The sequence below is a fragment of the Rhinolophus sinicus genome, linkage group LG05, assembly GCF_036562045.2.
Source record: "Rhinolophus sinicus isolate RSC01 linkage group LG05, ASM3656204v1, whole genome shotgun sequence".
In the NCBI taxonomy this organism is placed as follows: Eukaryota; Metazoa; Chordata; class Mammalia; order Chiroptera; family Rhinolophidae; genus Rhinolophus; species Rhinolophus sinicus.
In genome coordinates, this window is record NC_133755.1 from 13126893 (window position 1) to 14280325 (window position 1153433).

The window sequence follows — 1153433 nt, forward strand, 5'->3', positions numbered from 1 at the left end:
TCTAGCTCCTTGGCTTTGCCTCATACACAGTGCTACAGGGAGACCCTGTCCCCCTACTATGTTTACCTGAAAATAAGACGTAGCTGGACCATCAGCTCTAATGCATGTTTTGGAGCAAAAATTAATATAAGACCTGGTCTATTAATATAAGACCATTTACTATAATGTAAGACTGGGTCTAGAATATAATGTAATATAATATAATATAATATAATATAATATAATATAATATAATATGAGTAATACTGGGTCTTACATTAATTTTTACTCCAAAAGACGCATTAGAGCTGATGGTCCGACTAGGTCTTATTTTCAGGGAAACATGGTAGTTTATACCTATTAGAGAGCAAGAGTCAGCCCTGCATAGGGACCTGTGAATGCGGAGGCAGGGTGCCACGGAGGGGAAGGAAGAGGTGGAGTTTTGGTAAAAACACGGAATATAACATGGGAGCAAGGATGCAGAGGGAAGGGAAGAAGGTAGTCCAGAGTGTCAGGCCCCAGTCAGTGAAGGGGGCCTTCCATTGTCCATCACTCATGGTGTTAAGATCCCTGACCAGAGGTCAAGACAATAAAGCAGGCAGAGGAAGTGATCTAAGACATCAGAGAAAGGAGGAGGGACAGTGGGAAAAACCTTTACAATGGACCAAATGGACTGGCCTGAGTTTGTAACATTAAAATACACACCCAGTCATCTTGGGGTAGAGGAAGTAGAAGTGGCTGGGTGGAGGCTGGGAAGGCAGCAAGCAGGCATGACAGGAGTGGGGAGGTTTAGGAGGGCGGAGGCCAGTTCTTGGTGGGGCAGGGGCAGTGCCAGACCTGGGAGCAGGTGTAGAGGAAAGAACACAGACACTTTGCTTCCCCACCACCCTGAGCAGCCCTGGCAGCTCAGCCTCCTTGGAGGATATAGATAGTCTCTCTCCAAAAAACCAGTCAGCCTCATGGATTTTCAGTCCCATTCCTCCTTCCTTCCAAACTGTTATGAGAAAGCCTACAAATACTTCAGTGCCATGGCTAGTCAGTCAGTCAGTCAGTCAACAAATAGCCCACACCAGTGCTGAGAGAGTTGTCTCAGAGGAGTTCCCAGAAGGGAATAATTGTTTCAGCAAACTCAGAGAACCCCCTAAAGGGGCTGGGCCCTTTAACCACCCAGCTACAGATGGTTCAAAAAAGAAAGCTGACAGGCCTTAGTGGCAACCCATGGCGATGGCCTGGTTGACTTCAGAGTTTGGAATACTTTTTTTTAGGTGGCAAAATGATTCCCTCCACAAATTCTGTCTTTCCCCTTTATCACTCAAAACACAGGGTGCGTTCTCCTGGAGGATTTGAAATGTCAGACATTTGATCGACACCCTCGTTTCACTATCTTTCAATACGAATGAGCCACAAGGAATGGTCCAATACACAATAAAGAATTCATTTATTTTTTCTCCCTCCCCCCAAGTTTAGCAGAATAACTCAGATCCTGATTTCCTTTAACTTGCAAAAATATGTTGTCTCCCAGAGTTCAGAGACCTTCAAAGCTCTGACGCCAGCTTCAGTGCTGGTCCAGTTCACATGTGCTTCTGCGTGTAGTCAGCTGCCTGCTACAGGGCTGGCTCCGTGTATGATTATATAAATTCAAACATACAGTTTGATTTTTTTCTCTTACTATGTGGAAGCTTAATTGGAGTAGAAGAATAAATGAGAATTGCTTTAAGAAAATTAGAAGGTGAGAGTAAATTCTCCTGGAGCAATCTTTACGTCAGGGCTTATGCCACTGACTACAGCCGATTTCAGTGTTTGTAGGATCTCAATGATGTAGCTCAGAAACATGTGGTATTTTTGAATGGACAGGTCAATCAATCTTTTGGACTCAGCAATGAATTTTTCATAGTAATCAGAGAGTCGGTTTGAAAAATCCTGTAGTTTATATTTGAACTGCTGGTGGCAATCAGAAGTGATTTTCTTCATTAGATCGGCCCAGATTTTAATTATTTCCTGAGCACTGGTAGAAAGCTCTACAATCTTCTCTTTCCTTGTTCCATCTGCATCGGCAAGGATGCTGAGATATTTCTGGATAGAATTCTGCACGAATGGTTCAAATTCACTTGAGAGTTGGGAAGTAAAACCAGCAACTCTGGCACTGTATTTGGAATGGAAGTTCTTAAGGTCATCTATTAGGACCTTGATCAGGTGGATTATCTTTTCTTGAAGTTCATAGAATTTCACTGTCCAGCTGACCACACTTGGAACCACATATTCTTTGTGAAGGGCCTTTACAGTCTGATGCATCTGCTCTAACTTACTAGAAGCTTCCTGAAGTTTGTTTTGAACAAGTTCATTAAACTTGTTAAAGTTAGGGTATAGGTTTTCATTCAGAAATCTGAAAACATATTGAATATAACCATTGAAAGTTGTGTTGATCTTGTGTTGGATATCATTTATGAGAATAGTAAATTTCTTCTCCTTTAAGCGGTTCATTTCTCCTTGTATCTCTTGGAAAACATTTTGTAAATATCTCTGAAGATCACCTAGCATTTCTGTAGTTTTGTTAGACTGGAGGTCATTAAATACATTTTGGACCTTTTGTGATGAAGATTTCAATAGTTTCCCATATGCCAAGGTTATATCTGTTAGTTTATGGCTCCTTGAAACAAAAGGATGTTTAATCTTTAGGTCCTTGATTAATTCAGATTTCTCCATCAGGTCTTGGAAGTAGGAAAACAGTGTTTCTAACCCATTATGGATCTTTGAATGTACCTGGGACAGTACCTTTCCTACCTCCCTCAGGACCATAGTGCAGAGTTCATCTATAGTGTATGTCCCACCCTTTCCTGGGAGCTGGAATCTGGTGGACTTTAGGTAATCGATGAACAAGCCAATCAGACGATTGACTATTACTTTGCAATCCTCAGTTACTCCTATCAGGCTGTCAAGCACCTTATTTTGAACTTTCTGGAGATCGACTTGGCCCTCCTGATCCAACAGGTTCTGGTACAGATCGTGGGCCTTGTCATTCCACAGCTGGTAGGCTTGAGCGGTGCCTCTGGCTACCCTCCTGAGTGTCGTGTTCACCTTATCAATCTGCCTCACTGCTGCTTGATAGGCCTGGTCAGCGCTGTTCTGCAGACTTCCTGTCACTTTTAAAGAAGCATCTTTCAGAGTAAGTCCTGTGTACTCCTCGTGGTACTTGCTGACACAGTCATAAAGGGCTCCTGTTGCCTTGGGCACATTGTCTTTCAGAGAGTTTAGCAATGCAGACACCGCCTCCTCTTCCCAGTTCACTTGCATCTGAAATCTCTCACTAGGTTCCTGGTACCTCAACTCAGTTTTGAGTATGTTGAGTTTTTTGTCTGGAGATGACTAAAACCAGAAAAGAAAAAAAGGATGACGAGGACATGTTTTCAACGATCCTGATTATATAATATACGACACTAAAATGTCATTAGCAGTTGCGAGATCAGAGGATCTTGCATATTCTGAGGGAGATTTATCTTTCATGTGTCAGTGCATGTTTGTCTTACGGTTAAACAAGTCCACTGGTGTTAACTCTTCTTTATCATGTGCCTCAGAAAGGATAAAATTATGCATGGCGTTTACACAGTAACACTTAACATTAAGGCCTTCCTAGGACTGAAGAGCAGAGGGGGAGGGGAAGAAACAGGAGGAGGAGGAGAACAAAGGGGAGAAAGAAAGAAAAGACTAATTCAGAGAAAAAGAAGTAGCAAAAAAGGGAAAATGTCCAGAGCCCATCCCGCGGAGATCTAGAATACCAGTACCACGAGCCACTCATTTCTCCAAGCCCATGACAAACGTCAGTAGTAGAACCATATAATGTCTCTTCCTCTACTAAATCTAATGGCATCTTTGATGTGGCCCTAGAAGAACTTGTAAAATACATGAGACAAATCTGGCATATCTCATCTAACAGTTCTATTGTGGGGAAGCCTTTTGAAGCCTCAGATATTCCAGAAACTACTATCTGAAACTCAGCATGTGGCAGAGTTTTCCTGTGACTTAGGTGGTGAGGCATAACCTTCCTCTTTCTAGATTTGCCCCAAAGTAATAACGTCACAGTGGCAATATGATGTCATGTGTACATCTAATAATTAAAGTCAATAAAAGACTTGTTGTGATATTTTCTGGAGAATAGTTCATCAGAGAGGAGGTTCACCCTGCTCATTGCTTGTGTGTCACCTAGTCTGAGGAAGCCCAGAGAGAATACTTTGTCATGGGGTGGGTATGTAACCCATTACGTGCGACTCACCTGAGGGCGGTAGTACAAGTTCCATTTTACGGTATTCTTATTCTTTTCTAAGTCCATAGCCACGGTTCCTATGGCTGGGGAGGCTGCAGAGTAAGAGTAGTTATTCTCATCTGCACGGAAGTGCAGGTGGACATCAGTAAATGTTGGGCTGGTGACATCAAGGCGAGACTCTCGTTCCCAGTTCCTGCAAGCAGAAAAGCAGATAAGCCCTCATGAAAAGGGGACAAAGGTGGCAAAAATCACAGTGACTTGATAAGGATGACGTTTCAATAAAAATCCCATACCAAAGTGTTTGATATTTGCCATCTTCTGTATATTCTGCTTTGATGTCCTGGTGCGCAAATGTTCCTTTAGTCTGACAGACTAACATGGCATTTTCAATCTTGTGTGTTCCCACAACTGTATAGGAGAGATTTTTCATTTGATTACTAACTGTAGGACACAGACATTTTCCTTGTGAAAACTGGGAGAAATCTATTCTAACCAAATGCCTTACTTATATATTTGAAACATACGGTCCACATTTTTAAAAAACAGAACTAGTTAGAAGGAGATATTATTAGTCCTAAAATCATCACAGAAATGTCTCTTTTCTTTGAACCCATTCCTCTTGAATGTCAGTAGGTTTTCTACAGTATGGTTTTTACATGTGGGGTAGATGTATGTCCCCTCTTCTTTTAAATTTTCCAATAGAGAGTAATTGGGCCTCTAGTCATATCTAAATACATAATTATTTATTCACAACTCTCACTGAAAATATATAACACATAGAATTCTTATATGAGAGGAGTCAGGACATTTCCTTACCATTTAGGTTGTATTCCAGGAACCGTATGGTGGAGCTGCATGTGGAATCCAGGAACGTTTCAATGTGATCTACTTTGTTTTTCAAACCAGCACTCCAAGTAGCATTATACAGGGGAGAGGCCACCCCAACATGTGCAGTCAGAGTTCCAAAGGAAGGGATGGAAATTCCAGCAGGTACAGAGAACTTAATGGGAGGAATCTCAATAGTTCGCTCAGGCATGGTGATGTCTGGCAACTCAAAATCTGCAATCATGCTGGCCACCTCATTTAGATCTAAAACAGCAGCGCCAACTGAAATTCTTTTTGGAAAGGTGAACTGGGACACAGTTAACTGAGATTTAGGCACAGTTACCTGAAAAAAGGGAACTGAGGAGTCTTCTGGTTCAAAATACTCTGTTAACACATCAACTCCAGGGAATGTCACCTTGGGTAGGGCGGGTACATTGAAGGGAAATGGTGAAGTACTTAGCTTCTTGTAGATTATTATTTCACTGAAGTCAAGTGTGTAGGATGGAACCTGAAGATCTGTAAATGGGATTTGGAATGTAGGTATGACAAGAACTGAATTCAGATTATTTAGTTTCAGTCCAGGAATAATGAATTTATCAGCCAATGCTTGCACAGGGACAGAGAAAATATGGCCATTGGGGTTTTTGGTGTATACAAGGGCCGTTGAAGCACGAAGATACTGTTTCTTATCAACACTGGTGGTTCCATCCAGCTTTAGGAGGTCCCAGATGCTCTTGTCATAAACTGGTAGGCCAATATTTCTGAGGAACCTTAGGTGCCCTTCTAAGGAACCTGCAATGTCAAGGCGTACCTCTTCTTGATTATTAGAAAGCTGTACATCATGCTGGAGAGACGAGGTAAGAACCTTGATCTCACTTTTCCAGCTGAATTTCTGGTTCTCAGTGTTGGCATTCAGGGACAGTTCCTGGCCAAGGTAACCGACATCAAGGAGGGAACTGTGTTGACTTGCATGGACCTGAACAAGGGCTGACATTTTCGATGGGGAGAGATCTAGGGTGGCTGTGCTTTCATGCTCTCCCGATGTGGAAACCATGAGTCTCTCTAGCTGTAAGTGGTTTTTTGTATTGTGTTCCCAGATGGCATATATGCGTTGGAGAGTGGCTTCTCCAGCAAGACTTTCTTTTACTTCAAGGTTCCAGATACCATCAACTTTGGAGGTCCCTTGCAGCTTCACTGAAGACCGAGGACCCTTGGAATTCAAATAAGTGCTGACCTCACTGGCAATAGTTCCTGAATATTCCTGTGAAAGGACTGAACCCTTGATATCTCCTTTGTTAGATGACTCCATGGAAAAGTAAGAAGTGAGGCTTTCTAAGCTCAGCTTGTGGTCAACTGTCCCTGTAGCAGCAGAGTGCAGCTTGGTGGAATTGAAATCATACTTCAATTCAATGGATGAAGAGATAGTTGGTTTTGACTTGGTATTTCCAGTAAGTTCTTGCTTGAAATCCATTTTCAGAATTGGAATTTGGACTTTCGCACTTGTTGTCACTGAAGCATCCATGTTTTTCTTCGTGAAGCTAATGGTACTGTCATGATGGCCTTCCACAAATCTGTTATTCAGAGACAAAGCTGTGGCCAACTTCAACCCCCTTTTCCTCGTCAAGCTTGAGGTGCCCTCTAACTTGTACTGCAGTGTGTCAATGACAGAAGAAGAGGAAGTGAGGAAATGAGCAACGATATCTGATTGGTTGTAAAGTCCAACATTGGTATTCAGTGTGATGACACTTGATTTAAAGGAAAAATCATAGGTAACATTGCCCATGGCTGGAATTAAAATATTGCTTGGGTTACTCAATTTGTTAAATTCTGGAAGAGAAAACTTGAGAAAATCCCCAGGGATTTGAAGAGCTGGCAGCTCGAGGAATGGTATGGTTAAGGTATATGAGGGCACAATGACACCAGAACCTGGGGTGGTGAAGCTGGGGGTGCGGATCTCTTTGGGGAACACATAGCCGAAAGCAAACATCTCTACTGTGAATGGAGACACTTCAGCATTGACGACTGGAATAGTGTATCCAGGAATCTGAAAGATCCTGGGTTGGTTGTTAAGGGATTGTTCAACTTTGTACTTATCAAATGTAATCTTTGCCTTATTATAGGATTTGGTAAACAAATCTAATGTCTTGCTTCTGACTTTCTCAACACGCCTGTTGAAGGAATTGATGTTCTGATTGATAAACGCATAAAACGCATCCACAGGAATTGAGATGGAATGTTTGTCTTTGTTTTTCTTATACTGAGCCTTTACACTAAAATCAAATGATTGCTTTGTGGTTTTCAAGAACTCCTTCAAGCCTGTTCTTTCCCATAAGGAGAAATCTTTCACCTGTGGAATTGTGAGTCTTGTGTAAGGTAGAGTCAGTTTAGGAATTGTTAAAGGAATGTTTAAGAAATCCAGGTTGGCTTCTCCATTTATTCCTACGTGGGCCTCGATGCTGTTCTCATTGTTTCCAGCAGAGAAATTATGATTGTACTTGTATTGATTGAACCTGGCACCTGCTTGCCAACCTGCTTGCTGGGCATTCGGACTCAGAAACAGTGCATAATTATTCAGGAAGTCTATTTTCCCTGTCAATTTTAATGGAAAACTAACTTTCAAATTCCCTTCATTGTTTGTGGATGCAGTAATTTCAAATGGCTGTGCTGAAAAGAAAAGCGAATTTTTCAGAGTTCCACTAACTTTTCCATTTAAATGAGCATCATGGTTGCCAGTGAGCTCTACCTTCCTTTCTCCAAGCAGTGCTGTGCCTTTAGCAGTTAGAACACTGTGGCCCACGTACTGAGATTCAACTTGTGACTGGATTTCAAATTTAGCAAAGTCGAGGAAGTCAGATTCAGAAACCAAGGCTTGGTTTACTCTTAGGTGTTTGCTATTAATCTTATTAGACATTCTGAAGGAAGTGTCGGGTCCTTTCATAGAGAAGCTAATCTGTGACTCATGTGTTCCCTCATCTGAGAATTTGGGGCAGGCCCACTTCCATGACCCTCTCCCAGAAGAAGTCCATGTTCTGTGTCCATTTTCCACCAGGGCCTTGATCTCATTGTGCAGGTCAGCCTGACTGGAGAAGTCCAGTTTGGGGACGTTCAATTTGTGGAAGTACTTTGTGTTGCTGTCCAGGGTAAGCTGATCGTTTATCTTGATGAGCACACCATTACTGAGCTCCAATGTATTTTTTTCTGTGTGTATACCTGCCACTGTGTTTGATTTTGCCTCAATAGTATTTCCCAAAGATAGCACTTCAACCTTACGCTCTATTTTCACGTACTTGCTAGAGAAACTCATTGATTCCTTCAGAAACAGTGGATTAATCTCAGGGTTTGAGAGCTGTGCATTTGCTTGAAAATCAAATTTGAGGACTTCTAATTTGGAGTCTCCTTTGGCAGTGATGGAAGCCATGATTTCTGCATTGTTCTCAGGTGTAGTGACATTCTGAATGTCAGCATTCGCATCTAATATGAAAAGGGGAGACTGGATTTTCAAAACACCGTACAGCTTGCCCAAAGCAGGTACTTTGATGGTGTCTGAGATACTGGGAAGCTGGAATTCTGGTATTTGAAGGTCAGGAACTTGAAAATCTTTAAGATCAAGATGTGGGATCATAAATTCTGGAATTGTGATTTCTGGTACATGGAAGTCTGGCAGGGTGATTCTAGCAAGAATGGTGTCCACCCCCTTCAGGTCCCTCAGGTATAGTTCTGGAACTGGCCATTGCAGCTCACTGGTCAGTATTTGGTCAATGATTCTGATGACCTTTGCTTTTATTTCTGCCAAGTCAATTGTAATGGAAGGAACGTGGAAGGTGTTGAGGACAGTAAATTCTGGCGTGGAAAAGCTGGATGGGATTTTTATATCTTTCAACTTTTTGAAGTTTATTTGAACTGATGGAATCTTCAGATCTGTCAGGGGGACTATGAAGCTGGGAGTCTGATATGCAGCTTCCTGAAGGGCACGGAGACTGACTTCAAAGGCAGGCATGGTCCCGAAGATGGTCTGGATTTCAGGGACAGTGAACCCTTGTTCTACCAAGACTTTCAGGTTTTCAGCCCAGTCTTGGAGAGAATACTGTTCTGCAAAGTCAGTAAGGTTCTTAGCAGCAAGTCTCCACCAGTCAGAAATGTAAGTGACAAGTGTGTTGTAAACTTGGCCAACCAAGGACAGGTATTTCTGAACTTCCTGCTGAAGGTCCATTTGATACATTTGGTCTCGTATAGATTCTAGGGTCTCTTGGAATTTGACTTTCATGTAAATTAAATGTGTCGAATTTAAAGCCTCCTGTAACCAATCTATGAATAAGGTGATCTTGGTGTCTTTTAGAGTTTCCAGATGGACTGAGACCACAGCTTTGATGTCCTCTACAAACAATTTTAGTGCTTTAGCTTTCTGTGGAAGGTCCAGAGCCTGGATTTCACCATTGATTCTCTTAGTCACCTCATGAATTTTTTTATTGGTTTCATCTACAAACTGATGGTAATCAAATGACTTTAATTTCTTTACCAACAGGTCAAGGAATCTGTTTACTTCTTCAATGAAGTTTTTAAAAGACAATGCCTTAAGCTGCTCAACAGCATTATCAATAAACCCAACCAATTTCTCAAAGTGATCTTTTATCCCAACTTGTTGTAGGACATTGCTTAACTTCTGAACAGTCTCCTTTAGCTTATATTGGTGGGCCAACTGTGCTGATTTATCCATTAAAATCTGGAAGTGTTGGTCTGTTTTATACATCTTAATTAACTTGAGAACCATGTCTCTGAAAGCATTGATTTTCTCAGTTACTTCAAAATTTTCAATAAGATTGCTAACATAGTTTTTCACATGCTCAATCATTTCCTTTATTTTTTGAAACGGAATTGTCGTTCTCAACTGATCTAAAAACACTCTGACATCAATAGCTTCAACCTGTTGTTTTAACTTTTCTGCAAGGTGCTGGATGTCAATAGTCTGAATCTGTGTCTTGAGATGTTGCAATTTTTCTTGTATCTGGATTCTGATTTGATACTTAGTATCCATATTTTGCATCCAAGATGCAGTACTACTTCCGATTTTGTTAAAATCAATCTTTTCAATAAACAAATATAGCTCATGGATTGTTTTTACTAAATTTACACTGATATGATAACGTTCATCAAGAATTTTCAATTTTTCAATGATTCGATCAACAATCTTAGCAATAGCTGTTTTAAAATCATGCAAATCATAATTATCTTTAATATACTGATCAAATTGTATCACATATGTTTGTAGTTGAGATAGTTTTTCATTAAGGTTGATTTTGAAATTGTCCAATTGAATTTTTATATCATTTTCTGTAATTCCATAATTTTTTGTGAAAGCAGTTAGTTTCTCCTTGGCACTTGAAACTTGTCTCTCCCAATTGAAGTCATTCAGATAGTCATTAACTTGCTGTGAGAGTTTGTCCAAGGCTGCTCTGTATTTCCCCACGAACTGATCAATGTCGATGCGTTTCAATTCTCTCTGTATGGTTTCCAGTGCAGTTACCATTACTACTCGGGTCTTCTCAAAATATTCCGGCAGAATGTTCAAGAAGGGGAGGTTGATGGTGTGAACATCTTGGTTCTTATCATATTTTACAGAAGCAACAATGGTGAATCCCTGGGGCTGGTCAATAATGTCCCTTATCTCCAAAGCATCAATTACATTGACAGGCTCACTGAGTATAAGTGGCACTTTAATCGTGGTGTCTAGCATGGTGAGGTCAGCCAGGGCTCGTCCACTAAGCTCCATGCCAACTTTGTCTTTTGTGTTGTAAGCATCGAAGTCATGGCTGTATTCATTTTTGTTCAACTGGGTCTTGAGTTTCCAGGTGCTTGTCTGCTCAGCTGGAGTGAGCAGGACACTGGCTTTGTGATCAAGAGCAGAACTGATGCTCCTTCTGGACTTGAGAAGGTGACTTGTGGATCCTTTGTAATCATGAGAGAACGTAAGGGCCAGAGGTTCCGCTTTCAATAGGAATTTGCTGTACAGCTGCCCAGTGTGTTCTCCCCAGAGAACCAGTTTCCCATTGCCATTTGTATGGGTATCGATGGTCATTGAAAACGGGGCCATTACAGAGTGGAAAACGTTGCTGAAATGCAGTGAGTCCGAATTGTAATTTGTACTAATGTCAACGGCTGAAGCTAACCCAGCGATGTTTGCGTTGAGCCGATGGGTAAACTCTGCATCCTGCATCTTAGCGAGAGTGTCTGCTTTATAACTTGCGGATAAGTCTGCGTAAGAGATGGTGTAGATGTGTTTGATTTCATTATTTTGGTAGGCTCCTTTTATGTTCCCACCCACATTCAGCTTGAGGGGTTCTAGCCGTAACTTCCCATGGTTAGTCAGATCCAGAGCACTGAATTTCAGGTCATTGTTTAAAGTAGTCACAAGAGAATAGGGCTGTAGCTGTAAATTAAAAGTTTGCTTATAAAACTTGTCAGAACTATAAATGTTGTCAAGTTTTGAAGAGAAGTCCAGTGCTAAACCTGCAATGTTCAGATTGTTCGTGTAGTCAAGTTTCATCTCCTCATAGGAGCCCATCATGTCATGTGAAAGCTTGAGTCCCTCCTGGTTGATTTTGAAATTGAAAATATTTTTGCTGTCGACACCCAGAATCATGGCCTGATAAACACTTCCCAGTGATACCTCTGTGAGGGCAGCTTTTCCATCGAGATTGAATTTTGCATTGTTTTCCTTGAAGCGGCCGTTTGTTGTTAATTTCATAGATGCCCCAGAGAGGCCGAGCGCTGCATGCAGTTCATTCTCCAACAGCAGGGGGCTGTACTTGAGGCTGGTGGTTGCACTGGTAGACAATCCATCTTGGGTAATCTGTAGTGTTGCTTTGTGAGCACCAGTGTTAACTTTGTCAGTGCCCAAGATGTCAGCATTTAATTCAAGACCGTGGGAATTCAGTGATCCAGAAAGCAGGGTGAAGAACCTCAATGATTTATAATCAGCCTGATATTCAGAACGGAGCAGTGCACTTTGCTTAGAGAAGGTCAGATCTACTTTGTTAGAAGTGGCAAAGTCCTCGTACTTCCCATTGGTGTCAGATTTCAGAGTCAGCTCGTGGTTCTCATATTTTAGGGAAGCAGTATTTTTCATGGTGCCACCTTGTAAATCTGAGGTGGAGGAGAGGGAGAAAGTTCCATCTTCGTATCTTCCCGTTATCTGGTTGGTGCCCTGCAGGTAGGTGGAGTTAAACCTCAGCTTGGACTCTCCGTTTAGCTGGCCGGTGGTAGGGTCCTTCTGATAAGACAGGCCATATGCACCTTTAGCATAGAATGAAGAGACTCTGAACTGCCCGTCAATCTTGGCTTCCTTGATATACAAATGCTCTTTCTTTTTTGAGTCCAAATGTACTGAAGCAGACATCTGTGGTCCCCATTCACTAGATGAATTGAATGTCAGCAAACTTTTTGAGGCTGGATTGTTTCCAATGTTTTGTACATGACTGAATTTGACATTTGAATCCAGAAATTTGTGGTATAGAGACCCATCACATGATAATGTGAACGTATTCTTGTAGTCATATGTTGTTTCTCCAGATCCTAACGTAAAAATGAAAACACATTGGTTAAATTAGGCAATAAATTTCCAGAACAATTTCTATGTTGTAAGACTTTCAATAATAAGGTAACATTGATCTGGGTCAATTGTGCAACCTTTTCCTCCATCTCTAACACAAGCATAAAATCTGATAGCAAGAGATATTCCCGCAGGAATACTTTCCTGACCACTACAGACCTCACTGGGTTCCCTTAACAAATGCTTTGACTGTACCTTGTATTTATACTCTATACCCTATCATAGCACCTGTTACACTGAATTATAATTTCCAGTTTATCTGTCTGTTTTCTTTGTTACTGCCTAGTAGCATACTTGGTATATATTATATGTTTAATAAATATTTCTGTTAGTTGAACAAGTGAATGAATGAATGAATGAATGAATGAATGAATAGGGTTCCAAGTAAGAAGGAAAATATCTCTAAGGAAGCCCAAGTTTTTTCCTCCCGAGAGGAGGCTGTCCCGTCAGAGCCTGCAATGAACTAGCCCTGAGTATCCTCTAACGAAGCATGGCTTACCTTGCACACTGTAAGAGAGCACGTTGAACACAGAGTCAGCCTTCATGTGGTACCGAGCCTGAAGGCTCAAGTGGTCTGTGCTGGTGTTGCCGCCAGTGTAGGACGCGGACCAGTTGTACAGATTGCTGTAGATATTTGTGGAGACATCTAGAACCCCCAAGAGAGGCACCCGCAGTTCGTACACCTTGGGAATGGTAAAAGTGGGGACTTGGAACTCTTGAGGTGGCAGGTGGAATCCCACAGACTTGAAGTTGAGGGCTGGTATCCGAATAGTCTTCAACATCTTTAGATCTTTGGAGGATTTGCCACCGAAAGGCAAAGGAATCTCAATTTTCACACTGTTCTTGTTCAAGGTGTATCTGATCCGGCCATCACTAAAAGGAATAACAAAGACGATGCCCCCATAATCAGACACCAAGAACTCAAAGTTCTCTGCCATCTGGCTTTCCAAACAATAGTGTGTGTGTGCCCCATTCCCAAACCCATTCTTACTTTTCCTCATGCTGCTCCCTATGCCTGCATCCCTCTGTTTTTACCTCCACCTTTCAAACACTCACCTCCATTCAAACCCTTCTAAGAGCTGCTTCCTTATCTGTACAACCTATTTAAGCCATGATAATTTCTCTTGTTCTTATAGTGACATAATCCCTTACACATATCTCAGAGAACATGTTGAAATTCTGCTTATATAATGAGCACATATTTGCTCCTTTGTCTGTATCTACATTGGAGGATGGGTTATACCTTATCCATTTTTCCCCCTTCTCTCTGCACCTAGTCTAGTATCTTGTATATAGGCGACACTTGATATATATTTGCTAAACTGAATTGAAGCAACTTGATATGCAGAAAGAACACAGGTGTGGGTTAGAGTATTAGCTTCCACTGATGGGTAATATTATATTAGTGAATTCACCTCTCTGAGTTTCAGGGATGTTATCTTTGTAGTGAGAATGATAACACCCTTTCTGCTGACCTCACAGAGCTAAATATCAAATGAGAAAAATACCCAAAGCACTTTGCAACCTTTTCAATACTATGCACATACAATGGAGTATTATAATAACTTATAAGAATAAAGTAGGATGGCAGAGTTTTAAATTGTAAGCAAATCAACTGTTCATTACATCCCTCCAACAGGGGTCTGTCCAGGGCCCTCACATTCAGTAGGGGGACACTTGCTAAGACCCTGTCTGGTTTGTAGGCCTATGGGCCTGTCTTTTCAATACAGCAGAGAAGACTGCTGGCCAGAAGCACTAACAGTGAAGAAAGAGGTTCCTGGATCCTCTGAAGTTGCCACTTTCTTCTCTTATCTTCAGTGTGTTTGTCCATATGAGCGCTTTGTCCACTTCAGCTCTTTCACACTCATCTGGTCTATTAAACTTTGCTGCTCAGCCATAGACTATAGAAAGGCCCATGTGACACAGGCCACTTGTCTCCTTAACGCTGAAGAGCATACAGAGAACAATCTATCTAGAAAAGACTATCATCTTTACAGCTCATACTCTGACCTTTTCATTTTCATGAAACAAAGTAAAGCACTGTGTATTTCTGTAATGACAGAAGTAAGCTGAGACATTTAGTTGGGAATCTGACTTCTCCGTCAGGATGAAGCTATATTGTTAACGTGAAATATTCTCTCAGAATGCTCCCTTCACTCAGTGTTCAATGGCTGCTCTGAGCTGCTAGAGCTCAACTGCAAACTTGTAGTCAACAATTCCACTAGACACTGTTGAATTTTTCACAAACAATTATGAGTATGTTCTGATCCAGAACAAAGGCGGGAGTCACGTATAATGGAGGAAAATTGAATGGCTTTCAAATTCAGGTGTAGTGAATGAAACAGAATCTCTAATTACTTTCTTAGGTTCTTTCTGGCTGGGTTGGTGTTCACAGTCTGACTTCATGTTTAATGATGCAAACATGCCACAGTGTTTATGCTACTGTTACTAATCTCCTTATATTGCTTAAAACATTTCTCTTCAAAAAGTAAACTAGAGTCTACATCATCCTAAGTAAAATCTTCCACTAACTTTGGAAGGTTCTAGAAAAATTTTCTGGTTTCTTTTTATACCTTTTCAAGAAGAGGTTTTCTGGGATGTGGAAGTCTGGCAAGCCCATTTTCTGGAGGTTCAACTCTTTTAGGCCACTGAGGTAATCTTGAAAATTCTGGGCATAAGGAACTCTCATGGATGCCTTCTGAAGCCATGTGTTTGTTGCCTACAAAATAATAGAAGTTTTCAGAGCAATGGGCATGGATGGGCTTCCAAGTACAATTAACATTAGGCAGCACTCCATATTTGACAGATCAATCACTAAGCAGGATGACGCACTGAAAGTTAAAACTGAATCATAGAAAATTATAAATTTTGGTTGTCAGTGATTGATCTCTTCTTGGATTTTATAAAAGGAATAATAACATAGTGAAATTCCTAGCCAGTGTCCTGAAGCTTCTTTTGATATCTTAGTCATAGTAAACTCTTCTGCTTAGTTGTATTCATTTGGTAGTTATCACATATAGTCTGTATAACTGAGCAACTATGCATGAACGTTTCTTTTTCCCCCAGGAGTTCCTTGGGGGTAGGGAGCATGCCTTATCCATCTTTGGATCACCTCTTTCACCTAACTCAGGGTTGCATATGTAATTTGCACTTGTAACCATGTATTTATTGACTGACTGATTTGTACTTACAACTATTAATTTGGAACCCATGTGACGGAAAGTCTTGTCTGTTTGAGGAACTCTGTAATCCAAGAGACTATTGGCATACTTATGCAAGCTTTTAGGATAACCAGAGAGGTCCACAGGGAAATTGGAAGCCATTTTTTTGGTATCCACATTGGAGCCCGTGTTCCATTCAAATTGAATCTTCTCTTCATCTGAAAACGCACATGAAATAGTTGTCAGTGGTATCAGGTCAGCCCCTGACCAATGGCTCTCAACACCGCACTCAAGTACAGAGAGCTCTTGGAAGCGCTCATGTGGGGAAGAGACACATACCATAACGCCATGCCACCTTCCTGGAAATTGTTGAGCCGTAAGCTGTAGCAGATGAGTCCATCTGGAGGAGCAGTTTTGTGGTTGACCACTGGGTGAGGATCTCACTTCTGGCTTCTGCTTGCAAACGGGGTATGGAAATAACCCCTTTTATTTTGCCTTCTTCATTTCTGCTGCCACTATTGAAAAGAAAATCAATTGACATCAATGACTGTGTCCATTCCAAGGAGAGACACAGGATTAAACAGTTAGAAGCTGGACTTGTGGTGATGAAAGTGAGATACATGAATGGCTCGGAGAAATGACCAGAGATTGAACTCATTAACTTGGACAGCCAATTTCAGCACAAATTCAGGATTTTCCAGGGAGGTATGGGAGAAAGAAGTTTTTTGAAAACTGTTTGAATGCTGCTGTACCATTGATTGCTCTATTACCTTGGCCAAATTACTTAACCCCACTGAGCTACCATATCCTCATCTAGAAAACAGGGTAACTCCGTTTATTATAAGTACTGAGATAGTTTCTTTAAAGCAGTCAGCACAGTGCCTGATGAATAGTAAGTGCCTAGTGAAAGACAGGAAGATAGATCCAGTTGGACATGTGCACAGAGTCAAAATGTTGAGGCTTCTGTCTGTCCCTTGGACTGTAGACCAGGAGAGCCCCTGGTCAGGTCAGCTTTCAAGCTGAAAAGGAAGGTCAGCAGCTCAGGTCAGATCACCCTGAGTCTTCCTTACCTTATGTGGCCAATGAGGGTGACTTCAGTGATTTTCTTGTTTTGAATGTCCAGGGTGAGTTTGTAAGACTTCTCTTCCTTAGAAGACTCATCACTGACTCTGAAGACTGTGCCAAAGTCAACGTCAAAATCTGGAATTTGCATTTCACTGGACAACGTCATACTCTGCCGGTTATACCTGAATGCCATAGTAGCCTCGGTCTGCTTCACACCTGAAAGAGCATACAAGATCATTAAAACATGTATTCAGAAGCTATGTTAGGTAGGAAAAGCGAAAAAGGCAGAGCAATCCCAAGTACTCAATGTGCTTTACATGACAGCGCAGGATTTTACCTTAAATGTTTAACTTAGTGGTGTTCATACATTTGCTCAATCTGCAAATATTGATTGATTGCCTGTCATGTGCTAGGCACTGCTCTTGACACAGGGGAGTCCATGCTCTCGTGGAGCTTACATTCTAGTGGGCGTGTACAGACAATAAACAGGTAAATTACTTATGTCAGATGGTAATAAATGTTACGAAGAAAAGTACAACTGGGTAAGACAATAAAAGTTAGAAAGGGCTAGAAGAGGTGCTATTTCATGTGTGGTGGTCAGAGAAGTTTTCTCTCATAAGGGGATATGTGGACGGAGACTTGAATGAGGAGAAGGGCTGAGACATGCTACGTTCTGTGGGGAGAGCATTCCAGGCAGAGGGAACTAGAAACGCGAAGGTCCTGCTGTGGGAAACACTTGGCATGTCCAGGGAACAGTAAGGGCTTGAGGTCCTTCTGTGTGAGGCAGCTATGACATCTCTATATGACTCTCCACCTAGTCACACTTCCTGGTTCTTGGCCATCCCTGCTGCCCTGCCTTCCCCTCTCCCTGACTCCTTTCTTTATAACAAGATTCCCATGTTTCCTTCAATTCATAGGCTTACCCATTTTATATCTTTTGTAAAATTGTTACATGACATTTGTTTTTTGTTTTGTTTTTTAGCACACAACACCCCCTTTCTCCATTGGGTCTTGTTTTTCTAATTTAATATGGTGACATACTATTCCTACACAAAAATATCTTCCGAAGTGAACATTTAAGTTTGTCCCATCCCCTAAAACCTGCTCGTCTAGTAGCCTTTTCCACCCCAGTAAATGGCATCTCCATTCTTTAGTTGCATAGGCCCACAATCTTAGAGTTATTCTGATTCCCTTTATCTCTTACCCTCAACACACACTCTAGCAACAGATCTTGTCAGCCTAACCTTCAAAATATGGCCAGAATCTGACCATATCTCAGACGTTCTCAGCTCCACTCTAATCCAAAGCACCACCAGCTTTGACCTAGACTATTGCCACAGCCTACATACTAGTTTCTCTGCCTTTGTGCCCTTAAAGTCTTTCCTGAACACGAGCATAAACCAAATCGTGAAAACTCTCCAGTGGCTTCTTATGTCACTTAATAAAAGCCAATGTCCTTCCCGCGGCCTACAAGACTGTTCTTTCCCCACTGGCCCCTATCTTTATGACCTCCTCTTCTACCAGTTACCTCCCTGATATCTCTGCTTCAGCTATGCTGGCTTTCTCCCTTTCTCTCAAACATGGCAGCCATGCATCTGCCTCACGGCCTTTGCACCTCCTGGCCCCTTAGCCTGTAACACTCCTTTCATTTGGCTTATTCCCTTACCTCCCTCAGGTATCTCTTTTATGTTCCCTTTACCAGTGAGACTTTATCATTCCAAATGGCACTGCCTTCCTCTATCCTTCCTCCCTGCCCTACTCCGACATTCTCTGGACCCCTCTGTGTTCTATTTTTCTCCTCAGCACCAATAGTTACTTGTTTGGTTACTTACTGTAAACTCCATGAAGGCACGGGCTATCTCCCCTGTTTCCTGTTCTAGCCTCAGCTCTTAGAACAAGCTTGACACTTATCAGTACAAATTTATTAAATGCATTAAATTAAATCTGTTCTCCTTGTGCATCCTGGACCTGAGAAGGAGGGCAGTGAGGAAGACTCTTTGTCTGGTTACTTGCCTTCTGTCTGAGCTACAAACTTCAACGTGTCCACCAAGCCTTCGCCCTCTCTCTGGAGTTCGTAGGTTGCGCTGGCAGAATACTGCTCTACTTCTCCCGTCGGCTTCAGTTCCAGTTCAAACCTGAAGATGTTACAGTGCATATGGTGCGTGACGTTAGAGCATTCCATGGTCACGACAACGTCCCCAAAACAACTCAGCTTCAATAGCAACAAAAATATGGTCCTTATTGTAACATCGTTTTTTTGCCCTTAACTAGTGATGATCCTCATGATCCCTTTCAGTCCCTCCAAGAGCTCAAGGCAATGGCAGAGCCTGGGATTCCCAGAGGTTTTTGGACAAGCAGAGCAGGTGTAGCTGGTTGTGTCCGCAAAGCTGAGAACCAGCAGTGGGAGTGGGGGGAGTTGAAGACAAGGAGCTTTTAAGCATGGCGAGGGCTTTGAACACATCAATGGGCTCTAGGAAAGGCCATGCCAACGTGTCCGGAGGCTCAGAAACATGGACACCGAAAAGGAGCAAATTGAAATCTGTGCTGTGATCCCCTTGTCTAATGCATAAGGGAGAAAGAGGGGTGCCAGGTATGAAGAGATGTTCTTAAAGGAGTGATTCTCAATGTCAGTGGGTGCAGTTTGCATGGGGGAGTGTGATAGAATCTCGTTGGTTGTTCATTGTTTGAGCTAAGACTTCCCTTAGGGCTTATGACTCCTCACCTCCCAACACTGCCCCTCCCCTCCCACCTATGGAGAAACTCAGGGGTAGGTTCAAATTTTAGGTAGGAATTGTGCACCCTTCAGGTGTGTTGGGCAGAGGACTACTGTTTTCAATAATTAAAGGATGGGGTAAACACCTAAGGCTGTTGACACAGGCCTACAACACGTAGCATATTTTCTTTGCCCTGCTAAGTGATCATAAAGCAAAAGGTGAGCAATGCTGGGCAGGCCCATCTGACCTGGTGTCTCCAGTCAGAGGATAGTAAGGAGAGTCTGTAGAACTGGCGTTGGAGTAAGCACCGTTGATGCAGTAGTTCAGGCCAGTCAAGAAAGGCTTGCAAAGTGACCAGGACTTTCTGGTCTCAGGTAGAGGTGGAATCGCTTCCATTTTGGTGGTAGAGACCAAATGCAATATGTTACTAGTGGAGAAAGAAAAAACCTGAGTTATCATCAAGTCATGAATGGAAATGAACACCCCTGGTTCTCACAGCGCACATGCTCCCTTACCTTGCTCTCTATCGCCCTCTGTCCACACCCACCTCAAATTCTGATTTATTCAGGAATAAATCATAGTAAGAAGACCATCAGCAAGGCTAACGATCACAGTGACTCTGCACCAAGTTCTCTTTTACATTTGTTATCCATTATCCTCACAACAGTAGGCATTAGGAGTCTCTTTTTACACAGGAAACAGAGGCTCCGAGATGTTAAGTAATGATCACTGGGACCTGACCTCAGGTGTGCCCCTTCCTACCTATGATTTAGGGGAAGAGGGGCCCCGTCTCTCTTACATCTGAAATCTCTTAGTCTCTACTGGCTTCTTTCCACTGGTATTAAACACTCTCGAGTCTCTTCCATTGCACACACACACACACACACACACACACACACACACAACTTTCTTCCCTTTCTAGTCCCCTCTTGTCTCCCCCACAATCAAGAAATTTGTCTGTCTTTGCAGTCTCCACCTTCTTTCAACACCCTTCTCTCTGAACTGTGATCTGACGGCCTCCCCCATCCTGCTTTTGGAACTGCTCTCGTCAACATGTCCAATCACCTTCTTGCTCTTAACTCCAACGGACATATTTAGGTTTCATCTTCCTTGATCTCTTGGAAGCATTTAGTAGACTTGCTTACTTTTGGCCAGACTCAGACTTTAGAGTCTGTAACCCCTAAAAAGTTTATGGTATCCTCCACCCAAGTATGTACTTAAAAAATTACTAAGTGCAAGAAAATTCAACAATGCCCTGATCTCGTCCAAGGATGCTTTGATATATCATGTTCTTTCCTCAGTATTGTTTCTTCATTTTAGGGGTGCCCTAAGACAAACCTATGTTGATAACTAGAGCCCTAAGTGCCAGCTTTGGCTGACCTCTGGGGCAACCCACCTGGGCTTCTATGACCTGCCACAGCCTCATTCCCCTTCTGCCTCTCTGGTCACTCCTCACTCTTTGCTGCTTATTTCTCTCCCCCTTTACATGTTTATACTCTCCATGTTTCTTTCCTAGTTTTTACATCAATTGCCCCTTGATTTCAATAACCTCTCATGCCACTGACTCCCAAATTTGTATTTGTATCTCAAACCTTTTTACTGAGCTCAGACTCATTGGTCTAATTGCCAGCTGGAGGTTCTAATTGATTGTCTCACAGGACTTCTAACGCAATACATCCAAGCCTGAGTTTGTCATCTTCCTCCGTACCTTCCTTTTTCAAAGAAGGGTACCCCCTACTCTCCTTTACGCTTTCTTTTGCCTCACCCCCATATCCAGTCAATCACCAAGCACTCAGATTCCTACTTCCTAAGAATTTCTAGAGTCAGCTCACTGTTCCTTACACCCAGGCCCTCATCTGGTGCAGGCCTCTGTCACCTCTCACCTATGCATGACTGTGACAGACTCCTAAGTGGTCACCCTCTCTCCAGTTGTGCCTCCTGCCCATCCATTTTCCGCTCTGTACTCAGAGTATTTCTCCTAAAACACCAATCCCTATTTATGCTCCCACTTGAAACTCCTTTGCCCTCAGAAAAGTCCAAACTCCTGTCTGTCTCATTCAACATGCTTAGCATATATTAGGCAATTAAATACTGCTTTCACTATTTTTGAATCATATTAATGTGGACTATAGAAACTAAGCTAAAGCAATGTTTGAGGATGTCATTAAAAATGAAGTTCTCAATATGAGGTTGCAACCCATAATCGTGAGATTAGGACCTTCATGCTTTATCTACTGAGCCAGCTACCACACATCAGTATGTTCTTTGGTAATTTTCCTGGGAAAACATGTTCATTGCCAAGGATGATTTCTGTAGAACTAGTCTTTTTTCATTCTTAAAACCAACCAACCAACCAACCAACCAACCAACCAACCAACCAACCAAGCACAACCTAATAACAGCTAGTTAATCAGTAGATCTTAACACGTTGCGTACGGCGGGGTTTAAATCCCTCATACCCCTCTGTTCCGGCAGGTTTTTAAAAGAAACTACTTTAAAATGCACGCTTCTCTTTAAAGCGTAAATGCTTCTATGCCATTTATTATTTTTCTATAAATAATAGATTCTACAAGTAAATTATTCTATAAATTATTCTATAAATAATTATTCTACAAATAATTCAATAAAATATGCAAAGTAAAAAGAGTCAACAATAAAAATGAGAATTCTCGTTATCCGTCCTTAACGCATGGCTCAGAAGAAAAACGAAGATTCTCGTGATCCGTACGCAACGTGTTAAGTCTCCATTTCCTAAAATGTGGAAAACCAAGGAAATTGTAACTATTTAGTGAGTCTAGGCTAGGTAATCCCATACCTTCTCTCGCTCCATCACCCCAGATCCACTGGGGCCAGAATTATCTCAATTAGCTGTCTGGTCTGGCCAAGTCCTGCAGGTACAGTCTCAATTCTCTTTCCAACTGGCTAGTTAGATCTAACTGAAAGAATTACCTGCCACTGAGCAGCTTGACTGGCCTCTTTGGAGCTGGAATACTGAACTTCAGCTGGCCAGATTTTAGGGAAACTCGCGCTTCCAGGCCTGTCTCATGGAAGAAGTTGGTGTTCATTTGGACTCCGCTCCTAGCAAAGTCTGGAATGATGATGCCCATATTTGTCACAAACTCCACAGACACAGAAGGCTTTGTCACCAGTTCTGCCTGCATCTGTAAGTCAGAAAACGACCTATTCAGCTTTGTTCAATACCTTAGTCCCCTCAAGTCAGATCAGCTACCCTTCCCACCCCTGAACAAACATCTCTGGATAGCTCAAACCTCAAGAAACATGATTGTGGTTTGTTTGGAGGAAGAAAAGCCAAGTTCTCAGTTCTCCAGGGCCAGACAACACTGATACCCCACACTAAGAAGCACCCAAGTTAACGTTAAGCATAATATAAAAAGATGATGGAAATCCTCAGATATTGAGAGAATAGCTGAGTTCTCATGTGACTGCCATGCCCAGTGGAGCTAGCGAGGTGGTGCATCCTAGTGGAACCCTAAAGTTTTTCATAAAAATGAATGAAGTGAGTACATTGATGAGGTCCTTCATCTTGAACTGGAAACACATTTGAAAATTGCACAAGAAACCCACTCTGAAGGAAAAGAACAACCTGAAGAGTCAAAAGGTGAACAGAACAGGCTTACATCGGCTACGTCCAGTTTCACTCCAGCCTGGATTCCAGGAGTGATGACTCCAGAGAAAGACACTTGCAATGGTAACCCAAGTCCGGTGGGGAGTTCAAAGGCGTTGTCCATGAAGATGTAGTGAAGAAACAAGTCATTCTTTGAACCTCTCCTTATGGCCTCCCCAATCTGTAGATCCGACAGGGGAGAGTAACTAAAAAGTGAGCCTCATCGAAGTGGGCTTTGTGAAATGCACTTTCCCATACATCAGACAATAATTGTTCTTCTTCATCCAGAAAGGAAGGGACTAGCATATTTTGATTAGCTGAATAATTTAATAAGTACAGATGAATGATTATTGATTTCAGTACATTGGGATATTAAAAAATTGCCCTGGATATACATCACATCATTTTTAACTAGTGATTCAGAAAGTATTTAAGAATATTGTGAGGACTCAGATTTTTATGGACTTCAAGTCTCATAGTATGGTATGACTTTTTTTTGGAGTCCAAATGTAAATGAGTGTTTACTTGAAATACAATATATTATGGTAAAACCAAATGTTTGAAACCAATGAGCTATTGAGAAGATATACATACTAGTATGCATTTGTTTTTATTTCGTATGACATATTTAGAAAATACCTTCAGATCTGTTTTATTAAAGCCAACATTATTATTTATTAAGTCCTAGGGAGTATATTTTGATATTTTCTCCTTTCTTAATAAATTAATAATAATAAAAACTACAACTCATATTTAGGTAGTAGATTATGGTTTGTCAAATACATCCTTTCATAATCATTGCATCATTTCAATGTTAAAATAAACCAGTAGCATAGGTAGAGGAAAATACACTTAACATTGTTTTCCAGATGAACAAATGAATGCTCTTAAAAGATATATCCAGCAGTATGGATAGCTTAATTTCTGAATGCTACCAATTCCTTGTGATCCAAGAATCTTCTTCACTAAAATTCAAGGCTGACCTGTCTCTTTGAAGGAAGTATAAGCGTTTTCGCTGGCTTACATGGCCAGGATTTTAAGTGAATCTGGGAGATCTAAAAAGAGCACAGGCTAATGTCATCACCTGTGATGGGTCTGGCCCACTTACCATTTGGGGGATCCCCTGCAGAGTACGGACACCATTCAGGAGCAGCCTTCCCAGGAGCTGGAGGTCTTGGAGCTTGACAAAGCCAAGCTCCTCTCCCAAGATGCGGAGGTAGGCTCTGGCTTCTGGGAATTCTTTGGATTTCAAATCTTTGATCAGCTTGTCAATGTTGTTCATAATTCCATTGACCATGTCCTGGGATGTTAACAACAAATGTCTAGTGAGATGTTAGCACTGTCCAATACCTTTAGGTTTCTGTTATGGTCTGGGGGCCTGTCTGCTACAGCTGTGATGGACCTAAACACAAACACTCAGGGTGGGGATCCAAGCCAGACACTGAAATTGCTCCCACCTCTTGAAAGATAGATAACTTCTTCAAATTGAGATGAAAGGGACAGAGGTGCTTCCACTTAGAAGATGGAGGAGGGGCTCTCTGTGAGATCTAGGAGTAAATTATTGCTCTGCTTCTCAAACTGAAATGTGCATGCAAGTTAACCTCATTAAAATGCAGGTTTTGATTCAGTAAATCCCAGTGGGGCCAGAGAACCTGAATTTCTATCAAGCCAATTTCTGTAATGCCAATGACTGGACCACACATTGGGTAGCAAAAATTTAAAGAATAAGAAGCTCCAGATTATACAATGTATTTTCTACTCATTAAGTGGGGGCTGATGCTAGCTTCAAGATGAATTTTGCTTTCATTAGCTAATGTACTGATGTGCGTGAGAGCCAAAGAAAGAAGTTAGCCATAATGAAAAATATGAATTTAAAAATGATAATAGTATCTGCTTATTGAACAAGCAGTATCAGAGTCAGGCACTCTACTGAGCATTTTACATAATTTCTTTCATTTAGTCTTTAAATAACCTTGTGAGACATGGGTTAACACTTTGGTGATGCAGAAACAGATAGACATAGTATCAAGGAACATACCAAGTGTGCATAGCTTGAAGACAGTGAGGTAAGAATTCCAATCCATGCCCCCGACTTCACACTCTTAATCAATATGCTAGAGTCCCTCTATCGAGTCTGGTTCCTGGGCACACTGACTCTTTAGGAGGCCCATAACTGCTGAGGATCCTGGCTCTTACTCCCATGGGGTTGGTCAATGAAACCCATAGTTGTCACAGCCCTTAGATAGTTCCTTGATGACTTCCAGACTTTGATAAGAATGTTTTTGTATTGAGACCCAAAGCTCTCCTTGAGAGGATACTTAACAAAAACATACCTGCTCATGTTTATCACCTTTGGTGTAGCCAAAGTGGTCCACCAAGACCTTGGAGACACGATCAGGAACTTTACCATCAACCCAGTACAAAGCCTTGTTGACACTGTCTGGGAAAAATCCCTGCTTCCCAAAGAAAGCTTCTAAGGTTGGCTCAAACCCTTTTCCTTCCAAACCAACCTGAAAAAGAAAATCAGGCAAAAAGAAAAAAAAAGCTATTGAGTTCACTGTTGTTTTTCAAACTCCCATTCCTCTCTTTATGTCCATTTAATTAAACAATTATTTGATGACTACTACAAGGCAGGAACTGAGCTGAGCACTCCACAGGAGTGGTATTATTTAAATCTCGGTAGAATCTTCAAAGGCAGAACTTATTTTTGCCCTTTTTTAGAAGAGGCAACTATGGTTCAGAGAGGATAAATAATTAAAGCAAAGATTCAGAGTTGGAAGTGGGTTTGGGGTTTGAACCAGATCTATCTGACTACATAGCCCATCCCCTTCCTTGGATTTTGGGTCTCAGGACTTCTCTGAGACATCTGCATGTCCATTTATACTAAGAAGTCATGCTTCAGATGACCGCCCCCACCCCCACCCAGCAGGGAGGCAGGGAGGTGAGGGAGGTGGAAAGGAGCAGGCCTCAAGGGGGTGATGTGGAACTAACTGCCAGATGATTCTTGTTCCTCCCCTCTGGTTCACGGCTCCCTTGACTTTTTTATTTACAGAATGGGCTAGAATACATAAGACTCTTACCTCAAAGAGGTCAGATGGAGAAAATCCAAAGACAGTGAGGGTCGTTTTCAGCATGCTTTCTTTGGGAAGGTAATTATTTGGATCAAATATAAGGTTGCCTTCGATTTTGGCTGACACTGGGTCAAACGATGGAAGAGAAATAGATTTGGAAAGGTGATAGTTGCGGGAAAATTTTTTGAAGTCCATGACAGTTGGAAGTTGAGAATTTTCCAGAGCTTCTTCCACTAATTTTTTCAAACTAGATGAAAAGAAGGAGTATATTTTGAGCCGACACATCATGTTACATATGCATGTCTTCTCTCATCCCAAGAAAATATGAATTTCCAATTGCTACCAAAGTCATGGGTTTGCCCCAAGAGTTTGGCTCAGGTTTGCTGTACTTTTTTGCACAAGTGTTTGTTCCAGAACAAAGACTACTCTATAAAGAGCAGGCAGTAACTAAATCCAAATTGAAGTTTGGAATTTCAGCCCTTTGTATCAGATGGGGAAAAATCGCTCTTACTTACTTCTGGACATACAATTCTTCTGAGTTTAAGATGTTGGCGAGGTGGGAAGCCACAAAGTTCTTCACTTGCTCATTCTGTTCCCGGGGGAGAAGTTGGGTGATTTTGCTAATATCTGATGAGGAAGGGTCTTTCATCAGCATGAGATAAGCTGCCAGTCGCTTATCCCCTGGAGAGGCAGCATCAAGGAAAGTCTGAAGAAGGACTTCCCGGACCTATAGCCCAAAGAGGAGACAGTTATCACTGCCCTTGGGTCAGAACACAGAACAAGGCTGGCAAACATCGGCATGGTCTGCAAGCAATTTATTATGTGCAAGTCGAATTTCTCTCTAATAACTCTTCAAATGCTGGTACTGAATCTTCTTGCCAGTGTTCCCCAGAGCAACCAGCTCATAGAAGGGTTCTCAGAAAACTATTGAATGTACGTCAAATTCAGTTTTATGAAAACACACAAGTTATGGCCAAGTTATGACTTGTTGGAGACCTGCCACTAACTAAACATGAAGTTGTTTTAACACAAATTATTTCAATATGAGGGTAAAGGTGAGAAGGGATAGTGAGAGTTTGGGGCTAGTAAATAAGGTAGTGTCCAAAAATATGGAGAACGTGCCTGATTTTCCCCAATCTCTCCAAGCTAAGATAGCTAGGTTGACTATCCTAGTTTGGAGAGATTGGGGAAAATCAGGTATGTTCTCCAAAGATGAATGAGAGTGAGAATGATGGTCATTCTGGTAGAAAGATAGCACGTCATGAAAATCTCATATTCTGCCTGCTGGAGTAGCAGCAAGGTCAAATATTTCTCTCATGTTCACATACTGCTAGGCAGTGAAGTCAATCAGCTCATTGCAATTTGCAATTAGAAAGCAGCAGAATAAAGTCAGGTCCATCGAACAATGAGATTTAGAATCTCATTCCAAATCCTTGTCAATCTGAAGAATGTTCACCTTCAGCCCTCCTCTGTGGACTTTACCTCATCTTTAATTTCCATTTTCCTCAGGGCTTGGATGGCAGCCTTCTGAATCAGCAGTGACGGCTCTGTGCTTTGGATACATTTCAGGATTGAAGACGTGAGTCTTGAGGTTAGCTGCTCCATTTTTCCACCAATATTTCCAATGACCTGCATTGAAAAGCAACAAGAGGGAATCAGGGTGCAGAAGGAGAAGGGAGGGGTGTCCAGGAAAAGTGCTTCTGAAATGATGATTATTATACAGGAGACAGAAAGTACCCTCAGAATCAAGTAGGTGTGATCTTCATTCCCGGTGCAGTCATTGTGAATCTGCTCCAACAGGTAATCAGCAATGTCCTCAAGGTCTTGAGCCACGGGAGAGCCTGTCTTAAGATATCTACAGAAAAAGAGTTAGGACTCAGTGAGCATAGGTAGGTGTATCTAAAAGTCCAAACATGCATTTGTTGATTTCTTACTTTAAGTCATTACTCTTGCAAAGACCAGTAGAAAAACCAAAGGGTAAGCCTCAGAGTTTGAACTTTGAAGAAGGGGTACCATCTTAATACAGAGATGTGGGGTCTTCCTCAGCTCTGATGAGGAGAACTAGTGTAAAACTCACCTGTTGATCACGTGACCCAGAGCATACAACGTGGCCCGGCTCTGCTGCTCCTTTGCTATGTTGAAGATCTCCCGCAGCCTCTGGGTTGAGGGCTCTGGGAGCAGTGCCACCAGGTAGGTCACAACATCTATCAGAAGGGGGTTGGCTTTCTCACTTTTCAGCCACTGAAGGATGTGAGTGTAACACTGGGGCTGTCCGCACTGAATCAGGGCTTGTAAAGTGACGGGGCTGTGAAGGAAAGGGCAGAAAACATTACATAGATCGCCTTCAAGACAGTTGAAATATGCTTGGCCCCTGGTGTTCCCGCTGTCAGGAGTGCCCTTATTTCCCTTATTCACTACCTGAATCCAAACACTTTCAAAATCTAACTCAGATCCCAAGAACCAGGAAGCCTTGACCATGCGTATCACCCAATGGAGTGGCACTACGGAGGCAAGTCAGAAGAAGGACCCTCTGGACTTATCACCATAACAGCACTCCTTTGGTCAGAACACAGAATATGCCAGACTAACACTGGCATGGTCTCATTTCAGTCCTGTTTCTTCTCTGATCTTCACAGCACTAAGAGCCAGCGCCTTTCTTGAAGCACAGAGAAGTCACAGTATTATTTTGTTTGCCCGAGTTCTCTCTCCACTAGCCTATAGGCTTCTGAAAGGTACAGACTTCTTTTTCTCTCAAACCATCCAGGGTAACAGAATGAGGAATTAGAAGACACCCATCAAAATGCAGGAACTATTTTCCTCCTATTTTAACACACAGATACATATCTGCCTTGGATACACCTTGTTGCCCATGGAACTCTAGGCACCTTAGCTGGTGGTATTTCTCTATCCAGCAAACATGAACTGATTGACCAATTGACTGACTGGCTTGATATTTCAATGGTCCCCGAGCTTCTCTGTTTGGCCAAGGTTTCAGCCAGCTACCACAGGTTTATAATCTACGAAGGACGCTGCAACCATTAAAGACATACCTGGACACCTTGACCAGCTTTGGCAAGAGGGATGAGATTGCCTCATTGTTGAGGCCTCGCAGCTCAGTGACCAGCTTATTGAAGAGGTTAGCTCTCTGGGCATTCTGCTCGGACACGTGTAGTTTTTGCAGCTCCTGGAGGGTCTTCACAATGGCCTCGGCCTGCTTTGGCGATGATGTAGATTTGGTGCTCTCAAAGGCGAGAGCCACCTCCTTGGTACCTGGAAAGAGGAATGTATCAAAGGAATTCTGGCTTACCTCGACATCTCAATCTCTCTTCGTCTCCTGGAAACTGGAAATCGGTGAGATTCCAACAAAGGGGAAAAGGAAACTACCCTGTACTTGATGCCCGTTCTGTATCTGGCTCTGTGCTAGGCATTTGACTTCAGTGTTTTCATGGACTCATCATACTATCCCTGTGGGTTAGCATTCGTCTTCAATTTAAAGATAAGGGAACTAAGACCCAGCTTCGAGCAACTCACCTTGTGCAAGACCTCTCTGGGTATAAGAGGCAGAGCTGGAATTGAATCCAGGCTTGTTTGAACCTGGTAGCAGATTACCTCTTTGCCCAAAAGAACTGGTGAGGAGATGCTGCTGCTGATAGGGTGACAGCTGAGGCTACAGCTGAGGCTCACCCATCATTTCTTCCAGTTGAATCTAATAGCAGTTTGTGGGGGAGGAGGAGACTCTTTTGTGTTTCCTTTACCGCACTGCTGTGACCTATGCTCCGGAAGGGGGTTAATTCAGCAGGGAAGCAAGGTGGAATGGAATGAATCCTGGCTTAGATTAGACCTATGGGCTCATTTGGCACCACCTCTAATATTCTCTGACCTTGAATAACCCTCTTTATGCGTCGTTTTCCCTTCTGTAGAATTAATATCAGCAGTTACCACCTGACATCACAGGTTGCTGAGAACAATGAGATAATGCATGAGACAGACTTAAATACAAGACAAATGCAGGGCTAGAGTTGGGCTAGAGATCTCTAAAGTCCCTTCCATTGGTAAAGACCTTCCTGATGCAGAAGGTCCTCTCCAGCTTGTCCCTGGCCCTAGGCCTTATCACAAGGTGTACGAGTTTGTCAGACTACCAAAGGTAGATTTAGGAGGCCAGTTTCCTACTTATAAAAATGTGGGAAGGCTTGGGAAACTTCTCCCTTTCCTGAATCCCCCTTGTCACTTGATGTTCTGAAATGAATATGCTTTTTCGCTAGAGTAGCCCATAGCCAGAACACCAGAGCCCACTTAATTCATTAGTCAGCAGATGTTTCATGTGGCTCAGCAAAGAGCTAAACCATGATGCATGGAACGTCTTGGGCAGTGGCAACCACATGGATATAAAGTCTTACCTTCATCAAAGAAGCGGCTGTTGATCTTAGGTGTGTCTTCAAGTTTCAAAGTCTGTGTAACCTGTACCATCATCCCATACTTGTTCCTGGTAACAAAGGGAGCATACCAGGTAACCAAGGATGGCCAGCTCCCCAAAGCATACAATGCTTTTCATGTTGAATGTTTTCCCATGTCCACTTCTACCCAAATCCTGTCCATCTCTCAAACCATGGTTAAACCCAGCCATCCTGACCCTCCTAATGGATAGGGCCCACCTCCTCCTGGCCATACTAGCTGTCCTTCCATCAAAAGACATAAGCACCCCATACCTTCAACCTGTTCAGAGTACCCAGAGGGTAGGGACTAACTCTGTGCCTCAAAATTCTTTCATATCTCCCACAGCACAGTGCCAAGACTATAGTGGTGACTCCATAAACATGAGTTGCTTGATCAATTTTCCAAATGGGTTTAGATACACAAGTCTCCAGTCCAAATTCCAAATCCTCCACAAAGCCCTTCTAACCGGGGCAGCCTGCAATGATCCAGGCTTTTCCTGATCTATAACCCTTGAAGTCTGGAGCTCAGATGTCTCTTGTTGATCTCAAGTTGTTTTGCATGCCTAAGATTTTCCTGACAAATCTCTTGTTAGCTTGAAAAGGGGGACAGGGATGGGCTCTGCTTTGTACCTCTTCATAACCCTCTCCCAGGCATAGCCTAGCCTGGATCAGGGTACCTGAGAAGCATTCAGCTCACATAGACACCCCATGTGATGAATCGGGGGGTGCAGCAGGTGACCTACTTGTAGGAGAAAGGCAGGAACAGGTTTTGTTCCTTGCAGATGGCTTCTGAGACATGCTTTCTCTTGGCGTCCAGAGTGTACTGGCAGGACTGGCTGCTGCTGATCAGAGTAGACAGTGGTCGGGTCTGTGAATAAGATGGGAGAAACGCATTTTGATCAGTCCCTGGGGCTTGAACTGGAGTCTTCTGCCATAGACATTTACCTTCAAGGAAGAAGGGGAGGAGGGGAATGGGAATTATGTACCACTAGACAAACTCAGTTAAAGAAGAGAACTTGGTACTTGACATTTAGACAAAGGGATGCAGCAACTCGGCAGATCCAAAGCTGAGTCAAGGTATGGACTCTTCTTATTCTGTCCAAGAGACGTCTCCTTTCGCACAAAGTTCATTTGGCCTGGTATCCTATACATACCTGTCCCACCACACATTGACACTTCACACACTACTGCTCCTTATGTTTTCTTAGAAGCCCATCCTTATAGCTTTCTTCCATTTACATAGCCTTTGTATCTTTCAGTCTCATACTCCACATCTTCCGTGAAACTTGGAGTCTAGGCTCACTGACGCTCACCCATCATTTCTTCTAACTGGATCTACTAGTTGCTTTGCCCAATGAGCTATGTGAATAGTGCTTTCTCCTTCATGCTCAGGCCTAGGACTGCTTGTCTGCCCCGCTCAGTTGATCACTTTAACAGGAACGCCACATACTGTCCTTTCTTGGCATGTGTGAACCATGTTCCTGCACTAGACTGTAACACCCTGAGGGGAAGGTCCATGGTTCATCTGCCATTGGCCCTCCCTCAGTGCTGCCTAGAGTGGGGCTGAGCACACAGCAGCTGCTTGGAAAAACAAACAAACAAAAACAAAACAGAAAAAAAGAAAAGAAACCCATGCACTGGCCTCTGCTGGCTGTGGCGCTTGTTCTCCCTGTTTTGGGCCAAGGACCCAAGTGACCAGGAGCACTGCCAGGCATGACTGCTTTGTGTTTGCTGAGCTAAGCTATGATTCATGTCCCAGAGGTTGTTACAAGGCCTTAGGCCAGCTCAGGTGACATGGTGCTATCTGACCGCTGTTGAAGGACAGCACAGAAGGGTTAGTTCTGAGGGGTTGGCCCAGGCAGGAGGCAGAGGGCACAGGCACTGAGGGTCATCCATGGGATGGGAAGACAGGACTCTGGAATGTTCTCAGTTATGTCGTGTCATAGGAGTAAGGGAGAGGAGAGCAGAACACAGGTCTTGGGACTGCCGTGGAGGCTGAAGGCTTAGAGTTGGGGACACTCAGCCTTTGCCCAGGAAGGAGCAGCAGGTGGCTTTGCTCCCCTACTTTGAGCCTTGGAGCCTCCTCAGGGACGGACAGTCATTACTCTCAAATGATGGCAGGTTTGGTACAAGTGACAGAATGACAGCAAGAAGGGCAGCGCTCTGGATTGGGAATCAGAAACCTGATTCTAGACACATGGCCTTGGGCAGTGCTTTCCTTGTCTGGGCCACAGTTTCCCACTATAGCCTATATGAGGAAGCGGCGGGGCGGCTGCTTCTCTGAGAGCCCTACTAACTCTAACTTCCCAGAATATTAGTAACAACCCAACATACTGCTGGGGGAATAGCAATGTTGATGGGAAACTTACCATGCCTTGGATCAAAGCAAGTGGGCTAACTCCTGTGCTAACAGGCTCGAACCCATCACACTTCTCCAGGTTTCTTTCAATGGATATTTCTGTTGCCACGTTTCCCTTCCTTGTTTTCACGGTAAAGTCACTGGAACAGTTTCCATACACAGTATCCTAAGGGAGAAGATACAAAAGGTGCATTCAACATGGGAAAACATCTTTTGGCACTTTGGGAAGGCCTGGGAAAGGAGCCTGGGAGAAAAGGCAGGAGCAGCTTGGATGCGGAGACACTTTCTTCCTCACAGGCAGAGTGTGGGCTCTGCATGCGCCCAGTCAGCCAGAGGTGGAGTGAGAACACCCATGAAGGGTGGTTCTGATTCTGACACACACTCCAGCCAGGCCTCCTAGGATGCAGCCAAAGCTGATTTTACGCTCCGTGCTCTCAGATTGTTTTCTCTACTGCTCATCTACGGCATGTATTCCAATCTGCCTTGTGTAATATGTGTCTTGGTTCTGCCCCCAGGTCCAGGGAACTCCCTGAGGAAAGGCCTCTGCAGAAGGTCTGTATTCTCTAAGTATAGAACATAGAATATTCCAAGGGCTCAAAAATGATCATGGGACTGGAGTGAATTGAATACTCTCTCAGATTAGACCTTGAAATTCTTAAAAGAGGCTGGCAACAAGTTCAGTTATTTTCCATGTTGAAAATACATAGAGGCTTTCCTGTGTTACACGTTGTGGAAATGGAACAAAATCAGACAACAGAGTAGGGTGATCAGGACTCCCTAGAAACTGCTTTAAAATTAGATCCAACCTGCTCAGGATGATGTCCCTGAGCCCAGAGGACAGGGAGAGCCTGCACACTGGGGTTTCACACCAATGAAGGGCCTCCTGTGTAAACAGCCGTGCAGCTGAGTCAAGGATCCACTCTATGTAGACGGAGGGAGCCAGCTTGAATATGTGAAGGTGGGTTCAGAGGGTCACTCTTCTCAGCTTTCTAAATTCTCACCATGAACAACACTTGTTTGGCCTCTTCTGTTTCCGGGGGAACCAGGAGGGCGGAGATGATGCCCCTCTTGATGTTCAGGATGTGTTTAGGCTCTTCCTCCTCTGGGTAAAGTAAAACTTGTTTGCCTCCGGGAATGGCCAGCCTGAGTTCGTACCTGTCCCAGAGAGAGTGTGGTCACAAAAGTATCCGTTCTCCATGCGGAGCCTGTTGGACATAAGTTGGGTAGCTCTGCAGCCTCTTTTTCACTTACTGTTTTTCTTTTTACATCTTTTCTTCATAAATATACCTACACACACACACACACACACACACACACACACACACACACACATATATACATATGTGTATATATATACATATATATACATCTCTGCTGCCGTACTCCCCACAGAACAACCACAGGGGTTTCCATGCACCTCCACACTCAGACAGTCCTACATAGATGTTTGGGTGTAAACGCCCACATGTAAAGATTTTGTGATTGCTTGCCTTATACAAATGGCACTGCATTAAGCACACTTTTCTTTATTTTGCTTTTCTCACTTAATTATACCCCATGAAAGTCCTTCTGAGTCATTTGGTAGCACTCTGACAGATTCTTTTTAAAAAGCTGCAAAACACTGAATTCTGTGTTTATATATAATTTATATAGACATTCCCTATTTAATGGCATCCATTTTCTTTCTGGAATTTTTTTTTTTTTTTTTGCCTCATGAACAACACTGAAATAAACAACCTTATGCACACATTTTCACACATTCCTGCTTTTCTTTTTATGGGCTAGAGTCCCAAAATTTGGAACTTCTGTGTCAAAGACTATAGTATTTTTTTCATTATAATTGATATTGACTAATGGCTCTCATTTCCACCAGCAATGCATGAGAGCACCCCTATCCTCATAGACCTGCCAGCAGCATGTGCTTTAGCTGCTTTAAATTTATTTTTTAATTAAAGTTTATTGGGGTGACAATTATTAGTAAAGTTACTCCCCTGGGTATCTACCCCAAAAATCTGAAAACATATATCCGAAAAGATATATGTGCTCCGATGTTCATTGCAGTTTTATTTATAGTGGCCAAGACGTGGAAACAACCAGAGTGCTTCGATAGATGATTGGATAAAGCAGATATGGTACATATACACAATGGAATACTATTCGGCCATAAGAAAAGATGAAATAGTGCCATTTGCGACAATGTGAATGGATCTTGAGATTACATTTTTGTAGTCTTATGTGTATAAGGTGATAAATATCTTGCTACATTAATTGCATCTTCTGACTGCTAGTGAATTTGAGCCTCTTTGCATACATTCAATGGATATTCACTCTTTGCTATGGTCTCAGGCCATGTCTGAAGCCTGGGTCAACTTTGATCTTAGGGATTTTCCTTAGGGAACTTTCTTTTGGGGGCTTCAAAGGGCCTGGTTGCACCTGCTCTAGTTAAGTCAGAAAGCAGAAAAGGAGGCCAGGCATGCCTCCTACAGCCCTACATTCTCTCAGAAAACTCCAGACATGGCGATGCAGGCTTGGAAAGCCTTGAGGTAGTCAAGAGCAGGAGACCATTTGGTTTGGAGGAGGGTAAGGACCAAAAAGTAACTACTCACTCCCTTCTGTCCATTACTGCACCCCGTTCCTGCATATACATTGAAGTCTCAGATAAAATAAGGTGGATTGCTGAGAGATAGAAGCATCAAGACCGACTCTGTGGAGAAAGGACTGGCTTCTGGGTCTAATGTTCAACAAATCCCAAGATAGGCAGGGAGTTGCCAGTGCTACCAAATCCACAGATCTATGACTGCTGGTATTTGCACGCTTTTAGGACATTACAAACTGACTTGGAGAGGAGGAAGGGGTGGTGTTCAAAGTATTTAGCAACTGGTACAACATCACAGACACTGATCAGTCCAAAGAGAAGCCAGCTGCAAACCACAGGACCGGCCTGGTCAGTGTGCACTGGCCGAGTGCAGGCCTGTGAGGCCCGTGCTCTCCCTGGGTTCCCTGAGGCTGGGCCTTTACCCCCGCTGACCAGACCCTGCACTGCCATTGGCAGGACACAGCAGCGTGTCCCGCTGGGTGCTCCCTGAAGACCATCAGGCACCAGCTCTTGCTTACTTCTTTAAACAAGAATTTATGTGATTGGACAAACCATCTCAGCTTTATTGTCTCAAGGCGTTTAAAGCATAAGATCTTTTAGAAACACACTTAAATGGTAAGTAGGAGAACTTCACCAGGGGAGGGTAAATAATGCTTCCCTCTTTTTGATTGTTGTGAAAAATCAGCGATTCCCTGATCCATGGTGAATCGATAATCAATTCTGGGTGAATACAGAATACAGAACACACATGTTCCTATCTCAGCACATGTGTGCGAGTACACACACACACACACACACACACGCACAAAACATCCAGTGGCACCCAAAGCTTCAGAAATTCAAATGCACAGGCCCAGCCTTACTTGGACATGGCTGCAGCAAACTCTTCAGAGTTCTTAGTCTTCTTCAGCAAGGCCTTGCCCTCAGGGTTAAAGCCATACGCCTCTTTCAGGGTACACTGGCTCGTCTTTAAGATGAAGCTGCAGAGTTGGGGGACTTCCAGCTCGATCTGCGGAGACAGGGTAGCCACACAGTAAGACCCTCCATCCAGAACGTGAGGCCCCTGCGTGGCCCAGGGCTTACTCTCCAATCAGGACACCAAGGGGAAATGCTATTGGAGAACAAGACGTCTGCTTCCCAACACCACGTGTGTCCCTAACAGGCCTCAGGAGTTCTCAGGAACCCACCTATCCTTAGTCCTATTTTTGATCTCTTCCATATCCTGGAGTCCCAAATTTCTTAAGTATGCCCTTATGCATGTAAAGGACTTTCTTTGCTGTTGTTTTTTTAAATTGGTTCCAAATATACTCACTTTAGGAATAGGTATCACTGGTTAGAAAAGACAGCCTGGGAGTGAGAGGTAAGAAGAAAAACAGGAAGCAGCAGAAGGCTATCACTGGTTTCAACAGCAAATGTTCCGTTAAAGTCACCAAAAAAATCCAAAGAAACCAAAACTGTATCTATGGAGGACTACTCAAACATTTGCGTATAGCTGGAGTTTAAACAGATCCCTAGTTGTTATCCAGGAACTGTTCAAAGAACTTTCTGCAATGATGGAAAGGTTCTACATTCGCACTACCTAACATGGGAGCCACCAGCCATAGGTAGCTATTGGGCACTTGAAATGTGGCTGGTATGACTAAGAAACAGAATTTTTACTTTCGTTTCATTTAAATAGCCACATGTGGCTAATGGCTACCTTATTTGACCACACAGATGATGGGGCGCTAGAAAGAAGAGGGCAGCTTCTTGGCCTCATTTCCCCACCTGAACCCCAATTGTGGCCCTTAGATCTGTTCCGTAGGAACATGCCCAGGAGTACAACCAGTCTCAATCAGAAGGCTTTATTCGAGAACAAACTGCATGTTTACATTTTTCTTTTTCTCCATTTGTTTTTAGTAACAGATGCTATTTGACTTAGATTATAAAAACTGCACTCTACAAAGCTTTCCTGAGATACCACTTCCCTTGGCTCACCCATGGGGCTTCTTTCATCATGTTAAATCTGCTGTCCTACACTGCTGGTATTCTAGACCACCTATTCCAAGCATACTGCTGATGGGAAAATAGATCTGGTTGGAAAAATTCTGGGGCAGGCAACTTTTCAGCAAAGTGGCTGACTTTCACACTGGGGGTCAGTCTCAGCACTTCGAGATTACAGCCGTCCTGGCATGAGCTGGGTTTGCTCATCCGTGGATTCTAGGTCCTCACGTGGCCCCCTCCTTCTCCCCTCATACCTTGCAGTTGATTCTGGTGACGCTTCTTGAATCAGTCGTCCCAGGGACTCCGCTGGAACTCTCAGCCTCATAGTTGTATACGTACTTCCTCAGGTGCTTGAATCTAGTTGTATCTTCTAAAGTGAGGAGAAATGTCAGCCACAGAGGAAAAAACCCCTCTCCCAAGGATAATCAATTCTGGGCAGAGAGGGCATAGACAATTGAAAAAAGTGTCTGTGTTATTAAACTCACACTATTTTTAACTGACTTTGTATTATACTTAATTTTCTTTTACAGATTTAACTTCTCCACTATGTTTTGCTGAGGCTAATGTTTAAATTAGCTGGCATTCCTTGAATATATCATCTGGGTGCAAGGAGGCAAGTGTCAAGTAATGGGGCTCAGAAAGTCTATAGGAGAGACTGGAAGATTAAAGAGTTGACACCATAAAGCAGGTATCTAATGCCTTTTCAGTTTGAAAATACCATAATTCTTTGGCTCTGTTTGGGTTCTACCAAATACTTCAATAAAGTTCATTAAGAGTTAGGGGCATCTAGCTGACTTAAGAAACCCCCAAGAAGGACTATCTGGATGTTTCCACTGGGCTTGAGAGGAATGTTTTGAACAATTTGAGAAAAAGAACATTTGGGTCACGAGCCCAGATTACAGTAATGCCAAATGTCCACGAGATGGCAGTGCTGCTCCACCAGAGGCCAGCTTGGGCTCAGGAGAGCACGGAGTAACACTGCAAGGCCAGCTCCTTTGACCCCTAGGGGTCAAGTAAATACAAAGGGGTGAGGGTCTGGGTGTCTGCACAAAGGTTAAAGTCAGCATTTCCTCACCCTCATGTGCTTTAAATCAATGATTACCACTGGTAAACAGGATGGTGATGTCTCCTTAAAGTGTCCATGGGCCAACAAAGTGACACTCCTTTCCCTACCCTACCCCTGACCGAGCTTTTGGGACAGAGCAGAAGGGCAAGCACAAGAGTGTTGAGACTCCTTGGGGGTGGGAAGAAGCCCAAGGAATTGGCTTCTTGGCTCTCAGAGCAGGACACAACAATCACAGCATCACAGCATCCCGAGGCACAGATGGGTAGGGTGGGGGTTAGGGGTACCCTTCCTTGCCCAGTGGGGAATGCCTTACTTGGACAGCTGGGGCTGAGATTCTCCAGCACTTCATCTTCTGTAAGAAAAGAAGAAAGACAATTGTGGATCTTGCAGACTGGTCCTAGGGTCTGACAGGGAGGACACTGCCTGCATAGGGTTTTTATCTTTTAGGAGGAAGCTGGTTCTGGAGAACCTGCTCCCCAGCCCCTCCTTCCCCCCACCCCACCCCCACTCCCATCCTGAGTCTGGAGGAGCCACGTAGCTGGCCCTGTTATCCTATCCCCAACTGTGACTGCCCTCCTTCTGACCCAGGCCCAAGATGCCCCAGCCATGGCTCCTGTCACTGGCTTCTGCCCCCTCTGGCTTCATCTTGGATGCTCCCCCAGCACCGCACCCCGGAAGGCTCTGGGCAGTTTGGGGGCTGCCTCACTTACGTGTCCAGGCGCCTGTGGCAAGCAGCAGGAGCAGCAGTGCCGGCACCTGCAGCTTGGCCCCCGGCGGGCCCATGGCCGACCTGGGCAGGCTTCCTCCTTGCGACTCGACTCGCCTCACACCACTCGCTGGCAACACACAGACGGGCACCCAAAGGCTGGGTCCCTGTGCACTGATGTAAGAATGTGCACCCGGCGCCCGCGCCCTATTTTATAGGAGGCCACCCTCCCAGGGCCACAGCGGCGGAGCAAATTGCAAAAGGTCCAAAGGGCAGCGTCCCGGGCCTGTTTGCTTTTCCACACCAGGCTCTTTTCTGAGCCTCAGGAGGGCTCACGATGAGGGGGCTCAGCTGGGACCCAGCCGTGGCCACACCCAGCCTTTCCTCCAGACAGGCCTGTCCAGCAAGGGCCTCAGAGGGTGGGGCCAGTGGGCCTGGCTCCTGAAAAGCCTACCCTGACCCAGCAGTGCTTCCAGGAGATGACCAGGCAAGGTGACAAAACCCACCCCTGCTCCCTGCTGTGACTTTGTAGCCATTTAGGGACCCAGTCCTTTACAGTGTGTTGGAGACATTTTCCTCTCAGTGCTTCTCCATTTTGGTGGACTTTGGGTTTGCATGGCCTCCCTGAATCCTGATCAGTACCTGTGGCTGTGGTTACCTGTTCTGAGTTCAGACTATCAGGAGGGAGCAGAGAGAAAGGGGAAGGAGGGAGGCCTGGTGAGTGACTAACCAGAAGTCGCCCTGAGGGACAACCAAGTGACAGTCACAGTAGGAGTCCAGGGGCCCAAATCTTCCAGAATCCCCATGAAGTGAGGTCTTTGGAGAAGACCAGCATCCCCTCTTCAGCCCTGCTCCGTCCCCTTGGGCAGGATCTTCTTGGGAAATCGCAAGAAGGAGAGGAGGCTTTTTCCTACATGAACCAGCTCCCGAGTTGCCTCCAGGGGTGTGGAGGCCAGTGAGGAGAAGCAGAGTAGTGGACTAGACATGCCACGTTCCACTTAAATATCCTAGAAACTTCTCCATGAATCCTTCCTTCCTTCCCTAGGTGCTGACGTTTCCCACGGGAAACTTCCCCCGAGGCGCCCTTCCTCTGCCCAGCTGTAGGAAATCAGGCATAGTAGAGCTAGCTCAGTAACACTGATTTGACTGACCCTGAAGCAACCATAAAGAGTGATTGATGGGTTGGTGCTGTGATGGGGTGGATGAACGTCTGACACTGGCCGTAGCCACACAGCAACTCCAATCTGGTTGGGGAGAAAAGATGTGTAGACAGAAAACTGCGGTGAGCAATGAAGGTAGGCTGTAAGCAGCGCTAACCTGTGTGGGGTATCAACTCCTGGAGGAATGCAAAGTGAACAGTGGGCGTGGAGGGGGCCCAGGAGCAGTGGAGAGGGGCTATGGATGAATAGATAGCTGAAGCATTTGTGGCCAAGTCAGTACTTGTTATAATAGTCGGTTATTTATGAAATATATTCAGATATACATCCAGGTGTAACAAATACTTGTGACGTTGTTTCAATCTTCCGATGGCAAGGCTAATGGTTCTAGAAGGGTCGTATTCTGAAGTAGTAATAGTATAAAGACCCCTGTTCCCTCAGAAGACTCTCACCACGACTTTTGTCTTGTTCCCGGCACTTAGGCCTTGACACGTCTCACTCATGTACAGTATTGTTGTTTTTAGCTACGAAGTCCCTGTGGGTAGCTAAACTCTCTGCAGTGGTCAGTGGCTTCACCTCCATGGTATATCAATATGGTTAAAGGTGGATATTACAAAGGTCTCAACCCAAGGCTGGCAACCCAACCCTACGCCACTGAGTTGTGAAGGATCTGGAAAAAGTAATTGTCCTGAAACCCCATTTCTTTGAGCGCTTTCTTTGAACTATTTTATGTGGGCTAACTTGCCACAGGACGAGCTGCTGTATTTCAAGGAATGGTCCCTCCTCCACGTGTATTCACTTTAAGGAGAATGGGGGAGAATACTTAGTTACAAAGACACCAGACAGAGATGGCTAACTTCAATTTACGAGCACAGTCCAGGCTTTCTGTGTTGAACAGAGGAAGTCAGTGTCCCATAGCCAGCAGCACTTAGAGGACATCATTTTTACGATTTGGGAATCAAAAATGCATCTGATAACTTGGATGCAGGGAAAACTTGTGGGATGGTTGGATGTCCCTGAGTGGATTGTCGTGACCTCTAAAGGAGGAAGCCTAAGACTGGAGTCAGGTTCTCGTTCTTTCCCTGATTTCCTCTGGAAAGCTCCACCCCGTGTGGGGCTTCAGCCAGCAGCAGAACTCAGCCTCTGACAGTACACAAGCACCACGGAACGCATGCTGCATTGTTGAGCTGACTGCTACACTCTCAAGAATACTATAAGGAATAGTGCATAGATTTTCCTTAGTTACAAAATCCACTTAGATCTTTCTCCAAAAGCTATTTGAAATTATAGCATTATATGTGACCACAGATAGCACCCTTCCGCCTTCCCTTTAAGTAGTACATTTCTCAGTTGCCTCCCCTAAACATGTTTTAAATTTCAAAAGAATATCAACCAGTTTTCATAGAGACATCAAGTAGAATCAGGAGTCAGGAAATCTAGTATAAGCCACTCATTGAACAGAGGAGATACTAGTCTGGCTGTGAGCAGCGCTAACCTGTGTGGGGTCAGCCTATGTAAAGGAAACCAGTGTGAGTATTAGACTCAAGAAGACCTGGAATAAAGTTCTACCTGGGTTCCTTGTGAAGTTTGAAACCTTGGGAACATGACTTCACCATCCAAGCCCTCTGTTTAGTCATCCCTAAAACAGGATTAAAAATATCTACCTTCCTCATAGGAATTTTTGTGAGAATTAAATGGAACAATTATGTAAATAACTGCATTGATTGCATGATGGCTGGCGAACAAAAGAGAATAAATGGTAACTGTTATCATTTCTTATGTGTGTTAGAGTGGAAGTGTATTTGTTGGGTACCTATTTGAGCTAGCTAACCACGGTGTATATGCAAACAGAGGTTTATGGAACAAAAATAGGAAATTGGGGCTGAGGAAAGGGAGCAGAAGCAAAAACAGGGCATTCACGAGGGCTGTGAAGAGCTGTGACTGAGTATCCATTTGTCTCTGATGATTCCTAACATTTCTGGGTATTTGAAATCACAGTTCTCTCTGGGGGAAAGGCAGCCATCCTACATCAAGCAGACAAGTGACTGTTGCAGAGACACGTTCTGATGTCATAAAGATTAATCTCAGCGAGTGGCTATGACTTATCAGCTTCTAAATGCAAAGTCCCATGGGGGGAACCATCGGTCTGAATAATCACGGAGCTCTGGGTTCCCATTAGGAAGCTGCCTGACTAGTGGAATTCCAAGGAATTAGATAATGCAGAATATACCAGTTATGGCCTCTGGAAGTGAAGCGATGCAGTCTGTTTATCTGCAGTGGCCAGAAGGGTCCTGGCCAACAACTATGGAAGCTATTAAATGCCCCTCAGAAACCCAATATTCTGAGTTCAGTGTAGTTCACATATTGAAATGAGTGTTCAGTACATAATTTGGTGAATACAAATGAATGAATCTGTGCCATTCATTCTACCCCATTGCTACCAGGATATTTATATACAGTGACCATGATGCTAAATAACTTTCAGTGGCATAAAATAAGGATATACAATTTGATACGACTTATGTCCAGTTATGCAGTTCACGCAACTCGTTTGGCAAATAGGGACCAGTATTGACAGTGATTAATTAGGCTATCTCTTTTCAGCCCAGGGCAGCATTATGATTGCAAATGATGCCCAGAAGCTGGAAAGTAAACTTCAAGAATTGTAGAACAGAACTATGCCCAGTGTGGTCTGTACCTGGCAGTGGTACCACACAAACACATACACACAAACACAAATAAGAAATGTCAAGAAAAAAAATTGGGCCTTTAGGTGGAAGATGGTGGAATGGGCCAGTGTCAGCCAAATGGAGACATTACTGATGGATGAGTAAAGAATCTCCTTCTATGAAGAAGCCAAAAGAAACTTTCCTATTCTGTCATTGTTCTATCCAAGACGTAAGGTCAGAATGTTGAACAGCAGTCCTTCCTGGGGGCAAGAAGGCGGAAGTCAGCACTGCTCGAGGTGTGTGGTAAAGTCTATGTGAGTGAAGTGTCACTTCCTAGACTACACAATCTCATCCATCTACGCTTCCAGGGCCTGCACCAGCCCCACCTGCTTTGAGGAGCCTTTCTCTGGGTCCAGCCCAGATAAGACCTCTTGGCGTCTGACCCTGATCTTTTATCAGTCAGTTTCTAGGCAGGGCAACTGATCCTGATGGGTCTTCATATAAACCTTCTATTGTTGCTCTGAACGTATATTTTTCTCTGGTAATATGATTTAATTTTTCACGTTTACATAGTACCTTGCCAACCAGAGAGATAAGCTTGGAGGGCAAGAACTGTGCAGTTTTCACCTTCTTTATCCCTCTCCCTTCTCCCTCGTGAACACCTCACACTAGGCTAGGCAGATAGTAGCTAAAGCGTAAATACTGTGATTTAAGGTAAGATGGTCCTGGTGAGACCATTCTTTTTCATACATGTTGCTGCATATGTCAATATCTTAATTTAGAATGTATGGTAAACTTGAGTCAGTAAGAGAGAGGCAGGATTTATAAAGTAGGATCATAGGACTGTCTCTAAGACCCCGAGTGTCAGTTCCTCATCTGTGTGATGAGTGGACAGGACTAGATGACCTCTTATACGCATTGCAGCGCTGACTACTTTGATTCTAGGAAGACTTTGCACTTGAAAAAGATACATAAGTTATCCTGGGCTCAAACCTCATAACGGTTAAGGGCTGAAGCTTCAGAATCATTAAGCAGGATGGATTTCCTGGGAGGCTAGCTACCTCTAGAAAGACACTCAGACTGCCTAAGAAATAGAGTACTTTACCCCTTTAAAACAGATTTCCAAATAAGGAGAGGGCATGCCCTCCTGGGGGTGCTGGGGAACTCTCAGAAAGTTCTTTCTTCCTCATGTCTAGCTTTAGTTTTTACCGTTGTCTTGACTTCAGATATACTTCCTCAGCTTTTCCTTTGAAAGGCTTTATTGCTTGCTGACAACTTTTGTCAGCTGCTCTTTACTTTTTTTTTCTTTTAAGTTTTCTGTATGTTCTCACAGGGCTAAGAACCAGAAAACCTGGTCCTCAAAAGGCTGAAACCAGTGCTTATGATAAACAGGTGGCTGGCTGGATAAACAAGCCTCACCCTTCCCACACGACTGACCACTGAGTCTCTTTAAGGATTTAGGGAGTGCCTGAGCCCTCTGTCCTCTGAGAGCTTACCAATAAGGAGGGCAGGATTATACGTCACAGCTAATAATGAGTGTATATAAAGTGCCTAGTGTGGGATCTACACAGCTAGACTACAGGGGTCCAATGTGGGTATTCAGGGTCCTGGAGGAAGGGAGACTTGAGCAGGATCTTGGATGATGGGCAATTGGATAATTGGACTGAATGGCACCCCTGAAAGAGCAATGGCGGGAAGCTGAGATTATATTTGACATGTCTGACAGTCTGTAACCCAGGCAGCCAGCTGAGTCCATTCAGAAGGTGGGGAAAAGTGGGGCAGCAGGTCAGGAGGGAGCACAGTTTGCTCTGTCTAGGCCAGAGACAGAGCTTTCTGGCTAATTTCAATCTTTGATTTAAGTAGGGGTTACTATACAAACTGCATATTATATATTCAGCATTAAATTTAGTACAAATGGCATTAAAACGCTAGACTGTATAGAAGGCCATGAGTATGGCTGACTTCTCTTTGTCGAGAGGTGTGAAGGGACATGGAGGAGGAACACAGATTCATAGCATGTCAGACATAGAGAAGACCTGAGAGACTGACTCTATTATTCTCATTTTGTGGATAGAGAAACAGATCTTGACAGCCTGAGAATTTTTGTTTGTTTTTCCCACAAAAACAAAAGGAGGTAGGGCAAGATTTTGGGTCTCCTACTTTATAATCTACAGTATTCATTCTACTCTAATTGCACTAAATCTATATTAATGACATAAAATTGCTTGGAGATTGTTTCATGAAGAGGAATCTTTGATAGTGTATTTCCTTGCAATCTACTAGTCCTTAAAAGTGAAAACTTAATTCATTTTTTTCTGTGGGTTTGTATTTAGAATAAACAGTGCTATGTAACTAAGTATATAGAATCACAGACGTTTAGGGTCTCAAAGGGCCATTAAGCTCATTGAACCCAGCTCATCTTTCAGTATGCGTGTTCTATCCATCTGAGAATAGCTGGGCACCCATTGGGAGGTTGTCTAACTGGTAGGACTTTGTGAAATTAGATGATGCTTTAGTAAGCATAGCAATTAAGAGTCCCTACAAGGGAAACTTCCCCAGCCTGTCAATCTACAGATGGCCAAATGGGTCCTGTATATGGATAGCAATGCTTTGTGGCCACATCTCTGGTTTCTTCTATTTCTGTCCCCCATCCAGGTCACAGACCATCCATTATAGGGAAAGCTGGGAAAGATACCAGTTTGGGATGGGAGTTTCTCTGGCATTGTCTTCACCTATATTTTGAAGTAAAAAATAAGTAATTAACAGATTTACTGATTTTTTTTTTCATCTGTATATCCTTCCCTCTCTGTTAGCATGGAGGGGAGGAGTCAGGTATCCCCAGAATCCAGTCTGCTTGGTTACTGGTCTCCAAAGTAGAAAGAGGTTAGAAACATGTGCCAGTTAATATCAGAAGTTCCTTGTCTTTCTTGGCATTTAGCTTTTAGTAAAGTTATTTAAAAAAAAAAATAATGACCACCTTCAGTTGTTCTAAAGTCCAGTCTGGAAAGGGACTTTTTTTTTTTTAAACAGTTTTATTGGGATAAAATTCACATCATAAAATACACCAATTTAAAGTGTATAATTGAATGGTTTTTAGTATAGTCACAGAATTGTACAATAGTTACTACAATCAATTTTGGAACATTTTTATTGCCTCAAAAAAAAAAAAAAATCTCGTATCACTTAGACATCACTCCCTAAACTTCCCATTCCCCCAGCTTGAGGCAGCCATGAATGTACACTCATCTCTATAGAATTGCGTATTTTGGACATTTTATATAAATGGGATCATATAGTATGTAGTCTTTTGGTGTAGGCTTTTTTCACTTAGCATCATGTTTTCCAGGATCATACATATTGTAGCATTTCATTCCTTTTGTATTGCCAAACAATATTCTATTTTATAGATATGCCACAGTTTATTTATCCAATCATAAATGGTGGATATTTGTGTTTCCGTTTAGTGGCTATTACAAATAATGCCGTTGTGAACATTTACGTACAAGTTTTTGCATGGACATATGTTTTTTATTTCTCATGGATATACACCTAACAGTGAAATTGGTGGGTCATATGGTAATTCTATATTTAATTATTTGAAAAACTGCCTGACTGTTTTCCAAAATGGCTACATCATTTTACATTTCCAGCACCAGTATATAAAGGTTTCAGTCTCTCCACATTTTTGCCAACACGTGTTGTTAACTGTCTTTTTTATTATAGCCATCCTAGTGGGTGTGAAGTAGTGTCTCATTGTGGTTTGGTTGGCATTTCCATTATGGCTAATGATATTGGGCATCTTTTTGTGTTCTTATTGGCAATTTGTGTATATCCTTTGGAGAAATGTCTATTCAAATCCTTTGGATTTTGAACTTTTTAATTGAGTTGTTTTTACTTTTTCGTTGTTAAGTGTTCTGTATATATTCTGGATATAAGTTTCTTATCAGATATATGATTTGCAAATTTCTTTTCTAATTCAGTGTATTGTCTTTTCACTTTCTTGATGGTGTCCTTTGAAGTACAAAAGTGCTTAATTTTGATGAAGTCTACTTCACCTCATTTTTCTTTTGTTACTTGTTCTTTTGGTGCCATATTTAAGAAACATTACCTAAAATAAGGTAAAGAACATTTATTCTTATATTTTCTTTCAGAAAGTTTATAGTTTTTATGTTAGGTCGACGATCCATTTAGAGTTAGTTTTTATGTCTGGAAGGCTCCTTTTGAGCCTTGTTTTAGAAATTTCTAGGTTCTGTGAGCCTGTACATGGCCCTGAGTAACCTCTTCCGCCTCCCTGCTAATAGGGCATGACCTGTTCCCAATGAGGGTGACATCAGCCTTCTTGCTCAATGAGCAGGCTCAGCCCCTTATCAGGGAGCTGCACCGCCCTGGTGCTTTCCAAGCAGTGGCCAGTCATCCGGGCCTGCAAGCCACAGTCACTGAGGGGCCCAGCCCTGAGCTCTTGTCTTGTCAGAAGGAAAAAAAAAAAAGAGTTGCTCTTGGTCTCTGAAGCCGAAATCCCCACCTGCTTTTGGAGTCCATCATGCTTTGAGAACCATTCTTCCTTTTTCCTTTAGAACGTATGCAGTGGTTAGAGAAAGGAAGCTTTTCTGCACCCCAAACAGCTCAACATATTTTATAAGGAAACATACAAAACTAGTAGTAAATAAATTAAATAAACGAAGTGACGTCAAACAACTTAGAATGGTTGCTTTGGGGTGAAGAGAAGAACCGGAGTTGGGAATGAGGATGGGGAGTTGGGATGGGGAATAAAGAAACAAATAAACCAACAAAATGAGACAGGGGCCTTCCCAGACCAGTGATAACAGCACGCGTATGCTGAGCAGGGCAAGTAGTCACCCGCCTGCTCTGGGGCGGCAACAGAACAATGGCCATCTCATTATAAATATTTTTAAAAAACCTAATATTTATTAAGTACCAAAAATGTATCAATCATTGTGATAGTTAACTTTCCTAAATTATTTCGTTGAATATTCAAAAGAAAAAACCTGCAAAATAGATATTTTTAACCCGTTCCTACAAATAAGGAATCCAGGGCTAACTTCTGTATAACTCACCCAATTCTACTATCTTCATTATGTAAGTACAGATCCCTAGAAGGGGTGATTCTGAGTGTGTAAGAGATCAAACGAACAACATCAGGTCACATCTCCGTGACTCTGGGCATACACACACAAATTGCCTTCTATCTGAGGAAACAAGCTCGTGTTTTATTAACAAGAGCTGCAGTTGCACATTGCTTTAAGGTTTGTTAGGGGCTCTGGCCTCCATGACTTCTTTTAATCCTTCTATGGAGTAACCCTGTAAGATTTTTGTTGTGTGTCACAGGTGAGGCACTTCATGCTTCCTGGAGTTCAATGACTTTCAGGACCACCTGGCATAATAACTAGCTGAGTTAGAACTCAAACTCACATATTCTGACTTCATAGTCCGGGTAGTTCGTACTTCACCATCCTGAATCTCACTGAGAGGAATGGGAAATATGGGACCCATTATGACATTTTTTAAGAGAAATAAGGCATAAGGGTCCTGAGCCTTCGCCGGCTCCGGAGAGGATGCTCAGAGAGACAACATGAAAATACTGTCATGATCCTTTGCCTGATGAGACGATGGGCTTAGTGGCATTTGCCAGGTTATGATACGATAACATTCAGGTAACATCTAGGTTTAGGGATTAAGCATAGATGTGCTGAGCAACCTGTGGTCACTGCTTTGGATGGCCTCTTAATGTAAATGTCGTTTGTTGCAATTTTTCTCCTTCTAAATGACTTCATGCATTTTCCCCAAGTAGGTAAACAAGAAGTTGGCTCAGACACCTCAGTTGTTTTTCCATACTATCCTGCATATAATGGTCTTTGCATAGTTAATCCTACTGGATGAGCACACGCCCAGAAAAATACCTCCAAGAATGACTCAATATGAAATGATGTCTGTCCTCTCATCCCATATCATGTCTGAGGCTGGAGTTCCTTGGGGCAACACTGGTTGACAACATTCTCTATCACGGGCTGACCCATAAACACAGCTAAAGGACATCTGTGTAACTTAATTTGGACAAGTCTAATATAAAATGGTAAATTGGGGCGATTAATTCAAATCAATCTAGGCTTCTTGACTCTTACACCTTTTTTTTTTTTTTTTTAACCCGGACGTTTAAGTTGAAAATGTTGTGGATGTCTGTATTATCCAGGTAATTACTTTATTCTCACTTCATTAATAACAGAGCTATGTCTCATTAGAGGGCAGATGAGCTATTTGCTCCCTTAATGCTCAGGGAATCTAGAACTTTCCTCAAAGGAGGGTGGTAGAGGAGAGGTGGGAGAATCAAATGACTCGAGCAGCTTCCAGGCCCATCTTGCTGATGCCTGGACCCCCATCTTTAGGGCAGATCACAGCTGCCCCTCTTTCACCACTCTAATGTTTCCCTCCCTAAAATTCTTCCCTGGAGAGAGAGGCAGCAGTCCTGTGTATGGCTTCCTTCTCCCAGTCTCTCATCTCACTCACTCTCCTGCCCTAGTAACCAAACCTCAACCCTAATCTCCACTTTCTCTCTTAAGGTTGTCTGTCCTGTTTTCTTCATCATCTCCACCATGTACTTCACTATCAGTGAAATCATTTATTTTTCGAGTTATTTTATGGGCTTTGATACAGGAACATGTGGAATATGCCACAATGACTCCCAACGTCACCTGTGTATAATGTGCTAGGGCTGTCATACAAAGTACCACAGACTTTGGGGCTTAAACAAGAGACATTTATTTTCTCACAACTCTAGAAGCTAGAAGTCCAAGTCAGGGTGCTGATAGAGTTGGCTTCTTTTGAGGCGTCTTTCCCTGGCTTGTAGATGGCCGTCTTTGTGGCTGTGTCCTCACACAGACTTTCCTCTGTGCATGTCGGTGTCCAGATCTCTTCTTATAAGGACACCAGTCCTATTGGGTCGTGGCCCACCCTCATGACCTCATTTTAACTTAATTACCTCTTTGGAGGCTCTATCTCTATTACAGTCACATTCTGAGGTGCCAGAGGTTAGGACTTCAACATATGTCTTAGTCCACTGAGGCTGCCATAATAAAATACCACAGACTGGGTGGCTTAAACAACAGAAAGTTATTTCTCACAGTTCTGGAAGCTGCAAGTCTGAGATCAGGGTGCCAGCACGGTCAGCTTCTGGTGACAGCTGTCTTCCTGGCTTGCGGACAGATGTCTTTTCCCTGTGTTTTCACATGGCAGGGGAGTGGGTTTGGGGAGTAGGGATAAGAGAGAGAGAGAGAGAGAGAGAGAGAGCCCTCTTTTGTGTCTTTTCTTACAAGGGCACTGATCCCATCGTGAGGGCCCCACCCTCATGACCTTGTCTAAACCTAATCACCTTCCAAAGGTCCTATCTCCAAATACCATCACATTGGGGATTATGGCTTCAACATATGAATTTTGGTGGGGGGGATACACTTGAGCTCATAATGGTCTGAATGGGGACTACAAACAGAAGTACATGACCTCCTTATGGTGGGTGGTGATGTAGACCCACACTTCTTGTGTTTCCTAAGAAGGGCTTTGAAAAGCTTCAAGAAGATCCTGTAAACTGAGTAGCTGACTAGGGACTATAGTCCAGATGATCTTGAAACTGTCTCACTGATTTAAGTATGGTTTCTTCAGTGTCCAAGTGTTTCCTGAGATAGATTTTGGGCATGGTGATTGCTTCAGTGGAAGGATTTTGTTGGAGAATGCCTCTTGGGCATACCCTGGGCATCAGCATCACTGATGCACTCTGGAGGCCACAAAGCCATGAAACTTTGTGGCATCTAATCCAAGGATAAGACAAATTCAGAAAACTACTGGCCTGGGACATTAAGACAACCTGTTAACTATAGCAAAACAACCCAGGAAGAAGAATGATAAAGTTTGTTGACTTTTTCTCTTTAGGGGCTATTTTCCTCCTTGCACAGTAAGTTTATCTCTAGGGGTTAAAGGCAGACTCCCAGAGAACTATGGATTCCCTTGTACCTGCAGACACGCAATCCCCTTAGCTCAAGAGACAAGGCAGCAAGTGACCTTGGCCTAACAGGAAGGGCAGATTAATGCTTTGGTACTGTGAATGCTTTGCATGGGGAACTGAGAAATAAAAGTGTCTCTTGCAAGAAAAGAAGAGATGAAAAAATCTACATTTCAAAAAGACTCATTTATATGAGCTTTCAGGCTTCTTCAAGGAAGTGCTGGAAGAAATACAGGGGGTGGGGTGGGGTGGGGAGTGTGTGCCAAAAAATGTATACACATTTTAAGAAAGGATACAACTGTATTAAAATTGTAATACTCAATTATACCAATAACAAAAGACGAAGACAAGTCATGTGTATACATTTTTTTTGGTACCCCCGGTAGTTTTGGTTGTTTATTTAGGAGATTTTAAAAGTGACACTATTGATATCAATCAGTCTATGAAGAAAGGCATATTAGTAGTATATGTGGTAAAAATGATATTAAAATAAGGCAAAAATAACATTATATTACGTGCTGAATAGTTTGACAATAATAATCAACAGTAATTTGATTTCATTATGGTCAGAGAACTTCCACTGTATGATTTCAATTATTTTGAATTTGCTGAGGTTTGTTTATGGCCCAGAATAAGGTCTATATTGGTGAATATTTCATGATCCCTTGGGGGGAAAAATGTTACTGAGTTGGGCGCTGTTTTCTGTAAATGTCAATCAGATCCTGTCGGTTGATAGTGCTGCTAAATTCTTTTATACCCTTACTGATTTTGTCTGTTGGTTCTATGAGCTGCTAAGAGTGGGGTGTTGAAGCAGCTGACTATCAATGAAGCCGGGGCTCAGAAAACAAAAAGAATAAGGCTTCCCCCTATCAATCCGTCAACCAATTAATCAATCAGCAAAAAAATATTTATTGATTGCTTTCAGTATCCCTAGCCCTACACTCGGTGGTAAAGGAAGGAATATTGGCCTAGAAGGAAAATTAGGTGTTTATATCATGTATGAATCAGTGTGCATAGGCCCATGATGATATGCTGAAATATTTGTAACTTCTGGTCCTAAAGATTTTTACATGTGTTCAACTAATTCATCTGGTTAGCCAGAGTTAGTTCTAAGTAACCATAGGGACCAATAACAAGGAAGGCAGAGCTTTGTCTTCCTCTTCTTGTAAGACACGCTGATCCAAGCAGACCCGGAAACTCACCATTTTTTTCAGAGCTGGTGCTGATGCTCAGTTATCTCTTCTTCTTAGGAGGTGGATTGGCAGAGTGGTTAAGAGCACATACGCCACAGTCAGAGGCCTGAGCTTACGTGGCAGCTCTGTCACTTACTGGCTGTGTGGTTGGGGCATGTTATTCAATCTTTTGTGCCTCTGTTTCTTTATCTCTCAAAGGGGGATCGTAATAGACTGTTTCTACCCGATAAGGCTCTGTGATTATTAAGTGAGTTAATACAGATATAGTACTTTGCACAGTTCTGGCACTTGGTAAGTAGTCCGTAAATATTAGGCATTAGTATCTTTGGCCTGTCAATATACCCTTTTATGTTCACTTCCCTTCTTCTTCCAAATGACTGTGATCTGATGGGGCACACATAATGTCTACTTCAGACATTTTCGCAGGACGAATAAAAAGTTCTTCTCTGCTAGTTTACACTTTTCTAAAGGAAGTGAGACATATAAGACTGGCCAGACTGTAGGCCCGAATATTAATACTTTGGGACAGATGAAGGAACTGCGAGGTCACAATGAAGGGAGAGAAAATGCTATGATGAAAGATCCACACCTTTGAAGGATTTTGCAAATATAGTTGACCCTTGAACAACTCGGGACTGGATTGGACTGTGTGGTTCCAAATATACATGAACTTTTTTCAATAAGTAACTCAATAGTTTTGATCTGTGGCTAGAAGTCTGTGGGTATAGAGGGCTGACTGTATGCACTGATCTACACCATTTTATGTAGGGGACTTGAGCATTGGAGGATTTTGGTGTCCATGGTGGGGCCTGGAACAAATCCTCCAACGATACTGAGGGCAAAACTAAGTTTTTAAAAAGTCAAAAGTTATATATGGAATTTTGACTGTGCAGAAGATCGGTGCCCCTAAGCCCTGTGTTGTTCAAAGGCCAACTGTCGTTCTATGCGATGCCAGCTGAATGGCCAACTGACTTTTGTGACACTTATATTTTATTAAATATGTCCACTACTAGGTGCAATTTATCTTTTTATTTGAAGTAGAAACACTTGCTTCTCATTCTATAAAGTTCTGTTTCAGCTTCTTATCTTGTATCTTTATGTTTTCAATGGAGTTTCTGTAGAAATCTTGGCAGTTTTAACAGGTAGGCTGTTCTTCCTTTTAATATTTATGAAAAACCAATAATTCTTTTCCTATGCAATTTATAAAAAATATCATCATATGTATCATTATGAAGTTTGTAATACAATCAAAATATTCATGGTTGGGCTAAAAGCTGAGTTGCTTTAGAACCTCCTGAATGCTTTTGGGTTACAGCCTTAAGAGATTTTGGAACAATTGACTAGATTAGTATGGAATTAGATACCCTTTGTCATCTACTATTAATTTTTCATGAAACTAGGGTTTTGGAAAATATTTCTCTATATAACAAATCACAAAAACTATTAATTCTAATCCTGAATTCCTTAACATAAGAATACTGTCTAGTAGACTTAATTAGAGTTCTAAGGACAGAAATTACTCCAACTTAGAATAGCTTGGCTTATATTTTACCCTCAGATTAGTGTATAATGATACATAAGACATAGATAGCCACGTAATAGTCCTTGCATCCCATCTGCCTCATGAGGGTCCCAACTTGGAAATTCTGATGATAATTTGTCCATGGGACAGTTATTAACTTCTAGTCTAATATTAAAGCATTTATATATTTTGGGGCTACCTTCTAGGCACACAGTAGTGACTACTACAAAGGGCTATTGTTCCCACACCAATGGAAACCAAGCAAAACATATAAACAGATAGTTCACAGTAAAGGTCATTATTCTTAAACGTGTATAAGATGTCCTATTCTTTCTTATAATAAGAACACTATAATCAGATTTACATTGAGATTCATATTTTCACTTGTCAGACTAGCAAAGATAAAACAATTTTGAAAACACATTGTGCTGTTATTTATGGGGAGCTGTAAATCTGTTTAACTTCAGTGGAGGACAATATGGCAAGACCAAGCAAAATGCAATATGTATATGCCTTGAGGTCCAGAAATTCTACCTGTAAGCGCTTATCATAGATACAATATGTATCTGTAGATATATGTAATGTATCTACACATATAAAATGACATGTGTGGCATGCAAAGATAGTCACACAGTATCATCTATAATAACAAAGTTTGGAAATTTTAATTGAATATTAAACGTCCATCCACAGGAGATGAATTCAATCAATTAGTAAACAGACATACAGTGGAAAACTATGCAGTTCTATATGTGTACCAATATAGAACAGTCTCTAAGATAGACTGTTATGTGAAAAGCAGAAGAAAATAAAGGTTATAGAGTGTTATCATCTGTGTAAAACTATGTAGACATATACAATGCATGCTATAACATACAAATGTATGCTTATATATGTATATATCCTTTTAATTAGAACTGAACCAATAGGAAATACACACACACACACACACACACACACACACACAATATTTTTTGTATCAAGTTTAAATGTTACCCAGTATAAAACAAAGAAAAATACTTTTTGGAAAGTGGTGATGAGTAAGATGGGGATGGTGTGGTCTGGAAGCCGGAGGGGGGAGGGCAAACCTTGCTCAGAATTTACTCATGTTTAGGGAGACAAGGAGTAGAGACTGGTTACTCCAAGACAGCCCATGGTAATCAAGAACCCAGAAGTGTATATCTCATAGGCTCTTTTTTGATGTAAGAAGGCGTGAATGGTAGAAAAAGCTCGTGGGCCTATTAGCCATTTACACAGAGTACCTGGCACATATTAAATAGTCAACAAATTTTCATTGAATAAATAAATGAAGAGGTGGACCCCTCTGCCCAGTTACAGCTGATGAAGTTCCTTTGAGCTCCAATGAGACTGCAAAGTGAAACAAACTTTCCCAGAGACAGCAAAAGGTCCAGGAAATTCTTCTGGTATTTGTATGGGCTTGCTTCTTCCAAGGCCTTCCCTTTCACACTCTCCCATCTAGCCTTTGGCCTATTAGCACTATATGTAAATATCCAGAATGCGTTTTTCAAATGAAAATGTTTCCAAGCAGCTTGTAGTTTGCAGCAAATTACATCTCAGAGAGGAAGCAGGCAAGCTAGGCAGCATACCTTGGAAAGACTGGAGTAGTTATGATTTCAGAAATGTCCAAGACAAATAAATACAGACGTGAAGCTTACCTATCAAGGCTAAATACTCTCTATGGTGGCCACTCAGATGCAAGAAGCAACATGTGCCATTATTTTTCTCTGATTTAAACACACACATACATAGACATACACACACACGTGTGTGCACATACACATTAGTTAACAGCAAATGTCCAGGTGCACATTTGTTTCTTTCATCTGTCACTAATAGTGTATCTTAAAGACACTAGAGAGATGACCAGCTAGATGAAACATTTGCTAATTTTTGCTATCTTCTCCTCCCCAAGTACTGGAAAAATTTTATATATACATCATTTTAAACTTCAGTTGAGAATTTAATTCACCCAAATAACTTCTGTAGTTGTCACATGATAAACTTCCTAGGGGTTGAGGAATGATTAACTCCTGGAGTGACGGGTGGGGGAGGGGAGGACTAAAGTTTCTATTTACTCATTTCTCTGGCTGGACCCACTGCAGCTTGTTCTCCCAGCCTCTGTTTCTGGTTTGAATATGAAGCTTCTCTGAAAAGCCAGTTGCAAAATGCAAGATTATCTTGTATTTGTGTGCTGCAAGCTAGTTTTTCTAATGACTATCATTCATGTTGTCAGTAGTTCTTTCCTGGACCCCACTGAGTACTCAACACTGTGCTAGCTACATAGGACAAACGTATATGATGCTATACTTGCCCTCCTTAAAAAATCAGAAAACAGAACAGTAAGTAGAAGAAAATTCTGGGTTCCTGCTTTGTTTTTTCTTTGCTCCTGATATACAGGGTTCAAAGGCTTATTCTATCCTCATTATTAGGTAAACAGTTCAAAAGTTGAACCTGACAATCAAAGGGGAGTAGAGTGACATCACCTTACCATCATGTGCCAGCTATCCTGGGAGTGAAGTAAAGGTGAGGTGCTATCTGCCAATTGCAATTCCACTGGAGACAACAAACATTGCATCAAACCCTGTCCTTTCTGTGGCAAAAATGCTAGAGTAAATATTTCCTGGTGCTCCCCCTTCTATTCCTGCATCCTGTCAATCACAAAACCTAGTCAAGTCAACTTTCTGAATCTCTCCACCTATTTTTCTACCCCTTCTGTGCTGCTACTGATCTGGACATGTCTCCCCTGTATTTTTGCAATAGCCTACTTACATCCTAGCTATGGCCACACAAATAAGTGTGTGGTTCCCTGGGTATTTTAAGCTTTCTCATGACTCAGAGTCCTTGAAAATGACTTTTTCTCTGCCTGAAATACCTCTTTCCCATTAGTTTGACAAACTTAAAATCCTCTTTGTAGTCTTCCTTTATATCACCAGCAGACTGAATTGCTGCTCCTAATGCTCTGTGTGAGTTTTGTGTGTATTTCCATTATAGTAATATGTGATTGTAGTGTAATTGTCCATTTGGCTGCCCCTCTCTTCATTTCTCTGAGTATTTTATGGGCAGAGGCCATGTCTTTTCAAGTTCGTCATCTTAATGCCAGGTACACCAAAACACCTGTACTTAGATGTTCCACAAACATCTCAAATATGACATATTTGTTGAATGAATGAATGAATGAATGAATTTGTTGAACAAAGCTTTTCCATCTTCTGTATATTGAGTGTGGGAAGGAATTATCTTCATCACATTTGGTGGCAAATATTTAATCACATGCCTTGATTGGTGGAGATTCATAATTTACTAGTTCTCAAGTATCAGTCACAACTTGCTCCCTTCCCAAATCTCAGTTGCCTATGAGATGCGACGAATAAGACTATTTTTCTTCCAAGGCAGTTTCCATCATTCTATGGAAAAATCATCTTTTGAATTAAAGCACAATGTTACTAGGAATGCTTCCTGGATGCCCAGTTAGATTTGAACAGGTATTTTGGATTTGAACACAGTTGTATTTGGATTGGTATTTTATGAGAGTAGTTTTTTTTTAAAAAAAGGTTAAACACAACTTTTATTGCAGAAGCTTTGCAGTTCACTTTTCAAAAGTTCTTTTAACACACACACACACACATACACTTCATTCACACATCTCAAAATATTTGTGAATAAAGAAGGAAAAATCCATATTATGTTGGTGCAATAGATGGTTTTTAGCAATTTCTGTGCTCTGTCTGGTCAGACAACCTGGAGAATATCCTTTTGTGTCACAAGAAATTCCTTCTGGCTTTACACTTTATAATACATTGTTTTGCTCTGAGCAAAAGCACAGAGTCTACTTTTTAATGTTTTTGTTATGACTCAGTAATGAGATATAATTTTCACTTTGGTAAAATTCTTTGGGATTTAGAAAAATGAAATAGAATTGGAAGTATAAATGTTCTGGTATATGAACCACTGGTTCACTTCTTCAGCAAAGCAACTATCAATTAATACCAATAAAACTTAAAGCCATGAAGGAAAGAATATATTTCTCATCTCTCAGCTAACTGAAAAATGTCACTGGGCCAACTTAATCATCTTTCCCATTATCATCTAAATGTATATTTGAAATGCAGCATCATAAACTAAATGGATATTTTTAAATTGTCATGTTACATTTTCACTGGTCATAAAGTTGCCTGATATTATTATTTTTTTATTATTATTTTAACAGCCAACCAGAGCTTATTTTATACAACTTTTACACAACTCTCCAAAACAATACTATATAACTAAAGTCACATGGAATAGTTAACTGTTAACTTTCCCTGCCTTTTATTATTTCATCACTAATTACCCAGTTATGATAAAGAATATTGATTTAGAATATTGGAAGGAATGAATAAAAGATAACTTAAATTTTCTGCAGCCTGAAGTTTTCACTTGTTGTCAGACCACTGCTTTTAAAAGTGAATGAATTAATTTTGCTAGTATTAAGTATCTGTAAGAAGCTTATTATTCTAAATAATTAGGTATTTTCATACAAAAAGAAAGAAGCAATCTCAATTTAGGTATGGAATTAATCTTCTTTAAACTTAGGAAAGCTACAAGCTGTGAAATTAGGCCACAGTTAATCATTTGATAAAAACACCTGAATTTAGATGACATAATTGCGTAAAAGTTAGTAATTTAGAGGACAATTTCTGCAGGTAAACTTTTTGGTAACAAAATCTTCGGTAACAAAGAAAAAAAATGCCTCTCCCACAACAAAAGTGAAGCGAAATAATCCAATTCCAAAGAATAAATTTTAGATTTGCTTAGATTCAAATTTTTTTAAATTTATTTTTTAAATTTATTGCAGTGACAATTGTTAGTAAAATTACATAGATTTCAGGTGTACAATTCTGTATTACATCATCTATAAATCCCATTGTGAGTTCACCACCCGGAGTCAGTTCTCCTTCCATCACCATATATTTGATCCCCCTTACCCTCATCTCCCACCCCCCACCCCCCTTACCCTCTGGTAACCACTAACAGACATTTTGTTGTTTTCTTGCAGACATGGCTCTGTCTGTAAGTTGTTATTCGATAGCATTGTGTATATAGAATCTGGTGTTTAAAAATTTGAATCTACTCATAGACACAGACAATAGATTCAAATTTTTAAACACCAGATTCTATATACACAATGCGATTGAATAACAACTAGCCAAATGGGACTCTGAATTGCATTAAGCCAACTCAAAAAGAAGCATCATGGCCCAGCTGGATATGGTACAGCCAACTGTTAGGTCTCTGAATGTTTGAGACCTTGACTTAATGTTAGGTCTCTGAATGTTAGGTCTCAGAGACCTTGACTTACAGACAGAGCCATGTCTGCAAGAAAACAACAAAATGTCTGTTGGCCTGCATCTGCTGATGGAGCCAAACTTGCAACAATAGAAAACGCCACAAAACAGCTACTGGTTTGCAGACAGTCAACATTTTCTGTTCAAACGATGCTACCCTGCCAGCACAGCCCCTATAAAACCCTCCTCACCCCCTCCTTCGGGACTGCAAGTCTCCTTTAGATGTGCAGCCCGGGCTGTAGCCATCTTTTGCTCAGCCTGATAAACTTTTGTCTCTTACAATAAAAACTTTCTTAACTTGCCTGACCATACGCGTTCGTTTACCGGCCGACCTATCACCAACGTGGTCCTTTCTCTCCATATTTTTGATTACAGCAATCACAGTGACAGAACTCACGATGGGGCAATTTACCCTCTTCACACTGATTACAGAAACGGGGATTGGCTGCATTGCACAACAAACTGACTACCTTCAATTTACTTATTTTTGAACGTGCAGCTACAGACAGTAGGATAGAAACTTGAAACTTGCACCAATGTTATAGAATTTAATGACATAAGACACTGTATTTTCAGGAAATGAGTATCAGCAATTAGATTTGGTTACGGCTCTTCAAATTGATCTTCCACAGGGGTACACATTTCCATGGAGGCACTGATACCACTAGAATCTGCTGACCACTTATTAAGTAAATGTTGGGCAGTAAACCAGATAGAATTCAGCTTCCTCACACCCGCTTTTATCCAGGGTTATAGGGCTACTCTTCCTAATATGAGAAGGCATACAAATTACAGTTGAGAAAACTAATCATTCTTAAAATTTTGGGACCACAGAGTCCTGCCCTTTGATGATCTAGTAAGAGCTAATATCCTCTTACTACAAAAATCTACAAATGTCCAGCAAATTTTGCACAGAACTTCAAGAGGTCATGAAGCCCCTGAAACCCATCCATGGACCCCACCAAATCTTTAGTTAAGGGGCTTCTTAGAGGATCGGGTTCATACTCCATTCATCTCTGTATCTCTAAACTTCCTAGCTCAGTGACTGGCCTGGAGTAAGGTTTTAGATCCTGTGGGAATAAATAATTTACCAGGGGTGGGTGGTAATGGCTCTGGAGCCACCGGGAGCTCCAGAGCTCCGGCAGGAAGCCTAGCTACTCAATGCTCTAGTGTCTGCCGTCTCCAGGGGACTAGTGTCCTCCCACTGCTGCCTCTTATCTATGCATTTGGGAGAGAAGGATTCCAGAAGACTGAGAAGGCTGGGCAGCATTGTGAGTGCTGGGTGTGGGTGGCAATCAAGGGCAACCCCCACCTGACCACACTGGGCAAGTCATGAGTGAAGTCACTGCTACTGAGTTGACCCCGTTTTGGGGTCTTTTGCCCATGATATTGGAATATAATTGCCCTTCAATAAATAGTGCAGATAACTGTTCCTGTGCACTGAGAAATCTCTGGAGTGAGCCAGAGATTCAGTACCCTGAGTCACAGGTGCAGAACCAATTGTCTTGACAGGGAATTTGTGCTGTGGAAAGAATACAGTAAATGGCTTCAAATTTAGTCCATGCTCCTGCGTTAGAATTAGGTCTTCCTCAGGGTGAACATAAGATTATTGCTGTGTGTGTGTGTGTGTGTGTGTGTGTGTGCGCGCGCGCGTGCGCGTGACAGAGGGTGGGACAGAGGAGGTCCCTAAGTTATGGGCTCCATGCTTTGAGGGATGTTTAGGGTAGACGTCCTAAAGTACTTGTGACCTGTGACACAACTTTAGCTCTGATCCAGAGCCTTCAGCTTTGTCCCAGAGACCCCCACCCTTGCTTTAACAGTGCCTTAGTAGTGGAGTCACTCCAAGTCATGCAGGCAGGATGTGTCACTGATAGCTCATCAGTGCAGAGGTCAAGTCTCTGTGAGAATGCCCTGGGAGCAAAGGTTCCCTTCAAGCACGGTATACTAAGAACACAAATGGGGCGCTCTCTGCCACTCAAGCTCTCTCCCCCTTTCTCTCCACCCTTTCTTTTCCCCCTTTCTTTCTCTCTCTCTCTCTCTCTCTCTCTCTCTCTCTCTCTCTCTCTCTCTTTCTCTCTCTCTCTCTTTCCCCATTCCCCTTCTTTTCTTCTTCCCCTCTGCCCCACCTTGGCTAGGCCCATTCTCTCCCTGAGAATGTATCACTAATAAACTCTGCTTGCACATTAAAAAAACAACAACACACAAATGTGGCAGGTGTCAGATTATGGATTGTTCTACCGCCCAGCTCTTGCCCTTTCCTGGCCTATAGTAACTGTGTACAGCAACTTGCCGGGGCCAGGGCTGAGGGGAGATGATCCAAGAGAGAGAAAATCCAGGCTATCCAAACTTTTGGAAAGTGACTCATACTAAGAAATATTTTTCCCATCACAATACAGGAGACACAAATATATATCATAGAAATGAAAGTTACCTGAAACAAAAGTTACACATACTACATGTGATATACTCTGATATTTCCTATTCCGTTCCATTTCATTACAAAAAAATAATGCTGGCCAAAACACCCATTAATTGATTTCATGATCCACCAGTGGGTGACAATTTGTTTGCAAAATACTGGCTTACCTTGTTGAAGTATGTTGAACCTGACAAGAAATTTTACTCTGTTTTGAATTCTTCTTTAAAAACCAGAAAAATATTTTCTATTCATACATAATTTACATAACATCCCAAACAAATCCTGACAATAGTTCTGAGCTGAGTTTCACAGTTAACAGGTAGTGACATTGAGAACCATAACCAACCTTAAGATTCCAAATCAGGGGCCATTTCCACTTTATCATGCTGCATCCATCATCTTACTTGTATCTGTCTAGCTTCCCCAACTTGGTTATAAACGCTGAAAGGACCAGGAATGCACCTAACCATACTGGGTGCCTAGGCTGTGCTCAATGAACCCCTGATCAGTAGAATGGAGTCATCAGCTTGGTCGAAAACCACGTCCTGGTGTTGACATTGTGCTTTGGGACATCTTTGTGCTCAAAGCTTGCATAATACTTTATAATCATGTCTTTTATGAAGTATGATTAAACTTCACATATGATACCGTACCTATGATACTCTGCGAGCCATTATTTGATAGGTTAGCACGAGAAAAGTTTCCCAAGATTGTTGGGCTTCTTTAGTGGACAAATAGGTACTGCGAGAGGGACACTTGTGCCTACGTGCTTCAGGTTTTCCCAGAGCTCAAGGAGAGCATTCTAGAAAGGCCAATAAAAGCACCAAAGAGGAAGGTTTTTGTTTCTGCTTGTTTTCCCAAATGGCTGGTTTTCCTAAGGCTATAATGTGTAGGTCTGGCTTCTGCCAGACTCTGAATCTGGGATCAGTGGTAAGCAATGAAGAATATGCCCCAAACTCTGCTATCTTGGGCCTTTCTAGTTAAATCCAATGTACTTGGGGAAACACAAAATACATCTGTCCTACATATACATGTGTATATGGGGAGGTAAAGTGAGGATAATTAAGACTGAACAGGCACTGAATAATTGTTGAATGAATGAATGAATGAATAGTATATGGATGAAAAAAATCAAACTGTGACTATATGCTATACACATGTATTTTGTATATATACGTGCATGTATTTTTTAATATGTGCTCATACAAGGCTCTTTTCCTAGATTACTTAGGAGGGGGACAGGTGACAATAACACAGTCCTGTTGGCACTTGGAAAAGAGGACAGATGGAGAGAGGAGTTGAAGGGAGAAAAGGGAAGGTAAGAATGAGAAAAAAGAATGAGAGGGAAACATGCGGCTGGAAGAGTAGGAAGAAGGCCAGCAACGCTGAATGTTGATCACTATCTTTGTTAGTTCTAGAATTATCTTTATCATACCTGTTACTCTGTATACTTTGTAGGACTCAAAGTACATGTTTCATATGATAGAAAGTTTCCTGTTTACAAATTTCTCTGGAACCAGTTTTAAAAGGTGTTTAACTATCTCAGTATGTTTCTTGTAGCTGATATATCTTTGAGCTGAGGTAAGCAAGGGGAGGAAGCAGTGTCATGGAGGCTTCCTCCGTCCAGTTTATGTGGAAGAACTAATACAGGAATGTTCCCTTAATATTAAATCAAACAGAACCCTCTCAGTAGGAGGAAAATAGGTCATGTCGCAATGACAAGACTCACCTTTCAATCCCATGTTTGATAAGGTTTGGGGAAAAGAATAGCAGTCTGTCCAAAAGTCAGGTCAAAAACCTCTCCACACGCTGATTTCCCAATCCAGGACCTGTAATATCAAGTGAAACAAAGGCCCTTGCCCCAAATGAAGTCATAGCAAATAGCTCTTTGTGCTCTCCTGGAAATTGTGTTCTCTCACAACATCCGTCTGCATCATTTGTATTGAGACAAGAGTTTAATATTTCAAATGAAGTGTGTGGCCACAGATGAGGCCAGTGGTTCTGAGGACAGAGAAGGCTGGTGCTACCTTTGTGCACGAGACAAACATTAAGATCAAGAGCACAGCTACGGTAGCCAGACTGCCTGGATCTGACATTGGTTCTACCACCAGCTATGCAAATTACGTAGGTTTTCTATGCCTTACCTGGGCAAGTGAAATAAAATAGTTTTATCTTATAGAAATGAATCCGTCACTACAGGTGATGCATTGAAAGCAGTGCTTGAATGTAGCAGGCATTCAGTAAGTCCGAGGCATCAACAGGATATAAGAAAAGAAATATTCATTTGCTAAATTCGAAGTTTGTTTTGGTAGTTTTTATTCCCTTCATTTTAATAAGTACCAGTGGTTTCAAGAATCCTGGAATGATAGAACTGAAAGGAATGTTTATTTTACAGATATGCAAAAAGGCCAGAGAGCTGAGCTTTCTAAGGCCACACAGCTATTTGATGGGAGATTCAAAACCAGACTTCCTGGTTCTAGACCATTCTCCACGGTGCCACACTTCTTCCCTGGGAAGGATGTCCAGGACCAAGAAAGTCCCATCAGGGCAATAATGACAACCAGAGCCTTTGTCCCTCCGAAGACAGTTTGAAACTGGTTCACACATTCATTCTTTCCTTCATTCATTCACTCACCTGGCACTGAGTTAGTCTATCCATGAAGGAACAGAAAAGTAAAACACAGGCCTTGTTCTTAAAGGATTTCAGTTGAAACCGGAGCAGTAAGACAGGCAGAAACAAAATGATACAATAATATAATCATTTATATACTGTGAAAAGTATTGGCGAGGTTAGGCATCTTTCTCTATGTAACCAATCAGAAGTCCAGTAAAGGAGCTTATGATAAGATTAGTAAATTTATGAATGACTAAAATAAATGAAGCTATGCAGGTCTGCTGTGAGTTGGGCTATGTTTAATGTCTGCTGTAGTTGTAGGTGCCAGAGGCTTCAGATTTCTATAGTGTCTTTGTTTTGTCGCCTCTGTTGTCTTTGGGATTTCCTAAGAACTCTTCTTCAGAGTCTGTGTTTTGTAGCTCTTTCTGCTGTAATCCACTGTTATATTAGACCCCTGTTGGTGTGGTGTTGGGGAGGGTAAGTGTTCTATAATTTTATGGTTAAATCCTAGTGGTTTAGCATGCCTGGGTCCCTGGGATGTGACTTTCCCAAGTGGTTCTTAGATCCATCCCCACTTAGGTAAGACAGGAAAGGCAGAGGAGGCTGGAGGAGGGCAAGGTAAGTCTCCCAGGTGGTATAAGGCTCTGGTCGTCTTTTTCCTGAAGAGTGGGGCTTTGTTATGGAGGATGCTCTGGACTTATTTCCTGCTTGCTACTGAAGACTATATATATACAGACGTAAATCTAGATTTCTATCAGAGCTTTCCAAGGAAAAGTATACATATTTTTCATAATTGTGTGTAATTTGATATGAATGTGTACATTCACTTTTTTTTTTTTTTATAACTGAAATGCTATTTACAGTGAAATGAAGAGATCTTCAATGCGCAGTTTGGTGAGTTTCAAAAAAATGCATAATCTTTCACCTCTGTCAAGCTAAAGAATATTTCTATTACTCCAGAAAGTTTCCTCTTGACCCTTTCCACTCAATTCCTGCCTTACTTTAGGCAACTACTTTTCTGACTTCTGTCATCATAGATTGGTTTTGCCTGTTTTAGAACTTCATATTAGTGGAAACACAGTGAGTACTCTTTGGTGTCTGACTTCTTTTGCTTAGCATAATAGGATTCAAAGTTAGATTTGGGAATTAAAGTAAGTCATTGTAATAGAAAAATCTCATTATTACTAAGGTAGACCAGAAAGAAGGGCCATGTGTAAAAGATCCCTGGTGTGTTTCTACCTCCTGGATTCTTGGCCAAGAAAGCAGAAGACAAATTTTAGTTAAGCGTTACAGGAACTATCCTCTGGCCAAAGCCCACTTGTCTTTGTTCCCCCATCACTCCCACTCCCTCCTGAACTCTCGATTGTCTCTGGAATGGATAAGTGAGGCAATGATTGATTTCCGTAACTCTGAGAGGGGTAGTAAACCTGCTATGCGTGGTAGGATGCTCCTGTTCCTGCTCAGGGCTTACAAAGAAAATCCTGGAATATATTCTCCAGCTTAAAAATGAAATCCTAGCTTAAACATGAAATCCTGGAATAGATTTCTTAATACCTGTTTCAATAGAAACCATTCTGAACAAGTACCTTTTCCTTCCTTAAAACTGTGCTTATGCATGTGGCAGTGCCACAGGCTGGCTGTTTGTGTCCCCTCCAAATTCACATATTGAAGCCCCAATCCCCAGTGTGATGGTATTTGGAGGAGGGGCTTTGAGAGGTGATTAGGTTTAGATGAGATCATGAGGGTAGGGCCTCGCATAAGAAGAGTTACCAAAGAGCTCCCTTGCGTGTGTGCGTGCATGCGGCCCTCTCTCTCTGGGTGTATAGAGAAGAGGTATGTGAATATGCAGTGAGAGGTAAGCTACCTTCACGCCAAGAGAAGAGGCCTTAGAATGAAACCACCTTGCTGCCATCTCGATCTTGGACTTCCTAGCCTCCAGCACTGTGAGAAATAAACTTCTCTTTAAGTCATCTGGTCTATGGTATTTTGTTCCGGCAGCCTGAGCTGATTAACAGGAGGTAATGTTTTTAAGTAGCAACTATGTGCTAGGTACTGTGTCACATTTAATTTTTGAAACGAAACTAGGAGATAGGTATTAGTATTGCCAGGGAGGAGAATAAAGCTCAGCATCACACAGTAAGTGATAGAAGATATTATCAAACTTCCTTCCACTCCAAAAAAGCTGCAAACAATATATTCTCACTAATAATTCGCATACACTTACCAACCTTGACAAGTAACCTCCCAACCCTTTTTAAAATCCTGATAAGTCTGTCTTACTGTAAGGTCTTGAAAGATCAAGACCTTGCTTTTTTTTTTTGGGGGGGGGGTAATCTTTGAAAATGGGGACAGCTTCTGAAACTGGGTAAAATATTGGCTTTGATACTTCTATATTAGCATATTTACATCTATAATAGTTTTTAATGGTTACATACATGTGCTTCTTATATGTATCATATTTATTGAACCAACCTCCAAGTTCTTTGCTATTAAAACAAACAAGCAAAATCAATGATGCTGCCATAAACAGCCGGTACACTTATCTTTGTGGCAACATGTGAATCAATTGGTAGGATATATTCTCAGAAGTAGAATTGATGGTTCATAAGGAATATCAATTTTGTCTCTTTCTTAGTCTTCCCTACTGAAAATCCTTCCATGTTTTCTTCTACTGCCTATATGATTTCAACTATTTTTGGACACTTAATTCTTGGAACTTTCTGTAATGTATTTTAGCATAAAGCATAGGGAAAGTTTCAACTTTAATATTTTCTTGCTAACATCGTTATTGATTTGAAAGCTGCTCTTATTGATTTGAAAGCTGCTCTTATTGTATACAAAATCTTCATATGTACTGGTCTCTTTCCAGACTATTCATTCTATTTCATCGATCTATTTCTCTATTCACCCACTAACTTTAAATGGTTGAACTTCCCCACAGCAAAGCACTACAATCAAAGGCTCTGGAATCAGCTTGCCTGAAATCAAATCTTGTCTCTACCATTTACTATGAGTGTGACCTTGGGCTAGTCACTAAAGCATCTTTATTTGTTAGTTTCCTCATCTCTAAAATTATAAATATTTTCTTCCCCAAATCTAAACATGGAGATGGACAGAGGGAAGAAGGGGATTGAAGGATCTTAGAGTGATCCACAGAAAGTAACACAAAACCCATGACGATTCTTGGGAAAACAGGAAGGCACACACAGGTACTGGTGACTTGGAAAGAGAAAGCATCAAGAACAACATTTACAAGAGAGCTGGAGGGAGGGATAGAGTGCTACCCTGTTTTATTGCTCACATTGTTCTGGGTAGGGGGTCCTGAACTTAGAGGTGAGATTAAGGGAGCTGAGGTTGGTTTGAAACTGAATGATGTGTCCCTAATACACTGTACATTTTGGCTGAAGTCCGCCAGCGAGGTGAGGAACTTAGGGTACTCAGGGTGCCACAAAATTAGGGGCTTCTATTCACAGAATGAATAGAAATACAACAGAAGAAATATGCACTAACGATGAAGCTGGGATGCCCTGTATCATATTTTCCCTATTGTTTTCCCAAATGAGGAAAGTCGTAGCTTCAGCCTGAGGCAATGGGATAATATCATAGTGCTGAAAGCTGTCCTGGATGGATAGACTCCAATAAGACTGGTGAAATATCAAGGTTGCACAGCTGGGAAGTGGCCAAGCACGTATTTAAATTTGATCTCTCTCTCTCTCTCTCTCTCTCTCTCTCAGCTTTATTGAGTTATAATTGACAAATAAAATTGTATATCATGATGACTTGATATACATATACATTGTGAAACAATGCCCATCTAGTTAACATATATCTCTATCTCTGTCTCTATCTACAAGTATATGTATATTTGGTGAGAATATTTAAATTCTATCTTAGCAAATTTCAATTATACAAGAAAGTTATTAACTATAGTCCCCATGTTATACATTAGATCCTTAGACCTTCTTCATCTTATAGTTGAAAGTCTGTATGCTTTTACCAACTACATCCCCCTGTTACCCCTCCTTCTAGTCCCAGGGTACCACTTTTCTACGCTCTGTTCCTATGAGTTTGACTCTCCCTATTTTTTAGATTCCACATGTAAGTAATACTATATGGTACTTGTTTTTCTCTGTCTACATTATGTCATTTAGCATTATACCCTCAAGTTCCAGCTATGTTGTCGCAAATGGAAGGATTTCCTTTTTTCTCATGGCTGAATAATATTCCATTATACATTTTATATATATCAAAACTTCTTGGTCCATTCATCCATTGACAGACATTTATGTTGTTTCTATATCTTTGCTATTGTGAACAGTGCTGCAGTGAACATAGGAGTGCAGATATCTTTTTGATATTCTGTTTTTGTTTTCTTTGGATAAATACCCAGAAATAGAACTGCTGGATCATTTGGTAGTGCTATTTTAAAATTTTTAGGGAACCTCCATACTGAGTTTTTATAGAGGCTGTGCCAATTAACATTACCACCATCAGTCCACAAGGGTTCCTTTTTTTCCCACATCCTCACCAACACTTATCTTTTGTCATTTTGACGATAAGAATTCTGACAATGAAGTGATACTTCATTGTGTTTTTGTTTGCATTTCCCTGATGATTAGTGATGTTGAGCACCTTTTTATGTGCCTATTGGCCATTTGTATGTTTTCTTTGGTAACATGTCTGTTCAGGTCCTCTGCCCATTTTAAAACATATTTTTTCGCTATTGAGTTGTGAGTTTTATACATTTTGGATATTAACCCTTCCCAGATACATGGTTTGCAAATATTTCCTCTCATTCTATACGTTGCCTTTTGATTTTGTTGATTGCTTCCTTTGCTGTGCAGAAGATTTTTAGTTTGAGATATTCCCACGTTTATTTTTGTTTTTGTTTCCTTTGCTTTTGGTGTCAAATCCAAAAGTTCATTGCCAAGATTGATGTCAAAGAGCTTACCCCCATATATTCTTCTAGGAGTTTTATGGTTTCAGATCTTTCTTCTTCTTCTTCTTCTTCTTCTTCTTCTTCTTCTTCTTCTTCTTCTTCTTCTTCTTTTTAAATTGGGGAATGTTGGGGAACAGTGTGCTTTTCCAGGATGTCAAGTTGTTGTTTTCTCAATCTAGTTGTGGAGGGCACAGCTCACTAAACCATGTGGGAATTGAACCGGCAACCTTGTTGTTAAGAGCTCGCACTAACCAAATGAGCCATCTGGCCGCCACAGTTTCAGGTCTTATATTTAAGTCTTTAATTCATTTTGAGTTGATTTTTGTGTATAAGGTATGGATACAGTTTCATTCTTTTGTATATGGTTGTCCTGTTTTCTCTGTGCCATTTACTAAAGATACTATCCTTTCCCTATTGTATGTTCTTGGCTCCTTTGTTGTAAATTAATTGACCATGTATTCATGGGTTTATTTCTGGGTTCTCTAGTCTCTTCTGTTGATCTATGTGTGTGTGTAGGTTTATGCCATAGCGTTTTGATTACTATAGCTTTGTAATATAGTTTGAAATCAGGAAGTGTGATGCTGAACCTGGTCTCTCTGATTAAAAAAACTGTGTTCTTCCTACTATGTAGTTTTTCTCCGTTTGGGAAAATTCTTCAGTAATGACAACAATGACATTGTTTTTCTTATCCTTAAATATAGAACACTTTTAGACCCTAAAGTAGTTTTTTGAGTAATAATGATTATAATGATAATCAGAACATAAAAATCTAAAAATATTTCCTCAAAAATACAGAATGTTAAGCGAGAAAGATAATTAGTTGCTTGACAATTTCACTTATTCTGGATAAATATGCTTTCCTGACAAGTGAGTCAAAAGTTTGGTAACCTAATTATAGACTTTCTGAGGAGTGTCTTTCTGAGGCGGCCAGATGGCTCAGTTGGTTAGAGTGTGAACTCTTAACAACAAGGTTGCCAGTGTGTGTGTGTGTGTGTCTGTGTGTGTGTGGTGGCCAGTGGACAACATTTCTCTGATAGAACACATAACTCAAAGACAGCCAGAACATTTGTATTGTCTAGTGTATTAAGCATTGTTTAGTCAAAATCTTTTTGTTTGAAAGCATGAGCAATAATTTAACTTTAAAAGAAGAAGTTCATGGAAGAATATAGGGTATTATATGAGTTCCAGGGCAAATTTAAACAATTAGTCCTTAGGAACATAGGGATCTCAACAGCAAGAGTCCACAGACTTCCTTCCTGTTTAGCATTCTACCATCAATACAACTCAACTAAAAATTTCTAATCTGTATTTCTCAGATTACCAAGAGGGAGAATAAGATTGGACTAGCTTGGATCAGACATCTACCGCTGAACTATCTATGGAAAGGAAGAGGAATATGATCTGCACTATATCTCTACACTTCACCTTCTACTTCCAGATGTTCATTTCAGTCGCAGACACCAGAGCTCTTGGAAATCACGCAGTTCAGCTCCATTTTTCAGATGATGAAACACAAGGGAAGTTAAGCCACACAGTTAGTAGCAGAAGCAAGGCTACTGTAGTATAAATCAAGAGACTCTAAGCCATATTTCCACTTCTGTCCTTTTCCCCTCCATTTTCTTGGATACCACTTTTGTCTTAGCTTTTGTTACTCAGATCCAATGGAATAATCTCTTAACTGGCCTTACACATCTCCTCAGCCTGATTGAGCCTCAATCACCACAAGACCTCTCCCCAAAATATTGTGATTGTGCCATCCTTTTAATTCCAGTGAAAATCTCCAGTGGTTACCCATTGTCCATAGGCCAGATTTCTCATTTCAAATGATAGCTTCTGCACCTGGGAAGGGTTCATAAAAATTGGAGGGATTCTTGGGACCTCATTTCTCTGAAAATAAGATTGAGAGATTAATTAAACACCAAATGATCTGTAAGGTCCCATGCAAGCTAAAGTTTTCGAGATTCTATACCCATTTGGCTTAAAGTTATCTTCCAAGTCTCATATTCTCTAACCCCGTGATATAAACCCATTTTAATTCTTTCATATGTTTATATATTTTTGACATTAGAAATACATTTTAATGTCACTTCAGAAAACATAAAGTTCAATATTTAAGAGCTCAGGAGCAATGAAGCTTTTTTCCCATCTTCAAGCAAATTTATTAATTCAGCTCTTCATGTTCTGTAAATTGTCATTGATTTGATAATTTGCTGAAAACATTTATATGCAAATATTCCACTAAAATATAAAATGTACAGACACAAAAAGTTTATTCAGCCATATATGTAATTTTAGAATACAGTACTCTGAATACAAACAAATGAATATGACAAGAATATAATAAAAAAGCACTTATGCTGGAGGAGTTTGATTATATATACCCCTAGAGATAAAATTTCATTAGAATCAGCTTCTTTCCATCCTCTTTTATTTCAAAGACCTTTCATACAGTACATTGGTTTTATGTTGAGAGTTTATCACTAAACTTTTCTACAGTCTTAATTACTTTATTATTTCTTTTTCAAAAAGATTTAAAATCCTGAAATAAAACCAATTATTGCCAAGCTTTACAAAAATATGCATCAAATTCTAAACTCACCTGGACTCTTCTGAATGGGTTTACCCTAGATAGCTGCTTTCTGTATAGCTCTTTTTTTTAACACCAACCATTTTATTCACTTTGTCATTCCAGAGGAAATCCATCTATACTGAGAATATCCTTTCCAGATAATAATGACCATGATAGTATTTTTCTTATGATTAAAGATTATCCCTAACCTTTCCCTTTCTTTCAGAATTATTTATTGAGCAGACATTGAACAAATTGCTGGTGACACTAGTGTACTGACTCTGGGTAGGACCTAAATACAAGGGGACGTGCTCAGGGCACATTTGGGATGGTGGAAACAGGTATTTGAGCTCTCCTGACCTGGCGACAAAAAGGTGTTGCAAATACATTATAACTGATGTGTCTTCACATTTTTCCATTTTTGCTCAACACGTAGCCTTCAAACTAATGCTAACATCTCCCACTATGTCCTTTATTCATTACCAGATGTTCATTCTCTTTTAATCCTCAAAGACAAACCAAAACAAACCTGCAAAATCAATGGGCTAGCAGTACCCTTCCCATCTGGCAGGTGGAGACTTCTATGCCCTATAAGGCTAAGTGATTGCCTGGCCCCTAGAATATGTATGTGGCTGGTTGAAGTGAGGATATATTTGTCTTCTAACTCCTAGTGTAGGCTCCTTTCATTTTCTTATATAATTTCCTCACAAAACAGAAGAGGACAGTGTTTCTGAGTAGGAATGGAAATACGATGAAAAGAAATACATCTGCAAAGAAACCTATCAGCTCCCTCCAAATAAATAAATAAATAAATAAATAAATAAATAAATAAATAACATCTAGATCCTACAAGGCTGGCAAGTTTTCACACGAGTCGGGTAGCTGGAGCACAGAGAACTGACTCTTTCTCACCCCCGAATTCTACTTTCCCACAAGGGGTGTCCCACAAGGTCCTGTTACACTGGCCTGAGCAGGTATCCAGGTTGCTCTCTTACTTCCCCATAGCACAGCTGAGAAATGTGTTTTTTATTTCTTTTTAAACAGTAACTGATTTATTTAGGTTTTCTTGTCCATCTTAAGTCAGATTTAATCATTTGTGTTATAGGAAATATATCCATTTCATCTAGGTTTTCAAGTGGATTAGTATAAAGTTGTATACTATTCTAATTTTCTTTCAACTTTCATATGTGTATATCTATTTGAGTAAAAATTACTCATTGTTAATTTTTTGTGTGCCTCCTCTTTTTTCCTTAATTTATCTCGCCAAAGGTTTTATTTCATTCAGTTAACAACAAAAACACAAAAGGGTGGTTGTTTGGGGGGTTCATAAATACAATCTATTTAATAAATACTGTTATGCACTCTGTGCCATACACTGATCTAGGTTAAATGCTGTTGACATATGACCCAATTTATACCTATTGTCAGGTGTAATAATTATTCAAATTCACAAGGTAGGAAGTAACAGAACTGGGATTTGAATCCACTTCTGTGTGTCACTACAGTCTGTGCTCTTTGTATTGTATCACTCAGCCGGATGCCACCATCCTTTATAAAATCCACCACTATAACCTCTTCCTGCCGTCACTACACCAGACCTTCATCTTTTTTGGTGCACTGGAAAGATTATACTAATAGCAACAATGTAGTACCTCTGTACTGGGGTTAAACTATTAAGCATCTGATGACATTAAATGATATACTGCTGCTTATTTCAGTTTACCCCAGAAAATTTGTCCATCAGTATCCAGCCTTTGGGTTTCTCTCAGTTCCCAGCTGCAAGTAGGTGTTTCAGACGGTCTGTCTCCAGCTTTCTGGGAAGCTCTTGGCATAAAGATGTTACACAAATAAACTGCCAATAAATCAATATCACTTGGGATTCCTGGGGTTCAGATTGGAGTGAGAGGACAATGGGTGCTTTCCAACCTGGGGACAAGAGAGGTAGTTTCTGGGAAGCTGCCTCCTAGGCCCGAAAATAATTGAGGTTTTGATTGTGTCTATTTGAAAAACTATGCGCAGTCTAGGTCTGCATGTCCATGAAGCCAACCTTCTCTGGTCCCTTCAATCCAGGATACTCAGCACCTGAACATGGGTGTACAAATGTTTGTTTGAATTCTTGCTCTCAATTCTTTTGCATATATACCAGTAGTGGAATTGTTGAAACATATGCTAATTTTGTGGAACCGTTATACTGTTTCCCACAGGGCTGCACCATTTTATATTCCCATCAGCAATGCTCAAGAGTTCCAATTTCTCCACATTCTCCCTACACTTGTTATTTTACCATTATTTTTCTGACTTAATCCTCATAACAAATGAATATTACTTTATCTGTATTGTAGTACACAGTGAATTTTTTTGCATAATTACCTCTTTTAACCTTTATAATAATCTTTGGTTTAAGTATAATGTTTATGTTACAAAAGAACAAATGGAAGTTTAGAGATGTTACATCACTTTCCCAAGGTCACAGAGCTAATATGTGGAAAATTCAAATAGATAACTTTACTCCTGATTCTTTTTATTATTTGGAGAATTAAACAGTCTATGTTCTTTGTGACTGTCCCCTGCAGGCTCTGTTCACTCTGAATCATAGCAAAAGGCAAGTCTACACACTGAGGAAAGACTCCAGAAAAGGAGACCTGCTGCTCTCCCATATCTCCTAAGGTATCAGAGACAATATAAATGGCTTAAATAAGGAACAGGGAGGATTCAGGTTAGATATTAACTGGCCCTCTGATGTTGGTATGACATTGGAAGAGATTACCAAAGGATACTTGGAGATAATTCAAGTCCTGAGAAAATACTATATGTTGAATGTCATCCCGGTACATGTCTGGGGGTGTAGGAAGTAATTCAGTGAATCCCTGTTAATTATTTGAAAGCAGAGAATAAACTGAATGATTTCACGGTTTCTTTGAATTCTCTAATTCTGTAACAAAGGGTCTACCGAATGGATTTGTACTAGTCAAGAGAGTTGTTCCTTGGTGTTTGGGGATGGATATTGTTTTCTTGACCCCTTTCTCCTTGATCTGTGGAGAATGCAGATTCTTTGAATCAATTCCATTTTATACCCTCAGGGGACAGGTCAGAGATGACCCAGCTCACATGTGGTCCTGAGCCACATCTTGGGCAGTTAGCTGTCTGTACTGCTGTTGATTTGGTTTCACTCTGCTCCCCAGGGAGACTTGAAGGCATCGCAAACCTGGCCTGAGATTAAAGGGGACAATTTCAATGTCCAAATTTATGAGTTTTCGGTGCTGGAGCATAAAGAAGGGACAATGTAGCTGGTTTCAGACAGTAAGCCTAAGAGAAAGATAGCTAGTGGGAAAATAAAATGACCTGGGCATTTATCTAGCTGCTGCCCCCAATGAGCTACCTGCCTTAGAGCAGCCATCGTGGAGGGGTGTTCAGACACCCCTGTGATCTCACTCATGCTGGGCAGTCCCTCCCCCCCCTGCAAAACTGTAATTATACACCTTTTACTGACCCTGTAGGCAAACTAATTCAGCTCCCTTTGTGTGTTTCATGTCCATGTGTCTTAGTTTTCTCATTACTCACAAGGAATAATCAGAAGTTCCTACCTCACAGTTGTTAGAAAGCTAAATAATAAAACTTTTTGAAAAGTAGCCCACATTCCAAGCCATTTAAAGACCTTTACAGCAGAATATTGACATTCAGGAAAAATTATTCTAGAAATCATATAACAAAATGCTTGCTGAAAAATTAAGGAAATGTGCTATGCAAACAAAAGTGGCAATAAGTTAATAGTCATGTGTATCTGAAACTAAAAACAAAAAAACAAACAAAAAGGAAAATAAGAGCATTATTGAGAAAAAAGAAAGCAAACGTACGACTCTCACCTATATCCTTTTCTTTCCTTTGCCATCCTTTGAAGTCCCCTTGTCGGGGGTCCTTACCTCCTACCCGGTAAATGACAGGAGAAGAACTGGCTTCAGAGGGGCAGTCACTGAAACATCTCTTCAGGAAGCAGCCCAGCTTTTCCAACAGGCGGAGTAGTGACCACACTGCTCCTGCCCAATGCTGGACATTTAGTTTTAGAACCACAGAGCAGAGAATGCAGAGCTGGGGAGGGAACTCAGTGATGATCCCTGTAAACCAACAGTGTCACCGTGCAGATGACAAAACTGAAGCCAGAAGAGGTGCCCATTCTTTTTCTCTAACCTTTCAAGTTGGACATTGAAGAACACAATGGAAAGCAAGATAAAAAAGGCAAGGGCGTACCCATTAATCCCAGATTCAAGGAGCCATCGTTTGTAAATAGGCCTGTCTTCAGATGTCCCATAGGGTCTGCAGAGTTTACAGAACGACTGAAAATGAATCCAAATCCGGCATCGTCCCAATACATACATGGAGGTTTTTAAAGGCCGAGAGGACCTGGCTTAGCACTTAGCTGATCCTTATTCTCACCAGAACTGTCTTCTGAGCCCAGATAACTTCACGGAATGTTAGAACCACCCTCCGAAGAGCTGCCTCTTTACTTCTGCAGGGCAGCTGGAGGCTTCTATCAGCAGCCCTAATCAGTGCAAGATCAGCACAAACCACAATCACTCTGTTTTCACCCACTCTAGGTTGCTTTCTCTCAAATGTAATTGCCTGAATTTTTGTGTCTGTCATAACAACTCAGGGGTAATATCACACACACCTAGAATCCCTCCACTGATTATGTGCTGTGCCGGGTGGGTGGTGATAGCAGGATTTGGCCACTTCAGAGTACAGGGTTTTCTCTCACTGCCAGGGTCTTCACAGAGAATGTCGTGCGGTGCACCGTCTCATGAAGCTGGCTTGATTTCACAGTTTTTCATATCCTATCGTAATATACTACCTATCTCGAGCAAGGAAGGTCCCTGTCTAAGTGTGCTTTGATGTGTTATGTAATAAGTTGCAAACATTCAAGATTTAAACATCAAAATAGGAAAGCCACATTTTCGCTTTTTATTCTGCAAGGTTTACCATGTTAGTTTTATCTTTACTCGCAAAGAACGTGGTCAACAAAATGTACTGTGGTTGGATTAAATGTATTGTGGAAGGATTGTGAAACTTTTTCTTTTTTAATAGTTTTATATAATTACAAATTTTTCTACAACGAAAATTTATTATATTTATGAATCAGATAAATGTTTTAAAGAATCTTCCGTGTAGTGGGGACGGTTGGGCCTCTGAGGGGCTTTGTGACGTTGGATGGGAGTCACTCCCTCACCTCTCCCATGACGCGAAACACTGTGACCTCCAGGTTGCTGGCCACATGGAGGTTTATGCCTCCATGAAAGGTCTGAACTCATCATCATTCAAAATGGATCTGTAGGGCCTGAGAGATGATTTTTCATACTAGTTTTATTGTATAAAAATCCCAGATTTGGAGCTGGAATGCTCCATGAAATCTCTAGTTGAGGAGTTGAAGAGAAGGCAGTTGGTCCTCCAGGAGGGGACGGGAGAGGGGACGTTATGAACACTCCCATAGTTTCTGCATCTTTGGTGTTTTCCTCGGTGTGACTAATATGCTCTTTGTTCTTTGTTCCAGAGTCAGAGACATCCCTGCCACGCAGCACATAGATTTATAACTCTGGGCAAAGGTTTCGACAAATACGATTTCTTCACTCCAAAGTCCCATGTCTGTGTGTTCCGGAAACACAGAACAGTGCATTTCTGTCTGCTGGTTTCTAATCCCAGGAGCTTCAGCAGCAGAGGCAGGAGGATTTCCAAAAAGGTCTTCTTATAGCTCTGGAGGTAATGACCAACTCAAGCCGGCTGGTGCTGCACGGGGACACCCATGGACTTTATTGCTCTCTTTTATTTTTTTCAAACTGATATTAGTGTCAGCACTGACACAGGCAATTCTGAGAAACAAAACTGTGTCTATTGTCACTTTTACTTAAGTGGCACAAATGGAAAGATGATTACCCAAAGATTTGGTGAAAACACATTTCTTATCCAGAGAATCCATTATATATTGCAATTGAAAAGTTCTACTCAGAAAAAGGGAGTGAGGTTTAAAAATAATAAAAAGACAAGATCTGAGATTAAGTCTGATGATCTGGAATATGCAAAGAACATAATAAAATTTCTGATTCCATATCTGGGATCTGGGTACGTGATCTGGCACATAAATCAGAATCTTCAAAGGCTGTTGTACCCTGCCCTCACCCCCACCCCTCCCACGAAGACAGGCAACAGAGAAAGTGCTTGAATTCTTTTAGGCCTCATGGGTGTCACTAAGCAATTTGTTTCTTTAGCATCTCATATAAGCATGGCTGACATAATAGATAAAGCTCACCTGGGGCCCGACTGGCGGAGTGCAGTTCAAGGGTCTGACGTCCATGCGACAGTGCCATCAGAAAAAACATTTGAATTGAAGCCAATGTAATGACACTGCACCCAGTCTAGTGAGCAATTTTGTATAAGGCATTCATTTTGGAGTGCAGCCCAAATACTGGTGGAACTCAGTATTACATTACAATCTGTCTTACCACAAGGTCTTGCTGCAGAGTTCAGGTATGTAGTTAACCTTTGAATTACCTAATTTGGGAAGGAGCCAATTGGCCTATGGAACATCTGAAAATGAAACACAACCCACCAGAGATGGGAAAGTATGCCTGCCTTCGAAGCTCTGATAAGAGTTCCCTGAAAACTGAAAACCCTACAAATGCCAACAACGTCGGGGTTCTTGAGAAGTTTACTGTCTAGTGGGAAAAGCTGATAAACAATAACAATCTTCCAAAAACAATTTAAATGTTCTACTGAGCATATGTCCAGGGTGCTGTCAGAATGCAGAAGAGGGACACCTCATGCAGACAGACCGTGAGGGACGGGCAGACTGCCACTAATCTAGTTAGAAGGAATTTGGAGTTCAGTTGATGCATCTTGTTTTGAAGATGACGCTTGTCCTCCAAGTAAATTAGACTTCCAGGACCATTCCAAAAGACTTAGCTTTTCTCATAAAAGCTCTATGTATTTATTCATCTGCATCTCCAGTGAATGGAAGGAAGGTAAAAAATGTGGCAATGCTCAGACACAAGCTGGGGTCCCTGCTTTTTAACTCTGGTCCACTGCTTTGTCTACTGACTGAGTTACTAAATTGATATTCCTCCCTATACTTTTTTCTTTCAAAAGCCAGTTCTTCCCTGTCTTTCAAACTGAGTCTTTACTTTTCTTTTCATAATTCTTAACAGATCTCTATCTAACCACTTAGACAAGCTGTTTAACTTCATGAGACATTATTTCTTCCAGAAGATAAAAGCATAACTGCCTTAGATGCATTCTTTTTTGGTTTACATGATGCAAAATCTCACCTCACTTGATATTTGCTCTTTGCTGTCTTCTGTGTATTTCAAGTTCTTCTGAGGAGTCCGTGTCAAGCGGCATAAGCCTGACAGTATCAGATCTCATTTTAGAACTAAACTACACACATATTCACTTCCTGTATAGTTATCTGAGTGGGATGAGCTGAAAACTGGAAAATAGACACTCACTGGGGGCTACTTGGAGAGCCCAAGGCCCTAACAGTGAACGTTTAATTATCTGACACAGCTGTTTCTCTTCTGTGGCTTAGTACTCCAGGACAGGGTCTGACCAGCCTGACTCATGACAAAATTAGGCTGGATATTGGCATCTTTTTGTCTTTTGATCTTTTCCCATTGAGAGTGTTCATGTGTCCATTGTTCCTCTGGACTAGAGTGGCCAAAGGGGCGCAGGAATTACAAGGATGGGCCTTTTCCATGGCAGGCTGGGGTCATGCCAAGAGTATGCATTGTCCTACAGTGGGTCTCCTGGAGTGGGATGACATGTTGTTAATTAAGGACCATACTCAAGGATTTTCAGCCTGCATTTGGACACAATGCAGTGTCCCTTCAAATATCTTGAAAATGTGGGTGGTGGTATCCAGAGGAGAGACTATTCTGGAATAAGATAATAACTTTATCTTTCAAAGCCACTTTCGTTCAAAAATAAATATTTGGCCCCAATGGATATGATCACGCAGATTTTCTTGTTAGATTTGTTAATGTGGTAAACTATACTGACAATTTTTAATCAGCTCTGTTGAGATATAATTCACATACCAATTCATCTAATTACAGTGTATAATTCCACAGTTTTTAATCACAGAATTATGTAGCCATCAACAAAATTTAACTTTAGAAGATTGTCATCATATCTGAAAGAAACCCAGTAGCCATCACCATCCCATGTGTCCATTTCACCCCGATCCTAGGCAACCATTAAACGTACTTCCTGTCTCTATAGATTTACCTATTATAGACAGTTCATATAAATGGAATCATATAATGTGTGGTCTTTTGTGACTGGCTTCTTTCATTTAGTATAATATTTTAAAGGGTATTTTGTGGAGACGTATGTATGGTTAGCCTTTTGGTCGGAACTGATTGGAAATATCGAGGAGAATCTGGCTGGGTAAGGAGTACATCACCATCATAGCGACTGTCAGGAGGGAGTGAAAGGTGGCCTGAAGACCAGGAGGAATAAGGAATAAGACAGGGAGGTAAAGGAGCGTAGGGCGTTGTCATGGCAGCATGATTTTGGCTATCCCATGTTGGAGCAGTGGACAGAGTAAGAAACTTTGTGGTGTTCATAAAAAAGGAGGGTGTTTAATATGGAGAGGATGTAGAATTGAGGACTCAATATTTTGATTTTGGAAGTTTGTTTTTGATTCCATTGATCCTATCTGGCACAAAGGACTCTCTCTGACATGGAAATGATGGAAGAAATAAAACGTATCTATGCTTTACCTCATTACAACCTGAAAAAATTCCCAAAGTACAGGGACAGGCTGGCTCCCCACCACCACAGAAAGCTTTTACTAAAGTGGCCGTGGCACTTAATCCTTGTTAAGGTCGCTCCAGTGGACCTGTGTCCTTGTGCAGGATCTCAGGTCCTCAACAAAGAATTTACAGCAGTTTAATCTGAAGACCACCACGCTGGACCTGGGAGGGCTGCAGTGCCCTGTGAACACGTGGCACTGCGGGGTTAGGCTCCCCCGCGCTGAAACAGGTCAGTGGCTGACTAATCGGGTTGTAATCTGTGTGCTCAAAGTTGAGGTGCTGTGAGTGGGAGGGAGTCTATTGCCAAGTCCCGCAGATATTGCTCCCATCAAAGGAAAAAAATCCTCCTGAACCACACATCCTTTCATTTCTTACAGGAAATTCAGCTCCATTATAATCTGATGGGACCACTGTCATATACGCGGTCCATCGTTGACCGAAATGTCGTTCAGCAGGACCATGTGCACAGAGCAGTCTCTACAACGATTAGCCATCCAAAAATGTCAGTAGCACTAAGATTGAGAACTCTGTTCCAAAGCAATGATGTCCAAACCTGGCTAGCTTTTTATCAGAAAATCAAAAGTATCACCTGTCCAGGTCTTTAATAGTCTATGTACCTGAGTCCCACCTCTAAGATCCTGAGTAAGGAAGTCTGAAAAGAACCCAGGGATCTGTGTTGTTCAAAAGCTTTCCACGTGATTCTTATGACTGGCCAGATTCCAGAACTGTTGTGTGAAAGTAGACTGACTCTCAGCTCCTAATTCAGAAGAAAAGCACCTTGTAAACCTTAGTAGTACTCCCAGAATAGATTAATGGCTCCAAGGCCATTACCTCTCCTGTTTATTTTCAGCATTACTTATCTCTCAATTAATTAATGGGCTCATTAAGCACTTAAGACTTGCATTAAGTTCCCTCTTATTTTTTTTTTTAAACTTCTTTCATTCTGTGTAAACCCAGTTTACAAAGGATTACATCTTGTTACGTATTATACATTTTCTGTTTACAAACAGAACAAATGACCTAGAAAATGTTTGGCAGCTATCTTTGTTCACTGGGAAATAGCTGAGCAAAGAGGCTCACTGGCCCTGTCAGCGGTGTGGTGTGACGTGTTAGTGTCCATCCTTTGCTACCAACTGACTGAATGCGTGCAAGTGGAATTCATTTTAATTTGTTTGAAATTGCATACTTTCAGGACACTATAATGCTGCTGAACTTAGAGAAGTGTAAAAATGAATTAATTTTAGCTTGAAGACATTTTTTTCCCCACTTTGCATCACTCTGTAATAAATTACAAAAATAGTCTCTGCTCTTAAGAAACTTAAAAGTAGTATAATGTGGCAAATAGAAATGAGACATAAACATGAGGAACTGTAAGAAAAGATGTGAAATATTCTAGGAGGATACCCAATAGAGAAGAAGAGATTCTTCTGGCTGGAGAGAATGGGAAATTTTCATGGAAGTAGCCGCATCTGCTGCTCATCCCTATCTGATGCTATATCCAGCGTATTAGAGTTGGGAATAATCCCTCTACAGTCTCATGGAATTTCATTTCCTGGAGACTAGTCAGTCCGTTGACTGTTATTCATTGTGTGCCTAGCATACAGACAGGCAACGATGACTCAGAATGATTAGTGTTAAGGTATGAAAGGACATGGTCCAATTAATTACTGACTGGATTTTTATCACACTGAATCCTCCTCACTAAGCACAGATATCTCTCCAGCTTCATTTGCAAGGCCAGGATTACAGGCCACTCACTCATCCTTAGCAGTGATTTAATCCTGACATTGAATTTAGCAGCAGCTGTTGAGTAAAAAGTTGCAATCATCTAGTGGATCACTGGTGTTGACTCCAGCATCCTCCACCCACTGACATAAGCCTCAGTTTGTTAAATTTTCTGAGGAAGCGTTCTGATAGAACTAATTATGTATTGACTCTTGTCTATGAATCTAGTAGCAGTGTCAATTGTGAGTTTATTCAGAAATATGGTCACTAGACAGTGCCCTTTGTTGTATGAAGATTTATAGTATGGCTGGTTTTATTTAACCCCCAACTAATTTAAAATTATAATACATTTTAAACATATCAAAAGTACAGAAAATAATATAACAAACATCTCCATATCCTCCCCTTAATGCCTAATAAAAGATGATAATATTTTGCTTTCCTGGCCTTCAGATCTCTTTCTGTCTCTTTGTCATTTTCTCTGATACAAACGAAAGAAAACATTGAAGACATAGCTAAAGTCCCCTTTGCACCTTCCCACCCCATCCTTCAAGCTTCTTTCCTCCCAGAAGAAACCAATATCTTGAAGTAGTGAAATTGGCATTCTAATTCTCATGTATTAAATGAGCATTTAAAATTGAAAAATGAAATTATAAATTAAAATTTTTTTGTACATATGTATGCATGCATAAGCAACATAGACTATTGTTTGTTTAACATTTATACAAATGGGCAACATTTTACATATTCTTTTACAACTTGTTATTTTAATTTAAAGTTATATTTTCAAGATTTTTAGTTATATGTAGATTCAGTTTATTCATTTCACTGCTGAACAGGCGTCCATTCATTCAACCTCATCTGTAGTTCAGGTCTCTTTTCCTTGTAATATTTCTTATGGGCCTTTCCTTCTATTTTCTTCATTAGTCCTGCAAGAAGTCTGTTCACCTTACTAGTGTTTTCAAAGATATGGATCACTTGTTTTTTCTATCCCATTAGTTCTTGTTCTTTATTGTTTTTGAATACTTTAAAGGTTCCATCTTTATTTTTGGTCAGTTTCATTGAGGTACAATTCACATATAATAAAATTCACAGATTTTAAGTGTATAATTCAATGAATTTTGACAAATGGATACAGTGGTGTAATCACCAACACAATCAAAATATAAAACATTTCTATTGCACCAAAAAGTTCCCTCATTACCATTTGCAGTCAGTTCCTCCTGCCTACCTGTGAGTCCTGTGGACTACTATTCTGTTTTCTGTTATTATAGCTGTTTTCTTAATTTCATATAAATATAAGTAAACAGTATGTAGCACTTTGTGTATGCTTACTTTCAGTTAGGATAATGCTGCTGAGATATACCCATGTGGTTATATGTATCAGTAGTTTTTTCTTTGTCACAAGTGACTCTACTTTGTTCCATGGATCCACTGACCTTTTTAATGTCTACTTACAAATTTTTTACTCATTTTATCTTTTCCAGAATGTCATATAGTTGGAATTATATAGTATGCATTCTTTTCATGGTGGCTTCTTTCACATACTGATATGCATTTAGGTTTCCTCCAGGTCTTTTCATGGCTTGATTCTTTTCTTTCTTTCTTTCTTTCTTTCTTTCTTTCTTTCTTTCTTTCTTTCTTTCTTTCTTTCTTTCTTTCTTTCTTTCTTTCTTTCTCTCGCTCTCTCGCTCTCTCGCTCTCTCGCTCTCTGTCTCTGTCTCTCTCTCCCCCTCCCTCCCTCCCTCCCTCCCTCCCTCTTCTTTCTCTCTCTCTCTCTCTCTCTCTCTCTCTCTCCCCCTTTCCTCCCTCCATCCCTCCTTTCTTTTTCTTTCTCTCTCTCTCCCTCCCTCCCTCCTTCCCTCCCTCCCTCCCTTCCTTTCTTTTTCTTTTTTCTTCCTTCCTTTCTTTTTTTCTAAAGATTTTTATTAAAATATAGCTAACATACAATATTATATTATATTAGTTTCAGGTATACATCCATAGTTAGTCAACATTTATATACCTAAAGTAGTGATCACCATGACAAGTCCAGCAACCATCTGACACTGTACCACGCTATCACAATGTTATTGACTATATTCCCCATGCTGTTTGTGAGAACTGGCCATGACTACACTGGAGCAGCTGTGGTACAGGGACAGAGCAGGATTACCTTTAGCAGGTCTCTGGTGCCTGTCTAGCATATCCTTTGGTTGTGTTCTTTTTGGAGGTGGCCAGGTGATTCTCCGGCTGGGTCTGAAGCTGGCCACTGGGTGTGCCAGCCCTGGAGCCTCCTGTGAGGGGACATGCTGCAGTCCAAGTTCTGCTGCAGCCTGTGCCCTGCCTGGGGCCACGTGGCATGAAGCACAAAGCAATCCATAGATGGTCACCACTCATGCTAGGCTTGGAGGTGCCTTGGGAGGTCAAGCTGTGAACTGAGGCTGTCTGTTGCTAATGCTGGGCTTAGGGCTGGACTTAATGCTACTCAGCCAGAGGTACATGCTATTCATAACAAGTCAGCTTGCCACAGTGTCATGGATGCTGAAAGAAGATGTGAAACTCCTTGAGTCAGACTCAAAAAACTATTACTCACAGCAAAAGCAGTAGCTAGAGTATCAGCATGGTTGCAGTGGTTCCTTGAATTCTAATCCCACGGGGGAATGCAGGTGCTTCTGGCCATACTGCACATATAACGGGTTGTATTACAGGAGAGGGACACTGAGCCTGGGAAAGCTGATTTCTTACAGCAGCCTTGGTCTGGGAGCAGAGGTAACCGCATCTCTCAAGGTTGCTTGCTGCAAACACAACCTTGAGAAACGTCCCAGATAAAAAGTAGTCAGGGCCTTACATTTTTGGCATAACCAGTAAGATATTTAGGAGCTCAAGAGACCAATGAAATAGTGTTTCCCAACAGTAGAGAGAGTAGTTAGATGCAGACATGGTATCTTGTACTGTTGTAACAGCAAAACAATAGAAAGCAGACCCAAGAACTCTATCATTTTTCCTTGCTGGGGCCATTTATTAAAGGGGTTAAGAGTCCCCTCGTTGGCCTCCACTGTACCTTGCTGGAAACTCATGATGAAGATCTTGAATTATCCAGTAAAAGCTAAAGCATTTAAGAAGACAGGAAATGTATAAAAGTACAAATACATTTAATAGAAAGTCTATCCAAAACTGCTTAAAGATTTTATTCTTAAAGAAATAAGGTTCATAAATCTAGGAAGTTAAGTTACATGGGAGTACTCTGTCGTTGATAATGGTGGATAAAAATGTTTAAAAATCACTTGTGAGATTTAAGGTAATGACATGTTGCCAAAGTTGATGTGTATCCATATAAAAATTTTGTTTTTCCTGACCTTGCCAGATGCTTATGTATAACTCTGGCTACTGAATGCCCTACTTCCAATACACTTTACATTTTATTCACCATGACATTTTTAGAAGCTACTAAGATTAGCAGCTAAGGTAGCTGCTCCTCTGCTTCATCATCAGTAATGTGACCCATAGCCCATAGCAATGGCTATTTGTTCTTAAGGCAATCCTTTGTAAGAGACCCTATAGCTCTGATACGAATGTTAGACATATGTTCTTTTTCAACTTGTTATTTTTCAGAGTTCAATTCCTGACTTCTAAAATAATCCTGTCCCACAAAGATTACAATGAATTTCAAGCAAGGTTTTAAGTTCTGATTTAAATAAGTTGGAAAAATGTTTATTTGCAGTCTGCCTTATTTTTCTTCTGTTTCGCCACTATGCTCTAAATCATAGAGCTCATAGGAAATATTTACTACTTTTTAATTTCCACTTGAGAAATCCACCAGTTCTATAAATCCTGTTCTATGAATTATAGCTCACTTCCTACCTGTGTACAGAAATTGGCTTGCCACATATTTGTGGCTATCATGAAAAAAATGAACACTTTAACCTCATCACTGTGGGAGGAATATATCTGGGTGACATTTATATTCGCTTTTTAAATACCAAGCAAGATATTTGAGGAAGCCATACTTAACAAATTGAATGGCGAGAAAACTTCCGTCCGAAGTGAGGAGGGAGAAAAGAGAAGAAAGGAAGAAATAGGGACAGAACATAACAGAGCCAGCATACAAAAAACGAAGGGCCCAAGGGAGAACATTTGCTAGGCTGGTGAAGCAAAGGCTAAAGCTTCAGGATCAGAGGCAGTGGCACGGGGAAGGGCACTGGGGCCTTCCATGGAGGCTAGGGGTGAGAGTTACGCGGGTTACAAACGATTAGGAAAGACCTCTCTAAGGGATATGTGCCAGAAATTGATAGAACAGACATGTCTAATGGAAGCTTGGGAGAAGAAGCAGAGTTGGGGATTTCAGGAAATATTATAAAACAGGACTTGAAGGCAGTGAGACGTGACTGCCAGACCGAAGAGGGCTGTGCTGGCAAATAGAAAATAAGCTGGACCCATCCATGATGGCAGATCAAAGCCTGCCTTGGAGAAGGAACAGGACAGGGATTGATTTAAATTGTCCTATGTACCACATCTTGTGATATATGTGTACCACATTTTTGGAAAACATTTCAACAATATCATTTTTAACAGCCACACAGTATTCCATGCTATGATCTGAATCTCTTAAGGTTTGCATTACATCATTTCTAGTTTATGTTATTATAAGCAATACTGTATTGAATGTCCCTATAGCAAGATCTGTGCTGACAGCCACAATAATTTCCTTAAGAGAAATTACTGGGGGTGGGAGAGTGGTTGTGGGAAGGGGGAATGCCAGAACAAAAGATCAAACATTTTTAAGGCTTCAGATATGTAGTTTTTAAATTGCTCCATGAACACTTGTACCACAGTATATGGCAGTTCTTCTCTTCCACTCCCTCATTAACACTAGGTATTATTTGAAAAAGAAAATGGTGAAGTTTAATTGCATCTTAAGCAGAAATGACATCTTCCCTTAGGGTGTGACAGAATGTAAATGTACAGGCATTTAGAGTGAGAGTGTCACTAAGTTTGTGCTGCCTCCTCCTGGGGGTACCTAAGAAACTGACAAGACAAAAAATAGTCAAACTGAAAACAATCTGAACAAGTCATAAATGTTAATTTATTAATGGCTAAAATTCTATAAAGTGGGTGGCAGAAACAGAAAAAAATGGACCTTACTTTAGGACATTGGATTTTATGGGAAATAGAGGGAAAATATTACCGACAAGTATTGCACCGGGGCAAGACGTGCATTATGTACTCATAGATGGTTTATTAAACTGAATTATAGCACAAGAAAATTCATGTGTAAATAGTAGGTTTTGCGGAGGGATCCCATGCAGCTTCCTTGAAGGGACAACGGAAACTACTTTATTTTACGTATTTAATATCCATTTCTCCTACAAGGTGGTGAAGGTGGTGAGGCACAAAGACATTAAGATACTTGTCCAGTATCAGTCTTCTAGAGTAATTGTTTCACTTGAAAAGAACACTCTTAACAGTAATTATGTACTCTGGATCTTAGCTTGGTTTGGGGAAGCAGGGTTATTTTCACTGTTGTATTGTTCCTGTGTGCAAACACTATGCTCCCTTTTAGGGACAAAGGAGTAAAGGAAAAAGAAGGCAAAAGCTCCAAAGGCAATTGCCCGAGTTGTTGCTCTAAAACAAGTTGTTAATCTCCTGCTGTTTTCCAGAGTTCCACCTTCTGCTCTGCTCACATGTTCCCAGTAATCGCATCTGCTCCCAGGACTGCAAATACTACCTGCATAGTGATGCATCTTCTCATTCAATCTTTCATTTAAGATTCACCGAGGAAAACAAGATGCTCAATGTTGTTTCTATGAGACTTGACATTGCAAGAGAAACAGATATCAAATTGTCACATAAATAAATATTTTATAAATAAGGGAAAAATTTGCATTTTATAAATAAGGTTGCTACGAGAAAATATAACTTAGTAGTTCAGTGGTTCTTAATTTCTTTTCCTCTCATACTCTAATGACTGATAAATTGAGGACTGATTAGATTTTTCAATCTAAATATAAGGACACAGAAAGTTAGTAGGTAAAATGATAGAAAAAGATAAATGAAGGCAAATATCAATTAAATGAAAGTTGGCATGGCTAAATCAGTATCAGGCAAAATAAGAGTTTAAAACAAAAATTTTCTGGACATGAAGCAAGTTATTACAAATAGACAAAATGGTAAATTCGTCAGGAAGAAATTTTAAACCTTTACGTACTTTATAAAATAAATTCAAAGTATAGAAAGAAATAATTAGTAGAGTTATCAGAAGCTGACAAAAATCAGTTTCTATACCTGATACAGCTGACAAAAACATCAGTAGAGCATTTGAACATAGTAAACAACTTGATCTAATGGATATGTATTTTAAAAATGACCAGATACTAGGCCATGAAGCAAGTCTCAAGAAATTATAAGTAATCGGTATCAGATCACATTTTCTGACTACAATGCAATTAATGCAAGTAAGTTATAAATTAATGTAAAAAAGCTAACTAACAATATACTTTCATATATCTGGATATTAAGAAAAATTATCTTCCACCCATAGACTACAAAAGAGATCTCAATAGGAGTTAAAAAATTTTTAAATTAAGTGATAATGAAAATATGCCATAAAAACTTAAGGGACATAACTAAAGCAGTACTTACAGAAAAATTCATAGCTTACATACATACTGGGGTACCAAAAAAAATGGATATGCATGACCTGTATTCATCTTTTGTCATCAGTATACATTACTACAATTTTAATACAGTGTAAAATGTGTATACATTTTTTGGCACCCTCTGTATTTTAGGAAATGAGAGGTTAAAAATATAGACGGTAAATACTCAATGGGAAAAGTTGAAAATAAGTAATATAATTAATTCAAAGGAATTTTAAAAGAGGAAAGAATACAAATGAAGAAAGGAATATGAAACAGAGAACAATTAGAACACAAAATACCAATAGAGAAGATTTGTCAAGGAAAAAGTGAGAAGATATAAACAAAATACAGAGTAAAGGAAGAAATGGTCACACATAGATTTTAAGATAACATTTTGTATTATTAAAACTGTACATTAATAAATTAAAAAACTAGGGGAAATAGATCAATTGATAGAAAAAATAAAATGACAAAATTCATGCAAGGAATAGAAAACCTGACTAGAGCTGAGCATGAAAGAATTTATATGGAAGTCAAAGAATTTTTCTTCCCCCAAATACCCATGCCTAGATGACTTTATAGCTGAGTTACTATTCTTTCGAAGAACTGTAATTACTGTATAATATAAATTGCTACAGAACATAGAACAACAGAGCTGCACAGCTCATTTTATGAGGCTATTGTAATTTTTAAATTAACTGTTTACCTTTTGAAATAATTTCACATTTACAGGAAAGGTACAAGTAGAAAGAACACAACACTCTAATTTGAAAGTAAATTTCTGACAACATACCCAATTACCCCCAATAGTTTAGAGTCTATTTTCTACAAGCAAGGGTTTTCTCCTAGTAACCCCAATACTGTCATTGGGATCAGGAAATTAACATCATAAATTACTACTATCTAATGCATAGATCCAATTCAAGTTTCTCCAAAGTACAGAAATATAATTAGATGCAATAACATACATAAATAGCTGATTAACAGGTGTTCAAATACTGGCAATTACTTCCACTAATGTGTACATACACTGGGGCCTCCTGGGTTTCTATTTTGGGCAGCCATAATCTGTGCTCTGTAATCCTTGCACAATAAGAATAAGGGGTGACCCTACCTCAATGTGCCACAACCTCATACAAACTATACATCCTTTATCACCCTAGCCCTGCACAGATAGCCACCCCTCAATCCACTCCCCCCAAGGCTCTAATCCAGGCCCTAAGTGTATTCCTCAGAGACAAGGCCGTGACAATGCCCACCTGGAGCTTGGAGCTCAGATTGGGAACTGCCCTTCCAGGTCCTCAAGCAGCCTAGCACCTCAGGGCGGGAGAAACTGCGCCCAGCTGCAAGCCTGCTGCTCTGCCCTTGGCCTCCATGCTCTGCGCATGCGCCTCGAGCCCAGCGAAGGACGACAACGGGCCTCATCTTTGCCGCCATGTTGGGCTCTTACAGTCTTACAGCTTCGGGAAGACGGCCTGACCTGCGCTGGGGGCTCTCGGTAAGTCCAAGCTCTTGTTATGTGTGGTCAGCTTGCTCTAGGTGGTATTATTTTCAGTGCTGTTGTGACCCTGCCCCCTTCCCTTTGTCCCTTTAACCATCGTGGCTGTGGCTTTGGCTTCGGGAGTGGGCCCTGCCCTCCGCAGTCTGTAGTGGATTCCCCTTGGCTGCCGCTGCCCTCCTTACCTCCTAACGGCATCTGCTGCTCAGCCTCCCGGTGGGGACCGGGTTTCCCTGACCTGAAAAATGCCGGGTTCAGAGGGTATGCCCCAGGGTCGGTTCAGTGATGGGGCAGTTTACAGTGATGATACAGTTGCTGGGCAGTTTTACCTGTGGAGATCAAAAGACGTAAATTCAGAGTATGGGAATGCTCAGAAGAAATTGACTTTTGCAGAGTCAATTATTGCAATACTTTAATACACATTCAAAAGTAACTTTTTACCTTTTGGAAATTTTTTTTTTTTTTTTTTTTTTTTTTACCTTTTGGAATTTAAAATAGACACACAAGCCCTTTGCTGCATGTTGGCTAAATGGAAGGTAAAGTAGTAATTAAAAGAATAAAAGAGCTTTATAATTTATTCTAATAGTCCACCATTGATAAACATTTGGCTTGTGTGGGATGTGTATGTTTTACAGCTTATGTATAATTGAAGTACAACAATGTGCACATTAAGTGTACAGTTGGTGACACTTGACACATATATGCACCCATGAAAGCACTATACTCGAGATAATAAACATATCCACGACCCCCAAAACTTTCTTCTGCCCTCCGTTCCTGCAATACTGATCTACTTTCTGTGACTATAGATTAGTTTGCATTTTCTAGAATTTTGTATGGAGGGTGTTAACCAAAGAAGAGATACAGACTAATAAAGAACAAAAGGCATTTGAGCAAAAGGAGATGGAACCTAAGGAGACGCAGATTCAGGTACCAAGTCGAACTGCACTCTGGAGAGAACAAAGAAAGGGTTTATAAAGGCAAAACCCACAAAGTATATTCTTTCATGCAAATGAAATATTGCTGCCTATGTTAACAGGATTGATTAGTTTCAATATGCAAACGAGGGAGATGAAAACTACTAGGAAGGAAGTAAAGTCCATATGTGTTCACTGCAGCAGTTCTAGAATGTTTATAGCTCATCGTTAGCTGAATTTAGCAATAGGTTTAGCAAATATACAGCTCAACTCTGAAACTGAGGCACAAGATGTGCACAGACTCCTTCTTTGATGGCTTCCTGATTCTCTTTTAAGTGACTCTTAGCAATGCTTATTCCATTTTATTTTTTCCATTATCAATGGAATACAGTGCATATTTTCTCTCAGCTTTCTTTCACTCAGAATAATTATTTTGAGAGCCATCAATGTTGTATATCAACACTTTGCTGCTCCCTTTTATTGCTGAGTAGTTTCCGTTATATGGCATACAACCATTGTGTGGTTTCATTCTTATTTCAGTAAAAACTATGGTATTCAGATTTAGATATTTCGCAGGCATTTTTTTTGGTGGGGGGATGAGTGAAGCAAGCTTGACACTCTAAGGGAAACAACTGACAATGTTTGTCAATGATAAAATTCAAGCCTTAAAAAGGCAAAATTAGAAATTCAGAAAACTTGTGTCTCTTACTGCAAGCGTGGTGGCTTCCCAATTGCTGAGTTTTCTGATGAGGTTGGTGGTGATATTAATTTTATTTTGAGATGTTGGGTAATGCAATATATCAATATATGGAAGCTCTTAATTCTGAATCAAAATTTTCAAATGAATCAATGTAATACCTTTAAAATAATTCATTTTAGAAATGCCATCAAAATGCAAGATAGACCAAGGGATTTTAAGGTAACAGTACCAAAAGTTCATTTATATGGTTTAATATTCCATTTTATAATAGCTTCTAAGATATTATCATTCATTGAGTTTTTGTGAATATCAAAGAAGAACATCCTCAGTTATATGAAAAAGTTATTAAAATATCCCTCCCTTCTCTAAGTACATAACTGTGGGTGGTCAGATTTCATTCACATACTTTACCCAAAACAGCCTATTGCATCACATCGAATGCAGAAGCTGCTATGAGAATCCAGCTATTTCCTGTTAAGCAGACATTGAAATTTACAAAAATTTATAAAACCACGTCAGTCTTCTCACTAATGTTTTTTTTTTTTTTTTGGTTTTGAAAAATATAATTATGTTTCATGAAAATATTTGTTAACATTTATAGGCTTACTGTTATTTTAAACATTAAGAAATATTTTAAAAGTTGGCTTTATTTCAAATATAGTAAATGTTGACCCCTAGAAGCACATAAACACTCTTTAGGGTCGGTCTTAGCTTGTTTGCTATAACAAAATTCCTTAAACTAGATAGCCTATAAACAATATAAATTCATATTGTACAGTTCGGCCATCTGAGAAGTCCAAGATCAAGGTGCTAGCTGATGAGGTATTCTGGTGAGAGCCCGCTTCCTGGCTGATAGATGACGGTGTTCTTGTATCCTCATATGGCAGAGAGCAGAGAGAAGCAAGCTCCCTTGTGACTGTTATAAGGGCACTAATTACATTTTTGAGGGCTCCATCCTCATAAACTCATCTAATCCTGATTATCTCCCAAAGGCCCCACTTTCTAATGCCATCACATTGGGAGGTAGAGTTTCAACATAAGGATTTTGGAGGGCAAACACAAACTTGGTCTATAATAGTATCCTCATTAACTTTTAGGAGTATAAAAGGGCCCTGAGACCAAATATTTGAGAAGCAGTGGTTTAATAGAACTCTTCCAGTGCTAGAGAAAGAGAGGTTAAGGAGGTGCCGAGAGAACACTATTAGGTTGGTGCAAAGGTAATTGCAATTTATAAGGTTAAAAATAATTGCAAAAACGAATTACTTTTGCACCAAATTAATAAATTAGGGGAAACTTGCAGTTTTAAATAGAGTGGTCAAGAGAATGCTTCACCTAGAAGGAAACATTCTGACAAAAACATGAAGGAAGTGAGAGAGCAAGCTGTGCTCTGGGAGCAAAAAGGCCAAACCCAAAGACAAAGAAGTTCAAGGAACAGTGAGGCACTATAGCTAAAGTAATGAGGAATAAGGTAAGAGAAAAGGGAGTGGGGGATGTCCTGATGCCAGTGGTAGTGGTTAGATCTTTAGGATTTTATAAGCCATTGTGATGGCTTTAGTTTTCACTTGGAATGAAATTAGGAGCTACTGAATTTTTTGAGCTGAGAATAATCATGGGTATGCATAGGGTGGGGTTAAGGATAGAAGCAGGAATACAAATGAGTAATCTGGTATTACAGATGACAGAGGAAGGTAGTTTGGACCTGGGTTATAGCAGCAGAACTGGAAGAAAGTGTCCGATTTTTCATATGTTCTGAAGATGAACCTAGTAGGATTTCCCGGTGGACTGTGTGCAGGATGCAAAAAAGTGGAGCCAAAGGTGATTGAAGATATTTGGCCTGAGCAAATCTTTTGTGTGGTAGAGTATATTGATTTTAATTTTGTAACTTTATATTCTTGCCTGTGATTTAAAAATTTCTTATTTTCATTTTTTTGGTAGCCTCTAGGTTTTATCTCTTGAAGAAAGCATTCTTTAATGTAAGACAGGAAAAAAAATTGTTATATTTTCTCCTAATTCTTTTAGGTAGTTAAAAAAATTGGTTCTTTTGTCTGTCTGGTATTTGTTTTTGCTTTCAGTAAAGCAGTTTCTCATCTTATGCACTACCGCCATTTTGAGAATTCTTTCTGTGTGGGAGGCTGTTCTGTGCATGTTTAGCAGCATCTCTGGCCTCTACTTATTATATGCCAATAACAACCCCTGCCTCTACCCCGGTCCAGTTATGACAGCACGTATATTTCCAGACATTGCCAAATATTCCCGGCGCAACAAAACTGCCTCTGGTTGAGGACTACTTTAATAAAGAATGTTAACAAATTGAAGCCCTGATTTTGAAATATGAAGACTAAAAATATTCTAACTTGTTTTATTTCAACTCCGTCAATATCCTTAAAGACCTGAATCCAGAAACTGTTCTGAATATATGGAGAAAATAGGAGGATGAAAACCAGGGCACAGATGCTCAACTTGAATTAGTCTTTTGGAACATGGTAACCTCATCATTACTAGTCAGAGTTTCACCAAAACTATCTTAAATCTTAAAAAAGGAAGATTTAATAAGTTGATTCTATTCCAGGAGGGTGCTTTGCCTATTTCTGTTTGTTTGTACTTTTGTTTTTCGATTAGTATCTTTCACTTTTATTTTAGTTCTTGTTTAGTTGAAAAAGCAGTGTGAAACAGTGGGAGTAATGTACATAGAGAATTGGACTCAATCAGAAAACCTAAATTCAAGGCTCTGAATCTCGTTTATCTTCTATGTTTTTTTCTGAAAAATGAAAATCTTTTTTTTTTTTTTTTTCAGTTGCCTAAGTTTATTATTGCCTATATGAAAATCTTCATAGAAAACTTGTTTGGTTTATTAGCTCTCAGCAGCCCATTCCTGAGCTCTGAGGAAGCTTGCTTGCTTCTGCACTACCCAATCTTTCTTCTGGGCAAGCGACATTTTGGGACGGTTCCACCTCTTCTTTTTAACATCTTTCTTAGGCTTCTTCTCATAGGCTGGATTCTCTTGTAAAGCAGCATGAACTTTCTTATACATCTCCTCCATCATGTCTGGAGTTACGCTGTTCTTTATGTATTGAGAGAATTGTTTCTTGTAAGCATCTTCATCTTCTTCCATTAGATAATGCATATAATCAGTAACGTTCTGGCCCATGATGTGTTTCTGATGTACTGCTGCACTGAATTCCTTGCTTTCTGAATCATAACCAGGGAATCGTTTGGTACTGTGAGGGATAGACAAGCCTCCGTCCACAGCTCCCTTCAGGGCCCCAAAAACTTTATTTCCAGAGGTAGTTCTGGCAAGCCCTGCATCCAAATAGCAGGTGAGGACACCGGTTGACCATCAGTGCTTTCCACATTGTATTCATCTCCAGTCACTTCCACTTGACTTTCACAAATCTTGTCCATGCCAAACCTACTGAGAAGACAGTGGGCCAGCAGCAGGTCAGTACAATAAGCTGCGGCATACTTTGTCAGGCCAACTTTACACCATACTTTGGCAGTTCATGAGCATAAGCTGCACGAACTAACGTATCTCCTTCTATATGGGCATAAGCAATCTGACAAATAATATCTCTGTTGGTTACCCAAACAATCACCCTATATTTGGGTGTGTTGTACTTATTTTTATTCTGGATTAACAAGTGTTTCCGGGCATAATAATCAGTTTTACCCTCACGGCATCTTCTAAATTTCACTTGGTATCTCTTGAAGTAGGCCTTATTCTTGACAACTTTAACAAATCCCATCCTGGTGAACAGAGCCCCGCGTCACCACAGACCTGCAGGCCCAGCTCAGCTCCAGGGGAGAAAAGCTGAAAAATGAAAATCTTAATGTGAAGATCCAGCTAATGAACTGTAGTGAAATCTTTAAAAAATTTTTAAAGCATTATAAGGAGCTCTGAATATAAGGAAAGAAATTTAAATTTCCTTTAGAACTGAAGTGAAATCTTTAAAAAAATTTTGAAGCATTATAAGGAGCTCTGAATATAAGGAAAGAAATTTATATTTCTTTTAGAAAATTTAAAATTATGTGTATAAGTGGGATTCATTCCTGGTATGCAAAGTTGATTCAACATCCACAAATCAATTAATATGATACACCACATTAACAAAATGAAAACTAAAAATCATATGATCATATCAATTGATGCAGAAAAAGCATTTGACAAAATCCAGCAGCCATTTATGATAAAAACTCTTAAGAAAATGGAAATAGAGGTACCATATCTCAACATAATAAAGGCCATATATGATATACCCACAGCTAACATCATACTCAATTGGGAAAAGCTGAAACCATTTCCCTCAAGATCAGGAACAAGGCAAGGTTGCCCACTTTCTCCACTTCTATTCAACATAGTTCTGGAAGTTCTAGCCACAGCAGTCAGACAAGAAAAAGAAATAAAAGGCATCCAAATTGGTAAGGAGGAAGTAACATTGTCATTATATGCAGATGACATGATACTATATATAGAGAACCCTAAAGATTCCACCAAAAACTATTAGAACTGATAAATGAATTTAGTAAAGTAGCAGGTTACAAAATTAATATTCAGAAATCAGTTCTGAAATATTAATATCAGAAGGAGAAATTAACAGTCCCATTTATGATTGCTTCAAAGACTATAAAATACTTAGGAATAAATTTAACCAAAGAAGTAAAGATGTGTACTCAGAAAATTATAAAACACTGAAGAGAGAAATTAAAGAAGATACAAATAAGTGGAAACACATACCATGCTCATGGATAGGAATAATTAATATCGTTAAAATGTTCATACTGCCGAAGGCAATATACAGATTCAACGCAGTCCCTATCAAACTACCAAGGACATTTTTCACAGAAATAGAACATATAATCCAAAAATTTATATGGGACCATGAGAGACCCCAGATAGCCTCAACAATCTTGAGAAATACTAACAAAGAGGGAGGTATCATGATACCTGACATCAAATTATACTGCAAGTCTACAGTAATCAAAACAGTATGGTACTGGCATAAAAACAGACACATAGATCAATGGAATAGAATAGAGAGCCCAGAAATAAATCCATGCCTATGTGGTCATTTAATCTACGACAGTGTAAGCAAGAATTTATGGTGCGGTAAAGATAGTCTATTCAATAAATGGTGCTGGGAAACATGGACAGACACATGCAAAAAAGTGAAGCTGGGTCACCTCCTTACACCATATACAAGAATAAATTCAAAATAGATTGAAGACTTAAATGTAAGACCTGAAACCATAAAACTCCTAGAAGAAAATACAGGAAGAAAGTTTACAGAGATTACCCAGAGTAAGGTTTTTACTGATATATTCCCTCGGACAAGGGAAGTAAGAGAAAAAATAAACATGGGATTACGTCAAGCTAAAAAGTTTTTTTGCAGCAAAGGAAACCATCAGTAAAACAAAAAGGGATCCTACTGAATGGGAGAAGATGTTTGTCAATGATATATCTGATAAGAGGTTAATATCCAAAATTTATAAAAACTCAACTCCAAAAAAACAAACAACCCAATTAAAAAATGGGCAGAGGACATGAAGAGACATTTTTCTAAAGAGGACATACAGATGGCAAACAGACACATGAAAATGAGCTCACCCTCACTAATCATTAGAGAAATGCAAATAAAAACCACAGTGAGATACCAACACACTCCAGTCAGAATGGCTATCATCAATAAATCAACAAACAACAAGTGCTGGTGAGGATGTAGAGAAAAGGGAACCCTTGTGCACTGTTGATGGGATTGCAGATTGGTGCATCCACTATGGAAATCAGTATGGGGGGATCTCAAAAAACTGAAAATGGAACTACCTTATGACACAGCAGCTCCACTCCTAGGTAGCTATCCGGAGAAATCCAAAACTCTAATTCAAAACAATTTATGCACCCCTATGCTTATTGCAGCACTATACACAATAGCCAAGACATGGGAAAAACTGAAATGCCCATCGGTAGACGACAGGATTAAGAAACTGGTACATTTATACAATGGAGTATTACGCAGCCGTAAAGAAGAATGCAATCTTACGATTTGCAACAATATGGATGGACCTAGAGAACATTATGTTAAGTGAAAGAAGTCAGACAGAGAAAGACAAATGCGATATGATCTCACTTATATGTGGAATCCAAAGAAAAGAATAAATGAACTAATCAGAAACAGCCTCAGAGATATAGAGGAAAAACAGGGTTGCTAGATGAGAAGAGGGATGGAGTTGAGGGAGAAGGTGAGGGGGTTAGAAATCACAGTCGGTAACCACAAGATTGTCACGGGGATACAAAAGTCAGCCTGGGGAATATAACCAATAATGTTATAAAGATTTTGTAGGGTATCTGATGGACACTTGTCTTATTAGGGAGACTACTTCACGGATGGTGTAGATGCCTGATCACTGCACTGTACACCTGAAGCTGAAGCTGAACAATAATGGATGTCAACTATAATTATATATATGTGTACACACACACAAGAAGTGGAGTACAGCATTAGGAATAGAGATAGTGGAAATGTAACGGCTGTACGCAATGTCAGAGGGGTAGTAGATTGGGAGAGGGAAGTTATCACTTTGTGAGGGATATAAATGATAAATGTCTAACTATTACATTGTTTTGTACCCCTGAAAGTAAAAATAAAAATTAAAGGAAAAATAAAATAAAATTATGTGTATATTCAACTATATTTCTGTTGGACCCCACTGGTATAGGCTTATTAGGTGTGAATTTGTAGAAGACAAATCCCAAAACAGTAAGAGTGACATTATCTGTTATATGTATTCTGTAGAATCGGGGAATTTTAATACAGGAAGGGTTTTCCATATGAATTTTAATAGTGTTATAGATTGTATTATCTGCAAACCTCATGAGAACTGTGATTGCTGTGAAGTTTTTATTTAAATTCAGGAGTTTGTGAAATATTATTGGAATTTAACTTCTTAAAATATATAGTCTTATTTTTTAAAAAAGAAATAAAACATTCGAATATGATATACTAAATTTGAAAACAAAGACAAGTACTAACTTGTGCCATCAGATTAACTTTTTTATTATTTAAGTTGTGGCTCTACCATATCTTTATTTGAAGATATCTATGTTGGATCATGTATAATAGAGAAACTATTACATATTTCTGAGCCTGATTTGCTCAATACTATGCTACCAAATACAATAATGCAAATTATATGATGAAGCTGCTATAAGACTGTGTTCATCAGAATGGTTTTATTCTCATTTACTGGCTTTATAAATAAGTAAATGGTATAAATTTATGAAATTATTAGAACACTGCTTATGAATCCAATTTATAGATGTTTTATGTTTCCTATTTTTTTTTGCATCTTATATTAGAATAAGAAGGATTTTTGTTGCTGCTGCTGCAAAAAGAATTGTTTGAAAGTCCCTAATTTAATTCAACCTTCTGATTTTACAGATTTAGAACCTGATTCTAAGAAAAAACACAGTTCCCAAATTTCACACAATTTATTGAATGTCAGATAAAAACTCAAGTTTTCTGATGTCTCAATCTTGTACACACAGAGTAAGTACTTTCTATGAGTACAGTAATATTCTAAGGAATATAATATTGAGTAAAGACTGTTGGATTCAGAACATCTTGATTTTAAGTTGTGTCTTTAGATAATATAATTGTGCACAGTGCAGAATAATTGGTTTGGTTTTAAAATCCCTGCTTATGGTTTTTTCCCTAATTTTTCTGACTTGTTACAGTCTGATCTTCAGACACACAAGGGTAAGAGCTTTATCCATGACACTGGAGACTTTATTCATGATTCTATTGAGCAAGCATTGGAGAGGCAGATGAAGGAGGCTGAGTGACATCCACAGAATAGGTTGTTCTGTCTACCTGAATAAGAATGTTTTCCATAGTGAGGCCCTTGGATGAGCATCACGTGGGACCTACAAATTTTCTTTTTATGTGTCAATTCTTAGAGGTTAATCCACATGTTTCTTCTTCAGACTTCTTTGTAATAAGTGCTCCTGTCTTGCTTCTTCAGAATTACTAATCATCCTGTAGAAACTATTAGCTATTGCCAATTAATATGCATAGTTTCTTAACCCAAGCAATTTCTTCTTTGGGGAAAGTAGATGTACAGGTATAGGTAGTGAAAATAGTGACTAGTTCCTTTTTTTCTCCGACAAGGCCTCCCCTGGGTGGGGATGCAGTGCTTCTGCAGTCTCTTTATGGAGGTTACTGGGATTAAGTGAGAGCATGTGCAAACCAAGCTCTATTTTTTCCCCTTTCTTCTGTGAAACTCCCCATGAGGCCATTTGTATTGTCTGAGGTGAGGGATACAGGGTAGAGGAGTAGGCTTCTGGTAGTTTGAGTAACCTGATCATGCAACTTTCTTGTATCTCTGGGTTTTCTTTGGCTTAGATTGCATATACCACCTTCATTTAAAGGAAGACCCTTTCAGCCTACATCTGCTTTCTATTCTTAAAAAGCGTGATGTGGTTCCTGGAGGACTAATCCGTTTATTTTTTTTGCTTTTCCCATTTACTCAGGTGGATGGTCACATGACCCTTTGGGCGAATGCCAAAAAGAATGTTCTTGGTATAATCTAGCATGGGATCCTTTTTAAAGAGGACCTGGTCTTTATTCATGTGAGGAATTAGAGGTTTATAAACTGGCTAATGTCTGGAAATTGAGTAAAGGCCTGTGACTTGAAGAAGGCCCTTCTTGTCCTGAAATATTTTGGTTTCTTCTAATGAAAGTCTTGACTGTGTTCCCCATTGATTTTATTCTTAGAGAATCCAGGATCAAGTAAGCAGAGCATGGAATCTCTGTAGATCAGACTATGATGATTAGCATACCAAATTCAAGGGTGAAATAAAAACCATAGTACCCAGATGTTCCTAAACCTCTTTCTCTAGTTGCCTAGTTCAGTTTGTGGAGTTGGGTATTAAGTCTGAGAGAGGTCTCCTGTTCTGTTGTTTTATCTCTGAAATAACATTTATGCTTTGATAAGATTTTATATTCCTGTCCTCCATGCTCTTTCATCTTTTCATTCTTTTCCTCTGAATTTTGGGGTATTCTCTCAAAATTTTCTTCTACTCCATTTATCTTTATTTTGTGTTAACTTGCCCCATTCAGTTTTAACTTTCTTCTTTGTATGTAGTTCTTCCTAATCTCAGTTGTGGTATCTTAATAACTACTTAGCCATATAAAAATGCATTATTCGCTTTTGACCTTTTTGACCACAGGAATCAGACCTTTGAAACACAATTCTTTGCTGTTTCCTCAGTATGTTTAAAACTCCTAGTAATCTAGAGAAAATCAGCAGAGCTATACAGTAGAGATTTTTGCCTCTGTGCTATTCTCCTTTTCTTCTCTCCATACTTTTTGTGGCCAGCCATGCCAATGATAGGCCTGGATGTACCTAACCTCTCTCAGGGTCTTTCAATGACTGGCTTTCCTTAGTGCTGTCCAGGACTCAACCTGCTGCTCTTGATGAAGGAAGAATCTTGGGGTTGTGTAATGAAGCTGATAGGGTCCAAATATTGCTAATTGACACAGAGTGGGGAGTGGAAACAGTGTGTCCCCTGCTGGTTCTTCATTTGCCCTTGCTTATAGCACTCACCCCTCTGAGTTATGGGTTGTTGGAAAAAGTCTACAATGAGAGAAAGTAGTTTTCTCACAGGAGGAGAAGGAGGTCACCAGTGGGCTTTTTTTGGCTTCCTTCTGTTACACCACATTGTCTGATGTCTAGTAGAAATTTGTTAGTTTCTTGAAAATAAATATTGTTCTTTGTTTTACAGTGAATACACACACACACACACATATATATACATACATATATATATATATATGTATATATATATATATACACACACACACACACACACATATTCTCCCTATTTATTATGTTCTCTTGGTTATTTCAGTAGAATTTTTTGAAAGTGGAAAGGCAATGAACAGTTAGATGCATTTTGTTTATCTCTCCACCTTGTCCAGTGTATTTAACTTTTATTGCCATGTTCAATTTGATAAATACAGGCATAGAATTATTTTTAAGGTTTTTGTTTGCATACCGAATTTATATAAGGCTAATTTCATTTAATTTTGACAGTTGTCTGTGCAGAAGCTAATTAGTACTTACTTACTTTTTAGAAAATGGACTCTGCATCTCTATTACCAACATTTTCAGATGTGGATCTGACAATATCACATATAGAATGTCTTCCCAAGGACATTCTGGTGAAATTTCAAGGCAAAAATAATATTGAATGTGAGTTTGACTACCACATACTGCAGCAGGAAATACAGTATATACCAAAATTAAAAAATAATGTGGACATTGATGAATTTTGTTTGGTAGAAGAAAGAGTATCTGGAGAATGGCAGAGAGGAAGAGTTTTGGAAAAGAAAAATGAACTCTATACAGTACTCCTCATAGATCGTGGAGAAAAACTAAGAGTTGATAGTACGCAGGTTGCTTCAGCCTGTGGCAACTTATTTGAACTACCACCACGTGTAGTAATTGGTATTTTTGCCAACATACTACCAGTTGGGGAAAAATGGTCTCCTAAGGCATTGAATTATTTCAAGTCATTAGTAGGACTACAAACGAAAGGTTGTGTACAAGCTATTTTGCCTTTTCAAATGATTCTTCTTGAAGTGCCAAAAATTATATCCCAGGTTCTTGAATTACAGTTAGGAAGACTTATTGATGGAGATTCATTTTGTCTTATTGTGGAAATGTTAAAAGAATTCCCACGACAAATGCCCGATTTGTTACACCATAAGAAACCTGAAGTATCAGTAAGTAATAATGATACTTTACAAGATATCCAACATGTTCTGGATAGTTTGCAGCCATCTTTGTCAATAGGTAGTATTGAAAGTGTAAAGGTATCCTCTGCATTGAGTCCAAGCAAATTTTATTGTCAAGTAATTCAATGGATTCCAGAGTTAGAAAACTTGACAGTGTGTATGAATTTGCATTATGATATTATCAGTCAAGAAAGTAGTCCTACGTATGATAATTTTGGACTACTTTGTGTTGCCAAAAGGAGAAGTGGACAGTGGCATAGAGGAATCCTTCAGAAGCTCTTGCCCAATAATCAAGTGAAAATTTGGTTTATGGATTATGGCAGTAGTGAGTCTGTACCCTCAATTCATGTGAAGAAACTTAAACAGGATTTTATTTTAGTACCACTATTTTCATTTCCGTGTTCTCTGACATATTTACATAGTCCAGATGAAGATGCAAGAAAACTTCAACTGAGTATATTTAAGCAAGCTTTGTTAGGACAAATAGTATATGCACACATTGATAGGTTCAATAAGGATGAGCATTTGTATTATGTAACATTACAAACTCAAGAGTCTACAGTGAATTCTAAGTGTCTGTTGAAGACTGTGGGCACACAAGTACTTTGTCCAGTGTCTGATTTAAAAACATCTGCTATGTTGAGAGAGACTAGTGCTTCTGATGCAAACAGTTTTGCAGTTGAGAGTTTTATTGGAAATACTAAACAGTTGATAGACTCTCTAAATAAAAAAGATACTTTAAAAGTAGGTTTTCCTATTAAAACTGTAGAAATGGAGATAGAGACAGCCTACATAGTTTTAATAGCATATGTATTAAACCCATACAATTTCTGGGTACGCACCAAGGAGCATCACAAGGAATTTCAAGATATAATGAAAAATATAAACAGACTTTATGATTTGTGTGAAAATGATGAATTGATTCTAAGAAATCCAGAACCTGGATTCTTTTGTTGTGCTAGATACAGCAAGGACAGATGTTTTTACAGAGCTATGATCACTGAAATTAATGATTGTACAATTAATGTTTATTTTTTGGATTATGGAAATACTGATTCTATACCATTTTTTGATGTAAAAATTTTGCTTCCAGAGTTTTGTGAGTTGCCTGCCTTAGCCATGTGCTGTTCGCTTGCACATGTATTTCCTATTGAAGATTTATGGGTGAAGGCAGCAACTGATTATTTTAAAAAAATTGTCTTGAACAAAGCAGTTTTGCTTCAAGTTATAGCAAAAAAAGATGAGAAATATACTGTAAATATTCAGAATGTTGAAGCCTCAGAAAATATTGATGTTGTGTCTCTTATGGTAAAAGCTGGATATGCGGAATATTGGGAAATGGAACCAGAATGTTGTCCAAAATCTGCAAGTGAATATTCAGTATTAAATTTAAAATCTAAAAACAAAGTTAAGAAGGTCTTCTCTGCCCTTCTTGCAGGACCCAAACCTAAAAAGTATCATTCAAATAAGCCAAAAGAAAGTAATTTGTCTTTATTAAAGTCTCCATCTGTCAATTTCTCAAATTTAAAACATCCTTTCACCTTGTCTGTGGGACGTGAGTCACCATGGCCTTATAAAGAATATATGTTTAAACCAGGAACAGTTCTTGAAGTTAAGTGTTCTTATTATTGTGGTCCAAATGACTTTTCATGCCAGCTTCAATGTAAGTTAGAAGACCTAAAATTACTAATGGAACAAATTCAGAATTATTACAGCATTCATTCTGATCCTTATCAGATTGGGCAGATTGCTTGTGTTGCTAAGTATTCCAAAGATGGGAAGTGGTATAGAGCTGCTATTTTGACTCAAGCATCTAAAAAAGAAGTTGACGTAGTATTTGTTGATTATGGTTACCAGGAAAGAGTTTTTATTAAAGATCTTTGTGCTATTAACCCACATTTTCTTTTTTTAGAAGGCCAGGCCTTCAGATGTAGTCTTAACCATTTAGTTGAACCCATTAGTTGTAAATTATTAAGTTGGACAAGAGAAGCGTGCAGAGACTTTGGGAATTTTATTTCTTCATCTAAAGGGTTATTGACTTGTGTCATCTATGCCTTAGTTCTTATACAACCAAACAATTTATGTAATTTAGTGAATTTACGATCTCCATTTACTAGTGCAAAAGAATTTCTTATTAATCATGGTTCTGCACAATATAGTACATTATCAAAGCCATTTCCATCTTCAGCTAGTCTTTACAGTTATTATTATTCCTCCTTTAATGTAAAAATTGGAAGTGAGGAAGAAATATATATATCTCATATATATAGTCCCCAAAAGTTTTATTGCCAACTTAGTAGAAATAATAAAGACCTAGAGATGATAGAAACAAAAATCACAGAAATTAGTAACCTCAAAAATTGTCCAGAATATTCTAGTAAAATGAGATTGTGCCTGTCTAAGTACGTAGAGGATGGTCTTTCTTATAGAGCTTTAGCAATGCCAACAGATTCATTATCTGACTTTCTGGTCTATTTTGTGGACTTTGGAAATAAGCAGTTAGTAGAAGGAAGTATGTTGAGGGCTATTTCAGATCAGTGTCCAGAGTTGCTATTTACACCTATGCAAGCTATTAAGTGTTTTTTGTCAGATCTTAGAGATGTACATATTCCAGCAGAAATCAATAGCTGGTTTGAAGATAATTATTTGGGAAAACAATTAAGGGCAATAATATTGTCCAGGGAGTCAGATGGCCAGCTTGGTATAGAATTGTATGATGGATATCAACATATAAATCAGAAAATTCGAATGTTGCTTCATAATTATGGAAAAAAAAACTGTGACCAAGTACACTGTGTGGAAAAGAGTCATAAAATAAATGAGAAGAGACTTGCTGTTTCTTTGAAAGGCAAAATAGAAAGCAACTATCACCATAATATGATAAATAAAACTAGTCTAGTAACGTATTCTGAAAGCAAAATAGATCAATCAGTGAATCCCAAAAGTATATGTGGCAAACTTTTGAAGCCTTCGGTTTGTTATAAAATAGAACCTGTGTCCAAAAACAAAATGAAGAAATCTTTGAGTGATGGACTTAAAGGTGTGAAAATTGTCCCTGGATCTTTACACAGTCCTGATGAAAATGATGTGGGCGAGAAATCAGTAAGGATCGTGTCACAATCCTTTATCAGAGAATTAAATCAAGCAGCCCCACAAAACCTGTATAATCTTACAAGACCACAGATCAAAGATCTTCCTCAACTCAAAATTTACTTGAATGCCAAAGTTAAAGGATATGTGTCTAATATCAGTAATCCAGCAAGTTTCCATATTCAGCTTGCCGAGAATGAAAACATAATCATCCAACTTGCAGATGCTCTAAATGAAAAAAGAGCATATAGAGTGAATGAGAGAAAATCAGTTAAACTGATGGTGGGAGATCTTGTAGGTGCAGAATACTCTACTGACAATGCCATTTACAGAGCGGTTATAAAGAAAATTTTGCCAGGAAATTCTTTTGAAGTGGAATTTATTGACTATGGTAACACTGCAGTAGTAAACACATCTAAAATGTATCAACTTAAGAGAGAATTCTTAACTATTCCTAAGCTAGGAATCCATTCTTTTCTTAGTGGAGTAAAGTGGAATGTGCCTGATGAGATATGGGACAGCAAAACTGTGGATTATTTTGCTTCAAGAGTAAGTAACAAAACAGTTTCTTGTGAATTTTTGAAAAAGCATGGACAGAAATGGGAAGTAAATATAATTTGTGATGAAAAATGTGTCATCAGTGAACTACTGAAATGGACAGCATGTTCAAAACTGTAGAAAACAGTGTTGCAAATGCCTTAGGTTGTCTTTCAGAAGGTGAGCCCTGGTGATAATGAAATGAAGAAAGGGAGATCAAATGAATATGAAGGTTCTGTGATCCTTCGATCATCATCCTACCAACAGCTGGTTAATATTCCTTTTGAACAGTTAAAACCTGGACAACTTGAAAAGGCTGAAATGCTTTGTTTCAAAAAGTGGGACATTTTATGTGAAGTTATCGAAAAATAAAAAATTACCAGATTTAACAATATTAATTACTAGAGAAGTAAAGCAAACACCTCTTTTTTATCAATGGAAAATATTGAAAAAGGCTTAGAATGCTTGGCAAAATATAAAAAAAACTTTGAAGTGGTATTGATCAAAAGTAGGACAAAAGTGTATGGATAAGAAAGTGCTTTTTTTCTTTTTTTTTTCTCTCAGTACTGTGATCATAGGAAGTAGTGCCTTTACTGTAGCCCTAAGGTGCTTAATGGTGAGCTCAGAAGTATTCCAAGACAAGCTGTGCCTTGTAAATGGATTTGGTTTGAAAAATTTGGTAACATGCCATTTGAATCCATTGTGTGTTTATGTGCTCATTTGAAAATAAACATCCTTTTTTGGAAATATTTAAACTCTGCCTAGGAAGCAGGAATTTTGGTAGATGGCCTGTTCCTTTTGGAATATTTAAATTTAAATATAGTTCATGTTGAAGAAAACAGACTTAGATCTTCAAACATTATTTTCAACATGGAATCTAAGACTCCTATGTCATCATGTCCAATAAGATCATTTATTTGGGCACAGCTCCAGAGTGGCAGGCAATACTCTGGTAGTGTCACTGCTGTTTCTGCCATCAGACTTCAATGTTCAGTTAGAAAATTTATTTGACACAGTAAAATCTCTCTTTATGTTGCTTTCTGATCTACCAGAAAACTTACAAAAGTGCCTCAAGAGCACACAATTCCTGGTTCTAGTTGTTTGTTCAAATATGAATTGGGAGATCAGTGGAATAGAGTGGAAATTCTCAAGTCTTTGACCAGTCTTTACTTATTGTGTTCATTGACTATGGATTTTCCATTTACATACTTTATTCTGTTATAAAAAATCTTAAAATTGTTCCTGAGGGACTTTCGAGTTTGCCAAAGCTAAGTTATCCTTGTATCTTGTATGGTATCTTACCTGCTAAAGGGAAACATTGGAGTGAAGCAGGCAAAGGTTTTTATCAAGACTGCCTAAGTAAACCAGCCTTAGTTTTTCAGTTTAGGGAAAATAGTTTGAAACAAAACTGAAAGTAGATGTCATTTATGAGAAAAACAATTTGGCAGATATGTTAGTTGCATCTGCTCTTGGAATGTATTCTAAAGATTCAGATCATCTTGATTCAGTTACTACTAGATCTACTAAAAGGAATGTAAATTACAGTCAGCCTATTTTCCTGTTGTCAGATCAAAATTGTTACAAAAGAGAAAATATAAAATGTACACACACTAAGAAACAGAAGCTAAAAAAGCAGGAAACTATAAAGAGGAAAGATGTCTATGAGAACCTCTTAAAAAGCCATATTAATAAGAGATGATATTCTAGAAATTTCACACTGAGGAAGAAGGTTGATAGTGGAAAACATAATCTCCAAAGTACCACTACGTTTGATAAGTGTGCGGCAGCTTCATTTTGGGAAGTACCTAATAGTGTGAAGAATAATGTTAAATGCATTGAAAACATTTTTGAAAAGCTACCAACTGAACGAATACGGGAAAATAACACAATAGTCTTGAGAACAGCAGTCAAAGCACCGCCTGTTAACGAAAAAATATCAGAACGACGCTTAAAAGGTAAGTAGCCATTTTTGAAAAGTAGATTCTATTTTTGATTCTTTACAAATTTGCTATACTGGACTAAAATTATCCATATTGAAAATACTGTTTGGCAAGAAAACTTAACTAGAAAATGTGAATAAATGGATAAATTGAGAGTGATGATCATTTGAATGATAAAATGATGCTTCGCTATCTTTACCTTTTTTGAATGGTAACCTTTGCAAATGTAGTCAGAGTGTAAGGATTTTAACCATATGTGCAAGTATATGCATGACATTTTACAAATAATTTCAAGGGTTTCACAAAAGTCCTGATAGTCTATAGATCTCAAAATAATAAATCTTGCTACTGTTACTGAGCTTCCTGGGCTCATTTTGAAGAATCAATTTTCTATTATATATTTTTCTTATCAGATGAAATAATATATTTAGGTTTTTTGAATGTGCTGGTAGCATATTGCTAATGCAGTTAAATTTATAGACTCAATGGACTAGCATATTTCCTTTTAAAACTTTTAGACATCAAACTTATTCTAAAATATAAAATTTTAATATTTTGTGTGCTATAATATTGTCTGATTTTGCTTATGCACAGTATATTTCATTTTCTGTACGGAAGAATTACTGAGAATTTTATAGGCTATAAAGAGTATTCCCTTCTTAAATTAAAGAATATTTGCTCTGATTTTAGAAATGTGTATGTTATTCCTTGTTATAACTAATAACAGGTTATGTTCTTTCAATGAGTGGAGGTTTCTTGTTTTTATTGATGTACCTTAGAGTATTACATTTGAATTCATATTTACATGTTTTATAGTGAATTGATAAACGCTTTAAAATTGGCCCTTTTTCTTTTCTTTTTTTTGAGTCTGTTATTTTAGTAGCTGTTATGGTAGAATGCTTACTATGTTCCAGGTACTGTGCTAAAAGTTTTATATGTATTATCTCATTTAAAGCTTATGACAGCTCTTTTAAAGTGGTTAGTACTAAGGTTTAAATGGAGTGTAATGATTAGTATCCAGGTTCTTCTACTGAATTCTAACCACTTTAGAGAGAGACAAGGAGCAAGACTATTGTTGAGCAAAATATCACTTTTAAAATAAACCCCAAAACAGTATTGATGAATGTGGCATATGTCCATTGGCAAATAGGTTTATCAGTACTGAATCATTTGTCTTTGTCTGACTTATTTCATTTAACATAATACCCTCTAGGTCCATCCATGTTGTCACAAATGGTAAAATTTCATTTTTTTATATGAATTCACTTACATGTGGATCTAAAATACGACCGAACAAACAGCAGAAATTCATAGATACAGAACAACCTCATAGTTGCCAGGTGGGAAGGGAACTGGTCTTGGTTAAAAAGATTAAGGGATTAAGTACAAATTAGCAGTTGCAAATTAATCACAGGGCTATAAAGTGCAACATAGGGAATATAGTCAGTGATATTGTAATAACTATATATGGTATTGGGGGTACTAGACTTATGGGGGGGGAATTATATCGTAAGTTATATAAATGTCTAACCACTATTCTGCACACCTGAAACTAATATAACTTTGAATGTAAACTATAATTGAAAAATTAAAAAAAGAGAACTGAATCATTAATTTAGACTTACCCACATCAGCAGACAGAGCTTCTTCATATGGGGGGGGGGCTACCCCAAACTTACAGCTTGAAGCAGTTATCTCCAAAAGAAAGGGAGGGCAGAAGTAGAGGCTAATCTAGCGTATATCTGTTTTCTTCTAAATGGGCCACTGCCCCTACTTCTGGTGTGTGAGTAAGGGAGCAAAGGGACTAGAGGAGCCGTATGCTAGGAGAGCACTTCACCCATGAATACTTCCACATGGAAGGACACATCAGGAATGGGAAGAAGCCTCCCACTCCCAAGTGACTGTTTTATGGATGAGGCTCAGGGAAATGCAGTAAACTGCCTATGGATATAAAGTTAGTAACTGAGGAACTGTTATTTTCAACTCAGATGTCTCCAACTCCAAAGTCTGCTTTTATTCATTATTTAGACTCCCTTTTGAAAAGTAGTTAAATTATTTGAGGAAGAGTTTTCTATAAACTCTTGGCCATCAGCCCATACTTTTTGGCACTTACATTGTTTCTTTACCTGTGTATATTTCTACCTTTATATTTTTTCCATAAAAAGCTCGCTTTTGGTCCCCACCTTCACGCCACCTCCTTCATTCCTAGCACACAGTGAATTACCAAGTCAACTAAAGTGCAGTAGCTGTTGCAAAAGCAGTTAGAGAACCGAACATTAAATTATACTTCTGAAATTTTTTTGGAAGTTCCATTTAAGGAAAAATCATAACTTTGAGACAAGTATAAGTAACATGGTTTTGTGGACTAGAAATGAGCCAATATACTTGGCTGTAGACATCGTTTAAAAAATAAAATAAGAAAACATCAAAAAACTGGTTTAATTACCTTGAATACTGCCTACCCTCCCACCCCTCTTACTCATCCAAGGGCTGTAGTAACCACTGCTGTTGGCTACTGTTACTGCCTGCAAGTGCTCTGAGTGTTGGGCAAAATGGTTTGTAGCACTTCTTGGTTGAAGACACCAGTACTTGAAACTGCCTTGCCTATTAACAATTTTAGAAAAGAGGCTCTACCAACAGTGCTTTTCAACGTAGGCTTTGCATTGGAATTAAGAAAGGGAACTTACAAATTCTGATGCCAGGGTCTCACTTTTATATTCTATTTTAATTGGTCAGGCTGTTGCCTCACCATTAAATTTTAAACTCCCCAGGTGATGTAACGCCAAGGTTGAGAACCCCTGTTCCAGGGAGTTTTGCGGATAACTTTCTGAATTATTTTGTGAGAGAAAATAATTCTGGACTTTATGTGTGAAAACTCTTAGGCTCTGTCCCTGTATTTGGAGTCCATACTATACATATAGAGTCACAGTAATTCTGTGCTTTTCTTCAGAATAAATATAATAGTAAAAAATGTCATTGTGTTAGAAATGGCCTAGAAGAATAATGCATTTATCTTATCTTGCACAGGTATTGTTTTAATTACAGAAGTTGTACCCTTACAAATAGAAAAATTGGCTCAACTTTACAATAATTTCAGCCTACTATAACATATCGATATTTAATTATTTAAGGTAATTGTTTTTATTTGCAGGCTGTTTTTTCCAAAATAAGTTACTGGTCTTTTTTTTAGGACGTTTTGCGGTTGTTGTTGTTGGTTAATTGGTCACTTGTCTGGAAGTCCTTGAATAAATACTTATGGGAAGTAGAGAATATAGCCACCTTTTCAAAAGAGTACAACTATGTCTGGTCAGTTTTTGGTAAAGAGGCAGTGCTGCATGTACATATGTACTACCTTTCTGTAATTGCTTATTTAATTAGAAGTCAACCTTGAAGGAAATCTGGAATGGCATAGAGAAGAATTTTATCTGACATTGTAAATTTGAGGTAATATCTAGATATCCAAAGGGTATCCAATGGCTGACAGTCATGCAAAATGCCAGAATGAATTCTGAAAATACAAGGATAGTAATGGATATGGATTTATGAATCGGTTGCATTGAATCTAGCATGGTAGTAAAAGCTTTTTAACCTCTCTGTGCCTCAGTTTCTTCATCGGTAAAATGTAGATCATAATAACTACTCCAAAGGCTGGTATTGAGGATTTAAATAAGTTAAAACATGTAAAGCATATCACTGGTACCTGGACATAACAAATGCTCATTGTTAGTAATAGTAATAATCATTATATAAAAGCAACTACATTTCTTTTGAAAATATTTTTTGAAATACTAACTTAGATTTCTCATGCTGCTCTGTAAGAAATTGAAATATTTAGGACAGTGTATTCTTATATACACATATACACATTTACAGTGTAATAGATTAATGCTTAAATTTCTATTTTGAAGATAGGATTTATGAATAAGGAAAATTATACATGCAGTTTTAAATAAAGACTAGAATGGGTTATATGTATTTTCCAAAGTGGACACATATTACTAATTGTTTAAGAAAAAATGTTTTAATTATAGTATATGTATAATTATATGTACGAGTATGTGTTTTAGTGTATGTATAACTTGTGCCATATTCTTTCTTTATTTTTTATATTGTGACTTCTAGGAATTAAGTAAAAAGAAATTCTGTTTATAGTAGGACTTTTCAAAATAAAGTCTTGAGTAATTCTTAAGGAAACATACAATGCTCTGAAAATTATAGTACATCATACTCATAAATTTTTGCTTGTTTTTCAGGAGAGGGAGTTGAAAGCTCAGATCGTTTATGCATCTGTTTGGCAACAAACGATACATAGGATACCCAGTAATTACTGTTTTGTTTTAGATGTTCCAGATACATAATAAAAGTGGTAAGCATAGGGCAACCTTTAATATTAAAGCACATTGAAGGAATCTAGATTGTTGACATTATTTCCCCAGGAGATAATGATTGGAATGCTACAGAAATTTTATGTGACCAGGAATTGTGATGATTTGATTTGAAAAAAACTTGCTTAGGAAATGTGGCTCATCCCTAAAGTATAGTTGACCCTTGAACAACACAGGTTGGAACTGTGCAGGTCAGCTTACACGTGGATTTTTTTCCAACAAATATAGTTAACCCTCGGGATCCTTGGGTTTCGCATCCTTGGATTCAACCAATCTCGAATTGGAAACAGTGTTTTTGATCTGAGGTTGGGAATCCACGAATGCGGTGGTGTTACCGTAGACTCAGAGGGTCCTCTTGCTTGTGTGCATCCAAGCCAAACAAAACATGAGCAGGAGTTTGCAGCAAAGAAAGTAAAGGTTTATTTAAGGAATTGGCGCCAAGTCAGGAGACACAGGTGAGCCAGTGCTCTCAGAAAACTGGCTCCCCCATGGCCTCTCGTGGCTATATACTGTAGTATCAGGGAAATCACTCATCATGCGCGCTAGGGCTGGGGGCTCTGTGATTGGTGGGGGCTAAGGCAGGGAGAGTTGATCAGGTCCTAATGTCAGTCCGAGCATTGTTCCAGCCCCTGGTTTCCGGAGGATCTGGTCCGTGGGACTGTTCGGCTCATGAGTCCAGAGCTGAAATGTAACTGGGGCCAAGGTATTAGATTTCTTGTATTAAACCTTTACCCATGGTTTGAGATTTAGTTATTGTACCCCTAGTCATGGCTGATAGACCTGAAACTTTATTCTCAAGTGAATTTGGTGTTGACCAGAACCCGATGTCCTAAGGGCTTAATGATTAGGATGGACGTAGCGTATAAGTACAGGTAGGAGGATCTGGGGAAAGAATTCAAGTGAGTTATAGTTCTGTCTGTCTAAACCAAGCTGGCTTGGATTAAGCAGAATGCATGCCAAAGAAATGAAGTTCATGTATAGTTACAACAATGTATGCATTGTACGCCACTGTATATGAGAGATTTGAGCATCCGTGGATTGTGGCATTTGTGGTGGTCCTGGAACCAATCCCCGGTGGATAATGAGGGACTGTAGTTTAAGTTTCGGGGGAGTCAAAAGTTGCAGCGCAAGGTCAGCACACCTAACCCCCAACTTGTTCAAGAGTTAACTATATCTAGAAAACATTTAATTCGGTAAACTTTGCATGTGGTTTCACAGTCATTAGATATAATTTTACCATTACCTTCTGATATTTTTCAGGTGTCTTTCCTAACTAAATGTATTTGTTTCGGTTGCTACTTTGTAGAGTTATAATTGTAATCATGGAAAATACATGGAGAATTAATGCTATATAACCATATTTCCTGGAAAATATAGGTGTTTATAGGACTGACATTTATTAAAAGGATATAGAAGTCAGACTTAATCCCCATCCTTCCCTCTCTTTAGCTCATACCATTGTATTTTTCTTTTTTCAATTTTTTGTAGTTATATCTATTTTTAATTTGGTTTTATGTTTTTGGTTGTTAGCTGTGGATATTCAAGAACACTGCTTTCTAGTTGGAGGGGGTTAGATATTTTGTCAGTGCATTTACCTGTGAATTGGAATTAATATTACAAGTAAACATTGAGCAAATTATGAGTATTGTGTTGGTGTAAAGATAAAACCAAAATTATACAAGTATACTTAAAAGTCAGTGTAAGACAAATAATTTTAAAGAACTAGAGAGTTGGTGACTTAAAGAATATTTGGGAAAACTTAGAAATTTCATAAGGTAGCTAGGGACAATCAGTTTTATTATTTGTGTGTGTGTGTATATATATATATATATTATATTAAATTTATTGGAGTGACATCGGTTAATAAAATTATATATAGGTTTCAAGTGTACAATTCTACAATAGCATCATCTGTATATTGCATTGTGTGTTTACCACCCAAAGTCAAATCTCCTTCCATTGCCATATATTTGACCCCCTTTACCCTTTTCCAACTTCCCCCACCCCCTTTCCCTCTGGTGACCACTATACTGTTGTCTGTGTCTATGAGTTTTTGTTTGTTTGTCTTGTTCATTTGTTACTTTTTGTTTTATATTCCATATATGAGTGAAGTAATATGCTTCTCAGCTCTTTCCATCTTGACTTATTTCACTTACCATGATATTTTCAAGATCCATCCATGTACATGTATATTGAATATGTTGATATTGTTGTCATTGTTTTTGAGGTTAGGAAATAATTTCCAGAAATACTGTTGTTTATGTCCAGTAACATAGAGTAATAGATTGTGATTTTATATACTAGTCTTCAAATCATGCAGAAAAAAAGTGGATTTGCGAACCAAAGTTAACATACTAGCTTTTAGATTAATTATTGTTTTATTAAATGCAGTAAACCTGTAGAATACAAAAAGCAAAGTTACAAACCAAAGTTAGAACAACACTAGATTTTATACTTTTTCATGTATTTACTGTTATTGAGATCTTTAGTTTTTCATATGGCTTCAAGTTATTATCTAGTGTCCTTTCATCTCAGCCTGAAGGATTCTCTGTAGCATTTTTTACAGGACAGGTTTAGTAACAGACTCCTTCAATTTTTATCTGGGAATGTTTTTTCAATTTCTCCCTTACTTTTCAAGGACAGTATAGCTAGGTATAGGATTCTTGTTAACAGTTTTTCTTTTTTCCTTCCTTGCAGCACTTTGAATATATCAAAACCACTACTTTCTGGCTTCCAAGATTTCTGATAAAAAATCTGCTGATAATCTTATATCTTGTATGTGATGAGTTGCTTCTCTCTTGCTACTTTCAAGATTCTCTCTTTGTCTTTTGACAGTTTGATTACAGTGTGCCTCATGGTGGGTTTCTTGGGGTTCATCTTACTTGGAGTGTTGAGCTTCTTGGATGTTTATATTCATGTGTTGCCTAAAATTTGAAGTTTTGGCAATTACTTCAAATAATTTTTCTCTTCTGAGACTCCCACAGTGTGTATGCTTGTGGTCTTGATGATGTCCCACAGATTCCTTAGGCTCTGTTCACTTTTTTCAGTCTTTTTTCTTTCTGTTCCTTAGATTTGATAATTTCAATTGTCCTGTAGTCAGTTTCACTAATTCGTTTATCTGCTTGCTCAAATGTGCTTTCAAATCCCTCTAGTAAAATTTTCATTTCAGCTGTTATACTTTTCAGCTCCAGAATTTTAATTGGTGTGACTTTCTATTTTTCATCTGTTGTTTCCATTTTGTTCATACATGATTTTCTCCACATTTTCCTTTAATTCTTTTAGCATCTTTAAGACACTTGTTTTAAAGTCTTTGTCTATTAGGTCCACCATCTGGTCTTTCTCAGAGGTGGTTTCTGTTGATTTATTTATTTTTCTTTGAATGGGTCATGTTTTCTTGCTTCTTTGTATACTTTGCAATTTTTTAAATTGAAAACTGGACATTTGAACCTTTTAACATGGCAACTGAAAATCAGATTCTCACCCTTGCCCAGGGTTTCTGCTGTCTCTGTGTAAGGGACTACTCTGGGGTATAAATGTAATGCCTTTTCTGAGCCTGCATATATAGTGGGCATGCACAGGGACTTTTTAAATTCCCTTCTATATGTGGTTGCTTCTGAAGGCCCTAGTCCTTAAATGTTTGGTTCCCAAAAGGAGAAAAAGAGAAAGGTGACAAGGGAATAAAAGAAAATAAAAGCTCTAGCCATTTAAATTTAGAGGACACTTCAGCTGGGGGTGGGGGGAGCTCGTATTAGGTTGGTGCAAAAGTAATTGCGAGTTTTGCAATTTTTTTAACCTTTAAAACCACAATTACTTTTGCACCAACCTAATAACAATGGCTTCCCACTTCTGTGTGTGCACCTCCATGATTTGAAACTGTAATAAGTGATCAAAGCACAGATCCCTGATATTTGGTGGACATACCTTGTTTTCCTGAAAATAATACCTAGCTGAATAATCAGCTCTAATGCGTCTTTTGGAGCAAAAATTAATATAAGACCCGGTCTTATTTTACCCTAAGACCCGGTTTTATGTAATATAATGTAATGTAATATAATGTAATATAATATAATATAATATAATATAATATAATATAATATAATATAATATAATATAATATAATATAATATAACATATACCCTGTCTTATATGAATTTTTGCTCCAAAAGATGCATTAGAGCTGATTGTCCGGCTAGGTCTTATTTTCAGGGAAACAGGGAAGTACTTATTACCCACCTTAGCAATAAGCTCCTGAGAGCTGCATGCAAGTTGCTCCAGGAAATGCACAGGGCTTGCCACCAGGAGGGAGGGAGGTGGAAGATGGGTAGCCACTACTGTGCTAAGAGCTGATATTGACTGCACTTAACCACGTTTCATCAATAATTCACCACCAAGTCTTTCTTTGGCAGTTGCTAGCATTCAGTAGACTCTAGGGTTCCAAAACAGTTCTATCAGATTTGGTATCAGTGCAATTGAATTTAGGTAAGGAGATGGATTCCTGGTGCTTCCTACTACACCATCTTCTGAGAATCCTCTCTAATTTCTTTCTTCTTGGTCACACTAATGATTTGTGTTATTGATCTTTTCAAAGGAGTTTTATTATTTTTTTCCCTATTTTTCAATTTCCTATTTCATTATGTCTGCTTTGATTTTATTATTTCTTTCCTTGTCTCACTCTGTGTTTGATTTAATTTTCTTTTTTCTAGGTTCTTGAGGTGGAGACATTACTTTTTTAAAGTTTTTCTTTTTTGTAATAGAAGTGTTTAATGCTGTAAACTTACTGTTAAGCATTCTTCAGCTGCGTCCCATAAATGTTGAAGTGTTTCATTATTATGTTTTTCAATATCCCTTTATTATTAGTTTGATTCTAATAACAACGAATGTTCTCAGCTTTTATTTTTCTGTGAATTTTTTTGCCATTATTTAAAAAAATAACTTTGTCATGGCATATTTTCATATCATATAATATACCCTTTTCAAGTGTACAGTAATATTTTGGTAATTTTAACAAGTTGTGTAACCATCACCATAAATAACTTTTACATTTTTATCACCCAATATAATTTCTGCTTTACATTTACTGTTAATCCCCATGTCCTTTCCCACCTCTACTCCCTGCCTTCAAGCCAACACTAATTTTTGTCCGTATAGCTTACCTTTTACGGACATTTTATGGAAATGGAATCATACAATATATGGTTTGTTGTGTCTGGCTTCTTTGAGCGAAATGTTTTTGAGGTTCATCCATGTCATAACATCTATCAGTAGTTCATTCTTTTTTATTGCTGAATTTTATTGTGTGAATATATAGTTGACCTGTGAACAACGTGTGGGTTAGCAGTACCAACTGCCTATGTAGTTGAAAATCTGCATATAACTTAAGTCAGCCGTGTACAACTGCCAGTTGACCCTTGAACAATGAGGGTTTGAATTACAGTGGGTCAGTTGAACTGCAGTCCATTGAACTAGGTGCGCCAATTGAAAAATATCTGCGTATAAGTGGACTCGTGCAGTTCAAACCTGTGTTGTTACAGAGTCAACTGTATTACATTTTGGTTGTTTCTAAGTTTGGCTATTATGATTAATGCTGCTAAAAACATATGTGTACAAGCCTTTATGTGAATCTATGGGTTCATTTCTCTTGGAATCATACCCAACAGTGGAATTACGGAGTCATAGGTAAATGCATGTTTAACATTTAAAGAATTAACAAACTGTTTTCCAAAGTGACCACACTATTTTTACATTCCTACTGGCCGTATGTAAGTGTTCCTGATTTTCTATGTCCTTGTAAATACTTCTTATTATCTGCCATTTTTATTTTTGCCATTCTAGTGGGTGTGAAATACTATCCTCTGGTTTTAATTTGCATTTGACTAATGACTATTAGTGACATGGAACATTTTTCATATGCTTTTTAGTCATTTGTGTATTTTCTTTGAATAAAAATGTTCACATTTTTTCACGGTTTAAATTAGTTTTTCTCTTTTTTATTGTTGAGTAGCAGTAGTTTTTTATATATTCTGACTACAAGCCCCTTATCCTATATATGGTTTACAAATATTATCCCCCACTCTGTGGGTTATCTTTTCCCTTTCTTGATGTCCTTTTGAAGTGCAAATGTTTTTAATTTTGGTGGAGTTAAGTGTATATATTTTTTCTTTTGTTGCATTTGCTTTATATTTTTCAAATACAAGAAATCATTACCTAATTCAAGTTCATAAATATTTGCACAGGTTTTTTTCCCTGAAAGTTTTATAATTTTAGCTCTTATATTTAAATCTTTGATGCACTTTGAGTTAATTTTTATATATGATGTGAGTTGGCATCTAACTTCATTTTTTAGCAGGTAGATTTCAGTTTTTACAGCACCATTTACTAAAAAAAGACTATTCTTTGTCTACTGAGTTGTCGTGGAACATTTGTCAAAATCAGTTGACCAAAAATGTAACGATTTATTTGTGGACCCTTAATTCCATTTCTTTGATCTATGTGACTAGCCTCATACCACTACTTCACTGTTTTGATTACTATAGCTTTGGAGTGTTTTTGTAGTCATAAAGTGCATCCCTCATATTTTTTTTTTTTTCCAAAATTGTTTTGGCTCTTTTGGGCTCCTTACCTTTTGATAAGAATTTAAGGATCATTTTGTAAATATCTACCAAAAAAGCCAGCTTGAATTTTTATAGCAGTTGGTTGAATCAATATTAATTTGCAGAGAGTTGCTATCTCTAACAGACTGACTCTTTTGATCCATGAACAGGGACTATTTCTCTTTTGTTGATCTTTAATTTCCCTTAGCAGTGTATGTAATTTTTAGTGCACGAGTTTTGAACAACTTTTCATATTCTAAATATTTTTTTCTGTTGATTCTATTATGAAAGATACTGTGGTTTTTTTTTTCATTTTCCAGTTGTTCATTGGCCATTTATAGGAATACATTTCATTTTGATTTTTGATCTTATGTCCTGTGACCTTGCTGTACTTGTTCATTAGTTCTAATTGTGTGTACGTGTGTGCGCCCGCATATGTGTGTTCTTTTGGATTTTCTGCATTATAAGATTGTCATATGCAAATAAGTAAAATTTTAGTCCTCCCTTTTTAATTTATATGCCTTTTTTTTTTCTTGCCAGATGGCAGTACTTAGCACCTCCAATGCAATGTTGAAAAAAAGTGGTGTCTATTTTAGGGGAAAGACCTTCTGTTTCTCATCATTGAGTATGATGTTTGTGTAGGTGTTTTAACCCTTAATCACACTGAGGGAAGTTCCTTTCTATTCTGTTTATTGAGAGTTTTTATCATGAATAAATGTTTGCTTTAACTAATCATTTTCTTGGTTATCGATCACTTTCTCTTGCTTCTTTCCTTTTTTTTTATTACATGGTAGACAATGTGGATATATATTGTAGTATCTTTGGGTTATGCTATCTTCCTCTTAAGATTTTTAATTTTTGTTCTGGTAGGCAGTGAAATTGCTAATGGATCACTTGGATCCTATCAAGATCAAATTTAAGGGCAGATCTATTTCAGCTGAGAGAAATATGTACGTATGTTGCAGCCATTAGTTCTTCCTCCTGTCATTATTGTTGACAGAAGCACTTTGGTTTTCTTCACCATTTTTTCTTGATAAACTGATGTAGATGATTTAATTTCCCCAAATGGCCGCAACACTGTCTCCTGTCCTCATTCTCTTCTTCAAACAGTATAGAGTAGTGATACTGTGTGACTCCCAAGGCTGGGTCATATAAGTTTATACACCTCTAACTTGTTCACTGCAATGCTTGTGCTTAATGCTGAGTTGCCATGTAAGACCAATTACCCTGATGTTGCCATGCTGTGAGGAAACCACGCCACGTGGAGAGGCCATGTTAGGTACTTTTTTTTATAATTCCAGCCAATGACTATTTGAGTATCGCTAGATGAGGCCCAGACACTGTAGAACAGAGACAAGCCAACCTGCTGTACCCTGTCTGAATTTCTGCTTCAGAATCTGTGAGCATCGTAATATCATTTTTATCACTAGGTTTTGGAATAAGTTGTTATATGTAAATAATAACTGGAGCAGATTTTGGTACTAGAAGTGAGATGCTTACATAATTTTTGGACCGAGAGCAGTGGGCAGAAACTGGAAGGACCTTGAAGAGAGGAAACCTGACAGGCCTGAAGGAGGCTATCAGTGAGGGCCTTGAGGAAGTTAGGGAAAATGTTGGAACCTGGAGGAAAGAAGAATGGAGACCTTTGTTAAATATAATAAAGGAAATTTAGCTAAACTGCTACTGCCATAATATGGAAAGTTGAAAACGTAGCTAATGAAGTGAAGATTCGGGCTTTGGAGATTTCTAAGTGATTACTCTGTGTCTCCTGGTTCTCCTGGTTTTTGGAATGAGAGAACATGTGAAGTGTGCTTGTCCCACGATTGTATGTTGGATGCCTGTGGGCTAATGTGACACTTTATTTCATAGATCTTCAAATCAAGAGGACTCTACTTGAGAAACCACTTTTGGGGAGCCAAATCTACACTTGGACCTGATTTAGAGGATGAGGTCTGAGACGGTCCTGATGCCATGATGGATTGAGACTTTGGAGATCTTGGGGAGGGGGTAGTGTATTCCACATAATGGGAATGTGAATTGTTATGGCTGGAGCGCAGACTATGTTACATTGTATTATCCAGTGATTGCCACAGTGATTTCTCATCTCACATGCTCTTATTCTATGTGACCTTACCATTCCCCATCTAGAGATCTGGTGGACTTGGGCAGCTTGTGGCTGCTTTGACTAAAGCATAGGGTAAAAGTGACATCATGTGACCCTATAAAGCTGGGTCATAAACAGTGATGCATCTTTCACCTTATTTTCTGACACACTTGTACCTGGTGCCCTTGATCATAATGCAAATTCCAGCTACCATATCCAAGCTGTGAGGAAATCTAAGCCACATTGGGAGGCCATGTATAAGGACTCCTGTCCAGTTCCACACCGTAGCCAATTGAGTCATCTTTGCTGAGGCTGTGGGCATTACCCACAGACAAGCCAACTCCATCCTGCCATTCACGTCTAAATTACTAAGCTATAGGACCCAGGAACCTAATAAAGTAGTTGTATTTCATATACAACTTTGAGGTAGTAACTGGAACAACTGGATATCTTAAAAACCATATTATAAGAATCAAGCTTTTTGGTGTAGACAGTAGAGAGGCTTGGTAATAACTATGAGTTTCAGTGAAAAATTTTATGACACACATTTTTAGCTGCCTAATGGCTTATTTATTCATTTGTTTGGTTTTTGCATACTAAGTCATGTTGCTGTATCTGAGTTCTAGATAGTTGATGTGCCACTGAACATTAGTTTGTACTGGTTTATTTGTAAACATTCCATTTAATTTGCATTTTGTTCTATTTTATTAAAAACTTAATAAATTTAATGATTCTTTCCATTTGCCTCTATGTTTTACACATAATAGATAGGAGATTAATGCATATCGATTGACCAAATAGTTTATCATCTTTTTAGTGGGCATAATTCATGAGTTTTAAAAATTAGATGACTTAGGAAATAGGGAATTACATGTTGATATTAACCTCTTTATTACGAGTTATAGCCTGTCTTTTAAGGAACTTCATTCCTGGTAAACTACATTTAATTTGAGTATTTTTATGCAGTAAAGATTGTAGATAAAAGAGCAAATTTTTCTAGCACTTGTTTCTATATTTTTTGGGGTTTTACTGACATCTAGTGGCATTCAGTCATATATGTTTTAAATTTCTTTTAGCTTTATTTCTACTCATCTTTCCACTAATATGTTCTCTTAATTTTTAAGACTCTTTTTAAAGGAAAAGATATTTGAGGTACCTAAAGTGAGGATAGCAATTTTTTGAGGATGTATATCTACATATTTCATATGTAATTTAATATAAATGAATAAATATAATTATGCCATTCATTCTTAAGTATAGCTTTTTCCTGCACTCTTACTTCATTTGCTTGGCTTCCCCTACCTTCCTCATTTTTCCATTATATACTTCTTCTACTCCTGTCTTAAGGTAGGTCATGATAACAACCTAGATTTTCTTCATGTGGATGCATTTCAGTGCATGAGTGAATATAATTATGTAAACATATAAATACAATGTACACATTTTTGTTATGTTTTAGAAAAATAAGATCATACACAATTTTCTGCATTTTGCTTTTCTCATTTAGATATGTCTTTGAAATCTAAAGTGAGTAATATAGTTCTATTTATTCTTTTAAATGTATGTAAAATGTAAAAATTTTTAAAGTAGGGATGTATTTTAATTTTCAGCATTTTCTCTATTGATAGCCATTTATCTTTGTGGTTTTTGCTACCTTGAATGTATAGCTGTAGTACACATATGTGACTTTGTTAGTCTGAGATAGCTTTTTAGCAGTGACATTGCTGGGTAAAAGAATGTATTTTTAATTTTAATGTGTGTTGTTATGTAGCTTTTAAAAACAGATAAAATGTCTATGAAACATGTATGAGAATACCATTTCCTTACTCAACGTTAGTAAATTTTATACTGGTTTCAGCATTTTTGCCTGCATGAGGAGTATAAAATGATTTATTAGTATGAATTTCCTGATTACTAGAGAATTTGAACTTTTTATATTTAACACTGTGAATTCTGTGAATTTTTAAATTTTAACTTTTACACTTTCTATGGTATCCCTAGCTTATCCAACTTACAAATATTTTGTATGGAAAAATATTTTATAAGAAAGACTTAACTCTTCATGCAATAAAATATGTCTATCTTTTGTTTTGGGGACTGAGTTTCCCAGATCTAATAGTCTCCCTCCAACATGGATTGGATTTTTCCAGGTTCCTTGCATGTCATCTTTTTTTTACAAGCTTTTTATTGTCTGAGTTTTACATTTAGGTCTTAATCCATCTGAAAATTAAGTACTTTAATGAACTTTTTAAACTGAAGGATAACATATGAAAGTAAAGTGCAGTATTGAAGAATTATCACAAAGCGAGCAGAGCCCAACCTGTCATTCAGAAGAATTCTTGTTTCTGCGAACCAGACCCAGGTATGGTGGTGCCCCAACTTCACCCAAGCAGACAATGACAACATCCCAGGGCAAGGATTAGCAAACTTTTTCTGTAAAGGCTGAGGAAGTAAATCTTTTGGACATTGTGGAAGGTGTGGTCTCTGGCTGCTAATCAGTTCTGCTATTTCCACTGGAAAAAGTCATCGGCAACATGTAACCAAACGGCAGTTTCAGTGAAACTTGATTTAGAGAAACAGAGAGCAGACCTGTGCTGAATGAACCCTGCCCTATCCTAGGGGATAGAGGGGCAGAGGATGGAGGAGCAAAGCTTTGTAAAGAATCTGGTCCTAGGAAGGACCATGAGGAACAAGGCCACCCCTAACACCTTGTTCTCCTAACATCAGGGCCGCCATGGAGGAGAGAAGCAGCCTCTTCTGCTCTTTAAGCTGTAGGTTTGTAGTAGACTTCGTTACACAAGCTTGTCTGTACCCTGATAAATTGAACCAATAGGAAGTGAAAAAGTGAAATAAAAATCAAACAGCTTCTTAGGAGAGCTTCCTGATGAACCAGATCAATGACTAAAATTTGTGTGACTACTTTGAGTGGCCCTACCAGGTAGAACGAGGTAGAACTTCCTAAAGAGAAGTAGATTTTGCTCCCTGATACAGTAGTTGGCATAAAAGGTAGTCCACACTCTCAGATATGCACGACTGCCTCCTTGCTTTGTTTTTGTAACAAAATTTAGTTTTCATTTCTGTCCTCCTCACCCCCCACCACACACACTGAGTGGTGAAAACTTATTTTCAGTCAACTCTGTCACTCCGTCCACAGGCTGTGTGTAAGTTGGTTGCAGGTTTTACCTGTTTCCAAGGCTCTGGGCGTGTGGGGATGGGGTTACCTCATCCTTGTGTTGTTCCATCCACATTGACCAGTTTTAATTAGCCCATAAAACTTAAGCAGACAGTTCTCCCTTATGCTTATCGAGCACATGGCATCTTATAATCAGCAATGTCTGTGACAGTAACATCCTACACTAAACACTGGAATGAGTTTCACTTGGCTACATTTAGTAACATCCTTCCCTCCTCACTGCATAAAAAATGAGAGAAAGAACCCCAAAAGCCCAGTGAGTCAGAAAAGGCCATCTGTAGGATATCTGGAAAGAGATAATGTATTTTGGAGCCCAGCAAATGCCCCCCTCCACCTACCCGTTTCCCAGTGCCTGGCTCTACATTTTGGTAGGTTTCTGGGTACCTGGAGTAGAGGTCGCAAACTCTCAACGTAGGGGGCTTCATCGGACCCACAGGTACGGTGTGTTTGTGCCACCGAGTTAGTTCCTGTAATGTCTGTTTTCTCAGATTGTAGTCTAATATAAAACTCAGGCAACTTCCCATAAAAATCCACATTTTTAGCAAGTGTGAAAGAAGTGGGACGCAGACAACATTGGATTTTTCTTCCCAGAAAGGAAGGAGTGGCTGGAGAGCGCCCCCTGCTGCATTTGGCGGGTGTGCACTCCCCACCTCATACACTGGAGCAAACTTATGCACTTCACTCACCCAGGTGGACTCGGCCCAAGTAGATCGTTGTTCATTCACAGCCCTCCTGCAGAGGCAACATGGGACCTGTTCTTTAAGCAATCCCATTCGCGTCGTTTCTCTCTGCCCAACTTTGTAAAGGTGGTGTAAACCCAGAGTTCGAGGTCATTTCTGTGGCAGCTCTTGTGAGTATAACCAGCCCAATATTAGGCTCACTAGCTGGTGGTAGAATCTAGGGCTTGACAAGAATTGTGCTGACTAGGGTGTTCAACCATTGGGTTTATTCCTGCTCATGCTGCAGCACACTTCAGGGAAATGTTCCAGTCTCATCAATAACAATGAGCCAACAAGGCTCTGGGCTCTAACAAGAACGGGATGCGGGGCTGTTGGCAGCTGTCATTTTAAAGATGCGCATCTTTAGACAGTTGGGAATCATGGGGGAAGAGAAGCTCCATTTCCGTTGGGGCGCTGAGGGGATATGACATAATCCTGTGGCGGTTGGTGGCCACCTTGCTTTCATACAGGGGAAGTCCACCTGAGAATGACAGCAGCACAGAGGGAAGGAGGCAAAGCCAAGAAGTCAGGAGAGATGATTCCTGCTGACATCATCCAGCGCCAGGAAGGAAAGTCTCTCTCAGAAGACCACGTGGACTTCCTGTAATAGCTCATTGGCCAAAACGGGGTCAGAGTCCTTGCCTCATCCAATCACTAGCGTAGCGGGGTGGAGGGGGGAGTCCTTACTGTACTTGACCAGCTTGGGTCAACTGTGCTTCTCTCAAATTGAGCATCCACAGGAAGAAGGCGGAGCATGTGTGCTATGTGAGAAAGAAACACCACCCTGCCACAAAGGAGAAATGGACAAGGGAGCTGAGCGTTCAAAGCCCAGGGAACAGAAGAGCAAGAGGAGCACAACATGCAAAGGCACAGAAGTGTTCCGAAATAAGTCCAAGTACTACATCGCTAAACGCTCCCCCAACTGGAGGATGCAAAACAAGCGTACCTGATACGTCTTTATGAAGGAAGCATCAAGTTTATTTGGAAGAATCAAGTACTTTAATAAGAACCAACAGAGCAGGGGAGGGTAGATGGGCCCCAGGAAAAACAGTCCAGTCGCTGAAGTTTCACCGAGGTGGGGGCCGACTGGGGAACCTGCAATGAGGGCCACCGCTCCTCTTGACCCCAGGGGGCTCCAGGCCTTCCATCAAGCTCCCCAGGGATGTGGGGTGCGATGCTTCTGAAGGCCATGGCGATGCCAGGTACCCTCCTGACATGAATCCTGTGCAGAAAATGCCACGGCAGTTGGCACACCCCCGTCGTCCGCTGGACCAAGTCTTCTCGCCCAGGGCGCCTTGCACACACACTGTGTACTTGTACTGCTGCCACCTGCAGTTTGCATCCAGCCTCTGGCCTGATCTCCCCCACCACGTGGCCAGACTCCCTGGACACCAGCTTCATCTAGTTCAGCATTTAAAATGCAGGGAGCCCGGCTTGACTTCCCCGGAGTCTGGTTGTAGCCCTGCCTTGGTCGTGGACAAGCTAACTGGGTTTGATTCTGCTGTGTTTGCCAAGCCTCTTGAACGGCCTAAGGCAGAGCTTCCTTAAAAAGTCCAAGCACCTCCTAGCCACCCCCCGCTGGTCCTGGCTTTCTCCTTCTGGGCTTCCACTGCTGCTCCTGCTGCTGTTGGTGGTGTGGGTGGAGGGGGTGTCCCCAGGGCCACACTGGGGGGCTGGGCTAAGGGTGGCGTTCTTCGACTCCGGGTTGGGTGGGGGGTTGGTGGTTCCAGTCTTCCGGCTGGTTCTGGGAATGGTAATTCTTGACTTTGGGCTGGCTCAGGCTGTGGCGGTTCTCAACTTCGGACTGGGTCTGGAAGTGGCGGTCCTCAACTGCGGGCTGTGTCGCGCCGTGACCTTCCTTCCCTTTGTGCTGGGTTGGAGACTGGCCTTCCTCGACCTCCGGCTGGTTCTGGGTGTGAAATTCCCGGACGTCGGGCTGGTTCCGGGTGTGGCCTTCCTGGACCTCGGGCTGGTTCTGGGTGGAGTTCCTGGACTTCGGGCTGGTTCTGGGAGTGGCCTTCCAGGACCTTGGGCTGGTTCTGGGTGGAGTTCCGGGACTTGGGGCTGGTTCCGGGTGTGGCCTTCCTGGACTTCGGGCTGGTTCCGGGTGTGGCTTTCCTGGACCTCAGGCTGGTTCTGGGAGTGGCCTTCCTGGACGTCGGGCTGGTTCCGGGTGTGGCCTTCCTGGACCTCGGGCTGGTTCTGGGTGTGGCCTTCCTGGACTTCGGGCTGGTTCCCGGTGTGGCCTTCCTCGACCTCGGGCTGGTTCCGGGTGTGGCCTTCCTCGACTTCGGGCTGGTTCTGGGAGTGGCCTTCCTGGACCTTGGGCTGGTTCCGGGTGGAGTTCCGGGACTTTGGGCTGGTTCTAGGAGTGGCCTTCCTGGACCTTGGGCTGGTTCCGGGTGTGGCCTTCCTGGACGTCGGGCTGGTTCTGGGTGTGGCCTTCCTGGACCTTGGGCTGGCTGAAGGACCTGCAGACTCCTCGGCCTTCTGCCCTGACTCCTGGTCCTTCGGCTTCTGCTCTGTCTGAATCTCCTGATCTGGGGAGCGACCAAGGCTGATAATGTCAGTGGATCTGAAGGGCCTTATCTGGATAATGCGACACCGTACCCGGGCCCTTTTTGTATTTAGCATGAGGTACGTCCCTGTGACATTGTTGTATGTCTTCTGTGTTAAAGCGTTCTGAATCTCGTGCCGCTCGAAGCCCACGTCGACTATCTCCTGTGCCACACAGCGGTCTAGGTCATCACTGGGGAAAGGCGCGGGGAAAGGCGCGAGCGCCTCCACGTGGCCCTTGTTCAGCCACGGGTCTGGCATGATCTCTGTTAGAGTGCTTCTCTCCTTGGGGTTCACGGGTGTTAATTTACTGAGGAGGATGTCCAGTTCGATTGTTACATCCAGAAGTACTGTGTAGTTCCCTTTCAGCATCTGCTTCACCAGCTGCCTCAGGTTCGTTCCCATAAGAGGGATGGTCCCCGTGACCACGTGGTACAGCAGCACTCCCGGACTCCAAATGTCCACTGGAGGACCATCGTATTCTTTTCCCTGGAAGAGTTCTGGGGCTGAATAAACGGGGCTGCCACAGAACGTGCTCAGTTTGCTTCCATTGAATGGCGTGCTTACTGAAAAGTCTGCAAGTTTAGCATTCATTTCAACGTCGAAGAGCATGTTCTGTGGCTTCAGGTCCCTGTGAAGGATCCCTTTGTCGTGACAGTAGTGCACTGCTGATACAAGTTGGCAGAAGGTGCCACGGGCCTCACCTTCTGTCATGTGGCCATGGGTCTGTCGGTAATTCCACAAGTCCCCTCTACTCACATGCTCCATGAGAATGAATAATGATTCTTCGGTGTTGATCACCTCGAGTAATTGCACGATGTTTGGGTTACGCAAGCCTGCCATGCAGCCAACTTCCTGCAGGATAGATCTCTGATGTCTGCTGACGCTCCGCCTCTGGATGATTTTGATAGCCACCTGGGTCCCGGTCGGAAGGTGCCAGCCCAACTTCACCTTGGCATGGTGGCCCTGGCCGATGGTGTTCAGGAGCTTGCAATGGCCAAGATGGGGCTCCTGGTTGGCAGAGGTGGCTGCAAGTTCATGGGTCATGGTGACCTGCTAACTACACTAGCTGACAATACTATTAGTAACTATGCTAATAAACAATAATCACTGTACTAACTATGCTAACTAAATATACTAACTATATGAAAAATATTACTAACTGTGCTAGTAAACAATACTAACTATGCTAACTAAATATACTATCTATATCAAAAATATTACTAAATATTATTAAACAATGTACTAACTAGCTAATGAAATATACTAACTATATCAAAAATATTACTAACTACTAATAAATAATAGTAAATACTTACTATGCTAACTAAATATATCTATATAAAAATATTACTAATTCTAATAAGCAATAATAACTATGCTAACTAAATATACTAACTCTGTCAACAACTAACTACTAATTGTACTAACAATGCTAACTGAAAACTAAAAAATTAGGGAAAAATGAGAAAAAATAATGAAAAAAAGAAAAATGAGAGAACAAAAAATTGAGAAAATTGAAAGAATGAGAAAAAAGAACAAAAGAAAAATGGAGAAAAAACAAAGAAAAATAAAAGGAAAATAATACTAAAAGAAAATTGAGAAAAAGAAACTAGTGAAAAGAAAAAGTAAAATGGGGGGAAAAAGGAGAAAACAAGCTAAAATGTCCAAGTCCGACAGGTCACTACAAAACAGCTCCCTGGGCTTTAAGGACAAAACCTCAGCAGAGCCAGGGCCTTATGTGCAGTTTCTGGTACTTTCATCACAATGGTGCTTTATGAGGTCAGAGCAAGAAACTGACCAATCACCGCTGAGGATAAACCACAGTGGTTTTTCTCAGTTTTTGGACCCCCTTACTCTGGAAAAAATAAGGGGGACCCCAAAGAGCTTTTTGTTTATGTGGGATATTAAAGATTGACATTTACCCTATTAGAAATTAAAATCTGTAGGATGCTTCAAAAAATACGTATATTAGAATATTATTCCAGGGGTAGGGGTGGTAGAGTGGTGGATAGTGTTGCGTTTTGAAAAGTCCCTAAGATATGTTTCCCTTCCCTCAGCCAACAAATGGCGCTGCCCTTTGAGAATCACTGCTTTGGTGTGTAATAAATTAGCTCTTTCAATTTTTTTTATTATTAGTTTGAGGTGTACAAAACAACATAAGTGGTTAGACATTTATACCCCTCACAAGGTGATAACCTCCCTCCGCCTCTCTGGCATCTTACCATATATAACTATTAAAATACCATTGACTATCTTCTGTCTGCTATACTTGACCTCCAATGACTATATAAATAAATATATATGTATATAAATAAATAAATAAATAAATATATATATATATATATATATATATATATATATATATTTACTTATATTTGACATACAGTAATATTCTACTTCAGCTTGAGGTGTACAGCTCATTGGCCAGGCATCTACACAGTCTATGAAGTGGTCCCCTTGGTCAGTCCAGTGCCCATCTAGCACCCTACATAATCTTTACAATATTGTTGATTATATTCCTCACACTGTATTTCATATCCCCGTAACACTATTGTGACTGCTAATTTGCTCTTTCTAATCTCTTCACCTTCTCCCCATCCCCTCCCCCTTTTTATGTAAAATGTTCATTTAAAAGGTATCTACAAGCAATTGCTCTTAAAATCTATCTTCTGCTTGTTAGTACCACGGTTTAGCTGAATTCTTCCCTCAGAAAATACTTTCTAGTGTGTATTCGTTTTAGATACTGTATTTTTTTGTTTTGTTTTGTAATACATGGAACCTTGTTAAAAGTGAATATGCTTATAAAACTGGCTACTTCATATGTAAAAAATTGGCTGGGTTCAGGGGAATCAGACTGAGATAATGCTAGAGACACAAAGCCTAAGAATTTTCACCATTGACTCAATGCAGTTAATTCTTTGCACAATTTAAGTTTCACATATTACGGTAATAAGTGTTGCCTAATTTTCTCTAATTAGTAAATTACCATATGTGAATATTCTATACATTCTTTAGAACATATTTTTGTCAACTTTGATATCAGTTTAAAATAATCTACTTCGAATCATTCATGAATCATGAATATCTTTTGACTACATTGGATCTGATGCCAGTTTTCTTGAAGAATACTGAAGTAAATTGTCATTCTCATCACATTATATCAAGGGTACACGTTATTAACATGAATTATTACTAGTGATGTAAACCTTGTTCAGTGTTGTTAAGATTTCTTCCATGGAAAATTACTCTTTTTTCTTGTTCCATACTGTACTCTTTACAAGGAAGTCACTATGTGCATTCCATAGTTGTGGTTGGAAAGTTAAGCCCTACTTTTTTGAGGAGGGTGCGTTTACATATATTCCTTGACATTCTTATGAAAAACATATTAATCTCTTCTATTTAATTATTTGATCATTTATTTATATGGGTATGGACTCATGAATATTTATCATACTTTAAGTTATAAAGCTATGTACTTTATTTGGTTACTCAAATAATTCCAGCTTTGGCCACTGGGAGTTTTTTCGGTTGACTTCTGTGTTCCTATGATATAATGCCATTGTTTTATTTTTGAGTTCTTTTTTTCCTTTGTTTGTTTTTTGACACCAGAACATGCTCCAATTGCATCTTATATATATATTCCCTACCCCAGTGCTAGAACTAGGCATTTCTCCAAAGAGCTCTGGTTTCTTTTATTTGAAAATGTTGTATTAGACACCAAGATTTGGGTGCTGGGTGAGTTCATTAATTTCTTTTTTATTTCATTAAATTTCTTATTTTTATTCTTTTTAATTTCCCTGGGTTTAATTTGCTGTTCTCTTTCTAACTTTTTGAGATGGATATATGTTATATTTTCAATATCATTCAGCTTACAATGCTTTCTAATTTCAGTTTCCATTTCTTTTTGAACCTTGAATTATTTTGAAATATATCAGTAAATTTCCAAACATTTGGGCATTTTCAAGTCATTTTTCTGTTATTATTTTTAGCTTAATTCTATAGTGGTCAGAGAACATACTTGAATAATTTATAGTTTTTTAAGTTTGCTAAGACATGTTTTATGAGTCTGATATAATCAATCTTGCTAATCTTGTATACAAACTTGAAATGACTACTATATATGATTTTTTGGGTGCAGTGTTCCAAATGTATCATTTAGGTCATTTTTGTTAATTGTGCTTTTTGGGTGTTTTATATCTTCACTGATTTTCTTCAGGTTTTTATATTAGTAGTGAAAGGGATGTATTATATTCTATTGTGTTGAAATTGCATTTGTCTGTTTCTCTTTAGTTACTGTTATGTTTATATATTTTGGAGATATGTCATTAGGTGCATACACATTTGAATTATTATATCCGCCAGGTGGTTTCACCCTATTGTCATTATAAAAGACTGCTTTTTACCTCTAGTAGTGCTTCTTGCCTTACTGGCAACTTTGATATTATTATAGCTATACCAGGTTGGGTTTGTTTGGTTAGTATTTTGATGATTTTCCATGTTATAATTTTTTTTCTCCTTTTTACTTTTAAATGTACTTTGTTCTTCTGTTTAAGCACGTATGTCATTTGAAATTTGTAGTTATTTTCGTCCAGTCTGATACATTTTTCTTTTAAATGGAGTGTTTATTCCATTGATATTTATGTAATTAGGGATATATTTAATTTATACTTTTATCATTTATTTTCTATTTGTCCTACCTTTTTTTTCTCTTGTATTCTTTTGAATCAATTTATTTCTAATTACATTTTCTATTAACTTTAGTTGTACATTATTTTAGAATTCCTTTAATGGTTACCCAGAGATTATCACATGCATCCTTGATTTGGTAGAGTCTAAATTACATTGTTTTTCTTACTCTTAGACAATGATAGGGTCTTAGAACACCTTAAGTCCATTTCTCACTTCTTGCTTTTTGTGTTGTTGCTTTCTACATTTTAATCTCATGATATGTCATTTTGATAGTGTTAAAACATTATCTATATTCACCCACATATCTACTATTTCACTTGGTCTTCATTTCTTTCCTGTATTTTTGTGTTCCTTCTGGATGTTCTTCCTTCTTTCTGAAGAACTTGTTTAGTATTTCCTTTAACACATGGCTTACGATGAGGAATTCTTTTGTCTGTAAATATATTTTGCCTTCAATTTTGAAGGAATTTTTATTGGGTATAGAATTTTAGAATAATTATTTTCTAATTATAGGATAGAATTTAATTTAAAAAGAGTTATTTTCTTTCAAACATTTAAAAATGTCTTTCCATTATCTTCAGGCTTATATCTTTTTTGTTGAAAAGTAAGCTGTAAGTTTTCCTTTCAAATTAATGTGCCTTTTCTCCGTTGGCTGTTTTTAAGGTCTCCTCCTCCTCCTCCTCCTCCTCCTCCTCCTCCTCCTCCCTCCCCTCCTCCTCCCTCCCCTCCTCCTCCCTCCCCTCCCCTCCCCTCCCCTCCTCTCCCTCTCTTTTCTTTCATTTTTCTCTGATGTGTCTGGAACATTTTTCTTTGTTTGCAATTACCCTGTTTGGTATTTGTACCACTTTTTGAATCCTTAGCTAGATTTTTTTTGGGGATTAATGAATTGTCAGTCACCATTATCTTTAAATATGTTTTTGTTGTCCATTATCTCCCTTCTTCCTTTCTGGAATTCCAATTACACTCATGTCAGAAGTTTGCACTTTGTCACATTTGTTCTATGGCATTTTCATTATTTTCCATTCTTTGCACTTTCCCTATCAGTCTGATATATCTTCTGGTTGCCTAATCCTTTCTTTAGCTATGTCCAACCTAATAATAATACGTCCATGTGTTGAGTTTCTATATTTAGTATTGCATTTTCAGTTCTATTATTTTCATTTGAATTTTTAAAAATCGTTTCCTATTCTCTGCTAAATTTCTCCATCTTCTAATGATTTGAACATGTTAATCAGCTATTTTATAGTCTATATTTAACAATTCCACTTTCAGATTAGCCTCTGATTCAGTTTTTTTTTTTTCTGTTGGCTTTCAGTTAAATGTTATGTTGTTTACTTTTGATTTACGACAGGATACTATATACAGAACATTGTATGTAACATTGCATATGGAAATTATGGATATCTTTTTTTTCAGGTGTTTTAATTGCTTCTGGTAGGGAGGGAAGCCAGTGGCAGATCATCTTAAGCTGGGTACTGAGATGTTTTGGAGCTCAGCTACGGTTTTTCTGAGGGCTTATCCTTATCAGTTCATCCTTCTGAAGTGTAGCTTTCTGAGGCCTGCCCTCTTGTCTTCCAGTGGCAGGAGATTGCCAAAATCTTTGCTCAGTGTTTTATACTCTCAGTCACAGCTTTTGGCAATTGGTTGTCCTTTCTGGGTAAAGTTGTCCAAGTGCCAGGCTCTTCTTTGTTGTCTTCTCTGCTTTCCTGGACTTTGACTCTGACAATTTTACTGTTGTGGTTGCTCAATGATAAATTCAAACAATTGTATCTGATATTTCGTTCAGGTTTTCTAGATTTGTGTTTTGTTTTTGTTTTTACTAGTTTCAGGTGTACAAAACAATGTAGCAATTACACATTTACATCCCTCACACAGTGATAACCCCAACGAGTCTACTACCCGTCTAACATCGTACGTAGCTATTACAGTACCATTGACTATATTCCCTATACTGTGCTTTACATTCCGTTAGTATATATATATATGTATTTCAATTATAGTTGACATTTAATATTATTTTATATTAGTTTCAGGTATATAGCATAGTGGTTAGGCATTTATGTAATTTATGAAGTAATCCCCTGATAAGTCTAGTACCCATCTGACACTATACATAGTTATTACAATATTATTGACTATATTTTCCATACTGCATTTTACATCCCCATGACTATTTTGTAACTACAAATTTGTACTTCCTAATCCTTTCACGTTTCTCACCCATCCCCCAAGCCTCCTCACTTTTGGCAACCATCAGTTTGTTCTCTGTATGCATGAGTCTATTTCTGTTTTGCTTGTTCATTTATCCTGTTCTTTAAATTGCACGTGTAAGTGAGATCACATGGTATTTGTCTGACTTATAAATAGTCTGATTTATTTCACTTAGCATAATACCCTCTAGGTCCATCCATATTGTTGTAAATGGTAAGATTTCATTTTTTTTTTATTGTAGAGTAAATCAAATAATGGATGGAAAATAATGAAAATGCCATAGAACAAATGTGACAAAGTGCAAACTTCTGACATGAGTGTAATTGGAATTCCAGAAAGGAAGAAGGGAGATAATGGACAACAAAAACATATTTAAAGATAATGGTGACATCCATTGTATGTCTTCATCCAGTTGTCTGTTGATGGGTATTTTGGTTGCTTCCGTATTTTGGCTATTGTAAAAAACACTGCAGTGAACATAGGGGTGCATATATCTTTTGCAATTAGTGTTTTGGATTTCTTTGGATAAATACCCAGGAAAGGAATTGCTGGGTCATAAGGTAGTTTTATTCTTTTTTATTCTTTTGATGAACCTCCATACTGTTTTCCATAGTCACTGCACCAATTTGCAACCCTACCAACACCGCACAAGGTTTCCCTTTTCTCCACATCCTCGCAAACACTTGTTATTTGTTGATTTATTGATTTATTATTCTCATAGGTGTGAGGTGATAGCTCATTGTGGTTTTTATTTGCATTTCTCTGATGATTAGTGATATTGAGCATCTTTTCATAGGTCTATTGACCATCTGTATGTCCTCTTTGGAGAAATGTCTATCAGGTCCTCTGCCCAGTTTTTAATTGGATTGTTTGTTTCTGTAGTGCTGAGTTGTAAGAGGTTTTTTCCTGCCTTTTTTTTTAAAACAAATTTTGGATATTAGCCCCTTATCAGATATCTTTGGCGAATATGTTCTCCCATTCAGTAGGATGTCTTGTGTTTTCTTGATGGTTTCCTTTGCTGTGCAAAACCTTTTAAGTTTAATGTAATTCCATTTGTTTATTTTTTCTTTTGTTTCCCTTGCCTGAGGAGATAGATCAGTGAAAATATTACTAAGGGCAATGTCCAAGAGTTTATTTCCTATATTTTCTTTTAGGAGTTTTATGGTTTGGGGTCTTACATTTAAGTCTTTAATCTATTTTGAGTTTATTCTTGTATATGGAATAAAAGGTGGTCTAGTTTCATGTTTTTACATGTATCTGTTCCATTTTCCCAGCACCATTTATTGAATAGACTGTCTTTACCCCAGCGTATATTCTTGCTTCCTTTGTCATAGATTAAATGACCGTATAGACATGGATTTATTTCTGTGCTCTGTATTTTGTTCCATTGATCTATGTGGCTGTTTTTATGCCAATACCATACTGTTTTGATGACTATGGCCTTGAAATTATATAATTTGATATCAGGTAGCATGATATCCCCAGCTTTGTTTTTCTTTCTCAGGATTCCCATGGCTATTCAGGGTCTTTTATGGTTCCATATAAATTTTAGGATTATTTGTTCTAGTTCTGTGAAAAATGTCATTAGTATTTTGATAGAGATTTCATTGAATCTATAAACTGCTTTGGGTTTATGGACAGTTGAACTATATTAATTCTTCCTATCCATAAGCAAGGTATATACGTCCATTTATTTGTAGCTTTTTAAATTACTCTCTTCAATGTCTTCTAATTTACGGAGCACAGATCTTTTACTTCCTTGGTTAAATTAATTCCTAGATATTTTATTTTTTTAATGCAATTGTAAATGAGATGTTTTTTCTTAATTTCTCTCTCTGATAGTTTGTTATTGGTGTATAAAAAATGCAACCAATTTCTGAATGTTAATTTTGTATCCTGATACTTTACTAAATTCATTTATCAATTCTAATAGTTTTTTGGTGGAATCTTTGGTGTTCTCTATACATAGTATCATGTAATCTGCAAATAATGACAATTTTAGTTCCTCCTTTCCAAGTTGATCTTTCTTGGAAAGTGTTCCATGTGCACTTGAAAAGAGTGTATATTCTGCTGCTTTAGGGTGATTTGCTGTAAAAATATCAATTAAATTCATCTGATCTAGTGTGTCATTTAAGGCTGCTGTTTCTTTGTTGATTTTCTGTCTGGAATATCTTTCCATTGGTGGGAGTGGACGTTAAAATCCCCTACTATGATTGTGTTACTATCAATCTTTGCCTTTGTGTTGGTCAATATTGTTTTATATACTAATTAGGTGCTATTATGTTGGGTGCATGGATGTTTACTAGGGCTATGTGCTCCTCTTCGATTGATCCCTTTATAATTAAGTAATGTTCTCTTCCCTTTTTTATAGTCTTCATTTAAAAGTCTATTTTGTCCAACATTAGTATTGCTACACCAGTTTTTTCCTTGTTTCCGTTTGAGTGAAATATCTTTTTCCATCCCTTTACTTTCAATCTATGGGTGTTTTTGGATCTGAGGTGGGCCTCTTGTAGACAGCATATGCATGGGGCTTGTTTTCTTATCCATTCAGCTACACTATGTCTGTAGCATTTAATCCATTTACACTTAAAGTTATTATTGATGGTTACTTAGTTATTGACATTTTATTATTTGTATTTTTGATCTTTGTTGTTTTTGTCTGCTTAAAGAAGTCCTTTTAACATTTCTTGTAATACTAGCTTGGTGGTAATCAATTCCTTTAGCTTTTCCTTATCTGATCTGGGAGGATCTTTATCTCTCCTTCAGTTTTAAATGATAACCTTGCTTGATAGAGTAGTCTTAGTTGTAGGCCCTTGCTTTTTTTTTTTTTTTTAATCGCTTTGAATATTCTGTTCCATTTTGGCCTGCAAAATTTCTGTTGAGAAATCAGGTGATATCCTTCTGGGAGCTCTCTTGTAAGTAACCAGTTGTTTTTCTCTTGCTGCTTTTCGGATTCTCTCTTTGTCTTTAACCTTTGCCATTTTAATTATAATATGTCTTGGTGTGGGCTTGTTTGGGACTCTGCACTTCCTGGCCTGTATGTCTACTTCTTTCACCAGGTTAGGGAAGTTTTCAGTCATTATTTCTTCAGATAGGTTCTCAATCCCTCACTCCCTCTCTTCTCCTTCTGGTACCCCTATGATGCATACATTGTTATGCTTGATGTCCCACAAGTCCCTGAAACTATCTTTGTTTTTTCACATTATTTTTTCTTTTTGCTGTTTTGATTGGGTGTTTTCTACTATCTTATCTTCTAAATTGCTGATTCAATCCTTTGCTCCATCTACTGTTCGTTCTTTCTAGTGTATTCTTCATTTTCATTATTGCATTCTTTATTTCTGACTGGTTCTTTTTATGGATTCTATGTCCTTCTTTATGCTTACTATCTTTTTGTTGAAATTCTCAGTAAGTTCCTTAAGCATTCTTGTAACTAGTGTTTTAAACTCTGTCTCTGGTAGGTTTTTGTGGGTAGGTTAGTTGCCTCCATTTCATTTAGTTCTATTTCTGGAGGTTTCTCCTGTTCTTTTATTTAGGACATGTTTCTTTGTTTGCTCATACTGGCTGCCTCTCTGTGTTTGCTTTTATGTATTAGGTACATCTCCTATGTCTCTTAGTCTTTGCTGGGTGGCCTAATGTAGTATGTGTCCTGTGTGGTCCCGTGGTGCATTCTCCCTGATCACCTGCGCATGTGTTCTAGGAGTGCCCCTTGCGTGTATTGTGTTTATTCTCCTGTTGTAGTTGAGCCTTGATTGCTTTTGGTGAGTCAGTGGATGGGATTGACTCCCAGGCTGACTGGCTGTGCAAATTGGCCATGCCCTGCTGAGTGGGGGCTGACTCCTCAGAATGGGATTCACCCTAGTGGGCTCTTGTGGCTGTTGAGATGACCCTTTATGTGTGCCACTTGTGAGGCTAACCGGGTAGTACTCTGGTGTGGTCTGAAGCTGGCTTCTGGGTGTGTTGTTTTTGATTTCTCTTGGGAGGGGCCTCCATGCAGGCCAGTTTCTGCCTCGCCTATGACTGGCCCAGGGCTATCTGGTAGGAGCCACAAAACTATATGTGGTTGGTTGCTTCTTGTGCTGGACTTGAGGGCGTTTGGGGGTGGTCTCGCTGGGAACTGAGGCCTGCTGCCAGCAGTATTGGGGCTAGGACAGCTTAGAAAAAGGCCAAGGGCTCCCCTAGGCTTATTCCCATCTGCTGGCTTCTCATAAGTCTCAACCTTTGAAAGGGCTTCCTTATGTTCATGGGCCAGGCTGGTTAACTTGGTGTTGAGACTGAGCCAGTGATGCAGCACTAGCTGGGTGGGGCAGTGTTCCAGGGAGTCACGGGTTGTGGGCCTTGGATTTTACAAAGTTAATTCAGATTTGGTTCTTGCACCAGTGACCACTTCACAAAATGCCCTGAAAACACTGCGGCCTAGCCACTGCTCACCTCAGGGCCACAGGTCCCTGAGAGCCGCCCAAGAGAGGCTATAGCTCAAGTTGTAGCTGACTGCCCACCACTGAGATTTCCCCAGGCCACTATGGGCCATTCGCTGCTATAAAAGCCTTTTCCAGCTTGTGGAGTGGGGCTGGCTGCCCAAGAGCTGAGAGTGCCCCTGGGGATGCAATAATAGTTGTGTGGGGCAGGGTTTCAGTGAGTTACGGGGTGTGGGCTGTGGTTTTTACAAATTCAATGCAAATTTTGTTCTTGCACCAGTGCCAGGCCTGTGCTTACCTTGCAGAACACCCTGAGAATACCTTGGGCAATCACTGCTTGCCTCAGGCCCACAGATCCCTGAGTGCTGCCCAAGAGAGGCTATAGTTCAAGTTGTGGCTAACTGTCTGTCACTGAGAGTTCCTCAGGCCACTGTGGGCCATTCACTGCTGTAAAAAGCTTATGTAGGTTGTGGGGAAGGGTTGGCTGCCCAGGAGCTGTGAGTGCCTGGGGTGATGTAGCACTAGTTGGGTGGGGCCGGGACCCAAGGTGTAACCAAGGTGGTGTGCACTCGCAGATTTTACCAGACTAATGTGGTCTCAGATTTGGCCCTTTGGGGGAAGGTTCAACATAAAAAAATGGCTCCCTCCTGTAGGCTACATGTGAGGCAGGCTCCACAAAGGGACAGAGCCCTCACCCTAAAGCCACACAACTCAGTCTTTCTCCATTGACGCTGGCACCTCTTGAATTACCCTCCCTTTCACCGGAGCCCAGGGGAGTGTTTGCAAGCTAGCGAATCTATGTGTGGACCCTTTAAGAGGACATCTGGGTTTCTAGCCTGCCTTCTGTCTCACTGGGAGGGACAGACAGAGTCCTTGCTACTTTTCACTGCCAGATGTTGCAGGGACTCCTCTTCCCAGTACAGGATCCCTGGGTTGGGGAGCCCAGTGTGGGGCTGGGACCCCTCCTTCTTCAGAGAAGACCTCCGCCACCAAGGTCCTAGTATACAACCTCTACCTGTGTGTTTGGGGTCTGCTCATTTCACGTCTTTGCCCTTCCTACCATTCTTGATGTGGGGTTTCTGTTTAGCTAGTTCTCGGGTGATTCTTAAGGTTGATTATTCTATAATTCAGTTGTAATTTAGATATGATCCTGGCAAGCAGCACGCATAGCGTTTCCCTAACCCAACATCTTGCACCACCTCCTAGATTTTCTTAGCATGACACTTGTTTCAAATCAGCCTGGAATGCTACTGCCAGCTGTTACTTATTTTTACCTGAAGTATAAATAAAGAGTACAATTTTAATTAGTTTTTTGCAGATAAATGCCAAATTATTCCTGGAAAGCTTATTAAATTATACTTTTCCTGTAGAATTCAACTAAAACCATTGCAGCATATTGAATCTTATATACAAAGTCTGAAAATTATGTTTGTGAACTCATCCTAGAAAAAGAGCTACAGACCTCATTGTTGAATATCACTATGGTCACCTTCAAAGTACTCCCCTTGGGAAGCTACACACTGATGCCAGTGCCTAGTCCACCCTTCAAAGCAATTGTGGAACTCTTTTCTGGAATGGCCATCAGAGCTGTCGTCATACTACCCTTGACGTCCTGAATGTCATCAAAATACTTCCTTTCAATATTTCCTTTATCTTCAGGTAAAGAAATATGTTGTTGGGCGCCAGATCACGGTAGTAGGGAGGTGTTCCAATACAGTTATTTGTTTACTGGCTAAAAACTCCCTCACAGACAGTGTCGTTTGAGCTGGTGCACTGTCGTGATGCAAGAGCCACAAACTGTTGGTGAAAAGTTCAGGTCGTTTGACTTTTCCACGCAGCCATTTCAGCACTTCCAAATAGTAAATTTGGTTAACTCTTTGTCCAGTTGGTACAAATTCATAATGAATAATCCCTCTGATATCGAAAAAGGTTAGAAACATCGTTGCAACAAGTTCACGAACTTAATTGTCAGACCTCGTATTCTGGACTTTGTTTTTGGATTTTCTCTTCTGCTCCACTAATCTATTTATTTCTATATAAATACTATTTCTTTTTCATGGTTTATAATATGTTCGGCTTTCCAGTAAGGCAAGTCCTTTGCACCCATGTTATTCTTTCTCATACTTTTCTTGAGTATTTATTCTTCCATGTAAAGTTTAAGATTTTTTTTTCCATTTTAAGAAAAAAACTTTTGGTGTTTTAATAAAAGTTATGTTGAATGTGTATAATATTTTGGAGAATAAATATTTTTGTGATATTAACTTATTTCTTCCAGTGAACATGCAAGTTTTTTAAAGTTTTTGTAGCTGGAGGGTTGGTCCAAAGCAAGTCAGGATGCTACTTTCTTTTCATCTTATTAGATATTTAAGTAAGATTTCATCCTTATATTTATGTACATCCTTTACCTTTCTTGTTAAATTTAGTTTAGCTAATGAAATGCATTCTTCTTCTTATGTCTGTTTTTAGGGCTTTTTGTTGGATTAAAGCGAATCTGGTGGGTTGTTTTAATATATAATTATATTTTATTTTATCAGTGTATCAAATTACTTGATTGGTAACTTTTTATTCCCTAGTTATAAATATTTTCACCAATAAAAGAAATATCTTACTATGTTCTTTACATTTATTTAATTTTTCTTTCTTATAGCATGCCTTAAACTTTCTAAGAAAATGATGAATAATAATGACTATAAGCACCATTCTAAATACTGATTTAAATTGGAAAGGATTTAGTTTTAAACATTCAGGATGATACTTTCCTTTAAAAAATTATTTATGTATTTATTTTTCAGTTACAGTTGACATTTGGTATTATTTCATATTAGTTTCAGGTGTGCAGCATGGTGGTTAAACATCTATATAATTTATGCAGTGATTCCCTCCCAGTTAGTCTAGTATCCACCTTGATGTTGGTTTTTCAATACATAGTTTTTATTTATATTTAGTTTTTTTCAACTTTTTTTTTTTTATCTTAGAGTTTGTATTATGAAAGGCTGCTGAATAGCATTAAATACCTTTTCAGCATCTATTGATTCGATCATGCTAATTTTCTTTTAATTTGTTGATCTAATCATTTATATTTCTTTTTCTTATAGTTAGAGCATGTGAGTGTTTAGGAAGAAAAATACTGAGGATAATTGTCATTCTCAACACATTATATCAAAGGTACATGCTGGATTTTATTTTATTATAGTTTTTTAAACTTTTTATTTTGAAATAATTTTAAAGAAATGGTAATGAAATGAGAATAAAATGAATTGATTTGTTTCAGGCATGTAAAGATTCAAAATCAGGAAATCAACGAAATGAAATGATTTCTTAACTCTTCACCTAGATTTTCCAGTTTGTCATATTTGCCCTATTTCCTTTTTCTCTAAGTTTGTATGTATTTGTGTATGTATGTATGCATGTATTTGTATGTATAAATGTATGTGTGTATAAATAAATATACATGCATATATATGCATTATAAATAAATAACTCAGCTGTGATCCCGTATATATCAAATTTCCTTAGCCATTTGAGAATAAGTTGCATACATTATCCTTAAGGCACTTTAGTGTATATTGCCTGTAAACGAGGACCCTTCCTGAATAAAATAAGGAAATAGACATACAATCCTACCATTCACATTTTGCCAGTTATCCTATCAGTGTGCTTTAGAACTGCTCTTTCTTTTTGATCTTGGATTCAATCTAAGTGATGTGTTGCCCTGAGTAGTTATGTCTTTTAGCGTCCTTCAATCTAGAGCAGTTTCTCAATTTTATTGACATTCATGACTTTGATATTTTTGAAGAACAGTAGCCAGTTCTTATTGAATGGCTCAATTTGCATTTGATGTTTTTTCCTCATTACATTCTGGTTATGCATTTTGGCATGAATTCCAGGTGAATGATGCTCTGTTCTTCTCTACTTGTATCAGTAGGCACACACTATTAGTTTGTCTCATTATTGATGATACTGACTTCTATAATTTCCTTAGGATAGTGTCTTCCAGATTTATCTGTAATAAATTTTATGCGTATTGATCAATGAGTAATTAAAAACTATTTTGTCAGGCTTTATAAATAGCCTCTTATTCATCAAATGTTCACCTACTAGCTTTTGCATCATTGATAATTCTTGCCTAATCAAATATTACTGTAATGGTTACCAAAAGATGCTTTTCTAATTCCATCATTCTTTCTACACACACGAAAATTTTTACTCATTCATTCATTATGTATTCTTATTTTATTTGCTAGCGTATAATCCATTACTACCACTATTTATTTTTATCCCTAAATTGTCACAGTATTGGCCACTGTTAACCCCTTCAAGCTGATTTGTCTATTTTGATATGTGACCGTAGTTCTTTGAACCTCTCCTTACTTTAGGGTACCCCAGTCGAGGAAATCAGCCTTTCCTCCAAGCATCCCTGCTCTTTTAGTGAAAAATAATTGTAAACTGAGATCTGAGCCTCAATGTGCTCGTTTATAATTGTTGTCTTCTAAACCCTTTCACTAGACAGAGATATAAATAGAAATACATGTAAATACATTCACATCCCTTATTGATACATGTCTACATATATATTTATATCCATTTATATATTTTTTTTAACTTTTATTTATTTAAGCGTGTTTTTCCAGGACTCATCAGCTCCAAGTCAAGTAGTTGTTTCGATCTAGTTGTGGAGGGTGCAGCTCACAGTGGCCTGTGTGGGGATCGAACCAGCAACCTTGTTGTTAAGAGCATGGAGCTCTGACCAACTGAGCTAACCGGCTGCCTTCCCTTCCCATTTATATCCTTTTATAATACAGCCATCTCTATATATTAAAAGTCGTAAGTTTATACAGAACTCCAATTCTAGCCTTCCCTTCTTTCATATTTCTCCAATAATAGTGATTTATATAGCAAATAATAATTCTCTAATAGTGAGAAACTTGGTTCCCATAATCCTCAATGTATTTACTTATTTGTTCAATTCCATTTTAATTAACCAATCACTTGGTTGGTTAATTAACCAGGTCATCTTCACTACCTTAGTTCTTCTGACCTAACTCTCCTCTACTCACCGTGGCTGTCTTCCATTAGTTTTAATGGGCATTTCTTAGATCATAAATTAGTCAGACCTTTGTCTTATTGGCCATTTACTACTGCTTTTGTAAAAATTCCTGTTCCTTTTATTTTCCCCTGTTTTGTTGGATTGTTGTCTTTTTCTTACTGTTTTTGGGTACTAATACTTATTAATATGTGTTGCAATTATCTTCTAGATTCATTGGTGCTCAAATCTGTAAATTAGTGTAATTTGTAAATCTGGAAAATTCTTGTCATAATCTCTTCCAATATTTTCTCTGCTCCATTATCTCTTCCTTTGGGAACTTCATTTAGATGTAAATTAGATCTTCTCATTCTAGACCCTATTTCTTTTAAACTGCCTTCTATATTTTTCATTTCTTTGTCTGTGTTCTGTTGCGGATAATTTCTATCAGTTCTGTCTTTTTGTTCACCAGTTCTTCCTTTGCATGTTAAAACCAAGCCATTCAGTTTCTGTCTCCTATTTAACAAATAATTTGACTACTCTACTACCACAAAGATAATCTAGGGTTTTTCCCTAAAAGCTTTACTGTACTACCTTTGACATTTAGACCTGAAATAAAGTTTTTGTGTGCTGTGAGGTCAGGGTCAGGATGCATGTTTTGGTATACGGGTAGCCAGTTGACCAGTACAACTTATTGCAAGGCCGTCCTTTCTTTATTGCATTACAGTAAAATGGAGTCAATGAACTGTATCTGTGCGTTTCTGCTACTGGACTCTCCATTCTCTTCCACTGATCAGTTCCTCTTGTTGCCAATTCCATACTGAATTAACCAGTCTAGCTTTTTAATAGATCTTGATAACTGTTGTAAAAGCTCTCTAGCTTTGTTCTTGAAGTTGCCTTGGCTATTGCTGAATCCGTTGTCATTTCTAGGGTTTCTACTTGGTTCTGTTAAATCTGCTTGCTATTTATTCTTCTTTTTGAGATTCTGTTTTCTTCCTTTTGTTCTGTCACAACTGTCTATCTCCGTCTCTCACTATTTCTGTTTGTCTGCCGGTTTCCATCTCTCTCCCTGTCTCTTCCTCTATCCCTCCAGTTCCTTTCCCTCACCTGCCCTTTTTCCGCTCCCTTTCCCACAAATGCTTTCTCTGATGATGGAAATATGTTATTCTGGTATGTCCAGTACAGGGACAACTAGCCACCTGTAGCTATTGAGCACAGTAACTATTAGCTACTGTGATTGAGGAATTTACTTTTTAAGTTTTCATTAATTTAAATAGTCACATGTGGATAGTGGCTCATGCAATGGATAGTGCACTAATTGGATAGCACTAAGTGGAGTCATTTTGGGGTGCTGCCACTATCTTCTGCCTTTTGACAGTATCCTACATTGTACAAAAATTCTTTTATGTAACAAATATATTTTGCTTTATGGTTTATGCATTGAATTTTCATCATACGTGTCTCCTTTAGTCCTTTAGTAAAGATTCTCTAGTGTATACACACATGAATGGAATTACAGGAACATGGAGTATGAATATGCTTAATTTTAGAAAATATTGCCGGATTGCTTTCCAAATAGCCGCACCAGTTTATACTTTCTATAATAGGGTTTTATTTCTTCCATGTCCTTGCTGGCCTCTGACATTATTTTACTTCCTAATTTTTGCTTATAAACATACTCTACTTTCCCTCTCTTTTTATACGGAGAGCTGATGGATATTTGCAGGGATAATTCAAAGTCATTAAAGAAGTTTGCCTTTTTCCTTATATCCCATTTTAGATACATTTTTTTTGGAAACTGACGTAATTTGGGCCTTTTGAGCAGGTGCACACACACAAGTACACACACCAAAACAAAACAAAACAGAACAAAACAAAACAAAACAAAACAAAACAAAACAAAACAAAACAAAACAACAAGCAAAGGTTTATTTGGAGAGAAACTTTGGACCAGTAAGCTTTCATGTGAATATTTCTGGACTGCCTGAATCAGGAATGCAAGAAAAAGAATATTAGACGGGCTGATTGCTTTATCTTTGTTCTGTAGACTAAACTCATCATGATAAGGTTCCATAATCCCGTGGTGGGCAATATCTGCCCACTGATAAAAACACAACTCTTCTCCCTTACCTCTGAATGTCACCCTACACTGAGGGAAGAGGCTCTATTCCTTATAAAGGACTAATCGTCTTTTTTTAATTGACTGTTATTCAGCAAACATTTATTAATTGAAGTCCTATCCCCACCCTACCCCAGATAGTTCTCAGACTCTCATATAATTTATTTAATATATCTGATTATATGTTTATTTCTTGAGGACAGAGACTATCATCTCAATTTTTTAATAGTTAAAGAACTATCACCTCAATTTTTAATACTTAACATAGGGCTCAGCAGATAGTAAACATTTAACGTGTGTTGACCTAAACATTTTATGTTAGCCACAATAACTTTTATTCTTGAACAAACTTGACTTACTTTATCTCCAAAAAAGAAATCACCACACAGAATGCTTAGAGTTTCAATGTATAGCAATATGCAGGAATGAGCAGGACAAATAGAGGAAGAGAATCAGTGGCTCTCACCAGGAAGCATGTAAAGTGACACAAAGGCCCAAAGGATAAATGGTGGGGATATGAGCAGAAAGCTAAATTATACATAAACAAAACTTAATGTCATCTTGTTTTCCAAAAGCAAGAGCTTGTTTCCTGTTAAATTACTTTTTGTTAATTTATCTTGTCACTTTACCAAAACGAAAAGCTTCTATACAGTGACAAACTTATTTTCTTTACACATCATATTATCTGGGATATTATGGTCAGCACATAGAAGGAGCGTTGAAACCAATCAATTGTAAAATGTATCCACATGTTCTGAATTATTCGGCCATCAATTTGACATGTGTTTAACTCCTTATGGTAGATTGTCTTGAGTGAGCCATCCGCATTTTCTCAGCGATCAACAACGCAAGTAACAAAACACATGTTTGGGGTTTACAGCTCCATTTCTTTCAGTACCCCTGAATTGCAGACCCATATATCCTGCTACATCCTTGAAATTTTCAACTGGATGCCTAATAGCCAATTCAAACTTAACAGGTTTAAAATTAAATTCTTGTTTTTCCTTCCAAACTTGCTTGTTCCCCAGTGTTCTTCATGTTAGTAATTGGCTTCCTGTTCACCCGGTTGTCATGACAAAAACCTGATGTTATCCTTTATTGCTCTTTTTCTCTCATACCTCAAAAACATCCTGACTGGCACTCTCTTTTAAACATACCCCTCTTATTCTTTACTCATTGCACTGCTGTCGTCAGAGCCTAAGCCACCATTATCTCTTCCCCAGACTGCTGCAGCACACATCTAACTGGTCTCCTTGCTGCCCCGTTTGCCCTCCTTGCACACATACCCAGTCTGTTCTTCATAGAGCTGTCTGAGTGAGCCTATTAAAACACAAGTCGGGTTATGTCCAAAACCTCCAATGGCTTCCGCTCACAGTTAGAATAAAATTCAAAGTCCTTACGGGGACTGATCTGGCCGCTGGCTGCTTCTCTTACCTCATCTCCCACTTTTCCTGTACTCACTTTCTGATCCTTACATATGTTTTTACCTCAGGCCCTTTGCATGTACTATTCCTTAGGCTAAACTGCTTTTCCTTAGAAATGCACTTTATTCCAGTCTCTTATTATAGAGGCCAATCTGGACCACTGTCTTTAAAGTAATATATTCTCATCTCTCTAACTCTCTATTCCCTTATTCTTCTTTATTTTATTTCATAACATTGATGACAAACTGATGTTATGGCATCTATTTGTTTGTTTATTTTTCTCTTTCCCCCACTAGAATGCAAGCTCTTTAAAAGGAGGAAATTCGCTTACCTTGTTCACTATAGTCCCTGCACATAGGGCAGTTGTTGACATACGGTGCGCCCGATAAGTATTTGCTGAATAAGACATAAATAAATGCCATATTTTTATTATTAGTTCCTGGTGCACAAGACAAGATAGTGATTAGACATTTATGCATCTCACGAGGTGATAACCCCAACAAGGCTACTTACTACCCCTTTGACATAATACACAGCTATTACAATACCATTGAAAATGCGGTTTCTGACTTGCCTGTGACAGAATTTCTCTTTGTGTTCTATTCAGAACATATCTGATTTTTCTGTCTTGCAGGAGATTTGCAGCTCTAAAGAATGCTGGACTTTATTTTGTAAGTATGGCTTTAATTTGTGCATTATCAAACTTATACTCTCCTAAATTATTAATTAAATGAATTTGTGCATTCATTTATGATAATTCATTATGCCTTTTATCTTTTGTAATTTCACTCTCAGGAAGATTGACTGAAAAATAATGAGGTCTTTTGGAATTTAAAAGTAGCAATTTTGGCCACCAGATGGAGACCCAGTACTGACTTTTTATGATAGGCTGACTATCTGAGAAGTAATCATAAAAAAAAAAAAAGTGCTTCAACGAAATGCTTTGATTTTTTCCCCTCCTGTTTTGTATATTCTAACAAATTTTACTCTTTAGAGATGTTCTTGCCTATATTCAGGAATGTTTGGTGTGGTTAGCAAGTGGTAGTAAAAAGGAATCATTGAACAGATTCATTCAAAGATCATTCAAATATCAGTGTACTTGGCTAATTCTGTGGTGAAGTTAGGTTCAAAGAGCAAAGACTGTTAAAGAAAGTCAAAATGTGTGGGTAAGGTGCAGTGATAAGACTTTAGGAGTTAAGGGATTTGTATTAGCGGGGAAAGGGCCAGTCAGGGAAGTGCTTAAAGGGAAAATAATTCATGATAAAATAGGTGTAAAGTGTGCTATCCTGGTACAGCGGAGTATAGGCAATGAGGTCATGACGTAGGAGGCTTCCAGAGATTTCTGCAGTAGGATGTTCTGAGGGATTTTCTAACTGGCCAGGCAAGTTGGATTCTGCTTGTTCTTTCCTAAATGAATGGAGAAGTTGGGTTTTTTTTTAAATCTCTTTATCCATTTTACTTTTGGTATCATTTTTTTCCATAGTGCCATGAAATTTGTGTTACATGAGATACCTAAAGCAATAAATGTTTTCTGTGAAGGTCTAAGTGAATATGATTTCCTTATACCAGAAAGAAAAAAAAATTTTCTTCACTAGGTTTCATTTACTTTGCTTTCAAACAAAAATAAAACAAAAATTCAATTAAAAATAAATAAATGAAGTCTTTTTGTGGCAATGCTAGAAGAAAAATATTTCATGGCCTATACTATTTGACCTGAACATTAGAGGGAAAATTTGCCTTTGGTTTCAGTGTAACCTCATAGAGAGGGTGGTGAACTCTACATTAGTTTCTTTCGCTCCCTGCAAATGGCAGTCACGCTTTAACTGGTCTCTGCTTTTTCCTCTTTTCTGTCCCACTGGTCTTCTATAATTCTGTCAGACGGACGTGCCTAAAACAAAGACGACCTGCCCATGTCTGTCAAAGACCGCCTTCAGTACAGGGTAAAATCCAAACTCTAGTGTGGTCGGGCCCCCAAAACATGAACCTACCTGTATTCTGGACTCTGGGTCAGCTTAGGTGGAACTTTTGAAGACTTCTTTAATTCTTCTGAACCAAAGTGACATAACACCCTCTTTTGTGTTCTCATGGTTTTCTTTGGACTATTATTATATCACTTATCACTTCCATTGTATTTAACTTTATTGATTTTTCCCCTCAATTTATTTTATTATTTTAAGATTTTTATTAAAATGTAGCTAGCATACAAAATTGTATTGATTGTTTTCAGGGGTACACCATAGTTATTCAATATATATATATGTTGAATAGGTAAAGAAGTGATCACCATGGTAAGTCCAGCAACCATCTGACTCTGTACCATGCTGTCACAATATTATTGACTATATTCCCTATGCTGTGCATTACATCCCCATGACTTATTTGTTTTATGCCTGGAGATTTGAGCCTCTTATTCTGCTTCACCTTTTCCCCCTTTTAAAGATTTTTCAGCTACAGTTGGCATTCAGTATTATTTTATATTAATTTCAGGTGTACAGCATAGTGGTTAGATGTTCGTCTATTTAAGAAATGATCCCTCTGACTAGTCTAGTACCCACCTGGCACTATACATAGTTATTACCATATTATTGATGATATTCCCTATGCTTTACTTTACATCCTGATGACTATTATGTAACTATCAGTTTGTATTTCTTACTCTCTTCATCTTTTACACCCTGCTCCAACCTCCTCCCATCTATCACCCCAATAAATCTAGTACTCTGACACCACACATAGTTATTACAATATTATTGAGTATATTACTTATGCTATACCCTACATCCCATGATTGCTGTGTAACAACCAATTTGTACTTCTTAATCTCTTCCCCTTTTTCACTCATTCCCAATGCCCTTCCCATCTGGCAATCATCAAAATATTCTCTGTATTTATGAGTTTGTTTCTGTTTTATATGTTTGTTTTGTTCTTTATATTCCACATATAAGTGAAATCTCATTGCATCTGTCTTTCTCTGTTTGACTCTCCACTCAGCACGATACTCTCCAGGTCCATCCATGCCACTGCAGCTGGCAAGAACCCATTTCCTTCCCTCGCTGAACAATATTCCATTGTGCACATGTACTACCTCCTCTTTATCCATTCTTCCATCGACAGACACCGAGGCTGCCTCCACATCTTGACCATTGTAAACAATGCTGCAGTGAACATATGAATGCACACGTCCCCTCAAAGTAGTGTTTGGGTTTCTTCAGATAAATACCGTGAAGTGGGATTACTGGGTCCTTCTTTGTCTCTTCTGATAGCTTTTGTTTTAAAGTCTATTTTGTCTGATATAATCTGTTACTTCAGATTCTCTTTGTTGTTGTTGTTGTTGTTGTTTATTTCCATTTTCATGAAATATCTTTTTCCATCCCTCTACACTCCATCTGTGTGTGTCTTTCAATATGAAGTGAGTCTCTTGTAGGCAGCATATGTAAGAGTCTTGTTTTCTTATCTGTTCCACCCTTCTATGTCTTTTGAATGGAGCATTTAATCCATTTACATTTAATGTAATTGTTGATAGATATATAGCTATTGCCATTTTATTATTCATAATCTGACCTTTTTAATCTTTTTTCTTCCATCTTAAAGAAGTCCTTCTAACATTCCTTGTAATACTGGTTTGGTGATGATGAGCTCCATTAGCTTTTTCTTATCTGGGAAGCTCTTTATCTGATAAATGATAACTTTGCTGGGTAGAGTAATCTTGGTTGCAGGTTCTTTCTTTTCATCACTTTGAATATTTTGTGCCAATCCCTTTTGGTGCAAAGTTTCTGTTGATAAATCAGATGACAATCTTATGGGAGCTCCTTTATAAGTTACTAGTTGCTTTTCTCTTGCTGCTTTTAGGATTCTCTTTTTGTCTTTAACCTTTGCCATTATAATTATAATGTGTCTTCGTGTGGGCCTGATTGGGTTCCTCTTGTTTGGTACTCTCTGTGCTTCCTGGACTTGTATGTTTATTTCCTTCACCAGATTAGCAAAGTTTTCAGTCATTATTTCTTCAATTAGGTTCTCAATTCCTTACTTTCTCTCTTTTCCTTCCGGTACCTCTATGATGGGAATGTTATGCTTGATGTTGAGAGATCTCTTAAATTCTCCTCATTTTTTTGGATTCTTTTTTCTTTTTGCTCTTCTGATTGGTGTTTTCTGCTACCTTGTCCTCCTAATCACTCATTTGATCCTTTGCTTCATCTGTCTTCTGATGATTTTTTTATAGTGCATTCTTCATTTCAGTTGTTGTATTCCTCACTTCTAACTGGTTCTGTTTTTATGGTTTCTATGTCCCTTTTTGTACTTGCTAGCTTTTTGTTAAAGTTCTCATTAAGTTCCTTGAATATCTTTATAACCATTGTTTTGAACTCTATGTAGGTTGCTTGCCTCCATTTTGTTTAGTTCTTTTTCTGGAGTTTTTCCTGTTCTTTCATTTGGGATGTACTTCTTTGTTTCCTTATTTTGGCTGCCTCTCTGTTTGTCTCTATGTATTAGGTAGATCGGCTCCATCCCCTAGTCTTGGCCAGGTGGCCTTGTGTAGTAGGTGTCCTGTGGGGCTCAGTAGCACAGTTGTCTTGGTTACCTGCACCAGGTGCTCCAAGAGTATCCCTTGTGTGGGTTGTATGTGACCTCCTGTTACAGTTGAGCCTTGGTTGCTATTGGCACATTAGTGGGTGGGATTGACCCTCTGGTTGATTGGCTGTTGGGTTTTGCCACATCTACAACTTACAGGGTGCTATATGGTGGGGCTTATCCCAATGAGTGGGATTTGCCCCAGTGGGCTCTGGTTCCTGTTGAGACCACCCTTTGTGTGTGCCGCTTGTGGGGCTAATTAGGCAGTGCTGTGTTGTGGTCTGGGGCCTCTTGTGAGGGGCTGTGGTGTAGGTGTAGGTCACCACATGCCTGTGACTTACCAGGGACTACCTGGTAAGAGCTATGAAGAGATCTGCAGTTTTTTGCTGCCTTTGCTAACCCTGAAGGTGCATAGGAGAAGTCACTCTGCGAACTGGACATTTGCCAGGAGTACCAGGCCTGGGGTAACTCTGCAAAATGCCAGGAAACTCCAAGGCTGCTGCCACCTGCTGGCTCCCTTAAGGTTCAGCCCCTGATAAAGCCTCAGGTTGTATGCAAGTTGGGTGAGGCGGGGTAAGGGAGTCACTAGTTTGGGAAGAATTGTGGTCACTAGGTTAATGTAAATTCTTGTTTGGTGCTAGTGCTGACCCTGAAGCTACTCAGCAAAAGTCTGAGAGCACCGTGGCCAGTTGGCTCCCACCTGGGTTGTGTTGGACTCTGATAGTTTTCCAAGAAAGAGTGCAATGTGGGTAGGGCTGGCTGCTTTTGGATAAAATGCCTTGGGTGTTGGGTGAGTTGTGTTGGGTAGGGTCCCTTGAGTCAGCAGGGTGGAGCTGTGGAGCTCATCAGACCAATCAAATTCATACTTGGCTGTAAGCGTAGGGGGAGGGCTCAATATAGGGAAGATGGCGTCAGTGAGCTGGCTGCATGAGAGAAGGACCCCTCATGGGGAAAATGCTGACTGTCCTCCAGCCTCCTCCTGAAGCCACAAAACAGTCTGCCTCCTGTATGTCTCTGACACCCCCTGAGTCACTGTCCCTCTGCTGGAGCCCAAGGTGAATGCCTGAGAGTGAGTCTGTGTGCGGGACCTTTAAGAGGAGATCTGGGTTTCCCGCAGCTTGCCGTGGCACCCTGATGGTCAGAATCCCCACTGTTTTTCACGGCCAAATGTTGTGGGGGCTCCTCTTCTCATCACCAGTACTCTGGGCTGGAAAAGGCCAATGTGGAGCTGGGGTCCCCCATTTGTCTGCGGGGAGCCTCTGCAGCTGAGATATCCCTCCCAGCTCTTAATTGCCACTCAGAGGTTTGGAGTTAGCCAGTTCTGCGTCTCCGCCCCTCCTACCAACCTCAACGTGGCTTCTTTTTTATATCCTTAGTTATACAACTTCTGTTCGGCCAGACTTCAGACTTCAGATGGTTCTCCAAGTTGATTGTTCTATAATTGTATTTTAATTTGTTCCTGGAAGGATGCAGGCACAATGTTTATCTACTCTGCCACCTTGGATCTCTTTAACTTTAGTGGTTTTTGATCTTGCATAGATTTTGAGTTTTTTTTGAGGTCGGTAATTCTTATTTCTCAGGGTCTTCAGTGCCAAAATGAGGGCAATTAGTAAATTGGTAAAGGTTTTTGTACGACCTTTCAGTTTTATTTTTGTAGAAACATGTAGAATCATTCATTTCCTGCCATGTCATACCAGAGACTTTAGATAACTTAATTGGATTTTAAAAATTCTCGCCTTTTAATGTTCAAAACTAAAATAGCCTGTTAGGCAAAATGACAAACCAAAGAGGGCGTTTCTGTTTTCATGTCTTAAAATGTAAATAATTAGTTTCCCTTATAGTCATTATGATAATATTTCATACAACTTATTTTTCTTTTGAAAGTTATGTACAAATTGGTCACCAATAAAGTCAACTCATACCTTTGTAGGATTAGCCTAAATGAAGAATTAATTGCTATGTGCAACATGCCCCTCAAAAATATTTACTCTGAACACATGCAAAGCATCAGTATACATGTATTAATTAAAGTAGAATGAGACACTGTTAATAAATCCAGTATTGAAGAGTGTGTTAAGATTTATCAAAAATTTATTAAGCACCTACTATTTTTCAGCACCATCCTCGGTTTTGGAGAATACTTATAAACAAAATGGTCCACTCTTACCATCTTATGAGGAAGATAGACACTAAAAAGTGAACAAAAAATGAACCACATAATTTTGGATAATGGTGATTGCTATTAGGAAAATCAAACAGCAATAGTGTATAGAATAGCTGGAAGGTCAAGGAACAGTATCTCTTCTACATTATTATGTAGAGGTGGCAGCCTGGTGATCATCAAATGGGACACAAATATTGTCACATTCTTTGTTCATTTTGAGAGATCTGTGCACATTTCTCTTTTTCAATAGTCTTCATGTCCAATCCTCTAGTCATCTTGTTTCAAAGATTCTGATCATCCCTGTGGGCATTTAAAACTTCTCCCTGGTGAGATTTGATATTCCCATTGTTCTCTGCAAGGCTCGTTGAGTCGAGTAGTAATGCTGCAGCAGTCTCATCTTCCTCAGTCAGCTGGTCACTGGTCACTGACATGAAGCTACAGTTGAGTTAAGAAGGAGGTGACAATGCCGCACACCGTGTGTGTGGCCTCAGAATCAAAAACAAAAGACACCAACCACTATATTTGTTTCTTGGCAGTGAAGACAAAAGGCATGGAAAGTTGCCTTTTGCTTTGTAGGGAATATCCTAACATGTCTTACATAACTGGTGTCCAGAATCTTCACTGAGTTTTTAGGCCTTTGTATTTCCATGAATTTTACTCAGATTCTTTGCCACACATGTGCCTTACCAGGGTATCTAGTTTACTTCATGCTTCCTACTTTCTAGATTTCATCAATGTGATTTTGTTGGTATAATGCACTAGTGTCACGCTTTGTGGAATAAAGAAACAAGGCCAATGTAGATGGTTTTACACAGCCTGAGACTTGGCCTACTCTGAGGCAAAATAGTGAAAGTTACAGCTGTCACTGTTAAGTGAGAGCCAACTACTATGCGTATTCTTTGTCTATGGGATGGTAGAAAAAGAATTTGCCACAGCAGCTGCATGCCAGATGCTAGGAGTTGGGTTGATTTACTTTAGTTAAGAGGCCACATCTGAACCAACAGTTTCAATTGATATAATCACTTGATTAGGCTTTCCTTCTCTAAGACATATCTTGGAGTTTAATGGGGATGTGTTAGGGATTCTAACCTCAGCAACTTTCAAGAATTTGGGGGTGGCACTAATTCTGTAATTCTCCAGAGATGTCTAGTATTCCTATAAAGTATTTGGGTAGAGAAGTGACACTCCAGAGGCTTCCACTTTGGCCTTTCCTACCATTAAAGTCTTACTTTTTAAAAGTTAATGTGAGGCTTTTTCTATTTCCTAGTATGTCTATTTCAACTACATACTAAGGATCTGGGGAAATGACCATAGGATGAGTCCATTGTCACACTGAGCCGGCTGCAAGTCTGAACTCCATTTACCTTTGACTAGTTGATCACAATGCTTTATGGATTCATTGGGTGTAACATTAACTCAAAGCTAATGGGCAGCAGTCCTCCAAAAATCTAGGTATTTCCCTACCTCTAATGCCTTACATCCCCTTAGAGAAAATTAGGATTTATGGAATGTACTTTAGATAGCTAACCACCTCTTTCTTTAAGGGGCTCAGGGTCTGTGAACCAACTCAGGGTTAAGTATTATGTAAAGTACTATTTTGGTGATCCATGTCAGGTATGTTCACCAGACTCAAGAGGATTTTTTAGTTATACAAATCTTACAGACCCTTAGAAGGCTGCTCACTTATCTCAGTCCTCTCAATGCCAAGGTACTATTATTCAAAATATCCTGACTCACTCAGACAATAACTGTGTCATCTTTTCTCTGGATGGATAAATGTAACTCCTAAGCGTATGCCATCCAGAGATATGATCAGTCCAATTGGAATCATGGTACCTATGCACTTGTGAGCATCATCACCTGCATCCTGGCTCCACAGAGAAAAGATGCTATGACACTTTTCAAAGATGCTGGCATTCCCTCTCAACCAATATATTTCTAAATTCTTTGATTAAGTGGAATTTAGGCTCTCTTGGGCCTTGGGAGACAAAGAGGATGAGTAGATCATTGATAATGAATAAACTCCAGCATTTCTATCTCTCAAGGTTTTGGATTCATTTCTATATACTATACCAAGAATATTGTGACATTTTAACTTCATTTAATGTAGTCACATTGAGAACAGGTGTTTTTCTTTTTTTTAAAAATGATTTTTATTAAATTTATTGGAGGTGATATTAGTTAGTAAAATTATATAGGTTTCAAGTGTACAATTATATAATACAGCAGCTATATATTGCATTGTGTATTCACAACCCAAAGTAAATTCTCCTTCCATTGCCATATAATATTTGACCCCCTTTACCCTTTTTTAAACACATCCCTCCCCTTTACCCTCTAGTAACCACTAAATTGTTGTCCATGTTTATGAGTTTTTGTTTGTTTGTTGCTTTCAGTTTTATATCCCACATATGAGTGAAATCATATGGGTCTCGACTTTTCCTGTCTGACTTACTTTGCTTAGTATGAAAATCTCCAGATCCATCCATGTTGTTGCAAATGGCAATATTTCATCTTTTCTTATGACTGAGTAGATACGTATTGCATCTTCTTTATTCAATTATCTATTAAAAGACACTGTGGTTATTTCCATGTCTTGGCCACTGTGAATAATGCTGCAGTGAACATAGGGGGCATATCTCTTTATGGATAAATGTTTTCAGATTTTTTGGGTAGATACACAGAAGAGGGATTGCTGGATTGCATGGTAACTCTATTATTATTTTTTTGAGGAAACTCCATACTGTTTTCCATAATGGCTGTACCAATTTACATTCCCACCAGCAGTGTATGAGGGTTCCTTTTTCTCCACAGCCTCTCCAACACTTGTTCTTATTTGTCTTGTTGATGATGGCCATTCTAACAGGTGTGAGGTCATAACTCATTGTGGTTTTGATTTACATTTCCCTAATAGCTAGTGAAGTTGAGCATTTTTTCATATATCTGTTGCCCATTTGTATGTCTTCTTGGGAGAAGTGTCTGTTCAGATTTTTGGTCCATTTTTTAATTGGATTTTTTGTTTTTTTGTTGTTGAGTTGTATGAGTTCTTTATATATTTTGGATATTAGCCCCTTATGGGAGGTGTTGTTTGCAAATATCTTCTCCCATTTAGTTGGTTGTCTCTTTGTTTTGTTGAAGGTTTCTTTTGCTGTGCAGAAACTTTTTAGTTTGGTATAGGTTTTTTTTTTAGTTTCAAATGTACAAAACAATGTAATAGTTAGACATTTATCATTTATACCCCTCACAAAGTGATAAGCTCCCTCCCACAATCTATTACCCCTCTGACATCACATACAGCTGTTACATTTCCACTGTCTCTATTCCTTATGCTGTACTTTATACATATATACAAAATTATAGTTGACATTCATTATTATTCAGCTTCAGGTGTACAGCACAGTGATCAGGCATCCACCCATCCCTGGTATAGTTTTGATGGTGGAGGGAGCTTTATTAGTACAATTAAATGAAAACCCCCTTTAGAAGGTACTTAGAGTCCTGGGAAATGGGTGGGGAGGCTATCTAACAGAAAAGTGTCTAAGACAAGTTTTCAACAGCCAAAACTGATAGTCTCAGCTTCTGGCTGTCACTCTTTCTTTAGACTATTTGAAATTGTAAAGGGATAAATATTTCAGCAAATCAAATAAAACTGTTTTAATGACGACCATTTAAACATCTCTGGATTTAGATGAAATCTGAGGTCCCCTGTATGTTATTTTTAGATGAAAAGACTTGTCTTTGACAGAAGCAAGGTTAATTCCTTCACACCCTGAAATCTAATGTAGTCTTTGGTTCACTTTTGAACTTTGTTTCCCTGACTATACTTCTATTTTGCAACCAATATTCTGTTAATTATTGTAGACTTAGGTGGTTTGGTTTTTTCATTTCTTTGCTTTAATGACTGGCAATATAAATCTTATGTTACAGTTTTGGAAGATTTTTATGCTTTTTCTTACGTAATGATGTTTCCAGGTTAAATTTAAAATTTGATTCATCTTAAAAAAATTGAAATTCTAATTGAGATTAATTTCAGAAATTTATATGGGGATAGTTTTCATTTTCCCTCTCTTTTGTGGCCATAAGGTAGAAATAATTGAATTTATATTACTTCTCAGTTAGTTCATAGCATGTTATTATTATCAATCAGTACCTTACCTTCTCTTGTTTGAGTTCATTTGTTTCTTTTTCTTCTTTTCTCCATTATTGCTATTTCCATTTCTTTCTCCTGATAGGTACCTACCTAATATGTTTGAAATGTGGTCTCAAATACATGTATATCCTTGTGTGTTTTTAGTGACACTGTGGGTATGTGTGTTTTTAATTTACATAAATAATATTATACTGTAGATATTTCTTTTTTTCAATCCATGACAGTGCATTTGGGATCTATCCATGTTGCTGTACGATGTCTAGTTTGTTGTAGTTAATTGTAGAACATCTAGTTCTAACTACTGGATAGTATTTTATACATCCAGTGTATTTTACGCTCCCATTTTCCTGCTATTGGACACCCAACCTTCATTCTTCTACTATCTACAGTACACAGCAGTGAGCAACCATGTACCGTATTTTGCTGTGTATAACACGCTCCTGTGTATAATGCGCACCCACATTTTGGGCCCAAACTTTCAGGGAAATGGAATTAGTACTACCCATGGGTAATGTGCATCCTTATTTTTCCCTCACAAATTTGGGCAAAAAGGTACGCAGTATACACGGCAAAATGTGGTATTTGTCCCTTCATGGAACGTCTGTGATATGTAGTCAGACATGCTATTGTTGGGTCATTGGGCAAATAAATATGGCTAGATTGTTTTGGGGTAACATCTATCAACCATGCACTTCTTCTAATAGTTTTGCCAACACTTGATATTTGTCTCTCAATTATGTTTGTAAAACTAATTGTACAAATTGGTATTTTATTGTTGAAATTTACATTTTTCTGGTTACTAGTGTGTTTAAGCATCTCTTCATTTATTTGATAGCCAGTCTGTCATTCTTTTCTTTATTATTCTTGGCCTATTTGTAAGCTTTCCTCTCTTCCCCTCTTGTGTGTAAGTAGTTCCAATACTTCCCAGATATTGATCCATGATTGGTTTTAGATATTACAATCTTCAGTTAACGTTGCTTGTGGTGTACTCTGCTGAATCGAGTCTAATCCGTCATTTTTTCTTAAATATATGGCTTGTGCTTTTTGAATATTATTTAATAAAATTTTTTTATTAGTTTCAGGTGCACAAGGCAATGTAATAGTTAAGAAATTTACACCACTCACAAAGTGATACCCCCCCCATCTACTACCCCTCTAACATTGTATATAGCTGTTATAATACCATTAACTATCTTCCTTATGCTGTACTCCACATTCTGTGGATATATATATATGTATATATATATATATATATATATATATATTCACATATAGATCTATCCACAGACAGACACACACACACACACACACACACACATATATATACTATATATTATAGTTGACATTCAATATTATTCTACTTTAGCTTCAGGTGTATAGCCTATTGGTCAGGCATCTACACAGTCTATGACGTGATCCCCCTGATAAGTCCATTGCCCATCTGACTCCCTACATAATCTTTGTGACATTGATTATATTTCCTATACTGCATTTCATATCCCTATGGCTATATTATGACTACTAATTTGCACTTTCTAATTCCTTCACCTTTTAAACAAATTTTTATAATTACTTCATGTAGATAGTTATTAACTTTTCTCTTATTACAATTTTTATGTTCTACATTTTTATTTTTGCCCTTCACATTTAGATCTTTGATCCATCTGAATTTCAGCTTTGATTATGATATTATGTAAGGACCTTTTCTCCATATGTTTTCTCCTTTAATTTCTCAAACCCTTTGTGATTGTAACAGTTTACACTCCCATTAACCCTTTATTCTTCACCATGGCCAACATTTGATATTATTTTTAACTTTTTTTTGGTCAGGTCACTGGATGGTAAATGATGCTTTGTTGCAGTTGAACAGTTTTTCCTATATTTAATGAACATTTCTAATTCTGTTGAGTGTGTGTGATCTACTATTCCCTTCTTTTGCCCATCTTTGTTAAAATGTCATCTACTCAATGTTGTCTACTACATTGACCATCCTATTTTAAAACTGCAACTTGCCACCATGCCTTCCTGATCTTTCTTAAATTACTCCATTGTCCATCTCTCGTGGACATCTCTATAGAATGTCAGTTCCATGAGGCAAGGATTGTTGTTTGTTCTATACACTGATGTACTTCGAATAATGACTGGAAAATAGTAGGTGCTTGTGCAGGTTGCCGTTCCTCTCCCCACCCCTAAAATCATATGCTGAAATCCCTGTACCTCACCATGTGACTGTATTTGGAGAGAGGGCCTTTAAAGAAGTAATTAAGTTAAGATACCTAAGGGGTAGGCCCTAATCCAATAGGACTGGTGTCCTTATAGTAAGAGGAAATTTGGACACAGACACACACAGAGTGAAGTCTATGTGAAGACTCAGGGAGGAGACATCCCTTTATAAGTCAAGGAGAGAGGCTTCAGGGGAAAAAAACAAAAACAAAAACTCTGCTGACACCTTGATTTTGGACTTCCAGACTCCAGAATTGTGAGAAAATAAATTTTTGTTGTTCGAGCCACCCAGACTAGTACTTTGTTATGGCAGCCCTAGCAAGTGAATACAGTGCTCAATATATATTTGTTGAGTTGAATTATATATTTTTTTATTGGAATGTTTGCCTTTTATTTTTTAGGAGCCCTTTATGTTGTGAAAATATTTCCTTTCTCATGCTGAAAATTTGTTTTCCCACTTTCTCTTTGCTGTTTAGTTTTGTTTGCATTTCATTAATTTTGTTTACAGTGAGGTTTTAAAGTTGTGCACAAATTCTTGACATCAATGTAGTTCAAATCAATCATTTCCCAATATATTTGGGATTATTTCTGGAACTTTTATTGTGTTCACTTCCAAATCTGTTTATTCTGGTGCTAGTATCATAGTTTTTAATTATTATAAATTTATAGAGTGTTTTAACATCTGTCTCTTATTATTTTCTTCTTTATAGATGCAGTGTGAGAACACTGCATGAGAACACTAAGTTAAGATTTAATAATGTCTTGATTTTTGCTGCAAATATGCTTCATAAAAGTGTTATTTGTTCTAATTCCTTTAGATTGGTCATTTACTGTTGTTTATCCTGTTACTGATGGTTGTGTTTGGGGTAGGGGAAGTGTATAATTGTGTAATATTGGAAGTTATATAATTTCTTATAAGTGAGAAGGAAAATATTAGAATTCCTTTGATTTTATTTGCCTAGATTAGAAGTCTGTTTTGCAAGGTGTAGAGAAAGAGTAGGCAGCATCCTTTGGCAACCATCCCACTCCCCATGCTGATGGGCATCTTTTCAGAATGTTTGGTTTTATTTCTTTAAGGCAGTCCGACTAATTAGACACTCACAGACCAGTGTGAGGCAAGTGACTAGTCTAGTGGGCTTGCAGGACCCTGAGAATGGGTGCCTCCTTAAATTTTGTGCTCTAGAAACTTCACTCTTGTCTCTTCTGAGGATAGGCTGGGTGTGAGTATCAAGGGCTACCTGTCTGTGTGCTGTGCTGCTACAATAGGCACCTCTGCTTGGAGCTACTGTTGCAGAACTTGCTCCTACTTGTGACTTCACAGTCTGCTCTCACTTACCACTGCTGAACCCAGCTTTTGGAACTGTCCAGGGAGGTTTTGCTTGGGATAGCAGTACCAGCCACTTAATTCCAAGTTAGGAATTTTCCTCACTTACAATTTAGAATTTGCCTTTTTCTCATTCTGGTCTTATTTGTGGTATGTTTTACAGAAATTTCTGACATGTGGTTGTATTCCCCTCCCTCCTTCAGGATTGAAATAGGGAAGAAGTATGTTTATTTTAAATCATTTCAATTTTAAAGAAAAGGAGTTAAATGTATTTGATCACTTTATGATCTTGAAGGATATGGTTACTATTTTGTTGTATTTCATTTTAATATTTTTTCAAAAATATATTTTATACATAGCTGAAATCAGAATTCTGTAGAATTAATTTTTCTATTTTTTCACCTAACATTATATGGGGACAGTTTCTTAACTTTTGGTAAGTAAATTTTTAATGGTTACATAATACTCTGTTAAAACAATATATTGAGTGTTGCTCTGCCATTTGACCTTTGATTTTTTTTCCTGTGTAAGAGGTCTTATAGGCGTATTGATAATTCAATTTGCTATAAATGTGTACCTACTCCATGTAACACCGTGTGTTTTATAACCCTGGTGATGGTGGCGGGAAGGTGTGTAAATGGGAGATTGGATTATAAATGATAATAAAATGTATAAAAATTGCTTTTGGAACACTGAGGGAATAGTTTATTTGGCCTTGTTATCAGGGGTATGTCTTCACTGATGAGTGGCATTTGAAATAGTCTTGAAGGCTTAGTAGAATTTTCGGAGTAAGGAAGGAAGAGCATTCAAGGCAGGAAGAAAAGCATAAATAAAGGCAGGGAGTAGTGAAAACATAGAATTTAATGCTGTCCTGTTCATGTATGCTTATAATAATCCACTGATAAGTCTAGACTATATCCTAGCAAATACTCTAATCATCTCCCATTTTAGACTCTTATAGCTGCTGATAAGAAAATCTAGTCAATTATGTTATTTATATATTACGTTTCCATATTTCCTCTTCCTTTCTCTGCTGGCAGCTGTGAAAAATTAAGTGGTTAGGCAACTGGTTCTATGTGCTACTTTTCTGTAGTATTCTGAGTTTAAATTCATTAGTCTTATATAAGAAATGGTTTTGGGAAAAGGCAATAGCCATAGAAAGATAGGAAACAACCTGAAAATGTCTGCAAGGTCTTATGTAGAAATGAACAGATAGTTTTTCAAGAAATAATTGTGGTGTTTTTAGCTAGTGTGAAAACTAGAATATAAAATAGAAGAAAATTACCTTTGGACTCTCCACCCTTCCCATGTACAGATCCCTTAACATTGAGAAGATTCAAGAACTGCTGAGAGTGAGGGATTCTGAGAACAAAGGACTTAACATCCTACGTATTGTAAGCTTTAAATGGGTATTTTACATGTGTTTTAAAGTTCCCGGAATATATATTAGGGGTGGGAATCACTATCTCTGGAGACAAGAAGGACTTTTGTCAAATTAGTAAAAGGGCAGTGAGATTTGTCAAGGCTAGAGACATACCAGTTAGATAATATGCCGAGTCTGTGGAGAGCACTAATTGTGGCGAGAGATTAAAGCCGATTGAAATCACATAAAGCTCTGAAGGTTTGTGGAAGTAAATCCGAGCAATGCCCCATGTCACAGCACTATCCCAGTGGGTGAGTGAACATCATGTGCTGTTGTTTTCTGCCTCGAGTGTTTCCACAATTATCCTCAGGACAGTGTGGCTGTAGTTATCATACTGAGGAAAACTGAGAGCTTTGCTCCTCTAGGAGAAAACCAACAATTACCCAATGGAGGAAGACACGGCAGATGACATGCTACAAAAGGGATATCTGCTTCACCTTAATTTATCCAAAGCACCAACCTATTGAAGCTACTTAATGAAATAATTTTGAACTTTACCCAAGACAAAACTTTATGGCATTCATCTTTTAATTTAAAAATTAGTAAATTAACCTTTCTAGGATAACTACGGATATGATTCAGATATGAGTATTTAGATGTTTTTTTCCCCATTCTCACTCAGATTTATGTTCAAAGAGAGACGATCTCTAGAGTTATATACATGTGTTGGCTCTTAGATGAATTTCGTCTACTTTCTTCTGATAGACAGTGACTAAGAATACTTTTCCTGTACTCAGGGACAGTATAAGGCTGTTGAAAATCACACTCCGAAATTAAGGTTCTGGTACTACAAATGTTCAGTGTTCTTTGATTTTTAGCTTTGTAGTTCAATGTGACAAGATTTTAGGATCAGAAGTGTAGAATGACAGTCAACTTGAGAGATGGGGCATAATGAATATTTTTTAAATGGAAATTTTGGGTAAAATTTAAATATATGAAATTTTTATTTTAAGGACTTACTTAAATAGTTTTGTGCATTTGTGAACACAAATGTGTTCCATGTTAGAACATGGCTTAAAAATTATTTTTTCTATGTATAGAGATGTAAAATTCTATAGAAAAGCTAATATAATATAAACAATATTAAGTATTTTTTTCTCTGCCTTGGGGAAATTTTACAAGTTCCTCTTAAAAGCATATAAAACCCAAATGTTTTTCCTGGTTTTTACTTAATAGAGCTTTTTAAAGGTAGTAACACCATTCTTGATAAAATGAGCCCCAGAACTATGAAAAAGCTTGGAAAAAATACCTTGAGTATGGAGGTGTGATGGGGATTAGAGTTATTATTCCTATTCTTGTCCCTAAAAATCTCCCCCCCGCCCCTGGAGTCTCTCAGTTGGGTACTTCCATCACGCTGAAAAAGGGTGCAAAAGGGTCTCTCCCCAGGGCCACATCCAGACTTTAGAGGCCCTAAATATTAAAAATATTGTTGCAGGGGTGGTGGTACGTGGAGGTTTTTATGTCATATTGAAGGTAGTAAAGAGTGAGAAATAAAGGTGTCTATTTTTATTTTTCTAATGACAATTACTTCAGGGCTCTCCATTCACACACACGTATGTTATAGAAACATAGCATTCATTTAAAAATATTTTTTACTTGCATGCACTTAATGCTTGCATGCACTTAGTCTAGCACTGGCTACCTCATTAGAATTTGGGCATAAGATGCTTTTTTCACATATCTTCTTCTGCCGAAAATTTTCTTAGAGACGTGATAGCCAACATCATACTGATAGCCTTTAAGTTGAAATCAGCCCACTGTACATATGTGTATAATGTATACGTGTGTGTACACATACACACACATGCATAGTACAGCTTCATTTTATGTGTTGGTTAGGCTCCCCAGGGTTTTAAAACTATACAATTAGTATACAAGCAATATAATAGAAACAGATTGAAGGGAGGAAGAAAACCCTAATTCTTTTACCTCTCTACTTTGGAAACACGAGGATTTTACCTGCAGCGTCCACCTTGTTTCCTTGCACAAAATTACTACCAGCAAGTGAAATTTGTTACCTGTATAAATAGACTACACTTGTCTCAAATATCATCATTCCAAAAAGATTTTGTTCTCATAGCTTTTCCCTCAGGGACTCAGAATTGATTCATTTTACAGATATTTTGGTGTGTCTACTGGATACAAATCATTCCATAAATATTTATGCAAGATCTGTGTTTGGGATGCAAATGAATGATATCATTTCTGACCTCAAGAAGTTTATCTCTGATAGGGAAGATAAGAAAATTAGACTTATATGTAATAAAAAGTGAGCTAAAGTTCTGCATTAATGCCCATTTACTATTTAAGGAATAGGGCAGAGTAGCATTTAGTGTCACAAATGCATTTTAATACTTTTTTTCCCATTCTTGTACTCTATGGACATGGAGGTGAGTTTATTTCCAGAAAGAATGCTATCTCTTTGCTATTAAGAGACAAAGCAGTTAGATGAAGAGTTTGAAATTCTTCTGTGTACTTTGCCATGTAGGAAGTTATCCTGCTCTTCCCACTCAAATAATGAAAGCAAACAAACAAAGGAAAACACCAGCTTATTTCACCTCTAATTGTGTTTTCTTTTATCCTGGCCCCCAGGGGTGAGACTTAGTCAACAGCTGTGCACCATGTGTGCCCAGAATCTGTAGAAATTTGTACACGGATCTGCAGAACACACTATCTTTTTTTCCTTTCATGGAATAGTTATGGTTGAGTTTAGTTTATTTTTTCCACTTTAATGTTTAAGAGTATGCATGATGAGAAATAACACACACACATAATTGACCTGATATTTCAAAGCGCAGTGGAAATATTAAGGCATCCATCTCTTAATATTTGGCAGCTACAAAGGTATGTGAAGAGTGGTCCTTTCTGTGACCTACTTTTTCATGCGGAGGGGAAGAGCTGCTTTCACAGTGATTAATCTGCAGACTTTACCCAGGAAATCATATTCTGTGGAGTCTTTATGATTGTATTGGGGGTATAGAAACTTCATTTCTGCAAGCAGGACATTGCTGAGGAAGAGCTATGCAGGGGTCACAATTCAGAGTCATTTTTCTTGAGTATTTTAGGTTGTCTGTGCTAGAGCTGGTATTTAGCTGTTTCTCCTTTTTAATGATTTCAAAATGTTATCAGCGTTGCCATTATGAATCCTCTTGTTTCACATGAAAGCACAGAGCTGACGAGTCAACTTAATGCACAGTACAAGAGAAACAACCTTTCGGAAGATTCTGTGGTGATGTCATCCTTATTTGCATTTATGCCTGTTGCTGGAGGCTCCCAGTCATGTTCAGGTGCGTGAGTAAAGTGCTGGACCAGGACACTTTTGCTAGATTATAAATGAGTTTATTTTATTTTAATTGTGCTTTATTGTAAGACAGCCTACACTTTTAAAAACAATGACCCTACACTAAATAAATGAATGAGTAAATAAGAACCCAAGATAACATCAGTTTGTCATATAAATGACTTTTCTTTATTGAATAGTATATTATAGAAGTTCATCTATTTTGATGGATGTAACTGTACTTTTAATTCATTTCCTGATATTGGTAATTTGTTTCTGTTTTTTATTTATTTGTCTGACTAGAGGTTTATCAATTTTATTGATCTTTTCAAGCAATCAGCTTTAAGTTTCTCCATTGTTTTTTGGTTTTCAACTTAATTGATTTATCGTTATTATTTCCTCTCTTCTGCTTGCTTTTGCTTTTATTTTTCTATTTTTTAGGGTAAAGTTTCAGGTAATTGATTTGAAACCTTTTTTTTTCTTTTTTTTTTATATGAGCACGTAATGCTATATATCATCCTGTAAGCCCTATTTTTTCTGTGCCCTACACATTCTGATACATTGTGTTTTTATTTAATTTAACTAAACATATTTTCTGATTTTCTGTGTTTTTTTTTCTATTTGATCCCAGGTTATGTAGAAATATATTTTTAATTTTCACATATTTGGAATTTTTCCAGATGTTCTATTATTGATTTATAGCTTGATTTCTTCATAAGCAGAGAACATTTTGATGATTTTAATTTTTTGTTTTTTTAATTTAAGGTTTGTTTTATTCCCTACAAGATGTCCTGTGTTCCATGTGTCCTTGAGAGGATATGTATTCTGCTATCATTGGGTGGAGTGTGCTATAAATGTCAACTAGGTTAAGTTGTCAACTAAGTTAATTTTCCTATATCCTTACTGATGTTTTATTGCTTATCTTGATTGATTATTAGGGAGAACTGTTGAAGTTTCCAACTTTAGTTGTGAATGTTTATATTCTTTTCTGTCATTTTTTGATTTATGTGTTTTGAAGCTTGGTTCTTAGGCACATACACATTAAGTATTGTTATATACTCTTGATGAATTATCCCCATTAACATAATGTCATATTTCTCTTAAACCTATGCACGTTCCTTTGTATGCTTATAAGGTCTACTTTATCTTTCAAAAGTGACTTCTGCTTCCTTTTGTTTAGCATTTCCCGGTATATCTTTTACCATCCTTTTACTTTTAAACTCTGGTTTTATAAGTTGATTTCTGATACACAAAATATACTTTGATCTTACTTTTTAATGCACTATTACAATCTATGTCTTTTAATTGAATTATTTAAACCATCTATACTTAATGTACCAGGTCTGACAGTTAAGTTCGTGAACTTGTTGCAATGATGTTGCTAACCTTTTTTGATATCAGAGGGATTATTCATTATGAATTTGTACCAACTGGACAAACAGTTAACCAAGTTTACTATTTGAAAGTGCTGAAAAGGCTGCATGAAAAAGTTAGATGACCTGAACTTTTCGCCCACAATTCATGGCTGTTGCATCATGACAGTGCACTAGTTCACACAGCATGGTCTTTTAAGGAGTTTTTAGCCAGTAAACAAATAACTGTACTGGAACACCCTCCCTACTCACCTGATCTGGACCCGAAAGACTTCTTTCTTTACTCAAAGATAAAGGAAATATTGAAAGGAAGACGTTTTGATGACTTTCAGGACATTATGGGTAATACGATGACAGCTCTGATGGCCATTCCAGAAAAAGAGTTCCAAAATTGCTTTGAAGGGTGCACCAGACACAGGCATTGGTGCATAGCTTCCCAAGGGGAGTACTTTGAAGGTGACCACAGTGATCTTCAGCAATGAGGTATGTAGCTCTTTTACTAGGATGAGTTCGCGAACTTTATTGTCTGACCTCATATTTTTTATATGGTAGGATTTAAACCTAGCATTTTGCTAGTTTTTTCACGTATGCTGTCTCTTCTTTGTTACTTTTCTCCTATTTCCCTGTCTTCTCTTGGATTAATTTAACATTTATTATGAATCCACCAATTTACCTCTATTGGCTTATTAGTAAATCTCTATGTTTACATTTTTTTAGTGGTTGCAATACATATTTTTCAAAATATATTGGGCTGTTTCTTCATGGTTTTCTTTTACATAGTATTTTTATTAGAAAGAATTATTTGGATTTTATCAAATATCTTTTTGGTATATATTGATATGATTATATTGCATGTTTCATTTTTGTTAAGAAACTAATTTGATAGATTTTGTAAAGCTGAACTCCATCACATGCTACTTGCTTCTTACATTCAACCTTTTGCTTTGGAAATTTAACCAACTTGATACATGAAGATGATGTATTCATTTTAATTACTCCATAGCATTCATCACATGAATAAATAACAGTTTATATATATGATTCTGTACTTCTGGAAATTTAGTTTTTAATTATTTTTGCTATTGTAATCAGTGACACAATGAATATTTTTATCTCATTGTATTTATTATTATTTTGTTGACTAGAAGTGGAAGTAGTGGGTGGCTTCATTCAATAATTATCAACTAGCTCAAGTTGGTTGACTGTGTTGTTTGAGTCTTCCAAATGCTACTGATTTTCTGTCTACCATCCTAAATGTTTATATCCTTCATAAGAGAGCTTCACAATATATGAACAAAAAACTGGAAGAACTACAAAGGAGAAGTAGATTCACAATTATAATAGGATATTTCAGTACTTCGGTACAAGTGAGGATATGGAAGACTTGAGAATACAATCAAGCAACTTGACCTAGTTGACACTTATAGAATACTTCATCCAATGCCAGCAGAATGTATATTCTTCATAAATGCATATGGGATATTCACCAAGACAGACTATTTTCTGGACCATAGAACAAACCTCATATTTACAAGAATTAAAATAATACTAAGTTTGTTTTCTGGTTACAGTGAAATTAAACTAGCAATCAATAACAGAAAGATATCTAGAAAAAATGTCCAAAACAAAAAATTAAACAATACAATCCATAGGTTAAATAGGAAATTCATGGAATATTTAAACATATTTTCACTTAAATAAAAAAAGTACAACATATCAAAATTTGTTGGATGCAGTTAAAGCAGTTCTTAGAGGGAAATCTGTAGTATTAAATGTTTATATTACAAAAGAGTAAGGGTCTTAAACCAATGATGTAAGATCTAAAGAAAAAAAAAAGACTAAATATGTCCTAGAGCAAGTAACAGTAAGAAAATAATATAAGCTCAGAAATAAATGAAATTGAAATCAGGAAAACAATAGAAAAAACAAAAAACAAAAAAGCTTGTCTTTGGAAAGGTCAATAAGGGAAGACTGGCTGATTGAAAGAAAAATAGAAAAGATACTTTTACCTGTATCAGGAATTTAAATACTGAAAAAACAATAAGGGCATATTACGATCAGTCATATACTGAAAAGACAATAAGGGCATATTATGAACAACTTTATACCTATGAATTTGACATTATAAGGTAATAAGCTATAGACTGATATCACTCATGTACATGTTTCAAATTATCATCAAAATGTGCACTTCCATTTTAGCAAGTGTCTGCTATCATTCTCCTAAAATATGTACTGTCATCCTGGTAAGGATTTGAGGGATGCAAATTTAAACGAGATTTTTTAGCATCACACATGTTAAATTTGTTTTGCTCTATTTAAAGCCTGTCTCAGATTTTGACATTTGGACTTTCAATTAAAGTCAGACCTTTTGTTGAGTTTGAGTTGATTAACCTTTTGCAGTAGGTAACTTTCCTTTAAACAGTGCCAAGAGATTCTCTGAGGAAAGAATCCAGTACATACTTATTTATAGTTATAATATGTATTACAATTCACCAGTCTTTAGTTTTTATATTTTAAATGGGATTAAAGTATTAATTATCAAGGAAAATTAAGCTTATGCAGTAGTTGTTTTTTTTTAAATTCTAATCTCTTAACAAATTCAAATTATACAATACAGTGTTATTAATTATAGTCATCATACTTTACATTAGGGATGTTTTTATTCTGAGTTTAACATGAACAAAATGTTTATGTTCCTCTTTCTGAGACTAAATAAAATTGGTTGTAACTTATAAATGGATTTTGATTGATTTAAAAAAAAATTACTGAATCACTAATCCTTAGATTGGGAGAAGGTGATCAATAGACCTTATGTCATGAATTTTGGTAAAGCATAGTGCCTTGTTGAAATAACTCCTAATTGTCTTTAACAACCTTAATTTCTATCCTTTTTCTCCCAATGGCAGATATAGTCTCATAGGATCCTTTAGCATCTAATTACATCTTTATATATGCAGTTACACAAGAGCTGGGATATTTGTCCATTTTGTTTGTTCTTTATCCCCAGCACTGAGAACACTGCTAACAAGTATCAGATGCTCAACAAATACTTGTTGCTTTTTATTTCACATCTACAGTCTCATTCTACTTCCTAACCCTAAACAGCTATCATGACTTTTTAATATAACATTGATGATTAGGATAACTTAGTTGATGATGGATTTATAAATGTAACCATATGATTTCCTGTTTAGAGAATGCAATGCTTTCTTTCTATGTAGACTACCTTTAGTGTACTCCACAATTTAAACTCTTAGCCAAAATGTCATTTCACCATTCTTCTAAAGGACTCTTCTTTAATTATCTCAAGCACCAAAAAAGTAATCTAGCTATTGATAGTAATATTTATTGAGCACTTATTCTGTATCGGGCTCTATTTTAAGCCCATTACATAAATTATCTCATTTTATTCTTCCAACAGTCACATAAGGTATATGTTGTTATGAAGAAACAAACACAGAGAGATAAAAATAAGCTGACAAGTGATCAAACTAGGATTTAACCCAAACAACCTGAACCCAGCACCCTTTCTTGCACTCGTTAACGAGAGCCTAATTTTCCAGTATTTAACTTGCCAGGGGATGAGATATCTACACTCCCCTTTGGCCCCCTGCCCGCCATTTCACACTTAACAATTAGGTCTCTCTTTAAAAAAAAAAAAAAAAAACAAACAAACAACAGCAACAAAACACAGCCACAGCCAAACTTACTTGGCATTGCATGTAGAGAATTTGGAATCCTGAGACATTTTTCTGAGATAATATAGTGTCAATTCCTTATGTTGGAGCTTAGGTACAAATAGTTCAATGTCTGATTCTACACTTAATTGATAATAATGTGCCATACCAGGTCATGCAGATATATTCTGATTTTAGACCTGAGACTCATATCTGAGTGTAAATGACTCCTCAGTTTGTCTCATAGTTATAATTGTCTCCATCACAACTCCAAATAATAAAGTGCCTCTGTGACCAACCACCCAGTTTGCCCAGGACTGCGGGGTTTCCCGCTGTGTGAGACTTTCAGTGCTAAAACTGGGAAAGGCCTGGATAAACTGGGAGAAGTTGGTTACCCACATCATTCTAAGTTTTTTTTTTTTTAAATGTCCCTTGCGATTAACACATCCTCTTCTATGTAGTAGATGAAAAACAAATATCTGCATTATTGAATACATAGCTTTATCTGCAAGAGTTTTCAAATGTAATAGAAAATCAGTTTCATATTACTTGTGATATGCCTTTAAATTGCTAAAAAAAAAAAAATCTGCAATAACCACTGTGCATGCTTTGTGGACACCACTGTGATCATGCAGTTGTCCTGATACGAATGAATATATTGCGTGTCATAATTTCTGGGGTGGAAAAACAAAAACATTCTTTCTTGAAATATAGTTTTCCATTATTTTTCTTTTCTGGCAGGAAAATGATACCAACAGAATATTTAGACATCAAAAAATGAATACAGGAGTCTGTGTTCATTGAAGATAATCAGTGCTGGCTTCATTTTCCCATGGGCCAGCACGCTGGGTTATATATAGTGACTACCCATTAAATTACCTCCAGAAAATAACTCTGGCCCAGAATCATAGTAAAGATATGGAAGATGTTTCTTTTGCTTTTCCTTCTACAAGAATCTGTACTTTAGGTAGATTTCCTAGTGTTTTTGTTTCTTCTAGTTCTTTAATCCAGTGATGGCTGGAGCAACAAGAAAGGGGCTACATTTAGAAGCAGGAATGAGGAAGCATGAGCTAACACAGGAGAGCTGAGATTGACAGGAAATTAGTAAAAGATTCAATCCAAGGATTGAACTCCGCCCCAATCAACTAGGGTGCTCACTCCCTATTCTACTTTTCTCAGCAGGCAGGCTCAGACCTGCTGGGTGGTATGGTAGGGGTACAGTAGACAATTTTAACAGCGCAAGGGCATGCCTACCCCTTTAGGCATCACAAAAGTGAGCTGCCAGCCTTCCTGAGCTCAGGGTTAATGTCCTACAGTGACATCTACAAGTTTTATAGCAAGTAAGACAACATGCATATAAAGCTTTATTGTTTTTTAACTCCATTAACCTGACCAGACTCAATAAAAGAAGCAAGAGGCCATTAACACCTGAAATCTTCTTAAATGCTCAAGCTCAAGGTAATTCTTTTATGCATAACTTGAAATCGTCCACTTAATTGTCTTTTCTTTTTTCTTTCTGTTTTTTTTTCTCTGTACAACCCCTTCCATTCACACCCACATTTTTCACCAAGGTGGCGTTAACCAGACCAAATGTAACCCTTGCCCCTAATCAGTATTTACTTGCATGTAGTTTTTCCTTTTTTTTTTCTTCTTCTTCTTTTTTTTTTTTTTTATCATTATAATGCCAATTTATAAGGCAGAGAGACCTGTTGCTAGGATAACTGAAGTGGAATATTCACATTTCTCCTTTGTTTGATTCTTCTTTTACAAGTCCCTATGACTTTGGCTTCCTTTCCTTTTGTGGTCTAAAGAGGGAAAGCTGGTATTGTCCACCGCCTGTAAGGTACTTCATAGGTCACAGTAAAATGATAAAGCATGATCCCTTCTGTCAATGAACTTAAAATCTCTTGTACATGGCTTCAAGAATAATACAGAAGAATCAGATCAAACTTAAGAGTTTAGTAAACAATATCATCCTATTTTGAAGGGACATGTTTCATTAATAGAAGCTTGGCAAAGAGCTTAAGATGAATGTGGGTTTGAGTTGGGTGGATAGAGTTAGATGGTGTTGAGGTAAGGAAAAGAAATGTTCAGTATTCAAATAATTCTGAAAGCAAAAGTGAGTATGGTCTGTGGGTTGCTGGAAAGACTTAATGAATTATCCCAACCAATATTATGGACTGAACTAATCAGGAAACTGAAAATTCTTGATGGGTGTTTACTTCTGACTTGAATCCTTTTACAGTTATTGAGACGTATTTGATGTTCCAGAATATGGTAAATGTTCTAGGTTCAGTTGAAAAGAATATGTATTCTGCTGTTGTTGGGTTGAATGTTCTATCAATGTCAGGTCAAGGCGGTAAATTGTGTTGTTCAAGTATTTTATATCCTTGCTTGATGTTTTCTATTTACTTGTTCTATCAACTTTTGAGATAGTATATGGAAATCTCTATTTATAATTGTGGATTTGTCTTTTTCTCCCTGCAATTCTATCAGTTTTGCTTCATGCATTTTGAAGCCCTGTTATTAGGTGCAGAAAAATGTAGGACTGTTGCATCCTTTTGATGAATTGACTCTTTTATAATGATGATATTGTTTCTTTTTATCTCTGGTAAAGTCTTTTCTCTGAAATATACTTTGTCTTTCCTTTGATTAAGTGTTACCATGGTATATATTTTTCCAGCCTTTTAATTTTAACCCATTTGTGTCTTTATATTTAGAATGCATTGCTGTAAGTAGCATGCAGTTGGGTATTGCTATTTTACCTAATCTGACCATCTTTGGTTTTTAATGGGGATTATCAGGCCACTAACGATTCATTTCCTTAACAACACTAGGGAATATAAGGCCATACATTTAGTTAAAGAGGTTCTGTCATTACTGGGCTCACATTGGTGCAGAGGCAGCACAATAAGATTGGGTGAACACCAGCAAGTCTGCAGGCTGAGATTTGGATTGTATCTGTTGTGCAAACTTTATGCATAACTTTAAGTTGTTATGCAAAGTTGTGAGCAACTTTAGTTCTCTGAAAGCTCAGCTTTCCTTCTGTAAAATGCTCCAACTTATACAGAGGGTGCTAAAAAATGTATACACATTTTAAGAAAGGAAAACTGTATTAAAATTGTAATACTCAATATATACCAGTAACAAAAGATGAATACAAGTCACGTTTGACTTCTGCAATTACAAGAGGTGCTCAAAGTGGTTATCATCAGCGTCCAGAAACTTCTGATTACGGTGAACTACTGCTTGAGCAACACTGACCAAAGAGTCCACTTGTATACATTTTTTGCACCCCTAATATTGCAGGATTATTGTTATTATAAATAAATACTATCATATATACTATAAACCAAAGGTTGTTGCCACCTATTCAACGCCAACAGGAATCCCCAATTTGTGGTGCCATGAGGGGAGAGAGATTTTATTCAGTGTAAACAGACTAATTGTGATACACCTTGGCTGTGGAACACCGTGGCTGTGATGTGGCCCTAGGGTGAGATGGCCCTGGCTCGGGTGTTACAGCTCAGCCTCTCTCCAGCTAGACGGCTCAGCTCTGTCTGCTGCTCTGCTGCAGGCTTGTGTGATTCGCTGTGCTCCTCTTTGCTGTGGTCTGTTTGCTGAGATGACTTTGCTTCCCTCCACTCTGGTCTGGCAAGACACCTGTGCTTAGCTTCGGTGTTACAGCCTGCAGTGGAAAGGGAAATTGTGCTCCCCAAGCCAGAGGGGAGCTGACATATAGAGAGAAGTCCACACTCCTGGTCCTTAATTGATCCATCCTCATGCAAATGATGACTCCAAATTCTCACAGTTTGATTGGCCCAATTAGCACCATCCTGATTGGTTAGTGAAGATGCAAATAAAAGTATAGCTGTGCAACCCCGATTGGATGGGAAGGTCTCAGTCCTATTGGTTGAATTTCCATTCTAAGAACTCTCTTATAAGGGTTGACTAAGATGGCAGGGGCACAGTGCACAGGCTGACAGTTTGGCCTGCATCTTTCCTCTGAGATGCAATGTGCATGACAGCCCTCTGCAAATAGTGGCTGCTAGACTCTGCTTAAGAATTTGGGGCCAGTTAACCACAAGGAGTCCTTTTTGGCAGGTATATTTCTTCTCAGGGTCAACAATATATAGTATCTGCTTATGTTATCGTGAGGGGTTGAACTGGAACTGGAATGTATCTGGGTAATGCTTTCTGTTGTGTATAAGATAGCATTTTTTCTCAAGAAAATAATACTTTGTAGGGAGGGACTGGAAAAAAAATTAGTAAGTATTTGTTACAGGATTTTTGAGGGGATGATCAGGCAGCCTTAATTATGGTTGATTTGTAAAATTCACATTATTTGTTTCAATGAAGAAGAAATCCAAAGGAAAAACCTAGGAACAAAATGCCTAACCAATAGTTTTGTACAAAAATAATATGGAAACTGAAAACAACTCGTTTGTTGTTAAGTATGTCTTTAACAAACTCAGGGTTTTCTCAAATACTATCAGAGTGAGAAATGGGCTTGATTTTCTTTTTGGGTCCAAAGGCTACATATTTTCTCTAACATTTGGAAAGTCAGTGGTCCCAGATTAGGTAGTTTGTCTTCAGGAATTAATAGAGGATGGTGGAGATAATTTGAAATCAAGATATAGAAGAACCAGTTTCAAATAGTCTTTTTTTTTTTTTTTTTCCTTTTTTTTAGCAGAACAACAAAACTCAATAGCAAAATCTGGGTGATAGTGGCTGCATCCTGGGGTATGGAGTGCAAGTAGAATAAATCAGAAAAACATAGCAGTGTGAATTCTCGTGAAGATAACAGATAAGGACTTTCTATTTTTGGAGGAGGCGTTTAATCTCATGTTGTGTCTTTGGGACCCCATTGTTCCCAGACTGCAATTGTTGCTTGGTTACCAAATCACATCGTCTATACAGTAGTAATACTGTTGTGCACACCATTTTGTGTGTGTGTGTGTGTGTGCATAGTAGGCATTTAATTCTTTTAACGAATAGTCATTGGATACCTATTATGAGTTAAGGGCTGATGATATGACAGTAAATAGACAGAAAAATATCCCTGCCCTGATGGAACTGCCATTATAGTAAGTGAAGGCAGACAACAAATGAAGAAGATATTTGTACTGTTGGAAGGTAATACATGGTATGGGTAAAAATAAAACAGGAAAGGGAGATTGGGTGTATGTGTGTGTGGGGGGCGTCTCATTCAGAAGGTCGTATCTGAGCAAACATGTGAAAGAAGTGTGTGAATTAGTCATCATGAATGTCTAGAGAAGGAGTAGCCTTCCATATTGAGGGGCCAACAAGTATCAAGGATTTGTGTGCGTCTTCTATTCAAAGAACAGCGAGGAGGCCAGTGTTCTTGGAGCAGCATTAGTGAGAGAATAGGAGAAGATCTGAGTTCATAAAGGCCACTTTTGATTAGAGTGAAATGGGCAGCCAAGGAAGGGTTTTGAGAGAGGACTGATATGAGCTGACATTTTTAAAGGATTACTGTAGCTTCCACACTGAGAGTAGAAGGGGACCCAAGTCCATTGACTAGAACCAAGTTAGTGGGTTGCTTCCTTGTATGTGCTGTGTCAGGGAGATTGTTAGTGACTACTCACTAAACCTCTGACATTGGAAGGGTTGGCTTCCTTGAGGGAAAAGTGATTGCCTTTCGGCAAATACGGAAATATTCCTATGTGATGCAGAAGTGTCCTTCCTCCTATTAGTGGTGACCTGGTGACAGGAAAGTGAACTTGTTGGCTCTGGCTCACCTGTATGTTTTAGATATATTTCTGGAATGCAGATTTTGTGAGGTGTGCGTGGCGCTTCTTCCTTTTATTCCAACTTAAAAGTTCCCTAATTGGGTTGAGTTCAGAGTCTCTGTCATGATTGTGTTTTGCTGGGTGACACTAATAAACTATCTATTCTTAGGCACAGGACAAATGGAGTATAGTAATTAGGCAGGATTGTCCCTGCATTGAATAAAAGCCGAAGCAGCTTGGGCAAACACCAAATAAAAACCTGGCACAGGCACACAGATGTAGATACCTGGTGAAATCTTAGAAAATATGTTCACATTTATTCTCTGGCAGTGGTAGTCTTTTCACAAAGCGTTCTACACTGTGATAGCTGCATCATTAGCCTGATAATCTCAAGTTAATTCTCTATTGCTTTTTACACAGTTTGCTTTATAATATTGGTTTAAAGCAGAAGGCTGAACCGCTTAAAGAGATTGGTCTAAGAAGTTGTAGGTTAGGTGAGAAAGGAAAATAGACTACATTTGGAAAAGAAGTGTAGTTAAATCCAAAGGGAGCAAATGTCTTTGGATAAATGGGTGTTAACGTCTGTTGAGTAGATAGTAATTTCCATGTGTCCCATACTGTGCTAGGTATGAGGTGGGTCAACACAGTGCTTGCTCCAGAAATGCTAATATCTATATTACTGTCTTGATGTGCTATAGCTTCTTTAATCATTCTGCACTATTGAACATTTAGTTGGTGTATTATTTAGCATCACACTAGTTGTTATAATAAATAAACCTCAGAATTTCAGTGGCTGAATGAAATAAAATTTTATTTTTTGCTCATGTAAAGGTCCGATGCAAGTGTGCATGGTTTCCAGGTGACTTTCTTCCATGTGATGATTCAGGGACTGAGGATCTTTCCATCTAAAGCTCTATCCTCCACTAAGGTCTCAGAATCCTCTGAATTTAGTCAGCAAACAGGGAAAGAAAGTGGAAAAGGACGGATAATTCCTGCATGGGTATTCACTTCCTAACTGCAACACTTTTCTGAGAAGAGAAACATTCATTTTGGATGAACAGGTAGCTGATCTTGCCACATATGAGTTCTAATTTTTGTTAGTTGCCAATAATAGTACTTTTAAATAGCTTTGAAGAAATGGTTTTCTTTTCTATTTGAAATTAGTTTATTTGGGGTGTATTTCTAGAAGTGAGTATACTGGGTATAAGTATTAATTATAAAATGACTATGAACTATGTTTTATCTCATACATACATTAAAATCGTAATTCATATACCTGTGAAGTTACTGGATATGAACCACCTCCAATTCATTATTATTCAGGCTTGACTGAAGACTATGTTTACTTATCCTTTTCCAGGACACTAAATGCCATGAGAACAACAAAAATATTTATATTGTCATATTTAACTAAAGAAAACTCTATTGTTACCGTGTTTTATTCAACACAGAACAGGAGTTACTAATTTAACAAAACAGATACATGTACTGTTAGACTAAATTATTTTAACAATACCTGTGATTTGAAAAGAAAATTAGAACATATGTCTAATAGTTTTCATGTTCTTTTTATTTATGGATAGGAAAAGAAATATGATTTCAAACTTATTAATTTGTAATGAATCTGCCCAAAAGCTTAAAAGGTAATTATTTTTAACACTTTAGATGAAACAACATATATGAGTAAAATTGAGCAGGTCGTTTTACACGCACACACACACACACACACACACACATATCACCAGCATAACTGACACAAGACTTTGCTGGGTTCTATTGTTTTGTGAACGAAAATAATAAAAAAATACGTTTCTCTATGGTGAAAACTAACAGGTTTACATAAGAACAATGGTGTCAAAAAAATTGGCTACCAGAAAATGTTTTGGCAGGGAAACCCCTAAACTTCCCAAGTATTTAAAGAACTTGTTCTAATTTATAAAGTTTGTTTTCTACCTCCACCAGCTGTATGGTTCAAGATCTTCAAGTGAAAATTATAAGGGAAAATGTTCTCATTTGTTAGTTATGGAATATTTTTTTCCAATTAGTAAAACCCCACAAAGACCCAGAGAACTCAGAGACACTCTTGACTTACTAGGGATGTTATAGAGTGGTACTTTCTGGAGATGTTCCCAAACCCAGCCGAATGCCTGGCCCACGTTGTACATGTGGACAGTTGGACCTCAGCTCTATCCCCCCACGGCCTCTACGGGGTTCGTGAGTCCTGTCGCAAGGTAATCAGGACTCTACCATGGCTGTTTTTTGTGTGACTTGACGTGGCGCATGATGCAGCTGAACCCTGCTAAGCTTCTCTCACTCTGCCCGGGCTGCTGTGCTTCTGAAGGGAACCCCTCTCTGGAGTACTTCTCCTTCTCCACTTAAGGCTCTATCTGTGGCTCCTTGTACTTACTAATTTATTTTTTCCTTTCAGTAAGACTTTTACAGAGTATACTATTTCTCTGCTTCTTGAATATTGTAACATTCTTCTTTGAAGTTACAGCATCTTTTTGTATGTATTATGTGGTTGTACTTTGTTTTGATGCTGTAAATAATCTCTTCCTAATTAGGAAGAGATTATTCTTCTAGGCCTAGCATTTGCTAACACTCAGTTTGAATGATTTCACCTTGTTCTCACTCTCTACTTGTTTTCTTTAAAACTGTTTTATTCATTTTTTTCAAAATTGAAAAATTAATACATTCACATAGTAAAAAAATGAAAGCAGAACAAGGAAGATATACAATGAAAGTGTCAAAGAAAGAACATGGGATTGGAAGAAAGGCATACTTGCTGTTGCCCAAGCCCACCATTTACGAGCTCCATAAGCTGGAGGAAATTACTTAAACTTTCTGAAACTTTGTTGATCAACCTGGAAACTGGGGATGAAAATATCCATTTCATAGCACATCGTGAGGATCAATGATAAAGTAATTTAAGGAAGTGTTTTATAAATGATAAATTGCTACCAAGATGTTAATTATTATTAATTGTCACTAATGGGAAAGATTTTAGCACTTTGTCCCACCATATTTTGGGATGGATATATTTACGTGTATGCATATATTTATTTATTAAATCTCAAGTCAGATTTTTTTTCTTGGAACAATGGAAAGCTTGAACACATAGTTAGAGGGAAACCCTTTGGACCTAACTGTGAAAAATTAGGAGAAATAGGTGGAGAAGATCTCTTTTTTAAGAAGTTGGATGAAATAGGACCATTTGTGACAATATGGATGGATCTTGAGATTATAATGCTAAGCAAAATAAGTCAGACAGAAAAAGCAGAGAACCATATGATTTCACTGATACGTGCTACATAAACCAAAAACAACAAAAGAACAAGACAAACAAATGAAAAACAAAAACTCATAGACACAGACAATAGTTTAGTAACCAGAGTGTAAAGGGGGATGGGGGTTGTAGATGAGGGTAAAGGGGATCAGATATATGGTGATGGAAGGAAAACAGACTCTGGGTGGTGAACACACAATGGGATTTATAGATGATGTAATACAGAATTGTACACCTGAAATCTATGTAATTTTACTAACAATTGTCACCCCGATAAATTAAAAAAAACACACAACCTATAAGGTCCTCAGTGTCTGGCCTCCTATTTCACCCTGTTACCTTCATCTCTTCCCTCTTCCTCCAAACCATCTACTGATGTTTTCTGACCTCATGATATCTGGGCTAAGAGCTCACCTCTGTGCTGCTTTCCTCTTTGATAGCATGTATTACACAAAATTGTAATTATTTATATACATGACTGCATCCCCCCATGTGGCTACAAGATGCCCAAACTCAGAGACTCCACCTTCTTTCCACCTTGTTGCCAACCAAGGACAGTGACTGGAACATTTACAGGCTCAACAGACATTTGCTGAAGCTCCATTTGAGGGCCCTGAGCCTAATACCTTGCAAAATCAGGCATATAGTCATTTGCCTCTATTTGGAAGCTGTAATGGGAAGATCAGAAGATTCAATTATGTAGAAAACAAGAAAAACCCTCAATTTAATAGTAATTGTCTCCTGCTTCTTATATTCCCTTAATCAAATACAGGTAGTATACTAAAAATAATTATTATATAAGGTACAGCATCTATCTCACCTTTGCCGTACTTGAATCTTGAATTTCTTTTGCAGATCAATCTGTATTTGGGATTAAAGAGAAATCAAAAGATCAAGTACAAGTGACTTATTTAAACTGAAGAGACTGATTTCAAAGAAACGATGTCATAAATCCAGCAAGAAGTAAAGCATCAAACTACCTATCAGTGTACCTTAACTGATTAAAATATGTCCAGAGCATGACTTCTCTCTATAAGGGTCAAACATCATAGGAAGAGTTTGCAGAGCATTTATGAGAATGTGACCAGAAATTAAAATCACCTTTTTCAAATAGAAAAAGGCATCCTGCTGCTGTGGGGCAGGGGATGAGAGCCACCATCCATGTACAGGTGAGGTGAGGATCTGTTTATAGGAGGGCATAGTGCAAAGGTTAATGATGTCCTTTGTCCCCAGGTATAAACCTCATAAGTGAATGGTGCCTCTGTTTTTTTTTTTTTTTTTTTTTTTTAAGTCTATTTCATGTGTAATGGAAGCATAAGAGCATAAGAGAAAAGACAGTTGGGAAGAGGCACAGAATATTAATTAATCTGGAATGCAGATTAAGAGAACCCAGGAAAATATAATCCAGTTTTGAGCATATCTGGATTGGGGAGTAGTTGTAACATCTTTTGCAGCATTCTTATAAATAAAATCAGTGTATTTCAGTCCAATTTCCACCTAAATGTTAAGAGCCTCCCCTTGGGTTAAAGCAATGTACATGGAAAGTCAAAAGAGGTTTTAGGAGAATGAGGTAGCATGAGGAATAAGGGAAGGGGGTGGGGAATTGGGCCAGTGACAATGAAAGCCCTTGCTGTGCAGTAACTTGTACCCTGTCTTGAGCTAGATGCAAAGGATGGGGTAGAGTAAGAATGGAGGAAGAATGGAGAATAGAGTGGGAAATGAGATGAAGTGTGAGAGGAAACACCCAGATAGTCTCCAGGTTCTGCTTTCTCTCTGTCCCTTTTTCATTTTCTCTTTGGACTGACCTGGTTACATGTGGGGTGTACACACACTAATGTAGAACCTTTGCCACCTCCTAGACACTTGCAATCAGAGACAACAATATTTCAAAACCCTTGCCCATACTTACATAAGCTTTGAAAGCCCTGTGTAGCATATGTCAGTATCATGATGCCAATTTGACTGAGGGAAGCAAAATGCTCAGGGAGGCTGCCATGACTTGCCCTAGGTCACTTGATGATTTATGTCAGAGTGGGGATTGCAGCCGAAATCTCCTGCCCTCCTGCTTTGTGAAGCAACACGCCTGTGGAATATGTGGCCGTTATGCAGTCGATGGTTGTAGATTGGTATTGGCCTTCAGAAACCCAGGATACCAGCCAGGGTTTTAGACAGATTTTGGTCAGGTGGAAAACTGGGAGGATGAGCTAAACAATTTATTTGCTTTTATCTTCTAATATTTTGAGAGAGATTCTGTTGTTCTATCCAAGGAGGCTATTTTCCATCATAAATGCTGCTGCTCACAATAAGACTACAAACTTTGTGAAGCTTAAAAAGATAAAATAGACGAAGGAAACAATAGCTAACATTTTATAAAGGCAGTTGTGGAGAATACATTAAAGTTAATGAGTATTAGGCTACTTAAATTATTTACAAGACTTCAACATTTTAAATATTTGTCTGGAAATATAAGCTAGTTCCCGTTCACGTTCCAATCAGTCTTCTCGGCTGTAGGGTGGTTGGCCATTTTCTCTGGGTCTAGAGGGACGTCCCTAAATGGTTTGAGCTTAGGTAAAACGGATGGCCTCTAGCGCAGGGCCAGGTAACTATCTACAAGGGTGTAGCCTTGTCCCCTGCCACACCCTGCACCCTTTCTTCCAGAAGTCACCAATTCTGGACCATTCTAAATGCATTCTGAGGATGGAAGGCTTCGTGTCTGCTGTAGGTATTTTCCTTTAGTAGAACTCAGTGGAGAAGGCAATGGTGAAGTCAAAAGAATGATTCTTTAATGATGGTGTCGCAGGCAATGTTATGCCTACATTTACAGCCCAGCGTCCTGCCAAGGTGTGGAGGCCCATCCAGTGGCCCTCACCCCTTTTGCCTGATTTGCTTTGGAAGGAATTGTCGCCACTGTCACTCCTACCTAGGTCAGGCAGATGCAGCCGAGATCACCCTTTAAAAATCTTCCCGAATGTAAGGGATGGAAGAAAAGGGCTTATCTGGGAAGCATGAGCCTGTCCTTATTCCATTTATATTAGTAACTCATGATGTGGCTTTAAGGAACTCTAGTCTTCTTTCTGGACACAAATTTCTACATCTGCAAAATGAGTTTTGGCCCATGGTAGAAAAGGATACATTAGATTATAGCTACAAGGTTCGTTCTGTCTAGTGCTGGTATAGAAACACAGGACTTTATTGAACTCCATTTCAAACTTATACAACTGTATACTTTGAGGATAATAATCACACATTGGCCAGTATTAAATATTTGCCAACTTTTCCTCTGATTTTAAAGTAATAAAACATTTTTTATGAATTTGAAGCTACTGGAAAACACCACTTAATCCCATTCTACACCCTCTTTCCCTCCTTTTCCGACAGTCTTACTGTGCTGAATTTTGTGTTTAATGTAACCATACATGGTTTTGTCCTTTTCAATATATGTACAAATCCATACACAATACATAGCACTTTTGAAAAAATTTTAAGACTTTATGTAAATGATGTAATACTGACATACCATTCTGCAACTTACTTTTTTGCTCCCCATTATATACTTGCATGTATTTTGATATTTTATTATTGTAGAGCTAGTTTATTTATTTTAAATGCAATAGTACTCCATTCTGTAAATATACCACACTTTATATAACCCATTTCTTATTGATGCACATATGCATTGTTTTTAATTTTCACTGCTCCACAAATATTGCAGTAAACATTCTTCTGTAAACTTGTCTCTTAGCTAGTGCATATACCGTGTTTCCTTGAAAATAAGACCTAACTGGAAAATAAGCCCTAGCATGATTTTTCAGGATGACATCCCCTGAATGTAAGCCCTAATGTGTCTTTGGGAACAAACCTTAATGTAAGACCCGGTCTTATTTTTGGGGAAACACAGTAAGTGAATATTTCTGTAATCTATAAACCTGGAAGTGGAAATTACATCATAGGTCATGTACATCATCAGCTTTCCCAGATGTTGCCTAGCATTCAAAGTGCATAATCCCTGAAACTCTGACCAATTGAATGACATTTCTAATGGTTTCACTTTATTGCCAACACTTGACATTGACTGACTTTACCCTCATCCCAAACTTTCTAGAAGTTTTGCCAACCTGATGTATTTAAAATGGCTTCCATTGTTATAATCTATATTTCCTGGATTACTATAACTGAGATTGAGCACATTTTTATTGGTGCTTGGATTTCCTGTTCTGAAGCAAGTCTATTTGTGTTTTCAAATATTTTTTCTACTGGGTTGTTTTGCATTTTTAATAATTTTTAATATTGATTTGTATGGGCTCTCTCTATATATATATATGTGGTAGAGTAGCATGTGTTGAAATCTTCACCTACTCTGTAGTTTTTAATTTCTATGAAGTTTTGTTTTTAATTTAATGCAATATAATTATATTTGATGAATTTGGCAGATTGTATATTCCAAACATAGCCACAACCGTACCTCCTGTCCAACATGCTCTTCTAAAACTTTGTTACTCCCTTACCTAGGATAGAATCTGTGTCCCTTGCACCTGAAATTGGGAAGGACTTTGTGACTGCCTTGACAATAGAGTTTGGCAGAAATGATGTTATATGACTTTGAAAGCCGACTCACAAAAAAAAAAAATGCCATTTACTTCTGCCAAGTTAGCTTGGGTTGCTTCCTTTTGGAACCCAGCCACCACACTGTAAAGAAATATCAACAGAATGTGGAGAGGCTCACAAGGTGAAGAACCAAGGCCCCTGACCAACAGCCCTGGGTGAGCTCCCAGGTGACAGTCAGCACCAACTTGCCAGCCATGTGAGTGAGCCATCTTAAAAGTGGGTCCTTTATTTTTTTTCTCAGCTTTATTGAGGTATCATTGACAAATGCAAATTATGTTTATTTAAGGTATACACATAATGTTTGATATACATATATATTGCGAAATGATTACCACAATCAAGCGAATTAACTAATCCATCACCCGCAAAGAGATGTCTGCACTCCCATGGTCACTGTGGCCTTATTCACAATAGACAAGATGTCGGTAAAACCTAAGTGTCCATCTGTGGATGAATGGATAAAGAGAATGTGACACAGCCATACCTTGTAGAAATTGCAAGTTTGGTTCCAAACCACTTCGATAAAGCAAGTTGTAATGTTTTTTGCTGGTAGAGAGCCTTGTCTTTAATTTGTAAAAAGTGCATCTGTGAAGCACAATAAAGTAAAGCACAATAAAATGAGTTATGCCTGCATGTGTGAGCGTGTTTATAAAATAAAATAAACACGCACACACAATAGAATATTATGCACTCTTAAGGAAGGAAATCCCGCCATTTGCGACAACATATGAGATGGACCTGGAGGACATCATGTTAAATGAAATAAGCCAAACACAGAATGACAGATACTAAATGATCTCACTTACATGTGGGATCTAAAAAAGTCAAACTCATGAAAGCAGAGACGAGAATAGCTGTTGCCAGGGGCTGTGGTAGGGAAACAATCAAAGGGTGCGGAATGTCACTTACGCAGGATGAGTAAGTTCTGGGATCTAATAATGTACAGCATCATGACTATAGTTGATAATACTGTGTTGTATATTTGCAATTTGCTAAGAGAGTTGATTTTAGTGTTCTTACCACACACGTTCACAAAATCAAAGCGGGTCCTTTACCCTCAGTGAAGCAGAACCGGAGGTAAAGAAGAGGAATGATAACCCCAATCAAGACTCGCACAAATTGCAGATTTGTGAGCATAATAAAGCCACCAAGTTTTGGGGGTGGTTTGTTAGGCAGTTATTAGTAACTGATATAATCTGATATATCTATCTTATCCTTTACTGTTTATTTGTATATACTAATGTTCTTCAAGAAATTCTTTCCTATTTCAAGACCATGAAAGTATGGATCTATCTTGTTTTTAAATTAGTTTATTGGGGTGACAATGGTTAGTAAAGTTACATAGATTTCAGGTGTAAAATTTTGTAATACATCATTATATATCGCATTGTGTGTTCACCACCCAGAGTCAGTTCTCCTTCCATCACCATATATTTCATCCCTTTATCCTCATCTACCATCCCCCTTACCCTCTGGTAACCACTAAATTATTGTCTGTGTTGATGAGTTATTGTTTCTTCATTTATTTGTCTTGTTCCTTTGTTGCTTTCAGTTTTATATCTTTTCTTCTAAAAGTTTTAAAGTTCTGTTGTCTTTTTAGTTTATCTGAGATTTATGTATATTTACTGTCAAGTGGGACTCCATGTAGATAAACAGTTTCTTCAACACAATTTATTGGCAAGTCTATTTACAGATTTTAATGCTACCTCCATCCTTTATACATTTCCATATAATTGTGAGTCTATTTCCAAATTCCTTATACTATTGCTTATGTCTATGCCAATATCACATTGTCTCATTTGCTGTAGCTTTAGAGTCAGTCTTCACATCTGTCAGAGAATGTTTCCCTATTTGATCTTTGCTTACAATTGTCATGACTATTTTTGACCTTTAGTTCTTCAGTATGAATTTCAATATTAGCTTGTTAAATTCTATGAAACACTTTATTGATAATATTTATAGATTAATTTAGAGAGAATTGTATGACTATACCTCTTATAATTTTATTATAAATGGCAAAAGGATGGACATACAAATATATAGAACAGAATACATAGTCCAGGTATATGAGTATTTCATATATATGTAAAAATTACACATTCTAATTGTTGCTGGCATAAAGGAATGCATTTATCTTTTTATTTAGGTATACTTTACATGCAATAAAAGACACCAATTTTAAGGGTGCGGTTTGTTGAGTTCTAACAAATGTATACATGCCTGTAACGCACATGTCAATTAGAATATTACCCGTATACCAGAAAGTTGCCTCATGCCTCTTTCTAAATGATTCTTTCTCACCAAAGGCAGCCACTGCTCTGCTATCGATCACATAGAACAGTATACTCTGCACCTAATCTTCATGGAAAGGAAATAATTCAATATGTATTTTTTTTTTAGTGTAGTTTCTTTCAGTCATTATAGCTTCTGTGACATTCATTCATGTTGTTGCACATAACAATGGATTTTTCCATTTCATTACTGAGAAGCATTGCAGGGTATAAATATACCGTAATTTACCTGTTGATGGACATTTAGATTATTTCCTATTTTTGACTACTATAAATAAAATTACTAAGAATATTCTTGTACATATCTTTATGGGGAAGTATGTTTTCATTTCTCTTGAGTAAATACATGGAGTAAAATTGCTGGGTGATAGTGGAGATGTTTATTTAACTTTTTAAGAAACTGCCAAACTATTTTCCTAGATGATTTTACTATTTAATCTCCCACCATCAATGCATAAGAATTTCAGTTGTTCCACGTCCTCACCAACCTTTAAGTTGTTGATCTTTTAATTTTCACCATTCTAGAGAGTATGTGGTAGTATCTAAGTATAGTTGTAATCTGTGTTTTTTTTATTACTGGACACATTGAACATCTTTACATGAGCTTGTTAACCATTCATGTTTGTTTTGTTAAGTGTTTCTTCCATTGTTTGCTCATTTAAATTTTTTTTTATTTTTAATTAAATTTATTGGGGTGACAATGGTTAGTAAAATTACATAGGTTTCAGGTGTACAATTCTGTAATACATCATCTATATCTCACATTGTGTGTTCACCACCCAGAGTCAGTCCTCTTTCCATCACCATGTATTAGACCCCCTTTATGCTCTTCTAGAGCACCCCCACCCTCCTTACCCTCTGGTAACTACTAAACTATTGTCTACGTCTATGAGTTTTTGTTTCTTCATTTGTCTTGTTCCTTAGTGCAGTCAGTTTTATATCCCACATATCAGTGAAATCATATGGTTTTCAACTTTTTCTGTCTGACTTATTTCGCTTAGCATAATAATCTCAAGATTCATGTTGTCGCAACTGGCAGTAGTTTCATCTTTTCTTATGTCAGAGTAGTATTCCATTGCGTGTATGTACCACATCTTCTTTATCCAATCATCTATCGAAGGACACTTTGTTGTTTCCATGTCTTGGCCACTGCAAATAAAGCTGCAATGGACATCAGAGTACATTTTTTAAAGAAATAGAACAAAAAATCATCAGGTTTATATGGAATCACAAAAGACCATTAAAAAAAAAATACATCTTTATTTGTTTTAAGTGTGTTTTTCCATGACCCATCAGCTTCAAGTCAAGTAATTGTTTCAATGTAGTTGTGTAGGGTGCAGCTCACACTGGTCCATGTGGGGATCAAACCAGCAACCCTGGTGTTATGAGCATTGCACTCTAACCAATTGAACTAACTGACAGCCCACAAAAGACCATTTTTTAACTGGGTTTTTTTGTCTACTTGTTCTTGAACTGTAGGATTTTTGAAAATATATTCTGGATATCATTTATTGCAATAATTTGCCATTTTTTTTGGATGGTGTCTTTCAAAGAGCAGACCTTCAGCAGTTGATAAAATGCAATTTATCTTTTTTCTTTATGTCTGAGACTTTGCATGCTACCTAGGGAACATTTTTAAATAGATTTCTTTATTTAAAGAAGTTTTAAGTTCACAGAAAAATTGAGAGGAAGGTACAGGGAATTTCTACATACCCTTTCCCACCACACATACATATCTTTCTCCATTATCAGCCTCCCCCACTGGAATGGTGCATTTGTTACAATTGATAAGCCGACACTGACACATCATAGTCACCCAAAGCCCATGGTTTACATTAAGGTTCACTTTTGATGTTGTGCATTCTATGGATTTGGATAATTGTATAATGACATGTACCCATCATTATAGGATCAAACAGAATTGTATCACTGAACCTAAGAAATTGTTGCTTACCTCAACAGTATGAATAATTTTTCCTATATTTTCTTAATTAAGTTTTACAGTTTTAGCCTTACACTTAGGTCTATGATCCATTTTAAATTATTTATTGTGTATGTGGTGAGGTAAGAGTCAATATTCATATTTGTTCCAAATAAATATGCAGTTTTTCCAGCACCATTTGTTGAAAAGTTCGTCCTTTAAGATTGAATTACCTTAGCAGGTTTGGCAGAAATCAATTGAGCATATATGTGTGAATAAGTGCCTGGACTCTGTATTCTATTCTACAGATCTGTATTTCCATCCTTACACCACTGACACGCTACCTTGATTCTTGTTATTTTATGATTTAGTCTTCCAACTTTGTTTTTCTTTTGGAAAATTGTTTTGGTTATTTTAGGTCCTTTGTATTTTGATGTAAATGAAGAGTCAGCTTGTCAATTGCTGCTTGCATGTGAGATCGAAAACCAGGTTTTTCGTACATTTGGTTCTAGTTTTCTGTTCGATTATAGTGGAAGAAAAATGTGTGGTCCAACTACAGATGAAGGTGTGATGGTTAAATCTTATGTGTCAATTTGGCTAGGCTATGGTGCCCAGTGTATGGTGTAAAGGAAATTACCTTCAATAATGTGGGTGGGCCTTGTTCAATTAGTTGAAGGTCTTAACAGCGAAAACTGAGATTTCTCAAAGATGAAATTCTACCTCATGCCTGGAACATAGAAATCCTGTCTGAATTTCTACACTCCTGGTCCGTCCCACAGATTTCAGACTTCAGATCCCTAGCTGTGGCAGAAAGGGAAAAAAAAAAAAAATTACTTTTTAAATATTTAAATCTTATAGTAAAATTTTCCACTGAGTTACTATTAAGCATGGCATAAGTCTGAGAGAAGGGGAAAGATAGGCTTTTTGAAAACAATTTAAAAATAAACACTTTATTTTGGAGTAATTTTAGAAAAGTTGCGAATCTAGTACAGACAGTTCCCTTATGCCCCTCACCCAGTTTTGCCTCACATTAACATCTTACGTAACCATGGTGCACTTGTCAAAACTGAGAAATTAACATTGGCTCTTTACCATTAACTAAACTCCAGACTTTACCCAGATTTCCTCAGATTTCCACTAATGTCCTCCTTCTGTTCCAGGATCCGACCCAGGATACCACACTGCATTTTGAATTCCATCACACTTTTCACATTATTTAGCGATCATCCTTTGTGCCTCCTTTGTGAAACTTAGACACCATATACCTCCCATGTCCTGGGCAAAGGTAGGCAGCAGGAAAGCCATGGTATCTGTCTTCAAAATACTGAAAGATAAGCTTTTGTAAAGGAGAAAAGAAAACTTCATGGAGACTCCCAGAACAGGCAGTTCCTCAGTATAGGAAGCTATAGTTACAACGACTGTGGAAATACAGCCTCATGCTAGTGTGTGCTTTACTAACAGTTTTCATATAACTAATCATGCCTTCTTTTAATGTACCCATGCCCAGTCTGTGAGAGGCATTGGCGCTTGGAACACAGATGTGCTCAAAGAACTTGTGGTTTAGCGAGACAGTCACACAAAGAGTAGCATGAAATGAATACTATGACAGGGCTGAGTAAAGGTTATTGTGGCAATATGTAAGAGGCACGGATTGTCCTTTAATCAAACACGTGAAGGGTGTTATTAGTGGTAGGAGGTATTCAAGAGCGCAAGGAGCTGAGGAGATGTTGAGAAGCCTCAGCTTTTTCCTTGCTCCTGTCTGACAGGACCAGGCCTCGCAAATGCCACAGAGCTCTCTGAGGATGAGCCATGTGTCAGGGCAACCCTGGACATCCTCACTTCCCCAGTGTAGAATCTTCTTGACTGTGAAGACGTCCCAAGGGATTTATTCCCCTTGGAGAAATAACTCGTCCTTATTTGAGCCCATGCCTACATCTATATGTAAAGATTTTACATAGCAGAACTGATCTGCCACAACCAGGAAATTCTACTGAGAAAAATCTCATGATTAGGAACTCACCATCTGCATTTCCCCCTGACAGCCATCTCCCACGGTGAATGATGAGGCTTTGGGGTCTGTATCCCTGTTTTCGGGACGCAATGTGTGCTCTGAGAGCTGTGCCGGTACATGAATCATTACTCACAAAAGAAAGTGAAAACTCAAACCAGGTGTTGTGTTCCTAAGACCTTTGAATCAATTTCAAACTTGCCTGTCATCCCTGATGTAAAGATGACACCCATCTTCAACAAAAATTTTATAAGCAAGAAGTGGACTTTCATTGGTCCTCTGGTGGCACAGTTCCTGAATTTCTCATTTTTGAATTAGTGAGAAGTGACAATGAAGAGCATAAAGGCTACCTATTACTTCTAGGCCCAGAAGTATGATGGTGTAGAAAAGTAAATAGCCACGATATAAGTGGGCTGTAGGGGAACAGTGTGCTCTCAGACTAAGACAGCACAAGAAGGCATAGAGATATGTCTACACGCATAAAGCCACCACCACAATCTATATAGATCTCCAAACTCATCAAGTTGTATACAGCTTTTTGCATGTCGAACACCCAAATAAAGTGGCTTAAAAACATAAAAAAGAAGACACAGGGAACGTTCACTGAAAAGATTGATGATATTAGAGATTTTGTTGATGATGGACCACGAGTTCCAGAAGATCCAGTGTAAGCAAGTTCAGAAGGAGTGGGAGATAGGGTCAGATTAGTAAAGAGCCGTACAGAGCTAAGGGATGGTGTGGTGGTATTTACCCAGTTGCCCAGTCTCGGAAACATCTTGTCCATCAGTAAATATTGGTGGTTGTAACTTTAACATAGATGTCAAGTCTCACTTCCCATCACTTCCACTGCTACCACCTTACTCTCAGATGTTTCCCCCCTTAGTTGGACTCCTGACTGGCTATTCTTCTTGCACTCTTGCTTCCCTCCTTTCCCACACAGAAGCCAGAGTAGGTTTTTAAGAAACATAATCAGATCATGTCATTCTCTTGCTCAAAAGTCTCGAGGGCATTGTTAGGACAAATTGAAATCCTTACCAAGACTCAGACAGACTTATGTACCCTAGCTCGTGACACTTCCCTAACCTCATTTCCCACCATTCCACTCATTTTATACTGCTGTCCGCCATACCAGATACTGAGCATGCGCTTGTCTAAGGGCCTTTTCCCCTACTCTCCCTTCTACTTGGAATGCTCTTCCTCCTGATATTTTTGTGGCTCACTCTCTCATTTCGTTAAATTTGTTGAAATGCCATCTTATCTGAGAGACCATCCATGACTATCTTGATTAGAATAGCATCTCCTTACCATTCTTTCTCTCTTTATCTGCTTGTTCTTCATAGCACTTTGCATGACATGACACTATATTATATATTTGCCTCTTACTGTCTATTACCCTGACTCTTCCCCTAACCCATGAAAGTTCTATGCTGAGTTTGGTCATTGCTGAATTTTCCTGCAATAAATATTTCTTAAATGAATGGATGATTGAATTTATATTTGGTAGTGTTTCCGAACATTTATGCTTTAATTCCATTTGTCTCTTCTCTTATCTCAGCGAGCGCTACATGGCGTCCTGTTATTTCTTTGCTTGAGAGACTGTTTCCTCCTTTATTGATTTGACTGAGATTCAAGTTCATCTATGATTTGACATCATCTTGTATATCAATTTCTATCTTTCATTACTCCCCAATCAGAGGCTGTTGCTCCCATATTATTTTTATTTTTGTTGCTAGAACTTTGCATGTCTATATCCCTACTGATATATTATTAGAGTAAAATTTCCTTCTAATCTTTCAGTGGAAAAGGCTTTTATTGCTTGGCACCATGGCCAGAAGTCACAAGGTAAAAAAACAGAAAATTGACTTTAAAGTTTAGAATTTCTCTATGACAAACTATTAATATTCATGTATTCTTTCAGTCAATCAATATTTATTGTGCAGCTACTATATGCAAGGAACAAATGGGGACAATATATAGTTAATATGGCATACGATGTGTTAAAAATTAAATGTATAATGAATTCTTGCAAATCAATAGAAAAAATATGAACAACTTGAGAGCAAATGTGCAAAATACATATAAGGTAATTTATAAAAGTACGAAAAACCAATAAATAAATTAAAAAACAAAAAGCTCTATAATCAAAGATGTCATTTAAAATATGGTGATGGAAGGAGAACTGACTCTGGGTGATGAACACACAATGGGATTTATAGATGATGTAATACAGAATTGTACACCTGAAATCTATGTAATTTTACTAACAATTGTCACCCCAATAAATTTAATAAAAAAATAAAAAAATAAATAAAAATAACAATGGGATATAGCTTTTCACTTATATTAATAAAAATTTAAAGGCTTGATAACATCCACTATTGGTAAGGGTATAAGTAAATAGGCATTTTAACTTCTCTTGTGAAAATATAAATTGTACAGCTTTTGGAGGGTAATTTGGCAATGCATAATATGTTTAAAATGTGCATAACTTTTCACCCAGCAATTCTATTTGTAGAAATGAATCCTAAAAAATAACTGCACAAGTGTGCAGAGATTTATGCAAAAGGCCTTCATTTGTAGCAATGCTTATATAGTAGCCCCCACCCAGCCCCCTTATCCATAGGATATGTTCCAAGACCCCCAGGGGATGCCTGAAACTGCAGATAGTACTGAACCCTATATATTCTGTTTTATCCTATACATACATTCCTATGAGAAAGTTTACATTATAAATTGTGCACAATAAGAGATTAACAACAATACCTACTAAGATAGAATAATTATAACAATATACTGTAATAAAAGTTATGTGAGTGTGCTCTCTCTCTCTTTCTCTGATAACCAAGGGGGCTCCTAAGTGACTAATGGGTAGGTAGTGTATACAGTGTGTATTGGCTGGACAAAGGGATGATTCACGTCCTGGGCAGGATAGAGTGGGACCACGTGAGATTTCATCACGATGCTCAGAAACCGTGGATAACGGGGGAACTGCTGTACTAATTAAAAGTGAAAATCACCTAAATATCTATCCATAAGGATTGGTTAAATAAATTATGTTTTATCTATACAATGAAATTCGGTGAAACTGTCCAAAAGTAAAATTATTTATGTAATTACATGAAACCATATGCACAATATATTGTTATATTAAGAAAGTCAGTTTTACAGTACATAGAGAATGACTCCATTTTTAAAGTATACATGTATAAGTATTCAAAACTATAAATGTACATAATGCATAGAAGTAACATAAAAGTATTAATTATTTCTGAGGAATGTGATTTCAGGAGATTTATATTTCATTTTTTATATGTGTCAGTATCTTTTGGATTTAGTAAAATAAAGAACATGCATTGCTTTTATAATAAAGAGGGATATTCTCATTTGAAAAAAATTAAATCAGAAAACCATAAAAAAAGTTCAAATAAATTATTTTAAGGTCACAACTCTCTCCTGCACACATATTCCATGAGGAATTAGAGGCTCTTTAGTCTTAGCTTTTTGTTGCACTGAGAAATTTGCTATGTCAGTTCTCAGCAGTCATTTTGGTGAGCATTTCTGTAGAGCCAGATGCTGAGATTTACAAAGATGGGTAGGGTATGAGGCCTAACCCTAAGGAACTTGACATCTTATGACATGGTCAGTCTGATGTAGTAAGAGGGGCTTTTAGCTGGAGAAGCCTGGTCAGTTCACAGCGATAGTACCTGTGGGGTCCTTAAAAAATGTATTTGGCATCAGAAAGATTAATAATGAAAAGATTCACAGTAGTGGCCCCTGAGTTCAGCCTGCTGCCTGTCTTTGGTCGTCCTCGCCTGGAAGCATGCCTTCCTTACACAGACTGGACTGCCGGTGATGTGACATTTCCTTGAAGGCACTGATTGGCTGGTTACTCTATTGGACCTGTATGTTCTGATCCCCACTTCTGGTATCATCTCATTCTTTGGCTCCCCCATTCTTTAAAAAATGAAAAGTTGCCTTGAAAACACTGGATAATAGCAGACCAAGTTCTTTTGGCCCATAGAAAAGTGGACAATTTATCTGAGTATCGGTTTCCTATAGGGTGATTTAGCTTAGCTCCTAGGTAGACTGACAGAGTCCTGGCTTTCAAACCCATGCTATCAGCCCAACTTGTGATGCCCCTGGGCTCAGAAACTCTCCTGCTTCCTTTCTTTATTGAATAATATACAGTTCATCTGGCTTCCTGTGATGAGCAGACCCTTTCAAGCTGGTTTGCTGTGGTCTGAGATAGAGCCCTGGCATTACGTGTTAGAACTCACATCGGCTAAGGGTACAAACGTGTCACCCCAGAGAGGGCATGATCACACATGGGGTCTGTTCTCTTGGGTCTCCTCATATCCTGTGGGGAGGAAGAGTAAGCCATTACCCCGTTACACCTGGATGACAGAGTGGATGGTATAGAATGTGGAGAGTGAGCAGGGGTCTATGGAGACTCAGAAGGAGAGTTACAGCCTGTTAGAGAGACATAGGATGCTTAAGGAACTGGAAGCATATAGGATGTGTGAAATTTCAATAAACAGGAGCGATAGGGAAAATGTAAAGACTCACCCTAGATGTCTCCTTCCTGTAGGGGTCAGGTGACCTCTGGGATGCAAGGTCTGCATTCTTGGGGCACTTGAGATTTATGTCACAGGAATGTACCTGAAAATGTGATTGTTCTGTAAAGCCTTTCTTGGGCAGAGGAACACAAATTGGGGGAGGTATATAGACCCTGAGAAGTATACATTATTAGGGTCTGAAAGATAGTTAGGTTTATGGTGCTTCCTTATCAGTAATAAGAAGAGAAGGCCTATAAATTGTAACAAGAGAATTTCAGGGACCTTCAACAGGAAATCAGGAAAAATGGCCCTTGCCTGAGAAATCTGAGATTCTGATTAAATCTTTCCCACATGTGATTCAAATATTTTTTCTCAAACCATGGCTTCTTCTTACAATGCCCTTCATTGCCTGTTTATATCCTGCTCATTCTTCAGTGCTAACAGTGTACTTTCATGATGTCTTCATTGATTCCCCATGGAAGTGATGTGCTCATTCTATGAGTTCCTGTAGTTTCTTATAGCTCTTTTACGTATAGCACTAATTATGTACCGCTTTGTGGTCTCTTGATGATTGTATATGTTCCATGTCTCCTAATAGAATGCAAGCTCTGTGGTCCTATAACTTAGCAAGCAGCATGCTTGGAAACATATTAACTTTGCAATTTGTTCCGTAAGTGATAAATGAATAAGTATTCAAACCAATTTTTGTCTAGATCAGTGGTTTGCATTACTATCTTCTAAGAATGTTTTGGAAATGTATGGGGTCACTTTTAGTTATAATGATGAGGGGGAATCACTGACATTTACTGGGCATGAACCAGGTATGCTAGATGTCCTGCAATATGTGGTACAGTCTTGCACAATGAATAATCCTATGTCACACATGATTTTTGAGTGACCCATCAGATATTCAGGAAGGTAAAAAACATTTCATAATTACTTGAGCCTAGAAACCAACTCCATTCTATATATAAACACTAAGGTTATTTTTGCATCATTTTACTATACACTGGATTTTCTAGGAATGCAACCACTATGTACATTGAGAGAACTTTGTATTTTTTTATTTTATTTTTTTACCAGTTGTTGGTTTACCATTTTGGAAAATTCCATCACTGACAGCAGTGCTGCTTATAATAACTAAATTTGAATAGGTTTGTATTTGTACAAATAGAAACCCCTGCATAGATTTTTATTGGTAGAGGTTTTATTCGTGGGGCAACCATCTAACTGCTTTATGTGTTCTTCGACAGGCCGGCTCAAGCATTTACTTATTAAAATACAGGCTTATTTCATTATAAATTACTTTCTTTTTATTTCTATTTTATATTAATAAGACATTTTATTATTTTAAAATTGTGCACAGAAAGGGTATATTGTCTTTGCATTTCATCTCAGGATAGTAAAGTGGGCATTAGGTCTGACAAAGTTGAACACTGCTGATCTAGTTTGTCAGATTTTCTGTTTATTAACCATGAAAAACTTGCTGAAGTTCCAGAAATGTTGTTGAAGTTGTTCTCAGTGAAAATAAACCCAATTCACACCAATGGCCTCAGTTAAAAGCTGACATTTCAACATAGCTTGAGGGATATCTGGGGAGTTGTTCACAATATAATCATTGGAAGTCACATAATCAGTTGAAATTTTCCAAAGTGTTAGTGTTAAGATGAGCAAATCATCTAATCCAAGGTCAATCACCCTGTAAGCCCTACCTACTCTCATTTTCAGGGCCTCCCTCGTGATTCCTGCGGCACTGGTAAATTTATTATGTATTAGAACAGTAATGCTCACACTTTTGTGTGTATCAGAATCAATGAAAAGCTAATTAAAATACAGATGATTGAGCCCTGTCCCCAGAGTTCTTGATTCAGTGTGTCTGAGATAGAGTTTGAGATTTTGCAATTTTAATAAAGTTCACAGGTGATGCTGAGGCTGTTGCGCAGGAGCCCACATGCTGAGAACAACTTAGAAGATGCTAGAAATTAGTATATATTTATTTGTCCTTGGCTTGTGCCAATATGGACTTAAAGCAGGTAATATATGTTTGAAGGAAGACAGGAAGAAGAAAAGCATGCAATCAGCCATGAGTCTAATACAAAACTGCAAAAGGACTTTTGTACATTCCTTGAGTAGGGGTGCGGGGTGGGGTGGGGTGGGCACAAATATTGCACTAAATGTTTTGAAAGTTTCTACTGCCAGAAATACTGCCTGTCTTTAACATAGAAATCACTTAAAGCACTTGGAGAAGAGCCACGAGATTATTCAGAGCTTATGTTTGGGATAGAGTTCCCATGCCCTGGCTGGGAAGGGGGAATATGATGCTTCATTTTAATATATTTTTAAGAGATAAGCACACACACAGGAGCGTGCACACACGCACACGGCCACACATGTATGGAATGGATTCAGTAACAGATCCAACGTGCTTCAATTTAGACAGTTGTGTCATAGCCATTTGATTTGAAGTCAATGGCACACATTAGAAGTCCTTACACAATGTTTGCTTGTCCCATGAATGTGGTTCATTTTTCACTTGCAGATACTTAACTGGAAAACAAACTGGAAGAAACTGCCAGCTTAAACCTTCTTCCCAAAGGAAGAGCAGAATTGCATTTTATATATTGTCCTTTATAAAAATCAGGTCTAATGGTTACTATGAATCCTTCACACATGCCCAAGCTGTTCTTGGCTTCTGATAGTCTCCTACAGCGTTTATCTTAATGTTCCTCCATGTGTATAATTTCCCAGAAAATTAAGCGCTTCGTATTCTGATGGTTTCCAGTATCTGTTTTGTTTCCCTACTGAGACAGTATGTGATTCAGGGAAAAGTCTACGTCTTATGCCATTTATTTATCTTCCAGTGTTAAGTCCACATGAGGTGCTAAATAGTTAGAGCAATAGTTCTTCATGTGGGGTAGAGGCGAGAGAACGTGTCAGAATCACATACAGGGAGCTTTTAAAAACTACATGCACAACAGAAAGGCGCATATAATTCTCAAGGCACTAGAGTTTACGTTTTTTACTAACATTTACTTATACTTCTAACAATAATTTCAATCTGCCTTTTCAAAGTCCAGTTTCTTAAATATGGGAACTTGACATATGATAAAGGCAGCACCACAAAACCAATAGGTAAATGATGGATTATTTGGAGCAAATACTAGGGAAGAGTGGCTCATTTATTTGGAGGGGGGAAAAGCTGAATTCCTCAATTAAATCATGTACAAATTTGTTCTGTCATTGCTTTAACTGAATACCCTACTATATGCCAAGTACCTTTCTAGATTTTGAGGAAACAAGGGTGAGCGAAAGAGACAGCGAGCTGCTGCTCCCATTAAGCTTTCACCCTAGTGGGGTTCTATGGACAATTAATATACACACATACATATGTATTTATATACATTCACATATCCTATGTCAGTTTTTTCCAGTCAAAGTTCTACAAAGAAAACTAAAGCATGATCAGGAAAGAGAAGGAGATGTTTTAGATAAGGAAGGCCTATCTGGGAAGGTGACAACTGGACAGAAATTGGGGGCCATGAATCAATCTGAGAAAAGGGTATTCTAGGTGGAGGAATCAAGTGACTGCAAAAGCCCTCAGGCAGAAAAGCGCTTGTTTGGCTCTTTGAGGAACAACACACTGGCCGGGGGGATGGAGCAGAGTGAGTGAGTAGGGTGTGTTAGGAGAGTGGGCGACAGGTGAGTCTTTGGCCTTGATGGTTGAGAGAGGGAATTGGCTAGTGAGCTGGAGGAAGGTGAGGGACTAACAAAATCCAGGAGTAGAGACAGAAGCCTTCTCCAAGTGTGTGAGTAGCACATCCAGTCCCCTAGAGGAAGGCCACTAGACTGCACTCAGCCGACATTAATTCCTGTGCCCCAGATTTCAAGCTGAGTGATGTGACTCATTGTATTGGGCAGGATGTGATAAGTGCCACCAAACACGGGGAGGTCTTGGCGTCTGTCCTTAGGCTGCTTTAACAAAATACCACAGACTGGGGACTTAGAAACAACAACTTTATTTCTCACAGCTCCGGAGGCTGGGAATCTGAGATCAGGGTGCCAACATGGTCTGGTGACTGTCCTCTTTTGAGTCACAGATTTATCATTGTATCAGACACGGGAGAATGGGGTGGGGAACTCTGTGGGGTCTCTTATAAGAGCACTGATTTCATTCATGACGGCTTTGCTCTCATGACCTAATTGCCTCCCAAAGGTCCCACCTACTAATACCATCGTCTTTGGGGGTAGGGTTTCAACATATGAATTTTGGGGGCCACAGACATTCAGACCATAGCAGTGTTCAAAAATAGAGAAGCAAGAAACAGGTCTTCACAATGGGCGTTGTGTAAGTTGGGTCTGCCTCAGGAAAACCTCTCTGGATGTGGCAGAGGTTGCCTTATATGTGGACCAGAATGCTGCCCACGACACTCTCTCTGCGTAAAAGGAGTATGGATCACCTTTCCTTTGGTGAAATTTCCACTGGGGAAGAATGTGGAAGGATGAAGTTTCCTTTCCCACCCTTTCCCTTTTCTTGCCTCTACTGTACCCTGTCTGGGAGAGGTTTCTTGCAGTACAATCAAACATATAAATTATCTTGCCTAGATTTTAAGACACAAAAGACCTAAGTGTGCACAGGTGCTATAGATCTACTCCCATCTTTCTAGAAATTAGCTCTTTCACTTGTAGTGGCTGGCAAGTCTGCAGTTTAAAGGGCAGGATGAGGTCTGGAAATTCAGGGAAAAGTTGATGCTGCCTCTTGAGTCCTAATCCATAGGGCAGCAGGTGGGAAACTCAGGCAATGTTTCTATGTTGCAGTCTTCCTTTTTTAAAAATTTATTTTATTCGTTTCAGGTGTACAAAACTACATAGCAATTAGACATTTATATACTTTACAAAGTGATCATCCCAGCATATCTATTACATTGTACATAGTGATTACAATATTATTGACTCTATTCCTATTACGGTACTTCACATCCCTGTAACTACTTTGTAACTATCAATTTGTATGTCTTAAGCCCTTCACCTTTCTCACACAGCCCCCAGAGCCCCCTCCCATCTAGTAACCATCAGTTTGTTCTCTGTATCTATGAGTCTATTTCTGTTTTGGAAGCAGCAGACACAGTGTTTACCTATTCTGCCATCTTGGACCTTCTCCCCTCTTCCTTTTTTTTTCTTTTAATATTATTATCTATTTTAACATTTATATTTATTTTTCTAGCGTTATTGAGGTGTCATTGACAAATAAATTGTGTATGTTAAAAGTGTACAATGTGATGTTTTGCTATATGTATCCTTTGTAAAATGATCACAATCAAGTTAATTAACACATCTGTCACCTCGGTGGCTACCTCTATCTTTTTGTTTGTTATGAGAATGCTTAAAATCCTCTCTATCAGAACATTTCAAGTGTACAGTGCACTCTATGCTGTAGTCTTGAGAAGCATTCCTTCTACTTCAGGGCACCTCCGTCTTTGTTCTTAAGTCCTTCACGGCTTTGATGAGGCCCACCTACGTTATGAAGGGTGAGCTCATTATTTACTTACTCAAAGTCTACTGATTTACTGATTTCATCAATTATTCACCTGTTATTTTGTTGTTTACTTATTTGCTTATTCTTTAATGATTTACCGATTTTCTTACTCAAAGTCTACCTCTAAAAACGTATTTACAGAAACATCTAATCTGGTGTTTGACCAAACAATTGGGCACTAAAGCCTAGCCATACCATCACAGGACGCTAGACTGCCTTCCATGTTAAAATGAACTGGGTCTTTCTTGGGTACAGAGATTGTTCCTTTGATGTGCAATATAAGAAAATACTTCACACCACTATTTTTGGAGTCAGACCTTCACCACATACCAATTATCAAAACCTTGGATAATTTACTTAGTTTATTTGTGCTTTAGCTTCCCAAACTGTAAAATATGAATATAATAATACCCATATTATAAGGCTATTAGGAGGATTAAATGAATTATTGCTGATAGAGTCTAAAGCACTGTCATATGCAAGTGCTCAGTAAATATTAGCTGTAGTTATGAACATGATTATTACATGGTTTTGGGGGCAGGGACTGGGGACACAAGAAATTGTCAAAGACAAGCAAATGGCAGGAACTCTGAGAGAGCAAATGGCAGATCTCAGCAACAGGGCCAGGGCTAAGAGAGAAAGGGTCAGTGAAAGTATGGAATGCGTTATAGGTAGAAGATTTTAGGCATACTTAGGTTTTAAGTTTTCTTTCTCAGTGTTGTAATGTCTTATGACATCCTCAAGTGTTCAGGAAAGTTGGTTTGTCAATCATGGCTTGCAGTTCCTTTGGGGACTTAGAGCAACCACGCGTTTGCATTCCCAAGGAAGTGGTATGGTAAGGAAACAAAATAGGGACTCCAGTGATTTTGTTTGAATATTAAAAGAAAAAAATGACTCCAGAGTTGGAAGGCTTGGGGACATTTCAGTAATACACACATACGCCATTGCCTGTCGTCTGATACCTTGTGAGCCAGCCATGCTCACTGCTCACTGTCGGCCATGTTGGCTGGCCCTCTTGTGTCTCTAGGATTTTGTGTATATGAAAACAGTGCCTTTAGATATATTTTTACTTTGTTTAGAACATAGACAGAAATAATAAAAAAAGGTCAAGAGGGAAGAGTTAAAATCAAGGTGCTTGGGATACTATATTGCAGCTCTGGTCAGGCTAATGTTGGTAAGTAGAGGTGGTTCTAAAAAGTGGACAAATGACCTTGGGCACCTAGTGACAAGGCCCTGGAACAGAATAGGTAAAACTTTGATTGCTTCCCTTAATTTCCCAGTCCATCCTGAACACATGGATTCCAGGCTCAGCCTTAGGACTGGAAAAGGCCAATTTGAGATTGGTCAGACTTGAGCACCTCGAAAACAGCTATCACAAGCCAAGTTACTGGTGCCCAGCAAGGAAATTAGCATTTATCACATTTCAGTGAAAATGATGTGGCCCAGTTAAATTAGATTTCCTTTCATTTACAATAGACTTAAAAATCCTATTTAGCTATAATCCAACCATTGTAAAATTGGTTACAAGGCTCCTAATTTTCTGAGATATTGAAGCCTCCTCATTCTATCAGAGAATCTTGATTTTATCCATTTTCATCCATCGTTAAATTTCTATGGCTGAGAATGCCAGAGGCGAGCTACCTTTCCAATCCGCTGCTGCATTCAGCAGTAACTGGATTGAGATCAGAAACATTTATTTTATTGAATGCCTTATCTGCTCTTTTCCACTATTTTAAACACTACGGGTCAGACTGAAAATCTTTCTCTGATTCTAACTGTAATCAAGCGGGAAATGGTTTTATTTTATTTTAAACTAATATCAAGCCTACGAAGACAGCATCATTTTATACAATGGGATTGAATGGCCCATTCTGCCATTGCTGAAAATTTACAGTTTTGCATATCTTACTTAAAACCCAAGCTTATGCAATGTTTCACACTTAAAATTCTCTGAGCCTACTCTCAAATTGATGTGTCTTTCATTTGGGAGCCAGCGCAGGTTTTGTCACCTTTAGGAACCTACAGTTGCAGCTGATCTTTCTCCTTCATGTGAATTCCTGCTGCTCTGAAGGTCTGTGTTACCTATAGTCTATTTGTCCATAGTGTGATGTCCTTAGCTTCTTCTGTGTGAGTCTTGTCTCCCCATCCAAACAGGGAACTTTATGAAGGCTGAGACTATGGCTCAAATGACTCCATCTGCTTCATTTAGTTGACAGAGAGCATCTGCTGATGGATTGATTCCAACAAGAGGAAGTCTTGTTGTACAAGGCTCTGTACTTTTCTGGGTTCCTGACATTAGGATCCTTAAAATGGTGGACAATCCTGTGAGGAACTTCTCGCTCCCACCCTCCCTCTGGCTTCCTCTCCTCCTTAATGCCTTGCAGGGAGATGTCAGTGGGCACCACAGCTTAAGGCGGGAGGTACTGTGTGACCTGGGAGACGGGGATGGGATGGAGTGGGAGCAGCTGTGTCTCAGAGTCCACGCTGAGCTCACTGGTTTCCCAGGTACTGCAGCTTCCTTCCCTGTAGAGCAGGGATTGACTCTGCCATGAAAACACCCCATTCCTCCTCCCTGCCCTGTCTGCATGATGGACACTTACAGTGTTCCCCTGAAGCCAGCTGCAAAGAGGTGGGATGGATAGGATGGGGGTATTTGTGGGGAACTTGGGTCACTCTGATACAGAGCAAGAGACAGGGCAGGAGACAGGGCATTTTGCAATCCTGACCTTAGTGCTCAAGATTCTCAGGGCAGCTGGAGAGCTCGCGTATACCAAAGCATGATGCCACCAACAACTGTGCATCACTGGGGCCAGGCTGACTGAGCGCATGCTTTGCATTCCACGCTATTGGAGAGGCTAGAGTTTGGGGCATGGAGACTTGTCCAATATGGCCTCGGAAGTTGAGTTGCCACACACTCTACCTGGGAAGACTCAACCTGAGCCTGGTGCTCAGAATCTTCTGTGCCCAAAGCCACATATCTTCTGGGTCCCAAAACCCAGAGAAGAGGAGCTCTCTGCGGCGTGTAGTAAGGGAGGGAGAGAGACCCACAGGAGGATCAGAGACAATACAATTCATCTGTTTATTATTCAGCAAACCTAATGAACCTCCCATCAGCCAGAATGTACAAAACTGAAAATGTTCTTTCCTTGAGGAGGAGGAATCAAGTGGCAAAAACGATATGGCATGACGTGAACTGTGCTATGGAGAGCATGGCAGTTGTGTGAGCCCCCGGCAGGGCACCTCACCAGCCAAGGCTTCCTGGAGCTGAAAAAGTGGGAGGCATGAAAAAAACTGACAAAATGCCTTTCTTTTTCAAGCTTATTAAAAAGAATATCAGCCAGAATGCCAACAGAAAGAACTGTTCATTGTTCCAGAAAGTTTGGGTTAAGTGGTTTCATTTTGTTTTCCAAAGTCAAATAACCTATTATGTTGACTTTGTGAAGAAGGAAACTTCTGGGGCTATCTCTGGCCTCAGTCACATTTTATCGCAGAAAATACACTGAAAGCGGAGTTAGGAGTCTAGGCTGCCCCCAGTGTCTTCCTCAATGATGTGGGTGGTGTGCTGCTGTGGTTGCAGCCCTTTGGCAGGGAGACCCCCTCATGCTGGGCCCGTAGCTCCTTCCATTGTCTCACACATGTCTGTCCTACTCGATGGCACTCAGGATAGAGAATAAGCTAGGAAGAGGGAGCCATTCTCTGGAGACAGCTTCGACCTGGCTGGGATCGACTCACCTTGTTGTTCTCCTGGCTACTGGGGAGCTCCTGGGTCTTTCTCAGGAAGACCTGTCTTCTCCCCGTACATCAACAGCCAGCCCCATTCTCCAACATTGGCTAAGATGTGTCATTAGGATTAACATCACGAGAGCGTTATTGCTCCAGCTGTTCTTGGAGGTTGTTTCCTAGAGGAGCACTGGGATTCTGAATGGGATGGATTTGGGGCCTTCTTCTGAGTAATCCTACAGGACTGGAAGGGAGGCCCCCAGAGAGGGTCAGGGCTCTATCTGGCCTAGCCATTCAAACGCCTCTCTCTTTCCAAGCCCCCTATTCTTACAGGAATTGGTTCCTCAAGCTCTGAGGGACATAGACAACCTGTCCAGGAAGTTCTGGTAAAGCTGGGGAAAGTGGCAGTGTATTTTTTTTTAACTCAGTGGCCGTATGACTGAGGCAACTCCCACGGCATTAGTCTTGTGGGCCAGAGGCACTGTCACTAATCAGTCAGCAGAGGGTGAGCTGCCATCTTCCCGTGGTTTGCCATAGAACAACCTGGTGGAAAGCGGTCTGTGGAAGCCATTTTGACCCACTAAGGATTAGGGAGCTCACAGTCAGACCCACGGGAGCATTTCTCCCCTTCTGGTCCAGGCTTTGCTCTTTTGTCTTCTTGCCACCAACCTTTGCTGTAGCTCAGAAATGCTGTTCTGAAGAAAGGCCATAAGAGATAAAGTAAGATTTGAAGTCATAGGCCAGGCTTTCCTGTGTCTGTTCTCCAAGGGACACTGAAAGCTCAGTTCTGCACAAAGCTCTTCCCTCATTTATACTGTAGCCTTCTTACAGTTTTCATGGTGGTAACGAATATTAGAACTTACACCCTAAAACTGGAATTAACCATTTGGACGGTGTTTAACAGAAGAACTGGGGTCCAGCCCCATGACCACTGTCTCATTTGTCTTTAACTTCGGCCACCTGTCAGGCCTGTACTATGTAGCCTTGAGAAAGTGATCTTACCTCCTTGACCCTCATCTGTAAAGTGGGGTGATCAAGACACATCTCACAGGGTCTGCAGAAGAGTATATCTAAAGAGAATAGTTTGCATGGTGCCTGGCACATAGTATGCCCCTCTGAAAATGGCAATTATTAATGTAAGTCTTGGATGACGAAGACTGGGGGACCACTGCTGCTCCTGAGAGCCAGGACACCAAAGCCTCTGAGGACAGATGCAGGGCCTGGTGAATAGAGAGGTCTGGCCCCAGGATATTTCACCCTATTTCTCTATTCTCTCTAATGGTCAGCTTTGATACAGAGATGATTCACCTTAGTCCAATGCCAAGGCTGCCTGGAATTCTGGTTTGTATTCTCCTGGAACCTGGAGCAAAGCCAGGGAGACACAATGAAGGATGTTTCCCTTTGTGTCTACAGCTGCTTCCTGGTTACAATGGGCCATTGTTGCACTCAGCCACAATGGAAGGGAAGTGTAACTGATTGGCTGATTGATTCTGTCTCATGTCGTGGGCCTCAGAGGCCCCACTCTGTCAGGGGCATCTGGGGATTTGGGACGTTGTCTCACACAGTATATTAGTTATTACTGAGTGGTAGATGGATTATTGATCTTAACTCGTTTCTCCTTCCCTGTAATAGAATTATACCTTTGTGAGTTTTGCTGTATGACTTTGGTGTGCCTCCCATTAGAGTAGGAGGCATACCACTTTGATGCTGAGCATGGCTTTAACCAATAGGATATTAGAATATATGATGGCAGTTGATGCTTTGAATGTGCTTGGATTATTTGCTTGACCTCTTCTATTTCTACTATTTGTCATGAATAACATACTCTGGATAGCTCCTGGTCCATGGAGAATGATGGAACATACCTGAACTCTATCCTTAGTCCAGATCCAAGCCTAGTGGAGCCCAGAGATCAGCTGAATTCCAGCCTACTCACAGACCCATGAGAGAGACAAATGAACATGTGTTGTTATAAGAGAGATTTGAAGATTGTTTGTTATGCATCCTTGTTTCAAAGCAATAGCTGACTGATGCACTGACACTTGGATCCTCTAATTAAAAAAAAAAAAAAGTCAGCAAGAGAACCTGATGGCTACCAAGTGGCTGAGGCAAGCCCCTTACAGAGGCACTCAGACTTTTCTGCACTGGAATGCTAGATTACCTTTCCCTCTGGAGTAGACTGTAGAGAGCATAGATAGGCCATGATTTATCCCATACTTCTCCCAAGACCCAGCCTGGTGCCTTCCTCAGAGTAGAGAGTTAATAAATTTATGTTAGATCTTACTGGAATGAATTGAAACATAGCAGGCTAAGGAGGTTTTAGTTCTGAAAACAGGGCTTTCTCTATGAGTGTCCAAGATGCAAATGAGAGAAGAAGCCATGAGAACAGCAGGCCTAACCCACCCAGAGCAAGGCCAACTCCAAGAGAAATTTCAGAAATGCCTTGAGACATTGTACAATGTTGGTGGCTTTTGTTCTCTGAGGACTGCTAGAGAATACACCGAGAAACTTACCATTTTCTACCTCAGTCAGTCTGCTGGAGCAGAATACCATAAACAGGGAGGCTTAAACAACAGGAATTAGTTCTCACTGTTCTGGAGGCTGGAACGTCTGAGATCAGGGTGCTAGCACGGGTGGATTTTGGTTAGCGCTCTGGTTTGCAGCCGGCCATCATTTTGGTGTTGTCACATGGCTAAATGCAGAGAGAGAGAAAGCAAACTCTCCTCTCTTCTGAGGGCACTAATCCTATCTTGAGGGCTCTACCCTCATGACCTAATTACCTCTCCAAGGCCCTACCTGCAGATATTATGACACTGGATATTAGGGTTTCAACATTTGAATTTTGGGGGGACACAGACATTCAGTCTATAGCATTTCCCTTCTAGCTACAAACAAACAAACAAACAAACAAACAAACAAACAAACCTTTAGACTATGTAATAAATGCCCTCCCCCCTCTTTCCTCTGTGCACCCTCCCCACCTTACTGCCTAAGAAAAAATAACAGACAACACTATGATATTTCATCCCAGCCAAGGCTGGGTGTCAGCTGATCCCCACTAACCTGATTTCATAAAGACATGAGAAATAATCCTTTTCAGAGATATTTGTATTTTTAAAGGGAATTCTAGGAGTTGCAAAAGACTTCTCTAAGCGAAAAAATGAATCATCAGTATAAACTATCAAAACCTGTATTAGGCTGTCAATCTTTTTGGGTGGAAAGTTCTGCGTGCTTCCTCTACCCCTCCATCCTAATCCCTCTATATAGGTTTCTTAAATCTTCCTGTATTAGGTTGAGACCTGCTCAGCTGCTTCTATGATTCCTTTTCTTCTGTGTTTGGAATGAGAGAGAGGCAGGCAATGAATTGTACAAGCTGATTCTATTTAAAATTACTGGGGGGAGGATGTTTATTTAAAATTACGGGAGGCGGTGCTTAAGGCACACATGGTTTTAAGAGTGCCTGGCTTTACTGACACCTGGTTTGCTGTTGGAAGGTAAGAAAATGCCCTGGGACTTCTCCAGGAGGTGGGACCCTGGAGGCTGCTTCGTGCTTTTTCATTAAGCAACTAGTCTTGACACCTAGACAGGTGTCACCCCATCCTCTTCCTCTGGCCAGCCCCTTCGAGGGATTGGACTCTTAGGTCTTTGTTTTTAGGTAAAGGCTGACTGAAGTTAATAAAGGGTCAGCATATAGAAACAACTATGTTACTTTCTGAAAATGCAGGAAAGCAGTAGAAGAGTGGGAACAATGTAAAGTGGTAGGAGCCTAAGATTTGGGGTTTGAGGGCCGGAAGCTCAGTGTTCTCATCTGGGAATTGTGGGAAATAAAAGCTTGTTTCACAGGGATTTTGTGAAGAGCAAATGAGATACAGTATGTGAAAGCCCTCTGAGGGACAGAGTTCTCTATAAACATTAACTGTTAACTGTGATTATGGAGATTAACGTTGTGCATTAAAGCTGATGATGTGTCCTTCAACTTCCTCCTGCCAGCGGTAGTGTCATGAGGCAAAGTAGTAGTCAAGCCAAATGCTCTGTACCAAACAGCCTGGGTTCTAACCCTGCTGCACCACCTACCTTCTCTCTGCGGTGGTTGTCAGATTTAAGTGAGTTGATATCTAAAATAAATACCTGTGTTTTAATACAAAAAGTATTTAAACAATGCATAGCAGACAATAATCATTCAAGAGACGCCAGATATTTTTTTAACTTCTTATTTTGAAATAACCACAGCTTTGCTGAAAATTACAAAGAAATGTATAGGGAGGTCTCATGTACTCTTCACCCAGCCTCTCCAAAATTTGACACCTGGCATAACCTATGGTTCAGTATCAATACCAGGAAACTGAGACTGGTACAATCTCCAGAGCTGGTTCAGATTTCACCAGTTTCACATGTACCCATTTATGTGTGTGTGTGTGTGTGTGTGTGTGTATCTATGCACAGCTTCATGTAAATACTACCTCACTAAAGAGAGAACTGTACAGTCACCATAAGACTTTCACTTGCTACCTCCTTATAGCCACCCAGACACCTATTTTTCAATTCATTGAAGTACTCAGGAAACAGAATTCTTCTCAGTAGAAGTGTGTTTTTATACCAAGAAATGCCTGACACTGAGCTTGTGAAATTGTAAGCTCCCTGTCCTTGGAAACATTCAAATAGAAACTGGATCTTCTTTATCGGGAATTCTGTTTTTTTAAAGATTCTCATTAAAATATAGCTAACATAAAATATTATATTAGTTTTAGAGGTACACCATAGTTATCCAACATTTATACACCTAAAAAAGTGATCACCATGACAACTCCAACAGCCATCTGACACTGTACCACGCTATCAATATTATTGATATTGAGTATTATTATTGAGTATATTATTGAGTATATTCCCCATGCTGTGCATTACATCCCCATGACTTTTTTATGTCTGGGACTTTGAACCTCTTATTCCCCTTTATCTCTCCCCCTTTTAACTTTTCAATTACAGCTGACATTCAATATTATATTAATTTCAGATGGATAGCATAGTGGATAGACATTTATATAAGAAGTGATCTCCCTAACTAGTCTAGTACCTACCTGGCACTATACATCATTGTTGCAACATTATTGAATATATTCTCTATGCTTTACTTTACTTTCCATTGACTGTTTTGTAACTTCCAATCTGTAGTTGTTAATCCCTTCACCTTTTTCACCTAGCCCCCAACTCCCCTCCCATCTGTCACCCCAGCAGATCTAGTACCCACCCGACACCATACGTAGTTATTACAATATTATTGACTATAATCCTTACACTATACTCTACAACCGCGTGCCTACTGTGTAACAACCAATTTGTACTTCTTAATCCCTTCCCCTTTTTTACCCACTCCCAACCCCCCTCTCATCTGGCAACCATCAAAATGTTTTCTGTATCTGTGAATTTGTTTTTGTTTTGTTTGTTTATTTTGTTCCTTAGATTCCACTTATAAGTGAAATCATATGACATTTGTCTTTTGTTGACTGACTTACTACACTCAGCACAGTAGGTACCCTCTCTATACATCCATGTTGTTTCAGATATCACTCTTTTTAATGGCTGAATAATATTCCATTTTATATATGTACCACCTCTTTTTTATCCATTCATCCATTCAGAAATGCCCAGGTTGTCTTTATATCCTGGCTATGGCAAATAATGCTACAATAAATATATGGATGAACATGTCCCCTTGAAGTAGCATTTTGGGTTTCTTCGGATAAATAGCCAGGAGTAAGATTACTGGGTCCTTCTTTGTCTCTTGTTTTAACCTTTGTTTCAAAGTCTATTTTGTCTGGTATAAGTATTGCTACCACAGTCTTTATTTTTTCATTTCCATTTTCATGAAATAACTTTTCCCACCCGTTTACTTTTAGTCTATATGTGTCTTTTGAGCTGAAGTGAGTCTCTTGTAGGCAGCATATGTATGGGTCTTGTTTTCTTAACCATTCAGCCACCCTATGTCTTTTGATTAGAGCATTTCATCCATTTACATTGAAAGTAATTGTTGATAAATACGTAGTTATTGCCATTTTATTATTCATAGTTTTGATTTTTTTGTTGTTGTTTGTTTGTCATAAAGAAGACCCTCTAACATTTATTGTAATACTGGTTTAGCATTGAGGAACCCCTTTAACTTTTGTGTGGGAACCTCTTTTGTGTCATTAGATTCTAAGTGATAGCCTTGCTGGGTAGAGTAATCTTGGTTGTAGGTCCTTGTTTTTCATCACTTTGAATATTTTGTGCAAATCCCTTCTGGCCTGCAAAGTTTCTGTTGAGAAATCAGCTGACAGTCTTATAAGAGCTCCCTTGTAGGTAACTAACTGCTTTTCTTTTGCTGTTTTTAAGATTCTCTTCTTGTCTGTAACCTTTGTCTTTTTAATAATGATGTATCTTGCTGTGGGCCTCTTTGGGTTCATCTTCTTTGGGACTCTCTGTGGCTTCCTGGGCTTGAATATTCATTTCTTTCATCAGGTTAGGAAAGTTTTCCATCATTATTTCTTCAAATAGGTTTTCAGTTCCTTGCTCTCTCTCTCTTTTCCTTGTGGTACCCCTATGATGCAAATGGTGGTACAATTGATATTGTCCTTTTTGATATTGACATTTAAGCCCCTTAAACTGTCCTCTCTCTCTTTTTTTTCTCTGTTCTGATTGGGTGTTTTCAGCTACCTTATCTTCTAAATTGCTGATTTGATCCTCTGCTTCATCTAATCTACTATTGATTCCCTCTAATGTAGTTTTCACTTCAGTTATTGTAGTCTTTATTTCTGACTGGTTCTTTTTTGTTTTCTATCTCCATTTCTATGTTTCCTATCTCTTTGTTAAAGTTCTCCCTGAGATTATTGAACATACTTATAACCAGTCTTTGGAACTCTGAATCTCGTAGATTGTTTGTCTCCATTTTGTTTGGTCCTTTTTCTGGAGTTTTGTTCTGTTCTTTCATTTGGGGCATATTTCTTTATTTCCCTATTGTGCCTGCACCCCTGTGACCACTTGTTGTAGTTGAGCATTGGTTGCTATTTGCACATCAATTGGAGGTATTGACCTTCAGGCTCACTGGTTGTAAGGATGGGCCATAACTACCGTGGAGGAGCTATGATGCAGGGGCTGACCCTATGGAGCAGGATTCACTTTAGCAGGGCTCTGGTGCCTTCCCAGTTTGCCTTTTACATGTGTCATTATTGGAGGTGGCTGGTGATGCTTCAGCTCAGTTTGAAGCTGGCCACTTGGTATGCCAGGCCCAATGCCACCTGGGAGGGAACCTGCTGCAGGCCAAGTTCAGCTGCAGGCTGTTCCCTGCCCAGGCCCACCTGGCATGAGCCACAAAGCAATCCACAGATGGCTGTCAGCCCCACTGTGCTTGGAGTTGCCTTGGGAAGCCAAGCTGTGATGCAAGGCTGGCTGTTGCTAGTGCTGGGCTTAGGGCTGCTCAGCCAGAGGTACAGGACACACTTATGCCAGATGCTGTTTCTTTGGGTTTTGTGAGCCTTCGAGAGACTTTAGGAGAGTCTGCAGCATGAGCCAAGGCAGGCAGTTTGTATGAAAACGCCACTGGAAATGGTGTGGGTTTGCCAGAAAGTTGGGTGGGGCAGGGTTTCAGGGAATCAGGGTGAATGAACGGTGTTAGCCAGGTTGGTGGAGACTCAGATATGGAGGCTGCCTGCGTCTGCATGCCAAGAAGGGGGAGGGCTCAACAATGAAAGAGTGGCTTCCGCCAGCTCCTCTATTTGAGAGAGCTGCCCCTCCAGCCCTCACCAGACAACCCAGTTCCTGCCCATATGTCCCTGTTTCCCTTTGAGCTGCTGCCCCAGGACTGGAACTCACAGCATTCAAGTCCATGAGCAAGTAAGTTCATGCATGGGCCTTTTAAGAAGAGCACCTGGAACTTCAGCAACCTTGGTCTCACTCAGCCACAATCTCTGCTGGTTTTTACAGCCAGAAGTTATGGTGACTTTTCTCCCCAGCACTGGAACCCTGGGCTGGGGAGCCTTGTGTGGAGCTGGGACCCCTTGATCCTCTGAGGGGCACCTCTGCAGCTAAGATATCCCTCCTGATTTTTAATGGTCACACGCGGGTGTGGGACTAGCCCATTCAGTCTCAAGGTGGTTTCTTCTGTATGTCCTTAGTTGTAGGGCTTCAGCTCAGCAAGACTTCAGGTGATCCTCAATGGTGGTTGTTCTGTAGTTTAGTTGTAATTTTGATGTGGTCATGAAAGAAGATAAGCACAGCATTTATCTACTCTGCCATCTTAACCAGAAATCCTATCAGGGATTTTTTAAAGTGGTGATATAGGAGAGTGAGAGTGTATGGGTGAATCAAATGCTCAGGTACCATCTCTAAGCTTTTAGAATTATTCAGGAATGTACATAAAGGAGGTGAGATTTCAAATGGGCCTTAAAGAATAGGAAGGTACAGGGGTGGAGGGAGAACATACCATGTGAGTCGAAAGGAGAGGTAGCTCTCTTTTCTGATCCTGGGTGACAAAGGTATACCTCTGGGGGAGAAGATTGGGTTTTTCTGAAAAATCTTCCGGGACCATATGGAGCCCAAGAACTAGGCTTCTGTATCTCCATACTGGGCCAAGGAGTTAACAGCTGGATTGTTCAGTAGTTAAGGTATTCACCAAGTAGCCAACGCTTAAAGATAGTCATCTAAGACAGGCTTCTTGTCTTCTGGGCTGCCATGCCACAGTCCATGTTCCCTGATCTGTCTGCACAGAGTGAATGGTCCCGTAAGTGTTTCTTCTTTGTAATCCAGACTAGTTTTTGAAAAGGAAATAATGAGCAGGCCCAATGAGTCTGCTTCTTCTAGCATGCTCTGTGACATCGTTCCCCAGGATGTGTTCTTCCTCTTTTTTTTTTTTTTTTCAGGGAACTCAGCAGGTAATTCAAAAGACTAACCAACTTTTGCATAGATCACTTTAAGAGCCAGAGAACTGGATGGAATATTAATGAAGCCGTCTAGTGATAGAGTCGCTTCCTGATGCAGGAACGTATCAAAGAGGTTAGGTCCATGAGCGTTGCTCTGCAGAGCCCCATCTCTATTATCTAGCTCTTAATTACTTCATTAAAATTCAGCAGAGAAGCTGCCCAAATCCAGTAGCATGCCCAAGGCTTGCTGGGTGATTTCCCTGCCTCTGGCCATGCGTAATCTTTAGTTCTTTAGGTCTCCAGAGATGGGAGGCCAGATCTTAAGCAGAGGGATCTGCTGCTGCTGGTTTTATTAACTCACAGCGCTGGGCACCTCCCTGCTTCTGCACAGCTGGATTTCTGCCCCCTCTCCCACAGGCACTAGGACCCCTGCTTGTCCTATGTCCTTGGGGAAGGAACTGCCTTACAAAAGTGTTTTCCAGATCACAGAATTCTCCTTGGTTAGAAGTACATGCTTTCTGGAACTTTTTGGAAGACACAGTATGCTGCCTGCCTTTCCTCCTGCAAACAGCAGTTGGGACACCATTTCTGCTTGGGTGGCTCATCTGGGGGCGGGGGTGAACATGGTGGGCTTTGTGTCAGAACACTTCGGCTCTATCTATATATATATATATATATTGGCCTCCTTGAGCCTCAGTTTTACTATCTGTAAAATGAAGCTGTTAATTGGTTTGGTCCCTCCAAAGGTCTAAATTCTTTGGTCTTGATGAGTATCCGTTTTCTTCTAGGGCTGAACTATAGTGACACCTTCTGGCATGAAATTGCACCAGTCAGCTTCTGTCATAAACTGTCCCTGTTGGCTCTCACTTCTAAATGCTCTTCCTGTTAGTGATATCTCCTGTCACTGCCTTCTTTAACTATCCCTGGGATCAGGAAAACTGCCTGAGGTATCTGTATTTTTAAACATATGTTTTAGTTCTCAGGGAATAACACAAAAGTAGTCTTACTTCATTAGAGTCCAGTGAGTACATGGGAGTTTTGAGAGCTATTTTTAGGTCCAGAGTCCCTTTTAATGTCTCTGGGTTTCTGTCTATGCTCCAGTAGATGTTTTTAGAATCACACTGACTGTGCAAGAACAATGCATTTAAACCTGTCCACCACTTAGTTGAGACAACATGTGTTTGTCAGTAAACCTTGTGGAAGTTTCATCTGCCCTTTCCTGTGCTCCTTCTGCCTTCCTGAGTTTATTCTGCTTTGTTCTAATCACTGTATTTGTCCAAGGTCCTTTAGGGAAGAACAGAGGGAGTGTAGGATCTCCTGGTTGTGGCCACCAGAGTCTACCATGGAGATCTACTGTGACAGAAGGCTCTGCCAAGGGTACAGTACCAGGAAGGCTCAGGTAGAGATGGCAGAGCGGAGCCCACAGACGGGGGGGTGGGGGTGGGTGTCAGAGAGGAGCACAGGCTTTTGAAGAAGGAAGATTAAGGAGAAGAGTTTGTGCTGATGTTAGAACCAGTCATGCGCGTGAGCCAGACTGAGATCTGACAGATGGTTAAAAAAGAACAGAGCAAGTATATACCTTCATTCTTCCCTTCTGACTCCCCAGGAAGAAGAGAATCTGGAACCCTTCCCAGGCCCAGCGCTTGGTTCCTCGGGGCATTTCTAAATCCAGGAGGTATAGGTGATATTTGAGGACTTAGCATTTGGCAAGTGATTGGCTCCAGAGCCAAATATTGCTTCTGGCCTCAGTAAAATGTTAGATAGAGAAAGAGCCACTGGCATTGGAAAGCATGGCATTACTCAGATAACTTCCTTATGCTTCTTTTTCTTTCTTTGGTGGTTAAAACTTTGGGAGAAAGGATAATATTTTCATAATGCTTCTTTCTCCTGAATTTATTGATCAATCCAAATGGTCATAACTCTCAGTTTTATTGAACTCCTCAGATTTCTTTTTGAAAACTAATTTTGCCTTGTTTCTCTGTCAGCCTCACTGTCTTTCTGTCTCTTTGGTAGTGGGGCTGCATATGCTATTTGGTAAAGGATGATCTCTTTATACTGTGTGATTGGTCTTAAGGACATGTGGCATTGAATTGCTGCCTTGGACCCCTACTGTTTGAGTTTTAATGGTAACACATTGAAGGGCCTGGACTTGGCATGAGCTTGGGCAAGCCATGTCACCACTGTAAACCTTGGTGTCCTTGTGTGTTAAATGTCCATTAAATGGAAATGCTATCTACCTTGTCTGCTTTGAAGACTTGCTATGAGTAGCAAATGAAATATAATCTGTGAAGGAGTCTTGAAAATTGTAAAAGTTTGAAGAGTGATGTGATGGCAAATTCTAAGTGTCGACTCGGCCACAAGGATGCCAGTGTAAACGATATTTCTGGGTATCTGTGAGGGTGTTTCTGAATGAGATTAGCATTTGAGTTGGTGAAGTCATAAAGTAGATTGGGCACCCCACAATGTGGATGGGTATCATCCAGTCCACTGAAGGCCTGAATAGAACAAAAAGCAGAGGAAGGGAGGGTTCATCTCTCTTCCTGTCTGACTGCATGAACTGGGACGTCCATCTTCTCCTGCCTTCAGACTGGGACTTACACCATTGGCTCCTCTGGTTCTCAGGCCTAAAGACTCAGACTGAACCACACCACCAGCTTTCCTGGGTCTCCAGCTTGCAGGCAGCAGATTGTGGGACTTCTCAGCCTCCATTACCATGTGAGGCAATTCCTGGTAATAAATCAATCAGTCTCTCTTCCCTCTTAAGAGGATATATACAGATGGTGCCCCCAAAAATGTATATACATTTTAAGAAAGGAAAAATAATCTGTATTAAAATTTTAATACTCAGTATATACCGATAACAAACCATGAATACAAGTCATGTGTATATATTTTAAGAAAGGAAAAACTGTATTAAAATTGTAATACTCAGTATATACCAATAACAAATGATGAATACAAATCATGATAAATATTTTTTTGGCATCCCCACTATATATATTCCCCGCTCTTCATCCTTCCCCCGCCCCCCATCTCCCCCAGTTCAGTTTCTCTGAAGAACCCTGATTAATATAGGTCAGTTTATGGTGCTTGACCCTTTGTAGGATTTCTTGAAAGTGCAGTTACTCCAAAGAGGAAGAGCTGGCAGAAGCTCAGAAGCTCACAACTCATTTCTCTAAGGAGAAAATACTTTGACAGAGGTGGTGCTCAGGTTTATATCTGGTTCTAATATACTCAACGAGCAATGCGTTTCAGTTCCTTTTGGAATATCTACCGTGTGTCAAGCCCTGTGGTCCACAAAGGCAGGGTGATGTGGCATAGAGATAAGTCAAATAGAAGTTCTGTCCTGCAGGGTCACATTCTGTTTCTGATGGGACCTGTCCTGACCACCCTGTCCTTCACATTTGTCAGAGCTGCATGTGCTTTAGCCCAGGTGCTGTGACAGCAGTGCGTGTGGCAAGAATTAAAGTACCAATACTTTATTTGGGAGGTGTAATCCCAAGGTAATGAGAGTGAAGACAGGCAGGGGAAAGCGAGGCAAGGACAGATGCTAAGGAATGCAATGCTCTGTGTTACTGTGCTGGTGGAGGTTTATGATAAGCACGATAGAGACATATTCAATCATCAGCAGGCATGTTTCCTTGGCACACTGGATTTCTCAGGACGTTTGCAAGGAAAAAACACATTTTGAAGCAATTCACACTGAGGAGCAAAGTGGCTATTTCTCTGTCCAGTTTCCTTCCATTTCTGTTTCTCATTGGTTACATCCAGAGGGGGTTGGCCCAGTTGCACTCTCAGATTGTGTCGCCAAGCCCCAAGTGGGTGTTCAGAAACCAGATCCCATGCCCCATAATGTTGTGCTTCATACAAAGGCAGACGTGAGGGCACAACTTGGCACAGGTGTAGTCTGACCAAGAGAAAGACAGACACAGTGGAGGGTTTCTGAGAAGGCATATAGGCTGTGGGTACCATACACTGACCCTCTCCTTCTCAAGGTTAGAACGTGGAAGGCAACGGAGCAAGGGGGTGGATATGACCTAACTTCTAAATTCCTTCCTTTATTTCCACCTGCTGGAAATGATTGCATCCTACTGACTGATAGGCCCCTAAGCTCAAAACCCTCATCCAGGGGCTTAGCAGTAACAGAATGGCTCCTGTTGCCCCACCTCAGCCTCCCCTGGGGACCCAATCCAGCCTATCCTCTCCGCAGCCCCTTACGAGAGGCCTGGATCCTTATTAAGAAACACTATGGATTTTTAGAGTAAAAAAATCTATAGAGAGACTTCAGAAACAGGCTGGGGAGATTATAAAGAAATGTGGGCCAGTTTTCCAAGGAGATTTTATAGAATATTCAATAGCGCTCATGTCATAAAAGGCCTATGGAGGTTTCCGAAGCTGAGGCTCGCCCTGAATTATGATTCCCTGATGCAGGGCCCAGCAAAAGGTCACAGCATAACAGATTAGGGCTTGATTCTACCGCGCTTGTAAAAATAGAGCCACCTCACTAAAATGCAGTGGGGATATTAATTTCCAGGGCTGAAGCTCAATTTAACAGAAAGACAGAGTAGAAAATAGAGCTGTCTTTTCAATCCCAGTGGTCACAATGGAGCCCCACCCTGATCCTCTCTGGACACGGTCTCCCAGTGGGCTCCCAGACATTCTAAAACGTGCCTTGTGCTTTTCTTTCGCTGACAACTGGAGCTGGGCAGCTGGAGGGGCAGCAATTACTGTCCACAGGTGAGGAACCTGAGGCATTTGGAGGTTAATCTACTCTCTCACAGGAACAGAACAAGTTGGAGCATGAGGCAGTTTGCAGTTAGTAAAATCCTGCTCCCACCTGGGAGGCGATGACCATATTTACATTTAACTTCTATATAAAAAGAAAAGGTGTTAACATGTAGCCCTACTGTGTGCTGGGTCCTGTGTGAAATACTTCATATTACATCTTCCCACTCAATTTTACAGTGAATCCGATAGGTCAATGTTCTCTCCATTTATTAGGAAACTAAAGCTCAGAGAGGTAAGGGAATTTGCCCAAATAAATCATATAGCTCTTCAGAGGCACAAAGCGAAGAAGAACTGATGTCAGATAGTCTGACTGGTGTAGATGCTCTCCCCTTGACCCCACAGGCATTTGTTCTGTCTTCTCAGCTAAACTGGACCCTCCACTAGATCAGGAACTGCGTCCTTCTTTCCCCCTCCCCCTCAGTTCTCAGGTCATGGCAGACTTTTCAAGGCGGCTGAGAGTAGGTGAGTAGCAGAGTAGGTGGGAACCCACAGGGAAATTTCTGGCATGTTGGGAGGATCTGGCCTATTATTCTTTGCAACTGGTCTGAAATTTTAACTGGCATTTCTCTCTTTACGTTAAGACTCAGTAAAATGGGAGGAAGCTGAGGGTGAATCTGTCCAGTTAAATGAGAATGAGAACTTGAGGTCAAAGACATTTGAAGGTTAGACAAGTACCTCAGCTGATGGGGTGCAGAATGACAAAGGAGAGGATTTTACCGTTAATAAGATAGACCGATAGTAGGCACCCCGTTAGCATCTCCTGGGCCTGTGATAACCAGTAGCTACTAGCCTAGTCTAGGGCTCACTAGGATGGCAACCCCCATGCCCAGTGGTGATGGGAGGGCCTCCAGCAGATGTTTCCTGAGAAGGTGTTCTATGTGGGGCCTCGTGCCAGGTGCTTTACCTGGAAGCAGAGGGGAACAGAGGTGTAGGCTAACCCTGGAGCTATGGGTCATGGGGGGGCTTTGTGCTCAGCCCCACCTATGCCTGAACTGAGGGAGGCACTAATGAGAAAATGCATGCGAAAGCACCACACAGGTAGAATGAGCTCTGCCTCCCTGCTGCTGGTCCTTCTCAGCGGCCATTGCAGGGTGAAGGCATTCTACTGTTACCAAGGTAGTGATGACTGTGGTGAACTAGTAAGAACATCATCCCAGGCAGTGATAGCCATATGACCATGACCCTGGCCGGGGCTTACAAACGGGAACTTAGGTTCAGCTGTGGTCTGTGACACTTGTTGCTACAACCTATTATCACACTCAAAAAGGATCTCATTAGTGTCTGGGGAAATCTTCCTCTGTGGCTTTTTTCTCTTCTAACAGTGAGTAGTTTTAATTGCATTCGATCATCCATCGTGATGACCTCGATGTCATTTAACCGTTGTTTTTTTTTAATCTTCTAACTATTCTGAGACTGTATTTGTGCATGTAACCTGCACCTAGTGGGTGTGAAATGGTTCCACACATGCTCTGAGTGGGGGAGTAGATTGATGTTTAATGGCAGTATGCGGGAAGTGTCATAGCCTCCATATTTGTGCACAACGGAGAATCTATTTTCAGCTCACACCCCATCTGCAAGTTACTTCTCTAGGCAAAAAGAGCAAAATTAACCCACCCACTTTCTATCACCACAGTGTGACTAGAACACAAAGGATTTGGATCGGAGGTTGGCTCTTAGGTTTCAGAACGCATAACACCTCCAGTACCTGGGAATTGTGTTAAAATGCAAGGGGCCTGAGCAGCATCCTCGGAGATTCTGATTTAGTAGATCCGAAATAAGGACCAGGCACCTGCAGTTTAAACAACCTCTTCAGGCCGTTTCCCTTCACGGACCACACTTTTAGCACCATTGAGTTAAATAAATGAATTGGAATCAGATAGCTGCAGGACCCCACACCTGGAGAGTGCGGCCTGTCCTCGGTAACAGTTAATTAGCACCTAGTAGATATAAACCTCTTCAACAAGACAGTGGATAGAGCCTTAACGTTTGGGTGGCCATATGCCCTGTTTTGTCTGGGTTCATGGTTGTTGTAGATCAATGAATCCCTGTTAATTATCAGTAGTACCTCTTCTTCCTCTTGGAAAAATGTCTGGGTTTGGATGATAAATTATATAGTTCCCTTACTTTAAAGTGAACTTTGAGGAAGCTTTGTAAAGGAAAGAGACATTTCTTCCTGCCGACATATGCTCTGGAGATGAATAATCACGTCCCCCAAATGTCCTTGGAATCTCAGGGGAGGAGCATATCATGTTTGCTGAGCTCTGCCCTCTAGTGTCCCCAGCTATGGGATCACCTGGGAAGGTTAAAAAGCCCCTGATCTCAGTGATGTTTCTGAGGCATAAATGATTCAAAAAGGCCACAAGCATGTTTCCAGAAGCATAACAATCTTATCAAAATTATGGCTTACTCTCGATAAATTCAAATCTGTTTACATCCAGCTTACCACATATGGCGGCAACAGAAAGTCTTCACTTTTTCTAATCTCAACTATCTTGTTCAACATTCAGATTTTATTTCCACAAACACAGAACCGCATTCTACATTTAAGGATGTCATTTAAGGCCAAGAAACTCCAATAAAAAAGCATTTATCAGCAAGAAAGTTTGTTTGAGGATTACCCACTGCGAATAAAGCCACGCTCCCTTTTTAAACTGAAGCATGCTATTTTGGGAATGTGACCCCTTTCATGAATAAATGACATGGTGACATTTACAGATAAAGCAAGATTTAACTGCTTTGAAAGGAGGTGACAAATGTCAGGATGTCAATAATGATCCGTGAACATAACGGTTTCTTGCCTGAGCGCTGAGCAGATACAGAATGTAACTGCCGCCTGCCAGCATTCTGCAGAGAATGAGTCCCGCAGTCTGGGAACGGTAGAGAAGGTTCCCAGAACCAAGAGAGCTGCTGGGGTGGTGGGTGCATGAGGCTGGGGTCTGAGTGCCACCTGGCTAATACACGAGGCTGTTAATTCCTTCATATTGCTCTCACGTCTGTATTCCAGGAAGAATGACATTTTTCTATCATTTATGGCTAAATGTTGTCAGAGGCAGACTCAGATGTTGTAAAAATAGCTTTCTGATTATGCCTTCATTTTCCTAAAGAGCCAAGGGTTTAGAGAAAATGTCAGGAAAAAGTCTGCGCTGTCACTAGCATGGTGAAGCCAAGGCCATGGGTGGTGCCTGACCAGGTGGTGCAGACATAGAAGTCATGCCAAGGTCACCCCCCCCCCCCCCCCCCCCGGCATGGGGCCAACCAGCTGTCTTAGCAGCAGGTGACCAAAGTCACTGCGCGTGCTAGCCAGGGTGCGGATCACTCAGCTGGACTGGCCCCACACCTACAGACCGTTACCTCTGGGGCATTGCTCCTGCTTTGGATTCAGCGTGCTGTTCCCTTCTGGTTCTACTCCTGCATCTTTGAAGCTGTTTTGTGCTTTCTTGGACTGGCCGTCTCTCTCCTCTCTTAACATTAGGAGCCCTTGGGCAGTGGTAAATGTTTAACAACCAGCTCTTGGAAAACAAGCCCTAACATGTTTGCAGTTTTCTGTGGTATAAATACTGCCCCCACCCCCCAGCCGATTTTAAACAACTTTTCAACATGAAGTCACTGAGCACAGAGTTGGAAAGACACGCACACAGTTCCTCCAGCCAGCTTTAATACCCCACGGTGATCTTTGGGGTCGTCTTTGCTTTTCTACAGTCACTCCCCACCTCGGTTACTGCTCTCTTCTCCCAGATGGAGCTATCATTTTCATGCAAAGAACCCGAAATATATTATTTCCAGCTTGGATGTCTCTCCCCAGATTAAGGCCCATATCGCTGGTCCACAAGACAATTTCCTCTGCTTCCACCTTTGCAGTTGTCCTGCCTGACGCCCTCCTTTGTCACTCATCTTCCAAGGCAAGGCCAGTCCCGACCTCTCCTCCTGCACGATGCTTTCTGGATCTGGGTCAGGTCTCCAAATCCACAATGGTACCCTCAGGTCTGGGCAATGTTCTCTTTTCTCATAGTATGTTAAAGCTTATGCACGGTTACCTCATTTTACAATAAAAAGGAGAAAACAGAGGCTCTGAGATGTTGACTGCCTTGCCAGAGGCCCTACAGTGTGTTGTATGCAAGTTGAGACTAGATCAAGGTTTCTGGATTCCCAGTTCCAGTGCCTTTTCCTGGTAGCCCCCTATTTCCCATTACTTCTGAAGGCCAGGCCCAGCAGGAGTCTCCATCTCCCAGCTTGTACACCCTCTGCCCCACCCCTTGCTCCACAGTGACCCCTGGAGTTCCTCTGATTCCCATGACAGGGCCACTTCAGTACTGTGGGGAGCAGAAGCTGTTGACAGTTGTCATTCTGGAGCCTCTTGTACCACATGGTGGCACATTTTGCTCAGTCTCCCTTCAGCCCCGGGGTACAGATGTGATTTTCTTTATGAATACCATGGTCCTGTCCCTTGTGGCTGCCAGAAAAGCCGTGAACTTTAAGAACAAGAGCAGGCCAGGAGGCAGCATTGTCATAACCGGTGATGACAGGCCACCAGCCTCCACCAGCCATGTTGAGCGAGGCTTTGGGTTTTTGCCTGGACTGGGAGAAGTTTGTCTCCATATGGGGAGGTCTTTCTAAGACAATCAAAGGGATGACATTCCCGCATCTTTCTGTACTTGGTGGGTCTGGATGACGTGCCTTTTGTGTGAGCAGCGCCGTGCTCAGTTCCACTGGCATCTGTGCAGCTGGATCCAAGGCACAGGATTCCGTGCAGGGAAAGGAGAAGCTGTCGCTGGCTGGAGGAGTCAAGGATGATTTTCTAGGTGAGGAAAGGTGTGAACAGTGCTTTGAAAGACAGTCAAGATTTGGTGTAGAAAGACAGGCAGGACACCTGGCTGCAGTGAAGAGGTTGTTCAGAGGAGAGGAAGGCGGTTGTCCGCCTCTCAAACCCGTCTACCACCGTCCTTGCTGCTGCCAGTGAGAGCTGAGGCTGTGAAAGGTACCCTGGGGGAGAGGACATAAACCGTGAAGGACTTTCGGCCTTATCCTGAAAGGAGCTGATGGGATGCCCTACAGAGAACACTCCTGGCCTGTGGGGGCCACAGAGTGAGGCGGGCCTAGCTCATGGTGGCAGGGCTGCCACCTACCTGCTCACTTCCCCATGTGCAGCCTGGGACCTCCGGCCACAGAAAGGCCCCTGCCTTGGCCATTCCAAGAGATCAGTGGTGCCACCGTGGGCAACATGGGTACAGGCTGGGGGCCCTGCACCTCCTCAGCAGGTTCTCAGGAGCCTGACTGACTTATTTTATTCTATTATTTTATTTTTATTTCCTCAGCATTAACTCACCTCCATCCCTCTTTGCTCTTACAAGCTGACAAGATTGCAACCAAGTGCAGGAAGACTCACGACGACGATGTCATAAAGTACAGGTGGAGAAGAGCTGAGAGGTAAATGCATTTCACTGGAAGTCAATTTTGTCTGGAACTTTACCTGTGGTTGGTACTTTCTTTGAAGACTTAGTGGCTGTGAAGATTTCAGTGGTAGCAGGAGTTTGCCGCTGCCCTCCCCCGCTGCCCGGTCCTATCTGCTCTAACTGTCCCCTTTGGGCCTCTGCACAGGGCAGGGCTGGGAAAGGACAAGAGACACTGAAGTTGTGGCGGGTGACAAAGAGCACTGGCTGTGGCCAGGGCCCTGCAATACTTGGTGGGGTGGCCCCAGCCACCTGTGCTGGAGGCCCTTCAAGATTTCTTTCTCCCTCTACATGTGGCAGATCCCAGACAATTATGTGGATAAAAAATACACTCACACACACCTATTGTGTATTCTAGGAGTGGCCATAGAATCTGTCTTTGAGGGAGCGATGTCCTATGGCCTGGGAAACTGTTAGTAAGCTCTTTGGTGATGCCAAAGCAAGGCCACAGACTAACCTGGCAGGAAGAGGGTGACAAAGGAGAACCTAAACTCGCTCTGCCCGATGTAGGGGCTGCAACTTCATTATGGTCAGGGCAAGCTCTGGGAGTTATTCTCAGGGGAACTGTTCGGCTCGCGCAGGTGGAGTTGTGGAAAACACGCTGTGGGGCTTCTGATTGGGGAGCAAGAAGAGGACCCCCGCGAAATGCTGTCAGGGAGAGTCCCCAGCATTACAGTGGAGTGCGTCATTGTATACGTGACGTGTGTCTAGGGTCTGCGCTGCCCGAAGAGGGACCCGGCCTCCATCATGGAATTGCCTTGTTGACAGATGCTGGATGCTGTGGCTTCTGATTTCACTGTTGAGGCTTTTCTTTTCAGCACTGTATTCCCTTGGCTCATCCTCAGATGGCACTGAAGTTCTAAAATTCTACAGCTGAGATCAGCCTTGCTTTGGGGAATGACAGGAGAGAGGATGCCCATATGTGGGGAAAAGCAGAGCAGGAACTGGGGCGAGGGCCTCAAAGACTGGGGGTCAGCAGGGAGCACAGAGCAGGGGTTTGGAATGGGCAGTGAGGGGCAGACCCTCTGGGTCCCCACTGCCAGCCTTTTCCGGCATTCAAAGCAGTCAGGAGAGGAACTGGATTATTTTTATTTTGACAGGAAAGGCATTGGTAAGCCTGGAAGAAAAGAAGATGAGGAATACTTTTGTTTGCCTATGTATTCCTTCATTTAGCACTTAATGCATTGTCACAGCTGTTGGGTGACACTCTGGTCTTATGCTCTTGTCCCTGGAGTCAGCTGTGGCCTGTCGCACTCTGATGGGAAGGGGCAGATTGCTCAGGGGCAAGGGGAAATGGCATTCACTCTTTCACTCTTATTCTGCTGAAATACATTTTTAAAAAGATTTTTATTAAAATATAGCTAACATTCAATATTATATTAGTTTCAGGTGTATGTCATAGTTATCCACCCAGCACTATACAGAGCTATTACCACGTTATTGATGCTATTCCCCATGCTAACGAAGTGATCACCATGGTAAGTCCAGCAGCCATCTGACTCTGTACCACGCTATCACAATACTATTGACTATATTTTCTATGTTGTATATTACATCCCCAAGACTTATTTGTTTTATATCTGGAACTTTGAACCTCTTAATTTTCTTTCTTTTTCTTTCTTTGAACCTCTTATCTTCCCCTCCTTTTAATTTTTCAATTATCATTGACATTCAATATTATTTTATATTAGTTTCAAATGTAAAGCATAGTGGTTAGACAATTATATAATTTAGGAAGTGATTCTCCTGACTAGTCTAGTATTCACCTGGCTCTATACAGTTATTACCATGTCATTGACTGTATTCCCTATACTTTACATCCCCATGACTATTTTGTAACTACCACTTTGTACTTCTCAATCCCTTCACCTTTTTCACCCTGCTCCAAATACCTCTCCCATCTATCACCCTGATCATCTAGTACCCATCTGACACCATGGATACTTATTACAGTATTATCAACTATATTCCTTATGCTATACCCTACATCCCCATGACTACTGTGTAACAATCAATTTCTACTTCTTAATCCCTTCCCTTTTCACCCACCTCTAACCTCCCTCCCATCTGGCAACCATCAAAATATTTTCTGTGTCTATGAATTTGTTTCTGTTTTGTCTATTTATTTTGTTCTTTAGATGCCACTTATAAGTGAAATCATATGACATTTGTCTTTCACTGTCTGACTAAGTGTACTCGGCAGAGTACTCTCTAGATCCATCCATATTGTCGCAGATGGCAAGATTTCATTCCTTTTTATGGCTGAGTAATATTCCATTGCATATATGTACCACCTCTTTTTCATCCATTCATCTGTTCAGGGACACCCAGGTTGCCTTCATATCTGGGCTGTTGTAAATAGTCCTGCAACGAACAAGACCCTTACATATGCTGCCTACAAGAGACACATTTCAGATCGAAAGACACACACAGACTGAAAGTAAAGGGGTGGGAAAAGATATTTCATGAAAATGGAAACAAACAAATAAAAAAGCTGGGGCAGCAATACTTATACCAGACAAAATAGACTTTAAAACAAAGACTATAACAAGAGACAAAGAAGGACCTAGTAATCCCACTTCTGGGTATTTATCAAACAAACAAACAAAACAACCCCAGGATGCTACTTCAAGGGGACTGGCTCATCCACATGTTCATTGCAGCATTATTTACAATAGCCACATGATATGTAATAATTTTATTCTGAGACCTCCATAGAGTTAAGAGCAATAAGCATGTCGGCTAGAGCTGGCATTTTGAAGATGGTCTCAGGTTTCTGTCCAGACCGTGCATTTGAGATCTTAACTTCTCTCTCTTCATGTTCTTCTTTGATATCTTGTAGTTGGGGTGTCTGGCCCACTGGACTACAGGCTTCTGGAGTTCAAAAACTGTTTCCAGAGAGTAGAATAAGTGTCCGAGCACCCAGCAGGTTCCAACAGGTGCCGCCTTGGCTAAATTAAACAAAGGGCATAGAACCTGCTTTGCTGGGTGAAGAGACAGTTGCTGTCTCTTCAGGTGGCTTCAAATTACTAGCCACTGGTGTTACTGGCCCCTTACGCAGGATTTTTGGGTGGGCAGCCTTGGCCTTTCTTCTCTGTCTTAGTCAGCCCAGGTGCCATAACAAAATACCATAGACTGTGTGGCTTAAACAAAAGAAATTTCTTCCTCAGTTCTGGAGGCTGGAAGTCCAAGATCAAGTTGCTGGCCAGTTCAGTTCCTGTGAGAGCCCTCTTCCTGGTTTGCAGACTGCAGTCTTTTTACTGTGTCCTCACTCGTGGAAAGAGATAGGGCTAGCTTTCTCGTGTCTCTTTTTATAAGGACACGAATCCCATCACGTGGTCTCCACCCTGATATGAGTACTTCCCAAAGGCCCCATTGGAGATTAGGGCTTCAACATATGGGTTTTGGAGGGACACAATGCAGTCCATAACACTTAGATCCTTCTACCCATGGCTTTGGGCCTCCTTGATTCTCTTACCCAGAGACAAGCAGGAGCCATGTTTTCCCTCCTGTAGTTCCTTACACTTCGGGAGAATGGCTTTCCTGCTCCAGGAACTCCCAAGAGAGAAATGATATTTCCTGGAACTGAAGTTCTTAGCTGTAGACTGTGCCTCAGATTTTCATTATTGGGTCAGTTTGGTCCAAATCCAGACTCTGGTGGTGTCCTTCTGCCTCAGCTCCCTGTGGTCTGTGCCCAGAGGGAGTCCCGTGGCCACTGCTGCTGCAACGGTGGGCCAACACCGACGTTGCTGATAAAACAGTAGTCCTGGGAAAGCCACAGGAAACAGGACGTTCCCTGTCAGAGCTTTAGTCTACTGAAAGGTCAGGGTTGTAATGATGTAGACAGTATGGGAAAAGTTAGGCTCAGGCGGAAAACTATTTTAAGGTATCTATGGAAATAAATGTGGGATGTACCGGTTCTTTCTGGAAGAAATGTGCATGTACGAATCCACGTGTGTGCCTGTGTCTCCATGGAGGCCCACTCATGTATTAAAACATGTATGTATTAAAAGACACAAAACAATGCAGTCAGTAGATTCGTATTTTAATATGTCAATCTAGAAGAAAACACTGAGTTCCAACTTGTGCACCCATAGTTGAAAATATTTTCTTAGCTGTCGTAATGAGAGAATAGTTTAAACAGAACCATAAATCATAAAATCCGGTTTTCCCTGGACCCGTCCTTTGACTCACCCCAGGGTCTGCTTTCTGACTGTCCTGTCTCACCATCCTGGGCACCTACGTTCATATATGTGGAGCTGCAGACACAGGTAGAATAGCAGGGGACGGTGGCCACACCTTTGGCTCACTGGGCTCTACAGACAGAAGCGCCACCACTCTCTGTGACTTTTAAACTTCCAGGATGAAGGGCATGATGCCAGTTTTCTGGCGTGGCATTTCTGTGATGGAGCCAAGAGCGTTGGGGAGCTGTAAACATGCCCATATTATGGCGCAGCATGTAGCAGCCAGGCCTCCAAGGCTGATGTTTTTGCACATCCCACGGTTTTATGACCCTATACCTTTAAATATTCATTTCCATTGCTCTACACGAGGACATAAAGTCAGATTATGCTTCCACAAGTCCTAGTATGTACCGATCCCTGCAGTCCTGACAGTGGCTTCTTTGGGAGAGGAAAATCGCCTCCTCCACCCAACCCACACGGGAGAGTGACAGCTTCTGGCCAGAAGAGCTGGCCTGACAGTCAAGGTTCCCTGTGTCCTCTGCGGAGGGTCACTTCTTTTTTCCTCTGGTGTCAGATCCGGTTACTGCACTATATTTGAGTGTGTATATCTGTGTGGGACACCCACCAGGGAGGAGGTACACACCTGTCCCTTTAACCTGGGTCCTGAAGCATACCAGGTGGTCAGTACCCATTCATTGAACAAATGAACAGTTCTCCTGTGTAAGGGTTGCTTCTTCACATGCTGTGGTTTCTGCAAATGAATAACACTGGGCTGGAATGAATGTACTGAGGACGCACTTTCAGGGAGGGTAGCAGAGTGACTCGTCTGCTATTTTACCACCTTGCAGTCTGCTGAGCCTGGCTGTCTTGCTGGAGCTGAGGCCTGTGACCTGGAGGCAGGGTACCGAGTGATAACGGCAGCGAGGACAGGCAGAGGTGCTTGAGCGTCAGTCTCAGTTAGAGACTCTCTTCGGCCTATGGGCCTCAGCTAGCAGGGCATCTCTTGGCTGAAGAGAACTTCTTGGTTGCTGAAATTGCTTGCAGTTCATAGCAGAGTGACATACGCTGAATGTACACTTTTTCTCCCTGTGGAGTACCCCCAACATCTTCAATTTCTTAGTGCTTGGGCACATAAAATTGCTGATCAAACTGAACTGTTTCAGATACATACACAGTCACCATTACTGGGGAGGGGGTCAGGACTAGTGTGATTAGGAAATCTGGATCTGTGGCAGGACCCACAACGCCTCACAACAAATGCTCAACTCAACCATTTTGTATCTCTCGGTTTGACTTTTCTTAGAACAACATCCCTGAATAGTTAGTTAATCTGAGATCAAATTAGTGAAAAGTAGTCACTGAATGAGCAAGGAGGCTCAGATCTGGGCCACAGAATGCGGAAATGTGATGTAGTAACACATAACGTTAGAATACTTGTCCACCCCAGCATTTATACTCTCCGGTCTGTATTGCATTTCTTTCCAAGAGCTAGACACAGCGCGCTGGACAAACAAATTATTCCCCACCTCAGCACGACTGCTGGGTTTAATTGTAACACAATGACACAGAGGGAGAAGCAGGGATGCGGTCAGCAGCCCCCACATCCAGGCGTGTCCCATAAAACGTGAAGAGTCACATGACAGCCATCAAAGCCATGCTTGGCTCCTCATCGTCACGTTGTGTCTCTACCTACACCTGAGGGGATCGCTTTCCCTCCCTCATCCTTCTGTGCCTTCTCTTGTCAGTGTTGAGACCAGCTGCATGACCGCAAATTCCTCATTGCAGGTTACCAAGCACGTCCCCGCCCACAGAAGCCTTGCTTCTCACACCACCCTGTGAGGTGGGCCAGGCCACTATTGCCCTCCATTTATCAGATCTAGAAACTAAGGCTCCGAGATGTCAAATGACTTATTTGGAAGCACCCAGCTGATTGGAGACAGTGTTGACACCAGAACTCAGGACTTCTGAATTCTAGTTCAGTGCCATCTATACTGCCCAGCACACTGGTACAGTAACACAAGAACTGTCTGAGAAGGAATGTCAAGTTTTCCCCAGCGGTGTTTGATCTTAACCAATTCTTTCAATCGGAATCCACAAAGCTTCTGAAATAAATGCTGGTTTTCTCCCTGAACACTTTCCTTTCCAGCCTTCGGGCTCCACTTCTGGGTGCTGACCTGATGCCATTCCAACAATGTGGATGAGATTACTCCTGATTCCTCTTCTGCTTTCTGCCCCTTCATGTGTCCTCTGAGAAGAGCCTGGAAATATCCAGACCTGGGCAGTGAGTGCCTGTGAGTTGTGCTAACTGGCTCCTCCATGGAGAGGGGATTATAAAACACGGGTGAATATGGGTGAATGCACCTGTGAAAGGCTTGGCACACAGCAGGGACGTAATAAACATTAGTACAATTCACACTTGAGAGTTGAGACAGTGGTACAAGGTGAAGAATGGGCTAAGGGCTGAGTTGAGGGCATTTGCCTTTGGAGGCCTCTGTCTCTCTCTTCTGGCATCTCCCCCAGTGCTCCTGATACCCACTCTCAGAGGATTTGTGCTTTTCTTTTCCAAACGCATTCTCAGAAAAGGCCAGAGATTCATCAGTTCTTATAAATGACTGGTGCTGGTTTTCAGGTAGACTTGGGGGATGAGAAGAAGCCCAAATAAAGGGAAGGAGGACAGAATTATTGACCTTGGCCAGCATCCAGGGCCAAGGATGGGATCAGGGGAAAGAACCTTTGGATTCCCACCTTTGTGCCAAATGCCTGGGGGCTACTACCACCCTTGGAGGAGTGAACAAAGTTCACCAGCCACGGCTGGCTTCTGGCGCTTAGAAAAGATTGTAGACGCTGCAGCATTGCACAGTATGCTCTGCTTAGGACTCAGTTCTGGGCATATCACAATCCCTTTCCTTCCAGAGCCAACTGAATTAATTGGGAAAGGGAGAGAGCCCCAGTGACTTGTGCTCTGACAAGCCCTTGGTCTCTTTGAGCTCCGGTGACAGGCAGCCAGACTTCAAAGGCCCTCCGTGCCCTCCAGCTCTTACCCTGCCTGTCAAGAGAGGCTGCAGAGGAGTGAATGCTGGGGCTGTGGAAAGTGGCCGGGGAGTAGGTTTCCCTGACATTTGTCCTTCCCTCGCTGCCGATAGCCAACTCAAGACCAGCTCGGCAGCCCTCTGCCACGGCCCTTCCAACCTTTCACATGAGGGAGACAGCTTGGACTCTAAATTTAGCAGGACGAGGGGAAAGGGAGGGCAGCTTATCCAGGGTGAGGGCTGAAGGTGGACACAGAATGAAAGAGACAGTGGACGAGGGCAAGGAGAAAGAGAAGAGTGAGTGATGGGAGGGACTTCTAGTCAGAGGAGCGGTTCCATAGTGAAAGAGTGTAAAAATGTAGAGTGTGACTCTTTCCCTATTAGTACCAGGGAGCATTGCTAATGTCTGCTAAAGGGAGCGGTCAGTTTGCATTTGTGAGGAAGCTGAATTAGAGCTCTGTTTCATTGCAGCCCTAGCCAGTTTAAGCAGTGAAAGCTGCTGGAACTGAAATGGGACGAACAGCATCTCTGTCCAGCAGAAGGCAGGGCGGAGGAGGGGGTACTTATTAAGCCACTATTATGAGCCAGGACTGGAATTTGCACTTTTTATTACTTAGCTCATTTAATCGTTACAATAGTTTGGTATGATAGCTTTCAGGATCACTTTCTGTTTTGAACTATGGATTAAGCTGAGAGTTGACTAGTCGACTTCAAGTGACTAACCTAAGATTCAGCTAGATCAGTCTGATCATAAGGCCATGCTCTTTCCATTCCTCTAATGAATGAATGTGAAGACCCTGAAAACACTCCCACCGGAATGCTCGTCTAGGGTTCTAGCTTCTTCCTTCAGAAAGGTCACTTTCCTTATGTTCTTTTCAATGACAACAATTTGCCCTTTGAATTCTCTGGTGATTTTGTTTCCACCGTTGCTTAACTTGGTAAAGCATGTCTGTCTTGATGGGAGCTCAGATGACTTTCAGGAAGCTTTCGTCATCAGATCAGAGCTGACGCTTTGGATCAAAGCACCTGTGTGGCTGGTCGGAGCTATGACAGCTTAATGTCAGTGCATGCCTTCATGAGATAATTTTGGTATATATCCTGACAATCTGCACTAGAAAACTTTTGGGCAATAGAAGCATTCGGATGGGAACCTGTCCCTATGCAGACAGGAACACCACATTCAGCGAGGAAACCATGTGAGCCCTCTGAATTCTATAGTTCTCTAAGGAAGTCTTTTTTGTTGTTGTTGTTTGTTTGTTTTATTTTTAATGGCTAAATGATAAGATTCAGAAGGTTATTCTGAAGGGATGTTTGTTTGCTTATTTACTTATTTATTCTTTTTTTAAGATTTTTTATTAAAATATAGCTAATGTGCAATATTATATTAGTACACCATTAGTTATTCAACATTTATATACCTAAAGAAATGATCACCATGATAAATCCAGCAACCATCAGACCCTGTACCATACTATCATAGTATTATTGACTATATTCTCTATGCTGTATATTACATCCTTGTGATTTATTTAGTTTATACCTGGAAATTTGAACCTCTAATTCTGCTTCACCTTTTCCCCCCTTTTAAATTTTTTTCAGTTATAATTGACATTCAATGTTATTTTATATTAATTTCAGGTGCACAGCATAGTGATTAGACATTTACATAGTTTAAAAATTGATCCCCCTGACTAGTCTAGTACCCACCTTGCACTATACAGTTATTACCATATTATTGACTATATTCCCTATGTTTTACATTACATCCCCACGACTGTTTTGTAACTACCAACTTGTAATTCTTAATGCCTTTATCTTTTTCATCCTACCCCAAAACCCCCTCCCATCTATCACCCCAATAAACTGATGCCATATATAGTTATTACAATATTATTAACTATATTCCTTGTGCTATACCCTTCATCCCCATGACTACTGTGTAACAACCGATTTGTACTTCTTAATACCTTCACCTTTTTCACTCATCTCCAACCCCCTCCCATCTGGCAACCATCAAAATGTTCTCTGTATCTATGAGTTTGCTTCTGTTCTGTTTGTTTATTTTGTTCTTTAGCTTCCACATATAAGCAAAATCACATTGCATCTTTCTTTCCCTGTCTGACATACTTCACTCAGTACAATACCCTTCAGGTCCATCCATGCTACCACAGATGGCAAGAACACATTCCCTTACATGGCTGAGCAATATTCCTTTATGTATGTACCACTTCCTCTTTATTCATTCATCCGACAGACAACCAGGCTGTCTCCACATCTTGGACATTGTAAACGATACTGCAATGAATATATGGACGCACATATCTCCTCAAAGTAGCATTTTGGGTTTCTTTGGATAAATACCTGGAAGTGGGATTACTGGGTTCTTCTTTGTCTCTGGTTATAGCCTTTGTCTTAAGGTCCATTTTGTCTGGTATAAGTGTTGCTATCCTAGCTTTTTTGCTTGCTTGTTTCCATTTTCATGAAATACCTTTCCCCAACTCTTTGCTGTTAGTCTGTGTGTGCCTTTGATCTGAAGTGAGTCTTTTATAGGCAGCATATGTAAGGGTCTTGTTTTCTTATCCATTCAGGCACCCAATCTTTTGATTGGGGCATTTAATTCAGTTACATTTAAAATAATTGTTGATAGATATGTAGTTATTGCCATTTTATTACTCCTATATATACATTTTTTTTTTGGTCTTAAAGAAGTCCCTCTAACATTCCTTGTAATACTGGTTTGGTGGTGAGAAACTCTTTTAGCTTTTTCTTGTCTGGGAAGCTCTTTATCTGTCCCATTCTAAATGATAGCCTTGCTGTATAGACTAATCTTGGTTGTATGTCCATGCCTTTCATCACATTGAATATTTTGTTGCCAATCTCTTCCGGACTGAAAAGTTTCTGTTGAGAAATCAGTTGACAGTCTGATGGGAGCTCCCTTGTAGATAACTAACTGCTTTTCTCTTGCTGCTTTTAAGATTTTCTCTTGGTCTTTTACTTTTGGCATTTTAATTATGATGTGTCTTGGTGTGGGCCTGTTTGGGTTTATCTTCTTTGGGACTCTCCACACTTCCTGGGCTTGTGTATCTATTTCCTTCACCAGGTTAATGAAGTTTTCCATCATTATATCTTCAAAAAGGTTTCCAATTCCTTGCTCTCTCTCTTCCCTTGCTGGTATCCCTATGATGCATATGCTTGATGTTGTTTAGAGGCCCCTTAAACTGTCCTAATTTTTTTTGGATTCTTTTTTCTTTTCACTGTTCTAATTGGGTGTTTTCTGCTACCTTATCTTTTAAATTACTGATTCGATCCTCTACTTCATCTAATCTACTGTTGATTCCCTCTAATGTATTCTTCACTTCAGTTGTTGTATTCTTTATTTTTGACTGGTTGTTTTTTATGTTTTCTATTCCCATTTTATGTTTCCCATGTCATTGTTGAAGTTCTCCCTGAGAGCACTGAGCATTCTTATAACCAGTGTTTGGAACTCTGCATCTAGTAGATTGTTTGTCTCCATTTTGTTTAGCCCTTTTTCTGGAGCTTTGTTCTGTTCTTTTATTTGCGACATGTTTCTTTGTGTCCCCATTTTGGCTGCCTCCCTGTGTTTGTTTCTATGTATTAGGAAGGGCTGCTATGTCTCTTGGTCTTAGTAGAGTGGCCTCATGTAGTACACGTTCTGCAGGATCCTGTGGCACAGTCTCCCTGGTCACCAGAACCAGGTGCTCCAGGTGTGTCTCTTGTGTGGGTTGTATGTGCCCTCTTGTAGTTGAGACTTGGTTGCTGTTTGCATGTCAGTGAGAGGGATTGACCCTCAGGCTGGTTGGTTGTGAGGACTGGCTGTAACAACAGTGGAGGAGCTGTGGTGCAGGGGCTGACCCTGCAGAGCAGGGTTTGCTTCAGGAGGGCTCTGGTGCCGATCCAGTCTTCCCTTTGGGTGTATCATCCTTGGAGGTGGCTGGGTAATGCTCCGGCCCAGTCCAAAGCTGGCCACTGGGACTGCCAGCCCCAGGGTCTTCTGGGTGGGGACCCACTGCAGGCCAAGTTCAACCACAGTCTGTACCCTGCCCTGGGCCACCTGGCATGAGCCACAATGTAATCCAGAGATGACTGCCACCTGCAATGTCCTTGGAGCTGCCTTGAGAGGCCAAGCTGCAAACCAAAGCTGGCTTTCACTAGTGTGGGGCTTAGCATTGCTCAGTCAGAGCTACAGGACACATTGAAGAAGCCAGATGCTTCTTGTTTGGGTTTTTTGAACCTTTGAGAGATTTTAGGGGGGCTCATAACATGAGCTAAGGCAGACTGTTTATATGGAAAAGCCACTGGAAGTGGCTTTGGTGTGCACAAAAGTTAGGTGGGGTGGGGTCTGAGGGAATAACTAGGGTCATGCAGGTGAAAGGTAATAGCTAGTTTGATGGAGACTCAGATATGGCTTCTGCCTGGGTCTGGATGCAGGGTGGGAAAGGCTGAACAAAGAAACAATGGCTTCCACCAGCAACTCCCTCCGGGATAAAGCTGCCCCTCCAGCCCTCACCGTGAAGCTACATAATTCAGTTCCTCCCTGTAAGTCCCTGACATCATTTAAGCTGCTGTCCCAGTGCTGAAGCTCAGAGCACATGAGCCCATGAGCAAATAAGTCCATGTATGGGTCCTTTAAGCAGAGCACCAGTGACTCCAGTTGCCCTAGTCACACTCTGACTGGTTTTCACAGCCAGAAGTTATAGGGACATCTCTCCCCAGCACTGGAACCCTGGGCTGGGGAGCCTGCTGTGGTGCTGGCACTTCTCGCTCCTCCACAGCTGAGATATCTCTCCCAATTTGTAATGGTCCAGGCTGTTCTACATCTCAGCCCCTGGTACCCTTCTGAAAGAGGCTTCTTCTGTATGTCTGTAGATGGTTCAGCCAGACTTCAGGCGATTCTCAATAATGGTTGTTCTGTGGTTTACTTGTAGTTTATATGCTCCTGAGAGAAGAAGAACATGGTGTTTACCTACTCTGCCCTCTTGACCAGAAAAATCTGAGGGGATGTTTAGTTATTATTGCATTATCACCAATTGTTGCTTGGCAACTAAGAGTTTGAATAGTCATCAGTGAGAGGACCATTTCCAGGTCCTATGTCTGGCTCAGCTGGCATTAACATGAGGCTTGGAGCTGGACAGGAAATACTCAGCTGGCCTCTGCTTTGTCCCAGAAACTTGCTTAGCAAACACTAGGCACTTCTACACGTCTTCTTGACCAAATAGGCCGATGAATGAAGGAAGAACTGCCCAAAAAAGATCTTACATTTAAAAAATAAATAATGTCTGAATAAATCCTGGATGTAGTTTAAAAAATGGAAGGGGAAGGCATGGAGCAGGCCTCTGAAAGGATCATGAGTGGGTGTGGGTATGTATGTACATGTGTTTGGAGGAAGAGCAAAGGGTGTGGTGAAGACATGGTCCTGAGCAGCAGCAGAGAGAGAAAGGTTTGAAGTCTTGCAGATTCTGTCAGCAGTCACTATCCTGTTGACCACATATGCTGCCATCCAGGTCACTCTGAAGGTCAGGAGACACCCTCCATCCCAGTATTGTGTTTTCTCTGAAGCCCACGTGGTCAACAGGATAGTGACTCCAGTGCCCAGGGCTGGCCTGAGAGTTGGGTTGTTCGCTCTCTAACAGGTCAGGTTCTGCTTCCTCCCCTTTACCTGGTAGGTGAGATGCTGACCTCCAGAGGGTGAGGAATGTAGGATTCCCTGCTTTGAGCATCAGTGCATTCACATGAGCAGTGCAGGCCTATTTGTTGTACAAGAAATGACTACTGCATTGTGAAACACGGCTCATTTCTAGCTACGTGTGTTGTCTCCCCTGCAGCTCTTTTCATGTTACAGCCCTTCTCTCCCAGTGTTATCTGATGGTTTCCTAGGAGATGCCCTCACTGGCCAAGCTCTCCGCTGATGCCGGAGTTGGATATTATCTATAAGCACTAAATAGCTTCTTTGTTCACTCAGCACTTCTCTGCTCTTTCTCCCTGTGCTGGTGGTTAGTTTCTCATGAGGGTCCCTAATGGCTGTGCAGAGAGGGAAAAGCTGTATCTGCCTGCCCACATCTTCCACAGCCATGAACTGGGCTCCCAGTCCTCTGATGGATTTACTCTCTGGTAAGTTTCCATTTCAAGCTAATGTAAAGACCATGTTGGTTGCTGTTGGGTTTTCCAAATTGAGACAAAATTGGGGCACAGAAACATTGCCAGATTTCATATGAAGGAGAACAGAGACCCCATTCTTGGAAGGGTAGGTGGAGTTATTTATTGTCTTTACACCTCCGCTTCTAGCTCTGTAAAGTGGATCCTTTATGGTAGCATCTGGAAGCTTCAGTAGCAGCTGCGGGAAACTTCAAGTGGGGAGCTTTACTTCCTGTTTCTTAGTCTTCTCTGACAGCAAATTTCAAATATAGCTCCAGGCTGGCTTTCCATAATGTGATGAGAAGACAGGATTTCCCTGAAGTTTGAGGGAGTCTGCTGTCACTGTGGAAAGAGGGCTTGACAACTTGGGCAGTAGCCACACAAATATACAATTTCTAATCTGTCAAATTGCCTTTTCTTAGAGGCCCTGATTATATTAACACATTCTTTATCTGGTCTGATTGTCTCTCGTAGAAATTTTCTTCTTACTACTGTAACCAAAATCAATCACATTTTACTGAGATCAGGAAATAAATACATCCTTTGGGGGGAAAATGTATGCATTTATATCGGGGGTGCCAAAAAAATGTGTATGAATACACATGACTTGTATTCGTCTTTTATTATCAGTATATATTGATATTACAATTTTAATGCAGTTTTTTTTTCTTTCTTAAAATGTGTATACATTTTTTTGACACCCTATGTATTATTTCTAGAACTAAATTTAAAGGGAAGTCACCTATGTCATGGTTTAGTCCTAGATTTCTGAAGTGAGAAGTGGTACAAGATGACAAAAGGGAACTGAAAAGAAAAGAACTTTTAGAAGAAAATGTGATATTTATGAGTATATGAGAATAAAATGTAGTTCAACACATTTTCTTTATAACATAAGAAAAGGAAATAAAAGTGAGGCAAATAATCTCAAGAGACTGAGTGAGTCAGTATTTACTCCAAAAATAAAACCTTTTTCTTATCTCCTGCTTTCCCCAACCCCATCTGGGGATCCATGGAGCGACATATATTTGGGTGAGTTTATGACAGAGACTCCCAAGATAGAATGAGCACAAGTGCATGGATAGGTGACAAAAGTTGTGTCCACACTATAGCTGTTTGCAAACAGAATTATACCATCTATACTCTGACAACTTCGTTCATCCGTAGATCTTTGTCTCTTAGTGGGCCGGCTGTGTGGTCAAAGATAAAGGTGACATCATGATATCATGAATGACAAGTGGAACCCAATTCTTATGCCTAAAACAAGGCTACACAAAGTGCTAAGGGGAGGCTTCACCCAGAATCTCTGGAACTTTCCAGTTATTGGGAAAGGCTTAACTGCTGGGAATTCTAAACCAGTGGCATTCAAACTTGTTTGATTGGAACCCACAGTAAAAATATTAGGTGATGTCAGCTAGTACATGTATATACATGTACAGATATATAAAGATTATACGTATAAATTAAATGTACATATTATAACACAGTATTTCATCTCACTATGTGGGATGGACTAATATCTTTTTTTCTATTTCATTCATTCCACTGCAAATAATTGATTATGACTATCTGTATTAATTTCTCTGACACTGATCTAGAATCAAGTTTATGGGACACATTGGGACCATATATACCTGCAGGCCTGGAAGAGGACGACCTCATGTGGCACATATTTGAATGACATCTTGCACATACTGTAAAAACACAGTCCATCTAAAAAGTTTGAGGGATCATCATTTTGCTTTAGCATAATAGATTATGTCAAATACAAGTTATTTGATGTGAACTTTACTATTGTAAATATTACGTTAATTTAGTAAAAAAATAATTTTCTTTATATTTATTTTGGAAAGAGAACAGTAGTAAAGTGTATTAATATTTGTTGAGGGCTTATAAGTGCCCAGTATATTGCACATTATCTTATTTAATTCTCAGGATCACCCTGGAAGGGAGGTATTATTATCATCATTTTACAGATAAGGAAACTGAGGTGTAGAGGAGTTTCAGTGACATGCCTAACTCCATGCAACTCATCAGTGAGGGAGCCAAAATTCATGTGGCTCTGTTTCAAGGTAGAGCAGGTGCCCCTTCACCTACACTCTGCTACTTTCCAGGTAAGCCTCTAACCGAGCTCCAACTTCATTAGGTTGGCAAGCACAGGTGACCCGCACTTCCCTAAGAGGGCTTTTATTTGCCCCTGGGTTCAAAGATACCCAAAAAGTAACTGAAACAAGCGATTTTTGACTGCATCATTCAACATTTCCTAGGCAGGAGATCTTGTTTCTGGCTTTTACTCAGAACACAAGTAGCATTTGCAGTCAGCCTAGTGATGTCAAAATTTTTCAAACACAAAAACCTATAAATGGTCATAATCACTTGGGATGAAAAATACTCTGTGCTTCTAAAATGCAGCTTATACCAGCATCTCAAGCTGCTGAGCCATTGCTGGGGCTGTTTGGCCGGAGGATTTGACTGTTGGTCAAGGGACCAGGAATAACAGACAGGTTGTCGTCATGGGAGGGAGGACCGGCTCTGGACATCAGAGCTGTGGGTTCCAACATAGAACGATAGGCCACTGTGCTGCTGTGGAAATTTGTATAAACTGTGTAATCCCCATGAGCCTGTTCCCACATCTGCAAACTGGGGTAAATTATGACATCTACTTACAGAATTATTGTATGAAGGCTGTATAACTACAGTGCATAGTAAATCACTAGATTTTGTCACTGTGGTTATTATTACTTGTACCTCAAAACTGAACACTTTGCTGTTTTCAATACTTAGCATTAGCACCGGCATTCACGTCCAATTTCAGGTACTGGGCAAAAATGTAGCCTTTGCATCTGCCACCCAAGAGGGCTATTTATTTATTTACTTAATTTTAGAATTTTTTTTTTTTTTAGGGAAGGGTATTTATTTTTAATCATTGCCTATCAGGAACCCCAAGATCACCAGGAACCCCCAAGAAGCCTATCTAAAGACACTTGATTCTTCAGTGTTCTACGTTACCAAAAAGGGGTCTACTTTGAAAACATTAGGGCTTTGAAGAGAAATTAGGTCTTGTCCCGAACTCAAATCCTCTAGAAATCCTCCATTTGCTCTGCTCTCCTTTCTGCCTCTCTTACCTAGGAGGAGGCACATGGTGGCTTTTGACTCAGTAATGGGACCCGTATTAATGGGAAAGAAAGTTCAGAAGCAGAGAGAAAACTCTGGTGGAATGGTAGGAAAGGTAAGTGGATTTTTCAAAAATGCCCTGCTAGACACCTTTGAACTGATGAAGGTGCAGGGGAGAATGCCTCGCAACATGCAGCCGCGAGGAACCATTTTGCTTTATAATGCCACAGAGAAGTTTGTGTGGGGAAAATAGCCAGAGTTGAGTAGAAATGGATCACAGAAGGAACAGAAGGCTTTACCTGAGCAGTGGGGTAGAAAAAAACCCATGTCCTCAACTTGGAGTTTCCACAGGGTCAAGCCTCTCCCCGTTTCTCTCTATTGCTGGTTGTACAGATGAAACTAGAAGAGATGCCTGGAGAGTTATGTTGTCTCAGACTAGTCACTTGTGCCAGAGGTTCACAATTGGGAAGAGACTCACTAGTATTTGAGGAAAACAGTCAGAAGTTGATATCTTAGGTGGGGAATAACTGAGAAGCATCAGCTCTGAGAGAAACAGTAGACCACGAATCAGAATGAGGTTTCAAATTAGAGTTTGCCCTTGTCTGGGACTGAGTAGCCTGTGAAACAGCCTGTGGGTGGGAAGCGGCCACCGACAGTGGGTTGTGAAGCTTTCTGCTGGCTGGAGTTGTCTGAGGAAGAGCGACTGTCCCTAAGGGGGCCAGAGGCTGCTCAGTTTGTCATGATCAAAATGCTGTTCAGTTATTGGAAGGATAATGGTGCCTGCAGGTTGGACCACCATTCTCAATCTTTCTTTGAGGCCACTAACCCAGTAATGAAGACATGCTCTGTCTGTCACTGGTCAGGATACAGCAGTGGTTCCTGGCTGCTGCTCATGTCCCAATTCCGGTGGAGAGACAACAACAAAATGAATCATCTTACATTTTCATGCTGTGCCTTTTGCTTCAGGCTCTGCTTCTGTCATGGGGTATCTGTAGGCAGCAGTTGGGTCCTAATGTGATACGCTCAGTTCAGGAAACCAGGTCTTTATTCCTTTGTGTTACAGAACATATAGAGACTCAAGGAAGATGTCTTGCTCCCTGTTTGTTCCATCCACCATCATTACCTTCAAATATGTCCCATCAGCTCAGTGCTGTCTCTCTACCCTGCCTTGGTAAAAGGTTTGGACTCAGGATCTTTCTAGCCTACCTCCCCACCCCAACTCTCCCTGTCTACCTCAGACTTCAGAGCCTACTCACAGCCCCTATTTCTCAATTTCCTCCAATCTTTCTATCAAAAGCAATATGAAAGTCTTCATGAAGGTAAATGACACACATCATTTAAAAGTGTGACCTAAGCATATTTGCAATTGAACAGGGTGACAGTGTCCCTAATAAACCAGTATCTCTTCACTCCTTTCTGTACATCCTCATTCACTCTTTCTGTTCACCTCTTTATTTCTACAACCACACCTCCATCCTCTACTGCCTCCATAAGTGATTGCCTCCTTCTTCAGTTATTAATTAATCACCTGAATCAATATTTTTTTGTCCTTGCTTTTAAACTCCTCTTTGGTTTTAAGAACTTTGGTATCCTAGTGTTGGAATTGTGTCTTTTGTCCCTTAAATTTACCCATAGGCACCACAATTTCCGTATCTTCACTATCATTAGACGAACCTCGTACCTTGAACCTGAGTTAGGATTTTCCTTCTTCCCCACTTCCATACCCAGCTGAACTTTCCTCTGCTTTTATTGGGCATGTAAGTAGCTTCTACTCTTGAAATCAATTTGAATCCACTTGGAATTTACTTGAATCTTTACATTGCCTGAGTTCCATCATCATTCATGTCAAATGTTCTCAAATCAACAACCAAGACTCCTGTGCACTCTTATCTTCCTCTGAGTCTGCCAGGCCTTCTTCTTCCTTAAAGAATACCATCCTTATGAAACTGAATAAAGAAAGTCAGTGAACCAAGTAGACACAAATCTCAAGGAAAGTTTGGATTTTGGGGAGCCATAGGCCTTTGGAGAAATTGGGTGACATGATCTCACCTGTCTGAGTATTTTGTCTTTTAATCTATCCAATCCAAGACACCGCTGTCACTCGTGGAGACCTTAAGCAGGGATTTACTGTGATTGCTACCTGGAAAGGTTAAGAGGTTTAAATGCCCCAACTCACAAAGAGGCAGTTCAAGTGAAATAAACATTGTGACAGTTAAGAAGCAAAAAGAGCATTTACTTTGGGCCAGATGTGTCACTGCATAACACCATAATGGACTGCTCTGTGCCCACTGTGAAATCCCAGATGATGAGCTGCAGCCATTGACAGAGCTTGCCTTGAGTCCCCAAACCTTTTCCTCCGGAGCCTGGTATCTAAGTTTCTCACATCTTATATGTAGTAATTCCCTCCTCCTGTGTTTCATGTAACACATTCTTCACAGTGTGTCTAGGAGGCTGGTGGGTTTGCTGCTCATGTGTCCTCACGTATTTCGGGGAGCCCATGTGAACTACCAAGCTGTAGGGCATGACTTTCCTTGTGGATTTTTATATACCATAGTCTTCCGGGAAATTCAGAATGATTCCCCCATTCCAAAATGATCCGGGATCACTTAAATTCACCTTAATCTTTAGCCCACATTTAGGAAACATTTACTAAATTTAAAGCACTGTGCTCAGTCATACAGAAGAAAAAAAGACATGGGTAATGTGCTCAAGAAATAATTCAACCAAAATGAGCTGGAAAGCAATGTACACATGCCTATAAACAGAGTGAAAAGAGTAATAGTATGCATATTACATTACAAGTAATAATAAAAACTCATGAGAACACAGATGAAGGAGTAAGGAATTCTGATGAAGGAAAAGGCAGTCAAAGATTGAGGAAAGCTTAGAGGAGCTGGCATTTGAGCTGTGTCTTGAAGAACATATATCTAGACAGGCAGAGAGGAGAAGAGAGTGAATAAAGGAGAGGGATTAGAGGAGGAGGGAATGGACTGAGAAAAAGGCTGTGGGTAGGACCATGGGAGCAAGACTGGAATGTGGAGTATATATGTTTGGGGTGGGAGGGGAGAGTGAGGTGAGGCATCAAAGGTAGGTTGAGTAGGCCTCAAGCTTAATGCTCATTCAATACATGCCAACAGTTGTGCAAAGCACAGGGTTAGCCTCTGAGAAAGGAAACAGGGGTACAAAAGCCCTGTGTGGCCAGGATGTAGAAGCCCCACATATCTAGAGGCTGCGAGAGGACGCAGAGCTGTCCATGACCATGGCTTTCTCATGGCTTGTGTTCTGACCCTCCCTTTCTCTTGGCAGTGCGCACCCTCAACCTTTTTTTCATTTGTTGAACCTTTATGATGTGAACCATCTGACCCTTCCCAGTTCTTGTGTAGGTTATGGAATCTGATCAGTTTCACAGCATCTGGTTCTTTGCCATAAAAGTGTGACTTAATCCTTTATGCTCTGGCCAGGCCTGAATGCAGTTTGTCTTCATATAAACACAGGCATACTTTGCTTTGGTAATTCTCGCTTCTGCTTCATGTTTTTCCCTCCAGGCACTTACTTTGTTGTTACTAGTTAGGCACACTGTTTCCGTGCCTGGCATGGCTTTCAGTGTTACAGATGTACCAGGAAAACAGCCACACCGACACAAAACAGTCACAATCAAACGCATTTCGACTTCAATGAGTAATGAAGTTACATGAATTCCAACTTGTGGTTCCAAAGGATTTCCATAAGCCTCTTGATTTCCAAATGAGAAAATCATGATAAGCAGTTAATTAGCTCTTTAAGTCTAGGGGAACCACCGCAGCCACTGCTGTGCACTCAACACTCTCAGGAGAGGGAGGCCAGCACCATATCCAGAAAAACATGCAGTGCAAGCACGAAAATGGAGTTCATATAAATTCAAGTAATGTCCTTTGACTTTTCATTAAGCCAGGCATGTCCCAGATAGCCCTTGGGGGCTTTCTTAATGTTATGGCAACATACAATTAAGTCAGATTACATTTCTTTTATATGCAGGAGGAAGTGCTAAGATACCATTCTAAATTACTCATCAGTTCAGTTCTTCACCACCAAACAACCCAAGATATGACTTTAAGATGTGCAATATTAAAAAATAGCAGGTAATTTGATATTGCCCTATCATGTAAAGAAGCCTTTTTTCCTTTCCCGAGGGAGAACAAAAGACTTAATCGAACTCCACATGTGTGGCTGTTCTTATTACAGCTTACCGTATTACTATGATTTATGTGGCAGATTGTGAACTTGAGAATTAGAAGTTTCTTCCCCAGGGCTGGAATATTCTGATTTCAGCATTATAAAGCCAGGGACAGTTTTGAAGAGGAGCTAAATCATTTCTCTCTCTCCCTCCATTGTGTGTGTGTGTGTGTGTGTGTGTGTGTGTGACCCTTAGTTATCATATCATAGATACTGAGGAGTCATTAAGGAGACTGATTAAATAAAGGCAACTTCAGAATGGCATCATACAGGTGAGCCTTAAGCCCGCTCTCCGCCTGCCCTTAGTCTTCAGAATAAGACTCTGGTTTCAAAGGAGAGAGAATGCATTGGGATGCTGAGTTATACAGCTAGAGGACAGCCCAGTGGTATAAGGCTTCGTGTGGAGAGACACTGTTTTATGGTGCTCCTGTGCTCCCCTATGTCTTGCTGGGTATGCCAGGATTGCAAGGCACTGACCACTCTTTATCTGGACCATTTTTTAAGGTGTTTTTTTAGAGAGCGGGTTTTCTTACACACTGTTGTAAAGCTATGGCTTCCCCAGGCTCACTTCCTGTGCATCCATCTACGGAGATGTATGCTCTGCTCCTGAGGGAATCTGGGCTCTGTGATTGTGCTGATTCTCTGGCTACTGCTTTTATTGCAACAAAGTCTTTTGTTTCTAACTCAAGAAAGCATCCATGAAATTGTGGCAAGTTCACTTGTTAGCTTGCAAGTAAGGTAACATCTCAGGCCCTTTGCAGACCCTGACAGTTAATGTATGGTGCTTGTGGTTGCTTTTTTTTCCCCTGTTGCAAAGATATAGTTCTTCTGCTTGGAATATCCGATTCTAGTTTGAATAGACACCTTCTTAATTAAGATCTCAAGAAGCATAGTTTAGCATCGACCTCTAAGAAATAAAACGTCATGCTTAAATCCCTATTGTGTCAAACCTCTCCATCACAGTGTACTCGTTAACCCCTTGCAGGTAGGGTAGACAGAATCTCTGATGTGCCACAAAGCTTTGCTGCCTGAGTCTTCCACGTTCAATTTTGACATCAGGGTACATCCTGGAGGAGAAGTTTGGGTGGCTTATTTAAATGTCCACTTCTGGGTCCTGTCCCAAAGTTGGATTCATATTACTCTGGAAGCTGAGCCTTTGGAAGCTACCTGGATGCTGGGGCTCCAGGCACTGATGTGTAGCCCACTGCTGTTTTCCTACAGGTGTGTGTGGAAACACAGGGGTGAGCTGATGAGCAATTGCGGCTCTCCTTCCGAGTCCTGAGGCTTCTCTCCTGCCTAGAGGGAGATAGTCGTGTTGTATTTGTTTTGAGAAGGGACGTGGCTCCTCCCCACCGGGACAGGCCCCTCTCCAGGTGAAATGGTTGCTGTTATTACTATATCCTACTTCTGAGCCGGCCTGGTGGAGGAGCAGACGACAAACAGACTTCAACTACCTCAACCCTCACCACTCCAGCAGCAGTTCTTCAGGTGGGAATTGTCTCCAATATACTGACTGGCTTAAATATGATCTTTCAAGTTCTCGGCACTCATGAGAAGTGGGTATTGTACTGCCCACTTTACACCCAATGAAGCAGGAACTAACTCAGCAAGATCACATAGTTTCCAAATACCGAAGCGAGGATTATAACCCAGAGCTGTCCGAGTCCAGAACCTTCCATCTTGTGCCGGTACCTTTCGAATCCTACTTTCTTCATAAAGGCTCAGCGAGATGAGAAGTGGTCTGTGAAATGTATAAAGACTGTCATTCCCCAGTTCAAATACCTCTGAAGAATCCATTTCACAGGATGAAGGTCCATTCTTCCTGCCTTTCACTAAACTCCTTTTTTCCAGCTATATTTCCTCCTGTTTACCCACAAACAGACCTTCAACCTTAGCCAAATGTAAATATTCATAATTCCCTGTAGTGCCATCAATTTTTCTCACTCTGTGCTTTTGCTTAGGCACCCTCAGCTTCCAACAGCCCACTTTTTCTCTTAACAACCAAAAGGCAACCTGTCTTTAAGGTTTTCAATCAAATATTAGCACCTCCCTGAACAATTCCTGGTTCCCAGCACTGAATGTGAACTTCCCCTCTTTGTGACAGGACAGTTCTATTTCTGTGTGGCGGAACCCTGATTGCACACTGCCTCAGTGCACCCATCTACTTATGACTACGTAGTTCTGAGAAGCAAGTTGCCCCAGAAGCCCGGATCTTTCTTAAGCTTTGGGTTCATATATTTCACTGTCGACTAAACATCTCCCCTTGGAAATTCCACAGGTGTCTCAGCAATCCAGGCAGCACTGAGCTCCTAACTCCCTCACTAGTGCATCCCCTAGTGCTTCTCATCTCAGAGAACGAACCCCCTACATCCATTTGCTCCAGCCAGAAATATGCGTATCGTCACTGACTGCTTTTTCTCCATCACTTGTCACATCCACTCAATTATCGAATCCTATTGCTTCTACCTCCTAACTACTCCTCAAGTCTAATAATCTATCCCCATTTTCACTGTAATGTCCCAAGTCCAGGTGACCATCATTTGTTACCCAGATTACCACTGCAGGCTTCCTTCTAACCGACGTCCAGACCTCCAGATTTCCTCATATAAACTGATTCTTACTACTTACTAGAGCCAGAGAGAGCCTTAAAGAAAGCAAATCTAAGCATATCTCTCTCCTGCTCAGAAAACTCTCCTGCTCGGAAATTTCTCTTAAGATAAAATCAAAACAAATGGTTTACGTGAATTTTTTTTGGGTGACTCTTTTATTCCTCTGTAGTCATATCTTTCATAATTTCTCCTTCTTGCAGTCTATGCTTTGGCCATTCTAACCCCCACTTGGTTCTCCAGATAAGCAATGCTCATTCCCACATATTGTTTTCTTTACCTCCAAGGATACATGTCTTCTGCCCCTTTCCCAGTGCATACATTTTTGCTGGGTGACTCCTCTGCCCTATCTCAGTTTAGACATAACTTCCGAGAAGCTTATTCTGACCTCACAAAAACTGGATTTGTTGCCATCCAATGTCCTCTCTAACTCTCCCTACTCCTCCATCACAGCAAAATGTTGGAATCGCTGCTTTAATGATCTGTCTCCCTTACTATTAACTGATTAGAACAAATCCATGAAATCCATATCCATGGAATTCTTTCCTGCATGATATTTGGAACTCCACATAACTACGAACCTCTATGGAGTCTCGTGTATGGAAGGGATACTAAAAACCTTTCCTTTTGCTTATTTGAGAAGAAAACAGGTATTTCCAATGTTAAATGTTTGCAACTAGTCACATAGATTATTAGCAATATTCTTGAATCTTTTAATTATCATAGTTTTTGTTTTTGTTTTTTGTTGTTGTTACATTAATACTGTCTTGGTGGCAAGCAAGGGTTAATAGCTATTTAAGAAAGACCCAGGGAAAGTAGGACAGAACTTTTCTGTGTTCCTGATGACATTAATTTATGAGGAAGGGTTGGAGGAACAAGCCAATCACAGACTGGATGCCATATTACCATATATCACACAATTTACAAGGCGGTCAAAAATGTTATTAAATTGGAGACCAGAACAACCTTCTTAATTCATTTTTATGACAGTGATTGTAATGACTCTAAGAACCTGGTTTAACCTGAGTTCATTTTATGAAAGGTCTTTCATTTTTAAACATTACATTTATTGAATTTAAAGAAAGCTTGCTTTAAAATTTGTACAGTGAAGTCATAATGAAAACGGCTTGATAATCAATCCACATCCAAAGCCTGGGTTCACATCGTCATCTATGGGAGACATGCAATGGATTCTGGCTGTCAAACATCTGGTATTAATGCATTTTTTCTCTTTTTCTTTTTAAAACAAAATAATCTTCATATTGCACCACAGTAATCCTGCTCTCCCCCCACCCCTGCTTTTTTTCTGTCTTACGCTCCCGTGGTCCCAGCATCTCTCACCAGATCCTAATTTTTCTGTTGTGGTGACTGTGAGGGAGTCTGGTGACTGTGAGGGAGTTAGTGGGCCCCTCCCTAATCCTTCTTTGCAGTTGAAGCCAGCACTCACACACCCGTACACCATACACCATACACCATACACCATACACCATGTACCATACACCATACACCATGCACCATACACCATACACCATACACCATGCACCATACACCATGCACCATACACCATGTACCATACACCATACACCATGTACCATGCACCATACACCATACACCATACCCCATGCACCATACACCATGTACCCACGCCCCATACATCCATAAACCCTGGTCAAGGACAAGGACTTGCTTTTATCAGTGTTTGGGGCTTCACGGATGCCTGGCCTTGTGGACTCAAGTGCAAACCACAAGGACAATATCACCTCTACCTCTACTGTTGTCTCCTAAGGGGCTGGGGCACTTCGGATGCATTAAGCTCGCATGACTCCTGCCCCAGCCTCCAGCTTCCAGCTTTAAGCACAGAATGGATGCCCAATACCTCTTATGGAATGAGTAAAGAAATACTTTTATTCTATTTTTTGATTTCTTGACTTTTATAGCCCACTAGTTTGTGCTGTCAATTCAAGACTGGTGTGGCTCAGCAACGCCTGTGGTGCATTTCCTCCCTGGAGCTGGCCTGCCCAGGGCATTTCCTTTCTTGCTTGGAGTCACTGGGGTGGGGTGCAGCTCTGCCGAAACTCGTTGTGTGCTGTGTGCCCTGGCCTCGGTTCTCTGAGCACTGGGCTCCCTTGGCAGCAGCCAATCAACCTGTGGTAGTGGTTTCTGCCACGGTGTTGGGATGGCTGCAAAAGCTGGAGCATGAAGTAGTTTCTAGAATCTCACGTGAGCCTCTCCCCCAAAACAACACATTTCCAAGAGCCCTCATTGAACCATGGGCCCTGAGAGGGTCTGGTACCAACTGGCTTAGGCTGTGGCCATGTGATTGGTAAGAGTTAAACATGAGGGGCCCCACATGTGTCCTGAGCATGAAAAGCACGTAGTACTTGTCAGCACCCTTTTCTACTATTCTTTCACCCTGCTTCTGGACCCATGCCACTTTGTCCCTTTGGAGATGCCACTTTGTTTTTGGTTAAGGGTGGCAGGGTTGAGAGAGCAGGGAACCAAGAAAGACTCTGAGATTGTGATGTCTGACCTGAACCTTGAAGAGTGAATAAGAATTATTCATACAAACAAGATTAAGAAAGATGTTTTCGGTAGAGACAACAACTGAAACCAAGGCAAGGAGTTGAGAAATGACGAGGAGAATATGGAGAATGCCGCGGGACTCCATGTGAGGCAGGAGTGGCTAGAATTGAAGGTAGATAGTTATGGCTCAATTATTGAGGACCGGTGAGGTGCTGCTGAAGTACACACACTGTGTTCTGAAGTCAGTGAGGAGACATTGGAGAGTTTAAGTGGTGGTGGGTAATGTTGTCTTGATTTTTGAAAGATCATTCATTCTGGTCATAGTGTGGGGGATGGATTTGAAAGTGAGATTCTGGGGAATTAGCTCAGGAAGCTGATGCAGAAAGGTTGTTAGAGACCCTGACACCTGATCTAGAGCAATGGGGTAGGGAGGAAGAGAGGCTGCTCCCCCTTTGCCACGAGCTCTTCTGCCCTATAGTTCTTCATTTCTACTGAGTTGTTTGTGATTCCATCCCAAGATATACCTCTCTCTCTTTCTCTCTCAACAGTGATAAGAGCTTTATGACAAAAGGTAAACCTCAGTGGTAGAATTTCATGAATCTGTAATGAGTGGAGAAGAAGTCCAGCAGAGGACAGGCCTTTTAGGGTCCCTAACATCATAAAGTGCATATAGTGTTTCTGGTTGCCCTGGTTACTTGTTCATAAGGCCTTTCATGGTTCTGATCCAGGGGGACTTTGGGGGTTGATCTATAGGTGCTCTGTCCTCTAATTCACACTGAGCTGCTTGCCCAACATGTCCGACATCTCTAGCTAGACTTATAGCCCATAGAGAGGCATGAGAGAAGCACTAGGGTTTAGTCTGATGTGTTCCTTGTGAGGAATGGCTGCCCGTTGGTATCCTCTGCTTTCACTAGGAGGAGTGGGGACCTTCATAAAACATACTTGTCATGTAGCGCCGTGTTTACAGCCATTACTTTGATTCTTCCTCAAATTGCAGAATCTATGACCAGTGATTTCTTCTTATGCTGCAATGTGAAAATCTCTCAAAAAATATCCTTGCTAACGTCCAGTATATGAATATGTCCATCAACAGGGAACTCACTATCTTTCCTGGAAAGAACTTTCCACATTAGAATAATCTGTCTCTACCTATATTGTTAAAGAAAAACAAAACACACAACTATCTCTTTGTACTTTCAACACATTGGATTTTATTCTATTTTCTGAACCCACTAGAACATGACGGAACTGAAGATACCCACTTTCAGTCTTCCTATCTTGCAGAGTCTTCTCTACTTGAGGGTGAGTGTCCTCCATGCCTGGGATCACTTCCCAAATTGCATGGTTTCTAATCTCTCTATCATGTTCACCTTCCTTTGCTATACAGTGAGTTCTCAGTTAACGTCGTCGATAGATTCTGTGACTTTAAGCAAGATGACATATAATGAAACCACAGGGTAACTGATACAAATAAGAGTTAAGTTCCTCTAGTATCTCATCAATGTTATAACGAAATGACATTGAACAAAACGTCACTCTTCGAGGACCTGCTGTGCTTCTTTTTGGTGTGGGCTCACACCTGAGTCTAGCTAGGGCAGTTAGCACTCTTATAAATGATTGGGTGAACATAGTGGGCGTTCTCAGACAGTGATCTGAGGGCAAAACTCTGAGGGGGAGAAGCACAGGAGAGGAGGAAGGAGACAGGGAGGAGGGGACTCATTCGGACTCTCTCTCCCACTGCAGACAGACTTCTGCAATGTAGCAGTGGGGGGGAGAGGAGTTCCACAGTCAACTGTGGGCTGCCATCGTCTCAGCTTTGTGACTCATTTGACAAGAGGCATTCAAATATAAAACCTGAGGAAAGCTTCTGATGGGTGTGACTTGGGTTATGGTATCTGAGGGACAGGGGTATCGCATTGGATGACACCTGTGTTATTTGACTTTCCTGTGGGTGGGGAGAGGGAGGGTGGGAGCCCCTTCAGAGCTGTCTGCAGTGGGAAAGAGGCGGTCCTCCAGTGGAAGTGATTGCTGTTTCCAGAAGAAGGGGGAAGGTAGTTAAAAGCAACTGATGTCCCCTACAGAGATTGTTTCAGGTTGAAACAGGTGGAGAGAGTGACTGCAGGAGTGCAACATACACTTACCCTTCAACTTCACAACATTCCCAAAGTCATCGGAAGTGCCTAGTTTCTAAATCCCAGAGGTCTGTCTCTTCCAAATATTTACCCTCCTGCTTGAAGAATGGCATCCGTACAGTACTGGGTGTGTCCTCTGAACAGCTGTGTAAAAGCAGGCCCCTGGGAGCCCGAGGTTTTGTCCAGAGTAGATAATATCAAGAGACATTCTGACGCTGTCCATCATGGGTCAGGTGATGCCTCAGTGATGCCCCTGCTCCCTCCCGGGTTATGGAATCGCAGAGCAGGGACTATGTCAACAGGCTGCTGAGGCGATGCCCAGTACTGTCTTCTGGGAGGAGAGGCCAAAGGTCTGGTCCTGGCTCTGAGACCCTGGATTTTCCCCCACCCTGAAAAAATTCTCTTTGATTTCAGCTCACCTTAGCTCACCTAGAGTTTGACCTTATAATTGAATGGCCACTTAAAGAAAATCTTAATAGGCAATTGCAGCCCAAATATCCCTCTAATGTGATGTTTTGAAAAGTTGTTTCAGCCTCTTTAAGCTTAAGGACTGCCTGCACTTTATCGTAATGATTTTCTCAATACCTCATCTCCCCAGAGCATCCACGCATTGTAAGTACCTTCTGTTTGCTGCTTAAACTATTTATTAATCACATCCTTTCCTATTCAGCCCTAACCAGGAGAAATGACAATTTCAAGCATTTCTCAGTTACCTATTGTAAATTGGCCCAATTACTATATGATCTTATACACTATTCCTTGAGGTGTTTCACCCACTCCTGCACTGTAATTGGTTTGCTAAAAAGGAAAAGGGGATAAAAAACACACACAAAACACCTGTGTCTTAATGCTGTCCTATGGGGCTTTATTGGAGCCTAAGTTTTCTCTTAAATGGTTGGTTAAAGGAGGTTTCGGTATATACCCTTATTACAGCAATCACATTTAATGAACACATAAGTGCTCCCCACAATTTCAGTGAGACTATCCAATTTTCAACATTTATAAACCTGGAAATTGAGGCTCTTTCTCTGTCTTCCCATGAAGAGTTAGGCTGTGGGATTGAAAACCTAAATTGGATGCAGGAATCATTCACTAAAGATTGGAAAATAACTCCCTCATAATCAGGACACTTGAATCTCCTTGATTTTGTGTTTCTAGAAATTCCTCCGAGGTAGCTAGACAGTGGCTCAGTATGTCCGCGTTCCCCGCAAAGGGAGAAGGCACTTTTAAGCCTCGTCACATTGGATGTGGAGGGAACACTGTGCCCCTATGAAATGCTGGAGGCTGAGTATCCAGAACACGTGGATGAAGAACAGGGCGGAAGACTGTGGGTGTAGCTTCCGCATGCAGGTGATTCCCTGGATTGTCCTGGGGTGGTCCTGACCACCGCTGATTCCAGGAACAGGGACACTGTGCCCGTGGCTTGGGGACCTGGAGTTTATATCACTGGCTATTTTGGGCAAAGCACATTATAATTTGGAGATGGTCCTCTGTGAGAGAGTTAAAGAAGCCTTCCACTTGCCTCATTAACATTTTAAATTTCCTTCAGGGCTCAGGTCAGGGTTTGTGCTGTCCAGAAAGTCCTTTCCGAGCTCTCGACTGAAGTAGTGACCCTGGTCTAAGCTTTCAGCACCGTGTGCGTCCTAGCACCCACGCCATCACATGGAAATGATCTGCTTCTGTCCGATTTCCTTTCCAAGGCAGGCACTTGGTCTCAGTACCCTGCGCATCCCTGGCACATGGGGCAGGGCCTGGTACAGTAGGGACTTACTACATGGCTGTGTGATCTGACGTGGGCTCAGGGCTTGGTATCAGGAGAAGCCTGCGTGGCAGAAACACAGTGAGGTTTTCATGGTCATAGACTACGTGGGGCAGAATGCGAAGGTGATGTTTTCCTTCTGGGTCTTTGGTATAGAATGCAAAAAAGAAGAGAGAGGGGTAATTTGGGACGTGGGCCCAGCCTGCTCCAATAGGCTTGGGTGGGCAACCACAGCTCCAGTAGGGGTGTGTGCTGGGCTCTTGGCAGCAGAAAAATCTCCTGGATGGAGCAAAGGGAAGGCAGGCTGATGGCAGGGAGCTGAGACAAAGTCCCCTTCCGCCAGCAGTCAAAGAGCTGCTGCTCATGGGGTATGCTTGGGGACATCGGTGGCCCCCTCATAATCTGTGGGAGCTTTGCTATCTCCAAAGTTATTTGGGGGCATTGCTTTATTTTTAATGTTGGAATGGGTCCCTTGGAGAGATAGCCCCATAGCCATTGCCACCTTTATTAGATCATGTGGCCTCCTGGGCGTTGCTATAAATGTGGAAGGATGGTAACTATCTGACCTCTGATGCCCCAGTGCCAGGGTTAGAATGCCAACTCTTTTCCTTAAAGTTGCCATGGTAATTGGCCTTGTCTATTGAAGTACTATATCACCCTTCACTGCCACGCATTTAATTATGCATTGTGGAAGGGTTTAAATAACAACTCTTACTTCTGAAAGTCTGCTCCAAGTCCTCCAGCATTACTAATAGAAATCCCAAGCAGTAAAGCCTATATTAAAATAAAAAATAGAAAAATGCATAAACTGCACCAAGCCAGTGTGATGGAAACCTTGCCAAAAACATAAAAAAAGCATATGCATAGTATTTTATTAAACTTAAGAAACATATGTAAATTTCTCTGTGGGATCCAAGCATATTAGTAATAGACATACCATGAAACTCAGTCATTCAACAGTCATAAGAGACAGCACAGACTGAGAACGTACTGCCATTTTAAAAGAAACATTTCAAAATGAGAGAAAAAGGACATTGACTGTATAATTGCAACTGGAACAATAACAGTGATGTCAGTGGCCACGAGTCATTTCTGGGCACCTCTAGTTCCAGTGGCCGCAGTGGGGTAGTGTGTCCTTAGGGTTTTCCAGAGAAGCACAGCCAATTACATATAATTGTGTGCGTATATTATAGAGTATGTGGTATGTGTGTATGCTCTACATAGAGTATATATATATGGATTTGCTTACATGATTATGGCGGCTGTGAGGTCCCCAGATCTGTAGTCAGCAAGCTAGAGATCCAGGAGAGCCCCATTGGTGTAAATTCCGGTCCGGGTCTGAGTGTGAAGCAGGATGAGACTGATGGCCCAGCTTGAAGACAGTCAAGCAGAGAAAGAGAATTCTTTCTTACTCAGCCTTTTTATTCTATTCAGTCCTTCAACAGATTAGATGAGACCCAACACAGGGGGAGGACAATCTGCTTTATTCAGTCTACAGATTCAAATGTTAATCTCATGCAGAAACACTCCCACAGATGTACGTAGAAATCATGTTTAAACAAATACTTGGGCACCCTGTGGCCCAGGCAAGTTGACACATAAAATTAACCCCTACAAGTGTAGTGTCCTGGAGTGCTCCTGCATAGGAAGGACTGCCTGATTTTACAGGGGTGAGTCCGTGGTGTCTGTACAATGCACAACCTTCCGAAATTACAGTAACAACTCTTGGGCCTTAACGTAAGGTTTGCACATGGTATTCATGGCTTAACTTATCACTACGCCTTTTTCTTTTGTCCAACAGTTTGTACCTAAGTAATTCTTCTTCCAGATGTCTGGGTATGATTTGTATTAAAATACATTTAAAAAGACAGATGGATTGCTATTAGAAGAAGGAATTTGATTCCTACTATAGAATATTACTTTGCCCAGGAGAAGAAGCTCTGAGTTAGAAAATGAAATCAGGATCCCGAATAACCTCCTGGTTCTGTGCTCCTGACCAAGTCACAGAGTTACTCTGAGCTTCCTATGCTACGCACACATGTGAAAGGTGAGCACCCAAAATTACCTAGACAGATTTCAGAGGGCATACTGACTTTTTTCTTCTTCTAGGCCAAGCGAGAGCTAGGCCAGGCCTAGACCTGGGGAATAACTTTGCAGTCTGGACGACTGAGCTTAAAAAGCAAAAATTGTGTGAAGAGGGTGGTTCTTATCTTGTTCTTCCAGTAATGCATCTCAGGAGATGGGTCTAGATGGCTTATGTGGCAAAATGGCATTTGTATAACAAGACTCTGCTAGGATGGATTAAAGGAAGTCAGAGAACCAGCAACTGTGTTCTCATGAAGCAGGGCATGTTTCTTGAACTTGAGTGTCCATAGCCCTGGGCTATATGAAGATATGGAACAAACATGGCATCTTCTGGAAGCATCAATTCTGGCTAATGATTTTGGGGAAAATTACATTTATCCCAATAGATGCTTCATTGAGTCGAACACAACATTCACAAAATTTTTAAAAATTGCAACATGTGAGTTCAAAGAAATTTCATGCTCGTCATCAGCAACTAAAGGTTACAACCCCTTCCCTTGGGGTATGTGTATGCCTTCTTCTGGAATTAAAGAGATTTAGTTGAAAAGTTTGAGAGCTCTGGTGATGACCATTGGCAGGCAAGGGACTGGGTTTCTAGACTCAAACATTATGTTGATTTGCTGTCTCACCCTGAGCTCTCTTTCCCTGCACCTTATCTATAAAGCTGAAATAAAGTTGTGTTTGTGTAGATGCTTCAAGCTGAACCAAATGATCTCTTGAACATCTCTGAGCTCTTGGCTCTAATTTTCACCGGGCTGGAGAAGAGGTAAAGCTCTTGTAACATTTGGGGCATAGTCCATTTTTGTACTCCATTCAACTGAGTTTTCAATTGCCCTGCACCTCTAGGTCACAGCCTCTCGGAGCCATCTTTGAAATGTCCTCAAAGAAACAGGAACTCACTGCTGGGACAGAGGTTCTCTATCTCTCTTGCTATTACATGAGCATTTCTCTCTCATTGGAAAAAGAGTGATGGCAACCACCCAGCAGGTGACAAGCTCCAATCAGCCTAGTGGGGTAGCTGTGGAAGCACATACCTTATTAAACGTAATACATGATAGATTGAAGTGTTGTGAACACTTGCTAGATGGTTTGGCAAAGATACAAGTTCTTTTGCCAAGTAAAGTCTAGAAACTACAAATCTCAAATCCATTATACAACAGCTTTATACTGAGGGCCTAGCTGATTTGGAGATTATAAAAAGTATCACAGCACTGACAGGTTTTCCAGATATTTGTACAGGAAGTGGATCCTTTTCAGGATTCCAAGGCATCTTTGTTTTGGGGAAATCAAATGTAAGTGGAAATTCGATAAAATGTAAGGAAGACACGTTTGGGTTGTTTGGATAACCTATTTGTGAGTGCAGCTGACAGTCTCCCAATCCTGAGTAATAGAACCACAGGAGACCCTGAGGGATCAGCTGTGTAGGCTCCGGTTTCCAGGGAATGATAAAGATGGGATACTGACTTTCCATCTCTAGTTGTTCTGGTGAGGTCTTTTACCCAAAGGTCCCAGCCTTCCCCAAGAGCTTAACATTCACTGTTCTGCTGTATTCTGGGCCAAGTCATTACGTAGTATTGGGCCAACCCCAGGCATTGTTACCAGTGACCCAAGGAGACTGCCTTTGCCTTGACTGAAGAAAGCCTCTGCCTCTATTCTCTTGTTTATCCAATAAATATTTTTTGAGCACATACTATGGAGTCTGAAAAATGAATTCTTCCCTTTTGTTCCTAACAGTACATTGAACATACCTATTGGCATCTATTGGTTTGAGAACCAGAGAATGTTCAGTTTCCTGGCACCCTATACTTGACACCCTACTATATGTCACCTTATGACACCCTATGACACATGCTACTATGACACCCTGTACTTCCCCTCATAGCACTTACACTACACTGTAACTTCTTATTTAATTACCTGTCACCCCTGCTAGACTCGGAGCTCTATAGGGCAAGGATCATGTCTCCCTTCTTTATTGCTAGATCCCTAAAGCTTACACACATTCCTGGGTACCAGTCAGCCGCCCAATAAGTACTTATTGATTAAAAATAAATAAATACTTTATCGCCTTCGATCTTCTGATGAATTCCAGCAAAGGTAAAGCAGAATTCTCTAATGATAGTCCTGTCATCTTCCTTGACTCCCCAATATTTTACAGACTCAGTGTGTATCAGAGGGGAGGGATCAAGTTAGATCCACTGGGAATGTATGTTTGGCTACTACCCAGCATGACTAGTGATTTCATGGAGCTAATTTTACTTGAAATGACCGTGAGAAAGGACACAAATACAACATAGCAATGTGTTGTTTTGAGGCGCAGTAAATAATAATCGAAAGGCTTTAATGTTTTAGTGAAATAACACCATTTTCAAGAAAATTGGAGTCATTGATCAAATTCTAGAGTAAGAGCTAAATAGTTTTTGCTGTTTCTTTTTCATTTTCACACTTTTCATTCAAATGATAGTAGGTTTGGTAGGCTGAGAAAAAATAGTAAACATACAAAACAATAATTTTGTTCTAATAGGCTTGTAGTTTATTCTAGAATGAAACTGTATCAACATCTTCCTGTGAAATATGGAAATGTATGGTCAAAACAACCAACTTTGCCTTCAGCAAATTCTTCTGGCCTCGAGAAAACATAAACAACGCAGTTTAGACTGTTTTGTCTATAAATACTGACTAATTAGAAGCAAAATACATGATACATACATTTTAATGGGTGATTTGCTGACAGCTGTGATTGTTTGAAAAACATAGCTGAATTTAGATAAATAATGAAAATTGTGGAACTTGAGGAAACACTTTGAACCATACTGCATTTGTCTAACGATTTGAGGACATATGCAGACATGAAGCTATCAAAGAGTTTGGTGTGCAGGAGTTTTTTGTGACTGGAAAGGAGGAATGATTTCATGAAAATGTGAACAATGCAATTTACAAGAGACATGGAAGATGAGCTGAGAGAGATGGTTTGTTCTGATATGTGAAGCAGCCTGGAAGGTCAGGAGTGAAGTGGGCAGATGATAGCAGCAAAGGGAATATTGGGAGAACATCACTTGGAGAGAGAGCAATGCTAAGGAATCACAGCAATGGTAATTCAGGCAGGAGACCTTTTATAATGCAAAAGTAGTAATTGGGAAGGACAGGGCACGTTATCCCAATTAGGGGCCAGGAGAGGCTTTCTGGAAGGGTTCATACCTGAAGGCTAAATAAGAAGAGCCAGGGGAGTAACTATTCCAGAAAGAGGGACCATCCTATAGAAAAAGATGAGTTAGGGAGGGGGATGGGGAGGGAAGAGGAAGGGAGGAGACGGAAGTGATAGAATGGGAAGGGGAGGGAAGGGAAGGGAAGGGAAGGGAAGGAGAAGGAACGGAAGGAAAGGGAAAAGAGGGAAAAGGGAAGGAGAGGGAAGTAGACATATTTCCAGAACTGAAAGTAGTTGAGTGTGGCAGTAGGATGGGGGCAGAAGCTACTGAAGGTGAGTTAAAGGAGATGACCTTTGAGGTGAAAAAAATGGCTACATCAAGCAGGTCCTTGTGAGCAATCTCAGGACGGGGGAGCGTCTGAAATATTGGCAGCAGAGAGGTGATGTGATCAGGCTGCTGTTAAAAAAAAGATCACCCTCGAGAGTTGATTGGAGAATCTATGGGTAGCTAGGAGATTAGTTTGCTGTTTCAGTCGTCTAGAAAAGAGCTTACGGTAGCCCAGACTAGGATGTGTATTGGCAAGACAGTTGAGGACGTTATCAAGAAAGGGACTCAATGAGGACCGTGGAGTTTAAACTCTCCAGGGAAGAAAGTGAAGATAGGAGTGAGCCCATGGAGAGTAGGAGGTACTGAGGTCAAAAGACCAAACATCTCCAAAAGCGTTGAGAATTGGCTGTGAGAGGGACGGGAGCGATCACTGTGACAGAGTGTGGCGCTCAGAACGCAATGTCTGATTTCTTTTTTATTTCAAAAGTGGAGTGGTTCTTTACAGTAATACATTGCCCGTGATGTGGAGATGGGGAAGAGAAATGGAGGCGAAGGTGCCCCGGTGAGGAGGGCAGGGACTGAGTGAGTGCGTTATTGAAAGGAAATCCACCTGGGCCTGGGCGAGCCCTGGGCAGAGAAGAACCTGTGTGCCTGCTGCGCAGTCTTCACTGAGACCTGATGTGGGAGTGGATAGGTGATGAGGAGGAGGGGTAGCAAATGGGCCGTCAACAGAATGACGCAGTAGAGAAGGAGCAGAGGGCTTTTACAAGTAAGCAGTGGAGAAGGAGGCCAGAAATAGCGTCGCGCAGCCAGCAGAGGATGTGCGAGAGTCGTTTGTCTCCAACTGAGAGGGAAGCAGAAGCCATTCCTCAGGCGAAAGCCACATTGTGGGTAAAACAAAAAGGTGAAAGGAGCTGTTGAAGAGACCTAGACGGTGTGGACCTGGATGGGGGCTCTGAAGGACACAGATTTAGGAAGGAAAGAGGGAGCTGCAGACGGAGTAGCTGAAGTTAAGCTGGATATGAGGCATGTGGGTGTTGGTAGCTGTAAGGTTTCCAAAACTGCTGAAGGGAGAAGCTTGCTGGAGCTTTTAGAGAGCATTAGCTGTGCGATACTTTTATTAAATGTGAAAATACGAGACTATCAGTTTCCCTAAATGGCCTTTGTATATTTGGACTGGAGCCATAGCTTTGTGATGCTGCCAGTTGGCCTCATCTCTGAACACGGATAAAAGATGCAAGCCCATAGGGCATCTCTGGAGATGTGTGTCCTGGGCACGGCTGTTGGCTGTATTATGGTCCCCTCAAATTGACGTATAATGATGAGATATCTAGATACGATGTTTCACGAGCCAGGAAAACTCACCTTGCAAAGATTTTTATCTCCAGATCTTTTTTTCAGAGATTTCCTCAGCAAAGACTCATTTTCTCTTTTTCTGTGTATCTAAAGAAATGAGCTCTAACCTTGAGGGAGGCAGAATCCAAGATCTGGCAACACTTATCATAAATAATGGATGAAAAAACATTTAAAAATTAACTGGGGAAAATTAAGTATCAGTGTAATACTTGTGCAAATTGGCTCCTGGGTATGGTAGGTTTGCCTCACAGAAGAGCTTGTCTGTACGCAATTCTCCTCCCATGGCACTCTCTGGGCACTGCTTAGGTTCTCTTACTCCCTTACAGATAGCTCCTTCTGTTTTCCTACTCCCATCCCAAAGTGACTATCCCTCAAACCTTATCTCTCAAGCTTGTGATTTTTTTCAAAAGTTTCTCTCTCAGGCTTTTACTATTTATTTTCAACTCTGTATAGCCTATGCCTTTCTCTGACCCCTATTCCAGACTCTTGCTCCTAGATGTATACATATGCATAGAACACCTTTCCTGGAATGCACAATTATTTGTAATCTTAACTCATTACCTTCTTCCTAAACGCCCATTCTCTCTCAGGGGCGCCATTATCATCTTGGATTTCCAGGCCCTAAATCTTTCTCCATCTCATTCAAACTGTTTCTAGGTCATACCAGTTCTTTCTTTGCAACCTTGTATTTTGTTTTATTCCTTTTATTCTTTTTCTTTTGATTCCACTGCCATGCAACCAGTCCCTAATTCCTTTTTCTGACTCTCAAATTGGTCCTGTTCAGAAAGCCAATCATCTCAAAGCACTGACTTATTTGTCCCTACTCTAATAAAAAACCCATAGAATATTCTCCCTACCCATCTCTGCTATCTCAATCCTATTCAAAGGCCCAGCTCTAATTCTACCTCCTCTAGGAAGCAATAATTTCCACCCAAAGCTCCATTTCTCCATCTTGGCATCTGCTTCCAAAGAACACAACCTGTGACAATTGACAGTAGGAGTGATCCAGAAAAGCAAATGCTGATGAGGTTTTGGATCGCTAGTCACCAGGCTGCACGAAAGACTCAGCCATTGGCCAAAGATAGCATTCGCTTATTAAAACTTTTACTGGTGGTGAAATGAGAGGGTGAACTGGTGGAATGTAATGTAATAGCGTGTACGATATAAGAGGCTTTTGAGATCAATGTATGAGATGAGTAAATAATCTCTCTATAAGGGTGGTAGGGTCGGATGTCTGTTGCTAAATGCCACTGATGCTGTGCAGAGAATGTACAGCTGAAGGTGAGTAAAGGTAACAGGAGGCCAATGATAATGAGAGGGCATCTTTGGTTGCATACAAAGAATCTCTCATTTCAAAACCAAGTATCAACGTAGTACTTAATAGTGATAGTGGTTGAACTTCAAAGAATGTTAAATGCCCAGCAATGGCAGGTATGCTATATTAAAGTCTACCTACAGCCAAGAATATTGCCTGAAGAAAGACCATGTAGCACCGTGGCATATGTACACAGTAATGATTCCCCCAGTTCTTCTCCAAAGAGAGCTAAAATCATTTACGTGGGTAACTATGCTCTGGGGAAAGGGGAGTGCCAAGATATTCCAGGACTGTTGGGCACAGGACTTGAGTTGATATTGATACCTAGAGACCTAAATTATATGGTCCTCCTGTGAAAGTAGGTGCATAGAGGGCTTGTACAAGGTCTGATGGTCATTTCGCCATTCTCAAATACACAGTTGGGTTTGACATACTTAGCAGTTGGTACAACCACTGTATTGTGTCATTAGTCTGTAGGGTCAAAGCTACATAGAAAAAATCTCTGACCTGTCCCTCATTCCTCTGTACCCCTCCTAGAGGGGATGGTAGACATTAGTGTCATATTTATAAGATATCAAGGATGCAGGTCATGGTTTTTATCATATTTCCATTTAATTCATGAGTCTAGTCCTTGCAAAAACTGGATGGAGCTTGGAAAATGATGGTAAATTACGTAAGCTCAACAAAGCAGTACCCACAATCACAGCTGCTTTGCCAGATGTGTTATCTCTATAGTCTATATCCATGTGACTCTTTTGTAACTATCAATTTGTACTTCTTAATCCCTTCACATTTCTCATCCATCCCCCCAACCCACCTCCCTTCTAGCAACCATCAGTTTGTTCTCTATCTATGAGTCTGTTTCTGTTTTGCTTGTTCATTTATTTTGTTCTTTAGATACCACATTATAAGTTAGATCATATGGTATCTGTCTTTCTCAGTCTGACTTATTTCACTTAGCATAATACCCTCTAGGTCCATCCATGTTGTTGCAAGTGGTAAGATTTCATTCTTGTTTTAGCATAATATTTCATTGTATATCTGTATCACGTCTTTATCCAATTGTCTGTTGATGGGCATTTCAGTTGCTTCCATATCTTGGCTATTGTAAAATAGTGCTGCAATGAATATAGGGGTGCATGTATCTTTTGTAATTAGTGTTTTGGGTTCCTTTGGATAAATACCCAGGAGTGGAATTGCTGGGTCATAAGGTAGTTCTATTTTTAATTTTTTTGAAGAATCTCCACACTGCTTTCCATAGTGGATGAACCAATTTGCAATCTCACCAACTGTGCACAAGGGTTCCCTGTCTCCACATCCCCGCCAACACTTGTTGGTTGATTTATTGATGATGGCCATTCTGATAGTTGTGATGTAATAGTTCATTGTGGTTTTTATTTTCATTTCTCTGAAGGTTAGTGACATTGAGCATCTTTTCATATGTCTATTGGCCATTTGTATGTCCTCTTTAGGGAAATGTCCTCTTTAGGGAAATGTCTATTCAGGTCTTCTGTTTATTTGTTAATTGGATTGTTTTTTTTTTTTGGTGTTGAGTTGTATGATATATATATATATATATATATATATATATATATATATATATATAATAAATATAATAAATAAAATATAATAAATTTTGGATATGAACTCCTTATCAGATGTATCATTGATGGATATTTTCTCCCATTCAGTAGGATGTCTTTTCATTTTGTTGATAATATCCTTTGCTGTGCAAAAGCTAAGTCTTTAATCCATTTTGAGTTTATTCTTTTATATGGAGTGGTCCAGTTTCATTGTTTGCATATATCTGTCCAGATTTCCCAGCACCATTTATTGAATAGACTATCTTTACCTCCAGCTTATATTCTTGCTTCCTTTGTCCTAGGTTAAATGACCATATAGGCATGGATTTTTTTCTGGGCTCTCTATTCTGTTCTATTGATCTCTGTGTCTGCATTTATGCCACTATCATGCTGTTTTGATTACTATGGCCTTGTAATATAGTTTGATGTCAGGTAATGTGATACCTCCAGCTTTGTTTTCTTTCAAGATAGCTGTGGCAATTTGGAGTCTTGTATGGTTCCATATATATTTCAAGATAATTGTTCCAGTACTGTGAAAAATGCCATTGGTATTTTGATAGGGATTGAATTCAATCTATAGATTGCTTTGGGTAGTATGGACATTTGAATTACATTAATTCTCCCTATCCATGAGCTTGGTCTATGCTTTCGTTTATTTGTATCTTTTTAAATTTCTCTCCTCAATATCATAATTATCTGAGTACAGGTCTTTTATTTTCTTGGTTAAATATACAGTAGTACCTCAGTTTTCGAATGTCTCCATTGACGAACATTTTGGTTCACGAACGCCGTAAACCCGGAAGTAAATGCTTTGGTTTTCGAACACACCTCGGAAGTCGAGCATGTCGTGCAGCTTTCACAGAGTGCAAGATCCTGAGGCCTAGCTGTCGGCTGTTTTCGAACGTTTCAGAACTTGAACGGTCTTCTGGAACGGATTACATTAGAAAACCGAGGTACCACTGTATTCCTTGTTTTTTGTTTTTGTTTTTTTGATGCAATTGTAAATGAGATTTTTTTCTTAATGTCTCTTCTACTTTATGTAACCTGTTGTTGATTCCTTCTAGTGTATTCTTAATTTTAGTTATTCTTTATTTCTTACTGTTTCATTCTTACAGTTTCTATGTCCTTCTTTATGCTTACTATCTCTTTATTGAAGTTCTCACTAAGTTCCTTAAGCATTCTTATGACCAATGTTTTAAACTCTGTCTCTGGTAGGTTGGTGGCCTCAATTTCATTTAGCTATTTTTCCTGAGTTTTCTTCTATTCTTTTATTTGGGGCATATTTCTTTGTTTCCTCATTCTTGCAGCCTCTCTGCGTTTGCTTCTATATATTAGTAGATCTCCTATGTCTCTCAGACTTTGCCAGGTGGTCTTATGTAGTAGTGGTCCTGAGTGGTGCAGTGGTGCAGTCTCCATAATCATCTGTATGTGTGTTCCGGAGTTTCCTTTGTGTATGTAGTATATATTCACCTGTTGTAGTTGAGCCTTGATTACTTTTGACATATTGGTAGTTTGGATTCTCTCAGGCTGATTGGCTGTGAGGGTTGGCTATGCCCACAGTGTATGAATTATTGTGTGGGTGCTGACCCCTCAGAGGGGGATTTGCCTGAGCAGGTTCTTGTGCCTGTTGAAACCCCCGTTTGGGTTTGCTGCTTGTGTGGTCTGAGGCCAGCCTCTGGGTGTGTTGTTTTTGGTTCTTCTTGGGAGGGGTACCCATGCAGGCCAATTTCAGCCTTGCCTGTGACCAGCCGAGGGATACTTGGTAGGAGCTACAAATCTATATGTAGTTGGCTGCTGCCTGTATTGGATCTGGAGTTGTGTGGGAGTGGCCTCATGGTGACCCAACATCAGCTGCCATCAGTTTTGAGGCTGGGGCAGCTTAGCAAAAGGCCCAGGGCCGCCCTTGGCCTGTTGCCACCAGCTAGCTGACTGTAAAGCTCAGTCACTTAAAGAGCCTCCTTAGGTATGTGGGCTGGCTGGCTGACCTGGTGCCCTATACCCCTCCATCCCCTCCCCCTGAATTGGGCAGGGTGGTGTACCAGGTTGCCACAGTCTATGGCCAGTGGTTTTTACAAAGTTAGTGCAAGTCCAATTCTTGCACCAGTGCTGAACCTGTGGCCATTCCACAAAATGCCCAGAGAACACCGTGGCCAGCCATCACCAACTTGGGGCCCACAGATCCCTGAGAGCTGCGCAAGAAAGGCTGCAGCATGAGTAGAATGAGCTGGGGCTGACCTCCAGCCTGAAAGTTTCCCAGGCTGAACTGATATTGAAGCCTCCTTCAGCTTGTGGGGTGGGGCCAGCCTCCCAGGAGCTGAGAGAACCTTGGGTGATGAATGCCACCCTAGCTGGGTGGGCAGGGTCCAAGGGGATGTGCATGTAAATTTTACCAGACCAATATGGTGGGCCCTGCGGGTGTGGGTTCGACACAGGAAAGATGGTGCCATCCTATAAGCTGCACATGAGGCAGTCTCTACACTGGGATAATGGTGGCTGTCCCTGTAGCTCTCACCCTGAAAACACACAACTCAGTCTTTCCCCTCTGTGTCTCTGGTGCCTCTTGAGTTGCTGCCCTTCCACCAGAGCCCAGAGTTAGTGCTTGCAAGCTAGTGTGTCTGTGTATGGACCCTTTAAGAGGATATCTGTATTTCCAGCCATCTTGTATCCCATTGGGACTACTGGTCAGAATCCTCACTGATTTTCACTGCCAGTTGTCTTGGGACTCCTTTTCCCGGCACAGGAACCCTGGGCTGGAGACCCTGGTGTGGGGCTGTGATCTCACTCTTCTGGGGAGACCTCTGCCACCTAGGTTTCCCTCCTGGTGCTTAACTAACACCCGTGGGTTTGGGGTCAGCCTGTTTCTTGTCTCTGCCCCTCCTACCAGTCTTGATGTGTCCTCTTCTTTACATCCTCAGTTATAGCGGTTCGGTTCATCTGGTCTTCAGATGATTCTCGAGGTTGCTTGTTCTATGATTTAGTTGTAATTTTAATGTGATCCTAAGACATGGCAGACATAGAATTTACCTATCTCACAATCTTGGACCCAAGCAAATCAATATCTTTAAAAAAAATTGATTTGACTGTGAAGCAAATGTGCATCAGTTTCAAAACCACAACTTTTAAAATGAAGTAAATTAATTCTTTTGTCAAATCAATATTATTAAAATTGAATTCAAAGAGGTAATGCATAAATTGGAAAATTGAAAAGCAACTAAATTTATTATCAAAAAGTGTCCTTTAAATTTTTCTTATAGTTTTGCAATCAATTTACATAATACTGTCGATTACAATTAAATTTTTTATATTGGTTCATGTTGGAAAATATGTAAAATCATTATTATTGATTTGTATTACAGAAAGTTTTAATTTCAACATAAATTTGCATACAAGTGTAGGTCACAACTCAACTTTTCTTAGAGCTTCAAAGTTAGTTTCTTCATATGCAGTGTGATATCAGTAAGAAAATATAAATTGCACTGCCATATTTTGGCCTTTGATTATTAAATATTTTGCAAACATTCCTTTTGTCTCAAGGAGTTTATTAGAATTGAAGTTTATATTTTGGGAAATCTTTATACAACACTTCCATGACTCAACCAATGAAAATAAGATCATTAAACTTATTGTCTTCTATTGTTTTCCAAAGTTGATAAACTGGTGATGACTTTTGCATATATACTGCATGATTTTAACCATTATATGAATGGCGCTTTCCCTAGAGTTTGCTTCAGAAAACTAAACACAAATATTTTCAATGTGTATCATATCGTGGGATAAATCAACAAGGGAAATATCGATGTCTTGTTTTAAAATACCAGTAAATGAAATGTTAATATAATTGGAACACCATACATAGTCATAGAAACTAATTTTTCATGTCTAGATGGAAATTCTCTTTGAGACATATAAAGCATTTAAAAATATCTGTGCCATCGGTTTGAATTTTTAGTTCACAAGTTGATATTTATAAGTCTGGAATTCAAATTGAGACAAAATGTACCAAAGTATTAATTGGGTCCTATCTTTTAATATTGTATGGCCCTTCTAAAGCTAATGAAAAGGATTTGTAATTTTTTGATACTGTTGGAAAATTTTATTATTCTAGTGATAATGTTGGATGGTCATTAATTGAGGATCTTTCAACTGAAAAATTTCTTTTGTAGATTTTTCTTATTATTTTATAACAAAATTTCTATAACTGAAATAACTTATTTTATAATTTCTACATCTGAAAAAATAACTTTCTATTTTGTGTAAGTATCCAAGGAATTTTCTAGCTGGCAGCATTACAAATTCAGATCCTGTTAAGACTCTTACAAAATTTTTGTTAGATATTTAATTCTGATTCCAGGTAACTAATTTTATTATTTAATTCCTTTTTCACTGTTGAGAGGCATCTTCTTATCTAATTCACTCTACATTATTGGCTGAAAATGTCTCAATATTTCTCACTTATTTTAAAAATTCTTTTACACAACAAACAACGTTCTTGTTTTCTTTTGCTGTAGCAAATTGCAATCGCCATTTGAAAATCATGATATACTTTCTTCTAGTCTCTTTTTTCTTTACCTTTCCAGTTACAATACTGGCCTTTGCATTTTGACTCCATCTGCGTCACAATATACGTTCATTTTGATTTAAAAAATATTTATTTAGTTGTTTAAGCTGGAAAAATAGTTTAATGATATTACAATTAAATAATAATAAACACTTTAATTATGTGTTACATTTTATATAGGCATCATTACAATATATACTGATTACAGAAAGTACTCAAATAAACACAATATTACACTGATGACTAGAAAAAGTCATTTGTACTTAATTACTTTGTTGATATCCAGTTGCTCAGTCATGTATTTGTGTGTAATACTAGAAATGATGTGTAACCCTGAAACATGCTCTATAATATAACATTATTACATTATCCCATGTAATCTTTATCATGACATGTAATCCTACCAAAACAATGAATTTGTGTTAACAAAAGAAGTATTTTGCACTGATTCAATCTTTCTATTTAAATTAATTAAAATTAAAAATTTAGTGTCTCAGTTGTATCAGCCACATTTCACATAGTCGATAGCCACATGTGGCTAATATAATAGAAGACACCGATCTAGACCTTTTGGACACTTTGCACACCATCACATTCATCCATTACATCAATTACATCATGTTGTTTGGACTGGAAGAGGAAGAGGTAGCTAGCACACTAGGAACCTTGGTACGACACATATTCTAGGGAGTGGGAAAGAAGCCCTGCAAATATTCAGGGTTCTCTCATATTCATAAAATTTTTTGAAGCCCAGTGTTCAGAGGCAAGGCATGATGTCCCTCCAAAGGAAAAGATAAACTATTACATAATGCACTTTCTATCTTGACTAAGAGGGCATAGTAGTGCCTGGTGGGACTCTTTAGTTCAGTTGACAGTATATTCTGCACATAGAGATATTACTCTGGCCCATGTGCCAGGTAATGTAAAAAGCTGCCAGCTTTGAGAGGGCCCAGAACAGGAAAAGGTTCTGCAACTCTGCCACTTGGGTCATATGATCCAGTGGGCCCCATGGTGTTAGCGGTATCAGTGGGAAAAGATGGCTGCATGGGGTTTGTGACACACTCCAGTGGGAGAACTACAACACAGGCCCACAGTGTTCTGGAATAAGCCCATGTTATCTGTAGTGGAGAGTTATAAGCTTTAAAATGATAATAACAATAACAAATACTCCTGGTTTACTACTGGGTCCTAGTAGACACAGAATGCCTGACAATGGGACACCAAGTGACCATGTGGCTGGAACTATCCATTATCAGCCGAGTCCTCCCAGACCCAAGAAGTCATAGATTTGGTAGGCCCATACTTCATTGCAAGATGGGAGTGGTGCATCCTGGGTGGAACATGAGAATGGCCCAAGGGCACACGCAAGTTCATGAGTACGTTGCCCACACCCACATGACACCCATTACTGTTGCATTAGTGACTCCCTCAGCTCATGCCTGTGGCTGCATCAGGATTCACACAAGCAGTTGAAGCAGTAACAAAAAGACTGATCTTGGTTTACAAATCGGTCAACTTGTTATGTGGGTACAAGCCAACCCCTGCGCGATAGCTTCAGGATGGTCTTGAAAGACAGCAGTGGTAAGAAACTTCTCCTAATTGTAAGAGTTTTGGATAATGCACTTGACCCTCAATGCTGTATGAAAAGAGAAATGGCCCCAAGTTTAAATGCATATGGACTCATGGGCAGTGGTGAATGGAAACAGACTGAAACATTAGGAACAAAGAATTCTGAGTTAATAATATGTGAACAGACAAATAGGAGTTGTCATGATGTGTGGATTTTTATAGTACACATATAGCACAAGAGAACATCCACCACAGAAGAAACACTAAACAACCAAGTGGGCAAAATTATTCAGCCAGTTGATGTCAGCCAATGTCTGTCATCATCTACCTCAGTGTTGGATGGTGGACGCATGGATAGAGTAGGCACTGGGGCAAAGATGGAGGCCTCACATTGGTTCAGCAGCATCCGTGCTCACTTACCCAGATTGATCTCCCTGTAGTCACTGCCAGTGGCCAGCCTGCTAGCAATGGAGACCAGTGCTGAGCCCCCAAATGAGCACCGTTCCTTGAAAATATCAAGTGGCCATTTGGTGGCAGTATGACAACATTGGGTGCCTTTCATCCTGGGAGGCTGGAAGTTCGCTTTCACAGGAGCAGGACATGTAACTTGTATAGGTATTCCCTTCCTGCCTGCAGGGCTTCAGCCAGCACCACTATTCATGGGTTTATATAATGTTAAATGCAACAACATGGGGGGGTGTGAGGGGGGAAGAGAGAGAGAGAGAGAGAGAGAGAGAGAGAGAGAGAGAGAGAGAGAGAGAGAGAGAGAGAGAGAGAGAGAGAGAGAGAGAGAGAGAGAGGATGATTGAGAATGCTGTATTCCTATAATTGAAAGGTTCAGATGTCCAGAGAACAGAAGAAGGAGTTAGCAAAGAAGAGATGGGAGATGAAATTGAAGAGGTCATAGAGAGTATATCACAAAAAGCCTTTGCAAGTCAAACTAAGAAGTTTGGGCCTTATGTTATGGGTAACCAATGAAGGATTTTAAAAAGGCAAGTGACGTGATCCAATTTGCCACAAACCTCTTATTATCTTGGAATTTACTTCTTACCTTGTTTGTGGAGAAGAAGGGGAATGTGACATTCTGAACTAAAATATAATCTCATGCAAGCCAGGTCCCTGTCCTGTTTATCATAGAAGAAGGCCTCTCATTTTTATAATGAGACAATTTTTTTCAAGTAACAAAAACATACAAATGGGATAGGGAGGGCATCTTTGCCTGCTCATATTTGTAAAAACCAAGAACAGAATATAGAAATGCTCAAAGAGCACGTTTGAATACATCTCTTTGTAAAACATGACAGAAATGAGTGATTATTTAAATTGGACAGGACTTTGCATCCTTGGCTCCTTGGTGGCAATGCCTTTTGTCTGAACTCCCTTACTAGAAAAATGTCACAAAGGATAAAAAATGAGTCCAATAAGTTTTATTCAATTTCAGAGTCTATTATATATTCTGTTTTACACAAAGCATATAATTTTAAATTTCATAGATAGGCGCACTGAACATATACTTGGTAGATATACAGCTATTTGTATGGGGAAATTGAAACCCTCCAGGGAGGGTACATTAATAATTCTTTACTTGTAAGACAGAACAGCCATCTCATATTCCAAACAAAGCCCGTCCAGCACAAAAGTGATTCATGGTCATTTATAAAAACTGATTACCAATCACCAGATCTTAAAGCCATGGCAATCTTTATTTTTCAAGCTCATAAACAATAAAGCTCCCTTTTGTTTAACACATATGAAGGACCTTTTTCCCACAGAGGAGTTAGTAAATGCAAAAGCTAATTTTCCACATCTGACAGCCTGCATAAAAGCTGATGAATACATATATGATAAATATATATTTCAGTGGAAAGAAAATATTAATGTGTGTATATTTATATAGAGTTTTCTTTCACTGAGCTGTTGATCCAATGGGAGAACAATGCAGAATCTGACTTCTTTGTTTCAGTGCCCCAAAGGCAAAATTTTTCCTGACAGGACAGTTAAAAATATTCTTCATTAATCCTAGATAAAAATCCATATTCACATTTAGTTTAAATGATTATCTGAACAAGATTTTAAAATAGTAGTTTCTGTACTTAATAGTGGGAAACAAGAGATTTTAATAATTCCTGATTAGTAGCTTAATCTCAATGCTTGGTAAAGGCAGACGAATCATTCATCATTTTTGATCACCGAGGAGTCCCAAGGTACCAGGTAGAACCAGCGTGACTCTGTGACTAACGGGTCCTGATGGGGCTCCTTTTCTCTGTTTCAATGGTTGAATAACAGGCCAAGTAGATAAGAAAGAAACAAGGCCATTTTTCTGCTTGGCTTTCACGTGTTCTGTCAGCATCTGCTGTGTGCTCCAGTGAGACAGTAACTTCTCCAAAGGTCAGCTTAAAAGCCCGGAAGTGTGTGCACCCACCATGTAGGTGCTCATGAAGGGAGGTGAAATCCAGAACTCAGTAAAGGGGTAGCCAGAAGGTGGGAAGACGGAGGCACACAGGGAAATTGATGTTTATTTCCCATGATTTACACAATTGGTCTTGTATCTGGAAGAGTTCCTTAAAGTATTTTAACTCTGAGTGAATTGAAGAAGTATAATAAATGATCAGTCTTAAGTCAGGTGATATTTTGGGCCATGTTCAAGGGTGATGTGGTCAGAGTTGAGTAACAGTTGAGCTCCTATTGACAGAAATCCATGGGTATCTTTGGTCCCCCATATCAACAATAAGACAGAGCAGCCCTAAGTTATTGTTGATTTTAGGCCACTTGGCTTCTCCTGCTCAAAGTCTTGAGTCCTACTTTGGAGCACTAGCTCTGGTCTTTCTTTTTTAAATTTGTTTATTTTTATTAGTTTCAGGTGTACAAAACAATGTAATAGTTAGACATTTACACCCCTCAAAAGCGATATAACCCACCCCCCACACACACCAATCTACTGCCCCTCTGACATCACATATAGCTGTTACAATTCCATTGACTCTATTCCCTATGCTGTACTCCACATCCCGTGACTATACATACATATAAATACATATTTACTTCTAGTTGACATTCTACTTCAGCTTCAAACATATAGCGTGTTGGTCACACACAGTCTATGAAGTGATCCCCCTGGTAAGTCCAGTGCCCATCTGGCACCTACATAATCTTTATAACATTATTGATTATGTTCCCCATACTGTACTTCATATCCCTGTGACTATATTGTGACTACTAATTTGCACTTTCTAATCCCTTCACCTTCTCCCCCATCCCCAGCTCCCTCTCATCTAACAACCATCAGTTTATTCTCTATGCCTCTGACACTATTTCTGTTTTGTTTGCTTTATTCTGTGCTTTAGATTCCACATATAAGTAACATCATATGGTATTTGTATTTCTCAGTCTGACTTATTTCACTTGGCATAATATCCTCTAGGTCCATCCATGTTGTTGTAAACGGTAAGATTTCCTTCCTTTTTATGGCCGAGTATAGGTTGGTGAGAATATTATTGCGGTTTTCGCAATTATTTTTAAACTTTTAAACCGCAATTACTTTTTGCAGCAACCTAATATAAATGTACCACAGTTTCTTTATCCAATTATCTAACTAGCCCTGATCTGAGTCCTTCCAGAGCCTTAGGACTTGCATGACTGGATCTTCATTTAAAAAAATAACCCCATGTCCAGTACCTGTGGGCTCTCCTTTGTTACATCTCCTCTTTGTCCTTTGGCCGTTTAAGTGCTTTGGGCTCGAGCTTCCTTTTTCTCTGTAATATGATTTGACTCACTCTCATTGCTCATCTTGACTGGTGGCATCATTAATGGTATATTGACTATGTCAGTCAAAAATGGCCAGGCCCCTGCCTTCTTGTCTGCTTCCTTGAACATTTTCTAGGGAAACTTGAAAGGAGGTTTAATTGTGGGGGAAAAGGTATTCAAAAATTCCAGTCCAGTTTTGGCCACAAGAACAATCTTTAGATCTTATTCTGTACCAAATATGTAATCCCTCTGGGGTCTGTTCTAAGCTGTGTAAGCAGATAGTTTCCAATTTTTCAATGGCATTTTTAATAGTTACCTTCTGGAATTCAGCTTTCAAGGGATTTTCTGATAAGAGCTATGTAATCAGGATGGAATCTCTTATGAAAAGGACTTTCCTTTTCCAAAGCTTGAAAAAGCTGTTTCTCTTTTCTCAAATTATCAGGCTATCTATCAATAATTGAAGGTGAGATCGAAACTATGACCTTGGAAGGTAGTGCAAAAGATTTGCTGAAGTTGTTCAATAGTGTGAGCTAGTTTTTAGATTATGAGTTTTTGAACTATATTAAAAGTAAACTTTTCACACTTGTCAGGGTCTGGGAACAGGTTCGTTTATTCGACAAACATTTCACGTATTCAACAAACAGTACTGTGAAAGTAGAGGAAGAAAGCAAATAGAAGAAGTTTCTAGCTGCTCTTCCACACTGAGTGTCCTTGGCACATTACTGTAGAAAGCTCCATCCTTGGTCTAGCTACTGTAGTGTCTCACAGTTCCATGTTTATCTTTTGATAAATGATGTACCCAGCTTGGCACACAGACCTCCATCCGAACGACCTGTGGAGTGTACCAAAACACAGATTCCAGACTTCAAGCCAGATAAGCAATCCATATTTAAATGGAAGGGCTGGACATGGGTGTTTTAACAAGTACCCTAGATGATTTCTTACGCACACTAAAATCTGACAGTCACTACATGAGAAATTGTGGCCAGAATCCTGCCTCCCTAACTTAACAGCATGACCTTGGGCAGTATATTTAATCTCTCAGTGCATCTATTTCCTCATCTGTAAAACAGCAGATAACAATAGTGTCTACCTCATGGGGTAGTTGCAGGGGTCCTGTGAGTTAATATAGTATGTAATGAGCATATGTTGAATGCTTGGACTAGCGCTTAAGAAGTACTATTATTATCAGCACTATTAGTGGTAGTATCGCTGAAAGCAGGAGACTCAGTTTGTAAGGGTTTCTGTATGGAAAACCAGTGGGCTCAGTTTCAGGGCTAGGCAGGGTATCACGAGGTAGGGTCTCCTGTCTTTTGCTAAACTGGGTTAGGATGAGCAGGGCCCGGGCTGTAAAGCTCAGGGATTGAGAGAGCACCGGGCAGTAGAGTGTGGTGCTTGAGGCCCAGTTCCGTTTGAGTCCCAATACTGCCCCCTCGTGGCCATATGACCTAAGGCCGGAGAAGCCGCGTTCCCTCACCTGTTAAATGGAAGAAAATTATATCTACTCTGTTCATCTTTTAAGGCTTACCTTTTGAAACCGATTGTTAAAGTGGGACTTTTCCTGTTGACTGTATTTTGATGTTCTGTCCTCCATTCCTGAAGAGAGGAGGGAGACCATGCTGAGAGCAACTCCATGATGAGCTGGTCACTCTTGGCCATCATCTTCCTCAAAGTTATACAATGGGAGGCACAGGAAAGAATTAGAAGAGGATGAAGACTGAAGAGTTCTTTGGAGAAAGAGTGTTAGCGTTCTGTACATTTCCTCCTCTTCTGTCTGCTCCTTCCCTCAAAGTCAAGTGGACAGGGCTACAGGTATGATCCAGGAAACTTGATGCATGTCTACTGAGCTTTGGGAGGGCCACCAGGGCATCACGTTGACCAGAAAGAGCCCAGATGTACCATTGCCGTAGGAGCTGTGGAGAATCATGAGGGCATTAGCTGGGGAGGGTACCAGGGAACTGCAGTCAAAGCCTGGGGACCTGGCGGGGAGTCTCCAAATATCCACCAAAGCGTCACAGGAGAGAGAGAATCAAGTTAACATTTGGACAACTGTTACACCCAGGGCTATTAATGCCAGATTACACCTATGGCTGGCAAGAGATACCATTTCTAGCCCTTCTTATCTCTTCTCCCTTCCTTTTACCTGACTTTGGAGAGGCCAGTAATGGTCAGTGGGGGAGAAAGTGAAGCAAAACCAAATGCGGATTGTCCGTGTTCCTCCAACTTCCGGATGTAGGTTTTTGAGCCTGACACAAACCCAAGCTCAGGGAGGGGAGAAACTTGATGTTGAAAGAGGGTTTGAAACTTTAATATTAGACTGGACTGGGAATTTCAAAATCTTGAGGTGATCAGAAAAGCTACAGGAACTTTCTGGGATTTTATTCAGTGACAGAAAAGACTCCATGAGTCTACAGAGTAGGTTTACAAAGACAGCAGTTAGGCAGAATAAAGTTATTTTGGGGTTGCATTCTGACATGTCCAGCTGGTTCACAGAACCAGTTACTTTGTAATGCTGCAAGAATCACACAAGCTCATGGTTGGGAGAGTTCTTTGAATATTGTGGTGTCATACATATTTTGCAATATTGTTATTATTATATGCATATAGATATAACTGAAAAAAAAAACACACAGAAAACACTAAGTACCTCTTTAGTGAAAAGAATGTCCTGTGCTAGACGTTTAGAGGATATATAAATAAATATGACATTGTCCCTGCCTGCAGAGAACTTATTATCTCCGAAGAGTGAAAACTGCGTAACCTACAGTTTTCTTACCCAGCTTTCTGCATGCCAACTGAAGTCAGACAGCAAACGTGAATGTGATCAAACTTGAAAATAAGTTATGGAAGCTAATTCTCTATAGATATGATTCAAACTAAACAGAAAGATAGTTTGTCTTCTCGTTGCCTGTCTTTGAGCTTCTCAGCCCAAGTCTCTCTTATCTTCAAATACTTGATTCTTTCTGTGTCTCTTCTCTGTGATTCCCACTTTCTGTGCAGTGCATTTTGGGGAGGATCAAAAGGAGGCATTGAGGAGCCATGTCCCTTCTCAGATGTCTTTGACCTTGAGTGTAGCCTTCAGACTGCTTGGTTGCTAGGCAGCAGTTTCAAAGATTTCTTAGCCAAGATCCAGTAGACAGTCTTGCTAAGTCTTCACATCTGACGTAGCCTTAATGTTCTCATGTAGGACACATGCTACCTGAATTGAGAAATTCGAACTGATGTAAGATTTTATTAATTCCCAACCATTCCTTCAAAATAAAGAAATGACTGAATGATTAATCATCAATTTATTTAATTCCTATTTGTTCAGGTTGGACATCTTAGGATGTCCTGTAAGTCTCCCCTCTACTTTGGACCTAATATCTAATCAGGAACTAAGCCTATTGGTGCTTCTCCATAATGTTCTTTCTCTCTGTGTTATCTCTACCACCCTCATGTAGGAGGATAGCACAGCTTATCTTGACTACCACAGCATCTTCCAAAATTGTCCCATACTTCATCTTTCAACTTTCAGAAATGCTATTCATTGTACATGTAAATCTATATTAGCTTCATAAATCTTAAACACTGATCATGTTTTCCCCTTTGCAATAAATTCAGTGTTTTCTATTGGTTCAGAATAAAGTCCGAATTTCTCAGTCCCAAATTCAGGTCCCTTCACCCTCCTTCTCCAGTTCTTCATCCTCATCCTGATGCATTCCAACACAAAACTTATGCCCCATCATCTCTACTTTCTTCAGTGACCCTCCAGAGAACTTCAATTTCCTTCCACCATGCTGCAAGCTCTTTAGGAGTAATATTCACCCCAACACATTCTGCCTCCCACATAGCAGCTAGCCCAGAGTGCAACACAGATTGCTCTTGAGTAAATGTTTGTAGAACAAGTCAGTGAGTGTACCCCACAAAGTTATTGTCAGGCTTACATTCAGCTCTTGTCTCACAGAATGCTCTCTGCTTGGAATGCTTTCTCTGTTCACTTTAAACTGTTTGCTAATTTTGGTAAATTAAAGTTATGCGTAATTTTCATCTATTTCCATTCATTGGCACAAAACTCTTCATAATCTCTTCTTATCTTATTAATGTTTGTGGCATCTGTAATTAAGACTCCTATTTTTATTCTTAATTTTGTTTATTCATATGTTCTCTACCTTTTATCTTGAGAAATTTGTTCATTTTAGTACTCTTTGTAACAAACCAACTTTTGGCTTTTGTTCTATCTTCTCTATTGTGTGTTGTTTTTCTATTTTATTAATTTCTTCTCTTTATTATTTCCCTTTTATACTTTCTTTGGGTTTAATTTGCTGTTCTCTCTCTTATTATTATTTTTTTTAACTTTCTGAGAGAGATGCTTACTTCAGTAATTTTCAGCCCTTTTTTTTCTTTTTTCTTTTTCTAATGTAAGCATTTGAGGTTATATGTTTCACTATCAGTACTGTGTTAATTGCATTTTACAACACAGGGAATTGATATGTAGCATTGTTGTTTAGCTCTAGATATTTTCTAATTTATAATATGATTTCTTCTCTGATGTGAGTGATTTAGGAGTGTGTTTTTCCATTTCCAAATGTGAGGTTGTTTCCCTTTATCTTTTAGCTGCTCATTCTTGCCTAATTGCATTGTCTCAGAGAACTTTGTGTGACACCAAGACTTTTGAATTTTGTTAAAACTTTCTTTAGGGCACAATATATTGTCTATTTTGGTTGAAAAGAATTTTTATCTTTAATTGTTGGGTGAAATATTCCAAAATACACATTAGGCTATACAGTTAATAGTATGATTTCAATCAGTATTCTTAATGCCTTTTGTTTCTTTTTCTTTTTCCCCTGCTTGGGCTAACAGATACTGAGTGAGCTATGTTTAAAAAATCTCCCATTAACATGGGTGTTTGTTTGTTTTTCTTCATATTTATAGCAATTTTTGTTTTAAATATTTCCAGGATATAGTATTAGATACGTGCACATTAAGAATGATTACAACTTTCTGATAAATTGAAACTTCTAGCATTGTGTTGTGACCTTCTTTTTGTCTTTCTCTAGCTATGTTTTTCCCTAAGAATCAGTTTAATCTGATGCTGATAGAGCTGTCATTGTTTAATATTTATCTATGTTGATAGAACTTTCATTGTTTAATATTTACCTAATATACGTTTCCATTCTTTTGCTCCATATTTTTCTATCCTATATCTTAGATGTGTCTCTTATAAATCACATAGAGGTGGATTTTTAAAATCATCTTCAATCTTTATCTTCTAAATGGAACAGTTTATATATCAATACTTATAATTATTGATATATATACACAATATATTAATTTTTATGTACATATTCATGTATATACAATATATTAATTTTGTTTTTCTAATTATAGCATCTTATTTTTCTTTCTACTTATTTTGTGTGTTCTATATTTCTTTTACTCCTTTTTGATCTCACTTGTGAGTAATTTTATGTTTTCTTACTACAGTTGTTTTGTCTTATGTTAGACAGATACTCTATTTTTCTTCTTTTAGGGATTACTATAGAAATTTTAACATGAATGCATTACTTGAAGTCTAAGGTTAATCAATATTTTGACCTTTATCCTCACCAGTGACTTTGTAAGTTACTCCTTTATCCCTCTTCTAGTTTTCTTTTCTTTTTTTGTTTTTGTTGTTAACAGCTTTGAAATATAATTTGCATACCATACAATTTGCCTATTTAAAGCCTGCAATTCAATGATTTTGAGTATATTCACAGAGTTGTGCAACTATAACCAATGTCTAATTTGAGAACATTTTCCTCACTCCCCTACAAATAAATGTACCCAATAGCTATCACTCCCCATTTCCCACCCGCAACCTGCCCCAGGTCCTGTCAGCTACTAATCTATTTTCCGCCTCTGTGGATTTGCCTATTCTGGACATTTCATATAAATGGATTATATAATATGTTGTCTATTGTGACTAGCTTCTTTTACTCAGTATAATACTTTCAAAATTCATATGTGTTGTAGCATATATCATTACTTCATTTCTTTTTATGGCTAAATAATTATTGATATACTGATATATCCATGTTAACTAGGTTTGGTAAATGCTTTTAAAGTAAAGTTGGCTTCAGCAATTATTTTAAATCTAAAGATTCCTTATTCACTTATTCTCTGGTTTGAAATTATTTAGTTTCTTGACTATTCATCTTAAATCAAGATGTTAAACGAATTAAAATCAGTCTTTTCAGACGTTTGTAGCAAACATCTGGGTGCTATATTGCTGGACAAATTAACCATGCAAACGTCCTCTTTTTTATGCATTCAGCTCTCCCATCCATGCTCTTCTATCAGATCAAACACTTTTCACTAAAAGCTTCTTTTCTGATCTGCCAGCTTATTGAGGTCTCATTTGCCTCAAGTTCTTTCAACCCTATTTTGGGGTTCAATTCATATGCCTCCTGACACAGATGACCTTGTATTCAGTCACCACTCACAGAGATGGGAAGGAAGCTCTGGGTGAGCATGGATGTTCCCTGATGTTTCTCTCTATCTTCAGGAAGACAGTCTGACTTTAGCATTAGCAAAGGGTGGGGCAGAGGGTAGGCATTCAAGAAATAACTATTGAATAAATAAGTGAACGGAGTCAAAGGCTTCTATTTTCTTCTCTGACAATTGCTATCTTGGAGTGAAAGTTCATGTATGAGGCTCCTGATGCCTGATAAAGTGAGTCAAGATCTACATACCAATACACCGCTCCCGGCCACCTTCTCTGTGTCCAGATACTTGTTCTCAGAACACAGGAGGGGGTCAAAGTGCAAGCTCTCATTATTTAGAGCCTCCACAGGGCATGTGAGAGGACTCAGAACAAATCATCTTCCCCAGTCGGCCTCCATTGATGCCTTAGGCTATTCAGGGTTGGGAGGCATTTGTTGCAATTTTGATTTCCCAAGTTCAGAGGGGACTTAGATATGTGTCTGTCTTAAGCTCCTTATTATCTTTCTGCATATTAAGTGGCAAAGCCAAGGTCTCAGTGGAACGTATTCAAAAGGGAGTTCAAGAAAGGAATTTGGATCAGCTCTGATTAAACTCTAATCTCCTAATTACCACTTTGGGAGGAAAGCGCTCACCAGAGCCAGTGGTAGGGCATTTTTCATGGAGTTGCTTCTGTGGTTTGGTGTAATATGCAGGACACAGTGCCCCAGGAGGCCTTGTGCTGGCCTGACAGGTATGGGAGGACTTTCTCTGGATTTGTAAACCTTTAAGCTGAACTAGTAATGGAGAGTGTGAGGTTGAACAGATAGGGCTATGGCTACTCTACTGCAGGGTGATGAGAAATCAGTGTTCCCAGATAGCGAATGACTCAGTAGGGACCCCAGCCAGCCAGCTTAGGATTGCTTAGAGAAGGATGAGGGGGGCAGGGAACAGTCATAACTGTGGAGCTTCCACCTGCTTCATGAAACCAGCACATTGCCTTTATTCTTTCTTCTGGAAATAGCAGTTAGTTCATCAGGGATGTGTGATCTTGAAACAGATTAGAAATGTCTATCTCTTTTTTAAAAGATCGAATGAGTGGGGCAGAAGTGAAAATATGGCACTGCCGCTTAGCAATAACGGGGAAGATTTCACATAAACCAAATCTAATTTATCCTTGGTGCTTGCAAAGGGTCGTGGAGCCTTACACATAATAGAGGCTTAATGGGTATTTGTTGAATTTAATGATTTGAATCATTTGCAGCAAAACAAATTCCACTTCATTTGAATTGTTCAGATAGGTTTCCTCTTCGCTCCATTTAGCGCAGCAGGCAGGTAAGATTTTCTACATGCAGTTGAACCCCAGCGTATGGGACCCTTGGCCCAGTCATACTCCATGCCCTGAGCCACAGACGCATGTGACTGTTGTACTGAAGTAGAAAGACTTTAGCCTGAGTCCTGGCTTTCTAATTTACCTGTCAGTAAAAATGCAGTACTTATTGGTGAGAAATAACATTTATGATGAAATAACAGCATCTGGCACAGAGTAGCCTTTGATAAATATTTGCTACAGAAATAAATTGTGATTGTCCCTTAAGATGATGTTGAGCAAAAGTCATTGATTCAGGCTCAGGGTGCTCCAGGAAAACATCCATGCCTCCTGAGAAGACATGGGAAAGTCCTAGTAGCCGAGAAGTGTTACGATGGTGTCTGAGATGGATTGACGTTAATTATGACAAAGTATGTATCTGAATGGAAATCTGATCACCGATTGGATCAGGTACCTTTGCTATTGGAAGGACACCTATAGCTCAGAAGGGAGGGAGGTTAGGAGAGACACATGATGAGGAAGAAGACTGCACTGGATAGAAAAACCATAGCAAACCCTCTTTCTAAAGGACTAAGAATGGTATAGTTCCCCTGATTAGTACCTCTTTTTCTCCATCTGCTCATAGCATGTAAATCCCAATTTTATTATATGATTTAGTTGCAGAAGCAGACCAAGGGAGGGGCTTTATAATCAGTAAAGTTAGAGGAAGGGGTGTGGCAAAGAACCACTTCTGGAGCTGGAGTTTTTGATCTGCTGTTAAATAAAAATGTCTGGAAGTGAGGACTCAGGAGGCAGGATTTTTGTCTAAGGCTCTCCAGGTGAGTCTGATATATAACTAGGGTTGCAATGCACTGTTTCAGATTATCCAGGACTAAATTTTTGTTTAGCTGACAGAATCAAATCATTTTGCATGCTAGTATCCCCCCTAGAAAGGTGATAATCAAAGCAATGTTTCTCAAAATGTTTGTTAAAAATACAGATAATGGACCCTTACCCCAGACATACCAAATCAGAATCTCTGGGAGGTTGGGGCTTAGGGGATTGAGTCTTGGGAGTCTTCATTTTGAAGAAGCTCCCTGGCTGCCTTTTATGCTCACTTAAGTCTAAAAAATAATGTCAGTGGATTGCAACTCTGGCTACATATTACAATCACCCGGAGAGCTTTGAGAAAAACCCTAATGTCTGAACCCCTCCTCCTAGAGATTTCCATTGAATTGGTCAGGCCTGGGTCCTGGGAATCAGCAAGTTTCAAAGCTCCCCAATGAATCCACTGTTTGCTAGGATTAAGAACCACTCTACTCGAGACCATGTATGTTAATAAACCAATAAGCTTAAAATGTGAGCAGAAAATCCCTACAGCAACTATGTGGACAAAGAATCCATCCCTTTGGCTTATTGGTTACACACGTTTCCAATCCCAAAATTGTTAAGCAAATGATACAAATATGGAACAATGGGAAGCCCTGCAAATCTATCACAGACTGAATTCTATCTAGCACACCCATGGATTAAACACCAAGTGTATTTCCTTTAAAACAGGAACATGACAAGCATGTTCACTATTATTAAGAAAATTGTCCTGGAACTTTGAACTAATGACACAAGGCAAGACCAAAATAAATAAATAAATAAGAGGCTGAACTAGTGAAAAAGACTAGCAAAATTATCATTATTTTCTGATGACACAAACTTTGTCTAGTGAACCTAATATATAACTAATAAGAATGCTTAGCAAATTGGTAAGATGTGAAAAAATGAAAAAAAAGCACTACCTTTCCCATATTTTAACATTAACCAATTAGGAAAAATAATAGAAGATGGTGTCATTCACATGAACAATGAAAATAAATCTAAAAGGTCTATAAGAAAAGCACAAAACATGAATGAGCAACATAAAAGATATCCTGTATAAATGGAATCACCTGATTCATAAATAGGGAAGACTGATCCATAATGATGTCAATTTCCTTAAAATTAATTTATAGTTTTAATACCATTCCAAAAAAAAATCAGTGTTTGTTTATTTAAAAAAAGAATAGGAATGTTCTAAAGTCTATTAACAGAATGAGGAAGAAAGATTATTTAATAAAACTGTGAAAAAAATGCCTGTATGACTTGCCTTACCATTTATAAAAACGTACAAACTAAGAAATACCGAGAGATACGTTTCAAGAAGAAAAAGAGACGTTGATGACAGAATAGGAGACAAATGAAAACAAATAAACAAACGAATAAAAAGTGAAACCTCCCTAGAATACATATAAAGTCATGATACATTGATAGTATTTCAAATCCCTGGAGAAAATTATTCAACAATTAGAATCAGAACAATTGACTAATCTTTGGAAATATACTAAGGTTAAATTTCTACCTCATGTAATATAACAAAATTAATACCATTTCATTTGGAATAAATGTCTTCTTATAAATCAATAGAAAAAGATCGGTACCTTAGTAGAAAATATGTAATTTATGAGTCATTAATGAAAGAAGAAATGTAAGTTACCAATAAAAATGTGAGAAGTGTCCAACTTTACCCAATATCAAACAAAAAACTTAAAGTAATATATTTTTCAATTTTTTTACTTTGCAAAGAAAAGAATTATGAAGTGGTTGTGGTAAATTGGCCTCTCTCCTAGTCTACTGCTGAGAATGTAAATTGGTATAATCATTTTTACAGGGCAATTTGGAAACATGTATTAAGAGTATTAAAATGTCCAGAACCTTTCAATAAGTAATTTCACTTCTAGAAATTTTTCTTTAGGACGTAATCAGAGATTTGTGTAATGATTATTGTGTAAGGCTGCTCAGCACAGCATTATTTCTGTAGTGAAAAGTAGAAACAACATAAATGCCCATAATAGGGCATTGCTTAAATCAATTTTGGTTTAGCCCTATACTTCTCTAAAACTTTAACAAACTATCTTTTTGAAGAAAAACGACATGGAAGAAGTTTGCGCCATTAATAAAGGACAGAAAAGACCTTTAAAGTAATTTGTATATTGGCTTCTGGGGAGAGGAAGTTTAAACCCATCCCATACTCTCTGGCAGAATGATGAATACAATAGTCAAATCTGGACATCTTATATCGAGTAATATATTAGCAGGTAGAATAACTTTGTCTAATTGTAAGGTTATGCTCAGACGGGAGTCACTCCTGTCTTGCGTTTTTCTTGCCAGAATTATAATGGCACCTTTTGTCTTTGGCTGGTCTCCTTTTTCTCCTCTTAGAAATAGGGAGAGCTGATAGAGTGAACATGGAGGAGGGGGCGGAGGCCAAAGTCATTGAGGCGAGTATTCTCTCTTCCTACCTTTTTCTCTTAGTCCTTTCCTCTGGTGCTGCTGGAGGAGGGTGTTGGACCCGCCTCCTTGTATTTCAGTGGTAAAAGGCTAGATCCCAATTTGAATTTAGGGGAAATGAAGAGTGTACAACTCAGGCCTCCCCAGCCTAGTAAGAACAAACAATCCTCTAGCTTATCAGAGTCACAGATTAGGGCTTGATACCACACAGCAGCTAAAAACATTCTTAGCTGCCTGTTCCTTGTCCTCTGAATGTGTCTCTTGGAGTTATTTCTCTTGGAGACCTTTTACATTGTAGTGGTCTAGGACAGGATTAGGTGATTTGAGGTCTTAATCTCATCCGAATTTCTCGGCCTCTGTCTTAAGAGACTGGTTTTACAAATGGACAAGGGTAAGACCACGTATGAAAAACAGAACTCGGACCCATGGCAGCAATCAGTCCAGGAAGATAATCACAACTCATGTAGCAATTGGCTCAAAGCACTCAGGACTCAATCAAGAGCTGACAGTTACCCTAATTTTTGTCCCTGCTTCCAATTTAGTATCAGAGAAAGCCAGATATGCTCCCCTTAACGAATCACAGAGGGAGGAGTCTCTGGTTTTACTTAGCATGCCTCCAGCTTCTCCCTGCCACACATAAGGGCATGCTTGCGCCTTCCCTTTTTTTTTCAGTATCCAGGTTTCACACTCTGACCTTTGAGTTTCTGTGAAACTCAAGTGATAATGGCTGACTCTCTTGCTGTAGAAAGCTTGGAATAGTCTTTACTTGTTCTCATTTGGGTGGTCTCCATTTCTGTCCACATTCTCTATGTATGTATATGTAGAACTATATACAGAGAAACATATGCTATGAAGAGAGAACTATCTTCTATCTGTAGTAATGTACATAATAATCGCGGTAAGTAGAGATTGCTTTTATCTTGGGAAACAAAATGTGCAGGTTTGTCAGACTGAAATTCAAGAGAGGCCTGGCTCCCAGCACAGTTCCAAGAAGTTATAAAACTTCAGGGAAGAAGAACAATGCCAGGTAGACTGGAATCAGGGAGGGCTCTGAGGATAAGAAACTGGAGCAGAGGCCGAGCGGAGACAGGAAGTCTGAGATCAGTGCAATTTACCTGGTGGACAGTGGGATCCTGCAAAGCATCCTTAAATGGATTGACTGGATGTAGTCTGGAAGTGCTCTGCAGAGTAGGGAGGAGGAGAGGCTGTGGGCAGGGAGAGTAGCCAGGAGCTCTTACAAAGTGCAGGAGAGATTTTGAAGTCACCCAGGAAGAAGGGATGAAAGATCAGCCCTTACAGACATGCTGTGATGGTTAATTTTATGTATCAACTTGATTGTGCATACAGGACTCAGCTATTTGGCCAAATATTACTGTCTGAGGGGATGTTTTTGGATGATACTAACATTTAAATCACTAGGTTGAGTGATACAGGTCTCTCTCTCTCTCTTTTTCTTCCTCCTTCCCTCTCTCCCTCTCTCCCTCCTTTCCCCCCTCCCTCTGTCTCTGTTTCTCTCTCTCTCTCTCTACACACACACACACACACACACACACACACACACACACACACACACACTTCGTTGGTTCTGTTTCTCTGGAGAACCCTGACTAATACACACACTATAGGAAACGTTTTTAGGCTTTGATTAGACTTAAAAGGCTGAGTTGGTATGTATGATGGGTGAAAAAAAACGGAGGCTTTTAAGCTAAAAGACAGAGTTATTGACAGATATGGGAAACATAGAAGTCTGGGAATGGTATGAAGCAGAGGGAGAAGAGATCGGTCAGTCCCCTTTGGAATATGTTGAGTTTGAAACAACAGCAAGTTATCCAAGAGTGAGTGGATCTATAAAAGGTCCTCAGTAATGTTTCTTGAACAGAAAGAAATCAGTACGATGTAGAAGCCCAATGAATTACAGATAAGTTTGTTGTTTAAGACAGTATTCTCCATCTCTGACACCACCCAGGTAATCATGCTTCTTAAGGAATGTCAGCAGATTTTAATCAAAATTATTTTTTTGTTTACTTTGATCAATAATTATACTCTGAACTAGCACAAACAAATGGGACTGAAGTGGACTGAAGAAGTCTCTTATGTCGACTAATATTTTGCCACTGAAAGCACATTGTAATTGTTATGCAAAATTATCCAAATTGCCTGTCTGTGCTGAACTCAGCAGGTGAGCCCTTCACTGTCCAGTTCTCTTTGCTTGTGCATAACCGCTCAATGGTGGACAGAGGGATTGCTCAAAAACCTTGACTGCCAAATGCGTAAACATGAACCAGGGTTAGAAAAATAGGATTAATGAAGTCTGCTTAATGAATGCTCTCTGCTGAATGACTCCTTGGCAAAGAGGCAAATGTCCAGTAGATCCCAGAATGTAACGAGAGCAGCCAGGACAGGTCCACTGGTGCCATCACTCCCTGAGCTGTCTGCTGCCCTGCTTTGTGCTTCAGTCCATGCACACTGAATCGTTAACCTCTGACACGGAGTAGGGTTCAGCATTTCAGAAGTGTCTTGATTATGAAAAATCTGCCAGCACTAATGGGGAACCTCTGACCCAGATGCCAGCCCAGCCTCACAGCTTCTCAGCTGCTGCAATTTTGATTGAAAAACAGGTCTCTGGTGTCAGGAACAAAGTAACTGGGAATTGGGCCACCTGTAATCGTCACACTTTTATGCAGACCATGAAGATTCTTTTTCTTTCCTGTTCTTTTTTCTTTTGCTGTCAAAAGACTGATTTCTAACATTGTCTGAACACAAAACTTACAAATCAACATCTTCAACTTTTCACCCATCCATCTCTATTAGGGACCTACTGCATGCCAGCTCACTGATGGTTATGGGGGTGGGGGTGGGGTTATTAAATAACAGAGTCATGGACACACACACACAGACATACACACTGATGTCACACGCTGTAAGTCACATTAACACCGCCTAATCTTCAAATCAGAGGGAGATCAGTGTAGCTTTGAGTAGCTGGGAAGACTTTTTGGAAAGGGTGACACTCGGCCTAGGTATGGAAGAATGGATAGAATAGGCAGAGAAGGAGGTGGAGAGGGCCTTTAACGCAGAGAAAGCAGTCTGGACTGGTGCTCTAAGTCAGAATGACCGCTGGAATTCCGGTTTGGAACTCATCTCTGTATCCCTAGCAATTAGTACGTGGTGGACTACAGAGCTGTTAAAATTCGCTTACCTATTTGTTGAGCCCTGTATAGTCACAGGAGAGCGGGCAGTGTGCCGGAATTTCTCAGAACTCCCCCAAAAGAAAAAGACAAAGACAAAGAAAAAGGACAAACAAGCAATTGAGAAGCTAACTAACATATTTCCATAGCAGAGGTTTTTTTTCCCAACTTGTCTTTGTGAAGGGACATGGTTGCTGTACTTCTCTTTTGAGTGAACCCAAGCTTAGTTTTTAAGCCTTAACAAAGTTCACCCTCCTCACTCATTCACTGAATATTTCCAATGTTCTCATATGCCAGGCGCTGTTCTAGACACTGAGTATACAACAGTGAAAGAAACAAACATCTCTGTCCTTATGCAGCATATTTACTAGTGTCTATGGTGGAGAGAACCACCACTTTTAATATAATTAATAAGTAATTTACATAATATATTAGAAGGTGATACGTGATACAGAAAAAATATAAGCAGGTTAAGGGAATAGGTGTACTAAGGTGAGGGAGGGAATGTGGATTTCTCACTGAGGTATTTAACATTTTTATCATACAATTTTTATTGAAATGTTCATATGCCACAAAATTTTCCCTTTTAAAGAAAGCTTGTAATTCATCACCACTATCTAATTCCAGAACTTTCATCATCCTTCCGAAACACTCTGTACCCATGAGCAGTCACTCCCCATCCCTTCTCTTTCTTTCAGCTTCTGGACACCACTAATATATTTTATGTGTTTCTGTGGATTTGCCTATTCTGGACATTTCGTATTAATGAAATCATACAATGTATTGTCTATTGTGTCTGACTTCTTTCACTTATGATGCTTTCAAAGTTAATCTATGTTGTAGCTTTTGCTGGCTGTATAATGCTCCATTGTATTGATGTACATGTATGGCCATATGTTTTCAGTTTTCTTCCACCTAGTATTGGAATTGCTGGGTCAAATGGTAACTCTATGTTTAGCTTTTTTGAGGAACTCTCAAGCTTTTTTCCAAAACAACTGCACCATTTTACATTCTCAGCAGCAATGCATGTGGGTTTCAATTTCTCCACATTCTCATCAACACTTGTTATTGTCTGTCTTTTTATTGTAGTCATCCTAGTGGTATTTTATTGTGTTGTGATTTGCATTTTGCTAATGACTAATAATGATGAACATCTTTGCATGTGCTTATTGGTCATTTGTATATCTTTGGAGAAATTTCTTTTTAAATCTTTTGCCCATTTCAAAAATATGACTATTTTTCTTTTTATTGTTTATGTTTTTACTGTTGAGTTATAAGGTTTCTTTATATATTTTAAATACTAGTCTCTTATCAGATACAATATAGCTTGCAAATCATTTCTCCCATGTTATGGATTGTATTTTTACTTTCTTGATAGTATCTTTTGAAGCATAGACTTTTTAATTTTATTAAGTCTAATTTATTAATTTTTTCTTTTGTTGCTTGTGCTTTTGGTGTTATAGCTAAGAAACCATGGTCTATTGCAAGGTCATGAAGCTTTATACCTTTTTCAAAGAGCTTTATAGTTTTATCTGTTATATTTAAGTCTTTAATTTATTTTGAGTTAATTTTTGTGTATGTGGGTATCCTGTTGTCCCAGCACATTTGTTGAAAGACTATTCCTTCCCCATTTGACTGTCTTGATACTTTTATTGAAAATTGGTTGGCAGTAGGTAAATGAGTTTATTTTTGGACTCTTAATTCCATTCCGTTGATGTATATGCCTTCCTCATGCCACTACCACACTGTTTGGATTACTGTAGCTTTATAATAAAGTTTGAAATTAAGAAGTGTTCTTTTTTAGATTGTTTTGGCTACTATGCGTTCCTTGCATATCATCCATATGAATTTTAGGATCAGCTTGTCAATTTCTGCAAAAAAGGCAGCTTTGATTTTGATAAGGATTGAGTTAAATCTGTACATTAATTTGGGGAGTGCAGTCTCTCTAAATATTAAGTCTTCCAATCCATGAACAAGGGATATCTTTCCATTTATTTAAGTCTTCTTTAATTTCTTTTTCTTTTTTTCTTTTTTAAAGATTTTTTTTTTTTTTCAATTGGGGAAGGGGAACAGGACTTTATTGGGGAACAGTGTGTACTTCCAGGACTTTTCCAAGTCAAGTTGTTGTCCTTTCAATCTTAGTTGTGGAGGGCGCAGCTCAGCTCCAGGTCCAGTTACCGTTGTTAGTTGCAGGGGGCACAGCCGTCGAGGAGTCGAACCGGTAGCCTTCTGGTTGAGAGTCAGCACTCTAACCAACTGGCCACCCGGGAGCTGAGTGGCAGCTCATTGACTTCATTCTAGTTGCGGAGGGCACAGCTCACTGGCCCATGTGGGAATCCAACTGGCAGCCCCGTTGCCTAGAGCTCATGTTCTAACCAACTGAGCCACCCGCCTGCTCCTTTAATTTCTTTCAATGACATCTTTTAGTTTTCAGTATATAAGTCTCGCACTTCTTTCAAACTCAAATTTAGTGCTAAGTAGTTTACTCTTTTTTTTATGCTACTATAATTGGAATTGTTGTCCTAATTTATTTTTGGATCATTGTTAGTTATAGATGTAAAATTAAACTTATTTTTTAGTTCCAGAAGATTTTTTTGTGGATTATTTAGGATATATATATATATATATATATATATATATATATATATATATATATGATCATGTCACCTACAAATAGAGATAATTTTACTTTTCTAATATGGGTGCTTTTTATTTTGTTTTCTTGCCTTATTTCCCTGGCAAGAATATACAGTACAATTTGGAATAGAAGTTGTAAGACTGAACATTTTTGTCTTATTTTTTTTATTTCTGGGAGAGAGTAGGAAATGAAATTTTAAATTAAATAGAGCAGACTTCAATAAAGAAGTGACATTTGAAGAAAAAAATTGAAGGACATTAAGGAGTCACATGGAAAGCTATATAGGTGGGAAAATGTTTCAGGTAGAGGAAACAGCCAGAATGTGAAGTAGGGGTGTAGCTAGAATAGAATAAGTGAAGGATAGAACAGAGAGAAAGAGGTCAGAGAGGTGATGAATAAGGGACCGAATTAAATAGGACATTGGAAGCCGTTGTAAAGATTTTGGGTGAGTAAAATGGGGACCTATTAAGGGATTTTAAACGGAGCAATGTTATGATCCAAGTTACCTTTCAAAAGAAGTACTTTGGTTCCTATTTGAAGAATAGACAGCAGAGGAGAGAGGCAAGAAGGAGGGAGACCAGTTAGGAGGTGACGGTGAAAATACAGGCATGAGATGATGATGGCTTGTACTACTTGATAGCAGTGAAGTTAGTAAGAAGTGGTGAGAGTCCACATGTATTTTGCAGCCAAAACTAAATGTACATTTTAAAATGAGAGAAAGTAAGAGGTCAAGCGTGATTCTAATGTTTTTAGGCATGAGCAACCAGAAGGGTCAACTGAGATGGTGAAGACCACAGGTGGACCAAGATGCAGGAAGGGGAGTTCAAGAGTCAAGAGTTTCTGATATATGGAATATTGAGATGTCTATTAGATATCCAGGTGTAGTTATTGATTAGACCGTTTGATATATGAGTCTGAAGTTCAAGAGCAATGCCCAGGCCCCAGATATAAATTTAGGATTCATTGCTATAAGGATGCTATTTAAAGCCACAGCCTAATGAGATCACCAAGGGAATGATTAACATATAGACAGAGATGAGACAACCAAGGAATGAACCCTAGAATAGATAGACATTAAGAGTTAAGACTCCAGGGGGAGTAGGAGGAATCAGCAACGGAGACTAAGAGGGAAAAGTCAGTGAACTAGGAGACACGAGTATGTGGTATCCTGGGAGCTAAGTGGAGAATGGAGTGTCAATTGTTTTAATACTTGACATTTTTGAAGAACTGTGTTAGCCTCTTCAGCTCCTGAATGATAGATGACACTTTGATTCTCTTCCCTATCAGGTAAAAATCTCCAGATTTCAGATTCTGGGGACCGGCTTCCCTCAAATATAGCCAAGTAAGAGTCAAGGACAGGGCTTGGTGAGGTAGCGGTGGGGAGTCTGTGGGAGGAGAACTGATGTAATTTTCATACGTCTCCTTCCACCGTACTTACGTTTGCTTAGGGCTTTGCCTTGGTCTTCACAGTTGTTTTGAGCTGCTAGTCAAGTATGATAGATTTTCAGCTTTTGGTTTGCAAACTCAGATCTTGTCAGTTTTATCCCAATTGGAACAAGAGTTAATTAAAACAAAATTAAAACATTAATGATTTGGGGGGAAGTAAGGGGAATGCTTAAATCTTTGGAGATTGAGTAAGATAGTTTTTCATGGAAACTGAAAGTATAAAGCTATGAAAAAAATCCATCTAAATTGTCAAAGAGTCTAATTTCAGAATTGAATATTTGCTTTGGAAATTAATGATGATCTTTCTCATTTGAAAAGAAATTTGTGATATTCTGTAGTTTAGTGAGTATGCAGGCCATTGAAAGTGTGAACACAGGCCCAAATATGGCCCAGAGTTTTAATGGAGAATGTAAAGTGCCTGTCTCAGACTTGTTTTCACAGATTATGCTGTGGATAGATGTATTATCCATATCTCTACTCATGATGATAGGTACCCTTCCTGGCCCATTGCAGGGGCCCAAAAGGTGTTTATTAAATAAAGCAATAAAAAAAGCCATCTTGGGTTTATGTGACCCATTTCTTTGACTTCCTGCACAATCTCACTTAAATCACTCCAAGATCTTTCTTTTCAGATTACATAAAAAGAGGAATGTGCTGTTTTGGCTGGAAGAGTTTCTAATCATGCTTGGGAACCCAGAGTCAGTAGTCATTCTTGACTTCCCTGAGGTATCCTAGGTGCTGTGCATGGATCTGAGGGGGCAGGACTTTATCCCAGCCCTCACTGTAGCTTTCAGGGTTGCATCGCTAGGGACCCTCCATCCACCTCTGGGATGAACTTTCCAACAGTGCACTGGTTGCCTAGTCAGGACTGTTGTGTCATGACTCACATGACATGGCCAACCAACCTGTCACTGCTGTCTGGGGCTTTGTGGCCCACAATATACTGTTTAAAGTAGTAAGTGTGAAAAAGGACTGATCTAAAACAGCTTTCTTAAGCTTAAGTGAGCAAATACATTCTCTGCAGTGGCAGCAGATGTTTGGAGGTTTTAAACCACTGCTCCCTTATAGAGCTGTCTCTCTGCATTATAGTCCACTGATGCTTTGGACTATGGTTGCAGCAGACTAATTTCCCGCAGGCACTCCTGGCTGTGCAATGGCACCTCTGATTTGTAGCTGTAGTTCCTCTGCCTGATAAATATGTGGTCCCGTGCATTGAGGGCTCCGAGCTACTTCAGGGAAGGAATCAGTCAGGGATCAGGTGGCAACTGAGACAGCTGAGCTAAAAAAATAATAGCTATGATTAAAAGAGCTAATACATGCACAGTGCTTTAGCATAAGTCTCAAGGTATCATCCTAGCCAATGATGATGATTATCTGAGAAATATTTTATAACAGGCTGAATAGCTTCCTTTTAACCTTCCAGATGCATTCTCCATCCTCTTTGTTCCCGCTCTGTGCTAGCATGATACCAGCTTGTGTGGACTCTCCACTGGCTTCCATATCCTCTGGCTTTGGATTGGGTTCAGCTAGTGGGGACCTTGGAAGGAGTTCTGCAGGAGGAAGGAGAGCGTGTGGTGTGGGTGTTATTCCCTATCTTCCCTATAGGGTCATCTTAGGTTGGTTGGTCTTGGGAGGGAAGGTCACAGCTCCTGTCTGACAATTCTCTCTACACAGCCTCTCTTTCTCCAGGTTACAGAATCTGTTCCCTTTCTTGCTTCAGGCATAGGGGTAGGAAGACTCATTCTCATTGTCCCCAGTGGACTACACAATCCTGTGTGTTTGACTGGCACTCTTGCAGATGGTTCCTATATTAATTGCTCCTTTACTCAATTTGAGTGTGCCATCTATTACTGGTTGAGACCCTGAATAATACACATTCCTACTTCTTCTCACCATTACCAAGGCAAAACAGGGAAGCCTATGCCCCTTGCCCATCCTCTGCTCTTTCTGGGCATACTTCATTGACCTCTTTTTCCCTTCAAAGCTACATTATCGTGAAATCACTTAATGGGGCAAGTATGCTTGTAGAATGTGTTACCCACCCTTTTATTTTCTCCTGAAAGCTCTGCCCGGAAGAAAACACAGGTCTCAACAAGACGCATCAAACTGTTTGCAGCATTTCTTGAACTTCTACCATCAGGACTCCCTGATCTCTGCTTCTGCGAGGTGGTGTCCTCATGGACACTCCTTCACTGAGCGTGGCTTACATCGCATGTCCCACCATTGATGGGCTCTGCCCCTGAACTTTGCATTCAAGTGGCTAGTAGTTGATGCTGGTGAAAATGCCTAGAAAATTAGATGAGCAGACTTTTGGGTTCTGGATAACTCTTGGGATTTCCAGAAATCTGGGAAGAGGTCTGCAGTTAGAGGACCTTTGAGTTCACAGGAATAAAGATGCAAAGTTTATGTGTAATTGTCTTGTGTTTCCTTTCATTTGCTTTGCTCTCTAAACTTTCTAATTTGTTACATAGTTCTAAATACATAGTCTGGGGCTGAATTATATTAGCTACTAATTTCTTTGTCAGTTGATATATTTTTTTTCTTTTTGTCACAGTGTGAGATTTGAATAGCTAAATTTGTCACTGGCAAACAATGTCGCATTTTCAGAGTATCTTAGGCCAGTCAGAAAACAGCAGCTATTAAAAATAAGTCACATTGAGTTATGCCTGAGTACTCACTGAGAAAGAAGTTGAGGGGTCAAGTTGGGTAATCTAATGAGCTCTCCCGAAACCATGCGTGTCTTGAGTAGGCCTAAGAAGATGCTCTAGAGATCTAAGAGTTGATTTAGAATCATCACTCTGTAGAGTGAAACAAGCCTTCTTGATTATATTCAATGGGGATTTGAATACACATTGTTTTCCATATCTGAATAGGCCTTGTTCTCTGTCTGCCATAAGACACAATGCACTTCCCATGCAAACAATGGCCTATGATGAGGGGTGCTTGTCAAAGAAAAAGTTAAGATTCAGGGGAATTATAAATAATCTTTTCAATGCAGATCTTTCTCTGGGAGAGAATGGAGAACTACCTTCCTTATTTGAGGTTTCCTTAAAAGTCTAGTCTTCTCCAGTGGATAAAAACCAATCCTGTATGTTAAATAGAAATGCCCAAATGCAAATCATTTCTTCAAGGTCTTTAGCCACTATTTGATAAGTGCATCCTTGGTTGGGTCTTCATTTCACACATATTAATACCAGGAAGATAGTGAAGCCATGGGAATGTATTACACTAGTATATATGAATTTTTCTAGCTTACTGAAACTTTTAAGTTTCTTTCTCTGACATGATTTACTTCTAGACTTTTAGTTTTTAAGGTGGTGGCAGCAAACACCAATAGTATCTAGGTGTGAATGCTTTAGACACTTCAGATTGGGCAGGTGTCTATTTTCTGTTTTGATTCTACCCTTTTAGGACAATGCCCAACATTTAATCAACCATTTTTCCTAGAGCTGTCTATAAGGCTAATGAATTTTAAGAAATGCCCTTTGGAAACTCCCAGGTTCTTGTGAGACATAGCTGATGTTTAAGAGTTTGTTGCTCTTTAACCCAAATTGGAATAATTTCTCCAATTGCATTACGTAATACTTTCACACTGAATTTATCTGTCCACACTCTGTCTGCTCCTGAAATCTCCAAATGTTTTCTATCAGTTTGGCTTTAATACCAAAACACGTATAGTCAATTGAAACATGAGCATCTCACTGAATTTCTTCTTTCGTTACCATTCATAGAATTGTAAGTAAGAATTGCACTTAGTACAGATTTCTTGGCTCTGTTACTCTTTACACATACATGCAGAGAGAATTGCCCATCTATTCATACTCTGTTTTCATGTTAAGACCAATTTTTGATCCCTGACCAACAATTCTTTCAAACCCAGGGTTAATCCATTTTCAGTGGCCTTTGATGTGAACACTTATAAGTGGCTTAAAAAGTGTATTTCCAATTATCCCCTTTTAGTCACCTAAGGTCAGGATAATTTGCCTTGGAGCACTGGTTTCCAGTGAGCGTGCTGAGAACCCCAGAGGTCATGGGAAATTTAGCAAGGAATCTGTAAACCCATGTGCCCTTCTGGCATTTTCTATTGGTGGAAAGTATATTTGTATTTTACATCCACATTCTATGATTTTTAAAATAAATGTTGATACCAGTTGATAAAAGACTGAGGAACTAGCCATGAGCATGTGTCTCTAACCACCATCTGATGTGTCCTTGGAAGCTCTCATGCTGCTCATTAATGAACAGAAACTAAATAAAAAACAAAATAAAAATAAATGTTGATACATTTGTGATTACTAAAATCCAAATTATTTTAAAAGAATTGTGAACTTCATAGGATCTGTTTAAATAGTAGGCATATATCAGTGAATATTAAAATTCAAGGAGACGTCTTTACCGTTTGGGCATTTTAAAGGGGTCCATTCCACTGAAAAGTCGGCATGTTTGCCTTGGAATCACAATGTTACCTTTATTTAAAAGTCAATGCTGGCTTCAATAGTTGGTAAGAAATACTGGGTCAGCAGGTGGACTGAATATGACATAGTGAGTCTAAAACAACAATGCACTCTATGGCTCCCCAGAATTTTTCTTATAACAGGTGCAGGTCACATGGCAATTCAGCAATATCCTTCCACCAAGTGTTCTCTATAACTCCCTTTGATTATTTGTTTTCTTCTCAAATCTGGATGCACGCTAACTTCTGTGGGCCAAGTTAGGTATTGACTGAATCACCCACATTTCTTATTTAATAACCAGCCCATCTGTTAGTAGCTTTACCTTGTTCAAATTGCTTCTGACCACAGCAATGGAATGAGATTAATGCTTTTGGAAATAGAGCTTGACTGCTGGGGCCATTTTATTGTATCCACAAGCGTAACTGTGCTCACGGTGGGGATCCAGTGAGGGAATGTGTCTCATAGTGCTTGGTGAGAGGTGCAGTGCTAAGCAAATGTGGTTCCTTTTTATTAATAGAGAAGCATAGCACTTACTTCTGGATCTGAAAACATAAAATCTGGCAGATGGGGTACATAACGTATACAACACAAACGTGTTAACATTGGTGGCGCAGTAGAATAGAAGGAAAGAAGGTGGGAGGCCATTGGAAGCTGAGTTTGTTGGGGATGGCTTTAGGCAGTAAATGGAACAACAATGGGACTTGAAAGATGTGAAAGGAAGGTCAGGGGAGCTCCTTCTGTGCTTGGTAGTGCACTTGGAATTTTAGATACATCGTGGCACTTAATCTTCATATTAGCTCTAAAGGTTTGGCAATTATTACCTCCACTTTCCTGATGAGAAAACTGAACAGTGAAATTTAAGTGGTGTGGATTTGAAGGTTATACAGATTAAAACGATTGCAGAACCAGGCGCTTGTATTCAGAACTAACTGCAAAGTCCATTAGTAAAGTAGAATTCAGATATCAACCAGGAAGGCAGAAGTTAAGCAGTTGTTGTTTTTTTTTCCTCTCTGATGACACAGTCTCATTTGTAAGTGTAATTTACAAAAGAGCCGGTGCCACCAGGTATATACAGATATAGCCCCATGTGGTCGTCACGAGCATGGGATTCTGAAGACAGCTTGTGTATCAGCCAAGGTTCAACTGGAGAAGCAGAAACAGTATAATAGAGGAAATCTATCTTTCTTTCTTTCTTTCTTTCTTTCTTTCTTTCTTTCTTTCTTTCTTTCTTTCTTTCTTTCTTTCTTTCTTTCTATCTTTCTATCTATCTGCCATCTATCATCTCCTACCTACCTATCATCAATCTATAAGTGTATCACAGGGAATTGGCTTATACAATTGTGAGAGCTGGGTAAGCAGTTCCTGTCAGGCTGTCTTCATATCTAATGCTGGATCTGGACACGCACAGGGAAGGCAGTCTGGAAGGGAAGCCTGGAATACCATAAGCATAAACTTAAATCCTGCAAACATGAGCTAGATAGAGTCCTGCTATGGTGGCCTGAAACCAGTGCTTTTTTTGGTTGCCTCTGCCTTTTGTGATGAGGGTATCCTGCAGATACCCTTCGTCATGGAAGTAAATGCACATACCTGGCCCTGATGCAGCTTCCCAAGGTGAATCAGCCCATCAATAGCAACGTGTGTGTGCGACAAAATAACGCTGTCTCCTTTCTATCCTCCTCCTAAAGTCTCCCCGAAGATTCTGGGAAATGCAGTTCAGCCTGCCCAAGTTTGCACATCACAACACTATCACCCCTTTTTCCTAAGCTGCTGAACTATCGTTCTGATAACATGCAACAAGCTCACTATTATAGGACTAGCTACTCCAGCGCAAAAGTAAGCAGGTTTGTTGGGGATCGTTCATTCTTGACATTGTAGGTAATTAATCGTAGTAGTTTCAGGACAGAAAATGTCAGTCATCATTTATACAAATGAAGGCATTGCAACCTATGAAAAGATAGTTTTCAATTACTATTCTAACCACAGTATGATTAAAGCAGTAATAATATGACTAGTGCCATTTGATTTGGCTGAGAGGCTGAGACCCCAGCTCCCGGACCCATTCCCACTTAACTTTGCCCATGGAAAGGGATTGAAATGCTTTTCTTTTCTGATGACTTGATTGCAAACTTTGGGGTTAGACACATAAATTTTAAACATGTGTCAAGTCTTGTCCTTCCTCTGAAGGCATATCATGACTTTTCCTGAAGCCTACTGCAAAGAGCACTAGAGTATTATCCTAACCAAAGACAAAGAAGAATTTAAATTAAAATATAAAATTGGGTATCTTAACCCAGGTACTCCACTTCAGTATGTAAATATTGTAGCTAGCATATATATAAGTAATTAGGCAGCGTTTGGTGTGAGATTGCATAGCAAAATGGCATATTGCTATTAGAATTCTTCAGTATGATATAAAATCCAGTTGCATATAAAGGCTAAACAAATTAATGCATCTTTGATTCTCTTATAATAAAAATTTTGCTAGCTTTTCAAAAATATTCCAACCATTCCTTCACTCCATCTACAATTTTCTTGGAACATGGCTGGTGGGAGACACTGCTCCTGGGGCTGAACTGATAGAGATGCTTGAGATGTGACACCGATTGGCAAGTCACTCAGCTTATTTAGGGCAAGTAAAACATATTATAAAAACAAGTGCCCAAGTGCCTTGGGGTATCATGAGTGGCCACAGGCCTTGGCAATTGAGAAGGAGCAGACAAGCTATCTGAGCTGGGTCTTGAGAGATGGGTAAAGATTTGTCAGATGGAGCTGGGGGCAGGCACTCTGGGCGTTGTGTAATCTGCCTTTGTCTGGTTAAGAGGCCAGGTGAAGATAGAAGATAGGAAATTTTAAAAGGGTGCTTAACTCTTAATTTTCTGTTTATCCTTTCATTACAATGATTGTGACATGAAGTGTTTACGGTTAAAGTTAATGAACATTTCATTGTTCATGACAGTCCACCACAAATTAGACTCTTGCATTCTTCTTCACGTGGGCGAAGGCCCCAGGCAACCCTCCCCAAAGACAGAGCTGTGCAGCACTAGCTCTGTAGCACCCTTTGTGCGGGTGACCTTTGGAACAGGGATGCTGCAGGGAGGGACCTGCCACAAAATGTGCAAAGGCTACTTGGAGGCTGAACACTGAGAACACCCTGGTGTAGTTAAGGGAAGGAGAGGAGGCATGGCCCCTGCCCTGGGGCAGCCTGAGGGTCTGGATGTTGTCTTCACCTCTGATCTGGCCTTGGGGGTGAGCTTGAACTCCAGAGCTCCTCTCCTTGCCTGAAGCTTCTTTCTCCTAGCTTCTCTGAGGATGTTCCTTCCTCTGCCCCATCTCTGAGGATGAGCCCCTCCCACTTTTTTGGGGGGTGGGTGGGTGAGTAAAGATGATCCATGTGCTTTTATTGATTTTCTAAGGAGACTTTAAACAATATTCTGTTATATATTCATGGGATGATGTAATATAGAATAGGGGTTGGGCTCTTCCCTCTTTCCCTAGAGCAGGGTGGTTAGTAGTCCTGGCTTAGGGACCTGCAGCCCCATCTCACAGTCCCAGCTTAGCTGTGTTTTCTGGGCTCTCCAGGCTGGGCTTCAGTATCCCTGTGTATAAAATAAGGCAACTGAACTGGAGCAAGCAGTGCTTCCTGGAAGGTGTCTCAGCTCCTGCTGAACCCAGGCCTGACCCCTAATGGGAGCTGCTTAGCTGTGTACATTTCCATACACATTTTCAGTTTTAAAAGATTTCTATGGCTGAAAGGTTTAAAAACATGCTATTGAATGCTCTCCCAGGGAGGGTCCTCTGACTCTCAGATTTCATGATTATATTCACCACAATCAACTATAATGACAACTGCTGAATTTTCACAACAGAATATATTAACAGGACTCTTTCTCACATAGCCTGGGTGCTTGTCCCAATTCATATGTCAAAATGTGACCCCCAAGGTGAGGCTGGTAGGAGGTGGGGCTTTGCCATCCTGAATGGGATCAGTGTCCTCATAAAGGAGACCCAGGGAGCTGCCTCCTCCTTTCTGCCCTGTGATGTCACAGTGAGAAGACAGCCATCAATGAGGAAGTGGGTTTTCCCAGACTCTGTGATCCTGAGATTGCAGCCTCTAGACTGTGGGGAATAAATGTTGTTTATAAACCACCCAGTTTATGACGTTTTTGTTGCAGCCTGAACAGACCGAGACACTGTCCCTCCTAGTCCTACATAAACATGCTGACCTCCTTCCTGGTTGCTAGTCCGGTGTTTGGTCAGTATGTGGGTTCTGCAGTCAGGGAAGGTTGGGGAAGGGGCTCCTCCACGTGCAGAACACCTGTAGGATTTATTGCAACAGTAGTATTGGGGGAAGTACTTGGTGCTGGACTCTGCTGTAACATCCCCAAGTGAATTGTTGCCTACACCCTAGACCCCGGCCTGGGTGTTCACTTCTGCCCCAGTCCTACGTCCACAGCTTCTTGCTTCCGATTTGGGCTGGCACATCTGCCACATAATTTCCATTCTTATTGCACATTATTGCAAAGAATTCTTTATCTTACCTCAAAGCTGATTCTTTTTCCTGATATCCTGGTCAAGCTGAAAAACTCAGAGCCATCTGAATGTTCTCCCATCTTCACCTCAAATACCCATCCAGGCCCCAAATCCTAACAAGTCTCTTTTTTTTTTATTGCTTCTCGCTTCCATTTCTCTTTTCCCTTTACTTCCCCTCCAGCTCAGGCTCTCATCCTCTCCCAGCTATCACAAACGCACCAAGTCTCCACTGCTCTGTTCTTTCTCCACTCCGGTCCTGGACGGAGAGTTCTTGGAACCAATGTTTCTGAAGAACCATGCGTGGTCTCCATACCATGAGTCAACACTCCTATGGCGTTGCATTAAACTAACGGTCTTCACATTCAGAATCTCCTTACATCCCTCCCTCCACCCACAGTGCGGCCCCATCTGGTCTTTGTAAATAGGAATCCTCTTACCATCACCTTACTGACATAATCCCTCTTCCCCAATTCAGGGTTGTTTCTGCCACTGCATTGTTCAAACACTTCTCTCTCTGCATCCCATCCTAGCTCATCCTCAAGGCCCATTTCAAGCCTCACCTCCCTTTGTGAAATCTTCCCGAACAATTCCAAGACTAAAAGATATTTCCCTATATCACAGCACTATCTGTGCCCTTTATCTCAGTTCACTGGATACCTGTGAGATTCTGTTTCTGTTTTTTTGGTGTGTGTGTGTGTGTGTGTGTGTGTGTGTGTGTGTGTGTGTTACCACTTCCTCTAAGCAGGAAGCTCTTGGAGGGCAGGGGCCTGGAACGGGTTCTTGTGGACCCATTTCATGAGTAAGCAGGCAAATGCCTGCTGTACCTCCAGAAATCTGATCTGTTGGAAAAATACTGAAGGATATCAAAACCCATGCTGTATTCAAACTCTTACTGTAATTCATTATGATGAATAGCTCCAACCAACTGTGTTTTTTTTCCTTTATTTTAATGAGTGCATTTTCTGAGAAAGTTGAGATTTGTTGCTGAATGACCCATTCTGGCATATCCTAGGACTTATCATCTTGAGTTTCTTTGTTTCTTTTTTTTTTTTTTCTTTAATTAGAGCAGAGAAGTTATGGACATAACATTTTTGTATGTTTTTATAAAATTCACACTTTGCTCATGATAATTTATGTTTTCCTTGGTGACTGGTAGACACATTTTAAGGGTCAGCCTAGAAGTAGCAGAATCAGTGGAAACACCTTTTCTAAACCTTTCTTCCTTGTGTCATTAATCAAAAGAAACACACCTACTAACCCAGCCTGTCAGATTCACTCACAGAAGTTGCAATTTATCTCCAAACCATTCTTGCCCCGTGAACCTGGTAGCTGATTGGGTAATGAGTAATTACATACCTTGAGTTATTATTCTGACTTAGAATTTTTCAGCTTCTATTTTCTGTCAGTAAGTGGAACTAAACTGCATGTGTTTTGGCTTGAGTACACAATGAATCAGAATTAATGAAATGTCATATCCATTAAAACAAACTCAGAAAATTGCGTGCAAGTATGGATAAGAGGCTCTTAGTTCTAACTTTGCAGCTACAAGCAAAATTATACTGGCCATTTCTCATAGATCATTCTATCCAGTCTCACTTCCTGCTGTGACTCTCTAGGATTTGGCCTGTCCTGAGGGAGGAAGAAAGGGACCAAGACCTCCATGAAAAATACCCATAAAGGGAATACCTAGCTACTGAGGACAGCTGTAGTTTTGAAACCAGTACTTCTTTAATGCAAAAATGTCCATCTCTCCTTTCTGGGGACTCGTTCTGACACTGGCTCTGTTATTTCTACCTCTATGGACTTTGAAGCCAAGATGGGCTGACAAACACAGGACTGCAGGCTTGGCAACAGGACTAAGTTGTGTGTGTATAGTCAACACGATCTGTTTCCAATGCTCAACACATTCACTGTTAAAAATTTGTATGCTAAAAAGTTTACCACTTCTATGCATTGGTCTAAACATGCAAGTGGTTTTCGGTCTGAAGTGATGTTGGAGAGACCTCTTGGCAAAAGGCAGGGAAGAGCAATGTGTAGTTCCCTAGACCCTTTCTGGTTTTCCATTGCCTCTTGGGTAACAACCGCTGTGACAGTGCCAATAGCCTGTTCAGACTCTCCTGCTGCCTGCAGTTGACTTCACTACCTACCCATGAGTATCACAGACCTGAGTAGATTTATAAACAAGTGGCAGCCCTTCATTTCTACAGAAACAGTGAAAAATTACCCAAACAACTAAATACAGAGAACCATATGTCACCTCACTATTGAGTAGCAGCCTCTGAATTTCTGACTTTGGATGCACTCTAGAGGTTGGACCATCAGTGCTGTGTAACAGTGACGAATAAATGCATAATCCTGGATGTCTCCCAAGCATACCACTAGCTAGGGCCCCCCTTTTGCTAATATGTATAATATTTCTGTTTCTACAAATATATTTATGACAGGAAGTAATGAAGCCTCTCTTATTTAAGTAATGGGTGGTTGATACTGTTACTTCTACTTTCAGCAAATTTATAACGAGAGAGATGGAACACATGGTAGAGGGTGGAGATTAGGTGTCATACCCTAAGACTTATCTCTTAGCAAGTGTCATATACAGAGATGACACTTCATTGCTAAACTGCTGCACAGAATGCAGGAGGTCGAGAGTAGAAAAACTCCATTCCTAAATTATCAGGGCATTGCAGAAAACCAAAACATATACCCACCCTGCACCCCTGTGCAGAGGAGGCTCTACAGTTAAGTGGAGATCACTCTAGAACCCAGCCTCTCAGGAGATGCCTTGATACCACTCATTTCATGTTAGTATGAATTAGTGAGTTTCAGTTCTGTCCCCAAAATGCCTAAGCTCTCAGCTAGTATGAAGATACAGGATTTGGGAGAAATGGGGATTTGCAGGGCTGGAGTAAATCCGTGTGGCTTTCCAGGTTCCCTCCTACCCTGGCCAAAGCTTCTGAATCATTGCCCCTTTTCTGACATAATCTTCACAAAAAGGAAAGTGAGTATGTCTCCCCTTTTAATTCTACTCTTATTGTGACGTGGGAAGTTCATAAAAGGAAGAAGGGGTAGGAGAGAACCCAGGGGCCTACAGGAGAGAAATATTGACAACCAGGGCCTCTTGACTCTTGAAAAGGTGTCAGAGCCATGGGTTACTGTGTCATATTTGCTATTGAATGTAGTCATAGAGCAGAGACAGTGAACGATGTGAATGATGTAGAAACACTTTTCAGATTTTGTGGAGCAGTTTCATCCTGAGGAATGAACCTGAGTAAACAATCATCTCCTGCTCTCTAACTGTATCTTCAAATCATTTTCAACCCTCCTAATCCTGGAGACCAACTGAAGTATGGAGGGGAAGCCGGGATAGACCAAGCAGCATTGCGAGGGGAAGCATCCCCAGGAGGAGATGGGAGGCAGGCATGAGCCAGTGGGGCGAGCATTGGACCAGGAGCCACATGGCCTGACTTCCAGTTCTGACGCCACTTCTCTGTGTTACTTCTGGGAAGTCACCACCTCTCACAGGAACTTGCTTTCACTCTCTGAAAACTGAAAGAATGGGTCAAGTGATCGCTAAGCGTCCACCAAGATCTGGTTCTGTTCAGCTTTGAGGCCAGCAGAGTTTGCTACTGCTTTGTCCTGCCAGTAACTTGTGAGTGTCTCTTTCTTTTCTGCTTCTCTGGCTCTTCTTCGCCTTCTTCCTGACGCTTCCTGACATGCCACAGCTGCCCTGCTCTGTTCCCTGTCACACCAGGACCTAGCAGCCTGAGACCAATCAGTATTTGATAAAGATAAATCTGTGCTTGGAACTAGAACAGATGTTTAGCTGATTAGGAAATGAAACCCTCTGCTGAAGTAAATCAGCATCCATGTGATGACTTTGTATTATGCTGTAAAAAGGACTTATTCTTAAAAAGTGCTTGGCAGGATACATCAAAACAAGGTCTGAGGATAGGTCACTTGTTTTAGATTACTCATTTGCAATATGGTCTCAATATAGTTATTCTCAGATTGGTAACATCACAAAATATTAATGTTTTAGAAAGGAAGGGACCTTATTCTTTTCCTTCCCACCCAGTGGAAGCGTTCTTCTCGTCTTGCTACTCAGAATGTGGTAACTAGACCAGCAGCCTCAGCATTACTGGGAACTTGTTAGAAATGCAGACTCTCAGGCCCCACTCTAGACCTGCTGAGTCAGAACTCACATTTTAATAAGATGCCAAGGGGATTCATATGTACGTCAAAGTTTGAGAAACACCACTGGAAGATATCCCTCATCAGCGGAGGACCTGTCCTAGTGTAAACACATTCAGACACAAGATGCCACCTACTCCACATTACAGCACATTCTATTCGGGGATTGCTCTAAGCATCAGAATGCACTTCCTTATAATAATAAGATTAGCAAATATTTATTGACTTCTGACCATGTGACTTCTTCTAAATGCTTTAAAAGTGTGTGTTGTCTCACTTAATCCTTGCAACAATCAGGTGAGGTAGATACTATTTGTTTTTGCTCAGCTTAATCCCTAGATACAACAAATGTATGAGGGAAATGTTCTTGTCTTTTCCATTTTATAAATGGAAAGCTGAGGCCAGAGAAATTGAGTAACTTGCTCAAGTCACATGGCTGAGAGCGTATCGTGAACTCTAACCTCAGGTGTGTTGGCTCCAGAACCCAACTTAACCGCTATGTTATACGCTTATTCTTTACAGTGATTAAAGTGTTCTTTTCTATAGTTTGTGTCCATCTGTCTTCCAGAAGTGCAAATAAAATTGTATTTTATTCCTGTATGGAAGCTCTTAAATTATTTGGGACCAACACGCAGTAACACTGTCTTTAATACATTCTTCATATGACTTACTTACATATTCTCACCATCTTAGTCAAATTCTGATTTGTAACTAAAGTGCGGTCTTCAGGATTATACCGCAAACCTTAGCTGTGTGGTTTCTGAGCAGGGGAAAGTTGGAAGATTATCTTCAACCTGTATCAGAACACCATACTTTGAATAATGAAGTTCAAGTACCTAGTGAATACTTTAACATAATCACAGCATTGCTTGATATTGAGCTCAACGTCTATTTCACAAAGGCTGCTATTAAGCTAAGTCTCTCTACGTCTGTATTGGTGGCGATGATTTTTGAACTCAGGGGCCTGTCCCTGGAGCAGACCTATCATCAGCGCCATGTGCTTCTGCCCACCCTGAGCTCAAGTGATACCCTAATGTAGGGAGGGTATCGGTACCACCATTATGCAGGGCAGGGCTGTGGAGGGTAAGACTTGATATCTATCATGCGAAATTTCATCTTGTTAGCTGTGACTCATTATTCATCCTGTCAAATCTTGGGGATTCTTGATTCTATCACTCAGCATATTTTCTAGCTGGCCCAGACTTGTGTCATCTGAAAATTTGATCAACACACACCTTCTGTCTTTATTATGGAATTTGCAGCTAAAAGTGCTGAATGCACCAAAGTTGAAGGAAGCCCCTGAGATGGGACATGCTCCCAGAGACCTCCCCTGCACGCTGACTTCTGTTCACTAAGCTGCACATTTTGGTGCAGGCATTCAGTCATCTTAATATCTCAAAGCTCTTCGTGTATCCCGTATGTCCTCATTTCCCCAAGAGGGAGGATGATGGCCAACATGCAATTTTAAACCACCAACACCCTCCAGTTACATGGCCTTGAATTACTATGATGTGATGGAGGTAGCAGTTTAGTGGACAGCACCTTGAATCAATGTTAGCAATGAGCTAGGTGTGGGCTCTGGCTCTGCCACTTCCATCTGTGTACTCTTCCATTGGGGTGGATCAGAGAAGCAGAACCACTAGGAGGGAGAGATATATATACAATTATATCATAAGGCATTTGTTTTAGGGATTTGAACTACGAAATTGTGGGAACTGGTTAAACAGTGTATGAAAGTGTGATACTTCCATGTACATTGCTAGGATTTGAAGCAATAGCATAGCCAGCTGAGTGTGAAACAGAGGAGAACAAGGACACACTGAAACCCATGAGCATGTTGTGGAGACCACAGGATGGGCTAGAATACACATCAGTCTCTCGTTACCTCTAGGACTCAGTATTTACAATGCAGGTGACCTGCAGGAGTAACTGGGTCCTTCCTTATAGAGATAAACACACACCTAGCACAAGAGTCAGAAACCAAAGGAGGAGATGTGGTGGGAGCTGGACTTGAACCCCCTGCCTGGCGGCTGCCCCAAGCCAGCCGGGTGGACCAGCAGATCAGCAACAGTGGGAATGAGCTGCAACAGCTGCCTGACATCGACCTTCTGTCTGCTGCTTCATTCTGCCTCCCTAGTCTTGTGCAAATTCCTCCTTTAGCTCACACTGACCTGAAAGTATGCAGCAAACAGAATTCTGGGAAACATGGCTTTAGTTCAGCTAAATTGACGCATCCTGACCGTGTAGCATCTTTTAACAACACTTATCTTCCAAATGAAGACAATTGAAAAACCATGTTTCAGCCTAACGTAATGCAATTATTCCTTGTACAACAGAAAACATTATAACCCTATCTCCAAAAGTGAATACACATTCTTTCTATTCATCTTTGGGTGATGTGCATTCCTCTTCTTGCTGAATCACATTGTTCCTTTGACATCCTGTAACTTAGATACTGAGATAGGCGTAACTATCATTACTGTATCTTATGTTAGATGATAAAGACACGGGAATGGTGAAGAGGAAATTTGGTATAGATGTACTGAAACATATTCATATTAAAATGAGGAAGTACTAAAAATTATTATAGTTCTTGTTTCTGCAACTGGCCATGTGGTTATAGCTGGTATTTATAAGTATCTTTTCCTACTACGTGTTCTGTATTTTGTGTTTCTTTGTCTCTACAAAGTATTTCTGCTGGTTTTCGTTTCTTGCCTGGTATGGTGACTCAACCTTTGTTCCTAAAGTTTCTTGGGGGTATTAATAGTCCTGCTTCTATTGAGTTGTTGAAATTTTCCACGGACTTTAATGATAGCACCTGGAATACTAATAGATGTCTCAGGGACTCTAATAAATTCTGGATGAACTCTTCCTTACCTCCAATATGCAGCAGCAACTCTGTATCCTCTGAAAGCATCAACATCTCAGTCAGTCCCATAACTGCCTTCTTAACCTTTTGAATTACTGCCGGGAGGAGCTCAATGTGGCCCGTGGCTGTCTCAACTACTATTAATAGTTTCACTGAGGCATTGTTATGTCCCCTGGTGGAAGCATCCTTCCTTGGGAACTAGGTCTCATAGCCCAGAAAAGGCCAACGTGGTGGGGAAGCAAAACTTTCTCTTGTGGATAACGGGGTAATAATGAGAGACTCCCTAGTCTCAATGAAGACCACTCTCATTCTCAAACCCCTTGGTTGTAAGACCAATAAGTTCCGGCTTAGGGAGAAACAGCTCTGTATATTCCTTGCTCATTTAGAGCATAATGCATTTCTAGAGATTGCAGAAAATGATTGCCATCACCTTGGACCTTAAAAATGCAAAGGTTGTGATTCCTGCAAAAATCTTCTTTCAGCTTGTTACTTTGGCTTGCACAGAGGACAGATGGATCTTGGAGAATGACAGTGGGTCATCATAAGCTCATTCAGGTAGTGATTCCCATCGCAGCTGCTGTTCCAGATGCAGTGTCACTGCTCGAGCAAATCAGCACATGCCCTGGCACCAGGTCTGCAGCTATTGATCTGGCAAATGCCCCTTCTCACTGTACTTGTTACTAAAGATCATTAAAAGTTGTTTGGTGTTCATCTAGCAGGTGCAACAATCCACCTTTCAGTACTACCTCCACTCTCCAGCCACACGTCATAATCTAGTTCTCAGGCACATCATTCTGGTTCATTACCTTGAAAATATCATCCTGTTTGAAACTGGCGAGCCGTAGCAATAACCCAAAATACACTGGTAAGAAGCGTGCGGGCCAGAGAGAGAAATAAATCCCATCTATACTATGACTTCAGGTCATTAGTCTGTACCACTAGGGTCAGGGACTCAATCATCTAAATACCTGGATGGCACTTCCATGCAGCCTGTGTTTCTAATTGCTTCAGGAGGGCGACATCTGGTTAGTCTATTTAAAATTACCACCATTCCCCACCAGTTACACAGCCCTGATCTCTTAGAGTGGAGGCAACAGTAATGTGGTGAAAATACCTCAGTCAGGTTTGGAAATGAGCTACGTTTGTGCCACAGTTTTGCTACTTACTGCTGTATATTTCCTTGGATACATCAGTTTCTTCATCTTGAAAACGAGAACAACAAAAATCCAATAATAGAGTAAGGAATTTACTACTATACAGTCCCTTCTATGTGGAAACACTTTATGAATTGGAGTGTGTTTAATCCACATGTGCTTTGATCACCTGCTAACAGACGAGGCACTGAAGTTCTGACAAATTCTTTAACTTGGCCAGGCTCTCGCTGTCAGGAGCGGGTGGAGCCAGGATGTGAACTCAAGCTGGGTGGTTAGCAGACTGGGGTTCTTTCCATTTGCCCTGACACCAACGATGTCTACATATAGATTCTGTGCTGTTTGTAGTGAATTCACGCTCAAGTGCACTGACCTTCCCTTTCCCAACTGCCTAGAAATTCTGTATCTAGCCATCTGGAGAATCTGCCCTTAATTCCTGGGATGAATTTCACTTAAAAAAAAAAATATATATATATATATATATATATATATATATATATATATATATATATATATATATATATATTTCCTCATTTTGAAAATTGCCCTTTTGTATACTACAGGTTACAAAGCACTTTTACTTACATGTTTTATTTACACTTTCATGTTCTCTCATTTAATAATCTGTGGGGTAGAGCCTCAGTTTACATGTGGAAAACTGAGGCTCAGGTAGGTGATAATACATCAAAGCATGCGCAGTTGACAACTGGCAGAACCACTTCTCTCCAACTGCAGGGCTTTCACCCACTGTCTCAGTCCTGGGAAGCCGTGTTTTCCTCCTTTATCAGGAGGCCTCTTGGTACAAGACATGGTTTTTCTCAGGAAGTATGTGGGGTGTATGTAAATCTCGGGCGGTTCAGAGAGGTTCCTACACCAAGGGCCATAGAAGAGCCTAATACGTTAGGAGAACTTTATTTTACAGTTTTGTCAGAAACAACACCACCCTGAAAGCCATAACCATCAGAACACAGCAAGTGTTAGCTTATCAGGTGTGATTATACTGAGGGTGATAGGATAATGCAAATGCTCCCAATACTCACCCATGACTTACTTTATTTCAGATACTGTTAAACCAGTCTTGTGTCAAGCCTCCTGTTAAAAATAACTGACACTCTTGAAAAAAGAATGATAAGCACTTTTTAACCCATCATTTAGCCAGCAGGAAAGTTAGGATTCATCATAGGCCAAAAACTCTGTGAAAGCAGCAGAAGGCAGGAAAATCCCTGAATGCAGGGTTTTTTTTTTCTTTTTTTTTCTTGTTTTTTTTTCTGACTCCTAGAGACCTTGAGCTTTAGTTTTCAAGGCTGAGGCAGGAGGTAAGGTCAAGAGTCTACCCAAGGCAGTGAGTCTAACAAGAGGCCAGTGTGTCAAGGGTGATAACCTCTGAAGAGGTTCTAAACACACTGTCAAAGTTTATACCACCCTTAAGCTGAACCACAGGATATGGTTGATACTTGACTATTTTTGAGCTGTAAAAGTGGCAGTTTCAGATGAGTCAATGTAATAGATTGTTACAGAGATTTTTGCCCACAGTTCTAAGTCCAAAGCCCAGAATAGTATCTGGTACATAGCAGGTGCTGAGTAAGTATTTGTTGACGGCATGAATGAATGATAACAGATTGGAAACCAATCATCAAAAATGAGAACAACTCCAGAGGAGAGTGAAAAAGCATATCTGAACAACCCAGGAGTAAAAGAAGAATTCATAATGGAAATGAAAGGAAACCTGAGTTTAGGACCTCCTGGGAATGGGCGAGAACATAGAAGGTAGGGGTAGTCTCTTGTACCTGCCTTAGTGGGACTTGACCAAAGAGATGGGTAAACACATAGATTTTTAGGGTCCCCACTACATCCTTCCTAGCTGTTATTTGCCAGCTTGAAATTTCTGATTTTCATTCCCATCTGAATAACATAGATATTAAAAAATAAAAACTCAAATCTTTTCAATGTTTATAACCAAATGTAATATCCTTGAGTAAAGTACAGGTTCATATTTGTAAGAGAAACATAGAATCCAAATTAAAAGCCCTATGATGTGGATCTTAGAAGCCCTTCTTTCAAGAGTCACCCAAGATTATGTGAAGCTTCCTCACCACTCCCGTCTCTTTCATATTTAATCAGATTTTGAGATTAAAGATGCAATTTCCTTTTGTGTCTAGAGAGGTTTATTAGGATGCTACACACTACGATTTCCATTCTGCTCCTCCCCTCCCCCAGGTTATAGAACTAAAGTGTCTATCATATAATTATTCATTGAAAAGAAAATTATTTACTTTTCTGATTTAATGAGCAAAAATACTGTGAAGTCACATCTCCTGTGTGGGTTAAGTTCAAAAATTAATGAGTAAGGTGAAAACTATATATAGGTAAAACTACACATGAAAATCTTTTATACTATCCATAAATTAAAATGCACAAGTTTAAAAAATATTAAATTTATTGGGGTGACATTGGTCAGTAAAATTATATAGGTTTCAAGTGTATAGTTCTATAATACATCATCTATATATTGCATTGTGTGTTCACCACCCAGTCAGTTCTCCTTCCATCACCGTATATTTGACCCCCTTTACTCTCTTCTACCTCCCCCTCCCCCCTTACCCTCTGGTAACCACTAAACTGTTGTTGGTATCTGTGAGTTGTTTCTTTGTCTTGTTTGTTTGTTGCTTTCAGTTTTATATCCCACATACGCGTATAAGTGAAATCATTTGGTTCTTGACTTTTCCTGACTGATTTATTTTGCTTAGCATGTTAATCTCAAGATCTGTTCATGTTGTCTCAAATGGCACTATTTTCTAATGGCCAAGTAATAACATCTCATTGTATATACATACCAAATCTTTTTTATCCAATTATCTATTGAAGGACACTATGGTTGTTTCCATGTCTTGGCCACCGTGAATAATGCTGCAGTGAACAGAGTACATATATCTTTACGATAAATGTTTCCAGATTTTTGTGGGGAGATAGGGATTGCTTGGTCACATGGTAATTCTATTCTTAATTTTTTGATGATCCTCTATACTGTTTTCCATAGTGGCTGTACCAATTTACATTCCCTCCAGCAGTGCATGAAGGTTCATTTTTCTTTACAACCTCTCCAACACTTGTTCTTACTTATCTTGTTGATGATAACCATTCTAACAGGTGTGAAGTGGTATTTCATTGTGGTTTTGATTTGCATTTTCCTAATAGCTAGTGAACTTGCACGTTTTTTTCATATATCTGTTGGCTATTTGTATGTCTTCTTGGGAGAAGTGTCTGTTCAGATCTTCTGCCCATTTTTCAGTTAGAATTTTTTTTGTTGTTGTTGAGTTGTATGAGTTCTTTATATATTTTGCATATTAGCTCCTTATGAGGTGTTGCTTGAAAATATCTTCTCCCATTTGGTTGGTTGCCTTTTTTTTAAAGATTTTTATTACAAATACAGTTAGCATACAATATTATTTTAGTTTCAGATGTCCACAACAGTTATTCAACATTTATACACATAAAGAAGTGATCACCATGGTAAGTCCAACAACCATCTGACACTGTACCACGCTATCACAATACTATTGACTATATTCCCTATGCTGTACATTACATCCCCATGACTTATTTGTTTTATACCTGGAAATTTGGACCACTTATTGCCCTTCACCTTCCCCCTCTTTTTAATTTTTCAGTTACAGTTGACACTCAATATTATTTTCTATTAATTTCAGTTGTACAGCATATGGTTAGACATTTATATAATTGAAGAAGTGATCCCCCGACTAGTGTAGTACTCACCTGACACTATAAATAGTTATTGCCATGTCATTGACTATATTCCCTGTACTTTACTTTACATCCCCAAGATTATTTTGTAACTTCCAATTTGTACATTTTAATGCCTTTGCCTTCTTCACCTTGGCCCCCAACTCCCCTCCCATCTGACAAATCTAGTACCCACCTGATACCCTACATAATTATTACAATATTATTTACTGCATTTCTTATGCTATACCCTACATCCCCATGACTACTTTGTAACAACCATTTGTACTTCTTAATCCCTTCCCCTTTTCTACTCCCCTTTTCAAGCCCCCTCCTATCTGTCAACCACCAAAATGTTCTCTGTGTCTATGTGTTTGTTTCTGTTTTGTTCTTTTGTTCCACATATGAGCAAAATCACATTGCATCTGTCTTTCACTGTCTGACATACTCCACTCAGCACAATACTCTTCAGGTCCATCCATGTCACCACCAATGGCAAGAACCTATTCCCTTCCCTGGCCAAGCACTATTCCACCTCCTCTTTATCTATTCTTCCATTGACAGACACCCAGCCATTGTAAACGATGCTGCAATGAACATATGGATGCACACATCCCCTCAAAGTAGCGTTTTGCGTTTCTCCAGACAAATACCAGAAAGTAAGATTACTGGGTCTTTCTTTGTCTTTTGTGATAGCCTTTGTTTTAAAGTCTATTTTGTCTGGTATAAGTATTGCTACCCCAGATTTTTTGCTTTTTTTTCATTTTCGTTTTCATGAAATATCGTTTTCCGTCCCTTTACTTTTAGTCTGTGTGTGCCTTTAGATCTGAAGTGAGTCTCTTGTGAGCAGCATATGTAAGGGTCTTGTTTTCTTATCCATTCAGCCACCCTATGTTTTTGATTGGAGCATTTAATCCATTTATATTGAAAGTAATTGTTGATAGATATATAGTTATTGCCATTTTATTATTAATATTTTTGATGTTATTTTTTTCTGTCTTAAAAAACTCCCTCTAACATTCCTTGTAATACTGGTTTGGTGGTGATGGACTCCTTTAGCTTTTCCTTGTCTGGTAAGTTCTTTATCTGTCCTTTGATTTTAACTGATGGCCTTGCTGGGTAGATTACTCTTGGTTGTAGGTCCTTGTTTTTCATCACTTTGAGTATTTCCTGCCACTCCCTTCTGGCCTGCAAAGTTTCTGTTCAGAAATTAGCTGACTGTCTTATGAGAGCTCCCTTGTAGGCAACTAACTGCTTTTCTCTTGCTGCTTTAGGATTCTTTCTTTGTCTTTAACTTTCGTCATTTCAATTATAATGTGTCTTGGTGTCGGCTTATTTGGGTTCATCTTGTTTGGGACTCTGCACTTTTGGGGCTTGTATGTCTATTTCCTTCACTAGGTTAGGAAAGTTTTCAGTCATTATTTGTTCAAATAGATTTTCAATCCCTTGCTTTCTCTCTTCTCTTCTTCTGGTGCCTCTATGATGTGAATGTTGTTATGTTTGATGTAGTGCCAGAGGTCTCTTAAACTATCCTTACTTTTGGGGGTCTATTTCCTTTTTGCTGTTCTGATTGGGTGTTTTCCACTACTTTGTCTTCCAAATCGCTGGTTCAATCTGTGCTTCCTCTAGTCTGCTGGTGATTCTTTCTAGTGCATTCTTCATTTCCAGTATTGCATTCTTCACTTATGACTGGTTCTTTTTTATGGTTGCTATGTCTTTTTTTATGCTTGCTATCTCTTTGTTGAAGTTTTCACTAAGTTCCTTAAGCATCCTTATAACCATTGTTTTGAACTCTGTTTCTTATAGGTTGCTTGCCTTCATTTTGTTTAGTTCTTTTTCTAGAGTTTTCTCCTGTTCTTTCATTTGGGACATATTTCTTTGTTTCCTCATTTTGGCTGCCTCTCTGTATTTGTTTTTGTATGTATTAGGCAGGACTGCTATTTCCCCAAGTCTTGGCTGTGTGGCCTTAAGTAGTAATTGTCCTGTGGGTCCCAGGGGCATAGTCTCCCTGGTCACCTGCTCTGTGTGATCCAGGAGTGTCTCTTATGGGAGTTGTGTGCCCTCCTGTTATAGTTGAGCCTTGATTGCTGTTGACATATCTGTGGGTAGTATTAACCCTTAGGCTGACTGGCTGTGGGGTATGGCCTCATCCACAGGTGATGGGCTGCTGTGGGTTTGCCCCATCAGGCGCTGTTGCCTGTTAAGACCACCCTTTGTGTGTGCCATTTGTGGGGCAAATTGGGCAGTGCTCTGCTGTGTTCTGAAGCCAACCTCTGAGTATGTTGGTTCTGGGGCTTCTTAAGAGGGTCTCTAGTGCAGGCCCAGGTCAGCCACTGCTTGTGACTTGCGAGGGAGTACCTGGTAGGAGCTAAAATGTGACCCACAGTTGGTCACTGCCTGTGCTGTACCTGGAGGCATGTGGGAGAGGCCACGCTGAGAACTGAGGACAGCTACCACCAATACCAGGTCTGGGGTAGCTCTGCAAAATTCCAGAATACTCCGAGGCCTGCGGCCACCTGCCAGCTTCTGTAAGGTTCAGCTGCAGATAAAGCCTCTTGTGGCATGGCAAGTTGGGTGAGGCAGGGTCTCAGTGAGTCAGCAGTGTGCAGCAGCAGCGCTCACTAGGCCAATCAGATTCAGGTTTGGCCTGTGGGGGTGGGCTCAACATGGGAAAAATGGCTCCCACCTGCGGGCTGCACGGGAGGTCCCACATAGAGAAAATGAGGACTGTCCCTCCAGTCCTTGCCCCGAAGTTACACAACTCAGTCTCTCCCCGTATGTCTCCGACAACCCAGGGTCACCATCCCTCTGATGGAGCCTAGGGTGAATGCCTGCATGGGCTCTGTAAGAGGACATTTGTGTTTCTCACAGCTTCTGTCCCTTCTGAACAGTCGGAATCCCCACTGTTTTTCACAGCCAAGAATTGTGGGGGTTCCTCTTCCCAGCACCAGTTCTCTGGGCTAGTGAGCCTGGTGTGGGAGGCTGGGGTGCCTTGCTGTTGCGTGGGGAACCTCTGTGGCCCAGATACCTCTCCCGATTTTCAGCTGCCACTCATGGGTGTGGGACCAGCCCACTTCATGGATCCACACCTCCTACCAGTCTCGATGTGGCTTTTTATTTATAAACTTCTGTTCAGCTAGACTTCAGGTGGTTCTCCAGGCTGATTGTTCTATAATTCAGTTGTAATTTTAATGTGCTCACGGGATCAGACAAGCACAGCATTTATCTACTCAGCCACCTTGGATATCTTGTTGTAATTTGGTTGCCTCTTTATTTTGTTGGTGGTTTCTTTTGCTGTGCAGAAGATTTTTAGTTTGATATAGTCCCATTCATTTATTTTTGCTTTTACTTCCCTTGTTTCTGAGGTCAAATTCATAAAATCCTCCCTGAACCCAAGGTCCATTAGTTTAGTACCTATTCTTTCTTCTATGCAATTTATTGTTTCAGATCTTATATTTAGGCCTTTGATCCATTTTGAGGTAATTTTGGCATATGGTGACAGATAGCAGTCTAGTTTCACTCATAAGGTTTTAATAGTATGATCCTCTGTGGTATTCCTGATATACCTGGTGAGAACTACTAAGCCAACTAAAGACAGAAATAAAAAGAGAAGCATATCAGGAGATGTCCATATATTTAAATCCTCTGCTTTTAATAAAACTATCAAATTCACAGGGCCTTCAAAATTGTATAAGCTTCAGACCTCATTAAAACTGCTCTCCTAAGGCTAAACTCTTGACCAAAGAGTATGAGTCCACACGCCACCAAGGCTTTCCTTGCTTGTTTAGGCCACTCCACCATTACGTGGACCAGTGTCTTGTGAGCTACAGAGTGCATTGATGTTTGAAAGGCTGCCTGAAATTGAACAAAGGTGGCAATGCCCAGAGCTGGGCAACAAGTGGAGTCTGGCCTCTGATCGTTCACAGGAAGGTCTCTTTTTGTACAGAGAAAAATAAAGAACGGCTGGGGTGCAGACTATAGACCAGGCAGAGGAGACTATTCTTCTTGTGATTTGTTAGGAAAGAAGGTGGCCTTCTCATTCTGGGGTGGCTATTGGCTTATGTGACCCAGAAAGGGGCAAAGTGAGATAGAAACTTTTGCCCCCAATAGATGCTGTCTTCAAAGCCACCCCTAAGGAAAAGCACTGCAGTCTAGGAGTCAAAAGACTCCATATCTCACTCAGTGGTGAAGGTATTGCCACCTACCTATGACTTGGACTCGGTTCTGTAAAACACAGATCATAGTCCTTTGCTAGACTGTTTTAAAGGACACGATGCTGGCCATAGAGCCATGGGAACATATACTAGGCAAATATAAGAAACAGGATGAATATAAGACAATACTAAGTGTAAAAATCAACATTGTCATTTAGCTACACGTTCAGGAAATCTTTTCCTGGACTAGCTATGGGCCACAGTAGAGAAGCCCTGATCAATTACGGCCAGGGAGGCTTGAAAGATGTGGATTTCTATCATAACGCAGCCTAATTCACAGGGACCGATTTGTTCAAGCCTATACATGCTTGTCAGTATAATTGAAAGGAGCATGAGCAGACCTCACGTGCCCCAGCCAGCAGCAGACTCAGGGGACTGTGCTCTCTCTCTGCCTGGGGACCTTGGTACGCTACTTGTTCCGTGGCTGCTGGGAAAACAAGGGAGGAAAGCTTCTTTCTTGCTTTTGGGCTGCCCATTAATCAACATCACTTTCCTCATTAATATAAAGGTGCTCTCAGTTGCACATTTGGAGGAGCTTCCATCAATTCATTTTTCCTTCTGGTTATAGAAAAACCAGCCTTCCTAATGAGGAGAGCTGTGTTTTTTACGAAGCTAAATATTAATTCTTCTTTCAGTTTGTCATTTACATATCTATCAAATTGGGTTTACTTTTTCAATTTACACGGTTGAAGCCACACAGCCCGAAGATGCATAATTAACACTATTTCCTTGCTGAGGGTCAGAGTGCCTGCTTTGTAAGCTCAGGTTTTTCTTAAGACAGTAGTTAAGGTACATGAGAAATAGAAATTTAATTGGCATAACTAGGAGGATCTCCTTGCTGGGCTGAGAGTGAGAGATAAATGGCCATTCTCTTCAGTCAGCAATTTCTACATACACAGTGTAGGTTGAAGGTGTTTCCACTCTCATAGAGGGAAATAGTCGGCCACTCAGCCTTGTGTGACTTTAGGAAAGGGCCTTGTACTTCTCTGCCTGGGGATTATGGGGTCCAGTGACTTCTCAGGGTGTCTTTCCCCGGTCAGAACTAATAATGGCCAGGTTTTAACAGATATTCGTGTAGGTTTGTAGGTGATTTACTCAAAACTTGCCTAGATTCACAGATGGACTGTATTCATCTCCCTCCCTCCCTCCCTCCCTCCCTCCCTCCCTCCCTCCCTCCCTCCTTCCCTCCTTCTCTCTCTACTTCCCCTCTTCTCCTTATCCCTCCTTTCCTTCCACGTTGAGCACCTCCTAAGTTACTATATTCTTGGCACTATGCTAGATGCTGGAAATACTACAGTGAAGAAGACACAGTCTAGTGGGGGAGACAGACATGAAACACGAAACTCTAGGACAGTCTGATAACCATCTCCACAGGAAAGGTGATGGGGTCCTGGGGTACAGGAGGAGTGAGGCAGGCAGGGATGGGTCTTTCCTCTGAAATCTTTCAGCACTGGCTTTCCTGATATCTCTGATATGGTTATTTCACTGAGAGGTGTCTGTGATTCTGGGCTTCGATAGGCCAAATAAAGTATTTCAGTGTTCATTTTTCTCACCTATAAAATAGAAATAGCAACAAACCTGAATTCAGTCATGCAACATGCTTAGAATCTCAAACCCAGCAAAGCTTCCTGAGCCATGGATGGTATCACATAAGGTTCTGACCTTGGTCTGTAAGTGACAGTTTATGTCATATAATTATCTCCTCTATCTTCAGGGACTTGGAAGACCTCCCTGCAGAGCCACGGCAAAAAGATTCCTGGTGCTGAATTCTTCCTAAGGCTGCCGAGTACCTGCACGCCTGCCCTGGAATGCCTTCTGAAGTCATTTGAGATTCTTAAGGTGAACTCGGTAAGCTTTTCATTTTGGAGGGGTGAGGGGATTCAAAGTTGGAATATTGCAGCTACAAAGCTGGTGGTTCTATTTTACATTTTTTTCTTTCAATCACCTTTAATGTGCATTTGGAATTTTTCCACTGGGTGTCAGGCTCAGTGAATACTACCTATTTTCTCAATTGAAGAAAGGGTGTCCTAGTGGCAAGAGTGCTGGGCCTAAGATCAGACAGAGCCACATTCAAGTTCTGAAACTGCAATTTACTAGCTGTATACACTTAAGCAGGTCACTTCCTTTCTCCAAAACTGAGTTTTCTCACCTCTAAAACATAGATAATTACATTACAAATTTATATAGATTTTGTGGCTACTAAATTACCTTGGCAGATATTCAATGTGTCATAAAGATGAACTATTGTTATAGAATACCAACTGCAGACATGCTGTGCACATGTTTACCAAGGCAGGGTGCCTACAGCTTCCAGGCTGCATACGACAAAGCCGCTTGGCATGCTTTATCTCACGGATGGTGTCCTCCAGCTACATTGATTGGCATGGTGGCTACTTGGAGAAGACACCCCTGGGGCTCTCTCTTCAGCCCCTACTTCTAATAATTGCTGTGCCCTTGCTTGTCCTTAATGCGGCTGTAAGAGGCACTGTGTTAGGACAGTGATTTTATTCCTTCGGTACAGCTAATTGGCCCAAGGGTTGGACTTGAGAGCCAGAGAGTTGGGTCAAGTTCTCTGCCTGTCCTGTAGCAGGAAGATTGCTAGTTCAGGGATTCTAGAGAGGCCATGCTTCCTTCCATGTGGACCTGAGAAGCAGAATTTGGTCCGGAGAAAGAGAAGGAAAAAGAAAGAAAGAAGAAAAAAAACAGAGGGGAAGAGAAAGAAATGTGTAGTGGACGTGCACAGATGAGCGAGCGTAAGAGTGTGTGCTGGAGAATGAATCCGGAGACCTTGTTCCATTTATTCCTGAGATCTAGCCTTGTGCCTCGCCCTGCTTCCCTGAGACGGTCAAGCAGCATTTACATAATTAATCTCTACTTTTACCCAAGCTATAGAGAATTAGGTTTTTGTCACTAGCCACCCTAAAACTTCTAATTAATCCCTTCTTCCACAAATGTTACACCAGGGAGGGTACCCAGCTCACAGTCTGGCAGATATTACATGCAGCAGATATTACACACCTGCCTGATCTTTCTAAATGGTTGGTCATCATTATTAATTTTACTCACAGCAGAGAGTGTCTACGTAGTTTTAAAATGACTCTCTGTATGTTATTGTTCTTTCTCTGAGTTAGTTCCCTTTGCCTGAAAGAAACAAAGCTAGGTAACATGTTCTCAGTTCTGGGATGGTCAGAACCAATCTGGTCTTGAGGGTAAGAGAGAAGCTGGGATGTTGTTGTGGCTGCAGACTTTGGCAGTTTCTAACTCTGGATCCCAGGAAACCCACAGACCAGGGATGCAAGAGGAAAGGCTGAGTAGAGCAGAGTCCCTCAGGGGCCTGCATGCCCCTTCCAAGTTTTGCTGGAGTGATAGTCCGTCAATGCCATCAGAACCACTTCTTACATGGAAAGGGATCCTGCAAAACACCTTGCCATGGTCCTGTGGTCCAAAGAACCCCTACCCACATCTTACACTGCACCTGAAGAGATGAGACTGTGAATTATCACCGTGTTGGAGAGGCAGGGTCACATGGTTGATGAGAGCATGGATTCCAGAGACAGACTACGTAGGTTTGAATCCTGGCTATGTTGCGTGACCCTGAGCAAGTTAGTTATCCTCTCTGTTCCTCAGTATCTTCATATGTAAGATGAGGATAATGGTATTATTTACCTCAAAAGTCTATGAGGGGATCAAATGGGTTAATATATGAAAAGCATCTAGAACAGTGCTTGGCACATAGTGAGCACAATATAAATATCATCGTTATTGCCACGGCTGCAAGTTCCTACTGCTAGGACCACCACCAACCTAGGAGCTCATAATCTACACAGCACGGGTAACACTGGAACATATTAAAGCTACACTATAGACTAGGGAGGGTTAGCAGAGTCAATCCAAAGGAAAGGTAGTCACACTGAGAATTATGGGAATGGGCAGAAGTATCGTATAGGCAAGACCCTCATCTTAAAGTCCCTTGATTGGGGTGGGGATAGGGGTTAATGTTCTCCTCTGATACCCAACGAGACACATGAATCTAATTATTAATATCTCTAACATTACAATTGTCCAACATATGCTTTTACACTTCTCTATGATGAACTCACTTCTTTCTGAAGCAGATCAAAGTGATCTTATTAAACAGTTTCATCAGGTACCAAGTCACATAAACTAGAAAACTAAAAGTCAGCCTTTATTCTTTCTTCTCCCTTATATCATTTCTTTGCCCCTTATTCATTTATTCAGTCTTATTAATTTTTTCTACCCCACCCCAAAAACAAAGTAAGGGTGTGGTTCCGCTAAAAACTTGTGTAAGTTAAGACTAAACCTATAGAAAGCAGGCATTTCTGTTTACCAGCTAAACTGTCATTGCTTTTGGTTAGAGTGTAAAAAACCTTCAATATGTGTGGACTGATAGTTTTGAAAAGAACAACATGTTAATGCATTTTATATTCAAGGACTTCACATTTCAAATTGTCCATATGCAACAAAACTTTATAAATGTTCTTATATCACACTTTCAAATCTGCGTAATTTGAATTTATACATATATCTCTTGAATCTGTCTCTTCCTCCTCATCAGAAATGCATCATATCTTTCTGGATTATTAAATTTTCATTATATATTGTGATTATAGTCTTTGTTTTTGTGTCTATATCCCTGTAAATTCAAGTGTAAGAAATGATTTTTGTTTATCTTTTTGTTTCATCTTTCTTCTCCCCTCTCTGTACACACACACACACACACATACACACACACACACATACACACACACACACACACAATATCTGAAAATACTACCTCATTCCATCTTCCCGACAATTCTAGAAAGCAGGTGGATATTATCTTCATTTTCAGATTAATACAGAGGCTCGGATAGGTTAGTAAAATTGTGTAAGGTCACAACATTCATAAGTGATAGAGTCAGCATTTCAACCCAAACCTCCCTGACTCCAAAGTCCATATTCTTTAAAGTCCGTGCCAGAACTCTATTCCCATCATTTCCCTTGCCTTTTTAAGTTTCTTAAGGGCAGAAACTATGACTATTTCTTCTTTCCTTCTGTAGCATTTAGCATAGTAACCTACATCTAGGCTGGCAATCAGGAAAATGGGTAGTTGATGCATTGGTTATTCCTGAACTAGAACATAGCACTGAGAGGAATGAGAGTTCTTACAAGTGGAATAACTGGATTAGAAGTGATGATGGTTAGATCTGCCTGTCTTTTCAAGTAATGTTATTGCCAGGGCTCAGAGTTCTACTAAGCCTAATCCTCATCCTTTGTTTCCCCAAATGGTAGCCAGACTGAAAGACTCTAAGAATGACAGAAACGAACTTTGATGTTTGCTCAGCTACCTGCTTAGTTGTTGGCCTTAGTAACTGATTTGAGAAGATTGATCAAGAGGAAGAGTAGGAAACCAAACCTGGCAGCCACAAGCCAAGACAAGTAAAGCCTTTCCCTGTTCTGCTGCCTCACCCACTGTGCTCAGAACACTGGCACACGTTTCACTTCTCAAAATCCTGACCTTCTCTCTCATCTGAAGGGTTATGTGCCAGTTGCAACCTCTGTCTGCTACTTTCTTGCTATTTTCTTTGCCTAACTGGTCTCTCGTCGTCATCTGAGTCTCAGGGGGAATATCTCTTGCTTAGGGAGATACTTCTTTATTTTCTAGAGCAGGTTAAGTATCTCTGTCAAGAAACCTTTGTACTCAACAGTCTGGAATCAATTACATAATTCTTTTATAAACTCTTGATGCCTCTTTTGCATATCAGACTATAAGCTACTTGAGGGCCAAGGACTGTGTCCATTTCATTCATTGTTCTTGTCTGGCACAGACCACAGAACTTTATACACGATACATGCTTAATAAATATTGATTGATGTGTAAATAAAGCGATGAAGGCTAATATAATAATTTCCCTGCTGCTCCCCATTAGACGGAAATGAAGAGGGAGAGAAAAAAAAAAAGAAACGACTTTCAATTTCACTTGGAGAACATAATGTTTCAATAAGAAAGAAAATATTTCATTTTCTGGACTGTTGTTTTCAGAATGTTTGTCATTTACATTTTCACATTATTTGACAGTGCTGCTTATATTCTTGTAAGACTGAAATTGAATAAATACATTTCAGAGTAACCCAAGGTGACCTGCAGGCTCAGGCAGCCTGAGTTTGCTGGAGGGCGAGCAGTCTTTGGGCATCAGCAGAGGCCCATCTGCATTTGAACTGGCACTTTCTCCTTCACTGTGATCTTTAAAAATCAGATGCCAGCCTGATAATAACACTCATCTTCAGTTCTGAAATGTGATGCATTTTACGTCTTACACAATGCAAACAATGAGAGCCTAAGTTCAATTAAAACTTCTCTCCTTACATTCAACATGTTCACAAGTTGGTCGGGCCTGTTCATTTTCTATCTTTTAAAATGAAAAGGGAGATTTATGCTCACAATAAAAACACTATTCGGCGCTGTGTGTAGGGAGCCAGGCTTGGGTGGAGAATGACAGAGCGCCCTGAGGAGCTTTTAGATTCTCATTAGGGAGTCTGGAATGACACAGAATTTAACATTTAAGTAGGCAGACTGTATTATTTATCTTCCTAACCCAGGATGCTTGTGAGAGTAAATCGGGGTGTTATTAATTATTAATCTGGCCTAACCTGCATAAACCAGTATCGTCTGGGTTAAATGTGGGCATATGTCCATCCTATATTTAGTAAGACTTTGCAAGAACAATGACATAGATGTCTCGTGTAGTACATGACTCATTGCCAAGTGAATCTGACAGCTCATAATTGCTCTAGAAATTGAGAAAAGGAAGGGGGTGGTGTCACTACATGATGCTGGGTGGTAAGTGAAGCTGTAACAAGAAGATATAATCTGAGCTGCGTTCAGAAGGATGTGTAGGGCAGGTTAATGGGCAAGGGAAGGAGATTTGCCTGTGAGAGTGAAAGTGCAGAGGTGTTTTCAGGAGTTAACTGATTGATTCTGATTATTTAGCCTGGAGTAAAATTCATGAACATTATCAATATTTTAAGAAAAAAGAAATATGTGGTCAATACTCCCACTTCTGAGCTCTGCTCACTGTGGAATTCTCCAACCTTACAGCAACCCCAAACCCTGTAAAGATCAGCCTGGAAGTGCCTGCGGCCCTACCCACAGTGACCAGCTCTTCCTCCTCCTCCTCCTCCTCCTCCTCTTCCTTTCACTCTCCTTTCCCTCGTCTTTCACCTTCCCCTCCTTTTCCTACCTTTCTTCTGTGGGCTTTTGTACCACACTCTCCCATGTAAACTGCATCCTTGTTTTTCCTCTGGCCATGGGGACCGGGGCCAGAACACCAACCAGAACATGCTGAACTGTCAGGGCTGTCATTCTAAAAGTAGAAGCTGAGTGGGGCTGCAGAGAACGATCACCTCCTATCCAGCGAACATTATCTCCTCTGGGCTCCTGAAAGTCCCTGGACACCAGTACTCTCTTCTTCAGAAGGAAAACTCTTGAAGGCTGAAGATCCAACTGGGGCACTTCCAACAAAGGCCCCTCTTTGTCTCTGCCTAATCTCTGAACAAAGGCTTTCTATTTCTCCTAGAAGAGAGCCTGCTATCATTTTTTTTAAAGAGGATTTCTGTTAAGAAAACCAAATTGCTGAGTGTCATTGTTCTGGTCCTGCCTGGAGAGCTCATTTCCACGAACTTGAAGCTCCACTCAGTCAAGGCAGCTTGGAAGGCGCTGTGTTCCCACGTGCATGTGAACTTCGGGGAGCTTCCTCAGAGCCTGCAGGACTGCCTAGTTAGCACAGGCCGGAGGGCAGGATATTTGAGTATGCCAGTGGGAGATTTTTATTCTTGTCCTGATGAAAAATGTCGAATTTTTAAAGCGTAAAAGAATGTTTCATAACTTATAAGAGGTTTGTGTGCTTTTCACAGTTATTAGATTTGCAAATTTCTTTCTTCCTCTGGGAATTATAAACACCACTCTCTCTGTCCCCCGCTTCCCTCCTTTTGCACTGTTGATGCCGGCTTACCTGGAAGGAGACCTGCAGGCAAGGCACCCATCACTGCAAGCTGGAGGAAGCATGGAGAACCAGGAGAAAGCGCAGTTTTGTAAGCGAGAGAAATAAGAACTTATTTTAAACCACAATTCTGGATAGCTGCCTTCTGGGTGTTAGTGTAAGAGGCTAGAGGTCTTTGGAAAAATTCTATCCTTAGGGATATTGGGAGGAATTCTAGGCCTTCATGATGTGAAGAATAGGATTATTATTTATCCATGAGAAACAGGAAATTCTGCCATTTGTGACTACATGGATAGACCTTGAGGAGGCGTTATATTAAGTGAAATAAATCAGACAAAGACAAATACAGTACAATATCACTTATGTGTGAAATCTATAAGCTCTGTTTCTCATAGAAACAGTAGAATGGTGGTTACCAGGATCTGGGCGTGGTGGTGGGGCAATGAGATGTTGGTGAAAGGGTGCAAACTTCCAGTTATAAGACAAATAATTTCTGGGGATCTAATGTACAATGTGGTGATTGCAGCAATTAATAATGTATTATACACTTGAAAGTTCCTAAGAGAGTCACTTTAGAAAGTTGCTACGGTCTTAAATGTTCTTACCATGAAAAGAAATGGTAATTATGTGACATGTTGGAGGTGTTAGCTAATGATATGGTGGTAATAATTCTGTATATAAAATCAAACCAATATTCTTTGAATTCCTAAGGATAAGACACTTCCATTGATATCTGGCTCACAGGAGTTCCTGGAAACATTCAGGAAAGGCTGACCTTGACTCTGAACATGGGTTCCAGCCTCATGTCTGTCACTGACAACTTCCCCTTTCCTCATTTTCCTGGAGGCACATGCTTTCTTCTTGAGTGAGGGATGTTCTTCTGGGAAGAAGGCATAGTTACAAGTTACAGATGTACTTTGCTTTCATGATTCACTGTCTTACGTGTCTGGCTGCTTTGGATCATAGCCCCATTTCTTGGCCTTTTTTTTCTTCTTTTAAATCAAATTAACTGTCACATTGCTCAAGAGAACAAACAAAAACATGCTAAATAACTGATTAATAAGTTAAATTCTCATTTAATGCCTATTTGCAAGGATTTGTGTTAACTACTGTAGAGGGAGAAATGGTGGTTTTTCAACCTAGATTATGCATTGGGAACTCCTGAGGAGCTTCAAACAAAACAGAATCTGTCGATTGCTTTGACAGGGCATGGGACTCAAAGCAATCTAAAGATTCAATACAATCCTTATCAAAACCCCAGTGACATTTTAAAATTATTAGAAAAATCTATCTTAAAATTATTGTGGAATCTCAAGGGACCCAGAATAACTAAACCAACCTTGAGAAAGAAGAACAAAGTTGGAGGTTTCAAATGCCCATATTTCAAAATATATTATAACTCCACAGTAATCAAACCAGTATGGCACTGGCATAATGATAGACATATAGACCAATGGAATAGGATAGAGAACTCAGAAATAAACCCTAGTCTATATGGTGAAATAATCTTCAACAAGGGTGCCAAGTCCACTCATTGCGGGAAAGAATAGTCTTTCCAACAAATGGTGTTGGAAAAACTGGATATCTACCGGCAAAAGCATGAAGTTGGACCCTTGCCTAACACCATATACAGAAATTAACTCAAAATGGATGAAAGAATAAGACTTAAAACTACAAAACTCTTAGAATACAACAGGGGGAAAGCTTCATGAGATTGGGTTTCAAAATAATTTCTTGAATATGAAACCAAAAGAATAGGCAACAAAAGCAAGATTAGACAAATGGGGCTACATCAAGCTTAAAAACTTTTGTTCATGAAAAGACACAATCAATAAAATGAAAAGGCAAACTGTGGAATGAGAGAAAATATTCACAAATTGTATGTGTGAGAAGGGGCTAATATCCAGAATGGATAAATAAATTCTACACCTCAACAACAACACCAGGAACAACAACAAAAACAAAACACCAAGTAACCTGATTACAATGTGGGCAAAGAACTTGAATAGATATTTCTCCAGAGATGATTACAAATGGCCAACAAGCATTTGAAATGATGCTTAACATCACTAATCAGATAAATCAAAACCCAAATGAGGTATCATCACCTGTTCACTAGGATGGTGCTATTAAACAAGCAAGCAAACAAAACAGAAAAGAAGAAGTGTTGGTGGGGATGTGGAGAAATTGGCACCCTTGCGCACTGTTGGTAGAGAATGTAAAATGGTGCAGCGCCTATGAAAAGCATAGAATTATCATATTGGATCATATCCCACTTCTGGGTACATATAAAAGAATTAAAAGCAGGATCTCAAAGAGATATTTGGACAGTCATGTTCATAGCAACATTATTCACAATAGCGAAGAAGTGGAAACAAACTGAATGTCCACTGACAGATGAATGGACAAAGGAAACATGGTGCAGACATAAAACAGAATATTGTTTAGCCTTAAAAACAAAAGAAATCTGGTCACATGCTACAACCTGGAGGAATCTGGAAGACATTTTGCTAAGTGAAATAAGCCAGAGGCAAAAAGACAAATCCTGCGTGAATCCATTTTTATGAAGTGCTTAGAATAGTCCAATTGATGGAGACAGGAAGTAGAATGGTGGTTTCCAGGGCTGGGGGAAAGGGGAAATGGGGTGTTGAGTTGTTATTTAGTGGGTATAGAAAAGTTTGGAACCTTGGCCCAACACATTCACAACAACGTGAATATACTTAACACTGCTGAACTTTACACTTAAAAATGTTAACATGTATCTATACTCTGCCCAAACGTCAACTTCAGACCATAGTACCAGAGTCTCTAGGGTAGGAACCCAGTGTTAGTGCTTCTGCAAAGCTCCCCAGGTCACTGAGGTGTGCAGCAGGGTTGAGGACAACTGGAATAAAGAGATGGGTAAGCACTGGTCCTGCCTCCAAGGAATTCATCCTCTGAAGGAATGCGCAGTTGTACACAGAACAGCACAGAGCCAGTCCGTTGTGATAGAGGCCTTAGATTGTTACAAAGTATCAGGAGAATCCAGAGGCAAAGACCTTCCTTGCAGCACGGGGTGATTTTCCAGGCATTTGTGCCGGGCTTTGAAGAATCAATAGGGGTTTGACAGGCTGCCTGAGCAGGCAGAGGGTCTGCAACTGTCACAAAAGGTTAAAGGTAGGTAAAATGCCTGAAAATGATTAGGAAATGGAAGGGTGTCTAGTTTCACTGGAGGATGGAAAGGGTGTGTGTGTGTGGAGGGGCCAATGGTGAGAAATTATGATTTCAATGACAAGCTGATGCCAGCTTGTGGAAGGCCTTGGATGTCATGCTAAGAAGATTAGATATTATTCAGTAGACAACGGGGAGTCATTGCTTTTGTAGCCAGGGAATGAGAAAAACTAAAACATCTGGATGATTTAAAGTCCAGAGTGAAAAGAGCTATGTTTGAAGAAGGTATATTTTAGTCTTCCTTAAATGACATAGACCAACCAACACCTTTGAATGGCCTGTTCACATTTCATGCAGGTTTTCAACACGTTATTTCATTTCCCCTGCCTGCTCCAGAGCCCTCTGTTTCCTCCAACTCGATACTCGCTAGGCCCCAGTTTACCCAGTTGAGCACATACCAGTTACTCCATCCTGGTTCCCATCCAACGGGCCCGGTCACTTTCCTGAACTGAAACCATCCGCCTCCCAAGAACTCTTTTAAGGAAGCAGCAATTCATAGTTGAAAGATCAGCGCTGACTGTCACCCACAGCAAAAACCACTTTGTAAGCATGATCTCCCCACGGAGGCTGGCGTGAATGCTGCTGCTGAACTTGAGCAGCGGTGCGGGGGTGGGGGGGTGGGGTGGCCCTTGGGAATAGTTCACAGCTACTTGGCAGTTTGCTTCCTTCACAAGTGCCTGCTTTCTTTCCTTTGGAAAGCCTGGACAATTGTGTTTTGCACAATATTTTCAAATCTGCCCCCGGACACTGACATTTCGAAACAACCAACCTGCTTTGTTTGAGAAATGCATTTAAATAAATTAATGAAACCACTGCTCCGAATGAATCCTTTCAGGCTGTTTACAGGGAAATTTTGAAAGGGCAATATTATCACTGACAAAAACCGCAGCATCTGAGCAATTTGATACATCCAGAAAGCTGAGGGGGGAGGCAGAACATAATGACAGAATTTTACCCATAGCAAAACCATTAAAGGTCGCCTACCGAAGGACAGCCGAAATAGAATTTGTTTTCAAATTATAAGATTAAAGAAGGTTCCTTGGAGAAAGAATTATTATACAGTGTCAAATGAAAGAGCGAGATGAAAACTGTTGGAAGTGCAGTCACCGCCGAGACCAGCTCTGCTCCGTGGTTTGCACACCCTGCAGTCTCTCCGCCTCAGCGGATCGGGTGGGTTGGAGAAATTAGCCAGTGCGCCTCTCTCCACACAGATCTTTCCCCCACTGAGAGTTCTTTTCCCCTCCAGCCCTATTGAAGACACACTTGCCCACGAGGGAAACCATGTGGAGGAGTGGAGGGTTTCTTTGTTAATGGTACCCGTTGGAGAGGACAACATTAAAAAATTCTTTAAAATGAAAGGAGCAATTTAGAGTTTCCAAGTCATTAGGCAGGTTTATGACTTGTCCATTTGCAGAGGAGCTGATGGGGCTCTCCATACAGCCATTTCACTTAAAACGGGCTCATCTCACATGTGGCTTTTGCTGAGTTCCCCGCACCCATGCCCAGAACTCCTCTTGGGTAGGCTGAGGCTCCCTTTGGGGGACATGGGGAAGCTTGCCCTGCCTTCTCTGCAGCACTATTTTACTTAAAACACTACATAACATTAATATGGGTGTATAGGACTCTGCAATGAGAGAGTTAAATCAAACAGACCTGCTCTATTACTACTGTCAATTCTAGAACATGTATAATGAGTAAGTTCTTCATAAATGTTAGCCAAGAATGAACCTGAACAACTAGAAAAGGAAACGATGCAGGTGCTTTCTGCATTTTAAAAATATTTGAATACACTCCTTGACAATCAACTCTCTTTTTACGTAAGACTTTCTGTAGCGGACAAAATTTGTTTAAACTTAACCGGGTGGGAGGAGCTAGGAAGATGGTGCAATTTGACTAGTTGTAAGGTCATAAATAATATGGAATTCTGAGCACACAAACATGGAGGGCTTCCAAATACATGGTCAAAGGGATCATCCAATTTTTCTTATTCAAAATGTTCACTTTGGGCAGAAATGCCTCCTTAATGGTCATTGAATGTCCTTTGTGCCTTCTTGTGCCTGACCAGCTTCCTTGCTGCCCTGTACCCTTCTCAAATGTCAGCTCTGTGAAGCTTGCCCATGCCTTCTTCTACCTCAATGCCTATGGGTTGAGTGAGGGATGATGGAGAGTTGCTGCAGAGCTGAGACCAAAGTCAAGTTGTCTGGAGGCCAGAAGCTGTCTGGCATAGTCCTGACTCAAGAAGGACTGGTCATCTTGCCTTTTCTTCTATTCTCTTGGCTAGAAAAATGACAGCATTAGTGATAGAGCAGCAGGACTTCTGCGATGTCCCTGATATGGGGACCAATGCTCCAAGGTGTGTTTCCCACCCTAGTCATTGAGGCAAATGAACAAAATGGAGAGTCCAGAAAGAGACTGAAGCTTCTAGAAGAGTTTGGTAATTGACAGAGGAGCCCTTACAAATCAATAGGGAAGTGTGATTTGGGATCAGAAAAATTGGCTTTCCATATGAAAATAAAAATAAACTGCATTTCTATCTCTTCTAAACAAAATAAATTTCAGGTAGATTGAAGACAAAATGTGTAAAACATAACTTTCAAACTCTTAGCAGAAATTTATATGAACATCTCAATGACTTTGGGGGAAGAAAAAAATTTCTTGAGCAAAACCCCACATACACAAGTTATAAAGGAAAATATTGCTATACTTGATTCAAAATTTATAACTTCTACATGGCCATAGGTGCCATGAATATTCTAAATGTGAAATGACAGTCCAGGAAAAGATGTTTGCAACACCTGCAACTGACAATCTAGAATGTATAAAAAAATTATACAAGTCACTAAGTAAAAGACAAACAACCTAATAAATGTGGGCAAAGGATGAAAATGGTAATGCATAAAAGAGGCAACCTAAACAGGGAAAGATAAACAATCTTGCCAGTAACCACAATCTTTGACTAAGGTGGTGGCTGCCAGGCTTTTCCACTGCAAAGCTACTCTTCTTTCTTTTACAATCAATACATATTTTGAGGGAAGGTATTTTTGAAGCTATCACATGGCTCATCACACTTTCATGCACTAGTTTTAATGTCCATTGATGTTTCTTGCCTGAATTACTTAATGCTATGATGGTTGTTACATGGTGATTTTCAAACTCCGTTATTCTTTCTGTGTTTATCAGTTTGCATCCCACCGTAATGAAAAACTTTCTCTCCTCTCCATTTATTTATCTATATCAGGATGGATGAATTCTTACTTTATTTACCGAGTTACGATCTGTTACTATCTTTATTATTGTGATACTTAAATTGTCCCGCTTTGGGCAGAAGGAGCTCTTCTGAATTGGCTTCCATGTCCTTTTGACGGTCTCCTGTTACTCACTGAGCAAGCGTTTCCTTCTTTTCTGGCACAAAGAGAGGCTCCAGCCTCATTTTGTACTTTCTCTGCCCCAGCCTGAGACTCAGCTGTTTCTCCAAGGAGTCCTGGTTTCTTTCAGTGGAGGATGGTGTTTAGTCACTAAGATCTCGCTGCTAGGTGTGTTCACTGCTGTTGGGTGTCAGTGCTGCCAGGACTCAGTGGGCAGAGCTAGGGAATATATGCATATATATATATACACACATATATACTAATTTTTGTAGCTATCTATACGATTTAGTATATCTACTGCATATATTGAAAACCATGAATTCATACTGTAAACTCTTTAAATTCAGCACGTCTATCTAGGTTATAGTTTTTTTTTTTCCTTTCCATATTTGTAATTTCTTTCCCCAACTGTGGGAAGCCTGCTCCTCCCATGACCCTCCATGTAGTCACTTATTTGAAAACTTCCCCCAGTGTGCAGTTCCTCCTTTCGCTGGCACCACACTCCCGTTCCCAGACCCCTGCAGAAGCTTCTCCTGCCTCTGTTGGGCTTTCAGCCCCTCATGCCAGGCTGCCATCGTTGCTGCTGACCTGCACTGATGCCCTTCTCGCTGTGCTCCCACGTCCCCCGCTGACCTTCTGCCACTGCCCTTGCCGAAGACGTTTCTCACTTAGCCAGGCTCTGCCTCCCCTTGTCAGTTGCACAGGTTCTTTTCTCCCCCTGTTTGAGCTCTAACACCAGCTGTCAGGCTGCCATCACCGCCCCCTGCACTGCCCCTTACCCTGCTGGGCTCTGATACCCGAAGCTGGGCTGCCACTTCCATTGTTTCCTCTGCTCAGGTATCCTCCTTACCCTCCTTAGACCCCAACCCGCCCCCACCACCTTTCTGTTCCAGCACCACCCCTCTCCACCAGGTCTCTGCTACTGCAACTCAGATCCTGCAGCCTCCCCCAGCATGAAGGCCCACGTTGCTTGGCCCCACTTAAATTCCCTGTTTTTTAAAATAAGCAACTTGAATGATTCTTATAAGAAAGCCCAGCAATGAATTTACACTGGCATGCTGGGGTCCACTTGGTAGTTCAGCCTTTTACCCATTGCCATGGTTTTCTGCATCATGCCTAAGGTTTTCTTTGCTGTCCTTTGCCCACACTCTTAGGAAAGGAAGCTCACACAATTCCCTTACTGGCAAGGTCTTTTTAGACAGGAAGTTTTGTTCCTTCTCATTTCCACTGCTTATTCCTTGATCTGCTCACTGCAGGCAAAGAACAAATTTGAATATATCAAGATGATCGTCACATGTGTCTCTGAATCTTCTCCTTTATAATCCCCAAACTTCTGGTCCATCAACACTTTCTTATATAGCACCATATTTATATTTTTAATACTATGATTATTTTTGTTGGGGATATGCTAGGTTACTAGTATTTTTAAAATTTAGCTACTAGTATAGAGACCTCACCTCCTTTAACTTGGAATGTATAACTCTATTAATTCAGCGCATGACCCACCCAATTCTCCAGCCTGTACATTAAATGGACAGCTCACACTGAGCTGGTTGTTCTCTAAAACTCTTAGGCCTATTCTTTCTAAACTGTGTCATCTATAAAAGAAAAAAGAAATTCTCATCTAATTCAAAGTGATTTGGCCCAAGAGTGTAAACAAGATTGCAGGGGAAATCTTAAAATTACGGGCTTGTTTATAAGATGTTCTAAAACTGTTCATTTACTTATGAAAAGTAGCACATGCTTATAATGATATGTCTTATCAATCTATTGTGGAATCCTTAAAACAACCAAGCTTTTCAAAGTTCCATTACTTATAGGCTTATTGTCATCTACTTTCCACAGATCTACATTCAAAGGAAAATATCCATATTAACTTACACTGGATCCAGGATTTAGCAATAAATGACTTAGTTCAAATGTATTCTTAGGCATAACCCCAACATATAAAACATACAGAAGTGAATCCGCCCTTGTTGTAACTTGTTATTCCATCTTAACTTTTTCCTCCTCTCCTGAAGTATTTCCTGGGGCTGCCACAGCATATGGAAGATTCACTAGATGGATTATCAAGCAGCTTCAAAATATATTGAGTGGTCATTCTGCCACAGATAGCTGGCTTGAAAGTACAGCTCCATTACTAGCCCTTAAAAGGTCCCCTGTATGAGTGCTAGGAAATGTATTTTTTAAACTCTAAGCCCAGCTACTGTCAGGATGAATTGGTTGTCCCTTAATAGGAAGGTGATGATTGAAATAAGTCACTTAGAGATGTTATAGAGACAGGCCATTCACCCATCCATCCATCTATCCATCCACCTATCCATCAAAATTGTTATAAAGAGTCAAGATCCCTAAATGGTTGTAGAACAAATGTATGAATCTCTGAAAGGAATGTCATTAACCAAGTCCATTGGTTTATTATTCTCAAGTGTCTCATGGGTGATAAATACCATCGCATTGCACGTGCTCTCCTGGCCTAGTGCCAGATAAGGCTTTTTGGGGGTCTTTTGCTTTGAGTGAGGGATAGGATATTCCCTAGTTTTTCAGGAGCTGCCATCACCTTTGGTTTTACACATTCAGGCAGGCTCTCTGGTCAAAGGTCAAGTCTACTCTGATTTGCCTCACTTTCTTTTCAGTCTTAGAAATAGAGTTGTCTTCACCATGATTATGAACATTTTAGTGGATATTCATGGCCTGTTTCTATAACAGGGGGTTGATAAAAGAGGGGAGGCTAGTATTTATGAAGCAGCGCTTCTGCATTAGACAGCGTGTTAGGTGCTTCTTACTTTATTCCATGCTTCTGTCGTGGTTGGTGCTTTCTCACCTCTCAGCCCTCATTTCAGCATCATCAATGACCAGTTGTTCTAATTAGGTTTCTTACCTGCTATTTTCTAAATTTTAATCTGATGTTTCCCATTGTATTTTTATAATGATCTCTTATTTCAATAGGATATGTTATTAGACTGCAGTGGTTATGGCTGTTGGATAATTTACTTATCTTGTGAATTTAGTCAACTATGAAAAATAGTATACAATTAGGACCTCCCTGATAGGGTTATTGGAGGTCTGAAACAAATTACTAATGTAAAATGCTTGCAACCATGTATGACAATAAATGATTATTCCTACTTCTCTTCTGAAATGTCTACAACTGCAATAACAGCTACTATTATTACTACTACAACTATTACTAATATTTTCTTGTTAGAGTATGCCCCCACATAGAATAGATGCTCAATAGAGATTTTTTGAATGAATGAGTGACTAATCCTCAGAGCTATTGTATGAAGTCATATGAGGTGTGATCAAACAATACAGTGAATGTTTAAATTTAAAAAAATACAGTAAAAGACATATTGCCATTAATCCCCCTCAAAATACTCCCCCTCATGTCAAACACACTTATCCCATTATTCTTACAACTTTCTAAGAAATTCTGGAAGTCCTCTTCTGGGAGTGTCTTTAATTGCACTGTCATGGCTGCCTCCATATCCTGAATCAATTCAAAACTTTTCCTTTCATGGTCATTTTGACTTTGGGGAAGAGCCAGAAGTTGCACGGTGCCAGATCCAGTGAATAAGGTGGATGAGGACACACCATAGTGTTTTTCTTGTTTTGACTAATTTTTTAAATTAGTTTCAGGTGTACAGAGCAATGTAATAGTTAGACATTTACACTCATAAGAAATTTCCATGCCAGAAGCAATGTATGACACGGAGGATGAAGTAAAGACACTCATGAAAGAGGATTTCCAGAACTGCTTCAGAAAGTGGCGAGAATAATGGAATAAGTGTGTTCAAAGTGAGGGAGAGTATTTTAAGGGGGATTAATGGCAGTCTGTCTTCTACTGAAATAAATGTTTAAAATGGAAACATTCACCGTATTTTTTGACCACAAATTATGAGGAAAATTAGGCTCCAAGAGGAAAATATCTTACCCAAGGTTGCCCGGTTGTAAAGGTGGGACTGGGACCCAGCCCTATCTGCCCACAACAGGAGAGAGATTTCCATTACCTCCACACCTCACCACTTCAGGCAGCAGAGTTTTATTGTACTATGATGTCCTCCATAAAAAATGCTGCAAAATTAAAATTTGTAAAAATAAGTGTTTAAGGACTTTGGTCAAGAGGATGGTCACTGGTTACATGGCCTTGTTTAAAGGGTAACTTGTATATATGCCGCCCCACCCCCACTCCATCCAGGATGCCCTGATTTGTTCTGTTTTCCAGGAAGGCCCAGGGGACTTCAAAATCTCACAGTGTGAAAACACAAGTTGTCGCTGGAGTCTGAAGCCAGAGTCCCCCTGTCTTCCCGTCCCGTCCCTCAGGCTGCCCAGAAGCACATTTCTCTTTCCCATCTGCTCTGTGAGCCGTGTTTTCTGCTGTGGCCTCCCTGGGGCAGGAACCGCCTCATCTGACAGGCTGTAATTTGGGTCATTACACTCTCCCATGGGCACTGATGACATTTTTTTCTTTTCTAGACACGACTGCTGTGCAGTTGCCTCATGGGAGGGAGAGTTGATTATTTCTTCTCCTTGGCTTCTGGCTCCACTGGGCAGTGCTGGTGACGGCAGAAGTGGGCTTCTAAGGGCCCGTTTCTTAGTCATGTGTCCTGTTTGGTGGTGCTTGTCTTGGCAGAAGTGCTCTGCCAGTGGAAGGAAAATCTAGAAGGATCACCCCTGGAGCACTAGGACGTGGGGATAGTGTGTGAGGTGGCAAGGATTGCAGGGAAAATGCCCTTGCTCAAAAATAGCTCTGCATTTTACCCACCGAGATGTATTTGCATTAACGAGTTCTGGGATGCTTATGCTCAGAAAAGCACCCATATTACTGAGAACGACCACACTCACCTTGCTTAGGTCAGTTCCCTTCAAGAAATGCTTTTCAATGAAACCAGGAGAGAGAGAAAAGCGAGTCTTCTGGGGGAGAGCCTTCCTGGGTGGAGCTGTAGGGAGCGTGGAAGCTTCTGGAAGGCAGAGCAGGCCCTGCCCATCCTGTAAGGGGTCATGGAAGAGGAGGCATGATGGTGACAGATACACATATTTCTGGCTTTACCTTAGATTACTGTCTAAATTGTCAGCTTTACCCAAAGCGGCACTTAGGGAGATGGAGTGGTATGATGGATTAAACATACTGACCTTGGGGTCAGATAAAATGGGATCCAGTTGTGTTCTGCCAATTACTCCCTTTGAAATGTTGGCAGGATGTCATACCACTCTAAACAGTTTCCTTATTTGTCAAATGAGGGAATTGCTCTCAGATTCTTGGGGTCCTTCACATAGTGTTTTATGACTCTAAGAAGCAGCCATATTTCTATAAAACTGCCAGACAGGGTGCCAGGCTGCCTGTCTTCCTGTCTTCTGGGCCCAGGACCCCTAAGCTTCGGGTGATTCTGGGGCTTATAGTATTCACTTTCAGCTCCTTACCAAGGGTTCTGACTTTGTTGAATTAATGTTTGTTAAATGGAGCACATGGTGCCGATGGTGAGCCACAGTTCAACAACAGACCACAGGAGAAATTGAAATAGAGACGTTTATTACTCACGGGTCCTCGAGGAAGTACCCAGCATGCCTTGAGGAGCCAGTTGGGGAGGTGAAGGCAGAGTGCAGGTGGAGGGAGAGGGAAGACCTCGTGCTCATGCCTTCATTAGGGTCTGTGGGTGAAGTGCTTTGGGGTTCCCAGGCCAGATGGTTCAATTCAAACCAAAAGAGCTGGGTTTCGGTAAGCCCCACGGGGGCTTTATCTAAGGGGTGCCTAACGCAAATGGGTACTGGGAGGGAGGGGGGACTGGTGATCACAAAGGCTGTTAGGGAAGTCCTGTCAGGAGCTGACATTTGCTTGTGACTCTGCGCTGGTATCCAGGGCTTGTGCTTGCATGAGGGGGCCTAGTGTGAGCGTCAGGTCCCTGCAGGCTGCTGGGCCGAACAACATGGAGGCGAGGCAGCGGTACAGGGAGCAGATTAGTTTAACTCTTAACACCAGGGCACTGGCTATGGGAGTGCGTCAGTCCTCTGTAAGCACTGGAGTATCTGCCAAACTCCGATTTAGGTCTCCTCTACCCTTTATCTGTCCCTTGTAAACCCAGTTTTCAAATGGCCAGCCACTTCTCTTTTACCAGTTCTTAAATGATTTTGTTTCAATGACTTTAATGTTTGGCAGTGACTGGCTAATTTTTTCCCCTAAATGAATTCCTCTGGAAGTGAGAAGTGGGAATAAGAGTGGCTTGGGTTCCTGGGTGAATCCACTTTCCCCTGTGAGAGAATTGCCCACCCCCACCCCCCGAGTGATCAGCTCGTCCTCTTCATAAATGTCCAGTGCTTAAAATGAATCCTGTCAGCGGAAGCCATATTATGCTTTTGAAATGCGATCTCTGAATTATATCTCTGTCTTATTAGTTCAAGTCACAGTATATGTGACAGAGAGGAGAGAACATAGTGGTCGTTTAAATCCTTGCTAAGCTGACAAACACATCCAAACTCTGAGAACATGCTGGTGACTTGGGGGCTGCTTTCTCGGTTATCTGTAGGGAAGCTGATAGTAGAGAACTGTGCTGCATAGCTGATATGGGGACGTGTTGTAACTCCTGGGGGTTTGTTAGCAGGGGCACAGGTGATTGAGTGTCGGCTCGGTGCTGCCCAGGTGGTTGCCAGCCACAGGTCAGAGAGAGAAGAGACTATTTTGTTTATAATAGCTTGGGTCTAAATAAGCTTGTATTATTTATAGGGGTCACTTTCCTGACCTCTGCTTCTCCACTAAACCAGCCAGCATTGAGGGATCTCTTGTTGGCAGGCAACTTAGCATCCACATCTTGAAGACTCCCTCCCAATTTAGAAACCCCAACGGCAGCATTACTGACATATGGTTTGCCGAACATGTGTCGTGTTGAGAAATTCACTACTGTGTTTCCCCAAAAATAAGGTCTAGCTGGACAATCAGCTCAAATGTGTCTTTTGGAGCAAAAATTAATATAAGACCTGGTATTATATTATATTATATTATATTATATTATATTATATTATATTATATTATATTATATCATACCCAGTCTTATATAAAGTAGAATAAGACCAGGTATTATATTAATTTTTGCTCCAAAAGATGCATTAGAGCTGAGCCAGACGGCTAGGTCTTATTTTCGGAGAAACACGGTACTTATTTCCGAGGAGACATTATGCCATTGAGCATTGCTAAACAGCTCCAGATATCAGGAAGCCACAAATTAGGACTAGCTGAGAGCTGCCTGCCTGTAACTCCAGTTCATGCTCTTTGGAGATGTACGCAGGTCTCCATGGTTGCTCTTCAGAGAACTGAAGCCAGTACCCTTGACGCACCCCAGCCCCAGGCGTTCCCTTCTCAAGGTCTCATGGTTGCTCTTCAAGATCTTGGTTTTGAATCTTCTCCCATCCTGGGGACCCTCCCTGACTGAGTAAGCTCCATTTGTGTACTGAGGTTTCCTGTAAGCATGTCATACTTCTGTTCCTAAAGTATAATAATCAAAACCTATGTCCCTAGGGTCACTCTAAAGGGGGCCTTCTATTTCTGGGAAACATGAAGTAAAGTCTGGACTTTGTTGTGAATGGTTGATCTGGGCTGCTTATATACCAGAGCATGAGATCCAATGCCCCAGGGAAGAGAGGCAGCTCTGGGCCTCTGGTGGTCTCACACACGCGCGCGCACACACACACAAACACACACACACTCGTGAAATAGGGTCATTAGGGAACACTGAGCTTCATCTATTCTCCTCTTCCATCCTCCATCAGGTAAGTTCCTACCATCTTCTATTGCAGCTAGATGGACTCCCACGAGCAGTTATGGCTAACTCCTGGAGGAAAGGACTTTCCCTTGTCCAGATTGCAGCTTGTCCTCAGCAATATCACACAATTCACAGCGGGATTTGGGCCACGTCCTTTGCCCCTGTGAAGTAAGGAGATTGGATAAGAGTCACAGCCAAGTTCTTTTCAGCTTTTACTAGAAATTCGCCACCTGCAGAACAATGAGCCAGAGCTTTGCAAACCAGGAGCTGGCGCGGACACACCTGCTTGTGCTGTCAGACTCGTCTGCAGTATTTGGACCACTGGTGAACAGCACACCGATGGGTGCCTTATCCCTCCTCACCCCTGGTGTAAGCAGTCTTCTGGATGGGGGTTTGGGAGCTTTAGAGTCTTCATTTCAATATTTACACCTCACCTCTGAGACTGCATGGAGGGTAGAGAAAGCAAACTGAGGATAGGAGCTGCTGGGGTGAGGGGGGCATCTCTAGATCAAGGACTGGGACCAACCCAGAGTCTAGTGTCAGACACAAACCATCTGTGAGCTTTGGACAAATCATCTGACCTCTGCGCCTCAGCTCTCTCATCATGGCATAAGAATGGAGCCTAAGGTTCCTTTCTAGTATTGTAGTCTGACTGCAACATTTTTTCTTACAGAAGTTTTATACCTGTTAGATTTCCTGCTGCCAGGAACTAACCTCCTAGGAGATAGGTCTTACTTTCAGCCAGTCATAGGAGGGGGCTGGAAGATCACTTGTAGTGGACACTGGGTTGTACCACTCAGAACCAGCACCCTGCACTGCTGAAGAACTCATTCCTCCAAGTGTTGGGAGTTCTGCTGGTTGAGAGCCCCTAGCGCTTACGTCACTCCAGGCATCACCCTTAGCTGAAAAGAACCCCCTTCTCCCAAGGTTACTGCTCCTTTTCTTAGAGGCAGACTTCATCTAATGTCTTAATCCAAAGTCTGGATAAACTGGGTAGGGATGTGCAGAGGGATGACAAATTATAACCAAATCCAAAAGGAATATACACCCCCGAGGGTGCTTATATAGGGCAGTGTATTTTGCAGGTGCTGAGTCAAGGAAGATGGAGCATACAGTTGGATGAGGGAGAGCGTATTGTAAGGATGAATTCTTCAGTGATACAGGATTTAACAATCCCCAGGAGATGGTGCTAACATGTTGTTAGGATGGCTCTGGGAAGAATGGAGAAAGTGATAGCTCAAATCAAGTTAGGTAAAAGTGACAGAAGTGCTATGGCAGATGGTGGATCAAAAGTCTCAGAAAAATGAGCATGCTAGAATATGATGTACCATGTAAGGCTGGGAAACTCACCAGCTGGTTATATTTAGTGGGAGGGCCCAGAGGATGCTCCATTTCTCAAAGCAATAAGAAATGCACTAGAAAGAAGGGCACCAGAGCTCCACAGTAGCTCTCTCTAAAGACCATGGCTTACAGTTGGAGAATTTAGAAAATTAGGTACACTAATAGCAATGGGATGGTAAGCTCTCCAAATAATAGAGGCCAGGTTGTGATGCTTAATGCTCAGAAGGAAAATGGGTAAAACTATAGTAATGAGGGAAGGTCAGAGTGGCAAATGACTGCTGTGTCCCCAGTAGGTAGAATACATGGGTTTGCACCTGTTTCTGGACTAACCTTATGTGAAGTTATGCTAATTGTGTACATTTTAGAAATTGGATCAAACCAACTCTGCCTGGGATAGCCTAGATTAGAAATAAGAAAACTTTATATGTAAGGATTCAGAGAGTAAATATTTATGCTTCGCAGGCCACGTGGTCTCTGTTGCCAATACTCCACTATGCTTTTGTAGGGTGAAAGCTGCCATAAATAATATGGCAGCGTGTTCTAATAAAACTTCCTTTACTAAAACAGGTGTTACGGTAGGTCAGTTTGCAGGCCGTGTATAGCCAATTCCTGACCTAAATAATACACAGAGCCTATACAATGAGATGCCTGCTGGTTTTGGTTGGCTGGGAATGAAAGATCCTCCAGGCTGTAACACTGGATCACAGACTGGCCAGTTACGTGCCCTATGCGTTTGTTAGTTTTCCCAATCAACAAATACATATTGGACGTGTCCTGTGCCTAGATAGGTATATACAGATAGACCAAACATGATCCCCATCGTTTAGGGGAGGTGGAAGTTGAGCAACAGTCGTACAGTTCTTTAAATATTACAAAGGCTCCAGGACGGACAGAGTACAATGCCAACCCAGAGGAATGGGTGACAGATTCTTCTCCCAGACCCTGTGAACCACGCAAAGCAGCATGATGTGTCCAGAGGGACAGCGTGCCTGGAGGTTCTCTGTGATAAGGGATCTGTGATAAGGACCGTGCTGGAGGGTTAAGCAGGGGCCAGAGCCGTGGGCTTTATGCTGAATATGGTGGAAGCAATTGGAGGGTTTTAATCAGGGTTTTAAGTAGCACGGTGAGATTTGCATTTGACAAAGTCTCTTTTGAAAGCAGATTGCCTGATAATTGGGTGATATGGGGGAGGTAACAAATATAAAACCCTAGCACTTATCATTTTTTAAATTAAGTTTATTACTGATTTCTATCTAACCTGGTTACAGTATAAACACCAAAAGGCAGAGATTCATTTTTCTCCCCTACGTCTGCTTTCCTAGGATAGTACTGGACACAGGGTGGGTGCTTAATATGTATTTGTTGAAGGAATAAATGAATAAACGAAAGTTTCCCTTCTTGTGAAACAAGATGGTAGTGTAATTCCAGTGTCAGATTCGTCAAAAGGCTGGAAGTAGCAGATATCTTCAGTAAATCGATTCACAACTATTTGGGCTACAAGACAGGCTATGGAAGATTTAAAAAGATGTATGTTGGCACATGCAAAGATTCTCACTGGGAAACATTACCAATTATACAAAGGGCAGCTCCCAAGAGCAATCTATAAAGGAAGAACCCTGGGCTGGAAATCCAAAAGTCTGTATTTTTATTCCTGCTCTGTCACTGAACCTGACTATGCTCTTCCCATTCTACGGCCCTGTGAAATGAGAGTGACTCTAACTTATCTCAGTGTAGCTCAGAGAATCTGGCCCATAATAGGTGCTCAGTAAACAGGTGTTGAATGACAGCTCTACTGGGAGTTAGGAGTAGACTCTTTATGGCCCACAAAGTTAGAAAGGTGTGGCTCAGAGGATGGAAAATAAAGTGGAAAGGGTAAACAATCTCCCCTCATTTTTGATGACACAATACTGTGTCCAGGCATCTCCAGCTCCTTCCCATCTAATCATTTCTTTCTGGCTGTGGTGGAAGTTCTTGATATGCAGATTCTTACTGCAGATAGAGAAATTCAGGTCCAGTTCAGTGCACCATCTGTAAGCCTGAGCCCTGCTGGAAATGCAGAAGGCAACTCAAGAGTCCTGGTGCTGAGGCAGCTGCTGAGATTTGGTGCTCTCACTGCAGGAAACTGGCTTTCCATATGACCTTCCTAGGCAGGCCAGATTCCCCAGACACCGTGGTTATCTCCGACCCTTGGAACACTCTGGCCTTCCTGAGTTTAAGAAGCCCTTCTGGGAAGCCGATCATTTGCTTCATAGGAGCTATTCCAGTCCCTCTCATCAACGCCTTTCCCTGTTTAATTTTCCTCCATCTGCTTGGTTCTCTGTCTTGGAACAATGCTTTCCATACAAACTTAGCAGTGAAGACAACTTAGAAAGCCCACAGAGAGAGATGCTAAATGTTTCAGAAAAGAAGGAGCGCAGCAGGCCAGAATCAGACGTCATTTCCAGATTGGTTGTGACAGAAAGGGAAATGAATTGTCTGTTTTTCCTGTGTCGGTCCCATGGTCATGCTTGACCCCAGTACAATCTGCTGGAAAAAGTCTCAAGCCAAACTTCAAGTAACCAGGAGTGAGGATGCACTACCTTTTATTTTTATTTTTTTCACTTAGTCATGGTGGCCTGGAGCAGAAATACAGGGCATAGCAGTGAGATTTAAAAGTAGTGAGGGTGAGAGTTTAGCTATTGCTTGACCATGTGGTTGTATGTTTATTAATACTTTTCAAGCACCTACCATTGTCAGGTTCCGTGCACTGAGACCGTAAAGATGGTGCCTGCAAGGTCTCTGCCCTGCAAGCATTCATGGTGCACCAGGAGAGAGTGAAGGGGAACCAATGATAAGACAGTACGCCAAAGGTGTGCTTCGTGGAAGGCCTGGCCCAGTGCCGTGGGAGCTCCAACTCTGTGTGTGTATTTCTCAGCCTGCGTCAAACTTTCCGATCACATCTGGCAGATGGGTGGAATTGGTCCTGCAGGAATGTATCTGTCAGAGAATGAGGGTGCTTATGGGAGAGCTTATTCTGAGAGAAGCATGATGAGGAAAGGGCATAACGAGGTTTGTCTAGTAAGAAAACCTTAGTCATGGAGAGAAGGATAATTCTGAGTACAGCCTGGTGTCTGTCACTACAGGGTGAGCGAAGGCGGGAAGTACAACTGGACTAGATGCTCTACTTCAATGTGCATGGATCAGTGGGGTGCAAGCAGCACAGCCGGGGTGCTGCCCCAGCCAGTGGAGTTCTCAGCCCAACTCTTAATGGCTTCTAAGAGTTGACTGCATGCGTCTCTTTCCAGTGATATAACCATGGTAGCTTGAAATTGGCCGTGGTGAGAGTATTTATACCATGGAAAATGCCAAGCAAATCAGGGCTACTTTGTCCCCTGGAGAGCTGGTTATTAAACATTTACCAAAATACCACTAACAGAATGTCACCAACAAGGTGAAAGAGAAGATCTTGTCTCCCAAACAGTCCCTGACAACAGGATAGCTGGGCATTGTGAAGTTCAAATACAAGATTTCTCAAAACGTGTACTGCAAAACACAGCCTTGCACACTTCGTGTGCCTCTTGGAGTTACACTGTATAGTAGCATCTTAAAGGCTCTGAGAAATTCACGTAAAGAAACATGCTTAATTTTGTTTAATTTAGAGCAGTGCTTCTCAGACTTTAATGTGTATAAGATTCACAAAGGGATTTTTTTTTTTTTAATTCTGGTCTGTGGTGGGGCCAAGTTTCTGCATTTTTATGAAGCTACCAAGTAACGCTGATACTGCTGATCTAAGGACCACAGTTTGAAAAGCAACAATTCAGAATCCCTCAACTTATTTAATCATGGGAATTATCATTAAAAACTACGTAGAACACATGTGGCATTCTGCAGAACGCTGATCCTGGGAGCGTACTTTGGGAAACTTGCTCAATACATCAATGGTGGTAGATGGGAGTAGGGAAGGAGTGAACAAGTCCTTGCATCTCCAGAGCAGGATGGAGGCTGTGGGGTCCATAGGAACAAGATGATCCTGGGAAGACCACAGTTTTCAAGGGAAAAGCAGTGGAGCTTTTCAAAATAAAGAAAATAAGACCTAACTGGACAATGCACTCTAATGCATCTTTTGGAGCAAAAATTAATATAAGATCTGGTCTTATTTTACTATAAGACCAGGTATAATATAATATAATATAATATAATATAATATAATATAATATAATATAATATAATATAATAAATATAATATAACATAATACAGGGTCTTATATAAGACCAGGTCTTATATTAATTTTTGCTCCAAAAGACGCATTAGTGCTGACTGTCCGGCTAGGTCTTATCTTTGGGGAAACACGATAGATAAAGTTATATTTCAAAGTGGAACTCACTAATATTAATATAACAAAAGTGGAGGCAGTAGAGAGGCTTCCATTGGTTGTTCATGGAGTATTTATGCTTCTGGCCTAACAAGTCAGCGGCACCAGCAGAGAACAGCTCTTCAGCCTGGATAGGGGCTGTGAACCAAGTGTGGGAAGGACTAGAAGAAAGGAGAACCTGGGAGGTGGCAGCACCCACTGCAGCACTGCACACTGTTTCCCGTCTCAGGACCGTCCCCGCTGTGAAAGTACCTGCTCCTCCTCCTTCCTGGAGGCTCTGATCCCATCCCACATTACATTTGGGCTTATGTCCTCGTACACGCCTATATGCCTGCGCTTATCACTCCTGCCAACTGCTGAGCTCACCAAAGAAAGGAGTCTTGTTTATGAAATAAATAATACAACTAATACTTTTGAGCACCTTTTGTGTTATGAGATACACAATTTCAAAAATGTTATTTCCTTCACCTTTAAGTCAACCTCACAAGGTAAGTATGAGTACCCTGTGTTTCCAGGAAAGAAAACCAAGGTGCAGAAAGGATGGGAGACTTTTGACAGTCCTACAGGGAGGAGCTATCTAACTCCCAGCCCAGTGCCCATCTTCTATACTGCAGCCGGCCCTTACTCAGCTCTATACTTCCCCCACCCCCAACCCTGTGCGCAACCCAGACACGTGGTTGACCTTGTAGGAGATGCCTTAGTTAAGTCCGTTCATCCTTCTTCCAGAAATTACTTGTTTCAGAAGATATACATAATCAATGAGGTGTTGAGAAAAACGATATTTCAAGCACAGTGGACTCTACAGTTTGTTTTTTTTACCAGTTATTTGTGGCTTTTACAATTATAACCCGTTCTTTCCACAGCGATTTCACTGTGGTTGCAGTGGTAAACAAGATAGACATGGTCTCTGCCCACAGCCTAATAGCTTTGAGGATCACATAATATGCCTGGGGCACTGTGTGGAACATCTGTCTCCATTTCAGTCCTACCCCCGGTTTATCATTTGCCTCTCTGTCCACGTGAAATAGGTCTATACTCCTATCTCCTACATCTAAATAAGCATTAGCGCACAGATGCCATTTTAATTTGCCCTTTTACTTATGGTCAGTTTCGTTTCACCTTTTTATCTTCATGAGTTTAAGATTGTAGATTTTGGGGCAAAGGGCTCATGCCTTTGGTGTAAGTCCAGATCAACCTGGGGTCTTAGTAATTAGCAGCAAAGAGGGGAGGGTGTGAGAGCAGAATATCACAAGTGGTTTAAAGAGGTGAGTACCCCGAGTATGCATTGAGGTACTGTAGGTGGCTGGTTGCTGTGAGAGCACAGAGGAAGAATAACTACCCTAATCCAGGCAGAATCAGGAAATCTTTACAGAAAAGGTGTTACCTATGTTAACTTCTGAAGATCAAGTGGGAATGGACAGGCAAATGGTGGAATGCATGTAATACCCAAAGAGGACCGAAATCATGGTGAGGAAGCAAATGGTTCAGGACAGCGGGACCAGAGTTGATGGGAGGAAGTGGCAAGAGATGCCATGCTGTGTTATGGGATTTAATATGGAGTCAGTGATGAGGTAGCCAGGGAAGTGGCATGATCAGATTTTTGTTTTGGAAATATCACTCAGGCTGCAATGTGGCGATTGGTTTGCAGTTAAAACATTACAAGGGGCAGGTGACGAGATATAAAGCTGTTACAGTTGTCCAGGTGAAAGATGCTGCTGCTGAACTGAGTTGTGGCAGTGGGGATGGCAGAGAATGGGCAGATTTGCGAGACATTTAGGAGGTGACAGCAGTAGGACACGGAGCTGTGTAGGGATTGAGACATGTCAAGGATAAATCAGAGTCGGCTGGCTTGACTCACAAAGAACCCAAAGTGGCTTAATTCCCTGCAATGGGGAACCCAAGGGGAGGAGGAGGGGTTTTGTTCATTTGTTTTATTTGGGAGGGGAGAATAAAGAGGCAAAGTTTAATTTGACATGAACTGAGCTGTCTGTGGGACAGCCAACCAGCAGGAAGTAGGTGGACATACACGTCTGAGCCTCAAAGTGAGAAGAGAAAGTTCCAAGAATAGACCGTTAACATTTACAGGACAGACCCAGGTCACTGAGCCCATGAAGGAAGCTGAGAAGGAGAGGTCAGAGGGCCGGAGGAGTCCAGGGGAATATGGTAGCATGAAGGCCAAAGACAGAGGACATTTCAGGAAGGACACATCTCTCAGCAATGGAGGTGTTCACTGTCCCATGCACAGCTTCCCTTTCTTAGGGCCTTTTGGCTTCATTGCTGTGGCTCAATTACGTGGCTGCAGGAGGTTGTAAGGAGCAGGCACTGAGTGAGCTGGACATCTCTGCGGCGATTGTGGGGTGTGGTGGTGTAGGTGTGAGATTTTTAAATACCTGTGGCGAACATTTTCCCAAAGACTCATGATGTATGGGCCAGGAAAAGACCAGGGACAAAGGGGAAACTTAAAATGTGTCACCTGTTGTATCTGTTCACTTATTTATTAAAGAATTCCAGAACCTGGGCGGAGCTCTAGGCTACAGTTGTAAATGAGGTAAAGTCAACTGTCATTGAAAGACAGTTTCCTGAGGTCAATAGAGATTAATTCAATAATTACGTAAGTTAATTATAACTGTGGAAAATACTACAAAGGGGGAGTATCAGGTGCTATGTTATTGTGGAACAGTGATTGACAGTGATTTAACGGATTGGGGAAGATCTCCAGAGAGAAGAAATATTTCACTATTGAGACGTGAATAATGAGTAGATCACTTCATAGATGTTAACTCTTCAAAGAAGGGGGAATAGCACTTCTGATGGAAGGAACAGCCTGGCTGCTATGTCTGGTGTATGAAGAAATAAAGCAGCTCTGTGTGTTTGGAGCAGGGAGAGCTGAGGCAGAGAGACGAGGTGCGCTGGGGAGGAGGGCAGGCACTATGCTTGGTAAGACTTGGGAGGATGTCAGGTGAGTTATTAAGCTAGGGGGTGATGTGATCGGATTTGCATGAAAAACTTCCCTGTGTCTGCAGTATAAAGAATGGACTGAAGGTAGGCATGCAAGGATGCAGAAGTGAGCGTGCTTTGCACACCTCAGGTATGCAGCTTTTATTGAGTATCTACCGCTTGTAGCAACGACTGGATGAACTCTAGATCGTGCAGGGCATGTGGGTGTGGGATGGACGAGGAAGGAGTCTATGTCCTTAAAGAGCTTGAAATCTTTTTGAGGAGATAAAGTCACGAGCCCCCTAGAGAAGGAAAAGCACAGGCTGAATATTAAACCAAGAGCTGAGCACCATGGGGCAGGGGCCTGCAGAACGGAGGAGCACTGTGGGCTGGAGGAGTGAGAGAACCATTTTCAATGGACAGGTGAGCTTCAAGATGGAGTTCCCAGAGGTGGAGAGTATCAACGATGGGACTGCCCTCCGGGGCCATAGTGGGGAGCAGGGAGAACACATTTCGGCTTGGACAGTGCAGAACCCCTCTTCTCCTGACCATTGGAGGTGGCTCCCCAGGCACACTGTGTTCTGGAGTTCCTGGGCTTATTTATTTTTTCAGGAATGGACATCCTGGAGGAAGTTTTCTCCACTTTCCTTTCATTTCCCAGCAGAGCAATCAGCTTTGCAAAGCTTCTGATTTTAGGGCTGATCATGTTCCTTTCCTCCCTGGAAAGGGATTATTTGCATGTTTTTATGAGTCTTATTACATAGCTTTATGACTTGTACATGTAATAATAGTGAGCCAGACGTTCATGGTATGTCTCTAGAGAAGTCATCAGTCGACCATAAAAATGTAAATCCATTTGGAAAAACACAGACCAGTTATTGAAAGTGGAGCCTGCCAAACCCGTGCTCCCAGTGATGGATTCACAAAGGCCCAGTGACATACTCTCAGCTCAGCCCTGCTCTTCAGACCATCTGGAAGCAGACAATGCTTAATAATGCAGAATAATGAAATCAACTTAGTTCCCATTTACAAACAAAATATGGGAGGATGGGTGATTACTTGGATCTAAAGTGAATGGGAATATTTCTCCCAAATTTGGGGCAGGGCTGGGGGAGAGGATGGTCAAAGATTTCAGGGCTTATCTTGTGAATCCTAGAAGAAGCCAGATGTTTGAAAATAATAAAGTATAGATTCCCGGTGGTTGATTCTCTACAAAATTGACCTGTTGAAACCCTTTATGAATGACTGTACTTTCTCTGACAAACAGATATCAATATCTAAAAATGCTTCCTGCAATTTCTTTCCACAAAGCAATAAGACAGTTTCAGACCAATAACAGCTCACTAAGTGGTATTCTCTGCTCTGTCACCCCAGCAGCTATCACAAGAAAAATGAAAAGGTAAGAAAGATACAGCAAAAATCAGGGTCACCTGCTATATGCCAATGGGGCTCTTTATTCTGATAGGACCAGCCAGAGCAACTTTACTCTGTTCTCATTTTATTAGCTTTTCCTCCTATAATCTTATAGGTCTTTCATGAGCAATTAAGACCGTTATTTGCCTGCCTATTAAACAAAGAACCAAGAACCTGAAAGTTTATGTCACGTATAATTGAGAGGCAATTTAGCTGGAAGGACCATGGCTGGGAAGCGAGAGGGGCAAACTCGGGACTCCGACATCGTAACTTTTTTGGTGCCTGATGAGTTTAGGGTCTCCTGCTCGTCCAGCACTGCTGTGCTTATTCTGCAGCAAAGCCAGGTAGTGATTTCTGTGCTAGGGCAGAAGCAGGAGCAGCTTTCCTAGACTAGACTCGGGGTGTTGGAAGCAGGAGAATTTTAGCATACACCCTAGAAATATGTGTACCTGCCACCCCAGCTCATTCTTCTAGTTAAATCTACCATCGCCACCATTGTTGTTTCCTTTGCATCAATCACATGTTTAACAAACCTGCATGGCTAGTCTTACACTGTATAGTTTGGCCAATGTATTGCCCTGTGTGTGTGTGTGTGTGTGTGTGTGTGTGTGTGTGTGTGTGTGTGTGTTTTGTGGGCGAGGGGGTGAAGGTCGAGCAGATAAAGATTGGGAGAGGGTCAGGGTTGAAAGAGGCAAAGGAAATCCACTAGGGCTTTCTGAGCTGGAGCAGGTGGAGAAAGGATCCTGGCCAGCAAGTCACAAAATTCCAAATGAGGGGACTGCAATGCCCATTGGGGGTCTGTAGGAAGGGAAAGAGCCCTGGGGCTCAGGAAGGGGTATGGTGGGTGATAGTGTCTAGTTGGATCTTGAAGAAGGAGGTGGAGGAGTGGAGGGGAATGGGAGCAGGCCTGACGGTGGGGAAATGTTGGCTACTTAATGCACCACAGATACCGCCTTGCAGGGCTGAGGCCCTCAGTTTCCCAGCCATAGGAAGGTTGATGACTGACAGCTGAGTCTCACACCCAACTCTATGGTCTCAGCTGAAGAGAGCTGCCTTGCTCACCCCCTGTTCGGGGGCAGCCCACGTCCAATGGCTGCTTCATTCAGAGTTTCAAATGCCTGGTGCCCTTGTCCCAATTTGGGATAATGCTGCAGAGTCATCCCAGGTCCTGAGTCCAAGGAGACTGTCTGAGGCCTTTGTGACTGCCTCACAGCCTCTGCTCCATCAGCTTTCTTCACTGCCTCCCAGGTGTTGATCCAGATAGCATCTGCAGCCTGGGAATGGGCATGGCCAGGCTGCACTTTCTCTCAGCAGGATTCTGTGATTGCCGGCTCCCAAGATGCTCAGTAGAGTTCCTCCCAGGCATGGGTGTAATGCTCTCAGAAGAGTTCCCAGATGGTGGTGTCTTGGCAGCTGCTTCCTGGGACGTGGCCTGGGAGAGGGGAGCCCTAAAGGTGGAAAAAGAAGGAGATGTGGAAAGGAGTGAAGGCCTAGGAAGAAAAGGTGGGAGAAAGACAATTACAGTTCTGGAGGTGCGCAGTCTGAAATAGATCTTACTGGGATAACATCAAGATACTGGCAGGGTTGAGATTTTTCTGGAGGCTCTCAGGAGAATCCATTTTCTTGCGTTTGCCTGCTTGTAGAGGCTGCTTGCATTTCTTGGTTCCTGGCCACTGCCTCCAACTTCAAAGTCATCAACTTCGGCAGAATCCTCTCACTGCTGTCTCTCTGGTTTTGGCTTTCTCTTCTGTCTCTCTCTTCCACCTATAAGGACCTCTGTGACTACAATAGGCTCACCCAAATCATCTAAGAGAATCTCCCTACTTTAATTCCTTCTGCAGCTTGAATTCCCCGTTGACATATAACCTAACACAGGCTCTGGGGGTTAGGACGTGGATATCTTTGGGGGGAACATTGTTGTGCCTGTGCCACAGGGCTTGTGTTCTTTTAGTCTTCGTCGTACAGGGAAAGGGAAGAGCAGGGACTTGAGCCCCTGAAGCTGCCATCCCAACTTTGGCCATTAGGACTTGCCATTGCAAAGCTGTGTACTCAGTGTTGTTTGATCTCCCAAAGGTTCACATAGTGCCTGTAGGGTGATGGCTCCCAAATCTAATCTTGAAAATAGAAGATCTTGAGTTCCATCCCCTGATCCAGCAGTCTACTGGATGCCTTTTCTTGAACATTAGCCTACTGGATACCTCTTCTTGAATATCCCAAGTCACTTTTATGTGAGGTAGCACCATTTTTGTTGGATCTGCTCTTCTCACTCCCTCCCCCACCCCTCTCTCTCAATGGCTCTTGCCACCACTACCCCTCAACCCTCCCAACCCACCCCCATCCTGCCCCAGGGGTAAACACATAACAGTTATGGAATGTTTCCTTCACAGATCACCTATAATTACCACATTCCAGCAGAACTACCTTTCTTCTTAAAGATTCTGGAGCCCATGCCTTTTCGCCTTTCTTACTCTCACTGTACTCACTGCACTGTTCACCACGTTTTGCTTGAATACTGTATTAACCTTAGCGTCTTACCAGTCAGTCCTGCCTCTATCAAACATCCATCCCTTTTATCAAAGCTTTGCAGATGCAGCTGAGAAAGTGTATATATATATATACACAAAGTTCTTAAAATATCATGTGTTCTCTGCTTCATAAAACCAAAGTCTAACTCATCAACCCATACCAATGGCATCTATTTTCAAACACTTTCCATATTAAATAAACATTTCTGTATTTATTTAAAGGTGGAACCCCTTTAAGTTCCACCCAGGAGATGCTGTCAGATTTTACTGCCTCTGTGTAATTTACTCACGCATGTGTCTGCCTTTTTTCATAGATTGGGAGCAACTCAAGGGTAGGGTAGTATTTTATCCATCTCAGTAACCTCCTTAGACAGAGCCTCCACAGATGCTTAGCAAATATTCAATAGAACAGCCATTAAAGTCTCCTCATTGTTTGTAATCATCTTTCCAGAGCAAGTCATAGTAGTAGCGGTGGTTACCCACTGGGTGACAAGCGCCAACTGCTATGCCAGCCAGAACCTCTGTATGTCTCTGCTGTCTCCAGCCATGTTTAGGCCTCTCCCCCTTGTTGCTCCCAGGCACAGCTGCTCCCAATGTCACCAGTGCTATTAATTAAAGTCACGTCAGAGTTTTCTAGTTTTTAGCACCAACTGCCAAGAAATGGGTCTGAGGCAGTGTCTCCTCTAGCCACCGTGGCCCATTCCTTACAGTTCACCCGTTTGAAGATTCCCTTTTCTAATGCTTTACCTCTCAACGAATCTCCTGACATAGCACCCTCCATCTCAGATGAATGAACTGTGGCCAGTGGCCCAGGTCAGGTGCATCCAGGGTTTGGGGAGGATGATTGTGCCTGGTCTCAGAGAGCTTTGTCCTAAATCTCACCATGTCCTACTTACTCTTAGATACAGTAATAATTCTAAGATGGAATGACAGCTCATTCTTTCTGAAGCTATTTTCCCATTGAATTCACTCATTTGGCCTCATCTTTGCAGGGGTCATAAGCAACTTTAAGTAATATTAACTCTTCTCTGAGAATGTCACTGTCTGGAAACTTTATGATAATTTCCATTTCTTTCTGTCACACACACACACAAAATCTCAAATGCTTGTGTCTCACATGCACTTTATAGAGGGTCCTTGAGTTAATTATACTTACAAAAGGGGCCTTAACGTTTCCATCATTTGTGACCCATCTTCAAAATACATTGGGCTCTGGCAGATTTTTGTGTGGTCTTAAAAATGGTTCTGTGACTATGCAGATTATGGCATCTGTGTACTTTGATTGGTGTGACAACCTCTGACCTCAGGCACTTATACATAAGTGCCATAGAAGTAACTTATTGAGCGGAGGGACAAGTGGCTGAGGAAGGACAGGGGTCCCCCTTCTTCCCAGACAGTGTGGCCATATGTATCAATTATGCTTTTGTATCCAGGGCTCATGGTCAAGCAGAGATTGTGTCTGGGAAATGGTCAAGAGTGGAGCAGGGAAGATTAGGGCAGAGGAGGCGATGACATCTCCCAGAGACAACGTACCTAAAGCCAGCACCATGCTTGCCAAGCATTGCCCAGCATCAGTTATGTGTTGCCAAGCAGGATAGGAAACAGGATAGGAAAGGTCATTAACACCAAACAACCACACAACACGGCCAACAGTTCTCCCACAAGGAAGTCTTGGACTGAAACACTTGCTGTCAATCTTGGGCTTTGAGGAGCAAGAGGTAGAGTTTGCAGATCTCTGAGCTGCCCCACATTTCTTTTCTCCTTCAAATGCTGGAGAGCACTGGACCTGATGACTGTTTGACAATGTGCGCAGGGTCACGCCAGGGTTCTGGCACTGCCTCCGCTGTGTCTGTCCCTCATCAAAGGGTCTGTGTCCTGGTTTGCTGTTTGCTGGAAAACAGCAAAGGTTCAATTTCTAAGCACAGACTAGATCCTTGCAAAAAATGTCTCCAATTTGAAGCCCACTCTGTGCTCTAACCTTCCTGCCATCTGTCTTTCCAGTGATTTGAGGAGCTAACGGAGGGGGATCCGTGTCTGTGGGTGAAAACAGAAGACATTGAATCTTTGGGGGGATATACTCTGTCACCCTGTGAACTCTTCCCCTTTCTCCACTAGTCAGGCAGATTTCTTCAAATACTCTATTTCAATCATCCCTTGTAGCTTGGACTTGTCTGAAAAAAATGGTTCAGATTTTTGCTAGGTTGCTCAATACTTAGAGAACTCTAAAAGTTCACCCCTCGCACCTCCCACCCCCCGAAGAGATAAAGAAAAGCACAGGCCAAAGCATTTTGAATATTCCCTGATTTCACAATCTGATTTTAAGGTAAATCTTAGTATTTCCTGTACCCCAATCCAGTTAGCTTGCCACTACCCCTTTTCAGAGCCTCAGAGAAGAAAGGCACCTGCGTGGAGGAGGCGTACGCCTTTGGAAGCACTTGATATTTTGTGTACTTCTCTGGGTTGGGAGCACGCAATGCTCGGCTTGCTGGGTTGACAGTAAAGTCAAGTCTGGATGGCCCTCTGTGATGCTGCATTCCTTCCCTGCCTGCTGGTGCCTGCTGGGGGGTTGTCTCCAGAGCAAGCCTGGGAAGGTGGCCATTTTTATTCTGGCGGATTAGTGGTGCTTCTGCAATGCAGCTGGGAGTCCTGTAGGTGAAAGGCAGTAAACAAACACCTGGTGATGAGTGCCGCCCTTCTGACAGGCTGGAACCTTCTCACTTGCAGAGCCAACTACAGCCTTTAGGGAAGGCAATGAATGGGGGCCTGCAAAGGCGGCATGAATAATCCCAGCCTATTTACTTACAAATGTGTAAGGGTCTCATGCACCTGAGGATGGTTTTGAATAAATGTGCTGCTCTCTCAAAATCGGCTGCCCTACAGATCTGGAGATGGAGCTTCCCTGCTCCCCCGTGCTCAGCTCATAAATAAATAAAAGGTGCCTGTTGATTCAGCTGCCAAATGTGACATGGTGATGAATTTTCCAAGGGTGTCACTCAGGATGGTGACAATTGCAATACTGATGGGCCTGGGGAGGCAGGCGACAGGCAGGTAAAGTATCTGTGCTCATGGGTCCTTCACTGAGGTCCTTTCTGAGAGAATGGATGACCTGGAATTCTGCTGACCAGCACAGCCTGGCTTGCTCAGATACCTCACCTAGCACACACTGTAAAAACCAGGAGAAGAAGCTACCAAGAGGTAGTGAAATAGTCCCCAAGTAGTGATAGTGAAGCTAAATTCTAGGGCTCAGACACGACAAAGACATGGTGTCTTGGAGGCCATTCTTCCATTGCCACCAATTCTGTCCCAACACATCCATTCTCTATTTGGAGGGTCACAGAAAGCTTTTCTAATAGGCTTGGCAGTCCTTGTCTAAAAACCTTCAATGGCCCCTGTTCACGTACAGTATAAAAATCTCAATTACTGAGGATGGCATGCAAAGCTCTTTGTGATGGTGATAACCTCCTTCATGGCTCAATCTCCCACCACTCTGCAGGTCTACCACAGTGAATTTCCTCTTCTTTCCTAGGCACCAAGAATCTGCTGTGTATCCATCTGGGTTCTCCAGAAAAATAGAACCGATAGGATACCAGGTCTGACAAAGTTCACGAACTTGTTGCAACGATGTTGCTAACATTTTTGATATCAGAGGGATTATTCATTATGAATTTGTACCAACGGGGCAAACAATTAACCAAGTTTATTATTTGGAAGTGCTGAAAAGGCTGCGTGAAAAAGTTAGACAACCTGAACTTTTTGCCAACAATTCATGGCTCTTGCATCACGACAATGCACGAGCTCACACGGCACTGTCTGTGAGGGAGTTTTCAGCAAGTTAACAAATAATGGTAGTGAAATGCCCTCCCTACTCACCTGATCTGGCCCCCCATGACTTATTTCTTTACCTGAAGATAAAGGAAATATTGAAAGGAAGACATTTTGATGACATTCAGGACATTAAGGGTAATATGACGACAGCGCCGATGGCCATTCCAGAAAAAGAGTCCAAAATTGCTTTAAAGGGTGGACTAGGCGCTGGCGTGGGTGCACAGCTTCCCAAAGGGAGTACTTGGAAGGTGACCGTAGTGATATTCAGCAAATGAGGTATGTAGCGCTTGTTTTAGGATGAGTTTGCTAACTTAATTGTCCAATCTCGTATATCTCCCCAGGTTCATTTTAAGGAACAGGCTCAGGTGATTGTGAGGAAAGGCAAATCTGAAATCTGTAGGGCAGGCTGGCAGTCTGGAGACTCGGGCAGGATTTCTGTGTTAGTCTAGAGGCTGAATTCCTTTCCAGAAACCTCAGTTTTGCTCTAAGACCTTTACTGGATTGGATGAGGCCCACCCACAGTATTGAGGGTGTTCTCCTTTATGTAAAATGAATTGATTGTGATGTTAAGCACATCTGCAAACTACCTTCACAGCCACATCTCGACTAGCATTGTATGATCAAACAACTGGGCACCGCAGTCTAGCCAAGCCGACTCACAAAACTGAACTGTTACGTGGTGTCTGTCTGCTTTTGCACAGTGTTCCCATTGTCTAGAATCCCTATAGCTGCACACACAACACACACACTCTTCTGCCTATTGAATGCCTATTAACTTTACAAGTCTCAGTTCTACCATTTACTTCTGGGCAAAGCTTGTCCCTCTGAGAGGGAATCAAATAGTCCTTCCTGTTTCCTGTTGTCCTTTGCTCCTCTGTCATTGCACTTAGTGTATTTTATAGCAGTGGTTTGTTTGTTTGTTAATTTGCCTCCAGGCTGGATTGCTAGCTCCTTGAAGGCAGGGATTTTGTCTTATTCATCTGTGCATTTTCAACTAGTAGCCCAAGGCCTACAATGTAGTAGTTGCTCCATAAATATAGGTTGGACGTATTATTACAATATACTTATAAAACCTGCCATCCTGCACATTTGTAAGATAAACAATCCGTCCTTTGATTTGGTTTTGTCTTTCATGAGGAACATTGCACAACAAATCACATCTCTGAACTGTTTAGGAGATATTAGCCATTCAGTCTGGGTAAGTTTCAGATCAGTTTGTCTCTAAGCCCTGGATCCCTCATCTTGGTTTGCTCCTAGCTCTGCAGAGGTGGCAGTCTCTCACATTTCCCAGTATGTTCCCTCCCACTCATCATCCTGGCCCTTTTTCCTGGCCAGAGTGTGACCCCTCAGAGCACAGGCACCCAGTATAGCCTCTAACTTCTGAAATGGCACTTTTCCTTGAACTTGTTCTGTACTGGGAGGCAGGACATTTTCCAAGTAATTTGGGTCCAAGCAGTAACAGAGAGAGAGAGAGAGAGAGAGAGAGAGAGAGAGAGAGAGAGAGAGAGAGAGTTTAGAAAGGACTCATTTTGATTGGTCACTTCCCTGGTTGATTGTTTAATATCTCAACAATCCCCCTTTGCTCATAGAATTACAGCTTTCTTGCCCCATCATCTAGTTTTTAACTGATGATTCCATCGATGCTGGGTTGTCTGTTGTCAACAAGACTACTTCCTTCTTCCGGAGAAGCTGTGAGCCACATTGCACAGGCTCCTCTTGCTCCTAGGGTTTTGGGGGAAAATCTACCAAGGAGTGACATTGACATGACATTTGGAATGTAGAAGAGGAGAGGCCAATACTCTACAGAGACCATAGTGGGCAGTTGTATAGGTATTTCTGAAAGTCTCTAATTCCCAAATTAAAGTCCTTTATATGCTAGAAACAGGGCAGCTTCTAGCTACTATTTTTCTCATGATACTATGCCCATCTTATTGTCTGTGCCAGACATTGATGGATGATGTGGTTTATTAGTAGTTGGATAGTGGACAGCGCTCTAGACTAGGATTCAGAGTTTCTGGTGATCTGACAACCATGGTGTGTCACTTCCTGTCTCAAGGCCTTGGTTTCCTATCAGTAAAATGAGAGGTTGAACTAATTGCTTTTCAAAGTCTCTTTCAAAATTAAACATAAAACACCAATCCATCTAAATGGTATGACATATGACATCTTAAATGTATTGCACGTCTACTAAATTCTGCCAGCGATTATGTTAGAGCAGTTTCATACAAAGGTAAAACCAGATTCCCTAGGCTTTTGAGTCAAGTGTGTCACAGTGGTGGACCAGGAGAGGTTGAGACTGAGAAGTGGAGGGACGGCTTATAGGATCCAAGGCAGAGAAGCCCCACCAGGCCTCCAGCACAATCCACTTGGCTGTCAGGAGTCTCCTTGCAGGGCCCTGCACAGTGTACTCTAGGCACTCTACATGCTGACCCTATGAATGCAGAAAAAGCAGCGCTTATTACTCAGAGGTAGCCCATCCTCAGATTTGGCAAATGAAGCAGTGTGGTGCTGGGTAGAAGCAATCTTTTGTGTGCAGCAACCGCTGGAAACTGCAACAGCTGGCCTCTGCCCCAGAAGAATACCTGCCACAAATAACCTTTGAAGCCCCACCTGGTCCAACAATAGCATGTGATTTTTAGAACCAAACCACATGAGATGGATAGAGGCTTTCCAGTCAGCCAGAGCGCATGGAGCTCAGTGTGGGTGTCTGAGCCTTCTTGGTGGGGCAGTCTCCAATGACATGGTCTCTGCTTGGCTTATGCCTGGCTAAAGCATCTTAAGAGCCATTCTGGACCTTTTGCCTGTCCTCAGCGGAAATAAGGAGCTTCTTTTAGGTTTTCTTATTCATCTTGCTTAAAATCCAACCGACATATACTTCACCTGCCAAAAACCCCCCACAAACCTCTGAAGAAATGCCAGAATTTAATTTACATGGTATCATGATACTCTCTTCCAAGAACTAAGATGGCAGAGGTTTAATAAATGGTGACTGTTAGCATCGTTTTTCTTGCAGAGGTGGCTAATAGAATGGTCTATTGCACTTGGACAAAGAGGCAGTTACTCAGCACACTTGATGAAATACCTAGAAATTCTCTTGGTTATACAATTTTAAAGAGAAAGAATCTGTCAGCAACTGCTGTGCGTGTTCCCCCTGGGCAGTGGGTGCTCTCTGATTCTTTGTCTCCCTGCAGCTCATAGCTTCATTTTAGAGACTAGGTATTTAATGAATATTTGTGGTTGGCATATTCTAAATAGGTTGCCAAAACCCTCCCAGGGGTACTCTTCAATATCTTTCCTCCCATCCACTAGCGAGTATTCTAGCCTGAGGCGTCACACAGTATGGATCAGAGCCCTTTGGAAGACGATGATTTTCATGCATAAAACACAGTGTTCTAAGCAAGAGCAGGGGTCCCTCCCTCAAGAGCAGAATTACCCGCTAGAGATAGGCTGGTGTGAACACAGGCATTTAAGGCAGCAATCGCCACTGTCCGTGCTTCCCTTCCAGGACCCGGGATGAGGCATCTGTCTCCTTGTGTCCCCAGAGAGACTCACTGCTGATGACATAGTGTTGGTTTCAAGAAACCCTTAGCTGCCTTTGTTCTCGTGTTCTCTTTCTGTGCTATTCCTCTTCTTATATTCCAACATGTTGCTGTCAGAGCTGGCAATAGTGAACACTCGAGTGGAAAATGCATCGAGCTTCTTTTCAGACCAACACTGTTTCCCCTAGGGTGAAAACTTTCCAAAATTAGACTTTCTTGGCGTGACATTTCTTGATACTGAACTGAACTCAGTAAAGAATGATGTTTGAACTTTGGGTTATTTTCGATATGTACACACTTTTCAAAATACACTTTTAAGCTGTCACATTTTATACATTTTAGAATGCACACATACCATGCTTGACATTTACATCTGACACTTAACCATTGATTACAAAACATCCACTTAACTGTAACTATTTTAGCCTATGTATTGATGGCTGAAATCTAAATACTGGTCAATACTGTAGCTGGGAGATGATTTATCTAAGTCTTAAGAGTAAGATTTGATTCCCAAAGGTGCTGATATAAGCAGGTAGATTCTATTTTAATGAATTCAGGATTGCTGGTAAATGAACATGCATTTCCATTTCAAAAATTATGTTTGCATTACCCAAGAACTACACTTAGTACTGAGGAGTTGAAATCAGCAATACTTTAACGAGTTATTGCCTGTAAGCAAATGCCTAGCTTTGATAATAGACATGCAAAGAGAAGGAGATTAATGATGCTATTGCTATGTCATGACATTAATATTGGATTTCCTTTGGTTCTTATTGTGCCAGAGGCATTTTACAAACACAGTGTCACAAAAGCTTCTGCTCCCATCTCTTCTCTCTGCTCAACCAGCGTATTCTTCTGATGTCTCTATTTTATCAATACTTACATAGACAAAGTATTATCTGAATCAGTCTGTCTCCAAACTCTGAAGTCATTACCCACATTTATTCCCACCATTCAAGCCATAAACCGTCAAGTTCAAATTTTAGATATTTGAAAACCATTGGAAATGACTTCCACTGTACAGGAAATATGTTTGGAGACATCATCCTTTGGATATAATTAATGGGATTAAAACTATTACTGACTTTCTGATATGCCAGAGGACATATATTATTATTTTGTGCGTCAACGTAACCTTCTAAGATCACTATGAGTCTCCATTTTACAGAAGAGAAATTAAGGACAAAGTGATGTCCAGCACTTTGTCTGAGGTTGCAAAGCTCGTAGGGGTGAAGCTGGGGTCAAACCTCGGTCCGTCTGACACACAGCATTAAGGCTTCACAAAAGTATGAGCACAGCTGGGTCTACTCTGCAAGTCTCTAATGATAACCTGTAGCCCTACTACTTGCTAGTCCTGAGAATTTAGCATTACAAACAGCTGAGAAGCTCTGGAAGCTGCTTTCCTTTGTGGGTGGACCCCAGGGGAAGTCTGCTTGCTGAGCAGGGGCCCTTGCCTCTTCTCAGGGACCCTCTTCCCTCAGGCCTGGGCACTCAGAACCCTTCTTTGCACGCTCCGCTTTCCTTCCATTCCACTTCAGTAGCACTTCCAAGCTTTAGGAGGGGAAGGGGCGGTGGCAGTGAGGTGTGGGAGGAGGGGGACTTGGAAAGCCTCTGAGAGATGTGCTTTAGTTTGAAGTAGGCCTTCGCCATACATCCTCCCTGGCTTTGGATTGCTGTCCCTCAGGAGAGGGGTGGGCGCCGTGAGGGGCTTTGAGAGGCAGAGGAGGTTTCAGAGCCGAGGTGGGGTAGTAGATCAGTAGACAAAGGAGAAGGTCGGGCTGTGGTGGGAGCTTTGGTTCGCGAGAAGAAGGTGGTTCTGGGGGAGATGGGAGGGCCTGGATGCAGGGACAGAACAAGGGTCTGAGAGCAGGGAAAATGCAGAGGCCCACAGTTAGATGTCTTTCCTCTTCTGTCCAGCGCTCCACCTGCCATCCAGTACATGGTCCTTCCTGCAGACACAACCTCTTCCCAAAAGATACTGCAAATGTTCCAGTCCAGGATCCTCCCTTTCTAGAGGCTCCCCCTCTGGCCTCTTCTCAGTTCCAGGTCAAGTCCCTTTTCTAGGCAGCTATTCTCACTGGACTAGGGAGTGGGGGTCACCTTCTCCCTGTATACTGACCTGTGGGCCACAGGCCTGGGTTTATATGGATTTATGCCAAACAGGAAGCCCAGGGCAACAGAGGCCTGTCTTCGCAATGCACACCCATTCACTGGGCAGGAACACATCTGTCTTCTGCCTTGCTAAGGACTCATGTAGGCCAATACCAGCGGAGCTGTGAAGTGTCTATCAAAGGCCAGGAAACACTGCTCTGAACCACAGGCCACTGTGTGTAAGAACTGCCTGGTGATCCTATTAAAACAAAAGTTCTGATTCAGTAGGTCGAAGCTAGAGCCCAAGATTCTGCAGTGCTGCAGCTGATGGGCATGCCAGGGACCACACTTTGAGTAGCATGGCTCTGACTGCTTTTGCCCCAGAGGCCCCAAACCCCTAAGCAGATGCGCCCAAGGACACACACTCCAACTGGTTCTCAAAACGCAGCACTGTTCTGGTTGCCGGTGGCTATTAGGTTTTGTCTGTCTGAAAGAGACTGGACTGATGGTTTTCAGTGGCCTAATGGATCTGGTCAAAGAGAGGTTTCTGCAAGCTCTCACTGCCTCTGTCTTGCCCACCGTGCCTCTCTGAGAGCTCCAGGATGCCTTTCTTGCCCCCCCACCCCGCCCTGACTGGAAGGAGTGACAAGAGTGTTCCTCATGTTTGTGGCCTGATTGTGCTTCCACTGCCTGAGGCTGGGCTTTTGAATTTTTCAGTAGGAAAAAGAAAAAAAAAAAAAAAACTGCACTGGGAAATCATTTTCCTGTTGGTGGGTTCTCTAAAGGTTACATTCAACCACAGATAACTCCACGCAGAGAGTCCAGGTAACAAAGGAAACGTGTTCTTCCATTGCTGACCTCATTACTGGCAAGTGATGGTGACCAGTGACCCATGGTGGCCCTTCCCACAGGACTCCGGACTCCCTGTTTTGCCATGATTAATTCTATGTTCTGAAGTGAAATGGCAATCATTTATTATTCTGTTTTACATATGCATCTCCAGGGAGTCCAGCTAAAAGCTCTAATTTTCTAGTTCAATTGTAGTGCTGTTCTTTGAGAAGCATCGACTGCAGAGATGCTGAAAGAATGCCAGTTCAGTGAATTATTGAGTTTTAGATAGAATCATATGCTTATATAGATTCAGATAGAGCTTACTGAAACACGATGCAGACCTGCCTTTCCCCCTGGCTCTATATGTCGTAGGAGAAAGAACAATGAGCTTGGATGGGAGTGACCTGTTACAAAAATCAATGAGGTCAGCACCCCAACTGTCCGCCTTCAGTGTGTGGCTCTCCTGAGATATGGCCACAGTTGTCAATCAGCTCTGAGGGACCTTGGCTGCCTCTTTCCTCATCCTCCCCTAAGCCTGTGGCTGGTGGAAATGGAGGCGGTGCTCTGCTGATGAAAATACTGTCGTTCAAGATCCCACCCACTAAAGTGTTTTCACAACGTGAAATCTCTTAATTTCCAACTTAAAATGTGGATGGAGATGTTAGAGTAGTGATTTTGAGGGCCTCTGTGGTTCTGGAATGTATCTAGGAGCACAGCATAACTGGAGAGGCCATCGGGTACGCGGCAACGTTCCTTAGAGAAGGTTAGGACTTCCCCACCTCACTCTTGCCCGTGGCCAGGTTTCACTTCTACTTCCGCCTACAGAAAGATGGAAACATGTTCTAGAAACATCTTTTGGGTGATGTGTGTTGGGCATGTTGTTTGGATATTTTAGAATGTTTAAGTATGCTTTGGTTTGGATTATTTATTCTCACAACGAATACAGTCATGAACTTTTGACTTCTAAGTAGCTGAGGGAAGCAGGAGACAAATGGAAAAGAAACAAATGCAAAGCCTTAAGGAGGAAAGGAAGAGCCGGATAACTGGAGATGAAAGGTCATGGATGGAGCCTGGGGAGCTGTCAGGGAAGTGAAATGCCAATACAAGTGCCTCTGAAACTAGGAGTGGGGCTGCAGCTGGGCGGGGCCTTTAGACTTGAACCGAGGACCTCAGTGGAGGGCAGGGGGTAAGGGTGCCTGTGGTTAGCTTGCTCTGGTCAGGATAGGAGGCATGTTGACTGACACAGACATGCCTCAGGGAAATAAGTCTGGAGGAGGTCACAGCAATCTAATATATGCACTAGGATCCTCAGTGAGATGCTAGAAGTTGTCAGCATTGGGTGGTGGTGTTGCACTATCTCCCTCACTCTAGTGCTCCTGGGAAAGTCATGGCAGGAATGCAGTGAGGCTTAGCTGGCTCAGGCCTGCCTGGTGCATGCGGGATGACCCAGATACAGTGTCCATGTGGTGATGGGGAGAATGTGTTTGCAGCACTTAGCACAGTGTGTCACCATGCGTGGCAGTCAATAAACATTAGTTTCTCCTGCTTGTTTATCCATTCAGTAAACACGGACTGGGAGCCTACCCTGTGCTAGGAACTGGGTTACAAAGGATCAAAGAAAGTGTGTTCCCTGCTCTTTTGGAGCTCAAAAATTATATACAAATAACTTTAATGCAATGAGATAAGTAATCGAACAGTAACAATAGCAGAGGGGACACTAACTGCCTCAAATGGTCAGGACTTCAAGGAGAGGTGACATTTGAGCTAGTTCATGAAGGATAAATGGGTCTTCATCAGGTGGAGGAGGAAAGGGGAAACATGGTTTTTGGAGGTGGTTCTGGGATGCTGTGTCAGTATTGGCAAATGCTCAGGGAAGTTAGAAGTTCTGGTGAGTTTCAGGAATGGTCATACATTTTGAATGGCTGAGGGGAAGGTATATGGAGGAAATGCTGGAGTTTAAGTTGAAAAACCAATTGGGAAGGAAGTAGCTTGTAGCCCTAACAAGCTGTTTAGGCTTTATCTTTCAGTCAGTGGGAAGCCATCTTGGGCTTATAAAGAGGGCTATGACACAGGCAATCTGTGTATGCCTCCGTTTTCATGTCAATGTGACCGGCAGAAGCACTCTTAGAAGTTGCTTTGTCATCTTCTCTGCAGTCTCAGCAGATCTCTCCTACTTATCTTGCACTTACCTCTTACTCAGGTGTCTGAAGAGAGACACACTTGCTCCTTGCCTGGTTAGACGGCTAAGAATGGTGTGCTGTCTTACCATTTGTATTGTTAAGCCCTGCCAACAACTCATGCCACAGCTGGCCCTGAAATGAGTTTTGTCATCAATCTCAAATTTAGAAACCAGAAATTTTTATTTATTTGTGTATGTGGTGAGAACTCACTCTTGACTGTATAAGCTCTGCAGCCAAACATCATGTCAATTACTTCACCACGCTCCTAGCGGTGACTCCCAATTGGGCTGGCCACTCATCACTCGGAGTCATTCATAGCCTGAGAACGAGGTGAAACATTAGGCTTGGCTGTCCCTGTCCTGCTGCCTCCACAGGCCAACAGTGTTAGAGCAAGAGTCTAGAAATAGTTCTTTACATAACTCTTCAGGAGGCTTAGTGATGCTTTCTTGTCGAGCTCAAACCTGAGGCAGGTGATAAAATAGTTAAACCAATGCCTGTGTTTGAAAATTTTTTTGGTGACTTAGCTCCATTCTCCTCTGGAGTTTTCATATTTTTTCACTTGTAAAATGAGATGGTTGGACAAGGTGAGCTTTAATGTACCTTCTTCTCCAAACTTCTAGAGCTTCCTGAAGCTCCATTTCATCTGAAGTCAGCAGAGTAGGCCTGCTCTACTTTAGTGGGTGTGAGACACCAAGAAATGGCTGAGAACAACAGAATGCAACTGCTGGGAATTCTGGCCACGCTGGCAGCTGCTCCAAAATTCAGTGTCCCCGAGGATGGGCCAGGACATTCAGCCACTTCTGCCATCAACGGGCCCCATCCTAGATTAGTGCAGAGTACAGTGCAGTGTGGGGACTAGGCAGAGATTTGTCACACTCAGTGATTTGCCTGGATCCTTAGAGAGAGAGAGAGAGACAGACAGACAGACAGACAGAGAGAGAGACTGATTGATTTTAATAATGACTAGGAATCAAGATTCCGTAGAAGGGTCTTAGGCTGCCAAAATTCAGGGAGGATGTTGGTCAGGCCCAGAATTCCCAAGAAGAGTTGGATAATTCCATTAGTGTTTTTGCTTGAGTAATTTCATACATTTTAAACATTGTATATCACATTATAGTGAATATCTACTAAGTTTTAGTTACTGTTCTAAGCATTTAATGTGTAAAAGCTCAGCCCTTAGAGCACCTCTGCATAGCATGGTGGAGATACTGAGAGAAAGAAGGGACCAGTGATTTGGCTGAGGCCACACCATTGGTGAGTGGGGCAATCAGAATTCCAGTCTAGGCTGCCGGGCTCGGGTGCCTGCGCTCCTCACCATGACATCGGGCTGCCCGTATTCGTGTCCTATGGCTACTGTAACAGATTACCACAATCTTAGAGGCTTAAAATAACACAACTTGATTATCTGACAGTTCTGGATGTCAGACGTCCAAAATAGGTTTAATAATCCAACTGTAATTGTAGGTGGTTTCTGAGTTCAGTGAGTTGTTCTAGCAAATGACCAAGCCCAAGGTGGATTGTGGGAATCCCTGTACTTGTAGACAGTTGGTCTGAAGTGAGGCAAGCCTTGCTGTGGACCTGCCCTTTCCGGTGTGGCATCTGCACTAATTCAGGGCCAGGGCCGCAACCGAATTGCAGTACACTCCTTAGCAGTTGGGGTTGGTGTCAAACACTCCCATCCGAAGATCCTTAATTTATTTGCATCTGCAAAATCCTTTTGCCAAGGAAGGTAATATATTCAACATATTCAGAGGTTCTGGAGATCAGCATGTAGGTATCTTGTGTGTGTGTGTGTGTGTGTGTGTGGGGGGGGAGTTATTCTGCCCACCACACTGCTTCAAGGCATTTACACTTGATTTGAGGACGTACCGTCCACTGGGTTACATATAATAGTCAGACACCACCAATTCAGCAGGAAGCAGCAGAGATATTTTGAAGCAGTCAGTCTGAGCTGACAGACACTGGAGAGGAGTCAGCGGGCCTCTCAGCCCAGCTCCCCCAAAAACCTGTTTGCTACTCCACCTGACTTCTTTGGCCGCAGTTTCCTCATCTAAAAATGGGGATACAAAACTTCTGTAGGAAGTTAATGGGATATATATAAAAATACTTGCAAATGGTTAAAAAGTACATTCTTATTCCTTATAAGTACCGATGTTGTTTAGACCATCACCAGCCCCAAATTGATTTATTTAACAAATGTACTAGCCTTTTACAAACATTAAGAGATTTAATTATCATAACAACCTTGTTACATAGAACTATCCCCATTAGGTAAGGAAACAGAGGCACAGAGAGGTTAAATCGCTCGCCCAATGGCACACAGCACATGGTTGGTAAATGGCAGAACCAAGAATCCAACCCAGGCAGTCTGGCTACAGAGTCCAGTCCTCCCACCTGCTCCGTGTTGCCCTCTCCAGGCGACGTGTGAAGTGAATGGAGTACAGTGAGATTGCGTTCCTGCTCTATCGACCCCTAGACCACCAGCTGGAATCACTGTGTAGCATCAGGACATCTAACAGGTCACACCAGGAGCCCAGAGATGCCTCTTCACACTGATGATGGAGCCGTCCTGGGTACCGCACTTCGCATCACTTAGGTGGCGGCACTTTCACACTCACAGCTTCACACACTAAACTTGACAGAGTTATTGTTTCTACATGTCAGGGCATCCTCTGCTCCTAAGCTCCACTCCTAGCTCCTCTGTGAGGTAGCCTATTAAGAGTCTCAGAAGGTTCTAATCCCCCATATTTTAATTATCCTTTTCTCCCTAATGCTTGAAGTTCCACCAGTAGAGACAAAGTGAAAAGAAATGCTGGCAACTACAGCTTAGAACTGAAGAACTGGGTCTCCATTTGTCTATTTACCAATTATTCATACTTGGACACCACTCTGAGCTTTGGTTTCTTCATGGTCAAACAGGGTACTAGGTTGCCGAGAGGACTGAAAGAGGTGACGCCTTTACAGTTTCTTACACAGAACCCAGCCCTAGGGGCCATCACCAGCTCCCACTGCTGGTCTCTCTCTTCTTCCTCCGCTGCCCTCCACCTCCTGGGGGCACTCCCACTTTTCCTCCCAATGTTGCTATTTTATAAGCCTTGGCCAGGCTGCCTCCAGGTCTCCAGGGACCATGTACTCCGTAACCCTCTCCTCTACTGTGCTCTGCACTCCAGCTTCTCCTGTGTCCCTCTGATGAGTCCATTTCACTGGCTTCTCTTCATGCTTTTGACCCCTAAATGTGGATGTTTCCCAAAGTTCTTTTCTCAAGGCTAGTCCTTTCTACCCTCGCTTCATTCCTGCCCATAGTTTCCGCTTCACCCATGTCCTGCCTGTGACTCCACAATCAAAAAACATTTTTTTATACCGGGCGCCCCTCTTCTGATCGCTACACCTGCGTTCCCAACTACGTAAACGCTAACAGCTCTACCCATGACGACACTGAACATGCCCTGCACCTCGACTCTCCTTTCCACGCTGCTCCCAAAATGGGGCTGATTTGACTTCCTCTTGGTTAATGGCCATTCACTTCACCATCCCTTCAGCAACATTTTCCTAACCCTTCTTTCTTCCCTCAACAATTCAAGGGCTAGCGTCCTCCTCTGAGTTTTTATAGCATTTCGCTCATACACTGAGAGGACTTGACAGGCTAAGTTATACTTATTTGTTTATGGATCTGCCCCCCTTTCTGGACAGTAAGCTTCCTGTGGGCAGAGACAGAGTATTATTTTACCCTGGGAGAATCAATTCCATAGCCCTGCGTACTCATTTGGATATTCTGTAATTATTAATCCGCTCTTGTGTAGGTCTGATCTCACTAGTGGGTCTGTAAATTAATGACAGATAAGATGTAGTCTATGTATTTTTACATGGTCAGTAGTATTTACTTGTAAGAGTAGTCACAAAAAAAGGCCCTAAAATTATTTTTGGTTCCTTTGTGGTGCTATGTGCTGAATTGTATCCCCCCAAATTTGTATGTTGACGTTCTAAGGACCAGCACCTCAGAATGTGACTGTATTTGGAAGTAAGTACTAAAGAGTTTATTAAGATAAAACGAGTTCATATAGGTGGGCTCTATCCAATATGACCCGTGTCTTTATAAGAGGAGATTAGGACACAAGCAACACACACACTTGGGGGGCAACCATGTGAGGACACAGGAGACCAGCTGCGAGTCATGTAGAGAGGCCTCAGAAGAAACCAAACCTTCATCTTGAACTTCTGGCTTCCAGAACTGTAAGAACATAAATTTCAGTTGTTTTAAGCCACCTAGTTTTTGGTATTTTATTATGACAACACTAGAAATCTAATGTCCTAACTGCTATGGACCAGATTTGGGGGTGAGGAGCAATGCTTCTTTTGGACTTGACAATTGAAAACTACACTTTTCTTCCTTTTAATTCTAGAGATGGGTCAAAATCAGACAGTGGGTTAAATGGATAGGATACTTGGCCACGTAGTCTTAAGCCAAGGGAAATTTATCATAGTTATTAGTACAATAACTAATGGCTCCTTCAGTGTAGTTCTTGTTCTTGTTTTTCTTCTTTTTTTCTTTATTTCAAAAGTTGAGGAGAGATTTACAATTTAAGTCGCAAGATCACATATATTTGACTATAAAACAGATTGGGATGTTGGGCTGTGAGAGATTTGCAGCTGGATAGTAAGGCAAACGAGTATCATGTTCAATTTCTGCCCCAAAGGGGTTCTGCATGTATAACAGAGCCCAGAGACTGAATCATCACTGGGCTTAACAAAGGAACTGTCCAGGTGTGTGCAGTCAAGTCTCTTTTGAGCTTCTCTTACTGTTAATAATCTGGTTTCATATACCCACATGATTAGATGTCATAGATATTAGAAGGAGGTCAATAAAACTCAAGCCTTAAACTTTGACAATAATTTGAGCTGAATAATAGTTGAATTTCAAAACGGAGTTGTCATGGTGAGAGCCATTGAAGAGAAATAATTATTTCATAACTCAGTTGCTGTCCTGCTGAACTCATAGCAATATTCCTAACCCCATTTCCAACTCACCAAGCCCAGATCATATTAAATCATGCTTAGGAACATTATTTTTATATTCTTTTATGTACATATTTGCATTTATAGCCGAATACATAAAATATATTTGAATAAATATGCATTCAATGCAGCTAGTGGAAAAACTTTACAGGTGGTTTAGTCTGCTATAAATTGTATATTCTGGGGGGACAAAAATACTAAAATACCATTCAAGTATTCTCAAGAGCCAGGTGGTAGAGAGATGTTAGCAATATTTTTTATTTTTTGCAGTTTAACATATATGACAGGCAAGCCATTTGTTTCCATTATTTTTGTGAGCTAAAATTTTCATCTCATTTCTCCTGGGTAATAACACACATTTTACCCTTTATTAATCCATAACAACACTGTGGTGCACTTTGCTAATCAAAATTGCACACTGCATAATAATTTACAATCTAATAAATGTAAGCTTCTTCCACATTTCATCAAATATAGATGCAATTACTAAAAGATACTAAAATACTACATATAAATTTGAATTAAGAGGAAATTTGGGTGCATCAAAACAGTGAGAAATAAATTAAATGGTAACATTTTACTTTAAATACAGTTTAATCAATTATTTGAGGAAAATTCCCAGGGTGTTTTCAATGAAGGTAAAAAATAACTCTTCCACCAAGATGACAGAGGGAGGGAATGAAGATAATTATAACTCTTCTATTTCTAATGGCAATGAAATGAAAGAGAAAATTGAGAATTAATGGAGAGGAATTATGTTCAAGACATAATGGCATATGTCCCCCTCCCTACCCTACTAAAATAACCAGTAGAAAATTCAAATTATGAAAAATCTCTCACCAGCTACGGAAACTAGGAAGAGGTAGGTGTCAACTACATGGCAAGAATTTCAAGGCATTCCTGCTAATGAAAGTGAACATGGCACCAGATTGGACAAGTTTAGAGGATGAACATGTGGCTCCTCTCTGGGATCACGAGCCTGTCATGGAAGAAAGTAGAGGAGATGGCAGCAGAGACCTCTTTACTTTATCAGAGATGAGTGAGAGCTGGACGTCAAGGCAGCACGACTTCTCCCATCTGCTAACTTTTAGTCCACTTGGCACCAGAGGCAATGGTATTTTAGTCTATTTTAGTAATTGCACCTACATTTGATGACGTGGCTCTGGTGCTGTTGTCCCAACCCAACAGACGTCTGGAAATGCTGTGGTCTGAGCCTGTCCCGGGCAGCCTCACCCAGTGTGGAGACTCAGCACTTCCCGGGAAGTCAGAAACTCAGCTCTGACACCTCTGCAGAAGCCGCTCAAGCTGCAACAGATTATAACTTATTTCATATATGATTTTCATCCTTATTGTTCTAGAGCCGTGACACAAATTTCTTGCAGAACCCACTTTCTATTTGGCCAAAAAGTGATAATAGAGCCACTCTATTATTTTTAAAAAAAAGTGAGGGGAAAAAGCAAGGCCTGTCAACAAATACTACAGGTTTCAAAACAAACAAAATGAATAACAGTTCACCCTTCAAAACTGGATGGACAGACTTCAACTGAAATATATTACTCCAAGATATTGAAAATGTGTGTTCTCAACAAGATCAAAGAGCGCACTGCAGCCTTGACTTGAAGGGGAAGGCATGAAGACCACCGCGGGCGGTGGGGAAATGAGAATCAGACTCTTCAAATGAGGAACTTCAGTGGGACCAGTGACGAGCGAGTTGGACACTGTATCAAATCAAATTGGGGAATTAGAAGAGCGAATGTGATACATTCTTCATAAGGGGAAAACATAACGGAAGGCAATCACACAGAAAAGATCTGGGGCTGAAAATTGTGAAGGAATATTGTTGTTTCAGGTAAACATCATGAAAAGGATACCAAACAAAGACATGATAACCTTGTGAGATTTTCTAATTTCTAATCAGTCGTGTATTATTTAGGGAAATGTTCACTGATGGGTTCTGTTTCTCTGGAGAACCCAGACTAATACATTAGTTTTCATAATTAAATAAATAAATGATGAAATGGCCATTTCAGTATGATCCTATGTAGGCATTGAAAGTGAGAAATTGAATCCATATTTGATATAGACATATGATTATGATAAGTCAAATATAAAAAGCCCACTGAACAACACGCATTGAAAAGTAATAATAGATATATACACTTAGCAAATTATGGAAAGATACATTCTGACCTTTTCAGAGGGGCCCTCTCCAGGTGGTAAGAGGATGATTGGTGGATTTTAACTCTATTCTCTATGGCTTTATTTTATATTTATTTTTTCCTATGTATTTTTGACAAATAATTGAATATTACTTTTTAATATTGGAAATTTAATATTTCCTATTTTAATAATATTAATATTAACTACTATCAATATCAATACAAAAGCTAATAAAATATTAATTATAAAATATTAAGGTTTTCTGTCATTTTTAATAATATTAGTAATAGTAATAATGATTGTTAAAATTTTCCATTAAAAAACAAAATGGGGAAAACAAAATGAGCCCTAATTTTATGACCACCTGGCTTACTTTGTTTAGAAGGAAAGAACGCACTGCAGACACAGAACAGCACAAAATAAAAAGTAAGGGTGGGACTGCTGTACCTTGCTTGAGACCTTACCCAAAGGTATTATGGGTAACAGCTTCTTGTGTAGGTTTTCAGAATTTTGCACATACATCTGTATACAAACACACACCCTCACCCTATAAAATTCACATACACAAGTGTCATGTAATCACTGTTCTCCACCTCTCTCTTTTCACTTAATACGTCCTGATCTTTCCCCAATTTGGCACATACAGATATTTTCCATTCTTTATTACTGTGTACCCTTCTATTGTACATGTAACCCAATTTAACCAGTACATAATTAATGGACATTTAGATTGCTTAGAGATATTTTTACCTTAAAATTACACAATGACTGTCTTTTTATGAGATGCTTATAAAAATTCCAAAGAGTGACATTTCTGCAGCAAGAAAAATTGCACCCTTTAAAATAGATATATATTGATAAAACACTCTACGATTTTTTTTTAAAGATACAACAATAGACATATCCAGGAACTGTATATGAGAGGGTCTGTATATCTTTGCCAATACTGATTATAATATTAAACAATTCACTTTTTATACAATTAATGAGTGAGAAATGATAACTTGTTTTGATACGTATCACTTTAATTGTGAGTGGATTTGAATAAAATTTTCTCATTTTTGGGGCATTTCTGTTTCCCTTTTTATGAACATTTATATAATTTGCCGATTTTTTCTACTGTCTTACTCACCTTTTTCATTGATTGTTATGAACTACTTATACATAAAAGAAATTCTCTGCTTTGTGATATGTTTGCATTTATTCAGTTCATTTTTTGACTCCTTTTTTTTTTTTTGCCGTAGAGAAGTTATATATTAAGCATTAATATTTACCAATATTTTTTCTCATGGCTTCTAAGTGTTTTTATGTTGATTAGAAATATTTTTATGACTCTAGAGTTATAATAATGTGCTTTTTGTCTAGGACTGTATGGGTTTGTTTATTGATTGATCTAGGAGTTATGTAGGGGCTATAAAGCTTTTGTTTTCTTTTTTTCCCAAAACATTAGCCAGTTGTGACAATGTAATTTCTCATAAATTAAGTCCAATATGTAAAACAGTACTAAACTATTTAATCATGAAACTTTGTAATATATTTTAATATGTGGTTGGGCTTAAGTTCCTCCATTACTATACTTTTTCAGAACTTTTTTGGATAACATTTTATACACATTCTTTCAGATATAACCTTTAGCATCATTTGTCAAGTTACTGAAAAAAATCATATTGGTATTTTTATTTGGACCATTTGAAAGCTATATATTAATTTGGGGGGAGATTTACATATTTTTTCAATATTGAGTCTTTTTACTTGTCATATTAGAACATGAAATGCAATTAAATCTTACTTCATGTTTCTTAGTAGTATTATATTTTGCTTCTTATGGATCCTATAAATTCCTCAAGGTAATTTTAAGTTATTTAATTTTGGGAGTGGCATTATTAATTGGATCTTTTATTTCACTATATCTTTTTGTGGTGATATTTTGTATATAAGAAAATCTTAATATTAATTATATAAATTTGTTCAAATATAATCTTGTTTTTAATGAATTTTATCTGGACTGTCTTGAGTTTTGTAAAATAATAACTGTCTGTCATCTACAAAATAATGAAAACGTTTTTTTTTTAAATTTCAATCTTACACCTTTATTCCTGTCTTTTTTCTTCCTGACTGCATTGGCTTATACTTGTTTAAAGATATGTATGGAAATAGTGAACATTCTTGTATCACATCTGACATCAATGGTGACTTTTAGAGCTTCCATTGAGCATATTTCTATCTTTGAATTTTAGATATACATTCATCATCTTAAGAAGTGTCCATTTATTTCTAGTAAGTAAATGTCTTATCTTGGGTTATGAGTGAGGTTTGGAACTAAAATTGAGGTCCCTTTATCCTCAGGCCAGTAGATTTTCCCAGAAATAGCTATTCCAAACGGATGTGTTCATCGTATGCTAAATGACATTCTTTGAGTCAAAATTTGCCCTCTATCTCATAATCTTCTTGCTCTGACTTCATCAGTCTTGGTGGCAGCAAATGCAATTACAGGAAAGAGTAAAAGTCCAGGACTTTTTATACCATGACTGAATATTGAAACATTTTAGGGCTCATGCTGAGCGTGGAAGGGGATCCATCACAGTTTCTTTCTGTAGAGAATAGCCTCTCCTGTAGATTACCACCTCATCTTTCCTGCTAACATCACAGCAACAATGCGTTGCTCCCAAGAATAATTTCAAGGGTTACATACATTTTTTTTTTTTTTTTTTAGAACATCTTGAAATTTTTTTCAACTTGTGAGAGTAAAACTTTTTAAAATGTATAACCATATGTTTAGGTCTGAAATCTACTTTCAGTAAGAAGCCCAGCTTGTTGGCTATTATAATGATAAAACAGACCAATTTCTGTGTCAGGTCATGGCTAGATTGAAAGTACGTACAATCCCCCCGGGATGCAATTATTTCTCATGTAGCCCTTTTAATAATGCCCACATTTTGTGCCAAATAATAAGCTGATCAATAGTAGCTCTGGGAGAAAAATCTCATTTATGCCAGTATGTCCTGCATGATTCTTAAGGACAAATTAAAACTAAAAAGACATACGAAAGTGATCTCCTACCTCCCACTTCCTGGGGGCAGGCACTGAAGATAGGTGAGTAAGGAGTAGAGATTTATAAAAAAACAGCCAAGGCTCATAAGGGAGAAACAAAGCACATGGTGGTAGTGAAATCCCCACGGAGTAGAATCAAACGAAGCCCTTTTATGACCCCTTCATGATCTGAATTGTATACCGGTGAGTAGCATGGTCAGTGGCTGAGTGAAACATTATCGCTAAGTGTCCGGGTCACGCCTGTCTTTTCCCCTTCTCCCCTGGGTCCATCTTCCAGGACCTACTCTTGGGAATGTTGGCTTCCCAGCCCCCTTGGAGTCACCAGCTGCCTGGAGCTCAATGGGACAGCCCTCACATGCAGGAAGTGATGACTCAGTGTATGCAAGCTGTCTGGAGAGGGTATTATGGTTAGAAAGTGTCCAGGGCTTCTTGGGAACCAATTAAGCACAAGGGTAAGTTGACACAGCCTAACTGACCTGCCCAAGAGCTGGGAGCTAAGTTTCACATGATTGTGGCATGACCCCAAACTACATCAAAAAGTTGCAGTAGTTAGGTAAGCCAGGTGCCACCTAGTTCCTCATCCTCCAGTTTGTGTTCTAGGAACATGATTATTCAAACAAAATATACCCACTATCTCTAACAAGATAGGTAAAGGAGTAGTTGTTCTGGTTGAAAGGGGCAAAGATTGGGAGTTCCCCATCCGTCTTGCCCTTGGATTCCCTTGTCACAAGATTTATACATAGTAAGTACATAATATTATTTGTTTGATGAAGCAATGAACTTACTTTCCCATACATTGTTACAGATTCTGTAAACATGTCAATACATCAGCAAGCATTTATTCAAGTCCTATTAAATTGACTCCTGTGTCTTATGGATATACGGAAGACTATTAGATACAGGCAGTGTCTTCCATGAGTTTTAGCTTATTTGAAATAGCAATTGTCATAACCCAAAGTCACTCTTCCCATCAACACTGCAATGCCAAGCTCATCATTCCTGTTTTTCAAAGAGGCAAGGAAGTTCCAAGGAGTGAAGTAGTTTGCTGAGGTCCCTCACCTGGAAGTGGCAGAGCTGAGGCTTGAACATGCATCTGTTTGGTTTGCAAGCCTGTGTTAATTATGTGTTCTACATTGCCAAAACCTGCGGGATAATGGGAACACACTAAATGCTGGGCGAAATTGGTTTTGCTGGTAGTGAGCAGTTAAGAGAGGTCTGGGCAGCACAGCTACCTCCGTGCCCCCACCCAGGACTACCTGCTGCATGTTGGCTGTCAGTTGGCGTTTGTACACAGTTTCCACCCTCTCAGAATTTGTCTCATTCTAATATTATTAAAGCAATACATTATTCCTGGATTGGTTCTCTGGGGCTGTAGTCACTTCTAACAATTCCTGGAGAAGACAAGAGATTACCGATTCTCACCCCTGGGAGAGTTGGTGCTCATTGGCTGTGGTTGCTCAGCTCACTTTGCAACTACTCATCATTTGTAGTGTAATTTTTTCTCTGCAAAGCCTCAGACATCTTAGTCCTATTGGCTGTGACCTCAGTAAGTTGTCAATATGATAATTATCCTGAGGGAGGGGGTGGAGAGGAGAAAGATACACATACACTGAGTCCGTCTCTAAGAAGTCTCTGTTGATAACTGGCACCCTGAACACCTCACTTAGTGGTCTCCTCTCTCCAGAACCTGGAGCATTCACAGAACCATGAGGAGGGCAGCCCAAGGGCCTTCTGAGCCCCTGTGCCCATCCACCTCACCCATGCCATTCACTTGCAGAACCTCCCTTCACCAACCTAGTCTCATGCAAATGGCCTGCTCAGCATGACCTAGCTGAATTCCAGATTCTTCTTTGATTTTTAGATCCTGATATATTTGACACATTTATATCTCTTGTCATATTTCCTCTCCTGCTGCGGTGAAGATGTATTGGGCACACAGAAGTTGTGACATCTGCCAAAGGACTGCTTGGGGTTCCAGGCATAAACGTAAACAGCTCCCCACCACGCAGAAAAGCAGCAGCCACATCATGCTGAGCAGCCAGCTCTGTGGAGCAAGCAGCTGCCTCCTGAGAGCCAGGGAAATGGGGAAATTCCTGGTGTTGAGCTCCTCTCTGTGTACTTACACACACAGACATACACACACATGTGCGCGCGCACACACACACACACACACACCAGAACTGAGAAATACAACTGTGCACACATGAACATAAGTATGGATGGATGCATATACAGAAGGTGCCAAAAATGATATATACACATTTTAAGAAAGGAAAACTGTATTAAAATTATAATAATATATACCAGTAACAAAAGATTAATACAAGTCACGTTTGACTTATACAATTACAAGAGGTCCTCGAAGTGGTTACCATCAATGTCCAGACACTTCTGATTATGGTGAACTACTGCTGGAGCAACGTTGACTCAAGTGTCTACTTGTTCACATTTTGTTGGTACCCCCGGTATATATATGTTCCTACACATACATATTTACACACGTATATAACTTCTCATAAAAATGGGGTGGGGGCTATCGCTTTTTACTCAGTCACCAGAATTACCTTCCCAAAACACAAATCTGATCATGCTACTTAGTAATTATTGTTAATTTCGTTGGGTGTGACAATGGTGTTATGGTTATGTAGGAAATGTCCTTATTTTTGAAGATGCATACTGAGTATTTAGTGTTAAAATGTCATGATGTCTATAATTTACATTTAAGTATTATAGCAAAAATATAAATGAAGTAAATATGACAACATTTTTAAATGTATGGTCTTTTAAATTATATTATCCTCTCGGAGTTTCTGTATGTTTAAAATATTTCCTTTGGAAAGGTTAAAAAAAAAGAAAAAAAGGAAAGAAAGGAAGGAAGAAGGGAGGGAGGCAAGGAGGGAAGGAGGGAGGGGAAGGGAGGGAGGGAGGGAGGGAGGGAAGAAAGAAAGAAAGGAAGGAAGGAAGAAAGGAAAGAAAGAAAGAGAGAGAGAATGAGAGAGAGAGAGAGAGAGAGAGAGAGAGAGAGAGAGAGAGAGAGAGAGAGAGAAAGAAAGAAAGAAAGAAAGAAAGAAAGAAAGAGAAAGAAAGGGAAAGAAAGAAATTCTGAATACCCTTTCTGGTCTTGAATTTGCTACTCAAAGAATGGTCATTGAATCAGCAGCTTTGGAACCACCTGGGGGCTTGTTAAAAAATGCAAAATCTCAGGCCTCATTCCAGCACTACTGGATCAGAATGCAATGTAATTTAACAAGATTCCTAGGTGATTTATATATGCACTTGTTGTGGCCTGAATGTTTGTGTCCCTGCAAAATTCATACGTTGAATGAAGTCCTAACTCCCAATGTGATAGATAGTATTTGGAAATGAGGCTTTTGGGAGGCAATTAGGTTTAGATGTGATCAGGAGAGTGGGGTGCCCATGATAGAATTAGTGTCTTTATAAGAAGAAGAGCGATCAGAGCTCTCTCTTTCCACTGTGAAGTCACAGCGAGAAGGTTGTCATCTACAAGCCAGGAAGAGAGCCCTCACTGGGAGATGGGTCGGGTAGTATGTTGATGTTGGACTTCTAAGCCTCCAGAACCATGCGAAATAACTTCTTGTTGTTTAAGCCACCTAATCTGTCATATTTTGTTATGGCAGCCTGAGCTGAATAAGCACTGAAATTTGAGGAGCGCTGGTCTGGAAAATGAAAGCCAAGCTCTTTGTCATGGCACATAAGGCCCTTCATGCCTGCATTTCTATCATTTATCTTGCCTCCTATGTGGATGCTATGACAATGTTGAATAACTTGTATTTAGCCTTTACTGTGCACCAAGCATGATATAATCACTAGGCAGTTTCCCTAATAGGCTACATTTACACATTACATTTTTTTCCAAGACCTTCCCTCTGCCTAGAATGTCCTTCTCTGTGTTCATTCATGTAACACTGAGGTGTTTCTATTTTATTTTATGTATTTACTTTTTGTGTCTAAACTGTCTTATCTACTAAGCTTTCAGCAGAATTAGGACCTCCATATTTTCATAGCATCCTGTGCTTATTCCTAATTGGAGACGTACCGTAACATATTGTTTCAGTCTGTTCTCATCCCTTTTCCACCCCAGACTGAGTTTCATGGAATGAGGATATAAATCTTATTTTTAATGCTTTGCCTATAACCAGGAACCTTTTAGATGCTTAATAAATGTTTTCTGAATGAATCAGTAAATCAATGCACCTGTACCATGTACACCTATAAACAGACATAACCACCTAAACAAACAGACATACAAATGTGCAAACGTATATATACACACATATAGTTTAGTTTTACCATAAAAAAAGAAAAAGAAAGAAAGAAAAGGGGTAAGAGCACATTGTTAGTACAGATTAGAGAGCTAATCCACTGATATAAAACAGGAGGAGATACAGCACCTGAAGCCTCTTGTTCTTCTCCAATGGATCTCAGCCTCCACTACAATGAGAAACCTCTTGGGAGTTATGAAAAATACTATTACCTGGGCCCTACTTGAGAGAAAATAAATCAGAATTATCTAGAAGTAGGCCCCAGACATTGATATCTTTGAAGAAACATTGCAGGCAAATCAACTTTGAGACAGGGTTGATAACCTCTACTTACAGGCTGAAAGTCTCAATATTATGACTAGTAAAAATAATTCACATTTCTGTGTAACTAATGAGATGATAATTTTAATCCTCAAATTAATTTTGGATATTAAGCTTTGATACATATCCTCTGTACTTTAATTTCTGCTAAAAGCAAGATTGTTTTAAGTTTGAAAGTAAGGAGGCATGGCCCCCTTACCTTGAGGTTCAGGAAGTGGACCCCTGTGGATTTATGGGTGGGCAGGCTTGGCCTTTCACCTTCATCTGCCTGTTGCCTGTGGTGCTCAGAGGTTTGGGGACCCTCTGAATTTAACTCTTTGTCACTTCATTTGCCGAACACCACAAACATCTAGGAACCCATGTATCCTTCTCTGTTCTGTGGTCTTTGTTATCTCACCCTCTTCTACCTGAAGAGCAGCTTCTTAGGCACAGGCCCTCCCTCCCCAGTCCATGTCTTTGTGGGTGATCTCCCATACCTTTGGCTTCAGTGACCATCCGGTACCAGTGACTCCTTGTCTTAGTTTCTTAGGGCTGTTGTCACAAAGTGCCACAAACAAATAGCTTCAAATAAGAGACAGTTATTCCCTCTGGAGGCTACAAGCCTGAAATTAGGATGTCTGTCAGGCTGTGCTCTCATCTCTAGTCTCTAGCAGAGGACTTCTGGGCCTCTTTTAGCCTGTAAAGGGCTAGGCCTTCCTGGGCTTGCAGCTACAGCAGTTCAATCTCTACTCCACCATTTCATGGTACTCTCTTCTTGTGTGTCTGTATCTCTATCTTCTCCTCTTATAAGAATACAGTCATATTTGACTAGGAGCCCACCTTACTCTAGTATGACCTCATCTTAACTAATTACACTGCCGTGACCCTATTTCCAAACATGGTCACTTTCTGAGGACTTGGGGGTCAGAACTTCAACGTATCTTTTGGGAGGATACAATTCAACCCCTAATGCCCTCAAATCTCCACCTCCTGCTTTGTCTTCACTTCTGATCTTCAGGCCACCTGTTGGAAATCTCCCCACGGAAGTCCACAAACACAGAAAACTCTAGAAAAAGATGTAATCTCATCATTTTCTATCACTGAATGTCCATCAGAGTTTCTTATTTCAGTGAATGGTTTATCACCATGCACCCAAGTGTGCAAACCAGGTGTGTTGTCATCCTTGCCACATTTTCTTTTAATGTCAATTATTCGGTCAATAAGTCAGAAAATTCTAGCACTTAAACATCTCTAAAATATCCTCACTTCTCTCCATAGCCCCATATTCACAGCCACTGTCTGTTCTTATCCAACAATGTCTCTAGCTGGGACGATTGTAATAATTCCCCACGGGAGCTTTCTCATCCAGTATTGCCCCTCCCACTCCATTCCCCATAGTATATATGGAATGATCTTTCAAAACACAGATTTTATTATGTAAGTTTTCTTATAAAATCTTTAGCTCCATCCCATTTCCATGGCATACATTTCACAATCCCTGATGTAACCGATGTGGCCTGAATGGTTAAGCCCCATTCTCTCATTCCAGCTTGATCCTTTATTCTACCATCGCTCATTCCCTGTGCTCCAGCCACACTGGCCTTCTTACAGTCCCTTGAAAGTTCCTGGCTCTTCTGCATCAGGGCCTTTTACTTTCAGCTTCTTGAAAGTTTTCCTCCCTCCTCCCCCACAACTTCTTTTGCCCAGCTTGCCCCTACTCAGCTTTTGGACCTCAGACAACATTTCATTTTCTCCAAACATCTCTCTGACTTTTCAGTCCAGGCCCAGTCCCCCGTGGAATGTTGTTGTGGTGCTCTGTACCTTTCTTTCATAGCATGGATCATAACTGCCATGAAATATTTAATTATACAATTAGTCTACAATTCACTTCTCCCACTGAACTGCAATCCTCAAGAAGCATGGGAGCAGGAACTGTGTTCTCATCACCAGAACATTGCCCAGCGTATAGTAAGCAGTCAAGACATCTTTCCTAAATGAACCAATGAAGAAAAGGCAAGGCATGGTTTGGTTTTGGTCATAGGTATATCCCTGAGGTCATGCATAGCACCTTGCCCATAGAAGGCACTTCATAAATACTGGTTGAATTAAAAAGGGGATTAGCCCTTTCCTTATCCACAATATTGGCACACAAATCTCTGGGACAACCAGGAGCAGCCACTCCAGAGGGGACACTAAGTGAGGAGATCAGTGAATAGCAAACAAGAGCACCCCCTTGTATGGATATTCTGATCCTAGGCCTTTGCTCTCCTTTAAGTATGTGTTTACCCCCCACAGCAGAGCTGGAGTCATTCTGAGAGCTTCCATCTAGCTGGCACAAGCAAGGACAGGTCCTCTTGAAGTGTCTGTGCCTCACGTCAGATCTCTGCGGGGACAGCCACAGGAAGGGTTCCTGGGGGCAAGGTTCCACACACCCAGTGTCACACTGTGCCCTTGGAGGAAATGGCTTACAGTGAATACTCTTAGGAGCGTTGGGCTTTGCTGTCAAGTGCAGATGTAGATTCCCTGAAACTAGATATACTGTGCAGTAAAGTAGACACAGTCTCATGTATTCAGCATGAATACCACCAGGTCTAGGGTTGCTGGTTTTTCTCAGTGTGCAAAGTGCTTTCACATGCATTCTCGCCATTGAGGCCTACCACAAACCTATGGTGAGAGTTACTATTTTTCCTTTTATACATTTACGGAATTAAGTCTCAGTGTGAGGCAACTAGCGTGGAGTCTGGAATACAAAAAGAATAGAACGCAGGTAGCAGAGCTGGAAATGAAAGTGAGGTTTCTGGCTCCCAGGCGTTGCTTCTCCGTCTCCCACTGCCTTCAGTGGCGTGAAGAGTTGGTACAGCTCGGTGGCCTTGGCTTGCTGCGCTTTATGTAGCTCCCTCCGGAGAAGGGATCTTGGTGCCTGCTCCCAGGAGTTCCTTCAAATATGTGCCACTCGTACTGGCTAACCATTAACCATTAATTAACATTTCTTCTGAGTCAAGCACTTTTATAAGTACTCTATACCTATTAATCACATTTGATCCTCACCACAGACATGGGAAGTACAATTATTGCCTCCATTACAGATGAGGAAACTGAGACTCAGGGAAATTAAGTAACGTTCCCAATCCTATGAAATGAGTTTTAGGGCCAAGTGTCCCACTCAGGCAGTCTGATTCCAGAGCCCAAACACTTAACCGCTAAGTTACGCTGCCTTCTGTACCATGTTCAGTCTATTTTCTTTATGTTGTCATTTCTACCCTTCTACTTTCTGTCACTTTCTCACAGGAAAATCAGAATTCATTCACACTCAGGGTTTTGAGTGGGGTTCATCTCCTTTTATTCCCTTTGTCTCCCTGTGATAGGGAAGGAAGTTAAAATCTGTTCCTTGGACTAGAAGGAAGAATTTATAAAAAGTGCCTGTGACGTTCTTGTAGGATGTTAGTGCTCACTCACTGGTAGTATTTAGTGGGTGATTACAATAATTATGCAAAGCAAACAAGTTAGCTTGGTTGACCTCTCACTAAAGCTCATTTCAATGAGGTGTATAAGAGAAAATGGATTCTCCCACTTATTGTGCAACTGAATGGGGATTCTAAAGGAGAAAGACCATTCTAACAGGGACAATTAAAAAATACATCACATAGACATCACGTTGAAAATGTACATACGTGTGCACACCACGTAACTGCTGTTTAAAACCTATGTGCAAGGAGATGGATTTGGAAACCGATTTCTAGGTAGCTTATTTTAAATAAAAGCAGTGAAAACTTGTGATTGAGAACTGCAGCAGCATCTTTAAAAAGCTCATATTTCTGAAATAATGAGCTACTTTGCAAGATGACAGATTTAAATGGTGAAGCATAAGCTTCAAAATACTTGCTGTCTAGGCAAGCTTATGATGTTTCTACAAATGGGGTTTTCACAGTCTGGGGGGAATTGGGAAGGGTATATTGAGTACTGCTCAATTTTAACAAGCACTTTATATTGCAAAGTTCTTCATAATCACTGTTAATAATTGTTCCCTCCAACAGCTCTGTTTTTTTTCCATTTCACAAATACAGTAACTGATGAAGATAGAATAAAGGGAATCTTTTCTTGAGCCCATTTCCTGGTTAATATCAGGGTTAGTTTAATGATCTCAACCAGTTGAACACTGTGAGAAATCAGACTTGCTATTCAAGATTGATCTGTGTACGTCTTAGAAGGGGATTCTTGGTAGGAGTCACTGCTATACATGCAGTTCTTGCTGGACTTTCTAGTGGAAGGTCATGGGTGGGAGGGGTCAACCCAAGGAGCTACACTGGTTTCCAGTCTTGTTTATCAGCTGATATATAACTCTCCAAAGTACTGTATTTTGAAAGGAATTATTCATTCATTTCTTCATTTAGGAGCAACTATTTAGTGAGCGTCCACAAAGAATCTGTATTTAAAAGCTTTCTAACCCAAAGGTGACTTGGAAATCTGCCTCTGTATCTTGCCACCCAACTGTTATAAACTAGTTATGCTCACAATATTTTGCTCTTCAACTGACCCAAGTCAGAGACAATTTGGGTGTCAAGTGAGAGGTAAAAATTCTAACTTTCATTAACCACGGCTTTAAAGATGCCATAAACCTTAGGAGATACTTGCCTAAATATGTCTAAGATCCACTAATGTGTAATCTTGCTCATCCTTGAAAGCCCAGGGTGAGTTCATCTTCTCTGTGAAACCTTTCTGGACCAACTTATCCTCTTAGCTTCACCCCTTGGGACTCATACTACAAAGCCTTCCATTTTGCATCAATTCCACTGAACAATTATTAGAACATTTGCTTTTCATCAGGTCCAGTGCTGTGTCTGGGAATACTGCATCGTATATTTTCTGACATTTTTTCTTGCTTATTTCATGTTTTGTGCTTGTTTCACCTATGAGGTTGGGCGGCCCCAATGTACAGGACGCACCTGCATTCTTCTCAGCATAGCCCAGCACAGTTGCATGTAGAAGAGTGGTGATGGTAGCCAGTCAACCGAATTATATGAGTAAATTCCAGTGCTCTCCACCAATTTACTATTATTTACCAAAGTCCTATAAGTCAATGGGAGAGGTTGCATCATGTTTTCTAAATGAATATATATTTCATATTTCTGATTCCTTTTTTTGCATTATAGAAACCCATTAAAACTTTTTTTTGGTTCCAATTATTACCTGGCATACATTACCCTTTATTTTCCCTCTTTCTTATTGACCTTCTGCATAGCATAGCTTTTAAATTTGTACAGGTCTGTGATAAGACAGGGAATTCTGCCACTCCTTGACAGATATTCTGTCATCCTGTGCATTTCATAAAGACAGAAGAGGCAGTAAAAATTAGCAATGTCACCTCCAATGTCAAATTCAGTTAACAATCCTATCCTGTTCATTTTCATATTCCACATAGCCCAAAGTTTTTACTGTTTTTTTTTTTTTTTTTTTTTTTTTTAACTGAGTGGTGACAGGGGATGCAGCCAATGAGAAAAAGCTGATACAGCGAAACTTGTGTTAAAACATATGGCCTATATTTGATCCCTTTTATCCTCATCTACTATCCCTTCCCCACCAATCTCTGGTAACCACTAAACTATTGTCTGTGTCTATGGTGATGGAAGGAGAACTGACTCTGGATCATATAGACATATGTGGGTCATATGTGACATATAGATGATGTATCACATAATTGTACCCGTGAAACCTATGTGACTTTACTAGCAATTGTCACCCCAATGAACTTTAATTAAAAACAAACAAATAAAAAAAACCCAAAGCATATGGCCTATTAGCATCATAATATATTCTAGAAAGATATTACAGAGTTTAATAGCAATTATTTGCAAACAAGAAGGCTGAATTTTGAAAACTAAGCATTTAATCCTGGTCACCTAGCAAGTCAATATGAGACTTTGGACTATACTCTGGGTTGGTGACCTTTCAACTAGCTGCTCTGATTCATCAACATAAAATCCTCTGTGACGTAACACAGGCCAGGACACTGACCTAGTCTGTTAAGCTGTCTCTGAGGAGGCATGTGTCATAGTGATTTTGATGGCAATATTTGGAGTTAGATGGCCCCAACTCAGGCTTATGAAATAATCTTGAGAAAGTTATATTCCTTCTCCGAGTATCTGTTACCTCCTCTATAAAATGAGTATAATGAGAGTGTCTACATGGTTGGTGTGTGAATTAAATGAGCTAACAGCTCACGAGCTGGCATGTTGTGAGGCTCAAACCAGGGCTCTTGTTATTACCCATACACCATTTAGAAATAATTGGCAAGCACACAGATGAGTTCGTTGGCAGAGAAAAATCCAATCGCCCATGTTGTTGAATCTCTAAAATAGCCATTGGCAACGTATTAATTTACGACATTACCCACTTGCCATGTTTATTTGCTTGTTCATTGGGTGCCCACACATGTATTTATCTGGCACCTACTCAGTGCCATATACCGTGCAATTGTACAGTATACACTGGCAATACAGGGGTGAATTAGGTGTGGTTTCTGGCCTTTAAATACTCTCACAGAGAAGTAACTACATTAGACTGCTAAGGCTAACAGTAGAAGTGAGTACAAGGCAGCCCAGAGAAAAGGTGGAGCCCCACCAAATGGGTTTTAGCGAGTCAGACAGCCCTTTGAGTTAATGAACTATATTTGTTTCATTTCTGTGGTTTCTATGACCAGGCTTATGATGAAATAGCATCAGGAAAATCTGCTCTCTCCTAATATGTGCAAACAAATTCAGAAATGACATATTGCAAAGGTAGGTCATATCTGATTTAATATGCACTGGCTTCCACCTCAAGAGTCAACCCTTCCCTTGTTTCTTTTGCTTCCTCTTTCCCCAGCGACTGACAAGGAAGTTTGCATTGTGATGTATGAAAACAGATCACTCACTCTAGCAATAATTCTCTTTTTGAAGGACAGTTGAGGGGAGTTTTAGGGTGGGTGTAACTTATGATTTTGCTTGTGGGTGAGCTCAGGTAGGACTTGCAGTAAATGGAGAATAATACAATATTTTCACTTATCAGGAAAAACAAAAAGAACTTTATGGCAAAGATAAAGTGTCCTTGGGGGGCAGAGAATGAATGTCACTAAGAATGTTGTCAGGAAGAGCAGAGACCGGCTGCATTGCCAAAGAGAGTAACACAAGGCAGAGCTAGCCCAGAGTGACAGGAAGTATGCCTCTCGCCTTCCTTCTTGGACACCTGGGAACACTGAGGCCCAGGGGGCTTTGCTAAGGTCACATGCCCACTGATGGGAAGAGCCAGGGTAATCATCCAACTCTCAGTGCATTCCACTTTCCACCATGACCGTGTTTTGTTACCTGCAATCTGCATTGCGTGATCTGAGAACACTTCCATTCTTCTCTGAGGAGCTTTGGAATGTGTCCATCTATTTGATTCTGCCATATTTTCCGCTGGGACTTTTCTTTCTAGCTTGTTCCCCTGCCCTCCAACCATCCTTTGTTTCACTGTCATCCATTTGGTTGCTTTGATGGACTTGGAAGAACTGACTTTAGAACCTTGAACGTAGCTTCCCTCCGTAGCACTGTGCCTTTTCACGTATACTATTTTCCCACTTCCCTCCATCCACCCTCTACCCTCACCCAGCCCCCTTTAGCATCTAGCAGAGTATTATATGACACAAAACATTCAGCAAACATTTGCTAGATTAAACAAAAGCAGTGACTTGACAATAGACAAAATAAGGATAACGGAAAGATAGAAGAAAAACTCGACCTTCGTAGCAGCACAAAATTAACTGAAGCCTATTTGTGACCTGCTCTGCTCCACTGTAAATAAAAAGAGCTTCATTATGAAAGTTTAAAGTTTGTTCTTTGCCTCCCTGATTTATTTTCTTCCCATGACGCTATGTCTTTGCGTCTCTCTATGCTACTTTGCTGAGGCAGTAATCTCTGCAGCTGCTAATTGTGCCTTTCTGGATTCACACTGCTTCTGGTGGACTTGACACATGACTGTTCCCTTACCATGTCTACATTTCCAAAACACTTTGTGCTTTTCCTCCCTCGGGAGTCCCTGGGATATGTAGATAGAGATGGCTGTGTGCACAGTCGACTTCATCTGCCTTGCCTTACGTTCAGTGCAGGAGCCAGCAGCCAGCAATGAGAATGAAGCTTGCAGAGGCTGCTTTGAGACCTGTGGTTACCAAGGGAAGAGCAAGTCAATGGATGGGGGTGTGGAATGGGGCAGAGGGCTGGGGTAGTCAAAATGTGGTCTTTGAGCCACCCAGCTGTAACTCATTCTCAAACACTCCTAAAGACTCCACACTTTTCAAATCGCTCTGACATTACCTAGACCTCTGGTTCATCTCCCTCGCAAGGCTGTTCTAGGTTCTGACCTTCTTATACCTAGATGCTTGCACTGGCTTCCTCATTCCCACAACATGATTGTCTGGATTCCAGACCTACGTTCACTTGTTCAGGCTCCTATATTTCAATTGACACCAGTCTGGTTGTTCTGTCTGTTTTTAAGGCCTGACACATCCACTGTCAACTGCCTAGGTTGGGCCGTCAAAGGGCCCTTATCCATTGCACTGTCTTCTAACTGGCTTTCCCCTCCAGCTGTCCTCATACCCAACCCACAATCTCCATAAGACAGACAGCCCTTTCCATATGGCAGTCATCTGGTCCAGGACCTTCCATGGCTCCCGCTGCCTTTGGAACAGGCCCTCAAGGATTCCTGCTGATTGATGGATGGCACTGTAAACTCTGCACGGTGCCCGTGTTTACGAGACCCTGACACAGCTTTTAATGACCCCTCACATTAATCTCTCTTTCCAAAAGGGTCTTTGGAGATGTTTAATGTGGAGCCTGTGTCTTTTTCAAGTAAACGAGTATGCCTGAGAGGTGGACGTAATTCCAGAGAAACCATTGAGTTTAAAAACCACTCTGAACGACATGCCTTCTTTTGGGATATTTCTCCAAACCGATCAGCTTGCTTGAAAGTGGAATCTGCTTTCATTTTTAGCATCACTCCAAATTTGAATGCTGCTGGTGTCTCAGAGCACCGCGATGTTCCTTGTGACAGCCAGAGCAAAGTCTAATTAAAGAAAGATAAATATGAGCTCCAACTTCTTGCTTTTTCCCAAGATGTCACAACCCTAAATGCTTTGTGAGTTCAAATTTTTGTGAGTCACTATTATTGTGCAGGAGAAAAGTTTATATTATTAAATCTACTCTTAGCTGTACAATTTCTTCAGAGACCTAGAGTTCTTCCTGCCTTTACAAGTTTAAAGAAATTGGATAAAGAGACAATAACCTGAGCTTTCCTGGAGACACTGGATATTTTGATCTATTTTTACTGCAGCCTATTTCCAAGGGCAACACATCTCTGATTTTTTTTTAATCAAATGATGTGAATCGAAAGTTACAACCTGACCTCTGGAGCAGACACCACGGGATGTCAATGGCAGCTGTGAATAGTCTGAGCACCAAAAAGGAGTTGTCTTGGTCTCACTATGGGAAAATAACTTTGACCGTACCTGAGGAAGCAGACTGCCATCTCAAGGGATGGGGCGTTTGTTCTAGCTTTGGGATTGCTACATTTTGATCTGCTGCTCACTCTTGTCTGGGCACTGGTTAAGTCTGAACCAAGATGGCTCTTGTGCTTGGTTAACATAAGATTAGAAGATTAGTCCAACTTCTCATTGCTGTCAACTCTTTCTTTATTGCGTGATTGTCACAGGTAGATGCTGCTGAGAAATCTCAGTGGAAAGGCAGAACTGAGGGCAATCGAGCAGTGAGAAAGTCACGTTTATATTTGTTTTTGAACAGCAGGGATACCCATTAGCAAATTTATGAATTAAAGTCTTAATTGATGCTTATACCTTAATTAGGATTACCATTTGTTTTAAGACAGGATTTCTGAGTTTCAAATCTAAGAATCTCAATGACTAGTGCAATTCTGGGCACATTATGTGGAATATAAAAACATTTACTGATTGATTAATTAATTAAAATCAGGAGAGTACACTGTTGAATATTCCCTTTTCCCCCAAGAGTCAGGCCCATTTCAGGTGCTCCTGTAGTACATTGATGTCTTCCCCGTGTTGATGCAAAACCTGGAATTACTTGTCCACTCTTTGCTTCCCATCTAGTTGGTGAGTTCCAGAAAGCCGGAGATTGTCTGTCTGATCATCGTCCTGTGTGGCCTCAGCTGCTAGAATGGTTTCTGGCACACAGTACACATCTTATAAACATGTGTTGCATGAATAATGTTTGGAAGGTCATACATTTGGCACTTTTGATTTCAGTCATAATCTTCATGTGCTAAATCCTATAATCACCGTCACGCTATGTTTCTGAGAGCCAGACTTGAAATCTCTACCCTATTTTTACACTACATCACTTGCCCATCAGCAAGGCACAAGGCTGACACAACTAAGAAGACTCTCCTTTTCCCTCAAAGAAAAATAAGAAAAGGAAAACAGCACAGCCAAACCAGTTATGTTTACCCCTGAGCGGGGACAGAAGTTAGCTGAAGGAGAGAACTGGTGGTCCAAAGGAATTTAGGAGCTGGGTGAGAGACATAGCCTAAGACTGGTAGTATAGATGGTGAGTGTAGAGACAGGAGGGGCCTGGCTCTGGGAATGAGTTTGGAGGCGTGCCAATTTCTGAGAACCAGATATGTCCACAGCCAAAGACAGATGCGGCAAGTTATATCTTAGGGGATACCAGTCGAGCTCATGGGATAGTCTCAGATGAGGGTTCTTCTCCCTAATGATTTATGGACACTGAAAATATTCCCTAGAAGTTTGCTATAACCCTATGGAAGAAGGGCGGAGGGGGGGGGACTCTTAATTGGTGCTGTCTCTCCAAAAAGATAAAAAATAAGTAAGTCAGTGCAATGCCATATTCACTTTAACATTACCGATAAAAGTTTCCTGCTCCTTCTTCCTGAGAGATTGAAAGTAATAATACATAAATTTAGAAAGAGAATAAAAAGAAGTGCTTAAGTCTCCAGATCTAGTTACCAGAAGCTGATTAGAGGTTATTTTTGGAAATAAAATAAAACAAAACAAAAAAGCTTAGAGAAATAGGTGGCTGCTTCTGTTGTTGGAACGAAGAAGCATGCTTGCTGTTTCTCTGTTGAAGTTCTCACTATGTTCCTTGAGCGCCCTTATAACCATTGTTCTGAGCTCTCGCTCTGGTAGGTTGCTTGCCTCCATTTCGTTTAGTTCTTTTTCTGAAGTTTTCTCCTATTCTTTCATTCGGGACATATTTCTTTGTTTCTTCATTTTGGCTGCCTCTCTGTGTTTGTTTTTATGTATAAGGTAGGGCTGCTATGTGTCCCCTCTTGGCTGGGTGGCCTTATGTAGTAGGGGTCCTGTGGGGCCCTGGAACAATCTGCATGGTTTCCTGCTGTGGGTGCTCCAGGAGTGCCCCTCATGTGGGTTTTGTGTGCCCTTTTGTTATAGTTGAGCCTTGATTTCTGTTGGCATGTCAGTGGGTGGGGTTGACCCTCAGGCTGACTGGCTGTGGGGCTTTCCCATGTCCACAGCTTATGGGCTGCTGTGATGGTGAGGCTTAACCCATTGTGTGGGATTCTCCCCAATGGGCTCTGGTGCCTGTTAAGACTGCCTTTTGTGGATGCCACTTGTGGGGTTAATTGGCAGTGCTCTGATGTGGTCTGAAGCCCACCTCCAAGTATGTTGGTTCTTGGGCCTTCTGGGAGGAACTCCAGTGCAGGCCAAGGTCACCCACTGCCTGTAATTGGCCAGGAACTACCTCATAGGAACTACAAAGCAATCTACAATTGTTTGCTGCCTGTGTTAAAGTCGGAGGCACGTGGGAGAGGCCACTCTGTAAACTGAGGATGGCTGCCACAATTACCAGGCTTGGGGTAGCTCCACAAAATGTCAGGACACCCCAAGATCCCCTTCAGGTTCAGCCACTGATAAAGTCTCAGGCATTACGCCAGTTGGGTAAGGCATAGTCTCAGGGATTCAGTGGAGTTGCAAGAGTTGTGGTCAGTAGGTTAATGTAGACTCTGGTTTGGTTCCAGTGCTGAGCCTGGAGCAAAAGTCTCAGAGCACACCAAGGCCACTCGCTGCCCACCTGAAGCCCACAGACTCTGATAGTTTTCCAAGAAAGAGTGCAGGTGGGGCTGGCTGCTGGGGAGAAAGTGCCTCCGGCATTGGGGGAGGGTGGGGCGGGGTCTCAGCAGAGCTCACCAGGCCAATCAGATTCAGATTTGGCTGTGTGGGGGAGGGCCCAACAAAGAAAAGATGGTCCCTGCCTGCTGGCTGTATGGGAAGAGGACGCCATACAGGCAACGTGGTGACTGTTCTCCAGCCCACGCTTGAAAGCCACACACCTCAGTCTTCTCTCCTTAATCCTCCGATACCCATTGAATCACCATCCTTCCGCCAGAGTCCAGGGTGAGTATCTGCAAGCAAGTGAATCTGTGTGGGGGCTGTTTAACAGGACATCTGGCTTTCCCACAGCTTTCTATCCCATCTGGATGGTCGGAATCCCCACTGATTTTCAAAGCCAGATATTGTGGGGGCTTCTCTTTCTGGAACCAGTACTCTGGGCTGGGGGCCTTGTGGTGGTGCTGGGGTCCCTTGCTCCTCTGGGGGGAAAATCCACAGCTGAGATATCCCTCATGATTCTTAACCACCACACAGAGGTTTGGGGCCAGCCAGTTTTGTGTCTCTGCCCCTTCTACCAGTCTCGATGTAGCTTTTTTATTATATCCTTAGTTATAAAACTTCTTTTCAGCCAGACTTCAGATGGCTCTCCAGGTTGATTGTTCTATAATTTAGTTGTATTTTTAATGTGTTCATGGAAGGAAGCAGGCACAGTGTTTATGTACTTCGCCTTCTTGGATCTCTCCCCGAATTTCTGATTCAGTATGTAGAGGATGGGCCCAAGAACTTGCATTGACAGTCAATTCCCAGATGATGCTGATGTGATGTGGTTGGTCTGGAAAGCACAATTCTTAGAGGCTGGAAACCATACGAAGCTATCAGTGCCCATATAAATTATATAACTATATGACTTACATATATGAGTTACAGGTGCCCCGAAGGCAGGAGAGGGAATTGGATTAGAGCATGGGGTTTGGGGTGGCTGTGAAGAACCCTCACAATCTCTGCTGGCTACATGCCTGGGTAGCAAAACTCAGTCTGGTTTTCAGTCTCTAAGAATACACATTGCTCCCTGTTGAGACTGTTTATTGAGAAGAATGCTTATTGGGAAGAATGACTGAATGTGGCTCCTGTAGGAGGTTTCTGAAATGCTTTAGCTCTGCCAGAATCATTGAGATAGGTCTGCAGCCTCCTTAAAGGGCTCCTCTGAAGAGAAGAGCATACACAGGGAAGCAGGTGAACCACGGTCAGGGTGATGGGGTCCTAGCAATAAGCACTATCTCATCACTGACGATGGTTCAGAAGGGCTGGCTCATGGTAATAATAAAAAGCAGACGATTTTGTCCATTTTATCATTGCTTTTAAATTCTCTACAGATAACATTCTATTTTATTAGTTGTACCCGGGGTGGATATATCCCAACACTCTGGCCTTGGCATGCCACTGCTTTGCAGCACCAAGGTATTTTTTTTTAATGTAATTTATCTACTTTATTATGGCCACGGATCACTATTCTTCAAAGGACCCAATAGAAACAGACTTTCCAGTGAAAGAATTTTCACAAAGTCCCTAGAGATCAAAGAGATCTAACTACTGGACATTGAACATTCTGTCAATTCTTCTACGAGGCAGCCCATTTCATAGAAGCAAAAACAGCCTCATTTTTCAAGATGGGAAGACTAAAAGAGAAATAAGAACTGGAATTCAATCTAGTGTTGTCTTTTTAAGTTTGAGAGCCTCTTACTTCCTTGCTGCCATGGGCCCCTGGAAATAACGGCTGTGTTTTAGGCTGGGTGTTGCTGGCTAGAGTTATGCCAAGGCAGCAGAGGAATTTAAGCAGAGAGAGCTTTAGAGCATTATGTGTCGGTCTCTGGCAAGGGAGCACTTGACTGAACAAGAACCAGCCAGCTGCAGTGTCTCCAAGGTGAATCTGTAATAACTTAGGTGGCAGTAATTTCCTAGGAGATTGGCATAATTATACCCAAACAAATTGCCTGAACAGCCAGATATTTATTAACAGGAGATTAAAACTTGCAAGTTTGAGCAAACCTGGAGAGCAACGGCAGATGCCAAAGCAGTGAGGAATGTTGGTAATCTGTCCACCACCCCAAACCAGAAGAATAATAACAAACCAGGGAAGAGTCCAGCCTGTAGTTATGGCCTCTGAGGCCTCAGCTCTAGGTTCTTGTTTACTGCAAATGGGGATTAAAATCACTAGACATCAACACTTAGAACATGTATCAGTTAGCTAACTAATGAGTAGCAAATCACTCCCAAAATTAGTGGCTTGAAACAACAGCCATTATTAATTCAGCTTATAATTTCAGCTGGATTCAGCTGAGTTTGGGTTTCCTCTTGGCCCCCTCATGTGTTTGCAATCAGCTGCAGGCCAGCCAGGCAGCGATCCGTCTGAGGTTGGTTGGCTATTGGCTGGGGCACAAAGATGACTGACAAGGAGAAAATCTGTGGTCCTCCAGCAGCCTAGACCAGGCTTGTCTTCAGGGTGGTCCCAAGGTTCCAAAAGAGCAAGCTGATCACGCACAGCCTTGGGAGGGCTGGTTCAGAACTGGCACACCAACATTTCCACTGAATTCTGTGGCCCAAAGCAAGTCACAAGGCTATTCTAGAAACAAGTGGAGGGGAAACAGATTCCACTTCTGGATGAAAGGCGCTGCAACATCAAGTTATAACACATGACACGAGCACGGGCATGAAGGACTGGGGGATTGTCTGAAATCTACAACAAAACCCTCAAAAAAGAAAATTAAAAAAAAAAACAACTCACCAGAGGCGGGGCAGGTGCCAGAATAAGTAAACACTGAGCATTCAGATCAAAGATCTTCTTTATTCTGTATTTTTGTCCAATTAAATTAAACATACATTTATTAAACAAATTCTATAAGCAAGGTACTATTTTAGGCATTCTGTGGGAAAGACCAGTTAAAAAGAAAAAAGGAAAAATAAAAAGATATGTAGTGCGACAGATTGTCATCACATAATGATTTCAAAATCACCAGTATTGAGATGTTTTGCTGTAAGGAAGACGAAAAAGGAAAAGTTACATAAAGATGCCTGTAGGGCATGTAAGATTGCATAGTTGTTGCTATAAAGACTGGATAAGAACAACGGTGGAGTATAGCAACCTGGATTGGTTGAGTTGTGCTGAGATAAGAGAGTCATGGAAGCCCAGAGTGACAGTGTCTCTCAGGTGAGGGTGACATGTTGGAAGGAAGCAGGTAGGTGGCCACGTGATTTAGCATGTGAGAGGGCCACAGAGAAATTAGGCGAGCTCAGGTTTCTGATCAATGGAATGAACTTACCAACTACCACCTACCTGGTGGTGAGATGGATTGAGTAGATTGGAGGGCAAGGAGCAATGAAACTGGGGAAGAACTCAGATAGAGGTAGAGAAGAAGCCTCAAAGGGGTACTGGTAGCTGAAAAGCAAGATCCTTACTGGACAGTAGTTCGTAGGGTTCTGGGATTAAGTCGTGGAATTGGGATACTTTATATAGATGGCGAACACAAGGCTACATTCTGCATTGGTTTCCTGTCCTCTCCATATGCATTGGCTAGTTTGTCATATTCCAAGAAAGACTTTGGCATTCCCATGTATATCTCTCACACCATTTTCCTTCCAAATTAGTAGATAGAGTAGCACAAAAATGAGTGTTTATGTACTTTTTATGATTTTAACAATTATTGATGGGCAGATTTCATCTATCTCTGGCCCCACATGCTCATACCATGAGAAATCTATAAAGATGTTAAAAATATATCAATTCTGGTTCTGTTCATGACATCCCACAATTGTGTGGCCATGCTGTAAAGTTCAATAGCTCTGATGTGTAATAGAGCATGATATCTTGAGAACCGAGCTTTCACGATCCCAACTTTCTCATCTTTGTTCCTAATGGCGTGTGCATGTTGAGAAAGCATGGCTGTGCATGGAGGACCTTCATGCGCCAGTATAAGCAGCAATGTAGTGTGGTAATAGAAGAAGTGTCTGGATTCAGACTTCCCTATTCAAATCATGGTTCTCTTCCTTTCTAGTCATATAATTGGGGTGTGCTATTTGGTTTGTCAATGCTTCAGTTTTTTCAACACTAAAAATGGGGAAACAATAATGCATGGTTCTTTGATATGTTGTGAGAATTCAGAGAGATAATGGATATAAAGCACTGGGAACCTATGCATAGTAAGAACTAAATGCACATCTGTAGTTACTAGTAATAATAGAGGTAGCAATTCTCCCACTATCTTCTAGCATGCCCTGTGCCCTGTTTGTCCATCTAAAATTTATCAAACGTTGAGTAACCTGCACTGCCTGCAAGTTACAGGGATGGACAAGATGCAGTCTCCATTTTCAAGGATTCATTGGAAGTGAAAATATAAATAAATGAAACTAATATCAGACAGATGTGCTACATACTTTAAACAGGTTGAGACAAAGTGCTGAGGCAGCGCAGAAGATGGAAAGAACAGATCTGGCAAGGCTAAGTGTGTGGCATTTGAGCTGAAGGATGTTTAGAATTAGGCAAGCTATGGTGAGTTGGGAACTGAGAGAGGGGCAGGAAAAGAAAAGTCATGTTAAAGCTTTTAATTTAAAATGAGGAAATTGGTCCTTATAATTTTCAGTTGCATAAGAGCTCTAAAACTCAATTCTATAAAATCATGCTTTCATTCCTTGATGAATATATGTGAATTCTGTAAATGAGTTGTTGCTTCCAAAAATTTTAGCTGCTGGGCATGAAGTTTACCCAGTATTCACAGCAAAACAGATTACTAGTGACAACGTGAATTAGGAAAATGCTGACACATTGGAAAATATAATTTGTACCCAATGGCTTGAAAAAAAAAGAAAACATAAAACTACCCATTAACTCTGCAGTTACTAAATGGGGCCTAATGGCACTTTCGTTTTTCATGTTGGCATTTCAAGGTTGTTCTGAAAAAGTTCACCTGGGAAGAAGGGCTTTTTATAGAATGGTAAGATGGTGTTTCCTCTGATGTCTCAATTGAAAATAGTGCTTTGAAATCATTTAAATGCCATAGTGGCAGTGCCCTGACAAGTCAGGTGAGTGGTGTGCCAATTTCATTGTCTCTAAGAATTACCTGGGAAGCTGTAAAACAAATGCAGATTCCCTGAGCACTATCTTCAAAGGTTCTGATTCAGTTGGTCTGTGGCAGAGCACAGGAATCTGCATTTCAGCATGGATCTGATGCAGGTGGTCTTCCAGGAATGCTCAAGGAACAGAACACTTGAGTTGAGAAGAAGGTTGAGTGAGTTGTTCAAGGTCACTCAGAGTAGCCATGAAACCAGAATGTGTTCTGGAAGCAGTATCACTTCTGAGTGCCAAAGGTACACCTGAGAACTGAATCTTTGTGAGAAGGTGGACCTGGACGAAAACAAATTTAAACTACTAATCAAAAGCTTAGGAGTCAGAACTGGCCTAGCGCAAAGCCTTGAGGTCAATGTTTGGTCTTGATTCTCCCCGTCTTCTTCCTCGCTCTCCAGTCCTGCACCTGTTCTGTCCCATCATTCCCTGTCCCTTCCTAGAAACCTGCTCTCTGCTTCCTCAGTTTAAGTGTGTCCTGTTTTGCAGGGCTTCTCTCTGAAGGGGACTGACTTCTTAGACTGATTAAGAGGCATAAAATAAAAGACTTCCAAGAGAATCCCAGACATTGGTTGGTGTGAAAGATTTGGAAACCATCCAGCCCCCAACGCACAGCATCTTGCTGTCAGTAATGATGAGAGAAAACAGAGTGTAGAAGAAAAATTCACATCTAAATCCAGTTTTAGGCTTCTCATAGGGACCCAGAACATCACACGTATGCCACTGGGCCAAGAAGGCATATCAGATGCTGTGCTAAACACACAGGCACTTTGCTAGAAGAAGGAGGCATTGGCTGTAGTGTGAGCCCTGGTATTAAAGCAAATGCTAAGCCAACAGGTGATAAGCTACTCTGGAGAAAAGAGATGATGAGAATGACTTTTGTTTCAGAGGCATCTCTTTTAATGATAATTCAAACAATTAATTTTAATGGCAGCACCTACAAAGTGCCTTATAAAACACTATTCAAGGTGCCTTATAAAACCTATACTTTACCAGATAATTTAGAATGGCAAGAAGTTTCAAAGCAATGTTCAATGTTAAATTGGGGACTGGAAAGAAGCTAGTCTATAACTTTCTGGGAGTTTTAGCTGAAGGACCTGTAGAACATGTGTCTGTTTCTTTCTTTAAAAAAAAAGTTTGTAAAATGTAATTTAATTTTTATTTAATTAAAAAATTCTTAAATATATTGGGGTGACATTGGTTAATAAAATTATATAGGTGTCAAATGTACATTTCTATAATACATCATCTATATATTGCATTGCGTGTTCTCGACCCAGAGTCAGTTCTCCTGCCACCACCACATATTTGCCCTCTCCCCTTTCCCTCTTCTACAGTCCCTCCCCCCTTACTCTCTGGTGACCACTAAATTGATTCTGCATCTGTGATTTGTTTGTTTGTTTGTCTTATTCATTTGTTGCTTTCAGTTTCATATCCCACATAAGAATGAAATCATATGGTTCTTGACTTTATCTGTCTGACTTATTTCACTTAGCATGATAATCTCAAGATCCATCCATGTTCTCGCAAATGACAATATTTCATCTTTATTATGGCTGAGTGGTATTCCATCATATATATGTACTGCATCTTCTTTATCCAATCATCTATTGAAGGACACTGGTTATTTCCATGTCTTGGCCACCGTGAATAATGCTGCAGTGAACATAGGGATGCATTTATCATTGTGGATAAATGTTTTCAGCTTTTTTGGGTAGATACCCAGAAGAGGGATTGCTGAGACATATGGTAACTCTATTCTTAATTTTTTGAGGAACCTCTGTACTATTTTCCATAGTGGCTGTACCCATTTACATTCCCACCAGCAATGTAAGGAGGGTTCCTTTTTCTCCACAGCCTCTCTAACACTTATTATTTGTCTTGTTGATGATGGCCATTCTAACAGGTGTGAGGTGGTATCTCATTGTGGTTTTGATTTGCATTTCTCTAATAGCTAGTGAAGTTGAACATTTTTTCATATATCTGTTAGCGTGTCTGTTTCTTTATCCAGGCTAGTGCCTCATGTAGGATAAGCTGAGGATTAAGAGAAAGAGTTAAGAAAAGCAGGCAAGAGGAGGAAAGACCACTAGAAGGCAGCCAGGAGCTTGGGCCATTTGGCCCACAAGGGAGATGGAGAAAACCTCTGAGATATGGCCAGTCCTGCAGGCACTTTCTTTCTGTCTAAGCAGTTGTTCAGATTTGCCTCTGCCATAGCCATCTTTGCGCCATTCAGACTCTCCAGGAACAGGGAGATTTAAATATGCTGTTAACAGGTGAGAAATCCTTGCCTTCAAAAATTCCCTCTCCAAAATATCTACGTTGAGACATCCTTGAAGAGCAATAAAAATACTTAGATTGATATTTTGAGACCCCAATTCATGGTTGTCCTAAATAATGACTTCAATGCAAAGATATAAGATGGAAAGATGATTTTCCACCAGAGTCACTTTATAGAAATATTTATTCCGCATATTTAAAGGAGATAAGAATCACTTTAAACCATCAGGTGTGTTGGCCACAGGTAAGCAGTTCCTGTGGTGGGATGTTTTCATGGAGTGACTCCTGGAGTTCTCACAACCTCCTTAGGCTCTGCTTCACCTACTAGAGTGCCCTGCGCAAGCAGTGCATGGCAGGTGGACTGCCTGGTGGTGGAGACTCCACGTGAGGATGGTGGTCATCTCATGTTCTTTCCTCCAGCCCCACCAGAGGCCCTGAGAATAAAACTCTGGGAGAAGCAGCCGTGCAGACCAGTCTCTACTTGCCTTTACACCTTTGCTCTCCGTTTGCCCTCCTCTGTCACCTCTGACTTTCCACATGTTTCCTAGCCTTCAAAATTAATTTGAAGCATTTTTTAGACATCTTTTATCACTGTCTTTCATTGTCTGAAAATTCTACAGCCCCTGTAGCTGGTACACGACTTTCTGGTGGCTCCAGATGTGAAATCGTGTTTCCTTAGTAGCACTCTGTCTCCAGTAAATCAGCATCTGCTTTGTTGGGCTTAGTCAGGGACAGGTGCATGACTCAATCATTTGCCTTTTGTTTTTTCTCTCTCATCCAGGGTCTGGGGTTTGTCAGCCAAATCAATCAGGAGACAGAGAAGAGCGTGCTCTAGTGAGAAGACGTCTGAATGAACACAGGGGTTATGATGTTCTAGTGCTCTTAGTATTGAACTTGATGAGGACCTTTGGATGAGCCACCAAACTTTATGTGCTTCAGTTTCCTCTTTAAAAATAGAATGCAACTTGTTGTGCATACCTGTTTTCAGAATAAGAAAGATAGAGGTTAAAGGGATGTCCAGAGAAATCATTAGATTAATGGGAAATGTTATTATACCCACTTGGCATCATAAAGGGAATCTGAGATGGCCGACCCACACTCTACCTGGGATGGCATTAAGGAAACAAGATTTCATATCTGAAAAGGACCACATATAGCTGTAGATAATATAATTGTTAACTGTGGGGCGCTATGTTAGGTACGAAGGCTGTAGGATTTTCAGACGATGGAAGACAATGATAAAAATATCTGAAAATCCTGGCGAGGGGATGGCGGGCACCAGGAAAGAACATTTTCATGACAGAGGCTGCCACACACAGGGCTTGGTTGATTCCTCTCCCATTAGCTGAATGATAACTCCCTCTGGGGACTGAATCTTTTGTTGATAGTTTGGAAGGGGTTTCTAGCATTTCACTTACTTCACCTGTATTCCTCAAGCCTCTTCTCTTGCCAGATGCCATGGTTAAAACCGTTAAAATTTAAAACAAAGCCAGAAACCTCCCAGAACTCCCTGCTTGCTGCAAAACAGAAATGGCACAGAGTCTTGCTACTGTGCTGGAACACTCATCCTGCAGGAAACAGAGGGAGAAATATATTCACTATGGGTTCCCACTGTTTGGAGAACAAAGGCTCAGACCTAGCCTAAGGGTTAAGTTTTCTAAATGGTCCTGTCCCTGAGGCAGCCATCTGTGCAAGTGGAATCCAGTGGGACCATCAAGTTTAGGCCTAAGGATCTTACCCAAGGAAATTCGGGCTTGGGGCCACTATGGATGGTGTGTGTGTGAGGGGGATTTTAAGTGACCTTAGGAAGCCCTTAGATCTGTATTTGTAAGGAAACCTAGGATGCTTTAGGAACTTCATCCCAGCTCCCAGCCTCCCATCCAACAGGATATGCTGTTGAAAGAGTGTATTTAGAGGCTGAGTATTTGAAACGAAAGCCCCCCAAAGAACAGTAGATGGGTAAAATCTTAGTCTGGTAGAAATGATGTTGACATCTTGGGTTCCATCCTAATTGTTTTGCTTTGCCATCTACGACACAGGGCTAAGGGTTGCTTGATAATTGCAATCATAGGCACATCCTACAAAGTAACATAGGGACAAATTATCAAAGTTTTAATCTATTTGCAAGGAATTGCTAGTTAAATCTGAACTCATATCATGGCTTTCCTGGTTGACACTTGAAATAGAGTCCTTCTGGTTCTTCTTTTCAAGTGCTCTGTTTTATAAAGAACTGATACTGTACTTGGTACCATTCGATGCTTAAATTTAAATCTTAGGCACTCTGGTGACAATGTAAGGGCTACAAAGGAGATGGACCTCTTCTAGGGGAGAATTACAAATCCATGTTGTAGGTACAATTATTATATCCGTTTTTCAAATGAGGACACTTTTGCCAAAGTCCTGTGATGTCAACTCCTCTCAGAATTATCCTTTCCTATCCACTTTTGACATCATTGCTATTTATTGACTCAATCCAGAAATCTTGAAATCATCCTAGACCATTTTTTCTTTAATTTTCAAGGCATTCAAGCTCAGAAAAGTTATCAGTATCTTCAGATAAATTATGAGAATTAATAAGAAAGTTTACAGTGTGGCCAATACTAAGATCGATATGCAAAACCTCTGGTCTCTTCATATCCTTGGCAATTAAAGATTAAAAAGCACAATTTTAAAATATTGTTCCTAATAGCGCAAATTAATTGAACGCTTGTCATGTGCTAAGTACTTGGCATATATTATTTGATTTTACTATTACTACCATCAGTGTATATGTTAGTTGTGAATGGGAAAGAAAATATGGAGGGATCTATATCAAAGTCTTACTTCTAGATTCAATTTCATTCTCACTGAAGTACATCTTTTATTGCTCCTTTCAATAATGTTCTATGAATTGATAAGTCTGTCTGCAAATGTTTCTGTTGGTCTCTCTTGAGTTATAATTAACCTGGGAATAAAATTCTTATATTGTTTTCCTGTAGTGTTTTAATAATATTAATTTCTTATATTTTGATCTCTATCGTTTGCCTATGATAGGTCTAATTATTAATTCTCTGTAAATATTTTGCCTTTTCTCTTTGATTGTTTCTTAGATTCCCTGCTTGTCTTTTGTGTTTTGCAGTTTTGTGGCAATATGTCTAGGTGTGGAGTCTTTAAAATATGCTAACTCTGTTGGGGTACGGTTTTAATCAGAGGATTCACGCATTTCACCAATTCTGGAAAATTCTAAGACATTATTATTTCAAATATTGAGTTTTCAATATTTTCTCTAACCTCCTAGTAGAACATTTATTAAGTATAGGTTGGATATCTCCTTCTATCATCCATATTTCTAAACCTTTATTTTCCATTTTCCACATTTTAATCAATATAGGAAACTTCCAGCTCCCCAGTTCAATCTTTAGGACTGCTTATCCACTGAAGGTTTAATTTCTCTGAAAACCATTATATGTATGTTTTGTGTGTAATTCCTAGATATTACATTTAAGTTTTACTTTCAAAGATGCTAGTTCTTTTCCATAGTTTCCTATAAAATAGTTTTCCCTTTTATTTTCTCTTATTTCTTTTGCCTCTGTATTCATTTTGAATATACTATATATGGAGTCTATTTTTTCTACTATTGCTATTCAGTCAATCTACTTTTCAGTCTTTGGGATTGAATATTCCTGTTTGTTCATATTTCTCTTATGGAGGATTATTTTCTCTTGTGGTTTAAATTTGTTTGTTTGTTTAATTGTAAGCTTATGTTCCTAAACATTATTTTATTTCCAGGGTATCTGGTCCTATAAACCCTTGCTATGAAGTGTTGACATTGCTATAAAGTGTTTTTTATGTTTTGTTTTGTTTTTTTAATTTCCAGTAGTACAGAGATTTTATAGGTCTAGAACCAATTTTCACTTCATTTTTCACTCTGGAGGTATGCATTTCATAGTGGTAGAGAAAATTTAGGCTTTACAGCTTTACCTTACACAGTTATGTTACCTAACAAAAGATTAGCCTTTTGGTTACAGAACTTGCAAAATTAGTTTTTGGTTTGTATGATTTTTTCCCCCGATCCTTTATATTTTCACACAGTCCTCCTGAGACACATTTTCTTTTTTTGATGTCTAGGCTAGTGGGTGTATTCCTTCTATGCTCACTATCCTGGAGGTTTCTTATGTATGAAATATCACATCTCCACTCCTTGTATGGATTCCCACACACAGCCCTGTAGCTGCTACACCCAGTAGTCCAATATATCATATAATGTTTCTTGGACCACTGTAATTTTGACTTCTTAGTTTACCATCCTTTCTTTGTTTCCTCTTTTCTATGATTTTAGGAATTTCCATTTCTTTCCTTTGAGACCAAGTACAAGTTTGGTTGTAGAATATATGTAATCAAACCAGCATTTGACTCTTATGTATAAGCACAACTCTTTCTTTGTTGGCTGAGTCCACCATGTGTCTAGAATGTAATGTCCTATAAGGTCAGGTGACATTTTAAAAAATGACCATTTCATTAAAAAACAATATTTAAGGTGAGAGACGTCTGGTTTCTACCTGAATTACTATTAAAGTAACTCACAACAGGATAAATTAAGACTGACAATAAACCCATTGACAAACCTAGAAGGAATTTCTGCTATTAGATTGATTGAACTAGATTGAAAAGTATGTGGAATTAATGGTCCATTTTCCAAGCTCAGGAGAAATCTAGCTAGAAAATCCCTCCCTCCCTCAGAAATTCTCTGTTCTTCTGATTAGATACACAAGCTCTCTAGTAACCCAAAAATCTCTCTTCACTGCATAAGAGCTTGTTAAAAGATAACTAGAAAGCTGTTGTTTCTTCCCACTTTACTCCCATATCCGAACTGTATCTCCAACCCATAGCTGTATTGTTTCTTTTTACCATTTAATAAAAGACTTAATCAAAATACAACTGCACAAAGAATGTGAAGAGGGGAAGGGCTGTGGTGGCACACTGAACTTTCGAAGTCATGGACCTTCAAGAAAAGCTATGTGCAAGATTGAGTTGGGAAAAACATTTTGGGGATTTCAGTTTGCTATCTACTTAATGTATAACATACTATATACCAAAGCAATGGTGTTAGAGAAAATGTTGACATATATACATAAAGCTACCTTCCAACTGGACATACAGTAATCCACTAGGAAGGGGAATTTCAATATCATGATTTTTAACAAATGTTAAATCTAAGAAGATGGTTAATTCCTCACCCAGGGATGAGGGCACAGAAGAAAACCATCAGGGAGCCTATAACAGGGCTCTATATAGCCCAGGAAGGAAAGATCGTTCTGAAGACCGGGAAGAGCTTATTTCTGATCATTTATTAGAGGAAAGAGAAGAAAAATAATTTAAAATGTTTAAATCAAAACGTGGCATTCTTGCTCCTGTGTTTGAAGATAATAAAAAAGTAACATACAGACAGCAAATGACAAGAAATTATATTTTTTAAAAATGGTGGGTTATATTAAAAAAACGGTGGGAAAGAAAGAAACAATTATGAGAAAATTTAAGGGATTAATGGCAGTAACAAAATTCACACAGAGGCAGAAAGAAAAAAACGGATACTGTGGAAACAGATATAATAATATAGAGTATGGATTTGAGAAATCCTCTTAGATTAGATGGAAACTGATGAATAAATGAGAATATGATGAGAGAGGATAAAAGAGAAAGGAGTAATCGAAGATCTAAGGTAAACATGGTCATTACTTCAGAGAAGTAAGTTGAAACAATTGGAATAAATCAAAAGATTGAGGAAAAATATTTCTTGAACTAAAAAATTAAGTAAAATATTATAAACCACCATAAAATGCAGATCACAAAAATCACTGTGCTCCATGTAGTATGAATAAGAGGTTGCATCCCATTGGGTGAAATTTAGTTACCTGAATAAATAAAATATGAAGCCTAATTAGCAGTTTCAACCAAGAACTTACAGAAATAAATATACCAATATGAATTATAAGACACATCATTGAGAACATCAGATGAGTCAGATCTTTGAAAGTAGATTGCCAAAAACAGGTTGTATGGTTCTGAAACTCAATATACAAAGTGTCAAAAGTGATTGCTGATGGGGATTAAAGAGGATGTTTAAAACTTTTTAAAAATGTTATTTAATAACATACAAACACATTATAGGGTATGCTCTTATAATCACTACCTGGGTCAAGAAATAGAACAACGCCAGGTCCCCTGAAGTCCTCATGCCATCAGTCACTATCCCTCCCCCACCCTCCACTTGCACCCCCGTTACGGTAAGAATGGCCTTTTCTTTAACATAGAAACCTGTATCGCTAAACAATATAGTCTATTTTTGAGTTATATATAATTGTAATCACAACTGCATATTATTTTATATCTTTATGCCTTCATTCAACATTATGTTTAGGAGGTTTGTCCATGCTAGTTATGTGTAGCTGTGGTTCTTTTATTTTCACTGCTATTTCGTGTTCCCTTTAATGAAAATACTACCATACTTTATATATACATATATATAATATATAACATATATACACAAAATACATATATTTTATATAATATATATTATATAAAACATATATATAATATATGTAATATATAATATAACATATGTAATATATATGTATATTATATATATAAATATATATATAAATAAAATGTATATGATACATAATATGCGTAATATATAGGGATATATATTACATATATAATATATCCCTTCTGGATTTGGCTATTGCAAATAATGCTGCTATAAAATTGTTATATTTGGTTTTTGATGGACATGTATACGTAACTTCATTGGTTATACACTTAGGATTAGGATCATGGGGAATGCATAGTCTTAGCCTTAGGAAATACTATCAAACAGTTTTCCAAATTGGTTAAAACAATTGACTTCCCTTTTAGTTGTGTATGAGTCCCATTTGCTCCACATCATCACCGACACTTGGTATTATCAACAGATTACATTTTAGCTGATCTGGTGTATAAAACAGTATCACATTTTAGTTTTAACTTGCATTTCTTTCATAATTTATAAGGTTGAACAAAATTTCGTATCTTTATTGGCCACTGAGATTTCCTGTATGATAAAATGTTTTTTCACAGTCTTGCTGGTCTTTTTTGTCTATCTTTTTCTTACTGATTTTTAGGAAATCTTCATGTATTATGAATAAAGTTCTTTGTTTATATGTGTGCCAATTATGTCTCTAGTTTGTTTTTTCTTTTTTATCTTATCTTGTAAGGAACATATATTTTTAATTTGAATATGTTGGTACTTATGCCTATTTATAGTTATCACATTTTTGTTTTATTTAAACAATCACTTTATATTCAAATTTATAGATATTTTTCTCTAATGACTTAAGAAAACTTAATTCTTTTTCTTTTCACATTTAGGTTTATGATGTACCAGAAGTTAATATCTTCTATAAAGTAGAGCTCTAAATTTCATTTAATTTTTCTTATGGCTTATCCAGTAATATCAGAAACATTTACTGAAAATCTGTTCCTGCCCCCGAGTCCTGCAATTTCACCGCAGAATAAATCAGGTGTTCATATATGGAGAGATCTCTTTCTAAGCGCTCTATTCTCTCCCATTTATTTATTAGCTTTTTCTCATTATCAAAGGTTAGTAATATGATATGACATCTGGAAAGCAAATCTTCCCACTGTATTCTTCTTTAAGTGAATCTTGGCTTGTTTGCATTTCTACAGAAGTACAACCCATTTGTCAAGTTACACACTTGGACAAGCTTGTTGGATTTTGAATGGTCATACATTGAATCTATAGATTTATTTGGGGAGAACTGACAACTTTAAAACTGGAATCTCCAACCCATCAACATGTATCTCCTTTATTTATTAGGTTGGTTTAAAAGTAATTGTGGTTTTTGCAATTGTTTTTAACCTTTTAAACCTCAATTACTTTTGCACCAACCTAATAGCTCTTCTTTAATACATGTAAGTAAGGTTTATCATTTGCTTTGTAGAAATCTTGCACATTAGTCATATAATTATATGATATTTCACATTTTTAGTGATATTACATATAGTATTCTGACAACTTTTCTTATAAGTATTGTTGATTTATTGAAGTAAAATTATTATTGTATGTTGACTTTGTATATAGAATTCTTGCTAAACTGCTAAACTCATTTAACACTTTTATAAAATCTAATCATCTGTGAATCGTCATGGATTTGTTTCTTTCTTTCTTATTGTTCTGCCATATATTTCTATTTCTTGCCTCCTTGTCTTGGTCAGAACCTCTAATACAATGTGGAATAGAATGTAGGAGAGAGTAATTTTTTGTTTTGTTGCTGGTCTTGCTGTAAGATTTTTATGCATGCATTTAATTTTTATTAAGATTTACAAGTTCCTTTCTTTTCCTAGCTTGCTAAGGGACTTGATTTTTATTATGAATGGTTCCTGAATTTTGTCAAATACTCTTTTCTGTGCCATATGAGATTATAAAATTACTCTTGCTCTTAATTTGCTAATGACGTGAAAGAGGCGTTCATGAGGTTGATGGGTAGGGCCAGAGCTGCATCTCCAGATTACTGCTCAGGGCTGCTGTTTCCACTACACTTTAGCCTAATGGCTTCTTACTACCTCCTCAGCCCTTCCCTGCGTTTAAGATGATTTTTAAAGAAGTATTTAAGTGGAAGTGTTATGGTGACATTTTTCTATTATCAGAAATATGAGTAACCTTGCTTTGAAAAAATAGAATAATGAAAAAAATGTATTTCGATTTAAAATAAAAATAGCTACTAAGGGAAAAAACAATACTTGAAGTACTGAGAGAGCTAATATGACAGAACAATGGTTCCTATAACAGAAGACTAAGGACTGGCTGGCACCTAAGTGTAGGTGAACCAGGAGGGCAGATGCCCAGCTTTGGTGGATTTCCCTCTTGCTCCCTCCCTCCACTTGAGTGTAGACATGGAGTCAAGAGACCTGGGAGTGAAGTCTTGGCTCAAATTTCAGCCAGAGCATTGACCATTTATGAGGTTCCTGAGTCATTTCTTGACACTTTATTTTGTTGTTATATAGTTTGTACCATGGCATCAGATAATGGTTTATTTTTCTGTTATTCTCCATCTGAAAATTCTCTCAGTCTCAGCACACATCTTCCATTCAATGTCTTTCTTTGTGATGTTCCATTAGGTCACGCTCATCTCATCCAGCTTTTAAATATCTCAAGCAGGCATCTGGGATCCATATATTAATAAATAGACACAGTTGCTTTTAGTTTGAGGGAGAACAGAGAGCACCCGGGGAATATTACAGCCATTCATTTGCAAACGATTTAAGAAACACTTCATCATGCTTTATTGTGTTTCATGTGATATAAACACACCTCTCAATTGAATTATGCTCCATATTCAAGTGGGAGGTTAAATTATACTGCAGACAGAAAGAGAAAAGTACAGTGATTTTAAAAAAGAGTTGGGAAAGAGGAAGAGAATTTATGTCATTAGTAAGAATGTGTAGATACAAAAACCCTACACCAGTCCTTTAGCTCTATAGCTCATAAATGGTATTTGAAAGCTGAAAACACACTTTTCCCCAGTGACAGTGTAGGCTCTCTTGGTTCCTGGTTACTGCATTAAGTAATAGGAAAGGATCTAACAATTCTTGATTTGTAGTGTGATTATTTGTGATAAGGATAGCTCTTTAGAATTTCTAAGGGACAATGAGATGAAACTTGCTGATAGCACAGAATGGATTCCAAATGAGATAAAGAATGGTTTCTCTGGATCAAGAAGAGAGTGTGGTCAATCCATTATGTTACAGTGGGAAGATGGTGGTACTGATTGTAATGCTACTCAGTAATAAAAAGAATAAACTCTTGATACACCCAACAATATGGGTGATTCTAAAAGAAATTATGTTGAGGAAAAGAAGTCAGAAAAGAGTACATACTCTAAATTCTGTCAGTAAAAAAATGTGCTAAAATGTAAGCAACTCTATTGTGGCAGAAAGCAGAGCCATGGTTGCCTGGAGATAAGGTGAGTAGATTGTAGAAAGGGACAGGAAGGAACTTTTCCCTGGATGATGAATTCACAGGTGTGTACATGTATCAAACTTATCAAATTCTACACTCTAACTATGGGTAGTTTATTTTCTATCAATTATACCTTAAGAATCTGTTTTAAAAAGTGGGCAACATTAGAAAATCTATTTTGGAATCCCCAAACAGAAAGAGACCAATAACCATACCCACTTCATGAGATCATTGTAATTATTAAATAAGTAACCTATATAGAGTGCTTAGAATTATACCTGGCAATAGTAAACCCTCTTTTAAATATTAGCGTTTTTTCTTATTATTGGATGAATGAAAAACTATATGTCTGAGAATAGAAGGTGCTTTCTGAAGAAGCTTGCAGGTAGATATTGAGGGGCAGCTACTTCTCCCTGTTACAGAATGAATTGTATTCTCCCCAAATTCACATGTTGAATTTTTAACCCCAGGACCCAGAATGTGACTGTATTAGAGACAGGGCCTTTAAAGAGGTAATTCAGTTAAAATTCTGGTGGGCCTTGGTCTAACGTGACCGGTGCCCTGGTAAGAAGAGGAGATGAGGACACAGAGAGAGACACCAGCAATGCACACACACAGGAAAGGCCATGTGAGGACACAGAGAGAATGTGGCCCTCCGCAAGCCCAAAGGAGAGGCCTAAGAAGGAACCAACTCTTCCAATACCTTGATCTTGGACTTCTAGCTTCCAGAACTGTGAGAAAACAAATGTGTGTTGTTTAATCCCCCAAGTCCGTGGTATTTTGTCATGGCAGTCCTAGCAAACTAATATCCACCCCCAGACATAAGACCTCTTGCAATAGCATTTCCATATCTGCCAGGTGGCCCTCTCTGCAGAGCATTGAGGTTTTCCTGCACAGCGCAGCAGTGAACTGTCACTCATCTCAGGGATAATTGTAATGACAAGTCTCAGTGTCCAAACGCCTATGGGACGCACACCCTGCAGCACCTCCTTCAGTGCCTACTAGTAGGGGGCGGGCCCGCGGGGGTCTGCAGCTGCTGTGTCCGCGGCTCCAGGCTCCCACCTCCATTGTCAGGTATACGATTGCCTCGGTTGTGCTCTGTGCAGTGAGACACCAAAAAGAAAGAAAACAAATGGAACTCACAGATTCCTCATGGGGATTTTATTTCCTACTTCATTTATAGCACCTTTCATCTGAAAATTTTATCTTGGAACATAGACGCTTAAATATCTTCAATAGAATTACTATACATTTTCTAAGACACTGGTGTGCTTCTTTGTATAAAGGAAGGCCTGCTCCTGCTCTCTCCCTTAAGATGCCACGTCCTCATTTATTTCCCTGCCTGACAAACCTTTCTTTCTATGTAACAAGCCCCTTGATCACTTCTTAGAATTTTTTTTTTATTGTGATAAACCAGATTTTTTATTCTTTCAATGCTTGTTCTCTCCAACCCTCATATTAAACTTCCTGCAGTGTGAATCCGTGAGTGGTCTGTCATACATAGGCACAGAAACTCTGGTGAGACAGGGATGTGAGATTTTAGATCTCACACACAGCCTTCAGGGCACTAAGTGTGCTTCATAAATCCCTGTAATGGCTTCCTTGGTGTCAAAAGTACTTTCCTTCCATGGAACTCAAGTATTCCCATAAACCAGAACTACTTGGAAAATATTCATTAATCTGTTCATCAGACACTTGTTAACGAATAGGGTTACAAAGTCAATTCAGAAACACGGTTTGCTCTAAGGGGGTTTACAATCTAATAGAGGGATTTAAAAATGTAAATAAATATGTATAGGGAAGCTTTGTAGGTCTAGGGGGCAGTTAGAAGTCTGGGTGGCGTTAGTAGTAGGTGGAACACCAGTTGAGGTGGAACAAGGGTCAAGGGGCCTTTTTAGAGATGACCTTGGAGCAAAGACTGGAGGTAGAGGAGTGTTTAAATGCAAACCTGCCTCCACCCTCCGCTCTGAGGCAGATGTGCCCAAACCAGGGAGACGGGACTGTCCTCTTAAGGAACTTACTTAGCGTGTAGCTGGGCACTTTTTGTGACATGGTATCTGAGCATTTTTAATATTTCTCATTCATAAACCGGTATTGAACAAGGAGATTTATAGAGAGTGAACTTTGGCCCTTAAAAGTATGCTAAACTGAGCAAAATGTGCGAGAGTTTATTTGTAAGCTTTTTCCCTTAAGTTCCATTACGTGACCATTTTGTACCAGCTTTCTGAAGTATATTCTAACATTCACTAAAAATGAATATCAATTCTCTTGAAACACTGGCAGTTTGGAAATATACCGTTTTGAAAGCAACCAGCTCCTGGCCTCTAGCTTTTTCCAGAAGGCTCTTCTGACATTTGATATATCAGTGTTCTTCCTTCTGTTCAATTCTCAAGTCCTAAAATATGCAGATTTGTAGCACAGATTTTACCCTTAACAACATGCTACTTTTTAATGTTTGCTATTTTTTTCCATTAGTGTTACCCAAAGATAAGATGAGCTCCTGGAGAACAGTGACCATATCTATCCCCTTATTACCTTCAATATGCCTGGCCCAATTTGTGATCCATAGTTGTCATTCTGGGTTAGGAAGAATGACTCAGTCTCTGTGGGAGAAAGCCTTTAACCACAAATAAGGTCACCAGCTTTCTGGCTGGTGTTCGCTTTGGAAGGGTGGTTCTTAAGATACCTCCTATCATGGAGGGCTTTGGTTCCCATTTTATTAAAAGAAGGTTGTCATAGGAGAAAAGTCCTGGATTTTGAAAGTCAGAAGGGCTTGAACTTAGAGGTAAACAATGGCATTTCCCTAAAGAACAGCAGCTTTGCAGAATTAGTGACCTCCCCTTCACTTCCGTCTACCTTGCTTTTCCTCTAAGGTGGGTTACTTCACCCACAGTTTACTGATGTGCTATTGTCAGACTTAATGATAAATGGTCCTATCCTGCTTCTTTACCTCGAGGCCAACAGAACAGCAAAAGGAGAATCAATCAGGTTTCCAGTGCCTGCATTTTGACTTGGCACATGGTACACACAGTACAGCCACATCCTCCTTACCTATTTACACAAAAGGATATTCATTTCCTGGCTGAACACTGCACAGATCACAATTTTCAATATCATTACTAATGAAGCGCACTGTGTTGCTTTGATTGCCATTCGAATGTGAGCAGCTAATTAGATTGATTGTCTATTTGATGCCTGCTGATTAGCTTGCGAAAGCCCTCTGAATCCCTGACTTTGTGAGAAAATGCCCCTGACTTTATGATCACTGATTGATGCTCCAATTTCTGATTGCTGTGTGAATAGACACTTAATAGCTCTGTCACCTTGACAAGGGTTTTGGTATTCATCTGATGAGGAAAACAGAGAAGGGTGCTCTGTTTGTTAATGTCTACCAAACATTGAAAGTTCCTTAGAGTGTGAAGACCACCAATCAGGGGCCTCTGTGGCCTTGTGGCAAGGCCATGTAACTAATGGCAGGCGGTTACCGAGAGCAATGAGAGAGGAGGCTGGCGGGTGACCCTGAGGCGCCGCTGTTCCCGAAGACCGGTTTTAGGAGGAGGATTAATCTGTATAGTCCTTAGAAAGGAATGAAGTTCTGACACATGCTACAACATGGATGCACCTTGAAAATAATTTGCTAGGTGCGATAAGTCAGTCACAAAAGGACAAGTATTGTATGATTCCACGTGCACACGACAGCTAGAACGACCACATTCATACAAACAGAAAGTAGATTATTGGTTACCTGGAGCTGCAGGAGGAGAAATTGGGACGCTAGTGCTTAAGGGGTGCAGAGTTTCTGTTTGGGGTGATGGAAAAGATTTGGAAGTACTAGTGATCATGGTTACACAACAGTATGGATGTAATTAATGCCACTGAATTGTACACTTACAAATGGTTAAATGGCATATTTTATAAGTGTTTTAATCATAATTAAAATCATTTTGTAAAAGGCTGAATTTAGGCCCCTACATATTAGCAGATGTCCTCGGAGCATTCTTTATGATTCCAGTGCTAGCTCACCAATGGCTTTCAGCATTTCTGGCATCTGACTTTTGCCCTTCTTTTTCACGGCCTTAACTATATTTAACAAATGATTTTAAATTAGTTTTATTAGTCAGGTACTCAGCTGAAGCATGTTTCGAAATAGTATTTCTCTGGAGACGTTAAAGAAGCAGAAAGCACATATATATGATGGTTGAAAGCAAGGGAAGGAAGTATCTATTGTTTGAATCAGAGGTGCACACCTAAACAGTGCTGGGTGAGTTTATCCAGTCACATTTTCCAGCCTTGCCCCACAGCTGGATCTCCCCAACACTTGTGCCTAGGCAGAGGATTCACGCACGTGATAGCTGCAATTACAATCCAGTCATCTCCAGCTGCCTGGTGATTATTCTGGCCATTCAGGGAGAGTCAAAATCTGCTCTTTTGTTCCTCTCTTTTGTGCAGTAATTGTATTTACTTGCACAGCAGGCTGAGTGAAGGCTAAGTCAGAGGTTTGTGCGGTGCAAGATGTCTCAGTCTGCTTTCTATCCCTAACTGGAAGATGAGGATTAATTCCTTTATTTCTCAAGGAAATCAGTGTAGATCCATTGGCATGCTGTTAGCAAAAGTTCCTTGATCAAATACATTTTTCACAATGTACAGACTGCCAACTGTTGTTACAGCGCTCTGAAAAGCACCATTTTCTTGACTCTAGTGTCAGTTTGTGTTGACTTTGAATTAGAGGAGGGGAAAAAGCCATTAACCTCCAGAAATTATAGAAAAAAGCAGAGTAGCTGTATGGTATGGCGAAGTAATGGATAAACAATTATATGCAAATGAAGGCAAGATACCAGAGGTCTCAGAGTGCATGAGTCTCAGATGAATCCCTTCTTAAATGAATATATATGTGTATATAAAACTTCTAAAATGAATCCTTTGCCATAATTTTGTTAATAGCAGAGCACATGTTGAATCCTAGCTGGCCTTTTAACACTTTAGTGGGGGAAATAGTAGGATTAACAAAACAGCCCAAACTATGGCTTTTTCAACTGTGTGCCTAGGAATAGCCAGTTGTATGAGAGCCCAAGGTGTTTTAAACAGACTGATTACTTACATTGATTGATGATTGGATTCAGAATAATTTTCTTGCCTTGGATGAGAAAAAGTGACATTATTGACCCTGTTCATTCAATCAAAATGGTAATGCTACATGAGCATGCCAGCTTGCAGAAGCAGCGAGCCAGGGGCCAGTCTAAATTATGCAGGGTGTGCCTCCAAGCTGTGTTTAGAAATACAATTGATTGACATTGCCCGTTGCCCCTGCTCAACACACATGCATCCACACGCACTCATCTTATTAGAGATAAACAAGACATTGGGATTGCAGAAATTGCTTTTAGTCCATATTTCTTTGGGAAGATAATCACTACTATCTTTTATTGATGGCTGATGTGCCATTATGTGTAAAAGGGGGGAAAATGATTAAATGTAATGTATTATTAGAAGCACTCAGAGCTTATACTAGGTAAAGAAATTTGATTACTCAAAATACCTGTCAAGAGAGTTTCGTGTTTTCTAGATCACTTAAAATGCCTCTCTAATTACTGAATATGACGTCGCAGTCCATTTCCTCCATGTTTGACTAGCGCCTTCGGTATTGGCTCCTTGGCCTCCCTCTCTGGGGGCAATTCAGTCCCTTGTGACCTCTGTTTTAACAAACAACCCTGAAGGTGAACAGAAGCTAGAAGGCATGTTACTATCTCCTTCCACAACCTGGTTTTTAAAACAGCATCATGCAATGTGGGCGGAGGGAGAGAGGAGAGTTGTACTAGGGTTGAATGGGGGATGGAGTGAAGTTAGGATTCAAGAAATGTGAAAAAGGATGGCCCACAATTTAAAGCAAAACAATGTAGTGAAAGAGGGTTACTTTTTCTGCTTGTCCACAGCTGACCCTTCTTCTGGGAAATGTACCTTCTTCCTTCTAAGAAATTGACTTCTTCTAGACCTACTGTGTGGCTGTGGTGTGAAAACAACATTTTTCAGGAGCTCACTCACATAGGGACAGTGACTTCACCTATATTGTAATCATGTTTCTCCTGATTTTTGTATCAAGGTAGAACATGCAAGTGTCAGACCTCTCCCTGGAGAATCTGAAACATGTAAATTTTGCAGGTACCACTCAGCATGGTTTCAGTTGCAGGAAAGAAGCCCACTGAGTTGCAGGAGGAAGAAACTAATGCACAGAGAGGAGGAAAGAAAGGAAGGGGACGTGGGGAGAAATCCCGGGTGGCATTATTTGAGTCTACGTAGTCATGTGGTCATCTCTGAGGCTCAGCATCACCCCCACCTTTCTCAAAGCTTGTCTATTTTGTTGAAACTAATTGGTTTTGTATTTCTAGCACTTTCAGTCCAAAAGTCCTTACTTATAGGTCAAAAGGAAAATTTCCCTAGAAATTGCATTACTAAATCAGTTCTTTTCCTTGATGTAAAAAAAATCCTTTTGATTGCTGGAATTTATAAAACTTGGGTCATCTAAGCAGAAGTGATTGCTCTTTCCTTGTACATAGTCCCATTATTGCATTTCTCACAGGATATAATTATTTGTTAACATCTATCTCTCCTACGCATCTGATGCAAAGAGGAGTTTTGTGGATGCCCTCCAAATGTTTAAATGATGTGTTAACATTGTTCTGAAGGAGTATAGAGTAATAGATGGTAGCTACATTTTGAAACCATGTGAGCTCACTTCAGCATCATTCACTGAGAACCTAGCGAACAACAAGGGTTGTGGGCAGTCCTTAGAGGTGGGGCCAGGTCTTATTTTTGACTCTATATCTTTAGATTCTGGAGTAGATTTAGCCGCAACTTAAACTTCAAAAACCATTTGTTCCATTGGGTTTCATTGAGCACCAGTGTCTTTCCTCCAGATTTTGCATGTGCCTTGACTGAATTGTTAGGCATTTCTCTCTCACCCCTTCCTAGGATCTTTTACTTTTCTGCCCACTACAGTTCCTAACTGTTGCTCATGTTCCCAACCCTGGAGCTCTGACTCTCAGGAACTTCCAAAAAGCCCAGACAGCTTTGTGGCTTCAAGAGGAATAGCTCCTTGACATTCTGTTGTTTTTTTTTTCTTTTCTTTTTCAGAAACAAAGCTCCAAATTTGGAAAGGCAACAGTGAAGCTCCACAGGTAAGAAATAATATCAATCATGACTCATTCCATTTACCTTGTTGGACACTTTGGATGGCTTATCTCAGCAGGTTTCTATTCAAAGAACATCTGCTACTTTTTCTAAATCCCTGTAATGAAGCCCGCCTTCAGTTGCAACTCTCTGAAAACCCATAATTATTAAACCCACCAGCATATATCTCCTCTACTTCCCATTTATTTTAGAAATGTAGTGAGCATGAAACATTTCCTAAGTGCCTACTATGCCTACTATGCCTACTATGTAGTTCACATATTTTTTTCTCATTGAATTCCTGTTCTACAGAGAGGGGAACTGGTACACAGAGGAGTCTAATATTTTGCCCAAGGTCTGTGACTTGTGCTCAGTAGAGGAAGGAAGCTGAACTTTGTCACCTTCAAATCCTCAGAAGGTCCACAGTCCTTGCCATTCGCTAGGTTCTCAATGAATGATACTTCAGTGAGCTAACCTTGCTTCAACATGTAGCTACCTTCTATGACTCTAATTCTTCCTGAAAGACATTAACATGTTGTTTAAATATTTGGGGATTTAAATCCCCAAATATTTGGGGAGGGATTTAAATCCCCAAATATTTGGAGATTTAAAATATTTGGGGACATCTACAAAACTCTGATTTGCATAAGATAATGTTGACTGCATTTGCAAATGCTAACTTGTGGTTTTCAGTATGGGATTTAAATTCCAGTGTTATCGATATTCTTTTAAAAAGCTAGCTCTGTGGCTGGGTGTAACACCATAGCAGAGTGCCTCATTCTGCATCCATCAAAATGGGTTCATGGTGAGGTTTGAGGATAGAAACTGCTCCTTATTCATTTTTTGTAAGTATACAAATCAGCGATATGTGTTGAATTTATAGAATTGTGCAACTGACACCATAATCCAATTATAGAAATTTTCATCACTCTAAACATTTCCCTTGAGCAAATTGGCAGTTATTCTCTACTGCAAACAGTATTCGTGTCAGAGGCAACTGCGGATATGATTTTGTCTCTATAAAATTACCCTTTTTCTGTCTTATTTCATATAGGTGAAATCCTATAATATGTATCTTTAGTGTCTGGCTTCTTTCACTTGGTGTGATGGCTTTAAGGTTCATACACGTTATAGCATATATCAGTATTTCACTCCTTTATGTAACTGAATAGTTGATTGTATGGCTATATACCACATCTTATTATGTTATCCATTTAGCATTTGATGGAGATTTGGATTGTTTGGTTGTTGTCCATTATAAAAAATGCTTCTATGGACATTTGTGTATAAATCGTTGTGTGGGCAGGTTTTCATTTCTCTGTGGTAGATAACTAGGAGTGGAATTACTGGCTCATATTGTAAGTTTATGTTTCACTTTTTAAGAAATTACCCAACTGTTTTTGAAATTGACTGTACCACGTTACATTTCTACCAGCAATGTGTGAGTGTTCCAGTTGCTCTACAGGTTTCCCAAAAGTTTGTATGGTCAGGCTATTTGATTATAGCTATTCTTATAGGGGTGTACTGGTATTTCATTGTAGGTTTAATCTCATTTCCTAATTACTGTGTAGCAAGTTTTCAGCCCTTTGCATGCGTTCTTTGGTATGTATAAGTTTTTGTCAATTTTAGGTCACTTTTCTTAGAGTTGTCATATAGTATTTTGTTATACCATATTATGCTGTTATGTTATGCAATTAAATTATATAGTATATATTATGTTATACTCATATAATATATATTATAGGTAGAAGTACTTTATCTGATATATATTTTCCAAATATTTTCTCTGGGTCTCTGCCTTGTCTTTTCATTTTCTTAATGACATCTTCTGAAGTGTAAATGTTTTTCATTTTAATGAAGTATAATTTATTTTACATATATTTTTATATATTATAATTTATACATATATACACACACATACACACACACACACACACACACACACACACACACACACACATATGCTGCATGTCAGCTTTTGATTTTGTATCTAATAACTCTTTGCCTAACCCAAAGACTAGAAATTTTACTCTCATGTTCTCTTTGAAGAGTTTTAAGTTTTAACAACTTCATTTAGGTTAATGATTGATTCTGAATGAATTTTTTGGTAAGCATCTAAATTCATGCTTTTGCATGTGGATATCTATACTGGTGGCATTTATTTAAAATAGAATTGAATTGCCTTTGTCAAAAACAATTTGACCATACACATAAGGGTTCATTTCTGGACTATGAATTCAGTTGCATTGATCTATGTGCTTATCCTTATGCCATTCCACATTGTCTTCTTTTTCTGTTGCTTTATGGTACAATTTGAAATCTGGTAGTGTGAGTCCTCCAAATTTTTTCTTCTCTTGCAAGATTTTTTTGGCTATTCTAGGGCTTTGCATTTTAAATTTAGCTTTCTATTTTATACAAAAAAAAAAAAAAAAAAAAAAAAAAAAATCCTGCAGGAATTTTGACAAGGATTTTATTAAATCTGTAGATCAATTTGGGGAAAAACTGCATTGATTTGTGGAAAAAACATTTCGATCCATGAACATGGCATGTGTCCTCATTTATTTAAAGTTAACTTGTTGAAGCAATGTTTTATGGTATGCAGTATACAAGTCTTGTACATCTTGTGTTAACTTTATTGCAATGTGCATTAATTATTCTTTTTGGTACTATTCTGGGTAAAACATGTTTTTCTGATTGCTCATTGCTACTCTATAGAATTTAATTGAATTTAGGTATGGATTGTGTATCTTGTGACCTTGTTAAACTCATTTAGTTATTCTAGTGAGTTTGTGTGTTTGGGGGGTGAGGGAGAATTCTTTAGGAGTCTTTACATATAGGATTATGTCATTTGCAAATAAAGACAGTTTTATTTCTTCAGATTTGAATTTCTTTAATTTCTCCTTCACACTCTCCTTTTTCTTCTTGCCTTAATGTATTGACTAAGGTGCCAGTCAATACATAACAATGTTGGATAGAAATAGAGTGAACAGAGCAGAATGTATTTGCCTTTTTCCTCACCTTTGGTGGAAAGCATCCAGCATTTCAACATTTAGTGTGATGTTAGATTTTTAAAAAATTTTTATTTTTTTACATTTTTGTTAAAGAAGATCACATGTATTTCTAGTTCGTATAAAATTTTATTATGAAAGAGTACAGAATTAAATTTTTTTCACAAGCTCTTTGCATCTGTTGGAATTATCATGTGGATTTTGTCCTTTCTTTTTTTAGTATGGTGCATTATAGTAATTGATTTTCAGATATTTAATCACCCTTGCATTTGTGGTGTAAATTCCACTTGGTCGTGGTGTATAATCCTTATTGTATGTTGCTGAAATCAATGTGCTAATATAATGTTAAAGATTTATGCATGTGTATTCATAATGGTTATTGGTCTATACTATTGTTTTCTTGATGTGTTTGTAAGTTTTTTTTGTCATGGTAATAGTGCCTTATGTAATGACTTTGGAAGTATTCCTTTCTATTATATGTTTTGGAAGAGCTTGTGAAGGAATGGTGTTATTTCTCTTTCAATGTTCAGTATAAATCAGTAATACCACTTATGTCTAAATTTTCTCTGTGAGAAAATTACAGTATGTATTTTAACATATCCCAATCTACTTCAAAATAATACTTACTTAATTGCACTAAAATATAGAATCTTTGTTCCCATGTATCTCCTTTCATCCCTCCTTTGTGCTAACATTGTTCCATGCTATAACTATATATATTTTAAACACAAAAATATTATGTTTTTGCTTTATTTCATATTTTAAATATTTAAGAGAAAAGTAGTAAAATATTATATATGTTTATAAAGTCTTCTTTATTCACCAAAGCATTTATTACTTCACTTATTCTTTTGAATTTGAGCTATGCTCTGGTTTCACTTTCATTTCACCTGAAAGATTTCCTTTTGTATTTTTGGTAAATTAGGTCTGTTAGGAACAGTTTTTCTCAGTCTTTGTATATCTGCAAATATCTTTATTTCAGCTTCATAGTTGAAAGGTAGTTTTGCTGGACATAGAATGTTTTTTTGATATACATTTCCCTTTCAGCAGTTTGAATATGTCATTTCAATGTCTTCTGGACTCCATTGTTTTGGAGGAAAAGTCAGCCGTTAATCCATTCATTGCTCTTCTGTATATAAAGAGTTGTTTTTAGCTCTTGTTGCTTTCAAGATTTATCTTTGTATTTCAATAATTTGACTGCAGAAGATCTAGGTATGACTCTTTTTGTATTTATCATACTTGAGTTTTTTTTCATCTCATATCTGTAGACCATTAGATTTTCATCAAATTTAGGATATTTTTACCACTATTATATCTTTTTTTTTTTTTGGTTTTCTTTTTTTTTCTTTTTAATTTTATTTTATTAAATTTATATTAAACCCCATCTAAACCTGTGGTCTTTCTGTGATTCCCATTACACATCTGTGGAATGATTCATATTATCTCATGTATCTTTGAGACCTGTATATTTTTCTTCATCTTTTTTCACTCTGTTCTTCAGATTGGATAATTTCTATTGATCTATATTTAGGCTTACTGATGAGTTTTTATATCACATCAAATATAGTGTTAAACTCCTCTAGTAAATTTTAAATTTCATTTGTTGATTTTTTTCAGCTCCAGAATTTTCATTTTTTCATCATTTCTATTTTTTTGAATCTCTATTTGTTGACTCGTTGGCATACTTTAATTCTTTAAACATAATTTCCTGTTGTGCTTTGAAGTTTTCTTTTTTTTTTTTTTTATTATGGGTCATTTATATTTCATTTCTTTACATATGTAATATTTTGTTGAATACTGGATATTTTAGATTCTATATTATAGCCACTCTGGGTTTTAATTCATCCATCCCCTTACATAATTTTTGTTGTTGTTGTTTGTTTGTTTGCTTATAGGTTAATAAACATAACTTACCTGGACTAAATCTGTGAAATCTCTCTCCTTTGCAATGTCTCTAATCAGTTTTATTTTTTCAATTTTTGATTTGAGTTCAGATTCCTATGTGTTGGCCTGTGTCTTCAGAGGCAGAGATTTAAAGACGTTGTTCTCAAATGTCTCAAACCAATAAGTCTTCCATATTTTGCTCATTGATCTGCGTTTAAGCTTGGAATAGCATTCATAGTTTAGACTAATTTCAGCTCTCACCCGATTTAATTTTTCTGACAGTGTCTCTCCTAACTCCTCTGGGCACGCACTTAGGTTATATCAGCTATAGGGTTATGTCACCCCCTCTAGACTATGTTGCACGTGCACACAACCTTGGGTATTTCCAGGATATGTGGAGAAATGATCAGGCCTCATGAGACCACCCAATCATCTAGAAGTCCCTCTTAATATTTCCAACTAGTTTGTGAATCCATAATGACAACACTTGAAGTCAAGTGATCCCCATGCCACTTGCAGTGGCAATGAAATGCTGGTATTCATAGCCTGTTCCACCCTGGTTGAACTATCATAGTGGGAATCAGGCATGAGAATGGTCCTGGGTGAGAACATGACAGATTCCCGTTGTTTCTATTTGCAGTTCAGTAGTTTACATAAATAAATGTTTCTTTTTTTTTTTTTCTATGCTTTTTGTCAGTTGCTGGAGTTCTAAAGTTGTTTTGAGAGTTTCGTATACCTTCATAGTTGTTTATTGGGGAGGAGACTTGTTGACCTCCTAACTCCAATATGCTAGACTTTTATACATTTTTGTTTTCTTAGTGCCTAACACAATTCCTGGCTCATTGTGGACTCTTATGTTTTACTGAATTTAAAAAAATGACCATAGGAATAAGAAAAGTAGTGTTATCCTATGCACCTCAGGGATTTCCAAGTGTAAGTTAATGGCTTGTTGTGTTTTTTTGTAAGTATATACAAGAGCCATATTCTAGAGATAATTGGTCTTCAACTCAGAGTGATTAACTAACAAGACTTATGGTCCCTAGAGATAAAGTGGAACAAATTGTATATACACATGCCAATTTATGACAGTTTCTAGACACATCTACAGACCTCATGTTGCTTAAGACAGACTCCAGCTGTTATTCAAGTAAGGGAATTGTAGTTCATGATTTAGGCAGCATTTTCATTTTGATTTCAGCTCCCAGTGCTTGTTGTTGGTTAGAGAAGGATTACTAATTCAGGATATTTGTAGAATATTCCAACCTCTTATTTCATACCAAGAACTCCAATCCAGCCAGCCCATTTTAATATGCTTAGGTTATGTCTCTGACAAGAATGAATACTGAAATAAATAATTGACCTCATAAAAGATAAAATAGATGAAACATAATGGTTACACTTGGGTTTAGCTTAATCATACTGCCAGTTTAAATTTTACAGATTTTTTTTCTCAAGCAAAAATGCTTAATATTTACAAGAAAGCATAGAATAGAATCTGAGTTACCAGTTCAGTAGCTGTCACTAAAATTCTCTGCATAGCTGTTTAATCACAGCTATTCTTCCCATATAATCTTCAGAGACAACATATAATCAAAGCATTTTCAGTGGGTCATTTATACCACCATATGGCATGATTCTTCTCTCTTTCCAGACTCTTCAAACCTCTGGTGTTAGTCAGATTCCAACCATCTCCTCTAGTACTTAAACCCATGTACGCTTGTGTGTACACAGGCACATGGGCACACACACACACACATACACACAAATACACATTTTTATTGTCTGCTACATTTATTTCCCCCTAGGATTAGTATACTTGGGTAAGATACCTCTATATTTAAATCATATTCCTGCATGACCAACTGGTGGAGCTGGCCTCCAAGACTCACATTAGAGTGGATTGAGACAGTTGTCAACATTACAACTTTGGATGCCACTGGTATAGTGATAGTGTCTTTATCACTAGGCTAGACAAATATTGGACAAATGGTCATTTATGTTATGGCTGTTCATCAAACGTTTAGCTGAACTGCTTCATGAGCAATCCAATCTGACAATGAAATTAAATGGAGTAAGTGCATCTGGATTCAGGATCATTCCAATTTGTCAACCAATGCAAATAATGTAAGAATATTTAGATCAACTAAAATAGCATGGGCTAAAAAACCTTCTAGACTTAAATAATGTGGAGAAAATGTTTTGACATCCAATAGATTAGGGGATTCCTCCTTATTATATAATTTGTATTGATCTATTAGGATTTTAGTGAAAATCAGAGATCTTTTGGTGTCAGTTGAAAAGTAGATGTAAAAGCCAAAGGAAGTAGTTGCTGTTGTTCATACAAACATCATTCTAGGGACTCCATGGGGGATTGTAAATGGAAGGTGCCTCTGAAGTCCCTTATTCCTTCCCTTTTGGTTTCTGTGTTTACCTCCATCATTTACCTCTTATCATGTATATCGTACTGGTTTTTGTGTCAGTAAACTCCTTTTCTAGACAATGAGCTCCTTTAGAATAGGGATTATTCTTATACAAATCATAAGTTTTGTGACAATAAACTCATTTTAAAGAAAATGAGCTCCTTAGGAAGTGATGCAGTTTTATCAGTTTTTTGAATCACTAGTGTCTAGCGTGGTGTATGCTACACAGTAGGCTCTCAATTGTTTGCTGAATTAAAATTGTACAAAGGGGAGAGGAAGAAAATTAGATCATGTGCTTACTCATACTCAGTTCACAATAATGCTCAGACACTTGGTGGAGTGGCAAGAGTGATAAATTGCACTTTTCAAATAAATGACTTTTACTACAATCCTTCTATGATTCTAGAGTTACCATATTGTCCTGATACATTGACTATGCTATTTGGAACCAATTAAGGATTTTGAAAACCCTTGGGAACAAATGTTAGGAAAGTGGAAACAGTACCAAAAATTCAGATAGAAAAGGTACAGAAGAATAGTTGTTAATGAGAACAGATTTCGGTTTAGGAATTTCTTTTTTCAAGTAAATTCTGATATAAGCAAAAATGTCTTATTTTTGCAAAGATTCCATGAAGATTCATGTATTGAGCACTTATGTGCAGGCATAGTACTGTGTGCTAGAAATACAAGCGTGGATACAGCCCCATTCTTGTCTTCAAAGCTTAAATCCTAAATGGAGAGAGACACAGTCAAAAATAAATAGAGGCAAAAAATGTATCATAGGGGCTCTGTTGGAAATGTTGCTCCAAGAGAGGATGTGGTCAATTGCACAGTAAGTCTCAAGGTCAAGAAAGACTTGGTAGAGGAAGTGACCTCCGAGCTGAGCTTTGAAGATACAGAAGGTTGGCCAGGGAGATGAAGGGAAGGGAACAGGAAGCACTGTGAGTATACACATGATGACGCGCACCTGTGTGATAGCCCAGAAGACATGTACAAGTGGGGAAGGCGCCATGGGTTTCACAAAATGAGATCTGTACCTTTGGGTGCTGTCAGGTGGAAATGGCAGGGTAAGTAGCATATTTGATAGCAACCAAGATAAGGCTCCTTTGCAAATTGAACTTGAAACAAGCTAGATGTAAATAAAGATCTATTAAGGAAAAGTGCTTCATGTGTCAATATCTATTAACTGCTTGATGCTGAGATGTATTTGTGCTGAGTGGCAGGAGATGGGGGGGCCTGCCAGTCCTAGTAGGGTATAAGATCAAGAGAGGTTTTTTTCCCAAAGAGAAGCATTTGCTTACAAGTACACACCACCCCTGTTGTATTACAATGTGATTATACTTCAGGCTCTTGTGAGAGATAAAATTGTCTATGATGGAAATCAGAGAGAGAGAGCACAATGCAGGGCTGGGGGCTGGTTGGCAGCATGAAAGATCAAACTGTCTTTTAACTTGTATCAGACAAGGGATTAACATTGGATTTTGTGATATTTTTGACTGATACTCATATAGTTCCATTAAGAGCAATCTTGGGAAATTATCTGAATGCATCTACTTAAATGGATGGGTGATAAATTATATCTCTATAGCTGTCTTTAAAAGAAGGGAGGATTCTGTAGTTAGACACTGGGGATTAGGCTTTGCTCTGTATTTTTACAATTATATTATTTCCCCATCTTAAATTAGTAAAGTGGATCTGATGCTTTTCCCTAGATCCGTGGAGAACAAGCATATCACTCTAGTGGGAAGCCAGAATTGTCTTTTGATTTTGTCTATATCGCCTGCAAGATACCATAATACAGATGTGCACCTCACTGTGATGAAAAATGCACATGTCTTAGCAGAACGTTATCTGATTCAACATTGTGCTTGTCTTTATCCATTATGCTCCTCTGAAAGGACAAATGCATGCATTTCACTTACCGTCTGATCTTTGTTTCATTCTAACCCTCTCCTTACTATCCACACAGGTCTCTGTAGCTTCAAGTCCAGATTTATGAGATAATAGACTGGTGCTGTTGCCACAGGGATAAGATGCAACAATGAAACTTTTGAGTCCAATAAAATTTTTAAATGCCTTTTAAACAGCAAATGCTGTTGCCCAGGGTTAAATTTGATTGAAGTTGAACCAGGTCTGAATATCCAATGACCATTTTAGATTTCAGCAAAATTAATAGTGTTGCTTTATCCATGAAAATGCTTTGGAAGGGTTACTTGTACTGACTGAGTATAGACTGGCAATATTGTTGTTATTGTAATTCACATGTTCCAGGTTATACCAGTATGGCAATAAGAGTAGCATCTCAGTAACAATTATAAACACAATTGTACATTCACCAGTCCTTTCTCCCAAATAGTTCTGGGAAACCCCAGAATCTCTTATGTGACCCATGGGCCAGTTAGTGTTCTTAGAAACTGAAATAGAATTATCTATTATTCTCCTCTTATGCTGTGGTTTACTCTAATGATATCTACTGTTTCAGTATTCTGTTTTGCTTTGCTGTTTCCATTAAACCATTTAAATGTTCTAGTCATTTGAATATCTTTCATCTAGGTCACATCATCCCAGTTTCTCCTTGGCCCTGAAAGGAAGATAAATATAATTATTCAGACCATGAGCTTCACTTTCAGATTGAAAATATTGTCACAGCTTATATTATAAAGTTTTCCAGTAAGAGGATCGCTAACTGTTACTTATAAATCTCTTTTTCAGACTTTGTATAAAATAGGATATGATCTACAGTCAAACGAGGCAAATCTATTCCAGTCATAAGTTTTCACTGTCCGTTGGGGGAAGGTAGGAGAAATGGTCCAGGTTTGAAAACACAGTATAATTTATCTATCCAGTAAAATATCCTCTCTGGGTCAAACTGAAATGAGCCACCTTGTCAATTAGTACCAGTATCTTCTCCAGTAAATAGATCTGTCACTTTGTACTGCTTCATTGTGTAGACAAAAAGGTTCCCAAAACTGAGAGCTTATTATGCTATACAAATCTTTAGTTTTGTATTGGCTGAATGGTTTAGATTTTTAGAACACATGATGATCCCCTTAAAAACTATTCTCTCTGGGGTAACTGATTTCTCAAAAAGTATATGGCAAAAGAGGCAACTTTGGGCAAATATATATGTAACATGTATTCCCATTGGGCTAGAACTGAGCTTCTGTTGGGTAGAGCAACTGACACCCTCTTCCCAGCATCAATTTCATAGTGTGATTTATGTGGGGTTGAGGCACCTACTGGGAAACTAAATCACACAGTAATGGAGTTCAGGCATGTCTGCAAGGCAGGAGGATGGGTAGAATCAATAGTAACCAAAATGCAAAGGGAGGGTAACTAGGTTCCACAGAGTAAATTTATCCTAATAGAAGATGAAATCTGGCTTAATGATCAAGATTCTACAATAGGGTATGAGGGTGAGAAAAGAGGCAGTTCTGCTTGTAATGTATTGTCTGGTGAAAATAATGTTATCTGAAATATAACAGGTGACCCTTGCTGGTTCTTTCATTTCTATTCCTATCAATAGTTACACATATGGACACAATTATTTTTTTTCTTAGTGGAACAAAAAATACAAATGCATATTTGCACACTTATTTGTATAACAGATTAAAACCTCAATCCATGTATTGGAGAAGCATAATTATATCCACATATAAGTATTTGCATATGAAAGTCCTTGATTTGCATGGACAATTACAAGCACTCTTTTTGCTGATGCAAATGAAGAAACACCTTTGGAAAATTGGCCTCATAATTTTTCATCATATATCATTGAACGGTGGGTAGAGTTCTAGGAGAGGAATTGGCATCATTTTACGAATAAGAAGTTACTTAGGCAGATTTTCTCTCAGAGACGTACTTGACAGAATATATATATATATATATATATTTTTTTTTTTTCTATATATTTATATATATGTATTTTCTATATATATGTATTTTCTCTCTATATATGTATTTATATATATGTATTTTCTATTATCTAAATATATATATATATTTTTTTCTTTCTAATAATGCTTAAACATTGAGTATTCAAAGTCCAAAACTGACAGAGATAAAGGACTGATTTGAGGGTTCCTAGATAAGCACAGAACGGTGTACTTCACTTCACTAGCATAGGAAGAATTTTATAAATATTTTCATTAGAAGCGATCAGAATTATTTGGTTATACTCTTTGCACCACAGAGGATTAAAATAGGAAGGAATCATAGGAAGTCACTGGTAAGTTTCAAAGGGTCAAAGCTCTTGGTTTAGAAGGCAAGGGGCACACAGGCTTTTTCAGTCATGTTCCCCAGGTGTCTGTCTCTTTAAGTAAATTTCAATGTGAGTTAAATATTTCCTAAGGGACAGTGAAACTCACATTAGGATGTTAGCAGGTGTCAAAAGCCCAAGATCTCCTAAAAGACTGATTATTTAACACGATCTTTAATGTCAACCTTCTGTCCAAAGTGTTTGGTTTGTCTTGGGTGTTTCTCTCTAGTTATCAGTTCTTTAGATATGTGAAATTGCTTCTTTCCATGAGCATGATCAGGAGGAGCAAATTTTCACTTCTATCATTTATGTACTTTCAGTAATTACACTTCATTTATTAGGTCATGAGAAATGACATTTTGTTGCTAAGTGAACAGAGTTATAATGAGTTCACCTCAGATTGTTAAATCTTAAGTCTATAACCGAGGTGACTCTGCCCTTATAATCACTCTGTAGTAAGACTCTTTCCCCCCCCATTTATCTAAGAATATAGCCATCTTGAATACATAAAACAGATGCCTCTTAGATGGCTTCTCATTTCTCTATCCAAAGGGAAGTTGAAAAATAGATCTTTTCAAAGGGCATTGGGAGGCTCTGTCGGGAACATATAATCATAGTTCAGCAACTCAAGGTTCAAGAATGTATTCCAGCTTGGTGGGGCAAGCCATCTCCTTTCACTTCCTCCAAGGCCCACATGGATTCACATCTCTGCCAGGAAGGATTCTGGGCATCATTCTCCCACACATTTCATTCTTGTACTTTCAGGCCTGTTAGCAATTCCAGAAACTGTCATTGCCTTGGCATATTAATTAAATTTAAACTTAAAGTTGATTCCCAGTTGTTTCATTCATTCATATATATGGAGAGAGAGAGAGAGAGAGAGAGAGAGAGAGAGAAATAGAGGTATAAATATAATTAAACTAAATATATATGCACACACACACACACAATATATGTACCTGTGTGTTTGTATTCCAACTGAAGAGTTCATCCGTAATGACAGTAAGGTTTTTGTTTTGTTTTTTGTTTGTTTGTTTGTTTGTTTAACTTTCACAGCAGTATGTTTTGATTTGAAATTTGGAGGATTTTTGAGAGTACTTCAATAATTACAAGACCTTTTTTATATCTGTGATACCTTATGTTTATAGTAACCTTATCATGAAGGTGAGGCAGATGTAATAGTTCCTGTTTTCTAAATAAGAAAACTGAGGCTGAGAGGCTTTAAATGATTAGTTCAAAGTGATAACCTAGCAACTGAAAGACCCAGGGCTAAACTTGACCTCAGAGACCCCTGGGTGGGCGCTCTTTCTAGTACCACTAGGCTACGTCTTCGTGTCTTACCTTTCCAATAGTGCTGACTACAGCCATGCATAAAGCATATAAACTAGGCTAATACTTGTTAAATGAGTAGAGTTTCCTTTCTTGGAGATAACACACTGTGCCCTAATCAAGTATGCTTAGTGGTCTCAATGTTAGCCCAACTCCATCTTGAGAAATGCTGAGAGAATGGACTTACAACTTAGAAGATAAAATTGTTGCCTTAAATATCCTGACTATTTACATCATGTTGTATATTACCTATTTTGAGGTGGATGTGAGAACTCATGGGGGATACCATCAATGGATAGCTCATTAAACAACAAAAATAAATACCACCACACGAGGGTCTAATGAAGTCTACAGACTCTCTTCCACTCTGCAGATTTCTTTCAGGAACACCTCAGTTTCCAAATCTGCCATGCAGCCTTGTCTGCCTGTCCAACACATACTTGTTCTGTCTTGTCTGGCTACCCATGGGCCTCACCTCTGTTAATGAACTGTGTTCCACACGTTTGCCCCATGTTTCATGCACATCTCTTTTGTCACTGCAGAGTTTGAGCACTTGGAGTGAGAGGACAGTTTTTGAGCTCCTTTTTATTTCCCTGAAAGTCTACTAGGTCCTTAATACATGCTTCTTGGATGGATAATAGAATCTAAAACCCAGTTTATGTTATATTTGTCAGCCATCTGTGGGCATACTGGATCTAATTTGAAGTGCCACAGTTTGGGAGATATGAGAGGATATAAAAGGAAGTGGTAATTATGATGTGGTGGATATAAAGGGAGATATTGATGACAGGTTAAATACCTGGGGGTGGATGAACCTACACGGCGTGTTCACATGCACATTTCTATAACACTGCAAGCTTTTTGAAGATGCACACGGAGCTTAGCACCATACACAGCAAAGAGTCCGCACTCAGATATTTTTCAACCTAATTAATAGAAGATATTTACAGACAGGTAAAAAAACATACCTCCAGCCCACTTCCTCCTTTGAGCCATCCAAATTCACTGTTTTGTTAACCATCTGCCTTCCTACCCACAAGATTAAGGTCTGGTGAGAGGGAAAACTCTAGAAAGTAAAGAGGACAGACAATATCCCTGCAGAATGAATGAGTTGCTAGATTTGTAGCTCTCCTATATTCCTCAAAAGTCCAGGGGTGCTTGGCTGCTTCTTCGGGGCTGACTAAAGCACACTCATAGTGATGTGGATAGGAACCCTTGAAACACAGGGAGAGCACGTTTTATAAACAAGCCTCACACGCACGCTTGGGCGATGCAAGGACAAGGTCATCGGGCCAGAATATGCACTCCAAACTCATGCTGGACTTGGTTCCAGCATGACATGTAATCCACAAGGGAAAAGCAGGAAAAGCTGACATGTTAAAAAGGCACATACAGGTGAAAATGAAAGGGTGCTAGCTTACCCATTTAATTAACGGGGTGATTTTCAGGCACTAAATCATTAAATGGATGACCCTTTACCGTAAGCAGAGATCCAGAATCCGTAGTGGCTTCTGTGAGCTGCAATGTCTGTTAGTGCAGCATCCGGAACAAAGGGAAGCAGGACTTTTCCGCATTCTGATGGACACTTGTTATCATCTCCTACAAGAGCTGACTGGTCATCCAAGGCCTGTAATGGGGATTTGCGTGGGATGATCTTTAGAAAGATCCGCTCCCCTGAACATCCTCCACCATATCTGTTGTTTCGGGGACAAGCTCGTAATGGCGATGTACACAGAATGCTGGGTTTTCGCAGATAAGATTTCAGACTTAACATTGCCTGGGATGTTCACATTCGCATCAGAGAAAATAATTTGACATGAGGATAAATAAATAATACATTTGCTAGTTATCCTGCAAATAAATGATGACTCCTGGAAAATACATCTATCCGGATCCTATCCTTTTGGGCAAAATTGGGCCCGCCATCCAGGCAGAGCTGCTCCTCCATTTCTAACTTTAATATTCCTGCTTTGGCACAGGCATTCCCTTTTCATTAGAGCTTTTCAACCAGAAAAGTTAATGTCTGAATATATTATTCTACATATTTACTTCTAACGTAACAGGACTAAAGCTTGGTGGAGCCGTTTACATGTGTGGAATGCTAACGTGCATGAGCCGAGCAGCAGAAGGAAAGAAACAGGAAATTAGATGGACTGTGACAGTTTTCCGTATGCACGAGTAATGTAAAAGGTGGAACGAGCTTCTCAGATAGGAAGGCTGGTCAGGAGCAAAGTACTTTGAGAACATTTTTAAAAAATAGCCCGAAGTGCTGCAGCAGACATTTTCCACCACCTTTACCAAATAGTGAGCATGTAGGATTAAAAAAGACACAAATATAGGTGAACCGTTAAGATGATTAAAATAAATGGAAATTGGCAAATGGAGTCCTATACCTCAGTACCTACAATTAGAGTCTGGATTTGAGATGCATCTTGATCCTTCCAAAAGTAGAATTCATAGGAAATTTATGTTAGAAAGTGTATCTTTGCTACTTGTAACAAAAATAAAGAAAATCATGGATAGTATATCCAAAGCCATGTGCGCGGGAATGCTGTTGCTTCATTAGCATGTCTTGGACCTTGGAGTAGATGAGTATAATGTTGGGAAATGCCTGGAGGAGAAGCAGTACGTTTTGTTTTATTAGACTCTTACTGTGGTTTTGAATTATGGTTTTCATGGCATGCTGCTATATAACTTTCCAGGCATATATTTATATCTCGCCATACCAACTACCGTGAGCAGCCTACCCTTTAGGAGAAATTACACATTTTACTTTTTATTCTGCCATATAGCATCTAATACAGGGCTGTCCACCTTGAAACACACACGCGTACACAAGGCAACACTCCTCCACTCCAAATACTCGCATGTGGACGGGTCTAGGAAGGAACTGGGTGGTGGGCCTCCCATTGTACTGCCCTCAGACACATGGTAATTGTTTATGACAAAGATAGTGTCTTGAAAACACTTTGAGGACAGGGGCTTCTCAGTATCCCCAACACCTAGCATGATGCCTAGCACAGATTGGGGCCCCAGTAACTGGCAAGTAAATAGGCGTGTTTGATTTGCAATTCTATTCAAGATAAGACCCACTTTGTAACCTGTATCTCTCCAACCCTTTCCTCTCATCATTCTCTCCAAGGATTAGGCATAAGCTAGAACTAAAATTCAACAGAAAAACATTGGGTCAAATAAGCCTCAGAGTCAGGTATTGGATATGACAGGACAGATATGTATGACTCCCCTGAGCTGAGGGACTGGGAGGTGTCCTGAGGTGAATCGGGCAGAGGAGAGGGGGCGGTTGACAATTATCCTGAGAGGCCTGCATAGAAGCAAAGGAAGTGACTGAAAAATGGAACAGCTCCAAGGTTCGGGAGCCATGGCAGAAGGAGGTGATGATTTGGGGAGCTAATCAAGCAAACAAGCAAAAACAGTTTCAATGAAGAAATTGAAAGGCATAGATGTGATAAAATAAATCGAAGGAAAAGTAAGCATGCAGCAGGTACACATGTGAGCGTAGTAAGTGTGCTTCCTGCTTCCACCTTGGGATGCCCGTCTAGAAGGCATCTCTCTAGAGAGCCACGTGACTCCCTCCTTCCCTTCCTTCAGGTCCCTATTCACTCGTGACTTTGTCAATGAGGTTTTCCTTGACCATCATACCCCCTCCCTCTGTATACCCTATTTTGGTTGCCCTGCTTTTCTCCATAGCAGTTATCATTCCCTAAAATACCATTTTTTTTCTTATGTATTTATGACCTGTCTCTTTTGAGTATAGCAAAAGGTCTGTGAAGGCAGGATTGTTGTCTGTGTTTGTTCTCTGCTGCCTCCCTAGCACCTAGACCAGTTCTCAGGACACAGCAGGCATGGGATGAATGAATGAAGGCATCCTGGGGGAAGGCGTTGAGAACTGGGGAGTGCAGAATTCCTGATCCACTGCAAATTCTTATTTGCTGTATAATCACATTCTCTTCCCTGCCTTCCATGTGTTATCTATCATATTGTGTGATTTGGGAGAGGTTGGGAGTAGGAAAAACACATTTCCCCAGGGAAGAAGATGGACTAGCCCATCTCTTTGAATTTTTTCTAGTTCATAGTACTATGACTTTGTGCTTCTAAAATTTCATGTTCTAAATGTTCCATTTTCCCCCCACAGTTATTTCTTTGCTTTTAAATCAAATGAATGTCTTAATTTTACATGAAATCCAGAGATGATGAACTTTATTGTGATATCTATTTTATATATGTTAACAAAATACATATATATGCACATACATATACAGATATCTGCAAAGATGAGATAAAAAGAAAACAAAAAAAATTTTTGATATTGTCAGCCTCCCAGTTATTCTACTATACTGGTAAAGTGGTTAATATATCCAGTTGAACCAAGGGGAAGGACTTTCAAAGCAGTTTTACTGATGTATTTTCTTTTTTACCACCTGTTATTTAAAATAATTGACCAAATACAGTAGACAATCCCTTGGCTGTTATTTGGAAAAAGCTTTGAGCTCAAATCAATATGATATTTTGCTCTGTAGGTATTGAAAATCATTCTACTGTTGTCACTAATTGCTTTGGTATTCTACAAAAGTACAAAGTGTCAGGTATTTATTAATAAATCTGTTTTTGTAGTAGCGCGTGCATCTTTACTGTTTATCATGTACCAGCAACAAAATTGTACTGAAGCCCTGAATAGAGCATGTGATGAAAGACCCTGTCAGTGTGTGGCGTATCTGTTGATTAGAAAGCAGGTAAAGCGATGCGGAAGGAGGACGATATACATGCAATTCTTCCAAAGCCCTCATCACCAATGATCACTCTTACATGTATTAAAAGCTGTCAGATTGCAATCATTTATCAAGCAATTGTGAAATGGGGAAATATAAAATTAAGAGGAGATTTCTGATGGCTTGTCACCGTCAGCCCTTCGCTAGACTTGCATAGAATTCATGATATTAAGTAGATAAAACACACGTTTATTTGATTCTCTGGCACAACTAAATTGAGAAAGGTGGTTTGCAAAACAGATTTCTCATCTCTTTTACTCATCAGTGAGTGACAGAGAAAGCAGTCCTCTATCTTCATCTTTTCAACAGAGCTCTTCAGGAGACACAAACCATGGCTTCAAACCATTCTGAGAAACAAAATTGTTTTCTCAGATAAGACAGAGTGATGGAAGAATGTACCTCTCCATTATATTCAGGCCATCATGTACCTAAATTTAGTGCTATATGTCAATATCTATGAAGCATAATTTGGGGAACATTGAGAAAACCTTCTTAGCCCCCTGGAATCATTTGCACCAGCCTGCCATAGATTCGGAAACCATCACCACTATGTGTGCCAAGTGCCATCGATTACTATTTTCCCTGGTCCAATGTAAGGATGTGTTTAAGAACCAGTTTAAGAATGGCACCAACAAATGGACTGCATCAGGATGAGAACTATGAGATAGCTGCTGGAGACCCTGCCCTTGAACCTCAGAGGATCTGAACACGCTTACGGAGCCTCCAGGGAGTCCAGACAGACAACAGGACTTTCTGCTCTGAAGAAAACTCTGAAGCTTTTCAGAACATGTGACTTAAATGTCTAATACTATGTGCCAAGCAAAGGAGGAGGAATACAAAGTGACTTCTGTTCTTAGTGGGAGGCAAGTATATAAATAAATAAGTGCACACATGCAATATGCCAATTGAGGAATACATTATGTTGCTTGGAGTTTATAGAGAAATTAGTGACACATTGGGCGTGAGGGAAGAGTTGGATAAAGCTTTCTTGAGAAAGTGACTACAGAGGGAAACTTCTAGAAGGATAAAGAGGTCATCAGGTAGGCCAGGAAGTTTAAAAGATTGCCAAAGAAATGCAGAAGAAGGAAACCACCTTGCCCAGAGAGGGTACCTCTCCTATCACTCCAGCTTCTACTTCCTGACTCCAGCCTGGTTCATTTATTCTTCCCTTCTATAGCAGCTTTTACTCATGTAGTCCTGTGCAGCATTAGAGCAAGTACCTGTATTTCCTCGTTTTATCTTCTCTCCACCTTCAGTGGCTGGCAGGTATATCAAAGATTGGCCAAGCACTACAGAAAATTCTTTGAGTGCTGATTTTCTCAAATTTTCCAGGGAAACTACATAGAAGTCTCCATTCTACATGCATAGAAGTTAATTTATTACATGTCATGGGTGTCATCGGGCATTAAAACTTAATTCTCCAGCTGAGAAAGTGTAGGATAGACATTCACCAACCTTATCTCCTCTTTGTTCTGACCCCAAAGATGGACTATTTTTTTCAGCCTTCCTCGAAGTGCAGTGGTGCCACGTGACTAAATTCTAGTCAATAGGACACATGTAGAATTGATATGTGCCTCTACTCAAACAGGCTAACAAAAATCCTTCTGCATGTTTCTTCATGGGCTTTCCCGATCCACTGGCTGAAATGGGAGGACTCTGATGACAGAGAGATGAATGGAGCCACAAGGAGAAAGGATCCTGAATTCTTCAATTATAGTGTCAAAAGCCAACTGCCAAACACCATTACTGAACTGTCATTTAAACAAAACATAAAGTTTCACTAGGTCAAGCCATTAAATTTGGGAAGCTGTTTCTTAAGGTGATTAGCCTTTTTCGATTAATATAGCAGAAGAGGTACTAGGTGCCAGGTTTACCATTGAGGAAAGAATGACTCATAGAAAAAAAAACTGTGACTGAGGCAAACTGGCAAGGAGATAATGGAAACTCCACTTAACTCACATCACATAGCTCGAGAATCCCTGCCCTTACCATTCGCTACAGTATCTCCTCTACCCAGAGGCAGAGGATTGACTCTGTCACAGGAACTAGGTCCAGCATAAATGCTCTTTAATAACCAGTGATTGGATGAGTACAGTCAGCTGAATATATACTTTGGCTTTGAGGAGAAAGCCCGATGGCTGTGCTCCCTTCCAAAGCTGCCTGAGCATTTGCCCTTCTGGGTGCTGCTAGGGAATTGGCATGCCTCCCATTCTCTCCTACCCGGTGCCACTAAAGGCCCATCTTTCTGTTTGTTCTGCACTTCTGCTATGCCAGGCATGCTCTACAAACCAGCAGGATAGATATCCCTGGGAAGTTATTAGAAGTGCAGAATCCCAGGCCCCACTGCAAGCCTACTGAACCAAAATCTGTATCTTAACAAAATCTCCAGGGGATTCTTATTAAGTACAGTAAATTTTGAGAAGTGTTGGTCTGCAGCGTTGCTGTATCCTTAGATTTTGCTTTCCTGAGCTAGAGTGCGTCCAGCACCTGTTGTCTCTTCTGATGAGTATCTCCCTCATCTTAGTAACTTGCTGTGCATTCTCTTACCTTGGCCATAGCAATATCTGGTTGCAACCACATTGAAAATGGAGTTCTGCTTTGACTCATGTCTAGCCTGGCTTTGACTTCCCTTCAGGTGATCTAGCCATCCCAGACTGAAAATCTGTGCCTCAAGCAGGTGTCAGCTCTTGGAAAGTAGAGGTGTACTCAAAGGAGCAATATTGTGATGTTCTATCGTCATCACTGCCTTAGTTAATTAAAGTATAATATTAGCTCCAGGTACTGAATGGGAAACTATGGATAATGAGCCTCAGACTAGTCAACTACTATGTAGGCCCGTATTAGAGGGAAAAGATCAGGACATAGGAGTTGTCCTGGGAGGGCCTGTCTTGTTAGGCACCTGGTTCCATTCATTTTTGGGCTCATTAGTATTTTAAAACCTTCCTCCACTATATAGCATATTGGTTTGCTTTCCTCTATGGCATTGTAAACATAAAAGTAATGATATCAACTCCCCGCCTTTTAAGTGAGAATACATCACTGTTCTTAACTGAACTACTTCAAATGTCAGCAGGGGTGGGTCAGAGCATCCTTTTCCCATCTCCTGCGTTTTCTTGCTACCCAGGTATCCGGCTCTGAGAACCAGATAAGAACAGAAGTGCAGAGGCTTGTACGCTGAGGTAACACGCCAGAGGTAGTGTCTGAACTTGTTCTCCAACTGCTAACAAGTGAGGAACTTTTGGTGGCCACATTGCTAGCTGTCCCTGAAGTGTGGTGGAGAAGAGTGGAGGTGCTTGGGCCCGTTCGCTAGGGCCCACTGGCTACACTTGTTTACTCTATGAGCTTCTCACAAAGTTGTTTAACCTCTCTGGATCTCAGTTTCCTCATCTGAAAGTGGATTGATAGGGTTCTTATGAGGATAAATAAATAAGACATGGAACATTTTTAGAACAGGCAGTGAGTGATACAAGTTCCTCAAGAAAAATCAGCTCTTGTCTGTTGTGTGCATTTATACCACTGTCATCTCTAGCAGGTGTGGAAAGACAGGTATTAAAATAAACTAGTCATTATCTTTGGCTGAAATGTTTCCCTCCATTTCCTGACTGAAAAGCCTATTGCATAGGGGTTGAAAACAACCATTTTGGATGACAATGGAGCCATAGATGGGGACCCTGGACAGCCAAGAGACCCCACAAGGGCCTTGGACATAGAGGTTAAAACAGTAATTACTTAATTCATTTTGCTGAACATTGCCCTGGCCTTCTCCCTTACTGGAAGTCTAGCTGTCCTAAGAATTCCAGTGTGATTTCCCAGGTGGCCACAATTATACATGGCCACAGCGTGCTTGAATTGATCCAAGACATAAAAACAGAATGTTGTGGCTGTTTCTTTATCCGTCCCTGGCTCTGGGAGTTCTGCTTTGAGAGCAAGCTTTGTCCCAGTGCTCACTCGCGGTGTGATAAGGAACACCGACAGCTTAGTTGTCACCTATCACGGTTCAGATGCCTCTTAAGACTTTGAAGTGTCTTGTGTAATTCTGATATTCTATCTCATGTTTCGCTCTTGTATGTTGTCCAATCATTCGCTAATGATACCAACGTGTAACACACTTGCGGTGTTGTGCCCTCTTCAGATCTTTTCAGAACTGATTTGAAAACCATTTTATGGGCCTGCGCCATTCATCCAAACCCTTAAATCATTTTTCTTTCCTCAGCTTAAAGCCTTTCAATTCAATACCTCTACTGATAAGGCTTAACATTATAACAGCTGAAGTCGTTCTTGCTCTTAGACATGTAAGGGGAAATAACGGTTGTATCATTGCCAGTGTTTATCATGAGGTTTTTTTTATAGAGCACGTCACAGAGTACTAAAACAACCAACATTTACCAAATTCTATTTTCATATTTAGAAAATGTCTTTGAACAGGAAATGACAATTGTGGCCAAGTTAACTATGACTTGCTTCCGGTATATTTTTAGCAGCATTATTTTGAGAATAACCAAAGCCTCACATTGTACATACTACTTTTCTTCAAAAACAGATATTGAAAAGCAAAAAATAAAATCTAGTATACATTGCATATAAAACAAAGTTAAAACTTTTTCCTTATTTATTGAAAATTACAATTTTTCCTAGCACCTACTCCATTTCCACAAACCCAATATTTTTCTTCATTCAGTGTAACTACTTTTCTAGTTTTGCCTTCCTATCAGTTGTAACTCATTTTTCCTCTTAGCGTAGAATGATTGCTGTGGTACCTCCTATATTCCCTGTTCTTTGAGGATCATTTTCATGTCATATTCATTATTGCAGCCCTTATTTACATTGAGTAATACCTTGTATATAGTAGATACTCATTAAATATTTCCTGAAAGTTGACTAAATGCATAAATGGAAAGAACATAAAATATGAACTAGCAGTACTGGGTTATAATTTTGGCTCTGCTCCTAAAAATATGCCTTTGGGTAAGTGTGGCAGACAGACTCTGACGGTGGCCCTATGATCTCCACCTCCTGATGTCCACACCCTTGCGTGAGCCCTTCTCCTAGAGTCTAGGCAACTCCATAATTTGCTTTTAATCAATAAAACTCAGCAAGGTAATGAGACATCTGAGATTACATAATTACATTGCCTACCATTGTAGTGCTCATCGTGCTTGGGTTTCTCTGTCTCCCTTGCTGATTTTGAGGGAGCAAGTGGACACATTGGGGAGCTACACATGGCAAGGAACTGTGGCTGACCGCTAGGAGCTGAGCTTTTTCCAACAAAAGCCAGTAGGGGGCACTGAAACTCTCAGTCCTGCAACAACAAGGAACTGAATTCTTCCAAAGCCCGAGTGAACTTGAAAGTGAGTTCTGTCCCAGGTGAACCTCAGAGGAGGCTATAACCCTGGATGACATCTTCACTGCAGCCATGCCACACCCCAAGCAGAGGGCACAGACACACTATGTCCAGACCCAGGCCCACAAAAACTGCAAGAAAACAAATATGAGTTGTTTACAGCTGCTATGTTTGTGGCAATATCATTACACAGCCATAGAAAACGAATACAATAAGTGACTCACTGAATGTTGGCCTCCATGGTTGTAAAATGTAAATACAAGTGTCTGTCCTGTTTTAGTCATGATATTTAAAAAAAATAGTTAAAATTAAAAGACAACATATTTAAGAGCACTTTTAAAATGCTAAAACACTGTATGAGCATTATATTTTAATTGGATTTTAAGAGAAACACTTTACTAATGTGGTTCCATTAATTCTTCCAACAACATTTTGAAGGATGTAATATTATCATCCCTCTTTTATAGCCAAGGGAACTACGTGTTATACCTATTCTACAGATGAAGAACCTGAGTCTCAGAGAGGCCAATCAGCTTAAGGCATCACAGGCTGTAAATGGTAGAGCTCAGATTTAAACTGCATTGAATTCTAAACTGCGACACTTTCTGTTGATTGCTAGTAAAACAAAGTATGTTGCACACCATATAGGACCCACACCCATGTCTGTATTTTATCAAGATTCAACAGGGCAGATTCAACAATTTAAGGTTATAATAAATATTACAATTTTTAGGTTTAATGAAGCAAACTAATTCCCTTAAAACACTCTATCAAAAATGCTATATCCCTTAACAGATATTCAACAACAGCACAAACTTGAAGCACATAACATATATTACCTCAATGAACAAAAGATGGAAAACTAAACTTTTCACTTGATAATTTTTTTCAATAAAATTATCACCATGTATCTCTCTTTAGTCATAGAAAGGAACCAAAGTAAACCTGGAAAACTCATTTCTGTTCTCCGTTATGCCTAGAGCCTGCTACCTCATTTCATGGAATCTTTGAATAAATATCAAAGAAGGATAGACAGACTTGTGCAAATAGGGCCAGCAGCAAATAATGTTAATCTCTAAGTCCTGTGTTGGCCTATGAGTACAGCGATTCACTTAAAAGGAACATTTCTGGTCTCTTCTCATTCCGTACTCTTCTTGGAGGAGAACCTGACATCAGTTGGGCCAAGTAGACTCACGATGCCAGAAAACAGGAAACAGGTCCCTAACTCCTTGATCAATTAGAAGGGCGTGTGATTTAATCCAGACCTCTTCAGTGGTGAAATATTAGGCCAGACAACCTCTTGAAGGCTCAGATGAACAGACATGTATATCAGGTGAGTCTGTTACCTGGAGTGCATAACTTCAATCCTGCTAGGGAAAGAGTAGGAATCGCCATTTTGACATCAGGTCCAAATAACATTCTTCCATTCGTTGCCATGAAAACAACTGACACTTTAGCCCTATTTGTCTGTGTGTGCAGTTCTCAATCAGTTGGGATATTACGTGCAAGAATGGTGAGTAATTGGCACACAAAATTGCCAATAGTGTCCTTTTGCTGCTGTAGTTTTTGTCCTTTTTCTACTTTAGGAGAGTGACAATTGAGTTATTTTTGAAAATCTATGAAAATGACTCCTAAATCTGTATCATTCTTTGTTCATCTAATTCTATTCTACCAACCTCCAACTGCTTACAGGGTATTCCCAATTGACTATGATATTGTACTGTAAAAAGAAAAACTTTGATTCCCAAACTGTGATGGTGAACATCTGGAGAACTAGTTAAACCTCTAACTTCCCAGACCTTTCCCAATTGGATCTGTATGGGGTCCTAGAATTTAATTAGTGTCCGAGGTAATGCTTATGCTACAAGGATGTTTACTAGTGTAATTGATATGAAGGGCTGAGAGAACTCTCAATTATTCCTTGGCAACATCCTTCCTTCCTCTTTAATGATCAATTGTGCACCAATAGCTCCATATTGTACTCTGTGCCTATGGTACCACTTACTGTCAGCCATCTTTGATGTCGGGAACACTCACACCCTAGAACTGATTCCTACCCTAACGGCGATTCTATAATAAGTGTCTGGATGCATTAAAACCTTACTTCAATCAACTCTCAAATTTTGAGATTTCTTCTTAGGAAAAATTGCAAACATATGTAAGAGGAGGGAGACTAGTTTAATAAAATTCTCTATATACACATTGCTAGCTTCAATAATCAACCATTCAGAGCTAGTTTTGTTTCCTCTATATATCACTTTTTTCTCTCCCCCTGATTCATTTAAAACAAATCCCAGGCATCATATCATTTCATTTGTAAATTTGTCAATATGTCTAATCACTGTTGTTTTGTACGCCTGAAACTAATAAAAAGGAAATGAAATAATAAAAAAGAAAATGAATCTTCTTTTTTAAAAAGAAAAACCTCAACGCCATTATCACATATATAAACAATAATTCCTTAATATTAGCAGATTTACAGTTAGTAAGTGTTAAAATGTTCTCAAATGTCTATCGTCTATCTTTAGTTTATACAACCAGATGCCAAATAAAGAACATACAGTGGCCTTGGTTGATATATTTCATAGATCTGTTTTAAGTTTCCTCTCCATCCATAACTTGTTCCCCTTGATATTTATTTATTGAAGAAACCAGATTATATCAGATTATATCTCTGGTTACATTTACTACAAGTATTGATTACATTCCTCTGTTCCTTTCATTTCTTGTAAGTTGAAGTTAGACTTAGAGGGGTGATCAGTTTCAGGTACTGACCTTTGAGAAAGAACACTGCACATAGAAAATTGTTTGTTTTTATTAGGGGCTAGTCATATCTGCTCGTCTTTTTTTCTGTGATGTCAGAAGCCATTGATTATCAACATCTGAGTTCATTATTTCATTATGGTACATTATACAGGACATAGTGATGTCTAATTCTCTTATTCTTTCTTTATTCAATAACTAGAATATTTGCTAGAAAGAGAAATTTTACTTCATTAACTACTTGTTTACCTTGAGGTATATTCCTTTTGGGAAAGGCAGGCGGAATACCTGATTCTTTCCCTTTATTTACCTGTTTTTATTAGGTTCCTGAGCATCTTTCCAAGAGGACCAGGATGTTTAAGAAAATAAATATAAAGATGGATTATCATGCATTTAAGTATATTTGAAGTGCTTCCATCCATTGCAGTTATTACCCTCACTGATGCACAGATTTTCTTATCTCCTCTTCCAGGATTTTTTGAGTTTCATGATTCTTTGTCTGCCTTTCAGTCCACTATGTATACCAAATGTGACAAGTGAACCTGGCGCCAGTCAGCCAGCTTTTGCTCCTAATTGCTTACCTGGTCCAGTGACACCTGGAAGAAGAGTGGGACTAAGTCTAAACTCTACTCAGCTCTATGTCAGTTATGATTATGCTGATGTACTGTAGGCCATCAGCTGCAGGAGTCTGGAGTTAAAGGAAGCTAAGCTTAGTGATAAGGGCATAAAAAACACTTTCTCCTAAGTTGTAGTAAAGCCATCAAAGACGACGAGATTCCTCCTGAAGACTGAAGAGATGAGGTTACAGGCCCAGGTTATACACACATGTAAAGAGTGGGCAGAGGAAATGGAGCAATGGAAAAATCAAAGTGTGGCATGAGAGAAAACTAGGCAACAATAACAGGGTGATTTAAGAGATGCCAGAGAGGGGGAAAGAAATATTTAGTGGACAACCACTGGCTGAGGGTTTATAGAATTTTTTAAATTTATCATTTAACAGCAATTGATAACCTTCATTAGATGAGTAAAAAGTAGCTCACATTGGTTAGGCAACAAGGCCCCAAATCATAGCTGATAAGAGGATCCAAAACCTAGTAGCTAGACTCCAAAAATACTCTGATCTGGCCACTGCACAGTCTAGTCAATCAACTGCATTGTAGTTTCCATGGCAAATTGCTAACCACATTATCCCTGGAGGTCTAATTCATTTTAATGAAGTCCTAACTAGGTGGGATCTAGAGTCTACTTGGATGTCTCTGGTGGCTGCAGCACAGATCTGCAATCTCCACACTCTTGGCCTCATATAAAATGTTAGATGGAGGCCAAATTCTCAACATCTTCTGGCATTAGTATAATTTGCTCTGGAGTAGAATCCCTTAGTTCATCACTGCCCTAGGATAAATGTGTGTGTGTGTGTGTGTGTGTGTGTGTGTGTGTGTGCGTGCGTGCATGTAGAAGAGTGGTACCCTCGTGTGCATCAACACCTAGGTTGATGACGTTTCTCGGGTCGAGGACTGTCATACCTTCTTCTCAGTATTCTTCCTCTGTTTTAAACACCCTATTGGTTAACAGATTTGGCCTTGATAGAGCTTGGTCGGTTTCAGGCTTCCCAGCCCTGCTATTACAGTGGCTGTATCGGTCAAGAATAAGAAGGAATCAGCACTATTTCTGAAACAGGCTTTAATCAGAGAGCCTTACCCAGTTTGCCCCAATCAAGTTGTCTGCATTTTTCCCCCCAAAGCTCCTCTACCTAAGATTTCTAATCTGATTAAATTTGTCTCCATGATACCGGTTCTCATATTATTTTCTCCTTATGGAGTATCCTTCCCTTGCAAAGTTCTGTTCATTCTTTCATGCATCATTCATTCATTGTTTACTTATTCTTTTAGTAAGCAGGGTGACTTTACTCATGCTTTTCCTTCCCCCTGAAACCCCTTCCTTCCTACTATCTTATCCATCCAACTTTATTCCTCTTACTGCCCTGGACCACGTGACCCTCCTCTGTGCTGCCTTAACGTTACATTCATACCTCTAGTGTAGCATAGCATATGTATCTGTTTTCTCTTTGAGTAAATTCTCTGAGTAAGGAGACATGTTTCATATATTGATGCATGTCACATATGTAGGAGTTCAATAATAAATATTTGTTGTAGTGAAAGACATTTGTTTAGAGATTAATACGTGGAAATCACCTAATCCTATCTGAGTTGAGTTGTCCAAACATTCGGGGGTTGGTAAGGTCTGAGATAGCAATGAAACACAGCAGAACTGGAGGAATTTTATAATTTATTTGACTTAGCATCTACACATACATATGTAATATTCAGTATAAGCCTGGGGGTATATATGACTACGTGTTCAGGGAAGGTAGGTACAGCTCTGGGTGTGTAGATTATAAACAGGTCCACTCTGTAAGTCCTATAACGAATCCAGAGGAGAGAGATAGAACTTCTAACTTTAAAGATACAGCTTAAATCTCCTCTCATTCTTGCCCCTAACACCTGTTTTTGCATCTGGATATCCTTATTTTGAATGTTTGTAGCATTAACTGCTTGTAATGCCCAGTAAATACGAGAATAATGAGCTATTGTATATCAATAGTATACTTACCTTGTGCATTTTGAGCTCTACTCTAAGCCACAGGGGGGACAAGGTCATGCCTTATATTCGTATGTTGCCTACAAAATACCTAGAGTGGAGCTGCCACACGGTAGAAGTTTAGTGAACTCGCAGGGGTGAGTGAATACCTATGGAGCACCCATGCCTGTCATATTAGTTTAAACAGCATGCAGACTCAGGGACAAAAGGCCCATGATTTCTAATAAGGCTACTGGAATGTGTTTGACTCTGTTTCTCGAACAAAAATAGAAGCAAATACCTCTCTGGGTTGGGATTATGCCTGAAGTTTTCAAACCATAAACAACCAATGAAAAAAGGATCATGTCATTTGAGTTCTCTGAGGTGTATTTGACAGGGTCTCACTGTAGCAAGAAGAAGGAATAATGATGACTGAGTTTTTCAGAGGAAGCTTACTGTGCTGCTCTGTGAGAGTTGAGATGCGCATTTAGTGTTTGAAAGACTTCCCAGATATGAAGAGAGACATTCAGCAAAAAGTTATTGTGCCTTGAATAATTTTAATGCCACCAACAGAGACCAAAAAATAACCAACTATATTGCTAAGAATTATTCTTTTTCATTGTGTTCACAAAATGTGGCCTCTTGAATGTCTAGAAGAAATGTCATCCCTAAATATTTAATACGATTGGGTTTCCAACTTGAAAAGGAGAAAAAAATCGGAAGAAAAAGAATACTTTCAGTGACAGTTCTTTGAATTTTTGATGCCCGCATCTTTTTCCAAAGGACCATACGTGTTTCTTAACAAATTAATCTGGGTGATACATATTAAGCCTCTGGTTAGACTTTGCCATTTTCATCAGGTCGGGTCACTTTGATAAAATTTGTGGAGCTTTGCTTGGTATGTGTTTGGTATTGGTGTGTCTTTGTTTCTCTCCCTTGTGAATATCTCATGTCTCTTGAAGGGCAAGGACCTTTCAGTAACACAGTGTTATGCCTCTTTTTGTTTTTACCGGGATCTAATTGACATATAACACAGTGTTAGTTTTAGGTGTACAGCTAATGATTGGATATATGTATGTACTGTGAAGTGATCACCACAATATTTAATGCATTTAGTTAACAGCTATCACCACACATAGTTACAAATTTATTTTTTCTAGTCATGAGAACTTTCAAGATCTAGTCTCTTAGCAACTTTCAAATATACAATATAATACTGTTAACTGTACTCACCGTGCTGTACATGACATTCCCAGGACTTATTTCCTGGAAGTTTGTGCTTTTACTAAATATTGCATATGCCATATTCAGGGTGTCAGACTAAGTATGCAGGATTTTAAGATTATAAATCTCGAAATCACAAACCAGACAAAATCACTTTCTGGTATGTATTTCATGATGAAAGATAAACATTATGTGGATACAGTTTTCTCTAAATTGAAAGAAGTATGCAATTTTTTTGGCTTTGTTTAAAAATTTAGTGCTTTTGAGGATTATCATTTTCTTTACTGAGCCTCAAAACTAAATGCATTTAAAAGGTAAGGAAAGTCATTTTGGTGCCTGGTGAGTGACCGGATTCCTTGTTTTTATTTCACTGGAGGACAAACTCCTGAATTACTGGTAGGTGTTTCAGTCCTAATGAAAGCTACACTCATAATTGTCTGGTCAGTTCCTGTGAAATTCAATACATTGATCAAAACTGTTCAAACTTGTCTTGCTGGTAATTGGTTTGTAGCACTTTTCTTCTTGTTGTGTTGCTGCTTCTGCTGGACCATAACTGTCCACTAGACCAATCTCAAGTCACGTTCCAGCATCTTCTCTTTGAAGACATCAGCTCAGTCAGTGAACACTGCCTTTTTGTACAGAAAAGGAGTAATGGACAGACATTGGTTGTTGTGTCACACCTAATTCTAATTCTGGCTCGAACATTGATTATCTTGATACTATTGACCAAGTTTGCTTAACTTCTCTAGGCCTCAGTTTTCTTATTAATAAGATGCAGGGTTTTGACAGGAGTTATCTAGGATCCCTTCCAGCTCTGACATTCTCTGACTTTATATGATCAAATGAAATAAAATTCATTGAGTACAATATGAATACAGGAGATTATGATGTAGATGAAGATAATTTATAGAGGTAATTTTGTCTCAGTTTATCCACAAAATTATTAATTGCACCAGGATTCCAATCACTGTATTCTTTGCTGGGGGGAGGGGGGGGGCGCCAAAGAGTGATCTTTCATAACCTAGTTATATGGTGCTGTTCATTTTCTATAATATATTTAAGAATTGTGAGGTTATTTTTGGTCTCTCTCTCTCTCTCTCTCTCTCTCTCTCTCACACACACACACACAGAGAGAGAGAGAGAGAGAGAGAGAGAGAGAGAGAGAGAGAGATATCTCCAATGTTTACTAGTGACTTTACAATTAAAAGGCATGTTGTCATCAGGTTTACTTTTTCTATGGCTATATCATTACTACATTTTATAAGACTATTGTGGCCAATGTTGGCTTTTATGACTTTTCTTTTGGGCTGTGTGCCTGAGTGTTTATGTAAAAATTCTGGCTGTGTCCTTAATGTTGTCAGATTAACTTCTTCCAAGGTTCATTTTCTTATTCTAGGTATGCATGATCTGGAAAACCTCAAAGTATTATGTCCCTTTCTTCTTCCTTCCCTTTCTTCTTTTCTTCTTCCCTTTCCCCTCTCCTTCTTTCCTTCCTTCCTTCCTTCCTTCCTTCCTTCCTTCCTTCCTTCCTTCCTTCCTTCCTTCCTTCCTTCCTTCCTCTCTTCCCTCATCTTTCTTGTACCTTCCATCAGAGTAAATCACCCTGCTTTTGAATCAGTGTTCATTCTACAGACATCTGTTATGAAAATAGATGGGGAATGTAAAACGTGAGGTGCAGTGCCTGGTTTGGGTTAATGCGGACAGTGGATTACTAGAGGAAGGAGAGTGGGTAGTTTGTAGGGAGAGGTGGCATCAAAGTCAAGTTGTGTTTATTTCATACGTTTCCTCTTGCTCCTATTTGTCTCTGCAGTTGCCAAAGTCACCTGGTTTTGGAATACCTCATTATGGCAGCTCAGTTTAGGGCACTCAATAACCTGGGCCATTTAAACACTTAACTGAAATCCTATGATGATTTCTTTAGAAATTATAAGCCATGGAGGCGTAAACTATTGCCTTCTAGAGGATGTGATTAAACTCAGTTCAATGACAAGAGGGATATCAATGAAAATATTAGGTCTAAAAATATTCATTAAATACCAGTTGAGTACCCATTATATAATCTTTCCTTATATAGTGAATTTTTATAGGTTTTTTACTTGCTAACCATCCATACCTTCTTTGATAATCATATTTTAATCTTCCACTAGGACACTTATTTTCAATTTTTTAAAATATAACCTATCATAAGAATGTAGTTAACACTGCACCCCCATAAATGCTTTTTAACATGAAATAAAATTTTATAAAATAATATTTACTTTATTACCCTTGATATCCTCTGATATTTCTCTTCTCTTTCCTTGTCATCCCTTCCTTTCCCTTCCCTTCCCTTTCTTCCCCTCCCCTCTCCTCCCCTCTCCTCACTTTCTCTCCTCTCCTCTTCACATTTTCCTATTCCATACTTCCTCTTCTATTTCATCTACTAAAAGTAAAAACAAAAATAAAACAAAAAGAATACTTGGACACTTGGACTCACACAAGTGATTTCATGGTGCACAAATTGTTGTGTCCCATTGTTTGAAAAATTGTCCTACATGCCACCATTTCCTTTATTCTCAATACTGTGCTTCTGATAGAATTCACAGAGCTCCTAGATCTAGTTGTGGAGCTCATGAATAACATTATCGACGCATGGTGTTCCCCTGATTTGTGTGATATATGCAGCTATGGAATTGTGACCTACGCTTGATAAATCATCCTGGATCTTTGGTGTTGGGTAGGACATTCTCTCCTCTTTGATGACTTGAAGTAGTGAGGGGCCAAGAGCTCATGCAGTGATCTTACACACACACACAAGAGATCTTTCTGAAAATGAAACTGACTCACAGAGAAGAACAGAGCCTTTCTGACAGATACAAAGAAATTCATATAAAGGCATCATTTTAATCAAACATCAAGCTATACATGAAACCAGCCAGCCCTATTTCTGGACTTTCTAGTTATGAGAGCCAGTGTCTATCCATTTTGACTTATCTAAAAGGGTCCAAACTGAGTCACCTATTGAGGAGTAGATGATATGATGCCCATTTTTCAAATTTACTTTCATATAACACTACACTGTTTCACAGGTAGTGCAATACATTATAACAATGTTCTCAGTCATTTCATCACACCCCTTATAACATTGTTGTCACTCATATCACTTGTGTATCAGCTATAATCATCAAATAATTTGTTGTCATTCGTATTTTGAACAAGTTGTTAACTGTTAGAAAATTTAAAAATGAGAAAAATAAAGTGTTTTATTTTACCCTTATTCCCCCTCCTCCTCCTCGTCCTCCTCCTCATCCTCCTTCCTTTTCTTCTTCTAAATCTTTATGTGAATTTCTGACCTGTATTATTTTCTTTCTCTTCTGAAGAACTTGTCTTAACTTTTTTGGCAGGACACTTGTACTGGTGACAAATTTTCTCAATTTTATGTGTGTCTTAGAAAGTATTTCTTCTTCACTTATGAAGGATAATTTCACAGGGTAAAGAATTCTAGATTGGTGGTTTTTCTCTTTCAATACTTCAAATATTTCACTCTGTTTTCTTCTTCTTCATGGCTTCTGAAGGAGTCATGTGTAATTCTTATCCTTATTCCTCTACAGATAAAGTGATTTATTCCTCCTCAGTCTTTTTTCAAGACTCTATCTTTGATTTTGTGCAGTCTCAATATGTTTACATGTAGACTTTTTTATTATTATTATTTATCCTGCTTGGTGTTCTCTGAGCTCCCTGAATCTGTGATTTGGTATTTGTTATTGATTTTGGGAAATTCTCAGCTATTATTACTTCAAATACTTTTTCTATTCCTTTCTTTCATTCTCTCTCTCTCTCTCTCTCTCTCTCTCTCTCTCTCTCCCTGCCTTCCTCCCTTCCTCCCTCTCTCCTTCCCTCCCTCCCTCCCTCCGTGATATTCACATTATACAAATGTTCTATTCTGTCTTTTTTATTGTTTTCTCTTTGCATTTCAGTATGGGTAATTTCTATTGACATATTTTCAAGCTCCCTAAATTTTTTCCTTGACTGTGTATAGTCTACTAATCAGTCCATCAAAACCTTTCCTATTTCTGTTACAGTGTTTTGATTTCTAGCATTTCCTTTTATTCTTTCTTAGAGTTTCTACTTCACTTACATTATACATTGTTCTTGCTTGCTGTCCACTTTCTCCATAATAGCCCATAGCATATTAATCATGTTGTTTTAAACTCAAAGCTGGATAATTCCAACATCTCTGACATATTTGAGTCTGGTCTGATACTCACTCTGTCTCTTTAGGCTGATATTTGTCAGTAGTGAGACTTGTAATTTTTGTTGTTGTTGTTAAAAGCCAAATATAATGTATTGGATAAAATAAATGAAGTAGATAGGTCTTTAATGTGAGGTTTTATGTTTCTCTGGCTAGGATCTAGGCTGAGTTAACTATTTGCTGTAATTGTGGTGTCAGAGGCTAAAATATCCCTACTGTCTTTGTTTTTGTTTCTCTGTTTGTGTTTGGGTGTCCCTTCCTTAAATAAGGTCTGAGGCTTATAGTTCTTTTAGGTATAATACACTTTTGCTATACAGGAGGGTAAGCATTCTATTGTCTTGTGGTTAGATCTCAGTCTTTCAGTGAGCCTGAGTTGGATATTTCCTTTCCCCCATGTCAAAGTATAAAGAGGGCTGGTGTTGGGTATTTCCATTCTCTAGGTTGGTTAGGCTCTGGTGAAATCCCAGTTGTTTAAATTCTGGTAAAATAATTTTCTTGGGTGTAAACCTTGTGAAAGAGTACATTGAGTGCTCAGCATATTTCAGCACGGTTACTTTTTCTCTTTCCCTACCAGATATAGGAGGGATTTTTCTCCAGTCTTCACAGTGAGAACCTCGTAGGGGTACTGGTGGTAAAAATCCAAAGTGGGATTCCCCTAAAAAATGGGCCCTCTCAGAGTTTGAACTCTCTTACTAGTTCACCCCGAACCTCCAGCAAATTATCAATTACAATGTAAAGGGCTCCCACGATTCTGGCTTCAGCTGCAGGCTTCTGCACCTGGACTTCTGCTCCAGGTAAGCTGAGCTTCTCTGTGACCACTTGTCTGTCTCCCAGTTATTGGGAGTTTACCCAGTGACCTCAGTTCTCTGACTACTTAAGAAGAGTTGTTGATGTGTTATGTTCAGGTTTTTCTTACTGTGTGAGTAGGAATAATGATACCCAAGCACTTTACATGCTGGACCAGAAGCCAGAATTCCTTAGCCTCCATGTTCAAAGGGAGTGACTTTCTTTTTCTCCAGTGACAACCAAGTACCAGACACTTCGATGTATTATATAAGGTAATAGTCACAAAGTAGCTCTATGTAGATCATCCTAATTTTACAGAATAGAGCACTGAGGTTGGGGGAGGTTAATTGACTGGTCCAAGATCATATTGCAGAAAGTTATAGCGTGAGAATTAGCATAGGTTTGGTTTCAAAGCTGATTCTCTTTGTATTCTATTATCTTCTAGTAAGGACCTTACAATCATGTTCTAGGAGCAAGGGTAGCACACAAGTAATGTTAATTACTGGATCTGGGTAAGAGAAAGGAGCCCAGTTAAGGGAACAATATCATATATGAAAAGGTGGCAGAAACATGGAGAGAATGTGTGTAGGGGTCCTTTGACTTTCCACAAGAAGTTTGCTTGTGTGGTACAGCAGAAGGTTGGAGGGGTAGTCTTGGCCCTGAAGATCTATGCTTTCATATTCCTAAGGCAATTTTACTGAATTTTTAATTAAAGGGAGGAAATTTGATGAATCTAGGAAACACTATCCTTCCCCAAGGCTGAAAGGATAATCACTTACACATTCAATTATGTATCTCCCCAAAGAATGAACAATATGTAATGAACTCCAGGTACACCAAAATATTTTTCATTTTAGTAAGGGGTACTCTTTAAAAGTGAAGATATTCTGCTGTGTAAGGTAAGTTGCCGGTTTTGCAGGGTTGCATGTTTTGGGGGTAGGTGAAGAGAAGAGTATTGTTTCTCATTTAATTTTCAGCATTATAAAAGCTTATTTCTCCATTTCCTCCAAAAACATCTGTTAAAGTACAAAGCCAATTCAAGCAAACAAAAGAACTTGAAAGAAAGACCAAATGCTCTCTCTCCAAGAGGACATATTTAGCCTGGTTCGAATTGACATTCATATGCATTCAAATGCAATTAAACTCTCACAAAAGCAGTACAAAACAGGAGTCTGGAGCACTGCTTGTTTTCAAGTATTTTAAAGCTCCATTTCAGGAGGAGGAAGGCCTGTAGAGCCTATTCTCATTAGTTGTATTTCTAGCTCAGTAAGGCAGTAAACAGACAGCCTTCTCAGGCACTATTTGGTTGGAAAGTCCAGACTTGATTAAAAACTGTAAGAGAAAGTAAAAAAAATTCTTATCACCCTAACCACTAATCTAAAGTATCCCCCACCTCCAGAATTTTTAATCCCAATATCCTAATTCCTTCATAGCACTTATAACAGTTAGGAATTATTTGTTGATTGTCTATTGTGTATTTTCCCCATCATACTGTTAATTCAATAAGAACAGGAATATCACTTGCTGATATATTTCAGTATGTGAAACTTATTGGTGTTCAATGAATATTTTAAAACTAATAAATGAATGAGTGAATGAATAGTGAATTAATGGAATTTCTGTCCCAGAGTCGTAGAACTCATACTGAAAGCTTGCTCCAGTCTGAAGTTGCCACTGCATTTCAGTTTATTATTCTACTTTTTGACATCAAAAGTCCTATATGTGATAGACTGATCACTGAAGTATAATTTTGGTGTATGTTGTGCTCTCTCTCACTCACTTAGTTTAGTGGCTGGTAACCTTTCCAATTTTGAACTGTCCAGAGGAGGAATAATAAAGATACCATACTCTTTGCGTTAAAGTTCATAAGGTATTCCCTCGGTATAAGGCAACAGAAAATTGAAAGTAGGAATAGATATGGAAGATCCAATTTCCTTATCTTACCCAATTCTTAGAATAAAGTCAATTAACCATCTTCCAATCAGGAAAAGGAGTAGAGAAGGAGAGAGGGCATTTATTGAGTTTGTGACATTGTTTGCATCACTCTCTGGGGATTAACGGACATGAGAAGGGGGTGAACAAATGTGAGCAGGAGTGGTGAGTAACTGAGTTCTGTCTGTCCAGCCCTGAGTTCTGGTGGTAGGCAGTTGATAAGTGATATGTCTCTTGGATACAATAGTGCAGAAATTCTGGAGAAGAGATGCTTGGAGGTTTGTTAGGGGCAAAATAACTGTCTGTTGGCAACTCAAAGCCTTTTAGGGCCTCAGGATGGGCTAGCAGAATAGGTTAACCTTCCCAATGCCCAATGGAAAGGTAGAGAAGGGCTGAGGAAAGACTGAAAAAATATGAAAATCCTGAGGATGTGAACCAGGAAGATTCTAAGTAACCATACTGGACCTACAACCTGAAGGCTGAGGTAGGACTTTGGATACTTCAGTAAAGTGAGCAGGAAGAGAGACTGTCAACCCAAAACCTTGACCAAATGACTGGTCACCTCAATGGGTGTCAGCATGAAGCAGACATGTCTGAAGACAACATGAGACAACATACGTCTTGCAGAGGGCAGCTTAGGACCTAACCATAAAGGAACTATTGAATGAAAGTTCTCTTTTTCTCTCTATTATTGCTTTTATAACAGTGGTTGTTTAAGTTTCCTAGAAATTTGAATTGATATGGGGAAAAGGGGAGAGAGAATAAAATCTGAGAGCAATTTAAAAAATCTGAATATGGCTGTATTATCAACCTAAATTGACTGAGAAGTGCCTGAATACGAAGAAATTTACCTGAAAGCAACTTGATATCAGTTTTCTGCTACTGAGCAGAAATGGGAGCTTAATGATAGAAATTATATTTGACTATAGAAAAATAAGTTACATTTTTGCATATATCAGTTTCTGACTGAAAATTTGAATCTCCATTATATACTCCCAGCAATTTAATTTTTCTTTTATAGTTTCAACTCCTGATGATTTTCTCTTTTCTAATCTACTATCAGTCATTTGTATGCTCCATCTTTTTTTCTGGGGCCATTCATCACTCAACTATTTCAGAGATAGTTGTTAAAACAATGCAGAAAAGTCAAGAGGCAAGAAATGCTTATTTACTGCAGTTCAAAGAAAACTGTTTCTCCCCCGACTCCTTTCTCCTTGCTTCTGCTTGTGTTTTGTGTCCCTTGCCCCAAATATCCTACCCCTTTCAATTAAATCCTATTGATGAAGCATTCGTTCAGATCTCTCCACCTCAATTCAGGTCTCTCTGGTTGTTCTGACCCACGCTGGAATCACCTTCCCTAAACTCTTTTTTATTATTATTTTTTTTTATCTTTAGTACTTATTTATTTTTTTGGAGTGACAGGAAATAATCTTTTATAACACATCTACACTTTACAAAGGACTTTCATTTCACTTGATCTCATTTTACCCTCAGAATTTGTAAAGTAGAACTTTTGTCACATTTTACAAGTGAGGAACTGCTGCTCAGAAACAATGCTGTCACTTCGCTCTTATTATTCCATCTTGGGAAAGGATTTTTCTTCTGTATATCCCCTTAAACACAGATGTTTGTGGGCCTCTCCTCTTCTCCTGCGATACCTTTTCATTAGATGACCTCATCTATTTTCATTGTTTTAACCCTAAACTCTTAAAGAATGTACAGTCTCTACTACATAGTGAAGAACTGAATTATAATGGCCTGTCCTTGTTTTTCTAAAAAAAAAAAATGATTCCCCTTATTTTATTAATTAGATTGTGAGCTCCCCAAGATCTCCTTATATATATTTGAACACAAGGTCTTGTGCAAATGGATAATAATTGCTGACTGATTGAAATGTCACATTTAGATTCAAAGTGACTCTTTGATTTAGAATTCAAGTTAATTAGGCTTACCTAACCTTGATTCCTCTGTGTAAAGCCAGCCAGTCAACCAATTACTTTCAAAGGAGGTGACCAATAAGATCTCAATTTGAGATGTCATGACCCACACTTAATTCAAAGCATGTTTTAATCAATTTAATATGTGATATGCTTTCCAAGTGGCATAATATTGGGTGGATTTCCACGGCATAGGATGAGTGAATAGATTTTATATCCTAAGTTTATATGATTGTTCTTCCTGATTCTGACATTGTCACATCTAGCAAACCTGGACTTGTCCCTTTCTCGTCCCGTCTTCTCCTGTCTCCCACAGGAGTGTTAGCTGTAGGTACCTGAGGACACATTATGACCCAAATCCACTCAGAGAATGGGGTGTATCTAATAAAGCAGTAATGCAATTGCTGGGATCACTGCCCTCAGGGGAGTGTAAATGTGCTGAGATTCAAACTGAAGAACAGAAAAAAGAATACTTGCTGCCTGGTCTTCAAGTTGAGAATGCATTTGAATTTGCATCAAACCTGCCTATTCTTGATGCCTGTATCCAGTTACTTAGTAATATTTTATTGGCATATGTGAATTAGATATTCCTTCAAGTCACTTTTCACAGGCATCCAGATGGGTGATAGAGATGGATTTGTACCCATCATCTGACCATCACTTAGGCTCTTATTTGACTTGGCAGATTTGATAAAGAGCTGTATTTGAACATTGGCAGATTCTTTGATGGGCCCATTTTTAATAATGACAGCATGAGGTGACTTTCCCAGTTTGAGCTTTTTGTTTGCTGAAGTTTACCCTCCATCCTTCTGTTCTTATTCAGTATCACAGTCCTTTCCCATATTTGCATCTTCAGTGTTGGGCAAATCTCCAACAGCTATTGAACTCATTATTATTATGTAATTTTTATTATAATTCTAACAAGTCCTCTGTTTGTTGAAAAGATATACTAGCTTGTAAAATAGGAAAGGATTCTTGTATTTAAATTGCAAGATGCCATTATCAGGACTCCTTAACCTAAATCCCCAAAGGTTCTTTCCCTTCCTTTCCATTTCCTCCATTTAACAGAATTTGTTTTATTATACTTCATAAACAAGTACATGCTGATTTGTTGCAGCTATTAGTAATGATTCATAAAGTCACTCTTTAGTGGCGAGGGGAGGACATACTGAATCTAAGCAGGAACTCTTAGGCCATATTGATAATCCCATGTTTAGTCAAGCAAATTTGTCTTAGAGACCTGTGGCATGTGTCTGTCACCTTGAGCAAGAATCTCCAAGAACACCAAGGGCAGACACAGACTCTACTAAGTCATTACTAAGGAGCCACAATGACGTAAAGCTTTCTTGGTGTTTTGAAATCAGTATTCTGTATTGTTTACTGACATATACCTGACATGGAAGTTTCACTTCTCTGATGAACATCACGCTGCTTTGAATCTGAGGCAGCAGCACACTCTTGGAATGGCATTTTCATTTTTCTTTCCTTTGCTTCAAGGCTACCCACAAGGCCCTGCAAAATTACATTCGGCGCTTCATGGATAAATAATCTAGCTTAAAATTTGAGCCTAAGATAATCACGGATATTTCCTCCTCCAAACTGTTTCTCTTGATAAAACTTGTAAATCCATAGGTGGTACCTGATCCACCATCAGTTAGAATGTGCTTAAAAATACAATGCATATTTAGTTTTCAGAACTTTTGCCTATTAGCAAATGGTGTGACCTGCCGTATTGTGAGGTTTCTGAACCACACACTTTTTGCTAGGATGTGGGACTCTAAATCCTTATATAAATGTTAACTCTGAAAGAAGGATTCAAACTATTTACTTGACAAAATGTAAGTGAACTTCTAGAATGGAAAATAAAGATATACTGAAGAGGTCACAGAAACTGGTGGTTTGATTCTGGTAAATGTGGCAATTTGTCCATTGGCATTTAACTACACTTATTTATGACTTTTTATTAAAATAAAAAAAGAGAATTACAATAAGAAGACAATTATTTATGTCAGGCCAAGAAACCAGAACGAGTGCCATATGCAAGTCAGAAGTTTCATGAAATGACTGAAGGTAAAATCAGTTTAAGGAAGGAATAGCCAGTTGGCTGTTCATTTATTGAGAAGGAAATGTCTTCCTGAGTAGTGAAATGACAGAAGCTCCCAAAGGAACTAACTCTACTACCAGCCATTAATCTGGAGCAGCAAGGAAAGAAGATGAGGGTGGGTTATGGGACCAGAGAGAGAAAGAAAAGGAATTAGATGCTTCCCTTGCTCTTGAGAAGAGCACCAGACATTTGTGAATTTGAGAACTGAAGTTCTTCAGGACACTAATTCCTAAATATTAAGACCCTGTTCCATATTTCAGAAGAGGAAATGCATCAGGTCTAATCTGCTTTCACATGCCCATCTTCAGTCAATGCTCACATATATCGTCTGGACCCATGGAGTGAAACAGACATGAAGTTCTCAGGAGAAAGGCAAGACATAATCATAAGTCCTTTGTGTTCTCCATCAGAAGGCAAAGATTTCTGCTCTCCGGAACAGGTGTCCTGACTAATAAATAGTGACTTAAAAACACAGGAGCTGACGTTATGCACTGAGAGGTGGGCATAGGTAACCCAGGGCTTGTAAGGCCAATTCACATGGCATCAGGGAGTCAGGTGGCTCCTGTCTTCCCGTCTTGCCATCCTCAGCATGTGGCTTCTGTCTTCCTGATCCCAAGTACTGGTACATTTCCTCATTCCAGGCGGCAAGAATATGGGCACAGGGTTGGTATCAGCAGATTTCTCCGTGTATTTCATTGGTCAGAATCATCTCACAGGACCTCACCTGAAGGTACAAGAGAAGATGGGAAATTGGATTTTTAGCTTTTTTTTTTTCTTTTCTCTTTTAAGCTCTCTAAATAGAGGCTGGCAAGAGAGGAGGGCAATTACACTACTCATTATGCAGATACTTAGGCCCATTAACTTACATGGGTGCCCCATGGTAAACTGTTCAAGCCCCAATATGTAGCATTTATATTATTGGTGCAAGCGACTGATTTTATATTGTCCATTTAAGTAGAGGGTTAAGTTCTTCATTATTCGTTTTCTCTATCTGTACAGAAAGGAAATTTTGTGAGTTCAAAGGGGCAGAGAACAAAGCAAGCTCATTCTAACATACTTAGCCACCCATTCGGTAGCATTTGAACTTTCCTGATGATCATTTACCACGCAACAGTGACTCTCTTCTGTACTTTCCCCATTTGCTACAAGGTCACCCTTGAAGAACTGCCAGGCAAACTCACTGAAGTCTTTAACGCAATGCTTTACCCTCCTTCTTAATTAGCTGCTGGGAAGAAGTGGGATTGTTTTGCCATTCCAGTGTCCCCATTTAACTCGTTGGGATTTGAGTCTGCTGGTGGAGAAGGGGCCGGGAACAGCTCTTGAAGGTACAGCCTAATGAGGCTGTCAGTAACACACTGTGTGATTAGATCTCCTAGCATCTCAGACGTACAAGGAGGCAACCTGCACAATGCCTTGAAAACCTGGAGCAAGGAAAGGATTTAGTGATTGTGTTTTACTTCACTAAGATGAAAGCAGCAATCTTCCCATCAGGCACTATTTATGATTAATTAAGATAGATTTTGCAAAGCAATCTACGCTTTCTGTGATCAAATGGAAGCATGCTAACAAGAGAGGACAATCATGAAACTCCACAATCTGAGCAGTAATAAGCCTGGCTTCAGCCCCACCAGCTAAATTTCATCTCAGTGACAGTCAAGGCTTGGCAGCCACCTCCCAGCCTCAGCACAGATGCTAATAGCAAACCAACTGACATGGGTGCTGTGGACGATGCCAAACTTACAGTGATTTGTATCATTTTAAAAGCTCTGTCCCAATTTTCTAGAGACTTGTCAGGGATGGATGAAATGTACATGCATGCACGTGGGCTCTCAGGGGAGGGAAGCAGAGGCAAGGCAAACACAGTTCAACGTGGGCTTCACAAAACAGGTTGGGGAGGGGGACAGGAAAAGCGGGGCAATTGCCTGGATGAATCAAGGATTCTTAGAAGGTTATGCTTTTGAAACGTACTAAGATATTAATTAGCATTTATGAATATCTCATATCATCCCTCAAAGTGAAAGTTCTGATCACATTCAAGACCTTACCCTCAGTTACCAAATTTGACCAAAGAAATATATTTCAAAGTCACAGGACAAAGGCAGAAAACACCAAAAAACAGTAACAACAAAGCAGTGACTTTTTGTGTAAAATCTTCTATATTCCACAGGCCTTTAACTTTTTCAAGTTATTACTGTAGATTTAGGCCTATAAACTGGTCCCTTGTTTAATAATCTAACAAACTGGTCACTTGTTTAATAAAAAGACAAAAGAAGGGATGCATTTCACCAATCTCCTTTGAAGTATAAAAAGTTTTCATTCTTCTATTTATTTCTCATTTATTTATTGAACGCCAGCCATGTGCCAGGTAGTGTAACAGGTTTTGGGGATACATGGCAGACTAATATAAACATGTGTTCTGACTTTATGAAACATACCAATTACATGGGATTTAGGTGAGGAAGTAGGCAATTGCAGCCCAATGTGGTCCATGCTGTGAGAGGACAAGTACAGGGTCCTAAAGGAGAGATAGCAAGGACCCCTAACAGACCCAAATGGGGGTGGGGCAGGGCAATATGAAGCCTCCTTAGAGAAATCGATGTGTAAGCTCTGATATGAATGGCGAGTAGGGTTTGGCTAGGAACAAGGGTAAAGTTTGGGCGGGCAAAGGGTAGTCTGAAAAAGTAAAACATCCTGGGAAAAGGATGGGAGGCCAGAGAGAGAAAGACATATTGAGAAGACAATTGTTTTCTGTGTGGCTGGAGGCTGCTGTGTGAGATGGGGTGTGAGAGAGAGGGATGGGGTGTAAGGCAGACAGCAAGACGGGGTCTGGAGGTCCCAGGTCACAAAGTTTCTTTTATATCAAGTTAAAACGTTATCTTTAATCACACTGTGCATATTCAGACTTAAACTATTTAAAGCAGGCGTGTGACTTGATCAAATTTTCATCTTAGAATGAAGAATTCCCATGTGTAAAACTGAGGACTGGGAAAAGTGTTAAGAGCTTGTTACTGGGATAAAACCAGGTGAAAGTATTGTTATGAGAAGCACCATAGAAGCAGATGGAACTGTGAGATGGGAAAGTATTGGGGGACTATTTGGGAAGTAAAATCATTAGACATTGGTGACTAGTTTTTATGAGGGACATTGTGGATAATCTTGAGTCCAAGGTAGATGATGGTGGCGTTCTCTGAGAAAGGAAATCCAAGATGAGGGACGTGGGAGTTGGGAAGGGGCTTTAGTTTTGTTTTAGAGGCATTAAGTATCTGTGGACCATTCCAATACAGGTGTCAAGTAGACAATGTGTAATTATAGTCCTGGAACTCACAGAAGATGTTAGAGCTGCAAGTGCTGGTTTACCCATGATGAGCCCTTAGTCCTTCCAGCCTCGGAGGTGAGCTCCTTCAAGAAGACTGCATAGTGTTAGACGGGAATGGCAGTGGAAGCTTAGAGAAACACTAACATTTAAGAGTTGACAAAGAATGAGCCCCAAAGGAGGCTTGGTATCAGGAAAGTCATTAAAGGTAGAAGTTTTCAGGAGAGAATGTAAATGACTTGTTAAAGATGTTTGACTCTGAAAGTGAAGAGAAAAGTTCGTTGATATTTGAGACGAATATGGGGCTGCAGAGTAATTTCTTTTTAAGATGGGAGAGATGAGTTTAATACATGCACACAGATAGGGAGGTTATGATAATCCAACCTGGGGATTCAGTTTACCTTTGAACAGCTCATGAAAAGAGGATTTGCTAAGCAAAAGAAGGGTGTTAACACATTTGTGGAGAGGCATATTTAACCTACTAAAGCGAACAAAGTGTTTCTTTGCACTCTAACAGTAGCTTTGCATATGCACAGTGTGATTAAAGATTGCTCTTACCTCCTCCCTAGAGCCAGGCTTGTCTTTGGCAATACTTGTTAGTAATGACTTTGAATATCAAAGTTTGTTTGTTCTTGTGTTGTTTTCTTCATTCTCCAGATTTTCAGGCTCTGTTCTAGGTGTTAAAAATTCAAAGAAGGAAACAAAAGCATATTCTTCCCTCAAGAAACTAAGTGCCTGGGGAGGAGACATACATTTCAAGGCAGTGAGTGAGTACTAAGAGGGAGGCCTGGTTGGGTGTCATGAGCTCAGGGGGGGAACTTGGCACAGCATCTAGCAGCAATCAGATAGGAATGATGTCTTCCGGGAGATGTCCCTGAAATCTAGGAGTTTAATTAAGAATTTGCTAAGCTGCATTACTTGGAGTATATTGTATCATTTAAAATTTCTACCAATTCAATCCAAATCCCTTCCCCAACCCATTCCTTTATATCAGGGGACAACGAACTTTAATGATAACAGGGCAGATAGATATACTATTTTAATTTTGTGAGCCATTCAGTCTCTGAATTTACTCAGTTCTGCCTTGCAGTGTGGAAGCCGCCACAGATAACATAGAAATGGATGCATGTGGCTCCTGACTTTACCTGAGCCCTGTGACCCTGGGAAGCAGAGAGGTTAAGAAATCCCCTACCCTGTTGTCTTGTAGAAAATGGCTTATTGCAAAGAACCGCCCTTCCCCTATGACTTAGATAAGACTCATGCATCGCCTCCTTGTTTACCCATGACCAAGCCAGGTACCGACTTTCCAGATTCCCATTATTGGCCTCATACATAGTTAGCTAAACTACTTTTATTTCAACGGATGAATGGGAACAACATGCCTTTTTAGCCAAAGTTTGGTTAAGATGCTCACTGCCCCCAAACTTTGGCCAACCTTCAGCCTGAGCCAGCATATAGCCCATATGTAAGGGCTGCTCCCAGAAAGTCAGCTGGCCTCAGCATAAAATCGTCTGCTCTCCCTTCGATTATCTGATCCCACCCACATTTTACTCACTACCACCCTCAGTTCTTTCTAGTCTGGCTCATTCCTTTCTACAAAAGAGAAGCCCTTTATGCCTAACCCTTGAGACACTTGTTAATCTTGCAGTCGAAGCCTCCTGTATATCGCAAAAGTTCAACTCTCCTTATTTTCATAGGCTCCGCCCCACAATAATCCTGTCCAATAAAATCCTCTTTAATAAATCTAGATTTATTAATAAAAATCACTATGTTAACACTATGTTCCAATAAAGCCCACTAAAATTAGAATGTTGTATAATTTTCAAGTGGCTTCTTCTGATTTGCCTCCCCCCAACCTTTTAAAAATGAAAAAAAATTTTTTTTTCTTTTCTTAGCTCACAGGCCATACAAAAACAGGTGCCAGGCCAGGTTTGACTTGAGGGATATAGTTTGCCAAGCCTTGCTGTATATTTAAGAGGCTTTAGGTTTTATAGAACCTGATTAGTTGGCCTTTTAGAGAATTACCTATCTAGTCAATTCAATAAGCATTTATTAATTGCCTGCCCTGTGCTCAGCATTATTCTAGGCCCTGGAGATAAAGTCATGAGCAAGACAAATATTGCCCTACCCTCAAGGAATTTAAAAATAAAAGCATTTTGTTTTTATTATTTAACTTCACTATGTTCTGCTGACTCTTCTATGGTATGATGCTGTTTAATCGCAGGTACGTTTTAGGTGTGTTATGACTACCAGGTGTCACTCTACACACAGGCCATTGGCTGCCTTGATCAACATACCCCGCATTTTCAATCATGTTAAATGCTTCTGCCCATGTAATAGTCAACCCAGACACCTGTGCACTAATTCCAATAATACTGTAATCATTCCAGAGAAATATTGAATTCCTCCTTGAAAATTGCCTTCAGCCTCCGTAATGCAGTCTTTAAATTTCTCTAGTGACAATTTTTTACATGTCGATGGTGAATTTCAGTATTAGAAACTGCCAAAGATTATTTGAAGCCAAATCAAGTAAATAAGTAAGATGAGGAGGGGTGACTAAGGAGAGCAAACTATACTTTCTCCTCTTGAAACACAAAGTCTCTGGTTTCAAGACAATTCGGTTGACATTTGTATTATTTTTATTAAACCAGTTTGTTATGGACGGAAGGTTTTGCTTCTCAGAAATTCGTATATTAAGTTCTGCCTTCCGATTGACTATATTTGCAGGTAGGACCTTCTTGGAGGTGACTGAGGTCTAATGAGGTCAGAAGGGTGAGGTCCTGGTCCGATGAGATTAATGCCCTCCTACCAGAAGACACCAGAAAGCTCAGTGGCTTTCTTTCTGTGTACAGGCACAGAGAGCCAATGGGAGAGCACAGTGAGAAGGTGTCAGGATGCAGGCTCTCACTAGGAATTTAACTGGTGGGCAACTTGATCTTGGACTTCCCAGCCTCTAGAAATGTGAGAGATAAATGTCTGCCACACAGTCTGTGGCATTTGTCATGCTAACCTGAGTTGACTACCATATGGTTCTTAGGAAATGTCGTGAAGGAAGCTTTGGAAAGTTCTGAATGATGTCAGCATTTTTAGAATGATTTTCCACTCACCAGGGACACACTATTGAAGAGAAAGACACTCATTTGGATGGATAAGTTCTTGTCAGTTTTTAATATTACAAATCATAGTTTTATGATTTCATTGTGTGTGTGTGTATGTATATATGTATGAAGGGATGGATGGATAGTGTGCATCTGATTTAACTCCCCACCAGATTATAAATTCTAAGTCCACACCCATCTACAAACCTAAAGAAAGTAAGAGATACATCTATGGGGTATGGTTATGTCTTTCTTATTGTTTAATGTTTCCAGGAAAATAAAAAAGCTAGAATCTCTTTAGAAAATAAGTACTTACCTAGAAATGCAAACTGAGGGGAGGAGAAGAAATATACCCATGAATAAAACCTAATCTTGAAACACGCAAGGTGCCCAATTTACCTTGAAGAGGAGGCCCGGTCTGATGTACTTTTTCCCCTGGGCTGCAAGGAAAGGCACAGAGGGGCCGATTGTACGTATGACTTGCCAGAATACTTATTACTTCCTTGAATGTTAGTATCTCCAACTATGGCATTTCCACAATAATTAAGAACATATGAATTTTAAAAAGTAGGACCTAGTGAACTAATGCTAATATTGATTAGAAAAATTGAATCAGTGAATAATGTATAAGACTGAGATTTACAGCTAGCTGCTTTTTGGACAAATAATCACCAATTATTCCACTTATAAGAGTAAGTCATCAGCTCTCGCTCTCCCATGAAACATTTTTGTTTCTTTTGTGGCCCAGAGCATAGTTTAATTCAGTTCTTTCCTTGAATTATTTGTCTTCCATTCTTAAAAACAAGTACCTACTGTGTGCCAGTGTGTGTTCAGAGCTGGGATTATGGCAAAAATAAGGCTAGGGTCCAGGCTTAGAAGGGTTGATGACTTTGAGGAGAAAATACAGGCATGGAATCACAATGCAAACTTGGTGCCGGAAGAAAATATTGTCTGAAGTGCAGAAAAAAATAGAAATGTGAACACTTCTTTGAGTATGGTGTCACAGTAGCCCATAAAAAAAAGCCCAGAGGTTAACTAAGAAAGGTGAAGGAATCATCACATCCCATTTCTTCCTCCTTTCTTTCACTTAAAACGTGCAGGGTCGGATCAATCCAGGAGCAATCAAAATCAATTTACCAGGCAGAAAAGGGGAGGATTGGAATGAAAGTTTTTATGAACTCACCATTTGAGGGAAAAGACACATTATTTTGGTGGCAGTGGGCAACTAGATAGAAAGACATTGCTATTAAGTGAAAAATGAGCTTCCACAGGAAGCCATGACAATGAAAGTAATAATTAAATCTTCCTCTAACTTAGGTTGCATTGTAAGTGCTTAGCTGAAAAATGTGTCTGTACCTCCGGGCCTGCAGCAATGACATCTGTTATATTTTAGGAACAGAAAGCTAATGAGGTGGAATCTGGAGTAGTGAGCTTAATTGGGCTTGTTTTGATTAAGTGTATGTGCTGGGAATATTCTAATCACTTGTCTGAATTGCAAAACAGCCAACGTAAGCCCCCAAATTCTTGCAACCATTTGTGAATCAGTTTAGAATAGATAAGAAAATTGTGTGGAGGAAAGAGTAAACCATAAAGCAAAAATTACCTAAAGTTCAGATGAAGTGAAACGTATGGAGTGTTCTTTGCCTAATTAGCGACTTTAGGCCCAGTCATTCCTGCCTTCTGTTTACTGTAAGTTAAGGCATCTGCCTGGAGAAGCATAAAATGTCAGCACCTGAAGGACCACAACGAGCATCATGCCGTCAGCCCTCCTCACTGTTAGACAATCTCAGACCCAGAAAGGAAGGGGCTTTCTCCGAGACTGCCATGGAGTCTGGGCAGGGTCTAAGCAACAACCCTGAGGTCTCCGAACTCCTGGTCCCTGACTCTCCTCTGTCCTGCTTGCTCTCCAGCCTGTGTAGCGAGAAGATACTGGAAATGGGTGACAATGGAGACAGCACTTCCCAGCCCAACATCCATGATCGCTGAGATGTGCCTGTTTGCCTCCAGTAATAACTCTGAGATTGTGTTCTCTCTACTATGCTCTTCCCATTCTGGACTTGATATCCTTAACATGGGAATTTAATAATTACTTGTATACATTTAAAAATATATTTGTCGTCTTCTCTGCACTGTATGTTTCATGAGCACAGCTCTTATCTCTGTACCCTTGGAAATTGCACCATTCTGGGCACATAGTGCATTTCCATAAGTATTTGTCACATGAAAGGATAAACACATAAATACATGTGTGAGTATCTTGACCCAGCAATAAATGGCAGACAGAAAAGACCCAAGTCTTAAAGGGACAGAGAATATTCCTATGAGGGAAGTTTCTGTGCTTTAGAGAAGAGAGAAATAGAAACATAAAGGTCTGTCTTGAAGGAGGAAAGGTGAACCTGGAGATCAGAGAACGGAGCTCGTGGACCTCGGGCACATGCCAAACAGGGCTTTGGGATATTGAAGATTAGAATCTCTCTCATACAGTTTACTTTTTCCATTCCATTCATGTGAGTTTAAACTGTATTTCCTGGGCATCCATTTATTTTATACCTTGTATTAACCCTTGAGCGATGAGAATAAGGAGACCCAGCCTGTGCTATGTAGAACCTCAGAGCCCAAAATCTATTTTCTATAACACACCTTAATGAGTACCAGCATCAGTAGACTGTTCATTGATGCTCACAGCATCCAAACAAGCTGGTGTGTGCCCACATGTGCCTCTTGCCTAATACAAAACATAGACGGAAAAAAATGATTTGTACATGAAAGTACCCTATCTTGAGACACTAGGACCATTAAAGGAATGAGGTCAGAGCCGTGTGTGTGTGTGTGTGTGTGTGTGTGTGTGTATTAGAATGAGTGAGAGTGAGAGCAAGCAAGCAAGAGAAATAATATTTGCAATAAACTCCCAAGGTCAGCAATGAAAGTAACTAGAATAAATACTCCTAATAAGGAGGCAGATGAACAAAATGGGGGGGAAAAAAAAAAAGAAAGAAAAAAATATATATTTAAGGGATATAGCCTCTGAGTGGAATAGCCATGATAATGATAGAATTTGCAAAGCTGTTTTTAAAAATTACCTCTGGGATGAAGGGGTCCAGGCCAACTCTCTACCTCTTTACTGCACCTTTAATTTATATTTATATTGGGGTGCTATTTTGGGGTGCTGTTTGGGCAAAGCAGGAACTGGAAAGAAATGGGAACTGAAAGAAAATTCACCAAACCCCGGAAAGTAAGTGCAGGGTATATGAAGCCATTTTCCCTTAACAGCCAGAATCAAGGCCCAAACATGCAGAAAGTGTATGAATAATCGGAGTAAATTTTAATTAGTTTTAATCTTTCCTTGTTCTCCTATAAATGCGGTGGGCTGTTTGCAAGGTTCTGACTATTACCTTGGCATGTATGTGATATTTACTGGTACACAGAAACACTATGCAACAATTTAGGATAGATATTAAAGAAAAATGCCTGACTCATGTAAAGTGCAGGGATAATTTAGGCTGGCAGAATGTAATTACCCAAACTGGAACATTCCTCAAGGGAGCAAGAAAGCATGAGACGTCGGTACGCTGTTGTACCCTGTGATGAGAGCAGCAGTTTTGGAAAATGAAAAAAAAAATAAAAAAATGAACAAGGGATGAAAGTTACACAACATGATGTGGCCTTTACGGTGACCTTCGGAGAGAAGAGGATGGAGGGATTGTAGGAGAGTAATTGCTACATTGGGGGAACCTCTGCGTTCATTCCATCTGATGCTATATCCTCCGTAAGTGGATGCTCACTCTCTTCTTGAACACTGCTGTGATCGGGAGTTGACGACCTCCCCAGAATGGTCAAAATGACCCCTTTCATGGAGTAAAGAGCTTACATCCTACAATGGTTACCAACTGGACTTTGGCCTTTTAGAGCCAAAGACCATGACTCTTCCTTCCTCGACCAGAAAACTTTCAAATATTTCAATACAATTTCCATGAACTCCCCAAATCTCTTTACACCAGCTAAATGTCCTCTCTGCTTTCTATTTTGCCCTAAATCATACATTTCTAGACCCTCAGCTATTTTAATTCAGCACTGCAGGCTGCCATTATTTTCTCCATCCCGGTGTTCAGAATAGGAAACATTACGCTGGTACATGAGGGGACTGTCCTACCTACCACCTTTGTGGATCTGGACATTAAAATTCTGTTAATTCGTCTAAAGGAGTTCTTTGGCAGCCGCACTTCTTTGTTAACTCAAGTTGTGCTATGTTTCCTCAAAAATAAGACCTAGCCGGACAATCAGCTCTAATGCTTCTTCTGGAGCAAAAATTAATATAAGACCTGGTCTTATTTTACTATAATATAAGCCTGGGTATAATATAATATAATATAATATAATATAATATAATATAATATAATATAATATAATATAATATATACCTGGTCTTATATTAATTTTTGCTCCAAAAGACACATTAGAGCTGATTGTCCAGCTAGGTCTTACTTTCAGGGAAACAGGGTATAAAAACTCGACAAATTCAACCCCTTTTCTGAGTGCTCTAAGGGGTATTGGCCATGAGGTCTCTCAGACCTTTCTTCTTTTCACTCATTCTTAGATGGAACACCGGTATGCATCACCTTTTTTTTCACACCTGTACTTAAAGTTTCAAATATTTCCATATTATTATCATTACCATTATTAATTTTTAATTAAAACATAAAAATGTGATCATTTTCATTAAAAAGAAAGAATCCCCATTCTGCTATGCAAATCATAAATGATTTCAGAGCTACATGCTGCAGTGTTTGGGGATTTGACCTTGCAAATGCAGAACTAGCTGATTGGGGTGGACAAAGAGAGAGCATCTCCTGTCCTGTTTCAGGTTACATGACAGGGAATGGTGCAGCAGGTCACATTGTCTTTTCTGGTCTCCTGACCACACAGATGAAGCCTATAAATGGCAGCACTACCCCAGCGAAAGCGTAATTAAAAAATCACGGGTCTATAGGTTTTCTGTTGAATTTTTTTTGTCCAAATTTTATTAGTCTCAGCGTTCCTATTCAGATAGCAAGAATACATCATAACAATATAATAAAAACCTGCTGCCTAATCACTATTGACACTGTTTCCAAATGGGTATGATGTTATTACACTGATGAGCAATAAGCTTTCTGGATACAGGGGTGTATGGGACGTCTACACTGTCACTTCTCAAGGAAGCACTTTTGATATTGCTTTGAATTTCTAGCTTTATAGAGTTTTTCTGTATGTTCTTTTCTTTCTGGACTGTCAAGTTCAAGAAAGAGACCCTCTCTCCCTCAATTATTTTTTTTAATCACAGTCAAAACACAGATTTTTGAAAGGAAGCTATGTGACCCTGTTGATTTCAGTCCATACCGAAGGTTGCTTGAATGATGTGCACGTTCATAAGAGGCCAAGGAGTGTAAGGATGCATATTTATAAACAGTGCTCATTTCAGTCATGTGTCTTTTGGGATGATGTGGACATGGTCCTATAAATGTTTAACCACCTCCCACCATTTTCTGCACATCTCTCTGCCTTTGCTTCCTTTCTCTTTATAGGATCAGGGTCCAAATGTAAGTCCTTCTGATGAGTCTCCAGATTAAAATATACATTTGAGTTTTGTAGCATTGAATGGTCTCCTGAGAGTCAAGATTCTCATGAACCTATCAAAAAAACATATGTATGCTTGGTCTTAGGCAGGGAGAAGAGTCTCTTCATCAGACCCAGCTGCCCATCCTGTGTACCAGTGCCGTGTGGAGACCGTCATTACCAAGACAGCGAAAACCAAACAACAAGCGAGGATATCCTCTCAGGGATGTTTACTCCTAATTATAGCTTATGAATGTACTATCTAACATCCTTTCTTGACACATTTTCCATCTCAGAATTTCTCCACAGTTTACATCTTGCTTTTGTGTTCTCTTTGTCTACCTTTCACTTGTTTTGGGGATGTGGAAGTAATATTACATTAGAGTATTTGTTATCCAAACATTGTGAGGAAAAAAGAAAATTGTCTCCAACTAGAAAATTAGATAAAGGAATTAGATGTCTTTGCCTTTTTTTTATTAACAATTGCTACTCATGTGTCATTCTGATGGAAATAACAAAATTTAATTTCATTGTTTGGGTTTTCTTTGCACTTGTTAAAGAAGAAGGAGGCTAGTGAGACTGCAGTCTCCCCCCCTTGGATGGTGTGCAAGACTGAGGTCGCGCATAGAGCTGTCCCTGACACAGGAGCTCAGGAGGCCCTCCTGGCTCCTCTGGCAGGCCTTATGGGCTGCGGTCATCTGTAGCACTGTCCAGGTAGGCAGTGGGGACACAGCCTTTAACACAAGGAAGCTGAGAAAGACTCAGTGACACTGACATGGTTGCTAGCTCCAGATGCCACCCCTGGGATGCGACCCCCAGACCAATAGCTGGGCAGTGCCATAAGCTGGACCCTGAGTTGACAAATGGCCCAGGTCCAGGCTCAGCTCCCTGGTGATGAGTTCACTTCTTTTCTATGCAGTTTTCTTGGCTGAGTCCAGTCCTAAGAATGAGCCTGAGCCACAACAAGCGGACGTTCTCCTTTGGATTTTAACCACTGTGCTTGTGACCTTGTCCCCACTGGCCCAGCCCCCTGCTTCCCTCTACACTCCAACGCCTCGGAAACATGTCTGCACAGAGCTGCAGCCTTTTATTTGTTTCCCTCAACTTAGCTGGCATTGTTCAACCTTCTGTGACAGTCTCAGAAGGAAAATGACTATATGTCTTTTATTTCCCAAGCTATAAATAATTATACATACTAATCTAATACATCATTTTATATATGTTTATGTGTTCACATAATTGTAGATAATTGTGCCTGAAAAAGAAAGAAAATAAAATTGATTTTATTTTTCAATTTTCAGGCCTAGTTTCATCTATTTAAATAACTTTTGTGACTATACTATGGCATTTAAAAATGAACCAATATATTTGTTGACCTATAGTATATATATATATATATATATATATATATATGTATATGTATATGTATATGTATATGTATATGTATATGTATATGTATATGTATATATATATACACACATATTCATAAATATGTGATATATAATACACATGCATATATACACATACACTTACATGTGTATGTATATAACCCACATATACACACATATGTATATATAATACACACACATTTATATATATATGCATTTGTTAAGCAAAATCATTATTCCTTGGTAAAAACGCTGAAGGGTCACAGAGAGGTGAGAAAAATTATCAGTGCCATGTACTATGCCAGCTCGAACTTAGAAGTATTAAAATAATTCCAGTAAAGCAATTGTTTGAACTCACAATCATTTCCTTTCTTCCCCTTTTGGTGCTGAGGTGAGTTAAGAATGTTCCCCATGCAGATACTTTTTAACATTTCTTGTGGTTGTTGACTCCCCTTCTTTCATCATGAGCTTCTCTGCTTAGGATTGACCCTGAGCACAGAGCTCTTAAAATCTAAATTTAACTTGTTTCTACCAGATTCTGCTTTGTTTCAGTAGCTCATTTCTAGGAAAACTTAGTGTTCCTCATAGTACCTGGCATAGCATGCTTTCAACAAATGTTTGTGGACGAAATCACTGTTGATGCTTCTGACTCCAGCTCGTATCTCCTGGCCATTTCCTGGTTATAGACCCTGGAGCATTGTTACTTAATTCTTTGCATTAAGACCATTTTGATCTTCTAGAGTATTTAGAAGATCCAGTTATTTGAGCAGATTTCTAGGAAATTCATTACATGTCTAAAGCCAGACAGTTCTGTCAGGACTCTAAATGCTTCTTTCTTTCTTCCTTTTTTTTTTTTTTTTTTAGTCAGGCGTCATCATCATCTGAGTAACTTTGTCTCTTCGCTTAAATCATTCTAATTATTTTTATGGTGATATAAATGGATTTCAACATCATAATTAAACTTCAACATAAGTTAAATATATAATTCTGTATTCAAAAATGCTTTCTTGGTATGACGAACCTTACCTGCAATTTAGGAAATAATCGTGTTCTGTAAGTGGCACACAAAATTGGTGTTCATCCAGTTTTCCTGCTGTCCTCGGCCGGGCTACTCACCCTGGGAAAGCTCAGGAAAAAAGAGGCAGCTCTTTACAGGCACGGGCCTGGGGCCCATGATTCATTTTTGGCTTTGAGTTTCATGTTTGTTTCTTTGTTTGTTTTACTGAATAAAGAGAAGCAATGGGATGTATATAGGCTTCAGTGCAGTTTAATGATTGATAAAAATTGGAAACGTTACTTTACTTATACATAGTCCTGATTATGCAACAAGTTGCGGGTCGGCCCTCTCATGAGGTATTCCCAGTCCCTTCTCTGTCACTGTGCTGTTTCTCCTCCAAAGCCCTTTGGCACTTATGGTCTATAATATACAAGTCAGCCCTCTCATCTTGGATGCAGTGTGGAATGATGTCCCAACCTTTCAGGTGGTGTCCCTTCCCTCCTGATGACAGTGAGCTCATTGAAGGTAGAGCTGAGTATTTTTTTTTTTTTTTTTTTTTAAGTTTCTAAAGCTGGACAGGGATTTTACACATGACTAGACACAACATAAATATTTAGCACATATTTTCTAAATGGCTTTTCCAGAATGTATAGCAGGAGAGACGTGAGCCGGAGACAGAAATGTGGAAAACTTAGAAAAGAGAATTCTAGGGCAGGGTCCAGAAACTGTGAGCAGTCTTGCTGTTTGTTTTCAGACGAAGATACAAGTAATGGCTCCTAAGTATGTGGTTGTGTGCGTATGTGTTCATTGTATTGTGTGCTTAGTAACATGCAATCTGGTAGGAAGTTTGTAGAGTGTGACCATTAAACATTAAACAGTATCTCAGATTTTTACGCAGTGAAAGGTGTAAGGATTCTACCTTTTTCATTTTCTCACTTACATTCTGGGTCAATGAACCTCAAAGTGTGGGAACGAGGAGAGCTTGTAGCTATCAGTAGCATCCAAGGGCCATACATTCTGCTTATATCTCACAATATCCTGGGCGTAGTGTTTTAACACCAGCTTTCTTCCCATTCAGGAGGCAGAGTGAGGATGATGATGGGATGTACAGAGTTGCTCAGTGTTCTTAGAGAACCAAGACTCGTGCTCAAATTATTTAGAGACTGACACGAGACATTCTGGAATTAGGGTGAAAAATGGTGGCCCTGCTGCTAGCATATAAGCCTGTCCCTGAAATGTGAAGCTCACCATAGTATGCCACATCCCTCCCAGAGCTTTCCTTGAGGTGGCAGAATAGCAGCGGTGAGCAGATAGCCCTTTTGATCCAAATATATAAGTAGTCCCTCTACTGATTGCAAGCCAATTAGTTTTGCTTTCTTGCAACAACACAAAATATAGGCTATATGTCTGCTGATAGAGCAAGATGATGTCCCTCATAATGTCAGGCCAGCACATTAGTTGACACACTGAGATTAAATTTATAGGGAAGGAGAGAATGCAGCTTTATGACTTATGTTGTAGATTCATTTATGTAAGCAATTAAGCAAATGCATCAAAAGATGTGTGGATCAATATGTCTAAGATAACTTGGATCAGGGCTCTATCTCTATATCTTTTCAATCAATGCAATGTCTGAAAACACTGGAGACAGACTAATTACATTTTCATTTGGCCCAAAGTTAGAAGGGTCAATTTAATAAGCTGTTTGACAGACAGGGTTCAGATAACCTTGCCAACCTAGAAAAATAGGCCCAAACATATAAAATCATAAACATTTATTTAACATTTACTATCTGCTAGATGCAGAAGAAAGTGTTGTATATACCCTATCTCAAAAACGCTACGTACAATGCACAAAAAAAAAAAAAAAAAAAGACATGAAGGAATTTCCAGTTTCCTGCCCAGTGTTTAAGAAGCTTGGAAGTCATCACTTTATCTTAACAAGTAAAAAGCAGAACAAACTGAAAATTCAGCAACTCTTCTTAGATCCGTAGGAGTGGTGAGGTCACAGGACAAATTACTGTCCCCCAAGTTGAAGAGACCAGCAGGCAAATGAATACAAAGAATCGCATGTAACCTACCAGAGCGGAAACCCATGAGCCAGAGCATTCTGGGACCCAGTGCTGAGACAGGGCAATCTGAACTGCAGTTGCCAATGTGCTGGAGGCTCACTGTGGACAAGTCTGAGAGGGGTTCAGTCAGAAGAGAGGCTCCCATGCTTTTGTGAGTTTTACCTCCAGAAGCTCTGCCAGGTCCTCATAGTGAATATTGGAGAAAAGTCCTCCACGTTGAAATATGCCAGAGCATTATGTCCTTCTTCGCAAGATCTGCCTTCAAGAGAAACTGTTTAACTGGGGTCTAACCTGCTAGGGTTTTATCAGAGTCTAACTGACCTAGCGGATGGGGAATAGCCAATTCCTGCCCACTCCAGCCATCCAGTGCCACCTAAGGGGGGAGAAAAAAGCAAGAAGCACTCATGAAGTTCCCCGTCTGGGAGCACAGGCTCAATGAAAGACTGAGACGTAACCACAGGACTGTGGAACGTGTCCCCTCCCTCCCACCTCCCACCGCATCGCTAACAGCACATTTATATCAGTTCCTTCTACTTTGTGCATTACGTCCAGCTATCAAGAGTGTATACAAATGTTCCTGTATTGACTGATATGTGGTATATAAGCCAAAAATAACAAAAGAACAAGACAAGCAATTGAGAAACAAAAACTCATAGACACAGACAATAGTTCAGTGGTTACCAGAGGGTAAGGGGGGTGGGGGGTGGGAGATGAGGGTAGAGGGGATCAAATATATGGTGATGGAAGGAGAACTGTCTCTGGGTGGTGAACACACAATGGGATTTATAGATGATGTAATACAGAATTGTACACCTGAAATCTATGTAATTTTACTAACAATTGTCACCCCAATAAATTTAAAAAAAAGAGTGTATACAAATATTTTGCTGATTTTATTGGGTTGAGTTATACGATTAAAAAAATAAATTCTGTGCAAATGCCCTTGTCAAATATATATTCTGCAAATTAAAAATAAAAAAGCTATGAAGTAGGTATTATAATTATGCCCCATTAATGAATGAGGAAATGGATGTTCAGAAAAGTGACGTAACGTGTCAAAGGTCACGTAGGTAGCTAGTAGCAGAACTAGGATTTGAACCTGTGTCGTTAACCCCTGTGCTCTGAGGTGTTTAAGTCTTAATATAGCCTTAGGTGACCTTATATATACCTTAAGATATACCTTATATTTTAGGGAAAATTTGTAACTGTTGTTCAAGATTGGGGAAATACAACTGCTCATATCCACGAGAGGACTTTCAGATTTCAGTAACTTCAAGGGCGATCCGAACCAAAGATGTAAGACAGCTGTTTGAAAAATCAAATGTAAATCTGAGCTACAAAGTGTCTACTTCAAGGGAAGCAATAGTCCTACTGTAGATCAAGACCCCACTTGGGGTGGTATTGATTTATAACAAGAGCCTTTAAAATGCATTGTGTCCAGAAGAACACAGTAATAAGATTTACAAAGGACCTGGAACACATTGCCAAATTAATTGAAGAGTTTTAATTGAGTACTCTGTGATAGGTATTACAGTATAATGATGAACAAACCAGTGATTATCTCAGGAAGACTTGAGAGTCAAGAAATTTAGGGTATTTATGCCCAAGAAGAGGTAACTTGAGAGTACGATGAGGTGTGATTCAATTACCAGAAACATTTAAATACCTGGTCTGTGTCACAAATTATGCTGGAGAATAGGAATTACAGGGATGAATAAATGCATCAATTTTCAGGTGTCCATTCTCAAGCAGATCACAGTCTAGTGGGTGGGAAAGGTCCTGTACACTGCACTGTGATATGATGAAATAGATATTAGTAATATAAACAACTGGTTAACACACTGTTGGACATGGCGGAAGTCAGTGGAAGTGCTTCTGTTTGTTTGAGGAGGGGCACAGAAAGGGGTCACGTGATAGCTTTCTGCAACTATTTTAGGAGCTGGTATTGAGTACAAGAAACAGATTTGTTAAAAACAAAATAAAACAAAACTAAAACAAAAAACCTAAGCCCTCCAGAAGGAGCAGACAAGTTTGGAAATCACAGAGAAGAAAAAAAATGTATTAGTAGGTGAAATTTTCTCCTAGCAATGAATGATGAGACAATAAAATGGTTACCTTAAAAAACACAAGAAAATTGCCCCTCCCTGAATATGTCCTAGCAGAGTCCAGCTCACCACCTGGCATGGGTATTGTGGACTATATTCCTGCCTGGGTGAAAGGTTGGAGTAAGTGCATTTTAAAATCACTCCACATTCTGAGAATCTGCTATTGGCATGAGCAGCTCCCTAAAATTAGAAAGAGCTGCTCACAGGAAATGTCAATTTGGTTTGTTCTCCAGATATTTTACAGCATTAGCTTTTTCCTGAATAAGCCTCGTATAAGCCTTGTGGGTAAAGCCTTGCACCTGTATCTTCCCATCATCTGGCTTGAGCTCATGTCAGGACTGTAGCCTATTAATTATATTGCCTCGTAATATATAGGCAGTGATTATTGCCCAATGAGCCTGTGCTTCAAGAAACCAAAGCCAGAGGCTCAGCATTACAATTTCTAACTAAAGCAGTGCTGATTCCCTCAGCTTTCAGCCTAGAAAAAGGCCAAGCACTTCTGGTCCTGTTAGTCTATAACCTGGGAATCCTATATCATGTCAGCTAGGGGCATCCATATTTTCCTGGGGAGATTTCTTTTTAATCCAGAAACTTTTATATGCCTTCATCCTCTTTTTGGAGTAGTAGAAAGTACAATACTCCAGGATTCTGGAATGCTTGGTTCTCTTCTTTGCTTTGTTCCTGAATATCTGTATGAATTTTCTGCTCTGAGATTTAGATTCTTCTAGTGTAAATCATGAGAGCTATATTGAATCATAGTTTCTGGACACTGGTCTGACTTCATTAAATTTTTCTGGAAGCTTTTAAGTCACCCATCCTGGAACTTTAGCCTCAGGGAGTCTGATGAAGTAGATCATAAACAGGATCAGGAAATCATTTTTAAGTTCTTTTGAGGATTCTGATGGTAGAGCTTAATTTGGGAACTAAGATAATTTATAAGGTCCCTTTCAGTTCTAAGAGTCTTTGAGTTTGTGATTCTGTTTTTTCCTCTTCAAAACTTCAGTGATTATGTACCTTAAAAAGAAAAGGCTTTTACACACCACAGCCCATGTGGAAAAATTCAATTCACTGGTGATTGTGGACAACATCATTTTATTTTAACAATTTCCCTTTTTCGAGTGCTGCTCAGGTCGTTTTAAGAAGTGCCCCCAAAAACAAAAGCTGAAAGAATTAAATAAACATTTAGCCAAGTCAGTGCACAACCTTCCCCCATCTGATCTGCCCGCCCTTCTAATTTTTTCTCTTCTTTCTGGTCTCAAACATTTAAGCAACACATAAGAGAAAAAATGCTCTCCCTTAAGCCCATTTCTAAAATAATTCTATTTTTAAACACTGCAGTTCATCTCAATTGTGCTCAAATTCAATTCTCTTGTGATTGTCTGCTATATTATTTTCTTTATCAATTTCTCCCCAGACTCAGTGGGGGTAGTGATTGCAATTTGAAAGCTTATGGGGAGAATAAAGTCCAAAACAGTATTGAAGAAAATGTGTCTTGAGTCAGTTGGCTGTAAAAAGTCCTTGCTTTCCCTCAACACCCAATCCGCTTTCATCCGTAGTCTCTTGATAAAGACCATTTCACCAAAATGACTTAAAAATAAATTTAAATTGATTCTTCTGTCATCAAAAGTGTTTGTTTTCCTCTCTAGACTTGAACTGTTTTATTTTCTATGGTTCCATTATGTGCTTAATGATTTGACAAAGGTTGCCTTACCTTTTTTTTTATTTTTTTATTTCGCATCTGTTAGTTTGGTGCAAAAGTAATTGCTGTTTAAAAGGTTAAAAACAATTGCAAAAGCCACGGTTACTTTTGCACCAACCTGATAGATATTTTATCTTATTGTTATTATTTTTTCAGTCCTGATCCACCATCTTGGACCAGCTCTGCCTTACTTTCGGTTGCTAAATCTTTGCTGTGCTTTAGGTGAAATTGGCATGTGTCTGTGCAAAGTATTAGGGATGCTGACTATTGGAATCTTGCTGGAATGGAAAGATAACGTTCATTTTGTTCCCAAACTGGGTTGGCCTTTGAATGCAATGAGAGCTTATTTCTAGTATAACAACCTTTGTTAGTATTATATTTGTGAAACTTCTAATTTCATCTCATTGTTAATTCCATTCTGATTTCTCTCACCCAGAATTCAATATAAAAACAATCAGCAAGTTTATTAGGGGCAATGAAGGGAACAGGAATGAACAATACCAGAATTCAATCACTGGTATAAGGAAGTATGGTTCTCATGCTTATTCATGCTTATTCATGCAAATCCACAAGAGAATTCTTCTCATTCATGCACAGGACCCCTCACCTGATGGTGAAGCATGCACTCTCAGAGAATTATCACCTCTGTTAGGCAGCTCCACGTTTGCTTGTGACTTCCTCATGGTCTGCTTTCCTATCACATTTTGTTTTGTATCCCATTAGTTTAAAAATACTTGCTTCTTTGTGTCATTGACCACTTGGTGTATTTGTACATGTTTGGACATTGACTTTGGAAGAGTACAATGATCCACTGAAGCACAGGAGATTTATTTCACGGGTGGGTAAAGTATAAGGGAGTGGTCTGTACACTTTCTCCCAAACTCATTAAATACACCCAGATCCTTGTTTCAAGTGTGACCTTTCATCTATAGCCATGCTCACCTAACTCTGCTTTCATGGATTTCTTTTCTTTTTCCCTCCACGACTTATTCAAAAATCTGCCCTTTCTTTGATATCTGCCTCTTCCAAGAAGTGTTCTCTGACCACATACGTTCCCCTTCGGTGTGTACTTCCCTTGGGTTCTTGTTTACTTCTCATGCTTCTTAAAGATTTTAGTCTGTTTGTCATACTTCCCTAAGTAGAGTGTTTGTCCCTGCACAGCCAGACAGTGTCCTAACCTCCTTGTCAATGCCTGGCACAGAGTTAGCACGTGCCAGTGGGTTAAGCAGTATCCGAGGAATGTAAGATGGATAATAATGATTCGTGAACACGTAGGTGCTAAGCACATTATACATGTTATCTCCTAACAACTCTATGTATTCAACACCATTATTTTTCCAACTTATAAATGCAGTGATTGAGATAATAGATGGTTTAAACAGTGTACGAAATGTCAGAGATGGGATATGAAGTCAGGGCTGTCTCAGAGCAAATACCCCATGACGTGACAAGCGTTCTCTCCAGGGCTTTGCTCTGTGATCTGTGTTTTTTTTTTTCACATCTCCATTTCTTCTCTCCTTAATTTCCCTCTTGAGGGTGGTGTGGAAAGTGGCATTTCATGGTTAAAAAAATATGTGTGAGTGGCCAGAAATTCTCCATGGAAGGGCTGATAGGTGAGATGTTGGGGTAAGTAATGAGTAAAATCACATTATGTAGTCAGCTGAGGCACCTGGATTTAAGTGATTTAATTCCATAATTATGGGAGTATTTCTCAAAATGGAGGCGGCATCAAAGGTGGCATTTCCACTTCCAGGACGGCAAATGGAACAAGGGACGATGGACTTTGCTAATGCTATCTAATTAGGTCACTCACTGGGGCCTGCTTTGCAGCCAACTCCACTCCCACCCTTCTGCTTTCACAGCAGAAGAAAGTAATGGCTCTTCTTCTCCTCTCATGGATTTACATAATTGTACAGCATCAGTGATGCCATTGCTCTTTCAAAATGATTGTTGGAAAGTGATTAGCTACTAAAAGTCCCAGAATGAAATACATCTGTGTATTTCCTGCCTTTAGAAATGCCTAGGAGCAAAGACAATAGACTGGAGAAACATCTGAGAGGAGCAGGCGGACATCTGCTAGATCAATAGCCCTTATACAATTATCCTCCTTAGAAGGCAAACCTTAAAAGACCCAAAGCAAGAATCTTATTCATAAAGAGACTGAAACAAAGGGGATAGTGTTTTTAAAGTACTTTAAAAATTGTCAGGAATTTTCTATGTGTGTGGTATGCTGTTTAAATATTTCATTAAAGACCCCCTAGTTAGGGTCTTCAGTATTTCTGGGGTGATAAAAATGTAAAGGAAAATGCCCATAGTTTAAACATGTATAGGAAAGACCTGAGACCTATTAAAATAGAAGGGAAAAAATAATCATGAATGAAAGATGCTAATCTATGATTATTGTTGGAATGATCTATGCATTGCACAGGCCTCTAAAATGTTCTCTTCTGTCTTTTGAAAATGCAGCCTTAGTATCAGAGTGTTTCCTCTTTGAATTCTGGAGTTTAGGTCACAGCGACAACCTACTTTTAGGAAAGGAAAAGTTATTTCCTCCTCCTGACAATGGGAAACCCACAGGGAATTCAGCGGCATTTATTGATGTGGAGCCTAGAAAGGGCTGATGGGACACCGGTGGGGAATGTGAGCAGCAGGAGAATATAAAGATATTGCTTGTCTACAGTTCTTCTAAATTAGTATTGTGATGGCCAAGACAGAATTGTGATGTCCCCTGAGAGATCTAAAATCACTAAGGACGTACAGTTACCAGTTACTTTTCTGAAGCAACTTTCGTGTGGTATACAGAGAAGTGGATTGCATACACACACCCACACGCACATTCAGGTGACATTCATTGAGCCTTTATTATATGCCAGATACTTGGGAGTGTATTTCCAAACCACTGAGAGTAGTAAGGGTCTCGGCTGAGGCTAAAAGTGAATAGAGACGTGGAGTGCTCCAGTTATTTATTGCAATATGACAAACCACTCCCACAACTGAATGGCTCAACACACGATCCTTTATCATCTCTCACAATTCTGTGTCTGATGGGTCTCAGTTGGGCAGTCCCTCTGCTCTGTGCGGTGTTGGGGGCTCCCATCTTCTGCAGGCACCACGAGACTGTAATATCAAGATGATTGAATCGCATAGGGCGCGTTCGGTGCTGGCTGTCGGGGAGAGCTCAGCTGGGCTGTCAGCCAGAGCTCCTTGATCTGGTCCTCGAGGGCTCTGTATGTGGATGAAGCCTCAGCGTGGTGGCTGGGATGCAAGAGAAGAATATTCCATCTGGGAGAAAGTGGAAGGTGATCTCTTTTAAGGCCTGACCTCAGAAATTACAGTGTTACTTCTGCTGCTTCCTATTGGTCAAAGGCAATCACAGGACCAGCTCAGATACAAAGCTAAGGGAAATAGACCACATTTTCTGTGTGATTAGTGGCAAAAATAAAAAAATAAAAAAATAGCTAAACTGAAATAAATTGTGGCTATCTTTAACCCACACTGTGCAGGAAGGAATGGACCTGGGATGCATTTTCAGAAAGAAAATGATCTTATTAGTAGCTCACTGATCAGGGTTTAATTCTGTGTATGTATATCTGTGGTTGGGGGAAGAGGGAAGAAGTTTTTCTTTTTTTTTTTGGCTGGACATATTTATTCCACGGAAAATTTTAAAGGCAATTTAGGTCAGTGATCCATGCATACAAAGCCAAAGTCATGTGGGCTCTGTTTTCCGAGAAGGCCCGGATATCCTGTTTCTCACACCTGTGGCTTGTGGTTGGGCCTTCAGGGCTATGGCATTGCTCCGTTGTCTGGGCTCTGGGCAGTGCAGATGTCAAGGGGATCTTGTCCCGAGGGGGTGACAGTGATCCTAGCACAGATATTGCGGATAACTGGAAATAAGTGTCTCAATTCCCATTTTCTTAATTTTAGCTATGTCTGTGTTTCATTCCTCATTATAAAGACCACGGTCCCATTTCCGCCTCAGACCGGTCCTCGTGTAAGACCTTGTGCACTGTGAAAGTTCAGTCAGTACTTTTTGATTGATTAAATTCATGCGTCACTTTGAATCTGAAGAACCGCTGTCTGCTTTAGTTGCTGTTATGTCTCTGATCATGTATCACAACATACAGTCAAGGGACATATAGAATCCATGGTGGCAATAGAGTCAAAATCACAATTTTGTTTATGTACAAGTTCAGTTTGTTTTCCTTGGGTGCATCTAATCTCCCATAGCTAGTATGAGCCATAACGACAGCCCACGCCACTAGCCGAAAGCTGCGCTGTTGGTTGTAAAGGGGAATGTGGTGAGAATACGAACAACTGGCTGAACCAAGCTCCTGGTATTTTCTGGCAGTATTTCAGAATGCCACACTAGAAGGCTTGTGTCATCTTTGGATCCAAAGGAATCTATACATATTCAGAGGAATACACACTCATGTATGTATGTGCATACATAGCGCTAGATATTTACATAACGTCTTGAGGGTAATGATAATCCAGGAAATAGTTGTTAAATTATTTGAACCGAGCTACTTATTTACCTTCTGTTTAACTTACATCCCAACACAGGTGATTTACCTTTGATTCAGGAATTAGAGCACTGAGTTTCAGTCTCAGTGCTCACTCAGAATAAGTCATAAAGAAATGTCTCACTTGTCCATAGGTCATACTTCCAGCCACCCTATCCTCACGGAGCAGCTGAAATTAAACAGATTTCTCAGAAGTAAAAGCGCTCTCACAAATCCTGTGCGTTTTCGCCTTTTGATGAGATATGACACTACCTTCACAACAGAGGAGACTTAGCCTGGCCAGTAATGGTTAGCGTCTTACGAGAGGTCATTAGACATAGTGGAAAAGTGAGGGTCTTAGCATAGAGACAATGTCGTACAATGGTTCAAAATAGCACTACTTCTGCAATCCCAGTGACATGCATACAAGACGAATAGATTCAGCTCACCTCTGAGCTCCACGGAGAAGGCTACATCATAAAATACAAACACACATTCTGACAAACATACTCAGATACACAGGCACAAACATGAAGTTGTTACCATCTCAGGAAGTGGGGCAAGGAGTCTGGAAACTTTGTTGACTCAAGAGTTTTGTTCATGTTTTACAAACAGAGTAATGATTGAAGAGAGGTACTTTCACTGTTATCCCTGTTGAAATTCTCAAGCCTGGCGGCCATCTGAGTTCCCCTTTTAATTTCTGGCAGTTTTTGATTAGTAGCATCGGATGATAAGTAACCAGAACAGTTTCTAGGGGATGAAGTACCTCCTAAATTATGATTCCAAGGTAGTAAACGGGATTCAGGCAACAGATGAGAGTCAGATAACCTCTAAGAGGGTAAACCCAAGACTGAAATGGCATGTTCAGCCTTGTTTTCTGTGCTTCACTCTGCTGCATGGCTGACTGATTTATTAGCTTCTCTTTGGAGAGAGTATGTACAATTCCTGCCTTTTGATTTAGGTTATTTTAGGTTGCAGGACTGGGTTAATGAAGAACTTTTGTAAGGTTAGAGAGTCAAAGCTGGGTTGACACAATGATGAACTTAAACTTGGATGGCGAGACAGAGAGGTCAGGACTAGTGGAGTTACTGGAAATTTTGCATTATTGGTGTGTTCAGCACAAGCAATATTCCTCATGTAACTGGCAGATGTTATAAAGAAAAGGCTCAGTCAGGTTCTTGGTCGAGATTCTATACCTACATTTCCAGTTCAGAAGCCACTAGCCACATGTGCCCTTCAATACTTGAAATTTGGCCGGTCCAAGTGCATATATCTATAAAATACATACCAGATTTCAAAGATATAGTATGAAAAAGGGGTAATAAAACATGATGTTATTAATTTTATATAGGTTTTGTGTTGAAATAGCAGTATTTTGGATATCTAAAGCTATCAAATAAATTATTAAAATTAAAGTCGCCTATTTGTTTTTACATTGTAGTGTGGCTACTGGAAAATTTAAATTACAAATGTGGCTCCCATTACATTTGTATAGGATCTTGCTGTTCTACACAGAGACAGACTCAAAAAATAGGAAAGGCTTATCCAACCAGGTGATGAGTCTACTAACTTTGTTACATCCCATCCAGGAGCCTGTTTGTCCAAATGTAACATAAGGAATATTGGTAGTATTATTGATAGGAAAAAGTTGGAATTTGAGAAGGGAAGAAGGAAGAGGAGATAGAGAAGGGAGTAGTAAAGTGGCAAACTATGGTGGGTAGCAAGCAACAATATGATTTCTTTTTTTCCAATACAGTTTTGGAAACAGGAACAAAGAGAAGAGCCGCCGTACATTCAAGCTCTCCGTTAGGGAGGTAGGTTTAAGGTGTGGATGAGAGTCTGATAGATTTGTGTCAAAATGCTGTGCTATGTTTCAGAATCATCCCTGATATAACTGAGGTGGAATATTAAAGAGTGGTTTTGAGTATCGTGTATAAATGCAGATAGACTGTCCTTCACCCACCCCCACCAAAACCTAAGTTATGCTGAGCTAAACAGCTTTATAAAGGTTAGCTAAACTTTTCTGTATCAAGCATCTGAGATATTCTGTATCTCTTGAGTCATTGAAAGGCCAAAATCACTTTGAACATTGGAACAGATTATCTCTAAATTCGCTTTGTTTCCAGTTGCCTGTGCTTGATTTTTTTTTGGACAGGATGGCAGCCAGTACCATGGAGAGCTCCCTAAGAGCATGAGGGGATAAGTGTAGATTGCTTCAGAGAGAGCTAGTTTTGAAGAATAGCATTATAGATAACTCAAGGGAGGGGGGAAAAGGACTATGGAAACTGGAGAAGAGGAAATACTTTTTCTCCACTTTTGTTTATTTTCTGTTATACTTCTATACTTAATTCACAGAACAACCCAGCTATTCCAGGCTGATGGTTGAGGAATTAAAATCTCAAAAAATTAACTTTCCTCAGTTCACATAAAGGAGACAGTGGTAGACCTGGGATTCTGTTTCTGTGATACAAACTGTTTACTTGCTAAGGCAAGATATTTAGGGCAGAGAACTTTTACCTGAAAAGAGTTCCACTTTGGCAAATTTCTCCCAATCCTACAGGGTCAGCGTATAGGAATTGGCCTTTTCAGAAAGAGAGAACTGGGGAGAGAAGGTTAAGAGGACAGTTGTAGACAGGTTAACTTGATTAATATATCAGCTCAGCTGCTTGTGATTTACTTAATCTTCCTATTTATTCAATTTCTATTTTATTTTTTAATTATAGTTAACATTCAGTATTATTTTATATTAGATTTAGGTGTACAGCATAGTGGTTAGACATTTATTTAATTTATGAATTCTAGTACCCACCTGACTCCATACATAGTTATTACCATATCATTGACTATATTCCCTATGCTTTACTTTAATCCCCACAACTATTTTGTAACCACCAATTTGTACATCTTAATCCCTTCACCTTTGTCACCCAGCCCCCCAACCCCCTTTCATCTATCATCCCAACAAATCTAGTTCCCACCTGACACCATACAGTTATTACAATGTTATTGACTATATTCCTTATGCTGTACCCTACATCCCCATAACTACTGTGTAACAACCAATTTGTGCTTCTTAATCCATTAACTTTTTTCACCCAACCCCCCAATTGTCAGTTTGTTCTCTGTATCAATGAGTCCATTTCTGTTTTTTATTTTGTTCTTTAGATTATACACATAGGTGAGATCATATGGTATTTGTCGCTCTCTGTCTGAACCTTTCTAAAATTTATTGTCCTCATCCTGGACAAGATAGCAATACCTACCTGGTGTTTTGTGTTGTTATTACACACACATAAAAGTGTTAATAGTAAAATGCCTTACAGATTAACTCACACATAGGGAACACTGTGGTAACTGTCATAATCCTTAATGGCCTAGGAGGGTTTAGCTATAGAATAACATGCATATTGCTCTTGAAAGCTAAATTTCTTGGGAATCCAATTCTGAAATGGAGAGTTTCAGGAAGTTTATTATGGAGCGCTGTTGGAATCAACGCTCGTTAAAGGATGCAGAATTGGGCAGGATTGGGAAGAAAACAGGATTTGCCAAAGAGAGAAGTTATGTTGTGATAGTTTTTCAATCCAGATTTCGGCTGACCTCATGGAGAGCCCTGCCACTGAGATGACACTTTAGAGTTGTCCTGAGCTGGGGTGAGGGGCTGGGCCTTGTTTGACACCTCTCTGTAACCAGTAAGTGAATGTAGTTTGCCTTGGGGAAGGGGTGTATCTTCAGGTGGGGCAACTCTCTGAGTGAGGCAATTCGTGAATGGTGTTTGTGAGCAGAGCAGCCGTCCCAGTAGCTAGAAACCAAATTCTTCACTTCTGAAAGGAACGCTGAACAGCAAATCACAACATCCACTACACTCACGTGGCCAGTGTTACCACTTGTCAAGGAGCTCAAAAAGTCAATAATGTCTGCTGGGTTTTGAGGGGGATCCAGTAAAAAACACCTTTTTTATTTTTGTCTTGAGTTTGAAGCCAGTTGAGAAATAAGATACAAGCATTGTATACATGGTGTTAAATGTCAGTTTTATCACTGACAAAAGTGAATTGGAGAATGTTGATTTCATTCAGTAATCACCCTAGATAATATACCCTCTCTCTGGAATTGAACGTATCCTCCAAACTGCAGGCTCTCTCTGGAAATTCAGGGCCAGACACTGCCTGGCACGTGTTCCCCTGGACAAGCAGAGGACACTTATGTCCTGAGGGCAATTCACGCAGCAAGAAGAAAAATCCATAGAAGTAATTGAGCCTTGTGCACTCGTGCCTTCTCCTAATCTCATCAGAGGTCATGGAAGAAAGCAGAAAATGTCTCCATGTCTTTCTCTCTTGGGGAATAGAAAATGAGAACATTTCTCATTCTGCAAAAATTGAGGAGTGAGATTTAAACATTCCTTCTTCATTCTGCTACTTCGTTTGGCTACTTTTGGTCTCCTCTGGAGGCTTTATGCCCTCAAAACAGATTAGCAGAAGATATTATCTTTGTTGGCATCTTCTAAGGAGGTCCTTCCATCCCTGAGGCTAGCTGCAGGCTTCTAAAAAGAGAATGTGTAGCTATGGGCCTGAACTTTACAGACATGCAATACTTTTCTTTTTTTTCACACAGCACATAGTTTAAAGATGCAAACTCTACAGGACTAACTATGAAAATTATGATTGTCTTCCCAGCCCCCTTCAATTGCTGCCCTAGAAAACAGCAACTTTCAAATCGTTTTGCTCTCCTTTAGCAGATACATATCTTCATGTTTCTTAATACTACACTTACATTTTACACTTCTTAATTTTTCCATTTAAAGCATTATCGGTTGTTTTCCCACTACGGAAGATAAAGTGCCTTTTTTCTTTTTTGTACTACACACTTTCCACATGTTCACTTCCCATCCACCCCCCAACAATCATAATTATGACATAATTTTAGTCAGATCAGAATTAAGATGTTGCATCATTACAACCGTGTCAGTGTTATTTACACTTAAGTCCGGTACGATACCATGACTGCTTTTTCTTTCTTGCAAAGCTTCTTGGTTTCCCAGGAATTAAGACTAGTCGTATCATTTGTATGTTTAGAGTTCCATGGTCTCACCACAAATTCATCCCTAAATTCTTATCTATAATGCATAATTTTTTTCTTAATTTGTTAAAACTCGTCATATATTCCATCACTTTCACCCTCTTGAATAATCTTTTTTTTTTTTTTTTGGTTTTTCTGATCTACTCTAATCTGAACTGGTTTGTCTCTAGGATTGCTTCTGGTATCTCCTTCTATTATCAAGTAAGAGATTTCCTTTATCTGCCTTGATTCCAAGATCCCATGTCTATTCATTTCCTGGTTTACTTCCTTACATTGGTGTAAAACCTCTTCTAGAACTTTCCTAAGAAAGGCTACATGGAAGGCAAATTTTCTATGTCATTATATGTCTCAAAATGCTTTTATTTATACTCACGTTTAAGAGAGAGTTTGACTGAGAAAGAATTCAAAGTTAGCGATAAATTTCCTCAAAGTTTTAAAGACTTTGTTCCTTTATCATCTAAATTCAAGGACTACTTTTGAGAAGTCTGAAGCTTTTCTCATTCTCCATCCTTTGAAGTAGCTTGCTTTTAAAACATTTTGTCTCTTCAATTTTTAGATTTTTCTTTTTATTCTGGGGTTCTAAAATTTCATGAGGCTGAGCCTTGTAGTATATTTTATTCATTTTGCAGGGAACTTAATGTTGCTGTTCATTCTGGGAACTCACATAAATATATCTGGGAAGCTTTTTTGAATTATTTTCTTCTCTATTTATATCATTTATATATGAAATCTCTTTAATAGCAATCTTATTAATTTATTTTATTTTCATTTCTAGTCTCTGACTTCCATCCTGTCTTTTACTTTCTGGAAGATGCCTGCAAATCCTCACAACCATGTGGTTCAATCCATTTATTCAGATTTAATTTGTGCCTTCTTTTATTCATTTTCTGATATTCCTCGTCTTATAGTTATACTCTTTGTGTAACTCTATGTTACTGTTAGGGGGTGCAATATTTTATTTTACTAAGGATATGATTAGAGCAGTTTTTGTTTTTAAGTGTCCCCCTCCTAGGTGATTTCTTGTTTTCTCCAAAAGATATATTTACTGTTTATTTTGTTCTTTGTCTTTTGCATGGTTATTTTCCTTGGATTTCTTTTAATTTTTTTTCTTCCTGCTCATTTAAGAGAATAACATATAAAGTCTGATTAGATGCTAATCAGGTGTGTAGCGTGATAGATTTTATTCTAGGTGAAACTGGTTAGGAGTTTTAAACTTAAACTTATCATTGGGAGTTTTAAGTTATTTCTGTGGGACTGCAAATTGTTTGCCTTCATTGTATAATTCTGGCTGCTGACACTCTTAGAGACTTGTGTGAGAAGAGTAGCATATATCTCTGCTCTCAACTGTGTCTAGTTCCTTACCCTGTCCAAGGATGACACTGCCACCTCCAATCTACCAGCAGGATGTGGGAGGAAAGTTGCCCAGCCTGATCCAGAAGGAGAAAGGCATCTCCTATCTAGCTTCTTATATGATCTTTTACATAATCTTTTTCTTCTTCACATCACATTCATTTCCATTGCTCTAGATAGCTGATTTGGCAATTCCTAAGCTTACAAGAGACTTTTTGTGGGGCATATATTGGGTTACTCATTTGTTTTCTCTACCACAAGTTGAGTATTCGATATGCTCACATCTGACAAGTTAGATTCACTCATCCTTCTGCTATCTCGCCTGCAGTATTTGGTTATTATCATCTTTTCTCCCATTCCTTTTGTATTTGGGATGTAAATAGTGCTCTTGCTATGCTTTAGTCAGGTTGCTAGAGAGGTGGCAGAGATAAATGTGTTCGCTCACTATGGCTTCTTTAACAAATGTCCTCTTTAATACATCAATGCTGTATTCTCCACAGACACATACATTTATTCCTTCTCCTATATCTCCAAAATAGTCACATCTTAATGTTTAGTAAATATGTATTTACAAATCCGAGAATCCTCTGAATCACTTAAAATTAATATACAAAGTAGACTTAATTTCCAACTATCTCTGTATAAACTATCCGGAATAGGTCTTACACATTTCATCTTAATGACTACTTTAGACCCAAAATAAATTTTATTGATAACAGTAATATGGTAATTCATTAAGGTATGCTGTTACCCAAGTGCTAATTAAAAGGAAAGATAGTTGAAAGATAAATGAGGGCTTGAAAGCACATCACACAAAAGTTCCTTCCTAATATACTTCCTGTCTATCACACTTATTACTGCAGGGTGGGTTGACAGGTTAATTATGTACTAGGTAGGAGAGCTGGTACAGACGATGTTACAATCTCAAAAGCAAACACTTATAATCATTTTATCTAAATATAAGACAAACTCACCTTGATGAAGGACTGCACTTAGTGATTATATGGAAGAAGACCTCCCTACCTATAGATTACAGAGGGCATCTAGATAGATGTTATGCCTTAGAGCTGGTACATAAATGCTGACCCTGCGGCAACTAGCTATGACTCATATCTAGGGATTCTGTCAAAATTTGCAAATTTGTTTTATGCTTTCCTTGCTGAAGATTCTGCTTTCCCCATTTTCTTTTCAAGCCATATTTTTAATATGAATTGCAATATTTCCACATGGTGTTAATAAACATATATTTGAATAAAAGATAGTTATAGGGTATATTTTATTTTAAAACAGTGAGAATTTATTATTTCACTTAGGGAGAACCTTTATCCCATGAAGGAATCATCTGTCACCGTCCTGCTAGTGTCCCCCACATCCTCTGTCCTGTCCTAACCTGCGTCTGAGGCAAGAAGCTCATCTTCACCTTGGACAGTTCACTGCAGCGTTTAACGGTCCCATTAGAAAGTTCTGGCTGCTGTTGTTTTATACTAAGAAGATGATTTCTTGTCATTTTTTTCAATGACATCAATTCTTACCTTCTGCACTTAGGCATCAACTCGCAACATCTTTCACAGGAAAGTTTTCTGAGACCTGAGTATGGTTGACATATCTCTTAAAAGTTCTGTTTTCTCTTCCGTACCCCTACCTAGTGTCTTTGTTTCTACTTCTCATTTTCCCCAGAATATTCTTTATGTCGTTGCCATTCTGTGGAAAATTTCCCAGGATCCTCCACATAAATAGCTAATAACTTAATATAATACTTCAGGTCTATAAATATACAGATTAGAGTGAGCCTAGTAAACTCGATATTATGAGCATTAGTCTTTTTCTGAAGCAACCCCAGATCTCACTGGCTGTGCCAGCAGCAGCTTCCCGTCGTGTGGGCTGAGCTGAAGCACAGCATCTTCCTTGTTCCCTCAACTCACCTCTTGCTCCCAAATAAACATGGTTTCTCTACATCCCATCAAAATATTTCAGACTTTAGAAAAACACAAAACAACATACTGCTTTGTGACATTCTCAATTTATTTTCTTTTCCAAAAATTCCATTTCTTCCCCAGATGGGTACATTTCTTTTTATATGTAGACTACACATAGAATTTATTTTAACTCTCTCCTCTGGGCTCTTTGGCACCCAGAATATGGTGAGTGGTTCATAATACTTAGTTTACTTCAACTGAACAATCAAATAACTATTTATGGAACAAATACAGCCCCAGGTACCATGTTAAGCTCCACTGACACACATATTAGTAAACCAAGGAGGTCCTAGTCTTTGGGAATCAAGTAGCTTTAAGAGTGACGACTGCTATGGAAGGTATATGGAGGATATAATACAATGACAGTGAGGCAGGATGATTTCTCCAACTTTCCAGGCTCTCCTGAATATTCTGTGCCTTTGGATGACCAAAATTATACTGTTGGAGCCATGAACCGATATGGTGCATCAATCACTTTGCCTGATTTGACAGCTTATGAATGATAATACCACCTTGATAAGTCTGCTGGCTAGTTTGTATTGTTTTATTAGCATCATCACATGCTCAACTCTGAGAGCAATAGTAATCAACTATGAAGAAAGCCAAATACAAATTATTTAGAGTTACTGGTAAATCTTCTCTAAAAAATAAGAACAATGTCATTCCCGCTGATAGACCTTGACCCAAGTACAGTGCTTTGCTCCTTGCAAAACGTGTTCACATCTGCAATTCTGTTTGATACTTGTAGTCACCTGGTGAGGTAGATAAAACAGAGATTGCTGTCTCCACTTTGCGGATAAGAAAACTGAGAAGATGTGACTTGCTTGGTCAAAGATGTAGGACCAGTATGTGGCAGAGCCACAGGTTTCTAAATCCCAGCTTTTTTATTCTACCTAGAGCCAATCTGAGGGGCCAGCCATTTTCTGTCTGGTTTGTATGTTGGAAGAGAGAAAATTTAGCTGATGCACAGAACTCAAAGGGGTCATGCACAGCTTGTGAACTTTACTGAGTACTCAACACAGATCCAAAAAAGCAGAGGTGTGAGAGGAGATGCTGGGCCAACCTAATTTAGACCTTGCTTTGTGAAAACTAAGCCAGTGAAACCTCGTGATGGATTCTTTTTAATATGGTATTATTGTCAGGGAATAGCTTCAATATGCACCGTAAGCATTAAATGCTAAAAATAATAACAGCAATTATAGATTGTTCTGACACCAGAAGAGTAGAATTATGCTTCCTAACTGCATTGCCTTCAGCCGATAAAAATGCAAAATCACTTTTCTGAAACCTGTTTTCCTCTGTGCTAGATTACCAAGAGATGGCAGCATTCCATCCATCATTCAGCAACTATATATTCCTTGTTTGAGAACGAAGATTTCCTCTTTTCCCAATGAAGTGTTGAGAACAAAGAATAAAATTTAAAATATGAATCTGTTTCATAATCACTCATTGTCACACAGTCATGCAGCTCTAGATGGCCTATATCTAAATTTAGGCACTGATGATACATAACTGTAAAAATTCAAATGATCTATTTTAAAATAATACACGATATCTAGTTGATGATAATGTACAAAATTCAATGAGTGATGATTCAAGAAAGGAAATGGTGATATGTGATTCCTCCTTGGATGCACTTGAAGTCTTTCATTTGCAGGCTTTCTTTTCCTGCTGATACTTGTTAATCCAAAATCCAATGTCCTGTGTTAATAAAGCTGGGACCACACTCTGTTATCCAGCTTGAAGTTCCCTTTGGGCTTGGCACTTGCCTAGCAATGGGAAATTTTAGTAAATATAACATCAGAACCGACCAGCACAAGCTAGTCAATGAAAGAAGATGTGTGAGCATGTCTAGGGAGAGGTGGAAAGAATTCTTTATTTGGGAATATTAAGAAATGGCCATAAAGTTAAATATGGCAGAAGTTTACAATTCCAGTGCTCAGCTTTTCATAAAAACTTCCTTGAGATATTTTTCATAATTGAGTTATTATTTTATGACTGAGGCCAATGGGAAAATAGTTTGGATATAGTTCTCAAAACAAAAATGGATACTTTTAAAGGACGTGTTAGGGCTAGTCTCCCTCTTTATTTTCTTTTGGCAACTGTATTGTTTTCTTTAGTCCTTTTTTATTTTTTTATTTTCTTATCAGTGGTTGTCTTCAGTTGGCAAATATCACAGAGTTTTCATAGAGTTAACTTGTCAACCACTAACCTCCAACTGTGAAATAGCTTAGACTCCATTTTGGAAACTGCAGATTCTTTGCTAATATGTCTAACTGCTTTCTGCTTTAGAAAGGAGGTCATTACGGCCTCACTTGATCAGAGAACCATGGAACTGGGAAGCACCCACATTATTTATCTAAATGTCACTCAAGAGAAGACTCATGTATCCCAGGGATAAGGAAGGTACCAAAAGTCACACAGCAAGTTAGAGTAGCGGCAGCCATGTCTAATGCTAGTCTCCTGACTTCCAAACTGGTATCTTTTCTTCTGCATCATGATGCATTGAAAAAAAAAATGTTCAGAAAATGACACCTTTGGTTTTTAAGGTAAGCCAGTCCTCTTTAGGTGCCCTAGTTAAGTAGATTGGAGATATTTGAAGCACCGTTAAAAGCAAGATTTGGGGAAAGGAAGCAGATGCGGTAGAAGGAGCTAATGGGTATCCACATAGCAAGAAAAAGTGCTGGTGATTCCTGGATGCTTGGGGAGAAAGCATAGGGCCCAGAGCTCTGAGTGGCCTCAGTTTTTCTCCATTTCTGGAGGCAGCCATCTCTATCTCTTGTAGGAATCACTGTGCTTTTGTTTTCACACACTCCTAAGAGACAGGGTCAACCAGCAGGATCTCAGGGGTCTTGCCTATTGTTTTCTGTAGATGGGACATTTTCCTAAGCAAACTGGTAGCTTTGATGGGAGAAGCATACCCTTTCCTCATGGGGGAGTCTTGGCTAAGTTACACATAGATCAGGTCCTAAGCACAAGACTTGTTGAAAAGTGTTATTGGTACTGCTGAAGTCATGGAGGTCTGAAGGATGGCTCTGGTGTGGTTGGCAAGCAAATGAACTGACTTTCCTTCAGCTTCGTCAACAGTGCTCCTGGTGACATGGAGTCTTATTGGTAACGCACATAGCTTTCTCCTTGGTTTCCATACATATTACTGTAATATGGATCCAGGCCCCTGGAATGAACAGGAAAATGTTGAGAAGGGATCTGCCTCCTACAAAGTTATTTTTTCTCTCCACGAGGAAGTCATGATGCAGGTATTATTATCCAAAGGCCTGCATAGGAGGACCTGGTTCTCATTCTCCCAAGGTCCAAGTTATGTTATGGAAAAAAACACACAAAAAACGAGCAATTCTTGATAATAATGATAACCTTTTGTTATGTATCAGGTATTTTTCTGAGTGCTTTCTATATGTGAATATTTATTCCCCACAATAATCCTAGAATTGCAACTATAATTACCTCTATTTTACAGATGCAACTGAGGCATAGAAAGATTAAATAACATCTTGAGGTCCACAGGTAGTCAGTGTGGAGATTGGGAATTGAACCCAGGGAGACTGACTCCAGACTCTTTGCTCTTAGCTGCACCATGGGTCTATTTGCGTCCCCATCACGGGTAGCATTTTCTTTTTCTCTTTAGAACATACAAATGCAGCAAAGAATTGTGTGACCTGCCTGTTCCCTTATTTATAATACCAGAGAACACAAGGACCATCAGGTGTGAGCCTGGACCACTGGAGAATGCGTTCCTGTGATGGAAGTTTATAGACTCTCTGACGTGGCCACACAGAGTTCTCATCCTGGGCTAGCAGCCTTCTTGCTGAGGTTGTCCTTCGTCAGGCAGATGTAACTAATCCACTGAAAGTGATGCTGCGGCCAGCAGGCCTGGGTGCAGACGTGGAAACGTGGAAAGGTGACCTTGCCCTCTAAGAAAACAGATCCTAAGGGCACTGGATTTCCACCAAGCTCCAGAGTCATTTTGTCGATAGACATTACCTGTTTGTGTCCATCAAGTTCATCTCATTTTCATTTGTTAATGGAAACAGAAGTATGACTCTGATTTCCATTTCTCACAGACAGGAATCTTTTCAGCCATTGGCTTCCAAAGAGCTTCCTTTTGGGACAAAGGAGGAGAGAAGCACCCTCCTGGAAATATTCCTCCAGGGACTTTTCTCCACTTCCACACTTAGCTCAGCCTGGACTAAAACTAGACCGCAATAGACGTCTAGCTCCTATTTTAACCTCTGGAGGTGCTCCCCACTCCCCCACCTCAGTAGTTTGCATCTGGCCTCCGCCTCAGGGTCTCTACCTATCAGTCTTTCCTCCATAAAGTTGAGTTGAGTTGAGTTCACCTGTTCACGAATCCTTTAGTTGTAGAAGCTTGCCAAGGTCAAGTCTGCCATCTTTGTATTTTATCTGCAAACCTGTTTGGGGATCCTCAGAATGAACCAATGCCCTCTGTCCCCTAGTATTAACAGTCTGGCTTATCTCCAAAAATGTGAAACAGTTGGCAAGAGGAATCTTACTACTGAGCAAAGGTTCTAGAGACCTAAGAAATACTTTAAGGTAAAAGTTTGACAAAAGTGTCAGGAACCTTTCAATTACTGAGTATGAACAGGCAGTAGAATATGATGCATTTATAGGAATAATGAGTAGAGGCCTCAGTCTTGGACAAAGTCGGGTGACTGAAAGTATTAGGGCAAAGTGCTACGTCATAAATGTTCTAATTTCTGTGTCTTTGGGCTCAGAACAGGCTTCCTTCATGCTATGTGCTGCACGTGGGCATAGTGAAAAGTTAAGTCAATCAAATATCTGTGAAAAGTACATTTACTTCTTTGGTCATTAGAGGGGTTAAGTCCCAAAGCTGAATATCTCTTAGGAGCAATATCCATTGGCTAGAAGAATTTGTTCATTCTGCTAGATTCCGTTATCTCTCAGGTGACTGTAGTTATCTTGACCTGGAAGAAGATGTGAGAGGACCCCGTTATACTATGTGCTTCATTTAATAAAAGCGTGCTATCATTTATTGACGCTCCATATAAGTCAAGCGTTTTAACCATATTATCTCATTTAATTAAAAAAATAACCCTATAAGGTGAGTAGTACTAATTATGCCCATTTTACAGATGAGAAACTTGTCCAAAGTTACATTGCTTGTAAGTTGAAGCGCAAAGATTTGAATCTGAAAATACTGACTATGAAGGCCACACTGTAAACAAATACACCTTTTTCTGCATCTCCTTGGGGCTTTAATTTTGTCCTGGAGTGCAGGGCCCACATGTCTTGTCCTTAAGTCCTGAGGCCTGAAATATGAAAGGTATACAGGAAATATTTAATGATGTTGACAGCTTGGATTCCATGGTCCTTCTCAGTGAAGACTGTCCTGACTTACCTGACATGTAGTTATGGATAAAACAGTTTTTGGAATGCATGCTACACTTTTGACTGTTTACTTAGACCTTATACCATATTTGTGTTTTCTGCATAATGTTTTCATAGACTGTAAGTTCCTTAGGAGTAAAGATTGGGTCTCTTCCTTCACTTACCAGCTAAGTTCTTTGAACAGGGATAGCATTATAGTGTGTGTGTGTGTGTGTGTGTGTGTGTAGGTAGGTATACACATACATCATTATTTTCAGTGATGACATTGGTTTAATAGAAACATCAGAAAAGAAGACATCAACATGAAGATAAGGCATGGATGGGTTGGAATGTGTTACAAAAAGCCATCCTGGGGCCGACTTGCTCAGTTAGAATGTGCGATCGCCATCTGCTTCCATTGCACTCTGTGGTATGCCTCTCACAGTACCTAGTTATTTTATAGTAATTGTGTCTGTTCAATTTTCTGTCTATCTTGCTGGACCATGATCTCTAGGAAGGCAAATACCATTTATCTACAGAACTCAGAACATGATTACTCATTAAATATTTGAAGAATGATTGAAAGTCCTTATCTGTGGTTTCCACATCTTCAGATGCTAAATACTCTCCATGAGTCATTTGGATCGGATGAACTAATCCACAATCCTGACACTCGGGGCTGGTAGGCACATGGAAAGTTTTCAGAACTAGCTTAGAAGCTATGCTATGCAGCCTTATCAACCACAACAATAACAACAAAGCAGAATAAATTTAATTCTGTGTTGAAGAATTTTCAATGCTCACCTTTCTTATCAATTCTTAGAAGCAGCAATTAGAGACCAGGAACCCAAACCATGCATATGACACTGACATTGAAGTCGTCCAAAGGCAGTGGGCCAGGCCTTCTTGAAGTACAGGTCCTGACTTGTTCAATAGACAGACATAGTTAAGAAAATCTGAGTTTTGGGGGTCACGGGTGAAGGTCACCTCCAACAGAACGGCAAGATGCAAACTGCATTTCACAGATGCTAATGGCAGAGCCCTGTGCTTGATTCCTAGGGTTCCACAATTCAGGGAAAAGCTGGAGAATCTCCTTTTATTTTCAAGGTAACAGCAGATAACGGGTTTAAGAGGCCTCTCTCCATTTATGCAAAACTCCAGTCAGGTTGTGAGTGATTTTCCTGGTGGAACACAGACCCCTGCATTACCGGAACTGGCTGCTCACTTAAAAATGGCGGCACCAGATAAAAGCTGCTCTAGGCTGAATAATTCTCTTCTGTCTGATCCCTAAGTCTAATACCAAGTGAGCGAAGCAAACCCTTTAGTGAAACAAGTACCCACATGAGGCTGATAGGAGCAAGGAGACAAATAGGAAAAGGCAGCCAGTTCTGCTGCCAAAGCAGGCGTTGGGAAAGATTGCCAGAGGGCATCTGCCCATCTCTGCGTGCGATTTGGGGGGTACTGCTAGCCTGCAGCAACCCCTACAAGGAAAACAACACTGATGGGGATATTTGGGCAGCTCCATTTTCAGCCTGGCCATGGTGTTTGGTAAATCGATTTGCATTTTCACCAAGTGAAAGCCAGTCGCTAATGGAAGGGTGACTTCTGGATGCCATATGGGCACATGGATATTATCTAATTTGGTGGCTTGAATATTATCCATCCCTCTTTATATGATGATATTTTATTATAATTATTTATACTGCCCCTGGCTGAAGCAAACAGAGCTGTTTGTTGAAAGGTTAAATGAGGAGAGTTCATGATTCCAGCCCATGTTTGGGGAAATAAAAGAGATATGACACCCACGTTATTTCAGTGATATTCTAGAAAGCACAGCCTGTCAGGAAAGAGCAGGACCTGCACTGTTGATCAAAGGATGGTGATAAAACTCAGATCTCATTCACAACCCTCCAGCTGCAGGCTGACAGAGCTGGGAGGACCTGAGGGATCATTTATTCACAACCTTTCAGTTTACAACCCCAGAGTCTGGAGAAGGGAGCTGACTCACCCAAGATCACACAGCTCCAGGCAGATTTAAGAATGTTCCAGGTCTCCCGAAGCCATTTTGTGAGCTCTCCACTTAACCCCATTGCTCTGCCACTTCCTTTCTAGTGGCCTTGGTTCATTTTCTAGATGTGATGTCATGATCTGTCTGACTGGTTGAATATCCTTGTTCCTTTTCTAAAAAATATATATTTTAGAAAAGCTTTCAAAGAAGAGAAAAAAATATATATATATATAGTGTGTGATGAGAACTTTTAAGATTTACTGTTTTAGCAACTTTCAAATGTGCAATACAGTATTATTAACTGTAGTCACTCTGTGTACTTTGCATCCCCTTAACTTATTTTATATCTGGTTGTTTCTACCTTTTGCATATTGTTTTGTTTTTAAAGAACATTGTCAATAACATACTGCCGGGGGATGTGGTTAATGTAGCAGTTATGTGGTGCACACAATTGAAAATGTTCCACCGCAGTTGCAGCTGAGTTTCCCAAGACCACTGTCTTTGACCTTGCTCTCTGGCTGCTGAGGGTGGAGGAGCAGAAAACATGCTAGAGCCAAATTGTTGTCTGATAGATACCTGTCATCTGCTGTTAGGTCAAATTCTCACAGACAGAAAAGTTTATCTATCTATCTATCTATCTATCTATCTATCTATCTATCTATCTATCTATCATCTATCTATCTGTCTGTCATCTACATCTATTTACCTGTCTCTATCCCTAGCTATCTACCTCTCTCTCACATGCATGCTCATGAAAAATCAAATCAATTGGGTATAATTTGACAATTGCTTGATGCACCAAATACTACAGAATTTAAGCAATTGGATAGATTTATTTCCCTTAATAGAAAGATTCTTAGAGTTGGTGGGGTTTGAAAAGAATGATGGATGATGAGAAGACTATGAATAATAAAAAATTCCAGAGGAGCGAGCACATGATGTAGGATGAAACATGATGTGCTGGTGATGGGATGGGGGTGGGATTAGGGGAAACAATGGTCATTGATCTCACTGGCCTTGGGGGCCCATGGCAATGGCAGAAGTGGACCTCCAGGGAAGTCCAGGAGATGAAGATGGTAGAGAAGATACACGAGGATGACACACTAAAAAGTTGACACTATGCACTATGCCTAAGAACATTGGAGTCACATTTCCAATTATACACGTTTTGTCAAGGATTATAATAAACTGGATTCTATATGAAAGAGCCATCTTTCCTCTTTGGTGACTTAACAGAGAGCGCTGTCTCTTCCCTTACTCCCACAGCTATCTAACCCCAACTTATTCCAAGTCAAATTTAAAGTAAGAAAAAAATTCTGTAATTGAAGTTGTATATTTTTTATTAGTTATATCTGCCTCCTCGATGCTATAATTAAATCAAATGTTCAAATAACTGCGGATGGTGATAGTTTACGTTAAAACAATTTAGTTTCATTTAACACATATTCAACAAATATCTATTAAGTCTTACTGTGTGTCTGAAATTGGGCTGGGACTTGGGGCTTGGAACAAGAACAAATTAAGGTCTTGGTCCTTACACAGCTGGAATCTAACAGGGGAAATAAATGTTGGATAATATTCCAGATGGGATATCAGAAATCTGTACAATGAAACATGGTGCATAGGCAGCATTTAGTAATTGTTGAATCGGAAACACTTGCTTCTGTGCTCCAGATCCCTTTCTTTCTTACTTTTTCAAGGACTTTGCTCCTGCATCTCTCTTCTCCTCCTATTCATTGAGGTTTCCTTTTCTATAGGATCATTCCCATCTGGATATGAACACACTCTAATTATTCTTACCTAAAAAATAAACAAATAAAACCTCTTTTGACCTCACTTCCTCCTCCAGCTGTTGTCACCCCCTCCCCTATATAATCATGTCTGCTTCTTCACTGCAAATCCTTTCTTGAATTTATTCCAAGGAGGCTTTACATGGTCCTCACTACTTCGTTCACACAGTTACTGTAGGAAGCATTAGCGATCCCTTTGTCACCAGTTCAGGTGACTTCACTTTTCTTATCTAGATCTCCAATAGCATTAAATATATATATATATACACACACACACGTTTTGTCAAGGATTATACACGTTTTGTCAAGGATTATAGTAAACTGGATTCTATATGAAAGAGCCATCTTTCCTCTTTGGTGACTTAACAGAGAGCGCTGTCTCTTCCCTTACTCCCACACCTATCTAACCCCAACCCATATCTAACCCCAGCCCACCATCCCTTGCGGGACTCGAGGAATTGAACTGGCAACCTTGTGGTTGAGAGCCCGTGCTCCAAACAAACGAGCCATCCGGGAGGCAGCTCAGCTCAAGGTGCCGTGTTCAATCTTAGTTCTTGAAGCTGTTTATCCTGACATCATGGCACCACACTCTCCTGGTTCTTCTCCAGGCTATTGTACCACTCCTCACTCTTCATTGCTGGCTGCTTCCCTTCTGCTCTACCTCTGTTTTGACCTCCCGCTTTTCTCTTGCTTTGCCCTCTCCCTTAGTCTAACCCATGCTTGGTTTTAAACACTACCTATATGCCAACAACTTGCAAATTATATCTCTAGTTCTTATCTCTCCCCAACAGCCCAAGTATGAATATCTCACTCTCTGCCATTTCCAGATGCGTGTCATAAACTTAGCAGGATGAGCATAATTGTCTTAATTTCTCCTTTTACATAAATTCTCTACCTCTCAGTAAATGGCAGCACCCTAGACCTAGTTTCCCCATCCAAGACTCAAAAATTATCCTTGGTTTCTGTCTTTCCCTCGACCTCTGCATGAAAACCATGGCTAAAAACTGTAGACCCTACGTCTATATTTAAGTTTTTCTTCACTTTCACCTTAGTCAAACCACTTCTTAGTCAGCATCGCTTCTCACCCAGACTAATGCAGTAGCCAGACAATGACTTTCCTATTGCCCCTTTAGAGCCATTTATAGTGCCATGCAATATAGCCAGAATTATGTTTTAAAAATGCGAATTAGATCATGTCCACATCCTGCTTAAAACCCTCTACTGACCTTCTATCACATTTAAAATCAAATCAGAGCTCCTTTCCCTGGTTTATAAAGCCTTCAATGTTAGGTCCCTGGTTGCTTTTCGAGCTTCCACTTGTATCCGTTTTGTGGTGAGCTTGTAAATGTTTACGAACAGGCTCTCTGGATGGGGAGTGAGGGGTGGGGGTGGGGCTGGCAACTCGAGGGAAGCCTTGATTTATAGTGTTTTCCAGTTTCTCTGCTGCAAATACTTCTACCATAGCAAATTACAAGCTGCTAAGGTGACGTCAGCTGGCTCACAAAATTCCTGAAAATGTAACAATTGTCTCTCCCTAGGCAGCATAAGGCACCTGGTGTAGACCTTCATCAGAATGCCCCAGCCACTCTGGTCTTCATCTGTTCCCTCAAACACGTTCTTTAAGTACCTACCTGATATCTTAGGCCTTGGGTACCATTTCTCTTTCTTACTGAAATTGCTGTTCTACTTGATCCTGACACAGGACAAGAGTAATTCGAGGTATTTAGGTTTCATCCCAGCTCAAAGATCTCCTCTCTGAGGTTTTCCTTGAACATCCAGTACCGTTATTATTTAGCCATTCTCTAGTACATAAGCTGATATCAATTCTGCCCATAAGACTTGAAGCTATCTGATGTTTACCTAATGTGTGTATTTATATTCCATTTGCCTCACTAGAATATCAACCCTCCGATTGCAGGGTACTTGTCCGAAACGTTCGCTGCTACATCCTTAGCATCAAGGGCAGTGTCTGACATACTGGATGCTCAATTTGAAAAAGAGATCAATGAATAAAATAGCATTTCCAGCACGATTGATCTCTGTTTGCTTGTATGGTCTTTATAATAACCAGCTAGTCACTATTTCTCAAACAAGACATGCATTTCTTTTGTTCTGCCATTTTTCAGTCACTCATGTCCTAGCCTACAAGGCTATACCTGTCCTTGTGATCTTTATCTGTTGGAATCTTTTTATCTTGCTAGACTCAAATCATGGCCCTTCTTTTAAGAACTCTTTTATGGTCACTTCAGGCTATAGTGTCCTTCACCTCTGATGGCCGGCAGTGCATTTTAACTTTATACATCCCTGGTAATTGCTCTCAGACTTCCAAGTGACACCCTATGTTGTTCTCTGGTCCTTTGATTTGTCACTTGTATTTTTACTTAATGTTTTCAATGCCCATGTAGTCTTCCGTCCACGTGACTCTGAGGTCCTATATTTACAATATGGGCTTGTATCACTGTCAGTGTTCACTAAGATTCCAGTCCATATTTAGTGAATGTCTATTAGATTTGTTCCATGGGTTTTGAGGGTCGTGTGCTGCATCTTCTTTTGCTTTCCCCTGTAGACAGACCCTCCATCCTTCTTTATCTTGTGTTGTGCCCAAGGAGACTGATGTGCATATATTTCACCAGACAGCCCTCATTCCTTATTGCTGTAATTGAGTTGAGCCACTGAGGGGCATAGTTCAGAGATCTGGAGGAAGTAAGGAGAGTGAGGCAAGAGTTTGCATTTCCATGGCCCTCTCCTCAGGGTCATTATGGGCTTGCTTTCTTCATGTTGTAACACCTCAGCTCACATCAGATACATTTCTCTACACAGCACTCTCTTTCTGAGTTCTAGTGGTCACTTCCTTTCTTCAAAGTGTCAGTCCTACGGGTGATTACTGGATCTGTGATACTTCATTTTTTTGTGTGATTTTTAGACACATTGCTCATGCTTTTATAAATACTTCCTTCATTAAACCCTCCTCAATTACCCAATCTGAGGATGCCTCCTGTTTCTTGCTAAATTCTATAGGAATTTTCTGCCTTCAGATAGAACCTGACCTATTACTTAGGACATAGCTGGGATCCTCTGCTGTTAAGCTTTCTCTAATTACTTCTGATAGAAAAGTGGCTCAACAAATTTTAGCTCAGTTGTACTTGCCCATGTTACATTTTTATATATTCAAGTTCCTTTGCATGTAACAAAGGAATTCCTGCCTCTGACATAAATCAAATTTCCTGAAAACAGAACTGTGACTATACATCTAAAAATCTCTCTTATTATTCTCTATCCATCATCACCAACTTAGGATAAGCTACCATCCGTCATCTCACGCCCAGCGCATGCCCATTGTGGAGACCTTTCTAATTAATTTACCTTTATCTTCTCTGGATCTTCTCAAATCTGCTCTCTACACCATGGTCAGAGTGATGTCTAAAAAAAATGCAATTTTGATCATATTTCATTCCCTACATCCCAAACACACATAACACATAGACACCACATACATGTATACTCATAGCCCTCCCAGGCTCTGAGAAAAAAGATAAAATTCCTTAATTTCACTCAAAAGTTATCTCAGTCTTGTCATGGCCTATTTCTCCTGTCTCTTCTCATACTATGGCTCCCTTGATCTTTCCACTTCAGAGACTTTCTTTCAATGTCTTAGATGTCCCATATTCTCTCCTGACATGGAGACTTTGATATGCAGTTTCCATTCTTCTTCTATCTTCAATTAATTCTTGTTTATCTGCCAGGTCTCAGCGTAAGTGTCATTTCTCTCCAGGAAATATTCGTGACTTTTCTAACTTGGTCATATCTCCTTATTTCCAAATTGCTTCTTTTCATTGCATTCATCATGGTTGCAACTTAAATGTACTTGGGTGATTGCTGATATAGCTATATTCCCCACCAGATCACAAGCTTTACAATCACAGGCTCCAGATTTTCTCACTCTTGTACCCCCAGTGCCTGGTAGTACTGGGTACTCAATATTAATAAATATTTGCAGGACTAACATACGATCCTGATCCAGTTGTGGGGTCACCTCGTATCTAGTGACTTCCTCCATAATTATGTTTGCTGTTCTTTTGACAAACCTTTCTCTTTTAATCTGATAAATCATCTGAACAAATCGTCATGACCAAAATATTATATAAATATTTCAGGTTTGTTACAAAGCAGGGATAAATGCAGGTAAATAGAAGAAAAAAAATCCAGCGATAAGCACTGTTTATATATTGGTGTATATCATTCAAGAATGTATTACTAAGTTATTCAGGAGTCCTTTGGATACAAACAACAGTAAGTGGATTAATTGAGCTTGATTGAGAAGAGGTTTACTGGAAAGACATCTGGTAAGATCCCATAGTCAAAGGAGAGGCTAATATTTCAATTTAGTGAGGTCACAAGAATAAGGAGAACCCACATATATTAAAAAAAAAAAAAAAAAGAATAAGGAGAACCCAAGCCTCAAATTCCATTAGCGCTTCTGCTCTCTGCCCCCCTGACTCACCATTCATTGCGTCTGGCTGCTAGCATCATCCCCTCTTTCTGCAGTACAGCTTCTTGCTGGTGGGGGACTTCTGACTCCTCCAGTCTTTTCCAGAGTCGAAAATACTTTTTTATTTTTAGTTTGAAAAGAATTTGTATTCTGGGGGAAAATTCTTATTTGTCATATTGTCCGGAGTCTGATCCTGAACAAGTTTGTCGGCACCTGCAAGGATATGGCTGGACTTGGGGGAGGATGAGTTACATAAAGAGAAGAAATTCTGAGGGTTGGTGGAAGGTGTCCACTACTCTGTGTGTGTGTGTGTGTGTGTGTGTGTGTGTGTGTGTGTGTGTGTTAGGCACGCTGTTTCATGTCCTCTTACCCCACGCAATGATGAATCATGACCACCTTGAAAGAGATGGCTGTGTAATTGCAGCATACTTGTCATCCTGACAGACCAGACACAACAGAGCTTGGCCTGGGCTGGGAACAGTTTTATTCCTCATTTTCATTCTTTCCGCGAGGGCACCACTGACAAACAAAAGGAGGAGGTGAGGAAATCACAGGGCAGAGGAGGAGGTCTACAGAGAGTTCCAGCAAAAGGATCCTGGATTTAGGCCAAAAGGAGGAAAAGTCATTCAAAGAAAAGGCAAGCGACCCAAATGAGCTCATTTCTGAGAGAGGAAATGGGAGTTAATGAATAAAGATAGAACTGAGAATCCAAGGAGATAATTGGCCTTACTAGATATAGGGTCTCTTGCCAGAACAGTACATCCTAAAAATGCTAATTCAGAGCCCCAGAAGATTGGAGCAGCCTTACATAAGAACAGGCTCATCAGACCTATTTGCAGAAAAGTCCGGAAGGACTTGGAGAACAGGGCGATAAATCAGCATCTCAAGCACAGGAAGGAAGATGTATGTCACTCATTTTTCTCTGGCTGAGCCTGTTCCTAAAACCTCCTGGGCTCGGCTACTCTCCTCCACTTCCCCACACGGTGGTGGTGACCAGATAGGGTCTCAGGTCCCTCCCCACGGTGTTTATTGCAAATGCTCCCTTCTATCCTGATGCCACTATGTTCCCAGAGTTTTTCAGAAGTTCTGAGGGTATGTTTTCAGTTACCTGTCCCAACCCCTCAGGGGTGCTTTCAGTCTGGGGGCCTGCGAGCCTAAGTCTTTAGACCCAGCCCATGCCAGCTACCCCTGAACAATATTAGCATTATTTAAATTTCATTTCCCATTTTATATTCTCATGGCAGGTAACATGATCTCAAATTCATGAAGCATCTGCTCTCTCCTCATCCCTCCACTCTGGAGATAATTTTTTTAAAGATATTTTTTCTAATGACTTTACATTTAAAACTTTTTTTTTTTTAAGTGGAAGTTTGGGAGACTTTGAAAAGTCATGTTCAGCAAAAAAAAAAAAAAAAGTAATTTATACTCTGTCTAGTGAATAACCTCTTATGTGCTTTAATAATTTAAACCTATTATCAATGGGAAGGTCTATAGTATATACTTCAATGATTGCTTTTCGTATATTCCTTCTTTCTTTCATGCCGCATGCCACTTGTCCTCAATGTGTCTCCAGTGCCTATTATCTCTGCTGCACACATAAAATGACTGCTGTAGCTAGGAGAACATGACCTTGACACCGAGCAAAGCAGTCCTTTAAAGGATAGCTCAATTAAAATCAAAGGCCTCTGTTCCTGATTGGATTTCATTATTATTCATAAGACTGTGCAATGCTGAGCCACGTATTTGCTGGGTCCTCAAGGCTGGTTTCAGAAAAGGTGCATTAAAGTCATCAGTGGGATGTCCGCCTGGAGCCTGTAGATGCTTAGTCACCAACAAGCTCATTAGCCTGACTTGGCTTGTGGAGGTTTTATTCCTCCAGATGGATATGTGTGTCCTTGCATTAGACTATGAACACCTTGAGGGAGGCTGCGTGATGGAGCATAGGTTATTAGAGTCACACAGATCCAAGTCCAGATCGAATGCCTGGAATTTAAAAGCTGGCAGTGTTATTTATTTATTTGAATTATCTGAGCTCAGTGTACCCATCTGAGAAATGGGAACAATGATATGTTTTTCGCAAAGTTAAGGTGGTGCGTGTAGAATATTTAGCATAGTTCCTGGCCCATGATAAACACTGAAATTATTAATACTACTACTATTAATACAAAAATAATAATAATAATTACAGAACAATGTGTTACTTTCCATTTTTGTATACCCAGTGTCTTTAATAACCATTCATTGCTGAGATAAGATTTATATAATCAATAATCACGTAACGTAAGATGGGGGTGTGAGGATTTTCCACACTCAGTGCTCTGTTGCTCAGCAAAAGGAGAGACATGTGAACTACAGTAGGTAAGAAAGGCTTTCCTGCAGAGATGTGATGTGAAATGGGTCACGAAGGTGGGTGATAGACATGGAACTTCTTAGGACATAAAGGACTAATGATTTATGCCAAGGGGACAGAAAGTTCTTCATGGATGAAGTGCATTTCATACTAAGGACAAGACATCTGACCTAATCAGGAGGCCAGAGAGGGGAATACCAGCAGAATCTGTCCACACATTTTCTGAAGGCTTCAGAGAGGACGACCGATACTGAATACGTGCCACGTTCAAGGCATCAACTTCAATATTCTAATGGCAAGTCCTGACTCTGTTTCCCACGCAACAGGCCCACCTGCACCATTGTGAATACTATGGGAATCTGTGCACGTATACAATGAATGTTGTGCAAGCACATATTATGGGCTGGAATAGGGACCAGTGACATAAAGGTAACGTGGTAGTGAGGGAGAGGCCTCAGAAGAGTATAGAAACCTGCCACTTTGGGCAGGTCATGCTAAGTGGGTGTCATGAATCCCAGGTACAGATAAAAAATTCTTTTTAGCTCTGCCATACTCTGGTGATTCTAGAATAGGGGTTCTCAACTTTGAAATTTTGGGCTGGATAATTCTTGGTAGTGGGGGGTGGTCCTGTGAACTGTAGGGTGTTTCGCAGCATCCCTGGCCAGTAGCAACCCCTCAATAGTAACGACCAACCATGCCTCCAAACATTGCCAAATAACCTTGGTATGGAGGACAAATCACCCCAGTTGAGAACCTCTCCTCTATAGAGTGATAACAATCTGGGGATACAGGAGTTCCTAGACACCTGGATCCCTGCTGCCCAGAATCTCTGATCTGCACCCTTCTTGCTGCCGAGACTCAGCTTTGGCATTTCTGAGCCTAGCTGGCTGTAGTTAGTCTCTTGACAGGATGGCAGCTACCATGATTTGAAGTCATGTGCATTGGACCAACAGAGTCAAGGAAGAGCTTGCTACATATCAAAGAACTTTTCAGATGAAGAAAATCTTTTTCCCAAGTTTAAAATTTTCCCCGAGTCCACTGCAGCCTTTGGAGAAACAGCAAGTGTAATTGCCCTCTCTATATCCCCAGAAGAGTGGATCAATATGCCGGGGTCAAGCCTGTGTGCAGCAGAGCTGTGCTGCCTTGTGACACCACGGCTTCAACTTGCATTTCTGAATCATGTGACCTTCTGCTCCGTTCTGGCTGTGACGCGCTCACCTACACACAGAGGCAGTCACATGAGGAGTAGGAGAAACACTCTTCGAGCAATGCCTGTGTTAGGTAGTGATGAGGGAGGTTCAATATGAATATCCTGCCATCCTTCCAATGATTCCCACTTAGTGGGGCCTCTAGAAATCAAGCTTCTGCCATTTCCTTCCATCATCAGGTCCACAGTATGCATATGCCTCCTACACATTCTTTTCAATGACAGAGTGGAACTAAGTTCTAAAATCTTAAATCACTCGCTAAACACAAATCACCCCTCCTCTTCATATCAAACTCTTCTGCAGTTACTGTTCTAAGCCACACACATGTGTTGGCTGTGCCATTTGCTTCTGCTCAGGAGTGCCAGGGCCCACTCCGTACTCTGGTGAAGTGTGACTGTATCTCAGAGCCAGTCCATGGGCAGCAGCACCAGCTACCAACTCTCAAGGCGCCCATTAGTCTGGGCCAGAACTAGAAGACCAGGCACAAAAACAGAGGCTAACCAGCCTTCATTTTATGGGGCTGAGATTGATTCATGTTTAGATTTCCCTTTCAGTAAAGTTTGTTTTCCCTCATGTTTCCAACATCCCAGCCTACACTGGGCTTTCCTCCTAAGCTCAGCATCTTAACCAGTGACCAATATTTCTGTTCAAGGTTAAATATGAACCCCAAGAGAGACTACACGTGAAATACAAGTTCTGTAGCAGTCTGTATTCTGCTCCAACTTTGTTGTTTCCTAAGTTCTTTGAATTAATTTCCCTCCCTTTGGAAATTCCCCATCTAGGTGGCAAGAGCTGGAACATTAAGACCCATTTTTATGTGGTACATAGACCTCCAGCTGGCAAACTTTAGAAAGACAAGTTAAATGCTACAATGAAATATTCTAAAGAGATTCAGTGTTAAAACCAAGTGTGAACGTTGGAGTATTGGATATGTTGCTGTTGAACCTTGAACTTCCAAAGGAGGAAGGATGGTTGACACTGTATACTCGTAACCTCATTTTTAACTTTAAATATTGATTGATAATATTTATGACTCTAGGTAGAGATAGACGATCGACCCATATAAATCTTAATTGCTTTAATGTTAGGGATTTTAATGTAAATTTTTTCCTTTCCATTGCTGCTCTTTTGAGCATAAATAGAATTAAAAATATCGGTTCTTTCTTCTGACTGATGGCTCAACAAGACCTGCTTCTGTCTTTTACTGTTTAATATGGACAGCTGGGAGGCCTGGGTTATAATCGTCCATACAGAAGAAGTGGGGGATTCATAAGAATTGTGAAGTTGACCAAGAAAAAGAGCCCATTATAAGTGACAGAACATCATCTGAAAGGGGGTGTACATACTCCTCGCATTGCGTGTACGATTAAATCTCTCCATCTACCTGAGCAAAGCAGTTTCACTTGCTTACTCGTTAGCGTTTTCTTACACCTCAACAGTGATCGATGGACAGATTGAGGACATACAAGCACCGTGATAGTGGGAAGTGGGGTGTAAGAATAAACACATGACCAGCCTTGCAGAAGACGCTTGTTACTAACTACTATGCGGCCGGTCATCCCGTCTAAGGGAGAGGGTAACCAGGGACAGTGTCGAGTCATTTGACTCAAGAGTTCAAAAGATGAAAAATCACAGCTGCTTCCCTGATAAGCCATAAGGGTGAGATGGCTGCAAAAAGCAACTTACGAGAGTTAAGGGAGGACTAAAACGAATACAGAAAATTGGAGCTGCCTTAATGTGCTGAGCCAGCATATGCTGCCGAATAAATAAACTGTGCAGGCAAAGCCCAGGCCATACAGAGAGCCTCCCACCCCATGCCAGGCCAGGGTCTTGAAGGAAGACCTACACATCTGTTAGGCTTTCAGCTGCTGGTCTGAGCCAACAGAGGTTCCTGGGGCTGGATTATTAGAACGTGACTCTCGTTGCATGCAAGCATTTCCCTGGACAGGTGAGAAAGACAGGCAGGAGATAGTCCCATGGACAGGACAGGGCACTGCAGGCCCAGAAATATAATGGGCTTATCTGATGCTCAAGATGACTGTGAGCTTCTGCCAGTGTTTCTTCCCTTTGTTATTATTAATACACAGATTACCACTTGCCAGCTCCCCTGAGCTCCCTGACTATAAGGAAAACGTTTCTCTCATCATCAGCTAATGAGGACATTTTATCCCTGTAATCCCTAAAGAGTGTACTCCTCCCGTAATTAATCAACAAATATTTATTGAACAGCTCTGGCTTACAATCTCACTACTGTTCCTCCCCGCGCCTCCCCGCCCCGTCCCTGAGTCTCCCCTTCTTCTCTGTGCCCTCATAGAACTCCTTTGCTTGCACTTCTGTGCCATGATTACTGTACTATAGAGTCATTACATGGCCACATGGCTGATTCTCTCACTAGAGTGAGAGGTCCCAAAGCCAGGAACTGTTTAATTCATCTCTGCAAGTCTAGTGCCTAGAGAGTATGTCCTAGCACAGAGTGGTGCTCGATAAATGTTTGAGGAATAAGTGACTGCATGAGAGCATAGATGGTTTCTATCTGCCTGGCACTGTGAAGGATATAAGAAAAATGGAAGCCACGGTGTCTGCCCCTTAAGGAGCTCACAGTCTGGATACGGGTCAGAAGAGAATAAATACAGAAGACAATGAATTACTACATAGGTTCATGGAATATGTGTTATGGGTGTTTAGAGGGAGTGATCAGGACAGGACAGAGAAAGCAGGTGGGGCGCACAGAGTGGTGGGACTTGAGTTGTGTTTGTAAATTGGAAACGATGGCACTTGATTCCAAGGAGACGATGGGGGTATCCAGACCTTCCAACTCACCAGTCATTTCACCAGAGGGCTCAGTTTTCTCTAGTGTGTAAAATGCAGGGCCTTATATTAGGCTTGGTCACTGAAATGAAGTTTGTGATTTTATTTTCAGTGGTAAAACGTCTTTTGGATAGGAGAAGGTGAGCGAAAGAATGAAACTAAAGTTCTATCATGGAAAGTTGTCCTTCATCTGCTAGATGAAGAAAACCTCTGTGCCCTATAATGTTCTCAGAACATGACCAGGCTCTGATCTTGTCCTCAAGCCTCCCGTCTTTCCCCCTTTTCCACCTCGCTGGGCTGGGTTGATGCTCAGGTACCTCTGGCTGAACATTTTCAAGACCTAACAAAGTGCATATGGAAACCAAGTGCATGTTGAAGGTGGCAGCAGAAAAGACCAGTACATGGAAAATGTGGCAGGTGGTACTGATTTTAATGGAGGTCAGCATTAGCTTCTCCCTCTACAGTTACCCCTGCTCTAATCTGCTCCCTCCTGGGGTGCCACTCAAACTAATATTCTTAACATCCTCCTCTTGGGATGTCTGCTCAGACCCAGTACTGCCATGTTCCTGTCTCCCATCCCACGTCTGGCTTCATGTTTTGTGGCTGGTCTGCCCCACCTGACTGACCCAACAGGAAGCCTTCTCTGTTTCCTTCTGTGTTCCTCCTCATGCATAGTTTAGACCCATATCTGCTTCACCTGGACCACGGAGTTTGGGTAAATTCCAGGCCGTATGAGTCACACCTAGCGCTCTATCACTCATTCAGGTCTGGTGTCACTCGCAGAGAAGCCCCTATTGGTTTTCTCCCAGAATGTAATGGGTCCTTTGGATGAGATATTTGTAGAAATCTTTAGAGAAGGGTACTTGGGAAGGATTTGCAAATAACTGATTAAAAGAAAGCAAATTCATTTACTCTGCTGCTACGACTAGTCATGGGCACCTCTGCATGACTCCTGAGGATGTCCTGTGAGGCCAGGCAAGGGTGCAGAGGACAGTGCTGTTCCAGCTCCTCTTGATGAGGCACCGCTTTTCTTGCTGTGGGAGGGTGATTCGGGGACTAGGGGCCAGAACAGCCACACTTCTCTTAGGTGTGGTTCTCGGAGTCATGGAGAATAACTTTCCAATTCAGCCCTACTTATTGTTCAGAAGAGATCATCAGTCTCTCTTCACATAGCTCAGCCTAAGCTCCTTTTCAGGGCAGATCTGTATTCCAAATGTGCCCCTGGACAGGCACTTGCAGAAATGAGGGCTGGATTAAAGGAAGTCAGACAGCGCACGTTTAGAAAACCAGGCTGGAGATCTAAAATAACACATATGCCTTCTGCTTCGTGTTCATTTTTACGTGGTTTCCATGGGGATGGTGTCATCCTCTGGTAGATATGGCTGCCTTTTAGCTGACAGTCGGAGTGAGGGTGAGGGAGGTGGGAGTTTTGTAGGAAGAGAAGGAAGCAGAGGTGTGGCCTCGGGAAGTGAAGTGGACCGACAGCCCTGACAGTCTTATGACCCCCCAAATGCCTGTGAAATGTTTTTGAACACAAGAAACAGCTCAGAGAAGGAGGACGTGGTAGAGATGGGCTTTCTTCATCATCCCCCGTGCTGCCGCTCTCAGAGGCATCCAGGGAGCTGAGCACAGCGGCCTCTTCAGTCTCCAGAAGAAGGAGATAAACTGGTGATTCACAGTAAAGAGCGTCTGTCTTGAAATCAGAAATCCCAAGTCCCCTATCACCTCAGCAGTGTGATGTTGAGTGAGTTCCACACTTATCTGAGTCTTTGTTCTTCTCCTATGTAAAATTAGAGATGTGAACAAAGTGACCTCGGGGGGCCTTTGCAGCTGTGATGATCTGTGACCCTGTGGCTTCATGTTAAGTCACTGAGGAGAGAATGCTGGTAAGGAATTATTAAGTTAAAGTGTGGATGCTCAAATGGGGGTAGTTTAGATATTATGGAGGAAAAGATTTCTAGGTCATAGCTACCCCAGTTAGTCATCAGGACAGCTGGCTGTATAACAGGCTCCGGGCACCCATCTTCATTAGCAGAGTCCAATCCATGGGTTTTAGGCAATGCATGTAGATGGGCTTTTATTATTCATTTATTCTGTTGTCAATTGACCCATTTAGGTTCTTGAATGCCTACTACAACTGTTTCTGTCTTGGACACATAAGAAAAACACAAGTAAAAACAATATGTTGGCCTTGACCTCAAGTTGCTCAACCCCCAGTGAATAGAACAGGAATGATCAGTCAGGAGGGGACCAAGTGTAGAGTGGCAGCCAGAGGAGGCTCCCTGGCAGAAGACTCTCAGAGCTGAATTTTGAGGAGTGATTAGGCTTTGACAAGACAGGGTGTTGGAAACGAGGTGAGTAGAGGCAAGAGGGTGTTGAGGACAAAGGGATCTGCTTATTGTAATGCCCAGTGGGGAGGGTGCCTGACCAGAGATTGGAGGGAAGGAAAAGTGAAATCTTCCCAGCTTCCCTTGCCTCATGCACATGGCGAGACTTGAGCCACAGAGAATAAAGAAATATGAATCCGGCATCCATTCTTGTTTCCGCCATGTTTTGTGACTTTGTTCATCTTGCCTGGGGTACATTCTGCAGCTTGTGGATGCTTATTATCCATAATAATCATAATAATTAATATAACCTTCTAAAGGGGGCTTTAATCGTGCTTGTGCTTTGCTTCCAAACACATAATAAAAAGGAATTACTTATAAAAGTGACAAATTTATTCCTAATTATACCATTATTTTGTTATGCAATACAAGTAAAGCAATCTTTGAAGCTGAAAAAAAAAATGCCTCATGCAGAATTAATTAGAACAGTACACAGTTTGGAATTAGGCAATTATTTTATTGATATTTCACAACTAGAACTTTGTAAGAGCACCTCAAATATTTTCATTATTGCCAGTAAATAGTTATTTTAAACACTTACTGGTGTGACTTGTAAAGATACACTTTGGACTGTTTGGGGCTCATGAAAATGTTTTTAACCTGAGAGAAAATGTAAAAGATGTGCGAGTCACTGTGGCCCCAGAGGAAATTTGGAGGAAGCAGATGGCTGTGTTCAGGGAATTCACTTATCATTCAATATGATCCACAGAGAAGGGGCTGCAGAGACAGTGGGTCATAGCCAAAGGGAGCCTGGGTGCCATGACAGCGCAGGGGAGGGAATCCACAGAGGGGGACCAATTCCATGGTCACACGGAAAGTTATGGGCTGTGACCGTAATTCTCATCCCTGGACTCTCATTCCTGAGTTCTTTCTTTGAAAAATATAGACTTGTTTTTCAGGTTATAAAAGTAATACCTATTCACGCACAATGCTCTTTCTAGCTGCCTTCTGACCCAGGTCCCCACTGACTTCTTTGCTTCATTTTTGTGATAGACTAAATATCCCCTGGGTGCTGTCATGTATTCTTACTTTGCCTCATGCATGTAAAGCATGCCTCCTTCCCCATCTACGCCTGGGCTGTAAATAAATCAAAGCCTCAGTTCTTTATTAGGCTAATGTCTTAAGCAGGTGTGTTCAGGGCTGGGTACACAGCACAGGTGCTAGTGAAGATGTAGTTAGAAGATTCCAGCCCCTTCACCAAGTTCACAGCCCCTGACCAGAGTGCAAGAGACTCTACTCCTCATGAGATTCCTGCAGGGTGACGTGTTGGATTCAGAGAGCGGTTGTAGGTAGGGAGGCAGCCAGGCTGGAGAGAATATTCATGCAGAGATGGTGGGAATGTATGTGCTCATAAAATGGCCATAACCTCATTCCTGGTACATGGCTTTGGAGCTCTAGTCTGAGTGACATTGCTTACTCATTAAGCACCCTGAAGTAGGGCAATACCTGCTTTGGGCCTCAGTTGCCCAAATTGTATAATGAAAGCATTGGACTAGCAGGTACCTAGGGTTTGTCTCAGGTGCACTGTAGTCATCAGACATGCCCCACAGGTGGCTTTTCTTTTGCCAGGAGCACAGGCATAGTGAGCTTTGAGTAGCTGAAATAATAAAAATGTTCTTCCGTCTTCCATGGCAGCTTGCTCAATCATCACAGCTCTCTCGCTTTGCTACCTAATATTTAACCTAAACCTTTTCCCTGCTTTTGTTTTATATTCGTCGTCACTTGCTCGGTTCTATCAATCTACCTATGCATTTCTATGCCACCTCTCACCAGAGTGCTTAGCACCTGTCCTTTCTGAGCAATGAGGTTAATATTGAAGGTAAAATCCATTTCGTAGAGATAATGTACTATAGACCTTTCAGAAGAGCTCTCTATGATAATGAGGAATGAGTTACCATGCTGAGGTTGTTTAAATGTCATTTATTTTAACAAGTGACACTGAATTTATTTAAAGTTGACTACAATGAAGGAAGAGTGGAAAGTTTTAAAGTTTTCATGAAACAATAATAGAACTGCAAAGCAAGGAACCCTGAGAGCTGGCTCTGAATGGCAATTATGATTACAAGCTCCAGGGGAGGGTTGGGTAGAATGCTTTCAGAGGCTCCTGAAAGACTGCAGAGACGTGGAGAATGAGGACCTCACAGAGACAGCACGGGTTTGGCCTCTGAGCCGTCCTTTCCTCTCTCTTTCATCGGGCTTAGCTGTGTACACAGGAGCGCCCATGTGTACACAGGTGTCTGGGCAGGTATGTGTATGCAAGTGAGCAAGAGTGGGGGCATCTCTTCCCCCCTTGGTTATATTAGTTAACACTCCTCATACCACCAAACCAGGGCTGTGAGTCCTGAGGCAGCTGCCACTCAGTTTCCCCAGATTTCTTGGCTGGGACAGTGTTTGTCTCTCTGAGAATAAAGACCATGTTTTTATTCTCATCTCCACCAATAGGGATTAACCAAGGTAGACATAATGATTTCTTCTTGTTGATTGAAAAATGGAATGTAGGCCATTGACAGTGGGCAATGATTGTAGAGTCTCCTCAGGAAAAACATGGTGAGGAACAGAGAAGTCACTGGCCTTTATCTGAATGACATAAGCATCCTTGGAGGTCGAGGAGGGGAGTTTTTATTTGTTGTTGTTTGTTTGTTTGTTTGTTGTTTTTAATTGCAAAGAAACAAGCTAGTTAGAACTGATTTAAGAATAAAAGAGGTGGGTGGGATGAAAGTAGATTTACTGTCAGAATGCTGGTGTCCCCTGTGGACGCAGCGCAGTGGGGCCTTCCAAGGGCATGGAGGAAGGGACTGGAAAGCCATCAGGAAACCCTGCAGTGGGGACTCTGTCTCTGTCCTTTGTCTCTGCCTCTGCTCTTCTTCACTTCTTCAATCTTTATCTCTCTGAAACTGGTCTTATTTGTCATTCTCTATATTCAAGTACAGTATTCTTCTGCCCAACAAACTTCCAGTTATAGTCTCTCAGTTTTAGCCACAGAGAAGGTACTGTCTGACTCAAATCCCAGTTCCATAATCCTAGAAGAGACAATCTGATGGGATTGGCTTAAATCAACAGTCCACACCCAATAGTTAACTAACACTGTGTAGTCACCTTGCCCCTAGAGCTGCTGGTGTAAATACAGTGCATCTCTCCATTGGTAAATAATAATAACAAACAAAATTAAAAAAATAATAAAACAGAGTATACCCATGGTATAGTCATTTATGAATTAGCAAATGTGGGCTATTGGGGGATTGGCCCCACTGCTCTATGTCCACAGGGGGCACCAGCGTTATGAAGGAGGCAGTGTCCATGGAAAGTGGCCATTTTGAGCTGGACAAATACCACTGGATATTCCTAATACTCAAGAGAACTTTAGAGCATACATGAAGTTGAGCTCAGTATCACTGGAAATTTTGTCTTCCTTGAGATAGTTTGCCTATCTAAGTGAAATTGTGTTTGAAGGTGGATGATTTTATGAAGAGTTAGATCATAATGACATTTTTAAAGTTAAGTAAGTTATTTTCTTTTCAGTCCAATCAATTCCCTTATTTGAACATTGAAAATAATTATAGGTAGCGGGCAAATTATATATTATACACGTGATAAATTATAACCCATCTCTACCAATTAATATTTATTGAGCAGTGAATGGGCAAAATATGCTAACTTGGGGATTCGAGACCAGAGTATAATTAGGTATTTCAGCTGGGAAAGATTATAACTGCATCTTCCCAATCGTTCCTCCCTTCTCTCCCCAGTGTATGTGAAGGGAAGTGTAACGATAATGTGCTAACCCTTAGCTTATCTCTGAAGCTGTTTACACAGGGGAACAAAAAAATCGATTACTTTAAATATTTTAGATTCTATTTCCCAGTAACTAACCAATGACAGTGTATGATGGTCTTAAGAGCCAGAGGAGTCAAATCTAATGTTTTATATTTTTTATTCCACTAGGGCTTCTTGTGGGTTTCTCACACGCAGGCATGGAGGATAGTAGAGAACCTGACAGATCCTGGTACCCACAACTTGGGATCGCACGTGGTAGACAGGCTGTTAACTAACTATTCTACTTGGCATTGCTGATGTTGCAGTCTGGCTCAGAACAGCAGGTCAAGGTGGGGCAGAGAGTAGAAATTAAAAGGTATCTATGGCATTGCCAACAGTGAATGAAACAACAAAAGTAAAAGTTTACCAATGTATAAAGCACTCTCAGATCCAGAATTTAAGATTTAAACCATGGAACAGATAATTATTTTAAAGGAATTACTACAATCATACGGGAAGATAGGTTGATGTCCAGTGTTTTAGCATTTGTCAACCCCTCTTGGGATTTCTCTTTACAAAAGGGATTAACACATAAACTGTAAGGATGACCGGAGTCTCTGTGGACTCCTCTGACAGGAAGGGAGGGGTGGACAGAGGGAATTAGAGAGGGGTGAGGTCATCTATGGTGGAAGTGACAGAAGTGGTGCCTTAGGTAGAAAGCACGTTGACCATCAGGGCAACCTGACCGAGAACATATATCCTGGGCTGAATCTGAGAAATCTAGAACCTTTTGCATAGTATAAGTCCATACCCAGTTTACCCAGAACATTTCCAGTTTATGCCAGTCTGCATTTGGCTGATGAATTGTTTTGTCCTCTACTCATCCCACACATTAGTCATACAAGGGTTTTAGAAACCACTATCTGTGATAAGCTACTCTACCCTTCAAGTTGTATATATCAGTGGAGTCCTTTCTAAGCTTGTATATTCTGTGTTATACCCACATGTGTGTTTCTGACAGCTCTAAATATTCCTACTATTACTTCAGACATATACCTTTAGAGCAAATTCTACTTTCCAAGCTTCATTCTATGAGTTTTCTCCTTTGAATCTCACAATTGCCAAGGGATAGACAGAGGCGAGGCTATTATTGCTCAGACATGTTCAAGTACTTGCTCACGGTGAGCATGGTTGTCAGGGACAGGCCCGGGTAGACGTCAGGTGTCCAATTCCCAGGCCAGTGCTTTTCCTGCCACGTGGAGGGCAGCACCATATACAGACAGAGCTCTCTAGGGCAGAGCCCATGTCTTACTACCTGGGTATCCCCATCACCTAGCACAATGCCCAGCGCATCACCTAGTACAATGCACGATCAGTGCCCACAACGCTTACAGAACTACACACGAGGCAATGTGGACTGTAGCTCCAACACTAAGTGACTGTGTTACATGGTTCTTTTTCTTCTTTTAAAAACATGTCTGGATCTTTATGTCTATCCTGTAAAATGAGGACAATGAGATTAGCCCTATCTACTCAATAGTTCTAAATGGATTTGTATACACACACATACACCTACAAATGTATGTGTATATATACATATACCGTGTTTCCCCCAAAATAAGACCTAGCCAGACAATCAGCTCTAATGCGTCTTTTGGATCAAGCATTAATATAAGATCTGGTCTTATTTCACTATAATATAAGACCCGGTCTTATATCATGTAATGTAATATAAGACCGGATCTTACATTCATGTTTGCTCCAAAAGACGCAGTAGAGCTGATGGTCTAGCTAGGTCTTATTTTTTGGGGAAACACGGTATATTGGAAAGAGTGAGTTAACATTTAGAAAAAGGAAAATGTTCAATATTTAAAAACAGACATAAAAGTCTAATGGGTTATTATTTTTAGAAAAAGCCTTAAATGCTCTCACAGAGAGTGGTTCTTGTAGCCTTTGTTTGACCACAAATCCAGTTATCCCCAAAGCACTGAATGTTTATGGTCACCATTGCCACATCTCTGCATGTGAAGTGAAGAGAGGGTGTGCCTGGCCACTTCAGAGAAGAGAAAAGCAAATGTGAGATGCAGCACGTATAAGCCAACAAGGCTTTGTCTCTTTAAAGGCAATGAAGGCAATGCCTGGGCATAATGGCCGTAATCCACATTTTGGAATTGAAAAAACAAACAAACAAACAAACAAACAAAACAACCAAAAACCCAACTGTGCTTATTAGACCAATGTACTTAGTTGGACATGGCTTTTCCTTTCACTTCTCCACTGGAACTGTTGGGTGTGTGGCTGATTTGTACCAGAGAAGGCATATCTGAGTCCAAAGGAGATGCAGCAATTGAATAGGACATGAAGTGATCCAGCAGAACTCACACACACGATAAATGAAACGAGAGGCGACAGACTTGTAATGTGTCTTTAAGGTCATTACAACTATATTCCAAAGATGAAGGTGTGATCTCGATTTATATGAACGCACACGGATTTCTCATTTGAAATCTTCATTAGTGGGTTGTGTGTACTTTGCTGAAGTGGGACTCTGCCCTGCAGATGCTTATTGCCCCTAATGTCACATCAATTGTGACAGAAGCGGGCTGTGCTGAGTCACATCACCCATGTAGCTAAATGGCCTGATTTTCAGTGGTCAGTACCAAAGATCCTAAAATCGGCCCCAGACTGAGAATAATACAGTACAGTCCCTTGTAAACATAATGCTAAAGGGAGGACCAAGCTGTCAACTGTATTGACAACAGACTCTTAAGTAGCTGTGGTGGGGTGTTTGAGGTCATTTTACATCTTCTGTATATTTCATTTATAAACTGGATTTGATCTGTGTTCATATTCCTCAGCAAAGGAAAGCTATTTACATTTTAAAGAATGTTTTCATCATATTTCTTACTCCTCTGGATTGCCGTAGCTTTTTATCTGATTCTTATCACATTCAACCTGTCTCATAGTTATTTGTGTCCATGTTTTATTTTCCCCAGCAGACTGTGAACACTTTAAAATTAAGGTCCAGTTTGTAATCATTTTTGCAAACCCTCCTCACACCTTAGCACAAAGTCTGTCAAAGAGGCAGCTTGGGTCCATGCTTGGTGAACTGAATTGAAACACTTCCTTCATACCTGGCAAGTGGGGCCATCCCTCTGGATAACTTTACAGGAATTCAATTCATCAATTTATTGCCTTTTTCCCTATGTTAGCTGAAATCATACCATGTTTATTAGCTATGAGGGAATTCTATTTAAGAAAATACTGTCTTACCAAATTTCCAACATAGTTTACAAAAGTTTTACTTTTTCCAAACTTTGCTAACATTTCATGCATCTTAATGAATTCTATTTGTGATTAAAAAGGGAACACCCCTAGCCAAACTTCATCACACTGTTTCTCAGGGATTTGGGGGACTAGAGTCATATAGTAAAGTCACAAGAACTAACAGATAGATGAGCTCAGCTCAAATTCGGCAACTCATTCATCATGCGACTGGATAATGGGCAACTTTGTGGTTCTTAGTTGGTTCAGGATTAAAACAGTTATAATAATACTTATACTGTATAAATCACAGGGTTATAATGAAACTAATGGAGCGATTGGTGTGAAAATACCTGTCCCCTGCAGCTCTGTGTGGAATAGGAGGGGTTATGAGAAATGAAAATGAAAAGGATTACAAGTGCTAATGTCCTTTCATACCAATACATCAAGGGGAGGGAGAAGTATCACCTTGAACATAGGCTAGGTTCACTCCAGGATTCAAATGCCCCTGACTAAGGCTGGCAAGCCCTTGGGGCAGAGCCCAAAGAGGTCTAGTTGTGCCAATTCCCCGGGAGTTCCCGGGGTAGAGAACACAATTGATGAGAAGAGAATTGAGCACATGAAGCTGCTCCCAGGCCAGTGGGTCCAAGGGGGAGGGGAAATTGTGAGTGTGTGACTTACCCAGCTCCTGGCTTCCACCTTCTCCATAACCCCACAACCCTAACTCCCTTTAGCAGAACCCTAGGAGATGAAGGTTATCACAAAAACAAGGAATGAAAACAATGAAATGAAGGAAAAGAATCCCCCTGAAATCTCAGTGAGAAGGTGTGTGCCGAGGAAGGCCTATTTGGTTCCCATGTAACAAAGCATAACTCCAAGGTGGAAAAGGAGGCCCTTTCCTCCTTCAGCAAGGGATGCACAATGAGCTGGAACACAGTGAGAGTTCTAGAAGACAGATCCTTCTAGAACTAGAAGACAGGGCACACTGAGGGCTTCAGTGCGTGTAGCAGGACTCCTGGCAATGGTGGCAGGCAGGGCCAGAGTGGGCACACCCTGTTTGGAGCAGCCATGCTTAGTACCTGTTGCAGCATGAGTGCCACATGCCTAAGGGGGCAGCAGTGTGCCAATGACTAGGGAAAATGAGAGCTAGTGGCATCTTCCTGGATATGACTGCATCTTACTGGAAGAGAGTAGGCAGCAACAGTGGTGCCCTGAATGAGGGGCACGAAGCACTGTGGGCTTGGTATCATATAGCAGTCTTGGTATAAGGTACTTGAAGGAACAGCAGTGATATTACCTAAGATGATTGGTGTAGAAGTGTGGTAGCTATAAAACATTTCCATGAACAAATGGGAAAATACCAGAAATACACATTAGAGAGCATTGAGAGAGGGTGCTTGGAATGGGACATGTGGTAGCGAGGACCAAGTCTGGGAAAGCATAGATGACACAAAACCTGGAAGAACTGAGTACTTCGATTAGGAAAAGATTGTAGGCCAGCAGAGGCAGTCAGTATAGCTCCAGCAGAGACAGTCCTGTGATTGCAAATTAAATACAGGGAACTGAATGCTGCTGGTACACAGTCAATGCTAGTAAGAGGTGTTGGAACCCTTAGATCCTGGGGGAAAATTATTTTTAGTGGTAAAGTGGTTATGACTGTGCCTTACTTATTCCTTTCATATACCATTCCTCAGAGTGACGGGCTTCTCAGGCTCAGGTAAGCACTCCCTCATTCCTTAGAATTTACATTTTACAATGTTAAAACAAGATCTGTGATAGATAATTTTGCCCCAGGAAGCTTAAGCCTGGGATAGTCAAGCAGGGCTTCAGTGATGGGAACACTAGGCCTCTTTATTTCTTTACCCTGGGACTTTTAGTTCTGAGCCAAGAAGATAACACATCTTAATAGCAAGCAGCTGAGTTAACTAGATAAAGGGTTTCATAAACAGTTAGTAAAATCTTGAAATCAGAGAAACCGGAGATTCACAGCCTTATCTTTCTTGACTGGATCTAAATGTACATCACTAAAAGCAACACAGAATGAGATGGTGAGATATTCGGCACTGCGCCCGTGAGCCAATACACACGGGTTTCCGTTCATTCATTCATTCCACAGATAGATATTGAACTCTACTACACGGTTTCCTCTTGGCTTAAGTCTGAGGATAAGGGATGCCAAAAGAATCAATCAGCTAAATGGACTCAATGATCTTACAAGATAAAGATTACATTAAGCCAATGAGTATGTGGAGCAAATAAAGGCCATTTTTACATACTCATTGAAAGTAAAGAAATAGGAAACCTAAAAAGTTTAAATCCATAAGTAATGGTATTACTAGGAGTTAATTAAAAAAAATGTGAAAAATGACTTGAAATGAATAAGTTGACGTGTAGTAAAAACATCAGGAGTAAAAATTACGGTGAGTCTATATTGTAAAGGTAATGATAGGGAAACAGAAACAGAAAAACTCAACAGAAGGGAGGAAAAGCTGCTTGGAGGGAAGAAAGAGACCAGGGAGCCTTTTAGGCAGCTGATTGGTAGGAAGGGGGTGGAAGGGGCTGAGAGCCTGGGCACATGATTAGGACTTGGGAACTGAGAACTACTGCCGGCCCCCAAATGGACCACACATAATCCAAAGGTTTTAAATAAAGTACAAATTCAAGAAAATTCCAATTACTGTGGCAGCAGCTCAAAAAGGGAATATCAAAGGAAGTATCGAGGGGAGAAATGATTGATTCTGAACAAAGAAAAATTAAAGATCAAAAGCAAGAAGATAAAGGAAATCATACTGGTTTTGGACAAAGACTACATGCATTCTAAACCTATAAATAGATAAATAGGGAACAATTTTCTGAAAAAGTTAATGAAATGGAGCAACAACTGAGATATGGAAAATAATGATTATGTGACTACGGGAATAAAGCCAGTCAAATGCTACCATGTCAATTAAGGAAACAGCAGGCGTCCAGAGCAGAGACAAAAATAATACAACTTCTGAAGACCCAACATTTACAAGACAACATAAAAGGACCAAGAGAAGCATGCGCCTTTCACTACTAGTCGGCCTTTACATGAAATATTACCATAAAAAAACCTTTAAAAAACATGAAAATGATTCAAATTGCAAAGCAAATTCTTCAAAGCCGTGTGCACTTTATCAGAACAAGTTTCACTCTGTGCTCCTGTGTGATCTCTAGGCCATGTACCCTCATTTATGTAGGTTACCCTTGTATATATAGGTGGTACCTCTGTAGATGTTTTAACGGTAGATGTTAAAACCCTCTAGTGGGGGCAGAAGGGTCCATGGCCTCTGCATTTGCTGAGCTCCTGTGACGCTTAGCTCCCCTTCTCGGGGCTGACCAGGGGGAATGTTTTTCTCCATTCCCTTTCTGGCTGCCCCCTCCCAATTTCTGATACTAATGAGTAATCTCTCCATGGAGTCAGTCTCTAGATACACCTGCTGAGCACACAGTTGGATGAACAGTTGGACTGAAGGATTCAGTGTCCCTGATGACCTCTTTCTTTTCAGTTACCAAACCAAGCAAGATACTAATGTTCTTTCTGATGTCATTAATTAGCTGTGGTTCACTGGTTATGAGTGGTACAGTTGAAATCTTGTTCTCAAATACTCTTGCTCTTCCTCTTTTCTCTCATGTTCATTTCCTGTGCATCTTCAGTGCCTAGGAGAGCTCTTGCCAAAGTCAGGAAAGGTTTGCTGAATGAATGAATCTTCACACGCTCACCTTCCTCCATGTTTAAGCCACTACACCAACCCCTGCTTCCAATTGTCCCTTCTCTGTCAATTTTTCCAGCTCTTTTTGTTATATGCTCTGGCTTCAAACCACAGGGGGTTCCTCTTAAGTCTTTCCCTCATTAGCCTTTAGGTTTTTCCCCTTTCTCACTCACTTTACCTTTTGTTTTTTTTTTCTTTTCTTTTATTCTTGTTCATGTTTGTTTGTTTTCAGAAAAGTGAAATACTTCATTTAAAAGCAGTGGCTATAAATCACCGAAAGATGAACAAGCAATGGATATTATTTTAAAGCCAGAACTCGAAATTTTATTTAATTCCTCTTAGGTACACCTCCCTTGAGTATGATTTCCCAGAAACAAGGCTTCCCACATAGCTAATTTAAAAATAGCAAAATACATAGTGGAATAACATGCCTATTTTTAAAACATAATACATCAAATAAATGTAAATATTTATCATAATTTAAACAAAACTGAAACACAAATCTGTAATTACAAGTGAGTATGATTATTACCCATTTATAATTATTTTCGATAATATAATTCTAGCTTTTCCTCCATGCTTGTTGTCATATTTTTTTCAACTCATAAATTTTAAAAATTTGAGTTATACATTTCTGGTAGTGAGTTTGATAGCTCCTAATATCTTATATTTACTTTGCAATTTATTTTTTAAAACTTTTTATTAAGGTTATCCATAAACATGATTTGAAGAGCCAAATGTTTCTTCAAAGTTTCTTACGAAAAATTGCAGTCCCAGCTCCCCTGCCAATATTTCCCATTTCTCATGCATATGAGTTTTCTATTGTCAAAACAAATTACCACAATCTTTGTGACTTAAAACAACACAAATCTATTATCTTACAGTTCTGGAAGTCTCAAGTCCAACAACATGGTCTCACTGGGATAACATGAAGTTTTCAGTAGGGTTGCGTTCCTTTCGGGAGGTTCCAGGGGAGAATCTGGTCCCTTGCTCATTCAGGTGTTGGCAGAATTCAGTTTCGTGGAACTGTAGGACAGTTGCTGGCTGTCAGGCCACGACTGCCCCGGGGCCCTGGTCCTTGCACATGGCCTCCTACATCTCAGAACTGCAACAGGACTTAGGAGCCTTCTCACTCTGCCTTCCATCCGTCTCATCTCAACTTCTGCCTTTGTCTTCCACTTTTAAGGACCCATGATAAGACTGGGCCCACCCTGATAATCTGGGATAATTATCCCCATTTTTAAGGTCCTTTAATTTCATTATATCTGCAAAGTCCCTTTAGCCATATAAATAACATTTACAGATTCCAGGAAAAAATGGACATCTTTTGGTGTAAGGGCAATATTCTGCCTACTATACCATGGGTACCCATGGTCAGCACTTTTAGATAATTACTTGGTAATTACCCCAGTATTTCTAAGTAATTCTTAAATTAGAATTTCTTGAGTTTTTTTCCGGTTTTTGTAATTATGTATCAGTCAATACATAATTACAGAAGATGAGGATTTAGCTACCTGATATTTAACCTCCTATAAATTATGTCCATTTTTTATCCCTTCATCCTTCTTACATAGTAGTTAAATTAAAATGAAGTCAAATGCAGTTTTTACATTGCTACTATTATACAAATACAATTCATAGCTGAATTATACTATCATGATTTTTTTTTTTTTTCTGGCAAAACTTCTTTGTTTGCTCAATTTCCTATGTATTTATCTCTCAGTGATCCCATACTCTCTCCCAGTTGTGTAAATCCCTTCTCAGTCCTTCTGATCAAATTAGGTATTGTCAGTTCCTTCTTCTTGAAGAATTATCTCCCAAAATTTTCTTACCTGTTCAACCTGGATTTGTTGATTATTGAATATGCTGCCCAAGTGCACCATGGGAATCTTCCTGTAACTGCATACCGAAGATTCCTTTAACCTCATATCCTGTGGGTTTTCTCCCTGTCTTCTCCCTCATTTCAGTTGAGTACATCTTTTAGGAGCTTGTTTTTAGAGGATGGAAGGGAGGTAAGTTATTTTAAACATGTATGTATATATATTTACATGCGTAAAAGCTTCTTTTTCCTACCCTCAAACCCAACTGAGAGTTTGACTGGTTTGGCATTTTAGTTGGGTATTATTTTCATTCAGAATTTTGGTGTAAACATTCGGTTGGCAATCTTGAGCTTCACCAATCCTTCTGTTTACACTGCCTTCATTATCTCTGTCCTCACTGGTGCCCAGTATCCTCTAGTCCTGAGAAATTCTGTTTTATTCTTTCCATAGAAAAATCCCTGAGATTTCTGCAGTGGGGAAGAAGTTGCATGGAAAGGGAAGAGGGACTGGGGGCCTCACTGCTTCTATGAATCATCCTGTTTTGAACTCTATATTACCACCCTCCAAGACAAACACAGATTTCCTAGGTACCTGGCTCTTCCAATTCCAGAGCCTTTGAGGACTTAGGGATATAAATGAGTCTGTTTCTTAGCTTTCCCCCGAGTAGGACTAAGCATTCTCCAGCCAGCTAAGGCAGTTAACACTGACTACTTTCCAGCTTCAAATTGTATTGCTGTTGTTTCCACTTCTGTTCTTTTTGCCATTGTGTTTACGTCCTTCTACAATTCCTTACATTGTTTTGTATCTTTACTTTTTGGTCATGGTTGAATCCAATTTATGTAACCAACCTACTATCATTAACTGAAAGTCCTCATCCAAGTTGAGAGTTCAACTAAAAACTTTGACAGGGAAATAAAAGTTTCTATATATACTAGTTCACTCACGTCTACTTTAAATGGTCAGTTTCCTACAAGACAGCTTTACCTAGATATTCTCTCAGGTTGTAGCTAAAATGCAACTGCAAAAGACCAAAATATTCCTTCTAACTCAGTGCTTCTTTCAGGTCTACCTCTTGTAGCCATGGATACCACCATTTTCCAGATTTCCAGACTGTTCTATTACATTGCCAATTTGTCAGTAAGTTCAATCTATTAGTAAGGCATATTGATTTTTTTTCTTCACGACACCTCTCAAATGTGCCCTCCTTGTCTTTAACCATTTCTTCCTTCCTAGTGTAAGCTCTCATTATCTCTGAACAGCATTATTGCAAAACAACCTATTGACAAGTTCTTATCTCCATACATTCCCCTCTGTTTTATTTTTTTTCCATTCTACTCAAACTTCCTGAAAACCACTGTCAACTTGTTACCTTCTAGCTATGTACAGAGGGTGACAAATAAAATGTATACACATTTTAAGAAAGCAAAACTGTATTAAAATTATACTTAGTATATACCAATAACAAAAGATGAATACAAGTCACGTTTGACTTCTGCAATTACAAGAGGTGCTCAAAATGGTTACCACCAGTGTCCAGGCACTTCTGATTTTGGCAATGTTGACCACAGTGTCTACTGTGTACATTTTTTTTTTAGCACTCCCTTATATGTTTTCCGTCTCTTTGGATCGAGTTTAGACTGAACTGTCAGTGACCGAATATAGAAAGTATTAAATAAAAGCTTGTGCAGGGAGGAGTTGAATGACATTCAAGAATCTCTACCAGAACTTTTCACTGTGCCTCACAACATTTTTTTTCTAACTAAATAACATGGATCCTCTCTGCCTGTCATGACTTCCTCCTGCTGTTTTCAGTGTAAATCCCCATCCTATTTCTATCACTATGTTTAAGCTTGACTCTCTCCCCTGGGCTTTTCCCCTCCCCACCTAAATCTGTGTTTCCTCAAGGACCTACTTTAACTCTAAACACTCATGGAAACCTGCCCTGACTATCAAGGCTATGCAGCCCTCATCTTTTGGTGAACATCAAGACGTAGAGCTAGCTGTCTTAAAATAACATACATGTCATTTGCTGTTTTGCTGCATGTGCATTTTCTTCCCCAAAGTCTTTGAAGGCAGGTATTCTGTCATTTCTGTCAAATTCATCAATGTGCTGGGCACATGATTTAGCATACATGAACTAGTATGTTTTAAGCCATGCTATAAAAATATCCTGAGGCAAAGAAGCATAAGGACCTTACTCTAGGAGATGTGTTTAAAAGTTTACCATTTCCTTGACATTGCATATGTGATTTTAATTAAAAAAATTGTTTTTATTCTGCATCACAACATATTTGTGTCCAGAAACTGAGTCCATTATTTGACTCCACCATTTACTATTGTACAGCCTGTGTCAATTACGTAGCTTCTCTGTACACCAGTTTTCTCATTTTTAAAATAAAAATTCCAGTTGTTTCTCTTATTGCTGAGGGGAGCAAATAAGTCAGTTAATTTAGATAAAGCACTCAAGACAGTGCTAAGCAGTTAAAAGTACTCAGTAAGTATTAGCTACTATTTTAATAAAGATTATTTAGATTACTATTCCTCAATATTCAAGTTAACTTAATGCTCCGGAGACATGTGCCATATTTCAGCTGTGGTTTCAGAGACTCGGGATGGAGCCACGCAGCAGACCCTCACACAACAGACTTGGGAGCCAGCAGAGCAATCTTGGCGTTTGGAGAGCCTGAGATCTAGCAAGCTGAGCCTTGTCTCATATTATGGAGGAACTGAGACTCACACGCCCTCACTGTTGCAGCCTCAGCATGGCCGTTGCTCCACACAGACTTCTCCATTCTTCCAAACATGTAGATTTCAATGGTCTGCATCACTCAAGAGATTTCACATGATGAATCCCCTACATCCTACATGCCTGGATCTGTTTTTTGGTTTTAGGATTTTCAGAGTGTCCACAGTAAAAAGAAACACTTATGCCTCAAGATGAAACCTGGCTCTTTTTCTTCATTATTCCTTGTGGACCGAAAGTGTTCAGTCTGTCTTCAAATTATGGTCCAGTTTTACCCTTCTATGATTTTCAGGGGACACTGAAGCACGGTAAATTTTAGACCAATGCTTGGTACCTTGGTGTTGTAGTGAGAAGTGAGGAAAAGAGGGAACAGTGGGGCTAACAAAGGGATTAAGAAGTGTGAGATTTAACCCAGAGTGCTATAAATTAAGAGTTGGTCACTTGGCAGATTTGCTTTTCAATTCATTCCTGCTCTAAATATAAGCGCTCTGGGTTCCCAAAATACTTTCCTCATGTCATGCTGTTTGATAATCTCATTCTCTGGCAGATCTCAGACTGGTATGAATCTGGAAGTGTCCATTTAATTCTCTAAGGCCAGATCTAGTGATGTCCTTTAGGCAGATGGAGGGATATTTTAGGGACTGTCCGAGGTCATGGTGTTGCCTACTCAATTATGACACATGGGGATGCCACTTGATTACAGAAGGCAAAGGATGACTTCTTTACTGACAGTGAAATCATGTGCCATATACACACTTCTCAACACAGTGTCCACTTGAGGGGAACACTGCTCCATCTCTGCTCTGAAACTTGTCCCACTCAAATGCTGTCTCTTCCAGGAAGCCCATGCTGATTATCTCCTCCTTGCTCTTTCAGCATGTTACTTGCACTGATTTTTTGATATTGAGCTCTACTCATCTTGTACTATAATGGGAGAGAGTTAGGACAGGGCTGACCACCAGATTATGACTTTATTCATGCCAAGAAATGTGCTCAACTCCCACTCATAGTCCTCCAATTTTATAGGAAATTGCTTGAAGCCAAGAAGGGGCCAAACATAACTTTGCTGAAGCCTATTACCAATTTGACTAGTTTAGAGAGGACGGTTAACTTGTGTGTGTGCTCTATGTGGGTTCTTAGTCCCATGGCTCTTCTGTGAGGCCAGGCCCCCAACTTAGGAGAGAGGCAACTCTTCTGTGATGCTCTTCTTCCCTTTCCTGTCACTGGTGCCCTAGTGATCTTACCTCCTGCTCCAACCAAACGTGCTCTCAGATCACTGTCCAAACCTCCTTGGGCTTTTCTCTCGATGAATAATCTTTCATTAGATCAGGGTATTTGTCTGGGACATTTCTGTCTGCAATAAGGTAGCTGTAGATATGGCAAAGCATAGGTCCTTGGTGGTTGCTGTTTTTCTCTAGGCCTGAAATTATTTCAATGGCTTTTTTTTTTTTTTTTTTTTTTTGGTAGTAAGTGCTTTCCCCTTTAAAACTGGTTACAATAGGCACCATTTAGAGCCCACCTGAAGCCTCTGTGCATATGAAATCAGTGGAAAACTCCCAGCAGTCTCCAAGGACTCTTTAAAATCACCTTGGACCCCATATCTCAGAAAGAAACTAAAAGAAGCTAAATATTATTGCCATGCATTAGGCATTTCACCAGTTGCTACATTAATTTCTAAAACAACGATAGCTCTGTTCTAAGGAGCACATAGTCTGTTATCTCTCAATAATAACCTTAAATAAGTGCCATACACAGAGGTCTAAAATTATTTTTGGCCTCATGCATCACTTACATTCTATGTGATGGCCTTGTGATTGATTAAAAAGAATGAAACATATTCATTAATACAGCGTGTGTGTTTAACTCTTTCAGATGCTATTGTATAGATACCCTCTCTGATCATGCTCAGCCTTTGCAGAAATGCAAAGGTCCTAAGTGAACCAAATTATAATAAAAATGCCTTTTGTCACCCTCCTTTCCTTTACTCTCCACTTTCTGTTGGTTACCAAGTGCTTTTAATTGATCCTGTCGTCGTTCCTACCTAAAATCCACACCCTGTCATCATCCTGATCATATCACCTCCATCCACACATTCCCAGCATCTCAAATGAATTTCTGCTGCAGCCTGGTTTTGTCTCCCTCCAGTTCTTCCATGCTGCTGCCAGGGTAATTTTTTTTAACCTGTAAAACTGGGCTTGTAAACTCCTATTTAGTTTTCCAATGTTAAAGCTGAACTTCTTAATATTTCAAACACAACCTTTTGTCATACTGCTCCCACCTGGTTTGGTAAATCTCTTTTGTAACACAACTCTGTAAACATTCCACTTTAGCTGCTTGAAGGCTCCGTTCTCTTTCATGTTTCTTTCATGTTTTTGTTCATTTTATTTCTTCTGTCTGGTATTTCTTTCTCCTTACTGTCTGCCTGGCTAACTCCCGGAGCTCCCACTGAAGTCAGTGAGTAGTCACCTTGTCCAACAAGGCTATCAACCTTGTCTCTGCGTCTAGACTCCTTGCTTGGTGTTCTCATGGCACCCCATGCACAAACCAATCCGGAGGCGTCTCTTCTTTCTTTCCGTGGCTGCCTTTTAGATAGCGTATGGTAAGTGACTCTGTCCTTCTGCATTTAGTATAATGTATTTAGCACATCTTGCACCAAGTTGATGTGTTTAGGTTAACTAATGGGATTGACTTATGTTAAACAAAATAAATGGGAACTTAAGTTTTTACATAAACATGCTCTTTCCTGAAATCATTTTCTTGGTGGTGTAGGTTTGACCTAGTGAGAAAAATTCAGAACCTTATGAAAACCCTTTTGGGAACTGCCTTTGGAACCTAGTTAGGAGTCACATGAGGGAACGGGACTCAGCTTCGCTTGCACAGGGCCATGCTTTATCACCCGGCTTTGTCACCAAGCTTGCTCACAGACTTGACCATGAATGTCCTCTGAGTGAGGCTGGATTTTATCTTTTGGCAATAAAAGACATAATTTGCTACCACTGAGAGTTAAAAAAAAAAAAAAAATCAACTGGCTCTGAAGTTGAGTCCAGACATACTGTGAGCAAAGGCACTCTCTTTGGAATATATATGTATTATCTCTTGTGGGGATTATTTAGAAGAGTGGGTCTCAATGTTTGCTTAAAATCTGGCTTGCTTATTTCGTTAGTCTTGTGATGTGAGAGGCGGTTTGGGCCTAGTAACAAAAGCACAAAATTTAACGTCAGGTGCTTTAGACTTAATTTCTTATCCTGACGCTTGCTACTTATGTGCTCTTGGATAAGTCACTGACTTTTGGGGACAAAAAAATGTGTTTTAGGTTATTGTGCTCAAATGAGGTGATGGGCATTACAGAACTTCAATAATCAAAATAACGAGTATCGTAATTTTTTTTTTTTTCTGATTGAGTGTTCACTATGTGCTAAACTGAGCTAAGTATTTCATAATAATTTTCTCATTTCAGGCTCCCAAAAAACAATTCAAATTAAGAATTTGAAGCTCAGAGAGATAAGAAATTTGCTCAGTGTGACACAGGTATTAAAGGAGAGAGAAAAGCAAAATTTTTCACTCAGTCAGGCTTCATAGCTCATATTCGTAAACACTCCCCGTTTTCTCCAAAACTATCACAAAATCCAGGCTGCCTGACAGTATAGATTCAAGATATTGATGAAGTTGAATTTTGGACTATTTCTTCATCAGGTTATATTCATATAAAAGAATGTTTTTGATGGACCTCATTGGTGAATAATCTACCTCATATCCATATAAAATTCAACACACACACACACACACACACACACACACACACACACCCCTTACTCTAGAAGTTCAAGAGCTGCTATATAACACTTTGGGTTTGAAGATCACATGCCAGCCCTCTTTTTGGTAAGTGGTGTTTCTCTAAAGGGAAAGGAAATATTTCTGAAGGGCTCACATGGAGGAGGGTAAGAACTGCTCGCCTAGCCCCAGAACGCAGACATAGGACCAATAGATGGAAGTTTCAATTCAATGTGAAAAGGAAGCAGGTGACAATCAGGGCAGACGGACAACAGAGCAGGCTGCCTTGTGAGGCACAGTGCTTCCTGTAACTGACGGTGTTCAAACAGAAGGTGAAAGACCTCTGTCAAGGGTGCCATAGACAGTAGCCTAGGAAAACGTTGGGTCATATGTCCTGTAAGGTCCCTTACAGTCTCCAGGGTTTGAAATTTCATAAAGAAGCCAGGACTGTGATGACCCTCGCCCTGCTCAGTGGGCCATGCAGCTGCCAGACCAGATACTCCATAATTCAGACTGAGAGGGGCGCCAACCAGGTCCCTCAGGACACAGACAATGGCAAAGATGACATCTCAACATCTCTCCTAATCTCTATCAGATACAGGAATATCAACGCTTCAGTCTGTGTACAAATTATCATCAAATAGAAAACCAGTAGCTTATGCTCTCATTGATATTTATCAACTTAATATTTGTATATTAAATGGACAATGACTGCTGGAAAATGTGTGTAAAGCTAAAATAAACGAATGGGACTATATCAATCTTAAAATCTTCTGCACAGCAACAGAAACCATCGACAAAATAAAGAGGCAACCAACTGAATGGGAGAAGATTTTTGCCAACAGTGCCTCCGATAAGGGGCTAATATCCAAAATATACAAGGAACTCATGAAACTCAACAACAAAAAAACAAACAACCCAATTGAAAAATGGGCAGAGGACCTGCAGAGACATTTCTCCAAAAATTCAAATAAATTTTTTAATAGGTACTTACAAGACCAGTCATTGTGTATATGTTCACTTATTGAATACCCTCAACAATTGCTGTGTAAATAGGTATTATTCTCATTTAAAAAATTAGGAAACAAGGGCTTAGAAAGCTGCATATTCTTTATTACCAGGAAGCAAAATGACAGACATAAAAATCATAGGAGAGAGAGTGAGAGGATGAAAAATTTCTTTCATGGAAAGATGTGGAATTTATTTCGCAAACTAAGAGGTGACATATCTCCCTTTGTAAGAATAACTTCTCAGTTCTCCCCATTCCAGATGTTGAGATCCACAGTTTTGATTTCAGCTTTTCTTACCAATCACTTTCTTGATCCAATGGTTCCTTGTTTCAATTCCTGCTAGTAAAATAAACCTCAATATCTCAGCTGCTTGGTCAGATCCAGTAGAAACACTCAAGAAATTGTAAATTTGACCAGTTTGAATTGAAATTAATTTTCAATCTAATGTATTAAATGGTCTATATTCACAGGAAAGTGGAAGTCTCTGTTGAAATGATTCCTCCACTATGTCAGTGAAAAATCATTATGGTTTGGTGTCAAAGATGATCCAGAGTACATGTCTAATATTATCTTCCCCTCCCCGACATTTCCTCGCATTTCCTCAACTAACCTGAGTCACCAGAGCCTGAACTATTTGTATTTAAATCTGTGTCAGGCATTAATCTGTAAAACATGGCTTAAGAATTGGTAGGAAGTTCATACAATACAACTTTAATAGCCGTGAGAATGAATGAAGCATTGCTACATGCAACAATGTGGATGAGTCTGAAGAAATAATATTGAACAAAAGAAGCCAGCCATAAAAGAGTACATAATGTACAGTTCTATTTGTATAAAACTAATTTTTTTTTAAACAAAAGAATCATAGTTTCTCTTGTAGAGGTATAGGTGGGACCCCAGTAGGAGCTTTTGGGTGCTGGTTATGTGTTTTTCCTTAAAGCAGGATTAAAAATTTCACCAAACTCCTTGAGCATTTATGATTTCAAAACTGGCAGAAGGATCTCTCTCTCTCTTTCTCTCATCTTTTAATTGCATTATGAGGGGATCTCTATATTTTCCATTTTCTAATGAGTAGAACTAAGTACAGGTTTCACCAGCACTCAAAGTAAGGAAATCATACAATGACACAACTTACTGGGTGTCACCTCAATCTTGTTTGTCACACTTACCCAGACCATGAACTGGAAATTTAATGCCTTTGAACTTACCATTTTATTTCTCTACTTTCTCTTGTGCTCTTAGACCTGACCAACCAACTGTATTATCAAACTTATTTTTCCTACAATGTTCTATGACAGCAAATACCTGGTTACTTTTTATAGGTCCTTAATTAAAGGGGTGTACACATGATTAATTAAATAATTCTTGTGTTAATGAATGACATGAACTATTTGTCTCCTTTTCCTTTGTAGATAAGGTCAGTAACACACTTAACTTTCTAATCAGGTCAGAATATCAATTCTAGACAATCCAGAACCTATTCCGAGAAGCCATCATTATGAAGAATATGGTTGCTGCTTCACATTGGCCCTCTGAATCTTGTGAAAAATGTCTTTTGTGGCCCACCCTAACCCAGAATTCTGCAGGGGAGCGCAGTGTTCACTTAGCTAGGTTGGCACAACACCAATCCACCACAGCGGGGCACAAATGGCTGACTAGAAGCTGCCCTCATAGAGCAGTGCGTGGCATATGACGATTGAGATCAATTCCTCTGCCTTAGTCACTCGGTACTACTTGGCCATGTGTCTGCCCAGATGCAGTGATTTCTCAGGGAAAGTAAGATCCACTCCCAGCTGTTATATTCTGTGAAGACAGCTGTTTACCAACTCAAGGTCAGGGCTGATTTGATTTACTCAACCAGGCTCTTCCACACGGTGAAGGACTGACACTTGAACCCGTTGCCCCAGGGGTAAGGGTGTGATCTGTGAAGGTGGAGCGCTGCCCTCAGGATGAGGCTGTTTGGTCATGGAGGAAGGCTGAGCTGACTCTTGTGGTTTCAAGGCTATATAAGTTATTACTGATTTTGTATTAATTTCCATGGTAGGCTCCTTTTGGTCAGGTCTCCAAAACATGAAATGCAAAATAAACTTAGTATACTCTGTACTTTCTGTACATTTAAGAAAGTGTAAATTGTGTATATATTGGGGTAGAGAGGATGGTGAGGAATAATACCAGTTACTTATTCAGTTCTTATCACATGCCTACTTTAGGAATGTAAGTATTTTCATACATTATCTCCATATGTCTGTTTTTATAAATAGCTTTATTGAGGTATGAGGCACATAACATGCATTTCACCCATTGAAAATGTATGCTTCATTGGTTTTAAGTATACTAACAGATACGTGCAACAAAAACCACAGTTAATTTTAGAATATTTTCATTTCTTCAAAAAGGAATTCTTTACTCTGTAGTTATTGTCTCCCTAATAATCCCCTCCGCACTAGCCCTAAACAACCACTAATCTATATTCTGTCTCTTTATAGTACCCTTTTCTGAACATTTAATATGAAAGAAATCATATAATATGTTTTATTTTGTGACTGGATTCTTTTATTTAGCATACTGTTTAAAGGTTCACACATGTTGTGGCATTTATCAGCATTCCATTCCTTTTAACGGTTGCATAATATTCCGTTGTATTGATGTATCGTATTTGTTTATCTTTCCATCAGTTGATGGACATCTGGGTTGTTTCCACCTTTTGACTATTATGAATGCTTCTATGAACACTAATGTATAAGCTTTTGTATATATTTTGTATAAAGTTTTCATGTCTCCTGAGTAGAAGCATAGGAGTGGGATTGCTAGGTTTTGTATGTCTAACAATATCATGAATCAAGTAGTAAATCTATGTTTTAGTGATAAGGAAATTGAAGTACAGAGGAGTTAAACTACTTGCTCAATGACATACAGCAAATGGAAGGTGAGATTAAAACTGGTCCCTTTAAGTCCTGAATTCATGTTTTTCTCACTGTGCTTCTGTCAGGAGTAAATGCTTCAGATACAGCATGTCCGCACATGCAATGAACACCACCCTGGCAAGTACAGGCATATGTAATTATTGGAGTAAGATCGGTTATGGTTTAAGACAAACCTGCCATCATCACCCCAATTCCCATGCTAGAAACATGCACTCAAGCCCTGTCTACCTCCCTTCTATAGACTTTTCACAAAATGAACTGTAGCTTGTCTTTAGGGAGTGGAGTCAGAAATCTCTTTCATATGAATTAGCCTGAGGGGTTGTGCTGAAGAGGCACAAAGCGTTCCTAGCCCTGGAACCTCTCTGCGGCCCACATAGAATGAACTCGCCTGGATGTGGTCTGCATGTTGATCTCCTGACAAAGAGGCATCCAGGAGATCGTCAGGCAATTTGGTCCCCAAAGCCCGGCTTCCTAGTACAGCCCAGGCCCACTACGGCTGTGCACACACTCAAGGCACCAAAACCTCATTACCCTGAAATATTGCTTTTTAGGCCTGACTGCCATGTCTCCAACGAAGACACAAAAATCTTACAAACTTTTATATTTTTTAAGAGCAAGCAGTTCAAAATTGGATTACCTTTCCACATTTTCATACAAAGTAGATTAATGTGCCCCTGTCTTTATTACATTTTCCACCCTTGTCATTTGTGATTAAGCCAACACTATGAAGATGTATTACAGATCGCCATAAATGGGAACATTAAAACACTGGCTATATATCAGAGAAGCTCAAGGCAAGTTGATTTGTTCTACACACTTCCTCAGTGCAATACATCTGGAATATTTCACAAGTCTTTGGACATAACAATCTTTCTACAGCACAAAAAGTAACAGGAGGTAAAAAACAGAGACAGAGAGAGAGAGAGAGAGAGAGAGAGAGAGAGAGAGAGAGAGAGGAAAGAAGGAAAAATACCAATTTTTGTTCTAAGACAATGGAGGGAGACTACATTCCCTGCAACAATGTCAATATAGAATTTCTCTTAGGTTAGGCTCTCAGACCGAAGTCATCACCTGGGATCAATGAGGCAGGAAAAGCATGGCCCCTAACCAAGTTTTCTAAATCACATGAGGAAGAAGCGTGTTTGATCAAGCCCCCACCTTATTGCCCTGAAGTTGTGTTCCATCTCTGGCAGGTCATTCCTGCTCTGAGAATACCTTTACGGCTCAGTCTCTCTGTGGAAGCAGCTGGCGCTGGAACCATTTACATCTGAATGGCAAGGACTGTGTCTGTACAGATGCCACTCATTCTTCATCACGTGAGACATGAGCTGAAGGCCCCAAGACTCAGAACATGGGATGAGGTTGTTCTGGTAGGGTGAGGGAGGGATAGCGGGCAGTGAAGTGCTGTTTTCTGAGCAGAGGATGATTCTATGGCTTCCTGAAAGGAGTCCTACCTACAACACATTCTTTCCTCCACTTCATAATTTCCTTCCCAAAGATGTTTATGAGAGGAACTCTAGACAGCTTCTGTGCCTGTAGTTGGAGTCCCTTCCCAGGACACACCGCGCAGGTTGAAGTCACAGGCTTTCTCTGGTTTGTTGTTACCTCCACTTCTGCTCTGCTAGCTCCCCTGGGACATGGAAAGGAAGCATATGTGAACTGATCAGAGCAACTCTTCTTCTGGTTACTTGACTTACAATGAGGATACAATTGCATCAATATATTTTAAGGTGGACCAGTGGTCTGTGGAGAGTGGTATGACTACATTGAGGAAAGGACTTCTCTTTGGTGATGTTTGTGCTCCTGGAGCCAAGGAGGTGCAAAACAGCTCAGAATTAAGTCAGTTTTGTTGGTGATGAGATGGCTCTACCTCTCATTTTAACCTTGTGTTACCCAGTTGTCCTATGTGATTGGATATAGTGGAAACAAAACAGACAGGGTCTCTGTGCTCAAGAAATTTGAGGAGTCAAGAAAATAATAAGGAATCCAATCAACTATGTTATTTTGAAAAAAAAAATAATGGGGGGGTATGATATAATGAATTGAAGAGGCGAGTTTATCAATATCAGGGAGTTGACCTTTCATATAAAGTCCAGAATAACCAGAATAAATTAGATTCTAAATTGATTGAGGATTTTTGGCTAATAAACTGGTAGAGCCAACATTTCGGGTGGAGATGGAGACCTTAGATGTAAGCTACTGTGGGTAAGGCCAAAAAGCCTGTTTCTAGTGCATGCTGAGACTTATAGTTTTCATACGCAACATGCCTCTTCAGTAGAGCGTGAGGGAGTTAGGTGAAAGCCTGTTTGAAATGTTGAATTGAATTAGGAGTTTTGCACTTCAACGTGCGTTTCTACTAACTGTAGATCATAGAAGAGGACAAAGAGATTCAATTATTAGTTCAACAAATGTTGATCAAAACAGACACAGTTATTAACTGTGTCACGGAGCATTCAGTTAGGTGGAAGGAATTAATTGATAGTCAAATAATGGTAGAAATATAGTTTATTGTGAAATGTTCTATAAAAGAAAATGAAAGTGTAATCTTGGAATATGTAACGGGAACACTAATTCTTACTGAAATGTCAAGGAAGGTTTCCCCAAAAAATGTAATTTGAGGTGAAAGATTAAAATTTGTGTAATATTAGCCAGATGTTTTATATGGATGGGAACAAAGAGGCTTCCTGGCATAAGAATCCACAAATGCGAAGATCCTGTGACAGAAGGGGTAAAGCACTGTATAAGAACCTAGAGGAAATCTCAGCAAGAGTACCAGATAAGTCTGGTAAATTGAGCAAGTGCCAGTATATGCAGAATCTTGTAGGTAATCTGAAATTAATTGATTTTCCTTCCTAAGATCAATGGGAAGGAAATCACGGAAGAATTTTCACCTGGGAAGTTACAATTTCGTTTGCCTTTAAAAATGTCACTCTGGACAAGAGAAAAGTAAATGTAGAGAAACCAGTTAGGAGACTGACTATACTATCCAAGCCAAGGATTACGGTGCCTTGGGCTAGGAAGATGGCAGCACAGAAGTGAACATATTAGTGATATATTTGCCAGGTTAAACCCACAGGACTTGCTAAGGCACTAGAACATAGCAAGTATGAAAGAAAGAAGTATCAAAGTTGATTCCTAAGTTTGTCTGTTTTAATACAACTACACATATGGTAGTTCCTTGATAAAGAATAGGAAGGGATAAACTGGTTGAAAGAAGACAAACTACGCACTCTGTCTATTGACAAATAATGGCTACGGATTCATCTTGCCTGGTTCAAGGATGAGAAGAGAAATTGTGGAGGGTCGGGGAGAATTTTGTGGCCAATGAAGAAATACTACCAACTAAAGGGAGACTAGAGGAAGATTTCTGAAAATAATGTAGTCTAAGTTCTACGAGAAAATTTCAGGGCACTATTTGGCATTCTCCTTAGAGTGAAAGAAGATTGCATTTTATAAAATAGGAATAAAAATGATAAGGGGACAAAGAGTAAGATGATGTGCTGGAACAGCAACAAGGAAGATGAAAAGAGAGAGATGAGATGAGGAAGAATGACAAGAGGTCTAAGAACACAAGAGAGTGATAAGGTCATAAGAAGTAGCTATGATGCTGCAATAAGTTAATCTGTCATGTAGTTAACAAATTTGAGATCTCTTATAAGCAGAGCAATGAGATTTAAAAAATTAAAAAAATAAAAATAATAAAGCCATGATAAATATGGTGGGCAGAGAATAAAAATACAAGATAACATGAATCAATATCCAAAAATGCAGCAGGGGAAAAAAATCAGACATACATTTTTTTTTTTTTTTTTTACCTGAAGAAAGACCTACATGTAGATTGATGTATCTCACAATATTGCAGGCATGATCAGTTAAAGAAAATACCTAGATACATCATAACAAAAATTTGAATTGCAATAAATATAGATAGACACTAACTCATAAGCATTCAGTAAGGAGAAAAAAGCAAAACTAAAAATATGGTGTCTTCAGGAGAAACCAATTTCAGGGTAGCCTCAATTTTTTGCTCTGCAATACCAACTGTCAGAAGATAATAGATGAAAAATCTATTGAATTTTGAAGGAATATTTTTGTGATTTGAGAATATTTTACCCAGCTTCCTTGTTTATTTATTTATTTTTTGTTTGCTTGTTTTTAGTGTAGAAAAGCAATGGGAAAATATTTTCAGCTAAGCCAATGATCAGTTCTTGTACTAGCCAAGTACATTCAGTACACACACACATATACACTCTTGAAGACATGGTATTCTGATAGGAAATAAGGAAGAAGGGAAAAAAAGAAGCAAAAGGTCTCAAGAATGTAGATGTTATGACATAAAGAGATAGAAGTTGACCCATTTAAAAAGTAAAAATAAATATTTTATAACTCTAGTTTTAAAACTGAATGTAAATTAAAAAAAACAAAGCAACAACAATGCATTGTCAAATTAATGACATTAAGACTAATGTGGCTTTGAATTCCCAGATTATTGACAAAGGGGAATAGGAGTATAATAAAGAGCAAAGCTATTGTAAAACGGTGGGAAATAGGGAACATTCCATTTCACCTTAATTATGATATCAAAAAACATGATTAAAGTGATAGGACTTCATTTTCTTTTTCTCTCTTCCTTTCTGGAGTCTGATTACCACTGCCCTCCTCTTCCATTATATTCTTCTATTTACATCATAAATTTAAAAATTGCAGGAAATTCTTGACTCATAACAAGCTGTGCTCATCTAAAGCTGAAAGGGAAAAGAGATGCGAATGCAACTAGATGCTGTAAAGCCAAACACAAACATACCATTTTTATATTATTAACACAACACGTTATTTTCATATAAATTGCCCCGAATTGAGGTCCCACACCCCTTATGCTTTTTCTGATGGTGTTTTGCACCTAAAATATGAAAATCTACATTTCTGCTATTTTAATTTATTCTTCTTTAGTTTCAATTCAGCATCCCCCCACCCCGCATCAAGGTCCTCTCATCAGACATTGGTCCATCCCTGTTAGCTTGGCCCTATCTGGAAATTTGTCTAACAGCCACCTATACGCCCTCATTTAAGCTAGTGTTTTGCATACTGTAATCATTCGAGGACCAACGTTACAAATTTGACGTTAATCTGCATGCTATAAATGAAATGTTTTTCTTCATCAACTCAGTGTTTTTACTTATATGAATTAATTTTAAAATAATTTTATAGCATGGGATTGCTGTATCAGATATCTATATAGATAAATCAATACTGGTCTGTGTACCAAATAAAACTCTCATGGGAGCCACCCACCAATAGCACAATACCACCCTTCAGAAACACATTGATTCCTGTCATCTAGAGAATGGTTGGTAGGTTCCTGGTCAAATGTTTGTGTCATCTGTGATTCACTGTCTGTGCTAGAGCCGATGACCTGCATTCTGGATTATGTAGATAACCATTATCTGAGTACGCTGACTGACACAGTGAAGGGTATATAAAAGTTCTTTCACTCAGAGACATTTTTCAGTCTTGCCCTATTTGCTTGGCTTTAAAGAGTTTTGATTATTGTGAGTAATTTATTTGGCTCTTTGATTAGTATCTGACACTGAAATTATCCCAACCCAACTTATATCTGATTCCACATTTCAATGGTCTTTTCAGAGCCTATAAATATTCCGATTCAGGTGCAAATATGTTTGGTGTACATTATCAGAATTCATTTGCATTTTCAGCTAAAAAAAAATAGTCCAGATTCAGTAATTTGTCAAATTCTATAGTGGTTTTGACCAATATGCACATCACTCCATACAATTACGTAAGAATAAAATATACTTTAATTTTTTTTATGCTGGCAGGGAGCTGGAAAGAAGGTATTTTGTTTGGTTGTTCTAAATTTTACTCCTCTTCCCCCAAACTATCCCATCCACATTTGGCTGCAAATTATTCTTGGGGTAAATTTCTTTAATGTAATTTCTTGGAAATGAATTTAACTCTTTCATAAGGAGAGCAATGGTAATTGCCAATGCAGAGATCCAAATGACAAGAGCCATTCATCTTCATTCTCCAGGGTACCATCTGATCACCAGCTGGGGTCAGGAAGAAATGTTCCTGGCCAGAGAAAAAGTGTCATATAATTCACTTCAATTGGTGCCTAATGCACACACTTTCCTCTCTCAGACCCAGCAGGTGTGGGATATTCTTGATGATGAATCATCCTGTTTTTGTACAGCAATTTTTCTCCATTACATTATTGCCCTTCCTTCTACCTACTTCCTGTCTCGATGTCTTTTTCTTAGTTTCCTTCATCATGTCCTGTCCTTTTCTTCATCCAGTTTACTAATAAATTGTATATTTGTCTGGGCTTGGGAGCTCTCAGAAGCCATGTCTGTCCCTTCACCCATCTTGCTGTGTTGGCCACCCACACTCTCCTGTGGTTTCTTCTGCCCAGCCATTAATTAGGACATTCACTGACCTTCTGATTTGAATTGCAGAAGCCAGCTGCCGTTGTGACAATGCTGCCAATAAGGGTGTAAAATGGAAAATAACAAGTTCTCTGCTACCTAACGAGAGATGTTGGCTTAAATAGAGGTTTCAGGGTCTTGAATTAGAGGTCAGTTTCAGAGAAAATATTTTCTGATAGGATTGATGTTTTCATGGACCATGGAGATAAATAGCTAAAGTTCTAAATACATGCTACAGAATTTGAATCTATTTTAAGATAGACACTCTTGTGTTTCATCACATGCGATGTGTGGTACTGAAGTATTTGGAGTGTTGCATTTCACAAATTCCATTTCAAATACCATTGATGGAGAATAATGGTTAGGATAGTAATAGTTACAATGGCAGTCGCAGTAGCACTACCACTAGTAGTAAAAATACATTTTTTTCTTTTTTGCCTAGAATCTTTAACTCTTAATCTGGTATATTCTGTTCAACTAACATCCAATATACATTTATTACATGTCTGGGATTGTGGTTAGTGAATCACATATTATCTTGTTTGTTCATCAAAAATAGCTGAATATCAGGCAGCTCATGTGGTTCAACAGTTTCCCATTTACTTCTTACAGCAAAGCTGTGAGGTAAATATTATTTCTGTTTGATACACGGGGACACTGAGGAGCAGATCAGACAGTACGTGGCAGCGTGAGGGCTTCCGACCGGAGTCGTAGCATTTGCCCTACAGCCATGCCAAGTCCTTCCTGACCTCATTTTGTTCCTCCCACGTTTCAATTTGGAATGCTAAAAGTTTCAGGGGTGAATTCAGTGTCCTCAAATGTGCTGCGGAACCAACAGCCCATAGATTGTAAATGTGAGCCGCTTTCCTTAGTTTCTTACCAGTACTGTTTTTTTTTTTTCTTCTGGTGGAAACATGAGGTGTGAGCATGGATGTTATAACCACAGGAAACTTTCCTAGAGCCATGTTGCCTTACATTGGGGATTCATCTGCGATAAGAGGGACCGCCGTGATAGTAAGAGTGCCCACTGTCCTTAGAGCAGCGGGCAACAGCAAAGCCACAGGTATGTGTGTGTCACTTTTGGGGGGGGGGGGGCACAGAGCCAGGAGAGGCCTCCGGCATGGACGGTCTATCATCCAGGAGTGAAGGCAGTTCCTGGAGGGCAATCCGTTCTAGAATGGCGAAGCTCTGCCATCATACCTGCTGTCCTTTCTGGGGGCAAACTGGGTGTTCTTTGGCCAGTGAAATCCTCCAAACTCACAGAGCATCAGTACGAGGAGAATTAGGAAACCTTTCCCTGAAGTATTCACACATATACCACTGCAGGTCAGATAGGTTCAGGTTGAACCAAGATTGGAACTTATCAAATGTCCAGAAACCATGGCCTTGGGGTTGGAGTTTTCAAAGTGCAGCAAAGGCAAGTCCACCATTTCCTTCTTCACTTCTAAAAGAAGCGACTTAGAAAAACTTCTTGGACTGTTTCTGTAACTTCCTGGGCCAAATAACTGCTGCTGTTCCCCACTGCCCCAACTCTTCATCCTGGGTAGATCAGGAACTCTAAATTGACAGGACCTCCTTCCACTATAGTTGCAATTACTGCATCACTGCAGCTGGACACTTAGAACCATTCGTGTTTTTTGTTGCATCCTCAGTTTTCCAGATGAATAATAAGTATAATTTTTCAACTGTTTCGGAAAACCCATGCATTATTTTTTATTTTTTATTTTCCCCCTTGGGAAACAAGAAATCTATTTGCTTTTGCATGGTATATGGCAGTCAGAAGTACCTCATTCATTCACTTTTTATTCATTTGATGCATGAAAAAGAGGCATTAAATGTATTTCAGCATGTCACCTCAAATTCTGTGCAGCCAACAGTGATGGATATGCTTAGTTCCTCAGCTGGGGTACTGTTCATTTTTTTTGGTGACAATATCATTTGACAAGCTGATTCTGCATTGGCAATATTGTATCATATTTTTGTCTGCATGTAAATTATGTTGACAGTCTCATAAACATAAATTGGCAGGCATACTGTCCCAAAGCAATGTTTGTTAAAATACACTAATGGAATAGAATAAATAAATTTTTCCAAGGCATTAATAACACAGTGGTGTGTCACTGCATTGTGCAAGAAAATCTACAAAATATGTTACTGTCTATGCTAAATTAACACCGTGTATATGTCTTAACATATATTTTATTCCATCTCATGCTTACGTTTATTGATTAGTCATCCCATGTCACAGAGCTTTGTGTACTAGCGGTCACACACATGTGATGCTTTGAAGGAGTCAGCATTGTCTGGGACAGATACCTGACATGGAACCTGTGTAAGGTGTAATGGAGTCCCGCATTGCTATTATATGCTTTGTTCTTGACTGGGCTTTGCTTTCTTCACCTGCCAATATAAGGAGATGCTCTTAGCTGGCTTCTGCCCTGGTAGAGCAGGCAGACTTAGAGTGGGGAGATCTAGAACAGGTCTCTAGAACATCTAGAAGACTGGACTTAGTCTTTATTGATTTCTTTTTTACCCCAGCAATAAGAAATATTCCCTCCAGGTGCTTGTGGATAGAGCATGTAGTACTGGGACAAATAAGGATGATTCCATAGTTTTAGGTCTTGCCCTTGCTAGCAATGTGACCTTTGGCAAGAAATGAAAAATCTCTAAGTCTCAAGTACTGTACTATAGGGATAATCATGAAAGAGAACAGGTGTTATGAGGGTTAGATACATTGAGATGTTGAATATAAAGCAGTTGGTACGATGCCTGGCTCATAACAGAAACTCACAAAATGATGTTTAACCATTTAAGATGGAGGACATGGAGGGAGGGAGATCCAATAAGAGAACAGCAAAGACAAAAACAGAAAGAAAATTAATTTAACCATATTTGTGATAAAACAGATGATGGAAAATTCATATGCTATGTCTCCATAAGTATTTGTATTTGCATCAGGGAGAAATAGACACACATTGGGATTTCTACAAAAAGATCAAGTCAGGCTTACACCAATTCTATGTGTACCCTGACTCGTGTGCCTGCCTGAACGGCAGTACGCACACCCACTTCCAAGTTCCCTCTTTCCTACTGACAGACACCTCACGTCTGATTGAAGAGAAAAGATAAACTGAGAAGCAGAAGCTGGGATTCTGTTTCTGAAGAAGAACTGGAATTTCTTTGAGCAAAGAATTTTAGGCAAAGCAGTAGGGTTGGTTCTGAATGGCAATACCTCCTGATGAGAACAGGGTCGGAATCTTTGTGTGGCTTTTGCTTCAAATGCCTGCTGGTGAAGCTTCATCCAGGCTCTCTCAGCTTTTACTTTGAGACTTCACATGAAGCATCATTTAACTATTCAGCTAGAAGTCCACAAACGTGGACTTGGATGCTCAGGAAAGAAGGTTATGCAGACACAATTCCTGTCATCAGATGCATAAATATATGCCCAGTAAATGTGCACATTATACAAAAGAAGAAAGTGGATATTTAATATGTGACTCCATTCTAAAATACTGTGTTTGAAGTTCAACACCCATACTGATTAGCCATAAGGACACAATCCACCATCTTCTGCTAAACTTGAGAGATTTTATTGAAGAAATAAAATGTAAGAACTACTTATAAACTTTGAACAACAATCCAAGCAACAGTTTATGAATGTTTAGACAAAGATGGCAGCTATACGTGATAAAGAAAATACAGAGCCAAGCAGTATTTTGTAAAAGAGGTAGGACTTTTTCTTTTAACCTTAACAGCAGGTATTATTGCCTAGTTAATACTTATAAAGCATTATGGTAGATCTATGCATAAACAGTAAAAAGTTTCATATAGCATTCCTGATCTCCAAGAGTTTACAGTCTATTTAGAGATATATAACTCACAAATAAGCAAGTTCTTCATGTGACTAGAAGAACTGGAGCCCAGCTCTGTAATAAAAGTTAGCTTAGCTGTATAGTGTATATTGTATCATGCCTCTCCGTTTCTGCCTCTTTACCACAAAAATAACACATTCCTCAAGAGTATTGCCCTTTGATTGCTCACTGATGATTATTCTCCAGAAACTGCCCTTGGCCTGAGGTAGTTTCCTCACCCAAGTTTACTCCCTCTCCCCAAGGGTAATTCCCATCCAATGAATTACCCTGGGGGAGGTGCAAAGGCTCAGTCCTCTTGACTGGATTGGGGAGGTCTCTGAAGGGCCATTCTAGCTTTAGAGCTCCCCATGGGACTGGCTAGAACCTGTGCTGCAATGCATCACCATTCAACATTTCTCAATGCCCAGTTCTGTTTTCCTCACTTGGTTGCATTTGTTGTTCCTAAGAGCCCTCTCCAATAAGCCACCTGAACACAAATCACCATCTTGGAGTCTGTTTCCTGGGAAACCTAATCTACCTACCACAGCTTGCATGTTTTAATGTTCAAAGACGGGTGCTGATAATAAATGCTATAGGATTATTGAAGAGAGAGACATCTCTACATTTTCTATAATTGAGTATCTCTTTATTTTCCAGACCTTGCAAAGTGCTTGTTGTATGGTCAGCTCAATAGATTTTTCCTAGACAAATGGCCCGTGTGCTCAGGAAAATTGGCTGGATGTTGATAGGCAGGAGGGAGATTGAGTTGGGTAGCACAAAGAATAACGTATCATTCTCAGAAATAAAGAATTGCATTAGGAATAGAGACAGTGGAAATATAATGGCTCTGTGTGATGTCGGAGGGATAGTGGATGGGGGTAGGGGGGTTCACACAGCGTGAGGGATATAAATGATAAACGTCTAAGTAGTACTTTGTCTTGTGCACCTGAAACTAATTAAAAAAAAAAAAAAAAAAAAAAATTGAACCAAGGGAGAACATTGGGACTGATTGTTTTTCTTTCTGTGTCCAGTCTCTAGAGACACATTTATGGAACTGAATTGTGAGTTCAGGGTCATTGTATCTGTGATATCTGCCCCTTACATTAACTCAAGAATGATAGAAAATTCACTTCTAGTTGCCCCCTCCGATACTTGGTGATGTTATAAAACCTGTCTCCTGGAGAGTCCTGGGGAAGTAGTTTCAAAGACCACTTATCAAAAATGTAGGTATAGCTATAGATAGAAAAGTAGATACCCATAGATATGTGGATACGTATAGATAGACATAGACACAGGTGCAAAGAAATAAACTTTCTCATCCCCTACACTGGGTGAGAGCATATGTTAGTAAAAATTTCCTAGGGTATGATTTGTAGTTAAAATGTAATAACCTTTTGATATAATCCTACATCTAGGGACTTATTCTAATAAAGTAATTAAAAATGAAAGATAATCTCAAAGTTGATTATTACAACCGTATTTATGATAGAAAACGATTTCTAACAATATCAATGCCTGACAATAGAGAATAAGTAAAATAAGTTTAAAAAAAATCCTAAATTGACGAGCTACGTGAAGACCAAGCTACATGAAAAACAAGCTTTTCCATCAAACATCTGGCCTTTTCCATGGGTTAAGCTGTTCCCCAGCAACTTAGCAAGGTGCAAACCATCAATGATTAGTTCAAGCTCAGTGAAATTCTCTCTGCTATGATTAAGGTGAGTTCAAAGAACAAGGAAGCTAGGGATGCTATAGAGAGATAACACCTTTCATCGTTGGTATTCAGATGAGAGCAAGAGCTATAAATGACACACTAAGCAATAAATATTGGAGCATGGAACAGAACATAGGATGATGTTCACATGAAACAAAAAATGCTTTCTCCCAATCTGGGGATCCTTAAGTTTCTTTTGGAAGCATTAAATGTATAGTTATGATAACAAACATAGAAACATATGAAAAAGGAAGTTCCCATGTGGACATTGCCTAGTACTGCAATTTCCAGGCTGGTAATTACACTGCTTGGCTGTGCCGTAAGCCTCAAACTCCAGATGTTATTTTGATCTCCCACAATTCATTCCAATTTTTTTTTCTCAATAAGAAAAAATTCCCAGATGAATAAACCAGATATTAGGAATTTGAGGTGGTGCAATAAATAATACTCCTCTTTCTCACCTGAGTTTGAACCAATCAGTTGAAAGGATAAAGCAGTGAAAACATAGTATGACAACTGAAATAACACATCTATTGAACAATTAAAGATTAGATTATTGTAATCAAGAACACATGCCACTATCTTCAAGTAAGCAGGGAGATTCCAAAAGAAAGGGAGGAAGGAGGCTGAGAATTTATTTCATACCAATCCTTCAGGTAACTTGAATGGAGACGGAGAGATGGGGAAGAGAGAGAGGGATGGAAATATTCCTCTGTTAGTTGCTGGAAGACACTTCAGCAGTGGGAATATGTGGTTCTACCTGCAAAGTTATGATTGTGCCCAGCTCCAAGTGCTTTCTGTATTTTGTTATATTTTATCCTCACAACAATTCTGTGAGGTGGGTACTAGTATAAGTCTCATTTTTGCTGATTAAATAACTGAAGCTCAGACTAAATTATTTGTAAGAGGTCACATATACCTGGTTTCTCTACACCAAATGAGACTGTCTCTGGAGTAAGTATTCTTAAGCAGCGTGTTAGATAGAGATATAATTTAAAAAGAAAAAAAGAGCCTGGGGGAAAAAAAAGAATTAAAATTCTTACAGAAGACAACAAATTTGCACAAAATTAAATTAGTGTTGTATAAGAAAAATCAGAATGTGATGTAAAAGGTCCCAGGGATGCATAGATATGAGGGCAGACAGCAGATAGCTAGCTGATGAATAACAGGGTTTTCTAGAGCAGAAACCAGAACAAATGAAGCTGAATCAAACAAATAAAAAATAAATCACAAAAACAGCAGAATATTTGCCTAAGCTGTTCAAGAAATGGAGTTTCAGATAAAAAGTCTTTCTATGTTTTGAAGCAAACAAGAGTTACATTCAGTAACATGTACTGAAGACCTAATGTTTGGGGGCCATATTGCTTAATACTTTGATTAAAGGGATTAGCAAAAAATAGTCCCTTTTCCTCATAGGGCTACCTGTCTATTGGAAGAAACACACACAAAAGTATAATTCTTTAAAATATGGCAAATTCGATGATAGACACAATAATGATGCAAGTTATTGTGGTGGCATCAAAATGAGGCAAAGTTGGTTGGTAGTGTCTATGGTTGATACATTTGGAGCAGACTTCTAAGAGAACATAAAATGTAAACTATTAATTATGTTCAAGGACTAGCTACAAGGAGATGGAGAAGATACATATTTAAGGTTGCAGGACAATATGGGCAAATAATAACAGGAAAAAAAAGTAACATTTTAATGGGAAAATATACATGGTTTCTTGTTTCTGGATCAAAGGAGTCCAAACCAGGGGCTGAAGTGCGGCCAGAAACCACCAGAAAAGTAAGCAAGAGAGAGTGACGAGAACTTTATATGCCGGGGTGGAAACTTTATCCTGAGGTAATAGGACATAATTGAAGGGTTTATGAGAAGTAAAAACATTGTCATGACACATGAAACACTCTGGCTCTTTCTCAGAGCATGCATTTCTCAGAGCATGCAAGGTGACTGGTTGAGAGGCTGTTGCAAAAGTCCAGGGGAGAAATAATGAGGTCCTGGAATAATAAGAGGGAAGTAGTTACAGGAAAAAGCAGGCTGAATGTGAGGAATACTTAGGAAGGAACTTAAGTAGAATTTGGTGATTCACTAAAAACACTGATGGAGAGAAGGGAAGGGCGGGCCCATAGATGCCTTCCATGTTTCCAGCTTGACTGACTGAATTTTGAGGATATAACATGATGTGTGGAGAAATAAAGCATCACACACAAATTCCTATAGAGTTATTATTTTAGTCTTGTTCAGTCTTAGTCTATTTTGACAATTTTGTAAATATATGCCAAACCATGTTTTTGCTTTTGTTTTTAATGTGAAACTAGTCACTAGGAAATTATAGCAAATTTGTCTGCTTCCCAAATGTCCATAGAAGGTTAAAAAAATAAATAAAAATGTCCCATGTAGTGAAAGGCAGAGCCAAAGGAAAGAGAAAGGTAGCAAAATTCAAAACAGAACAAATCTGCCCAGAAAGCACAAAACAGGAGGACAGAAATCAACATAGGTGTAGTTTGGGAAATTAACATATAACTTTAAACACTTCTATTAAAGAAAAAAAGCTCTCAAATGAGTTCAACAAAATATGACTTAACTGGATATTATCACAGCAACCTGGTCATACCTGATTTGCCTTTCATTCAATTTCAGTCAAAGATTCCAGAGTGTCCAACTGGAGATAAAAACTTACAGCAACACAGCTGACTGATGAAAAGAGAGGTCCATATTCCAGGACTAAGCCTGCTAGCAGGATGTTTGATGAGATAAATGCAGAAACATAAGTCTCAACTGAGCAAACACTTCTCTCTGGACTGGAAACTGGTTGCCAAAATCAACCGCCCCAACACATGTGCCAAGCCGAACTTATCAGGAAACGTGACTGCCTCTGTGTTTTCCATATCCGCATTCTGGGCACATCTCAATGTTCTCTGTCTCTGTCAATGGCACAATGATTGATCCAGTTTTTATAACCAGTTCTTGACACCTTCCCTTTCCTCACACTCCCTGTCCAACCTGTCACCATGTCTGATGATTTTACCTCTTAAATAGCTCTTATGTTTGACTGTTTCTCTCTGTCTCCATCACCATGATTGTAGTCCAAGTTCAGCCATTATCTTCTTAAATAATCCCCTAATATCCACTCTTCCAAATATACAGATTTTTGTTGAGTGCCAGGATTACATTAGATGCGCCTGTCACTTTTTTGACGCAAGAGATGAAGTGAACAAGACATAATTCCTGGTGTGATGGAGCCTACCTTTTAGTCAGGGAGACCAACAACACATGCTTCTATAACTTATAGTATCAGGTAGTGATTCACTGTGAGGAAACTAAGCCAGGTAAAGTCAGGTGCTAGTGCAGGTGTCACTGTAGATGGGACACTCGGGGCAAGTCTCTGAGGAAGTGACGTGTAACAGAATGACCCACTGGCCCTGTTGAGATGTGTCTCAGGTTGAAGAGTAAGAACCAAGACCCTAAGGGGGAGGAACAGTGAGATGCCATGTCTGGACTGGGCTGGACTGAGAAAGCAAAGCAGCTTGAGGTGAGGCCTTAATCACACAGGTCATGGTAAGGCATATGGAGTTTTATTTTTCTGAGCATGTGTATTTTTGACTAGGGAGTAAATTATATGATTGATACTTTTACAGTTTATATTTTAAAAGATAACACTGCGTTCTTTGTGAAGTAAAGACTGTGTTGGGGGAAAAGTGGCGAGAGAGGGCCTATGCCGAAGCCTTCGGGGAGACATGGGGTGGCTTGGATGGCAGTGCAGTAGAGGTGATGACAAAAGGATCAGCTGAAGACATATTTTCAAAAAAGAGCCAGGGAAGTTGAATTGAATGAGGAATGAGAACGAAAGAGGATTCATTATGGAATGAACAAGAATCAATGCTGAATTGGTTGAGCCATTTGCTAAGCGTAAGACATAGCAAAGAAGTTTGCAGCAGAAGTGGAGAGAATTAAATGGTATTTTTAAGGCTTTTTTTAAAATAGTAGGACAATATTAATATTATAATTTGTACAAATCAACTTTCCTAGGGAAAAAAAAAAAAACCTTTCAAAATGTCTTAACCCACTTCTGTACTTTATTAAGTAGAGTCTAACGAAGAAATTGGCTATTTCTTTTCTGCCTGATGCTCCTGTGGGTTGTTACTATCATTATTCTGAATATCGGTTGTCACTATTCAGGGCTGACATAAGGCATGAAAGATAAAAGTGACTCTACACAAAACAGAACATACCACAGTGGTTGGCCCAGATATTTTTGAATAGAACACCCTGTGTGATGTACACTCTGCTTGCTATGGGTGAATTTGGTAGAATTTTGAGCAATTTTGTTCTACTTTTTTATTATTTTGTATCTTAAAAAATTTCAAAATAGTGTAACAATTTTATTGTTTTTATTCAGAAATAATTTGTGAATACATTTTTACTGTTTAAGATCCAGGCTACTTAAATATTCAGAATTAAGAGAGGAACGTGACCCCTAAGACTATCTTAAGATACCCAGGCCAAGAAGTACAGAAATTAACATCTACCTTCACATTGTCCCGTTTTCTTTTCTCTATGCATTTAAAATATGTTTATCACATCATCATTTTAAGGTTTTCTTCATATCTATATATCTATAACTACACACACAAATATACATCTTTTCAAAGTAAGCGAGCTTACATTACATGCATTATTATGTAATTTGCACGTGTTCACATAATAATATGTCTTGGATATAATTTCCTGTTGGAACATATAGTTATACCTCATTATGAAATAAATAAAAATTGAAATGGACAAAAGAAGCCTCATATCTCATAAAATGGGTGAAATACCACTTATATAACTAGTTCCCTATTTATTTACAGGTTTTTTCCCCCCATTATTTATTAGTACAAGTAGTACTGAAAAGAACATTCTGAATTATATAACATTGTACATGTGTGAGTATTGCTTTAGGTTAGTTTTCCAGAAGTAGTATTGTTTTTTTTCCTTTTTCTTTTTTTTTTTTTTTTTTTCGGAGGGGGTATGACCATAGGTCTGGGAGAGGGAAGAAATTTTGATTTCCATATGCCCCATCAGTGTCTCCGAATTTGTTCTTTAACATGGACAGAGATTGTTCTTTTTATATAAAGTTCTTTGCAAATGCTGTTTTCAAACTCTCCCTTTGGAACCAGATTGGCGTTTAGACTGCCTTTTCAACCCAATAGTTATTTAAAAAACAGTGTAAAACTTTCAGAGTTAATAAGTCTATATATAGTCTAATTCATGTTTAATCTCTATTTTTGCTATATGTTACTTAGAAAATATGGTTGTAATTTACTGGGCTCTTTTTTCAAGCTATCATATGTGGGTGTATGTTTCATGTACATTTGCAGGAACGTTTTTATTTTTTCTGTTTACAGAGTGTGGTGGTTTATTTTGCATGGTAGGACTTTTTGTTTTCAATTTATTGTTTTATTTTATCCTTGATACCCTTATCTGCTTTTATCTATCTATTTGTTTTATCTAATACAAGGAGATGGCATTAAATTCTCCAACAAAAGTTATGGATTTTCAATTTCTTTTTTGTAGTTTTATAAGATTTGTTTTAAATATTTCAGAGCTCTGTAACCATGTGAAAAATATTTTAAAATATTATAGCCTTTTGGGTGAATCGATTTGTATGTTTCACTTTGTCTGGTTTGCAGCCTTTTTTTCCCCCATTTAATCTTATTTTAGCTTTATTATATCATCTTTTCTCCCTTTATCCTTTGCTTGGCATATCTTTCTCTAAACCATCATTTTCAGACATTGAATTGTCTACGTATAATCTTTTTTAAAAAGCCTGCTTGGCCTATGAATCAGAAGAACTCAATCATTTTTTTTTCTCCTGTTATTATTTGTTGATGTCTTTCTATTCTATTTCTTATTTTATCTAGCTGGAATTTCTGGGTCTCTTTTCCATGGTCACTTAATTCCCCTGCTAGACTTTTTATCGGCTTTTCCTTTTATGTAGAATTGGAGAGTCCAGGAGAATCCCTTGGCGGTCTCTTCCTGGGAACTAATTCTCTTTGTACATTCTGCCCCCGGCCTGAGCTCTGTCACTGATGTGGCAGCTGTGTACAGTCCACCCCAGCATATGTCCATTTGAGTGTCAGGAATTCTCAAAACTCAGCCAGTGAACATTGCTTTGAATTGGAATTTTGGACACTTCTTGAGCAACAGGTTACCATAAAAATTTCCAGGCTGTTTAGCTGTTTTGTGTCGTCCTATGTGCTTGACTAAGAATACTCACCGTTGAATAATCTAAGGCAATGGTACCAAATGATCATTATAATGAAAACCTTGTTTGAGAGGGTGATGTCATATACATTATTTTCTTCGATTCATTTTGTCCTTTCAAAATTGAGCCAACTTTAAACTAAAGGTAAACTTTACTAATCTGGGAGGCCAAATATTTCTTACATGTCTGGTTTCTAGCATCTACAAAAGAGTTTATGGAGAAGAAGTAATCAGGCAAATTATAAAGTGCAAGTCCAAGGAAAACATATTGTTTCATTACATAAGAATAATTAATATGAACTACTGAAGCAATTACCTTCATTTTAATGAGATTTGATGCTATTTTAGTGTAAAGTTGTGTCAACTTGGAGGCTCAGGAATACATACTATTTATTTATTTATTTTTGTTTAAATTTTTTTTTTTTTTTTTTTAAGTTTCAGGTGTTCAAAACAGTGTAATAGTTAGACAATCATACCACTCACAAAGTGATAACCTCCCCCAATCTCCTACCCTCTGACATCATATATAGCTGTTAAAATACCATTGACTATCTTCCCTATGCTGTGCTCCACATCCTGTGACCACGCCCCTCTCTCTTTTTTTTTAAATTATAGTTGACATTCAATATTGTTAAGCTTCAGGTATATAGCACAGTGGTCAGGCATCTACACAGTCTATGAAGTGATCCCCCTGGTAAGTCTAGTGCCCATTTGACACCTTACATAATCTTTACATTATTGATTATATTCCCCAAACTACCTTTCACATCCCCATAACTGTATTGTGACTACTAATTTGTACTTTCTAATCCCCTCACCTTCTCCTCCATCCCCACCACCCTCCCATCTAGCAACCATCAGCTTTTTTTTCTATATCTCTGAGTCTATTTCTGTTTTGTTTGTTCATTTATTCTGTTCTTTAGATTCCACATGTAAGTGAGATCATATGGTATTTGTCTTTCTCAGTCTGACTTATTTCACTTAGCATAATGTTCTCTAGGTCCATCCATGTCTTTGCAAATGGTAAGATTTCATTCTTTTTTATGGCAGAGTAATACTCCAGTGTATAAATGTACCACAGCTTCTTTACCCAATCGTCTATCGATGGGCGTTTCGGTTGTTTTCATGGCTTGGCTGTTGTGAATAGTGCTACAATAAACATTGGGATGCATGTCTGTTTTCAAATTAGTGTTTTGTGTTTCTTTGGATAAATACCCAGGAGTGGAATTGCTGGGTCATAAGGTAGATCTAAGCTTTAATTTTTTGAGGACCCTCCATACTGTTTTCCATAGAGGCTGCACCAATTTAAAATCCCACCAACAGTGCAGGAGCTTTCCCTTTTCTCCACATCATCACCCACACTTGTTTGTTGATTTATTGGTGATAGCCATTTTGACAGGAGTGAGGTGGTATCTCATTGTGGTTTTTATTTGCATTTCTCTAATGATTAGTGACGTTGAACATTTTTTTCATGTCTGTTGGCCATCTGTATGACCTCTTTAGAGAAATGTCTCTTTATGTCCTCTGCGTATTTTTTAATTGGGTTCTTTGTCTTTTTGGTGTTGAGTTGTGTGAGTTTTTCTTTTTCATTTTGGGTATTAAACCGTTATCAGATGTATCATTGGCAAATATCTTCTCCCATTTTGTAGGCTGCCTTTTTGTTTTATTGATGGTTTCCTTTGCTGTGAAAAAACTTCAGTTTGATGTGATCCCACATGTTTATTTTTTCTTTTGCTTCCCTTGCCCAACGGGGTATATCAGTAAAAATATTACTAATGATAATGTCTGCAAATTTACTCAGGAATACATACATTTTCATTATTGAGACAAAAATTATTTTCTAAAAGTCGTTTTAAAAAAATAAAAGAATCATTCCCATAAGATGGAAAGAATGTCTTCTCTTTGTTCTACTAATTTCTTTGGGCATTACAATGGCTAATGAAGTTTAGCAATACTGTCTTTCACATGTTTGGCAAACTTGGTTGTTTATTCACCTGTGTGTGTATGAGTCTCGCTTTATGTGGAATTGGTGATGAATTTGTTCAACCTGGTCTGCCTTCAGTCATTCCATGTGAAGGAGGAACTTGCCAGAGGTGGTGATTAGGTAGTGATTACCCAACAACTGGGTATGCTGATGTCTCTCCGGGAATTAAAGGATTAGAAAGTACCAGGGGCACCACTGGCCCACCAGTCTCCTTACCTTGGTGAAGCTGAAAAATCCCTCTGCTGCCCTCACACCAGAAATGCCAGTTGGCTTAGCTGTGCTGTCGACTTCTCCAAATCATATTTAAGAGGACTTGTTTAAGGCCTTGTCTCTTCCTACCACTCCTTGATTCTAGTAAGTCTGGGGTTGAAGTTCCCCAGGTCTGCTTCTGGCTCTGCAGCCATCTTCATCTGTATTGGGCTATATTTTCCTCCGGATTTGCTTTTAGGTAGATTTAATTCTGCTTGTTATCTGTCTCTTAAGAAACCCTGGGACCTTCTAGTTTCTTAATAGCACTGGTATGGTCATTTATTTTAGAATACATTTCTCGTTCTTTCATGTAATGTGTGTGTGGTTGGGTAGGAATAGATTTCAATGCTTAGAAATTACCTAAGTCCACCTGCCCCACATGGTTTATTAATCAAAATATGTCTCCTCATTGGATGGTTATAATAAAAATAACCAAAATTTCTATTCCCTTGTTAAAAAAAAAAAAAAAAAAAAGGTTGAACAGAATCTGAGCCACTGCCTGCTCTCAGTGAGGAACCTGACACTGGAGAGCTGGTGAATATTTGATACTTATGATGAAGTCTTTAAAAGTGCTTTTTATTAATAACAAATTAATGGCTGCTCTGGCTTTGTCATCCTGAACAAGTAGAGAGCAGTGAGAAACTAACCTGAGTGAACGTGAACAGGCAAGAATACTTGGAGGTGGCAGATTTTATTTTTAGGCTTTCTATGTGCCTCCCAGTAACACAAATTACAGCCACTGTGAGGTGAGCTGCAAAGGGCTTGCGGGCTCACTTTCCCTGGGTGCTCTTTGAACAAGGCAGCTTCCGGCAGAGCTGGCTGCATTAGCTTCTGCGCTGATCCTGTGAGAAAGTTCCTCATAATTTCATCAATAGCAGCTCAGGAGCCCGGGGATTTTTCTTCTTCTTTAATATGTCTCTCAGAGTCTAGAAAAATGTAATGCTTGATATTCTCCGGGTCCTGCAGGCTGCTTTATTCCAGGCATTATTTGTAAATCCTATAAAGTTTGTTAGGCAGAACTTCCATGGGAAATGTTTTATTTTGCTTTCTCAGCATATGTATTTTTGTCAACTTCAATTAACCAGAATCTAAGGAAACTGCTGTTTAAGTTCAGTGGTTTGACTTTTGCTTTTGGCTACATTTCCATTTTTAAGATGAGGAGAATGTCTCAGCAAAATTCCGTGATTTATTTCAATAGAATATGACACAACAACAATGACAACAACAACAACAACGACACACACACACACACACACACAGACACACAAACCGCACATATTAAAACAACCAATAGACCATAGAAGTTAAATTTCTATGAAATGTGCTGTGGTTTTTGTGCCTGGAGTAATTGATGACTTTAAGAATATGCAAGACAGTCAACTGATCAAAAAAGAAGGATGACATATTGTTCATTAGTCTCCTTACCCAGCAGGGATGTGGATGAAAAAGAGTTGTGACTATGGGAGACTTTTACTGGCAGGAGCTCTGGTCTTAGAAACACTGCCACAGGCAACTCGTGATCTGACAGGAAGATAGCCAGAGGATAAGTAACTTAACCTCTTTCTTCTCTGCCCTTCAGTTTCCTGCTGATATCTAGAAATAGCTGAAACCAACCAGAAGCCAGAGGGCAAAGGGGCCTGGATTGCAATTCACAGTATCACCATTGCAGGGACTAGAGCAGGGTGGAGAAGGGTGGACAGAGGATATGGTGTGTAAGCAGGGGGCACCTATGGGAGGGGAGGACAGTCTCTCCTCACTGATACTTGGGTGGCCTTCCTTCCAGCAGCACTCAGTGGTGGGTTGCTGGTGCCTGGTGCTACTTACCCGGAGGTGACTGATTCTCCGAACTCCATTTGTGGGGTACTTTGGTTCTTAGCTCTGGGCTGGAAGTGCAGAAAACTCAGTTTCAAAACTATGTGATGATACCTATTCCTAGAGTGGAAATCAAGTTTCTGAATGGTTAGTAATTTCAAACCAGGTCACGGCTAATATGTGTAGTGGAGCTGGTCTTACGTAATTGTGAAAGAAAAGCTTCCCAAAGCTAAATAAATTCTCTTCTGTCCCTTAAACAAACAAACAAACAAACAAACAAACAACAAAAGCAAACAAACAACAACAAAAAAAACAAGGTCTATTTGGCTCCCATGTATCTATCTTTTCAATGGTCTTAGATGTATTTCTCCTTTATCTGTAGAACTTGATTTTTACTCTCTTCACTTTTTTGTGTCAATTCCTTAATTTTTCCCAATGGACTATCTCCCTTCACATTCTCTTGCCTTTCGACCCTATTCATCTATAATATTTCACTCTTTCTCCAGCATCCTCAGTTCTTTGGACCACTTGAACCCAAGCATGTGGTAGATTCCCAACTTGAGGTCATTAAACCATCTGTGGAAGCAAACTTAAATGCTCTATTCCACAACAATGCATTTTATTTTTATCTGTACATGCAGTGCAATTTTAGATGCCTTCCCCAATCCATCAAGCCCCCACCATTTCTACTTTAGATTTTTCTTACATCCTCCAAGGCCAAACCTTTACTGATTTCCTTAAGAAATCAACATAATTTATACTTCTCTTCCTCACAATAGATGACTTTATTTCCTGTCACACTGAGAAAATAATGCTCATCAGACATGAAATTTCTTGACTACTTTCATTTTACCTAAAAATCATCAATATTTTCATCTGTCCTTGTCTTCTTTTCTATGGATTCCATTCAATGAAACTCAATGGACCTTTGTTTGAACACCTATTGTGAGCCAATCAATATGCTGAGAGCTTGGATATAAAGATGAGGTACATATGAAGTGGTAGCTACTGTCTCTAATTGTTCACAGTGATTTGTGTGAGGTAGAGGAAGAGGAAGACATATTGAGACAGATACAGATACAGGCAAAGAAAAGCACAATATACTAAGTGCTGTTACAGGCTCCTGGGAAGGTATTGTTGGTCACAGAGGAAAAGCAGCTCCCCTGACCTGGGGGAGTCAAGGGAGGATTCACAGAGGAGCCATTGCTTTCTTCGTCACCCATAAATCTCTATCAACTTGTCCCTACCCCTTCCCTAGTCCTCTCACAGAAATCATTGTTTCCATTCCATTTGGAAATTCTGATATCTGTTCAATTCCTAGCAAATAAAGACCACATTGTTGGGCCTGCCTTAAAGAGGTGCTGGTAACCTTGCTGCCTCTTCACTTTTCACCTAACTCCTCGTGACTTCCTTCTTGCATTCGACTCCAGCCATCCTGGAGAACTCACAGCCTGCAAAGGTCCTTACTGTCCTCACGTGATGACCTTTGCGTGGAATCCCTTTTCTCTGCCTGTCCCAATTCTCTTCTTCCCCAGGGCTCACAAAAATAGCTCTGGAAAGATTTCTCTGATTTCTCAGCCCTAGACAGAGTTTCTCTCTCCCCTACCCATGCTCTCCTTGTATTTTATTTACATCTCTATGATGATAAGTGTGACTCTGAAAAATGGCTTTTTACATGTTTTTCTCCTTAATTTGAGTCCATAACTCCTGCATCTCTACACACTGATACATTATGTGTGTTCAGTAAAATGCGCATCTGACACTGAAACACACACGCGCGCGCACACACACATTTTGAAGTAAAATCCTGACTCCATTATTGGCTGCATAGTGCTCAAAAGAATTGTGAATCCTTTGACTCTCAATTTTCTCTGCTCTAAGTGGGCATTATAATACCCTGCCAGCTTTATATAACCATTATGGGAAAATCTATGTGAAATTGCTTTAAAAAAAGGTAATCCAAAACAAATGAACATTCTTATAAGAGATGATGTCTGCAGCACAAAAGAAAACTTAGTGAACCCACAAATAAAGCCTCATTAATTTTATGAAACATTATCTCCCTTTACTTGTTCAATAGCTGCGTGGAAATGTTGCCTGAGCTATACACTATTGCAATTGCAAAAAACAAAACCAAAACAAAACACCAGAGGACAAGCTCAAACACATTTGCTCATGGATAATATTAATATTGCTTTGAATAGGAACATGGCATTTTGGTTAGTGAAAATAGAAAGCCTTGGAAATGAAAGGTAGCAGAATTGTAAATCTTTCATTCATTCACTTAGCAAACATAAAGGAAGCCAACCATGTCTCATACCTTGGACAAGGCATTTGAAAAGCAACAGTGTGTTGTTTCACCAGTTGGAAAACGCAACTTATTTATCAGCCAAATGCATGAGTTTTGATAATCACATGAATACATGTGCATGTACAGTGCACTTTATATGCAGCCTACCTACCTACCCCCATACTACGATATATGTACACACATGTCCAATGTTACTTATTTGCCAAATTTGAACAGAAGAGTGGTTAGAAGCAAGGGCTCTGGAATCAGACCTACCTGAAATTTTGGCCAGCTCTCCTGAACTGTGTGACCATTCTGGGCATATTATCCCTCATTCAAGAAATGGACATAGTATTATTCGATGCGCTTGGCGTAAAGGTTACAGGAATAATGTGAAACATTTCTCTGGTTACTTGAATCTCACTAGAGATTACTTGATGAACTCTGGGTCAGAACTACCCTAAAAACTTCACACATCAGACTTGGGCTTAGGCAGCTGGCTTTGCCCACAAAGCCAGAATCACAATCAATTCATTGCCTGTATGACTGAAATCAAATGTGAAATTCCCTCTTTGTTCATTGCTGTGCTTTCAATGTAAATCCCATTTGCAGGAATTTGTCAAAGACAAAATGTACATCCCATGTAATTCGACTGGGAAATCTGGGATGAGCAATTTTAGGATTTACCAGTTTCAGTTCTGCATCCAGCTCTGTGTGTGTGATGTGTGACCCTCCTCCTTAAGGCTGCCTCGAGGGAAATGCTTCCTGCCTGTCCCAGAACTCCAGCCACCTCATGTGGAAGGAGGGTTTGAGCCCCGAGTGTATTTGAAACTCTTACTTGCTGTGCTTCGTTAACCTTCTCCTGCCGTCCCAGCTTCTATGTGCTGAGCTTAACTTGCTGTGACTGGAGTTGGAAACTGAAGAGCGGAGGCAATTTACATCTTGTAAATCACAGAATCCTGGAAACCCACATCTGGAGAGACCTGCATTATTTAGTGCCTCTACCCGTCCCTACGGTCTGTAAACCTGGAAGTCACGCGAGCAGCTGTCTCTCAAACTTGCTCCTCGTAACTCCATGTCTTATTTTATTCTCCGAATGTAGCACGAGAGTCACCCTTTTCTCCGTGCAGAATATAAACCTCCCCTGGACAGGCCCTGGGTCTGACATTTCTTTCGCTGGTTGCTGACAGCACAAAGCTCAGGGCCATCAGCAACTAGATTGACGTTTGGCTCTTTAATCAGCCAGAGTCAATATGTAATAAGGACATAAGTAAAACAATTGATACATGCTAGTTACTATGACTTCTCTACTAATTATTCCAGAAGAAGAAATGGCTGTGTCCTTAATCAGGGATCTCTCCCACTTTCTTAGGCAGTGTTGCCTTAAAAGCAGATGCTAGGGCAAGGACTTGGGTATAGGCAGATTATTTTGGAGGTGATCTCAGGAAACATAGATGAGGGAGGGACAAAGGTGATGGAAAGGATGGTGAACTGCCGATAAAAGGCGTGTTAAAGAGGAGGTTACCATCCAGGGCTCAGTCTCAGGGATCCTCTGAAGAATGCCGTAGAATGCAATTCCGTGTTGTCTCACCGGGGGTGGGGTACTGAGGTGCACATCCATTGATTCCTGCCCCTTGTTGACCAGGATTGACTCTGGAGAGGCGAATTCCCTCGCCATCTAGGCGGTAAGATCCTGGCTGCAGAGGGAGCCCTCAGACAGAGGCCGGATCTGTGCGGGAGTGGGCAGCTCTCTGAGTGTACCGTGAGCACCAATGATATCTGCACTGTATCTGTGAGGAGCTCCTGAGGATCCGATACCAGGTCCCAAGCAAGCAAGAAAACTCAAAGGGGCTTTGTAGTCTGACAGCCTTTGAGTTTCACCCTGGTTGTACATCTTACTGTGTGATCTTGGACACAGAACGTGTCACTCTTAAGCTTCATTTTATTATTAACATTCAATGAAACAGTGAATGTGAAGCACGTACTGTGCGCATGGTATATAGTAGGTATTCCACAATTCATAGCTACCATCATCATCATGCCCTTCACACGATGTATCTCAGAAAAAGTTCTGCTGAATCATCAAATTTAATCAAATTATAACCCATTGGTTTTGCTCATGGTTTGAAGACATGGTAAAAGTTGGTGACAGAGTAGTTGAAACCATCCGCTGGGGCAAAGCTGCTGGCTAGGGATTTCAGACCTCCAGGTGATCTCGTGTTCCCTCAGGACCACTGTTGGAATCCCCTGCTGTACTGTGTAGAGGCTAATCCCCTTTGAGGGTCTAGGATTGACTCAGTTTTCACTGTTTTGCTCACTTCCAAATCTGAAGAACTTGTAATAATGCCTGTTACATACTGAGCATTCAATAACTTTTGCTCAGTAAACGGGTATATCACTCTCAAGTCTCTGAGCTCTGTAGTCTCATCTCTAACGTGAATATAGTAGCACACGTCTTACAGACTTCACTACATTGCTATAATGGCCAGGTAAGCTGCTAGCTGCCTGGAGCCCCTTAGAAAAATCTCAGAGGCAACAAAGATGGGAAGCTCTGTGACCTTGGCTTCTGGTTATTTTTAGTGGAAAACATGGCCCAGGAAAGAAAGTGTTAATAAGAATGTCCTGAAGGTACAGATGGTGCTTATGAAGAAAAAGTCTATTTTTCAAATTACAAAAATGATTAGCTGGGATCCCATTGAGTTCACTGCATGGACCACTGCTAGTTTTAATTTGTGCCAATAGGATGGAGGGATAGACTTTAATGAGGATCTGTGTTTCTAATCATGGGCAACGTTAGAGGAAGTGGCAGAGGGTGCAGGGAGGGTGAAAGATAATTGGGGGATTTAGGTGATGGGGCTGCTTCGTGGGGATGGATGGATGCTTTGCTGACTTCCCAGTTAGAATCCTATTATAGGAGTTCCCGCCTGACCGAGGATGGGGGTGGGGATGCCACAGTTACCCAAGGAAGCAAGTAGTAGGGGGATGCCAAGCACACTCGATGGGGCCAGATGATCTGGGTTTGCCACTTACTGTGTGAACTTTGATCTTCTGTTACCTCATTTGCAATTTATAGACAACAGCTATATCTATGTCCTAGAATTGTTGTGATATTAAGCATATTACAAATAAAGAGCTTAGAATAATGCCTTGCATGTATTTAATTCTCAGTAAATTTCTTTATACGTTTATGAAATTGTTTTAGTTATAAATGCCCATCCATCTGCAAAAGTAGCACAGGCTCCCTTAGTCCCAGAAAATCACGTCTTTCAATACAGCAGCTCGCATTCCTTGCATGGTCCCATCTCATGGGAGAGGGAAGTGAGGTAGATGTACTTTAATGAAAGCCTTCTGAGTGATTTGGATGTTGTCCCCTCCCTTAGTATCAGTTGAGATCCATCCCGCATTTATAGTGGGGAAGTCTATGATGAGTGCATTGTTGCTGACAATGGCAAAACACAAATTCAAACCACCAAGGAGAATTCCCTGCAGAAATGATTTCAACTGAGGCAAGAGTCCTAGACTTTTTCCCTCCCATCATTTCTCTACATACATCTGTGGGTTTCACATAATGGCTGTATATGCTGGAGCAGCCCTTGTGATTTTTAGAAGTAAATATCAGCAACTGAAAACGTGCCCATGATTTTCCTAAGGGACTCAGAAACAACCCAATTTTGTTGCACATGCACCACACCAAAACTCAGATGCAGGACTGTGGTGGTATTAGATTTGTCAGCCCATGCTAGAATCTCAAGGCCATTTGGGGAAAGGGGACAGAGTCATGCGAGGATTCTTCTGGAGCAAGTGTATGTGTTTTGAGTGGTGGGGGAAATCTATACATTTCTTGAAACTTTATGAAAAATTTGTGTATATGTACATTTCATTTGGGAGGGTCAATAAACTCAGAGGAGTCTGAGATCCAGAGAGTTTTAGGGCCGATGACTTAAAGCACAGGTGAGATGGTTTCCTATGCCTTCCTTTCAACTTGGCATAGAGATTGGGAGATGAGATCCTGGTCAAGTAGAGGAGACAGACATATTAAACAACAATAACAACATTAGTCAAATAAATGCTACATGGGCGCTGCATCCTTGGAAGATCAGGGAAGGCTTCAAGACATCTGAGCAGAGTGAGAAGGGTATGTTGACAGGGAAAATTTCCAAAGTTACTCTAGAGATAAAGCCCTGGCGGTCTCTGCCTCTGACATAACAACAGGAGAGCTGACAGATTCCCGATAGCCTGGTCACCTGTTTGCCTCAGCGCAGGGAAATGTCCCCTCATCAGTCTACTGGGCAGTTTCACCCTTCAGGGTTCCAAGTCTTCCTTTGAGGACACTTCAATTCATTTGCTCTGGGGACAGGAGTGAAAGAAAGTATAAAACAATGCTCTGAAAACACATCCAGGAAACATATTGTTGTGCAAACTAATTAGCTTTTGAAAAAGCCGTACTCTCATCAAGATTTCCATGTACTGTGCACGGCCTAATTATAACAGCTATAGTACCCTGGATTTACAAAGAGCATTTCAATATGTATCTCTGCAATTATTTCAATTATTCACCAAATATCCTTAGGAAAAGAAGAGAGGTAGATGAAGAAGTGAGTTTCGCAGGGGCCGGTGTAGCATGATTTTATTTTCACAGTTGGAGCTGGAGTCTTGATCCTAGTCCATCCTCAGGGTCTAAAGCTCTTGTTGCTTAACTCATTAATGTTTACAAAAGAAAAAGAAAAAAAATCCAAGATAATACTAGGGATTATGGAAGCCTTGATTGTTTTTTTGTTGCTGACTGCACGATTCCAGGTATATAGTCCCGCTCATGCTTATCTCTCAATTATTTTCTGAATTAATGAATAAATTAATGAATGATTCAATCAATGAATCATATAGCCAGATAAAGCCAATACAAAGGTGGTGGTTCAAGAGTCCAGGCCAGACGTGTCAGCTATGAACCAGTCAAAAATGATTGATGTTCAAACTGGCTGACGTGCGCTAGTTTAAACTTCTTGGAAGACTAGTTTAGACTTCTTGGAGAAGAAGAAGCTCAAAGAAGACTGTTCCACGAGAAATGAATGGGAAGTTGCTTTAAATGTTTGAAGACACAAAGGAAAAATATAAGCAGTTAGTATCAGAAAATCAAGGAAAATAGCCAAACACATAATAGGCACTTAATGAATGACACAGGGATTTAGAAAATATGTCATTTCTTGAATGACATCAATGCACTTATGTTTGTGTTTAAAGTGTGGAGTCTCAGTAGCTTCCAGGAGAATTCAAGGAATCCTTATTTAATGTAGTATTTCCTTCAGTTTGTATTTGGCAGATTATGCAGTATTTTTTTTTTTTTTTTAATGCTCTCCATTTCAGCCATTTTGTGACTTTCATGCTCTCCATTTCAGCCATGTTTAGGCTTTTCTGTTAAACATGGCAAATAAGAATGTAGGCTCTTCAGTTCCTGTTCTTAGAGTTCATACTTACAGACCTCTTGGTTTGGTACTCTTATGCACCCCCTGTTTTTCCAGTGACACATTACATGGAGGTGGATGGGTAGCTGTGGGCTAAGTTGTCCAATAGATTCCATCAGTTGGCTAAGCATACAAAGGTCAGACAATTAAGTTCGTGACCTCATCCTAGAAAAAGTGCCACATACCTCATGCTGAGTATCACTACAGTCACCTTTGAAATACTCCCCTTGGGAAGCTATGCACCAATATCAGCTCCTAGTTCACTCTTCAAAGCAATTGTGGAACTCTTTTTCTGGAATGGCCATCAGAGCTGTCATTGTATTACTCTTGATGTCCTGAATGTCATCAAAATGACTTCCTTTCAATATTTCCTTTATCTTCAGGTAAAGAAAGAAGTCACTGGGGGCCAGATCAGGTGAGTAGGGAGGGTGTTCCAATACAGTTATTTGTTGACTGGCTGAAAACTCCCTCACAGACAGTGTGAGCTGGTACATTGCTGTGATGCAAGAGCCATGAATTGTTGGCAAAAAGTTCAGTTTGTCTAACTTTTTTCACGCAGACTTTTCAGTACTTCCTAATAGTAAACTTGGTTAACTCTTTTTCCAGTTGGCACAAATTCATAATGAATAACCCCCATGATGTAAAAAAGGTTAGCGACATTGTTGCAACAAGTTTGAGAACTTCATTGTCAGACCTTTGTACACAATGTTAGATCCTGCAGATACAATTAAAAAGAGGTTGTGAATCAGAGACTCGGTCAAGGACTGGAAGGAAGGAAAGACAGAAAAAATCAGGCAGGTAATTCAAATAGCAGATACTTGAACTGAACACTAAGCTAAGTAGTAGAGCCAAGTCAGCAAAAGTAGAAAAGATAGAGCAAGTGAAATTTCAAGATTTACCTAAGGACAGAAACAGGATCAGATAACTTGGTAAAGATGGCTGATCTCCATGATACATGTCCGTGGGCATGGGCTTGAAAGGACACACTAACAGCCAAAGCACAGGATAAGCTTCAGTGAATTAACTGAGTTAGATCAAGGCAGACAGTGCCTCTGAAGAGTCTAACACACACCACACAAATATAGATAACAGAGTGAAGACTGTAAAGTATCGAGAGACCAGTTATGAAATGACTGCCTTTGTATGTGAGCACCTGTTCTCTATGGCTTTCCATTATACAATTATTCCCCTACCCCCACCCCCAGAAAAGAATCCCACAAAAGCCTTTCTAGTTTTCACATAGAGTATGCATATCCCAATTATATCCCTGAATTCTTAATCTGTGAAGTACTCTTTTCAATTTAAACAAACAAAAGATAATGTGTTCTTCAATAGTATCTGTCTAGAATCAAAGTAAAAAGACAAATGAAGACTATACTACAGATGAAACATTACCAGGAAATTTCAATAGAGTTACTCTTTTATAGAAAGAAAAGGCCAGCAGGAAAACTGTTCATACATAGGGTGACTCTGAGAATGATTGATGGGTCAGCTTCCAAGATATTCGGAACTCTGCAAACTGTTCAGAAAATAAATTGCAAATGAGAACAATTTTATGGATTTGGAGCTTACAAAGTAAGCTTTGATTGTGACTGTTCATTAGCACCGAGAAATAAAATTTCAAATTGTAAACAATTCATAATACCAAAGGATTTTCCTCCAATTAAGCTCACAGTAATACATTTTGCTCTACTAGATAGATACATCCCTTGTAAGTTGTTCTGTGACATTTGACTTAAGGCAAGTGATGCAAGGTAATCGTGGGCAGAAAGGCTGCCAAAGGGAGAAGCAATGTGATCAATAGGCTTCTTTTGTTGTTGGCAAACACTGTCAGGGGATGAGCAGCATCAGAGCTTGGAGCCAGAGCAAGCTAATAAGATGAGTGGCATATTTCCCACAATATGCTCTAAGTATTTATGTGCTGTTCAAAGCAAGATCTGTAAACACGATGAGGACAAAGAGAATGCAACGTTATTGATGATATCCTCCTGATTTATGTTTACAGCATCTGTGGATAATAACTCCATTTGTCAGAAGGACCCTCATGAATACTAATTTGGGGTGACAATCCAACCATGACCAGACTAGCTTTGGGTGATGTTCTTCTACTCTTATGTGTTTTGCTGGGACTATCGTATGTAAAGTGTCCTTAATCTCTGAAAAAGCACACTGGATTTGGGGAGATTTTAGGTCTAGTAATTTGCAGATGTTTGCAGATGTTCACAAGGTCACATGTAATAGAATTAGAGGTAATACAGTATCTTTGAAGTCAAGTCTGAGTCTCCTGAAAGCGATTCTGAGATTAATTCTAAATATCTCTAAATCCAAAAGAAGAAAAAAGGCTTAATCCCAACTTTTGTTTTGGAGGAAGGATGACAACAGAACAATCTTTAAATGTATTTTCTTTAATTAAATAAATGATCATTTCTCTCCTAATGTTTGTTAAGCTGTTAGAAACATGTCTTGGATCTCAGGAAGCTATACACTGTACAGACAATACCAAGTGAGTGGGTCATAGGGAGGGGTGAAATACACAATTTTCCACACTGCGAGTCCACCATATCTATTCTGTTTGAGAACTGTAGCCAAAATTCAAGCAACCTAATTTGCTGTCTGTGATTCTAAAAATTCCCCTATGTTTTAAGACTCTCAATCCATACTAGGAAGAAGTAGTTCTACAGAGTATACATATTTTTCATTAAAAAATGTATCATTCTTTTGTCTATCTGCAAGTGTACTGCCTCCTGGCAATCCAGCCTTCCAGAGATGGCCCCCTCTGCACTAGCCCTTGTCCTGTTCCTTGGTACATGGTTATGTGAGTAAAACAGGCTGCTCATGTTGGAGGTGGGTGAGAAGAGGAAGAAGATAGCAATGTAGACCATAAGGAAACCACCCTAGAGGTGTCAGCCAGAGAGGAAGCCAACATTCCAGATGCACTAGCCTCTGGGCCCTGAAATGGGGATCTATTCAATAAAGAGACACGTTGTTTTCTCCTAAGTGCACCCAAAAGAGTGATTTTTACGAATCATGTAGATTAGGTACAGAATGTTTATAAACACTGATATTATTCATACATTTGACACAGATTGATTTTTCTCAGGTTGGGTTTCCACCAGTGCTCCTGAGATAAATTCTATATAAAAAAGTTTATAATTCTTCACATTTATTCAATTTACTAACATCATACCTATTGTCTTACTGCATCCCCTTCTCTGTCTTCCCGGCTGACTTTCTGGGAGCACCCTAGGCAAACTTAAATGTTCTGTATCCTTACTAGAGTCTTATTTATTTATATTTTTCTATTACAGTTGACATATCATGTTATATTAGTTTCAGGAGTACAACATAGTGATTAGATATTTCTATAAATTACAAAGTGATCACCCCAATAAGTCTAGTACCCACCTAGTACCCGCTATGCATAGTAATTACAATATTAGTGAGTACATTTTTCATGCTGTACTTTACAGCCCCGTGACTATTTTTATAACACTAGTATCTTTCTATGGAGGATTTTACTGATACAGACAGAACATGGGGCCAATATTTGCTGGGCCTTAGTCTCTGGATCCAAGTTTCCAAATCCTAAACCACGTGAACCAAAATGCATTCTTATGCTAAATATAGAAATCCTGGCCCAAGTGAAATTATTTTTATTTCAAATCACATTGGAGAATACCCGTAACACCCAGTCCAGAGCCTACCTTATCCAGGCCTGAGTTCAGGCTGAGCTAGTTTTGAAAGCTGCTCTTTGTATCTCCACGGGAAATAATTATGCTCAGAAAAAAAATAAAGAAATTGTTTGTAATGCTGGGTTGAGTGATCTCGAGCAAAACTGTGAAATGTATCATTTCCCATCTTATTTGTTAAGGAAATGGCTTTGTATAATAATGGATATGACATCTCAAGTACCTTGGCCAGAAAAGGAGAGCAAATTACATGTTTTCTGAAGGAGGAAATCATATTAGCTCTATTATGTACAGGCTCACTCATTTTTCAGTAACTTCCGTATTATATCTTTCCTTCTTCCTTCTAGTCCATCTTAAGAACATCTGCTGTGCCCACAGCTGTTAAGCACCGACTTTATTGTCCCAGCCTCAGTCCCTGCTTCATCCAGTTGGATGGCTGGCACCTGTGACTTTCCCACAGCTGCCACAACTGTTGCTACCACAACAGTGCAAACTCAACTAACAAATAAAGTCCAGGAGGCAGAGATGTTAAAGCCAAAATGGCCTAACTGTCCACAATTGCTAATGTGCCGGAAAACAACTCTATTCCAATTTCAGAACAAACAACCGTCCTGTTCTCTTCTTCTCCTGACCCTAAATTAAATCATAATTGAGTCAAAATCCCAGAGACCTGGGTCGTACATTCAGAGGAGAAAAATGAGGGTCACACTGGCTTTTTGTTGAACTTTATAGACTTTATCTGTCCCTGACTGAGAAAAAAAGATGATATATTATTGTCTTCCTGGGGCTTGTGTTAAGTCAGGTGTGGAAATAGCAATAGAAACATGACCTGTCTTGCCTCCAACAGTTTCTATGCTGGGAATGGGCCCCTGGTACCTAACTCTATATTCATCACCTCAACCTGCTCTTTAAAAACATGTATTACAGTGGGAGAGTTGAGTGGTCCACAGGTTACTCGTAACTTCCAATTTCAGAGATTGAAAGGACCTTAGGGGTCTGGTCAAACCTCCCACCAAGGTTAGGAATGCCTTTTAGAGCATTTATAATAGAAAATGTGCAAGTCTCTGAGAACTTCCAGTGATGGAGACAATTTTCTTAAAAATCAGCCATCCTCTAAAGAGATTTCAGAACATTGTTTTCCTCCTAACATCAGTCTGAGGCCACTGGGATGATGAATGGGAGTTTCGGTTTTTAAATGGAGAAAAGATTAAGTTGTTAGGGATTAGATGGGCTGACCCTAAATGAATAGCCCTTTGCAAATGTTCTGGAGGCTTTTCTGGTATACTGACTTCTAGGAGTTGGGAGAAGATTTCAGAATATAAGAAAGAGGAACCCAAAATATGCCTTGAGGGGCCAGGAAAAAAAAAAAAAAAAAAGAAACATGTTATATTCTCAAAATGTGTCCTGAAAACAGATGTGCTTCGTACTACCCAGCTTTTCAGGATGGTTAACAGCAGTAAGTTAAGAGGCCTTGGAGGATTTTACGGGCATAGCTCTGATGCCTCTGCGGATTGTACTAAGGCTGTCGTGCTTTCCCACGGCATCATTGAATCCCGGTAGGGAATGGGCTCATGGGATCAGAGAGAAGTATTGCTCTGCGTGAGCAAGACTCAGATTCACTGAACTCATTGCTAGGATCTATGGATGGCCTCCAACTGGGGGCCAAGATGAGTTTTAAACTTTCTAATATCTCTTTTGGGAGGAACATTGCATTTATACAGTTCTCTTTATTCCTCAATTTCTTGTAGGAATGACTCATTGGAAGGCACGGACTGCATAGACTGTAATGATTTCACTTTGGGCCAGGTCCACTGGAACACTAATCATGCCTGAGGGCTGAATTTGTTATCTGAAGATAGAAATGGCTTTTTTACAAAGTCCATTTCATAAAGTTGCATTTCTCTGCATTAGAACAGAATACTATAATAGCATTACCTATGGGGAGGACATGAACCCATCTGGTCAAACGCTATTCCTCAAAGCCTCCTTTCGTCTCTCTTTTGCATCATTCTTATCTATCTTGCTTACTCTTTAATCTCTGATCTTAAAACACAAATATGCACAAGTGCACACACTCCCCAAATCTCTCACTTAACACTGAATCCTCTTCTAGCTACTCTGTATGTTTCTCTTTCACTTGATAAGGTCATATTCCTTAGAAGCCAAAAAAAAAAAAAAAAAAAAAAAAATTACACTTTGATATTTTTGCAATTCTTACCCTTTCTGTTTCAATGATAATCAGTTGTGTGCATGTGGAGAGTTGAGCAATGATATTAAATAAATGGAATAATCAGTCAAAATGGAAAAGAGTTATGCAAAGGAGTGACCAGACTGAGGCTACAAATGGTTATAGAAGTGTGTCTCCTCTATCCCCACAAAGCAGTTGTTAGGATGATCACCACTGATTTAGAAAGCTAAAAATTTGCATACTTGAAAAGAGTATAAAATTCAAAGCATTCTCTAGAGCTAATTAACTGGTAAAATTAAAGGAGGAAACCCTTAATTGTATTTTTAGACCTCTATGGAACGGTCTGGTGCTGTCTCTGACCTGCAGCACACAAGGTCCCAAGACGGTTGTGACTGTTCTGGACTTTGGCTAATGGAGAGATCAGGACCATCTCAAACCCCAATGCATTTGACCTTTGTGCCACTTTACAGATGCTTGATCATGGCCAAACTTAGCTTGCTCTGACCTTGATGTGAACTTTTTAAAGCATTCACAGATTTCTTGATTTTCTTGGTGAGATGTCAAGCCGTGAACTAAATAGTAAACCATGGTCCCAGGCCCATAGGTGGATAAACCAGGGATATGACCTCATCTGGAACTCTGCTGCAATTTCTAAAAGGTTTGAATTAATTCTGTCATATCAAAAGCAATGTGTATAATCTTTATGATTAAAACAGAAAAAAAGATACAGTTTTGATATAAGGGAGACCACTCAAAGCCCTGTTGATAACCCACTTATCAAGAAAAATTGTTGGCTTACACATTATAGAAAATAGTGTAATTTTTGCAAATCTTTGTAATTTATTATAACAAATGTGAGATGATAAAGAGATCATATTAAAATATAATGTATGGATCTTCCAGTCATTTGTTCAATTATATTTCCTTATTTTATATACATGCATTCAATAGTATTAAATGTTCTCCCGCTATGCATCTGTACTTATAGGAAACAAGAGAAACAGATATTAGCAAGTGACTTGTGTGTGTATGTGCTTTAACTTATACGTTTAATGGTAATTGAGTAGTACTATTCCACTAATCCTGTATTGGGAAGTGTGCAAATGCAGAGAACAGTCAACATTAGCTAATTTAAGAAGAAATAGTTATTATAGATTCCTAAATGGCTTTTGCGATTGTTGACAAAGCTAAAAGGACATTCGGAAGTGACTCCTAAAGTTACACAACAGAAATGAACCATCAAGGAAGTTGATGATTCTGCCACAATCATAAATGTTTCCTGTTCAATTGGGAATGCACTGACACAGCTGTTATTTCCAAACCCTGTCACTTCTCTCACAATCCGGACCAGCGAAGTGATGTGTATCTTTCCTTCTTAGTCTGTGATTCGATCCTTCTGCTCATATTTCAAGTTAATGAAACGAAATCATCTCCGAAACAATAACTGTAAGGGATTTGGGGGAAATGAATTTTTAGTTTAAGCCTTTGCAATATAGGAAACTGGTAGGAATAGATGTTGTGTGAGCCAACCTGCAATACCCGCTGTGTGCACAAATCATCTCTACCACTGATGGTCAATAAAAATAAAACTAGCGTAAGATGCATGTCTAATTTTAAATTTTCTGCTAGCCACATGAAAAAAAGTAAGGAGAAATAAATGAAATTAATTTTAGTAATGTGTTATTTAATTCCATACATCCCAAATGTTATCATTTTAACAAGTAATCAAGGTGAATTTATAAATGACATGTTTTACATGATTTTTTTCATACTAAGTCTCCAAAACTAGATGTGTATCGTTTATGTGCAGCATATCTCAATTCAGAATAGTCACATTTTAAGTGTTTATAAACCACCTGTGGCAAGTGGATGCCATACTGAACAGCACGGATAGATAATTACTGTTTATGTTTATACAATTAGTGTTTGTATTGTACCTATATACTTAGTAGAGCAGTTCTACTAAGGTCCTCTAAGCTTGACACTTTTTCTGTCTTTGAATATGCCTCTTGAGACACTTGCTTTCTCCACAGTAAATTACTAGCATATGTGCATTTGACCTATGCAAAACCTCAAGCTCCTGAAGTTTAAGGACTACATTGATAAGCTCCACGTGTGCCTCATACACCATCATGTCCAAAATAAGTATTCGATACCTATTTTATCACATAATTGATTGAATGAAGTAACAGATACATGGATGAATGTATATAAATCAACAGTGGGGCTTAGCTGTTAGTATTACTCTAAATGAAGCATTAACATGAAATTATATAACTTGGATGATGCCCAAGTGAATGAGTGTCAGTTGCTCGAACTTTGTGAAATTTTTATTGATTCTTGTTGCTGATTCCAGCCAGATAGAATGCAAATGATTCGTACAATAGATGGCATTTTAGTTCTTCAAGTAGAGTGCTTACACCTAAACATAGGAGCATTACAAATGATGGGTTCTGGGTGGGATTCAGGTTTCTGAATATCTGAGTTGATAATGATAGTTGAGGAGTGTATGTTTCAAATAGTGTAATGAAGACTTTTGATTTCCTTGTGACTCGTCAGATATACTGGTCCTTAATAACAGGGTGACTAAAATACCACACATTGAATAATTTTTTTCATTATTCATGAGCATATAATACCCATTTATGTCTTCTATATGTCATTGTGATGCCAGGTGAACGATTCCCCTGGGATCTTTTAGAAGTACTTTAAGAAGGACAGAAGTACAGATGCTGTTGATGCTAGAGCCATACCTGATAGTATACCCCACACAGACCTGTACTTAACAGCCCAGGAGGAAGTGCATCTCTGTTCTTCATGAAGATAAAGAGCAATTTCTAGAAAGCATCAATGACCCTTAAGAGACCTTGAGTCTTATGAATTATGACTGATTGGCAGTTTGTTTTTATATGTGTAGATCTTTTTATGTACTTCAATGAGTGTAAATATGCACAGTCACACTTACATTTTAAAATATTTTCTTTAAAAGATAAAGAGCTCTACAATAAATGAAGAGATAATAGGGGCAGAACTAGCTGACTTGAATGGCTCTTCTAATTCTGAGAGTTCATGGTTCTGTGGCTCAGTCACGGCCAAATTAACGGAATGACCCAGACAATTGGACAGCAATGCTTTTCATCATTTCAATAAGGAACAAGTAAACTATTTTTGTTTTCTGTTAAGGCAGCACAGTGCAGTCTGAAAATATTGCAAAGAAATGCACAGTCAGAATAGTATATAAGATATGTATGCTCCCTCTAACTTAATTGAAAAAAAACTTGTTGGATAAGTGAATGAATTAACTTATAAAATAGACACGGAATACCTTCTACAGGCCAGATACTGTTGGATGGTAGGTATAAAATAATGAATCAATTAAGGTGCCTGACCTCTCGGAGAAAACGGTAAACAGGGAATCAGACAGATACATAGATAATATAGTATGGATAGAATATTATAAAGGAGCAAATAAAATTCTAGGGTAGCCAAGAAGAAAAGTGTATAACATTTGGAATCTTGACAAGTCTTGTAATAGCTGTTGTATGAGCTGCATGTTAAGAAATAACACGTATGTGGGACTTTGCAGGTGAAATTGAGAAAGAGTGTTTTGGAGATAGTGAACGACACAGGAAAACTCGGGAGTATTAGAAAGTGCATTGTGTTCAAAAAAGCATAAGACTTTTGATATTAATTAAGCTACTGTTCTAGGATTAGAGGTAGAGAGATTGGGCGAGAACAATAGGAAAGGAAAGGAAAGATGGACAAGGGGATATACAGTCTAGAGCATTTTCTGATATGCCATTCCAAATACCTCTACCTATGTTCTATCATAGTGATTCCCCCAACAGTTCTGCAGAAAATATTTATGGGCACTCCACTAAAAAAACAAAACAAAAAACCTGATTCCGTGGTCAAATAAATTTGAAGACTGTCAGTTAAATGAGGTAATGCGAAACTTCTTATAGGATTTAATATGGTAATATTCATATGTATTATGAATCTCAAGTGGTACAAATGGAAAAAGCATTTCTAAAATGTATTTGACTGCAAAAACATAATCTGAGGATGCTGAGTAACAATCTAAGAGTTCTATGGTTCCCTGGAGGACCAATTAGAAAATGCTGCTCTAAAGCTCATAGAGAATTCTATCTATCTATCTATCTATCTATCTATCTATCTATCTATCTATCTATCAATCAATCTATCTATATCTACCTTTCTATCTAATTATGTTGACAATGCACAATATGAGTTTGTAAAGATAACAAATGTCAGTACGTTGTAATTTTCCAAGTCTATATTTTCTGCAGTGTGCGACCCCCTCCCCCGTTAATAAAGTACTGTAAAAACCAAAAGAGAAATTCATATTTAAGTCAATTGTGAAAAGTTGGGATAAAGTGTTTTGTTACCACAGTTCTTCTCAGAGTTAGATTGATGACCTAAGAGAGAGGAGGTGACTGGTGGAGGAAGGGCCTGGATGAGGGAAAACAAATTGAATAAAAATGCAGGGCACACGGTAAGGTTATTCTCAGAAAGGAAGTACCCTCTTCATCACACCAAATTGAAAGAAGCAAACCCACGATCAATATTTCTGTTATCTTTGATCCATTGTTTTTTAGACCAGTGGGATCTTGACTGGCCTCGTTTAAAGGGTACATAGAGATAAGACCCTGATGATTTCAGTTACTTTGAAGAATTCTGAGAAAGAAGTTAGACATAAAAGCGTGCTTTAAAATAGATAGCTACCAGACTGGATAGTTCCTGCAATAAAAGTTGACAAGAAAATGAAATATGGACCAAAAGACAGTGCAATTTGCTTGATTTGTAACTGGTTGAAAGATTATACCCCAAACGTGATCACTCATTCTTTCATTTGTTCATCACTCTTTGATTGACAAGGAAAATGAATAGGTGATTCATAAAAGATACACTCTAATGACCAAAAGTCATATAGAAAACAGTTTATTTTGGCTGTGCATCCTGTATTCTAGGGGAAGTCAGTTCCTTCCTACCCCGTGATCACCACAATGCCTCATCTCCCACTTCCCAGGAATTCCACCCCAGAGAAGGAAGAGCTTTGGTGCTGGACAGGAAAATGCCAACGTTACTACATGGTATGTGGAGTTGTTACTTGTATGTGTGTGTGACAAGGACATTAAAAGATCTTTAGGGACCAGGCACTTTTGATCGGTGTGTCTGACACAGTACAATTGACATGGAGCTGTGTCCCAACTGGGAAGTGTCACCAGTCTAGTGAGAGTGTGTGAGGGAAATACTACATTTTTCAAAGCACTAAACTTACCTCAAAACTAAGAAAAAATGAGTAATTTTTGCAGTTTATAGACTCACCAGGGCCAGAATTTCTGCTTAAATCGAGTAATAAAAATCTGCATTTTCCTGGCCTTCCTCTTTAACTTATGTCTCCTTGGTAGACTTAGCAGAAAGTAGTTTTGTGGCCAGAGTAAGTGCTGAATAAGGATTCAGGGATTCAGGGTACTCTTTCTTACTATTAATCCAGAAAAAAATGAAAAAATGCAAATTAAAACAGCAAGATATCTTTCTGGTCTATCAAATTGGCAAATATTTTAAATAAAGATATTATGCAGTGTTGATGAGGGTGTGGGGCACCGATATGCTCATACTGCTTGTGTGAGTGTAAAGTAGTTCAATCATGTTGAAGAGTAATTTGACAAGCTGTATTAAAGGCTTAAAAAAATCATGAGGCATTCCACTTGTAAGAATTAATCCTAATAGGATAATTCTAGGTGTGCTCAAAGATTTATCTGTATGCATATTCATTGGAACATTGTTTAATAGGAGAAAAATTAGAAATAAGCTAAATGCTCAATAATAGAGAACTGAATAAATTATGTTATATTTATACAATGGAATAGGATGAAGGTGTTGAAATGCTGCTATAACATAATGGCAAGGAGAAAATAAAATTATGTTGGATAACTATTAGACTTAAGAAACAAATCAGCCAAATTCATTATGAAGACATTGGTCACTGATTTGACAAACCAACTGTAAAAGAACCACTTTAAGAGACAATCAGGGAAATTTGTACACTGACAAGATGTTTGATTATATTAAGAATTATTTAAAATAATTTTGGGTCCTAGTGGAATCGTACCTTTTTTAAAAAGTGTTCATTTTTTAGAGGCATGTACTGAAATATTCACCAGTTAAATAATATGATACCTGGAATCTGCTTTAAAATAACCCAATGTTATTGGGAAGTGGGAAAGTGAATGAGGATATAGGTAAAACATAAATTGCCAAAAGTTGATAATTGTTGAGTTCGGTCAAAGGTATGTAGGGATTTAAGATGCTATTGTCTCTAATTTTGTATAGGGTTTAAATGTCCATAATTACAAATAAAAATATTTCTGTTGTTGAATAATTATTTTTGTGAAATATTTTCAAAAGTATACTGTTGTTTTCAAATACGTTAAACATAATATATAGTAAAAGCAATGTTTTGATGGAGTATATATGTATATGAAAGACTATAGCATATTAAAATATTAGTGATATATATTTAGTTTTATCTTATAGTTTTTATTTTTGTTTATCATTATCTTATGCTCTATTAGACCCTTCTTAGATTGTGAGCTATAGAGACAAAAGTCATGCAATGAGCTCAAGGGATCCAAGGTCTAGTGGTGAAAGCACACGTGCTGATGTGCAGTCACTCTTCACTGTACTAAGTGTGGTAATAATGGACAAAGTAGTGTAAGAGGGCACAGGGACTGCCAAACTCTGACAGATTTGGGAAAACCTTCACCAGAGAACTATTTGAATCTCTCTGAGGAATGTAGCAGTTTGGGGAACGATTATAATTGACAATACGTAAGGAGCTATTGGAGAAATACCAAATATTTCATTCAAAAGTCTTTTTAAACAACAGCATTTTTCAACAAACATTTTAATTGATTTAAAGAAAATTATACAATTTCTAAAATATCACTTGGATTTACATTAAATATATGCCATCAGCAGGACTGTATTTATTTGAAAGACTGGCATATCATAGCATCCCAAAAAATTTCAATCTAAATCCCAGAATGTTACATCTGGGGTAAATGAAGTATAGCACAGCAATGGGTGTGTCACTTGGTGTCTCTGTGAGCCATACAACCAATAGCACACTGGTGGCAACAGGGCCAGGAGGAGGACGGGCTAAGTTGGAATAGTTTAACATAATGTTAACAATGGACCTGCCACTATATTAGTTACTTCAGTTAATGAAAGCTCATATATACCTTCATTTCTAGAAAATTTCAATGTGCATGTTAGACCTCAGGAAATGTAGATATGTATATGTAAGGTTATACCCAGTTGTCTACCATCTTGGCTTAGTTCTTCATAATCAATTATTGGGCAAGTCTTCCTACATATATCTGCCTAAAGTATCAGCTACTAATTTTTCTGAAGTTCATTTTCCTAATTTGTAAAACATGTTCATAAAAGTATGATACATTGAGTTAACCTAAGAATAACTTATAGGGGCCACCAGTTAGCTCAGTTGGTTAGAGCACGGGGCTCTTAACAACAAGGTTGCAGGTTTGATCCCCACATGGGCCAGTGTGAGCTGTGCCCTCTACAAATATATTGAAACAACTACTTGACTTGGAGCTGATGGGTCCTGGAAAAACACACTTAAAATAAATAAAAGTTAAAAAAAATAAATGAATAACATATATACATATGTTATTCGTTTATATATATATATATATATATATATATATATATATATATATATATATATAATGTGTGTATATATAGTTTATGTAAAATTACTCAGCAAAATGCTTAGTTTTTAATCTTTCTTCTTCCTTTCCTTCCTTCCTCTCTTCTTTGCTTTCATTCTTTCTTCTTTCTTCCTGTTCTTTCATGTAAAAAAAAAAAAGATAATAGACGTATCTTTACTATATAATAACTTGACATGCGATTTTTAAAAGAAGTCTCTGAAAACAGAGAAAGGAGTACACTCAACAAATGAAATAGAGAACATTTAGTATGTAGAAGAAAATTAGATTATCTCCTCATGTAATATAACAACATAATTTCCAAAGGTCTAAAGAGTTAAATGAAAAAGAGTTAAATATTTTGAAAATATTAACACTGTAAATTTTGCGATACTTGATAGTAAAAGGAATTTAAAGCTTCTTGAGCAGAGTTCACATTAAAAATTGCAAAATGTTTATGCAGATTTTTGACTGCAGAAAAATTGGCATTCTCAGTTAGTCAAGACTCCAGTCTTCAGAAGTTCTTCCTCCAATATTGGAAAGTTTGCAAAGCTGTTTGCATTCAAACTCTGCTTCTAAAATGGCAGTTTATCCAAAATTGCTCACAAAGTTTTAGTGCCATTTAAAATAGTTAATCCCAGGCCTTGATTCAGAAGATTTGCTTCATTCATATGTCCAAAAATATCTTCCAAGAATTCTATGAATAAATTCTTCTTTGATAAGTGTTCTGAGAACGGGCATTCACTTCGATCTCAAAAAAAAGTGAAAAAAAATTACTAAAATTCAATGAAGTACTCTAAACATATTTTCTTTTCTAGAAATCCAATAAATTACTGTGTAAAAGAGAGTAACTTAATATTATATTTTGACCTTTTTTGGATAAAATACTTTGTATAGGTAGGAATTTAAGGCTCTGATAAAGTTAATTAACCTTCAGGGCCTAAGGGGCCAATTCTTCCAGAATTATGGCAGAAATTATGCAGACACTAAATACCCATATAGGAAGCAAAGAGCCAACGTGAATTATGTAGCTCCTTTTTTCGCCAACACAATAAAACTACACTGCTGTCAAGAATTAAAGTTGTTCCCTAAGTGCCCAAAATAGTGCAATTTTTCTGCCAATAGAAGTTTGCTTGGCTAAGAATATTTTCCATAATTCAGAGATCTCAACAACTTATTTGTTTTTCAAAAAGCCCGCTTAGTAGATGAAAACTAGAAACTTACTGCTTTGAGAATTATTCGTAGTTTTGTCCCATTGTGTGCTGATAATGGGGTTTGGCTGTTAATCTTCCATTCCCTACTACACAGTTTTAGAAAGATGTCACTGATTCTGAACACTGACGGAAGTACCGACTCAGCTCTCTTCATTCTGACCAAAGTAAAAACCAACTCCAAAATTTCTAAGGCATTCAGTTGCAGTAAACCTCTTTATTCAAGTGTTTAGCTTGGCAACGTGATAAGAAATCTTATAGGATATTTTAAAATAAAACATTTGTGTTGGATCAATTTGAGTGCTGAGTCCTTAAAATCCAGGCTTGAGCTCATGGACAAGATGTAAATTGTCTGCTCTCTCTTTTGGATGGAAGAATGTAAAGTAGGTTTCAGGTTTCCTCTACTGAAAACTTGCCTGGTGAAAACTACCATTAGTTTTATGTCCCAGCACACTGAGATTCTGGTTAAAGATGAGGAATGCATAATCTTCCTAAGGAAGGCATACATGTTATTAACAAAGATAATGACCACAGTCTTAATGGTAAGACATGTTTTCATTAATTTCTAACAATGGGAAAAATATACTACACCTCAAAACAAGACAATGATGTAATTCTATGTTTTGTAATCATGGAAGCATAATTTTATGACTTACTTTGTTTAGAGTAAAATATTCATCAATAGCATAATTTTACACCAGTGGAAGTCTTTTCTTATAAAAGATTTTCAAAATTACATGACCTAAATTAAATAAAATTATTTTTACCAGTTTATGGACACCTAAGGGTTGAGAATCTTTCAACTAACTGGCATTGCACTTATTGGGAAATATACGTATGTACTTCTGTCAGGTTTTACTCCTGGGCTCTCAAGTCCTGGTTGCTTTGACTGGGCATTATTTTGCTGCCTGATGCAAAGCTTAGCACATGCTCTGAAACACAGTAGGTTATCAATAAATGGTTATTATGCTGAATTTCATTTTAATGCCAAAAACAATCCATGAAGAGAGGGCTTCTAAGAACACGATGGTGGTCTAGTCCATTTCTCGATTCTCTTGAAAACTCTACAAATCCATAGAAAACGAAAATAAACAAAAACAAAACTCTCAGATTCAGTGAAATTACAAGTTTTCTGGAAAACTATTAAACTCCAAGTTATTGATAAGTACTTTTAGAATCACTGGGACCAGCAGAGTCAGAGCATACGGTTCTTGAAGAAAAGGCAGCTGGTGGAGCAATGGAGAACAGAAAGAATAGAGAAGGTGTTTTGAGAAATTATTTACTTCTAGAAAGAGGACCCTACCCTAAGTGGAAAATACTATAAAAAGGGCTGAAATCAAACAAACTAGGCTTAAGTGCTGCACAAAATGGAAGATCTCATACAACCAATGGATAATACAGAGAGTGCCAAAAAAGTGTATACCCGTACACATTTTAAAAAGGTGATAAATTGTATTAAAATTACACTGATGGTAACCACTTTGAGTACCTCATGTAATTGCAGAAGTCAAACATGACTTATATTCATTTTTGTTATCGGTATATATTGAGTATTACAATTTTAATACACGTTTTTACTTTTTAAAAATATGTATACATTTTTCAGCACCCTCTGTATATAAATACTATAACACAATGGTCACTTAAAATTCAGAGGCTCTGTCTTTTAATGTTGAAGTAAAAAATTAAGTAAATCATAGGATTGATAGAAGTCTTTAAAAAGTTAGCTTTTCAGGTACAAAGAAAAGGTATTGCAGAGAAGCACCTGCTTAAAAAAAAATGGTTTATTGCTATAGCAGCCAATATGGGTGACCTTTCCCTTCCCCGCACAATCCCTCATCTCTTAAAAATAGCTGGCTCAGTGAAAATTCTACTCATTGGTATTTTAAATTAAAGGAACCTGTTTAACAGCTATACAAATATGGTACAGGAAGAACGCGCAAAATAGCAATAGAAGCTTCTCCACAAAACAAAACAAAACTTCAGAGTAAACTGTAGCAAGACAGCAGAAATAAATTTGTTATTCAGTATTCCAACAAGAATTAAAAAAATATCAAATGCAGCCATTGTTACTATGAAGGAAGTTACTCAGCAGAAGTAAAGAACTCAGGGAAGGAAGGCCTGAGGTAAAGGCTAAATAATAGAAAGAGATGAAATTAATACTGGAAGAATATAGAAAACACTCAAAACAGAAAACAACAAAACTGTTTAAAAAATGAAATTATATTTCAAGGAGCCAAAGGGAGATGGGAATTACAATAAGGAATTCTGTCATTCTTTTATTCTCTGATAAACCATCTCAAATCTTAGCGGTCCCAAATAATGATTATGTGTTTTTTTCTTCCAACTTTGTGGGTTGGCTGAGCAGCTCTGGTCTTGCCTGGGCTCCTCATGTATCTACATTCAGGGGATGGGTTGTCTGGTGTCTGGGGTCAACTGGGATGGCTGGTATAATCGGACCACTCTCTCACTGTGGGTTTTCACCTTCGATGAGTCTAGCACAGGCTTCTTGAAATGGAAATGGCAACATTCAAAACGGGAAATTCCAAATATGCAAGTATTTATTAATCCTCTGCTTATGTCATATTTTCTGGTGTCCCGATGGCAAATTACATCAAAACAAAACAAAAACGATAAAACATATGGCCAAGCTCAGAGTCAAGGTGGAAGGAGTTTACACAGCGGAATAGAGGAAGTTGTGATTCACCAAAGGCCATTAATGTAACAATAAACACTGCTAGGGGCCAGTTTGTTACCTGGCCCGGATGAATCATGTTGAAGTCCATTTAGTTTCAAAGGCTATGATTTTGAGTATTGGGTCTGGATACAGAAAAGCCTCCTCAGGTGAAACGCTTGGATGTAGCTCCTGTCAATCTAGAGACCCAAGAAAAAAAGACAAGTTATCTGTCTCACCTTCCCCCACAGACCTACCATAGAACGGTAAGACAGGAGCAGTATAAGCACAAGAGACACTCCCACTTAAAGGGGGAAGAACCGGAAGCTTCTAGCCACCACTAGTCCATACTAATTCTGAAATTGGGCTGAGTGGATGCTGTCAGGAATCCTTACTTAGGGGAAGGGGAGGTTCCATGATTAAGATCTTATTCTGACCTCTTGGACTGTTTTCCTAACCCATGTTTGTCCATGACCCTTGGCTCTGTCCTGTGGGCTCTTGGCTCAGTTCTTTTATCAGTATATTTTCTCTATGTAGAAAAGTGGGCTCCCAGAGGGGTCTTTTCATTTTAAACTCTCTCCTTTTTAAGTCAAGCTGATACTACTACCTTAAAAATCCTAATGATTTCCTGTGAATATGGCTGGCAGTCAATCCGTGCCTCAAGTTCACATCCATAGCCCTTTTAAGATAGACCTCACTCTAATTTGGTGTCTCAGAATGCTGTGGAATAATGTTTTTAAAATTCCAAGAAGCCCTTTTGTTTAGCTAAGGGTGTCCACTAAGGATCACTTTAAATCTTTCTGAGGTCTAAACGGGGGTTTTACATCCATATCCTTGATTTGATCTTTACCCAGATGCCATTTATTATACTGAGAGTTGCCAACTGGAAAGTCTGGAAAAGTGAAGTTGTTTTATTTTCCAACCTAGAAAGTGCTGCCTCTTCTTCATGTCTAAATTCCTCTTACAGACTAAATAATTCTCTCCCTAGCTTACCTCCCTCTTCCTATGCCTTACCATGTGCCTAAAAGAAGCCAATTGGCATTTTTAACATTCTGCCAAGAAGTATCCTTAGCCGGATCTACCAGTTTATCGGGTACAATTTTATCTTTTGTGTACTGGCACTTGACAGGTTTGCCAAATGTTTTGCTGTAATGAAATGTGGGCTGCCATTTTTCCTGCCACTAATGATTTCCTCAACTCCTTTCAAGCCTCTGCCAGCATTTCTTTGCAATTCCTTCGGCCCTTGCCAACAGACTCCTCGCACTTCTCAAGCCTCCGTCTGCTGCCCAGTTCTAAAGCCAATGCTACATGTTTTGGGTTTTGTCAGTCATACCACACTTCTAGGCAACCATTTCTCTATCAGTTATCTAACAATGCATAATAATAATAATAATAATAATAATAATAATAATAATAATAAAAACACATTTGAGGGCTTAAAACAATGATTTAATGTTGCTCATGATTCTGTGGGTTGGCTGTGCCCAGTAACACATGCGAGTTTCAGCTGGGCTCCCTCACATGGCTGAATTTAGCTTTTGAATTGGCGGGAAGCTGTGTTAAACTGGGATGTCTAAGCTTGTCTCTACATGTGCTCTTTCATTGTTAGAAGTTGAAACTAGGCTTCTTCACATGGTGATGGTATCATTTCAACAGCGCTAGCTTTCATATGCAAATGTTTATCAAACTGTTACATTTGTCACATTTGCTGATGTCCTGTAGGCCAAAACAAGTCATATAGCGAAATCAAGAGTCAATATAGGAATTGACTAAAAGGGTATGGATACTGGGAAGTATGACTAATTGGGAACCATGAGTTAATAATACACCATGTAAGCAATAAAGATAGAAATAAAAAAAATAAAAAAAATGAACGAGAAGTAGAGATATTAGAGGGGAAAATGATGGACATACAATACAAGCAAAAGACAATGAAGAAAATGAACAACAACAGAAAAGCAATAACAGTCATTACAAATATTTAAAAGTATAAATTAAAGAAACTTTTCTCAACTGTAAGAAGAAACAACATATTGAAAAGTCATTAAGAGGAGATTTATTCAGAATTGTCAACACTGAAACACAATTTAGGTAAATGAAAGAAAGAAAAAAATCTTGTGTAGGAGAAAGATAAATGTCATGTAGGTAAGATAAAAAATATTATAGATAAGATGATGAGAAAAGAAATGCTATTTTAAACTCCCCAAAATATCACGTTGTCATGTACAGGTGGGGAGACCATATGGCCCAGTTGCCCTGGGATAATCCCAGTTTATGCCTGTTGTTCCATAAACATAAATCAACATAAATAGTGGCCTCTTTCACTCTCAAAGTGCAGTTTGGACAAAAATTTATGGTCACTATTGTTTTAAGGAAAAGAGAATAAAATCTCCAACGGACTTTGATAGTAACGTTCAATACCAGGAAATACTGAAGCAATCTACAATATATTTCAGAAAGAGTGAGCCAAGATATTTAAATACAATCACATTTTTCTTCCAGTTTAAATACTACAAATAGACTTAACCAAGGGAATATTTTAATTAAGAGATGATTTCTTTCTTAATATTTTAATTAAGAGGTGATGCTGTTTTAAAATAAGGGGGAAAAGTATTACATAAAGATATAAGCTAATGATAAGCACTATAATCTTTAATATTAACCTTTATAAATACAAATATAATGACATAAAATATAAAGAAAACATACTTCATGTATAAATATAAGCAGAAAAACAACAAAAATATGAAATTAAAAGGAAACATGCTTGTTCTATTAATAAATATAAATATAAATGAGCCTAAATCACTTATTTAAAGGAAAATGATTTGTATGTAGAGTTACAAAATAAAACTCAACTCTAATTTGTGTGAGACACACTTAAAACAGGTGACTCAGAAGAACCAAATAAATAAATAAGAAGGTAAGTGTGGTAAAGCTATACCAGGTCACTGTAAACACAGAGAAAGCATGGGTCTTGTTGTGAACTTCAGATAAGGCAGAATTTAGGTCAAAGAACATTATCTGACACAAAGAAGAGCAGATTATGATGCTAAACAGTATGATTTACAGTAAAATGTAACAGTTATCAACACTATGTACCAAGTAGCATAGCAGTTCATTTCGTGCATCAAAAATTATGGGAGATAGTGAAATAGACTTAATATAGTCAGAGATTTCTAGTCATGACTCTCAGACCTAGATCGAGCAAATGGACAAAATCACACTTAAGGATATGGTATTCCTTAACAACACAAGCAAGAAGATATATATGGAACACATTACTTTAGACATCAAACACATGCCTGTGTGATATTTAAAACTACTTTTCTAGACTATAAAAAAAGCCACTGTACATCTGAAAATCAACTAGACATCATAACAAGATAAAAAATGCATAGGGTTAAATAAAATCTTTCTCAAATACTCTTGGATTAAAGATGGAAACAAAAACCATAAATTTCAGAATTTCCAGAAAAAAAACAATGCAACATCAATGGGACAGAGTTAAATCAGAGCCTAGAGGAAAAATCATAGCCTTAAATATTTATATCAATACAAAACAAACAAAAAAAAACAAACTATAAAATCTGACTAGATACGATAGGGAAAAAAAGTCTTTTGTATATTTAATATTTTATGTCATTTCAACTATAAATATTATTTCTAATGAAATATGCTTGTTTAAGAATTCTCAGAATCCGATCAGAGTATACTGATCTAAGTCAGAAATCAGTGGGCCTGGGGAATTTTAGGGAAAGGTCAAATTACATCTATTTTCTATTTTCTCTTGTCTGTGGAGGAACTCACTAGAATTCTTTTAAACAGTCCCCAATTTTCATTCTTAATTAAAATCCCACTTTGGAATTAGACTTTAATAATTCAAAGGCAAATCTGGTTCATAAACTTTATTTCAGTAAATCAAATACTGTACTTGGAGCCAATCATGAAAATGATAAAATATCGTAAGTGTTTATGTCCATTTGGTGTTTTAGGTAGATTTCTTAAATGAGGAAACATTTAGTTATTTTTTTCCCTTTTTATCCTTTTATCTAAAAGTAGTCAATCTATATTGAGTATTCTGAAATTCATCTAGAACTAACAAAAACTACTGGTGAAGTAAAAAATATTTAAATTATTCTTGAAAAGCAAATGGTCCTCATACATGCCATGCCTGGGTGTCCTTTCTTTTTTCCCAACTCATTTCTCAGGTTGTCCAAATCATATCCCTTCTTAAAGATCTATTCAAAGCTCTTTTTTCGCTGGGAGCTTTTCCATACTATTTGAGGATATATTGATATGTTTATTCCCTAAACCGTTTTGCTTCATATTCTACATTATAAATTCTATGATTTCATCCTATGTTTTCAGATCTGGCATTGCATGTATATGGAGTAGGCAGTGAAACAATGCCCTGGGTGATTTCAGGGTTGCTAAATGTCTCCTTCTTTGCAAGTGGTTCCCTATTGTGCGTGAATTTCCACCAGGAGCTCTTATTCCATTGGTGTGAACAGTGTGTTCTCTGGCTGGTTCGGTTGAAACTCATATACTGCTAGTGAGTATAGCCTATTCAAGCTTCCATCATATTGGTCAATTTCCTCCCTCACAGTGAGAGAGACTGAGAGTTTTAAGCAGCATTGTTATTTGCTCGTCTGGAGATTGTCATGCATAGTGATGAGAGAGAAATTACTTCGAGGATATTGGGAAATAGTGCGAAAAGGGAATTTAGAGATAGATATTAATGATAGGCTTCATCAATTTCAAAATTTCCAAGTACTAAACTTACATGCTTTTATGTATACTTCTATGTATTTTTTTTCTTTTCTCACTATACATTGGAAGATTCCTTATGGAGAAGAAATGTAACCAAAAATTATACCTATTTACAGGATCTCATGTGGTTAAGGTGTACTGAAGTTTCTGAGAACACGATTATTAAAATAAAATGTTTTTCATCATTTCTATTTTATGTGAGAGAAGTTTAATTTTCTGAAACTGAAATGTTATAAAAGTAGGTTATATTTAATTTCAGCATTGATAAAATTTTAAAAGTAGAGGAGAAAAATACAAATGGAAACAAACAAACAAACAAAAAACAAAAAACACCCAGCAGGATCTAGTATTTGGGCAAGAATGTGAGGAATCAGTAACGGTCACATCCATTCAGGTAACGCCCATTTAGCAATTTTACAGTGCTGATCAGGTCTCTTTCTTTCTAGCTCTCATGCAAGAAAGTGTGATGGGGAAGGTTGGGTGTACTGTACATTTCTGTAGCATTTGCATTGTAAATGATGGGACTGGAGAGACCATTGATAATGAATTATTAATTGGAACCTTCTATATGGTAATTAAAGTGCTGAGCCCTGGGTCCTAGTTGATATTGTCAAGGCTATACTACAGATTTTAAATTTATTTTTAAAATTCTTCAAATGGCTAGAAACAAAAGGCAAGGAAAAGAAAAACTGAAGGGACTAGACAAAGCAATGCTGTCTCTTCCTGGCATCTTTATCTTTATCTTTCTTCCCTATCCCTTTGCCTTCCAGGCTTTTTCCCAGCAGAGGAGTAATTTCCTTCTTTTGCACCACCATCAGGCCAGTACCTACCTCTATACTAGTTCTTATCACACTGTATAACACTTTCTTCTGTCATCCCTGAGAAAGTATTCTCCTTAAAGTGAAGGCTATGGCATATTTGTCTCTAACCCTTAGTACCAAGCGCATCGCCTGGAACACAGTAGGTACTTAGTGAGTGCTAGTTTCTTCAACAAATCAAAGATGGCACAGAGAGGTTAAATGGATTATCCACAGAACTACAAGTCCCTTCTCCCACTCTCTGCCTTGTACTATGTAAAAGAGTTTCAAATTCTGGGTTTTTAGGCCCAGGGGAATGCAATGTTAAAGACTGAGAAAGTGGCACACAGCTCCACATCACATTCTGAGTCGTGACTTGTACTCTAAGATGTGTGTCTATTGAACAAGAAATAGTAAGAAGGTCTAAGTTAATGGGAGATCAACAAGGTGTTATTTAAAGACCACTGGCATATTCCACGATAAACCCTCTTCTCTCCTTTGAGGCCAACTTCCCAAACAGAGAACATTCATTTGGTCCCACTAGTGCTGAGCTCTCCTTGCTGTAAGGAAACTAAGATTCACAAGAGTGTGCTGGGATGCGATTGTAATTTTTTTCATTGTTTCTCTTTGTGTGTTTGTGTTGCGTGGCCTCTGAATAGCTGTTCCCCCTTCATTTCTGCTTCTCTTTCTGTGCTGTTATTTCAGAGTTAGCTCAGCTCAGTAATAGTTGTCATGATGAGACAAAATTATTTTTTAACAGAATTAGGTGTTTTTTTCTCTTAACCTTCCTTTTCACATCAGCTATTTCCATAGCTATGAATTTTAAACTGTGAAAATCGCTTTGATCAATTATGTATTTAGATTTTTCATAAACACGCTGATTTTATTACTTATAGAAACGATTAAAAACACATTTGTGTAGGATTTCTCTTCTAGTGTCCCAAGTGAATTCTTTATATTTGCGGGGATTGTCTTATTTACTGGCTTTCTGAGGATCTTGCAGATATTATTATGTTCATGAAATAAGTAAATTGCTTTTTTAAACAATAGGTATTATTTTTTTTAGAAAAATATGTTTGAACACACTCATATCCATGCTGACAAATAATGATTAGAAATGAAGTGAGATCTCTATTTCAAGATAAACAGGTAAATACCCCGACATCACAGGTGGTACAAAGGGGTGCCTGTAGGTGGCAGCAAGAATATTGCAAGTTGTACATACAAAAGAATACCAACAGCATAATTAAAACGAAAGGAGAAATTAAAAATAGTTTCATTGTCATGTTCAAAGTGCTGTATATTTAGCTCTAGGCAACAGATTTGTTTTAAAGACAAAAAAAAAAAAAAAAAAAAAAAAAGAGTAGGCATGATGTACAACTGGGAATGGAAATTAGGTAACCTTACAATACAAAGGGCAAAAAAGACAATACTCTATTACTTTTCATATGACCAGATTTGGGAAGCAGACAATAAGATGTTCTATAAATGATTCAATTGGCAAAAAAAGGTGGCTAAAAGGCTCATAGAAAAAGTTTGACATTTCAAAGTATGTTTTGCCTTACGTCATTTCAGCCCCATTTTCCACAGCAATGAATTCAGAAAGCAGAATACACATGAGCCACAGATTCTGGCTATCCAGTACATTTTTTAAAAATTAAGTGCAATATGAAGAAAGAAAAATACTCTGTGATATTTTTTCGACTTGTCCTTAGGAATTAGTATCGTCCATCATGTTAGGCAAGAGGGAAATAGCCCTCACCTCATACGGTATGTCAGGAATGCAGGTCCTCTGGTGACAAGGCAGGAACTGTCTCAGGCCTCCATTTCTGTTGACCAAGTCAAGCTATCTGAGCAGTTAGGTGTGGGATAAGCCGGGAATGTTAACATAACCGTGAACTTCAGGGATGGCTCATGGTATTATTTTTCAGAGACTTATCGATAATTTGTAGGAAATTTGACTTGTGCAGGTAAGGTAGAAGAAGGAAAAGGTAAATCCAGAAATAAGAAATATGCTAAGCATTGGCAGTCAAGAAACACAGCATAATCATTGCAAGAAACAATTACCTGCTTAGCACCAATAGCAACATACTCGTATACGTCTTGGTATGGATGACATGGGGTGATTTAAAACTTATGTAATAAAGGAGCACTTTTCTTCTTTAAGAAGAAGTTAACTCTGATTTCAATAGAGTGAATCTATGGGTCTCCCCGAATTTCATACGCTAAAACCTAATCCCCACTGTGCTGGTGTTTGGAGGCGGACCTTTGTGAGGTGATTAGTTCATAAGGGCTCCCATAGAGGCTTAGTGCCCTCATAAAAAAAGATTCCAGAGAGCTCCCTTGCCCATTCAGCCATGTGAGCAAAAGACAGTCATCTGTGAAACACGAAGCAGGCTCTCACCAGACATTCAATTTGCTGGCACCTTGATCTTGGACTTTCCCTCCTCCAGAACCGTGAGAAATAAATTTCTGTTGTGTATTGGCTACCCAGGCTCTGGTGTTCTGTTCTAGAAGCCCAAAATGACTAGGACACAAGCAATTTGCCGAATTTCAATCACTGACTCCATGGTTGGATTGTGTACCTTACATGCTAATTGTTGATGTTCTCCTCAAAACGCAATCTAGAAGTCTCTGCATTGTCTCAGATGGACTGAGAGTAGCTGCTTCGTCACAACAAATCTCATTTATGATGCTCTTCATACTTGAAATTTACTGTCTTCGGGATACCTGCGTGTATGATAGAGGATGTAAACAGGAACACTTGCGAATTCTGAAAATGAATGAGGAAGAGATTAGTGGAACAGGTGTTGACAGACCCTGTGTATTTGATATACCCTCCCCTATTTTCCAAGAGGTCAAAGAGGTTCAAGTGCAAATGGAATAATGTTTTTCTCTTCTTCCTGTCTTGGCATATTGTGTTTTTATCAATGGTCCTTTCTGTTTTGGTGGTATGAATTGAAAAGCAGGATTAAGGGGTTTCCAAATGATGTGGGGAAGATGAAATCAAAGTTGCAGGGGAGGTTCAGTCAGCTGGAGTGATTTATTTTCTTTATATGATTGGAATTAACACACCAGAGGACAGAGAATGGCATTCTCAGTGGACAAAGTGGCTATAATTCTCCTGTGTTTTCTAAGAATGAGACATAGTGATGTGTGGGCAAATACCTCTGAAGTATAACTGAATGGCAGAAAGAGAATAACTCCCTAATTCCTAGGTTGTGCCATATTGCTTTGTTTTGCTTGTTTTTGCATATATTAAGAATGACCCTGCATTCCATCAAAGGGGAGTCAGGAAGTGTGGCCAAGACTCTACACAAACTGCTGGAGCCAGGGTTTGGCCTCTGATCATGTCACAGTTAAGTTGGGTAGGAGGACCAGGCAGGGCCAAGTTTAAGTTGGAGTTTGATAGGGGAAGTTGCTCATCAGATGCTAAGTAAACTAAAAACCCAGAAGGCCAGGAGAATATCAAGACTGGAGTAGAGCCAGGAGCTTTGAGTTGGCACAGATTGGATGGGAGAGCAGGTGGGGAACAAGTGAGGAAGCCTCTGAGCAGTCACAACAAAGAGCTTTGGGCAAACGCAGTGTTGCTCTAGCAGCTGGTGGCTGGCGGTGTAAGAGTCTGTCTGTCTTCAAAGGCCAGATCCCTCTCTGTAAGCGGCAAACACATTCAAGTCACATGTGGAGCGGGAAATTTCATCCATCTTTGGGGACTGTGGAATTGCATTTTCACCTTGGCACACCCTCTGATTTTTGACATACAGTGAATTGATATAAATTGTCATCTCTTGGAGATAACCTGACAACAAAGACTGCTAATCACTTCATTCTGAACTGCTCCTGGATGGTGGAGGGTTATTAGACACATGCCTGTTGGAGACTTCACTAATCCATTATGAAACGTATAGGAATTTGCTTTGAAGAGAGAAACAATTAGAGATGGGGATTTACAGAAAACTGTAAGAGGCAGGGGGTCTCTTATGTTTTATTTTCTAAAGCCAAAAAATTCCTATAAAATCCCTACTTAACTCATATTCTTAAACTAGAGATCGAGCCTTCTGAAGAATAGGCATACCTTAAAATCTATCCACATGGCATTGCTAGGATCAAAGAAAAGATAATGCTCTAAGGGCCCTGTAACTTAAATTGTTGACCCAGCTGACTTGCAGGGGGTGAAGGTAGTCTGGAAAAATGACTCGGAATCCTTCCTCCTCCCTAGATGGAAGCCTTTCAAGATGAGAGAACTGAATCTCTTCTATTGTAGACCCTGGGATTTACAGAGCCTAGCTCTTATTCTAAGGAGAATGCATAGAGGTGTCTCTGTATCCATAATATAATTGATATATGGCATTTAAGGAAGTCATCATTTGGGAACATAATTATTATTATTTTTCTTAGATAAGGCAAAATCCGTTATATATCTATGGAAGGGTTTATGCAAGTGGGAATGGAAACTTCTTCCCTGCTCTTAGGCATAGGGTGACACTGTGGGTGAGGAAGAAACTTTCCTCTACCCTTCTAGGCCCTTCCAGCTGGTCTAATAATCAAATCAACATGATGGAGATTAACAAGAGAAAAAAACAAAAAACAAATTTAATTAAATTGGTACATATGGGAACCCCACATATAGAGAGAGTCAGAGATCATACATACATGAGATGTTCCAGGACAAAAAGGAAAAATGAGATGTACCAGGGGTGCCAAAAACTGTATATAAGTGGACACTTTGGTCAATGTTGCTCAAGCAGTAGCTCGCCGTAATCGGAAGTGTCTAGATGCTGATGGTAACCTGTAGTCATACAACAGCCTAGCCAACTGTCCCTCCGTGTCTTTCCTTAAGGAAAGAAGAGTCTGTGAGACTGTGCCTTTCTGGGACTTTGTTCCATCCTTATGTTTACACCTTATGTCTCTCTGTCTGGTCCCCAAAAGAAGGTTTGCAGCCAAAGATGGGTAAGATATCTCACGGGAGATACAACCTAAGCCAGGCGGAACCGAGTGGGGACCCCCAATGAGCTGCCTTAGAAAAATATGGGAAGGGGCCTTGCCTCCCCTTCCCCCTGCTTGGGAAAAGCTGTTGCCGGCTCTAGCTTTTCCCTGGCACCTGTTTGTGAGAGAATTTACAAAAACAATAAAGATCAGTTCTCTCCACTTAGCTCAACGGAACTGTTACAAAATAAGAGACTTGACCCTGAGAAGGTACATACCTTAATTAGGACATTGTGGGACCTTGTGCTTCAGCTGTTGACTGACAAAGGGTGATTGAGATAAATATTTTTCTGTTATGATGTGTGAGTTTCAGAGACCCCCAGTCGGCCTTTTTCTGGGCTCCAGTCCTCTGAGACTGAGGGACCCCTGGCCTTCGGAGAGATTTAACTGCATTAAGTGTCTGTTTCTTTCTTTCTTAAAAACTTAACCCAAACCGCCCCTTCTCGCACCCTCACTGCCCGTGTTGCACTGGACATGACAGTAATCACTTTAAACAACTCTTATAATTGAAGAAGCCAAACGTGACTTGTATTCATCTTTTGTTATCGGTATATATTGAGTATTACTATTTTAATGCAGTTTTCCTTTCTTAAATTGTGTATACATTTTTTGGCACCCTCTGCATACATCATTCTGAGCTAAGGATGAGGTAAATCACCTTGGGGCTTCATAGGGGAGGGAGGTCCTTCCAAGGACTATAAGAGCAGATGTTCAGCAATGACAAGTTTGCCCTGTCCTCTAGATAAGTCATAAAAATTTGTTTCTGTTGACAATGATTTTTTTATGTTTTTAACTTGAATGCACATCTTTCTCTGAACACATTTTGAGCTTTATCATTTTATTGAAGTTCTAAAATTTCACTTCTATATGTTGAAGTATCATCTTTTTTGTTTGTTTATTTTTCTAGTTATTTTCCTTGAAACTCAGTTTTCGTTCATTTTGTTTGTTTATTTTCAATTTAAAGGCTTATGTGTTCCCTACAATGTTGAAAAGTTTTTCCTTTTTACTTTATTATATCTTGCCTCAATTATATAAGTTCTCTTCTAGAAATTCTGTTAAATATATAATAGAATTTCTGGATTTATCCTTTATGTCACTTAACTTTTTGTCATTTATTGGTTTAATACGCTACCTTTCAAGTGGGATTTCTTGTCTCATTCTTCCAACTCTATAATGTGTCCCTTGGAACAAAACTTTGTCCCTTGATTAAAAACAAAACTTCCTACCACCCATTAAAAACACTCCACAAAAGTAGAAAAGAAAAAAAATGGTTTTATTATTTAATAAGCATTAAACCAGAATGTGATGTGCAGGCAGTTTTCTAAGAGTTTGCAAAGACAGAAGGAAATTTTACCCTTTTATATAGCCCAGCAGATACAACCCTTTATATACAGTTCTCAAATTAAACAGTAACTAGTCCTCAAGTAAGAGGACTTAACAGGACAATTCATCACATATAAGTCATCCTAAATTCACTTGGTAGTTGAGGTGAACAGCTGTATTAGCTAATTGGCTTTATACTAATGGGGGAAAAAAACACACACACACACAAAAACTTCTCATACTTTTATGACAGGAGCAAGTTTTACAAATTGGTGAGGGTAGATCCACCTAAGTTATGCATTTTACCCTCCCACAGACTCTTTACCCTGGTACACAAACACTTTGTATGATTACATTTCAAAGAGGTGCCTCTCAGGTCTTTGATAAAGACATTTCTGGGTTGTAAAGCTGGCAAAAAGCTTACTTAGCCTTTAAAAAGATTTACACGCATTTCAAAGAGACAGAGAAAGAACTTGGAATTACAATTTTTCAAAGTAAATGTTCTAAGAAAAGGAAGGAGGGAAGTCTATGCCCTTATTTTCAACAGAAGAAATTGAGCCTGTTATTTTTAATTTGTCTTTGCAGGAAAAATTGACATTACTTTTACTTTTTAAAACTTTTCAAGATCTCTAATTGTGGTTTTTTTCAGCAGACTGTTCTTGTATTCTGAAAACAATAATTGACGTTCTCTGAAGATACAAAATTTGCTTATTTTGTGCTTATCCTATGCTTGCACTTTTCAATTTGGTTGTCAGTTCATTGGGTTTAGTTTGGTACCTCTCTTCCAGGAAGATTTATGTGTATATGTATATGTATATATATGTACACATTTTTTAAATGAGAATCTCTGATTACCTTCTTGTGAATTAAAGTTCTGACTATAGGCGTTTGCCTTTGGATATTTCAGTAGTGGAAGGATATGCTGATGTTTGGACTTTGCAGATAATTTGTAATCTGGGCTTCAGAGTCTCTGTACTTCTTTTTGGATTAGGAAGACATCTAAGGCTCTGCTCTACCAGCCCAATAACTCACATTCACTACTTTATTTGGTTCCAACATAAGCAATGACCACTGTGAAGCAGTCTGGAAAGATGAAAAGGATACATGGAACTCATTATTTTAATGTAGTTCTATATTTCAAACCAGTTTTAACAACAATCCTCCTGATGATTATTGTCGGTCATTTCCAGCTCATTATGCTACTTGACTCTAATCCAAGTTCCCGATGCCTGGCACATGAGCTTGTACCCTTTTTTTCCTATTACCAGGATCTTCATTTTGGGGCAGCTACTATGTGTCCAGCCTTAGAGTTTAAGTGATGATTCATTTACCTAATCATTGCAGGCTCTATTGTCTTTGTGTGCACTTGGTCAAGCGGTGAGCATGTAGCCCACATCTGGCTGCAAAGAACATAAGAACTATGGTCTTATTATGTATGCTGAGGTCTCTGGGAAAGATTTTTCTCCTTCTTCCTTTATAAAAGAAAGAAGTACATGAGAGGGTCTTTCCTCCCCTGTTCCCTTTTCTCCTGATTGGGAGATTTTAAATTAGGAAATAATGTTTGGAGTTATAAGAAACTTTATATAACCCCAATAGAAGAGAAGGACTGAAAGAAGGCTTGAAGGTGATCGATGCTGTAGTGGACCCACAGAACCAACCTGGAATGGCTCATATCCAGACTTTGTTATAGGTGAACTGACTATATGATTTTTTTTTTTATCCTCCATTACTTGCAGCTCAAAGCACACTCTGCTCCACTCACTGTCTCTACCTCAACAATTTTTCTTTTCTGCATGTGTTTGGGCTGTAATTTTCTAATTTGTTTCCCTGTAGATCTGATATCATGTGCTTTTTTTAAATCTTCTAGGAATTCCCCATCTTGATCTGATTGAGGTACTTTTCATATTTCCAGCCTTTTAATAAATTTATTCTAAATAACAATTATGAGAAATTTGTGCTTACTTTTCTGATATGTAAGGGGTTTGGAGCAGAATGAGTGTGTAGAGAAACATGCCGATTGTCTGCTTCTAGCTTATGCTTCTCCAAAACCTTCTTGTCTTTTAAAATTCAGCTGTATTGTCATTTCCCAAAATAATCTTTCTGTGGTCTCCCCAAATTTCAATGATATCTTATGTGTACCTCTATTGTACTTCTCACACAGTATTGAAATTGTCTTATATAAGACTATCCTCCCACTGGGCGTGAAGCTGTCCCTGTCATACTCTAGGTGTTATTTAATTTCGCAAAATGACTTACTCAAGAGAGAGAGAGAGAAAGGAATTATACATGTGTATGTGGAGGATCTTTATTTCTGGGATCTGAAAGTAGCATACCTGTTTCTCTCAGTTAGACAGAATATGGAAGATGGCAGCTCGTGGCAGGGGAGGCTGGGAAATGTAGTCTTACTGTGTGTATGCACGAAGGAAAAGCCTCAGGTTTTGAAGAATGCATTCATTGCAGTCTCTGCCACAGACCTCTACCCAGTGGTCAGCACATCTGGCCCAGGGTAAAGATTATGTGAGTGGTTCGGATACCCCTTTTGTTTTTCTCTACTAACTTTAAGTCTCATTTCCATCTGTTTTAATAAAATTTTCCTAATCAGGCCAGCTTGGGGAAATTGACCAAACTAATACATACAAAGTCAGAAGCAAAAATGGATACTCACTCAGCAGGTGGCTCTCCTCAAATTTTCTGAGCTCCAAAGATCAGTATAGGAGAATGTATTTTCTCATATTAGCCTCTGTAATGAGTCATCAGTCAACAAGGATGCAGTGCATCAGTTGAATTCATTCCCTTTACTTTAATGAGGAAAGAGAAAGAGTTATTTTGTTGAGGTTCTAGCCATCAGCCAACTGCAAAGGTTTTCCAGGATAAATTGGAGGACAGGGGAGGAGATGGTGTTGACTGGCTATGTGGATTTTCCAGGCTTTCCTTTTCCCCCCTAATTTTTAATAAAGCACATTAAAGCCATTGTGAAGCATTGATAAAAAAGCACCTAAGAAATTAACATAGCACTCGAAGAATTAGGGGTGAGGAAGACGAAATGTATACAGTTTTCCTTCCTACCAGAGAAGACATCATTTTATTTCTCCTGTTCTCTGGCTGTATAGCCTGGTGGTATGGATGGATTACTGGTGTTTAAGGTGTGTTTGGCTTAAGACACAATTAGGTTTGAAGACTTGTTTTGCTTGTACTATGCATTTGAGAAGTGACCTATATTTCCTGAGCCTCCATTTCTACATCTTTACATTTGCTGTAACTATACTTAGAGTGCACCACATGGCACCTGACCTCCAGTAAGCACTCTGGAAATGCTAATTCTTTTTGGCTGAAGAAATAAGAAACAGGGTCGCTTTTTAGAAAACCATCTGTGTGAAGCAGATTCAGAGCGTGACACTCCTCAGGCTGTTTCTTCAATATTTATCAAAACACTTCCGTGTCCTGCAGGCCTTACATCCTTGGTGATCGAAGCACTTTGCATGTACCTCTGTGACGTTATTACCGCATGTACATGCAAGTCTTTGAGCATTGTCACTTTAAACAGATTGTGAACTTGTAAGTGAACAGATCACATTTCCTCTGCTTTGCTTTCCCCCCTTATTCCAACAAGGACTAGATGTCTGTCAATCTTACCAGCCATCATAGGGATCTGGAATGGGAAGCTAGGCCTCCGCTTTTACACAATGTATGCTCTGTAGCACCTCTTGCTCAACTCTGTTTTCTTGGGCATATTTAAACCTGGCCCAGGGAAGCTAGAATTGTTCAAACATATCTGGTTAAAAGGAACCGTATATATGTTCAACTCATGAGGATGAAGGGGATGGAAGCAAAGAGCAGATCAGAATCTACTTCTTCACTCTACTCCACCAAACCTGGGGCGAAAAAGAACAGAGTGGAAGGGGGACGGTTCAGCCGTCCTTCTCAATGGCCCCCAGTGCAGAATAACTACACCGAGAGTCTCATTGTCACCTGTCACAGCTCCCAACGTGCCAGGCACAGACACATGACTTGGACTGCTATGGCCCCTACAGCGATTTCTTTGTAATATATCACCAGTTTGATAAAAACAAAAAAAAATTGAAAAGCACCAAGGAATTTCCTTCATAAAAGTAGTGGCCATTCAGGAACACTTGTAAACTGCAACCCAACATATATTTCTACAAAAATCCACATCATGTTTAGCTTGAATGTGGACGTGTTTGATGTGTCTGGAAAAGCCACTCCTGCCTTGTGCAGTGTGTTTGATATGTCCAAGTACCTGACAAGTTTCAGAGTGCATCCCCCACCACACACACACACCTTTATGAGAACAGAAAAAGGACACAGGTTGGCAAGTAGAAAAGAAACAGGAACTCGGAGGTGAATTGAGATTGTGCTCAGGCCCAAGTAGTAGCAATAGAATATTTGTATCTTTGAAGTTAATTTTTTTTTTTAAATTGCTTGTCTGCACATTAATTTGTAGTTTCTGTCCTTTTTTTGCACCACATGCACCAGATTTGGTAATTAACTTTTTAAGCCGAGTTCAGCAAATTATTGGGCTTAGTTTGCAGTCCAGAAACTGATCACATACCCATCCTGACAAGACATTCTTAATGAGTCTGAAACCAGGAGATGAAGCCCTGGATGAGCTAATTCTGCAACCCGAGGCCTCAAGCCAGTTGCTGGAAATGATCCCAAATGGACCCTGAGTCTTGCCACCAACTGCTCAACCCCCCCACGAATGCCCTTCCCAGAGGGTGGATGGCATGGCACCACTGAAAAGTCTTCAGAGGCATTTTCCCCCCTTTATTTTAATTGCATTTTAGGGGGAAAAATGTACAGCTCTGCAATATTTACTGCTCTGTTCCTATGAAGAAAGAACGCTCCATAATATTGTAGCAATTACAAAGGTCAAAAGATTTTCTCTCCTCAGGCCGTTGGATGGTGCATAGAAGCAGTGCTTCTGAACACATAATGAATGCCACGGTGAACACCTGGATTGGGCAGAAGCCCCCAGCTCCCAAGAAAGGGGTCCTAATGAGATCCTGTGCTCATATAATGCTTTTTTCAAAGCAATCACCAGCATGCCGATTGTTTCCTGGGCAGGGACAGGTTCATGTGCCCTGTTTTGTAACAAGATGAAGGCGTGTTGCACAGAAAAGACTGGTTTTCAGAAGGGAAGAAGCCGGTGTGTGCAACTGAGCCCAAAGAACCATTGCCCGTGCCTGAGACTTTTGGCAGCTTTGGAATAGATGGGGAAAAAAAAAATTCAGAAAGATAAAATCAAGATAACTTCACAAGTTTCAGGTACAGAACACAATGATGTAAATGTCCCCTGTGACCTGAAACTTTAGGGACAAAATCACTACAAATGAGGCACAGGTTGTTCTGGATCCAGGACAACCTTTGGTGACAGAGAATTTTATGTCACCTGCATGTTTCGTCTGTTAGTGGGCTCAAAGTATTGAACCAAATAGAGCCACGGGAGGAATTCTGAGTGGGGCCACTGGAAGTTTTGTCATTAATAAAATGATTATGTTAAGCATGATAAAACCATCGATACAATAGATAACTTTTGTGAGTCAAGAATCTGAAGATTCCATTTAGCTTTGTGACTTTTGTCCAGACATCTAAATATCTTAAATCTTAGTTTTCTTTTTTGCAAAATGAGAAAAATAACCATGAAGGGGATAGTTCCTAAAGTTTCACTTAGTCCTGAAATTTTATAGTCTAAGATGTGCTACTGTAAACAGCCAGGAAGTTCTTTATAACTCACCTGTTATGTACAGTTCAGGGAACTGCCACTGATGTGGAATTGAATCCCCATTAAGATCTATTACTTTCAAGTGTTTTAATTAGAACTGCTGCCTCCTTTCTATAAAGGGCAGAGCAAGTCTAAGAATGAGGAAATGCAACTTCTCAGCCTGTGCATGCCTGCCAATCAGGAAGACCATTTGGGGATTTGATGCAAAGTTATTTCTGGTTGATGACTCCACATGACAGAATTCTCACTGATATTTTTAAATTGCTGCAGTAAAGTCTCAGTAGAAGAAACCACAAGATGAATTACACATGCTTATAAGCTCTGTCTCTGACAAACTTCAGAGTTTTCATTCATCTTTATAATTTCAGCACTCAGTGTCACCGAAAATCTTAGGGGAATAAAAGTACAAAGAAAAGGAAAGATCTCACCCAACAGTAAAGACCGAGGGTTAAATATGTTGTTTTTCTAATTGGAGGCAGAAAAAAAAAAATGTTTCTAAATCCTCTACAACAGTTATTTTCCCTTCAATTCCTTTAGGCTTCGGTTGATGAACTATTTTCCAAATAATTTCCTTTGTAGATACCTTTTCACTTACTGAAAGCTAATTGTTTTTCATAGTTATATGTAAAAATACAGTGGACTCAACCTACTACTCTGTATCAGGCTCAGAAAAATATTGTTCTCCCGGCACTCTCTATTCTGAGGAAATTTGCTTTTATGCAGTGCTCTCATAGCAGAATAGTTGTTATTATACTTAAGCAATCATTAGGAACCATTTACATATGTTTGCCACATCAGGGTGATTGCTCACATCCTATAAATTATCAGGAGGAACAAATGAAAATCCACAGCCATATTTGTAACCAAGCCAGCACCGGGGTTTCATTCTTGCTCTTGGAGTCCCTTGACACTGAGGTAAGGTGTGCGTTTATTACTCAGCCTTTTGTAACCTTTCCTGTCTCAGGCCATGCTCATCTGGGGGAAAATGTAATTGTGTGGCTGGAACCAGTGTTCTTCCTTTCTCAATCTACCTTCCCAGGTCTAGTTGCTTCCTTGTCAGGTTGTTCAGATGCCAGGATACTAGTAAACTTCTGTTTACTAATAGCCAAGGTCAATGTGTGTTAAAAGGATATATATGTATATAGCAAGGTCTGACAATTAAGTTCTCGAACCCATCCTAGAAAAAGTGCTACATACCTCATTGCTGAATATCTCTACAGCCACCTTCAAAGTACTCCCTTTGGGAAGCTGTGCATGGACGCTGGTGCCTAGTCCACCCGTCAAAGCAGGTTTGGAACTCTTTTTCTGGAATGGCCATCATAGTTGTCATCATATTACCCTTGATGTCCTGAATGTCATCAAATGTCTTCCTATCAATATTTCCTTTATCTGTGGGTAAAGAAAGAAGTCACTGGGGGCCAGATCAGGTGAGTAGGGAGGGTGTTCCAGTACAGTTATTTGTTTCTGGCTAAAAACTCCCTCACAGACAGTGCTCTATGAGCTGGTGCATTGTCGTGATGCAAGAACCATGAATTGTTGGTGCAAAGTTCAGGTCGTCTAACTTTTTCACGCAGCCTTTCAGCACTTCCAAATAGTAAACTTGGTTAACTGTTTGTTCAGTTGGTACAAATTCATAATGAATAATCCCTCTGATGTCAAAAAAGGTTAGCAACATCGTTGCAACAAGTTTGTGAACTTCATTGTCAGACCTCATACATATACACATACAGGGGCTGCATCCTCTTTCAGTGGTTCGCTCAGGGCCCAAGAGTTGGATACATTTGCTTACTTGCAGTTTTCTTTTGTCCTTCTCTCATGAGGTTTTAGGGTCCTTGCTCTCCAGGATAGGGTCAGTAGTAAGACAGGGACCTTTGAGCCAAGAACTTGGCCACTAAGCTAATACTCCAGATACATCTTAGAGAGCCCTGTATTGTACAAGGTATGTATTTGGCTAATAATAAAGCAACTCTAATAATAAATACTAGGTTCACTTTACATTGTTATTGCTCCTTGTGTTTTTGCCTTCCTTTGGAAACTAACAAAGAGAAGGGGTAAATGGCCTTAAAATGGTTTAAAAAGAAAAAAAAAAGGCAGTAACAGCAACCAAAGAAAGTTGTCTTTGATGAAACTATTTAAATAGCAATAGGGAAAAACTGAAGCAGCCCTGAAAATTAGAAAGGGGTGATCTAGTAATGTAAACAAACAAACAAAATCACTATGTATAGTACAGTTTGATCAGATGGAGTAAGTAAAGAGGAACTCTTTACAATTCTTCATTCTGAGTAAAAGCAGCATACCAGTCAGTCTCTTAGATAACTGAGTTTTATGCCTTTTGGCATTCATTTGTTTTTTTCTTGTCTTTCATTACTAGACTTGATATGTTTGCATATTATTGGTTTTTAATTTTAAAAGTTTTCAGATGCATTTAAAAGTTTTTCTGTTTTCTAATTTAATACTTATTAATTTGATAGGTTCATTTTGCTGTAACTTTTCTAATTTCTGGAGTTGAATATTTATTTCATTTAGTTTCATTATCTCATATTTAATGAAAAATATGATTAAGTAAATGAATTTTGTTCTTTTTAATGTCTCAGCCACACCCATAAGTGACTAAATAGCTACAATGAGATTACTATGATACAGAAAATCTTATTGTAGTTAATTTTAATAACTTGTCCTCAGAGCTTTGATTAAGCCTTGGATCTAATGATTATTTAGCAGAGATATTTGTTTTTATTTCCAAGTGATTAGATTCATTTTCTTTATCATTTTCTAATAAATTTCTGGTTTTATTACATTGTGAAGAGAGAATTTATGATAACTGTAATATTTTGATTGTAAATGTATTGCAACAATGTTAATAAATGTTTGTTCTATATAAGGGATACCTTTTGATACCTATTTGAGTTCGTATACTAATGGTATTATTCTAATACTATATCCATTATTTTGTTCTAATTAAGCTGTAAAAAAAACATAACAATATATGTCAGTCTCCCACAAAGACTATTATTCTTTTTCATCTTGCTGGTTGTATTTCTAAGTGTTTTCTTATGTACTTTAGATTTAGTGAATTCAGAACACAGGTCCATGACTGTATCGTCATTGTGAATTCTAATATTAAATAATATCCTTTTCAGAGTTAATGCTTTTTGCATGATTTTACTTTCGATATTAAGATCACTGTCTCTGCTGTATATATGAAACGCCTACATATAGGCATTTCCCTATTATTTGCCTATCTCTGTATTAGTATCGTTCTTTGTTATTTTGATTCGGGTATAATTCTTACAAAAGTTGTAAATTGAATTAAACATTGTTTTATTAGTTTTAGGTGTACTAAACAACATAGTGATTATACATTTTTACCCTTTACAAAGTGATAATCCCCCCCAAGTCTACTACCCCTCTGACATCATACATAGTTATTATAATACCATTGACTATATTCCCTTTACTGTACTTTACATCCTGTGACTATATATATATATATATATATATATATATATATATATATATATATATATATATATATATCAGGGGTGCCAAAAAATGTATACACATGACTTGTAAGCATCTTTTGTTATCAGCATATTATATTGAGTATTACAATTTTAATAAGTTTTTTCCTTTCCTAAAATGTGTATAAAAATAAAAGAAATAAAATGTGTATACATTTTTTGGCACTCTGTGTGTGTGTGTGTGTGTGTATAACTATAGTTGACATTCAATATTATTCTACATCAGCTGCAGGTGTGCAGTGCAATGGTCAGGCATCTACACAGTTTATGAAGTGATCCCCCTGGTAAGTCCAGTGCCCAGCTGACACCCTACATAATCTTTACAACATTGTTGATTATATTATCACTACTGTATTTCACATCGCCATGACTATTTTGTGACTACCAATTTGTACTCTCCAATCACTTCACCCTCTCACCCACCCCCAACCCTTCTCCCATCTAGCAACCATCAGTTTTTTCTCTGTTTTCTTGAGTCTATTCATGTTTTGTTTGCTCATTTATTCTGTCCTTAAATTGCACATATAAGTGAGATCATATGGTATTTGTCTTTCTCATTCTGACTTATTTTACTTAGCATAACATCCTCTAGGCCCACCTATGTTGTTGCAAATTGTAACATTTCATTCTTCTTATATAGCAGAGTGACACTCCATTGTACAGATGTGTCACAATTTCTTTGTCCAGTCATCTGTTGATTGGCATTTTGGTTGTTTCCATGTTTGGCTACTGTTAATAGTGCTGCAGTAAACATAGGGGTGTATATATTTTTTCGAATTAGTGTTTTGGATTTCTTTGGATAAATATCCAGGAGTGGAATTGCTGGGTCATAAGGTAGCTCTACTTTTGATTTTTTGAGGAATCTCCATACTGTTTTCAACAGTGGCTGCACCAATTTGCAATCCCACCAGCAGTGCACGAGGGTTCCTTTTACTCCACATCCTCGCCAACACTTGTTGTAAATAGAATTTTTGAAACCAATCTCATTGTTGGCCTTCATTATAAGGACTCAACCTGTTTTCATTTATTTTGATAATTTGTGTGTTTTTTTTTGTAAACTGTTAATGGAAAACTATAGCAAATTTTACAAATCGTAACTGTAAAACTCAATGACATATTTAAAAGTGAATATGTCCATATAGCTACTACCCGGATTAAGATAGGGAATTTAAAAGAACCCTTCTCATGCCCCACCTCAGTCACCATTCAGACTAGTGTAACCATAAATTAGTGTCTGCTATAATACAATACCCAGACTGGGTGGCCTATAAACAACACAAATTTATTTCTCACACTTCTGGAGGCTGGAAAAATCCAAGGTCAAGGAGGCCATGGATTCTGTGACTGGTGAAGATGCACTTCCTGGTTCATAGCTGTCCTCACAAGGCAGAAGAGGGTGAATAAGCTGTCTGAGGCCCCATTCATGAGGGCTCCACCCTATGACCTAATCACCGCCAAAGGCCCCACCTCTTAATAGAATCACATTAGGGGTTAGGATTTCAGCATAGGAATTTTGGGGGGACACAAACTTTCAGTCTATTGTAGTTAGTTTCACTGTTTTTGAAGTTTATAAAAAAAGGAATCCTATATAGTTTTCACAAATAATTTTTGTACCTGGCTTCTTTTATTCATCTCATTTTGTGAAAATATTCCAGGGTATTGCCTGAAACAAGTTTGTAGTATAATTGCTGTATACTGTTTAATCTTCTGACTGTCACAAAATGTATTATTTATTCTACAGCCAGTTGATGGTCATTTGATTTTTTTTTTTAGCTTGGGTTTATTATAAATAACACTTGTATATACATTATCACATATCTCTTTCAATGTACAAGACATGAATGGAATGGGTAGGTTATAGGATATCTATATCTACGTATAGATATATAATTTATCTATCTATCATCTATCATCTATCTATCTAATCTTAGTGTGCTTGTTAATTTTTTATTGAATTCTTGACACTGAGTATTTGCCCAGATTCGGTTTACCAAATTCTGCTCTAAACATAAATGGAAACACACCACCTTATTCCAGTCAGGCACTGATTGTGGCTGGGTTGAAATTCTCAGTCTACTTTAGTTTCACACGTGCTCCTAGGATGTAGCTCTGCAAGGGTCCCAACCGAGAGACTAGGATATTTAGGGTTTCTATTCTTGGCAGGCCCTGGACTCCAATATTGTCTCCTCAGTACAATGGGACTGCCAAAAACTCAGCTGTACCTTTCTGTGGCTTTCTGTTTAGCCTCTTAACTTCTAACCTGCACAGCTTGAAATTCAGCAAATGCCTCATGAAGGAGAACCACTGTCAGGCTGGTTTCTATGTACCTCTCTTTCCTCTGGAATCTTGGCCTCTCACATCTTACCTTCCTTTGTGGCCTCAACTCCTCAAAAATTGTCTCTCCTGTTTTGTAACACTGGTAAATATTGGCCTCTTAGTTGTGACCCTCTGTCTAGTTTGTCCTCTTCTTTCTCTAAGAATTAGACAGGAGCCTGAAAAGAGGCTTAAAGATACTGCTTCATTCTCTCTGCCTTTCTTTTCCCTTGTACCCTTAAGTGCTGATAGCTTCACAGCTCTCGTGCACATAGATTCTTTTTTTTTCATTCTATTTTATCCAAGTTGACTAGATGTTCTTGACGGAAACAGTTAACTGGAATTGGAAGTTCAAGTCTGATCTATGTTTTGCTTTTGTGTCTATGTTTTTTTTAGAAGTTTACTGTCTTTTTAACTACTATTTAAGTTTTTGTTCTTATTTCTTCTCTTAACATGGATAATATATACAACATTTTGATTCTAGTGATAGCTCTTTTATGCTTCAAACACATATACTTAAGCTTATATTTTTATTTTAACAGTGTCCAAAGAAAGAGCATCTCTAGAACTCTGCCCTTCTTAATCCCTCAAAAATCCCTTAGCATTCTTTCATTGTCTTTAAGATCATTAATACAACTAGATTCCTTTTTCTTTATAAGGTAGTATTTATTTTGTCTGGTTGGATGCTGATAACATATTTGTTCTGCAAGTTTTGCCCAGATCCACACCTTCTATTGTTGTTGTTTTATTTGTTTCTTTTAGTTTTCCCAGCTTACTTGACTAATCATGTACTGGGCCATGTCTATATTAACCTGACTGTCAATTTAAAACATTAAGTCAACTAGTGCGAGAGCCTTTTTTCTAATGCTGATTCATTTCTAATTTAAATGAGTCATCATGTGCCACAGGCCAATTCCTCACAATTACAGTCAGAGAAGGGAAATGAGAATATGAAAAAAACTTTAAAGTGAAAATGTAATGTGAAAGATATATAGCACTTAGTCTCTGCTTTGAAGGAACTCATAACCATCGGGCAAATATAGTCAAAACTATTGGTTGCCCAGCCTTCTTCCTCTCAGGAGTACCTCTGTCTCCTATGCCATATAGGTAGCTATGTCATGTAATTTCTCCGCTGAGATGTAAGGGCAACATGCTGGATGTGCTGGGAAGATACTTGCTTTTGAGAATCCATGTAAATGAATGCATTTGGTATAGTTTCCCTTCCACCCCCTTTGTTATTTCCTGACGTGAAAATTAGTTTTGAAGTTGCGGCCGCCATCTTGCCACCTTAATGTACAAGTAATGAGAAAAATGTCACGAAAATCACAGGCGTGCCAGTCCTGAAAACATTGTGCTTCTAAATAAATACCCTTAGCCCCTTAACTGCAGACTTCTTGTTTTATAAGGAAACAAGCTTCAACTTCCTTAAGCCACTGTAAATCAAGTCTTCAGCATTTGGATCTAACTGATGTATTACAGAAAATTAAACAACCATATAAGAAAATTCATGGTGAGGAGACAAATGCATGGTATAAATGAAAACACTTGTGTTTTTCCTTAGTTTCTTCAGGTGCAGGGCAGTCTTTCTGCAGCTCTATGAGAAAGGCACAGTTGGCCTTGGGCTCTTCTTGCACATCTGCATTTCCAACAACTGACAGTTAGTTTGTACCTTCTGTTAAAATCTCTCCACTTTTCTCCCTATTTCTTTCCCTTTTCTAAAGATTGCAAAATAATCAAATGCATTCCCTAGTCAGCAAAACTGGAACCAGGGGATGGGCAGCCCTTTGTACAGGTAGTGAAAATAGTTGTTTTCCCGTTAAGCCTTTCAAGAGCAATTCTTTTTTTTTTTTTTTTTTTTTTTTTCTTTTTCTTTCCCTCATGAATTACCAGAGTGAAACACAAATGGTCAGGCACGGCTAGAGAGTATGTCCAGACGGTTTGATTATGAAACATAAGGAATCCTGACTAAACTCCAGCATGTAAGATTGGAGAAATAAAATTTAGAAAAATAAATGAAGAACTCAATGATCTCTGAGACTTCCTTTCCCCCGCACCCCAGCACTATAGAATCCTGGAATCCAAGAACTGATAGCCCCAGAGGATCAGCTTTAATTTCTGAATTATATGATGAGGTTAATTTTACCTTCATTTATTATAATTATCGGTCCACAGTGATGCTAGGCACTTTGCAAAGCACTTAAAAGAAAACAAATTCATAAACTGGAGATAGATGCCTTAGTTCTTGTACCTTTGGAAATTTCTATACTCACTGTGTTGATAACAAGTGACAGGAAAAATGTGCCAATTCTGTTTTGGAATCACAATAAAACCCAACTCATTTGGAGGCTCTTCTCATGCAAATGGAATTTTCTGGGGAAAAGTCAATAATAATCACCTTGTACTTTCCACATATATGATCGTATACACCATGATGTCTCTCATTTTAGAACTTCAGATTCACTCATTAGTTCATTGTTTTGAGTATGTAAATACATTAGACACTGCTTTTTGTAACTGAATTACCTTCCTCCAGTTATTAGGTTGGTGCAAAGGTAACTGTGAGTTTTGCAATTTTTTAACCTTCTAAACTGCAACTACTTTTGCACCAACCTAATACATTCACACCTAGCAACTCCAACTTATCGTGAGATGTATGTACTGATCAGTTCTCTTTAAGTTTCAAGCAGAAGACATTTGTTTAAGCTGCTTAAGCACAAAAAATATTTATTGGCTCACATAACACAGAAAAGAAAATGTTTCTGACGGAGATGAAAAGGAGTCATGGACTCATATTCACCAAGAGTTATTTCTGAGGCCCCACCAATCCCCCTCTCACACGGGCTTCATTCTAGGTGTCATCATTCCATTTACCAGAATTTTCAGTGTTCGTTTTGGGATGGAACTAGTCACTGGAGAAATTTCTGAAAGCCATTTTTATGTTCAGAAGGTGGGTGTAGGTTCAGGTGCCCTTGAACTGAACACATATCGTCATAGATCTGCTGGCTCATCTTGTTGGCCAGTCAGTAGCCAGGTGTGGAGTCTCCAGCAACCACTGTGTCTCCTTCTTCAGCTTCTCCAACTTCTGGGACAGGTGTATGTTTGGATCCATGAAGAAGGGTGCCGTCTTCTGTAAGTAACCTGCATCTTCAAAACTGAAAGCTTAGAGGCAGTGAGAAATTGATAAGGGTTCTTCCAGTTCATCATCATGGGTTCTAGGTCATCCCATGGTTCCTGTTTGTCCTTTCTCTCTGGAACTTCACAGCCACCGTTACTTTCTAACTCCCGACACATGGACTTCAGACCCAACCATAATAGGTAAAAGAAACAATCATATGTAGACCATTTATCCAACTCCTATAATGGCACAGCCAACTTCCTATAATCACCCCCTCAGTCTAGATCACTCAAAGGGATTCTGGTTTTGTGGTTAAACCCTGATTGATAAATTGCCCACTTAAAGTAAAATTAAAAAAAAAAATACTATCAATGTTTGTTGAATTAAAGAATGACTGTAATAAATGATGTTATTCTTGGTATACAACACTCATTTATTTACTTATTTACAACACATCCTCTTATCTATCCATCCATTTAGTCTATATATCCATTTATCTATCCATATGGCTAAGTACCATTTTTAAATATCCATGAAAACAACTATAAATAATGTACAGAACCCTCTTACACATGCACCTGCACTGAAGTGAAAGATGACAGCGCCCTGGGTCAATAACATTTTGCCACTGACTTCCAACACAGGGAAGTAAAGACTAGCTTTTCCAGCTGAAAGTATTGGAGAATTTTAGGTTGATGAAAAGTAATTACCTGGGCAATGAAGCAGTGTGAAGCACTGTAAATGGTTGCATTAGACCCTGATTGGGAGTCAGCTGATTTTTCAGGTGATTTTTTTCCCCGTGAAATCTCAGCTGAACTATAACAGTATTTAGGGCAAATTTCTTTCCTTCTTCCAACCAATATCCTTCCTAGAAATATTTTATTCATCTATTTTATATGTCTCTTGTCAAACTAGATATATGCTTGATCGGATTTATCCATCTACATCCTGGTTGAGTCCTTCATGAATCTATTATTCCAAGTGTTTTCAATGATTCTCGGCCTGAGTTCTGTTTACTACTGGGCTGTATAACTCACACAGAAGCTCTGATAAGGCTTAAGGTTATAATGCATAAGAGATGAGAGTCAGTTTTCTAGAGTCTCTCTCCTGGCCTCACTCACCAAATCCTGATTCTTTTTTCAGTCTTTGAGCTACCTTTTCTTGCCAAACGTAGTGGAAAAGTTCTGCTACCCTGTGACTAGCCTTTTCCTATATTCTCTTTGGAGATCTCTCATACTTCCCATGGCTCATGATATGCTTCTCTGACTTTCAGGCACATACCTTTGAGTCAAACTGCCAGAAGCAAATGTCATCCTTTTTCTTTTATCAATAGTCTTTCAGAGTTTGCACAAGTGACTTGCTTCTCAACTGCTGCTGAGCAGTAGAGAGAGCGCGGGAGGGTTTTGCATGGAACGAACATTTCAACCTCAGAGAGACTCCATCACTCTCTGAACCTCGGTTCCTGGGATGTGCAGCCTAGGGAGCTTGTGCCAAGCATGACAATGAAGTCCTGGCAAGTTGAATGACTGATCTCTGCTCTGAATAACAGTTCTCATTTCTTGGTTAAAGAAAAGGAAGGGGAAGGAGGATGCCTCACTGAGTTATGTGTTCATTAAATAAATATCGAGTCTCTACTCGTGTTTGGGACGTGTGAAAAAGACTTGGTCCCCAATCTCATGATGAGACATTCAGAAATCAACTAAAAACACACTTAAATGAAATGAGTACCAATTTCTAATAAATTCTAAGTAGGTCAGAAGAGAGGAACTGGGAAGAGGAAGCAGGAAGGGGGCCCTATTTTAATTAATGTTGCCATGGCCGGCTTCTAAAGAAGGTGACATTTAGCTGAGACCAGAAAAATGAGAAGTCATGTGAAGACCTTTGGTCTTAGTTGTTCTTAATCTTTCTTCTCTTGAGCCTGGGAAGGGACCACATAATGTGGATTCCCCTAGGACCTCCTGGTCCCTGGCTGTGCACTCTGTGTTCTGCCCTATTTGCTAGGCCAACTGCCCACACTCAGTTAATTGTAAATAAGTGTGCATGCTATTTTTCCAGAGACAAAAATCCTTATTGTTAATGACGTACATACTGTGGACCTACTGTGTGTAAGTCAGTGAGATGGACATGTTGATAAATGCACCAAAGGTATACAATTCAGGTCCGGATACCAAGAAATGATCTTATCAGTCCATATAAGAAGGAAAGGGACCCAGGATATCTTAGAAAAGTAAAATCGATCTATGACTTATTATGGCTAAAGAATAAAACAAGGCACATTCCTAAGACCATACTACTCACTTGGAAATGTGTTAAAATATACAACATTAGCATAAATGTATGGTTACCCAATGTGTAACCCTTTCAGCTTAACAAATGTGTATTAAGTGACCACTCAGCACCTACTAGGATAGGCTCTTGGCATAAGAGCATATTTAAGATGATGTTTCTGCCTTTGAAAGATGTGTAGATGCATTTTACTATTAACTATTTATTCAACAAAAGTTCAATATCACACATAGTATTGCCACTTCTCTCAGAAACTCACAGACTCTCACACACATTTATTTTCTTTGTTGCCTCTGCATAGCCTCCTTATCTTCCCTGTCCCCATTACTTTTTCAATTCAAAGTAAAATTCTTGTTCATAGTCCCTAGTTTTACAAAACAGTGTGCAAGCTGTGACATTCATCTGCCTGAACACAATAGACATTTTCAGCAGAAAGGACTGAATAAATAGAAAGTTAGTGAGGAGGGAAATAAGGTGTTTATTAGATGCTGTTGGATGAGCAGAGAGAAAGAAGACAAATCAGTGACAAGTGACACTGCCTGCACCAAGTGTCATGATAGCACCGTGTCTTAAACACTCTCTCCTCACACCTACACCTCCCCACATAAAGAGGCACACACACGTGCACACGTACAAACAAGGCTTTGCATCCCCTTCCCCTGGAGGCAGCTGGTGCATCTCTGTAGGTTTTATTAATACTCATGAGAAATTGTTTGGTTTATCATAAATGGGCTTAAGAGATAGACAAATCTGGTTTTAAATACTAATTCTGGCAATCCATTGGGTATTCTTCAGAGAGTAATTTTCCCTCGACATATCTCAGTTTCCACATCTGTGAAATGTGAACAGCGATGCTTAATCAGTAGAAATAGTTTGATGATGAGTCCCTGGCCCATAGTTATCACTCAGTGAACAGTTGGCGATGCGTTAAGTGAATGGAGAGTTATGGCTCTTGGAAGATGATAGTCTAAGTTCACTGTGAAATTCATTTAGAGAAAACATTTTTCAAAACGGCATGTGATATAACAAAATGCTATTAAAATATTTTAAATATATACATATACATATACATGTATGTGGATTTACATAAATTGTATTTAAAATAAACCTTATATGTTAAAAACACCTGTAAAAAGGTAAAAGCAAACCAGAATTTTGAACAAGACCAAAAAAAATGCCAATTAAAATCAATGCGAGATAAAATTACATCTATCAAATTGATAGAAATTTACAAATGTGATAAACCTGAATTTTGGAAATATTATGTGGAAATAGGCAACTTTATGCTTAGCTAATGTGAGAATAAATTGACACAATCATTTGGAGAGTTATTTGGCAGTATCTAGGAAAGATAAACATGTACATTCTTAATTCCTCAGCAGTCCCAACTACTCTGTAAGAGTGTTCTCTAGAGAAATCTCACATGTACAAATACTTGTTGCAAATAGTATTCATTGAAAAAATATTAGTGATGGTGAAAAAAAAATGGAAACAGCCTAACTGTTCCACAATACAATAAATGAATAAACTCATTTGTACTCTATTATCTTTAAAATACATGATCTATATTTTTATAAACCAACAGAAATATAATTCGGGGGTGGCAAAAACATGGGTATAGTAAAAGTATAAAACATGAACGATGCACATCTCAACCATATGGGACCAATTATCTCTAGAGAGGAAAGGGAAGAGACAGGGAGGGAGGTATTTTGCTGAATCTGTAATGTTATCTTTCTTTTAAAACAAAAAAGAGAGCTGAAGCCATTTGGCAGAATGTCAATGTCTTTTTCATCTTGGTGTTTAATGCACAAATGGCTATGATATAATTTGCTGTGATTTCCTATATTCTTGAAATAATTCATTATTTAAAATTTAAAAAAAAAACACATTGTAAGTGAATGAATATGTAGATAAGTGGGAGGAATTAGCATCCTTGGAGTCATGTGAATTTTATATTCAGCGTGTTGTTTCACAATAGTACAATTAAAATTAAAACTGTCTAATGACACTTTCTTTGCTATATTACCCTATGTAGTAAGAAGGACTGTCTATATGGATAATGTAGAATAGCTTACTGTAGATGCTATCAGGAAACCAGCGAATAACTCCTGGAATTCAGAATTTGCCAACACACAGAATTTTCTGAGTGCAATCTGGATTCTTTCCTAACATGTGCCATTAACAGATGCCTGAAAGTGAATCTCTTTTAATATCACTTATGTATTTATTTATAGTTTGGTTCCTAAAAAGTACACTTTAAAATATTCTGAATGAGAGTAAGCTGTTGGATTAAACACACTTTTCCTAAGGGGGTTCTTTGATAGAGGAGTGAGAAGCATGCATGTGCTAAGGGTTGTGTTTGAACACATAGCAGCTACTCGTGTTTTGTTAATTATCCTGTCGTCTCCCTGTCCTGAGTAGTTTCTTAATGTACAACTAGGACGTGCATGGGCTCTGCTTTAGGACAACCGTGATGCCTAGTGTGGTTGGGATGCCCTCCCTCTCAACGTCAGTGCACCCTGAAAATAGCTCTGTCATAGCACCGACCGCGAATACTGTGAATGTGCTTTATTTATATGAGTTTTCCATTGGTTGTATACTGTATTCATTTTTTACAAAACACATTTTTTATTTAAAACAGATATTTATCTAGAATTCATAATGTGTAGGTAAGGAAAAACAAGATAAAACATTTATTCACCAGCAGTTTACAGTTTAGTACAGTCATTCACAATTCTAGCTTCAAATTGAGACTTTGGGGGGTGGGGTGGGTATGTGTATATATGTATGTGCAGCAGGCCCCCCTTATCTGTGGGGGATATGTTCCAAGACCCCCGGTGGATGCCTGAAACCAGATAGTACGGAACCCTGTATGTCCTCTGTTGTTTCCTATATATACATCCCTATGATAAAATTTAATTTATAAATTAGAAACAGTAAGAGATTAACAACGGTAGCTAATAATACAATAGAACAGTTATAATAATATAATAAAAGTTTTGTGAATGTGAGCTCTCTCTCTCTCTCTCTCTCTCTCTCTCAAAATATCTCATTGTACTGTACTCACCTTTTCACTGAAAGGAAGCACTTTAGGGCTTCTCTTTGGCGCATCCGACTTGCCAGCGCCCCTGCTCTTGCACTTTGGGGCCCTTATGAAGTCCCATCAGGGTGACTTGCACACAAGCTGTGAAACGGTGATGGTGAATCTCAGAACCTTGCTGGCCGCTAAGCGACTCGCAGTCGGTTACCACATACCATGTGGATATGCTGGGAACGCGGTGATTCGCGCGCTGCTGCGTGGGATGGAGCGGGAAGGTGAGATTTCATCACACTCTTCAGAACGGTGTGCTACTTGAAATATATTCATTGTTATGTCTAGAATTTTCCGTTTAATATTTTTGGACCATAGTTGACCACGGGTAACTGAACCTACAAAAAGTGAAACCACAGATAAGTGGGGGGCGGGGGGACGGAGGGGGCTTGCGTGCGTTTTCCATGTAGTTAAAGTATTCTCAGTTCAGAGAAAATAATGGCGCATATATAAGTAAGAACTGGCAGGAGTTGTCTCTCTGTATTGAAGTGAACAGTGTCAATTAAAGATTGATTTCAGTTACACTGAATATACTGTGTATATTCAGTGTCTGTGATTTTTCAAAGACTTTTTTTTTTTTTAACTTTTAGGTTTACAACAAAATTGAGAGGAAGGTACAGAGATTTTTCTATACCCCTTCTCCCCAAATGTGCATCAGTCACCAGAAGGGTGCATTTACCACTCTGGACCTACATGGCACATCATAATTACTCTAAGTCTACAGACCTTAGGGTCACTCTCAGTATTATATATTGTATGGGTTTGGGGAAATACATACTGACATATATCCATCATTACATGTCACACAGAGTATTTCCACTGCCCTAAAAATCCTCTATGTTCTGCTTTGTCATCTCTCCTCCCCCTCCTCCTCTTCCCCTGACCCGCAACCACTGATTTTTTTTACTGTCTCCATGGAATTGCCTTTTCCAGAATGTCGTATAGTTGGAATCAGACAGTATGTGGCCTTTTCAGATTAGCTTCTCTCACTTAGTGATACGTATTTAAGTTTCCTGCTTGTCTTTTCATGGCTTCATAGCTCATTTCTTTTTAGCACTGAATAAAATCCCATTGTTTGGCTGTTTCTACATCCATTCACCTACTGAAGGATTTTTTATTGCTTCCAAATATTGACAATTATGGATAAAGCTGCTATAAACATCCATGTGCAGGGTTTTGTGTGGACATAAGTTTTGAGCTCCTTTGGGTATAAATACAAGGAGTACAGTTTCTAGATTATATGGTACAAATATTTTTAGTTTTGTACAAAACTGCTGAATTGTGTTCCAAAGAGGCTGGGCCATTTTGCATTCCCATCAGCAATGAATAAGAGTTCGTGTTTCTCCACATTCTCACTAGCATTTGGTGTTGTCATTGTACCAGATTTTGGCCATTCTAGTAGGTGTGTAGTAATATCTCATTGTTTTAATTTGAAATTCCTTGATAACATATGATATGAGCATCTTTCATATAAGATTTTATAGCTTATTTGCTAGCCATACATCTTTTTTGGTGATGTGTCTGTTAAAGTCTTTGGCCCATTTTTTAAATCAGTTTGTTCATTTTCTTATTGTTGAGTTTTAAGAGTTCTTTGTATATCTTGCATAAAAGTCATTTATTAAATGTGTCTTTTGCAAATGTTTTCCCCATGCTTGTGTCCTGTGTTCTAATTCTCTTGTTATTGTCTTTTGCAAAGCAGCAGGCTTTAACTTAAATGAACTCCAACTTATCAATGGTTTCTTTTATGGATTGTGTCTTTGGTGTTGTGTCTTAAAAGGCATCACCATACTTAATGCCATCTAGGTTTTCTCTTAAATTATCTGTTAGGAGTTTTATAGGTTTGCACTTTACATTTAAGTCTATGATCCATTTTAAGTTTATTTTCTTAAACAAAGTAAGGTGTGTGTTTAGATTCATTTTTTTGCATGCGGGTGTCCAGTGGTTCTAGCCCCATTTGTTGAAGATACCATCTTTGCTCTATTGTATTGACTTTGCTCATTTGTCAAAGGTTGACTGTACTGAGGAGGGTCTAATTCTGGGTTCTCTATTCTTTTCAATTGATCTATCTGTCTATTCCTTATCTGATGCCATGTTGTCTTGAATGCATAGCTCTATAATACGTTGTGAAATCTGATAGTGCCAGTGTCCCAACTTTATTATTGTCCTTTAATCTCGTGTTGGTTATTCTGGGTCTTTTGCCCTCTCCATATACACTTTAGCATCAGTTTGTCAATATCCATAAAATATCTTCCGGGGATTTTGATTTGGTTTGCATCGAGTCTATATATAGCTCAATTTGGGAAGAACTGACATCTTAACAATGTTGAGTCTTTCTAGCTATGAACATAAATATTTCTCCATGTATTTAGATCTTCTTTGATTTATTTCATCAGAGTTCTGTAGTGTTCTTCATCGAGATTTTGAATATATTTTGATAGATTTATGCCTAAGTGCTCAATTAATTTTTTGAGGGTGCTAATATAAACAGCATTGTGTTTTTCATTTCAAATTCCACTTGTTCATTGTTGGTATATAGGAAAACAATTGACTTTTGTATAATAACCTTGTGTCCTGCAACTTTGCTGCAATTGCTTATTAATTCCAGGAGCTTTTTTATAGAGTCATTCAAATTTTCTAAATGGATGATGATGTCATCTGTGAACAAAGAGAGCTTTTTGCCTTTCTTCCCAATCTGTACATTGTTTAGTTCCACTTGCCTTATTGCAGTAGAAAGAACTTACAGTGCAATGTGGAAAAAGAGTAGGAAGAGAGGCCATTCTTACCTTGAACCTGATCTTAGTGGGAAAGCTGTACATGTAATTTTAATCAGCTGAACTATAGTCCTTTGCCTTATGTTGGGTACTGCTTCACAGAGATACGTTATTCTGTAGCATCCCACAGGGTTCGGAGGACTACGAGAATCTCTAGTCTATACCCCTGCTTCCAAGTGTTGCAATTTTCAAACACCCCAGGCCAAGGACTTTTATTTTATGTCTTCAGTTCTGCAGTGATCCCTCTCTCAAGCACCCTGAATATTCCTGGGAGAATTTCAAGAACCTAAAAAATGAGCCAGTGGGATTCAACCAGTTTCACAGCATCTTCCCACACAACTGGGGGGAACTAAGATGCGCTTCCTTTTGCGTGTGTCTTTTCTCTGCCTCAGCTAATCGTGTTCATTCTCCCCCATTGTCTTCCAGATCCATCCTTTTAGAATCCTTCTAGCATAAGTAGCCTGCCTCTCTCATTCTTATTCCTGTTTTCCAGCTTTCAAAAGTTTTCAATTTTTGAAACGTGAGTGTCTCTTTGGGTTTTGATTCCTTTTAGAGACAATCTGAAGGGCCCCGTTCATTACTTTTCCTGGCTGAGGCATAGCTGACCCTCAGACCTGTTAAATCCACAACTTTTCCACTTCCAATGTTCACAGAACTATGTTCTCTTCCTCCCTCCCTCCCTCCCTCCCTCCCTCCCTCCCTCCCTCCCTCCCTCTCTCTGTCTTTCTCTCTCTCTTTCTTTCTGTCTCCCTCTTATGTACTAAATGGGTAGCATGAAGCTAGGAAAAACAAGTGGTACAATTAATCAAATGTCCATTGTCTTTGCAAAGCCAACACCTATGGGTGCACATGCTGTGCATTGCACATCCCCAGGAAAATTATTTATATAGACCCTGATATTAATGATATCTCTCAATTTCTGGGATGTGGTAGCCATGCTTAGAGGCATACAGCTGAATGTTTGGGTACCTCGACCAGCATTTAATTAAGAATGCTACATTTGGGGTCCTTTAATCATCTGCAAGCATATCTAGAAAATTCAGATCCCTTGTATTCTCACAATCTTGTTTCTATTCATAGCTTTCTAAAGGGTCAAATTGAAACTCCTCTGTACTAGGAGTTGCTTTTCCAAAGTACTTAAAATGAGATTTCTCATTCCACATTAGAATCCTGTAACAATAGAATGTTAGGACTAAAAAAGCCTTGGAAATCATCTGGTATAGTCTCCTTTAAAAAAAACAACAAAAACATTGTAAATTACAACGAATGTTTTATATATATATATATATGTATATATATATGCCTTTTTCTCATTGGGATGCTGTATGATCATATTAAATGTAGGTTTATAGGCCATTTTGAAATATTGAAAGAAAAGCTATAATATGGATATAAAATCATTTGTCTCTGAAACAAGGAATAACAGAAATGTGCTGGGGCCCCCTTAACTGTAGTGGCAGTTTAATATGGAAAATGTGTCCTTCAGTTCTTTACAATGGCTTAACATTAAACCTAGATTTGCTACAATTTCTTTCTAAGTATTAGGAACTGACCCTAATTTTGACTAGAAACTTCATTAATATGTATTTGTACATAATTGCCTTAATTTCAGTGATAATGACTTCAGCTACCAACTGTTTGATTGATGGAACTTGCATCTTCTCTAGAAAGGAGCTAAGACATAAAAATCACACCATTCATGCAGGCCTGGTATTTTTAGCTGTCTTTAATTACTAACCAGCTAAATAAGCATGCAAACCACGCTGTGATTGATAGAATCTTTTGGTTGAAGTGATTTTTTTTTCCCCTCAGAATTTGGAAGATGCTTGAATCAATTGAGTACTAAAAATAACCATTGAGAGCTGAGTCTTCAGGAGTCAGGATGCTCTTGAATAAAGCATCTCACAAGAAGGAGGGATTGACCTGCATCTTGAAGAGATTCTGACAGGAGAAAGAATCAACAGAAAGTTCTCATTGAGTGCCACGGCGTGGGAAAAACAAAAAATCCTGTAACATGCCAAATCTTCATTTACTGAAGACATGATGTGTAGTATCATGCCAGAAGCAAAAGCAAACATGGACTGAATGTTATGTGGCAAGGAAAAGAACGAGACAGAGTGCTAAATGTGCTGTGACCTGAATGCTGAGAAGAACACATCCTAGCTGAGAACTATGTCAGCCCTGGCGGGTGATAGCCTTTCCTGTATCATTACCCCGTTCAATGCTGATGAGTCAAGTTTGGGGAAAGTGTCTCATCCCGAGATCTTTGGATATATCTCATGTGTGGAAATAAAGAATGCTTTCAAACTGAGCACATTACTGTAATTTAAAAAGCAATGACAACAACAGCAATAAAATCAAACGATAAATCTGGAGAAGGTTCTTCTAGCCAAGAATATACTTGGCTAGAAAGTGTTTCCAGACACTTCCTTTGTTAATAATAAACATCATTATCTGAAGGAAACATGGTAATTAGAATGTTGCCACTCTCTGAAAGTGTTTTTACTCTATTGAATATCTAGCATCTGATAGACTGAGAAGTTGGCTTTTGGTACCTCCTGAATTTCTTTCTCTTCTCTCTTCACTGTCTGATCCTAGTTTATCACCACAGAGTTTCTCTCTCTCTCTCTCTCTCCCTCTCTCTCTCGCTCTCGCTCTCTCGCTCTCTCTCTCTCCCTCCCTCCTTCCCTCCCTCCCTCCTTCCCTCCCTCCCTGTCTTTCTTGGCTAAAGTTCTAGACTCCAGTGTCGTATTCAAGTACAAAAATGTCCAAAATAATCCATATTCTGTAATATTCTTCCCTCCGGCCATTTAGAACTTCTGTCTACATTGTAAGGGTTACGAGGAAAGCAATCTGTTGTTTTAAATTCCTGTTCTGGCTGTTCTTTCTTCTTCAAGAATATCTGGGCTTTTAAACATAATGTTGTATGATACCTGATGAATCTGTAATGGATGAATTTAGGAGACATTAAAGGCAAGGCAAACAAAAAAGTTTGAGGTAATTTTTTTTTTTCATAAATACATCTTCCAAGTGACTCGGCTGGGTAATTTAGGGAGAGAGAAAGATAGGGAGAAGTTAGCTCCATCTGACATATCAATCCCCATTTGATAATTATCAGTGGATTCTTTCTATATAATGCAAGACTGTGGGCACTCATTAGCTTTGTAAAGGCTGGTTCTAAAGAGACTGACTCGGTAGTAAAGGCTTCACTGGTTTTCCCATTAAGCAGGTTGTACCCCAATGGCACATGTTGCCTGATTCTATAAAGGTAGGGATTCGTGGCTGTCTTTCTCCTTCTTTCCTGGAGAAACTATACAATATAGAAGTGGGGCGCGGGATGGGGGTGCGGTGTGGAAGCTAAAGAGATAACAATGCAAAAGAAAAAAGGAAAAAAGAAAACAAAACAAGCAGCAAACATAAAACTGTATTTCTGATGACCTCCATGTATGATTTTCCAGGCTTGGTTCCAAGGAAGTTGATCCAGTGAAAGCAGCTTGACCTGCTCATTTTGTACACAGGCTAAGGATTCTCGCAGGGACCTCTCAGTAGTAGCTTTGCTTATGGGACACTCACTGACCCTTTGACTTTTTTCTTTCTGGGTAGCGAAAATGACCCTACTTTCTCTTTTCTTTGTAGCATATGCTGTGGGGGAAAAAAAGGAAGAAAGAAAAAAACAACAGTGAGATGTTGCATTTTAGAGTGTCTGAAGGCCATGTGGGGAAGAAGGGAAGCTGCAATTATGTTAACATATGGAGAAAAGTGAATTGCTAATGCACTTGGTTTCTTTTATTTATATTCTTCCTTCTGTTCCAAATGGCCTAACGGGGCTGTGAGCACCTGATGACACCCTCACACTGTGCCAAGGTGTGTTCTTTCTGGAACCAGAGCTGAATTCTGCCAGTATTTTCAAGTGACAAATAAAAATGGGAAATTCGATCCGATGGCCAGGGTGTATTGTCTCTGTTAGTTCAGAGCTGGCTAAGTTAGGGATCTCCTAGCCCTGCTTTGCTGAAGAGAGACGGGGTACCCATTCATCCCAGAGTGGGCTCCCTGACTTTCCTCTCTTGTTCACACACGACAGTCACTCACATCTGCCAATTTCACAGGTTACCAACAAGTCCCAACTCGTGACCACAGAGACTCTCACACTAGGGAAGAGAGAAAACATAAACATTTCTTTGCTCTTAAGGTAATTGCTGCACTGAAAATAACTGTGGCTGATATTAGAAGAAAGTGAATTATGTAGACGGTGCTCAGTAAATACTTGCAGAATGAATGAATGAATGAATGAATGAATGAATGATTTAATGTAGGCCGTATGTCTTCCTGGAAGTGACAGATTGAGGTTTGTTAAATGGAGAACAGTGGAGGAGATTGTAGGAGAAGAAATAATAAAAGACTTCCCATTGCCAGACTCCATACTAAATACTTGCATGCATCAGTTCATTTAATATTCAAAACAAACTGATTAAGATTGGTTTTTTGTTTTGTTTTGTTTTGTTTTTTGTACGAAAATTCTCATTTCACATAGGAAAACAAAATGAGGCCTAAAGAAATTAAGTACGCTCCATTTAGTCACATTGTTAGATAGGAAGAAAGTCGGGAATCCATTTCTGTCTGATGCCACTTCTTGACCTTTTCAGTGCTATACTGTCTCCACACTTCCTGACTGAGACCATCCACAGCCTTCCTTTTACTCATTTTAAAATGCTTTCTCCCCATCTTTATGGGCTGAAGATCTTTCTATCCAGTTTTCCAGGGTGAAGCTGTGATATGAACTGTTTTTGAAGTCTTCCCTGATTGTCCAATCACATGTGAACCACGTCTTTTCTAAATCACATGCACTTCTCTATATCTGTCCTACAGTAGTAACCATTTTCTGCCTTGCATCAGCCATGCATCAGTGGCCTTATATTCTGCAGTAGACTGTAACTTCCCTGAGGAACCATGTTCTAGTCTTCTTTGTGGCGACTTTCCTAGAATGTCTGCTTCTATGTTGTGCTAAATGCATTTTGAATCGAATTGAGAGAGGGAATCGCAATTTTCTTATTGCTTACATTATTTTGCTTATTAGATTTGTGGATTTGAATGTTTATAACCTGTTAACTCTGCTTTAAGTATAGATTATAAAATTATCTCAATTGGTTTTGTCTGTAACTTTATGACATTCCTAGAGAATACGGAAACAATCACTTTAGGGAACCCTCATACTTATAAAGCTCATGAATCACCTTTGTCTGATGGTACTGTGTGACAAGAAGAAGGGAAACCAACAAGGGGGAGTTCTCAAACATGATTTTGAACGAACGGTTATTGCAAGAGCTTCATGAAAGCTCAGATGATACGTCGCCATATTGAATATAATATTACATGCCCCCCCCCTTAAAGTCTACTACACGCTTTCTTCATATAATGGTACTTAGCCACAGCTATCTGGGTGGAAAGAAGACAAATGGGGACTTACTTTTCAGGGGTAAGAGAGGATTATCTTGATCGAAGTGTTTAAGTCTTTTTCCCCCTAGCTCCCAATTTTAACTGTGGCGTATGATAAATTAGCTCCCTGTCCTCAGAATAATGATGAATGTAATATTACTCACCCCCTCTAGCTCCCTAACACACCAAAACCTTAACAAATATTTCACTCTCTCACACACTGTGTATTCATCCCAAGGGGGGGAAATGTTCATGCAGAATACGTTTTCCTATAGGAACAGAGATAGAAGGAGTCTTGGAAGATCCTTATGTCTACTTAGTGGCAGGTCCTTGCCTACATTTGGCCTTGGGAGCAGTTGTGATGATCAGTTGAGGATCATGAGTCGTGATGATGGGCAGAGCACGCAGTGTATTGGAGGAATAGGCCACTGCTCGGTTCAGTCGATCCACATGAATCCATCCCGGCACATCTTGGAGTGACTGAAGTCACATTTAGGATATTCTCATATACGCTAGGGCAATTGACTATCTCTAGAACATGAGACATTTCCACCTACTTGTTATATCTTCTCAAGATTTTGTCATCTCTAAAAGTCAAATCTCATTGATGCCTAAGGAAAATACACATTTTGTTTACTTGTCTTCGTAGAGAACCATTTTTGTGTATTTCCTTCATACACATTTTTTTATTGCTATGAAATCATTCATTCCTCTCCAAACTTCGATCAATCATCCTTTATTTGTCTCTCTTTATGATGTATATCAATTTCCACTTTGAGTTGTAGCTGTGTGTGTATTTGCATCTTTTGGAAGCAGAGAGAGTTGGATCTGTTCTGAGTCAGCTTTGTGTCCTTCATAGTTGCTGTAAATATTTTATGACGAATGAAGAAAAATTGAAAGAAAAAGAGGAAGATGAGAACAGAAAAGAAAATTAAAGAAAAATCAGGGAAAGGAAAAGAAAAGAAAAAGAAAAAAGGTGACCAAATGATACCTCGCTTAGCTTTCTTTTTACTGGGCTTCTTAGCCCAGGAAACGAGTTGTAGTAAGAGATAAGTATCTTAAATCAGGCAGGCTGGATTCGTATTCCAAAACTGTTAATTGCTAGCTGTGTGATCTTCAGCAATTTACTTAACCTCTTTGAAACCTAGTTTCTTTCCTAGAGAAATGGGTTTAATAAAACCTAAGTTGTGGGGTTGTTTAAAGATTTTGAGATTCTGGTACATTATGAATCACACAGGACATATGGTTAGCAGGCAATGGATGATAACTATATTTCATTAACCCTTTCTCAATGGACCTGCTTCCTCTCAAACCAACTAATTGAGTTCATTTGTTCTTTCTCTAAAGCATACCAGCTTAATAGAACTGCCTTTCCCAACTCCTGCTGCTGAGAAATTAGTGTTGTACATATTTCTATATGTATAGAAATATATATGATATACAGGATATATATGACAAATGCATTAAGCTTCAGAATACTGGAAAACTACTTTAAATGTCACATTTAGTGCATGTGATCGTTAGACTCTGATGTGGACTCTTTCTTTGGTGAAAGGCAGGAAGAACATGCAGGTTGGCTCTTTAACATGAGTTAATTCTAAAGAATTAGAATACTCCATTGTAAGGGTATGTTGTTACTTTCTTCCTGAAAGCAAAGCAATTCATTGTGTCTCTGCCCCTGCCTCGCAAGCTCTGTGAAAGACTCTGTACAAGTTGTGTCATGCATTTGGCTCGGAATCTCTGTTTCACTTGGTTGTTTTCCCGAGTGATAGCCTCAGTCTTGGGTAGCATGGTGATTAGAGCAATTTCAGGCATCACATCTGGACCTAATAACATCTAGGAGTGAAGGTCTTTTTTGTGTGTCTTCCAAGGAGGCCTCTGTATAGGTTTCCCTTCAAATCTCATTGACGGAGTCAGGTCACAGACCTACTGCAAACCAATCCCTGGCAAGGAGGAGAATGAGATGGCCATGATTATTGTAGACAAATCAGGTCGTGCATTTGAGGCACCTGCTCTATGAAATACAGATGGATATATGAAGCAAAAGAGCTTTTCGTTAAAGGAGACCAATAATATATAAGAATATGGGGCAGGTAACCAACAGTGATGACTCTAGTGGATTTCTGAATATCGAAATGACTTTCTACAACTTTAAAATAGGAGTCTTTGTTCTTTGATGATACAATGGGAAAATTGATGTGGAGTTAATTCACATAAGCAATGTTTTCAGTACATAAGCAAAACAAAAGTTAGTTTAAGATTTTTAGGACCAAATCAAGCGTCTTTTCTTTCAAATGTTTCCCCCCGCCCCCCACTTTGTAAACAAATGCTGGACCAAACACTTTACCTGACCTAATAGGTGAGTGAAAGGGATTATTTATAAAATTAATTAAGCAGTATTTAAATGTATAGGTATCTTCAAACTATACATTAATGTCAATGTCAGCACTGGATGACTTTCAGGATTTCTTTTTACCTGCAAAGACAAATGGACAAGGAGGTCAGGAGTTGTTTTGTTTTATTCCTCCCTATTTTTCTTTTTGCACCTGCATGTGTAGTTATTTTTGTGTTTTAGCTTCACGGGATCTGGACACACTTTTTATTTTATTTTTTTGAAGTCATCCCCCAGAGCAGAATTGTTATGGGAGGGTATGCCTGTTTCCCCTTACAGAAGCCTAAAGGGGTCAACCAACAAGCTAACACAGAAACATGTGATCTAGGCTCAGCTAAGTCAATACTCCTGCCAGGGCTTCAAATCTGGAAGAAGAAACTCACTTAGGTGCAGGTGAGAAACTATGCACAGGTAATAGAAGTGTTGCGATTCTAACCCATGAGTTTCATGGGCATGAATGAGGCCGTGTCCTGCCGCCTTGTTTTCTTGATTCCTGCTAGTTTTCTGAGTCTGGTTCACCAGAGGTTTGTTGAATCTGCGAGACACTCCATATCCTTTGTTACTTAAATGAGCCAGATTTTGTTTGTGTCCTTTCATGCATGAATAGTTACTGATATGGCTCTCTTCGAAAATAAGAGGCTGAGGGATATTTAGACCCAGAAATTAATGTCACACGGCTATCCCTTTCACTCCCTGGAAATTCTGAAGATTTGTGACTATTTTTGTGCCATACACCCTCTGCCTCCCAGGGTGGATCCAGACCGTGTTCTCTCTTCTTCAGCTTTTGTCATCAAAAAGAAGTTCATAGCTCAATGGCATGTGGGCTAAGATTACAGTCCAAAAAAAAAAAAAAAAAAAGTGGGTGGGTATCTCAGATCAAAAATTTCTTTTAAGGCTATTCTTGCTCTGGAAAAAGAAATAAAGGAAAGATAAAGAGCCACAGTTATTTTTGTGGTTCTGACAATTGTTTTCAGAAGTCTGTTCTTGGCAGAAGAGACCTTTATCCTCAGATCAACAAACCTGTCTGCTGAAGGAGAGCAGGAGGCCTACCAGCTTTGCAGAGGGCATTAATGCTTTGGTCCCTATGGAAAGTCCTGTGTTCTGTTTGTAAACAAAGAAACATTTTTGTTTCAAATCATGCTCTTTAAAATTTTACCAAGTTCTGTTACCTACAATGGTTAAATATTTTTCTCCTTAAAAAAAACAAACAAAAGTAAATATCTTGTATAGTGGAGACCAAAAGAGAAGTATCTTTAGCATGTAAAAAAACATTCAATGTTTTTTCACCTAAATGTAACTTCTTGTGCCATATGCTCTTCATAAGCAGTCTAGTATTGGGAGAACCTCTGATTTGTAGCATTTGCCCATTTCCATGGTGTAAATACTGTACTTTATCATCATGGCGAATCCCAAGCTACCAATATTGACTTAACTGCATAGAACTAGGAACATATACTCATGATCTCTAGTACACCATTAGAGCTCCAGAGTTCCAGAGTTTGAGAGAGTAAGAAAAATCAAATTTATGCGGTAGCAATGGGGAATATTTCAAAAAGGAAATGATTTTTCTGGTTAGGTGAAGCTTTATTCATGAGAGGAGCTGGGTGAACCAAATGACACTGGAAGAGGGTGGTGCATATTCAGGGGAGGGCAGGAACAGAAGGGAAACAGAGGGGAATAAGGCACGGGAATTAGGAAGGACGTGTGTTGGAAAAATGGATGTGATAAGTATGGCAAAAATAAGCACCTCCTCACCATCCGGGAAGAAAGTGCTCAGATATTTACCATGTGGAGCCCCACATGTATTAGTGCATGCATGGATATCACCACGTGAAAAGTAAAGTCACAGATTACATTTCTTAGGGTGCACACTAAGGAAGCCAGTAGCAGAGGCACTAGAAGTTATGCTTTTTAAGGTCATGCCACCAGCATTTGCCTGATAGTGTCTCCAGCTTGCACTAGGTTAAGTACATTTTACATCTAAGAGGGATGGCAGCACTTGGGGACCAGAGCCATATAAGTATCTTTGAGCGTGCACAATGGCTTTAGGATATGGATATTGCCAGAGGGATTCCAGTAGAGAAAAATAAGTCTGAATTATCTATGTCCCTTAGCCATGTTGGACCTAGCCAGGCCGCCAGTTTCAGTGCAATGCTAGGGCAGTAATTGTGTGGGTACAGAATCTCCAGACAGCAGACATTCATCAAGGAGGTGCATTGTGAGACACAGAACTCCCTGTACAGGGGAGAGACTGTGCTTCTTGTGTCAGTTATCCCTTCTGTCTCAGGGACGCATCTTCACTGCATAATGATGGTCTTATGCTCTCTATGGAGCCAGAAGCACGAGGAAAGATTCAGCCTCTCCTTTGTTTTCTCTGCTTGACTGCACTGAACGCATGAACCAGCTTCAGGACACATTGCATGTTTACTACCTCTTTTCTCTTCCTTCCTCCTCTCATCCAGCACTGATGTTGGGCTGTTTCCTTACATTTTATAACCATAAAGTTGAATGTTGTCTTTGAATCAATATTTCTTTGCAGCTTTCCTGGAAGGGATCTTACTCCATCTGCCATATCCTCAGGGATATCAGAGAGGAACTAAGGTCCAAAGAAACAGTCTTTGCCCAGGTTCAAAAAGCAGAGTCAGGGTTCATTCATCGTCTGCAACTCCTTCACCCTAAAGGGTCTTCACTCAAAGTGATTTACCATACAAAGCATAGAGGGCCTCTACCTGTAAGACAGGAAGTGACTGGTTATGAAAGAGCCCAGGTAAAAGAAGCACAGCGGCTCATAACAGAAGCAGGTGTCTATAAGGTTGAGCTGTCTCTCTTTGCAGGCATCATGCCTGTTTTTAAACACGGACTGAAAACACAAACAATGCCGCAAATCTGCTTGGCATGGTTCCGCTGCTCCCAGCACACTGGAGTTCTGTCTCATTGTTGTTCCCCTGTGGAGGGGGACCTTAGTATCCTGTGCCACATCTCAGCTCTTTTAACAGCTGAGATTTTGGGAAAGTGGCAGAACCATGTTGTCCTATGGCTAGTTCCTGGACCACAAGCCAAACTCATTCAGGGAGATGATCATGGCTGATGAACTCCCTGCTATTTCCATCCTGACTTTCGAGTTGCCTTTGAAGGAAAAATCCCTTGACCTCCTATAATAACAGTATGATCTCCTCAACTGTACCCACTTGTCTTTGGATGCAGGTTCTTCTAACACAAAGGCTCTGGGATCACTCCATTCCATCCTCTGGGAGGTTTAATTGGTGAGGAATGAGTTCTCTGTCTTGTTCTCCTGTACTGAGTCCCTCTTAGCTGTTTCCCCTGGACAACCAGCTGCCTCTATCATAGCACCACATCACTCTGAAGTTCTCACTGTACACGTCTATGGCTTTCTTGTGGACAGGGAATGCCCACTCATTTCTGTACATCTATTACCAAGCATGGGGCATGACAGACATTAGGGGATTTAATAAGTGGTTGGATTTCATTGCTATAAACTAGATAGGAAGGATGAATATTGGATTAAGGCTCTGCCTTGCAATATCCTTCATGCTAGTCCTTTAGTCCTGGGACTGGAAGGACAATAATGAATTAAAGGCCCATCACCCCCTATGAAAGCCCAACTAATAACAATTCTAATCCAGTCAATATCTCTTCTCTGCTGTGTGATCTCCCTGGCACCTGGATACTCTCCTTTCCTCCTTATCTATTGAGAGCTTTTCCCTGGTCACAAGCCCAACCTGCAGACCCATGGAAACGTTGGATCTTAGTGCTCGTCCTGATTTAACTGGTCCCATCATTAGCCCATCTCATAGGTAATACGGAGGAAAGCTGGATTCTGAGACCAAATATGGGAAGACACATGTAGGTGTTTGTCTGCTATTTGTCATTTCTAGTCTAACCAAGCATCCTGTCTTCCTGTGGTTCTACTAAGCCCTCTCTATCTCATCCTTCTCCTGTGTAATATAATTAGGAAATACGAGTAGATTCTGGAGCTTTCCCAAGTGCTTTGAAGCAGTGCTGAATAAAGGAGCAAAAAAGTCTTTGGACATGGAAAACCTAAAAACCTTTGAAGATTGGCTTCAACCTTCCCCAAGTAGCTTAGCAATTGAACAAGTCAATTAACAGTCTGGGCCTCAGGTTTTCTTTGCCATTTTTATGTTCAAGTAGTTGCTTTTGATTATTCTTATGATATTCTATAGTTCCAGATTCTGTAAGCCTTTGATTCTAGCTCCTCTTCTCAAGCCATCAATGTAATAAGATTATTTGAATTTAAATGAGCCCATTCTAACCTATCATGAGCAAATGTACTAGTGCAAATAATTGTCTTCTTTTAAGACTATGAAGCTAATATCTTCTCTAAGCGAAGGATATTAGTATTTTATTGCCTCAAGCACAGATTTATTAGATCTTCCACCAAGATACACCATGATCACCCAGGCTCCACACATCCATTGTTATGGTCAGAAAATGAGAATGGAACGATGTGAGTGTGTGATGCCCACATGGAAGAGAAACTAGAATCTTTGTACACCCTTTGTAGAGTGCTTGCTTCCATGCCAGTACCTGGTGTTGCTCTTTTCACGGAGCTCCAAATCTGAAGTAGAATTTTTAATTCATGGAGAAAAATCCAGCTGAGTTTGAAATCTGCTGCATCAAGTCACCAGAGGGACTATATATCTCTCTCTTTCGAAGAGAAGTCAAGCATGGCGGTTCAATTAAACTAGCACTAAGTCCTGCACTCCAAGACTGAAGGGCCTGAGGGAAAGGCGTCAAGGGGAGAGTTATATGCTCCTGTTCACCCCTCATGGCTAGAAAATCATGGTGCTTGTGACCAGAAAATTGAAATGGAATGAGATCCAAGATGGCAGCCACTGCCTTCTTTCTATTAACCTTCAGGCTGGAATACTCTCTGCAGAAAGTAGGGTGACCGAGATGAATTACCTCTTTGATCTCAGTGCATTGATTCCCTAATGTAGGAAGGCTATGTGAGAAGTTTGTGATTCCCACCCCAAAATGCCAACGATTATAGAAGTCATTATAAGGGAGGCTTTTAGACCAGCCAAGCAAACCAGCTATCTGGAAGGGGGGTGGGGGGCGAACCTGCTTCTAGGATTTCAGAATAAATGAGAGATGAAATGGTTGAACTGCTATAATAATTATTGGCTCTCAAATTAATGGTAATAATTACCTTAGCAAATTGCCATGTAACTGTTCAGTGAACAAGTTCATAATCTAATCCTACATTGTTTTTTTTTTTTTTTTTTTAAGATAGTTTTTCTCTATTTTTATGTCTTGGGGCTAAAGCTTCTTGCTTTAGATTAATTTGTTCTTTAATCCTTGCTAACCAGAGCCCTTGTTGTGCATAATGAGAGTAAAATAGTTGAAGGAAAGTATTTAATGAATGTCAGTCCTATGTCCTGCACAAAAGAATCCTGACCATCTCACCCAGACTGATCTGTCCCCACACTGTTGTGGGTGCATCTGGTTCATTAAGAATTAATAATGCATTGTGATCTTTGGGTCACAGACCAGAGGAGGTGGCTAACATGAAGCACAGTTGCTTCAATTCACTTTGTATAAAAGACTAGCTGGCATTTTTCTCAGCTCAAGGTATAGCCTCTGGTTGGAGGAATGTTTCCGAAGGTAAAAGTGGAATTATTGGCTTACTCTCCCCTGGGCCCTTCCTGATTCTCTGTGTTATTATAAGAATCATCCCTTTGACTTTGATATATGGTACCCTTTTCTCAAAAGGCATCAAAATTTGCTTTTAAAGCTGTAATTGCTTTTTATTTGCAGCTGTTATTGTCATTGCTGTTTTGAGCATGTAACTTTTGGGTTATTTGTTTAATTATCTGATCGTTCCACCCAAATTCACCAAGCTTAAGCTGGATGCCCAGTTCTGTGCTCACAAAGGACATTAAAATATTATATACAGTATTACAAACCCAGAAAGGACATAAAGACATATGGTGCAAATTGATTGCTATGTGAAATGGCAAAATCCCAAATGTGGAAGGAATGTCCATAGGTTGGGGTGGTGAGAAGAAACGTGACACTGGGGTGAGATTTGACTTTGTCTCAGAATAATGTGTCATGGCATAATTTATGAAGAGATGGAAGAACAGACAAATAAACACTACCTTAAATAACAAAAGACAAGAATCAGGAGAATTGTTGTAAGAAACTTACTCCAATGTTGCTTGTAATACACAGGTGGCACTAAATTTCAAAGTATGAAGTGGGGAGAGGATTGTGTTTATGATTGGAAGTGAGATATCTAGGAAGGCACCTGGCATAGTACTGGACACACAATTATTCAATAAAGAGCTGTTAAATAAATTAATGGAGCTGATAGTGCTATGGATTGGTTAGATCCATGGGCTTCAGAATCAGAGAAATTATACTTTGAGTCCTTTCTATGCTATTGATGGGAACTTGAGCAGTTTCCCTAACCTAATATTCAACTTTCTCATCAGTAAAACAGGGGTAGTTATTGTCCTTATATCAAGTAGGATTTTTGTGAGGTAGAAATGAGCTAATATGTATAAAATGCTTGGTAAATTACTTGGACGTGGTAAGCACCCAATAAATAAACATTATTACTGTTATAAATTTTGTAACATCATCATTATTACACAGATATGATAAATTTGTGGATGGAGGATGGGAAGAGAGGTATATAGACAGAGTATTATGGAAGTACGTGTGGATAGGGTGTGCGTTTGTGCATGGAGAAAAAAATCTAATATCTCTCTTACTGAAATTCTGAGGAGCCCTTCACTTAGCAGTCATAAATGGTTTTGGCAAAGGACTTTTTGATAATTGAACTAAAATAATTGCACCAGGTTTGGGTTTCCCAATGCATCAATGTCCCAACTGTCTCTTTTTAGAGAAAATTAATATCACCAACAATTAATATCTTAGAGCCAACTTTACTGAACTTGCCCAGGTAGTTTTTCACAGGTGATGGAATCGTGAATTAGGACATTATGTGTCTCAAACTCATTTCAATTTCTCAAATGTGCCATAAAGAGTAAGAGTCATTTTGACAAATGTCATTTTATCCATATTTGCTACATAACCTTAGACTTGCAGGTCCTTTAGACAGCTGTAAACTTCTTGTACTGTAATTCTATACAAGTTTCTTATCTTTTTAACACAAGAGAACCCTCAACTGAAAATTAATTTAGGGAAATTGAAAGCCTTTTTTTGTGTGTTCACCTGTTTGTAAATGATAAAGGCCATAAACAAGAGTTTTAATAATTCGGTTCTTTGCTCGGGAACAGAAATTTATGATCCCAACCACCATCTCCTACCCACATGAGTTGATCCTCCATTTCAAGCCAACGTTTTCTTTCTGTGATGAAATGCAAGGGCTCATCCCAATTTAATACATGGCTTCCTGCATATGGAACACGTGAACCAGAATATCTGCTAGCGACCTGAGCTGTGAGGGCTCCTCTCTGCACAGACTGCAAGGGAGGAAATTAAATGGGGAAAGAAGTTGCACTTATTCTTGTTTCTTACATTTGTGAAAGTGATTTAACTGTTGCTTTTTGTTTTAAACCTCATTTCATGGAGTAGCTATTGCTAGAGGGATATGAAACAAAGAGGACAGTGGACAAAAACCCAAGAACAGTAGCACCAAAAAGACCCATTAAAGTCTGAGGTTAAACTTGATGACAAAAGCAAAATCTATTAGACATAGACATTACTTAGGCAGTAGCAATTACTGTTTTAGAGGACAGAAGATACATTCCTTTATAAAAACCAGGACCCAAATAAATCAGTCGTTTACTAATGCACCCATCTTAGCTCTCACATATCAAATTTCCATTGGAGGCTGGAAAGCTCTGGAAGCAATACCTCAGTATTAATTCATTTTATCCATCTTTTGTCTTCTCTATATTGAGACCTTTATGGCAGGTGTTGTGGCATTCCCTATCCCCTACACATGCTGATTCAGCAATCTCTGCAGCTTCCGCAGCCCTCAGCTATGGCTGACCTGGCTCGTCTTTATATGTTCCCTCTCCTTAGTGCTTGTTAGATCACTGTTCAGCCTTTGAGCTGAATTACATACACTCCATTTTCAGCTTAGGGAGAAAAATAACGTGTTAAAATGTGTTTATTTTAAACAGTAATGAGACAGGCCAGTTGCACATAGAACACCCTGGAAAAGTTCACAAGCACTCTCTGAACTCAGAAGCAGGTGTCCTACCCTGGAGATTTCCATTGATTAAATTTACCATTGATGTGAATTGCCACTCCTCCATTTCCCTGCTACAGTTCTCTAAAGCAAAATGCCTATCCTTGGAAAACTAAAAATCATTCTACTAGAAATATAATTCTTCCAATTTTATTTTAAAAATTCTGAAAAAATAAATATAATTTATAGTAAAAGAACACAAAAGAAAAATCATATGATAATCTCAATAGATGCAAAACAAAAAGCATTTGAAAAAGTTCAACATTCCCAGTTATGATCATTTTAAGCATTTCATAATAGAAGGTGAACTCCTTGACTTGATAGAAAGGCATCTACTAAAAAACCTATAGCTAACATCATATATCATATGAAAGAGTGAGTGCTTTTTGCCTAATATCAGATTCGAGGCAAAATTTCCTCTTTCACTATTCCTTTCAATGTTGTCCTGGAAGTCCTAGATAGTGCAATAAAGGAAGACTAATAAAAGACGTATACATAAGAAAAGGAGGAATAAAATTGTATCTATTCATAGACATAACTATATAAAAATTCCAAAGAATTTACAAAACAAACAAACAAACAAACATAAAACCTCCTAGAACTAATACATACATTTTGCAAGGTCACAACACACAAATAGCATAGAAAAATCAATTGCATGTTTATATACTAACAATTGGAATATAAAATTAAAGAAAAATATACCATTGACAACACCCAAAAAGTGATATAGGTATAAATCTAACAAAATGTGCAAGATCTATATGATGAAAACCACAAATCAATGGTCAAAGAAATCAAAGAATATTAGCTTTGACTAGTTGCATGGTTTTGGGTAGACTTTTCCTTGACCTCAAAACCTAAATTACTAAACACATTCCTTTGCTCTCCTATACATACGCATTCCTTTTGTGCAACTTCAGTAAGAGCTGACAATGATACTTACCATACCCTGAGCACTTACTATACTGCAGACACTATACTAAGCTGTTAGCCTGCAATATGTAATTCAATAATTACGACAATTCTATGATGATGATATTATTATCCCCAAATTGCAAAGTGAGAAACTGAGGCTAAGAGAGATTATATAATTTGCCAAAAATCACACCGTTAGTGTCAGAACTAGAAATCACTTCCATATGTTTCCAGCTTTATGTGCCAAGTTCTTAGACGTCACATTTGTGTGGGGAGGCGGACTGCGGAGGTGCAATAGGACCCTTTAATGAACACGCAGATAGAAGTGTGCCTCTGCCACCTCAAGGATCATAGGACTTAAGGTTAATTAGCATTCTTCTTCTTATTGGCTCTCTGGTTTGGGGACCATCTTCACCTTCTATACTCTGCTGTGTGGGGGAACATACCAGAGGCCTTATTGTCAGGAGGAAATGTTATGGTTTTTCTATGGGCCCCCTTTTGTGTCATCTTCATGTTCTTTTCTCCATCAAGTCCTGTCGTGCTGGTTACTCCACATTCTCTGAGTTTGCCTTCCTTCCAGGTCCTTAGGGTTAAAAGGAGCTTGAGTGCAGCTCTCCCCTCAACAACTGGCTCCAAGTCTGGAATTGAGAATGAGCTTGCCACGCTTTTCTACCGATCAGCACCGAGGTTGCGAGAAGCCCAGGTCGTGGTGTGAGCCTGCTCTGCAGTAAATGTAGCCCAGCTGAGGCTCCTAACCCCCATATTTATTGTCCGTGCTCTGTGTTTGCAGCCTGTTTCCCAGTCTTGAAATGCAAAGTGTGTTGTATCTAGGAACTGACAAGTGAAGATTTTTATCCATTTGCTGTGTCTGGTGTGATAGCACAAGCAGTGTGTTTTGTACTTAAACACATGCTAGTTTTATATAAAAATGCATGCAAGTTGAAAGCTTGGGCCTAGGGAAGCCAGCTGATGAATGCATCCTGGTAGGCAATTAAGAAAGGGACAAGATAATGCACGGAAATTATATTTCTCTCGTTTTGCACAAGATTCAGTGTTGTTCCCTTCCAATATATCAGCTACTTCTATCCTTATGCCACATTGGAATTTTTCTTCTTGAAATTTATGGGTGCACATTGGCTATGTATCATTGCTCTTATTTAATTTCACGGCAAACACAAGCACATCTACACTCCCCTCTAAGCTGTACCTTGCTGCAAACAACAAATCAAAGAAATACAATCATATATGCCTTCTCTTGGCGGATAAGGCAGGGAATCAGCATTGTGACAAAGGTGGGGGAGGGATGAGCTGCTCCAGAATCGTCTGGAGCACATAGAGTGGACACGCAGCCCACCACGGTTCCTGGCTGCCAAGGAGTCCATTGCTTCTCTGGCTATTAGAAGGTTGCTCAAAAAATGATTTCTCTGGTTATGCTAATACACATGAAATTCCTAGGAGACTAGATACAGCCTGGAAATTCAGCTACCTTTCAACTGCAGCATACATTTGTCTCTTTCAAAATACATTCCAAACCCCTATTCTGCAGGGCTCTCGGAAACCCAGATTTTAGAATTGGTGTCCATGCGTCTGTGTGTCTGGAAACAGCGCATCCTCAGTAAGAGGAGGTGGCTGACAACAGGGTAAGCAGCCCTTTCCCCTCAAAACTCTCTCTCATCCGTCTACCACTATTTCTGCCATTCCCATGATACTTCACAACTTTGTGTCTGGGTTTCAAGGATCAACATTACAACTTAGCACACTTGTTCCCTGAGAGTTGGAGCACAACAGGCTGCAAAGGCAATAACAAGCAGCAGTAATAGCTAACATTTATGAAGCTCTTATTTAGTACTAAAGCCTTCTAAACACTTAATGTACATGATCACATTTAACCCACACAACAACCTTATGTTTTAGATACTCTTAATGTCTCCATTATATAGTTGAAAAACTGAGACTTGAAGGGATGAAATTACCTACACAAGGTCATTAATCTATTAAGTAGTGAGAGAGGTCTCTGGCCCAGGGCTTTCTGACTCACCTCTGTGCTTAGTCATGTGACTGACTATACCACCCCTCTAGCAAAGATTGCTTCCAGAGTGCTAATGGGCGTCCCAAATTAGATCTCCTGCATCTGGCAGGCTCAGAAGAAATGAGATAATGAATGACAAGCTCCAATGGGTAAAAGAAAGAGGAATTTGTATGTTAGCAGACCATTTGCCTTACCATGATTTGAACAGCTCATGTCTCAGCTGGAGAGTAACATATAGAGGGTTTTAATTAGACGAGAGAGTAAGAAATAGCACTGCGTGCTGCCATAAGCTACGCTGGTATCAAATTTGTCTTTTGTTTTCCAACAGATTCTGATCAGTTATATCTGAGCATAGAGGAGATTTCACATTTGAACAGCAAGTGTGACCAGGGGCAGGGGAAACTCTCTTCCAGGGCATGGAGGAGGTCATTGTTCTTAGACTTAGTGGTGACATTCAAAATGAGTGTGTATACCACAGGATCTAGCCACAGGAACGACACTGGCCCTGGTGTTGGAGAGAGGGCTTGAAAATACCTTTAGAGGAAGTCTGCAAGATCCTAGAGGAGGGGCCGGGCTGGCAGAGAAGTGGGAAGATTGGACAGTGGTTATCCACAGATCGGGAAGGAAGATTTTTCATATTTTACCCACCAGTATAGATGCATGCCACTTGAGTGCCACCTCAGCTTGTAGAGAAGGGAACGCCTCAGGACCTGTATTTCAAAAGAGCAGTGGGAACAGTTGTAGCTTTTATATCTAGTCCTCGGCAGGGAGAGCTGTGCCTGATCCTGTGAGCACGGATTTATCCTCATGACCCCCACCCTTCCATCACTGGTGAGCGTTGTTAGGACCTGCCTCTCCTTTCCCCTTCCCAGATGCATGAGTCTATATCCTTTCCTGGGTCAGTCCTAGTGGAGAAAGTCAGCGTCAAAGCAAGCACAGAGACCCTAGGGTAGTGTAGGGAGTTATTCTTCCACCCTCAATCTGGGCTTCAGTGGAACCTTGGTGGGCCCCATCCTGCTCCTTTCTGCTGCAAACCAGCCTGGTCTCCATGATTCTATTCCCTTCAGGGTGTTGGGTTTCTTCGCTGCATCAGACATCTGCCATCAATGCAAGTGTTCTATTGAGGTCCTGCTCCTATAAAAGAAAAGGTCCTCTCAGGCATCACCGCAGATAGTCTCGGATTTTAACAACATGATGTCATGCATATACTGATTAAGCCACATGGTACAAATTCTCACTCCAGTCTTTCCTAGTAGGCTGTCCTCAGGCTGTTTTTTTTTTTTTCCCCTTATAAACCATACTGTCCCGCTTCCAGAATGCAGCTGTGATTTGGGAACCTGTTTTTTTTTCAGCATGTACCAGTGATGGTTGCGCATTAGTAACAGTTCCCTGGGAATCAGCCACTTCAGTCTAGACACAGTGGGAGAAAAAAAATTTATAAACCGTTGTCTTATTCCCTTGAATGTTCATCTGTCTGTGAAAAAATGCTTGTCCTCCAAGATTGAGTCTCAGCATCATCTCCTCTGGGTTTCACCATGCCAGCAACTCATCCTCATCACTCCTGCCACTTGAGACAAGGCTCCCATGGATTCCGAGGGGTTTCCTGCCTCGGTTCCCTTTATGTAGAAATTTCTCTTGCCAGGTTGTAAAATTCTTTGAGTCCAGGAACTGTGTCTTTTCTAATCTCTGTTTTCCAAACACCCTACATAATGGTTGGCACTCAATATATGTTGGAAGAATGAAGAAATACAAGAAAACTAATGATAAATCATTATTAAAAAAACAACAACACACTTCTAGATACAAAGGGGAGTGACATCATCAAAATGGCGGTGTGAGGTGAGCCTCTAGAAATCTCCCCTAGAATTTATAACAAATTGGACAACTATAACTCCACAAAGGACTCCCTGCACAGCAGACAGGCAAGACAAAGAGGCCCACTACTGAATTCACCTAAAGGTGGGCAAATTGTGTGAGCAGGGGAGGAGTGAAAGGAGAAGTGGGGAGACAGAGACACGTGGGCACAGGATGCAGATTTATCTCCGTGCCCCAAGCTCGAGCTTGCTGCATCCCGGAACTACCATAGCTGCGTGAGAGGGAAGAACTCAGACTGCTAGGCCTCCGCTTATGGCCCACAGGGCTGAGAGGACAGCATATAACAGGGCTGAACCCAACGCTCACGGCGGAGACCTCGGAGAAAAGACTGAGGGAAGAAGGCTGAGAATAGTGGTTTAAGCCCTCACTGCCAAGCAGAGAACAAAAGCCTTAGGCACTGAGACTAGCTGTCCCCTCCCTACCCTCCCAGAGCATGCCCCGCCCCCACCTTCCCAGTGCTAGAAGCAGAACAGTAGCAGTGTCAGATCAAAAGGACAGAATATTTGCAGTTCTGAGAACTGTGGTCTGCAGACACAGATTCGCAGCCCAACTAGTTCCGGCAAAGGGGAGGTTGTTGTGAAAGCAGGACTGGCTATGGGGGTGGTCGCCCGCCATTGCTCTGGGCCACATCTCACAATTCACCACCACCCCCCACCATTCCCCGGCCCCACCTATCTAGGTGGATCCCTGCAGGAGTAAACAGAACAGCTGAAACACACGGGCTCTGAATCTGGTGTAGGAAGAGCTTTGGAACTTCAAAAGCTCCCCGCATCCCCACACGGTCGAGGTGCTCTATGACCTAGGCGAACTGTTAACAGAGGAGAAGCCTGCCTTCCAGGGAATCCCCCCACTGTGTGAGAAGCTGGAATAGTGCAGAGAAAACATAGCACTACCGTGTGAGAGAGAAAAAAAGGCTAAAGTCGGAAAGAAAATAAAACATTCTACCAACACATACTGGAAAACAAAAGAAAGACCTCTTCCTATCAACCTGTTGTAGAACCCACTACTGTAGATGTCTAGGAAGAGAAATAATAAATCATTGATTGTCATGAATAACCAAGGCAACAAGGTAGCTCAGAAAGAAAGTGAAAAGTCTCCAGAAAATGAACATAAAGATATGGGAATATGTGACTTAAATGACAGAGAATTCAAGATTGCAGTTCTAAAAAAATTCAAAGAGATGCAAGAAAACACAGAAAGGCAGTTTAATGAACTCAGAAACACAATCAAAGAACAACATGAACATTTTACCAAAGAGATTGAAATTTAAAAAAAGAACCAAATAGAATTTCTGGAGATTAAGAACTCAATAGAAGAAATGAAGAATGAAATAGCCAGCTAAGAGTTGACCAGATGGAGGAAAGAATCAGTGACATCAAAGATAGAAACCTGGAAATGACATGGATGGAAGAAGAAAGAGACTTGAGACTTAAAAGAAAAGAACTCTATAAGAACTTTCTGACTCCATCAGAAAGAGCAATATAAGAATAATGGCAGACTAGAAGGAGAAGAAAGAGAGAAGGGAACAGAGAGTATATTCAAACAAATAGTCAATGAGAACTTCCCAAACTTGTGGAAAGAACTGGATCCTCGAATCCAAGAAACAAATAGAACACCTAACTACCTCAATCCCAACAGGCTTTCTCCAAGGCACATTGTATTGAAGCTGTCAAAAATCAATGACAGAGAAAGAATCCTCAAGGCAGCCAGGGAAAAGAAGACAGTAACCTACAGAGGAAAGCCCATTAGATTATCATCAGATTTCTCAGCAGAAACTCTACAAGCCAAGAGGGAGTAGAACCAAATATTCAAAGTATTGAAAGGGAGAAATTAAGAGCCAAGAATAACATACCCAGCAAAGATATCCTTTAGATATGAAGGAGGAATAAAGATATTTCCAGACATACAGAAGCTGAGAGACTTTTCTAATACACGACCTGCACTACAAGAAATACTAAAGGAGGCTATTCGACCACCGTCAACAGGGACAATTTGTGGTGACCAAAACATAAAAAGGGGGAGAGTAAAGGCCTGAACTGGAATATGGAAATGGAGAAAGTGGGCATGTTGAAGAAAATGGAATACTCTAAATATCAAACTTTCTTTTACATAAACTTAAGGGTAACCACTCAAAAAAAAAAAAATCCAGAATGGAAATATATACTGTAATAAAAGAAGAAACAGAGGGAAATATGATAGAATACCACCACACAGAAATAATAGACAACAACAAAAAGGCAAAGAAACAATGGAGACACAGCCTTACCAGAAAACTAAAGATAGAATTACAGGAAATCCTCACGTATCAATAATCACCCTAAATGTAAATGGACTGAACTCACCAATAAAAAGGCACAGAGTAGCAGATTGGATCAAAAAACTAAACCCAACCATGTGCTGTCTCCAAGAGACACATCTCAGCTACAAGGACAAGCATAGACTCAAAGTGAAAGGGTGGAAATTGACACTCCAAGCAAATGGTACCGAGAGAAAATCAGGTGTAGCTGTGCTGATATCAGATGAAACAGACTTCAGGGTGAAACAGGTAACAAGAGACAAAGACGGATATTTCATAATGGTGAAGGGGACTATACAACAAGAAGACATAACAGTCATCGATATTTATGCCCCCAATCAGGGAGCACCGAAATATACCAACAAACTACTAACAGAACTAAAGGGAGAAATTGACCAAAACACAATTATACTAGGGGACCTAAATACATCATTAACAGCTATGGATAGACCATCCAAATGGGAAATAAATAATGAAATAGCAGCCCTAAATGACACATTAGGTGAAATGGACATAATTGACAGTTATAGAGCACTTCATCCTAAAACATCAGACTATACATTTCGTTCTAGTGTACATGGAACATTCTCAAGGATAGACCATATATTGGGGCATAAAATCAGCCTCAGCACATTTAAGAAGATTGAAAGCATACTAAGCATATTCTCTGATCATAAGGCTTTGAAATTGGATGTCAACTGCAAAAAGAAAGCAGAAAAAAACACAAATACATGGAGATTAAACAACATACTTTTAAAGAATGACTAGGTCAAAGAAGAAATTAGAGGAGAGATCAAAAGATACATAGCAACAAATGAGAATGAAAATACATCCTACCAAAATTTTTCGGATGCAGCGTAAGCAGTTTTAAGAGGGAAATTTATATCATTACAGGCCTATGTCAAGAAACAAGAAAAATCCCAAATAAATAACTTCATGTTACACATTAAAGAACTAGAAAAAGAAGAATAAATGAAACCCGAGGTCAACAGAAGATAGGAAATAATAAAAATCAGAGCAGAACTCAATGAAATAGAGAACAAAAAAACAATAGAAACAATTAATGTGACAAGGAGCTGGTTCTTTGAAAAGATTAACAAAATTGACAAACCCTTGGCTAGACTCTCTAAGATAAAAAGAGAGAAGACACTAATAAACAAAATCAAAACTGAAAAAGGGGATGTTATCACGGATGCCACAGAAATACAAAGGATCATCCAAAAATACTATAAAGGACTATATGCCACCAAATTCAATAACCTAGAAGAAATGGACAAGTTCTTAGAAACATATAGCCTTCCAAGCCTGAACTATGAAGAACTGGAAAATCTAAACGACCGATGACCAGTAAGAAAATTGAATCAGTCATCTAAAACCTTCCCAAAAGCAAAAATCCGGGACCAGATGGCTTCACTAGTGAATTCTACCAAACCTTCAAAAAGGATCTAATACCAACTCTGCTGAAAGTCTTCCAAAAAATTGAAGAAGAGACAGTACTCCCTAACTCATTTTATGAGGCCAACATTACCCTGATACCCAAACCTGGGAAGGACAACACAAAAAAAGAAAACTACAGACCAATATCTCTGATAAATACAGATGCAAAAATCCTAAACAAAATTCTAGCAAATCGAATGCAACAATGCATTAAAAAAAATATTCTTCACGGCCAAGTGGGGTTCATCCCAGGGGCACAAGGATGGTTCAACATCTGCAAATCCATCAATATGATACATCACATGAACAAAATAAAGGACAAAAATCATATTATTTTGTGAATTGATGCAGAAAAAGCATTTGACAAGATACAGCATCCATTTATGATTAAAACACTTAATAAAATAGGTGTTGAAGGAAAATACCTTAGCATAATAAAGGCCATATATGACAAACCCTCAGCTAATCTCATAATTAACGGTGAAAAACTGAAGCCCTTTGCTGTACGTTCAGGAACACGACAGGGCTGTCCCCCATCACTGCTTTTCAACATAGTAGTGGAAGTCCTCGCCAGAGCAATCAGGCAAGAGAAAGAAACAAAAGGCATCCAAATTTGGAATGAAGAAGTTAAATTGTCACTCTTTGCAGATGACATGAAGCTATATATAGAAAACTCGAAAGACTCCACCAAAATGCTATTAGAAACAATCAAAGAATACAGTAAAGTTGCCAGCTACAAAATCAGCATACAAAAGTCCATTGCATTCCTATATACTAACAATGAAATCTCAAAAAATGAAATCAAAAAAAAAATTCCTTTTGCAATTGCAGCAATAAGAATAAAATACCTAGGAATAAATTTAACCAAGGATGTGAAAGACCTATATGCTGAAAACTGCAAGATATTCTTTAAAGAAATTGGAGACACAAAGAAATGGAAAGACATTCCTTGCTCAGGGATTGGAAGAATCAACATAGTTAAAATGGCCATATTACCCAAAGCAATATACAGATTTATTGAAATCCCGATCAAAATCCCAATGGCTTTTTTTTTTTTTTTTTTTTTTTTTAAGAAATAGAACAAAAAATCATCAGATTTGTTTGGAACCACAAAAGATCCCAAATAGCCAAAGCAATCTTAAGTAAAAAGAGCAATGCTGGAGGTATCACACTCCCTGACTTTAGCTTGTACTACAGGGCAACAATAATCAAAAGAGCATGGTATTGGCAGAAAACCAAACACATAGACCAATGGAATAGAGTTGAGAACTCAGAAATAAAACCACATAAATATGGACAGGTAATTTTTGACAAAGGAGCCAAAAACATACAATGGAGAAAAGACAGCCTCTTCAATAAACAATGCTAGGAGAATTGGAAAGCCACGTGCAAAAGAATGAAACTGGACTGCTATCTGTTACCATGTACTAAAATTAGTTCAAAATGGATCAAACACTTAAGCATAAGACCTGAAAAATAAACTGCATAGAAGAAAACATAGGTACTAAAAACTTATGGACCTTGGGTTCAAAGAGCATTTCATGAATTTGACTCCAAAGGCAATGGAAGTGAAAGCTAAAATAAATGAATGGGACTACAAACTTAAAAGTTTTTGCACAGCAAAAGAAACCATCGACAAAATAAAGGGGCAACCAACTGAATGGGAGAAGATTTTTGCAAACAGTGCCTCCGATAAGGGGCTAATATCCAAAATACACAAGGAACTCATGCAACTCAACAACAAAAAAACAAACAACCCAATTGAAAAATGGGCAGAGGACCTGAAGAGACATTTCTCCAAAGAGGACATACAAATGGCAAATAGACATGTGAAAAAATGCTCAACATCACTCATCATCAGAGAAATGCATTAAAACCACAATGAGATATCACTTCACCCCAGTTAGAATGGCTATCATCAACAAGACAAATAGTAACAAATGTTGGAGAGGCTGTGGAGAAAAAGGAACCCTCATACACTGTTGGTGGGAATGCAGACTGGTGCAGCCGCTATGGAAGGCGGTGTGGTTTCCTCAAAAAATTATGAATAGAATTACTGTATGACCCAGCAATCCCTCTCCTGGGTATCTACCCAAAAAATCTGAGAACATTTGTCCATAAAGATACATGTGCTCCACTGTTCATTGCAGCTTTATTTATGGTGACCAAGACATGGAAACAACCAAAATGTCCTTCGATAGATGAATGGATAAAGAAGTTGTGGTATGTGTATCAATGGAATACTATTCGGCGGTAAGAAAAGATGAAATAGAACCATTTGTGACAACATGGATGGATCTTGAGATTATAATGCTAAGTGAAATAAGTCAGACAGAAAAAGCAAAGAACCGTGCGATTTCACTGATGTGTGGTATATAAACCAAAAACAACAAAAGAACAAGACAAGCAAATAAACAAAAACCCATAGATGCAGGCTATATTTTAGTGGTTACCAGAGGGTAAGGGGGGGTGGTGGTAGATGAGGGTAAAGGGGATCAAATATATGGTGATGGAAGGAGAACTGACTCTGGGTGGCGAACATACAATGGATTTTATAGATGATGCATTACAGAATTGTACACCTGAAATCTATGTAACTTTATTAACAATTGGCACCCCAATAAACTTTAATTGAAAAAAAGAAAAACAAAAATCACATACAGACATAATGTGGCAGAGTCTGTGGTATAGACAGACTATCCTCATCTTATTTCTTATTGATTGTATCCAAATGATCGCATAAATTATGTACTGGAGTGTGATTATATTTTGTTTAATGATAGATATATTATATAATAGAGAAAACACTATCAGTAATATATGAAGTCTGACAAAAAAAAACACACACAAAACAAAAACCTCCTAATTGATCTTTATGTGAGTCTTTTCAACAGGGCAAAAATTAGTTTCACATGATGAAAGAACTAAGTCCCAGGTAGGCAACATGATTTGCTTAGCTCAAGTAAAACAGAAAAACATCAGCAAGATTCTGGGCTACAACCCAGGTCTCAAAATAGTCAGGTTACAGCCAGGGTCGCCATCTCCCAGTCCTATTCTCTCTCAATTATATTTTGTAACTAGATAAGTTACCTGAAGTTTGTGTTTTCTGTGGCAGTAATACTTCACTGATCTGCAATATTATCTTGATCCAGGTATAGGTCCTTCTTGTCACAAAGTGGTAATTATTGCAACACAGGAAAAAAGAAAAGTGTGCGCTGTGTTTTTGGAGGCTCTTTCCCTGTTATTAATTCAGGTGCTGAAGGTTGTGACACTTGTCATCTGAAAGATAATTTTCCTCAGATTTAATAATCGCAGTTAAGTCCCAGATTTGATTTTAATTTCAGACCTTGATGTCATGAAGTATTAATTATCTCCATTACCTACTGATAATATTCCTGCAAACATGCACATGTTTGATTGGCAGGAAATTTTATTAATTTACAAGGATGAACTCAATTAGAAAAGCTCATTTATCGGCACAATTCCACCTACATATCTGCTATTTTGAATGGAGCAAAATCCTAGCCAACTCACGACTCCAAGTACAGAGGGTCAGATACTGTCAGTAGGATGGCTGAATCTAGCGAAGATTGCTTGACACATATTTCATTGTCTGATCTGCTTGAGTTTGCTTCAAAATGAGTGAGATAAACCTTTGGGACTAATTAAGATTCTTATAGTAAAGTTATGAGAGATTTTCCATGTCTACTTGACTTTTTATCCCCCTCCATTTCCATGCCTAGGGTTTTTCTTGGGGCTGGCACAGTCACACCTCATTTAAGAAACTACATTTGTTTCCGTGATGATTTAATCACACAGAGCTTCAAAAAATCTTGATGAATGCTAATATTTTATGTTAAGTGAATCAGCTCCTTTTAGCGACCCACCATACTGCGAAGTGGAAAGGGAAAACTACATCAATGAAATGTCATGCCATCGCTTGACAGGATAGAAACCTTGGGATTTGGGAAGCCAACCCCGCTCATCCCCTGTCCTCTGTCACTTACAAGAGTAACATAGTTTCACTTGGATAAATTCCTCCCGAAGAAATGAATATTTATGAAATTAAGGAAGAGTGATTTAGCTTGAGCTGGATTCTCCAACACAAGAATGTGGTGTGGATAGTGTCTTGACTCTCCTACTGAAGCATATCTCTGCCAAATGACTGTTTAAGCACAGTGCCTTCTGGTTTCGCATCAGCAGAGAAATCTCTATGCTTAGGCTTGGGAAATAACAATGCAGAATAATAAAACAAAGACATCCCAACAATGCCTTTTACTTGTATAGTCCCACCCTAAAGAGTTTGGCTGCATCTTATGCCTACACATAACCAAGCATTACAACCTTACATAGTGTTTAGGAAAATAAATAAATAAATAAATAAATAAATAAATAAATAAAAATAATAATATCTCAGTTCTGCTCTGTCATCTACAAGGCAAACTGGAGTTTGTGGGGAAAAGTTCAGCTAGAGAAAAAAAACGCTGTCAGAGAATGTCAAATCAATTCAGAAGAGAAAACGATTGTTGTTTGTGATTTGGGGCTAAGGCAAACAACATATTTTTACTTTAAATATTTGCCTTCAAAATTACTTTAGCCTCTGCTGTGATAAAAGGACCTAAATCCTTTTTGTCCAAAGGGAACTGTATATGCTTTATGAAAAATAATACATGTTATATGAGAGTCATTTTCAAGCATCTTTAAAGATTTTTAAAAGGAAATTGCTGGAAACAGGAAGCCTGGCCCCTGAACACAGTTATACTCCTCTCCACCCCATCTTCTCTCTATCTGCTTGCTCTCCTGACCAGATTGCTGCAGATACTGGTGAAGAGCTACCTTGGACTTGGTGATCAGCACCCCAAAAATATGTGTTCATTGTTTTTTTCCTAGAGTCATGGGAAAGACATGATCCAAGAAGAAATCCACAGAACAAATCCCTAGAGGAAGGTCAGAAAATGGAGGACCTAGGGAAGGATTTACCATGTAGAGATCTCTCCCCAGAATACTTTGTTTTGCTGATTCCAGAAAGGATGAGATGGAGCTAAAATGGTGGAATTCTTTCTTCCCTGGCTGAGCGGAAGAAAAGAGTATCCGGGAGGTTTTGTCTACATAATTCGTCAGACAAATAGCCTTCCTGTTTCTTCTCTCCTGACCCAAAGGGGTCATGATGATCAAGGAGCCTCTTTCCACTGGACTAGATCTTCCAGAGTGGTTTCTATGGAAACTTCCATGTATGAAAAGTTAATAGATACTATAAGCAAAATTACCTCATGTTTATATAAAATGCTTAGTAAGAAAAAGTTAAATGTTTAATAATTGAAGAACTTCTCAGTGCAATTATGCATTAAATTTATTTCTTTGTGAATATCCAAGAAGGGAAGATTGTATACAAATTTTCCTCAACATTTACTAATGTAGATTGTTGCTGGGTTAAGTGCCCAAATTATGGAAAATACAGATTTAGTTCTTGCCCTTGGAAACTTAGCAGTCTTCCCAAGGACATACTATATATATAGAAGTCAAATTAATGGGCTAATAGCTCTGTTTTACACACTGATATCACCTATAATACTGGGCAAATGGAAAATCGTGTTTTGACTCTCTATAAAACCTGACTCTACAAGATGCTTTTGGCTTGGCTGTTCTTTGTTTCTCGTTGATCAACCCCTTTTCTCTGACTTGGGCTATCTTAACTACTTCACATCTCCTTTATATCACCATGAACTTGACATATGCTTCCCTAGGGTCTTGGAATAGTCAATTAATATTGAAGTAATCAAATTTGGTTTCATATTTTGAATCTATTTTTGCCCTTCGATTTCATGTTGACAATATCTCACCCTTATCCTCTAGAGCAGTGCTGTCTGATAGAAATATAATGTGAGCCATCTCTGTATTTTTAAACCTTGTAGTAGTCATATGAAAAAGTAAAAAGAAGTGGGTGAAATTAATTTTAATAATGTGTTTTTATGTTTAACCTAAAATATCCAAAAATAGTGTCATTTCAACGTGATCATCTAAAATTACGAATATGGTACTTTGCATTTTACGTTTGTACAAAGTCTTAGAAATTTAATGTGTATTTTATACTTAGGGCACATCCTAAGTCAGACCAGCCATATTTCAGGAACTCCAGAGCTAAATGTGGCTGGTGGCTACCTTATCTGCCGGCGTGATTTTAGAACAATGGCTTTCAAAGTTGGTCCCTCCACTAGCAGCATTGGAATCCCTTCGGAATGTTTTGTAAATACAAATGATTGGTCCCCAACCTAAGCCCACTGAATCCAAAACTCTTGGGTGGGGGGCCCAATTACATGCTTTTAGAAGCCTCCCAGGGAATTCTGCTTCTTGTGAAAATTTGAAAACAACAGCTTTAAAAATTCAGGAAAAAAAACATTGTGGGTAGACTGCTTGGGAAAAGACTCAGGCAGAAGAAGCATTTCCATACCATGATGCCTGACAGTATATAGCGGGGGTGCCAAAAAATGCATACACGTTTTAAGAAATGAAAGAAACTGTATTAACATTATAATACTCAATATATACCCATAACAAAAGATGAATACAGGTCATGTTTGATTTCTGCCATTACAAAAGGTGCTCGAAGTGGTTACTATCAGTGTAATTTTAATACAGTTTTTTCCTTTCTTAAAATGTGTATACATTTTTTTGGGGGGACACCCTCTGTATATTTCACCAAAACAAGTGAATAATGGAGGTCTTTTATAATTGACAGAAAAAAATGAAGTTATTATTTATTTCCTTTTAATGCTCCTCCACCCCAAATTTTGTAAACTTCAGTGCTTACAACATGAGTCTCCATTTGGAACAAGAATTGAGTCCAGCTCAATAGCGAGGAACATGTTGGGCGTTTGTGAAGTGAGTGAAATCAAGCTGGGCAGGGCCAAGATGTGGGAGGGTGGGCATGGCAGGCTGCAGCTTTTGGCTTTTGTCCTGTGGAGAGAATACGGTACTATTTCTGCTCCAGTCAGTGGTTTCTCGCGCTCTACCTGACACTAGCTCCCTCAAAGGGGCAAGTTCTCTCCTGGGAAATGCAAATAGTTTTGTTTTCTTTGGGATAATTGCTTATTTTGAATAATATATGCTATGCATAAGTAATGAGTGGAGAAACAGTGCGTAAACATGCCTTTCTTCAGTTGCCTCTCATTTAGGCACTAGAAGCGCGATGCTGGGGTGCACAAGACCCCCTCCCCAACAGAAGTCTCTTCAGTTTCTGCATTAGCACATTAGCTTTGCGGCCACAGTCTCTCTGCTGGACTTGGGAACAGAGTCTGCAACTTGCTGCCTTGTTTACTAAGTGGAATCAGCAGATAATTTCACGGTGGTATAGACAGCATGAAAATCCTGCTCAAGATTCATAAATCCTGCTTTAAATTTGACCAGCTTATACACAGGCTGCCCTCTCAGCCCTGTCCAATTGGAAACTGCAGTCACCCCAGGAATGGAAGAAGGAGTTTGGGGAAGAGAAATACATGCCTAGTCTCACTACCTGGTCCCACAGGAGGAGGTAGAAGGGATTTGGGCCAGATGAGTAGGGAGAGAGGCATTAATCATAACCCATAATTACTAAGTGGAGGAAATGTAATTCACAGGGTGAAAAATGTCTCCAGTCTGAGAATCAGCATCACTGAGTTCTTACTGGATAGACCTTCACTGAGGTGGTGCCTGGGACCTAGCTCATCCTAGGAGGCTAAGTTCATCCCCTGGTCCACATTTATTTATCCTTAGCTATTCTTGATTAAAATGCTCATAGTTCAGGGAGTACCCAAGAGGTTTCACTGAAAGCACTGAATTTGGGAAGGAAAGAGAAATGAGGGGGAGGGAGAACCAGTTGGAACGAGACACTCATGAGAACCAAGAATCTAACAATGATTGAACTCCTGAAGTGTGGCCTGCTTACTCAAGTCCAATTGGGATCTTTGAATAACCACAGTTTTAATAGAGAGTATGCTTAATACATGCTTAAAAAACAATTCCAATGAAAGCTTCCTGAATCACACACACACACACACACACACCTAAAAAAGACATGAAGCTATACCAGGGGTGCCAAAAAATACATATACAAGTGGACACTTTGGTTAAGATTGCTCAAGCAGTAGTTCGCTGTAATCAGAAATGTCTGGACGCTGATGGTAACCACTTTGAGCACCTCTTGTAATTGCAGAAGTCAAATGTGACTTGTATTCATCTTCTGTTATCGGCGTATATTGAGTATTACAATTTTAATAGTTTTTTTTTTCCTTTCTTAAAATGTGTATACATGTTTTTAGCTCCCTCTGTATGTATCCTGAATCTATATTGATGTGTTAATCAAAGTTTTCCAGGACTGAATACGATTATTGATTAAGCTGACATGGGTCAGTTTTGCTGGCGAATTGCTTGAATGACTGTGGATAGAGTGACCACAGACGCGTCCTCCTCACGTGGCAGTGTCCGGGGCCTTGCTCTATTCTGTGTGTTCACACTTAGACAAACACAGCCACTGAACTCTGTCTTCTAATCAGCCTAGTGACTGAGGTCCAGGAATTTGAAAAATGTGTTGTTAGAAGATGGGTTTGACCCATGTTAAAAGTCAGTATTTAGGGGGTTGAGAATTAGCAGGCTGGCATCCTAGCCTTACCTTGGCAAAGTCTTGTGAGCTTTGTGCTATTGCCACTGGACATAGTGGACAGACCACTGGTTGGGAGGAAAGGTTTTTCTTCTCTCATTTTTAGGTATTTTGTATTTATTCAGGATAGTTCATAGAAACAATCTTCAACATTTGGAGGGAATATACCTATTAGTGTTTCCCTGACTGCTTAATCTAAGAACACACATCTACATATATTCATTTCTGGAGATGGTGTTTTGTGTGTAGAAAATGAGTCTAGATTCACCTGCAACTTCTTTGGTGAAAACCCTAAGTAGATTAAGGTGATTTCTAGGCTAATTTATCCATATGAATATATGTGAGTGTGTCAGGCACCATAACGAAATACCACAGACTGGAGGGCTTAAACAACAGAAATTTATTTCCTCGTAGTTCTGGAGTCAGAGTCTGAGGTCAGGGTGCCGGCATGACCAGCTCCTGGGGACGGCTCTCTTCCTGGTTTATAGATGGCTCCCTTCTCCTTGTGTCTTCAGGTAGCCTCTCTTCTGCGCATGTGTGCTGGGAGAGAGAACGCTCTGCTGTATTTCTCTTGAGGATCATAATTCTGTAGGTTCAGGCCACCCTTATGACCTCATTTAATCTTCATCACTTTTTTTTCCAATTAAAAAATACAGAGTTTTTTAAATTAAATAATTGTATACATTTAAAGAGAGCAACATGATTTTTTGACATACAGCATGATAACTATAATTAATAATGCTGTACTGTGTGCTGGAAATTGGCCAAGAGAGCAGATTTCAGTGGTTCTTCACACACACACACACACACACAAACACACACACACACACAATGGTAGGCTTAATTACTTCTTTGGGGCCCCACTTTAAATACAGCCACACTGGAGATTAGGGTTTCAATATATGAATTGAAAGGGGTGGGCACAAACACTCAGTCCGTAACAGAGTATATCCTAGTGTTGGGAAGAGCAAGAGCTATGGGTAGATTTTAGGGTAGGGTTACTCCATGGAGGGCAGATCATAAACACTTATCTGATGCCACAGTTTCATAACTGTGAGTGACGGAGTGTAGGGACATGCGACCTGCCAACTATGGGAAGTGATTTCCAGTGGGAAATGCCTGCAACCTGACCACAGAATAGAGGCTGAGCCAGAATGGATTTCAGTATCTAACATGTATTGGGATCGTGCTATTATTGATATTATAAACCTTTCAAAGGAGAAGCATGGTTAAGTCCTAGTGAGTCTGCAAAATTCTAATCATCAGGGAGTGGATTAAAGCCCACAGATGAAGATTAAAAGAACGCATTATCAATCTTAGAGATTCTTGGATAAATTACAAAATTCATTTTAGAGGGACTAAGGCTGTCGTATACCTAATGGGTACTGAACACTCATCTTTGTGTTAGAGAAGCCTTCTCCTTGCCTCCAAGAGACAGAGGGAATCAAATATGTCCAAATGGGTTTGCCCAGTTCACAGGTAAATACATTTATCTGCATTCAGCTGCTTGGATTAGAACAAGTGATCTGTTTCATTTACTAGCCAAGGGAAGCCGTAAAGGTCTCTGCAGAAGACTGGAATTACTGACCAAGTCTGAGTGCACACTATAAGAAACAATTGTGGCTAAGAATGAAAGATGACGATTTCCAGGAGAAAAATAAATTCAGTTCTTTAGAAGATCCTCACTTGCTGCAGAAATGTTCATTTAAACAGCTGAGTTAATGTACTGTACACGTTAAACTATTTCCTAAACAAAGGCAGTGCATAAATGGCACATTGATTGCTTTTGGTTGGTGCATTGTGTGTTTTGGGTTACAGCGTGTTTGTACCTGAAAGCAAACAGTCTCAATGTGATGGATTTGCCTATGAGTGAGATGGATTTTCAACAAGAGAATCACAAAACGTTTACACTTCTAGACACGAGCACTCCCAACACAGCACATTCTGCTTTTCCAATTTCATCCAACTGTGATGGAAGGAAGAAAGAATTCCATAACATCAATGTGCACTTAATTGTCAGAGGGAAATAAAATTACAAAGTTTAGTGATACCATAAAAATCTGTGCTGTTATGCAAGAGCCTAAAATTACATGCTCTCTAAAGTAAAATCATTATACTACAGGGACTCACAACAGCTTTCCAAACAGAGCTGCATAATCTCACAGTGAAGAGCAGTTACTTTGGGTTGAAAGAGACTAAAAACAAAACAAAACAAAAGCAATCATTGTCAGGTTGTAAGGGTGGACAGATTCAAGGTGACTTTGGTTCATTCTACTGTTTTGAGCCCATGGAGTTAGGGGTGCAAATGTGAGGATAATTTGTTTTATATGTATAAATTTAAATTGTGTCCTATTATTTGATTTGAACTCCAATTAGCACACTCTTTTATATTCTAATAGGTGATTTAATCTTCTGTTTTAAAAAAAGCAATTGGATTCATTTAAAGATGGCTATGATTTAGGAAAAAACAAAATAAAGCAAAACAAAAGAGAAACACTATGGCTAATTAGCCCATATAATTTGGGTGATTTCCCTAAAGGTAGGAGACTTGCATCTTTTCAATGAAGGAGGAAAAGTGGAAGAAAGGGCACTGGGTTTTATAAATGGATCCTTTGATTTAGAATCTGGGTTTTGTTTTCCATTATATATGGTGACTAAAGAAGGTGTAAGATGACTTTGTATTCTGCTGCTCTGGGTAGAGGAAAAAGTAAATGGGATTTCAAGTTACCGCTTTGGGTTTTCCTTCTGCCAGCACTTGCCTGCCTACAGGGTATTCTATAGTGTTGGGTTCCAGGAGAAGACCTATAAGAAGACACACAGTGAGCTTAGCTGTGCAGCTTACAGATGTCCAGCCATCATTGCTTTGTGGCAGCCCAGGATCCCAAGATCATTATCTGGAGTTCTTAGAGAACGTATCCCACTCTGGTCAAAGCTTCTCTATCTGCAAAAATACTGCCTCACTCACACACTCCAATGCACTGCCAAGTCTGAATTTCTTCATTACTCTCATCCGAGTGGAAAGGGAATGACTCTGGACTCAGACTATCCCAGATTCTAGCACTGACTCCACTTGCTAGCTGTGTGATGCCAGGTGCAGTTTTGAATATATTGAACCTCAGCTTTTTTCCTCTGTAAATTGGGGATAATAATACCCACACCATAATTTTATTAGAATTAAGAAAAAAATGCATGTTCCCTTCCCTTCTCTTGGCAGCAAATTTGAATTTATGGTAAACAAAAAACTACTAGAAGAATTAAGACAGTTCTGGCAAAAGTGAGTAGAAAGAAGAGAATACTAAGTATCAACAGCTATGCTGTTTCAGGCCAGGCTAATGTGGAATCAAAGCAGAGTTGCCAGATTTAGTGTAAGTATAGCTCATGCAATATTTGAGACATACTTCTTCTTCTAAAAAAAAAAAAAAGTATCAGAAATTCAAATTTAACTGATAGTTTATTTTTTATTTGACAACACTAATCACAAAGTGCCATGAATATGTGGCAAAAAGATGTGTGTTTATGTGAAAGTCACCAGGCGAAGAGAACTGCTGGCTGATTATTATTGAGTTGGAAAGACACTAGGTAGGGAGGTACTTCTGGGATTCTTGTAAGAATCAGGCTTAACTAATCATTATGATATGTTAACACTTAACCAATCAGATAATTGGGAACTACTAACAGATTGTAATTATCATATTGTGTTTAATCAGAAATTAATTTGCAGTAAGAGTTTACTGCTGTTGATTTGTTACATCCACTTACAATGATACATATGGGTTATCTTGAGCAGGTTGTTTGCTGCTTAGAAGAGAGAACCTTCCATATCCAGAGTTTACTCTCCTCTCAGAAAATAAGCCACTCACTGTAGGGCATCACTGGGCAGCACTGCAGAGTGGGGACTCCCAGGAGGACAGGTTTGGGGGTCCTTAAGACGCTTTGGGCCTCTGGGATAGCCATGGAATAATTAGGTGATGCCTGCCTTTACCTCAAGTGGGACTTGTGTCTTTTCTCTCTGATTCCGCCCCCCCCCCCCCGCATATTTATGAAAGAACACTCTGAATGCCAGCCCAGATCACCTAGGACAAACTGATTTTGAGAATTGTGCCCTTCCTGTATTTCTGTTGGCTTATTGCCTGAGACTGTACCCTCATTAAATACTGATACTAGTGCCAAGGGAGTCTGGGTTACTTTTAGACATTGCATGGCCACCTGTGGTACACAGGTGTACATATTTTGCCTAATATGAAACAGTCATTAAAATTTTATTTTGGCCTTTCTTATGGATGTAAAATAGTATCTCATTATTTTCATTGCATTTCTCTGCTTGCTAGTGAGTTTGACATCTTCTTCTTACACCTATTTGTCATTTTCTCCTCTTTTCTTGCCTATTAATACCTCTGCTCACATTTTTGTTGGAGTTTCTGACCTTATAGATATTGTCTTAAATGTTTTAAACATGACACCTATGTTCTCCCTTCTTTTATATTTCTCTGTCTTATGTGTTCCAGTGGTGACCTTCAATGAACAGAAGCTTTAAAGTTTTGTGCAACCACATCCATTAACATCTGCATATTGTGTATGCTTTTGATATTAAATACATTTCCCCCCACTCATATGTATCACAATTACTTTTCAATATTTTTCCTATTACCTTCTTAGATCCTCCCCCACTCCACATTTAGATTTTTTAAAATTAAAATCAGTTTAATTTACTTTTCCAGTTGTACTTGAGTTAAAATTGGCATGTGACATTATGTAATTCTAAGATGTACAAGGCGATGATTTGATAGTATATGTATAGATTGCAAAATGATTACACAATAAGGTTAGTTAACACATCCATCACCTCGCATAATTACCTTTTTGTGTATGTGTGTGTGGTTAAGAACTTTTAACATCTCACATTTGGATTTTTTATTTATCTGACCTCCACCTTTATGTATGATGCAAATTAAGGTACAGTATTTTTCTCCTTATTGTAAGTGAACTTCCATTACATCATTTCTCTAAACAATATGTTCAATTTTACTAATTTCAAAATGCTATTTCTGAATTTCCTATTTTAATCCATTGGTCTATTTGTTTCTGGGACAATATCAAATGGTTTTTAATGCTTATAGTAAAAGTCTTAATAACTGGTAGAGTTAGTGTTCTCTTTTAATGTTAATTTTATAAAATTGAAATAGCTGTTCATGGGACTTTATTGTTCCATAAACGTTTTTTTAAATGAGTTTGGCAAGTCCCTCAAAAATTCTACAATTTTAATAGAATTGCGTTGTGTCTGTAGCTTATTATTATTAATTATTATTATTATTTGCATTTTGGTCATAGAATATACGTAGTATCTATGATACTGCTTTCTTTCTATCTTTTTTATTCTGTCCTCCCTCTTCCAATCCCTTTTTATGTCCCTCCTTCCATCCTTTCCTCATTATTTATCTAAAAAAATTATTCTAGTGTTCTTTTTTAACACATAGTTAATTTTCTAAACGTTGTATCCTCACTCAAAAAGAATTATGTATTTCATTGTTTGTTGGATGTAGAGCTCTAAATTATTCCATAGGTTAACTGGATTTATGTATTTATTATTCAGATCTTCTGTTTTTATTTATTTTACCCTCTGGATCTATCCATTTCTTAGAGGAATGTGATAAAATCTTCAGCAACAACTCATAATTTATTTATTTCTCTTTTTAGTTTTGCTTATTTGGGCTTTCTATATTTTACAGGTTTATGGTCATAGTGATAGCTGTTTATGATGACTTTTTTTTCCATACAATTGCACTTTTTAACTCATATAGTGATCCTTTTTGATCTCTTATGATTCTTAGCTCTCATGTTATATTTTGCTAGAGACTAAGATTACTTCCCCAGATTTTTTTTGTTAATATTTGCATGACATATCTTTTTTTCCATCTTTTATTTTCAAATATTACAGATGATATATTGTTGGGAAGTTTTTGTTTTGGATGTGAGTCATTCTTTCATTGATGGGTTTAATATAATCATATTATAATTGAGTTTAATAAAATAAAATTATATTGTAATTATATTAGAACTTGTTCCTGTTATCTTATTTTCCCTTTAATGTTTTTTTTTGTTTGTTTGTTTGTTTTGTTTTTGCTTTTTTTTTTTTTTTTTACTTTTCTTCTTTTCCTTGGTCATGTTAGGTTTTCTTTTGTTGGTTTTGAAACTATACATTCTACTTTTATATTAATTATTAAATAAAGTATCCTTCTCATGTTTAGATCCATATTGACTTGTTAAATTTATGATTATCTATGTCTTTTCCCTAACAAGTCAGACAATTTATGACATTCTTAAGGCCATTTGGTATTTTTCCTCACTTTATCTCCTTAATTCTGGGTTTAATGCACAACATACAGCACTATTTTCCTCTTTTGCCCTTGTTTCAAGAGGCAACTCTAATCTGTGCTAAAATAGTTAAACATTCTTACTTCTCATATGCATTGCAATGTCCCCTTGTATATATTTTTCTTCTTATTTGAATGCTTCCTCCAAGAGTGTTTTCCAAGTGGATTTTTGTATGCCAAATTTTCTCAGTCCATTGTGTCTGGGGATGGATGTATTTCACCCTCTTATTTTAATGGCAATTTTGCTAAACAAAGAATTCTAGGGTCTGATGTCAGTCTCATTCAGTCATTATAGGCAACATACATTCTCTTTTTTTAATTAAAATTTGTTGGGATGACAATAGTCAATAAAACTACATAGGTTTAAAGTGTACAATTCTGTAATACATCATCTATATATTGCATTGCATGTTCACAACCCAGAGTCAGTTCTCCTTCCATCACCAGATATTTGACCCCCTTTCCTACACATTCTTTATGGATAATGTCACTGCATGTACAGTGTTTCCAGTATGTTTAGATGGAGACTTTCCTTACCTAACCTCTCTGGCACTCTGGGCCTTTGCAACCTGAAGTTTCGCATCCTGTTTCTAATTCTAGGGAATGTATCTCCACTCTTTTTAAAAAGATTTCCTTTCTCTTGTTTATTATTCTTTGTTCTCTGAAACTACTACAGAAGTTGGCACTTCTCCCTTTGTATTCCTCCGCTATTTTCTTACATCCTCTATTTCTTTATGCTTTTTGGGTGTCTTCTGAGAGAGTTCCTCAATTTGTGATCTTCCAGCTTGCTCATTTAACCTTTGGTTGTACTGATCCTATTTAGATACTTAAAAATTCCTTAGCTACTGTATTCTGTGTACTTAATATTTCCAACTTTGTTATGACTTCTTACTCCTGCTTTATATTATTGGTTCACTTTACTATCTTTGAGAAATTTATTGTGCTTATTTTATATTTGTAGACCATCTGTTCCAATAATTCTGCTTCGTGTAGCATATGCTGTTTGGTTTGTCATTTTTCTTGTATAGTGATTGTCCTGTGTAGGTGTGTCAAAATTGGGCATGCCAGTTCATATTTTCCTGAATGTTAGTTATCTTTGTGGTAATTGCCAGGCTCCAGTTTGAGCTGCATTGACAGTGTAATGGGGAAGGCAGTAAGCCCCAAAGTGAAAAACCCTAGGCATCGGTGGTGCACATGCCTTTAGATGACCTACAATAAGTCATGTCCTTGTATGCTCTACCCCTCTTCTGTGCCAGCAGAACCTGGGAGTTGTTTCTAAGCAATAAATCATGGCAAAGGTGATGAACTATCTCCCCATGGTTACGTTTTGTTAGATATGACTTCTCTTCACAGGCTGGAGGGATTGAGTCTCCTGGTCTTGAAGTAGTAGGCAGACATGTTGTGAATTGCCTGTGGAAAAGGCCACATGACAAAGAATTGCAGGTGGCTTCTAGGAAGAGAGATCAGCTCTTGCTGACAGTCAGCCAGAAAATGGAAATCTCAGTTCTACAATTTCAGGAGATGAATTCTGCCAACAACCTGAGGGAGCTTGGAAGTGTATGTTTTCCCAGTTAAGTAAGTCTCTGATGAGATTGCAGCCCAAGTTATCTTGGATTGCCGCCTGATGAGATATAAAGCAGAGGACTAAGTTAAGTGTGTCTACACTTCTGACCTACAGAAACTGGAGAATAATGAATGTGTGCTGTTTTAAGCCTCTTGTTTGTAGCAATTGGTTATGCAATAATAGAAAACCTGTATTATCAATGATCGTCTGGGCTCCCATACCATCGGGCAACCCTTCTAAACTGATTTTTGCCTGTAAGTGGTTAGAAGAGGCAGTAGGTGGGAGACAGTTGCATCAGATTGTAATTCACTAGCTAGGAAGGGTTGAGAAAGATGGCAAGATTGAATAGATGATGACAAATGATTAATATGCTTCTATTTGTTTTCATCATCACCTCCTCTAAGTCTTCATCATGGTCTTCATTTTTAGACAATAATAAACTTTACTAAGGTATTTGATTCTCCTCATTTCCCAAAATTCATATAGCGTCATTTAGCATTTTTCGCCCCTTTTCTTGGTATTTTCAAAGAAGGGTTCTTTTATTCAGGGCATCATTTGCACTTTGGAATTAGAAAAAAAAGAAAAAAACTAGATGTAAGGTTGAAATTCTTTTCTTTCAACACATTGAAAATTTAAGCCTTCTGTCATCTTGCTTCCAGTGTTGATATTGAACATGATTAGCAATAATCTGATTTTTTTTTTCATTTAAAATAACCATTCTCTGAAAGTGTGTAGAATATTTTCTTGAATTTCTTAAATATTTCTTAAATAGCTTACATTTCTGGTTCTAACTTTCTGGATCTGATCTTCCTGTTTACTAGTTTAATTTATGGCTCTATCAAATCTGTTAATAATCCATCTTTTGTGATTTTAAAAAGACATATTTATACTTTTATATCTAGTAAATCTATTTGCTTCTTCTTGATAAATGCTTATTGTTGCTTAATACATGGGTTTTTTCTAATCTATACTATTTTGCACATTCTAAGGTCCTTTAATCTTTGGTGTTCATATATATAAATCCTGGGACATTCCAATGGGACTATTTCTACCTCTTTATTTATGCATTTTCTTTCTTTCTGGTAGTACTATAAATGGTTAATGACAATTGTGTTTTTATCATCTGTTTATTAACTTCTTTTTTATATTTTCAATTATTTTATGTCTTTTTAATGCCTTCTAAATAATTATCTGGATCTGATCTTTTTGTTCACTAGTTTAATTTGTGAGTATATCAAATCTGTTAATTATCCATTTCTTGTGATTTTAAAAAACATATTTATATATTTTATATCCAGTAAATCTATTTGCTTCTTCTTGATAACTGCTTATTGTTGCTTAATGTCATGAATATGGGCTATCCTAGATCTTTAAAGGTATTTATCGTGTTTGTTTTTTAAATGTTGATGTCTGTATTTCATTTATTCTGAGTCATGCAGTATACATTGTTGAATATGTTGCCATTCTATTGTAAAGATTGTACTTAGATGACTTTTTATTTTCCTCCTTAAGCTCATTTACCTTAGCCAGCCACGTTTGCCAGGGGATAAGGGCTTCTGCTCCTCCTAGTAAATTTGGTATTGGATTGCCTTGACATACCCATTTGCTGTGTCACTGGTAACCGTCCCTTCTCAGGAGAATTCTGGTCCTTGTCTAAGAATTTTTGTCTAAGAATTTTTTTCTCTTGGCTGTAACTACGTATGCTTGGGGTTTAGAAGAGAGATTGGAGATACCCGGCAGCTGCCATTTCACATAGACATTTTTATCATCATTCATTTCTCACTCAGCCAGGCTTCTGCTTTGTCTTGTCATTTTGGGAACAGAAAAATGTTTAGCATACTTTCTGAAACCCAACTGCCGGGTTTGGAATTCTGGCTCTGACACATACTAGCTGAGGGAACTTGGACAAGTTTCTCAGCTTCTCTGTGCTTCGGTATCCTTGTATGTAAAATAAGATAGTAATAGTCACTGGCTGTTAGGACAGCTGTGATAGTTAAATGAGATAATGCATATAAAGGGATTAGAACTGCGAGGATCCAGGGACCAATAAACGTTTGCTATTATTATTGATCCAGTGCCTAGCATTTGTACATGCTCAATAAATGTCGTCTATTTTTGCATGCTATACCTATTAGTTACATGTATCCACAGGGTTTTACCTGAATCTATGCACAGGTTATTATTAAGATGCACCCATCCTCCCAATCTCCAGGATTCCCACGTGCTTCCTGTCATCATCTATGCCTCTTACCATACTAGAGATCTAGGATCTTTTCCTTTGGGACTGTCTGGGCAAAACTATGAGGGCAAATGTTAGTGGAATGGAAAAAAAAAAAAAGTGCAGTGTCTTAAACCCTTTCTATCAATGCTATAAGTCTCTCTCTCATAGACAGTATGTGAACCGACTCCCCTTTTGTGTGCATAGCCCTTCCCAGGTTATAATGAAGCTTTATATTCGTTATCACATTTAATCTTGCATAACTTCACAAAAGGAGAGAAAGGCTTACTGATCCCATTTTTAAGAGAAAACGAATTCTCAGACTGGAGGAGAATATGAACTAAATTAAATTCAAACAGCTAGAGTGTGGCAGAGGTGAAGTCGGCCCAGATGTTCTGGTTTCTAGTAGCACATATCTTCCCTGCTTCCCTCTCTTCAGAAGGACCTGAGAGAAATAACCAGAAACCTGGGGCTGCTCTAGGAGGCAAATGGGTAGACAGATGTGAGTGGAATTTTGAATGTTCATGGTTTTATCCCATTCCGTCATACCTTGAGTTTGGGTTCAGGATGTACTCACCTTTTCTAGGAGTATCAGTGCTGAGCTATTTACTCTTACCTGGGTGTGGTTGGTGCTGGATGGTAAGGACTGTGACAGTCAAAACAAAGGACATCAGATCTGAGAGTCTTTTCCTGTAGTTCAAGCTCTGACCAAGGCATCTAGAGATGTATATTCTGCTATGAGGCACTCACAACATGCTTTCTAGTATTTCCCAGTAGTTTTTGGTATCAGATGCCTAAGTTTGTGTTTAATTAGCCAGGTAATAGATATAGTTCCTCAAAACTAAACTACTCTGTTACCATCACTTAAGTTAACCCACTAGGTTTCATACACAGTTGATAAGAGTGTGCTATTTACTGGAGAGGTGGCATATGGCCATATGCTGAGCAAATATACCATCAGTAAGTATGGATGGAGCACTAATTCTGTGCCCAGTCCTATGTGAGACATTGTAGAGGAGACTGAAAGAAATGAAGACTCCAAGAATCCATTTATGAACATGCATATACAAAATCTACATTCCTCAATGTATGTGGACATTGCAAAAGGAAGTCGAGGAAGTCATAGCTCTTAACCCTTATCACCTGGACAACAGTTGTCAATTGCTTACAGAATGAAGAGGGCAAGATCAGAGTGGGCAGATAATTTTATCTGTCTCAGACTTTCTGTAAGAAATAGGATTTGAAATGTTTTTTAAATGCATACAGGAGAGGGCAGGCATCCTCAGTGAGATGCAGAAATAAAAACAAGAAGAGAATTTAGAGAGGAGAAAGGTGAATATGTGGACATTATATCATCCATTATTAGAATATAGACATTATATAAAGCTCCATTAAATTACAATAGTCCCATAGAAACTGTCTAAAGTCTTTAAGTCATATCTCCTCCACTTTGATTTTTGAATGACTGATTAAACCTTTTCATGCTGACAAAATATGGTCACTTCTTTTCTCTCTCTCTTTTTTTTTTAAAGCTCAGAATGTGGTCTGCTTTTCTTTTTTCTTTCTTTCTTTCTTTTTTTTAAAGAAATACTGATGATAGAAGATCCTTTTATCTTTATTGTAGATAACTTCAAAATAATATATGGTTAAAAAAAATCAGAACGAAGCACCCAAAGCTTTCATTGATGAGTGAATGATAAATGAATTGTGATGTATACACACCATGGCATATTGTTTGGTCTTTTATTAAAACTGAAGTAAATTCTGTGTATGCTACAACATGGATAAACATTGACAATACACTAAGCAAAAAAAAAAAAAAAAAAGTCATGCAAGGACAAATGTTATATATATATATATATATATATATATATATATATATATATATATATGAGGTACCTAGAATGTAGTCACATTATCAACACAGAAATTAGAATGGTGGTTGCCAAAGGCTGGGGCGGGAGGATGGGGAGTTAGTGTTTAATGGGTACAGCGTTACATTGAGGAAGAAGAAAAAGTTCTGGAGATGAACAGTGACTGCTGTTGCACAATAATGTGAATATATGTAATGTGATAGAACTGTGCACTTAAAATGGTTAAAATGGTAAATTTTATGTTGTGTATATTTTACCATCATTTTTAACATTAAAAAAATAGAATGGTGTTGACAGGGAAAACAAGGAGTTAGTTGTCAATTTTATATCAAATGTTTGTATTCATTTTAGGACTAGTTTGATTTTTTTTTAAATAGACTACTTTTTAGAACAGTTTTTGGTTCACAGCAATATCGAGAAGAAGGTACAGAGATTTTCCATATACTCCCTGCTCCAACACAGCCTCTGGTTGTTTATTTTTCATCCTTGAAAACTCAAGCTCATTCTTTTTACAGCAAGCTATATACTCTATTGAGAAAATATTTACTTTGTTTTTGCCCCCTGAATGGCTTATTTTGGAAAATACTGACATGAAGTGATATGTAGCAACCAGCATCCTTATGGCCTAATAGCTAATCCAGGGCCACTCTATGTTTGTCGTTATAAAAGGGGTTGCCACTTGTCTAGGGACATGGTATTTCTGATAGCCTCTGGCGATGTAGAAAGTTGAAAACAGAGCAAAGTTTTCTGGTATAAGGAAATCTAGTGATTCATGAAGGGGTATCAATGGGAACAACAGATGGTTACTGTGGTTCTGAGCTGTTCTAGCTAAAATCATTTGAGTTATGTTAATCTTGAAACGCAGACCAGAATGGCCATGATCTGGGTTAAACAAGGATCTGCTTTAATTCTAGCAGGGGCTTCTTTGAGCTTCAAATACACCTGGTACAGGAGATTTTGGGGAGATGATTGTAGAAGGTCATAGAGGTTCAAATCCTCATCAGAGACTCAAGCACCAGGCAGAAAATGGAAGTCAGGGAAGAAACAATGGCCTCTTGGGTGCAGTAGGGTGGGGAGGGTGGCATACTGATATGAGCACTTCCATCTCCTCGGAAGTTCAGATGGAAAGTCATGCACAGGTAGCCTTGAGAACTGATAAAGAATGAGATATCCTGACTATAAAAGGTTGTTACTATTTTATTTAGTCATCATTAGACAAGCATTGAGAAGATCAGAGTTGGTTTCATCTGGCTTCTTTCAGACTCTAACACATCCTCAATGCCCACTATCCTTTCCTTTCATCTTGCTCCACTTTAAGAGATACTTAATCTTAGGAATGAATATTAGTTATATATGTGGGCTGTGTCTGAGCTGGATGGTCTTATGCTGGTGGCTTTGACTGAGCCGGGTGAAGCCACAGAGGTGCTCAGGGGTCTTAGCAATTGTTCAGGAAAGGGGAAGCACTTGGTGGCAGAGAGATGGTACATAGACTCCCATGAGCCTTTCCGCCAGAACCCTCTGATTTATTCATTTTAATATATTGGCTTTGGGAGATTATTTCAACTGATGAAAGCTATCTGGGGACAAAGCATAGATAGAAAACCAGTGCTGTTGTGAAATCATTTGTTGATTTTAGACCTTGTCAATTTGATCATACGATGTAACCAATATTTAATTTTTAAAATTTTAATTGCTAAAACTGACCACTTGGTTTGGCAATATTTAGGAAATGTGTGTCTACAGTGTGCAAATGCAATCTGTAAGATTGACCTGAGTAAGCTGAGTGAAGGGAAGGCTGGAGGTAGCATCTTAAACTTGACATGCATTTTGTCCAGGATGAAATTATAGTAAGGGGACACGGAAGGGAAGATGCATCACCTCTCTAGGCTCCCATAGCTGTTTACGTTGTGAATTTACCCAGACTGTTTTCTTTTTTTCCCTGAGTCCTGAATAAGGTTGGCTGAGGGCCTGGAAGCGCTGCGATTTTTCATGTTCTGGCAACCTAGGGAGAGAAGGTATTTTGTAACTCAGCTCAGTTGTTTCTTAATGTTTGGAGAGAAATATGTCTTCTTGTAGATTTTTTTTTAAGTTGAAAAGAAACGTATTTTCTGAACATACAGAAATGCATATTCCATATTCATTTTAGATTTGCATTTGAATCCAAAAGGAATACAATGATTTTATTCCCTGATAATTCTCAAGCTCAAAAATTAGTATGAGCCACATTCCCAGTGGGATTCCAGTGAAAATTAGATTTGCAATAACTAGGGGAAAACACAATAAAATCTTTAGTGTAGAAAGACAAGATTTATGTTCTCTATTTACCTTTATTTTATGTCCCAGGGAATAATCATCTTTGACATTTGTAAAGTATCCTTCCTGCAACAGTCCCGCAGATCTCCCTTGTTCAAGACTTGCTCTCCGAATGCCACTTCTCTATTCAGTGACATGTTATTATCCCATGGTGTGAGGCCAAGGCCTTTAAATAGGAGAGGACAGTATGAGGTGCTTCAAGAAAAACCTGCAAAACATTCCTCAAGGGAGGAAACTCTGGGACTGGGAGTTCTTGTGCATATAAACTCTACTGCCAGCCTGTATGGCTGGGTGGGAGAATGGCGCTTACATTGCAACTTCATGTCAATTAGTAAGTGTGCCTTTGGGAATTTGAAGCCTTTGGGAAGAGTTCCCTAAAAACCTGGCTAAATAAACTTCAGTGTTGCTGGTAGGAGACCAACAGACTGTGGTTCATAATAGGGCAAGAGTTTCTTAAAATCTAATACCTTCTTGAACACAAAACCAAATATGGTAACTATTACCAGTAGCTCTATTTTTGGAGCAGCTTCCAAGTGATGACAGCGAATGACAACAATTATTATCCTAGCTTATTCATAGCATCACACTGTCCTGGGAAACTGCAGTTATGCAAATGAAGGGACTATTGCTTAATATTACTATTAATAAATTACATGCTAGAGCAGCAGTGTCAATAGCTCACCAAGTTGATGTAACAGAATATATAAGTATGCAGATAATTTATATTCTACAGAACCCAATCTTGCTTTTAAGTCATTTGTGATAAAAGATGTCCAGTCATAATTTTGCTTTCACATACGGTACTTTGAATAATAGCAACTTAACTATATGTTGGCCAATTATAATACTTCAGGTCTATCTATCGTCTATCTATCTATCTATCTATCTATCTATCTATCTATCTATCTATCTATCTATCTATCTATCTATCTATCTATCTATCTATCTATCTATCTATCTATCTATGTATCTATCATCATCTATGAAAAAATGTTTCCCTTAAGTTGCTTTTACTGAACAACCAGAATAGAATTATCTACTTCTATTTGTTTCTCTCTACAGCTCCTAAAATGATAAAACTATTCTGTTTTGCCTGTGGCTTCAGTGTTTGGAGATAGAATCATTTTTCATCTTTCACTAAAAATTTCAAATGTTTTTAAGTAGAAAGTCATGTTTTTTTTCTTTTGCAAAAAGCATGCTTTAAGGATATCTTTTCCATAGCATCCTCAAAATATGAGATGTGCTTGCTTTTTTCCCTCCCTTAAAATTTCTATTTAGTACCAGTCCAAATTTATAGCAAAGTTTAATTTGTGGCTTGATAAATAAACCAAATCATCTTATATTTTTGTTATACTACAATGAGCATGAAAAAGTTAATTTAAAAAATTAAAAGCAAGTTTACAGCATTAGTATCTATCTAATTCTGGATTAATGTTAATCCAGAATTCAGAAAGCAGTAATACTTTTTAACTTAATTTGGGTCAATTGCTTTTTAATTCCTTTAAGTTGGTTTAATAATTAGCGCTACCGTTTTTAAAATCCTGACTAACTGAGACAGGTCACGTTGTTTTTTGCCACATTCGGAATTTGATTCTGGACTTTTCCACATTTAGGATTTGGAAAGAGCTAAGACCAACATTTCAGACTTAACGTTATGACTGTGCTGGTCAAATATGCTTTTAGTCTTGCTCCAGTATTGAATCAATAGCATTTATGCAGCTTAAAGTAAGCATCTTATTTTATAAGACAAGGAGAAGTAATCAGACATGGAAATGATGCTAGTTTTCTCTCTTACATCCTGTTGAAACTCATACTTTATACACTATCACTCCCACTGAAATACCTGTGGTATATTTGAGAAAACATCTGTTCCAATAAGACATCAAATCAGTTCAAGTCTCTTTCCCCGCCCCCACTTTAATGTTAAAAACAGAGTCTGAGACCACAGAATAGAAGCACAACATCAAACCCAGATGATGTTTACAGTATTGCAAAGAGAAGTTAGCCTCTGGATAAAGCACTCATTTGCAACTGATGATGCTATGTTAAAAATGAATGAATGGATGTATTCATTCCATTGTTTACTGTGTAAGTATAGCCACTTTAGATTCCAGTTGTGAAGTACCAATAATGTCAAAAGTGCGAGAAAGAGAATAAGGTATTTACTGCTCTTACTGCATTAATGAGTATGAGATAGAAATGTAAACAGGTAATTAAATTTCAATATAATAGCTTCCATTTCTGGTCAAGATGGAGTAAGAGTAATTGACTTTATCCTCCAAAAATTCAACAGGCAGATAAAATATCTGAAACAACTCTTTTCATGACATTGGATTTAAACCTAGTCATTTCAAATCGTACTGAATGCAAATGCTTTAAAAATTCAATTAAAAGGCAGAGATGATCAGTTTGAATAAAAAAAGCAAGACACAAAAGAAATGCACTTTAAATATAATAACATAAGTAAGTTGAAAATAAAAAGATACCTTATTTCCCCAAAAGTAAGACCTAGCCAGACAATCAGACAAAAATTAATTTAAGACAAAAATAATTTAAGACAAAAACTAATATAAGACCAGGCATGTATTATTATACTATATTATATTATATTATACCCAGTCTGATAGTAAAATAAAACTGGGTCTGATATTAATTTTTACTCCAAAAGACGCATTAGAGCTGATTGTCCAGCTAGGTCTTATTTTGGGGGAAACACGGTATGAAAATTTATATCATGCTAACATTAATTAAAATAAAGATATAGTGGCTATATTAATATCACATGGAGTTGACTGCAGAGGAAAAAATGTTATTAGGGAAGCAGAAGGTTATTTCCTAATGATGCAGGAGTAAACTCATCAAGAGGTCATAACAATCTCAAACATTTATGTTCCAAACAATAGATCTTCAAAATACATGTGTAAACTTGATAAAACTTAAAGAAATAGGTAAGCCACAATTATTTTCAGATATTTCAACATTCCTACCTAAATAGTGGATAAAATCAGTAAAAAGAAAGTCCTTAAGTATGTAAATGACTTGAATAACACAGGTGTAGTAGTCAGAATTCTCCAGAGAAATTGACCCAATAGAATATATATAGGGAGGTATATAAAAAGACATTTATTATGAGATATTGACTCACACGGTTATGGAGGCTGAGGAGTCCCATGGTTTGCCATCTTCAGGATGGAGGTCCAGGAAAACTGGTGACGTAATTCCAATCCAAACCCAAAGGCCTGAGAACCATGACAACCAATGGTGTAATTCCTAGTCTGAGTCCAAAGACCCAAGAACCAGAAGCACTCGTGTCCAACGGCAGGACAAGGTAGATGTCCTGGCTCAAGCAGAGAGCACATTCATACTTTCTTCACCTTTTTGTTTATTCAGGCCCTCAATGGACTGGCTGATGCTCACTAGCATTGGTGAGGGCAATCTTCTTTATTCAGTATACTGATTTAAATTCTCAGCTCTTTCATAAATACCCTCACAGACAAACCCAGAAATAATATTTACCAGCTATCTGGGCATCACTTCACCCAGTCAAGTTCATGCATAAAATTAACTATCATAACAATTAATCAATCTGCATTTATTGAGATTTATAGAACACTCACCTAAAAACAGCAGAGTTCACGTTCTTTTCAAATGTCTATGCGATATTTACCAAGAAAAAGAAAACGACACATTTTGGTATCGTTAATTTAAAAAGATAACATAGAAAATATGGTCTCTGACCACAAAGGAACTAAATTAGAAATCCAAAGTAGATCTCTGGAAAATCTCCAAATATTTAGAAACTGAATACCATGCTTCCGGATAACTTATGTGAAAGAAGAAGCAAAAGAGAAATTAGAAAACATTTTGACATGAATGCAAATAAAAACACAAACTATCAAAATTTATGGGATAAAGTTGAAGCAATAGGTAGAGGAAAATTTATGGCATTAGTGCCTATATTGGAAAAGAAGAAATCTATCAAAAGAATTACCTCAGCTTCAACCTTAAGAAACTAGAAAATTAAATGCAGAGTAAGTTAAAGAAAGGAAAGAATAAATATCAAAGCAGAAATCAGTATACTAGACAGCAGAAAATTAAATAGAGAAAGGCATTAAAACTGCATGATCTTTGAAGATAAAAAAAATGGAAAAATCATTAATCAAACTAATTATACAAATAAAAGGAGACAAAACTGAAAATATTGGAATTGAGAGAGATGACATTGGCATAGATTCTACACATATTAAAATGTTTGTAAGATAATACCTTGAACAATTTTATGCCAACAATTTCTACAACTTAGAAGAAATGGACAAATTCCTTGAATGATTTAAATTAGAAAACCTAATTTAAAAAGAAATATAACAGCTCTATATTAACCACAGTAATGTGATTTCTAGTAAAAAATCATCCCACACAGAAAATTCTATACCCAAATGGGTTCATTGGTGAATTCTACTGAACATTTAAGAGGGAGATACTGCTAATTCTATAAAACTCTTCCAAAAAATTGAAGAAGAGAGACTACTTCTCAACTCATGTTTTGAGGCCAGCATTACCTTGGTACAAAGACCAGAAAATGATATTATAAAAAATAAAACTGAAGACCAATATTTTTCATGGCATAGATGAAAATATTCCCAACAAAATATTAGCATACTGAATTCAATAATATTTAAAATGAATAATGCATCATGACCAAGTAGGTCATTCAAATCTGGTTGAATTGACAAATGTCAAATTGATTTTTAATACACTATATCTGTAACGTTAGACTTTCATAATATAAGGCCTAAATAAACAACATTATTGTTTTTAATGGTCATCCACTGCACTTCCTACCACTAGAGAAGACCCCTGAAGTTATTAAACACCCAAAGCCTTTCTCCATCTCCCAGGCTGAGGAAAACAATTGTCTGATCTCCTTTCCATGTCAGTGCCACTCTAGCTTCCTGAAGCTGATTCAGTTCTCAGTCAGGGAAAATGTCTCTTTTGTTGGAAATAGTCTTTCCAGGGCCACATCCAAAGATTTGAGTTCAATCATTGTCCTGGTGTCAGCATCCCAGGCTCACCTTTGTATTCCTTTCTCGGAAGAGGCAAGTTATTATTTTTTTAACCATTCAACTTTCCAAAAACTGAGTCTGAACATTTTAGCCTAACATATGTGACATTTATTAAAATTGCTGAGCCTTTTAATCTTGAATGTTCTTGAAAATTTTGCAGAATAAATGCTGGGCTTCCATAATGTTATACCATGCATTCTCTTGGGCTGCATACTGGGATATTGTTTCCAGGTACCTGATTCTTTAAAAGATATAACTTTATCTTAGCTGTGGCACATCTGTCTCCAGTTTGTCTCAGTTCTTCACTGTGATCTTTTCCCCTCAGATATCCTTATTTCTAGGCCATCACTTGGACTCACCATTACACCTATCATGAAATGTTGCTGTGGCTGTTCTGGTCGTGCCTTTTCTTCTTTTCTCTCTGGCCCATCATCTGGGATGACAACATAAAAGAGCTATTCCTGTTAATCATACAACTCAGAAATGCCCTGGCCCCACTTTTCTTTTATTGAGAGTGTAATTCCAAAAAAGAAAAAGAGAGAGAGAAGGAAGGAAGGAAGGAAGGAAGGAAGGAAGGAAGGAAGGAAGGAAGGAAGGAAGGAAGGGAAAGAAAGAAAGAAAGAAAGAGAGAAAGAAAGAAAAGAAAGAAAGCTGGGCCATAAATTTAGGATTCCTGTATTTTAGGGGCTCTGATTTCTTGCAATCTAAAATAATCATTCTATTATCATCACCCATTGTGTTCCAAGAAAAGGAGATAGGCAGAGTTGGTAGACACACACATCCACATGTACACACTCACATACATTAATCATATGTAATGCTTTGGGCAGCCGGGTATGTAAAGATCACAATGTCTTATTCAACTGCTGTAACAAACATCAAATCTAATTCGTAAACACTCTGTTATATCTGAACCCATCCAAATGTGGCCATTTTGTGATCATGCCACATAAAATATTCCTACTGTGCTTTAGAAAGAGGCATATATTCTATTTTTCATAACTTTATATCTTCCTCTTGAATGTTTTCTTCAGCTAAAGAACTTAATTGCTGTAAGGAGAGGTGAAGAATTTTTTGTTTGTTTGTTTTTTGTTTTAACTCCACTGCTAACTAACCAGACACTGACATGGTGACTCATCAACCAGATCCATTAGTCTCAGCTGAATAGAAAGATCCAGATGGAATTGAGAGGAAACAGGCCATTCCTTTCAAAGAGTTAGCATAAGGACTATTCAGTTCAGGGTGGCAGATTTTATATTTCGTTTTGGCTAAGAAAGTATAGGTCACTTTTTTTTTTTTTTTGAGGATTGCTAAAGAAATGAACACTGCAGAAATCATTCTCTTTTTTCCTAATTCCTAAGGATCTAAAATCAATAAAAATCTTAAAATCTTCAAAATACATACAAATATTTTGAAAGCCTTTGCCGTATAAAAGGGACAATACCTTATTGCGAACTTACATTTAATGTGTGAGTGCATGGACACGCACATACACATACCCCTTTTTTTTCTATGAAATATTTATTGATTCCCAAGCAAAGTTCTCACAATAAAATTCTATAAGCTTTCTTTAGGAGAGTTGAATTTGTTTTACGCAAGACTGGCCCTATTTCCTCTTCCCATGAGGAACAGGGGGTTCTGATCGGTTTTAGTGTAAACAATAAAAGGTTGGGTTTGATACAATTTGGTTTAACATTTGATTGGTTGTTTTCATTCAGAATTGCTTGGGCAGTTCCCTTAATCTCTCTGAAACTGGGATTAGTTATCTGCAAATAAAGAGAAGAACCGCTGATTCAGTGTTGTGAGGATTATATTTGATAACATTTATAAGCTGCAAGCTCTTGCCTGGCCCCTGTGGTAGATATGCAAAGATGCCTGACCTTTTGCTTATTTTTCTATCACTGATAGAAAATCACATGAAGCCAAAGACTGAGGTTTTAAATGAAGAATACTGAGTCTCTGAGAAACAAGATATTTCGAAATGTAATAAACCAGTTTTCATCTCATAAGAGTAGTAAAAGTCATTGAAGGGAAATAGAGTTGTTATAAAAGAGAACTGACCACTGTATGGAGGAACTTAATGGCTGACAGTAAGGGCCTGCATAAGTGTGCAAGACCTCAGGAAAGGAAAGGAACAGGGACCTGACTTTTCTGTAGTAAAGATGACTGAGAGCTCAAGAACCCCAGTGAGTTTGTCCTCTAAGCCTCGTGCATTCGGAGGAAGCCAGAGCGAAGTAGTCCTACTCCCCAGCCTTCTATTTTTGCCACATTTGATCCCCTCAGCTCTCAGGCAATTTTTTAGATAGTGACCCAAGCATGGTGAAGGATGGGCAATGAATGGATGCTCATAGGGCAATTCTGACTGGTAGCCTGTTGCATGCTAACTTAGTGCAGCAGCATGTCCCACAACATTTGAGCTCAGGCTAATGGAGGAAGTCTGAGTTCAACTGAGAGCGGACACCAATACCATGGGGGCAATAGTCATAGTCTGCCTAAAATCAATATACATAAAATATACACAAAACTATATGTTTGCTCCATGCAATTCTAAAACCATTGAAGTATTCTAAATTAGAAACCATCCACTAACTTCTCCTACATAAACACAGTCCATTATCTTCTAAAACACACCTTGACTGAGCATGGATCCTATTCAAAGCACCACTCTAGCTTCTTTGAGAGACAGTGAAAATAGAGAAGACTTGATAGTTATTCAAAATATCTGTCAGAAAATATCTCACCATGTATTTCAGTCGTAGTTGTTTTCCAATGCCTAGCAGAAAGTTATGCAGATCATAGATGCTCAGTAACATTTGCAATTGAATTGAATAGCCTCTTTATATTATTTACTGCTCTATGGATGTTTTAGTGTTTTCTCCCCAAATAATTTTTACTTAATAGAGGGCTAAGACAAAGCATTATTGGAGAAGGGATACTGTCATGCTGTGACTAAAAGGCATTATGTATTTATTGTTTCCGCAAATATTTATTAAGTGTCAATATGTGCCAGGCTCTGTGCTATGTTGCCCTGAGTCTGATGCTCAGGATACTAGTCGGGAATATAAACATGGATTTAGAAGTTATCATTTTAAATATTATAGGTAAATCCAAGAGTCTCATGAAGTTGACTGATGAGCATTTCTTGGGAGAGAGAAGAGCAGGGCTAAAATGGCAGGATCTTGGGGATGCTGATGTTTCTTTAAGTGGTTGATGGAGGAGGAACCTGAGAATGAAAACATGTAGAGTGGTGAATGCAGACAGAAAAATGGGAGTAGAATTATAGAAAGCAAGGAGACACAGATAACAAGGATAAAAGAGTGAAGAAGATAAATATAAACAACAGAAATAAATCATTTAAAAATTAGAGTAGTTTTATCAGAGAACTCTAATACATACATTATATATATATATATATATATATATATATATATATATATATATATATTTTTTTTTTTTTTTTTGGTGCTAGCAGCTCATTCATGACTTTATGTAGGGAAGTTTCAATGGAATTGTCTGGCCAGAAACTATTATATTTAGGGTAGCTTGAGAACTGAGTGTAATAGAACAGATGGCTACAACAGCTAAAATTTTAGTTGAAAATAGAAGGAGAGAGAGAGTAGGTTTAAAAATAATCTGGAGAATATTTTATTCAGAGAATGTTAGAGATTTAAATATGGTAGAAAGATAATCAAAATGAGATTGGTTGAAGATAAAGAAAAGACAAAAAGTATGGATTAATACTCAGGTTTTGAGGGACTAGGGACAACAGCACAAGTAGTGGATGAAAAAAAGGATACCCTCATCCAAGATGCAGATAATACTTACAGAAAAGAGAGCAGAAAATTGAGGAATTTTATACCTGATCAGTTCTACATAATTCACCTACATTTAAATGAAAATACAATCTCTTTCCTTTTTCATAACCATTATTGACAAAGAAGCTAACACATTCAAGTATACACAATATGCCAAGTACTGTTCTAAGAAAGTACTTTTATTATCTAACGTAATCCTTCCACCACCTCTGTAATGTGGCAGCTCCTTCTCCCAACTCTTCTCCTTCTTCTGTTTCACCTGATGAAATAACTGAGACACAGAAATTTTAAATAAATTGCCCAATGTCACAGTTAGTAAGAGGAAGAGTCAGCATTTGATTATTTATAACAGAGCCAGCATTCCTAATTTGATAATTTACATATATTATCTTATTAAATTCTCAGATCAATCCTAGAGGATATTTACTGTTGTGTCTCTAAACTATTTTTTACTTCCTGTCTTAAGAATGACTCAGAGCAAGACACAATTATTTGTGCCCCAGAGCGTAGGGATTTTCTGAATTGGAGGGAAAAGATTGCAAATCATGACTGCTGGGAATGGATGAGGCTTTGAGCTTTTTTCACTAACCAGGAATCCAGCTCTTTGAAGGTCAAAGGGCGTTTTAAAATGGTGGAGAGAATGTGCTGGAAGAGAGCAAGAGAAATAAAATTTAGGGCAGGATCTTCTGTTGAGGTAAGCAATACAGTGGGGTTAGGGGGCTGTAACATGAAACCAAAATAATAAATTCTAGGTGACAAATGCTAGTGAATTTGTAAATGACACTTTGTTTTGGAATGGATAATAAATTGTATGTTTTGTCTCCTACGTACAGATGGTATAAATGTTTTAATTACTGAGAAGTTGATGTAGCGATAGTTAAGATAATGTCTGAATAAAAAAAATTATGTGTCATTTCATCATCCCAATAAAGCAATTACTTTCGTTTTTGTGTGTATTATAGATAGTCTATGTGAAAGACACATTTCATTTCTACTTGTATTAAAATAGTGACATGAACATTTCCATGTTGCAACTCAGTATTGTTTTAATGAGTCTATCATACCCCATCAAGAAAATATTAGTTTAGAATTGGGCACTTTGGCTATTTCTCCTTCTTTTTTTTAACTGTTGTAGCTAACTCTGCAATAAAAACATTGATTTATATAACATTCTGGTTCTGCTGAATGATTTGTTTAGGATAAATTCTCATAAAAATGATGGTTAGGATAGATTGAACTAATACCTTTCTGGTTTTTGCTACAGACTAGGCACTTAGGTTTAATTTTTCATTCAGTGTATTTTGGAGTGTATTTCCACTTTTATTTTTTCTTGGACAGATACTTCATTGTCCTCACATCTTTTGTGAGAGACCAAGAGATGACAATTTAAAGACAACTGTGTTGTCACAAAGAATTTCTGAAGCAGACACAAAGAAGAATCCTGAAGAGGTAGCATGTTTTAATGTTTCTCTGTTCTTGCCACCACATCTCTCTCCTCTAGTTATAGTTTCTCCTTCCAGTGACCTGGATGCCCTTGGGCATGGGAGAGGGGGTTGCAGAGGCTCACATCCAGCTCTGAGGCTATGATAAAGCGCAGGTACTCAGTGTATGTCAGTGAAGACTGGAGGAATGTGTGAATGGGACACAACCTTTTTCTTTAGACTTTTCCCTGTTGAAACTATAATTTCCTTTGGGGATTATATCACATGTTCTACCAATACTCCTGTGCTCCCTTATGAAAGTCCCCTTTTTAAAGTTAAACACACAGAGCCAGTTTATGTGGCAGAGACTGGCTCATCAATCTGTTTTCTCTTGTCCCCTGATAGCGTCCATTCTTACTCTCTTAGTTGGCTGAGTGAATGTAAATAATTCAGTGGACGACTGGGAAAAGGCCCTCAAATATGGTGTGACATTAGATGGAACAAACCAGGATTCTGCCTGATGAAAAAGGCATCGGACCATGATATGAGTGGGACTATGTCTCGATTGTGTGAAATCCCAGAGATTGAGAAATTGGTAGTTTCTGCAGCTGGGAGGTGCATTGTTTTGACTAATACACTTAATATGGCGATGAGTATGAATCCATAGGACTCTGCAGGGCACCTCATGATGTTCATCACCAGACGAGATGGTTGAAGCAATCTTTAAGGGACTCAGAATCTGGTACCGAGTCTTGCTTCGTTGCTTTGAGAGCAGAGGGCACAGGACTATGAGCTTCTTTGACTAATGAGGTGTCGTCATCGTCATGTATTCCCCAAAATACCCGAAGAACCTGGTTTGAATATACATTGATCATTTTGGCTAGGTAAAAGGACTTGGCAGTTTTGCCTTCAGAAATAAATCTTATTCTAGGAGGTTTTTTTTTGTTTTCTTTTCTTTTTCTTTCACATCAGCACTCGTATACACCTTTACATGGCGAAAGTGATTAGGTGCTAAGAGTGTGGACATAGCCTCTGGATTATTAAACCACTAGTTTTACAACATGAATAATCTGAGTTCCGTATCGGTAATGCCATGAGAGATAAATGACTCTGAAATCCCCTGTGCATGGTTGTTCAGAAGTGACTCGGGGGAAAGCCACCTCGCAGGGAGATATCTGCCTGAGGTGATTAGGCTGGAATTTAATTTTATTTAAATATGTGAACACTTTTAATAAGGCTCTGGAGGTATTATTACCTGGAAATATGCAGAATCTTTATATTTAAAAAAATGTTTTATTTTGTGTGATAACGTGTGGAAGAGCCCTTGTTGTGATTAATATTTGAATAGGAGGATCATCTTAATACTCTTGTTATTAATATGACAGATTTGATTTTTCCAAAGGTGACAATTGAACCCAGTTTTCAGATCAGCTAATCCACGTATTTATGCGAATTGAACCTTCGTGCCTTGTAATTTGGTTCTGGAGTATATCGGATATCCTCCTGACCTGTGGGGTTCGTGCTCAATTTAAGTACCTGTTAGTGGCATTTTTGCTGAATATGAAGACAGGTTTCTTTGTTGAGTTTTGATGGTGGACCACATGTTTTATGCAGGTGACAGACAGTCTGTATTGTCAATTGTGGGCTCTTGAACCTCCGTAAAGCTGCATCTGCTTCTGAGACACATGTTTCGGTTGGGTTTGCATCTACTTTGAAGACATTTGTCATTCATGATGGCAGCGGAGCACTGGCTGATGATGCCTTTTACATGGAAGTGGGAAGCAGAACCAGGGGACAAGGATGAGAAAGATGACATGATTTTTATTGTTATTTTTTTTTAACTTCTTTTTGTACTCATCTGTAGTGTTGGACCCCTCAAGCTCTCTCTCTGTAAACTATCACTATTTCTTTTTCCTTCCTTGCTAAGAGTTGCCACTGCTTGTTTTTGGGGCCCTCAGCTTCCTTCCTGCATCAATCCAGGTTATGTTACTTCTATCATTGTCTGTGACTGCATTCCAGAGCTGTTTTGTGAGGTCAAGGCCATGGTTCCTGAGTCTGCGCTGTGTGTTATTGCTCAGTGCATAGTGGCTTTCAGAAGAACCACCTTCCCATATGTGGTTATAAGCTTTGTTTAGAAGCCACAGGAGACGTGCATCCATCACTGAGTACAACAAGGGCATATCAATCCTGACTGCTAGTATGTGTCAGACATAGGGCCGGACAGAAATTCAGATTTTTGAAAAAAAAAAATCCCAGATCGCTCTCATTGCCAACCATTTTTTGTGCCTTGGCTATTTATCCAGGCCAACTCCCACTTGAGTCCATTACTCTTAACTAGCATCTCCTCTCTCCAGTAAGCTTCCAAGAGTCCCACATTTGGTACCCCTGACTTCTCCAGCCTGTGTTGCAGACTCTCTTCTACACATAGTAATACATTTACTATGTGCCCCCGCCCCCATGCTCTCACTGCTTTCTCCTCTGTGACCATTCTTTAAATCCCTTTTCTTCTTTTGATTTGCCGGAATCTTAACCATTTTTCAAAACTCAAGTCCTACCTCCTGAAAACCAGGGTAGAAATCTCTAAACTTCCTAATAAGCAGTTCCCAGCTACTTTTTGAATGCCTCTAGGAATATAAAAACACAGCATTTCCAAGATCTCTTACCATGGTATATCATATATGGACTGTATTGTTAATAAGCAGTTGACTTAGTAGTCGTACATTTGCAAGACGAGTCCAGAGCAGGAAATGAATTATGTACTAGCAAATCTGGATTCTAATTCCTTTTCAGTTACTAACCAGATATATGACCTTGGGAAACTTAATTCTTGTCTTTGCACTTCAGTTTTACTTTTCTGCCAAAAGAGCACGCCAAATGCATAAACTGACTCTCATATAAAGTTGCTATCAGAAAACTCCAGTTTTAAATAACTTTAGAATAGTGACATTTTATATTATTAACCAGGTTTCTAATAAAAACCACAGTGTGTTCTCTAATTTTGGAAAATGTAACAAAATTATTAGTTGATGCAAATGTTTTAACAAAAGAATACGATTCACATGGATGTATATGTAAACGACACTTGAAAATCAGTATCATTATTTTAGAATCACACCATGTCTTTATCCTTTAAATCTGTGGCACTATTCCTATTACTCTGACAGCAAATATCTTCTTCTCTCCTTAAATGTTTTTTTCAACAAATAGTTTCCTGCTCTGCCTGCATATCAAACGAAAATACACCTCAATGTAAAATTTAGAAGAAAACTTGTATTGGAGGAAATGGTTCAGTTTGTATGGGTAACATGTTGGCAGATCTGGGCTTTTCCAAAGGAAGTGAATGATGGCATGCCATCCAAATCTCACAGGGAAGAACTTGTATACCGTGTAGAGGACTACTGAGAACTTCTGTTACTTTGAATATTTCAGAATTTGTGAGTTGGTGGCTGCACTCTCCCGGTCTCACTGGGATTTGTTAAGTCTCTTTGAGAAGCAAGAAGCAGGAGTGTTAGTGCAAGCATTATAGCTGAGTGAAGAAGTGGAAAGTCTTTGCTGTCAAGTTTCGATAAAGTGACCCTTCCAAACATCCAGCTGCAGTTCTGCTGGGCATTTGGAGAAGTAGGTGTATCTGGCTTGCTAACATCAAACAAAGAGGGGAATTCTTTCTTCTAGGCTGGTCTGAAGGGAGAGTGAAATCTGCCCTGCTCAGCAAGAGTGGAAGGCTTCCAGCCTACTGCTGACAGTGACCGCTAACAGGCTGAAGCTTTGGTCAAGTCACACGCAGGTCTCCACCCTATTGCTGACAGAGACATTGACCTTTGATAGACTTGATTCACTAAGATAATGAGAGGCTGCAAGAAAATATATCTGCATAACATAGAGTGTATATGTTACTGCCAGAGAAGAATGTCACATACAATAAAAATGCTAAGCATTTTGTCCTTCCTAACTAAATGCATAACCCTAAGGGTCAGTCACAACCAAACTACAAACCCTCAGAGCATAATTTGGATGCAGATCTGGTGGAGTTTTCAGTCTTTTTAGGCATCTCTGAAGTCCTCCTTGGTATAGAGCATGGAACATGATAAATGCGATGGAAAGAGTTTGAAGTTAGAAGGCAAATTCTACTTGTACATTCGTTTATTAGGATCCTTAGCATTAAGTCATTTATTCTTTCTGAGCCACAGCTCCTAATGCATAAAATGAGGACAATAATGTATGTGGGATGAATAATGTAACAATATAAACAATTTTTAAATTATGATCTCACGTAGATTTTAAAAATTATTAATGGTCCAGGAGCAAATATTTATGCCATTTTAATTGGGGTTCTCTGAGAAGCAGACACAAAGAAAAGTTTAAATGTGCAAGGATATTACTAGCAGAAATGCCTATGTGAGAAATATAGGGAAGGGGTTGAAGGAAGCTGGGAGAACAACATACCTTCATGCTAGAGTGACCCTGCGTGAAGGAGTGAGGGAGGAAGTTTGGGTGACTGTGTCATAGATTGCGGTGCAGTCTAAGATTTGGCAGAGCCATCAGTGACTCTTTAATCCTAAAATGGCTGTCAGGGGAACTTGGTGTGTCCTAGGAATGGGTCTGCCTTAGTATCTCTACCCAACTCAGTTGTTGGCTGGAGGAGACATGACTTTTGTGCAAAGACAGCAATGGATACCAAAGTGCAACAGTTGGGTGAATTGTGCTTCCTACTGCTGGGCGTCTGAGAGCATTCTCATGGCTTCCACATATGTTAAATATTCAAGGAAGTTTCTCAGATAAAGGGATCTGGATGACAAGAAGGAACCGGCCGTAAAGAGATGTGGGACACAGTTGTAGGCAGAGGAAATAGCTACTATAAAAGTTCCAAGACCAAATGAGCCCTCACCATGTTCAAGGAGACCAGTGTGACTGGAGCACAACACCTGAGGGGAGAGTTGTAGGAGGTGATGTCAGAGCAGTAGCTACACAGCTGATAATGTAGGGCTTCAGAGGGCACATGAAGAGTTTGAGTGTTTTAGCATAAATTGCCAAACCATTAAACTGTTTTTTAGGCAGGTGAGTAGCCTGATCCTAGTTAATTTTTTTTTTTTTTTTAAAGATTAGTTTTTCTTCTGTGTGTATGGGGTAAGAATGGAGGAAAGGAGACTTGTTAGAAGAGCTAGTAAGGAAGATGTTATAGGGCCAAGTCTCGAAGCAGTCCAAATTTTAGAATTCTAGATGAGATAGAAAAAAATAGCAAAATAGACTATAGAAAGGCAGACAAATGGAGTAGAAGAACCTATTGGAAACCTAGAGAAAAACAGGTTTCAATGAGAAGGGAGAAGTCAGTGTTATTCCATGCCACTTTGAAGTTAAGTAAGTAGATTGGAAAAGTGACCATTTAATACTGCAATAAAAAGTCACTATCACTCCCCTAATATTGGCTTATAGAGATTTAGTGATTGGTCAACGGCCATGGTCCTACAGCCAGGACCCACACGTAGCTGTTATTATATGTATATGTACATGTATATGTATATGTATACGTATATCTATATGTATACATTTCTATTTATTAATTATCCATGCCTTCACATTTGATATGTTGATCACTATGCTAGTCATGCTGCAGTTTTAGTCTTATCCCCTCAAACATTTTGAAAGCTCTTTAAAGATGGGACCACGGCTTATACACCTGCTGAATTCACCTTAGCATCTAACACTCTGCTCAGTGAGGGGCTTGGAGTCTTCTGGTTGGTTGGGCAAGAGTTGCATTACCATACGATGATTAAACCATGCTAGAAATGCAAGCAGAAAGAGCGACAGTCAATAATTGTTATACTATTCAACCCTTGTGGATATTCTGTGTCACTAGAGAGAGGGAAAAAATAAATGTTTCCCTTGTCATTTCCTGCTTCAAGTGAGTCCAGAGGCCACTTCTGAAACAAGCAGAAATTAACTGGAGAAACTTGGTATTGTTTGAGTCTCCTAAAGCAATTCTTTATTCCCAAGTTTTCTAAGGCAGAATTCTGGAGTACAAATATAACTTAACTTAGTGACAGAATATGATCTTTAGACACATTTGCTATTTCATGGTTCAGTTGCCTAGACCTACAATTCTCATAAAATAAGTGTTTTATAACTGGTAGTTACCAACCAAGAAACTGTAATTATGATTCTTTAAAACCAATATGCACAGGAATGTGAAGTATATTTGCTGTTTGTATAGTAGAGAGCATGTATTTATCACTACAATGGTATCACTTTCAAAGTAAATCATTTGCTTTTCTATATGCAGATTTGTCTTTGTATATGCCAATGGAATGCCAGATCTAAATGCTGACCAGGGTTTTATTTATTTTGATACCATTTCGTATCTGAAACAGGTGTTAGTGGTTTGGAAAATGAAGGATACATCATCTATGTTGCCATAGTCCATCAATTCTGAGACAGCTAGGACCTAAGGGAGTCTGGCCTGGAGAAAACACTGGTGACATGTGAACTGTCAATAAATATTTGATGTGCTGTCAAGTGGAATGGGAAGCGGGCTTGCTCTGTTTGGCTTGAGCAGGCAGAACCAGGACTAATATATGGGAATATCATGGAGGCAGATGTGGACTCAAGATTAGGAAAAACATTCTAGTAATTGGAATTGTTTGAAGAGGGCAATTCCATGAGGTAGTCAATTCTCCATTGCTTGGGGTATTAAAGAAGAGAGTAGAAGATTTCTTTTCAAGGATGTTATAGAAGAGTTCTTCTATTGCATTCATGCTTGGAGTAAGTGATCTCCAGTGCATGTCCCAGATAAAAGTCACTGAGGTCATTTAAGTTTTATCTAAAGTTGGATGTATGGTCTGAAGAGAGGTCAACCTTCTCCTTCCTTCCGTGTCATTCCCTATGCGTACCACTATCAGTATGCACCACTGTTTTGAAGGACATTAAAAAGTGTACCCCACAAACTAAATAATCAAGGTTAGAAATCCACTCACATGGATTGAAATATCCTTAGAAGCCATCCATGCTTGGTTACTTCTAATATTTTGGCTCTTCTGTGTATTTAGTCTTCCCGTGTCCTTATTCATTCTCTAACTCTACCTTTTATTCCTCTGCCTCTCCTTTTTCCACAATTTTAATTCAAAACAATTACTTTTCACTCTCCTGTTAAAAACCTATCTGCCTCAAGCCATCCTATGAACTTTCTCAGGAATGTTATTTTCCAAGCTCTACATTTCATTCTCCTATTCATTTTAGCAGCTGCCTTACAGTTTTTCTCAAGTTCTGCCTTTAGGTGAAGGACATCCAATGTCCATTTAAACAACACACCCCACATTTTGGCTGCTTGTATCCTTGAAATTCTCAACTCCAATGAACTTCACCAGTATTCTAATTCAGCTATCTACTCCTATGGTCAAAAATTGTACTTTTTCAATTTCTATAATTGTAATTATTTTAAGCATTTTGTAGAAGTATAATATACATACAGAAAGGTATACAGATCGTGCATGTATAGTCTGGTGAGTTTTCTGAACTAAACACAACTGTATCACCAGGACAAGATCAAGAACATTACAAACACTCCAGATATTCTTCTAGTCACCACATCCTTGAGAATAACTATAATCGTGATATAATTAGTTTTGACAATTTTTAAAACTTTTTTATGAATCATATAATATATACTCTGTTGTTTGTAACTGGCTACTTTTGTTGAACATTATGTTTATAGGGTATATCAATATTATTATTGCATATCATTCACTCTCATTGCTCTATAGTATTCATTATGTGAGTATACAAAAATGTATTTATCCATTCTACCGCTGAAGGTCAGTTGAGTAGTTTTCAGTTGTCTATTTCTGATAGTGTTGATCTGACCATTTGGATATGTGCTGTTGCTGAGCATCCATCCTGTTGGCTGTGCATCTGGGAGTGGGATTGCAGGTTCATAGCCCATGCGCATGTTCAAACTGAATAGAAACTGGTACCAATTAATGTTCTAATTAACAGTATATGAGAATCTCTAGTTGCTTCATATCATCACTATGTCTTAGTATTTTCTTCTTCTTTCCCCCCCATGTTGTGATATCCCATTGTGGTTTTGATTTACATTTTTGGTTTCTGTTGGTATCTTCTATCTTAATTCCATTAATAGTCACAAGATTTACTCTGAATGATTTCAATATTCTGAGATGTAGATGTTCTCTTTATTGTCCAAGATATAGTTGATTTTGGTGAATGCCCCACACGTACTGAAGAAAGAAAAACCTGGTTTGGGGTGTGGTTATATGTGTGTTAATTCAATCCAGTTCATTAATTGTTTTGTTCAGATGTTCTCTGTCCTTGGCAATGTCTATCTTCTTTTATCAGCTATTGAGAGAGATGTGTTAAACTCTCTTACTGTGAAGCTAACCTAATGAGCAAAAGCAGAAAATAGCAGACTGATTTATTTGTTTCATTATTCATTCATTTATTCATTCATTTATTCATTCAGTCAGTCTTTTCCATATGAAATAAATATATATAATTAGAATGTAGAGGATGATATAGAGAAACGCAAGAGTACTGAACTAAGTTGTAGAGTATCTTGATGAACAGACTTGAAAAGAATCCTGCCTCATGAAGTTTAAGTTCTGATGGAATGAAGAAAACATTTTTCACATTTTGGGGCTATTTTAATTTAATCTGTGAATTGCTCTTGCATCTTACTTATGCTGCTACTAAATTCTTCATATTTTTCTAGAGATTCATTGTTTATGTGAAATATTGTGAATTATTATTTCTCCACTCTGTGTTGGGATTATGCTTCAAAAGCATTCTCTGTGCTAAGATTAAATCTTCAAAAGCTTCTCTATGCTAAGATTAAAAATTCTAGGCACCTATCTTTACTCCTGGTAATTTTATGTTTAAATCTTATATTTAAATACTTAGGAATAATTATGATAATGATCCAGATTTTTCTCCCCACCAAATAGCTAACTACTTATCCCAACCTAAAGTGTTCACTGTATTATTTTTATTCACTGATTTGAAATGTCTTTATTATTATCATATACTAAATTTTGATATATACTCAGATGTTATTAAGGACCCTATTCTTTTTATTTGTCTATTTTTTTAGGACCTCTTATATATTTTAATTGCCATAGATTTATGATTCATTTTAAAACATGTAAACATTAATGTTCTTTTTTGGCCAAGTTATTTAAAACATTGGAGTTGTTCAATGGAATTGCATTTGGGAGCAGAATGATGGATACACAAGGAGATAAGAAGGAGAATGGGGACAGGCAATATTCCAGGTGTCAGTGGCCAAATATTTTTCAGTTGATGATTAAGGTAACAGCATTCGTAAAGGAATAAAGGGGTGAAAATACATGGTCTGTGTGACTAGAGATAAGACATATAGAGTGAAGAATCTTTTGGGCCATTTGTCAGAGAACTCAACGCTGGTTTATCTAACAAACTACTTCAAATCTTAGCGGCCTAACACAATAAGAATTTAAATTCACTGTGGGTCAGATGTCTCTTCTTAAGGGTTCTCCTGTAATTGGTGGACTTGGCAATCCAAGCTTCTTCCATCTTCTGACTCCACCCTCTAACTGTGCTCAGTTATGGTGAGGGAAAGAGAACACAAAGAAATACATGAAATATCTTATTAAATAGATGTAGAAGATGTATACATTTGTGATTTACTAGAAAAACAAAATGAATGTAAGGAATATAAGTACATTTTTAAAATTTTAGATTCAGTAGACATAAAATTACTTTGTCAAATTGTGATCAAAGTTTTTAGGTACCTACTCTCAATTTCTAAACTTAAGCCATTGTGGACCAGTAGGAAACAATACATGGGTAGGTAGTGTTCCACAGAACACACTGTGAGTAGTATTGGCATATACACCTTTGGCCCATTTCCCATTGTCCAGGACACCATGACATCATCTCAACCTAACTGCAAGAGAGGTTGGGAAATGCTGTTTTCTTTTATGCTCAGAAAAAGAAAATAGATCAGCAGGCATCTAGTCCATCTGTGCCATAGACCTGCAATAAATTTAAATATACTGCATGCATTGCTGATTGTCTTTTGTTGACAAACTATTGCCTAAATAATACAATCTGAATATCTTGCTGTGACAAATTTACTCATGATTTGCTGTGTTTATACAACTCTGTTGTTTTTCTGATTCGAGTACGTGATACCCTATACAATGAGTCCTTTTTAGATATTTAACTTTCCCACTAAGCTATCAAAGGTCAGAGTCTCTCTCTCTCTCGTTTTTGTAACACTAACAGTGCAATGTGTGGCACACAGTCAACTTTCATTAAATGTGTGTAAGCTGAAATAATTAGCATGTTAAGCATGATGTAATTTGATCTGTTCTAGAAACGTTCCTCTACCATCAGGTTAGAGGAAGACTTGAAAAGGAAGTTGGTAAGACGAGAAGTAAGAATATTACTAAGAAAAAAAAAATTAGTAACTTCAACGATGTTAAAGAGTTTAACTAGAATTGTGTGAAGACGAAATTATGGAGTTAGACACAACAGTTTCTATAGTTTCTATAAATAGGATTTATTCACTGATCAGTGATATAAAATGAAGAATGTCTCTTGGATTTCTAGTTTGAAGACTGGTCTCATTTGATAACATTGATAGAGAAGAACACGAGGCTGTGTGGATTTGAGTGGAAAAGTAGAATAATGTGCTCAGTTTCAGACACGCTGAGCTCGAGATACTTGCAGAATAATGTATTGTAGTTTCTGTGATCTTCATGTTGTGAAGTCTGTGTGGTTCTTTATAAACCAAAAAGAAGTGCTATTATCATAATGACTTGTAATATATTTTCTCCACTTTAGCATGGAAAGCCCCCTAGAAGTTTAAAGTAAATAGTTATGAAAGAGAAGTCCTAACTTCTAGTAGGGAGCTATAGATTATTGCCCCTTTGAAGGGGGGAGATAAGCAGGGACGGGGTAAGAGCAAGCATGATGCATTAATAAGCATATGAGGTAGGACAATTAAGTTCAAGAACTCATGCTAGAAAGTGCTACATACCTCATTGCTGAGTAGCACTATGGCCACCTTGGAAGTGCTCCCCTTGGGAAGCTATGCACTGATTCCAGTGCCTAGTCCACCCTTCAAAGCAATTTTGGAATTCTTTTTCTGGAATTGCCATCAGAGCTGTCATCGTATTACCATTTATATACAGAATATCATCACAATGTCTTCCTTTCAATATTTCCTTTATCTTTGGGTAAAGAAAGAAGCCATTGGGGGCCAGGTCAGGTGAGTAGGGAGGATATTCCAATACAATTATTTGTTTACTGGCTAAAAACTCCCTCACAGACAGTGCCGTGTGAGCTGGTGCATTGTCGTGATGCAAGAGCTATGAATTGATGGCAAAAAGTTCAGGTCGTCTAAGTTTTTCACACAGTCTTTTCAGCACTTCCAAATAGTAAACCTGGTTAACTGTTTGGCCAGTTGATGCAAATTCATCATGAATAATCCCTTTGATATCAAAAAAGCGTTAGCAACAAGTCACCAAATTACTTGCCGGACCTCGTATATGTCTTCAGGCTGCCTTTCAACCCTCACCTCTAGTCATCTAAGACTGGAGAGTTTTACTCCCCAGTCCCTTTGTTTGTGGGGAATCCCTTTTCATAGATTGACTTCCTCATGACTTTCACTCCTATCTCCAACTGCTTTTCATATGTCCTACACTCCCACCCCCATTCTATTCCCATCCTGAATTAAATGTCCTCACTTACTCCTCTCAATCCTTATGGCTCTTTGTGAGCACCTTCTTCATTGCATATATATAATTTGTACTTTGCTTTCTAGCTATTTATGTGCTTCTCTGATCCCACCAGTGGGTTGTCAAGATTTTTGTTTGTTTGTTTACTGCTTTATTTCCCCCAGAAAAAAGCACTTTGTTTAAGTATGTATACCATGGAATATCTATCAGAATATCCAAAAAAAGTATGTTGTGGCTCAATGATTTTATCTAGAATCAGCTGAAATTATTCAAGAGTTTATCACGTAGAGGCCCAGAAGATGATTTGGAGGATGAGAAAGACTATAGGAGCGACAGTCAGATAAAGATGACAGATCTTAGAAGAAGGATAGGGGATTACAATTTTTTAGGCTGGTATCTTTCCTTGAGGGCATTACTCATGTGGTAAATAATCTCTCCTTGCTTATACATTTCTTCATGGCAGCAGAAGCATATTATCTAGTTGGTGAGTTGTGAAAAATAGAAATGGGTTGAAATGGTTCAATCTCAACTCTCCTTTTTGTTTTTGTTTTTTTAGTCTCCCACGCTCAGATCTGCCTGGCCACATAAAAGATACATTCTGGTTTACTGTCCTACCATGAGGTAAGTTTGTCAAGCCTTCCTTTCTACGGAGGCCTGAAGTTGTACATGGTGTCAAGAATGGGGAAAGTAAAATGGCCTAATTTGGTGAGGGACTATTTGCAAGCCCATTTAGCCACAGTCCAAAGACCACATTCTCTAATCAACTTCACTAGAAATAAGGTTGCCATTTTGATAGTCATCTTGTATTTTATTTTATTTTTTAATTGATTCCAATGTCAGAATAGGTATTGTGGTAGGCAGAACTCTAAGACGGTCTTCAAGATTTTCCACTCTCTCTCCTTGTTTACATTCCAGGCATCATCCCTGGGACTTCAAATATGATGGATTGGACTCCCTTGATTAAATTAGGTTATATGGCACACCTTACCTTAGCTAGATGAGACGATTATCCATGTAGGCATGATTTAATCACATGCTCCATTTAAAAACAGAGTTTTCTCTGGCTGGTGGCAAAAGGGAAGGCAGAGATTCAAAGCATAAGAGGGATGCCCAGATTTCCCCTTAAGTATCCCAGGCTGGTCTGAGAATGTTAAGGCAGTTTTTGGAGGTATTAACCCGCTGCCTTCTCAGACCACCAATGCTCTGATAACAAACGCTTATTCTATGACCCTCCCTCCCCCGCCAAAAAAAAAAAAGCATAAGGGGGATTAAATGTTCCATTGCTGAATTGAAGATGAAAGGGACTGTTTCAAGGAATATAGGTGACATCCAGAGATTAAGAGAATTCAAGTTGGCTGCAACTGGCAAGGAAATGGGGACACAGTGTTACAACTGAAAGGGACTGAGTTATGACATCAAAAGAATGAGCTCAGAAGGGAATTTCCTCCAAGGCTGTCTATATGAGAATACAGCTTAACTGATACTTTCATTTCAGCCTATAATATTCTAAGCAGAGAACCCAGGCATGCTGTGTCAAACTTCTGACCTACAGAACTACTAGCTCATAAATGAGTGTTGTTTTAAGTTGTTGATTTATACATGCATAGTCTTTAAAAATTAAAAAATCTACAAAAAGAAGATTCTGAGACAGTAGGAGCCATAATATGCTTTTTGGATCCCTTTAAACTATCCCATAAAAACAAAGAACTGAGAATGTCAAACCAAAGACCCATCAACAACATTTACAACTAAACTAGGTAACAAGATAATTCCCTGTGAACCCCAAATATAAGTGGTAGAAACAAAACCAGAGCTACACGACCTACCCGGTATCTATATCTGTGAAGAAGGAAGTAGAAAAATGGCCACTGGGTTTCTGATGGGCTTCTCCAACAGCTACTCATTGGACAGCGTGACAGTCCACTTGATAACAGAAGCCAAAATGAGCAGGGGATTCTACAGGATCGAGTTGTTGGCTGAGGGCAAGGTAACTCTGAATTCATAAGGCCTGACATCCTGGAAAACGCTGGCGTGCCTTGAATTGGATCATTTTTTTCAGCCCCTTTGGTACAATTGACAAACACTTTTAATCTAGAACATCAATGTTCTTCAGGTCTGGAAATTTTTCTTCATTTATTTTTTTGATAATTTCCTTTCCATTTTCTCTCTTCTCTCTTTTTGGACTTTCTGACTGATCCTCTTATTTTACTGTCTTTTTATTACCGAACACTTTCTCTTTTTATTATTATGTATTTTAACATCTCCCCAAATTACTAATGTGCTGATGGAATCTCATAATGGAAGAGTGGTGCTTGGTTACTAATGGACTTCGCACTAGGGTGATAGAGTCAAATTTGGGGAAATTTCAAATTCTCATATATGTATGTTTTTAGTTCAGTCTGCTACAACAATAAATCCTCAAACACTTTCAACCAGTTCTGTTATTTAAAAATGCAAATGTACCCTCACTTTTATAACTGTTTTGTACCTGAACATTTTGTTTTTCCGGGTGTTGCTGGTGTAAATTAGCCCACGCTGAACTTTCCTCATTACTGGCTTAGATTTGAGGTGTTTACCATGTATTAGTCAGTTATCCCTGTCTATTTGTTTTCCAGTTTCTAAAATTGTGTTGCTGTTGTTTTGCCACTCTTTGTCTTTGTGAGTTTATGCCTTTAAAAAAATATCCATTTACTGACTGTTTTGGCATTTCAGAACAGAGGAAATGTAAATACCTTTGTTCAGTCTACGATGTTTAACCACATATTTGAACTCACCTTTTAGAGTGCAAAGTGACTTTCAGGATATCTGCCTCCCATCCTGAGGATATGGTGACCCTCTCTCAGAGCTCCCATCTGCATAGAATACACATGTGTGAAGTATGCTTGTCATATCTAAACAAACTGCTTATTCTCTGTGCCCTCTAGAAGAATTCTACAAATTTGTTATAAAACTATTTCCTTGAAGGAAAATATTTGGAAGGACAAAGTGGTTACTTTTAAAAAGTGAAATTGGTGGAGGATATATTGATGGTGACAGGAAAATTCTACTCTTTCCTGCATGTATATTTATTGCCTATCTTTATAAAACTACATATATGTAATTAATTAAATTACATTTAACATTATAATTGTTTTTTCAGTAAAAAATAGAAAGGAAGGAAAGTATGAAGAATGGAAAAAAGGAAGGAAGGAAGGAAGGAAGGAAGGAAGGAAGGAAGGAAGGAAGGAAGGGAAGGAAGAAGGAAGGAAGGGAGGGAGGGAGGAAGGAAAGGGATGAGGGAGGGACTCCTTGATAATACAGAACTACATGTAGGTACCTCAACAACCAATTTGTCAATAGCAATCAACATGGTGATGATCATGACACGGATATTGACAAAAGTGATGAAGACCATTACTACCTTCAATTTTACTTTAGATTTGAACAACTTTTGGGCTTTGCTGCTCACTGCCTGGACACCCCACATTTTCTCCCAGTTTGAATAAAGCTTTACTCATGCTTCTTTGTTAAATACCAATGAAATGCATTGATCTCTGCAACCTTAAGCTGTAAGAAAATTCAGTGCAAAAGCCTAGCTTATATAACTTTGAATTCAGACCTTGACAACCAGACAGGATTTATCTCATGCATATGTATTAATTTTAAGTGCTTTTCTGTAACAGTCATTTGACATTTAATATACCATAATTGTATTATTAAATTTAAATGCATATTTGCAATTCTAAAAGGACTACTGAACTTTATGGGTAAAAAATACATTCTTCTTCACCTTGGTTCCTTCTCATCCACCAGTTCTTGTCTAGGATTTATTCTCTTGGCCACCCTAACCCTAATTGGAGTCCCCTCTTCTTTCCTGAACATCAGATTCTCAACTGCCTTCCTGTTTCCATTTCCTAACATTCTGTCCTCTCCTCTCTGTCTAATTTATGCTCGCTCATTCTTGCTGTGTCTTTGTTCCTTTGAGGTGCTGATGTCCTATGCTTCCGCTTTTTGCAGTCAGTCCTTCACGGACTCACATCTCTCACTCATCCGTGCAGCAGTTTCAAGATGCTACAGTGACATTCAGTCCTCACCTACAATCTTTTAGCACAGTCTAAGGGAGCATTTTCCAAACACTAAAGTGGTCTGCCACTGAAAAAGGCTGCCTCAAGTGGTAATGAGCTCCCAATCACAACTCTTTCAAGAAGGGAGACAAGAGATGCTGAGTGCCTGGAGTTGGGGGGGGTGGGGGGGAATGGCCTGAAAAGCCTTTGAGTCTCTTCTTTAATCAGGATATAGTATCCTTCTTTACTCTCGTTGCTCTAACAGTTAATTAACAAGCGCTGCCGGAACTCCAGCTCTCCTCTGAAAACTCTTAAACTTTGACCTTGTATAATGTCGGGTAGCTACGTACTGGTCTTAGACGTCACTTACTTCAACAGTATCATTTTTATCAGAAATAAAACGGAGACCCAGAGAAGTCAAGTCTTGGCCCAACTTCCAGTTTGCCAGTGGCAGAGCTGATGCAAGGACCCTGGTCTCTGATTCACACTTGAGTGCTCCCCACTCACGCCTTCAGCCTTGGTCACACAAACAACTGGTGGTGAGTTCCTTGACAGTGACCTTCCATTTATGGCTCTGTCATCTCTGTGCATTTGCATCTGTTCTTTGCCCTGTCATGTACAACTTTTCCAATTTTCTCTCACACTGTTAAGTCTCATTTATCCTTCAGTATGAAAGTCATGCATTATCATCCCAGAAAAGCTTTCTTCATCTCCCTTTGCTACTTTGATCTCCCTGTTTAGCAGAGGTGTCACCCTCCTATGTTCTGTTTGAACCCTGAGTTTAATTCTATGGTACTTAGTTACACAGTATTGCACTGCCTGTTTATTAAACATCACCTCTACTGGAATGTAAGCTTCTGGAGGGCAGGGTCTGTGCATTTTTCAACTCTCCATTTCCAAAGGCTGCCATAGAAGGATGGGAAAATATCTGTTAAATTGAGAAATTAAATATGCTAATCTCACTACTTCTCATAAGCCTCTTATAGCACTACATATATATATTCTCTTTTACCTTGTTTTTTTTTTTTTTTTTTTTTTTTTACCATCTACCAGTTCTTCTCTAGGCTTTCTTCTGTCTGCTTTTCTTACTCTGAGTAGAATCCACTTTTCCTTCCTCAACCTCACCTTCTCAATTCCTTTACTTTCCATTTCTCTACTCTTCTCTCTCTGCAATTCACCCACTCTCAGCTACTGTTTTCCTTTTTGGAAGGAAAGGAAATTTCCATTCTATGTGGAAATGGCTAGTGCTTCTGTTCCCTGAAAAGCATTTTCACCCAATCAGCCTCTCACAGTCATATCTCTCACTTACCACGTTGGGCAGCTTCCTTCTTGAGAGAGAGGTCAGCCTCTACTTTGCTGACTCAGTCTGGGGAAGAGTTGTTTGCAAACAGAGCGTAGAGTCTCTGATTTTGTTGATGCCTATCTCCCTCTACAAAAGCTATTCTAGGAAGATTCTCAAAGTGTCTGAGAGTTAAGCCAGTCATTATTTCATTTCTGCTCAGTTAAAATTTGTGACCTGTAGACCTACTGAAGATATGATAAGTAGTTACTATTGATTTCCTCTTTCTTTCTATAAATTGTCAGTGTATATGTTTATTGCAAAATAGTTTTCCCCAATCAGTCTATTACACAGACACATCTTACCCTAAGGATTAGTTGTATGTACTACAACTGCTGCTTCTTTGAAGCATTTGGACAATGCACTTCCATTCATAGGTGTGATGTTCTGCAATCACAGAAAGGGTTTGGTCATTCGCCACCGACAGTGTTTGCTGCTGCAGCCATTTGGTCTGAAAGCTTGGGTGCTGCCAGGGAAGGGTCAGGAGACATAGCTGGATTCCTGTCTGTGGTGTACTACACTGAGTTGCAAGACAGGAAGACTACTGCAGGATGACAGCTGACTTGAGAGCAGTAATGAAGAGCTTCAATGCAAAACCATACCAATAATTCTTGAGGCTAGCACGTAGGAAAATAGTCCAGAAAATCTGATGAGTGTAGTCCAATTTCCCAAGTTGAATTTTCATAGAATATATCTTATGAAATGCAGAATACATTCTTCTAGGACAAATAGAAGAAATTTGATATCATATACCATTTCCCCAGTGGGTCATCTAGATGAAAAAAACCTATGAAATATATAGAGCTTCCATGACGTTTAGAGCAGTTCATGGATGACAGCCTCATAAAGTGATGAGACAAAAAGAGGCCAAAGTGACCTGACACTGAGCTTCTGAGTTCAAGAAGAGTTACTACCATGTTTCCCCGAAAATAAGACCTAGCTGGACAATCAGCTCTAATGTGTCTTTTGCAGCAAAAATTAATAGAAGACCTTGTCCTATTTTACTACAATATAAGACCCAGTCTTATATAATATAATGTAATATAAGACTGGATCTTACATTAATTTTTCCTCCAAAAGACACATTGGAGCTAATTGTCCGGCTAGGTCTTATTTTCAGGGAAACAGGGCATAAGCTCACCTTGGGCACCCAATATGAGATGGCATGCTCTGTATGGATAAACTCTGAGTTGAAGCAAGGGTGGCATTTATACTGCTCTTAAAATAGCAAAAGATTTTGTCATTTAACTTGTAGTAGGTTTTCTTTTTGCCTTTACACTTGCCACATGAAAGCTGCCTTTATATGAGTGTCACTAGACTGTCTTTTTATAAATCACTGCTGCCTTGCCAAATAGATACGTGCATCAGTAAGACAGTCTTTTTTGCATAAGTCTCATAAATCAACATCACTGAACAATTCCCAGCATAGGTAGTCTTTTACATTTAAAATTGAGAACACAAAAAACAGGAGGCTATGATGTGGAAAGAAAAAGAAATATCTTAAGAAATTCTGTGTTTGTTGAGAGTGGGAGAGAAAGAGAGCGAGATTGAGCCAGGAAAAAAAGTTTCCCATATTTAGATGCCCTGAGTTATGAGCCAAAAGCCACAGAGAGGCTTGGAGGGGAATTACAAAGATAGAGTTTTCCTTTATAGCTAGTCCTGGCTTGCATTTTGTTCTTCCCCCTGGAAGGGAGGCTGTCTTTGATATTGCCTCATGTAGCACTGGCCCACTGGCCCACCCTAAAATGCATATTCTTGAGAAAAAGAGCATGGTTAGTGTGATATCCAAAGAAGGTTAAAATATATATATATTAATTTCAATGAAAAAGAACACTGAAAATCATGATAACTAGTTCACTGAGTGCTTGCTCTCAGCTGGGTACTTTCTGAAAGACATTACCAGTAAAAACACATTTAATTCCCCCAGGAAACCTCTAAGAGGCACTACAGTCATTTCCTTTTTATAGAAAAGGAAACTGAGACATAGAGGTATCATTAAATAACTTGGGGGAAATAACACAGCTGTTAAATGGCAGAGCAGTAGTTGAATATGGACAACGTGGCCTCAAGGTCCATGCTGCTCCAGCAGCAGAAATATAACTACAGATACTCTCAAGTTGAGAAATGAACTCCATGAGCAGGGCCCTCCCTTACGATGATCTGTGTGGCTATTCTTAGAACACGGACTCAAATTTGGCAATGCCCTTGACCTTGCTTGAAATTACTTTCCGAAATAAGTTCTATCCGGTGTGAAATTGACCTTGCTTGAAATTACTTTCTGAAATAAGTTCAATCCGGTGTAAAATTTTGAAGGGGATAGATTGGAACGTGATTTTAGGGATACATGGAGTGGCCCAAGTTCAGTCTAACACGAACTGTTGGAAAGATCTATGGCTGTGTCCAGAGTGTACCCTGTCATCTAACTGGTACATGATACATGGAAAACTTCCTTCCCTTCTCCTCACCTTAGTTAACTCATCTGTAAAACTAAGAAGAGAATAATACTTTTTATAGAGTTTGTTGGTGAAATTATATATTCTTGGCCCTTAGTAAACATCAACAAATGACCATCATTAAATTTTAGCCTGAATGCCTATGGTCACACTTCTCATGGGATCCAGGTTGCAGGATCAGGTTTCCAGGGCTTCACTACCACCTGCAGAGAAGGGATGGAGCATCGCCAAATCCCCAACTCAAGCCATGAGAACCAAGAAGACTAATCACAAAGGATCATTTAAAGAAAGAAGCCTCTTCTACCTTTTGATTCTGTAGAAGAACATTTTGAGTCAAGCTAGCGTTGTATAACTCTGAAAACAAGACAAGACAAATTTTTTTTCTTTTCTTTTTTTTTTTTTTTTTTTTAGTGCTCAGGGCAATGTGGTAGAAACTAGAAGATTCCACACCTTAATGGGACAGAACAAACCCAAGATATGGGTTATATTGGAAAGTATCCTAAGAAAGCCAAAATCAGACATATCCCAGAAATCATACCTGCCCAATCTAAGGAACAACAAGGCTATCCCCAGTGCCTGCTACCTTCTCTCCACTTTTCCCTCTGGCTCCAGCAAATTCTCCACTAGGGAAGGGAATAGAAGGGAAAGGTTTATTTCAATTATATTCCTGAGAATTGATCCTTTACTGTTACATCCTTTGAATCTGAATTTTCTGGGAAATGGGAAAAGCAGGCATGATCCAAAAACCTCAGTGCTAATTCTGAGATATAATTTGCTCCAGCTGGAGGACACCACTGTTTTGAGAGCCTTTACATACATGCACAGACTTTTGAGGCGTAAGTCTGAAGTGCTAAGTGGATCTCAAAGCCCCACCCCCTTGCAAAAGTCCCATGAATTTTTCAGTTACCATGCTTATTTATCTAACTAAAGGTATCTAAATATATTGAAGTGGATTTTAGAAAAATATGTGTTCCCCTTGATTAATCTTTATGCCTTTTTTCTCAGCTATTAATAATTAAATGTCCTATAATATTTTTGTTTTGGCTCCCTGGAAGCTAAATGAAATGTAATGTTACTACTGTGTTTCCCCGAAAATAGGACCTAACTGGAAAATAAATGATTTTTTCAGGATGCCGTCTCCTGAACATAAGCCCTAATGTGTCTTTTGGAGCAAAAATTAATATAAGAACCGGTCTTATTTTTGGGGAAACACGGTATAATAGTTCAGATTTTTTGTGTATTTATATACTTCTCCCTCTTCGTTATTCTAATTGTCTGTGCCTATTGCTGAACAAGGTATTTTTGTAAGACATCCTAAGTCATTATTAAAAGTAGGTTATATATAAATTATTTACGAACAAGAAAAATAGATATTTATTCTCTAAAAATGCATAATCTAGATTATATTGGAATTTTACACCCCCCTCTCAGATTTCTCCTTTCCTCTTTTCCCTGGGTTTTACAGTTAAGTGCCTCTGGAGGTGCCTTTTTACTCATTTTGTGATAACAGTATAGAACAAACATTAATCCAGAAGTCCCCATCTAATATTAACAAGAATATTTCAAGGAGGTCCATTTGAAAGGGCTTGGCTATTATGTGCTATGTCATAGCTTTTCACATAACAGGTCTGAAGATAATCGTTTCTGAGAAAAGATGAAAAGGGCCCAAGACTTAGGGATGAGAAATGATGACAAGTCTGGAGAACAGGCCGGATGAAAGAAGGGTACAGGGCATTGTCAGCATGCCACACAGAGGCTTTGGTACAGTCGGCATGCACTGAAAAAAACGATGAAAAAACACAAAGAGCACACCGTGCCTTTGCTCTCCCACGTGCCTTGATAAATACCATAGTCAGCAGGGAGATGAAGGTCCCCTGTTCTCCAGAGAAAGCGCGAGGCAGGGTGAGTACAGCTCCCTCCCTTCCTGCTCCCTTTCCTTTCTCTCTCTTCAGCGCCTCTCCATTTCTTTTTCACATTCCCCGGGCCATTATTAGGCTTTCTTTTTGTACACCTTTGAGATTTCTATTTCATCTCAGTCTGACTCCATCCAGATTTTCAGCAAAAAGTTTCTGTTTTGTTTTGTGATTTCGTGGAGCAGAGTTTGTTCTAGGCTTTGCATACTTCAAAAGCAGCTCCGTGTCTTTCAGCTTCTCTTCTCCTGGTACACCTGTGACAATCCCTCCCTCCCCACCCAAGCTGCTCAGACCTGTGACTGAGCCCCTCTCTGGCCTTAGGCTCAAGTCACCTGCACATGGCAGGTATGAGGCAAGCATTTCATGATTCACCTGGAAAATACAAGTCTCGGATGCTTCTCTGGGGGAAAACCCTGGCAGCCCATCGCTCTGTTTCTGGGACATTTCAGGGACTCTCCATCACTGAAAAACACCAGATGGGATGGATAGAGGCAATTTTGGAGAGAGTGCTGTGAGATCGGCTTCTTCAGTGGTCTTTCCAGCTGGAAGCAGAGAGGCCAGGAAGCACACGGTTCTCAGCCTAGTTTCACCGCCTCGAGAGCTACAGATGGCTTCCCCAAGCACCTGAAGTCTGTGCTGCTTCCCTGGATGGAATAAGCTGCAAGCTGTGGAAACTCTTTTGTCTTTCCACAGAGCAACTCAGAACCCGGCTTCTTTCTGCCTTGAGAATGACAGCAAAGAGAGGACACAGAGTAGAATAAAGCCAGAAGGTGGGGAAATTAATGTTTAATGTTTGAAACTCCATGGGGCTGGCCAACTGCTCAGAAATGTGCATCAGGGGATATTTATAACACTGCTTCAGGTGGGCACATATAAGCAAGACTTTGAAAATGATGCAGGTATCTTCCTCCAGAAAGATGTGGGTTCATGAGTTGAGTTTGAATTAACTGCATGATTCTTATACATTACTAAGTGTAGTAATTTTCTCGTCCTTTTCTTTCCTTGTTTTTTTTTTTTTTTTTTCTTTCTTCCTTTCCTTTTCTTACCTTTTGATTCTTACTTCACTCTTCAGTCAATGAACATCAGTCAGTGGTCTGATTGGCTGGGATCAAGACACATAGACAAAGAGCCACTTGACTGAAGCATTTCCACTACTGTTTAATGAGTCTTCCATTTGTTTCCACTGTCCTCTGAATGTTGAAAGCTAGGGCTGAGGGTCACTGACAGATCTGGCATGGTGAAGGCTCTAGAAAGATGAGTAACCCTGGGGCAGCTATCAGAAACTCAGGCAGAGCTACTTTTTTTTTTGCAGAGCTGCTTATAGGAGGCCACCAGTGGTTACTTTGTGTTGGGCTCAGGGATATTCCACTGTTAGTCAAGACCTCTCAGTTGCTGTCTGTGGTCATGGAAATTATGAAGAAAAACTAAATATTTTCCTGATTGGCATATGATTTGCATCTTGGTTCTTATTCCTTTATTCAAAGCCAAATTACAAGTCCCCTGATCGATCTTTCTACATTCCTCTCTGCTTCCCAAATCTGTGAAGTGCAGGCGGATACCAGGCAGAACCTATGGACTCCAGTAGGAACCAATTCAAGGCAAAGCTTGGCCTTGCATTTCTCATTGCTTCTCAACTGCTTCTCAATGGCTGAGAGGCAAGAAGGAGTGGCACTGATAACCTTAAGCTCAAAACTCCATAAAAGCTGATGGGCTAGTGGTTACACTAGCAAGCCTGCTGGAATACAGATGCCATTCTTCTTTCGAGACAAAGGAGGAGGCTGACTGTTCGTTCCTGCTATGACCCACACAATGCCATGGGATTCCATTTATGATGCCACACGTCACTCCAGCTGTTGGCCAGGCCGAAGAAAAGTGCAGGGCAAGCCAGGTAACAGGCAGGAGTAGAGGGTCCTGACATAGGAACATAGCCTTTGTACAAAAAAAAAAAAAAAAAGTTGTTATAGTAAAGGGCTTGGGAATTGTCAAAGTATTTTTGTATGTGTTGATGTATTTCATTCCTGTACAAAACCTCAAGTATGACAAAGGAAACCTACCCCAGAATCTATTGGTTTTCTGTCTAAAGCGTGGAAGGTGAGCTGCAGCATGGTACTTGTCCAGAAGCACAAGGCTTTGGCTGAAACCTTCCTATACTGTGTGAGTTCATTCACGGGGCATTGGAATGTGTCATGCCAGCTCTGTGCAGTTTTGGAGTCTGAGCGATCAGACACACAGAAATATAAATGACAAAACAAACTGTGATGAGGATTGAAAATCCTGCTATGTATTTGATAGTGGATCCAGTACCTAAAATATTGTTTAATGTAATGCTTATAACATCTGATCCTCATTGATGGGAGAAAACTGATGCACAGAGACAAGGCATTTACTAAGCCACAAAGTTAGTGAATGATGTGCCAGAAATTAAATCCAGGTCTGACTGCAAATTATATATATGTGGCTTTTATAATATCCAATTTCCTCCAAATAAGGTCTAGTACTTAAACAGTGCTTTCTCACTTATAAAACATGCCCATGCACTCTATTGCACTGGACCCTTATCACCCCTGTATGTGATGGGGAACATTAAAAGCGATAACACTGGGGTTTCGTCCCAGATGCTGACTCTGACTTCAGAATCCAGACCATCATCCAAACAATGTCATTACACTGTCTGTCAAGCTGTGCCTTCCCCACACCCCCGTGCCATGCCTTATAATACACTCGACGTGCACGGGTCTATGGGAGGGTAGGAGCTATTGATTGCAGCGAAAGAGATCTCCAGAAGCTTTGTGAAAGAAGTGACATTTGAGCTAGCCTTCAAGAGATTAAGTATCTAAGGAACAGATAGGTTTAGTGGCTTGTTTAAAATTTCCTAAGTTCTTCAAATACAGTTTTCTTATATTCAAATTCAGACTTTTTCAAGAATGTATAATAACAGACTTATCGAGTTGTTCCTTCCTTCCTCTACATACCTTATTTCCCTTTCCTTGAGCTACAGACAAAGAAATATGCAGAGTTTGGAAGAGCAAGAGCCGCAGACTCTCCAAAGATTATGTATAAAAATATATTAGTGTCATTCCATGGAGTCAAATACAAATGGTACAAATTGAAAGCATAGATTCATGCCCAGACTAATTCAACTCCTCTTGCGAATAAATACAGCTTACATTTGCTCTATGCGTATGTGCAATATAAAACATACCAGTATATTAATCCAAACGTGAAAACGGCCCTAGCAAGGGTTCCATTCACAAAGTGATATAAAGCAGAAAGAAAGCTGGACTCTATCGTCAAATTTTAAAAAGCTATACTTCCGTACAGCTTTCAAAAGCATATAAAACCCTTTTCTCGTGTAAAATAAATACGAATCCTGAGTAGTTTTAATTAGCGATCTTGCAGACACACCGCACCTGTTCCAATTCATCTGCAGAGATAAAAACCCTTCACCCTTTTCATTCGCTGACAAGTTAATAGACATTCCCAGCTCATGCCAGCCCGTGGAATATGGCAGCTTTCTTGTGACAGGTGAATAATAAAGCCACACGAGAACGCGGCCACTGGACATAGAGCATTCTCAGTGAGTGTAAATTCCTGAGTAGTAATAATAAACCCACCATTATTCTGCAGGCCTGTGCATGTGTCACAGATTCATCACTTTGTTTTTATTAACAGATTTATCGAGGTATAATTTACATAGCACACAGTCCACCCTTCTAAAGTGTACACTTCACTAATGTTTAATATATTTGTAGAGCAGTGCAACCATCACTACAATATAATTTTAAAAATTTCTATCCACCCCTCCTCAAAAGAAACCTCACGCCCATTTACAGGTATCTCCTATCCCCCCCACACACACACACACCTCAGTCCTAAACAACAACTGCGATGCTTCCCTTCTACTGCATTTAATATAGAAGATATTGACTGTCCCATTTCCTGCTGCTTTGTGTATTGGGCCGATGAATAATTAAATGGAGCTTTTATGCAGCGGAGAACAAGGTATGATATGGCTATTACATGGCTGCGTGTGTGTGTGTGAGCATCTGTGTTCATGTGTCCATGCACATAGGCCAAAAGGAAATGCGATAAATCATTCACGAAGAGAAGAAGAGGTTGGAAGTCAGTTTACACTTTTCAGAGCAAAAGCTGTCAGTAGAGATATTCAAAAAGGACATAATGAGATGCATTTTGTTGAGCAAAGAACAAAAATACAATGGCAGTGCATTCTCATTATTTGGGGACTCTGCATTTGCAATCACTCACTTACTAAAATGTATTTGTAAATTCAAAATGGATACTCGTGGTTTGCACTCATTTGTGGACCTGTGTAGAGCAGTGAAACATTGGAGTCCCTTGGGTTTTCTCCCCCATGCTCCCAGCCAAGATCAGTCAGGCAACACTCTGCCTTCTGGTTTCAGCTCTCAGACAGGGGTGACTAGAGGATGGAGAAGATACCCTGGAGAATAGGTGGAATTGAAAATGATTTCTGGGTTTAAGTAGACTGGGCAGAAGCCCCATTTGAGTTTCTGGTGCTGTATTATATCTGTCCTGATGGGTAGCTCAGGCACAGAGTTGTGCCCTGGCTTTAACCCTGTGCCACAGAAGGAAACACTGGCTTCTAGGGGTTGGAATTCAATTGATCCTTTATCCACTACAGCTCAGGGAGCTTCCTTTGTGGCTATTCTGAGAAGGAGTTTATTCTTTGGGAAAATGTAAGCCTATTGCATGGATACAAACTCGAAGAATTATTTTTACAAGTTGAATACCTCATTAAAAATAAGAAAAGAGTTTCAAATGAAAATGTCATTCAGTCAGAATATGAGAAGTTGAAAATCTTCATTCAATTATCCATGTGTATTTATAACTCTTGAGCCAAAGTAGGATATAAGGGCTGCCCAATAACAATATAAAAATCTGAGACACCAGAATTTCCCAACCAGACTTATGAGAAGTACTCCCACATTGTTCTAGGCCCTTAAAAATAGCATATAATGTTTATTAAAATATATGTTCAACTTAATAAAAATTAATTTTATAAATTGAATATATAAATACAATGTATGTATTTATTTCATGGACCACTGATGTTTTTATTAGTGCTCAAAAATTAACTTCCAAAAACTTTTAAAAACTAGATTTCTAGTTAACATCTTAACATGCATACTTTTAATGATTAATAAAATTTCTTCTAAGATCCCATGAAAACATCACATATTACATAATTAAATAAAAAAATTATGTAATTTAGAAAAAGCTTATAAACCCCTGGAATTTGGGGACAAAAAGGAACTCAGACTAAAATAGGGTACGATATTCACTGATGATGAGACTAATAAATCTGGCTTGAAAAAAGGATCATGTTTTGTGTATGGTCTGCCACCTGAACTAAAATATTCACGCAGCCAGGAAAATGGTAACAGAAACTTATATCATTGCATTCATTGTCTAACCCTTGCTGGAGGCCATAGAAGACTAAGCAGAAATCTAAGCAGCCACTACTTCCCACCCCCACCCATCTCCATCTCATAATGAATATATCCTGGACCTAAGGGGGTGATTGTGCAGAATAATGCGATGACCAGTATCTGGGGTCAGTGGAACCTAAGTTAAACCCTAGTCCCACCACTTACTAGCTTAGGCATTTTACTGAGGCTTTCTAAGTATTAATTTTCTCATCTGTAAAATGGGAACGATAACAGTACTTATTTCAAAGAGTTGTGATGCTTATTTGAGGCAGTATCCATGGCAGTTACCCCAAGATTCCACATACAATATGTACTCAATAACTGCTCTTACTCTTCATCTATCAAACATTATTGTGCTTTTTGCCACTATCTCATACATACAGGGAGCAAGAAAAGATGAGAGAGAGGAGAAGAGAGAGACAGGAGAGGAACAGGAAGCAGATAGCGTATATAACCTACGATTGGACTGAGGGTATAAGAGGAGACTGTGGTCTGAAAAGTAACCGTATATTGCTTGACTTACATCATCCTATGCATGACATTTTCTTCGTCAAATATATAAAACAAAGCTTATTATGAGCACAAGGCCAAATTGACAGAAATGTTTAGCTTTTTAGTGGATAAGTAGTCTTAAAAGAAACACATTTATAAAAACTAGAAAAGAATAAAATATTTTCAAACTTTGCATCCTTAAATACAGAACACAATTGTTAATAATGTACTATTAATGATACATACCCTACAAACACCGAGTATGTAATTTTAAGAACACACTAGTTACTTAAAACTTCACATTTTAAAATTACACTTTAAACTATTACCGATACTTAAGAATAAACATATAAGACTCTCTGACACCAAAGCCATTAAAGTACATTACTGGAAAGTAATAATAAAAGTTTAGAGGACAAAACGAAATAAGAACATTACAAATTTGTTTTAAATACATCAGGAAAAAATCTTTAGTTTGTTTGCAGCAACCAGAAGACATTTTTAAATCAAAATTTGTGGAATTTACCCAAAGTTATGCTCAGAGGCCAATGTACAGTCCCAAATGCTTTAATTATTCATTAATATATATCAATAAGCTGAGCATTCAACTTCTGTAAATTAAGACAACCATCCTATGGGCAGCAGAAAAATAAAAAAAATATCAAAATCAGTTGATGTGATACATTCAAAAAGGACATTTGAAAAATAAACTGAAGAAGTTATTCTATGGAGTAATAAAGAACATAATGAATTAAACAGCGAAAGAACTTTCTGTTTTAATCAAGAACAAAAGAACAAAAGCACAAATATATCACCTTAGAATGAAAGGGCCATATTTCAACAGAGTGGTTATTGAAAGATGTAAAAAAAAAAAAAAAAAAAAATATGTAAAAGTCTATGCCAACAAATTCAAAAACCTTAAGGAAAAAGATACTTTTATAAAGCATTTTTAAACGATGAAAAGTGACTCAAGAAATCTTAGAAAACAAAAAAATGTCTAATACTTTTTTGAAAGAATGAAAAATAATCAAAGGCTTACTAGTGTCTCACAGTTTTACTAATCACTTCTTCTAGATTGTTAAAAATATTCCAATGTTATGTCAAACATTTCATCATTTGGAAAAATGTAGAAAGATTACCAAATTATTTTATAATGCTAGTATCACCCTGAGAATCAAACCTTGATGAATATATCCCATAATTATAGACCAACATTTATTTATGCAATTGCAAAATTGCTAAAAAAAATTGTTCACAAACTGTATATTAATAGAAGAATTTATGACACACAAGTAGGATTTTTTTTCCATTATTGTTATTGTTATTAGGACACACAAGTAGGATTTTTTTCCATTATTGTTATTAGCAGTATTTTTTTCCATTGTTGTTATTTTTTCCATTATTGTTATTGTTATTAGGAAAAGTATTTTTAAAAAGAACAGATAAATATATTTCTTCAACAAAAGATCTATTCTAAACTAACATAATATGAATTCTCAGTCATTAAGGTAATATTATGGTTCCTGGAAAACACTGCAGGCCTTTTTACTTAAATAAGGATTATGATAGAGTTGCCTACTATGTATCCCTGTTGTTACCTCACATTGTTTTAAAACGCTGACCAAGTTAAGAAGACATGAAACAAAATCTGTAGTGATTGGTAATGAGGAGACAAGTATCAATATTTATGAGTTGCTTCTGTGGAAACCCACGATAATTAACTGAAATATGATTCAAGACATTATAAAGTGAATTAAAATCTTTCCAGTGCACCGGAAATAATAAATTGGTAGATGCAATGAGAAAATATGCTATTATGAGGGCAACAAATTATAGACTACATGGAACACCTTGATAAGAAATGTGGGGAACTTATAGAAATTAAACAAACAAAATAAACCCAAATTACTAAAAATATGAGATGCATCATGTTTCTAGAGGGAATAGCAAATAGTGTAAGGGTGTTACGTCCCCATTAATCAATATATAGTTTTAAGATAAACCTGATCAAGATTTAAATTAGATTGTTTTGCTCTTTTGGGTAAGGACAGGGGAAACTTGAAAAAGTTATCTGAAAGTTTGATTGGAGGGAAACACAAATAATGTTGAAACAGAAAGTCACAATATGTGGTAAAAAAATTACCAGGTTTTAATGGATATGTAGTGATAAAATTACAACTAGTAGATAGTTGAATTGGTGTAGGAATGAGAACTCATGTTAATTGAATAGAGTAGTTGGTCTTAAACCACACTACAAAATTTATTAGAATCTAATTATGATAAAAAAGCAACATATACCAATGGGAAATCAATTAATTATTCAGGATATCATATTAGGAGAAAAGTTAAATACTATATGATAGAGTAATAAAATTAGATTTGTTCCTATACAATTCATTAATATATATTCCATATGTTTAAAGAGTTAATATAGAAAAAAAAAGACACCGTTCAAAAAGATCTACTCAATATACTCACTTGTGCATGTATGTATGTGTGTATAGAAGATAAATTTTTCAAAACATAAATCAGCCAAAATATATCCAAAACATGTAGTTCAGTAAAAATGTAGGGTGCAAAATAAATATATGAATCCAGTTTTGTTAAAAAGTAAAATATGTACTTTTATGTGTATATGTAAATAAATATGCAGATGACACCTGCAATGATACATAAAGGCTGATAAAAATATATTTTAGGGGATGTTAATGTGATTAGGTAAAGGTCAAGGTGAACTTCTGTTTTATTTTTGTTTCTCAGTATTTTACTGTGATGAAAATCAATTGTGTTTTAATGATAAAAATTAAAATAAATCAATTGGTAGCATCACATAAAGATCACCGTATTATATGTACAACACACGATCTATAGGCTAAAACAAAAATAAACCTATGAAGTAAATGGCAAACTAAGAAATTATTGCAACATCTATTTTCAACTAGTAAAGAGTTCTTAAGAAATATTTTTTTTACATGCCTCAATACAGAAGTGGCCACTCAATATGAGCAATTTACAGACACCAGAAAATGTGTTGAAAAGATCAGCTTCACAAGTAATCAGAGATGCAAATGAAAGTAATATTGATTTTTCACTCACACACTGAAATAGATTTTTTACAAAATGTGTTTCAATACTAGAGAAAATGAATCTTATGAGCAGTTTTATACTCTCCTAATGGGATTGTGAATTTAGGTAACCTTACTATAAAACAGTTTTAAAAATTTACCCAGCGCCTTACTGGAACCTTATCCTTTGCTCCAACAATGACACTTTTAGTAATCTATTAAAATTTAAAAAGGTAAAGAGAGAAAGAGGCAAGTGTTTTGTACAAAATGGTGATTATTTCCTCAAAATTTATCAAAGCATAAAAATGAAAATAACCCAAGTTTCCAACAACAGAGAATTGAAAAATGCAAAATGTGCAGGTGAAGGACTGATAAACTCTCACTGAAAATCATATTGCAGAAGACTATTCACCATCAGCATAATAGGTAAAAAACATGGACTACAATATTGTTAAACATTTCGTTTTATGTAATGACCCCTCAGGAAAATGCTTGTAGAAAATAAGACAGAATATTCAAAGTGCATGTGAGTGTGTGCAGACATGGAGGTAAAAAGATCTAAATATAATAGTTTTATATTTAATTAATGTGAAGTTAATGTTCATCTTCTTCCTTAAACTTTTCTGCTTTTAAATGTTTTTTCTTTTTATTATGTGCATCCCCTGTTTTTAGAATCAGGAAAAGAAAAACAAGCATTAAAAAATAAACAAAAAGTATGAATGTCTTTTCCTCGGTCAGTGCCTGCCTTTTCTCTGACAGTGTAGCCTCCACTAAACATTCAAACAAGTATCTTCTGTGACAGACTCCGGAGTTTAGCAGGCATTTTTATGAACATTTAGAGACCAGGTATTTATAAATTCTCAGAATATCTCTGTGAGGTAAGTAAGGGAGCATAATGTTCCTTTAAAAGCAAGACCTGTTTGAAGTCCCTCCCTCACCAATCTTGTCAAGATTGTCAAATGTCTCCCATGCTGCAAAAAGCAATAGCAATGATTGTTCTTTCTTCCTAGTAATAATAACTGTAAAGTGCCATAATAACAAGGAAAAAGTTTACTCAAACGGGAGATCGATGCCTGCTTTGGTCATCGAAATTCTTTTATAGGGTCAACAGAAAGTCTCCTCAGAATCCCTTTCTACCAATTCATTGATGCAGGGATATTAAATGCCCTCTCATTCATTATTGAAACAAATATTTATTAAGTGCCTACCTTCTAGATGCTGGATTTATAGTACTAATAAACAACAACAGAAACAAAGTCTTTAACTTCAAGGAGCTTACAAGCTAGGGCACTAAAGCATAGCGTTTCCCCCTCCTTTCCTCTTCCCAGACCTCCACAAACTCCGTACAATGCTGTCCCTAAAGGCTGAGCGCCTTCCAAGTTCCAGAACAATCTAGATAGCAAATGAGACCAAGACACATAAACACGCATGTACTGCCGAAAATTAAAACACACTTCCAAGCAATCCTGCAATGCTTTGCCTCTGTTCCTACCTCCTCTGTGGTCTGACACTGCTTTCAGCGTCTCCATGCTGCTAATCAAAGCCTAGACCTGATGTCTCTATAGCTGTGCTGCCCAATAGCGTAGCCATTAGCTAGCTACCCTGGCTATTTACAATGAAAATGAAATGCAAAGTTCAGTGCTCAGTCACACTAGCCACAGTTCAAGTACTTAACCGTGTGGCTAGGTGTCCTTGTATTGGACCCAGGGCACAGACACAGACATGTCACTGTGAAAGGTCTTTTGTATGGCTCTGCTCTATAGTTTTACCAGGATTTGCGTTATTCATTTTTCAATAGAAACTTTGCCCGACCCCCAACCTATGTTTCCACATCTTATTGTATAGTATTTTATTTTTTTTCTCAGATCTAGACTCTTCCCTAAATATCTGCCATCTGTTGCTCATTAATGGAATATTCAGATGGCCACTGCTAAGTGATTAGATTTATGAGATTCATGCAGTCTGCATTTTCACGGTTCTTCCGACTCTGTGGTTGAAATAGGCAATAACTTCTGAATCGTGGCTGAGCCCACCCTATATAGACGTTTGAAGCAGTCTGGACCACTCCCTACTTCAGAGCCTTACTGCCACTTATAGAAAACCATCTTCCCATTGTTCATAGTCTCACCACTGTTGTCAAGCCTGTCCTGCATCTCTCATTTCTTCTAAACATGGGATTGCCTCATCCCTGATCCTTACACTCATTTATAACTTTCCTGGTTCCAACTTATCTCCTATCACTTTGTACAATTTATATTCTTCATAGGAGGAAGTTTTCTCTGGCTTCCTTCAAAGGATACCTTCCCAAAGATCCTGGTCCTTAAGACTGCAGCCTCCAGTTCTGCAGGTAGTAACATCCAGGAAGCACCTGAATTGAATGAATTTCATTGAACCTTCTTCACTAGCCCACCTTGTTATGCTTCTAGAGTCAAAGTTCTTTAGCCCAACCTGTTTTCATGAATCTAGCGCATATTGGTGGGAAGATCTTTTTCCAAGTTCTCCCTCCCTCTCCTCTTTGAATCCCAGGAACTGCCAGCATATATGGCTTGCACCTAATTTTTGAATCATTCATCCAACAATATCAAGAGCTGGAGCACAGTTTCTATGTGAGGCATACATGTACTACAAGAAGTATACAGAGGATGAAAAATAGCTCATTTCCTTAAGGAGATCACTGTATAATTATGACATGAAATTCTTTGACACAGGGGAAGTCTCTCTCTTTTTTTTTAGCCTGCAGTGAGAGAACATGTCCAAAATGCAAGTACACATTAACAGAACAGGCTCACTCATCACAAATTTACTTATGCCATTAAGGGGAAGAATGGTTAAGAAATAAAAACAAGGAGAACATTTTTTTTAAAAAGATAACAGCAACAGAAACAAAAATCTTTGCAAAGTTAATTCTTTTCTGTGAGATAATCTACTCTTCACATATTTATGATTAGAAAAAAAGATCTATGGAAAATGATGACTGGGGAAAAGAACATTTTTAGATTTTCTTATTTCCTTAGTAGTTTCAATTTCTCTAATAAACTGGAAACATTATTTAACGGTTCCCCAAATTCAAGCATTTCCCTGCCCACTTAAACTTTAGATTGATCTGGACCATTTCTTTGACTCCTGCCAAGTTATGGCTTCCATGGAGGCACTCCTTTGTTCAACGCACACTCTTGGTGAGTTTTATGTTCTTAAACTGGCCTAGTCTATCTATTCCTTCATTCATTTAACAAATATTTACTAATTATCCAGAATGTGGCAGCCCCTGTTCTGAGTGTTGGGAACACATTAGCGATCACGAGACAAAGTCCCTGATTTCATGCATGTTACATTGCAGATAAATGGATGAATACAAAATTATCTGATATTGAAAAATGCTAAGAAAAATAAAGCAGAGTAAACAGGGAGTACAGTTTGCTCTTAGGGTATTTAGGGATAGCATTTTTGAGGAGTTGACATTTGAGTAGAGACCAGAATGGCATGAGATGGTAAACTATATGTCTATCTTGGGTAGGGTATCCCACACAGACAAAACACCTCTTGAGAAATCCTTGAGCAGGTGAATGACATGCACGGATTTTTGTACTAAAATGATTTACCTGCCTTCAGTGTGCAAAGGTAAGACAGAAGCAAAAACACCATTAAGAGACCACGCATCCTTAACTAGGTAATTCAAAGCTATCGCAGGTCTTAAATGTCCATTATTCATGAGTCATCCTGACCTCTAAGTAGGATGTATTTTTCTTATCTGTGCCCTATAATTTATTCTCAGGAATTTATGAGTTTCATGTACTTGTTTTGTCAATGCGAAGCTGAAAAACTCAATCATAATATTTTGTGGAGGGAATAGGAAAAGTAGTTCAATTTGATAGTGTTTAGCTCTCAATTATTAAATCATGGAGTGCTCACTCCAAAAGGCATTGGTTGCTATAGCTTTGCAGTTTGTATTTTTATAGGAAAAAGATTTTTAAAAAAATGTGACTCCAGCAAGACCTTTCTCTCATTGCCAAGAATAAGAGCCCAGATTAACCAAAGCTCATGAAGACTGCCTTGCCACCGAACCAGCTTTCAGGTGCTTGGGGGAGCTCATTTTTTTCTTTTTTAATTTAATTCAGTGAATGTCTAAAGACATTTTCCCTTTCCGACTAAAAAGCCTTGGGTAAGTCCATAAAAATTATATTCATGCCAACTTTGCTAATGAGAGAAAGCATATGCTTTCTTCATTTAAGTGGCAGAATGGTAAACATAGACAAAATACATTAGTTACCATTAGCAACTGTATTAAAATTAGGAAATTTAGGTTATACTTGAAAAAATTATATATATATATATATATCATATTTTAATAATCATTTTCTCAGTGTGAAGTCTCAATGCAGCTTGACGGGAAGATCTAAAATTAGACGTATTTTTCACATAAAAGTCAGTTGCCGTGAATTAGCCGTAAGATGAGAAATCTTAAAACAGAGCTGGTAATAAAACAAAAGTGTAATTTGATTCTACTTTCATAAACAAATTATTTTCTGTATTATAAAGTCTTGAATATAATTATAATAAACCTGGCTGACCTTAGTTTCTTTAATTTTACTTTGATACATTTTTTTATTATTTTGACTATTGTAGGATTTGACCTACAGATTATGAGAAAGATTTCACTCTCTGAATCAGCATTAGTAGAGAGATTTAAGTGTAATGTCGACAAACAATTCATTATATTTTGTGTAACATTCCCTCATAGGTCAGTACATACAAGGTTTTACCACTTTCATACGCATGTTTATTTTGACTAATGAGAGAAGACCACGAAGTTGAAGGTTGTGTAGACAGCAGGTTTATTTGTGGGGATCTTTCTATTTGACAGTTCCAAAATGTGAACATTATTACTTTATATCATCTGCATACTGCAATTAATATAATTAATTTAATAACTAAATTTTTATAAAAATATTTTCCAGTACCCTATATATAGAAAAAAACAAGATTTTTTTTTTAATTGAAGGCACTCTGTTTTGCAATGCTGTAATTAGAAGGAAGGGATACAAAGTGAGAGATTAATGATGTTTGAGGTCAAAAGTGAATAGCTTGTTAGCCTGCCTAGTTACTGTATTGCCCTTGGTGGCTTATGTTCTGATCTAGTCATGGGATGTGTGTTGCCCTGGAACCTTGCCGTTGGCACAGTGCTTGCATTAGATACCTTCTTTTGGTCATTATTCTTATTAGCTTGGGACAAGCATCAAATTACTGTTGAGTTTTACTTCGGCCATTCAGAATTGTGGTCAGGTAGCATGAACCCTTGAACGCACTTTCAGGGAATCTTTGAATGATTTAATGGGATTGTCAACAACACTTTGCACTAAGTAGTTGGCTGTGGAAAATAATTTTCAGAAATCTGACTTTCTTAAGTTACATAATTTGATCAAGAAAAACAACATACTATATCATGATAAAATTAATACTACTGATTTGACATTTCCAGGATTTGGAAAACATCATCCTGGACAAGGTACATCATATGTAAAACTAGATGCGTTTGAAGAGTTAAAAGAACCCACTGAGCATCTGCAAGGTGTTGAGCTAGTTCGTTACACCAGCAGTAAATATTTATAAGTCATGATATAATTTATTTGTTATTGATCCTCCCTTTGCTATATTATCAACATTGTATAATCAATTAGCATGATAGCACAAAAAGCAAAGATGTTTCAATTTCAAGGAGGGAGTTGTGAGAGAGGAGATCATTAAAATAAGGCACAAACCAGAGCCAAGGAACTTGGCAGGATCTATCTGTCTGTCTGCTGGGAAACATTTTCCTGAGTTTATAAACCAATGTGGAGCAATGCCCTAGTGTTTTCCATATGCCATGATGTTCCATTTGTGCTCCATCTCCCTGCAAGGAAAGTGAACCTAGGAACTTTGCTTCTCCTTAGATTTCCTGTCCTGCCACAATGACTCAGTTAAACCTCCTCTGCCATCTGGGCCCAAGTGCACTGCAAAGGTAACATGTGACCTAGACAAGGTAGATGGCCGCAGTCTCGGGGGCATCGGGAATTGAATTCCACTCGATAAGTTTCTTTTTTTTTCTTTTTTGGCCTGTGAAAATCCAATTCCAATTAACTCCTCTCTTGGTGGAAGCATTACTTCTAGATGAACAGTAAGGAGGCAGGACAATTATCAGGGGAACAGTGATAGTGAGTTTCTGTTCCACCCCCAGTCTTGGAAGTACTGGGATCTAAACGCTTAAAGAGCTGCTGGCATAGTTTCACACTAATTGTCAGCACTATATTGCATGTACTATGTATCATTGTAGCAATCACCTCTGTCATGTAAAGAAATTTATGTAGTTTTTGTAATGTAAAGATAGTTGATGGATTTGCCATTTTTTGTACGTTTTTCTGATCATCCCTACACAATTTTATGTAGTACATGTAACTTGACAAAGTGAATATCAAAATGAACTCAATAAATTGAGTACATGTTTGGGAAAGGCATTATTTATCTTTAGAGTTACATTCTATTAAAAACAAACTCTTAACATTTGATTGAACAGGTGTCTCATTTTCCATTTTTTGCAAATGAAGAAACTGAAAATCAGAGATGGTGAATGGCTTTTCCAAAGTCACATAGATATTAAGTGACAGGTATTAAGTATCAACATATACTTTTCTCTGTTCTATTAAATCAGTCACTTGTATGTATTAGGTTGGTGCTAAAGTAATTGCAGTGGTTGCAATTATTTTTAACCTTTTAAACCGCAATTACTTTTGCACCAACCTAATAGGAGTTCTCGAAACCCACTTATTGACACTCTGGTTTTACTATGGTGTAGTCTGAAACTGCTCAAGTCACCATTTGTACTACTGGTACACATCTTGTTGATGAAGGTACATAGCCTCTGCTTTACAGGCCTTTGAACTAACTCGTAAGACTAATTTTTGAGCTAAACCTGACACCAGGGGTGGGGGTGATACAGAGGCAAGGATGCATGTTAGAACTGTACACCTGAAATCTGTGTAACTTTACTAATAATTGTCAACCCAATAAACTTAAAAAAAGAAAAGAAAAGAAATTTAAGGAACTGTCCAAACGCTGATATTCACATTTTTTAGAGTGCATGGAGAACAGAGAGAACTTGATGGAACTAGTCTGTCATTTCACATGATTCAGGCACCTGGGAACATGCTTAACCTCAAGTACTGAGAGAACGAGCAGTCCAGGGTGGTGTGTTTTTCCAAAGTGTCCATAAGTAGCAAACCGAGATAAGAGGACAATATGGAGAGGGGTACATCCAGGGTAACTAGAGGAAGCCTCACACAGCCCATTAAAGACAGTGCACTTGAACCTCTTGGGCCAGAAAGTGATGGATGCTCAAGGAATCATGGAGCTTGTTAAAAGAATACAGTAGCCAAATTGTAAGGATTTGCTTTGATCTAATCTGGGACAACTTGGGTCTCAAAATAAAAACAAAAATGATAGTAATAGGTTATAATCTTTTTAAAAAAATTATTAAATTTATTGGGGTGACATTGGTTAATAAAATTATATAGGTTTCAAGTGTACAATTCTATGAGTATAACCACATCATCTGTATATAGTATTGTGTAGTCACCACACAAATGAATAGAATACACATTCATGGGTCCCTAAAGTGATATAAATAAAGAAATGAATACATAAATAACTGAAGAAGGGAAAAGTCTTCCTTACAGTGGAGTGCTATCTAATAGTTATAGGAGAAGTGATGACATTAGAAAATCAGTAGAGGATGCTAAAATTAGCAGGTGAAAGTTTGATGAGAGCAGTTACATCATCTCAACCACAAATTACTTAGTATCTGTTCATAAATTACATTAACTGCAAAGAGAATATAGTAATCTTATAGTGAAGGACAGCAATTTAACAAGTGATTCAAAGCTAATATCACCAATATACCAATACTGGGATGAATCAATATCATGACATACTGTGATAGACATAAAATCACATATGTGATATAATACTTCTCCCTAAAATGTGTAACCTGAATCTAAATACTAGTAAATACAGAACAAACTAAAACCAAGTCAATTCTACAAAATGACTGGTATATGCTCTTCAATATTGCCCTGGTCCAGAAACACAAGAAAACAATAGGCTGAGTAACTGTTTCAGATTTAAGAACAAAGAGAAAAAAACAACTAAAAGCAACATGTGATTCCAGATTAGACCCTGGACTAGGAAAAACAATTAAAAGGAGATTAATGGGAAAATTACTAATATTTACAAGTGGACTGTGAGTTAGACAACATTATTGCATCAATTCTTAATTTTCTGATCTTGATACCTATACTATGATATTTAGGAGTGTGTCCTCGATCTTAGAGAATTCATACTTAAGTATTTGGGGCAAATGAACATGATGTCGTCAACTGACTCTTAAATGGATCAGAAAAATAATAGGGCACATACATATGTAATATAATATATGGGACAGAAGGAGAGAATTATAAAACAAATGGGTCAAAGTACAAATGATTGGAAAATCTGAATAAAGGTTATGCATGAGGTTCTTACATTATCCTTGCAACTTTTCTGTAAGTTTGAAATTATGTCAAGATTAATAACAACCCAAATTGGGCACGTTACGTTTCTGACTATATTCCATCACAATAAGGCATGAAAAGCTCCAACTAAGCTGAAGAATTAAAGCACTATTGAGAGCAGAAAAGACAGTGGCTAAGAGATGTATAAACCTTGTTCAGCTGAGTCATGCTGACAGAGAAGTTTGTGTGAAGACAGTTTGTAGAAGCACAGCTTATGATGAGCTACCATATTTATGCCCCATAACCGGAACTATCAAAATGTATTTTCTTCAGTTGTAAAATACAATCACAATAAGTAACTCGCAAGTGCTTCATGTGGGTTACATAAAATAATGGATATTTACTGTGTTTCCCCGAAAATAAGACCTAGCCCGACCACCAGCTCTAATGCGTCTTTTGGAGCAAAAATTAATATGAGACCCGGTATTATATTATATTATATTATATTATATTATATTATATTATATTATATTATATTATATTATATTATATTATATAAGACCCGGTCTTATATTATAGTAAAATAAGATTGGGTCTTATATTAATTTTTGTTCCAAAAGATGCATTAGAGCTGAGGGCCTGGCTAGGTCTTATTTTTGGGGAAACATGGTAGAAATTGGGATTGTGCCTAACATATAGACAATGCTCAATAGATATTGCCCATTTAATACCCACCTCTCAGATTTTCTTTTGAGGTCAAGTATAAAATTTCTCTAATTCCATCTCAAGGACGTGCAGCCTTGAGTCTGTGGAAGCCTATTTCTGGGACTCAGGCTACCATTTCATGACCCACAGGAAAAAGCTCCCATCATAACCCTGAAGGGGAGAAACATAACACTTGAGAATTAGGATAATACCGAACGCTTTTCTTTCCATTTCAGAATTATTCAAATGTGTAGTCAATGGATCCCAGTGGAAGCATATTTCTCTCTTTAATTTCTGCCTGAAGACTTTGTACCACGTTTCTCCCTTAGAACAAACATGGGAAAGTGTTCTGGGAAAAGGAGTATTTTAGTGAATCAATAAGTAGAATGTTTTCTTTAAAAGGACTACAAATTCTTTCCATGTTTTTTTTCTTTTTCCTTAGAAACATGGGTGCACATGTTTAGAATCTAATCAGCCAAATTAATAGACTCTAGTGGCAAATAAGTGAATTGAGAACTCAGATTTTGGCATTTTTATATTACTTTCAGAATGGGTGTTTCTATTACTTGGTGATGTTTTAATTTTATTCTCTAAACATAGTGAGGATAAGCACTGTGCCAAAAAGTGAGTACCCCGAGAAGTAGAAAAACATTCTTCACCCCAAATCATGCTGTGCATAAAACACGCTATGCATTCATAAATCATGAAAAATGAAGTGTGAAAAAAAGCCAAATGAGTAATTCATAATACATGCCTATAGATGATTAGAAATTCAAGTATGTCAAATGGGTATAGCCCCCAGAAGTCAGGGATCTGAGTGGAAGGGGAGGACGTGATTAGAGATTTTGGGCACATCCTATGTTACTATATCTCCAGGCTCCCGGGTAGTTTTATCTAAGTCACTTCCAGTTGTTTAAAGCATTGAAATTATATCTATACTGATCAAATGATTTGTTCAAATAACTCAAGGTATAAATTTATTAAGGGGCATTTATTTCTAGGTTTTGAATGTGTTGGAAAACCTATTGTTGGTTAGACATTATCACCTAAAAGTATGCACAGAAATGCCCCCCTTTGCTTTGTGAAGGCTGCCTGGTACAATTTGCCACTTATTCCAATCAGTTCCAACCACTAGTCAATCAAGTAGCAAGCATGAGGATAATAAAACTCAATCATGCATTTAATCAATATTTGCTGAATCAAATTAACAGTTGTAGGGGAGGCAGAATGTATCATGGAAATAGAACTGGGTTTCTAGCCAGGCAATTGGAGTCTAATTCTAATTCTCCCACTTTCAAAATATGTTACCTGCTTTATTCATCTTTAAAATGGGAGCAGTGATGCCTCTAGAACCAGTCTCACAGAACTGTTATGAAGGTAAAATTGAATGCATGTGCATTTATTTTCTAAATTGTCCAGGGTTGTGGCTGCATATCAGAGTAATTCCTTTCATTTCGGTAAAGCTATATTAGCCATGCTTTTTTTTATTACTAAATCATTGTTCGTCTTATATTTTTGTCATATATTTTCAGTTTTCCTGATATTTGTGACTAATATAAACATAGGAATAAAACATATGAACAACACAACTATTTTTCAAAAAGGGATACATGGAGGGTCACTTGAGACAGAAGGCAGGAAAGACACAGGAAAGAGTCCCATAGCGGAATGTGTTCTGGAGCAATGCTCATAAAACTCATAAAACCAATATCCCCTCCAATAAAAAAGAATCTCTAGGAGGCCTTGTCTGTATAACACTGTAGTGTCTACTGCCACTTGGGTCAAGTGAAACCAGTTGTGCTCTTCTAGTTATTATTGCCTGAGTCAAAGTCAATTGTGTTTGGACCAGCTACAAAGAAAAGACTACATTTCTCTTAATGAAAGGTGACTACAATGCAAGCTCTAAGAAGATAGGGCATTGTTAAAATAACAATGGGACCTCAGTACCTAGCACAGTTTTTTGTACATAAAGGGTTGTTGGATTAATGCAAGAAAAAACAAACACCAGTTCTGGTGAAACATTTGCTCAGTGGGGTGATCCATATTGGAGAGAGACTGATCCATAAAGATCCCCTCTCTCTCTGACAGTGTGAGTGTTAGACGACTCATGAAATTGAGTAGTTTAGTCAATATCATAGTATTTCTTGGTTGGTATCCTAAATGAATTTGTTTTATTTTATATTTACTGAGGGGATATAGTCTCCTGATACGAACTATTTCCTCATAGCCATGAAGGAACCCCCTTACTAATGTAACTTGGGAGTATTTTGCCCTTGCAAACTTCAAGAGCCCAATTATTGCAAAGGGAAAAACAAATCTTCCCTTGGGTACTCAGTATAAAATATACTATTTGGTTCAATACCTTTCCTACTATTGCAGCAGAAAGCATTTTGTAGAAACACAGGTACAAGCAATTTGTGGGAGGCGTTAGCACAATATTTGTGCTGCAAAAGTTAGGCCCTGACTAAATTTTGTCTTTCATACACAGCATTAAATAATACCAGAAATGGCCAGAATTAAAAAAGAAAAGAAAAGAAAAGAAAAGAAAAGAAAAACATGAAAATGAGGTCTCTTCTGGAAACCAAGAGTGTCTGTACTTTTACTTTTTAATTTTGTGTGTGTGTGTCTGTACTTTTAAACACCAGTTTTGTAATACAATGTTCTGTGACAACTGAGAAGGAGGATTTGGGGGAGGAGGCGGAGGAAAAGAAGGAGGAGAAAGGACTCTCATAAAAAAAGAAATGATCTTCTAACTGGAAAATTACAGAATCAGGACTAGGAAACGGGAGTAAAATCCAGATCGAAACCACATCATTACAGAGCATTAGTATTATAATTAATACAGGAATCACAATGCAATTATTTCTGGATGTCACTTGTAATTTGAAAATATCTATATACCCCCAAGTCATATGTTTGGCAACCAGTATAAAATTCACATTCAGCAGTGTGTGCTCAATCATTTTTGACAAAAGCTTTCTCATTGTCATGTTGACATTTTAGTTCTAATTTGAGGCGAGACATAAGACTGAGGGTACCAACCAACAACTCTAGTAACTAAGTATATGCAAATTTTGAGCAGCCCAGGGATCATCCCCTCTAAGAGTGGCATCCTGATTGGTCCTCCTCTTATCTGAGAGGGTGACATTTTCCACAGACACAAGATATTCAAATGGCCCCCACCTTCTTTCTACGATCAAAACCAACTTATCCTCTAAGTTCCCACTCACATCCCACTTTCTCCATGAGTCTTTGCTCAGTTATTCTAGAACATGTAACCCTTTCAGGTGCTGAATTTCCATAGACTTTGTTGCCTATTGTACTTTTTTGTTATTTTATGAGAAGTTATATTACTATTAACACATTGTAGTATTCTTCTTATTATTATTATTATTACTATATTTTTATCTCCTTAAAGGAGAGTGATTTGATTTAGGGTTTTTTTTGGGGGGGGATATGGGGGGAGGGAGAAAGACATTCCTCAGTTAATATTTAACAGAAGCAGGACCTGGAAAGAAGTCACTGAATGAATGTAAAGAGAAGTAAATAACTATCCATCAGCACCATGTTTAGGAAAATGTTGTCTCTGGCTGTATACAAGTGGGAGAAAAGTGATAGAAGAATAGCCAAGTAGTCAAGGAACTTTCCTCTGAAATCACATTAAGGGACTAAGCAAAAGAAGTGCCTTTAAAACTACTGGCTCAGCAGTTGGAATTAAAGTTGCCTTTTAGGGAGCAAAAAAAGAGGCCTTCCACCTCATTTCACTGATATCAAGGGCCTGGTGACAGGAAGTAGAATGACTCTTCCATTGAACCACCAGACCAGGTTGAAATGGCAGAGATGAAGACATCTTGCGCATCACTCAGTGGGAGTTGCTGCACATTGGAGAACTTTCTATAGATATGTGAAGAGTCAATAGAGTGGTTTACTCTACACGAGCCATTTCAACTACGCAGGGAGTTAACGGTCATATCTGGAAATATCAGCTGGAAATATTAGCCTAGGTGAACAGAACTGTCAGGCCACAGTACTAGGGGAACACCTGTTGAGTTACTCCTGTTGGAGTAAAGCTCCTTTCGAGTAGCTTTTTGGAGCAGTAGCTTTACTGTTGAATTCTGCTGTAAAATATCAGGCAAAGAGTAATCACCCTAAGATAATTAAATTCATGTTTCTTCCTTCTTACTTTGAATTTTGCTAGGTTCTGTACTAAAGAATGTCTATCATGCTGAAGAATTGAACCCAGACCCATATAATTTGCTATTTTGATAAGGATACACATTAGAATTAAACCTGCAAATCCAATAGAGCTCATGATTTCAGGAGGCTGTCTTACATTTTATTTATATTCTTCTAAATTATTACATACACTATAAACCAAGCTGTTCAACTGCAAAAAAAGAAAAAGGAAAAAAAAAAAAAAAGAAACAAGTTGATTTTTTACTGCAGGATTTTTTTTTTTCTAGCCATGTTCCTATCAGAGTATACGGTACTTGCAAAAAAATAACAACTAATTATGTGGTCTTTGCTATAAATTTCCTACCATTATTTCGGATGAATATCCCCTGTTATCTTCAAAAGGTTATACAGCATTTCAAATTCAAAAGGAAGGTGTTATCTGCTATCTTGCATAAATCTCTAACAATTGCAAATGGAATATATTATCGTCAGATACAATTGCTTATATCCAACCTTGTCTCATCCCAGCATTTGTAAAGGTAAATGCATGGTAACTTGCTTCTTATTTTCTTGGAATTCAAAATTGTGCATATAAATGAGAGTATCCATGTTGGGCAATTCCTTGCAGATTGTCTTTTTCCATTACTGCTCTCATACAAGTATGTTACACCGACTGGTGAGAAGGGATGAAAAGCTTTATTAACTCTAACTGAAATATAACAGCACATTCTTTTTAAATGCAAGTGGGGGAAAACAAATATCAACTTCATTCCCACTATTCAACATAAGGATTACAAATATACGCAATAGTTGTTTGAATGTGTCTGGATTCTGTAAGGGCATTGTACTGATTGATTATTGTGAGATTTTATATTGAAATCTCTGTTAAAGTTTTCCAGAGTGCAAATCTATTTGGGACTGTACTTTGCATACTATTAACACTATAGATTAGTAGACTAAAATTATCTCACTCACTCCAATAAACATTTATTGAGTACTTACTCTTTACTCATCACACCACTAGGTATTGGGGAGTGGGGACAGGAAGTCAAGCGAGCCCTATGCCTGTCAAGTAGTTCACAGTTGAATTGGAAGAGAGAATGAATAACCTTATAGATTAATATTCCTTGGGGTGCAGCAAGTGTAAGCAGAAGGGGAGTTAAGTCTGATTCATAACCAGGACCACCAGGGGATATTTAAGAGAATAAAGATTGCTAGCCTATTCCAGACTTACCAACCCAGGATGTCTTGGAATACATTACCCAGGGATATATCCTTTTTACATTCTCTCTGGATGACAATGACCAATCAGTTTGCAAATCACCAGACCAGATCATCTTTAATGTCCCCTGAAAGCTTAGAAGTCTAGTATTCTGTAATTGAATTTGGGAAACCAAAAGTAGAGAAAAAATGTGGGGGCAAAAAAAGTGCCTACATACTTAGGCTCATCATGATTGAAATATGAAGAATTCTTCCCAACCCTTTTCCAACCAAGTCAACGAAAATCTGTTCCAGTAATATGCCTGTCACCCACAAGAGGGCTCCCTGGGAAAAACAACAAAACAAAACAAAACAAAACCTCAACCAAAATATGATAAAGCTTCATCTGTTTACAACCATCCCAACGCTGTAGTAATTCATTACAAAACACTTGCAATGTATTCTGGATACTTTCTGATGTTTTTGAGGGGCATATGCTGAAGTACCCCGAATACCAGTTATTTAGTCTGTAACTTTCTAAGTGTAAGGCCAGAATATTATTGTTAGAATATATGGTAGCCTATAAAGCACGGTAAACAATAAAGGTGTTATCTTCATACTCATCTTCACTTTCTTATTTTTCCTTATAAAATTAGTTTACATACAGCTCATCTATTTTCTTTACATTTCTAACCTCGTGCACTCTTAGGCTTAGACAGGACCTGTATAGTGTGTTCAATTACTAGCACTGCCTGCAATGACCTGGATGAGGTACCACGAAGCCCGCTGGAAGCAGAGTAAATATTTTTCAAGTATCCAAACCTGGGCCCTGCCCCTGACTGTGGGGCATCTATTCAGTGTGTAATCTACTGGAAGTACAAAGGGGCAGGTCACTTTAGGGGCTGGCTAGCCTGGCCCAGGGATGCTCCACGGTCCAATCATTTAGGATTCAGAGTCACACAGTTTTCTCCCACCCTCCCTTTCATTTGGCTGCTCTCCAAACATAGTTTATTCAGGAAAAGTCCCTGGATCTGTGTCAGCCTAAGGACAATATTTAAATTTGTGTCACTGGAAGCATTCAATATCTGCCATCAGGGGTTTCCTCAGAGCTGGCGCAGCGATGCCTGCTCACGCTCCCACTGTCACCCTGCAAATCTGTAAGGTAGCTGCCTGAGCTCTATGGGCAGCAGTGAAATGCCATTTTCTGTGTGGAGGTGTCTCCACCCTGAGTGCTATCTGCTGGGGGACCTTTGTAGGTCCTTTCCCCATCCAGTCCTTCATTATAAATCTGGCTGCACCCATTAGATTTACATATCACATTTTGATTGGTGGCTCTGAGCTTCCCAGGTCCCTTGGGTGGAAGTGATATTGCTATGGGTGGATGATGTGGTACTGGGATAATCGGAGTGGAGAAGAGTCCATTCATTGACCATAGCGCCCTATTTCTCAAGCCATGTGGTTACCTGGAGCAGAAGTGATATGGGCCTACTCACTGTTGTTGATTCTGACGTCATTTGCAGGAGCAAAGAAAATAATCCCCTGGCTTCTGAAAGCTCACAAAGCAGCCAATAGATTAAATATGGGAATTGTATTACCTGAATGGGGAAAGAAGGTAACTGAACTGTACAAACTCATTTAGAAGTGTATGGATTCTGTGTTGCAATATATATTGATTGGCTAGGGTGAGACTTAAAACCTTAATCTGTTTTGCTAACATACCAGCATGCAAAGCTGTTACTGCCTACACCTAACACAGTACAGGGTAATGGCACTACCCATTTCAATCTAACAGTCATTCATGGAGCACCTGCTCCGGCTCAGGTTTCATACAGGATTAAGCAGGGGATTCATAGGTGTGTGGAATCTCCCTGGGCCCCACCGACCGCTCCTGAGGAGCTCAGGGTACACTGGGGAAGCGAAGGTCTATAAAGGGGGATCAGTGTGGACAGAGCATATGCAACACCAATAACTACTCAGCAGGGCAGTATGGTGGTGGAAACTAAGGTTTCCTCAAGCCTCAGTGCGGAGACTGCTCTGATGGGGTCTGGGGTAAGGGGGGAAGTCCAGAAGGAGCTGTGTGGTCAGAGGTAGCACATATGCCTGCGGTCATCTTAAATTATACTAAACAGCAGCCACGGGGAGACTTGACAACCACCACTACCATCACACACACTCCCTACGGTTGCACATTCCACACAAAAATACAGGCCGCCTCCTCTTGGGTACCCTCCTTAAAAACAGAGAAAGCTATCATCTTGTAGGAAAGCACACGACTGTTTCTGTTCTTTACAGTGAGTCCGAAGGTTTGTGTGGTAGGCAGAATGTTAAGATCAACTCCAAGACCCTCACGCCCCAGCCTTACTCCTGTGATTATATTCCTTATATTTTGGCAAAAGTGAGATTATCCAGGCAGGTTTAATTTCCTTACATGAGTCGTTTAAAAGCAGAGCGTTTTCTCAGACCGCAGGCAGACGGAAAAGTCAGAGAGGTTCTAAGGGTGAGAGGGCATTAAGGGGCTTCACATCGGAAGGAATACAGGTGGGTGTCAGGCACCAAGAGGGCCCTCAGCTGACAGCCAACAAGGAAATAGGGACCTCAGGCCGACAGAACTGAATTCTGCCCACAACCAGATGAGCCCAGAAGTGGAGTCTCCCCCAGAGCCTCCAGGTTAGGGCCCAGCCTGGCAGACACCTTGATTTGGGCCTTCTGATACCCAAAGCAGAGAACTCAGTCAAGCCTGCTTGGACTTCTGACCTACATAACTGGGAAATGATAAATGGTATTGTTTAAAGCCACAGGGTTTGTAGTAATTTGTGATGGAGTCACAGAAAATGAATATACTATGAGCGGGCATGTTTGCACTATGTCTAAATTTCCTGTTACGTAGTTTCAGTTGTCAGTGCCTTTACATGTACATTCTAAAGTGACAATGACCTCTAAAGAAGAGTAATGCTGTCTGTGTATAGATGGATGACAGGGCTGTCTCTCCATCATTAAAGTGCTGTAGCTGCTTTTTGGTAGCTGGGGGTTGCCGCATGGACCCACCTTCCTTCCTTTGTGCTGTCTGTGTGGAGACCATTAGCATACATGAGGGAGGTGGCTGTAGGAACCCCAGGGCATGAGCTTGGCTGAAATTCCCTGATCTCAGGTTCAGTTTTATGTCTTCAATTTACTCTTTGAAATCACTCAGTGGAATGTACTTTTCACAATCGTAGTTTTCATAGTTTGATATTTCCATATGACTGGTACATTTGTGCCTCTGCCTCTGGAAGAGTTGGTAATCTGCATAGTTTGTTTTTATTGAACTTATTTTTACTCTGTAGAATACTTGAAGTGGTTTTGGGAGCCCGTGAGGACAGCTCCATAAGTTTAACGCTTCCATAATAGACATTCCAGATGGCTTAACCATTTAGGACAGGAAATGCGAATCCCTGCCACAAGAATTTTTGGAAGTCCTGCCATTTTCTCAGGATATGGCTGGGATGTGGGCCAGGCCCCCGAAGGCTCCGACTTCTGCTAATACCTCCTTTTCCTTGCTAGGTTGCCAGAACTAGAGAAAACACATTTTCCGCCCCCCATCAGAATGAAGTTACCCCATCAGCCTGAAACTTCTTGGAGTCTTAGGGGTCTAGTGCAGTGCAGCTGTCCTGTCACTGGAGCTGGCTGATGCATCTTAAAATCCTTTCTTTTTCAGTTCCTGCGAAGTGTAACTGCTTCTCCCTTGTGGACCTACTTCTGCCAGAAGAATCAACAAGCACCACTTAGAACTTTTGACCTGGTACTTTCCGTGCATTTGAATCCATTCCACACAGAGAAAATGGCCTTTGGCATCACTAACTTTCCACTGCTCCTCAACTAACTGGTATGATATAAGGGTCCCCTTGCAAGGTAGTGTACTTGACTTAGCCAGGACAGGACTGTCAGGATGACATTTAGACTTCCTTATTAAACGCTAGGGCTAGCATCATGACTCCCCAGCCCCACGAGGGCCTCTACAGAACCATTCTGGCCCATCGGGTCTTTCTTGTACTCAAAACCCCGTCCATTTGTGAAAACTGCTTTTTAAAATTGGTAGGAGCTATGCATTTAAAAGGCCTTGTTTTGCTATTTCATGGAGTTTGAAGAGGGAATGGGCTAGTGGACAGAGTGACCTTCACAAACAATCAGCATTGCAAACAACACCTCAACCAGGGGACAGGGGGGAAGAAGAGGATGCAATGCTCTGCACAAGTGGAAGACAGAAACCCAATATAAAATGCCCTGCAGCTGAGCTCGGACGTGTGACTGCCACACACCTTTTCTCTTTATGTTAAGAGGGAGGGCAGGTGTTTGCTTTCCTATTTTATAGGCTGTGAAACTGAGTTTTAAAGAAACTGGTTTTGCTTCTGAGCACGCTTAATGGGTGTCCCTCATTAGGTTAGATTACAAATGCCTGTGAGAAGCATCCTTTGTGGGGTTTCTCCCAACAGCTCTGCATTCAGTCACCAGATGAGTTACAAATGATTGCTTTTTATCACCACCCACTTGTGGTTTTCCCCATCCACCAAGAAGTCCTTGGGGTCACTATGCAATTTAAAAAGAACATAAATGCATAGACATTTCTTGGTATTGGTAGAATTAATTCAACATAATTTAGCATCTCCATCATCGGGACTTAAAGGTGGATTCATTTTTGCTTAAACTATTATCTTAGCCTTTTTCACTCTTCAGTCAAATTGTAGCCCTTCTTCGTTTCTTACAAATCCTCAAAACATTCTGCTACCTTAGTGAATAGTTGTATGCAAAAGACATAGGGCTCTGATACTAGTGATTAACTGGAAAAGAAGTAATACATGGGCAAAAGATGTCATTTTGTACCATCAACCTAGTTTTTTTCAGGAAATGTTTAAAGACAGAACTGTGACAGAAACATGATTTTCATTATGAGAAATTTATTTAGCTTATCTGAGCCTCAATTTCTTCATCTGCCAATTGGGACTGATACTACTGACCTTAGAGAATGGTTGTGAGGATTCAGTGAGATAATGTATATGTATAACCTTCCAAAGCTCTCGTCACGTGCTCATTATTTATTAAATATCAGCACCTATCACCTTAGTTCCTACGCATGACCAATCAACGAATTAATAAACCTTTGCTGAATATCACAGTGAGATAGGTGCTTGGAGAATAAAGAAAATAATATATACACTTTAGCCATGAAGAATTTTCAGTATGTTTGGAGACAAGATAAGGAATGACACAGGAAAAAAAAAATCCCTGGGTCAATTTCTGCCCATCTTTCCCAGTATCCCAGTGCCATTCAATCCCACCTCTCGTTTCCAATGAGCTGTATTTGCTTGTATAACTATATCCCATGGACAACTTCACTTTTCCCAGTGAGAGCTGTCTTTACCACAGCTCCCTGGAATGCTTCTGTGGTGAGCTGAGTGAGTCATGGACACCTAGCATATAATCGGTGGTCCATTCTGTCAGGGTGTTCATCAGTGTTCCCTCTAGCATATGATGTTTTCTTTTCTTTTTTATTAATTGCAGAAAAGAAAAAAAAATGATCCTTGGACAGTTCCAAGATAAACTATTTGTTACTACAACGTTTAATCATTTGGTGTCTCAACTAACGTTGAGATTCCTAAAGGCTTTCTTCAGGAACTTCCTCCCAAAGCTAATAGCTCCTCCCAAAGAGACTCTCATTCTGTATGTTTTGGGTCAATTTTCAGAGCTTTGATGGTCCTCTACAAGTAAATTCTCCAGAATCCAGGAAAACCACATGTAAGTAGATTTGAAGCAATTAAACAATAAATTTGCAGTAAGTCAGCAATAAGGGAAGATTCCCTTCTTCCTTTTTTGCTCATCTTTTTCATTTGTCTCTTCTTTTCTTCCTTTATTTATCATTTTGGCAATATTGCTACTTTAGCCATGAGAATGCTCACTAGTGCAATACCCATAGGAAATAGCCATGAGGACATCAAAATGATGGAGAGAATACTTTAAGGCAACAGTCAATTCAAATGACTTTTATTTTAGCCTCCTAAAAACAGGATGGTTTATAATACACTCAAGCCCACAACCACTCCCATGAAAACCTTTTGTGGATGTTCAGACGTGAGTTTTGGACGGGAAAGTGGTCACTAACAGCCTGGTGTCATTGTCTTTCTACCTAATGATAACAGAAAAATAAAAACAGAAGAGAAATAATACCTATCATTTTGCATTTTTACTGTGTTCTAGGAACTGTTCTAAGGAACTGTTATTAATTTCTAAAATTGCCACTACTCTATGAACATCCTACTTTACAGGTGAGGAAACTGCGGCACAGAAGGTTAAGTAACCTGCTTAAGATATACAGTGGAAGGCAGCAGAGCTGAGTTAGATAACTGTTCCTGAGAAAGGTGAATACAGTTCAAAAGTAATGATTTGGTCACATATAAATATAGAAAATCAGTATCATTCCCTGCTAGTATATCAACTGAGAGGCAAGGAGGTGAACATGGACAGGGGCTGTCAACTGCAGACATGTAAGGACCCATGTGTGAGGCAGAGGTAAGTCAATGTGTAAAATATAACCAGATCAAGATCACCAGAGAAGAATGGAAGGGGCCAGAAAATCTCTCCTGCCATCATTGGGACAATAAATCTAGTAAGTTTCTCATATCTGTGACAGGTATTGCACTTGACTCCATATATCGCACTGTGAACTCTACAAGAGAAGGAGTCATGAGCATCCTTCATGGGTTCTCCATCAGTAAATCATGAGCTCCTTTAGGTCAAATGTTATATCTTTGTCATCTCTTGCCATCCCTTTCCTTTGAATCCGGGACTAGCAATATGCTTGAATGGTACATATTAGCTGGTCAGCAGATGGTAGATGCAATGCTGAGTGCCTGTCAGAGGTTCAAAAATATAGAAGGTACTTTGCAAACATTGAATTTTCTGATAAATCAAGGAGCATGTGAGATACACTTGGAGAAATAACAGTGGCTATTCTTCACGAAGCTCTTCTATCTACGCTGACTTACACTCCTGTTTACAGGGAGCTTTGTGGCTATAAAAATGGGCACAGTATGTAAATATTTAAGGAAAATATAGAGGAAAATAAACTGTTGAGTGATTAATGGAGTTAATTATATAATTATACAACAATGGACCATTATGTTAAAAGTACTTCATTAAAAAAGTACAATTACCTATAATTAAATTTTAAATTTGATTGAAGAATGTTGAATTCATTACTGCATTGAGGAGCTCCCAGGATTATTCCTTTCTCCTGTTAATTCTGTTTCTTTGAGGGTGAGACTTCATTTGTAAACATTTTTTTAATTTTATTAAAAATTTGTATTTTAAAAATATTCATCCAAAGACAGAATCAGTTACAGAAAAGAAGATACAGTGTTAGAGGGTGAAAGATTTGTTCATTGCTGTATGAGGCAGTGCTTGCACTAGGAGATGGATAGCTCACTAAGGACAGCTCCATTTGTCATTATCTCCCTCTAAAATAGGGACATTTAGGAAGAAATACCAAATACCACCCACTTGAGAGACCAGATACTCTAGTAACCACTGAGACAACCGAAGGACATGAAAAGTATCCTTCTTGTCCTTCAGTGAATATGCTTTTGTGTTAATTCTATAAACGTAGGTAAGGTACACTATGTAGTTGAGCCCCCTAGATCCTTTACTAGTTTTCAGGTTTCCCTGGGAAATGCTTAACTTCAGCCCATTGAGAATTGGGTAAACAGGAAGTAATCATTGCATTTGCAGTTGTAATAGTGTGGGCATACATCACCACCAAGGGGAAAAGAACAGGAATCAGAAGAGATTTTATTCCAACTCTCCCCTAAGTGGCTTGTCCAAAGTACATTTTGTATTTTTCTCTCTGAGAATTCACAACAATGATGTGAGTGTGCTCTCCTCTCCACTGGCTGTCAGCAGAGTGATGTATATGACACTATATCCGAGAACCCATAGGTATTGTCCATGCATAAGTTATCAGATCAAACATGCCTACCTGAGAGTCATCTTCTCCTGGACACCAGCTAGCTTGATATGGATCCTTTTTAAATGCTTAAGGCATAAGGCCCATCTTATATTTTTCATAATTCCAATTGCCATCAAGAATTGTCGATGACTTAGGGAGAACATTGATTTTTCTGGTGGTGTTTACATGCATGCTTTCTGCAGCCATTCGTGGTCCTCATAGAATGGATAGCTCTTTGAACCGTGTCAATGAGATTATTGATTCTTGGAAGGGCCCTAATCTAGGAAAACTTTTTAAATGTTTGCTATTGGCTTTTATTAACATATAATGTAGCGACAGGATTGAAAAATTCAAGTATTGTGTGATTGCCTGGAAATCTCAAAGTAAAAAATCAATGTAGCTAATCTATTTAATAAGTCATGAAACACACACACGCACACAAAATCGTGTGGGGGGGGTGGGATCAGTTAAGATTCATTATCAAGAAGGCAATTTTGTGTGAACGTGCTTTGCTAAAGTGGCTAGTTTTCTCGCCAGTTTCCTGTCCTTATGTGCCCAGCCATCTTAGCCAGAATCAAATATACCAAATTCTCACTTGCTCCTTCAGGGCTTCTCATTTCCACTTCCGGCCCTTCTTTCCCTATCTTGTCACATATAAGTTTCCAGTCCCTCTATCTCCCCATTCTCTATCTTCTTCCTCTAATAACCCAGCAGATTGGAAAACATTATCAGTCAGCTCTTTAAAATTCTGTGTGAAGTATGCTTCCTACCATCGGGCAAGAAATAGAAGCTGCAATATCTTTATGAACACAAGCTTAGTAATGGCTTACAATGTCTAAGTCACCGGACATGGAAAAGTCAGATAGAATAATTTTAAAAACCAAGATAACTAACATTTAAATGTCCAAAGTGATAGTAAATCAGACACGAAGTGCTACAGGGTACAGCTTACTTACCACAAAATTAACAATGAAAAGAATGACCCACAAGTATCTCACTCCCTCCAGCACACACTTTTAATTAACAGAAGCTTGTTCACCTCCTTTGCTTCAGATCCAGAGAGAGTGAACACAGTGTATCCTTAAAGAGTCATATCTTTTTTTAAAAAATGTTGATATAGGCAAGAGAAATTAAAATGTGTCATGGACAGTAATCTAGTCACAGTGAGGAAAATCTCTCAAGTAATAATTTTGGAATTCCTACTAAGTTATCAAAAGAAGGAAAAAAATCCAATTCTATTTCTCTTTACAAATCCATTTATCTCTAGTTCTATGGAAACAATGCAATGTATTATTAAGGTGGATAAATCTGTGTGTCCCTTGGTGATAATAGAGCCATGGGGGAAAATAAAACAGGGCAAGAAAATGGGATCATTTCTATATCCAAATTTCAAAATGGGTAGCTATAGGGTAACTAGTGGTTATAATGCTATGATTTTTAGAAAACCCTATAGAGGCAATCTTCAAAGTCTTGTGGAGTTAATCTGAGCTTTGAGCAACTCAAAAAATAAGAAGATAACAAGGCATCCACCAAGCAGTGTCTCTCTTTATCATGCAGTGTCTTTGGAAACTTTACCTAATATATACACATACACATACACACATAGCACACATAGCATATATATATATATATATATATATATATATATATATATTTGGCAATATTAGCAATCTGGACAAGAGGTGATTGAAGACCATAGTCTGCAGGGTATGGGGGGTTGACCAGCTTTTCCCAGTAAGTGCTAAGGCAAATAAAATACAGCCCATGTAGGAGACCACCTTCCCTCCATACCGGATACATATATATATGATCTATATGTAGTAGATACTATTCTACATGCAAAGCGGTAGAAGAGATACAGGTAGGTTTGAAACAAGGTTTGGGGCATGGACACATTTTCAGTCCTCCCCTACCAAGCATCCCACCCAACTGCAGAACACAGAAAGCTGTGAAGTGATGTGTCCTACTTTTGCTGCCATGTTTGCACAAGTATTCATCAGCCACAGAGTGGCTTAAGGTCAAGTTGAACAGTTCTGGTAGTTAGAGAGGAAGTGTGGCTGGATGTGTGCAGCATAGACTAGACTAGACATATACTAGAAAGGGTGACTGCTTGCTGGGATGGTATGAGACCATTGTGAATAACATGGACCCCACCACTGCACCCAACACCTTCCTTTCTCCTTCCCTGAAATCATTAAGATACCTCTCCTTTGAGTGGTGCATGGTGCAATGAGAGGAACATAAAAGCATGTTTCTGACAAGCTGCCAATAGTTAATCCATGAGGAAATTGTCCCACTATGGAGGCAGCAAAGCCAGGGAGATTTTAGCTAGAGCTATGACCCGCAGAGTTCTTTATCTGCCACAAAAGCATTAACCAGAATTAATTTTGTGATGAAAATTATGATACAATATTTTAAAGTGATTTATACAGTGTTCTTTGTCTCTCCTTTACCACACTTAATCCTCACAACACGTTTATCATATATGTACGGTTTTACTCATCTTGCAAATAAAGCAACCAAACCCAGACTATAAGGGTCTTGCTTTAAATCACTCAGTTTATTGATGGTAGAGCCAAAAATAGGACTCATATATCTTCATCTGATTTTATTTTCAGTAATCCTAGAAGTGTTGATCAGGAGACCTGCGTTCTAATTTTGGATCTGATTCCATATCGCTGCTCAGCTTTGGATTGGCAATTACCCACTCCTTGATTCTTTCCATATTTAGCAAGAACAAGATATAACAGATACCGTGTTTCCCCGAAAATAAGACCTAGCTGGACCACCCACTCTAATGTGTCTTTTGGAGCAAAAATTAATATAAGACCCAGTCTTATTTTACTATAAGACCAGGTCTTATAATATAATATAATATGATATAATATGATATGATATGATATGATATGATATGATATGATATGATACGATATATGATATGATATGATATGATATGATATGATATGATATGATATGATATGATATAATACCAGATCCTATATTAAGTTTTGCTCCAAAAGATGCATTAGACCTGATGGTCCGGCTAGGTCATATTTTCGGGGAAACACGGTAAGCACTATGAAGTCAACCCCCCACCAAAATTTCTATTTGAGATCATCTATGCTACCAAGAAACTGAAATCTAACCATTTACATTCTGATTTCTCCAAGGCAATGGGCATTCTTTAACAGAAATCAAAGACTTAAATTACAGAGCTAAAGCTCCTTTGGGAGGATGTCAGGCCCTACCAGCTGGTGAAGGAGTCATTGGTGAATATCATATTTTAAGCAAGTTATGTAAATTGGGAAATCACATGAGTAATTTATGTGGGGTAAACAATATACAATGTTAATATTTCATTTATTTATTAACTATAATTTACAAAAACAACTGAGCTAGACATTTAGAATCAGATATTAATGTAAGAGTCTCACAATGTGTGAAGCTAGCCAACTAAATTAATGTAATACGATTTTTGGTACAGGTATGTATAAGTGAGGTTTCTACATAGAGTTTTGCCAGAAATTTTACAAAAGAGCTAACGTTTGAGTTACATATGAATTATTAGGAGTGAAATAACATATGCAAATGCATGGAAAATATGTGATTGTAGCTTAGAACACAGATTTAGAAAACCTCAAAAGATGATGCTAGAGAAGTATGTTAGGATTTTGTTGTAAGGCACTTTTTTCACTATGCCAGAAGATTTGGGAGTTGTCCTACAAGCAATACAGAACTAGTAGAGTTTAAAAGAACACACCATCTGAATGAAACAAACAAACAAACAAAACAAAACAAGACAAAATGAAAAACAAAACTTTCCATAGAGTGCATTCTTTTGTCAACATTGATGAAGCTTCTGAATTCTAGGTCATGTGATCTTCTCAAAAGAGAGATGAATGACTTGAGACAATGGGCACTACCAATTGTCCCCACCAGCCAGGTTCAGATAATCATAAAGTACAGGAATTTACATATAGGGTTGTAAGTCCAGTTGTTGAGTTGCTTTCAACCGTTATTTTGTCAATAAGAAAACATTGCATATATGACCAATGAGAGGACACAAGAATCACTAACACACTTCAGGGAGAGAATATTAGGAAATAAAGCCTATGGAAATCCAGAACATAAATGCATGTAAGGGACTTTAGGCACTAAGGATTATTAAAGAATGATTTTTACTGACCAACTGTCTATTTGTAATACTCTAAAAAACAGACAAAAACCAAAGCTACAATACAAATAGAGTAGAAATGATTTGATGACACAATGTTTTTGTATCTGAGCTTCGAAAGCTCTCAGACATCTTTTTTAAGAAAACTGAAGACCTCAACAAGACCAGGCAACCTCCAGAATGACCAATTCTAAGTGGGAGGCAACAGACTTGAGTCATTCTCCAGGGAAAGGAATCTGATCCTTCTCAGAGTCAGGAACCTATCTGTTTGTTTACCCCTTAGAAAAGATGGCCTACAAGCAGCTCTGGGGCTTTCTTCAGGCTCTGACTATCAGGCTTCTGCAGAATGAGTCCCCCCTACTCCCTCTGATCCCTAGAAAGATGACTAAATGTCATAACTTAAGAAAGAAAAGGCTACTAATATTTCAGCTTGAAGTCACAACTGTATGAAGAATGTGCGGGAAAAACAACAACAACCATTATTCCATTAATTTCTTACATCTTTCCTGTGGACTAGCCATTTCAACAGAAATATGCAATTGTCTCAGAAAGTCTTGCTCTTGGGAGGTACCTACACATCAGGAAAATCATAATGAATGCCACAGGGACCTCAAGCGAGCAAGACCATGAAGGCAGCAGATGCAGGAGATCTGGAAATCATGGGTACATCAGCATTACCACAGTGGAGGTGAGAAAGAAAATTAAAATAAAATAAAAAAGGTATTATGGAGCCGGTGCTCCCTCCCTAGCTGCAACCTAGTCTCTTGCCAATGCTTCTCATGCTAATTTCTGGAAAGGTTTTCTATTCTCTGTCTAGTTTCTCTCCCTTCTGTTCATTACATGGTGCAGTTTGCCAGTGGTGCACTTTTCGAGTTACCAGTGACCTCCATGTCACTAAAACCAGTCAACCTTTTCAAATTTCTTATCTTACCAGACTTTTTGTATGGCTTGAAATTATACCTCCCTCCTTTTTATGATAATAGAATGACAGCTAATATTATCAAGTGTTAAATATTTGCCGGGGCACTGTGCTAAACATGTATTAACATTCCTCATTGTTTACCAAAGTGTAAATTTGGCATGTTCCCAGGTGAATAGACTAGGGCATATGTCATGTAGTGGGAGCTGAGTGTAGAGTTTTCTGGGGGCTCTGTTACGTGGAGACCACAGGTCCTAGATATCCTACGGAAGAGCACATCGCTGATTCTAAACCCCATTAGCTGGTGGTACTGAGGCTCTGATTTTATTCCTCTTTTTGGCTGGATGGCTTTGGGAAGAGGCCAGGATTCCCAGAAAAAGGCCTCAGAGAAGCAGGAACTAACTCATCGAAGCAGTAATAGATGCAGGTGTGCTATGACCATCCATGGCCTGAGATTTATTTAGTGATAGCCTGTCTTTCTTTCCTATTCTGCATCTCTCCGTGATCACGTTTGCTCTGAACTTTTTGTGGTCACACAGAAAACACATCAGCTAAGACCATAAGGCCCTCACTTTCCACACAACTTCAGTTCTATTCTAGGGAGCAAGGGCTATGCAGACAGTCCAGGAGTAGGTTGATAAGTTCCAAATAAAACAGAAATGAAGCATGTTTGTTGATGTCTCCAGGCCACTAACAGAAGAGAAGGTAATGACTGATGCAGCGTAAACGCCAAATGACTATGTTCCTTGGGCTGGTACAGACACACAGCCAGAGCTCTAAACCTCCGACGCTATACTGAAACGACATGCAGTTCCCCACATGCTCTGGGGCCTCCCTGTGTCATTAAGGCAGTTTCTTTGTAGTTTTCATTAGCATGGATAATAACTTGCTAATGTGTTTGTTATGTTGTGTTCCAATCTGCTTCATGTTCTCTCTCTCGGCCTCTAATGGTATTTACTAGAAATACCTTTAAGTCTATCTGAAGCAAAATTTCTGATTTATTTCTATTTAAGGACATTAATTATCCAGAATAGTCATATATTTTCTGTCTACAATTATGCATTAATGTGACCACATTATTTTCCCCTTTATTTATTTATTTTTTAATAGCAGGAAAATAATGAATTCAGGGAAAATCACTTTGCATAAAATAACCTGAATCTTTTCCCTGTCCCTGGAGATAAGAATTTTGCAAGATTACCTTCTGAAGAGTCAACATTCCTGCTCAGTACACATGTGGGTGCTGTCAGCTAAGGTCCCAAAAATGGTCCACGTAACTAGTAATGAGAGCACTCTCTGTCTGATTATCTCTGGTGTGTTATGCTCTGGTCTATGAACTTTGTGGACCTTATCCAATCAGATCTTCACAACAACTCTTCCAGGTCAGTATCATCAGCCCTAATTTATAGATAATGAAACAGAGGTAAGAGACATTTTAAAAAATTTCCGAGAATCACACGGTCAACAAAAGGTGGAATCAGTGTTTATCCTCACGTCTATCTTACCCCAGAGCTTTGTGTTCTTTCTTCTGTGCAATGCTATCTTTGCCTTCACACTTCCATCTCGGGTATCTGAGTTTAGGAGCTCATGGTTTCACCTTGGGGGGAGGGAAGAGTGATCCAGACACATACAAATAGGTAATTAACTGTGCAGAACACTGCATGTGCCATATTGTATGGAGAAAAAAAAAACAAAAAAAACAACAACAACAACAACAAACCAAAAGCTATCTGGTGAGTAGCAGTTCAGAGAAACAAGAGAGCTTGAGAACTGGAATTGCCAGAACTTGTTGAACATGGTTTCTGCATTTGTGACCAGAATATGATTATTAAATGAACTAATTAAAAAAAAGAACGATACCACGTTTGAGTGTTTAACATACCCTTGAGATTTGTAAAAAAAATCGCAAGGCTTACTCTCAAATCTGAATGAAAAATTTGTCAACAGGGTTAGAAACAATAGCCCTGGGATTATATTTTGAACTAATTCTTATTCTTGGATGCATTTTGGAATTACTGGGCTGTTTCAAACAATGTCCTCAGGCCATATCCTATACCAAATATTTGAGAATCTCTGGGGATAGGACCCAAGCATCAGTAATTTTAATATAAGACTTGGTCTTATTTTACTATAAGACTGGGTTTATAATATAATATAATATAATATAATATAATATAATATAATATAATATAATATATACCGGGTCTTATATTAATTTTTGCTCCAAAAGACGCATTAGAGCTGATGGTCTGGCTAGGTCTTATTTTTGGGAAAACACGGTATTATGTTGTTTAATTTGATACCAACAATGATAATATGATTATTTATAAGCAGATGCATTTTATGGATGAGGAAATTGATGCTTTAGTGGTTAAATAACTTGCTAAAGTTCACACAATAATTAACAAAGCTGGAATGTGAATCAAGTCTTAGGATTGTTGGTCCAATAACATTTCTTTGTATTAACAGCTTCTAGAGATTTTCTCAATAAGGTTTCTTGCTATTCCAGGTTCAGCTAACAGCAATTACCATACTCTAGCAATACTGACCACTGCCAAATACTTTGCATTCTTTTAGGCAGTTCAATGTTGAGGTTAAGTTTTCCTATTAAAAACTTCCTGGATTCTGTTTATCTGACTTAAATGTACTTTGAGTACATTGCAGAATAATTACCCATGATCACCTTCGACCCCTTTTGTACTCTCCCAAGAAACACGCTATCCTATCCATGCCTCACATCACTTACATCCATTTTCCTGCCTCCCAGACCTCTTAAGTTTTTAGGTATTGTCCTCAAACACTCTGGTGACACTCACTCATTTTTTCTTTTTTTCTTTTAATGATCGAATGACTGTGCAGGGTACTGTGGGAATATGCATGAAAACTTAATTATATTTCCTGCCTCGCTGAGTGAATGTTGGATAGAAAGATGACTCTGCCTATGGTGTAAAACATCACAGCGATCAGATCGGTTCCCCGGCATTTGCACATGGCTGATAATCAGCTTTCCCCGTAAACAGGCAGACAGATGAAGCCAGTTATCTGAAAAGGTGTCAGCGTCCTCTTAGCATCTGCATCTGTCTTGACTTTACACTCTCATAACAAACTCAGCAGCAGGCTGAGCAACGCAGATCTTCTGATTGGGAGGAGCCCATGATGCTGCCTGCAAACAGTACAGAAACACTTCATTTTTCTGGAGTCACAGGAGAAATCAGCCACGGCCATGAGCAGCTTTGTGAGAATATGGAATCTTATGTTTTCAGGTGACTAAACCTGATGCACACTCATCATTTCCAGACTGAAAACTCTCCGTCTTTCTTGACACAACATTCATTTATTGAGCATCAACTATGTTCCAGTCACTGTGACAATTACTGGGGAACAAAATAAGGATAGGAAGTGAGATGTTTTTGTGAAGGCTCAAGAATATTTCCTTTGGATAAAGCACAGACTCTAATTACGGGCCTCACCATTACCTCCATTCTGGCTGTCCTAACTCCCAGCTGTGATCTGGGTGAGGCTGTGGGATAAGTGACCCTGAAGAGGTGTTTTTGGAAATATACTGCCATTCATTCCATAAACGTTCCCCAGGTGCCAATGGTATGCATATCACCCTTTAGTCACTGGACATACTATGTTAAATAGAAGAAAATACCTTTCCCTTAAGCAGCAGAAACACAAACTGAGCAAATCATGGATAGAGTCATATACGGAGGGCAGTGGGAACATGAGGACTGCATCTACATTTAAATAGTCATACGTTTATGCACTTTCCCGGTACTCTGCAGGGCCAGAATGGTACAGAGCAAGTGGAGTCAAATTACGAGGGTCCACAGAACACTCTGATGTGCTCCTACTTAAATTAGTGCAGCTTCTTCTATCACAGAAAGAACTGACATCATTTCTATTCACTTGTATGCTGACCAGCCTCCTTAATACAGCTTCAGGGATTAAATGTTTCCCAACAGACAATGCAGGTGTCACTTCTGAAAAACGTGCACACTCTGTTAACACTAAAGGTGGCAGCCAATTCTGGAACTATAATTGGAGCTTTTCTTCTCCATTCCAGTTGCGTGATTTCTCTTTCTCTTCAGTGACTTCCCTAACTTTATAAATGAATACAAAGGCTCAGCCTCGTAGTGCAGCGACGATATTTGCTTAATCCCTTTAGCCATCTGTAAAGCAGAGGTAATGCACTCTATCAACTCAGCAGTTGTGTGTGCATGTATATGTGCACGAGGGCATAATGCAGATAATACATCCTATGAAGCCCACCTACAAGCACACTTGTGTTTAGATTTAAATAATACAGGACAAAGCCATGGCTTTTTAGTCTAAAATAACCCTTAACATTGATTATCCTCATTGCCCAGATGCACAAGAATGTGGCCGTTGGTCATTAATTTTGATTCTAGGTGGACGATGAGCTATGCTTAAGTGTACTATGTGCAATTCTAGAATTTGTTTTAGCCAAATTCAAATTCTAACCAGTGTTAACTCATTTGTTTTTCATTAAGTTCTTTATTAACAGCCAAATCCCTTGATTATTACACTTCTCTGAACTTTCTTGTTAATCTTACTTACAAGTCACATAATACCTGAATACATTTCTCTGAAATGTTTTTGAGGTAAAAGAGCTGACAGTGACAGTAATTAACTTTTAAATAAATATTAAAATGAGAGGGTATTGTAAATACCTCCAGTGCAATGGATACATGCCCAGGTTACTGGGATGTTAGACAGACACCCTATCACCCTTTGAACTGAGGGCAGCTCTGCTCTGCCACTGATATTGGACATAGTCCTTTATACTATTTAGTCTACTTAGCCTCTTCTTTTAGTTCTTGGTTTTAACTAAAATATGTATTTATAGTTTGTTTTTCACACATTTGGCCTCTTAGCCATATGTTCTCCTCTCCAATTCTCCACAGCATTAATAAATTCTCCCCAGTTAGGGACCAAGTTCAATGTCTTCCTCTTCCCACCTTTACCCCATGGCATTGCATCCTTGCACAGAGCTGGCCGGAAACACAGTTGGGGCCTGCGTTTCTGTGTTGAATTGAGTTACATTTGCTCAGAAGACATTCATCTCAAATCTGTCAAACAAAAACTGTGAACGTGCCATGTGATTGGCTGTCTGTGCCATAGGAAAGCAGAAATCACACCAGCACAAGTGCGATGTCTGGCATCCGACTGATGGGGTTGAAATACAAGTTCAGACACGGATTAGAAGTGTAACTTTGGACAGGTGACTTAACATCTCTAAATCTTCATTTCCTCACATGTGAAATGTGGAAGAAACAGTAGTTCTCTGATAGAGAAGTTGCAATTATTAAATGGTTTAATAAAAGTAAAGTGCTTCACTCAGGGCTTAGCAAGAGCTCAACCGTCAGCAGCCATTACAATCTTTATTAGGAGTTAAGATGAGAGATATGTGGGCTGCAGCTCTTTAGAAAGCTTCTTCCAAGAGATAAATAAGAGAAGCTTCAATAACTTCGATTTACTTGGGTATTTTGCCTGATTTCTCTGTGGTAACAGCAGTAAAAATGGTGAGGCTGACGCTGTATTCTGAAGAGAATCTTGTCTTTCAGCTCCAATGTCTTGTATGCTAGGCACAATGTTCTGTGGTTTCTCTCAGACCCTCCTCTATAACTTGCACCATTTCCAGGAGGAGGGGTGTGACAGGTAGCACCCTGCCTGTTAGTTTTGTTACCCACATGGCAGTGGGTGGTTCCAGAAGGTAAATGTCAAAATCTTATTTGAAAAAAAGTGAAAAACAAAACAAACAAACAAACAAAAACAACTGCTTTCTGAACAGGTGAAGTACAAGAAGCCTGAGCATACGAGTATATGAGGGCAAAATTACAGAGGTTAATGGGAGCTAAAACATGGAAGATGAGATCATGGAGTGACAGGACAGATGGGGTGAATGGCCCCGGGGTGGATTGTGGAAATGACTGTGTGTAATGACAGTGTTCTTTACACATGTTTCTGGGTATAGGGTATGGTGGGCAGACCAAGAATGCCCAAAGGGGTAGACCATACTGTGTCACTCTGCACCTTTGAACCTCTCTGATCCCACAGGCCAGGCAGTATAAGAGTAATCTGCTTACAGAGCTTTGCCAATTTAAATTGTGTGTGTGAAGAGGGGATGGGGGTGGTTATTTGATGATTGTGATGATGAAAACCAGGCAAATAGAACTGGCAAGAGGTCACAGGACCTCTTGTCCTATTGAATAATAGCTTAATTAATCCAAACCAGGAAATGCTGGGACAGGTATGCACATAAATTGGTGGGGCCCTGACTGTGCAGCATGTAGAGGGGAGGGGAGCACTGCCATGGAGAGAACTCTGTGCTGGCCCTGAGGTCACCCAGCTCTAATCCTGGCATGCCCCACATCATTGTGTGATACTGAGCAGTGTTTCTCAAGGGTAGTCCTGAACCAGCATCACTGTGGTATTTGTTAGAAATACAAATTTCAGGCCTCACCCTACACCTACTGATGACGACACGTTGGAGGTGGAGCCCAGAAAACTCTTTTAACTAACTTTCCAGGCAATTCTGCTGCACAGTTAAGTTTGAGAACCGTTCTAAAGTGATGAGCATGGATAAATTAGCCCTAATGTTCTCTATTTGCACTGCATTCCCAGGTTATTGTGTTCTATCAATTTGAAATCAGGGAGCTACTGAGTCAGAATGTTTCAGCCACAGACAAAAGCAGCTCTTGTCATCTATTTCCGGGACTTGATGTCCCCCAGTATTTATAGATTCCCTGCAAAGGGCAAAGTGACTGGTAACCAGCTCAAAATCTGAATGAATTTTGTGGGGGAAACATTTTCTTGGGGTTGGAGGACATTTTATTCCTTCCTTTGCAGGGGACACCGGTCTTTGGAATCTCTGTGAACATCTAGAGCCAAGAACTGTCCGTTATAGGGTAGAAAGTCTTTCTACTTCTCCCCTGCCTTTCAGGGAGCTATGAAGGAGCGATTGTCAAAGGTCCCCTCGTGGCTACAGCCAGCAGTGCTACTGACATTGACACTTCCTCTTCTCAGGTCACATGTCTACATTCAAATATTGGGGCTGGAGATCAATCTACATCATAGTCTAAAGACTGAAATAGTACAAACAAATACGTTTTTCCTTTTTAAGTTAACATTTACAGAGTTTGAACCCTCTTTGTATCTGGAAAGAAAAAAATTCTCCTTTGGACATGCAATTAAGGAAGCTTGGAAAGTCATGGCGGGAGGGTGAAAACAAGAGTTGCCCCACCCCTAGCTCCACTTTGGCTGCGTCCTCCTCAGTGCAGGGTGTCTGTCAGGTCTTGGAGAGACTGACTTCTTCCAGAAGTAAGTCAGACTGACACTTTTCAATTGCATAGTTGTCTCCCGTCCTTGCCTGGGATTTATTTCTCCATCCACCCTCCAATCTTATTTCTCTATATTCAAACAGTTCCCCTGTCCTCACCTGCAATTTTTATGTGCAACCATTTATAATTTTTCATTTTCCTCCCAACATTTTTCTTTCCCTTGTGTCATAACACCCCCCCCATTTTATTCACTGCTATTTCATTTAATCTTGTTTATAATTTATTCTGTAAATGTGCTACTTGTGATAGCCTTATATGAGATGTCATTTCTCTGATGATTCTAAGGGCAACCCGTTCAGGCGTTTATTATTTCTGCTTCTCTTTGACCACCTCCCACAAATTATCCTTCATAATGCTGACTAATTTGCAATCAGCACCTTCAAAAGTAGCATTCCATCCACAGCATGCAATTTTGGATCATTTTGCTCTGATACATTCCTAAAATAAAGAATTAAATGTGCTTAAAGCCAAATAATGGAGGTGCCTTTCCAATGAAGTTGAAGTTTTATTTTTAGGTCCTTTATAATTTCTCTCATTTTTCATGGTCTGCTCACTTTATCCTTCAATATCTACAAATAACCTTGTACAATATATGGGGTAAAACAGTCCACTGTATTCTATACAAAAAATTAAAATCCATCCATTCTGCAAGCTCTTGTGCAGTGCCTACAGAGTGCCTCATGAGCTGCAGAGTAAAGATCAGTAGACAAGAAATAAGGGGCAAAGCTTCTTTCCTGCCTCCTCCTCTGTACTTTCTGCATGTACTTGGGTGAGTAATTGGTATGTCCAGATGTCAGCTTGGATCCTAAAATGTTATGTCAGTTGTAATCCCTATGGCTCTGGGAATCAGGTAATAACATGCAGATGAGATGGCTTTGTACATTATATTTTTACATCACATTCATTGCTGGACATTACCACTTGGCGGTAATGGAGCCATTTCCAAGTTTATTCTGAGCTCACCATTCCCTCTTCGAACCTTCTTCTCTGTGCTTATTTCAATACATGTCACCACCCACAGAAATCCAGATGTAATCCTTTCCCTCAATAATCATATGCCATTAACCAAGAATCCCTATCAATTTCACTACTTAAACTTATCTCTAATCTATCACTTCTTTTTCATTCTAGCTGTTTATCTTTGTGGTCCAAGTCTACTGACTAGATTACTAATAGAATTTATTAATCTTTTTCTCCACCTGCAGTCCTGCATCCCTTCCATCCATTTCTTTTTACACAAAAAGTATAGAATAGTCCTTTTATGGTACAAATAGGATCCTTTCATTCCTCCATTAAATCATTCAATGGTTTCTTCCTTTAAAATATAGTCTAACCCCACTAAAATGTCTCAGGAGGCTGTTCTTGACTCGCCTTCCAATTACATGGTCTTTTTTTGCCCTTGCCAATATGCTGTGTTTTCCCTCAGCTGTAAAGCTTTGTTCATCTCATCTCTCTTCCAGGACTTGCTCCACAATCAACCTCCACTCCATTTTCCAACTTACCTTGCCAAATCCTACTCATTTCAGGTAATTCATAGGCAGCAGCCCTGAATTACCATCCCTTGGCTGGATCCCATTGCTATGCACTCTAACACCATGCTGTGTTTCACATTAGAATTATTAATACTCATTAGAGTTTCTTTTTTAAACATCCTTCTCCTGGACTGTAAGCAGCATGGAGTAGAGAATGTCTATCTTTCTCATCACGATTACTCTGCAGCCTAGCACAGTTCCTAATAAACATCTGTTGGAAAAAATGGAGTGTTATAATTATTCAAATGAAAGTGAGAAATGATTTCCTCCTTCAAGCAGCTTAAGATAATTATCGACAAATCACTGTAATGCAATGTGTGGTAGGTGACTAACAATAACAAAGGTAATAGTAATAATAAGGCAATGACCTTTGTATAACATTTACTCTATTCTAGATGCTATACTAAGCCATTCATACCATGTTTCCCCCAAAATAACACCTAGTTGGACCATCAGCTCTAATGTGTCTTTTGGAGTAAAAATTAATATAAGACCGGGTCTTAACATCATATAAGACCTGATCTTATATTAAAATAAGAGCGGGTCTTATATTATATTGTATAAGACCCAGTCTTATGTCTCATTAAAATAAGACTGGGTCTACATTAAATTTTGCTTCAAAAGACGCATTAGAGCTGATGGTCCTGCTAGGTTTAATTTTGGGGGAAACACAGTGTATGCGTTCATTCCATTCTCACACCAAACCTATACAGCTGTAACTTGATAATATTATTATCTTCATCCTCTGTCAGACTGAGAGGGGTTCTGTGACTTGCTGATGGCCACTCACCTGGTATGTGAGGGCCTGTATTAACATTCAAGATAGTCTGGCTCTAGAGTTCATGTTCTTAACTTCATGGGCTGCCCTGACACCTGTGACCTCCCTACCTCTTTAAGACCAGTTTTAGGCTGCCCAGCTGCCTGCTTCCCAGTCTCTGGCATCCTGGGTCCTGACTGGTCTTCCCTTATCCTTGCGGGGTGGGCGAGGGTAGTGGTAGCCCTGAGGGCTGCATTCTGCCGCTGCTCTCCAACCTTATGGGGGGCCTGGGTGCTAGCAGGGTTTGGATTCAATCCCAGAAGAGTCTCAAAGTAGGTCAGGCAGCTGAGGTTCTCACCTTGAGCTGGCAATGCAAAGTACGTTCATGAGCAATGAGGTGGGTGCTTCTCACCCACCCTTCAGCCAGGAACTGAGCATATTCCCAAACAAAGGTTTAAAGCTCCTGGTTCACCTGTCTGTGATGAGTTTGTACAGTGGGTTCATGAGAGAGGGGGACCGTGGCCAGACTCTTTCAATTTCATTTTGCACTGAGCCCCACAAATTATATAGCAGGCCCTGCTGTGAGGGTGATGGTGGATTCTAATTTTCTGGATCGAATCTTTGCACACAGTAATTACTCAATAAATATTGTTAAATAGATGTATAGAGGAGTCAGGCCATCTCCCCTCCCGACTTTAGATCTCCTGAGTCACAACTGTGGCTAGCAACAAAAAGAGACAACTTTGATGCAGTTAGGAGATTTTAGTTTTAAATTGAATTGGATTGACTTTTAATAACTAAGTGACAAGATAGTTATGGGATCTACCAGAAATATTATTAGGATATATATTTGCCAATAGGAAGAGGATAGCATAGTTGGTCATAGCTTTTGGGGAAAAGTTAGACTATTTCATGCCTACACCTCCATTATCTAGTATATGAGCTAGTTAAGAAGAGATGATTCTCTCACCACTGTTATTCAATGTAGTAGTGGAAGTCCTAGCCAGAGCAATTAAGCAAGAGAAAGAAATAAAAGGCATGCAAATCAGGAATGAAGAAGTCAGATTTTCACTTTCTGCAGTTTTTTTTTTTTTTTTTTTTAATTAGTTTCAGGCATTGTCATAGTTAGACATTTACACCCCTCACAAAGTGATAACCCCCCAATCTACTACCCCTCTGACATCTTATATAGCTGTTACAATACCAACATCCCATAGATAGATAGATAGATAGATAGATAGATAGATAGATAGATAGATAGATAGATAGATATAAATATATAGATATATCTCTCTATATATATGCAATTTATTGGTTCAGGTTAATTATATTTGACATTCAATATTATTTTACTCCAGCTTCAGGTGTATAGCACAGTGGTCAGGCATCTACACAGTATATGAAGTGATCCCCCTGATAAGTCCAGTACCATCTAACACCCTACGTAATCTTTACAACATTATTGATTATATTCCTCACACTGTATTTCATAGCCCCATGACTATATTGTGACTATGAATTTTTACTTTCTAATCTCTTCACCTTTTGTAGATAACATGATTCTTTATATAAAAAACCCTAAAGACTCCACCCAAAACTATTAGAAACAATAAAGAAATACAGTGAAGTTGCAGCATACAGAAATCAGTGTACAAAAATCATTGTGTTCCTATATATAATGAAATTTCAAAAAAATAAATTAAAAAAACGATTCCTTTTGCAATTGCAATAGACTAAAGTACCTAGAAATAAACTTAACAAATGATGTAAATGATTTATACACTGAAAATTATAAGATATTATTTTTTTTAAAAATCAAAGAAGACAGAAAGAAATGGAAAGATATTCTGTGTTCATGGATTAGAAGTATAAACATAATGAAAATGGCCATATTACCCAAAGCAATATACAAATTTAATGCAATCCCCATCAAAATCCCAATTGCATTTTTTCAAAGAAATAGAACAAAAAAATCATTAGATTTGTATGGGATCACAAAAGACCCTGAATAATCAAAGCAATCCTGAAAAAAAGAACAAGCCTGAGGTATCATACTCTGACTTCAATTTATCCTACAAAGCAGCAATAATTAAAACAGCACGGTATTGGCAAAACAAAACAAAACAAAACAACAACAACAAAAAAACAGACACACAGGTCAATGGAATAGAATTGAGAACCCAAAAATAAACCCACTTATATATGAGCAGACAATTTTTGACAAAGAAGCCAAAAACATATAGTAAAAGGAAGACAGCTTCTAAAATAAATGGTGATGGGAAATTTGGAAAGCCACATGCAAAATAATGAAATTAGACTGCTATCTATCACCACATACCAAAATTAACTGAAAATGGATCAAAGACCTAAATATAAAACCAGAAACAATAAATTGCATGCAAGAAAACATAGGTACTAAACTTATGGACTTTGGTTTACAGAGGATTTTATGAATTTGACTTCAAAGACAAGGGAAGTAAAAGCAAAAATAAATGAATGGGACTATATCAAACTAAAAAAGCCTCTGCACAGCAAAAGAAACCATCAACAAAACAAAGAAGCAACAGACCAAATAGTAGAAGATATTTGCAAACAATACCTCGATAAAGTGCTAATATCCAAAATATATAAAGAATACATACAACTCAAAAAAACAAAAATCCAGTTTAGAAAGTGGGCAGAGAAACTAAACAGACACTTCTCTTGAGAAGACATACAAACAATCAAGAGATACGTGAAAAGAAGCTGAACTTCACTAGCTACTAGGGAAATGCAAATCAGAACCACAATGAGATACGACCTCACACTTGTTAGAATGACTATTATCAATAAGACAAAAAATAACTGTGGGAAATGATTTGCAGAAAAAGGAACACTTATACACTGCTGGTGAGAACATAAATTGGTACAGCCACTAAGGAAAGCAGTATGGAAGTCCCTCAAAAAATTAAGAATAGAGATATCATATAATCCAGCAATTCGTCTTCTGTGTACCTCCTCCCCAAATTTAAAAACATTTATTCTTCAAGATAAATGTATCCCTACATAAATTGCAGCATTTTTCACAGTGGCCAAGAACTGGAAACAACAAAAGTGTCCTTCAATAAATGACTGGACAAAGAAGGTGTGAAATATATACACAGTGGAATACTACTCTGCCATAAGAAAAGATGAAATACTGTCATTTGTGACAACATGGATGGATCTTGAGATTATCATGCTTAATTACATAAATCAGACGGAAAAAGTAAAAAAACATGATTTCACTCATATGTGGGATATAAAACTGAAAGCAACACATGAATTAATAAGACTTAACAAACCAACAAAAACTCATAGACACAGACAACAGTTTAGTGGTTATCAACTTTATGAGATTGGTGAGGATATAGAGAATTTAGTCATCTCATATAGATATGACTCTGTGTAAACTGAGACATAGTTTTTCTGGAGATGACTTAGGACCAGATTATATGAAAGTTAGACAATTCTACTTCTAGGGATTTGCCCTGAAAATATAATTGGAAACGTTGTTTCATATCTTAGTCTGAATCATGGTTCCAATTTTTACTTTAGGTAGGGGTCAGTGCATTTTTTGCTGCAAAGTGCCAGAGAATAAATACCTTAGGCTTCAGAGGCCAGATAGTCTCTGCTGCAACTGTTGTAGCACAGGAACAGTTACCGACAATATGTAAACAAATGAGTGTGCTTGTGTTCCAATAAAACTTTATGGACAAAGCAGGCTGTGATGGACTGTTCACAACTCTGTTTAATTACAATGCAACCTATATAAAATGCATTGTTGTTATTTGCCTGTAGATAATCTAGTCTTACTCATAAGCCTTTACTTAGTATATTACATTGGTTTTAATAGCCTAACAAACATTTTAAAATGATTTTAGGTAATATCGAGTATTAGGAGAAAAAAAGTTTCAGTCTTTTTTATGTCTATTTCCTACTCCTGCTCTACTGAAAAGTGCATTTAGAAAAGTGATTTACGTGACCTCTTGCCTCCATGGTGAAAGAGTCCTCAGACCAAAATGCCATCCCTCAGATGCTCTTTGAGGTTGGCTTCAGAGAAATCTATTGGGGTACATTTGGACTGATCCCATCTGCTCTAGTTATGTTTGCTGCATTACAAACCACCCAACAACTCAGTGACTTAAAACAAAAATTGATATTTATCTATCAGAGTTCTGTGGGCGGTCATTGGGCTTGCTGGGTGATTTTACCTTTAAATCTCTTAGGGTTGCTGCTATAGTGCTGGAATCATCTAAAGACTCTGGGCTGAATGTCCATGATGGCTCATTCACAGGGATGAGAGTTTATTCTGTCCCTGGATGAAAGTTCACTTTAATTTGTCAGATGAAGAGCCCACACATGGCCTCTCCATATGGCCTCTCCAAGGGCTTCTCATAACATTGTGGCTGCTGTTCTGAGAGACCAACATGGAAGCTTCAAGGCTTAATGAATTGGCCTCAGAAATCCCAGAACACTATTTTCACCACATTCTACTGGCCAAGCAAGTCCCAAAGGAAAATCCAGATTCAAGGGAGCAATCACAGACTATTTCTTGACAGGGGAATATCATGCATGGAGAGGAGGTAAAGAAATAGTGGCCTTTTTTGACACAACCTACCACATTACCTATTGGCATTCTACTGGCATCTATTGATGATATCTGTGGTTGATAATACACAAGTCAATTTTTTTTCTCTCATTTCTGTTAAAGCCTAATGATCTCTCTCTCTGCTAACTCAATTGCCGTTATGCTCTAGGTCAGGTTCTAGATATTTTGGATTCTGTGTCATTTCCTCTATCAGGCAACCTACCATATTGGTCCATCTCCAGTGTATGTCACAATGTCACTTTAACTCTGTTACACAATATCCAGGCCACTCAGGAATTAAGAGAAGCTTCGGAAAACAAACCAGAACACTTTTTAATCACAAATTGTCATCCATTGATTATGCAGGTCTCTTTCATGTTTCATGTTCAGTTGCCTCCTGAGCCTCCATTTTTTTTTTTCCAATCAATATCATACATTTTGACTTCTCTGGGTTAAAGTCTGACAAAGGAATATTGGGACACCCATCTGATCAACTACTACTTCTCCCATTGCTTTCTTATCTTTCCATGATACTTTAGGAGAAAGGTAGGGTTCCATTTTACTTTCTTTACATCACATTCTCCTTCTTCCTATTAATAAATCCATCCTTATGGTTAAGCATTGGTGAGGGGGAGTGTATCACTTCTGAAGTAAGTGAGAGGATATATATGGTCTTGTAAGTCAAGCTTATTTCACAGAATAATAAAGAAATTTCAAACATTTTTCTCTATATATTATACATTGTTTGCAAACCAATTGTCTTGCTAAAAATATTTTTATTTTATTAATCTGAAACTATATAACTCTTGGCTAAGATTTTGAGATGGAAGGCTGAGGCTAGATTAAAAGAGCAGGTGGTGAGTTTGTGTGTGTGTAAGTAAATATCCAACACAGAAAAATGAGTAAGTAAATGATGTTATAGCTACTTGATGGGACACTTTAAGATTTTAAAATATTTGCTTATAAAGAAGAAAAAAGATGGAGAATGTTAATAATTCAATGTTGAGTCTAATGGTCTATGTTTGCAGTGGAGTGTCACTGGCTTTTCAAAAATAACATTTATTCTGTTTCCACTTGTGCTTTCTTCATTTATGCATATCTTTGTACCCTTAATTAGGTATGATTCCCAATGCTCAGTCTTTGTTCTTTTCTAGTGTCCCTTTCAGTAATCTTACTCACTTCCATGACATTGTTACCATATCTATGAAGAAGTTTTTTAGACTGAAACTGTACTTGGCTGATCTTGTGGGCTTCAAATCTTTGTAACTAGGTGCCTGCAATTCTTTTTGAAAACGCTATTTCTTTGACCAACTTGTGCCAAACCAAAGCTATCATCTTTCCATCAAAACTGACATCTCTTTGTTGTTTTCCTATTTTTCTCAATAATAATCTATTTTCCCAATTTCCCGTGATGTACTCATGTGGTTTGTAATAGTTTTTGACTTGTCTCTCTCTTATCTCCAATCTCTGTATCTGTAACAGACACTGTCTGTTGCAAACCCAAAGCCACTCCCTTTCCTTATTCATGACAATAGAAATTAACTTATTTATTTGTTTGTTTGTTTATTTATTTATTTTTGGCAGTATCAGAGGTCAGCTTCTCATGTTCAAGATCTAAATCTTGATAAACATAAATTAAAAACAATAATTTCATTTTCCTTGCCTATAATTGGGCATGCAATGCAATTCTGAGGGGATATTTGCTGAGGAGTATTCAGGAAAGTTTTTGTTTGTTTGGTTGTTTGTTTGTTTATTTAATTCTAAAAAATGATACAAGGAAGAGAAATTGCTTTTTTGGGGGGTGGGGGAGAAGGGGTTCCTTATACATTATAATACAAGAATGTGATGGTTGTAACCATTACAGCTGTCTTGAGAACATAAGGAGGTGAGCCCAAATACAGAATTCATCTTTACTGAGAATGATGAGGGAAAAATGGATACCTGGGCCCTAAATGAGCCTCTGAATTAACCAAACCACTGGCATCCTGCATAATTTGGAGTTTTTCAATTAATTTAGTGACAAGAACATTTAATTATATAAACAATTCCAATGTTGTGGGAAGACAGTTCATAGTCATAAAAATGTAGCTCAAGTCGTGGTTCTGCCATTTAAAAGTTTGTGATGTTAAAGAAACTGCTTAGTTTCTATCAATTTCTACATCTATGGATTTGGAACTATATTACCCAAATATAAGTCCAGGAAAAATGCATACAAAATAACTTTGAAAGGGTAAAGCACTATATCAGTATAAGATTAATATGTTATCTTTTGAGTTTGATGATTTATGGATTGCTCGAGTCACCTTTGTATGCCACTGCTCTGGCTTGGTACTTTCTTCTATCCTATTTTAAGGGAGGGGTCGAAATGGTAGCTCTACCTCTAGTTTCTTGGGTCTCTAAGTCACCTAGCCACCAGGTTAATGTTTATAATGATTTCCCTTTGTTGAGAAATATGGTGTACATGAATAAAGACATGGAGAATTTGAATAAATTTACTTTGCACACAATTAAATACTAATAGTGATAATTTGCTAGTAGGTCTGCCAATACCAGATCAGTAGGGAATTAAAACAAACAAAAACAAACAAAAACACACTCTGCTAAATAATTATTTCACCAAAATAAAAAAAGAAAACTATGATAAAAATCTATTTATCAATAAGTACTGTGAAAAACTTCAACTAAAACATATGGGATACAAACAAATGTATAACTAGGGGGAAATTTCTAGAATTATACTTTTATATTTAAAAGCTTTATTTAGGCTTCAATAAAGTTATAAAAGAACCACACAGTAAATTTTATGACATTAGAAGAAGTGAGTTTAAGAAAGATGGAAACAAGATTAATACAGTTAGAGAAAGAAGTCATAGTATAATTAATTTACTCAATAATGAAAAAATGTAAGACCAATAGAAAAGAAGAAATTTTAGCAAGCATCATCAGTGAAATGACAGAATATACTGTTCTCAGAATTACAAATGAGAAAGAAGCTATAACCATATATATAGATAGATATAAATATGTATATATACATATATATGTATTGTATATATATATAATATATATATATATTCCATATATATGTATACAAGGAATACATATATCCCCAAATTAAAATCACTGCACTTGGTTCTGATGTAGAAAATTGCAAGAGCTCACCCCAAACATCAAAACAAGCCTGGGAAACTAACTATAGTATCATACATAGTCTTTGAAAAACCTTGGCGGGCTGAGGACACAAAGAAACTAATGAACTAAACGACATAAAGTACGTTTCTTCTTTTAAGAAAGAGACCATTTTTCTCATCCCTGCCAGTGCAGAAGGAGGGGGAATCTGCTGAGCAAGGGGAAACCCCTGCACATCCATCAAGCTTTGACCATGTGTGAGCTGACATGGTGTGACAGTGTAGCACCCTGGAAAGGCCAGCCACCAAGCGAGAATCCATCACCTTGCCAACGTGTTCCTCTGTGCCTTCATAGAGTGCGTGCAGAGTAAGCCAAGGTAGGGGACAGTTAGAAAATGAGTGCTGAACGATCCTCCTTCCCCAGAGTAATGGGGGCGAGGAGCAGCTAAGAGACATCCACTGAGAGCATTCTGGGCTCCATGCTGAGGCTGAAGCAGGAGGGCTTCCAGCTCAGGAAAACTGGGGGAGGGCGGAGGTGGAGAGACTGATCTGAGTGTCTAAGGGTAGACAGATTTTGAGTGGCACAGTCAGGATGGAGCCTCCTGTGTGGTGGTTACACGGATATACCATGTTTCCCCGAAAATAAGACCAACCAGAAAATAAGCCCTAGCATGATTTTTCAGGATGACATCCCCTGAACATAAGCCCTAATGCGTCTTTTGGCGCAAACCTTAATATAAGACGCAGTCTTATTTTCAGGGAAACACAGTATATAATATGAGATGTATGGCTATATATAATATTACATATATGTATGTGAAATCTTCAAAATAGCACACTTAAGATAGATGCACCTCAGTTAAGTTACTCCTCAATTTAAAACAATGCCTTAGGAAGAAGACTTTTATTGTTATTTAGAATGAATGGGGAGAATGTTAGAACTCTCCAGAAAACCTATGCTTTGGTTTCTTACAATCAACTACATGTTTCCCCAAAGATTTAGACATATGAATGTTGTATTATTGTTTATAAAAGCAACACTGGAAATTTACTGAATATAAGACAATTAATGATTGGTTGAATAAACTGCAGCACATTTTTTTTTTTTTTGGGTGCCAAACTACGTAGTGATTATGCTTGGTGTTATAAATGTATATGTAGGTAAACAAAAATCTCTGCTGTTATTGCATTAAAAAGTAGATTACCAATGAAGATGTATAGTTCTTGAAAAACGCATGTCAACAACAACAACCAACAGACATGGAAGACCTAACCTAAAATCTAATAGCAATTATTACCTGTCTTTTTCTTTTCTATTGTGTGTTTTTTGCTGCAATAAATCCGTAGTATTTGTGTAGTTAAAAACAAGTTGTTTTCTAACAACAACAACAAAAAAAAAACACATGATAATTAAGATGAAGATCTCCAGGAAAAGAGCTAATTCATATTAGCACATAAATTAATGAAGCTATATGATTCAACATTACTCAATAAATTAACATTATATGTAGCTAGTATAATTAATTTAATAGTATGAATAAATATTATGATCATAATGACAGTAGTTTCTGAAAGGCCCCTTAATAAGCTTCAGACAAATGGCTAATCACTTGAGAATAAAACAAAAAGCAACCTGCCTATTTCATATCATTTTGAACACAAATTGCAGATAGCTTTTTTTTTTTTAATTAAAACCATAAAGAACACTACAAAATAAGAGCGAAAATTATATAATATTGAGAGTAGGGAAAGCTTTTCTAGGCATTAAACCAAATGCCGATACTCTAAATACAAACGTTGATATATTTGACTATGTAAATTTAAAAAGCTTCTTTATTTCTATAAAACAGGAAACTGAAAATCTAGGAAATTAGATGAAACAGCTACCTCTCCTGATCTTGAAGGATTGAGTGGCTTTGTGTAGGAGAAAATGCTATATAAATAGCATATGGCTGGTGGCTTTGGCAGGCTACAGACAAAGCAGGAGTGGGCCAAGGTGGAAAAAAAAAATAATAATAATAAAAATTTTAAATGAACAAACAAAACAGACTCAGATGCAGAGAACAAACTGATGGTTGTCAGAAGGGAGGGAGGAGTATGGGTGAAAAAGTTGAAGAGAATACAAGGTGCCATCTTCCAGTTATAAAATAAATAATTCATGGAGATGTAATATGTACAGCCCAGGAAATACAGTCAATGATATTGTAATAACTTTGTATGGTGACAGATGGTTACTAGTGTTTTCGTGGTGATCACTTCATAAGGTATATAATGTCAAATCACTATGTTGTACACCTAAGACTCATATAATAGTGTACACTAACAATACTTTAATTAAAGAAAATAATCTTACATTTCTGTAATTTAAAAAATATATAGGTAAAATGTTTTCAATAAACATAACAAAGGGAGTCATAATTGTACTCTACAAAACATTATTATAAATAAACAACAATGGGATCACGTAATTCACAAGAAAGGAGATATACATTACCATTAACCATGAAAATAGTCAACTGTTTTGGTGAGAAATCAAAAATTCAAATTGAAACTACAAGGAGTTAATACTGAGATTACCAAACTGTCAAAGATAAAGAGAAGATACTAATAATTTCTAGTGCGGGTTTACGGATATTGATCATCTCAGTCTCTGACAGTGCAATGCAAATTGGAAAAATCTTTCTGGAGAGTGATTTATGATAGTGTATGTCAAAATCCTTAAAAATATGCATATTCTTTGGTCCAGTAATTTCACTGCTAAGAGCTGATTTTTCCTGGAGGTGTGTTTGCAAAGATAAAAATTCACGCAGCTTTATCATTGTATTTTTCAAAAGTGGAAAACAAACTGTTTACCAGAAAGAGAACTGAGTAAATACTTTTTGATATATTTCTACTAAGCAGTATATGAAACTATGGAAAGTTATTTTGTTTTAAAAACTTCATTGTTATTTAAAGATATATTACAGACACATATTAAGCAAAGAGAAAGCATAGCATAGCAGATTCTGGAGGCAAAATGTCCAGGTTTGGTTCCCATCTCTGCCTTTTATTACCTGTGTTTTTTTAGGCAAGTTATTTAATTTTTTTAAAAATTATCAGTTTACTTATCTGTGGAACAGAGGTAATAGTAACAATTTCATCAAATTATTCTGAGTTTTAAATCAGTTCATAATTATAACGGAACAGTGCCTGGCAGGAGCTAAGTGCTAAAAAAAAAAAAAAAAAAAAAGTTAGTTGTTATCAGTAAGTATCGTAGATTTCATTTAAAATATTACTTTTATCAAAATGCTCTTCCATATCTAGGATAGAGAGTGACTTCTAAATATGTAGAGATTGAGTCTAAACATTTCCACCTAGCAGAAAACCATCTGCATTGCAAACAGTAAACAGAAAATTCCTTGTGGATGGACATACCCGGGTGCTTCTGGATACTTCTCCCTGTGGTAATTCTCCTAGGTACTCCTACTGGGTTTCCCCAAAAATAAGACCTAACTGGAAAATAAGCCCTAGCACGATTTTTCAGGATGACATCCCCTAACGTAAGCCCTAATGTGTCTTTTGGAGTAAAAATTAATATAAGACCCGGTCTTATTTTCAGGGAAACACGGTACTAGACAGCTGATCCCCTGCCTCCTCATCCATCTTGGATTTCTTACCCAATGCTGTGTCTTATCACTAGGGTACAATGGCCCTTCTATTTTTTTCTAGAATTCACCTGGCCTTCAGCACTCTTGAGTTTTCTCTGCCCTCTCCAGCCCATGGAAATGATCAGAAAAAAGAACAAAATTCTGACTTGTAAATCCTATACCATATTCTCTGGCCCTTACTATATAGTTTCTTAGATGTATGACTATCTGACTTCCCTTCAAAAAGTCCCCTAAGGTTGGCTTAATGTCTCTCCTCTCACAAAGCCTGTTATATCGAAACAGATGCTGTATACACAAATTGAGCCATGCACTTACAATATAAATTTAAGAACACCAATTTTTAATGTATGTGCTGACCTCTGGCCCCTGTGGTCCAATCTGCAGGAGTATTAGTTTCTCATGAAGTAATGTCAGAAGGCTTACAGACTGATTGAGGTAGAGATAAAGAGCCCAGTCCCACACAATAGCAGGAATCGACTGGAAAATTTATGGAATAAGATGTCTTCCTGAGATTTATGTCACCCAGTTCCTGTCTCTACAGAATTCACAGATTCTTCAAATAGTGCAGAACTGTGCTTTCCCTCTCATATAAAACACACACACACACACAGCACACACACAGAGAGACACACACACACACACACACACACAGAAAACAACAACAAATAAATGAGGTGAGATCACTTCAGAAAGAAGCGTGTGCAGTGTGCATTAGCTCCTAAGTTTTCTGAATGCCTAGAAACTGAGAATGGTCTCAGTTTAATCAGAACAAATTTTCTCATCTTCCCTTCAAATAATTTGATGTTTGGGTGGTTTCAGGGACCCCAAGGACTTCAAAGTCGGGGAAAACCTGATCAAGTCTACCCCCCAAAAAAAGTCCTTAAGTACTTCTCAGACTAACTGCAAATACTTCCCATTTATCTGAACCAGGTAACAATATCAAATCACATCATGTTCATGTGGGAAGTAATTGAAAGGCAACTATTTAGCTCTGAATTCAGAAGTTGGTCAAAAGTCTAATCTTTTCAAAAGCTATATCATTTTGAGAAAGTGAAGAAAATTACATTTTTTCTATTTTTAAAAGAATCTAACAGGATCTTTTATTGTATTGTTAAAGCACCTTGGCTGATGCTGTGGTGTTGATGGGACAACTCAAGGACATAAGGTTTTGAGTCACATGTGGCAGATCTGAACAGGAAAGCTGCTGAGTACTTTACTACCTTCTTTTACTTTCAAAACAAGAATTGAAATAATTGCAGAAATATGTAGTAGGTAAATACAACTGAAAAAAGACAGAAAGTAATATAAAGCAGTATTTATGTATGAACTGTGGTCAGGGATCCATCCATTCATCCATCCATCCATCCATCCATCCATCCATCCATCCATCCATCCATCCATCTATCCATTTTTTAAAATGTTTCATTGAGCAACCCCTGCAACAGGTTCTGTTCCAGGTGCTGAAGAAGCATCATGAACAAGGTAGACATGATACCTGACCTCACAGAGCTTGCATTCTAGCAAGGGAACAATCTATTTTATGCTTCCATGAACTCATCAAGAAATAATAAGGAAGCACCAAATGTCACTGGAACAAAATGTCCTTGTGGGAAAGGCAAAATTGTGACCTGCTCTTAGATGACTTTCACTTTTCTATTTTTACACTTGTTTTCTCTCCCCTAGGAAAATATGAGCCCCCCAGGCGTAGGTTTTATATTAAGTTCATGTCAGTATTACCTTGGCCCCTGGCAGAGTTTCCTGCCTTGTAAACTACAAATACCTACATCCATGGAAAGGCATCTAGTATTATATTTGATACATTTACTGTAATAGACGTTCAATAAACATTTTTTAATGCAAAATTACTCCCATAGACCAGAATTCCTTGAACTCTGACTACAATATTGACCACTCTGTGTCCCCATTTTCAGTCTTCTTTCCAGCCCTAGCTCTGCGTCACCCAAAGATCAAGAAGAGCTACCTTCTTGCTCGTCCTATACTTCTGTAACACTGTGACTTATCTACCTTGGTTGCCTTCTAATTGGTTGACTGCTTTTTCTCTGTTGTACTTTATGACCCTATTCACGCCAATTCAATTACTATCCAAGCAATTACTAGGTACTGGACACAATTGTCACCTCCATATAGAATACTCTAAAATTCAGCTCTCAGTTATCTGATGGATCGAAACCTAAATTGTCTATTGGACATCATCTCCTGGGTAACCAATAATCTCCTCATTCCCAGCATATCTAAAATTCAATTTATCATTTTACTCTGAAAATAAGAATCTACCTACTTATCATTTAGGTTAACGTGATAAAATTAATAATTTGAATATTTTTAAAGCCACTCATATATAAATCACTGTGTTATATTTAACCATTTCTTTAAAAAAATCCCTTCAACAAAGCTTAATTTTATTCCACATACAAATCATCTCGAATCAGAAAATGTTCTTAATTTGCTTATTGCTTTTATAACCTCTTCCACTCCAAGCTATACAGCATACGTGCATTGCTAGATTACAAAATTGAGTCAATTTTAGTGACTCTCCGCTCCTACAGAGGCATGCATAGTTCCCTCATTTTGGGGTATAATACCTTGGGGTGCAAAGTTTTCACAATTATTGTCTTATTTGCCATTACTGCTCTATATATGCTCTACACTCCAAAGTAGTGTAGAAGTCTTCATGAATGCTATGTGTTTTCTGGCTTCTGAATTGTTCTCCAACTTTTCTCGCCTTTTGGTATGCCTACCTCTATCATTCTGGTTTTCCACCTTTTAAACCCTACTTTAAATTACACCTTCTTGATAATTTGTACTATCATGAAAACAAATGTAAAAAGAGAAAGAAATAAAGAACATAGCCTTAGTAACATAGAGACTTGAATTAAATCCCGAATCCACCATTTTGCATGCTGTTTGATTACTGACAAATTAGTTAAAATGGTGACATTGCTCATAAGGGGAAAAAAAAAAAAGTTTGATTATCTTCAGAATGAATATAATCCTACCTGTACTTTAAAATGAAGAAGGAGACTATATAGCACTATTTGAAATAAGTGTGAAAATGCACAAAGTATGCTGGATTTCCACATCCTGGAATTTAGGAGATTATTGGTTAAAAATTTACCAGGACCCATGATAAAATTAAACCATTTAAACCATGATTGTGGTCCTGAGAAAGAAGAGTTTGTCCAGACAGAAAAAAAGTTTGTAAATTTTCACTCACTTTCATTGTGACTTGAAAAATTTGCAATCCAGTATGCTGGTATTCAAACTCCACCCCTAATACATGGGACACATAATTTCTAAAGTATCCAGGGTCATTGCATTCCTAGATACCCCTCCCATACATTCTCTATAAGGACATCACCTTATATACTAATTCTGGAACTGCAATTCCAACTGAACTTATGGCTGCTGGCTGCAATTAAGGGGTAACCCTTAAATAAATTGTAGGGTGATGCACTCTAGTGGTTTTAGGTCTCGACACAATAATTCTGGCAAAGATCTAAATACATACTCCTTAGGTTTCCTTCTGTAGACTGAAAACAAAACAAAACAACCAGATGGGGGATTCCCAGTCAAGATGGCAGAGTAGGTAAATGCTGTGCTTACCTCTTCTCATGACCACATCAAAATTACAATGAAACTACAGAGCCATCAGCATTGAACATCACCTGAAGTCTAGCTGAACCGAAGCCGTACAGCTAAGGACACACAGAAGAAGCCACCTGGACATTGATAGGAGAGGCAGAGACGTGGAATAGGCTGGACCCACACCTGCATGTGAGCATTAAAAATTGGGAGGGATATGTTGGCTGTGAAGTTCCCCTCCAGAGAAATGAGGGGTCTCGTCCACCATGCCAGGCTCCCCAGGCCATGGTTCCAATGCTGGGAAGAGAAGTACCCAGCAGAGATTGTGGCCGAGTAAGGCAAAGGTGGCTATAATCCCAAATGCTCCTCTTAAAGCACCCATGCATGGACTTACTCACTTATGGACTCACTTGCTCTGATCTCAAGCACTAGGGCAACAGCTTGAAAGGTGCAAGGGACATATGGGGAGGAACTGAGTTGTCTGGTTTCAGGGCAAGGGCTGGAGGCGCAGCTTTCTCTTGAAAGGAGGAGCTGGCAGAAGCCATTGTTTCTTTGTTGAGCTCCTCCCCCACTAGTGCAAACACAGGTGGCCACCATATTTGAGTCTGCAGCAACCTGGCTAATACTGTTTGTTTGACCTTCCCTGGGTGATTATTGAAGACCCCACCCTACCCAAGTTTCAGGCACATCCAAGCAACTTCCAGTGGCTTTTCCATACAAACAGCCTGTCTTGGCGCATGCTGCAGACTTTCCTAAAATCTCTCAAAGGTTCACAAAACCCAAGTAAGTGGCATCTGGCTTTGGCATGCTCTGTACCTCTGCCTGAGCTACACTAAGTTGGGCAATAGCAACAGCCAGTCTCGAATCACGGCTGAGCTTCGTGAATTACCTTCAAGCCCAGCAAGCATGGCATCATCTGTGGGTTGCACTGTGGCTCATGCCAGGTGACCCCGGGCAAGCGCAGGCTGTGGATAAATTTGGCCTGAGATGGGGCCTCTCCCAAGATGCCCTGGGTAACAGCGCACTTAGAGTCCAGCCTCAGATGGGGTTGGAACATCACTGGGCCACATCAAAGGATGACAAACCAAAAGGGTAGACTGGCCAGGCACCAGAGCCCTGCTGAAGTGAATTCTTTGTGTGGTCAGCCCTGCACAGCAGCTCCTCCACTATAGTCACAGCCAGTCTTCACAACCAAGCAGTCCAAGGGGCAATCCCTCCTGTTCACCTGCAAACAACAACCGAGACTCGACTACAACAGGAGGGCACATACAACCCACAAAAGGGACACGCCTGGATCACCCAGATCTAGCAACCAGGGAAACTGCCACTGGGCCCCATAGGACACCTACTAAATAAGGCCACTGTACTAACACTGGGGAACATAGCACCCTACCTAATACATAGAAACAAACATAGGGAGGCAGCCAAAATTGGGAGACAAATAAATATTTCCCAAATAAAAGACAGAACAAAGCTCCAGAAAAAGAACTAAACAAGGAGACAGGCAATCTACCAGATACAAAGTTCAAAACACTGGTTATAAGGATGTTCTGTGATCTTAGGGAGAACTTCAACAAAGAAACAGAAAAACATAAAAATAGAGATCAAGAACGTAATAAAGAACCAGTCAGAAATGCAATAGAAATAATACAATACAATACAATCAGAAAGAATACACTAAATGAAGTGAAGAATACATTAGAGGGAATCAACAATAAATTAAAAGCAGAGGATCAAATCAATGATTTAGAAGATATGGTAGCAGAAAACACCTAAACAGAACAGCAAAAAGAAAAAGAAAAAAAAAAGAATCCAAAAAATGAAGAAAGTTTAAGAGACCTCTGTGACAACATCAAGCATACAACATTCACATTATTGGGGTGCTAGGAGAAAAGAAAAAAGAATAAAATGAAAACCTATTTGAAGGAATAATGACAGAAAACTTCCCTAACCCGGGGAACAAAATAGATATACCAGCCCAGAAGCAGAGAGTCCCAAACAAGATGCACCCAAAGAGGCCCGCACCAAGACACATCATAATTAAAATGACAAAAGTTAAAGACAAAGACAGAATCCTAAAAGCAGCAAGAGAAAAGCAGTTAGTTACCTACAAGGGAACTCCCATATGACTATCCACTGATTTGTCAACAGAAACTGCAGGCCAGAAGGGATTGGCAGGAAAATTTCAAAGTGACATAAAGCAAGTACCTACAACTAAGATTACTCTACCCAGAAAATCTATCATTTAGAATCAAAGGACAGATAAAGAGCTTCTCAGACAAGAAAAAAATTAAAGGTGTTCATCACCACCAAACCAGTATTATAAGGGATGCTAGAGAGACTTCTTTAAGGCAAAAATAAATAAATAAATAAATAAATAAATAAATAAATAAATAAACAAATAAATAAATACAAACAATAAAATGGTAATAACTACATATCTATCAACAATTACTCTAAATGTAAATGGATTAAATACTCCAATCAGAAGATGGGGGAGGCCCTGAAAGGATAGGAAAACAAGCCCCTTACATACATTGCCTACAAGTGACTCACTTTAGATCAAAAGACACACACAGATTAAAAATAAAGCAATGCGAAAAGATATTTCATGAAAATGGAAAAAGAAAAAAATCTGGAGTAGCAATACTTATACCAGACAACATAGACTTTAAAACAAAGGCTACAAGAATAGACAATGAAGGACTCAGTAATCCCACTTCAGGGTATTTATCCAAAGAAACCCAAAACACTACTTCGAGGGGATGTGTGCATCCTTATGTTCATTGCAGTATTGTTTACAATGGACAAGATGTGGAGGCAGCCTGGGAGTCCATCAATGGATGAATGGATACAGAGTAGGTGGTACATGTATACAATAGAATAGTGCTTGGCCATGGAAGGGAATGGGTTCTTGCCATCTGCAACAGAATGAACAGCCATGGAGAGTGTTGTGCTAAGTGGAGTATGTCAGACAGAGAAAGACAGATGCAATATGATTTTGCTTATATGTGGAATCTAAAGAGCAAAATATACAAACAAAACAGAAAGAAACTCATAGATACAGAAAACATTTTGATGGTTGCCAGATGGGAGGGCTGTTGAGGCATGGGTGGTAAAAGGGAAGGGATTAAGAAGCTCATATTGGTTGTTACAAAGCAGTCATGGGGAAGGAGGGTAGAGCATAAGAAATATAGCCGATAATATTGTAATACTATGTATGGTATCAGATGTGTACTAGATTTATCAGGGTGATAGATGAGATGGGTGTGGGAAGGCCGGGTGAAAAACGTGAAGGGATTAAGATTAAGAAGTTCAAATTGGCAATTACAAAACAGTCCTGGGGATGTGAATTCAAGCATAGGGTATATAGTCAATCATATTGTGATAGCGTGGTATGGTGTCAGATGGTTGCAGGCCTTATCATGGTGATCGCATCTTTAGGTGTATAAATGTTGAAGACTTTCAGTGTACACCTGAAATTAATGTAGCATTGTATGTTAGCTATATTTAATAAAAATCTTAAAAAAGAGGACACATGAATTAGAAGGCCCTGAAATATTAAATATGATGGGAAAATAGGTTTCTAAGTTAATATCAAAGAAATTAAAAACATATGGAGTAAACGTGCTCCTAAATCAGTGATTCTCAAACTTGGTTGCACATTGGAATCACATGAGGAGCTTTAAGAATACTTTAAGCTTGGGTCCTCCCCCAGCCTGATTTATCTGGTCTTGGGTATTTCCAGGCCATCGGGATGTTTGAAAGCAGTCTTAGGTAAAAATGTTTGATAGGCTGAACTATATTAGAAATGACTGACTTTATCCAGGTGCTTCAGAGTCAAGTTAAACAATATCAGATCAAATATAGCCATCAGTTGGTAAGAAGCAGCATAGTGTCTAACCCTGGTTCTTTCCTTAAATTTAATTATAGATTGTGCTTTTTGTTTAATGTCAGCTGCATCCTCTGTGCATCCTCATGTTAATCACTATTTTGTATTTCCAAGGCTTTCTACAGTATAAGGCATATAGTTGGCCCTCAAATATTATGGAATGAATAAATATTTATAATGAGAAAAACAAGCACACAAATCAAACCAGCTAGCAAAACAGTTTCCATCCAGGCTATAGGGCACTGGAAATTTGGTAACTAGTTATGTCTATTCATTGTAATCCCAGCTAATGGTCTTAGAAGTTGTGAAAGTTAAAAAGACCTAGTCAAATGTATGCCTTTGTTCAACCATGTACTGCCAAATATTAACCCAGATTGACCTCTTTCAACTGAATGAATAAATTAAAATATAAGTACCTAAGAAAATATTTGACAATTTAAAATTATTCTCAGATTATAAAGAATAATCCAGTTTAAAAAGATTTACTCTTGGAAGAAGAAATCTTAGCATCAAAGTTGTCTTCTCAATAAAATTAAAACACACATACCCGAGTATATAAAAAGAAACACAATATGTAATTAGGAAAACTGAAGGCATTCCACTTGCCCAACTAATCCAAATTCAGTACTTTTTATCTTATTGGCCTTTACTGTTTTTTTATTTGTTGTCATAAAGCTTGGAGTTTCCCCACCTTTTATGAAAGTAGGGTTTTTATTATTGGTATTTGGTAATTTTCTATGCTTTAATTCCTTGAAAATGTATCCCAATTAATTTCTCTCTTCCAGGATTTCCTAAAAGTGTATGGCTTGAAGCCTTTCTTTTTTCTAGTGTTTATATAAAAATATTCTTTCTTAATAGGTATTTCTATCATTTCAGTTAACTTTCAATGGGAAGGGAAGCATACAAATAACCTGTTTGCAATCTTGACCCAACTCCTCCATCATATATTAATTTTTTATGCAGGAAAACAATAAATGTTACTCTTAAATTATTATAATTATTAAAAATAAATTAAAAGGTAATCTTTGCTTATGTGGAAAAAAAACAGCTAAGTGGAACACCTCATTTCTCAATAATGGTCAACATACTAATGCATTTCTGTGGCATGTAAAAAAAGCTGGCTGTGGAAAATTATTTTTGAGACTCAAATGTAAAGTCTTTAATTTTCCATAAATTTTTCTACTTTATGTTGCTCTAGAAAGGGAAATGTGGTGTTACACGGGATTTATAGTAACATATTAAATATGTATCTCTCTTCCATGGGTATTAGGGTCAATCTTTAATTTAAATATCAAATATTTACTGTGCCTCAGTTGAGGAGACAGTAAATAGCAAAACATCAGTTCTAACCCACTATTTCGAATCCATTCCAACTTTTAGAACTATGGCACTAAAATGATTTGCAAAGCTTTGGCAAATAAGATTAAAGTATAAGCCACATTAAAACATTTTATGCACATTGTAGCTAAATATGTTGTATCTTTAGATTAATGTTGCATCCTTTGCATACCACTGATAAAAATCCTTATCAGCTATTATATTATTGTCCAGTCCCAGATGTACAAAGTTAGCTTAGAATCAACACACATTTACCTGATGCTTACCTCCAGCACATATCACAATTGTGTGTGTGTGTGTGTATACATATCCTTGCCTTGTTCACTTTCATTACAACAACAAAAGCATAATGTGGCAAATATTGTCTTCTTGTTCTAAAATCCTGCCCCCCCTCATCCCCCACACTGCCCCGTCCTATGCTCTGTATTACAGGGGTTGGAAGACTGGAAATTACATTTATTAGACTCTCTTATCAGTTGGATTCTGAGGTTAGGTCCTAGCAACAGAAGTAGCAGACAAAGAATGGAAACTTGGGGGTGCCAACAGCATCTGAGGGTTGGGGTGAGGAATTAATTCCACTTTCTCACTTTTCCTTCTCTAGCCCTGAGAGGAGGGGGTAGTGACTTCCTCTACTTTCTCATCTCTGAGTAGCACCATCATCCCCCATAGCCTTTTCCAAGAATTTATAAACATGTTTCTACACTAAATGATCTGTTAGAAATTTTTAGAGTGGTTTATATATTCCCACCTGACCCTAGCTGCTACATGTAACAAATACATGAGCTATATTGTTAATAACTGAATGAGGAAATGAACTTGGACTGTAAAACTCTCTGCAAGGGAATCTTGGCGGTACAGATGAATGCTTTCTCACTAACGTCCATTCCACCTCATCTGCTTGAGGAACAACTTGACTGCTTTGTTGTAGATGTCAGGCCTAGACACCTAGTGGTATAGGGGATAGACAGCTCATCTTTATGCTCACCACCTAATTACACCTCCTCTGACTGATTTCTGGAACATATCAGCTCTCAAAGAGGGCCTTTTGTCACTGCCTGGGTAATGCGTACTTCTGTGCCCATAGCAGACGTAGCCTTTACCATGATGCTCATATTATCAAAAAGCTCGAAGGATGTAGACAAAAGTGATGTGCCCTTTGAGACAGTATCTTTGCTAAAATCAGGACTGCTTTCAGATGAGGTGTCATATTTTTCATGTGCAGTATTGCCTGCTTGATCTACTTTGTCACATTACTTCTTCCAGGATGTGTCATGTTATGTTAGGTCATGCCATCAGAGTTAACAATGAGACATGCTATTGCCAGAACAGCAGCATATAGATTGCCACAGATTCAAAAGCCCTTGGTTTTTATGTAGTTTTGGGAGACACATGAGCTGGATCTTATACCATCAAGTCCTATAACCATCATACAAAATACATCATATATTTTTTACAAGAAAAAAATTAATCAATAGACTTGAAGAAATCATGATTTCTGGAAAAAAACAACCCCATCAATACTGAATTTTGATCTTCAATGTCTTGGCAAGATAGTGCCTCTTTACATTCAGCTCTGATTTCCAGCAATGGCAGTCATTTTGGATAAACCGTGCCCTGATGCTTCAGCACCAGCCAAATTTGTAGGAGCATCTTTATAGATTTCGAAGAGCCTACATTTAGAAACATAAGACAGTCTGGGTCTTGCCACTTTGATTCATATTTAGAATCAGAACAAATTTCTCTTTCAGTCGCCTGTGGAAGACACATTCTCCAAATCAATGTCTAAAATTGCTAAATAAATTTCAAAGAATAGATTTTTTTTTTCTGTACTCATTTGAATGTCTAGACATTTGTGGATTATTGAATCTAAACCAACTGAAACATTAAGCCAGTGTTCATCAAACCAAAGTGTTTAACCTGTAGATTAAGAATGCAATGAAGAATTATAAAATCAAACTCCTAGTGCCAGACATGTTAGGAGAGAACTGAGGAAAGAAACGATTATTTAAAAACCTTCCAACTAGACGGAGGGGGAAAAAAAAAAAAGGAAGCACAGACAATCAGCAAATGATCACTGACCAGTTTGATTGGTGCTGATATTTGGGCAAGAAGGGTATAGAGAAGGAAGGGGAAATAAGTGAGTGTTAGAGAAATTGGGAAAACTGCTAATTACACCTATTCTCAGATAATATACAATTACATGGAAACATGTTTCCTGTTCACAGGGTACATAGCAAATTTTCTTTATTTGCAATTCAAACTATTTTAAGACTGTTTTATTCTATTATGGAGCCCATAGAAGGAGGCTGTACCAGCATAGCTGGAACTAAAGGAAGGCCATACTTCTCTCTTTCATTCTTCCGAGAAAAAAGACAGCCAAGTGGCGAGACCTGTAGAAGCAGGTGAGAGTGTAGCCTGTTGGAAATTTTCATGAATTACTTCCTGTTTTTAACAAGTATCTCCTTTAGTCATGGCTGGGAGGGGGAGCTATTTCCCTTCCAGCCCATATTTAACCATCATATTTGTGGATATGATTGCAGCTCTTCTGAAAAGACTTGGAATGGGCTGCCAGGCTGTAAGGGATTGAATCGAAAGCCCCCTAACAGTTAGAGTGTCCATTAGCTTCTCCACACTTAGCATCCATCAGAGACAAGAAGGGCTGGGAGCCCCGGGGCAAATTTCTAACTAGCCTAATGAGGAGAAAGATTCTGGGAGCAGGAAAAGTTCATTTGCTGTATTTCCAGCAAGAAGTCACTTCAATATTGCTTCTAGGAAACACTGACAGGCTTTGTTGGTAAGAAATCATTATGCTGAGAGAGAAATGGGATATTGTTATATGAGGTTTTTAAAGAAAATTCATTTTGATAGATGTCTAACTGTGCATTCAATTAAATTTCCTTCTCTTTCTTAAAAAATAGATGTCAGGTAATTTTACTCAAGTTCTGTAAGCTGAAAAGTGTTATCCTTTCCTTCCAGTTATTAAAATTTCTTTATCAATATGTGTCTTGCTTGTCTTTCTCCTTTGACTATGGGAGCCTTTCAATGAAAATACATGGAGTTCTCCCCTCCTTTTCTGTGGATGTGTGTATGCCTTCCAGAAGGGGTAGTCAGGGCTGCCCTTTTTGGTGAAAACTGACTTCTGTATTTAAATTATGTAGGCTCCATGCCCCTGAAAATTGTTCTTAAATTCAATGTGCGTGACCACTTGCTAGACACAAAATCTATTTCGTTATGCAATCACAAATCATCATTTGCTGTGATGCCCCACTATTTCCTACCTATGTATCCTGCCAGACTGTGATGGTCCTTTTGAAGTTTCTAATAATGGTCAAACAGCTACTATTCAAAGCACTTTCCCCCTTCCAATCCATCCTCTTACTCCCACCAAATTCAGCATTCTAAAATATTTTACAAGGAATATACCCCTGCTCTGAAAACCTCTACACTGCCAAGTGGCTGTGCATCCAGCATCTGGAACAACCAGACTCTCCTCTTGATTATCTAGTTTCTAATAAGGGCACTCTTATGTTTCTAATCACCCAGACACACATTCTTGGCGTCACATTCATTCACCCTCCCATTTTCCTTTTCGTTCATCAGAACCACTCATTATATTCCAAGTTGTATATGCCAAAGTCCACCTTCACACACTGGATCTCATTTGCCCTCTCCACTCTCTGCCCATTGCTGTCTGATTACTCCAGACTTTTATCATATTTTACCTTGGCTCTTTTAGTAGCTTATTAGTTGGTTTCTCTAACAACTACTTGCCATATTTTAGATAATTCACATATGACAGCCATACTAATTTTGTTAAGATAAACTTCACCCACATTACTATCTCCGACGAGACCTCTATGACTTTCTCACTGTCTACTGAATTTTGCATATATCTTAGCATTTAAAGCTTCCCAAAATGTGGTCGACACCTACATTCCAGGATTTCCTTCACACTTTTTCATGAATACAGGCGAAGCTCCCACAAAATATAATTACACATCAGCCTTATCATGCCTCACATGTTTTTCTCTTTTTATCTATCATAGTCTCTGCAAGTAGAATGTCTTCTCTCCACCATCTCCCCCACAAAACTCTTCATCTGTATTTAGATTTCTATTCAAATTCCAACTACTCTGTGAAGTCTTTTCTGATACACAAGCCAAGCATGATGTGTCATTTCTTTGAGAAATAGTACTTACTAGGACTTTGTTGGCATGTCACACAGAGCAAAATGAAGAGGGATAGTAGGTCTTGGTTTTCATACCAGTAAAATACCCAAACTGTTTCTTTCCAATTTTCAACCTTGTGAACAAAAGGTCTTCTGAGTAATAAAGGACAGGAAAAACATTTCAGAATGTCTCAACTCATGGGAATGAGATTTCAAAAAGATTTGAAAGCATTAGAAAGAAAACCAATTCAGTTATCAGATCAAGATGACCCAGCCCTTCTCTTTCCCAATGTTCAACATGGATTATATAAAAATGCTGGGTAATTTGGATCTTTCGTTTAGGAGAACACTGATACTAGGGTTGCTGACAGGCTGTTTCCAGAATAAACTTTAACTCATTTGCAATCACCCATGTAAATATAATAGATCACCTACTAAACTACTTGTCCAGTCCTTTTTTTTTTTTTTTGAAGATTTATAAGTAAGCAGAGACCAAGGGCTGTGATGAACCAATCTTGATGTTCTAAGTGTTCAGGAAGAGACAAAGAAAGGTATCTGATAAATATTTACTGAATTGAAGTCTCCACTCTCAGGCCTCCCCTGATGTATCTGACAATAAACCCTACTAACCCTTGGGTAATTTGCAGTGCACTACATATGTGATAAATACTGTATCATCTGCTTTTATTTTTTACCATACATTTCAACATAATGTTAATTTCTCAAGCTCAAGACATGAAATTTATTCTTATACTGCTATTGCAGCATACATCTCCAAGTATGGTGCCACGAAACAGAGATGGAAAGATTCAAGAAAGCTTACTTAGTATTTGAACATAATATTAAATTATCATTGTATTTTTATATCTATTTTCATATTAACAAGCTGAACAGAGAAGGAGAATGACAATCAAGAGGTTGCCTACATGAAAGAGATAACTCTGAGAACTTCCAAATGGTGCCTTCCTATAGGACAGCCAGGAAGATTGAACTCGCCCCCTCCACCTCCCACCAATGCACTCAGAGGTGAAGGCAAATGTGTGTTGATGTTTGAAGGATCAGGGACTCTGAAAGCCATTCAATGGTCATTGCACTGCAAGTCTCCATGTTCTAACACGGGAATGACTACCTCATCATCTGATCATATTTCAAAGAATTTTTCTCAGGATTCCACTTCAACCACCCATCTCCCTTTCCTGTTGGTTCTCCCAGCGATCCTTCCAACCCAGAACTAACACACTCTAAAGTCAAAATGGTGTCAGTTGCTTCCTCCCTTCTTTAGCATTGGTGCTTTGTTCCATCACCTGTCATTTTTCCAAATTTACAAACTGCTTTGTTTAATTGAGATCCCAGATTTTATCTAAAATAAAAAGAATTAAGTTGCAGAGAGATAGCTTCCAGAAACATTAGCCGATGGTTATATATTAGCCTATGGTTTTTAAAAGGAAACACACATGCGTGCATGCGCACACATGCATCCACACCAAACTCGGTTCTGAAAAGCCATTCACTGGGGGTACAAGGAGGTCATTCATATGTTTGTAGTAAGATTGACTGGTCTACTCAAATCCCTTTCAAGACTCCCTTTATAAAGCAATTTATTTGCAACCCAGAGAGATGCCGAGATTTTGCTGAGAGGTGACCACAAGCCTCACATCTCCAATATTACTCAGCATTTTAAAGTACAAAAAGGACGATTGCTTTTCATCTCTGAACTCATTCCTGGCATGGGCTGTTGATGGAGCTGAAAAGAAGCTATTCTTGGATGCATTTTGGGGATGTTCGTAACCTCTGTGTCTAGTTGACTCTTTGTTTCTGCCTTTTTTCTCCAGCATGGTTCTTGGTTTTTAGAAGTGTTCTCTGATACCAGGTGCCTGTAGCATAGAAAGTTCCCAATTATTTGGCTTTGATGCACACTCAAGAGAGTCCTGCCAACTCTCCTTAAATCCTACAGTCTTATCTTTCAGTCAATATACTGAACATCCTCTGGAAGCTATTCATGTTATAGAGACTGTAGTATAGCAAATTAAAGTAAACAAATTAAAAATATAAGATCAGATTTTAAAATAAGCAAGTTTGGCTTAGGAATGACCAAAGCATGAAGAATGAATCTTGAGTAATTGGCAATGCTTAAGCTATTACTTGCAAACACAGGGAAGAAAAAGAAAGATCACATTAAAAAGGTAGACTTTAGAGATAAAAACAAAGAGAAGAACCCTTTTATTTTTACTTATAGCTAAGCTCTAGATCTAATAGTGTGTTAGGTCATCTAGCACTTTATAGCTAAATGACATTCTGTATTCCTTACAAGATGTATAGATTTCATTGGAATATTTTTATTACTAGATACACTGACCAATTTCTTGACATTTTGACTAGTTAACGTGAACATGTTTTATGAAAATGGAAGATTCCAGGTCTCTTTGTCAAAATACCGATAGCATTTTGAATTGGGGAAAACATGTGGCACTGAGATCATGTGTTATGAATAAATAAATATATATATATATACACACACACACATACATATACATATATATTTATATATAGTTTTATATATATACATATATATGTGTGTATATATATATATATATATATATATATATGTATATATATGTATAAAATATATGTCAGTATTTCAAGAAACTGCTGGCTTCATCAGTCTGTGTCAGGGAATTAATTTTCAGCCGTACATCCCTGCTGATACATCTGCAACCTGAGAAAGTCCAATTTCCTTCCTTCATATGTGTCTAATAGAGTATGAATAGTTCAAGTGTCTGAACAAAAGCAGAGGCCAAGCCACAGACCCACTTCCTTAGTAACAAGGGGACAGTGACTTCAACCCGCAGAGTCTTGCATCTTCGTCTCCCCAGGAACGGTTGTCACACCTGCATGAGGTGAAAATTGCAGTCAGAAGAGAAGGGCCCAATGGAAATAAGATGGACTACCAGGCACAGGATGACTTTCTGCCTGCCCTCTCACTTCTGTGCACCACTCCGGGTTGCTGGCGGAGAATTCTGAGGTAATTTCCCTCTCTTTTCACCCTTGCAGAACCCCTAGGGCTGCAAACAGGTCCAAAGGTAGAAATTTTCCATTTAGGAGTTTAAAACGAAATCGAAGAGAGGACATGTGCAGTTTGTGGGCTACCCCAAGCTAACTAACCACCTGTGAAGGTGGGGAGGGCACCTCACTGGAGGTGTTTCTTATTGCAGGCCGTGCACACTTGAGAGTCATAAATAAGTGGTTCGTCCATTAATAAGTCTGATGTGACTTGCTATGTGCACTGCTCAGAGCCCATGTGCTCTATAATCGTGAGCATAACAATTATTCATGTGCTCTATTTATGAAAATTATTAAACAATGGCATAGTCCATATCATACAGTGATTGCTCTTCCCGTATGCAGTATGTCGCTTCATGCCAGATCTCATTCAGAGCCCTCCAGCGGGCTGCGTATAACCAGGAGCAGGGAGCTGGGTGTGTCCTTGACAGAGCTGTGCCATTCAATGATATGGCACTTTGGAGCGCAAGGAAGCTCACTCTGATTCCCATCTGAGCACAGCCGAGGCTCATTGTTCTACTCCCTGAAATCAGCAGGTCACTTAGCTGTGTAGAGACAGCAGTGACGATGAATGTAAACTTTGACCTTCTGCAGGAGCTGCCAGCATGGCGGTGGGGCAGGGGAAGGCTGGGTTTCCTGGGATCATTAGGTGTAAGCACCATGTCAATAACCACTGTAATTCTTTCAATTTAATCAACTCTGTGAAACCCCAGCTACAAGTCATAATGAAAAACAATTTGCATCCCTTTGCCCAGGTAGTGAAACTTTTCTCTTATATTGAGTTCCGTTTGTAGTGTGTTTTCATCATCAATTTAGGAGTATTTTCAGAGAAATGCAAGAGTTAAAAAAAAGAAAAAAAAAGATGACTCAGCAGAGGGACAGACCCGTAGAGCTAACTTGGCAGCCCCCTTGGGACCTGAGGCTTAAGTTAGAGCAGGAATAACACCCAGAGGGCACAGCTTTGCTTCGGAGAATGTCTGCGTCTTGACTTTCTGGACTTCCCGTAGTAAAGCATGTGGAGGATCGGGAACAATGAGTACCAGGTATAAATGGTGATGGATCTAGTCCTGTCTTCCCCACCTGGGCCTGTGCCAATCACGTTACACAAGGAAGCAGCTATTTCAACACAGGCTGGCCCAAGGCACCCAGGGACATAAAACATAAGAAAGAATAATAGTATCTATCTTGTAGGAAGACATACTATGCCCTGTACCCCATATGTATTCATTCTCACAACTCGTGAAGGTAATATATTAACTAGTATACTCTGTATCTTGCAGCTTGTCCATAACTAGACTTGTCCATAATTATTTGGCACATAAGTGGCAGAACCAAGGCTTGAAGTCAGACCTGTCTCATTCCACAGCGCATGCTCTTGAAAGTCAGTAGGTCCTGCTGATCCCTAAATGTCCATGGAAGGAGCCCAGGGGTGGAGAAGAGATGACTGATTAACCTTGGGGCCACCACCCAACGCTCCCTCTTTAGACACAGCAGCTTTCCATCACTCTCGCCTCCACACACACTCTTTTCTTTCTGTCAGGCTAGAGGCTTGGTTCTCAGCAGAAAATTTTGTTAGAAGAAAGAGGCATGTAGGTAAAAATAAATAATATATTTAAAATAGAATAGAATACAGTAGTTTGAAAGCCTCTGCAGAGATTTAACAATGAAAGAAATAATCTTTGCACACTTCCAACATCAGTTTAGCGTTTGCTGAATACATAATTATGCTTGAGTTAGGAAACTACACAGAGTTATTTTATAAACTGGGTTTAGCCATTGTTACTTAATCCTTATTGCCTTTATGTACAGTTCCGAGAACCCCCTCAAGGATTGCTAAACATAGGTTTTAGGGCAAAGAGGGTACAATGTGTAATTATCATCAAATTCCGGTGCCCAGATTGGCAAGGAGAGGAAATACGCTTCCCAGAATGGCACTCCCTCACACACATGTACTTCCCTCCAGATTCTGCCTTAACAAGCCCATCTACTCTGACTGTATGCAGTGCAACATGAAAAAAATTTCAAGTTGTATAAAACATTGTGAGGCATGACCTCACCGTGTAGGGGGATGGCAGGGCAGAAGCACATGGGACACCGAACGGGTGATAAGGTAATGTTCTTTGCAGATCACCTCCATCAGGGAGTCGGGGAGAGAAGACGAGTGCAGCCTGGAGTGGTCAGGAAATTCAGGGAGGAGATGGGTTCCCTGCTCCCCAATAAGTGAATGACTCTGGAGAAGAGAGTGATGCTCCGTACTGGAGGAGGGATTAGGCAAATGCTTGTTAAGCTCCTGGTCTTCAAGGATTCAGGGACTTCTCAGCCACCATGCCTACAATGACACAGTGGATCTCCAACAAACTCTCTCCTGGGGTTCCAAGAAGCTGTATCAGCAGCAGGATATAGAGGTGTTGGAGCCTCTGAATTTCTCAGAGAATGTTCTTGGCTCTCATCACGTGCTTACTTATTTCATTTTCCCAACTGTCCTCTATGGATGGTACATCATTAGCATTATTTTATAGATGAGTAAACTGAGGCACAAGGAGCTTTTGGGACTTCCCTAAGATCTCTGTGCTAACTGCTCTGCAGTAGGCAGCAGAGACTTGGGCCTGTTTGAAGTTCTCTGGACATTTGGAGTCATGAATCCAGACCAACTTGGGGTTCCATTTCTTGTCTTCTTCACTGTGGAGGCTCCGATGAAAACTTTTTGTGAAGAAGAAAATGGGCTTTGTGTGGCAATGGGAGAGGATGTGTTTGTTTTCTGAGGCTGCAGAAAGTAATGTGCTCCATCTAATGCAGGGGGAGGAGAGTGGCTTGCCCAGATTACCTATGTTCTTAGCACAATACTCATACAAAAAAAAAATAATAAATAATAATAATAATACAAACCAGCTCTTTAAGCACAATCCAAGAAGAATTTAATAGAAGATTTCGGGATAAGTTTTCTAATTTCCAGAGAGCACTCACTTTATAAAACAGCAAATCATGTGGGGATTTGTTAGCTTGTCAGTTACCACTGTGCATTTTAACTTACTGTACAAAACAGTACCTTCCGGAAGTCTGAGACCACTCTCTAGGCAGAGTTTCTCTGTGTAGTTCTGCTAGCTTAGTCCTGGGAAGGGTTTGCTCACTCTAAAGCTCTCTCTCTCTCTCTCTCTCTCTCTCTCTCTCTCTCTCTCTTTTACACACACACACACACACACACACACACACACACACACAGGATGGGAGAAGGATTTCAACCAACTCACACACAGAACTCAACATGAAGTGGTTGGAAATGATAATGCAGGACCAACCTTCTTAAATACCAAAATGTGACTGGTTTCAGAAAAGCGCACTCGGAGTTGTGATGTTTGCAATTGCATTGTAACTGCACTTACAGCTCCACCTTACCAACACAGAGGTCTCTCTTCCCTAACCCAATAAAAGAGCAAGACAGACAGGCAAATTCAGCAGCTAAACAAAGTCCACTTCATCTTTGCAATTGCGTCATGCCTATTGCAGTTGTTGGCTTGAATACACAGCGCAGAGAATGTTCACCCTTTCAATCACTCATTCAATGCATGCCTACATTTTTACATTTGTAGAACTCTCAGTTTATTTGAAAATGAAGTATTTGAAGATATGAACTATGCAGAGTATTATTAAATTGCTGAATTGACTTCTTCCCTTGCCAAGCACCTTGTTCCTTTTGAACAAGCTAAACAATTTGTAAAACAACATCTGCCTCTTGACCTCCATGTGTTATTCCCACTGAGGTACCAGTCACATAATGAGAAGAAAACCATGGTTATAAATCTGTTAATCCTATCATGCAGATTGGCTATCTGAGCTCAGCCACTTCCTAGCTTGTAGAAATACAACAAAAAAAGATCAGAAAAGAAGATAAATTTCTAGACAGTCTCCTTTTTGGATAAATGTCTGATAATATGATTTTCTTGGTAGGACTTGCTGGGAATTGAGACATAAGAGAAAATAACAAAAACATAGATCTTGTACTCAGGGAACTTGTGAGTTCAACAAGGTACGTAAGCACCCAAAATTTCAGAGAACAACAAGTCTATCGTGACTTTATTTAAAACTTATATCTGTTTTATATATATATATATATATATATATATATATATATATATATATATATATATATTACCTTATATCTATTTTTCATTCCATCATATATCTAGATCTATGATCTCCAAGAATGCAGTTGGAGAAAAGTGCTTTATTGTACATATTTTTGCATCTTCCATAACTTGATTCTAGTAAGTCCTCAAATCTGCTTAGTAAAATGAAACAAAATCTGTCTTCTAAGTGTGAGTCTCTGTAAGTGACACATACAGGGCTCCCTGTGAGTATGGCATTCTGGACAAAATCAGGAACTAGAAGCTGCTGATACGTCATTTCTATTTAAACACAGTATAAGAGGAGTGTTTTTTTTATTTTCTGACTTTTCAGAGTAGAGGTAAATAAATAAATAAATAAATAAATAAATAAACTTGCTTGTCCTTAAATTGATTTGTCATTCAAATACCAATCAAACAACTTGTCTTTTTTTTGTGACCCTACTATTGTGTGAAGGCACTGTAAAAAGACACTGTCTGGGGCTCAGATTATGGTCTTACAGCAATGAATTAGTCGTAGTAGCCAGCCTCATTCTACTTGAAAAGACAAGCCTGAAATATGTCAGCAGATAGTTAGCTATAAAGATAGTGGGAGATCAGTGTGAAAATACCAGACAGAAATGTCAGAACTTCTGGGAAAAGACAGTTCCAGGGACTCAAAGTACTCTAGTACCAACCCTAGATCTCAGGACCTGAAGCCAAAAGTCAAGGAAAAAGAAACACGGGCCATTCTGGGCCAAGAGAACCCCAATGGGCACACACACAGCTATTTGAAAACCCATTTTCCTTTCCTTTCTTCCAGTTTTTAAAAAGGCAAATTATTAATTATAGTTGTAGAAAATAAAATGCTCTGTGTTAGTTTGTCACTGATAACATTTGCTAATTAGAGCAATTAGTTTTACAGGGCTAATGTATGCCATGATAACGCTTACTAAAGAATAAATGCAATCAAAAATATTTTCCGAATTTCAGCAACGCTCAGATTATGTTTTTGTAGGTAAATGATTAAAGAAGCGAGAAACACATGCATGCCCCAAATAAATTTGGTACTATGCATGATACTAACATGATACCCTCACCCTTCCTGCCTATAGATTATCTGTTCTGTCATACTATTTACTTACTGACAGTGACCAAATGCATTACCATGTGGGTTGACTGTTGCATCACAGGCTAATTATCTATTACTTGGGGATACTAATAGTCTAGTTCATAAGACCTAAGGGAATATTGTATTAACAGAATGAACAAACCATAAGCAGGGCTACTCTGGTTCAAATTAAAATGCTGTTTTGTTGTTGTTCATCATTATGTGTGTTGAATATTGTGTCTTTACCTAAGGGATTATGTGAGGTTTGTAATATTTATAAAGAGAACAGTGACTCATCTCAGGGCCATTTCAAGAGTATGTATTATTTATTTCCTGACCTACCCCCTCCAATGTTCAATATCTTTTAAGAACTGTGATTAATAAAACATTCCAATTTGAACAGTGTGGGTTCTATTCACAAAACATGGTTATTCAGTCCATTTCTATGCAGACATCCCTGGGGAGAGTACTTATAACCAAAAATACATAATCAACATCAGGTATTTTGAATTAATGATTTTAGGGAGGGGGTTCATTAAGCATTTTGCTTCATCCCTAAGTGGGACTTCTCAGTGAAGTATGAAGAGATTGGGAAATAGAAGGAACACACATTAAAAATGGTGTGTCAAGCTCAGTTAAAGCTGTGCTAAAGATTTCATTCAAGATCTGTCAAGAAATCATTATCTTTTCTTTCTCCGTTTTTCTGAGTTTTTTTTATAACTGTGGTTTAATGTATTATTAATAGAAGAAAAGGGATAAGTAACACTAGACAGTTACTGTGTAGTGCAGCAGCAATTTTAAGTTTAGGTGGGAGCACCAAGAGTTATTCTTCCACCTTTAATAAATGTCGGTAGTGGAGAATGAGGTCTGTGCTATCGTGAGCCCGGCAAAGCAGGTCAGAGCTGCTGCCCTGTGCGGGAGCGTGTCCTTAAAGCAATTTACTTGGTCTTCATTTCACGAGATACACGGTGCCAAATCCATAAAAATATTTAGTGTTGCTGTGTGTTGGGCATCAAAAGGCATTTTGCATTCTATTTAGAGATGGAACTGAAATGAACAAGCAAATCAATCAACAGGCTGTTTCAAACACCGACCTTGCACCCTTTGCTGTTCTATCTGCTTCAGGAGAGATGAAACAAGCCCTGCTCATAAAGACCACTGCCATCTCAACGGCAATGTGAGAGTCACATGTCTGGTAACATTTTTGTCAGAGATTAAAGGTCAAGTTCTTGTTTGTTTGTTTTGTTTTGTTTTTAATCTTGAATTCCCTCTTTGCTGACCACAAAAGCTCTCTATCCATATGCTGAGAAAGCCTCCCCCACCCACTCAAATCTTAGAGAACCTTAGAATTTTAGAATAGTTTGAATTCTTTTATGCAATCCCTCCAAAATGCTTAAATGATTATTTTCCCTGGTCTATCAACATCAAATCCCTTTAACTTCCCTCTATTTACATATTACTCTGTTCTGAATATTGAACAAAAGAAGCCCTCTGGCATTCTGTAGCCTAATGTTTTATCTAAAAATGCTACTGTCGTAATAGTTTTTTGTTTTTTTTAATATATAAGGGTTTAATATTTGCAGAAAGTATTTAAAAAGTGCTTTCTCATGAATATCTCATTTCACATACACTAGAATATGAATTATTATAAATAATACAGGTTGTAATTATAATCATTTTGATATGTGTAGATAGTGAGTAATTGACCAAGCTTTCATTGGCAACCCTGAGTGGAGGCAGGACTCAAACTCAACTTTCAGCCCCTCCATTTATTCACAATAGCCAAGATATGAAAACAACCTGTTTGCTAATGGATGAATGGATAAAGAAGTTGTGATATATATACATATATATATACATATATATACATACATATATACATATATATATATATATATATACATATATACATATATATATATATATATATATATATATACACATACATACATACATACATATATATATATATATATATATATATATATATATATATAAACATTATTCAGCCATGAGAAAGAAAGCAATCCTGCCATTTTAGAGAGCATGGAAAGATCTTGAGGGCATTATACTAAATGAAACAAACCAGTCAGAGAAAAACAAATACTGCATAGAATCTTTGAAAAAAAATCAAACTCGCAGAAACAGAGAGTAGAAAATTAGTTGCCAGAGACTCGGAGGGTTGGGGAATTAGAAAGAGGCTGATAAAAGGGTACAAACTGTGAGCTACAACATAAATAAGGTCTGAGGCTCTAAAGCATAATATGGTGACTCTAGTTGATTACACTGTATTGTATAATTGAAATTTTGAGAGTAGAACTTAAATGTTCTGACACACACACACAAAGATAAATATGTGAGGTGATGGATGTGCTAATTAACTAGATGGGCAGAATCTTTTCACAATGTATATGTGTATCAAGTCATCATGATACACACTTTAAATATCTTACAATTGTATATGTCAATTACATTTCAATAAAGCTAAAATAAATAAATACTGTTGCGTGTTCACCATGAAAAGTATAATAATACTAATTGTTTGGCAAAATTGAATATTCAACACAAATGTTTCTGACACATAAACAAAGGTCTGTCAGATTGTTGCAGATGCCATCTATGTCACAACATCTATAACAGGGAAAAAGAGAGTTTATATATGGATCAAGGCCATCTCTCTTTACCCAGGACTTGTTTGTTTGCTAGGTAGTAACATCTCAGGGAAATGGCCTGGGGCAAACTCATCACCAACGAGATACCTAGTTTTTATGATTTCAGAGACGGTCCGCCTAAGCATCCATTGTGCAAAATGACTTTAATTCAGAAGTTCAACTTATCTCTGCATCCAGGAAGAGAGCGTTTTCTATGCTGCGGAGGATTTAACACAGCCATGATGAACAAGAACATCAGCTTCTGGCTGAAATGAATGTGTCTGGAGAGCCGTGTTGCATGAAATCAATCACGGGCACAGCTGGGACTCCTGGGAGCTGTCAGGGGATGGAATGGAGTCCATGTTGCTTCCGTGAGCCTCTGACCGGGAGGCCATGGCCCGTCAGCATGAGTCTGTTAGGTTAAGCCCATGGCTGGCTGAGTGGTTTGATACCGAGTCACTCCAACGCTCCTAGGAAGATCTTGATCACTATCACTGGACGTTAGAGAGCTGTAAGGTCATGCCAGCGTGAGATCCAGTGTAAAACACACATGGAAACGTCTATCAACCTTTCCCACTTGGTCAGGTCTGCATCACCCTGTCACAAGGACTCTTACATAAGTGGACAGGAGGGGGACTGTTTGCCCATCTCTGTACTTTGGATGTCATCTTGCTTTAACTGGTTTTGTCAGTTCAGCTAGCACTCCTGACCTGCCACTGGAACAAGGCCCATCTGGCCCAAGGGGATTGTGTGAGCATAACAGGCAGCAGAAAAATATCCAAGTTCATGACTTCAGATTGCTTTTGGTCTTAGATCACCAGATTTAAAACAAAAGAAACACAAATTCCAATGTTCTTTTCCCATAAGACACTAAAGAGTCTGGAGGTAGGTGGGAGCCCAAGTCATGATCTATAGATCATATGTAGCCCTGAGTCATTTCTCCCTCATAGGCTAATTTTGTCAATGGGATGTTTTCAAGGAGATATCATTTCTCTATCTTCTCTCTCCATGTTCTCAAGAATATCCCCTCGCCCCACTTTAGTTCCTGTTCCCACTTGCTTTTATAGCCAATCTCACCTCTGGGTCTCTGGAAAATATTAAAGACTCACATCCATTCTCTCATCAAATATACTGAGCATCATCAGCTAATGTAGAGTTTTTATGCTAGTGAGGGAAACAGTAATAAACTGATATTTATTTCTTCCCTCCAGATTCTACCCAGGGACAAACGCTTTGACTTTTTGAAAGTGTTTTCACATGTGACTTCGGAGTTAAATGGGATTAGTTAATATCACAGCAAACAAATCAGAGGAATTATAAAGTTAACTCCAATTCTGAATAGCTATTTATCATAGCCAAGAACCCCGTATTGAGCGAGCAAGGGAAATAAATCCTTCAACCCCTTTCTCCTCTTCTCTCCAACCTCCTGCTGATTCCACCTAATGGTTCAATCCAAACTGAAGCCAGAAAGCAGGGGGCCTGGTTAAAGCATTCCTTAGACATCAGCCACCTGGAGTTCAGAGAAGGATAGAAAAGAGTGAAGCAAGACAAACTGATAATAAACAGCATGCACATCCCAAAGGTGTTTGGAAGGCTTGATTGAACTGGGATGGCTTCAGTAATGTTAACATATCTTCTGATTGAGTGCCTCACATCTCAATCCTTGAACTTCTTTTTGTATGTTCACTCCCTAGATGGTTTTATCCAATCTCATGGCTTTAAATAACAGCTATATTCTGATGACTCTCAATTTTCTCTGAACTATTACCTAGTTGCAGCTGTGAACTTGACATCTCCATCAGAATGTCTCAAATGTCACCCACCTGCTACAGGAATCGAATCTGTGCATCACACTTGCTTCTCCCAAAGTCGGACTAATCCTTCCCTGTTCCCCATATCAGTAAGTGATAGCATCATTCCTCCAGTTGCTCATGTCAAAAATCAGTGAGTCATCCTTATTTTTTCTCTCTCCTCATTTCCATTTCACTTGCAAGACTATATTCACAATATACCCTAAATTTATCAACATCTTTCCTTCTATACAACTACTGAGTTCAAGATTAGATTATGACAAATGCCACCAAACTTCTGTCTCTGCTCCATTTTCGTTCCCTCCTACACCGAGCGTAGTTATTTCTTCACAGCGCGGTAACTTTTGTCTTTTTAAAGACACTCTTGGCTTCCCATCATGCTCAGAATAAACTGTAAACTCCTGATCTTGGGCCTCCAAGGGCTCACGTGATCTGGCCCTTTCCTGTCTCTTAAACCTTTTAGTTTTCCCTTCACTTATTCTTCCATCCCAGTGGCCTTCTTGCTGTTTCTCAAAAACACCAAGGTTATTTCAGTTTCAGGGCCTTGTCATGTGTCTTCTGCCTACTATGCTTTGCCTTCAGACTGGACACTGCTCCCTCACTGGTTCCTTCACATCTCAAATGTTAATGCAGGGTTTTTCCTGACTTCCTTTATCGAAAATGACCTCACCTCCTGCATTCGTTTTTGGATAGCATGTATTACTGTTTCAAATTATATCACATCATATCATATCATATCATATCATATCCTATCCTATCATATCATACCCTTTCATGTCATATTATATTATATATTTAATGCCTATTTCCCAACTACAATGTAAGCTCAATCAGGGACATTTTGATGTTTTTTTTGTGCTGATCCAGTAAATAGTACCCACTCTAACTATATTCTTGACTGACTATATGAAATGATTTTGCATATTTGAAAATTTATATAAATATTCACAAGATACTTCTGTAACTACAGCTTTTTATCCCAGCTATAGCCTGGCCAAAGTCAGGTTCAGATAGCTCCCCCGACCCTGTCCTTACCTTTGTGCTAGAGAAGCACAAGTGGCTGGAAAAAACAGTGTAGAAAAAAAAAAAAAAGACCATTTGAGGAAACCATGCATCTCTCTCTTTTAAACTTTCCTATACAACTCCATAATAATATCCTATTAGACTGAAAACCAATTTATTTTCTTATTTACAAGGCATGTGTTTACTAGGGCAAATAGCAGTAAGTTGTAATATTCTAGCATTTATAATAACAAATGCCAGGCCTTGGTGAATGTGTGTGATTATACTTAGTGAATGAGACAGACTGTAGACTTGAATAGACAGTAAATAGGATTTGTGGGCCTTTCGGGGAGGGCAGATGGATCTGAGAGTGGACGAAGAATAGTCAGTATGACTGTGAACACACAGCCTTGGTGGAGATGGACTGTAACACCCTGAGCTCATGGATCCAGTCAGGGCTGAGGTCTGAGTCAAGCTTTGCTAAGCCCACTCCACACAAGATTGATTATTCCCCACTGAACCACTAAGTTCTATCATCCGAGGCCCCACTAAAGTGACACTTTCACAGCAGTGTTTCCCCTGATCCTAATGTGGCAATGAGTTTCCTTAGAATTTCCTTAGAATTCCTTAGCATTCCCATAGTGTTTTCTTTGCACCTCTTCCATGCCCTTTATCACGTGTAAATAATTACACATATCCACCCCTGGCCCAATTGATAATCAATTATTTGATGGCAGGGACTGTCTTATATTTCCCCCATCTGTCAAGCATACAGCATTATCCATTGAAAATGCTCAAAAAACACTTGCCGAGTAAATTAATGAATCCCAGAGGTGTACTGTGTCTCAATGAAAATTAATAAGCATGGTATGTCCAACTTCAAGACGTAATCCAGAGTTACAAGCAGAGAAATCAGTTTCATAGAGAAAAAGAGCTTAACAATATCTTTCTTTCTTTCAGAAGAGAAGAGGGCCCTCCATTTGGCAATGCCCGCAGAGCGCTCAGCCCTGATGCAGGGAGTCACCAATGATTTTCAGATTCCAAGATGTCCACAGGAGCTCATCAACATTTCAATGCATTTGTATTAAAGCATGAAGGTAATTATTCATGGCTGGGCTCTAGTCTTTACTTGCTATTTAAATCAGATTATTTTCTTATTCTCTTTGAGTCTTAGTTTCCTCCTCTGTGAAATGAGGGCAATGTCCTTAGATCAAGGGGTTGTACATGAAATAAATGAGGAAATAGTTGTGAATTTCTTTTATAAAATTTAGTTTGTTAGTTATTAAATGTATTGCACACGTGTAGGATTATCATTTTAGTGGATAGGTAATATCCCTCAGCGAGCACAACCTCCTCCCTCTTTAATTTGGTAAATAAACCTCCCCATTTAATACCCAATGTTGCCTGTGACCTGTCATGATAGTACAGCTTACCTTTGCCTCCTGAACATTCTCCATCACCTAGGGGAGGTACCTGACTCATACCAATCAAAGCTCTTCCCCAGAATTTTAGTAACAACGCGAAAGGAAACTGTATTTTGCTTTGACTAGCTGAAACTTAGCTCATTTAAATTTAAACTCATGTCATAAAAATAAATAAATAAACACAACTAGGGTTAATTTGCTATAGACTGAATGTTTGTGTCCCCACCCCACCCTCAACATTCATATGTTGAAACCTAATCCCTGATGGGATGATATTTGGATGTGGGCCGTTGGGAGCTGATTAGGTCATGAGGGAGGTGCCCTCATTAATGGGTGTTGTGCCAGGATGAAAGAGACCCCAGAGATTCCCCTTGCCCCTTCTGCTATGTGAGGACACAGAGAGAAGACGGCCATCTATGAACCAGGAGATAGGCCCTCACCAGGCAACGAGTCTGCTGGCACCTTGGTCTTGGATTTCCAGCCTTCAGAACTGTGAGAAATAAATGTTTGTTGTTTACAAGTGAGCCAGTTGGTTGTATTCTGTTATGTCAGCCCAAATGGACTAAAAGGGGATCTTACCATAGTAAGTTCCTTGATATGGACTAAGAAACAGGAAAAAAGAAGGAAGTGGGTAAAAAGAATACGTAGATGTGAAAATGAAGATGGAGATAGAACATCCTAGAATACCCACATTAATTGAGCCCCTAGTTCCCCCAAAATCCTGTATCCTGTTCTCAAATTGTATTTGTTAGTCTGCTTTTTTATTAGAATCTGCTTATGGAAGGCATGGGAATTCTAATAAACAATTATCATTTGTGTTAGGTTACTAATTCAGGGAAATGTCCAAACAGGCCAAAACTCAAGAGCTGCCTGGGGCAGGCTCCTTCAGCTCCCAGCCATGGTCTTCGATGTTCATACATAAGCCTGTAGCTCAGAAGACAAATCAGGGCTAGAAATATTGATGTGGATATGATTACCATAGAGGTAAAATTAAAACCACAAGAGTGGATTAGATCCCTAGGAAATGTAGGCGAATGGACCTGCAGGTTGCAGCTTAAACCCTTGGGATATTAGGCACGGGCAGGAAAATAGGTGCTGATGAAAAAGGAAATGATTAAGAGTATAAAATCTATCAGAATTCAATTCATCGCATTTACAAATTAGAAAGTCACTGAGATCTGGGACAAAGCACAGCATCAATAGAGTGAAAATAAAACCCAATTGCTTTGAGTTGCAATGTGAAGGTTAGGCAGACAAATGAATCTAACCAATGGAGAATACTATTCTTAGAAGATTGGTTATAAAGAGCAAAGGAGAGATGTTAAAGAGGCTTTGAGAGAAAGGGTTTACAGAGAGAATAGGCTCCAGGGCAACAGTGACAGTGACATTGATGGTGGCTTCCAGTGCCCAGGGCTTACAGTAGTATTGGTGGTGTGAATGGTATTGCTTAGTGCCAGAGTGGTGTCCGGCGGTGGCATCCTTCCCATATCAAGCCTGCAGGTAATCTGAGCATGTCCTTGGCTTTATATCCCTGACACTGGCTCCCAATTCACCTGTGTTTTTTGCTTGAAGCATCCAGAGTTAGTCTATTTTGTTTGTAAATGAACATGCCTACTGATAGTTTGGTCTTCAGTGTCTAGACCAGTGAAAGCTAAATGAGTGATTAATGTAAGATTCGGGAACTCCAGATACAAACTCTGAAATCTAAGTAATCCAAAAATACACGTGTGTTCTCACCAGTCTGGGCTGCTATCTTTCGTTTATGTCATTGTTTTTCAACTAACCAAGAAATCAACTAATGAACTAACCAACCAAATGCAGTTATCAAGAATTTATTAATCCTTCTTTTTCTTGGTGGTGTGAGGAATGTAGGGAGTAACAGATTATAAAGTCCCATAATCCAAGAGTTCACAGGACAGCTGGGTAGTCTAGTTAGAGCCCTGAGAAGACACTGTCAGCCACAGAGCGAATATTCAACATGAGCCCTCGCAAGGCAGTGAGTCTTCCTGTATTTCATGCCCCCTCAGTGCCCTAGAAGTACCTCAGGATCTTAAACAAGCCACAGCTACTCCTCCTTGGCCCGACTACCATGCAACCCAGGGTGGATGCAGCAATGACTAAAAGCTCCAAGACATTTAGTTGGGGGCTCTTTTCCTTATTTGTTGTTATAAGATTTCCAGAAGCCAAATGGGTATCTTGGAAAAATTCCCCTTACTTCCTACAACTGATCTGACACCAACATTATGACTTTTCAACTAACCAAAGAGTCTCAATATAATTACTGAGAATTTTCCCTGTATTCTGTTCTATTTCTGCTGCACTTTAATGAGTGATGCCTGAAAAACTGATTACACATTCCCAAAATGATACGCTCACACTCTAATTTGATAAGAATGCACTAGACAAGGTTAGGGTAACAGATAATTTCCAACATCTCAATGACTTAGCAAAATAAAGTTTATTTCTCTCTCCTAAAATCTGCTGCCAGCTAATGGGACTCTTCTTCATCCAATGATCCAGAGTAGTGTATTCTTGACATTTTTCATTTCAACATGTGGCCTTGAAGATTTCCACAGAAAGGGGATGATAAAAATTGGAAGACCATGCATTATCTCTTAAATGTCTTGGCTCCAAAGTGATACAGGTCATTTCTGCTCATGCTTTATTTGATAAAACCAGTCATCTGTTCCTGCTAACTGGAAAGAGGGCTAGGAAATATGGAGAAACTCATGAAATATCTGATTTCCATTAGAGCCTCTACCTTAACCTTCTTTGGGGGTGGAAACAGACTTAAAAAGCTCAAAAATTATAGAACAGCATTCACTTTCTCATGCCTTCAGATATTGATACATTCTTTTATAAGCACCATGTACCTGATTCTGTATTGGGTGTTAAAGATAGAATAAATAGCTTTTGCTCTTAAGCTGCTTAATGCCTAATATAGGATTGAAACAGAGACAAGAGATCTATCTATCTATCTATCTATCTATCTATCTATCTATCTATCTATCTATCATCTGTTTGTCACCTATCTTATCATCTATCATCTATTGTCTATTTATTTTAGAATCTCAGGAAGTAGTAAAACAATAGTTGCTTGACAAATGCTTATCTAATTATATGTTCTTCAGATATTTGCTGAGCTATTCCCTCTCCATGAAGCATTCCCTGATCGTCCTTTCTAATATGGTACAGGACTCAAGCAGTTCTTTTTGCAATTTAGTTTTCTCCAAAGCTTTACCACTATATCTACTACTTATTCGTCTAATGTCTCATTCCCCACAATACCTGGTACACTCAAAGAGGAAAATAGTTTTTGTTTTTTTTAATTCAGTGCTGTTTCAAAGCTTCCCCAACAATATCTAGAATATCTAGTAGGCTCAATAAATATTTGTTGAATTATATGACTGAGGAAAATAATCAAAGCATAAAAGTAGAAGTGATGAACAATGAGGTTTGAGGTTAAGGCATTACTTTCAAAGGCATGGAGGGTCAGGGAAGGTTTGATAGTAAAAATGGATAGCAGATGTGCTGGTGGGCTTTCCAGGAAAAGCCCATCAGAGCACAGTGTTGCCATCAAGATGAATTAGGAAGTGATGCGCTGCGATCTGGGTGGATGGACGTGTGCAGAGAAAAAGTACTCTGTACCCTCAATGACTGCATACTTTGCTCACTAGCTCTAGAGTGTGACATGAAATTCTTATATTAGAGTCAGTCATAAAGCTTCAGGAGAGTCCCATGACGCCCCGAGAGGGGGAATGCTGGGAATCTGTGCAACCTTCTGTGTTGCAGAGAACAATGCTGCAAGAACTCATCAGAGTGAATAAGCTTAGGGTTGGGAGGCAGGTTACAGAGGTGATTGTTGTTATTTTTGTTTATTTCCTTGTTTCTGAGAGAACTCAGCTGAGTAAATGAAGCAAAATAAGAACACACTAATAGGTTGGCTGGAAATGATAAAAACTCAAGTATCCCTTCAGGGATGTACAAATATCACCTCCTCTCCTAACCATTTCTCTCTTTTTTTTCTCTCTCTCTCTGTCTCTCAGACATAGGCAGCTTCCTCTATTCACTTCTATCTTATAAGAGGTGAATTTGACAAAAGTGAATTAACTGAATGCTCAGTGTAAAAGTAAATAATTTGTTGAAACTATAAATACATTGGTTATACCAGGAATGGATAGCTGACAGATTTTAACAAATTGTCCCACTTTTCATGACCCAGTGCTTAGCACGTTGTTTACACTCAATAAGTGCTCATTGGCTGAAATTTGAAGTTCAAATTTGCAGGCAAAGCAATACTCATTATTGTCTCCTCTGAAAGTTATCTTCCTAAATCAGAAGGCTGAACAGCAGCATTCTGTAAGATGGCAACACACATTGCAAAGCAAAGTGGTATGTTCGTTTTTTGTTTCTGATTTATTGTTTGTAGACAGTAGATATGCGTTAACTGATTTTATTTTTACACTAGAATTCTGTGCCCTTTGTGCAAGATGTAGAAGTTAATTGGCAGCTAACTCACTCTGATGACAACTTTCGTGTGCTTGAGGGACATATTTTCTTAAATTGCCACGTTTTTGATAGGTTTTTACCATGACTAGTTTACTTATAGATTGTTATTACATGCCAGCAGGATTCACTGCCCCTGTTCTACACAGATGATGGGGTAGAAACACACGCTCTCTTACTTCTTAGGAACAATGATAATAACCATGTATATGCAGCGTGTGTTTTCACAGCACAGCAAAGACAGAAGAAACCCAAGAGAGCCCACACAGCCATTGGAGCATTTACTGTGAAACTAGAACAAAGTACTGTAATTTCAAAGATGCTGTTAAAGGCAGCTTGCCTTACAGAGAGACACTGAAGAACACATCCATTAGACATGAACTTTTGTTAGATCTCCGAGCGGGCTTCTCTCTAACAGAGGTCAATAATGTTGTTTGCAGGCTGTTTTCTGCCTGAAAGCAGTTACACCGGGTTTGCTAAATCCCAAGGAACTGCATTCCCCATGGTTACATGAAGACCGATTCTGAGAGCGCACGGCTGGCTTTCATTTTCAATTCCAGTGCTAACTGGAGCATTGGAAGAATCACTATCCTTTTCATAACCTGTGTTCTCTCATCTTTAAGAAAAGAGATTTATGATTATGTAAAATTTGGGCTCCCAATTAAATTCTTCTTTGATTATTATGAAGTCTCAGGCAGTGTGTGATGGGGGAGGGGCAGGGTTGGAAAAAATATGTTTCAAGGTGTAAATGGTGGGGGGGGGGCGGGTAATTTGGCCTTTTCCAGGAATGTGTGAATCACAGACTGTACAGGGCTGCCTAACTCCATCAGAGGAAGTAGGACTGCCAAAATGGCAAGTTGCTCCAGGTCCAGGTCTCCCAAATGTAGAAGGGAACCCTGGATAGGTCGTTGTTTCACTGACAGAGTCCTTATTCAACTCTTATTATCGAGGAATGGACTGTTGTAATAAACAGCATTTTCGCTATTAAATTTGCCCTAGAAGGCCTAGTTAAAGAACAGTTATTTGGGTTAAAATTGTTAACCAAAAATGATTCACCCATCGACTGGCTTTCTGAAGAAAGGACAGGAGTCATGGTTAAATCTGTCTTAGGAACCAGGAATCCTGATGAATAGCCACAGCTGTGTTGGAGTGGTGACGGAGCTGGGTCATTGTTAGCTTGCCCCTGCATGAGGCATTCCCGTTCTGGGATCCATCAAAGCAGGAACCCAAGGATGTCCTACTCCTGTCCCCAATTTGTTTGCAAGTGCTGGCATATATGTACTATTATGTGCATGTGCATGGACAGGTTTAGACATTTTCCTTAGACTATCCAAGAGGTCCACATTCGAGTTTGGGGGAAACAGTTCAATGGTAAATGGCCCAGATAGCAATGCTTATGTGATGGAAGACATGCATTAAACAGACGCCATCACCTTCACCACCTAGCTCAGTGCTAAGCACAAAAAGGCATAGAAAATAGACTGTGTTTAAAAACATGGGCTTGGAACTGCACCAGCAGTTATCTGCCTTCGTGACTTAAGGAAGTTTTCTGATAAACAGAACCACTGAATTGCATGCTGGTTAATTAACTAGCAAAAATCCACATGTTAACTTTCTACAATCTTATTTCTCCTTTATAAACCCCTGGGTTCTCCTATTATGAATATTTGCTCTCTTGGGTGTCATTAGTCACCTTGAAGTTTGCTTTATTATCCATCATTTCAAATAACCTAAACTGTATCTATACTTCCTTGGGCAGAAGCACAATGTAATATCTGGACCTGACATCTGAGGTTTCATTTTTTAAATGCAATTACATTGTAAGTGGTAGGAATAATGGCAATTAGCAATGTGAAATGTACAAGTAATTAATAACCATAAGCACGTGTCAGACCTATGAAAGGCCAGTCCCCACCCTACTCACTCTCACCACTTGCCAGGCCCTCAATCTCGGTTATTATATTCCTCTGAATTCCAAAACTGCAAACACGGCACTTACTTACAGTGTGATTTATTACACCAAACCTGAGCTCTGCTGAGCCCCTCTGGTTTATTATTAATAAGGTACCTGTGAGGTCACCATCAAATCTCAACAAGATACAAGGTTCCAGAATGCTAGCAAAGAAAAAAAAATCTTGGCTGATAGAAAAAAATGGGATTTTTCCAAATCTGAGCTCAGGACATTTCACAAAATTAAACATAAAATATACATTGACAGTTTCGTGTGTGGAGCATCATATTTTGCAATATTTTTAATCCAAATGGAAAATTATGTTGCTGTGCATGAAATCCATTTAGATAATCAGCTACCTGTTTTGCAGTGGAATTTCAGAGTTTATTCTCATTATTATGGGGAACACATGTGGTTGCAAATGAATGAAATCCTCCTCCTTGGTCCTGGGAGATGCTGGACAAGATTAGACTCTGTATATTTACCAGCAGGGGAGGAAAGGACACATATAACTGGGAAAATGCCAGTTATATTCATGTTTTAAACAAAAGATTGGTCTTGAGTGGGGGCAACTTCAGTGATGACCCAGTAATGTATTACTGAACGTCAAGAGATATAGCTAGCTAAAAATTATTCTGAATTTATTCAGCAATTATTATGGGTTCAGTAATATATTGTTAGTAAGGGGGAAATGTGTTATCTACAGATCTTGTTGTTTATAATTTTACAGTCCATTTGGAAAAAATCAAACAGAATATTGAGGGAACAGTTAATCACTGGGCTGCATCTCATGTTAAGTATCTGAGGAGGGCAGGTGTGTCAGGGCAGGTTTTCTGGACGACAGGAGGCTTGAACTCCAGCTGGAGGTTCAGCATTTGGGGAGAAGGGAGGTGAGTGGACAAAGGACTGGAATGACAATAAAGAAACTGAGGAGGGGAAGGAGAGAGAACTGTGAAAGCAAAATGCCACCAATTCAAAGGATGCATTTCTGAGTTATTTGAAGCCATGAACTAGAATTAATATATGTGTATGCAACAGCATGCAGAAGGACTGGTACAAAGTGAAGCTAAATATATCTGCTGAATGGACAAATTGATTATAAAATGCCAGAATGAAAAGAGAGCCAGATATACATAGATTGTTTTTTTCATCCTTATTTGTCTACCACCTCACCTGTCCCTTAGCTGTCCCTTGCTACACGAGCATAACTTCAGGATTCATGGTTTAATGTCAAGAATATTATCTCAGAGTCCAGAAGATTTAAGATTAAATTCTAGTTCTTATACTTACCAGGTGGGTGACCTTGGGTAATTCATTTCAATACTCTAAGCCTCATTTTTTTCTCATCTGTAAACTGCAGAGAATATCACTCATCTTACCATTTTATTATAAAGACTGAATAAGAAATGACTGGTACTTACTGTAGTGCTTGAGACATTACAATTTACTATTAAACTTATACATACTAGGAGAGACAACTCGGCTAGGAAAACAATTTCTCCCCACAGGTAAGTTTTATTTATAAACATAAGTTATTTTGAATTGCAGGTTCCTTGTTGATGGGAATAATTGATATTGAGGTCTGGTGGGCCTCACTGGAATGTACAGGAACACAGATTCTGAATTCGCTCTGAGCTCCAGAAATACCAAGGCTGGTGTTAGGGTTTTGTCACCGTATTTGAACACATGGAGCAAAGGGGAACACAAAGTACCCTTTCTTGAGTATTTGCCCTTCTTCCTACACTTTTTTTTTTTTTTTAGCAAACCTGGAATGCAATGCTGTTTTCCGGAATTGTTGGCTTTATCACTGGAAGTAATATGTGCATGAAAGCTATCTGAGTCAGAGTTAGACATTTACTTGCATTAGGGAAGAAGAGGTTTGATGGCAAGTTTGGAATGTTTCACTAAACAGAAATTGGGAATGGCCTGGATTCACTGGCAAGCTCATTGGCTGTCGGAGTTCCATAAGAGTATTACTTTACGCTGGAGTCAATGGTGCCCAAGTTCCCATCCACCACTGGCTTATTCATCTGAAAGGTAGAGTCCTATGTCTTACTTATTTTCATAACATCAGAAAATAATGGTTCATATGAAGCAAGCACACTCTTCCTCCTTCCCTCCCTCACTTTCTGCCTTTCTGCCTTCCCACCTTTCTTCCTTCCCCTTTCAGTGGGTATTGAGTCATATTTTACCATATCACTGTTTGCTTTGTTCAAATGTTTGGATGCATTTTACTGTCTTTCTTGAAAGAAAGAATGAGGGCTTCAGGGTCGGTACAGAAATCAGCTATGGGATTATCTTTGGGTACACGTGCCACTATCCTGCCTGTTATTTTAGGTATGGGGGGGCAATGGCAGGAATCCAGTTATAACGTCTTAATGACTACATAAAAATATTCTAACTTTATGATGAGTAAGTTGGAGTAAAGAAGTGAATCAAAAGAGCACTACCTATGAGATCCATTTGCAAAATTAACAAAAGCCCTTTGTCGGCAGATAGGAGAACCAAAGCAAAACTAGAAGTAGGGAGGGACAAGCCATCTGACAGCTGAGAAACGTGCGGCAGTCTCCTCGTAACTCATGCCCAGTGCCCTCCCCCTCAAAACACATAGGTCGGCCCTAGGACTGAGCTTCTGAGGTGTATTAGTCAGGGCTCTCCAGAGAAACAGAACCAACAGGAGAGACAGATGGGGGGGTCGCGGGGGGGGGGAGGGAGAGAGAGAGAGAGAGAGAGAGAGAGAGAGAGAGATTTATTGTAAAGGATTGTCTCGCACAATTATGGAGGCTGACAAGATCTAAGATACACAATCAGCATGCTGGAGACCCAGAAAGAGCTAAAGTTTCAGTTCAAGTCCAAAGGCAGGAAAGAACTGATATCCCAGCCCAAGGCAGTAAGTCAGAGCAATTTCCTCTTAGCTGGGGGAAGGTCAGCATTTCTGTTTTACTCATCCTTCAACTGACTGAATGAGGCACCTCCACACTGGGAAGGGCAACCTGCTGTACTCCGTCTACAGATTCAAATCTCATCCAGAAACACACTCATAGGCACACCCAGAGTAATGTTTAACCAAATGTCTGGATACCCCTTGGTGCAGCCAAATTGACACAAAAATTAACCATCACAGATATAAATAGTCGTGGTCATCAGACAATCAATTGTAGGTGACACAAGTGCTCTGACAGTGGGGGAGGAAGACATTCGACTCATTTGGAGCATGCTTTGTGCCATACCTCCAGATATGTTTACCTTAGCTTATCCTGTGCCCTGAGAAAAGCCAGTGAAGAGCTGATATTAGTGAAATATCTTCCCTACAATCCACTGTGTTTTCCCACCTCTTCTTGCATATAAGCCCGGATTGAGGCTTTAGCTAAACACTCAATTTTCTGATCTTGTGTCTTATTAATCTTTTGCTGACCACTCAGTGATTATTGTGAGCTTCAGGTAGAAATGACAAAACCTGTCTCAGCCGTGGCTCATTAAAGGCCAGAGAGAAATGTACATAAAGTGCTATTTTAACGTTTAGTTTGGGGGTTGTTATCTATCAGGCCCCACGTATTAGCATTGTTTAAAATGTTTCTTCTTTGCTGTGCAGACCTGGCTCACACTAGAGCCAGTGACATGATGAAAGAAGGCTGTAAATCTATTTCTGAGCATGTCACGATCATCCTGACTTCTCTGCCAAAGCTCTCTCAGTCACTATTAGCAAAATGAGAGATGAAAAAAGTAGCTGCCTGAAGCCATTCAAATCTTCCCCATTGACAGAAACACAGGAGGCGGACCCAGATGGTAGAAAGACAAAATGTGGCTGAACAAGCTTGAGATTTGGTCCTCATGTTGCTGCATAATTGATTTGACTGATTGCTGAATTTTCCAAATTAGCCATCTGAGTGTTTCAGATGTTTCATGCTTCCAAGGTGAAGTCCTTTCTCTTTAAAATGTGTGGTTTGGTTTGGTTTGGTTTGGTTTTAGATAGGTCTTTACCTGATCTATCACGAGGCCTTGTTCAACATGGTGATGTAGTATTAGGATCACATTGGTACTATACCTCCTACTAATACAGGGCACAAGTGAGACACCAAAGTTTCATGCCAAGAACTGGGTTGGGGGGGGTTCCCATATGTGAAAGGGTGTTCATCTCAACTTAATGGGATGAAATAGAGTGTCAATATTTTGAAATGTAGATTGACAAATTAATGTGAAAATAAAACAAAACTCTTTGAAGTCACACAGCATCCAGATGATCTTAGAGAAGTTTTCTAAAAGCCAAAGACGTCCATGTTGTTCTGCAAAATGTTGGCTGTAAAAATGAGCCATGCTGAGGTATGCAGAACACACTATGACGATAAAGAGACTAGAAGCCCACAGGGGTGAAAACTCTGCTCAGGTAGTAGGAAATGAAGAAAACAAAATGATTTTAACTCCCCCCAGCTAGCCCTACCATAGCCTTTTAGAAAATCTATTTGTGTATCTGTTTATTTAAAACTAATTGCGTTCGGTCTGTTTCCATGCTACTCATTCCCACCCACTCTCCCAAATGTAACACTCACAAGTTCATGGATGTTGTCTCTCATTCATATTTACATTTGCAGGATCTAGAACAATACATGGGACAAAGTAGGTTTCCAGGAAACATATTAGGATTAATTGCCCCAACCCATGCAAAACCTGTAAAAATACTTACAACTGAAATCAGAAAATAAATAAATAAATAAATAAACAGAAGCAGGTAGCTTCAGCTTGAGAGAGAAAAGGGTCAGTTGACCCAAGAGAGTCCCCACAGCAAGGAAAGAGTGTCCATAAGGGTAAATGAATAGGATCAATTACCGTTACCCCAATCTGTACTCTTGGGTTCCAAATAACAGGGTTGGATGTCAAGATCTAGCTGTGACAGTGACAGGGAAATGTTGGACTAACTTAATCCAATGTTTATAAATGGAGCAGTAAGTGATAGTCTTTACTCATACGTAGATTTTAACATGCACAGTATGCGAATTGAAGAGCAATGCATTCCCATGGTGTTACCCGACAGTACAGGAAACAAAGGGAAAATGGGAAACTCTTCAACTGAGGGAAGCAGCTCACTGCACTCTCCATATCTAAGGCTGGAATGCTAATCCAGCAAAGCAACACAATCCCTAGTGCTTCTGGGTTTAATTGTAGGATATGGTCTGGAATAATACAAGCTAAAGTGAATAAAATGGGGATGAGAAATTGAAGATCTAGTAGAGAACAAGAGTGAGTATGGGGGAAAAAGTTCTAAAGGAAGTATAGGGATATGGGGTCCCGGGTATAAGTAGATAAAATTTCCTCCTAAAGGAGAATGGACGTCTTGTCTCAGACCTCTGGGGGAATGAGGTAAAGCTAGCTATAAATAAGCAGTAGTTTTTATCTTGATGGGAGAGAGGACGGATTTAGAGAAATTATTCAGGAAGTCCAATATTCTTCAAGAAATACAAAGCAGATCTGTTTGCTGAGAATACATTTACACACTTGGATAACAGGTTTAAGAGAAGGTCTAAATTTCAAAATATTAATTGAGAAGAATCATAGCAATCCTACTGAGGAAGAAACATCAAAATGATTGTTGAGTGATGCTGAGACTCTTACAATAGTAGGTGAATATGGATTTCCTGTGTCACTGACGGGAATAATGATGTTCCCAAAAGATCTCAGTCACCCGGGCATGCAAATAGACAGTATAGATTGTGACATCCACCCATGCCTGGTCTTCCTGGAGAGAGGTGGCTGGTAGCAAGGTAACTGACAGTGCTGGTGAGAGAGGAGTTCAGATGTAGCAATTCACTCCGTTTGTGGCACAACTATTTCCCAAGCCCCTGTCACTTCCCATGTGTCGTAAGGAGGGCAGAGTGATCTATGTAAAACAGAATCACTCCTCGTATTCAGTAGGCACTTCACCACTAACGGGTAAACCAAGCCCTGTTCTATGGACACTATGAGATATGGCCTCTTATGATATGACCCCCAACCTACCTACTAGGCCTTACCTACTAATAAATGCCCACTTTGCCTACTCTTGCTCAAATGCTTTGTGGAGTCTTTGTCAAACGCAGATCAATCTCTGCCTTATACATTAGAACATAGAGACTCCTACATGTAACCACTAGAACGTTTCAAACCTCCCTGGTTTTGCACAATCTGTTCCCTCTTCTTAAAAATCCTTTCCCTCTACCCGGGAATTCAGTCACCCTTCCCACCAGTCATCACATATCACTCTGACTGTCAAGCTTTTACTTTATAATTTCAATGAGTTTTGATTTATATAAAATGAATTTCTCTTTATACGAATTGTATGGCTTGTCTATATTTCCAAACTTCCTTTATTGTAATTATGCATTTAAATAATGCTTCTCCTACTAGATTGCAATCACATTAATAACAATGACTATCTGGAATACTTTGGGTTTTTTTATCCTCCAGACTTGGGTATTATATGAAACACAGGAGTTTCTCAATAAATATGCATTGGCCTGAAGACACAGTGGCTGTAGAGTTAGATATCAGGAGAAATGTGGATTTAAATAGGGAAGGGGCACAAAGAGGGCAATCTGAGAGAGAGATGCAAAGAAGAGACTGTTGGGTTTGCAAGATAATTACAGACCTGACTTAATGACTGCTTCAGAGAGTAAGACATACTGTGGTTGCAAAGGTCAGATAGACTTATAGAAAACATTAAAAACTACATAATGGAGTTTAGATGAAATACTGTTGAACATTAGAATCCCAATAATTTGTAAGACCTTTCATTCTTTTTAATGAAAAAACATTGGTTTGGGAGATGAAATTACCCACAAAATCACATTATACTAAGATGTTTACCAGTCTACCCCTTACCACAATCATATGCAAAAGTATTTCCTCTATTCACTTAACTGAGTTCTTAATAAATTAAATTATTTAAAACATCAAAAAACTATTCTAAAAATAAAAGGTGCCATACTTAAACAAACTTAAATTATGAACGACAGAAGCCAGACACAAGAGAGTACAAATCCATATAATTTCAAAATTCCAATTATCCAAAGTACAAATACATGAAAACACACTAATCTATGTTGTCAGAAGTCAGACAGCAGTTACACTTGGGATGCGGTAAAGATTAGGATGAACCGAGAAGGGAGTTTCAGGGGTGATGGATTATTTTAATTTTTTCTCTGATATAGGTGCTAGTTACAGAGATGTGTTCAGATTTTAAAAGTTCATTGAGCTATACCTTTTTCTTAACCATATATCCCTTTAATAAAAACATTCAAAATTTATAAACCTGAGGCCGAAAACGAAGTGTGCAAAAATATATATAATGCACAGGAAAGGTTATTGTGTCTAAAGTTCAAAGAGTTCCAACAAATTCATTCAAGTCAATAATATTGTAATAATGTTGCATGGTGTCAGAGGGTTACTAGACTCATCATGGTGATTATTTCTCTAGGTATGTAAATGTTGCATAACATTATCGGTGTATACCTGAAACTAATATAATATTACATATTAGCTATACTTTAATTAAAACATTTCAAAAGAAAAAAATAAACATCCAAATCTATTGATCTAGGTATCTGTTCTCAAAATCTTTGGGTGTGTATGTTTGTGTGAAATTGTCTAGAAATACAAAAAAAAAATGACAATAATAACCCAGGAGAAAAATGGACAACGAACTTTAATAAGTAATTCATAGAAAGCATACAAATGGATGATAAACTAGTTTTTAAACATATTTCTTAATTCATTATTGATCTGGAAGCTGCAAATTCAAACAACAACTAGATACTATTTTTTTACCTAGCAAACTAACAAAGATTAAAAAGATGGGTAATTCCATAATGGCTAGCCGTTACTGAGTACATACTATGTGATGACACTTCTATAAGCTTTATTTATATTTTTCTTATAATTCTCATTTAACTTGTCGTCTTATTATTAATCTCAATTTTACAGAGAATATTAGTACTTTTCTCACAGAGTAAGTGGTAAAGTTAGGCTTCAAAACAGGAAGCCTGATCCCCAAACCCACTATATTAAGTATAGTTTTATGTTGTTTGTCTTTTGGAATTCTGCATGTTAATAATGAACATCTCCCCTCCTTTAAAGACACTGACCAATTCACAAACCAGACACAAGAGTAGAATAGAAATTTAAAAATATATTAGTTCTGTTATATGGCTATTAAAATTGTTACTTTAACACATTTTCTTATTAGGGAACCGAGCACCAGCATCCTTAAGCTAACATACAGATGATTCTCCCATGGTCCTTTCTTTTTCTGTTTTTCTCTATAAACTACTGAGGATTAAAAATAAGTCTATAGTCAAAAGACACTGAATTCATTTAATTGTGCAACTGAAGTGGAACAAATGTTGGGATTATGGTTAAAGAAGAGAATTAGTCATAAATACTGAGAGTGTAGAAATGCTATAACGTTAAAAGTAAGAGAAAGAAAACATAGAAAGTAAAAATCATAAATGTTATAGCTAAATAGATACTACTTTAAAAGACTTAAGGGATAATAATATTATATAAAGTATTAATATAAAGATATAGTTACCTTAAAAATACCATTAGAAGAAAATGTACAACCCTCAAAATTACCAGAACACATACACAAAACATAGCAAAGAAAATAAAATATGAAGAGAAATGAAAGAAAACATGGAAGAACATCATGAAAAACTAAAGCCAAACATATTTGTCATATATGTGCATGTGCAGATTGGCTAAAACCACCAACTGAAAGAAACAATACCAGTTGGACAACAAATCAAAATGCCACATACTCTACACAAGAGACACACTTAAAACAAATGACTCAGAAGGTTATCAAAGTTTCAAATTACAGTAGGTTGATAAAATGTCCTTCACCCACACAGGCAGAAACAATAATGATGTGAGTTGAAGTAGCAGAGATTAATCATAAGCTTCTTCTTTTGTTTCTGAACCATATTGAGAACTTATTCAAGAATATAGATGAGGCACAATAAAGTGCCTATTTTGGTCAAGTTGTGTTGAGGACACAGCTTGGAGTTCATGTTCATTCTTTAATCCCTGAATGGAATGTATCCACTCAAGGAAGGCATATATAGGAGTCCTGGCCCTGTAAACCTGTCACAGGAAGGTGCGGTGGAAGCATGCCTGAGTGCAGGTACATAGATGAGGGAGGGAGTGAGAAAGGTGGAGAGGTGAGAGACAGAAAGATGCAGGAAAAGAGGAAAAGCAGGTATGTGCCTGAGATTGACCACCAAGAATACTTGGCCCCTTATGAAAAAATGATTGCTGGAGTCTCTTAAACAAGTCTGTGAATGAATGGCATGATTACTCACAGATAGGGAACACTGAGAGAGGACCAAAGTGGGGAAAAAGACCATAGCTCTGTTTGTTTGTTTGTTTGTTTGTTTGTTTGTTTAAGCATAGTTGGTACACAATTTTACATTGCTTCTATTAGTTTCAGGTGTACTATATGGTGATTCAACATTTTTATACCTTAGAATGTGATCACATGACTAATTCTAGTAATTATCTGTCACCGTGTAAACATCACAATATTATTGACTATATTCCCCTTCCCCTTTTCACCCATCCCCTCACCTCCCCGCTTCTTGTGACATGTTTTACACATATTGACTTTCAGATGCTTAAGATGATACATCAAGAAGACTCTTGGGTGTGTAAGTCTGGAAGCGAAAGTAGAGCTTACAATTTCTTCCACGTTCTCCTTGCTCACTGTAGGACTTTTGTTATTCATTTATTATGGATAACATTGAAAATAGCATTTCTTCCAATGTCATTTCTGTGTAGTGTAATATTTAAATGACACGAATGTGCACTGCCAGTCCTTTTTAACATGGTCTTCACATTTTTTATTTTGGCTAGATTTCATGGTCAAAGTTTTTTATTTTTGTTTTTTATTTTGCTTTCTTTCTTTTGTTAAATTTTTTTTTCCAGGATTCTCACACAGGTAGAATAGTTCCCTGAATTTATTTATACCTGGTTGAGGATGTCTTCTCCTAACACTTGGACAGGAAAGATTACTTATCTTGTGATATTTTGGTCATGTGCTATTTTCCACTAAATTTGTAGATCTAAGCTTTTTGTAAAAATTCAGTATTGCTGTGGAGAATTAGAAAGTGAACCTGATTTTTTTTTTTTTTTCACTTTGAGAGAGAGTTATTTTCTTCTGCTTGGATAAAAGTGTCTTCCTCCATTTCCAAAGTTCAGTAATTTCATAGGATATGTTGTGGCACTGGCTACGTATTATATACGAACTCTTCTGCAAAAGACACATCCTATATTTGTTAAAATCAAGTTCAGCTGCAATTATCAGCAAAATCCAAGATAACAGTGAGTTCACAAGATAATAATTTACTTTCCTTTCATATTCAAGAAGTTTGGAGGAAGCCATTGTGTCAATAATCCAGGTACCATAAGGAAAAATGCAGGGAAATGAGCAAACTGTGTTCCTTTGACAACACTTCTGAGAATTCATACATACTCTTCTTACTTACACCCTGTTGGCCAAAACTGAGTTGTATAGTCACACCTGAGTAGCAAAGGCAGTGAGGAAAATGCAGCTTTTATTGCAAAAAACTTTTTTTCCAAATCCTCTGTTTGCCTTGATATAGTTGAATTATTTTTGACTCTTTCCCACCTCACGTGGGCTACTTCTCTGAGCTGCCATTTGAGGATGAAATAGAATGATTACTATCTTTCCTGTATTCTGAAGGGCATAGATGGAGCTAGGGGAAAGGGAATGGCAGAGAGAACATAACTAGAGAGATGTATAACCTATCTTGGAAGCTGTGGACTCTGCACTCCCGTCTGAGATCATTTAGCTGACTCAGGAATTGATCCTATTCCCACTGAGTAATACTCTAGAGTCACAGTCCTAATAAGACCCTGAGATTCTATCAGAGAGAACCAGTTAGGTTATTCATTATTCCTTTTACTCACTGGTAACACTCTAACAATCCTTTCCACCCTGCCACAAAGAAATCAGAAGAGGAGAAATATACCGAAGCCTATAAAAAAGAGAAGACCCATTTTTAATAATTCAATCTAAGAGCTACAGGAACTTCTCCAAGGCTCTTGGGAAATGCACAGAACTTGTGTGAAGAAAATTGAGCAACATTACGGAGGTCCATGAAAAAGACTTAAATAAAGAATAAAGATATAAGAGGAGTATGTACCGACAGCCAAGGCTCCCACAGCTGCTCCCGCACCTGGACCCAGGCTTGGTTCCTTGTTGGTTTGCAAACTGGTTCTCCTATGTGGAGGGCAAGGAGAGACTGGAGAAAATGTCAGAACCACTCCAGATTGTACTTCCAAATGGCTGCTGTCTGTGATCCATTGGAAAACTGCCTTTTCCATTACTGTGTTTATACAGTGAGACCAGAACTTGAGGAAACAAAAGGCAGCTAGTGCTTGGTCAAGTCGCAGGAACTCTGTTTCCAAATTACAAGAGAGAATAATTCCACTTTTGCTGGGCCTCTCATCCTGCTGTTCCCCCTCCTTACGACTCTCAAACATCATCATCATCTTTTTTTGTTTTTTTGTTTTCTTCATCATCATTATGACCTGCAGATGAGCACCAATGCCATGTAAGGACATTGAAGATCAGAAGCAGTAAACCATTTGTTGTTATACATGAAATTTGTGGGTAAATGCTTGACATCATATTCTAGAAGATAACTCCATCTGGCACAAAATATCATATTTCTTTCTCTATGCCTTGCTTTTTAAAGTGGACAGTCTCCTTTTGGGGAACTGCAAAATGGGACATAAGGCAAGAAAGTTTTATAGGATAAAGAACAAGAAAGAGACAAATAGAAAAATATCTGATTGGTCAGCAGTCAAGATGGTGGAGTAGGTTAAGGCTGTGCTCTCTCCTGCTCCCATGACCACATCAAAATTACAACTGAAATACACAACAACCATCACTGAGCATTGCCTGAAGTCTAGCTGAACAGAAGTCCTATAACTAAGGATATACAGGAGAAGCCACATCGAGACTGGTAGGAGGGGCACAGATATGGAAAGGACTGGTCTCACACCCACATGTGTTGGTTAAAGATCCGGAGGGATATCTTAGCTGTGGAGGTTCCTCCTAGAGGAGCAAGTCATTCCAGCCCCACACCAGGCTCTGTTCCCCAGGGTTCTAGTACCAAGAAGAAAATTCCCCATATCTTCTGACTGTGAAAATCAGCAGAGAATATGACTGAGTGAGATGGAGGACTGCAGGAGTCCCAGGCATTCCTCTTAAAGGGCCTGCACATAGACTTACTTGCTAATGGAATCACTCACTCTGAACTCCAGTGCTGGGGCAGTAGCTCAAAAGTTTCTAGGGACATATAGGGGAGAAACTGAGTCTGGATTCAAAACAAGGGCTGGAAGGGCAGCTTTCTCCCAAACAGAAGTGCTAGAAGATGTCATTGCTCCTTTGTGGAGCCCTCTGCCAACCCAGCATGTAAGCATAGGCAGATGCCATATGTAACTCTCCATCAACCTGGCTAACTTTGCTTGTCCCACCCTGGTAATTCCCAGAGACCCCATCCCACCCATTTTGCAAGTCCAACCAAGCTGCTTGCAGGGGCTTTTCAATACAAATGGCCTGTCTTGATTTATACTTTGGACTTTCCTAAAATTTCTTAAAATTTCACAAACCCCAAACAAGCAGCATCTGGCATCAGCATGACCTGTACCTCTTTCTAAGCATCCCCAAGCCTGGCACTGAAAAGATCCAGCCACAGTTCATAGCTTAGCCTCTCCCAGGCACCTCCAAGCCCAACACAACTGGCAAACATGTGCAGATCACTTTGTAGCTCATACCAAGTGGACCCAGACAGGGCACCAGCAGCAGCTGAACTTGGTCTGCCCCAAGTCCCTCTCAAGTGGTGAACCAACACACCCAAAAGCAAGCTTCAGACTACACCAGAACACCAACCAAACACCTCCACAAATGACCCACCCAAAGGGTAGACATGGGAGGCACCAGAGCCCTGTTGAAGCAAATTCTGCACTGCAGGATCATCTCCTATATAACAGATCCTTCACTATAGTCACAAGCAGTCCACACAACAGATCAGACTGAGCGTCAATCTCTCCCACTGTCATGCCAACAGAAACCAAGGCTCAACTATAACTATAATGGGCAGGTACACACAACTCACACAAGGGAAACACCTGGCACTCCCATCTCAGGTGACCAGGGAGACTGCATCACTGCGCTCCATGGCACACTTACTACAAAAGACCGAGAGATGTAGCAGCCCTACCTAATACACAGAAACAAACACAGAGTGCAGCCAAAATGAGGAGACAAAGGAAGATGTCCCCAATGAAAAAAGAAAAAGAACAAATCTCCAGAAAAAGAACTAAACAAAATGGACATAAGCAATCTACCAGATGCAGAGTTCAAAACCCTGGTTATAAGGATACTCAGTGATCTCAGTGAGAACTTCAACAAAAATATAAGAAACATAAAAATAAAGGTAGAAAACATAACAAAGAACCAGTCAGAAATGAAGAATACAATAACTGAAATAAAGAATACATTAGAGGGAATCAATAGGAAACATAAAACTGGAGACAGGAACATAACAAAGAACCAGTCAGAAATAAAGAATACAATAACTGAATAAAAAAATGCATTAGAGGAAATTAACAGTAGATTAAATGAATCAGAGGATCAAATCATCAGTTTGGAAGTTAAGGTAGCAGAAACACCTAATCAGAGCAGCAAAAAGAAAAAGAATCAAAAAATATGAGAACAGTTTAAGGGACCTCTGAGAAAACAAGCATAACAACATTCACATCATTGGGGTACCAGAAGGAGAAGACAGAGAGCAAGGAATTAAAAACCTATTTGAAGAAATAATGACAAAAAACTTCCCTAATCTGGTGAACAAAATAGATATATAAGCCCCGGAAGCACAGAGTCCCAAACAAAATGAACTAAAACAGGCCTACACCAAGACATATCATAATTCAAATGCCAAAGATTAAAGACAAAGAGAAAATCTTAAAAGCAGAAAGAGAATAGCAATTAGTTACTTACAAAGTAGCTCCCAAAAGACTGTCAGTTGATTTCTCAACAGAAACATTGCAGGCCAGAAGGGATTGGCACAAAATATTCAAAGTAATGAAAAATAAGGGCCTACAACTAAAATTACTCTACCCAGAAAAGCTATCATTTAAAATTGAAGGACAGATAAAGAGCGCCCCAGACAAAAAAATCTAAAGGAGTTCATCACCACCAAATCAGTATTACAAGGAATTTTAGGGAAACTTCTTTAAGACAAATATGTATGTATGTGTGTGTGTACATATAATATATATATATATATATATATATATATATATCTTGCATATATATATCTTGCATATATATGCATATATAACTTCTTTAAGACAAATATGTCTGCATGTATATATACATGCATACATATTTGTCTTAAAGTAGTTATATATACATATATACAAGTTATACATACATGCATATATGTGTATATATACACATACATATATACATATACATGTATATATATGTATATATATACATAATAAAATGTCAATAACTACATATCTGTCAACAATTACTATAAATGTAAACACATTAAAACCTCCAATCAAAAGATAGGGTCATTGAATGGATAAGAAAACAAGACCCTTACATATGCTGCCTACAAGAGAATCACTTCAGATTGAAAGACACACACAGACTCAAAGTAAAGGGATGGGGAAAGACATTTTATGAAAATGGAAATGAAGAAAAGGAAAACAAAAAACTGACCAACAAAAACCAAAAAAACAAAGATGCAGCACATATACCAGACAAAATAGACTTTAAAACAAAGGCTATAACAAAAGACAAAGAATGACCCGGTAATTCCACTTCTGGGCATTTATCTGAAGAAAACCAAAATGCTACTTTGAGGGGATGTGTGCATCCATATGTTCACTACAGCATTGTTTACAATGGCCCAGCTGTGGAGCCCGCTTGGATGTCCACCAATGGATAAATGGATAAAGAGTAGGTGGTACATATATACAATAGAATATTGCTCGGCCATGGAAGGGAATGGGTTCTTGCCATCTGGAGCAGCATGGATGGACCTGGAGAGTACTGTGCTGAGTGGAGTATGTCAGACAGAGAAAGACAGATCCAATGTGATTTCTCTTATATGTGAAATCTAAAGAACAAAACAAACAAACAAAACAAAAACACACTCATAGATGTAAGGAACATTTTGATGGTTGCCTGATGAGAGGGAGATTGGGAGATGGGTAGAAAAGGGGAAGGTGTTAAAAAGTACAAACTGGTTATTACAAAGTAGTCATGGGGATGTAGGGTAGAGCATAAGAAACATAGTCGATAATATTATAACAATTATGTATGGTGTCACATGTGTGCTAGATTTATCAGGGTGATAATAGGAAGGGGTCTTTTGCCTGGCTTTCTAGGCCTTGCTGTTCTGAAGATAGTTCTGGGTGTAGTTTCCTATTTCTACCTTAGTGCAGAGCAGACCATACCTACAAGTCTTCTTTGTTATAGGACCAAAAGAAAGTCACCTCTTTGATCCAGCCATGCATTTGGTCCCTTTGCTAATCTATTAGGGGGCCACTGAATATATTTTGTGTCATCAGAACCATTATATGGGTCATAGAGGAACAGAGGAAAATATTAATATGGTCATTAAGGATTTACAATCAAATTGAGGAGCCCTGAAATTGCAGACTCTATTGGTAATGCAAAGATTAACAATCCAATGGTTAGCCTGAATTTTGTGTTATAAACAATAACTGGCAATTAGCATGGGGACAATTAGAAATACTGAAGAATTAAAACAAATCAATTCTAGTGAATTTACCTCAGATCAGGTGGCTGACAGTTAAGTGTCTTATGGTAAATTATTTTTTCCTTGTTAGTATAACCAGTGGATAAGTTTCCACCAATCCCAGAGCCTGGTGCAGTGACTGACAGGTTCTGTGTGTGGGACCACCACAAAATACATTTCTCAGAGAATGAAGAACAGAAAGTTACAGCTATCCTCACAGCAAATGATGGTAGATTCAATTCATTCTTGAATTAATAATCCAATATGGTTTACAGACACACCCATCTAACTTCACTATGCAATAGTTAGATGATGAGGTACAGGATTTTTTAAAAGTCCAAAAATTCTGTGATATTGGTAAACACATTCATAAATAGTATTGCTGAGTGTGAGTGGAGAATAGAATTGCATACAGCAATAACTCTTCTCTCTGGGGTAAAATGCTTTTAGCTACTCTCTTGGGGACCCTTAAATCTTCAGAACCATAATTTTGCGGGTTTTTTTTTCATTGGTGACATTAAGGGCAGAATCACTTATGAGATTCATCTATGACTCAGTGACCCTTCTGATTGATATCACATATGCAATTAGAGTTTATGCAAATGTCATATAATTATGAGGCGTTAAAAAGAATGCAGCTGCCTTTTGTGGAGTATTTACACTATGCTAGTCACACATAGACATTATTTTAAACATAGTCATTGAGTTAAGAGAAATAAAGGGACCCTGGAGATCTAAGTCACTACATTCAGATATGGGCTTCATTAATTTAGCCTTTTTAGTCTTAAATTTTCTATGCTTCAGTTTCCTCGTCTGCAAAACAACGATGGCAATAATAGGTAATTCATGAAATTGTTGCAAGAATCAGGACTGTCACATTGCCTGCCTCACACAAACGTTAGCTGATAATTTTAATTGTATATTTATTATCATTATTATGCATTGACTCACATATTCATTCTTTAAATATAGTATTGTTGCCTATGACTTAATACTACTGTGCTAGACACTAGAAATGATCAGTTTTAGTCTTTCAGGTGGCAAAGATACCATTTTGGTAATGCCAGGATAATTAAGCCCTCCTCAAAAATACACACTTCATTTGAAATAGCTGAAAGCTTTAAAGCTCACCATTAATAGTCTATTTCTACACTTCCAGTATGGTAGGCACTAGCCACACGTGGCTATTTAAAGTTAATTGAAATAAAAATAAAGCTGAGTCTCTCGGTTATACTAGCTACATTTCATATGGAACATTTTCATCATCACAGAAAGTTGTATTGGACAGCAATAGATGCCTTTAATTGTTTCTTATTAAAGTGCAAGTAACCAAGAAATCATTCATTATTTATACCTTTGGGTGAAAGTATGTTGAGATGCTTTTCTAAGACCACGTTTTGATATGGAGAAAAGGGAAGGGAATGTGAAAACACTAGGTGGAAATCTTTTGGACTTTTCCATTTTAAACATATTCAACTTCTGTGCTATATGCACATACTTACAGCATATAAAATGAAGTCTGTAGATCTGACAGCTCTGAAAGAAGGCCCTCCGTGCTTCCCCACCCTAGCATTTTAATTAGCACTCCACTGTTTGGTGTTCCCCGGGGATATTGGTGTGAGCTAACCTCACTCTTGAGGAAAAGACATCAGCCTGAGAACAACTGCTCTTGAGGTAAGATGGGAAATCAATCTGAGAGAGCTTGGTAGGAGTGGGGTTTTCTGAAATGCTCCTCTGACCTTGGGTTAATCTCTCCCTCCCATCTATCAGAAATAACAGAGACCTTGGAAGGCTCCACATATTATGCTTTGGTAAGTTTAGAACTTGCTGTCAAAAAGGGACCAAAGTACCACTGCATGTGTATCACACATCACTATAAACAAACAAGCAAACAGTAACTCCCCAAGAAGCCAGCAACTCTGAACAGATCTTACTTTCCAAATGAAAGCAAAACTCATCACTTCCCAGGTTAAAACAGCTGAGACCCATCAACCAATGGAAAACAATTTGTTCAGAGTAGAAGCTGTCACCGGCTATTACCATGTGGAACGTGAAGAGCTGCTGCAGACCTCGTCTCCCTGATTCTGGAGCAGGCCTGCTTCCATTTCACTTGACAGCTGTGGACATTGGAATAATACAGAACATAACCTAATCAACAGACTGTGAAAAATCTGAAAGCTAAAGACAGATGTTCAACTGCCATCACTACCTTTCATATTTAATTATATTTATGTGGGGGAAAACCTGTGGTAAGTCAATCCCTTTAAGAAGACCTACTTTACTATTAGCTTAATGATGGGGTGGGTATGGAGCTTGCAGTCAATCAGTGGTCCTCCAATGGCCTAAATCTAAGCTCTGGTGGCAGATGAGCCTGTGCTGAATTGGCCTGTGTTTCATACAACAACCTGAGTCCCTCCCCTTATTTTTAGCAACCTTATTCAACATCTGTGCTCTTTATCGGATGAGCCTGCCAATGTCAGCTCTGTATCTGGGAGTGACTACATACAGTGACCATACACCAATTATTGCCAAACAGACTGAAGGTAAGTACATTTTCTTTCCATTTCACTTGAAAACAACCAAACAATGTTCCTTTCTCTATTTTGAATCTAGAGAGGTCTCAAAGAAATCTCAGAAATGGTAAAGAAAAATACTGTATCATCTGCTGTAGAGTCTAGTATCAGGGAATGACGTTTTAATAAGTTAAGTAGGGGTCGTAAACTTACCTGCCTACAGAAAGCAGACATACACATCAATTTAGTGAAGGGGCCTGTCCTAGCTTTTTCAATAGGGGCCTCACAGGGAGTTATGGGGACTGTAGAAAACTGAAGAATTCCTGCCCAGTCTTCAGTCTAGCTTCTTAGTTCCTCTCAGACATGTGGTCCAGGCAAAGCTAAATAGATTATTTATCTATTTATAAAATAACTTGGAAATATAGGATCTTAAACATCTATTTTTTAAATACTGGCAATTAATTATATTTTTCCAACAGTGCATGGGTCCGTGGTGTGGAGGCCAAACAAATATGCATACACTCTGGTTATAGTTCAAATTTTGTAAGCTTTGACTTAAAGGAGATCAGAATTATTAAATTTAGAAAAGAACAGTATTTCTCAAAAGAGGTAAAGATTTTTGGTAAAAAGCGTAATTCTGGAAGGCAGCAAGAGTGAAACGATCACTGGGCTGAACTTGGAAAGACTAGTGCTCTGCCCAGTTCTTTTACTCACAAGCTGACTCATTTAGGGCAAATCACGTAGAGACTCGGTTTCCTCTTATTTACATTGGGATCTCACCTGCCATGTCTATGTTATGCTTTTTGAATATCAAATAGTGAATGTACTTTTTAAACTGCAAGGCTCCTACTATAAGAGAATATTAACTATTGTTAATTTTTCAACAGCATGCCATCGACAAAAATGGCCATTACTTATCATTTATGTTACTCCCTTTATCACCCTGGAGAAAGGGGAGGCTTTTGATGACAAATACATGCTATCAAGTCATACTGCAAACTTTGAAGTAAAAATACAGGCTCTACCATTAATTTAAGCAATTCCCTTCACCTCTATGAAGATCAGTTTTCCTGTTTGTAAAATATAATGATGATATTCTCTATCCTTATTTAGAGGAATATTATGAGGCTAAAATGAGTTAAAAGATAATAAAAACGAAACACAATAAAAAGTATAAAGTAACATTTTCGACTTTGATAATTATTGTTAACTACTATTTTTCTTTCAAAGATGCTTTTTGTCTGTGAAAAAGGAAAGCAAGTTTACTATTATATTATTCATTATTAATAGTAATAATACTACACATAATGCTATTTATTGCATATGCATTCTATGATAAAAATGTGTATGGAATACAATCTCTCTAAAAGCACTGTGAGATAGACACGCTTGCTGGCCCTGCTAAGACCCACCCCCTCTCCTTGTTTTTCATAAGAGGGACCTGATTTTATTTGGGCGGCAGCATTCCTGGCTCCAGGCTCAACATTCTCTTCCCCAGAGCTCCTTATAGCAAGTGGTGGCCATGTAACAGTTCACATTGTGACAGAGCAGCAAAATCCATGGGGGGTAGGGGGGTTTACAGGAAGTGAAGCCTTTGTTTTTTCTATGAAAGGAAACAGAGAGGCTACAACTTTCATCCAAACACAAATACCATGCCTGAAGCTCCAGAATAGGTGACTAGGAAAGGAAAAGCCAAAGGAATTGCAGACTGGTTGTCCATGACAATGTCGAAGGGAAAACCTGATGCTGGCAGTTGACTAAGTGCACATTTCTTTTCCTTTGAAATCTATAATCTTCTACGTGGTTACATCTTTGTAAACTGGTTTTAGGATACTTGCAGTCAAACGCATTTCCAATTTATGAAGGAGGTATTATTGTCTTTATTTTTGCTACCCAGCACACTCAAATGAAACCAGTCCCTTTAATTCTGAACTCTATGCTGTTAAGCTCCCTGCAAAGCATGGGAGCCCTCGGTTTGAACAATGAAGTGAGAAGCCGTTAATCTTCCTGAAAACCAATTCTTCCATCTATAAAATAGGGATTATAACAAATACTTCATTTTTGTAAGGGCCAACAAAAAAGTTTACATAAAAGTATTCCATAAAAAACTAAAAAGAGCAATATAAAATTAGGTCTATATTATTATTAATGCAGATTTAAGACTTCACAGATTCTGCTCATCATAAAATATGATTTTAGAAAATTATGTGGCACATTTCCTAACTATTCCACCCAAGGAAAATCAATGATGGCTGAATATATCTCATGGTTCTCTCAAAAAAGTCAGAGGTGACCTAACATTTCTCTAGTCTATTGGATTCTCCTTGGAAGCTATTTCCAATGGAAGATGATTTCTTTGGCTATTCGCAACACAGACACCAGTTGAAATATCACAGTATTGTCCTGTTAGCTTTCCTATGCAGAAAATTCGGGGAGAATTTGTGAGCCCTTGAGTTTCACTTATTTATTACAGAAGAAAGTTTGGCATGAGAAGATATACCAGACAGCAGACTGGATAGCCAGAGAACTAAAGTAGAACTTCTAAGATGGCTCCTAATGCTAACATGTGCCAGGGCCAGTGAAGACAACGGTGGTAAATACTGGAAGGTAGAGAAAGGGATAGATGGAGGCAATGGAGACTAGAACTGAGCATGCTCTAATAACAGCAGACAAATTAACCTAATATGTATCATGTCTCATTTAATCCTCACCGAAATTGAGAGGTAGGCCTCATCAAATGTGTTTAGAAATGACCTTTAGGGTGGTTTGGTTCTTTGTCCAAATTTACACAGCTTTTAAGAAATGCACTTAGAATTCCAATCTAGGTGGCCTGAATTCAGACCACCATCTCAGCTACTAAGGTACAGTTACTTTCAGTTCTCATAGCTCCACAAAGATGAGTCAGCTGCTGCCGTATGTCCCCGACGTTGGGAAGATTCATGGAGAGCACTTCTGAGCTAACAGACGCAGGTACACATGGGGACAGTTTGCTCTATCGACCACTTTTATGTCTGAGATTGCTACAGTATTTTCAGCTGAGAGCACCCCACAAATACTGGCTGAAAGGAGAGAAAACAAGCTCACGTGATAGTTTAGTGTCATCACTTAAAGTCCGCATCCTGCATTCAGACTGGGTTTAGATCTGGATTCTGTCACTTTCTAACCAGGTGACCTTGGACATTAATTTAAAATCTTTTTGCTTCAGTTTCCTTATTGTTAAAATGGGAATAGTATCCATTGTGCCTCATAGATGTGTTGTGAGAATTAAGCAAGGTAATTAAATTTAGCTATTCACTTTAAGGGAAGGTTTAGACTGTGCCATCTTCATTGTGGTTTTTTTTTGGTGTCTAAACGTACTCTCATCTGGAAGGCAATGGATGCAAAAAAGACAGAAACGAAATGAACTCTAGAAAGTATATACATCACCATTAATTCGTCTTTCAGAAATTGTTCTTGAGGAAATGTAAAATAAATATATTTAAAATTAATAATTGAAGTTGTTTGGGAAAGTATAGGAGATCATGTAAATGAGCTCCCCAGATGTGGCTGTTTATATGACAAGTTATACATCATAAGAGACAGCTTGTGTGTGTGACTGATCTGGCCACTCCCCCTCTGTGAGAACTGTCCCTAACCACTCCCAGTGACACCAGGCAGCTGGGTTGGAAGTAGATGATCCCATCTCCCTCACCAAAGCCAGCTGAACTATTGACCCCATTTGACCAAATTGTGTCTCCACAAATTTTGGAATTAGAACCCAAGAGAATCTAGTCAATCTCTGCCAGACATTTGAACTTGGAAAATATCCCATTATAGGGCTGGGACAAACTAGAACAGGCTGAAGCAAAAAAAAAAAAAAAAACAGAAAAGGAAGGTCAGCAGAGAGAAAAGAAACACAGACAGAGCTCAAGGCTGAGGCTGGGTAGCTGGGATCCAATTAGGACTCCATATCTTATCGTTTACCAGTTTCCATGATTTTAAAGAAGTTACTTAACTTCTCCCTACTCAGTATTCTCTTTCATGGGGTCATTGTGATGTTCAATGTTCAGTATACTCAAGGCACTTGGAAGAGGGCCTGGGACATGGTACACACTCTATAATGTTGCCTGTAATTATGACCCTCTTCTTAATCCACTAACTTGTGTCTGTCCATCCACCTGTTATGCTGACCCATTTTCACATGTCTGCAAGTGAGAGCGGACAGACAGGAGGACACCTTATCACCTGATAACTTTCTAGTTTCTTGATCTGGTCCTGCATAAGAAGACTTTGTGCTTTTGGATTCCCCGAAACATCCCTATATCCTTCCAATAAATTGTCTTTGTTTTCCTCATTGATGATAATGTTTTAGCCCTTGTAAACACATCCCTGAGAAAGAAATACCAATTTTTGCTGCCTTTCGGGATAGTTTGAACAAACTGTTCTTGACATTTTGGTGAACACTGCAGTATTAAGCACACCCTCGCTCCCTTGCACCTACCCTGATGTAGCAATTGTTATTGGATACATACAGAAGTTCCGCAGCGCTGTATTAGAACAGCAATAATCAGACTGCTAGGCATGCGTGTGATATGAAGCTCACAGATCATAAAGATGCCTCCAAATTATTATTATAATCTACATCTAAAATCATTTCTGTTTCATAGCTCCCTCTGGTAAAAAAATAAAACTCATAATTCAGTTAGGTAGTTTCTAGATGCAGTTGCTATTGAAAGAAACTCAAAACATATTCCCTAAGACCCTCTTATGGGTGAGACTGACATAATCATAAAAAATAAAAATGCTATTAAATAGACTATAAATTTCAAAATGATACAGGAATGCAATAACCAGCCAGACAGTTGAAGGAAATAATAAAAGCAAACAAAAACTAAATAGAACCCTGTCCCCCCTGCCCCCAATAGAGATAATGTCAAAGCCAGAAGACTTTGATCAACGAGCTTCTGTAGTTTGGCCTTGCTCAATTAAAGATGTAGGGTTTTAGGGAGGGCCGGATAAAATGCTACATGGGCAGCAAAACTATAGTGCCCATAAATCATTAGAATTTAAATAAAAGCATTCCAAAATAGATATATTTTTTTTTGCACAAAAAATAAATGAACTTTGCTAGAACTAGAAGAAAATCCATGTTTGTAAAATATGCAGACTCTTCCCATAAATCTAAATCAGGGATGATTTCGAGCACTGAAGCTACGTGGTAATGTGCAAAGCATTGCAAAATGAGATTTTGGTGAAACAAGTAATAAAATCAATTAAGAAAGTTTAGTCTTCACTGTAAAACCTAATTAAGCAAATAAAAACCGAAGTTCTTTGTAAAATCCTCAGAGATAAGCCATCATTGCATTTGCAGTGCTATTATTAAAAGCATTTATTTCATTGTAGGTAGTTCTCCACGCCACTTAGAAGTATGTCTTAGCCAGAATTTATGACCAGTTACACAAGCTGAGCTATATGGTAAAGAGTTAAAAAAAAAAAAAAAAAAAGAAAGAAAAAGAAAAGAAGCAGGGCAAAATATGCAGCACTGTTAATCTTGTGACATTCACAGACCAATACCAATCTCCCAGGGCGAATGGTAACACAATGCCTGCCTTGGTGGCACTGAGATTCCATATCCAATTAAATCTTTGTGACAGACACTGCCTACCGAAAGTTCCTCCCTCATCCTTATCTGTTCATGCTTAAGACACCTTTACTTTGTTCAGACAAGAATGGGCCCTGCTCCAGAGAATGAGTCATGCAATTCAAGTTTTTATTCTGTTTTTACCAGATTTCTGCTTGCTGGATTTTCCCGAAGTTAGTTTTCTGCACAACCCATTTCAGGAAAATGAGAAAAAAAAGTAATAAAGTAAAATCTTTGGGGTGCGGTTCTGTTCCTAGGAAAATTTTTCCTTACAGATAATTTTGCTTCCACCATCTGTTTTCTGCCTAGAGCTGCAACATTGATCATGCATGGGACAAAACGATGTCTGAGCATAATCGAGAATAATCGAGAAAAAGGCGCCTAACTCCCAAGTCCTTGGTGTCAGCACTTGAGCCAATCCTGGAAATGCGACCGCCAGACTACTTAATGAATGAGATATTAGATCTATATTGTTTAAGCCACGATTCGTCTACTTGCCGTCAAGTTCGTTTTATTAATTATCAGTGCACATCTTTCTCAGTCCTCCGCAGAACTGTCATTGTCTTGGGCTTGCAATCAAGTCATCAGACACGCGGGTTGACAATGACATTGACGGTTTATTCATGCTCACTGTGCATTATCTGTAAGGTACTGAGCATTATCTCATGGATTCTTCACCAAACCCTAGAAGATAGGTACTGCAATTCTATAATAAGAAATTTAAAGCACAGAATTTCTGAAAAATGTACCTGAAATCACAAAACTAGTAAGCGTGAAGGCTGAGTTTTGAATCTGAGGAAGTGTTCCGAGTGCTGGATCCAAAGCTATCCCTCCTTTCCCTCACAAATCCCATCAATATCTCAGTTTTTCAGGATCAGATCTCAGCAATTTGTCGTAAAAGAAAAGGAAGCCTGCAGAGGGGAATACAGAGAAAAGGGAGTCCAATAACCAATGAGGCGTAGCGTGCTTGTCTTCTGGGGTAATTCTCTGTTGGGATCGCAGCCCTAACATCATATAAATAGCTCGACTTTATCACCTCAGAATGAAATGAGCAGAAAAGGCATCTTATGCTTGAACTAGTGAAATATATGAGGTGAAACAAAATTATTTTAAATGAATATATATATATATATATATATATATATATATACACACACACACACACATACATACATATATATATTCATTTAATATAGATATTAATTTAATATATATATACACACATATATACATATATAGTGTGTGTATATACATATATATATATACATACATATATTCAACTTTTAAAAAGAATGACATCCTGTTATTTGTAACTACATGGCTGAAACTGGAAGCCATTATGCTAAATAAAATAAGCCAGAGAGAGAAGGATAAATACCACATGGTATCACTTATATGTAGAATTAAAAAAAAAATTTGAATTCATAGAAACAGAGAGTAGAAAAGCGATTGCCAGGCCTGGGCGGGGGGATAGGAAGAGGTTGGTAAAAAGGTACAAACTTTCAGCTACAAGATGAATAAGATCTGAGAATCAAATGTGTAACATGGTGACTGTAGTTGATAACACTGTATTGTATAGTTGAAATTTGCTAAAAGAACAGAACTTGAATGTTCTCACACAAAAAAAGGCAAACAAGTAAGGGGAAAAAAATCATGTTCCCACTTCAGGATAGTTGCTATTAAAAGTCTGTGCTATTTTCACAATCATCACATTGCAGACTAAATATCATAGTTTTATTTGTCGATTGTACCTCAATAAAACTGAAAGAAGTTCGTGCTGATGTTTCTTATCGTTTTTATCTATTATTAAATGTTACAAAAAAAAAAAAATATATATATATATATATATCAGAAACAGAATCACATTATATTTCATTATCTTTTAAAAAATATAGAATGGACATGATTCCATCATTCTATGTTAATAAATACGTATCTATGAATTTATTTTAAACTTGTGAAAACAAAATTGGTATATTAATCTAAAAGTACAAAAATGTTTCACTGTGTAAGTCATAAACTCAAATTGGTGCTGTGAGTTTCTAGTATTGGCTAATTTCATATTTTGCATAGTCAGATTCTGATAACTACAGATACATCTAATTCATTTCAAGAGAAAAAACAATATAATATATTTTTTCTCTTCTTCCTCTGACTTGCTTCACCCTCATTTATTTTTCCAGATTGAATTTAAGATAGACCAGCCTAAAAAAAACAACAGCCCTCTAGACTCTGTTGACCATTTTTTTTAACTCTAATTGTCACAGAACAGATCTTATTTAATTTATTGTATGACTTTGAACCCTGAAACTGTTGCCTTACCCATAAATTTGGATAAAAATATCCTCTGAGTTTTCTTTTCACAAGTAATGTAAGAGTCAGTCTTTCATTGGTCATAAAAGACCTTTCAAATATGTAGTGTTATATAAATGTAAAACAACATATAATTATGTTGTTATACTTTTTTATTTTTCAATGCCTCTCATGTGTTCAGGAGTTTTACTAAATGTTATCACATCATATTTTCTCAATGGTTTTATTTCAGTGAAAAGGGACCAGATCCAAATGTAACTGAATTAACTGAAACTTGTTTTTTGTTTGTTTAGTAGAATTTATCCATATTATATCACTCTGTGTTTGTGCTCTGTGACTGTTCTCTCTCTTCGTTCTACCTCATACTCTTTAGACTTAACAAAGTAAAGGATGGAAGAAGTACTAAAAAAAACGGCCATGTCGTTGTTGTTGTTGTTTTTAAGTAATAATTAATGTTCTTCTATACATAGGAATAAGTCCAATTCTATCATCGTATAGTTGAGGACATCTCCTGCAGCTGAGGTATCTGCATGTTTGAATGACCACAGACCGTTTACATGGGGTCCTATCATTCTTCCTTGGATATGAAGGTTTACAATTGAAAACTTAAGACTAAGATAATCATGGAAACATTTAGGAATGAGTCCAAAAGGTTGGGAGGACTTGTGTGGCCTCTCAGAAGGCCGATGCCACCGCCTAGCCCGCCTGGTTCTCTCACTCAGATGCACCAAGTCAACCAACAAGGGTAACAAGAGTACTCAAAGCCATCACAATCTTGGCTTTTTAGGAATTTGTTAAATGTGAACTCTGATAACAGTACAGTGTTTGATGCCTAGCTACAAGTCCGTACAACAACTTCTCCTCTCTCCTCCATTGGTTTCCACCTAGAAGAAGCACCTCCAACTGGAGAGCAGGAGTAGCCAAGTAGTTCAAATGTGGTGTAATTCTCCGATACCAGAAATTCTGCTGTCAAAGTTTCTTTCACGTAAAAATCCACTTGCAACCTTTCTTGTGGGAGGCTCACTGTGCCTAAGACTCATGAGACGATTGTCTCATTTTGTCATTTTATTGATGAAGACCCTGAGGACTGGAAAGCTGCTGTAACTCCCGGGGGCTACTCAGCTAGCACGTGAGGCAGATGGGATCCAGATTCCTTCAGCCATTTTGGATCTTTTTCACTTTGCTGCCAGGAATGCCTATATGTGTTTTTGCTATCCTAAATTTAGCTTTAGTTTTCATTTTTCTTGTTTGATCTCAAGCCCATCTGCCTACTGCTGGTCAGTAATAAACTCCCTTATCTGAGAAGGAAATATTGGGGAGGGAGTTGGTGGGAATGGAAACAAGTCCTAAATAACTCCATTCCGGGGACTTCTGGGGGGAAATTAGCCACTGAAAATCATTCTGCTTCTGTAGCTAGGAAATCACCTGCAGGAAAAGGTACTTTTGAAATCTAGTATTTCACGGCATCAGATCATTCTGTTACCAACAGAAAGGGACACGGTTGGTGCCCCAAATCATTATGGTAGCAATAACTGCACTGGGTCCTGGAGTCACACATGTTTTAAAACACGTCAGAAGCACCACAGGCTGCAGCAGGAATTGCACCTTTCCCTGACTTTCTAAAACACACAGTAATGTTTGTGGGGGAGGGGAAAACTCACCTTAAGTTATGGGAGGCTATAACTACTACAGACAGTGGCGGCACGGTCGTAAAGGATTACCTATTGTCACTTCTGTTAAGATAGGGCTGCATTAGATATTGCTACTCCACTCTCTCTGAAAAAGTGGGTAATAGGAGGTGTGTGTCATAAATAACAACACTTCACAAATCCCTTCCGCTCTGCATCCAGCTGTAGAAGTTCTTGCTGCCCAGGTCCACATGCCCATTCAGGATAAATCACTGCAAAGCACCATGTCCCCAACAGGGGGCTGTTCATTAGTTTTAAAGGACCCTGCAGTTCCTCTAGTGCTTCCAGGAAGTACACAAACCCAACAATATACAGAAATACCTTTCTTTATGATCAGCACAGGCTGAGACTTTAGGAGCTTCCCACGGTGTTTTGAAAGTTAAGCTATATGCAAATGGACAAAGAGAAGGCTGTTAAAATTGACTGGGGTAAATGCTTTGTTTATCTTGCAGCTGGAATGCAGCAGAGCTCCACTTAAGTGAAAGAGAAAGAAGGCAAAGCCTGGTGTGCATTCCCTGCAAATCTTAGCTCCAGGTAGCATCACTCTGCACCTCCAGATTTGTTCCACTTTGCACCCAGCCCAACTTGGGTGCTGTCCTTTGTATTCCCAGAGCGATATTTTTTCGTCATAGACTAGGGGTCAAAAGTCTGAGAATTCGAACACTGTAGAACTTAGAGAAAGGAGCTTAGAAAAGCGTTGTCTTCTCCTTCCCCACCATATTGCCCAGAAAGAAAATGAGATCCACAAGAACTGATCTCAGAAACAACCATGTCTGCCTTCATCATTGCACAGTAGAGCCAGCAGAGACCCTAGAGATGATTATTTACCAAGGTCAAAACATATTGGATTTGATTTCCAGTTTAAGAAATATTTATTAATCATCTGCTGGGGACAAGGAACTGTGTTCTGAACATGGAGAGCTCCAGACAGTCGCAGCTCTCAAGGAACTTAGATATCACATTTTCTTCTTGCTGTGATAAAATGCTGTCCCTGTGAGGCCATATAATCTTTCTTTCTTTTTTTTCCCCACATGTCAATAAGACAAGAGCTAACATTCCCCTAGAGAGTGGGACATTAATATTACAACAGTTAATATATAATGGGTGTATGCTCCACGGCCAGAGTGGAATCAGCCCTGTACAAGGGATATCACTGAATCATTCTCCAACTCACCCTCCCCACAAAAAAAACAACAACTAGAAATAGGTACAGTGATCACCTCTCCCATTTTACAAAGAGCACACCTGAGGCACAGAGAGTTTAATTGTCTCATCAAGTAGGTGATAGAGGAATACACTGAACCCTTATTTTCGGAGTTGAGGGTTTGAGTTCCTTATATCCACACAATACCACTTCCCATAATAAGTTAAGCACTCATGTACTCACTAGAGAAGTTTCTTTATCTGAGAGTCCCTAACTGTAGCAGTAGCCACTACTTGATCAGGTAAAATAATTTGGGTACCTGAAAGAATAACAGAATTCCAGAGTCTTTAGATTAAGAGAGAAAGACAGAGAGAGGGAGATGATAACTAGATAGATTTACTGAAACAGCTAAGACAGAAATAGTTAAATGCCAAATAACAGCTGATTCACTTTTCAGCCCATAGACAAAATAAAAGAGACTATTTGATTTACAGTCTTTATAGCCTTGATTTAAAGTCTTTACTCATGGCTGATTTACAGTCTTTATAGCCTTCTTTCTCTTTGGTCAATTCTCCTAAAGACTCCTATTCCCTTTATGCTCATCCAGACTCCATGAAACCTCAAAACCTACCCCTTTTTGATATGTATGATTATGGAATTTACCTCCTTAGGGAATATCAGACACCTTAGAGAACTCAATGCTTTCAGGTAACATAAAAACATACCTCCCCCCCTCCCCCAAGCCCCATTTCTCCAATTACCTAAAGCCATTTTCCATTTCTATCTCCTTCCAATAGAGATGTGGCTTGCCATTCCTGTTATGTTTTTCTATTCTGCCTGGATATTACTACTGATTTATCAGTCTTACCTGACATTGTTTTATTGTTGTTTTTAAGAAAATAGAGTCAAGATGTTCAAAGTTACCAAATGAAATTTTTACCAATTAAGAATCTGAAAGGTCTTTAATACTTTTACCTCAGGTAGATAGTATATTTAAACTTTTAAAAATTTAATTTAGATGATTATCAGGCTGGTCACGTCAAATAAAAAGCAAGAAAGGTGGGCTCTCCTACGCATGAAGCTGGGGTGGTAATGAGCATAGTCAGCATACGGACATCAGATAAGCTGATGCCCCAGGAATTAAGGAATAGTCACAAGCTATTGGGAAATGTTGACATTTAGTAAAAGTGGTTGGCAAAAATTATTGTTTGGATAATCGAGCTATACCACACCACATAGATGCATGTCACATAAACCCATAAATTCCAGATAAGTTAAGGTATTTTAAACAATAAAAAAGTAAAATTCTAAAATACATAATTAAAAATTCACTGTTCTCTGTGGTTACTTGAGGGTAGTGGACCCTTATCAAATAAAAAAGAGAATTAAAAATCTCGTCAGGAATAAACTTCAAATATATGATAAACAAATAAATAAAGTCATTAATAAGTAATGTGCCCTTGAAAATAAATAAGTAAAGCACTAACAGAATATTAGACAAATGCATTATGAACATGGACAGACTTTTTTTAAAAAAAGAAACATGAATATAATGTGGCTAATAAACATGTGAGAGAAGGTTTAACTTTCCCAGAAAATAAGAGAGAAATGCACATAAAAATGGGTGTTCTATTTGCAATCAAATTGTTTCAAGGTTGGTGATGGTGCAGTGAGGCAAGCTTTTTCAAATGCTTCCATTAGGAGAATAAAATAACACAGTGTTCCTTGTAAATCAATTGGTTCTGTGTTTCCAGATCATTAAACTTACTTCTACTGTATTACCAAATGATTTCATTTCTCAGAATTTATCTTAAAGAGAAAAAAAAACTTTTAAATGTACAAAAAGATGCTCACAGTTACGAGGTCGGGCAATTAAGTTCGTGATCTCATCCTAGAAAAAGTGCTACATACCTCATTGCTGAATAGCACTATGGTCACTTTCTAAGTAGTCCCCTTGGGAAGCTATGCACTGATGCTTCAAAGCAATTTTGGAACTCTTTTTCTGCGATGGCCATCAGAGCTGTCGTCATATTACCCTTGATGTCCTGCATGTCATCAAAATGTCTTCCTTTCAAAACTTCCTTTATCTTTGGGGAAAGAAAGAAGTCATTGGGGGCCAGATCAAGTGAGTAGGGAGCGTGTTCCAATACAGTTATTTCTTCACTGTCTAAAAATTCCCTCACAGACAGTGCCATGTGAGCTGGTGCATTGTCATGATGCAAGAACCATGAATTGTTGGTGAAAGTTCAGGTCATCTAACTTTTTAACTCAGCCTTTTCAGCACTTCCAAATAGCAAACTTGGTTATCTGTTTGTCCAGTTGGTACAAATTCATAATGAATAATCCCTCTGATATCAAAAAAGATTAGCAACATCGTTGCAACAAGTTCGTGAACTTAATGGTCAGACCTCCTATAACAGCAAAAAAGAAGGGAACACTCTGCATGTCTAATAAACAGGTGTGGTCACTGGCTCTCAGAATGTTCAGATGAAGGAATGTAGCAGCTCATGTTTCCAAAGAATGGTATAAAGATGAGAAAAAAATGGTAATGTTTAAATAGTCAATTACCCAAAAAGCAGGAAAAAGATTAAAAAACACTACCAGTGATTTTGTTCAAGGAACGAAAAATGTTGAGGTTTCTTTTTTCTCTTTCTTTCTTTTTAATTAATATACTTTGGAAAATTTAGTTATCGTGTTACAAATCTTTTTTAATGCAAAGGAAATATAGCAAATATACAAACTTGACAAATGTAAAGCAATCTGTTCTGTTCAGAACAAAATGCTTGTTTAGACTTGACTCAAATGTTGAATCTAGTAATATATACCTATAACCTGTAATAATTAGATTGTGAATGTTCTATCTGGAACAACTTTGTACCACAGTAATCAATGCAAAAAAGAAGTTGGATATGCGGGAGGCATGGCCAGACGACTGAACAGTGGCCCCTGCCCTAGACTGCGCAGCCAAACCATGGTCAGCTCTAGCCCCATTGCTCAAATGGCAGATTTATAGAAAAGAGAAAATACCACCTGCTCCTCCACTCTTGACTGCCTTCTACCGGAAAATACCATTTGTTTACAACTACAAAAGTAAATGGCGCCCCCTTGTGTTGAACTACACCACCAGCGTACCTTCATGGCAGTCTTGAGCCATGTTACAGGCTGACAAAGGGACTAAAGTCTAAGAAGATCAAAGGGCACTTAGAGGATAGTCTAGAAGAGACTGGTGGGGGCAGACAGTGAATAATGAGAAGAAGAGAAGCTATGCCCTCACCCCCTTACTGATATAGGGGAAATCTATGCCTAGAAGAGTGGGAATGTAATCATGTCCGGCCATCCTGTGGAGTGGCCTATAGATAGAGAGGGTGTGATGGAACATGAAGTAAAACAGGGGGACTGAGTACATGGTACAGAAACATACAGTTAGAATGAAACAAGACTCCAGTCTATAAAATTAGGAAGACAATTTTTCTCTCATAAATTTGTTGTTAGGATCGAATGTCCATGCATTTCTCCATATGTATATTTACTGGAGGTGCCAAAAAAAATGTATACAAGTGGACACTTTGGTCAACGTTGCTCAAGCAGTAGTTTGCCGTAATCAGAAGTGTCTGCACACTGATGGTAACCACTTTGAGCATCTCTTGTAATTGTAGAAGTCAAACGTGACTTGTATTCATCTTTTGTTATCGGTATATACATATATATATATATATATATATATATATATATGTGTTGAGTATTACAATTTTAATAGTTTTCCTTTCTTAAAATGTGTATACATTGTTTTGGCACCCTCTGTACATTACTTGGCAAATGCTATGTGCTTAAATATGATAACAATTACTTAAAAACTAGTTTCATCCCACTAACATTTTAGCAAATTAGAGAGAAACTCTTACTGGCACTTTTAAATATTCCTCATGCAGTGTTAGTAGGAGCAGGTGGCCATGACTCTCTTAGCATTGACAGTAGGTCCAGTTCCTCTATTAGTAGCTACAGAGTGAATTTCTCACGCTCTGGCCCTCCATTTATTCATATGTAAAGTAGGAATAAGAGTAATACTGCCCCTTCCCAATGTGATCTTGTCTGTAAGGCTCCATACATTGTAAATAGCCATGTATGTGCAAAGGATAGCATGTGTGTGCAGGCACGTGTATGTCTTATGTTTCCCCTTAACTCTGTTTTTACTACCAGAAAACACCTCAGAGAAATGTAAAAGGAGCTTGCATGCTTTGTTCTGAAAAAAACAGGGTACCTGCAAAACTATTCTGCTTTGTTCCTCTTTTGGGAGGCAGAGGAACTCTGGCAAGAGAGCAGAAGGCAGCAATCACGTCTGAGTTCTTGGGGGCGGAGAGCAAGCAGAGAGAAAGAGTGGTGAAACACTGTCCACAGTTCTAAATGGGAAGGAGATCTCATTCCTTTAACAGCGTCCAGCTGCCCCAGAGGAGCCATTCCTGAAGACTCCTGGGAAGCTTTCCTTAAACTTCGTAAATACTGCCTTGGATCTGATTGAGTATATTCCATAGGAGATTATTTCAACGTTTTTGTTTTTTGTTTGTTTTTGTTTTGCTTGTTTGTTTGTTTTTAATTATTCCTATTTTATTGTGGGTTTTTTTTTATGTTTCTTTTTCTTTTTCAAATTGCAGTTTTAACCAAGAGAGGACAATCTATTTCTGAGCACATCACTTGGACAAATTGAGGCTATGCTGATTGTGTCATGATTCCTGTATGGACCCATGAGTTCCTATATATTAATTAAGACTATAGGTTTGTTTTTTTCCTGTTGACTTGCCATATCTAACACCAAGTGAATATGAAGAGAAGAATTAATCACTCATCTGTCTCTTATTTTAATACAAATACCAGACTTTTGAAATTAGAGTGAAAACATGTACATGTGCCAGTTGTATAAATGAAAATTTAGATGTCAGTCAATACTAGTAACTTTTTTCTGGGGCATCTTTGGAACTTGGCACTTTTCTCCCTTATTCTATTTCATGGATTCAGAAATCAAAGGGTACCAGATGAAATTTTCTTCTTTTTCTTTTCTCTTCTTTTTTTCTTTTCCTTTTTTTTTTTTTTTTTTTTTTTGAGCTGTATATTCACCTGTTAGCACAGATTTCATCTAAAAAAAAAGTTTTTGCACAGATTCTTCATCTTCTTCCTATGCTTGTTTTTGATGTAAATGACTTGCTAACATTAAGCTTCATTAACTCTAAAATATGTGAGCTCCGTCTTTTTTGCCTGTTTTCAACATTCAAAAAAATGTTCCATAGATTATGAAAAATTATTTCTAGTAAGACTAAAGTCACAGCATGCAGGTAATTTGGGGCACAGACATCCACATTTTATCGTTCCATAAGCTAACAATAAACATAAAGGCAAATGTTATTGCACATTTCCATATATATGAAGGAGGCAATTTCCAATTCCAAAGTTTAGTACAATAATATTATTCAAGTATTATTTTTTTTTTCTTTTCAAAGTTTTCTTAACTCTGCTTTTCATAGGCAACCTTAAAAAAGTTACAGAAGCACTTACTTCTTAATGACAATCACAGGTGGCATCATTTTTCTATAGCACAGAGGGAACATTATGCGAACATAACACTTGGGTTGGGGTGGTAAAGAAATCAGGAATATTTGGGGAGACAGTAACTGAAGAATCCGGAAGATGCTAAGACTGGTCTACCGTCCAAACTGTTCAACAGTCAGTCTCCTCCTCGAATTTAGCCAGCACCTCCCAGCCCCACCATAACACGAACCCATACGACTTCCAAACGTCAACCTCTGATGATGTAGCACTTTCTCTAAATCTTTAGGGACCAGCATTGACCCCCTGTTGTCTGCTCATCGAGATCGGATTTTAATGCCCTCATGACTTTCCCTCTCTCAACTTACATCATTCCAACCATTCTTCAATATGAACCCTCACCATGAGCTAACTAGAGTTTGCCTGATCCCAAATGAGACAGTGCCCTGCTGTAGGTTCCAGGAAGCCATGCGCAGAGTAGCAGCACAATAGGAGAGAAAAATGCCAGGGTACAGGTACTGCGTTAGAGTGAACATGATCTAATGAGACCCCTTAATATTTAGAGGCTTTAACACTGACGTGAAATAGAATTATATCCTGATACTTTACAACTGTGAATACCATGATACACACCTATGCCTGTTTCAGGTGAGTTTGAGGCACGTGGCCACCTTCTGCTTTCAGTTGTTGAATTATTGAAACAATAATGTACTGAGCAACTGCAATGTCTCAGACTCTCATCCAAGTATTGGTTTACATATTTAATACTTATTGTAAGTCTGTGAGACAAGGCAACACTTATTCTCATTTTACAGGTGAATACCAATGAGGCTACGTGGCCTACCTAGGACAAACAGCCAGTACGTCAGTGAACCAGGATCCAAACTTAGATTTGTTTGACTTCTTTGTCAAGGTGGTCTTCCTGGAGGAGGTGGTTTGAATTTTAGTTTAAATGAAGGTCGATTGATCACTCAGACTTTTGAATATTTATTTAATTTAGTGCTATGTTACCCTTGTCATCTACAAATTATAGAAAATTCAGTTAACTTCAATACTGCAGCACAAATCCATCCCTCTCCCCCCATCTCTCCTTCTTACTAGAAACATTTGTAAACTTCGTAGGTCAAGGAATAAAACTAGGGTGCTGACCATTTTATCTCCAATGTCTAGCACAGTGCCTGGCACATGGACGGTGATCAATGTCTCTTAAATTAATTAATGAAAAATAGATTTGTACCACCATTTCTGGGGATCCAAGAGAAGTGGACAAGCCAACTAATCCGAGGACGCCAAGCAAGTGACCACTCAAGTGAGTCTTTTGGGAATAATTATGTATGCAGACTAGAATCTAACTGCTAAGTCTGGATTACGATAAATCTGGAGGAGGCAGGCATTAGGTCTCTGTCCTCATAAAGCTCAAAATCTAATCTGGTTTCATCTCCCAATGCAGTTCTTATGGGCAATATACCAAGACACAATGATGTAAATAAAACATTCAGATTTCTTGCAGAAATGTTACTCCACTATCCTTCATGCAATAATGCAGCACTTTGTAACAAGCTTTATAATGAGGCTATGAATTAAAGTGATGCATGACTTTTCTGAGGTACAGTATGCATCACAACAGCCCGTATTAACAATTTAAAACCATATAATGTGCTTTATAAGCTAATAAAGTATCTGCCTCTAAATGATTTATCAAATATGAATAATGCATCCAGAAATAACTTACAGGAACAGAGCCAGTCTCCTCCTCCCCTTTGCTAGCAGGCTTTCTCCACAGATGATACTGAGGACACATGGGATCTGAGTTCCTGAGTTCCAGCCACCAGTCTCCTACTCTGCCAGGAAGCCGGCCTGAGTTCTCCCCAGAGCCTCCTGGGCTATTGCTGTTTCCAGTGTTACAGCTGTTCTCTCTGCCTCTTTCCACTTCTGCCTCCCTCTCTCTCTCTATATATATACCTTTACCCTCCCCTCTGGGATTCTCCCATTTTGGAGTCTTCCTTCTTCCCTTATTCCTCCTTCTTCTTTCAAGAGAGGTGATGGGCTGTCTCAGAAAGTTTTCTTATAGGAGCAATTATATATAGTAGATTAAGCAGTCAGTAGATGAAGTAGTCCAAAGGGAGAACTCTGAGGGCTCATAGTCCAGAAAGAGAATAGTTACATGTGATTTCTAGGCTTCTAAGATTTATTCACATAAGAATTTAAGCTATCCAAACCCCTAAATACTAACTATATTTCATGCTCAGAACTATGCCTTTTAAATACTGCTTCTGTGTCTTCTAACAGTGTTTATCTGAAGACTCAAAGCATGGCAGATCTCTGTCTAGTTTTCTTTGGGGAAACTTGATTTTTGAAATAAACATGCATGTGCATAAAACCAAAAGCACAGAGGAGATATTTTCAAGAGAACATAGTTTCTACCTAACAATAAGAACCAGTTAGCTATTAAAAAAAAACCCACCAGACACCCAAAATAAACTAAGCAAACTAAATTTCAAATAGTCATGAGCACGTGCTAGGAAAAAAAACAACAAGAAAAACCCATGTAACTACTACAATCCTTAGCAGAGATGCACAAGGAGAACAAACGCACTATAGGCCAGGAGAGTTAAGAAAAAATCAACTTCCTACAAATTTATGAAGTGTATGTGGGGGCTGGCAAAGTGGATTAAGATTCTAAAGAGCTCTAGATACAGACTGAGCCTGTGCCCACGTGAAAACTCATTCCCGTGCCTACTGAGTAATGTGCTGAAGGGTACATGCAGGACTGACAACTGTGAGAAAGCCTTTTTCCACAAGTACATTGCAGCTGTTTTCTGAAAGTTGGAAGTGGCAGCAAAAAGGAGACAGACTTCTGGAGACACGGAAAGCAGGGGTGGGTGGAAATTAGATAACAAAGAGAATTCCTCAGCAATCCAAAGCTTAGAGCTCGTCTGTAGTGAGAATACTCCCAGCATTTAGAAAGCTGGAAGCTTATCTGCAAAGCATGAAGAGATTTTTTTTAATTAAAGTTTATTGTGGTGACAGTTGTTAGTAAAGTTACATAGATTTCAGGTGTATAATACATCATCTGTATATCACAATGTGTGTTCACCCCTCAGAGACAGTTCTCTTTCCATCACCATATATTACAGCATCAGTAGTGTTCATATCCCAAGAATTTTTAAAGGAAAAATCATGATGTGGTCCTCAAAATTTTGAAATTAGTGGTAAACTAAATCATTTAAACTTATAGTAATTCCCAGACCCAGGTCATCAAAAAATTAAACTTAGTTAGACCCTCTTCCCCAGTATTAACAGAAAAAGTGGCATGCTACTTTTTTTTTTAAATCATACACCATTTATCTCATCTCTGACATTCCTTTACAGCAAATGGCTGGCATTCAAAGAAAAATTTCAAGGCACATGATGAAGCAAGAGAATGAACCTCCTCGTAAAGAGAGAAAACACTCAAGAGATGGCCCAGATAGAATTTAACAGAGAGAAACATTTAAATAATTATGATCAGTGTCCACTGTTGGCCATGGTGGAGTGCATTTATCAGACTATCCCTCCTGCCATCCAACCATAAAACTGGAAAAATTACATTCGTTAGCTGGTTTTCAGGCACTAGAACACAGGTAGCATGAGACTTTCAACACAAGAGAAAGGGAACTCATGAGTTAAGCTTCTCAGTCACCTCCTGGGGAAAATGTCCCTATTTGGGCAAAAATTGATGCGGCTATAGTAGATCAGGATTGTTTTACTGAAATTCAGGAGGAGAAATAAGAATTTCAGACTGCTGAAATGGGTTGAATCTGTGGAATGGAATATTGGGGAAGTGTAAGCAGTAAAGGGGCCCAGAATTCACAACAGTGTGCTCTATGAGTCTATTGTCAAGAGATGGGCTGTACGTGTTCAGGGAGAGACCAACTGAGACTTACTGGAGAAAAGCTGCTATGTGGCTGAGGCTGGAACAGAGCTACTAGAGGTGGGGCACTACTGGGGGAAAACTAATGCGGAGGGATGTTGGAGCAATGGCTGTGCTTAGTCTTAAAAGCTCTAGCAGTCAGCTAAATTAACAGAAAGGCCACTTCTTATGGGTAAACTTCACACCTTAGGGTAAGACCTACTATATATCCAACTTAAAGAAGACTAAAACTAAGCCTTAATAAAACCCCTAGAGAAGATAGAAATTGAGGGTTATATCTCATCAAGTTCAAGGGACTTGGGAAATATGGTGATCTACATCAGCCAGTCAAAAACAGGTCTACATATTTATGGTAGGCTTTTATGGTATTGTCTGCTGAAACAAGAATACATATTCTCAGGTCATGTTTCTGTACACCAACAGTAAACATTCCAAAAAGGAAATTAAGAAATCAATTCCATTTAAAATGGTATCCAAAAGAACAAAATTCATTGGAACAAATTTGATCAAGGTGGTGAAAGACTTATATGATGAAAAGTATAAAACACTGAAAAAATGAATGACGGCCTAAAAAAAAATGGAAAGACATCTCACGTTCAAGAAGGGGAAGACATAATATTAAGATTTCAATACTACCCAAGATGATTAACAGATTCAATGCAAATAATAATTGTCTTAAATGTCACATTAGATCAGACTGAAGTAACAGACATTTATAGAACATTTCATCCAAAAACTGGAAAGTACACATTGTTTTTCAGGTGTACATGGATCATTCTCCAGGATAGATGACATATTAGGCCAAAAAACAAGCCTCAGTAAATTCACGAAAACTGAATTCATATCAAACATCTTTTCTGACCATAAGGCGTGAAACTAGAAATCAACTCCAGGAAGGAAACTGCAAAAAACACAAATACATGAAGACGAAGCAATATGCTACTAAACAACCAATGCCTCAAAGAGGAAGGGGAAAATCTTCTTACTGGGTTAGAGATTTACTTTGGAGTGATGGAAATATTTTGGAACTAGGTAGAAGTGGTGGTTGAATAACATTTTGAATGTACTAAATAAATGCCTCTGAATAATTTTGACACTTTATATGAAATTAATAAATTACTTCAAATATAAGTGTTACAAGTAGAAATTGAAAACATGAATAGCCTTATAGCTATTAAAGTAATTAAATCATAATCAGAAACATTCTCATAGAAATCTGCAGGCCTCGAAGGCTTCACCCATGAATTTTATTACAAATTTAAGGAAGAACAATAGAATTCTTATGCAAGCTCTTTCAGGATATAGATGAGGAAGGAACAATTCCCAGTTAGTCTTATGGGGCCAGCATAATTCTAATATTGAAAAGAAATTCTATAAAAATAATTACTGATCAATATCTCACATGATATAGAGGCAACATTCCTTGGAAATGTTGGAATATATAACTAAATCTTGGAATATATAATAATGATAATATATTATAGCCAGGTGTGGATTATGTCAAGAAAGCAAAGCTAATTTAACATTTAAAAAATTAAGCAATACGATTCACTACATTTACAGAATAAACACAAAAATCATATGGTCATTTTCATAGATGTAGAAAAAGCATTTGAAAAAATCCAATACCCATTCACAATTTTTTTTAAAAAGCCTCAGCAAACTAGGCATCTAAGAAAAGTGGAATATTTCCTCAATATTGATATAGTACATTTATGAAAAATGCACTTAACATTATATTTAATGATACAAAATTATTATACACTTTGCTCTTAAGTTGAAGAATGAGTAAAGTTATTGACTATCACAACTTCTATCAAATGTGGTACTTTAAGTGCTATGCATTAAAGCACAAGAAAAAAAATGTAAGGTACCAATTTGATAAAGAAAAAATAAAACTATTATTCTTCAAAGATGACATATTTTTGCATGTAGAAAACATGAAACCTACTGAAAAGATCCTAGAATGAATAAGCAAATCTAGCAAGGTCACTGAATACAAGGTTGTGATACCATAAAAAGCTACTTGGTCTTTGTCCCTTGTTTCTGACACAAAACTCCTAAATTCCTTGGATTTTCCTGGGTGATAGGAGCGCCTTTGGTTCTAACATGGCTCCTCCTGGCAGAGTGCTAGATAGCTTCAGGATGGGGCCTAGTGACCAGAAAATAAAGCCCTGATTAACGACCTGGAATACTGATCCCCCACCTCTCCAACATTTGGGGAAGAGAGAGCGGTGGAGATTGAGGTATGTGATACCTCAGTGAGGTATGTGATCATGACTATGTGATAAAATCTCCATCAAAAAAAATAAATCAATCTGTAAATGATGGGGTTTGGAGAGCTTCTGAGTTGATGAACATATGCTGGGAGGGTGGCATACTCTAACTCCATAGGAACGGAAGTTCCTGTGCTTGGGAAAACTTTGGACCTCACCCTATGTATCACTCCATCTGATTGTTTATTTGTATCCTTTATAATAAACCAGTAATAGTAAATAAAGTGTTATCCAGAATTTGGGGGAAGACCTTGCCATTGCACCTGTTAGACAGAAATGTGGGTCACCTAGGGACCTGATACTTGAGATTGGTTTCTGAGGTGAAGGCAGTTTTGTGGGACTGAGCTCTTAAACCCATGGAGTCTGACACTGACTCCAGATACTTAGTCTCAAATTGAATTGACTTGTAGGACACCCAGTTGTTGTCCAGAAAGTTGGAGAATAAGTTGGTGTGAGAAATAAAAACCTACATATTTTTTGTCAGAATTTTATGAGTAAAATCAGCTTAAAGGTCAATGAACAATAATTAGTTATATTTTTATATATTATCAACAAACAACTACAATTATATTTAGGCTATTTATAAAATTATCAAAAAGCATCAAATCCCTAGGAATAGGGGCTGAATGGTTACCTCAGTTGGTTAGAGTGTGGTGCTAATAACACCAAGTTTGCTGGCTCAATCCCCGCATGGGCCACTGTGAGCTGTGCCCTCCTTAAAAAAAAAAAAAAAAAAAAAAAAAAGCAAAAGAACCCTAGGAATGAGCCTCATGAATGATATACAAGACCTCTAAATTAAAAACTACCACACATTGGTGAGAGTACATAAAGACTCAAATGAATAAGGTAATATCATGTATATGGATTGGAAGACTGAATATTGTTAAGATGTCAATTCTCATTAAATTTCTATAGACATAACCCACTTGCAATGAAAACACCACTAAGCTTTTGTTGTTGTTATTAAAGAAATCGACAAGCTGATTATAAAATTTACATAGAAATGTATATTATCTAAAATATACAACATTGTCTTGGAAAAATTTAAAGGATTTATACTACCTGATTTCAAGATTAATATAAATCCCTGGTAATAAAATACGACATTGGTCTAAGATCAACAAAACAGAGTAGAGAGTTCAGAATGACTCATAAATATTCAGTCAATTGATTTTTGACCACCACCAAGTCAATTACATAAGAAAAGAAAAGCTTTAAAACAAAAAGGAGCGTTGAACAACTGAAATTCCATTTGTAAAAAAAAATAAAATTTGACCCCTACTTCACTCCAAACACAAAAATGTATTCAAGATGAATCATAGATTGAAACATCTTAAACATAAATGCTAGAACAAAAAAGCTTACAAAAGATAAATTCCAAAGTACATCTTCATGACATTTGAATAAGAGGTTTCTTAAACAGAAAATAAACCAAAAAGCACAAAGCATAGAAAGAAAAGGAAGATAAATAAAATTATATTGAAATTAAAATTTCTTCTCCGCAAAATACAATATTAAAAATATGGACCTTGTTACACAAACTTTAATTTAAAAACTTTAATTAAAAAAAATACTTTAATTAAAAAAAAATATGGACCTTGTATACAGAATACATAAAGAATACCTACAAATGAACAACAGAAAGGAAAGCTCAATATAAACAAAAACATACAAAATATTTGAATAGATACTTCACAAAGGAAGACATACAAATGGAGATAAACACATGAATGGGCAATTAGTCATCAGAAAATAAAATTACAACCAGAGTAAGATGTATTTTCATACCCTTTAAGGTGGCTAAAATAAAAATTAAAAAAAAGATAGGCAATGTCAAATATTGACAGACATGTAAGACATACAAAGCTCTATTACCTTGCTGCTAGGAGTATAAAATGGCACAACCATTTTGGAGGAATATGTAGAAGTTTCTTATAAAGTTAAATATACATTTCCCGCAACCCTATGCACTAGATAGGTCACTCCTTGGCATTTTCCCAAAATATACTAAAGCAAAAATACTGAAGCATACCTTGTTTCCCAGAAAATAAGACCTAGCCAGACCATCAGCTCTAATGAGTCTTTTGGAGCAAAAATTAGTATAAGATCCGGTCTTATTTTCATATAAGACAGTACTATACTATACTATACTATACTATACTATACTATACTAATATAATATAATGCCTGGTCTTATATAATACAGTATTATATAAGACCAGTCTTATATTAATTTTTGCTCCAAAAGACGCATTAGAGCTGATGGTCCGGCTAGGTCTTATTTTTGGGGAAACGCGGTATGTGTGTACACACACACACAGACACACACACACACACACACACTTATAATAAAGAATCTTCATTGACAGCCTTATTCATAATGGCCCCAAACTGGACATGACCCAATGTCTATAACCAGGAGAGTACATAAACCACTTGTGATGTATTCATATGATAGACAACTAGTCAGAAATGAAAAGGAATGCACTGTTGATTTTTGAAACAACACAAGTTATTTAGAAAACACTGCACTGAGCCAAAGAAGCCAGTCCCAACAAAGCATATACTGTATGATCCAGTTTATATGAAGCCCAAGAAGAGGCAGGACCGCTATGTGATAATCAAAATAAAAATTTTCTCACGGACATGGGCATGAAGAAGGTTGACCCAAAGGAAGCACAAATGAACTATCTGATATAATGGAAATGTTTTGAGTGGTAGTTACACACATGTATAAAACTGTCAAAATTAATAGAACTGAACATTTAAGATCTGTGTCTCTTATTATGCATAAATTATACTTCAGTACAATATTACTTTATCAAAAAAGAAAGTCAAAATAACAATAAATATAAAGATGGTAGTGTATCACAAGTTCCCTTGGCAGTTCTGGCAAAATTTTCCCACAAGGTGAAAAGGGGAGAGGGCAGAGAATACAAGGCTTTCTTTAACAAAAATGGTATCAGTTAACATTGCAAATGGTTACTGTGGGCTAGAGTAGTAATAGTAAATGGATGGCTCCATTGAACATCCACTAAGACCTTTTCCACATCACACAGGTGAAGTAGAAGCTTCAACAACGTGCCTAACACCATGCAGCTTGTAAATAGTGAATTCAAGAATTGAACCTCTGTCTGACTCCTGAGTCCCTACATTTTACCACTGCTCTGGTCTTTCTCCTCTAACTGTCTTATTCCTAAAACTGGAGCAATAACTTTGAAATCCAACAGAAAAATGGGCAAAAATAAACCAGAAGGATGTAAGCTAAAATACCTGAAATTTCTGTAAATAATCATTCTAACTAAGTCAAACTGTGAAAAACGCAAATGAACAGCAATGAATACCAGGCAACACTCATGAGAACAGCAAACGTTGGAAAGGTGCATGATGCCAGGTATTGGTGAAGACGTGGCCAGGCACATGGAGCATGCCAATGTTCTCAGCCATTTTGGAAATATTCAGAAGGTACTTCGTGTAATTAACTGAGCATTATGGTTAATCACTTCCTTTCCTGAGCATGTATCTCACAGGAGTTCTATAAGGACATCTGTACAAAGAGGTCAATTGAAGTGGGTGTGTGTTATTGTAAGCAAAAAGTTGAGGGATACTCAGTAGGAGAATGGATAAGTAATATATGTGGAAGCAATGGGCTAGATACAATGCGCTGTAATAAAGATAGATTAAAAATACACTTTTCAAGAGTAAAGAAATAGAAGGAGATTAAAACAATAACACGTATGCAAGTTAAAGCTATACATGCCAAACAACACTATTTACGGATGTACTCACATACTTTAGAGTGGAGATCTATTGATCAGGAAGAGCAATACAAATAGAGATCAAGAACAGGAGGAACATTTAAAAAAAAACCCACAAAAACAAGCAGGGCCTTTCTTTAATCAGTGATAATACTGCTAGGTAACAAAAACATGATACACTGAATTTTAGTTCCTGAGATTCAAAAAAGAAATCACTTTGAGGTTTAAGAATAGTTATTGATCCCATTCCAGCAAACAATTTTTGGATCCAGTTCTGCACAAACATATGTAGCACAGCTCTAGGCAGTGAAACACATATCTCAAAACAGTGAATTCCAAAATGTGTGTGTGTGTGTGTGTGTGTGTGTGTGTGCACATGTGTGCATGCTACACATGTGTATTTTTAGAAACTAGCCGATGAGGCAAAGTAGAGAGGAACCTGGGAATCTCTGCTGTTCAACTGGAACTACAGCACCATCCAATCCCTGGGGATCCTTAATATCAAGGTACCCACATCTCAGCAGAGACCAAGATTTGATTTAGGTTAAACTTTGCTGAGTACATCCAGTAACGTTCTGTGAAAACACCTGCATAGAGATGGGGTTACGTGTGGGCCATACTCTCTTCCTTACTGAACATGTTGAAGTGTGAAGCTGAATCTCTACAAGTGACCCTGTTGTCACTGGCTCAGGACAGATAATGCTAGGAGAAGGAGCTGTGTCCGCCCTCTGATCCTTTTCTCTGGGTGGCTCCCCAGGCTGATGAGTTACCTGCAAATAGCATTGCCCCAGTTTGCTACAACAAAATAAACAAAGTCATCCCATGCTTAGGGACTAGAAACCGTCATTCAGTTTAGACATTATACCTCTGCCTAAACGCTGACTGACCTCAAGACTGGTTTTATTTCAGATTTCCATTGAGATGCATGCCTTTTCATGGATGAGTCTCACATATGAGACTACTATCAATTTTAGGATAAATAACAGTCTGCCAAGTGAATGAATGAATGAATAAATGAACAAAGGAACTAAATAATAAACACAACACATCATGCCCAATTTTATGATCTGCATCAGAGATACCAGATCCTTTCCACTTAGAGGGTACCCCAAAAGAGTAGAAACCAGAAAGCATAGAGCAAAAGCCGCATCAGCGGGGTGAGTTTGCTCTAAAACCAGGTGGATGAGAATGCAGTACTTTAGGCAAGGTTTGAAAGAGGCAAGTGCTAAACCACTGCCTAAAACTCCAACTGGAGGCAATGATAGGTTCTCATCAAGAGGAACACTAACTGCTTTGAAGTGGCATTAGAGAGATTGTCTCTCAGATGTTATTACTGTAGTTCATATTGATTCATTCTCTGTAGTTGAATTATCTTTAAAAAATTTATGGTGCATTTTTATGGCAACAGCCAATCATGCATATCATTAGTGTGCATAGCAAGGAGTTTAAGACAAGAGGAGACTGATGGCTTTTCAATTATTGATGGAAATGAATTGCCAAGTATAGCTAGCTTAAGAAATGCAATAAAGAGCAAAAGTCAAATCTCTGGCTCGGTGTGAGCGTGCGTACACACACACACACACACACACACACACACACACACACAGCCACACTAAACAAACTCATATTTCATCTTAGCAGTAAGAGAAGGAGGCAATTAAGTTACTTAAAACTTCAGACACCTCTGGAATTTTACATCATGAAATGAAATAAAAAACAATGTCACTGCCATTTAAAGGAGGGATACTCAGAATTTCACATTTACAAGGTACTGCATATGCAACCCTGCCCTGGGCAGGAATCCCTGCCAGCGCCCCTAGGTGGATGTCACTAGTCTCTGATTAGACACTGGCTGTCACCAGAGATGGTGCTGCTCATAGAATGGAAATCACTTTATGAGGAAAGCAAGCTTCCCAAATTAAGAAACATATTATTTGTCCAAATATAATGTGGTTTCACCATTGACTTTTTGGGTTTCCCTTAGCAAACTACTTACTATTCTCTGTAAATGGAAACAATGGTATTTTTCTTTTTCATCTCTAAAATGGAAATGACAGTATCACTCTACAGGATATTTTAGGAATTTACATGATAACATATACTGCAAAGTTATCAGCAAACTGTTTGGCTTCATGTTATAGTTGTGCTTATACTGGTAACGTTCATGTCTATTTCAGGGCCATGGCCACAAACTGGGCCAGCCCACTATCTGTCACCCAAAGCACCACAATCAATTCCTACTCTGTGTACTCATTACAGACCTATGAACCACTCAGCAACTCTTACTTGACTTTCATCAATTCCATTTTCCATTGCCTTCAGTACCATTCCAAACTGTAACACTGTCCTCAAGCTGCCATCCAATCCCATCTGTTTTATATCTAGTAGATGCTATCAGCTCCTATGTCATGAAGAACCCTAAGAGACCAGATCTGACCTATGCCAACTTCTTGCGTACTCATAAACAACAAGTATGTTTAAATCCTTTGCATCTTTACCGTTTTCAGTCCCAGAGAACATCTATTCAGGATCAAACAATAATGTCACATATATACTTTGTGTTACCCCTTGCCAAATACAAAACCAAATCTTAAACTCATATATTCATTTTGAGTTCTCAATTCAAAGAGCTATCTATTGGGAAACCCCATCTGGATGTTGCATAGAAAACCCATAGTTAGCATATTTCCAGTGGAATCATAATTTCCATCTCCAACCCAAACTCCTATGTTTACATAGTCAACCTAGCTACTCAAGCCATATACCTTTTGTTATCCTTAAGATCTCCTTTTCCATATGCCTGGTATCCAATTTCAAAGTTACGTCACTTTTATGTTTCAAACTATTTCTTGAGTTCACTTACTTATCTCCAACCTAATAAATAACTGTTCCAATTCAATCCATCTCTGTCATGAGAACTACTTCAATAAACTTATGGTTGGTCTTCTTGACTCTTGCCTTGCTACTTTAAAATCTAATCTCATGCCACACTACGAGTTATATTTCTCAAGCACTTATTGAATAGCATTCAAGGGGGTGAGGCTATTATGATCTGGCCCTGTTTACTTTGCAAGCCACAATCCTCTGTATTATCTTTTCACACACTATGCTTCTGTCAGACTGAGCTTCATGCAGTTCCACTCTGTTGCCTTTAGTGATTTTGCACCATTTGTCTTCCTATCTTTTCAGCCAGTTCCTATTACTCATCCTCAATACATTAGACATCTGGAATCTTCTGACACTCCAGACTGTGTTGGACGCCTCTCTTCTCGGCTTTCATATCGCTCTGAGCTATAGTTTTTCTTTGTTCCTTTCCCACTGAAGTGTGAGTTTTCTGGTAACTGGAGATGAAGTCATATAATTTTTTTAGAAAGGGTAAGTCTAAATATCTAAAATATAAAAATAGGCATAATTATGTGTGTTGGACCATGGGTCAGGGTATGATCACCCAGTGCATCACAGAATGGAAAAAGGGCTTAAGACAGGGTCCTGGGGAATACAACCAAGATCTTTTTGTATGTGACCAAGGCCGTGAAAAAACAGGAAGAACGATTGTTAGGTTCACTTGAGATTTCAGGGCAACAAACCACACAGAAAAATGGAGAGAGGATACAAGGCAAAGGGATTTTAATGTGCTGATGTGAGCTCACATTTGTATAGCTCCAGCTAATCCACAAAGGGATTTATCAGTCTGCCATTAAAGACGACAAAATATGAGAAGTAAAATCAAGGACATTGAAGTTCAGTGTGGTATTTAGACTACACAAATACAGAAGCATCTTATTAGGATGCATTTGTCTGGGGAAGGAAGTGAACGCAAGGAACAAAACAAAACTAAATTGCTTATCAAGACAAAGGAAGTAACATGTAATTAATAAGATTCACAAAGTATACAAAAGATGAACTTGGCCTTTTTACAAACCCTTTATAACAGATAAAATTAGACTGACAAATCACAGTGTACAAAGCATGACTGTTGAAGGGCTTTTTATTCTAAGATTCACCTTACACCAAACTCTAGAAACTCCATGATTCATTAATGCCATTGGGTTTATTTTTATACAGGTTAAATCACCTGTTGTTAGAATGTGATTCTGGGTCATTACACAGTGAATTTTAATAAATTAAACCTGCTGTCCTCTTTAAAAACAACACATGGGTCAACAACTATGATTAAGTTGTCTATATTAATAAGTGGTTATCTCTAGGATAATTATAGTTTCCTCTAAGTGATTTCTATAAATGGAAAAAGTCTTTAAATAGTTCCAAGTTATTTATATCCTCACCTTTGACATGTTCTGCGTGTTAAATATGTGTGTATGGATACCCAGGGGTTCTAACTTCAATATTTCATTCAATACCCTGAGTCACTTTTTTTCCAATAAGGAAGCAGTGTGGCATAGTGGTTAAAGACAAAGCCAGTGGAAAAAACTGCTTAGGTTGAATTCCCAGATCTGTAACAAGCCATTTGACCTTGGGCAAGTTATTAATTTTTCTGTGACTCAGTTGTTCATTTGTAACATGGAAATAGTAATACTACTTATATATTCTAAATATTAAATAAGTTAATATATGTATAAAGGATTACATGAGGTAACTATTTTATAAAGTTCTTAGAAAAGAGTCTGGTACAGGATAAGCACTTAATTAATTAATAATTTAACTATTATAATTTCAATCATTGTAGCCCTTTTTTTTTACATTGAGAAACATTGCTTGCTTGTTGTCTTGTCATTGCTATTTTCTCAATAGTAAGAAGGTAATAGGTAGTGAGGGGAAAGGTAAAAAAGAAAACAGAAATACAAAAACAAAAGGAAAAGGGTAGAAACTGCAGCATAATATATAATTTATATAATGTAACATAATATTATAGTATTAGCTCTTAATGTCATTTTCTTCAACCTCAGGTTAAACACAGCCTTACAATATGGATATTTTCTAGTTCAAATTCTGAAGTTCTATTGCTGAGAAAGACAAATTATCCTTTCCAGCTGATGGCTTGGCAGGCATGCCAAAAATTTTTGAGAAAAAATAATTTAGGAAAAAAAAAAGCTAATTTTCCAAGCCCTGAAGGAAAGGAAAGTGCCCAGTTGCAATGACAGAGGGAGATCTTTACTGAATGAAACATGAGTCATATCTTTTGAGCCTTTGTGAAATACCATGTTTTCAATAATTTGACCACCTAGAAGTTAGTGATAAGCCTAGACGGACTCACCTTCTTTCATTGGTAGAGTTCCTATTGTGGTGCATGTTTACTTGTTTTTCAGATGCATTTAAGTTACCAGAAAGCTGTTAAACGCTGGGCATACAATATAGAGGTGTTTCTGACCACAATTATTTTTCCAGTTACTGGAGGAAAGGTCACAGAGCTAGTAACAGAGCTGGGATGTGTGATGATATAATCCCAAAAGCAGTACCACAGGAGAAAATTGATGAGGGGGAGAAAAGATTTGTACAAAATGCTTTAAAGCACACAAAGTGAATGATTAGATTTACGCAGGGAAAAAATAATGTGGACAGAAGGGTGTATTAATACAAGACTCCACCAATTGAATATTTTAAATTGGTCTTTGAAATGAGAACAGTTTTTCCACACTGAGGAAATTATATTCTAAAATGCATCGCTCAGCAGCATCAAAAACCATTAGGCCATATGAGCATTCACAGTGAGGTCTGAAGGTCAGTGGAGATCAGGCTCAAGGCCCTGTCTTGTGTCTGGTTATAACGTAAAGAGAGTCCATGAAACTGAGAGAGTTGTACTTTGTCCTGCAGTCACTCGGGAGACAAATTCTATCAAGAATCAGAACCATACAATACATTTTCATTTTAGGAAAACAATATGAGAGGAAGCAAGGAGATCAATCAAGAAACTCTAAGAAGAGAATGTAAGCCACAGCAGTGTCAGAGGAATGGCAAAAAGTGGAACTGATTGGAGATATTTATAAATGGTAAAAATCAAGAGGACTCGGTGGCCAATCAAATGGGGGAAAAATGTAATATAAGGAAGAGGCTAGGAAGAGCTCATGATTTTTAGTGGAATGATTAGATTTTATCTTTAGAGATAAAAGCAGCTGGTTTGTTGAGAAAAGATGATGATTTTGGTTTTGACCAAAATGGATATTACATGAGAAAAGTCTATATAATATCCAAGGACAGATGTTCATGTGGAAATACAATTCTGGAATGCAAGGATTCTGGGCTCAAAGTAGAGATTGAGAGCATAGGCATACGAGTGGGATGATAATGCATGAAATAGAAAAAATAGGGAATAGAATGAGGGGTTATGAACTATAAAATTTAAGGTGTGAAGACAAGATCCAAATAGAGGAAAAGAAGATTGAAATGGAGTGGTCAGTGATAGAACAGGGACTGGTAACTCCTAAGTTAAGAGAGGTATGTATTTTAAGGAGTCCATGAAACTGAGAGTATCTGATTCTCATGGTTAGGTTATCACGTTCTCTAGAGAAGTCAAATAAGAAAGTTTGAAAAGAAGCCAATAGATTTACCATTTAAGACATCAGTTTCACTGGATTAATGGGTGGTTGGGGTTGAAGCATCAGTTGGAGGTTTTTCGGGGTTTAATTTGAAGATTTGGGTCATGCAAGGAAAAAGAAGGGTGCTTTGTTTAGAATAAAGAAACTCCTATGTGAAGGTTTCTGTAAATTATGAACACTCTACATCCATATAGTGGACTGTGAAACAACACTCACAGGATTACAGCAAACTTGCTTTAGCTCTCTCACCTTTTCTGCTGACAGCAACTTACTGAAAACAGCCCCAACTAGCCATCTTCTATTTAATTTCATGTGTGTCTTTTAGGGCAATGAACAAGGTATGGAAAAACACACAGGGTTCTAATTTTCCAGATGTACCTCCATTTCTCACAGCTCTATAATGGTTTTCTAGTATACAAGCCTATGGAAAGCCAGACCACCCAGTCCTGTGGTAAATATCCCAGCATTGTTCTCCACTGGTTAAAAGCCCCATGGAAGTTTCTAGCTTCTTTTATTTCCCACACAGGCGCATACCTAATGAGGACGGCATTTCTAAAGTTTGTTTCTTATTGAAAACAAAGGGAACAGAAAACAAGCAATACTAAGTGCTGACAAGCCCCTGAAGGCATGGTTCTCTGGTTCTTTAAAAGCTCTCGTAGCCTTTGTGGAATTACTAAGGTTCATTCCAAAGACAAATAAAAAACAGTTCTGAAGTGACAAGTCCATTCACCTTTAAAGAAAAAAAAATCAAGAAAACAACAATAACTTAGAAGTCTAAATGTTTGTTGTTAGGCTATATTTTACTTTTCATTCCCCTCCAGTCAATCTTGAAAACCTATTTTATCTTTAAAAATATAAGACTATAGGATATCGAAGCAAGAAAACCTCACCTAAAAAATAGTCTAACCATTGAAAAACCGGCCTTAGAAGAAGAATGGAATTCTTGTGTCTGTGATTTATACTAAGGGAAAAAAATCAATCTCATTGAAAGTACCTGTTTATATTGTTTGTATAACCCTTTCTGGATCATATACAAACTGATTTCTTATAAAATGACCTCATTTTCATATTAAGAAGGAACTGGAACTAATTTTATGCAATTTAGAAACAAACACAAACTCTTAACTAAAGTTTATGTGGGCATTCCATCTCCAAGAGGACCAGTGCCCTGCTGATAGGGTAGGTAGATAGGTAGAAATGAGCAGGAGAAGGAGAGACTTCATCCTGGTTAGACAGCCCCTTGCTGCAGCTGCTACCTGGGTCAAAACCCCTGGCAGCTGCCCAGGAGGACTCCGGGCTCACACACACTTTTTCACACATACTTAAGGAATGTGTTTACATATCCCCAAATCAAGGGGATATATTTATATATTTACACATGCCCCTAAATAAAAGGGAGATGTTTATTCATGTCCCTAAATCAAAGAAACGCATTGCTAAATGCCAGAGGACTAGGCAGCTCTGGGGAAGGAGAGATGAGAAGGGAGAGGGGAAGGCAGTTCTACCCATAGAAATAAAAGCCTTTATGCAATGTAAGGCGAGGCGGTTTCCCTCTCTTGGGTCAGCCCACTCCACATCTCACAGTGTACTCTCTCTTTTACTATTAAACTTCTGCTGTTCTTTCTACACAAATTTCTGTCTCTTGATTAAATTCATTCCCTCAAGAAGACGGAGAGCTGAGATTTTCAAAGTCATTTTCCTGGTAACACTGCCAATGTTTCCTGGGGTTTCCAGAGACTATTTCCCCTCCTCACCACCATGCTCTTCAGACCAACCAAGCCCGTTTCATGGAGAATGGACGAAAAAAAAACTATCCCCAGCATTAAGTATGCATGTAGCTCCAGAATTCGGTTAACATCTTGTTATGCTGTACCTTCCTCTCGATTCTATTTAGTCTGTATGACTGACACCCTGAAAATGTGTGTAAATATAGCATGTTGACCCAGAATTCTTCAACTGCTTATTCTCCAGAGGAACTTCAGAATTTAGCCTCCAGGAAATAACAACAACCAGGAAAAAAACGCATGGACAATATTCATTATTATCATTCAAAAAGGTGAAATACTTGTGTATTTGTTCACCACTTCCTTTCCTATTTCTTTATTTAGGACCCGGACCTTTCTATGTGTTTTTATTTCTAATTATTTTAATGTTTTTTCCATGCTTGAGGAATGCCATTTCACCTTCTAATTGACTGTTGGAATTACATGGGAAACTGCTGGTGTTTTAAATGTAAGCTTTTTATTTTGAACACTTTTAGGTTTATAGAAAACAATGTGAAAATAGTAGTTTCCATATATCCTGTATCCAGTGTCCTCTATATGAATGAAGGTAGCAGAGTTTTCCACCCCAAAATATGCCTTTTGGGATATTTATTATTTCAAGCTGGTTATTTTTAAAAAACAAAGATTGATAAAAAAGCTCTGAACCTCCCCCTTACCTGCCCACGGTTTTCAAGACAGCAAATCCTGCTCAAAGGATGGGAGCTATAGCCTCAGCATCATAATACAAACTAAATGTGGCAGACAGGGAGAGACCAAGCAAAGTCTGTTTATTAGACTCCTGCTGTGTTCCATTGTCTCTGGGTGGCTCAACAGGAGTTTGTTTACTACACATTTGCTCTTTCTCATCTACCTGTGAATTGCCTACTTTCTCTTTGAAGTCCCAGACCCCTGCATCTCTCTCCTCAGTCCAGAATCTCATAGGAACCTTAACGCCCAATCTGTTCTCCAGTCACATATTCTTACAGTCCTTCCCCAAATGTACATACATAATAAATTGGGTTATTTTCTCCTGTCAATCTCTCTCATTCCAATTACATTATTAGACCAGCCAGAAGAATTTAGACGGGTAGGAGGGAAATTATTTTCCCTCCCCATCCAGTAACAACATAAATTAGTATAGCATGTTTGTTACAAGAAATGAATGGACATTGACACATGATTAATAAAGTCCATAATGTATTCCTTAATTTTTATTCAATGTCCTTTCTGTGTTCCAGAATCTTATGTAGACACCATATTATATTTAATCATTATCTCCTTTAAGCTCCTCTTGACTATGACTGAACCTCAGAATTTCCATTTTTTGACGGTCTTGTCAGTTTTGAGAAGTACAAGTCAGGTATTTTGTAGAATGCACTTCAACTGGAATTTCTGTGATGCTTTACTTATGATTGTACTTGGCTTATACAATCTAAGGAGAAAGATCACAAAGGTAATCTTCACCTTATTCTATAGCTAGCCAAATTCCACAGGCACACACACACACACACACACAATATAATAGATGATTCATTTACATGGAATATAGAGTAAAAGCAAATTTACACATGCAGAAAGCAGATCATCCGTAACCTTGGGCCTTAGGGAGTGTGGTTTGAATGAAAATGGGCTCATGGAAACTTAGAGGAGTGATGAAGTATTCTAAAATTGGATTTTGTTGGTGGTATTAACACTATAAATTAACTAAAAATAATTGAATAATATTCTTAAAGTGAGTGGGTCAATTTTGTGTTATATAAGTTATAGTTTGATACAGCTTTAAATTAATATCAGGGATATATTTTTTTCCTCTTTTTAAATATAAACTATTTGTAGATAAGTTACTTTTGTGATACCTAAGAAACAAAAATGTATTGTCTCTCCTATATCTTACAACAGTCTTGGCAGAATTTCATTGTTTTATTAGTCTTTTCAAATAATGAATTTGGTTTTCTGAATTAACTCTACTGTGTTTATTTTATTTCATTAACTTAAAAAAATCTTTATTAAGATATTCCACCCTTTTTCCTATGTAAAATCCATCCTTTTGTCGTCTACAGTTCAAAGGGTTTTAGTATGTTGCAAGAGTTGTGCAACCATTGCCATGATCTAAATTTAGAACATTTCATCATCACAAAAAACTCCATACCCATTACTAGTCACTAGCCATCCTTTCGTCTTCTACCCTTCCCTCTAATCTATTTTGGGTCTTTATAGATTTGCCTGTTCTTGACATTTCATATAAATAGAGTCACACAATATTAGGTCTTTTGTGACTGGGTTCTTTCACTTAGCATGATGTTTTTCAAGGTCATTCACGTTATAGCATGTATCAATTCTTTCTTTTTTATGGGTAATAATTTTCCATTGCATGGATATACCCCATTTCATCTATCTATCATCAGTTAATGCAGGTTTGGGTTGTTACCACTCTTAGGCTATTATGAATAATGCTGCTATGAACATTCATGTACAAGTTTTTGTGTGAACCTGTTTTCTGTTTTCTTGGCTATACACCTAAGAGTGAAATTGCTGGGTCATATGGCAATCCTGCTTAACTTTTTGATGAACTGACAAACTGTTTACCAAAGTGAATGCATCATTTTAACTTCCCCTTAGCAATGTTTGAGGATTCCAATTTCTCAATATCTTGGCCAACACTCGTTATCGGCCTATCTCTTTGACTGTAGTCATCCCTGTGAATGTCAGATGTTATTTTATTGTGGTTTTGATTTGCATTTCTCTATTGCCCAATGATGTATTGCCATGTATTTATTAACCATCTATATATATTCCTTGGATACATGTCTATTCAAATACTTTGTTCATTTTTAAATTGTTAAGTTATAAGAATTTTTTTGTATATTCTAGATACAAGCCTCTTAACAGATATATGGTTTGTAAATAATTTTTCACATTTTGTTGGTTAGCTTTCACTTTCTTGTGTCTTTTAAAGCATACTTTTGTTCTCATTTTGATGTAGTTCAATTTATCTATTTTTTTCTTATACTGTTTGTGCTTTTAGTGTCATATCTAATGAAACTTACCTTAATTCAAGGTAATGAAGACTACACCTGTTTTATTTTAAGTGTTTTATTGTTTTATATATACAGTCAGGTCCTTGATTCTTTTTAAGTAAATCTTTGTATGTAGCATAAGGATCCAAACTCTTTTGCATGTGGATATCCAGTTGTCTCAGCACCATTTGTTGAAAGACTGTTTTTTCCACCATTTAGTTATCTTGTCATCTTGTTGAAAACCAATTGACCATATATGTGAGGGTTAATGTTTATAGTAAAAGAAAAAAAATAATAACATAATCAGCTATGATATCTGTCATATTATATCTGAGAAACTGGAAACAAAGCTGTAGGGAAGATGCTTGCCTACATATTCAGCATTGATAAAAGTCTAGGAGTAGGGAATATTTAGAGTAGGGGCAATCGATTCCATAATAATTCAGTAAACTTACAAGATGAACACTGGAAAGCCCTTTACCCTTTCACTAAAATATAAAGAAGAATGCATTTTAAACAACTACTTGAAAAACTAAGCCTAGATAATACATGTATATAGCTGTGGACAGTAAAGATTTAAAAAATATGAACAATTTAGAAAGGCAATAACAACTTCTTTACTAAGTAAAAACATTCACAGAAAAATTAAATTTTATTTCCACCTCTTACTAAAACTTTCTCCCAGAAAATGTAGGGAAATGTCATTGCATAAAATATTGATTTGACAAATACATGAGAATATGGATCCAGCTGATAAATTATACTGGAAATGGCATAACTACAAAATGTTATTTTTCATATAGCTACATCAAATAACTACTTGTAAAAAATTAGGCTCCATGCACTTAAAACTGGATTCATTTCTTTATGATTTTATTGAACAGGCTTTATCACTAGAGTGGACATTGAGAGACCTTGATTTTTTTTTTTCCCCACATCCTGCCACAATTTTCTTTGACACCTTGGAAAGTAATTTAAACTCAATAAAATGAAGATAATTGCTCTTACCTCACAGAGGTGTAGAGAGCATTAATGAGATCATGCCTACAAAGTGATTCAAAGTCTTTAGTTGGTAATATAAATAGGAAGCATAACTATATTTTCCAGATGTCTAATAATGACAACCATAAATACAATCAACTGAAAATTTAAAAGGTTGCCAGTAAAACTAAAATGTTTTCATTTTAATTGCTAGACATTTAAATGTTCCCTCTTGAACTTCTGGATTATAGGAAATGCACAGAAATGCTAATTATGAGTTCCAATTTAATAAGGATATGTCCCCCAAGTTTCAACTCAAGAGTACATAACTTACAGTCAAATTGGGAAAAACTGAAGTACCTCTTCTTTGCAATTATGTCTAATATATCACTGTAGAAGTTTAATAAAATAAATCACAGCATAAATATTAATGAAACCTATACATTACTTCTTCAAAATGTTCCTTAATATGAAATAGACCATCGTGACTCTAGTTCCAAATCCCATTACTCAATTGTCATACCTTCAGTGTGTCTTGATTCCTGAGTTGAGAGAGCCAAATACTAATATCCTCTATTCAGTTCCTATTGTGTTAAATATTTCTCAGTGCAGAAATACTTGTAATCAGACGGGAACTATTTTTAAGTTCAGGGCCTGCACTAGAATCCTACTACTGTCAATCATTTGTGAATTAAAGTACTTGTCTTTGAAAGTGAATTGCATTTTACATTAAATGAGCCAGAAAAAGCAATGTTGATTCTAACAGGAACAGGCATGATAATCTCCTGGCAAAGATGCTTTTCAAAGTACTGATTCTTGGCAGCTGTGGTGGTTCACTGTCTACTATACTTGGCCTTGGGATAGGCATTGCAGACAGGGACTTTGAAATGAGACCAGACATTAGGTCTGGATTCAATAATTGCCAGAGTAAAGGAGGTCACTCTCTACAGCCACCAGCAGGGTAATTGGATCCTAAAGGACAGCAGAATTCCTTGTCATGTCCCATGTGGCCAGTCTGAGTTGCATTGATCTGACTGGTTATTGTTGGATCTCACCCAACAGGTTGTCAGGATTCAACAGTCCGTCACACTCCATACACACAAATAAGAAAAGGAGGCTGGGAGACAAGAATCCCAGTAGCTTCTTAGAATAGAAGTAACATTTTGTTTTTAACCTCCTGCTGTAATCCATCAAAATTAATGAGTTTATTGGTGTATATTGGAGTTACAACAAATTCATTCTTCACTTATCCAGCTTGACACTGCTTAAACAAACTTCTTTTTCTAACAAAATTGATATAGGAATTGTCTCTTTTCTCAAAGCCAGCCGTATTCCTAGTAGTTACTGGAAAAGTTCCGTTAGGATTTTAGATTGCCAGTTATTGTAAGTATTCACGTAGAATATCATCAAAGGTTTGCCTACACAAGCACACAGACACACCACTCCAAACCATCACTATTTCCCATCTCCATCTCCATCAATGTCACTAACATCTGCAGGTATTAGGGTTTGAGTCTGCCTCAGCTGAGAGACAAGCAGGCCAGGAGAAGATAGAAAATTCTCATTTGAAATGGAAATATTCTTCCATAACAAAAGGTTAATCTTTCTGCCATAATTTAAGAGGCCATGGTGAAGAAACATCTTTTTAATGGGGACGTGAACCAAATATTTTATAATATTAATTACAAATATCTCCTTCATATTAGAAGTAAATTAAACAAATAAATATATATAAAGAAATATATATAAAGAAATATATATTATTTATTTATAATATCCTAACTCATATATGTAACTGCATAAGCAACAATACTTCTGAACATATAACAGAAAACTCGGACTTAATATGTTCAAAACTAAATGCCTAATTCCTCTTCCCTCCCACCACTTCCTACCCCCTCCCCAAACCAGAGCAACAACAACCATTCTTTGCCAACCATAGCTCATTTCCAAGACAGTGTATGGCTACCACATCTCTCCAGTAGCTCAGGATAAAACATTTAGAGTCACGTTTGACGCTTTTCTTTCTCGTATACCCCATATCCAAACTGTTAGGAAATGATGTTGTTTCTACTTTTAAAATACATACAAGAATGTCCCACTTCTCAGCACATGAATTGCTTCCTCTCTGGTCCAAGCCACCATCAACTCGCTTCTGACTTACTGTAATAACTTCCTAAAATGTCTCTGTGCTTCCATTCATTTCCTGTTCTATAATCTATTTTCATCCTAGAAGCCAAGGTAATCTTTTAAAAACATGAATTAGCTTATAACACTTCTAGGTTAATAACCCTTTAACGACTGCTCATTTCATTCAAAAAGCTTAAGTTAGTATAAAGTCTACTCATTTTTTCTTCCAGTTTGAATTGTGTTTGAGAAGAATTGTGCCTTAGTTCTCAGTTTGCTTTTAAGAGTATTTCCTGATCATTGGTTTTCAACAAATTGGCTGATTTGGATGTGTCTTGGTATAATTTTCTTTCTAATTTATCCTTCTTAGGATTCTTGAGCTTCCTGTATCTTTGTGTTTATGTCTCATTAAAGTTGGAAAATGGTCCACCATTATTTCATCAAATACATTTTCTGTCCAAATCTTTTGTCTTTTATGTCTTACTCTTTTGATAATATGTTTAACCTCTTTATATTGTCCCACATGTCACTAAGGCATAATTCACTTTTTTTTTTTCTGAACAGAACAACTTCATTATTTTTTTTTAATTATTAATTTTTCCATGTGTTTTAGTTTTTTCTTTCTTATTGCTCTTTCTTCAAATTAACTGGTTTTTTCCCCCTAGTGTCTAATATGCTGTTAAGCCTATTCAACAATTTTTTTCATTTAAGAGTGTATTTTTTAGTTGTATTATTGCCATTTAGTTCTATTTTGTAGTTTCAATTTCTTTATTGAAATTGCATAATTCTTCACTATGTCAAATAATATTGGAAAATATTGAGTCATCAATATTTTCAGATAGAAAATATAATAGAAACGTATGTTGAATTCACACTGGGAATTAAACAAAAACATAAGATTGTTATTTATACAGAAATAATTATTTTTTATTTGCTCCTATTGATTAAAATGGATAATGTATTGATTTAGACATGATTGTGTGGTACACTTCATATTTAGTCAAATTATTATTAGCTGGCCTGATGTAGAAATGACCACCAGGAAATGACTACTAGAGTGACTCTTCACACTAGGACAGAAAAGATCATGGCCAGCAGTTGTGTCAAATTGTCAATGTGTTCTGTGTTTCCTGGAACCAGAAATATTGGAGTAATGAATGAAATATTGGAATTGTCTAGTGCTAAACACTATTATGTGTAAATTCTTCAAATCAACAGACATGTAAAATTATAAGAGGAGAATTCCGTCTTCAGAAATACCTGGTGAAAAGTGATTTTCTATACTAAAAAAAATACTAATATTTGATTTTTTAAATTCAAAACAAAGTAATGCATGAGAAAGTGCAGGGAAAGTTAGAATTTCTGTATTTTAATGGCTTACTTTGGGTCTTCATAAAAGCTTTCCATGAAAAAAATAGAAAACACTACAAAATGACAACAGATTTAAGGCATATATTGAAAGAAAGTAAAAGTTGTCAGAGAAGAGGGGAAACTCTGACAAAGTTAAGCAAATTAAATAGATACATTCTTCTTCATGATTTCCAAGAACATCTTGTGAAAGAGGCCTAGAGAAAGCTAAGTCCTCTGGTGTTCCAGTAATCACATGGTCGAGTCTCCCCCACCTGGGGCCACTGTTGACACTAAATCCTAGGATAGATAACTAAACACGAGGTCATTGGAATCATGAAAGTTAGTAATGAGGCTAAGAATTTTAGTTCATCTTTGGCATCCATTTTCCAATCACTTGACACTGTTCCCCAAAGACATCAGCAGAGCAGATGCTCTGTTGACAGCATGAGTAGCTTGACATTTCTTCTGAGAAATGAACTATTAGGGTTCTTGGAAGGCATAACAGAGCACGGCAGGAAGCCCCACAGCTTCGGGCCACCTCCTTAAATAGCCTCCCAAATGTCATGGATGCAATTACATTTATATTTTTCTCTTAATAACTAGCTAAAGGACTAAACCACAGTGTGTTTTTGATACCAAGTCTGCTCTAGGCACAGTGCCTAAGATTCCACATTGATGGCAGGCAAAGATGAGTGAAAAGCTTTTTTTATAAAACATGCATGTCTAGTGCAGGCCTTAGTGTGGACATGGTCCCGACAGAGATGATGATCACTTGTTATCACTTCTTCCCATTACTAAAACAGGTTTTGGATAAGTATACATCTTATTATTGGGGGTAGGGGGAATACACACACACACACACATAATTGCATCAGTTACCTATGGAAAAAAATTAAAGCCATATAAGAATGTAGTACAATGAAAAATAAGTCTGCCTTTGACTCCAGATTTCCAGGGTACAACTCATGTATTCAACAAAAGTTTTATACCCAGGAAATATATATACATATATATACACACACATATATATGTGTGTGTGTGTGTGTGTGTGTGTATATATATATATATATATATATATATATATATATACACACACACACATATATATAGTCTTCAAATCAATGAGTAAAAAATACCCTATTGAAATGTAGACAAAAAATTTAAATAGGAACTCTACAAAAGAAGATATCCAAATGGCTATTATGAAAACGTGTGAAGACTCATTAGTAACCAGGGAAATGCAAATTACATCAAAATAAAATGTCACTGCAAATCCACTACAAAAGACTGACAGCGATACGGAATGTGGTGAGAGTGTAGAACGTATTGCTAGTGGAAATGTGCTACGCTGGCTAACAGTTGGCATGATCAAGTGAACGATGATCACAGCTTGGGCAGCGTGGATAGTCGGTGTGGTGGTGCAAGGTAGTCGAATCCTGGTTATATTTTAAGAAGACAGATAACAGATTTGCTGTTAGAGTGTATGTGGTGAGGAAGAGAAAGGGTAGAGTGAAGGGCAATTCCGAGGTTTGTGCTGAACAAACGGATAGATAGATAAGGTTGCCATCAATTAGTTTGAAAAAGGCTGCAGAAGACCCTTTATTTATCACGGAGAAGAATATGGTTCTGGAATTCCGTTTCTTGTCATGTTAATTTGAAATGTCAGGTACAAATCCAAGTGATGTTGTCAAACAGGCAGTTGCATATACACATCTGGATTTCAGGGATGAGGTCTGATCTAGGGAAATATACTTGGGACTCATCGATGAAGGGAAGGTACTCAAAATTATATAACTGGAAACAATTACCAGGGCAGTAAATGTAGAGAATGAAGAGCATCAATAAGAAGACTGACCATTGACATTTAAATGTGGGGGTGAAGAAGGACCAGCCAACGAGACAGAAGAGGGGTAGTGAGACAGAAAGGAAACAGGAAATTGTGGTAACCTTGAAATCAATCAGAGGGAAAAAAATTTATAGGAGGAGACAGTAATGGACTGTTAAATGCTGTGATAGGCCAGGTAAGACAAGGTCAGAGAACTGACTATTGATTGAGAAATGTGGAGGCCACTGGTGATTTTGAAAAGACAATTTTCAGAAGCCTAGTGGAGGTGGAATCTTAAATGAAGTGGATTCATCCTTGAGAAGGGAGACATCAGTAGTAATGAACAAAGACAACACTTTCAAGAGCTTTGCTCTAAGGCAAAGGAATGAGAAGGATAATAGCAAAGGAGGGAAGTTGGATGAGAGGATAGTATATGTATATGCTGACGGGAGTGACACAGTAGTGAGGTAAACTTTAATGGTACACGAGGCAGCAGATATTGAAACAATATCGTAGAATGTCCAAAAGTCATGAAATCTCATGTGGAAACTGTTAGGATCATACGTAATTCCTTGATGATAACACCCAAGGAGAAAGATCACTGGAGCCCAGCTGTAGGTAGGTGGTCAGATGTAATAACAGAAGCCTATGAAATGTCTTTTCTAGTCAAGTTTATTTTCTCAGTAAAATAGGAAAGAAAGACATCAGCTGTGCATGTGAGAACGGGGAGAAGGTTTATGAAGTTTTAGGAGAGAGAAATATGATATTTTTCAGAAGAGTGGGGGTGTAAGTGAGCAAGGGAAATCTAGTGAGAATTCCACAAAGCATTAAAACACTAATTTGCACATATTTTTATGTAAATATGTAAGTGTGACTTTTTAAATTATAAAACAGTATTTATGTTTTCCTTTATATACTAAAATCATTTATTGTGTTCTGAGACTACCTGATGAACTACATAAATGTGGTCATTGTCTTCAAGGAGCTTACAAAACAAGTCCTCCTCTGAGGTAGCGCCCCCTCTTGGGAAGCTAAATAATTATTTTCATTGCTTTACTACTGAGAAAAATGGATTTTGATTCATCCTTTTGATATGTATTCAGAAAACATGAACACAAGAAACTACAAAGAAATTTAATTTCAGATATATTTCATTTTAACGAACATTATCCTCACGTTATTTCAAACTAAATTGTCGATCTATTGTTGATTTCCTATCTGTCTTCTGGATTTTAAGGGCAAAGAGGGTAAAAATAATGTTTTCAACACCACTGAATCTTCAGATCCAAAATGGTGCTGGCACATCGCAAGAGGTCAATAACTATACATTGAACACACAAATTAATGGTAGGAGCATAGTAAACAGGATATAATACCTGAAGAAATACCTAAGGGGAAGAAAGAACCCCACCTATTTCCCATTTCCACATACTACACTGTTTTGTCAAATACAGTGAGAAGAGACTCAATAAAAGTTGAATAAACTTGATTATCCTATTCAAAATATTTTGATTATAAGACATATGTAGCCCTAGAATATCATAGGACTATAATATAGTGAAACTCACAGAGAGTTTTGCTAGACATTTTTGAAAAAGATTAAGAAAAGTTCTCAGCTCACTGAATTTCAGTCTTAAGCAAATAAAGAAAATGTCATTAATTATTAATGAAAGCCTTTTCACTTATTAATCTGTGAATTATATATGTAGAGATGAATTGATTGTTAATAACAAAAAGCAGATGTGAAAGATAACACACCCAACCATCCAGTTTGCTGAACAAAGTAAAATTCTTACCTCCCCTGCAAATCAATTTCTTTAGGAAAAATAAATTGAATATTGTTAAGGATGGAGAATAATCAGACATGGATGAGGAAGTTATGACATTGACACATATTCCTCTATAAATACTGAGATTTATTATTCTGTACATTATTCAACACATATTTGTTAAAAAATTGAGTAAGAGGATCTCATATCACTGAGCTAAGGAACATAATGTGAGAAAGATGATAAATTAAATGATTGATTGTTCTTATTTTAATGTCTCACACATTTAGTGATACCAAAAAAAAAATGGTTTATTTCTTTAGGCACATTAATTATAAATTTAGGAATCATTTAGGGATTGGAAAAAAAAAACTTACAAGTTAATCTTTTGTTGTCAGTTTTTAAATAAGTTACCAAAAAAAAAAATGAAACAACTGGTGAACTGGAGAGCTGTGGAAATCAAATATTTCAAGTTCCTCATGTTGACTTCAAAGTGAAAGTTTACTTATTTATCTATTCAATACAAGCTGATGCATTAATTTTAAGTTATGAAAACATGTAAAATATGTAGAGCTTTTATTGAATTAAAGTAGATATATTTTATACTATCAAAAGTCAAACTTCTAAATGCATTGGGCCATTTAATAGCTTTTTAAAATTTGTAAACATGATAAATTCTATGTTATTGATTACTTACTAACTTAAAATTATGCAAATGTAATTTAGATTGTCTTGGTGCTAATTCATATAATACTTGGACTAAACATACAGATCTCTGTAGATGGCACCTCTTGTTGATATGGTGAAAAGACAACTGATAAGTTTATTAAAATCATTTTTCTCCCAAAACAGTGGTGATGTCAATAAGTTATTGCTATTCATTGGCTATGACTAGAGTCTTATAAGTTTCAAGAATGAGCTCTGGTGGCAGCCTCACATCACTTGACTCCCATGAAATGTACTAGATATGGGACTCTGCTCTTATTTCTTCATCTATTTTTGATAAGTGGGACTCCTCAAGGATGGAGTATGTTTTCAAGAGTTTATCATCCTGCTCCAACATGAGCACAGATATTCTTCAAGGAGAACTTGACTTTTCTATAACATCTTGCTACTGACAATTTCTTAAATTCAATTTATTCCCAAGAACTGAATCATCACTCCCACCTTCATAAAAAAGAGCCAGCTTTGTCTATGTTCTATGCATAGCCCAAAGCAATGAAATGTGTGTGCCTTCTCTGGTCAGCATGTACCTCAGTGAGAGGATAAGGGGAGCTGGTTACCTGAATCCAGTTCAAGCGACTAATATGATAGCTTACTCTACCTCTCTATAGCACTAGTAAAGGGGAGGGGCAGGAATTGCTACAATAATGGGGCTGTAACCCCATGCAAGAAACCATCAGCCTGGGAGGAAGTAACCTTTTCCAAATATTCCATGTCTTTCTGTCTCGCAATTCACTGGGCTTAGTCACCAAGCTAATGGTCAACCAAGAGTGTGGTTACTCTTCTACCATGAAGGAGATCAACATTATTGCTCTACTCCCACAGGCTACTTCCCCAATAATAATCTCCTTGAGTATCTTCCAGGCAATACCACTAGATAATACAGTTTTTACCACCCAAAGAATTTTAAGTAGATTATAACAGTGCAATTACCATACCCAGTCTAATTCACACTGTATTTAAGGTTAGAATTTTCTGATTTTTCCATCCCAAATTATTTCAAGCCACTTTGTCCAAAACAGTCTATCAGGGATTCTGTGTGGAATGAAATGACAATATCAAGATTGATGTAAATTCCAATAAAAATACAGTCCGTCTTGTATATAAATTACTTTATATTATCATCAGATTTTTCAAAATAATGTACAGAGCCAAAGAAAATAAATATGTGAATTTGTGGTCAATCTAAAAAAGGAAACGTTAAAATAAATTAAAATCTTCTGTCACCATATCTTATGTTGTTATATTTCTTCCTGAAAACAAGTCACACAGTTCTATGTCTCTTTAAAAAAAGAAAAGACAAAGGAAGAAGGGGGGATAAGTAGAGGAGGAAGAGAAGAAAAAGAGAAAGAAAAGGAAGAAAAGCATGTTCAATATTCTCATTCTCTAGAAAGGTAGGTGTAATCACCCCAATTGAGGACACAGCATCAAAAGTAAATTTTGAATGATTTTTTTTTTTTTTTTTTTTAGTTGTTCGTACTTTGGCCCTACCGAAGTACCAAAATGGGGACTATCAGTGGTCGTGCTATTCTTCAGAGAATCTAAGTGCCTGCTTTTTCTATTATCAAGTTTTCTTTCTATACTCTGAGTCTAAAACCTTTATATAGATACTCCTTTCTCCTGACAGTGGGGTGTTTATACTGATGACAGGCAATCCCACTGGAACAACACATTGATTTATAATTTGGACAATTCCCATTATTTGCTCTCCAAATAATGTTTGACCTCATTCAGTCATATTAGGGTATCTTCAATTTCCTGATATCCCTAAACATCTATCAACCTAATTCTGTCTTTTCTTCCAACTTGCATGTTGCCCTCAAAACATTTTTTCGAGTCCCTCTTGATGTATAAATGTGTTCATTGTTTGGATTGTTGGAAAAACAGCTGTGCTTAACATTCTCTGTTGAATGGTCTTTTACGTTTTTCTTTATATACATGTTTCAGATCTACTGGTATCCTCTATAGCAAGAAATGTGTTGAGTTTCAGTTCTGTTTCTGTCAAAATATTTCTGCTTTTGTTTTCCTGAGTGGATAATGATATCTAAGAGTAATCCTTCTCTCAACCCCACATCTAGCCCAGGTCTGGATTCTACCTTACTGAGAGCCGACTTTCTTCTCCTAGTTCATATCATCCATCCTTTATCTTGACTTAGATTTCTTATTTTATAAAATTTCCCCAATATTTTCCTTGAGAAAATGGTTAATACCTGTATCTCTACTTACAATAATGAATTTATCTTGAAACTCATTTGACAATAATTTGAGCATTTTACACTGGTACTCCTAGTCTTTCTCTATTACATTTATTCAAAATGTATATAAGCTGTTATTGTAATTGTCACAATCTTCGAGGAGGCAGTTTTCCATTAGCTCTTAATATGTACTCTATCTGTAGCTTTGAGGTGACATTTCTCAATAGTTTCCTGAGTCCTAGCTCCACACAAGGGAACTATTTCAGTCTGATCTCTGTGATCTTCACTATATTCTTCTGTTAGTTCTCTCAAGTCCTAATAACTTTTCCTAGACTGGTTATCAATAAAAATATTCCCTCTTTGCCCAGCTAAGACCTTAAAAGTAGTTACATCTTGGTATATTGTGTCCTAAGTACATTTTTAAATCCCTTGTATTTGAATGATGACCTCTAAAACCTTGAATTTCTTTGAATTCCATACCCTTTTTCTTTTAGGTTGGTTCTCTTAGATCTTCTTCAGTCATTTTCAAAAATAGACTTTTCTTAAAATACCATCGCATATTCATCTAAAGCATTCTTCAAATTCTCCATCACTGTCCTATGCCCCAAAACTGTTTCTTTACAAGATCAATTCTCATGATTAAGTCACTCCAGGAATAAACCTTTGTTAATTAATAATAATAATAATAATAATAATAATAATAATAAAGAGGTTGTTTAAGCATTTATTATTATCTTCTACCTCTATACATGTAAAGATTGTGTATTCAAGCCTGGCAAGGGATTCCATTCTTATCTGTCTGTTGATTAATAAAATCTATTATATTTTAGTAGATAATGCTGCTTTTTGAATTTTCAATATTCACAAGCATAATTATCAACTGATGAGTATAATTTTATTGGTATGTTAAAACGATGAAAAAGACAATATTCTAATTGGTCTTGCCTCAGCCCTGGTGAAAGATAATAGATATAATCACAAACCTTTATAAAATATCTCTTAGTGACATACGCATGCAGACCTGGCTGAGAAAAAAAATAGAGGTTACCAAGTGCACAGAAGTTATTCTAAACTAATTATTAACAATTGTGAAGGAACACCATGAAGATAAGATACCATGTGCCCTGGCTTCTTCAAAATTTCTCCATGTGTAAATTTAGACTTTACAATGTTTAAGATTCACTGCTTAGTGAATCAGATGTGGGGATATGGGAATATGCTGCTAAACCCACAGGCCTCACCACTGAAGGGAGCATGATCCATGACTATAAACCTATGACACAGAGAAATGGCCGATTTCCAACAGAGAAGAGAGAGAAAGGGGGTGAATCACACATGCTCAATTTCCTCTTCCCAAATTCACTGAAAAGGTAAGCTCCCCTTTGCCTAATGGAAGATGCATTGTAGACGGGCCAGAGAATGGCCTGGAGTATTATGCCAATGAGGGTTCTGCAATACAGGTGGAAACATCAGGATGGAGGTAGGGGGAACAGCTCTCCCAAAACTTGCTAGCACACTTAAACATGTTCTCCAAGGGAAGGCTTTCTTTTGACCAATGAAATACAGTTTCACATTAAACTCCCCTGTGCTCTCAGGCTCCCTGTATCACAGAAAACTCACTTGGGCCTAAATTTGCTCAGAAATGTAAAATGAGGATATCTAAATATAATAGGAGGATCAGTGGCCACAATCCTGCTGTCCTATTAGTTTGACCCAGATCAAGGTTTTCTTGATGGTGTGGGTTCTCTTCTGAATTTTCTCAGTTGATTAAGAGATAAACTCATGCTTTTTACCTGCTGGGGACAATTGCAGATTATCATGGCTCCTGAAGTTGTCCAGGGGGTGAATGTAGACAGAAGCAATTTTAATCTATTTTGTGCTGCCCATTGTTAGGTAACATTTCTATTTCCAAACAAGCAAACAATCAAGAGACTATACTGAGACTAAACAATCAACTATACTGAGCATATGGGCATTTTTGCTTGTTTTCTTTTTTTCCTAGATAAAAAGGTATAGTTTGGGGTTTATATAAACATAATTTAGTAGTAACTTTCTTTATTTTGACTACTGGGTGTTATATAGTTTCTGAGATCTTAGTAGCTTTTACTGAGTTTCCAGAAATAAAAGGTCGGTACTGAAAGAAAAGTCATTATAGAGACATTATATTTCTAATGGTGAAGAACTAGAAATAGCAGCTTATTCCACTGAAGGAACAATATAATCTGAATTGTTAACATATATGAGAATTGGTTTGATAGTTTAATAACCACTTTATATTATGTAAAAGAAAGTCCGCATAGTTGTTTTCATCTGAGAAATTATCAATATATTTAGACCACATGGTCTAAAACTCCTAGAAGAAAATATAGGGAGTAAATTTGCAGATGTTACCTTGAGTAATATTTTTACTGCTATATTCTCTCAGGCAAGGGAAGTAAAAGAAAAAATAAACATATGGGATTACATCAAACTTAAAAGTATTTTCACAACAAAGGAAATCATCAATAAAACAAAACGGAAGCCTACTAAATGGGAAAATATATTTGTCAATGATACATCTGATAAGGGGTTAATATTCAAAATTTATAAAACACTAATTCCATTCAACACCAAAAACAAACAAACAACCCAATTAAAAAATGGACAGAGGACATGAAGAGACATTGCTGTAAAAAGGACATAGAGATGGCCAACAGACATGAAAAAATGTTCAACCTCACTAATCATTAGAGAAATGCAAACAAAAAACACAATGAGATACTACCTCACTCCGGTCAGAATGGCTATCAACAATAAATCAACAAACAACAAGTGCTGGCAAGGTTTGGAGAAAAAGGAACCCTTGTGCACTGTTGGTGGGATTGCAGATTGGTGCAACCACTATGGAAATCAGTATGGAGGTATCTCAAAAAACTGGAAATGGAACTACCTTATCATCTGGCAATTCCACTCTTAGATATCTATCCAGAGAAACCCAAGACTTTAATTCTAAAAAATATATATGCACCCTAATTTTATTGCAGCACTATTTATAATAGCCAAGACTTAGAAACAACTGAAATGCCCATCAGTAGACGATTGGATTAAGAAACCGTGGTACATTTATACAACAGAGTATTACTCGGCTTTAAAGAAGAATAAAATCTTACCATTTTTAACGATATGGATGGACCTAGAGAACTTTATGCTAAGTGAAATAAGTCAGTTGGAGAAAGACAAATACCATATGCTCCCACTTATATGTAGACTCTAAAGAACTGAATAAATGAGCAAAGTAAACAGAAATAATCTCAGAGATATAGAGGAAAAATTGATGGTTGCTAGATGGGAGGGGGTGGGGATAAGGGAGAAGGGGAAGAGATTAAACAGCACAAATTGGTAACTACAATATTGCCACAGGGATACGAAAGACAGTTTGAGGACTATAATCAATAATTTTGTAAAGATTCTGTAGGATGTCAGATCGGCACACGCCTTAGTAGGGAGATCACTTCATGGATGGTGCGGATGCTTGAACACTGCACTGTACACCTGAAGTTGAAGCTGAACAATAATGAATGTCAACTATAATTTAACATATATATATAGTCATGGGACATGGAGTATAGCATAAGGAACAGAGTCAATGGAATTGTAATAGATATATACGATGTCAGATGGGCTATAGATTGGGGAAGGGGGTTATCATTTTGTGAGGGATGAAACATTTATTAAATTGTTTTGTACACCTGAAACTAATAATTGTATGTATGTATACACACACACACACACACACACACACACACACACACACACTTCCAGTTGGTTTTGGTTTCTGGGGTTTCCAAGAGTGTGTGCCTTAGACATTAGTGTCAGATGTAATGCTCATCATTTCAGTAGCCAAACCCAGGACTTGCTTCTATACCACATTTAGAAAGGTAAAATATATGCTCCCTCATTTAGTGGCTTTGAACTGTTGAGTTATCTTCCTAGATAAGTTGGTATAAACCACATGCATATTTTTAGAGCTGGACTAAACTAGAACATATGACAGTAACTTCCCTAAATATTTCTGACCTGAAATGATAATTATAATAGTGATAGTAAGAGCTATGACTTCATTTATTACCACAGTCACCGTTAAAATTTATCCATTAATTATCAGTTACAATTGAAATAGCTTATGTTCTATACTTAAAAGCAATCCATTTCATTTATTTCTCCTAACAACCTGATAATTGAATAAAGTTATTATATCTGTTTTAAAAGACAAGAAAACTAAGTCTTATGGAAAAATAAGGCAACTAGTCACTGAACTCACAGTAAATGAGTACCTAGTAGGAACCTGAAGTTAGGTTTACATCTCTCCTAAATCTGCATCCTTACCAATTTCAGTAAACTTTCTCTATGGAGTAGAATACTCACACATATAAGCTGCTGAAGCGCTCTTAGTAGGACTAAGACCATACAGCACTTGATCAGAAATATTAGTCGTGACAAATACAAAAATAAGTCTGAATCATGGAACCTATGAGATGCCCAACTGAGCCTGCCTGACGACACCAAGTGTGTCCCAACAGGTCTGAAGCCTCAGCAGACAGGGGAGTCAAGACCACCTATCTCCTGTACAACACTCCTTTCTGCCTTTGTATACCCTATAGCTATGTAATGGCAAACCCAAAGCCCTGATTAATCAATATAGTCTAGGTAGTGAAGGGGAAAAAAAAAAATCTTAAAATCTTACAAGCTGTTCAAGAAATAATGAACATAATTCAGAGATCTGGAGTAAAATGCAAAACCTGGGTAACAGTTTGAGGAAAATAATGAGGAGGATGCTACAATGAGCACAAACAATACTACAAACTTTGAGAAGCTTTTGTCCTTGGGAAATCCCATAATGACCATGGAAGCAGCCTTGGACTACCAGATGCGTTTCCTTTGTGGCACTGACATCTAGCTATCTATGGAATAACTCTGAAATTTTACTATTTGGAAATAGACTTTATGCAAAACAACAGATAATAAGATGATAGTGTATTTTTGGTTGCTTGTTTTTTTTCGTCTCTGATCCAGTCAAATCCTTGGCATCAAGCAGTTGGGGGGAAAGCAGAAAAAAAAAAAAATTAAAAACTAGCCTAAGCTTTTAATGTAATTATCTAAAATTATCTAGATTAAACTTGAATATATCTACTGTACCTCATTAAGCACACTGTTCCACTGCCTGCCCTTTCTATCTGAAAATGTTCTCTCATTTTCAAATTGAATTTCTCCCCCATTAACTTACTGCTTAGGTATATTTTAATGGCTTTCCTTTCAACATAAGCCTACTTGTTTTGGCCTTAAAATTATCTCATTTCATTGTATAAAGCCCAGCTTCGTTTCTAATTTTCCGTAATTGTGTCCATTTCTTGGTGAAAAATGTAAGCCCAAACAAAAGGCCTCTAACACTGACCTGTCATTTCCAATTCTTTCTCTTCCAGACACTGGCTGTTAATTTTCCCTACCATAGTGCCTGTCCGTTCTCTTTCTACAAATACTGTTACAACTAACACAGGGAATCATTGGCACCTCGCTGTGTGAGGTCATCTCCTGATAGGAAGCTGACAGCTTCACGCAGCTGTAGGCAGTGTGGGTGTAGTAACCTTCAGGGAACCCATCACCTGTTGCTTCTGAGTAAAAGCCTAAGGAGACCTGCAATCCTCGACTTGCTTTTCCATTAACTAGACATTCACTGACTGGAAGCTTTGTCACATAGAAACTCTGGGGGAAAAAAACACATTTTATTTCAGTCCTCAACATATATTCCCTTCACACACACACACACACACACACACACACACACTCCTACTCACAGGCATTCTCACTCTCACACACACACACTATGAAATTCACATATCTTACAATATTATATGATACATTCTGTACACAGGCACACATGCCTACACACAGTGTCGTTTAGAACGTATTTGGAAACGACTCGTCGATACTTTTCAATATTTGATTTGTGTCAATTAGCCCTTGGGAGTGGGGCACGATTGGCAGAATACACTACAAGTAGAGGAACGAGCTTGTCTAAAGACACCATGTGCTGAAAGGACCTTGAAATTTAGCAAAACCTGGGAAGGTAAGTACATCTGGCACAGAACACACACACACACACACACACACACACACACACACGCAATGAGTTTGCAGCTGTAACTTGGAGTAGAACCGAGAAGAACCTTATGCGCCAAGCCTCAGATCCTGGATGCAATCCAGACACATGATGTATGAATCAAGCCTCTGTACTTTATCCAAGTGCTACAAAACACATGAACACCATTTCAAATAAAACAAAACGTATTAACCATTTTTACACACATACACAATATTCTTAGTTAAATGCTTTTCCTTACAGTCCCTTGCTCAATGGTCCATAAATCACAGAAGGAAATTAAAAAGTACCTGTGCAATAATAGGACACGTTTTAAGGTGATTATCATTATAAGAATGAGGAAACCAAGACTCAAGTCATCTAAGTGAATTTCAAGTTTACACAATTCTACTGCATTGATTCCACTGCAGCTTGGATGCTGCCACACCCAGCTGGAGAAGGTCGATAAAGATGAGGGTTGACTTTTGAAAGTGGGTCTCTGTGGAGATGAACCAAAATTTTGAAGTTCCCATAGAATGACCAGGCACCAGAATAAAGAAGCACAGAAGTGTCAAGATTAATGTTACACCCAGATTCAGAAAAAGACTTTGACAGAAATGTTTGCTAGGGTATCATTTATAATGAGGAAAAAATAGAAATAATATGTGTGTTGCTAAATGTGAAGGCTAACTAAATAACATGCATCATGTATTCGAATATCGTGTGGGCATTAGGAACAATTTTTAATTAAATGTAGAAAAGTTCACCAGATTATGTTAAAATAAAAAATGTAAAAATTACTCCAAAAACAAAATCAATGAAGAAAAACTATACACATAGTCCCACTCAGTATGCTATCAAATATAACTATCATTTACCCATTCATCTAACCCTCTCTTATTTATTGATGTCTGTAACTAATTATGTTTTCAATCTATCTACTGGGCATGTACAGGAGATAGAAACACATTAATTGGATATTAGGGTTTCTCTTCCCCTTTTGAATAATTTGTTTTTCTCCACATATCTTCTAGTGTGATAGAGAAATTAGTGAGGGAACTCACACTACACGCGTCTGTAAGGTAGATCATTTTTCCTCCTCCATAAAATCTGCATAGTAGTCTATTGTCTTGTATTCCAATGGCAAGTGACAAATCAGGGCACACAAACCTAACAACACAATAATAAGTCAATAAGCATTTGCTACACATTTACTATGTGCTGGGCAAGGGAGATGCCCTGTGTTCATGGAGTCAAGTGATGTCTATATATGATAAAACATGAAATATCAATACAAAAGTAATGAACGGCATAATGGGGCAATGTAAGGTATTTGGAGCCTACATATTAAGAACACAGAATCTGGTTTAGGAAGAAGTCAAAGACAAATTATAGAGGAAGGGCTAGTGTGACTCACATTTTTAAGCGATCTAAGTAATACACTTACAGAAAGAAAGACCAGGATGCATGAAGGCTGTGGAATGAGAGACCCCTGACATACTTGAGGAACTTAATGCTATTGAGATTGGGCCATAAAGTGCATGTTTTATGGGGAAAGACTAAGAAGATGAGGCTTTAGAAAGTGGGCAGTGACAAATTTTAAATGTTCCTAGAAGCATGTAAAGAAACTTGGGATCTATCCACCAGACAGTGAGAAAACATAGAAAGATTTTAGGATTTTAATAGAGCTAGTTGAGGGGCATCGCCAGGTCAACATTTTAGTGGGTTTATGCTGGCTGCATCGTAGAATGCTGATTGACTGTAAACAAGATGGGATGGAGGGAAATCTGCCATGTAGGAGTCTGATTCAATAGTCCCATAAAGAGATGATTGTGGGCTTGATTATTGTAGTAAAAACAAAACTGAAGGGAAAATTATAATCTATAGACATTAGAGGCAATGATATAAATAGAATGGTGAGAGCCCAATTATGACTAGATTGCTTTCTTGAGAGAGTTTGGACAAGATATAAGTAGTTAGAGGTGAAAAGAAAGCTTTTTTATATGAAAATTCTAAAGTATCATTTAAAAATATCTTGTGAATTTTAGTGCTCACCTGACAGAATGTATAGAAGCACCAGTCCTGGGGCTCTCAAACAAAAACATGTTTTGTTTGTGTGTGTATATATGGGGAGGAGCTAATTGGGAAATTTGGGGGCCAAAAAAGAGAGGATGATCTACAGAAATCTGTGGAGAGATGTGGGAAGCATCCTCTCGGGTGTTTCCCAGAAATAATGAGCAGGCATGCACTTGGAAGTTATTCCTCCTTGTGCTGCGGAGATGTAGGAGATGAAATTGGAAGTGCTTAGAAAAAATGCAATTGTGGCATAGATGCAATCCCTACTTCTCAGTGACATTTGGGTACATCTGTATTTTTCCAGTTTTCTACAATAAGCAGATATCATAAGAGCCTTGACATTTACAAGGGATAAATCCCAAGATCTTTGCAAATTTCTAGCTCTGCAAATACAGAAAAGTTTGTATAGTATCTTGACTTTCTCAAAAATTACATTCCCTTCAAGAGAAATAAGTTTCTAGTGCATTTCCATGATCAGCAGGTCTTATTGCTTCTAACTACAAAATATATGTGGAATCCATCCTCACCTTTCACACTATGACCATTCTAGTCAAAACTAAATCATCTTTTTTTGAAGAACCACAATAACCAATAAAAGTGTTATCCCTGTTTCTATTTTTGACCTTCACATAGACTATTTACAAAATGTATATCAGATGTCATTCCTCTGTTGAACATCTCTAAACTCTTTCCATTGCTTTTAGAAAAGTAATGCCCACACTCACACTGCTATGCATTTAAAACAATCCTTTATAATTTAGACTTCCTACATTTAGAATTTTTCTTGTACTACCTTTTCCTGTGTCTAACATGCTTCAACCACACTGGCCTTCGAGAGCACAAATTGACAATAACCAGCAAATAGCCCAACTGAGGAAAAGATTCAAATTCATACATAGAAATACTGAAAACAATTTCCAGTCGTAGATATTCAGAAGTGATCACTGTTTTTAGTCAGCACGAGCTAAATTATGCTGCTTTAACAGATCATCACAAATCTTCTTGGCTTCACACAACAATGCTAATTTCTTGTTTAGAAAAGTTCACCCTGGGAAACTCAGTAGCAGCTCTCTTCCATCCAGCCTGCTACACTCTTGGGACATGGCCATCAAAACAGCTGAAACAGCAGGATAATGAGATTGGAAACTACTCAGGGTATTTTGCTGCCTCTGTTTGAAAGTGATGCATTTTATTAGCCACAAGCAGTCAGATAGCCTCACCTCACTGTAAGGAGGTTGGGAAGTACAGTTCCTGTACGTCCGGGAAGGAAAGGACAAAGGGATACTGATGAGCTTTGGTAAATTATACTACAGTTTGTTCTCCCACTTCTAATAGATTCAGTTTAATCTTCCTGCAGAATTCACACCAACTTGCCAAGGTTCACACCAACAAGACCATCCAGATCTCATCCAGCAACGATCTCAGGATTAGGGATTATGCGCTTGTCATCTCTCCACCAGATCTGGATGCAGCTCCTCTTAGGCTGGAAACCTATGAACTTTATCAACAAAGAATTGTTCCATCTATAATGGAACTTGCATCCAAACCCTGCTCTGCCTAATACCATTCACACTTAGTGTACAATGCTGTGATACACCCAGGATAATTGTAATAAACCTTCTCATTTTGAAAGGAGAAGGAGAGATCCATAGCATTCTTCTGTCCTTAGAAATTCTGAAATCCCACCGGGCAGACATGGCATGAACCACCTATCTTGAGCGTAGGGGATATTCCTTGATGAGACCCTTATCCTGTTCTGAAAGAGGTTCCCTTTATAACAGTTTCTCAACCCATTACCTACCGAAAGAAGCACAGGAGCCCAAGGATCACTTTGACAATGAATGCTAACATTTATTGGGTATTTTCTATCTGATAAAAATTATATTAAGCAATTGCATGCATTTAATCCTCGCAATGGCCTTTTGAAATTGCATTACAAATATTCCTATTTAAATTGCCCAGTGTTGCATAATTCATCTATAATGCAACTGGCATCCAAACCCCGCTCTGCCTAATACCAATCTGCAATGTTTCCTTTACGTCTATTTGTTTCATACCCCTGAGTTAAAGCAATTGTTTTAGGAATTTTTAGAAGTAATTCTTGAAGTAGTTGAACATAATCAACATTTTTGACAAATGCAAAGGTCATTTTCAAGTCTCAAAGAATCACAGGTTTTTTCAGTCTAGATTTCAAGTTTCTTTAGCAACACAATACAATAAGCATCCCTTGATATCCATGGGGGATTGGATACAGGACTCCCCACTCCCACCGCCGGCAGATACTAAAATTCTCAGATGATTAAATCTCTTATATAAAATGGCATCAGGTTTGCATACGAGCCTACCACCTCCTCCTGTATACTTTAAATCATCTCTAGATTACACATAATACCTAATACAATGTAAATGCTGTGTAAATAGTTGTTATACCATATTGTTTAGGAAATAATGACAAGAAAAAAAAATCTGTACGTGTTCAATACAGACACAACTATAGCAGGCTAACTACACAGTACACGTAAGCAACTAACTATGCAACTTTTTTATTTTCTGAATATTTTCCATTTTATTGAATCCATGGATGTGGCACCTGTAGATATGGAAGACCAGATGTATAAACACACACACACACACACACACACACAACACACACACAGTAGAGCACTTAAATATTTGAATCCATTCAGATCCATGTAGTAGGACCCATACCCAGAGATGCTTCAAAAATAGTCTTTACAGTTTCTCAGGTGCAGTATTTTTTCCTGTTTATTTTTTTCCTCTTACTTTTCTTTATCAACTTACTGAGTCTATTTGGAATGGCAGATGAAAAGCCTCTACCATAAGTCTTATGTTTACCTCAAGATATTTTAAATATTGGTATTAATTTATTGGGCATTGACCCTTAATCTGATTTTTTTAAGGCACTTAAGTCTTTTAAGAAAATTTAAGAAAAGGTGGGAAGGCCTTTAATTTAATCATTGTTGCATGGCTGAGTTTTTATAGATTTTTCACATTCAAATCTTTATTATATCATCAATTACAGTTTGGGATCAAAAGCAGTCAGCTTCATCATTATTGCAAAACCTGGAATGTTTGTAATTCTACCATTCCATGCTATTCTTTCCTGAGCTCATCACTTTCTTGAAATGTGTGGTCAATTTCATTTAAAACACACTAATAAAATTCTATTTTCTAACCTTTTTCTCTAGACTCTCAGGTCAACCAGACAAGTTCATCATTTACATTATCTAGCTCTCAAATTACCCCCAGACAAGAGTTTTACCATTCTACCATAAATGTTCTGCCAGTTTTTAATGTAAACCACCATATTTTCAGGCACCTATAACAGCAATGTCACATATTTCAGGTTTTTGTTGTGACACCACTCCACTTCTAGTACTATTTTCTATATTAATTAGGGCAATGTCTTGGAGGTCCCTAAGATCATCCACAGGTTAGTGATTCACTAAAAGGACTCATAGAACTCAAAAGTCGTCATACTCACGGACATGGTTTATCACAGTGAATAGATGCAAAGCAAAATCAGCAAATGGTGCAACACACAAAGTTTGGAGGAAACCAGGAGCCAAGCTCCTCAGAGTTTTCTCCCAAGGGAGTCACCCAAGACACACTTAATTCTTCCTGCTATAAATGGTAGTAATGCGTGCGAAGTGCTGTCTACTAGGGAAGTTTGCTTGAACCTAAGAGTCTGAGATTCGACCACATAAACACACAATGCCTCTGTGACTGACTACAGTTACCAAAACTACAGACTGCCCAAAAGAAAGTAGGTGTCTACCATACAGTACATTGTTTGCACAAACTATCGGGACAAACTGGTACAGTTTCCTTCAAAGCTCTAGACATGCAAACCATTTTTATCAGTTAAAACACTCCAAACACTCAATTCACAGTCACCCACCAAGGGCCAGTTAAGAAAAATAGGCTCTTCTGGGAAGGTGTAAGTTTTAAGCAACTAAGACCTGATGAATTAACTCTTTCTTGCACATGCATGTTAGAATATACCACGATAACAATAAAAAGAACCCTTAACTTCATTGTCTTAATAAAGCAAAAGCATTTCTCCACCACCACCCACTCCATTTACATAAAGGTTACTGAAAGTCAGGAGGACTCTCCAAGGCACTTGATCACTCAATAACCTGTGCTGCTTCGGTCCTTTGGTTCTGCCATGTGAGCAAAAGGCTTTGTCTGCCACAGCTGTGGCAGAGGAAGTAGAGACTGGAGAACCCCATGGGCCGCTTCATTGTATCAGCAAGTAACTTGTGTTATTTTTGTTTACATTTTTGGGTCCTCACAGGGCCCACCTAACTGAAGGGACAGAGATTTCAGACTCATATATGCGCAAGATAGAACAAAGATCCAGTTATCCATAAGAACTACTGGTGTCCACCATATTTACAAATTATCAATATTGTGGATGTTAAACTTATGAATAACAGAGAAGTCATACATGTAGTTTGTGGTCAGAAAAACCATTTTAAAAATTAGGGGAGGAAATGATCAAAGTAAAGAAAGATCAGTATGGTAAATTAGATAGAACACAGAATTCAGTATCAGATTTGAAACAAATTTCTTCCCCTTAGTAGTTACATGACTTTGGCTAAATCATTTCACTGTTTTTAGCCTCAATTGCTATAGTGAAAAGCAGGGGTAATGATAACTATGTCTTAGGTTTGGTGAATGATTCAATGAAATAATGCTTATAACACACCCAGCACCTTTCCTGGAACAATGTAGGCCTCAACGTATATCTGTTCTGTCTCATGCTCGCTTCAAGGCTGGGATCATCACCGTTCTTCTGCCAATCCATTATTCCTTAATTAAAGAAACATTTATTGAATTTTTACCATACAGAATTCTTACCATATGAATTCTTCTACTTGCTTAGGATTGAGTGGTGAACAAACCAGATTTTTGCTTTCTATATTCTCTGATAATGTGATATCCAAAGGAGCAGAGCCGGAGACAACTTTTTCCAGTGGGAATAACATGTGAAAAGACACAAATTTGATGGATGAGCTTCAAAGTGTTGGTGGAACTAAAGAGTAGCTTGAGCTTAGTAACCATCAGGGAGCATGACAGGAGAGAAGTTGGCAGGAAGGCACGGGCCAGGAGGCGTAGGTCTTTTTAAACATCAGTAAAGGGTCTGGATTCATTCTCAGGGTAGCTGTGACCAAGACACAGGGGCCATGGCAAGGAGTTGATGAGGAATCTTGTGGGCAGGTGATGAGGGCTCTGATACCACGACTGGCAATTTAAAGTCTCATTACGTCTCTTCAAAAAACAGATCCGGCTCAGCCCAAGCAGCCCAGGACCCTTTTTTTTTTTTTTTTTTTTTTTGGCTTGACCAAATGTGATCATTAGTTGATTCACATTTTTCTTAACTCATTTCTTCCAGGCCATTGGTCCATGTAGCCTGGTCCAACCATGATAAAATTTTCAGTCCAGTGAATAAACTCCCTTTCACTGCCTCTCTGACTGTCCCTTGTGCAATTTCCCGTGTGTTTCTTCCATTTGGTTCCTAGTCATGCCTCTGTTACTGTTTTCATTATTTAAAAAATGGAGAGGATGTGTTTCTGCTGAAGTTGCCCGATCTTGTTTTCACTCGATTGGACTCCAAAGTGTGCTGTCTGGGTGCTGGCAGATGAATGAGGCAGAAAAGCCACTGATTTGATTTCCCTTTAAAGTTTTAGGTCTTTCACTGCTTGCCTGGTTTTGTTTTCTCTTCTAACAGTGCATCTAAATATGTGCCTTTTCCTTCACTCTCTTGAGGTAATGCTTTTTATTGCTTTTACCGGTAACATTTGCCTTTGATGGTTTCTGGATATGTGTTTAAGGTCAAAGCTGTTCTGTTTCGTGCTTAGTTATCATGTCTGTGCTTTAACTTCGTTATTTCCTTTTGTTCTGTGATTTTTTTTTTATTATTTTTTTTGGCTTATTTTTTGGCTCACTTTTCTTAGTGATTCCTTGAGTTAGAGTCTCACAATAGTGTTTTTTATGTAAACTTTTTGGCCTCCATAACTTTTAGTGTGTCAGATTGTATCCTATTATTGGTGTTTGGAAAGAGAAATACCGCGTCACAGAAACTCAATATTTCTGCATAGGTTTTATTGTTTTACTCCTGTTTTAATATGCAATAAGCAATTAGCTAGTATAGACTGGCCTAAATCATGTCTCCACTCCAGCCCAGAACAACTACTCAGCTGTCTCTGTTGATGCACAGTAAATCTACGAAGCTTAATTAAATAAGTGTCTTCAGGATTTTTTTAATCTTATTAAATTTATTGGGGTGACATTGTTTAATAAAGTTATGTGTTTCAAGCGTATAATTCTATAATATATCATCTATATATCTCATTGTGTTCACCACCCAGAGTCAGTTCTCCTTTCGTCACCATATATTTGACCCTCTTTACCTACTTCTACCACCGTCACCCCTTTACCTTCTGGTAACCACCATATTATTGTCTCTGTCCTCAAGTTTTTGTTGGTCTCATTCATTTGTCATTTTCAGTTTTATATCCCATATATGAGTGAAATCATATGGTTCTCAATTTTTTCCTGTCTGACTTATTTTACTTAGCATGATCATCTCAAGATCCATACATGTTGTCACAAATGGCAGTATTTCATCCTTCCTTATGGCTGAGTAATATTCTGTGGTATATATGTACCACATCTTCTTTATCCAATCATTTGTCAAAGGACACTTTCATTGTTTCTATGTTAGCCAGCGTGAACAATGCTGCAATAAGCATAGGGGTGCATTTATCTTCACAAATAAATATTGGCAAATTTTTCAGATAGATACCCAGAAGAGGGATTTTTGGGTCATATGATAACTCTATTCTTAATTTTTTGAGGAACCTCCATAATGTTGTTCATAGTGGCTGTATTCCCACCAGTAGTTTACGAGGGAATTTATATTCCCACCAGTAGTTTACGAGGGTTGCTTTATCTCTACAATCTTTCAAACATTTGTTATTACTTGTCCTGTGGATAATGGCCATTCTGACAGGTGTGAGGTGGTATCTCATTGTGGTTTTGATCTGCATTTCCCTAATAGCTAGTGAAGTTGAGCATCTTTTCATATATCTATTGGCCATTTGTATGTCTTCTTGGGAGAAGTGTCTGTTCGGGTCCTCTGCCCATTCTTTATTTGGACTTTTTTTGGTGTGTGTGTGTGTGTGTGTGTGTGTGTGTGTGTGTGTTTGAGCTATATTAGTTTTTTTTAATATATATTTTGGATATTAATCCCTTATTTGGCCTCAAAAGGAAGGGAAGTAAAAGCAAAAATAAATGAATGGGACTATATCAGAGTACAACGTTTCTGCACAGTTTTCCGGAAATTTAAGATAATTTTCTAATTGTTATTGACCCTTGACTTCCCAGAAATCACAACTACCACAGGGACTCGAGATAGTGTTTCATGTCTATGGTGGGGGCAGGATGCACTCAAATTGCACAATTATGGAAGAATATCTTCCTAGATCAATATTTTCAATATCTATACATTATATATCATCCATTGTACATCCATGTACATTATATACCATCCATTATACATTATATATCATTTGTTATTTCCTTCTTTTAATTTTTTTAAGGACACCTGCTTTCCTTATTAATTAGTTTATCCTTAATTCTATATACTGTGTTTTGTAACAATATTTATAGTTTAGGTTTCACTAAATCATGTGCAGTTTTCTTGCTTGAATATATTTTTCAGTGGAACACAGTTGACTTCTAAGGGTATGCACCATTGCTTTTTCATGTAGGTTTTCTTCAAATTTGACCCCAGGTTTCAAATAAACATTTAAAGTTTGTCATAAAATATAATTATTTCTCTAGTTCTTTCTAAAATGTGCTGGTTGAAGAGTGGTATTGAAACAATTATAGATATTAATATTTAATGGCTTTATAGTCCATTCTGTTTAAATGCATATATGTTGGTCATTATAAAAATAATATAACCACAGTATAAAATTATTAGAAATGGAAAAAAGGGACTGATTCCATATTAATCTATTTATACTATCTGAATACAAACACTGCTTGCACTTCAGGTCATACAGGTTCAGTTTCTGAGACGCTTGTCATGTTCCTGCATACCCAGAACTAACTAGATCTGGGGAATATGAAGAACAAATGGAACAGTCTCTGAGTTCCCAGGAGTTCCCAGTGGAGATGGCATACTCCTACAAAGTGTACAAAGAACCATTTCAGAATGAAGTGTCAGACTTGAGGATATAGCTATTAGACGTTCATGGAAAGGGCACAGAAACAGATTCTCAGGAAACATAATTCCTGGATTTTTATCTTAAAAGATAACTTGGGCTAAAATGAGACAGGGAGGGTAGGAAGGTCATTCCAGGAAAAAGAAACACATGAATCGGGGCACATGTCACAGCTTCATTTGGGGTACTCACTGTTCTGAAATATAACCTAAATGATGAGAAATGTTAGAAATTAAATTTTTGGCCTATTGCAATCTAGTCTGTGCATGCTTTGCACATAGTTTTAATAAAAAAATATGTACATATAGAGCTGTATTGATTTTTATACACATATATATGTGTGTATATACACACGAGTATATGTGTGTATATATCATCACATTTAATATAAAGTCATCTGGCTATACATTATTTCACTGAACACTTATTGTTAAATAAGTATTATTAAATCTTATTGCTGTTAAATAAATTAAATAATATGATGGCTATGACTCAAATTAATATCAGTAATGCTAGGTTTTTGGTTTGTGTGTGTGTGTGAGTCTTGTAGTCTGGATTACTCCTTTAGGCTATGTTCCTAGGCTTGCATATATTCTAACACAGTATAAAACACCCTTATTGTTCTTGATATATATTAGAAATTAATAAAAGAGTTTTTACCAATTTAACCCCCCACCTGCAATGCAAGTTTAGATGCCTGCGTTGTCCGACATCTACTCCCAACACTGGAGATTTTTCCACGTTCAATTTTGCTAACTTATTTGGAAGACTATTTCTTAGCCTTTAGAATCAGACCCTTGTGGTACAAAGAGAATTATTCTCATGTCTTAATGATGTTATGAGGATTAATTTAAGTAATGAATGAAAATTGCTTAGCACACTGGCACATATAAATGTACGATAAATTATAGCTATCGTGTTATTATTATCTCTTCGACTACTAAAGATGATCTTAATCTATTTTTTCTCTTCCTGGATCTATTGGAGAATTAATAACTTAATGAATACTTAATGCTCATATTAGAAAGCATTTTCACTTCATACCAGTGATTAACGACCAGCTCACAGAGCCCACAACTATGATGAGGTACAAAAAGTAATGTGATCATCCCAAACCTCCCAAAACATAGCAGTCTACGTAGACCCTTTAGGTTTAATACAGTTTAGTCAAATTCAAAGGAAGGGGCAAAAAATTAAGGTGGCCCAATGGACTTACTACATCTTGGGTCAGGAAAAGGACTCTTACCCCTGTTTCTCATAGCCAACAGCTTCTCTTATACTAGAAATTATCCAAAAATGGAAGTGAATTGTCTTAAATACAAGTTTTGTTTAAAAAGAGTAATGGGGGGTAGAGAGTGTATACTGCTCAGATATGAAGAGATTGAACACTAAGTACCTGCGTATAACATTGATATTGCCCAAAAATGTTGGGCTGAGGTATAAAAACAATTAAATAAAAGCAACATTATTTTAAAAATTCATCTGGTGTTAGTTATAACTAACTATAACTGGTATATTTGGTTTTCTTTCCTGAGTAGACCAAGCTCTGCCTTCTACTGTTGTCAGGTTTATTGAAGTATAATTTATGTATACTAAAATTTACCCTTTTTAACTGTTTCTCTCAAAGTATTCGTCCATTTAACCTTAGACATCAAATTTATAATTTTGTTCATAATGATCCTTTATACTTTTAATGTCTGTAGGATCCGAGGCGATGTTCCCTCTCCTATTCTTGATATTGGTAATTTGTGTCTTCTCTTTTTTTTCCTTAATCAGTGTGGCCATAGTTTTGTCAATTTTGTTACTGATCTTTTCAAAGGCCCAGTTTTGCTTTTATTGATTGACACTATTTCTTTTGTATTTTCAATCTCACTGACGTCTGCTGTTTTCTTTATTATTTCTTTTTGCTTTGAATTTAATTTGCTCTTCTTTTTTCAATTTCTTAGGTTGAATCTCTAAAGACTGAGTTGAGGCATTTCTTTGTTTTCCTAATGCTATATAATTTTTAAGTACTATTTAAGCTGCAACACATAAATGTTGACATATATTTTGACTTTTGTTTAATTGAAGATATTTTCTAATTTTCCTTTTGGTTTCTTCTTTGACACAGGATTTATTCAGAAGTATGCTTTTAAGTTTCTAAATATTCAAGAACATTCCAGTTATTTTCTATTGATTTATAGTTTCATTCCATTATTGTCTGAGGACATATGTTATACATTTTCATTCTAGAATTTGTGTGTCACAAAATATATATGATGAACAGTGTGTGTGCACTTGAAAAAAATGTGCATTCTGTGTTGTTGGGATTCTACCCATGGTCCTAAAAATATCATTAGGTCAAGTTAGTTGATAATGTTGTTCAGGTCTTTTGTTTACTGATTTTTCACTTTACTTGTTCCATGAATTACAGAGATACATCCAACTATAATTGTGGATTTTAGACTAGTCATTATTAAGACACCAGGTGTAGTGGTAGTGATTCTTAATATTTAATGGATTAGCAAATTTTCATTTATTTATTTAGACCCACATAATGTGTCTGCTGAGGCTTAAATTGAATGCAATTTGGGCTTTAGTCAAAATAAGAAGTATCAGATACTTTTCATTGAGCAGCATGTAATAATAATTATGTATGTGTTCAGGCATAATTTAATCATAGACATATTTTGGTATTTCAGGATCTATTGCTATTTAAGAAACTTTTTAAATATCACTAAACAAAAGGCAAAACAATATAATTCTTCTGACATTAATATCTTGGGTGATGCTTTTCAGGAAATTCCCATTTTAAGCTGTAAAAGGGACGTTAGCCTAAATGAGATTTTAAACATCTTTCCTTTCTGTGACATCATTCTCATCATCAAATCAACATATTTACTTTATTTATAATTTGTTTAATACCTGTTTTGAGGGCCTACCACTTTTCTTCCATGAGGCAACTTACTAAATTGAGCCTTCTTTTGCCAGGTGTAAAGTAAGAGAGTATCCACAGACCTAATTATACACTAGGAAGTTGTAATAAATTGAAAAGCAAATAGAATATGTATTTGGCACTAGAATTGTAACCATTTGCTAGAACTGTAACCAGTCAAGGATTGTACACAACCAAGTTGATATTATAATGATTAATATCAAGCAAAAACACTGGCATGCTAATGAAAGTTGCTACTTCTCTCTGAACCACAAAAAAAAACCCCAGAAACTTAGTTACACCTGTACTATCACTTTGTATAAGTCTTTGAATGATCTTATGTTGTTACTAACTCAACATTTCATGATCTTTCCTTCCCTAGGTTGCTAATTAAATCAGTGACTGAATTCTTTAATTCATACCAAGGCAATCAGGAATTTCCATTTCTTCTCTACTAGTTCCTTCACATAATTCCACAGTTTCTTTTTCTAGAATCTCCAAGAAGCAAGATTGAATTAATTTAATGGATTACCTTTAGAGCCATGGATAAGACTAATTTGCTAAGACTTTGGCCAACTGGTATCTATCTGAATGGAAGATGATTTGATTGGTCAAAAATGAGCTAGTCAGTCTCCTAATGTGGTTTTTGATTAATCCACTCCAATGATCTGAATTTGTGCAATGTATTTGAAAAAGAAATCTAACTTGTGAAACATGGATTCTTATTTTTTATCCATAGAGGATTAGTGCAGAGAAAATTAAGTTCCTTCATCTAAGTAAGTACTTCAGGGAACAACTCACCTATCAATGTATGGGAAAGTTTCAGCCTGTAACTTACCAATTTCATTAGCATTAATGGGAGTTTTGTGTGAAATCCTCTGTGAATCATTGCTTTAGGAAATCTATAAGAGTTTGTTGATTACCTTTATTTTGTAATGGCTCTATTCTCCAGTTCCAATTTTTAACGCATTAAGCTTGCAATAGATGCTAAATTCTGAAAAGAACCAAACTTGGACTTTTGAAGGTAATTAAATCAGAATAGTATTGCACAGAATCATTCATTATTGTGAATGTTAGATGCTTTATGCATGTTAGGTCCCCAATGTTCTACTGGCTTGCTGTCTACAGTATGTAAAAACTCAAAGTTGAACTTCTAGACTTCACCTAATTATGTTTTATTTATGTATACTCATTTATGGATACTCTATTCTACTAAAGTCCTTTTTCCCCTCATTGCTGGACCATGAATTCTACACACACTTGGATGACCTTTTGAATACCATGCTCTCTACTTTAATTGGCCTCATAATTTCCAATGACCTTTACTTAGTATGCAAAGAGAATTTGTATCCAAATCTGAACAATTTTGAAAATGAAAGAGAGAATTGGTGGAAGAGGTGGGGCCTGGGTGTGCACATGCAAATATCAATTAAGGCACACTGGGGGACCTCAGGGTCCTGGGCTTCTTCTGGGATCTGTATGACCTATGTGGTGGGAAGAAAGATGGAGAGAGCAGCCAAGCCAGATAGACATGCCCAACCCCTCCTCCAATCAAGGTCCTCAAGCTTCCACATCTAGGAGCCTGCTTCTCGGGACTTAGTGCATTTGAGCGCCCCAAGGCTTGTAGTATAGAGTGTTTGGGGAATTCAGAGGAAGAAGAGTGACTTCTGATTAGAAGAAAATTTGGATGAATTATCTGGTGCATAACAAAGAAAGCACCAGAAATCTGATAGTGCCCTCCTTTCATTGAGGAAAGCCTTGCTTTGTGTGTAAAAGGGGAGATGTATTGTGAAAGAAGCAGCAGCCATGAATCCACAGAGACTCCATAAAATCTGGATCTTGATGGTGGGTAGGAGAACATTCTGGTGGTTGAATCAGGATTCAGGTTCATATTAATTCACTGAGGAATTTGAAGTTGAGTCTCAATTCAAAAGATAATAGCCTTAGTGCAGATGAATAACTCTCAGAGGAAGAGGAGGAGGTAAATTGAGTTACTGTGTATTAGGCAGGGGAGCATGATATAGATTCAATTGAAGAATATCTTAAAATTTCCATAGCCGGCTAGTGGTAGTTTATGAAATGAAATGAATCCTCCTCTTTACCACATTGCAATAGATGTTGGCCCCTTCTGAGAATTGGCTTCCTGAAGATAAACAGAAAGATAAAAGGAAAATGTATGAGAAAGCCAAACTAGAAAACTCAACACAAGTAGACAAGAGCTTTGATATTCCTGATTATGAAAAAGAAAAGAAAAAATACACTGATCGCTTCCCAAGAGTCATATGTTGAAGAAAATGATGATAAAAAAAACCACACAAGCCTCACAATCCCAAGAAATAAGCACCATTCTCAGGCATCAAATTCTAAAATCACCACTTTATAGCAGCTGAGATGTCAATGGGTTTCAGTGGGAAGAAACACAGGACAAAGAAGAAAATATGGCATCTAGTTTTCCCCTTAAAGCCATTGATCCCTGTGTAATTTGCCAAGGCCGACCTAAAAACAGTTGCAGTATCCATGGCAATACAAGACATCGTGTGGCATGTTCGAATGTGCCAAGAAGACTTTAAAAAGTATGCAAGATAAGTTCTGGAGATTGGCTGTACAACCTAGGGCATCTAGTTAACAATACAATATTCTGCACTTAACAGTATGTTAAGGATAGATCTCATGTTAAGTGCTCTTAACACACATATAGACAAACACACAAAAGCACACAAGGAAATTGTTGGAGATGATGGATATGTTCAATGCCTTGATTAAGGTGGTAGTGTAATGAATGCATGCATATGTCCAAACTCATAAAAATCTATACATTAAACATATGCAGATTTTTATCTATCATTTATTCCACAATAAAGCTTTAAAAAAGACAGAAGTAAGCTTTGCCCAGTAGGAAGATAACCAATTCAAATGACCGTGCTTACTTATTTCCCCTAGTTGACTTGTTCATAAGAGTAGAATTACATGTTTCTAACAAGATAACCCTAAAGATTTAGAGAAACAAGAAATATATTTTTATTTATTTTTCATATATCAAAGCAAGGAACTATCTGTTCATGTGTATGTCTTCTATTTAGTCTAATTTACCTACTTTGGAGGGGGGTGGTTGTTTTAGAAAATTTAATTGCTGTTTATACTTTATGTTTGGGATTTAATGTAATTTGAATTGGATGTACTGCTCATCCTTTAACCCATTCCTCATATTTTAATTCTTATTCAGTTTCTCTTACATTAGAAGCATCTGAAACACGCGCGAGAGGTCAGACAATTAAGTTTATGAACTCATCCTAGAAAAAGCGCTACATACCTCATTGCTGAATATCACTATGGTCACCTTCCACGTGCTCCCCTTGGGAAGCTCTGCACCGACACCAGTGACTAGTCCACCCCTCAAAGTAATTTTGGGACTCGTTCTGGAATGGCCATCAGAGTTGTTGTCATATTACCCTTGGTGTCCTGAATGTCATAAAAATGTTTACTTTTCAATATTTCCTTTATCTTTGGGTAAAGAAAGAAGTAATTGGGGCCAGATCAGGTGAGTAGGGAGGTGTTCCAATACAGTTATTTGTTTACTGGCTAAAAACTCCCTCACAGACAGTGTCGTGTGAGCTGGTACATTGTCATGATGCAAGAGCCATGAATTGTTGGCGAAAAGTTCAGGTCATCTAACTTTCACGCAGCCTTTTTAGCACTTCCAAATAGTAAACTTAGTCAACTATTTGTCAAGTTGTTATAAATTCATAATGAATAAACTTTCTGAAATCAAAAAAGGTTAGCAACATCATTGAAAACAAGTTCATGAACTTAATTGTCAGACCTCGTGTTTGTATGTGTGTGTGTATCTGATTACATATATCTGATATATATGATATATATATTAATACATATAATCAGATATATATACTGAAGGTGCCAAAAAATGTATATACATGACTTGTATTCATCTTTTATTATCAGTATATATTGAGTATTAGAATTTTAATACATTTTTTTCCTTTCTTAAAATGTGTATACATTTCTTGGCACCCCTGGTATATATAGATATATATCATATATTATATCATATATATGATATATATATATATATATATATATTATATATAGTATTAAATAAAGTATTAAATAAGTTACATTTAAATGGTATATATCATATACCATTTAAATGTAACTTATTTAATACTTTTTCATATAAATAAGCAGAAAAATTTGTGTGAAAGATTTAATGTTAAACTTTTAGATACCCTTTAGTCTTCTGATTCTTAGTTTCTCTGATCGTTCAGAGCCTCTTAAAATACTCTTTCCATATAAAAAATAATTTGGTAGTCATATTTGTTGCTCTATAAGTAAAAATGTACTTCTTGTTCCCCAACCACTTTGGTTTATAAGGCACTGGTGGCAGAGATACTGTCAATTGAGAAGTTTTGAGACTAGCCAGCATTTATCTACAAGAAAAAACTTTTTAAGTCTTCATAGTAGAATATGGAGTTATCTTTGCGGGTCCAACCTGTATAGCAGGCCCTTTCAACCTTTAATTTCAAGATTTAGTGGAATCTATTGTTTCCCTCAGGTTGAAAAACAGTTCTAAAACACTTTGAATTACCTTTCGGGAGTGGGTTCTGTGATTGCTGGAAAGTTTCAGACCTTTGCTTAAGGCAAGTTCTAGAAACCAGTGAATTAAAAAAGATTAATTAAAAAATTTGATAATGTAAAAAATGTTCATTTTAAAACTAGTCCGAAAGGTCATAACTTCTTTCTAAATTATCCAGATATTACACATCAATTTTCTTCAAGAAAGACATGGTCAGAACATAGAATTGTAAAATATCTCTGAAACTGTGTAGATTAACTTTTGTTTTATATTTAAATATGAATCTTATTTAAAGCAAAATAATGTAAATAACCAAAAGCAAAATAATTTAAATAGTGTAAATAAAGCAAAATAATGTAAATAACCACTTTGATTTAGGGTTCCAGTGTTTTTTTCTCCTGTGAGTGACAGCTGTACATACTCAGATGAGGACAATAAAAGCAACAGAACTGTAAGTTTAGAATAGAACTGAAGGGTCATTTTTCATAGCAACTTTGTGTGCCAGCTACTTTTAGCATATAAACTTTAAAAACAAAACCATACAGACACATAACTTACCCAAGTATGCATATATAAGTGGGAAACAAAAGGCAGAAAGGATCAGTACTTTATCCAGTAACCCTCAAAAACAGTAAAACTGAATTAGTTTGATATTTGTAACATACAAACTAGAACTAAATAGAATTCATCCTTTCTAAGGAGAATGGATAGTATAAACGAGATTACAAACAACGTGTATACAGGGTATAGGGATGCAATGATTATGCTATTTATAAAACATTCAAATCCATGTGTAAATGGAGTCTCATTCTGCCTGCCTATGGATTACTAATGTATTCTTGATTGTTTATGTCTTTAGGTTCAGTGTACATATATTATATATTGATAAACAAATAAATAAACAATTTATTAAATGTTTGATTATGAAAAAATGAAAGAGGGACTATTAATGATTTTGTAAGAACAACAAGCATAAAATGAGTCACCTTACCTTTAACTCCGACCTTCTGTTATACCCACTCATACTGGTACTTCCCTGGTCCTTAAGTTCTAGAAAATCTCCACTTATAAAACATAAACAGCCCAGTTTTTTTAAAATACACTTTCTACCCATCCTAGCTCTCCAGAGTTTTATCCCAACTTGCCTTTCATTTGACCAAGATCCCCATTTTTCTATATTTTCTGTTTATCATCTATATTATATTCTACTCCCACCCACTTCCTTCTCAATTGTGAATAGATTGCAAGTCAACCACTCTCTATAACCCTTCACTTGGTCACCTGTCATGTCTCCCTAGAACACTAACTCTGTACCCCACCCATTATCATCCTTCCCTAATGAAGTGTCAGGGTAAGTACACTATTCAGAGAAAAAACAAAAAACAAAACAGAGTCTCACAAAGTACTGTTCCTTTATATTTTCTTCAGCATCAAATGGGCACCCAGGACTGACTGACAATTCTGTGTCCTCAGTAAATTTTAACTTTTTAAAGTTATTTTACATCTTGGCTATCTTCTTCATCAGCTCACCAACTCTGTAACCTATCTGGAGCTGGTTGCTTTACCTCTTATTTCCGAGAAAATAAATGCCATTAAAATTGAAAATCTGTCAACACCAGAAACGTGCCTGTATCATTATTTTTGTCCTTTGCACTCACTACAGTGTAAGAGAGACCTTCCTCCTTTGAAAGATTAATTCATTTACCTGAATTCTGGAATCGACAACTTTCTACATCTCAAGAGACCTTGCTATTAATACATTGATTTTTCCCTCTTCCTTTAATATCTTTAAAGAAAACAATTAGCTAACATTATTGGACATGCATTTGTAGGTAAAAAGACTGAGAGCTAGAGAAATGCCCCAAGTCATGCCACTTGAACATGGAAGAGCTAGAATTAAGATTGAAATGTGTGACACCGTATACGTAGGCAGTATAATGATTGCTACTGTATAATGAGTACAGCCCATAAAAATTTAAACATCCTCAGGTCTCTCTCTCACTAAATCAAATTCCATGAAATAATGTTGGAATAATTATCTACTCTTCCTGTCTCCAATTTTCACACCTTCCATTCACTCATCAAGTCACAACAGTCTGGCTTTATCCTACTCTGTTATCCAGATACCTCACTTTTGCAATGGTCGTCTGTGAGCTCCTTATTGTCAAGATCACATCTCCTTTCTCAGTATCACATGATTGTTTTTAATCACAGGGTTTTCAGAAAGGTTTCCTTCCCTAATTTCTGTGGCACCATATCTTTTGGCTTTCCTTCTACCTGCTTTCTCTTGTTGCCTTCATGTACTCTTATTTCCTTAAATGGTTCTTAATTATTGACTGTCAATAGGCATTGGTCCTTGGCCATCTCATCTATGATTTAGACCTGGATGGGGACCTGTTTGCTGATGTTTCTGAGAAATACAAGGAAGTTCCGCTGGAAGAACTCATTCCTCACCACCACCCTCTCACACACACCTAGAGCTTTAGAGTTTTCTCTCTTAACACCTGACATGTGCAGTGCACACCTTTGACTTAGTAAGTGGAGCTATAGCTCAGGAAGTATTTTGGTGGCCATAACCATAAATATGAATACTGCTGGCCCTTTGGTTCCTTGCTGTGTATCTGGGCTTTCTCACACCCACTTCTGATACAGCCACATAAACATAATTTTCACTCCCATCTATTTTACCTCTTCATTGTCTCCCTCACTGGTACTTGCACTAAGGTTCAAACTATCGTTATCTGTACCCTTTTTCCACATTTAGTCATTACAGATGTGCATATAATAGCTTGAGTTCTCAAAAATGTCTGCCAATTTGTGAGTTTTAGGGAGGGAACAATAGTTCCCATGGTTATAGAAACTATAAAATGGGACTTGTAAGTAATAATCTTAGGAGTTTTTTGATTGAGGACTGATGTCTGTGTCTCCTCTAACTTGAAAAACTGAACATTCTGTTCTCTTCTTTGTGTTCATGGCTCTTCTACAGTTTAGTTCTGCAAAAAGTTTCTGTGCAGCAAAGGAACTCTCACTGGTCAATCAGCAATGAGTGGTGTTAACACAGAGATACATCTTATCTAGGGTGCAGATCTGATTTCATTCTTTCTCTCTCTCTCTCTCTCTCTCTCTCTCTCTCTCTCTCTCTCTCTCTTTTTCGTGACAAGACAACAGGTATATACTGTAGTAAGCAAAGTGTCAGAATATACCATTAGCAAAATTTGCTCCCATGTTCTTGGATTGGTCTTGCCTAAAGGTAATTTAGTTTTCTTTAAAGACAGAGTCTAGGTTAGAGTGTACTTCTGTTTAATTCTATTTCTTTGTCCACTATGTGCCCACTCATTATCCTTTTATGTCCCATTGTATTATTTTAGTCACTGGAGAACAGAGGTAGGTGAGTAGGGAGGAAAGGGGATGTTAGTTAAAGTGGAAGAGGAAAGAACAGATTAATGATAAAAATTTTATCCTTAAATTTTTGAGTGAGTGTCCCAGGGATTCTCACATAGACCTCTGTGCATATCTATATAACAGCATATATTTACTTTTCAGTATTTCCTATTAGAGAGGAAATTTTTCAGAAAAACATGGACATTCTTTTATTAGTTTAAATAAACTACAATGTCTAGCACTGTGCCTAGCCCAGAGTACTCAAATCCTTGTAGATTTCACTAAATAAAACTTCACAACCACCAAGAAAGTCTCAATGGAGTATTTGTCTTAGAAAATAACAACAATATTGACCATATACCATTAAAGGTTGTAGTTTTATTGTTACCTCTGGGTGAATTTCACACGTAAGTTTTTCATGTAATGGTAAGATCCTACCAAAATTTTAGAATTTCATTGCTCCATTTGTTATAAAAATGTTTGTGAAAGAAACAGGGAGGGTGAAATACAGGTCAAGTCAATTTTGGTACCTTCGTAGCCCCCACACACAAGGTATAAATTTCTGGACTAGTCTGAAGCTACAATGTACCATTTACCCTTACATAACAAATTCAAATCGTAGTTAAGAGTCAGATATAAGATAGCTCATGATAATATACACAATAGAAACCTCCTGGATTCTCTCCTTTTCCCCACTCACTCAAGAAATGTATATATTTACATACATACATACACATACATACACACACACATCTGAAAAAAGCAGCATATAAAACGGTTACACACATAATTGTGATGGTGATGTCTTAGGCATTTTAGTATGTATTTATTCCACTTTTCTCTAATATTTGTCTATTTTGTCTTTTTTCATTTCTTCTGTGCTAAAAGATATTTAATTTTTATGGTCATAAAAATTAAGTGGGTGTTCAAAGAATATTTTCTAGCAGTTCAAATCAGAAACAACTAATAGAATCGGTCTAATAGGGTTAAATATAAATGTCTATGTTTAGGTATAAATATTTGAGGAGACAAAAGATTTAATAAATATTCCCGATCTGTATGAGTCATGATCAGTTTTAAATAGCAGTTTACAATGTCTCCTGATGAGACCAATGCAGTCTGTGAATTATTATAATATTTCTGTTAGGAAAATCAAAAGTGAAAACTTCTCAAATATTTGACAAGGCGTAGCTATATTTGAAGTATTGTATTCAGTTCTGAGGACCACGTTCAAAGAGAATCAATGACCTGTAAGCTAGTGTGACCAAAATTCCGAATGGTCATCATGTGTAATTACGAACTCCTCCTGCATAGTTGTATTAGCATGGACATCTGTTTTGGTTAACAATAAAGGCACATTTCTCAAGACTAAAACTGTGGAAAAAAATGGAACCAATTTTCCTGCAACATCATTATGTTGCTTTCACACAGTTAATGGGAGTATCTCTGAGTGGCCCTTTTGATATGAAACCAAATCCACAAAATAAAGCAAGTTAGCTCCATCCATCATCCCTCCAAATCTACAGACTCCTGAGATCTGTAAGGCAAAACAATCTGGGTGTTTTCAGGGAAAAAAAAAAAAAAATCTTCATTATGAGGATCCCTTCCCCACTAATAAAACATGGAAAAATATCAAAGAAGAGGGGATGAGTATGAATCACAGTACAGTACTATTTTTGTAATGTAGCATGTTATAAGACTATTCAAGCAGATGTACATAGAAACACATGCCAAATTATTTTACAATAATATTATAAAATATTTGTCTCAACTAAAAAGCTTATGGCTAGCAACCTAAGAAAATCCTGTTGGAATGTACATGTTTAAACCTGTCTTCAGAATCTACTTAATATATTGATAATTACTTATGAGTCTTTTTAATGTCTGGCTTTGAATTGCTTTTTCTGTGATTCACAAGAAAGTACAAGTATGCCAGATGGCAATACATACGATGAGAATAATTTAATGCTTTTGCTTAACAAACTACTGTAACTTGGCTTACTGTGAGAAGGAATTAATTTTAGAATGTCAACCTTCACATTTAAATGTATGTATCTATGTATGTATGTGTGTATACGTATACATAAAGCACAAATCTGTAAAGGAATTTTCCACATCTGTACCTTGTTTAGTTACTCAGTGCATTTTGATATTCATCAACACAACTTAATGGGCAAATACATTTCTTTCTTCGCAGTAAATTTTCTTTCTGAATCATTTATTCATTGCAGAATAGGCATGAGAAGATGTTCTAACAAAGAATAAAAAGTACCTGCATTAAGAACCTTGTTCAACAAGTGCAATATGACTATTAAGGAAGTCATGATAGTAAATGCAGGAGGACAAACCTATTCAAACCTTTAAACTGAAACTCTGTGGAGCGCACGGTTATGAAACATATTCATTAATAAAGTGAAGCCAGAGATTACACAGCAGGGATGTGCTAGGTAATTATAAGTCCATTCAACAAACTATAATTTTGCTTATTCCTATTTAGGAATGGATTAATGAGTAAGATAATAGATACTTTTTACAATTTAAGAATAGTAGATACATTTTTAATAAAATAAATGAAAAATTTGTTTTAAAATGTGCAAAAACAAGAGTCCTAACTAATAACCTGCTCTTCGTTATTTTCTGCTGCAGATTTTAACCAACATTGTATCGCTAACTATAATATAAACATATCTATTTAACTTTCAGCTAAAAACAGGGAAGTGTCTTCAAAGTAGTCTACCTTTCCAGTCCACTGCATTGTCTTCTAATTTCTCATATCAGAAAAATAAAAATAATATCAGAAAGTTATTCTCTTTAGTGCCTCTCCACAAAATCTGCATCTTATCTCTGAAAAATTACTGATCTCATCTAAAATTTCAAAAACTAAAGTTAGCTTCCTTGCATTGTATGTCAAGCAAATTAACCTATCCTCTTTTACTGTCATCTCCTACCATTTGCTTAATTCCTTCCTGTCAGTTGATGCACATGTGCCATTTCAAATCACACAGAATCATTTTCCTTTCCTCTGGATCTGTGTTCTATTCATTATTATTTTTGTAATTACTCAGAAATGTTTGAATGATTACATACTGTGGGTAAGATCAAAGGGACTTGTTATTTTCAGGGTCCCTCCATCTTTGCTACTTTGCTTGAAGCTAGTCTGCCTTTCTCTGAAATTCCACGTAGTTACGTCACCTCCACTGAACCCTTCATAATTCAACTTCACTTTTTTTTTTATCCTAGCACACATTGCTAATCATCCTTAGATTCTCAATCAACAATGAGTAACTAGTAAAAAAGTACATTTTCCAATATTTAAATCAGGGTTGGGTCAAGATCTAAAATAATGTATGTTAAAATTTTTTATTTACTGAATTAATGACTGTATATCGGTTGGGTACTAAATTGAGCTTAATCTATCCAAGTGAATTCACCCCCCAAAGAAAAAGTGAAGATAACACACCCCCTTGTAAGTCTCAGAGGTCATGTTTCTGTTACAAAATGCTAGAGAAAGATTCAGAGTACAACTTGCCTACTTAACTGTTCTTGAAGTTCTTGGATTCTTGAGTGACAACAGAAACAATAGGTACACTGATACCTACTTGGCATTTGAAGCCACAGTGACCATCTGTCACTATACCGTAAGCAATATATAAATTCTATCTGCAGCTGCAAAAGACTCCTGTCTTTTGCACCCAACTCATTTATTTGAAAGGAAAGTTACAACCTCACTCTACACCCTTTACAAGGTTTGGTGACTGCGTTCTCTGCAATTGATTAGACTCCATTTGTTTACATAATATTGAGAAGTATTTCAGGCACCAATCTTTCAAGTTGCCAACAACAACAAAAAAACACATTGTTTTCAGTTCTTTAAAACATAATTAATCTGTAGACTTCTGTGCTAGGTTAACTCAATTGATTTTTCTCCTGCCCCTTCCCCACTTTGTCACTTGACAACTTGAAATTGGGTCTGGAAAAGCTCATTTGCATTCATGCAGCAAGGCTAGAGAATAAACCAAGCAAACATGTCTATTTGTGTACTTCAATATATAACTGTACTTCCCTCAATCAAGACTTATTTTTAATATCATGGCCAACAAGAGCATTAAACGAGTTTTCTCCTACATGAGTGATGACCTGTAGGATGTATTTCTTTAAAAGATTTTTTTTTTCTGTGCCCCTTATGAAATGCAATAAAAAATAGAAGAGTGTAAATCTCACTAGAAATTCACAATGCTACCTTGCCATTTGAACTCTTTCTTTTTGTTTCCTGACACGTTAAGTACCTCCATTATAATTTAAGTTGTACCTGATTATAAGTTTAAAAGGTTACAGTTATATTTCTCAGGAATTGTTTTTTTTATCTTTTTTTTTTAACTGGTATTTCACATTAAACTTTAATGACTGCATTCTCAATCCAAGATTGTCGTTTCACATGATGATCTCTTTTGGGAGTTGATGCTGATTTTGGCTTCATAGAATGTGAAACATAAAGTTTACATTTTCAGGCATTAGTATTATTTCAGTATAACCTCTTCTGGATATTTCTTCTAATTCTTCCCCCATGAAAATTAATGATATATTTTCACTTAATGTATTTCTTCTTTGTTTCACCTTTCATGGGCCAAACATTTAGCTAAACCCAATTATTTCTTGGGCCATAAACTCACATTTCATCTACAAAATGAAAATCTGTATGAGAGAGAGGGAGAGAGAAACCTGAGTGGTACTGGAAGAGTAGAAGTGAAAGAAAACAATAATCACTTTCCCTCTGGTTTGCATAATGCTGTGGTATCATGTTAATGACAGAAATGATGTTCTCAGTCATTTCAGTCAACACATTCTTCTTTTCACAACCTAATCTCCTTCATCTGAAAGAGAAATATATTTTTAGCCAACTCTCTGGGATCAAGTCATTGATTTATGAACATAAGTTGAAGGACTTCATGAATTTTTTTCCTGACCTCCATCTGTCATTTTCTTAGTCATACCTATTTTAAGAAATATAAAACAAATTGTCCTAATGGGGCACATTATCACCTTGATATATCACACAGGAAGAATCCCTTCTCCTTCTTATCACAACCATACAGAAAATTAGCTTTACACTGTCCTAAGCTGATTTTCTCTCTATTCTTTATTATGTTATTCTGATGATGATATACATTACTCAAATGCTGATTCATTCTGAATATGCTCAGGAGAGATTGGAATAAGTCCCGGCAAGTTTTTTGTAGATAAGGACAGACAACCAGAAACAATTGTTCCTGCATCTGAGAATTCCTGGGAAATTAATCCATTAAAGCTGCCAGACCAATCACTGCAGGGACTGCTAACTTTATTACCTATGAGTTTACATTCTAACAACACTATAATTTATGTCTTTGATAGGCACCATAATAATAGAGCCTCAAGTCTCATCCAACATAAGCATAATAAATAACCACTTAATGATTATTAGGAGAATACAAATCAAAACTACAATGACTTACCATGTTGCATTCCTTAAGACATCTACTGTCAAAAAAAAAAAAAAAAAAAAAAAAAAAAAACCCGAAAATTGCAAGTGTAGGTGAAGATGTGGAGATCGGAACCCTTGTGCACTGTAGGTAGGTACAGTGCTATGGGAAACGCTATGGCCGTTCTTCAAAAATTAAAAATGTAATTATGATGTGATTCAGTGATTCCATTTCTAGGTATATACCCAAAATAAGTGAAAGTAGGGTCTCAAAGAAATATTTGTATACTGATGTTCATAGCAGCATTGTTTATAACAGCTAACACATGGAAACAACCCAAGTTTCCATTGACAGATGAATGAATAAGAAAATGTGATTTGTGTGTGTAAACACACAAATACACTCACACATACACACGAGAGAATATTATTTAGCCTTGAAAACAGGAAAGAAGTAGGACGTCATCAAAATGGTGGCGTGAGGTGAACCTCTGGAAATCTCCCCGGGAATTTACAACAAATTGAACAACTATACCTCCACAAAGGACTCCCTGCACAGCAGACAAGGCAAGATGAAGAGGCTTACTACTGAATTCACCTAAAGATGAGCAAATTGCACTAGTAGGGGAGGAGGGAAGGGACAAGTGTGGAGACGGGGCTGCACGGGAGAGGATTCAAACCTAGCTCAGTGCTGTGAGCTCACTGCATTCCGGAGCTACCGCAGCTGCGGGAGAGGGAAGAACTCGGACTGCTAGGGCTCTGATTATGGTCCACAGGGCTGAGGGGACATCATATAACACGACTAAACCCAACACTCACAGTAGAGACATTGGAGCAAAGACTGAGGGAAGGAGGCTAAAAACGGTGGTTTAAGCCCTCACTGCCGAGCAGAGAACGGAAGCCTTAGGCACTGAGACTAGCCGCCCCCTCTCTACCCTCCCCGAGCTCGCCCCACCCCCACCTACCCAGTGCAAGAAGAGGAACAGTAGCAGTGTCAGATCAAAAGAACAGAATATATGCAGTTCTGAGAACTGTGGGCCACAGACACAGATTCTCAGCCCAACTAGTTCTGGCAAAGGGGAGGGAGCTGTGGAAGCAGGACCGGCTGTGGTGGTGGTCGCCACCATTGCTCTGGGCCACCTCTCACAACCCACTTTGTCCCTGTCCCCACCTATTTAGGTGGATCCCTGCAGGAGTAAACAGAACTGGTGAAACACACGGGCTCTGAATCTGGTGCAGGAAGAGCTTTGGAACTTTAAAAGCTCTCCACATCCCCACACGGAGGTAGTGCCCTATGACCCAGGTGAACTGTTAACAGAGGAGAAGCCCGTCTTTCAGGGAATCCCCCCATTGTGTCAGAAGCTGGAATAGTGCAGAAAAACCTAACACTACAGTGTGTGAGAGAAAAAAAGGCAGCAGTCAGAAAGAAAATAAAACATTCTACCAACACAGACTGGAAAACAAAAGAAAGACCTCTTCCTATCAACCTGTTGCAGAACCCACTCCTGTAGATGTCTAGGAAGAGAAATAATAAATCATTGATTGCCATGAATAACCAAGGCAACAAGATAGCTCAGGAAGAGAGTGAAAAGTCTTCAGAAAATGAACTTAAAGATATGGAAATATGTGACTTAAATGACAGAGAATTCAAGATTGCAGTTCTGAAAAAACTCAAAGAGATGCAAGAAAACACAGACAGGCAGTTTAATGATCTCAGAAACACAATCAAAGGACAACATGAACATTTTACCAAAGAGGTTGAAACTTTAAAAAAGAACCAAATAGAATTTCTGGAGATTAAGAACTCAATAGAAGAAATGAAGAATGAAATAGCCAGTTTAGGTAGTAGAGTTGACCAGATGGAGGAAAGAATCAGTGACATTGAAGATAGAAACCTGGAAATGACATGGATGGAAGAAGAAAGAGACTTGAGACTTAAGAGACATGAAAGAACTCTACAAGAACTTTCTGACTCCATCAGAAAGAGCAATATAAGAATAATGGGCATACCAGAAGGAGAAGAAAGAGAGAAGGGAACAGAGAGTATATTCAAACAAATAGTATATGAGAACTTCCCAAACTTGTGGAAAGAACTGGATCCTTGAATCCAAGAAACAAATACAACACCTAATTACCTCAATCCCAACAGGCCTTCTGCAAGGCACATTGTATTGAAGCTATCTAAAATCAATGATAAAGAAAGAATCCTCAAGGCAGCCAGGGAAAAGAAGACAGTAACCTACAGAGGAAAGCCCATTAGATTATCATCAGATTTCTCAGCAGAAACTCTACAAGCCAGGAGGGAGTGGAACCAAATATTCAAACTATTGAAAGAGAGAAATTAAGAGCCAAGAATGACATACTCAGCAAAGATATCCTTCAGATATGAAGGAGAAATAAAGACCTTTCCAGACATACAGAAGCTGAGAGAATTTTCTAATACACGACCTGCACTACAAGACATACTAAAGGAGGCTATTCAACCACCATCAACAGGGACAATTTGTTGCAACCAAAACATAAAACGGGGGAGAGTAAAGGCCTGAACCAAAATATGGGAATGGAAAAGTAGGCATGCTGAAGAAAATGGAATACTCTAAATATCAAACTTTCTTTTACATAAAATTAATGGTAACCATTCAAAAAAAAAAAAAAAAAAATCCAGAACTGAAATTTGTACTGTAATAAAAGAAGAAACGGAGGGGAAACTCATAGAATACCACCACATAGAAATCACAGACAACAACAAAAAGGCAAAGAAACAATGGAGACACAGTCTTACCAGAAAACTAAAGATAGAATGATAGGAAATCCTCATATAGCAATAATCACCCTAAATGTAAAGAGACTGAAGTCACCAATAAAAAGGCACAGAGTAGCAGACTGCATTAAAAAACTAAACCCAACCGTATGCTGTCTCCAAGAGACACATCTCAGCTACCAGGACAAGCATAGACTCAAAGTGAAAGGGTGGAAATTGACACTCCAAGCAAATGGTATTCAGAGAAAATCAGGTGTAGCCATAGTGATATCAGATGAAACAGACTTCAGGATGAAACAGGTAATGAGACAAAGATGGACATTTCATAATGGTAAAGTGGATTGTACAACAAGAAGACATAACAGTCATCAATATTTATGCTCCCAATCAGGGAGCACCGAATTATACCAAGGAACTACTAACAGAACTAAAGGGAGAAATTGAGTAAGACACAATTATACTAGGGGACCTAAGTACATCATTGACAGCTTTGGATAGATTATCCAAACAGAAAATAAATAACGAAATAGCAGTCCTAAATGACACATCAGATGAAATGGACATAATTGACATTTATAGAACACTTCATCCTAAAACATCAGACTATACTTTTTTTCTAGTGTACATGGAACATTCTCAAGGATAGACCATATATTGGGACATAAAACTAGCCTCAGCAAATTTAAGAAGACTGGAATCATACCAAGCATATTCTCTGATCACAAGGCTTTGAAATTGGATATCAACTGCAAAAAGAAAGCACAAAAAAATGCAAATACATGGAGACTAAACAACATACTTTTAAAGAATGGCTGGGTCAAAAAAGAAATTAGAGGAGAGATCAAAAGATACATAGAAACAAATGAGAATGAAAATACATCCTACTAAATTTTTGGGGATGCTGCGAAAGCAGTTTTAAGAGGGAAATTTATATCATTACAGGCCTATCTCAAGAAACAAGAAAAATCCCAAATAAATAACCTCACATTACACCTTAACTAGAAAAAGAAGAACAAATGAAACTTAAGGCCAGCAGACGAAAAGAAATAATAAAAATCAGAGCAGAACTCAATGAAATAGAGAACAAAAAGACAATAGAAAAAATTAATGTGACAAAGAGCTAGTTCTTTAAAAAGATTAACAAAATTTATAAACCCTTGGCTAGACTCACTAAGATAAAAAGAGAGAGGACACTAATTAACAAAATCAGAAACGAAAAAGGGGAAGTTATCACGGACACCACAGAAATACAAAGGATCATCCAAGAATACTATGAAGGACTATATGCTACCAAATTCAATAACCTAGAAGAAATGGACAAGTTCTTAGAAACATATAGCCTTCCTAGGCTGAACCATGAAGAACTGGAAAATCTAAACAGACCGATCACCAGTAAAGAATCAGTCATCCAAATCCTTCCCAAAAGCAAAAGTCTGGGACCAGATGGCTTCACTAGTGAATTCTACCAAACCTTCAAAGAGGATCTAATACCAATCCTGCTCAAACTCTTCCAAAAAATTGAAGAAGAGACAGTACTCCCTAACTCATTTTATGAGGTCAACATTACCCTGATACCAACACCTCTGGTAAGGACAACAACAAAAAAGAAAACTACAGATCAATATCTCTGATGAATACAGATGCAAAAATCCTAAACAAATCGAATGCAACAATGCATTAAAAAAATTATTCATCACGACCAAGTGGGGTTCATCCTAGGGGCACAAGGACAGTTCAACATCTGCAAATCCATCAATGTGATACATCACATAAGCAAAATAAAGGACAAAAATCATATGATTATGTGAATTGATGCAGAAAAAGCATTTGACAAGATACAACATCCGTTTATGATTAAAACACCTAATAAAATAAGTGTAGAAGGAAAACACCTTAACATAATAAAGGCCATATATGACAAAACCTCAGCTAATCTCATAATTAATGGTGAAAAACTGAAGCCCTTTGCTCTATGTTCAGGAACACGACAAGGCTGTCCCCTATCACTTCTGCTTTTTAACATAGTATTGGAAGTGTTCACCAGAGCAATCATGCAAGAGAAAGAAATAAAAGGCATCCAAATTGGGTTTGAAGAAGCTAGATTGTCAGTCTTTGCAGATGATATGATGCTATATGTAGAAAACCCTAAAGACTCCACCAAAAAGGTATTAGAAACAATCAACGAATAGAGTAAAGTAGCCGGGTACAAAATCAACATACAAAAGTCCATTGTATTCCTATATACTAACAATGAAATCTCAGAAAAAGAAATATATATAAATTCCTTTTGGAATTGCAGTAAAAAGAATAAAAGACTTAGGGATAAACTTAACCGAGGATGTGAAAGATCTATATGCTGAAAACTATAAGACATTTTTAAAAGAAATTGAAGAAGACACAAAGAAATGGAAAGACATTTCATGTTTATGGATTGGAAGAATCAACATAGTTAAAATGGCCATATTTCCCAAAGCAATATACAGATTTAATGCAATCCCCATCAATATCCCAATGGCATTTTTTAAAGAAATAGAACCAAAAATAATCAGATTTGTTTGGAACCATAAAAGACCCCGAAGAGCCAAAGCAATCTTAAGGAAAAAGAACAATGCTGGAGGTATCATATTCCCTGACTTTAGCTTGTACCGTAGGGCCACAATGATCAAAACAGCATGGTATTGGCAGAAAAACAGACACATAGACCAATATTGAGAACCCAAAAATAAAACCACATAAATATGGACAGATAATTTTGACAAAGAAGCAAAAAACATACAATGGAGAAAAGACAGCCTCTTCAATAAATGGTGCTGGGAGAATTGGAAAGCCATGTGCAAAAGAGTGAAATTGGACTGTTATCTGTCACCACGAACCAAAATTAATTCAAAATGGATCAAAGACTTAAGCATAAGACCTGACACAATAAACTGCATAGAAGAAAACATAGGTACTAAACTTATGGACCTTGGGTTCAAAGAGCATTTTATGAATTTGACTCCAAAGGCAAGGGAAGTAAAAGCTAAAATAAATGAATGGGACTATATCAAACTTAAAAGCTTCTGCACAGCAAAAGAAACCATCGACAAAATAAAGAGGCAACCAACTGAATGGGAGAAGATTTTTGCAAACAGTGCCTCCGATAAGGGGCTAATATCCAAAATATACAAGGAACTCATGCAACTCAACAACAAAAAAACAAACAACCCAATTGAAAAATGGGCAGAGGACCTGAAGAGACATTTCTCCAAAGAGGACATACAAATGGCAAATAGACATATGAAAAAATGCTCAACATCACTAATCATCAGAGAAATGCAAATCAAAACCACAATGAGATATCACCTCACCCCAGTTAGAATGGGTATCATCAACAATACAAATAGTAACAAGTGTTGGAGAGGCTGTGGAGAAAAAGGAACCCTCATATACTGTTGGTGGGAATGCAGATTGGTGCAGCCGCTATGGAAGGCAGTATGGAGGTTTCTCAAAAAATTACGAATAGAATTACCATATGACTCAGCAATCCCTCTCCTGGGTATCTACCCAAAAAGCTGAAGACATTTATACATAAAGACAAGTGTGCTCCAATGTTCATTGCAGCTTTACTTACGGTGGCCAAGACATGGAGACAACCAAAATGTCCTTTGATAGATGAATGGATAAAGAAGTTGTGGTATATATACACAATGGAATACTATCTGGAGGAAAGAAAAGATGAAATAGGACCATTTGTGACAACATGGATGGATCTTGAGAGTATGATGCTAAGCGAAATAAGTCAGACAGAAAAAGTAGAGAACCATGTGATTTCACTGATATGTGGTATATGAACCAAAAACAACAAAAGAACAAGACAAACAAATGAGAAACAAAAACTCATAGACACAAATAATTTAGTGGTTACCAGAAGGTAAGGGTGGTGGGGGTGGGAGATGAGGGTAAGGGGGATCAAATATATGGTGATGAAAGGAGAACTGACTCTGGGTGATGAACACACGATGGGATTTATAGATGATGTAATACAGAATTGTACACCAGAAATCTATGTAACTTTACTAACAATTGTCACCCCAATAAACTTTAGTTTTTTAAAAAAAAGAAAACAAAAGAACATTTGATATTTGTGACAATGTGGATGAACTTGCTAAGGGCTTAGGACATAATGCTAAGTGAAATAAGCCAGTCACACACACACACACACACACACACACACACACACACACACACAGAGTATGATTTCATGTATATGAGATACTTATTTTAGTCAAAATCATAGAGACAAAAAGTACAATGGACAAGAAAAGAAAGGAGTAAACATGAAAAAATGCTCAATAATCAGGGCATTCAAATAGAGACAACAGTTTGCTCTTTTCCAATTATCAGATTGACACATAATTATGGTAATAATGAGGAAGGGGAGTAGGAGAAGTGGTAGTAATCTGACAACTCTAAATGTTGTGGGTATGAGGAAGCAGGAACTACCACTAACATATGTACGGTGTAAACTCATCCAATACGTTGACCCTTGAAAATAAGGGTTTGATCTGTGCAGGTCCACTTACATGTGGATTTTTTCAATAAGTACTGTAAATGCATTTTCTCTTTCTTATGGTTTTCTTAATAACATTTGATAATCTTTAGCTTACTTTATTAGAACAATACAGTACATAATACACATAACATACAAAATAAGTGTTAATTGACCATGTTTTCGTAAGGCTTCTAGTCAACAGTAGGCTGTTGGTAGCTAAGTTTTTGGAAAGTCAAATTTATACATGAATGTTTGATTGTGCTGGGGGTCAGCACCCATAACCTCCATGTCCTTCAAGGGACAACTATATTTGGAAGGGCAGCATGGCAAAATCTAGTAAAAACAAAGACATCTAATTCCTAACATCTAATGCTTCAGCCATTCTGTCTGTTGAATATAATGAAAACAAATGTAGATATCTGAAGCAGAAAGATATTCAAAACAGTAGTGGAGGGGCATAGAAAATTGTCAGATAGGCTGAAGAAACAGACCCTGGGCACAGCCTTTGTAATGACTCCCACACGACCCCTCTTTCTGGCCACCTGGGATGATGTTCTCCCTGCCTCAATAAGGGCACTGGGGACTCAGGATGGAATGTACCACCACCGAGCTGTGACCCCAGATTACAAAGCTGTCACCACATTGTCAATTCCAGGGCCACAGGCAAAGGATGTGCTCCTTAGCTTGGATCTTGATGTGGGACATTGTCTGCTGCTGGAAAATATAAATAAACAAAAGTCCTCTGTGCTGCTTGTCAACAGAGGAGCCCAGCCTTGACCTCACATTTTCCTTCCAAGTCTTCATATGAACATTTGAGTGGCAAATCTAACATAAATCTGCAACTGCAGATAAAAGAGAGTTTCTAACTTTCTTGGTCAGACAAACAAGAAAAACTTTGAAATAGAAGTTGAGCACTGATCTACTAATTCCATCATATCCATCAATTTCACTTCTAAGCACACAACCTAGAGCATCATTTATCCATAGGGGATGCACTGGTGCTTTGAATGGCTAATGTTTTATTGTGCCAGATATTCACTGCAGGATGTTAGGCATCCCTAGCCCCCTAGTATTAATTACCATTAGTGTTTTCTAGACATCATGATAAAAAAAGCTGCACATACTCATGTCCAAACACACCCTAGGAGGACAATACACCAACCACATTGAACCATTTCCCCTGGCCTCAGCTTTCCAGCATATTTGCACCCAGATATTCTCAGTGTCTATTACAGTGAGAAATTTAAGAGCTTAAGAGACCGTCAGTAATGGAATAAAATTGAGAGATACAGTCAGCTGTATAACTTGCATCTATTAAAATGAATGAGTTATCTATATATTATCCACAAGAATAATTCACAAACAGATCCTCTCTTGTGGGAAAAAAATAAGTTGTAAAAGGTCTGGTATCATTGATTTCAATACTTGACAATACTATAGTTATAGCTTTAATATAGTTTGACAAGATTAGCCTCTTGAGTGAGCATGAGTCTAGTCTTCTGGGAATAGAAAGATCTCCCACTATTTTGTTTGTTTATTCATTTGCATGTTTGTTGACATCAAATTATTAGAGTTTACAAGGCGGCATAGGCCTTAGCGACATCAGTACACACAACATATGACAATATTTGTACAGGAGACTGTGATAATTTGATGAGGCTGTTTGAGACTACAGGTGATGAACCCAGGGGCTAATGCAGCCTCCAGGCTTGTTCCAGCCTCCACAGGGGCTGAGAGGATCAATATTACAAGTAACTTGAACCCATAAGATGCACAACCTTTGGGAAGATCTGTATTAAGAATCAACAGTATTCACATAGGCCTCACTATTTATTCTACCAAATCTGACTTTTCCTTAAAGGAGTTTTGTTTTTGAGACTAATATCACCGATATAACCAAATAAAATAAAACAAAATCAAATATATCTAGAAGAAGTAGCCTACAAGGGCAAACACCGTGTTAAATCCATTTTTGATTTCCAAGTGCTCCTGAGAGCTAAGCAGAGTGCTTGGTACACCTAAATGTTTGTTGACTTAATGGTATTCTGTTTTCATTGCCATGGGTCCTAGATTAAGCCATCGTTTTCATTATGAGATGATGAAAAGGGGAGGGAATGCAAAGTTTCTGATTACACAGTATTCACATAGGAGGATTTTGTCCTGGAAAGGATGTCCAGAGCCCCCTGGTGAGCAAACACTAACCACCAGTTGGTCACTAAGTCCATGAAATTCTCCCCCAAACCCTGAAAACTGCCCCCATCTTAGCAGTCACTACAAACCTAATCAGTTTGTTGGAAGCACACAAAATAAGTTTGATTTGCACAAGGTGTTCAAAAAACTGTTACAAATTTTTCAAAGCCTGTTTCAGAGCAATCATCATCATAATAAAAAATTAACAAGGAAAGTGAGAAGGAGGAGGGAATAAAGAGAGGGGAAGGGAGAGGGAGAGGGAGGGGCAATGCTGAGGAAAGCAGTGGCAACACCAATACCACCTTACTGCTTTCAAGGAAAGCAGAAAACTCCACGTGGACTTAATGCCTTTTTTTGCCCTTTGCCTATCACAAATTCCTGGAAATCTCTTCCTTTGGGGGATGCAAGTCTCTTTCTTTCCTTCTTGAAAGGAATAATGCCCCTTCCCTCTTTGGGATTGGTTTGCTTCATGTTGACCCTTGACCTCTCCTGCTCTGTCTGATCTTTTCGGAACCTTACATCATGAGGAAGAGATGGCAGGTGAAGTCGTGCCAATGTTGGCACTCAGACGCGATATTGCTTCCACTTCTGCTTGATCTTTTCTTTCTTCCCAAAGCTCTATTTCAGTGCCTCCTACTCATGAATCAAATGTTTTCTGCTTCTGAACCACATCATGCACCTGCCTGAAGCACTGCTTAGATTTTCTCTCTGGGGTATAGTTTGTGTGAAGACCACTGAGATGAAAGCCCTTCAATATTTGCTCTTTCTAACACCTGGGAGGCAGAGCCCAGGCACACAGTTTTGTATTCTAGCTGCTAAGTGTTAGAGAGTCAGATAGAGACAGAAAGTTCAAGGTCTGGCCACATTAAGCTTTGGTATCACAGAGCTGCGCACGTTGACTCTCATTTGAAGCAGGAACACTGGCTTTAGAAACATTTTACATTTAAGACATAAGAAGAGCCAAATCCTCTAAGTCTTCAAATTTATTCATTCACCAGACAAAAATCATAAACCCTGTCACAAAAATCACTTGTTCTGAAGCACTGTCCAAATGCAAGGGCAGTTTTCTTATGTTTACAAGGAGGCTGAACACAGATTCATCCTGCTGCTGGAATATGAAAGAAGAGAGACAGGGTCTGGGACAGCGTGTCCGCTTCATTGTTTTGTGAAGAGGCTACAGGGAACTCTAACACCAGTGGGAACTTGGCTTTGATGTAATAAAACATTTATTTTGGAATCCAAAATACAGAAACTCAAATAACAAGATATTTCTTGAAGCCTCATAAAATGGTAATGGAGGGAGAGACTGCCCAGCCTGCTAGAAAGAGCTCAGGCTTTAGTAGGGAAATAGAGATTGACACAGGCTCAGCTATCTTCTAGCTGTAGGAAAGTTGGGAGCGTTTTTTTGCTTAAGTTTCCTATATCAACATTTCAGTAATATCATCTGACTTGCAGGATTGTTGTGAAATTTGTTAAATATCTGTTATGTGTGCCTAATTACAAGCTTAAGCACCATACATTTTTAAATGATATATCTTATGAAAACCAAAGACCCTGATTTATCCTGAAGGCATGGTGCTTGGTGTCTTGAATGCATTAGTAGAATTCAATGCCTTCCTGAAAGCCAGATCTTTGAAAATCTTGGTAGACTAAACGGGCTTTTACTTAATATAAACTTAATTACTCGCCAAGCTCTCAGTGTCTACCTGAGAACAATTTAGTGGATGATCAATCCTTCCAGTTCAAAAGTGAATGCAAAGATTTGGTGAGATTTTTGGACAAACTCAAAAACCCAAACAGAAGTTTCCTTTTACTAAAAGAGAACCTGAGATTCTCTTCTAGTAAAAGTTACAAGTGTGAATGCGGCTTTTAGAAATATGAGTTTGATCATTTTAAGCCATATTCATACATTTTTGAGATGTCAATACTTTAAAGAGAATCTGTCAATATAATTAAAACTTGTTGAGAAATTCTATAAACATAATGGAAAATTAAAGTTTTTTTTTTTCTTTTCTTTCTCTTTTTTTTTTTTTTTTAAATAATGATTAGATGAAAATAAGACCATACCTCCAATGGGTGAAGCCCTGAGGTACAGCTCAGTTCTAGGCAATTAAACACTTATGGACTGAAGAGAGACATTTGGAAACTTTTTTTTTTTAAATTAATAAAACCAAAGGGATATTTTATAACATATTGGGGAGACTGCCCCAGCCTTAGGGGAAGCCTAAAGCTGCTGAGGAAGCTTTAAATCTCAGCCCCAAACTCCTTATAATCAGGGACTTTTCCAGTTTACCCTGAAGGTAAATATTTCAAAAGCCGCAGTTCCACTTACTTGCTTCTCACAATCTCCCATTATTAAAAGGCGATTTTCTCCGAGACTCTTTTGAACCACGCATTTTAAACTGCTGCGTCTGCTGTGAAATAATGTCTTAGACACCCATGCTTTCTGTTCTGTTATTCTTTCCCGGGGCCCCTATTCCCAGATTGGCTGAAGTTTCTACAATTATTGATCAGTCTCAGGTGAAGCTGTGTTCAGAGCCACCCATCTGCCAATGCATGTTTTTGCAGGACCTTTGTTAACGGCCCAGGGGAGCTCCAGTGAACCCTTTAGAGTTGTACGTTTCACGCTTACAAGGATCTCTTCCTTTCCCTAATTTCACATGCCAGCTCAACAACTTTTTCTTTCTTACAGCCAACACTGACATCTTAGCATTGACTCTATTCCGAGCTGAAGCAGAATGGCATGAAATAAATTCAATTCTTGTCTCAGTTTTCCTAATACATTAAGTCTGTCATCCCCTTTTAGTGTGTGTCCAATCAGTATACCTTAGGTCTTCATTTCTAATTGTTTGCGCAATGTATCCTCTAGTTCCTTTTATCCTTGGGTAGTTGAAGGAATGGGACATTTCTCTCCCCTGAGATCAAGGGCAGTATTGCGATAATGAACAATGAAATTTGTGAGGACAGCCCAGAGTTAAACAACCCACGTGAGATAAAACATAGAGAACTTCAGAGTGTTTCTTTGTCTGACAGAATGGATAAATCATTATTAATAAAGTTTACTTGTATGAATGATTCACAGCATTAATGAAACATTAGAAATGTAGTTAGACTAATACTGTGGATTACACAACTGGCCTTGAAACCCATTGAGTCAGCCTCAGAGTAAGTGGAAGCCAATGGCTTAGCTGAATAACTTTCTTTTCTTCATTTATAAAATGGGGATAATTCCTACTAAGCCTTGTTTCAGTGTTGCTGTGAAAATCAAATGAAAACACATTAAAACGTGAATTAAAATGGGAAAGGCATAACCAAACGGCAACTCAATACTATTAGGTCCTGAAATTCGGCGTGTTAGAAGGAGACTATGTCATACCAGCACAAAACAGTTTTCCTTTAGGAAAATTAATTACTCCAATCAGATAGAGACTTGCGTGTTGTGGATGAACAATAAAGATGCCTCAAGTTGAAGTCAGTGTCCATGGTAAATAAATTCTGAAACTCGTGTAATAGTGTGACTATAACAGAGTTGTTTAGCTACTCGCAGTCTCTGTATTTTTAAACCATAAATTATAATAACCTGATTATGTATTTTAAAATTTTTTATAAGAATTACGTGAACTAACACATGCATGACACAGTACCTGGCACAATGGTGCTCAAAGAGTGGTGTGGGATATATATACTGAGGTGCTACAAAAATACACACAAGTGGACACTTTGGTCATCGCTGCTCAAGCAGTAGTTGGCCATAACCAGAAGTGTCTGGACGCTGATGGGAACCACTTTGTAATTGCAGAAGTCAAACGTGACTTGTAGTCATCTTTTGTTATCGGTATATATTGAGTATTACAATTTTAATACTGTTTTCCTTTCTTAAAATGTGTATATATTTTGGGGGCACCCTCTGTATATATCAGCCAATTTGGCCACAAGGGAGAGATCGTATAACTTCTTTAAAAATACTACACTGAAAAGAAAACATATTAATTTCTCGAACATCCTTAAATACTTATTGGTTTACGCATGGTTAAGATCATTAGCTCCCTAATTGTTGGGATTTAGTCTATTTTGTTCACATTTTTGGCCAATATGGTTACTCACCTGATGATTATTGGCAACATATGGTTACTTTTTTATTTGCTTGTTTTAGGTACCGAGAATATAAAAATTCATAAAACTTGCTTCTTAACTTTGGGTAATTAAGGGACATTTTGACAAAAATGAAGGACCTGAACGAGGCATTTGATATTTTAAATATTTTACAGTTCTTAATAGCCATTATTTTTAATTCAAATATAGTTCATACTATAGAGGGTTGAATAATATCCCCCTAAATCCATGTCCACTCAAACCTCAGAAGGCAACCTTGTTTGGAAATTGGGCATTTGCAGTTCTAACTAAATATCTATCAAAATAGAATGATTCTGCACTAAAGGTGGGCTCTAAATCCAATGATTGATTCTTTATAATAGAGGGAGTTTTGACAGATACAGAGACACACAGGGAAGAAGACAGAAGACATGATAGTGATGCTGCCAGAGAATAAAGAGCACCAGGAGCTACCAGACGCTGGAAGAGGCAAAGGATTCCTTCTTAGAGATTTCAGGAGAAGTATGGCTCTGCTAGCACTTTTACTTTGGACTTCTGGCCTCCAGAACTACGAAGAAATACATTTCTATTGTTTTAAGTTGTGGTAATTGGTTATGTCAACCCTAGGAAACAAACACACCTTATCAAAAAATTCTCTCTTTTAAAGTGTACAATTCAGAAGGTTTAGGTATACTCAGAAATGTGTGCACAAATTTCAAAATACTTGTATTTCCCCCAAAACAAACCCTGTACCCATTAACAGCCACTCCTCATTCCCCGCCTCCTCCAGCCCCTGGCAACCAGTAATCTATTTTCTGTCCCCATGGATTTGCCTAGTCTAAACCTGTGATATAAATGAAATCATGTGTGTATGGATATGCCATGTTTTGTTTACCAATTCATCATTCATGGACTTTTTTTTTAAATATATATTTGGGCTACTATGAATAATGCTGCTTGTGAACATTTGTGCACAGATTTTATGTCAAGATATGCTTTCAATTTTTTGGAGTATATATTTAGTAGTGAAAATGCTGGGTCCTATAGGAACTCTAGGTTTACAGTTTTGAAGAACTGCCAAACTTTCCAATGTGGGCATTTTATATTATCACTCATATTGCATAGTCTTCCAATTTCATTGCATCCTTACCAGCACTTGCTATTTTTCATCTATTGATTACAGCCATCCTACAGGGTATGAGGTAGTGTCTTATTGCAGTTTTGATTTGAATTTCTCTAATGACTAATGATGTTCTTTTCCCGAGATTATTGGTTATTTGTCTATCTTCACTGGAGAAAAATCTATTCAAATCCTTTGCTTGTTTTTTAATTGGAATATTTGTCTTTTTATTGTTGAGCTATAAGAACTCCTTTTACTGAATACTGGGCCTAAATCAGTCATATGTTTTGCAAATATGTTTTTGTACTTTGTGGGGAGGTTTTTCCCCTTCCTTGATAGTGTATTTTGACACAAGCAAGTTTTTAATGTTGATGAGATCCATTTTTTTCCATTTTTCTTTGGTTTCTTATGATTTTGGTGTCATATCTAAGAAACCATAGCCTAATCTAGTGACACAGGCTTATGTTTACTTCTTAGACTTTTATAGTTGTATATCTTACAGTTAGGTATTTTAGCCATTTTAAGTTAGTTTTTGAATATGGTGTGACATAGGAATTAAACATGGATATACAGTTGCCCCATATCATTTTTTATAAATTCTATTCTTTCCCCAAATGATTGTCTTGTGTCTTTGTTGAAAATCAATTAATCATAGATGTATGGTTTATTTCTGGACTCTTAATTCTATTCCATTGATTTGTTCATCATCCACAAAGAAGCAAATTGATCCTTGAATTACAAATCCAATCACCTCACACACACATTTATAATAATTCAGTAACTTCTAATTTTCTTAAGACAAAGCCTTACATCTTGTGGCCTCTGTCTTGTTCTCCCAATTTGCCTTGTACAATTCCCTTCCTTCCAAATAATATTTTTCTTCAATTAATCTCATAAAGTATCCACCTTATTCCTGCCTGAGGCTTTCACGATTAACATTCCCTTTCTCCAGAAAGGTTACGTGACCACACTGTCTTATCAGAGAACCTCTTTTTCTCCTCCTCTTAATTTTTAAACTTAAATATTACTTCTTCTAAGGAATACATTTAATGAGTCATATTTATTTCTTTTCTCTTAAAACACTGTGATTTTCCTTCATATATTATATCTGTAATTTACTGGTTCTGTGTCTGTTTTATCTTCCTCAGCCTTCTTGGAATGAGATCCACTGTGTTTTGTTCACCACTGTAAATCCAGTTTTCAGTGGTATGTATGCCTGGTACATAGTACAAGCAGACCAAACATTAAATAAGTGAATGGATCTACTATTATCCACCCAGATGTGCTTTTCATAGAATGCTCAGTATCAGTGGGCGTGGATCCCCAACATATTAATACAGTTTTTTTGGACATGAGACTGAAATAATATCAAATAAGAAGCATCATTTCTTATTTTTGTCTGGCATTTTATGAGTTACGATTACTTCAAAATAAAAATAACACTGACAGACTTGGATTTTACAACCAATTGAGTTTTTTTCTTGAAAGGGTCATTATTTTTGTATATTGTGCTTCTAGAGATGGTCTAATTGTCCAGCTGCTAATTATCACTCTTGTTAATAAAGCAAATGTGCAAGACAAAAAAAAAAGTCTCATTATTTTATTTCCTTATCTCTTTTAATTTCGTTATTTCATTTTCATATTGATTTCAGTCCAAAAACAGAAACCCTTCTGCTCAGATAGAGGATGGGCATTCACCATGTTTGCAGCTTCTCTTTGCAACTTCTTCCTAACTTAATTCTTTATTCACAGGTATTCTCAGATAATTAGAAATAATTAAGCATTGAAGAAGAGAAAATAAATTTGAAAAAGAATGCCAACAATAAAATAATAAACAACGATCCCTGAGGAAAGTAGACAAATCAGTAAAAAGAGGCAAACTGAAAAAAACTAAACGGTATTTATAAAACAAAACCAGATTGTTTTAAATGGAGCAATCTGAGAATAAATTTTATATGTCTATATACATATACGTATACATATACTTGCATAATTATATAATGTGTTATATATTAATCATAAAAAATAAACTTGATTAATTGCTTAAATTTTTAAAAAGTACATAATGCTAATCAAAAAATGGATATGGATAAAAAAATAAGATGGTTATCTATAAAGACAGTTGATATAAATGCCACTAATACAGAGAAACAAAGAACAAAGCAACAGAAGAGGAGTGAAAAGTAAGCATACTGAAAAGTTAGCTATAGGTTTTCAGCTTATTCCCAGTAAGAGGTTCAGACTAAAAAAGCAGAAATAATGGAAGGGAGGAAACATTTAGAGAAACAATGGATCTAAGGGAAAACATTGTCAGATTTGCAACGTCTATGTTATCTGAAACTAAATTAATGAGAAAGAAACCATTAAACCTGAACATTCATTCATGATTTTCTCACAACTCCAAAGATAAAGAGAACAAAAGTAAAACAAATTATTTGTTCCAAACTTTCAGAACTTTATCAGGATTACTGGGTCTATGGAAAAATTATATCTTTAAAATTTTGATGAAAAAGATATTCCTGAGATTTTTAGATCCAGTCAAACCATTAATAGGTATACAATATTGGAAACAAATGTAAATAAAGTATGTGTTTATGGGTGAAAGAAAGATTGGTAATTGAACCTGATCCAGAAATTAAAGAATTAATCAATTATTGACACATGCTTGATTCTTTTTTTTTTTAAAGCAGTAAATTTTAATAATATTAGGTTAATTTTCTTCTCTAAAGAGCCACTCATTCTCTTTAGTTCTGTAGTGAATTGTGCTTGAAGTTTTAGATTGATATTAGCCATCATGTTTTAAAATCGAACTATAGACACAATGAAAAATCTAATTATCGATATACTTGAAGTAAAATAACAAAATGACTAAGAAAAATGGAAAAGGATTACTGGGAATGTTAGTAAAGGAACAATAAGTGCCTCGATTACACATCTTACATTAAATGAAGAATAACATATTCTATCTAAAATTGATGTATCAGACATACAATATGGAGGCTATAATCAATAATGTTGTAAAGATTATGTAGGGTGCCAGATGGGCACTGGACTTATGCAGGGGATCACTTCATAGGTGGTGTAGATGCCTGACCACTGCACTGTACACCTGAAGCTGAAGTAGAATAATATTGAATGTCAATGATAATTAATTATATATGTATATATATATATATATATATATACACACACACACACACACACACACACATATATATATGTGTGTATATATATATATATATATACACACACATATATATATGCATATACATATACTCACTAATATATATACATACAGTGGGTGCCAAAAATGTATACACATTTTAAGAAAGAAAAAAACTGTATTAAGATTGTAATAATATATACGAATAATAAAGATGAATATAAGTCATGTGTACACATTTTTTGGCACCCCTGGTATACACACACACACTGAGTCATGTGTGTGTGTGTGCGTCTGTGTGTGTGTGTATACACATACATATACATATATATATATATATATATATATATATATATATATATATATATATATATAATAGTCACAGGACGTGCAGTACAGCACAGGGAACAGAGTCAATGGAATTAGAACAGCTAGATGTGATATCAGAGGGGTAGTAGACTTGGGGGAGGAGGGTTATCACTTTGTGATGGGTGTAAATGTCTAACTATTATGTTGCTTTGCATACCTGAAACTAATAAAATAATAAAATTGACGTATAAGAAAATAATAATTTACACTCGTTATTTTAATTAGTGATGTCAACCTAAAGGGAAATGAAATACTTGCTTACTCGTTCATACATAGGTATTACAAATTAGGCAATAAAATTGGGGAGGGCAGATGTTTAATGGTATAAATATAATGCATCTCTAACTTTCATTGTTAACTCAAAAATTCTATTGATTGATGATATACCACAGATCTATGAGTTCATTATTTAAAAATAAAAGACAACCACATAAAAACAAAACAAAAAGTTCTTAACACTATTTTATACTGACACTATCTGTGTCTAGGGAATGAGACGAAGTTTAAGCAGGGGAAGAAGGCTTTTAATTTTTATTTTGTTTTGCTGCCAGGATAATGTTTACCAAAATGCATATATTAGTTCTAGCAGGTCAATAAAATAATTTTAAAATGTATGTACCTTGACTTAACCTCTTCATTTAAGCACCGTAATTGGACCTGATTAAGAGCTAGTTCTAATAAATCAATTTACCCTCAAATTATAAAGACTCAGCTCTAGAGAACATTAAAAATGTTGTCGATATCAGGACTCTCCCCAGCAGTGGCCTCTTACAGTCCCGAGGGCAACGATGGTTGGGCTACAAACTCTTGGGTTATACAGTTGTCATACTACTAGTGGAGCCTAAATGGAGTGCACACTTTTCAGGGGATGCTAATAAGACCTTCATGGAGAGTGCTGGTTTCCATATGCAGCAACGTGTAGTTACATTTCTTTCCCAGTCTCACAAACATACCTTCTACTATACTCAAGAACACTTAGGCAATCATGGATTTCTAAGTAGAGGTTTTTTGATGTTTATTGTTCCCAAAGCCTCCATCCCGTCCTTTTACATCCCATGAAGCCACTGCATTCTGTATTCCCCTTTCTACATCATTTTATGCATCAAATAAAAGCTATAATAGATAAACCAATCTGAACAGAAAGACAAGCTATGTAAAAGCTGAGAGGTATTTAGCCTCAGGGAAGAAATGGCCTATCTCCGGTACCAATTCAGAGAAAAAAACTGAGGATAGTACAATGTAAAACATGACATTTTTCTGTTCCTCTGGGTTTTAAAACTTTCTCTTGAATAGCAGACTTCAATCTGATTAATATGAAGTCACTGGAGCATTTATCTATGCAACAGTCACCCTGTAATACTGCGAAGAAGTAGTCATGTGTTACTCGAGAACATAGGTTTTGTATCCTCAGTGCCTAAAAAAACAGTGTGTGTGCTGGGTTTGTCTGAATCCAAAGAGAGTTCTCAGATTAGTGTTAAAAGGCATCAGTCTCCCCAGAGGGCTACTTTCTAGGGCACACCACTCATTAGATAGCTAAGCACTGGACTGTTAACTATCAGATACACTGACAGTCACACATAGGGATTGTAGTATCATTTGAAGGATTGATGTTAAATGAACAACCAGAAATAAAAGTGCATCACATTATCTGTCACCAAATTAGTATTTTATTCTGTTTGTTAAGAACATCTCCATTTTGGCACCAGAGATGGAGAGGGTATAACCTTGGGTACACCAGGCTTAAATGCAAATGTGTAATATAGGTAAATATATCACATTTTGGAAATGTAACTGTGACATGTGTAAAAATCAAGGTTGTGTAGACGTCAGGTACGGCTACATTAGGCATACGTTCAGCAATGGGACCAAGTTTATTCAACTTTGCCTGTCGATGTTGAGTGAGTGGTTTAAAACCCAATGCAGAAATATTACCAGATTTAGTAATTGGCATTGTGAATTTGATTTTTCTCTTTCTAAATCAGGACCGGCCTACGTCCTTTTCCACCTCTCATTCCTCAGTTATTCCTGCCCCATCAGATGTCTAGGACGTGAAATAGCCTGGAGCCCTTCCTGTTAGGAATTCAAACTACCAAGCTAATATACTTTAATAGCACATTAATTCTATTCATTACAGAACCCTAAATATCATAAAGACCAGATTCCAAGTTTTTATTTTAGAAATGGGAAAAATGAGACACAGAGAATAAATAAGTGTGGCAAGAACCACATAGAACACAAAACATCTGTCTAGAGGTGTGAGGACCTTTCACGATCAGCCTGGGCTGAAAGGGAGCTATTGGGTTGAGGAATAATATACCTATAGCCCAATGACCCTAGTATATGCCTGTCATCCACCAGCCCTAGCTTGGCTGGCATCCACCTCCAAATCCATTTGGAATCTAGGGACATTGGATTTAGAATATCCCATTGGGATTGAAAATACCCCATGTTCCATAATTCCCACAAACAGTTCAGTCTAAAACCACCAGAGCCTGGGGTTATGAATTGTTTCCTTTCTCCTCGCTCTAGTAGTGTGTGATCCTTTTTCTGATATTTTTTTTAAGTGCTGTGTTGCAATCAAGACCTTTCCCTGGTTTTATTTGAGAATGCTATCCGGGGAGAGAATACAAGCAGTGGAGACAATTTGCATTGGGAGCAATGCCAAACATTATCAGCCTAAGGGTACAGTGAACACCTTTCATACTAAGGAGCCTCCCTGACGTATTACTCAACACCAGCAACACCCCACCTTTCATACTGTTACCAAATCTGAGCATTTATACCCTGTCGGAGTCACTTTCCATGATATACATGTGCACGCCATTCTTTAATGCCTCACTCTCATTGGGCTGATCCCAAAATAAGGCCAAATCATTTTATCTTAGTACGTGTTTCTAACGTGGTCAGCACTTCACCTGTGAACATTCTTAAAGCTCCATATTAAAGGAAACCACAACAAAATACAATCATCGTTCATACTTAAGACACTTAGTTTCCTTCTGTTTTCTCTAAAACAACCCACACTGAGAAAATTGCTTAACATGCACAAGGTAAGCCCCATTTTATAAGCCACTAATGGAGAAGCTGCAGCAACTAATTAGCTCCAACCAGTACAAGTCAAACTGTTATTAACAAAATCTGAAAATTAAATAGAGGTTCATTACTCCCCCAGTCATTGGCTCCCCCTCCCTGGGGAGTGTTTAACTTGTAGCAATGATTTTGGCTTTGCTTGATTAAATCTCATTATGAGAAAGGAATAAGCAAGCACTTGTGCCCAAGTCTGAAGGAACCCAGAGGTGTGCCAAGCCATCCATTAGGCTGTGCAGAAAAAGAGTGGGTCGGAAATCTCCAAGACAGACACTTCTCTTCCAATTCAATCTGGAACATGGTAAGAAATGCCATTCCAAGGCTTTTGTTTTTCTTGATGGGTTCCTTTTAGATGTCACTGAAAAGTAGATTATCAGTCTTCTCTCAATTGAAGAAAAACATTGCTAAATAAATTTGTGTTATTTTTGCTATTCTAAGGACCCTGAAAGAGAACATGGGAGCATTGCATATCTAACATACGATGTTGGAGAGTTTGCAGTATATAAAGGAGGAATCAAGACAGTGTGTGTAGTTAGTTTTCCAAAGAGAACAAAGGCTGAGGCAAGCATATCGCTTAATGATCAAGAATGAGCCCTCTAAGTAGGAACAACCCTGCTGATGTTAATCCATCACCTGCCATCAGCCCTGTCCTGCTTATAAGACTAACTCTATTTATCACACCCCGCAGTGAAACATAGGATATTAATAGATAGAACCTCTGTATAGGTCCACAGTCACTTCTATCCTCTCTCTACTTTCAACTGGGAGGAATGTATTGATACATAAAATAAAATTTTGTATACATATGAAGTTTGATCTCTGCCAATGATCTAAAATAGAATTTATAACCTGTGGTTTCCTACATTTTATTGGATCATTTTAGATGTAGATATTCAATTCTGTAAATTAAGCTTAATGTATTCTTTGCAAGAAAACATACCTCACAGTTTCTAGAGTTGGTGTCAGGAGAATGACATTTTAGTTTTGGCTTTTTATCCTAATACCTTCGGTAAGTCACATGGACAGGCAAGACCATCCCCATCTGCAGTCCTAACTATGTATCTCTCTAGCTGTGGAGTAAACAAAGATAAGTGGGTGTCCTTGCTACAGGACTTTTCAGAATTTTAAATTATATGTTATAATAAGGTTTAAAATATAATCTTCATAGAGATTATTAAAAAAGGGAATAGGATATATAACACATTCCAAAGTTTATTTTTTTAAACCACAAATCTGTTTTTTGTAGTACACAGAAATTTCATGGGAAGATTTAGGAAATGTTTGGTGAGCCCAGGGTTTCTCAATCTTGGCACTAGTGACATTTTCAATGAGGCAGTTCTTTGCTGTGGGAGATATTCTGCACATTGTAGAATATATAGCAACAACTCTGGCCTCTACCCATTAAATGCCAGTAGCACACCTCCCACCATCCATCATGACAACAAAAAATGTTTCCAGACATTTCCAAATGTCCCCCAGGGGCACAATTGCCACTGGTAGAGATCCACTGGGCAAATTGATTTTCAGGTGCCCTCCTAGCTGGTATGTTCTCCCGTTGTCTATTCAGAAAAAATGTCCTAAAGATCACTGAGAGTACAGGGTAGTCCTTAACAATATAGGAGCCAAAGGTAAACTTTAGGGGTTCAAATATAACAGCTACCACAGAACATAACACCTGGGAACCTCAGTTTCTTCATCTGCAAAATGGTGGTAATAATAACAGTGCTTACCTTATGTAGCTATTATGAGACTTAAATGAAGTTATGTTTGAAAATCATGTAGGACAATGCCTGGTATGTGATAAAGGATGTGAGAAATGCCAGCTCTAATTTTGTCTCTGGAATTCATTCTGTATTAACCTTAATTCTGTTAGTAGTTAGTTATTTCTAAATGTCACTTGCATTTTTAGACACAGGTTACATGTCAAATAATTTTCTTGTTGTATTAATTCTTTGTTTCCTTAAAGTACTCTCATCCATGCATTCATCAAACAACCTCATTTTGGAATCTTCTGTATTTTCCTTCTATGCTAGCCTCCTAATGACAGGGTTCTGATTCACTCAGAGCTATAGAAAGTATTTTGGTCTCAAGTGGTTGCTTCTAGAAGTTTTACTGTAGCCCTTTCAAATAAATTCCTAGACAACACAGGTTCAGTGCACAAAAACAAAACCATTCTAAGTTTTTCAGGCAAAATGCAGTTTAATACAGAAATCACTGAAAAGGCGAGAGAGCTGAAGTTAAGGGGACTACCACTAAATTTCTTTTCAAGGCGATGCCTTCGGGACACTGACTCAGGAACAGGAAGTGTCTGCTTTTGTGCTGCCACAACGGTCACTGCCACCACACTCTCAAACCCATGAAGCTGATGACAAACAAATGAATCCACTGCAGACACTCATGTCTATTCGAGCTTGTTTCTCAGCTAACATAGACCCAGAGAGATGAGTCTAATCATCTCTGAGGGCATTTATTTGGTGGAAACTGATGAATACCCAGAACCCTACCTGCAAAAGAATCTGGAAAATATATTTTTATTTTTTCCAAGCCTTCCAAAGAGAAGGAAAGTGAAACAGAGGTGAGAAGGCCAACCCAACATTCAGCAACTCCACATACTCGCACGTACGCAGCCATAGAGACATTTACCCATAACCTTCAACAGTAATAATAGCAACACCTGCTTGTTCCTGTCCATTAATAATATAACGCAATCATCTCTTATACAAATGAAACCCACCTACTCCTTCCCTTAAAGAGGAGACCCATGCCCTGAGCCCTGTAGAATCATTTCCTGTACTCCACTCTCCCCACTCCTGGCCAACAAGCACAGCATTTTGGCTAAATGGATACCAGAGAAGGCCTGAGTTATTACTGTCAAAATTATATTCCCAAATCCTGAGCTTCTCCACAAATATCTCCAAACAAGATTTTCCATGTGGTATTGTTTTAGACACATTTATGCTTTCTTCTCTTACTTTACTGTTCACTTTTTTCTATAACCGTTCATTCTTATGTTCATGAAACAAATGACATGTTACTTTTATTAGTAGTATTATAACTAGTTTAGTTGCCATTCTTGAACATTGATCCAAGTACTGGATAAATACTATAAATGCATTACATCACTTAATTCTGAAGGTAATTATTAATATATTTTACACATAAGGAAACTGATGTAAAGGTTTAAGTATCTGGTACACCATCCAACAGCAATAGTAATGGAACTCAGAACTCAGATTTGAACACCTTCTGTCTGTCCCCTAATGAAGTTCTTAGCCCTTTTGACACAAGAGTGGAAATGGAGACTTAAGTTTTCCTCAAACTTGTCAAAGATTTTGGTACATATTACTCAGCAACCTTATGTATTTTCTTACCTTCATATGGATCACTGGAAAATTAGATTTCTCTATTCTTACATTTTTGCCTTTTCTTAGATGTGAAGAGGTGAAAGCCTAAAAATACAATAATGACCCCAAATAAAATTATTTAAATCCTGTTTTCCTTGCAAATGAAATATTTCTGTTGACTTGTATCTCGATTTAGTTTGTCAGCATCTCACATAACTCATTTAAATTCGATATTTTTCCTCTCAGAAATTTTGCAAGATACCTACTTTAAATGTAGGCATCTCTGTGAATCCAAGCAATGAAGCAATGATTGATTCTGAATCATGTCTGATAAAGTTACTTTTGATCAATTATTGAGCATTCCAGGAGTGCCCAGGGCTCAATCAGTATATTTTATGACACCACCATGTGACTTGGCCATTCAATTACTCTTAAAGTTTTCGGTGTGTCCCCCGCTTAATGAACAGTTCAATATTTCTATGGCTGAAATGCATAACAGACCTCATTCCTTGGGTATACAACCTGGCTTGCTGTATTTAATAGCCAATTTACATACAGCTCAGGAAATGTTTGCGCAGCTATCACAGATCAGTTGGAGGATGGATACATCAAATAAACATAGCTATCCTAGAGGAAAAACAGATGTAAATCAGCTAAAATATTGTCTAGGAGTCTACAGTTTATTACCTAAGTGATGATCCCTTCACATTGCTACTTTGCACTCAGATGCATGAAACAATTCCAGATGACATAGTGACAAAAAAGTGTGTCCCCACACTGGAATCTTGAACGTCTCTGAGACTGGGATTCAGATATATTTTGCATTTGCGACTGACACTGAGAAACACCAACACGTAGGAATAAGATATTCACAAAACTACAATTTTATTCAGTGGTAAATTCCTCATTGCTTAACAGAGATTGTCCCACTTCAAACAAAATCAGAGATGACTGACTCTCTCCATTAATCCTGACAGTTCATCATGAGGGCTGCTCCTACTGATAAGATCTCCTCTTCATAATTTCCACCTGCCATGAACCTATTTTAGATTTTTATGAGAAAGCACACTGTAAATTTGTTTTGGTTTGTAAACCCCTGTCAAGCTAAATAATTGTTTATATAGTGTTTATTTTTTCATTCATCCCTTCAGTTGATCATTTATTTAAGAAATTGATGGAATGCTTCCTTGTGATTCATAAAGAAATACACTCCAAGATACCTCAACATTGAGTTTGAATTTTATTCTAATGCAAGAGTAATCCTTATGTCAGTGGGGTTGATCTGAGTAGCCAGAGTGATCTTTAAAACATTTTTAAACACATAGCAGACTGGGATAATCTCATGTTTTTATTCTCTCCTTGAATCAAGTTCTTCCCGTTATACTGTTCCTAAAAAACAAGACCTCTCTGACCTGCCTTGGGTGCTTTGTGCTTGCTCTTTTCTCATCCTGGAACTCCATTCCCTTGGTTTTCTGTAGACCTGACCCCTTTCTTCTCAGATAGGCCTATCCAGACCACCCAATATTAGAAGGATACCCTCTGATAATATCTACCAAAGTTCTATGAGTAAATCCTTACAGAACTTATCACAATGATCAACTATTTTTCTAACCTCTCTCTCTCTCTCTCTCTCTCTCTCTCGCTCTCTCTCTCTCTCTCTCTTTCATCTATCTATCATCTATCTACCCCTCATGCACTGATGCATGCACACACAATAAAACTTAACTCTGTAAGACAGGGGACACATTCTCTCATGTTAAGACAAAGCAGGCTTTTATTTAACAACTCCAAAGACGTCATATAAGACAATAAACATCTCTCCTGTCCTAATGAGCATTTTTATTCCACAGCTAAGTTACTTGTCTAGTCTCTCCTTTCTCTTTTTCCCCTTTTCCCCTTCTAGTGCTCTCTTCTCCATCCTATTAAAAAGGGGAAAACAGTAAAACAAAATCAAACAAAAACATTCATTTTTGTAAGCAACACTATTCAGTATAATTCTCTACAGCATCTACCTTAAACTTAGTACAAAGCCTCCTTGTTTATTCCAAAAGATTTAGTTTAAACTTTGCAATTACAATTTATGACTTCACATAATGTATTTCTCTTCCCCAGTCTGTGCTTGTGGCAGAGAGAGGTTCACACTTTCAGTTTTGCTAGCAAGAGTGACACATTTCTATTATAGGATTAGTCCTGTATTTCTAATGATTTTTACTCGCTGACTATGCTATCTGTACTGGGTTTGGGCAGTTTTGAAATTACTTCCTGGAGGAAGAAGAAGCATTGTGATTCTTATTGCAAGTATGACAGCATTACATGAAATCAACTTAAAAAGCATATAATGTCTCAACTGCCCAGTTCTGACCAACATGTGCTTTAGAGCATCATCTTGTTTCATCATCACAACAACTAACTACTTTAAGAATGAAAGTGGGACAGTTGTTCCTACTTACACGCAGATTGAGGAGATTAAGGCTCTCTCCATTCTCAAGTTCAGCCTGCATGAAATGTCACTGGCAGGGTGTCTACACAGAGAAGATCGGAGGCAGTAGACAGGAGCCAGAGCAGCTACCTTGTGTCTAACACAGCACCTCTCATACATGTCCGTATTCCTTCTTTCTGTGTGGGATTACTAGGGATCACTACTGATTTCCAATTCTATAAAACCTATCCCTGTGGAACTTGACACGCAACATGACCATCACCCCTCCGTGCCAGCAGGAAGTAGACCTAGAGACACGTTTACATATTCTGATAACCTGATTCTAAATCAACTTGAAAAGATGAACACTTTCAAATTGTTAGGACTTCCCAAAAGTGAGAATCAGGGAACTCCCCAATGCTGTAAGAAAGTGGAGAGGCAGGACTTCACGTGTGTGAAGTTTCAGGCATTCTTGCAAGAGTCAGCTTCTAGCCATCTTCCACATCCAGCAAGAACACGGGCTCTATGGTTATATATCTTCACTGAGCAACCAGCCATCACAGCTATATTCAGTGGGTCTCTGCCTCCCTCCACCTGCCTACGGTATTCATAAGCTATTCAATATGGTCACTGACCGCCAATTATCTATCTTTGCTCTCATGCAGTAAAGAGTCCTCAAGTTTCTGACTCATCAGGGATGATTGATTAAAAGTTAAAATGGCCCCAGAGTGAATAGTCAGAAAGAATCTTTGTGACAAATGATCTTAAATGTTTCCAACCAATGGAGCATCCCAGCCCTCTGCTGAGTGGCATTTGTTAACAAGCCTGCTATTAGCATGTCCGTATCTCCCTATACAGACCAACTTGCTGCTAATCAGGGAGGATAGATCTTGGCCATACTTACTTGCTTATTAAACTGACATCTATAACAAACATTCACACACCAAAAATGATATCCACAGCTTTGCTACAGCATCTTCATTGAATGTGAAATTCCAGAAATGCTATTTTTAGCAATAAATAAAAGAGCCCACAATAACGGTTGTAGAAATCTTTCTCCCTGTTAAACCTTCCTGACTTCTGGACATTGTCTATACCATCTTCTTCTTGACACTTTGTTTTTTTAATTGAAAAGATAACATAGTTACCAATTCATGATAGCACAAAACAAACTTACACTGGTGTATGTGGAACCATGGCACCTATCTTGATTGCTTTAAAACACCTGCCCAAGAACAGCTGAAAGTTCTGGAGAAATATTATAAGGTCTATCTATCACTCAGAGTTTTATAATCTAGATCAGTAATCATCTAATTAGATCTTATGGCCTAATGTAATTTGAATCAACAGAGTAGATAGAGTCTTCATTTTTATTCACTTTTGTTAAGGCCATGAAGCCAATTCACTAAGAAATATTCAAAGCAAACCCTGAGTTCTTTCTCCAATCTTCTGCAATGTAAACCAATGGTATTTTTTTTTTACTTGTGATAGTTACTTTATAAATTTCTTTTTAATTATATATATATATATATATATATATATATATATATATATATATAAATGTACATAATATATAATATATTATGTAATACATGTAACATATAATATAATATGTTATATATAATATGCAGATATATATTTAAATATGCATATATGTGTGTGTGTGTGTGTGTGTGTGTGTGTGTGTGTGTATCTTATTTCACAGTCTAAGATCATTTGAGTGCTATTATCAAACATATAGAACTTTTTGGGAAGAGACCTGTCCAAGGGTACACCAGAAAAAATAGAAATGATAATTTCTCCTTTAAAATAAGATTGTGATGTTTTATATAAATGACAATTTTAAAAAACAAAACAACTATTATTGGTAAAATAGAGTACTAAGCTGATGAATTCAAGGGAAGTTAGCAGATATTTTAACTGTTATTTTTCCTATCAGCACTGAGTTGTGCTAGTTCTTTTTTTATTGAGATATAATTGACGTATAACACTGTATCAGTTTTAGGTATATAACATAATAATTTGATATATGTGTATATTGTGAAATGAGTGCCACAATTAGTTACCATCACCACACAGTTACAGTTTTTTTTCTTGTGATGAGAACTTTTAAGATCTACCCTCTCAGCAACTTTCAAATATACAATACAGTATCATTAACTATAGTCACCAGGCTGTACATTATATCCTCAGGACTTACTCATCTGATAACTGGAAGTTTGTACCTTTTGACTACCTTCACGATTTCCCCTCTGCTATTTTCTAGTACTTAATCCAGCTACACACACACACACACACACACACACACGTAATTTTCTATAACTTAACATTTCTATGATGCTTTTACAGTCAATGAAGCAACATTACACTTATTGTCTTATTAACCTTGTGATAGAAAATTATAAAAAATGTCTTTTGCATTTGCAAAGTACTTACATTTATTATTTTAACTGATGCTATTTTAGCGACTTATTAATTATACCTTATTAACTACAGCCTAGCTTGCAAGAGGTCAACCCCCAAGAGAACAATGATGCATGTCATCCATAGCCTGGAGACACACAGACCACAAAGCCAGCTGAGTTCTGGCTACCTATGAGGCAACTCAACTACTTTGGTTCAGAATTCTTGAATAATAAATTGATTCTAAATGACACGAACACTAAACCCATTCACTTGGTTTCACTTTCCTGCAGCAAATACTGACCATCTCATTAGTAATTAAAAACAACCGCTGTTAAAGCCTTGGAACAAGATGGCTAATTTACATATCCTGGACTGTAGCAAGGGTTCTCCATCACATTTCACCAATTGGTAGACGATTATGTTTTCTCCCAGGCAGGTAAAGGGCAGAAAAGCAACTCCAGCTCAAACACGAATATTAATAAAGTTGTAAAGTAGAAGATAATTGAACCATATCAATTATTTACCTAATTATGAGGTTATTAGTCATCTAAAATTACTCAGCACACAACTCCAGAGATGATGGTGTACTGATACAAAGTGTTGTCCAAAATCATTAGGCCCACAGAACTCCATCTGACAACACTTCAACGTTAATTAATTTTAAGATCTAAAGGTTGAATAGAAAAATGGGGATACAATAAAATATTCTATGTAGTAAAACCTGAATCTTTGAAGGCTGGAGGTAAGAGAAAGCACAGTGTTTTTGGCAAAGTGATCCCTAACCATATGAGATTATCTCATTTGGGGCAACCATACCTTCTCCATGGTGTCAATTGATTTCCCGGGACCAGGAGTTTTCTGTGGAGCAACTCTGAGTCGAATAACTTAATAGCAAGCATTCTCTGTTCACTGCAAGCCTCAACAATTGTCCTGAATTGTCTACAGGTAGTGGAGTTTTATTCACTCTGGTAAGTACAATAATAGCCCCCCAACAATGTTCACATTCTAATCCCCAGAACCTGTGACTATGCTACCTGCCATGGCAAAAGGGACTTTGCAGATGTGATTAAGTTAAGCATCTTGAGATGGAAGATTATCCTTGTGGGCACAGTATAACATGAGAATTCTATTGAGAAGGAAGCAGAAGGGTCACTGTCAGAGAGGAGACAAAAGTAGAGACCAAAAAAGATAGAGAAAAACAGAGACAGAGATTTGAAGATTCTATGAAACTGTCTCCAAAGATGGAGGGAGGGACTACAACCAAGGAATGCAGGGAAATACCAGAAACTAGAAAAGGCAAGGAAATGGATTCTTATCCAGAGCCTCCAGAAAGAACTCAGCCCTGCTTGCCCGTGTTAGAATTCTGACCTCCAGAAGAAGAAGAAAACATGCTAAGTTTATGGTCATTGTTACAGCAGCAATAGAAAACAAATACATGCACCAATCTCTCACCAGAATAAATTCATCAGTACCAGAATATGTCACATCTCTATTCCAAGGCAGTAGGGATGATGAACTAATTAAATAGGGCTAGACTTGTAATAGTTTCTGTTCACATTTAAGAGAAAGTCATTTTTGAAAACAACTCAACAAATAAAAGAGTTTTGAAACTACGTCATGGATATATGAAGAAGTAGTCTAAATACACAAGAGACAAATTGGGCTATCCAGCTGCCCTCTCAGATTTGTAGAAATATAAAGGAAAGCATAAAATAACATTAAATTATTGGTATGGAAGAGTTTCATCCGTAGAAAGGATAAGAAATTCCTATAAGACATATTATAGATTCCAACAGATAGTAGGTTATGATACACATTGTAAAATCTAAAGCATCTGAATAGAAAGTCTATCTGGGGAGAGCGGATGAAGTTCCCAGAGGAGCTATACTTACACCACCTAAATCAGAATGGTAGGGCTAATAGCAACAGAGGGATGTGAGAATTATCAGTTAAAATACAGTCTTGAGTACTGGATACCAGGTTTAAGTGACTAGCCCCAGGTTACCCTTGGTCTTAATGACATCCTAGATGAAGTAAGAGCATCATGGTAGTTGTTTGAGTATTAAAATTAGAAACATTAAAAAGTTGAGTCACTTTCATTTTGCAAAGCCAGCATAATCTTTGTCTCCAATTGCTCCAGAACTTCCTCTTTAATGGAAATAAAAATAACTCCGGTCTCGAGTCCATTAGAGAGTCTAGTATCCTCCCCAGTATTTACAAAGATACCTGGGATGGGAAAAACTTTGTGTCCTTGGTCAGCTCTTACTCCATGGGCCCTCTGAATGACTACTGCATCCCCAGATTCAGTCCTTCTTCCTGCATTTCCTGAAGCACCACTAATACAACTCCACCGTTGGTCGTAGTCTACTTCTGAAGATTTAGACATAACTAAAGAATTCTAAAACACAGCAAGTAGCAGTGAACAACTTGCAATTACATGTTAGGCATGACTCTATTGAATTTTCTAAACTATCCAGACAGATGGAGGGCACCTTCTTTCCAAGCCCGTTCTTTTTCCCCAGGATATTTGCCTCCTTTTGGTCCTTCAGAGAACAACTCTAATCCTGTCAGTCTACTATACTGAGCTACTCACCTTCCTTTACCATAGTCTGTCCAACCAAAAGAAAACAGACCTCCTAGTAAAAAGGCTATTAAGATGTTTTCCAAACAAAAGAGCAGTGTGCTTCTACGAACCCAACATCTCCTGAGGCCACAGGTGCACATAGGCAGCCTGTAAAATAGCAACTCAGTCTCCTTGGTCCCCAAAGAAACAATCTCTATGGACAAGCAGTCATTCTCTGGTTAGGCAGCCTCCAGCTGTAGCTTATTTCCTCCTTTCAATGAGTATCTGGAACTCATATTTAGAAAGAAAGGGTAGAGTTGATTTAAACATCTGTCCCTTCTTTGGGGCTTAAAAGATTTGATAGGAACTCTACACAACCTGTCACAGAAACCATACTAAATCCCATTTTTGGACCAACAGTTCCATCTGAAAAGGACTGACAGACACATGAAAACAACCCATAGCTTAAAAGAGCGTAACTAATATGAAGAAAGAGTTTGCATGCCACCCTTTGCAAAGAGTTAACACAGAAGTAAAGTTATTCTATTAAAGAAATTTTAGAAACTATCTAATTCCTATTTGGAAAGGCTTATAAGGAGATATATTTATGAAGCTAAAGGAGTTACTCATAAAAATGTAGCAACTACTTTGATGTATCATGTTTCTCTTTAGTGACAGCAAATGCCAGAAGACAGTGAAATTTCCATAAATTGCTGAGGGGGAAACATGGTTGCACCCAAAAATTGTACATTTAACCACATTTTCATCTGCACTTAATGACAATTAAAAAATAAAATTATCAAACATGAAAAGAGTTTTCAACTATGCCATTTACATGCAGCTCTAAAGGAAAAAGATACAGTCAAAAATATTCCAATAAACTGAGAAAAGGAACAGGATGATGAAAATGGTACATAGGAAATACATAGGTGAGGAGCATCGAAACCAGTAAAACATACTAGACTAACTCAGATTCTCAGTTCTCTCTGCAAATTTTAATTACCTGGCAGAATGAAAACCTTTTCAAATGTATGAATGAACGAATAAAAGTATTTCATAGGCCACATTCAGAGAGGTGTTATTGAATGGCTGTTCTTGCTAGGGCCTCAGACATGGGAACTTCATAGAGTATTCTCACTAATTCCAATATGTAGCGGTGGGAACCCCAGTTTAAGTAATATTTTTAGGAGGGGATGGGGTTATGGACATGGGGGATGGAGGTAGGAGAGAGCTGCAGGACATACTTTTTAAAATGCTGTATTTGTCTTCTCATAGGAATAGGAGGTGATAGTTAATATTCTATTCATGTGTTTGATCTAAAAACATCATTGAAAACCTACCCTCTGCCAGGCTTTTTGATAAGCAATGAGTGCACTGTGTTAAGACATGCAAGGAGACCAAGTAGGGTATGCTATGGATGCTCCAGGGAGTCAAAGGTACTTGCCCAGAGGAGCTGATGTCTGACCTAATACTTGATCTGCTTTTTACTCAAACAATTGTTCTGGCGCAACTTACATTTTTCTGTTATTCTAGTTCACTATCGCTTGTCTTCTACCTCATACCTGATTAGAACCAATAGCTTAAATAGAATGGAATACCTCTATATGGGCAGGCCTCCTGTTTGGAAAGCAGTGAGTCTGAGAGCTGATACCAAGAGATAAAGCGGATCCCCAAAGCAACATAGTCTTGGGACATTTTGAAGAGGAAAAACAACTTTCATATCTTGATATTTCTCAAAGGCAGTAATGAGAATTCATCACATCCACAAAAGAGATTTAATAAAAGGCTAACCATGGATATTGCTCCTTTTTAAGTGTAAAGGCAAGTATAATTTTCATGGTTAGGGCCCATTTCCTGTAAAGTATTTGAAAAGAGGAAGTTGTCTTTTTTTGGCCCCTAAGTTGTGTCCTTAGGCTGTTACTCATCTCTGTCGGGAGCGTCTGAATTCGTGCTTTGCCCAGCTTTGTTGGAGTCACCAAGACTGGTAACCACGTAGAACGTCTATGCCAGTCTTGCTCGACGAGATGTCACCTGTTTCTCACAGACTTCAAAATCAGGGGAGAATATGGGGCAGGCTATATTCTCTTTAACTGCCCAGGGTTTAATTCCCTGCAAAACAAGTATCTATGGAAATATTGATGTTACTGAGGAGTCGAGTAACCAAAGGAATTTGCAATGTATTAAGGGATACTTAAAAACAGCACTGTGCATATGAAGAAACTTCCCACCCAAAGGGGACAAAAAGCACAAAAAAATGGGACCTTCCACATACCATGCATTGCCTAATGGACATGCTCCAGTTCCTGACGTACTCCACTGTTCTGAGATTTATTCCCTTCCTGGGCAGTGTCTCTTGTTCACATGTTAATGATGTGAATCCCTCCTCCTTTTAGAGAAACTCCAGTCACTTGTCTGAGCAGGCTTATCTAACTTCAGAATCCATCCAAGTCTCCTCTCACTGAAAAAAATCTATGTACTGATTTACTTCAGTACCTTTTCCGAAGCGTAAGTAGTTCATACTACAATCACACTGCAGAATAAATCGGGAAGGGGAGAATGACTAGGGGACAAGGTAGGAGAAACTTGACATTCAGTCCCAGTCTGGATCCCGTGATATCTCCCCATTAGTGTCAGGTACAGATACGATCATTAACTTGTCTTGATCATCAAAATGGTAACTATTGAGTCGAACACAGATACCACCTCCAAAGGCAAGCCTTGCATTTTCTGAGACAGAAAAGTCAAAATCTACCCAGAGGAAGGTAAACATTTTCTTAACTGCCACTCGGCTGCTCAAATCCACTGCAGAGGTAGGGCAGTTCCTCTTGCTTTCATGCTGCTTGCACATGGCCAATATGTACCTACTGACACGCGAGATGTGAGCCGTTACAAAAGCAATATCACTGCTTTCACCACTCTTCTCTAACAATAAATCCGCAGTAAGAGCTATAAAATGAAAAGATTTTACTTTTCTTTTCTTCAATTTACCTTTTCAGACAATTCAAAATTTTAATCATGGATTTCTGAAAGATTCTCCACTGCCTTTGCATTGGAATCTAAGGTGCATTTGATTTAATCGAAGAGAATAAAGTATTAGCTTTCGTATTCTTCTCACTAGAAAGGTAAGTATGTGCGTATTACCCATCCCAGGATATCTTTGCAATTATAAGGGGAAGATTAGGGTTCATGGGAGGAGGGGATTTTCAGACACTTAAGACAGGCCAAGAGCCATGAAATTCCTATGAGCTGAATATTCGATCTCCGGGGGGAATGATGTGCCTTTTACTGATTAAAAGGGATTGCTGATTTCAACCTCAAAATCATGAGTTACTAAATAATGGTCCTGTAAACACCATTAACTAATGATACTTAATAGAGCTTTCTTGGGAAATAAGAGCTATTTGAAGAAGAGAGAGTACATGTTGGATGCCGGTTCTCAGTAGGTCTAACTGTTTGCCCATGCATCAAAGACTTCAGTTATCTCGGGCCATGAAGGAGCAGATAAGCGTTCCTCTAATTGAGTTCTCTCAGAGACAATCCCAGGAGTCAGGGTAAAAAAAAGAGACCAATATTTATCAATTCAACATTAAACTAAATTGGATTTGGCTTAATATTACACTCTTAAAGGGTTAGATGCACTTTGGCTTTCCTGGAAAGCTCTTCGATATAATCTTAATGATCATTATAGAAGTCTTTTTATTAACCCATTAGTAATGCCTTATCAAATAAACTTGACACATATGGTTTATCTTTTAAAGGAAAGGAACTGTAAAATAATCATATGAACCTTACAGGATTAAATCCCCAAATATGAGGTCCAGAATTGAAGAAGAATATTATGTGGGATCCATGTGAAAGGCCGACTTGGGATCTGGTAGAGGACCATTCAACTAGAGCCTGAAGATAAAGAGATTCAGAGACAAATCAAAGGCTCCCTGCTGGGGGAGAAGTATGCAAATAGTGCTGTGAGTTGAAAACAGCCTGAATTTTCAGGGGAGCTTCATATACAATACTGTGAACAAAGAACACTCACATTACAGATTCTGTAGAGAGACACTAAGGAATAGAAAAGAAAAAAAGGACAGAAAAGGAAACCAAACCAAACCAAATCCTGTACAGTTAAGTGGTGTGTGTATATGTGGGTCTGTACATCCATACTTCAACTCACATGCATTATAGCTTAATCTTGTCTAAAACATATGCAATACCTATCACTAGAAATCTGTTCATAATTTTCCTTTTCTAAAACAACGTCTTTTTGCAAACAACAGGCCTCTTGCATTATTTATATTCAGAAGACTTGTATAATGAGGTACAGGTATATTTCCATTACATTGCATGCATTTCTGTGAAGGTGCTGGGCGGCCAAACTGATATGGGAACTAATGACTCTTATCTGAAGACGTGGCTTGTTGCCTATGCTAGGTTGCTGCCATTTTTACATATTATTACATTATTTTATTGCTCACTGTTATTTCCTAACGGTCATTTTAAAGAATAAACACCCATGCCCTTATTTAAGATTTTCCATCTTCTGAATGATTCTTAGGATTATTCGGCTGCAAAACACTTCTGAGACTATGAGAAAAACAATTTATAGACCTGAATTAATTCTCTTAGGATTTCCCTAATGTTTGTTCTATAAAGAAGTTTTTTTGATGAACTGTGTGTGTGTGTGTGTGTATTTACAGTGTATGTGTGTGTGTGTTCACTCTTGGTGTTGTATATTCTATGGGTTTGGACAATATATAATCAAATGTACCAATCAACTGGTATCACGGGGAGTATTTTCACTGCCCTACAAATTCTCTGTGCTCTCTATTCACCGCACCCCTCCCCACAACACCTAGCAACCACTGATCCTTTTATTGTCTCCATAGTTTTGCCTTTTGCAGAGTGTCGCATAGTTGGAATCATGCATGCAGCATGCAGCCTTCTCTGATTAGCTTTTTTCATTTATTAAGATATGATGATGTTTCCTCCATTTCTTTTTATTGCTTGATAGTTTTTTTAGAGGTGAATAATATTCCATTTTCTAGATATACCACAGTGTATTTATCTATTCACATACTGAAGGATATCTTGGTTGCTTCCAAGTTTTGACAATTACTGATAAAGCTGCTATAAACATTCATGTGTAGGTTTTTTTGTTTTTTGTTTTTTTGTTTTTTTTGTGGACATGAGTTTTCATCTCCTTTGGGTTAACATCAAGGAGTATGATGGCTGGATCTTATGGTTAAGAGTATGTTTACTTTTATAAGAAATTGTCAAACTGTCTTCCAAAGTGGGTGAATCGTGTGGTTTTTTTTTATTTCTACTAACTACACATTTTTTGCTAGCATTTGGTGTAGTCAGGGAACTAGATTTTCGCCATCCTAATAGGTGTGTAGTGGTATCTTATTGTTGTTTTAATTTGCATTTCCCTGAGAACGTATGATGTGGAACATCTTTTCATGTGCTTATTTGCCACGTGTACATCTTCTTTGGTGAGGGGTCTGTTAATGTCTTTGGCCCATTTTTCAATTAGGTTGTTTTCTTATTGTTGATTTTTAAGAGTGCTATGGATATTTTGAATACTATTCCTTTCGTACAAATGTCTTTTGCAAATGTTTTCTCCCAGTGTGTAGTTTGTCTTCCAATTATCTTGACAATATCTTTCACAGAGAAATCTTAATGAAGTCTAGCTTATCTATGATTTCCTTCATGTATCACACCTTTGCAGTAGCTAAATACTCACCACCATGCTGAAGCTCATCTAGATTTTCTATGTCCTAGAAGTTTTATAGTTTTGTGTTTTATATTTAGGTCTGTAATCCATGTTGAGCTAATTTTTGTGAAGGGCTTAAGGTCTATGTCCAGATTCATTTATTAGCATGTGGACTGCCAGTTATTTCAGCATCATTTGTTGAACAGACCATCTTTGCTGCATTGCATGGTCTTGTTCCTTTGTCAGAGATCAGTTGAGGATATTTATGTGAATCTATTTCTGAAAGTTTTATTCTGTTCCATAGATCTGTGTTCCTATTCTTCCACCAGTACTACACTGTCTTGATCACAGTAGCTTTATAGTAAGTCTTGAGGTCTGGCAGTGTCAGGCCTCCAACTTTGTTCTTCAATTTCAGTATTGTGTTGACTGATCTGGATCTTATGTCTCTCCATGTGACTTTAGAATCGCTTATTTCGTATTCATAAAATAACTTTCTGGAACACATGTTCTTTTGTCTGACTTTTTTCACTCTCCATAATTCATTCACATTATTATCAATTGCTCATTTTTTTGTTGCTAGTTATTATTTCATTCTATAGATATACTATGATTTAAGAAAAATCCATTCACTTGGTGATTAACATTTGTGCTGTTCCCATTTGGGCCTATAACAAATAAAGCTAATATGAACAAGTCTTGCTATGGACATATACTTTCTTCTTTTGTTGGGTAGATACCCAGTGGTAGAATGGTTGAATCATAGTATGCGAATGATTTACTTTGTAAGGAACTGCCAAACTGTTTTCCCAAGTGCTTTTATCGTTTTACATTCTCATACACAGTGTATAAACTTTCTAATTACTTCATATTCACCTGTACCAACATTTAGTATGGTCGGTCTTTTTAACAATATTTTAGCCATTCTTACTAGGTTTCTAGTGCTTCCTCATTGTGGTTCTAATTTGCATTTCCCTAATAATTATTGGGTCATATTTCCATGTGTTTATTTGTCATCCTTGTACCTTCCTTGGTGAGATTTCTACTGAAATCTTGTGGCTATTTAAAAACAAAAATAAATTGCTTTCTTATTATTTTGAAAAGTCTTTGTATATTCCATATATAAGTTCTATGCCAGATATAAACTTGCAAATATATTTTCTCAGTCTATAGCTTATCTTTCCATTCTCCTAAGGATATCTTTAAAAAGGCAAAAGCTTAAAATTACGATTGATGTTGGTATTTGATTTTAAATTTTGGTTACAATTGTTGCACTACCATTCATTGAAAAGTTTACTCTTTCCCCACTGAAATGCTTTTGCACCTTTGTCAACAATAAGTTGTTCATATGTGTGTGGGTTTCTTTCTGTATGTACTACTCTGCTGTGTTTCACTACCCTGCTTGTCTATCTTTGTGCCAACACCACACCGTTTTAATTATCCTTATAATAAGTATTGAACTCTCAAACTTTGTTATTTTTCAAAGTTGTTTTGGCTATTCTAAATCTCTTATATTTTTATATAAATGTTATCAGTTTAGCAACATCTCCAAAAAATTGAGCTAGGATTTTGATATACTTTCATTTACTCAACAGATCAATTTGAGGAGAACTAATATCTTAACAATATCAAATGTTTCTACACTTGAATACGGTGTATCTTTTCATTTATTTAGTAACTTAAATTTTACTCAGCAATGATTTCTAATTTTTAGTTTGAAAATCTTGCACATATTTTGTGAAATTTATCCCTACATAATTAGATTTATGCTATTTTAAGTGGTATCTTTTTATTTTAATTTCTACTCATTTGATGCTTATGTGGAAATACAAATTTATTTTTCTGTATTGATCATGTATCTTACAAACTAAGATATTAATTCAAAAAGTTTTTTGTAGAATCCATTGAATGTTCTACATAGACAAAGATTTTGTCTATGAAAAAAGAGACTTTTCTCCCTTTTTTTTCAACTGAATGACTTTTATTTCATCCTTTCTCACTATTGCAGTGACCAGTGCAATAAAGAGGGAATAGAAATGATGATATAGTTATTCATCTTTGAGGAAAACCACTCAGTGTTTTACCACTGAGTAAGATGTTAGATATCGGTTATTCATAAATTCCCTTTATCAAGTTGAAGACATTTCCTGCTGTTGCTAGTTTGCTGAGAGTTTTTGTCAGGAATGGCTATTGAATTTTATCAAATGTTTTTCCACATTTATTTAAGATGATTATGTTTTCTTTCTTAGTTTACCATTACATTGAATTACACTTATGTACTCTTGAGTGCTAAGACATCACTTTTCTGGGGTAAGCCCCAAAACTGATCAAGATCTAGTATTATTTTTATACACTTTTGAATAGGATTTAATAAAATTGTATTTGGATTTTTCTGTCAATATTCATGAAGGTTATGACCCTTGAGTATTTTTATATCTTTGTCTTGTTTTGGCTTCAGAATAATTCTGGTCTCATACTCTGAGTTGGGAATATTCTCACCTTTTCAATTTTCTAGATCACTTTATGTATAACTAATTTTATTTCATCCTTCATTACTTGGTAGAATTAACAAGTGAAAACATCTGGGCCTGAAATGTTTTTTTTTTTCCAGAAAGTTTTAAACTATAAAGTTGATGTATTTAATAGATAAATCATTTATTTCATCTTTGAGTGGTCTTTGATATTTTATGTCTTTCAGTAGATTTGTTTATTTCATCTCAGTTGCCAAATTTATTGACATAAATTATTCATAATATTATATTATTTTAATATCTCTTATAATATGTAGTGGCATCAACTGTCATTTCAGTTATTGGTAATTTGTATCTTCTCTCTTTTTTCCTTATTAGCCAGACTAAAGTTTTATCAAGTTTATTGGTCTTCTGAAAGAAACAGACCTTGATTTAATGTATTTTCTCTACTTATTTTCTTTTTCTTTGTTCAGTGAGTTCAACTCTAGCTTTTATTATTTCCTTTATTCTGCTTATTTTGGGTTTAATTTTCCTTTTTTTATTTAGTTTCAGAAAGTAGAAGCTGAGGTCATTAATTTAAGACCATACATCTTTTTAAATATAGGTCTTTAGGGCTATACATTTCCCACTATGTATTGCTTTAGCAGAATTCCCCAATTTTTGATATATTGTGTTTTCATTTTTTATTCAGTTCAAAATATGTTCTAATTTCCCTTTTCTTTTTCAGTCCTGGATTATTTAAAACTGTTTTACATTGTTTTCAAATATCTAGGGATTTTCCAGAGAACTTTCTGTTATTGATTTCTAACTTAAATACATTGTAGTTTGAAAACATACTTTGTATGACTTGAATCATTTTAAATCTATTGAGGCATATTTTGTGGCGTAGAATGTGGTCCATTTTGGTAAATATGTCATGTGCCCTTAAAAAGAAGGTGTTTTCTGTTGTTGTTGGCTGGAGTATTTTATAAATGTCAATAGGTAAGTTGGATGATATTGTTGTTCAAGTGTTGTGTATCCCTGATGATTTTGTTTCTACTTATTCTATCAATTAGAAAGATAGGGTTAATGAAATCTCCAACTATAATTTAGTGTTACCTCTTTCTCCTTGTACTTACATTAGTATTTGCCTCATATATTTTAACATTCTGTTTTCAGCACATAAATATTTAGAAATGGCATAACCTGTGGATGAATTGACTCCCTTATCAGTATAAAATTACCTTCCTTATTGGAGGTAATATTCTTTTCTCTGAAGTACAGTTTGTCTGATATTAAAATAGCAACTACAGCTTTCTTTTGACTAATGTGAGCAAAGTATATATGCTCTTTCATTTTACTTTTTGCCTATTAGTGTCTATATGTTTAAATATTTTATTTGTATACAGCATATAGTTGAGTCTTATTTTTTAATCAAAAATACAATTCTGTCTTTTATTTGAGGTATTTAGACAACTTATATGTAATTTGATAATTCACATAGTTAGGTTTAACTCTATCATCTTGCTATTTGTTTTCAATTTTTCCAATTACTTAAACTCCAGTTTTCTTATTTTTCCACCTGCTTTTGTAGTAAAAGTTTTTAATGATTCCATTGAATAGTTTGTTTTTTGCTTATTAGCTATAGTTTTTGTTTTGCCATTTTTTGTAGTATATAATTTTAATTGATCACAGTCTACTTTCAACTGATGTTATACACCTGTACATATAAGAATATTAAAATATTGAACGTTACTTTTGTCCCTAGGGCTTTTGGCTAGTGTTCCCATAACTTTTACATATAAATATGTTCTAAAAGCCAATACATTGCTATTATTTTTGTTTGAACAGTTAATTATCTTTAAAAGATGTATAAAAATTAAGAAAAAATTATTGCCCACATCTTTGCTATATGTAATGTTCCTGTCTGTGGGTGTCCTTGGTGCCACATATCCTCTGTGTCATTTGTCTTTGCCTTGGAAACTCCCTTAACATTTCTTATTGTGTAGGGTCTACTGCTGATGATTTTTTTTCTTTTTGTATTTATGAAGAAGTCTTTATATCATATTCATTTTTGAAACATATTTCCAATGTGTATAAAATCTACAATGACAGTTTTTTCTTTCAACACTTAAAAAATTTCTCTCCACTGTCTTCTCACCGGCATTGTTTCCAATGCATATATATATATATATATATATATATATATATATATATATATATATATATATATCCATCTATCCTGTGTGTGTGTGTGTGTGTGTGTGTGTGTGTGTGCATGCATGCATTTCCTTACTTTATAGGACTGTAAGATTTTCCAGGCTTATTTTGTATATTTCCTGTCCTAGTCTTATAATCAACCATTCCTTCAAGGAGACTTGGTTCCTTTTGTTAGAGAATAGCATTGGAAACCAAGATCGAAGAGTTTTTACAGCTACTCCCTATTGTTTACATCCTTAGTAAATGTTAAATATAAAATAATAGAGAATGTATTAAAACATCAAAGGAGGCCCTCAGAGAAGAGAATGAAAATATAAAAGCAAACCATGAGGAAAAAATGGAATTTTGTGTATTAAAAAGAAAAAAGATTTTTGTTTCTTGAAAAGTCTCATGGTGTAAGCAAGAGATTAGCTCTTCCAACATCTCTTACTAATGGGGAATTAACATCTAAAACATACCAAATACAAAATGCATAATACATAGATTATGATATATAGTTGGCTATCAAGTGTATAATATGATGCATAAATTCACTGGTAAAAGAGAACTTTAGAACATGTAAGCACATATTGCCACTTTCAACAAAGACTGGGGGGTGATGGTAGGTAGATTGTGGCTAAACAATGCTGTCACCAGAACCAACTAAAAAAATAAACCAAATAAAATAGGGGGTGAAAATCTGTTTGAAAACAATAAAGGGTTTCTGTGGCAACCAACAACTGAGAGAGGAAGATCTAATAGGAGAAAACACTTCAAAGAAGTGAACCAACTTTCTGTAGCTGCTTTTCACCTAAAGGCCTTAGTGGATTCTGGGCACTAGGCAAGAAGCTGAGGATCTGTAAAGGTCCCAGACTGAGCTCTCCAACTAAAAAATAGGAACAAATAAATTGAAGTAGAACTTTCAGGAAATTAGTGAGAAAAAACAAAACAAACAATCCAATGGTAATGAAACCCTGGAGGTTGAAGAGCGAAAATCTTAATGAAAAAGGAAGAGTATATCACTAAGTTCTATGATTAGGTACGTGTCAAATTCTTAAGTTGTACATTGAAAGAGACTGATAAGCTCAGAAAAATAAAACACAACCAAAACCTCTGAAAATCAGAGTATTTGTCAGTCTTTAGTCCTGAGGAACCAAGGACTAGCATTCAAGACCCACTAGAAGAAGAGGCCTCAATGAACACCCATAGGTTCTTAGTTGCAATTCTTATTAGGATACACTCTGGGAGAAACAATGAATCAGAAGTAAAAAAAAAGTCTAACCTTAAATGCAATCAAAGCACAAATCAGCTCAGTCCCTAAGAATTTATATGAATAGGATCTCTAGCTGCCTACCAGAATAAAGAGTGACCATTCTCTTGAGAAACGTAATATTATTCAGATCGCCTTCATTTTTTTCATTACATATACACAGGAAAAGGTTTTTGTAATGCAGTCAAAGAAACAGAAGATGGAGAGAGTGGAAGGAAGCAAAGCTTGAAGAAATAAAATATATTGGGTGGACAGTTGATGAAAATATCAATCCACAATATCATTAAGTTTAATGAAGGTCTGCAAACCCCAAGCAGAATAAATACAAAGAAAATCACCCTACTATGCAAATAAAGTAAAACTGCTGAAATCTACAGAAAAGAATCTCAGAATAGTAAAATTTAGAGAGCTTGTTTTCAAAGGTACCACAGTGAGATTAACAGCTAACATCTCAACAGAAATTATGGAGGACAGAAGGCAATCTGATGATTTTTAATGTTCTGAAACACTGTCAATTTTGAATTTTATACATAACAAAATTATATTTTAAATGTAAGTAGAAATAAATTTTCAGAAACTTAAAGATTAAAGAATGTATTACCAGTATATCTGATTTAAAATTCTGATATTATTTTAGACGATATTAAACTAATCCCAGACAGAAACACAAAAATGAAGGCTATAAGGAAAAGCAGAGTGGTTCTTGAAGTATTTATATAGATTAATCCATGTCTTCCCCAGAGAAATCAACTCTGCAAATTGCAGATTTTAAGCCATAAAATATTCTTTGGCTTCCTATGTCCAATCCACATGCCTTGTGTTGTTGTAACTGAAAATGTCTACTAAGAGATTTTTGAATAGGAACATTCCTCTAACTGGAACTTTCTATCCTTAGATACAGGAGAAGCTACCATTCAATTTGTCCTCCTCAATGGAAGTATATTAAACATATATTTTAAGAAATCCCATAAGATGAACAACTAACTTAATATTAGGGAATCAGAGAAGACTACACTTCCTAAAGAAGTAAGTAAAATCATCAGCTGGCTCCTAAAAGTCAGGAGGGTACATATAGAAATACTAGAAAGGGCAGGATGCATTCAGTAAGACACCAGTGATCTAGTATGATTGAAACTTAAAATAAGAAGGCATTCAGAGAAATGTTAAGAGATGGAACTTGAAGGTGAAAAAGGAGGGGGGCCAGATTATTCTCATACAGAGAAGGGCTGGTAGTATACAAATAAATGCAGTGCACCTTAGGAGACTTTGCAGAGAGTTTGTTTTTAACAGATAGAATATGTAGGCATGCCATGGGATGCAAGCTGAAGCTCCCCTATCCACTTCTCACACTACAAACAAAGAATAGCCAAATTGGTCATGTTCACAGCCATTGTTTAGACAATTTTGCTCTAGAAAATTACCTATTCTTCTTTTGGTATCAGTCTTTTAGAGATTGCTGTCTTCTTCCCAGGACTTACAGAGTTAAAGGCATGGCCTAGTATCTGCTTCCTATCATCAGGAAACAATATTATTTTCTTCCTTTAAACCAGTTTCTCCCTCTATCTGACATCTCATTGTCAATCATACTCTCTTTCTCATTGTTTTTCCTTCTACATTGCTGACCCAGATAGTTTATGCAAGCTGCCACAACATATCACTCCTGGAATCTCTGTAGCTGAACACAACAGAGATTTATTTCAGGTTCACAGAGTGTCTGGTAGGACAGGAAGTATGTTTCATGGCAGGAGAACAAAAGAATGGAGATAGCACCCTGGTTCTAACTGCCTCTGGCTGGCAGTGACACACATCGCTTCCCCTCACCGGCCATCTACCAGAACTACGTGCCAGTTACCAGGCCTCAAACTAACTGCAAGGGAGACGGTGGGGCACATGGATTATCGCTCTTTTCTACTGAAGTTGTGTGACTACTTTGAAGTGCTCTCTCTCTCTCTCTCTCTCTCTCTCTCTCTCTCTCTCTCTCTCTCTCATAAACAGATTATCTTCTTAGAGATTTATTTGTTTGGTTCTTGCATTTTCAGGCGATTGAACAGGCGTTATCTCATTTGATTCTCTCAACAATTCTGAGATATAAGCTTTGTGAAGTGTGAGTAGTCTGCCCGAAGTCTCTACACGTAAAGGAGTGGTCCAAGATTTGAACCCAGAGCCTCTATCTCTATTAACGTGGTTCTCAACCCTCAGCTTCTTCACCCTGTGTCAGAATAACCTGGAGATTTGTTAAAGCAGATTACTGAGCTCCATCCGCAATAGTTCTGGTTCAGTGGATATGCTGGTGCCCAAGAATGTGTATTTCTATTAAGTTCACAGCAATGCTGATGCTTCTGCTTTTGATGCAGGACTGTATTATATCATAGCAGTGGCCATGAGTGAAAACTATCTGTACTAATGTATTAAAACAAATAAATCTTTCCCAATGAGGACTAATTCTGAGGATGGGGCATGCTGTCAACAGCGTTGACAGATTCTTAAAAGCCTTCTTTCCTGATAAGTTTTCCTTTCTGCATGGCAAGGCACAGAGCAGAGGCCACGCTGTGGTTTCTGAGGAAGTGAGGTTCTGGGCTTGCCGGCTCTTCTGAGGAAGGAAAGCACTGGCAGACTTGCTTTTCTAAGCATCCCATCTGCCCCAACCCACAGTATACTCTGGTGTACACGTTCTCTGATTACAGGGGAAGGAGAGCAGGGGCCGTTTTCTTCCTTTCTTTCTTTCTTTCTTTCTTTATCTTTTTTTAATTTATTTTTGCCCATGCTTCTGGCAGCCATCTGTTCTCTTCTAAGATTCAGCCCACCCTTGATCTTTATTTTTCTTCTATACTTCACACTTCCCAGAAGGACAGAATTATTAGCAGGTACTCGTCCTCAGTTCTCTGCTTCTCAGATTGTCGGAAGGGCCCCTTCCTCGACATTTCCAACCTCGGTTTCTAAAAGTAAAAGTCCCCAGGGAGTTGACAACAAAATCACCAATGTATACACATGCATAAGTAATTCGTAGTGATATACCTGGTTTACAGGTAATAATTAATAATAATAATAATAATAATGGTCATGTATAAGCAACTAAATTGTTTAGGTATCCAAACTAGTTTATTCTAACATGTACAATGAGAGAAATTAACAGAGATTTTTGTAAGTACATCTCACTTATCACCTCCAAAACCACTTGTCATTAAGGAACCCCCAAGAGTTCCAAGAAGGAATATTACCTGATCAATGTGAGGATTTGTGTACTATTTCCTAAAACCTATTTCCTTCGCATCCTGTTTTACCACTGTACACAGAAACACAAGCCCAGAAAACTGAAGTAGAGACACTTTGTGAGAGGTGAACTGACTGACTCAGTCTCCAGGACAACCATGAGACACTGAATAAATGCCAGACCTCCCTATGTGTGCACAGGTGTTAATGTTCAGGTAGTTTGGGGATCCGGGAAAGAGGAACCACATTCCAAAAGGACCCCATGGGCTCCACACCACAATAAAAGGTGACTGTTGTGTTAATTAACTGTGCTTGTGGCAGCATTGACAGACTAGTCTCCACCCACCCATTAGCTTTTGGGGACAACAGTAAGGATAAATCACAAGACTTCAGCCAGCATGTCCTGGGAATAAACAATGCTGTATAGATGGAAGTACCACAAAACCTCAACAAATCTCTCAAAAGGCTCATCCCATTGCATTTTTCATACCACAAATGGAGTTCTGACAACTGTGTGTCAGAAACAGAGGTGAGAACATATTCACCTGGAAATGGGTTAATTTGTACAAACACATAAATCTCCCCCAAATATTCAAATCTCACTGGTGGCTAATTGTCCAGAGTCCCTGCTGAATTCAAAAGAGGACCCTTTGCGACTGCTTGAGCAAAGGGACTAATCCATTCAGACAACAAAACTTTCATAGCAGGAGGGAAAGTCAACTTAACCAGGTGGTAGGGCATTACAGGGGGTGAGTAGAAAAAGGACGAAAATATATTTGACATGAAATGTAATACCTCTCATTTCAAATTTAGCATCTCGTCTTCCTTCATTAAGGCAATGCACATGGAATGAGCAGCACTAAAGAAGATGCAGGGTGAATAGGGCGAAGTCGTTGGCCTTTCTTTACTCACACCCAGATTCAGGGAACAGTATATGCACACTTTATAGTTACAGATGGTGCAGAGTGATGTGTTAAGAGGGAGACAGATAAACTACAGAAGAAACCCTGGAGAAACTCCTTCAACTGTAAGGTCCAGGGAAGATTCATGGAGGAAGTAATTCTGAGTGGAGGCTTGAGGTACAGGTGACACCTTCAGCCATAGACATTTCACGATCATGGCAGGTGGAAGGACTTACCTAAGCAGGAATTAAACAATTAAGGAAATATTGGACAGACTGGGGGGGAAGGGGGTATTAATAGTACTATTAAGCTAGAACATCTAAGAGAGGAGTGGGGTTTATAACCTGAAAAGAAAGCGGGACGGGCCTTGAATATTACAATACAGCCTACTCTTGATGGAATATGGAATAAGGAGCCATTAAAGATATTAGAATAGGAAGGCACATACCAAATTCTTCTTTAGAAAGTAATACAAAAGTGGGGAAATGGAAGGGAAGAAGATTTCAGAGCTGCACTATCAAGTGGAAGGCTATTCCAGTAGCATATGTGCACTTTCATTCAACCAATAATTATTGAACCCTTGCAGAGAGTATGGGATATGATTTCATGTTTTGTTCACAGATTCATCCATTCAGAAAGTATTTATTGCAAATTGGTTTCCATTCTTGGTGTTATGTACAAAGCAATAAGCCAGTGAATAAAAACGTCTGCCTGCATGGAGACCCTCCTCAGAGCCAGCCACTGGTTCTGCTAAGCCTGGGGCATCACGCCTTCCTTCCCTCCCCAGCGTCATTGTCTGAGGCAGTGAGATGTAGATGTTGGTACAAACTCTTCTGCACAATTGCTATAAGAGCATGTGGATCCTATTAATGATCAGAACCTGTGTAAGACAAAAGGGCTAGAAAATGCATGCCCCGCACCACGTGGGCAGCAAGCAAAGACTTCTGTGACCTAGAGCAGGGACAATTGGGGCACTCATCAGAGTGGGCTTGAGTACCCCGGAACTCCTTCTTGCTGATCCCCATATACTTTATGTTTCCCCAAACCATCAGCTTTTATTCACATATTCCCCTGCTCAGTTGGGCTTTATTTCATCTCGTCTTATCAAAAACATAACCACCCTTTTTTATCAGTAGTATTTACTAATTCCAATTTAACCATCATTACAAAGGATGATAACTGATTATATTAATCATGTATTCATCCATTCATAATAAAATTACCTATTTTATTTAATCCTAATAATTGTGATTCACAGAGGCTGAGTAACTTACCTAAGGACATAAAACAGGTAATGGACTGATCCAGGATTTGGATCTAATTCTGTATAACTCTAAATAGCCCGTCATTTGGCATATTTATAGGCTGGTCGGTTTCCACCTCCTCTGCTGACATGCCACAACTCACACCATTCCATGAATTCCTCTGACTTACTAGGAATTATTTACCATATTGCCTTTTAGTGGTCTCAGTCCTCCTCAAATACTGATATAGTTAACATCACAATTTGTCCAGTATATGTTTTAATTTTTTGCTTTGTTTTTAACTTCATCTGGACCTATCTTTTTCCTATAAGTATTAATAATAGCTCATTTATATATCATTTATATATGACCAAATCTATCTATCTATCTATGTGTGTATATATATATATATATATATATATATATGTACAGTTGACCCTTGAACAACATAAGATTGAATGGTATAGGTTCACTTATACATGAATTTTTTTCAATAAATACTGTAAATGTATTTTCTCTTCCTTAGGACTTTCTAAATAATACTTTATTTTCTCTAGCTTATTTCACTGTAAGAATACAGTCTATAAATACATATAACATACAAAATGTGTGTGAATTGACTGCTTATGTTATTGGTAAGGCTTCCAGTCAGTAGTAGGGTATTAATAGTTAAGTTTTGGGGAGTCAAAAGTTACATGTGGATTTTCAATTGTGCAGGGGAATTCGCACCCCTAACCTCCATATTGTTCAAGGGTCAACCATAATTTCATATATAAACATGAAAGCATATCCCATCCTCTCTGCAAGTGTTCAATAATTATTGGTTGAATTAATAAGCACAATATAAACATTTATCTTATATATGTGTGAATACATATATATACATACACATATACATATACACACACACACACACACACACATATATATATTTAATTACTCTCCATGTGTTTCCAGTTCTATGCTGAGCATTGAGAATAACAAAGAGACCTTGGAGAGACTTCAGTCTGCCCTGAAGAGCTCATAGTCTACATGGATAAAGGGGCATATGAACAGACAACTCTGTTCAAATTGATAACTGGTTGGAGTTTGTGGGGGAAGTAACAGCTGACATTTTCTAGAGGAAAGAGGAATGTCTCACAGAGGGCTATGATGCCTCCAACATAAAATGTTCCACATAGAGACACTCTGAAGAGCCAAATGAAAGAGGTTATGATATTTGAGCTAAGTCTGCAAAGAAGAATCACAGACTCCCCTCCACTAATCCTCAAAATCCACAGCGCCTTAGTTAAAGAAAGGCTTCATCTATCAGATTCTAATTTGGGGTTCTTTCTCTGCCACTTGGTGATTTTTTCCCTCACAATATTTTAACTCTTAAAATATTAGAACTTATTTTTATTCGTAGAATTTCCAAAAGGTATGAAAACCAAAGCAAAATGTGTAAATGTGTGTTCAAAATGTACAGTGACAGCTGTCAGCACTCTACACTAAATATATATATATATATCAAAACAAATAAAATATTCAGCACATGCAGAAATATAATTAAAACTATCTAAAAAGCAGGGGTCAACCAGCTACAGACGATAGGCCAAATCTAATCCACTGCCGGCTTTTGTAAATAAGTTTTACTACAACAAAGCCATGCTCATTTGTTGACATACGGTCTGTGGCTGCTTTTATCTTATAGTTGTGGTGCTGAGAAGTTGCGACACAATAATATGGCCTACAAAGCCTGCAACACAGATCATATGACCTGCAAAGCCAACACTATTTACTATCTGGACGTTGTCCGAAAATATTTGCCAATCCCTGGCCTAACACATGGAAAAGATGAGGGTGCTAAAACCACTATGCCTTAGATCAGTGCTACTCAATGTGTGGTCTGTGGAGAGATATCAGTTTACGATTCAATAAACACAGAAATGGTCAGTGAACTTCTATATTAGTAAACTGCTCTATATTAGAAACTCGAATATAATAATAATTAAAATATTGGGCTTGTGTTTTGCATTTCATTTTACTAGTTACTTTTAAAGTAACCCTTCATTTGCAATTTATTTTTATTTTACCAGTGCCTGAAGGAATGGGAATTCAAAAGAAAAGTTTTTCACAACAAATAGTTCTACCTGTGAAAGGGGCCAGATTTCACCAGCACAAAAGACTTATGGTATGGTGGTTTTGCTTGCAAAATATGTAATCTGGAATACTTTAATACTTTTTTCATTTGGTAGCTGGAGAAGCATTTATGTCTGCATTCAGTCATCAACCCTTCATCGTGACATCTGTGACCTTCACAGTGACCACGTATGGACTCTTCTTCAGCCAAGTTGCAAAAGAAAACAGAAAACTACATCATGAAATCTAACCTGGTAGTCATCTTGTACTTGGAGTCAGAGTTCTTCAGTCTATTATGCGGGTGTGTGTGTGTGTGTGTGTGTGTGAGAGAGAGAGAGAGAGAGAGAGAGAGACTTCATCTTAGAAGACAAGAACACTCAACGAAGACCCAGAGGGCCGTGGATCAAACCAGAAATAGAGTCAGTAAATTTTAGAATTCCCAATCATTTACTTATTCACTAATGCACATTTTAATTATGTTGAAATTACATTTTAGACCAGTAGATATTAACCAGAAAAAAACATAGAAAGAAAAAAAGAAAAGAAAAAGAAACACTACTCTTCTTTCTTTGTTTAAAAAGAAAAAAAAAAATCCTTATAAGTTGTAAGGTAAAAAGTGTTGATTCTGTGAACCTGAAAATTACTTATGAATTACTCAAAGTCCCTTCAAAACCCCAGGAATCATAACCTTTTGATCTTGTGATGCCTGGTCACATCAATGATTCAAATAGTTTCATAAGTTGTATGAATGAATTCATAACATCCTATTAGAAAATAACCCCCAAAGAGACAGCAGACAGCAAGAGGGATTTGTTTTCCAGGACTCCTGCTCCCTTTGTAACATGCACACCTCAGAGCCTGATCTGCCAGACTCTGCTATGCGGTTTCCTAGATTCATTTCTGCACACCAGGGCCTTCTGTGGGGAGACAGACCTTGCTGGGCACTGCTGGTAAACAAATTAGTGAAACTACATTATGTTGTATGAAAGGCCCAGCATTTTTCTCGTGCTGGTTGTAATTAAGTTCATGTAAAGGTCAGCTGTGAAGGGCCCTCTGCGATCACGGATGCTGTACATGGAGGATTCTTTCATATTTAATTCTGCAGCTTTTCTGTGAATAGTTTATAAGCACTGGAACCCATCCAGCCCTAGCACGAGATTGCTTTGTGTCTGTGAACCTCACAGTACATTGTGTTCCTCAACTCCTATCACTGGCAGCGGAGGAGGAGATGGAGGAGCTGTTTTGTAGCTACAAACACAGCTGCTTTCGAGGAAGCAATTCCCAGTTAATTCACTATTATGAATCGTTATTCCCTCTCCCCCCATGTGACAAAGTCCCCTGTAAGTTGAATAAAATCGATATTATTAAAATTGTTTACAAATGCCAATTATAAGTTAGCATTTGGCAAGTTATTCGAATTCAGATGCTCCCACGATAACACTTGTTCACATTTTTCCATAGAGCCACAAATCCCATAAAGATACCTTTGAGTTTGATCCAGGGGCCCTCTGGATTTCTTGGTTGAGTGTTCTTCAAGCCAAGATGAACAGCTCACGCTTTGGCTTTCATAAAATGACTACCTAAAGTTGATCTCTATCACCGAAGCAACTACAGAGAAGATTCTAGGACCTGGCTGGAGTGATATGGTATCTGTGTGGTTTCATGTAAAATTTTTAATCCTACTGGATCATTGTTTTTTCCTTGTAAAATGAGGAAGTGCTATTACTTATTCTGTTATTAGGTGACAGTATAGCTAATCATCCTAAGTGCAATACTTTTGAGGGTTAGAGGGGGCATTGGAGTGACAGGTACAAAGCAGCACTGTTCCAGGCAAACCAAAATTTACGGTCAGTCTATAGTTCTCATTCTAATGCCAACTGGTTGAGGAAACTAAGGTATTTAGCTATGCTTTGAAAAACACGATTGAGCCCAGAATTACTTCATCCTCATTACTACCCTCTTCTTACTTCAGAAACTCTTTATCTTCCCTCTTAAAAGCATAGTGTCCGACTCACAATAATAACTCTAACAGAGAAAAAGTTAATTATCTAGAAAGTAATATTTAGCCATAATTGCAGGAAATTAGTACAAAATTGTGAATAGTGTTCTCATTCAAGAAGCTTTAGGATATTTTTAACTAAGGATATTTTAAAATATATGTATGTGTGTGTGTATGTGTGTATATATGTGTGTGTGTGTGTGTGTGTGTGTGTGTGTGTGTGTATATATATATTTTTTTTTTTTTTTTTTTTTTTTTTTTCCTCCTCTGAGAATTAAGGTCATTAGTGTAATGCCAAAGGGCTAGGTAGATTCAGGTCATTGAGGCATCTACATTGAAATGGGTGTTCGGTGCTCTGCTAGCACACAGTTTCCTATTACATAAGATGCTATGTTAGGGAATAAGTTGAAATTTGTGGAGACTTCCTGGATAAACAGTGCATCAGTTCTACCCAAGCTTTATCCTTTTAGGTACTTTTTCCAAATATGAGTTCCAGGATCTGAAATTAATACTAGTAAGGCTAGCTCAAGAAAAGTATACAACTTTTGTTCAAGTGGCCTCTGTTAATATACATATATGGTACATTTCTATTAACTAAACCGCAGACTTTATTTGGATTCTCAATGATCATTTTTAATTCCTTTTTATGTACTTCAGGGCTCCATTAAGTATTTGCTTTTAGAAATATCTGATCTCTTAAAAGTTACTTAAGCATTTCTTAAACACAGGGAGAAGCAGGCGGCAGTAACAAAATGGTTCATTTCGACATCAGGAAAATCGCTTTTTCCCACTAAGATGGTTGGCATTGAGTATGTATGTGTGCATGGGATGGGGGTGGTATTTGTTTTCTCCCCTTTAACCAATTTCACAAGTGAATGAGCCTCCAGCTTATCTCCTGCCTCAGCAACTCAGAGAGACGCCCACCACGGTCCGTACCCAGCACTTACTGATAATCTAAGTGCTGCATATAATAGCCCCTTGTGTGCAGCCAGGGAAATATCCACACCGAGGGATGAGGTTGTGGAGCACAGCATCTATTTTCACATACAGCCATGCTTGTCTTTCGTCAAATTATACTCTTCCCCCCCCAGCCCACCCCAAAAAATACTTCCCATTTCATCTTCTAAATCACTGTCTCGAGGCGTCCTTCACAGAAAGAGCAGAGCAGGCTCTCAAGTGGCTAAGGCAAGGAGCTGGAAACCAGAATCTGTGGCCCAAATCCCATTTCAGCTGTGCTATTTGGTACAGTAGCCCTTGGCTCTTTGGAAGGCTGTGGCAGTCAAAGGAACTTGCACTTCAAAGCCCCCACACCTGAGTTTTAATCAAGGCTTGACCATGTATTCACGGTGACCTTGGGAAATGGCTCAAGTTCTCTGTGTCTCAGCTTATCCTGTTATCAAAACAATGGAATGATGGCAACAGTAATAACTGTGCTCACTTGTGAGTTGTAAGGAGCAGTCAGATGGCACATGCTCATGTCTGCCAGATGGTGGAAGCGCCGCATGTATAACTTTTCTTCTTTAAACAGTCCTAGCATCAGGAAAAGAAAAATGAGGTGCTAAAAAGACATTCAGAGTGGCGATGGGTGTTATTGAGGAATTCTGGCTGGCCAGACACTTGCGGCTGTCTGTTGCAATTCATAGACTTATCCTTTAACCACGGGTTTCCGACTCTAACAGGGACCAAGCCATGAAAAAACAATCACTATCCAGTACCCTAAGGTTTTCAATTTGGCTCCCAAGCCCCAGGGGTGACCGTCTCCCCTCCCAAATTCAGAGATCCCCAGGGTCCCTTGATCTTCAGCTGCACTTGTTTTAACCTGGCTTTCAGGACCTTGCCTGACCTGAGCCAAACTTATATAGACTAACTTGACCTCCACCGCTTTTCAACACACATCTCTGTCTCTCTTATTTGCTTGCTTTCTCCTCTCATCCTCCTTAATATTATAGATAACTCTCGTGCCTCTGGAAAGCTCTGTCCTTCTGCCTGTCCCAGGATTCTCTAATCTTTTCGGAGGTCTTTCCTATTTCACATCTCTCCTGACTTGGAGCGCTCACCAGAGTTGAGCACTCAGTGGCACTTGTGCTCTAATTACTTCTTGGATCTCTGCTTTGGTTCCCTAATGGAGGAGTAAACATCTTAGATGCTGAGTCCTTACCCCAGTTTTTCACTGCCTCACAGTCACATATACACACATCCAGGATGTCTTGACTCAACACTTTGAAATTAATTGTTCTCTGGTCATTTCTTATGCAAGACATAATACAAAATAAAATGTCTTACACAAAATAATTTGATGGTTCTCTACATACAAAATCATTTTAGTGGGGCACTGGGTCTTGTGATACTGGGTGTTAGTCAGAGAAGAGGGCCTTTTTCACTTCCAGGAGGGAGTCAAGTTTTAAAATTAACCACAGAGTGTCCACTGGGGAAAGCCTTTCATTTTCATGTTAATCAAAGTAGTATCTATTTTGCCAAAATAAAATGTGGAGGCTTCTAACAATGGGGCTTGTCATATTTATCAAAATTTTCAATGCTACTTTTTAAGAAAAAAGTCAGAAAACTAAAAATAATACAATAGCAAACACTCATGTTTCCAAATACCCTGAATTGGTGGCTTTATGTTTCCAAATACCCTGAATTGGTGGCTGTTTACTATTTGTTATTTTTTTGGTCATGTCTTTAATTACTATATATTTATTTTGTGTATATATATATATAATATAAATATATATACACATATATACATATATACATATATATGTATATATGTGTGTATATATATGTGTGTGTGTGTGTATATATATATATATCAGAGATAGTTTCCTCACACAGCCAGTTTTATGAACTATGCTTCTTCTTAGAAGCAACAGATATCATAGATTTAAAATGCTCTCCCTAGCCTTTATTATACAATATAATATAACATATTTCATGTATGTGCTTAAACATTTTCAGTAAGTGACATATTATGTTGGTGCACAAGTAATTGTGGTTAAAAGGTTACAAACTGCAAAAACTGCGATTACTTTTGCACCAACCTAATAGGACTCCATTTATTTATCTACCTGAGCTTGCTTTTGTCTCTCAGTGCCATGGTTTTTCTACGTGTGTGTCAGTGTATGTATGTGAGTTTGGGTCTCTTCTATAACATGAATAGACTACATTGTGCATATCTATTCACGTCTAATTGACATTTATTTCCAGATTTGTTTGTTTATGGTTTTGCTACTCTAAACCATGCAGTAAGGAATGTACATATCCAAAAATGGGAATTACAGAGACATGGAACATGTTCATTTTTAGTGTCACTGCATAGTGCAAAATTGTTCTCCAAAGCAGTAGCAAATATTCATGGTCCTCAAAACAATGTATGAAAGTACCAATTTCCCTTGCAAAAACTTGCTATTGTCAAAAATTGTATTGATTGAAAATTTGACTACTGAAAAGCCATCACTGTTGTTTTAATGTACAAACCTTGTTATTAGGGATGTTGAACGACTTTTTAAGCGTCGTTACACTTTAGGTTTTCTTTTCTGTGAAGTCCTGTTCATAATATTTGTACATTTTTCAACAGCATGAGATACCTTTTTTCACTGATTTTATTGCTTTATATATTACAAATTCTAAAGCCGATATTAACTTTTGCAAGGGATTCCAGTCACTGGTGCATATTAATTAGGATACAGGTTGAGGTGCTATAACAAGGTGGTCCTAAAATAGAGTGGCTCAAACAAGAAAGATATTTAATTATTTAATTATCTAAATATAAACATCTAGGTTGGTAGGAGAAAGCTGGTACTGCAGCTCTGTGTTGTAAGAGATCCAAGCTATTTTCATCTTGTTTCTCTGTTGTCCTCAATGCTTCTATCTCATAGATCAGGATGAGAGAGTCTCCCTCTGCAGGGCTTAATCACTTCCATCTCTGCTTGCAAACTCACTAAGTATAAATTGAGTTTATCTTTCTCATAGAAGTTTCCTAAAGTGCCAAGAAGGCAATTAACATGAACGTTCTGAATTAATCTGAATAGTTTCATTAATGTGGAAGGTTCAAGAGGTCAAGGATGCTTTCTAAATTATCGCAGGCATGAATTTGGCATGTTCTTGCCATAGCATAGCAAGGGTAACTATGGTGGTCTTTTGGTGTGACAACTTGGCTACACTACAGTCCATTATGCAGTCAAAAACCAACATAAGTATTGTTGGGAAGGCATTTCGTAAATGTGATTGAAGTCCATAATCAGATGAATTTGAAACAAATTATCCTAGATAATCTGAGTTGGCCTGATTCAATCAGTTGAAAGCAGAGCTGAGGCTTCCTTCCATAATGGATAAACAAGTTAGTTGTGGTATATATACACAATGGAATACTATTTGGCAGTAAGAAAAGATGAAATAGTACCCTTTGTGACACCATGGATGGCTCTTGAGATTATAATGCTAAGCAAAATAAGTCAGACAGAAAAAGTAGAGAACCATGTGATTTCACTGATATGTGGTATAGAAAAATGAAAACAACAAAAGAACAAGACACACAAGTAAAGGAACAAAAACTCATAGACACAGACAATAGTTTAGGGGTAACCAGAGGGTAAGGGGCAAGGGGGGGCTCTAGAAGAGGGTAAAAGGGTCTAATATATGCTGATGGAAAGAGAACTGACTCTGGGCAGTGAACACACAATGTGAGATATAGATAATGTATTACAGAATTGTACACCTCAAATCTATGTAACTTTACTAACAATTGTCACCCCAATAAACTTTAACTTAAAAAAAAAAAGGTGAAACATCTGGGGGGGGGGGAAGAAGAAGAAACCCACCCTGAGCACAGCAGTTTCAGCCCATGCCTGAGCGTTCCAGCCTATCCTTCATGACGTCCTGCACTATGGATTTCAGACTTGCCTAGAAAGCCCTCACAATCACATAAGCTAATTCCTCAGATAGACAGCTAGGTAAATGATAGATAGACAGACAGATAGATAGACAGACAGACAGACAGACAGACAGACAGACAGACAGATAGATAGATAGAACTAGAGAGACTACTGGATCTTTTTCTCTGATTGCAGGCTGAGCCCTCACTAATACAGAAACCGAGTCTTTAAGTTGCAACCTGTGTCCCGCTTATCTGTTGCCTGAACATTAAGCCAATGTCATTTATTTCCGTTTTGTTGTTACCGTATCGCACTTCTATTTATTAAATTCTGTATTACGTAGTTAAATACGTTAAGCTTATACAACAGAGAAAACCTGAAATTCAAAGGCTTAAATGAGCCACAAGATCATCTGTCTCTTACACAGAAGCTCAACCAAATCACTCAGGGCTAGCATGGCTGGTCAGTGTTGACGTCCTTTGCTTAGGAACTGGTAAGTTTTTTAAAATGTCTCTATTTTTTTACCACGCTAGTGTGACATATTCTATTTACTTTAATTGTGTGCATGTTTGTTTTTTAGAAGTTCTAACAAGTATGTTTCATATTTCTAAAAGACTTTCTAAACATAGTCAGTATTTTATCATCCTCCAAAATAAAGCCTTAACTTCTCTCATTCTACTTCTCTTTCCATTTTTCATACATCTTTCTTACAACTTTTATTCTAGTGTGTTTTATAGTACAATAAAACAAGGTTATCATCATAACGTCTAATCAATTTGTAATTAGGTTGTCTAATATACTTTATCAAAATTCTTTATAAATATTTTTGTTTTATTTTTTAATGTTTATTTTTTCCCCTTTCAGTCTCTATGTAGCGCATTATCTGAGTTTTTCTAAGTTTGACACTGTCTTTATGCAACCCTTATTTGTGAGTACTAATTTAGACATGCATAAAATAGAGTTATTTTCCTCAACCATTTGGAACTATTGCATCCTTATTTTCTAACAAATATTATTGCTGATTAAAAATCTGATGTCATTCTGATTATCCTTCTTTTACAGAAATGACAAAGTGGCTACGGTGAGCACCCTCGAGGGATGGTACCCTTTTAGTCAACTATACTGAAAAAGTGCTGGGTCTAATCTCTATTTACACGTAGGGAACCCAGTTCTTGTTTCCTACCATGCATGAGATTAATTTGGCATCTGTTTCTCTGTTGGCACCGAAAATTGCCCCAGATCATTTCTATGTGGTCCTGACTTTCCATAGATCCTTTGGCTTTGAGATTTTTATCTCTGTATTACTTAGAAACTGTGCTCATGACTTTGAGTACAGACATTTATACTGTACTCATTATACAGATATTTAATATATATATATATATATATATATATATATATATATATATAAAATTTTAAAATATATTTTAACTATCATGTCTATGTGTTTTAATGGAGGCTGATATTTTTATTACTTACATTATATTTTGTAATTTTCATTTTTTTTCATTTCAAAGTCAAAAATCCTGAGCTATTATTATTTTAATGCATATTATTTCCTAGTTAGAAATGTAATCTGTAGTTATAAAAAGTAAAACATTACATTTTCTTAACATCTTTCCTAGAAAATAAGGCACGGGTAATGACATTAAAATGTAGCGCTTGATGTCAGCAATGATCTTTCAACCAAATAATGCAAAGACATTTAAAAAGCAATTGTATATTAACAATTTTCTCCAATTCTTTTAATCAATCTGAGCACGTTGTGAGTTTGTTCTAATGGTCACTGATGCCGCATATTCCATTATTCAGGCCGATTTTGTAGCAATATTGACTGATAAATTACATGTTTTGATATGTCATTAATATTTACAGAGCACCCACCCCAGGTTTATCACTAATGTCACCTTGAGTGGAAGAATGGTGCTCAAACATGATTTAAATTTATGGCAACAAGCAAAAGCAATCATCATTATTATTTTTATTTTAGAAATTGATGCAAAGTGTTCATCTCTAATGGCTATCTCATAGAATATTCATAACCCATGATTGCTGTCAATTTTCTATGAAGAACGGGAGTTTAGGAAGGCTGCAACCACAGACAAAGCAGAGGCCCTAAGAGAAAATACTACTCATTGGCATCTTGCTCTTCAGGAAATAAATTTGTATTCCCAAGTTTCTCAAGAAAACACTTTCTAAGTTGCGCCAAGCCTGTGAACACAGTAAGAGGGGCTGACCCCCTTTGCAGCAAGACAAGGAAGAAAAGGAGAAGACAGAATACCCCATTGGGCTGGGGCAGGTGCAGTTCAGCTGCTGTTCTTCTCTTCACAGTGGCCCCACCCTTCCAGCAAGAAAAAAATAAAAGCACGAGTCCTTTTTCTTCTTTCTTCCAAATACAGCAATAGTATTTCCAGACCTTTCCAACTGAGCATTATGACACTTTAGATTAGAAATGCACATGTGGTTAAGAATATTTAGTGAGGTCAGAAACAATTCAAGACTCTATCTGGGAGAAGCTAAGCTTTAGACGAGAATTGAAGTCAGAGTCTGATTAAATCAATGTAAAGAAGGTAGCCCACTCTTCTAAAACCTCCAGTAACCTCCCTCGAGGTTCAAGCAAACAGTCATAACCCTTCTCTCTCTCCAGCCACGTTGGCACCACTTCGCAATTGTTCTGCTTCCATAAGGCAACACGCTGGACTTCATGCTTCAGTAGGTCCCTATTCATTCAATGTTTGAACATAGAATCATTGAATCTCATCCTCTCCCCCAGACATACAACCACCAGGTTAGCAGAAGGGCCTAGCAAATTCTTTATATCACAGTTACAGGTTGACATATGTAACATGAGATCCCTATTTATTTCCACTAACTAGCCATCCCATCCTTTCTTTTGAATTTTTCCATTACTCTTTAAAACTATACTTTTGTTATATATGGCCCAGCATTGGTATATGTTTGTGTTGGGGTCAAACCAGGTGAGGGTGAGGTTTGTAATGGTTTCCATGTGTTATAAAAAATCTGCTTTTACTCTGATAATTAATGTCCATTTATGTAAATTAATATAATTATATATATTTTTAAATTTCTGGAATGTATAATTGGTTATTAGCATTTTGTTTTTCCTCTTTTGTTTCTTTAAACATTGTAATCATAATTTTTTAAGTTTATTTGAAATTATATTTTATAACTCTTGATGGTGTATTAGACAGCTCAGGCTGCCATAGTAAGGTATCACAGACTGGGTGGCTTAAATGACACAGATTTATTTTCACATACTTATTTTCTGGAGGATAGAAATCTGAGGTTAAAATGCCAGCAAAGTTGGTTGCTCGTGAGACCTTCCTTCCTGAGTTGGAGAAAGCAGCCCTCGTCCTGTGTCCTCACATGGCCTTTTCTCTGTGCCTGTGTAAGGAGTGAAATTGATCTCTGATATCTCTACCTCTTCTTATAAGGACACTAATTCTACTGGATTAGGGCTCTACTCGTATGACCTCATTTAACCTTAATTATCTGTGTAAAGGCCCTATCTCTAAATACAGTCACCTTCGGGGTTAGGGCTTCGATATTTGAATTTGGGGATGGGCACAACTCAGTCCAAAATAGAGTTCAAAACTTGCTTTGTTCTGGTTGCTGACTTAGCATGGTGACTCACTTCCTCAAATTCAAACATAAATTAAAAATTAAAACATCTGAAAGAAACTTAAAGTGCATGTGATTAAATGAAAGTGATTAAAATGCTCAAAGAGATTTAAAAAGATCAAACTGCAATAGCTATATAAAATTTAAAGATTTGAAAAATATAGTTAGTAAATTAAATACATAAACATTTGTCATTTTTGGCTGAGAACTCATCTTCAGGGTCATCCCTCACTTACTGTATGTGCTCTGGACAACAGAGGAAGTCCTATAAGGCAGGTTTGCACTTTACTCTCCACAGTCCCATGTGTTTCAGCCATCCTGGGCATGCTTTTTGTGGATAATTTCTTGCCCAAGATTCCTAGAACATAGGAATGCTTGAGGTATTTTGATTTAGGACCAACCAAGACCTGAGATTTAGATTCCAGTGCGGAATCTAACAAAAACTGATGGGTAAATGTATAGGCAGAAAGATTAGATTATCTGTATATTATTAAATATGATATTTTCCCAAGCACTTTCTCAAACATTCTTGAGACAATCTCTTTAAAACACACACACGCACACACACTCACACACACACACATCTATAACAAGAGTTAAAACACATGTATGTGTTTTTAGAAATCCTAATGAATTCCATAATTCTAATGAAGACATTCCACGACACTTAGTTTTGTTGTTAATGAGAAAAAGTAATAATAAACCAGCAATAATGGGGGGTGCTTTGAAGCATGTTGATAATGATATGATGACAATATACTGTATGAAATGCATTTGTCATGTGAGTGGTTACCAAGACGCTCTATTTAACTAATTATACACAATTCTGAACGCTTTAGAGCATGCAGGTCTATTGTTTATATTTGACTAAATGTCGACTTTGTGGTCCTTTTGCCATGCCATTATCAGTAAGGTCCTCAGTCCAGGCTGAGAGAAAAGCAAACCACCACAGCTAAGGCTGCTAATGTGTGTGTCAGACACTGGAGTTTGTGCTTCAAATTCTTGACCCATTTTGTATCTACAGGAACTATTTATGGTAGATATCACTTTATTTTATAAATATCACAAATCTGGAATTTGAGTCTCAGAAGTAGACTGCCCCAAGTCATCCAGCTAGCAGTGCAAGAACAGTTTTTGAATTTAAGCTTTTATCCCAAAATACATACTGTCTACACAGAATCATGTTTCACGATTTAATACTCTATTAGAATAAGCTTTTAATAACAACATACAATTCAACATGCATCCTTTTAATACATTTTTGCAAATATCATCTTTCATCGAATTTTATTTTTCATTTTCTTCAATAGCTACTGGCCATAGTTACTCATTATGTGTAACAAGAAAAACAGAAGACGGAGGAAGAGAAACTCTTGTTTTCAAACTGGGAAAGAAATGTGTAGGTGAAGTTTTGAGAGAGGCTGCATCTTGGGATTTCATCAGCTCAAGTGATACAAGAAAAGGCCAAATACATTCTGAATGCAAGAGAAACTACCGCAAAATATATCATATTTGATGTACGTAAAAATGTATCCTCTGCCTTGGATCCAAAAGGAAGAGTGAAAATAGAAAAATCATTTATTATATTAAATATAAAATCTGATCCAGAACCTACTTTCACTCAGCCTACCATGTATTTCTACAGCAAGAAATCCTCCCTTGAAAGAGTTTCCAGAAACTAGACTCAGATTAACTTCTTTACTGACCAAGATCATTTAGGGTTCTGCTGAAATGCTTCCCAGTTGAAGGGACAACATCTTTAGAGCCAAGAACATTCATGGGATTACAAAGGCACATAGCTTCAGAATACCAACAAAAAAGCTCAGGCCACTAGTTGTGATGACTACTACTTTCAAAATTTATGTTCCATTGTTATTTTATATATTTTATCAAGCGTATTTCTCATGATCATAGGTCTTTCTTAAAAATCCATTGTATACATTATTTTCCCTTAAAGAATATTAATGAAAAAATTTGAGCAGGTGTCAGAAGGTTTATCCAAACTCTAGAATCTCTCATTCAATATGAAAACCACCCACCACATAGCAACCATCTCCCACTGAACCCTCCAAACCCCCTATTTATATACATAAAGCAGGAATCTCAGTGCCTAGCACATAGTAGGTACACATAAAAGGCAATTTTAAGTCTTTATTTCCATTCTGAGGAATCCTCTCCTTTTTCTGGGAATATATAATGATATTCACTGTAAAATATTAAAAACATAGAGCATATAAAATTTTAATGTGCACACAAAAGTCTTTTACAACCTTCTCACTCACTAAGTGGTCCCACATTAAAATAAAATAAATCTTCACCCAAAGAGAAAGCACTTAAAACGTGCAGCCTTTTCAGATTTTAGTCCCCCAAAGAATTCATTTTTCTTAATGATGTCAGATACAATAAAACCATCCGTTTCAAGGAAAAAATAATTAAAGCACTTAGCATGATGTTTTACTCACAGTATTTAAAATCAGCTATTTCTTATGATCAGTAATTTGGGATTCCATTACATCTTGTGATACTAAACATAGATTTACACAATAGATACTAATGACTCTGGACTCGCAGACACTTGTTACTTAAGTCATAAACCAGGATATCTGCCAAGAACTTATGTTCTTAAAAATTGTGCAGAGAATGCAAAATGATCACAAAGTAGAGCATACACAAAGGAAGAACACAGATCCTACCAAACGATATTTCCATGTGTCTCATATTCTTTCAAAGCCAAGCGCATGCTTAGATAAAAAAGCTTTAGTTGATCAGTTGTTTTAATCCATTTGTCTCAATATATTCGTTTATTTAAATATGCATTAAATACTTTCTATATACCAGGCACTATCCTTTGCATCAAGGATTTAAAAATAAATAAATAAATAAAAGAAAAAAGGGTCTATTCTCAGACCACAAAAATATGACAAACTAGATGGGGACAATATAAAATAAAATTAGTACAGTTTGACGCGTTAAGGCGGTATTACTGGAAGGGAGAGGTAGTGAACTCTGGGACAGAACGTTTACTTGCTGAGGGTGGTCTGCAAAGGTTTTATAGAGAGTATTATGATGAACCAGTGGGATAAGAGAAAACATTCAGTAGAGAAGGAAAGATGACATATGGAGGCTCTTTCCAGGTCTTTGCTGGTGAGGTTATTTTTATATTTTAATTTTATATTGAGATGTATACTTCTCAACATGTTTTCCTTCAAGAACCCAAATCAGAAGCCCTGCAAGCACTCGTGTGTATTTCTGGGTTTCACAGGGAACTGCTGGATCAGAATCCCAAAGGATGACACCAACACGCATGCTTAACCTGTGCCTAGGTAGGGCTTGTGTGTAATGTCAGATGCACAGAAGGTACAGTGACATATCGTTTGGAACTAACAGTAGTTTCTTCTGGAAGGTGTTGTCAACCCCTCCTTATAAGTTACCACTTACAGTATCTTCTGTTCTGAATAATTTTTTTCTGATTGTGTTACTTTGAATTATCTTCATCTTAAATAATAAAATGACAACAAACCAAATTCCTTAATCAAAGCGTCTTTTATAATGACAGACATATATTATGCTTTCTTGAATAAAATCAGCTTCCTAAAATCAATGTCATTTTCAGAACTGTGTGTGTATCACTCCATTTATCACCTCTGGGTTAAGAGAGACACTAAATGTTAGTGCTTGCTGGAGGCAGTTAGGTTTCCAACAAGCAGAAGAACTTGCGGGATCATTGAATAGCATGCATTATAGTTACTTAAATTAGTCCACACCAATGTCACTATTATGATAACAGTAATAACAATAAATTCTACCATTGTTTGCATATCACATTCAAGATAACATGTAGAATTACTTTTAAAGTAGAAACACCTGGTTCTGATTTGCAAAACCTCACAGTAAAATTCAGCTATTATCTATTACTCAATAATTTAAAATTGATCATATCTCCCTGATCTAAATAGCAAATTTTCCCCAACTCCCTTCTTAAGTTTAGAAACCAAATCTTCCTTCATTTCAGTGATAAGCACAGACAGAGAAAATACTGTCCCATTACAGAAAAAATTTAAAAAAACACACAAAGTAACAGAAAGTACCACACATGGATTAGATGTAATCTAAAAGGATGCTTAACTTTTCAACAAGAATTTGCCTTCTTAGCATCTCTAAAAACTACCATGTCGTCCCTCTAGTTTTTGAGGCACATCTATGTTTCAATTAAAAACAGCTTCATTATTGCTGTTAGTTCTGCTTCCTGACACACACACACACACACACACACACACACACTCATAGGGAGTGTATCAAAATTTGGGATTATTTTGTTCAATCTTTTTACCCTGATGTCCAACATAATCTGTGAAGTTATTAGGAAGAGTGAAAGGCACTCCTGAATTTTACTGATTAGTTGAAAGCTGAAAACCTGCCTAAAACGTTGTCATCAGAATTTTTGAGATACGTCATTTTCCTTTGTCTGAAAATTACAGTAGGATTTATTAGAACAGAATTATATTAAATTTGCATATATTGTTATTTTTACCATACTTTCAATTCTTAAAAAAAGAAATAGAAGTAAAGACTAACATATTTCTAATATAAACAAAAGTACATATAGGGCCACAGTCAAATATATGCTCAGTTCTTGATAGAATTTCACATAGCTTCTTCCCAAAAGGACACGATCCAAAACCAAATAAACAGCACAAATAATAGTTATACTCATTCAAGCTAAAAGTAATGACAACAACATTTTATTATTTAACAGACAATAAAAGTTGGACAAGCAAATTTTCTTTGTTTTATTCCAAAGACGGCTATCATGTACCCCCTAAATGCTGCCATATATCTATGATATAAATGTAAATAAGGCATATTCCTTAAGCAGCTCAATACCTAGTGCTAGCCTTAAAGAAACAGACAGAATAACCTAGGTCATGAACTTGGAACATTCCTGGTACAATGAGCAACAACTTTGGCTATTTATCTTTCTCAGCTATTTGCTCTATCCACGAGCTTTCTACTTGTTTTACGTCAGTACATCATATTGCTAACAATCCTTAGCTTGTCTCTCTGTGATGAGTGTATATGATTCATGTATGTCACTTCTCCAAATTTGTATTTATTCAAGAAGTTGTGATTGGTATCATGGATTCTTGGTCCATTCAGCCATTTATCAAGATCTGAAGAATGGTGATTAATAAAATGCTCATCTGAGTTTGATGACCATGAAACATTTTTCATTACTTTCTAACATTCTTTAAACTAGTATATAATTAGACACATTATCAGACTTACTCCAGATGCAGACCCAAAATATCTTCAAGAGCTCAGAAACATTTTAGTTTATTCTCATCAGATCATCATGTTTTATAATTTTGAAGTTCACTTTCTTACTTGAGGAACTGGGGCAAATTAAAAAGAAAAAAAACAAAAACAACTAAGCTCACATGTAATAAGCTTGAATAGAGTCTGATGTCACGAAAATTTCAAGCAGATTAATCAGACTTTGAAATACATTAACAAAATTTCCTGAGGGAAAAATTTGAAGGACTAAGGAGTTTAGTAAGACACACCTTAATCTCTGTAGTTACTAGTTAGCCTCCTGACTGGGGGTGCTAACCAGTTCTCCCCAGCTTTTAAACACTGGGATCACCTTAATAGCAGCTGGCTTCCAGAAAGCCAAACAAAATTTGCCAGGTTCACAATAGGTGTAAAAACTATTGCCAAATAAAAATGTCCTTCTTTTTTTATTTACTTCTTGCACAATGTGATTGTGTTTGTCATTTAAATATTTTTGCTAATATTTTAATTTATTTTAATTAGTTAGTTCATCCAAACTAAATTTATTGGCAAATTAGTCCAACTTCCTCCAAAATAGAGGAGAACACTTTACAGCCCTCCTCCAGGTTATAATCTATAAACTGGGTAAATAGTGCTAGCGACAAAAAGTCACAGCTTTGTGAAGAAATCCATACCAATGTGAGACTGATAACTATCTTGTCGACATCTTTTTTTTTCACTCCTAGTAAATCAATGCCATTCATTTATTCAGCAAATATTTAATGTATATTTACAATGCGCTAGGCAGGCATATTAGTGATTTCAGACTTGTGTCAAGTGCTGTTACTACCATGAGAAATCAGGGTGATGGAAAAATCCTATGTTGGGGTGAACTACTTGAAATAAGGTGGTTGTGGATTTACATGAGACCTGAAGGATAAGAAGGAGCAAGGCAGGTAAGAATCTGGAAGTATGGGGTAATGGAACCACAAGGCAGGCGAAGCATGTAGAGAACGTGAAGCCTCTGAAGTCAGATAGGACATGACCAAGAGAGGGACAAAGTCTCACGTGATAAGAATGGAGAGATATACCAGGGCAAGATCAAGAAGGGCCATGTAAGCCAAGGCAAGGAGTTTGGGTTTTCTTCTTAAATGAGTGGGATGTCACTGATAGTTTTTAAATTGGGGAATGGTAAGATTTTGCTTATGTGAAAAAAAAAACACACCTGACTGTTTATTATGAAGAAAATTAATTATAGAAGAGTAAATGTGAACGAGCGACTAGGAAACTATAGAAATTGTCTTGGTGAGATACTGTTTCTGAAAATGTGACTATGGATGTCATTATCAAGAGGAAAGGGTGGAGGGGGTTATCACTTTGTGAGGGGTGAAATGTCTAACTAGTACATTGTTTTGTGCACCTGAAACTAATAAAAAATTAAGAGGAAAGGGTGGGCTCAAGGCATATTTGGTAGAAACACTAATGAGTTGTCAATAAATTTGATTTTGTGAGTGAGGTAAAAAGAAGGAGCAGAGACATATTTTAGGTTTCTGATATGACCAATTGAGTAATAATGACACACTTAAAAGTGATGAGGAAAATAAGGCAGAAAATGTTTTCTGGAAAAGTTTCAAAATATGAAGTTTTCCTCATGTTCAATTTGAAATGGCCTTGGAACATCCAAATGTAGAAATATAGTAGACAGGTGTGAAATATGTACTGTGGGTCTAGTGGAGAAATCTCAGCTGGAGATATCGATTCAGCAGTTGTAATCATGCTGATACTTGTCAAAGCTATGGTAATAATGGAACACCTTAGGGGTAAATTTGGAGATAAGTAAGGGATATTTATTGTTCCGAGAGGCAGTCCTTGGTTTAGGCAAATAGTAGAGGAAGAGAAATAACAATACAAATAGTCATATGAAAGCCAGGGAGAAGATATGGTGCCAGACAGGCCCAGAGAGGAACATCTTTCTTAAGGCGAAACTGAAGATATTTCCAGTCCTGGGGAGGACGGGACAGAAGAGCGTCCCTTGACAAGACACTTTCAGTGGAGTGATACGGACTGAAACTGCACTAGAGGCAAGATTGACAGGGCAGGAACTAGAAACACTGTGTAGAGGAACTTGTTTTGAAAAAGTGTTGCTCTAAAGAAGAATGGTAAAGTGGGAAAGTCCCCAGAGAGAGATGAGGAGAAAAGGGACTTTGCTTTGTTTTGCTTGTTGTTCTTTTTTACTAATGAGAGATACTAAGGCAGGTTTCTTTGTTTATAGAAATAAGAGAACAACAGAGCAGAGAGAGCTGGGACAGAAGAGAACGAATAAGTGAAGGAACAAGTCCTTGGTAAGGCAAGGAGGATTGAGATCCAGGGTCCGAGGGGAGAGATTGGCCCACCAGAGGGGTCTTTTGGTAGGCAATGTATTTTTCATAAGGATATTAAGTCATTCTTTTCTAAATTAGGTCTGAAAAGTCAGTCATCCAATATTTGAAGGTTACCAATTCATCTTGAGGGAAACGTCCTTCAGTGTGGAAATGTGAAATGTGTTTTTTTGTCTTCCCAGTATCCCTAAGGGAGAAGTTTGTTCTGGCTCATAAAGACCTACATTCAAGAGTTGCCTACATTCAAGGGAAGTAAGAAACATGCTTGGAAAAATAATGAAGAATCCAGAGGGATTGTGCAGAGAAAAATCACCAGATTTTGAAATGAGACAAGTGAAACCTATTTGGGTGTTTAATTAACAACTGTATTGTAATTTCAATTGGTAAAATTTAGTAGTGTAAATTAAATCCTACACAATATCATGATATCACTGTCCATTACAATAACATAAATTAAGAGAAAACCTAACCTGAATAGGCTCTAACAACAACAACAACAAAATGGAATCTACTAGAATCAGGATATTCCAGGGACAACACTGGGACAAGCCTTGGTTCAGGGTTCAAACAAATGATCAGGGCCTGCTTCTTCTCTCCCTTCATAAATCTATTTTGCTTTCTCAGTGTTGCCTCAATTCTTAAGTGTGTTTTCTCGTGTGTAAGATGATTGCACAAAACTCTCTTTTTCATGCTCATCAGAAACCCTATAAAGGAAAAAGATAAGCAACCAATTGGGAGAGGGCATTTGAAACATATAACTAATCAATACTATCTAAAACATATTTTTACAAAATTCCTATAAATCACTAACAAAAAATAAGCAATTCAATAGAATTGGACATGACTGGACAATGAATGAGTAGGAAAAAAAAACACACACATAGTTCAAAAACACTGATGATGTTCAATATCATTAAAAAGCAAGGAGAGCCAAAATGAAATCACAATCAAGCATCATTCCACATGCACTGGGCTAACCAAAATTAAAATGTACTAATGAGGACGTGGAGTGACAGAACAATGAAAGTTTTATAGTTGCTGGTGGGAGTGTAAATTATCACTGTTATGCTGGAAAGGAGTTGGACATCAATCACCTATTCAAGCCGAAGATGCACATATCCACACCTGTTTTTTTTTTCTTTCTTTCTTTTTTTTTTCCCCACCTAGATCTATACTTTAAAGCGATTGGCCACCATCAGTCATGTATAAAATTTTCCAAAGAGCAACCACGATACAAACGTTTATCAACAGTAGACAAGATAAACAAACAAATTGTGGTATATATCCCATTCATACAATCTAGCATTATAAAGCACTGAAAACAAATGAATGAGAGCAAACCAATCACAACATGGATCTCAAGCATAAAATGTTGAGAATAACTGGTGAAATGAAGGAATATGTAACATACAATTTTTTTTGTATGTTCAGTTCAAAAAGGGAAAAAATTCACCAAATATATATTAGAACTCTACAGAAGGATAGAGTAGTACAGCATTTAAAGTAGTGGTCATCCCTGTGAGGGGTGGGTAAAGAGGATGAGATAAGATAGAAAGGGTTCTAATTCACTAGAAGACTTTTTATTTATTAAGCTCACTGTTGGATATATGTGGACTCAATTTTTATTGTTTTACTCTACTATACATATTATATACTTTCATTATGCATAATGTATTTCACAATAAAAAAGTTAAACAAATGAAGTTAACCAAATTATACACCTACGTTGCTAATTATATTTGTGACACCAGTGATGTGTTGAAGAATCTGCTGTGCTTATAAACAGCTTTTGAAAAGTACATGGCAATACATATTCAGAGCTATAAAATCAAAAATAAAAACAATTTTTGACACCATTATGTTACTATTATACTTGAATTTTATTATAAAGAAAAAAGTATAGAAGATTAAGATCTTGCCTCTCTTCCAAATGCATTATCTACCATTCTAATTTTTTTAGGTCAGATAAAATGTTTCATTGCTTCTTATTTTATTATTTTTATTGCTCTAAGGTAGGTATACAATTTTATATTAGTTATATTAGTTGCAGGTATACACTATAGTGATTCAACATTTTTATACCTTAAAATGTGATCACCCCATTCATTCTAGTAATCTACCATTTTAATTAAGTGTTCTAAACTCATACCCAACAATGTGCTCCTTCCAATTTTAACCTCTGTTCCTTTACATAAGCTTTGAACCTCTGCCAAAATCTTACTTAATTTTTTTTCGAAATGGGCTCCCTACTACACTTGTCTTCCTACTAAATCCTTCTCTATCCTTCAGGACTCAATGCAAATGTTATCTCTTCATATCAACTGTCATTGTTCCATATATCATGGTTAAGTTTTCCTTCGTTGTGTTTCTATATTTGTATATTCATCTATTGTGGCACAGTTGCATGTTTCATATAATTACCTATGAAATGTCAGCTCCATAAAACCAGGTAATGGTTTATTTACAGGAGAATCTCTCCCTAAACAGCAAGTACTATAAATCATTGTTTAATGAATATTTGTTAATCAAAAGAAAAAACAACATGTTCACAACGGCATGGTTTATCATAACAAAAACTCACAACTTGAGTATCTATTGATGGGGGAATGATCTGTTAAATACAGTGTATCCTTTTGATAATACTTTATACATTCATTGAATTGCTATTGTGAAGTCAAATAGTAAAATATTGAAAAATCACAATAATATAAAGGTAACTAATCTAAATCATTACAAAGAAGGACATTTTATTGAATATCTGCATTACAAATATGCAAATGTACATACAGAAACAGGAACTGGAAGGCAAAATGAAATAGACTTCATATCACAGATACATAAAAATGGTTGATTTTTTTCTATTTTTCTTCAGAATAAATTGTTTTTTAGAAATTGTGTTTAAAATTCAATATTTTCAGACAGAATTGGCTGAGACTCTGATTCACGTAGTATGATAGACTTATTCAGGGTAATCACTGCGTCTCTACTGAGTACACTGCTCAATAGGCACACCAGAAGCCAAACAAAATTTTACAGCTTCAAATGGACACAAAGATGCAATTTCTAACTCCAACCAATCAAATGATAATGAAGTTTTTAAACATAAGCATTCAATAATGAATTTTCAAGAACAGTCTTAGGTCACCAACTAGTAAAGAAAGGGAAAAAATTAAAAATCTCAGCATGCGTAACCATAAACTGTTTGAAGAATCTCATAAAATTTAAAAATGTTCTATGAATCACCCAACTTAAGTATCTGTGACTGCACTAATTACTGTTCCTGCAGTCACAGGCAGCATATAATACAGGACTGAGTTCCATGTGGGAATATAGACTCACCAAATGAGCACCCTTTATCAGCTTTGCATAGGTTACACATCTGAATCGGCTCTGGAACATTACAGATTCTTGGGTCCCAGCCCTAGTATGTCAGAGGTAGTACTCCCGGATTTCTGAGTTTCAAGAACTCCGCAGGAGCTTTAAATTTATAGCCTAGGTTGAAAAGTACTGCCTTGGAGTATGAAAATAATTTATTAAGGTTAATGTAAATCTTAGGAAAATAAGGAACTCACATAAAAACAAAAGTATCACTACAATATGGTACTTTTGGCATAACGATGGATAATCAAAGGCTCTGAAAATTAGACCATCTTCATTTAAGTATGTGGTTGTGGTATTTGAATTCAACATGTTTGAAACCAATTGCTCTCTTATCTTTCTCCTCCACTACGAAGCCAGCGTCTCTTACCCATTGTACTTCTTTTCTGGCACTTTTCTTTCCTCAGCTTTCTTGAGGTATAATTGACAAATAAAATGGTAAGTTATTTGAAGTGTATAATGTAACTCGATAACTGTATGTATACATTGTGAAAGGATTATCCCCTGAAACACTTTTAACACTAACCCAGACTCCCTAACTCTGCTCTCCCTAGTTGAATCCACCCTGAATACCATTACCAAATTAATCTGCCATGGACATATCTATGTTCACCAATCTTCAGTAGGTCCCCATTGATCACTGGAAAATCTCCAGACACTCAAACTGATACTTAAGGCCACTGACTATCTGACCCTAGGTGATCACCTTATTGTATTTTTCTTCACAGACCCTACATTGCAGCCAAGCCATTCTGTGTACTTGTACCTACCCTATTCTTCCTCACATATGTGCTTAAAAAAAAAAAAAAAAAATTCTTCAAAGACTACATCCAACTTATACAAGTTCAAATCCCACCCACCCTTCAATTCCAGCTCCTATTTCCCAGAGCTTTCTATTTTCTATTTCTATTTCCCAGAGCTTTCCCTCACATCGCTTCCATTTCAAGTCTTCTACTTAACCCAACAAGTATAATAATTTGTAATTTTGCATCCTGTAACTTTTTACCTATAGGGTAATTACATCTTGTAACCTACAGAATATATAGATTCTTTAAAGATAGGAATCCTGTGTGATTGATTGTCTTATTTCTGTCAGCATCTTGCAACTATTTATTCCCCAGAGACTTTCATTAATATGCATAAAAATACTTTTGACATTTCTAGAAAACTCAAAATATAAAATCATAAAATTCTCAATGCCCTTGTCCTGCCTCTGCAACAACAATGACAAAGTACCTCCTGTGTCTCCTGTCTGACACATTCTTGAAGTATTTAACCTTGTATTAAGTTCTATAGAAGCTTTTATCAGATTCTAGAGAAATAAAAATAAGATCCTGTCACCTTGAGACAGATACAGTAGAAATACCTGATTGTATGGGTTACGGCTTGACAGAAATTAATAAACACATATTTCATAATATTTACAATTTCCATTATATTAATACTGGATAGTTACGCAGATACTTTCACATTTCCACCAGAGTACAGAACGAGTGACTTTAAGTGTGATTTTTAGTAATGTTTAGTTGTACTCTACAGGGTCATGAATAACGAGTTGGCATTTTTCTCCACAATCTATTTAGTCTCACCCTGAGCTGACCTACCAACCCTAGGCTGTCACTTACACTTCTTCCTGGCTTCCATTTCCCCGCACTTGCGTCTCTGAATTCACTTTTCAAACATTATCTAGGCCACCAGAGAAGAGTCAGTTTAGTTCCACATATGCTGGTCAGTCCATAAATCACTGATTTTGATTTAAGGAGGCGGGTGGATGGACATTTATTTTTCTGCATTCTCCAGAAGAGAAAGCACTTATTGCCCTCCTGTAATTCTGACCATGGAGTGATTTTCCATCATTAAACGTATCTGCCCGTTCTCGAGAGATGCCCAAAATGAGAGACCACATGCTGTTCTTCTTTTGAAACCAAGACCCTTCAAAAACATCCATTTTTGTTACTATAATTTTCCTCCCCAATCCTCTGAAGGTCTCACAAAACCTAAAAAGCCCTGCTCTAAGTTTGTTCCACTTGGAAAGGACCAATTTTCAACCATTTAATTACCAGTCAATCTTAAGTAAGACAGGCAAAAGCGGCATTGGACCCAATTTGTTTAGAAACCCATTCATTCAGCCTGGTGGCTTTTCCACCATGCAGGAAACCTGTCAGTCTGGAATCAAGAAAAAGGCTTATCGAATGTTAATGGTGAACTAATGTTGCTTCTGCAGTTGCAGGCATTAGAGGGGTGATAGGAAGTCCAGGGAGGACGTGAAAAACAGTCTTTCTCCCTCTCCTTTTTTTTTTTTTTTTTTTTTGCAAAGAGTTCGAACATTCAATCTGTCCTTTCTATGAACCTGCTATTTACGGCAAACTCTTTTAACCTATATATAATGCATGAAGAAATCTAGGCAGACTAATACTGCATGTAGGCACTGATATGCCTAATTGCCTTGAACCCTGAAAGCTTCTGGATGTCAGGGTCACAATATTGTGAATTCCCCAGCTAACTCCACCTGCAAAGGCCACTCTTATCAACCCTCAGGAAAATTATGCATACATTTATTGTAGGAGAGTTCAAGTGCGGATTCTGTCTTGATCTAGAAGACCTACATGTCTTCCTCATTTCTCTGCATCCTTTTTCATAATATAATGCCTTCAATAGGGTTTCATTAATGTTTTTGACTGAATGAGTCTATACATTTGTGCATTGATTTAAAGAACAGCTACAACATCTGAACAGGAGGACATACTGGAAATGAATACTGATTTTTTTTTTTTTCATTTGCTCTTTCCAGATTATTATGATAGCTAGTTCCCTGTCTTTATCCCATATCCCACACTCTATTCAGGCCAGGGGCGGGGAGAAAGACAGAAAGTGAGTAAGTAAGGATAGTAGATATTACTTCAAAGTAGTAATTTTTCCAGTGCTGCCTCAGTACTCAGGGCACGTGGGCACTTGTTTCTCATGCCTTAGTCACAGGAAGTCTACCCATATCGTATCCTGTTCAGTTTTGACTATTGAATTTCACTGTTATATTTCCATTGTGAATTGGTGGAGCTGGGACTACAACCTACACAGTCTACATTCAGAGTTTTAACCTAAACAACTGTGGTGAAATGACTAAGCTAACTGTAGTCACACTTCCCTACTTCCTCCCCGTCCAAATTTTTGCCCTAAATGTGTGCATTCTAGCTAAACTCTAGGCACATGTTTTTTTTTATAAAGCTCAGTTTCTCTGAGGATCAATTCAATTCCCCCCGCCCCATTTTAGTCTCAGATGGCAAGAATTGTTAAAAGTTATAAAACGAGACACACCCTTAATTATGTAATTTTAAAATGTTTCTTCAATAAATAATGCAATGGTCCAAATATGATTGTATTATTATAAGTCAAACTATGATGCATTTGAGAATGAAAATGGGCCTATATTGTTTATGTTGGAACAGTGGGTATAAATGTGAACTCTCTTGGATAAACTGAGCCCTATGGGTTATGCATCTCAGGTCTAACAGTCTCAAGGAAACACACTGTGCAGTTTAGAAAGTCCAAAAAAGCTTTGGTGATTCTGCGTTTTCTTATACAGTAAAGTAATTAATGTCTTATTCTCCCTAATGCAGCCCTAAATACTTGATGTTCCATCCCCTGCCACTGCTTGCCTTACATTCCCCACTCTAAATCAGCAAATCTATTAGAGCTCTGCAGAACTTACCTCTTTTGAAATTTATTAATTTTGCTCATAAGATTCTGTCTTTTCATGATCTTCCCATTCCTCTCTGTCAGCTAACTAATCACTTGGCCAACTTCTCCCTTCATAACTACTTTCTTGGCTAACGTCTCACCCCTGCCCTTTCTTTAAGAAATGAGATCAACTCATGGAAGCCCTTTTGAGTCTCCTCCCATCCAGGCTGGGTCTGTTCCTTTGTTTGTTTCTGATTCTGTTAAACTCTGCTCCTAAAGGGGCAAGATCCATGTTTTCCAAGTCCTTGCAGAATCCATGCTTAGAATATACCATAAAACATGGTAAATGCCCAATGAGTGTTAATGACAAATGGACAAATTAACATATATGTTTTGCCAAGTTTGCAGCAGGTATATGCGAACATCTCTTATTGTTGAGATTAGTGTAGAATTCTACAACACTTCATGACCCTTTAGTAGTAAATGAGATGATTTATTTAGTTTTGTCAGATAACGTGGCAAAGTAGACCTTTGGAGCACTTGGAGCAAATTAGTTTATAATGCTTTGGACACATCTCAAGAGAGTGGTCTATGTTCTGCACACGTGTAACACATTACTATATAAATATTCCAGGCAGTCATCTTCATGATGCTTCACAAAAGAAGGCATTAGCAGTCCTTCATTGGGTCTTTCTAGGAGGCGTTTTACAATAGATTCCACAGACAAATAAATCCTACAAGTAAATATAGGTATATGTATAGGTATAGGTATAGGTATAGGCATACGTATACATATAGGTTTGTCTAGGAAATTATGTATTTGATATTTCTTTTTGAAGGATCAGTCACAGAAGGATACTAAGCCTTTAGTGTTATCATGCTAAGGATTTTGCCAAAATACTAATTCATCTTTCTTTAACAACAACAACAAAAAATCCCAAATTTATTTGACTCAATGCTACATTAAATGTATATAAACTAATATACCCTCTTATTGGGTAATGTTTTTAACTTATCAGAGTATTTCCTCAACCCTTGTTATTTCACCTTACAACTTATGAAAAACAACAAAATAAAACAAATACTTTGATCTGCTTCTGGGAAGACAGACTAAATAAACTTCTCCTTATTCTCCCACTAACTACAACTAAAACTTGGAACTTTGCATGCACAACGAACATATGAAAACCCTGAAAAGCTACAGTAAGGAAACCAGACTTCCTTGGCACATCAGGATGCAAACACTGGTAAATTCCTCTTCACTCATATAACCTCGGCATGCCACCGAAGAAACCACTAACTTGGAGTCACCAATAAGAGTTGGCAAAACGTTAGACTCTGTGATGTTATGTATGTATAATACCCACAGCAACTACTAAAAATATATATGGAAAGAGATGCATTTAGAAAAAGTACAGGTTAATCAAAATGGAATCTTAAAATGCTCAAGCAACCCATAGGAAGACAGGGGGGAAAAAAACACAAAACAGAATATTGAGAGAAAAATAAATAAATAAATAAATAAATAAATAAATAAATAAATAATAAATTTAAATCCTTACATATCAATAACTAGATTAAAAATAAATGGTTTAAACACACCAATTAAAAGACAGAGATTAGCAACATGGATTAAAAAAACATTAGCCAATTATATACTATCTATAAAGACACTTACTTCAAATATTATAATATAGGCAAGTTGAAAGTAAAGAGATGGGAAAAGACATATCATGTAAACATTCATCAAAGGAAAGGGGGAGTGGTTGTATTAATACCAGACACAGTAAAATTCAGAGCAAAGTAGATTACAAGAAGCAGAGGGGGTATCACATAAATCTAAAAGTGTTAGTCTACCAAGGAGACTTTAGTGATCTGAAATGTGAATAAACGAAACAGGAAACTGAAAAATATGAGAAGCAAACAACTGATACACTGAAACGAGAAACAGACAAATGTGAAACTACTGTTGAAGACTTGAATACTCTTTCATCAACAATTAATAAAATAACTAGACAGAAAAATCAGCAAAGGATATAGAATAACTCAACAATGCCATCAACTAACAGGATCTAATCAAGATTTATGCAATACTCTACCTAACAACAGCAGAATACTAATTGTTTTCAAGTTCCCACAGAAAATGTTCCCATATATCCTGTCCTGTCCTGTCCTGTCCTGTCCTGTCCTGTCCTATCCTATCCTATCCTATCCTATCCTATCCTATCCTATCCTATCCTATCATGTATTGGTTGTATTAGCCAGAGTTCTCCAAAGAAACAGAACCAACAGAAGATATATACACATATTTATTTATTACAGGAATGGCTCACACATTTATAGAGACTGAGAAGTCCTACAATCTACCATCTCTAAGCTGGAGAATCAGGAACTCCAGTAGTATAATTCATTCTGAGTCCAAAGGCCTGAGATCATTATTTTTCTCCCCTAGAGTTTCCTAGTTTTATTCTGTTAGAGCACAATTTTCTGGCCTGTTACTGAGTATGATCTTCTAAGTGGTACACAACAAACTCCTAGGTACACAACACAGTGGCAGCATTTGGTATCTGCTGGATGAGCTCGGCAAAGAGTTCTCTTTAAAAGGCAAGGTAATCTTCTTCCCAGGAGACTAGCCAAGAGGTCTGGACAAAAGACCTGTACCGGGTGCTCTCCTCCTAGAGCTGTGTTTAGGGATTTCAACATATTCTTCATTATGTTAAGAAATATTGTTGTCATTCTTTTCATTTTTATTTTGCTAGTATTTTCCCATCATGACTAGGTATTGACTTTTATCTAATACTATTCCTGAAATTGTTCACTTTATCTAATAGCTTTTGTACTTTAAAATAATGAGTTATTTCAATAGATTTCCTAAATCTAAATATCAAACCAAATAGTAAATCTAAACACAAAATCTAAACTCCCAATATTGTATTTCTGAGAAAAATCCAATAAGATCATGATATATTATCTTCTTTTATTCATTGCAGACACCATTTATCAATATTTTAGTTAGGGTTTTTGCATTTATATTCATGAGTGAATTTGGCTAATAAATTTCTAGTCCTCTTTGTTAGGTTTTGGAATCAAGATTATGCAAACTTCGCAGAATGTGTTGCAGAGCATTCCCACTCTTTCTCTTTCTGTATTCATGTTGTAACATTTGATTTACTTGTTCTTTCAGTGTTTGATAGAATATGCCATAAAGCATTCTGTCTGATGCTTTCTCTATGGGAAGAATTTTAACCACTCATCATTACTTAATGGTTGTAGAACTGTTCAATTTTCTATTTTTATTGAGATAGATTTGACAAATTGTTTTCTTAGACATTTGTCCATTTCACCAAAGTTTTCAAATTATTAGTATAAAATTGTTCATCATAGCCATTCATTAATTTTTTAATCTCTGAGCCAATTGTGGTTATGTATGCTTAATCATTCTTAATATTGATTCTTTGAGCATTCTCTCTTATCCCTGATAAATCTTGCCGAAGTTTATCTTTGGCTGGTACTTTATCATTCTTCTTTTTTGTTTATTTTGCTTTACACTCTTTCTCCCACTTTTATCTTCACTCCCAAGACAAAAAACAAACAAACAAACAAAAAAACTTAAAAATGGATGCTTTTTTCATTCATTTTCAAACTTTTGTCTTTTCACATTTAAGACTACAAATTTCCATCTGACTTCCACTGTAATTCATTCCACAATTTTGATAGGTAGTATATGCATGTTTTAGTTCTAAGCATACTCTAAATTTCATTATGATTTTTTTTCTTTAATGTTTGTTATGAAAGGAGATTTTTAATTTCCAAAAAATGAGAGTATTTCTAGCAATATTTTTTATTACTGAGTTCTAACTTACATTCATTAGGATCACAGAATATGGTTTGTATAAAGCTAATTTTTAAAAATGTGTCTTAAAATTTGGTTAATGATGAAGTATGTGATAACTTTTCATAAATGCTCTCTGAATACTTGATAATAATATATATCAGTCATTTCTTGGGCGCAACATTCCATGAATGTTAATTGGATCAATGCATACTGCAACTCCTAAGAACTTCAGAAGGTTAGTCTATGTTTTGTAGACTACAGCAAAGCCTTTGGCTGAATTAATCATGAAAAGCTAAGGGTTGCTCTGAAAGAAATGGGTGTGGCCTCAGCACTTGATTGACCTAATGCATAACCTTTATTGTGGACAGGAAGCCACTGTCAGGACAGAATATAGAGAGACAGAATAATTTCTTATGGGCAAAAGTGTCAGAAAGTGATGCATTACATCTCTTTAATTTATATGCAGAAAATATACTGAAAATTGGGCTAGACTCAGAGGAAGGAGGAGTGAAAATTGGTGAAAGAAATACCAAAAACTTAAGATGATACCATACTACTGGCAGAAAGTTGCAAAAATCTAAAACTACTTCTGATGAAAGTGAAAGAAGAAAGTGCCAAAGCAGGACTACATTTGAACATCAAGAAAACAAAAGTCAGGACTACAGAGGAAATAAGCAACTTTAACATAGACAACAAAGACATTGAAATTGTTAAATGTCTGACATCCATTCAAAAATTAACAGTCATGTATAAAAGCAGGAAAATTCAACCAACCAATAAAAACAGACTGAGAAATGTCACAGATGATAGAATTAGCAAAGAAAGACATAAAAATAAATATTGTAACTGTATTCCTTATGTTTATGGAGGTAACAAAAATTTTGAACATGTTAAATAGAGATATGAAAGATATAAAAAATTGAAATCAAATGTCTAGAGTTGGAAAAGTCCAATGTCTGAAGTGGAAATTACACTGGATGAGAGAATGGAATAAGCAGATTAAATACTAGAGAATAACGTAATTAATTATGGCTTCATCTCCTTCAAGTCTCTGCTTAAAGTTCACCATATGAGTGATGCCCTCCTTACCTACCTTATATAAAAATAACAGTCTCTAGCCCAACGCTGGCCTTCTATATCTCCCATATTTTGGTTAATTTCATTTGGAGAATACATATTACCATCTGAAATACCGTGTTTCCCTGAAAATAAGACCTAGCCGGACCATCAGTTCTAATGCATCTTTTGATGCAAAAATTAATATAAGACCCGGTATTATATTATATTATATTAATTATATTATATTATATTAATTATATTATATTAATTATATTATATTATATTATATTATATTATATTATATTATATTATATTATATTATATTATATTATATTATATTATATTATATTATATTATATTAGACCCGGTCTTATGTTAAGACCGGGTCTTATGTTAATTTTTGCTCCAAAAGATGCATTAGAGCTGATGGTCTAGCTAGGTCTTATTTTTGGGGAAACACGGTATTATCTTTAGTAGCCCAAATAATACACCCCAAGGATATCAGGTTCTAAACACCAGAATCTGCAAATATTACTCTATTTGAATTAAAAGGGTCTTTGCAGATATAATTAAGGATCTTGAGACGAGATTATTCTGGGGTGTCAGGGTAGGCACAACCTGCAATTACAAGTGTCCCCACAAGACAGAGACCGAAGATTACACACATACACATGCGCACACAGAGACTGCAGCACCTGATGTGGCTAAAAGCCAAGGAATGTCGGTAGCTACTGGAAGCTAAAAGAGGCAAAAAACTGAATCTGGCTTAGAGAAGTTGGATGAAGTGTGGCCTGCTCACACCTTGATTTCATTCCAGTAATACTGTAATACTGGTTCGGGATTTCTGGCCTCCAGAACTGTGATAGAATCTATTTCTGTTATTTTAAGCCACTCAGTATGTGGTAATTGCTACAAAGCCCATGGAACACTAATGCAATCTATTTACTCATTATATATTTATCTTGTCTGCGTCCCTTCCATACACACAGAATGCATGCACCATGAAAGCAGCGGCTTTATCTATTTGCAGCACCCCAAATATGCCTGACACACCACAGAAGCCTAATAAATATTTTGAAAGAATAAATGAATGAAAATTTGCGTCAAAGGTATTACGTACAATAATGACTCAGAAGAAGCTGAAATCAATGGCCTGGGAGTCTGAAGGTGATGAATGAAGGACTCTGGGAAGCACAGATCATCAGACTAAACCTTGTGTGTATGGAAATTACTTCATTCTCCTAAGCTATGCTGAGATTCATTTCCAGAAATTCCTTTTATTTCCTGAATAGAGGGTTATAATCAATATGAATAATTTCCCCCCGATGTATCTTGACATTATCATTGGCCACGGTAGTGCCTTAAAAGCATAAATGATACAATGTTCCTTGTCCCTGTGCAATCATGCATTGTGAACAGGATAGTATACCAGATGACAGGACATGAAACACATAGGTCTGGGAGACCTGAGTTTAAATCCGGGCTTTGCCACTTCTAATGCTGGCAAACATTGATTCACCATTGCCACATGTTGAGAATTATTCTATGTGCTTTATCTGCTGATTCCTTGTCAGTGGCGTAAACTTGGACATGTCATGTGAACTTTCATTCTCATCACAACTGTGAAAAGAGAATATTTTCATCCCTGGAGTACGGATGCAGAAACTGAGCACAGAGCACTGAAGTGACTTACTCGCTCAAGTTCACATCAGTGGGCGTCATGTCTCAGGCCTGTCTGACTCCAAATTCCATTTACTTTCCAATGCAATCCATGCATCCGGTCACTGATCTTTTCTGAATCTTAGTTTTTTGATCTATAAAATGCAAAGGACTTTATAAGATTATTGGTTAACTTAACAAGCCAGTGCATATGATTTAAAATGCACAACAAGGAACAGATATATGTTTTAATGGAATATCCTTCTGGCTTTGGGCTTTAATGCTAGAGCCACGAAAATGGACTTTAGTGCTCTTGACTCTCTCTCTCTGCTACAGTTTCTGCCTCTGCTCTCCTCTTCCTCACTCCTCTTACAGCCAGCCTTTCAGTTGGCCAGTTTCCTTATCCTGCTCTCTCGACCAATTTATCAGACATTTCTACTTCAGCATAGATTTGTCATCTCTTGTCCCGTACTGAGGGTTTTGATTTTTAAGCCCATCTCTCATTATTATAAGACAAACTTTTCCAGAGTGCGGTGGAAAGGGATAAGTTCTGGGGTATCAGGCAGGTGAATTAGTAGTTTGGGAAGCATTGGGCATTTGGAGGTGCTCTAAACACCCTTTGCCTTTGAATAAGGCTCTCCCTACAGAGCAGAGCAGGCCCCTAAACCTTGGCTATCATCTTTCCTTAGAAGCTTTCCAGGGTCTGTCAAGCACAGTATAAGCATCATCCCTGGTCAGATGGGAACACTTCAGACCAATTGGTTCTCTTCAGACAGGACTAGCCCACACTCTTGCTACTTTGCAAACTGTGCAAACATGTGGGCTCGAGGCGGCTCAGTTTGGAGACAGCTTTTCATCTGCTCTCCTCCTCCCATGCAGACACGAGGCCAAGTTCTCAACTGGTGAATCCATATGACAGGAGGCCTGTCGGGGAGACGTGGTGTCCCCAAAGCCAATCTTCCCACAGAGGTGACCCAGAAACACAGTTCTTTCTTTCATTAGCGAAGCAGCACTGTGCCAACCCCTGTAACAAAGCACTCAGGGTGGGGTCTGCATCACAGACGTCCTGCTTTCAGCAGATGTTCCAGGAGAGTGGCTGCCAGGCCATTTCTGTTAGCAGGGAAGGTGTTAAAGCTTCAAGGCCTTCAGAATATGTCTGTGCTGACAGATTGGGGAAAACATGCTAACACGCTTATGGTGATGAGCATGTAAAAATAGGGCGCAGATGTCTCCTTTAAAAGACGAGAAAATTTCTTGGCATTTACATCTATTAGTCATTACTATGTTTTTCTTGTATTTTATTCACACGTTTAACTTTGGGTGTTCCTCTGATTTACTTTGCCAACTGCAAGCTACCATCCCATAAACCAAAAAAAAAAAAAAAAAAAGGTACTACACATTCCAAAAGATCATTAAGAATAATGGAAATTTCCAGTAATCTTTGCGTGGATGCCTCATTTGGGCTTCAGTGTGAATGTGTCCAAACTAATGTATCCACACAATGTGTCATCTTGACCTGATTCTGTGACAAGAAAGGAACATGGATGCTTGGAAACTGTGTCTCTGAGGAAGAACAAAGGCATTTTGAGCATTATCTCCAGAGAGCTTAAGAAATAACCTCTCTTTGTTTTAGTGGTTAAGCTTTACTGTATATGATGGCTTTAATAGTTTTACCCAATTCCCAACCATGGTGCGCTGAGCAAAATCTGAGTGTCATCAAAAATGAGCAGTAGTTCTACAATGATATAAATGCTTCTTAGGTCTTGTATCTTTTTGTAAGACTTTCGATTAGAAAGACACTGTTTCACGGAATAAATGGAGGGGGAAGATTTGAACTCTGTAGACGGAGAGTTTTGGAGTCTTCAAAGGTCTAGAGCAGCAGGCTGTGTTCACATACAATAAGAAAACAAAAGCAGGGAAATAAACTGAAACTAGATTAATTATTTTCCTTTCCCAACACACCTAGGGCGAGTTTCCCAATGGTACAAAGAGGAAGGATCCTGATCTATGTTGATAGATATGGCAGAACAGAAAAGAGGAAAGCACTGCATGCTATCAACATCATCAAAGCATGTGCTAATGAAATGTGTAACACTGCTGGGTGCTGTGACAGGAGCTGCCCCTATTCTCAGGGGCTCGTAATGCAAAGGTGTGCACGCGTGAGCGCGCGCGCACACACAGAACATTGCATCAAACTACCATATTAAACAATTGATAGCTTAGTGGCTAAGAGATCCTATAAATACTCACACACCTAAATCTCTGCCACACTACATATTGTCTGCCTGGCATTAGGGAAATCAAGAAAGTTCCTTAAGCCTCAGTTACCTTACATGTAAAGTGGGGATCGTATTACCCACTCACTTAAATGCTATAGCATACACCAAATGTTTGTCAATACTTTGCACATTTTAAATGCTCGATAAATAGAACCTTTTATTATTGTTGATCTCTCTTTGTGATGCAATCTCTTTAGAGACAAATTCAAGGGCAATCAATAAACAAAATAAATACTTGGTTTTTAGCAGGTTTATGTATCACAGACGTTTAGATATAATTGCACATACCTGTATTCCCTTTGCACAAATGCTCTACATTTTTCAGAAGCTGATAATAGACTAAATGTCCCACTCAGTACAGAGCAGGAATGACTTCTGCTGTAGTTCTGATGGGCAGTTCTGAGTAAGGACTCCTCTCAAGGTTGTATGTGCTACATGAGCCTCCTGTTCACGCGTGTGAAAATGAGCTTCCTGCTCAGGATTCCGTGGAGAGTGCTCAAATGTTCTCTCCTTGCTGACACCAGGGAGATGCCGCCCAGAAGAGCTGTGCTTATAATGGAAAGTCCTCCTATGTGGAAATCTAATGAAATACTTCTTGAGCTAATTCTTTCCTCTGGTAACTTTCTAGGCAAATACTCCCTCAAAACCATAGAGGATTCTTTTTCTCATTAATCTACACCATCAAAACACTTTTAATCAGTTAAGACAATGTATAAGAAGAACATAGCACAATTCCTGATGCATAGTAAGCACTCAATAAATGGTGGCTATTGTTATCATTATTGTTAGTCCATTTATAGAAAATCTATTTCAAGCACACCTTTAAAGCAATCATTAAAATTCAAATCATTAATGCAATCACTATTTGATGTACCTAATTTTATTATAATTATCTTTATCTTAATAATCCAAATACTACTAATAACTCACAACTATTTCAATTATCATTAATTACTTCTAACTTCATGGCAATCTATAATGTTCTGGCAGGGCCGGCTCTCTGCTAAACACTAAAGTAGGCATATTTGTGTTTGCTTCCTTCCCTCTATTCCTGGGGCATTCTTCTCTCCTTTCTTCTGTGAAGACTTGCTCCTGGAAAAGATCTGGATAAAGGAACTCTCCACAAGGGGAATTGACTGATACACACTAAGGTGTCGTCTTTTGTCCCTTTCTCAGTACGTGTGCTGTGTCATCCTCTCTCTAGCCCTGGCCTTCTGCTGGCAATTGACCAACCCAGGGTGGGTAAGGTGGGAATAGTTTACAACTGTGGACCTGAACGTTCCCAGAGTCATTGCCCTTCAGAAGAGTCCTCTGAAAGTTCATAACTTTAAATTCAACAAAGCTGATTTCAAATGGCAGACAAAATGCCAGTAGTCATAACTGAGGGCATTTGGGGGTAATTCTGTAGAGGGAGATTCAATGTCAGAGATCTTTACTTTACTTGGAAACCCGGTAAGAGGCCACAATACTGAGTGGTGCTAATTCACCTCAAAAGGCTACGATGAATGCCGGGCAGTCTCAGGAGTGGCTGTCTGCCTGCTTCACCGGAATAGCCTGTTAGCAGGGCTGGCCTGTTATGCAGAAGTCTCCTCCTTGTCATCATCAACACCTAGCGAAAATGTGTTTTGTGAACTGGAGAGGAAAATTGGCCAACCCATGCCCAATGGACGGATTTCAATTACAAAAGCTGATGGCAAGTGTTAATTATCCTTCAGGGAACGGCAAGCTTTTACTGTAAAGAGCTCTCACAATTTACATGATTTTTTTGTTTGTTTGTTTGTTACGATCCTTTAAAAATCTAAAACACATTTTTAGTTCAAAGACCACAGTTCATCAACCGCTGCAAAGTGACAAAGAGAGGCATGGGGAGGAAGAACATGCTCGCCTACAGGATGGTTTGGGAAGGCTTCTGGAAAGAAGCAGAAATGTGTACTCATCCATCTCCCCATCTCCAAAGCCTATAGAGATATTATTTAGTTAGTGATAGGTGGATAACACCGATTTAGGACAAATTTTACAGTGAAAAGAAAACAAACAAACAACAGGAAATTCCCCACAGGCCTAACAAAGCTAGCTACTCTACCTACCAAAGGGATACCTTTCTCTCTGACTGAGTTCATTGTTTTTCACCATCTAGCCCAAAAGGCTTACACAGGCAAAACGACCTCTCTAAGAATGGTTAGCCAACAACAGTCAGCAATATGGAAACGAACAACCTGGAGGAGCTGTCAGAAAGGCAATGTGCGGCTGGAGTTATGAACTCATTAATTAAATATCAGTGTATCAAATGGGCTATGAGCTATTAATTTGAAAGCTATTACTGGCTTTGAAGTTGAAATTATAAGCAAAGCAATTAAAAAGTAACTTCTCAATGAGATTGTTAAGGGAGCGTCGTATCAGTTTACATACATCAGCTCTTTAATTTGCGGATTGAATTGCTCCTTTAAAAATAATGATTATATAAATGATCAAACTACCTATTTGATTGCAAAACCTGGATGCTATAGTTATAAGGAAAATCTGCAAACTTTCCCCTGCTGCAGTGATACCACACAGTACCACACAGTAAAAAGAATAGTCTCTTTTCCACACAATATGAATCACTATGAAAAATGTAAAATTGAGGTTAGTTAAAACATTACATTTAAAATCTTGATATTTGTTTTTGCTTATTTCCTCCTAGACACAATGACTGCAATGGGGGTCACCTGTGACCAGGTGATGGTACATAGCTTTGCAGTTCAGATGTGGATCATTTACTGTATGGCCCAACTCATTAGTCTATAACATTTTTTTCTCAGTATATATAATATTTTAAATCATATCCATATAGTCAACTTACAGACTCATTTTCTTTGAAATATAATGGAATTTCCTTTCTTCTCAGTTCACATAATTCCTATATCCTGTATCCTGCCCTCTCTAATTTGCATAACGGTTCCTCTCTTCTTATGCTTTTCTGTCATTTTATTTTTCAATTTTTTCTCTTCTCTTTTGGTTTTAAACACCAAAGCAGCTCCTGGAATCCTGTGGAAGTTAGGTATCTCTCTGGATTTCATATTTACTAAAGACATTAATTAGGAACAAACAAAGAACCTCTTTGAACGTAAGCTGTTCCTTTGGGCAGAGTTAGTATTCTGGTTGCTTAGACTAAAGCATCCTTTTTCTCCTACCATGTATGCACCAACCATTGCTGGTAGGGGTTTGATTAATGGACTAAAACTTATTCTGAAGAAAAATGAATGCTTTTAGTGGATTGGAAGCCGAAATGCCTATTGTTTATAACCAGTGGCGAACCACTTTGAAAGAGCAGCTGGAGACTTTATATCTATTTAGTTGTGGCTTGTAGGAACTTCTATTATTTTTTTCTCAGTGAATTCTAAAAGGTTTATTTATTCCTTCAAAGTGCAACCTTTCTTTTCTGCAATAAAATAAAAATAATGGTGGGCAGTCCAATGTTGGCATTGGAAGCCATCCCAACCTGGAAAATTCATTCATTCACAGCTACTTTTTGAATTCCTTCTTTTGTCAGACATTCTTCTAAGATCTTGAAATACACAATTGAACTAAACAGATAAATATCCTCTCCTTCATGAAGCTTGAATTCTCACATTAATAATATTTCCATTAAATGCCTATGATAGCATTCTTAGCACACAATGGGCTAGAAAGACTTTCTTTTTCATCACTTAGAATCATTTTTCATCACTTTACATCATTCACCAGTTAATCTCAGGCATCAACAGAATGGAATGGAATAAGGAGGGCTCTAGGGCAAATGATACCTATGGACCAGTTCTGGAAATCAGTATATCGTCCTGCCCACTTTGGTCCCAAGCAACAGAGGCACCAAGTCCAGTCTTTTTACCTATAAGATATACTTTAGTAAAATTCTAACCTTCTCTGAGATTCCTTTTCATCATTTGTTGAATGTGAATGTTACTTAAAGGCTTTGTAAGCATAATGTATGTAAAACACTTAACACAGTGTTTTCTCCTCAGCAGGCAAGTGTGAGCATCCCCATGAGGCTTTGGTTTGTTTTGACAGCCAGAAGTCTGCTAAAGAAATGCTGGCAGAATCTCTGTCATCCAGGTGCAACCAGAACTGGGGATGAGGGTCCTGAATGTGAGAGAGAACCTGTCTGATGTCTTCCCCTGGGATCCTGGAGACACATGGGTAGTGAGTGTCTCCTGGGCCAGACAGAAATATTATAAGTGTTATGAGAGTGTTGGATTTGTCAGTAGTATCTCACGTTTTTCTCCATAGCTCCTCTGGAAATAATTTATACTGTTTACCAAAAACAAAGCCAAGACCATCAGATTAGCAAAATCCAGGATTCATTTTTGATCCTGTTGTTAATGAATGATGGAACTGAGGTTACAGTCACAATTATCCCATCATAAGAGATTTTCCTCATTTCTGCCATGTGCTAGAATTTTGATCTTTGAAACAAAAGGAGAAAATAAGTTGCTGTATTCTTCATACATTTTCCTGGTACATCAATATTCCCTCCCAACTATACTCCTGATTCTTTTAATTAGGGGCAAGCAAATCACAATCACAAAGGTATTAATGCTCATAAAGCTTAAAATCTCTTAAATCTCAAAAGAAATACTGGGTGCAATTAAAAAATGAAAATCTATCATTTAAATACAGTTTGACATAGCATGTTTGTATTTTGTATTACAATAGTTAAGACTCTGATATTTATTTGTGGTTTTTTTAGCTGAAAAGACAAAAGAGAAGGCGTTTCTTCTTTCTTATTCCAAATCCATTATTGTGCAGCTAGAAAAAAATTACAAGAGAAAGTGTGCGAGGGGGAAAAAAGAGTGCATCTATGTGCTTAGAGAGGGAGGTAGAAAGTTCCTGCAGGATAAGAATGTTCCTATCCTCATCTATTCAATAAATATTTCCTAACTCTAGTAGTTTATCTCTTCTCAAAATTTTATATTTCAAAGACTCTACAAGTCTAAGATGTAATTCAATCACAACAGCGAGTAGAGGTCATCTCCTCTAGGTCTAACATAATTAATGAAGGCAAATGGGCAGTCCAGAGGGGATTGAAGAAAATTAATTTAATAAGTCTTAGTGAGGGTATTTTACATGGTTGGCTCTGTGCTAAATGCTGTGGGAAATGTGAAGCTCCACAGCACAAGGTCACTTGCTCAAATAAGACACTGATCCAGGGCAAACACAAAGAAAGATGACAGGTTCATTAGAATACTAACAAACTTTAAGTTTTTTAATTAAAACTTTCTAGGACAGAGCCAAGATAGAACACTTATAATCTATGGATTCCATACCTTCCTTTTTTGACCCAACTTTTGTGTCACATTTATACTCCGATAAACTGAATGTTTTTTTATTTAATTTGCCCTACTGCTTTGGTATATCATGATGTTTTTGGATATTGTGTCTAATATACATTCGGTCATCTGATCATATGATTATCTACTCATGGTCAATCTTCCTTCCCACACTACACCCAACCACCCATGACATATATTTCAACATAACGCAATGGGAATAATAATAAGGCAGTGTGTAAGACGTTAAAGAAAAGTATAAAGGGATGTGTGAGGGAAGATCAGAGATGCTACTGTAAGCAAGTAAAAGTTCACAAAATCTAGATGCCCGGGCAATCACAGGTCGGTCCCTGGAGGATACACTCAGTTGCCTGGCAGTAGGAAGCATGGAATTTGTAAGAGCTTGTCCAGGAAGGTGGTGATTGTTGATTTCAGTTGACTGCATTACTGAAGTGAGTGGTTTGAGGAAGCTCACCGAGAAGGGACCCTATTTCATTCGCATCTGCCATAGTTGACAACACTGCCTGCAACTGCAACCACAGAATACAACGCTTTCCCTTCACGTCTCATTGAAATCTCACACCCATGTTTCTCTTTGAAAGAATCTAATTTTTAAATGTATTGGAAAAAAATGTGGAAGGATGTAGTTCCAGCTTCTAACAGGGTAGAAAAGGTGAATATGAGGTTGAGTTTATGAAAATCCGGCACAACACCAGACACATGTTATCCCACTTAACACATTTTCAACAACCTTAATAAACAGGCATTATTAAGCCCATTTTCATAGATGAAGAAAGTGAGACATAAAAGGTTCTGTAACTTGTCCACAGTCATACAGCTAATAGAGACATTATTTAATCCCATGTTATGTGTTGACCCAGAGCCCTCGGTCCTACCCACTACTCATACTATTTCCCATCATTAAGTGAATATGCATAGAGTAGTCCCCCTTCATCCATGGTTTTGCTTTCCATGGCTTTAGTTACCTACAGTTAACCATGGTACAAAATGTTAAATGAGAAATACCAGAGGTAAACAAGTAATACGTTTAAATTACATGTCATTCTGAATGCGTGATACAATCTTGTGCTGAGCTATTTCTCTCTGTTCTGCCTGAGACGTGAATCATCCCTTTATCCAGCCCGTCCATACTGTATATGCCACCCATCCATAGCACTTGGTGTGATATTGGTTATCAGACATGTTACCAGAGAAAGAGAAGGAGAAATCACATTCACATAACTTTTATTACAGCATGTTGTTATAATTGTTCTATTTTATTGTCAGTTGTTAATGCAAATATCTTACTGTGCCTAACTTATAAATTAAACTTTATCATAGGCACGTATGTATAGGAAAAAATATAGTATACATAGAGTTTGGTACTATCGGTGGTTTTAGGCAAACATTGGGTGTCTTGGAACTTATCCCCCAAGGATAATGTGAGGCTACTATGTCTTGAAATACACATTTTACCATCTAGTTTACTCTGCCTAATGCATTTCATTGATCTGCCAGATCAGTTAATTTATTAACATAAATAATTAGAATTAGTTAACTTATGAAAATAGAGAATGTCAATATGACTTGCTCTTAATAAAACAATGTGTCCTTTCCTTTCTAATCACTTATATATTTTCTTTCTCAGATCCTGTTCTAGATTCTAGCTCTGCATATGTGCCATTGTCATCTCAACTTTCAGAATCTAACTTTTTCTTATTTCTAATGTGGAAACTGAGACTTCTACTAAAACATGGAGACTTGAACTCCATTCGTTACTTTCGGTGACTCCCAAACCCTCAGTGACAAAGCAAAAGGAAAATTAGGGAATAATAATTTTAAAAAATTAGAAGGTGAATAAGTAGCCACTCACTTAACAGACCCAGAAGAATTAATACATAAGCCAGCAATGAGAATAACAAGAATCAATTTCTTGTGATTATATGGCAGAGGTCCCAGGCGCACACAGACACACACACACACACACACACTACAGGTTCAATAATTTCTAAAAGCAAGGTCCAAGTGAGGCTCAGGAGAATTGGCTAAAATTCTATATGAGAAGTTAGAGTCTCTAAGAAACTCCCCTACCTCATCAACCATGTGAAAACGGGATGCAGCCCTTACCCTTTCCTATCACGTGTCTTTGGATTTAGAACACTGGATCCAGCTCAGGATAGAGGTACTATACTCAAAAAGGAGAATAATAAAAAATGTACATACTGAGTTTGAAACCTCAAGTTTCTTATCTGACTTGCTTCCCTTGATCCCTACCAGTCAGATTTATATCCCAAGGCAGATATGATGTCTAGATTTTGACAAAATTAGATAACTAATTTAAACTAACTAAATCAATAGAGTTACAGATGGCAATAGTTGTGAGTGCTCCAATGAAGCAGCCCAATCACATCACTCTCGAGTGAAGTCCGCTGGTATGAAAAACAAAAACACACATGCACATAGAGCTTTGTTAGTGTTTCACTGCTAAATATGAAAGGAAAAACAAAAAAATCAACAGAAGGGATAAGAGAAAGTAACAGAGAAAAGGATATATGAGGAAAGACAAATAATGCAGAGAGATTACAAGTTAAAACAAAGAACCAAATAAACAAAAATAAAGACAAAGCTACAACTATCTTTAAATTCTTCTATCTCTACAGCAATAAAATAAGGTATTCCATGCATGAACAAGAACAGAATGTCATGAAAACAAATGCCTGGAGAGCCACAAAAAGCTCTTGAAGATTAAATTCACTGGAAAAGATGCTAGTTAAATTTAGGAAAACTCCAAGAAAGAAAACAGAAATAGACAAAGATGTAAAGTAGCAAAGACAGAACAAAAAATAAAATGACTACCCCATCTTGTTCAACAGCCAAATAATAAACATTCCACAAAAAAGGAAAGAGATAAATTAATGGTGAGAAAGAGAAAAGCAGTCAAGCACTGTCCTTTTGCTCTCAGCTGGGCTGAAGTATTGCTGAGAGGTGATCTAGCACTTAAGGTTGTCTAGGCCTTGTTGTTCTCCTGTCAAACAAATAATTTCGAAGAAAATTAACATCAAATAATGATACTCTCTGACTATAATGGAGCAAGACAAAAAACAACACTATTCCATAATTCTGATGAGCACAGACAAAATTAGTACCTTGTCTAAATCACAAGAATGACCAAATAGCCTGCCTTCCTAACTAATATGAGTAATTGCTGCTTCTTTACCAGTTGCCACGAGCGAGACTTTGTTTCTCCTATCTTCTTCATGAGAATGACTAAGATACTCCAAAGAATTACCCCCACTTCCTGACAGCATCCAATCTAGAGAGAGCCCATTTTCTGTAACCCTTCCCAGACTCATAAGAGCAAACCCTGTAGTCCTTTCTCACACCCTAATTCTTAGATATCCCAAGGTTCATCATGGTGTACATTTTCTATCATTGAAACAAGTCAATACAACCAATTTTGTTAAAATACAGATGTGTGCTGGTTGTCTTTGGTTAGAAGGTAATGATCAAAGGAAATTATTCATGACATAATGAAATTGTCCAAGAAATTGTTCCAGAACTGACGGTTATCTTTGAAAAGAAAGGAACTGTTGAATTCTCTGCAAAATGAATAGAAACCTGACCCAAAGACATATCATTATGAAATTTCAAATACCAATAGCGAATAAAAGACCTTCTCAACTTCTAGAGCAGAAAAAAAGATAGATTGCATACAAGGGATCAGGAGACAGAATGACATCCATTGTTCAGTAGCAACCTTGGAAACAATGCCCTCAAATTATTCAATTATAAAGACAGAATATAGATTCTTTTAACATATACACAATTTTAAAAACTTTTACCCAACGTTTTTCTCAGAAAAATACTGTGATATATTAATGCAAAACAAAACAAAACAAAAACAGTGAGTTAATCAAGACACATTTAGAAAAAACAATTCAACCCAAGATAGGCCAAAAAAATCCCAAGATGATGGGAAAGGGAGATCTCAGGACAAGAGCTGGGGAGAAGACCTGGGGAACAACCAGTCAGAGTAGAGGATTTCTCGAAGAAAAATAACTACATACCAGTACGTACAAACCTAGATATATTTAACAGATCTAAGTTAGGAAATTTCCTAGTATGCTTAAATATGTCAAGAAAAAAAAAAGTAGATTGTTGCTTGAGAGTTAAGAGGTGTATTGATGATAAGTATAGTGAAAAAAGCAACTACAAATAAAGGGACTATTAACTGTAGGAAAATAAAAAAAATGGTATAAAGAAAACATAATTACACTACACTAGTTGGCTCAGTAACAAATTATTTCACAGGAAAATAATAAAAATTCTAAAATTAATTTAACCAAACCTATCATATAAACATATTTTAGGGATGGAAAAATGAGATGCATGTGTGTAGAGTAACGTAAGATGGATAAGCATTTTTTCATCAACATATTCAAACAACATAATTTTTTAAATAAAAATTAAAAAGTTAATATAAGCATTTCACTTAGAATTATGAAGTTAATAAATAGGAAAAACAACAGCTTTAGATAGCCATGCATAGAATCACTTCTATCAAAATAAAAATTAAACTAGAAAAGAAAAAAAAGAAATGAGCTGATTGAACAATAGGTAATAGAAGCTTAAAGAGTAAAGCAGGACATTGTGGCAGATGAGACAAGGGAGACAGTTAGACCCTGCCAGGCCTACCAGGGTTAGTAAAGAAGTTCAGAAGCCTGACCACTGCACTGTACAGTTGAAACTGAAGTAGAATAATATTGAATGTCAACTATAATTAAATATCTATCTATCTATATATTTAAATACATATAATTTACATAATTTATATATATATAATTATATATATATTTAAATATATGTTTAATACACACACACACACACGGGATGTAAAGAATAGAAAACACAGTCAATGGAATTGTAACAGCTATATATGATGTCAGAGGGGTAGTAGACTTAGTGAGCGTTATCATTTGTGAGGACTGTAAATTCTAATCATTATGTTGTTTGGTACACCTGAAATAAATATAAAAAAAGAAAAAAGAGAAGACAGAGGAGGAGGAGGAGGAGGAGGGGGAGGAGGAGGAGGAGAATTTCAGAAGCCAGACCAACTGCAATGGGAGTCACTGTAGGTTTTAAACTGAGAGGCGATCATCTTCTTTTTACATAGATTCGTTGGCTGTCCTGTCTTTTCTGAGAGGGCCAAGGGGATGAGGAGACAGGAGTTAGGAGGCTCTCGCTTTAGTGTAGGTGATAGATGGTGGTTTGGGAGTAGGGTAATCCTACTCCCTGCCATGAGGAGAACTGGCCATAATTAAGACATATTCACAAGGGGAAATCAACAATATCTGATGATAACCATCATGAATGATCAAGCACAGCTCAGATGTTTCTCGTTTGCATAACTGAGTAGATGGTTGGGAACACAGAAAAGAGAATGAGCTTCAGCCACACACACACAATGATCATGGGGAGGCCCTGAGCTCCACTTTGAACCCATAGAATTTGAGTTGAATTTGAATGGAGCTGCCAAGTAAGTAGCTCAAGAGAGACATCTGATTTACAAACCCAAATTTAAGAGACAGGCCTGTGTTGCATTCAGGATATAGAAACGTTGACGTGATTGGCTTGTTATGAAAAATGTGTTGCAAGAGGAAATACAGAATGGGGGAAAAAGGAGCCCTGAGGCATGCAAACTTTTCAAGGCTTGCTGGGGGGGAAGCATTGGCATAGAAGACTCAGAGCAACCAGAGGATAGTTAAAGATGCTACTGCAAGGAGGAGCAAGGTAAGAACTAGAAAATGTCCTTAGCATTAATATTTGTAAATGAGACAGTTACCGTGGAGTGGCAGGTGTGGTAGCCAGGTCACTGGGCTAAGAAGTTAAATCAACAGTCAAGAAATACAGACAATTCAAGAAATTTGGTTATTAAGGAGAGAAAAAAAAGCATTCATTTATTATTTCCAAATAGCATGGCTTTATTTTTCTAGGTCATAATGGTTTTCTGAAAAAGTAACTAGACATTTTGTTCAGGATAGGGGGGCTTAACTTCATTCTTCCCTTTCAGTTACTTGGGAAGTTAATATCCTCATCATCCTTACATATCCCCAGCACCACAAGAGATTTGTCTTTGTTGTGTGCTGTTCTCACTTTTTTTTCATGCTTCTTTCAAAATCCGACTCAGTTTGTGAGCAACGTGGCATCTTCATAGGGACCCTAAGGAACCTGCGTCAGTATTGCTCATCACCAGCTCTTAGCACAGTGCACTCAGAATTCACTTTTGAGATGTCCTTTGCAAGACTGAGTCAACTCTCCATTTAAAGACACCCACTATGAAACACTGTATATATTTGTTTCCTCTTGGTTTGCAACATCTAGATTCCTTAAGTCCAGTCCTTCTTTCCCTAACTATCATGAATTTTGTCTTTATGTTCTCTTTCTTTCTAGGTATTTTGGTTCCAATACATAAATTGTTTCTTCCTTGCTAGACAGAGATAGAACTTCATTTCTCCTTTTGGGAGATTAATTTTTCAGTAAAGCAAATTTATAATTTGTTTGATGTTCTCCATTTAGCTGAATAAAACTTCTAGCACATATCTGGTAACTTGAAATCCCTTTCACTGCATTCTGTTTCTATAACATATTTGAGACTTATGGAAACACGTAATTTCTTTCACTGAGCTGCAGAGCTCAGAGGATACACATTGTTCATTCACTCAGCAAATATTTATTTAGTTCCTACTGTGTGCCAAGCCCTTTAGTTTTGCAATAATATGACTTATTTTCCTTCCTTCTATCATCTCTTTTTGTGACATATTTCAAACATATTTCAAATATTAAGGCATGGGTATTTGAAAGGATAAATAAATCAATAAGATATATTAAAATACTCCACTCCAGCTCAAATCAAAACCAAAAAGAACGTTAAAATGCTGATCCTCTGGCCAACCCAATTTTGTAGAGGTTCAAAAAAATAATGTTTCAAAAAAGATGCCATATATTAATTTGCATTATGTTCCAAGTAGTGTGGTAGGCACTGGGGCATATTATTATATTTAATCCCCACAGAAACTTTCTGATATATGTTTATTTACTTTTTTTACTCATGAGGAAACTGGGATTAAAAGAAAAAAGTTAAATAAATTTGCTGATGTCACACAGCTAGTAACTGGCGAACCTGCATTTGCAGTCCAAACTGTCACACTCCATGATGCCCTTAAGGAATTTAGTATAGTTTAGGGAAGTGGGGACCCCCTACAGAGAAGCCAATGAGAAAATATGAAAAAAAAACAAACAAAACAACAACAATAAAAAGACTTCTTTTAGAAATGACACTTACCCCTCCATCCTTCCCATTTCATCTGAGGATCCCGATTTCTCATTTTGGGGCTTCACTCTCAGCCTTTGAACCTCCCCTAATAGCATCTTTCACCAGTTTGCATCACGCAGAATATATATATACACATACATATAGTTAAGGCCTCTTAGTGCTCCTAAGTTCAAATACACAAAATGAACCTCCTCCACCAGGAAGGAATCTGAATAGCTTTCAGAATTTGAATTTCTTCCACTGATATGTTTGACATAAACTTGCAAGTATCAGTTGGATTTACTGGCTCCTCTAGACTTGCTTTTTTTTTTTTTTTTGGTAAGAATTATTTAATTCAGAGAACAGATAATGGTTGTTGCTGCATGGCTAGATGGTGAAATGTAAAGCTATGTTAAAAACAGACTAAACCACAAATTAATTTCTGTCCTTGAATTTTTTTGGCCTTCCACTGACCAAAGGGATCAGAAGTTTGATGTATTTGAATTAAATAACTAAGAGACTGACATTCTGTCAAATAGGCAAACCAAAGGGTTTTCTGAAAAACACTATTATTGAGTGAAATTTTGAGGAATAGGTAGAAAATCTGCTGTTATGGACATCAGAGCCAGACCAGTAAAACCCCTAACTCCAGTGAATTAGCAGTTATTACATGTGGAGGAAAACATAAACAATGCTAATAATTTTTCCATCCGCTGTGAAACATCAAAACTCAGCTGTGATGTAGCATTCAACTGCACATCGAATCAAGAGTCCAGCAATAGAAATTGCCTTTTTACAGTAGAAAACAGGGTTAGAAGGAAACCAAAATAACACATAAAACAGATCTCCATGGAGAAAATTGAAGACTGTTTCTAGCATGTAAAGATCGAGGATGCAATTCCTATTCTGTGAAAAGCTTTTTCCTGGGGTTTTAAATTTTTCTCTTGATTATGTGTGGAATCAAGGGGTGTCTGTGTGACTGTGCCCATGCATGAGTCCAAGAAACAGAAATGGGGCAGACACAGACAGATGGTGACAGGCTCATTTTTAAGCCCAACCAACAGGCACAGAAGTCAAGAATCTAAGGCAGATCATATAAGTTGACAACAAATTTTCATTTCCATATTCGATATCCTCAGTTGGTTAAAAATATATTCACTAGTAAAACATAGATTCAGAACAAAATAGTAATAAGGAGTCTTTTTGATTTAACTAGCTAATTTATACATTTAAAAATTATCCACATTCAATGTTAGCAATGGTGCAGAAAAAAATGGATGTGTTCTTATATGATTACTTGATACACAAATTGAAACAGCCTTTCTAGAAAACAATTTATTACACAAATAGTTATGTGTAATGGAAAAGAATTAGAAACAATATACTTTCCCAAAAGCAGAAGACTTCGATATTCATTAGACCACATCAATACAAATTAGGTTTTCAACTAATTTTGAAGATAGAAGAACCTGGTCACAATACCATGTTGTATGAACAAAATGAGATTCAAATCAAATATCCAGTATAATCCTCATAGATGGCTATATATTGAAATTTTTTTTTTCAAAAGACCTGACACACTACAAAATGTTATCAATTGTAATCTCTCAGTTATTGGGGAATGGATGATTTTATTTCTGCTACTACTGCACATTTTTTTAAATGTCGTTTTATGATAAGTATTGTTTCAGTGAAAGATTGTTTTAAAAACAATGTACTGTCTTCTTTTTAAGTGCAAATCCTCTTGTATCTGCCAATGCATTTTTCAAAGAATGCCCCTATATAATCTTAGAGAGAGAATCTTCCTCTGCTAGGAGAAATATATCTATATTACTTTTGTTGAATCTAGGCTCATAATCCTTTTCTTCTACTATGTGATATAACCAGAAATAGATGTCAGACTCAGGATCACAGACTGTAAAAAAGTACAAACACTATAGCTCCATCTCTCAATTACTTCAACTCTCTACAAGACCATGTGCCAGGAAAATAATTGCCGGACACTCAAGAGGCGTGCCCTTCGAGTATACTCTCCAAAGACCAGGTGTCTGCCTATGGATTTGCAAAGGAGAAGATAGAAAACGATCAAGATACTCAACATGCATGAAGATAAATCCTTTGTGACTTTGTCCAGGGACTCTCCCTTACACATCATTTCCTTCTTAGGCCATGGGAAAAGTTTCCTGAAGACTTCGCATTGCCTTCCTTTTTGAGAAAATTCATTCTTCCCAAAATGGAAGACAAAAACAAAAAGAAACAAAACAACCACCAGGAGTTCAACTGAACTCTTCTAGTACTTCTGTCTGCACTTGTACCACAATTTAGTTCATTTCTATATTATATTAATATTATAAACTATGAATTTACTGTGTGGCAGATAGACTTCTAAGTATCTCTCTCCCTCTCTCTCTCTCTTCCTTTTTTCCTCCGCCCTTCCTCCCCCCTCCCAGTTATCTCTGTGCAAATGCTATAGTCCTGTTTACTCCAAACACATGACAGTTCATCAGGCCACAGGAGAATCTCTGATCCACTACCCTACATGCCTTCTCAAGTTAGCAAAAAGAACTTAAAACCTAGAACAATGATCCTCTCAGTGCTTGCAGGTTAACTTTTAGTTTCATCTATGTGAAATGTGAAAAATACACCTTTTTGCACTTCACCTACACTATCACAGATGTTGCGAATCAAAACCTCTGCAACCCATTGATCTAAGGGGTTGATGTAGTCTTGTCTGGGTCATTTGGATATCACCAGTGGATTGAACAAGCCTGTTTGCACTTGAAGATTTTTTGACTCGAGAGCACAATGAGAAGGTAATTAATTTAGAAGGTAACTTAGCAAGGCAATTGTTGAACGGCAGACCCTCTTTCCCTAAAATTCCAAGCACTTTCAAACACCGACATGCATTATTTCAGGGCAATTTAAACACACAGGTATGTGCTTTTTAGGATGGATATACAAATGAATGGATGCAATTTTTCATGTTTATATTTGAAAACATATACATAAGGTATGACGATCTAGAAAATATTAATCATGCCTATTCCTTTTTTTCATAAAAACAAAAGAAATATAATGTTTATGCATTGATACTTTCCTTTTCATTGCTTCCTAAATCAAGCAACAAAAATTTTTATGTACACCTGTTATTATGGTATCACTTTTGAGGAGTGGTTGATTTGGGTACCTTCACTGTGACAGTGATATTGAAGTGAATTCTGCTGAATTGGTCATTTCTTCCACTAGTTTATAATGAAGTTGAGAGCATTCTGGGAAGCCTGATTAGAATAGCTAGAAATACAGTTTTGTCAACATTTAACTAAGGTACCAAATGACAGTCCTAAAGTGTGGAAAGAGTTCATTCCTTATGTTTGGTATATATTTAAGGTCTTTGAACCTTGGTCTGGCCCTTAAACTTCCTTGACCTCTGTTTTCTCATTCTTCATATGCGTGGTTTAGATTTAATGTTCTAACAGGGTTCTTCTATTCTAACGTTTACGAGTTGGTCTGTTACTGCTGCCCATCCTGAAGTGCATTCTATTCGAGAAACTCTTCATTGGTCAGTGGTTATATCAACAGACTCTAGAGAAAATATGTAGAAATACTGCAAATCTGAGCACTTTTTCTCATTTAAGCTCATTCCTACAGGGTTATTTTTCCAATCAGCTAAATAAAAATGATATTCATCTTATGTATGGTTAATTTCTTTAGCCAAGACAATGAAGAATGGATTTATTATCTACTTTCCCTAAAAAAAAAAAATTCTTTGCTGTAAAAAAATATTATGAGAAACTCACATAAAAATTGTTCATGGGGCACAATTTTCAAATAAAGCTCTTATTATATTGATAGACATTGAAATCACTGCTCATTGTACAGGGACATAAATACCCATTCTGCTTAAAACAAATTTAGCAAAATCAAAATATGTAACACTCAGACTATTTCAGCTTTTCTCTAACACATGGAGCCAGCCATACATGCCAACCCGATTCTATCGCCTCTCCTCATTAAGCTCAAAAGCATATTTTGTGTTGCTTTTAGCAGTTCCTAAAATTTCTTTGTCTCTTAGCACAGCACCATAAAAGTTCCCACCTGACAGATCATAAATTGTCCCTACAGAGCAGTCTGTCCCCTGGCACACTCTGGCTACATGCTATTCTCCGGATACATTACTAACAGCATTTATGCACTTCTGCACAAAACCTTGATTCAGGATCTGGAAAATGCTTGCCCCTGTCCCATCAACTCCTAGCAGGGAATGGCCCACCATAGACAAAGCATTTATTCTCACCGAGAATGAAAGGAAAGAGACGGAACATATGAGGAACAACAGTGGGTTATCCGAGGTCAAGGCAATCTGGCCACACAACTGTGACCTGGATATTCAGGACTCTCTCACAAATGAGAGCATGCATGATGGTGGCTTCTTCAACCTTGTCTCTAGAGGAAGTTTAAGGACATGTCATTCGTATGTCATTCTGTTGTTTGTTTCTTCATTTCCCAAGCATTGATCAAGAACCAACTGGATTCCAGGTATAATACTTGGCAAGGGATATAATTTCAGAGCTAGAGAAGATATGATTCCTGCCCACAGTTGCACACAGAGGTGAACCTACGCAGGCAATTTCAGTAAAGTGTAATAGAGGCATTGTTAAGCAAGGAGAAATTTACTCTGTGGGGGAGAAAGAGGGGTCAGGAAAGCCTTTATGGGAAAAATAAGTGTAAGCAGAATTTTGAGATATGAATGGGAGTTTCCTGGGTTGTCATTAGGTAGCAGGTAATACATAAAAGGCACACAATTGTGAAAGCATAGCATATTTAGAAAATAGCAAGTAGTTCATAATGAGTGGAACCCATGCAGTATATGTTGAAGAGGGGATGAGGGTGGAGAGGAACAGAGAGACAAATCCTGAAAGATCCTGGATATTAGTATAAAGAGTTTATGGGCTCTTTTCCTATGATCATGGAGAGCCAATGAATGGTGTGACATAGGAAAGTGAAATGGCCAGATAGTCAGATATTCTTATTTAAGTAATAATAAAAACAGTAACTGCGAAAGCAAGTATGGTAGATTACAAAATGGCCACTGAGTCTCTCCACTCCTGTGTGTGCATCCCTCTGTAAAGTGACTCTTCGGCTCCTCCCATCAAGAGGTGGAGTGCGTTTCTCTAATCATCGAGTCTTTGTGTGGATGGAACATGTTTCAATCAGTGGGACAGGTGCCAACATATGCCATCACAGACGAGACAATGACTTTCAAAGAGAAGCTTGTTCTCTCTTGATGCTCTTGAACCTCAAATTGCATGTAAAGCCGTCTGGCTGGCCTCCCAAATCATGAGAGACATGGTGCTCGTCATCCTACCAACAGGTTGGTTCTGGCTACCAACCTGTTAACAGTCACGTATGTGAGTGAGGCTATCCTAGGTCATCCAGCCAGCAGCCAGTTCGTGATTTGACTAGCTGACAATAGATGCATGAGCGAGCCCAGGAAACAGCAACTTAGCTAGCTATCCCAGACAAGAAACACTAAGCAACCAACTGAAGTCATTGTGAGTTAAGTAAATGGTCATTTTAACCCACTATGTTTTTAGGCATTTTTGGTTTTGGGGGTGTTTTTGGAACAAAGCTAACAGATACACAAAGAGAATGATTTGATACTTATGGAATTATGGTAACTAGTCGAAAAATGTTATGTGCATTATTTTAATTATATAAGATTTTAGGACTTATGATTTATGTCCTCATTTTATGGATGGGGAAACTGATCTGTAACCATTATTTTTGACTACTGAGTAAATTGAACTACAGAGAAAGTAAAATAAAACAAAACAAACAAAGCAAAAGAAACAAACAAAACACAAACTAAAGAGAACGATTTCTTGATTAGTGATGGTGATGCCTGATCTTATGGAAATTCTGTTGTCCTCCTGACATTTTATGAGACTATCAAGACAAACTTGCTAATACATATCAACTTTAAGAATTGCTCTGTACCTGGTTTGTTAACTGAATTTGTGATTAGATCCAGCTAATAATATAAACAAATGGAATAGGATTGTGCTACATATATGTGAAAACAATGTTCCACCTAAAGTGGGCAACATCCATCTAGTTATTGTCATAAAAAATGTGGGCCCAATATTCCCAATAGTCCCAGAACTTCTAAGTTAAACAAAAAACAAAAACTAGAAATTATGGATTTACTGTGAAATATTCTAGTATTTAAGTAATAGTGCTAATTTATAATAACGTAAAAACAAAGTATGCCATATACAAAACATTTTTGCCAGCATTTGGCTGGTGGACATCCAGTTTGCTATCTGATATCAGTACTTTTGGGGTTGTCCTGTGGATAATGAGGCTACCTAATTCTGTCCGTGTACTTCTGAGTTCAGGGTAGTGCTGTTGGTCACACAGTTTTTACCCAGAGGTCCTGAACCAATCTTGGTGGGTGCTCAAGAAAAATACCCACCAATTGGGAAATATCCTGCCATGGATGAGGGGAAACTTAGCCCCTCTGGCTACCAATTTGTACCTCCAACAATTTAGTCTAGTAAACTTTTCCTAGCTGTCAACCAGGAGAGATCTGCACACCTTCATCCTCAAAGAACCCTGGATTATTTAAAAAAAGGCTTTTCCTCTCCCCTAACGGGCTAACACTCCTTGGCAGATCAATCATCTTCATCATTTACCTATGGAGCCATGTCCAGTTCTTGGTTTTCAAGTCACTTGGTCCTACCCATACTTTCAAAAACACTGTCGTGTTATGGGGCGGGGTGGGGGCGGTGGAGCCGGAGGGGGGCTTTGCCTGTCTCTCCCTGGCTGGTTCTCATTCTCAGAGCTCTAGCTTGTCTGAGAGAACTCAAGAGCTTCTCCATCATTCCCCATCTCTCCAGGGACATGAGAAAAAGTGGGGCATCTAAGTGAACCCAAATTGTAGTGAGACACCCTGCATTGAGACACCCAGCATTGAAAAAGGGCCAAACTGCCACAGCAGGCACCTTTCAATGCCACAGAAGGCCCATGACTTGGCAGACTTGATTGTTTCCAAATTATTTCCAACAAATCTCATTTCTTCTTTGCTACCAGGTCCGCCTGCCCTGTGTGGGTGACAGTGGCAAATGGGCCAGAATTGCAATGTCTTCATCATATTGCTTTCCATTTATTTTGGTCTTTACAGTCTTTTCTCTTTGTGAGACAAAGTTTTTGACTAAGGGAAATGCTATTCATAGTTGGCCTCTTTCTAAGTTGTAGCACTTTAAGAAAAAACTAGTAAGTAATAAGGCAAGTGACAGATAAGGGTCAAAAGATGACTGATCGAGCGTTAGTTGTAGGAAAGCACATCAAGGCAGAGTTAGGGAGAAAAGCAAAACGTGATCCTCAGGTTCATGTTTTTAACTCTCAGGATTGTCTTAGGCTCTGAGAAAAATTGTACCCTTGGACAGGAGAATCTGGCTTTGCAGAATTTCAACTCAGGAGCTCAGAAAATTTAAGATTAAGTCACTGATATCCTGATTCTGCTCTGATCTATGCAACAGTATTAGGACCATGGCTTGTGCCTTTAACACCCATTCTAATGACTGGTTCAATCATCTGCCAATAATTCAGTGCCTCCAGACATGAGGCCACAGCTTTTTAATTCTAGGTTCATCTATGATATGAAGATACCTAACCTCCAGCCAAGTTTTTAGAGCCTATTATTTGTTGAGAATTTTTCCTAGTATGTTGTTATCTAAAATTCCTCACCCATGTGTGGCTAGCTTTCTTTTCATTTTAACACTGGTCCATAAACTCTCATTAGACTTGTCCTATGCTAATTGACTTTCAATAGCTTTGCAATAAGTTGAGTGTGCATGTATCTATCATTTGGATGGGTCCCACTTAGTTGCAGATGAAAGACCGTCCATCTCTGTTCCATTTTGCATTCTTGGTCTGCTGTTCATTCTGTATGACGTGCTGAAGTGTGCTTTCTTTTTCATTAGTCTTTTGGGTAGAATGCAGCAGATCACATCAAGGCAACCAATTTTATTTGCAACACCTTAAAAATTAGATAACTTACAGATAGTTTATTCTAAAAGAGATAAAAGAGCTGTGCCAGTGTTGAGGACTAGCTGAATTAAAATTCAAGAGAGGAAAGTGTGGGATGTTGGTTGAGTTAACATTCAGTGCCCATTTTTATCTCCCGAAGTCATTTGTGTATTCTAGACATTGGCCAATAATCAGATTTGACCTAGGCAGAGGTACTCTGCAGAAGGAAAGAGAAAACACTGGGTTTTTGAGGTTGGCGCAGGCTGGAGAAAGAGATCAGAAGGTAATGGAGCCCGCACAGCACAGCTGGTTTACTGACAGAGCATTTGCTGAGTTCTGGGTAACAGGAAAGTTTGTGGAAATGGACCAGAAACTTCATCAAGAAATCTCTGTGGTCTCATATAGTATTTTGAAAATAAAGTCCAACTAGAAGGGCTCAAACTATGACTAGTTTCTCCTGAAAACGTTGAGCAGGAAATTAAAGAGCTAAGATTAGAACTCTAGAAGGCAGAAGTGAATCTCAACCTTCCAGAGCTAAATCAAAACACCAAGGATGCCACATTCTATAAACAAAAATTCATCCAAGGTGGCAGAGTCTTACTAATACTGAAGTCCAACACAGAGCATTCTAATCCCTAGCTGTGATGATTAGCTGCTCATACTCAGTGCTTAACATAGAGCAGGGTGGATATTTCCCAGGGGAAAGTGACAACATTCGCAGGTGCTGTTCTTCTTTGCACCATAAAAAAAGTCATGACATGTGAAAAGGTAGAAATGTATTTGAAAATTAAGATAAAAGACAGACAATAGAAAGCTAACGTCCAGGTAATCTCAATATTGGTTTCAGCAGACAAGGATGCTGAAATGACGATTTTAAACATGCTAATTGTCTTAGGTTTATTGAGCCTCTTTGATGTCTCTCAATCTGTCTGGAATTTTTCTCATCCTTTCATTTTGAATACTACCTCTTCCCTATTATAGCCTCTGAAACTCTAATGGATAGTATTATTCTGTCAGAGCTAAGTGGAAGAAAGGAGGCCATAGCAGCGCACTGACTTTTGTAATTATCTTTTATTTACTCTTTTGTTTCCTGAATTAACTAGCTGCTGATGTGACTGGTTCTGCCAAAAACTGAGAGTGAACCTAGTGATCAGTGGAGGAAAATTTGAGGGAGTTCGTCGATTTCCCCTAAGAAGGCCTGTGCATGAACAACCTCATGCCAGAGGAAGGGAAGAAAAATGGACCTATAGATTTTCTTGCCAAAGCAACACAAAGAAGGCCAACAGTCCTACTACTTCAAGATGAGAGAGAGGCAATGTGTTTCTCAAATCACCTCCAACTGGACACTACAGCTCATCTTGGAATAGGACACTGGGCAGACTTAGAAGACCTATGGGTGGCACGCACATCAACTTCTTTAATACCATGGGCATTAAAAATGCCACCTTTAGCTTGACTTTCATAATTCATGCTGTTCCTTTCACTATTAGGGAAAACATTTTGGAGCCGAGTATTATAACCAAGTCCTGTTCTCCATAGTTGTCTCTATAAAAGTGAACCGTGGTCAACTTTTATTTGAAAGCAGCTCTTCAAGGAGGCAGTCTCTGGGATTCTTGGAACTGTGATGAACAAAATGGCCTTTTCATTGGCGCATACTAGGGAGATTATTCAACTCATAATGATGGGATTTTTCATCATGCCATTCCGAGCAATGGCAGCCACATTAGCTAGAATGTGTTCCCTGGAATGTGCTTCACCCAGTAATGGGCTTGGGCTCTGTGTAAACATTTTTGAGGGGAAACATGGGTTGTAACTGGGGGGCATGCCTATCAAGACAAATCTATTACCTAAATAAATAAATAAATAAATAAATAAATGACTAGGAGCCTGGACAAAGCTGTGGAGAAACTGGAACCCTTGCATCACTGTTGGTAGGAATGCAAAACGGCACAGCTGCTATGGAAAACAGTATGGAGATTCCTGAAAAAATTAAAAATAGAACTATGATAGTCATCCAACAATTTCACTTTTGCCTGTTTATCCAAAAGGATTGAAATTAGTATCTCCAGAGAGATATTAGCATTTCTATGTTCATTGCAGCATTATTCACAATAGCCACAATGTGGAAATAATGTAAATGTTCAACAACAGATGAGTGGATAAAGAAAATATGGTATATACATACACTGGAATACTATTCAGCATCAAAAAAAAAATAAGGAAATTCTGCCTTAAGTGACCACACGGATAAACCTTGAGGACATTATGCTAAGTGAAATCAGCCAGTCACAGAAAACCAAACACTGCATGATCCCATTCATATGAAGTATCTATAATAGTCAAATTCATAGAATCAAAGAGTAGAATGGTGATTGCCAGGGTCTGCGGAGACAAGAGAATAGGGAGTTACTAGCCAATAAGCAGGAAGTTTCAGTTAAGCCAGATCTGCTTGTACAGCAGTGTACTCATGGTCCACAATGATATACTGTACACTTACAATATGTTAAGAGGGTAGATTTCATATGCTGTGTTCTTACCAGTATAAAATAAAACTTAAAAGAAAAAAAAGAATCTGATTTGCGCATTTACATGGATTAGCAGCCAGAAGAGTTTTTTCTAATATAATAGGCAGCCCTCCATTGCTCTCACCATAACCTTTTGACACCTTTCACTCTTCCTTGTGGAAAATGTTCTCCTGATTGCAGCTTTCTGTAGCCAGAGGGCCCTGTATAGCCTTCCTCTCCTTACTTTTTTACCTCCAGCTGGACAAAGTTTATTCTGTTTTATGTACCATAATCTGTCATGGCTGATTTTGTTATAACAAGATCTGAACAGATGGGGAATGGTTTGCTCAAGAATTACTTGCAATATGAGTGACCTATAGAAAAAATTGGAAACTGGAATGCAATCCTGCAATAAAATCCCAAACTCGTTATCCTCCCTGCAGGACGCCCATGTATCTCGCCCCCACATGAAGGTGTTAATGACTAATCCAGAGACCTATAAAAGACTGCACTCCTCTGGCAAATAGCACAAACACGAGAATCAAATAGCAACAGAGAAAGGCAGTGACAATTCTTTGTCATAACTTGTCTGATTTTTTTTCCCCCTATCAAGTGGCATATATTTAAGAGATGCAAGCACAATCGTTTAACAATAGAATGGAAATGCTGCAAATAAGGCAATTTCCTTAGAACTGGAAAATCTCCAGAATTAGACAGATTTCCATCAGCATTTAATAAACTTTTTTAACACCTACTGAGTCCAATTTCATAGTTCTTCAAAGTTCTTCTAAGCATAACGGGGAAGATAATCAGAAATCCTTATGGACAATAGTCTGTCTGAAAAGAGTATTTAAAAAACAAAAAGATCAGGCAAGGAAGGTGCCATTAATCCTCTAATCCAACTGCCCATATTTATGTTGATTTTACAAAAACAAACAAAAAAAAAGTCATCCTAGGCTGTTAATACCTCTGCCTCCACTCCAAAGAGACCATACAAATAAATTAAAAACTTCTTCTCTGCATAAATTCTCTGTGGTTTAGTATGTTTTACAGCAACAGCTCAATTAGAGCCTGCCTGAAGCCATTGCTACATTTAAAAAATTGCAACATTAACAATATGATCTTTGAATATATTTGTAATCCAACTATGTAGCCATTCCTGAAATAACATGAGTGGTGAAAATTTCAAAAAATTCAAAAAAAAGAAAAGAAGCTCTCACTGTTAATGTTATTTCATGGGCTCCTTTTTTTGAAATGCATTACCCCTTTTTATCTACTTACCCGTATCTTAGGCATTTTCCATTCTCTACCAGGTCTTCCCTGACTTCTTAAATCTGCATTAAAATTAATTTTTTAAAAAAATCAAAAGTAAGCACTTGATTAAACTGTGCCTCTATTGTCCTTTTCTGTTTTAGGTGAAATTGTTTCTCCTGTACAAACAAAATTAATTTTTGAAGGCCAATATCACTGACTTTCCTCTTGCATGGGTCAAACTAAATAACACTAAGTAAGTGCTAAGTTCCACAGTTAATACTTAATAGTAAAATAGTAATATATAAATTTCCTTTTTAGTAGCCAAACAATTCACATTATGAAAAGTTGTCATCCTTAAGTTTCATTTGCACCCTGCACCCCAAGTTCAGCCTGGTTAGAAATCTAGGACATTACCACTCTGCAGTGTTTCCCCACCATGACTCACAAACTTTGCCAATCATGTTCCAAAGCTATTCTGAAAAATGAGACACTGGAGTGATGACACATTTCAGCAGCTCTTTATGCCTGTTGGTTAATTATCCTTCAATGTAAAAAATGGCAATGATTCTTATTTAAGAGGAAGATGAACGGTTTTGCTAAAATTGAGAAAGTCAGTGACATTGGTCTCTAGAACACTGAGCGTTCTATCTCTCACATACCCAGGACACACTTGCCTCCCCCTTCCTCTCTCCCATACGCCCCCACAACAAAGACCTCTTCTTCTCCTGTTATGGCGCCCTCCATTTACCAAGAACGCTGATAACTACTCTTTCAGCAAACTTCCCTCTGCTGCACCCCGACCATGAACAACATCTATGCCAGGGAACACTTGAGAGTCAACAAGCTAATGGTTCCCAGCTTTGTCTAAAGCTATGACAAATTTCATGGCTTGAACACATGAAGAAGCTGAAGGAAAAAAATCCATGGATATTTGCTCGTTTCCCACCAAATCTTTTTATGTACCTTCCCTAAAGGATGTCATTTACCCATCTCTCCACCACCATCACCATCCTCTCTCTCTCTCTCTCTCTCTCTCTCTCTCACACACACACACACACACACACACACACACACACACACACACACTGCTTTCATCGGTCCAAACCTAAAGCTTTTCCTATCCTCTTCAGGGTGAAACAAACCCAAATCCTTTTTCCTTATTTTTATCAGAATAGCTGAGATAGGGTAGAATTTATCAAAGATTTATTAGATAGTGGCTGAAAAAAACAGTACAGGAGGTAGTGAATGACTGCCACTTTACTCTCCTCTGAACAGTCCCCTTTCTGTTTTGAGGCGGGAGTGAACTAGAAAGTTAGAGTAAAAGCAAATATTTTTTTGAATTCTGTGGACTTTGAATGTACTCCTAAATCTGGCTGGCAGGTCATATGTGTGTGCCCTTGTTATGGTAGATGGCTAAATGAAAACCCAGCTCTGCCAACTGGAAGACAACATTCAGAATATGTATTCTAGTAGTCAGGCAAAAAGCAGAGACATTTTCTGTCTCTTTTCATTGAAAACTAGTTATGGGTGTATGTCACATATCCAGTACTCAGAAGGGAAACTGTTTATTTTCTGTTACATTGACTATAAACTTTTTCTAGGGAACAAGTATTATCTTTTGTCCCACATACTCTGTCCTGTTCTTTGCCCTGACTCCCTAGAGGTATACACTATTGTTAATTATATTTGTGCCTTTATCTTTCTTTTCTGTTAGTATTTTGCTTATTTTGCTTGATTTTCTTCTTTGTTCATTACACATGCAAACACACAGTATTAATACATATAAAGGGCTTTTGAAATGTGCTTTAAATATACATAATTAGTTTGTATTTTAAAATATTGTTTCAAAACTTGCTTTCTCTCTTTACATTTTTTTATATACATGTATAAACAATACAAAGAGTAAGGAAGAGGAGGGAAGAAAGAGAAAGAAAGACATAAAAGAAAAAAGAGAGAGAAAAGTACAGAAAGGGGGAAAAAGGAGGAAGAGAGACGGCTGGAGAAAGGGAGGAAAGAAATAAATCCATTACTTTCAAGTGCTATAAAGTATTTCAATATGAGAATATGTCCCTTTTCATTAATTATCCTAGTGATTTATTATCCGAGTGACTGACCATTGAGCTAGTTCCAGGTTGTTATTTTCATGATTGCACACAGTATTTCCATGCTGTATGTGGTATGAGACCATTTTTTTCCTACATCACTTATTGAATAGTTTATCCTTAACTCATCCGTTTGTCTTTTTGTCCATCTGGAACAAATGGACAAATTGCCATTATCTCTTCAAATATTTTTCTTCCCCATTCTCACTTAACTTTTTTGAACTATTATAAGTATTTTGGAATGTTTTAGATTGTCCTCCATATATCCTAACTTCTTTTTCATTTCTTCCATCTCTTTATTTGGGGGACAAGGGGAGAGGGTACATTATGGATAATTTTCTCAGATTTATAATCTGGTTCACTAACTTTCCCTTCAGTTGTGACATTTTTCCATTTAACCTATTTTGAATTGTTATTTGTTTTAATTTCAATGGCTAGATTTCTTATTGCTTGAATTTTTAAGAAAATATGCTTGTTTTATTTCTCATAATATTCTAGTCTTCTGTCAACCTTTCTCTTTCTCTCAATAAAAATTAGACACATATTTTTGTTTTGTTTTCCCTTTCATGCTGTTCTTTCACATCTAGGCTTTGCTTGTAAATTCTCCGGTTCATTGAATTTATTATTTTTGCCTATGACAGGGGGCTTTCTCATGTGTTTATAATTTTTGCTCATGAGCTTCTCTTTGGTGGGAGATAATCTTGCTTGAGAATCCTGTGCTTGTTCAGGGTTGTGGATTCATTACCACAAATCAGTATCAAATTTTGTATCCTGGGGGGAAATTGCATTTGTTTTAACACAAATGACACATTTTCCACTCTTGGCCTAGGGCATGTGTTCTGTCTTTATGGTGGATTTAAAGGTCAAGGGTCACTGCTAAAATTTATGCAGTGAGCCTAGTTCTAGCTTCTCCCCTCATATGCAGCCTGCAGCTGACACCCACCTCAGAATAGGCACACAGACTTAAGTGTACATCCACTGGCTTCAATGGTGCCAGTGTCTGACTTAAGTTTCTTTTTTACTTCTGGCACCTAGAAAATTCTCTCTTATTTTTGGTATCAGCTATGAGTTTAAAATTGGGCATGTGATCTACTTAGTTAGCTCTTACTTAGTCTGTTTTGTGAAAAGAATTTTACTTCACCACTGATTTGTAATTGCACCAATCATATACCATTTCCCCATAGATGCCTGGGTCAGTCTCTTGACTCTCTTTTTAGTTTCTGCCTATGAATTGGTTAACCCTATATCATTGCTACACTGCCTTTATTACTGTAATCACATAATATCTTAGTATTTAAAAAGGCAAAATTCATTCTTCCTTCCTGTTTAAAATCCCCTTGGGCTATTCTTGAAACTTTACTTTTCTGTGGGAATTTTAGTAGAATCCATTTTTGGTACATTTATTTTGATTATGGGACAAACTGTTATGACAAAAGTATAAAAAAGCCTACCATTTAACAAATAGTGTATTGGCGGCATCATGACCCTTCCCACTCATAAACTGCTTGATTTCTAAATTACAGACCAATATGGGCAGTTTATCTGGGACTGCATAGAGCAAATGGTTCAAATTCCGTTATTTTGTTCCTTAGAAAAGCAGCCAAGCAACAATGAGGCAAACACGCTGGCAGTTATCAATCAAGGTGAGGACCTTTCTGAAATGCACAAATCCCTCCTGTTGAAGGAAAGGTCAAAGCTGGGAAGCATCACAGGCTTGGAAGCATTAACTCTGCAGAGAAATTATTCCCATATCTACTCATTAAGAAATGACAAAGGACAAGATATCTGCCATTAATATTTATAAGCATTCAAGTTAAAATGGAAACGCCGAGATTTTTGAATCTAATGTCAACCCGCATTACAGGCCAGGTTACTGGATCAAAGAGAGCTGGGTCAAGAGGCATGGGGAGTTTATTCCCTTCACTGCATCACACCCTTTCTGCACCCATTCAGTGCAGGCAATGCAATACCTTCCAGGTAATGACTGTACAAAAGGTACTGTGAGCACCGGGAGGCCACGTGGAGGCTTTGTTCATTTCCCAGAGTCTGGTTAATGTCTCATTTCTTGGGAGAGGAGTGAGGGGCGAGTGTCAAGAAGGAAAATGAATCACCACACAAGATCTTCATCAATCTTGCCCATGGCCTTCTAGCACAAATAGAGGCAGGTAACGGTGGTAACTCTAACCACGCTACAAGGACAGTGTATTATCACGAAATTACTAATTTGTTTGAGGCGACAGTACAATTTACACATCTCCAGTCCCATCTCTAATTGTCTGACACTTATTTGGGGCTGAAAAGAAGTACACAGCAGGAGGGGGTCTGAGAGGCAAGCCAATCAGTTGAAGGCTTTCAGAAGCCTCAATGGGCTTCCTAGCCTGCAGGATTCCGCACTGAAAGGTTTCAAAGGGGGAAAAGCCTCATTTCTGATGGGAAAAGAGACTTTTGAAATAGAAAACATTGTTTGATAGAGATAATATAAAAATTGGGACAATTTCTACTTTTTCTTACTCATAAGGCCGCTGTGAGGGAATTCGAGATCATGGAAAAACGCTTTGTAAATCCAGCGTTGACTGATGTAAGAGAAAAAGGCATGTACCGGGAACTGTGTCATTCTTCAGGGCTGGAAGTTCAGCACATTCTCCAGCTTTTTGGATAATCTACTGACTCCGTTATTCTGAGCCATCCTTTTTGGGGATTTCTGCTGCTTGTTTTTTTTCTTTTGTTTTTATTTTTAACACCACTAGATAGCTAATCAACCTTATGCTTCCTGCCTTTATTGCTTTAAGCATTTTGGTAGACAGTTCAGGTATGACAAGAGTAGTGTCAGCCATCTTCTATTGACACAAAAAGCAACTGAGAGCCCCACCCTAGGTGGATCAAAGTCAGAAAAAGCCAAACATGGCAAAAGGAGGCCACTTTCTAAGCATCCAAAAAACCACAAAAGTAAAGAGAAATAATAACCCAGTTTAGAAATCAAATGCAGACAACAGCCACTTACAGTGCAAAAGCATGCTGCAAAGGTGAAAAATATTCACAAACCTATGAAGACGAATTGTTTGAATAAATTCAAACAATATTGAATTTGTCTGAGCTCCACTATCAAGACAATGCAAAGTGTCATCTAGGAGTGTATATACACAAGGACACATGCATATTTGTGTTGGAGGAAAGGATTAACATTATAAAGGAATAATGTGCTTGATCAGCTGTCAAATATATGGAGCTCACATGCAAACATGCTTAGAGATTTCAGAGAATGAAGAAATGTCTTCCTGCTAGTGAGTAGGGAAGGCTCCATGGAGGAGGTCTCAATTAGGTAAAACTTGAGCTACAGTGTGATTGTGTGTGTGTGTGTGTGTGTGTGTGTGTGTGTGTGTGTGTATTCATCATTTTTGGCACCCTCTGTGTGTGTGTATGCATTTACTCATCTCTCCACCACCATCACCATCTCCACTGTCACACACACACACACACACACACACACACACACACACACACACACACACCCATATCCACTGTTTTCATCAGTCCAAACCTAAAGCTTTTCCTATCTTCTTCAGTGTGAAACAAACCCAAATCCTTTTTCCTTATTCTTATTAGCATAGCTTAGATGGGGTAGAATTTAACAAAGGTTTATTAGATAGACCTAGAAAGTATACACACACACACACACACACACACACACACACACACAAAGGATGCCAAAAAATGTATACATGTTTTAGGAAAGGAAAACTGTATTAAAATTGTAATGCTCAATATATACCAATAACTAAAGATGACTACAAGCCACGTTTGACTTCTGCAATTACAAGAGGTGCTCAAAGTGGTTACCATCAGCTTCCAGACACTTCTGATTATGGCGAACAACTGCTTGAGCGAGGTAGACCAAAGTGTCCAATTGTGTACCTTTTTTTGGCACCCTGGTATATATAAAAAGGGAAAAGAAGATATAGAGAGACCAGCAGGTCAGTTGGGAAATATCATTGTTGAAGCTTCCAAGTGAGCAATCCTTTTAAAGAAGATCATGGGCTCACTTTAGTGGGAGCAGACAATGTGTGGAGGAGAGACGAGCAGATAAATCTTGAGAAGAGTCATTTTGTGAGACTGCAGAGGTCTTTCATTACCAGCATGAAAGCCAGAATCATTCGTATTAGATTCAGTCACTACGCATGGCCACAAGCAGTTGCAGCATTGACCTCGGTAACTGAATGAAAGGAAGATTAGTCTCAGGGAATTAGCATTAATGTTGCTTTCTGAATAAAGACTCTGCAAGAGTTAGCAATGGATTGTCTTACTATAACATCAACAAAATTTTAGATTTAAGTGACACAATAAAAAAGCTGACTGAAAAATTAGTTTATCTCTATCCTCTATTAAATCATTAGTCATCAAAATAATTGGGTCTAAAAGGTCAGCATGATATGTAATCTTGGGTCGTATATTGGTCATAGTGGAGCCCAAGCTTACTCTGTATTACTGTATGTATCAGACTTTCTTAGTGACCATGAGAGAGGGCAGCATAACCAATCATGTGGCAAGTGATAAATCAGAAACCACTCAATCTGTACTGGTAAAATCCTAATCATTATTTTAGTTCACATTTAAGAACACAAGACACTTAAAGAGTTAAACAAAAGAAAAAAACAAATATGATTTCAACAATGGAGAATAGCACTTAAATGTTAATTCATTAGAATTGTTCATCTACTAATATGCATCAAGAATAAACATAAATTTACTTAGAGATTCTGAGCAACTGATGAGTATCCTCTGAGAACAGCTAAGAGGAAAACAATAATATTAAAAGTTGGGAACCATATCTTAAACAATATACTCACTTTATCCATAGAGTCATCTATTCAGTTAATATTTATTGAATGCCTATAATACAGTAGGCACCATTCTGGATATTGAACATACAGTAATGACCAATAGTCGCTGCCTCCATAAGTTTTTATTTTAGAAGAAAGGACAGCTAATAACACACAGACAAAATAGGCATTTAGTTTATGTCAAGGAATGGTAAATCTCTTGAATAAAAATTAAGCAGAGTGGGAGGATAAAGAGTTTTAGAGGTGTTTTGTTAAACAAAGTGATCAAGGAAAGCCTGTATAACATTTAGGAAGAAACCAGACCCAAAAGAGAAAGATGGCCCTGAAAATACCTGGATAAAGATTACTAAAGGCAGAAGAATTAACAAGTACAAAGGTCTTAATATAGGATCACATTTGCTACAGTGAAGGAAGAGAAAAAGCTAGAGCAGGGTAAGGTAGAGAGGGTGGCTGATGAGGCTGGAGAGCAGCAAGAGACCCAAATACAGGACATTGGTTAACGTTAAGGACCTTGAACTTGAATCAAAATATGATGGGAAATCTTAGGAAGGTTTTCTGTAGTAGGTTGGTTTCATTTGATTTTTCTCTCAAAGGGTTCATTCTAGCTGTTTTGTGAAAAATAGACTGAAAAAGAAAAGTATAGATGTAGAGAAACAAGATACTATTGCTATAGTTTAGGTAAAAGCTTGTAGAAACTTGAACTATGATGGTAACTATTGATATGGTGAAAGTGATCAGTTTGGGGATAGATTCTGAAGTGAAGACCAACAGATGGATTAAATCCTGGGAGAATGAGAAAAGGGAATGAAGGATAATCTGAAAATTGGGGCTTGAACAGTTGAGTAAATTGTGGCAGCACGTCTTGATGGAGACCCTGGAGGAGGAACACACTGGGGGTGGGGATGGAATTGAAAAGTTTGTTATGGAAATGTTATGGTTAAGATGCCTGTAAACATATAAGTGGTTACACTGAGTAGGTATTTACTTATAAGTCTGGAGTTTCTGAAAGTTCTGTGTTGGAAAAAACATTTTAAGAGACTTCAGAATGCAGATGGTTACTTAAAACAATGGGATTAGTTGAGAACTCTTCTGAGGTGAGGCTAGATAGAGAAGAGATAATAGAACTAAACCTGACACATTCCAAGTAAGAAGTTGCAAATTGAAAAGGAATCAGCACTGCTGTACAGTATTCATTGTGGTATATGAATATATGAATGTTTATCTATTTTATTGCTAAGGGACAATTATAAGTTGCTTCTAGTACTTCTCTCTTCAGAAAATGCTGTAATATACCCTTTTGTACATAGCTCCTGATAAATGTGTACTACCTTCTCGTGGGTATATATACAGGAATAAAATTTATCGGTCATAGGATTCATCCATCTTCAATTGTGTCTGTAATGACATAGTACTTTTCCAGTTGTACTAATTTATACCCCCTCCAGCAGTATATGATGGTTCTCATTCCTTCAAAGCCTTGTCAACTCTTGGAATTCTCAGGCTTTAATTTTTATTCATTTTGTGGGTGTGAAATGGTAATTTAATGTAATATAATGTGCATATCCCTGGTTATTAATTATGTTATGAAGCTTTTTATCTTAACACCTCATTCAGGTTTTCCATTTTGTGATGCTTTTTTCCCCCATCATTTTTCTTTTGGGCTGTTTGCCTTGTGAGCATTTCTTCAATGGCAATATCTCTCTTATTATAAATGATTCCGTCCCCCACAACTTCTAAGCACAGGAGGTAACAGGCTTGACTTAATCTTAGTCTGGGAAGAATAGCACTGGAAGGTTGCTTTGCTCTTTTATATAATTAATTGGGATAGTTCCAACTCTGAGAAAGAGAGAAGCAAGGCATAAGCACTCACCCACACGTATTGACTTCATAGTCTCTAAGTGCTGTGTGTATTAACTGAGCAGATTGACTACAAGATTGCAGCTTTCTCTTGTCTTGTACTTCATCACTCCAAACGATGTCATTCCCAGTGCAGCACTGACAGGCACTCATGTCTAGCCTTGGTTCTATATCCCAATCCATTAGTATTGGCTCGAGGTCAGCTTTTTGAATAAAAGATCAATTCTAATGTAGTTACATTGACTTCTCTGTCTATCAGGGAGTAGATAGAATGTTGAGAGGAATCAATAAATTCCAAACAACAAATCAGAAAATACATAGTGTATATGAACCGATGAACATGCATGGATTTCTCTGTGCTGATCATTGATTCAAATCTAGGTAGTCCAGAAAGAATGTGTTTGTATCCATATCAGAAAGCCAAAATGGAAATCAGCTCTTCAAGCTGAGTAGAAAATAAGAAATGACAAAATTCTGGGCTTTGTACTCAAAACCTTACATTTTTTGTGTCTGTGTTACTACTTCAGACTTAGTCATGTCTTCACTACATGTGTTTCTGACTATCCTAATTTGCCTTCTCATACAATATATGCTCCTTCGAACATATTTTTCAGACTCCACAAATAGTGCCCCTTCACCTCTGAACCCATCAGCACTGTTAAGTTTCCTTTCCATTTCTTTTCTGTATATAAAAACCATCCTCTAACTGAGGCCCCACCAGAATCTATCTCTGCTATTAACCCTTTGACGCCATTGAGCTGAGAAGGCCATCAAGATGCCCAAATCCTCAAGCACCTATTCCCATTAGCACTAAGTTAGAGCCTTATATCTTCCTAACATGGTTACTTTTCTTTCTCTCGCTTTGCTACTCAACTAAATGATACCATCTGAAGATTTGGGACTGTGTTCAGCGCATCAATCTATGTCCCACCCATGTAGCACATTGGCTGCCTGTAAGTAGATGCTTAATGAAAACTGATTCATTAGTACAGATATGAGCTTACACTCCTACCTCTAGCTAATGGCATATTAATTAAAGTTGAGCCATCTCCACTAGGATCCTCTTCCCCTTTTAACCTGAGGCACCAAGTCAAGCAGTTTCTACATTTTCATCCTTATCCTCCATCCATCCTGATTGTAGCTTCATCTTTAAGGTGAGTACCTGCTATTGAACAAAGAAAAAATCAAGCTGAAATAGCCAATGTAACGCCAGCTGAAACATGCGGGCTAAGGAGCACCCATTCTTTTCTAAGGCTTATTGGCACATCTTGGTATGTCAGAGACTCTAGCTCTTGTTTCTAAATTTATCAAGAGATTTAAATTTATTCTAAAGATGAGACAATCGTGTTCTTATAGAGTCTTGAACTGTGTTTGGGTCCGATGACTTAAAAAGATAATAATTATTCTACTAATAAACATTGTTGTTTTAAAAAATCTTATATAAGTCTTACTGTGCACTAAGCACAATTCTTCATGCTTTATAGATATTATCTCATTTAACGTGTATAAAAATTCTGTGGTGTCTGTGCTATTATTCTACTGATGAGTCTCCCTTAGCCACTCTATATCCAGTCTCCTGCATTCTTTACCCTGCTGGGACCCAGGAGCCTCACCTCACCAGCCAGGCTCTTTGCCCGCTGGCTCATCACTGAATCCAGCCAGTAGAATATGTCAGCGATGGATGAGTGGGAGAAGAGAAAGGTCAACCTTCTTATGGCTTCAGCTTCCATTCTGCCAGGCTGTGTTTCAACAAGGATACTTTTCTCTGCCAAAGCCCACAACTTCCACAGCTAGCCCACTCCTACAGAAATAGCTTTCCTAAGATTCTATTAAACACTGTCTCACTTGCCCTTTAGATCTATGAAGGATAAGATTGTTTTTTGTCAGAGTATTTTACTAGCCTTTATTAGTTTTCCTTAAGCTTGTTTATTCTTTCGTAAGTGTTCCTTTTATAAAACTCTTAAGTTGTCTCTTTTGAGTACAGCAGGACCTGGGATAATGTTGTTTTGTTCAATGTCATTTCCTTAAGACATAGATGAGAAAAAACAAATTTACATGTCCAGTCAGGGCCACTGTCTGTGCTTGCATGTTCCCCATGTGGTTCTGCGTGGGTTTTCTCTAGAAACTCCAGTTTCCTCCCACATCCCTAAGATGTGCACATGAGGTGAACTGGTAACCTAAAATTTTCCCAGTTTGAGTAAGTGTAAGTGGCCCCTAGATAGTAGGGTGCCTTGTCCAGGTATGGGGGGGTCTCACCTTGCTCCCTGAGGCTAGGAGAGGCTCTGGTCACTGGCAACCCTGAACTGAAATAAGCCGGTTGGAAAAGAATTACTTGTTTTTCTTCATCTTTCATAAACATATGTATAGCTCACATTTACTTCAATGTTTAATATTAAAGGAGTTTGAGGTCTCTATATAGAAGTTTGGTGATGTTTTTGTGACCAGAAATGTGTCGTAAGAACTTAACTCTTGTTTATATCGATTAGTCTATGGTAAAACTGGTTTTGTCACACATCATTCATTTAATGTCGCAGTTTCCAAGAACACATGAATGACGTTATTTGAGAAATTACTGTATAACACTTTACTACCTGGACCCCAACCTTTACAAGGAAGGAAACTGAAGCGTGATGATACTAAGTTAATGTTCGAGATTATACGACTAGGGAGTAGTACCATTGGGATTCAAATATGGGCTGTCTGTCTCCGTAATCTGAGCTCCTACCTCTGCACTATGCTGTCTCCAAATGTCCGAATTTAGCCAGACAATTGTTTTTTAATACTAATATAGTCCTGTGACTTCTTCTTGTCAACTGAAACCAAGAGCAAAGAGCCTTCTTTCTTTGCCAGGAAAGAAAGAGCATCAGATCAATTTCAGAAAGGATGTGGGGAGAGTTTACCTTGACAAAGGAAAGTATTACCTTTGGTGATGATTCTCATATCATCTTGCAGTTTCTACCATTGTCTGTTTTGCATTTAAACAGTAGAGCTACATAGACATGGATTTAAGAAAAACTAAAAGTCATACACAATTAACAACAAGGAACAAGTGAGTAACAAAGAACTTTAGTATAAAATTAAAATCCCAACTGGACACTTCAAAGACTCAAGTCAATCCTTTGTCAAAACTAAAAACAATAGTGAGGTTGAATTTTAATCCAGAAAAGAACTTTGGAAAGGAAACTCCCATAGAGTTATTCAAGGTGGCTGATAAGACAATCCACTCAAATTCTATAATAAAGATACTCCACTCAAATTCTATAATAAATCGGCAAATTATTCTTCCTGCAATTTACCATAATGAGAGTATTATATTAATGCCACTGTGCATTAAATGTCTACTGTATGTGAGGAAGTTTACCTACATATTATTATTAAATTTCTTCACATCCTTGAAAGGCAGATACTATGAGTCTCATTTATCAGGCAGAGAATAGAGGATCATGCCGATTAAATTATTTTCTTAGAATCAAAACATGAGGAAAACCAAGATTCAAGTTCAAACATGACTCTTAATACTGTGGTTTTTAAAAATTACTATTGTCCTCAAAGGTGTGTAGAATTACATAATTCACGATTCAGTGTCCTGGGAAAGGTGGAAACTGCCTTGAATTCTGCTTGAGCTTTTTCCCAGTTTTGTAGTACCTATCTTTGTTTTGTGGGGTTTTTTCCCTGACTTTTGAGATTATGCAGGTACAATAAAATGTATTTGTTTTCTTTTATAGTTTCCTGAATGCAGCCACAAGTGAGGTAAGAATAGAACATAATTCCATGGATACAGTTGGAATGTTCAGACCTGATAGCTGAAATAATTGAAGCTTGTTAGTGCTATCAAACTCTGTCAATTACAGAATATACCTGACTTTATGCAAAGCAAAGGTCTCTGAAATATTTTATAATCCAAAAATATTGGGAATCAAGTTCTCCTCCTGATGACTTCTAAGACTGTTTAACAAAAGGAAAAGCTCGATTTTACATGGAACTCCTCTTATATTAGGAGCTCCTTGCTTCCCCATCCTTGGCAACGTGCTCAACAGCACATCAAGTACTTTATTTGAAAAGCAAACTTTAAAAAAAAAAAAAGTATACTTAGGTGGAATTAAGCCATGAGTGTCTATAATAATTATTCAGTTTTGCAGGACTGCAAAAGACATAACCACACGATCTGGTCCACAGCCTTTTCCTTGCTGCATATAATTTTCTACCCAGACATAGAGAGACGGTAGACTTCTGCTGTTGTAGGAAGTGCTGCTAACAGTGTTTACAAAAATGGTTGAGAAAACCCATGTCTGTCTGACAGCTTTTTACCACATCAATTATAAATGCATTTTCCCTTGGGTGGTATTATCTCTCGCCCAAGGAATTTTCCACTGTCCTGAAGCATTTGCTGAGGAGACTTGATTAAGAAGGCGGCTTCCTAGTAGATGGAGAGAAACTGCAAATGCTTCTGTTTTTTGATGCTGCTGCCTTCCTAGCATAAGTACTGCAAGAATGTGAACAATTATAGCTAAAAATTCAAGCGGAAGCTACTATGACAGTATTGGCAATTCACCCCTGCGGAGCGAAACAGACCCAGATATGTGCGACTTGAATATATCTACCTGGGCAGAATAATATTTGCTGGTGAGGAAATTATGTTACCCATCTTGTAAGGGTAGGAAGAAAACACATATTTTGTTTGGGGTGGGCTATAGTTATCTGGATTGGCCATACTAAACAGTTTTCTTCTGACATGTTTGTGTAGACCCAGTTTTACTTTTTTCTTTTCTTTTCTTTTAACTATAATCATGGGGTATTAACTATAAATTAATTATTAGGAAGATGAATTTATAAAAATACTTTAAACAATTCTGGGTATATTTCTCAAGATCTTTTGTTTATAAAAGTGACAAATTTTCTTAAATTTATTTAAATGCTTTTTATTTTTACAATATAAAACTTCCATTGTATGTGATTCTAAAGTTAGGCAATTACATTTTAGCTCACCTTTCAGTGTCAATTTATGCTGGAGTTGAATGGCAAAATTTTGTTTTAAAAACTTTTCTGTAACAGCCGACTCAGGACCAGTATATAGGAAGTATTGAATTAACTAATTATTTAAAAGAAAAATACAACTTAAATTGACAGACACATTTATTTGGGAAAGGAAATAACTGCATGAATGAAGAGACTTATAATGTTTAATTTCTTGAGCCGTTACCCAGGACTACACATTTCATTTTAGGAAACACACCCAAACTGTGCTGTTTAACACTGTAGCCACAAGCCACCCTGAACACTTGAAATCTGGCTGTACTGGTTGCAATGAGCTGTGTGAAATACACACTGGAATTTAAAGACCAAAAAAAAAAATTGGCTCTCTCTTTAATAATTTTAACTTGATCATATGTGGAAATAAAATATTTCAATATTTTATTTATATTAAATGAAAAAAATATATATTATTGCAATGAACTTCCCCTGTCACTTTTTACTTTTTTAATCTGGTTATTAGCAACTGTGAAGTTATTTATGCAGCTCACAGTTGTGCCTGGCATTTTATTTCCATCAGACAGGTACAAGAAAGGACTACATGCATATAAAGATGTCTGTCATTATATGGCCTATGACACAGGTATTTTTGTATACAATTGAAATATTTATCAAGGAGAGAATGGCTATGAGCATTATAATATAGCTATATGATTCAATGGCAAGCTGATGATAGAAATGGTAATTATGGAAACTGGTGCAATATATAGAATATACATGTAAGTGAGAAAAGTAGGAAAATAAATTTTATGTGCAGTAGATACAGAACTTTGTAAAACTATGTATGTGAATAGAAAAATAAAGTGGAAGACAACAGAAAAAATAATTTTAATAAAGGAAGTAATAATTTGAAACAAATGTTTTCTTTTTTTCTAAAATCCACTATTGGTATTATCTTTTTTTTTTTTTTTTTCATAATTAAGAAAACTAGAATAAAAAGATCAAACTGGCATAGAAAGTGAGCCTTTTAGGTGATGTTCTGTGACAGTGTTCAAGTACCTTGCAAACCTGGGTAGCTGATCATTGCTGCCAGGCTATAATCGGTGCTTCTGGGGTGGGAATGTACAAGGTGTGATAAAAAAAAATACAGTGAATGTTTAAATAAAAAATTGTATTACAGTAAAAGACGCATTGCCATTAATCCCCCTCAAAATACTCCCCCTCACTTTGAACACACTTATCCCATCATTCTTGTCACTTTTTGAAGCAGTTCTGGAAGTCCTCTTTTGTAAGTTCTCTACTTCCTCCTCTAGCATGACAACGATTTGTGTCACACATCGTTTCTGGCATGGCAACCTCTGTCAAATAAACACATTATAGTGTGTCCTCATCCACCTTATTCACTGGGTCTGGCACCATGCAACTTCTGGCTCTTCCCACAAGTCAAAATGATTCAGGACATGGAGGCAGCCACAACAGCGCAACTAAAGACACTCATGAAGGAGGACGTCCAGAACTGCTTCAGAAAGTGGCAAGAACAATGGGATAAGTGTGTTTGAAGTGTGTGTGTGGGGGGGTGTTTTGAGGAGGATTAATGGCAATGTGCTTTTTACTGTAATAATTTTATTTTTTATTTAAACATTCACCATATTTTTCTGATCACACCTCGTAGTTAACATATGGTTCACCCTTGGGCCTTATGATGAGATTGCTAAAGCCTGCACAACTCCACCAGAACACGAACACACACACACACACACACACACACACACACACACACACACACACACAATTCAATTCTACCACGAAACAAATGAACACAAGTTCTTACCCAGCTCTGCCTGCCCAGCATTTATATTTTTATCATTATCCCCACTTTTAGGGCCCCATTATCCCACTGTCTGTATGTCTCATATTTTTATTACTTGACAGTAGCCTCCTACCTGAGCTCCCTGCCTCCATTTTGCCCCTCCCTCCAGTGTCAGACATTGCAAAAGATAGTTTCCCTAAACTATCCCCAGAGAACAGTTTAGTTTCCCTAAACTATTCTCGGACAAAGTCTTGCCTCATTGATTAGGAAAAACAATGAAGCCCTAAATAAACAACTACATTCTTACCCATAGGTTAAAAACTAGTTGTCTTTGTAGGGGTCTTTACTCCATATCCTCATCCCTGTGCTCTCTCACCATGACTGGACATAGATTTTAATGTCCAGTTTACCTGGTCTAATTATACTAGTCTAAATAATTCCTGACCTCCGTCAACCAACACAGTTTTCATCCTTGAAGACCTAGCCCAAATATCACCTTTTAATTAAGTATCTCATGCACTACATGCCAGTTATTTGGGCACAGATACAAAAATGAGGTACCTAACCTTAACAAACATGCTATGCTGTATCACTTATCACTGAAATGTATTCAAATTCTCAAGCTACATTCAGGAGCCCTGCCTTCTCCTTTATCTGTTTATCAAAGCACAATATTCTCTTCGCTTGACTTTCTAAATAGCTCTTCACTTCCTCTCTTCACCTCTGTGCCTTTGATCCAGTTTAGGCCCACCATCTCTATCGCGCCTGGATTTTGGCGCCTCCTGAGTGATCCCACCTGCTCTGGTCTTGTTCCACCAGCGAAAACACCTTCCACATAATCACTAAAGCATTATTCCAAGAACACAAATCTGATATTCACTCCCCTCCATGAAGGCCTTCACTTATTCTAAATCACCTTCAGGGTAACATTATAGTGGCGTGCAAAGCTCTCCATTGCTGGCCCTATCTATCTAGCAGCATGCCTCAGTATTTATTATTAATGCTCCAGCACCACTCTGTCTGTTGGTAAATACAGCACCTAGTTTTTAGGTTTTCTGTCTTTTCTCCTGATCTTCTCTCTGCCTCTTTGACTCATCCCTTCCCGCCATACACACAAATTGCCCATGACTTATTCCTCCTTTTCTTTTGAAAGTAAAATGAGCATGGTTTTCTCTAGGAAATGGTGAGAAAATCAGTTCAGATTGATTCTGAGAATTGTTTCACTGCATTCCTCTTATTCTCACCACTCCCATATACTTTCGACATATAGCTATGTCTTCATTTACATAATGGTTCAGAACTATTTGTGTTTGTCCCTCTCAGCAGATAGTGAGCACCTTGAGGACATCTTGTCCAGTTCTCTGTTACCAGCTCTTAGTATGTGGGGGACACTCAATACCCGGGTGGAATGAACTGGCAAAGAAGTCCAGCTTAGTTCACTGCTTTAACCCACTTTGAATTGTATTATTACTGCCTGTGATCAAACTAATATTTAATTAATCTAAGGCCTCTTTTCTGTTCTAGCCAAAACGTTAGTGCTAAGGTGAACAATGCTCTTGGCTTCTCTGGAATGACTGTTTCCATGGAATGAAAGATCTTGATACAGACTACATAGAGAGACAGAGAGGAAAGCACCGTGCAGGCAGATGTCACCTTGAACTTACTTGGCACACTTCAGGTTTATAAAATCAGTCAGTTACAACTTGCAAAGGTGAATCTAGGTCCAGGTAAATGTTAGTATTAGATATTTGAGTTCTTCCAGAAAAACATTTTCCATTGGGTTGTTCCTTTTAAATGCCATGACCAGAAGTGTCCACAGGGAAGTCAAAGAAATGTGTTTGTCTTTACTTCTCCTTGTTATGTGTGCTATCTCCCCCAGGATTGTGATGCTGCACTTGCTTTGTTTGGCAAGTATAGATTTCCTAAGGGGCCCTGAAGTGTCATTTGAAATTCCAGAGAAATAAATTGTCATCTTATACAATTAATTGGATAAGAATTTATGTTACATTTACCAAATCCATGCTAAGGGATTTTAAGAATCTGGCCACATTTGCATATATTTACCTCTTATACAATTATTGTAATAGGAACTGGAAACAAATATTTCTATAAAACAAATAACTGATGCATGAAGACTTGTTTCTAAGTGATGAAGTATTTCAAAAGAAAACAAAATATGTCTTGTCAAATAAAAATGTTTAGCATGTAATTTTAAAAGCTCTGTGATCATTTCCTTTGTAATTGTCTACTAAGGAAGAAGATTACCCTTGAGTTTTACCAAATAAAAAATTTAAGCGAAAAATGCATTGGAAATGCTGCTAGATTATAATATTCCTATATAAAAGAAGTATCTTCTGAAGGCTGTGACCCTTTACTTCAAAAGTGAGCTTCTTCCAGCCATCCTTAATCTTATGTTACTCTCAGTGAGCTTTACCATTGATTAGTTCGCAAACATCTTCTAAAACCTATTGCTATAAAGATAATGTGCTCAAATGTAAGAACTCCAAGAATACACAAAAATTCTAAGAATCTTCTAAGATGAGACAAGATCCCAGTGCGTATACTCAGTAAAATCACAAGGTCAATTTGGGACAATCATGCAAAGGTCACTCCGCATCCAGATGTCAATGGAAGGCAGTCAATGAGTAAAGCACAATTGCTCCTTTAATCATAGATGTAACCAGAATGTAAGATGCCGTTTATATTCACATATCCACATTTCCCATTGAAATGTTTAAAACTTGGAGATGGTGTGGTGAGGGGTGAAAACATACTCAAATAATTTTAAAGTGTCCCCTTGCCAAGCCCAGTGGGTGGAGGAAATCATATGCTGTATACAGAGATTGGATCAAGCATATAAGGGATTGTCTCCACAGACCATGGGATTTTGTTTGTTTTTTTCCAGATGGCCGATTTCAGAAAGAGGAGCAAAGGCCACCTTTCTGGCCAGTAGCCACTCTCTACTGTAACGCCGTGAGATGGCACTAATTCAGGCTTTCCCTAGCAGCTGATGGCCAAATAGTCCAAGTGTAATTAAAAGTCATGTTCAGAAAACAAAAAGAAATCCCCACAGAGCAGTTTCCAGGAGGAAAGCTATGAGGCATCCACATAGGAGGCCAAATCCAAAGCCAAAAGTGACTTGGGAAAGAAAAGGAAGCTGGCTGAAGATGGAAGCACAGAGGAGGGAAGCTGGAAACTCATGAGCTCCAAGAGCAATGGCTGCTCAGAGCTGATTAGCTTCACCTGAAGATGACAGGAAAGGAAAATAAGAAAAATCTCTGCTTTGGACCTGAAACAAGAGAAATGTCCTAAGCTCATTAGCATCAGGAAACCAAAAAGCTTTGTTCACACACAAAACTAGCAGGGAGAATTACAGAATAATGATGGTCTTTAGTAAACAGACTTAATGCCTGGATGTAGCTCTGGTGCCCCACGTCCATGGACAAAAAAAGAACATTTGTATTGAAGCCCCTGACGTCAGTAAACAAATTTGGCTGAACTTTCTCTACAGGGCAACTTATGGAAACAATGAAAAATTATAAAGTGGTAAAATGGATTTGACAAAAAACTCTGGAAAAAAAGAAATTCTTCTTTCATCAAGGCAAGTTTCTGTGATTTTAGGTTAGGGGGGTTAAAAAAAAAAAAAAAAAACACCTCAGATGTGTACTCCAGGAAAACTGTACTACCTGAGTCTCCTTACTGGGCAGGTTTGTGAGTAAATACAGATGGAGCCTTTTCTGGTAGACACATTTTTTTTTTTTTTCTGGATTATTTCAATTTGTCAGAAGATGTGATGGCTTAATGAACTATTTATGCCATAGGAGATGAAGTAAAGTTCCCTCTGTATAAGCAAACTCATTCTCTAAAATTACTCTGACTATCTGACTTCTGCCTGTTGAACAGGAAGTCATTATTTGGATCGCCAGTCTTCCAGAGCAGAAGCCCATGGAGAGCCTGGACTGGTTTGTGAAGAGTGCAGGATAGATGTATTTTCGTCCTTACAGCTGCTACGTTTAAATAGCTAGAGAGTGCTTAGCAATGATGCCCAGAAAACTACTTTTTTTGGCTAATACTGCTTCAATTCAAAAAGCTGGATAAATCGGTGCCACATAGGAAGCTTGTGTTTAGGGTGGTCTGGCTTAAAATACAGTCTCTGTGGCATTCATGAAATTCCCTTGGGGATCGGGGGGTGTGCTCTGAAGGATCTCAAGATTATCACTTCCCTCCACAGCCCCTAAAAGTGAGGCTCAAGGAGAGGCTTCTGTGACTATCAATCAGGAGGGAAGAATCATACATAATAAAATACTCTGCACAGGAAACACAAACAGTGTAAACTCTATACTGGAAGTCACACACACAGAAATTGTAAATCGCAGGCAGTGGTGTGTAACTTAGCTGCTTCTCATATGGGCAAGTCTAGTATAAACGTCTGCAAGTCTGTTTGGGTTTTAACCAATACTTCAAAGTCTGAAGAGTTCTTAGGAGGAGCATGTCTTTTAAAGCAACAACTCTAGAGTTGCTGTTGTCTTTTTGTTTGTTTGTTTGTTTGTTTTCAAAAAATACATTGAGTGGCACCACATGTTGCTCTGGTGCAGTTAGCTTGCCTCTGGTTTTTGTCTACCAGATGAATACAGATATTTTCATGGGAAGCAGTGGCGTGTGCAGTTAGGAGTAATGCTCATGAAGTAAAAGCAATCTAGAACACAATCCTAGTTCTCCCTGCATATCACTTAATGTTTCTGAACTCCGTTTTCTTCATGAAATGAAGATGAGAATCATTGAACCTATGACAAAACTGTCATAAGGATTAAAGGAGATGTTTGTTCTGTGCTTCCCACAGCATCTGGCACAGGATAATCCTTCAAAAATCACACAATACAATAAATTTTAAAAACTCAGTAAACGACGGATGGCTTTTTATTTAGTGAAGCACTTTAGAGATTCACAGTGACTGCCATCTAGTAAAAGGTTTCTTTGACAAGGGAAACTCAGTGAATAGAAAGTCTTATTACTTCATGAGGAATTGATTATGGCAGCTACTATTGTAATAAGAATCCCCAAGAACTCAGCAGAGCAGAGTTCTTATAACTGCCGCCCTTCCCTTTTGTCTCCCTAGATTTCTCAGGGTAGTCAGTGACAGAAGATTCCATATGACCTTCTTTTTTCTTTCTGTTGTTTTACCAGTTTGTTTTAGTGTGCCTCTTAAATTAACTTGACAAGACCCAGTCCCACCAAATGTAAGCTTTAGGTAATTCGTTTCTTCAAATCTCCAGGCCAAATTTGAAAGATTAAAGTCTGAGATAAAGGAACCCACACAAAATAGCACAAAAAGCCTCTTTTTCATTCATATGATTAGAGTGGAATTTGGAAATTGAGTGAATTGGGAGGAGACAGGGAGTTACAGGATGTAAGAACTCATGAAGATAAGGAAGGTCCTTATCTCTGAGTCAAGCAAGAAGGGGCATTTCTAGCAGCCTGTTGAAAGTTGTAAGATACTTTATTTCTCCCGACCAAGTGGATTCTTCTACATCAAGCCCAAATAACCTAGACGGCAACATATTTCCACAAAAGGAAATACTTCACGCATAAACCATGTATGATTTGGTGTTTTGAAGAAAAAAAGTTACTGTTAGTCATTGGTTTCTAGAGCCACACACATGTGACTCTGTATTGTTTGATTTAAAGAAATCTTGCCTTATTGTCATGCAAATTGTAATTTCTACCACGCCAGACCACTACTATAGAAACATTATTAGGCTTAATGGGGGGGATTCTTAAAACACCTGAATAAACTTCAAGTCCATGTTTTACTTTGTGTGGGTCTGGGAGACAAAAAATAAAATAAAATAAACCCATCTCTTTAGGGAATTTGGGAAGATTCTCTTCATGCATTGACTTATTTGAATATACTTGATCCTATCAATAAAGCAATTTTTTCAATATGTAACCTAGGAACCATTGTTATGAGCATAGCTGGTGAAGGGGGATGGGAAGTAAAATAATAATAACAAAAAATATGACCTTCCTTAAATAAGGTAAGTTTTCATTCTGGAGGGACAGATTGTGCTTCGATAAAATTTCAAATACTTGAAGAAGCATTTCCATTGGCTATAGGTAAGAGTAGAGAACTCTTATTCACTTTTCTTCTCAACAATCAAAGGTCAGTTATACTAAATAAATAAATAAATAAATAAATAAATAAATAAATAAATAAATAAAAATACATAAAACAAAAAAATAAGAAACTACAGAATTTCTTTTAAAGTTTAGTTGGTTCAATAATTTCAAAATTGAGGGACATTTATGGAAGTAATAAATCCGTAACACTTCTCATGCTTGTTTAAATAACATCAATGACGCATACTTTGACAAAGATTGCTAACTGACCTGAGGAAAAAGAAAGAAAATATTGGGACTAAATTCACCTGAAGGGTATTAAAGAACTCTCTTGTTCCTTGTAGAAAGGCTACTTTCATCTTAAGTGTAAGTTATGGAGACTTGCACTCTTTGCTTATATTTACATTTGTATATCAGAGCTTTCAGCCCTTGTTGGAATCAAAACAAAAAGTCAGAATGGGCTAGATGTCAAAATTGGCATCTCACTGAAATTTACTTCTAAGCAATAAAATGGTTTATATTCTGCTTATTTTGTGCAGTTTGGGCTTATTCACCCCTTTTCAGAATGAAGACATTTATTTTCACATGAAAAATGAGAGGCATAATATTTGTGATGATTTTTATAACTAATATATGTGAAAGAAATATATTTCCTACACAAAAATCAGTTGTGTGGGGAAAAAATGCTTGCCTGTGTCTCTGTGCATGTTTTCTGTTAAGGAATTTCATGGATTTTATCAAATTCTCAAGTAAAAACATTATTGAACAAGTGATGTCTAGAGAAACTATTCTTAATTATTAAAATAATAGGATATATGAGTAAATAAGTACAGGAAGTTTAGATTTTCCAGGTTATTCGAGTTGTAATTAGTTTTGTTTTTTTAAAGTTCTTATTAAAAGATGGAATGAGAAAGTGAAGAAGTTATCTTTTCTGAAGTTGCTTAGAAAATGTCAAGGGTTTGGGCCATATGCACTCAATATCTCAATCAGATGCCAGCAACTTCCTATAAAGGAAAATGCATCCCCCATCTGTCCAAACTACACACGAATTTGAAAAAAGGTCCTTTATTAATCAGAAACAAAAAATCGCCTAAAATTATTAAAATGTAGACTTGGAATTCAGTACAGCGAGGGTAGAGCTGGAGATTCTGCATTTCTAACAAGTCCCCAGATAAAACCACCACTGCTGCTCTGTCACACATTCAATAGCCCAGCCTCAGGCTGACAGTAAGCACTGTGGTGAGCAAAGAAACTGTTGCATAGTGTTTGGTCTGACTTGCTCATTTGTCTTGTTTTGACACTTGGTTGACCTTCCCTTGTTGCCTATACCCTAGGGCAAGTATCATTGCTTTATATCTGTATTGTTTCCATGGCCTACTACCCTAACTGTTCTCCCTGCCTCCTATCTGTCCTCCTCCCCAAAATTATTAATATTATTATTGGTATTGCTATTACTATTATTCATGCTGTGCTTCATGAGTATTGACTCATTAATCCATCCTGCTGCCACATTAGCCATCTGGCAAAATATTCTTGTTACTCTCATGTGCCAAACCTTTTGGCTGGCTCCACTATTTATCTTAGAATGGGTTCTGATTCCTTTCCCCTGGACTCCCAACATGTCACCATCATTGTTCCAGAATCAGACTTACGAGGTCAGACAACTATCTACTTTGGGCCATTCTGTATTAAATGTAAACTCTAACTTAGCATTATTAACTAGTAAACATAGTCACCTTTTGATCACCTATACTCTGTGTCTAGAATGCTTTTATTATCCTTTCCTTGGTTGACATGTAGGGCATTTATAATTTTAATAATCCTCTGTGCAAGAGAAAGGGCATTGATATGTCTAGATTATTCAGTGTTTAAGAGTAAATGTTAATCATAAAAATATTCCAAAACTCTCAAGGGAAAAATAGGAGGGTATCTGCTGGGACCAAAGATAAATTGCTAGGTGCATTGTAATTTTTCTTGTGTATCTTGATAAAATGTTCATTCAATGTCTTTGTTAATTGATATATGTGGTTATACTGTTATGTTAGAAATATCCTAAAATTGTGAGGGGGTGTAGATTTCATGAGCTATAGAAATATTGGGGAAAATGTACATGTTCACAAATATTCATGTCAGCACTATTCACGGTAGCAAAGGTGGAAACAACCCAAATGTCCATCAGCTCATGAATGGATAAACAATACATGGCATAGCCATACAATGAAATCTTACTCAGCTTAAAAGAGACTATAGTACTGATGCATACAAAAAAATGTATGAAACTTGAAAACATGCTAAGTGAAAAAGGCCAGACACAGAAGGTCACAGATTGTATATCATTTACATGAGATACTTAGAAGAGGCAAATCTATAGAGACAGAAATCAGAGCAGTAGTGCTAATCTTACCAATTCAAACCAACCTGTCTAGAATTCTCGGCCCTTCATAATATGATTTGTCATGACCTTATCGAACATAGCTGGCCAAATTTAACCTCTGCTCCATACAGATAAATCATAGGAATGCATGGACATGATTTTCACCTGCATACCTTTCCTAATATTATTAGCATTAGCTGAAATACTCTGCCATCTCCACTAGACACATCCTATCCATTCACTAAGTCCTAGCTAACCTGCATCAGTGTTTACCGCCATCCTTTTCTGAAAGATCTCTCGTTTCCTTTCGAACTGGTGAGTTTACATCCAATACTCATAGCTCCTTCAAGTGTTGACTGTGCTAGCCTTGCCTTCTCAACTAGTTCAACAGAAATGAGAATTGAGTCAATGTGAGTTAGTATGATTTAGGTAGGACACAAGGTCACTGATCTCAAAACAACTTTGTTGTTTGTTCCAGGAAAGCTTTGCCCAGAAAAGATAAGCTATAAGCTAATAAATAATTTCACAGTTTACTTCAGGAACTTCCCACAGATCAATTTATAAGAGACACCTAGGAAACAGCTTAATTATTAACCACTGTTTACTTATCAAGACTCACTTCAAGACCTTCACTCTGCTGTTCTGTCATTTTAACAAATTCTATTACAAATTATACTCAATTCCAATAAATTCTCCCACCTTTAAAGACCTGCCTTCACCACTTAAACTCAGACCCTATAAATATGCAAATTATGGTTTCCCCATTCAGGCACTGTTGAGACTATCAAGATGGTTTTCTCCCTTAATGTAATAAATCCTAACAAGGTTTAGTTTTCCTTGGTTAGCAACTTTCTAGTAATAATTTTGGGGAGTTCGGCATCCTAAAGTATGAACAGGGCTTCCTTTTACTCAATTTACCCACTGAACCCTGCTAGATACAGAGGAATAAACCTCATAAAGAAGAGCAGGAAGGCAGGGCTTATGTATGAAATTTGGGGGAAAAGGAAGGAAAAAAATAGTCCTGGGTGTCCTTTCCTGTGGAAATCCCATGATGTGAGCCATTGTCATGCAAACAGCATGTGCTATTCAGAGCTGAGATCTGGAATGAATCTAGTTGTGAGTCAGAGCTTCGCTTTTAATTATACACACAATTATTAGCCACCTCTGGGACAGGCATTTTCAAATTAAAAAAAATGTTTTCCCTTGAATTTTAAGATAATTCCTCTTAAATTGGAGTACAGCTCTCATAACCAGGATCCATGGAAGACCTCCTGAAGTTGCAATGGAAAGGCACCTCTAATTCTGTTCTTTCCCGTGGGAGATGGGGATCGAAGCAATTGAACACATCCTGATACCAGAATTCTGTAGAGTGCGTATATCTCTCCATTAACATGCTTAGCACTGATTATTCCCAATGACAGCCCCCTGCATCACTGGTGATAACCACATGGATTATTCATTACACTATGACCAGAAAATTAAGGAAAGAATGAAGGTTTATAAATAAGGGAAATAATACTGACTCAGAAACCGGTATATCTGAGGAACCAAAAATCCTGCACTCAAACACTGGATGGAGAAAGCCCTTAATTATGTTATCAAGAAAACCTTAGAATTATTACTATACTACAGAGAAAATTATAAAACATATTGCATTATTGGGCTTGGGGGGAGCTTTTTAGACCATAGGCTAAATCCTAACTGCAAAAACAGTAAGCAGAAGAGTCAACCTTTCTCGGTGAATACAGCCTTAGCTTGTCATGAATTTACCCTTGCTTACTTCACAATCTTAGGGTTTCCAAACATATTAGAATACTACAGAATTTCTGGAATATTTTATACCCACTTTTTTTTCTCTCTAATTATTAATCATGTAGCCAAGAAATTATCTCTGGAGGCGCTTCTTAAAATCTGTCTTCTTCTTAGGGCTCAAGAACTGTGGGGCTCTTGTCATACTAGTACTTTGGGAAAAAAAGTAAAACTCTTCCTCTAGTACTTGGTTGACAGTTAAATAATAAATCGATAGATAAGTAATAAAATGGAGATAATGCAAATCTACATTAAAAATGTGTCCAGACCAATTAAATTCTATTATAAGAGTAATTGAATATATTAACACATCTAAGAAAGACGGTGTTGGCCAGATGAAGAGTTGGTCTCATGAAGGTCAGCAGAAGGACAGTCAGAGAGACCAGTGCTGCTTGCGTCCATCTAGACAGGGCTTGGAAAGAGTGGTCAAGTCTCATGGGAAAGACCATTCCTGGAAGTGCAAAGAGTTTTCTTCAAGCTACTATAGCCAACGACTATGTTCTGAGATTTTGTAACACACTATATGATAGTTCCATGCTTGCCATCTGGCTTCCCATGTAGGCCTTCCTACCATGAGAAGCTGGCCATGCCCACGTGAGTTCTGCTCTGTGACCATCTTATTTCTCAGTACACATTAATAGGCTCCTTATTTAGATATGTGTCCAACAACTTCTAGTGATACCTCTGAAAGATAGAATTATTCCCATAAGATGATAAAAATTAGAGTTCTGAGCCTGCAAAAGTGGGGGCCATTGTGTGCAACTCACAGTGTCATTCTATTTGAAATTATTTTATATAACCACCATCCAACACCATTAACCTTGTCACACATTCAGACTCTTCTGTCCTCACCTATGCTATAGAGGAAATAGAAACCACTAGATAAGACTCCCCCATCTTCTCTTTTCTATATTCCATGCCCACCAACTCCACTCACCTATATCCTCAAACACTTTATCTTCTTTCTCTGCTTCTCTCTCTGTGCCTTTCTTTCTCACTACACATACAGATTAAATATAGATATAGACATGTATGTATCCATCATCTTTCTTCTTTAAGAGTACATTCTTCCATTGTGCTTTGAATTCCATTCCCTCCCTTTTAACTGACTTCTTAATGCTGCCAATTTTTCATTCAACACACATATATATGTATAATGCTTATTATATTTCAGACACTATTCAGCAGCATGAAGTTTCTCTTATCCTCATCATAACAATTCAAGGTCGGTATCCCTATATGAATTTTGCAGAGAAGGAAATAGTCACAACAAGGTTAAGTACAATACCAGATGGTAAGTGGCACAGCTGAGATTTGAAACCAGGTTATTGTGACTCCCAAAAACCTTTCTCTTGTTTATTTTTTATATTGGTTCCTTCCTCTATTATAATATAGGCTCTATGAGAGCTGTGATCTTTTCTCTATTGGGAAGCCTTGTATCCTTGAATCCTTGAACAGCGACTTGCACATAACACATACTCAATTAATAGTAGTGGAATACATTTATGAATGAACACAGCAATACCCCTTCTACTCTCATAGATATGGGGGCGCAGGATCTGTTTCTTTGACCCCTTTGCTCACTAGAGTCTGATGCTCCCTAGTCATTGTTGTGTAAATGACTTGTGAGTCTTCCTTTTTCCTTGGAATTCATTAACTTGTCCAAAATACAAGCTACTGTTTTTATTCATAGGTTTTTCTCTTGGCTTATTTCCAATTATTCCCTTTGAAATTATTCCTTCTTGAAATACTCTGGTTATTACTGGAACATCCTGTGCAGAAGGCTGAAGGGGAACAATTTGGTATACTTATCAGCCTCTACCTGACCTTGTTGTTTCAAACATCCTCAGGCCAAAGCTAATTTATATTTTGCCTCGTGGGCACATATTACCCCAGTTTTCTATATTCACTAGCTTGGTGTGGCGCAAATCAAAGTCCTTTAGCTTACAGAATCACTATGTTAAATTTAGTTCCTCACCATATTTTCTTCTCAGTGAACAGGTTATATTTTAGACGATAGAAATATCTAGTTGTATCCTTTCTCCTTAAGCCTCCCTCCCCTAGTACCGAGAGCGATTGAGCAATTTTTCCACAGGATTACTTTCCACTTCTTTCTTACCCCTTTCCTGACCCTAGATCTCATAACACTAATCAATAGATTGTTAGATATGCTTTTGAGGTAAATCTTTAAGCTGCTAGAAATCTGCAATTGCATTTCGCTTTTTTTATGTTCTTTCTTTGGGGCCATATTCATGGAATTCAGCAGAGCAGCTTTAAGTTTCTGATCTGTAGCAGTTTGCTCTACTTTCCCTTTGTCTTTTTATATCTAGTAGCAAGTGTAACCCATAAGAAAATTAGTATTATAAATGCAGATTCCCAGGGCCCACCATCGGAGAGTCTGAAGTTACATCTGCAAATGTACATTTTTAACGGCTCCCTAAGTGATTCTGATGCATGTCTAGTCTTAGCAACACCACACTACTGAAGTGAGTATTCTTTTTTTTTAATTTTTTTAATGGGGAATATTGGGGACAGTGTGTTTCCCAACATTCCAGCTCCAAGTCTCTGTCCTTCAATCTAGTTGTGGAGGGCACAGCTCAGCTCCAAGTCTAGTTGCCATTTTTAATCTTTAGTTGCAGGGGGCGCAGACCACCACCCCATGTGAGAATTGAACCTGCAACCTTGTTGTTGACAGCTCGTGCGCTAACCAACGGAGCCATCCGGCTGCACTGAAGTGAGTATTCTTCATAGAGGACAAGGAAAAAGAATGGGTCTCTTATTGCTACGTTAGCTAGACGGAAAATTACTATAGAGGTAGACACTAAGCTTTGTTTATCTTCGTTTCCAACATATTGCCGGGGAAATCATAGTTAAAACATCTCATCCAAGCTTTCATGAATTCCTGAGGCCTAGCTTTCTGTATAAATGAAGAGCAAAGCTGGAAGTCAAAGAGTTAAGTCAGTTTTCACTAAACCATAAATGAGGTAGAGGAAGAGAAAGCAGATTCTGCCCCTGGAGATTTGAAAGGACTTACATGTTAGCACTAACATATTGAACCTAATTCTCAGCTTCAGAGGTAGTCAGGGAAATCACCCAAGAGATCAATGCTTTCTCTTCCCTGGGGACACATGCATTCCTGCCTTTCCTATCCGTACCTCAAACCTCATTTCTGACCAGCTGCCCCAAACAGAGAACAGTTGTTGTTGTTGTTGTCGTTCCTTCTCTTTTTTCTGTGAAAAATTCATTTAGGACATAACATCATAATTCTCCACTCCCACTCGTTTTTCTTCTTCTTGTGAAAAATCAATAACCTATAGGACTGGATTTTATAAAGGCTGGAGCAGTTAGGAGAAAATAAAGGAATGAATCTTTTGGCTCATCATTTTTCACACACCCACCTGCTTACCGCTTTGTGCCGGCCAGGAGAGAAAGCACATCTACTGGACAGAGAGAGACAGAGAGAGGAGAGGAAGTGAGGGAGGGACCTACATGAGCTCAGGTGCCTAAGTTCTGGTTACAGTGTTTATTCTATGAGTAGAAGTCAACCATTAAATATATGCTTACTCACTGCTAACTGACTGATTTAATAAATGAATACAGAAATGGATATTTAGCAGCTACTGAGAGAAATAAAGCTGGGGAGATATGAGAAACACACCAGAAATGTCTAACTTCCATGGTAATAGTATCCAGAAAAATCCTACCTCTTTGATCACAGGGTGCCATGATCAAAACAGCATTGGAAGTTGCTTAATCTGACAGAGGTGTATGGAGTATACGAGGCTGTGAACAATAGCTACAAGCACCGCCATTTGGTGTACAGTATCCAGGCATGGGATGAAGGTCAGCCTTAAGATAAGAACAGTGGTCATGGAGAAAAGGGGACAGCAAGCAGTCAGATGTCAGAAAAAAAGAAATGAGAGAACTTAGAAAAAGATTAGACTGTGGGGAGAAAAAGAAAAATTAATCTTGGGGAAAAGACACTTTCCTGTAATTCAAGAAGTTATCTCTTCTGGGATACATTTTCCTTTATGGTTAATTGCCACTTTCTCTGAATTTTCACTGTTATTTGTACACGGTTTTTGTAACGTTTGCATTGTGGGGTTTATTGCTATGTATCTGCTTTTCTCTTCCCTTATACTGGATTTTTGGCTTCTTTGGAAGAAACATCTACTCCCACGCAAGCACAAATGAGTACACTGGTTCGAGGAATGGGTTCGAGGAGCCTTGGATAGTTGTCAGTGACGGACAAGACTAGGCTGGTGTCAAGTGTTTTAAAAGGGAAAAGTCGAAAGACAAGTTCCAAGGGTGAGCCAGGATTTAGAGCTAAGCATCATAATCCAATAAAAGGACCACTTACAGAGTCAGGGCACAAAGGTAGGAGACCACAGGGCAGAAATTAATGCATGGTAGAAGGTCTAGGCCAGTAATAAGGATGATAATAATGATGATGATGATATATCTTGTGTGTTTGCTGTGTGCCAACTTCACATTAAATGCTTTCACTTGTTAATCCTTACCGCCAGGCTAAGAGGGCTATATTCAAAATTAGAAAGCCCACGTAATCACTTTTGTTTTACCATTGTGTGTGTCTTCTCTCTCTCCTCAGTCCCATTAGAGTTACAACAAATAAATTTAAAAATATGTATTATCTCAAGTAGACAAAGCAAGTAAAAACAATAATAATAAAAAGAAAATTTAACCAGAGCCAAACGTTAGTATTTTTTTCAGTGACATGAAGAAGTTGGACCAATGATTACTGACTTAGCCAAATGGAAGTAGTTACAATCTAAGTAACTACCTAACTCAAGAACTTTCTGCCCTTCTGTGATGGGGATAGCATTTTCTACAAATGATGCTGATACTTTGGGTGGAAACATGACACAGACTTAGCCCAAATAAAAAGGAAACGCCTTCCGTCCTGCTCCCTGACCCTTCTTTCCTTTTCCAAGCTTCTGTGTAACTTTCTGGACAAAAGCCTTTCTCTTCGGCTCCTCCCAGGATCTCCCGTGCAACCTTCACTCTGAATCACTGATGTGTTAATCATTTGAAAATGAGTCTAAGCTTCTAGTCTTTTACGGATCTGATTCACTTAGATCTATGGAAATAATTATTTATAAGAGATACTGCCTTCAGCTATTACTACTCACATATTGTGATTTTACACATTTGACATGACCTTCAGTCTTAAAGAATAAGGCAGAAGCTTCAAGTGCAATGACTATCCAGTGTATAACAGGAAGAAAAACATTAGATTATGTTGGCATGCAATTAAGATGACAATACTCCCAATAATATGAAGGTAAAATATGAAATATGAAAGTTAGTGAACTTGGAGAGAAGCAGCTAATTATTCACCTCCCCCAGTCTCAGGTCGAGGTGCCTTAAAGCGGAATGTTTTTGAATGGTCAGATAGTGCATCATGACTCTTTGCTCTCTCTCTCATCCAAGTAATTGTATTAGATTTTTTCCTTTTAAGTAAACCACCCCTATTACTTTGAGATAAGTCATTTGCTAACAAGGTTAAAACAGAAAGAGCTCAATAATGTATCTCTCCTCCCAACTAGTATATCACATCTTGATAACTTAGGATTGTTTTTCTCTATTTGTATTAACACACAAATTATCCAAAATGGATTACTTGCAATATCAAAAGATTATACTCCTCTCACCACCTCCAAGAAGAGAGTGTGCAGAAGGACAAAGGCTTCTCAGAAAAAAGAAAAAAAAAAATCTATCTTGCTTCCACTAAAACTATTTCTTTGTTTCACTATCCCTCCTTTATCATTGTTAGGTGGTTACCCTCCAGGCTTGGCAGCATAGATATAAGCAATTAGACAATATGAGAAATTACTGTAAAGGCACAATATTTGGATAAATGTCTCTGAGTCAGGCTACTTTAGTTGTATTCACAAGACAGATTTTTAAAAGCCAAAAATTAAAAAATAAAAACTGTACCTAAATCATATCTTTTCATGTCTGAATGGAGTCTCACTTGTCACCTGGTTTCACCTTCTCCCATCATCCCTGAGAAGTCATCACCCTTAATGTTTTCCCCCACTGAGAAAATTCACCTTCACTGAGGAGGTACAGTGGAAATGGATTTAAACTGCACAGTATTTGATTTTTCTCTTGCCACAGAATTTATCCTGTCAGTCATTCGATAGACCTTGATTAAGTGTGTCCTGAATACCAGGGCTTTCTTTCAGCATTATAACAGAAAGATCCACACATCCATCACTCTTGTGAGTTTTAGCTAATTGTTGATTCAATGACAGGGTCAGCAAGTGGCAACTCTTCCTGTCTAAATGTACACCTTCTATTCAGAGCAAGGGTCTTCAGGGTCTTTAGCTATGCAGAGCCTTCTCTCCAAAGAGTCTTCAAAGCTTGGAGCAGTATCATAGCATTGAGACTACAGCAATCCCAGCCACAGGGCTTGTCAACACATACCCGTTAAACAATACAGAACACTGAAGTAGGCAGAGTGAGTTAGCATGAGCTAATTTACAGATGGTCTCTGCCTTTTAGAGGTTAATTGTCTAAGAGAATTCATAATAAAATAAATAAATAAGCATCAAAGGAAGGCGTGTCCAAAGGGAGGCAATGAGCCCATGAAAAAATGAGCCATTGGTACAGAGTTTCCAAGGCGGGTGGCCTGTTCAAGTCATGAGTGCGAACATGAGTCTGAATCCGTCTGTGAGCATGAAAGCTGTGTCCACTTTTAAAAGGGAAACAAATCCACCTTCCTTCCTACAGGTGATTCTATGAAGCAGATGGAGAGGTAAATATGAGTATGATAATTCATAAGATTCAAAGCAAGTTTAGATGCCAGTGAAACAGAAAGTCTTTACACAACACAAAGCACATCCAGAAGTCAGCAACCAAACGTGGTAGAGACTGAAAATATAAATCACCCAGAGGTTTATCTTAGAAATCCTTGGGTCTTTACCTGGTGGTGAAGAACAGTCGGTGAGATATTTGGTTACAGACCTAAACTTAGACTATGCCATGTGTCTTCCCCATCTCTGCCCACATAAAAGCGAGAATACTGGGAGGCATGACCCATGGCAACCATTTTGTAACCACATTCCTCTGTAAAACTGGGGTGCATCTCAGAGCCTCTGAGATTACATCAAAACAAAGGAACTACACTCAGACATAAAAATGTATGGCACAGGATGACGGAATCCTCTTGGGAAATGATAGCAGCATTGTCCCTCATTGTGAAACTCACTCCCCAGACTGAGACGGGTCTCTCTGATGAGCTGCGAGAAGGCAAAAATAAGGCTGAAGGACCCACCAACAGAGGCATTTGCCATTTGCCTGTCCTGGTCCCGTATCCTTCTGGGGTCCACAGGGCTTTTACCCAGGGCAGATGGAGGGAGGCAGCGCTGAACACAGTTCTGCCTGGAAACCTCTCCCTGAGGCTGGAACATGTTAATGACTGTGACAATTTCTGAGTTCTGACGTGTTCAAGTCTGTAACCATCATGTGGACTAAGCCTCATGCCTGCCACAGGCTATAGTGTCCATCCTGTGGGGTTTAATATCAATCATGACAGGCTCTACCATTTCAAATCTGGTAAATTAGCTCATAGTTCAAAGTATTGGCGACATCTCAGAAGGAGAGACAGGGCAGGCACACAATTATAAAAGTCTGTTATATTATTAAAGACAAGGTATGTGTGTGAGTGTATATGTATTTATTTATGTGTGTGTATGTTTATTTATGTGTATGCATACATAAACACACATGCAAATATACACATAAGTGTATTTTAGAGCTTTTTCGGTATTTTCTCAGCCTGAAATACTTTGTCCCCCAAAATGTCCATGGCTAAATTCCTCAGCTCTTTTAAGTCTTTGCTCAAATGTTACCTTCACAAAGAGACCTTTCCTAACCATTATGCTTGAAACTGTTATGACCTCTCCCTCCTAGCTGCCCCTGAACTCTTTCTTTATCTTTACCCTGTTCCTTTTCTAACATCTTATAAAATGTACTTATCTATTCTGTATATTAATTGTGTGCCCCTCTCGCTGCAATGTAAACCCTATGTGGAAATTTTTTATTGCTTTTGTTCACTAATGCATTGCAAGCACCTAGAGGAGTGACAGGCACTTAGTAGGCACTCAAGAAAACATTTTTATGTAATAGGATGGGATGGAATGAAATAGAATGGAATTGAATGGAACAGGAAGAATGAATCAATATTGCATCTCTACCAACCCCTACATGTCTCAGGAATAGCTCACCTGAAGAGAGCTCAGGTACAGCAGGTGACAAGGGATCTCAAAGGACACAGTACGATCTGGGAATATGTAAATGAGCAGACTCATGGTCTCTAGGAATGATCTCAGAATCCTCTCTGCAGTGTGGGACGCCATTGGGATCTCTGTTGGTACAAGCTGTGAGCCAAATGGGGGCTTGCTACCAGTCCCAGGGTATGTCTGGTGTTCTCAGGCTCTCTCCCAGGACACTGGGCAGTACCTGCTTCAGAAGACACACCCAAGTATAAAATGAGCAAATGTGTGAAAGAATGAAAGCAATCAGGGAGTAGCCAGCTCACCAGTCAAGACTTCCCGCCCTTTTCATTATTTTTAACAAAACGGCTGACGTTTTATGGAGGCCACCTTTAATAATCCTGGTTTTATGAGTCTGTGCTGTGACTTTGCGGGCAACGCTTCCTACTCTGAAGGTGATCATCAGACCCTGTGACCTGCGGTCACACTGTTGCTCCTGACCCTGGATTGCCGGGCATGGGGTGGTCATTCAGAAAATGGTATCAAGGGATGATAGTAAGGAAAAGCAGTCAGAGAATCAGACAGGCTGCTTGAAGGCTCCCCCTGCCAGCTGTATGTGACATTGGACAACTACTTAATATGTCTATTAGTCTATTTACAAAATAGGAATAAAATGATCTAGGTCCCAATGTTGTTATAAGATTCAAATAAATTAATACTATGCAAAATCTTTGAACAGAACCTGATACAAATGGGTACTCCGATTTTCATCACGTTGAAAATCAGAGTTGAACTGGCATGGTACATATAATGCTCGGTGAAGTCCACTCTGGAGGGAAGCCTTAGTTTAAGCCTGAAGCCAAAGGTCTCTATCCTGTTCATTAACAGGAGTATTACTGTTAGCTGCTCACCATGAAAACTGGGGCTCTTCAAAGTGCTGATTTGTTTCTCAGGTGTCTGTTAATGGAAGACAGTGGAAATTCTGGAATAAGATGAAACTCTTCTGACATTATAGACAAATTTAATCTGGTGACATTACCTTGACTAATCCCAAGTGAGTGACTAAGGAAAGAAGGAAAGAGAGAGAGAGAGAGAGAGAGAGAGAGAGAGAGAGAGAGAGAGAGAAACATTTTTAAAGCTCCTTTCAGAAAAGAACCTATTCAGAATGATTTATTTACACAGTCATACTGTAATCTGAAAAGGCAATAAATGAAACAAGACTGGTTATTTCTTAGGGCTATTGTTTCCATTATTGTTTTTATATGTATTAAATGTGGGGAAGGGTTTGTTAAGCCTAGAGAATTAAGACCACCCTGTCTCAAAGAATAGAAGCATAGATGCAACAGGAGATCCTGGAATAAGAAAGGACACTCAAGGGAAAGGTGTGAAGATGCAAAGCTGGCTCTGAAGTCTCCCACCCCAGGAGCCATAAAACTAAGTATAAGGTGAAAAGGACTCTGCCTCATGTGCCATATACAGGCCACAGAATATTGGTTTCCCCAGGCTCTTGCAGATTATTTGATGAAGATCTGGATATTTAAGAGACAGAATGTCCCAAAGTCCCCAAAGACATGACAGGTGAAATATCAGGGACTCTAATTAGGAGTATTACTGAGGAAGAGACAGCTACAACAAGGGGAGAAAATGTACACTAAAAGAGGGCTGACAGGTCACAAAGGATAAACTCAGATTAAGGGAAATAGAAATGGAGTCCTCAAAGACGAGCAGTATCAGCACACAGCTCCGCAGTGTGACACAGGTTTGGACTGGAGCTCTAGGTTAAAATTGTTGGCCCGCTAATGACTTATCAGGGCTTGGCATGGGATAAGGGCCACCAATAAAAAGTGAACCACACTTACGTGGTACTGTTTCTCCTGAAGTTTGTACTGTAGTGGAGGAGAGAGAAAACACAAAATGCAAAATATTGTGTCTCTTTCCTCAATATTCAGAAACATGAAAATAATAATGCCTACTTTGCCTAGATCACAGAGCAGTGTGAGAATCAAATGTAAAAGCTCCCAAGAAATATTAACAATTCTGTTCAAATAAGATGCTATTTCATTGTTTTAAATTGCTTTGAACAGGATGCTAAAGAATTATAATTAACATAATTGAAAAGATTAATGTGGATATTGGCTCAAACTGATGAAGAATGCTTACAACTGTTAAAAAAATAGAGAAATCTGGAATCAAGTGGAGAAATCAGGCATCTAAAGAGGTGGAAAATGACTAAGATAATACCAGTGGCCAAATTTGTATAACAGCATATGCTCCCTTCCATGAGAGAACTGTTGTAGAGAGCGGGCTGTAAGCTGACAAGCGGGCTGTATTAACTTGTTCTAGCCTGTTTCTCTCTCTCTCTCTCTCTCTCTCTCTCTCTCTCTCTCTCTCTCTCTCTCTCCCTCCCTCCCTCCCTTCATCCCTGCCTCCTTCCCTCCCTGTCTCAGCCTTACACTCTTCCTTTGATACTCACGAATATGAATATCCTGTCTTTCTTTCTTGACTTCTCTTCATCACTCCTCTGTGCTATACCCTGATATCTCCGATTGATGAAAGTCCACCTGTCATTGGTGACCAAGGACACTATCCCCCAGTCTTGGGTGCTTGGCCATCTCATCAATTTTCTTGTTCAGTTATTTCCCACTGGCACTGAGACATTCAGAATTTTCAGAAGTGACAGCTTGTGCAGAGCGGGTTGTAGGCTGACTCCCTACATCTCTCCTTTCTCTCCCTACACCCCCCCCTTCTCTTTTTGCTTTAAGCAGTGGCCTATGAGTCTCATATATAAAACCAGAAAAATAGAATTAAACCAAATCACCCTAGTCTGACAAAAGAGTCATGACTATAATAGTAATTGTTGTATGTACCTCTCCAGGGGACAAAACCTTATGTTGAAACTTACTGAAAAGAATAGATGGAGAACTGATGTTATTATATCAAGAATTACTCACACTATTGAATATAGCCACAGAGGCAGAAGCTCTCTTAGGCCAAGAGGAAGGTGGCGATCTATGTCCACCTCTATCAACCCCATGAGTATTTAGATGACCCCTATGTGACTGTGTCTGTCTTAGGTTGTTCCTTCCTTGAGGAAACTTACCCGTCATTGACTAACCAGCCATCTTTTTGGGGTCGAGTTCTCCAGATGGCCCCCATGTGGCTGTGTCTGGCTTAGGTCGTTCCTCCCTTGAGGAATCTTACCCGTCATTGACTAACCAGCCATCTTTTTGGGGTTGAGTTCTCCAGATGGCCCCCATGTGGCTGTGTCTGGCTTAGGTCGTTCCTCCCTTGAGGAATCTTACCCGTCATTGACTAACCAGCCATCTTTTGGGGGCCAAACAGGGAGGCATAACGTGTAAGCACAAAGGTGAGGTAAAGTCCCCTAAAGGATCTGTCTCACAGACTCCAATTTGTGTTATCTAAATTTTTTGGGGGTGAGATGTTGTGGCAAGGCCTCTTATGAATGGCCTTGCAAACTGCAAGGCCCGCGTCAGCCTACAACCCTGTCTCCACAAGCTGTCACTTTTGAAAATTCTGAATGTCTCAGTGCCAGTGGGAAATAACTGAACAAGAAAATTGATGAGATGGCCAAGCACCCAAGACTGGGGGATAGTGTCCTTGGTCACCAATCACAGGTGGACTTTCATCAATCGGAGATATCAGGGTATAGCACAGAGGAGTGATGAAGAGAAGTCAAGAAAGAAAGACAGGATATTCATGAGTATCAAAGGAAGAGTGTAAGGCTGAGAGAGCGAGGGAAGGAGGATTGAAGGGAAGGAGGGAGGGAGAGAAGGAGAGGGAGAGGGAGAGGGTAAGGGAGAGGGGGAGAGAGAGAGAGAGGGAGAGAGGGAGAGAGGGAGAGAGGGAGAGGGGGAGAGAGAGAGAGAGAGAGAGAGAGAGAGAGAGAGAGAGAGAGAGAGACAGGCTAGAACAAGGTAATACCTACAAAGAATAGAGAGAGAGAGAGAGAGAGAGAGAGAGAGAGAGAGAGAGAGGCTAGAACAAGGTAATACCTACAAAGAATAGTTCTGGATAGAGTATCACTGCACAGATGTTTAGAAGAAGTGGGTAAGAGAAATGATGGAAATTCAAGAGAGTATTAAGTGTGGCTTTACATACAAAATACTTGGAAGATTAAAGGCTACACCTCTATAAATCACTTAGCACAAACCTTGGCCCAGAGTAGGCACTGATTCAATGTTAGTTTCATTTTATTTTCCCTCTCCTTTACTATAGTGAGTAATTAACCATCAGGTGTCGTCCCTCATATTTCCAAATGTTTCACAGTATCTTCACAACTGCCATACAAATGCCTGGTGTTTAGTGAGAGTTGTTGCATTTCTGTAGCCAAACTTTCCTCTCAGGTATCAGAAGTCACAAAGCCTGGGACACTTTGGCTAAGAAGGATAAAAATAACTCCAACACACCTCCAAAGGCAGCAGGTTGGAATGTAATGTTTTCATATACTACTCAAGAAAGTGGAAGTGGTAGTGGAGGTACTCTTGGAGATTTTGCTAAAAAGTGGAAATAATGTTTGCTAAAATGAGGTAATGATGGTTACAGGAATGCACACTTATATAGAAATACATCAATCTGTTTACTTAAAAAGCTTTTTATAGCTTATTGTATTTAATTGATACTTCAATTGAAAATATGTACTAGAAGGAATATACTGGAAAGTCAATGCACTTTCTGAACTCAAGAGAACACACTGTGTTACTGCCAGTAGCCATTAATACAAGGACTGGACACAGTGTTGGCTGTATGCTGACAGCCCCGTGGACAAAACAGCTCATGTGGGACGTGAAGAGGATTTCTACTGGGACTGAGTCTGTGTCACCTACACAGCATGGGACCAATGTTTGTGGACTCTGGACTCAAAAAATTCTGAGAAAAAGAGAGAGAACACTACTATTCTTTGAGGGATTACCACATGTTTTATATATGTTACCTCATTTATTATTTCATAGAGGACGTCATTGAGATATACTCAGAGTGGTTCATTTCTCCAAGGGAACAACATGCCAGAAGGAAGCAGAAAAGACAATGTCTGTGGCAAAGAACTCTTCTTCATCCCAAACCAGAAGGTCATGTGTCTTTACTTTCTATTTTTCCCATCTCAATGCTTTCCTGAGATGCTGGTCATGAGGTGATCAGAAGCAGTTTCTGTTATAGAAAAAGGCCTAGTCTAGACTATTTGTTCCAGCTATTACAGAGAAAAGCAAACCTTTTTCCTTAAATTGCCATTTTCTATGTGGCAGTCTTCCCCAGATCAACGACCTCTATTACTGTGACCAGATTAAAAAAAAAAAAAAAAAAAAAATATATATATATATATATATACACACACACACACACACACACACACACACACACATACACACATACACACACACACACACACATACACACACCCCCACACACACATATATGTGTATATACATATATGTCATTAGTCTAGAAAAGCACAGAGTGGAGGTTTGGGAGTAGGCGCTGTAGTTTTTACTCAATCCCCATGTATAACTCCCATTAGCAGTAATGTCTATGATATGTGTGAGCTGAGGGAATACTCCACTTTATTAAAAGGAAATGATATATACAGTTCCTTATGGAGTAAAATCAAATAGCAGAATTGCTATTTGTCTATGGGAACTCGTTCTTATTAGTGTCATATAAATGCAAGTAGATACTTAAAGAGATTGATAACATATGGGCCGGGAATAGCCACACCATCTGATTGACAGAGAGGTATGGCTTTTCCCTACATTTTGTAATAAGATAATTCCAATTCGAGAATCATCACCACAGCCCTTCATAAACATAAAGCAGTATACCTGGTAGCTCTTTAACGAATCTGGAGGGTAAAGATCAAAACGTGGTGAGGGAAGCATATTTTCTCTCACTTCTACCTTTTCTACTAAAGCAAAAGTTAATGAGTCAACTCATCTCCGACCTGTGTGTTAGGTGCCAATTGCTTAAACCGAATGAGAAGCTCTGTCTAGCTCAGGACCCACAAGTCAAGTGAAAGTTGTCAGATTTGATAAAGTAGATTTGTTCTAGAAGGGAAACGTTCCCTTTCTACTTTCCAGGGTACATCTGTTTGCCCGGGTGCATTTCCTAGCTCATACCAGTGTGCTGACAGCATTTTCAATGAACTTTAATTGTGTGCTTTACCTGACAGCTTCAACTGTAATTTGACTTCCTTCAGGTAGTAATCAGCTGAGTGAGGTAATCATCTCCCCAAAGCCCATAAACACACCACCTGCACCTCTTCTGGTTCCCATTCCTCTTTTTAACTCCAGCATCACATGGAGAGGGGACTACGGGGCCTAAAAATGTACATCATTCTCAAAATAGCTACTATTTTCCTATCATTACAGTGGTGCATAATTAAACACAGATGGAATAACTGAGGACCAAAATAACCCTGGATTTTAAATTGTAAGAGTAAAGCTGGTGTATAAGCAGGGGTTGGCTTTTTCAGTATGACAGGTGCTAGTTTCATGCTCTTATGTTCAATCTAAAATAATCCAATAACTTTACACTGGTTTCCTTGTTTCTCCTGCCCTCTTATAATTTATTTTCAATAGAGTAGGCAGAATGATCCAATGGAAACATAAATCCTTCTAGAAACTCTTCTGCTAAAAGCCCCAGTAGTTGACAATTTTCGGAGACTAAAATCTAGAGCTCTTTAAATGGCCTAGAAAGTTCTATACCATTAGACCTAGGCTACCTCACTGAGTGCATCTCCTATTTCCATCCCACTTGTTCACTACTTTACAACCATGGTGGCCTCCTTGCTGTCATTCAAACATGCCAGGTACACTCCTACACACAATGTCCACATGCGCTGCTCTTTCTGCATAGAACTGTCTTCACTATATACACATTGCTCACTCTCTCAAATGCTGCATTGCCAGTGACTCCCCATGTTTGTTCAAATTTACATTTCAAAACCTGAATTTCCACATCACCCACTCTGCTTATTTTTTCCTCATAGAGCTATCACTGTGTAACATGCTATTTAATTTACTTATTTTACCCTTTGTCCAACTCCCCAGAGTAGACTATAAGCTCCACAATGGCAGGACTTTCTTTTTTATTTATTCACTAATTTGCATCTCATAGCTAGAACAGTATCTAGAACATAAAAGGTGCTCAATAAATATTTGTTAAATAAATGAATGAGAATTAAATATAAAATCCTCTGAATAAAATACCTCAGTACCCACCACAGTCCCCACATGAGCTTATCGTATAAATTGTAAAAAGTGTCATTGATAAGCAGAAACATTTAGTAGCTTCAAGAAAGGGAAAATATTGTATTTTTTAGTGTATAATGTGCATTTTTTTGCCCAAAATTTTTAGAAAAAAATAAGGATGTGCATTATACATGGGTAACACTAATTCCATATCTATATAAATGTTTTTAATTATTTCATTTATGCTTATGAGTTAAAAGTGTAACTAGAAATCAATAATGATATCTGTATGCAAAATAATACCCTGGAATTCAACTATCGGTTTTGTTGAACTTATAAGGAACTTGCAACAATGAAGAGTTCTTGGCCTTCTATGATGAGTAAATATCGTAAATTTGTTAGCAGTACATAAAATTTCTTGTACTTTGTATCTGTTCTTGTGTTTTGTAATTATTTGTTCCATAAAATTTCTTGTACCATATGTTAAAAAAATAAATACGAAAATTCCTTTCTAATACAAAAAAACAAGTACCTAAATGTAAACAAATAAAGTCTTGAATGAAAAAATTAAAACAAAAGATTATTTCCCTGAAAGTTGGGCCAAAAACGTGGGTGCACTTTATTTGCAGGAAAATACAGTAGGTCTTCCAAGGTCAGCACTCACATTGGCACCAGACTGACAGGAGATGCTAGTACCTAAAGAGATAATAACCTCAATATGCTAAGAGAAATACTGTCAAGTTTAAACTCTTTAATAAGCTAAACCACCATCTGAAAGCATGGAGTGGAAATAAATACATTGCAGACATAAAAACTCATTGTTCTAATCCAGACGGTGCCATTTTTCAAATTGTGTGATCCTTCCCAAGTTATTTAACACACTAGCTGTTGTTACCTCTTAATAAATGAATAATTACATTATTGTTCCCTAGGACTTATTATAAGGATTCAGTGGGTTATACATGCAAAGATTTAGCATATTTTCAAAATTTCAGCTATGTTTTGGGTAATTAATATTATTACTGTATTATTACAAAACATGGAAATCTCTCTATTGCATTTTAAAAGTTTATCCTAATTCTAATCCTAATACCCATCTTGGCTAATATCCATCTTGAAATAAAAAGCACATCATTTTACTTATAGCTCAAGATGAAATATCATAGATACAATTAGCAAATCATACACCAGTGTGTCCTTACCAGTGAGTGTATATCCCTGAGACGCATTGCATGAACAGATTAATATCGGGAATTAATGTAATTCTGTATATTAAGAGATTAAAGGTGAACAACTATATGATTATCTCTGTAGAGTGCTGATAAAATACAACATTTGATAAAACCTTCAGTACACTAAGAAACTTTCTTACTTGAAAAGATTATTCACCAGGTAGCTAGATACACTCTGAAGTTAGAATCCCTAAATTCTGGATTCCATTATCTATTGGTGCTACAGGAAAGTCGCCTATATTTTCTGGACCTCAGTTCCCTCAAATGAAAAGTGGGTATAGTAAGAGTACAATGTTATTAGATTGTTATGAAGATTAGAATTCCCTAAATGAAGTAAGTATTCCCTAAATTATGGCTGAAAGTGCATTTAATTGTAAAATATGATTCCCACTATATTAATTATGAAGGTGAGATATTGAATGGAAAATCTCTTTTTAATATTTTTGTTGAGGGTCCTAGGAAATACATTAAAATAAGAAAATAAATGGGAGTTACAAATGTTGGAAAACAATATTCAAAGAAGTCACTAATTAAAGATAATATAAATATTTACACAGAAAATTCTAAAGAATCAACTAACAAACTATTAAAACTAATACAATTGAATTAAGTGTCTGAATACAAAATTAGCATAAAGCATTTGCACAAACTGGTAATAATTTTAAAAGTGTAATATTAAAAATCCATCCACAAATGCTACAAAAAGCCATTCAATTCCTAAAACACATGAACAAGATGTGTACTAGACCTGTGTGAAAAATAGTGTGACATTTGTAAAACACCTAAATAAAAATTCCTTGTTAGAAAGACTCAAAACTGCAGATATGTCAATTTCTTCCATATTCATTAATAAATAAGTACCAATACATTTTTAAATATAAATTTTCATGCTGAATCTATAGTATATAGAGAAGTGCACAATAGTAAAAATAGTTTAAAGCAATGAATGAGGTGACATTTGACCAAATTCAAACCGTATAGTAATTACAATAGTCCTATATAAAAAAAGAAATAGATATAGATGATGTAATACAGAATTTTACACCTGAAATCTATGTAATTTTACTAACAATTGTCACCACAATAAATTAAATAAATAAAAAAGAAATAGAGACATGTATTAATAGAATCACGTTTACATCTAACAAATTTTGCTTAACTTGGTGAGAAAAACATAGTTCCACATGTTTTTGAGAGAATCAGTCCTCTCTTTGAAAAACTAAACCCCATCTTCATGCTTCCACTTTTATCCCTCTATCTTCTATGCACCTACATTGCAGCAGACCATCCTTTGAAAATACAAGACGGGCTATTTAGATTTCCTGCTCAAAACCCTCTAATGGCTTCTCATCACATATAGAATAAAATACGAAGTCATACTTATATTCTCCGAGCCCCTAAATGTTATAGTATCCAGACTTCTTTTCCAGACGACTTTTCATCTCAGCTTCTCTGCCTCTTCTGCACACCGTCCCAATTCCCCTTATCTCCTTGCTGTTCCTCTGCCTGGAATGTTTTTCCACCAGGTTTCTGCCTGGCTCACTCATTCATTTCATTCTGACTGGTACACAAATGCCTCTTCCTCAGAGAGCACTTCTCTGAAAGCCATGTTTCAAATAGCTACCCCTGACCCTCATTTGTTCTTCTTGATTCTATTCTTTATTACTTCATATCATATCATAACTGACCATGTATTCATTTGTTTATTGTCTGTCTTTCCCCACTAGCATTTAACTTCTATACATCAGGGACCTTGTGTTGTTCACACTTGTATCCTTAAGACCTAGGACAGTGCCAGACACACAATTTGCCCTTAGGAAATCACTGTTGAATAAATAAATAAAGTTAGTTTTTGCCATATTAAGAAAAAAATCTATATTAAATTAGATTTAGAGAAACGAATGTGAAAAATCTACAAATGTATTAGCAAAAAATAGGAGAGTATATGTTCTTTCTTACATTGGCGAGGGGCTTCCTAAGCAAGATACAAAATTCAGAATTCATAAAGGAAAAGAGAGGCAGGTTTTATCGAAGAAAAATTGAACGAACAAATAAATGAATACATGAAAATCTCACATGTTTAAATAAAAAGTTTATGTGGCAAGGATAGAGGCAAAGTAGAGACTGGGATGAAAACATTGGCATCGTAGTGATACAGAAAAATGACTCATTGAAGGGAGATGCTTAAGAGATCTTACATATCAGAAAGAAAAATACAAATATTTCCATGGGAAAAATGAGTAAAAGAAATAAATCACTAATTAAAAAAAAATGACATTGAAATGACTTTTTAAAATATATTTAAATCTAAAAACTACGAAAATATAAACTGTCCATTAATATGAAAAAATTAAAAAGATTAGTTATTTCAAATGTTGGTAAAAATAATACAATAGACATTCATATATACCATTGGCAATATTCTAAATTTATATAATTATTTTGGGAAGAAAATTTGGCTATATTTTTTTCAGAATTAAAAGGACATATCTAAACATTCCTCAAAGGATAGAGGAAAACTAATTACAATACCATGTTTCCCTGAAAATAAGACTAGCCAGTCCATCAGCTTTAATGCATCTTTTGGAGCAAAAATTAATATAAGATCCAGTATTATATTATGTTATATTACGTTATACCCGGTCTTATATTAAAATAAGACTGGGTCTTATATTAATTTTTATTCCAAAAGATGTATTAGAGCTGATGGTCCAGCTAGGTGTTATTTTCTGGGAAACATGGTATATCCACATCATGTTAATCTATGTAGCTATTATAAAGAAAGAATAGAAAAATCTTTAAAATTATGTTAAGAGAAACAAAGCCACAAAAATATAAGCTGTGTGAACTATGATTATATGATGATAGCATAAATGCCCATACACATACATATACACAAAAAAATAAAAATCATTAAAAATGACTGGTGTCATATACACTAAGTCTATAACAATGGCTATCTCTGGGTCAGTGAGTAAGAGTGGACACAATACCGTGTTTTATTCTATACTTACAAGACTTTGCTGGAATTGTTACACATTGTCAAACACGTGGCATCTGTTGCTTACTGCCAGGAGTAGAAGCACAAACATTTCTGCCCACTGCACTTGGTATCAGAGTCGCCAAGGCAAACACAATCAAACACTAGATGGAACAGCGTTTTATTCACATAGCTTCAGCACTGGGCATTGGTCACCAATGGCCAGTGGATCACTCCGAGCAGCTGACACAGCACCATTGGCCTGCATGCTACCCTCTTGTACCTCAGAATGAAGGACCCCTCCCCTCCGCGCAGAAGACAGATATAGTAGTAGTGTTGGCCAGGTGCTATATGATACAAACTAAGCAAAACCAAGAAGTGAACATTGAGTCTGAAACAGGGGAGATATTCCTACACAAGCTCCGGCTGTGAGGGCTCGTTATCTCTTGGTAAGGGGGTGTTTCAGGCCCCAGGCTTGTTGTTATGCAGCTGAGTAGGGGCCAAAAGACTGCATGCATGAGACTGCCTTTTCCAACATAAAATATGTATTTTTGACTTATTACAAAATAAAGAACGAGAGGAAAGAAATGTTTAAAGCACAATAAAACCATGAGACAGCAGAGGAAACTAGCAAGTGTATATCTCTTTTTAGACCCTACTGTATGCGAGGAACCATAGGGCATTCTTCCGAAGAGTGAACACACCTATATCAACCTTCTGAGTCAGATATATTCACTTTCAGTTTATAATTGGAGAAGCTAAGGTTTAGAGAGCTCCCATAATTTCTAGTTTCTGGTTCAAAACGTTTCACTTTAATGAGCCAATCAAGGCCCTGTCCTTCTTAGGCAAACGTTGTCGCTGTCCAAGGTCCTGATAAATTTTCCAATAGCTCCACACAGCTGTTCAGACCAACATTTTCTAAATGTGACCTGGAAGTGCATGTTCACTAGACTGTCTCAGAGCACCCTTCCTGTGCCTCAGTACTTCAGCCAGACAGGTCAGAGAGTCACAGAAATAAATTGCCTGCAAAAGGTGAGCAATTTTTTTTTTTTTTATTCCCTCTGATCCAATGTAATACTGGCTCAGAGGTTATTGCCATTTGCAGAGATTAAGACAATTACTATCTGTAATTGCTTCTTAGAATCAAGGGAACATCTCAAAATAAAATTTTACTCCTTAAAAGATTAGAGATTTCATTCCTTCCATTTCTAAAAGCAAACAAGCATAACCAGGACTAATTTAACAGATTAACTCCCCTTCAATTATTATTTTTTAAAAAATCAATAAAAGAGAAATCTTTTTTTAGAGCGGTATTGTAACCACAAGACATTAAAAAAAAAATTAGTGTGATTTTCTTCACGATAAGAGATCTTTGACAATTACCTTGCCAGTGAAGGAACTAGAAAAAAGAAGTATGGGGAGAATAAAGGGTTTTTTAAAAAGCTTAGTTTAAGCAGAATCCCACTGATAAAAATGAGATTGCTACATTTATTCAACAGATATTGACTAATTTCCTGTGATGTGCCCAGCACTGTGCTAAGCATAAATGCTAAGTCATAAATTAAGCAAATGAGAACCAAAACAGACCTGGCTCCTGCCTTAATTTAATTTAGAGATGATAGATTTTTTTCATATAAAACAAATTTTTCAAGAAAATGGCAGTATAATCTCTCTTAAAAACATACATCCAATAATCCTAAATAAAATATCAACCATAATAATTAATGTAACAAAGTAATACAGATTATAACCAATTAGGTTTCAACATAAAATACAAAGATAGATGATAACAAGAAACTATTAATGACATTCTTATCAGTAAGGCAAAAAAAACTGATAATCTCACTAGATTTGATAGATTTTAATACAATTCTACACTTTATAACAAAAAAACTATATAAACTATATAAATAAGAATTGAGGAACCTACCTTAACAGGATAAAAATTTACATTATAATAACAAATAATGTCATGTCTCATAGTGAAATACTAGAGAAATTCCCATTGAGATCAGGACAAAACTAATATACCAACTCTCACCAGCTCTCTTAATATTTCTATGGAGACTAGCAATCACAATACAATAAGATTAACTATTTTCCATCAATCAGAAAGAAGAAGCTAATGTACAAATATGTATGGATTAGATAATTAGCAAGGTTTAAGAATGTAAATAATTCCAAAATAAATATCCAAAAGTAATTATATTCATATGTATAAAAATTAATTGGTTAGTAAAATAAAATTTTTTTAAATAAAAAACAAAAATCTATAAATAATTGTCAATTCTCCCTATTAAAATACATTTCTGTATTTTCCAATATTTTGAAATTTCAAACTAATATAATGAACATATTTGAACTTGTCTAGCACAGATCTTATTTTCATCATTTTATAATAATCTTTAAAAGTTATTTTTACTGTATATAAAACTCCTTTGATTAGCAGCTGGCTTGATTTATTTTATTTTTGTAATCCCTTAGATCCTGGTAAAACATTTGAGTTTAATAACTATGTTCTATTGTGATTACTGACACACTAGGGCTATTTACATAGTCTTATTTTATGTCTTCTTTTAACAGTTGAATTGGCCAAGTGTTTTGTTTAGTTTTGTATTTCTTCTACCTGATGGAAAGATGTACGTGCTATTTTTTGTGTGTTTTAGTATCTACACTTAAATATTTAACAAATACTGAAAAAAGTTAGAGAAGTTAATCCACTTCTCTAACATTCTCTATTGTAAAAATATTAAAATTCTTTAAAAACGATCTCCTCTAATTCTCACTTTCCCTATTAATGTTTGGTATTTTAGTTCTACCAGTTTCTATGCTTTCCGAGTTAATCCTATTTTTACAGTCAATGCTTATTCAGATTTATCCACATTTGTTACCTCTTTCATTTCACTCCTTCCTTTTGGTTTCCTTCTTGCTGAATCATATTCACAGTAGTTTTAATAGTGAGGATTTGGAAGAAGTAAATTCCTTCAATCTTCTCTAGAAAATTCCCTTGTTTTACCTTATCCTTAAAGTTTAAGTTTGTTTTGAAATTCAAGATGATCAGTTATATTTCTTCTGTGCTATGAAACTATATTTTAGTGTTTTGGATTTGATATTATTGAAATATTTGTTGTAGGGCCATTTCACATTGCTTCATAAAAATAACTCTTTCAGGAAACATAATTATTTTTATCTTTACTATTTTATCATTTCACTATAATTCAGCTAGGTGTGGATATTTATATTCACCCTATTCAAGACTTAGAGAGTTCAGACAATCTGAAAATTCAGACTTTCATCAATATGGGAAATTTCTTAGTATTATATTTCCCCTGTTCTATCTCTTCTTTCATTGGAATACCAGCATTTAGTTTGTCCTCCACATCTCCTATAACCTCTTTTCTATGTTCTAGTCAGTCTGTATTATCTCAGATGATTTCCTACTCTCTGTCTTCCACTTAATATATTCACTCTTCAATTATATCCAATATAATTGTCAACTAATCCAAAGAAAGTTTATTATCTTTTAATTTGAATAATTTTGCATTTTTGCTTTTTAGACTATGTGTTTGGTTGCTTTTAAACAGTGTCTCTTCCTATATAATACTGTAGAGTCCTTATAGTGTTTATTACTTTTTCTGTCTGAACATTTAAAATTTTACTTACTTAAAATTCTCCTTTAAATTGGTTTGTTATTTCCAATTCTCTTCTATTTGGTGTACTTGCTGACTCTTTCTATTTCTTGATATTAATTTCATAATAAAATAATGGTTTATAATTTCTTAAGGTAAGTTCATTCTCATCAGGGGCTATATTCAGTAAAGGTTCTATTTTTCCTGGGTTTACGAGTATCTCTTCAGAAATATTGCATCTAACAGGCTCTTTCCCTGGGAGGAGTTGGATGGTGGCATATGAATTAGCACTTCACAGAAGGGGAACAACACCTGAGATTATGATTCTTTTCAAGTAATTTCTTTCTGTCCATGCCCTTTGCAAGCTGTAAGTTTTTTGTGCTATCTATCTGGATTGTTAAGAGTTTGCTTAGTTTCAATTTTTTGACTGGATCAGTTTTTATAAGTCTTTGTTTTATGTGGTAGTTCATTTCTAATCCCCAGAACAAGGAGTCTCTTCTTATAGTGGGTAGTAGAGGTCCAGGCCTTAGCCAGGAAGGCTTCAGTTTCCATTCACTGCTCCAATTTTGAGTTCCTTCTTTATTTGGAGATTTTTTTCTTGTTTGTATTTTGAGCTCAGCTATGTATTTACATGGAGTTTTTCCTATTTTAAAGACACTTCTATATGTTTGAAGTGGAGATGAAAATGTCCTGAGTCAGCTCAGTCCAGCTATTTAATGGAAATCAACTTTGCATTTACATGAAATATTATAATTGTCAATGACTTCCTTAAGGAAAAGAACTCTATTCTACTCATCTGCATTTCTATTTGTTGAACAGATGAAATTATTACCTATGTCCTCATTTCACTCTTGCCATTTTCCAGTTTTTCTGAATTTTGCTGGCTGCTGATAGAGTTTATGCAACATTTGGTTGCTACAAAGCAAACATTAGAAACCACACTGACCTTTAGTGTTTGGTGGGGTTTAATGAAACTTTGTCTAAATGATGGCTTAAAATCCTGATGTAGAAAGCAGGCTTTCCCAGTCTGTTATTAGGAGGGAAGCAAAACAGAAACATAATTATAATGTATGTCTTTAGTAAAACTGTCACCTGGGATTAGCGGTAGGCTTATTTTTTATTGAAAATGTTAAATAGTTGCTTCAAAAGTTCAATGAATCAATTAACATTTCTTTGTATTTAAGCCTGCATTTGGGGGTAAAGAAATTTGAAAGTATTTTGCACCTATTATATTCTTAGCAAAAAAAACCAAACAAAAACAAAAACAAACAAACAGATTTTGATTCATAAAACACAATTGAGCAACACAATTTTGTTAAACATTTTCAGCAAGAATAATATTGTTTTAATTTTTCAGCTATATTAGATATTTCTATTTGTGTGTCTACCTATAATAATTCTTCTGAAATTAAAAAGACAGACATCATCACATTGTGTTTAGATTTTATGCTTCCATTATTTTTGTGACTATAGCTTCATGGAATATATATATATATATATATATATATATATATATATATATATATATATATCTTTACTAGATTGCAATTATATCTATCTAGATATTAAGTAGCAATGTGCCTTTTCCAGGAAGATGGCAGAGTGAATTCCATTTCCAAGAAACTATTCCCTTTATTTCTATTATAACAATTAAATTAGAACTCTTCTTCCTTTTGTTAATCCCTGCTCATTACAATGCTTTCTCACTATTCTGCATGTTCTCATCAGCGAAGCAAATTTCTTAGTGCTTTCCTTTGTGTAGCCTGTTTTAAGGAGGCAAATATATTGAAAATGATGTTGCAAATTATGTCTCTGCATCTCAGAATATTTTTTTCACAGAATCAACAGCTATTGAAATAAAAACAGTCTGACTTCTACTAGAACAGGACCTACTAAATAAAACCTCACAGTTTCTATGCATTAGTGAAACTTCTTTCAGTAAGAACAGATAAACTCCAGGAAGATAGTTTAAATTTCTACTCTAACCAGGGAAGAACTAATCTACCTCAGGGTTGGCACAAAAATGGGCAGCAAGAAAAATCCAGCCCATGGTCTGTTTTTTTTAATAAAGTTTTATTAGAACACAGATACACTCATTCATTTCTGTAATAACTATGGCTCCTTTCTGGCTACATCAGTAGACTTGAGAAGTTGCAAATGTATCAACAGAAACTGTATGGACTACCCCATCCCAAATAAAATCATTTACTATCTGGCTCTTTACAGAAACGTTTGCAGTCTTGTGTTAAATCACTTAGGGCTGCTGTGGGGCAAATCTCCTACGCTAATTAATGTATGAGGAGTTTACCACTGGCCTGGTTTTACAATTCTAGAGCCAAACGTTAGCAAACTACTTGAACAGATAAGGTGATAGCATTTCTGTACAAAACAGTTTCTGTATCTCTCTGGGAGGAGAATTATATTTTCTGGCTCCTTTAACATCAGGCCTGGCCATCTAACTTCTTTATCCAATGAACTGTGAATTGAATAATGTGTTTCACCTCCAGGAAAAAGCTTTATAATCTAATGCATGACTTGCCATGTACTTTTTTCCATTTGGAAGGAGACTAGTGATGTCTTAGAAGTTGTTCTGACAACCTGAGCCCTTAGCAAATTAACACGGAGTAGAGCGGCAACCAATCCACAGTATTTATCAGCATGGGTGAGAAATAAACTCTTATTATGTGAAAGCCACTGAGACTTTGGGGTTGCTTCTCACTGCACAATAACTAAACTTAAGCTGACTAATAAAGAGTTCTTTGAAGAAAGATATTTTAATTGGCTCCTTGAGAGACCACAAAGCTAGAGCGAAGATCAAATAAGCCAAGTTAGCAACAAATAAATGAATGAATTTTTTAAAGTCTGTGCCCAAATGAAAAACAATTTAAAACTGTTTCTTTTAAATAAACAATATCACATCTAGTAAACAACAGCAGGATAGATTACACATTTGAAAAAAACAGAAAACATAATGGAAGCTGAAATAAGAGCAAGAATCAATAAGTTTCAATAGCAGAAAGTTAAAGATAAACCTAATTTTGTCCCATTTCTATCAAGCACAAACAATAAAGAAGAGGTGTTTAATTCTATTTGACCAGCCAGGTAGATGTCTGTTTTATTCCTCACTGATTCATGTACTTGTATGTAAAAGAAAATTACACTAATTTCAAAGCTATTACAAATTAAAAAAACAAGAAGAAGAACATCCTTGGACCAATTCCCATCACTGACTTCAAAACTTTAAAAATGAAAAACACAAGTAGCCAGTAAACTTATGAAAAGTTTACACCTAATAGATATGCTAATTAATGAGAAGAGAATGCTTTCCTCTAAAGAATAAAATAGAATCTTAATACCTAATATTGGCAAGTATATAGAAAACCATGAATCTTGCCCCCACATATGTTGCTTGTGAGACAGTAAAATGGTGAAATCTTTCAAGGAGGCGACAGCATGACAGGTACCAAAGGTCACTATAATGATCATAATGTTTGATCCAACAATTCTGAACCTAGAAATTCATCCTAAGGAAAAAATTAAGAGTGTATGAATATATTAATTTACAAGAGTAGTCATCTGATCACAGTTGATAATTTTTTTTAAATAACATATATTTCCTAAAACATGAAATTGGTTAAATAATCATGCTAAATCCTTTTTATGGAAGTCTATCTAGCAATTAAAAATTTGGTAATAGAAAACTAATAACATGAAAATAAGATCATGGTAGATTATCAAGCAGAACAAACCAATGAACAATAAGATAAAAATCATTATACACAGTATGAGTACATATTAGCAGCAGAAACATTCTAAAAGATATACACAAAAGTGTGATTAATAATTAGTTCTTGATTGTTGTATTAAAGATGATATTTAATGCCTTCTTCTTGTCTTTATTTTCTAATTAGTCCATAATATGCACAGATTGCTTTAGGTAAACAAATTTAAATTAATAAATTATTATGCAATAGTAATTAAGAATGCAGCAGAATATCTACATATAGTATATATGGTACATAATATATAAAGTGTTTACATATAATATGTTAAGTGTATCGTATCATATCATACCATATCATATGTCTCTACATATACACACATATATGTGTTCACATAAATACTTATTTCTCCCAGTATATCTCTATCTTCTTACAGAGGCATCCATTGCCACTTTCTCTGAAGTGACACCACCAAAATACTCTGCATCACATATTTCTTTATAGTTACTCCAGGGCAAATGTCCAAAATCTCTAAATGACTGGTAAATTTATGCATTTGGCTAATGTCTGTTTCTTCCTTGTGAGTCCCCAGCTCTCCAAAGACCTTGTCTATTATCTGTCAAGTTCACATCTATAATATTTAGGAGTTAGTACAGTAATCCACATGTAGTAGATAATCAAACAATATTTACTGGATCAAAAACCAATGTGTTATATATTTACTCATAAGTTTTATAGTCAATATTTATTTGGAAATACATTGACATTCCTAATTTAATTGGCCCATAGCTCTTTTGTACATGTTTATCTGCTTTCAGATTTATGCCAGTTTCATTTTTTAAAAGTGACATTTAAAAAATAACTCTCTCTCTATATAACTATATATATATAACTATATATATAGTCTATATATATACACATATATATGTGTATATATATATATACATATATATATTTTTTTCTTCTCAATGCTATATACTGGTAGAGAGTATAAAAATCATTATTTAAATATTTAATGTAATCTAACTGGAAAAATGTCTGAGCCCTTCAATTTTTGTGCAGAAATGGCTCTTTAATAACCTTTTTAAGTTTTCATATGACTATCAGTGTGTTTAGCTTTTTAATCATGTTCTTTATTTTCTATATTTTTATGTATTCTTTATTAACATGTTTTCCTAGAAATCCATGTTTGATATAGATTTTCAAAATGATTTGTGTAAGATTGTGCAAATACATATATATATATATATATATATATATATATATATATATATATATATATTTGCCTATATATATTTGTTAGTATTTGTCTTTTCTCACAAAAAAAGTACTTCTGAATATTATTTGTAATTTCCTGATTTTTGTTGATTCCTCTAGCTGAATGTGAAATATTTAACAATATATTTAAAAAATTTACTTGTGGTAACTTTTTTCTATTATATTTGTTTCTATTCTGGCTGTTAATATCTATTTTTACATTACTATTATAAGTGGTAATAACATATAACTTGTACAAATTTACTATTTATACATTTCATAATTCATTTATATTTTATTTTTGTTATATGTATATGTGTGTGTACATACAGGGATCATTTGAAAAGAGTAGTTTTTTCTTTCATTTGTTTTTCTTTTCTATTTCATTTCTAGAGGTTGATATTGCCACAATTAAATTTTTATTATATTTATATACCCCCATATGACTATTATCACCAATTTTAGGAGTTTTTACTAAGGAAATACTTAATTGTCTAGATTCCAAACTAGTAATGATTCTAGCATATACCATCAATTTAATATAACTTCTTAATAATATTTAACAACCATGTGAAATACACACAGATTTTAAAACATACCCTGACTTTAGAGTAGTTAATATATTAAAAATATTTATTTTAGGATTTAGAGTTTATAGTCCTTTACATAATGAAAACATAGTGACATTCACAAATATATTTAACACAGAATTATTTAAAATAGCAAAGTGATATTTAAATGAATGCCTAAAACTAGATAAACATCTAATTGAGGTATACCAAGTCTATATCTTATGCAGCAATATAAAATAATTATGAACATATAATTACGAAGAGAATATTTATGAAAGAACATTAAGTGAGCAAGAAGAATAAAAAATTATACCAATACTAGAAATAAAATTCTTTAAAAGCATGCTTGCCTATGGATAAGCACTGAAAGGATACACAGGGAGAAATATTTAAAGAGCACTTCAAGTGTTCCCAGTGAAGATATTGGAGGAGATTCTACTTTTTTTTATACCACGCAAACAAATTTTGTTCTAAGGGTATTTATGCCATAAATACAAATAAAGGAAAATATAGCAAATTCAGAGCTATTAAGAAAGCAGAGAACTCCAATCTTACATGATCTGCCCTCACCTACCTCTACCAGAGAGCTGAAAGCAGGAAAGAAGGGACTCGCTACAGGTGGCCTTTTCCCTCATCTTCCTACCTGAGACACCCACACAGCAAGAGCTGCCCACAGGTGAGCTAAATGGTGTTACATGTGACTGAAGACAAATATCAAGATTTTAAGAATGGCCATAATTATCTTTGTTATTCAAGAAACAATTGATTCCCACAGTCAGCTTCCCCCAAATCATTGATATCACCACCTAATTTCTCCTCTTACTGTATTGCTCTGTGTTACATATCTATGCCTTGCATTCCCAATAAATTTCATACAGTTGAGGATAAAACCCATGCCTTATTTTTTTGTAAGTAAGTGCTTTGCAATATGTGCTTTGTAAAAATGTAATATACAGTAGGCCCCCCAACCTGTAAGGGATACTTTCCAAGACCCCCAGTGGATGCCTGAAACCACGCTAGTGTCGAACGTTATACATACTATGTTTTTTTATACATCCATCTGTATCTACCTATGATAAAGTTTAGTTTATAAATTAGGCACAGTAAGTGATTAACAACAATAACTACTAATAAAATAAAATAATTATAACAATAAACTGTAATAACATTTATGTGAATGTCTGTAGGGCCACTGTTAACTAAAATAAGAGCTACTTGAATACACACATGGAGACTCCATGAGAGTTGACCTATGAGCCAAGATGCTGCTAAACGACTAGCAGGCATGTACAGTGTGGATATTCTGGACAAAGGAATGACGCCCATTCCCCGCTGGACAGAGCAGAACAGCACAAGATTTCATCATGCTACTCATAATGGCATACAATTTAAAACTTATGAATTGTTTATTTCTACATTTTCCATGTCACATTTTTGTCTGTGGTTGACCACAGGTGACTGAAACCATGGACAGCAAACCCACAGATAAGGGGAAACTACTGTACAGTGGAAACACCAATTACTTTTATATACATACATATATATATATATATATATATATATATATATATATTGCATTGAATAAAAAAAATGCCATCTCTTAACTAGTATTGCTATTTTTGAAACAGTTCCTGAATTTCCACCCAATTCACCTATTTTAATGTGGTGCTTAAACCAAATATTTAATAAAAAGTACCTATGGAATTATGTGAGATTATTATCATATTTGTTCTCTGGTGATACTGGAAGTACACGTCTCACCGTTGTCAGATGCCCATCCAACACCACAGCTTTGCCCACCATTTCCTTACAGGTACGTTTCCTGGCCTGTTAGGATTTTTGTATTGTGTACTCATAGTGACACATGCACCTCTCTCCCACTGGCGTTCTCATTTTCAAACTCGTTTTTTATCGTTTGCCCCATCTTGTTTTTTTTATAAAAATCACTGCATGCAAAATCCAACCTGTACTCTTTAAATTAATCCCCCTGACACACACACACACACACACACACACACACACACACACACACACACGGCTTCTTATGTCATTTTTCCAAAACTAAGTATAATACAAAATATATTTGGGGGAGGGGGTCTGGATTGTTATTTCTGTGTTTTTGAACATGTTTTAATCATGATTATACAGACTAGACATATGAATTTTACTTTGTCAAACTATAATTTTCAAAGAGCTAAAACAACAAAGTGTATGCAAATATAAAATGAGTGTGCATCAAAGATTGTTTGGCTTATTCATGATGAAAAACATCAGGATACTAGCTGATTCAAAAACTACTGGAGAAATGCAGATATTTATAGTGGCTAAGAAATAAAACAAAGTTTGAATAAGGTCGTTGGTTCAGGTGCAAAGCTAGTAATGTCCATAATGGACAACAAGACTGTAACATTTGGGCAAAAATCATTTGCCATTTGCACACAACATTAATTTTAAATGCTATTAGATTAGAGTCATCTATGTTGCTATCCGTTTTCTAAACGTTAACATGAATCCTTGCAAAACTGCAAAATATCCTAAATAGCAATAATGACCTAACTATAAATATGCTCACACGTGCTACAAAAAAAGAGGAGTTTTCACCCCAGAAAAGATCTGAAGAATCTCCAAGTTCATGGCTTCTTAGTCTTTACACTTAGTCAGCCAATGCAGTCCTGACATGGACTATTCCAAGTACTTATGCTTCTCCATCAAACATTTATGCCTACTATGCCTACGCCTAGGCTCGCAGTGCCAAGTGCTGTGTGTTGTTCAGAAGAAAATTTAATTCTTGCTCTTTGGAGCTGAGAGCCTAATTGAGAAGACAGATGTACAACCAATTACAGTAGAATCTGACAAGTCTTTGCAGGAAGCTGTGGGCCCCCAGGGGAGCAGACTCATGTCAGGATTTCTGAGTCAAACCAGCCTGAATGTTACCACTGAAATCATGTTGTTTATTGACTGTACAAAGTGTCCATAATAAACTTTATACATCAATTCTAAGCTTGAAATCTTAAAAAAAAAAAAAATGTATGACACAATTCTCTGACTCCTGAACCTGAGAATATAAAAATAAGTTAAATTGATTAGATGACTCTGGGTCATTATGCTAAATACACAATACCATCCTGGACTGTCACTCGGCAGTGACCCAGAAACCAGCGAGTCATAAAGGACATATTTTTTCCCATAATAAAGAACCCCAACCTGTTATGTTTTTAAATTACTGCTTTATATGATTTTGTATCTCTTGCAGTGCTGTGTGATATTGTTTTGCTATGTACAGTTATGTACAGTTATTTTGTGTTTTGTATAAAAATGATGTAAATGTGTCATCATTGGACAGTTATTTTTCACAGCGTGATAGATTTCATTGGTGCTTCAATGCACAGGATAAATTGTTCTCTACTTTGGTCTTCCCATCTGAAAAATGGGTAAGATGACAGAAAACAATAATAGAGAAATAAACTAATAAGAAGATAAAAACAAACAAACAAACAAACAAACAAAAAAAAACTAAAGACTCTTCTATGAGACAAGGTTTTGAGCCTTATGAAGCAAGAGAAGCGATATTGTAGTTTTCTAAGGGATAATTGAATAGTTAATCTTGTTCCTTATTACTTTGAAAAAGTTTTTAACACCTCATTGTGTTCAATTATACTCCTGATTGCTCAGATAGAGAAAATTTTGGAAAGTTGTAAGATGCTTAGCTGTAAATCGCTGATGAAGTGATTTCTCATTGCCCTTGTGTCCCCTGCAGGCATCTGTGAATTCTAGTTATTTGAGCCTGCAGTATTAACATCAAGTGGCCTTTGTCAAAGACTTAAGGGCCAATTTGAATTAAAGAAGAGAACCCAGGAGTAGCAAAGATCCTCCCTTCACCCCAAATATAACTTGAAACAGGGGCAATGCTAGGCTACTTCAGGCTGATGGCATCTGTACTCCATGAATTGATTTTCTCTGCACCCATTTTTGTTTTGTTCTTCCTTTCAAAAACTGCACCCTAGAAAGAGGGGGATTCCATATTCTTTAAAGAGCTATGGTTTGCTGAAGAAGAATACATGAAACAATTTCATTTCCTGAACCATACTTCCCTTCCGACTTCCATGATATCATTGGAGATGAATCCATTTAGGAAAAAAGAAATACCACAAAGATTTTATTGAAAGTTACGCATTTCAGTCTATAATGTGAATACAAACTTGAGGTCCACAATCAACATTTCTTCCTATCACATAGGACATAGAGTAAAGATACCTTTTTGTTCCTCAGAGAGATAAAGGAAGACTCAAGAGCAAGAGAAAAATCCAGGCCTTTGATTCATTCAATCTGTAATTATTTCTTGTGAAACATATAGATATGAAGGAAGCATTCTTGTCTTCACTGACTTTACAAACCTGCAAGAAAGATCAACATTGGACAAGGTGGGTTGATGTAATCGGTGCTTTGCGGGTGATGCACCTGGATATGCAGGCATGTGGACCATGAAGACTTAGGATGGCCTTAGAGACAGAAACAGTTTCTCACTGGAAATGATGTGTAAGCTGAGACATGGACATGACTTAGAGGGTGGGTTAGGTGGGTCATGGGGAAATGGTTCTCACCAGGCAGCCCAACAACATGCGCAAAAGCACAGAGAAGCTATAAATTGAGTGGCAGGTTTAGAGCTCCTCAGAGGAAACTCATGTGGACAAAGTCAAGAATGCCAGAGGCAGAAGGATGCTTAGGCCTCAATAAAACACATGGTAAATCAGTTAAATGGTACATCAGTTAAAAATCTTAGAAATAAAGGTTTTAAGGAGAAACATGGTGATTGCCATAATCTCATTTGTATTTTAAACAGATCACTCTCCCTGATCATGGAGAATAGCTCAGAAGAGGCAGAAGTCCTGCTTAGTGGGTGGCTTGCTTTTTTTTTTTTTTAACACAATTTGAAGAATGTGTGTAACATAGGTTTGGACCACAGCTGAGGAAGCTGCTCACTAGAATCAAGAGCCATATAAAAAGAAGGGCTCACGATGGAACCCATACTTGAAATGCTCACTTGACTTCAGTGACAGTGAATATCATCATGTTGGGTATGTCAAGAAAAGGGTGGGATTAGAAAAGAGTAGAGATGCACACCTAACACAAATCCTCCTACATATTCTTTAGTTCCCTCTGTTGCTCATCCATGATAGGTCAAGGCTTGAATACGAGCCACAGTGGCTGACTGTGGTTATCCAAAAGATGCACAGGGATCCCAAGATGTGCCCTACTTCCTGGCAAAGCCAAGGGAACAGTTCCAGAGAGTTCCAGAACTGAACGAGGGTGTGCTTGGGTTATCCTGGGGGTCCTCCCCCAGGATAGCCCAAGATATGTCATAGGAAAGGGTGCATGGCACAAACCACAGCTAAATTGTTGAGTCAGGCAGCTCAAAGCACAGAGCTGTCCGTCATGGGTAGGGTCAGTAAGAGAATCATCTCTGACAGCCTTTCTGAAGCCATATGTTCCTTCTGAAGCCCAGGGATGGGAATCCAGGTTTCCTTTCAATGCTTCTTCAAGTGACAGGTGCCTAGGGCAAGCCATGGGAATGGTGGCTGGCATCCATATGTTATGCCTTAGCTACCTGTCACATATAAAAAAATTTAAAACAACTGAATAGTTTCTATGGGCAGGAAAGGCATTTTTTTGATTGATAAGCACAGAGTTGACATCAAATACATATTTAATTAAATCAAGTATCGCAAAGCCATCATTTGTGCCCTATTAGATATTTAGCAAGTGTTGGATAGTAAATTCAGCTCCTTTCCTCAAACCACTTTTATGTCTGCAACTCCCCAGCAAACATTTGGACACAAAAATTAACAGAGTTTGGAGTTAACAGATATTTTTTTGTTTCCCTAAGCAAGAGTCTATGGTGATTCACCATCCTTTTTCTTCTTCTTCTTTTCTTTCCTGAGTACACATCTCTCCTTTTAATTTCCATCCTTACAGGTCACAAAATCTTGGAGAGAATTAGGTCACTACATGTTTCAAGCAACAAGAAGCTCCAAAAACGTAGCAGAGAAAGTTTACCTTCAGGAGGTAAATTTTTACTGGATTCTAAAACAGAAACTTGGGACTTTATATTGACAAAAAAGTAGAGCCTCCTTCCCTCCCTGCCTTATCTTTCTCTTCCTAAGCGTCAACCAGAGGCTCCTGCCACAGACTCTGCTTTTTTGGTTCTGGAAGATATTGCGTGGAATGTAATGGTAGGAGTCAGCACAGCCCTTATTGACTTCTTCCCACACGACACCCTGGTGATTTATTTCAATCATTATTTCTTCTATATCTCTATCAGCCAAAAGACAGAAGGGTACACAGTAGGCACTTGATCAATATTGGCTGAATAAATAATTGAGTGACACATTATAAAATCAATACATACTAATTGTAGAAATTTTGGAAAATATAAATGTGGACGTGTGCATGTAATGTTACTGCCCTGAGTTAACCACTATTAACAAGTCAGTGAAAACTTTAGGAGGATTCCCTATTCAAGTTTTTGAAGGTTATGAAGAGGTCATACTGATAAAATCTGGAGAAGTTAATCAAGGCAGTCAAAAGGGCCAGGGAAACGCAATGAACTGTGATTTGAAAGAGAAGTTGAGAGGATGCATTAGGATGAATCTTTTCAAATAAGCTCAATCAAGCAATAGAATCATTTACTCCAGAAAAATCTTGCTGAGGTGCCTTAGGAATATAGTTCAAAGGAAAAGCAGATTGTCTATAACTATGGAAAAAAAAAAAAAAAGCTATAGCTCTGGAAGTTTCTGTTTATGCTAGATAATACCTAGCACTTGACCCCTCTCACCCTGTAATCTATGAATCTCTATTATTTCCCTTGATATGCCCCAGCCTCAAATTAAATTTTGCTATGACTGGCAGTGAGAGTTGTTTGCATTCCAATATTTACAGAAAACATCAATTTCCATAAGCCTAGATACTTATGAATTACATTAGAATTATTCGTGTGATATATGGCAAATGTATTGCTGACCTAGTTAGAATTCTTCCAAAAGTGCTTTGTTAGTGTATTTGAGAAGTTTAATATGCAGGGTGGCCTGTTTAGAATAGGTTCCACTTAATTCATCATGGCCAGCTGCATTGACAGGTACTTTCATTCCGGGGCCAAGAACAAGCCTATTTAATCCCAAATACCCAAAACCACTCCTCCGAGGACACACGGCAGTAGCCACAACCCCCTGGCTTGTGGAGATACCTTCTCTTTCTCTGACCTCTCTTTACTCACCATATGGCCATTTCTCATTCCCAATTGTCATAGGTCTATTCTAAATCTTGCAAAATCTTGTGATCCAAGATTCTCTCCATTCTCCAAAGGAATTTCCAAAATTACACCTTCTCAGACTATCAATGCTCTGGCTAACCAGAAAATAAGCCTCAAAGTTATAAAATAATTACATGAGAAAATATATGTTTTAGGACATGAAAATGCTTGGCCACAGACTGAAAGTTCAAAAAATATTTCTAAATATAAAGAAGAAACTAGGAGAGAAAAAAAAATCTGTCCTGTCCATAGTTTAGTCAACAAATACTCATTGAAGGCCTACTGTGTGCCAGGTACTTGGGTCAGGACTGAAGGTACAAATAGTGAACAAAACAGATGGGGTCCCAGCTCTAATGACTTGTACAGTCTACACGTAGACAGAGACATTAATCAAGTTACCACAAGATAAATATAAATTGGCAAAAGTGACAAATACAACAGTTGGATGTGTCATGCTATGAGCAGCGCATTTGATTCAGGAATGTGCAGCCAGTGGGTCTTGGAACATTTTACCGAGAAAACAATGCCTGAGCTAAGATCTGGGAGGAAGTACCATGTATTAAGGCTGTGAAGTGAGAAAGAGCATCGCATGTTTGAGAAATGGAAGGAAGGTCAGTGTATCTGGAACTGAGAGAGATGGTACGAGGGCGGGGGAAGATTCTCTTGGAGAGGTAGGGAGGGACCAGACAGTGCTCAGGCTGTTAGGACATGTGCAAGTACAAGCAATTGTAGTTGTTGACTCGATGTAAATCAAGTTGTTGACTTGATTTAAATAGGATCTAAAGCTGTAGATTCAGTCACATAATTCACCCACAATATTGCTTTCTCACACAATTTTCTTACTCATTCGTCCATAAATGATACTAATACATCTTTTATGTTAGGGCTGCTTATAAAAGGAAATGCTTAAATGGAATTGGGATGAGCTATTCTGGACATTCAATTTCAAAGCAAGGTCCTGATATAAATGGTTTAAACCCTATGTCTGGCATTTCTCTCCCCAACTTGTGTGTTTTTTTGTGTTTTTTCTTAACTGTGATTTTCTATTGGTCAATTTAACATGCAGTGATGTGCTGCGTTATCTTTTATTTGTGTTGGCAACAACATGATTCAGTACACTGACCCATGGAGTTAGCTAGCAGGTGGCCCCTTGGAATCATTTATGTCTCCCAGTCAATAACTATGGTAAAATAGCCTGTGACATTTACACAGGTGTCTTGTCACATTCTCTGATTTTCATGGTAGTGGAGTTACTGTGGAGGAAAAAATTTGAAAATTTGTTTTCAACTAGAGTTTGTAAAGGTATAGAGAAAGAATAAAGCCATTGGCGGAACGTAAATTTAAACACTGCAACAAGAGTCTCAGAGAATGTGTACCAAAGTATAGGAAAGAGAGGCAGGTATGATAAAGAACAAAATACTGTATCATCTCAAGGCTCAATGCACTCTGCTTGATATTTGTCAAAAAGAAGATCTGAAGAGGGTATTTCCCCCATTAGACAGAAAGATGGAAAATGTAGCCGATAAATCAAAGAGCCTCAGACATCAGGAGTGGGACAATTGCATGGATGAGTTGACGGATCTGGAGAGGCCAGCAGACCTCTGCAGACAGATACCTACAGTGAGGGAGAGTTATAGATGGGAGAAGGCATCGGCACTCGCAGAGACTGCCAAAGTACACACTACAGCTAGGGATATACGAAGAGACAACCCTCCCTGTATTCCCTCAGAGTCCAAGAGAGACACACAGAAAAGAAAGCCTCAGATTTGGACATTAGAAAGTAGAAGCTATTGATCTGGCATATCCAGGTAAAACTGGAAAGTGGTCTTCTCAGAATGTGTATGCTAGTGGGGTACATGAGACAGCCAAGTCCTAGTGTGACCATCGCTTCTTACACTTGAAGCATACTTAGACAATACTGTTGTGTGCATGTGCACGTGTGTGTGTGTGTGTGTGTGTGTGTGTGTGTATACATGGTCAAAGTAATAGAAAGGGTTATATAATGGTTAACAACTCCTCTTCTTGGAAAATTTCAAATCTAAGAAGTTGAGTACTGCCCATGACAATATGCCAAGGTTCTTTCTACAAGAAAGTAATAAAATCACCTGTGAGTTGAGACTTGAGGTCATATTTATTGGCCCTCTCCTATATTTCCCTATCATACGTAATTTGGTTTATTTTGATGTGAGTGATGGGAGAAGACGTGCTGAACTGGAAGGGATTGTGCAATGTAGAGAGAGGTGTGTTCAAATCAATCACACTCATTTGAATTGGGAGTGCAAGATGGCGTCACCTATGGCCACATTGCCAGAAGGGATCATGGCGTCAATTAAGTTTCATTAGACTCTGAAAGGCAGACCTGCCTCTTTTTCATCAAGTTATCCAAAGACAAAAGTCTATGCCTCCAGCACAATAGTTAATTATGAATTCGTCACACATATTTCATTAATGTGTGCTTGCTTCTCACCAATCCATCTCAGAGGGCAGAGGCCAGGTATAACTCTATTAAACATACATGAAAAAGATACTTTGATTGTGATCTGTGTGATTATAAAGTTTTTTACCACACTGTGCTTTCCTTGAAAAAAGGATTTTATCTTTCATTTATTAAGTATGCTTATAATTTTCAAAAGTAGTAAACAAAACAGTAAAAAAAAAAAGACCTCCTTCCTCATGAAGCTGACGTTCTAGTGTCCCCAACACTTCCATAATGCTTACTGTATTCCAAATACCATTCAAAGCACATACTAACATATATTAACGTCTTAAAGCAACAACCCACTGAAGTAAGTACTGGCACTGCTTGCATCTTAATATGGAAGGACTAGAGCTGAGGGAGTATAAGTGCCTTCACGAGGACACAGAACTAGTAAGTGGTGATGCTGGAATTTGTACCCAGGCAGTTTGGCTCCTAAGACCATGTGCTTGTTCACTTCACTGTGTTATCTCTCCATCCTTTTATATTGCCTTTCTATTACTAGTGCTTTGCATAGCTTCCTGCAAAGAGTAAATGGATGCTTATTGAATATGCCAATTAAAGAATGAATGCTATTATGCCTAAGGTGATGATGGTGAGAAGATATTGATAACAACGCTTTCTATTCATGGAGTACCTGTCATACTGTGTTTTATGAATGATAAGCATCATATCATGTGGTCCTCTCAATAACCACAGTGCAGGCTTTTACCAGTTTCACCTGACTGGTGGTAAACCAGAGACTGAGAAAAATTAATTATATCATGTTACACAGTTGGTAATAGTCACTCTCTCTTTCTCTGTCCTCACACACACATGTACACACATGCAGAGCTCTATCCTACAAGATAACAGTTGAAAGTCAGTATGCATCAGCCATAAATCCCAGTGTATCTAATGGAAAGAGTCTGAACAAAATTGAGATTAATATAGTAGACACAATGCATAAAATACAATTTGTGATTTAAAATCCATAAAACAACTCTAACGGCATTGTGATTTATCCTATAATAAACACATTTCCCAATCCTAATATTCATGCCCACATGTTTTTAATATGCTCTTTAACCACACACTTTACACACATAAACATCACCATATGAGCTTTCAATTAGCATTGATTTTCATCCTGAGGAAGTGCCTACTGGAATGAAATGGTAGGAATGGCTGGGAACTGATGTATGTGGAGGTAAAGTGCTGTTAATTCAATTGCTTTATCTGATCCAAAGTCACTTAGATTATATTAAATTAGCCATCTGCTTGGCTTTCACCTTGGAATGTCTGCCAGATGCTGAATGTGTTTACAGAGTTCATTAGCAGCCCCAACCTTAACAACAACTATTTTGTGGTAACACCAGTGACCAGAAGTTTCCTGAGAAGACATGATAGGAAAAATATATAAACCACACTTAAATAAATATTCTGAGAACAGAATATTTCAATATAGTACCAAAATTTTTAAAATTATTTCTATTGGAAGGGAGTTTAGGCCAAGGATTCCTACCAAATAGTGACTGATTCCTTTTACTTCTGTTTTGACAAGACAATTGACACAGCTCTCATATAAATAACAAAAAATAACCAATTTCCATACATTTAGATATTTATTAATTACATTAGAACTATTATTGCAATATATACCAAAGGGAATCTTCTATGATTTTACACTTAATTTTGTTGAGTGAATTCCAATGAGTGAATGACCACTATTCCTTGAAGAATAATATTGTGCATTACAGCCTGCCTCATAATGGAAGTATATATGTAAAAACTAATTTCATTACTGTGACAAATTATTAGAGATGTGGACTATACTTTGAAGGAATTATAAAGACGGACATTTGTGTTGGATCGTGAACACATTAGAATAAGTACCCGTAACACATCCTAGATAGAGTGAACATTTAGTAACATTTAGTAAAAGGGATTTTTCTGTTCGGAAGTTACACAGAATGCAAGGAACTGGAGAAAGGTGAGGTCGGAAATATCCTCAGATGCCAAGTTCTGAACATCCTTCATTGCCTTCTATGAAATTGGGTCTTTAATTTGTATGTCGTAAACAGGGAACTACTGAAGAGTTTTAAGCAGAGACATCATATGGCATATACACATGTGTAATTTAGCAACATGAGGAAAGGGTGAATTATATGGAGAAGTTATCTGAATCTCAGTCACCTGAGCTAAGAGACGATTGTAAAGGTATGGGAGAGGAATCCTTAGCCAATACAGAAAGTGGAAATACAGAGAAAGTAACATATTTAATAGTTATTTAGGAAATGAATTCAATGGGCTGTGTTTCACAATTAGAAATAAGAATGTTAAGAGAGGAAGATGGTTCAGATTTCTAACATATACAATAGATAGATATGAGTTGAAAGTTGAGAGAAGGGTTATAGAAATTAATTAGAGGGAACACAGAACCATGACTTTATCTTCAGATATTTTGAATTCAATGTGACTATTGTATATTCTGGAAGAAATACCTGTTGGTAGCTAGCATTATCGGTCTGAAACTCAAGAAATTGGTCTTCTTTGCTAGAGATACAAATTTGAGGTTCATTGATGTCCACCTAAACTTGGGGCCATGGAAACTAAATGAAGTCACAGGAAGAATATGTGTAACAAAAAGATAAGGATGCTAAACATCCAACTCAGAGAAACACTGTCTTCAAAGACTCAGGAGGAAGGAAATATTGCAAAGGACTGTTCAGAGAAGTAGAAGGAAAACCAGTAGGAAGTATTATCACACAAGCCATTGGAAGAAAGAGTAACTATAAAAAGGAAAAAGTGCCAAGACAGTCTAAGGCTACAAGGAACACTCTCTTCTACCCTCAGTACCATGGACACTAGTAAACCAAATTATAGTACCCAGAAAGCAGTAAGTAACATAGATAAATATAGGCATACATATATACATACACAAATAGGCACAGAAAATAATGAAAAATATACAATCTATCCAAACTTAAGTATATGTAAAATAAATTTTAACAATTCTGTAAGACTGGGCTTCATGGTTTAGTTACTAACTTATCCATTTAGAAAAAGAAAATCTGCAGTGAGAGATAGCAGATAACATTCAATAAAAATAAGGACAATATTAACAAGTTTTATTTGGCTTTAGAGTTTTAAATTTTCCTCTCAATATATAATGCCATTGAAATCTTAAAGAGCATTATAAAATATTTAGAGTATGATTATTATACCATCACTCTTATCATCATTTTGTAGTGAAATAAATTAATACTTAGCAAAATAAAAATAAAGAACTAGCTTATTTTCACAAAACCTGTGAGGGAAATCCTCAGGACCCAAATCCAAATTTCCTGGCTTCAAATTCTAAGATGCACTAGAAAACCAAAATGAATTCTAAGTGCTCTGTGACAAATAATGTAGCACTTCTTTTTTAATTACATTTATTGGGGTGATATTGGTTAACAAAATTACACAGGTTTCAAGTGTACAATTCTATAATACATCATCTATATATCACATTGTGTATTTACCACCCAAAGTCAAATTTCCTTCTGTCACCATATATTTGAATCCCTGTACCCTCTTTCACTACCTCCTCCTCCCTCCCTCTCTGGTAACCACTAAACTGTTATCTGTGTCTATGAGATTTTGCTTGTTTGTTTGTCTTGTTCATTTGAATAATGCAAAAATCTTGGCCAGGTCATTTGATCTCTCTCCTTAGTGGAGTAAATGAGACTTGAAACAGATGATCTCCTTTCCAGCTCTATAACTCTGTATTTCTATTAAATGTTCAGAAAGTTATGCAATTATAAATGTCCCCCAATATTAATGAATAGTTACCCAAACCTACAAAAATACTACTTTAAATTCAATTAATTTTCTAAAGAACTAAAGTTTATGTCTCAGAGCAAAGTATTTCATTTTGATTAATTATCATTCAATATTTATAAAATTTCATGTTTCCACTAAGCTAGAACACTTGTTCCCATCACAGGCTATAATAAATGGTGATGTATAATTATTATTTCAATTACCTAGCTCTTTTTTTAGAGATGTTCACTTGTGGTACACATTGGACAATGCTCACCCATTTGACGTAATAGTTCCACAGTAACTTGTAGGTTATCACTGATTATTTAGGGATATTAATGTTCTCAGGATGTAAAATAGATTGAATAGTAATGTATGTGAGTCAAAAGATATTCAGAATTGAATTGACAACAAGTTTCCTGAAAACACATCAAATTCTACACGTTCACTTGCCTTACAATTTTTTTTTTAGTAATAGACTTTATTTCTTCGACCAGTTTTAGATTTTTTCAGGTACTGATATATATATATTTAATTTTAATTATCTGTTTTAAATTTATAGAAACATTAATAAGATGGTGCGGATAGTCCTCAATGCTCTTTACAGTTAATATCTTGCATAAGTATCCCTCACTTATTACAATTAATAAATCAACATTGACAATTTATTATTAACTAAAGTTCAGAGCTATTCAGTTTCATTAGTTTTTATCTAATGTATTTTTTCTGTTCCCGAATTCTACCCAGGATACCATATTACATTTGGTTTTCATCTGTCTTTAAGCTGCTCATAATTTTTGACACCCCTTTGAGGAAAGCCTCACACAAACCTGGGTTCATGTTGTATACCTTCAATATAAATGTGAACAAAATCTAAACCTACTACACATAAGGAAACAGCACAAACTTTTTATGTCTAGCTTTCAGGCTAGACGTAGAGGGTGCATCTTCACTGAGAAATCAAAAAAGCAATGGGTTTATGTGGCTGAAGAGAGAATTAGTAAAATGGAAAACACTTTTGATGAAATTATGTGCAATGCAGCCTCCTGAGGCTAAGATACAAAACCAAAAAAAAAAAAAAAAAAAAAAGGAAGTATAGAGTAATATTGCATCAAGAGGAAATAGGTGAAGAACCACATTAAAATGAAGAACTTCTGTTCAATCAATAGACACCATTAATAAGGTAAAAGGAAAACTGATATTCAGTAGACAATATTATGGTAGACAATATTTAGATTTCTTATACTAGAGGACTTACATCAAGTACATATGAAAAAGTTGCATATGTGTTAATAAGAAAATGACTAGCAATCTAATATTTGTTTTTCCAAAAAGTTAAAAATCATAAGGAAGCATTTCACAAAGAAGAAATTAAGTGGCCAATAGGCATATGAAAATAAGTTCAACCTCATTAGATATCGGAGAAACACAAATTAAAACCACGAGATATAACTATAGGCCCGTCAGAAAAAATAAATTGTAAAAGCCTATCATACTAAGTGGTAGAAAGAATGAGGAACAACTGAAGTCTCATACATTGTTATGGCAGGATAAATTCTTTAAACACTTTGAAAAATTGATAATATCTACAGAAATCACACATCTGCATAGCCTATGATACCAAACTTTCACTTATAGGTATATACCCAACAGGAATAGATAAATCTGTGCATCAGAAATTATGTATTGGTATGTTTATAGTAGCATTTTTCCTAATACATAAAACTGGAAACGAGTCACATTTCCATCAACATAGATGAATACAGTACTAAAAAGGAATTACATGTAAACTTTAAACATAATTTACTATTACTCTCATTATCACCAATATAGTATTGAATAAAAGAAGCCAGACACAAAAGAAAGTATACAGCATGAATTCAATTATAAAGTTCAAGAAAAGTCAAAACTAATATATGTCATTAGAAGTAAAGATAGAGGTTACTTTTGAATGGGAAAGAGGATGAAGACTAAACTACAGGAGGAAGACTTTGAGGGCTAAAAGTGGAGAATGCTACTTCTCATAGCAAGAAAAATACAACACACTTAGAATTAATGCTAACAGAAGTTGTATCAATTCTTGAAGGAAAAAAATAAAAACTCTTGGAGATACGAAAGCACACCTAAGTAATATAAGAGACATACCATGTTATAGGACAAGAAGACTGGATATTATGAAAATGTAAATTTTCCCCATATTTACTTTTAACTTCAATGAAATTCCAAATCAGGTATCTACAGACTTGCTTATGGAACTGACAATGGGATTCTAAAATTTATATGAAAACACAAGAGATAAAAAAAAGGAAGGTACTTCTAAATGAGAATAAAATAGGGTGAATTGCCCCAACAAATACTAAGACTTATACACTATAGTAATTAAAATTCATTTTCTTATGCAAATGTAATTTACAACTAAGCTGGCCCTTCAGATAAGTGGAGAAAAGACAGACTAACGAATTGTGCTTAAGTAATTGGTTACCCATGCAAAATAATTAATTTATATCTCTCCTGTACAATGTACAAAAATAATTTGAGTGGATCAAAAGTTAAATGTAGAAACCAGCACGATAAAATTTTTGGGAAACAAGAGGCAAGTGTTTTTATGACCACATGATAAAAAAGAATTTCTGAAGCACTATGCAAAAAGTATGAACATTACTAGAAAATATCACAGATTTATGAAGTTCTGTTATCATACAGTGAGTAAATAGCAAGTTTTACATTGGGAAAGAAAATTGCATATCATAAAATAAACAAATTATTAAACTCTTATATTAAATAGACCCTCTCAAAGCAATACAAAGAAAGCCCACCCTTCCCCCAGAAATATGGAGAAAAGGTAGAAGAGAAAGAAGATAAGAATGATCCATAAACCTGTGAAAATATTCGGTACCTCCCTGTTAATGAGAAATACTTAAATAAAAAACACAGTACCTAGTAAAAAAAAAAAAAAAAAAAAATGGGTACTATTGCATAACCATCTGACTGGCAAACGTTAAAATGTCAAACAGATGTTGGAGAAAATGTGAAGCAAAACAAATCCATGCACTTACTACTGTGCAATCACACATCGGCATCACTGCTTTGGAAAACAGTACAACATTCCTGAGTGGGGATGATCACCCAGCCATTTCATTTCTAAGTAGACACACCAGAGAAACCCTTGGCTACTTGCAGCGTGAGACATGTACAGGAACAGTCACATCACCATTTTGCATAAGGGCAAAAACTGGAAAAATCCAAATGTCTATCAATCATAAAATATGAAAACTAAATTCTAGTATATTTTTACAGCAGTAAAAACGTGAACTACACAACTACACAGTGACTTGTAATCACATGGGTGAATAATTGGAGGATAATAGTGCTGCAAACAGACAAACCAAAGAAATGTCCCTACCATATATTGTTGAAGTATGCATGAATAGCTGAGAGACTCTCTTTAATAAAAGCCTGAGACTGATGAACACAGAATCCAGAATAGCGCTTACCTGGGAAAGGGAGTGGTATGCAACCAATGAGGGCCACTGTGATGAGGTCTTTTAGTCTGCTGATACTCCTTTTAATAAATGAGGTTTTGACAACCTGGGTAATTATCATATTATTTTTGGAACTTTACACATGTGTGTTATAAACTTTCTATATGTGTGATATATTTCATTTTAAAAAGTTTAAATTATTAAAAAAATAAAACACTAAGTTTTTTGAGCTGTTTTAAGATTTGAATGAAAGAAATTTCCAATCTCCTAGAAGTGAAGGAAAAACATAACAAATATATATATATATATATATATATATATATATATATATATATATATATATATATATATATATATATATATATATATATATATATATATATATATATATATATATATATATATATATATAATCATGTACCATATATATATGGTACATGAACAGCTTAAAATATCAATAATATTTAAGAAAGACCAGTACTTGAGTTTCTCCCTTTTTGTGTCTCCATAGTTCTCCCCAAATGGGATTTTGAAGGACTCAGGACGAGAAAACTTGCTAGTGACGAGGTTGTGCCTTCATGACAGCCACTGCCTCTCTTTTCACTATTTTCGCTTTTGTCCAGCTGTGTCAGTTGTCAGGTCCCTTCCTGTACCACTGCTAAATCCCTCCAAACCACACATCTTGCCATCACACACTCCTGGCTATCTTGCTGCCTATTGCCTCTTTCAATTTGATGACATATTTAGCTAGAGGCACACATCCACAGACCCCCGTACCCCCTGTAGCACCTTGTGGGAGGAACATCTGCTTTCTAATGTGTTGCTATCTTGGGCATCTTGCCAGTTTCAGGCAGAAATTTTCTGCTCGGTAACTGTACACTTTTTCTCATTTGGGGATCTTTTAAAGGAGGGTTACAGAGCAGAATGAAACTGTCCTTGGTCTTTCTATCATAACCTTCTCATTTCAAAGATACAAATTCTGGGAGTAGTGGGGCCAACGGATGAGAGTTTTAGGGACAAGAAGAGACCAGACACATCTCTACATTTTATCTGGCTTTTCTGCATCGTTGAGACCTCATGTCACGTTTGCACTATTTGGACGCATTTCCTCCCCCTGCCCAGTGATGTTGTCTCTAGGCCACCTTTGTCCCCTCCTTGCACATTGACTTGTCTTGTCCCCTGCCAACACACACACCCTTCTCATTTTTATCAGACATTTTTGCATGTATCTATGACAAAATGATTAAAGCATGAAAAAGATGAAAGATTGCAATAGAATAAAAGATTTGAATAAAAGAACTTTCAAATCTCCCAGAAGTTAAGATATTATTAACAGATAATATACCTCCCAAAATATTAACAGATAATATACCCCCAAACATTAGATTTCATTAGTAATGCTGTAAATTCAAATTATAGCAAATGAGATAATGTTGTGTATGCATTAACATGTGAAGATAAAGATAATGTAATTATCTAATGCAATCACAATTAGTGATATTTGATAAGCTCACTGTGATATTCTTTAAAATTAGTACTTTGGGAAAGCAAAATGGCATAATACAAAGAAACCATAGAGACATTTGTAAAAGGAAACTGTGTAACATATGTAGTATGTTTACACAGTTTTGGGGCAGTGACATTTTACTACAACCTATTAAAACAAAATTCAATCCACCACCACTATCAACAGCAACAAAAACCAACAAACCAAAATTAAGAAAGCAAACCATGTGTTCAATATTGAAATATTTTAATAAATTATGGCATATCAACAAATAAACTATAACTGAGACGTTCCTGTATTTAGGAGCAAACATATATATAATATAAAATATGACATATCAGAAATTGATGATTATGATATAATTATAAATCTATAAATGCACATTCTACTTGTTGATTCAAATGTGCACATTAAGAAATGGATACTTGATTATGGAGTGTACTTGGATGACCAATTTTAAGCTATTTACTTGAACAATATAAAATTGCCAAATGTCAACTGCTTTTAACCTAATAAAAATGAAATGCCATATGGTTAAGTCTATTAATAATGTTACCATGGGGGGGGAGCATACTGTTTTGCTTTAAAGGAATGGCAGTCAACAGTATTTATAAAGGTAGAGAGTGATAGTTTCCAAAAATCTCTTAAGCCTCTTCAGTTTAATTATAAGCCGCTTGATGTTTTAAGATGTATTTTAAAAGTTCTTTGCACCCATATATTTGTTTGTTTGCTACAGGATTCTAAATGTTTTCTGGTCTTTCCCTCACTTAAAACTCCACAGCATATGACAGGGATGAACGCAGAGTGCCTGATGGCACGCAAGCCCACATTTCTCATAAAATTCTAATGTGCCCCCAGCATAGTGCTTCAAGCCCAACCTGCTGTCTTTCAGCCTCTCCTGCCTATGCAAACCCATTTGGCTGAAACACCCCGAGAAAACTAAAATTATTTGCAGAATCATTGCAAAGGAGTTCAAGCATGGAAGAATCATTATTCATAATTTGCTGCCTATGGTAAAAATCAGTACCAGTCTGTTCCTTTTCACTTACTTATTCACTTAATAAATCATCACGTAGACATGATTTTCAACCTCCCCCAAGAAAAACGAAATTCTTTCAGAAAATAATCACTCAATGATTTAAGCTGAAAATATAATGTAGTGCACAGAGTACAGGGAAATCTCCACCAGCCGTATAAATCTTATACAAGTCCTCCTTCTCTACCATGGCATGACAATGCTGAGAGATGAAAGAATGTTTATAAGCAGAATTTTTCAAAATGCTGAATGTCAAAAGTTTCTCATGGACATTTTCGGAATCAAATAAGCTGATATAAACCCCACTTGAGATGAGTCAATTTGGGAAAATTGACTGGATAAAACCAGATTTCTGGCAGTCTTTTTAAAAAGAAGGAGGTTGAAAAGGTTAAGCAAACAAACACAAGCAGAAAATCACAAATTGAAAGGAGGAATAAAATAGGGAGGAGAAAAGGACACGGGAATATATATATATATGTATACATGTGTATATATATGTGTGTGTGTGTATATATATATATATATATACACACACACACACAAATTATGATAAAAGACCCAGACTTGAGTAATGAAAGAGAGGAAATATGTGTGGGAATGACTACTGTTGAATCCGTCGTAGCCATTATATGCTAGGCTATGATGTTTTAACAAAGAACTCCCAATTTCAGTGGCGTATGAAGACGAACGTTTCTTTCTTACCTTCACTGGCTGAGATCCACGCTGAAGTGGCAGCTTACCTGTGTCGTGGACATGTGTTCTCATGGCACAGGGAAAGAAGCAATAGTGGAATCATGGGATGGTTCTTTATATGTCACTTCAGATGTGGCCTAGTTCACGTCTGTTGACATTCCGTTGGCCAAAGCAAGTCAGAAGGTCAAGCTTGACATCAGTGGGAGGTAGTATATATCCCTCCCACAGGGAGGAACCCTGCAATGATGAATGTGATAGAGAATATCAGCAGACAGTTGGGAATAGTAATACAATATACTACAATATTAGCAATCCATACCAGAAGGAAATTCCTAAATAAACTTAACTTCTGTCAAAGGTAAGTTGTCTCAGTGGGAGCTCAGTGTAGAGACTGATTGCATTGGAATTACTTACAACTATAGTAAAGGAATCTGAATTTTTTAATCATGTAATAGGCACCCCTAATTTTCTTATGTTTATACCTGAGATAGGCATTAGAATATGGATTAAAATTGATTGCCACCTTTTTTGATGTCTAACTATTTTTCTCATCTCATAACCTATTGCAGAAGCTGTTAGGGGATGGTTAGCACCAGCCCTTTCTTTGCTCCCTTAGACTGGAACCAATTGTGCAACATCCAAGACAGAAAAATGTAGATGAAAATATTAGCTGCATATGATAAAAAAAAACACATATGTACAATGTAACTTTATTTCTGCCAATAAAAGAGCTTGTTAACACTCACTGCCCGTTTATTAAACAGACTTACTCATCCTTTCCTAACAAAGCTGGACAAATTCCAGCTTCCAATATAGGGAAAAGTGCCTCTCCACATGGATTATTACAAACCCAATTTTACTCTCTCTACAAGTAGACAAACCTGAAAGAAGAGAGAGAACAAGTGTGCTTTAGCAGAGCAAGCTCAAGTATTTCCTCCAAAGTCAAAAGCAAACAATTCAGACAAACAAACAAACAAAAACTCACAGACACAGACAACAGTTTAGTGGTTACCAGAGGGTAAGGGAGAGGGGAGTGGTAGGTGAGGGTAAAGGGGGTAAAATATATGGTGACAGGAGAACTGATTCTGGGCGGTGAATCCACACCACAAATATATAGACGATATATATTGGATTGTATACTTGAAACCTATATAATTTGACCAGCCAATGTCACCCCAATAAATTTAATAAAAATTAAAAGAAAAAAAAATTTAGTCCTCCTTCAAGGCCGGGAATTTGAGTGTAGATAAAAGGAAAGCATAAAGAGTGTACATTAACCATCCCCTCTAATGTCCAACTTTCCACTGCCCTAGGCTGTTGATCTTAAACATTATGTGTGTGGTTTAACAGAGGTGGAACTATTCCCTACTTCCATCTTCATGAGGAAGCTCCCACAAAACCAAGTGTCCTATTTCTATTTCTTGGCATAACTGGTGAGGAGTTTAGATTTTTCCCAGAATGGTTTGAAATGAGTTAGGACAATACATTAATTGATTCTATGGCCTCTCTGGGCCTAAAGAAAATAACTACTTCCTGTTATATTTCCCACTCCCATTATGTCAGCATTCAAGTGGAACCCAGGATATCTTTCATTGGAAAGATTATTGCTTTTCCATGATCACGTAAGTTGCATTGTTTCAAAAACACCAAGTCCCTTACATGAAAGAACAATTTAAAAAAAAAAAAAAAATCAGTTTGTCACAGCACATGTAGTAAACAAGCCAATCCTAACTCTAGAAAATTCATCCAAAGCCAAATTTTGTCCTTAGTATTCAGTACTCAGTAGTGTAAACAGTCCCTTACCTGAATGATAAAAGCAATGTATCATCTATAGCAGGAAGATCCAAAAGAAGAGGAAATAATGGGCTGAGCTGAACACGCTGGATTCATTCTCCCAAATTCATCAGTCAGATAACATAAGCCACCTTTTGTGTGTGTGTGCTGGGGCGGGGGGAGGGGGGGCGCGAGGGGGTTGAAAAGAAAAGCTAGAGATATGAGTCTAGCTGAAACTATTTCACGTTGATATGAGAAGTTGGGGAATAAATATTCCTTCCTTAACACACAGACATAATTGCACTGACAAGATCCGCTCTTTACAAAAGCAAAACAGAGATGGTTTTCTATTTCCACATCTTCCTGAGGTCCAAAGAATTCTTAGGTATCTGACCCAAAGATCTTTTATAAGATACTTCCTTTCTAACCATATATCTATAGATCACAGATGATGCAAAGCAGTCTATAATTAAGACCTAGCAATCACGGAGCTATTCTCCCCGGGTTCAGTAAAGGCTACTAAGTTAGCAAGAGAACTCCACAAGCTGGAATCAGAGTAAATTAACTATATAGCATATTTATAAATGCCATCTTATTTAATAGATCATCTTAAATGAATTATATTAGAAATGTAAGGTAGACCATTGGCTTATCTGTCATGGTCTAAAATGACCTTTATTAACTAACAAATTTTTTAGAGAGAAAATGTAAAAGGAGCTATGAAAAAATACTGCAAAAGAGGAATTAAATTCCAAATTCTGGTTACTTTATCTAATATGATTAACTCCCTTTATAGGCCATATTTTAAGCATCTGGATTAATTATCACAGAATCTCTCAAAAGATATCATAGAACATCCATTTTAAAGGCTATTTATTCCAGTCCATAAGTGTTTAAATTTTCTTTGTTATATCCCCCATTAAAGAGTTATCCAGACCTTTCTATTCCGTCATGAGTAAAAGAGGGTCCACTGAATCTTACCTAAAATGCTGAGTAAATATTTGTGTATCTAAACCCCACTTATGCTTCAACATCCACTGTATATCTCATCTATTTCAAGAAACTTTCCTAAAGTCTCAAAATTTCATGACTAGATATTTATACAAAGAAATTATATGACAAAATATCATTATAAATGCATATATCTTGTCACATAAACAGGTGTGAGCAATGTATGAACATAATATATAATATGGGTATTTTCAATATGGTTTGAGGTTATTTATAATCAAATAACATTTAAAATAGAATATCTAAAAATAAGTATTCTAGAAAATATTTTGAAAGTCAATAGCCATCAAGCCAAGATCAATTCAATATCCTATTCTGAACTGTAGATGTCTGTGTGCCTTTGACCAATAAGATGACCAGATGGCAAAGTTAACATTCAGCTATGCAAATATGAGTCAGACTTCTTTTCCTGGCTAATTATGAGGGCATCCTACCACCACATACTCACACAAAGACATTTCTTTTTTCAAAGTTGTTCTTGTTCAATTATATAACTTGTCCATGTATCTAACTCTTAGTACTTCATCATAGGGTAGGGATGGGCAACAGGGTTTATATATATATATATAAATTTTTTAAAGCAAGTTAACTGTCTGCCATCTCAGAATCACTTTTGTAGAATACATAAGTTTTGACTGTTTCTTTTTTTTTCCAGAATGAGTCACTGTCAAAAAAATTCCTTAGTAGATATTTGATGGAATTCAATGTTTGCTCAATTTAATGCTGGGGGATGGTAGACAAAAACGAATTTTATAATTTTGACCTAGCTGCTGTTAAAAACATTCTGTCATTCTATTTTTTTCTTTATAGTAATAACTAGCAGAATAATATAAGTTTTGCAATATATGCCTGTTACATTCAATAAACTAATCTATCAACAAGATATTTTTGCTATTTGTACAGCCTCTATGCAAGGACTTGGGCCTACAATAGAATGAACAAGACCCAAAAGTCTAATAAGGGAGAAAAACATGAAAATATCGAATCATAATATAATATGTTAAATGCATAAATAATGGTATGTACACTTATAAATGGTCCATTGAGTTCTTTGTTATGACAGATGACTATGTTTGCAATTCATCTAACAACTGAGTCATATTACATAAGGATATGTTAATATGCTAGGGATTTGAGGCAAAATCTCTACCATATTGCTTTATAACTGTATATACACAATCAGTGTGCTGTTTCTTTTCTGTTTGGTTCTGGGAGTTATATAAACATTCAATCTTTAAAGCCCATGTTATTCACTTTTTCTTAAATCCCACTTCAAATTAGATACTCTTTTAATAATTAAGATGTAAAAATACATATCATATCTAGAAAATATACGATCTATGTTATATACAGCAAATATTATTTATTGGAAGACCTTTCTATAGTATTTGGATATTTACTATAGTTTCTAATACTTCGTATGTTTTCAGTTCACCTTCAAGTACATACAGGGAACATTGTGACAATCAAAAGCTCATTAAACGATTGAATATGGATTATGTAAGTTACAAGGCAGATTATTAACCAGATGGGTATTTTTTAACAGATACTCATTTTAAAAAAATTGAATCACTTAGAAGCTTCTCCAGGATGTCTATTAACTTTCAGAATGTCCTTCTAGAACAATAAAAAGACTTAGAAATTAAATAATGTACAAAGAGCTACACCATTCTTCTTTGCTTGTTCCAAAGATTTATGCTTCTTAAAATTGACTATTAGGCTAGCCCCATCCAAACTACAACCAACAGATTATTAAGAAAGTATTTATCGATTAAATTTCCCAAAGTCTTGGATTGTGTAGATGCCTGACCACTGCAGTGTATACCTGAAGCTGAAGCTGAATAATATCGAATGTCAACTATAATTACATATATAGCCACGGGATGTGAAGTACAGCATAGGGAATAGAGTCAATGGAATTGTAATAGATATATACGATGTCAGAGGAGGAGTAGATTGGGGTGGGGGGTTATCACTTTGTGAGGGGTGTAAATGTCTAACTATTACATTGTTTTGTACACCTGAAACTAATAAAAAAAGAACAAAAAAGCATTTATCAACTAAAACAAGGGCATTATTATTGCCAAGCCATCTCCAGCCTTCCTTCTACATCACTATGAAAAGTATGACATCACTGAACAGAAAAGCCCAGACCCACACCCTGGCATTACCATTATGCTTGAGCTTCTGGGTAAGCGTCTGATGTATGCCTGGCCCTATGCTAGCGAAGGAAGTGGGTTACAGATGACATGGTGCTCATTTTGATGGAGATTATATTCTCCATTCTCTTCCCCCGCTCCACCTCTAACATTAAAGCAATCATCACAGTTCATTGAATGGTGGCCTAAAACCTTCTTGCATAAAGGAATTCTATCATTCAAACTTTTGTTTCTCACAGCATTATTCACATGAAATACATTTAATCAAAATTATTGAAAAGTTGTACATGTGAAAAAGTGAATGATTGAATTCAGCCCCAGCCCATTCCCTTCAATATCTCAAGTCAAATTGTAGGTGCCTCCTCGCTTGAAAGCTATAGCCTTCCAGACATATGATTTACTTGAGTACATGAATGATTTTAAAAGAACAGTAAATGGTTCATTAATTTACCAAGTTAATATTAGCCTATGCTGGTCTTCAGCCAGAAAATATTTACCAGTGGTTGATTATAAAATAATTTTTCTTATGTCCAAATGACATGTATACTCTATTAAGAGCTTAGAGCTGTTCCGGTGTGCTAGTAAACAATACTAACCATTACCCACAAGATCTGAGATGTGATAAACGATAATGAGCTACAGCTCTGCTCCATCCTCACATTCAATTTGGGGATCTTCTGGATAAAAAGGCAATTATGCCCAGAGATGTCATTGCCATCACAACCATCAATAGAAAAGTCATTTATTTTTAAGGAGCTTTACTTCCCATGTTAACCTTTCCAGGCTCAAATTCTAAATTCTCCAGGATCAATTCGAATCAATCCAAAGCACAATATTAGATGATGCTTCCCTTTTATTTATTTATTTCTGATTTTCCTGCCAGAAACAGACAGGCTTGCCAAGTTCACTGTTGAACAGCCCTCTATAAAGAAAAACATTTTCTGCCTATGATCATTACAGAATGCAAATATTTTCCCTGGGAATCTTATAATCCATCATGCTAAATAAGGAAAGGATATGGCCGTAGTGCAATCAACTGTAAGTTCCAGGAGGAAATCTTGCCGGTTTCTTGATGAGTTAGGACCAGTCATAAGGGTAGGAATGGCCCCCTCCATTCCCTTCTGATGTGGCTTCTTTCCACTGGGGATTAATTGACTTGAACTGAATTAGCAGATACTCTGTGTAATTGCCTGATGAGTTGATGATGATCTCAGTTCAACCACCGATTAACTTGTTGGAATGCCCAAGTGAAGTGATAATTGTCTTAGAAATCTGAATTTAAAATTTAGAACTAAATTTCTTCTGACAACATGGAAGAAAAAGACCTTCATCAAGAAAAACCTGTGCTTCTTATTTGCTGCAGTAGCAAGGAAGCTCGAAAGACTGATTCTCCTTTTGATGCATCCACTTTAAATACCAATGGCATTTCTGTCATCAATGTTTTACTCTCAGACAGGGATGGTTAAAAAAAAAGTATTATGTAAAGAATGCATAGCAGATTTTTGAATCAACAACTGTGAAGAAACAATGTGAATAACCAAATTAAAGATGTGACAGTTCAGAAATTGGAAACAAGTTATTATGGAGCATGTGTACACTCAAGGTTGGTAAAAGGTTCTTAAAATAGAATTAATCCTTACAAGTCACTAATGTTTCTGTATTAGATTAATGTTACTATTCACAGAGGCTGATCATCCCCAAGGAAGTTCACAGTACATCAAACTAACACTGTTCACTAAAGGGCAATTATATTTGGTAGAAATAATCCCCTTGAAAGTAGAAAAGGAAAAGAAAATCAATCACTTAATGATTTAATGGACTACCCAACAGCAATGCTAACCATTACCAAATATTAACTACTCTGGTAACAATTAGACCCTACTTTATTATGGAAAAAAAAAAAAATTCACATTTTGGACCATTTTAAATGAAAAAAAAATCATTAAAATTTAATATTGTCTACACAATAAAAATCAGAGATTTTGAAAATCCATCACAAATTCTAGATATCCATTAATGATATGATTATTCAATCACTTAAGAAATATTTATTTGCTTTAATATGCTAGACACTTAGTCTCTTTTATACATTTAAAATTGTTTTTAAATATAGATGCAATTTCTTCTGATCAATATCTGTCTCGATAATGGCAGTTAAATCTTATGTAAACAAACCCAGGATATGTTGAATGGAATGGAGGACTTGTATCACACAGCTTGCTTTAATATATATTAGGACCCTAGACTTATCCTTCACCTTCCTTTTTATGCACCCTATTCCCCCAAGTCTTTACCAAATATATCCTATGCTGAAGCATGGTCCTCACTCATTGCTTTCCACCTTTGTTGATGCTGCCCCTTTGCCTATAAAAGTCATCATTTCCATCTCTACCTGTCAGAGTCTATTCTCCTATCCAAGCCCTAATGTCAAGTTCAAGTAAAATTAGTAGATATTCTCAGTCACAACCTCTCCTTTTTGGGACCTCTTATGTCATTGTATGCATATCTCTATTACAGCCCTTTTTACCGTCTTCATAGATGGGAACTTACAAATCTTTCTTACCCCAGACCTGCAGATTCTTGATAGAAGAGAATATATGAGTATCTTTGTTTTGCCCAGAGAGAGTAACCTATGTAAAAAAAATTGAATTACTATAGAAATTACTACAGAAATTCACAAATCCATCTGGAAAGGACGCCATCATTCCTCACTGATGATTTAAATTCGTTGCATTTTCACAAGTCATATTCTATTTCCATGAAGGTTGTTGCAGTATAATTCGTGCTTACTCAATGTCATTCACAGATGTGCGGCTCAAGATCCAGGGATGCCACTTAACCACACGAGTGACTGTAATGGAGTTCTTTAAACTCCTTAAGACTCAGGTTCTTCATGGGAAAGTGGTGATGAACAAATACCTATTTTATAAGACTTTTGTAAGAATTAAATGAGTGAAGTATATAAAGAGCAAATTATTTAAGTGGTATAGAAAAAAATATACTGTTACTAAACTGGAACTCATGAGTGTCCATGAACAGAATGACTACGGAACTCATGAGCAGCCTGCAGAACATTTGAGAGTAGACATTTTAGTGGGGCTTGAGGCTGTCACCAAAGAAGTCTTTAAGACTCATCTATGTTACCTAAGGCATCTACAAAATTCTACTTGTCCTTCTGTTTTATAGGAGAAGCATCTAAAAACTAAGGCCCATTCGGAGATCAAGCGTTCCCTGTCAGGTTTTCTCCCTACTATTGACTAACTTCATTTCTATCTCAAGTAAGGACGTTCCAACCTTTTTAGCTATAGTTGCTAAATCGAAGGCATTGCTCTGTTCACAGTTCTAGACAACACACTCATGGCATCTCACGATAACTGAAACTCACACCCAGGTCCCCAGGCATGGGCAGATTTTGACTGACTCTTCATAACTAGATGTCCCAGCTTCTTTCTACAATAAGGTGAAGTTTTAGTCAAGAAGATGTATATTCACTATTCATAACTATCACTATAAAGAAAGCAATTTTTATTTATTTATTTTTATTTCCAACATAATTCCTAGATCTATTATCGATGTGCATAAACTGTAAGGACACCTCAGTAACATGAAGAAAGCCCAATTAATTCCAGTATGAGATACAAAATACACTATGCTTCCATGTATAAGTAAATCCCTCTCCTTCAAAATTTAACCTTATTTCAACATTTCCATAGTTACAAAATTCTTGAGTGTTCTCAGAAAGAATGCTATGCACAGAGAGGTTTGTTTAAGTGTTGATTCTTTTAAACTGGGGTCATTTGTCTAGATCTAGCAACACACAACTCCCTTCAGCATTAAGAACCTTGATTTATGCCTGTGCAGAAGTCCCCTCCCTCATTTTCTTAATGAGGAAAGCCTGGTAGGATATAGAACACATTTTGATTAATAGTGCTTTGATAGTTATCACTTCTTTGTATATGAGAAAGCCTGCCTCTAAGTTGCAAATTAGAAAATGATTCTTCAGTCATCCCGTCCTAAGGTCTCTGAGGCAATTCAGTTCTAGTTAATTAGCATTAACAAATGTCTACTCGTTTCTTGGCACAGTATTGAGTCAGGATAAACAGGAAAGATCATGGTGCCTGCCGTCAAAGAGCTTACAGTAAGGTCAGGCAGCCCTGCATATGGACACACAAGCAAAATAGTGTTATTGCAGCATTGCTTCTACACCCCGAACAGACGACAGGAAAAAGATGAGGCACAACAACGGAAATGGGAATGTGTAAAAAGTACAACTTCCATACCCAGCAGCTGGTGGATATAAATGTGGCCTTATTAACATATGTATGGATCACCCTGACCTGCCGATGTAATGGCGCCCCATGAAGTCTCCTCAGGTGTTTCTGGGAGTCCCCAGGTCTGCTGTGTTCCTAATGTGTTTCTCTTGCGTTCCATCTGGTCCTGCTATCCTGTTGCTCTTCCCCGTTTATAAACTCCTTGAGGGATTTCTTCTGCACAGACATGGAGAGAGGTGCCCTCCCTGGGGCCTTCTGCTTTCCTGCCCAACATGCCACATCTGCAGGACCCTGAAGTGTCATACAGCTGTCACTCTCTTTGGGCCTCATCCTCGGGGACAGACGTTGTGTTTTGTGTCCTTTTCCAATCTCCTTATTGCATTTTCCCAGCTGCTGCTGAAGCACTATTGTTTGTATGTGACTTGCACAATGTCCCCCACGATTTTGTTTCCCTTTATCCTTTACCTGCATCCCGTCCCTCTAGTGATTTCAATTGTAGACACTAGCGGCGGCACACATTGATTTCTAGACATCTTAACACCACTTTTTTCCCTGTGAGTCTTGTCTGCAACCCTCCTACCCCGTGATTGTGAATGCCTGTACCTAGGTGTCACATGGGAAACACTAGCTCACTAGCTCATGAGAAACAGCTTCTTAGGCTTAATTCCGGCTATAACTTCTAGAAGAGATGAAGCCCGAATCTGAACATCATACTAGACAGGAAAGGTGGAAAAATCTTTCCAGGCAGAGGGACCCACATGGACACAGCACAGAATGTGAGTCAGTCCAGTTTAGTTCAGTAAGAGTCTAGTGTGGCTGGAGAGAGAGTAGGACGAGATCAGAGAGAGCCTGAGGGCTCTGATTGGAAACAATGACCCACTGAGTTGACATTAGGAAGCCGTTAACCTGTTTGACCTGAAAGAAATAAAACAGTCTTAACTGTACACAGTGAGCACTGTGATTTACAAAAATATGGAGGAAGAAATGGAGACTGAAAATCCTAACGAGAGGGATAGCATTTGGGAGACAGCTGTGATAATTTATGGTAGAATGAATACTAAAAGGCAACACTGGCTCTGGAGTAGATGTAAAATATATTAAAAGAATACAGGCAATTAGGAGAGATTAACACCATTGCTCGAGATTGTTGTATAACTTAGAAGCAGTTGGTTTCATTAACCAAAACAGGAAATTGAGCTAGAAAAGCAGGTTCAAGGCTAAAATCCGAGAGTGGGGAGAATAATAAGCATCTTGCAGGTATTTTGAGCTTAATAAGCCTGTGGTCCATTGTAAAGAGAGGGCCTGAATTTGGATGTCCTAAGATGGATCCCAGATGCAGTTGAGTTGAAGATTTAGATTCCAGTCATCAACATGTAGATGGTAATTTAAATCAGATTAGTGGGTGATATTGCAAAACTATGCAAAGCTTGAATAAGAAGCAGCAGCAAAGATAGAACAAGAGACAACCAAAAATTTATAACACATATTTGCTAGACTAGTGTATGATGCGAAAAATAATGTGTCCTGAGTTCTCTTATTCCCATGATTCACTATCAGACATAATGGCTCTCATTCTGTGACATTTAAAAATATATATATTTTCTATTTTTTGCCATTATTATTATTATTTTTATTTTTCACAAAGAGGCTTGGTATGTATTGTGCTGTTATTTGTTCTGAAGATGAATGGTCTGTTCAGAAATGAAGCAAAAACATTGTCCACAGACTGATTTTCTTGCAAATATCTAGATCATGGTACCCTAATGCCTGGTGCCTTTTTTATATATAATGCCAGTGCTATAGGGGTAAATTTCAGCAGGTCTGGCATTGGCCCAAGTTGTTTGACTGATGTAAGAAATGTACCTTCAGGCCACTCAGCCTAGGTCAAGGCATGAAATGTACTGATTGATAGAGTCACTTGGCAACAGTGGGTCAGTAGATGTGTGTATCAACTTGATGGCACAGTTTATTAATAACAGCAAGATTTGAGGATTTAAGAAGCCCTTGACAAAAGTCCAACTTGGTTTCCCTAGTTCTAAGGTGTTCCTTGTACGCTATTAGTGGTTCCTGATCCAAGAAAGGAAGTGTATCCAGCATTGCCTGGAGAAGCAAGAGTAACTGGTACTCATGCCTGGTCTCTCCAGACATTTTTCTGTGGGGCAACCTTCAACTGCAATGCAGCCTTATTTCAATGCTGTTTATAAAGTGTACCCTTTTCCTCTAATAAACCATAGATTTGTAAGCGCTGTGTCTTTGGGTCCTAAGAGTCTTTAGAAATTGAATACTGCCTGTCTGCTATCATTAGTGCAGAGCCTCTAAACCAAATTACTTAAGTACTTAGATTTGAATAACTTAATAATCACTTATTAACAACTTAGTAGCCATTTAAAATTTGTATACATACATTGAGAGAATAAATAAAATTTTCATTTCATTTATAAACAACTATACTTAGTCACTAATTGTATGTCCTGAGGACACTGTACAATTTCTCAAACCATAGAATCAGATTGGGCACAGTTGCCCTCATTTCATGTTTCACAATGATTACACATCATATTTTCTTTTTACCTTAGCAACCTCCTGAAGCCCAGATATGTAGAGGTATGACATCATCTAAACCAAAGTAGCTCAATCTAATATTGAAACTGTGAACTGCTTTGAGGTAGCCATTTGGGCAATGTCTGACAAATGTTGCATTTCACTCAAACATGTAAACTATCCCACTATGCCCATTTGAACTTGCTGCAGCACTCTGGGGCACTACAGCACACATTTTGGGAGCCACGGATACAAAAGAATGATACTAAACAAATCCCTTGTTCACAGAGAGTCTTGATATACTCAACAATTATGTTTTGGAGGTGGGGAGGTGATAAAGGTGGGAGTGGAAAGACATTGTTTATTTTTTTAAAAGTCCCAATATTTATTTCCTAGAGATAAAGAAAAAAAGGAGGCTGAAATAAAAATTTAGATATTCCTGAAAAAGCACTTTTCTCATCAACCAGCAATCTTGCTACCTAAATAAAACAATGTTATTTCCTTGAACGTTTTGTTCTGGAAAGCCTGTGGATAGTCTCTTCACAATGCCTTCATGGGATAAAGAAGCCAGATTTATCAGGAACATGTGTTTTCAGCAGGAGAGAGGCATAGGTCAACAGACAGGGGTTTCTCTTTGTGAAAATTTACCTTTGAAGATGGAGAAGGTAATTTTAGGTCTATAGATTCCTCATCTTTGAAAAGTCAATAGCGAAACTTTCTGAATGAGATTCTTTATTACATATCACATGCCGAGTTCTTGCACTTTGCAGCTCCTAAGGACCGCTATAAACTTTTTCTATTCATTCATTCATTCATTCATTCATTCATTCAGTCACTCATTCAGCCATCATTCATTAACTATCAACTCTGTGCCAGGTGTCCTATTCTAGACACTATAGAAAACTAAAGAATGGAACATTGAAATGCAATGCCCTAGGAAATTAGAAACTGAGTCATCTTCCACTTTCTAAAATATGACCTTTGATTCTATAAGCCAGAAGGCATTGCAGAGACTAGTTGTCTCCAACAGATGAGAAAATGAATAGATCAGTTCAAGTGTTCTTTGTCCACTGAGGTGTTTATGGACATAAATTTTCATATGCTGGACTTCTAGTGCAGTTATTTTTCTTCCATGGTCTTAAAAAGGAGTTTCAGCCTTCTGTTCTAAGGGTATCCTGGAGGTGTTATAGCAGAAGGAGAGGTAGTAGCCAACTGTGGACTTTCATCCCACTTTATCTATGGCAGCATCATTTTTATCTGCTTTCTATGCTGGACCTAAAATTAGTCTTCAAACAAAGTGATTCTTTTGACAAAGAAAAAAAATTAAAACTAGCTCCCTCTATCTGCTACCTCCCCTTCATCCAAAAAAAAAAGTTTTTAATAGGGAAATTCCAAGTAAATTGCATGTGTCATGGCTTCCACAGTCTTGTCCATGTTTATTAGAAGTTATGGTTAGGTTATTACGTTATTTACCATCTTGCACACCTTAGTCAAAGTACTTTTCTTTCTAGTTCTATGGAAGGAATTAACATGAGCTTAGTAACTGAAGCAAAAGAGGATACAGTGAGATCATTCTCATCTCATAAAGGATATTCAGAAGTGTCAATCAACGAGAGATAGAGGAATACATCGTCTATATATCACATTGCGTGTTCACCACCCAGAGTCAGTTCTCCTTCCATCACCACATATTTGATCCCTTTTACCCTATAGATGGTATATTGCGAATTGTATACCTGAAACCTATGTAACTTTACAACAATTGTCACTCCGATAAATTTTAATTAAATTAAAAAAAATGAGATAGAGGAAAAATTCAGTCACAGTTGTTGGAGTTGAAGGGGCCTATTCATTTGCACCCTTGCCTCTCTATCCCAGTTTTGACTTGCTAGTATTACATCCTTGAATTTAAATTACCCACCTCACATGATTGCAAGCACTAGGAAGCCACAGGTTTCAGCTGCAGCTCAGCACAGCACATGCCCAAGGGTACAGCAAAGCTTAAATTCTCTCTTCATACAGGCATATCCCAAAGAGAAAAAGGGGAGCATCTGTGTTTCAGGTCTTTAATACCTTCTTCCAGAGGTATTAATCAGAATGCACTTCTTTTGTCCTGGAAAGGAGTGAGGTAGGGAATTAATGGGGCAAGAAGCTTGGAGTGTATAGAGAAAACCACTCCTGGGGCAAACTGGAGAAGTGGGAATAAGCAAACCACACTGACATGACACAACGTTGCCTGCAAATGAGGAGTCAGCACAAAGCGTTCCCTGTTTGTAGAGGAGTGAGTGTGTGTGTGTGTGTGTGTGTGTGTGTGTGTGTGTGTGGTGGGGGAAGGGATGTAAATTCACATAGATGGCTAGTACTATGACATTACAACTACAACACTAAATACCCTGGCTTGTACTCTAACACCTCAGGCCACTGGATCATTCTTTAGAAGCATGATCATGAGTTCATTTGCAACAGAATTCTTGATACTAGGAAAGCAGAGGTGACTGGTTAGTAACAGGATTAATGCATTCTAATGGTACCCAGCAGTATCTCCTGAATACATTGAATTAAAAAGCATCCTGGGTACATACAGATGATTAAAATAAAAAGAATAAGTGAGGCTGGTGTGAAATGTGAAAGCAAACTCTAGGGAAGGGTGAGGGGGAGGAAGAGATTGGAAGGCAAGAATGATAATAGGAAAAGCCCATTACAGCTTATTCCTTCCCCACATCCTTGATAAAACTCAGGAACTTACTTCCTCATTTCTCATTTACAAAGCACTCTCTTTTGAGAAGTGAGGATATATATATATATATTTAAATCATAATTTTATCATCCTCACCACCCTTTCCCTAAGTATAATCATTCTATTAATCTAAGTAAGGGATGGTCTATAAAGAAATCTGAGCCAAATTTACATTTCCCCTAATACTCAGTGGGATTTGTTTCCAGTCTATAGAATAATGGCTTCCAAATTCATATGCAAAGCTTTTTAAAAATCCATAGTCTGCTTTCCAACGTGAGTCCAAAGGCTGTCCAGATTCTGAAGGCAGGTGCAGAGGCACATCTGTATGTCTCTGGAGTCCCTACATGGTGAAGCATAGTACCAAGCCCTCCTGTGTATTACAGAATAACATGAACTTGGACTTGGCCTACAGCCCTGATGGTCAGGAAACCCTAAGGAGAAATAAATATATCTTGCTGCTCTTGGTCTTACACACCCAGTTATTGTTTGGCTTGATGTATTAAATAAGCAATTGCTAAGAAATTTGAAACTGACAAGCCAAGGGTCATGGAGCAAAGAACCCATATGTCAAACACAAGAAGTAGTTCAGAGCTCTTCCAGTGATTGAATCCATCTTTAATTTGCTTCCACTTATATTTTTCATTGGGAGCAATTTCTATGAAATCAGAATAAATGCATAGGTTCTCTACTAGCAGTCACTTAAATGATCAAAAGTTTGCCTTTTTTTTTAATTTGTAAAAGGATTCTAATATCCAACACCCCGTTTATCTCATATCATTTCTGTAGGGATCAATATTGTAATGAAATGATGTACACAAAAGTGTTTTGTAAATAGAAATTTTTCAACATAAAGAGGTGTTAGCCTAGCTATCACTCCCTCCATCCATACCCATCATAACACGAGGTAAGTAAACTACAGAATGACAGTTTTTATTTCAAGTAGAGCAAAAGTTACAGAGACAAGGTGATGAAGTAAAATACCAAAAGGTAAATATTTATGACAGAGTTAAAATAATGCATAAAGCTAACATCCATTTAATTATATAAATAAATGAATAAGAAAATTAGAATATGTCTTTTGGTCCAAAATACATAAGGTAATGTGGTCTCTACAAACACAGTTTACCCTGTGAATCATCTGTTGAACAAGATCTCACAGTGATCCATTCTGCTTCATTCTGGCTTTCAAAGCCTATGAGCAGAGTTCACCATCTATGGCTCCTGCCAATGACCAACAATCCCCAGGGTGTGCTCCCTCACATTTACCTTTCTGAGCAGTCTGGAACATTACGGCCTCATTCATTTAGCTATCAACTATTCAACCTTTTTCTTAAGTTAATTGAGCACAGGATAAGTACCTTAGGCAGAGGTTTAAAAATAGAGGACGTAGCCAAGAACAAGACAGACATGGCTTTTGTCCTCACTAGAGTCAGTATCTTCCATTTTTAGATACATACTGAAAAACTCATCAAGATGTTCCTGATGCTATCGTATGTCAAATCCTTCAATTTCATGTTGCTTAAGGAACAAATGCAAATACCCTTCTATGGCATACAAACTCCTCTTTTTATATTTTCAGCTTCATTTCTCATCACTCCTCTACAAACCTACCTTACTATCAGCTCCATCCAATTACTTGCTTTTCCTCAAACCCATAATATATATTTATTGCTCTAGTTCTTTGCGTAAGGTGGTCACTCTATCTGGAATGCCAGTCACTTCTCTTTGAGGCAAATGATGATGTATTATTCAAAATTTCTAAATGAATGGGAAAAAAAGTGAAAGATGGAAAAGAAAAAGGGAAAGTGAAAGAAAAGGAAATTTATGTTCTCTTTTCAGTATTTGATCCTTCTCAGTTCTGGTTGTCATCTAGACTGTGTGTTCTTTCCTATTATTCATTTGCACATTAATTAAATAAATATTTATTAGAAATTAAACAATGAAATTGTCTTCAAAGATGGCCACCAATAAGTCTTTCCATCCTGGAACTAGTTTGTCACTCCTCCCTTCCAGAGGTGGACTCCGTTTCACTTCCACTTGTATCTGAACTGGCTTTGTGACTTTCTTTGACTAACAAAATGCAGCAGATATGGCACTCTGCCAGGTCTGGGCACAACTTTTAAGAAGCCTGGCAACTTGCTCTTCGTTCTCTTGGAATCCAGTCATCAAACACTAGGAAAATTGGTCTAGACTAATGGCAGCAGAGAGACCATGTTGCCCAGCCAACAGCCAGCACTTCCTGACAAACATGCTTATGCGGCCATTTTCTTGGACTTCCCAACACCAGCTCAGTTTCCAACTGAATGCAGAAGACTACACATCAACTCACAAAGTAGTCAGAAAAAAAGAATCTGCTGTTATTTTAAGCTACTAAGTTTTGGGGTATTTTGTTATGCAGCAATAGATAATTGAAACATTATGCAACTGATGCTATGCCAGTCACTAAAGATAAAAGTTAAAAGTATACATTCTAGAATAACTCAGTGATGGGTAGAAGAGATGAATATATAAATATTTAATGACATATTACAAAAACATGTATAAGTGTGATGGAAACTGTCTTATCACTAACCTATTTTTTGGTGCAAAACATTAGAATACATCTTCCTTTTCAGTGGTAAAATTTAAAAACAAACAAGTAGTGAGATGGTCCATAGGCCAGTAGAGACATTTCTTGGAAGAAGCCCAGAGATTTTTAGATATATTCTTTCCTTAATTATTAAATAATCATGAAACATGGGTTTGAAAATTCCTTGCTGATTTCTATTTGGCACTGTGAGAAAGCAAAAAGAATTGTGAGAGAATTTCTAATTTCCGTCTCTCAGTTTTTCCAGAGTCCTCCAAATTAGTTTTTCATTAAAAGACTATTAATAATTTCCAATCAACTTGTCTGGTGCCAGAAGGAGGTTTCTTGTTTGAGTCAATACATATGTGAAAATCTGGACTATGCAGAGTAGAAAAACAATCATTTCTTAGCTGGCATTTTCATCCTCAGAGAATGTGCTGTCCTCAAAGCTAGTCCGTTATATTAAGCACCATCTTTATGTTCAGCATTGTGCTGGTTATGAAGATTGAAAAAGAGGCAAGATACATATGCTAGAAAAACACATATGCAAACATATTAACAAACTTATCTACCAGAAATGGCTTTACTCTGTCCCTGGAGCAGGCCAAGGATGGTACTAAAAGGCAGGGGACGCGGAGGGGGAGGAGGGGATTTCAAAGCATATTATGCACAACTTGGAGCCTCCATGAAATCATTCTCCATTGGAGAAAACAACTCTTGTATAAAACAATAATTTCACGTGCTGCTGGTAGCACTATCGTTACCACTACTACTAACAATAATTTGGTGATCATATTCCACAATAAGAATAATTCCATATAAACATGCTTTACATTAAAAAAAATAGACATAGCAGTAAATTCTGTAGGACATAATATTTACACCAAGGCACACACTTTTGAAGCTGTCCCCAATTTCAGGGAACAGGTTTCTGAATTAATGAAATGCCATACTGACTCGGTGGTGAACACACAAATGTGGTATATAGATGATGTATTACAGAATTGTACACTTGACACCTGTATAATTTTACTAACCATTGTCACCCTAATAAATTTTAATTTTAAAAAATCAACATACCTAACTACCTATCAATGTGACAGTTCAATCTAGCAGGACACACTTTAAGACTGCCTTGTTTAGTATTTTAGTTGCCACCAGCCACGTGTAGCAACTGACCACTTGAAGTGTGGAAAACAACACTGACAGACTAAAATATTAATTATAATTAATTTCAATTTAAGTAAAAAATGGAAGCAGTGTAAAATGTTTTCCCATTAAATATAATTTTACCCTTAAAAAAAAAAAAGAAATGCCACAAATGCTGACATGTTTTCTAAAATGAATCTCAAGGACATTTTTTTCAGTAGCAAACACACAGCAAGTGAGACACGGTATTCAGTTCAGCCCTGTCCGATGGGTTTTAATACCCTTTTAAAACACTGTTATCTATGAGCGTCATGCCGTAGCCTCACTGAGGCTGGCCTGCCTAAAAGAGGACCATGCAATTCTTCCGCCCTCCACACACTTCCAGGACCTTCAGGAAGAGACTGATTTGACTTTTCAAGGGCAATGAAGAATTGAGCTGTTTAAGTTGGTGCCAGAAGGGCAGTGTCTTCTGAGAGCTCACTGTTAGAATTTTAACACATGTCTAGTGTCTGTGTTTATAGCATGTTCATTTTGCTGCTCTTTTGACACCACCAGGGACTTATTGTTCCTGCATGTCAATGTTATTTTGTGGATTTATTTTTAATTGTTACCAGGCTTAAATGGCCTGTTATTACTTAAAAAAATAAAATAAAATAAAAAACCCAAACAAGCAGGCTCTCAAAGACATATTTAAATTGGGAAGCATCAGCGTGATGCTTCCCTACATACCCCATGCTTTTATTTTTCTTTTCATAATACTCCATAACAGCAATATGGAGAAACTATTGCATACCTCTATTTGAAAGGTCTCTTTACTATTGAAAATGCATCAAAATTTAAAATTATAACTCAGAATTAAAATTTGTTTCTACTACACATACACACACAAAAAAATTATGTAGAAAGTTTGAAAGTTTCTCACACCTTGCTAAAGTGTTTAATAGATTTAGTAAAACTAGGATTTTATACATGTTGAACTTCCTTTAAAAATAAAAGACCAAAAAGACAATACGACTTTTTAAACATATATTGATAAAAATAAATAGTGAAAACCTGCCACAGGAAATATTGGTCCTCCATGGTTGTATCAGTGAGTTTTGCTGCATAACAAACTACCCCCCACACTTAGTGGCTTAAAATAGCTATTCTTTAATAGTTGCCAATTATTTGGATCAGCAGCTTGGGCTGGGCTCAGCTGGGTGGCCTTCCTACTATACTTTCCTGAACTTATTTACCCACTTGTAATTAAATGATTGGTCAACTGAGGGCTAGTTGGTTTTGGATTGCCTCACTTACATTTCTGGCATTTGGGAAGCTGTTGATAAGAGGGTAGTGTTTCTATCACATGTCTGATGGTTGGCTTGATGTCATCTGGGGTGATACTTATTATGTCTTTCATCACCCATTAATTCATTCACATGATAGTGAAAAACAACACTTTTCAAACCTCTGCTTGCATTATGTTTGCTAGTTGCCCTCTGGTCAAAGAAATCCATATGGCTATGCTCATATTCAAGGGGTGGGAAAATGAAGAGCTCCTTTTAATGGGAAGAACTTCAACAAATCTGTGGTCATTTTCTATATTTGAACAAAATAATTATAACCTTCCTTAATATTTTCTTGTCTGATTATAAAATACAATTACATAACATCTGTTTTGCATCAAGTAATCTTCTTTTTATGTGCTAAACAATTTTATGTGAATTACCCTTGTCATCTTCACAATGACATGAGGTAGATAATATTATTCATTGCTATTTATAAATGATGAAACTACATAACCAAAAGAAAGCGGTCTCATAAAACAGCTTGTGTGTGGTGGAGTCAGGATTCTGACCTGTGAAGTCCAAATTCAGAGTTTGTGTTCTTAACCAAGACTCTATATTCAGAGGTTGAATTATTTCTTGTCTCCGTGAAAGTTTAAGACTAGTCATTTCATTAGAGAATTGAAGGTAATCATATTTAATTAATGCTAAGATGCATAATTTTCACATTTGAGCATGTCTGAAATTAAATTCATCTTGCATTTGCTGCATATCATCATATAGTTACCCATTATATTTTTTATTTCTTAATTGTACATAAAATAATGGTGCATCTCACTATCTAAGGTATCTTACATTTAGTAAACATGATAGTGTTATCGTATGCCACTTAGTTAATTATAGCATCAGTATATTCAGCAAAAAAAGCAGGTTAGACAAGGGAGCTCAGTCCAAGCACAGTGGCTTAGACCCTGCTTAGTTTATACTAACTGATGAATGAAAGTTATCATATGCCCGGTTATTTTCATTTCCTGACATTTTACTCTAAATGACATCATTTTTGAATGGGAATATTAGTTTTTATGCTACGCCTAACCACAAATCCAAGAAAGGCTCTGGGAAAACCATTTTTTTTATCATATCAGAGGTTGTCTCTGTTATATCATCAGTAGATCATCCATTAACCACTACACTTGTTTGAAATATTCTTTGAAAACTCAATATATAAAACTGCTGAACTCAGAACTATACTATTTAATTGGGTCTTGGAGGGTCCTAGAGAGGTGAGTGGAAAACACAGTACCTGTAATTCAGAGAAGGTACGGTTAGGGGTGGAGTTTGTAATCATACCTTGGATAAGTCACTTTTATTCTTATGCTACAATTTCTTCATATGTAATGTTGGAGGCTCTTAGTACTTGCATATTAGGCAGCATGTCTGGTAAGTAGTCAATAAATAGTATGAAGTATTTACTGACTTTATTATTAATTATTATTATTATTATTATTGTCATATCTCCTTCCATATGAGAACTCCTGAGGCGGTGGGGTGTCCTATGAAGGCAGAGTTTGTAAGCTATAGAGTGACACCTTTTAACGTTAAGGTCTTTGAACCATAAGACCATAACCAAGCAAACAATATAGGGCAGATTTATTAAGCGGATGCTGCATAGTTACTAAGCAGATCATGGCTCTTTTCTATGCTAAGGAAAAACAAGAAGTAGGACATAAACTTTGTCCCTTCAAAAGACTTACAGTAACTTGAATTGTAGGCTTAGTGTCTTGGAAGAAATGGATTGATGTCCATATGGCCAGACTCACAAATCCTAAAGGAGTAGATGGGGGAAATTGCATGGTAGTGACCGTGATAAGGGTGTCAGAATCAGCAGATTTGATGTCATTGTCCTTTTGCTATTAATTATCTCCAAATTTCTTTGACGTACATACATGCAGTTGTGCCTACTTTACAGATAGAAAAATAGGGCCCCTCCTAGATCACACAATCTCCCTAAATGAAGTGCAAAGAAGTGTGAACCAAGGTCGTCAACTCCCAAATGCAGTTTTGGCTCTTTCCATATATAATGCTTCTTGGTTAGGGCAAAAAAAAAAGAGTCACATCATCGACTTCTTTCTGCTGAACCTTTCAATCTGAGAGTCAAACAGAGGTTCAGAAAGAAAAAATCTGTGACAGTTTTATACAATATAATCATCAAAAAGGTCTTGGCCGTCAATTAGCAGGGGAGAAGATCAGGACTTCGGGGTTGATCCCAGGAACGGTCTCTCATAAAATGTTACTTTGTACTTAGTTAAGAACAATTAACTTTGCCGAGCACTTGAATGAAAGAGCAAGCAAGGTCAGTTTGCAGTTGGTGCTTTCTCCTCCATTAAATGACACATGGTGCCTATATTTTTAAATTATGCATAGAAGGTAGCAGACTCCTGAATTCATTCCAAAATATATCACAGGCCAGGTGTTAAAGCACATTGCTATTAAGCTCAAAATATGAGCTGCAATTCATAGTACATAAAAGTTGGAGAATTTTCTACAGATGTGTAATACATAGTGAAATTTTTTTTCTAATATTACACAGACTGAAAGAACCATCTTTCTGAAGCAGTCTGTTAGTGATAGCTGAAAATAGCAAATAAAAGTAAAACAACTTCCCTAGCCATAGGGGGTGCGAAGCCCATAAAGTCAGCATGAAAGACTTGAAGGAAAACCTTTGAGGAGGAAGAAAAAGGCTGAAAAAGCACCTCTTCTTGGTTAATCTATGTCCATTGTGCTTCCATCTATTAGAGTACTGTTTGCAAAGGAGGACTGTGAACTAGGTCACCAGAACCACCTAAAAAGGGTTTTGTGTTTTCAATACAGACTTGTGGACCCTACCTTGGGAGATTCTATTTCAATACACAGGGGTGGGGTTAGGGGCAAGAAATCTGGGTTTATAGCAAATATCTTGCATGAATCTAATTCAGAGATAGGTTTACTATAGTCACATTTTATTATACTTGGCCAATCAATATAGTCACATTTCATTTTATGTGGCCAATAATTTCTCTATATCCATCCCTGGGCTGAGTCCTGAATGTCAGGACCTAAGTGTCCCTTACTCTTGAGACTGTCACAGTACCTAACACAGAATAGGCAGTTATTGGCTATCAGCTGAGTGAATGAAGCTCTATGTAAGTGCAGTCAGTTCTCTTTTCCCTTATTTTCTCCAAAGGATTATTCTCTCCATCCTGGTTCTATGCCCCCTGAAAGTTCTGGGTTAAGAATTAAATATTGGGGGTGAGCCAGACACAGTCAGAGGGAATGGCAGATCAAGTACAATCGGGAGGAAGTAGCCACCAGGTAGAACATGGGAAGGATGTGGCTGAAGATAAACTCTATGAGAACTTATCGCCCATCACCCTCGACTTCACACTTCATCTGGGGTGAGTTTCCCTGGTCCCCCAAAAGGACATGCAGTAGTCGAAATTTGGGGATAGTTTCCTGTCTTGGCAGCTATGCGAGTACACCCTCTGAGTGGCAGGATCGCTGCTTCTGCAGGTGCCCCTTCTTGTACTGATTGCATCATGGTGGCACCATGGAAACATGGGGAATGGGGAATGGAAAGGAAAGGGAACAGTTGAGAAACACAGATAAATGCAGTGGGCATTAAAATCCCCTCACCAAGTGGACTGGCGTTTGTCCAGTACTTGTCTCAGGACTCCATAAAACTTGTAAATTATTTGGCTGCACTGTGTTTTAAAAAGTGTCTCTGGGTCTTTTTAAGGTATAGTTTACTTTCCCTTTAGAACTTTGTGTGTGTGTGTGTGTGTGTGTGTGTGTGTGTGTAAGTATGGATACATAGAAAAATCAAATGAAATCCTTAAAATGTAGCTCCTAAATTTTGTACATAATTCCCAATGTTTGTCACTGATGATGTTTCTCATATCGGGAGCCTCAGAGTCACGCTTCTGAGCACTGGGACCACAAGAAGTGGAGGACCCACGCCCCTTTCCTTATTACGTGGCTACAGTTCTGGCGGCACTGCCTGATTTCGATAGTACCTACCAGATTGTCAGCCCCCTATGCTCCACCTCTCAGGTGTTTTAGAAGCCTCTGACAATGAAACATTACCCACATTCCAGTGCTTTTATTCTGATCCTTATATTCTTAATTCATATGTATGGCCTCCTGCCTTAAGATTGCATTCCAAGACAGAACACTATGTCTTCCTCAAGCCACTGACTTCAAAATTTCCTTTGTATCTTTCCCAACCTCCAGAGGGGAACATGCCTTTTAGGAAAGCAGATATGAGAGGAATAATTAGTATTTGAGTTCCTATTTTATCCTTGGCTACATGCTGAATTTATGTAATTTAACATAAAAAAAAAAACCAAAACACTGGTTGATAGTGGTACATGACTATTAGCTCTTCATTACCTAATAAACTATGACCTACAGGTGTTCAGGGTATTAGGAATCCATAGCTGGAGATTCTGGTTTTCCGCATGAGCTCATCTTCAGTGCAGGTTAAATATATGCTCAGGGATTAGTGCATAACCTGGGCAAATAGGAACATGGGTCTGCAGGCTAGGGACTGTGCTGGGTAGAAATGTCTGCACATAGTCACCTTCACCCTTACCTTATTGAAACCCCATGTCATGCAGGGTAGCGTGCGGGGTCTCAGTTCCCACTCCCCACATAAGAATGCAGGACATGGTGAGGCCAAAAAGGAACACCCATGGAGACTTAGGGGAGTCGTACCACTATAGTCTCACTGGCGGCTGGGTTGGAGACATAGGAAGCAGGAGCCACACTATCTGCAACCTGCCATCCACTTCTCTGCAGGCCACAACCCACACTCCACCATGTAATCTGCACTTGCCAGCCACCATCTTCTTGCTAGCCCCTATTTTCTGCTAGCGTACCCACAACAGTTATATTAGTGGCCAATGGCTCACTGGTTACAGCTGACAGCCAACTAGCCACAGTTGATGGCCATCCAATCACAGTTGATGGCCATTTACTACCCGAGTGAACACCTTTCCGCGTGAGGGTGGAAACTGCACTCCTGGCTCTGTCCCCACACCCCATCTCCAGAAAAATAAAGACTTCTAGAAAATACATACTTCTCACATTTATGTTACTGCCCTACCTTGCAATGTCAGAGACAGCTTTTTTAAATATGACCTTTCCCCACTGTAACCCCTCCAAGTTAATTTATCTCAAGTTAAACATATCACCCCTCCACTACTATTTCAGTGCCTGGCACAGAGGCAGTGCTTAATAATTATTAAAGGACTAAGCAAAGAAGAAGTATGAGAAATGAATCATTCAGTCCTCAAATACTTACTAAGTACTTATTATGTCCAAAAAGTTCTCTGACTTAATGGGATGGATGTAGAGCCTTTGGAAAAGGCAGATAAAGTGGTAGACAAATACATAGGCAAGTAAATGAGGTAAATTCCTAGTTATACATTACAGGAAGAAAATTAATTTTGATGCAGTTATGGAGAGCAAATGGGAAACTACTTTATAAAGGATGGTCAAAGAAGTCCTCTCTTAACCCTGAGATGATCTGAGAAAGAATATTCTAAGCAAAGGATCAGAATTTAGGAAGACTTCCAGGGATAAAAGAGCCTAATGTAGTGTACATAAAAGTGGAAAGACAATGTTTGTACCCTCCTTGAGGTATGGGCCCCTTCTGAGCTTTCCCCCATGTGAATTGACTGCATTTCCTTTTATACGTGGCTGGAGCAAGCAGCTCTTGCTTTGCTACTAGGCTTCCTCAATTTCTGATCCATTCTTACAAAACATTCAGAAAAATCATTTTCACATGAAGAACAGTCTGATTTCCTGGGTCCTTTGCAGTGGGGAAAGAGCTTAGCGAGTGACATTTCTGATGGTAGTTCAGGGTGGAGAGCCATTGTGCAGAATGTTTCAATGCAGCTTGTTTTTTCTTGTTCCTAAGAACAAGTCTGAAAAACATCAATCTGGACTTGCTATTACCAAAGTTAAATATAAATGATGGGGTGTTCTTTTTTTCATTGATGTGCTCATTCATTCATTCATTCATTCATTCATTCACACTTTATCAGGTGTGTCTCAATCATAATTCTAGGCACCGGGAATACAGAGCAAAGTAGAACGTAGCCCTCACCTTGCAGAGGTGCATAGACAAGTCCAAGAGCAGACAGGTAGGTCCAAATCACAGTAATGTGATAGATGCTCTAAGAGACTTCCAAGGGCTGATGTGGACATATAGGACCATAAGTCCTTAATTCAGCCTGAGGAGTTTAAGGCAGCTTCCTGAAGATGATGATGCTTGGCTTGACTCTTGAAGGCTGAACATGAGTTTGTCAGATGGACATTCTCTGGAAAGAGAATGATGTTCAAGCATGCAAGCATGGACAAGCATAGCGTGTGAGTTCAGGCAACTAGAAGCCTGTCCACAAGATGTGAGAAAACTTAATTAGGAGGAGGACATTGCACAAAATGTCAGTTTTCTGGAGCCATCAGTTTTTCACCAATTTGCTCTAACATCTTTTTTTTTTTTTTTTTTTTTTTTCAAGACAGTCAGTTCATTTATGCTCCAGTCTTGTCTGTGTATGGCACAGAGCATCTTTTTCTTTGGGTGCTCATCAATAATCTGAGCTCTGCTCTGATCCTCGAGAAGACAGAGAGGTGCCTACAGTGTGCCAGAGAACATGGGAGGTGCTTAACAATCACCATCTCGTATTCTGACTGTGTAAGGTGGTTACCATTCTTAGAACAGAGATGAGAAAACTGAGACTCAAGGGTTGAACCACCTTGCCGAAGGTCACACAATTAGGAAATGGCACAGTTGTGATTCAACTCCAAACCTGGTGCTCGTCCTATTATGCTGGAGTAAAGCTGGTTGTAAATCAGGCTGGCAGTCTGTTGAACCTGTGATTTTGGCTGGTGTGAAGATGCGGAAGGGAGGTTTGTATTAAGATGCTCTGCAATTTTTGGCACAAGAGATGTGGAAGCATATGGGCCCCTGGAGAGGTTAGCAATATGAGCAAAAAATAGCAGGATGAGATTCAACTGGAAAAATGCTAACGGATACATCTGGAGACAAACAAGCAGAAACACACATGGTTAATGGGAAGCAGAGCAGCAGGGACCATGAGGGTTTAGAGAAAGTGGACACTTCATCATAAAGACATTGCCAAGAGGAGATGGAAGCAGACATGCAGGAAGCACTTGGGCCGTGGACAAAAAGGCCTCATCTAGCCAAGGCGAAAGAAGCAAAAGCCTCTGCGTGTCCGATGTTTGGTATCTGTAATATTATTTTCACTTTTGGGTCTCTGTATTTTAAATAGAGGTCAACCAATGCTCGGGAATTCAGACAGAATCATACACATAATACCAGAGGGGAGGAACAATCAAACAAGAAAATAAGATCTTATGGTTCTACAATGCTGAAAAAAGCAAATGTAAAAATGGCTGAAATGAGAATGTGCAAACATGGAGAGGTGGCGGTTAACATGGCTCATATCAGTACCTCACAGGACACTGGGTACCCTCAATTATTGGATCTTCTGCCAAAGATAACTGGGGAAACTGTCTCCTAAAACATGGAGGTTCCACGCTTGAAATTCAGTACCGACACTGTGGAAGCTCATCTCATGCTTTTGAGACGACAGAGGCTCGGGGCCTCAGAGGCAGCCTACTTTATTTTCTATAACCTGTTAGTCTTATTTAATGATCACTCACAAATGATGCTTATAGATGTCTTGTGGTGTCTTTTCTGGATGTAATGCAAAAGACCTCAATTCCTGAGCTAAGCCCATGTGGCAGGGAAATTGTACCACTTCCCAGTTTTCACTCCACTTTCTTTTCCTTCTGTCATAGAACATTGGGTGAATTGGAAACGACCTGGGTGTGCTGTCTTAGTAATTCCTCAAACCAAATGTTGTTTTCCAATAACCAACTATCTTGGAAACTGTCTCTCCCATTATCTTTATCCTAACTGCTTGAGACAGATGGTACTTTATGCCTTAAATTCATGTCCAAGTCATTTCAACCACCACTGCCCTGTGATTTGGGACTCCAGACCAGAGAATGAAAAGTACCTTCAGATTATAAAGTGTGAAAGAAATGCCTTTGAGTTGGTAGGGGAGAAGGTTCTAGTGATTTGGGTGTGCTGTGCTATGTGCCTCTAAGTAAAAAAGGGTCATGCTCTTGGTAAATTACCTGAGTAAACCCTGTAAGTATTGTGCTAAAATGTGAGATTTCCAAATAGAATGCTGGCATACGCTGATGTACCCTGTAGGTGACATGAAAAGCATTAAATCGCCACCCCACTATGAACATTCAGTGTCTTCTCATTCATTTACAGTTCTGAAAGTCAAGATTCTCTTTTAGAACATAAGAAATGCTTTCCAAATGTTTGCTGAATGAATGTATGGGTGGTCTAAATGGTAAATCTCAGCCATTGCTTTGCTCGTTTGGTGCAGTGGGAAGGCCCAAGTAGGACACAGTGCATGCAAACCTTGCCCTCACCACCTAAAATCTGTGAGAGTTCAGAATAGTAACTTCAACTCTATGCCCTTGATTTTACTGGGCTTGTCTCCCCAGAGGGAGCTTTACCTAACACCTGGGGCTCTGATAGGGATAACATGAGGGAAAAAAAAAAAAAAGAATGTCAGATGATGAGCATAACTCCTGGAATATAGAAGTTCAGCAAAAAAAAAATATATTGTTCCTTTTGCTCCTGCTTTGGGATCACACCCATGACATTTTCTTCTGACCAAGGTCTCATTTACTCACTCCCCATCCAAGGCCCTAAGCTTCAAGAGAATATTCTCTCTTTTTTTTCCAATTTTTCTTTATTTGTTGTTTTATTTTAACTTTTTAAATTATTTTTTAATTATAGTTGACATTGAATATTATTTTATATTAGTTTCAGGTGTATAGCATAGTGGTTAGACATTTATATAATTTAAGAAGTGACGAGTCTAGCACCCACCTGGCGCTATACTTAGTTATTACCATATCATTGACTATATTCCCTATACTCTGCTTTACAACTTTCTTGACATTGCTTTCCTGGATGCTTCTCTCCGCTCTCTAAGCTCTTTCACAATGGGTGTCTGCACAGCCCATTAGGACACCGTGCATATTGAGCTGCCCACATCATATTACTTATTTAATTGGTATTTCACAGATAGTGTGTGTCAGTTATGTGTGTCCCAAAGTTGAAAACCTGAGAGCTGGGTTGCAACAGGCTTCATCCCAGCACAATGCCAACTGCATGGGAGATAAATTTAGACAAGCATTCACTGCACATAATATGTCACTCTAATCAGGGGTGTCCAAACTTTTTTCAACATTTTTCACCAAGGGCCATATGTGGTAAAATACACAAAGAGCCGGGCCACTCACTTGAGGTGAAGTACATATTGTCTCACCTGGTTTATTTAAGTAAACTAAATATATTTTTGGAATTTGCTGCGGGCCAATTAAAAATGGATTGCGGGCCGCAGTTGGCCCGCGGGCCGCAGTTTGGACAACCCTGCTCTAAATCCTTTTGAACTATAAATCCTTCATTTGTAAATAAAGATATAATATGTGTTCTACCTATTTTGTAGGTTGGTTATAAGGATCAATGAGATAATGTATGTGAAAAAATTTATAATTATTAAAGCTTTTATAAATGTATATAATTGTCTTATGATTATTCTACCCTATTTGTTCTTTACAATCTCAAGTACGAAAAGATGGTTTCAGACTTGATTTTGAAGCACCGAGCGCAGAAAGTTTAGTTCGGTAGGCAGCATCAGATCCGCTGCTAATATCTAGTTCCCCCATGTAAGCATCTTCTTCCTACCATCCATGATTATAGCAACCACGTTATTTGAGTAAAAAACCAGGGTATGGGATTTTTTTTAAAGACTGTGTCAGCACGAAGGGGAGATACATATTGCATGTTCCTTCCTTCTCTACAACACCCAACACATATATCTATTAATGGACATATATTTTATTGAAAAGATCCGTGAAGGTCTCTCAGCTGTGGCCCTGATGTAACATTTATGAAAACACACACATAAACATTACCAAGTTGAAACAGTACTAGAAACTTGTAATTTCTGAACGCTCAGCCAAAGCCCTGGGGGCGTATTTCTACTAACTACAGCACAGATAAGGTATTGAGGAAATAAAAATGCCTAGATGAAAGGGGTAGATGTGAAGATCTGGGAAACTGATGAACTTTCTGAACTATAGTTGTTGTTTTTTTGAACTGTAGTTGTTGTTTTTTTGTTTTGTTTTGTTTTGTTTTTTAAATTTCTGATTTTGGCAAGAGACTATCTATAGAATGCATCTACTTATTCAAAATAGACATCTCTCTGTACCATCAGTTGATAATACAGTGGAAGCATGATATCATTTTAAATAAAGCCCAGATATGGAAGTAAAATAGACCTGGGTTTTCTTGCCAAACCTGCTACTTAGTAGTGGTGGGGATTTGATAAAATTTCTTAATATTTCTAAAATTCTTTTTTCTTTTTTTCTGCCCTGTAACATGAGGATAATATTGGTGACTCCTTTATATATTTCCTATGGGAATATATGTAAGTCTCTATCATGGTAATTAGAACAAGGTGAAGTTCAGTACATGTTAATTTTATTGTTTATATTGTTATTGTATGCTAGAGATTGTCAGTTGGTATTCAGCCCCTTCAAAAAAAAAAAAAAAAAAAAAGTACACACACACACACACAACACACACATCTAAGTTTCATAAGGTATGAAAAGTGCCTTTCTCAGATTCACAGATTCTCACTTAGGTTATATCAAAGAAAGTCACCTACACAATATCGGGAAGACCGGACAGGGAGAGAAGCCATTATTCTCATGCGCCAGTGGCAGGCAGATGAGAGGGAAGCAGGCAATAGCGGGTTTACACTTTCTGGTCTGCTCCTATGAGTCACCACTCACTGTGGAAATCGCGGCAATGCCTGCATTTTCCAGTTCCCACAAAACCAGTTGCCTGAATTGACTTTGGTTCTTGGCGCCCCCAGCTTTTCCCAAAATTTTATAAGTAGCTCTTTTCCTACTATATTAAACCCTTTTTGCTTGAAATACCTAGAGTGATTTCTGTACTCCTGACCACATGTTGCATAATGCATATCATTCTCTCTATAATCACAATCATTTGATTCAGCAGAGTCCACTAGGAAATTAATGGGCAGCTATTGACAGTTTGCCTGTGGGCTGTGCACTTGAACCAGCCTCCATCTCAATCTCGGAGCGAGAAAGCCTCACTCCTAACAGAGGCTCATTTCTCCCCAGACCTAGAACAGCAAGACTGTAAAGATCTCTCCTCATTAAGGGAGGAGTAAAGGGGTAACAAAAACCACCCCAACACTAGCGATAAATGTGGCCTATAAAAGGTACAATAACTTTGTAATCACAATGCCCATGAAAAGAATAATTTTTTGGAGTTTTACAAGATGTTCTCCACCAAACAGCGATTACCTGTGCAAATAAAAGATCACATATTTCAAAATTAAATAACACCTCAGGAAAAATAAGAGTGAGAAATTTAGCTAGTAAGTTTTGTACTTCTCAAAAGCTCTGAGCAACTTGAGGAGAAAACAAAAATCCTGTGTAATTGATATTGGTATCCCAAGTATCTAACATAGATTCTGGCACACACACATTTGTTAAACTGATCGGAAGTGGAAAATCAGGATTAGCTTGGTACCTTCAGGCAGAGAGACCAGTGTGATCCGGTTAGTTCCACACCAGCTCCAGAGTCAGTGTTATTTCCCTCATGCCTTCCCTTGCGTCCCCCTGCCCTCCTTCCCTAGAGTTCACCTCTTACAGATGGAGCCCCTTCTCAGTGTGGAAGCAGCACCAGCCCCAGATTTCCTCTCCAGGCCTGCCCTGTGGAGCTGCCTTTCCTGCCCCAACCCCCCCTCACCTGAGCAAGCAGGTTTTAATAAACAGCTTTTTCCAGATTGGCACACATAGTTCTGATTCAGTACTTTTGACATTCTGGATTAGCTAAAATGAAAAAAATAAATAAATAAATAAAAATGTTCAGAAGCTTCATTATGTGAAAGATATGCTTTCATTTAACTAGAAGGTTACAATAACATTTCTTTCCCATTATAACTGACAAAACAACTAAAAGTTGTGAGGAATGTTACAGTGTTTCTGATGAGATAAATCATTATTCTCAGAGACATAATTAACTTCTTTGAGAAGGCATACTAAGTCTAAATTCAAGGACATTTACTTTAAAACTTCTGAAAGTTTGAGATTCTACCTTGCAAATTCAGGCACTGAATTTTACCTTCTGTTAGAATATTTTAATTCTCTCCCCTCCTATCCATGAATTTTTGGTTTAAATGGTTACCAGATCTATCTTTAAGAAACTACAGATTCTTTGAAACTGACCTTCTTCGGGCTACGTGAGCCCAGGCGACCAACTCCCCATTGGTTCTCTGTGCTTATGTCTCTGGGAAATGGGTGAGGTAATCAGGTTATCAGCAAGGATCTCTGCATCCAGGTGACTCACTGATGCCCTGATCCAGGTCTATTTAGTAAGCTTCCTGTATACCTGGGGGGGAAGTTGGTATCTGTGCATTCATCTGCTTTTCTGAATATTTATTTTTGTGACACAGAAGCCCAGACACCACGCTTTGGCTCTCATTAAAGAGGGCACAGCTCACAGTGGCCGTTGTGGGAAACAAACCTGCAACTTTGGTGTTATTAGCACCACACTCTAACCAACTGAGCTAACTGTCCACCCCTCGACTCTCATTTCTAATGAACAGCTCCACATTTGCAAGGTCCCTTTGCCATAGAGGGTGACAGGGCAGCTACTGCCACAAGATTGGTTTCTACAATTTAAGAAAAAACATGATCTTGTAGCTGAGTATTTACATAAAAGGAGAAGCATGAGGCTAACAGTTTCAAGATGATGAATCATCCAATAATTATGGCAGCCAAAGCTTCTAATGACCCCCAACAAGCCTGTCGATGGACTATTGGTTTTATGTAACTGCACAAAACAGAGTTATCCTAGTAAAACAGAAGGTTAATGTGGCATTCTTCTGTCTCAGTGACAAAAGGATTGACGCCATCAGTCAAGAAAGAAATGTAAGCTATATAATAGATATAGCCCAACCGCAGCTGTAGATGTCAGAGTTGCTGAAACAAGGCTTTTCTTCATGCAGATGTAAGTCCACTGTAAACATACGCATTAACACTATGGATTCAGGTGGAAGCTGGAATTTTGCACATAATAAATCTGGAATTTTACCATAATCCATCACTGCTTGCTGCATGATCCTCCAGACCTCTCATATATGAAGTATACCAATTACAACTAATAATTTTGATATCCACAGCTTCAGAATGCTTTATAATTTCTTAAGATGAGAACCAGTCCAATCTTAAGCAGGCAACTATAAATTAAACTGTATATCTTTTAGAAAGGTATATGTTTTCTTTGTCTCTCAATATACTACTGACTCTCCAAGGCAGGCATAGAGGACAATGATACCCGTGGCTCAAGAAGTTAAAAATCCATGTAACATGTTTTCTGGATTAGAGACCCCTCATCATCTCAGATGAACCCACTTAAATTCAGAGTTCTCGTCAAGAAAATTGGGAAATTCCCTAATCTTTTCTAGTTCCGCCTGTTTTCCTTATAGACATCTCTGCTGGAATCGTCATACATTCTGCATCCACTAATCCCTGAGGAGGCTACAATGATAGCCTAGAACCTGAAAGGATACTAAGCTTGGCCTTTCCATCTTGGTATCCTGAAGCCTGGTCCATGACCTGAGTCCATCAGGGGATTCTGTGAGCTCTGAATTCTTGCCCCATCACTGAAACTAGTCTTGTAAGCCCTGATGCCCATGTGGAAACTGATCCTGTTTGCCCGCAAATTTTAGCAGAGAGGAGATAGGCATAAAAACCTGGCAATTGCTAGGTCAGCTTGAAACAGCTTTGTGCACACCAGAGTGTGTTGCCACTGATTCTGTATTGCAATAAAAATGACAATACATTTTACACTGTAACGTACCCTCTATCAGAAGGCATTTGCTCTTGGTGAGAGCTGCATAGATCATTCAACTTCAAACTGTTTATATTACTTCAAACTGACAATTTCATTTTCTTTAGGCATCAAAAAAAAAAATTCCTCCACTTCCCAATAAAAATGCAATTTTTACTTACAGCACCATTCATACCACCTCTGAAAATATGGTCAAATCTGATACTAGTCATTGGACCTATCACTTCCTATATTTGAAGTTATTGTTGCTGAACTCAGCGGCTCCATCTCCCCTTATTACAGGTATAAGGCATAAACTAACTGCAATGTGCTGTGTTCTGGTTTGGCATTAGGCACCCAACTGGCAGAAATAGTTGTTAAGAAGAAAAAGATTATCATAAAATCTTCCAAATAGCAATCCTTCCATCCTTGGTGTCTGGAAATAACCATAAGGTAGAGGCAGAAAGAAGTGAGGATCTCAAACATTTAAAACCACATTGAATTTCAAGGCCATATGAGCTCCCTGGTGGGGAGGGCTAAGAGACATAAGAGGAGGTGCGTGACTGTGGTCACAGGTGTTTCCTGGAAGGAGTGATGCTGTCTTCGGTGTTACTGGGTGTGACTAGGGTATCGCAGGGCATTGTTCAGGGGAGTGCTCAGGGGAGCAAGGAGGCTGTGTGAGTGCTCACTGGGGATGGGCTGCATGACGGGGAAGGGGAAGACAGCACTTAAAGAGAAAAGAGCGTGACTTCAAAAGTCACCACAAAACACAAACTGGGTGAAGTGTTCAGAGTGCATGTACTTGACAAAGAACTTGATTCCAAAATATATAAAGTACTCTGACAACTCAGTAATAAGGCAATCATTTTTTCATTTAAATTAGGATAAGACTTGAAGAGATACTTTAAAAACAACGAGATATATTAATATTAATGGCAATAAACACATGAAGTGTCTCCACAGCGTAAGACACCAGGGAAACGCTAATTAAAACTACAATGACTTACCTGTTCACATCCACCTGAGATGTCTACACTGAAAACGATTTCTAATACTAAGTGTCTGCAAAGATGTGGAATCTGCCACTGGGACCTTCATGCATTGTCTTTAGGAATGTAAAATGGCACAATTATGTTGGAAAACAGCAAGCAGTGTAAATTTTACAATATACATACCCTGTGACTTAACAATTTCACCCTTAGGTATTTTCCCAAGACAACTGAAATCACATATTCACAAAGGCATGTCTATGTGAACGTCGATAGCAGCTTTTCTTATAATAGCCTCAAACTAGAAAACTCAAATGTCCACTGATAGGAAAATGGATAAACAAATTGAGGTATATTTGTACAGTGGGAAACTACTCAGCAATAAAAATGAGAAATGCAACATCGCTTTTGAATCTCATAGACACTGTATTGAGTCAAATAAATCAGATATAAAAATGTATATACTCTACGACGCCAGCTTAAATGAAGTTTAGACTCGGCAAAATCATTTTATGGTGTTAGACATCAGATGACTGATGGCTCGGGATGGGGACTGTGGGGGTTGCCTACAAGGTGGCATGAAGGGATTGTTTTTATAGTGATAGAAATGTTTTCTATTTTGATTAGGTAGGACAGTGTTGGACTGTTTTTATGTATTTGCCAAAATTCACTGAACTGTACCTAAAATAAGTGCATTTTATTATAGATAAGTTATACCTCAAAGTTATTTTTAAACAAACAAACAAAAAAAAAACCAACAAAATTACTACTAGATAATGTATTTCACAGGTCACTGTAAACAAGAAGAGTCACTCTTTAGCGGTAAAGACCCAAGAAAGTGGAAAGAGTGGAACAGATGGAGACAGAAGGTTAAGTTAGGGGTCGGTGTGTGTGGCTGACCTACCTGTGCAGTCCCACTTGTGAGCTAATCCCTATATGCGTGGAGGGCAGGGCCACACTGGGCAACGCCCCCTCCTATGTGCAATTAGTATCTTAGAACTTTCTACTACACTGGACAAGGCTCAAATCCTGATTCTGACTCTTCTTAGGTATGTGATCATAAGACACCTATTGTAATTTCACAGATCCTCAATCTTTTCAATTGTGAAATGAGAGTGATAATAGTCCTTAGGTTACTATGAGGATTCTGTCAAGAGAACATATGTGAATTACTTATGTTCTCAATACTCCTAAGGAATACTTTCATCCTCGTTCTCAGTCTACCGATGGGGCAGATCACAGGCCAGACGGAGATGGTACGGAGCCCTGTGGACACTGAACATACACAAGAAGCTCAGATGGAATGACTGACAGGCAGCCTCAGACTCCTGACCTCACTCTTCTCATTTTCTCTGATCTGTCCTATGATTATAAGACAACCTGACACAAAGACATGATGACAGTGGAACATAGAAAAAAAAAAAAAATACATCACTGGTGCCCTGCAAAAGAAAAATGCCAACACATCATAAGATAATACGAAACTAAATTTTATTTAACTGAAAATAATAAATTCAGAGGTAAACATAATCAGACAAGGCATTCTGAAAATAACCACATATTCACCTGGCGGGTACCAGTGACTGGTAAATTCTTAAACTTATGGGATAACATTATGAATGCCTTACTTGCTGTCTTTGGGGCTCTGGTTCCCCAGTGTGCTTTATGGTGCACGAGTCCCAGGCCCAGGACAGCAGAGCAGCGGTGTTACCTTCTTTTAAGACCCTCGGAGTCATAACAGAAGTTCTGTTTTCTTTCCTTTAAGCATTAGTTGTAGCTGCTCACCTCATATCAGGTTAGTCATCCTGAAGTAAACAATAAGTCATTTCTCCCTCTTATTTATTCAGCGATGACTAAAACAATAAACCACATGTGTGGTTTCAAAGTACAGGTTCAACTAAAGTCAATTTTTTGAAAACATGGCTGCAAGGAAAGAAAGCATGTAAACCATTACCAATTTGAAAGGTGTGTAAATGTTACTGAGATTCAAAGTGCTGAGATTTTCCACAGTCTCAATGACTGAACCAAACCATGATGATGGTGGCTCATAAAGACAGGAAACAGAGCACTTTTGACTCCGGAACACCGAGAAGCTATTTTTGGGTTGTCCCTGGGACCAAGAAAAGACCATGTGAATGAAGACACATTAAAAGAGATCCTTCCACCAGGCCAGCCTGGTGGCTCAGGTGGTTAGAGCTCCATGCTCCTAACGCCAAAGGCTGCTGGTTTGATTCCCACATGGGCCAGTGGGCTCTCAACCACAAGGTTGCTGGTTCAGTTGCTCGAGTCCCACAAGGGATGGTGGGCAGCGCCCCCTGCAACTATGATTGAACATGGCACCTTGAGCTGAGCTGCCGCTGAGCTCCTGGATGGCTCAGTTGGTTGGAATGCGTCCTCTCAACCACAAGGTTGCTGGTTCGACTCCCGCAAGGGATGGTGGGCTGTGTCCCCTGCAACTAGAAAATGGCAACTGGACCTGGAGCTGAGCTGCGCCCTCCACAACTAAGATTGAAAGGACAACAACTTGACTTGGAAAAAAGGCCTGGAAGTACACTCTGTTCCCCAATAAAGTTCTGTTCCCCTTCCCCAATAAAATCTTTTTTTTTAAAAAAAAAAAAAAGAGAGATTCTTCCAAAGAAGCACTTGGGTGTCATCCAAGAAGCCAAGACCAGTCCTAGTGCAAATGCTCTCCTGTGGGGCTAGTGAGCAAGCTGCCCTCAGGAATGACTCAATGCCCCTGGGTGGAGATAGGAGGTGGTATCAGAGGTAGGGAAGCTAAGCACATAGTGTATTAAATAGCATTTAGTGGTGTAGTCATCTCATTATAAAAGTAATAGGAATGAATTACAGGAAATTATAATACAGGAAAAAGCAACAAAGAAAATTAAGACCTAGCATAAACAGACCACCCAACATTAAACATGACTATTGTCATCTACTTTTTTCCTACAAATACACATATGTGTTTGCATGTGTAGAGTATTTTCTTAGAGTTGGATTTTATTAGAAATATTTTCTACATTGTTTTCATTCCTTATATACAGTGGAAGCTCTTCCATCTAGCACATTCGGAGTCAGTAACTGACCAATTAATCAAAAAAGTCTTACTTGCTCATGCCACCAAAATGGATCCGGCAATATGTTAGGTGCTGGGGACCCAGGGTGACATAGTCCCTGACCTCAATGAGTCTAAAATCAAGTCACTGCTCCTTATAGAAGGTGTGGAATATATATATATATATATATATATATATTTTTTTTTTTTTTTTTTTTTTTTAAGTAGAAGAGGAAAAACTCACCCATTATTCTCCACACAGAAACAACCACTGCAAAAATTTTGGTGAACTTCTTTCTGATCTTTTTACTAAGCATGGATCTGATGTGGACATGTTTATATGATATTTATAATTTGGTTAAAAAAAAGTCTGTAAAGCACAGAGTCGTTAAAAAACTCATTCCCTGCTTAAACATATTTTACTTAAGATTATAAATATGCATTCATTAGCTGTGTTAATGATGGAGAACAAAAGCCCTGTCTTTGTGCTTAGGTCCTCTGATTACAGTTCCATGAAGTTTTCTTTAAATAGCCACATTTATGATACATGACCTAAAATTCCATTTTTAATGTATCTTTTAGTGAGAATGAGAATGTGTCTTTAAGTAAGAGTGAGAAACGTAATCTGAGCCCAGAATTCTAGAATTTTATGAAGTTTCTTCCATCTTTTATAGTTGTTTAACCACACCTAATTCCATACCAATTTTTCAGCACTTCTCCTTCCCAGAAAAATAATCTGAAATATTTTTGTCTTTGCATCTATAGCTCATTGATTTCCAAACTATTTAACTGAGTTATGCCATTATAATGGCAAGTCACATTGACATAAACATATTTACTGTCTACTGATAAGCTCATTGCCAGAGGTAGAGGCCAGATCGGCACAGGAACAGCGGTAAGGAGCCTGCAAGCCAGGAGATAAGAGTGTCTGGACACTGTTCAGTATATTTATATAGACGGAGTACTCAACTAAATGATTCTGATGAGTTGGTTACATGGACATCTTCTGTCATGATCAACTTAACCACATTTCAACAATGAATTTTTTCTCCGGTTCTTGAACTAAACAGATATGTTACATTGGTGTTGGAAGAGATGGGTTATTCTACACTTCAGCATATCATATTTCTAGGTGGTACAATTATGGATTTAGTGATATTGAAACCTAATAGCATCAACCTATAAAAACCATCTTTCAAATGAAGAATAGGGTTAATGTTATAGTTAAAGTTAGCAATGTAATACTATTGTGCCATAAGAAAAAATGAAACAGTGCCATTTGCAACAACATGGATGGAGCTTTAGATTATTATGCTAAGCAAAATAAATCAGACAGGAAAAGTCGTGAACCATATGAGTTCACTGATATGTGGAATACAAAACGGAAAGCAACAAAGGAATAAGACAAACAAATAAACAGAAGACAAACAAAGGAGCAAACAAAATAAAAAATAAAAACTCACAGACACAGATAATAGTTCAATGGTTACCAGAGGGGAAAGAGGGCATGGGTGTGGTCAAAGAGTGTAAAGGGGGTCAAATGTATATGGTGATGGAAGGAGAACTGACTCTGGGTGGTGAACACACAATGTGATATATAGATGATGTATTACAGAATTGTACACTTGAAACCTATGTAATTGTACTAACCATTGTCATCCCAATAAATTTTAATTAAAACAAAAACATGATTAAAAAAAAAGTTAGCAGTGAAGCTTAACTCACTCACATGCATGGATTCATCATTTTGGCAACATGCCTTCTGCTTCTATCATATTTGAATACTCAATAGTCAACTTACATTTTTGGCATTTTCATAAAAATTCAGCAAGGAATGTTGATATCACCTTAGATTACAGGAATCTAATAGGTTTGCTATTTTTCTTAAAGTAACCTGATTTTATTTCCACTTTTTACTGCCAACATATCTTCTCCCAAGAGTCAGCAATATTCTAAGTAACGTGCCTGGACAAAGTGCTAACAAGGAATTAACAATGCATTCATTAGAGAGTTAATGCGCCTAATGATCCTTAATTACATAATGAAATGCTTGCTATGAATGTTTTATTCCACCACCTTCCCACAGATTATTGTTAATTAGTTACTAAGGAGTAGTGAGCATTCTCTTTAGATAAAAAGCAACTGTGCAAGAACACTAGAATATTACATGATTGGCAATCCTTTGGTTTGATATATTGTTTAATTCTGTGTCTAGAACTTTAGCTACATGAATCTTTTTCTCAATACAGGTTATTTTTATCTAAGATATAAATGCCATATGTTTACTTATGGTTCAGCTCTTGCTTTTGTCCATTTTCCATTTAAAACAGAAATGCTTTGGGCACCTTAGCCTGAGGCTACACTTCTGTTAAATATTAAAGAAGTCAAGCTCTGTGATAGGGTCTCTTTAAAAGAATGCAGAAATTCTAATTAGCTGGCATCATTTAAAATGTATCAGTATGGATATATACATATATACACATATATGTGTAGATATATACATGTATACACGTATATGTATACACACATACACAAACACATATATATATATGTGCATTTTCTATATTAATATATAGTGTACATCCCTATAATAGTACATATGCATTACACATACATATTGTATATTTATACACATATACATGCCCTTAGATAACTTTTAAAATAACCTACTCCTTTACTAGTTATCTTTGTTCATTGATCTACCATCCATAGAAGTAGATACATCAGAACTCACAGGGCATTCTAGATACTTCCCTGTTTTTATATCTCATATTTAATAAGAATTCAAGTCATTAGAATTTTACCTTACAAATATGTCTTACATCTCTATTCAGTTGTTATTCTGGTGCCATAATTTCTCATGGAGATGTGTCAACAGACTCAGTTCCCTTCCAGAAAACAGTGCTTAGCAGCCTGTCCTCCCCCCTTAACAACTTGTATTAGTATCCTCCCCATTTGATGTTTTTTTCTGATTAAGACTGAAAGAATTAGAGAAGGTTGTGAGAGGAGATGATGGTGACAGGAAGGAGACACTTAGTCATAAAGCAGGAGGTCATGTTTCAGGTCGCTTTCTTTGGGAAAAGCTGGTGCTCTCTGGCCCATATAATGTATGAAAGAGAGAGCGAAAACCGCTGTCTAGGGAAGTTCACTATTGACTTTTCAGAAGTCATAGGAGAAGCAAGTTCTAGAATCAAAGAATCCTGAACTTAGAGAGCTAAAAAAAAAAAAAAAAAAAAAAAATCACTCAGCTCAAACCTGAAAATAATTACCCTTTATTATAAGCTGAATTTCATCCCCTCAAAATCCATATGTTGGAGCCCTAGCCACCAGTACCTCACAATGCAAATCTATTTGGAGATAGGGCCTTTGACAGTTTGATCAAACACAAACGAAGCAATTAGGTTGGGCCCTAATCCCATATGTGTAGTGTCATGTAAGAAAAGGAAATTTGGACACACAAAGAGATAACAGGGATGAGTTCACACAGATGAAAGACCACTTGAGACACAGGGAGAAGGTGGCTGTCTCTCTCTGAAAGCTAAGAAAAGAGGCCTAAGGAAAAAAAACAACAAAGCTGCCAACACCTTGAACTCAGACTTCTAGCCTCCAGAACTGCCAGAAAATAAATGTGTGCTGTTTAAGTCACCTAGTCTGTGGTACTTTGTGATGGCAGCCTTAGCAGACTAATATTCTTTAAATCATTTCTAGGAAGGAATCATATTCTTTCTTGTATCTCAGCACATGCTACTTTTTTAGGCAACACAATATCGGAAAGAATAATTTTCATACTCAAGAGCACTTAGGGCTGTGTAAATCTCACAGGAAAACATGAAAACAAGAGATCTGCAGCAATTAAACTTTTAAAGACCTCTCAATAACTTCCAAATGTAAGGTGCACATTTCCACAAAGCCAACTGCTAACAAACATATCCCCTGAAACAACACCACTAGAAAGACACCTTCTCTATTCCCACATGATTCTAATTGTTTAGTTGATAACCTCTTATCTCAACCAAATTCCCAATGTAGAATCTGAGAATAGTTGGGTTGAAACTGTAATGTACCCTATTGAAGGTATGAATCTAAATATGAAAAAAAAAGAAAAAAAAAGAAATGCAGTGGTTCAAAATGACTGAGATAATCAACACATTTAACACAATTTAAGACAATCTTCAGACACAAAACATTCTTTCAAGAATGCGATCTAAAATCTGAATTATTGCTGTACTGAATAAGTGATTAAGAAATTGATTCTACACTGACCTTGACTCATCACTGTCATTGTCCAAGGCCACCTCTCCTTCGTGGTGACCAGAGGCTCAGTGACAGAAACAGGTCTTCCTACGAAGCCTATTTCTGATCTGTGGCTCAGGATAGTGTATGATTCAAAGTTTCCACCAGGGCCTTAGTGGGCTGACAAGCCTTCAACAGAATACACTGAGCATCAATCTACAAGATTCATTGCAGAATTAAAAAATCAAAGCTAAGCTACTCATCTGTGATCCTCGTAATTCTTCTTTTTTAACTTTGGAATGAATTTTCTAGTCCAACTAATATTCAGATGCTTGTAAACTGAAGGCCTTTAGACTCTTTAATGGCTATAGATTTGCTTTGTTTAGAAGGTACAGTGTCTTATTTTAAAAGAAGAAAGATACCGTGTTTTCCCGAAAATAAGACCTAGCCAGGCAATCAGTTCTAATGTGTCTTTTGGAGAAAAAATTAATACATATAAGAGCCGGTCTTATATGTAATATTTTACTATAGTAAAATAAGACCGGGTCTTTATAATGTAATAATATAATATAATAATATAATACCAGGTATAATATAATATAATATATAATACCAGGTCTTATATTACTTTTTGCTCCAAAAGATGCATTGGAACTGATTGTCCAGCTAGGTGTTATTTCCAGAGAAACATGGTATTTATATATAAACGTAAAAGCTTGTATGTGGATTATGCACACTTTCATTTGCCCATCCTCATGGTCCTCCCTACCCTCTTCAGGAAACACTTGAAGGGTCCCTGAAGGCATTTGAATTTTTGTGGCAATGAAGAGAGATTTTGAGATCACCTGTTTGTAACCTAATCATAGGACCTAAAGGGGAAAGCACTGTCTGTAAATACAAAAATTCCAGCAAGTAAAAGTAGTTCTAACTTGCTGATGCAATCTTGAGGGGCTGGTTAGGGCAAGTTCCTTGAGTACTGCTGTACTACCCAGTCACCAAAAGATGGGCAGTCTTCTAAAATCTGACTTACATTCTCTCAGAAACAAATTGACTCCAGTGTGATTTTCCCCAAAACCCCTTTTAAAAAGCAAATGTTCCTCTGAAAGGGGTAATAAATCAACATATGAGATCAAGGATCTTATTTCCCAGAATAGAAATCTATATATCACCTTTTCCTAAAATAGGGCAGGAAAATCCTGATTCTGAATTGGACAAACCAGGAATAAGAATGTCAGAGGTAGGCTAGCAGTGAACAAGATAGACTTCACAGTTCTTGAGTGCAGGAGAGGGGAACCCGAGACAAATCATCTGCTTCTATACTAGATTTGAAGTTAAGTCTTGTGTGGAAAGTGACCCTTGATTTCTGCAGCTACAGCAACCCTGTAACTTGATTTTTTCTGTGATATAAGTCTAGGCAATTTTATTCCTTTTTTTTTTTTTAAAGAACATCTGTTGCTGAATAAATAAATGTATACATAAATTAAATTTTTATGTCTGAGACTTTCCGTAGAAACAGATCACTATACCAAGAAACAATACTTGGTAAAATTAGATGTTTTTATTCAGAAAATATGCCCAATGTGTTCTCACCTAGAAAAAAGTCAAAAACATCCTGATCTGCTTGGTGTAGTTGAGATAATATAAGGGAATGTCTTTGTATTGGCAGATTGAGGTGTCATTACGATCGCTATCCTAGCTTATGAAAAGTACACTGGGTAACATGCCAAATATTTATTAATAATAGAATGTAGCACTAATCTTAAGGAATCATTGGGTGGGATTATAACCTCTCACATTTCTGTTTCTAACATCTAGATTACTATCTAGTTCATCTTGCTTCCATTCTAGAATTGCCCTGAATTTCTAATTTCCCTCTTTGCTGTATGTGGAGCAATTCATCTCTGTCCAAATTCTGACCTGTGTTCCCTCTTTATCTCATGGCACCTAGTGAAACTAATGCCCTCTAAGAAGCAGTTGCTGCCCTCCTTGGAAAGCAATTCCATGACCATCTTTCATTATTTGTGTCCCCCTTTTTGAATATCACCTCCCTTTTCAAAATACTTATCAAGATAGTTTTCAAAATTCTCACAATGCTCTCCTTAAACTGAACCAAGGTGAATAAACTGTTCTCCCCTAAACATTTTAAAGAATAGACATCTTACATAAGGATGTGTACAACAATTGGGAGCAAGATGCAGAGACCACCCCATACCTGGGTAAAGGGCTCACCTTCATCATTCCTTACAGCACCTCCCCCTACTTCAAATTCATTTCATTTCATGATGTATACATAAAGCAACACATCAAGTTGTATACCTTAAATGTGCACAATTTTATTTGTTACATACCCCTCCATAAAGCTAAAAAAAAATTATACCAGCTCAGAAATCATGGCCCTCCTTGGAATTAGAATGCAGTGAAGATTCTTACGGACTGTAAAAGGAAACAGAGTTAACACAGATATATAGAAATAAGAGACAGGACCCACTCTGAAAGCCACCGGCACTGGGAAGCAAAGCGTTAATGGGCCAGCTCTGCTCCATCCCCCAGCATTCCAGAGACGGAAGACACCTCAGAGCATGAAGTCTTCCCAAGATATTTACTGCCTGAAGCCCAAGCCCACCCCTCACTGGCACTAATGCTAGTGCTCAGCAGGAGAAAAGGTAGAAAAGCCCTGTTACCCTCTTCTCATTTCCAATGCCTCATAACCCAGCATTAAAATATGCCTTTGAACCACACAAACCAATGGCTTCAAAATGGCAACGACATACTCTCCCTGGATACTCATAAAAGCAGAGAGCACTGCGGGAGATGGGGTCTTTCAGCCTCAGGACTGACTCCCAAAGGCTGCCACGAATTTATCCCCACAATCTCTCACATAGTCACAGAACCCTACAGCAAGGGTGTTGTCATGGCAACCAAGACACAGCCAAGAGCAAAATGGATCTTATCACCCCACAAGTGGTGCTTCAAGTCTCCCATCTCATCACTCTTTCCATCTGACAAACTGCGTCATTAAGAGGTCCTGGATAGTAATTAATTGCAGAGTGTGTCTCCAGTCCTCCAAGTTTGGTCATGCCAGAATCACCCTGAGGATGAGGAAAAAGCAAGTTTCAGCTGCACAGTTTAAAAATTCAGATTGGGATGCGAAAGATGACACTGGGGAAAAAGGTCCAACGAGGGAGAATCCTGGAGGTCATTTCACTCAGTGCCCTCATGACAGCCTTCTGCATGAGCATGGGGGTGACAAGTGGTGCCATATAACATCTGATTGCCCTTTTCAAATTTCCAGAACAGAAGAGTATGAATCAGCAGTGTTCCCTGAAACCCAGGAGAAAAGATTCCAAGACAGAGGTAGAATGCTGGCCAAGGTCTCAGGAAATCTGTTTCCTGGTTCAGCCGAGGCAGGATTGGAAGAAAACTGGGGTAGCTAAGTCCTCTGAGAGCAAATTTACTAAGGAACCCATTTTGTATAACTTAACAAAACCTATGTTTTATTGTATGTTTTTTCCTTTCTCTCTTTTCCCCCGTTCTCAAAAAATAAAAATAAAATAAAATAAAAAAGTCTCCTCATCTTTAGAAGACAAATAGAAAAATCTCTCTGTCCATAACTCAACCAGGGAAGCTTCAATGTTCAGGGTGTGACAAGAGGCTTGGTGTGAGGGCATCAGGGATGGAGGCCTTGGTGGAACAGGGGGTTGGGAAAGGGATGCCTGCTGCCCCTCATCCTTCCAGGCACAGGAAATAGCATCCTAGAGAATGGAAAATGGGAATAACCTCACATACACATATGTCTAAGTGGGAGGGACAACAGAACATGTACAATAATGGTGACGAGACAGGAGTCAGCAAGGTGGCAGAGTCTGGTAGTGATCAGTTTGCCTAGCTACCTAAAGAGTTTAGGTTTGGGGAGAAAAAGGAACCCTCATACACTGCTGGTGGGAATGCAGACTGGTGCAGCCGTTATGGAAGGCAGTGTGGAGGTTCCTCAAAAAATTACGAATAGAATTGCCATATGACCCAGCAATCCCTCTCCTGGGTGTCTACCCAAAAAATCTGAAAACATTCAGAGATAAAGACACGTGTGCTCCAATGTTCATTGCAGCTTTGTTTACAGTGGCCAAGACATGGAAACAACCAAAATGTCCTTCGATAGATGAATGGATAAAGAAGTTGTGGTATATATACAATGGAATACTATTCGGTGGTAAGAAAAGATGATATAGGAACATTTGTGACAACATGGATGGATCTTGAGAGTGTAATGCTGAGTGAAATAAGACAGACAGAAAAAGCAGAGAACCGTATGATTTCACTGATATGTGGTATGTAAACCAAAAACAACAAAAGAACAAGACAAACAAATGAGAAACAAAAACTCATAGTCACAGACAATAGTTTAGTGGTTACCAGAGGGTAAGGGGTGTGGGGGGTGGGAGATGAGGGTAAGGAGGTTCAAATATATGGTGATGGAAGGAAAACTGACTCTGGGTGGTGAACAGACAATGGGCTTTATAGATGATGTATTACAGAATTGTACACCAGAAATCTATGTAACTTTACTAACAATTGTCACCCCAATAAATTTAATTAAAAAAAAAAAGAGTTTAGGTTTGGTTGTAAAAGCTGTGGGTAGACACAGATCAGATTAGCCTGAGCTAGACCACACCAGCACAGCAAGGAAGGCAATTGCAGTGGGAGTGGTGTTCATGACGTCCTGAAGGAAGAGAAGAAACAGGAGGTCTTGCAAGAATTTGGACACATACGTTGTTGAGCACAGTTGCTTCTACACTGTTGTCTGTAAAAGTAACATGTTCCCCTCACAGGTGAGAACAGTCATGTCTTAACAATGAAATCTCAAGTTTCAAGTGCACCCCAGGGAAAGGGGTGAACTAGATCCATTAAACATTAAGTCACAAGTCTGAACCGGTAGGTGTAGAGGGGTCACAAATGAGGGAGAAATCTGCTCAATTTCTTTCTTCTTTGCCCCAAAGCAAAACAACAGAATCTGGTCCTGGGCTACAGATGGTAGAAGAGCACAGCATATGTTCCAAGCAAGTATTTCCAAGAACTACCTATATCCTGGCACTTAAATCTTCACAACAGAGAAAATGTACTGATAATTTATATATTCAATATGTGTTCATGAGTGTACATGCCCAACACACACAGACACACACACAGCCAATACTCAGCAAACTCCGTACCAGTGAAACTTGAGGCCTGCTTCTCTTTCTTATGCTTCCCCTATTCCCAGGTATCTTCACACTCTTTTGTTTCTCCAGTCTTCAGCCCTCTTCTTTGGAAGGGTTCTAAAGTCAATTTCTTGCCCCTCCAGAAGACTCCAAGCTTCCTAGGCAGACCAATTGTTAAACCCTGCTATGTGGAAAGAAGATCTGTTTCCTCTTATCAGAAGAATTCAATGCATAAGGGAGCATGGAAAGCGGGTCATTTATTGATCTCATAGTTTATGTAGTCTACTACCTAGCTTCTGTATACCTAAAGCCAGGTATACACACATTTAGGTACACTGGTTTGTGCACACCCCATAAATATCAGGATCTGTTCAATAAACAGCAAAGTGTCTCCTTGTATTCACCTTGTGTGTTAGTCTTGTCTCCAGAGGCTCTGAGAAGTGGGGAAACCACCACCATTTTACCACACCAAAGCAAATAAAGATGGCAATTGCCATCTGGATGGCAACTGCCTACCTTCCAATTTTAGATTTCTGATTCTGATTGCAAGTCTCAGAACTAGTGTTACTCAATGAACTTAAAAATGTATTTGTTCTATAATTATTTTCAGGAGGAGTTCTTACCATGTCTCCATTGTGTGACTGAGCAGATTACCTCTTCTCACTATGACCTTTTCTAAAAAACAATCCCTAAGAACCCTGTCTGCTCCATAATTACATTTATTGTGATTAAGTAGACCAGGCAGCAATTACACAAACCTCTGGCTGTGTCAATCCTTTGTTAGCAAATTCTTGCTAGCACAACTGTGCTTGTAACAACCTCCAACTCCTCATCACACACTGACACACCTACCCACTCCACACACAGATACTTGGACCCATGCATCCGCGTCCCCCCAAGACACCCAGAGCTATGCCTGTTCCCACACAGATGCCTCTGCACATATAAGTGCATACCCTGTATGCAAACACAGTCCCCCCGTATATTTATGCATGAACCTGCTAATTCACAAGCCTCTTTGGTTGGAAGTTTACTGGAGTGTGCGGATTAGAACTAAAACAAATGATTACAAAGTCAAGGGTAGCCCTTTGCCAAACACATTCTGTTCTTTTGCTTAGTATTGTACTTTTGCCTTAATTTATGGTAATCCAAACTCATGCTGCAAGTTAAGGTACTGCTGGTTCGTAAAGCAAAGTGTAATCTACTATTCCATTTTGGCTGAGAAGAAAAAGAAGACGGCCAGGTTTTTGTAATGATGCGTTAAAAACCGAAAATTATAGTTTTGCCACATATTAATAGGAGAGTAGTTGCCATTGCTCAATGTGTGTGTATGTGTATATGCACACATGTGTATGTGTATATATATACATATATAAACATGTATATATACATATATACACAAGTATATATATACATATATAATGTATGCATATGTATATATACATATACATCATACATGTATATGTGTGTGTATATATATATATACACACATACACATATACACTCATACATACATATGTATATTGGAGTATATGTATATGGTATATGTGAACAAATATAGTATGAACTTGTAATGAAATTCCAGTTTTGTGAGAACTCTAAGAACAGATGCTGAGTTTAATTTCTGTCATAACATATGATAATTTGGTTTAATAAAAAAGAATTTACAGGCTTCAGTAACTTCTTGTCCAAAGACATGAATATTAACCTGTTTTCTATTACCACCTATCACTGCCCCTTCTGGAAGCTTACATAAATGGAATCATGCGATTTTTTTTTTTTTTATTTCCTTCTTTCAGTCAATGTTACATTTGAAAGACAACCATATTGTTCATAAAGTTTTATTTCATTATTGCTCATTATTGTGTAACACACCATTGTATAAATAAACCACAATTTCTTTATTCCTGTTAGTGGATTCTATTCTTTGCACCAACTGTCCTTCACTTCATCCTATCTTTCCCTTTCATTCCATGTTGGGCTACAGACTCCATATTCAGTCCTTCTGTCCTACCATGTTTTTTCTGTGAGAGGATCTCAATGCCTCTCTCTCTCCCTTTATCTTTCTCATAGGATGTGTGTGTGTGTGTGTGTGTGTGTGTGTGTGTGTATATATATATATATATATGGAATATATATATATATGAAAATTCAGTACAAACTCCTTAATTGGGAGCTCCACTTCATGCCAGCCATCTTTTCCTTCAATTTTCAGTCAGCCTTATATATACCTGAATGCAGAAACCAACCATACATATTTCCTTTTCTTTGATACCCTAATTCTTTCCCATTGAGTTCAAATTTAAATCATTTTTTTTAGTCTGAACATACTCCTTGACTACGAACAGGTGATAATTTCTTTTTCCCATGCATAGAATTTCCAATAAATAGAATGTATTGCTATCCACTGAAAGAATTTTCATTATTTCTGAATCCCAAACCAACTTATGAGATAGCATTTTTTTAACTTTTGTATTGAGGTAAAATATACATACAGAATAATGCTCAGATCATAACTGTTCAGTCAGCTGAATTTTTAGAATTCAAATACACCTGTGTAACCAGCCACCCAGCTCAAGAAAAAGAATATCATTAAAATGGCAGAGTCACCCTCATGGCACCTAACATTCACTACCTCCCACTCCAGGAGGTAATAGAATAGTATCCTGTTTTCTATCACCACCTACCCATTGCCCCCTCTGGAACCTTACATAAATGGAATCATGTGATATTTATTCTTTTTTTATTTCCTTCTTTCAGTCAATATTACATTTGAAAGACAATCATAGTGTTGCATATAGTTTTATTTCATTATTGCTCATTATTGTGTAACACACCATTGTGTAACTAAACCACAATTTCTTTATTCCTGTTAATGGATTAGAAGATGAAAAGAAAAAGAGCAGAAAAAGAATCAGAGGTGCAGAGAGGAAAATGAAGTGATAAAGAGTTATATAGGAGAGAATGAGGAGAAAGTAATGAAGTGAGTGGAAAGGCATAGTGAGTAAGTGAAAGAAAAAGGAAGTAAGTAAAAATGAAGACAGTAGAGGTAGAAATGGACTGAGAGAGGAAGGAAAGACAAAGAGAGAAAGAAGAAAAAAGAAAATTAAAGACAAAGCTTTGTGATCTGTTAGCACTGTAATTTGATCATATTGTTTCATCTCTTCAACTTTCATCTCTTTAAAATGTAGATAATAATATATATCTCACATGGATGCTGTTGGAATTAAATGAGATAACATAGGTAAATGTATCTGTTTCACCACCTCTCCCATATAACAGGTAAAATTAAAAATTTGTTAAACATAACTATTTAAAAAGGCTTTAGGCATGGCTGAATCATGAAGCAGATAATGGATAGTATGCTTACACCCATAGCCTACCAAATAAAATTCTTAGCTTTACCATTAGCAAAACCTGATTTGATGACTCACAGATATGAATCTGCTACATCTGGAGGGATCTCAATGCAGAGCTTCAGGGATAATAAAAAACTTCAGATTGAAAGCCACAGCTCTGTTACCAGCTGAGTTTCATTAATACTCTTAGCAATGATCAGATTACATGTGAAACAGAAAGAGAATTATTTTTCTTGATGACAAAAATGGAGATGTCATAATCACTGGGTATAAAAAAACAATACTCCATACCAAAATTATATAAAAAGAGGACCAAAATGAAGTAATTTGCTTCTTTAGGCTCTTTGAAGAATGTTTCATCTTAGCAAGGTTTGGCACACACACAATACATTAGTCTAGGAGAAATGCCTTCTTTTACAGATATTTAACATAATTCTAAAACCTAGGAAACTTCCTAAGAAGAAAATACAATGAACTCTCGATTCTTGGTCACAATCTGCCTCCCTACAATTAACACCTTCTCTAAACCTATTTGGTCTTACTATCCTGAGCTCACTATATTTGCCTCTATAGTTAATACTCGTCTCCAGAATAGTATTATTCATTTAATCATTCAAAATTATTAATTGTTTAAAAAATAATTCTGGCACTGGAAATATAAAGATGGGATGGGATGGAAAAATATGATGTATTTCATTCACAGAGCTGAGAGCCTAGTCCAGATATCCATTGTGGGATGTGATAAAGAGGTAGAAAACTATATTTAGAGACAATGCAAAGCCCCTGTTGAGATTTTGCAGCTCTAAAAAGGATGGGGAATATAAAGTGTTTTTGAAAGTTATCTCAGAAACCTCAGAAATCATGTCTAGGACAGCTCTGGTCCTAAAGCATGAGACACAAATTTTATCAGAGATTACTTTCTTCCATGCTCAAGGTAAGATGACATCAGGTTATTGTGAAGTACAGAACCACAAAGAAATTTCTTTGCATTTGCTCTTTTCTGATGCTTACAAAATCTTTTCCTTCTCTCTAGTTCCTTTCTCAAATGATGGAAAGAGGGACTTTTTTTCCTTTTTTTTTTTTTTTTTTTAACCACACCTCTTTAAAAGGTCAAAGGAAAGCCTGAAAAACTGAAAGTGATTTGTGGGTAGTCTGTTATAATACTTCAAAAAGTGCAATTTAAAAGAAACATATATTTTAAAATACATGCAGACATTAGGAAAATGTTCAACACCTCAGGAGAGATGTAACATTTAAGCAGGGGAGTTTGAGATGGGAAAGAAAAAGATATACACACTGTGCTCCTGAAATACATTTAGGGAAAAATGAAGTGACTTTAGATAGTGCTGCTCTGGTCTGACTATGTACCCCCGAAATTTGTATGTTGAAATCCTAGTCCCCAAGGTGATGGCATTAGGAGGTGAGGCCTTTGGGAGGTGATTAGGTTGTGATAGCAGAGGCCTTATGATTGGGATTTGTGTTCTTATGAAACAGGCCCCACAGAGCTCTCTAGCTGCTTCCATCATGTTAAGACACAATGAGCAGACACCATCTATGAACCAGAAGGCAGGCCCTCTCCAGACACAGATCGTGGATTTGATCAAGCTGCTAGTACCTAGAACTTTGACTACCTAGCCTCCAGAACTATGAGAAATAAAGTTCTGTTGTTTCTAAGGCACCCAGTCTGTTGTATTTTGTTAGAGCAGCCCTAAAAGTCTAAGACAAGTACAAGATATACTTATCCTACAAGTCAGATGCAGAGGTGTGATGAGAGACCTGAACCTCAATAATCCAGACTACACAAAGCCATGCAGGCTCATTCCTGGAGTTGTATTCTATTTTATGTTTAGGGTGACACTTTCTGCGGGAGGCTAGGAAGCAATGCATTTCTATGTGGGTCCCACAGATCTGTGGGGAAACTCAAGATGAAGGTGTCTGCCCAGAACGAAGCCAGAGGGAGGATCTGACCTCACTGCTAGGCTCCTGTTAATCTCCTACAGCCCTATCCCACAATGTGCTACCTACTGTGCTCTCTCTCAGTGCAGTCCTGGCTTCCTGGCCACCTCCATGCAGAGAGCACCAGAGCAGAATGCTTGTTCCACTCGGCTCTCTCTAGAAATTCCAGCAACTGACTGATTTGTAAAGGCCTGTGTGGTTGAGATTGAAGTTACCTTGGAAACGTCTCAATGATGAATGGAAAGGACTTCAGTGGAAAGTTGGGGACTGAGCACAGCATTTGCTTAGGTATCTCCTGTCTGTTTGCTTTGTGCTGCTGTGAATGCACAGTGCTCTCATTCCCAAAGCTCTAAGGGACCCGTACACACTCACAAGTGCATTCCCCTCATGTGTGTATACACAGTGCACAATTGTCTATGCCAGACAAAAGTGTTATGTTATAAAATTATTTAACATTGCCTTTTACTACAAAATCATGTGGTGAGCAAGTTGTTGCAACTTAACTCCTTGTCACATGCTTACTGACAATTTATTTTGGTTTAACAATACTTTATGTTTTTTAAGCAAACATCATGCCACTTCGTGTAGAAATATAGTCCCTTCTCCTGGTTCCATAGTGAAGTGCACACCATATTATCTACAATGGGGAACTAACGTCACATTCTTTAAAATACAGGAATGAGAAGGCAAGTATTGAAAATAGAGATTAAATAATCAAGAAATATCATTTTCCAACAGTCAAACAAACAAAAATCTAAGTCAGCGAGTGAAAATCAGAGAGATAACCCCAGAAGTCCCAGAGGGATGCCCTATGCCCTAAACAATCACACACCATGACGACTTTCTTTTTGAGATGTTTACAGTAACAAGAATCCCTTCAGTTAGGTCACTCCTCTATGAAGTTTCTACTTTCTAGAGAAATGATTTCCAGAAAAATCAATGAACATTTCTCATCTGCATCAAAATGGAAGCACTGCCATCTTGTTTATTAACTTTCAGCAAAAATGGGGAATGTAAGAATATTCCTGAAACTTAGGCTGGGGTGGTAACTGGTACAATTTAACAAGTAGTGCAAGGTTAAAGAGGTACAGTCAGTGTTTGGAAGCAGATTGGAAATAGCCTCTCTATTGCCTTCCTTGGAATATATTAAACAGTATCAAAGGATTATGCTTATCTGAGCCTCCACTGACCTTCTCTCCATACAGCTGATATCACAGAAGTCGTATGAGGTTAATTTCACCCCTGAAGGTAAGTAAAGATCCCCAGATTAATACTATAGAACTCAGGATCATTATAATACACCTGTTTATTGTCGTTTCCTAATGTTGGGCCCCATACTAGCAACTGGTCCTGTGTTTTGTTTTATTTTGAACACCATTTGGATAACTGGATCCTTGTCTGATAACTTCTACCGGAGTCTTTGTGTGTGGTCCAGACAGAGTCAGGGGCTCCTTTCTCTGGGCCCACTTGCCATTCTAGCCTCCTTTGACCATAGAGTACAAGGCCGCTCATTGGAATCGTCCTTGCACTTGTCCTTCCGTGGTGAAAGTCTGTATGTGAGCTCCCGAGGGAAGAAACGGTACTTGCTCTTTAGCCCCCACATTGTCCCTCGGTATAATAGTATATTACACATCACATTAAATAATAATTTTTAATTTATTTGACTCCACCTACCCACCAGATTTTGAACTGATTAATAGAAAAAAACGGGTCTTATTCACTTTGATATTACTTTTTATTCAACCTCATGTCAAAAATGAACATACCTCTGTCTCCTCTGGCAAAATGCCTCATGGAAATATACATATTAAAAAGCATTTAGAAAGTATTTGTGACCAGAAATATGTGTGAAAGTTAGATATGTGTTACTTTATTTATTAATTCATTCATTCATTACATAGTTATGGATCCCCTACTACATGCCAGACATTACGAATATCATTTATATTATTTAATCTACTCACTGATGGACCCTTTAGTATTATATTCTACCCATTGAATATAAAATAAATCTTTAAAAGAGACAGAAACATTTAAAATATCGCATTATCAACGGCCCATTCACTATCAAAACCAACGTATGAAAAAAATCCCACTATCATGGAATCTCATTTTCCATTTTTTTCTTCTCAAATCTATTGTGTCATATTCAGGTATTCCTAAAGTGGATGTGGTCAGAATGGTCACAGTTCACAACTAAAACTTTTCTTATTAGCATTTCACTGGAATTGGAATTTGCTCATGTCTGAAGAAAACCACTTGCTGCAGTGTCCATAAGTATAAGAGAAAGCCTTGTCTAATGGCCCACATTCTGGAAGAAGGGATGCAAGACTACACAGAGTTCAAGTGCACAAGACAAGTCTTGATCCTCAACCAAAGTAGGGTCTTGGCAGCAGAGCTTACATACAGACCCGGCCTTCTGTAGGAAGTTCCTCAAGAGGCCACCTTGCAGGTAACCAATCCTTTCAGTTAAAAAAAAAAGGGGGGGGGGGCAGAATAATCAGTCTATCAATGGCTATCTCATGGCATTCCAGGCTCAGAGAAACAATTTCACAGGACACTAGTCTCTCATTGATTGTGTCAAATTAAAGCAGGCTAACCAGAACTGACAATAATTCATTCAAAACAAAGTATTGGGAAAAATCAAAGCTGGGGCTTTTCTTCCTGCTTCTTTTCCCTCTAAGCAATATAGACTTCCCTATAATTTTAAATATCTTAGAAAAGGATGGGGAAATAACCTTACCAATAATCAGTGAAAGAATGATGAATACATTTCCACACGGTTTAGAAACTTTCGATGTCCCATCCCATCCAAATGATATGATCCAAAATCCTGCACCAATTCTTCGTTTTAGAGCTGTCTGCAATCCGCACCTACTCCCCCAAATTCAATATGAAGCATGTAAGTCACTTCCCTGGAATGTGTCTCTCCTCCATTCTTTATCATTTTCTGTTCCACTTAACTTTCAAAGTCCATCTCAAGTCACACCTTCCCACAGTCACTACACTGACCATACCAGTTCCCTGGACTCCCTTCCCTGAGTAGGTGGGCCACACTTAAACCATGCAGGCAGCTATTGCCTTACACTAGGCTTTGAACATAATGCTGTCCCCTTAAAGAAATCACAAGTCTTTCAAGGATAGAAGCTTGTATTAGTTTCCTAGGGATACTGTAACAAATGGTCACAAATCAGGTAGCTTAAAACAATAGAAATTCTCTCAAAGTTCTGCAAGCCGAATATCCAAGATCAAGGTGTCAGCAAAGTCATACTCTCTCTAAAGGGTCAAAGGGAGAATCGGTTCCACGCCTTTCTCTAAGCCTCTGGTATTACCTACAATCCTTGGTGTTCTTTTCTTTGTAGCGGTATCACTCCGATTTCTGCCTCCATCTTTATATGACCTTCTTCCTTCTGTGTCAGTATCTCTGTGTGTCCTCTCCTCTCCTTACACAGACTCTAGCCACACAGGATTTAGGACCCACTCTAATATAGTATGACCTCTTACATCTGCAATTGATCTTAACCAATTATATCTGCAAAAACCATATTTCCATATAATGTCTCATTCTGAGGTTCTGGTTAGATATGAATTTGGGAAGGACATTATTCAACTCAAGGCAGATATATACCCCATTCTGCTTTTGATGTTTAACATCTTCCTTCCACTAGGGAAATTCAAGGACTCGGCTGTTAATGATGACACTATAATTATGGAGCTTGCTTTGTGTGAGGTGATGTGCTGGGCTCTAAAGGGGACAATTTCTGCATGCACTCAGCTACAGAAAGATAATAAAAGTACTCTTCCCATAAGTCTTAGTTCTTCTAAGAAAAAGCCAATCACTTTGCAGGTAATTGCTTTTGACCTGCTCTTCTGGGAGGCTACTGGTAGGTACAATGGAGTCCACTTGAGCACAGCTTTAGTAAAAGAGATCAGGAATAATTAAGGTAGGGAGGGTGAGGGAAAGGAAGCAATCATGGAAAAGCCTCATCTTAAAGTATGGAAAATGTCAAGTTGGATTCACTCTGTGTAAAGGTCAGCCCTAACATGCCAACCTTTTAAAATTTTATTTGAAGGACTCTGTTTAAAATACCATGCTACAAATTTGCTTAAAAAAAAAAATCCACTCTGGGAAAACTTTTTATGTCTCCACAGAAGACAGAGATACCACATTAGAATACAAAACAAATTCAAAACCAAGTAAGTTCTCTGAATTTCCAGGGAAACAAGTGAAGGCACACACAAAACTTTTTAAGCATCCAAGAGAACATTTTGATAGAAGGGAAGCAAGAAAACAACAAACAAAACCCCATTAGTCTCGGAGTCAGAAAACTTGGTTTCTAGTTCATTTGCTATTTGTTGTGACATTCAGCCAGTTAAGACATTTCGTCTTTCTCTAATATGTAGTAATACTTGGCTTACATACTATAAATGATTGTTTTGTGAAACAAAATAAGATCTTACGAGTGAAATGTTTCATGAAATCATTAATCACTCCACAAATATTCATGCTTATTTTGAGACCCTCAGCAAAGCAGTTATATGTATGTTAATGATGATCAAAGTTACAACCAAATATTGTCTGCCATTTTGAAATAAAACAAATTTGTTCTTTAGCAAGGTCCTAAGGGAGCAGCCCAAACTGGTTGCCTAGGAGAAGAGGCATTTCACTAAAGGTTACATAAAATTGAAAACCACAATCAGACATTTCAAAACAGAATTTTAAACAGTGACCTAGTCAGCAAACTGAAAAGCATGCTGATTGAACACCTACTATGTGTAGGTGTTCTCTAAGATTGAAGGAGAAACAGACCTGAAAAAAATTAATATCCCTGACCCTAAAAAGATTACAATTCAGCCATACATTATTAAAAAAAAAAAAGTAAAATGTCAAGGTAGCATGTGAAGAATACAGAAGAATGGCAACAGACGAGCTGGGTGATTTCAGAGTAAGGAGAGATCCCCGGGGATATAATGCTCAGGGAAACCTTACGGAGGAACAGGTGGTGAACTAGACAGTACGAGACGTCTCCGTGGCAATTGTGAGTCTACATAATGGAACAGACACTTAAACATCTTGGAAGGAGTGGAGGTGGGAATGTATGAGAGTGAGGGAGGAAGGGAAGAGAGAAAGAAGATACTTTTGCTTGGATCCGGGGCTTTGGCATTTTACATGCTCCTCTGTCACCAAGGTTATGTGGCATCCATAATGTCAGTCTAAGCCCCAGGTCAGACGGAAACAAGAGAGATTTTTTAGCCAATATGCCAGACCTGAGAGAAGCCTTCATTAGAAATAATACTCCTGCTCTATTCATTCCAAATGGGATAGATGATGAGGAGGAGAAGACTAAACCCACGTACCTTTGGGATACCACAGACACTTGGCCAGCAGACCCACTATGGTCAAATGATTTATGGGCAAATGATTCCATCTGCTTCCTTGAATCTCCTTAATGATAAAATATATGCCAGTACAAAAATTCTTATAACATACACATACACACACAGAAATACATATTCCAATGTATGTATGTGTATGTATGACTACACTAGTATCTCTTGGAGAAGGGGAAATGGAAAAAAAAAAAAAAAAACTGGATGAGAGTTGAAGTATAAAAAAAAAATCAGAATGGGATTTAGAGTTGCAAAATGGATACTTTTTTAGACGACTGAACGGAAGAAAATGATCAGACTGAAATTAGCAGGATTGGAACAATGCCTCTAAAAAGTGACCTATTCGGAGATGGGAAGATCATACCCCTTCAAGAAGAGACAATCAGCTTTTGTGTGCTGTGTCAGTGTAAAAGCTGCTTCTGGCTAGAAGAGCACAGCCCAGCAGTTGCCTTTGAGTGGAGATGGTAAAATGACAGAACGATGAACTTTAATGGACAATCAGATATTTTAAAGAGCATTTTCCATTTTAAATGTACATTTAAATCCAGTGCTTATAGAACGAGGGCTAAAAGCTTCAGTTTAAACCAGCAAGGCCATCACCAGTATCTGCACCGAAAGCTCTCTGACAAGAATACACTTGATTTTCAACCAGCAAGGGACTAGTTATTGCATTTAGGGAAATGACATCCTGATGACCTAAAATTACCCTTGCGGTTTCTGCAGACTGTAACTTCACAACGCATCTATTCCTGCTTGCATAGAAAAGCTTTGCTAAGGCTTTCAGAGAACACTCTACCACGGGATCATGCTTGCCCTACCTCTCTTGCTAAAGGTGATATGAATATTTGTCAACATGTGGCCTACCAACTGGTAATTCCTTCATTTAGCAATGGTTAGTGAATGCTTACCATGTGTGATGTTTTGTGCTAGATACTGGAGACACAAAAATTAAATAAAGTCATAACAACTGCTCTAAAGATCTAATCATCCTTTGGGAACCATAGTCAAGTAAACATATATGCACAATACAGTAGAGAGAGACGGCTGGGTAACTGAATTCCTGAGAGGGCTGGTGACTTTTGCAGTCTCCTCCCTCTCCTTTTCCATTTGCCTCCTAACACTGCGATCTGTGGCAGGCCCCTTCCTGACAGTGATCTCCCCAAGATCACCAGGGCTATCCAACCTTCTAATCTGATGGCTGGTTCAAACCTTATCATACCCATTTCCAACAGTATTTTTCATATTTTGTTACTACCCACTAATTTTTTGAACTATCTCTTCCATTTGTTTTCAGGACTGTGCAATATTTTGATTTTTCGCCTTTGAACCTTGAAAATTTCATCTCAATTTTCTTGAGTAGTGTTTTCCATTGTTTGGTCCTTAAATGTTAGGGCTACACAGAATTGTATTCACTTTTCTCTATACAGTATGTGCTTTCCTTATATAATTTTATCTCTCAGGCTCACAAACAAACCAAAACCACCCAATCTCTCCCATATAGTATATCCATTGTCAGCTCTGTTCATTTCATTCTGGAAATGCTTCCAAGCTTCCATTCAAGATGGTAAACATAGCCTGTATATTTGACTGTACTGTATGAAATTTTCATTTATATTTACAATGTTATATAACAATATGTATATTTTAGAAAACTGCATCAGTGTGACCAAACAGGGAATGATGCCATTCACATATTCAATATTGTAAGAATGTTTTTTCCAAGATATAGTATAGGCTTACATTACCAGAAAGAAAAATTACATATGAGCCTAAGATTCAATATATAGAAGGCAACTCCCCAATTCTCCAAAACATCAGGGCAGGGGTGGAGAGATGGAAGGATCTGGGAAATCATCAAAGGAGTCCAAATCTTACAATGTGAGTGACTTCAGGATGGACATTAGATAAATCTGTGATGTCACCAGGCTAAGACTCACTCCAGGGAGCTTGGGCCACAGGTGGCCACACAAGAACCACCGAATAAAATAGAGGCATTCCCTTAGCAACACTGATGATGACCCGGCTGCTCCATGCTATTCTCTGCAGTTTTATTTTGCCAGACAAGGATACCACTTGTAAATGAGAAGAAGGAAGGACGCTCTTAACTACAGACATTTGTTCAACAAGAAAGTTTTACTCTTCTGACATGAATTTGTTTCTCTGTGTCTCTGGCTGTTTATCATTTGTGTTTATTGTAGCAGCTCAATCTTAGCAGCGACACAGTCGTTGTTTATTGAGTCGTGCAAATATCTAAGCTGTGAGGGCTGGGGGCAAGGCCTCCTCTTTACCAAGCATCCTTCCACAGCAGGCTCCGCACATCTCTGCCCATCGTCCACTCCAACTATTTCCAAAAATTAAAATTTGCCTCCCCTGCCCCCAACCCTTCTCTTTCAAACCCTGCTGCTCTGATGGGTGCTTGTGCCTGATCCACATACCTTTCCATTACAGCCCCAGGGGCCCTTATGTGGTAACAAACCTTGCTGCTATTTGCAAAATAGTTGTGTGTGTTTTTGTCTTTCAGTTGATTGTGACAACTGAGGGTAGCTAGACTACTGCTGCCTCTCTCGAATGGATGTGACTTTGCTTATTAACAAATCCTCTTCAGTAACACCCCTACTTTAAACATTATGTGCCCTGTGCCCATTATAGGAAGCAAGCACCCATGGTGTACCAGTCAATTACTGCCACAATAATTTTTGTGTGATAAGCAACCTCAAGATTTTAATAGGTTACAGTAGCAAACACTGGTTTTTCTTGCTTTTGTGGATTTAAGCCCTGTCTTTGCTGGGATAGTATAGGCTTGGCTGCAGGTCACATTCTGATTATTCCAAAATTCTCTTTCTGGGACAGCACGTGCTTCCCACGGTAGATCACAGGAGCGCAAGAAAGAGAGGCTAACAGAAAACAGTCTTACAGACCAAGCTTGAAACCAGTACCCTGACACCACAGAACCCATTGCTTTGGCCACAAGCCCTGTGGATAAGCCCACCTAGACTGAGGTGGATGGGCCCCAAACAAATAAGAATTAAGTGGACTGGGAAGAGTGGGTGATTGAGTTGGGTGGGATAAAATCCTAACCTTATGAATGATTGTAGAGGTATAACAGGTGTCTTTACAAGTTACAGTTGGCCATGTGTGATGCATGTTTATTGTTCCGAATGTTTTTCCTTCCTCCCAGTCATAACCTCTTGTAATATGGCTTCACACTTATTGGATCTTGGGTTTATCTACCATTGCATTCAATTTGATACTGTCACCATGACATTTTGTACACATTCTTCCTTTTGTTATCTATGGTGACACTAATTTATCCTAATTTGTGTGTGTGTGTGTGTAATTTTTTTTCATGTGAATTTGAATTTGGAAGGGAAGGGTGTTAAACTGAATGCATGGGCTCAAACTGCCATCTTGAACCAGATGACTTATGCATGTGGCTTCTTTGTTCATATTTGCTTAAGAGTGTTTCTCCCAAAGGGACTCTGTATCATCCTTGTATCCTAAGCACATATCATTGTTCCATGTTATATAATCATATAACATGTGCTCATTAAATGTTCAAATTACTAATTAATCAAAGTAATGATTTGAGTATCCGTGCAAACATTTTATGATGATAAAACTTCCATATGTCTTCATCTCCCTCCGTTCTCTGACTCACCAGCTTCATCCTGCCTTGCCCTCCCTGTATGTCTCCCAGGTCTTGGAGACCCTCAGGTGTAAGTGAAGCATTATCTGTCAACAAGGCGAAGACTCTCTGTGAGTGTATATCACAGATGGCGCATGGAGAAAGGTAGCGTCAGTAGACAGGGGTTCTGACTCTTCTGCCATTGTTAGAGCCACTTCACCTCTCTCGTCCTCAAGTTCTCCAATGGAAAGTGTAAAGAATGTTTTAATAGCTGCCTTTCCTTCCCACCTCATCTTGCTAGTCAAATGAAATTATGTTTGTGAATAGGCTTTGAAAAATAAAAAAGCATTACACACAAATATGCTCTGCAATTATTAAAACAAACATGTAAAAATCCAAGGACTATTGTTTAGAAAGTAAATATGATCGTATTCCTCAGGGCAAGGAGAGAACAGAAAGAAAGGTATGGAGAAGCTATTGTTTAGTTGCCTCCCGCCTAGATAGAATAGCTTTAAACACAGCACACGACTGAAGAAAAAGTACAGCTCCTCAAGATACAAAGTGTTCCAACTTCTTATCTCACCTACTACTCATCTCAAGGAATCCAGAATCGAAAAGGCAAAGGGGGTAAGGGATCAGCAGCTACAAAACGACATTTATTGGAGAGTGATATTTCAAAATCTGTCTCAACCTCACTCAGATCCTCAGGGTGCCAACTGATGCATTTTGACAGGAAAGAGAGTTTACCTGGATGAAAAGGATCCCTTTACATAGGGAGGTTTTGGGGAGCAGTGCAGAGAGGGAAAAGCCAATACCCCAGGATTTCCACAGTGTGGGATTTGGGGCTGATGTTCTATTTGACTCCATCTAATATAGGACATGTCTGGCAATGCCGTCCATATTCTAGGACTAGAAAAAAATCAGTTCAAAGGCTAAACTCTATGCTGAAGAGCTAATTTCTCATAACAATAGCTAATAATGAGTTCTTGAAATCTCTTTTCCAATCAAAAGACAGGGCTTGTCAGAACAGATATCACTGTACTAAAGCCAGACTAAATGCACGGTCAGGACTTCTATGCTATGTATAAAACCACTAATGAAAGCAGCTCTAAGCTATTTCTGTGAGAGGCTCAGAAAGAACACTAATTAACCCAGACAGAGAACCTTCCAAAGATGTATTCCCTCCGTTGAAGAATACCCTGTATTGGCATTTTTGTGAATCATTCTTGACATTTTGCCAGTTCTGCTGTCAACCTTCAAGGGATACAGAAATAGTGGATTTTCAAAAGCAAAATCTATATAAAATAAAGTCTAATTGCAAAACTACTGGTTAGCTTAAAAACAAAACACAGAGATGATCACTTCAAAAAGAAATTCTAGGAAAGCTTCTTTGGTGAAATCGCTTCATCTAATGTAATAGGGCTATGTCTGAAGGCGCCAACTTGGATTAAATCGGAGTACTCCTCAGGCTGTAGGACTAAAGGTATTTTGAGTTATTGATTGGTGAGTGTGCATGAGTGAGCACACACTCATGCATCTATATATCCATTCATTTAATAAATGTTTATTCAATACATACTGTGTCAGATATTACTAATAAGCCTTTTAACGGAGCTAGTGTTAGTGTTTATGGAGCATGATTTAAAGAGTATTATTGTCAAACATAATTGTTACCCAGAATTTGCTAATGGCTTTCAGAATTGACGTAACACAGGTAACATTTCACAGTTGTACTTTATTCACATGGGCCCAACCACTAATCTGGAAAACAGTATTCCTGCTTCCCTCACTCTTTATCCCAACATGACTGAAATATAAGATCAAAGCATTTTTTTAAAAAATCACATCCATAAGCAAATGCAATAGAAACACAAGTCTCTGGATCACCTGAAAGTTAGTAAGACAAACCTTTTGATGAAGAACTCAAGAGGTCAGCAGCATGGAGGACGTGGTATATTATTTTGTTGCTTGGAAAGTGGGGTCCTTGAGAACCTACCACACTACCCAGGGACAGAAGATTTTGGGATTAAAGTAGATTCTTGCTTAGCCAATGGCAGATGGACTGGAAAAGCTAATCCTGGCACCTTAGACTTGACCCTCATCTCTGATTCCACATTTGTTTCTCTAAAACAAACAAAAAACAAAGCAAACAAAAAATATCCCAATACTCACATGCCACATAGTAGAAAACATGGTCCTGGGAGAATTTATGAGCAAAAGCAGGATGCTTATTTTAAATATGTTTGCACAGCGTTTGGAATCGTCAGAGGGCAGGCCCCAGGTGAATACGCTATATGATAATGACATTATTACATATGGGAACATATAATAATGATGTTCCTACAAAGCTCCATGGAAAGGTGGCTGTGGAGTCCAGCATCCCCTGGGCATAACTGCCTCCTATGGACCTTGCATCACAGTCTGATGGGGATGCCCTGCCCCTCCTCTTGCTTCCTGATCATGCCTCCAGGTACAGAAGGAAATCGGGACTTAGGCAAGCACAGGGGATCGTCTATCACTATTGCTTAGGAACTCAGCCCTGTGGTCATCCACCTAAACTGTCACAGATCATTGCTAGAGAAAAATGGTTCCTGGGCAGAGTCTGTCAGCAGGAGGTTTGGCTGAGATAGAGATAAAGGGCGTTCTCTGCCAGCATCATATTCCTTTCTCTGCCTCAGTAATAGCGAGAATACTGAAAATGACTGGCTGAGTAAATTGCTTTTGGAATAAATGTGTTCTCTTGCACTGCTCCCTTCTTTCTGCTTTTGGTCCCCTGGCTCCCTCCCTCCTCCATGTCTCCTCTCTTCTCTCTTTTAGGTAATACATATCTACTGAGAAAGCTCTGGGAAAAAATAATTATTTATATATAAATAAATGTATATATATATATATATATATATATATATATATATATATATATATATATATATATATATATAACCATCCATCTTCAGGTTTGATAATTTACTGGAACAATTCACACAACCCAGAAGAACACTTTACTTAATATTACTGATTTATTATAAAAGATACAACTGAGGAACAGCTAAAAGGAAGAGAAAAATAGGGCTAGGTATGGGGGCATGGGTGCGTGGAGATTCCATGGCCTCTCCTGGCACACCACCCTCCCAGCACCCCACTGTGTTCACCAATCCAGAAGCTCTCAGAACCCCATCATTTAGGAGTGTTTATAGAGGTTTTATTATATATAGGCATGAATGATTAAATTATTGGCTATTAGTGATTAAACTCAACCTTCAGCACCTCCTCCCTCCCAGCGGTGGGGAAGGAAGGAGAGAAGGGTTGGGAGTCGTGGGGCTGAAAGTCCCAGTCCTCTAATCACGCCTTGGTCTTTCTGGTGACCATCCCCCATCCTGAAGCTACCACCAGTCATCTTATTAGCCTGCAAAACACACTCTTATCACTCCAGGGATTCCAAGGATCTGTGTGTGCAGAACCAGACGCAGGAACAAAGACCAAATATATATTGTTTATTATTCCACAAGAAATAATACAACTTACAAAGCAGAGTGTCTGCCAAATTAATGAGCATGGAAAACCAGTGATATGAGGGTGGCATTATATGTACCTCCACCCTTTTTCTATCCACATATGTTAAGAGTCTCAAATGCCTGTTAACCCAAGACCTCAGGACCTACCTTATCACAGATCCAATCTTTAAGGGCTTCCATCCACCCCTGGTGCCCCATATGATTGAAATAGACTGCACTTGAGTGTCTATCTATTCTTCTGCTCCTGCTGCCTGAGCTCCACTTACACATGTCTGGGTGATTTGTTACTCCAGTTAGGTTACAAGCTAACTGAGGCACAGACTTTGCTCAAAGGTTTCTCCTGCCATCTCCAGTATCTAGGGCAGTACTTTTCAGGCATCAATAAATGTTAATTAATTGCTAGATTTATGAAATGACTATAGCTGGCAATAATAATCATGATGATAGAATATCTTATAAGGAACATTTATACTTGCCAGGAATTTTAGTAGACGTTATACATTTAATAGTAATTAAAAATATGTAAATGAACAAAACATAAAAACAAATCCATGAAACCTTTGGACTGGGGCCCATAATATGAAGTCAGCTCAAATTTCCACCATAGCCAAGGTATAAGAGTGCATAGACTTCTCTACACATCTCTTTTTTTTTTTAATTGGAGAAGGGGAACAAGACTTTATTGGGGAACAGTGTGTACTTCCAGGCCTTTTTTCCAAGTCAAGTTGTTGTCCTTTCAGTCTTAGTTGTGGAGGGCGCAGCTCAGCTCCAGGTCGAGTTGCCTTTACTAGTTGCAGGGGGCGCAGCCCACCATCCCTTGTGGGAGTCGAACCGGCAACCTTGTGGTTGAGAGGATGCCCTCCAACCAACTGAGCCATCCAGGAGCTCAGCGGCAGCTCAGCTCAAGGTGCCATGTTCAATTTTAGTTGCAGGGGGCACAGCCCACCATCCCTTGCGGGAGTCGAACCAGCAACCTTGTGGTTGAGAGGATGCTCACCAACCAACTGAGCCATCCGGGAGCTCAGTGGCAGCTCAACTCAAAGTGCCATGTTCAATTTTAGTTGCAGGGGGCGGAGCCCACCATCCCTTGTGGGACTCGAGGGATTGAACCAGCAACCTTGTGGTTGAGAGGCCCACTGGCCCATGTGGGAATCCAACCAGCAGCCTTCGGAGTTAGGAGCATGGAGCTCTAACCACCTGAGCCACTGGGCCGGCCTCTACACATCTCTTTTAACACCTGCTACTTGTTCTCCTTCAAGGCTGTTTTAATAACCATATAATATTGTTCCCTGTGAGTGATTAGAAGGCCAACAGCCCCTTCTCCTGACGATTAAGGGCCCTCAAGCTTCCTTACGTGGCATGGATCTACTGCCCCAAAGCCATAATTCTACCTGTTTACCCAAGGTATCAGTCCCTTAACCAAATTTGTGCCCCTTATGAAACAGGTCATAGTTCTTTATATTGGCAGTATAAATAGTTTTTCATACATATGCTAACATCCTTCCTTTATACAGACATTAGCCACTGTTTCTTTCTGATTGGTGATATTTACAGACCCAGTGCCTACAGATTTTGAATGAATAACTGTAATTTTAGCTGTTCACATTAAAAGTGAAACAAATGAGAAATCAAGACAGAAAAGCTAGATCTAAGGGTGAAAAATGATGCCTGTATTCAAAAGAATGCATTCAAAAGAATGTATTTAGAATGCATGTTTAGAATTTTAAAAAGTAATAATTATAATAAAATGAACATAAACTCATTGTCTGGGTTAAAGAACAGAAAATTAATCGTATCTTAAAAGAATTGTATGTACCCGTCCTTAATCATATTTCTCTCCCACCAAGATAAAATCACATTATTTTATATAGTTTTACCACTTATAAACATATCCCTAAAATATATATTATTTACTTTCATCTATTTTTTGTCTTCATTAAATTTCTCAGGGTGACATTAGTAAGATTATATAGGTTTCAAGTGTACATTTCTATCATACATCACCTATATGTTGCATTGTGTGTTCTCCACCCAGAGATTTTAATTTTATATAAATATATTTATACTGGTGTACTCTTACGTTATTAGATTTTTTTAATGTACTCAAAATTATGTTTGTTAGATTCATCTGTATGTGTATCTGTAATTTATACACCACAAATTATTTGTCTGTTTTACTACTGATGGACATTTGACTCGTTTCCAATTTTTTGCAGTTTTAGAAATAGCATGCTATAGAAAGTTGTAGCCATATCTCCTGTTATACACAAAATAAATTCCTATGGCATGCATCCTGAGATGGAATTGTCAGGCTAGAGACTACGCACATGTCCAAATTAAAATGAAAATAAAAAGCACCCCAAAAAGTGTGCCAATTTACTCTCTTAATAGTGGATGAGAGTTCCTATTGCATATAGCCTGTTGACATTATTTTAATGTTCTATAAATCTGGTAGATCTGAAAGTGTATCTCAAGGTGATTTTTCAGTTGTAGTTTCCAGATTACTAATAAAATTGAGCATATTTTCACAGGTTTAATGGCCTCTGGGATTTTCTTCCTTGTTAGTTACTTTATAATGGGTCGCTTGTTTTTACTTATCAATTTATAAAAGTCATTTTTTGACACTAGTCCTTCACTCATGGAAAATATTTCCTAGAGTATATGGCTTATATTTTTAATCTACATATGAAACTTATCAATATTTCTCTCTATGGTTTACTTTCTTCTGTCACATCTTAAAAACTAATTTCATCCACAAGATCATAAAGATACTTTCCCCTAAAAATTTTAAAGTATTTTCTTTCACACTTAGGATTTTGATTCAATTGGCATTAACTTGTGTGTTACGTGATGTGAGAGAGATGCATTTTTATGTATTTTCCCATATGCATAACCATTTTGTGCAGTTCACCACATAGCCCTGCTCACCACAGTGCAGTGGGGAAAGATTTTCAATGCTACCTTTCCCCATGTCAGGAGTCCATGTTTGTGTAGATCTGTTTCTGGGAATCCTGTTTTCTGTTCCATTTGTCTGTCCAGTTGTCTATCGAGTTTAAATATCTTACTTTCTACTTTACAGAGAAAATTAAATCAATCAGAAGTCACTTTTCACAGATTTCTGCCACCAAATCGACTCCCCATACTAGCATCAAGTAAAAGAGATCACAAGGTCCATCTTTGCTCACTATATTAGTATCAAGATTTTAACTGTATGTTCTGTGTTGGCACACACAATCTCAACCAGTTTCTTTTATTTAAGGACATTCCATCAGCAATTCTCCTTCCTGTTTCTCTTAATTCATCAATATTTCTTTCTCCAAAGAGTCATTCTCATCAGCATATGAACATAGTTTACCTCTTCTTCCTTAAAGTTAACAAAGAAGATTACATCCCCTCTTGAACATGTCTGCTCCTGCAGCTACACCCATTTCCCTGCTCCCTTTTACAACAAAACTCTTTGAAAAGGTTCATTAGACTCACTGTTTTAAAACTTCTCCTCCAATTCTCTCTTAAACTCACTCCATTCAGGAATTCAAGTCTACCACTCTGCTGAAATTGCTCTTATAAAGATCACCAATGACCTGTATCTTGGTAAATTTGACTAAAATTAGATTTGGGCAGAGCTGATCACTCTTTCCCTGATCCACCTTCTCAGGTGGCTTTAAGAGTACTGGACTCTGCTGGGTTTTGTCCTACATCAGTGACAGCTCCTGAACCACCTTTTTTCATGGCTCCTTCTCTCATTCCTGACCTCTTAAAGTTGGACTACATCAAGAACCAGAGTCAGCCTTTACTCTTTTCTTCATGTGTTTCATGCAAACCACCAAGATAAATCATTGGCTCTATCTTCAAATACATCCAGAATCAGATTAATCCTTTCCATCTGCACAGCTGTCACCCTGGTCTAAATCGCCAACTCTTGCCTGGGTTATCGCATTAACCCATCTCTCGCTTCACTATCACGCTACTGTGATCTATTATCAAGAAAATGACCTCAGCTCTTTTTGAAATGTTAGGTCATGCCACATTACTTACCTGTCAAAATCCTCCAATGATGCCCCATTTCACACAGGAAAAGCCAAATTCCTTGCCATGGCCTGCCAAGCCATCTGTGATCTTACCCTCTCTCTCTGTCTTTGACTTCATCTCTGCCATTGTCTCCTCTCCCCACTCCACTCCAGACACACTACCTTGAGAAGTCCAGGCACATCCCAGCCTGAGTATTATTGTTCTGTCTGTTCCCTCTGCTTGGATAAATCACGTAGGAACTTCGACAGGTATTTATTCAGAAGTCACCTTGTTAGAAAGCCTAAAACATTTTTAAAAATTAAAATGTACCCCTCCCTTAGCACCCACAATCCCATTTGTCTTGTTCATTATCCCTCATAACATTTCTCATCTTCCAATATAATATATAACTTACTGAATTATTATATTCATTTTCTGTGTTCCCAGTGGTGTGCTGGAGCTGGCTCACACCAGCTCAAGAGAGCTGATTGTATACATCTCTTGCCAACTCTGTGTCATTTGGTAGCTTGAAATTGGCCATGGTAGAAGTATTACACCACAGAAATGAGCAAATGTTATAAACCAGAGCTTTTGCCCCCTTGGTTGTTAAAAACTGACTAGCATAACACTGGTCTTTCCCTTCGAGAACCTCAAATTCTCTCACTACATTAGAGTTTATTTATTCTGTTCATTGATGTTTCCCTAGCACTTAGAATAATACTAGTTTTCCTTAGGTGGTTTAAACATTAGAAAATGAATGAACACTGAGTTGTATGTGTTTTTTCTCCTTTAATTTATAAATATGCTGAATTATTATATATTGCAAGGTTTTCCAATGTTAAAAAAGTATGCATTTCTAGAATAAATTGAACATTACAATAATGTATTTTCTGATATGCATATAGGCATACCACAGAGATACTGTAGGTTTGGTTCCAGAGCACCGTAATAAAGCAAAAACTGCAATAAAGTGAGTCACATGAATTTTTGATTTCCCATTGCATACATATACAAGTTATGTTTATACTATACTATAGTCTATTAAATGTGCAATAGCATTAGATCTATAAAAAAAGTAATATATATACATATACCTTAATTGAAAAATACTTTATTGCTAAATTACTGAGCCTTCAGTAAGTTGTAATGTTTTTGCTGGTGGAGGGTATGGCCTGACGTTGATAAAAATACAGTATCTGTGAAATGCAGTAAGGTGATGTGCCATGAAACGAGGTATGCCTGCACATTCTATCTTTAATATGTTGCTTACGTATGTTGTATTTGTACTTAACAATAAGGTTATTCTGTGGATTTCTTTCTTATGCTAGTTTTGTTAGCTTTTGATGTCAAAGTTATGGTAATGTATTAAGTGAATTGGGAAGAATTATTTCAATTTCTATTTTCTGAAAAAGTTTGTGTGAGATTGGAGTCATGTGCCTCACAAATATTTGGTAGAACTGGCCTATAAAACCATCAGAGTTCCTTTGGGGGAAATAAATATAATTTTCTTTAGTGAGTTTAAGACTATTGATTATTTTTATTTCTTCTTAAATCTATTTGTGTTATTTATATTTTTCTTTGAATCCATTCCCTGCAGATGTGCTTTAAATTTATTAGCATACCATTATTTTAATCTGTGCCTAATACTTTTTATTTAGTTGTTTTTCTCCACTTTTCATAATCTGGAAAGTTGAATTGTCCATTTTATTTGTCTATTCAAAGAACACACTTTGTCTTTTTTTATTCTTTCTCCACCTTTCCTTTGTTTTCCTCTTTCATAATTTACTCTCCTGCCATTATTAAAAATATATATATAATTAAAATGTATATATATATATAATTAATATATATATATATATAAATATTAAATATTATATATACATATATACATATATATATATACATATATATATATATGTATATATATATATATATGTATTTCCTTCTTAAATTTGTGCTATCTTTATGTGGTAGGCAGAATTCTAAAAATTGCTCCTAGGTTCTATGCCCTAATCCTCTGAACTTGTAAATATGATAACACTACCATAATTGTGTTATGCTATATAGCAAAGTTGAATTTAAGATAGGGAGATTATCTGAATGTATATATTATAATAGTGTTTTTAAAAGCAGAGGGTTTCTATACCTGTGTAATGCAGGGAGGCCCTGCTCGCTGCCTGTGGGGTCTCTGCTCCCACTCCCCATACAAGAACACAGGATATGGTGAGGCCAAAAAGGAACACCCACGGAACCATAGATGGGGGAGTCATACCACTATATTCTCTCTGGCGGCACTATACTCTCACTGGAGGCTGGATCCACACTGTCCGCAAACCGCCATCCACGCTTGCCAGCCCAGCCGCCATCTTCTTGCTAGCCCCCATTCTTCTCTTCTTGCTAGCGTAGCCACAGCAGTTATATTAGTGGCCAATGGCTCACTGGTTACAGCTGACAGCCAACTAGCCACAGCTGATGGCCGTGCAATCACAGTTGATGGCCATTTACTACCTGAGCCAGCGCCTGTCTATGTGAGACTGAGAGCCTGGAAACTACTTTCTGGGGCTCTGCCCCCACACTCCACCCCTACAGGCTCTCACCTCACAATCTATGCGACAAGAGTCTTCCGCGAGGGGCCCTGTGCAAGGAGCCTGGAGGTGAATGCAATATCCTGGACACAGCCAGGCTCTCTGGGCACAGCCAGGGTTTCTCAGGGCACCACCAGTACTTCTGGGCACAGCCAGACTTCCTGGACTTCTTAGGGTGCCACCTGGCACCCCGTAAGACAGATGGCACAGCGAGCAGGGTCTCCCCGCATGACAACCTGGTAGCAGAAGAGACAGAGATTGGAAGCATAAGGGGGATTTGATGTGCTATTTCTGGGACTGAAAATTGCAAATAAATGTGTCCATGTAACTGAGTTCTGAGTTCTAGCCTTTAGTTTGAGAGTGAGGGTGTTGTGATAAACTTCCAGGTCACTTTCCTAAAGGCAACATGCTTTCCCTGGCATCTCTCATTATTCCATATACTTATTAGTAAGTAATATAGTGCATACTTAAATAATATTTAAAACACATATTGAAAACAGCAGGGGCTCCATTCCATTTCTAAACCACTTGTTTCCAGAGATTTGTAGGAGGGAGATATAAACTCTATTTTATTTAAGGCATTGCATTTTACAGTGTCTCTTGATTATAGTAGTTTGCTCTGTACCCTAACCATTACAATATAATTAGAAATTGTTCATTTAATCTTCTATGTCTTCTAACTTTTGTTTCAAATTTTATACTCCTCATCTCCCTGTGTCTCACTCTGTTGTCATTCTGTATTATCAGACCTATCATCCAGTTTGCTAATTCTCTCTTCAGCTGTGTCTAATTTAATGTCTTTTCTGTCCATTAAATTACTTAATTTCAATAATTATGCTTTAAATTGTAATCACTTCTTTTGAAAATAAGCTCCTATTGATTTTAATAGCATCTTTCCATTCATCATATATTCAAGAGTTTCTCTTTTTCTTCAAAAATATGAAATCTACTGATAATTATCAAAGTAGAAGTCTTTGATGCCCTGACTATGAAGTTAGTTATTTCTGCTATCACTTGCTCATGGTAGTTAGTGTGATAATGTGTTTAATAAATTTTTATTGTGAACACATGTCCCTTGGAAGTCTATCTGTGAGAGTTTGTTGAAATGAGATCTAGGTTTAGAATATGTTACTCCAGAGAAGACAATTATTTGTTTCTGATTAACATCTGGAGGGCTACTATTTAGAGCTAATTGAAACTACATATTTTGAGGTTGTGAGTGGGAAAGCACAAAAATGTGAATTTTAATCCTCAAAACTCCAAAGAGAAGATCTGTGGTTTGGAATTCTCATTAGATAATTTTTTCCTTTAGAAAAATATCACTTAGACATGGTGTGTCAAAAAGAGTATAAGTTCACACATTTTATTTTGTCCCTGAGAGTGTTGGCCTTCAATGCACCTAGATTCATGTTTCAACTTTACATGTATTAGGTCATCAAGAATGAACAGAATAATACCAGTTTTTGCTTCTCTTCCTGATTTGGGCTTTCGTATATTTCATTTACTTTTCTGCCAGCTCAACAATTCATTAAAAATATACTTAGGTGTAACTTATTAGAAGATGCTTTCTTGTACATCTAAACTTACATACTTCCAGATAAGCTTTAATTTCTCCATAATAAATCATTATGTTAAATTATGTGGCATTTTTTAATTTTGTGTTTTTTGTCATTTTCTGTCTCCCTCTCTTTGGGATGTAACTTCCTGAGACAGGAGACTTGTTGGTCCTATTCACTGCTATATCTTGAATGCTATAAGTATGCCTGGCACATGGAATATGGTCAGCAAAAATTCCCCAAATACAAAAATTATAAATATAAAAACAAATATATTTATGAACATATATGTATGTATAATTATTCATATACATATATATAACCTGAACACAAATATATATGTATCTTACCCTCATACCTATACAATTTGAATTTGAATCAGTTTTTTTAACCATCTAAGTAGTTATGGAACATTGTAATTATAACATACAGTAAAAATAATACTAAGATTAAAGATACATCACAAAAAAATTAAGAAATTTGTTGCATTGAGTGTTTGGTAAATGGGAGTCCTTTGGACAAAATTTGGTTATTAACATGACAGACACGGCAGATAAATACATACTTTTAAAGTCCTGAATTATTGTAATATATATAGTCACTGAATGTTAACCTTAATTTCAGGTTGTCATTCAGATTTACATCCTTAACGCATCATTTCTCTGGTGGGTTTGAAAGGTGCTGTATTAGAGATTGTCACTCAGAGGTTTAAGGCACCTAGAGTTACTGTACTATGACTGACATGGTATTGAACAGTTATTCATAGCCTCTGCCAGCATGCCTTTATCCTGAGTAAAGGGAGTAGATTAGATAATTGGATGGTTCAGCAAGAACTCATGTATGTGTATTTGATGGAAGCAAAAACATGTGTTCAAGAATGCAAATTTGAGGATGAACTGTGTTTGCTGTGGAAAGAACACTGGAATTAGGGTTTGGAGACTCAAGTTTTAAATCTAGCTTATCTTCTTACTAGGTATTTCATTTAACATTTCTGGACCTCAGTCAATTTATCTGTAAGATAGAAAAGATGTTATAGTAAATGTCCCTCCCAATTCTACAATTCTATTATCAAATATTTCTCAAACTTATAGATCTCTCTGAAGATCAAATAAAGTCTTAGAATAAGTTATTGGTCCGCTGTGGAATTTAGTATAAGGTCGTCCTTTGCTAGATTTTTCAACATTTGAACTATAAGTACCGGATGTCTGTCCCCAAGTGATCCCCAAAGGAGTTGGTAGTATAACCAAAGATAGAGTTCTACACAGGGGAAAAAAAAAAAAAAAAAGGCTTAGTCTATCAGCTTGAATAAGCAAAGCTAGGGATCCCTTAGAGGCATTTAGGGTTACTCAGTACTATCTCTAACCTAGCCTGATGCATGTGTTCTTTGGCTATGGATGACACTTCCTAGTTAGAGCTTTGGTGCCATCCATCTCTGTTTCCTGTGTCTCACACTTCCTTGTTTTTCACCATCACTTACCTCTGGATGGATTCCATTTCTTCTCTTTCTTTACCTTACCAATTATGTTCAGTCTGTACTATCTACTGATTGATAGAGAATAGAGGTATGATGTCCCTAACATACGGCAAATTCCAGCATTATTTAGCCAATGTTTGACCTAATCATGCTCTTCTCATGAGAGTGGACAATGCTCTCTGTAACGTTAGTTATTGATGAAAGTCCTATCACAGCAGAATGATGGGCCAAACCCAGGATGCCATCTGTAACCTCATTCCAACACCCCTGCCTCCCCCACCATCTTACTTCTCTAAATAAATCCTACCACCACATAGCCAGAGTTCCTAAGCAATGGGTTCCTAACCACTTGGATCAACTTTTTTTCTACCTTCTTGTCTTCCTTCACCAGTTTCCTTTCTCTTGGTCCATCATGACAATCTCTAGGTATTGCCTATGTAATGACATAATGGCTGTTTTTCTATTTGATGGCACAGTAGGAAGCAAAAAGTAATTTAACAACTCAGCCAATTGGAGGTATGTCATAGGAGTCAACAAGTACACATATGAGTCAGATCTGGCTTAGGTATCTGACTTTGTCATAGTATAATAACCTTGAGCCATCATACCTTCTTTTTATTTCCTCAAGTCTAACTTGAGAATACAAATATCAACTTCACAGTGATGCTGAACAGAATAAGATAACACATACAAGGACTGTAGCACAGAGCCTGCCATAGAGTAAACACTCAATAAATATGAAATGAAAATAAAATCTGAGCTAACATTGACTTTACAGATAACTCTATCTGTCTACTAGAAGCATTTTAATTGGATCAATGCCGCCCTCCCTTGATGTTTTCCATACTTTCCTATATAGAATTGAAAAGGCTCTCAGGGATCAGGTCTCACCTTTTTCATGAAAAAGGGATAATACTTTGCCTGGTAAGCCATTTTGTATTGAATTCAGAGTCAGGACTAGCGCTCAGGTCAATACTCCCAGGGTAAAAAATATTGGGGGAAGGAAGAAAAGGGGAGTTTGGAAGTGTTGAGAACTAGAGTACTCCTCTCCTCTGTGTGGAAATTTAAAAGAAGAAGGTAGGTCCTTCAAGTCCTGTTCTATGCTGGATCTGCTATAAGAGAAGAGAAGAAAGTAGCAGAGAGTCAAAGAAAGAGGCAAGTACCTTGGTTACGAGTGCTAAGTCACAAATTGAAGAAAACAGCAGAAAATGCAGTACCCAATGTAATATCCATTAAGTAGAGCTCTGAAACATATTAGCCAATTATACTTTTCTGAGGCATCCTGGGCAGCTTCACCAAATATTCTTGCCAACACAATCAGGTACTCTCAGAAAACCAGCTGAGCTAGAGCCAACTCACCTCTGAGTGTGAAGTGCTAAAAAGTTTAGGATTTAGTCCCAAACTAACTTTAACCAGGAAAGTGATTTTAATTTTAAAATGGAAATAATATACAAAGAAATGAGAACTTTCTAGTTGGAATGGTTGAAAATTAAATAGGATGTTGAAGTCTAGAGGACTCTGTCAGGGTAGAATTGGCTGTCATTTTACAGGAACCAACTGCCCAAGCTGAAAAATGAGTCTTGTGGCAAAATGCCATGGTGCCCATAGCCTCTCTGTCTCTGATTGTGTCTGGGACCCATCCTGCAATGGACTTCATTGGGGCTAAAGTGGACATTTGCCTTCTAGCCTCTGAGTCTTAGCATTTCACTGGAAAATGTGTCAACAAAGAAGTAAGTCACAACTTAAGAGAGGTAATACTGAAAAACAATAGAGGTGGCATACCCAAAATGGCCCATGTTTCTACTTCCAACTCCTCTGATCCTTTCATTTACTGTTTATATCCAGCATGTTCTGAACCCATTTATTTCACAAGATTATTAGAAAGCTTCCTACAGCATCACTGTGCACCCCAGCCCTGTCCATGGTACTATATGAGAGAACTGCCTCGTAAGAAACATGAGGAAATGACATCTTTTACCCCCACACATAGCTTCCTTCCCCTTCATTCAATATCTGAGAGCTGCATGATGGTCCCAAACCCAAATGCCACACCATTGCTTTATATTTTTGGAATGTTCATCTCACCTCACAGGTAATAAAATGCCTCCCCTTCTGCCTCCCACTTGATAACGAGGACAAAAATCACCCCCATCTTCCATCTGATGTCTGCCTTCTGCAAGAATCTGTTCTCATCTACTGCGCGCGCACACACACACACACACACACACACACACACACACACACAACATGACTTATAAATGAGTCATGAATCGCTCTCTAAACGTTAGGCCAAAGGAGCTTTGAGAGCCTGGGTTATTGAAGAATATGCACAGAAAGGACTCTCCAGGTATATGGCAGCAGATAAAGGGTACAGATGCAAAAGGCTGGGAAGGGACCTGAATCTCTCAATGCTGCTATGTCTACCTAAGGGACACTGAGTGGCAAAAGTGCACGGTGCTATAACCATATAATCATGTAAGAAGATGGCAGAAAGTGAAAAATGTAATCCAAAAAAAAAAAAAAGACAGGACACCAAAGACTGCTCTTATCCTTATAGCTGTTATCAGCACTCGTGCTTCCTGTTTCCTCTGGGAGAACTAGATCCTTAAAGATAACCCATTGTTTGAACTTTTTATGACCCTGTTGTCAGAATAGATCAGAGGATCCTTTGTGCTTCTATCATTTCTTGTACAAACTTCAAATTCCTTTTGGTATAACCATCCACTTATGTTCCAGTGTCCCTTATGGTATTGTGAATTCTGTGGGGACAGAGAGGGCTCTGTGTCTCAATAGCCTATGAAAATGAGTAGCTGTGACAATGTCTGGTACCAGATAGATGCTCAGCAAATGACCTCTGAATGGAAGGATCAGCAATGTGGTGTTTATTGGACTCCTTCTGCATGAATGGGAGTATATACTTGGTCCATCATGTTTTACTAGTTCTGGAAGTCCTCTGTTTTCCAAAGATGTGTCAGCAGTGAAGGTAGTCTCATAATTACTGAGACTACTGACACTCTAGGTTTCCTCAAAGAAGATTTTACCGGCCATAGTTACATGTTCCTACTATGTGGGGGAATTTAAGAGTTTACCTGGTTCCAATAGGGAGATTTACCTGCTAACTAAAAGGAACATGGCCACACTAGTTACTCTGTCATCATTACCAGTTGGGAACTGAGAATGAGACAACATTTTAGTTTCTCGAATACCTACTCTCTTTTAGACATTTGTTAAGCACTTTATAAATAAATAAAAATTAATTTAATTTTCCTTCAAACCCTGTTTTGTAGGTGATGAAATTGAGGTACAGACAGTGTTAGTAACCTGCTCACCATCACACAAGTAGTGAATGATAGAGCCATTTTTTTCTTTAAATGGCTCGTGTATACTAGGCTCTTTTCTCAGGGATCAGAATAAAAGTTTTGAATGATTATGAGTGTAAACACATTTCCTGCTAATGATCTCTTCTCATATTATTTTAAAAGGAAAATATTTTCTTTTGACCCCAGGAATTAGATACAAAGTATTTGATGTGATCAAAGACTTGGGACATACAATAAAAATATTCCCGGATACCAGTCACAACTGAGCATGAGATAATTAATGGGTTACAGAGTTGGGAAGGTAGATAATTATGACGCCATCTGGCATGTGATGTGTGTCAGGACAGGATCTTCACTGATTTGGGAACAGCAAGGTAGGCATGACAACCACAATGTTAACACTAACAGATGTGTTACAAGTCCTATTTGGTTTTTGTTTTGTTTTGTTTTTAGTTGTTGTTTTTTCTTTCATTTAATAAATATTTCTGAAGCAACTACCTTTAATATGTCAGGCATTGTGTGAGTTGCTATGTATATAGAAATTAATATTTTATTCATTTAACCCCCTCAGTGTTTTTTAAATCATTTATTTGCTTCTTATATCCACTATTGTTGACATGGTCTGGGTCCTTACCTACTCCTTCCTAGACAAAACTCTTCTGATCTGCCTCTCAGGCCCAGAACTAGTCTCTCCACCTCCAGGCTCTGTTTTTTCCCAGTTGAGTTTCTGTACCACTGTCAAGAATTACTGGTGGATACTGCAAAGACTTGACCTTGAGCAAAATTGAAAATGGCTTTTTTAGTGCTCTGTCAGACCAGACTCCGACTGTGGGTCAGCTTCGTCCAGTGTTAGCAAGAATCCTGCTAGGTCAGTTTAGAGAGAATCCCTATATCTGGTCAAATTCCTCATTCCCCACCCTGGATATCTTATGACCCTGGCCCACCTTTAGCAAGAATCTTGTTGGGTCCATCTAACAGGAATCCCCTTAGCTTGGATGTCTCCTCTTAGTAATTTTCCATCCACTGACCCCCACCCTGCTGCTTAGTATAAATCTGTACTTGTTCTTGCTGTATTGAGTTGAGTCTAATCTTTCTCCCCTACTGCAAAATCCCCAATGCAGTAGTCTTCCATGAATAAAGTTTTCCTTACTGTTTTTAACAAATGTAACAATTTTTTTCTTTAACACCACCCATTACTCTTTGAATGATATTCTTTATTTTTTAAATTTATTGGGGTGACAATTGTTAGTAAAATTACATAGATTTCAGGTGTACAATTCTGTATTACATCATCTATAAATCCCATTGTGTGTTCACCACCCAGAGTCAGTTCTCCTTCCATCACCATATATTTGATCCCCATTACGCTCATCTCCCATCCCCCACCCCCTTTATCCTCTGGTAACCACTAAACTACTGTCTGTGTCTATGAGTTTCTGTTTCTCATCTGTTTGTCTTGTTCTTTTGTTGTTTTTGGTTTATATACCACATATCAGTGAAATCACATGGTTCTCTGCTTTTTCTGTCTGGCTTATTTTGCTCAGCATTACACTCTCAAGATCCATTCATGTTGTCACAAATGTTCCTATATCATCTTTTCTTACCGCCGAATAGTATTCCATTGTGTACATATAC

The 1153433-nt window shown here is 38.5% G+C and overlaps 2 protein-coding genes, 2 long non-coding RNA genes and 2 pseudogenes across 11 annotated transcripts; 4 read left to right on the plus strand and 2 right to left on the minus strand.

Annotated features, from left to right (window-relative positions):
- Nucleotides 1-1400: 1400 nt before the first annotated feature.
- Nucleotides 1401-39637, minus strand: APOB (apolipoprotein B). The gene is made up of 29 exons (XM_019756811.2): nt 39452-39637; nt 39055-39093; nt 37930-38045; nt 36556-36701; nt 34098-34251; nt 33107-33262; nt 31481-31605; nt 30702-30787; nt 29355-29574; nt 28382-28609; nt 28042-28159; nt 27787-27933; nt 26820-27031; nt 26314-26551; nt 25567-25743; nt 24342-24533; nt 23247-23414; nt 22558-22769; nt 19856-20035; nt 18908-19029; nt 16900-17110; nt 16169-16344; nt 15860-16047; nt 15242-15387; nt 13168-13541; nt 5054-12631; nt 4531-4645; nt 4247-4430; nt 1401-3342 (listed from the first exon to the last, which is right to left on the minus strand). Exons 1-29 carry the CDS (start codon nt 39522-39524, stop codon nt 1702-1704), a joined length of 13722 nt encoding a protein of 4573 aa, XP_019612370.2. The 5' UTR covers nt 39525-39637; the 3' UTR covers nt 1401-1701.
- LOC109461063 (uncharacterized) lies at nt 33609-123550 on the plus strand. 6 transcript variants are annotated; one of them, XR_012496267.1, is made up of 7 exons: nt 33609-33648; nt 38206-38363; nt 70630-72223; nt 74456-74549; nt 77425-77630; nt 90323-90523; nt 121345-123550. It is a non-coding gene; the product is annotated as an uncharacterized LOC109461063 (long non-coding RNA). The 6 variants fall into 6 exon arrangements; XR_012496268.1 differs by lacking the exon at nt 90323-90523 and having other exon boundaries at nt 121345-123549; XR_012496266.1 differs by lacking the exons at nt 90323-90523; nt 121345-123550 and adding an exon at nt 88045-90315.
- On the minus strand, nt 94992-95935 carry LOC109460989 (large ribosomal subunit protein uL18; annotated as a pseudogene).
- TDRD15 (tudor domain containing 15) lies at nt 102274-108259 on the plus strand. The gene is given in 9 exon segments (XM_019747443.2): nt 102274-106886; nt 106888-106984; nt 106987-107034; nt 107036-107113; nt 107116-107531; nt 107533-107621; nt 107624-107701; nt 107704-107955; nt 107958-108259. Coding segments are annotated over 9 exon segments (5973 nt in total).
- Nucleotides 123551-148575: 25025 nt separating the features above from the next.
- Nucleotides 148576-726884, plus strand: LOC141571812 (uncharacterized). Of its 3 annotated transcripts, none has more exons than XR_012496871.1 (6): nt 148576-148602; nt 319513-319646; nt 416617-416660; nt 576745-576867; nt 688260-688324; nt 724771-726884. It is a non-coding gene; the product is annotated as an uncharacterized LOC141571812 (long non-coding RNA). The 3 variants fall into 3 exon arrangements; XR_012496869.1 differs by lacking the exon at nt 148576-148602 and adding an exon at nt 251966-252033; XR_012496870.1 differs by lacking the exons at nt 148576-148602; nt 576745-576867 and adding an exon at nt 251966-252033.
- Nucleotides 726885-877819: 150935 nt separating this feature from the next.
- On the plus strand, nt 877820-878583 carry LOC109455741 (E3 ubiquitin-protein ligase Mdm2; annotated as a pseudogene).
- Nucleotides 878584-1153433: the final 274850 nt, after the last annotated feature.

Excerpts from the sequence above, each read along its gene's own strand:
- APOB (XM_019756811.2), bottom strand. The coding sequence starts at position 39,524 with ATGGGCCCGCCGGGGGCCAAGCTGCAGGTGCCGGCACTGCTGCTCCTG. Across the intron at positions 31,606-33,106 it reads TTGCTTTGATCCAAGGCATG|ACCCGACCACTGTCTACTCT; the intron begins GTAAGTTTCCCA and ends TCTTATTCACAG. Across the intron at positions 12,632-13,167 it reads GCTCTCTTACAGTGTGCAAG|GATCTGGAGAAACAACATAT; the intron begins GTAAGCCATGCT and ends TTTTTACGTTAG.